This window comes from Aspergillus fischeri, genomic scaffold (assembly GCF_000149645.3).
Source record: "Aspergillus fischeri NRRL 181 1099437636249 genomic scaffold, whole genome shotgun sequence".
NCBI lineage: Eukaryota > Fungi > Ascomycota > Eurotiomycetes > Eurotiales > Aspergillaceae > Aspergillus > Aspergillus fischeri.
In genome coordinates, this window is record NW_001509770.1 from 3,069,204 (window position 1) to 4,082,821 (window position 1,013,618).

Here is a 1,013,618-nt window from a genome sequence, read left to right on the forward strand (position 1 = left end):
CAGACATGTCGTAACTTTGTACCCTTTCCATTGATGTAAGAGGTTGAAGGAGAATATTGAAATACTGATTAGAATACCAGAGGTACAGGAATGAACTACCTTGAAGGGAGGAGACGTAACATCATCCGGTAAATACAATACAGTCAGATTGACACATGACATCATGCACCAATGATTGGCGCCTCTCTCCGGTCAACATAAACATCACCGGAAGAGGATTATCAGGAACAGATACTTTCGTATAGTCTCGTCCATTTCAATCACAGAGTTTTTTGTATTCAGTTCCTCCCAAGGCCGACATGGATATCTGGCAACGGAATATCCGAATGATGCACCAAGTCGGCGAGTTTCTCGATCTCGACTCCACCAAGTCCGACATGGTTGCCGAGTTCATTGCTCTCATCCAAGCTGTACGAGAAGGTCTCATGCAAATAGACGATAATTTCCAAATTCCCGACGCTCATATCAACACGCTGTTTCTGACCAAGCTCAAATCTCGTCCGCAATGGAAGGAATGGGCAACGACCATGCTACGTGACCCGCACATAACCGCTGCCAACTCGACCGAGCACGTAACGTTCCAGGAGCTCGCAAGCTTAGCCACTGAGCAGGAAAAGATCATCCAACAGGGAGACGCAAAAGCGCGAAACGCTTCGGATAACGCAGCTTCCGTTGCCGCGACATCCAACGTGCAAGCAAACCCGAGAGCGCTTACACAGGACGAGATCAATGCGTTTGTCGTCAAGCAGATGAGCCACGATGGAAGATATTTGCCTCAAAACGGCAACATCAAGGGACATCAGAAGAGGCCTAGCCAGGAGGAGATCAACGAATACGTGATACAGCAAATGCGCAAGGAACAAGAGCGAAAGACAAGGAACCGCAGTCAAAGTCAGCCAGAGCCAGAAAGACGGAATCATCGTGTACGGCCAAACGCGGTACGATGTACCTTTTGCGGTGACACCCATCATCAGTCGAATAATTGCTGGCGCCGATGGAGAGTTGCTGTTGAGGCTCCACAGGGCAACTTTTTGCCAAAACGAGTCGAGTTCAAATCTCAGATTCCTGGTCAGCCGCCTATCTATCGTTCCGGATTTACTCTGTTTTGAACTAGTCGGTTTCGATCGCACCTCAAACATCGTTATTGATTTATTTCATTCCCACTGTTGACCGATGAGATTATGCTAGCATGGCGTTAGGGCTTGGGGTGTTTCATCTTAGCAATTTGTTGGACTTCTTTACTGACCTTTGATGTAACTACATGAGTGACGAGATGACAACGGAACGGATCATGATATATAGAGAGATAAATCATGCAGGATTAATGAATACCATTTCTTTCGAAAACACGAGATTCCGAAGGTTAGCACCTATAGTAGACCTGCAGGTCTGTGGTAGGCCAGGGTTGGAAATCCCAACTTCCGATTCTCCAATTCCTGAAAATGAGCATCACCCTTCAGGGCGGCGGCAATCGACGCAGTATTGTCTTTCCCGACATCCATCTTTCGAAGTCGTGCTTCAATGACCACACAAGCATCGGCCCATGCGCAGATAGTCCCAGCCAGACCCTCACTCAGAGAATAGGGCCTATCCGGCATACGGTAGACATATGTCGATGATTCCGGAGAGGCATTGTAAGGGGGTGTTTCCCGCGCATGGAGCAGTAGCGCAAGAGCTCTAGACAGAAAGTAGTCTCCCGTGAGCGCTGGTTGCGGTTGTTCGACCGTAGTTGTCTTTGCCCGTTCCCCGTAATTCCGCTTCGCAGTCTCCACCAACTCCTCGTCATACTCGCAGCTGTCGTGCAAAAGCAGCAATGGCCATGCATTGCCCGTAATGCCATGGCAGAGACTCCCGCCTTTCGAAAGCAGCCCTTCCTCCCAGACCCTCTCGCTCGCTAGAGAGATAGCCTTGTCCCATTCTGGCTGCCAGAAATTTGAAGCAAGGTAGCGGTTCCTCCTGGCACAGCCTAAGAGAAGTAATATAGCGGGACTACCATGGCAGATTTGCACCAATGGTGAAGTTCGCTGAGTGGACTGACGAGGCGGTATAGTAGTTGGAAGATGGCCGTTGTTGGCAATGCATAATCTACAAAGGCCGAGGATGGTATCTGCTATCCAAGGGAAGTAGTCGTGTGAGGTGCCGTCGTTGAGCTCTTCTGTTTTGCACGCTAGTAGTACAGCAAGGATACCAGCTTTGCAAGTTAGCTACTTTAACCGGTCAATCACTACTCGGCAATACATACTCATGCCATGGACCCTGGAACCGTTAGCACAGTGCATGCGCTCAAGACAGGCGAAGATGAATACTCACGCTCCTAACCCATAACGACCTTCCTTCCATGTCCACATCAGTGGCAGCGCATCCGTATTTCCGTAAGCCTGGACGTAGTCCCTATGGCCCTGGCGTCCAGCCTCAACTATGACTTTAATCAGATGCGGAACAGATTCGAAAGCTGGCTTCAAAGCTTCCGTGCTCTTTTCATCCAGACTCAGAACTCGGATGTTCAGAATGGACCATAGCAATCCAGCGCGTCCATAGAGGACTTCATCTCCTCCCATGTTTTGATTAGCCTGGGAGACGATATGACCATGTTTAAGTGCGATTACGACCGCATCACGTAGTGTGTCGACATCAGTACCAGAAACGGCATGGCCTAGTTTGGCTGCTGCTTGAACGCGCATGACAGTCGCAGCTAGCGGGCTCCTTGAACCCAGAGGAGATAATCTCCCTGGCACAAGAGGAATCTTGGGACCATGGCTTGGGATTCTCTCGGTGGCCAACTTTCGATAATCTGGGGAGCAAGTCTCCCCTTCCTCTCTTAAGGACGACGCTTGATGATTAAGTCGGAGAAAAGCGACAGCAATGCCTATACGTAAGAGAAGTCAGTGAGTCTATACACTCGCGCATCCGTCAACTTCGGACATAGACGACAGATATACCTAAGACGCCCATGAAAAGGCCAACATTTCCGTCGGGTTCTGCAGGACTACCCTTTTCCACCAATTCAGCCCCGCGGCGGGTAGCGGAACGTAGTTCCGTCAATGCATTGAGTAAATTCGTTTGGTTTATCTCAATCGGCTCGAGTGTGTTTTTATAGAACTGCGGAGCTTCTACGGGACTCATTTTAGATATTACCGGGTGTGATATTCTGATGCTCTAAGATGGATGTGAAGGTAGACACAAGGAGTTAACCGAGCCCCAGACTCTGTCTTACCATGAGCCAGTCGTCATAGAATCGGGGTTGAGCTAACCATGATGCTGCACATAAAAGGTACCTAAGTATGCATACCTAAGGTTAGAGCAGCGCTTGGGTATGGAAACTCTGAGCATTTAAGCTACACGATTGGCTTGAAAGTTAGCAGGATCCATAGATCTACATCAGCTCTCAGACCACCTGCGGCCTGAGCCATGACCTGTCTGAAGCCATCTCTTTTGCTCAACGTGAAGAGTATGGATTGACAGTTGGTGTCTCGGTGACTTCGTCGTGTACTGTAGATAACGTTGCGAGGAAAATCGTTTGATATATTTAACAACTGCGTGGCAGCTTCTGTACCCACACACGGAGTATAACAAGGAATATATATTGGGAGTTGTGGAGCTACACCGTCTTGATTACACCACACACAGCTCTGATAATCCTCGCTCATCGATGTAGAAAGTTATCTTTGTCCCATGACTTGAATCATGTCTTCTTGAAGGTTGCTTGTCAGCCTGAAAGATATAACTAACCATCACAGTAGCGTTTGTGCCTAAGGCCCCAATTAGACACCTCGATATAGAACGAAATACTGAGATCGGATTAACAATGTCCCGCTGACTCAGCGAATATAGTGCGGGACGACGATTTCTCTGCTGCGTTCACATCATTCCGGACTCCAGAATACACGGCTGGTCCTTGAAGTGCCGCTTCAACGACTCGCTGGACACTCGGGTGAGATTTATTATTATTATTAGAAAGTCAGTGCTTCTATAATCGGTAATGTGATTGCCACAGCTCCTCCTCCAGTCGAGCTTGTCTACATGAAAGGCAGCCTGCTCTATCACAATGCCCATTCTATCTTATTCCCCTGCAGTCTGCCTCTGCAGGCTCGATCATTTATCCGTTCCGTGACCATTTGTGGTCTGTTTAGTTGCTCAGCCGACTAATATGGTAAATAGTCTCGTGACCGGCCGTGACCGGCCGAGGACGCCATCATGCCTGCTATTCATGGAGATTTACTGGCTGCGGTGATAGCAACCGATAGAGACATCCCAGCCAATATCACTCCGCGGCAGGTCACTCTAAGAGACCGGGTCACTGTTGCGACCCTAGTGCCTATTTCATCAGCCGATGATGTGCCTCCCTCCTTGATGCGCTATCTGTCTGATCAGTTGAATAAAGAGATTGCCAAGGGTGACACCTATGCTATGGTTGATCCCATCCCGCTGGAGCAGTTTGCGACGTATTGGTTTTTCAACTTTGGCGCCATCATGCTACTAGGCGACATTAAGAGTGTGTATGAGATGAAGGCCATGGAAAGGGCTGGCGCGGATTGGACCAAGACCTGCTTGGGCAGCTTCAATATCCGGCCGAATTACCCCGGACGTAGTAGTCATGTCTGCAATGGCATGTTTCTTGTGACAGATGCGGCGCGCAATCGTGGTGTTGGTCGATTGATGGGAGAGGGCTATCTTGAATGGGCTCCTAAACTGGTCAGTATGATCTCTACTTGAGCAGATCGACGATGTCGTGTCCGACTGCGAAAGCACCACTTGTCGCAAGGAGAGCCGGGATAGAGTTCGAAAGAGTCTGACTGTAAATAGGGTTACACATATGCCGTCTTCAACCTGGTTTACGAGAGCAACGTGGCGTCTTGTCGCATTTGGGATGCTCTTGGCTTTAAGCGGATCGGTAAGGTGCCAAATGCTGGCAAGGTGCTTTCCAGCCCCGGTGAATATGTCGATGCAATCATCTATGGGCGCGACCTGAGTTCTGAAGGCGATGACTCATTTACGCAAGATCGCTTCGACAAGATCCGGTATTATCTCAAGCATTCTAAATACCCTAGAGGTGCCGATAGAGCCGAGAAGAGTCGGCTGAGAAGTGCAGCCACCCACTACAAGCTTATAGAGGGGAAGGACGGCGACTCAGATAAGCTGATGCTGAAAGACAAAGAGGTCGTTTCAGATCCCCAGCAACAATACGAGATTGCTCGAACTATTCATCTCAAGCAGCATGCAGGAATCAATAAGACGACTGCAGCCATCGCGGTGAAATATCACTGGGTCAGGATTAAAGAGACCGTCAGTCGAGTCATTCGAGACTGTCCTCAATGCAAAGAGACGCTCAAACTGCCACCGAGTAACGGTATGCTAATTCACGACGGCGCTGTATCCATGGAGAAGTTGAGCGTCAACGAGAATGAGACGAGCTTGTCAACACCGAGCACCATGGAGACACCACAGTTGATGGACAATAACTCCCTTGATCCTCACCAAAACCACAACCCGTTTGCTCAAACACATCCATCGGTCATTCAGGGACCTGTAGATTCCATCACCGACTATACAACTATGCCCCTCGATCCGCAAATCATTGATATCAACCAGCAACTTTCACGATTCCATTCCCACGATGGCTTGAGTCACCATCCCCATGACGGCTTAGGCCACCACTCCCATGACGGCTTAGGTCACCACTCCCATGACGGCTTAGGTCACCACTCCCATGATGGCATGCCTGACCCATACACGCATGGCCATCATAGCTTATCCCACTCGAACTTTGAAGATGCCGTACGGCATCATACAGCGCACGACTACCATATGATGGTTGAGGACGCTTCTGATACAGATGCTGCTGTGTTACGCCAGGAAGCACTCGGTCTCGTGCCTCCGCAAGTACACGAAGTTCATCATGATCATGACTTATTGTCGAAGTACGAATATGTTGGACCGCCGGATGATGAGTTGGATTTCAGCTAATGTCATTCTTTTGATTCTGGGTTCTATTGGCGTTGGAGCGTTTGGGTGGTCAAGCTTGCATAGGTTATTACCCGGTGTGGTCATAGATACCTGTAAATATAATCGGAACATTGTGATACCAGCTTTACTTAAAGCAAAGCTTAGATTCAGTGAACGATGATATACTTTCTTATTCGATTTCACATCAATATTGTTTGTGATATGCTATCGGGCGAGGGGTAGAATACCTAACCATCAAATCAATAGGGTTGCGGAGCGAGCCTTTGATTGGTCACCGCCTCAGTTTGGCGACGGGGGGTTTCGATGAGGAGCTTTGGGAAATTTTGGTCGAGAGCACCCCGGAGCTGTCAATCTTGGGATCGCTCAGGACACTGACTACTGATCTTCACTTTTTCTTGAGCCATCACTGACTTCTTCGTCCCCGTCTCTATTTCTCTTCTGACGATCACACGTTTTATTGCCCAGCAAGATGGCCTTCGCAGGCCAAGCACCCACCATCATTGTGCTGAAGGAGGGTCCGTAGCCGCATCGAACCCCCGTCATTTGTCCGTCTGAACTGAACTGACTGACGATTCTGCATTTGTTTCAGGCACGGATACCTCTCAAGGAAAGGGCCAGATTCTTTCGAATATCAATGCGTGTGTCGCAGTGCAGTCTACGATCAAGAGCACTCTCGGACCGTACGGAGGAGACCTGTTGCTCGTTGACAGCAATGGCAAGCAGACTATCACCAACGATGGAGCGACAGTAATGAAAGTACGTTTTGTTGAGCCATACATATCAGGTTCATACTTGCTTGAAGGAAAATGACTGATCGCATCTGGCAACAGCTTCTGGATATTGTCCACCCCGCCGCTCGCATTCTCACCGATATTGCGCGATCCCAAGATGCCGAAGTTGGCGACGGAACAACATCGGTCGTCGTCTTGGCTGGTGAGATTCTGAAGGAAGTGCGGGACCTTGTGGAGCAAGGCGTCAGTTCACAGACCATCATCAAGGGTCTACGGAAAGCGAGCGCTGTGGCCGTCAACAAGGTGAAGGAGATTGCGGTGGATATCCTCGATGCCGCGGGCAGCGAGGAGAAGAAGTACGAGACGCTGCGGAGGCTTGCCGGTACAGCGATGAACAGCAAGCTGATCAAGCGTAATTCGGAGTTTTTCACCAAGAGTAAGTCGCTCTTTTTCTGTCTGATGCTCGGGCGGAAATGGGACGTGGTGGGGCGAAGGCTGACATTGGGGATGTAGTGGTCGTGGATGCCGTGCTGTCGCTTGACCAGGACGATCTGAACGAGAAATTGATTGGTGTCAAGAAGGTCACCGGTGGTGGCCTCCAGGACTCCCTTTTCGTCAACGGTGTCGCTTTCAAGAAGACCTTCTCCTACGCCGGTTTCGAGCAGCAGCCCAAGTCTTTCAAGAACCCCAAGATCGTGTGCTTGAACGTGGAGCTCGAGTTGAAGAGCGAGAAGGACAACGCGGAGGTCCGGGTTGAGCAGGTTTCTGAGTATCAAGCCATCGTCGATGCCGAGTGGCAGATCATCTACAACAAGCTCGAGGCCATCTACAAGACCGGCGCCAAGGTGGTTCTCAGCAAACTGCCTATTGGTGATTTGGCCACGCAGTACGTTTGAAATGCACGCTCTACGTTGTTGACGGTACTTTAACTAATGTCTACGCTGTCTACAGGTACTTCGCTGATCGCGACATCTTCTGTGCGGGTCGTGTTTCTGCGGACGATATGGACCGGGTGTGCCAGGCGACCGGTGCGGCGACGCAGTCGACATGCAGCGATATCCATGACCGTCATCTGGGTACCTGCGGCTCTTTCGAAGAGCGCCAGATTGGTGGTGAGCGTTACAACATCTTTTCCGAGTGTCCCGGGGCCAAGACCTGCACGCTCGTGCTTCGTGGAGGAGCCGAGCAATTCATTGCGGAGGTCGAACGGAGTCTGCACGATGCTATCATGATTGTGAAGCGTGCTCTACGCCACACAACCATCGTTGCTGGTGGTGGTGCCTGCGAGATGGCAGTGTCGCATTACCTGCATGACTTCGCCCAGAACGATCCCTCCAAGCAGCAGGCCGTCATCCGGGCATTTGCCAAGGCGCTCGAAGTGATTCCCCGTCAACTCTGCGACAACGCTGGTTTCGATGCCACCGACATTCTGAACCGACTCCGTGTGGAGCACCGCAAGGAGAATACCTGGGCTGGTGTGGACTTTGACAACGAGGGTGTTCGGGACAACATGGCCGCCTTTGTGTGGGAACCCAGTCTGGTCAAGGTCAACGCTATCCAGGCCGCTGTCGAAGCTGCCTGCTTGATCCTCAGTGTAGACGAGACAATAAGTAAGTTGACTCTGGCTATCTCGTGTGTGAATTCCTACTGATCAACATCCTTTTTCTTGCGAACAGAGAACGAAGAATCCCAGCAGCCACAGGCGCCGGCGCGCGGTCTTCCCCCTGGAGCTGCCCAGCGTGCCCTTGGAGCAGGACGTGGACGCGGCATGCCCAGACGGGGACGGTGAAGCAAAAGACTCGAGGTGACCTCTACGACAATGGTAGACAACCTTAGGAAATGTGATTTATGTGGATAGTGGTTGTGTGGTTATGTATGGAGGATGCTGAAGCTATGCACGTGCTAGAACTTAGCTACAGTATTTTTTCCTACAATTGGACGTCAAATTAAACCGAACGAAAAAGAAACAGGCACTGTGGGCACGCATTCATATCCCACTGTACAAACCCATAGGGTCGAGATTTCATAAGGCTGAAAGTGATGGAGGATAATCCGTCGGCCTGTCCGAGCCAGGGAAGATCATGGTTCATGGATGATCACCAGTCTGAGATGTAGCGAGTAATGTGTGGCAGTGAGAAGGGACAGTCTGTCTAACCCTTGATTTAATATATTCTGACAACAGATTTAATTAAATATTGAATAATGATATGAGGATATGCATGACAAATTGCTGTTGGACGGGGGCTGCCGGCTGAGCGCTAAGCCATTGCTCATTCTTCTTGGGGTATCGGGGATGCCGAGGAATATGGATAACCCCCTCAGGTAAGGTACAGTTCAGTAAACCATTGATTGAAGAATGGGATGAGAATAACTACAAGTAGTTGAGGTCTATTACTGACTATTATGATATTATTTAAGGTCGTACAACCACAGTGGTTGGAGTAGATGTCATTAATAATAGGTAGACTGAGCGGAATCATTTCTTTGGCGCCTCCGGAGTAAGTCTTCATCATGTCGCTAATTCACTAGATCCATAGTTCTTTTACTGCATCATCGTCGGTTGTCTCCACTTGTTGTCCCGGCTCCGATCTGCTCTTTTTATCTTTTATCTTTAGCTTTCGGATTGTTTGCTGCTGCCTCCACCACCAGCGCATCCCGTGTCTGACTTGCCCATCTACTTCCTGCAAGTCTGCAACCACCGAACGCTGAACTGCGCCATCTCTCGTTCCAGAACCGCTTGTGATTCGTCTCATCTCACTTCTCCTTTCATCACATCTTCGGTCTTGCTGCCTAATCTCCCTCGTGCCCCGTGGACTTTTCTACTCGCTCGCCAGGAATGTCCTACTATCCGCCTTATTCTGGCCCACCGGGCTACCCCCCACCACAGCAGCAACAGCAGCAGCAGTACTCGTATCCTCCTAATTACGGATCTCCGCAACCTTACCAGTAAGAGTCTCTCAAAGTCTTTCACTGGAGTTGAAGGGTTCGTTGACTGACCGTTCGAAAGACAAATGCAGAATCATCATCACCAACAATCTTCCTACGGCGGCGGTTACCCCGGCCAAGCGTACCGTGAGCAACATCCTCCTCCGAATCCTTACGGGTATGGCCAGCCCTCCCCTCAGCCTGGTTACGGCGCGCCTCCTCCACACAATGGTTACGGTGTATGTCCTCATCAGTGAAGATCACTGTGAAAAAGATGCAAGTGTGGCTGACTTTGTATGCAGCAACCGCCGTCGGGATACGGCCAGCCGCCGCCACCTACTGGAAACGCGGTGTACAGTGGAAGACAGCCTGGTATGTGATCGCGTTTGGTGCAGGAAGAAATGCATCCGCTTTGGAAAGTGTCAAGTATGCGGCCGCTGACACTTGCAACACAGGCATGAACCAGTATCAGAACCCCTACTCGCACGGCCATCAGGGTGGTCCACCACCACCACCCACTGATCCGGTCGCGTTCGGACATGGAGCTCCACAGGGATACAGTTTCCAGTACTCTCGATGCACTGGTAAGCGCAAGGCCTTGCTGATTGGAATCAACTATTTCGGGCAGAAGGGCCAGCTGCGTGGTTGTATCAACGATGTTAAGAACATGTCGACGTATCTGAACCAGAACTTTGGCTACGCGCGCGAGGACATGGTGCTGTTGACGGACGACCAGCAGAACCCCATGAGCCAGCCTACGAAGGCTAACATCCTGCGGGCAATGCATTGGTTGGTCAAGGATGCGCAGCCGAATGATTCGCTCTTTTTCCACTACTCAGGTGAGACCGTGCTTCGACCGGGGCTTCTCACGGAAAACTAATATCTTGTCTATGACAGGTCATGGTGGTCAGACTCCGGACTTGGATGGCGACGAGGAAGACGGATACGATGAGGTCATCTACCCGGTCGACTTTCGACAAGCCGGTCACATTGTGGACGACGAGATGCACCGGATCATGGTCCGGCCACTACGCCCAGGAGTACGCCTGACCGCAATCTTCGACTCGTGTCACTCGGGCTCCGCCTTGGACCTCCCCTACATTTACTCGACACAGGGTATCCTCAAGGAGCCCAACCTGGCCAAGGAGGCCGGACAAGGGCTCCTGGGTGTGGTCTCGGCCTATGCGCGCGGCGACATGGGCGGCATGGTGTCCACCGCGGTTGGGTTCCTGAAACGCGCCACCAAGGGCGACGAGGCCTACACGCGCAGCAAGCAGACCAAGACCAGCCCGGCGGACGTCATCATGTGGTCCGGCAGCAAGGACAGCCAGACCAGCCAGGACGCCCAGATCGCCGGCCAGGCCACCGGCGCCATGTCCTGGGCGTTCATCACCGCTCTCCGCAAGAACCCCCAGCAGAGCTATGTACAGTTACTGAACAGTATCCGGGATGAGTTGGCGACCAAGTACTCGCAGAAACCGCAGCTGAGCTGCAGTCATCCATTGGGTAAGCACTAGCCCTTGTGTTTGGTCTCAGATGTAAAGGGAAACATCTCTAACGGAAGTAATAATATATAGATACGAACCTTCTCTACGTCATGTAAATAAGTTACGCATAATGGACGCTGTATTCTCGCTCGGTTTGCATGGGAGAAAAATGAAAAAGGCGAATTGCCTGCTGATTGCGGATTCCCGCAATATCCCCTTGTCTATTGTCTTCATTGTTTGTTTACTTTCGCTTGCGATGGAGTATTTCCTCAGTACATGAAAACTTCGACCTGTAACTTGTTTGTTCCATGCATAGTCTGGTTCACTAGCTTGGAGACCCTGCAAGGAGATGGCTTATGCAGATGCATTTGTATATGATTTCATGGTCGTAGTATATCATCATCTATCTATTGTTTCAAGGTCATAATAGAAACTTTTGTCGTGACGTAACATTGCGGACTTCATGCACGATTTCGGCAAGTTAGAGAAGCAGATTCGGAGAGATCCTTTCAAACACCGCCGTGCGTCGGCTACCGCCAGGCCTGAAGCTGCTGCGAACATCATAGTGCCAATCCGCTAATCCCCAGGCCCGATTGGCCCGATTCGGCTGTGATCAGACACTACTGTGACACGGAGGGGCTAGGGATCTCTTTGACGAGGAGAGGAATCCAGCGGAGCAGATAGTATGGGCTACTAGGACGGAAGCCACCATTGTGGGGAACGGGATCGAGATAGTAACGAGCATGAAGTCTACCATCTCTGTGGGGCATTAATGACTGTCCGCGAGAACGATGCGCTGAAGGTCTCTTGGCCCTTGCGCTGCGACGCGGCAATGATGCCCGTTCGATCTGTCACAGGCGTCGCATTGATGATCTTATCAAATTCCTCGTCGTCGCTAGCTGCTGACCCGGACTCGGCATCTGAATCTTCTACTGGCGTTGGATCTGGTCGGGAGATCTTCTCGGGTTGCGGCTTGTCCGGGACGGAAGGATTCTGGAAGGATTTCGAATTGAGAATTTTGGCGCGGATCTCGGCCATTTGGGCTTCGTCTTCGGAGTCCTCTGAGATGGCGTAGGGGTCTCGTTCTTCCTCCGCTTCTTCTTCGTCCTCGCCCTCGTCCTCCTCGTCCTCGTCTTCGTCGTCTTCTGCGTCTGATTCCGCTGGTGCAGCTCGTCTGTTTGTATTTCCTACTGTCCACATATCGTCGGCACCGCCCTCTGCGCGATTTTCCTCGTACTCCCGCTCAATCTTGGCCAACCACTCTTCCTCCGCTTTCTTGATGTCCTCCTCCGTCGCACAGGCAGCGTATCGTTTCAACAGTGCCGAATTGATCTCGAGGAAAGCTTCGCCGTAATTGAAGTGCTTGAGCACCTCTCGCGCCCAGTCTTCATGCCCGCAGATGCAGAAGCAGGCTGCCAACGCTTCGACGCAGTTTAACCGCCAGGGCCGTCCATAATTCACCGTGTTGGCTGCAATAAGATACGGTACTGTAGATCAAGAAATCATCAGCTCTTTGTCCCGCAAGAAGCGTAGTGATGACTAGGGACAAAGCACTTACACAGTCTTTCGCACCGGCCACCGATTCGCGACCAAGGGACTTCCTTGACCCTCACCCAGGAACACTCTACCACTGCAGCTCCGAACTGCTCTAATAGTTCACGATCGGCCGGGGAGAGAATCTTCTTTGCATTTGGCCTGAAAAGCTACCCGTTAGTATCGCCATCATGGAGGCGAGGAAGAAAAGAGACCTACGAGATCACCACCCCGGCAAACTTCTGGCCGATCGCCAGTTCTCGCATCAACCCAAAGTGCATCAACCTCTTTCCAGAGCATCGCTTCGGATCGCAGTGTCCTAAATCCCAGCAGGCGGCCTTGAAGGCAGGCCTGTTTGTAGTCGAACCATCGTCGTCATCGCGGGGTACTGGGCGTGGGCGGGGGTTGGAGGAGAATTTCTTGCCTCCTCGTGAGAAGCTGTCTTTCTTGTGACGGACCATTATTTGCGATAGCTTGTTCAATAGTAATGTAAGAATAAATCGGCAAAATTCCAGTATGCGGAGTAAGAGTGATGGATGTAGGAGATGTGATTGAGAAAATCTACCAACGGAGGCAAGACGCCGATGAGGGCGCCACACGTGGAGCTCGGCGGGCGGAACTAACAATCATAGAGTACCGCACCCTCTCTCTATCGTCAGCCAGCACCAGGCAGTCAAGAATTGGCGGTATTCCAACTCATCAAAACATACTAGCTAGCTTTTACAGTCTGTGCAGTGTGTCCAGCTTGGCTACTACTTGAAATTGTCGCTATCCCCCCTTTAACTTTCTTCCTATTCCTTCTTCAGTCGTCATCCTGGAGGCAGCATCGGCACGTATGGCAGCTAGGGACCGCTATGGTGCCTACGCTGATGTCGGGCTCACACCGCTGCAACGAGCCATTCGTACGTCTCGAACGGTACTCTATGACAGGAGCCCTTTTGGACTGACTCTTGATGATCAATAGGAAATGCCTGTGATTTTTCTCTCTACGAGCCCAACCTCGCCCTGAACCTCGAGGTTGCGGACCTGATCAACTCCAAAAAAGGCAATGCGTGAGTCGCCGGTCGGAATCCTGATTCACACGTACGAGGCGCATTCTTATCAGTCACAGTCCTCGAGAGGCAGCGTTTGAGATTGTCCGCCTGATTAACTCCCGGAATCAAAATGTCGCATTGCTGGCGTTAGCGGTAGGTGGTTTCGTTGGCTGGCGGACAGGGAGCTGGTGCGGGGCTGACCACGGTTGCTTGTGAACAGCTCCTCGACATCTGCGTCAAAAATTGCGGTTATCCGTTCCACCTCCAAATCAGTACAAAGGAGTTTCTCAATGAGTTGGTTCGTCGTTTCCCTGAAAGACCGCCAATGCGGCCCTCCCGCGTGCAGCACCGGATCCTGGAGTCGATTGAAGAATGGCGGCAGACTATTTGCCAGACGTCGCGGTACAAGGAGGATCTGGGCCATATTCGCGACATGCACCGCCTGCTGTTATACAAGGGCTACATGTTTCCTGAGATCCGTCATGAGGATGCCGCTGTCCTGAACCCAAGCGACGTACGTCCTTACCTTCGTGGTTCCCGCCCCTATGGCCTGAGTAGGACTGACATTTGCTGGACAACAGAATTTGCGTTCGGCGGAGGAGATGGAGGAGGAAGAGCGGGAAGCACAATCGGCGAAGCTGCAGGAGCTGATCCGCCGAGGCACGCCAGCAGATCTGCAGGAAGCCAATCGACTGATGAAGGTGATGGCCGGTTTTGACACACGACACAAGACCGACTACCGGGCCAAGGCAGCTGAGGAAGTGGCTAAGGTGCAGCAGAAGGCTAAGATTTTGGAGGAGATGCTACAGAGCCACAAACCGGGCGATCGGATTGCTGAAGGCGACGTGTTTGAGGTGAGGATTGCGCCTGGCGACTGAACGTCTGCGGCCACTAATTCGAACAGGAACTTGCGAGTGCACTTCAAAGTGCTCATCCGAAGATTCAGAAGATGTGCGAAGAAGAGTCGGATGACCCTGAGGCTGTTCATAAACTGCTGGAGATCAATGACAGCATTCACCGCACCATTGAACGCTACAAGTTGGTTAAGAAGGGCGACTACGATGCGGCATCCAAGATCCCCAAGGGTACTCTAGGCACTACGACGGGGGTTTCGAAGAACGCAAATAACGAACTCTCCTTGATCGATTTCGACCCGGAGCCGAGCTCGAACGGCAATGCCCCGCCACCGGCCGGGGGCAGTTCCTTGGAGAATGACCTGCTTGGCTTGTCAATAGAGGAGGCAGTCCCCGCTGGAAGTATCTCGTTGGGACCTGGTTAGTCCGTTGAGAAACAGGATGGCGCAAGAGTTAACGACTGACGATGGACATAGGAAATATGGCTACGTCTGCCAACCCACCGCTACAACAAGCCCCTGCAGGATTCAAGCCCACTTACGATATCATGGCTTCGTTCAATTCGTCCCGACCTGTCTCGCAGTCTTCGACGCCGGCTCCCCGGCCACCTCAGCAACCTCAGCAACCGACTGCGACCCCGACACCGCCGCCCCCTGCGAGCGATCCTTTTGCAGCTCTTGTGTCCGCAAGCCCTCGGACCTCCAGTCCCTTCCCGCCCGGAGCGTCTTCGACTCAGTCACCCGCAGCTGCTTCGTCGGCTCTCCTCGACTTGGTGGGAGCTGGTCCTCCTACCACCGCAGCTGCCAGTGGTAGCAGCGCCAAGGCACAAGACGACGACGAGTGGAACTTTGCTTCCTCGCTGCCGGAGAGCAATGCCCTTCCGACTACTAATAAGGTGCAAGTGCTGAACTCGTCTTTACGGATTGAGTTCGTCGCCCGGCGGCATCCCAGCCAGCCCCGGCAGATCCACGTGGTAGCCCTATTTTCGAACACCACCGGCCAACCGCTGAACGAACTGCACTTTCAGGTGGCCGTAGAGAAGGTTAGTTCCACCACCTACGATCAACAAAACAAATCATGCTAAAAGCGCTACAGGCTTATACATTGCAGCTCCGGCCGCAGTCTGGACGTGATATCGGGCCGCTGCAGCAGAATGGCGTCCAGCAGGAGATGTTACTGGATGGAGTGGATGCAGGCAAGGGTAATTCGGTCAAAATTCGGTTTAGAGTGTCCTACAGGGTAGGCGCCGAGAGGAAAGAAGAACAAGGGATGGTGCCGCCATTGGGTATTGCCTAGGGAATGGAGATGATGGCCAGCAAGTTGTAATGGATATCCCCGATATGCTTTTCTGTGTGCTTCCCGTGGTCTCGTCTATTTGGGAGCTGTGATGCTCGAAAACTCGATTCCACACAAGCATTGATTGTCCATATTTATTTCCCTTTTGTTTTTGGCTGATTGAGCAGTCTTTCTTCTCCATTCTCTTTCTTTCAACCAATAGATTGAGAGCAGACTGTTGGTTGCTTAGATTTAGCGGTATACCGGTATAGTCGGTTGGTTAAAGTGTCGTTTTACTTGTCCTTTGGCATTGCTAGCATTGATAGTACCTATAGACGAGGGCAAGGACCTATGAGTAACGCCGAGATTCCTCATGCCCGGTTACGAGGCAAAGATGCCGCCTATCTAGTCGCAAGGCTGAAATTCAGTCTAGCCCTTGCGCACAAGCCTCCTAGGCAGTTCTGGCAGCTTGCATTATAACGAATGGCAGACTGGCACACGTACCTCAAACCACTGGAAATACTCCGTCGAAGCGAGAGGGCCAGCTGTGGCGGTGGGCACAGACCGATCTTTTGGTTTCGGCCATGCCTCGGGTGGGACACGGAGGAGTTCGGAAAACAGGAGGATGCGAGCTTTGAGCATGAGAGTAAGCGAGGATGTGGACCTATCTAAATGGTCGAGGTATTCGTTGCACAGAGCCAGCTACATGGCGACAAGGGAAGAAGACTTGAGCCCGTGATTAGCCTAGAGGTGATAACCTGATAACGGCTACTCCGACAGAGCGTCTGGAGGTTTTCCTCGGGGTGGCGAATCGGACGGATCGGTCCAACCACGGATGGAAGGTGGGAGGGACCGTGACAAGCGATGAGGTGGGCTGATCTAATAGCACTGCTTGAAGGTGGCTTGCAGATATTTGCAGATCATGGCATCGAATCACTATGAACTGAACAGCCTGGATAGCGTAACGGCTTGAGCCATCATGCATGGGACTGATGCAGGTACATATGTAGTTCAGATAACGGTGAATCGGCGATTTAACGGTCTCTTGGAGGGTACCTTTTACCTTAGACTCAATGCACGGTCGATCTGCAGAGTTCAGTAGCTAGCCTAGAATGCATGTACTGGATACTCATCATCAGAGTTAAGACGAGCTCGAGCGAATGCAGCAAGTAGGTTGATTTCATTCAGAGTACGATGTGGAGTCACGGAGATTTCATAGGATGAAGTATAGAAGAGGAGTGGGATCGGGTACCGTGTATGGAGAGAGACTGATCCATGTCTGAAGCTGTTCAAATCGAACTGCCATATTGGGAAAGATCGGGTCCCGATCCGGAAGCGGGTGGGGGTGACTGTAAATCACGTGATCTTATGCAGCGCAGCATCAAGCAGAAGTTACTCAGGTAGAACCGCGTATAGCTGATGCAGATCCGGAAATGTTTCCATCATCTGGTTGCTCCATACGATTGATTGCTGGTCGGTGGGTCTCCTAATCATACTTTTGCACTATCTCCATTTCCATCACAGTTGTATGATTGTATCATTTGTATGGTTGGAAATGATCGCTTGCAAGACTACCTTACCCTGGACCCCGGGGATACTCCGTCCTTCGCAGTCGCCTCGGAAAAACTATGCGAGCATTTCCCCTTCAACCATTCAGCACATCCTCTCTCGTTTCTTAGAGTTTGCTCGAATCCGTCGTCTACTTGGCAGGCTGAAATGTTCAAGGAGATTGGACTATTGATAACTCTTGACCGTTAGGACTAGACTAGCGGGTACCTTATGGCCAACAGGGCAGTCAGCAAAAGCCTCATGCTGCGAAACTGAGTGTAGTCTTACAGAGTACCTTATTACACTCCAGGTAGGATGCACAGGTACTATCGAAGGTCGTATGAGTTGGCCAGGTTGGTCTAGAGTCTAGACTCAACATCCAGATCAGCTTCTGCAGACGATCCGATGGACTCAATCTGATTGTTGTGATTCGTCTTACTCAAAGGGAAATGAGTTCCGGGGTACCACTCTCGCTCAACCCAGAAACATGCCCCGAGGACGAGGCGACCCCTCTTCCCGTTTCTAGGTGCTTGACAAATCTTTCCAGCTCAAGTCAAGCCAGTGCACTACCTCAGGTTTTGAGACAAGGCGAGCAAACCCCGGTCCTCAGCTCTCATAGCCATAGGGTACATGGGGTATAGTCAGTATGCAATCGGAACACTACTTGCTGTGCCTCCTACTACCACTCATCGTAAAGTACTACATGCATACATCCATCCATCCATCCATCCATCCATCCATAAATATTGAGAAATTCAAGAGAAGAGACGCTCGTTCCACTGCCTAGACTAGGCTTTGGGGTTCTTCGTCGTGGATCCATGGATACAAGGTATTTGCGCCATCCAGACTAGTTTTCCGACCTGCACCAAGACTCAGCAGGGCCCTTGGTGGCCTTCGACGGGGAAGGATCCAAACTCTCCCATACCGCGAGAATCCATGGCTCCTCGCTCTAGACTCGCTCTATGTTGACAGCTGCCTACCACCGTCCCCCCAAATGAGGGATCGGGCGATGCCTTCTGGGTGCAAAAGTTTAACAGTCTTTCCTCTCCTCTCCTCTCCATACTTATTCTTCTACTTCGCCTCCTCTCTCCTTTTCCCTCTTTCTAATATACTGCTCCTTTTCCCTTGGACAGAAGGCAAGTCTTGCATATATAGCTTACCGTTGATGGTATATACTTGTGTCTAAATACCCATCATTTACTATTTTCCCCTTTACCACCCACAAGTCTCCTTCACAATGACCTCTCCAGATCTGGATCTGGATGTCACCCCTATCCCTCGTTCGCGAGAGGAAAACCAAGAAAGGTAGTTATTGTGCAAGCTTCTCATTCCTACCCGAAAGTGAGTAATACTGACTACCAGTAGAGCGTTCATCGCTGCCTCCAGACGTAAAGATCGAAGCTTAGATGCTCGCCTGGAATCAGCCAACCGGGCCTCGATGCTGCACAAAAAGCGCACGGGCAAGGCCCTTCATATTACGAAAGAAATCGTTGAACGCGAGGCCATGTATGAGGAAGTTGACGAGCGCTACCAAGAGAAGCGTATCCGTATGCTTCAAGCGCAGAACCTTCACATCGAGGAGCAGTTGAACCGACAACTACTAGCGGCGCTGGCTGTGCGCAGCAACGGCATTCAACAACGCCGTGCTGCCAACCCACCTCAAGGTCCCGTGAATGGCGTGCGCAAGATGAGCCTGGATCTATCCAGCCTCCGTTCTTCCTTCTCAGAGAGCACGCCGACAGGGGCCATGACCAGTCCGATGGCGATGGATCACAACTACATGCCGCCCCCTTCGTATAACGTGAGTCCACAGTCATCCTGTATGACGCCTGAGGCGTCCTATCCCGAGGTGGTCCCCGCCTCCTCGTCGACTCGGATTCCACCATATCTCGCCAATGCCGCTCAACAGACGCCACCATCGCCCCGTCAGGCTGTGGGCCCTCAGCAATTTCGTCCGTTCTGGGCAGGCTTCCAACAACAACAATATCCAGAGCATCTGCAACAACCTCCTCAATTCTGGAACGGGACCCCGACACGGCAGTTCAGAGACCGACTGGCTTCGGCTCCTGAGATTCCTGTGCACAGTCTTCCGTCCGCTATGCCAGCTTCTATGTCGTCCTCTGACGCCACTTACGGACGGGTGTCGAATCACACACGAGTCCGGTCCGAGCCTGACCAGCCGTTCCTGGCTCAAACACGATTTTCCGCCTCGGGATCGAGCTCACCTAAGATGGAGATGGTCTCCACCAGGACCCTGTCCACGCCTGATCTGTGCCCGACGCCGGGGACGCCCCACTCGCCCACTTCGATGGGCCATGACGCAGGGCACCTGGAGCTCGAGACAGTGACCAAGGAGGGCGAGGTTGTCTTCTCTGCGCCCCAGGAACTCGATCCTGACTATGATGAGTTCAGCCGCTTTGCTTGGGGATTGGGCAACGATGCACCGATCCAGGAGCGGGAGACTTTTGGGTTTGACGACTACGTTGCATTGGACGAATTCACGGCGACCGCTTGAACCGTCTGTACTTTTGATCTACCTTGCTCTGTATTATGATTCTTTTGCTTTTTACTTGGCTACTGCACGAAATTTACGGTGACGGTTGGGGGGATTAAATACCCAGGTCATGGCGTTGAAGTGTACTGTACATTGACTATGAGAAATGACATTCGATCATATTGAAAATATTGTACAGTAGAACATTCTGCACAGAGGAGACTCAGGTCAAGCATACGAAATTTGGAATGAAATTATGAATCAGGAGGAGACATCTAGAAAAACACCGCAAACAGTAAACCCACCGCGTATGCAACCTTAAGATGAGGCCCCGCATTCCGGAAGCATGAATAGAGTTTGACGAGCGATTTATCCAGCTGTAGTACCTAGCACTATGCGACTGGATTATAATAACCCGATGAATAGGAGCAAGAATAAGAATATGAGATACAGTACCTCTCTAGGAAGTAGCAGGCTAGCAGCACTCCCGCACAGACCATCCAGCCTTTGAACCAGGTGACAGTCCAGTACCTATGATCTGATCTGAACCTTCTGTGCTTAAAAGCTTTGAAATCCGCGGAGTAAAGGTCAGGCAGAGTGGACTTTGTCTGTCCCTACTGACTCGTACTTGGAGTGAAAAGTCAGTACTAGGATAGCACTAACTACAATAGGATATAGAGGGTTCAGTGCGGCGGGGCCGAATTCAAAAACGGAAATAGAGTTTGGGCACTGCACCACTGGGCAGGGTGGATCGCCGCTCCTGGGAGTCACCCTCAAAACTACGGAGTGCATACGGAGTAGTGTGTTCAGTTGCACTGCGACTGTACTTAAGGTTAGGTGCATATGATCTACACTTGCATCTGCATATGCAACTATCTAGATTAATGTCCACACGTGGAGATATCAACAGCAGCATCACTCTAGTTGTTACTCAGTATTCACTATCCAAGAGATAGTTCTCACAGTACGGAGTATTTGTAAGTTGCAAATTGAAAGGAACTACAGAGTATGGATATGGTGTGCCGCCCCACTAGAGCTAGAGCTTACGCACGGACCACAATCTGGCACTGTTTTCGGCTACCGCAGACCACAACCACAGAGCACAGAGGAGACTGGGACTTGGAGTAGATGCCTGGCTGGTGCCTTATCTTGTCCTCCCTGAAGTCTCTCACAGTACTAGACGGTCACGGCGCTCAAACTAAGTACCAGGTATAGTCAGAATTAACTCAGTATGAGACTAGGTTACTTTCCAGTAATAAGTCCGCATCGGTTAGTTGTACGGGTTAGCCCTGGGCTGCTCATGCTCTTCTAGTATAGCCTTGCATCGCGGAAAAGTTACGCGTAGTAAGTACTCCATCCGATTCACTGGTAAAGATTTCAAATCAGCGTTGATCTACTCTCGCCCATGTCCACAGCAACTCTAAGGTAGGAGTAACTCAGGCCCAGTCCATAGCTAGTCAGACCGGTCCAGAGTTTCAGCCTAGGTGTTGCAGGCATCAACCCGACCTTTCAAGTTGCCCAGTAACAGTACTGCGTACCCCTACGGCTAACTTTTCATCTCTGACCAATTCCTCAATAGGGAAATATCGTCCCTTGCACTTGTTCGCTAGGACGAAAGGTGAACCAGGGTGATCCGATCCTGTCCCACCAATGGAGTGAATCCACACCACCACTACCCGGCCATCGTCGGCGTTGACTTGCCAGTTACTGTTGCCACCCTAGGTACGGGTACACTAGGTACACTACCAACTGGCAGTGGCTCAGTTGGGCAAGAGCACGGAGTTGCTCCGACTCTAAGCCAGTCCATCAGTCCATCCTTATCATATCATATTACCCTGGGCGTTTGGGGTTGGCTTACATGCGGCTAGAGCCGCCAGACTACCTTACGCCTCAGCTATCGACATGACCAGACTGCGTAGACTGCCAGCGTGAGCGTGCCCCCAGCAAGAACAATGGTTGGATGGGGCCATCGCACAGACGCAGGGCCGGGCTGGTCACTTCCGGGGTGGAGGGGCGGTTGAGCAGATCCCCCAATCCAATGGGGGAGGAGTCCGCGCGCCACCGGATGGCGACATTGTGGTAACTGGTGGCCCAACCTACCTAGTACTTAGAGTTTAACTGCCAGTGTTCCCCGTACCGGCAGAGTTAAAGTTTGAAAAGCAACTGATTAGTGTCCAATAAGTTCAACCCCGTTGGACATTGTGTTTGGCTGCTCAAGTCTGGTGCTAAATCATCTCTGATTCGTGTAACCAATGCTATCATAGCTATCGTAATTCCCTGCTTTCGCCTGTCTAAACAATATCCCTGACTAGCTGATAAGGACAGTGGGAATGACCAAGGAAATGGGGCCACGTCAAATACTAAGGGACAACAGCTAATCCCGCCGACTGAATAGCTCGCGTCCGATATCCCCGCTTTTGCGCACACTAACGCTCGAGCTGCTGCTCCGTCGTCGGCGGCTGCGGCTCTCTGCAGGATCAGCAGGGCTCAATCCGCTGGCCCGCGCATGCAGGTTCAGAATATCCGTCAAGCTCACCACCCCCACGAGGCGACCGGACAGTCGGGCTCCCGGTAATGCAGATGCGGGAATCGACGGTGCCACCCCGTGAGGCATTCCCACCGACGCAGCGGGATGCGTGAGTGATGCCGCATTCATGAATGGCTGAGGCGGACTAGGAAGATGAGGGGTGCTGTAGTTGGGGGCCGGTAAGTTGGTCGTGGTTGCGGGAGGTGACACCGGCGGTGACTGCGTCGAGTTGGTGCTGGCCGCCAAAGGAAGCTGAACGCTCGAGTGAGACGGTGTAGGTGGTCCCGACGACGAGGGCGACAAGGGATCGGTGACCCATAATCTACATTATCCTCGTTAATTGCAGCCCTTACAACTTCAGCTAGCAATATAGCGCTCACCGATGAGATTTGGTGGCCACCATTTTGGCTACCGTGTGCGCCAGAGTCGAGCTAGGGTTCACATAGAACACAGGAAACGAGTCCTTGCCCTCTATGAGGCCTCTTGCGGATAGAATCACGGAGATGAAATGGATGCACGTGTTGTGGAGAAGAGGCAGCGATGACGATCTCGTGAGGAGCTATTCAACCTTTCTTTTAGCAACCTTAGGATCTGACTGGGAAAATCAATGGCATACCTTGACATCCGTCGTAGAGATGTTGCCCACCACGTTGGAATGGTTATCTACCACAGCAATGGACGAGATTCCTTCGCTGTTCATGATTTGCAGCGCTTCACAAAGCTGCTTGTCACCACTGAATCTTTGTCAGTATGCTCTCAGATATAAAGCAGATGAAGCAGGAACACTCACTTGATGGAAATCACCTCACGAGACCCGATGCCCAAATCACGCAGGTACTGAGGGTACAACTGATCGATGACGGGAAAGCTACGACCATTCTCCCATAGAAACTTGACCAGTCGGAATTGACTGACGATTCCCACCACTTCGCCGTTGTTGTGTTCATCCACCACGACCACGCGGTGAACACCGCCGCCGAACGTCTCGACAGCCGTCATCAAGTTGGCCGATGCAGGGAGCGTGGTCAATGGCTCACTCCGGCTCAGCTCCTTTACGTCTTTCAATGGTATTTTGTGCTCGTCCCTGGCCTTTCTTGCCAGTTCTTCATACGATTCGCGAAGTTCTTCATTAGGCTGCGTCAGTCCGGCCGCAAGTAGAAGGTATGCATTCAGATCCGAGTAATCGAAAGTGCCCACGGCCGTTTTGTGTTCCGGGGTCTCTCGAATCAACAACACCGGGGCGTCAGAGTCGATCAGAGTCTGTAGGTATTCAAACATTAGCGAACCATATATCAAGTCTTAAATGCAAAGCAAGCATACATTCGTTGCTTCCTCAATTCCAGTATCCAACTCGACAAATCTCAAATCATCCGGCCTGACAAGCTCCCCAATCGAGATTTCTCTCCAATCTCGGCCTGCAAATGCGGGATTGACATCCTTAGGAGCAGGAGGGTTATCGATCAGACTCTGAATCGCTGCCTGTGTGAAGGACGGCTGTCGGCGTGTGCGCGGAGAACCAGGTGCAGCGCGGAGACTCTCGCTGAAGCTCTGGCGATGCTGATGATTCGAGTGATTGAGTCGAAGGGACTGGCTGCGCGTTGATGGAGAGCGTGAATCGGTACTAGATCGTGGCGATGCAATAGCTGACCCATTGGGATGGTCTGCCACCGCTTCAAGATTCTGAAGGTCCGCCATGGCTGAGCGCGGGGAAGGGGACTAATCCGCGGGGGGAGCTGACCCTCCCGGAAGGATACAAGCGGATATGACAAGTTCGGTCGCGGAGAAAGGATGAAAGATAGCTGTCTCACTTATTATTACCTAAAAAAGACGCTCAGGATGCACCTCTGTTTGTCTTTTAGCCAACTGAAATGGGCTTCCCCAGCGAGATCGCTATGGACAAGCACCTCAACTCCCTTGAGGCGGTGCCAATCACGGGGCGGTGCGGGGAACAGCGGTGTTTGGCTCGGCATCGGCAACGGGCCAATCAGCTGCGGGTATTGGTGTCATGGCGGCGTCATTACCATACCTGAAATTTACCTTATCAACGATACCGATCATGCAACTTATTGTTTCACGCCTGAGGCAATCATGGCCTGACTCCTGATTCATAGTCAAAAACCAGGAAGTAAGATGTGAGAACTGTTGTCGAACATTTCTATCTGTTGCCGTTTCAGGCTCTTGCATTCATGTGAAGTTAAAGAAAGTCACCTAAGACGTCTCGGAGATCTCTCGGATTTCGCTCTCTCATCACTGGCTTTCTGGATCCAGATCTCGGCCGTGACGTCTCTTCTGGCGATTGACCTGTCATCTTCAGCTTCTTTTGTGGTGGTTCTGGAGGTCTAGGCCCAGAGGCTTTTCTGCGTTGGAAGTATATCGTAGATGAACTGCAGCCTCTTTTGCCCAAGCCTTGACTGCCTTCTGGGACGATGCGAAAGTCCAAAACAGGGCTGCCTCGGTCTAGAATGCCGTCTTCTATCGCGTGTCCATCACTGCTGTCATGAAAGCTTGTCTGATAGCATTCATAGAGTGTTAGAGGCTCTGATCCTTCCAGTTGATCGGATTTTTTGACCACAAACTGTGGTATTGTTGTCACCTCCCACCGATCTTTGTCCAGGCTTTCGCCTTGAAGGAAGGATTTGAGATTAGGGCATCCATGGGCGATTATAAGACGCAATCCTGGAAGACCACTGAGGTACCGCATCCCCACCGGTGTAAGGTCTGGTTGGCAGTACAATCTGAGGATGCGAAGGTGGGTAAATGCTCCTGACGTCTCCACCAGCTCACTCCACGTTCGTGCGATTCGATCGTTCAGCCCAGCGATATGTGGTTCCGAGCTGTCTAGCATCGGCATTACCTGCAGTGGCGTAGCGATCTCCAGCGCAACGAGATTCTTAATATCAGCAATCTCCACGAGCTCTGGTACCCGCCCAAACGAGGGTGACAGAGTCAAGACCAAGCGCCAGCTAAGAGTATCGCTCTTGACTACGCTCCAGTATTCTCGCAATGGCATCTGGGGCCACTTGACTTTCATGGATCGGTATTTCGCAACACCCCGAAATTCGGCGGGGTACACTGTTGCAAACAATTTCCATATGTACAAGGTCCTTCTCTGGCTGAAGACCGTTGCGTTGGACTCAGCATTGATTACGGCATGGCATATCAGGGGGGACAGCACTAGATCTTCACTCACCGTTTACCTAAGTGATCCCACAGTCTGCTTGCCATACGCCATGGAATATGGCTAAACAATTCGGGCGTCAGATTCCTCTGATCAGAGAGAAGCTGCTCCATTGCACACTCCTTCAAAGCGGGTGCGCCCTTCTGGTGTCTTGCATCGTGCTCCGCGGTGCAGAATGGGCTTTCATGAACCCAAGATGGGCCCATAGAGTATGATAAACCAGGAGCCATAGCCTGTTCTTCGTAGACCTGGCCGCTTTTCCGCTCCAGTTTTCGGACTGACATGGTAAAGTCACCAGTATGGTGGGAGAGAAGGCTGTTGACCATGTCAAACTGAGCTTCAAAACAGTCGTATAGCTGGACAATATGATTTGTTTCGAGTCACTGCGATGGACTGCCCTGCCGCTGATGTTCAACGGCCCCTACTCGAGGATCCAGCCTGTAAGCCATTGAAGTCAAGCGTCGGGCATCGTTATTGACTACTTATCCTGAGCGGTCTTTCGATATCATTACTAGCAGCAGCTCAGACTCTTCATTGGATTTGTCAGAGGTATTATGGTGAAGAACTCCGCCTATATCTCCAGACGCGAACATCAGCCCTGTGATTCACGTGATCTAGCATCACTGTCCCTCTATTCCAATGATAAAAGATAGTCAGCTGTAAATGTATGCAGATATTTCCAATTTGATTATCTTTATATATGGACATTAAGCGAGAATGATGGACTAGAAAAGAAGTAATGGAAATCCTTGATCTGATCCCAGCCCAAATCAAGTTATGTACAAAGATTGGCTATGATGGCTATCAGCCCTGGAGTATCCGATGAGGTCGCCAATCCACCTCGACTTGGCCCCGACCATAGAGACAGCTGAAAGCACAATATGGCCATGGTTGTTCATGCACCTTTTGCTCAGGATCCGCGCATACACGCGTTGAGACTTGAGAGTCGTCTGTTCCTCACTGCCGCAACCAGTCCCCTCGAGTCAATGAAAAAGGTAGATCGCCTCAGATGTCCGGTAAGGCAACAGGTTCTTCAGACACTCGGCACGGACAGGTAAGTGGTATTGGGTAGTCGCCGATGAGACCTGGTGGACGGCAGAGTCTCTCTCCAGCAGTGACCGTGGACTGAATGACAACGCAGACAAGTAGCTAGTCGATGAGTTTCCCACGAGTGAGTGAAGGAATGATCGGATGTTCGGTATATGAAAGGATTGATTGAGGCATAGCTTGGGAGCTCGCGCGTGTGATCATATTTTGATGTGTATTTCTTTGAAACACAGCGCGGATGAGAAGTCCTGGTATAAGGCATCTCTTTAACGGTGAGCTGCATGGTGTGATGGTTCGAAAGGCAAGTCACAGTATGGATCTCGAAACTGTTCAGCTAGGATATCAGCATCGAGCAAGCGGCTATTTATAAGGCTAGAATCCCCATATTGAAGACAATCGGATAGGACTCGAGCGCTTTGGTCAATATAAGGGATACCAATGTCATCATCAAATGGCACTTAGGCCTCCTGTCTCTGTTTGAAAAGAAACATATGCAAGGGCAACTATCCTCGTGGGGATTTCGTCTTGTTTCGAATCATCAGTGAAGCTGAGTCTTGGATTCCCTAGAACCGGAAGCAAAGTAAAGATCTGACCGTCGGTCAAACTGAGAGAAGCAAGGGCACATTCGAACCCAGTAGAGCCGAGGCCATATGAGAGACGGGAAATGTCAAATGAATAGTGATAATTTGCTCGGAAGGGGCAAATTCAAGGGTTGATGCTGGACAGTAGTTCCGCCCTTGTCTCCTTTGCAGCCGATTATTGTTGTTGATCTTTCTTCTTCTTACCACCACCACATCGCAGGACATAATCAAATAACCTTGACCTGGCCAAGGTTTCAGAATTTCTTACTTATATTGAGAGTAGGTCTGTTGTCTCAAATCAGGCGTCCTCAATGCAATGAAAGAGAGACACACTGACTCATCTCGATAAAAGCTCTCAGGCCAGCGAGGACTCTTTAGTTGCCCCCGTGTGCCATAATCAACTTGGAATCTGCGTCACTTACCCAGTTATTCTCATTCCCAAGACTTTTCCTTTTTTTTCCGTTTCCTTAGCAGCCACAAGCGCCTAATGAAGGAATACTGTGGCCCGTATTTGGTCACATAAATCGTTATTGACGACGAGCATGACCGGGCATTCGCGCCTTCGCGTTACGTCTTTCTATCCCCTCTAGCCTTCTGGTGCATTTTACTAAAAGCTCTGATTCGGTGATGATCCGATGATTGAGTCAATCTTCGAGGTCAGGCGTGGAGAAGAGACGGCTGATACTGGTTGGTCACAAGCATCACCAGGCTGACATCGTGTGCCCTGACGCCAAGAGCTCTTCAAGAACGTCGATCAAAATCGAAGGTTACCACAAATGGATAGTCAACCATCTCGTCTTGCTCCTCTGACTAGTCAAACGATGGGAACTCTTGTGATCATTGCCATGTGTACCTCCAAAAAAGTCATTGCCAGTGGCTTGATGTTCAATACGATGGGGTGTGTTCAAAGATCAGGAGGACTAAGTTTCCAAGTGATAGTTATATAACCCAAAAGCGCCAGCTGAGTTCAGAGAGAGCCTTATGACTGTTTGCGTTCCTTCCTAGGCCGTGTGGTTATCGTGAGCTATTCATCCTCTATATAAATCCATCTCTTGTGGATTGCTTTTCTTTTGTGTCAAAATTTTGCCTCGAGGTCTTGGCTGTCCTTGTCGAAAGTTGAGTCAAGCAAAGCGCCGCAACGATGAGTTCTGATTCAGCAGGGGTGAGATCCCTGATGATCGAAAGTCAAAAACACAAACCTCACTCTAAGACAAAGAGGAAATTCAGGATGCTGAAATTTATCAGCTCTATCCTTTGGAAGCAGGCTTCATTACAGATAGCAAATGCTCGCCAGCATACAGTGTGGCTGTTTGATAATACTGCCTATCAGCGTGTCACTCCCAAAGCCCTTGCGCAAGGACGTCCGGCATGGCGTGCTGAGGTTGTCGCCTGCGTGTTTGAAAAGGACAGTCGGAGAGATATCAGCAAGTTTGTCGCAACGATAGCGGATCTTCTTGGTCTCGATGGAGAGATAGGTACTGAGCCAGAGACCCGTCACCAAATAGCCCGTCGACTACGGCCATTCTTGTACCAGACAGCACCTGCGCATACGGTGGTCATCGAGATCCCGTTGTCAGACGCCTCCATACAGCTCCGTCAAATTGGTCCCACGGACAGCAACGGTATTTGCAGCCAGACTGTGAATATGGGTTCGCGCCATCTTGCAGACGGTACCAGGGTACGGTCGTACCTTCGGGGTTGGGAGGGCGAGGTGTCCATGGCCACGCTCTTCGCCGGTCCAGAAGGTTGGCTTCTGATATCCGACATAGACGACACTATCAAATATACAATGACTTCAGAACCTACTGGCATCTTACGGACTACTTTTGTCGAGCCTGCGCGTCCCATTCAAGGAATACCTCAATTCTACTTCCATATACAAAGACAACTAGTACCAACCTGGTTCTATCTATCAGCGTCACCATACAATCTGTATCCTTTTCTCCACGAGTTCATCTACACCTGGTTCACTCCAGGCACGCTCATGCTTCGGGAGTCTTCCTGGATGGATGTCGGTTCGTTGATTCGATCCTTTACTACATACACCATGGAGTATAAAGTGAACAACATGGAGAAGTTGTATCGATCTTTTCCCCAGAGACGAGTGCTCTGCATTGGTGACTCTACGCAGACGGATCCGGAGGCCTATGCAGAGATCTACAGGCGGCACCCGACCTGGGTGAAGGCGATTCTGATCCGTAAGGTCACAGATGTCCCACACTTGGAAGTGAAGAATTCTCCAGAGCGATTCAAGACTGCTTTCAGAGGTGTCCCGGAAAGTGTATGGACAGTATTCGAAGAGCCTGAAGAAGTATATCATGTCGTGGACCGACTTTCTCAGTCGATACTATAGGTTGGTCGCGGTAGAGAAGGAACAGCTGCGCGATTGGTGCACCAGAACCCATCCACAATATAGTGAGAATCCATGGATGATACTTAGGCTCTTGCACATATGGCAGAAAGTTATCCGATAACTGCTGGTAGGGTTGCTGATATAAGCACAGTTACGTCAACATGAGGGCATCCGCATCATCGAAGTCTATACAGTCCGATGCAGTCCTCGCTCCGCAGCGCTGCCAGCAGATTATTGTTTCTGGTTACCAGAAAGTCAAAGTTTCTGCTGTAAACTGTCGTCTTTGCCAGAGAGTTTGTTTGCCGAAGTGGAATTAGAATTTACCAGAGCTGCCTGTGTTGCCAGCCCCTGCGAAGCCCAACGACACCTACAACTTCCTCGCGCGCTCATTGACAAAGAGGAAGCTTTTTCTATACTGTCAAGAGATACAATAAATGAATAGTTATTTGAACTCAACGGAAGCCTTGCCTACTGAATACTTTTCACCATGAAGCCAGCAAAGCCAGCGCAAACTAATATGGATGAACAAACATTCGTCCCGAGTACGATGAGGGCCCTTTACTACAGCCTTAGCGACAACCACAGCCACGATGTGAAGGCTGTGGATTGCCCGGAGCCAGGCCTGATCTTTGATACCGACTTCCCCACACCCATACCGTCACCGACCCAATATCTCATCAAAGTCCAGACGGCCGCCTTCTCGCATGACGAGCTGCGACTGGCGAAGGTGCTCAACCCGAGGATATCCATGCCAAAAATTCCCCTCCACAACTTCTGCGGCACCGTCATCAGCACCCCCGACGAAGATCACTGGCACCAATCCGGCCCCAAGTTCAAAGTCGAGGACGCCGTCTTCGGTCTGATCAGTCACAGCCGAGACGGCGCCGCAGCCGATTACGTCCTCGCAACGGAAACCGAGCTCGCATTCAAGCCCAGGAACATCAGCGCCGCCGAGGCAGCGACGATCCCCTTACCCGCCCTCACCGCATGGCAAGCCCTCTTCACCTACGGCAAACTGAACCCCGCCGACACGGACCATGTCCGCGGTGGCCTGCGCGTGCTCGTCACGAACGCGCGCAACAGCGAAGTCGGCATCCAGGCGCTTCAGCTGCTGCGGGCCCCGTCCCTGTTCCCGCACTATCGCCCCTGGATCTGCGCAACCTGCGACAACGAAGAACAGGGGACAACCCTCCGCGACCAATTCCAGGTCGACGAGTACATTGTCGCCGCCCTCCCGTTGCCGGCCGACTGGGACCTGGCCACAACGCTCAAGCAGAAGCAGTGGGAGCCCGTGGATATCGTCATCGACTGCGCGGGCGAAGACATGTTCCAGCAAGCCCACTCGCCAGCAGTTGTCAAGGAAGATGGCGCCGTCCTAACCGCCGTCGACCCCACGCCGGCTCAGAACGGGCGGACCGAGGAAGATACCCAGACCGGCAACGGCTCGAAGAAGAAAGGCCCCTTGAGCCGGTTTATCTCTGTCGAGCCGGATGGGAAGACGCTCGCGCACATCGCGGCGTTAGTCGAGGAGAATAGCGTCCGCGGACGGGTGGAGAGCATCACGGATCTGGTCAACGGCGCAGATATACTAGCTGCGGGCGCTGCTGGCGCCGGCGGAGGGAGGCGAGGCGGCATGATGGTGATCCGGGTTAACCCATAGACGGTGTATAGTCATTGCATATTCCGGCCATGGGTTTTTCGTTTCTGTCATAGCAATCAGTATGCTGTCCTTTGATTGGGTCAGTATACGAGGTAAGGACACAATTTGCATTGGAGCGCACGAGCACGTCGTTTAAGTCTTGGGCCTTATATTCAGGTACTAATAATGGAACTTGCGTCAATCTAAGACACCTAGTTGGACAAGAAGGGTACTCCGTACCCGAGGATAATCGGGAGACTTGAATCGAAATGGTAGTTTTAAGATAAAACACACATTCTGAAGTAAAAGTAGGTAAAGTAGGTTCTCATCAACTGCCTGAGAAGGTTCACAAGGCGAAGCACGCAAAAGCCGAGAGATAATGGAGACGCTCATTCCAAGCTGCTCTCATCTGTGGAGTCTAAGTGCTGGAGCGCATTATGCGCATTGATGCTTCAGCGATCGAACTGTCGAGACAGGCCCACTGCTATCCATAGCCTGCGCATGGCCCATAGATTTTAATTATTGTGTATGATGATGCTCTGTCCTGCCGCCTCAAGACAGCCCTGTCCGCCTCGTTCCCCAGGGAGACATGAACAGAAAAAGATGAAAGCAGGTACAAGAAGCTTCGAAGAGATGAAAAGTTTTGTCTCAACCCGCATGTTTAAAAAGAAGAAAAATACATGAGATCGATCCACAAGTCTCTCTGCGTGCTATGTTCTGTGAGACACCGGTGGAAGATGTTGAATGGGAAAGACAGAAGCGAAGACTGAAAAAAAAAAATTAGATTGATAGCGGTTGAAAACCTGCATACCGGTATAACAAAAATAGCGGGACAGTTATTGCTACAGTAAGGAATCAAGTCTGGTAAAAACGCTCAAACATGCCGCGACAATCTGTGGAGGTTCGCACATCAGTTTCTGTAACACCGTAAATAGAGAGCGACGAAACATACCTCCAACTGAAGTTCTCGATCCTTAGCTTTATTGACCTCTTCGTTGATGGCCTGTGCCAGGTTGGCACCAATGGCCTGTCCACCACCCGGCCTCCGAGCGAACGGCCACTGGGAATATTCTGCCAGCAACTCATCAACTTGCGCAAAAGCCCGCTCTCTCGCCTCGTGGCTCATTGTAACAAGTGCATTCTCCAACACGTTGGCCGCATAGGCCGCGCATATCATGATAACAGTTCGAAGATACCGGAACTCAGCATCCTCAGGGAGCCATTGGTTGGCCGGCAGGATCACGGTGCGACTGCTACAAACGTTGCGGACACGGCGATGAAGATCATCTTTGGCGCCTCCGTCGGCGACTGGGTGTGTGGCCATGTCAAAGAGGAGGAAATTACGCTTTTCGGTACGAAGAATGCCTTTGTCGACGAGACCCTTGGCAAGTCGTTCGCGGACCTGCTTGAGTTGATACCCAATCTTCATCAGGTTCCACGTTTCACCTAGACAGAAGCATTAGTCTTCTCTTTCATAAACCTGTCAGAACTCAGTGGCCAGAGTCTTTGCACGCACCGCTCATCAGGTCAATCCACGAGTTCACGCTCATCTTTTCACTCGACTTCATCATCTTCAATGCCTCGTCCAGCAAGACCTCACCAGTCAATGTATCATCGATGACTTCGATTACGCGATCTGCGAGAGGGAACCGTCGCCGGGAGGAGTCCTTTTGCATGCTGATGCGACCGCGGAGAGCCAACTCGATGACAATGCAACCCCGAAGAGCATAGGAAATGTTTTCGTTCCAGAATGAAAGGTATCCCTAACACAGCGGAGAATCGCAAGCTCCATGTCAGCATTGCCTCGTCAATGCGCACAAGCGGCTCATCGAGCTCGCGGCAATGTTTTCACTCCAGCACTGACCTGTTTATCCTTCAACCCCAGCAGCAGCACTTCCTCCATCAGGGTCAATTTGGGCTGTTTGCTTCGCTCTTCGGTCTCACTCAGGTCCCGGGGATCGAAAGCGATCTTGTGGCCATTCTCAGAGCTTGTGAATGAGGCCTCGGGCCCGCGGTGGTCAAGTGCGGAGCCATTTCTAGATACCGGGGATGACACTCTGCTATCATCGTTGTCATCTCCGCCAGCGACTCGACCGCCACCTCTCCGGCGAGTCAAGCCCCCGGCTGAGGCCATGAGGATGTCGGGATGTAGGACGGTGGACTGAAAGCGGGGAACTGGTTGAGCAACTGGTGATGATGGGGACCCGGCCGCGGGGCGTATATGGTGATGCGTCTAGGTTGGATTCGGAGCAGACCAAAAACTAATGAAAAAAATAAGAAGAGGAATCTGGCGTTTATCTCACTGATTTCCTGTGTGGAAATTAATTGTCAGGGGCGGTGGAGCGCAGAGCACAAGGAGAGTGACAGATGAAAGAGACTACGCAAGATAAGAGGAGAAGAAAACCACAGGGAAGAGCCAGAGGATGGCTAGGAGGAATACCAAGTGACCGAAATCAATCTGCTGTGTAGATATCAAAGCAACAGAGAATTGACGTTCCTGTGCCTAATGATAATTCTAAAGATCATGGTCGTCTCAAATAACATTTCTTTCCTCCGTAATCTTTCTCACTAACTTCTGCTGGTTTGTTAGCGCTTCGCCGGTTACGGATGAGAGCCGCACCAAGATACGTCTGATCTTGAACCTCAACAATAACTGGCACGGTTTCAATTGACTTATCATAATTAACTATGCGAACCCAACCACCTTTGGACGGAGAATTTGTCTAGTTGGCCGCGTGAAAACGCAAATCATACATAACTATTCCATACAGATACCATGCCACTTCCTAACAGGTACACGTCATCCGATTAGTGAGATGGACAGATAAAAACGATGAACTCAACAGAGTACTTCAGCCTTACGATGTGTAAAGGCAACAGACATCTTCTCAAACCCGTTTCTGATCTACAGACAGTAGTAGACTGGTCAAAAATAGCATTCAAATGTGATATACACGATATAGTAGGGCGAAAAAGCACCGGCATGTATCAGCATACAAAGCAGCGTCCACGATGGCTAGGGGACCTCCAACTCTAGGATTTTGTGGCAGATGCACGCTCACATCCCTGTTCTTTTTCTATCAGACCCTCCAACCTATTCCCGAACCGTAGTATTGAGCGTTTAGTGGGCTAAATCATCATTAGCGTCAATCTCCAGAATACCTTGTACTCGCACGAGATAAACTTACCATCAGGCTGGGCAAGGATGTACTCAACAGCCTTGTCAACTGTTGAAAGAATAAGTAGATGAACTTTGATGAGCGATTCGCTAGGCACTGTCCGAGTGTACTCACCACTGTGGATAGTGTCGGCCTCCTTGTCAGGGATCTCAATGCTGAACTCCTGTTGACAGACTCGTTAATATAATGCTCTTCTGGGAAATCGCCCGCTAAACCATACCTCCTCAATAGCCATCACAACCTCGACAGTATCCAGGGAATCCAGACCGAGGTCGTTCGAGAAGTGGGAAGAGCCGTTGATCTGCTCACGTTAGACTTTGTCCATATGACCAATCTTTGCTCTCTTGAAAGTTTGAAGATCGAAGGGGTAGCCGGCCCATAGCATCAGCTGGCATAAACGGTGGCCACGAACCTTGCTGGCATCGGAGACCTGTACACCATCAATCGCGTCAGTAATTCGGTACTCAAACACCATTTTTGGTAACATTTTTGCTGTTCCGTCCGATGGACCACTGAGAGCAAGGGAAAAGAAGTCGAACGAACGAACCTTGTCAAAGTTCTTCAAGAGGTTGACTATCCGGCCCTCGACCTCCTCCTTGTTCAGACCGGCGGGAGCAGAGTAGAGGCGGACACCCTGGTAAGCAAAGCGAGGGGCGAATTGAGCAGGACGAGCAACAGGAGAGCTACGGATCTGGAAGGCAGCAGGAGTCCTGACAGCACGGGGAACGGAGGCTCTCAACGAGCGGACGACAGCGGAACGGAACATGGTGACTGTGTTAAGGGTGGGTGAAAGGGGCAGATTGCCTGACGAAGTAAAACCCGACTGAAGGATAGATTATTCAAACAAGAGAATATAGAACAAGAAATGGAGGAGACGAGTTCGTCAGGGAGAATTGATAGACACCCAGGGAACTTGATTGACACAAGAGATGGAGGTTTCCCATCTTTTGCTTTGCGCTTGCGGCTCGGGAAGCAAAATCCTGCCGGCGGCCAATCAGCGGGCGGCAGAAAGGAATGACCTAAGCACTGCCGTTGCTAACTTGCTCCAAGCCAGCAAAAGACAGTCGGAACCTCATATCTTGCTGGAATTGAACCCTCTCCACCCCTCAACCGGGCCCTCGCTCTCCTCACTCTCCTCACTCTCCTCGTCTGCTCGTCGTCTTTTCTCTCCTCTCTATTCTGCTTCCCTACAACAGTCGCAATGGCCTCCTCGACATCTGTTGCGAGGCTGGTCGCCTACCGTCGCCCTACTCCCTACCTGTGGGCCTCTTCTCTCCGTCTTTCGCCTTTGGGTTCAATCGCAAACTTTTCCTCCTCGGTGTCGAGAGCTGCTACACCAGTTGGTCCTCCTCAGCCTGGATTCCGTCTACCTGCGCCGAGGAAATGGGACCAGGATCCCGAGTCTTCGCTAGACAAGGCCAGCAAGTACTTTCTTATGGCTGAATTATTCCGGGGCATGTACGTGGTTCTGGAGCAGTTTTTCAGACCACCGTAAGTTTTCCTGGCACTTTCACATCTTTAATTTTTGTACAGTCTCAGAATCAGTTTTTCACGGTTCTGGCTGTACATTTTAATTCGTTTTAAGCATTTGGGGGAATCACGAGACTAAGACCGGTTTTCAAATATAGTTATACTATCTTCTACCCCTTCGAGAAGGGTCCCATCTCCCCCCGCTTCCGTGGCGAACATGCTCTGCGCCGCTATCCCACTGGTGAGGAGCGTTGCATCGCTTGCAAGCTCTGCGAGGCCATTTGCCCCGCTCAGGCTATTACCATCGAGGCCGAGGAACGTGAAGACGGAAGCCGTCGGACAACCAGATATGACATTGATATGACCAAGTGCATCTACTGCGGTTATTGCCAGGAGAGTTGCCCTGTTGATGCTATTGTCGAGAGTAAGTTGATCCGACAGGTTGATTAGTGTGACCCCACAGCTGACAGGATACGCGCAGCTTCCAACGCGGAATACGCCACTGAGACCCGAGAAGAGTTGCTGTACAACAAGGAGAAGCTTCTGGCCAACGGTGACAAGTGGGAGCCAGAGATTGCCGCAGCCGCTAGAGCCGATGCCCCCTACCGGTAGGGCGCGGTCGATTTCTCTTTTTATTAATGAAGAACCTTTCTACGATTGGCTGTTGTACTCTAGCGATCCTTGCCGAGAGATCAGAAATCACAAAATTAGAGTGACGGAAAAAAGAGAGTTTTCCATCTATTCGAGATGGCAAAGGTATCGACTCCTTCATGGAAGTCTAACTTTTGCCTCTCCGCCTTGTACATAACGAATCCTCCGCCTGCGTTATCCCGCATATACAGTTCAGGCTCAAAGGAGTTTTCGAGCCGCCAAAATCTGGCGTTTCTGTTTCTTGTCTTTGTCGCGATGTCAGGAATTCCTGGTTTGTCTTTGTTTATTTTCTACTGTTCTGCTAACGAGTCAATCAAACAATTCACTTTTCATTTGTATCAACATGGTATCTGTCCAGCCTGTGCTGCATGGGGTCTTCTAGTCTTCCTCAATAGCAGTAGTCATCCGAAGGCATTAAATATATATGTTCCATCAGTGTAGGACAATAAACGAAAAGACAAAAAAAGCCCTGATATTTGCACGAACAAATCGCTGCCTATGCATACATGCACAACATGAAAAGAGAGCATTTCCCAAAAGACCCCAAACACCAGTTCTCCAGATCCCAATCAGTTTCCTTCCCTTACTTTTTGACAGGGTTGTCTGTCATAGATACACACAGCACCGGGGCCATCACCGGGGCCATCACCGTGGATGCTTTTCCTTCATTTCTTTCCTCCCACCTTGGCTTTGAAGCTTCCCTCAAACCCAGGTCTGGCCTTCTTCTTGCCTGCGGCAGGTATCTTGCCCTTGTTGCCCTTCTCCTCGCGTCGCTTGCGGAGGTTCTCCTCGCGCTTCTGCTGACGCGCGTCCTTGCCCTTCTTGACGGCTTCAAGACGCTCCTTCCATTCCCGCTCGGACTTCTTCTTCGCGGACTCCTTGCGCTTCAGCGCCTTCTTGAGAAGGGAGGTGTCATCCCGGACCTTTTCCCCGTGCGCCCGCTTCTTGGCGTTCAGCCACATGTCCTTCTGTTCGATATCCGCACGCTTCTGCTCGTCCATCTCGGCCAGGCGGGCCTTCTTTGCCTCTGCCGCCTTGAGCGCCGTAGCGGGGTCCTGGGGCCCATGGCGCTTCGGCTGTTCCCGTACGTTCATCAGACTGGGATCGGCCAGCTGGCCATCGGCGAACACAACCCGGCCGAATGAGAAGTTGACGTTCGAGCCGATCGAATCAGCGGGGGACCGCGGCGATGCAAGAAGTGAGCCTGAGCCACCGGGGGAGAAGCGCTTGGCCATAGCCTCGTCTTTGGCGCGCTGCTCTTCTTCCCTGGCCTTCTGTCGCAGCAGTTTCTTGTGTGCCTTGCGCTGCTCGGCTTTTTGCCGGCGAGCCTCGATCAGCTCCTGGCGGTTTCGGGCGGGCTTGCCGTTGAATCCGTCGGCTTGCCGGGCGGCACGCAGCTCGTCCAAGCGCTTCTGTAAGCGCTGTTTTAACTCTTCAGGGGTCGGCTTGAGAGGCTTGGGTTCAGATGATGATTTTTGGGAGGCGTCGTTGGCGTCGGTGGAAGCAGTAGGAGGGGCGATGGAAGATATGGAAGAGCTGCCGGAGTGATCATTTGAGGCATCAAACCCGGGAGAGTTGGGTGTTGAGGATGGAGAGGATGACTGTTCTGCGGGCTCGGGGTTGAATTCGAGTGAGAGGCCTTCCTCAGGGACAGCTCCTTCTTGCTCAATCTCATCATCGCTGTCTTCTACCTTGGAGGGCTTCTGCTCTTCTCCCTTATCGCTCGCGGGCTTCGACTCGGACTTTTCACTTTTTTTGTCTTTCTTGGAAGCTTCCTTGGCCTTCTTCTTTTCTTTCTGAGCGGCTTTCTTCTGTGCTTTCTTCTCCTCTCTTAACTTCTTGCGCGCTTCGGCTTCCTCCAATTTGGCCGCCGCATCATCCGATTGCTCTGTAGCGGCCTGCTTCTGCTTTTTCGATTTGACATCGCCTCTCTTCAGGCCTTCCTTGGGAAGTTCAGAGCCCAGCTCTTCTTCCTCGGATGACTCGGACCCATTCTGCTCCTCCTCGCCACGCTTACGCTTCCGAGCATTTTCGTCCATCACGTCCTTGGCCGTTTTGGCAGAATCGGGATCCAATTTCGCACGTTTGGCTTCGCGGGCTTGCTCCTTAGTCTGCTTCTTTCGCTTCCATTGGTCCTATAGGAGGAATTATGGTCAACCACGGCTGGGAAGTATTCAACCCATAATGGAGAGAAAGAAGCAAGAGTTTTCCTCTGGGTGCAGAGCATGGGATCAATCATGATGTTCACGTACGCTGCCATCTTCACCATAATAGTACTTCGCAGGAATCAAAGACAGAAGGCCGTCGAAGGCCTGAGCATGGCTTCGCAACCGTTCCTGATAGAAAAGGTTGTCAGTTTCCCAAGCGTCGTGAGCGCGGGGCTTACGAGGCTTCAGGAACCACATACCTCGATATCATCCATCCTGACTTCCCTAACCAGACCGCAGACTATCCAATTATAGAAACGAGCGATCTCGTTGCAATATTCAGACGTTGATTTGTCCTACTGGTTGTCCAGAAGCGGTCGGTCAAAGTCGTTAGCGAAAGCTGCGATACCTCGAAAAATTTAGGTGGGTGTTGAAATCTTGGCATTCAGTTTCTCCGCTCGGCTGGACTGATTGGAATGATTGGTTCACCGCCCGCACAGTATATTCACTATCCACATTGAGATGTATGGAGATTATCATAATTGGAGGACAGTGTTGCCATAGGTGTTGAAAGTGTTGACACTATGTAGACTATATGAAAGACCAGAAGCTATTGTTCTGAGCGATTGGGAATGCTATCTCGCGTTGGTGTGTTTAGTTATAGCTGCTCTTTGAATGGAATGACTTGTTTCAGTTCAACTGAATGACTGAGAGGGATGTGGAACATATAAGGTGTGAGGCAAAGATACCTTCTTAGAAGGGTACTTAGAAATAGGTCGGTATCATCTGCCCTGCACATAAGCGCTATGCGTAGCTTGCCCGTCTAACCACATGGCACCAGGAGGATGAGATATGAATATAGAAATGCCAAGTACTCCTTCGCTATATCTAGATTTATTGAGCCATGAACAAAAACGCCAATGAAAGTCCTACCGAGACGAAACCTGACATCGTCCTGGTGCTCTAACCAAGTAAATCTCTCTCTCGTCAGCCTTGGACCTTGAGTAATGAACAAGTATCGAGACCAGGACATCCTTCGCTCCTGACATCCGTGATATTGTCATAAGGAAACGGAACAGTCCAGATCAAATCGAAGCTGTTTGCAATGAGCAAGACTTCACGCACATTATAGTCCGGCACGACTCACCGGTCCTCTGGATATTCCGGGACGTGATCAGAGCCTAGTTCCTCCATGATCTCTTTCATTTTCCCATGCCGCCAGGAAATCAGGATATTTCCCGGTCCCTGGAAGTTCCTCACGAGCTTTGCTACGCACCTGACTTGATTCCGTTTGCATGAGAGATCAACTGCAAGACCTAAGTCGATGGCGAGCGGGAGGACGGTCTCGAATGAGCGTCTGTGTTGACCATCTAAGCGAGAGTAAGGAGTTAGATCGGCATGATCTGATTGAGCCGTAAGGAACGCCAGTATAGACAGTGGCATACATCTGTTTGGCCTCGGGGCGACGATATAGCCGATGTCATATGTAGAGTTGACACCGAACACGTCCCGGAGGCATTGTGCCCGTCTGAAGCCGTCGGCATTCAAGCCGGAATCCTCGGGGTCGCCGGATTTCTCGCCATGTCGGATGATGTAGAGTGTTGGTCGGTCTGCCGCTGTTGAGGTGATCAGGAGGGATGCGAGTAGCAAGACGAGGAAACAAACATGATACATTCTGACCACTATTCGGACCGGGTAAATGTTCTCTGTGGAGATGCGCTGATTAGATGGACATAACAGTGTAAACAACTTCTTATAGATGCTCCATCACGATCTCTCCTGAAAGCATGCTTGAGCAAATGCAAGATGCGTGTTACTTCACTAGTGAAAGCAAGAATAAGCGGAGGCCTGCGTAACATCGCAAGTCGATGAAGAAATCGAGCTGGAGACGGATGATCTGTCCAATGCCGTGTCTCATGCTAATGTTTTTAGGCTCATCACTGAGGGAATCTCGTCTCGATTGGACTGAGCCGACTTCTGTGAGAGGTAGATCAGGTGCCTTTTTAAGCCGTTAGTTGGTTAAAGAAGTTTGTGTGACTTGGTCTTTCTGCGACTCGGCCATTATGTGATTGTCCTCGTGGAAAAGTAATGATCATGAAGTAGATCTGCGTCTTTTTCAACAAAGACGGGTTGCTTGCTGGCACATGTTTACTTTTGCGAGAGTGATCATCTGCATCTGATAGGCGTTGAGCATGACTCTTACCGTCTTACGACGATCTTCACCCTGATATCACACGCTGCATGAACTATTGAGCTAGTTGATTGTAGACCCGTCGGAGACGACTCCCTTCGCTAAGTAGACATTGAGACTTTTCGTGTTGAATGATGGTCGGGAAGACACAAGCTACAGGGTTAATCGTGGCTTATCTAGTGGGATAAAGGACGTATAATAGAGGAGGGTCCAAGTAGGATGCCTTTCCTGCAGTCAGCTTGAACTTGGATACGGGGAACAGTAGCATATATGCATGTAGACATCAAGTACCGAGTGGATGGTTCCTCAGGTCTTGCAGGTGCGATTTGGAGTTGCCTCGTAGCCTTGCTCACAGAATGTCCGAACTCCGACAATTAAGAGCTTAGCCCATTGAGCGGATGAGCCGGTCTGTATGTTCAATCTAGAACTTCTCACGCTTTGATTCGCGCTGTTATTCTATATCCGCGGCACTGAATGATTTAGCTCCATGTCAGAGGTAGGTAGTCAATGGAGATGCGAATAATATGGCTGCCTGTTGAGTGGAATTAACGTGAGGTAAGGCGGTTGTATGATTGGAGGTGCCGCTGCAGTACCTAAGGTAAAGTATCCAAGATAGTACGGAGTAGGTATCTTACGGAAGTCGGCAGTCTCGGATAAGTCGCGATGAATACAATGAAATGATTGCAGTCCCTAAATATAGGTTTGGCAAGAACAATATTATGAAATCAGAAATGACAGGCAACACTCCACAGTTTCTCTAACGGAATGGATAACAATAGGAAGATGCATAATGCTGTTGCCATTGCACAGCCACTCGACCCAGCCACAGGTGGCTCTATATCCTGGAGTTTTATGGTAATCTGCTACCAAACAGCGGTTCAGCTTGCCGAAAATTAGGCAACTAGAAATTGAGGGCTTTTTTTTACTTCAAAAATTCAGTCTCTTGGTCGATATCTGGAGCCAGCCAAGAGTGCACTCCCTAATAATATTTGGACCCATCTAGCATCGAAATTCAGGATCTGACCAATATTTACCTAAACGAGTAAAGCCCAGAAGATCTGGCGGGGCATGTCCTGCGTAATTAGGATGTACGACTTTGCGTATTGTCGTCGAATTCAGCCCTGGGCTTCTGGAAGGCCACAGCCACCCCGCTACTTTCGCCGACCATACTGCGGTGTGGCGGAGGTATTGATGTGGAAATATGGATCCTGAAGTCGAAATGTATGGCTATGGAATGGATAAGCCACAATATGAAGTATCCGCATACCAATGAGAGTCGTCAGTAAGCGCCCCATCGATGACGGGACAGTGATAGCATCCGACAGAGTATTGTATTGTCCTATACGTATCTAGCGGTGGTCTCATCGCCCTGAATGTGGGGTTCCATCCCGTCAGCAATCGATTCAGCCCTACATGTACCAAGCAGTTAGTTACTAGGTTGTAGATATAAAAGACAGGAGGGGCGCCCTTGAACTCTACCTCTGCTTCATCATTCTTGAGTCAATCACACATCGTCTCCTCTTGAGAGTTCCATCTTACCCACTTTCTATTACTCCAACACACTACCCAACACAATAATGTCCGGTCCTTACGATCAATACTCCCAGCAGCAAGGCTACGGCCAGGGCCAGGGTCAATACCAGCAGGGAGGATACCCCCAAGGCGGCTACGGACAGCAGCCTTACTCTAACCAGCAATACGGCCAGGAGTATGGCCAACAGCATGGTCAGCAACACAGTCAATACGGAGGCTCTGGTGACTACTACAACCAGCAGCGCGATTACAACCAGGATCAGTACGGCCAGCACCAGCAGAGCCAATACGGCCAACACGGCCAACACGGCCAACACGACCAGTACGGTCAACAACACCAAGGCCAGGGGTCATACGGGCAGCCTGGGTATGTCACCTGCCCCACCACTCTCTTCTGACGTTCATAAACTTCCGGTAACATCAGCTGACATTTTCTCTCTCTAGCTACAATGACCAGAACGCTCCCGGTGGAGCCCAAGAGGGCGAACGAGGACTCGGCGGTGCTCTCGCAGGCGGTCTCGCGGGTGGATTTGCAGGCCACAAAGCTGACCACGGTATTCTCGGTACCATCGGAGGCGCCATCATGGGATCCGTCCTGGAAGACGCCGTCAAGAAGCACAAGCACAAGGATGGTTCCTCCGGACACGGCAGCTACGGTGGCTCTCAGTACGGAAGTCACCAAGGCCGGCCTGGTTCGTCAAGCGGTGGTGGTCTGATGGATAACTTGGGCGGCTTCTTCAACAAGAAATAAATTACTTGGGTGGTCCTCGGCTGAGCCAGTACAGAGTACCGCAAGCTTAGAGTCAATTTTGCGAGTTTCTCTTTTACCTGTTTGATGACTTTGACCTGCGCGATGATGATCTGCTGTTGCTTCGCTTGTTTCTTCTTGATACCGATGTTGCATATGAGGCACTTTGCTTGACGGCCGATGACTAGATTTAATTTGTTTTGATCTGCACATTGAACTTGAAGACTGGCTTGTAGACCGTATATTGTGCCAAAGTAACGTGAGCCATGCTGATTGATTTGGTCAATGCAGCCCAAAGAACATTGCTAACATTGTAGCTATTGGTCTCGTCAATCATCAAGCGGCCTATATGTTAGTCTACCGAATGAGCCTGACTGAGATATTAACCGTCCACTCAAATCAGAGTAGCGTCTGCAGTCTATGTAGGTGACTTGACTTGAATCTCGTACTAGTACTGGCTGTGCTGATGACTCTCGAGCCGCCTGACCATAGCTTCATCGCGAGACAACCAGCCAGCTTGTTAGGCCCTGATAGCCGGCCGAGTATTGCTTGAGGACCTGGCACTTCATCTCTTCTCGTCCTGATTTGAAGTATCCGACCGCTGAGTCCATTTGGGAACCAAAAAAAAAAAAAAAAAGCGTCCCCGAAGACGTTTCTTGTCAATGGTAATGTCTGCTAGGACAGTCCACTGCTAGCCATGCAATACACATGACAGACTGACTGTATGAGCCCTTATATGCGAAGTACTGTCTTTCAAGCTTCCTTCCAACCAAATGTACCCAGTATTGCTGTAATTCAGAGGTTGTGAACTGTGAAGGGTGGAACCACCCTAAAATGGACTAGCATACACTATGTGTGCCTCAGGCCCAAACATCCGCCAAGCCCGACATCAAAAGTTCGATCGGCCGGAAACTGAGCATTTCGCATACGGAGCAGCTCAACCTTCTAATTCAGCATAAATCAAAATGATTGTTCGACAATTATGCGTGCGGCAGAGTATGTGTTCCATTGATAGTTCTTTAATATAACATCATTTAGAACCTGTTGCTAATCAGTCTTCTGCAGGCCGCCAATTTGCTCTCAACCGACACACTCGCATCTTGAGCCGACTCTCCTCGACAGGAGCTCCTGTCGAAACCGCAGAACAAACCCCCGCAAAAGAAGTAACGCAGCAGCCAGCTTCATCTGCCAGCGCCGTGAGTGAGGCAGGATCAGTAGCATTGTCGGCTAAGGAGGCGTGGCGCAAGCGCGAAGTGCAAAGTGAGCGAGAACGAACAACCTTCCTCCATCTCCTGCTGGAGTTCTGACTTTATACCCTTGCAGGACACAAGTTTCACGCCCTCGGTAGTGATGTAGCAGTTGAATACCAGCCAGAAGATCTGGTCCGAAATCCCCCTCGACCCTCCGATATCACCCTAGAATTGCTCCTCGCATCCCAAACACACCTCGGCCATTCTACTTCTCGCTGGAACCCGCAGAACTCGCGCTATATCTTTGGTATTCGAGAAGGTGTTCATATTATTTCGCTTGATGTAACTGCAGCGTACTTGCGGCGTGCAGCCAAGGTTGTGGAAGAGGTTGCTGCCCGAGGTGGATTGATTCTTTTCGTCGGCACACGAAAGGGCCAGAAACGGGCGGTTGTCCGGGCCGCGGAGCTGGCCAAAGGCTACCACATTTTTGAGCGTTGGATTCCTGGCAGCTTGACCAATGGACAACAGATCTTAGGCCATTGCGATACCAAGGTGGTAAATGCGTTTGACGAAGAATTGCCGGAATTCAAGGATCTTCGGACGGATCAGCCGGCCATCAAGCCGGACCTTGTGGTGTGCTTTAATCCCGTTGAAAATGTTGTCTTGCTGCACGAGTGCGGTTTGAACAATGTTCCAACCATCGGCATCATCGATACGGATGCCGACCCAACTCAAGTGACTTACCCCATTCCTGCGAATGACGACAGTTTGCGTTCCGTGGCTGTCATTGCTGGCGTTCTGGGAAGGGCCGGAGAGGCAGGCCAAAAACGGAGACTTGAGGAGGCGAAGAAGGGCAGGATCACACACCGACTCCCTACACTGAAGGAGCTCGGCATCAAGCTTCCAGAGAATATGGTTGAGACCGCCGAAAACAAGCAATGATGTGTGTTGGCTCCTAGTGAGGTTTTGTTATTTCATACCCAAAGTTCAGCATTCGATCAACTGAGGGACTGTATTGTATATTGCTCTGTAAAGTTTTCTCACTTCCTGGTGTGATCATCTGTATTAACAGCTTCAATTCAAGTCAACTTTCCGGGGATCTTTCTTTATATCCTCTCAAGAAAACGGCCATATTAATACGGATCCGTATCTCCTGGTAAGTTCGGGCTGGAGTGGCAGCCAGGTGTTCCACCACGAAATTTGAAGCAATATGTTCAAGAAGGTCAATCTGAATTCTCTTAAAACTATTCTATCTTTCTATTCTGCAACGCCAAGCCCTCTCTTTCTTTTCATTTCATTTGTGCATAGCCTTATTACCAACTATAGGGTATCGGCGATTTAAATACAGTGTGACTCATCACGCTGTAGCAATTAATTCTTGAAAGTATAAACAACGCGGCCTCGAGAGTGTTTACCCTTGTATTCAAGAGGCCTGCCATCATCAGACACAACGCGCCTCTCATCGCCGTTGTGCAAGATGATATCCAGATCCTTCCAAGCGGGAACAAAGCCGCTCTCTTCGTCGCGTTTGAATCCAACAGTCACCTTATCCTCCGTCGAGCTGTAGCTGATGGTGTACGTTGACATCTTAGGCTGCAGGGAAATTCCGTCATCCTCATACCAGCTATAGGAGAAGACGCAACCATGAGAGCTGCCCTTGGGAGGGAATATCTCAACGCCTCTGTAGTCGTCAAGTTCGTCTACCGCCAATGAAGCCTCGGTCTCATCCCCAGGCACTCTGGTTTGAACGGGCTTTCCAACAGGAATGGCACCACCAATACGCGCGACAAGCGGGATGCTATCTCTCCATTGCGAGGGGATCTCGACCCACTGACCGGAGGCATAATAGGTGTAGGGCGAGTTCATGTTGACATACCCAAAGTCGAACTCATCATTCGCCTTACGCGGAAGGTACATCTTCGCAACGGTTACACCGGGCTCGTACACGCCTCCGACGAGGATCGTGTCACCGAACCAGAACTGTTCTTCTCCGGACTTGAGGGCCTTGGTCCAGACTTCAGGATCGGACTCGTATCCCCATCCAATCCAGCGCTGAGGCGGAGAAGCGGTCAGGTGGCTCTCCAGGCCAAGGGAGTATATGTAGGGGAGGATCTCATAACGGCGCTTGATGGTGTCGCGGACCAGCGGAGTGATCTCCGGGTACATCCAGGGCTCAATGACATCTCCGACGGAGGTGTTTCCGGGCGACGTCTTGAAGCAGTTGATGGCGAATCGAGGCGAATGGATACCCAGTTGGACCCATCGGAGGAGGAGTTCGGGAGAGGGTTGGGGTCCTGTGGAGGAAAGACAGTCAGTCTTCGTAGTTCATCAGCGGCTTTCAAGGGTGGAGGCTTACCTTCGAAACCACCAATATCATGACCGCAGCACTATCAGAAATCAGCATGCAATGTTCGCCTAGCTCAGTCTGCTATGGTGGAGTCTCACCTGCAATAGTGAAATACCAGCGTTCAATGACAAGGCGTTGGCGCCTTTCATGCTCTCCCAACTGGTCACATTGTCTCCACTCCAAGAGCTGGCTGCATAACGAAGGGTTCCAGCAGTGGCGCTTCTGGTGAGAACAAATGGCCTGTATTTGGGCTCCATGTCGACTAAAGCATCATGAGAGGCTTTGCCCATGAGTTCAGTATGCATTGCGCGGCCCCAGAGCCCGACGGATTTGTCTCTCTGTGTCTTTGCCTGTTCAGCGACTACTGATCCATCCAGAGCCAGTTGCCATCCATCATCGGGAAGTGTATATTCGTTGTTGTCGTTCCACATACCATCGATTCCGGCTCGCTTCAGGCTCTGGACACCTTCATACCACCATCGGAAAGCGAAGGAGGAGGTAAAATCAATGTGGCATCCATCACCACCGGTCGCACCCCCTGCGCTCCATAGTCTCATTGTGCCCGGTTCCTGAGTATCGGGCTTCTTGAACAGTGCGCCCTCACTGACAAGCTTCTGGTAATCTGGATGCGACGCAAGCACAAAGGGTTTGATGTTGGTAAGGAGTCTGATTCCTCGAGCGTGGTACTTCTTAATCCACTCTTCAGGGTTGGGGAACCGATACTTGTTCCAGGTGAAGACATTGCGGACCTTGGGTTCTGTCTCTGCAATTGAGTAACCGGAGCTCATCTGGTGGGCAGAGCATGGAATGCCGTGCTCCTTGAGCTTGTCTGCGAACTCCATAAGTCCTTGGTGCGCTGGTGGGTCATCAAGCATGGTGTACTTGTAACCACCGGAGATGTAGCCATAAGCCCAGCGAGGTACAAGGAGCGGGAAGCCAAGGAGCTCTGCATATTGCCTCACGGTATCCTTGAGGGTCTTTCCTACGATCAGATACTGCTCGAGGCCTCCATAGTCTTGACGGTACACCTTGAAGTGACCCCAGAGCCCATCGATTTCAGAACCGACTGACCACGTCCCTCTGGCGTGTGTTGTTGAGAAAAGGGCCACGCAACCAGCGGGAGTCACTTTGATCAGCAACGGGATGTGCTTATACAACGGGTCTGTGTTGTAAACATCGTACCCGAAGCTGTCTGTCGCGGAAAGCTGGAAGTGACGCCCGGTGAGGTCCATGGGCGCCCTCTTCTCTCCCAGCCCAACATGGAGCGCATTCCGGTCATGCTCAGAATAGTGCGCGATGCCGGTTGCGTCGGCCACGTACGAGCGCAGTGGCAGATCCCTGTGAAGGGGCTTCTCTTCACCGATCCACGACAACGAGACTACTGGAGTATTGCTCCATTCCACAGTGGCCGTCACGCCGCCGACCTCAATTGTCTTGGAAGAACCGCCACCGGTGGCAGATACATGAATGCCATTGAGGTCTGTGTTTGGCTTTGAAATGCTCGGATAGGGAGGAAGAGGATGGTCTTGCGAGGAAAATGTCACGCGGAAAAGGTTTTGACGAATCGGTTCGAATGTGAATTCAAAGGAACGATCTTTCGAGTTTCCTGAGCGCAGATACACTGAGGGGTCTGCCGCGGTATTTCCTGAAGGCTGTTCTTGGTAGCCTTTGGGGCAGAATTCTTTTTGAGGCATGATTGCTTATAGTTCGGTCAACTGATTCGAAAGAAGCAAGTCAGGAGAACTCTCGCGGAGAATCTACAGGAGAAGAAGTCTACAGTACGACGACATCATATCTATTTCAATGCTTCCCCTCATCATCCCCTCATTCGAGAAAGGGTAAGGTGGATAAACCTACGAGTGGTGTCACTGAGGAGTATATGATCGGATTTCGGCCTCCATATCCGTTGGCATACTTTCATCCCCGCAAAATTTCGTCGGTCCATCGCCGTCTTCTCCGTGATATGTCTCACCTGGTCACTCTTCAGGTTGATCTGCCCATCGGGGTTCACTGCCGAAATGCGAAACTAAAATATCCCCAGACAAACACGAACCTTCGCCCCACTTCGAAGTCTTCAGGTCCCGTTCGATTGATTGGACGAGGCATCGGAGGTTGCCCGTCGCTAAGAGTCATGCTATGCAATCCTGCGGTTTTAGCTTCATATTACCCATGTGCAACCAAGGCTAGATGGGCTTGGTCTCGCAATTGACTTTTGCAGACCTACCTAATAATGGCTTTCCGCTGCCAATTGCCATCGGGTTTTGGGTCGCCTCGTCCGGGGTTGTCCCCCACGGGGTTCCCCATACCTCACTTCTCTAACACACAAGTCCTGGGTGGATAAAAAGGTCTCCTTGATCAACATGACAGGTCGTCAAGGAATCGAGTTTGTATGCTCGCAGATCCCACAGTGACCTTGGCGACGCATACTATCAAAGTCACGCCCTCTCCTTTCTCCTTCTCACCTTGTCTTTTGGCTCTTTAGGCACCTGAAGAATACTTCACCCATCTGGGACTTCAATCAAGGCCAGGGAAGCACAAGGGAACCATGTCCCTAGGAGCAGAGCCGGCACACGGTAAGGGCAGAGATGAGGAACTGATTGAGACAGTTCATCCTGCCCCTTATCAAGGTCATACGCAACATAGCGAGACAAAGAAAGATGACGCCCTTCAGCTCATTGAGCAGGTGGGCCACTCGACAGTGCTTACCGCAGAGAATAACGCACGAGTTCTGCGACGGATCGACTTGAGGCTGTTGCCTATTCTCTTGGGTATCTATTTCCTGCAACAGCTCGACAAGTCGACCCTCTCGTATGCCTCAGTTTTCGGTTTGATCGAGAAAGCCCATCTCCATGGCAATCAATACTCTTGGTTAGGCTCGGTGGTGTATGTCGCGCAGCTCGTTGCTCAGCCCCTTATCGCCTATATCTTGGTGAAGGTCCCCCTGGGGAAATTCTTAGCCGCCACCACTCTTTTGTGGGGTGTCTCGCTGACATGCATGACGGCGGCGAACACCTTCCCAGGCTTGCTGGTCTGTCGGATGTTCCTCGGTCTATTTGAGGCCGGAGTTGGTGAGTGTTTCCATGTCATTGTCAGCATCCATCATTGATTACTGACTGTGAGAGCAAAGCTCCGGCTTTCATCGCCGTTACGCAGATGTGGTATCGTCGGCTCGAGCAGCCTGTTCGACTGGGTTCATGGTACGCCATGAATGGAGTGGTGTTTATGGTAAGATTTAGCTTTTGAAAGAGTTTCAGGCATTCTTCTAGAGCTGTGTTAACAAGCATGTTACCAAATAGTTCGGCAGTCTTATAACTTGGGGCCTTGGACATATCGCCTCGTCCGTTTTCGAACCCTACCAGGTCAGTGATACTGCGTCTGTTCAACGTTCACGGACGTGTGACTGACTATATTACTAGATTATCTTCCTCTTTTTCGGTCTCATTACCGTCGTGTTCTCCGTGGTAGTTCTGTAAGTAGATGCTGATCAACCATCCCTAATGTTGGAAGCTGCTAATGCGGATTGTCCAGGCTTTATATGCCAGACTCGCCAATTCGTGCTAAATTTCTGAATGAGGAAGACAAACTGGTCGCTATTGAAAGGTATTCTACAGAAGATTTCGGGGCAAGCATTATGGCACATTGGTCCTAACGATGATTTAGACTTCGCATGAACCAGCAAGGTATCGAGACTCACCAGTGGAAATGGGATCATGTGAAGGAGACCTGCTTGGACCTGAAGTCATGGGTTTGGTTTGCTCTGATGTTTTCCATCTCGTAAGAGGACCAGGAACTCACTATACCGAGAATGTGGCTCACACACAGCAGGATCCCTAGCGGCGGCATATCCACCTTCGGCCCTCTTATTATCAAGGCCTTTGGATTTGATCAGTTCAAGACGATTCTTTTCAACATTCCGTTCGGTGCAGTACAGCTCGTGGCCACTATGGGTGGAGCGTGGCTGGCAACCTTCATCAAGATGAAGGGGCCTATAGTCATTCTCTTGTGTCTACCGCCAATTGCTGGCTGCGTAATGCTACTGCAAATTGCGCACGATGCGGAACACCGGGGCGCTCTGCTTGCTGGATATTACATTGTAAGTCATGAAGACCCTTTTTGATGAGTGCCGCTAACAACAGCCAGCTTTCTGTCTACCCAGGCATCAGTATGTTTCCTAAGAGGTATGCTTCTTACTGTAGCTGACCGACAATTAGCACCTATGATCTATTCCTGGTCTGCCGCGAACACTGCCGGCGAAACGAAGAAGAAAGTGACGACTGGCCTGTTGATTGTCGGACAATGCGTTGGCAACGTACGTGTGCCTACAGAAGAATAACAATAGGGAGTCCCATGCTAATGTTTCCCAGATCATTGGTCCCACTCTGTACACAACCGCCGAAGCGCCGCTTTACAGACGCGGTCTGCTCTCAAAGTAAGCAATCAGACACCACAGACTCGTTCCGGCATACTAACGAAAAACAGCCTCGCCATGTTCTGCGTACTGGTTCTTCTCTGCATGTAAGTTATCTTCTTCTCCTTTGCGGCACTCAAGCTCTAACCCTCACGTTTAGTATCAACCTGGTGTATCTCTGGTTTCTCAACAAGAAGCACTCCCAGAAACGAGTTTCAATGGGCAAGAATGCGACGATCATTGATCACTCGATGTACGCTGTTGGTGATGGTCCAGTAGACAAGGAGGGTGTGCCTATCCAGCAGACCGCCACGGAAGACAATGCGTTCAAGGACCTTACGGACTGGCAAAATGAGGACTTTGTCTATGTATTCTGATTTATTATCCATGACGTTGCTCGTTGGGTATCTGCTACTGAACTGTTTTTCTGCGGAAACTGTGCTACTTTCCATTTCCGGATTCAGTCCGAAGTGCCATCGCTTTTTGCTCACTTAGCCAGCCGGATTATGACCAGAGAGAGAAAGTATGTGTCCTAATCACATCCTGAGCAGTCCCAGAGCACTCCAGATAGTCCCTATTTACTCACTGATCCTTGCCTGAACTAGTACAGAGTAAATCTAATTATTCACCCTAAGAACCACATGACAGCCAAATAAAAGTCATTACACCCAAGCATGGCCATATCCATTCACATTCCTCCCTTTTTTAGGGCAATAGTTTCACATTGTCCTAATGATGTCTACAATTTTTGGGTTCACCTATAGTACTAAGGAATAGTGCTGACACGAAACAATGACCTGAGAATTCCCGTATACAACATCTGTATTGCTACCTAAAAGTCTATATGTTGATCTTGTTCTTCTGGACATGTACATATGTGTAGCGGCAAGTGCGGCACCCTGCGAGGCTGCGAGAAGCCAATCACCCCATCAAACGGGCCGTCCTCAGCCATGACTTCCAAGACCAGGGAGTAGGCTTCGTCCAACTGTTCGGGGGTTGGGGCAGTGTAATAGCAAAGATACGGACCCCCGGGCCATCGACAAAAATGAACTCGTGCTGTGGCAGTTGATTGATAATTCCAGCGATTTGGATTTGCAGGATTTGGGAGTTGGTTCCCATTCCATGGAGGCAGAGGAATTTCATGGCTTTGTTGTCGTTAGGGATGCAAGGTATGGAACAGTTCAACAGACACTATGGAGGAGTATATGTAGAGATAGTGATAACCCCACAATGAGATCCACATAGACTCCGGAGATCGAGTGGATGTTGACGAGGTGTCATCTTTGCCAAGGTTAATCCATGCAAGACATGTATCTCATCTCGGTGCCTTTTGGGGCCCAACAGAGAGGCTGACCACCAATGTGTCGGGCCTGGCTCGGCCACATTTTCCCAACATTTGCCGTTCTTGGATTGTTCGAGGCTGACATGTTAATAATAGTTGTACTAAGAGAGAAAGACAAAGGAGGTGCTTATTATTATTATTATAGTGCCCCCAGTCTGATCACTAGCGCCCATCCCCCGTCATCATCTACACCTCTTGCATTCTCTGCCCTGGTTCCCCTGACAGATACAGTCATCTGGTGTACGTTCGTCCATTGTCAAATTACTTGATATTCCTTCCATATACTGCTTTTCTATCTGAAGTCTGCGACCTGAGACGCAACCATGGAGCAAACTCCCGATTGTCTTCCCTATAGCCCGAAATTCCCACTCCCTTCGGCTATCGCCCCTCCCTTGTGGCTGGTATTATCTTCATGATCCTCTTCTTGGGGGTGACAATTGTCCATGTGTGGCAGGCCTTTCGGCATAGAAATATCTGGCTTGGGCTAGCCTTCTCCCTAGGTGCATTCGGCGAATTTGTCGGATGGTTAGGCCGTACCGTGGCGTATCGCTGTCCGTATTCTGTCAAGCTGCTCGAGATGCAGCTGGCCGCATTAATCATGGGTAAATCTTCAATTTCCTTTTCACTGTTGGGAAGCTGTATAACGATATGAACAGCCCCCGCCTTCACGACAGCCGGCATCTACGGCGTCCTGAGCCTGATGATCCCCATCATCGGACAGGACAAGTCCCCCTTGCGACCGAACCTCTACCTCATCATCTTCATGACGGTTGATTTCTTCAGTCTCCTCCTCCAGGCCGTCGGCGGTGGTCTTGCTGGCGCCGCCTTCAGCCAAAACACCTCCCCCTGGCCGGGAACCTACACGATGGTGGCTGGGATAATCTGGCAACTGGTCTCGACCTGCGTCTTTGCTACATTGCTTGAGTACGTGATCTACCGTGGCCTAGGCCCGATTGCGCGGAATCAAGCCCTGCGGCGGATCTCGCTGTCGTTGATGATTGCGGTTACGTGTATGGTGGCGCGGGGCGTGTATCGGAGCATGGAGTTGATGAATGGGTGGCGGGGGTATCTGTTTACGCACGAGGTGTATGCGATTATTCTCGATGCGGCATTGATGTTCATTGCGAGTTTGGTGCTGTGTGTTTGGAACCCAGCGGCTTTGATCCTGGATGCGAGGGAGAATACGAGAAGGCTGCAAGCTGGGGTGGAATTGAGACATGAGCAGGGTGCGAAGAAGTGATCGTCTTTCAAGATATCTACAGTACATACTCAACGGAGACTCAACGCAGTGTATTATCATTATCAACCAACATGACAGTTCTAAGGGTAACTAGGTAACTAGGTAACTAGGCAACTAATGATTAACAAACTGACTATCCTCCTCTGAACAGTGGATCCAAGAGTTACGCGCCAGAACAATGGATGTGTTTGTCACACTTTTAATATCACAGCTCTCCAGTCTGAGGTGTCTCTATCTAGGCAAGAATTATGCCTGAGAGAGCCACCTTATGGGCATAATGCTCTGTTCAGCCCTCTGTAAGGATTACTAAAATAGCTATCTCCCTTCCTTTACACATCACTTAAAGATATTGCGCGAAGGGCCTCTCAGTTAAGTGCAGCGTAACATGGGGGGCTGGGGAAACACTGGGTAATCGTCCATTTGATTATTTTGATCCATCCAAGCCTGCCCCTGCGCGTGAGACTATGATGAACAGAGTCCAAGCTAAGACGCTAAGCCCCTGGCCTTTGTGATGCCCTCATGAAAGTGATGGTGGACCTCATGGATCCCCCCAGCTTTAGGATGTATGCAGTTTAGAGAGCACAAAAGTGTCATGTAGTTGGATGGATATGATAGCTCGCTCGGCTTATGATAAGGGCCTAATTTGATCATGAAGAAGCTCATTCAGACTTAAATTTGTCTTATATTCCTTATTTTCAAAGCAAATGTCGACTAGATTCTTCCCAGCGCGTATAAAGACGTCCTGTCGCACAGTTCCATTTAAGCATAGACCTAAGAATGCTACACACTGCCGAGCCGGCTTAATCCCGATGAGGGTGTCACCCCACGGAGTCTATTTTCTCGACACTGTTCCGCTGAAATCTTGATTTCCCCAGATTTTCCCGCGTTCAACGAGTAGCTCCCAGTATTTTCCTGAATATGTGATATGTATTCACCCTGCGATGGATTCAGATGCATCATCCCGTGTCGTGTCGGCTCCACCGGGTAAGAAGCGAATTCCGGTATGTTTCCCTCTCCCTATCCAACGTGAGCACATGCGACATTATAGCTGACAACATGATTTAGCGAGCCTGTAGTGCTTGTAGAACGTCCAAGGTATGTTCTCTTTGTCTATAGTATTCTCTGACTGACCGCTGATGTACCCAGGTCAAGTGTGATGGGAAGAGGCCTTGCACCAGGTACCAATCGCCACCAGTGATACACATTGCTAGAGCGATAGTGCTGATTGTATATCAGGTGCAACAAGCTAAAAAAGCGATGTGTCTTTTTTCACATCCCAAAGGACCCTGCTACGGAGTACGTTCTCGCACCTGTTTTACGCCTACTCCCTGTATAACTGACGCCTCTGCAGGAGACTCGAAAACGTCGAAGCTGAGGTTCGTCATCTCAGAGAGCAAGTGGATGCTCTACGTGATCTTCTGCAGACATATTCAAACTCGGACGCCCGAGGTCTCATCACTGAGAGACAGGCGCCTCATAGAGAGAATCTGCCTCCCAACGGACAAGGCCCAGATTGTCGTACGTCCCCTGCTTCTCAGATGATACTTGGGTCCACCGTTGTGCCTCCACTTTCTGAGGCCAACTATGGAGATGCCCCAGCTGGCGACCAGCCTGGGGTACACAGGCTGGCTGCGAGCCCTGGAGAAGTTTCTACCCATTCTCGCATGCAAACTATCATCACAGAAGCAGGCAGTGTGACGAAGAGGAAAAGGTCTGGCTTCGAGATACGTGATGAGCCAGTTGCAGATTTTATCTCGAAGGGCTTGATGACGCCAGACCATGCCATTTCTTGTTTCAACACGTGAGATCCCTTGACAAAAGTTGGTACTTTGTCCCATCCTTGCTAACCAACGATGGTACAGATTCTTCCAAGGCTGCGTATGTGTTGCAGTACTTCCGTATCCTCGTCCTGGCTTGCTGATACGTACGTTGCCACAAACAGGACAGGTATATCCCGGTATTCGACCCCGAGTACGACACCTTCGATTCGGTGCGCTCGCGAAGCAGCATCCTACTCAACGCTATCTGCACGATAGGAAGCCGCATCGAACCCAGTAGCTACCGATATTGCTCTATGCCTTGTGAAGGCGTTTCGCTAACATATGTTAGGGTTCGGTCCTCAGATATCTGATATACTGCACGCAGAGCTCAAGAAATGGATCAATGTCATCATCCAAAACAAGAGGTTGAATTGCTTGGAGTCTGTTCAAGCATTGCTTGTTGTTGCCTGCTATTCTACGGAGCGCTCGTTGATATTATCCTTCGCGACTCGAATGGCCTTAGATCTGGACCTGGACGAAGCGTTCGAGGAGCTGACGCAGCGTATGTCGATGAAAGAAGTTGAGGGCTTACATGGAGCTTCTGGATCTACAGAGGAAGAATGCAGTTTGATGCGAAAGTCCAGAACCTGGTTCGGGCTACTGGTCTTGGAGCATATGTAAGCTGCTCTTGATCGATGTCGGACGAATGGATTTGACAATTATCGTCTAGTTTTCGTGTCGATGGCGGCAAACCGCCGGGCATCCGAGTGCTTGGGAACTCACGTCGGTGTCGAACCTTGCTCAAACATCCTTCATCGACTATTCTGGATTTGCGCCTGTTCTCTCAAGTTGAGGTAGGTAAACAGAAAGGCTGCTGTACTGTGAACTAGCTGACCATTATTACAGCTAAACGCCATTAGAGGTAATCTAACCGATTTGACTTGTGTTCTGAACGATCAGCTGATATCCAGCAGCTAGTATCAACGATACCTTGAGCGGCAAAGAGACTCTTATTCGCTCAGACATTGCTAGGTTCGTGCAAGAGGTCAGGGTTGAACTTGATCTCTGGTTCGAGTTCGTATCCCCTCCTTTCAACCCAACGGTGTGATATACTGACTGGTATCAGTGATTGGTTGCGCATCATCGGTAAGCTCATTGAAGATTACCAAGCTACCTATAATGATAAACGACTCACCCTCCACAGAAGACTCGATCCCCGCCGAAGCGGAAAAGCCGTTCCTCCTGCTCGCACTGCGCGTACAGAAATGCTGGGCCGAGATGATGCTTTACTGCAAGGCGCTGCGATCAATGGGCGTAGAGAACGTTGCGTGCGTTTTTCCGACCTGGATCCCCCCCGCTCGTCAGCTAACATCCGACAGGGCGATGTCTTCCTCCGAGCGAAATATCCTCGTCATGGCCAAGGCCGGCGCCCGCAAACATCTGCGCCTGATCAGCAGCGAGCCGGACTTCTACCTCGCGAAACTGAAATACGCCATGGACTTTGTCTGGGCCAAATGCGCCTTCTGCTTTCTTCTCCTCCTGAAGCTCTCCCGTCTCCTGCCGGAACGAAAAGAAGAACACCAGGAGCTCCTCGAGCACGGGAACCGACTGCTCAGCGAACTGACCAAGAGCGCGGACTCCCACGGCAACACGAACGGCAGTAGCAAGATCTACCTGCAGATTCTCAAGCTCAGCATCGAGAAGTACGGGAGGGCCGTGCAGGACAGCGGGATGGATGTCGACCAGGCGGCCATGGTCCCATTCTGGGAGCTGTTCGATGCGCAGGCGGATTTGCAGTCGTTTGTGCCCGAGCAGTTTGTGACGGAGTGGGATTTCCCAGGCCTGAATCTGTTCTATTTTCCTACCGCGTGGCAGGATTTCTTTGGGGATTTTTCACTGGCAATCTAGTTGATAACTTTGAAAGAGGGTAAGCACGCGGGGAAATCGTTCCGAGTCTCATTATCGTTCGACCATGTACATATAAACAAATACCCAGATATGTATAACGTATGAACATCCTCTATCTGCCTCAAGAAACTTTTCCTTCAATCTCATGTTGAAATGAACGAGACCTGGATATCTAACAGAAAAGGAAAAATGTCAAAACATGACAAGATAGGCATGTCTAACCCAATGCTCTCATGGTGAGCTCGACACTGTAGCGAGTCAGCAGGAAAATCATATCAACGACGTAAGAGGAACGTACACAGCAAAGGTACCCGCAGATACGGGCATAGCTCTCAGGAGAGTCGGCCCCAGGCCCTTCCAGAAGCCGCCAAAGCCCTCCGCGGCAAAGGTCTTCTTGAAACAGTCGGTCATGCTCTTGTATTGCTGCTGCGCACCGAATCCGTCGCACTGCATCTTACTCTTGACCACGTCAAAGGGGTAGCTGCTCAGCCACAGGACCTCACCGGCAAGACCACCGTAAGTCGCGACCTTGATGCTGGAGATCTCCTCGCGCTTGATGTTGTTGCGCTTAGCATCCTGGTTCATCAGGTACTCGAAGGTCAGAAACCAGGTACCGTAGGCCTGGGCTTCTCTGAGATACGTGACGTTCTGGCCCCTGTAGAGACCGCGCAGCACGCCTCCCTGAGAAACGAGTTTCCGGATGCAGTCGAGCGGACCGGTGTACAAGCGGCCCTCGCCGTGAGGTTGCGTCTGCAGGCGGATGCGGACGTGCTCAATGGGGCCCGAGAGGGCGGAGTTGGTGAGACCCGCGAAACTTCCGGCCAGATAGTACTGACCGTAGGAGAGGGTCGGATCGGCATACTTCTTCTTGTTGAGCTCCTCCAGCCGTCTTCTGGCTTCATGGAACGCACCGAATTGTACGCTGACCTGCAGGATATGAGTTCTTCTTGCAAGCAAATGTCAAGGAGTTGAATCTTAGTCTTACACAGGCACCGATACCAACGAGCGGGGTCAAAGTCCCCTTGTAGAAAGCCAGGGGACCCTCATTCTTGAAGATTCTCGTGGCGCAGTCTAGAGCGCTTTTGTACTCTGACGTTGTCTGTAACCGCACCTTGACAATATCTGACAAGTGTTAACCAAGGTTTGACTCTATCTGTGAGTTCTCTGGTTCACCCACCAAAAGGCTGTCCTATAAGCCGTTAGTATCGCAAGCGCGTACAATTGATTAGAAGTGATATCTACATACCAAGAAGCACCTGAGCAATGCCGCCCGCAGCACCAGCAGCCAAATCCTTGAGGGTGCGCAGAGCTCCTCCGCCCTTTTGCATGTCCTCAAAAGCCTCCGACTCCATCTTGGCGTGACAATGGATCGAGTTGATCTGCGATAAGACTCAGCGGCAACTGGCGCGGGTTTATCTGCCACAAGATGGTTCGGCGCGAAGATAGAGGATTTGTCTCACTTCCCGGAGGACCAGAGGAAACTCTCAAGGGATATAAAGATCCTAGCACCTCTTATCGGGGCGGAATGGTGGAATCTCTCCACTGCAGCCATCCCAATCTTCGTCTCCGATTCGGCAGATACGCCGACGCACGTGACCTCGTGCGCGGGAAACAAAAGTCTGGAAACGCGTATTTCATTTACCGGGTATTAACCGTGTGTATCGTCTGGAAATTTGACCCCCGAGGGAAACGCTCCGACTATCATAGCAGTGCTGGAGAGAGAGGGAATGATCTCTTCCATCGAATTATGCATAGGAGGTTAGTGGTAGAGGTAAGTGATCTCGACTGCAATCCTCGATTATGATTCTAATCCAGATACATCACAGCTCTCTCGCCGTCACGGGCCCGAATGGTCATGCCCAGCCAGGTCCAGGAAATCTGCTTCTGCTCCATTACCAGCCTATGTTCCCCGACGGAGCTTTCGTTCATCCCTCGCGCTCCTTGAATCGTCGTCCGAGTCCGCAAATCCTAACGAAGATGGGTCGGTATCCCGTCCAGCATGGGGAGGTTCGAAAATTGGTGGTCGCTGGGGAGCTAAGCAGGCGTTTAAACCTGCCACATTGAGTCCGGCAGAACAAGCGCTTCGCGATTCGTTGATAGCAAGGAAGGAAGCCGCCGCGAAGGAGAAAGAGGTGGAGAAACAACGACGGCAGGGGCTTGGGCTACGTGAAAAGACGGACGATTTGATACGAGTAGTCGATACTTCTGGAACGAGGCGAAACTCCGCTTCGTTACGGGAGCGCCAGCCAGAGAAGAATGTCGATGCAGCTTCGAGCAGACCAGCGAAAATTTTTCGATGGAATGATTGGGAATGCCCACGATGCCAGTACCATTGTTTCGGGAGAACCAACACCTGCCCACGCTGTAATACCCCAAAGCCGAAATCGGACGCGCCAGCCCCCGAGTCGCCTCGTCAGATCAAAAAAGGACAGAACGCCTTAAAGATTCGGAGGCTCGCCCAGTCGTTGCAGTCGGAATATGAAAACTCGGGACGCCGTCTCGGGGATTTGATCCCAAAGGCCGGAGGTTTGAGAAACATCGCGCTTGATAACTACCTTGTGGAGACAGGACGCAAGACCGAATCTCTACCTGCATCAACAGAATCAGAGACGCAGTCAATGGCAGAACAGCGACAGTCGAATGCTAGGGATAAGGTTACAGAAAGCCGCGGTGCCGACCGCCAAGCTTCTGGAGCAGGGCGCAAATCATCCAAACCGGAGGCAGACCCATGGACATGGGACCAGTCAGCTCTGGAGAAACTTCAACAGACATACGAGACAGAAGCTCAGAGTGGGCAAAAGCCCAAGCGGTGGGAAGGTCGCAAGGAACGAGGAGATGATGTTGACGACGAAGAATTTGACCCAGAAGACGACCGCCGCCGTCGCCGCCAGGAACGTAAGCGCCAGAAGAAAGAGAAGGCCCGGCAGAAGGAGCTCGAGGCGGCGGCTCCCAGTCCTCTCTACCTTCCGGAATTCATCAGCGTCAGCAACCTCGCTGATGTCATAGGTGTGCGGCCGGCACAATTCGTTCGGAGGATGGAGGAAATGGGATTTGAAGATGTCTCGTACAGCCATATTCTTGATGCTGAAACAGCAGGCTTGATCGCGAGCGAGTACAACTTCGAGCCTATCTTCGAGACCGATGATCAGGACCTGGTTGCTGCTCCCGAGCCAGAAGACAAGTCTGCATTGCCGCCTAGGCCACCGGTAGTGACGATTATGGGTCACGTCGATCACGGCAAGACCACCATTTTGGACTGGCTCCGAAAGTCGTCTGTGGCCGCATCGGAGCACGGGGGTATCACACAGCACATTGGTGCATTCTCCGTAGCTATGCCTTCGGGCAAGACTATCACCTTCTTGGACACTCCTGGGCACGCAGCCTTCTTGGATATGCGTCGTCGCGGTGCGAATGTAACTGACATTGTTGTGCTGGTGGTTGCTGCAGACGACAGTGTCAAACCACAGACTATTGAGGCCATCAAGCACGCCACCGAATCCAACGTTCCCATCATTGTCGCTATCAGCAAAATCGACAAGGAAGGTATCAACCCAGAAAAGGTCAAGCAAGACCTTTCTGTACATGGTGTTCATGTGGAAGACTACGGAGGCGATGTCCAGGCTATCGGGGTGAGCGGAAAAACCGGTCAGGGCATGTTGGAACTCGAGGAGGCTATCGTTACCCTCTCGGAAGTTCTTGACCATCGAGCCGACAAAGACGGTGCGGTGGAAGGATGGGTGATTGAAGCTACAACGAAGAGCTATGGACGTGTTGCGACGGCTCTCATCAGACGTGGTACCCTGCGACCGGGAGATATCATCGTTGCTGGTACAACGTGGGCTCGTGTTCGCACGCTTCGCAATGAAGCCGGTGTCGCCGTCTCCGAAGCTGCTCCCGGCATGCCGGTGGAAATTGATGGTTGGAGGGAGCAGCCCACCGCCGGTACCGAGATTCTTCAGGCGGAGGACGAGCAGCATGCCAAGGACGTCGTGGAGTACCGCCAAGAGAAATCGGAGACTCAGAGATTGAGTGAGGACACATCGGCCATCAACGAAGCCCGCCGAGAGCAGCAAGAAAAGCGACGGCAAGAGGAGAACGAGGGAGCGGAAGCTCTTGCTGACCAGGATGCATCCGGACCCAAACCGGTGCATTTCATCATCAAGGCCGATGTTGGCGGTTCCGCCGAGGCGGTGCTCAATTCAGTGACGGCCATTGGCAACAACGAAGTCTACGCCAATGTGCTCCGCTCCGAGGTTGGGCCCATCAGTGAGTTCGACATTGAGCATGCGGCCACGGCAAGCGGCAACATCATCTCTTTCAATATGCCGATCGACCCTGCCATGTCCCGGATGGCGGAACTGCGGGGGGTCAGAATCATGAATCACAACATTATCTACAAGCTCATGGATGAAGTCAAGGCGGCGCTCAGTGAGCAGCTGGCGCCATCGGTCACACAGCGTGTCACGGGTGAAGCAGAAGTCGGTCAGATCTTCGAGATTACCCTCAAGGGAAGAGAGAAGGTTGCTATCGCGGGATGCAAAGTCCGTAATGGTGTGATCCACCGGGCCAGGAAGGTTCGGGTGCTGAGGGGACAGGACACGATCTATGATGGTACGCTTATTCATTTTTGGGGGACACCTCACTTACGGCATAGATGACTGACTGAATGTATAGGCACGATTGCGTCGCTGAAGAACGTCAAGAAAGACGTGACCGAAATGCGCAAAGACACGGAATGTGGTATCGGCTTCGAAGGCTGGACCGACTTTGCTGTGGGTGATCACATCCAGTGCTACGAAGAGATTTATGAGAAAAGATACCTCTGAGCTTTTCTCAATCTCCATCACTGAGACGACCTGCTCTTCTGTAACCGCGTCTGGCAGGTTACTGTATTCTTACCTGGTTGAATACCTTCTCTTCTCTTGTGCAAATTGACACGACAGATAATACGCGGGTTTGGGAAAAGTCGCATATACCTGGAGATCTACATCTCATGTACAATAGGATATCATTATCTATAGGCTATTCATGACAAAACTACGTCTCTAAAATTAATCTACGGAAGAACTGCATGATCCCCAACTCCTACTGGACTTATTCACCTCGCCTTCCACCTCACCCTTCCCACCCACTTCGCCCAATCTTGCACGTCCTCCCTCTCCATTATCCTCTCGACGGTATAGTACTCCCTCGCCAGCTCCTCATTACTCGCCATCCGATGCACGAAACTATGACACGCCCGACACAGCCACGCCACACTATTCAGCATCCACTCCTCATGCCACCCCTTCTTGAGCACCTTTGCATGCACCCCGCGCGGGATCAGATGGTGGTACGAGAGGGGGATCCAGTCGCGCTCGCAGATCTCGCAGGCGTCGGTGCGCGTCGTCGCCCATACCGGCGGTGCGGCCGTCACGCTGGCCACGTACTCGCTGAGCACTGGCAGAAAGAAGTCAGGGACGTCGGAGGGATCGGGAACGAGGCCATAGACGGAGAGGGAGTCGGAGACGGCAACGGGGATGGTGGCTGTTATAGACTCGAGGAGGGAGCGGGGGAGCGGGGAGGCGGCGTATTTGTCTGCGAGGACGGGGTCGTGCTGGATGGATGAGTAGGAGAGGGTTTGGAGATCTGCTGGTAGGGAGGGGAAGGTTTCTGATGCGAGGAACTGTAGCAGTAGCTTTGGTTCAGCATACCTCTACACCCTCGTGACTCTGTAAGGCGGGGTTCCGTACATCGATGAACTCGGCCAACTCTTCTGGATTCACCCGAGATGGTAGAGATGAGGAGTCGGAAGCCGTGGTATCGGTGCCAGCTCCATCAGTAGCGGGTTTCCTCGTGCCACGTTTAGATTTCTGTGCTTTTCGCTTCGCTCCTCGGTTTGCTCTGCCATTATCGGATCTTTGCACGATTGCGCTGGAGAGACATTCCCGAAAGACCTCGTAATTGCTCCCCTCGCTGGTTCCACGCGAGGCCATCGAGCCGCATAGACTGACGCTGAGTGGACTGGCCTAGTGCGGTCGTAGTCTGGCAATGTGCGATGATCGTCCGGGTTTGGAGGTGGAAACACGAACCATCGCCGCCAGCCCTATCGAGAATTGACATCACCGCTGTTGTTGTTGCCTACGATGCCTGGGGCGATTAAGGTGCATCTCCGCCACTGACCTTTGCCAACCAGTCGATTGTATACTGTGAACTGACATATTTGATCCCTGGAACAATAAATGTAAAGTAGAGAAATTGTGATAGCTCTCGATATCCATGGCAGCGTCGTCTCCCCCGACTATCGGCAAGGAGCTGGGGCTACTCCGTATATTTCGACGAAACCATGGCACATAGAATTGCGAAAACCCGGAGAGCAATTCAATTGAATATACCTAAGGGTCTAAGACTGAGCAGCATGCGTAACCTCTCTCGAATATAGTATAGCCGGTATTTACGTTGAGCTACCCATTGTCACTGCCTGACCACGAGTGCATATCCTACGTGAAAGTGACATGAAACGCCATTTGCAATCCCGTGCAGAGACAGACGCATATATGGGCAGTGCCGATCTCACGAACTTGATGAATCTTCATGACAACATGACCCCCTTTCCGGACATGAAGGAAGGGTTCCGACAAATTGCGGCGTTCCCGAATATGAAGGTGGTCGCCTTAACCAACGGCACCAATTCAATGGTCTCCAACGCGATTCTGCGCTCCAAACACCTTGCAATCCGCGTAGGAAGTATCCGGGATATTATTCTATCGATGATATTGGGCAATTCAAGCCCTCACCGGCGGTCTACTATCATTTGGCGGAAAGGACTGAAAACCTAATGCATGGAAAGACGCATGGCCGGTCGGTGGAAATGCTTTTGATGTCACAGGAGCCCTGAGCCTAGGCATGAACGCCGTCTATGTAGACCGGAAAAACTGCGGTAGGAGAGAAAGAGCAGTGCCGGGATTGCAGCCAACGGCCGTAGTGAGCAACCTTGGCCAAGCCGTAGATCTTGTCAGCAGCCATCATACGATCTATAGCGGGAGATCATGAGCCTGCCCTACTTGTGCAGCAATGTGCAGGCGGATTGTCCTTGAGCCCATTTCGTACGGCTCGAAAGGCCAGTCCAGCAATACAGAAAAGTGATGTGCGCTGTCAATATTTCCAAACGCTCCACAAGAGTAAGAAGGATTTGGGGTAAGTCAGCGATCGTTCATCTGACCTCCTATTTCCCCTCCAGGATCCATTGAGAAATATGGATATCAGAGTGAATAAGGAGGAGTGATCAGTTTGATATGAAAGAGAAAAGAAGAAAAAGGATTGAGTCGCGGGAAGAAATTTCTGGTTTTATAGCGTTGATACTACTGCTTATCGATAAGGACGGCTCTCTTGGCATGTTTGAATGTGGCCGCCTGAAGAGCATCACATCACTCTTTCAACTATGAACACAACGAGATTGACTACTAGAGTATCGATGTAGCTTTGCCTTGCCAGAATGGACAGGCCCGGAATGAACAGGCTGTGGGATCCCAGCAAAGCTGCTTGGTTATATCCTTTGCGTGTACGTTTATCCCACTATTCTTGTTGCCTGTATAGTCACTGACCGCTTCATGAACGTCACGTAGGGAATTTACTACTTTGCGTCGCATCGATTTCTTTGGCCGCTGTTTCGGGCACGCTTGATATCTATCGTCCTGCTTTCTACATTTATTCTCTTCATCCTCTTTCTTTTCACATATCTGCCACAAGTTGCCTTTCTCGCCATCTTCCAAGGCGCCGGTGCTTGGGTCAATGGTGCATTTCTCGTTCTTGGAGAAGGAGCGGCCATCGTAGCGCTACTGTTTGAGGCATTTTTCGTCGACGAGACCTTGGTGGACATCTTTGATGCTGTTCTTGTCAACGAGGGCCATGGCGAGCTCGTCACCGCTTGTAGGGTCCTGTATCCCCAAGGCGACGACGTTCTCAAGCGGCTGGGTAAACCGACCCACAGCGCGGTGTATTCGCCGTTCTCTCTGCGGCAGATCATCGAGTTTATACTCTTCCTGCCCCTGAACTTTATCCCTGTCGCAGGCACTCCAATGTTCTTGTTGTTGACCGGTTATCGCGCGGGGCCATTTCATCACTGGCGGTATTTTCAGATGCTGGATCTGTCGAAGAAACAAAGGAAGGAAAGGATCCGTCGACGGCAGCTTCAATACACTACGTATGTACCTCGTCTTGCGCGTTGATCTATTCAGCCGATCATTTTCTGATCTATGGACGCAGATTCGGAACGGTTGCTTTGCTTCTACAGCTGATTCCTGGCTTATCAATGCTCTTCCTCATGTCAACTGCGGCCGGGTCTGCCCTCTGGGTAAGGGACATTGAGAACAAACGTGATGCTTTACGAGGACGACATGACGGCATGAGTAATGAGTATCCTGACGATGACAATATAATCTAACTCTTCACCTGTTTGACCTTATACAAAGTGGTTTGGCCGAGTTTAGGACGCGATGTGCCCTTAGTGATTTGCATTATTAAGGAGTTCCTTCTTCAATTGAACATCCACGGACGGTCCTGTGATTGTGATCGTTCTTCGTTCTGGCGCAGTCTGGTCGCACCATAGATGTCTCGATATGAATCGAGGTTTCAAATCCTCGTCCCCAGCCTTTCTGGTTGACTCTTCGGGAGATTCAGACCATGTCGTCTTGGCTCCTTAGTAGTCTAGCTGAAAGTTTATTTGGACTTGACTCGAGGAAAGGAGACATGAGTCACGTGATGGGTACTGAGGGTGAAACAGTAACATTCAACGAAGTCCAGGCCAGCGGCTCAACATGCTAGATTTTCTGAATGTCTCTGCCCCTTTACAAGTACTCGCAAGGATTGCTCGCCAAGTCTTGATCCAGAATCCAGAACAACCAGTATCTAGTCTGTTCGCACTGCCGAAGTGCTTCATTATTGTACAATACCGGTATCGCCTCCACTTTCGGGTAGCTGTTTCATCACCTTCCCGAGCCTCGGACTGCACTGTTGAGCCAACTTCGAACTTTAGAAGACAAAACCATGTCATCGCTTCTACGCATGGCTGGTTCTTGTCTTCATCTTTGATTATTTCATCCTCACTGTGCCATCTTTCACCTCACGTCCGACAGTGACTCGCGTGGTGGGGTAGCTTTGTATTCGTTCTTCGGGGTCATCGGGGACTGGATACAGGGGGGATCTCGAGGCCATACCTTGAACGTCGTCATTAGTCGTTCGACAATTATCGGTTCCCGGAATCTCTGACCCTTAGAAGCATTCCTCGTCTTGCGGAGAAAGAATTCCAGGGATTTGCTGGCTTCATAGCGAGTTAGCGACGTTCATCCGGATTGAGTGCCTGAATCCCCGATGATTCCGGCCTGAGGCATGGAAATGGTAACGAAGTCACTCGGATGAGCCAATGGACAACAAAACCAGACTCCGAAAAGCATGTGATGCTTGTAGTATACGCAAGGTCAAGGAAAGTACTCATCTTGCCGAGATCAGTATTAATTAGAACCGCCAGGCTAATTTATCGGCTAAAGTGTGATACAAGTGGACCACCCTGTCGGTCATGTGCAAGCCTGGACATCCCCTGTACCTATGAAAGACCAAGCAGACGTCGTGGCCCTCCGAATCGCCATGCAGAGGCGCTGAAGAGACTGAGACTAGGAACTTCACCTAGCGCTCCTACTGCAAACTCTCCCAGTCCGTCAGATTTCTCTCCCCCAACGCTTCCACCAATATCCACGGTTAATCAGAATCTCACATCCACTTCAATTCCATCTTCGGTAGAGTCCATCTGCCCTTTTCCCACAGCGCGGCTGTTGGTGGATGATTTCTTCACGTATATTCACCCACTGGTCCCCATCCCTCATGAGCCCTCGTTCCGCGCCGCCTTTGAGCGACGGGAGGACACCACCAATCCGACATTCCTGGCCCTCCTGGCCGCAATGATCGGAAGCCTGGTGGCATCCTTCCCGAGGAGACCAAAGCTTCATCTCAAGACCGAGGCAGAGAAAGCGGCCTTTCCCCACTCTCTTGCCTTGGTCAAGCGCTGCCATGATGTTGCTGTGCAAGCTCGAGGTGTTGGGTACCTCGATCGGAGCGCCACAGTCCATGATGCTGCCATCAGCTACTTTCTGGGTCTCTGCTCGGCTTATGTCTACAACTTCCGGCGATGTCGGATGTACCTTGCCGAGTGCCGTACGATGTTGCATGTGTACGATCTTTGCCGCCAATCGACCATGCAGTCGTCCTATGGGCCAACAAGCCCGATTTCTTCTTCGTCGGCCACATCACAGGATCGACTCAGTGGACCCGCTGAGCGCCCAGTGGACATGATCGAGCAGGAGCTCGCGCGGCGACTGTTCTATGTGACGCTAGTCGGCTACCGATCAATACAGCAGATAGGCTCCGCTGACACCCCAATCTATCTTGCTCCAGAGACGCCGACGGAGCGCTACCCACCATTACCCCTTGAAGTGGATGACGAGTTTATTTTCAGAACACATATCGAACCTCAGCCAGCCAACCGGGTTTCGCAGCTGGTGGGTTTCAACGCCAACGTCCGGGTCTATAACTCGTACAACGCCCTATCCGCTTGGGAGGTTGCGTTCGGCAGTGGGCGAATTTTTGATTGGGAGCGGCAACGGTCTCTGCTGTTCGAATGTTTGCAGAATTCCAAAGGGGCTTTGGCCAATGTGCCACCGGAGCTATCACTTCACCCTCACCGGGACGATTCCGCGGATGCGGCTGAGGACCCCTGGATGCGCGAGCGTCGCCATATCCAATACGAGATCCAGAAGGCGAATATCTACGTGAGCCAACTGGCCACCAGATCCTACTTGGCGGAGAAGTACTGGAGTCTCTACGCCACCTGGAAGATGTATCACCGAACCTCCGAGGGGGGAGGACCCGGAACTCCAGTGAAAGTGGAGGGCAATGCGCACAACGGGATCGACGATGCTGCTCAGAGCGACTACATTGGAAAGACTATGGCAGAAGAACGGCGTCTCGTCGTTCGAGATTTGTTTGTCTTGCTACAGTCGGTCAACGAGCTTAATATGGAGCCCAACGGTGCCAGCTTTGTATGTATCTGCTCTTTTCCCCTTCGTTGAAAGCTACCTAACCGTCCGTCAGACCGGTAAAGTCCGCCAAGTCGCGTCAACCCTGCTCAACCTTCCCACCTCGCGGACCGAAACGACCACCTTTACACCCGCCACCCCGGGTCCCAACCCCATCACCCTCGCCGAGGCAGAATCCTACCTACACGCCTTCATCGACACCCTCATCCGACTGGAGGGACTCGCGGCGCCCACTCTGGGCACGGCCGGGACAAGCCCCCACGCCAACGGACGTAGAATGAGTTATCTGAGCGACCGCGAGCAGGATGAGGAGGAGCTGCGCCAGTGGGCGAGTCTGAAGGACTACCAGGCGAAATTCAGCGTGTTTACTGAGCTTTGATTCTGAATCCTTACCAGTGTAATGTAGACTATGGCGGGCTGGTGTTCAGGGCGGATATACTGTGTTTTAGTGGCTGGAAACGGTCTATCGAAATGGTCAAATTTGGTGACTACATCTAGGGAATTATAATTATCCTTATGGTACAGTACAGTGTACAGTGCATCCACCTCTAAACTCCAGCTCCTAACACATCTAACATTCCCAAGCCAAAGACTCAATCAACTAACTCCCCCGCAAAATGACAGTTTCCTTCTCCGTCATAGTCTCCGTAACAGTCTGCGTTACGGTCTCTCTCTCCGTTTTAGTCACAGTCTCCGTCTCGGTCTCGGTCTCGGTTTTGGTAGTGGTGGTGGTCACAGTCATCACCCCCGGCGTAACAGGCACAATGGACAGATGGGCATCACCCGGATCTCTATAGGGGTCAGAAGGCACAGCCGTAACCGTAGCAGTCGTAAGTGCGGTCTTTGAGCCCAACCCCGGCTCAGACTCCTCGGTATTAGCAACTGGAGCTGGCGTCTCAGCCGTAGGAGTGCCGGAAGCAAATACAACCACGCTCTTGGTTACGGTTGCTGTCGCGTGGATTGTGGTTATCTCCGCTCCTTCCGTAGGGCCGGACGCAGGGCTCCTTGTTGGATCTCCGTTAGCGTTTGCCTTTGCGTACGGGTCTGGGTGCGTTGTGGTCGTCGTTGTCGTCGCCGTGGGGGTCGGTTCTGCGCCTGGTGTAATCAGGACGATCACCGGTGTGAGGATGGGAGTGATGTCACTGTGGGTGCTGGCTGTATGGCTAGCGCTCTGGGGCTGACTGCTTGTGATTTCTCCGATGAAGGGGGCTGGTGTTGCTGAGTTGAGGGATGGGCGAGTACTTGAACTTTCGGCTGTACTTGCGCTTTGCGTCGTAGTGGGTGTGGACTGTGCGCTGGAAGTGGTACGAAGCTGGCCTGCTGGCTCTGTTGGTGTAGCGTCTGGAAGAGAGGATGCAGATGCTGTTGAAGAGGAAGAAGACGTGGTTGTATCTGTCTCGGGTTGCGGTCCTACGACGCTGGCAGTCGGGCTGGACGTCGCGGTTTCGGTCACCGTTGACGTTGAAGAAGGAGTCTCTGGCAGAGCTGTTGCAAAGAAAGTAGTTGAAGGAGACGAGCTGGCCGTCCCGACATCAGACAGTGGTCCAACGACACCAACGGTCAGACTGGGTGTCGTGGTGGGTGTGCTTGCTAGGGCCGAGCTTGGTGAAACGATAACGATTGAAATGGGTGTAAATGTGGAAAGCTCAGGTGAAGGTCCTGCCGTCGGTCTGTGCTTGATAAGAGGGATTGAGGTTGAGGTTGTAGAATTGTACACACTCGGAGTTGACGCTGAGTGGGACGCCGAATGAGAGTAAGAGGTGGTTGGAATGACAGCCACAGATGTCTCCGCTGAAGGTAAAGTAGCTTCTGCAGACGAGGAAGCGATCGCGGACGAATGCTTTCCCCCTGCAGGTGGGGACGATGCTGGTATCTCAGTAGAGCTAGACGTCCCACTGTCCGCTGTAGATGAGGGCAAAGGAACTTCTGTAGATACCAACGGAGTGACTGTCCCCAAATACCCTTCTGCTGGAAGCATCGACAATGCAGGTATCTCAGTAGAGCTAGACGACCCACTATCCACTGTGGCACGAGAACTGTCCGCTGTAGACGAAGCCAAAGTAGCCTCTGGAGACAACAACGGAGCAACTGTCCCCAAATACCCTTCTGCCGGAAGTATCGACGATCCAGAAACCTCAGTAGAGGTATACGAAGCCTGCGGCACCGCCGTCTGAGTACCATCCGCCGTCACGGAAGGCGTAATGGGAACGACATCCAAACCGCCATTCGCTTCATCTGAAGCCGCTGGTACATGTATATCGAGTGGCAGCGGGCTAGGATATGCTGTAGGTCCAGGACTCTGTCTGTTTTGTTCCAGATCTCGAATCTTGTGGGTAAACTGGGCGATCGGGCCAGCCGAGCACGTTATGGCGAAAAGAGCGAGCGCGTTGTTGAAGTGGATTAACTGCATTTTGAAGATTGAACTATGAGAATTTTGAAAGATCGACGACAGCGCTGTGGACTAGAGAAGGTATGCTTGATAAATAATGAGAAGACGGAAAGAGTGGATGGACATTTCGTTCGAGACGTCGACTCGTACTAATTGAGCATTATGGTGGACAGGAGACAAAAAGGAAAGAGAATAAAGAAAGCGACAGACAATCAGTAGAACCATAGACTAGCCAAGGAACAATCTCTTCTGGCAGACAATGGAGGTTATAAGAGCATTGAGGCTTTCATGACAGGAGCCCTTAAGTTAGGCTGCAGAAAGCTAGCGTCTGGGATGACTAGGAACAGACGATTCGGGCCTGAAGAACACACGGCTAGATGCATTATTGTGGAACTTGCTGATTGTCTCAAGGCTCGATGTCAAAGAGAGATGGTTGGTAGTTGCGACGAGGTTGGATAGCGCGCGACAAAGAAGCGCTTGGAGGTGTTGCACCAACCGCCGACCCTGAGAGGCTGCAGCAGATCATTGGCAATGGTCACTCAGCTGCATCTCTTTAAATAGACCGGATTATTTAAAGGTCTTTGACCTGTCCATTGGAATAAAGAGAAAGCAGTTTCTTTGAGAATCTATGCATTGCCACCTCTACAGGTAGCCATCCTCGTCTAGCCATTGACTATCATAGACTCATATTCATAAGTCATACCTAACGATAAAGCTAATGATTGATGCGTCACATTCATTATAAAACATAATCAGCCCAAAGTCACCGTGAATGGCTTGCCAATGCCCTCAAAAGATTTGATCTGGCCTTGGATATTCTTTGCATCGCCATAATAATGGAAGCGATACGTTCCAGCCTGGAGCGGCTTTGGGTTGCCGACGTTGTAGTAGTCATCCTCGATCTGCCATTCGAGGGTCACCTCACTGTATCCCATGATGGTATTGGTCCGTTTCCAATGGTAGAGCAGGTTCCAATCATTGTCGGTACGCACGACTTCCCACGTGCCTGAGGCCGGATTCTGCCGCTCGACGGCTGCGAATGTAGATCCCTGACGCAGGTTGTTTCGCGGATTGGCTCCGACGAATGTCGTGTTGACCGTCTCGCCAGGCTTGTACGTAGACTTGGCTACCGAGGCGACCACGTCACCAAATGATTTTCCAATGGGAGCACTGTCGTACACGACACCCGGGATGAAGCTCAGTGATTTGTCGGTGTTGATGGGCGGCTGCACTCCCGTGGGCATCTCCGGTAACGTGGCGGGATTGGGCGAATCGCCTAGATAAGGGAGGTAGGTAAGGGTGAGATTGATGTACGCGGCGAGAGTGTGAGGCCCGTACAGGGTGGAAGCACCCTCGTAGCGTTGCCTACTATACTCTTCCTCTGTCGCGACGTAATGAGCGTAGCTGTTCGAAGGAGCCCCCAACACGACCAAGGGACTATCAATAGAGAGAACGTCTTTGGCTGACTTTGCAATGGCCTCTTTCCAACGCCGTCCAGACATGGTTGTCGCCTCACTCGTAGAGATGATGAGGAACAGCTGACCTACTCGGAGGACCTGGATGTCCACAATATTCGGCTCCCACGCATACGGCTGCGTGTTGGCTCCCACGTCCAGGAGAATATCCTTGGGCGCCTGGCACGCCTTTTGTTCTGCCGAAGGCTGATGAACAAACGCTCGAGCGACGTACCACAGCGGATTGGACTCTGCAGGTCCAGAGCTGTTCTGCGTGAAATCAAACAGGCCAGGTCCGTCAGTGGTACCGGCTGCGAAAGAGAAGCCCAGTGCCGCCGAGCATGTCGTCAGCATGCTAGAATTGAACGGCGACTGGAATGTGTAGCCAGCAAGATCACGGTAAGCGTGAAAGGAGCGAACGTTAGAGCTCCCAGTGATCCGAGTATTACTCGCATCCATCTGGCTATATAACTGCTTGGCCGCGGCGTACTGAAGTCGTCCGATCTCGAAACAGCTCTTCGCACCATTGTCCTTTTCACGGAAGAAGGGCCCGCGACCACGGCAGTCCTCGGTCTTGCCACCACAAGTGCTGTCGCTGTAGCGGCACATCTGCCCCGATCCATCCTCACACCATGCGCCCAGCACATTCGGGCTCGTATCACCAACATTGGATTGGGAGAATCCGGCTACGAAGTCGTCGGCGAAATTCGCATCGTCCTGGACGCTCCGCTCAAAGAGCCAAGCGGCGACGCCTTTGTTGTCACCTGTAGTGAGAGTGTTGTTGTTATAGAGAGAAGTGCCGTGCACCGGGAAGAATGTCAGGATGGCAGTGGTCTTGTTGTCCGACTCCCTGTCGAATCGCAAGAGGGTCATCGTTTTGTCTACGTTGGCCGAGTAGCGTGCTTTCTCTTCGTCCGGATTGGCGTCGTATGAATAAGGACTTCGGTTGATGTTTGCATTCTGGATATCGATGGAGCCGAAGCTCAAGCGACCGGGGGCCAAGCTTTCATGAGCGCGTTTGATGGAGAGGACCACGCCGTCAACGATAGCCTGATAGCTCTGCTTATCGAACCCCTTGCTAGGAATCTGTGGAAGTAGATAGTTGTTCCAGGCCCCGGGTCCTGAATGAGAGTGCGTCCCAGTCAACGCAACATTGCCCTCGCCGTAGCGCGCATAATCACCTCCCAAACTCGCGAGCGCCTGGAGGACTCCATGTCGGACGGCAGTGTCGCCCGTCACCGCGTCGATGACGATGTAAATAAAGGTATCGTCTGGTTGATTTGGATTTGCGAAAATGAAGGAGCGGGAATAAATTCTCTGTCGCAGACCTGTGCCGATCTGATCCAGCATAGCATATCCGCTGAGGGCTACCTCCACCACGGGGCTATCACCGTAGAGTCAGCGGGATGTCCATCCATAACGAAGAAGCATAGCATAAAGCAAAACATGACTATCAGTACCCAGTGATGTCTGCTTTTCCAGCTCCCAACAGAAAAACGCTATCATCGGAGACCTTATCTGCCGTCCTGTGTTCCCATCGTGATGCCTTGCCAACAAAGCTGAAGGTGGGCGGTGGATTGTAGGTCTGCACGATAGACAGCAGCTGCAACAATACAAGAGCTGTCACAAGAGTCCCGGCCAAGGCCACTCCGAGTCTGGAGTTTGCCATTTTCGACGGACGAAACTGTGTGGACAGTCCAAGCTCAGGTTATGCGGGTTGTGACCTGTTATGTTGATGACATCAGAAAGTAGGTTTCCGCTTGTTGCTTTTTCCCCGCGGGAGTTGCAGTCTTCTTATCGATCGAATCACATTGTTATTCTCCGAATGGCCAGGCTGACAGTGTTTAAGCAAAAGGCCACATAGAAACAGGAAATGACCTCGTATAGGTACAGCAAGGCAGCGCATGACCAGCAGATCGACAGGAATGCAGCAGGAGGGTAGCATCGCTTGTGGCCGTCGTCACGCTGCCATCCTTCGCCGCTATACTTGATTGGGTACGTGGTCGTTCATTCCCCGCTTCCTCAAAATACCTTGAGATATGCAGAAGACGGCATTTATTGGTGGTGATGCGATGGTATCTTGATGAGGGTTTATCAGTGTCATCTATGGTTGATGGAAAATCATATGGGGCCCTGTGGAGGTTTGTCACGATGTTCGTCAGACGGAGACACTTCCATTTCAGGCTATCAGTACTTTCGTATGCATCCTTAGTTTCTAGGCTTCTAGGCTTGTTCTTTTAGTTCTCTATATTGCAAACTTTTTTAGGACATTTGCCAAGCTCCGAATGAGATCGCATGTGATGCTTTATCCAGGGCCGTTACCAATGAAGAAAGTGAGCAGTATGCGCTCTCAGTCGCTTCTGTATCTCCCTGGCAAACTACTGTCGACCTCGGCTATGCTACAGCAAGAGATCTCCTAGCAAGATGCTCTGCTTCTCAGGTATCCAAGGGTCCAAGCAGCCTTACCTTTTTAGGCAGTCCACCTTGCAACAGATGAGCCCGCATTATCTTCTCCAGTCAACCAACCGGGGTCGGTAGTGCAGCGGCAGAGCGCCTGCAGAAGCTGTCGATTCACACAACTTCTGCAGCGTCAGAAGGCTGCACTCTTGCACCCCGTCGAGTCCGCCTCTGCTCGTTCTCCTGTTAATAATTTCAACGAAACGAGCACGAGACGGGTCAGACAACAGTCCCTCTTCATGTCCACCCATCTAATACGGTGAACATGCAAAAGGGAGACTGGGCAGGTTGATGAGACTGCCTCCCCAAGCCGTTTTGCTCCTCGGAGTTCATTTCCCTGATTTTTCTTCTTGTGCATTGCATCTAGCTCTCTTTTTCTTTAGATACTTCGACATTGGTGCCGTCGCGGCCCTTAAACCAGGTCATAATGGTCACTTGTACTTATTGAGCCATCCGCGGCACGTTGCCTGAATGTTGTTAGCACTCGAAGCACTATAGTATTGGCCAGCAAGCTTTCCATAGACTAGCTAGTACGAAGCTGACCGTGTCAACAACGTAGTGATATAGCGGGGTATGATCGCGGACCGCGGCGAGACAACCAGCTCGATGACTTCAATATCGGTTCGTTGCGCTCAGACAACACCAACGCAGACAAACGAGGCGCATTGGCAGCTTCCATATCACCTCATGTCCAAGCTGACATTCGGCGTATCATCTGAGAATGAGCTGTGTTTTGTCATTGGTGTTTTTCAATGACCAAGAATGACAAGCCTCGTCTCCACATCCTATCTCAGATATTGATGGTAATGCATGAAATGTCCTGCTGACTTGGCTTAATATAACTTCCAGAAATATATAATCGACGCGATGTCATTCAATCTAACCTGCAGATACTACCATGCCCTGCAGAACGAAGATGGTTGTTTCAGCCACCGTGCATAGTTGACCTTGATTTCGACCTTGCATGGTGAGAGTCGATCGAGAATATGCCTCGATCTTGGACGGACTTCCGCCTGTCGTGACAAATACTGATTTGCAAGACAAGTAACATCGTCTCCGATATTCTCACCCCGTCAGAGGGCCAACTGAGGTCTAATCTTCACATACAAAGAGGGAAACGGGCCGTGGAAAAGGAATCCGCTGACTAAGCAAGTCCTGTCTCACCGCCCAAGCCCATAACGAAAATGATGCCTCCCGCGTTTCGTCGCAGCTACTTGAGAGCACTCCTCACAGAATAAAATCACCTGGCATTCTCCAACGCAATACTGAGACCTCAATCACTGTCGAATTTATTTGCCAACAATATGCCTGTCATTAACGAATCTCACGACTCCCTCCCTTGTAAGTCTCCTCAGCCTGCTCCACGACTTTCCGGTCATAGCTCCTGACCTTCTGACCAGACATCGACGCTGAGCCGTCTGCTCAAGCACGCGCCGCTGCACAGCAACTCATCGCAGCGGAATTATCCCCGGACCATGCCTCGACTCTTCACCCCGCCATTCCCGAGCTCCCCGAACCGCGATTCTCCCCCCTTATACAGCAGGAGATCGACCGCAAGGCCGCCGGGTTGCCCTTGACCGGGGGAATCGACCTATCCCGCTACGAAGCACCGGAGCCGCCTGCGCGCTCGACAGACGGAGAAGTTCCTGATCTGGATGCATGGCGCCGCATCCTGCAGAGAGCGTACACGGCCAGCTCCCATCTCTCCATGCGACACGAGAACCTGGCGCTGCTGGAGGAGTACGGCAAGAACGCGTGGCTCATTGGCAACTCCCAGCTGGAGGATATTCTCCGGGGTTTGGAGAAGGAGTTGGCCGAGACCAAAGAGGCGGCGGAGGCGGTGAACAAGCAGAGGAAGCTTTCCCAGGAGGCCAGCCAGGGCGAGATGGTGAGTCTGGAGGAGACTTGGAAGCGGGGCGTCAGTGCCATCCTCGACGTGGAACTGGCCTCGGAGGGTCTGCGGTTGCAAATTCTGGAGCAGAGACGTCGGCTTGCTCAGCAGCAGGCGCGGTAGTGATTGACTCGCGCATATGATTATGCTGCAAATGGATTTCTACTTGGGACACTCCTTATGACTGGATTGGAGGCCATGCAATAAGAAGTCTGGCGAGACATGGCGTCATCTAACGTGTCTCCTTATTATGACCTTCAGCGGCCTCTTCGCATCGGCTCACAAGGCGATCACCAAGCCCGCATAGTGGCCTGCAGAAAGCTCGACAGGCACCATCCAGTGCCGGCATCGAGCGGTGCAAATCGCCAACCACCTCGTTGCAACTAAGAATGACACGTTGATCGGCACCGCTTAAAGCATTTACGACAGGAGTGACGCAACTCCTTGAACGCTACCAATGTTGCAAACTCTGTGACAATCGAGCGAGTGTGGGAACCGTCTACATTAAGGCTTAATGGAAAGACAGCCTGAAGGACCGGTCATCCAGCGGCGGACACAAGACATTCTCATACGCTTTATCTTCCCTGGAATAGAGTCGAGGCTAGACAGGATCTTTGATGGCAATGACAATTCATGGTCTGTCGAGACAAGGTCATGATGTGCTATTCAGAGAATTGCAATCACTTTGGAGTAGCCAGCACGTAAGCAATGCAAAGCAGATTATACCACACCAAGTATCTTCCCGTGCGAATCCATTGACAGACCAGATACTACATGGTCACAACTTCTTCGAAGGAACCACCAGATTCACATCCACCCCCTCCTCAGAAACACTAACCACCCCCTTCCCACGATCCGCAACCGCAGCAACGGTCTCCGCCCCAGCACTCCGATTCCACTCCAGCACCTGCTTGCACATCCCGTCCAGAGTCGTAATGGGCGCAACGTAGCCCAGACCCCCTTCGGCTGGGGTTTTACGCGCACGCGAGTCGTCCGCAAAGGTATGCACGTCCGAGATGGCGAACAGACTGGGCTGAAGCTGCGCCAAATCACCCGTGATCCTTGGCAGGAGACGGGGTAAGTAAAGGTGCTGGAGGAGGGCGTACCATTCTAGCAGATACGAAAGAAGCAGAAAAGGGACGGGAGCGACGCGCGGGAAGCGGATGGGGGTCTTTACGAGGGTGGTCATGAGGAGGTAGAGGTCGCTGAAGGCGATGGCGGGGTTGGGGTCCGTGACGGTGAAGGCCTGGCCGCCGATGTTGGGGAGTTTGGTTGAGGATGCGGTGTGATCGAGGAGGCGCTGTTCGTAGAGGAGGTGCGCGATGGAGACGTTTTCGGCGTTGACGAAGCTTTGGATGACGGGGTAGGTCCAACTGTTTGATGGAGTTAGGCTTGCATGCAAGTCTTCCCTGAGGGGATGGAGGAAAGGTACCTGGGAGCTCCGCCCTTGAGCAGATACATTCCCGTGATGGTGGTGTCGCCGACGCCGTAGATGCCGTTGGCGGGTCGGATACAGCCCGTGCGGAAGTTGGATTCGAGGCTGTCGGCGGCGCGGATGATGCGCTCGGCCTCGGCTTTGGAAACGGCGTAGTTGCCGAAGAATTGGTCGTGCTCTTTGGGCGTCTCTGTCGCGTCACTGATGATCTGCACGACGCGCTTGGGCCACTTGGTCCAGGGCGCGATCCAGAACGATGGACGGCGGAGGAGCACGGATCCGGACGAGGTCGAGATGAAACAGCTTGCGCCGTGTTGCTTTGCCGCGGCCAGGACGTTCCGGGTTCCGTCGACGTTGACCCTGGTGCAGAATTGGAGAAAGGCCTTGTGTCGCTCTCCGGGTCTGATCACGGCGGCATTGTGGAAAACGGTCAATGGAAGGCTAGCGACTTGTTGCGGCCATGGCTGCGCGAATGCAGCCTGAACGGCCTCTGCATCGGTGATATTAATCTTGACGAACCCCACTCCGTGGTCGAGGATCTGCTGACAGGGTGACTGAAGATCCAGGACGCGAATCGCAGTCGGGTCTTCGCCGCGCGCAAGAAGATGGGTTACTGTCCAATTCCCAACCAGTCCTGAGATTATCAGCATTTGCCTTGGATCAAATGGTAGAGGTGACATACCTGATCCGCCCACAACGATGTATCGTCTATGCTGCTTTGGAGGAAGGCTCTTGCTGACATCTACCGGGGACTCAATCGCCTTTCGATAAGCTTCCTTGATTTCCTCAACGGTCCATCGGCGAGGAGATAATAGACGAGCTTCCTCCGGGACTTTGGTCATTGCTCGGTTGACATGGTAGAGGTAGAGAGCGACCAGGCCCGCAATAGAAGCGGCGAGAAGAATGGACGGCATTTGGCAGGTTGACAAGCTCGAGCGAACGGATTCGTCTGGTTCGGAATAGGGTGTACAGCAGTATCACCTCGATCGAAGCAGTTTGTCTGACGATTGATATGAAAGAAAGCCAACAGCAACTGCTCGATTGCCAGTAGTGAGCTTGTCGCTCGTGGAAGACTGTAGGGGAAGCAGACGAGAACTGATTGAAGTCGTAGTTCTCAAAATTCCATCATCCACATGCTGAGACCTTCAGAGCCCTAGTGAGCGAAGCACAGGTTGACAAATGTGTTCCTGGGGTTGGAATAATCTACTTTCGAGGCCACCGAAGCGAGCTGAGTCGAGACTTTTAGTCGCTTCGCTTAGACGAGCGACAAGCATCTGGTCCACATGATCCATATTTAGTAGTTGGAAGGATTCTGACTCCTTCATCTTGATAACTGTTAACAAAGACTGGCTTTAATGGTTTCAGAGGAGACTTAATATGCTTCAACCAATTTGAGCAGAAGGTTCACTGACAATTCTATTGTCAAGTGTCAATTGCATTTTGCAACAGATAGTGAGTGGGGACTGGACATTCCGCTCCACGTGCTTAAGTACCTAGTGTAGTACGACAGTACGCTGCCCCTGAGCAATTTTTCGACAGAAGTGACACAAGTAGAAGAAAGTCCGAGTCTAGTAATTCTTATGATCATTCGCATGCCTTGATGTGTCTATGAGTCTCTAAATTGAGTGCAAACTAGATAGCCCCCTGAGGTACCTACCAGATACCTATCTCCTCAGAGACAAGGAGTACAAAGTCCAGGTACCTTTTAGGTACCTGACCCTGGAAGAGCTCTGTTTCAAACAGGGACAATGTTGATTGGCTGAATCTTGTGCAATCTTGTGGGGAAACGGATCGCTTAGAGAGTTTCTGTTACTTTCAATGTTACACTGTATCATGGAAGTGTTGATTGTTGATGATACTGCTTCTCTCTGTACAAGTGCAACATTACTTGTCAGTGGTGCTGAACGGCTGATTATTTAGAATTAAAGTATCTGCAGCCACCAAAATATTTCAGCACCTTGTGAAGAAAAGAGACAGTTCTGTAGCAGCCTTGGGCTACAAGTACCAACTATAAGTGACTGACAATCATACACATGTACTCTGTACAGATGGATATCTCAAGGATCAGTCTAGTCGGATTTGCTCTGTAGAGCGGTCGATGACGATCTGCGATTAAGAATCATGCCCAACGGTACATATCCTGATGCCTTATTGCCTTCTCTACGCCAAGTCATAGTGGATGTCTCGAGTAATCGGCAAACCGGCATCGCGGCAAACCGGAACCTGGCATTTCTGAGTGGCCAGAGTGAACGGACCCCGTCAACTCTCCTGCCAATCGACGAATGCTCTCAGCGGAGAAAAGGCCGAGCGGAAAAGTCACATTTCTCCCCAGACTCTGTGTCTCCAACTCAATATGGAGTACTACTACGGAGTACTATCCTATGGACTGGGACAGTGGAGCGTATTCTAAAATCCGCATATCTGGGGCATTGATAACCTTCTTTCGACCTCAGTGGACTGTGTAATTGAAGTATTCAGCCTGGACTGTGGGGAGCCGGTAACTGCTATCACGGAATTCATTCCGAGCTCAGTTTTGCACCATCACAGATCCACCACCACTGTCACTTGGACGATGATCAATCACCTCATCTCCAGGGTCCATACATACAGCATGCGTCTTGGCTACCAGTCTCGTGGCCATTTCGACTCTTTTGTTATCACTTGGGTTTGACCATGCGGGGGCTCAAGTTGTTTCCGACATTACCAACCGAAACTATACCGTCCAAGCATTTTTGGCCTTGGTCTGTGTCTGTGTCCATCTAGCAAGTAGCAAGCATTTAGCCTAGTATTTAGATAGACCTTGAGATTGAACACGCCAGATGTTGATGTCTCTATTCTCTAGTCCCAGCTATCTAGTCATGGATCATCTAGTATATCACTAGATCTACACTCGTTCTAGAACAAGCCAGCTCGGTAGTCTACTGTTCGACATATCCATCTCTCGAGTCATTTCAGAGCCTAGTCCTCTCCTTATTCTAGTCTGCATGACGGTTTCTACCTGAGGCCCCACCGACCCATTTTCCCTACCACTTATCGTTTCAGTCGCTTTCACCAGGGAAATTATAAGGTCCATCATTCCTCTTTACTGCTCTCGCTCGAATTCTGCCTCTCTTTGCTGTCTGTTTTGGGTCGATTTGTGCATAATTGCTACATATTGCTCTATTCGCTCTGCATATGCCCTTCCAGCACCTTCTGCTCCATTCCAGCAAACGTTGAATCTTCGCGAATTATTCCCACGAAGATCATACTTCGATGATATCGGCCAAAGAATGAGTGCCTGAACTATATAACCGAAAGATTCCATATTGGCAACTGTGCTGCAAACCAACTCTCGCAGGCGTATGCTGTCTTGATCACTGGGCACGATCCAAGCGCAAGGCAGACTCAACAAACAGAAACAGCTCGTCCCGTCTCAGTGCAGGCAGATGAAATGTCGCAACCTAAGAAATGGCCCGAGCACAGGCAGAAAGAAGCCTTGCCGGCAGACGTAGAGTCTATCGGCGAGTCCACCACCTCCGACGATACAATCGACCAACTGGAAGCGCTGCGGACGCTGAATACACGAGCATCACGACTGTCAGAGCCGTCTCTGGCAAGAAAAGTGACTTCGATCGGTACCACTGGCACCACGGATCCCAACTTCGAGGTCGACTATGAGGGTGACGACGATCAAGCGAATCCGAAGAACTGGTCGTTTCGATACAAGGCCATGGCTGTGGCGTTCTTGTCCTTCAACACGTTGGTTGTGTGAGTGTGTCGGCTCGTCATTTTGGCTGAGAAGCAACTGACTCAACTATTCCAGCGTCCTCTACTCGACTTCCTATACCTCTGGCATAGCAGCTATCGCGTCCGAGTTCCACACGTCAGAGACTATCGTCACTCTGGGCTTGACCTTCTACCTGGTTGGTCTAGCCATCGGGTCGATGTTCATGGCTCCGATGAGCGAAATATACGGCCGCAAGCCGGTCTCCATCGGCTGTCTGTTTGTTTTCACCGTCCTGATTATCCCCTGTGCGCTCAGCAAGTCTGTCGAGGCACTCATCATCGTCCGCTTCATTGGCGCCTTCTTCGGTAGTGTCATGATCTCTAGCGCTCCCGGTATGGTTGCCGACCTGGTGCAAGACGACAAGCGAGCCCTGGCCATGTCCATCTGGAGTATTGGTCCTGTCAACGGCCCAGGTTCGTTATTGCCCGCCTGCTGGATGACAGTACCGTAGCGGCTGACTTGAACACTAGTGCTGGGCCCGATCATTGGCGGTTTCGTGACGCAGTATCTGGGCTGGCGGTGGATGGACTGGATTGCCCTCATACTGTCTGGAGTTGCGCTGGCCCTCTCGTGCATCATGAGAGAGACATATAGCCCTGTCATCTTGCAGAAGAAGGCGGCCACACTCCGTAAAGAAACGGGTGAGCCACGCTGGTGGAGTCGCTACGACCAGAAGATGAGTCTCGGCGAGATCTTGAAGCTGAACCTGAGCCGTCCGTTTGTGATGGCGGTCACTGAACCCATTTGGTGAGCGCGCCTCCTGCACACTAGGACCTGTTCCACGGCTGACATTGGGCAGTATCTTCTGGAACATTTACATCGCCATCGTGTACGGTATTCTTTACCTCTGTTTCACCGCCTATCCCATCGTCTTCCGTCAGATCCGCGGCTGGTCCCTGGGGCTCTCCGGACTTGCCTTTTCCGGAATCGGCATTGGCTGCCTCATCACCATCGCCTGCGAACCGCTGATCCGCCGGCTGATCAACAGCCACAAAATCGACCCGGAAACGGGCAAGGTGGCCCCGGAAGCCATGGTGTCCATCGTCTGCATCTCGGCCGTCCTCATCCCCGCCGGCGAGCTCTGGTTCGCCTGGACCTGCGCCCCCGCGTCCATCCACTGGGTCGTCCCTATCCTTGCAGGCGTTCTCTTCGGCGCCGGCAACACGGGCGTCTTCATCTATGCGTCCAACTACCTCACGCAGAGTTACGGGGTGTATGCCGCGTCGGCCATGGCGGGTAACTCTGTCATTCGGAGTATTCTGGGAGGTGTGTTGCCCTTGGTGGGCTCGTATATGTACGCGGGGATCGGTCCCAACTGGTCGGGGACGCTGCTGGGATTGCTCGAAGTGGCCATCATCCCGATTCCGTTTGTCTTCTACAAATACGGGTATAAGATCCGCCGGAAGAGCGCGCTGATTATGCGCATGCAGATGGATCAGATGCGGTTGGAGGGGAAGCGGAAACGGCTGGTGCAGCGCACAGAAGGCAGCGCGGCAACTGAGCAGGTGAAGATGGAGGTTTAGTCTTCTCAAAAAGTGTCTAGAAAAGTGATTCACCCATGCATAGAGGCGTCATATGTCATTCAGCATAGCAGATAGCCTAAATATGACTTATGTTTAATGACACCAACCACAACGAATCAAGAACCAGAAAGACTCACAGAGGGTTGCCTTCAATCCGGCCTCGGAATCCGCCTTACGACCTCCAACGCTTCCCTCAGAACCCTTTCATACTCGCCCAGCTCAATCACACCTGCTGAGAAAACAATCACAGCCTCCACATACACCGGACTCGACATCCTCAGCTTGCGGAGGGCATCATGATCACCGCCGTCCGAGCCCCAGCTCCTCACATAACCCACGACATTGACCCAAGCCCCGACACGCAGTTCCTCCGCCGTCACAGATTCCAGAACCGCGTTGACATCGACGGCCACAGAGGCGGGTTCTGTTCCTGCGTTGGTGGAAAATCTACGGCGGGGATAGTCGTGTTCTAGGATTAGATGACCTGTAGGAATATTGTAGGTTCTCACGCTAAGGCGTATCAGCTATTTTACGTGTGTAGTTGACATGTTATAGGCCTAGAGGATACTATTAAGATGAAAGAAATGTATAGTGAGACGCACCAGCCAAGAAAGCGAACTTTGAAGCCTGTCGGGAGAGAAGGGAGGTCGGAGAGAAAGGCTCGCGTGGAAGGGGGCGGGCCGTTCATCCCTCGGTGATCTTACAGCCAGGTCATTCTTCTTATGATATGAGAGGAAGAATTTGACACAAGAATCAATTCTAAATGATACTCAACGATGTTAATGAAGGGGAACTGTAACGATACCACGTGACGGCTCACCTACGATAGGCTTAGCGCGCATGTCATAGGATCGATCTTCCGCCGTGACGAGGGGAATCATCTCGCCCTCTGCTCTCTGCCTAGATAGCAATTACGCATGCTTGTTACCGTCTTGGTTGCAACCAGGCAACGGCCATTTTAGTTCATTTCTATTTCCCATTACTTGATATCCCTATCGTGGAGTCGATCTACGTCTCAGACACCCACCCCTTCAGTCAATCCAGTAAACCCCTCCTCTATCTGGCTGTTGTCTGCCTCCACCGCCTTCGACCGCTTTCCAGACATATCAAGGCCAACGATAAGCCTCAACTAAGGTCTATCTCGCTCAAGCTCTACCACACCGAATTATAAAAGAGAACAATACTTCTTACAGCCATAATGTGGTCCTGGTTCGGCGGTGCCGCCGCTCAGAAGCGCAAGGATGCGCCCAAGAACGCGATCCTCCTCCTGCGAGAGCAGCTGGACATGCTGCAGAAGAGAGAAAAGCACTTGGAGCATCTGATGGAGGAACAAGAGGCAGTCGCTCGCAAGAACGTCTCGACAAATAAAAATGGTGCGCCTTGCCTTGGTTTTGTTCTTGTCAAGGAATACAAGATTGACTTCCTGCCACAGCTGCCAAAGCCGCTCTGCGAAGGAAAAAGGTCCACGAGAAGAACCTCGAACAGACAACTGCGCAGATCGCCCAGCTCGAACAGCAGATCTACTCGATTGAAGCGGCGAATATCAACCAGGAGACCCTGAACGCAATGAAGGCGGCCGGCGCTGCCATGACACAGATCCATGGCTCGATGACGATCGACAAGGTCGATGAGACGATGTATGTAATTTTTTTTTTTTTTTTGCGATAGACATCGCGCAGGCAGATACTGACAGGATAGGGACCAACTTCGGGAACAACACCAACTCAGCGAGGAAATCGCACAGGCTATCACGAACAACCCTCTGGGCGAACAGCCCGACGAGACCGAACTGGAGGCGGAGCTCGAGGGTCTCGAACAGGAGGTCATGGACGAGCGCATGCTCAAGACCGGGTCGGTGCCCGTCGCCGATCTCAACCGGTTACCTGCCGCCGGCAACAGAGAGCGTAAGCACCCAGCAGTCAGTTTTTCACAGACCACAACTAACCATGGAATGCTATCAGTCGAGGTCAAAACAAAGCAGGCGGAAGAGGAAGACGAAGAGGCAGAACTGGAGAAGCTGCGCGCCGAGATGGCCATGGGCTGAACCTGAGCACTCCATCCGTCTTGTCTCCCCACCATCTTTCCCTCCTCACGTCCTCTTAGCAGTCATGCATATACCTGAACGGATTGGAGTTTGCCCCGCTTCCGTTGCTTTTTCTTTCGAGTTATCTAGTCGGCGTAATCCGGTTTGCTTTGAGCTACGCGACTTTTCTACCTACCTGTCATATTAACGTCCCCCACCCGATGGCTGAACGAAGTCTCATGTCCTTTTGATTAGCATCTCATTTGTCTACCCGATGGGGATTGAATCTGTTCTAGTACACCGTTAGGTAATGGTCTCGCGCATAGATACAATACACCCTGCAACTGCATTTCAAGGAAATGATCTCGATCTACGAGGCCACTATCCAATATCAGAAGGAATAGAATTTCTGTCTGACGAGTGATGGATCACACCCGGACCCTACCGCTATTCAAGTAATAAAGATAGATTAGACATTTAGCACGCGTAAAATGGAAAATGAGAAATGAAAAAGAAAAAGCACCTTTTGTTCTCCTTTCCGTTTGAAGAAATACAAACCCTGCCCATGATGCTGGCTTAGATACGATTGCGACGTGATAACATAGACAAATGAGGACCGCGATGAAAATGGAAAGTGCCGCGGCGAAAGTACAGCAAGAAGGAAACCGAAGGAAGACTACGGAAACCAAGCATAGCTCTTCAGCGGCGTCGTGCGTTGCCCGTCTATCGCTTCGCTGCGCCATTTCGACTTCCATTCCCACTCGCGGGCGGCGGCCTCGACGAGCGCCTCCTTGCACTCTGGTGGCAGCTCCGCGAGGATCTCTGGGCCCACGAATTCCGGGTGCAGCGAGTTGGCGGTGCTGATGAGGCCGTTGCTGCCGAGATCGTGCACGTCGCCGTCCGGACCGGGAATGCCCATGTTGGAGTACGGGGGCGTCTCGAACACGGTGTCGTGGATTGCGAACCGGCGCGAGAGCGCGGGGGGGATCGTGGAGAAGATAGTTTGGGGCTCGGTGTCTGTGGGCTCTTCGGTCGTGTGGTCGGCGGGTGGTTCGGCCTCGCCCTCGTCCGTTCCGTTTGTCAGGCTCAGCGTGGATAGTCCCTTGGCGAGTCTGGCGGTGACCCGCGGGTCCGGGGGAGGAACACGCTCCCAGCGGGCGTGCGATGGCTGCATGATCTTGGGGTAGTGGATAGCATTGGTGTGGATGTCGTAGACTCCTTCCAGATTCGCGCGGCGCGCGTTCAGGATAAGCGAGTTGAAGGAACTAGTGAAAGCGTTAGTCTTTCGTCTAACAGAGAGAGAAGACGGGTTGTGAGGACATAGCATACCTGGCCTCCCGAGCATGCTCAAGCATCCAGTTATCGCCCGTCACAGTCACCTTGCGCTTTTTCGAGTCGATAGCCTTGCCGGTGGGTAGCGGCAGAGACGGGGCGTTGGTGTGGTAGACGCTGCTGGCTCCGTGCCACGCGACGTACTGGTTCTTGTTGTACGGCTCGCCTGGGGGAGGTAGCTTGTCTTCCGGAACTGCAAGCTCGCCCTCGACATCTCCACGCTCTCTCGCCGCCTGGACGTTGTAGTCGTCGATGATCTTCCGCCCACCGACAATGATCTTGGCACCGAATTCGCGAAACACCGACCGAGCCGTCACGACACCGATGGCACGCCCTTTGTAGGAGTGAGGGATAATCTCTCGCTCGATGAGATCTCGTTTGGCCTCATCGTCGATGATGATCTTGTACAGGAGCTTGTGTTTCTGGAAGAACAGATACGAATCCCTGAAGCCAATGCAGCGTGCCGGTTCCGTCGACAACATGTAAAGCCGATCTCCGCGGTTGAGAATGGTAAACGTGCGAACCCGGTATTCTCGGCCGTCCTTGAGCACACCGTTCTTGTCGACCTTGGTCTCGCCCTCTGGGTCGGGCGGAAGCGCCACCTCGTCGTCGATGACATCCATCATGTTCCCTTCCTTGTCGATCGGCACCTGCGTGACATGCGATGGGCCCCGGTTGCGCGCCCATCTTCCACCACTCGCCGCAGGGCGACCTCGTCGTCGTTTCGCCGGTGTGCCCGAATGCGCTGGCGGCGGCGCACTGCCGTCTGCCAAATCCCAGTCGGGAGGACGATTCTTGGGCGGACGCCCAGGACGACGTTTTCGGGGAATCGCGGGACGGCCGAGGTTTTGCGTGGGTGTGTCTGCTTGCGACACGGGATTTGATTCCTGAGCGGTGGATTCTGGGGCGGGTGTGGCTGGTTCTGGTGCTTTCTCTTCCTCCTGGGGTTGTTCTGGTTGAGGTTCGACGTCGGACTCTTTTTCTGAGGGCTCACCGGGGTCCTCAGCCGGCGAAGATTCGCATGATGGGGGCGCGTCTGCCATTTCTTCGTCCGATGCGTCGGGGAGCGGAGGCGGTACATTTTCTACAAAAGGACTGGTTAGCACCTGGATTCGCGCGGTAATTGTTTTTGATCAGAAGAGCAAGGGGATGAAGACAATAAAGGATAGGCAAGCATACTCATTGATTTAGCAGCAGCCTGCGCAGCTGCTCTTAACTTCCTCGCCATTGTAGATCAAGTGATGACGTCCAATGCAGTGAACCTTGAGATGGTCCGATGCTGGCAACGGATCTATCCCCAGGGACAGCCTCACTAGGATCCGTTGCGACTTGCAAGCTGCACGGAGTTTCTTTCTTCCGAACAGCGCGCCGCGCCCTGTAAGCCTCAGGCAGATATTGCCATTGCCACGTGCTATCCAGTAACGTGAAGCCCTAAGCCCTAGCCTTCTTGGCATTACCCTGTACGGAGTAGTACATCGAGACTATTAATAATACCGCTTGGGATCGTCCTGCTTGATGATGTCATTCACGGACATAACCGTTCGTCCTGTAATGCCTAAGGCTGTCCGCCCTGTCGAATCTATAACCGGATCTCGTCGATCACTCTCTTACCTTATGTTAACAGCTTACCAGGAGCACCCTGAGGCATTGTACTGTAGCAAGGTTGCCGTACTTTTGCTTAAACAGAGATGATATCCTAGAAATATCTTTGCATCCACCATCTTCACCACTGAAAATAACTGAGAGAGGTAATCTCCTCCTCAGTACCGACTAACCAACTATCAGTTACTGGCCAATGATTCGTGGGTATTATCGGAGCTCTGCATGCCGCAGATCCCTTACACGACAGAACTGCAGCTTGCAGATGACCTGCCTCTTGACCGAGTACAAGTAGCTTGCTCCTCATGCACGATCCTCCTTGCCGAGGAGGGAGCTTCCTTTGGCGATTCTACTCAACGAGGCAATTATTGGCAGGTAACATTCCGTGAGGCGTCTGGCCTAAGCGATTTTCAGGATGTCTTTTCCTGCTCGTTGTGGTAGGTGGCTGCCTCCATGCGTAGACGGGAATGAGGGATATATGCCACGGATTATAGGGAGGGGGAGCTCGATCGGAAACTATCGCCATCTACCAGTCCTTGGGTGTCAAGGTGCATACAGCCCGGGAATATTTGGATAATACAAAAGCACTGATCAATAGCAAGCTCAAACTTGAGCACAATATGAGCGGCTGATCTCTCATCAAACCAGATATCTCAATGGCACATGAAGCCGCCAGCTGCTCCGGCATGGTGTAACATCTTGGAAGTGTAGCTTTATACCTGCTGAAGACTGAACACCTGCCCTGAACTGGTGATGGGCTGATGTAAGGGAACCATTGGCTTGGGTGGCCCAAAGTGAAATATCAAGTTTTATTGTTTACCAGCCTAGTTGAACGTATGTTTTCCAACATATGCGAGGGTGCAGATACTTTGCTAGTTGCCATGAGAGTGATACTTTGCTGTTGAGTAACCCCCCTCCGCAGGGCTGCGTATGGTCTCAGAAGGCGGATATCCCGTGCTCAGTCCTGTCGGATGGTGAGAACAGGTTGGTTGTGTAACCGTCAGCCTTGCTAAGCTGAGATCAGCCGAATATTACTGAGCAATTAATACCAATGCGAGAGCTCTCCAATAGTTGAGAAGATAGCAGAGTGACTTGTTATCAAACCCCGCTATGATGGATCTACAGATGTCCACCGAAGATATGAACGGATGAACAATGCGAGTCCGTCGAGTAACAAGTCTGCCCTCTGCAGGCTAGAATTGACCTTTATCGCAGTAACATCGACCGCCACTCCTCGGATATACCCCACATTGACTTGGTAAAGGAGGGGTTCGCCAGTAGCGGAGGTGCAGTGCGTGAGAAAGAGGAGAAAGAGGTAGGATCTGACGAATTGATAAGGCACAATAATCTCGACTGGAATTTGGGAGATTACTTTTCCGAAGGGCAATGTCAGCTATCTGTACGGCTCAAAGGAAGGCTTCAAGGCACCCCTCCATCGGTGACTTGAAATACTGGAAACTATGCATACAGTCAGTTCGGCGATGTCCGCGAAACTTGAATCTACTATTATTGACATGTCCCGAGCCGTCAGGCTGTCACCGACATCTTTATTCATGCCATAATCAAAAGGGTCAGGCTCCTGTGGCTGCTGACCCCTAGGGATGAACCATATTTGATCGTATCATAGTATGGATCAGGTTAAGCCCAAGACTCTCCCGTCCTGTGGTTCGGTCAAATAAAATGGCAGTCATTCGCTCATAGCATCTCCACCAGGTGAGGCCTCATTTTCCAGTACCTAAGAATGATCTTCTCCTGATCTACCGAAGGCGCCAACAAGCTGGCCGAGTGAGTATTCCAAGTATCTGAATACCGACTACATAGTACATACTGACCCCTGACACGGGTAGAAGACCATCGTCAGATATCCATAATGATTTCCCTACTAGACAGATGGATTATGGATGTATTTCCATATGCTTATGATCTTCTGGGTGTAATGTTACCCACTTCACCAATGGCAATACACAATGTTTTTGTAACATATAGGTAATGCTTCTATTATTCTTGCCATCTCAACGATGACTACATAGCCCGCAAGTATCTACAAGTATCTATCCCCCCTTACGGGTACCATCCAGCATCCATGCTTTCAAGTGTTTTTAATCTGCATCTGAAATCAAGATCCCTCGTGCAGCTTGTCCCATAAACGGAGTAATTCCCCTTTCAGCCGCTGCAGGTGACTGATCGAATTGGATGGCGACTTCAGCGTTTTTATGCTCCCACGCCACCCGTCAAACCGTGATACTATATTGAAGAAGAGTAATTACTCATAATCATCCTCAGCCTCCGCCATCCTTTTCTTACTACCAGGCTGTTTCTTAATCTCAAACAAGTCTCAGGTCTTGGGTAGTGGCCCATCTGGTGCTCTGAGTAATAATGTTCCTCGATATGATTCGAACACAGTGAAATAACTCAACCCACCAGGTCCCATACTTCTTGACCCCATTCCCAATCAATCAGAAGCCTTTCCGATCTTTTCCTCCTAAGAAGAAACCTAACTCGCAAGACATGTCTCCTTTGACTCCTTGAATTAATCTTTTTTTCTTACTTGTCTTCATCTTCGTCTTCCTCCTCATCCTTGATCTTATTCTTCACCCACTTTCCATGAACCCATCTCACCAAGTTTAAAGGAAAAAAATTCAATAAACTTCATGCACCGACTGTAACCTGCTTTGGTGCTCTCCGCTACCCGATCGGATCCATCCTCCTTCCCGCAAACTTCCTTAGCTCGTCATTGCCCAGCGACGTCGTCACAGCCTTTTTTGTCGACTCCGCTACACACAACCTCCTCCATCTAACTATCTCAGCCACGAACTTCTTCGCCTCCAACCCCACCATCTCGGTTGAGTCGATTCGAGTCGTATCAATTCTTCCATCCTTTCCCCTCCCTTTTCGACAAAAGACCTCTGGACTCGAATGGAATCTCGATGATGGCCACTGCTCAGAGCGGAACAGATTTGCCTGCAGATGTGGATTTGGTAAAGCGGCCGGTATCGCGGAAGTGAGTAATATCTGCTTTATTTATCTTACTGCTCTTTCGTCTCCCCGTATTTCGATTCAACCTGGGGGGAAAAGAATTAGCTGCTTTTAAATCTGGGATTTGAACAATCAATATAACCCCCAAGGGAAAAATGGGAAAGATGGCCCACAAAGTGATTCAGCACATTGTTTTGTCGCACCCCATTCTGTCGGCCTCAGGCTGCCTTATCCTCGGGACTTGTCGCAAGATTGATGAACCGCAACAGAGCTGCCTGCCCGAATGTTGCTAGTTGCTATCGTCACATGCCCTTTTAGTCCTGAAAATTCGAAGTTCTTTTGACAGCTTCTGGTGCGCGGCTTCTAACTTTCTATAGCAACCATTTGCAGGACGACGATAACCAAGATACAATTGGTTCCAATCGGTCGACACCTTCTGGCATTGCGACTCCCAAGCCAGATCTCTCAGACAAACGCCAACCATCCATCATGCACAGTTATTTCCAGGTTGGTCTTTCTCCTAGTGATGACAACCGCCCTTCCAATTCATGGCTTCCTTCTTCTGAGACTCTTGCTTCCACCAACGGTATCCAGCCGGGTGCACATGCCACAGATACACGGGATGGTCAAGGCTCTGGACATAATTCATCTTCTGCGGGATCGTTTGTCATGATGGAGCGCGACGAGGCTTCGGACATGAATGCCTCTTCGGATTGCCCTGACAAGAAATTTGATACGCAAGACATCTCACCGGGGTCTCTGCCTCCTACGAATTTGCCCACTCCCCCTTATTCCTCCGCCTGTTCCCTTTTGCAGAAAGAGTCGGAGGAACCCGAGTTGGCATCTTCGGCCCCCGAGAAGGGCATGGGTTCTATTTTCACTGCTTTGAAAAGCTATCTCGCTCCGTGCACAGCCACCAATCCACCTGAATCTCAAGCACGCCGTCATACCTCCCATCCAGTCTCTAGCATCTCCGACGACCCCGTCCTTGCCTCTCACTTCTCCAACCCTTCACTACCTGCTTCTGCAGATTCCTTTAGTCCGCCGGAAGCTCCCCTACTTGATCATGAGAAACCACATGTCTCCACGTCATCTGAGAACCTCGCGAAGCTAACTGGAAATGTGTCTGATCTTTCTCATCCAAAGAACACACCTCCTCTCACCCCTCGCGCCATGTCCAACGAAGGGTCCGAAACTGCTAAGAATCCGCCTGTTACATCATCATCATCAGAGGCGCACCCTTCCTCGGAGCAGCCACAGTCCGACGAGATGGCCACGTCCGCCGACGAAATTGCGGGCAAACTCAACGATGCGTTTCCTTCCCCATCAGAGACTCCGAAGGCAGAGCAACAATCTGGCCCTTCTGTCGGGTCCCTTAAGGGGAAACTCTACGTCAAGATTACTGAAGCCCGCGGTCTCAGGCCAGGCTTTGATCCGTATGTGGTATGCGTGTTCGAATGGAACGAGGTCATCTCCAAGAGTGCCCAGGATGAGGAAGAAGCGTCCATCGAGCGCCGAGAGAAGGAAAAGGAGAAGTCCGAGCGCGAGGCGGGGCGGCCGATGGCGATTCCGATGAAGAGCCGCCAGAGCAGCAACAACAGTGCAATGGAGGGTCACGATTTCAGGGGAAAATCGCCCGTCACGGATCCGCATTGGAACCACGAGGCCACTTTGTATGTTTTCCTCGCCCCGTCGCTCGTATTACTGGCTAACCAGAACAGTGACGTTCTTGGAGAAGAGTCGGAGATCGATGTTTCAGTTTATGATCGCAACAACCAGGAAGCGTTCCTTGGGCACGTACGGCTGTCCCTGAACCTCAAAGAGGACCACAGTCGGTTGGAGGGCTGGTTCCCATTGTCGGCGCGCGGAGCTGGCGATTCTCAGATCTCCGGCGAGATTCACCTGGAGATGCTCTTCGAGAAGACAGAGAAGAAGCAGGTGGGACCAAATGACTTTCAGATTCTGAAGCTCATCGGCAAGGGGACGTTTGGACAGGTGTATCAAGTCATGAAGAAAGATACGCACCGGATCTACGCCATGAAGGTTCTGTCGAAGAAGGTGATCATCCAGAAGAAAGAGGTGGCTCATACGCTAGGCGAACGCAATATCCTGGTTCGGACTGCCATGGCGGCTTCTCCCTTCATTGTCGGCCTCAAATTCTCCTTCCAAACACCCACCGATCTGTATCTCGTGACAGACTACATGTCGGGCGGCGAACTGTTCTGGCACCTGCAAAAGGAAGGGCGCTTCCAGGAGGCGCGGGCCAAGTTTTACATCGCCGAGTTGATTCTAGCTCTCCAACACCTGCACGACCACGATATTGTTTATCGTGACCTAAAGCCCGAAAACATCCTGCTCGACGCTAATGGACATATCGCACTGTGCGACTTTGGTCTGTCCAAGGCCAATCTGACGCAGAACGATACCACAAACACATTCTGCGGAACCACTGAATATCTTGCTCCCGAGGTCTTGCTTGATGAGCAAGGGTACACGAAGATGGTCGACTTTTGGTCGCTTGGCGTTCTGGTCTTCGAGATGTGCTGTGGGTGGAGCCCATTCTACGCGGAGGATACCCAGCAAATGTACAAGAACATCGCCTTTGGCAAGGTCCGCTTCCCTCGGGACGCACTCAGCACGGAGGGTAGGAATTTCGTCAAGGGCTTGCTGAACCGAAACCCCAAGCACCGCCTGGGCGCCAAGGGAGACGCGAAGGAGCTGATGGCTCACCCATTCTTCCATGACATCGACTGGGAGGCGCTTGCCCGCAAGGATGTCATCCCGCCTTTCAAGCCCAAGCTCAAGTCTGACACCGACACGTCCAACTTTGATCCCGAGTTCACCAACGCTCTTGACAACAGTGCCTCGCTGAACGATCGCGCCGCTGCGTTGGCTAATGGATTCATGCCTGCCTCCACGCCACTATCGCCAGGAATGCAGGCCAACTTCAAAGGATTTACCTTTGTCAATGAGAACTCGATCGATCACCACATGAAGCACGACCCGAGCGACCACATGGACGAGGATCCGGAGACGTGGCAGCGGGCACACCACCGTGGCACCTCCACCGACCAGCGCATGAGTGGTATCCACAAGAACAACGACGGCGGCGAGCCGGGCATCTTCAACGTTGATGATAATTTTGATATGTGATAACGTCCTCAAGATGCATGACACTGGAGTTTATCTTTTTTCTTTCCCTTTTCCCGACTTTTGCATATACTACCTTGTTTCCGTTTTGTACATGCCATCAATCCGTGGGGTGTTTCGAGACCTGGTGCTCCCTTCAGGTGACTATTACAAGTGATATGATCAAACTTTGGCTCCATCTACGATGACCTTGTGGACGAGACCTTGTGGGCGAGAATAATGATCTTTCGCCGTCGACCGGCTTTCATAAGCTTGATGGCCCAAGTGGCTTTGCTTTCTCCATTTTTCCTTTATCTATCAACTTTACAGACCATCCGGATAGATGGGTTAGATATCCATTTGAGCTAGGCTACCTACATTCTGCAAATGCTTTTTTTTTTCCCCTTGGAGGTCGATTGGCTACTGCTTTGATCTTTTCCGACAGAAACAGCGAGGTAAAATTCCACACATCCGTTTGGCTCGGTTGCTTCCTTTCTGAGGTCGCTCTGGAAGTGTTGCTGTCATGCGTTTGAGATTGCTCGGTTCAGATAGCCAGGTAACTAAATGAATGTGACCCAGCAATCGCTGGTATCGAATGATTAGTTCTTGTTTAGTACGGCTCGCGTGAGATAGAATGCAAGCAATTTGACCTGCTACCAAACAATAAAGCCAAGACAGTACCTGTCCTGATCGACTTCGAAGACTCCACTCAATAAGGCTGTTGGGAAAGTAGCAACACGGGATTGGATTGCTGCGTGTACGCTGGGCAGGAGATCCCCGTAGTTCACTGCGGTCAATTGAGCCGTCATCGTCGGCCAGTATAGACTTGACAGTGTTTTGGTGTGTACTTTACCAATATCCCATGGCGATGACTTTTGGGGGTGGTCAATGATGTTTTCCTTGTCCACCCCTGCCTTTCAGCTGTTTTGTGTCGTCGGACGTTAAGGCTCATCACTAGATTGCATTTCCCTTCGGCAAATTTGAGTAAACACAGAAGTCTGAAATCCAAACGGGCAGGCATTCTGAAGTCACGAGAAGGTATGCGTCTTCGCTGCTTAATCCTCGAGGCATCTGGGAAAGGGTGCCAAGTTTTCACAATCGGCGTGGGTTGCGTAAGTAGCAAGTTTAGGTGATATGATGTCTGCCTATAATAAATAGCAGATGATGTGATGAATGAATACGGCGATATTCTCTCATATGCTGCCTGTTTCTAGCTCGATAGCGGGCGTACGCGTCTTCTGAACTCGCGATACTTGGCACGTTTCCGCCTCATGGCAAGTTTCCTTCGCGTCCGGAGCAATTCTATTCCATGCTCCCTGTCTTCAAGCGTCTTCGTACTAGTTGCCTGGATGATTCCATCGAGAGCAGCATCACTAATAGTCCAGTGGTCACGAATTAAATGGAAATTAGCCAGTATAGCTTGGAATCGCTCAACCTCAGGCTTATTATCTCTGTCTGATATCAAGGTAAGCCTTGCCATCCTGAACAAGACCAGCCTTATGGACTGCAGCAAGGAAGTCATCCCAACCCTCAGGTGGTCTGTCTAGAATGACACTGTTGGCACCTTGCAGAGATATACCAGACAGTCCAATGCGGCATGTAATGAGGACCTGGCATCTGCCCTCATTGAATTCTTGTATTATTGCTAACCGCTCGTTCATGTCTTTCCTGTTGTGAGTCACCTGGGCGGATAGTCCAGTGCCTTGGAGCAAGCTGGCAAGTGACTCGCCTTGCTTGATGCGAGCAACAAAGATAATGACCTTCTCATCCTGGCAGCATTCTGACACAATCCGTGAGACGCGTATGCGAACAGGCACCGTGCCAATCAAAGATAGAGGTTGCGAATCCAAATGGGCAGCCATTCCGGAGTTCATATGCCACTTTTGACATATATCCACCAAGTAAGCTGCAGTAGATTGCTTCCGCTAGGAAACATACTCTCCGGCTATGGTTGGCATCTTTGCTGCTGAGGCCTTGTGGCATCTGGAACAGGGTACCAAACTTCACGATCGGTTTGGGTTGTCGCAGTAGCAAGTTTCGGTGATATGATGTCTCCCTATGGATAATTAGCACATGATGTGATGATTGAATGGGTGTTCACATACCCTGGACGAACAGGGCTCTCGTGCGTTGCACGACATGAACCTAAGTCTCCGAATTGGGACGTTGCTGACCGGGTGCCCCTGGAGCGAACCTCTCCGTAAGAGCCCATAGAGGCTGACGCTCCCGTTTCTTGTTCTTCGCAGGGACAATGTGCTCTGGCTTAAGGTTAAGCAAAGCTTTCTTCGCTCGGTGACCTCTCATTTGGCCCTTCCTAAAGCTCCTTGCTGCATTGACCTCTTTTAGCAGCACAGCTTCTCTCCTGAAAAGCAGCGAGCCGTTCTTCTGACATTGCTGCCTTCCATCTGTTATCCTACCACATGTCAGTGCGATGATTTCACAAGTATCCATGATGGATGACGAAATCTCACCTTCGGCCTCGAAAGTCTCAGAGCGATGCCTCTGCATCAGCCAAGCAACGATCTGTGCCGCCTCTTGGAACTGCGCCTGGCATAGCCTCCTTACGAGTTATAGCCTTCCACTCAAAGAAGGAGACTATTCCGTGTGACCCCAAGTAAGATACAGTAGAATATCCATTAAAGCACATGTATAGGCCGTTTGGCTTAAGGATTGACCTTAACAGATGTAAATTCGGCGATGGGTAGGGTAGAGGTAAAGATTCGGAGAGAGGGGAGACGGAGTAAAGCTATGAATGCTACCTTCGCTGTGCTTGAGTGATATATTCACTAAGCTTGAGGTACTGGCTGTGAATGTAGTCAGTAGATTAAATCCAATAATAGAAGCTGGCAGTGAATGTAAGCTTTAAGAAAGGGACTGTGTGTTTGGATGACGACGGTCGTTAACCTTCATGAAAGACGGTGATTTAATGAAGCAGATGTTAAGACTGTATGACTGCCACTATTTGTTTATCTTATCTTTCTTGCCGATATCAACCAGCGTCCAGCCAAGTATATTCTTGTTGTCGAAACGCTATTGAGTCTAAGCAGCCCTAATCCCTCCAGTGCTCTGTCTTTCGAAGCTCCCAACTGACTCGATGGTCAAGGCAGGCCAGCAGGCCGGTTGGTAAGGCCTTTAGTAGATTGATCAATTCCTACTGTATGGAACCAAACATATCTTGGCGTTATGTTTGTCGATATGGAAAATTACTGACTCTAGTGAGCGAAAAATAGCTTGTTCAGAAGACAACTTTCAAATATCCTTTGATATCTCTGTTGTTACCTGGAGCTTGATTGCGTAAGACCCCTTGTTTTACTGCTAGAATAGCTACGCATCTTGTAGAGTCAGTGAAATCACAAACTGCAGTATGATGATGGCTTGGAGTTTGAGAGGGCTGCATATTCAGTGATCCTGTCTGAGATATGCGGATATTGACTGTCAAAAGCCTCTATGCAGCGGCACTCAAACCTTCGAGAATTCAACGACGCCGGCTACCAGGTCCTGTGACGTCAAAAGCCGCTATGGGCCTCTTTTGGAAATTCGCGGTCTTAAGGTCATGTCATGTATCAACAGTGTAGATAGCTTTGCCATAGTTCAACCCACTCTCTCCCATGCTTTATAGCGCAGACATACTTTGATCTCCTTTGAGATCTGTTTCATGAACTTCCGCGTAATTATCGTAGAGCGGATGGTCGTCTGTATCGACCCTGAGCATAGAGCTGACCTTCGTGATTTATTGCTCTATCTGAGCTGGTAACAGTCATGTGCGAGAAGTCCAGGGTTTCACAGATGAAGGACTACTGGCCTGTTAAACGACTGTATGCAATCTATGCACTCCCAATGATGCAAGGTGACATGACCAAGTAGACATACATTGTTCTCTTCATTGTCTGTCATAGCATGGCATGAAGCGTCCGCCGTAGTTTCTCTGGAGAGTCGTAGTTCGCTGATTGTATATCAACTTTGAAGGACTAGATAGAGTCAACAATTCAACTACAGGGCAAGGATAATACAGAACAAGACAAGCGTTCTCTATGCATTGGTCATTGATGGATTGATGGAATGATGGTTGAGGTAGTTACATCAACATAACTTAGAATGAGATGAAGGTTGTCTTGCAGAATCTGGTGCTGAGATGAAAGAATCCTGCGTACCGGGCAGCATTGGATGCCTGAGGATGATGACAATTTACAGTGTTCCAAATTACAGAGGGTGACAAGGCCAGTACCCCATCGACATAGGTAGTCGACGGCATGTCAGGATAGCTACACTACGGCTCCAAAAGATTTTGAGACATGAAAATGAATTCACTCTAATTCCATTTTAATCGTAAAAAAGGTCATTTCATGACATCTCATAGAAGATTGTTCAAGCAAAAGTTTTCACTCTCCAGCCCTCTATTTCTTGGTGGCCTTCTGGGCGGCCTTGGTGACCTTACCGGCACCACCGGCGGACTTCTCGACGGACTTGACGACACCAACCTATAAACTTGTCAGCTTCAAATCTTTAATTGGGGACTAGAATTTTTGTACGCACCGCAACAGTCTGGCGCATGTCACGGACGGCGAAACGACCAAGAGGGGGGTAGTCGGTGAAGGACTCGACACACATGGGCTTGGAAGGAATCATCTTGACGATGGCGGCATCACCGGACTTGATGAACTTGGGGTTGTTCTCAACAGACTTGCCGGTACGGCGGTCAATCTTCTCAAGCAGCTCAGCGAACTTGCAAGCAATGTGGGCGGTGTGGCAGTCGAGGACGGGGGCGTAACCAGCGCCGACCTGACCGGGGTGGTTGAGGACGATGACCTGGGCGTTGAAGGAGGCAGCACCCTGAGGGGGGTCGTTCTTGGAGTCACCGCAGACGTTACCACGGCGGACTTCCTTGACGGAAACGTTCTTGACGTTGAAACCGACGTTGTCACCGGGGACACCCTCCTGGAGCTGCTGGTGGTGCATCTCGACGGACTTGACTTCAGTGGTGACGTTGGCGGGGGCGAAGGTGACGACCATGCCGGGCTTGATGACACCAGTCTCGACACGGCCGACGGGGACCGTTCCGATACCAGAGATCTTGTAGACATCCTGGAGGGGAAGACGGAGGGGCTTGTTGGAGGGACGGACGGGGGGCTCAATGGCGTCGATGGCCTCGATGAGGGTCTTACCAGTGACCTTGCCGGCCTTGGTCTCCTTCTCCCATCCCTTGTACCAGGGGCAGTTGGTGGAGGGCTCAAGCATGTTGTCACCGTTGAAGCCGGAGATGGGGACGAAGGGAACGGCCTTGGGGTTGTAGCCGACCTTCTTGATGAAGTTGGAGGTTTCCTTGACAATTTCGTTGTAACGATCCTCGGACCACTTGCAGGTGTCCATCTTGTTGAGGGCAACGATGAGCTGCTTGACACCGAGGGTGAAAGCGAGCAGAGCGTGCTCACGGGTCTGGCCATCCTTGGAGATACCAGCCTCGAACTCACCAGTACCGGAGGCAATGATGAGGATAGCGCAGTCAGCCTGGGAGGTACCAGTGATCATGTTCTTGATGAAGTCACGGTGACCGGGGGCATCTTGAGATAGTGTCAGCTACAGCATCACAACACATCGGGACGAGTCAAGCTTACCAATGACAGTGACCTCATACTTGGGAGTCTGGAACTTCCAGAGGGCAATGTCGATGGTGATACCACGCTCACGCTCGGACTTGAGCTTGTCAAGAACCCAGGCGTACTTGAAGGAACCCTTGCCGAGTTCGGCGGCTTCCTTCTCGAACTTCTCAATAGTACGCTGGTCGATACCACCGCACTTGTAGATCATGTGACCGGTGGTGGTCGACTTGCCGGAATCGACGTGGCCGATAACGACGATGTTGATGTGAGTCTTTTCTTCCTTACTGTAGAGAGAAGATGAGAAGTTAGCCAATTCAGTCTGATGATGAACCGACTTGGACAAGGCCTTTCCACTCACCCCATTTTGACGGTTAGGTTTGAACCTTGTAGTTCTTTGTAAGATACTAGAGAAGTTCTGTGAAAATTGCTCAGGTACTACGGCTAGTATGCGTAGAGGTACTGAGCAAAGATGTTAGTTGGGAAGATGAAAGAAAGAAGAGGACGAAATAGGAAGAAGGGGAAGATATACGTACTGAAGCGGACGAGGAGGGAAGAGAAGAAAAATTCTGTGGGAGGGGAGGAGGGGAAATCCTTATATGGAGGGGTCAAGCGAGACCACGACTAAGCGGCGGGCTCAAACCCTTGGCGAGCCGCTGTTATCATTGGGCATGGAGGGGTAAATGCTCCACTCTGAGGGTGCGGGACCAGCGCAAAATCTTCACAGCGCGGCGGAGTGTCAGTCGGTTGGGCTGTTTCGTTCAGATTTTTCGCGCTGTTGTCTGGTGGGAGATCCTGCATTTCCTTGGTTCATGTCCTTTCGGCGCTCCGAGTCTTGATCCACTATCTTTTTTTACAAGCAAAGAAAAGGAGGGAGCGAGAAAATTTTTTCCTCCCTCTACAATCCTACACAGTATCTACCTATTTCCCAATGTCTATAGTGGATTTCGGACTGCAAAACTGGGCATCAACGCAGGGGGGGGGGTCCAGTACAACCTCTGTATCTACTACTACAACGTACCACACACTACGACGCAGTATATAGTCTACTACGAGCGAGGGGGCTTGATTTCCATGTTTGTAACAGAACCCCGCGGCAGCTCATGGTCTCTACTTGGCTCCTAATGGGCAGCACACGGTGGCCCGGCCGAGTGGCGCCCCTCTTTGACCCACAATTAGGATTTTCACTGTAAGGTCGGCATGGCAAAAGAAAGGAAAACTATCGAGTCTACTCCGTGCAGACGATACCTTAACAGATAGCGGAAAGAATTTTTTACCTCGCCACTATCGATCCAGTTGCTAGGGAGGCTGGATTGTTGCCGCCGACTCTTTCGAGTCACGACCTTGCGTATATACCCCTCATCAGCTAGTTGGGTGAACAATTAGATTTGTCGGACTCCCAAAATGGTTCTCTTTGAGTCACTTGAAAGTTGGTAGATCGCACGAAGCTACGTAATTATAGCCAATCCAGATCCAATGATTATTACCCCTCTATATGTGGCCGCTAAGAAAAAGAAAGGCGGTAAGAATTACAGAACAAGAGCAGAAAGTAAAAAAGGTGCGGCTAATCCGAATAGTCGAGAGCCTAAATAATCAACAGCTACACATGTAGATAATCGACAATGAGGGGTATCTCTGAAGCTCCAGTCTATGAACAACAAATCATCCAACTGCTGCAAGCACATTAAGCAACAGGAAAAAAATATAATTTAGCGCCTTTTTCCATGCTCCATATTCGCCTCGTCATCAGTCTATGAGTCAATCGAGCAGTGCGCTTAGCACAATTATTGCCGTCGTCACCATCACTTGATGGCAGTGATCAATTTTCTCTCCACCGTGCACCGCATGTAGTACACTATCATATGCGATTAGCACTGCGCATGATGCAGCTGCCAGCATGACTGCGGCAAGGGAAACACTCACCTTAAGGAATGTAGTCATAGGTTCATCCGCACTCCGAATCTGCAGCTGGAAGAAGTATGCACGATCGCCATTGCAATCTTCGGCGGGGCACTGAGCTGTAATGCAGAACAAACACATCCGTGTTAGCCTCTACTGCAAAGCTGGAAAACTTCATCTTGCAACCATCAAGCACTTACTGGCCATGCTGTCGGCGTTCGCAAACTCCTCCTTGCCACCAAAGACGTCTTCCACCTCCTTTTGTTTCATGGTGGTCTTCTCCTGTCTACCGTGCTTCAGCAGATGCTGATAGGGACATGTCCGGCACTCGAATCGGTTGACCCCCAGGGGATACTCTCGGGTTGGCTCGCCGCGTGAAATTGTCAGAGAATTGCCGCAATTGGGGCAAACTGGCAAGGTGAACAGCTTAAGTGAGCCTCATATATCTTTCTACCGAGCTGCTATCAAGCTGGCTGGGTATTGAACTCACATGTCAACATCTTGGAGCCTTTCGCAAGGATTCAGATAATCAGTGGATATACTAGGTTTCAGAGTGTAATGCAGACTATCCTGCTGCTGCGCGACAATCTCACGGCAAGTGACTAAGGTCTGCACGATAAACGAGCAGCTGCCTCAGGCGTATCCCTCTAAACAACGACGTCGTTGGCGGAGGAATTTAATCTTTGCCGCGCGGCTGTATGCAAAATGACAGCCAGCCGCCGATTGGCCGCGGGGCACATGCAGCGGAACGGATGATATATCATCCGAGCGGTTATCAGGCAACACTTGGAGATAGGTAGTCTCTGGATAAGGTACCTGAGTTGATGTACCTCTACAGTATCACTAAACAGATAAGGAACAAGAGAACTGGAAATCCTAGGACGCTTCAATCTTCCATGAATAGATAATTTCATTACGCTAGATTCTATTAGATCTCTAGGGATCCCGAAAACGAGCTTGTAGACCATAATTCCCTATTCCCCTTTTGTCTTCTTATTTGTGGTTGTTGCTCCGATCTGCCGTAACAACCTCCTGTCAAGTCTTATTTCGTACAGCTTTCTATTCTACCCCGCATAATACCACCAGACCACACCGCATCATTTTTCTGAGACGGATCTCTAAATTTTGAAATCGTGGTCACCGATACGAGACATTCTTTACAAACCAATTTTAATTCTGTACTCAGCAAAATGGCGGAAGAAGTGAGTGATGTTTCCAGCTATCGTGAACTAAAGGAAACTGACCAGATAGGGCGCATCACCCCGCGAACTGGTCGTCGAGGCCTGCCGACGAGACCAGCCTCACCTGATCGAGCAGGTCATGGAGACAATGAGTGATAAATCGAACGAAGAGGTCGCGGAGTTTTTCAACAGCGTGACGGATGCATTGGGGAACCATGCCCTGCACATCTGTGCCATGTACGGAAGCTGTAGGTCCACATTATCCCCTTCAACCCGCTATCCAATAAATATCAATATAGCTATTAATAATCTGCATTAACAGACGATACAATGGACTTCCTCTTTGACATCCAATACTTCGAATGCGACCCTCTCACCCGCCTGGACAAAGACACCCCCCTGCACAGCGCCGTCCGCTTCGCCAACGAAAAGGACCCCGAGCTCGGTCTCGAAATGATCAAAATGATGTGCGAAGCTGGCTGCGACCCGCGCGTACGGAACAAGCACGGCCAGAAGCCCATTGAGCTGGTCTACAACAACCAAGACATCAAATCCACCCTGCAGCAGGCTGAATATATTCTGGCCGAGGGGCTTCGGGACACCGGGGATAATGGGTCGGTACATGATAGTGCCAGTGACAGCGAGTAGGGCAGATAGATCATAGACGGGCAGATGGCTGACTCTTTCCGGGTGTACGACCTTATGACTATATCTCTCTATACATTTTGGGTCAATAGATTATCTTAACTGTATACTGTTGAGCGTTCTCGTTCATGTTGTTACTTGATGCAGCTCTTTTGATGTACGTAAATCATAGATTATGGCCCATGAGATTACATTCAAGGTATCCTTCTCTGACCATGTACGCTGAGTATGATGAGAAAATGCGAAGACAAGTGATAACACCAGTATTAGAAGACATCAGTGCAGGTCATTTAGCAGCGATGTGGATGCGTCCAATGAGCCTTGTACCGGATAGGGTCAACACGTCGAATATATATCTGTCCGCTGAAGATGATTCCACAAAATGCGACACCAGTAGACTATACAGACACTATATTTCTTATTTTGTATACTTAAACAGTCAACTGAGGGTATCATATTCATCATAGATAATAACGGTCTCACAGATAATAGGCAAAACTCGGTGCCACTCAAACCTAACCATCACTATCGTCGTCCGCCCCGTCATCAGAACCACCACCACGACGTCTTCGACTTCGCCCTGCCTCACTATCTTCGTCATCTCCGCTCTCGTCTTGATTATCAGCCACCCGAGCCCCAGGTCGCCTGATACCTAGACTCCGAGCCAGCCGTGACTCGAATTCCTCCATCTGCGCTCGCTCCGCAGGCGTGGAATCGTCCCCTTCAACAGCGCCCTGACAGCCGTAGACTTCCCGCACTAACCCGGCCACTCCCTGAACACCCACCTCGACCTTCCCCCGCGGCCCGACCATGTACTCGATGATTTCTTCTCCACCGTCCATCTCCCGATTACGGATGAGATATCCCTCCTTACATAGACGCTGGAGAAACCGGTCCGTACGATCGACGGGCGTGTACGTATCAGCATTGGTACGCTTGAGGTAGCGCTCGAGTTTCTGCTCCGGCAAGGAGCCGCCATTGAGCAGGATCACGGCAATTATGAAGGAATACAGCCCCGTATAGGTGCCTTCCAGGGGCGCTTTTGTCGGTGGAAGAATCTCGGGCTTTCTGTACGCAAGAGGGAGGGTACTCGTAAGAATCCAGGACTTGTTTGTGGACGAGGGCCTATCGACTTTTTGGGCGGCTACTTCGGGGTCAGAACATCATCATCACCTGGCTGTCCTTGTAACCAATGCCACGTACCTCTTCGTTGTTGGATAGTCACCTTCTCCTTCACCGGCAATTCGGCCAATTGCATCCCAAACGTCTCTCGTAATGTCTTCTGTGCCATCTCGAAGACGAATTTGAATTGGCGAGAGCCCTGTTCCCCCAGGACCTTTGTGCTTATATCTGTCCGGCGGATCGGTTGCCGTGACAGCTCACTCGCCAGCGCTAGCCGGACCAGCTTCTTAACCATTACATCTTTAGAACTTGGGGCGCGAGCGTCGTCCGGGCCGACATCGTCGTCGCTTTCCGAGTCTGACGTGCGTCTGAGGCGGCGACGAGCGTTCTCTGTAGAGACCGGGCCTGCGAGCGGAGTTGAAACTTCATCGTCATTGTCAGATTCGAGCTGTTGTTCCTACGTTTTGGTACTGATTTAGTCTGGCAACGGATTGATCATGAAGTGACAAGCGACTCACAGCTCGTCGTTTGCGAACTAGAGGCATGGCGAGGGTGCGGATGTAAAATATTGATGAACAGCGATGGAGACGCAGGTAATTCTCAGCGGACTACTCCGTAGTCAGTAAGTCATATTGCATCGCTATGCGTAATTAGGCAGTTTCCTGACACTGTGAAGATTACCCAGACGCGTTTGACGCGCCGTCACTTTGATAGTGGGACCAGGCGTGATTTATCCGCTTCGGGTAATAATACCTTCCCGTTTTCTTGGCTTCCACATATCTAGTCTACATGTTGGAATCACATGCAAGCGCCCATACCTTAAAGAAAATATATAAAAAGGATAAATTAAACAAAGAAAAGGCGAAAAAACAATGAGACGATGGACACTGGATCTTTATACTAAACAATTGATATGCTGCCTTGGTTCTAATACAGCTGCGCTGACTGCATGTGTCCATTCTCAGTGTAGATGCATCCCACAATGACGTATGTATCCATTGACCTTCGCCTGTGGGAATTGATGATGAAAACTGTAATGCCTTAACATGAGCACTGCAGTACGAACAGGCGCTTATGCTTTGGATTAGCTTCAGAGTTTGATGGTGTTCATCAGAATATATAAAAATCTAATCGTGACTGATACAAACAATCCCACCAGGTGTATCCAAATGCGAACCAGAGTAACATACGAACAATGAATTAAAGAGACATTTTGTCTGGCACAGATAGAAAAGGAAACAAATGTAAGCGAACGGATACGAAAGTCCAGGAGAAAGGGAAAAAGGAAGCAGAAGGGAGAGTGACCCTGTATCACTACCACGACATGTCGCTTAGTTGGTTTTGTCATTGACGACCTCTTTGGCCTGGGTTTTCTTCTTTTGAAGAAACGAGCTGATATAGGCCAACGATTCTTGAGATAGGATCAGACTGGTGCTGATGGCAGCCTTGCCTCCTGCAACCATTCCATCACCGCCGCACTTCTTGTATTCCGATCCAAAAGTCTCGAAGACATGGCTTTTCACGTCGCCAGCCAGACGCAAGGGGAAGAAGGCAGTATCGTAGATCGTTCCTTTTATCTTATCTGTGTCCTCCTTGATGATGGGGAATGACGTGTCGAGCTTGGTCAACCCTTGATCTCCGAGGTTATCTACCTGAGCAACATAGGGCGCGACGTAACCGTAGGGCTTCGACAGGTAGGGGAGTAACGGTTTGGCTATGCGGACATAGCCTTGGTCCGCATACTCCAAGGACTTGGCACCATATTTGTTGCTTCTGAAGACGGTGATCGAATCTGAAACGACAGGGTACGAGGTAAGGTGCTACGGCACATTGTGATCAGTAACATGTTACACGGACAACTGTCAGGCAATCAAGCAGACATCTCGGGGGAACTTACATCAAGGAAGTGAGAATGGACCTTCTCGCCGTTGACAGAAGGCTCCCCCATTGTTCCGTTCTCTGCGTGAGGCATAAAGTCTATTATTCAAGAAATGTAAATTAGCAAAAAAGAGGATAGGAGATGTGATGGGATACAACATACCTATAGGAAGTGAGCTGTGGAATCGTGGATGTGAGAATATATCCACCGAGGGAGGTCACGAAGTAAGAAGCTACTTAGGACGAGGGGTGGATAAAGGTAGGTGCTTGAGAGTGGTCGGAAAGTATGAGGGAGATAAGAGTGTAGGAGGATGACTATATACCTTAGATTACAGGAGCGGAATTGGAAATGGGAGGAATTCAGCACATGTCAATCAATCAGTTTAAACTACCTCTGCTGTATTTATAGAGTTAGTATTATTTGCCATCACTCGATACTAAAATCAGTCATGGCATGGTAGATAGGTGTTGTACGGAGTAGTAGTTTCCCTGTCGATTTCTTCGCCCATTCTAAAGTAGGTACCTATTTTATCCTATTATTTTCCTGATGCAGCAGAGGAGCTTGAACTTTGCATGTGAGAGCGGGCCCTGTTTGCTGAAAGCAGGCGCCAAGGAGGGGCTCCCGTTGGTGAAAGTGTATAACCTCATTATCAACGCTCCTACCGTCATCGTCGTATCATCGGAAGAGGGCCTGGAACCCCCCGGTAGCTTTCCGTCCAGAAGTCCGAACCCGAGAATTTCATCTTAAATCATTCGTGTCTCTGTGCCCGATAATCTGCATCTAATTTGACAGGGGAGGGCAAACACTGCTAGAAACGTTCCGGACAGGGAGGTCCTCGACGTTCAGTCCTCTCTGCCACCCGCTTTTGCTTTTCCATGAATCGAATCATTGGACCGAAGCGTTAAGCATGTCTTTCGATCCATTTGAGAACTGAAACATGATAAAAAACTCGGATTACCAGTTCCTCTGCCTTGGCCTTCGTTATCAGTACTCCGTAGTGTGGCAAAGGCGCTTGGAACTCTAGAGATTTGAAAAAAGGTCAAAGATGAGAATTAGGTACCTTCCATCCATATGTTGCATATCAATAGACAATAGGTACCTTAGCATCTGCCATAGGATTCATATCATCTGTCTTTTCAGTTACGTGTAATGACTCCATTGAATGATACTAGGTACCTAAGGTTTGATGTTTTGCAGCATGTGATAGTGGGTCAATCGCTCAGAGGCTGCGAGATGAGGCCCAGTAGGCCCAGTAGCGCCATCAAGGTCCCAATAGAGCTATCAAATATAATAGAGCATGGGATAGGTACTTAGTCGAATAATTAAGACAGCATCATATATTCATATCCCTTCTGCATATCGATGGTAATGCATCATTCACTATTGTTCTTCATGGAAGTAGGGTATACGAGGAGCTTATCAGTAACTAACAGAAGACACCGGATTTCTTTGCGTCTCATCAAGTTCTCGTCCGGGAACAAATATAGCGCCCTCTTCTTCGAAAGGATTCTCTGCAAAGACAAGAACTGTCATTCGTCACGTCTGATTCGATTAGCCTGCCAGACGATTTGATTGATTCTTCCCGTCTGCAAGTTCTTTTAGCTCGGTTCATCGGTGGCCTGAGCGTCAATCAGCATTTTCTTTCTGTTGCGTCAACTCAGTTCATCGAAATGCTTGAGAAGACAAGATGCTGTTGTCAACCGTCGTCGTGCTCCGTACTTTTGTTGCGCCTCCTCGGTCATAAACTATTGTGTAGAAATACGTCCTGGCGCTATTCCTAAACCCTTTAACCCCCCCCTCCGTTAACAGTTCGGTAGCCGCAAATGCTTGCGCTGCGACGTTCAGAAGACTATTGCATGGCCTTTCTAAACTGTGGAGTGGTATTGGCGACCAAAGCCAATGTTTCAATGAGTTAATTCGATCAAAGGCAAACATCGCGAACATTTGTTGAGCCGTGGTGTGTTTTTCTGACCAATCGATATATATATTCAGCCATCCATATGCAAGCGATGCAATCGACCAGAAGTTGAGTGGCGAGCCTAAAATGATTAATCTATCATGCAAATAGAATCTACAGGTACTGAACGATGTTCTTGCGTCACCGGTATGTTCATATTGTTATTGAGTATTGCCTCAAATATGGTGGCATGGTATGTGTGTAGGTGAAGCCGAAATCTCCAAACACACCCAACCGACATGCGTAAATCGGATTAAAATCGCCTCAGGTGGACCCCCTTCGCAACACTAGACAACCTCGGATGGTCGTCGCAAAAAGAGCAAATGTACCCGACATGGGTCAGAATGTACTATCGCAGCTTACAGAGTAGTTTGCATGTACGTGGAAAGACTTTGACATGGGCTAGAAACCGCCAAATACAGCCGTATGACTGGACCCCGGACGAGGCAATGCGCGGATCGTCGCATGCTTCGTCGAGTTTGACACAGAGCTCTGTGCCACAGATCATGTCTTTCGAACGGTATGCGCCTACTGTTACTGAGCGGCAAAGGTAGCTGTATCCTCGGATCTTGAGGCTTGTCTCTACTGTGTTTCCGAGGCGTGGCAACTGATACTGAAATCGATTTGCTGAGGTGTTGGAATCACGAGACTGGTCGAGGGCTTGATTGAACTAAGGTTAACGAAGTTTCGGTCAATATCTGGGCTGATAGATCGTCAGGGTCTGGCGCGGGAATTCGGAATGTACAAAGTTGGAAGGACCACTGCTGACACATGAAGCCGAGTCGAGTGTCTAACAGTCTTCGTTCGCAGCGGTAAGCAATTAGGATACCTGTTAGTGAACCTGCGAAATTGAGTCGAGAACTCAAGAATCGAGACATTGAGACATTGAGACAACAGAAGAGAATTGAATTTGTTCATATTTTCATTTCAGGACGGGCGCCAGTTCTGGATGGCCGCCCTCATAAAAGAAACATGGCCAAGTCTTGGACCTGTGCATCGATACATTCCAAGTTCCGCATCCAGCTATGGTATACTTCTTTCGTTTAATGCCATGCTCATGAACCGAATGTACTCGATGCCCTTTTTTCTTCCCTCCGTTTGCCTCATCTAGAACCTTGCGCGCTCAAACGACAAAACGCCCCAAATACCCCGTTTAGAAACCTGTGTAGGGATAACAATCAGCACACAACTATCTCACTGCAAAGTAACAATAAGCAAGGATTGCACGTACGCAGAGGAGTGAAGAACCATCTGTTCTTGCCGCTGGTGTATCTGTCCTCGAGGGCTTTCTTGACGGTTTTCTTGGCGTCCTCGCGTGTGGAGACTTCCTTGAAGGTCTCCTGGCTGACGGCACCCTTGAGACCCTCAAGCTCAAGAGTGTAACGGGTGGGCATCAAGTGGTTGTAGTTGACGACCTTGATGAAAGGCTTGATGCGGCTGCGCTTCTCGACCATCTTCTTGCCCATGCGGCGGGTGACCTTGAGGGGGTAGCGCTCGATACCGGCGACGATGGCGTAGGGGAAGGGGTGCGCCTTGGAGCCAGTGTCGTTAGGCTGGACAATGACGACCTGTGTTTTCGCGAAAAGGTCCCTTGTCAGCACGTCCTTCTCAATGTCCAATTGATCCCATCCCAAATCGATATCCCTTCCCAAATTCGTCCAGAAAGTCTCTCTTTCTTCCTCTCAAAATCGACCATCGAAAAGTTTCGAACCAGACCCTCCATCCTCAACCAAATTTCCGCTAGAACACGTAGGAAAAGAAAAGGCTTGTCGTACCTTCTTACCGGCGTAACGGCCACGGGTGATGATGGCCACACGGCCCACTTTCATGACTATTTCACCATCCTGTCAGTATGAACTGATATTCAAATAATTGAGAACTCGAGATGAGACGGCATTCAACTAACACTTCATGGTGAGCGGAGCGCAAGGTCGATGGGGTTGTTGTCGATGGTGCTTCGGTCGTGTTATCGAAAGTCTCCCGCGTTCGACGTTCTTTTTTTCGCTTGAGAGTAGTGCACGGCAGGGCTCAGGGCAAGATGGAACAATTGTGTGCCCCAATTCCATTGGCCAGCTTACCGACCAGCCGCAGCTAGACTGTTTTGGGCATATTTCTCCAAAAGGACTAGATCCCGCTCTTCCCGGACAAACCTCTCACCGCCGGCAGATGGACCGTCGTCATGCTTTGTTTACTAGACAACGGCAAAGGCGCTGGTTGCTATGAAGTCGGGCAACGGAGCTTTGATGTGTACAGCGCAGATTGGGCCGGGACTGCGATCGATGCCCCATGAGCTACCGTTGTTTCTCAGCACCAGCGCCAACTCCACTTCCATGTTTTCTTTATTCTGCTACTTAAAAAGTGATTGATTGTCTCCTCGTCGCGAGGTATCTAAATTTTAGAGTTGCTCCTCTGTGTGCCTTTAACTCCATCGCACGTTGCATTGTCCCTTTGTCTTCATTGTTTTACCCTGCTGTTTCCGTACTTCTTGCAGCAAGCGCAGTTATTGATTTTGATCTTGCTTCCTTAACTTCCTGCTTATTGTTTTTACGATCTGATATGCCCTTACGACCTTACATTTGACGATCAACCCTTCGCGCATTCCGAGCAATTCTCATTCTAATACACATCTCATTTCTTGCAATCCTCTACGAAGATACCCACTTAACCCACTCATCCCACTTATCACAAGTCACTCCTGAACGCTGCGCTATGCCGTCGTCTCATACTCGCGATGCTTCCCGTGACCGGGAGCTCGTTCTCAGACACCAGTCGGTGCCCATGTGAGTCACTGTTTTTGAAAGTGCAAGACGAATTGCTTGAAATCGACAGCTAATCTTGGTAATGAAGGTGGGATAGCTCAGATCCCGAACGGGCACCTCCGCCGCTGCCATTGAACCCAAGTTCTACCAGCCCAGCGACAAAAGGCAATGTCTCACCAAATATCCAAGCTGTGGCAGCGAATTTTGCGGAGAAGATGAGAGAAAACGTACCCAGCCCATACACAACGAACCCAATGCCACCAAAGTCTTCGCCAGAAAAGTCGCTCATCAAAGGGCAATTTCACAAGCGGATGCAATCTTTGCAGAACGCAGACACCCGGTCTGAGTTTCTGAACTACCTAGAGAGTAGGTCACCGGAAAGACCTCTACGAGCATCAATTATGGACTCCACCACTCGACCAGAAGAAAAGAGTCCAACGAAGTCAACCGGTTCCTCGGACAGAGATTCAGACAAGGATGCCCCGAACCTGCTAATCTCAAATCGGTACCTCTCCAAACCTATTCTCGGAGAGAGCACCCCCCCTTCTGCCACGATGTTGGCTCTTCAGAATATGCAGCTGCCTGATGAGGGCGGACCTCAGCCTAAGCATGGCGAGTCCGACCCTTTTACAACACCGAAACGTCCAAGCGTCCACAGTCTCGAAACCCTGTCTACACAAATCATCAGTCTCACGGACATTGCCAGCAATCTCCAACGTGAAATGGCTCAATTGAGCCGACGAAGCAAAGACAATGCCACAGACTTGATCAGTCTTAAAGCCGCCACCAACGCTCGAGACGAAGATATTAGGAAAAGTCTCCGCGACCTGTCCTCAAGTTTGGCCGCAAAACTCCTAGACCCTGATACTGCCACAAGGTGGGATTTCAGTTCTTTCCTAGGTTCTGACCAGAATATTAACAACAGGGAATCGGATAGTTCGCCTCGATCGTCCAGGAAGAGTTTTTCTGCGCAACGGATGCCCAGTCCGAACCCTTTCGCTGCAGCGATGGAACGTGAACTATGCGTGTCCCCTACTCCCATATCTGACGGATCAGCCAGCATAGCATTGCTGGAGAAAGTCCTGCGAGAAATGGCCACCAAGGAAGGCCAAGAGAAGCTCCTGGACCTCGTTGATGAGATGAAGTCACGGCCCTTGGAAGACTCTTCCGACAGGCAATCGGACAGCACTATCGTAAAGATGCTGGAAGAAATCCTTAATTTGGTGAAAGAGGGCTCGGAAAGCAAAGCATTGGTCCGCTCACGGGCTGTTCCGCCGCAGAGGAGCGCCAGTTTCCATGCTACTGATTCTAAGATTATGGATCCCGAACAAGCATATGGACCGGACATGGAAATCATCCAGAACGAGAGTGGTCCCGTCGCCGAACGCCCAAACCAACAGCTAGACAATTCCATCGTGGAGGAAATGCTGGCAATAATGCAGCGCGTTAAGACCAGTGTCATTGAAGGCGGTGGGATGACCAATGAAGTCAAAGCGTTGGTCCGAGAATTGCGAGGTCAAGTTTTGGGAATGGGACGAGACCTTGCCCGAAAACTTGAGGAAATAGAGAATATTCGCTCTGCAGGGGACGACGAACCCAAGGCGCCCAGCAAAGACGAGATCGCTGCCATCGTCGAGCAAAGCCTTCAAGAGCTGAAGAACCAACTATCACAAATAATGAATGAGCATAGACAACATGCCTCAGCGTTGTCGGAGTTTCGATCAGCAATGGATGGCGCCGAGATCTATTCCATTGTGAAGAGAGTCGTTGAAGAGCACGCCATGTCCCAGCCTCAGGAACCCTGTCTTCAGAGAGACGAGATACTGGAAACGGTTAGGGAAGCTTGGGAGACGTACAAGCCCGAAATTGAACTTCAGAATTTTGGTCTTGAACGCGACGAGATTCTAGAGTGCTTGAGCGAAGGGCTCAAGGCATACCAGCCGCAACATGAACAAGCTGTGACTTATGATCAAGTTTTGGCCGCTGTTCAGGCAGGAGTTCAGAGTTTCGAGCAACCTCCAACAGTTACCAAAGACGAAATCGCCCAGACCATCCGTGAATGTCTGGAAGAACACACTCAGCAGACTGCCGATCGGCACCTTCGTCACGATGACCTGGCTGCTGTACGGGACGAGATACTTCAGGCAGTCACCGAATCATTTGCCTCCCAGAGCGCTCTGACCAGAGAAAGTTTAGATTCGGGTCTTGGTCGCGATGAGATATTGACTGCTCTGTCGGAAGGGCTGGAGACCCATTTCAACGCGGCCAAAGGAACAGAGCCAGTCCACATCACGAAGGACGATGTCGTCAACGCGATAAATGATGCGTTTGCTGCCCAAAACTCAGCCATTAGTACGAAGGTCGAGTTAGATATCTCGCGGGAAGAAATCTTGGCCGCAATTGCAGAGGGCCTGGAGAACCAAAACTCGATGATTAGGGAGATTGAGCTCAATAAGGAGGATTTGATGGAGGCAATATCGGCCGGCCTTCAAGAGGCCCTGAGCTCAGTGAATCTCAACGCCGGGGAGCAGGCTTTGGAACGTTTTCAGGAGCTCGTCCAGGAAATCAAAGACAATGTCCAACAGCAGGCTCCTGCCGGCGAGAAAGACACTGAGCAGGTGCTCGAAGCAATCAAGGACGGCCTAGCTGCTGTGAAACAAGAGGTCGAAGGATACGCTGCAACTGCCGTGGAAGCTTCCGGCAAACATGAAATCATGGACACGGTCAAGGAAGGATTCCGATTGCTCCACGCCGACATGGAAAAGACCATCGCGGATACTGCCCTAGCCAACAGCCGAGGGGGTAATCCGGACACTCCAGAACTTCTTGATGCTATGGAGAAGGAATTTGAGCACCTTCGGCAAACCTTGAGCTCTCTCCTTATTCGCACCAATGTCTCCAGCGACAAAGACGAGATTCTCGACGCCATTCGCGATGTATCGGAAAGCCAGAAGGCCCCAAGCGTAGACGACATCACCAATGTCATCAAGGAAGAGTTCGATAGTATTCGTGAGACTATGACCACGAGCCTTGTTCCCGCACAGCCCAAATCCGACAAGGACGAGATCGTCGCGGCTCTCCGTGAAAGCCTCGAAGCGTTTCGTGAAGAGAACAACCAACCTAAAGATAGCGGAGACAGTGTGTCATTCTCAACTGGTGAAGTCATTGAGGTCCTCAATGATGGCGTGGCTACAATTCGGGGTGACCTATCCAAACTTCTCGACAGGCCTGAGCAGGTTGATCATTCCGAACTTCTCGATACTCTGAAAGAAGGACTTAGCAGCCTGAAGGCGGATGTAGAATCATTGCGTCAGTCACAGGATGAGTCAAGGGAGCCTGAAGCTACCCGAGGCGGGGAATTGATGCTTGCAAATGAGCCGAATATCAGCAGCGACATCGAAGCTCTCAAAACCCTCATCACCGAGCTACAGATCAAGGTCGATGCCATAGAGTCTGCTCCGCGTGCACCGGAACCGTCGGAAGATGCCCTGAGAAAAGAGCATCTGGACGAGGTAATCGCCGGCCTACACGAACTCCAAAGCTCCGTAGCCGGTATTGTAGCTCGGGAAAATCCGGTGGATGACTCGACAGCGAAGAAGGAGGATACAGATGCCATTGAAACGCTACTGCGAAACACGAAATCCCAGCTTGATGAGTTGAAATTTCCAGCCCTAGACGAAATCGCTAAGGCGGAGCAGCTGGGTAGCCTCGAAGTCATCGTCCACGAGACAAAGGAAGCGATCACTGAACTTTCTGCTCGCATAGAAGCCGAAGGACCAACCAAGTCAGAGATTGGTACTCTGGAGACTCTTTTGAAGGATATGTGGATCGCTTTTGATGAGCTAAAGAGCAAAGGTTCGGAAGGCGAACCTGATGCTGAAAAGCTCGTCAAATCGGATTTGCAAACAGTGGAAGCCATGATATTCGAGGTGAAAACTCAGGTGGAAGAACTGAAGCTTCCTGACGTTGAGACACTACCAACAAAGACCGACATCCAGGATCTGTCAATGCTTGTGACTGACTTCAGAGAGAAAGTAGAAGCCGAAAACGAGTTGACGGCGCAAGGATTCGAAGCCAGAAAGGTCGAACACGCAGGGCTTGCGGAGAAGATTGATGAGGCGAGGGCCGTGGTCGAAGGACTCGGCGACGAGCTAAAGAGCAAGCTGGATGGCAGTTCCGAGGGACTTTCCGAGCTCAAGCAACTCTTGGAAGGCTTGGCTGCTTCTGCTGAAAGCTTTACGACCGTAGAAAGCATTCACGAACTCACAGAACTCATCAACCGGGAATTCGAGCGCGTTCGTGGTGAACAAGATGCGGGCAAGCTTGAAATGGAGGAACGTGACGCCGCTGCCCTGGTCAAACATGATGAGGTTCGAGCAGCCATCATTGTGGAGCTGGGTGCAAAAATTGACGAGAAACTCGGCGAAGTCATGGCCAAGTATGATGAAGTTCACACTTCAATCGGCTCGAAGTTCACTGAAACCGAGGAACGAGACAACGCGCACCTGGAAGCTATCACAACCACCAAGGCCCTTGCCGAAGACATAAAGCTCGTCATTGGTGCCATGGGCGATAGCGTCAACGAAACGTGTGAACGCATCAGCTTGGACACAAAGACTTTCTTCGAGAAGGTCGGCGAGTCCTACACCAAGATAGAGGAGATGCACAACGAGGTGAAGACGCACCACGAGCAAGCTCGGTCCGACTTCGAACGAGCAGTCGCTGCCACCGATCGCGTGGAGAGCCGGCTGCATGAGTTCCATCCGCAGGTCTTGGAGTCGATACAGGAAATTCTCTCCATCGTCGGAAAGCACTACGATCATTCTCAAAAGGCGACGGAGGATATCAAGATGGATCTTTCAATTCTTCCTTCGACAATCCCATCAATGCTTCCAGCTCTTCCACCACCTGAGCCGGAGAAGTACGATGACAGTCAGCTCCGCGAGAAACTAGACAACCTCTTGGAACATGCAAAGAACGACAAGGTGCAAGAGGTCCGCGACAAACTAGACAGCCTTTTGGAACATGCAAAGAACGACAAGGTGCAAGAGGCCCTCGACATTCTTGTTGAACGCGTGACCAACAATCAAGTGCATGAGAAGCTTGATCAATTGCTCAGTCAGACTACGAGTACCAATGCTCAAGTTTACGACAAGCTGAATGAGCTGCTCGACCATGCCACGAACACTAACGGGCCAGTTCATGAAAAGCTAGATACTCTTCTTGATCACGCGACAAATACTGACCAGTCAGTTACGCAGATGATGAAATTAGATGAGATGCATAAGGACATCATGGAGACCTCACGCAAGATGAACGAGATGTTTGCAGCTCAATCCGCCCTCGTGGCGGAGAATACAGAGCGCAGACGCCGGGAGGCCGAGGAAGCTGCAATTGCGCTGGAGAGAAGAAATGCGCAAAAAGAGCAGGTCGAAGCCGAAATCATCACTCTCAATGAAGAGAAGGACTCTCTTCTGAGTATAATCAATACACTGAAATCCGAAAAGGAAGAACTCGTCAAACAAAACACCAAGCTTAGCAAGGAGCTATCTAGCTTGGAGATGGCACTTGAGCTCCGTCACGAGGAGATGCAGGTCATGGAGGACCGTGCTGATACTCTCGAGAAACGAATTCTGGAGGGTGTTCTTGATCATGCTCGCACGGTTCTCCTCAGCCGCCCAAGGGGTCTACAAAGCTTGAACATGAAGAAGGCGCGTGGCTCTCGTTCCCGAGGACCTAGTGCCAGCAGTACCACTAGCACTGCCAAAGATTCCCGGAGTATCATTGGGAGCAGTGTTGGCATTGCATTGAAAAAGCGAACCTCGGCTTCACCTCAGTTGGTGTCGAACACTCCATCCAATACAAACAAGGAGCGAAGAATACTCAGCTTGAGCAATGTCACTGGCAATCGCGGCGTACCTGATCGATATGCGAGCTCGGGCAGTGGCTTTACAAATCTGAAGCGGAGTCATTCCGTGAAGTCCAACTACTCCATGCGAAAAGCCTCATGGGGCGGTCGAAGCTCGGTAGCTAACAAGGAGAACGAGAGTTTCCCAGAGGAAGACGAGAATCAGAGCGGAGACGAAAGTGATGCTGGTACTGAACGTAGGACCAGCTACACTGGAACATACACGGACAGTATGATGTACGGAACCGAGAGCGTCGTTTCCGCCGATCGACGAGTAAGCGCGGCCAGTTCCACGAACATGTCCGCTGCAGCCCCACGCTCCATTGCGGAAGACCCTGAAGATGGTGAACAACAAGAGGAGGAGCAAGGAACGGCGGACCAGGATGAGGACGATGCTCAGACGACCAAGGGGAATGAGTCGGCAGATGATCAGCAGAAAGGAGAGCCGGGCGAAGACGGGGATGGTCTCGTGTCAACAAAAATGGTACTCTATGGACAGCACAGTGACAGTGGACTCGGTGCTGAGATTGCAAGCGCAGTGGGCTAACTGGCTCCTCACTTGACCAGTCCCGCGACACTGGCTGCCTTGACTTGGTGAAAGAGTTTATCACCAGCGTGTCTTACGTGGGGGGAAGTGCGCTTATGTTGCTAGATAACCTGACACATTGGACCCTGCAACTTGGAGTTGCTTTTGATGTAGCCGTTCCTTTGTCTTTTCTTTTGTCCTTTCCTTTGTTAGACGTTCCTGATGTCTACTCACTATCTGCCAGACCCTGTACGAGAAGGGGGATGACAGATGCATGTTTACCCTCAGTAAATAGTTATGACGACTGATTCAATGAACTAAAAATACCTTACTTTAAGCCATGTCAATTTCCTTTTACAAGCTGCAAATGTTAGCAATACTGTAGTAACATTTAACAGGAGTCCATCGAGCCGTTGGTGCCTGACCAGAATGGTCACATGATGTACCAGCTGAGGCTCCCTATGATGAGTCAGCATTCCCAACACTTTCTGCCCCAACTATGAACAGCCTGACGGATCAGGCACCACAAGGCACGCGACCAACCGAGGCGCTTGTTGTATGGCTTTGCCTACATAATAATTATGCCATCCCCTCAGCTTTGCCCACTGCTGCTTCTTCTCCTGCATCATGGCTGATCTCGAGTTGGCCTGACCAACATCTACTTCTTATTTACAATCCCCCTTTCCTTCTTCACTCAGGACCTGTCTCGCCAGCTCAGTTTTAGTTCCCCTGATAGGGATTGGATTTAGCGAGTCCTCACCAGCTGGTCTGAGTCGGCAGACATAGCAAAAACCCCCAACTGGGGTCTATACGTCGGCATGATAGACCCTATTCCGCCGCCTCCAAGGTGGCTTCGAGACTTGGTAGAACCGTGGGCCGTACAACTTAACATCCCGGCCGTAACCGACCATGTCCATGAGATCATCGCCGCCTTCGCGTTCTACCAGTTCATCCATTCATACCTATCGCCGTGGTTGTCTCCGCGGCTATTCCCTCGCCATTACCCGAACCTCAATAAGCGGACCAAGCTCAACTGGGATGTCCATGTTGTGTCCTTGATACAAAGCGTTTTGATCAATGCGGTAGCTCTATGGGTGATGTTTACAGACAATGAGCGGAAGTCGATGAGTACCGCGGAGCGGGTTTATGGATACTCGGGGGCTTGCGCGTTCATATCGGCACTGGCGGCGGGCTACTTCATCTATGATCTGTACGTCAGTACTGTCTATGTGAAGATTTTTGGCATCGGAATGCTTTTCCATGCCGTCAGTGCCCTGTGGGTTTTCAGTCTTGGCTTCGTGAGTGGCTCGTTATTTCTGTCCTTGCCCGCATTTTGAATGCTTCGTTGGAGGGGCTGGTTTCGAAGCCGTAATGGGAAACTAATACACTGCAGAGGCCCTTTCTCCACTTCTACTCTCCGGTCTTCATCCTTTACGAGCTCTCTAGCCCCTTCCTCAACATCCACTGGTTCTTGGATAAAGTCAACATGACCGGTAGCAAACTGCAATGGTATAACGGCATGCTCCTGCTCATCGTGTTCTTTTGCTGCCGTCTCATATGGGGCACGTGGCAATCGGCCGCAGTGTACAAGGACATGTGGTACGCTCTCAAGCAGACCTGGTCTGCATCAGACTCCGCCGCGCTTAACCCCGTCGACATCACTGCGGACGTTTTCCAGATCCGCGATGGGTCCATGTGCGTCAATGAAGCCTGTGCGAGGGCTCAGGCAGAGATCTCCAAGTTCTCCAAATACACCGCCGGCGGTGTGCCCACCTGGCTGGTTGTGACGTACGTCGTCTCGAATGTCGTCCTCAATGGGCTCAACTACTACTGGTTCACCAAGATGATTGATGCGGTTGTCAAACGCTTCCGTGCGCCTGCGCCGGCGGGTAAGACGAAGGAAGAGGAGCTCAAGCAGGATGTCGTTATCGAGGCTGCTACCAAGCTGGAACAGGAGGAGGGAGCTTTCACCACTGGCGATTTGGCTAGCGAGAAGATTGCTTCTGCCGTCGATGTAGGGCCGAGCGAAGAGTTGCGGAAGAGGAATCCTAACGTGCCCACCGCAGCCCGCTCTTAGTTTTTCTGACTTGTAGACAGCCCACAGGGGGCATTTCTGCTGAGGATTGTGAGTCGTCATTGCTAGTAGTAGTAATTGGGTTGTACTGTTTACTGTCTGTTGGCTTTCCTTGTCTAAAGGTTGCATTGCTTAACGCAGCGGGAGGTATCTCGATTTGGTATGAGATTAATAGATTGTTATATTCAAATCACTTTAGCCGCATTGATCAGGTCTTTTTGCATCGTCTTAGTCATTCAGCTCTTGATAGTTACTTGATGTGCTTGATCTGATCGTCTTTATTAGCCTTACACAATCCGGAGACAGTCTGAACCATTAGTTCTATGAATCGGCATAATCACAAATAGAGAGAACTCGAGAAAAGAAACCATCCAGACCAAAACACCAAGAACGCGCCTCCTTCGACAGTCAAGGGATAATAGGAACGAATAAAACCCTAACCTATCGTGCTGCTGCTGCCTCCGGTTTGGCAAGCATGTATCGCACAGCCTCCCTGGCCACCTGCGTATCCCAAACACTCTCGGCTCCTCCTCTCCTGAATTCCGGCCCACTGCCATCCTCGCCGCCGCCGCGGGTTGCCTCGCCAAGGATGGTTTCCAAATCTCTGCGCTGAGAGTTGACCCAGCGCCGCAAGAAGGTGGCAGGGTCTTTACTTAGAGCGGTGTAGAAGGAGTGCTTGGCTCTCGAATGGGTTAGAGCTTGGACAATAAGGGCCAGCTGATCATCTAGAGCAGCAATTTGGCGCAATCCCGCTGTATATTGCGGGTTTTGGGTCAAGGCAAGCATTTTGGCACGTAGAGGGTCCTCCACTGCGACCTGAATGTCGTAGACCGTTGGCGTAGGGTCCTTGTGGAAATCCTCGTCGACGCGAATGGTGTAAGGAAGCTTGATCGGGTCTAGTGGGCTGGTGTGTGGCCCGATGCTTTCGGGGATCTGAGGGAAAAACATCTGGTCTCGTCCGAAGATCTAATGCAATCAATTAGTATGATTTCTCGTCGACATTGTTGAAGCATAGGACATACCGCTCGTAAGCGATGATCGCATCGTACTAGTCGCTTTTCCTCATCCTCTTGAAGTCCCATCGCTCGGATGTAGTCCCAAATACCTAGAACGATACCGCTTCGAGTCTCTTCTTCAACATCCAGCACCTCGGCCAGCTCCTTGCTTAACTTGTATCGTTCAGGGGCCTCGTCTCGGACTAAACTGATGGTGACGTTTAGATTCTCCTGAGACGCACGAGAGAACTGCAGGGAATCAAAATCAGCAGTTGGAGGAAGAGTGACAGCATTTGCCGGTAGCTGCGGCTTCGTCCAGCTAATAGTCTTGGTCTCCTCCGGGTTCGAAGATGGAGACTTGTCAAAATCAACAGTGATCGACTTGAAGAACTGCGAAAATCGCTGCTTTGGTCGTTTAGCAGCAGGTTTCTTCGCCTTCTCGGCATCTTGTCCATCGTGCTCCATAGTATCTCCGATCTCTTCAGCGTTCTCGCCTTCGTCTTCGCTGTCATCGGGCGCTGTAGGGTCGGTGTCATCATCCAGAAGCCGGCCCTCGATTCTCACTTTATAGCGACCGGAGCCAGGATTGCTTCCTGGGGCTGCTCCGTTCTGGCCTGCACCGGTCTGCCATGGCTGATTTTCCACAGTATTGGAAATCCAAATGCGCATTGTCCGATATTTCTTGACGGTTTTGCTGATCGAATCCTGAATATCCAGCCTCTTACGCACAATGGAGGCATCCAATCGCTTCTCTAGGTCACGAAGGCTCTTGTATTGCTGTACTCCTTCCCCGATGATCACGTCCTCGATGCCATCTGGGATATTCTTGTCGGTGGGCTTCCGACTGCGACGCTGAACGGCGTCGTTAGGATGCGGCATGTTGCGCTGAGGAGGGATGTACTGAGGCGGAACTGCGTGCTGTGGCATCGGTACAGGCATAGCAGGGCCTACTTGAATCAAACCGTGTTAGGAGACAATCTTGATTTTAAGGTTTGCCGGAATCAAGGGAGATGGGGCAAACCTACCTGGTGCTGGAGGCCCGCGACGAGGCGTGGCAGGAGACCGTTGGGCGGCCTGCGGAAAGCCACGGGCATAGTTGGGCTGCATATTCATTGGTATAGCGAAAGGGAGATACCAAATGCAGATAGCGCACTTCGAACGCAGTTGTTTGAAAATGAACGAAAGGATTTCTGGATGAGCATGGATGCCTTTGGTGGTACTGTCTCCGATGCGAAAGTCGCGATCCTTTTGCCGCGATAGCGCTATACCCTTTTTGGTCAATTTCTGCCAGAGAAGGAGGCAACGTAATTTTCCCTCTAGCGCAGCAAAGTTATATCAATACTTCTTACCCGGATGCAGCTACAATCATTGGAGAAGAAGCTGAAAATGGCCATTGGCAATATTCAATCAGGTCTAAGTACTACAAATGCAATTACAGAAAGCACCTCCAGCAGGAGTCATTTATCCCACAATCATGCTTCAATGCCATCATTTCCCAGAGATCACATTAAGAAGTAAGAGGTCAGGACAATCACTCCAGCAGTGATGCCTGGTTAGTGTACAGTCCCTCCACCACATTGCTAAGCTTCTCAATTGTTTCCAGAGCTGCATCATACGCCTGGTCACGCTCCGTCTCGTCGTAGACGATCAGGCAGCCAGCACCTTGATCCAAGACCCCGACGATTACCTTATCCAGGATCATCTGAGAAAGCTTCCTCTCCACCTGTTGCGTATCCAGGCCAACCATCTTCGCGATGTGGTCTAGCTCAACCCGGCTAAAGGGCTCAATGACCTTGATGAGATTCTGTTCCAGCATGGCGTCGTACAGTCTCCGGAGATGGTTACGGATGAAAACATCGCTTCCAAGTTCGTATCTGTAGTCTGAAAGAGCCTTCTCGTATTCTTCGAGAGAGCGATTGGCATGAGCACGAGCCACGGCCTTCATGGCCTCAAGTCGTGGGCTAGCGTACTTCTGCGCTTGCTTAGAACCCAGCAAATTGGTGACATCATCAACCAGGTTCAGCATGATTTTACACAACAGCATGTACTGAAGAGCAGCCGTTGCCAAGTCACTCTCATCAAGCGAGCTGTATCCCTCGAGCGCCTCAATGAAGTAGGAAAATGCCGTAGTGAAGTCTTTGTCCTCTGCATGTAGCATACCGCTTTGCATGTCCAGCCCAGCCTGAAGATGCGGAGGTGTGTAAACCGAAGCGGCCGATGTACGAGCAGCGGTCAAGGCGGCGCGTGCCTTGGCTTGGTTACCGAGCGCATGATACACCCTTGACTCTAACAGCTGCACCTCAACCAACATGAGTTTGTCATCCATGCGCTTCAGCTCACGCAGGAGAGAATTAATGAGGGTAAGGGCATCATAGTAAGATTGCTTCTGCATGTATATAGCCACCAGTCGGGTTTCGAGGTTCTGTCGGAGGAAGGACCGTCGTTCCGAGATGGCCCAGTCGATGCAGGACTTGATGACGGCGACTTGGATGTCGAGGGTATTCGGGATCTCACTGAACAGGTCAAGCAGTTGGCGGACTAGGACGACAGGTCAGCTACTCTGAGGAGTATTAACCCAGCTATCACCGTAGCCATCGACTTACCGAGCTTCGCAGTCTTTGCTTTGGCAAATGATGAGAAAGTATCACGACTGGTTTTGATGAGCTCTGCAATTTCCTGTGGCTTCTTCTCATCCCGATACAACTCCCCCAGTCCAATCAGAGCATTTTCATAGTCTCTCGACGAGCTCTCAGTCGAGCCTGGACCTTGCGAGAGGATGTCCTTGTAAATACTCTCAGCCTTGGAAGCATCTTTCTTCGCGAGAGCCCGAGCTTCGTCTATCCGCGCCGCTGTTGTCGACGAAGGCGCCATGATCGAACCGGTTGTGAGGGATGTAGTGGATGGATTATAGGTGGTAAACGGCTGAGAGAAATATTTCAGCAATAATGACAGCTTCAAAAGTCTAGAATAGCAACAAATCCGATGAGAACCTGATTGGGACGGGATTGAGGAGGTATTGGTATCTGTTATTGATGGGTGGTTCAGTTGCTATCGTCACACTTGGAGCTGGCCAGCAGCTTGGGCTGCTCTCACCGCCCGCGGCTTAACGAATCACCCGAAAAACAACCAGCAGAAAAAAAAGCATCAGGAAATTTCAATGGCCGCCCGCCAAACGCATCAACTACCACATTCTTCATTTTCATGATCTAATAGTCCACGGTTAAAGAGCATCATGGTAAGCAGCATGGTCGCAATATAATATGCTTTTATATGTCTCTAACAAATTTACACAGAAAATCAAAGCAATTTCTCGCTCCACGGCGTCCCAGCAGGCGCCGGGCTCTGCCGTCGTTCGACAGCCCCGAAATCTGGATCCAGCCCAGCATCCATTCGAACGAGCTCGTGAATACACCCGTGCATTAAATGCTGTCAAGCTAGAGAGACTGTTTGCCGCGCCATTTGTGGGCCAGATGGGCGAGGGTCATGTGGATGGTGTTTATACAATGGCCAAAGATCCGGGATCGTTACAACGGTTTGCGAGTGGCAGTGGTGACGGTGTTGTCAAGGTTTGGGATTTGACAACTCAAGGTGAAGTGTGGAACACTCAGGCACATGAAAATATTGTCAAGGGATTGTGCTGGACTCCCGAACGGAAATTGCTCTCGTGCGCAAGCGACAAGACCATCAAACTGTGGGACCCATACAACTCCTCACCTGAAGCACCACCATTGGGAACGTACCTAGGCCAAAGCGCTTTTACTGGGGTCTCGCATCACCGAAATCTGCCATACTTCGCTGCGTCGTCTTCTCAGATTTCTATCTACGATTTGTCGCGGCCGTCCTCGACACCATCTCAGGTCCTTCATTGGCCCACTAGCGTGGATACTATCACCTCGCTTGCCTTCAATCAGACAGAAACATCCATCATTGGATCAACAGCCATTGATCGATCCGTTATCATGTATGATCTTCGTACTTCATTGCCTGTTCACAAACTTGTCCTACGTTTGGCATCGAACGCCATTTCCTGGAACCCGATGGAGGCATTCAACTTTGCGGTGGCCAACGAAGATCATAATGCTTACATTTTCGACATGAGGAAAATGGATCGTGCTCTGAATGTGCTGAAGGATCACGTGGCTGCGGTCATGGATGTCGAGTTCAGCCCGACTGGCGAGGAACTCGTGACGGCTTCTTATGATAAAACGGTGCGCTTGTGGAGCCGAGCTCATGGGCATTCTCGCGACATTTACCATACCAAGAGAATGCAACGGTATGTATTTCGCAAGCATCTGTTTTATTTCGCTTCCATTGCTCATTTGTTTGTACAGGGTCTTCTCCGCCAAATTTACGCCCGACAACAAGTACATTCTTTCCGGGTCAGACGACGGCAACATTCGACTCTGGCGTGCGAACGCCTCCGACCGTAGCGGCATCAAGAGTGCCCGCCAGAGACAGAAGTTAGAATATGACCAGGCACTAATTACCAGGTACTCGCATATGCCTGAAATCCGAAGGATCAAGCGCCAGCGTCATGTGCCAAGAACCGTGAAGAAGGCGGCAGAGATCAAGAGAGAAGAACTCGCTGCTATTAAGAGACGTGAGGAGAATGTTCGCAAGCATGCTAAGAAGGGTGCTCTGCCACCGAGACGGAGCGAGCGTGAGAAGATGATCTTGACACACGAGCAATAAGCTCTGCAGGTCTGAGGACCACTCTCGATTGCCGAATCCTGAGAGTGGCAACTTCGTAACATTTGTCTTTGGAGGCAATTTGTTCGATGACAATTGACGATAACTTAAGGAATCTGTACGAGTTTCACGGCATATCACGCATCCTTCTTGTGGTCGTCGTCTTGCTCGTGGCATAGGGTCATCAATCGCCCTTCTTGACTTTCAGTTCATCTGGCGATATCTGACTCGACAACACACCGTGTTTTGACCGATCTGCTGCAGATGACCCTTGTAAAGCAGCACGGTCGATACCGCTCAGGTAACGGGCAATTCGCTGTATGCTGGCAGGCAGTACGGCATACCAGTCGATGAAAACGGCGAACGCCGGCAACCTGATTAGGCCACCCCGTCCTTCGTCTATTGCGGTAATGATTTTCTGAGCGACATGGACTGATTCGAGAACCGGCGCAAAGAACTTGTTTGGCGTCTTGATTGATTTGAACAGAGGCGTTGATATCTGCCCTGTCTCCACGAGCAGCATTTTCACAATCCCGTCATTTCTCGACACGCGAAACTCAGCTTCCAACGTCCGATGAAGGGCGCTAAGACCTGCCTTACTCGCAGAGTAGTCTGACAAGCCGGCGGCGGACAGGTGGCCCAGGACGGAGCTGATATTGACGATGGTACCTCCATTCTCAGCGGCTAACATTCCGGGAAGAAATACTTGGCAAGTGTGAAAGACTGCGAGTAGATTGGTTCGAATTGTTTTCTCGAATGCCTCTGCAGATAGAGTCAGGAATGGTTGACCGTTAATTCCTGCCGCCGCGCAGTTGATCAGCACAGTCGGTGTACCCAGCTAAGGAAGATTAGCATCATTCTATAAATGATCATACCATCATATCTTCTACAGGGCTGTAGTCTCGCGTAGCAATTGCATACCTCTTCCTTAATTCTCCTTGCCGTCTTCTCCACCGCTTCTCGATCAGTAATATCGCACTGATAGTAGTCCACTCCCGTCACTTCTTCCCAGCCCTCGATATCGCTCTCAGCCTTGATGTCCAAGACGGCCACACTAACTCCACGTAGTCCATATATCCGGGCAACCAGTAAGCCAAGGCCACTCGCACCACCAGTCACAACAACAACCTCTTCGCTTAAGTCAACAGGTCGGGGAAGCCCATGCGCCAGTCTCTGGTTCATCGCACGGGCAAGAGCCAAGATCGTGAGGAAGGCCGCATAGCCCGTCGCGATCGTGAACGAGATATGGGTGTAAGGGGTGGCCTGGGCTCGGAGGCTGATCACCCCGACCCAGGCGATGAATGGGTGGAAAAGTGTGCGATTGAGAACCGTCAGAAAAAGGTCGAAAGTGAGGTGTTCAAGCCATCCTTTATCAGGTGACTGCGAGATGGGCGAGGGTGATGCGGTGGACATTATGTGTGGTGGACCTAGGTCGGTTACCTTTTTGACATTATCATTGATTATATCTTCGACATCAGTATTACTTTTTGTGGGAATTGTAGCACGACCGGATTCAGCGTCAAACTTAAGCGCCGTGCTCCGTCATAGCAGGCAGCCGTCACGAAATGGCGGAATTGTTCCAGATGCGGTTGCTGATTCGGTCCACTATATGCAAAGGTTCAAGAGTCGTCATACACAGATAGCATTCATTGTTATATCAATGAACCGAACAAGTGCAGTATGAATGGTAAAGAATTGGGGGAAAATGATGACACACGGAGATGTGGGGTGATAGGCTATCACTTGGCTTCCTCCTATCTTAGACAGAATCATAACATATTCGTAACGATACCACAGGTATACTGATACGAATTTGTTCCTCTCTACTTAGTCTGAAATAGGTTTCTTCTAGAATAGGCCTCAATATTATACTCTAGCACTGAGCGTTGTCGTATTGTTCTATACGACCATCGCCGGTCTTCTTGTATATTTTTCTGATACCTACCCTCGAATTCCAGCATTATGCCCCCTTCCCTAACAAAACAAATCACACAGATCGAAGGTGTAAGGCTAGCAGGTGCCATTGATACAGAATGGGGTATTACCATCAAATATCCCGGAAAGTCAGCAAAAGGCACAATCATCGCAATCACCCCCCACCGCAGCTGCAACTCATCACCAGATGACAACTGCTCTCCCCTGGCGCTTCCAGCATTGACCCATCCTCACATTCACCTCGATAAGGCCTATGTCCACAGCACACGCGAATACGCACATCTTCTTCCAGCGGAAGGCTCCTTCCAGGAAGCGCTGTCCTTCACGACCCAGGCCAAGAAACAGTTCAACCAGGCCGATCTCATGAAAAGAGGCGAATGGCTTCTTGCAGAGTCGGTTTCTGCTGGCGTCACAGCAATGAGGGCGTTCGTGGAGGTTGATCACACGGTCAAACTGACGTGCCTTGAAGCTGGTCTCAAACTCAAAGACCAATGGAAAGAATGCTGCGACGTTCAGATTGTCTGCTTCGCTCAGGATCCCATCTTTTCCAGCGAGTATGGCCATGAAAATCGCGATTTGATCAAGAAGGCCCTCGAGCGCTATCCACAGATAGATGTCATCGGCACGACACCCTACGTTGAATCGAGTACGGACGCTGCGAGACGAAACATTGACTGGGCGATCGAAACCGCCCTCAAGCTGGACAAGCATGTCGACTTCCATCTAGACTACAGCCTAGATAGCAGCGAGGAAGCTCTAGTGTGGTATGTCCTGCAAGCACTTCAGCGCAATAACTGGACGAGCCAGTCAAGTATCAGACGGGTCATGTTGGGGCATTGCACCCGCCTGACTTCCTTCACTAATGAAGAATGGTCGGATTTGGCCAAAGAAATTCGTAACAATGACCTTCCCGTGAGTTTCGTCGGTCTACCAACCAGCGACATGTACATGGCCTCGCCGTATCCCGCAGCCAACGCTCCTCACAATCGGCCAAGAGGCACCCTGCATGTCCTTAAGATGATACGCGAGCATGGTCTGGGTGCTATTATCGGAGTCAATAATGTCGGAAACGCGTTCACACCCTGGGGCTCTGCAGACCCCCTGTCCCTTGCTTGTCTAGGTGTAGGAATCTACCAGGCCGGAACGCAAAAAGATGCAGAATTGTTGTACGAATGTGTATCCACGCGTGCGCGTGCTGCAATCGGATTACTGGGCAGCCGAGGCGGATCCGGTTTGATGCTCAAGGAAGGAGATCAACTTGATCTAGTCTTGCTCCACAATGTCGATGACACAGGATGCAACGTATTAAGGCCAAGAAAAAGTGTAGCAGATGTTGTGTGGGATCCGCCGGCAAGGGTGAGCAGGCATATCATCTCCAATGGCCGTCTGAAACTGCCACCGCATCCTATGTATCCGGGAACAGCACGCTATGCGTTTAAGAATAGCGACGCTTGACGTATTGAAGAAAGCGAGTAAGACGCTCGAGCCATTGTTTGCCTGACGACTGTAAATACAGATAGTGGCTGAATAACGCCCCTCATGAATGTTTCCAATCCAGTACATTATGTCTAAAGATAGCCTGCACAACTCCATGTCCGCTAGCGTTTCAAAAGTCACATCATGCGGCAAGATCCTGATGAGACATAAGTCAAAATAAGTAATATAGAAGAGCAAGGTCTCGGAATGAACCGAGTCAGTCAGTACTCTCACGCAGCCCCCCATACAGGTGTAGTTTCATTGGCCTCGGCGCGAGCTTTGGCTGGTCCATGCAATGCATAGCTGAAAGTGGGACAATCTGGGTCTTCACGCATGATGTCAATATCGTCGGCGTTGAGCGAGAGACGAAACCCGTTTCCAGCACGTGGGTACAGTCGATGCTCTTGAAACTCCTCGTATTCTGACTCTTCATCTGACTCGTACCGGTGTCTCTTCCGTGAAGAAGAAGCTGATGGCAATGGTTCCTCAGTATTCTCAGTACTCGGCTTCTCAGAAGTCGTGTCTTTCTCCGAGTGAGAGACCGGTGTTTCGGTTGTTGTAAGTGTCTGGCTGGAAGGTGCTGCCGAGACTGGGCCAGCTGATGTATTTGAGGTGAATAAGAATTTCGACGACTGCAGTTCCTTTAAGTTGCTTGGGAACATCGGCAAGGAGGGATTCCGGTCCGATATAGTGACAAGAAGCTCGACGAGACTTGCGTGGGAGAGGCTCGACAGATAACCCCGCCGCTCCTCCGCTGAAAAGCGCTCGCCTCCTACTTCGGTCTTGGGAGAAGGCACATGGTGTTGTGGTGGATGACGCAATGCTTGATGTAAATCAGGATTGCTCCTGACAACTGTTGGCTGGACGATGGAAATTTGCACAGGCTTGCATTCCCGGCAGTGCCATTCCTTCTCCACCACGTTCACAACATCATAGTCAATCGGAGGGTCATGACAGAGTTGATGCCATGCTCGATTACACCCGTCGCAGAATACAATAGCATTACTCTGCGGGCTATGACCTCTTTGGCAATGCATACAGTTGACATACGCCTCCTTCGTCTTGCGAAAAACGCGTTTGTGTCTTCGCGCACCTGTAGTCTCTGAGCCATAAGAGGAAGTGCCGTTCGCCTTGGTAACGGCTGGAGATGAAGCTGGAGGTACATATAATGACGGTCGGTTCACTTGTCTGCCGGACTTTGTTTGAGTGGCGGTAGGGGCGACGTCGGATTCATCCGAACTGGAGTCACCAGCCCTTATGATGTCTTCGCCGTCACTATCACCACCGCGTCTTCGTTTTCTCGATTTTCTGGACCCATTTGAAGCATTTTTGCGTGAGCGTTGTCCGGGGGTTGCTTTTTGTGGGTTGCCGCCTGGGACTTTTGCAGCCTTCGGGGCTAATGAGACCAGAGGAGCCTTAGGGATAAGACCTGTAGGTTGTGATGGCAATGGTTGTTGTATTTGAGACGGCGCCAATGTCGCCGATGGGCCAGCTGATACTGCTACACTTGGCTTGGGAGCAATAGCAACGGGCTTCTTTGGCCTCGAGGAGCTGTCCTCAGACGTTATAGGGGCTTGGTTGGAAACTGCTGTAGGTGCTAATGTATTGTTCGTATATGCGAACGGCGCCGTGGGCAGCTCTATGATTGTGGAAGAGGCCTTCATCGTGTTGGACCTTTGAAAATTCAAACTGTTCAAGCTTGGATCAAAGGTCGAAGTGCCCCAACGGGTAGTGAAGCTATCATTGTTCTGCTGGTCTCCTCTTATGTTACCAGCGATCCGTGCAAGGAGCTCTGTAGTGGCCGCCGAGAGTTTCGGTATTTGCACTTTCCCCCGAACCGTACCTGATGAACAGCTCGTTTTCGATGATAAATCGATCGAAGAAGGAGGAGTGCTATTTGCTGTGTTTCCTTCAACTGTCGAAACTGATGGATGGGGGCTCGAGGTGGTGCTCGGTGTTCCGTGGGTGGTCTCTAAAGTAGATGCCAGGGAAGAAGTAGCCCCATTTTGCCGTGACATTCCCCAAATCTGGACTGAATAAGCAATGTTGCACGGGGTATAAATGTGCTTGTCAATCTCTTCAACTTTGATTAATTGCTGTCACCGAGTAGCAAAGGATATGGCAGGTTGAACGGATCCAGAGATTTATATAGTCTCACGTGATTGTATGGATTCCTCCCCGCGCAGTTGAGGAATCCCAACACGCAACTTTGTTCTTAGGCCATCAACCTTGACGACAATCTATTGAAGACGTGCTGTTATACATTCATTCCATCTTTCCTATCGAATATGTCTAAAAGCTAAGTACGTTGATGGATTCTTACGGCCGCCGTCGTGCTTCGTCCGCAGTCACAAAGGGATTCGCTCCCTCAGGGATGTGATACCATACGATCTCCGATCCCCACAGCGTCAAACCAATATTGGGTCTGCCAGATTCCAATCACCTCTATGTTTGAGATGAAATATGTTACGACACAATGCCCTCTTTTTTGAGGAGCTCGATATTGGCTTTATCATAATTGAGGAGTTCTTCGAGGATTTCGTCGGTGTGTTGGCCAAGAGTCGGGGGCGGTCTTCGGACTCCAGGGGTTGCATGCGAATACTTGATCGGTGTGTTAACTAATTTGACGGGACCACAAGCTGGATGATCAACTTCTGTAACCATTCCTCGCGCTTGCACTACGCGGACGATTCCATGTCAGTGAATGGCTTCACCTGGTCGTTAGACGTTGGCGGACGACTTACCATGAGAATGATTGAGCGTCCCTTGGATGTCGTTGATCGCGGCATATGGCATCCCACTGCCTTCCAGGATCTCGAGCCATTCCTGCGTGGTTTTCTGCTTAACTCTCTTCTCAATCAGGCCATCAAGCTCTTCCCGATGCTTTACTCGGTCACGGTTGGTGATAAAGCGAGGATCCGTCTTCCATTCGGGGAACCCTAGTCGATCGCATAAGACGCCAAATAGCCTGTCATTTCCGCCCCCAAAAAGAATATCTCCATCAAGTGTCTGATAGCTTCGGTAGGGTACAATTGATGCTTGATCCTGTCAGCGATTGAGAGCTCACCGAGTGCCGGTAACACCATGTCCATGAACTTACGGTGTGCAGTTCCCCATCTACCGGAGTCCTTCTCACCACTGATCAGAGCTGAGCTCGCGATATTTGCCAAAGTCGCAACTTGACAATCACTCAAACAGGCGTCGATATGTTGTCCTTGTCCGGTCCTCATGCGCGCCAGCAAGGCAGCCATGATGGCATTGGAGGTATACAACCCCGTTGTCAAATCCGTAACAGCTACGCCGACCTTGACAGGATCGCCGTCTCTGCTTCCAGTGATGTGCATGAGTCCCATCTCTGCTTCGACCATGACATCGTACCCAGCTCGGTTGCTGTATGGACCTGTTTGGCCGTACCCTGTGATACTTGCATATACCAATCTGGGATTGATAGATCGTAGCGTTTCGTAATCGAGACCGTATTTCTTCAGGGTGCCCGGAAGGTAGTTCTCGACTAGGACGTCGCACTCCTTGGCCAGCTTGTGTAAAATCTCGACTCCGGACTTATGAGCAAAGGAAAGGCCGATGGATCTTTTGTTGCGGTTCACCTGGCGCACATGTAAGTTGGACGCTCATTATTGTTCCGAGATGTCACATACAGCCAGAAAATAGGCGCTCTCCCCAGGGCCATCATGAGACCCATCGATATACTTTGCGTATGGTGGACCCCAAGCACGAGTATCGTCACCGCGCACGGGATGCTCCACTTTGATAATATCTGCTCTGGCTCGAAGAAGACCGACGTTAGCAGTTGGTTGCCAGATACCATTAATGTGTTAGCATTCAACATACCCCAGATCTCCGAGAATTTGTGTACAGTATGGCTTCGGTGCGCGGTAAGAATCAGTATGGACTCTAGTGTCGACCGGAGGGAATATGTAGGGAACCCACTCCAGCCAATACTCTCGTCATGTCAAGCACTCGGATGCCTTTAAGAGGAAGAGTGTCATCGCTTGTAGGGATTGCTGAGAATCGTCGCCCTTGGGGTGTGCACTTGAGAATAATAGTTCTCGACGAGTAAAGCGATGGCCGACGAGCCACAGCCCGTTGCAACATGCATGCGGCATTCATCTTTCAAGGCTTAGCCAATGTGCATGTATAATAGTACTCAATGGCATATCAATTGCAAAGTATCACAATTACTTAGAGCCCTCCGTAAGGCAGGCGATGCAGATGTGACCTTGTCACTTGAAGGCCGAAGCCCGCTCTTTATGTTGATCCGGGGATTTCGCCGATGGCCGACGGCAGACCAAGCCGAGGTCAGCTAGTAAGCTGTTTCGGCATCTCCTGCCCTCACCTACCAGACCCATCTTATCACGGTAATCGGATCTCGAGCATTCCCTCTACTTAATAATATGTTCACGGGCCTTGTCGAGTACATTGGGAGTGAGTCATGTCCATATTCGAAATATTGTATCAGACACAAGACTAATTGGGTCTGTTGCAACTTCTAGCGGTTACGTCTCTGGAGCCCCTCGACACATCGTCAAGTGGGGGCGGGGGAACATCACTGACCATTTCCGATTGCGAGGAGATTCTCAAAGATGCCCACCTTGGCGACAGTATTAGTGTAAATGGTATGCACTTCACTTGCCCTTGATGCTTAACAACAGCAAGCGATAGCAGAGCTGTTGAGATATTCGTTGTCTTTCTGTCATTCGTCTCATAAGCAAGCGCATCAAAGAGCTTAAGCTTCCCTCGACAATGGAGACCTAATAAACTAATCTATCAAAAGGAACCTGCCTGACAGTAACCGCATTCGATAAGACCTGGTTCAAGGTCGGCGTCGCCCCCGAGACGCTTCGGCGGACAAACCTGGGATCATTGGAAAAGGGCTCCCGGGTAAATCTTGAGCGGGCCGTTCTGGCAGAGACGCGCATGGGCGGTCACTTCGTACAGGGTCATGTCGACACTGTCGCAAAAATTCTCTCCGTCACTCCGGATCAGAACTCCTTGGTATTCCGACTACAGCCTCGCGATCAGAGTGTAATGAGGTATATCGTGGAGAAGGGCTATGTCACACTGGATGGAGCCAGCTTGACGGTGACCAAGGTTGTGGATGGGCCAGACGGGTACTTTGAAATCATGCTTATTGCCTACACACAAGAGAAGATTGTGACGGCAGCTAAGAAGCCCGGGGATTACGTCAACGTAGAGATTGACATTGTGGGCAAATACGTTGAAAAGAGTGTCCAGGGTTACTTTGCTGGAACCGCTGGAGGAGACATGAGCATCTTGGAGAAGATGGTGTCTCGCATTGTAGACGAGAAGCTAAAGCGGTGATAAACAACAAACCAATGCCGCCTGACCATCTTGAATAATGGTATTCCACCTCAGTCCTAACCAGTATGACCGAATTCATAATGTCTTCCATGTATCGACCTGCGACTGTGAAGTCGATCACACCATGACAGGACTCTACCAAGGCCAGAGCTAGAAGATGATCAGCATGGGAAGTCAACGGAGTCAACCATGGTGCATGTCATACAAACTTCACGCACTTTTTGCATAAGATAGGTAGGTTTAAGTATGTCAAGCTCGTAGTCTATCTAAAGGGCTGAAGGAACGAAAGGTTCTATTGATTGAGATATCCAACGACATTTCATGCACCACATAAATGCTAGTTTAATCATCTTCTTATGCGCGGCACAGTGAGATTTCTCCGGCGGCATGAGCAGAAGGGTGATCACTGCATTTGAAATCCTATACATTCTTGTTGAGGACACTCGACATAGGGTATAAATTCGTCCTACCAAAGACACAACTCATATCAACCTCATAAAACACCATTTACTCCAGACTTTTTTGAGAGAAAAACGGCCTCTTCCGTAGCTACCATAGTTTGAAAAGTCGGAAATCACTCTCCCCGCCTCATTCTTCCATGGACTCATCTTCGTCGTCGTTATCCTGCGCTTGTCCCTCTTCGTCGTCTTCCAGGTCATCACTGAGCCAATCATCCTCGTCATCCATATCCACATCTTCTTCGTCCTCGTCATCTTCACCACCTTTTCCTTCAGCTCGAGCTTTGGCCTTCTCCTGTTTCTTCTTCTCAATGTTCTCTCTTTGCTGCTTCTTTCTCTCTTCCTTCTCCTTCTTCTTCTTGGCCCAATTCTTATCCAATGATTTGACCTCTGCTTCTGATTTTTTGATGTAGTCGTGCCACATTACTCTGCCCTCACAGATACCTTCTTCGACCTTGATTAGCCGAAGTTTCAGGCGTGGACCCAGTTCGACGAGCTTGACCGCGCGTTTTTCCACCTCTGGGGCATTGGCTTTCTGGGCCTTTGCTTTCTCGCCGGACTTCATGCGCTGCAGTTCTCTCTTTGTCAAGACCTTTTTTGTGGTGCTCTCTGCAATCTCGACCTCAGCATCGGTGTCCATTTCTGTCTCGCTTGCCGAGGTATAGCCGGCGGCTGATGGGTCCAGAAGATAGTCGGCGGCATCTTCCAACTTCCCCAGGTTTGGGACGGCAGACTTTCTCTTCTCCCGACTGCGAATTTCCTTGGGGTCCAAGCGTCGGATACGCTTCGAGATGCCTGTCTTTTTGGTGCTGATGGCATAATGTCTTAGATTCAAAACATAGGAATCTTCCTCTTCCTCTGATCCGGCGGTAAGTTCGCGATTCAGAAGCATCACACGGCGAATGGAGGAGAGCGGTGTAGCCTGAGGATTGATGGGTGGGAAAAGTGACTGAAAGATAGTGGTCGTAAGGCTCTCTAGACGTTTCGGTACTTTCGAATCCTCAGAAGCATTCGGTGAGTTAAAATTGTTCATCACTAGCAAAGGAGGTGTTTTGTGATCCTGGCCACCACCTCTTGGGCGCTTCAATGCCTTCTCAACGTCTCTGCACAGGGAATAGCTTTCGACTTTGAAATGAAGGGTCGGACCGCGAGGAGTAAGCGCCAATCGCATATTAGTATTTCCTGTAGCTGATTTTGAGAAAAGCATAAGATGAGTGACACCCAAAGGGCCCGTCATTGTCGTGTAGTCTCTGAGTCGATTGGATTTCCGTTCCTGAAGTGACCGATCATCAGTTACTGACTTCAGAAACCCGCCAGTCTGCTCGAGGAAACGCTTACCTTCAATCGCACCGCTGTATCTGGCTCCATCATCAAACGGACATCCTTGACCAGTTGGCTGACACTGGAACCGACCTGCGAAGCGCCGACTCTGATAACCATAGACTTCGGAGTTTTGCTCATGCTGCTTTTGGCGGCGGCAGACGCATTTTGAGCCCGCACATGAGTGCGCTTCTTCGTACGTGCCTTGGCCATTGTAATAGAAGACCAGATATGAGATTATTGGGAATAAAAACGAGTCCCAATAGCTTCCTCTGCTGTCTGGACAAGAGCGTGACTTTTCTCTTAGGTCCAGAAAAAAGTAGATTTGTCGGAGCAAAGCCGCGGAGGAGCTCGGATCAACAATTTTGCGGCGCCCAAAAATCATTTTTCTTTACTGATACATAGAAGAGCAGATAAGAAATCCAAAGAAATCTATCGATCAAGCGCTGTGAGAATTTATCCGATCATAATGCCAGACGTCAAGAAGCGCAAGATCGCCCATGAGGCCCCGGAACATGGGAGTGACGCTGAATCAACAAGTTCTCACGAGTCCGTTGCTCAACAAGATGATACTGCTGAGACGCAAGATGAAGCGGCGGCCACAGAGACAAGGCCAGCGCCCAAGAGCTTCAAAGATCTAGGCATCATCGATCAACTATGCGAAGCATGTGAAACGATGGGTTACAAGGCTCCTACGCCAATCCAAGCCGAATCGATCCCTTTAGCACTCCAAGGTCGTGACTTGATCGGTTTAGCGGAAACTGGAAGTGGAAAGACAGCGGCTTTTGCTCTTCCTATATTGCAAGGTATGGTTCCATCAGGCCTCACTATCCTTTGAGCGTCTTAGTCTTCTATCGATGTCTACTTTCCAGTCGTTCGGTATCTGACAAGCCACTCACAGCTCTAATGGAAAAACCACAATCCTTCTTCGGCCTCATCCTCGCTCCTACCCGAGAATTGGCGTTTCAGATCTCAAAATCATTTGAAAGTCTTGGTTCTACGATCAATGTCCGATGTGCTGTGATTGTCGGAGGTATGGACATGGTCTCGCAGTCGATCGCGCTTGGAAAGAAACCTCATATCATCGTCGCTACGCCTGGTCGGTTGCTAGACCACCTGGAAAACACCAAAGGCTTCTCGCTACGAACTCTTAAATACCTCGTCATGGATGAGGCCGATAGACTACTTGACATGGACTTCGGCCCCCTTCTCGACAAAATCCTCAAAGTACTCCCCAGAGAGCGGCGCACATTCCTTTTCTCTGCAACCATGAGTTCCAAGGTCGAGTCGCTGCAGAGAGCGTCGCTCTCAAACCCACTGCGTGTATCTGTCTCGTCAAACAAGTACCAGACCGTCTCGACACTGCTGCAGTCATATCTCTTCCTTCCTCACAAACACAAAGATATCTACCTTGTATACCTCCTCAACGAATTCGTCGGCCAGTCCGCAATTATCTTCACTCGCACTGTCCACGAGACACAAAGAATTAGTTTTCTTCTTCGGTCGCTCGGTTTCGGCGCCATTCCGCTACATGGTCAGCTCTCCCAGTCTGCTCGATTAGGCGCTCTGGGGAAGTTCCGTTCCCGCAGCCGCGATATTCTCGTCGCGACGGACGTCGCTGCCCGTGGTCTTGATATTCCGTCTGTCGACGTCGTGCTGAATTTTGATCTGCCCACCGACTCAAAAACCTATGTTCATCGTGTAGGCCGTACGGCCCGTGCGGGAAAGAGTGGTGTTGCTATTAGCTTTGTGACGCAGTATGACGTTGAAATCTGGCTACGTATAGAGGGCGCACTTGGGAAGAAGCTCAAGGAGTATGAGTTAGAGAAGGACGAAGTAATGGTCTTGGCTGAGCGTGTCGGAGAGGCTCAACGGCAGGCTATTGTGGAGATGAAGAACTTTGACGAAAAGAGAGGCACTAAGGCCAAGAAATTCGGCAAAGGAAAACGCTCTCGAGATGAGATGGACCAAGAAGAAGGATGAACTGGGAGTATGGAATTAAAAAATGTTCCTAAGTGCTATTATGATGCCAATACCCAGACGAGATGACCAGAGTTTTTCAATGATTTCCTTACATTATCAAATGATTTCTCGAGTGGAGATAAGAAGATGCAACGTAAAGTACAGCAGCTGATGTATATTCTGCTTCTGGTATAACTCAGAACATGTCATAAATCATTCAGGACAGTCCCTGATATTCTCTATAAATTTAGACCGAGTGGTCAACTTTTCCTTGACGCAGAAGTTGCTAGACCATTATTGTGTCGTGGTTTAATTCCTTCTCAAAGGTCCCGTTACCGCACTACCGTCGACATCATTGACCTGCATTTGCAGGCTGCCTTTTGAGTGCACCAATGCTTGGAAGGGACTCTAAATTTGATATGAAGGATTGGCAATTTAAGAAGCCTGCAAGATCTCTTTGACGGTGCCGGCATCCCGAACGGCATTGGCAACGCGAGTAGCGAGATCGTCGGCTTCCGATCGGCTTGCAGCCTCGGCATAGACACGCACCGCATCTTCCGTGCCACTTGCACGGGCGAAGCTTCGTCCCTTGTTGTAGCGGGACTGCAGAGAATCAATCTTTGCCTGGAGTCCGGGGGGCGATTCAAGCTTTCGCTCAGCGTCGTAGGCCTTGAAGATTGACCGATCAGCAACCTCCACACGCACAAGCCGTGAGGGGAGATCGGTATATGTGGCAAGCCATTCCTTAGGGGTCCACCCTTTGTGAGCAAGAATAGCTTCGACGAGGAGCATGTCAGAGATGGCGTCGCCAACCGCTTGGTTAATCAAATCCGTAAGAGCTTGCAGGCACTCTAGCGAACGCTGCTGGGCCGGAGACTGCGGCTCTGTACTCTTAATGGTCTTCAAAGCATTCTCTGAGAAAGTGATAGTGCCGTGTCCATTAGCTTCGAAGTAGACGCCAACATCGAACCGGAGGGCGGCATGGTGGAGATGTTTCACACCAGTATTGGTGCAAACAGATGGGAGTTTGAGAACTTTCTCTATGTACTCGGTGCTCGATCCGTTGGCATAAGCAGTCTGAACGACGCCAATCTTGAGCTTTTGAGCGATTCCGGCGCTGCGAGCGAGGTCACCAATGAAGGAAGCGGCAAGAGTGGCAATGCGGTCGCCGTCCAACAGCCTAAACACATTGCCTTCGTCAAGGAAATAGTAAACAATACGATCGGCATCACCATCCAGAGACGCGCATCGATCAAGAACAGAAGCCTTGGATGATGGCGGGGCACGCTGCTTGGTCTTGACATAATCGGCGCCGCACTGATACAATGGTTAGTACGGCGAGAATTGAAGGGCGTCACGGATGTTGCTTACTTCGAAGTTGAGACTGTCAGGATTGATGACATCGTCGTTCACAATCTTGATGTCGAGACCAGTGTCCTGGGGCAGATATTTAATGAGTTCCCTCAGCTTAGGTCCACCGACACCGTTTGCACAATCAACAGTTAAAGAGCCTTTGACCTTGACGCCTCTCATGACCCTCTTGAAAGCTGCGGCAAGCTTTTCGTAATATCCTTGCTCAGTAGGCTCACCATACTCGTATTGCGTTCCCAGAGTGTTCTTGCATCGGACGACGTAATGCAGCTGGGGAGTGGTCATATACTTCATATCGATGAACTCGGCCTCCGTGGCAGTGAGCGCAGCACTGAGGACGCCGACGAGTCGCGAGCCGGATGCGCGAGTATCCCGAGCGAAAACAACACGAGCAGGGTTCTCCATGCTGACATCGATCTCCTTAACCAATTCGTCGTAAACGTCACCGATGTTTTCAAGCGGAGCATTCGCGAGTTTTGTGGCGTATGCTTCCCATTCAGCCTAGTGAAACGAAGAGTTAGCATCGGGAGAGTATCTTTTTGTCGAAGAGGAGGCCTACTTCCAACATTTCACCCTATTTTTTTATCAATACGTCAGCAATTTCACCTTTCATACCCCCATCGAAAGTTCCATAGGAGCTCACCATTGGGTCCACCAGTTTGACACCGTTGTCCTCGGCAGGATTATGGCTCGCAGTGACCATGACGCCAATCCATTGTCCGCTCAACTTCTTGGAGCGAAGTGTTGCAAGCAAGCCTACAGCATAAACAACAGTGTTGAGGAGGTCACTGCGATGGATTGTCCATTAGAGCTGCAACACGGCGATCGTGGGGTATGGTGGAGGCGGGGTTGATTCGTTCCTGAGAAAACCAAATAGACTTACGCTTTCATACGGAACTGTAGCAATAGATTTCAAGTCAGCTTATACAAGCATAGAGAAAGCTGGGAAAGATCTAACATACGCCCGCCGTGCCATATTGAAAGATCTTGCCCTCTGGCTTTGCATACTGCAAGGCCGCGTCTGAGATAGCTTTGCGAACGGCTGGAGACGCCATTGTTTGCGGCGCGGGACCTGGCCAAAGTCGTGTCGGGAAGCCCTAAATTCGATGAAACGAAAGTGATGAGGGGTCGTTGGACCTTGATGAGAAAAAGCAGGACAAGAAGTAGTTAGAAAAGATGGGTTACAGAAGAAGAGCGCCAGCCGATTATTAAAAAGTTGTCACTCGCAACCTGCACGAGGGGAGCGGACTGGCCTGACAGCCTTAGGACACTTTAGCTCCTCCTTCCTTGCTCCCCACAGCGCTCAAGCGGTGAGCCAAAGAAATAGCGTGGTAGGCGCGGTTTCACAGCAACATCCTCCAGCTCTACGGAGTACTCACACCTGATTATTACTGCTAACTTGAAAATAAAGTTTGGTTGAAGCAAAGGAGTGAAAGAAAGCAAGGAGAACAAGACAAAAATATGTTTCGAATTTGTCGCAAAACTCTACATGAAACGTTATGCATTTTACGACGGGCTTATGCAAACATGGCATCTGTGCTGGGATCCACAGTACAACTGCCGAGATCAGGAGAGCCCGTCACCGGATCATGCTTTCAGTCTGCGGCTTGAGACATCATTCTGGATGTCTTTGATCAAATACCTATTAGAATCGATGCATTAGTGTCGAATTTGCTTTTCACCAGCGGACGGTCATCTGCCGGGCACTTACATATACCACCATGCGGTGGGAATGACTGTTCCAAGATGCCACAAGCTGTGAGCATCAATAAGCCCGTGCCAAGGAGGAAAGTCCTGCAACTCAAGACTCATGGCCAACATAATCCACACCACAATCATTCCAGGCCAGGCCATCCAAACTTTGCCTTGCTTCTGATACCGGACGATGCTGAACCCCGTCCAGAGTATATTTTGAATGGCCCCGACCACGACGTTTGCAATCATGTTGTAGGTGTAATCCCATGACCAAAAACTGAGATAGCATACGTGCATGGTGTATAGAAGAACGCAGATTGTGGTCATTAGACGGCGTAGAGTCGGCTTGTACCGGGGTTTTCCTTGGTCAAGGCGCAGTATCCTGATTATAGCAAGGTATAGCCCGTACATCACGTTCGCACCAGCTCCGAAATAGTCTAACTTTTCTGTGAGAGGGAAATCTCTTGTGTGGAATAACATGCTGAATGTCCAGCACGCCAGCCCGCAGTAACCAAAAGTCAGGTAGTATGGCCGCAGGGAATGCCATGCTGGGATTGTTTCTTTGATTCGAGCGATGCCATTCCAGTGAGCGAGAAGATTGAGGAGGGAGAAAAGGACAGAGAAGGGCTCCTGCATGCCGAGGATCCTGCGAAAAGGCCATTTTCCATGAAATTGTACCACTGGATTCAACATCGGAGGGTCGCGGGCAAGTCGGCGGTCTGTTACTACATGTTGACAAGTGTAATCGCACTCTGCTGGACAGGTCCATAAGAGCAGGCGCAGATGGAGTGCTGGGAGAGAACAATCAGCACGGACGAAACAGATGTAGACTGGCGAGACATACGAATGACAGAATCGCCATCTCGACAATTTTCAGCCTGACAGATCTTTTGACAATGAGTTCGCTGTTTGAGTTCTCCAGGCGTTGTTACTAAGGAAATGATACCTTGACACATTCTTTGAAATCAGGTAGGTGATCACCCAAGGAAGCCGTCGACCTCCCTATTAGAGAAGCAATGAGAAACGCGACAAAGTACAAGCAAAGCTTGCTCTTGGCCGAGCACAGAACCATGGTGCTAGGTGTGCATGGAGTACAGTGCAGAGCTGGAGTGCCTGAGCTTAAGGGGAGAGCTGCGAGTTTGACGCGTCAAGGTAGAGGATCGGAGATGAGTCTTGGCAATTCATCTACGGGAGTACAAGAAACTGGGTTCTAGACCAGGAGGGTAGGATCCCCGCGTACTTTGGACAATTCTATAACAACTTTGTTTTGAAGATTTGACAAGAGTGAGGTATCTAAAAGACAAGTAGACGGGTAGAGTTATATACTTCTTTTCTTACCGCACCTCTTTAGACAAGGAGGAACCTGAATAATACAGCAACATTCGGACAAAACGCCGAGGTATTGTACATCAACCCTAATCAGATATGATTTCTGAGGGCTAAAGAAATCACATGGAGATTACCGGAAATAGTTTAGTGCAAACCAAATCCAAGACTAACCTTAACCAGGATTAGCGTTTGCCCTGAAGGAGAATTTCTATTATTGATGGCAAAAGTAAGAGGGAAAAAAAGTCGAGCTTGAGGGGTCGTTTGGAGATAATATTTACTTTATTTCTCTCATCTCATCCCATCACAAAAGCAAACCTTGGTCTCTTGGTTGGCTTCTACCCCTTCGTTCTCCTCAGATTCATTCTTTGTTCCTCCATTTTTCCCCTTACAACCAAACGGCATCTCTATTTTCAAGATGGAAGGTGTTGAGAGACAACAATCTGCAGAGCCTTCAGCCATGATCACCAGCAGTGCTGATCGTATGGTGGGCATGGACCATGCTGAAGTACGTTACTTCACCAGGTATGAGACTAATTCTTTCTCCCTGATCTGTATGATCTTCTGTGTCTGACCTTGTTAACAGTTATGATCATCATGGTAAATTCTCCCTTTTATCCACAAAAAGTTGAAGGGTATGCGAAGCTAACACAAATCCGTGCTAAGGCATTCATGAGGAGATGCTTGTAAGTTCATATACAACATGGAATCAAATTGATACTAGTGCTGATAGTATCCCCCTCGCAGAAAGACGATGTCCGGACTCGGTCATACCGCGATTCCATTTATCAGAACCGCCACATTTTCAAGGACAAGGTTGTTCTCGATGTCGGTTGTGGCACCGGTATTCTCAGCATGTACGTCTCGCACGTCCTGAATTAATCAACACTCCACATACTGATGTTATGACTCAAAAGGTTCGCCGCGAAGGCAGGCGCCAAGCACGTAATCGGCGTGGACATGTCCTCGATCATCGAGAAGGCGCGCGAGATTGTCGCGGTCAACGGCCTCTCAGACAAGATTACTCTTCTTCAGGGAAAGATGGAGGAGGTTCAGCTCCCATTTCCCGCGGTGGATATTATCATCTCCGAGTGGATGGGATACTTCCTCCTCTATGAAAGCATGCTGGATACTGTTCTGTACGCTCGGGACCGCTACCTTGCTCCTGGCGGCAAGATCTTCCCTGACAAGGCCACCATGTACTTGGCTGCGATTGAGGATGGCGAGTACAAGGATGACAAGATCGGATGTGAGAGATCTCTGGCTTACGTTAGGCTTTTATGGGAGTACTAACTCGGTATAGTTTGGGATAACGTTTACGGATTCGATTACAGCCCCATGAAGGAGATTGCCCTTACGGAGCCCCTTGTCGATACCGTCGAGCTTAAGGCCCTGGTCACGGATCCTTGTTCTATTATTACTTTCGATCTTTACACGGTCACCAAAGCAGACTTGTCGTTCAGGGTTCCTTTCTCCCTTCCCGTCAAGCGCAGCGATTTCATTCACGCCATCATCGCGTGGTTCGACATTGATTTCACCGCTTGCCACAAGCCCATCAGCTTCTCCACTGGCCCTCACGCCAAGTATACACACTGGAAGCAAACTGTGTTCTATCTTCGCGACGTTCTCACTGTTGAAGAAGAGGAGTCTGTGTCCGGTATCTTGGAGAACAAGCCCAATGACAAGAACCCTCGTGACCTAGACATTCAGATTTCTTACAAACTGGAGACCACGGACAGGTTGCGCTATGACGAGGGCAACTGCTTTTACAGGATGTAGGTCACTCCTAGCCCGGACTGCAGCACTTCAGCGCTAATTCTTCGCAGGTGCTAAACCATCAATCTCTTCGGATATTCACTTGATAAACTTTTTCCTACCGTTATTTGAGGGCAGATCGCATGCTGTCAAACGACACGAAAGCTTCGCCTTGTAAGGCAGCATTATTGCATATATGAAAGGTTACTTGTATGGACTTTGGGTCGTTGTATGGTCTCTTTCGTCCTTCGTTCTTGTTTTTCGGCGTTGTATTGGATGGCAGGGGAACGGCACATTATTTGGCGCGAACGGAGAGACTGTTTTTGCATGAGACTTTTTGAAGCTCCTCGAATTTTTTCAAGTAGATACCCCGAGTTGACGCTCAGTCCAGCCACCTCCGACGTGTTCCTTAGATTGTTTTGACCTATCATCTAGTTTTTACATCCATATTCTTCTTTTTCTTTCATTTGACTCGGGGTAATCTTTTCGTTAGCCCACTCGAATCGAGGAAGGTTTGAGGAATACGCATCTGACTGGGAGTGTCCATGCCTTGTTCTATGGTCGATACGATTACGAGTTGATGAGGAGCGGAACTCACCATATTGTAAAGTTCCTCGGCTGATTTAGATCAAACAAACAAGCTGAGAGGATATAAGTAGTAATCGCCTGGTTAGGCCAAGTTTCAATCAACTAAAGTACCGTAGAGTAGCACCTCAATGATAGAGATTTCCATACATATCACAACTATTTGCATTGTTCGTCAAAGCTGATAGCTCGTTGTCTCCTAATAACACACGTGATCTCACAGCGGGCTTTGCCCCAGATAAGCATCAAGATGCGGAGAAAAGACATCTTTCCTCCCAACTAGCACCTCACTCTGTAGCCATTGCAGAAGCATCCACAAGGATGAACCCTTATTCCTCGCTCAGGGCACCCCGGGCCTTGAAACATGTCTGGTACTACCTCTTGAACGGCCCCTTTTTCGGTATCATGGACTAACGCGACAGTCAGCGCAAGGCATTTTAGGACCGGACTTCCTACGAAGCACACGCGTTTGGTATGCAATCGACGTAACTCTCAACCTCGAAACAGTCACATCTCGTGAATCAGTTATGTCTCTACCTTACTAACTCGGCATTACAGGCAGTCGGCTCCCGGGGCCTGCCAAACGCAGTCCGTCCTTTGGCGCTGAATCGGCACCCCGTGTCCATCCGCCGTTACTCAAGCATTCCGCCTGAAAACGAGACAACATCTGCGCAAGAGAAGCAGAGTCCTTCAGACACTTTCTCCGAGAGTGAAAAAAAGCCGTCACCGACGCCTTCAGCTGAGACCTCAGCGACGGATGAAATGAAATCTCCATCAGCAGCGCCTGTGAACGAGATATCTTCGATAGAGACAAACGAAAACACATTGGCAGATGGAGACGGTACAGCGTTTATTGATGAAAAGGAGAATTCAACGGCGACCACAAATGTGGCCTCCACAACCGATTCAGCGACAGAGGACCGGAAGACCAATGCGGAGTTCGATTCAATACCGAAGAATGCTGCGAGAAGATTTGTTTCAGTGCGCTTAGGTCCCCTTGGGTCTAATATGAATCGTTACGGGGAGTTGTAAGTCAAACATCATAAACTGACGCCTTTATGTGCAACAGGAGACCACTTGCTGATAGATTATAGCGGACCGTTTTTCCTCAGGTGAGCTGACTAGTATTCGCTGCATACGCTATTGACGCTCATACAGTGCTTCTTTGCATCTTCAAGAGAAAATTGCCAGTGCCCATTGTGCCTCCGTCCAGATACGAAGCAAAGATCCGTGGATACTTTCTCAGTATGACTTGCGGTTCCTTTTGGCCGCCTATGTGCTTGCTAATCGCTTTCGCTTGTTCGCGCTTTAGATACACCCTGCGGTCAATGCTAAAGACATCATATACGGTCCTAACCTCGTTGAAGTGCTCTGTGAGTTTACAAGCGTTAGGCCGGTGGACAAGAGGCTGACTCAGTCTAAGTCTCTGATGGACATAGGGGACTATATCCATATTCATGGTTAAATAGCCATGCCAACCTCACCGTCGAAAGAAAAACGTTCTCTGCGCCGTTCAAGTTCAGGTTCGTATCGCCTTCGTTCTGTATAATATCGGATTCCATTAATCCGCCATCGCCAGAGAATTCTCATCCTACAATCCTGATCAGGACTCTTATCCTGAAGTCGAGTACTCGGAAGTTATGTCCGACGACGCCGCGTTGTTAAGATGGTTTGATGAGATTGTGAGTTCCTCCTTCACTCAAGACATGCTCAGCAGCTCACACCAGTCAAGTACAAATGGGGTTTCTGTTTTGTGAAAGGAGTCCCTGTGGATCCTGAATCAACCAAAGCACTTCTCGAACGGATTGCGTTTATCAGACACACTCATTACGGTAATACATTCTCCCCGCAGGCTATTGTCGCCTTCAACTTTTCTACACTAAAAATATCCTACTAATACATCAAAGGCGGATTCTGGGACTTTACATCGGACTTGACCTTCAAGGATACCGCCTACACCACGGAATTCCTAGGCGCGCATACAGACAACACATATTTCACTGACCCTGCTAGACTTCAGCTCTTCCACCTTTTGTCGCACACTGACGGCCATGGCGGGGCCAGCTTGCTTGTGGACGGTTTCAAGGCTGCCTCCATCATGCGGCAAGAAAATCCAAAGCACTGCGGAGTCCTCGCCGCTACCAAGCAACCGTACCACTCAAGTGGAAATGAGGACGTATGCATACAACCCACGGAGCAGGCCCCTGTCTTCAAGATTCACCCCGATTTGAGCCGACTATACCAAGTTCGATGGAACAACTATGATCGAGCAGCGAAACGAAACTGGGGATTGAAGGAGCAGAACCGGTGGTATAACGCAGCACGTCATTTTAACCATATTATCCAGCGCCCGAACGTTGAAATATGGACACAGCTTCAGCCCGGAACTGCGCTCAGTCAGTTTTTAAACGCCCTTTGGGGGTACTCTGCTAATTAGGCTTCTAGTTTTCGACAATTGGAGAATGCTTCATGGTCGTTCCGAGTTCACTGGCAAGCGGCGGATGTGTGGTGGATATAGTATGTTATACTCCTGCCTTTCTTTTACCTGAGTTGAAGACAGAATATTCTCTTACTAACACTTCATTAGTCAACAACGACGACTTCATCTCGCGTTATCGACTTCTGAAATATGGAAGAGAAAAGGTTATCGAAAATCTGGGTAACCTTGCTTTCTACAAGGGTAATCCCACTTTGCTGCTGTAAGCGGAGAGCCCAAGGACGACCAAAGGTCAACTCTCATCGGACACTTGGGAGACCCCTCTGCGCAAGGATATGTCGGAAATGTAACATAGCAAGTACTATTAGGCGTACATATCAGAAAACTTTTGAGAAGCGAAGCATAATGAATCAGACCGAAGTCCTCAGTTGGCCATGAGCGGAGGCGGTCGAGGATGCTGGTAGAGATCGATATCACGTGATGTAGGCAGAGCAGCTGACGTTGTTTGGTCGGAGCTCAGAGCATCGCCAGGACAGCTTCAACCCTCCCACCTTCTATCTCAATCTCCCATCCTTTTTCTTTTTCCCGATTACGCACCCTCAGTACTTTTTTACTTCGCAAATCCAATCAGCTTCCATACTCGCACATCACCCCTGTTACCATGTCGACCCTTGAAGATCTGGAGGATCTCGAACGCGAGGAGAGAGACAAGAAGAAGGACCAGGGCGATGGTGACGGCCAGCAGCCTGGAGGAGATGGAGATGCTGAAATGAAAGATGCAGATGCGAAGAAGAAGGATGAAGAAGATGATTTACTGGATGAGGAGATTCTCAACTCGAGCACAGCAGACATTGTCAAGCGGCGACGGATGTTGGAGAATGAGCTCCGCATAATGAAGAGCGAATACCAACGATTGACACATGAACAGAATACTATGCGGGAGAAGGTGAGGGATAACCAGGAGAAAATTGAGAACAACAGGTACGATATGCTTGTCACTCTATTCACTTTATCTCTGCCCTACTGTCATAGGTCTCCGGGACGCTGGAGTGGTTGGCGATGTTGCAGATCTATCACTGGGATTTGTCTGGAAACCTTAATTACTCTTACTGACACTTGTATTCACAGGCAACTTCCATACCTCGTCGGAAATGTCGTCGAGCTTTTGGATCTAGATGTTGAGGCAGAGGCCGCTGAAGAAGGAGCGAACATCGATCTTGACGCTACCCGAGTGGGCAAATCCGCTGTCATCAAAACATCGACTAGACAGACTATCTACCTTCCTCTCATCGGTCTGGTAGACCACGAGAAACTGAAGCCCGGTGATCTGATCGGTGTCAACAAGGATTCATACCTGATTTTGGATACACTACCCGCCGAGTATGATAATCGTGTGAAGGCCATGGAGGTCGACGAGAAGCCGACAGAGAAGTACACGGACATTGGTGGTTTGGACAAGCAGATTGAAGAGATCGTGGAAGCCATCGTATGGCCGATGAAGGAGGCAGAACGATTTACGAAGATTGGTATCAAGGCACCAAAGGGTATGTCAACCGTTTTTTCCCGGTCCCTCCGTTGTCGTTCGGCCAGCATTCTAACGCATATCTTCTCTTCTACAGGTGCTCTGATGTACGGTCCTCCTGGTACCGGTAAAACCCTTCTTGCGCGAGCCTGCGCCGCAGAGACAAACGCTACGTTCCTGAAGCTTGCTGGACCTCAGCTGGTGCAGATGTTCATCGGTGACGGTGCCAAGCTGGTCCGGGACTGCTTCGCTCTTGCCAAGGAGAAGGCTCCTTCGATCATTTTCATTGACGAACTCGACGCCGTGGGTACCAAGCGTTTCGACTCCGAGAAGTCCGGTGACCGTGAGGTGCAACGGACCATGTTGGAGCTTCTGAACCAGCTTGATGGATTTGCTTCGGATGATCGTATCAAGGTCCTGGCCGCGACAAACCGTATCGATGTCCTTGATCCCGCTCTCCTCCGTTCCGGTCGACTGGACCGCAAGATCGAATTCCCTCTACCCAACGAGGAGGCACGGGCAAACATCCTGCAGATCCACTCCCGCAAGATGACTGTGGACGACGGCGTCAACTGGGCCGAATTGGCTCGAAGTACCGATGAGTTCGGTGGTGCGCAGCTGAAGGCCGTCTGTGTGGAAGCCGGTATGATTGCTCTCCGGAAAGGCATGAGCAAGATCGGACACGAGAACTACGTGGATGCTATCGCTGAGGTGCAGGCCAAGAAGAAGGACACAAACATGGGTATCTATGTCTAGAGTTATTACATAATCAACACTGTTCCTCTTGTCTACATCCCTCTTCCCCTACTCTGATGACCTAAGTCGGTCAAAGCCTGTCTTCAGTATGCATGCGACCATGCTCGTTTCTTATTATCATGCGATGTCTCCTATCCTCATCTGTCTTGGGATCTGTTTGGCAGATAGGTAAACAGGCATAATGGTATGAATGACTCATGGTCATGGAGTGAATATCTAGCCATATACCTAGTGTGGCAGCATGTAGCGCCGACGCTTATATCTTTCGGATCTCATTATCTGATTGTATTAAGCGAAATACATGTTCTTGTCCGGATTTTGGACTCAGTACTGTACAGAGTATGCTCATCAATCACGAGGAGACAGGAAAGCCTCCGAGTAAATGGAAGCAGGAGGAATGCCAAACGGAGAAACGCAAGGGGAATATATGTAACCAGTCCAAGAGGGTTCCAGCAGCGCCTTAAGAAATTCAGAGAAAATACACTCACACATGCATGAAAACGAGTAAGGGAGAATGGAGAAGGAATACATGTCCAGACATGAAGTCAAGTTCCATTCAACATGCGAGTAGATATGCATGAATGTGTCCATTATAAAGAAAAGAAGAAAGAAATCTCGTCCGAGACCAGATCGCTAGTCGGTGTCAATTTGCATGATGGGGTATAGTGGGGTGAATCAACCGATGAACGCCGTCGTGCTTGCACGTAGACCCATATGACTTTGTTCCATTGTATGCTAGGTTTGATAAAGAAAAGGAAAGATGCGGAGTAAGTGTTGCATTGTGGTATAAAACTGCATTGGGTAAAGCATCGCATCGTAGAGAGAGTGCTCGGTCAGAAGAGACCTTTGGCGTCGACAATTCCAACACTTTCCGGACGATCGCGTTCCATATGGAACCACCAGTCCCTGCCTTTCTTGTGACTGTAATTCCAGGATCCAGTACAAGTATCCTTGTCCCAGGGAAGCCCGGTCGGAGACGACAGGCTCATGGGAGTAGACGGCGTCGTCGGTGTGATAGGACTTGTTCCCAACGCTGAGCGACTACCAATGCTGCCCCATCCAAATCTCGTGGCAGTCGTGGAAGCGGGGGATGGCGGTGATTCCTCGGGAGGCGGAGGCGGAATCAAGCTACCTTTGCTGCCGAAACAGTTGACTCCGACTCCGGCAGCGTAGGTCAACGACTGGTTTGAGGCAAGGATGTGCTTCCATCCAATGAGGCCGCCATCTGCGTCCTGGCCAGGTAGGTCGGGGCGGAGTATGAATCGAGGGATTGAGACATCTTTCTCCGTAGTTCTACTACCCACTCGGCCCATATACGCTGGCATTCGGAAGTTGAACACTGTGACTGGCCCATTGCGCTCTTCCTTTGCCCTTCCAGAGGACGGCAATCCGTACTGACCCATGCCTGGATCAGGCTCATCATCTGAAGCATCCTCCAAGGCATTGTCGGGTACGTATGAATCGGAGTGATCAGTGATGAGAACTTGCATTCCGGTTTCCGTATCCTTGGCAGCCATGTCAATGAAGGTCTGCGCCCGTATTCGTGCCGACGTTAGATTGTTGCCCGCTGGGAGGGCCAATGGGCGAGTATTAACAGAGCCGTGAGAGCTCCGAGGCAGGCTGTATCGGTCAGAATTGATCAGGGCCTGCCCTCTAGGAATAGGCTGGCAGACAGCCTGAAGTATTCCGGGAGGCTCTATATCTGAGGGTGCTCGAAGGGTCTCTAGACGGGGGAAACCCGAGCAAAGAATGCTTTGAGCCAGATGCGAGTTTGGTGTGTCAACATGCTTTGGTGGCTTGGCGAATGGGGCACAGTCTAATCTCGTCAGGGCAGTATTCGGATTGGGACAAGCGACGTCCCAATGCAGATGCTTGAGGCTGGACGACGCAAACAGCGGCTGGAAAACAATCCCATCGGCATTCAACGTCGGACAATGGTTGGTCTGCACGATCTTGAAACGCTCTAGATTCCTAAGCGATGCTAAAATCTTCGAGATTACAAGCAAGGACTGAATGTTCAGTTCAATGAGAGCCAGGGACTTTAGCGAGCCGGACTCCGGGCGCGAGGTGTACTGTGATAGTCCGGTATCAGTGATGCCTGGCAGGCTTTCCAGCCGAAGTGACTCCAGGGGCGGTAGACACAGCAAAGCACTATCGGCGAAGGCATCCGCATCAAATGATGAGATGCAAAGATGACGCAGCGAGGGTAATAGGTGGAACATGCGAAGGAAGATGCTCGGCTCGAGGGCACTTTTCCCGTTCAACGCATAGAGCATCAGAGTCTCAAGATTCGACCAGGAAGCATGGTAATCCAGAAACTCAAACATCTGCAGAGGACCCAAGCTGCCCGGACAAGAAGTGTTGCGCGGAGACTCTTCCTCGGAGACCTCCGGCCCCTCTCCCAAAATCCATATGTGTTCCTTGAGCTTCTTCCGTGTCGATAGTGCATGGGTCAGACGATCGAACTCATGGTTGTACGCGATGGTCAAACCCAACAACCGTTCCAGGTTGGGGCACACCATAACAACGGAGGCGACAAGGTCTCGGTATTCTTCCCATTGGTTACTGTGCTTGCTTGTTGTGAAGAGAAGGTCCATCTGCGGAACACGAAGCTCCAGGACAAGGTTGGCCAGCGATTTCCTTTCGCGTAGGGTCCGTCTTAGAAGTTTTAGGCGGCTGCCCCTTTTCATCCGATACTTTTTCAGCTGAGCAGGAGAATCATTTCCGATAATGTGAATGCGAGTATAGCTTCATCGCAAAGCTCGTCAGCGTTTCAACACCATCAAATAGCTGTGATTGAATTCACTCACAGTTTGGGTCGAACCACTCTTTCCCATACTCGACAAGTCAAGGAAAGAGCGTACAGGTCGCGCTGAAAGCATGTCAAGCAACCCGACTGGTTTGGGCCTGTATGCAGAAACTGTAGTTGATTGAGAATGCCATCATATACCTCCTGGGGTAGACGCTTGAAGACCGGCTCCAGAATCTTGTCCAGCGAAGCAGCAGAGTCGCAAAGGCGATATGAAGAAGTGGGCGAGGAAGGGGAATATGATGTAGGGGAAGTCGAAACGGTGTAATTGCTTTTGAATGAAGAGATGGATGAATTTCGTGAGGGAATCTGCTGTACTGTCACCCCGTAGGCAGCATCCTTATAGTTTTGCACCTGTCCATGATGGGGCATTGTCGTATAGGGCACAGCAGCGGTCTCGTGTCTACTGGCGACGACGCTCATTATGACCGTGTACAACGAGCATTAAAGAAGTAGTGACCAGGAGGATGAGAAAGTAAAGTAATTCGCAAAAGGGGAGCGAAGACGAGCAGGACGCAGGCTGGCAGTGGGCAGAGGTGGGGAATCAAAGTACCGAAGGTCAAGAGTTTAAGAGCACTTCGGTCTGGTATGCAAATAATATATCCACTTTAGCAAGTCAGTCAATGATTCGTCCAAGCCCGAAGGGTAACTGAAACCCGTGTAAGATAAGGAACGCGATAGAGGGAGTCGCACGATGATGGACAAGGGAAAGAAGAAAGAATGAAGCTCGAAGGAGGATGCACGGAGAAAGTCTCTTCAGGACAAAATAGCTGAATTAACAGAAGTAGTAAAGGAGTACTAACTCAGGGTCATCCACTGTACTTTGTGATTTTCGGTTTCCCCTTTCAAGTCTTTGCGGTTCGCGAAGTTGACTTTGCAAGCACCAAATAGAATTGTGTTCTTTGTTTCCACATACCACGAGCAGGAAGGGTTGACCAGTAAAGACGAAGAACGGGACGGCACCCCAAGGCCGATCATCCCCACAAGAGGAATGAGACTCTTAGTCGGGTTTCATGTATGGGAGTTGCAGCCTCGTAGGTATTTTGATCCTTGGAATATTGGCATTATTCATGCGAGTAGGAACCCATGCAAATGCAGCGACCTGCAGGAACTCGTGCTCGGGAACTGTGGAGGAAGCGGAGAACTCATGCCAAACGTGCATGACAGGCAACCAAGGCGTCAAGCACAGAGAGGGGGAAAGGGGGCCGCAGACTTCCAGTTGGCTGCAGGTGCACGCTGCACGTAACAGAAAAGGGACAAAAGGAAAAGATCGAAGCCAGAACTAGCGACCTAGTTGAAGAATCTCTTCTGAATGCGGGTGTGGCACTGCCTGATCTAGTAATGATGGGAACACAAGCCTCGGCGTTCATTACGGAGACCGTACTGAGTACTTTGACCTCTCTGATGGACAGTCGATACCCTTATTATCGGTCTTGGTCTGCGACTTTCCACGGCTGCTGACGGCCTGAGAGCCAGAGACATTCCAATATCTGTTATGCATAACATTTGACACAGAGGCAGGAGGGTGGATGACGACGATGGTGGAGAATGGATATTATTTTGAGTACGACGCACGCCTCACAAGTCACAACATCAACAAAAGGGGTAGAAAACACTAGTGTCAGAAATACATGGATAGATGCCTTGACACCCATGGAATGGGGAATCGACGCTAGACCTAGTCTGGTTAGTAGAGGGGGCAGGAGCACAGCACTAAGCCTAAACAGGTAAGATCTAAACTCGTTAGCTTCTTCAACTTGCGCTCAGTATTTAGTACAAAGTAACTCTGGTATTTACATCAGAGGCCCCTATCTTTTTTGACCTAAATTTCGTAGAGGCCCGAGGTGCTGAAATACTCAAATGGCTACAGAGCACTCAGAGAGCTCGTCAATTGCACCCAGGGATGCATCGACATTCCGTACTTCCCTCCATCTTTATCAAGAAGTGCCGTCGAGGTAACCTGGTGATCCATCTGTCGCATATCCTCTCTGAACTTCTCTATAGATTAGGATCTGCCGTTGCTGTGCTTGGTGAGAAGTAATGATCGACTTATTCTTTTTCGGGTACTTAAATACCAACATCAACTCGAGACAAAAATAGAATTGCCATGGAGCTTGGCAATTGTTTCTTCCCTCCGAACACTTCGGGGGACAGAGGTTGAGAACCATGGCTTCTCATCACACACTCCCTCAAGACTGGAGTGAGTTCGCTGGACAACGATATGTCCAATGTAGACTTTCACCAAAACGATGGCTTCGATGTATTTAGCGGTCAAATGCCTAGCCCAGTGTCTGAACCCACAATTATAGCGCATTATCATCGGGACGCACTATCCACATAATGCACCGTCCGGGATTAATGTGGGGTCAAATCAACAGTAGTGAAGTTCAAGTTGCAAACGGAGACAGGTCGATCTAATACTGCGCGTGGCTCGGCTATTCTAAGATGAGCTCGATATTGTGGCTGAAATAGCCTATTCTTACTAGAGCTCATAGTCATAGAGATAAACCAGAGTTCCCGATCAAACTATGTCCACGCTTCGTTTCACGAGAAGTCGAGCTTAAACCTCTCTCTGACTTCCCCCTTTAGCGAAGACTTGACTATGATGCTGAGCCCGGCGTTGAATCGTTAGAGTGCTTACTATTCTATCAAGCCCATCATGGGCCAGAAGATCGATTGCAACTGCATGAGTGGATGGAGCTCCTTGGCTGAGCAAGCGCATTGCAGCATTGTTAAACACATACAACTGCGACCATCTGATGAGCATATATAGCCAAAGCTGGGCAATGAGCGAACACGTACTCCAGGCAAGGCGATGGATCGACCCCTTATCACGTGGAGATTATCAGTATCAACTGACATCTTCTACTCGGTGTTCAGGAATACACTAGTCTTTGCAAAGCACCTATATAAAGGTGGCCGATATCTGATGGATCAGGCCATCGAACCAGTCATTATATCTTGCGTTCCAACAGTCTATATGGCCAGAATTGCCTAAAGCAAAGCGAGCAAGTAAGACAAGCACCACTTTCGCTCATGGGAAATTGTGAGATAGGCGACTCATCCAGATGCTTTGAAGCAGGACATTTGGCGACGCTCCATCTACAGTGTATAAGCCAATTCAGAAACAAGCACAGATAACTTGTACGCTGGTAAATTCAAGATTGGTTTTCCTTACAGGCGACATTGTCGTTCTCATGACAGTCCGTTGCGAGATGCTCGCAATGTGACTTTGCATTAAAGACTATGCTAATCTCGAGTTCGAATGATTTGGTTCCATTAGAAAACAAGCAAGTCCACATAATGAGGAAGAAATATCAATGAAATGCATCAACGAGAGTCGACTCCGTTGATATCGAACCTGACTACCTCTCTCGGGACAGGGCCCTTGCCTTATGCTTCATCTTGGGTGATTGGCAAATTGGCGCCCTACGGCCCCCTGCGTACGGGGAAATGGCGACCAACGAGGGCCACGGCGGTTTTGAGGATGTGGCCGAGAGTCAACAGGACGGACATGTTTGCCTGGCTCTTGCGACTGTGTAGCTGGTTTAGGGACTTGAGCGCTGGCAGGATGACGTGGCTCTCGAGCAGGCTGGTCACCACAGAAGCCAAGGAGTAAGGTTCGGCCTTCGAATAGTTTGCCGTCGTACTTCTCCATGAACTCTTGCGCTTTTTCGACTGTATTGAATTTGAAGTAAAGCCTCCTGATAACAGATGAATATTAATAACTGATAATAGATAGGAAATACTCACTTAACACCAGTCAGTGGCTCAGATGCTTCACGAACAAGATTTGCTGCGAGCTCAATTCTAAGGGGTCTGTATTCAAGAGGAAACATTTCCATGATCTGGGAACATGTTTTAGACCATGGAAAGCCTCGAACAACGATTTTGGTCGTCGGAGCTTTGGGTCCAAAGGAATGTCGGCCTGATTTGTCAATCTTTTCAACACCAACTGCGCCCCTTTCGATCTGATAGAAGTTGGTCATGATAGCTTGGAATCGCTCAACCTCAGCGTGATCGGTACTGTCCAATATCACATAAGCTTTACCAGCCGCAATGAGACCAGCCTTACGGACTGCGGCGAGAAAATCGGCCCACCGCTCGGGTGGTCTATCTAGAATGACACTATTGACGCCATGCAGACATATACCCGACAGTCCGATGCGACATGTAATCAAAATCCGGCATCTACCCTCATTGAATTGCTGTATGATCGACAACCGCTCATTCATCTCTTTCATAGAGTGAGTCACCTGGGCGGATAGCTCAGCGTCACTTAACAAGCCTGCAAGTGACTCACCGTCCTTAATCCGAGAGACGAAGATCACCACCTTCTGGTTTTGGCATGATTCTAAGACAGTTCGCTGTATTGTTGCGGCTCTTTGACCGGTTATGGGCATGTAGGATAAGCTAAGCATCGCCCGAGTATCTGAAATCTGCATAGAAACATGTGTTGCAGATTTTAGATACTGGGTAAAAGAACCCAGTCGTTCATTGGAGATGATTGAAGTGACCAGGCCTGGGTGATGTTTGTTCTGTATAGGGACATTCTTTGTATGGACTGCTGCTGCACCTTGACCTAAGAGAGACATATGAGCATCGTCGATCACCATATATCTCACCCCACTCAATACTGGAGACTTGTCCTCCATCTTGAGGACAAGTCCCGGTGTTGAGACTACGATGCCATAGTCCCGCAAACACACAAAATTGGGGTCCTCCATGTTGGTGTTTGCCTTTGTCAGGCGACAAACAGCAAGGTTAGTATCTTTCGCTAAGATACTGATGATGTCAAGGGCCTTTGTCGCTTGCTCGTGAGTTGGTGCCATGTAGAGGGCATGAGGGCCCTCTACATCTGACGTATTGACTAGCTCACTCACAACTGCCACAAGACTAACTAGAACAGCGTCGTCCGTCCCTGGGCCGCTCCTCCGGAAATCTCGAGGTCATTCCCGCGGACATGGTTGGAGATAATGACCTCTTGTGACTTCCACAGTTTTGCAATCCCTAGGTCGTTCACGTTTCCTAGTACAGCTCGGAGTTGGGGTGTGTTGTGGCTGCGGTAAGAATCTTCATCCACTTTGGTGTCTCCTTGAATCTCATATGGAAGGTCCTCGGTGATTCTTTGAAGAGTTAGTCAAACTACTCTCATAAAAAGCTGTTACGTACCGATCCATTTCTGCTGAACGTTGACTGTCCAGCACAGCCAGGGAAGGCAAAGGCAAACGCGTTATTCTCCAGTATGAGCAGATACGGTGACGGAGAATCAGATACCAACAGACAGAGATACGATGACGATGGTACGGCTATGGATGACAGGCTTTGATGACAGCACGAGATGATGGCATACGTTGCGAGAGAGGAGAAGGGAGAGTGAGGGTTGGAAGATGAGGAACAACTGAGACTGAGAGGGGAGACAAACACAGTAAGTGCCTGTGTGCCTGCTCTGTCTGTGTGTTTCATTCACTCTCTCTGCCTACCTTAGCTTCCTGGTCTGTTTTCCTGGCCCTCATCTATCTCTTTCTCCCATATTCGTTCTCTGTTTACATGTGTGCGGTGTTGCCTTCCCATTATTATCACCTCACACACACCGCTCCCAACGTTCTACAAGTCATCGTTATTTCCTGAGCTGATTCTATTCTGCATCTCCCTAGGCTGTCTCTATCTATTACTTAGAAGGAAGTATAGCGTGTTTACAAAGCAAGTTCTAAGGAAATGAGGTCCACTATTCTGAACCAGCCTTTTTTATCAATCCAGTTGAACATCACCCGGTGGCCTCAGTTAACCACCCGACATGACTAAAAAATAAGACAAGAAAGTAATCAAGTTTTATGTCCCTGAGGCTTTGTACCTGACATTCAAACGTGCTGAACGACTTATTGGTGGTTCTACATTATGAAAAAGCATCTAGATTACACTAACCGGCATAGCTTGTATTGAGTGCAAAAGAATGCCTATGTGGGCTTGAGGTAAATCCAATGGTCCCCATGAGAAGAAACCGGAGAAAATGAAGAACGCAAATAAGACTTATACCGCGTAATCTTTTTCTTGTTCAAGAATTGGGTCATGGAGGTCAGCTAGCCACATCCCAGGTGATTGAAGCTCGATCTGCACTCAAATCACCATTTACGGCACCAGGAGAAGACTAATTCCAAGACCTGGGCTTTGCTCTCAACTCAGACCAGAGGCAGGGATAACTTCGACGCCGAATAGGTGCGAGAACTAAATCTGTAGTCAACCCAACCTTGCAAAACTCGAGTTACCTCTGACTAGTGAGTTGCCTTCGACTGTTTCGATACCTGACAGCACGGATCTACTAGAACTCAGTGACAAAAAACAGAATTAGCAAAAGGAAGTTGAAGCTGGTAAGCTGAAAGAAAATTCGACACGGACAGCACCAGCATCGAATGTAGACTTGTTGATATCGGCGAGGAGACGGCCAAGGAAAACCCCATATTACAAAACGTCAAGGTTCAAGACTCCCAGTGAATACTCACTAGGTCTTGTTCTCGAACCATAGCGCCAGCAGATGTCTTCCTATTTTGAATAACACTTATGTACAGCGTATTCAGTACTCTGTACCTCTCGGGTCATACCGCCCGTTGTCTGAGGTCCCCACTCGAAGGTGTCATAGATAACGATGGCTGCAGGTTGCGGATCAGGATTTCTCGAGCTTAGCAGTGTCGGCGGGCAGGTAACACTCCTCCACTGAGAAGGGGACCGGCCTAATTCCAACCACTCTCGAGTTGGAGACGATACTCTGCTATCATCTCAGCCGTGATATTGCTTCCTCCGCAAACCACAATGACCACCCTGCTGTTCGGAGTAAGATCCGGTATAATGTCTCTCAATCGTCCTCCCACAGCAACCTCTACTGATATTCCACATGCCAGTTCAACTTGTAGCCGGAGATCATCAGCCAATCGAAGAACACCCCGAGCGGCCTCGGCATCAGAGCCCACAACACTTGCTACGTCAATGCCAGCAGGAGGTGAGCTTGCGTATTGGAAGGTCTTTTCAGCGACACAAACAGCGCCGAGGGAGGTCGCGAGCGAGGTGATACCGGGAAGCGATTGAAGAGTCCCGTTTCGTAGCGAAAGCGCCAGCGAATCCGCACCGTGGGTCTCTGCGGCCAGGATCTTGACATTTTGTCGAGCGTTTCCCTTTCCATTCATCGCTTGTGATTGCAGATGACTGTCGACCCCTTCGACAATTCCATTGAACAGCCCCCCACCGCCAACGCTGCATACAATCGCATCAGCTGGAAAGTTGCATGTTGACGAGGGATCTCGCGGAGGTAGCTGGTCGACCATCTCAGATACCATTGTCGCAGCGCCCTTCCAGATCTCTGGATGATCATACGGACATAGGTAGATGTTTCTCCGCGAGGAGTGCTGGGTATCCTGATTATAGATGTAGTTCTTCCGCAAGTAGGTGTCTGCATCGAACCAGCTAGCTCCTTGCTGAATCACGTCAGCAGCACCCGCCGCCCGCAATTTGCTGATCATCATCGGCTTCGTGCTGAATGGTACGACGACTGTGCAGGGATAGCCTAGGTCCCGGGCTGCGATTACGGCGGCCAGGCCTGCATTACCTCCTGAAGAGCTGTAGAAATGAAGTTGCTTGTCCTTGTTCTCTGGGTCGAGAAGTGCAGAGCGGATTAGGTTGCCGATACCCCTGGATGGGCTGTCAGTTGTCTGGAGTATCTAGAAGATCCTCTTTTTGTTGTGCTGTACCTTGATTTGAAGGATCCAGACGGCTGGAGGAGTTCGAGTTTTAAAAAGATTCTGCTACACTCAATTAGTGTTTGGATAGATAGGGAGTAGGATGCCCGTACCATCCAGCTACCTTGGATAGTGCTGCTGACTCGATCAGAGGCGTTTCTATCCACGGCTTCTGCATTGTAATGAGACCCATTGTCGAGTTGAAATGACACGATAAAGTATGGGAAGAGGGAAGAAAGGCTAAGTTTGAGTAAATCTATTGCTCTTGCTTGTCGGAGTCTTTATTTTGAATCAAGAAGTTGAGTCGTTCTTATACCTGTAGTTTTCCGGCTAGATCTTTCGGTCCTCACCGCACCGTGCGCCCTTCGGATGACACTTGTCAGCAGCTAGCCATCAAACCACGACGCCAAAAAGGTGTCTAGACGGTCATTCTAGCATAATAGGAATGATATACATATCTGGTTGACAACACCAACAACAAACCTCCTCAGCAAGCCCATATCCTATCCGACTACAGATACTGGTATATGCCTGCTGTGTTGACCCTACCGCTATCATCTCTACTAGCTAGAGATGGTTGACTAGGCACCTTTTTGGCTAAATGATTTGATATATGTCAGATACTATTCTCTCAGTCGATTTTGTACACGAAATGGCTCTCCGTGACGTTGGGAACACTCCAAAGAAGATATGTTTTCGGTATTTCTCCTCAATGAACTAGTCACGATTTCGACTATTTCTTGCCAACTTAGCTAACATCCCTCGAGTCCATGGACACCTCCGTTTGCGGTATATTTACAGGATCCTGTCCCAAGATTCGATGCATTCTTGCCAGGATAGAGGAGCACGTCGTCAAATTCGATGTTGTAACAAGGATGAACCTCGGAGCAAGAGACCTTCGATGTGACACTGGTACCACCGCTTGTGTAGCCTGTAAAGTTGGCAAAGACGATGTTGGAGACGGTCATGAGACTCGAGCCAGAGTATGAACCATTGTTACCGCTGTCTTGATTTACCGAGGGTCCGGCGTTGGCTCCTTGGACCTCAAAGTTCGAGAAGAGGATATTTCGCACATTGCCCCAGCCTCCACCGCAAGGGAGACCAGCGCTTTCGTATGAGCTTTGGGGCACCAGAGCGCCGACCCATGTTTTTATATACGCGGAGTTGTGCATGTCTTCGTTGTATCGTATGATCTGCCAATACGATATCATCAGTACTGTCTCACATGCAGGAATCCGTCGACAGAGGCGCTACCTTCACCTTATCCACACGGACATTCTCCACGCTGGAGTCCTCGAGATATTGACCAAGACTACCAACGGCAATGCCATTTCCGCCAACGCATGTCACATTCTGGATGTCGATATTGTACGATCGAGGCTTGATGGTGATGCAGTCATCTCCACCTTGGTACACGAAATTGGTGAGTTGAATGTTCACAGCATCCATGGTATCTGCGAACTCGAGTCAGCTGGGGACATTGAACTGACTGCAGAAAACGACCCAAATCCATCCGTATTCTGCACCCAATTGTAGCCGTACGGCGCATCTACTGACGTCGCGTTGCAGTAGATGTTGTTGAACCGCATGTTCGTGCCGTTCATGATATTGAGACTCCAGAGGGGTGGGTCTTTCACATAGAAGTTCTCGACATTGACCTCAGAGACGTTCCAGAAGACGAACGGCATCGGCCTCCCAGATTGTGTGACGCCCTTTTCTGCGGTATACCATGTATTGCCGTTGCCATCGATGGTGACGTTGTGTCCACTGATAATGAAGCCCACACGATGGTTTTGGAAGGCAACAGGAAAGGAGTTGTTGCGCCGGTAGTCGAGATTGTCCGAGAACTGCATCACGAGAGTTATATTAATCGCCTGATGAGAGGCAAATAGCAAGAGGACCTACTGTCCACTTTCCTCTCCATTGTACTGTGACATCATTCAGAAGAGGATTAAGTCTCGTCCCGATCCAATATGACTGATCTTCAGGGAAGATGATTGTCCCTCCATTTCCGCATTCTTTGAAAGCCTTAAAAAGATTTGGCATATCATCCTTCTGTTTTCCATTTGCTTTGACGGTACAGACATTGTTTCGTTCGTCCTTTTCAACGCCGCCAGCGTACGTCAGCCCGAGGAAAAGTGGGAGAGAGACGAGGGAGATTATCGAAAAACGCATTGCATGAGATTATAGCACCCGTATCGGTGGTGTCTGCTCATGTCTGTAGCAGCACATCCCTTCTTGGCATCTCGTTTTTTTATTTGTCCCATTGGCATCATCATTTTCAACGTTCAATGTGATCGACATTGCTGAATCAGGATTTCGGTCATTATTCCACCGAAGTCTGCCAATACTTACGCTAGGAAACTCATAGACCGAAGCTAAGGACACCATGCGCGCGTATGTAACTGCGGGGAGAGTCGAAGGAAATAGGACCTGAGATGCCATGACCTGGGAAGAAGATTGTTCCTGTCCTCTGTGTGTCAATCACTACTCATGTCGGTATCGCGATGCAAGTGGTCTTGCTTGATATTTCCCGCCAATAGGCAATAGATGTCATCACCTTCATTTTTGCTCCTCAGCCTGTTCTTCTTGCATCACGAATCACTGTTCGACTCGATCCTCGCATCCAAAGAAAGTCAGGTTCGCGTCTCACGTTGCTGGGTTCCAAAATCAGCAAGCATACTTGGCATCCGGGGTAGCACATTTGGCTAACTGTATCCATTCAGTGGAAGCTTCGTGTGGGCCAAGTCCATAACAGCATGATACTCGGTAGTGGCCGATTCTTCCAGCACTGGCCTGCCCCGTCAGGTGCGGAGAGTCTGGGAGGCCCCTTCGGGCTGACAAACAAGCATTGAACGACCCAATATGTTTGGCACAACTCCTCAGAAACAGATCATCCACGCAGGACTTAGAAACAACCCCTCTTTGGCTTCCTGGGGGAATACGACCCGAATGGACATGGCCTCCAACAGTAGGCTATATGTAGCCATGAGCACTATATGATACTACATTTGATTTTATCCATGCCTAGTTCTATTCTCGATTTACTGGTCTGAAGGCCATATTCTATGATATGACGAGGTTTCACTTTTTGAATGTGGTTCTGAGCCTTCTGGCTCTACTTCCCGTCGTTCTAGCACAAACATGCTGGAGGAACACGACTTGTTCAGGGCCAGAAGGCAGTGCGTTCGAAGGGCCATGGGAAAAGGGCATTTATGCTCCTTCTTCAAGGACTGTTCGTCCTAAGAAGGTTCTGTCCATCACCGACTTGAGCCTGAACTCAGCTTATGCACAAGTAATGCCGGCCACTCTCCATGGCAATGGGTCACTTGTCATATTCGACTTTGGCATCGAAGTCGGCGGTATCGTCACTCTGAATTATACCTCCTCGGGCAGTGGAGCGTTAGGAGTAGCGTTTACAGAGGCCAAGAACTGGATAGGCGAGTGGTCAGATTCGTCCAACGGCGCATTCAAGGGTCCTGATGGGGCACTGTACGCAAACTTCGCTCAGGCTGGAAAGGGCTCGTATACAATGCCAGGCGAAGCCTTGCGTGGGGGTTTCCGATACATGACAGTGTTCCTGGTCACGAATAAATCTGCCAAGGTTCAGATCGAGGATGTGAGCTTGGAAATTGGCTTCCAGCCGACGTGGTCGAATTTGCGAGCCTACCAGGGCTACTTCCACTCGAACGACGAGCTGCTCAATCGAATCTGGTACAGCGGCGCCTATACACTGCAAACCAACTCTGTCCCAGTCAACACTGGTCGTCAAGTCCCTATGCTGCATAATGGATGGGCCAATAATGCAACTCTGGGCCCTGGTGATACCATCATTGTCGACGGGGCTAAAAGAGACCGCGCAGTTTGGCCCGGCGACATGGGAATTGCTGTTCCGTCTGCATTTGTCAGTACAGGCGACTTGGAGAGTGTTAAGAATGCTCTCCAGATCATGTACAACACGCAAGTAAGCTCTACCGCTAGATTCCAAGCACGCAAGCATAGAGCTGAGTTGAAATAGAATACAACGACAGGTGCTTTTGACGAATCGGGGCCACCGCTCAGTCAAAAGAACTCAGATACCTACCATATGTGGACGATGATCGGAACCTACAATTACGTGCTATTCTCCAATGATACCGACTTCCTTTCAACCAACTGGCAGAAATATCAAGCTGCTATGGACTTCATCTATGGAAAGGTGGATGAAATGTCGGGATTACTGATTGTCACTGGGACACGTGATTGGGCTCGATGGCAACAGGGATATAACAACTCAGAAGCGCAGATGATGTGAGTGACTCAGTTCGTCTCAGTTGGTACTCTCTAACAACACTAGATTATACCATACTCTGAAGACGGGAGCACAGCTGGCTGCTTGGGCAGAGAGCACGCATTCTCTCGCACACACGTGGGACACTAGAGCAGAGAATCTCAAGACGGCTATTAATCAGTACTGCTGGGACGATGCATATGGAGCGTTCAAGGACAATGCGACGGCCACGAGTCTTCATCCCCAGGATGCAAACAGCATGGCATTGCTTTTCGGCATTGTTAACGAGACACGCGCGGCAAGTATTTCCGAGAGGCTGACAGATAATTGGACCCCAATCGGTGCAGTTGCGCCAGAGCTTCCCGAGAATATCTCTCCATTCATTTCGTCGTTTGAGATCCAAGGTCATTTTGCCGCTGGCCAGCCCACCAGAGCGCTCGAGCTCATTCGGCGAAGCTGGGGGTGGTATCTCAACAATCCCAATGGCACAGAGAGCACTGTCATTGAGGGATACCTCGCCAACGGCACCTTTGGCTACAGATCTAGTCGCGGTTACTCATACGATGCCTCCTATGTCTCGCATGCACATGGGTGGTCTGCAGGGCCGACGTCTGCCCTGACAAACTACATCGTCGGTCTTTCCATTACTTCGCGGGGAGGGTTGACTTGGAAAATTGCGCCGCAATTTGGTGATCTCAAGTCTGCCGAGGCCGGATTTACAACAATGCTGGGGAAGTACAAGGCGTCCTGGAAGAGAAACTCAAGGGGATACACGCTGCAATTCTCAGTTCCTCAAGGGACAAGGGGAACCCTCACGTTGCCATTTGTGACAAGTCCAAAGAAGCCTTCCATCAAGATTGATGGACATGACATCAAAAGGGGGTTGGTATATGAGAATGAAACCGTAACCATCACGATGACTGGAGGAGGATCACACTATGTAGTTGTTAGATAGTGATATGTAGTGGATAGTGTTATTTAGTGCACTACGCTATGGGATACACATAACAATGAAGTTTTCCGACTATACCTTTGTATATCTGTCGTAATACTTGTAGACAAAGGGTGTGCCCCTATCCTGAAGTTTCTGGCCGCCATGATGCTCAATCTCTCGCCTTGGTAAAATAGGAAGGTTCAACCCAGCAGGGAGCCATATCACGTCAACCATGAACCCCTCGTAGGTCTTTGATTAGTCGTCGTGATGCGCTGTGTTTGTCCTTCTTCGTTTTTTTCCCTCTTCTTGTTTATATTTCTTTTTCTTTTTCTCTCTCTTTCATCGCCTCTTTTCCTTCTCGCTTATCCGAAGATTTCGCGGTCCGAATCGAAGCAAAGAGTTTACTCCAAGGGTCAGTCAGGTACTATATCCCCAGCCCACTACGCGCATCAGTGTTATTCTGACAAAGGATGCTATTCGCGTAGCTTTGCTGGCTTACTTTGTCGTTCTCCTCCAGCGTAAATCATTGAGCCATGGAAGCTATCTATCACTTCGATCGGATGTCCATAGACGAGCCCCTCCCGGAGGCGCCGACGGAAGCACAGACAGAAGCACCGGCAGAAGAACCAGCAGAGATACGTCCTTGTGCTTACTGCAGCGAGGATATTGAAGGTGAACAAGTACGACCTTGCAAAGGATGCGGTTGTTATTGCTGTACCGAGTGTATCCGACAAATCTTCCTGATGGCTTGCAAGGATGAAGCCCAGATGCCGCCGCGCTGCTGCCAGCCCATCCCGCTGGCTGTTGCACGCAGACATCTTTCTGATAAGGAGATCGCCTTGTACAAGTTGAAATTCGAGGAGTGGAGAACAGTCAACCGCTGCTACTGCCCCGTTCCCACCTGCTCCGGCTTCATTCCCCCCAGCTACATACAGCAACAATGGAAGAACCTCGTGGCTTCTAGTGGCTTTTATAGGCAGTTGGCAGCCAGTGGGGCTACATCGTCTCTTCCCGTAAGCCCGTTGTACATCTCATTCCCCGTGCTCTGCCCGAAGTGCTTTGCTCAGGTATGTTGGAAATGCAAGAAGTTGTACCACCACGGCTCTACTTGTCAGGTGTCGGATATCGACCCTGAATTGGCGCGGACTTTGCAAAACTTGGGAATTAAACGATGCCCCAAGTGCCGTGCTGCAGTCCGCAGGATGTTTGGCTGTCGTCACATGCAGTGCCGTTGTGGTGCACAGTGGTGCTGGTATTGTTGCCGGGCTATCGAGGTCTGCAAAGCGAATATTTGTGCCAAGGGGCGGGCGGCCGAGATAGACGTTCATGAGGACAACGCTGAGGAGATTGCCACTCAGGTTGACGAGGGAGAGGCTGGAGAAGAGGAAGATAAAGAGGAAGACGAGGACCTTGAGGGTGACTCTGATGATGGGGATTACTGGGATCGTTATGGTGGCTGGAGATCTGACCCAGATGAGACAGACGATGAGCAAGACGACCAGGCAGCGTACGAGGATGATGATGACGAGAATCAAGCGCCTGAAATGTCGCTCGCTAGAGCTGTCGAACACAACCACTTTGCTGCTGAGGCCGGTAGCGATATCGACCTTGACGCTAGGTCCGACTGGGAGGAGAATTCGGACTTCTTCGGGACCGAACCTGATGGCTCAAGATTGGATCCTTTTGACTGCAATCACGATTTTGCCATGATAATCGATGATTCTGAAGTCGAGAACTCTGAGTATGAGTACGAATGCGAAAACTGCTGGCGCAGGATCTTTCCCAGAGAGACATTGATCCCGGGTTCCCTCTGGGAACAGATCCAATCCGAAGACACTTCGCCCACTGCACAGCTGATTGCGTCAATGAATGTTGTTGAGCGCTCTGATTCACAGATGTACTTATGCAGGAATTGCAAGTTCAGACTTTGTGGTCCATGTCGCGCTGGTTATGGAAATTATGAGTTTTGATATGCGATGGTCTGCAATAACTATCCGCTCGGAGGGAATTTCTGGATGAACTGTGTGACCTGGTTACAGAGGCTGCACATGGATCTATGGATCATCTTTGTACGAGTAATTTCTTCGATAGGAACTGAAGATTGATAGTTCAGTATGGGTTGTATGCGCACTTGGGCTGAAGAGCTGTCTTTCAGGGCAGTGAAGATCACGTGTATCCGTCCACTGATCTCCGCCGTCACCTCATGGTCTCATTCGTCATACCTCGGTGTCCACCTCATATATCAACAAAATGGCGGCAACATCTTCGATACAAGGATCTTTGCCCTGGCGTACTTGTGGCCAGTGTCTCCGACGCCAATATCTCCAATCGAATCACCTACACTCCCCCGGCCGTTTTTTCTCGATCGTCCGTCCCCTCCGCACCGCTGCGAAGAACCCGCTTCGATCGTCAGGAAATGCGCGCACACGCGAGGCAGAGATCGCACAATACCGGCGGTCGATGACTCTGTCTGCGGTTGGTATCGCTGCCTGTGCCGTAGCCATGTACGGAGTCATCAAAATGGACGTGTTTGGCCTTTCTCAGCTTGAGGAGACAAAGTCAGCGAACAACAACAATGCGAACAACGGAGCGCTAAAGCTGGACGGCCCAGACGGCTTCCCGAGTAGCCCGTCGGTGATCCGTATCCAAGGACAAGACGGTGTCGAGCAGGTCGCCACCGGCACGAGCAGCGTCCCTCACTTCCCCAGCACGATCCGACTCCCCAGATCCCTCGACGACCCCTCGCTCAAGTCCGGAGAAGACCTCCCCGCGGGTCCTGGCGTGGAAGAAGACGAATACCAGCTCCTGGGCCTGGGGATCCGCACCGTCTCCTTCCTCCAGATCCAGGTGTACGTCGTCGGCCTGTACGTGGCCAAGGCGGACATCTCGGAACTGCAGCAGCGGCTGGTCCGCACGGCGGTGAACCCGCCCGGGCGGGACAGCGTGATTAGCGATACTCCGGGTGCTACGTCGGCGACGTCGCTGGTCTCGACCGAGCGGCAAGGGCTGAAGGAGCTGCTTCTGGATCCGGAGATGGGCGAGGCCGCGTGGACCCAGATCCTCAAGCAGGACGGGCTGCGCACGGCGTTCCGGATCGTGCCGACGCGCAACACGGACTTTTTACATCTGCGGGACGGCTGGGTGCGCGGCATCACGGCGCGGGCGCAAAAGGCCAATGCGAAGGCTAAGGAGGGCGGTGCGGGCGCTCCCAGCGAGTTCGAGGATGAGTCGTTTGGGACTGCGATGAATGAATTCAAGAGTCTGTTTGGGGGTGGGCAGCGGAAGAATGTTCCCAAGGGGCAGACCTTGCTTCTGGTAAGGAATGCCCGCGGGGAGCTGAATGCGCTGTTCCATCCTGATCCCGCGAAGCCGATGCGCTTCCTTGGTCGGGTGGCCGACGAGCGCATCAGTCGGCTGGTGTGGTTGAATTACCTGGCCGGGAAGACGGTCTCCAGCGAGGGAGCGCGCCAGAGTGTGGTGGATGGGGTCATGGGGATTGTGGAAAGACCGGTTGGAACCGTAGTGCTGAAGGTTGTTTAATTCTTTCTTCTACTGTACTTGTACTATACTGTTCAATCTCAATCACCATCGATTCAGTGTAGACCAGATTCTAAGCATATGTATCTATAGCCAATCTACAACGCACCCGCCTCCTTCAACAAAGCCGGCAACTGCGCAGACTTGGCCTGCAACTCCGAGTTCCCACCAATATGCTTCTGCCCGATGAAGATATTCGGCACGGTCCGCTGCTGCGTGATTTCATACAGCGCATTCTGAATCTCAGTTCCGTCGTCTACATCACACGCGTCAGCACCTTTCTTCATTTCCATTCAGCAGGAGATTGGGGGAGGAAACAAACCAATCTCATCCAACTCCAGAGCATAAAACTTGGCGCCTAGGTTCTTGAGCGTCCTCTTGCTGGCGTTGCAGTAGGGGCAGTAGGATTTCGAGAAGACCACTTTACTCACTCGTCAGCTTTTGTCTCAAGTTCGATTATAGGGGAAAGGGGAGGAGGTGAAGGGGGACGCACCAACGGCATTCTCGTTAATCAGGTTCTGAGCTTTGGTCTTTGCGGCTGACATGGCTGCTGGGGAGGGCCCGGCGAAGGAGCCGAACAGACGGGTGAATATGGAAGCTATGGTGGGCAAGTTGTTGTGGAGGAACGAAAACGAAAAGAAAGCAATGGGTGGTGGTGGTGGTGGTGGGAGGCGCGTGGGATAACCTTATATTTCGTTGGTTAGGTGGGTGCGATTTCCGATCCCGATGATGTTATCGGATGGCGAATGCTTATTAAGCGTTATGTGTACGTTGCTCTCTCACTTCTTGTAAAAGTATGTGCTTGGCCGAAATGAGATCATCGTCTGTCTACATTTGATGATTAATGCATAGAGTGAATGCTTTGTACGATTCGTAATTTAGCTGTGAGCACGTTCGACAGGAATAGTCGATGTCAGCATGACTAACTTGGATATAGATCAGATAAGAAATGAAATGATGTCGCTGAAGTATGAAAATGAAACGGCGGAAACGAAACGACAAAACAGCGGGGTATGCAGGTGATCGGTCCAGACCAAGTTTTGAACAAGGAAAATTGAAGGAAAGTATGCATATCGAAATCATCAAGTGATGGGACTCTCGCCTAGAAGTAGCAGGTATGCGTACGGAATTGTCGTCGCTCACACGCGAATTGGAAAGACGAAGGGGGTGAAAAGAAATAGAAACCTCGGACAGCTCGGAGCAACACACAACACCGTCGGCCAACCCTGACGCTGAATGAACTAGCGAGAGAAACAGTAGACAAGATGCAAAAGAGGTCAGACTGAGGCATCTTCCAATTGAACTGTGCCGAGAATGACCGTATTGTTCGAATCACATAACGATGCAGCATCCGCATCCCTTCTCCTTCGGGGGCGGAGGTTGCGCAGTCACCACCGGAGGGTTCCATTTTGGCGTCAATCCCACCTGGGCAGCGGCCGGCATCTCCTGTAGCTTAGGCATGGGGCTGTATCCCGTACTGGAACTCGGTCTTGATGTGGGACTCTTTGGCGACGCGAGGAGATGGTCGGTCTTCTCTGCTTGTACCGGTGAGAGTGATTGCCCTTCAGCCTTCTCTAGCGTATTCTCCACTTTCTCTGTATCTTCCTCCTTGCTGGACAGCTGAGGTCGATCGTCAGGCCCGATAGCCAAGGGTGCAAATTCCCGATCGTACGTTGTAGGTGTGCGGCCCTCCTTCTCCCATTGTTCCTGCTGCATTCTTCGTGCATGCGTAGGAAGGATCTGCTGGTCGGGAGGGAGTCGAGGGTCGGGTTTATACATGGTCGCCAACCATGGAGGATCCCCCTCGGGTCGATTGATCGGCTGCGGCGGACGGGGCTCGCCTGATCGGGTGGTAGGGCGCTGGGAGTTGGTTGAAACGGTCCGATTCCGCGACGATTTCCGGGTATTGCTGGGAGGAGCAGAAGTTTTTCGGGTGGCAGAACCTTTGCTCGTTGGTCCCCTTTTGGCCAGAGAATTTTGGTTGGGCTGTATGCCGCGACTGTTTGGTCGGCTGCCTGCAGATGGAGTGGCAGACGAGTCGGACCCTTCCACCGCGATTGGCTCGCTGGCTCTGCGTGGCTTTCCAAACAACAAGATTTCCTCCTCGCCGTTTGTGAGCGTCCGCGCACGCTGCATGGGAAACTCGCGTCCCAAATGCTCGGGAGAAATAGGTGCCGGGCTGGCCGTCGATATGGGTATCCGAGACGAGCTTTTTCGAAGTCCCGGGTTACGATACATACTCGATGCGCTATCTGTCACCTCGTCGGCAGCAATTTCCTCTGGTCTACGAAGATCCCAACCTCTGCGCTCCTCTTCCGTCACGTCTCCAGTGCCATCACCGTCAAAGGGCATCGGAGAGCTGGTATGCTTGCGCTGCTCGTCGCGGAGGTTGGGCCATGGCTCCATGGACTCTGATGCTGTCGGTGCGCCTACCGACCCACTGAACCCGCTGTTGTCAGAGTCGTGGTTTCTCGCCCGGCTCGCCTTGCCATTCTCCAGGCCAGCCCGACGGTGAAAAAGATAGGCCGCCTGTTGCAGCTCCTCGCTTTCAATACGGGCCAGCTTATCGCGATGGATCCAATGCGCACTGTCTAGTTCATCCAGATGCTGTCCCATCCCATCTTTCTTGTCGCTACCCTTGTGAGGTCCATTGTGTTCGGAATCTCGCGCTTTGCTCCCGCCCCGATTCGCGGCTTCATATCCATGCAGGTCTCGCGGGAATCCAGGCTCACTTTCGTGTCGCTTTGGGCTATGTTCGCGCCTTCCCCTCGATGCTAGGAAGTTTGCCTCTTGTGAGTAGGCATGTCTGGATAGGGACGAGCTTCTGGAGCCCTTGTCTCGGGATCTTCTGTGGCCAGAGTCACGAGACCGTGACTTGGGACGAGCGTTACTCTATCAGAAAAATAAATAATCAGCCATTGTTCCGGCAGATGATGGCATGTCAGATGCGATGCCCCAGCCAACACCATCAAGCCCAAAAACGAGGTACAACACTCGCAGACACTTACATTCTGTCTCGCGGGAACAGCAAAGTCCCATGGTTGGTGACTGGCGTCTACGCTACCGGGCGAGGTCCAAACATCTGCAGAGTACGTTGCGGTGGCTGCCCCCGCCATTCCAGCAGCCATCAAAAATTAACGAAATAAATAAGTAGGCGTCAAGAATAGGTCAGACCAGCTGGAACCCGGTGAATAATTCGAGGGGTGCAGGTATGGAGGGGTCTTTGTCAAACGCAGACCGAATTCCAGCAATCTCCCCCTCAATCAGGCCATCCCAGGGAACGGCACGGGCGCCGACCGGTCGCGGTCAATCGACGAAATATATTGTTTCAATCGACGACGCTTTATGAGACGAGTTGCACAGCGTTCGTGGATGTTCGCAAATGGATTGATTCGGTGTCAGGGGGTGGAAGCTAGGGAGAAGGCCGGATAAGAGGGAAGGCCGCCCGAAAACAGTAAAACGTAAATAGACCAGAAAAGAAAACAGCAGCAGGATATTTTCTTTGGTTCTATTCCTCCGCTCTGAGCCGGGGATTTCGACACTTGCTCCGCAGCTGGTGTTGGTAGTTAAAAGGGAACCGGCGGACTCGGTACCGTGGATGGGCGATGCGTCTTCCCGTTTAGAAAGGCCAGGCGGTTTCGGTATGAACTGTCAAAGATACCAAGCGAAAGTGGGATATAAGGCAAGTATAGAAAGAGAGAAATGAAAATTAGATTAGCGACGACAGTATGAGGGGACGAGACCCGTCGGAGGACGAGGACGAGATGCGAAGATAGAAGAGGGGGAAGAAGGAAAAGGATGAAAAGGAGTGGATGCACAGGATCTGGGCTAGACTGTGGCGCCGACGTAAGAGAGCTCCACGCTGTTGCAAGATTAGTGAAATTTAGAAATAAGCAGTAAAATGCATTATTATTAAAGGTGAAGTGAATAATTGACGTGAAAAAAGTAGAAGAAAATCGGGGCGAGGGTTGGGATCGACAGCACCGGAGCCAAGGAGAAAGGAGAAGAGATCACAGAGTCCGTAGTGGAGTACGGAGTAGAAAGAGAAAGAGGAAAAGCACAATAATAATAAGGAAGAAAGAGAGAGAGAGAAAGAGACAAGAGATTGGAGAAAGAAAGACACGGCACGGGGCTGATGAAAGGTTTAGCTCGAAGCCTCAACAGTCCAGCCAATCTTGCAACTGGCTCAACTGGTGCTTGGATGATAGATCATCTGGAGTCCAGATCTGGGAGCCTTAAACCAGTTTAAATTAGTGCGTCTACCAAGGTACTATTCCAGGCTTCCTGGTTGAAGCATGTATTCTGTGGCTAAGCAATAATGTTCTCGGTTCTTTTGTCTCTTCAGCAATCGACTTTCATCTTCATGTCAAGAGCCATCTCATCGGTCTCTAGAAACAATCCCAAGACATCAATCCCCAGACGCCATCTCAATGCAAATTTCCAAGTACAAGTATGTGCATTGGACACGACCTGATGTCCATAATCCATAAACACAAAGCGATGAAAGTTCCAGAGATACCCGATCCCTCTGTATCTTCCTTGATCAAGAGCAATTCTATTCCCTTTTCTGTCGATAGCCAGACCCGGAAACACACGTGCCAAATACATACGTTCAAGTAATGCAAGTCCCAAATATACAGTGTTTAAAATCAATCAACTTCCCCAGGTGCAACTCACTCCCTTGCAGCTTTGTCTAGTCTGTTGAGAGCCGCCTGCGCCTCCTTGACCAGAGCTTTACGCGCATTTCGAGCAGCCTCATCACCGTCTGGCTCGATCCCGTCCGCTTTGAGAATGACCTGCGCCAGGATCGTCTCGCTCAGCTTCTTGTGCTCGAAATCGCGTGCCTTGGCATCAGTAGGTGGATGAGCGACATACGCCTCGCAGAGGGGCAGTAGCTCAGTCCGCAGGTATGTGATCAACGCATTGGCTTGCTCGAGCGGGGTGCGTAAGACTTTCAGGTTAGGAGACGGCGCCGGTAACGATGACGAGCCCCCAGCAGAGGACGGTCGTGGGGGTTCCGCCGGCGGGGCGAGCCCGTCCGCATCATCAGCAGCCGCATCAGCCATCTTATTCCGGCCCTTGCCCTTCTTCTTCTTGTTTCTGTTCCGATTCCTCTTCCTTCGCTCCCCGCCGCTCTGCACCTCGTCTAGACGGGGAGCCTCATCGGCTTTCTCCGGCTCCGCCTCCGCCTCCGAGCCTTCACTGGGCGTGCTCTCACCGGGCTGCACCTCCGAAACAACACACAGTACCTCCGACTGCTGCTTGAGACCCTCAGCCCGGCACGGCACCGAGTCATCATCCAACAACTTCCCCTTGTAGAGTAATTTGATGCGCGCCGGGTTAGGTGTGCGCGTGACCTCCGCCGCCCGGCGCCTCAACTCGCCCACGCTGAGCGCCCCGTCATTGATGGCGTACGCGGGGAAATGCAAGGCGTAGGTATTCTTGCGATGCTTGAGAAGAAGAGTATCTGGCTCGTCTTCCTCCGCACCCGCGTAGCCCGACGGCCGGTCCACGATATCCTCCGGAGTGAGGTAGGTGTAGTCGCTGTCGCTGATATGCGGCGGCGTGGTCTTGGCAGCCGGATAGGGGGAGCGGCGCCAGAGATCGCTGAATCGCCAGCTCATGGCGACGAGTGCAATCGCACAGGCAAATACGGTGAGAGCGGCAGTGGGAGGATCTGCAGGATCGAGGACCCAATCGGGTGGGAGGCTCAGAGTGCGCAGGGAAGATGACGCTTTGGATGACAGAAGAGGCGAAACGACTCGTTGGGTAAGTGTGTCACTGATCGCTGTGATATATGAAGCACACCTCTCGCCCACGGAGGACTGAGCAATGTGTGATGGGTGAAGGTTCATGGATCGAGAGTCCAGCGAGAAGCGAAGAAAAAAGTCATTGAAGGATGTGAGGTCATGGAAGCTGTGGCCTGTTTGGTCAGGATTTGGTCAGCAGTGGGCAAATCATACGGCGGAGCGCTAGACTAGCGGTCAATTCTGCCTGCCGCCTACAGCCCACACAGCATGTAGACTACAAGTTGGAGGCAACAAATTTTAAGGCCATCTCAGTCAAAATGGTCTAGCTACTTCTCGTAGTACGGTTTTCAGGCGGAGAGCGAGATCGAAGTTCAATATAAGGATGCCTGGTCTAAATGCTGTATATGGGGTGTGTGTATGTCACGTCATGCCCAGGCGTCAACGCCGGACACCACGCGAGGAAATATAATCACGATTCAGTCAGATGAATGGACAAACGCAAACGCACCCCAGTCTTCAAACCCATGATCTACTGATGGCTAAAATAGATATACATATTATATATCAAAAGAAGTATATGATCAGCCAGACGCCCTCGCCATGCAGGATACTGTACAAAATACACAGAGCAGTACACAGAGCAGCGTACGCGGCTACTAAAGTCTCACCCCACCGTCGGCTGGGCGACCACCAAACAATCTTGTGAGACCATTACTCCCTTGGGCCCTATCATTGTTCATCCATCTCGGAAGGCGGAACGGTTCGCCCTGAAGCCATTGAGGTTTGCTTGCAGTCTCAAAGGTGTTTCTGACCCGATGCGCAAAAGACCGGAAGAAATTCTCCTCATCCGCCTCGTTTTCTAGGACGGCGGAGGATGCGGGAGGACCTCTGGGAGGCCGAGTTGGTCGAGCACTGTCGGCCCGAGGTGTTCTGGAGGATATTGATCCTGGAGCATCGGTGTTACGGCTCGACTGCCAGGTCGATTGCCCAATACGGGAGGACGGCGCTAAAGATCCGAGGCCGTTCAGTTCTCGATCAATGAGTTCGCGCCCTTCTCTCCAACCGCCTAGCCCATAGCCGCTAGGGTTATTCTCCAACTCATTGTCATCCTCTTCAATCAGACCCAAACCGCATACATTCTTGATTCTCCCGTAGAGGTTGAAGAGAGTTGCAAAGACGGGTAGTAGGATGAAGACCGGAAAGAAATAATCAAATCCTTTTCCTAGTGGCGTGAGATCAATGAGCCGACCGAGGAAATGATAGAAGATGGTGTTTTGTCGTACACCCAGCGGCAGGAACGTCAGGAAGTTGTAAGCAATTGGGACGGTAAGCCTGGCGACTAGGCTAGCGTACCAACACGCACTTTCGCCATAAGTGTTTCGGCGAACTAGGGCACGATTGCCCCAGACCTTGGCATCATTGACACCCACCAGAGCAGCAGCGCACATGTACAGCAACCAGGCGGAAGCGGCCAGCTGCCTTCCAAAATCCACCGGTTTCGGATCTTTATGATACGAGATGATGGAGAGTGTCACGACGGACAAGCGAGGAGCCAATGATTTGATCAATTCAGACCAGATGACACAGACGGACGCGATGGCACAAAGCGCACCCAGAACGAGCCGCAGACTGGGAATGATGTTGACATACAGGTGGTACCGCATGTAGGGGGTCAAAAACTTGATGCGTGGCAAAGAAGTCGAACGCCGGGGCGATTGGCCAAAGTCCAGCTTTCGAGATGCGGAAGAGTCGATGATTGCTTGCAAGTCGGCCGCGAGTAGAACCAGACGATCCCATTCATCGACAAAGCGGGCCTTCTGGTGCCGAGCGCGCTGTAGGCGTCGGGTCAGATCCGCCATGTAGCGTTCTGTGATGACCGGAGGAACGGTGCCTTGCACACTGGAGGGTTCCAGAATAGCGGATCGCGACTCGATGGGGCTGGATGTCTCTGCCAATTCTTCAATCCAATCCTGGAAATCTCGAGCGGTTCCAGTTTTCCGCTGCTGCAATTGAGTGACTTGTGACTCGAGACTCTCGAGATCATTGATGGCATCCATAAGTCGGTCGTGCAGTCGAGGTGCATGGGCCTGGACTCTGCGTAGCCTGCCACTGACGTTGGCGTTGCGGAATAGCGTACGAGGTATGGAAACCAGGCCATGGCCCATCGCATAAATTGCAAGCACAAGACCCCATACGTAGGCCAAGGCCATGACGAGCGCCTTGATCGACGCGAACTGGAAGCCATTCTGAATGGAAATGTAGATCAAACCGACAAATGCACAGCATAAAACGATCAGCTGGTAGCGAGCGTTCGAGCGCAGCGAATACAGAATGCGACTTTTGGTATCACGATAACCCGAATCGATATATTCTCCTAGCAGCGGGAGGATAGCCCTGCAGGAAAGCAATTACCGATGATCAGCACTTCTGCAACGAGAGGGTCAGCAGAACCACATGTGGTACAAACCAGGTCAGGATGAAAATTAGCCAATAGGCGATCCGCCATGCTACCAGGATTAAACGATCCGGAAGCCATATCGCCTTTGGGCCGCCTCCGTCACGAGAACTTGAAGCAAGATCGATCGGGACTAGAAGAACTACGCTGGCGGGAAGCGCAAGAGCCAGGAAGACGGGGACAGCGAGGTATGCCGGAGTGGCTCGCAGGGTAAGGAAACGTCGAAGCAGCAATAACACCGAAACGGAGATGGCGAGCAGGGCCAGTGCAAAGAAAATACTGGACCCGACCGGGACTGGAGCTGCGGAGAATATGAACATGGCGCTTAGGGGGGGCCACCGGGGAAACAGACGAGACAAATAGTAGGGCTTTAGGTGTCCCAAATTAGATGACCATGACGGGAGGAAATGCAAGGAACGTGACAGTAAAGGAGAGACTATCGAGCGGAGGGCCTGAAGGTCTGGCTGGAAAAGGCCGAAAAGACGATAGAAGAGAAAGCCCGGACTATAAGTGGTAGAAACACAAAATGAGGAGAGAAACAGATGGATGAGTTGAGCGACCCAAATACGTCGAAATTTAGATGTCCAGTGATCCGGTGATCCAGACTATCTAGTGGATCTCCTTGATCATCATCATCGAAGTACGTACACAGGCCCAACGGAAAAGGGAACGGTCGTTGCTGCTGAGAGTCTAAGACGGGCGGTGACGACAGCAGCCATCACGTGACATGGTCTGACCAGGGGCGCCGAATGAAGAAGACAGAAGGCTACCATCTCCTGTTAGGTACAGAGCAGAGTGAGTGGGTCCAAGCACCCCGGCATGCTTACCCTGCACTCTGGAGTCTGCAGTAATTCTGCTGTATATTGTTGTGAAGAAGTCTAAACAAATAAGAGATCTTTCATTATGTGTCAATTCATCCGGCCTTAATTATTGTTGTTGGCTCAATCTGGTACTCTTGTCTTAGATAGAGAGGTACTCCCTGGTCTAAAAGGCGTTGGTGGGGTCTATGATAAGGTACATACAGTACTCCGTAGTAAGGTACCAGTCAATGAACTGACGATCCAGTCTGGATTCCTGTCAAATCAATGGGAACTCCCCCTCATAATAATAATGGTAATAATAATAGTAATAATAACGAGCATTTCCGCGACACTCAGTGAATAATACCTAGGTACCAATTTCCCTGGTGGTAGGCACGGAGCATAACTATCTAGCAGTGCCTATCTACCAGGTACGCTGTCTGGACTCCCGAGTCTAGTCTCAGGACCTTGCGTCAAATTTTTAGCCAGTCAAGAGCACCTATTGTTAGAATTAATCCTTTGACAAATGCGAGAGTTACCTTAGGACCGTAGTCCATAGTTATATAATGACCATCCTGGTTGTTGCCATCGAGATGCTACTCATTTTTTTTGAAGAATTCCAATTTCCAAGGCACCAGGGACTTAAACTAGTACAGGTATAGACTGGTAGTACGGAGGAGGGTAACTAACTACTAACTGACTAACTAGTAGTAGTAAGGTAGTGCTAGGTCCATCATCCGCTCCCGTCAACTAAAACTTTCTGGGTCTTTTGGGTCGAATCCCAAAACGCCTGAAGGGTCTAGTACCTTGTTTAGTAGCCACTTAGTCCTCTCGTAGTACCGCCAACACCCATGGGTAATCAATTATCTATCAGGCAGATAGGACTTGGGCAAGATTACTGACTTCTAATCTATTATTTCGTAGCCGCAGGATGAAGAATTATCAAGGATGATATTCCCGAGGAGACTGTTCAACTAGTGAGCCTCCAAAGTCTGTCAGTAATAATTAGTACCACTACGAGGGTCATCACCTTCAGTTTCTGGACTGTTTCCTCCCTTGTTAGGCTGCTCCACCATCGTTTTTCTTTTCTAAACCCGTTCTTCATTTTATGAGCTTCACATTGGCTGGTCCTATCGAAGGTTCCCTTCTCACAAACCTCTTGTCTTTTCCTTCTTCGACTGGTTCTTCTTCCTCTTTGACTTCTCTTTTGATAGACTGTTTGTCGAGGAATAAGAAGAAAAAGAGGAAGAAGTTGATTCTCTGAACTTCTTAACCTCCATCTGGATAATATTTCCTCCCATCATTTTCCCTCCAGCTGACGACCCATCATATCATCCACGCCACCAGACAGCTCTTCTACGGTAAGCCCACCACCACCAAACAACCACCCTCCTCCTCCTCCAGATCTTCATCCCCGACCGTCCATCATTTCGTTTCAATTGACTGCTGGACTTATTATTCCACACCACTGAACACGCATTGTTCGCATGTTCTTACATTCTTCCTCTTCTTCCTCTTTTTGTTCTTCTCCTCTTATCGTTTCTTTTATTTTTTTCGCATCCTCTTTCTGAAAAATACCCCCTCTTTCTCTTACCTATACTTCGTACTAGAGTCATTTTTGCGCAGAGATTCCTTCTAATCTTCACCGTTACGCACTTCTAGGAGATCCTCTTTCTCTCTTCTTTCCTCTTCAATTATCACTATTATCATTATTTTCATTATTACCATCCTCATTCGACTCCTTTGAACCCCTTTGTTGTCGGCCAGAGATCTCTATCTTCTATTCGGACGATATTCTGCAAGCGACGTTGTCGCAACATCCCTGTCACTGGCCCATCCTTTACCGGCGCGGTGTCATTCCTCTCTCAAGCCACTTTTCCGACCTCTGCCAGCGAATCCCCTCGACTGATAACCTGGTGCCCAAACGCCTCGATTTCTCCGCTACCTTTATCCTCAAATCTACGCTCTCTGATCTTCCTCAAACCTACATACCTTATTTTCACTTGCAACGATTCTCGAAACCGCAGATCTTACGATATCTCTTTGCCTTCGAGCCTGCTTCCAGTCTACCTCTCGGCGGTCATACATCATAGATCCTTCTGTATTCTTACCATTTTCTCCATTCACACCTGAAGCTTTGACGACTACTCAATCCCACCGAAGAGGCTCTCTGAAAACCCCCCGGTTCGACAAATAAGACATTGCAGCGTGTGAGGATTATTTGGATTTACCAGCGAATGCTGGCGAGACAGGAAAGCTTTCGCGGATTGCTCGCCGATCCCCTCTGACGGGGCTGCAGCCATGAATCCCGCGAACTTCCCCAATGTTGGCGGGGGCATGCCTGGCGGAGCCAATCCGCACGGCCAGACGCAGATGCCGCAGAGAAATGAAAATGCATCGGTTATAATGAACCAGGTGGCTCAGGCGCTTCAAGCCCAGGGTCCTTTTAGCGGTTGGAGAGCGGAAGTTCCGATTAAAGACCGAGCTGTCAAGGTCTATCAGATGTGAGTGCTAAGTTTCTGGTATTCCCTTCACTTACTGCTTAAGGGCCGCATGTGATTCATGTTCTACAATTATACTGTCTTCTTTGACTCTCTCCGCGTCGTATTGGGCTAACTCTTCTGTCCAACAAGGATTACATCCCTTCGGTTGATTCAGCCACGAATTGATTTTCAGAGCGCGGCTCAAGCTGCAATGAGCTTTGAGCAGAAAGCATTCAAAGACGCCAGGGAAAAAGTCAGTTTTTTTCTTTTCGCCCATCCTCACAGATAGTCTAATCACGAACCTCTTCACAGGTCGACTACGACAAGGAATGCAACGAGAAGTTAATCCACATACGAGACACTAGAGCAAGACAAGCCGCAGTTATGCAGAATGGGATGATGCCCCAAGGGCCCGCTGCAGGTATGCCTGGGGTAGGGCAGAATGGATTTCCTCAGCAGTTGAACCGTCCTGTGCAGGCATCTCCAATGCCAGGCCAACAGCAGATGCCGATCGGCATCAACGATCCTACACAACAAGCTGCAATTCAACAGCGCCAACAGCAACAGCAGCAGCAGTCACAACAACAGCAACAGCAGCAACAGTCGCAGCAGAATCAGGCTATGCTCCAGCAGCAGCGTGCGCAACAACGACCGGGCGGCAATGCTTCCCTGCCTGACGATCTCAATACCCTCTCTGCTCAAGAATATGAGCATGTCTGTCGGATAGCCAATCAGATCCTTGCCAAAACGCCCCAGGAAGATATGGAGAAAATTCGCATGAACCTACAGAATATGACACCGGAACAAAGACAATACCTTACCCGAAAGAACATGGATCCAATCACGTACTTCTTCCGTTGCCAGGCTTTGAATCAACTCAGAAGGCATAAACGGAACCGCATGGAAATGGCACGAGCGCAGAGCGCCGGTGTCGATCCCAATGGGGCCATGATGACAGATCCCATGATGAATCCGCAGCAGCGACAGATCTTTCAGAATATGATGACCTTTCAGCGCAATTCGGGATTTCCCATGGGCAACCAACAGAGCCTTGATCCGTCGTCGTTCATTGGTAACGTGGAAAATATCCAGGGCCAGCAAGCGGATGGGTTGCGTTCCCAAGAAGCAGGTCAGCTAGTGGTGCCTGCCAGTTCTTCCCAAATGAATCAACAGCCATACACTGCTCCTCAGAACATGTTCCAAGTGGGCCAGCAGATGGGTCAAGGGGGTCAGACCAACCTCAATGGCGCCTCTATCAGCCCTCAGTTTCTCGCGGCCCAGCACCTGCAGAACCCTCAGAACGTCCAGCAGGATCGAAATCAGCAGGCAGCACAGTTCCAGCCTCAGCCCCAGGCGCAAACCCAAGCGCAAGCACGAGCTCAAGCAGCTCAGAAAGCACAAATGGCGATATCGCAAGCAGGCCAGGCTAATCCACAAATGCAGCAACAACTATCTCAAAGTCCCGCTATGCCGATGTTGAACCGTCCCATGCCGCCTGGGCAGATGTCCCCAGGGCAAGTGGCCGCACAAGTCCGGCCGCCGTCGCGGGCTCCCGGGATGGGACAACAGCCCAATGGCGTGCAGGGTCTTGCTGGACAGCCCGGAATGCAAGGTCGACCCCAGATTCCTCCTGGTCTGCCACCCGCGGCGCACGAACAGCTGGCTCAAATGACTCCTGAACACCTTAATGCTTTTCTTTTAAATCAGCAGCGCCGTGCTCTCGCAAACAACCAAGCTCTCGCAAGAGCAAATGCTGGTCAGCAACCGTTGCCCATGCAGCAGAATTTGTCGCAACCCGGCCAGAATCAGCAGATGGTGAACAATCAGATGGGTAATAATCAGAACATGCGCGCGTCTCTCGGACTGCAACAGCAACTGGCCGGAATGAACGGTGGACAAATGCCCAATCAGATGCTCGCGGGACAGCAGATGTCGGCTCAGCAACGGCAACAGCAACAGAGGCAGCACGACTTGTACAAGCTGCAACTCCTTCGGCAGCAGAGTGGGAGCATAGAGATGACGCCTGATCAGGTCAAGGAGATGGATCGCATTCAGTTCCCTCCTGCGATCCTCGCTAACAATCCGAATATGGTTTCCCCAGTCCCGAAGCATATCAAGACCTGGGGTCAGTTGAAACAATGGGTGGCTGCAAACCCGCAAGCTCTTGGCGGAGTTGATTTGCAGAAACTCATGACTTTGCAGAAGCTACATCTTGCCCAGATTGTAGCTCAAGGGAAAGAAGGAGCCGTCCGTAACATAGATCAGAATGGCCAGGGCAACTGGGGACAGATGATGTCTTTTCAGGGACAACCCCAGCAGTTTGTGAATCCACAAGCGTTTCAGGCGGGCCAGCAGCAAGTACCAATGAACATGCCGGCGTTGAGGCCGGTCACCGCCACTGAAATCCAAATGGCTCGCCAGCGCTTGGGTGCTCAAGTGGCCAACTACTCCGACGACCAGCTCCGCGAGATCATCCTTCGGAACAGGCAGAAACAACTGATGCAGATGGCCCAGAGTCGAGCAGCCCAGGCTTTAGCCGCGCAGAATATGAACCAAAACCAGCAGAACCAAACGGTGCAACAACCTCCGTTGACGGGGCCTCCTACCACTTCTCAGGCCAAGCAGGGTCCTCAGCAGCCCACCCCACCTCAAAACCAACAAAACCAAACTGCCAAGGCTCAAAATACGGCGGCTGCGAAGGGCGCAAAGGGCTCGGCTCCCAAACAGGGCACCAAGCGCAAATCAGCCGCTGAAGAGCCTACAGAAGCCCAAGCAGCACCGGTCTCAAAGACAGCCCAGCCTACTACTACTCAAGGGGGAGTATCGGCACCGCCTTCTAGACCCAATATGGCTATCACGCCCGAGCAACTGGCTGCAATGACCCCTCAGCAACGCATGCAGTTAGCGCAACTGCGCAGACAACAAGGTCAACAACGGGTTCCGATCAGTAGAGCAGCGGCGGAGGAAGCATGGAACAACCTACCCGAGAAGATTCGACAGCTCTACAACGATATCGCGAAGAATGCGCCTGCAGCGGAACCTGTTGCCCTTTCACCTGAGCAGAAAGCTGCCATGACCCAGCAACTTCGTGAATGCACCGACATGCTTGGTAGAATGGACACTCTTGCCCAATGGTTCTCAAAAATCCCTGGCCAGGAGAAGAACGTTCGCAGTTTACTTGCAATGGTATGTCCGCAGTCGTCCCTGGACTCCACTCCTCCCGGAATTTACATACTAACTCAGTTTTGACGTAGCGTATACAATTAATGAGGCAATTTAAACCCGGCCCGGACTGGACGATCAATGACCACTTTACCATTGCTCCAGAGTATCTTAGCGGCACCATCAATTACATCCGGAAGCTGTTCCACGCTATGATCACTCGGGTGAACCAACAGCAAAACCAACCTTCTGGCCAGCGGCCGAGTAGCGTGCCACAAGGATCCTCTACCATGCCGCAGCCCAATCAAAACAATATGCCTGCTCTAAACGCAAGTAACTTGCAGCAGCTTCAACAACAGGAAGAGGCTCTCCAGCGAGCCCGAAGAGCCTCAAGCCAGGCTGCTTCGGCAACCTCTGCAGTGCCGCAGCCACCTTTTGGAGCGCCATCTCCCCAGGGGGTTCCGCACGTTTACGGCCCGGGAAGCATTCCGCCCGAGAAGTTGAAGATTCCTCCTTCGAAGAAGAGGAAGCAGTCTCACCCTGGCGGGACTCCAACCCAAAGTCAAGCTCCTGGCACGCCAGCCTCGAAGTTGCAGGCGGCTAAGCAGGCCGTGCCTGATGCTAAAACAACTGCCCTAGTCCTGGGTGGCCCATTCAAATGCAGCGTCATTGAGTGTCAGCATCACCATCTCGGGTTTGCGACTCAGGATGCACTTGACAAACATGTCGAAGAAAGCCACAAGGTGGAGGAGCCGATCAATGATCCTCTCGAGTTCGCCATTGAAAGCTTCCACACTAGCCTTTTGAAGGACGAAGAAGGAGCACAACCTCAGGATCTCACGAAGGACCTTCTTACCACCGGTATCGTTCCGTCTTCCGCAAAGCATGAAGTCAAAGGTGAACCAATCGCTCCTAATACTACCGGTGTGGGTCGCGCGCCCGGACCCCCTGGCACTAAGCCCGCTTCTCCTGGTTCGACTCAGCAGACTCCTCGTACAACTGCGGCCAAAGTTCCCACCTCGTCGGCGCTCAAGCCAAGCCCGAGCAAGGACGGTAAGAAGGAGGCCGTAAAGCCGGTGGATCAGTCCGCGCCATCTGCTGCAGTTACCAAGGATCCTTGGGCAGATAGCACCATTTCTCTCGAGGCAATTCAAGATACGTTCATGGATTTCGGCGGCGATTCAGGCTTTGGCTTTGGGTCTATGGATGAGTTCATCAACCCTGAAATGTTCGCCAATGCCCAGTCTGAGGATACCCCCGACTCTGTCGAAACTGGCGTTGCTACGCAGACGCCAAAGGATAGCGAGGTTCCAAAGATCCAAGATGCTACCGGCAAGTTTGATGTCTCTGATGATAGCTGGATCCCGATGGACTGGATCAATGTTCCTTCACGTTTTGAAGACGCGCTCGTGGTTAATGACTCCTGGGAGAATTTCGATTGGGGGACAGTTGACCTGAACAACGGGGCCATGACTGTTGACGACAATGGCATTGCCATCTATGCCATGTAAGGAAAGATGGCACTTCGCAGCTGAATTGCGCGATATTCATTTATCTGGCGTAAATAGGAATGATTTATGTGTACATTAACGCACGGCCTGAGAACGGGAGGCTCCTGTTTGCTTTCCGCAGTCGGCATTATCGTTCTGGGTATCCCACATGGTCTTGTGGGATTGGTTTCTGTTTCCTTGTGCCATTTTCATCTTGTTGGTCTGCTTAGATTAGCCATGGCGTTATCTGGAGTGACAGAATATGGGAAAAGCGAGGGGACTTCTTGTCAGTTGTCTAGATAGGGGGAAGGCTCGAGAGCGTTCCTTGTGAGAAATATTGGGTACTTGCAATAATCATCCTAATATTATGACTATTATCCAATTTCAATCTGGTGTGCTATCCTCGATCCCCATGAAGATGGTACCTAGTATGCTATCATCATCTGATACGAATCATGTGCCTATGTGCATCTATACTGGAGACTGCCAAGCCAATTTAAGACTCCGGCTGATGAGCTGCTGATATAATCATGCTGATATGTAACGTAATCCACAAGCGAGCGAGACACCCAACCCCTGAGATCTTACAACCACCACCGAATCATCATCAAATCCAGCCTTTTGTCCAATATGGCATCAAAACCAGCAGATTCAAGCATCAGATTAGAAGATCGCATATCTCTTGCAGTCAAAGCATATAAAAATGGTCATTTTAAAAGTGTACGAGCGGCAGCAGCAGCATATGATGTCCCACATTCCACTCTAGCCCATCGCATCAATGGTCGAAAGGCGCGAAGCAATATACCAGTGAACTGTCAGAAGCTTACCAATCTTGAAGAGGCCTCATTAAAGAAGTGGATTCTAGATATGGATGATCGCGGCCTACCCCCAACTCAAGATATTGTACGCAAGATGGCAGATTTACTACTGTCTCAGCGGAAATCAGGTCCATCTACTGGCATTGGAAAGAACTGGGTCAGCAACTTCATTAAACGGCATGATGATCTTACATCAAAATATACCCGCAAGTATGATTATCAGCGTGCAAAATGTGAGGATCCTGAGATTATCAACCGGTGGTTTGATCTTGTTCAGAACACCATATTAAAATATGGTATTCTTGAACAGGATATCTACAACTTTGATGAGACTGGCTTTCAAATGGGTGTAGCTCATACAGCAAAGGTCATTACTGCATCCCGCCATCGAACAAGCCGCGTACGAGCTGTACAGCCAGGGAATCGCGAATGGGTTACTGTCATTGAATGTATCAATGCTTCTGGGTGGCCTCTGCCCCCCATGATCATCTTCTCTGGCAAGGTCCATCAGTCTCAATGGTGTCAAGATATAGACCCTGACTGGCTGATTGGTGTGAGCGATAATGGATGGACTAATAATGGGCTTGGCTTATCATGGTTGGAAAAAGTCTTTGAGAAGCATACTGCGTCGCGTACACTGGGAAAATATCGGCTTCTGATTCTTGATGGCCATGCTAGCCACGAATCCGCAGAGTTTGACCTATTTTGCAAGAATCATCAAATCATCCCTTTATATATGCCTTCCCATTCGTCTGATAAACTACAGCCACTTGATGTTGGCTGCTTTGCACCCCTAAAGGAGGCATATGGTGCAGAGGTGATGCGCAGTATTCAAAATAGCATTCATCATATCAACAAAGAGAACTTTCTGGATCTCTACAAGCGAGCACGAAAAGCATTATCACCTTCCAATATCAGCAGTGGATTCAGGGCTTCTGGACTAGTTCCATTGAATCGTCAACAGGTGTTGGATAGGCTTACCATTAAGCATATCACACCACCCTCTACTGCTCATGGGCCTTTAGACGGAGACAGGGAATGGACAGCAAAGACTCCATATACTACTGCTGAGGTACAAAAGCAGATGCAGCTTATCAAACAACTTATCAGTCGCAACTCTGAAAGCCCGCCAAATGAAGCAGTTCGTCAGCTGGCAAAAGCAGCCGAATCCACCATGCATGAAGTCATTCTATTACGACACCAGATGACTGAGCTTCGCGCAGCAAATGAAAAGCAAAAACGGAAGCATACAGCCCCAAGATCTTTTATTGCTACTGGGGGTGTTCTGACAGGATCCGAAGGTCAGCAACTTGCTCAAGAAGCCATGCAGGCAATGGACTTGGTGGAATCAGTTCCCAGAAAGCGTGCGCCACCCCGATGCAGTAATTGCCATCAAATTGGTCATATTAGAACCAGCTGCCCTAGTAGATCCAGATAATTCGAAAATTTACATTGATTTGATTGTGTGGTAGTAAGATATCTCATGGTATTTCAGCATCGGCCAAAATTCGGTTTTGCTGTCTCGCTCGGTTGTGGATTACGTTAACTAACTAACTATGTATGTACGGAGTAGCTGATAGGAAGCTGATAAGCCTCCCCCCATCTCCACCACTTCCGTCACTCACGCAACTCACTCGCCTCCGCCCTTTGTTCTCTTCATTAATCTCTCCTCTTTTGGCCCAGAATGGTACTCAATAAGTGCTTGTGATTGTGATTGAAGTTTTCCATTTGATTTTTGGTCTCTGAATTTCGCTGGATCGATTATATCGGAGATCAAGCCTCGATTGTCCCTTCTTCAGTCCATTGTCATTATCAAGCTCATAGCTAGCCAGCTAGCTATTATCTTCGGCAGCCTTGCATATTGTATACACAGTACATGCTTTCTTCTGGTTTATAACTACCTTCTAATAGGTGCAAGATGGCTACTCGGGCTGTGGTACCGTTTCTGGTCACGATGATGCTCGTGACCGGGGTCTGCAACACAATCCTCAATAAGTATCAGGTCTGATACCAGAAGTCTTTTTGCTCTTTATATCTAGCTAATGTCATGTGAAAGGATATGCAATGTGTACGGAACTGCGACTCTCCAGACCCTAAATATCGGCAAACTTTCGAGCAGCCGGTCGTCCAGACGTGGGTTTCCCCCACCTGTATCCACTATTCTACACAATCGATGCTAATTTCAATCCCGTACCGATGATAGCGTTCAGATGTTCATTGGAGAAATGGGCTGTTGGCTCGTGATATTCGCCTCATATGTTTACCAATCGTTTATATATCCGCGTCTGTCGCCCAATTCTTCGCCTCTCCTTGCAGGCGGGTATAATCCCGTCCACCCCGATGACATAGGCGATGAGGAGGACCATACGATTGACGGTCCTGATGCATCTAACCATACTCCCAAGCGCACCGATGCTGAAGGTCGGCCGTACCTCAGTGGACGTCGGATCCTCCTTCTCGCTGCGCCGGCATGCTGCGATATCGCGGGTACGACTCTGATGAACGTGGGTCTGCTCTTCGTCGCGGCCAGCATCTACCAAATGACGCGTGGAGCATTGGTTCTTTTTGTCGGTTTGTTCAGCGTCCTGTTTCTCCGTCGGAAGTTGTTCCTATACCAGTGGATTGCACTGTTCGTGGTGGTTCTTGGTGTCGCCTTGGTAGGACTTGCCGGTGCACTCTTCGGCCAGGACCAAGGCCACGACATCTCCCGGGACGATACTCTTGCAATTGCCACTCGGGCCGTGATGGAAGCTCGGGAGATGGCGAAGACTCCTGAAGCGCTCAAGGCTGTCATTGGTGTGCTCTTGATTGCAGCGGCACAGATCTTCACGGCCTCTCAGTTCGTGCTGGAGGAGTGGATTCTCGAGAACTACGCCATGGATCCTCTTCAGGTCGTTGGATGGGAAGGCATATTCGGTTTCTCCGTTACTGTCATTGCTTCCATCATTTTGTACCTGACCGTAGGACGGACGGAAGCCGGTCGCTACGGCTATTTTGACGCCAAAGAAGGATGGCGACAAGTCTTCTCTAACAAGTACATTGCCATGGCCAGTATCCTTATTATGATTAGTATTGGGTTCGTGATTCCGCACGGCATCTCTCTCTGCGTTATGCACATTTTCCGAGTACAAAAGGCTAATCTGTTGTTCTCTCACAGAGGCTTCAACTTCTTTGGCCTTTCAGTGACCCGAACTGTATCTGCCACCTCCCGTAGCACAATCGACGCCTGCCGGACACTCTTCATCTGGCTTGTTTCGCTCGCCCTCGGCTGGGAAACATTCAAGTGGCTGCAAGTCCTGGGCTTTGCGCTTCTCGTCTACGGAACCTTCTTGTTCAACGATATCATCCGTCCCCCTCTCAAAGCATGTCTTCCCCGTGACAGGCAGGAGAGGCAGATTCTGCTGCCTGAGGAGCCCATTGAGCACATTTAGCTTAGGGTGGGCGAACGTCGTTGACTGCATCACTATTTCTTGGGTTCTTCGTTAGGACAATTTGGCTCGGTCCGGGCGTTGAAGGTGGTGTTCAATTTGGTTGCTTCTGTTCTTGGGCTTAAGTGTGCCGCGCATTCAGTTTGGTTAATAGAGGCAGTCGTCGACATCGGCACTTTCAAGGCTGTCATACGAAACCGATTATCTTCATGTCATAGCATGAGTCTTGGAAACCATATCACGCCCCTTCTATCCAGTTAGGCTTTGGTTACAACCGAAATAAGAGACGGGTATGGTTTTTATTGTCAATTGCGAAGTCTGGACTACGAAATACAATATATCAATTGGATACACATAACACTTTCAACACGAGGGTATATAACCAAGTCTACTACACTATAGTACAAGTATAACCAAAACGCGCTATTCTACCGACCGCAGTGTACATTGTTCAATCAAACCAGGACATACAGAGCACACATCTAGACAACGTCAGCTATGCATCATCAATCTGCAGGAAAAATGTGTAAAGCTCACCATAGACAGCCCTGTTATCATAGAAAGCCAGAAGAAGACGTTCTGCACATGTAAAAAATGCAGTTAGCGAGCTGATCCCATGATCAAGAAGGAGAGGAGACGCACATTGAGGGTCCTCTTCCCGCGGAAGAATCGCGACCGTTGGACGGCGACGATGGGCATCTGGAGCATCATGGCTAGGAAGCCGTACCCGCGCAGCTTCTTGGTGATGCAGCTCATGACGAGCTCGTGGAAGACGGAGCTCACGAGGAACGTGATGAACATGGCTACGGGCTGGGAGAAGTATGACAGCGAAGGAAAGTAGACGTGTCGGCGGAGGAAGTGATGCACAGGGATGTTCCATTCGCGGGAGAATTCGAGCCTGTACAGTGTGCCGGTTAGATTGCGTTACCGCTGGCCCGAAGAAAATCAATACGTACCAGTCAGAGGAGTTCCACCAATCCGAGTAAAACTGGCGGTCGGCGAAGCGCGTGATCTCTGCGAATGCGCCGAGCACGTACTCGAAGATGACCAGGAAGACTAGCAGGAATGTTATCATAAATGGGAACAGGAGCATGCTGATGGTCTCGGCCAGGATCAGTGCCCTTTCTAAGGCGCCGTGGACCAGGTGTAGTTGGGCACTAGCCTCGCTGAGGACAGGCACAATGAACTCCTCACTCGTCAGCGTTAGGAGGAAGATGCAGCCGAAGACCGCCAGAGCTTTGGCGGCCAATTCGGTCCATTGTCTATTCTTGTTCCGGGGGTACTCCAGCTCATAGCAGAGCGTCGGGCAGAAGATGTAGTCGATGTAGTTGGTGAGAGAGAGGTTCTGTGGGTAGGTCACACGTCCCAGGGGCGAAGTCAATTCAGACGCCAGATCCTCGCGCACTTCCTCGACCGATTTAGATCGCGTATGATTGCTGTGCGGGTGTGTCGGGTGTCCGCTAGGTTCCGGGTCTGGGTATCGCACCGCTGCATCGACTGAGACCGAGCCAGGTTTGTCTAGTGAAGCCAGTCGACGCTGCGTTTCGCTCAGATGTCCATTGTAGAACGCGTATGAATGCATCTTCATCAGGAAGACAAGCGTATGCAAAGTCAGGAAAACCTGGGCTGTCCAGGTCCAGCGCATCATGAAAGGCCAGCTAGAGACTTTGTTAGATACGAGGAAGTTGGGTTGAGCACAGCGCACTCACTTGATCCACAGTACAAGCCATACTGCTTCGAAGAGACTCTGTACAATCATACCAGCTCGGCCCCACCGCAGCAAGCCATTGCTCCTAAAGAGATGATGCAGCGGCACGACAAGCCCACTGCTGACAACCATCGCGAGGTCGCTGAGACCCAATTCCCACACGTTCGCCGACAGCAGGCCCCACACTCTCACTCTCAACGGGTAACCAGTATCCTTGATATTCCGCAGCACAGTCGTAACCACCATTATAAACAGCGCGATCCAGAACAGTGTGAAGAAGCCGCGAAAATTGTGATGGTCGCTTCTGGGGTCAAAATGCGATACGCGAGGGATATAATTGATGGTATAGAACAGGCGAGTCCGAGCTCGCGCGTGTTTCCTGGCGCTGGATATCGAATGCGCTGACGGGGGCGCATCATCGGCGACGGGGGTTGAGCGACCACTTGATGAAGAAATTAGCACAAGTTTAGTTCAGGTTTTCTTTGATGTAAGTCCTGCCAACCTTGAATCAACAGATGTTATTCTATCTAAAGCAGGTGTCGTAACACCATCCTCGGCCTTTTTCAGACCGCGCGCTCGTGGCAACCCATTGCCATTGCGCGGTAAGACGGCAGTGGACATGCTGATGACGAGGGTCAAGAGTAATGAAGTTCACATCGATATCGGTTTCACATCAACGCGACGGAGGTTATGAAGGGCGTTATATATAATCAGAGTTCGGAACTTGATGGAAGGAGGAATTGACGATATGTGTCATGTGTATTGTTTGTGGATCCTATCAAGAACCACTGTTTGAGAGTCGAAACTTGAGTAAGGCTGATGATCTGCGCAGGGACCAACGAACGACAGGGAAAAGGGAGGGATTATTCGCATCCAAGAACCTCTCTAACGGATCGACCGGACTTCCAAGGCACAATGGACATCTGGATAGGCACTACGGCGTAGAGAGGCGTCAACAAAGCACCCAGGGCGCACGTCATAGCTTCATCGCCATCGTCACTAAAGTACTCCGTAAGGTAAAGGCACTGAGCCGGAGCCGTCCTCCGTATTCGTATGTCAATACCTAGTTAATAATATGCACATCCGGTGTCTTGTCAGACCCACGGAGCTGCCGTCGGCCGATCTCCGGTATTATTTTACAAGTCTGATACCTGTGTATTGTTTCCTGGAGACTGAGGCATCCATCAGTCAAAGTTGATGCCTGACTACCAAGGCCGCCCCACGGAGCTTATCACGGGACGGCACGTGACATACTCAGGGCACGAGGGACGCTAAGCCCGAACAAGAGGCTGCCAAGAGTGCCAGATCAAGCAAAGGACGGGCGAGGCTCGACATGGCTAACTAGAAGCGCAGCTATCAAAGAAGAAAGTCGTCGACTTCCATTCATCGATTTATCCCCGGGTAGTGCGTCGACAGGTTTCTTCGCCGCCCTCTCTTCCTCTCAGTTTTCCTGTCTCTTCTCTTATCGTCGCAACCCCCTACATCCTCCTATCTTCCTCCCCGTTCGGGGGTCCTTGCGACCGCCATGACATCCCGTATGTGTTTGCCCTCCGTGAACCCCCACCCACACCCCCTTTGAGCTGGCAACGGAATCACTAATCAATTCGTACCGCACATGCGGGCTCGAAACAGTCAAACAATTCATTCGGAATGTCCGATCGGCCAAGACGATTGCCGATGAACGAGCAGTGATTCAAAAAGAAAGTGCCGCTATTCGTGCGTCGTTCAGAGAAGAGAGCCATGATTCGGGAGTCCGGTCAGCATTATACACCACACCATACACCAGCACCTTTGATTTCAGTCGGACAACCAGCTCATCTATGATACTTGCAGGAGAAACAATGTCGCCAAACTACTTTATCTTTTCACCCTTGGGGAACGAACACACTTTGGTCAGATCGAATGCCTGAAACTGTTGGCGTCCCACCGATTCGCCGACAAGCGGCTGGGCTACCTGGGTACCATGTTGCTCCTGGATGAGAACCAGGAAGTGTTGACATTGGTGACCAACTCATTGAAGAAGTGGGTCTTCGTCTCAACATCTGCTTGCTGCTCTAGGAAGTGTCCTGGCTGACAGGATTCAGTGATCTCAACCATTCCAACCAGTATATCGTTGGTCTCGCGCTATGTGCCCTGGGTAACATCGCTTCCGTCGAGATGTCTCGAGATCTGTTCACCGAAGTCGAGTCCCTCCTCTCCACAGCCAATCCCTACATCCGGCGGAAGGCAGCATTATGTGCCATGCGTATCTGCCGTAAGGTGCCAGACTTGCAGGAACATTTCCTGGAGAAAGCCAAGGCCTTGTTATCGGATCGAAACCACGGCGTGCTGTTGTGCGGGTTGACCTTGGTAATAGACATGTGCGAGGCCGAGGAGGCCGAGGAAGGGCAAGAGGGCGTGATTGAGATGTTCCGGCCCTTGGTCCCCGGTCTTGTCCGGGCCTTGAAAGGACTGACGACCTCCGGTTACGCTCCCGAGCACGATGTCTCCGGCATCACGGACCCGTTCCTTCAGGTCAAGATACTTCGCTTATTGAAAGTACTCGGAAGAGGAGATGCAGCAACCAGCGAGTTGATCAACGACATTCTGGCCCAGGTGGCTACCAACACCGATTCTACCAAGAACGTGGGCAACGCTATCCTTTACGAGGCCGTCCTCACCATTCTTGACATTGAGGCCGACTCTGGTTTGCGGGTTTTGGGTGTCAATATTCTTGGAAAATTCCTTTCCAACAAAGATAACAACATTCGTTACGTTGCACTCAATACCCTGAATAAGGTGGTAGCGATCGAGCCGAATGCTGTTCAGAGACACCGCAACACCATCCTGGAATGTCTCCGTGACCCGGATATCAGCATCAGGCGACGAGCCCTCGACCTGAGCTTCATGCTGATCAATGAGTCGAACGTGCGTGTCCTTGTCCGGGAATTGCTCGCCTTCTTAGAGGTTGCCGACAACGAGTTCAAACCAGCCATGACAACCCAGATTGGTATCGCTGCTGACCGCTACGCCCCTAACAAGCGCTGGCATGTCGACACCATTCTGCGCGTCCTCAAGCTGGCCGGTGCGTACGTCAAGGAACAAATCCTGTCGTCTTTTGTGCGCTTGATCGCCACTACTCCGGAACTGCAGACGTACTGCGTGCAAAAGCTCTACACATCCCTGAAAGAGGATATCTCTCAAGAGGGGTTGACGCTTGCAGCAACTTGGGTCATTGGTGAATATGGTGACAGCTTGCTCCGTGGTGGTCAATATGAGGAGGAGGAACTCGTCAAGGAGGTCAAGGAAAGCGACATTGTTGACCTCTTCAACAATATTCTCAACAGCACCTACGCGACGCAGACTGTCGTTGAGTATATTACGACGGCATCGATGAAGCTCACGGTACGCATGACAGATCCTGCGCAGATAGAGCGTCTCCGGCGCTTCCTCAACAGCCGGACCGCCGATCTGAGCGTGGAAATTCAACAGCGCGCGGTCGAATATACTAACCTGTTCGGCTACGATCAAATCCGCAGAGGTGTGCTGGAACGGATGCCACCTCCCGAGATCCGCGAGGAACAGAGGGTTCTTGGCGCTCCCAGCAAGAAGCGCCAGAGTAAGCTGCTCAAAGACAAGTCGAAGAAGCCTGCCAAACAGGCCGAGCAGGACCTGCTCGTCGATCTCATGGGCGGCGCCGATGTTCCAGCAACGAGCCCGGCGGCCAATGGATCTCAGAACACGGCAGACCTACTTGCGGACATCCTCGGTGGAGACTCTGGCCTCTCTTCGCCCGCTCCGCAGGCTGCACACGCACCTGCCCAATCAGTCAACACGAGCGCCATCATGGACCTGTTCGGCTCAAACGGAGCGACCCCCTCACCACGCCCAGCGGAGCCGGCATCCGCATCTGTGGATATCCTTGGAGGGCTGGGATCCGCCCCATCCCCAGCACCATCCCCTTCGGCCGCAGCGGTTCATACAGCATACAACAAGAACGACCTTACTCTTACTTTGCAGGTACAGCGGGGTGGTAATGGGAATGCACAGATCCAGGCCCGTTTCCGCAACGTCTCCGACTTTAGTCAATTCTCCAATGTCGGCTTACAAGCCGCGGTGCCCAAAAGTCAACGGCTTCAACTCAGCGCGATCAACAAATCTGAGCTTTCTGCGGGAGACGAAGGCGTGCAGATGCTCAAGATTGCAGCCATTAGTGGTGTAAGTTTGTCGGCATCTTACAAGTCAACTCGTTGCTAACGATGTCATCATAGGCACTCCCACCCAAGCTCCGCCTTCGTCTCCGTGTTACATACTTAAAAGACAGGTCAGAGTCGGTGACGGATCAGGTCGACTGGTCCGAGCCTTGAAGCCTTGATGAGCAGCAGGAAACGTTGGATTCATGTTTATAGAAGACAGGCACATCAAATATTGACGCATTAATACCTCTGAAAGGCATTGCCACAGCATCCTCTAGCATGTTCAACTGTTGGTGGGCAAGATTATATTCTTTTTTTTCCATTGGAACTCTGGCCTACTTCTATTACACACATACCCTTCCATTGTGGTTCTTTTTCTTGCCATGTGATCTACCTACGCTTCGCCCATTGCGATCCACGTTTAGGATTAACTGAATATGATTTATTTACATCATTCATGAATCAATTCTGACCGTGGGATTCCCCGCCTTGTGGAAGCAGGTACCCTAGAGCTAAAATACAGGATTATCAAAATAAAAGCGCTTTCCCTAGTTGCCGCAGACAAAATGTCTTTGCCTTCCATGTTGCTAGTCAGTGGTCAGGAGGATCTCTCAGATAGGCAAAGCAGGATGATTACATATGATGTCATTGTCGTTTGCATGTTCTTATCATTAATCTGGGGTACATGAGATTTGTCAAGTTCGATCCACATGCTTAATGCTGTTTCTCCCTGAGGGGTAATAGAATGCAGAATTGATGTCATGGATCTTGCGCACAGGCACCAGCCAACCTTGGTTCCTGACAGGTTTCGTATTTGACTGCAACATGACGAATTTACAAAGTCTATGTGTCTTAATGAGATAGTAACATGAAGCAGGTCCACTGACCAGTGTTCAATTTGTGGCTGTCGTTGTATGTAATAAGTGCTGTTCTGTTCCTCCCAAGGTGATTCGTTAAATCGTCATCATAGATATCCATCGTTTGCTCCCCAGTAGTGGCCCCCAGTTCAGTATCATATCGGCTCAAATGCATCCAAGATCAATAGCAATCCGTACGCCAACAATGTGATGTGATCGATGTGATGGATAGAGTGAAATTCCAGTCTACCGCATGCGTGATGGTGTCATGTGTAAAAAGACTTCTGAAAAAAAAATATGGGCAAGAAGGATAAAGTGTGACAGAAAAATAAAGTCCAACGGGACTCTCACAAACGCTAAATAATGAGATACACCGGCATAAGAGGAGAGATCCATAGCGTCTAGAGCATCAGCGGAAAAATGGAGCCACCTAGAATGGAGTTGTGCAAGGACTTTCACCGCCCCACCGCAAGATTGCGAAAATGATAAGAATAAAAAAATGCTGCAACATGATATGGCTTCTGTCGTTATCGTGCTGTCGTGCATTCATTAAGCATAGGTGGACTGGCGCCGTGGCGCCGGTGGCTGACGATATTCGTCGTAATGCTGGCGAGGATAGGCATCTCGGGTGTAGACAACGTGCTCGGGCCTGATCTCGCGGACATACTTGATGTCCTTCTCCTTGGGATGCGCGCCATACTCGACTTCGCCGAAGAGTCTTGATGAGGACTGTCTAGAAGCACTCGGACGGGTGCTTTCGTGACGAGACGACGGTTCAGAAGGGTAGGCATAGGTCGTGCTACTCCGTACCGGTTTCGGTGCGGATCGAGTCGAGGTCGAAGGGCGTTCTGCGCGTGGCGGTGAGTACGCTCTCGTGTGTCTCGACGAGCTGGTGGGCGGCGGCGGCATGACCGGTTCGACCACAGCCGTGTCTTGCTCTTTGATCTTGTAGCGCGTGGAGGTCTTGGTAGGGCTATCCCCCGATGCCATTTCTGGAGTACCGGGGCTCGAATAGCCCGAATCATATCTCTCCACGCCCCGTGGCTTGACCGATGATCGAACCATGTTCAGGAGAACTTGTTCTACCCGACTAGGAGGCTCTCGTCTCGAACGAGACTGAGGTTGTGCACTCGATGCAGATCGCGAAGGTTGAAGAGACGGCCGGACGGTGCCAGAGGATACCTTGATACTCGGAGAAGTGGCAGCCGTTGGCATACTGGGTCTCTTGGTCTCGTAGCTGCGGGACTGAGACTCCAGATGTTCGTAGGATCCGTTGCGGGATGTTGAAGGGCGAACATCTTCCCGGCTCGAACGGCTGGAGCGGACGGGACGCCGAGACGTTGATGGCTCGGGGTCCGCAGACTCGTAGCCACGGTGGCGGACGGGTGAACGAGACGACCGACGTCTCCGATCGCTCTCCACGGGAGCAGCTTTGGAGCGAAGAATATAATCCTGTGCGGTTGTGTGTAATTTCTCGTGCTTGGAGTCCCATTCATCTGAATAGTCATCGTCGTCATCGTACCGTGCACGCTCGGCGCGACGGCTTGAATCAGTCGATTTAGTCTTTCTCGAGGCCGAGTCGCGACTCCTTCTCGACTCAGAAGGGCGCTTAACTTTAACTTTCACATAGATAGACGATGCGCTAGAAGTCGAAGCGTCGGAGTCATCTTCGGAGTCGTAGTACGGTCCCGCCCGTTCAAGCTTCTCGTAAGCTTCCCGCCGCCGTTCCTTGGTACGGTATTTGGCCCGACTGGTGTGGGTCGATTTAACGCTCTCGCGAGCCGTATCTTTCGCCGTGCGAAGATGATCGAGGGGAACCGCCTTGGACTTCTTCTTTTCCTCGGTCGGCTTCGTCCGTGGTCGTCGCCGTTCGAACTCGTCGTACTTCCGGGACATTGGGCGCGGCTCCTCGGTGAACCTATAATCATCTTCAAAGAAAGCCGCATCGGCCGGCTTTCTCTCTTCGTAGTATCGCCCATCGCGATACTCCCGGGAGGTACCACTACCGCGCGGGGACGAATATGGGTATGAGCCGCCAGAGGAGCCTTCGCGCGCCATCATTTCGCGCCGGAGTTCGGCCAGACGAACCTTTTGATCATATTTGATTCTCTTCGTCTCGTCGGAAAGAAGCTCGTAGGCCTGCTGTACTTGCTGGAACTCTTCTTGAGCTTTGCTGCGTTGAGACTCATCCTTCACCTTGTCCGGGTGGCACTTGAGAACCAGTTTCCGATGAGCGGACTTGATCTCAGCGAGAGTCGCATCCTTCTGAACTCCGAGGACAGCATATGGATCGATATCTGGTGTCGATAACATTATGTGAAGAAATCAACATTCGGTTGAAAAACATCAACAATGTGTGATGATTAGATGAAAAATATAAGACGGAGAAGAAAAAAGAAAAATAATTGATGTACCAGAGGCGAAATGGTGAGTTGATAAAGCAAAATGGTAGACACCGAAGGGGAGCGGTATGGAAGAGGCGAGAGGCGGTGGGAAAGCACGGGAGTGTACCTGGGCCGACCTAGGTACGGGTGGATAAGGTGGGCGGATGCAATGGGGTGACGACCGTGACGTGGGTTCTCGTGACGATCAATGGTTCATTAATCCAGTGTCCTGGCACAAGACACGACCAATTCATCTAAGAATGTCGGCGAAGACGGCAGAATGCTCCCAAAAGAATCATGTAATCTGGTATGAGAGAAATATATGCAGTGGGAAAGCGAGAGATCAGCAATAAGAATACTGCAAGGCAAAAGAACAACCCCGGGGAATCTGCCCTGAAAAGCACGACAGCCAGAAGACAATGATTGGAAGAGACCGCACTGATATAAAAACGGAGCCACTCTTGAATCAGGGGTGGATAGTTGGGTCTGGATTTCCGAAGTGTGTTTTTTCTCCGTCGTAGAAGAGGGTGTTTGATTTGTTGGTTAGATACTCCGTTGAAGGGGGCAAAATGTGGTACTGTAGCAGTGAAGCAGTGAACCGAGGGGCAAACCGGATGAGCAGTCGGTGCAAATCAGAATAATAATAATAATAATAACAATATCAAATCGGAGGAAAATTCAAAAAAGGCAATAAAGGAACAGGCACGAGAAAAAAGTTTGAATTGGACGGGATGAGGGCCAACACTGAAGGCCACAAGAACAGTATGGACTGCGCCACGCTTGGTTGTCGACGTCGGTGAAGTGGCACCACTCTTAGTCAGAATTGTAGATGAACAGCTCAAAGATGAATAAGATGAGTAATAATGAGAGTACTCTTAGTTATGATGATGATGACGATGGAATTGTTGTTGTTCTTGTTGATAAGTCAAGAAGAAACGAGGCGGAAGATGCTCGATGATGCCACAGGAAGTGGAGGAACAAATGAGATTCAATCGGGACACTTCCTCTGCAGGTTGGGTTGGAATGGGGTACGAATCTGGTGAACGAGAATGAGAATGACAATGCGATAATGGTGTTGGTGTTGGCACTTTGGAAGATGCAGCGCTCTTGGTAGATAGAAATTATGTAGTAGTTGAAAAGACTACGCATAAAAGAGCGAGCGTGTCCCTGGGGTCGTCTCCTTCTAAGTATCCAGCTGATTCTCTTCTTTTGCTGTTTCTGGTTGCCAGGGAAAGGATTATCTCAATTCGAATTAGCGGTCAAAAAGTGGGCGGAGTAGCTGGAAAGTGGATAGATCGATTAATTGGCAGATAATTAGTATCGAAGACGAGGAGAAGTAGAGGACGAAAGTGAAACCACGTTTAGGGACCCGCTTGGTGTCGCTCAGAGTTGGTTTGTTGGAGACTCCGATGAAGTGGAGGATATTTGATAGTAGTAATGATAATGACAATCAGCGAGGGCAATTGGAGAAGGGCTCGACGATTCTTATGGAGCAGCCGTGTATTTAATAAGGATGAAGGGATATATAGCTAGTCTAGAAGAGAATCATCTATGTTTGATATCAAAAAGAATCAATCGACTAGAGTGCGGTTGCTAGAGCTCCTAAGAAGGATGCTCCAGGTACCAGTCCTGTGAATGGGAATCAGGAACAGGTGTGATACAAATAGTCAGCCATGAATCAGGCTGGAAAGAATGATCAATGATTGACGATGCGGTGCGCTAACAGGGACTCAGCAACAGCCCTGTGCTTGCTTGCTACACTACATGGTTGTTGGAGATGCTCATCCTAGGGAGTATCACTATCACCCCGTGAGCAGCAAGCAGTAGTAGTTAGTTAGTATATTTGACGAAGAGCATACCCTTTATGCCAATAAGAGCAGCAGTGAGCCTTCTGCTCGCCTTATTTTACTCACGCCTAGTATTGAATAAACTCAGCTTCTCGCTCCAGCTTTAGGGGGAGGGAGGTCTGCAGGACAACAGAAAATGGGAATACCTCCTCTTTGGTTTGAGAATCCACCTAATCCCGATGATCCTTGAGTGTACTCCGTACAGTACTGACATTTCTTTGGCAGATGAGCAGCCAGCCAACAGCAGTGCAACCGTCATCAGCCAAAGCTTGCGGGGCAATTTCAGAGTACCCCTCCATGCTTCATCATGACTGGATGGTGTGCTATCTGAACATGAACTAATCAGCTTCCAGGAGACAACACCTCCAATATGCAGTCTGACCACCGCTATCCTCTCAGAGGACTCTGTTGTAGCCATGTCCTGCAAAGGGAACGATGAACAGAAAACCCCGCACTAGTATTTTGGCGCCGGCTGTGACTGACTGGCTGCCACACTGGCCACACTTCGTATGTCCTCGACTTTTTGCCCGACGATCTCTCCTCCTTATAGGCTGACAGAGTGCCATCACCTTCGCCTTTGCCGGGGGTCGACATACAGATCCAATCACATCGCCGATAGGCCCTGTTTTTTAATGGTCCGCCTCTCTGCATCTTGCCTCACCCATTGCAGGTGGTTGCTGCAGTCGCGGTCTAGAATTGGCTCACGCACCTGGTTCCCCTCGGCTCTCGTCCCACAATACGGAGGACAGAGACAGGTTCGTCATTCCCCTTAATTTTCCTTTTCAGGAGCTTCTGTACTCTTGCGCCGTATTCGCTAGCCAGGAGTAGTGGAGCATTAGAGATCACGTCTCTCATGTGCGGAGTTAGTTTTACATGCGACCTTTGTATTCAGGAACACCGAATTATCGTTGGCTGATGTCTCCAACGAATCCACGGCTACAACCCTCATCGATCCGATCCTCGCTCGCGTGAAAATGGTCCCGTGGGTGGCTCCCGGCCGGTTCCGTGACACTTCCGCCGAAGGCAGTACCTGAGTCCTGGGATGCCCATGAGAATGGTGTTTTTCTCTCATAGTTTGGACAACTCGATGGTCCTAGAATGAACAGCTAATTTTAGATTCGGCTCAATCACATTCATAGCATTAGGCTTCCAGCGACCCATTGAGGCGAACAGGATGAAAGGAAGAACGGATAAACAGCCTTTGATGTGGCTGACACCTCCAAAAAGCTCGAACCACAGCGTAATCTGACAGGACCGACCGGGGCCTGATGATGGCTGACACCCTACTTGGCGAGCTGGCCTATCGCATCCCTGTTGTGACCGTGTGCCATCCCCAGAGCCCTGAGCGCTGTCGAAACATGAAGTGGACGCTTCTGGAAGCATAATTGGTTCCTGGGATAGTCATCTGCACAGGAGGTCCGTCCCAGAAACGAGCCAACCATCGGCACGCTCTTGCCATGCTGTGATGATTGCCCCGGCATTAGCCTGCATGGCTAGTGCTTCATCTTCCCTGCTCGAGCATACCCAGTCACTGGCTCAGGCGCCCATCACACCGGTGAGTGAGCATAATGGCAATGTCACATTTCCGGGTGTGTGTGAGGTATCTTATCCACCAAGTGACCGACGGCAACGGTGCGAAGCTGTCACAGAGGCCCAGAGTCTATCTAAACGCTGGATTCAGAACAATAGGTACTAGTGGCTGACCATGTGGTCTGTAGTTTCTTCAGTCTCCGCTTGTATCGTTTCGACGATCATCAACCGATAGATACGGGATAGTGAATGGCTTTAATGAATTACCAATATGTACACTGTACATATGATCTCCTTGCTTTTACAATGTGCTACTTTCTTGCAAGGAAAATCAACTGCGCTGCCTGCACGACAATTAGGAGATTCATGGCTTGCCGCATCAGAGTCAAATTGTGGGGTACTACAAGGCGCAGTAAACAGTAACCACCTAGAAATAGAACATATCCAGGCACTGACAGCATTTACCCAAACAAGCGTTCCTCCGAACATCGCAGCTACCACCAGCAGCGATTTACTGCAGGCAGCGTAGTTTTCGTACGGAGTAGACAACTAGACTAAGCAACGGGTACGGGTACGGAGGACAGAGCCCTACAGCCACAACTCCCACTAGAGACATCTCCCGATCTGGCCAGGCGCATCTAACCTATCTTATCAATTGGCGGCTAGTTATCCAGCATCGAGATCTTCCTCCACTTGGAACAATCAGAGTCAAGGACTCAAAAAGTCCGAGTTCTTAGTCTCGACCCACTCGGGAGCGATTGATTAATTCGAGGTTAGCGCGCCAACCCTAGCAGGTGGCGCTGACCGCGATACTGATGGAAATTGGAAACTGGAACAGACGCCGACTACCGATACGGAGTACTCAGCTACGTCCACGCCTTTATGCTCAGCAGTCGGCATTCCCACAGGTTGGTTACGTACTGCTGAGAACAATTCTTTATGGCTGAAGCTGAATGTTTAGATAAGATCTTAGCTGCTGATGGAACCTCAGCTATGGGACTTAGTCATAATGAGTCGAGGTTTGTCATAAAAGAAACTGCCTTTTAAGAACTTCCTATTTTCACGCTGTATTTCTCTGCGAGGCCTGACAGTAGGCCTGACGGCCGCCTGAGAAATCTAGGACCTTGCGACGACTAGACACAACCTTCGTGGTCTTTTCGTGAGATCATATTGACATCGTCAACTACAAAGCATCTGCTTCTGGCAGAAGATCAAGCTATCACCGCGCTAGATTTCCTCCGCCATTCATAAGGCAGTAACAAGCGCTCTTCTCGGTTGTGAGGTTGGGTATGGTGAACCTTAAGCTGGTGACATTGCTCGATCAGGTGATGGAGGGGTCTTGCGGATGACCTTTGGGCCTTTGTCTAGTGTTAATAATGTTCATCGGGTAGGGAGTCGTTTGATCAGGTTTCTGTAAACGACCATGGTGTGATGAGACGGTGCTCTGGTTCGCGATTTTCAAATCCTCGCTTGCCAATGGGGGTGCGGGGGGTGATGACCCGGTGCTCGACGAATATCGTGGTCAAGGGTGTAATCTATCTAACATCTTGAAGAAATGATGTAATGGAGATAACCCCAGACATTGCTGCGCTTGCCATAGTGTCATTGAGCCCATCATGGCAGCTATGCACCACCCAGAGATGTAGTCTATCTATTCGCCGACTGTAGGTCAGAGCTCCATCGTCCGTTGCGAGCCGCAAAGAGCATACCAGTTCAAAGAGCGACGACAGCCTCACACCGGACTACTTGATAGATATGCCAAAGCTTCAAATTTTGTAAGTTTACTGGGCTACTCAGGCTCTGACCAAGTCGGCAGCTCCAGGTCAACTACAATAGGAGGATGGAATTTTTTGCCTCCTCGGTGCGGCCATTTGCTTGTCACGATAGCGGCGTTGGCAATGCACGTCTCCTTTCTTCGGAGATGGATTTCACCACTGCGAGTGTCCTCGACCAAACTAGAACGAAGCGAAAAAGGCGTATTTTGACTCTGCTGCGGACTGTTGGGCATCATGGATGTTGAGGCTGTGATTGAGGGCAGCAGTAGGGCATTCTGCGACGGCGTGAATGATGCCGTCGGCAAATCTGGATTCGCCTGGACAGAGTAGCCATCATTGTCTAGACGCTCGGCCTTTTTGCCCGTTAGATCAACTAGGTTTTGCTTCTTGCTTTCTCGAGGAGGCAAGACACCTCGCATAACCTGATGCTCGGTTTGTTCCGGTCCGGCCTTGGTTGACGATGGTGAGGCCCATTTGACCCTCTCATAGCCCCGCGCCTCATGTACATGACCGCAAACGGCAAGAAGAGGTCTCACCTTGCTCAATGCCTGACGCAGGGCATTGCACCCGACGGGCTCGCCAGTGCTCAGGCTGTCACAGTGAGAATGAGGCGGCGTGTGTGTGATGACAATGTCAGCGTCCAATGGAATCTGCCCCCAGAGCGCACCAGCGTCGGCCGACTCGTATCCGAATGCCCAGTTTCCAGTGAACTGGGAGTAGGGCGAGCCAAAGACTTTAAATATGGTCTTGGGGCCGTCGGCCCGGGTCAAGCGGACTAGTGCTGACTGATGCTGAAGAAATACTACCGAGGGTGAACCTGTCCTCACAACTTCCATGCATTGCTCAGAGTTTTCTAGATGCTGATTATGGAAGGTCGATCCGTATTTAGCATAAAAGCTTGCGTCTAACGTAATATCATGATTGCCTGGACAGGTGTGCTAATCAGTAAACACGCACACATTACCGCGTGCTCCAAGCAGACTAACCGCAGACAACTATCTTGACCTCATAGTCGGCCTTGGAAATCCATTCCATCGTTTTGCGCAGCTCGCATAGACTGCCTCGGTTCGTAAGATCTCCCGCGTGGATCAAGACATCGCCTGCTGGTAGCTTGAACCCTGCTTCTGATGGCGCGTATCCGTGCGTGTCAGACACACAAACAAAGCGCGTTTTTCGAAGCCTCATCAGTCGTCTAAGGCTGTAAACAAGCCTGCTTTGTTGTCATTCGACGCTGCAACAAGGCTGCCAGAGACTGTTCAGAGCTGGAAATAACGTAGCAGGAGGTCGGCTGGGTCGTACATAGCGACCGCGAATCGAATGACTCATACAAGGTTCGAAGTGGGCTTCCAGACAACGAGGACTAGTAGACCATAAAGCGAGTTGAGGATGAATACCTATGACCTTTGTCCGAAATTCAACCTCGGAAGTCGTAATATGAGAACAGCTAAGTATACGTCGACCAATCTTGGCCAACATGAACCGTTGAAACTTCTATCATGCCAAGAAATGTCATGGAATTTGATCGGTAGCCGATCGTTGATTCACTATCTTAGTCAATAGGTAGTACCAGGAGCTATGTCCGTAAGATCATAAGGCTGTCAATGTCATTTCATTGATCACATTTGAAGTCGCGATGTAAGGCTCTAGATTCACGCCGGAGTCGGCCTGCCGAGTGAAGATATTGACATCACCGGCGACAATCCACGGAGTAGATAAACCACAATCAATGAAAGACAACTAAATGCTCCTTTTCGGTGGAACAGTCTGAGACTGGCCTATCAAGAAACAATTTGTCTTTTGGACCCAGAAAGCGTCAAACTGGGCTGGAATTGACCGGAGGGGCAAAGGAGGTGGTTCACGTGATCTTGAGCCACGGGATTGGACCGGGTTAGGGCTGTGGCCCTCAAATGACCTTTCCACACAAAGGGTAGTAGCTTCGCTTAGCGATCTAACCTGCGAACCCATCCGACTCCGTTGTGTGCGTTGAACTCGACCACAACGACAACAACCGCCGACAACATACATCCCAAGGGAGTATCCTAGAGCAGCGCTCTTCCTTTCGCTGGATATTTTCCTTTTGAAACGGTGACAGAAGAGCAGGATGTCCTCCACCGAGCCAGTCGTGCGTACCCCCCTTTCACCTGCAGACCGCCAAAAAGCCTTGTCGTCTTGTGTGCTTTGGAGATTTCAAGGACGGGAGACATTACGGGCTATGTTATCTACAATTACAGTGATCGCTGACTTGTGCTGGGAATTTACAGGTCGTCATTGACGGCAAGGGACACCTTCTTGGTCGCCTGGCCAGCACTGTTGCTAAGCAGCTGCTTAACGGCCAGAAGATCGTCGTTGTGAGATGTGAAGCCCTCAACATCTCCGGCGAGTTCTTCCGTGCGAAGCGTACGTTATCCGATTCGTTTTTTCATCCCTTTTGAAGGCGCAAGAGGAGGGTGGAGCAGAGATATACCGAGACTTGGGGACAATTGGAAATGTTGCGACCGTTTGACGCTGGTTCGGAGCAAAGAGCTGACATTCGCCCACTTCTGATGATATAGTGAAGTACCACGCCTACCTTCGCAAGATGACTCGTTACAACCCCACTCGTGGTGGTCCCTTCCACTTCCGTGCCCCCTCCCGCATCTTCTACAAGGCCGTCCGCGGAATGATCCCCCACAAGACCCCCCGTGGTGCTGCTGCTCTGGAGAGACTCAAGGTCTTCGAGGGTGTTCCTCCCCCCTACGACAAGAAGAAGCGCGTCGTCGTTCCCCAGGCTCTGCGTGTTCTCAGACTCCGCCCCGGCCGCAAGTACTGCACCGTCGGTAGACTCAGCCACGAGGTTGGCTGGAAGTACCAGGACGTTGTTGCCAGGTGTGTATCCATCGCTTTGGATTATTGGTTTTTCTGGTGTTATGGACATGGCTAATGGATGATTCTTTTCAGACTTGAGGAGCGGAGAAAGGTTAAGAGCAGTGCATACTACGAGCGCAAGAAGGCCGCTCGCCGCCAGCTCGTCCAGGCCCAGAAGTCGGCGAGCGTCGACGACAAGACCAAGAGCCAGCTTGCTGAGTACGGATATTAGATACCTCGTTGCGCGGTTGGTTGCTTGTCTCAGTGATGGGTTGGGTTGGGATCGCAAACGGTTTATCTTTCAGCGAAGTTGGACGGCAAACCGATCGACCTTTTTTCCCTTGTCCCTACCTCATCATGCATTACCACAAATGTTCATGTTGTGACGGACATGGAGGCTACAGGAACCGATTTCATATTCAAAAGTAAAAAATACGGAGTCGCTTGGGAGGAAAGGTTGTTCAAAATAGCTGACCGTTATTTCGCGCCGTCGCGGTTTAATCCAAAGTTTTCTCGAGTTAAGAATGACTCTCATGACCATTGACAATGCTCGTTTCCGTCCTTTGTTTGTTTCATTCATCGTTCATTTGACTGTAAGACTTGATCCTATGTATGTCAATGAGCGTAGTCTGTTAGCGGTCGGTTCCTATTATGCCTCAGTCTCAGGATCGAACGTCCGAGCTATCAATAACCAGCCTCGGATATTACGGGCATACGGAGTGCGGACCGAGTGCGGATCATATGGGTAGTCGGTAGATGGATTCTGGGTGTGCTTTAGAAGTCTGTGGCCTAGGGTGGTTTGTTACCCTGAGTGGTTCAAGATACGCAAAGGATAGCCGGGATAGACTTCTCATTACGAAAAATAAGACGTGGCTGTCCCAATAACGATAATTGAGTTCTTATATCATTCTCCTTTTAAGATATTCATATTTTACTTGTACCGAAAGTAATTGGACAACAAACGAGGCATGTGGAAGAGTCGCCCGCGTCCCGCTTGGTAGGGTGCGGGTAAGTCAAACTTCTCCGCGGTCCAAAGCAGTCTAGCAGCCGATCATTCCCCGCATTTTATCTCCAATTCGGCTCTTGTTGTATGGTGCTCCCCTTGTTTCCGCGAACCCCAAACACCTGCAATAATTATATACACCTGGGGAGTACTTGGCTTCTTGTACCTTAGATTCATGAATCTGGACTCTTTTGTTTGGTTACCGCTACCGAGCCCTTAGTCATGTCATCTGTCAAGACTCGCTTGTCGGGTCTACTGGGCCATCTTGCGTCCCCCGAAGTTAAGGATCACCCTGCTCCGCAACATCGCATCAACTACCATACGCTCTCGCCCACATTCTTCTTGCCCCGTGCTGCGGCAATTGAACCTGATGTGAGACTTTCTGTTCTCTGCGCTGCTTTTGTACAAAGCAACTGTTTTGGTTTCAGTGAACTAACTGGCGAAAACCATTGGCTGATAGGCTGAAGCTATCTACCATGTCACTGCAAACAATCAGGTTCTGCGGAGGACGTATATAGAGACTGCAGATCGGGCTAGAGGCCTTGCATACTATCTCAAGAAGCATGGGTTCAAGCGGGTTGGCATTCTGTGTCCGAACACCCCTGCCTTCCTGGAGTCAATCTTTGGGATAGCTGCTGCTGGAGCAGTGAACATTGGTAAGGGCGAGATCCTTTCCTCATTGCCTGCAGCAGAGGTTGACGTTGACACCAACTAGCTGTTAATTACCGACTCAAGGAAGATGATATCGCCTATATCTTCACGCACTCGGATGCCGAGGTCATCATTGTGGACAAAGAATATCTACCATTACTGCAGGCATATCGAGCAGCAAAGCCAGACATTCCCGTCATAGTCGACACGGATACAGATGCTACAGAAGGCCAACTCTCCGGTCCATTTGACGAGGCTGTTTTACTAGGTCTCAAGTATGACGCTGACACAGGCGCAAAGGGCTGGGATGGGCTGGAAAGCCAGGCTGCTTCCGAAGACGATGTCATTGCCCTTGCTTATACCAGTGGCACAACAGCCCGCCCCAAAGGCGTCGAGTTTACTCACCGTGGCTGCTACCTAGCTGCCCTGGCCAACGTGATCGAGTCTGGCCTGAATTTTCAACAAGGTCGCTGCCGTTATCTATGGACTTTACCTATGTTTCATGCAATGGGTTAGTTATATGCTCAGCTCCGGCATCGTTAGCCTGTTGTCATCCGGCTAACTCTTCCAGGCTGGACATTTCCCTGGGCAGTGACCGCCGTCCGTGGCACCCATTACTGCCTGCGAAAGATCGACTATCCGGAGATTTGGAGATTGCTGAAGCAAGAACACATCACCCATTTCAACGCGGCTCCAACGGTGAATACCTTGCTGTGTGCTGCCAACGAGGCCGGGCGACTTCCTCGGCCGGTCCAAGTTACCGTGGCGGCCAGCCCACCCACCCCACATCTCTTTGAGCAGATGACCAACCTGAACTTGCACCCAGTGCATGTGTACGGAATGACGGAGACATATGGACCGATTACCAAAGGGTACTACATGCCTCAATGGGATCAACTGCCGGCGGAAGAGAAATACAAGAAGATGGCAAGACAAGGACATGGCTTCGTGACTAGTTTGCCCGTTCGGGTTATCAAGACGGATGTCCCAGAAGGAACCATTATTGACGTCCAGCGGGATGGCAAAGAGATAGGAGAGATCGCCTTTGTTGGCAACATCTGCTCCCGAGGCTACTACAAAGACCCCGAGGCCACGCGAAAGCTCTTCGCGGGGGGCGTCTTGCACTCCGGGGATCTGGCGGTCTGGCACCCAGATGGAGCCGTCCAAATCTTGGACCGAGCAAAGGACATCATCATCAGCGGTAGGCAATATCTGTCCTCCTTTTTTTGCTCATTCATCGCAATGCTGACCATGACTGAGCAGGAGGCGAGAACATATCATCCGTTGCTCTCGAGTCGATGCTCGTTACCCATCCCGACATCCTCGAAGCTGGTGTCGTGGCGGTCCCGGACGCACATTGGGGGGAGCGACCCAAGGCATTTGTGACTGTGAAGCAGGGGAAGCAGATCGATGGGAAAGAAGTGATCGCGTGGGCCAAGAAACACAGTGCGATCAGCAAGTTCATGGTCCCACGGGAGGTGGAAGTGGTGGCGGAGCTTCCGAAGACGAGTACGGGGAAGGTCAGGAAGAATGTCCTTCGAGAATGGGCAAAAGGGGGAAGTCGGACATGACCAGTGTCGGCTGAAGTAGAATCTCGTTGAGAATACGAGATTGCGAGTGCTGTTGAGGGTATCCATGGGTCTGCCCCTTTCTGGTGGCAGACACTAAATCGAGACATTTTTCCCACTATCGACACTAATCTTCTATGGGACCCACTGCTGCCAAGCCTGTGATGGCATGCGATGATGCGAACTTGCAAGATGCATCCCAAGTATTGGATCATCTCGATAATGAGAGGGAGTAGTGAAGATGGATATCATGGTTGATGGGAAGTGTCTAGAAGGTTGCCTTCAGTAAGGCCAATCGCTTCATGTTGCCATCGCCAATAAATATTGGGGTTTGCGGTGATCAGTATTCTCAGTGATGTATTTTTGGATCCAGGATTTGTACATGTCAATCCCAAGGACCTTGTGTATAAGTGTATATATATTAAGGAGGGACTGTGAAGGCCACCATCTAGGTACTATTTTCTGCCAGCCAATCGGTGCGCAAAACAAGCGGTACGCCTGTATATTCACATTGATCCTGCCTAGGTCTTATGTCCATGACTCTATTGCGTTGCGCATCTTGAAATCCTAAAATTTCAACTATTTCCAGCTCAGAATCTAAGGTACGGAGATCAATCCTCAAGACAAAGAACGTCGATCCTACCGTGAGGTCCAGCAGCGGGACTGGAACCATCATTTCTTATTTGCCTCCCATCGACCTTAAGACTAATCATCCATCACTTTGGCAGCCGCCGCCCTGTGCTGACTCTCGTTTTCTAGCCGCCCGATCAAACAGCTCTTTGGGTTCCTCGATAGATCCCACCCACCATACCTACAGTTATCTGTCTGCCATATCACTACGCATAGACCGTCTGGATAATGCTACTCTAAGCATAAAATCTCGATAACTCCACCACGTCTTTCCCTCCCCGATCGAGCGTTTGTCGTTTCCCTGGTCAATAATCCGCCCGCCCCAAGCCTCCATTCTCCGCTCCTCAGCCCCTCCCTTACCTTCCGGATTATTGTGTGCAACTGCTGCAGGCACGCTCGGACGCGCGTTCCTATTGATACCTGTCTTCTATTCCCTGTTTCTCGTCCTTTTTCCTTAAACGCTGCGACGGGATCCATCGGCCGGTTTGGACGGCGCCGTGCTTTTGCTCTCATTTCCCTTTTCAGCTTTGCTTACAGGGTCTGCTGGTGTCAAGGGATACCGAACGAGAGTCTCACGCCCTCGAGTGCGGATTTGTGCTGACAGCGGTATCCTTCTCATGTCAAAGTACTCATGAATAGCGTATCTCATGCTGCTGGAGTACCTTGATCAGACAACCCTCATCACAAGACCTCCTCAGGCTTCACACCCGCAATCCAGAATGCCCCGCTCGCGGCAACCACTTCGCTTCTCAAGCGAAGTTCCCTCCGAGTCCTCGTCATCCACCTCTCCCGATCGTACCGTCGATGATGATACCGACTTCTTCATGGCCCAGGCCAACGATTCGCAGTCTTCCGTCGGAGTGGGGAACTTCCGCGAGCCTCGCGACCAGGGTCCAAGAAACACAGTAATTCCTCCGATCGGACGTCTACCGCCGGAGCTCCTTATCTCCATATTCGCGAAGCTCAGTTCAACTGCGGATCTGCTGAGTTGCATGCTGGTATGCCGAGGGTGGGCTGCCAACTGCGTCGGGATACTGTGGCATCGACCGTCGTGCAATAACTGGGACAACCTGAAGAGCGTAACAGCGTCCGTGGGAAAGCCGGATAGTTTATTTGCGTACTCGGAGCTTATCAAACGACTCAATCTCTCTGCGTTGACGGAAGATGTCAGCGACGGCACCGTGGTCCCCTTTGCTCAGTGCAAGCGTATTGAGCGGTTGACCTTGACGAATTGTTCGAAGCTCACGGACAAGGGTGTCTCGGACCTGGTGGAAGGCAACCGGCATTTGCAGGCTCTAGATGTCTCAGATCTACGATACCTTACGGACCACACTCTATATACTGTTGCCAGGAACTGCCCTAGGCTTCAAGGACTCAACATCACTGGATGTATCAAAGTGACAGACGACTCACTTGTTGTCATCTCGCAGAATTGCCGACAGATCAAAAGAGTGAGCTTTAAAATGTTTCTGGTCGATTTACGTTGCCTATGCTAACAAGTACTTCCAGCTGAAACTTAACGGAGTCGTACAAGTAACGGACAGGTCAATCCTATCCTTTGCCGAAAACTGTCCTGCTATCCTTGAAATCGACCTGCACGACTGCAAACTTGTCACAAACCCCTCGGTGACCTCGCTCATGACCACACTTCGAAACCTTCGTGAACTGCGGCTGGCCCACTGCGTCGAAATCAGTGATGCGGCATTTCTAAATCTTCCCGAGTCCCTCTCCTTTGATAGTCTCCGCATCCTGGACCTGACCGCATGTGAGAACGTCAGAGATGATGCTGTCGATCGCATCGTCAGCGCTGCGCCTCGCTTGCGAAACCTTGTCTTGGCCAAGTGCAGGTTCATCACGGACCGCGCAGTGCAGGCCATCTGCAAGCTCGGAAAGAATCTCCATTATGTTCATCTGGGTCACTGCTCCAATATTACCGATCCTGCGGTAATACAGCTGGTGAAGTCTTGCAACCGGATCAGATACATCGACTTGGCTTGCTGCAACCGTTTAACGGATAACAGCGTTCAGCAGCTGGCGACTCTGCCTAAACTTCGACGAATCGGCTTGGTCAAGTGTCAGCTGATTACAGATCAGAGTATTCTGGCTCTGGCACGGCCCAAGGTGTCCCCTGATCCTCTTGGTACGAGTAGCTTGGAGCGAGTGCACCTCAGTTACTGCGTCAACTTGACAATGCCGGTAAGTTTTCTGACATCGGTCTAGGTGTTTGCCAGTACTGATTTTGATGTCTAGGGAATACATGCTCTGCTCAACAATTGCCCTCGGCTCACACATCTCAGTCTCACTGGTGTGCAGGCTTTTTTGGTTCCGGCAGTCACCCGGTTCTGCCGCGAAGCACCTCCGGAGTTCACTCAACAACAGCGAGAGGTGTTCTGTGTCTTTAGCGGTGAAGGCGTCAATCGACTTCGGGACTACTTGAATCACAGTCCTGACTCCACCCGCGAAATGACCGAAGCTACAATGTATGACGATGACGAAGAGTTGGATGAGGACGAAGGCCAAGTGACTGGCCTGATGCATGCGACAGTCATAAACGACGAAGACTATATCGATATCGGACATGCTCACGGTTGATACCCCTCTGCTATTCCTTCGAGCGTATTTTTTCCCGTGGCGCCTTTGTGTGTTTCTCTGCGTTTCTTACTTTTCAACTTTCGCATGACGCTTGTGTCGATTTTGGCATTATCATTCAGGGAATCATGGCTAAAGAGCGGGCGTCCCTTATCATTTCCACCTCATACGTACAAACTAGGACTGTCAGATTTCATCATCTGGAATTGCATCAATAGCGGTTGATACAACCTGGGATTCGGGTTATTCATGTTTGTTTACTTGGGATAGGCATATATATGGCTTTCATTTCTTCTTTAAATTCACGAAGCTGTCAATCTTCGGTTGTAGATCACCATCACGGTGTGACTTATGTCATGGAGTGGGGACTATGAAACGCACTTCTCGACAGTCTACATTATTCTCTCATCGCATCAATACAACAAATGCTCTAGTTATTTTGTCGCTTTATTGATATTGTCTCATCATTGTGCTATATCCATTCGGTTTCGATGAGATAAATTTTGTTGGCCCGAATGAAGTAGTTAGGAGTTGATGCTGCACATCTACATAGCACAGTCTCTACGGAGTATTGCATACCGCTCGCTTCCCCGCTCTCCGCTCTTCGAGCGCGTCTATCTCACCTCCGATCATTCCTAGCTGCGCCTGGGTTCTGAATGCCAGTCGCAGGCGTGATAGTTGAGCCAGAAGCGACTGGTTTTGTTCGAATCAGCGTATTCGATGGCACGTCCTTCGCTTTCACGATCCAATCCCCTCGGATTCACGCCATGGCCTGTCACCGTTATCACGGCGGTCGTGTACCTTGCACTAGTGGTGCCGTTACTTGTCGTCCACCATGTCGTACCTTCGGCTCCTAGCTCGAGCCCGAAGGGATTGAATCTCACCGAAGCCTGGACTGACCTGCAGGTGCTCACGAACGGGTTCCACCCGTACAACTCGCACCGCAACGATGAGGTGCACGAGTGGCTTCTGAAACGGATCCTCGAGCTTATCAACAGCGCACCACCCGCGAGCGAGTATGAATCGGTCGACGAGGCGAAGCCAGACATCGTTGTCTTTGACGATACGCAGTCGAACCTTACTTTCTCCGGCCGCGCCTCGGGCCTCGGGGTGTATTTCGAAAGTACCAATATCATGGTGTATATCCGGGGCTGGGAAGAGGATAAGGAGCGCTGGTGGGAAGACCCGCACGGCCGGCCGGCGGGCAAGGGCGGCGTTCTGGTGAACGCACACTACGACAGCGTGTCGACGGGATACGGGGCCACCGACGACGGGGTGGGTGTGGTCTCGTGCCTGCAGCTGATCAAGTACTTCACCACGCCGGGGCATGTCCCGCGGCGCGGGCTGGTGCTGCTCTTCAACAACGGAGAGGAGGATTTCTTGAACGGCGCGCGTGTGTACAGCCAGCACCCCATCTCGCAGCTGCCGCATACGTTTCTGAACCTGGAGGGAGCGGGCGCGGGCGGGCGGGCGACGCTGTTCCGCAGCTCGGACGCGGAGGTCACGAAACCGTACATGCGGGCCCCGCATCCGTTTGGGTCCGTGTTAAGCGCGAACGGGTTCGAGGCGGGCCTGATCAGCAGCCAGACGGATTATGTGGTGTTTGAAGGCGATCTGGGCCTGCGCGGCCTGGACGTCGCGTTCATGGAACCCCGCGCTCGGTACCATACGGACGAGGACGATGCGCGGCATACGAGCTTGGATTCCGTGTGGCATATGCTGTCTGCCGCGGTTGCCACGACAGAGGGACTGGTCTCGGATGCCAGCGGCCGGTTTGAAGGGCTGCCGCGCGAGGATGGTCGGATTGCCAGTGGGTCTGGGCCGAGGGGGGTGTGGTTCGATCTGTTCGGGAGCGCCTTTGTTGTCTTCGAGCTCCACACGCTGTTTGCGCTGTCGGTGACGCTCCTGGTCGTGGCGCCGCTTGTTCTGCTGGTGACGAGCATCGCGCTGAATCGCGCGGACAAGATGTACCTGTTCCGAGCGTCGGCGTCACCGGAGGACAGTGACGGCAGCGAGGCGGTGCTTTTGCACGGTGTTCGGGGCTTCTTTCGGTTTCCCTTTCTGCTGGTGATCCCCACGGCGGTGACGGTGGGTCTGGCGTACCTGGTCACCAAGTTCAACCCGTACATCATCCACAGCAGCGAGTATGCGGTCTGGAGTATGATGATATCCGCCTGGGTCTTTCTGGCGTGGTTCGTCTCGCGCGTGGCGGACTTTGCGCGGCCGTCGGCGTTCCATCGCGTGTACACGTTGACCTGGCTGTTTCTTGTGGAGTGGGTGTTGCTGGTCATTTCCACGGTCTACGAGAACAAGTACGGTCTGGCCGGGGGCTATTTTGTGTTTTTTGCATTTGCGGGCACGTTCCTTGCGACATGGATCTCGTATCTGGAGCTGTTTGCTCTACCGCGCAAGTCCGAGTACGCGACTCAGCTTGCGCTGCCCTCCCGGCGGGCCAGTAGCCACGGCAGCCGGCTGGGCACGGCCTCTGGCGAGGATGTCGAAGACGGCGAGGACGAGGACGAGGACGACGACGGCACCACGGCGGAGGCGACGGAGACAACCTCTTTGCTGCGCGGACAGCGCACCACCTTTGCCAACTACGTCCGGGTGACGGGTGACTACCTTCGCGATGACGGCGACGAGCCGCGCCAGCCCAACCTGTACGGCCACGAGCAGGCCTGGAGCATCCACCTGCCGAAATGGGTTTGGGTGCTGCAGTTTCTTCTGACCGCGCCGCTCGTTCTGACCTTCGTGGGACCTCTCGCGCTGCTGCTTACCTCCGCCCTGCGCCAGACCGGTCAGGACGGCAGCTCCTCGCTCTTTATTTACATTGCCGTCGCCGCGCTCACGACCCTGCTCTTCATACCGCTTCTCCCGTTTATCCACCGGTACACGCACCACATCCCGCTTTTCCTGCTGTGCGTCTTCGCCGGCACCCTGATCTACAACCTCGTTGCCTTCCCCTTCTCCCCGGCGAACCGGCTCAAGCTCTTCTTCATCCAGGAGGTCGACCTCGACACAGGCGTCAACCACGCCTCCCTAAGCGGCGCCTACCCCTTCGTCCATGACGTCGCCAGCTCCCTCCCCAGCACCGCCGGCCAAAACATCACCTGCGATTTGGACCTGCTCCGACCAAAGTGTTCCTGGCATGGGATTCCCCCGCAGGTAGTCCAGCCTGCCGAAGCATCAAAGATGAAAGACTGGCTCTCGTACAACATTACCAGATCTGACGCCGAGCCAAAAGCCCAGCTCAGCATCTCCGGCCGCAACACCCGCGCCTGCAAACTCGTCTTCGACAGACCTGTTCTGAGTTTCACGGTCGCGGACTCGGCGTATGACCCGCGCTTCCCACATGTGTCTCCGGATGGCACGAAGGAGATTCGACTCTGGAGTCGAGAGTGGGGACATACCTGGACTGTAGATGTTGAGTGGGCTGCAGACACTGAGGAAACCGATGAAAAAGGGCTCAGACTGAGTGGACGGGTAGTCTGCCTTTGGAGCGATGGGAATACGGCGGGGGTGATTCCAGCGCTGGACGAGGTGAGACGGTATGTTCCTGTCTGGGTAGGGGTGAGTAAATTGTCCGATGGGCTTGTGGAGGGGAGTCGACGTTTTGAGATATGATTGCGAGCGAAGCGAGCATGAAGACTCTCATGTAATTTGTGATTGCATCTACCTCTCTATATCTAATCGGTATTGCCTATCTACTACGAGTATGATTGTTGTATTGACTATTTACTATTGGGTATTAACTTCAGTCTGTTTGTAATAGTTGTATGATTCACTTTATCAAGTGAATATATAGTCAGTATGTTATGTACAGTATATGCGAGAAGCTGCCTTCAGCTAGCATAGTCTGGCTACGTCAGTGTCACTGTGGACTGTGGACTGGGGACTGTGGGCCTGTATTCAGGGGTGATGGATATGGTTCCAGGGTCGGGATGACGTGGTATCCAGGAACCATGGAACACAGCCAGTACTTGTGGAGAACATCAAGTATCCATGAATTGTTGAATTCCTCCGTATCATCCGCCACAATCAACTAGAATAAGGTAGTTGAGATGAGTAGCCGATATGATATGATATGATGATATGAATGACGTGATTCGTGACTCATTATTAGTTTGTTAAGGGGTCGAGACTCAATAGAGGTCAAGTTATCAACCCGGTTTATCAGGCGCCGGCGCTGACCCACTTATACTATTGTGCTGTTTATGCAGCGAACCCGTAAAATCTAGCGGACTCACGTCGCGCTGGGTCTCGCCGCTCCAGGACTGCGAGATCTCGGAGTGGCCGGTTCCCTGGTCGGGAAGCGAGGGGGGTGCATTCTCCGAGTGCTCGAACATGGCGATGGAGATGTCATCCGAGTCCATCCAGGGGTGGGAGCGGCGGCGAGCGTTTGCGGAGGATGATGCGGGGGGGATAGCGTGCGTGAGGTCGGATGTGACGCGGGTTGCGTCGACGAAGTCGGGGTAGTGGTATTCGGGGTGGGAGTAGCTGGCGGTGTGATGGATATAGTGCTGATGGTGGCAGTCGTCGATGGCGACGCCGATGGGGTCAGATTTCCAGACATGGTTGTGGACGAGGTAGACGAGTTTGCCGAGGACGGCGAACTCGAGCTTGAGCTTGATGCTGTAGATGACGCCCTTGAGCATGGTTTCCATGATGTATTTGTTCATGTATTCGACGACGAGCAGGCCGAGGTCCATGAGGATGATGATGAGGTTAATGGCGACGAGCTGGTACATGATCTTGCGCTTGCCGCGGTCCGGGTCGAGGCGCAGCATGCGGATGGTTTCCCAGATGTAGAGGGCGGAGATGATGAATTCCTGTATACAGAAGCCGGTCATCTGGATCTTTTCCATCACGTTGTAGCCGCGGATGTAGGCCGGGGCGTCGACGGGGCCGGCCATGTTGGAGCCGTAGGTCAGCACGGTGGTGGGGATGTGGAAGATGACGGCATCGACGAGGATCATGGTGAGGACGCGGCGCAGGATGCGTGGGTTGCGCAAGACCAGGTGCAGGCGTGAGTAGAGTACGATGGACTGGCCGGTGACCATGCACCACCAGCCGACGGTGATGAAGGTGACGGACAGCCAGGTCTGGTCGGTCAACTGGAAGAACTTGAGGAGGAAGCCGACCGAGTAGGGGAGGAGCCCAACGGACGAGGAGATGAGCAAGCTCCAGAAGTAGGTGCCATGATACTTGCTAAAGGTGACGAAGACGAGGATGACGAGCTCGATGGCATTGTACCAGGTGATTCCCGCCAGAGTCGCAATGGTGATTTTCAACGCCAGGCTATCGCCTGTATATCCCCCGGTAATGCCATCTCCAGGAGCTCGAGTCCCATGGAGCATGCTGTATCTAGGTGAGGGGGGTACGAGGCATGCTGTTGTTGTACTTGGGTTGAAGCCAGGAGTATGGAAGAGCGAAGAAAGGTGTACGGAGTAAAAGATCTGTCTGGGGGAAAAATGAAAATAGAGCAATCAGGTGAGGAAGGGTCAATCAATATAGTAATAAGTAATCTCTAATACGGAGTAGTACTAACAGCATTATTATTATTAGCGGAAGTATTTTAGACGTGGGGAGAAACCGGGGCTGTACACTACACCGTCGTATTATTATTATTATTATTATTATTATTATTATTATTATTGCGCTGTCACGGTGATTTATTATCTTGACACTACTCCGTATGTTAAAAAGAATGAGACCAATAAAAAAGACAAGTGATTGAATGAATGATATATCTACAGACCGATATACCCCGAAGCACGATAATATGACTGGTCGAGTCTATAGGGTCGTACTATCATACTACTCTTTTTTGACTTCAAGATCCGTGGATTTCTCGTCTCCACAACTGTCAATAGTTCATAGCCAAAATAAATCAGATGAGATCATGAGTCCATTCTGATCGACAGAGGGAAGAAAGAATCTCTGACTATGGAGTATCTACGACTCAGCTTACCGTTTGATCAGCGTTACTCAGCCAAGGGCAGATTTCCAATCCAACGTTGTTAGCTGTTGGCCAAGTTGGTTGTGATTGACTCGAATGTTCGGGCAATAAAACTACGCAGGACATCTTCGAAGTTCGAATGAGAGTGATAGTGTCGTGTCGTGTGCAATTCAACAGCATACTCCCCCTTGGGTATAGACTCCGTCGATCCCCTGATTCATTATTACTTGCCAAGTCACTAACCTGTGCTGGATCTCTCCACGAAGACCCTGGTTTGTCTCTGATCACTATCAGCCAGTCCAGTTTAGGATTGATTCTCGTCCTGAATCCTCCGGAATATCTCCGTATTCGAATTATTTACCTCAGTCATTGCGACTCTGCGAGTCTGTGTATTGATCGTTGCTGTCAAGTGGACCTCAAGCTAGCCCTCGTGGGTCGTCCATCGCAAAGGACACAGAAATGACCGTGCGAGTAATGACTTCATCTACGGAGTACTGGTCAACACCTATGTACCGACAACCTGAATCCTGACCAGTCGAAACTAGCCAACTTCCCGTCTTCATTTCATTGGGAACAGTCACTTCTGGGAATCATGCGGTGTGCTTGTGCCGACCTCTGCTTGTATGCATGCGCGATAGGTCTACCTGCTCTGTCTACTCAGACAAGCATATCACTTCTCTAGCTCTACCTTACCAACTCCAGTGCGAGAGTATAATGATTTACTCTGTGTTTTACTCAGAGTGGAAGGTTGATGATTGACATCATCGGCTGATCGTCCGTGTTGTTTCCTTAACTCCCCGAGGACACAAAGTCTAATCTTATGCCTGTAGTCTGGAGTCTGGACGTTACACGGCGAGGCCTCGAATAATATCATCAGATCTCTACCTTTTTGCTACTGTAGTGGGCTACTACCTAGTACCCAAGGATCATATCATTATCCCTTACTCCACACGGAGCCAAAACAGAAACATTCTCAACCTCAACCTCAATCTTAATATTAATCACCACCACGTGTAGGCGCAAGGAGTCTCATATTGAATATTAATGAATGCTACGTCTCCTTGCTCGATAGTCAATGCTGCCTCGGCTTCAACTTGGCAGTTTTGGCACCGACAGTAACGGTAACCTCCGCGAGGATCGCCGAATCCTTCTCCTGTCTTAGTTCGTACTGCTAGTAAGTAGTAACATGAGAAACACCGGAGATCAAACTGTCGGAGTTTGTTTCATTAAACAGATGGTATCTCTATGCTTTTACTTCATTACCCCTGACTGAGCAGCCCAAACTCCAGCCTAAACAAAACCATAACGCCTTGCCATATGATATATCCCCGTCGCAATCACTTCCAACTCCGGAATTCACCCAAGCCAAACCAAGAAACAAAGGAAAAAACCCCCTTTCCTTACTGCTCAGTATCAACCCTGGCTCCCCCCGTAGCAGCAAGCACCCTCTCCACCTCCCCCCGACACTCCGGCATCGCACTCCTCATCTCCCTAGCAAGCACATCCCGGAAACTCGCAAACGCCTCCTTCTTCCCCTTCAGATCCTGGTTCCCGCGCTGCACCAGCTCCACGAACTCCCGCGTGTAGATGTCCGGGTTGCGCGCTGCGTCCACATAGTCGATTATCTCGGGGGGCAGTTGGATGTCGCGGAGGAGGGGGTCGTTTGCACTTCCTTCGGGGGTGTCGTCCTGCTTTTCCTTCTGCTCTTCGTCTTGCGACGGGGGCTGCGGTTTGGTGTGTGTTGAGAGGGTGGAGAGCGCGAGGGTGAGGTTTTTGCTGTTGCATCCATTTGCATCAGTATCAATCATCCATTTGATGAGGGACGGTGAAGAAAAGAATTACATTTTCCTGACGAGCTCGGTCTGAGTCTCTGGGCCTAGGTAGCCGTGGACGGCGGATTGGATCTCGAAGAGGTGTTGGATTACCTCCTTGAGGTCGTCTGTATTCGGTCAGAAACATTAACCTGATAGTAAGTGTGTAGCGTACCATCCACGGTGCTTAATGTGATTGGGGCCATTGGTGTGTATAGTGGTTAGGATGGACATGGATTTATTTGACTTCACTGTACTTTTGTAATGACCAGGAGGCGGACAGCTACTGGCGGGGCGGCACTAACCCTTTGTGGTAATTTCACCACCACTGCTTCAATGTACTCAAGACTCAAACTACAGGGACAAATGAAGCTAATTGGTTGAGGCTGATATGTTCATTTAATTCAATATGTATATATGATATTAATTAGGCCATAGGCCAACTGCCAATGCCAATGCCAATGCCAAAGGCAAGCCAAGTCTACGCACAATTACACCTCCTTGGTCCTCAGACCTGCAAACTTCGGTATCTCAATCTCCGTTTCGACCATCTCCAGTCCAGACAGACTGGGAAACCGCCGGCTGAAGCTGGCCTCCCAGTCCTCGCCCGGGTCGCTCGGTGTCGCCTGTGCCGTTGGACTGCGCTCCTCGCCCGAGGACCGACCCAGGTCGGGCCCACCCACACGAAGCCCTTTCGGCTTGGGAGGCGCCATTGGCCGCGATCCCGTGCGTGCGGTCTCCTGCCTGGAAGCGCTCGCCGGTCTTGCAGTCTGCTGTTCTTGAGCCAAGTACGTGGCTCCGCTTCGTGTGCCTGGCCGCGACTCCGGTCGGCCTTCCGTCTGCTTCGCCTGCAAAGCAGCAGCACTCGACTCGTCTGTGTACCGCCCGTAGCCCGTCGCCGTCTTCTGAGGTGGAGGCTTGTTGCTCTGCCCAAGCAGTGTCTGCACCCTGCTCTTAATCGCCGACGACCTGGGCCCGTCGGTTCCCACCACTCGGGCCCCTCCCTCTCCTTGTTCCGCAACCCGGCGCCGGTACTCGGCCGCTGCCGCCGCCACTCGCTTCTCCTCCTGCGAAAGCCGCCGGCGCTCGAGCTCGCGCCGCATCTCCGGGGATATATCCTCGCTGCTCTCCTCGCCACTCGAACCGGCCGCGTAGTTGGGCACTTCCGATGTTGTCACAGAAGGCAATGGCTTCGCGGCGTCCTCTGCGGTGGGAGACGGCGATTTGTCCTGATTGCTCTGTTCGAAGCGGCGGAATGCGTCGCCGAATCGACCTGCAAACAACGTCTTGGTGCCGGAAAGCGACAGCGTGGAAAGACTCGTGCGCTTACTGTGCTTGTGGCTGCCACTGTACCGCTTCTCGCGCTTCCGGTTGAGTTCCTCTTCCCTGGCACGCAAGAAGTCCACATCCGACGAGATATTGGCCCGTTCGGACATGTCCATGTCGGTGCGCGCGTGCTGCAGCGGCGCGCCACCTTCGTACATCGGTCTGCTCAAATCCAGAGACGACCGAGCGCTCTCGGACCCCCGCGAGAACTCCAGCCTTGATCCGGTATGGACAGAGACCGGGCGCGCCTTGCCGTTGGCCGACTTGGACCGGCCTACGGGAACATCGACGTCCAGGTTCGGTCGCGCCCCATCCAACGAGGGCCGTGACGACGCTGATGACAGTGAGGACGACTTGTCGAAGGAGGTCTTGGGGTGTGGCTCCGGTCTCGTCGATAGGGTTGGAGGCGACGGCGCCTTGTTCGGTCTCACAGACTTCTGATCTGCCTCAGCCAACCAAGACGGATTGGACGGCTGGCGGTGATGATCCGACGAAGGGAACCTGTAAATATTACGGCTGGATGGTTTGATCTCTCCTGGCGTGGATGGAGGCGATGTCATTGTCCCAGTCGACACCATGGTGGGTCGCTGGGGAACAGGCTGGTACAATGGAGCCTGCTGTGACGGCTGCTCTTGGACATGTCGCGGTGGCTCGACAGGCTTTGTCTCCACTGAGGACGTCTGAGGTCGCTGGCTGATCGGTCGTTCTTCATTCTGCGGCTTTGCAAAGGCGTCGTCCGCAAGAGCATTCGTGAGTCTCCGCGCAAGATCTTCATCTTCCGACTTCTTCTCTACCACAGTCGGCTCAAAGTCAAACTTGTCCTTTTCCTCGTTCAGAATCTGGAACTGATCAAGCGACGGGAAGCGATTCGAAAACTCCTCGATGGAGTTTCGCGACTTGTGGCCACTGCCGTCCAGAGCAGCAAAGGGGTCTGTAGAAGAACCAGCGCGGAAGGGAGACGGGCTCGGTTTCGCCGAGTTGTGTTGAGAATGATCCGGTCTGGTCGGACGTCCTCGACGCATCGGCGCAATTTCCGGAATAATTTGTGTTTCCTGGATAGGTGGAGAGAACACCGCTCCCACTTGAGGTGCTTCCACCGGGGAGGGGGGAAGTTCCTGATAACGACGAGATTCCGAGATAGAGCGATTGGCATATATCTAGGGTGGAAAAGACGTGAGATTCTTGAATCCGCTTGTGGGTAGAGCAGACTGCTTACATCGCGAATAGGAACTTCCTTTCCTTGCATGCTGCATACCTCGCGCAGTACCTCATAGATAGTAGGACGCTTCTGTGGATTCTCCTTCAACATCCATGCTACTTGCTGTCAGTATTCGCATAATCCAACACACGTGGCAACTCACCGATGAGCGCTTTCAGACGATCCGAGAATGGGGGATATGAATGGAACTTGTAGCTCGCATTCAGAATCGCCATTTGGCCGACCTCTTCGAACGGAGTAGTGTAATAGCACAGCTTGTATAACAAAACTCCTAGCGCCCAGATATCACTCTTCTCGTCGATCGGCTGTTTGCGGTAGACGTCAATCATCTCGGGGCTTCGATACTGCAGTGTCGTGTGTCGTTGAACGTCATCCTCAATCAAACGACCCTCCGCAGCCGAAGTCGCAGCCGGACGAGGTGGAGCCGCAGAGCCAAAGTCGCAGAGTTTATAGAGAGGGGTATTTCCCTGGAAGGAGATGAGGACGTTCTCGACCTTGAGATCGCGGTGCAGCAAAGGGGGTTTGAGATAGTGCATGCAGGCCACCCCCTCCGCCACATCCGAAAAGATCTTGATGATCTCCGGCTCTGTCAGCCGGTTCTGCAACCGTGTGTTCATAAAATCAATCAGACCTCCTCCGGAGCAAAACTCCATGAGCAGAAACACCTCGTACCCGCCTCCTCTCAGCTGGGACGCATGGGAATCGATGTACTTGACGATGTGCCGGTGTCCTTTGAGTTTCTTCATTGTCTCGACCTCCGTCCGCATATTCGCCAATGCAGCCTTATCGGGGACCGCAACTCGCTTCAACACTGCCCGATCGGAGCCATCGACGGGCTGGGAGAGTCGCACGACGTAAACATGGGCAAAACCACCCTCGGAGAGGTATTTCTCAACCACAACTCGATGGCTTCCGACTTGAACCTTGGTTCCTGGTAGGAAGGTACCTGCTGGAGCAGTCACAGCCGCAACTGGATTGAAGGTCTGGATAGGCCGGGGAGGAGCGGCGTGAGACTGGTAGGTTTGGGTAGGGGGATGATAGGAGGACATGATGGACTGTGAGCCCTCGGAAGGGCGAGTGTCGATACGGCCAAACTGCGTAATCTACCGTCGCTGCATAGAGGAGGGAGAGAAGGACACAATGAGAGAAATAGTTCTTGGTTCAGCGTGGAAGCAGACCAGTCTACAATGAGGACAGTTGGCGGGGAGGCGGAGAAGCGATGTGAGGCGGTACCTGACTGCCCCCACTGGAAAAAGGGGAGTGATTCGATAGGGTGTACTCTGTGGTAAGAAGTGTAGGAGGGTCAAGAGAATATGGAGATGCTGACAAGTAAATCTTGGTCCAAGTGAACCTCGACTGACCAGCAGCAGCAATGCCAGTAAGTAACTAACAGCACTCCGTAGTAAACTACAGTCCTCCGTAGGTACATAGGCAGCGGTGATGATGGCGGAGGATCAATCTAACCGTTTTGAGAGGTTGGTTGGTAGGCGGCTCCCATTTCCCCGACCGCCACGACCCATCATTATCTACAACGTTCTAGTTGAGCTTCTCGAGTTGGTGTTATATCTCTGAACCATCTCTCCCTACGTGTTTCCAGTTGGACGTTTCTCGTCTATCATATGAATTGAAGAGCCCTTGTAGGAGGTAGATTTACTGACAGTGTCTTGCACTTCTCGTGATCATCAGGCACCGTCGCCTGTTGATCATGGGATTCCCCGGCCATCTTCCGACCGACCCCGATGATGCTAACTTCACCTCGACCATAGTCCACGTTCCTTAACTGATCAATGGTAGAGGATATCTGCCCACTGGGGATCCCAATGGCATGCCATATTCTCGAGATCACTCAATGCTCCACGGCTTATAAGCTTCGAGTGAGAGTCGAATGGTCAAGTGTTTGCATTGAACGCTTTTCAAGGCAGGATAGGGGTTCAAGCAGAACATACACAGATCTCTGCTTGGATATCTGACTAGTGCCATGAAAATCCCCAACAAAACCCACTCCGGAGGAGATTGCTTAGGACTGAGGAAAACGAGCATCGAGAAGAGGCATACGGAGTACCTTCTCCAGCCCGTCCATGCAGGCATAATATTATGTAAGCTATTTTTATACGTAATTATATGCAGTTATGTTCAACCAATCAACAACCAGTAATGAAAGACGAACCATCGCCAAATGGAGGAAATTCAAAACAAACAAAGGCGTGGCACCGTCACTGACGAGTGACGACTGCCAAAGAATGCGCCAACTGTAAGAACGGGCACATTCTTCGGAGAATGCTCTGGTTAAGCTTGATTGTAAAAGTTGTTAAATCAGAGACATGAGAATTCTTTGAAGAGTTTATTCAGAGTTGAATCTCGATAAAGAAATCATGGATGGCATTGTGGTACACTAATGGAGCGGTTACTTGGTCATATTATAATAATTCCGTCCAGAATCTTAGTTTTAGACTGCACACCGATGAAGAGGTCTTTAATGATTGTTCAGATTCAATAACTTGAAGGATCACTATCTCATTCTCAATTTCTCAGTGTGTGTAGAGAAAAGTGCAGTGGCGAATCAGTACTCTGTTTCAAATGAGTTGAAAATTATCAGATCTATATATCGCAAGAGTCATATATACAAGCACTCCCCAGGTCGTCCATGCGTCAACAAGTATCTGTCAATCATAAACATAAGATAACCATTCTTCTCTCCGTTACACGAGTCTCAACGGTCCTTCGAGTTTGATGAATTAATTGGCAATAACCTGCCAACATTACGTATGTAGTATCAATCTACCAATCCTTTGGCTGCCGCTGATCAATCACACCTTTCCACAGCCTCCTCACCATTGCCGCCTGGTCTTTTCCCTCTCCATCCCACTTCCATCCTCACCCACATCGATTCCATAGTCTCCCAGCTGTTCTTTTGGGATAACCTCGGAGCGCAAAAAGCTGGCTTTTAGTTTATCATAGTATATCATGTAAGTGGTACTTCGTTTGCAATCGTGCCCACAATCCATTTCGGACGCTGACAACGGCTTTCCAGAAGCAGGTCAAGCGCTGGAGGCCACAACGCCTCAGTGCCGTCTCAATGATTCTGAGAATATGAACAAATCGTCGATTACGTCTATGCCTTCAGCCTGCCAACAATACAAGAACACATTCAAAACCAAGCCCACTAGACTGCTGCGAACGGGTCTTTCTCATCAATAACAAGTGTCAACAGCGTTCGGTATCCTGACCTCAGTCGCGGCAATCCAAAGACTTGCTCAAGGGCCAGCGCTGTAGTCCAAACACCATAAGGATTGACAATGGACGGCCCTCCGCCGCCTCCACCGCCTCACGGCGAGAATCCGAACACGACTCACGGATTCAAGAAAGGCTCCGGTCTTCCGGATGGAAACTATGATATCTTTATCATCCCACCTCATTCCTCGGGCTCTGGTTTTCTATACCTTCCCTCGCTACAGACTCACCGGAATAGCTTCCTGGCCGGCGCTGTGTCCGCACTAGCGGTGGTTTACATCTGGCAGACACTGTCTCCCATTGTGAAGGCATGGTATCTTGCTACAGCTGCCAATGGTGGCGGAATGGGAGTTGCGGTCCTATTGGCCATCGTTGGCATTGCGGGATGGGGGTTTGGTGCATACCAAGCACATATAGCCGGTGCAAACCGAGACTCCGGAGGAAGCTCTCAATCCCGCCAGTCTGGGCCAGGGGCCCCTGGGGGACCTGGTGGAGCTGGGTTTGGAGGACATGGAGCTGCCGGCGGTGGCGGCTCTTACCATCAGTCTTCAGGTGCAGGCCCTGGCCCGGACTATTCGAGAGGGCCCAATTTCGGTGGCCCTAATCCAGGGCCGCAAGGGGCTTACGGCAGTGGGGGTAACTATGGAGCCGGCCCCGGCCCAGGAGGCCCGTATCCTGGGAATCAGTATGGCGCTGGCACCGCGCACCCACCACCGAATGCCGGGACCCCACCCCATACACCTCCTCCGAATGCCGACCCGGGCCCGGAGAAAGCAGAGCCGACTTCTGGCAGGAGCGAAAGCAAAAGTAAGAGCGGCGAAGATTGGGAACGAGCTCGTGAAGAAACGAGGCGGAAGGAGGAGCTCAAGCGGAAGATGGAAGAATTCAAACGAAAGAGGGAAGCCGAAGCACGAGAAAAGCAGAAGCAGCGGGAACGCGAGGCCATGGAGAGGGAGCTTCGAGAGCGCAGAGAGCAGCTCGAGAGAGAGATGGCCGAGGCAAAGGAGAAAGCCGAAAGGGAAGCGAGGGAGCGAGCTGAAAAGGAGGCGGCAGAAGCTAGAGCAAAGATCGAGCGCGAACTTGCCGAAGCGAAAGCTAAGGCTGAGCGTGAGGCAGCCGAGGCCAGAGAAAGGGCCGAGCGAGAGGCTGCAGAAGCCAAGACAAAGGCAGAGCGCGAAGCAGCTGAGGCTCGAGCTCAAAGACTTGCTGCTTTGGCCAAGGAAAGAGAGGCTAGAGCCAAAGCCAAAGCCGAAAAAGAGGCCGCAGAAGCAAAAGCCAAGGCCGAGAAGGAGGCCGCTGAGAAAGAGGCTGCCGCAAAGGCCGCCGCTAAAAAGGAAGCCGATGCCAAATTCGCCGCGCTCAAGGAAGCTGCTGCGAAGAAGTATGCCGAAAAGAAGGCCAAAGATGCCCAGGAAGCAGCAGCTAAAGAGGAGACAGCGGCGAAAGCAGCAAGCAACAAATCCCCAACGGGGTCAACGGCTCCCAGGACCCCGTCTCCAAAAAAGCCAGCGTATACGGGCAGTGCTCGGACACCAACAACTGCGGACGAAGATGATGCCTATTCCTTCCGGCCATACGACCGACCCCGCCGACCCTATGCGGGTACATCAGGATCCTCGGTCTATTCTGAATCTTCCTATGCTCCTTCGCAGTCGACAGCTCGGACGACTCCGCCACCTTCAACCAGAGGCGCCTACTCGACCAAAGATCCGGACAAGATTGTCATCCGAGGCGTTTATGCCTTCAATAACGCCTTCCTGCGAAGTCCTGTGGCGCAGTTGGTCTCTGGCCAAGGGATGGTGACCGATGGACTGGTGTTGCGCATCACTACCGAGGGACTCTTCATTGACGACGACATCCGAGGTGTACCTCAGCGCGAATGGGATGTCAAGGCCTGGACCATGAAACTGGTGGAGGTGTGGTGTCCCCAGTATGGAGCGACGGCGCAAGGCCGTCCAAACCCTAAGCCCGCCAACGTGTTCTTCCGGCGGAGCACCAATGAACCAACGCCGGAGGAGTCAGACGCGAATCTTGTGAACTTTCTGAAGGTGTGCAAGAACAAGTGCCGACTGGCAGCACCTGACGCGGAGGAGCATGGAGGGCTGCATGTCCTCCGGGCCAGCATCCGCGACCAGGAAGGTCGCCGTTATGTCTTCGTTCTGCAGGAGACTGAAGGGTGGAAGGTTGCCGTGGGCCTGCAGCGTCTGCGCAAGGGCACACAGGCCAGAGCACTGGGTGTGTTGGGCATGGCCGGAAATGAATGCCGGACGCTGCTGGGGAACCTTGGTTATGTTGCATAGTCTTTGCTATTGAGCGATCTATTGAGCGATCTATCCGTTGTGTTTTCATTATCGTTCTCCATCCACTCATCATTGCATATTCGACAGCACATTCGTTATGAATACCCCAAGATTCCCCTCATGATTTTTAGTTATGATCGAATTGTACTGTTTCTATTTCTTAATGACCTTGTTAGTGAGATCCTCGTTTATCTGCATATAGGGTGTACATAATTGAGCATCCATTCATACAAAAAAACCTATTTATCCTTGTAGATAGTTGGTAGCGGGTGACGTTATGTCTTGAGGTGACGCATCCACGTGCTCACCTTCAACCTCGTCAGCCTTCTACTTACCTTCATAACCATCATCATCGCATCGTATGCCGCATCACAGCTCCATCATTGAATAGACCAAACCGCTCGTCTTCTCATTTCATCATGTCGTAATCTACAATCTGTATGCAAGTTACCAACGCTCTTCTGCGAGCTTCTTGCCATTATCCGCTCTACAATCCTCCAAATTAATACTCGAGAAAGAATCAATCTAAAACGGTATCATGTCCGAGATCGGTCCTTCAGACCATCACCATGACTCTGCATCTACCTATCAACCGTCAATGCTAGACGAGGATCAATCTCATAGCGCAGCTCCCCTCTTACCCAAGTCTGATGATTATGAGACCGCATCAGCAGACGGGATGAAAGAGCTCGAAATGGGAGATGTCAAGAATCTCAGCCCGAGCCCGAGCCCCAGGCCAGGTTCGACTTTCATGGTTGACGATGAATGGACCCCAAGGTTCAAGCGGAGCCATACTCGAACCAGAAGCGTCAGACGGACCTGTCTGCTGTTCCTTCTCAAGGCTGTTCTAGCCGTTTGGTTGAGTGTAATGCTTTACAACGTCATTCGGTATTGTGCGAAGGTAAGTCTGCCTGCATCTATGATCGTAAACACTACTGACTGACTGCAGCAGTCGCCCAAAACTGGTGATCTCCCAGACACCAGCAGCAGCACCAGCGACGGGGGTAGCCCCGCGTCTACACCTACATCCAATGACCGGAGAATAACAATCGACTCCAACACCGGGAACATACACGGCGTGTACCCCCTCTACGACTCCCTATCCCTCACCACAACAACAGGTAACATCACCGTAGCCATCGCCCCGCAGCCCGCACACCCAGACCACCCATTCGAGCCAGCGCGGCTGCACATCCGCTCCCTCTCGGGGACAGTCACCATCTCATTCACCGCGCCAGAGGCAGCCGTCCTCCCGGACCTCGAACTAGCCATGGAGCTGGAGCTGGAGCTGCACCAGGATGATAACGACTCACTGCCACATACCGAGATCATGAAAACCTGCGATCTACCGGCCCGGCCGTACGAGCTCGACATACAGACAGAATCGGGCCCCATTGCTGGTCGAATGGTCTTTTCGCGCTCTGCGCGGCTGGTTTCGGGCGGCGGGGACATCACTGCCATGCTTATTCCGGTTATTGGTGGTGTTGGCGAGGATTGTACCACGGAGATGTGGCGGAATGTGTCGATCGTGACGGAGGCGGGGGCCGGTGAGCAGCGGATTCATGTTACGGAGCCATATGTCTTGCGCTCCAAGGCTGGGGATGACGCTGAGGCCAATTACTTTGTGGCGGGGTGTCATGTTGCGGGGAACGGGGGCATGGAGGTTGCCTATCCGGCTGCTTGGGCTGGGAATGTGCATGTGCGTACTGAAGGTGGGAGTGTAAGGCTCGAGGGGGAGGGCGTGGAAGTTGCGGAGTCGGGAGAGGGGATGGTTGATGCGCTGGTTGGGACGGGGAGGATCAGTAATGATGAGGAAGACGAAGACGATGATGACGATGACGACGATGACGATGAGGAAAGTGATGATGCTGAGGATGATGATGACATTGAGGAAGACAACGACGATGACGACGACGAAAGACGACTAGGAGGATGGATGGACGTAACCTTCAGATCCAAGGAGGGGTCAATCCTGTTCTATGTTGGGTAAATGGATTCGACAGCCAGAAAAGTCTTCGTTTGGAAGTGCGAATGAACCAGCAATGGCATATTCATGTCTATTAGACACAACCCAATAAGTGATCGACCATGGAAAATATGTCATTCATATCAAAAGGAAGCATCATCATGCCCCATCAAAATCAGTAACCGTACATGGAGTATATAACGCCTTACAATGACTTCCGCCACGCCTCAAATCAAATGATCTGCTTCTGCTCGAATCCCACTCATACGTGGCAAGCCAATGAAACAAAACGACAAAGAACCTCGACCCGCATCCATCAGGCCGATAAAAGTGGGAAACAAAAGGGACGCCAATCTATCGCATCAGGCATCAGGAGCAGTCCGAAACCATCAATGCAATGCACCCAGGAAACATTTTGAAAGACGACACACGTATGCATGGAGCGGCCAGTTATGCACATGAAAGAGGCAAGACCAAAGCAGAAGACTTCTATCGTCGTTGTGGTATCAATCACATCGCTTCACGACCTTTTCCATCTATCGTGGTTGAAACTGTCGGGTTGAGTCTGAGTTTAGAAAGGGAATCCACCAGGGAAGCCCTGAGACTGGTGGTGGCCGCCGAAGGGATGGCCACCGGCCGAGGCGAATCCTCCGCCGCCGTTCATCATGTTGAAGAGAACGCTGGGATCGATGTTGATGTGAGTGGCACCACCCATGCCGCCCATGCCGCCCATACCACCGAAGCCACGGCCGGCAAACATTTCAGCAGGGTCAATGAGATCATCGCCATTGTCGTAGGCAGCGCGCTTCCTATATGATGTTAGAATCTACCAGTACCATCAAGCCGACGGGAAACTTACTGAGGGTCGATCAAAGTCTCGTAGGCCTCTCCAATCTCCTTGAACTTCTCGTCACCGGCCTCACCATCCCGGTTCTTGTCGGGGTGGTACTGGATGGCGAGTTTGCGATAGGCCTTCTTAATCTCCGACTCAGATGCATCCTTGGAGACACCAAGAATCTTGTAGTAGTCCTTCCGTTGAGCCTTCTTCAGCTCAAACTCTGCGCGGCGAATGTCCTCCTGAATGCCCTTCTCACCGGGGTTGGCCTCTGCCACCGCCTTGTAGTCGCGGATGGCCTCTTCCCAATTGCCGGCGCCACCGTAGGCCTTGGCGCGCATCTTCTGCGCCTTGACGTACGAGGGGTCCAATTTCAGGGCCTCATTGCAGTCGTTGATGGCGTTCTCGTATTCCTTCAGGTTAATGTATGCCTGAGCTCGGTTCTGCAGAATCTTGGAATTCATGTCCTTGTTCTGAGGGTCCACCTCGAGCGCTTCGGACCACAGCTCGATAGCCTTGCGGTAATCCTTGGCCTTGAAAGCATTGTTTCCTTCCTCTTTGGTGCGAGTAAGCTTCTGGACAGTGCGCAGCAACTTGATCGCCGGTTTCATGTCCGGATCCAGACCCAGACACATCTTGAGCGTTTTCAAAGCTTGTTCGGATTCTCCCAAGCCGTAGTACGCACGAGCACGGATCATAAGGGCATCGGGGTCCTGGTTGTTCTCGCGGAGCATAGAAATGGCGATATCCTGCGCTTTCCTCAACGAGTTTTCATTACCCATCTTCAGTTGTGCTTCGGCAGTCAGGAGAGTCCACTTGCGGGGTTCCTTGACTCCACGGCCCAGCAGCTGCCGTGCCTGCTCAATGCAGAATAGCACCATCGACACACCTCGATCTTCCGCCAAGGTTTCCTCGGCTTGTTTGATGAAGCGCTGCATCTTTTCAGGAGCGGCACGGTCGGTCGCAGAGGCGGGGGGCTGAACACGGGATAAAACCTCGAGAGCCTCGGACGGACGTCCCAACGCAGTCAGAATGCGGGCCAGGCGATACATGATCTTGGAGTTGTCGGGATCCAGCTCCAGTGCGCGCTCGGCATCTTCTAAAGCTTCGAGGTAGCGGTTGGCAGAGAGATATGCCGCAGCCCGGTTGGAGAGGTAGATGGAGGAACTGGGGTTGATTTCAATGGCTAACCAATTAGCCTTGTGGGATACTTTAGATACGAAAATGCATACTCACCTTTGGTGAACTCTTCAATTGCGCGATTGTAATTTCCGTCCTTGAAAAATTTATTGCCCGCCAATTTGAATGAGTCGGCTTCGGCGACCGAGCCATTGGACTTGTGCGGCGGCGGGGTAGGAGTCCGCTCAGTCTGAACGCCGTTCACACCATTGGTGTTCTGGGAAGGAGAGGCAGGCGAATCGATATCCATTGAACTTCGATCGGCGGCAGAAGCCATGGCGGATAAACGACGTAGCTCGTCGGGGTGAAGATTCAAAGGATGAAAGTCGGGATCGCTGGAGTAACGATCGAAGGTGGAGGATAGCCGGGAGGTAGGGAAACTGAACCTCGCAGCGGAGGCGTCCTTGGACGAGGAAGATTTGGATTTAGCGGAGGTCTGAGATCTCGACTTGGATTTGGACGATCTCGAGGAGTGAGAGGACGGTGGATGAATGGATGATGAGGAAGAGGAACGGGAGTCGGCGGTGGGTGTGGAGGGAGAGCGAAGATGAGGATGATGACTGGGGGTGTGGCGAGACGAAGAAGTCGAAGTCGAGGAAGACCGAGAAGGAAGAGTCTCCGTCGATAGAGGAGGACTTTTTGGCGATGAAGTCTTCTTCGAATCCTCTTTGGATGAAGTGGATCGCTTGGATTTGTGACGGGCAAAGAGTTGAGGAAGAACCATCTCTTTTTCTTCTTACGGCGTTTTCCTGTTCTGGTCTTTTTTCTGGTTATAAAAAACTGCAGTCGCTGATTGGCTGAGGGTATCGAATGTCAGCGAAGGCGGTGGAAATGTTTATCTTGATATTCTTCCGCTGGTATACTGGTGAGAGCAGGCGATAGTGAATAATATAGAGATGCGGAGGATGAGATCAAGAAGAATATTGGATATCCAAAATCAATTCACGGTGCGTTCACAAGATCGTGAATGGGACGTGGTTAGGAGGAGAAGGATGCCATAATAGAAAATGTTGATGCTGCTGATGCTGAAGTCATGTGCTCTCAAGTACTGTGTTACCTTGTTGTATAGCAGAGAAGTGAGAGCTGTCAATTCATCAACAATCTTAACGAAGAACGAAGTTTAATATATTAATGAATGACTTGTTATCTTCTCTGATCATCCTCTCAGATTATATCTATCTATCTTGTGATCAATCCTCCACCCCGTTCACTTAGCCTCAGAGAGAAAACCAGGAGGCTGGTAAAAGTGATCAAGTGCTGCTGCTTGCTTAGCGTGCATTTGTGGAAGCTCGTCGATTCTTCCGTGGACGGGACAGAAGTACTGGCGTTTAGCTATGGTTCTGACGTAGGTAGAGTCAGTCCATCTACGAAGTCCTCGAGATGAAGAGCCTAGACAGGTCCGACGTTGTCCCTTTACTATGGATAAAACAGAAGGTATTCCATCTTCCATTGCATGAAAATTGATGAACCATCTGCAAGTCAAAGACGATCTAGACTATCTACTATCTAGATAGTGTTTGACAGCAGTTGAAGCATTGACTACTGGCGAATCACCCACTGGCCCAAGCGCCCACAAGCGAGTCCTAGGTCGACACGTACCCGATCCTGCGGCTTCGGTGGGTGAACCCAAGGGTTTGGAATGGAGCACGGCATCATTGTTAACACTCAGATTTGACCGACATTTCGAATCAAAATAAATCATTCCCTGGACCCTCCAGGTCCCCAGTCCGCTCTTTGGCTTATGGCCCCGTCTCCACCGCTGCCGGAGAGTCGTTCGGAGTTGCTGGTCCATTCTCGACACTGAGATTCAGTTCGTCCAATATGAGATGCTGCTCTGCTTTGCGAATGGCTTCAGCCACTTCTAATTTCAGTAGCATCTCTTGCTTCGAGAGCTTGATCATCTGTGGTGTAATAATCGCTGTGTGGTAATCGCGCGCCAGCTCTCTCACGGTTACGCGGACCATACGAGTGATTTTGCCCTCGGTCTCTTTTAATATGCTGGATAGCGCTTCAGATACTTGTTGGGCACTCTTTTCCAGGATTTGTGCTCCATTCACGTCGGCTTCACGTTCCATGAGTGCTTGCATCCGTTTGAGCATCCCAGTCCCTTACTTCGTCAGGTCACGATACGCATAAAAGATCAAAGGACATACCGGCCTCGTTTGCGCACTGCCAGAACGTTCCTTCAAGCTCTGCCGCAATCGCTCCAACGAACAATCGGTTCGCAGTCTTCTGGCGTTTTCTGAGGGACGCCTCGGTCTTTTTGAGCTGGTGTTTCAAGGAGGCGGTGGCCGTGCCTAGCGTTTTCTGCAGCTTTGCATTGTTCCGTCGCGCGATACTCTCATCTGCAGATGAAACTACGCTCTTGTGGAAGATATGCAGGCATGTTTTGGTATTCAGGGAAAAGATCTCGAGATGCAGTGGGATCTCTTCGTTGAACGTCCTAATGCGAAGTCAGCGGTTGATCGTCTTCATGGTATTCGAGATCTGACCTGATCCAGTAGGAGCGGATATAATCCAGCATGGTGTGGGCCCTGTGGACAGTTCAGTCTCCTTGTTCATAACAATGTGCTTCGAGCATTACTTACACCTCGCTGTTCCAATTCTGACTGACAGTTAGCATTTCATGGCTATTTGGCGGGGGTAACCTACATAGCCTTTCCAGACCCCGCTACGACGGCATATCGCTCGGTAGGTGCTCCAATGCACATCTTTATTCCAATCCGCGACTACTTCCCTAAATCCCTTACTGCCATGCTGACAAGCATTTTCTATTCCATTAGTCCAAGGCGGAGCGTGTATGTGGTCGCCACTTACCAAGTTTCTGCAAGATGTTTCTTGCAAAAGTCCTGCGCAGGCTAGCAAAGAGTTGATCTTGCAATTCTTGCATTCCCTGAGATTGTCAGCTTGCTGTCAATGGGTGAGCAAAGAAAACTTGCCTCCTCCATCTTTGTCACCACTTCTTTAAATCCAGCCTCCATCTCCTGCTTCTTTGCATCCGACAGGACATGAGCTGAACCGGTCACCGAGGACCAAAGCGACATTGACTGCAATAATTTCTTCAACTCGATTAGAAAGAGCTTACTTGACGCCTCTCGTGGACCTTCCGTCAAACGGATACAGTGAGCTTGCAATTGGGGTATCTCAGTTTGCTCCAACTCGGTGAACCCGGCCACTTGGGGCTCGTTCCTCTGAAGCCGACCTTGGAGCTTCTGATATGCCTTGGTTGAGACACAAAAAACAGGAAGGTCCCCCTCGAATTCACTCTTGCCATGCAGGATCCTGTTGTCATTTTCGCGATTCAAGTGCTGAAAGTGCCTGGTGATCTCTTTCCTGGAATAGTTGTTGCGTGCCCGGATGGAAGTTTGGATATTGCTCACGTTCTTCTGGGCCAGATCAACTGAGAGCCTCTCCAACTGTTCTCCCTTGACCTTTCTCTGTTGAATGAGGGAGTTGCGACGTTTGCGAAGTTCCGATTTTCGTGCCTTGAGTTCACGAAGGATCTCCTCTTTTGACCCTAGGGTTGGAGTTTGGACAGCTTGAGAACTCTCAGGCGTGCCTGCTGCACACACGGAAGCTTGACTGACTGGGATTTCAGAGAAAATGCTTTCCGCATCGCTGTTCCATCTTCTCTTGAGGGGTGATGGCTGTGGATAGTCTGTCGAATCGTCTTCCAGGCTGTCGATGCGATCTTGAGTCTCATTTAGTAAACCCTCGACTCTCGCCTTTTCCTCGTCGAGCATTTGCACCTCGGTCGACAAATCATACTTCTCTTTCTCCTCTCGATCAAATGACGGGCTTTCGAGCCCCAGACCCGTTTGGACTTCAGTGACAGAAATATCATCGGTCTTCGTGCAGATGAATGTTAAACTATCGCATATGCAATCGAAGATCATCTGCGACTTGAGATGCTTGTTGACCAACGACTGGGCGATCTTATCATCCACAGCTCTGTTGATGGGCGCTACGATCCAGTGGGCCGCACAGCGCTTCAGATAGTCGTCTGCGACAGCGACACGAGCAGCGTTTGAGTCGTACAGGCCAGGAAGATCCACCAGGACCGCGCCTGTTGCTAGCGCCTGGGCTTTGACGTACAGATAGACTCTCTTGATAAGCGGCCAGAGACCTGCGTCCCCTCGCGCTGTTCCGCTCTTGCTGTCAATGTAGGGCTTGAGCTTGTCTGCAAAGATCCGAGTGTCGTCTTCCTCGATCAAGAGCGAGGATCCCAGCAGGTTCGCGATGCGCGGGTGGCCAAGCAGCCTTTCCATCGTGGTATCTGCGAGATTCCCGTAATCCAGTTCAGGATATACAGCCTTGATTTTCTCCCTGGTTGTCTTGATGGCGTTTATATCCGGATTCTCGTCCAGCATCTCATGGCACATGATCTCCAGCTCTCGCTTCCACTCCTCAGGCTGGATAAACTGAACCTCCGCTTTGTATCGCCGAGGGCCATCATTATAAGCAACCTCGGTGGCAACCGCCGTGGCGGCCCGCATACAGTTCGTTGCCAGTATCCCCTTCTCATCAATGATCGCATTGATGAGGGACGATTTGCCGGCGCCCGTGGCCCCGAGCACCCCAATCACGACTTTCGGTTTTCTAGCAGATTCGAGCAGCTCGCTGATAGCGTCCCGCCAGTCCGTATCCGCAGTCGAGACATGGGGCTGGTTGAAAACGCCGAGGAGTTCACCGAGCACAGTCTTGCCTTTCTCTACGGCCGCTTCCAGAGCAGAAACAGGAACGGTCATGTCGTTACGTGCCTGGCATTCTCCGCTCCGCTCCATTTGGCCATCGACTCTCTCGTCGGCATCATTGACATTCAGTGTCTCATAGCACATGGCCAGCTCCGAAGGAAAGGTGGACTCCATTCCTACGATCGGCAGTCAGATCAGTCTGGGGACGAGCTGGTAGCAGAAGACCTACCTTGGTGCTGATCTTGCTCATGATGACCATGCTGGGGGCTTTGTTCAGCTGGAACCTGGAACTCTGCTTGCTGCTGCTGCATACTGCCAGTGATAGTAGTGTTCATATTGTTGTAAATGTATTCCGTAGACGTAGATGTAGATGTAGCTATAGCTGCAGCTGTAGACACAGGTGAGATAGGGTTATAGAGTGCACGTGCTTCAGCAGATAGCTTAGATTAGCTGGATATAGATGTAGTAACACATTGATCATCATGCATTATGATTCATGTCCTCTTTATCTAGTGAATTGTAACGTAGGGGTAGTACACGTAGTGACTATCATAGTTCTAGGGAGTTCCACAAAGAATGGATGGTGAATAATCCACTTATGGAAGTGAAGTTAGTGAATACAGAGATCATCAGGATTTGCAAATTGTTGTAGGTTACCTATGGATGCCCTGGTCTGGAGGTGACCAGAATACCATGCTTCTGTCTAGTAGTATCTATCATGTAGGGTTGTCACTATGGATTGATTGCACGGTGAGTCCATTTCACTCTCAGAAACTATGCTCTTAATCTGCTAACTATCCATCTGCTTCAGTCTCTTCCTGCAGCCATACTCTTTTCTTGGATCTTTGCATGTCTCTTTCCTTGAAAATACCTCGGTCTTCTCCCGATTTGTGTACTTGTCATTTCAGTAGGGACTGCCTAGCTTAGGAAGTTCGACCTTGCTCTTTTCACCTCTGGTTGCTCTCCCAATAACCTTAAGAAGGATAGGAAAGGACTTCCTCGCAGCCATTTCCCAGTCCCTGCGTCTTCGGATATAGACATGCCACCTGATATGGTTCAGTATGGTGGTTGTAGGATGGTTGTGTTGATTCTTCTTTAGACCCATGAATGACATACCGTACCCAATCACCTGACGCCCGATATCACCTGACGCCTGATTTTCATCTATACACCGACTTTTTAGATAGATTTTAAACGACCACAACACCATCAATATGGAATCAATTGAGGCAGCTCTTGCAGAAATAAAATCCCTGGAACTAGGAGAAAGAATAAATTATGCAAAAATTGCGAGAAAGCATGGGGTTAGCCCTTCAACATTGTCAAGGCGCCACCGCGGTGTACAAGGGTCTCGTCAGGATCAGTACGAAAATCAACGAATTCTCAACAACCAACAGTCGAAGACGCTTATTAAATGGATTAATGACCTCACTGAGCGTGGCCTGCCACCATCTCATTCAATGTTGCGAAATTTTGCAAAGGAAATTACTGGAATTATGCCTGGAAAATGTTGGCCAAACCGCTTCCTAGAGAGACATCAAGATAAGCTTGTTTCTCACTATACTACTGGGATTGATTCTTCATGCAAAAGGGCTGATTCTGCCTACAAGTACGCTTTATACTTTGAGCTTATGGCGAGAAAGATTGAGGAATATGGCATTGAACCAAGAGATATGTACAATATGGATAAGAAAGGTTTTCTTATTAGAGTACTATCAAAAGGCAAAAGAATCTTCTCACAACACTGGTATGAGAAGGGAGGAAGCCAACAACGACTTCAAGATGGGAATAGGGAGTGGATTACTACCATAGCCTGTATTTGTGCAGATGGGATATCTCTTTCACCTGGTCTGATTTACCAGGCAGTCTCTGGAGATATTCGAGATACATGGCTGCAGGATTTTGATCATAATGATTACTACTGCTTTTTCTAGTCATCAGCTACTGGATGGACAAATGACAGCCTGGGATATGCGTGGCTTACCTCAATTTTTGATCGTGAAACAAAGGAGAAAGCTCGGAGACATTGGCGGCTCTTAATTCTTGATGGCCATGGCTCCCATGTCAGCATGAAGTTTATTAACTTCTGCGATGCAAATAGAATCCTTTTGGCTATTTATCCACCTCATTCAACACACAGTTTACAACCTCTTGACGTCAGTCTTTTTGGTCCCCTTTCTCGGGCCTACAGTGACGAATTGGAGAGATTTATGCATGAATGTCAAGGAATAAGCCATATCACAAAGCGGGATTTCTTCAGATTATTTTGGCCAAGCTGGAATAAGGCTTTTTCAATTGAAAATATCAACAGTGCATGGAAATCAGTTGGTCTACATCCTTGGAACCCAAAGGTTGTTTTGGCACGCTTCACCAGAAAAGAGAGCGAAAGACCCTCTTCTAGTGAGTCATCACAGTCTATTTTAAAGGCAGAAGACTGGCGTCGCATTGAAAAGCTTCTAAAGCAAGCTGTTTCTGATGTTTATGATCAGAAGGTCCGGAAATTGAATGACACAATGATGCATCTTTCTACAGAGAACATTCTTCTCAAACTACGATGTACAGGCTTGGAAAATGCTCTACGAAATGAGCAGAAGAAGCGACAGCGTGGGAAGCCTTTACAGCTTCAGCTTCAAGCACCAGAAGATGGTAATGCCATCTTTTACAGCCTTAAGAAGGTTCAACAAGCGCAGGATCTTCAAGCAGAGAAGGAGGAAGCTGCACGCATTGCTAAGGCCGCCAAAGAGGAAGATAAGATACATCAGCAGCAGGAGAAAGAAGAGAAAATACGCTTGATTAAAGAACAAAAGAGAATAAGGGCTTATAATAAGAGTCTACGAATGCAGGAAGCGGAGGAAAAGAGACGCCAGAAAGAGGAGGAGAAAGCTGCAAAACAAGCTTCTCTACAGCTTCAAAATAATGTCAAACAGGCTAATAAAGGTAAGAAAAAGTGTACCGAGTCTACTACGGAAAAGAAAAAGAATAATACCTATAGGAAAAGTGAGGAAGAAGTGGAAGAGGCACCTGTTACTGTAAATAGTCGAGGAAGGCAAATACGGCTTCCGCAGCGATTCTGAAACACCAAAAATTAGCTAAACAACCTCTCTGGACTTGTTATTTGGTTCCATTAAAAATACTAATCATTTTATGTTCTAGTTGTGGCTGTATAGCTTCATTTCTGCACTCGTAGTTGACCCGAAAATCAGGCGCCAGGTGATAGCGGGCGTCAGGTGATCGGGGACGGTAAGCTGGCACAACTAACGTAATCCACAACCGAGCGAGCCACCCGAACATGATTCTGCCCGCAGTCAACTATAAGATATCTTAGTACTACGGAATCAAACCAAAGCAAAAAGTCTTTGAACATTTGAATTATCTAGGTCTACTAGGACAGCTTGTTCTAATATGACCAATTTGATGGCAATTGCTACATCGTGGTGGCGCACGCTTCTTAGGAACTGGTTCCATCACCTGTATAGCTTCTTGGGCAAGTTGCTGGCCTTTAGCACCTATCAGAACACCTCCAGTAGCAATAAAAGATCTAGGGGTTGCGCGCTTTCACTTCTGCTTCTCATTTGCTGCGCGCAGCCCTTTTATCTCCTGATATAGGAGAAGGACCTTGTGCATAGTAGATTCAGCTGCCTTTGCAAGCTGACGGATAGCCTCAGTTAGAGGACTTTGGGAGTTGCGCTGAATAAGCTGCTTAATAAGCTCCATCTGCCTTTGCACCTCAGTAGTAGTATAAGGTGTCTTTGCAGTCCATTCAATATCTGCAGGTCCATAAGCAGTACTAGGGGGCGTGATATTCTTGATAGTAAGCTTATCTAGTACCCTTTGGGGGTCCAAAGGAACTAAACCAGAAGCTGCAAATCCACTGCGGATATTCTTTGATGATAAGGCCTTTCTTGATTCTCTATAAAGATCAAGAAAGTTTTCCTTGTCAATGTGATGAATGCCATTTTGAATGCTTCTCCTCACCTCTATCCCATATGCCTCCTTTAGGGGTGCAAAAGGGGTGCAAAGCAGCCAACATCAAGAGGTTGCAGTTTATCAGATGAATGAGAAGGCATATAAAGAGGGATGATTTGATGATTCTTGCAGAAAAGATCAAACTCTGCTGATTCATGGCTAGCATGGCCATCAAGAATCAAAAGCCGATATTTCCCAATCGTACAAGCCATAGTATGCTTTTCAAAGACCTTTTCCAACCATAAAACTCCAAGGTCATTATTCGTCCACCCATTATCACTCAGGCCGATTAGCCAGTCAGGGTTGATATCTTAATACCATTGAGATTGGTGGACCTTGCCAGAGAAGATGATCATAGGGGGGAGAGGCCATCCAGAGGCATTGATGCATTCAATGACAGTGACCCATTCGCGATTCCCTGGCTGTATAGCTCGTACGCGGCTTATTCAATGACGGGATGCAGTAATGACCTTTGCTATATAGGCTACACCTATTTGAAAGCCAGTCTCATCAAAGTTGTAGATATCTTGTTCAAGAATACCATATTTTACTATGGTATTCTTAACAAGATTAAACCATTGGTTGATGACTTCTAGGTCCTCACATTTCGCACGCTGGTAATCATATTTGCAGGTATATTTTGATATAAGATCATCATGCCGTTTGATAAAGTTGCTGACCCAGTTCTTTCCAGTAGATAGGCCTGGATTCCGATGAGATAGTAAGATATCCGCCATTTTGCGTACAGTATCCTGAGTTGGTGGTAGGCCGCGCTCATCCATATCCAGAATCCATTTCTTTAAAGAACCCTCTTCTAGACTGCTAAGCTTCTGGCAGTTGGCTGGTATATCAACCCGTGCTTTGCGGCCGCTAATTCGATGTGTAAGAGTAGATCGAGGAACATCATATGCTGCTGCTGCTGCTCGTATGCTTTTAAACTAGCCATTTTGGTATGCTTTGACTGCAAGAGATATGCGATCTTCTAATTTAACAGTTGAATCAGGTTGTTTTGATGTCATATTGGATGGAAAATTAGGTTTGATGATGATCCAATGGATGCAAGGTTTCAGGGGTTCTGAGGTGGCTCGCTCGGTTGTGGATTACGTTAAGTTAACTAAGCCTTCTTGACAAGCCAAGAACTTCGCCGAACACACATCGACGTCATCCTTGATTGAATCTTTCTTCATCCACCACTGCATATAGAGGATACATGATGTTGGACTAGTTCTGTCTTCGTTGTCGATTGTATAATATTACACTTTCTGTCTTCAAGTTCCAGTTTCGTCTTGCACGGAAAAAAAAATAGAACGAAAGATTTTCGACTGCAGGACGCATAGACCGGCAAGATGGCTTCACGAGAGCGACCACCCCCTTCAACTGCATCTACCACCACAATGCGGCCTCCAACGACAGCTCTTCTTATCTATCCAGTGACCTTACTTGTGGGATCGCTCTTTTCCATCCTTTCTCCCACAGCCCGAGGCTCCCGACAAAGCCGTTACGCGCGTCCCGCTTCTCTGGCCCCCTCCATCGCCGCCAACGTGAACCTTCCCCCTCCAAACCCGGTCAACTACTTCGCCCGCAAGGACAACATCTTCAATGTCTACTTTGTCAAGGTCGGCTGGATCTGGACCACACTCGCCTTTCTGTCCCTGCTCGTCTCCCAACCCGCCTACACTGCCCCTTCCGCTCACCAACCGCGCCGACTCGCCCAGGCCGCCCTCCGATACAGCCTGGCTACGCTAGTGTGGTACCTAATGACACAATGGTTCTTCGGGCCCCCAATTATTGACCGCAGTTTTGTGATTACGGGCGGGAAATGCGAGCGCGTTGTGGCGGAGACGTCGGGGAATCCGGCGGTGGCTGTTGCGCAGGCGGGATCTGTTTCTGCGGGTCTGGAAAAGATGTTTACGGCGGCAGCTTGTAAGGCGGCTGGGGGGTCGTGGACGGGGGGCCATGATGTGAGTGGGCATGTGTTTATGCTTGTGCTTGCGACGTCGATGCTGGTTTTTGAGGCTGTGGGGGCGATGAGGGCTGTTTCTGTGGGGGCGGAGGCTGATAAGAAGGTGGATGGAGAGGTTGATGGTCAGAGTGAGGGTGAGAAGGTTCAAGTTCAGAGTGAGGAGGAGCAGGGGGGTTGGATACGGACTTGGTCTTTACGGTTGGTTGGGGCTGTTGTGGGTTTGGGATGGTGGATGCTGTTCATGACTTCGATCTGGTTCCACACGTGGTTGGAAAAGGTATGTTTTGTTATCCGGGAAGAGAGGTCATGCATTGCTAATGGCGTAGTGGTCTGGGCTGTTGATTGCTCTTGGGACGGTCTACGTTGTATACGTCTTGCCGTTGAGCGTGCCGTCGTGGAGGGATATCGTTGGAATTCCCGGAGTATAGGAATGACGATACGAATGCATGCTAGACTTTGTGTACGAGTAGGGACTTCTTTTCATTTCGTTCTGTGCATCGGCATGTATACTCTGAATGCAACCGTGTATATCACTTTTTTTGCCTTACCTATTTTTCTGGACACTCCGGCTCAGGACCCAGATACCCGCTGCGAAAGGCTGCACCTGCTGTCAGTTTCCCCATGTTCTTTTCCGGCTGTTGTTACTCACCTCCAGGAATCAACGCCGCGGCATACATGATCCGGGTGATGGGCCGCAGATCGTCTGGCGTTACGTCGGTTGCGAGAGACAGCTCCATGTACGGATCCCAGGCCGCGATGATGGCATCGGCATACACCTTGAGGTCGACCGAGCGATCTTTCTCAGTGGTCTGTTCCGCCTGGCACTGGATGCCCATACACGTCCCGAACTCGCGAAACGCCAGCCGGTACTTGATATTGCGTTCGAGGTAGCGGTTGATCTCAAACAGATCATCTGTGTCCATCAGCTTCATCCTCCAAACAGCAAAGACACGAAAATACAAATCTGCTCAAAGCACCGCCCCGCCAACCTCGCCGCCCAGTCCTCCTTCTCCGAGAACCAATGCGCCGTCCACAGCGTCATCCCCAGGTCCAGCGGATCACTCGACACAAAATGCTGCCCCTTCCGCTCCATCACGCGCTTATAGTCCGCAATCTCCTCGGCCAGCACCGCCCCTCCACCCGCCTGCTTCGCCGCCCCCTGCAGCAGCCGAAACACCACATACCCATCGATGGGATCCAGATTCCCCTCGGAAGCCACCAGCGGCGCCGACAAATCCATCGCCATCTTCCAGACCATCCGCGGGCGCGCCGACTCGCGATTCACAAAGAACCGCGGGTGGATCGCCTTGGCCAGCGCCACCGCCTGCTCGTTGTACGCCGGGTCCCCCGTCGCCAGCGACAGCCGGTTCAGCGCAAACATCCACACCGTCAGGTAATGGTGGTACTGGCCGTCCGCGTCCGGGCCGCGCTCGTCCATCTTCCCGATGCGCAGCCCGCCGCCGAGCGGGTTCTCCGCCGTTGCGCCGGGCAGCCGCGCCTTGCCGTCGCGTGTGGAGCCCAGGACTTCATGCACGGTCTCCACGACGCGCCGCGCGAGGACAAGGTACCGATCGTCGGGCGCTTGGGCCGCCTTCGCCAGCGACTTCTCGTATTCGCGGTGCATGGTTATCAGGGTGAGAACGCCGAAGGCGTCGGTCCAGAGGTAGCGGCCGCGGTGACCGCCGGAATTGGGGGGCGGGGTCCAGGCGGAGGGGTCTGGGATGGAGGAGAAGCTGCCGTAGAGGGATTCGACGGCTTGTTGGAAGCGGTCGAGGCGCGGGGAGGGGCTGCTTAAGGGGGTGGCCATTGTGAGGGTGCGATTTTGGGCTTTTGTTGTTATTGTTAGTGCTCTAGCTAATGATAGGGATCTAAATCTGGGCAAGACTCTGCGGAGATTATTCATTGCTTATTGCGAGGGATTTGGATTATTATCTACAGGGGTACACGGTATAATAATGCGTTGTTTGAGGTCCTTGGTACCATATGCTGCGGTGAAGTCATGATGAGAGAGAGCTGACGAGGAGGTGATTTCATTCGCCGCTGGCCACCACTAGTATTAAGTATTTGAGTATTTAGTAGTCGAGGCGCATATCCGACTCCTTAGCCATCGACGATGACCTGATTAATGCAGTTTGTTCAACGATTCTTTAACTCTCGGCCCATGATGGCGCAACTCCAGCAACTTTTCACCGAGGCAGCCCAGCCGCTGCCGCCCATTTCGGACCCCAGCTTCGGCTCGCATTTTGATAACTTTGGAAATTACAAGGTCGTCCTACTGGGCGACGGCAGCCATGGCACGTCGGAATTCTACGCCGCGCGCGCGGAGATAACCAAGCGGCTCATCGAGCAGCATGGCTACACGATGGTGGCCCTCGAGGCGGACTGGCCTGACGCCGAGGCCATCGATCGCTACGTCCGCCAGCGTCCCGGCCCCAAGGCGGGCATTGGCGGCAAGGCCCGCGACCTGGAGCCCTTCAAACGCTTTCCCACCTGGATGTGGCGCAACCGCGAGATGCAGGATCTCGTCGAGTGGATGCGCGACCGCAACTCCAAACTGCCCGACGAGAAGAAGGCCGGGATCTACGGCTTGGACCTCTACAGCATGGGCGCGTCGATCCGTGCCGTCATCGATTACCTGGACCGCGTGGATCCACCCGCCGGCAAGGAGGCTCGCCGCCGGTACGGCTGCCTCCAGCCCTGGGTGGACGAACCGTCCGCCTACGGGCTGGCCTCGCTCCGCGGGATGGAGGACTGCGAGAGCGGGGTGCTGCAGATGCTGCGCGACCTGCTGGACAAGCGGCTGCAATACGCGCAGCACGATGTGCGTGACGGGGAGGAGTTCCACAGCGGCGAGCAGAATGCGTTTGTCGTCCGCGACGCGGAACGGTACTACAAGGCCATGTACTACAGTTCCGCCTCCTCGTGGACCCTGCGCGACACGCACATGTTTGATACTCTGCGGCGGCTGTTCCGGCACAAGCCCGCTGACGCCAAGGCCATCGTCTGGGCGCACAACTCGCACTGCGGCGATGCGCGCTATACCAGCATGGGCACGCGCCGCAACGAGGTCAATATCGGCCAGTTGATCCGAGAGAATTTTGGCCGTGAGAATGTCGCAATCCTCGGATGTGGCACGCATACTGGCACCGTGGCCGCCGCCCACGAATGGGACGACGATATGCAGGTGATGAAGGTGCGGCCGTCTCGAGACGACAGCTGGGAGATCATCGCCCACGATACGGGGATCCCCAGCTTTGTGATTGATCTGCGCAAGGAACACCTCGATCCTGCTTTGCGTACGGCGATGGCCGCTGAAAATACTCGACTGGAGCGGTTCATTGGGGTCATCTATCGTCCGGACACGGAGCGTGTCTCGCACTACTCGCAGGCGTATCTCCACAACCAATTTGACGCGTATATCTGGTTCGACGTTACTGAAGCCGTCAAGCCACTGGAGAAGGTGCAACCAAAGACTCCTTTGGGACAGGACGAGACCTATCCATTTGGCTTATAGTGTGTATCTACCAAAGGCAACTAGACTGTCTGTTAGTACTGTGGTTAGTGATCCAAAGTTCAAAATGATTTGTAGTCAGAAGATAGTCAGCCGAGAACAATATCTACAAGTACAGATTATGATCGACTGATTCTTGCATCATGTCATGTCATGCTATGATAGATGGTGGCAATGGTGATGATATGATAGTGTGGTGTTGTGGGAGACGTAGCAACTGACGTCAAAAAAAGCTCACCGCCTGCGTTTTGTTGTTTTGTTTACACTCTTGCTTCCAGAATAGCTTCGTCTCCCTTGCGCCCTCAGCTATCCATCCCTTTCCTCGGATACGTATCCTACGTATACTCCTTTCTTACCTTTTGGTTCCATCCGTCATTCTTTTTAAGCATTGTATCCATCGCGGATTCCTGTTGTTGGATCTCCCTTCTTTATATCCACAATCATGGCGGTTCGCCGTTCCGCCCGCCTCAGAGGCCAAAAGACGTCAGCAGAGGTGGGAACCCCTCTTGGCAATTGTGACGCGCTGAAGCTGTCGAAACTGTCTACCAACGGTCTCTGAAGCTAGATGCCCTTACGTCCAATAGTACTGACAACCCTCGCTTCTCACTGTAGGAACCGCAGTCTCAATCTGAGACACTCAATGACAACACCAACGAAAGTCTCGGCCAAAACACCACAAACAAAGACGGGAGCAAGAAGAGAAAGAAGCTTCCCGCTGTGATGGAACGCGACGAAGGCGGCGATGTCGAAACTCATACAACCACTAAAACGCCCACCAAATCCATCCAGACTCCAACCAAGCCATCCAGTGTCAAAACAACCCTCCCCTCTAGTGCGAAGAAATCGATCGGAGCAAAGACCCCAACTAGCGCCATAACCCGTCCATCCCATGACGAGATGCATCCGAGCAAGGTTCACCAGAGTACCACGAAGCAAGCGGACTCGGGTCTGATCCTGGGTTTCAACCCTGTCAAGAAAGATGCCAATGGAAACGTGGTGAGGGAAACCGTGGCCATCGATACTCCCAGCAAAGCCAAGGCCTCCCCCTTGAGCCAGTACGGCACTCCCGGTTTCGAGTTCAAATTTGCCTGCCAAGAGTCTCAGCTCAGCGATGAGGCAAAGAAACTCATGGAGAGTGTGCGTGAGGATGTCGCCAAGATCAAGGCCCAAATGGTTCTGGAAAAAGATAAGCAAGATGCTGCGGATCGTGGTGCCGAGGGACTAAATGGTAAAGACCGCCGCATTGCACAGCCCAAGGGCAAGGCCGGCCGCTTTAGCAGCGCTCATATGGCGGAGTTCAAGAAGATGGACTCCATCGCCAACCATCCCTCCGCGTTCCGTGCTGCGCCAGGCCGCTTCCAGCCAGTTGGGACGGCACTCAAGCGGACCAACTCGAAAGCGGGCTTTGACGAAGCTGACTCCAGGCGCCAGTCGCCTCCCAAGTCGACGGCGAAGCCTTCTCCTGCCCCAGCCGCGCCAAGTGCGAAACGTGTCAAGCATGACAAGACCGACGACGTTTCGACTCGGCGTCCGACCACTGAGGCAGACAAGACCCCCAAGACGACTCTTCCGCGTCCTAGGTCTGCTGTTCGCAGTTCCTTGATGACCCCCACGCGAGCCTTTGCTGCACGCACCTCATCCGTCAGCCTCAAACCACCTCGGACCAGCATGATCCCTTCGCTGGCACGTTCTCCGGTCTCGAAGCCTGCTGGCATCCCACGCACTCCCCAGACCGATTTCAACCCACGTATCAAGAGCAACTTGCCCACACTGGGTGGTCTCAAATCCATACTTCGCCGTCATCAGCCCTTATTCTCCCACGACCCTACGAAGATCGCTGCAGGCACTCATGTGGCCGCTCCGGACTTCACCTCCAACTTCCTTCTGGGGGCATCTCGTGAGCCTTCAGTGTCTGAAGAGCCCGCTCCGACGCCTTCGCCCAAGAAGCGGGTCGAGTTTACTCCCACCACCAAGTCTCCAGTCGCCAAAGTCGACAGCGAGCTGGACCAGCCCTCTCCTTCTCCATCTAAGACCACAGTGTCTGTTTCCAAGACCACGTCGGACATTGTGTATCCCACCTTGCCCGTCCTGACACCGGAGAAGACCTCTGCCGCTGGTATCAGATCCAGTCAGGATGGCACTCCAACCATCCGTCATGTCCGCCCATCGAATGTCAACACTCAGTCGATCGCTCTTCCCGACGTTGCTGGTATGCCGCACGGAATGGGCAATAAGAAGCCTACCACCTTACCGGACATTGCTGGTGTGCCCCATGGCATTGGTAACAAGAAGAGACACCGCGCGACTGAGGACGAAGCGGACACCGAGAATGTGCCTCCTGCGGAGTCCACTTCAGATCCTCGCAGTGCTAAGAGACTCAAATTCAGCGCTCCATCTCCTGCAAAGGCCCCTCCCGCCCTCAGCCCTACCAAGGCCCGTACTCACACCCCTGTCCGCACTTCCTCGATCTCCAGCAGTACAGGTACACCCGCCAGCGCCAGAGCGAAAAGCCGAGGCGTTCTCAGCATCAGTCGCCTGAACATGCTCGCTCAGCCCAAGCACCGTCGCTGAGGGATGACTGCATGTATCCTGTTTAACGAATGTTCTAATCATGCATAGATAGCCATGCTCATTTACCATTCACCCCTTTGAAACCTCTACAGTGGTTACGATCGTACAGTCGCATTGCGGTCTAGTGTATCTATGTTTCTCATTCAGTGGTCTGCTTTTTTGTCCCTCTTCGTTTCATATGAGGCGCTTGGATTGCATTTGACTGGGACTATGAACCGGCGTATGACGGTGTCTGTTTTTCCTTTTCTACGAATTTTCTGGATGTGGCTGATTGATTCTGATTGAAAGTATGATAGCCACCAGCTCAGGCTCAGACTGTTTCTTCTTCCTTTTTTGTCTGTACGGGTACGAGAATGGAATTCCTGAGTTCAAGGTCTACGGACCGATACCGTTGACTTCTTTGCTCTGTCAATGTAGGAAAAGATGAACCATAATGCGATCGTAAAACCCATGAAGATGTTGTTTGTATATGTACAGAACAGTTTTGAGTAAGAGTACAGGGAATTAGAAGGCTCTAGATAAAAGGAAGAAAAAGGGACAAATCATCATAGTGAAACAAACAGGAAAGGAAAAAGAGAGAAGAGTTCACTTCAGTCCCATGTGTCGTCGTGTCTATCCTCCGTGTTCTCGTGTCTCGTCTCGTCTTAAGGTATCTAGACCCTTCCAAAGCAAGCCAGCCCAACGCCAGTAGAAAGAAATAAAGTGGAAGGAGCCAAGCCAACAGCCGCAAACCGAAAGACCACAGATAAAATCAGCCTTTCATAGTAGCCAGGAAAGAGTCGAGATTGTACTCCTCTTGGTACTGCCGGTCGTCCCAGAGTTCGCCAAGGTCGTCGAGCCAGCCCTTCTTACCCTTCTCCTTGACATTGCCGTCGATGTCGACCATGTCGACTTCGTTGCCAGCCGCGTCGCTGGGCTTCTCGGCTGTTTCGGCCGTCTCGCCTAGGTTGAAGAGGTCAAGGAGTTGGTCTGTGTCCATTGTGCCGAGGCCGGCATTTTGCTGGTTGACCACTGTGGAGGCGACGTCGATCTTGAATCGTTGCAGGCTAGAAGAGATGGTTAGTTACGAGTTTCTCTGAGGCAGTCGGATGGGGACTTGGACTTACTTCAGGATCTTCTCCTCCAAGGTGCCGCGAGTGATCAACCGGTAGACGTTGACGACCTTCTTTTGGCCGATACGATGGGCGCGGTCCATGGCTTGGATGTCCTTCTGTGGGTTCCAGTCGTGCTCCACGAAGATGACCGTGTCGGCGCCGGTCAGGTTCAGACCGAGACCACCGACGCTGGTCGTCAGAAGCAGCACATCGTAGCTGGGATCCGTGTTAAACCGGTTGACAATGTCCTGACGCTTGGTAGCTTCCACGCTGCCGTCGAGACGGAGGAATTGAACGGACGGAAGCAGCTTCTTTAACACTTCGCTTTGCACGATATCCAGCATCTCCTTCATCTGACAGAAGATTAGGGCTCGGTGGGGACTGACATAGCTGGCGCCGCTCAGATCGCCCTCGCTTGGCGAGTCAACACCAATACCGCAGTCGATGAGCAGGTCGCGCAATGCGCTGAGCTTAGGCGCATGGGCAACGTCTCGAATGTTGGAATGCTTGGCAGCAAGGTATTGCTGAACCTCGTTGTACTGCTTGTGACCTTCCTTGACGACAAGCGCGGGGGAGTTGCAGAGACGACGCATGTACTGCAAGGCTTGGAAGATGTGCTCCTTGTCGGACTTTTCGGTGCTTCCCACCTTGTCCTGGAGAGCCTTTTGCTCTTTCTTGGTGAAATCCTCGAACAGTTTCCTCTGGAGCTCGCTGGGGTCGCAGTAGTAGTTTTGGATGATCTTCGGTGGAAGGTCATTCAAGACTTCCTCCTTGAGGCGACGTAGCAAGAAGGGAAGAACCTGCTTGTGCAGGGCTTCAATTGCCAAAGCTCCCGCTTCCTGTTCCTTGGAAGACGACTTGCTGAAGCGACTGGCCGCGATAGGCTTGGCGAATCTATCCAAAAAGACCTTCTCCGTGCCAAGGAAACCTGGCATAAGGAAGTCAAAGAGAGACCACAGCTCCAACACATTGTTCTGGATAGGAGTTCCCGAAAGGATCAGACGGTGGTTGCTAAGCAAACGCTTGACTGCGATCGTGACCTTGGCTTTGGGGTTCTTGATAAGGTGACCCTCATCCAGAACACAGTAGTTCCAGTTGATCGGATTGAGGACCTCGTTGTCGTTGCGGCAGATATCATAGGATGTCACAACGATGTCAGCGTTGGGAAGAGCGCTCTGCAGTCTTGACCGCTCTGCAGGTGGTCCGACGTAAGCAACGCAGTTGAGAAATGGAGCATATTGTTTCAATTCTTGCTGCCAATGTCCGGAGAGAGACGGCGGACAGACGATCAGCGAAGGAAGTTTCCGCACCTCGGGCTTCTGAGTCCGAGCAAACTCTTCCGCCCGCAAGTGGTGGTCACTGGCGACAATGCAAATGGTCTGCAGAGTTTTACCCAGACCCATGTCGTCGCAGAGAATGCCATGAAGGTTGTAGCGGTTGAGAAAGGCAAGCCAGTTAACGCCTTCTTGCTGATAAGGTCGAAGCTCCGCTTTGATAGCCACGGGAATCTTGAATTCTTCGACTTTTCGGAAATCCAACATCTGCGCCATGAACTGCCTTTCCCGGTCACGTCCCTTGAGCAGTTCTTCTGACAGACCAGGTGGGTCAGGAATTCCAGCTTCCAACGGGACCAGTTTCACCAAGGTTGCGAAAGACGTCGTGGCCAACAGCCTGACCTCGTTGTCCGAATCACTCATCCGACCGAGCACAGGAACGACGAGAAAGATGACATAAGGCAGAATGCCGTCCTCCATCACATGAATCAGGTGATATATACACTCGACGGCCCCTTGACGGTGGTGGACATCCAGAGCATCGTTGATCATAGGTAGGACCTTCTCAACCAGCATGGTCATGCCTTCGACGGTAATGACGCTGCAGATAGTGGCGAAACACTTGGCAGCTGCATATCGAATGACAGAAAGCTTGCATTGAAGCGCCTTAACTACAAGCGGCATGAGATCGACCACCCAGGGGTAAAGTCCCGAGTGAAATTTGGGAAGGATGGCACGCAACGTGGACAATCCATCCACAACTTCCTGGCCAAGTTCGTTTTCGGGATCACGAATGTTCGCCGGAAGTTCGTCGCCGGCAAGAGCTTCTTTCAATGGTCGTTCTATCAAAGAAGCGAGGTTAGGCACCTTGGCCATAAGCTCAGAACCAAACTTGACGGCCAACTGCTCGAGAGCTTCTTTGGCGCCACGGCGCATGATTCGAGCCTCCTTAGCCTCTCTCTCGAACTTGGCAGCATCTGGATGATCGCGCCGGTCTTCTTCCTTACGGAGCGAGAGGATAGACTTCTCGAGAGTCGCGTTGTGGTGAAACTCGGGGGTCTCAGAAGTATCCACGCAGCAGTACTTGACAAGATTACCGATAACTTTGTCGACGGGGCCCCGCTTCGTGGAAGTGGTGTAGTACTCGACGAGGCTGGCAATAGCAGTGGCAGAGCGCTGTTGCAGTTCCGCGTTCTCCTCTTTCTTTATGCTATCCATCATTCCCTTGATAATATGGCTTGGTTTCTTCGGAATGTCGCTTAAAGCAACCAGAGCGCCTGCGGCGGCAGCCCGAACACGCAAGTCTCTTTGCTCTCTGACATTTCTGGCCTCGTTGATAGCGCTCTCAGCCGTTGCGCGAGTATCGTTGAGGACCTGGAGAGCGGTAATGCGCTGAGCCGGAGTAAGACTCTTCTTGAGCCGCTCAAAGTCTGGGCCAATAACCTTTTCGGCGTCAGACAGCGAGAACGCATTGGGTCCAGCCTCGGCATCCCCTTGAACAATGACGGCGAGGACAGGCAATCTTGAGCCGGGAACATGCGCGTGGTCACGGAAGGTGTTCAAAAGGGAGTGACACTGTGCTCGAGCGACATGAAGATAGCAAGCAATGTCGCTATACCACGGAGGACGCTCGCCTTCGATGATTGGACGCAGTTGCTCACACAAAGTAGAGGCATACCTGCCACTAGGTCCAGAGAGCTTGGCATACTCCTCCACTATCATGGCCGAAGCGAGTTGCGACGTCGAGGCCGAATGGTTGAGTCCTTCCAAGATAGATTGCCATAGACTCGGGAGTTGGTTCTGGTCCCAGAAAAATAGCAACTGGCCGAGAGCTCTTGCGGCATATATCTTCGACCTCAGCATGGTATCCGCTCCCACAAGGTCAATGTCGCCTTGGAGCATGTGCCCGTCGACATTGTGGGCAGAAGGTGGTGGCGCCTCTTTCTTCTCGGACTTGCGCCGACGACCTTTAGTTCCTTCAGGCGTGTTACTAGCCGGAGATGACCTGGCAGGAGCCGCAGCGCTTGACGGAAAAGGCAGACCCGAGGGTTTGATAAACAAAGAAGCGTCCATAGGAACCGGGTATCGCGGAACACCGAAAGGACCCATACTTAGGGTGATAAGGGGTCTGATGTGACTCAGGAGATCGCTTTCTGACTTGAAGGAACCGCGAGTCTCCAGAGATTTTAGGAGCTCTGACCAGACCTGAAGAGACTGCTTCAAAACGCCCTCGTTTCGCTCCACTAGCAGATTCTGAAAGATCAAACGCACTGTCTTTCCGTCGACCCACTCGTCGGTGCCTTCGCCCTCGAGTTGCAAGAATGTCATAAGGGCTCGAAGAACCGCCGAGCGGACACTAGTGATGGTATGTCGTAGAAACGGGTAGAGGCGAGGAACAAGTTTACCAAAAGACGATTCCGGATTGATCGCTGCATTGGCCTTCATCGCGTCGAGAACCTCTTGGAATGTACACAGTTTCGCCAAGAGGTCCATGACTGAACCTGTACTGGCACTGAGATCATCCTGCAAATTCGAAAGGCAATCCCAAACGATGGTCATCAGGGTGCCCAAAGTACTTTGACGAGATTTGACAAATTCTTCGGCAATGGGAACAAGCGTTGCCGCGCTCACGGCACGGACATCGTCATCATAATCCCCTAAGCCCTTCATGACCGCCTCGAGCACGCCATCCATGAGCTTGGAATCCTTAATGAGCAGATCCTTTCGAACCGCTACTAGATACCTGAGACCGATCATGCCACCGTGACAAACTTCCCAGATAGGTCGTTCCAGGCCGAGATCGGTCTGCATAATGATTCTATAGAGACACTTGTAGACAGAAATGACCGACCGTGATGGGAGTTGAGAGAGGAGTGCACCTAGCGTTTGACCGACGGTCTCTCGGATGGGAGCTACGACGTTATCTGAGATGTAGTCACCAAAGCGATCGAGCATGAGCACACACAGGAGACGGCACGCAAGGTCGTCCAACCACTTGCGATTTAATATATCATTCTCAGCCCTGCTCTTCCCCTGCACACGGCCGGCACCGGCACCCTGGACGCGAATGACTTCACGCAAAGCCATCGCAGCACCATGGCGGATCTCCCAGTTGGGATCGAAAAGATCCATCATGAGGATGTCACACATGAGCTCGAAAGGCCAGTTCGGATTGGGACCTTCTTCTGTGGGCTCTGGCTGGAGTAATGGATTCTCTGGAACCGCAGCTCCTTTGAATTCCGAGACTATCTTCGAATCATCATCGCCGGCGGATCGGTCTAACGAGAAATAATCTGGCTTGGAATCGCCGTTGCGCTCTTCTCCATTCTCTGATTTGATGGGATAAGGTGTGGCGACCGAAGGCGTTGTCACGTTCTCCGACGCTCTCCGCGAGGACAAATCAACTACACGCACTTTATTCGCCCCCATTCTGGCACTTTGCTTGTTCTTTCGTTTTAATTGATTGAGCTGCCGTTTGCTCAAGCCCGACTCCTCTCCATTGGCGAATTCGATCGGCGATGCCAGAGGCTGGGAAGTGCCCTGAATGCTGTGCTCGCGGGAGGCAACGAAAGATGGCTCTTCCTTCACAACCGGTTTCGAAACCAGGTCGTTGTCATTGATTAGGTCCTCTTCGATGTACTCCCCGGCGAGACCCAAGCGGGAGGTCAAGGTCTTCTTTTGATGCTGCAGTCGGGAAGCAGGATCCATAGCGGCCAGCGAATACTCATATTCCTTGCCTGCGCTGCCGAGTAGTCTCTTTCCATATTTCAGGATAGAAGAGAGGTCGAGACGCTCCAGTTGGAGGAGCGAGTCGTCCGTCAAGGACAACAGCTCCTCTTCCGATTTGATGTCAACATCGAGATCGTCATCCTCGGCCTTCTTGATCTCTTGGCCGTCATCCTGGTTAGGGTCAAAGGTGTCTGCATTGGCGACAATGAGACCGATTGCCTTGGCTGCAGCGGTTCTGGTGTCCCATGATTTGGATCGAAGATACGGTAGAATACGTCCGAGAAGATTAAATAACTCGTCTGGATGCTGCTTCTGCACATCTGCCAGTTGCTGGGCGGCAGTGTTTCTGATGAGAGGCGTACTGCCAGTCTCTAGTAATCTGCAAAGGTAATTGGTCAGTTGGCGAAGAAGAGGCTCCAGGAGAGCAAACTCACGTGACAAGTCGATCAAGTCTAAACGTAAACGGTTAGCGTCCATTTGTATACGATACGGAAACGCCCGGATTATGACGGACACGATTCACTTACCTGGAAGTCATGGCGGGTCGTCAACTCGGATGTAAGCGCAATATGATAAGATATTAAATCAGGAAGAGGGAACTGTAATCATGAAAGATTATGCGCGCAGGGTACTAAAAAAGTTCCATAAGAAAACAATTCAAGAAGAAAAGAAGATGACGAAGAGAATACCTCCCTAGACGCCAAAGTGAGGAAGTAGGCAGGTAACGGAGATCAAGGGAGGTATGGTAAAATACACGAGGTCGTTACACCCGCGCCACAGCCATCGACGGAGAAGTGAATGGAGAAATTGAGGAACAGAGTATAATAATACTCAGATATAGATATGAAAATAAGAGAAGGCGAATAGGAGAAAAGAAACAGAAATGAGAAATAAAACAGAGGTTACAGGACAGTGATGTTGTACCGCTTGCCTGCCTGCAAGTGTGGCTGTTTTGTAGGTATAGATGGGAGGTATGTGTTGGGTGGCTCCTTAGGTAACCTGTCCTGACCTGTTTCTGTTTCTGTCCGTCTTGGATCATCGACCTTTTTTCCTCCTCTCGAGGTCACGCAGGCTGTTTATATCATTGGGGGCATCTTTGGCTGGGCGCGCCTGCCCATGTTTGGACCATGCGCGCTAGTCCCAGACAGGCTTAACTGCCTCCACTCCCGTAAAGGTTTTCTTAGTATCACGTGACTGTCCCTCGCCTGGATCGACGGCCGCGAAATTTCCTGCAAATGAGACACCGCAAAGGGTCATGATGATCTGTTTGGATCATGGACAACCTAGGTTTTTCTGGTGACATGGTCAGGTTATCGAGGTTCCACTTGTAGATACTTTCAGAGTTATATCGTCGATTGAAAATAAGAGATTGACTCCCATATCTACAGTCTCTCAAGCAAAGTTCTCTGCAGAAACACGTTCCGTCAAGATATACTTCAGAAATGTGTACCCGTAATTCTATATCGCCTCATAGCTTGTTTAATCTCCCGACAACACGCCAAGAAATGCCAGATCGCCCCATGTGCATACTTGCATTGCGTTGATCACTTGTAGAATACCTCAGTTTGACAAGTCAGGTGTCATGCTTGACAGTACTCCGTACTAAGGCAGGTATTCCGTACCATGCAACGTTTCAAGATGTTTGACCTCAGATACGAACAGTTCTCAGGGCCCAAGGTAAACAGTACTACGTATCTTGATGGCCTACTAGACTCTCACTACTTCAGGGACACCGCCCGATAGACCAGCTTTCTCATTAACTAATTGATTCAGGTGTGGCTGTTGATTCAATTCTCTCCAAGCAGATCAACTTGACTTCGTTCCGTTCGCATACTGTACTCTACGCAGATGAACGGCATTCACTGTGATAAATTGCTTTATGCGTTTTCGCCTCTACAGTGGCAGAGATATTCATATAAGCCAGCCATTTCGCCGAGTATTAGACCGGGATTTACCTCATGGATCTTCCATCCTTCGCGAAGAACCCTTGATGACGAGCCCGACTTCTGAAACAATAGTGAAGCTCTTAAGCGTAGACATCCCACTGAAGATGCATTAGGCTCAAAGTTCGTAAGTGGCAGAGACGGAAACCGGACGCTTTGTTCCTGTACAGTTGGAAACTCCATTGGGAAAGCGACAGCATGACTGGTAGTAGTATAAAGACAACAAATGTGTAACCGCACCCCTCGATATGCGTACAATTCCCCTCTTATGACTTGGCCAGCAACGCAGACGCTTCTTCTTCCTTCCCTAACAGACCCAAACTGCGAATCTGTTCTGCCTTGGGCGCATTCTCACGGGGGTGTGCGGCCTCGGCCTTGCGGTAGGCGGCCTGCATCTTCATCGTTCGGAGAGCCTATACGCCAAAAGTCAGATCATCACACCAGTATTTCGGGTTCCAAATATCGCAGAACAGCAGTTCATCGCAAATCGAACCGAAGAAGTCCCCGCAGCAAAGGGCGTACCTCTTTCCGGTGGTGCAGGCATTCATAGTAATCCTCCAGAGCGGGCATGCACTTCTTCTTGCCGGCTTCACCCTCTCCGGCATTGACGACGTAGCATCCTAGAACCTCCTGCCAAAAACCGTAGCAGCGCGAGGGGCCTGGACAATCACGGGAGTATTAGCCGGGGAGTCCGCATGGATGAAGTCGAGCGACCGTGACCGCCGAGAATCATCAATTGAGGCGATTCTGCAACTCAAAAGTCACAGAAAGGGTACCACATACCGCCATTGAGACCGAAACCAGAGGCCATTGTGTCGCTGGGGGCGTGAGAGTAGGACTTGGAGTGCAGAGGACTGCGGGTTAGAGCGGCGGAGGTGAGGATGCGACTTTGTCTTAGTCAAGCGGCGATTCGCCTGTTTCCGCCCAGGTGGTCCGAGCACCCCGCCTGTTGTCCCCGTTGACGTCTACGTTTTCGATTGGGAGGCCGGAGAAGCATCGACAAGATTGTGACATGAGACCACATTTCATGGAGTCTGGCTCGCGATGGCGATTTCTGCAACGATATCTGGCGCTCATGCGATTCTTCTAGCAACGCAGCTCTGTGCCACTGGCAATGTCGTTCATCTGCCACTCCTCCACGCCCAATTCCCCAGCTATTTACCCTTGGAGCGTCTTCTGCGCATTATCTTGACCTTTCTTCCAGAGAGCACAGAACCGCAGGCGTATACCTCTGTGCTTCAAGAACTAGTGTCCGGTTCCTCGATCGAGCCGTCTGAAGGTGACGTCGATATTTCTGCCGTCCAAGACCTTCCCGAGACTGTTGCGAGAAAACGCGTCCGGAAGCTTCGTCTACTGCCGCTGAGACACCCTGATGACGAGGATAGCGAGCCTTCCGACCTCTTAACTCAATTTCTTATCCATCGGTCGCATCGCATAGATTCCGAGACCGGTCTTCAGCCACTTATCCTTGATCTTCTTCTGCCATTCTACCAACGCTCGTCCACAGTGCGCACATGGTTGATTTCTAGCATTCTACCGCTCCTCCGATTGAACTACGAGTATTACCCGAGCCAAGATGAGACGTTTTCCTTGAATACATTAGAGTCGATGGACGATGCAACCGCGGTCAACGTTCTGCTCTCTATGACGAGTCCGAGAAAAGACAGTATGGACATCGCGAGGAACCTCCGTGGACTGGTGGGTGCGTGGATCTATGGCAGCAATCGTGCGAAACGACGCAGGCTCGGTGAGTCTGCAAATCAGAGTGCGATATCCCTTTCTCAGGACAGCCACCGCCCGAAGACGACAACAGATGCTGCATGGCAACAGGTAAATGAATGGTTGCTGTCGCATAGCTTGGTGGAACATGATACTGCAGTCAACGCCTTTGTTCACTGGGATGGGCCTGGAGACGTGGACCTTGGAGGCTACGGAGAGGAGAATCAACAACCAACACAGGACGAATTGACCGAAATGCGGACTCGGTATGGCCAGTCAGGCCTTGCCGTTGTGTACGCAAACCCTGATACGAGCAGTTCCTCTCTGGAGGGCTCAATGCAGATTGTATCAAGGGTGGCTCAGTTACTCAATCTTCAGGACTCTCTGTTTGTTGTACACAAGGATTCCGCGCTCCCTTCGGTGACTTTCGATGCGGGCGAGATTTCGTCCACATCAAGAGTCACTTTGTTACAAAATGCCTTGCTGCTGAGTTCGAATTCGTTGACGCTTCCGTCTGCCTCGTCGGTCTCGTTCTTGAGCGCACTGCTTCTCTCTTTGCAGGTGCTGCATGAATTGGGCGTTTCAATACCCTGCAGGCAAGCTGCAAACCTGTGCCTGCACAGCACCGAGGATATGCAACTTGCAGAGCTTCGCAGTACGGTTAGCTCGATTGCCAAGCAGGCCACTCCTGGTCGTGATTGGAAGAAGGTTCGTGAACAGCTGCTATGGCTTCGCGATTGGCAGGCGAAACAGTCTGAACAGACAGTGGATCGTCCTTCCTGTCACGGACTGTTTTGGAAGGTCCCCCGGGATACTGTTGAAACAGAGGTGCTGAGAGCCTTGTTGGAAGCCAAAGGTAAGTCGCAAAAGATGCCAATTTTTCACCTGACAGGTGCTGATTGACTCAAGAATATCAACTGGCCGTGGATATTTACACTAGGTCTGACCCGGCTCCTCTGGATCCGAACCAGGTCGAACAAACGGTTCAAGACGCTATCTTTGCGGCCTATGACAACGCGAGCAACGGCAATAGGACGCGGGGGGGGATGAAGAGGGCTTATGAGATGTGAGTTTCGTGCGGTTTCTTCCCAGATACTCAACTGACAGGCTTTGTTACGGTACCAGTCTACAAGCATTCCAACCACATTTCCCGACTTCCGTAACCTTAAAACAAATCCAGGCGCTCATCGCAGCTACTCACGCTCTGTCGTTCTACTCTCTAACCTTGCAGCATGGCGTCCCCTTTCAGCCGGTCAGCATCCGAGTCCACCCCGATCCTCTCTCCTTGATCGAAAAGGTGCTCGACCAGAATCCAAAGAGCTACACAAAACTCGACGATCTACTTTCCATTGGACGCAACCTGGTCGAGGCCGGGCTGCCGACCGGTGCCTCCGAAGACCACGAATCGCATTTCGGTGCCACTCCTTCTACGTCGCGGGAAGATGCGGTGGTCACAGCCGAGCGGCGCGTCATGTCTCTGGCCATTTCATCCGCCCTTTCATCAAACGACTTTGGCACCGCATACTCTTACATCCTCACTCGTCTCACACCCCCTTCACTTTTACCTACCGCTTCGCCCCTCACGAATCCGAACGTCAAAGACGACGTCTCCTGGCGCGCGGTCTACAACGCGGGCCGCTACCGCGCCCCCATTTCCACCCCTGAGCCGTCCCTGCAAGCCCAAATCACCCAGCTTTCACAGCGCATGGAGCTCCTTTCTTTGGCGCTCACTCTCGTCCCATATCCCGATCCTCTCCCAGAGATTCTCGGCGCCTGGCGTCGCTGCGACGAGGAGATGAACGTCCTCCGCGCCCAGGAAAGCGCAGAAGAAGAGATATGGGACGCCAAGGGCGACAGCCTCTCGAGGCTCCCCGGAGGCTTCGGCCCAACAGACACCGAACAGGACGCCTTTGACACCCGGCAGCAACACGCCCGACGCGTCCGCGCCCAACGGCACCGTTCCCACCTCGAAGACGCACCCATGGGCCTCTTCGAGGTCGCCCGGGGCGCCGCCCTCGCCCTGCAGAAGAATGCATTCCCCCTACGCAGCGCTGCCTCGGCAGCCACCTCACCAGACGAAATGACACCGTCGCGACGAGCGCGCGAAGGCCATGAGGCATCCAGCCCGCAGTCGCAGGAGGGCCGAGTCCGCAAGAGAGACGTGGTCAGTAACATGGTGACGGGCGGGCTGGCAAGCGGGATCGGCTGGGTTCTCGGTGCGCAGCCTGTCAACCGATCGTAAATAACCGTCTTCTTTCGTTTTGCATTCGCTTGCAGCTCTCGGCTGAGCTTGTGACGTTTGTTTGCCCATGATGACATGGCGTTGATCCGCATCTGGCCCGGTTAGCGTTGAGACTTGAGATTGTCTTTTGTCCCTTGTCATTTTTCACTCTATGCATTTTATCACGGTACTAGAATACCTTAGTCATATACATAGTGTTGCCTATCGCAGCGAGAATAATGAATGATTTATGTCACCTCGTACTTAAGAGTGTCCTCTTCCTGAGAAACGGAGCACCTATGTCAAACCACTGAAAGTTGTGAATATACGCTAAACAGTGACACACCTCTAAGTCACGTTTATTTCTATATTACTAGGGTGCATCTGACACCCACTAGTTTCCCGGTGATATTCCACTGAAATTCCCAAAACTCCCGTTACATTTCCTAGCATTGCAGCATTGCGATCGCCATCTGAGTACTGCCTGAGGCATTGTTGATACATCAGCTACAAGGTAAGGGAACTGTCGATGAGCTATTGATCTGATTAATATACTGTCAATCGGTAGAAGACGAATGAGATTTTTCACTATTGACTTGAATTGATGGCGCCAATGTACATTCTCATTGGAAGACAGGCATGTAACAAGAACATAAGGTAGATACTAAAAGCACACACACAGATGCAGCTGCTCAAGAAGAATCAGGCTGAACCGACATTGAATACTCACAAAGAGATCGAGTCCCGGCTATCCCGTTCGGCATCCATGAAAAAGCGTCAGCACTGCTGCTCGCCGGCAGATGTCTTTCGAACTCTCTCCTCAAATCTTGAAGAAACATTGCGGAAGATAGGAATGAGAAAGTGGAAACCAAGAAGATAATTCAACTCCGACTGTTCACCCAAAGGAATGACGTTGCAATGAATAGGTAATGAATGTTGTCATAATGCAAGATTTCGTATGCTTTTGACATCCTGGTCAATCAAGAAGGCCCAGCCACTTGTTAAGCGTTGAAGGAGAGACCGTAATATATGCAAGGGCATTATTGTAGATGAGATTAAGTCAATGCTGCGGTCGGTGGATGGTGATTAGGGAATGAAACGGATCTAATGAAGGCTGAAATCTGCAGAGTGTCCAGGACTGGGGGAATCAATCCTGCCAGCCCCACACCTGCCGGACGAAGTTGGCCATGTTGACCTTTTTATTTTTCATGTCCAGCATCCAGGGATGTTCCAGCATCCGCCATGGTGTAGCTCTTCGTGGAGGTTCCTTTTCGAGACTAGGACAGGTTAACTCTAGCCCATTCGTTCATGGCAGAATAATACATACCAGCATTCAATAAAGTACTTGAAGTTATCGGACCAGCGGATACGGTTTTCGGGCTCATCTTTCAGCTTGGGAATGGGTTGGCGAACGATGTATGTAAGAAGATCTATCAATCCGGCTCTTGGCTGCATCTCGGTGCCATCGGCAGGGAACGGGAAACGATGCTGGGCAACCTCCAGCAGCGTCACACCAAGGGACCAAACGTCAGATGTAATGGTATAGGATTGGCCGGTTATTCGTTCGGGAGCCATATAGTACGATGTGCCGATGAATGTGTTGGCGTCTCCCTTGGTCCCAAATTCGCCGCTGACGCCAAAGTCACAGAGCTTCACTTGGCCGTTTCGACACAGGAGAATGTTTGAGGGTTTGATATCTGAATCAGTCAGCCGGTTGCACGAATCCCTGAAAGAAGCGAGCTTACCTCGATGGATAATCTTCCTGCTATGTAGGTATGTCAAACCATTCAAGACACCTTCAGCGATTTTGCCGAGTACTTTTTCTCCTGTTCGGCCCCCCAGTTTCTTGACCTCCTTGTAAATGCTGTCCAAACTTCCTCCTTCGCAAAACTCCATCGCAATTGAGATTGTTCCTGTCGACTTGTCCATGAAAGCGCCGTAGTAGCGGCAGATGTGCTCCGACGCACAGTCTTTGTTGAAGTTGAGTTCTCGAACGATCTGCTTCTTCACATCTGGGTTTGGGTCGGTCGTGATGATCTGGAGAAGTAATTGTATTGGCATGACGAAATCTCACGTTTCAGGAATATGGTAAATACCTTCAGGGCAAAAACGGTCTTGCCGTCCTTCAGCTTGCACCGTGTAACGGCACCACCAGCGCCCTCACCCAGACTACCCAACTCAATAATCTTCTTTTGCTCACTTGCAGCCAGCCAACCTTCATCATCCAAATCATCAACGTCCAGGGGCCTGCCCTTTTCCAGACTCAACTTATCCAAATCGGGAAGAAGTCCGTTGACGCTGTTATCGCGCTCCATCTGCACACCTCCCTCCCTGTCGGAGTATACCGAGCTGATCGCAGACGAGGGATCTGGAGTGCTGCCGTGCGGTTGCCGGAGACCCATGGCGAATGAGAGTGCAGAGTAATTCGACGATGATGCGGACGCCGGACCGCTAGCTTTTCCATCCAGATACGTAAAACTGCTGGACCTCGAATGTCCGTTCGATTCGTTCAACCCCGTGGTCGCCAGAGGCGGAGGGGCTGGTCTGCCATTCGCCAGTCGAGGCACTTCCTGGGGCACATCCGAGCTGCTGCCCATGGGGGTCGCGAGTCGCAGCTGAGGAGGAGCGGGACGAGTAGAAGGTCGCTGAGGCTGGGGAGCTTCGGGGGCTGCTGCGGCTGCGGGGCCGGCGCCATTCCCGTCGACGGGTCTGCTGTTCGGGGATGGAGGAATGCCCAGCGTGAGTTTTGGAGGTCGAGGTCCGTTGCTGCGATTGCCAGGCACTGGTGGTCTGAGGAGAGGAACGGGCGAGGACGACATGGCGAGGTTGTTTTGCCTCTCCCCCGGCAAAAACAACTCGTTGGGATCAGCCAAGGTAGCCAGATCGGCGACGTTTGAGTTGAACGCCTTGGAACGAGAAGGGTCGAGGACTAAAATAGATAAAAGAGGGTGGACGAAGCAGCACCGGGGGTTGGTTCAACAGGTGGCCGTGGGGCCGAGATACACGCGGCGGATGAACAAAAGGAGGGGTAAGAATAATAGCTATAACAGTAGTAGGCGTAAGATCAAAGAGACAACACAATAGACGACACCGATAGATCGGAATAAACGAACGTCGGTATTTCTCTTCCTTTGAACAGAATCAAAGAAAGAGACTGGATGAACGAAGGAGGTTTGATGAGGATGGGAGTTGGGTGAGGAGAATCGAAGGATGACGGGGATGGGCCAACAACCAACGGTCGGGGAAGCGACAGAATTATTGATGACACGAAATATCTAGCAGCTGACAGAGTGTCAGTCAACTTGGATTGGCTGTTGGATGTCTGAACTGTCGAATATTTACCATCCACAGCTAGATGCAGAGCGATATGACGCTTATATTATATCAATTACCCTATGTTATACGCTGTTACTCGGTTCTATCACAATTCAATGCCAATCACAGAGCACAGCCAACAGACTCAATCGCGCTGGGGATCGCATCGGTGGGACCAGTCTGTTTCGAAAGGCGCCTAGAAAGTACCACTTCTATAAATATGCGATCTCTACCTAATACTACTTACTATCGGCTATATCCAGATAGTTTAGTATCTAAATTTGTTCATCATGATCATTAGATGATGGTGTTTCCATAATTGACATTGTCTTCAATCTGTGATAAATTTTGATGCAATTGTTGTTGTTGTTGATGGTCTCGATGTGTTGTCCTCGGTTCCCAGGCATCTAGGCATCTAGGCATCCATGAAAAATCTTCTCAATGAAACTCCACATCATCCATCCGTATCTACTTCTTCACGTCATCGTCATACCCGGATTCGAATGCTTAAGTTCTAAATGATGAGTTCATATGCTATCGAGCTTAGAATATCGACAGGTATCTTGCTCTGTACCAACTCCTAAGTGTGGAGAGGACGAGCATAGCCGAAGCAGTCAGTGGTCTATGGTCAGTCTAACAACTTCTCAGCCACTTTCCTTGCCCAACCTGGCAAATGTGGCGACTGTTGCGCCTATCCTATTTCGAAGTGAGACATCTGAGTCCTCAAGTTGGGAGTGTTTCAGACTCTTACTTAGTCTCCTGTACTTAAAATACTCGGATTTGTGGCTTGTGAGGATGGGTACTTGGGCCTGGGTGGCTGTGTCATCCACAGTTTGCTTGGGTCCAGATCCACAACAATCAACAATCAACAGGACTGCAAGTGTATGGGCATTCGGCATTCGGTAAGGGTTTCTTCTCGTGAATTGAAGACTTTGGTCTTTTACCTAGGATCATTGGCCTTTTTGCTCCGTAGGAGAGGTACTTGTCCTGGATTTCTCCACAGGGCCTTAGTTTGAACTGAGGCACGTGCTACTACCGTTTCAGCTCAACTTCAGCCTTGCGGTTGTTCATCAAAAGAGCCACACCAGCAGTGGACTTGGATCTTCTTCTTGATCGCGAGAGAGCTCAATATACTTCTGACATCACTTCCATTAAAATTCTTATAACCGACGACAAGCATTTGCGATGTGCATGACTACTATCTGTATGTCATCGTCACTTACTTCGGATATTCAGGCCCCACTGAGTCCTAAAATAGCCACCACCGAGGTCATTTACACCGAGTGTTATCAAGCAGTCAACGACAACTCTCAAGGAAATGATAACGCGGATGTTTCAGAGTTGGGATGTAAACAATGACAATCCTCGGCAATTGTGAGGATATTGGATGCATCTACTGTACTACCTCATATTTATGCCATCACCGAACTACGTCGTGAGACTGTACCAACATACATCATAGACGCGCGGCTCTGATGATCGTCGGTTGAGCATTTGCAATCCCCACTGCTCGTAGATCGTCCAGATACTTGCAAGAAAGGAATGGTCACGCGGGATATAGCGACTACTACCTCGTTAACTCGCTTGGGAGATATCGACCAAGATACGGAGTATGCATGCATAAACTGTTTGATCCTGAACAATCACCTGCCATTACAAAATTTACAAGCTTCTCGAAATTCGGTTGATCGTTCAGGGAGCAGAGAGTAGTAGACTGCCCCTGCTGATCTGTGGACCATTGACCTTGCCCATATCCTACCATACTGTGTATACTTCGTATAGGCACAGGCTGTATTGCTGTGTTCCCTGAAGTAGATACTCCGTGATCAATATGTCTGAGTGTCCATGAGCGACAAGGGTCTTCTGTTTATAGTATCCACTCCGTTAACCACTCTCCATAATTAATAACCTGTTTCTAATCAAAGCAACATTGGCTTGACTAGCGGACTAGATAGTCTGCTCGGTAGTTTGCTTGCAGTTGAGACAGAAGGATGGACCAACCCCTTTTCCATCAGATCCAGGCCTAATGATTAGATAGTCTCGGTTATGGTCATCGTACCCTTTTGGACTCAATGGATTAGCCGTAGGGACTCTGTACTCCGTATCTACTCCGTACGTCGCTTCGGAAAATAGAACATCTCTACGGAGTATTCTCTGGATTTAAGTAGTTGAATTGGCTTTGACGCCTATCACCGGTTATACCTAGCCAATGAAAAGTTATACGCTTGAAGATACTCGCTTTAGTCAGGGGTAACCAAAGGGGCTATTCATTAACATGTCTCTCCTCTGTGGCTTGTCCTTCTAGGCCTAATCATGGTCTCTTTCCGCTCACAGGACCAATAATACCAGTACTACTGCTACAGTAGATACTAGATAGATACCCTAAGCTTTAATTAAGCAATACAACCGGTGTGACTGTGGCGTCTCCAAGGCCCTGGTCTCGAAGCTCTCGCTCAGACTTCAGTTAAGTCAGTGTTTCGGTAGTCCCTGGTAGGGGTGCTTCAGGGCCAATTTGTGTGAAAGGAATTGGATCTGTGCATTGACCAGCGTAATACCTCATAGGCTCACGGCATATCAATGTAACATGCATCAATCCAGGGCATTGATTCAAAGATGACCCCAGTACTATTCTTAATTGATCCTTGGTTCCTGGCCATGATCATCCTTTGAAGTACTGGATCCGGACATGTTCAGATCCAGAGTTCCAAAAATTCAGAGACCACAATAATCATTCAATTCAGTCTGGCGCTCTGTCGCCCGTCCCTGAGCGAGACCGCCAGATTGAATGGATATCAAAATAAAGGACTTAGGGGCAGGTGGAGCACTGTGGCTCCACTAGATCTCTGGTCATTGGACACACAGCGGGGTTGGAGAGCCACAGCGGGAAAATGAAAGAGGCCTCTGAGTGGACCACGGATTCAGGAACGGCTAAGACATGAATTCTGATTGGTACACAGCGGAAAACATGAAACAGGTACTCCCAACGTTGTATCGCTTGGCACTTCAGATGAGATTGCTTGCGGGTTCATTATATACTATCATTTCTGTCCTGTACCCATGTATGGAGTAATGGAGAGTAGATTAGTAGAAAGTCAGTAATGGAAATTAAACTGGCATTAAACACTGCAATAGAAGAAGTGCAGAAAACGGCTGAATGTTCAGAAATACTACGTAACTCAAAAGCCTCTAACTTCGCTAGTTTCTTTCGACTCAGGGGTTCAGAAACGACAATTGGACCGCTTTTTTTGGTCGGCGATACTCGAACAAGCAATGGAACTGCGGGATCAACACCACGCAGCAGGGTCGCACTCATGGCCGACCAGCTAAGCACTAGGACGCTGTCTTAGGCCGGCTGATGCTATCCTCCACCAACCATAGGCTAGCCTCCGTCAATTCATCCCACGAGCGTACCTTTGCGGTACCACGTAATCATAAACCTACAGTACATAGTCGGTATGACGATCAATGAGATGTGATGGATGAGCGAACTGGAAATCCGAATACAATCTCATGCCTGTTTATCTTCACTCGAGTATAGACTATGGAGCAATGGTATCCAATGTAAACTGCGACTTTGGTGCAATCCCCTAATTTAGATTGCTAGTCATTGTAATATTGATTGACTCAGATCTAGTGAAGCCGTTCCAATCTAGTGGATTATTGGAGGAATCTTACAAGCTGAATAGAGAATACTCCGTTATTGACTTACTGGACCTAGTTAGTACTGCAATAATGATAATGATAATAATAATAATAATAATAATAATAATAATAATAATAATAATAATAACAATAATACTACTATGGTGCTGGTGGTGCAGTGGTGCAGCCCCCCTCGCTCTCCACCTGACACGGTCAAGTCTTTCTTTTGCCTTTTTCCCCTGAGACGATCTCCAGGTTTAATCTCCCCGTTCATACAAAGGCCCCCAAGTCCCCTCCATCGTTCCCTCGTTCTTTTCTTCTTGTTTCTTCCTCTCAAGCTCAAGACTTTCTTCCTGCTTCAAGCATCAAATCAATTTGACTTCGGTCGGCCACTCTTTCAAACCAAACCAACTATCCACACTCTCTTTTACAACCACGATATAAAATTTGCCTTGACGGCTAATTCCATCTACATCAACCAAACCAACCAACCAACCAGTATTCAAGATGCGTTTCACTGCTGCTTCCATTGCTTTCTTCGCCGGCCTTGCCGCTGCTCTTCCCGGTGACGTTCAGACCGTCTACGAGACCCAGGATGTTACCATCACCTCCTGCGCTCCCAGCGTCACCGACTGCCCTGCTCGTTCCACCTCCACCCCCTCGGGTGCTGACGCCGTGACCGCTACCTCCGCTGCCCCTACCACCAGCGAGACTCCCGTCGAGACTCCCTCCGCCAGCAGCAGCAGCGTTCCCGTCATCCCTGCTCCCTCCAACACTGCTGTCGCCTCCAGCGTCTCCGTCATTGCTGTCACCACCTGCGTGCCCACCGTCACCTACATCACCGTCCCTGTCGCTACTCCTAGCGGCGCTGCCGGTTCTCACACCTCCGTCCCCGTCATCCCCTCTGCTCCTACCGGCACCCCTTCTCCTAGCGCTACGTAAGTTAACCATCTCACAAGATATGTCTACTGAATATTCACTGACAAGCTACAGTCCTTCCATTCCTCCTGGTGGTCTCTCCACTGGCGCTGGTAACACCCTCAGCGGCTCTTTCGTCTTCGCTGGTGCTGCCGCCGTTGCCGCTCTCTTCCTGGCTTAGAGCAGTTCACTTCTTGTCCATAGTGTGAACCCGGGTCACTCGGAGGCTCCAGGACAGCGCTTCTGGATGAACTTGTCATGACGGAGTGACGGGGTGTGTGTGTCAAATAGTTGGGCTTTCTTTTGGGAGAGCAGTTTATATCCTTGCTTATACATATCTTTTTCCCACATTGTATTCTTGACTTGTCAATATGATGATGTAACTTCAACAATATTTAATTTGTAATGTTCTGCTCGAGAGGTTGTCTATTCTAAGAAAGGCGATCATATCTCATCTTGGTCAATGATCGCATGATTCGTAAAGGTACTGCAACTACCGAGACATAAAGGAGTCACCGTCTATGGGCAGATGCAAGGCAGCTTAATCTGATTTATGAGTGCATAACCGAGTTACTTCTAGAAGGCTGAGTCGAAGGTGGAGGCACACGACACAAGGAGTATTCTGGAGATAGACACCAGGTGATCCTCACAGTTAATTCCCCTTAAATTGATATTTATTCTTCCAACACTCCAAGAAATGCTCTTCTAACCCAGTACTCCGTAGATAGTAACAAAGACAGCAACGCAAAGTTAGAAAGCTGCGGTCAGGCCAGATAAGCAACAACATGGGGCCGAATTGAGGCTTTGAAGACAAAGAATATATTGGCGGGTCAGGGAACCAATTTATATGCTTAGATCGGAAAATGTAATTATTGATTTTGTGGCAGTGTTCCAACTGGTCATTGTTAACCAACATATCATGTTACCGACTACAACAACAGCCGCTTCTTCTCTTGGCCCTGTCATTCGACCTCGTATACTCAAAGAACTGAACTGACACAGTGAATTATCCATACTCGACACATGACTAGAGCTGCGCTAGATAATAGTTGTCTATCTGCCCGGCAGCCAAATGAGCTTGAGATCTGATCATGACGGTGCGCCTTATATCAACCTGCTGCATCCAACAAGCGGCTTAGCGAATCTTTCTCGCCTTGCGCTTGTGGCCGACGCTTTTGATCGATCTGCGGGGCCAAAATACTATCATTTTCTCCTTTCACACCTCTCAAGGCGAGGTGTCTTGTTGGTTCTCCGCTGTCGGTTGTCCAAGAGCTCCAATCCGAGCCCCCCCCAGATCGCCTGACGGGAACTTGGAAATAGCATGAACATGGCATGGCTTCCATAAACCTGGCTCGGGGTCAGCGTGCCCCATTCTCACACCGACTGATCTAATCAAAGGCGCAGGGAGTCTTTATCTTTGTTGTCTGTTGGTTGTCTTTGTTGTTGTGTACTCGCACCGCCTCTCCAGCATGATCATGTGTCTTTCACCTTCAGCATATATAGGTAAATGATGCCGGGATGCTCTCACCCAAATCTGGTTCTGTTCTGCGACACACGACATATTAACTTTGTTCAAAAGTGCCGATCCACTCGCCATCTGGGCCGTATCTGGGTCGCATCGTATTCGCACCTTATTTTTGGCTCCATCGACTCTCGGGCCTCGTACTCTCGCGCCACTTATTGCATGAATCCTCGTGGGGTGCGATCTCAGGGCCCATTTCACGGCATCTAGCGATAATTAAAAGAAGACCCCTGTTCCGTCGATTCCAGGCTGTGTACGGAGCACGGAGAACTCGCTTCCCATGGATCTCTCTTCACTTGAAGGGCCCCCGATCCATAACCCCCGGCTCGCCGAACCGGCCTGCAACATGTCTGTTCCTCGGATACACCTCGAGCATACCTTCTTCACCAGTCCAGAAACAGAGGGATTGCACCTCCTGCAAAGACCTGCGTCCGCCGACGCTCATGCCCTTCGCCGAACCAAGTATCTCAACCCTGCCTACATCCGCCACACTGCACAGCCCCGTCTTCGACTCCAAGCTGGCCCACCCGTCGAGTTCGACTCTACTCTCCGGTCTAGTGACAGCCCTAATCACAGTCGCAATCACAGTCACAGCCACAGCCGCAGCTACCGCCACAGTAACTCCGATCTCTCCAGCTTCTCATCGGCGCCGAACCGTCCTCGCAGACTCACTTGGGTCGAAAGCGAGAGTATCTGGGTCGTCACCAGCCCCTCCACCGGCTCCCCGACTACCTCGTCAACATGGGGCGACGTAAACTGGTCCGCGGCCGCCTACCGCCCCCCTCCGCTGCAACATTCTCGGTCAATGGATATGACTCTTGCCCACAGTCAGGCCCACTCGCAGCCGGACGACGACGACCTCCCGCCCCCGTATGAACGGCATTATTTTGATAGACCTCTTCCGCCTCTCCCGCCGGGGGCAGAGATGGATCCGTCGGTGGGAGGTAGTGCCTATAGCCAGAGTACGAGTCTGGATTCAGGTCACAGTCACAGTCACAGTCACAGTCATACTCGCGCATCGCGATGGACGGAGATTGCGCGGCGGATGAACCGCACTCCCGTTGGATGAGCTTTGGGTTGGCATTGCAGACATGTACAGAGTTGTCGCGGGGAGTACTGTGACACACTTGCTACCGCAGTGAGCCCTGAACCGAGCCGGTCGGTTGGTCGAGGCCTCCTGACGAGGACCTCCATAATCCATCCGACTTATTGACGGACACTTCAAGTTGTGAATACGATCGTGTTCTATGTAAAGGTCAATAATCATAACGTTGGACTCAACCGTGTATGAAACGGCCCAGGGCTCTAGCCATCTAGTCAGATATTCACCTTTTGAGGTAGTGAATTAAGAAATGTCATTTCTATTCTGTCAGTCAAGTATCTATTCACTATTCTATAAGGAAGCGTCCTCCCCAAAAGTCCAAGCCGGTACCGGTACGCTTACATCATAATGGGTGTATCTCTAGTATATAAAATCAACCGTCATACCTTACGCACCTTCCACTTTCCCTTACTTTGACCTCACGCTATAATCAGTTGCCCTGCCTATCTTACCTCTTCATCTTACCTGCTTGCTCACTCTGTCTAACATGGAGCTCTCTGCTGGTTCTTCCTCGAATATGGCGTCAGTTTTATGCATACCTATTCCGCTCGGAGAAACAAGCAAGGGCAAGTTTGGCAGTCAATCGGCTGTGGACTTTTCATCAGTAAGGCATTGTTACTAGTATGGATGGAGACTAGCCCATCATTGTCATTAAAATCATATTGAAGCAGACGACTGCTCTTTACATCACATGAACCAAGAATTCCTGTACAATCCCATCCTCCCATCATCTAGTAGACACGGGGCAGAGGCGCTCTCAGAGGCAGCTTACGCGAGGAGCTGCCGACGTGCACTTTCTTGGGGTGCTTGGTGATGACCCAGTCCTGAGCCTCCACATCCCAGTTGGCGAGATCACGACGGTTAAGAGTCGTGGTCCAGACCTTTTGCTCCCCAGGAGCCAGGAAGATTCGGTCGAACTTGCGCAGAACGACCCGAGGCTCATTCGGTCCGCCCAGCGAAACATACTAGAAGCGAGTTAGCCAAAATGCAAGGCAAGGAACATGCGAGTCACTCACCAATTGAGGGACTTCATAACCGGCGACGTTGCCAGTGTTGGTGATGGTGGCCGATACCCTAACAAGATCCTGATAAAGGGTAGGGTTACCACCAGGAGCGCCGCCAGCCTTCAGGAGGGGTTGAGGAGAACCATCCCTAGCGCCTTCGGGAATGTACTCCGAGTCCTCCCAGCCGTAGTTCGGGTCGTCAGAAGAATCCTCGAGGTCGGTCGAGTTGAGCAAAGGGTAAATAAACTTAGTAATTCTCTTGAGACCCTCGGGATACAGGTAGTCGGCGGCACTACCGATCTCGCCATAGGTTGGCGCAGGCTTGGTCTCTCCGCTGGTCGGGACATATGCCGAACTCGAACTATTGAGGGCCTGAACCCGAAGGTGAGAATAACCAAAGGTGGTGTAGCTCAAGCCATGGCCAAACTCATAAATGGGGGTCTCGTTGCGCTTGTCAAAGTGACGGTAGTCGATGAAGACGCCCTCGTTGAAATCATCCTGGGGAGCGCCATTGCCATTGTTAGGCTCGGAGAGCAAGGGAGCACCGTAAGACTTGCGAGTCTTGCCCCAGGTGAATGGGGTCTTGGCGCTGGGGTTGACACGGCCATAGAGCACGTCGACCAGGGAGTTGCCACTCTCCTGACCGGGCAAGCCGGCCCAGATGATGGCGGTGACGTTGGGGTTATCATACCACCGGTCGATCAAGACGGGCCCGACACTGTGAATGACCACAATCGTGTTGTTGCAGTGGCTGACAACAGTGTCAATGACGGCCTCGCCGTTCTTCCAAAGAGTGAGATTTTTGCGGTCACCCTCGTTGCCGTCGACATTGATGTAACCCTCGCCGGAGTCGGCGTTGACAAACACCAAAGAAACGCTGTTCGCAATGGTCAATACTTTGTTCAGAGAACCATTTTTCCAAGAGCCCCCACTCACCTGGATTGAGATGCAACATCTGCCATCTGGCTGAGAGCTCCGTTGTCAGTCACAGCAAAGACATTGCCGCCGTTGCTGATGACCTCTCGCTGGATAGCCTGCTCGGGGGTAACAAGGTAAGGGAAGTTGGCAGTACCACTACCCCAAGCCATAGCAAGAGTGCCGTTGTCACAGCCCCGGTCGGGGCAGCCGTTAGCACCCCACGGGTTGGAACCAGCGTCTTCACCGAGAACACCCACTTTAACCTCCTTGCCGGTCAAAGGAAGAGCACCCTTGTTCTTCAAGAGCACTGTACTAGCCGCACCAATCTCACGGATGATCTGAGAGTGACTGCGCTGCACATTGACGAAGTCGTTCACCTTGGTCCAGGCTCCCTCGGAGACAGCAAAATGCTCCCAGCCGTACTCATCGCGGGTCCAGGAGCTGAAGTTAGGGGGAATACGAAGACGGTCACGGCCAACCTTGTAGTACGCGGTCATGATACGAACAGCCATGTCATCAACACGCCAAGCCGGAACGGTGCCGTTAAGAACGCTGACAGTTAGATTCGTGCCCCAGAAGGAGAGACCGTCGTCGAAGGAAATGTCTCCGGGCATCGACATATCCAACCCAGCGAGGGCAGAGCCGACACCGCTGTGGTGAGCGCTCCAATCACTCATGACGAAGCCCTGGAAGCCCAGCTCGGCCTTGAGGAGCTTGTTGAGAGTCTGACTGTTTTGGCAACCGTAGCTGTTGTTGATCTGGTTGTAGGAACACATGACAGCGCCAACGCCAGCTACAGACGGTTCGTCAGTGATTTCTTCATCGCGAGTCAAGTCTGCGGAAAATCTTACCGCGCACAGCATCTGCAAAGGGCCTGCATTCCAGGTCAGTCAAGGTCCTCATTTGCAGTGTCAACTACTCACCAAAGGTACAACTCGTGCATGGTCTTGTCATCCACGTTGGAGCTGAGAGTCTCCGTGATGTTGTATCCATATCCCTGGGCCTCGCTAACCTGTCGGAAATGCTCCTGTTCATTCATAATGTAATGCTTGGCAGTAGCAATCACACCCGCGTCTTGGATACCCCTGATAGTTTCGGCGAAAAGTACACCAGTGAGAGCCGGATCAGGAGAGAAGCCTTCCCAGATTCTGCCACCGTCCGGGTATTTGCCGAGAGGACCAGCAGCAGGCCCCAGCAGAATGTCCACGCCCTTGTCGTTGAATTCCTCACCCATGGCCTTGCCACGAAGGTAGGCGAGTGTCTTGTCCCAAGTCGCGGCGACATTAGTACCGGCAGGAAAGGCGGAATTGAGATCAGCTATACAGAGACAATCATCAGCACATAATACAAGGACTGAAATACTCCGCAGGTATAGCTTACAGAAGCGGATACCCAAAGGGGAATCCTGGCCACAAAGACCCCAGTTGATACCAAGTCTGCACCACCGCGTTTTAGCAACTAAAGTTGCACGTTGCTGCAGAATTGCAAGCTTACCTAGGAACGCTGCCGGTTTGACCGACACATCGGTCCATTTCCCATCTGTGTAGATTGTCAGTGAAGAAAGCTCACTGTCGACAAGAAAGTCTCAACCCACCCAGTACCCGTTGTAAGGTTAACCTTCTCCGCCAGTGTCATCTGAGAAACGATCTCGACGGCGCGTCGATGGGCATCTGCCCACTCTCCCTGGCCATCAGCCCAAGGTGAAGGGTAGAATGGTGGAGAGAAAGCCAATTCCTGATTATTTCCATGACTATCGTCAACTATAACCGAAACAATGACGGAAAAGCAGTACAAACCTGGGCATTGGCTACAGAAGCGGCCGTCAGAGCGGCGACCTCGAGCCAACCGAACCTCATTGCTGTGGAGAGTGTATACACTCCGTAACCAGAAAAGAAACGATCGACCACACAGCTCTAATTGAGCAAGAGGAATGAGGAATGAGAAAGAGGGGGAGGGAAAAGGGAGAAGAGGATATTAATAACCAGACCAAAAATCGGAGGCAGGGACTGTGACTAGGTATGATTTAAAATTATTACTAGATACTATGAGCTTGCACGATGATGTACGAATGTCTGGGCAAAGGTACCCAAGGGCGGGCAAGGGACAGCAAAAAAAACCCCCATGCAGTCATCTACTAGGATAGGCAGGTACCACTTGTCACTTTGGTGTCGGGGAATAATAATGGGATGGCATTGGCGATCGACATCCCGCGTCCCAATCGAGAGAATGTGGAACTGTGCTAGAAGGAAGCAATCACGGTTCTCAACTTCCATGTTATGAGAGTATGGTACGGAGTAAGCGAGTTAGTAGTATAGCACGGGAGGGAATGTGAGCCGATTATTTGTATTAGATCCATCGGCCCGGTATCTCCAAGGAAGTGCAGACATTAGAGGTAGGTCAAGTTGGTAAGATTTGGCCTCTTTCATTCCGCAGAATAGAGGCGGCAAACGATCTCAACAATGAAATACAGTTATCCTTGCGTAACTTGGGCTGTGATGAGCTGTTGTCGGACACTCTTTTCTGGAAAATGACTTGAGACTAAAAGAGCCGAGATGATGACGATGTTTGTTGTTTTTCTGGAGCCGAAAACTGGAGGTCGGAGACACGGGGTAAGACTTGTGCGTGTTAGCGTATGGTTGGTACCTGTAGTACCTGGGTAATACCGTGGATAGCTCTACTCTTCCCTACCTTAGATTCAAAACATTTCGCATTCAGATCGAAATATGCTCCTTAGATCTCTAATTCCTTAAGCTTTGGTTTATTGTCATGTCAAGCAATGTTCAATGTAATGCATAACTGTGTGTTTGATACAGCAGAGGATCGAATTACACAGCTACGTTCTCTTCCGGGGAATGTCCGTGGCCTGAGGCTCCACTCCCAGACCGCAATCCCGCCGAGTGTAGATACCCATGGCTCATTCCCGTTAAGCCACCATGACTCGGCTTCTCGGTTTACATTCGAACATTCGAAGTAAATCCTGTTAAAGCATCAATGAAATGACAGAATCAAGACCATGCGCTGATGCAGCAGGGATGAGCGCGCTGTCACCTCAATGTCACTGTCCCATCAAGACCCCGCATTTTCAAGCCATCGGGGTCCGGAGTCTTCAGACACAAGTGCCGAGTACTTGACCAAGGTACGGATACGAAAACGCGTGCAATGAAGTTTTCGCAACATCAGCAGGCCACCAAAAGCATCCCTCAGCGTGTTGTGTCCTCGGAAACACCTTTATAGGCATGGAGTGGCTCAAAGGAGATACCCTTCTTTACCCTGACGCATCAACCTGTCAAGGGAGCATACCTTACTGATGTGAATCCACAAGCCGATTGACTGCCAAGCTTGCCCTTGCTTATTTCTCCGAGTGGAATAGGTATGCATACTCGAAGTTGACGTGTTTTGACTGTATTCAATTCTTAGATGGCGAGACTGAGCAGGTCGATCGCGGATTTGTTATCGGATCACACAAAGTTTACACCGGAAACCCTTTTTCTAACTGATATCATGATGGACCTCCAGAACTAGTAGTTAAAGACATAAAATAAGACATTATGAGGATCGGACGATCATCCCTCGAATATCCCTTTCAGGCAGCTACCAACCACGGGGCTAGTCAATGGTGTATTGAAGTATTTATCCGGTATTCATCGTTCTACGTCGAACAAGAACGCGACTAGATTCGTTGATCCCAATCATTCTATCCGTCTATGAGCGAGCGGGATACATCTAAATCGCCATTGAAGACAAATACATTTGAACAATAGTAAATCCATTTGTGCATACTATACCCCTGAAGATGCCGAAGGGAGACATCTTCTTCGGCCTTGCCCTCATACTATCAGATCTAGCATGACCTGCCGCACATTACTGCTTGACATCCTCTCAGTCGACCGGTCTGCTGTGAACATTACATGGTCAATTACTCCGATTCTCCGAAACTTGAAATTTCTCACCGTTAGTCTGACGCGCATAATCCGCAGTTTTTCCGTCGATTGTGGGGTTCCCGCGGGGAGAGAACCCGACATATGCAGCTGTGGCTATGAGTATGGAGTATGGAGTATGGAGCATGTATGGTAGTATCTAGGATCCGCCCCTTTGATATTACCAGCAGATAACCAAGTCATCAGCTCTCGCGTTCTGCTTGATAACGTCACTTATTTTCAGCTAGTTGCCGCTATACTCCTTAGGTACGGTGCAAACCGCTCGGCATCACCTCACGGGCTAAGGACTACCCAGTTGACAGACTTCAGTAGAGATGATCTCGAACCAGAGAAAAGTTCCGAATCATCACTCGGAACCTTATTCACTCGGGTACCGGCTACTGTTGACCAATATCATCCCGAACGTAGAGTACTCAACTCCCACGCCGATTCAAGTAGCTCAGAAGGATTGAGCTTCTAGGAGCACCCTGAATCATCAATACCGCCAAACATCAGACCGTCTGGGCCCCTTCCGTGTCATTTGGAGTACTTTGCAGTTTGTAAACCTTACCCGTAAAAGTATCCGTACGTAAACAGTTCTGCATCGGTCAAAAGCCGACGCCCAGTGTGGGGTTAATCGGGGACCGTGGAGTCCGCCTGGAGAAGAAAAATGAATTCTCAAGAGTCAATTCACAAGCTTACAGGCTTCACAGCAAGAACAACCATGTAGCACAGACACTAAATCACGGATGTATCACGTAGCCGAGATATAAGTCCATGATGGCTATGCCCGCTGCTGAGCCGACGATTAGCCGCAGAGTAGGAAGTTAGTGGAATGCTTTAAAGCCATGTCTATCGACTATCCTCGAAGGTTCCTCTACATTTGCAGCTGCCTGATGCTGGCATGTATGAGATCATACCAAGCCTGGTATATTATTACCGAAGCTCACCATCCCTGGAAGCCTCAAGGGTATCCAACAGACATTAGGGTCGACGTGCACCCGTCCTCCTTGTATAGATATTTCTCAATTCCATTTCGCTACTTCGACTCAGTACAGCATGGACTTGTGCTATGAAAGACCTTGCCTTCGATACTTCTGGTGAAGACTCACCCCCACAGCACAAGCCTATCTTGGCAGTCAAGTTAGGCTCTTGCCTGTTGATTTCACATGCGCATACCTCTCTAGAGACCTACACAATAGAGAGTGGCACTGAATCACGTGATTACAACATGTCACTCCGGTGCCATGATTGGCTACAGCACTTACAGTTTTCAGTAAGCTTTATCGGCCATGGGGATTTTCATGTCAGAGCAGTAGCTATAGCTGTCAATAGGAATACAATCCGTAGATTTTGTGACTACATTCAGTCAGAGTTTGAATTGCTTTGTTATATGAGTTTGCTACACATAATTGCAGGATTTGGAGGATTCTAGGGCAGTTTCGCCATGACTCGGGAAAAAGACGGCACATCGCCTTCTCAGCATCCAAGCGATATCGAAGCTTGCAGTACGCCAGATGCCTCAAAATCTGACAACGATGCGGCCACGGAGGGTCCAACTTCTGCATTCAAGCAGCTCGCCCTCCTAGATCGATTCCTGGCGGCCTGGATCTTCCTGGCTATGGCTATTGGCATCATCCTTGGTAACTTTGTTCCCAACACGAGCAAAGCTCTGGACAAGGGGAAATTCGTTGGTGTGTCGGTGCCTATAGGTATGCCCCTGGTTTCGAAACACGCAGTCGACCGGATGATGGCTCACACACTCTATAGCAATCGGCCTGCTAGTCATGATGTACCCCATTCTGTGTAAAGTGCGATTCGAGACTCTCCATCGGTCATTCCGCGAAAAAACACTCTGGATTCAAGTTGCATTCAGTATCGTTGTGAACTGGATTATCGCGCCTCTATTCATGGTATGTCGGAAACTTCGCTGATGCTGCAAGATTGGTGCTGACCACTTGAAGCTTGCTTTAGCATGGGCGTTTCTCCCCGACGAGCGAGGACTTCGAGAAGGTTTAATCCTAGTCGGCATCGCACGGTGTATTGCAATGGTTTGTCCCTTGTCCATACAGTGGAATAATCTGGACATGCAGGCTAATAGCTTTCAGGTCCTTGTCTGGACTGGTCTTGCAGGAGGAGACGGTGAATACTGTGCGATTCTGGTCGCAATCAACTCGATCCTGCAAATGGTCCTATTTGCTCCACTCGCGATTTTTTTCATTCGCGTCATCGGAGACGGAGACGACGGTCTGACCATCGAATATTCGTTGGCCGCAAAGAGTGTTGGTGTGTTCCTTGGTATACCGCTGGGAGCAGCCATTGTCACCCGCTTCGCTTTAAGATTCCTCATCAGCGATGAATGGTACGACAGAACCTTCGTGAAGCTGATTAGCCCGCTATCTTTGATCGGTCTTCTGTTCACAATCCTGGTACTCTTTGCTTCCCAAGGCAGGCAAGTCGTCCATCAGATTGTATCAGTCGTTCGAGTCGCCGCTCCGCTCATCGTTTACTTCGCCGTCATTTTCCTCATCACCCTCCTAGTAACGCGTCGATTGGGCTTCGGTTACAAGCTGTCATGCACACAAAGTTTCACGGCGGCGAGCAACAACTTTGAGCTTGCAATCGCAGTAGCAATTGCAACATTTGGCGTCGACAGCGACCAAGCGCTAGCCGCCACAGTCGGTCCTCTCGTCGAAGTTCCCGTGCTCTTGGCGCTGGTATATGTCGTCAGGTGGTTTGCCAGGCGACAGCAGTGGAAATGACGAGAAATTTTGACACATGCACTTGTACATAATGCGATAATGCCTCAATAACGGGTAATAATAGTAAGCAAGCCCATCAGTGGTTGCTAATCTCGTCCAGAACCTGAAACAAAATCTGATTCTGCACCCTACATCCTTCTTCTGTTGTGAGGCCTTTGGAGAAGCCCGCCCATAGCCTCTTGCGAATTTCCGTGATGTCCATGCCGCGAGTGTTGTATTGCTGGATCAGTTCATCTGCTATTGCACAGAGAGTAGTATTGAGGGCGTCCCCGTTGTTAGGGAAACGTTCTGCTTCGTTGTCTCCAGGTGCGCAGTCACAGAGTGGGGGCAGTCTGTGGTGTTCTAATGGGTCCTGAGACTCTCGAGATGTAGTCTTTCCTGACGGCTCGGGCGTGTCTGATGGTTCATCTTTAGCGGAAAGTTGATTTTGCACTGCGGCAGGACTGGCATCCCTTTCTGACCTATCCGACGATGATGAGCAAGGGAGGAAAGGCTTTGTCTCCTGGGAAGGAGCTTCAGACTGGATCTCTGGCCGTTGAAGAGGTGGTAATACAACTTTCTCCGTCATAAGAGGATCGAATGTAGGCCGCGGTTTCTCCTGAACTTCCTGAGGTGGCCTGCTTGAGCATGAGCGCGAGCATTTTTGCTCCTGGCATCGAACTTCGGGTTGGATCTCAGGCAGTCGAGAGGCCGGTATTGCAACTTTCTGGATCTCGAGACCACCATCGCCGTTTTGGAATTCACCGACAGTATTGGATGATTTGCCTCCACATGGACGCGAACACTTCGTCTCCTGACGCAAGTTTTCCGATTGGAACTCAGACCGTCGAAGAGCCGGGATCGCAACTTTCTGGGTCACGGCGGGATCATCACCGGTCCGCAGATATTCCTCGACCGTTTGAGGTGGTATCCCTGAGTAAGATAGCAGGTACCTCAACTTTCTATTCTCCATTTCGAGTCGTTGTGCGGCCAATCTGTGCTCGACATCTTTCTTGTGTGCTTGTTCTTGTAGACAGGCCAGCTTCTGCTCTAAGTCGCGAATATGCTCCTGCTTCCTTGCTCTGCTCCTTCGTTGGTTCTCCCGGATGCGAGCGAGCTTGTCGACCTTCTGTCCTATCATTAGTCTAACAGAATGCGATTGAGTGCAAGTCGCTTTCTCCAGGGCTCCAACCTTTTGGTCGCTCTCGAGATTCATCCTGCCTCAATCAGCAGTGGTAGGCCATCAAAGTACACGCCAATATCCTGTAATTGCTAATGGCAGATGAGTTGTATATAGTTTAAAGCCTCTGGAAAATTGTCGGCAGCGAAAACTGGTGCAAGCCAACCGGAGACATAGCCTCCGCTGCAGATGAATGATTAGGAGGATCAACCAATTTGTCTTGCGTTGGGGATCTGGATAGGTCCATCAATCAGTGGGCGGGACTGGTGCACGTGATTGTCGCTTGTGGATCTTTTCTTTTAGTCTGCTAGATACATAGGAAGCTTGGATCATTATACCTGATGCGTTCGTTGACAGCACTGAGATATCATGGTATCATAATGCGTAATGCCTTATGGCAACCTGCAATTCAGTGGAAACTTCCTACGCACCATAGACACAGTCGTCTTCACGACGTCACCACCCGTCAGTCGGCCCATCGCCATGCGGCCCATGCCACAAACTCAGCATTCCTCGCATCGCGACATCCTTTCTTGACTATAGTATTTCTCGCTTCTCAATAAATCATTAACTACAGCTTTTGAACACTAATCACGCAAATCAAAGCGGCTTCTGCATGTGCCACCATACAGCCTCCTAGACAACTGCGACAGATATGGTTTCCACTAGACATCATCCCCGCGATTTCCCATCGCCATCGCGTGCCAGGTCCAGGTCGAAATCCCCGGGACCGTCAGCCAACGGAATTGTCACTAGACGATGGGTGCACACCCCATCGACGGCTGTGACCTTGTGGCTTCTGGTCTCGATTCCCTTGGTCCTATGGGATTCAGGTTACGTGTTGTTGCGACCGCATTCCATGCCAGGTCACAAGCTGCATTCGCCGGTCTGGACCCCGTACGCACTCTATGGGACAATTGACTATATCTACGGCTGGCCGGCGTTCAACGCTCGGAATGGCTTTACTGTCGCGCAGACCGTATTGAACCTTGTGGAATCGGCGGCTTATCTGTACTACCTCTTCATCATCTATAAATATGGAGCGACAATGACTACAGGCGGACGTGGAAAACAGCGCAAGACTCGCAAGGGTTTGTTGTGGATGTTGAAGGGCGACAAAGTCGTGTCTGGGCGCACTGGAGCGACGGCGCTCCTGGTAGCTTACAGCGCCTCCATCATGACTTCGAGTAAAACGGTCCTTTACTGTGAGTTAGATAGTGTTCGTCAGTCTATAACCAGCTAATGAGATATCAGGGCTCAACGAGGCTTTCTCCGGATTTGCCAACATTGGACACAATGATGCTTTCACATTGATTACTCTGTGGGTCATTCCTAAGTAAGTCTGGTCTCTAATCCTCCGCCTTGTACCGGTTCTAACAGCAGACAGTGGACTCTGGATTGCTTTTCCTAGCTACAATATATATACCTTGGGGAAGGAGATCTTGGCCGCTCTTGAGACTTCCGCACCCGCCTCGCGGACGAAGTAGTGAGATCCCACGTTCTATGGGATTGACGTTCGATGCATGACCCGTAGCAGCCGCCGGCTTCAGTTGAGACTTCGAGGACGGTACATACAATAGGGGTCGAAAGGTGGTGCTGTTGCTTTAGAGACCATACCAGCTCTATTCAGGCTATAATGTAGAACTTAGGACTCCACCTGTTTGTGGAGGTGTCATATGATTCATATCCGGTGTCACATGTGTATAGTATGAGAAGAATGCCCATTAATATTAGGCTCCACCATGGCGCATCTGAATAGACGACATCCATGTTCTAGTAAGCCCTTTTTAGGCCTGTCCGATTAGCGGTTACTTGTTGCAGTTTGGATTGCCCCAGAGCGGTCCAGCTACAACATATAGGTTTCCAGAATCAGTTTCTGGGAGCAGGGACACTCCCTCGCTGCTCCTGTTCATTTCCTTCATCAGTATCATTCATTCTATACCCAGTAGTATCAAAAGTTGTTCCTTCTTTCGAACGTACCAATCTGATTAATAATCCGACGCCGGCCAGATGCCAAGCCCGACCCTTCCCCATACCCACCAGCATCTACCGCCTATCCCGCAATCCCATCCAATTCCAAGGAATCTCTCCAGACAGCTACCACTATCCTTCAGCTGGCCTCATTGCTCTCGCTGCTGCCTACACAAACAATGTCCCGAGTCTTGCTGCTGGGGCTACATCACCCGTCATGATCCCACCCGAGTCTGTGGAGTCTCCCATGGTCTCTTCTGCTGGCCCGACTTTGCCCCACGAGGACAGCGCGATTCCGGAGGATTTCGACACCCAAAGTCGGGCCAGCTCACGAGATGCAGGGAGCGTCCAGACGGCAGGAGACCCAACTGCTTCACAGGACGGAGCTCATGCTACCCAACGCGATGATGCCCATAATTCCAACGAAAACGGCCCCGACGGGAAGCCCCCATGGAGCGAAATGAAAACCAAGGCTGGAAAGGAGCGGAAACGTCTACCTTTGGCGTGTATTGCGTGTCGGAGGAAGAAGATCCGGTGCTCGGGGGAGAAGCCCGCATGCAAGCATTGCTCGCGCTCTCGAATTCCTTGTGTCTACAAGGTTACCACGAGGAAGGCGGCTCCGCGGACGGATTACATGGCGATGCTAGATAAGCGGTTAAAGCGTATGGAGGATAGAGTCATCAAGACTATTCCGAAAGACGAGCCCCGGGATATGGCCGCAATCGGTAGATCAGTCGTCCGACCCCCCCAACCGGGTCAGGCATCCAAGACACAAAAGAAGCGATCGGCGGACGAAGCTTTTGCGGCGGAGATGGAAGAATGGGCGCATGAGGATCGGAGAGCACCACAAGACACATTTCCCATGCGCCGCGAGGGCAAGGGCAACGACGCAATGGGTCTTTCGACCGAAGGCGCCGAGTTTCTACCGTCACTGGAGATTCAGGAACATCTGGCGGAGGTCTTCTTCGATTGTGTATACGGGCAGTCATACCTCTTGCTTCATAAGCCAAGCTTCATGCGGCGATTGAAAGCGAGGACAGTTCCGCCCGTACTGATCCTGGCCGTTTGTGCTGTTTCGGCACGATTTTCGACACACCCGCAGCTTAGCTCGGATCCACCCTTCCTCCGTGGCGAGAATTGGGCAAATCCCGCCGCTGCCATCGCGTTGAGCCGACATGATGAACCGAGTATAACCATTCTGACTGTTTTTCTACTATTGGGCCTTCACGAGTTCGGAACCTGCCATGGTGGGCGGAGCTGGTCTTTTGGTGGTCAGGCACTCCGCATGGCCTATGCTTTACAGCTTCACAGGGAGCTAGACTATGATCCTCTACTGAATCAAGGTTCAGGCAATGGTGCACAGCTCAGCTTTACGGATCGGGAGATCAGGAGACGTACGATGTGGGCATGTTACTTGATGGATCGCTACAACTCGTCTGGTAGTCAGCGTCCACCTATTGGAAACGAGAAGTTTCTGCAGATCCAGCTTCCTATCAAGGAGTCTTCATTTCAATTGGAGATACCGGGGCCAACGGAGGACCTGGAAGGGAACATTCCAAACCCCGTTCCGGATGATGTCGGTCAATTGTCTAATGCCAAAGATAACATGGGCGTGTCAGCCTATATCATTCGAGCTGTGGTAATATGGGGTCGCATAGTCGATTATCTCAATCTTGGTGGGAAGAAAAAGGACCCGCATCCTCTATGGTCGCCCGAGTCGGGTTATATGAAATTGAAACGGCAAATCGAAGACTTCTCCGCCACCCTGCCCAGTCATTTGGCATTCACATTTGAAAATTTACAGGTCCACGCTGCAGACAAGATCGCCAACCAGTTCCTCTATCTCCACATCATTATTCACCAGAACATGTTATTCTTGAATCAGTTCGCCATTCCGCTTTCACCTGGAGGGCGGCCTCCCAAGGATATGCCCAAATCGTTCCTCAGCAACGCTGGGCGCGCCGCTGTCGAGGCAGCACACCACATTTCTGTTTTAATAGACCGCGCGTCGGCCTATCCTCTTACGGCGCCGTTTGCGGGATATTCTGCTTACTCGGCGAGTACGGTGCACATTTGGGGCATCTTCTCGAAGAACGCACAATTGGAAGCTCGGTCGAAAGAAAACTTGCGGCACACCTATCGGTACCTCAATAAAATGAAGAAGTATTGGGGGATGTTTCACTACATGGTTGAGAGTGCCAAAGATCGTTATCGGCAGTTCGCAGATGCGGCTATCAAGGGGGCCGTCGTCACCCAGAACGGCAATCAGCTCACCCCCATGTTCCAGTACGGCGACTGGTTCGATAAATATCCTCACGGTGTTTCAAGACTTCACTGGGAAGATCCTGACGCCAGGCAAAAGGACCATGCCGATGACGGGGTGATGGGTCAAAAGCCCGAGCTCCAAAGCGTGGAAGACTTCTTCGCAAGCCTCTCTCCATCCGTGCCACAGCACAGCACTCCCCGTCGGCCACATCCAAGAAGAGACAGCAAGAGTATTGCTCCTCCAGACCAGGCAATCCCTCCGCAATCGGTGGTCGACGTGAACATGAACAATGCTCCGGGGATGTTAGGCACATCTGGTACGGGATTCCCGCATCCGACAATGTACGATCAACAAGGCGGAACAACATCCTTAGGGCCAACCGGATTCGACTTCAGCATTCCCCAAGATCAACTCCCGCAGTTGGATCGGCAGTTTGTCTATGGGTCCTTTGCAGGGATTGACCCTCCCCCTGCCGCTTTCGCGACTGTTGATACCCCAGGAATTTCCGCTCCTGGTGGGGCAGTCCCCCATACAAGCCAGGACACTTCTGCTGCGCTCTTCACCGGCCACATGGACCCCAACGCCCCGTCGGGCACCGGAGAGTACTATCAACCGAGCGCTTGGTTCTTACCTTTCAATCTCGACCCTGTCGGTGCAGGTGTTGGCCTTGATCCCAACCCTGCGGCTTCCGTTCCCAGTAGCGAAAATGCCACTGCAGACTTGTCCGGGTTTGGCGATACTGGCATACCACTGGGGGGTTATGATCTGGGAATGACGGGAATGAATCAAGGGTCCCATCAGTGATGAGTATTGCTACCGTTTCTTTTTTTTTTTTGTCTTTGCGAGCGGTTCGGGTTGGGCGAATTTGGTGTCTTGGAAAAAGGGTGGGGAGTTCACGACTTCTATATGCTCTGTATGCTGAACTATGCTGAACTGTTTGTGTAACTAAGTTGTATATCCCTGCTATATATATTGATCCATTACTTTCTTTGTCTCTGTCGTCTAATCTCGTTGCCACGCTGACCCGCTTACCGACCAATCAGGCCACTGGAAATTCCTTTATAGTTATTTTAATGTCTTCCCAAGTGCCTTCGGGCATTTGGTCAATTTGAAACGATACAGAGAAGATTAGCATGGCCCCTGCACTAAGGATGACACGCTCAATCAAAGAGAAGCTACCAGTTTTTTTTGAGCACTTACAGGCCACATTTGTAGGTAAGAGTGTCAGCCATGTTGATGGAGCATCGCGAGTAGCGGTCGTTCGAAACAAGATGGAGTCCGGTCAAACATGAAAGCAAAAATAATAGCGAGATAATAGATGTCCCTGTTTGAAATCAGAATATAATGGTCAGATGCTCGAGCATAATGGTATGTAGATATGCAAAAAGAATATGGCTTGCATCATCCGTGAATCGAACACGGGCCTCGTCGATGGCAACGACGAATTCTACCACTAGACCAATGATGCTAGTTTTTGGCACTTTACCCATTCAATTCGTTATAACCTAAGCCACTTACACGCTATCTAGCGCTCTCTTCGCTATAACAGCCCAGCTCCGCTCAAAGAGGCATCTATGCTCTGCGATTCTCTCTTATCCTGACACCTGCTAGGTGCCGTACTGTATTAGGGAGAGTCTCGGATAATTATTCCTGGAGGCTTTAAGGGACTTAGACGCCCTACTTTAGAACAACTGCTCCTCTCATTAGTCATAGATAGCAACCGCAGATTCCATGTAGAACAACTTCTGGCTGGTGAAGTTGAAACCTGGGACATGGCAGCAGGTGCTCCTGGAAATGTGCCAGCTACCACACCTCCTCGATATCAATATCGATCACAGCCGGCTACTTGTTGGCCGGGTCGAGCTCTGATCTGGCTCTCAGGGTACCTCCAAATCCAGAGTGCCCTCAAAATATAGAAACTATGAATGATCAAACGCCACGTTAATGCAAACAGAATTGCTGCCGGGTTTCGGCCGTTTCTAAAATCGGATTATCGACATATCAATAAGCCGTCTCTGGAGTCTATGGCGCAATCATTTTCATGACTACTGAGTGATCCGAGTAGATTGGTTTTTCATACACCAATTACTAGGTTGGCATGCTTAGCTTCAACCCGCTCTTGCAAGGAATTCCTCAATGGAGCTTGGGTCCATGCCGTCAGATGGCAGACTCATTCCTGATCAGGTACCTGAACAAATTCATTTGATCCACAGCTTGATCACAAGTAGATACATCACAGTAAGTGCTTACCATATGGGTAGCCACAAAGGGCGTCCAGAATCACATGTGGTCAGTCTGTTCCTCCTGCTTATCATGTGAAAGAGTCAAATGGTCTCTACGCGGCTATCCCATTGTTCTTTGTTAGACAATGAGGCAACGAGCAGCGTGCGGATTCTTACGCACACGGATGACTGGTTATATACCGAGTTGAATCGAAAGATATATACTGAGACAAACAACAGCAGCATCTACCAGACTCGTCATGGCACGAGCCGAATCTTCCAATACATGAGGTCTTAACGACAAATAGCAAAAGAAACCGCCATAACCAAATTTTTAGGACATGCTCATATTGTACGCCAGGAGGCAAGCAAGACAGACATCGACCAACATCATAAACCTCAAGGAAACAGAGGAAAAACATCTCATTCATCAATCATCCCAGGTCTCGTCCAATTGGTCTATGAGGCGGTTTTCCGCGTCGACGTCGGAGGCATAGTTGTCTCGTCCACGACGGCCGCCGATCGCCCCGATGACACCGCCGCTAGAACCATTTGCGCGGCCGTGTCCGAGGGTTGGCGAACGTCTGACACGGAATAGACGGCCCAGGGAGGAGAAGAGGATGATGAACATGTCCTATTGGAGAGTGAGGAGATGGGTCAGCTTATTTTCAAGCCGGATAGCGGTTTCGAATGAAGTTGATCAGTAATGACATGGAGTGATGCCACATGAATAGAGAGATCTATATAAACTATGGGATCGAACAAAACCAAGACACATGCTCGATTCAGATGGGTAGAAAACTATTGAAAGAAGGTATGGGAAATGGAAAAGAGTGTATCGCCTTTTCACTGCACCCCGAGTCTCAGACCAGCCAAAGCAGAGGTCAGTCCGATCGGGAAATGGGCAACCTCGGACTACCAAACTCCTTATAGGGACTCAGGACGCCACGTCCAGATCGAATGCGAGATGACCGGAAAGGTATCAAAGCCAAGACACTCACTTTTACAAAATCAAAGATGCCCGCCCACAGACTATAGTTTGGACATTGTCTCCACCCTCTCTGGTGCATGACTGTTCGCTGATAGGCACAACCACCAACCAGATACGCGGCGACAGCAATCAGAGCACTAAGGATTGGCAGTATTAGTATTCTGTCCGGCAAAGGGAAAGTGACATGGACTTACATCACGCCGAAAACGCCCGCCGGCCCCAGGCCTTCACCGTTGGCGTGGCCGATGCTGCCACAAGCGGCCGAGCTTCGAATCTCAAAGAAGTATGTGCACTGATCCATGGTGCCGACGAAAGACGCAATGGCCTGGTGGGAAAGGGCATCCCGGTCGCACAGAAAAGACATGATCGTCGACTTGTTCCGCGAACTATGTCCGATCTGCTCGCCAGGACAAGGTGAGCCATTAGTGTAATTCAACACGAGCTTGCGGCCGCGGAAGAATGGTTGCGCGGCTTGTTCCCTGTACAATACGATCAGCCGACACATGGCACATCGCACTGTATGTTTATCAAACCTACCCAATGGAGTATATCTTCCCTTCCTTCTCGTAGTAGGCGCTGATATTCTTCCACCTGTCGCGCTCTACCCCCACCACATCCTTTATGTCTTCGACGACGGGTGCACATATATTCAGTGTAAAGTTGGCATGATAGTCATGGCCCTTGGCGTGCCAGCTTTCTTTCGGCGCGTTCTTATTGCTTTTCTTGCCGTCCGAGGGATCCGGACGGGGTATCGAGATCGCATTCAGATCGTAGTAGAGGCCGGTAGCCGGAGAGCGTACAACACAGGGGGAGAGCCCATCTTTCTTGCCCGTAGGTTCAGAGGCGGCGTAGACTGATGTAATAGGAGCTGATAGAAGGAAAAGGAGTCCCAGGAATGAGCCAGCCAGCGACTTCATCTTGTGGAGTCAATCCCCGTGGGACGAAAAACAAGCGGTATCTTGTTGAATCGACGCGACAACAAGGATAGAGGAATTGCAAGAAGGAGCGTGTTCGAAGCCGACAATAGGAAAGAAAACATACGAGCTAAAAGAGGATGAAAGAGAGACACAAGAGGTTGGATCGCGATGAAGCTGCGTAATACGGGCCAAATGGCATTTCGGTCGCAATTCTCCAATCTCCACGTGCGGAGAAGCTCCCACAAGCCATCCCATCCCGCCTTTGTTAGGCAGAATCATTTTATACGTTATTATTTTAGGGATGCGCTGCAGTTAGTCAATTCTACGAATAGTATCGTCTCAAGCGCCAAGACATCGAACGCAGCTATCGGCTTCTACTTATCCGGCCTCATACGTCGATGGTCGGTTCGGTGGGCTGCGTCCGATCGCTGATCCGCGCTATCTAGGGTTGTCCTGAAATTCTATTTAAACCTCAAGCCCCCTAGATCGTTCTGCGACACAGAGGACCAATTGCCCGTTTTCCAACCTGCTCTTGACGTGAGTCGTCGTGAACAATGGCGTCAAAGAAACCAGAGAAGTCAAAGGTTCCAATTCAACCCGTTCCAGAGAAGCGCGGATATGAGTTTCAAGGCCCGTACGTCGTCGTAACCATTGAAAGATCATAAACCTGTCAAGCTGATAAGTTGATTTCCAAAGTATTGGAGCTTTCGGAATCATCTTCGGCCTACCCTGTCTGCTCTACGCGTTCACCTTCCTCTGCAACGATATCTCGGGTTGTCCTGCGCCGTCGCTTCTGCACCCATCGACACTGTCAATTGATAAACTGAAACAAGAGGTCGGCTGGCCGGAGGATGGAATCAAAGCTCTCTATGATACTCAGGTTACCCTGTGGGTTCTGAGCTATTATTTGCTAAGCCTGCTCATGCAGGTGTTCCTCCCTGGCACAAAAGTTGAAGGTACTGAGCTGGCGTGTGGGGGGAGACTCAAGTACAAATTCAATGGTAACGATCTCTCGCGCTCCCTGGCACTTATGGTCGGTATGTTTCTGACGATCCGCAGCATTCCTGTCGTCTGTCTTGATCCTGTCAGGATGTGCGGTGGGCACGTACTTGTACGGCGCGGAATTCGCGGTATGGACTTTCCTCTGGGATAACTATGTGCAGGTGATCACTGCCAACCTCATCATCTGCACTGCCATCGCGATTTTCGTTTACCTCCGAAGCTTCTCGGTTCCCGCTCCTGGTCAATTGAATCCCGAGCTCCGGCAACTGGCGCCTGGCGGACACACAGGCAACGTCCTGTATGACTTCTTCATTGGCCGGGAGCTTAACCCCCGAATCAAGCTGCCCATTCCGTTCGTGAGTGAGACGGCGCGGACGATTGACATTAAGGTGTGGTGTGAGATGAGACCTGGCTTGCTTGGTTGGATCATTCTGAATTTGTCGAATATCGCCCATCAATACCGCACATATGGCTACATCACCGATTCGATCGTCTTGACCACTGCGTTCCAGGCCTTCTACGTCCTTGATGGTCTTTACATGGAACCAGCTCTTTTGACCACCATGGACGTCATCATGGACGGGTTCGGTTTCATGCTCTCCTTCGGCGACATGGTTTGGGTTCCGTTCCTCTACAACTTCCAAACCAGATACCTCAGTGTCTACCCCTCTGAGCTCGGCCTAAGTGGGATCCTCATCGTCTTTGCCGTCACAGCCGCGGGATATTCGATTTTCCGTGGTGCCAATAACCAGAAAAACCGCTTCCGCACCGATCCAAATGACCCCCGCGTGAAGCACCTCAAGTACATCGAGACGAAGACCGGCTCCAAGCTGCTCATTTCCGGCTGGTGGGGTTGCGCACGTCACATCAACTACCTTGGCGACTGGATCATGTCTTGGTCCTACTGCCTTCCAACCGGCGTTGCAGGGTATGCGATTATTGAGAGTATTAACCCGGCTTCTGGTGAGATGCAGAAGCAGGCTGTCCAGACGCCGGAATCTCGCGGCTGGGGAATGATTTTCACGTACTTTTACATGATCTACTTCGGTGTTCTGCTTCTTCACCGCGAGAGGCGTGATGAGGAAAAGTGCAAGCGGAAGTATGGTGCCGACTGGGACCGCTATACATCTCTGGTACGCAGCAGAATCATCCCGGGCATCTACTAGTCATGCAGCCTTTGAGCTTTGATTGCTTGCCTGCCTGGCAGTAAGATGGCGACGCCCTTTGTCTTGGAACTTGCACTGTCGCATCTTGATGTAATACATAATAATGTTGGATAAAAGTTTGTAATAATGGGTCGATGGTTTCCCAAGGGTTATACTTTCTGCAAGGGCGTTTTGACGGATACTGCAAGTGCATGAATGTCCCTTGCATTTCATCACCCCATATGTTTGTTCTGCGTATGATACTTATAGAATCAGTTCAGCGCTTGCGCTTTTTAGGATCAATGAGAACGTCCAGTCCCCATTGTCCATCGCCTTCATTAGGGATCCATCCTTTCAAGGCCTCCTTGGCCTCTCGAATGGCATCCTTCCGTGCTTTGACGGACGGCATCAATGCCACTGGCGTCTTCTTAAACTGCTCGTACGTGGACGCTGCAATCAATTGACAAAGAGCCGTATCCTGCAGAGACGGCCCCGATTCTGGGAAATTCCCCGCATGCAACCCATTTTCCCCATCAACAACCTCCAGCGTACAATCCCCCGAGCACGATGACCGCACTATATCGCGAAGCAAGCCCCAGAGCTTCGCGCGCGACAACGCAGAAGCACCCCGGGTCGTAACGGACGCCGCGCGATTCCCCTGCTTCACCCCGTTGATGATGGTCTCGTACAAGCCCGTCCTCGAGCCCCGTAGCACCGGCAAGGACTTGGAGCCGTTGTCCGATGCGATGGGACATGGATGAGGCAGTGAGGGTGCGGCCACCCACACGGCCGACACGTTCCCCGGCTTATTCTTCTTCGGCGGCGTCTGCGCTGGGGTCGTAGCCTCTGCTGACGTGGGCTTCGGTTTCCGGAACGGCCAGGTCGTCTCGATCAGGTCATTGGGAACAGAGAGGACCCTGAAGGGCTGGAACCCGTATCCGTACTGTCCTACGCTATCATCTCGCGCCGGCCAGAACCTACCATTCAGCGTCTTCATCCGCCCTGTGGCGCTGAAACACCGCTCGAAGCCAACGCGGCTTATCTCCTCTTCCGGCAGGATCAGCCCCTCGATGTACGCATTTCGAGTCGGCGTAACGAGCAGACTCGCCTCGTACGATAGGAGTGACGACACCTGCCGCAGAGCGAGCTTGTCCGAGCACGACTTGCTGAGGGTTGCTTCGGCGTCGGCGCGCGCCGGCTTGCGCCGCACGATGCCGAGGCGGGAGAAGTAGCCCCGGCCATCTAGGAGTTCTGGGCCGGGGCCGGGAGACTTGGTGCGCTCGGGTCCCGGTGCGACATCCCAGGGTCTTGGGTCGTCTTGTGCGGCCATGCAGAGCTCCATGCTTGCGTCACCGCAGGGGGCGCAGGTGCAATACATGTAGATTTTGATGTCGGGTTGGAGTTCGAAGGGGGGCCAGGCGGGGGCTGGTTCTGATTGCGCTGTGCTGGGCGCTTCGGCGGACTTCCTGCGGCGGATGAAAGGTGAAGATGCCGCACCTGGTGTATCGGTTGAGCTTGATCTTGCATGCTGTTCCTGGGCCAGCAGGCTGTGGCATTCAGACAGAAGCCAGTAGTTGAATGAGCGGAGGGCTAGAACCTCCGCGTGCCAGTCGTGTAGCACCAGGCCTCTGACTTTGGATACCTGTGAGGCAGGAAGGCATTTTGCACCAGTACTATCAAACAGTTAATATCATCCTAAGCATGAATAGGGACCAACGCCTGGATGCATACGTGACTGCTACACAGGTTAATTCCTCCGAAACAGTATTTTCCCCTACGTAAATATCAGCCAGTAACCACAAATATCAAAGAAAGAGACAAGATATAACCTTTTACAACCACGATCCCGGACATGGGGATCCATTCTCTCGACCCATCCGGGTAGATGGTAGGCTTGCTGCGAGCAGGCAGGCCATCAAAATGCGCATGCACCAAAGAGGCGATACGGGACGGCAGTGACGACTCTGCAGTCAAACAATCCATCAAAAACCATCTCACGCCACTGTCCGGAATCAAATTTCATCGACGATTTGTAGGTCTACCAACTGACATCCATGGCGATTCCGCGTAGATCACGTGATATATTCATATCTCTTGCATTAGAACAACTCCCCAACCGAAATTCTTTCCCATCAACATACAACAACCACAACACCCCTCTGTCACAAAATACCCATCCTACGCATAATAAAAAATGGCCGACAAACTCCGCACCCTCCAAAACCTCGAAGCCCTGCAGGCCCGCCACGTCGGCACCGGCCACGCCGACACAACCAAGTATGAATGGGAATCCAACATCATCCGCGACAGCTATGCGTCGTATATTGGGCACCCGCCGCTGCTCTCGTACATGGCGCTGGGAATGGGCGAGCCAAAGGAGAAGGTGCGGGCTGCGATGATTGAGAAGATGGTTCGCGGGGCTGGAAATCCACCTGAGGTTAGTTTTGTTTGCTGTGCTTGTTGAGTGAACGCTGGGTTGCTAATATTGGGGGTAGACGCAGGAATAACGAGTTTCGGGGCATGGATTGGGTAGGGCTGGATAGCACTGGAGTTGCGCGTCCCTGGATTCAGGGTAGCTCGAATTGCACGTGCGAGGTCCGTTTACAGTTACTCTTGTCGAAGAAGGGTTCTCCGGATAGCGCAGGCAATGAGCCAGAGTCAATCGGACTTTGCGGTTGCCTATAGGCCTACGGTGGCCTCTGAGAACTTGGCCTGGTATGCGAGGCCAGAGAGCAGGCTTTTCAAAGGAAATGCCGCGAGATGGAATGGTTGAGGTTTTTCAGAATATGTGTATTGACACAGGATACTCTTTGATACCCGGTGCATGGCGTTATCTGAGAACTGTCATCGTGAACAGTTCTGCTGTACTTACAACGGCTTGATTAGGATATACAATTTGATGATTGAGCTATTATTTACATGTCCCATGACATACGTCGGTGATCAAAATACTGAAACGTCCATAGATCCCCCGATGCACAAGTAGGCTAGGAGTAAGGTCAAACTTTTGACCCCTCGCCATTACCACCCTGCCGTGCCACTAACCTGGTATTCTCAGCCTGCAGCGACGCAATCAGATCTAGCCATTTCTGCCTCTCTGACCGCAGCCGCTCGACCTCCTTCTTGAGCGTATCTACCTCCCGCCGTAGAGCATCCGTCTCAGACCTAGACCGCGTTTTCTCCTCGCGGTCGGCGTTCTTGCGCTGCTGCGCTTCTATCTTGGAGGCTTCCTTGAGCTGGTGCTTTTCGATTTTCCCGAGCTGTTTAAGGAGTTTTGATTCCTGCTGGAATAAGCTGGATGCGACCTTGTGCATGTGCGCTGATTCGATGTTAGTCTTATGCTTATGGTGGCTGTTGCTTGATGAAGAAGCGCCTTCAACCGCGCCCTGCTTTAGATCGGTACTGGCAGCGCTGCTACTGGCTTGGTCGCTTGCGCCAGAATCAGCAGCAGCTCGAGCCTTCTTGGTATCCACCTCGGGTGAGGAACCGAGTTGGAGCGATTGGAGCTCGTTCCGGATGGTCTCCAGTTGAGCTTCGACCTCGCGTTTGCGCTGTGCAAGCTTGGCGAGCTGCTTCTCGTGAGAGGAAAGCTTGCCCTTTTTGTTCATCTTGATCACATCCACCGGAGAGATGCTGTCGTGGGCGAGTTCCGAGAGGGGAGTCGTAGGCACGGAGTTGGTTGTTGGGACTGGTTGTGAGGTTTGCGACGCAGCGTCGGCGTTGGTACTGGCATCTTTTTCGAGGCCTTCTGTGCCACCCTTGGCATTCGCCGCGCCAACGTTCGATGGGGTTTCTTTTTCACTGGGCTCGTCGGTGTCATCAGGGGAACTGTACTGGGCTGAAGATTCACGGGTACGGTGTGGACTGTGTGGTAGATAGTCCAGGACAGCCTTCGGCGCATATCGCTCCAGCCCTGCGTTGAGAAGATACGCGAAACTGGCAATCAGGCCATGATGTTCTTCTTCCTCATATTCCAGGTCGTCCGAGTCGGTACTATCTTCGTCGCCGTCCAGCGACGGACTATTTACCGTTTTCTCTGAAGAAACTCGTCCGTGGCTGTCGCGCTCGTCCTTGTCTCGTGTGGTTGTATCACGACAAGCCCAATCGACAAACTTGACTGCGTCGGTGCAGATACTCTTGGGGGTCCCCTTCTCCACCATCCAACGAGGAATATTGCCACCCGGATCACTCCTGGTCACCATTATCCACTCCACTGGCCACGGATCTTCTTCGTCATCCCCAACAAGGTCATCGATATGCTTGGCTGTCTCATCCCGTTTCTCTAGAACCGCCGACTCCGTCTTTCCTCGCGGTCGACCGGCTTTGCTGCCAGTAGCCTCTTTCTGCGCAGCTGGATCCGCAGAGGCGCCTTGTCGAAGCAGATTGTCGTCGCTCCTGGCTGGAGATACAGCCTTTTCAAGCGGCACGTGCTGCACCGAAGGCTTGTTGACTGGGATTTCCCGTATGAACTCCACAGACTCATACTGACCCCGAATATACCCCTGCCTTGGCGGCGCATCCGGATGCTCACAGGGCTTGGACACCATCATCCAATTGCGGCCGCGGCGCCGAGCCTCCGCGCCCGCGCCGGCACCAGTACCCTCGCTGCCCCCATTCACCTCCGTCTCCCAGTTAATGATAAGAGTCACGAAGTCCCGCGGTGTAGTTGGCTTCGGAAACTGCGCAGAGACATGATACACATTGACAGTACCTAGATCCCGCCCCCCCTGCTCGTCCTTCACCTTCACCCGCTCAATCAGCCGCTCCGCCCCGATCCCGCGCACCGCCTGGTCCGCGACCCGCCCCTTCCGTATCCGCGCCTGGTTCGCCTCAAGCGTCTCGTCCATCTCGCTCGCTAGCTTCCTCTTCCACGTCGAGAAGGGAAGCCCCTCGTGCACGCTCCGGCGCCCAAACCAATGGCCCTTGCCATCGGCGCCTTGCACTTTGTAGATGGGGATCTCGAGCGGATTCTCCTTGGACCCGGCGAGCTTCAGGGGTTTGCCCCATTCGCGCTGGAGAGATGCGAGCTTGGGATCTGTGGAGCCTGTGCGGGCCAGGGACGGGGTGATGCGCGATGCGGCGGGGGAGCTGGAGTCGAAGTTGTAGTGGGTTTGTTTGCGGGAGGGGGCAGACTCCGGTACGGAGTCGACGATCAGGCGCGCTTTCGAGGAGATGTCGTTGACGTAGTCTCGTAGTTTGGCGGAGTCGGTAGGGATGCTGTCCCATGTTGCGGGAGAGAGGCATTGCAATGCTTCTTGCAAGGATGCCATTGGTGACGGACTGGTAGGGTCACACGTCTTTGGAACCTATCTTCGTCGATATTTCTTGCAGTTCTCTGTGTATATGGACTGTCCACTCAAAGAAATGACCGGTTAAATCCGACAGCGTTGTCCGCCTTTGTTCAGTCTGCAATTCAGCACTGCTGGCTACTCCATCTGGGTGTCGACAGGATGTACGTGCGATGAATCATAGTCATGCACAAGAATCAGGACGTCAAATGCATCGGGACATCAAAAGCCCATTCTATCGCCTTACGAATGATGCAGTTCCAATAAATCAAGGATAAATCCGCGCCGGCTGATTTTCCAACATCTCCGTGGAGTTAAGTTGCTCGTCCAGTGTTGGTCCGCCGGATGGGGCTGACGTCATGTGTCTTGCTTGGTACTCCACTACAAAGTAGAGAGGTACAAAGTACACAATGCACCCAAGGAATCAATCCTCTACCTCTAGTGCTATGATGTTCCAACATACGTTCCCCTGATAAAATCAGAGACTACATTTCCAGTCAAACTGGCATTCGCCCCTCGTGAGCAGGTTGCCACAAATCGATATGGATTGTGTAGTTTAGATTAGAGTTTCCCAATTTAGATACATCTCGCGCAAGTACTTCAATGCGTGCGAAGAAAGAATGATGACATTCCTATTGGGAGGAGAGAAGATAAGCAGAGGGTTCCAGCCCTTCAAAGAAGTGAATGACTGTGCCAGCATCCGAATCTCGCCATCATCCACAACTTCCATCCAGTGGAAACGGAATGATGGATCGAGCGCATCCAGGTAATATTATAAACCCAGCCTGGACGGTAGGGGATGAACCTACCATGCGACACACAGGGAATAGGGGACGACCGGACAAAAGAGTCGCACTGGCTTCAAGTGGGCTGACTTTCCACGAGGTCACAGACCAGCGTGTACTTAGCCCTGATCGGAATATCTGCCGCAGGCGAACCTTCCCATCCTTGTAGGCCAATGCGGCGTCCTTCGAATCCTTCGAACCCTACCCCCTGAGGACGCCAAACCCGCTAACATACACATGCCAGATGTGATGTATAAGCAGCGCTGCAGAGCATCCTTTTCCAGCCCACGTTCGTAGACTTCAATCTGGTATCCCGTACCAAAAAGGGGAGGATGTCAGCAGGACAATGGAATGCAGAAAGAAGCCGAATCCAGTCAAGCATCGTCATGCGCTCCCACTGTACCTGTTGATAATGCAGCAAGGAAGGAAATACAAAGGAGGGTGAACATTTCATCCAAATCATATCCCAAGCCGTGAGGCATACCAGGTCTTCATGACATATAATGCGGGATGTAGCATGAGAAAGGAACAAAACAAACAGCCGACCCGCCGCTTCTTGATGCAATGAACTGAAAAATAAGAACGCTGCAAGTGCTGGCTAAAGGAGAAACGAGAGAAACCCGAAGTGTGACTGTAGTTGTGGTTTTTCCAAGGACAGAATACAGGACGCGCAAAGCAAAAACGAGGTGGAGTATCATGGTTCTTCGTCGCAAAGTTGAGAGTGTGAACGCCGTCAATGATGCCAATTAGTCTGATGTGGGTATCCGTAGGAGAGTGGCCCGTGTTGTCGTTGGGACTGTATGCTGCCGGTATAGGTTGTAGAGGAGTCTCGGTGACTTTGCTGGTCGGCACCCGGGGATCTAATCCAAAGACACATGAAAGTCAGGCCGACCGTCAACATCAAAGTGTCAGTGGTGCCATGGATCCATTACATCGTCATCAGCGCAAAATCCTGATATCGACCGCCCCAGCCAAACCCCGACACACTCGCGGCAGTGCCGCAAGGCTGCACCAACATGCTCGGTAGTGGAAGAGCAGTCATAGCGGCAGACGTCACAGCGGCGCTATAGTACGGGTCCGAGTCGTATGGCGAGGTGGTGAAGGGCTGACTGTAAGATGACGTTGAGGAGGAATAGTGCGTCTCATCGAGACCACTGAGACTGGCCCACAAATTCGGATTAGAATCCCCTGTGCTGGCCGTGGTTGGGCTGGATGGTAGTACCTTCCAGGCGTCCATGGACGCGGGTTGCTGCATTGGAGGTTGCCACCATGTGTCCATTCCGACCGAGCTGGGAAGGATAGGAGTGGAACGAAGGACATCCACCACGCGAGGAGGTGGAGGACGCAACGGGACAAAGAGGCTCTCGATCGCCGCTTTGGCCTCATCACTCCTACCCCCGAGCAATTCACCTGCACCGTCCTCCTCAAGCCCTTCAAGGGCTTGAACATTGGTGCGGTAGACGAATCTGTTAGCAGCCTGAACAAACTCTTCTTGTAGCTTCTTCAGCTGCTGTCTCTTCTCGCTCCATTCCCACGTGCTGGTGGCAGCATCCACAGAGTAGACGTCCTGGTGGAACTCCACCAGAGCCTCGATGGTCTCCGGGGTCAGCTTGAAGGCGACCTCGTTCTGAGAAACCATGTCGACATGCACAACATATGCTTCGATGTGGATCATCTGGTAGTTGAAGATCGCTTCCACAAGTGGGTTTTCATCCTTTCGAAGCTCCGAGTCTGGCGCTTTCGGAAACATCATGGAGCACAGAGTCCAGATAGCATGTGGCGAGGACAGAGTCTCCGTCAGACATCTTGTATGCTGTGTGACGTTGTTCAGTGGTCTCTTGACACGGTTAACTCGTTTCAAGGTCGCCGTCAACCAGGGCTCGATCTTGGCACTCAGGACCACATTGGGCGAGGACCGCGGCGCAAATGCTGCGGCCGAGGAGGGTAGTAAGACTGTTGGCATTATAGGACGACTCTCACGTAAGAGATGATGGTTGATGGGTGATACTCCGGAAGTTCGGCAATGGCGTTTATCATATATTCGGGGTGGAAAAGAACGATATCGAGAAAGAAGAAATAATCATAAAGGCGACATTCGCCCACAGCAAGCGACCTTTTTACCCAGCACAGTCCGTCTGTGAATTTTAATCTCACAGGGTCCGCAGAGAGAAAGGGTTACCGTAGCAGTCGGGGGGTAGACAATCGCCTTGCCGCCTGATCGGGTATAGATGGGACAATATAAGGATGGATGGATATTATTGTCTCAAGAAGTCAGGCGTGGATAGTGTGGAGGTCGAAATTAGCTGTGCGGGCGAACGCGCAAAAAAAAGAATAAGAAAGGAAGAAAGTAAGGAACGTCAGGAAAAGAGTGTAAAAAATAAAGCGGAGGAGTGAGGAGGAGAAGAAGAAAAAGACAAGAATCCAGGAAGATGAGGAGGGGCGGGAGTGATGGCTCAAAAGGGAAATAGGAGGATGCAATCGACTCTGAGTTTGTATGGTAAGTAGTATGTAAGTATCGTTTAGTAGTAATGATACTGTGCGTGGGCGAAGATGCGGAGATGAAAGGATATGCAGGCTTGTCAAAAGGAAAAACAAAGAAAGATGGAAGGCAATAATGTTATTATCAATGAGAGAAAGAAAACATTAGCTAGCCGAGTATTATTGTCTTAATTTGAGATCATGTCATACCATGAGGAAGATGACATGATAATATAGTAGGTACCCTCCAATACATATAGGTACGAAATATCTTCCATCGATAACCACCCTCAATAACCGACGATTTCGACCAGTCCTCACTGCTATACACCATCTGACTTGATACAGGTTTCGCCTTCGCCTTCGCAGAATCCCGACCGGATGGGACGAGAGGACTGGGTCCCAGTGCGCGGACACCCCGTCCGATCTCAGCTCCTCAGTCTTCATGCGGATGCATAGAACATCGAGATTGGCATTAGCAGAATGCAAGTGGCCATAAAGGGAGTAGGATAATTTTCCTATTCCTACCTGTCGATTTCTTGACGGCACCTGGGTCGTACCAGTGGACTGTGGATTAGCGCAGTCATTTGCCTCTATCTGTTAGTTGCTAGCGAGGCGTTGAGACATGCTTATGGCATAGTGGGATAGCGTTGGATGGTACAATCCTATTCATCTCAGCACAGATCCTCTGATACCTGTCTTGGGATAATGATCGAGTAGACCACCAATATTAACAGAAATGTTCATGAGTTCCACAGTGTATGCCTTGGTATGGGTATCTGTATTCTTACAACATACTTTACAACGTGCCCTGATCACTCAGACGAATCTAACCGGCTCCGGATTGATTTGAATTAGATCTACTACTCTTGAGCCTAGTCTAAGCTGCAGAATGCTCAAACTGCAAGGCTGGTGGTCAACACGGAGTAGATCATGATGGATCATGGCTAAGCCCCAATGCCCCACCTGCAACGCTGCATCTCGAGACTCAAAAAGGTCGAAACGGTCTCTCCGGCATAAAAACCCCTCCATTCAGCCATGATCGTCGCAGTATCTGGATTATGCATCGTCTGAGATACGAGGGCTAAATTTGAAGTCGAATATTCCCAAGGTCATGCTTTTGGACAAGAGGTTTGTTATTAGCTGTGAGTTCATCTGCCTAGGTATAATCTGTTGCAGCAGTGGTTTTAATTGATCGAGTCATTACTATTGATCACAGTGGGATGTCTCCGTGGGATTGTGGTTAGTCTGTAGGATACTGGATGGAGACCCTAGACGGAGATGCGGCCTAAATCAGTACATCCGCCACCAAGGCTGTTAGTGGGACTTCTAGGTTGGACTTTTCAGCTTGCAAAGGACATCCTTGCTCCACCCTTTTTAGAGAGTGAAACTCAATATCAGGCTCATGCATTTGATCGCTGTGGCTGCTATCAACAACAGTAGGGTGGTAAAGCGAAGAAAATAAGCTGTCTCTCCGATACTCTGTTAGGCAGTCAAGGTATGCATGGAATAAGACACAGCTATTTTGCTAGTGAAATGCATCTGTCGAAGGCTGCAAGTACTGATGGGGTCATAATGACGGCCTTAAACCTAGTTGACACTAGTACTGTTACTGTCGGGTCTATATTTTTGAGGTTGTCTGCTAGCATACCAACATTACTACCACCTAGCGAGCCAACCTCAGCGCTAAGATAGAGATAGTAGTTGCACGGAACATAATAGGCAATAGTTGCAACATCCTTTAGATACTTTAACTGCTAAGCAACCTCCTGGACCCCTTGAAAACTACTGTAATAGGCAAGATAAAAGGGGGCACCATGCATTGCATTCCTTTTCTATTCCTCCGTTGTTCGGACCTATCCATCCTTTCGCAGGTATGGTCCGTCAAAAGAGACAAGATTCAAACACCTTGGTTGAATTGAGTGGTGGTCGTGATTCGTGGGGCGAGCTAAATTGCCGTGACCCTTGGGAAGATACCCTCTTCCGGCCTCAGATTCGCCAGCGGCCAAAGGTCGACTCGTGCACTAGAGAGTAAGACCCCTGCTACGATCAACCATTGGACCGAGCCTGGACGACGGTCATATCCAGACTTTCTGGAACTGAACGCCATTCGGCGACAATCCTGCACTTGTAACATAAACAGACCACGTACAGTGCCGAGCCTGTAATGGGTAACAAGAAGGGAGATGGTGACTCGGGTCAAATCACCTGTCTCACTGCTTACAGAGCAGTTGACCTTGGCTTGCCCAGTGACATGTAAAGCTTGTGAGCAGCAGTTTGCCATTGTCGGATAGCCTCCGCGCAATGGGCCAAAGGGGCAAGCTGTGGCGCGAAGCAAGTTAGCACGCGCTATGGTCTGATATACTAACGGATCTAGTGAAGAGCCTTGTCATCTATTGTAAGTCAACCAGAGAACTTATTTAGAGGCAGTGGAACCCAACGACAGGTGGAGAAGGTTTCGACAACCTGATCTCTCTAGCCGAACCGTCTTCACCACTGGACTCCATAATCAAGACGAGCAGATGCAGGCAGAAGCATTTGACCAAGTGCCACTCACAGTAGCAGTTGATGAGGTCACAAGGTCGGAAAAGCTCAAGTCGAAGAGCAAGACGAAAGGGGATGGGGTCTCAGCACGCGCCCTCAGCGGATTTGATACACGCGGAGAAATACTCACGGGTCATGAGCATGGATAGACGGGATCACGGGAGGAATGATACGGCAAAACGGATCGTACCATCGGTTGAGATCGGCTTCCAACCAGCTTCTGGTGGAATCGTATGCGTCGTCAGCTGCGTACGGGGGAAGTTGCGACACCTCACAATGGCCCCTTGATTGAAACGGCTGTGCTGCTTGCATGACTTGCCTCCACGGCACCCATTTGACAAGGTAACATTCAAGATACCAGAAGCCAACAGAATAGCACCGCAGCTGCGAGTGGAAACAGGACAACCAAAGAGAACCAAATGAAAAGACAGAAATGAAACTGGCGTTATGCATTGGGGACGATCTTTCCATCTCAGCTTTGGTGTTTTCGGTGATGACCGTGACTGCTGCGCCTCACTCGGCTGTTGCCACATCTGAGACAGGCTGATCCATCAGCCACAATGAGTGTGGCAACTCCTGCAGAAGACACGGCATGATATAGATAGGTAAACTGAAAATAGAAGTCAATGGAGTTGTATGGTAGTTGATCGCGTACAAGTTTCACTCGTTTTTTGCTTGAGTTTTGGACTGGACGATATCTGGTTAGTAGCCTACTTACTCCGTGCTGAGAGCGGAATATAGACCCGCATGCTTGTCGTGTGTTACTTCAATCTCCAGATTCAAGTAAACCTATACGACAGCAGAATATATGCATGGTCATCATCATAGAGTATTCCATGGTGAACCCATGTAACGTATTTATCATAGCGATATAGACACTTTGCCATGAACGCACACGCTTTCCCGGGAGTCCAACAAGGACAAAAGTACCAGACTCAAGGCATCTAGACTCCAGCCATGTCGACTATTTGAAGTCAAAACGTAGATCTAGAAGCTCCTCACAGATCAGGACATACAAGAATCCCGTAATATACAAAAGTCTGTACATACAGGTACTTACAAAGTCGGTTTTGCCCAAGCTTACTGCTTACTGTCGCACAATCCCTAAGCGCTCTGTCCTCCTCAAAATCCCTGCCAACAATTAGTCTCGACAATACCTACACATGCAAGTACCGAGCCATCCTCAAAGGGAAACCTGCAGGAGCACTGATCGCAATATCCCCTGCTCGGGTTTCGGATACGACGAGATTCACGCTTTTGACTGGCTGCGACGAAAGCCACAAGACTGGAGGATAGCAAGCCATGTGTGGTGGCCCTGGTGGGCGTCAACAGCTGCGTCGAGACCCACCAAATCCGGCTGACAATGCATACAGGTTTGGTCACCTGTCCGACTAACCGTTTGCAGACAGTTTGAGGCCTCGAGAGAGGACTTTTATGAGTTTGACCTGGGATTCCTCGGGGTGCAATATGTGACAGGCGTTTGATTGGAGAGTCTCGTCGCTAGAAACACTGATTTTGAGACTGGCCCAAGCTATTTCTCTCTCACCTAGCTCGGGTAAAACATGATTGAATGAGCTGTGCGATATCAGTCAATGTTGACAGTCATCCTGAAGCTTACGTCATTTGGCTTCTCTGCACTCATCATGCTGCGAGGATGGCGACAGACTACAGTTTACCCGGGGCTAGTTCGACAGATACAGATTCGAGATTACAAGAACCATCAGTCCATTCTAAGAGCATCCATGGAACTAGCACCGACACTGTATCCGACCTCAATCGTCCATCTCAAGCAAGCCGATACAACTAACAGCGAGTCTGTCGAACGATAAGGCCCTCGTGTGACCTCGCAATCAGCAGAGTGACGCCAAAGGCGACATAATACACCAAAGAGAATGAACGAGCAACGAGAAAACTGTACAGGCTGTCCCTGCTTTCTTACGAAAGCCAAGCGATTCCAGGACACCGTTTACAAAGCTCGAGCTTACGCTTCTGGTGAAGCTGTCTGAAGACTTGGATGGTTGCGTTGAAGCTCATATTTTGACGGATCTGTGATCATTGGAGGCGAAGTGTAGAAAAGAAAACGATACAAGTCAAAGCTCTTCAAGGGAAATGGCGCTATACAGATTTCGTGAACGTTGGCCTCAATTCATACTTTATTGGATTCCGACACCCCATTCTTGGAATCAGGGAATCAGAACCAAATCCCCGTCTGGGTTTTGTCAGATAGGCCGCTCCTCTACATATCTGGGGTTTCAACTCACGGGAAGAGTATACTTTTACTCATGCTTATACACATAGATATGGCGCTATATATCTCCCCTGAGACGTTTGCCTGTACTGCAACTCTCGTGGCTCTGCTATCTTGACGAGGCGATAAGAAACCATTTCCACTGTAAGTAAACATGATCGAAGAGAGTATCCATTGCTATTTACTTAACCCAAATAAGCAACCCTCAAGTGGCCTTAGGGTCGCAGATTTTCAAGGACATACAAGTCATCCTTCTGAGAGGAGGAGTACATGATTCTACGGCAATAAGATTTCATGCTGATATTTTGCAGTGTCATACCTACGGCTATTGTTCCGCGTGCGCATGTGAGGAACAGGAATGCACCTGCGACGGGGTAATGAAATCAGCACCATTGGAGATCGATGATCGTATCAATAACAACCGTCCTGATGTATACACCAGGATCATATCACTTTGCTGACCTGTCCTATACCACTCCCGCCATATCAACATTCCCACTGCCTTGAGGCCGTGGAAGGTTGTAGAGGCCATTCTTTCATTTCACCGGTGGGTAAACTCAAGTTTCGCAGGTTACTTGCACCGTGCATGCGGATGACGCGAGAGTTCTGCATCGAGCAGGCTCAAGTTTAGATTCTTGCAGAGGGAGGTCAACAAGGCATCTTGATAGATACGGGTCATCGAACCGACATAAAGCAAAGCAAGACAACCGATATTATAGACCTTTCAGCTGCTCGAGACTATAATCGGAGACGGTCTGTAGCCTCAATCTTCACATAAAAAATCTTTCTCGGTTGAAGCATACAATGATCTTGACGAGGTACTTGCTATAAAGTCAGGCTAATACACTTCATTGACCAGACAAGCTTTCCAGTTGGCAGTATGATCAGAGCATGCAACATGATGAAACGTATCCTGCCTGCAAAGAGAGTTGCATAGGTTCAGCAGGAAACAAGCTATCCAATTTTGCAAGAAGCCGCAGCTGGAGGCTAATGTGTCGTATTGTACAGTTCTCAGCCTCTTGGAAATCCCACGGATAAATGGATCAATATGGCCGAACAGTTCTTCAAGCGGAGCCTTGTATGTAACTACCGTAGGTGTCCCCGTGTGGCGGGTAAACCAAACAATTTTTCGATGGACCGGTACACCTGTTGAATTGTCTGTCTTCAAGTCACAGTATATTAAGAGATGCTTGCAGTTGCCTATGATCGTGAGCCCACAGCTGCTTTCAGAAGTTGCTTCAACGGGACAGGCTCGTTAAAGGCAGTCTTCCAAGCGACATTAAGGTGAGCGTACTTAAAGGACCAGGAGATAAGATATTTCTCAGATCATTGAGACGGCGGGGTGATATCTCCAAAATAACGCCGTCGCTATGACATAAACATAATTTGACCCAAATTAGAAGAATCCGCAGGGAATAGCAAAGAGACAGTCAAATCCAGTGTCAGCCCTTCATCTTGGAGCTCGGGCTCTCGAAAAGCCCTGGTGTTCCTTGGAAAAACACTCCGTATAGGACCAGATTCGCATGAGGGCTAGTCCAGCTTCCTTGAAACTGCAGTTCCAGCCTTGAGAAGCTCCATATTGCATTGAACCTGCTCTGAATCATTCGAAAGCCTCTAAGCAGAAAACAGCTTGCTTGTGCAGAGATCCGCAGGAGGTGCGCTCGACCGCACGGAGTAACAGTTGATCGGGTGTTAATTGAGCTGTATCAATCGACTCCAGGTCGCTTCATAGATCGTCACCTGGTGCATTACTAGAGTCAAATATAGCGTGATTGCAGCGGCGAGCGCTCAACAGTCGACGAATGCTGGTATTTGGTATTTATTCATCAAGAATTCCCCAACGAACATGATCATTCTGCTGCTCGACCATGGACTGAGATGAACTCATGGTAAGGGAAGGCTCATATGAACTTCTAGGTGGAATCGTAGATCATTGAACTCGCACCCTGATCTGTGAGCGACGGTCTCATGTTCGCAGACCGAGCATAGACCAGAACACTGATGATTAAGTGTGGAGATGGGGATGGACGATTATCGTCCACGCGGGAGAAATCAACAATGCGAGACCAGTTGTCCGCGAGCGTTTATCGAAGATCCTCATCAAGGGCTCTCCGACCACAACGTTGCGATGATATTCAAGGCTTCATGATGGACACCAGATAACAACAAAAATAGTTGAATTATCCATGGAAAATACGGAGTAGAATCTTATTGTTTCTGGTTGGAGATGTGGACATCTCTAAACTCCACTGGTCTCGTGCGGAATCTTTTGCCACTTCGCAGTGGTGGCCGAATGTAGAATAGCACTAAGTTCGAAGTGGAGCATTTGCAAGTCGTTCCTGAATTCGAGTCTTAATGAGTGGAAGTTCACGAATTAACGAGTCCATCCAAATAATTACATTTGTGGTCATTGGTTAGACTCTCCGAGTCCCAAGCCTTTCAGAGTAGGGTTCCCACTGCTAGAGTCTGTTGACATGGGGAAAGCGGTTCAGACTCTGGGGTAATTGATATTGAATCAGAGCAAACCTGAAGAATGACGAAATGCTGGACTACTGTACTAATAGTACTCTGTTCTTCGACCAGAGTAAGCCATTGACGTGTGACGAACTGACGGTGAGAGAGAGAACGCTAATGTAGGGGCTTTAGCGGGGAGAACATTTTGTGTCGCTTCGACATCCGAGGAGTAAGAATCAAGTGACCTTGCATGGACTTGCCTAGAGATTATTTTCTGTTTGTTTCGGTTTAATCACAGATAGTCTAGCCTAATCATGGTGACTCTAGTGATTCTTGGCAGATCCCATATATCTATGACATAACCTTGGCCTCCGAGCACTTTATTCCCCTTGCTTTCATTGGAGAGGCGTTTTTTGAGCTTTTCCAATGGAATGGTTACTGACGAGGGTGTATACTGAGCATGAACTGTGATATGTTAAAGAGCACACTGATACAATGCGTCATATCAAATGAAATCATGAAGAAAAATTCTCACTCCTCGAGGTCTCTGTCTTATTGTGTACGTGGGAGCCCTGACCCCTGGGATATACTACAGTAGAGGATCAGCTTTGGGGCCGGGGGAAGCAACCCTGGGAGAGTCGAGACTCGAGCCTCCAGACTCCATCCATCATTGGCCTCATCTTCCCATATTTTTCTCCAATTTCTAGTGAATGACAATAATAATGAAATAAAAGCAGCCGAGACTCGAGAAAAGAGGCGTAGAAACAAGATTTTTCTTGCCGTCCAACGCGAACGCGAACGAGGACAAGGAAAACAAGAACCCCGCTCGATGGGCACGAAAAAGTGCCGATCACGACACTAGCCCAGGTCAACTGTGGGAATTTCCAACTCATTGTCTAGTCTGGATACTCGTATTGGGGGATGAATTTCGTTATTCATTCATTTTCCCTCAAAAGACGCATACATTCTGACTTCTTCATGGCACCACATCACATGTTACCGAGATACACCTCGAGCTGTCTTCCTTTGACCTCGTAGCACCTAACATTGCAGTTCGACGGCGCTCTTCGTCCTACTTTCCCTTCCTACATCGACCGAATGAACCCCACACTTGAGCTGGGACACAAGAGGGTCTCCAGACTACCGACTTCCAGTTCCAAACTTCGAGCGGAGGCTACGAGTCTTTCCGGCGACGGTTCCCCATGGGCATGTTCCGTTCTCCGCAAAATGAGAACTATGACTATGGAGTACGAGAAAGTGAGAAATCGCATTTGGCTCACTCACCCAGGAGAAAGAATATTGCCCAATGTTCGAATGCGCCTGTCCATGGTGCTATCATGGTCGAACTCCCACTAACACAGACTAGTGCCCACACTCCCGCCGGGTGTTATCTCCTGGCTCCTGCAAATATTGCTCTTCTGTCCAGGCTGCCAGAGACAATGGCAGTTCGTCTGTTCAGACGCGTGGGCTGCTCACTCAAAATTCTCCTCTGCAATTCAATGGGCTCAACCGCTCACGCTCCCTACTATTCCGTGATCACAAAGCAAGGCAATAATGACCGTCAAGTGCTCCCTTTGCTCAAGCTGTCGAATTGTCCGTGCCGATCACCGAGGTAGATGGAGCCCGAAAGCCAGACCCCAACTCCTCAAGTGATCCCATCTTAGACTAAGACGAGACTAAAGTGCCACTCGCAATTTCCCGTGCCTCTAATTTGCTCCCCCCGCAGGGCTAAGAGCCCCTAAAAGACCAATTAGTCTAGCATTGCGGTCTGGGGTGAACGGCTGATTCCGACTAAGCAGAGCTTAGGCTACAGCTCAGCGCCGCTACAGTCACCGTTTACCATCCCATGCTGCTGCGGTGCTGTACTAACATAGTACTACAGGAGCTATCTACGTACCATGCTCCACAGCGTTCTACCGTCTTCGGCTCAAAAGATGGAAGAAAACAGATGACATACACCAATGATAGACAAGCTATGCTTTCCCAGTACGCTCGAAAAGGGTACTATCTCCGTTGCACGACCAAATCCCCCTGCCACTGACATCAGTAGTCTGGTCAATGGAAGGAGGAAACCCCCAACATCAGTTAGTTCACATGTGGAGATCAGACAATAGCCCTCGGTCAGTTTCTAGTTTCCCCAGCAGTAGCTGGACCTTGTGGAGAGAGTGGTTAGTAGTAGCAGATCTTTTCCGCGCAGCTGCAGACATAAAAGGAGCCTGTCCAGTCTTGGGAGATCTCGGCTCTACCTCTCTCCCAGACGTCGATTGCTGGCCATTCCCCTGTAAAAGAGCGTTGACCCAGCATGCGTTTCTCAACAGTCCTCTCAGCTCTTTTGCTATCCAGCACCGCGCTCGCAACTCCCGCGCAGGTGTCCTCACCAGTCGGTGCTTCATCACAGGGGAGTGTAGCAGAGGAGCAGTCGGTAGCGCAGACAACACCAGTAGCCGAGGCCACTCCGGTTGCGCAACAAAGTCCGAGCCCCAACCAGCAGAATGCCAACGCTGCCAACCAGGAGCAGAGCGCCAACGTCAACACCCAAGCAGCAGCAGCTCCCCCAACCAGCTCCAGCCCTCAGCCCACTGAGAATGCTGAACCCTCGCCCAGCCCGGCTGCCAGTCAGAAGGACGGCAACCCGCTGAATATCCTATCCAACCTGGTTCCAACGAACACTGCTGGTGAGCAAACCCAAAGTGTCTCTACAGCCACTCCAACCCCTGCCTCTGCGGAGAGCTCCTCTAACTCTGAGACCGCCACAAATGCAGCTGCGCCAACCGCTGCCGGTAGTACTGGTTCAGGCTCATCGTCTGGAGGTGCGTCGGACGGGTTTTCCGGAAACATCTTCCAAGATCTGCAGAATCTGTTACAAGGCGTTTCGGGCCTCCTGTCTCCCACCTTGCTGAAGGATATCGAATCCTTCTTCCACCACTTCGCATACCTGTTTGACGACAAGACCACCGACCAGACCAAGTCTTTGATCGATACCGGATACAACCTCCTCACTCCTGAGCTGACCAAGGAAGTGCTGGGTCTCTTGAGTAACGCCAACGCCTTGCTCACGCCAAGCTTCGTGAATGAGACTCAAGAACTGATCGGCGCAGTCGGCCCGCTACTTACGCCTCAACTGTTCAAGCAGATCTCGACCCTGCTGAACAATGGCAACAACCTGCTGACCGCTGACTTCGTCAAGGAAGTCAACGGTTTGATTGGCAATGCCAACACTTTGTTGACTCCCGACTTCGTCAAGGAGACTCGCGCCCTTATTGAGGCTGTTGGTCCTCTGTTGACGCCTGAACTATTCAAGCAGATCTCATCTCTGCTGAACAACGGCAACAGCCTGCTGACTGCGGACTTTGTCAAGGAGGTCAATGGACTGATTGGCAATGCCAACACTTTGTTGACAGCCGATTTTGTCAAGGAGACTCGCGGCCTCATTGAAGCTGTTGCTCCCGTTTTGACACCCGAACTGTTCAAGCAGATTGGCACTCTCCTAATCAACGCCAACACTCTGCTGACTTCAGACTTTGTCAAGGAGGTCAAGCAGCTCATCAACGCTGTTGGTCCTCTGCTGTCGCCTGATCTATTCAAGCAGATCAGCGGTCTGCTGAACAACGCCAACGACCTGTTGACTCCGGACTTCGTCAAGGAAACCAGAAGCCTGGTCGGCGGTATTGCTCCTGTGCTGACACCCGGTGTGCTCGCCGAGGTTGGCGCTTTGTTGAGCAACGCCAACGATCTCCTCACGCCGACCTTCGTCAACGAAACCCAGGGCCTGATTGGTGCTGTGGCGCCTAACATCACTCCACAACTCTTCAAGGAGATCGGCAGCTTGCTGAACAACGCCAACTCCTTGTTGTCCACCGACGGCTTGCACGAGATCCAAGGCCTGCTGAGCAACGCCAACGATCTGTTGACACCCGACTTCGTCAAGGAGACAAAGAACCTGATCGGCGATGTCTCGCCCGTCATCACGCCCGAGCTGCTTGGACAAGTTGGAGGCCTCCTGAACAATGCCAACAACCTGCTCACACCCAAGTTCGTCAACGAGACACAAGACTTGATCTACGAGGTCGCTCCCGTCATCACACCCGAGCTTCTAGCTGAAGTCGGCGGTTTGCTGAACAACGCCAACAAGCTCCTCACCACCAAGTTCGTCGAGGAAACTCAGCACCTGATCGACAGCGTGGGACCGGCCCTGACCCCGGCGCTATTCACCAATGTCACCTACGTCCTGGGCAACGCCACCCAGCTGCTGACGCCCAAGTTCGTTAACGAGACGAGAGACCTGATTGATGGAGTCTCCCCTGTCATCACACCCGACCTGCTTGCAGAAGTCGGCGGTCTCCTCAACAACGCCAATGACCTTCTCACCAGGAAATTCGTGAATGAGACACAGATCCTGATCGAGGATGCATCTGAGGTATGTTCCCTAACCCTTAAGACCACAAGCAATATCGCTGACATATACCTAGTTGCTCCCCGTCTTGGTGAAGGTCTTGGGCACGTTGTAAGAGACTTGAGCCGCCATGCATAAGGGCCTATGATTAATGGACACGAATTTATTTTCTTTTCTTTTTGATACATATGGGAGGTAATCACGCGCTTCATGTTTAATGATATTCATGTTGAAGACTGTTATGTGCCGTGCCATACAGGTCGAGTGGGTTGATCTCTTTATAATGCATCCATAGCCCACAGGAAATCCAAGGTTCATGTCAAGACTAGATTATGATTCTGTCATGACACTATCGAAGCAATAGTATGCAAGCTCGCTGAAGATCTGAGTCGAGATTGCAGCCTCATCTAGTAAGAGGCAACGACTTCTCGTAGACTCGGTGCCGTGCATCTGCGACGTGAGAAGCTCTCTATTTGCCCATGAGGCCGCGCTTCAAGTTCCGGGCAGTTGTCCGTAGGCCCTGTCTGGCAGTTTTGGCGCCTTCGAAGCCAATTGCAGCGCATATAGTTGTGACTGCCACCAGTTTCTGTAGAGTCCGGAGTGCCGTACCACTCTGAGCGGCTCGACGACTGTATCCTCTCTCCAACAGCCGCCCAAGGGAACCGCGAAGCGCTAAGCAGAAGCCAGCCGAGCACTCTTGGTCATCAATGCGTCTTTAGACGTCAAAAACCAATCTCACACCAAGCCAATCCAACAATTCAACCCAAGGCTCAAGACGGAATATCCAGGCCCCTAACCTTCTGATACTTGGATAGCACCTTCATCTCCGTATCCCGCTCCTTGACCTTCTTATCCATGGCCTTTTGCACCTCCTCGCGCTTCTTCTCCGCCTCCTCGATCTTCCGCTTTGCTTCCTTGGCTACTTGCTCCTGCGCTTTCAGCGCAGCGCTAGGGGATGTGTATTCCGCTCGGAGGTGGTCAAGTTGAGTCCGGACAGAGTCAGATTCCAGATCGATGGGTGTGCAGGTGACTGGGTCGTACTGGTGTGGTTTTAGGGGCGAGCTTGGGACGCGGATATCGGGGAGGGATGGATGAATGGGGTTTGTGCGGAGGGGGGAGTCGAGCGGGACTGGTGCGTTTGAGGGGAGGTTTGCTGTTGAGATTGGTTCGGGCTCTGCCGGAGGTGAGAGAGGCGGCTGGTCCATTTTGGAGGTTGGAGGGGGAGGAGCTTTGGATAGCTGTGTGTGTGATGAGGAGTACTGATCTATTGCTGAACATTTGTCGATGCGGGTCGGTAGCGGTGGGATTCTGCCGGTTGAATGGTGGCTGACCGCCTGATTGCGGTGCGGAGGTGACAGCGGAATTGTAGGAGACTGAAGTTAAGGGGACCAAGACAGAATCGGACACTCCATCATTTCGGTTAAATGAGAAGGTAAAGAAAGGGCGCTCGCGACTGGCTTTGAAGCCTTGCCCACTATGCAGGCTTTTGGTATGCGATCACTCCACTCGCTGGACGCTGTGCTGCGCTGCGCCAGATGACCTCATGGTCGGTACAACTTGAAGCTGATTCCACATACTGTAGTTCCGAAAAATAGGAGGGTAAGTGCTTTGTCTAGGAGGAGCGGGCAATGCTGAACCCTAATCTAGCCTAGATTTGAATTTATATTGAGAGTAAGTCTGGCCGGTCTCGCATATCATAGATTCTCACTAACCGAGATCGTCACTCAGATCATCGATCTAAACAATGTACCACTCGTGAGTGGAACGGCGTTCGTTAAATGGCGTTTGCCGTCGTCGAGTACGACCGAGCATCATGGACATACGGACAAAGCGATCATCATTGATCATCGAGCGTACTGGAACTACGAGAAGACCCTGCAGGTCAGGCTTACGATTGATCGAAATCAGACACTCCATGAATGCGAACTCGTCTTAGACATCATACAAGAGTTTGGGTCTGGGGGACACGGCGACAAGAATCTTTTAGGAAGGATCAGGCTCAATCTTGCCGAGTATGTCGACAAGAGCGATGACGAGGAAGGCATTGTGAGGAGGTACCTGATGCAGGATAGTAAGGTCAACAGCACGCTCAGGGTTGGGATTGTGATGCGCCAGATTGATGGCGATCGAAATTTCACCACGTATGCTTTATTATCACTAATCATAACCAGTCTGGTACTGATTGCTAGCAGTCCCCCCCTAAGGTCCGCCGCGGTTTTCGCAGGCATTGCGGGTGTGGTCTCCTCAGAACAAGCTGATCATGATGATCTTGGCCGGCTTCCGTCCATCAACACGCAGAGTAGAGAGGTTGCTGATATGCAGGACATGTACCGCCGCACTCTTGCTGCTTCATGGCTGTCTGGCACAGATGACATCCCCGCGGATAAGTTAATCGAGGACCTCTTCGCCACGGGTTCTTGCGGGAACGACGAACATCCTGATGCTCGCTCTCGGAGAACGGCGGATAATAATAACGAGCTTCATCCTGATAGGGATACAGATACAAGGCAAACCAGATCAGGGAACCGATTGTCCCCAAGTTTCGAGAGGCGACCAAAGAGCTCATCTAGCCAATTCCGCAACGAAAGCAAAGGGTCTGACTCGTCCGGACACATCAGGAAAGGTGGCAGTATTCAAGAGCAGCTCCACGACAGTGCAAATGGCAAGACCTGGAAAAGCCGTAGTGAAGTGAATGAATTATCCGAATTTGATGTACGAGAGGACCTGCGGAGCTGGGAGGTGTCTGTAAAGGAATAATCCCATAGGGCTCATACTCTTTTCTTTTGTTCCCTTCATTTTTACCTTTGACGCTTTTATTATACTTTACTTACTCTGATTATTTGTTGAAACGATAAGGACTGAGTATCTTCAGTCAGACATTCATTCTTGTGGCCTAAGGCACATGTCATAGTGATCAACCTTCCGCTTCCAGCCTAGCGTATCTTGACCGATAAGATTGCATGCAAAGCTTCGAGAAACTATCGATTGCGAAGAATTTCATGGAGCGGCTGGCTCGAAACAATTCGCCCATTTTCCCATATGCTTACACGGTTCTCGAGGCCGGCAGCAGGGCGTCTGGCCTGTCAATGCATCTCCCCTTGTAGAGATATTCTACGATCATCAGCGAGTCGCCAGCGTGATGCTTTCGTTCGCTATCAGAACACCGCAACCGATCCCGAGGACGAGCCATCGTCTCGCCGTCGACCTGGAGCCAGGTGGGCAAACCAGAAGGAATATCCTAGGAGTCAGAAGGTGACGCTCGATGTCGACTCGTTGGGAAGACCTGGGGAAATCGTTGTCGTACCGCATCGGACCCGCCGCCGTCGAAACCCCGAGATCAAACGCGACACATCCGATAAATCTGCCCTCCCATTCATGCTAGAAGATATCGAAATCAAAGATACTGTTCTAGAATCTGCTACCATCAATGAAAGCATACAAAGCCTTCGTGAACCTCATCGGCCGCACGACAAGTTGTCCGCCAACGATTGGGAAGACCTGCGCAATAGACTCCAATCATCCTTTACCTTTCAACAGCTGTCAGACTATATACAAGAAGCGAAGCACGAGGCTTTAGTCCAGAAGGATGGGGAACCACAAAGCGAGCACGCACCCACTGCTGTCTGGAGACCCGGAACTTCCATGTTTCTCGAAACCGGTCCAGTTTCGCGGGGAAGCTTTGCCGATAGGGTCGCCGTGACACAAGCGCTGAAAGGAAAGCAACTCCTTGCAGAGAGAATTCTACGAGACTCCTGGCAGCTAGGTGTTGCTGGCGAAGTTGGTCAAATCGACATCCGGCTCCCCGCGTACTCGTTGTCGCTGCTACTCAACTCTGAGCATTTCTCTTTCGAAGAATTGGCCAGCTTACACGACGCGAAGATTGACGTCACCCGTTCGTTGAGCCTCATCAGAGTAACTGGGACTCAGCACACATGTGAATCGATTCGCGAGATTATATACGATGCAACGAACAGAATTCGACAGGAAGATGTCGATCTACCTACGCCAAATAATGCCATGTCCAAGAGTGGCCGTATTCTTACTCCTGATTTTCTTGCATGGATCAGCAGGACCTATGGAGTTGCGTTCGAGCAGGAGCCCTCGCAGGGCGTTATTAAGATGTTCTATCTTGCGGAGAACAGAGAAGATGCGGACAATGCTCGGAGAACACTAAACCTAGCGATCTACAACACAACTTCTCCTGCGATACCCTTCGGCACTTACTTATCCGCGACCCAGTCGGCTAGTGTCTACAATGTAGACCCAGAGCAAAACGTCCCGTGGTTCGATCGGCAAAAGGTGTGGTTTCGGTGGGCAATGCCGTCTACCCAATCCTCCGAGGCGAAGATCCTGGACACCCCGTATTTCGATAAGCATCAATCGCTTTTGTCGGACGAGCTTCTCAAATTACTCAGAAAGTCATCGCCATCGTCAGAACGCGATGGTATCAGTGAGACCGTGATAGCCGCCGTTGGGCAGTGTCTGTTCTTACGCAAGCCTTCCTTCGAGATCCAGACTCTCAGCGCTTCTCAGCTGGGCAAATTGAATCTTCCTCGAACTTTCACTACAGATATTCCTCGAGTAACGTCGTTTATGCGTACGCTCAAGCCACGTCTGCTTGATGATGACCAACAGTTTCACCTCTTCCGGTTGATTCCAACCGCTGCCCATGCAAACATCTTTCCGCGACTGGAACTAGAGGTAACTCTGCCAGGATTACACCCTTCATCTGTCTCTGGTGCCCAAATTGGGATTCGTAGCGTGAAAGCTGAGTTGGCTGAGAGCAGTGTTGACTATCTGCTCCCCGAGAATGGCCTTGACCTTCGGTTTACCAGAAAGTTGTACCGCGATCTACTGCATGGACATTCTGAGAATGAGTCAGCCGCGAACATTACGGTGGAAAGCCTCCGGGAATACCTGCAGGGCGTCTTTTCTAGGTTTATGAACAGCGAAGGTGAAGCGCCTCTGCCTGTTTTTACTCATGTTCCGCTTCCCAATGATCTGTTGAAGGGAACTCTCAACAGAGAACCAGACAATTTGGGTAACCACACTACTGCCGAATACATGTTCATGCCAGTGAATGACCTTAGGGGCACGGGCATTCATCGCTATGATTTCAATGGCCAGCGGCTCAACTATGCTTTCTACGAGAGCGGGCCGTTTTATCCCTACCGAACGACGGAGATCTTCCTCGACATGGATCTCACTGAGGGTGACAGCTCCACAAGTCCTCCTGCAAAGGATGCTATGTCCCCTGATCCACTCCATCGTGGGTTCAACACGTTCTACGGTGCTGCTTGCTCTCTGGCATTTGACCTGGATAGGGCTTGGCGGATTGATTCGGTCTAAGAGATATCACTACTGTATTATATGTTTTCTATTGTATTATAATCATGAGACCTTGTTTGCATAGAATCCTCCTGCGTCAGACTGGACAATGTACATATGCCAACTCTACAAATGCGCTGGCTGGTTCACCATAGGAATATATATCTGCCTTGTCCGAGATCAAGTTGATGCAAGCTTTCTAACGCCAGACCAACCGAGAGCTGTAGCCATCGATACAGTCATGTATGTCCTCGAGGATATTCAAACAAAGAGTATGCTATGTGTCGCTCAGGTGCATGTGGTCAGTTGCCATCTGTAGCCCAAATAGGTAATCAGTCACAGACGCCAGGATTCATTAAGCTCAACAATTTTGGAGTCCATTCAACGATTTAAGATGCGGTCGAATATTAAAAAGAAGCTAATAGGAGGCATTGGAAGTCATTCAGACGCAATAATATGGTAATCACTGACTGTCAGATCATATCAACTCACTTTAATGCCCCGTAGGGCAGACACTTACCTACCTGCCTTGAGCGGTCGGTGGGCATTTGACGTAGCTAGCGAGGGGCTCCGCATCTGACCGAATCGGGCTTCGACTTCTTGTGGTTGGAGAGCTCTCCCACCTCGAGACTTTTGCGAAAATCTGCAATTTTGTCAATGACATCGCTATTCTGCCTTTGACCTTGACTCGCTGTGCTATCACAGACTAGGAGTATTACTCGACTCATCGCAGTCCTCCGACCGTCCTGAAATAGAGCTAGCTTGTCTGTCATACTAACCATGAAGATTATGCGGACACGGAAATAGCATAGGCATGGAGAGAACACGGATCGCTAAGGTTTGATCCATGACTACATACAATCCGAGTTGAGACAAAACGCATGGATCTGACTGTACTCCTCCTTCCCTCGACTCTCAGGTTGAAGATGTGACCTTGGCGCGTCGTGGTGAACAGGTCGTCGGCACGCTACACCTCACCCCTCACCATATTATCTTCTCCCACATACCCCAAGGAGCCGAGACTGCGCAAGCTCAGGGTACGCCGGTTCGACCGAGGGAGCTGTGGATAACATACCCTATCATCTCATTTTGTACATGCCGCCCAACCCCCGCCGCATCCCGCCAGCCGTCGTCGATTCGCTTGCGCTGTCGAGACTTTACTTTCGTTTGTTTTTACTTCGCCAGTGAGAGTAAAGCTCGCGATGTATATGAAAGCATAAAGCTCTGGACATGCAAAGTCGGCCGGATCGACAAACTCTATGCCTTCACTTATCAGCCGCCGCCGCCGGAGCGGGAATTCAACGGTTGGGAGTTGTACGATGCACGCAAAGAGTGGGCTAGGCAGGGCGTGGGCTGCGATGGCAACGACAACGGCTGGCGCATTTCCGAGGTAAATACGGACTACGGGGTAAACCTTTCCCTCCTGAGTAGCTTCATGATCGCTGTATTGACTTTGGATGTCTCAGTTTTCACCGACATACCCCGCTCTTCTACCGGTGCCGTCGTCCATTTCAGACAATACGCTCAACTACGCGGCTCGTTATCGGTCGAGAGCACGAGTACCTGTCCTGACGTATCGCCATCCCATCAACAACTGCTCGATCACGAGAAGCTCTCAGCCTCTAGTAGGTGTACGGCAGAACCGAAGCATCCAGGATGAGAAGCTATTGGCAGCAATATTCTCAACATCCCGTACAGACAGGCCACTGGCCAATTTCACCCCACCACATATGGAACATGACTCACTGAGCTCGACGCAAGGTGACGTTTCATCAAACCAGATGCTGACTGATTTGACAAACGCCGAGGAATTGGAAGACGAAATGCTGGAGTCGTTCCGTGGGGATCCAGAGGAAAGACCTCAGGTTTATGGTGCTCAGCAGCATAATCTAATTGTTGATGCACGGCCGACAGTCAATGCATTTGCTATGCAAGCCGTTGGTCTGGGATCAGAGAATATGGACAATTACAAGTTTGCTACGAAGGCCTACCTCGGCATTGACAACATTCACGTCATGCGGGACTCGCTCAACAAGGTTGTTGATGCGCTTAAAGACTCAGATGTCACGCCGTTAGGACCTAATAGGGATCAACTGGCACGAAGTGGATGGCTGAAACATATTGCTGGCATTCTGGATGGCGCCGGGTTGATAGCTCGTCAAGTCGGCTTACAGCACTCGCATGTGCTCATTCACTGCTCGGATGGATGGGATCGCACGGGCCAGTTGAGCGCTCTAAGTCAAATATGTCTTGATCCTTACTTTAGGACGATGGAAGGGTTTATGGTACTTGTGGAGAAGGACTGGCTTTCTTTTGGCCACATGTTCCGGCACAGAACGGGTCCTTTGAGCAGCGAAAAGTGGTTCCAGATTGAAAACGAAAGAATTGGGGGTGATTCCGGTCGTGGATTTGGAGAGAGTGGTGGTGCAAGCAAAGCCATAGAGAATGCTTTCCTCAGCGCAAAAGGATTCTTTAACAGAGACAACACGAGCCGCGACTCTCTCCCGGATTCGGAAGGGGAGATGCAAAATTGTGACTCCGACAGTCCCCGAAAGCCAGGTTCCGCCCCCAGAAGCGTTGTCTCCGAAAAGGAGGTAACCAAGGTGAAGGAAACAAGTCCGGTCTTTCATCAGTTCCTGGATGCGACCTACCAATTGTTATACCAATATCCGACACGATTCGAATTCAACGAGCGGTTTCTCAGGCGGCTGCTCTACCATCTCTACTCATGCCAATATGGTACATTCCTTTTCAATAGTGAAAAGGAGCGGGTGGAGATGAAGGCGAAGGAACGTACTCGGAGCGTGTGGGATTACTTCCTTGCCCGGAGAGAGCAATTTCTCAATCCCAAGTATGATCCTCAAATAGACGATCATAAGCGCGGCAAGGAACGCCTGATCTTCCCGCGAATCGATGAAGTCAGATGGTGGAGCGAAGCATTTGGTCGGACAGATGCGGAGATGAACGGAGTCCGCTCTACCAGCGTCACTCCCTCTGCCCGTCGTGGTAGTCCCGCCTCTGAGTCAACGCCGGTCTTGACGGGTATTGAGACAGCCCATCATGCTGTCGGAAGCGGAGCTCCTGGCAATGTAACCGGCAACGCTGTCCCGACCGGAATGGCAGCAGTGGCCTCAGGAATCTCAAATCTTAGTTTCTCAAAGGGAAAGGAGAACTCTCAGGAGCCGAAAAATCTGAGTCAGACGGAGCTTGAAATGCAATAGGAATAAAGCAGACAATGAACGATGATAAAGCACATAGCACTTGATTGCAGTTTCACGATTTGATGTATGTTATGTTATGCGACGGTTACAACAAAGGATCGGCCTAAGCTAGGTTTAGAACATGACGGATATTCCTACGGCAAGAGTTGAAGATTATTGCAAAGGCTGCTGGCGGGTAGGTGCCTCGATATAGCCTGAAAGAAGCTGTGGAAGGTGATGTACTCGGTAGATAGTCAGCAAACTGATGCCTGAGAGCCTGAACAGGATTAAGCTCTGAAAGCTAGATGTTTGGCCTATTCCTATTATGGGAAGGGGTCGGCGGAGTGCAAGCGAGGGTTGAGCCCTATCCCAGAAAGGAAGGACAAGCCCTATTCCCAGAAAATCCCCACTAACGCGGAATCTCTCAAATCTGGTCTGACGACTGCCGACCACTTCGCCCTCGAACGACTTCCCAACTTTGGTGCACCGCTACGGCCGTTTCTTCGACAACCTAGAAACCAACCAGCAGAAACGCAATCATGGCCGCTGTCCAGGGAGCTATTTCGAAGCGCCGCAAGTTCGTCGCCGACGGTGTCTTCTATGCCGAGTTGAACGAGTTCTTCCAGCGCGAGCTGGCTGAGGAGGGCTACTCTGGTGTTGAAGTTCGTGTCACTCCCACCGTCACCGACATCAGTACGTTCGCCCGATCATAAGTATTTTTTTCCGTTAGGTTATTGGGGATTTGAAGGAGGCCAGAAAAAATGGGAAAACCACGAAATTGGGGACGCAATGGGAGGAAGACAATTATCGCGAGGAATTACATGGGGAATAGTGTCATGATGCTAACGGATGCTCTTTTTTTTGCGCAGTCATCCGTGCCACCCACACTCAGGAGGTTCTCGGTGAGCAGGGTCGCCGCATCCGCGAGCTCACCTCCCTCATCCAGAAGCGCTTCAAGTTCCCCGAGAACTCCGTCTCCCTCTATGCCGCCAAGGTCCAGAACCGCGGTCTGTCCGCCGTCGCTCAGTGCGAGTCCCTCCGCTACAAGCTCCTCAACGGTCTGGCCGTCCGCAGAGCCTGCTACGGTGTCCTGAGATTCATCATGGAGAGCGGTGCCAAGGGTTGTGAGGTTGTCGTTTCCGGAAAGCTGCGTGCTGCCCGTGCCAAGTCCATGAAGTTCACGGTACGTCAATAGTGCTTTGGGGAATTTGCTCAAGGGAAAGAGGAACTATGGAGGAAGATGAATGGAGTGGTTTCGGGATACAGGGGGTGCAAGCAACGATACAGGAACCGTGTGACTGACTCTATCCTCTCTGTACAGGACGGTTTCATGATCCACTCCGGTCAGCCCGCCAAGGAGTTCATTGACAGCGCTACCCGTCACGTCCTTCTCCGCCAGGGTGTTCTTGGTATCAAGGTCAAGATCATGCGCGGCTCCGACCCCGAGGGCAAGGCCGGTCCTCAGAAGACCCTCCCTGACTCCGTCACCATCATCGAGCCCAAGGAGGAGCAGCCCGTCCTGCAGCCCATGAGCCAGGACTACGGCGCCAAGGCTCTCGCCGCTCAGCAGCTCGCCGAGCAGCAGCGACTTGCTGAGCAGCAGGCCGCTGAAGGCCAGGAGGGTGCCGGTGCGGAGGCTTACGCCCAGGAGTAATCTGGTTTCTTTTCTCTAAAATAGGCCCTGCTCTTCTTTTCTTCGTTCCTGTCCTACCTACCTACCTACTTCCTACCTCACGCAATAAAGAACACTACATGAACTTCAATTGTCTCCCCTTCCGACAATATTGTTCGCAACTGCCGGAGAATCTCTCTCGGCTTACAGCTCTCTCCTAGATCCCTAGTGAAAGACCTAGGTAGGATACCAAAAGTGATGCTTGAAATGAAATGAGATTGCGGAATGGGGAAGTCGTTCTCGTTGCGACTATTTGTAAGAGTACTACGGGATGGGCTTTGTCGACTCATTAAGCAGGCGGTCTTTCACTTAGACTTCTCTAGATTGTATCCTGGGTGGGTGCGTAGCGTCGTATAACACTGGTGTAATAGCAACTGCCCCTTTCAACTTTCTACCATCCAAAAATATCGACGTACGCCGTAAAGCCGGAGTCCGGCATTTCTTCTGGAACTTGCCAAGAATGTGTATGATCTCCACTCTAGAGATCAGATAATCTAAGAAAGAGGGCATTTTCTATGTCATATTCAAGGTACGTCGTGATTCTAATGCTGTAACTGCTTTGTGCCGAGGGTTATTTTCAGGGCATATATCTATAAGTTTTGCTAAAAAAAACCACTTCCACAGCTGCCTTGACAATCGCTTACAGGAAAGCCTCAATGTTGATCTCCAGCGTGCTCACGGGGTATTTCAGCTCGTACTTCTCCAATACTGTAGGGTGTAAGATACCGAAGGCACCGATGACGTGGTCCTTGCCAGCAATACGAAGGTGGATGGACGCCGCATGGCCCGGGAAGTAAGTGGGTTCTAAGACCGAGTTAGTACCCGATACATACACGTAGCGAAAAAGCATATAAGACTTACCGTCGAGCTCTTCAATCCAGTAATGCGAGTCGCCGACGGCTGGGTTTTCGAGACACTCCTCACCTGTGATGAAGGCGCTCTTGAGCATGGCCATGATGCGGTCGAGCAAGCCGTGCACAACTTCGAAGCCGCTCGTCTTGCCGTACCAGGCTGCAGCGAAGTGTCTCTCGTTGCGGCTTTTACGTTCCAAGGCCAGATCTTTGAAGGCGACATCGCTGCACTCGAAGATCTTGATGGGTACTGCGTGATGCTTGTTCTCACGAATGGTCTTGAGGAGACCAGGAAGCAGGGTTGTGCGGACAACTTGGAACTCTACGGTCTTAGGGTTTGCCAGTTTGACGGCGGTGTTGCCGTCATCCTTGCGGTTGAGCCAGGCGAAGTTCTCGTCGTGAGAACACAAGATGAGGGGTAAGACCTCTGTCCAGCCTGCCATTGCAGCTTCCATTCTGACAATATCGGAGAGCTTATTGATGGGTAGAGGCTGAGCAATCGTACCCGACTTGCTGGGGAAGGACCGTGGGAGCGAGTTGAAACCGTACGCAATGGCAACATCCTCCATGATATCTGCCTGGTGAAGCACGTCCGCGCGGGTGGGGGGAACATCCACGTCAATGAGGTCGGGCGAAGATGCAGACGGCCTTGCTTGGTATGCCATCTTGGTCAAGAGCTTGCAAATTTCCTCGGGAGAAAGCTCCAGTCCGCAGCACTGGTTGATGTAAGAGACCTCGGCCTGAGTGGTACGAGGTGCAATGTCAGGCTCGACTCTGGTCTCGTTATTGTGTTCAGAGACAATCTGGACAGGCTCAACACTGCGCAAGAATGAGTCAGTATCATGCGTACAAGGCGAAGCAGACCGTACATACGTGAAGGGCTCGGAGGTATATTGGGAGAACATCGTGACCATGATCTTGGTGACGATGTCGAGCTTTGTCTTGTCAAGAGCCGTAACCTCGATCAAGACATTCTTGGTGTCTAAAGTAATCTTTGAATGGTCACCGTTAATAATTGGCGGCAGGGAACAGACAGTCCTCTTGGAGTCGTAGATGACGGGGTAAACGGGGGAGTCGCGGATGATGTGGAGATATTTGCCCAGATGCTTGTCTTTCTGTTTATAGGGATAAGTATTAATTGCGATGAGCCATGGATGGTTTCAGTTCCATACCTCGTAGAAGGACATTAATTCCTCGCCGTTCAGTTCTTTCGTCTGGTTCAAAGGCACAAACTTGATGTCCTTTGGTGGCAGTGCCTCGTAGGTGAAGGGGCCCTGGATAGTGTCCAGGTCATGGGTACCGATCGACACAAGAGTTCTCTGTCTGGCAAGGTTCTGGTGGAGTTTGTCTTGCAGAGCAATGAAGGATTCATAGCGGGCTTTGTCGAATTTGATGTTGCGAAGAATAGCCCCGGAAACCAACGGCCTTACTTTCATGGTCTAGTTGAAGATTTGTTTAGTCCATATTGACGCGATACTGAATTCCCAACCACGCCCACTTACATCTTCCTTGACAATGATTTTCTCCAGCTGTCCATTGGCGGGCTCAACCAATCGGTAATTGGGAAGAGGCTTCCGGCCCAGGAAGATGTTGAGCATGAGCTGGATACCTTCGAAACATAGCAGATCATAACTGTAGAGAGACTCAGTATATACGCTTGAAGTGTTCAACGTTTGCCGAAAAGTATGCGTACCGGTTGGCGGGGATTTCGATCTTCAGCTGGGGTGGTTCCTGCTTGCCATCGACGATGGGTCTGTCCGAATTTGTGGTCTGTTTTTCTTAGCAATGTTCAATCGTGTTCCTCAAGGTGTTCGAGGGCGCATTACATCTTCATCGAGCTCAATACCTACAGGAAAAGCCGTCAGCGAGAAACCTAGCAAAGAAAGGTGAGGAATCAATGAGTCAAAACGTACCGAATTCGAAGCACAGCTCATCGAACTCCTCTGTCGTATATCTTGATGGTTCAATTAGTCACAAAATGGGTGAGGACAATGAATATAAGAGGAAAACATACTCCCGACCAAGCTCTTTAAAAAGCGCGGCCTTATCGACCGAGATGGTGGGCATGATGAGGGGCTTGTTCTTAGCAACTGTATAGAAGGAACGCCGCGATCAGACAACGATTGAATCCTACCAACGAACTGGTATGGAGTGATAATGAATGTCCGAGTGTTTCAACGCAAATTAACAGCGTTGGTAACTCCGCCGATGCTCTGTCTGTTCTCCAGTGTCGGGCAGATAATCGCAGTCATAGAACTTAAGTCCGTGGCACTTTTGTCTCTGTTGGGGCTTGACCCTCCGCCAATCAAGCCACAGATGAATTGCACCGCCACGATTTCACCCCTCCTGATTCCTTAGGGCCTCAGGCTCTGCCTTGGTTGTTTTTACCCCCACCAGCCACAGGAGCAGCTAGAACTAGTACTAGTGCCTCAGGTTCAGGTGAGCAACCAGCGACCGTCGCAGTTCGCCTTAATAAGAATAGTAGCCGTCTTGATACCAGCCTCTACAGACTCACTCGAGGCTATTCTCCTTTCTCAAGTTAGGAATTTTGATTACTCCATTACTGTTTGGCAACGAATTGCTGTTTCGCTGAGTTCAATCTCAATTGTCCAGGTAATTTTGCTACTCAAGTCAAGTGTCCTGCGGCGGCCCAAACCCCACGAAACCTCGCTCCGGGGTTTCTAACCATTATCCCTTCCTATACCACTAGAACTCTGCTATCAACAGCGACTAATATCAATCTAAGAGCAGGTGCTTGATCATTTCATCCTGTTCTCGACAGCTTCTCTGTGTCGACCACAAAATAACTTCCGGAGCCCCTGTTCAGTTCGCGTCATACCGGATTGATTTACCAACTTAATTCCAGTTCCTGCTGAGGCCTTGAACCTGCCCGCATCCCTGCCTCGTTAGCCTTTTTTTCACTCTTTCAATAGTACATTGAAAAGGATACAGAACTTCCCGCGATGGAGGGTCAGGGAGAAAATGATGAGCTCTACCCCATTGCCGTTCTCATTGATGAACTGAAGGTACAGTTGCTCTTTCACCCACGTCATCTCTTTCCAACACATACTGATAGTCGCGTGCGCCGTCTCCTTTAGCATGATGAGGTTACTCTTCGCATCAACGCTATACGCCGTCTTTCTACGATTGCATTGGCCTTAGGACCGGAGAGAACTCGGGACGAACTTATTCCTTTCCTCGATGGTTAGTTCGACCAAAGGCTGGGCATGACAAGACGTTAGATCTAATTTACGGTTTTCGCAGACTCTGTCGAGGACGAAGACGAAGTCCTAACCGCTCTGAGCGATGAGCTGGGCAGTTTCGTGGAATATGTTGGCGGTCCGGAATTTGGTCATGTACTCCTTTCTCCCCTGGAGAACTTGGCAGCCATTGAAGAGCCATTGGTGCGGGAGAAGGTAAAACTCAGCGTTTTGGGTGTGTCGTTTCTTTTGCTGACAGAAAGCTAGGCCGTCGAGTCGCTCAACAAGATCGGGGAGGAATTATCCGAGAAGCAGATCGAAGAATACTTCATCCCCATGGTTATTCGCCTCTCGAAAGCCGACTGGTTCACATCGAAAGTCTCAGCCACGGGTCTCTATTGCGTTCCCTACAGGAAATCACAACCGCCACTGCAGCAAAGTCTCCGCCAATATTTCGGAGGCCTTGTACATGACGAGACGCCGATGGTGCGACGACAGGCGGCAAATAACCTTGCCAAGTTTGTCAAGGAAATGCAGACACAAGTGATCATTGAAGAAATAATACCCTTGTTCCAATACTTGGCAAGTGACGATCAAGACAGCGTGCGCTTGTTGACTGTGGACATTCTCATCTCTATCGCCGAGGAAATCCCCAAGGAGCAACAACCCAGCCATGGTGTCCTGCTGACCTCCCTGCGCAATCTTTTCGAGGATAAGAGCTGGAGAGTGAGATACATGGTTGCTGATCGATACGAGAAGGTAATTCGCCCCTGGTGCGGCTTTGGTTATCCTATTTAGGCTGTGCTGATATTCCACGACAGATCGCTAAAGCTGTACACGAAGAGGTTGTTACTCGCGACATGGTGCCCTCATTTGTTAAGCTTCTGAAGGACACAGAGGCTGAAGTTCGGACTGCAATTGCGGGCCAGATTCCAGGTATGTAAAGCTTTTATGCAAACTAGGACTTGGTTAACTTGATGGCCAATAGGTTTCTGCAGCTTGATTGACCGGGAGACCTTGCTTAACGAGATTATGACGAGCGTGGAGGATCTTGTCTCGGATCCATCCCAGCATGTGCGAGCGGCGTTGGGTACTCAAATTAGCGGACTGGCCCCGATCCTCGGGAAAGAAGAGTCAGAGTGATACCGTTCTATTTGCTTGGACATGAATGCTGATGATATGCGTTTAGGACAATTGCCCATCTGCTCCCGATGTTCCTTCAGATGCTGAAAGACGAGTTCCCCGATGTTCGCCTGCATATCATTTCCAAGCTGGAATTGGTCAACAAAGGTAAGATCCAAGATACAACTTTGTCATTGGTTATATCTAATCGTTTCAGTCATCGGCATCGACCTCCTTTCGCAGTCGCTTCTCCCTGCCATTGTCCAGTTAGCTGAAGACAAACAATGGAGAGTTCGGCTTGCTATCATCGAGTACATCCCTCTTCTCGCTAGTCAGCTGGGTGTCAAATTTTTCGACGAACAGCTCAGCGACTTGTGCATGGGCTGGCTCGGTGACACTGTCTTCTCTATCAGAGAAGCTGCCACTCAAAATTTGAGAAAGCTCACAGAAGTCTTCGGAGTCGAATGGGCTCAGGGCTCTATCATCCCGAAGGTTATGGCCATGGGACAACATCCTAACTATCTCTACAGAATGACCACATGCTTTGCTATCTCGGTGAGTTTCCCTAGGCCTTTTCGAGTGCTGGGCGATTACTGACTATGATAGACTCTTGCGCCCGTTGTCTCGCTGGACATCATCGAAAACTCAATCCTTCCTATTCTAGACAGACTCGTGACGGATGAAATTCCCAATATCCGCTTCAATGTCGCCAAATCCTACGCTGTATTGATCGACACACTACGTCGCCTTCCCGCTGAAGGGACGCTATCCGAGCTCGAGAAAGCTGGGAAACCAGCGACCCCGTCACCTCGGAGTCAGGAGCTTATCCAGCAGAGAATCCTCCCCAGTCTAGAGAAGTTGCAGCAGGATGAAGATGTCGATGTCCGGTACTTTGCTACGACAGCCGCGGGCGGCCACGAGGAGGCCATGCAGACTTCACCCTAGGCTTAGTTGTTTGATTATGCTACTTCGTTGCATGCACCACTTCATGCCCACGTCCTAACGGAGCCTTTCAATAGGGGTAGCGGGAGTAAATATAGGACTTGCGCTTCTGTGGGGGGGCGGGTTGGAAACTTGACAATCTTGTCCACTTAGAGAAATGGTCAGGCCAACTGACTCACTGAATGAAATAATCCCATGGCGTCCATGAATTAGACTTTGTTCCACCGTGCGAAACTAGCAATAACCTGTAGCTGAGACCTGAGCAGAAACATTCTGGCATTGGATTTGGAAGTTGACGAGATATTTTAATAGATTAAAACAAAAAGGTGGCGAAAAAAAACGTCAGCGATAGGACTCGAACCTATGCGGCCGAAGCCAAGTGATTTCTAATCACTCCCCTTAACCACTCGGGCACACTGACTGAAAGTTATTTTGTTGTAGTTTTAATTTGGTCTGTGATCACGAGCTAAAAGCGTATTCTATTACATGCCGTCCTTGTCATATGGGAGGACTAAGATATGTTTGCAAAAGGCGATACTCTGTCTAGCATGACAGAATTTCGAATCAGGGACATCCAACATTAGAACTCACCAGTATTTTGAAGTATCGGTCGGAGAAAGCGAAACAATCCCCATTGCCGCCCTTGGTTTTATCGCCAATTTCCTCACTCATGGCTAGCATATACCAATTCGGAAACCATAATCACGTTCCACTTTTTTGACGCTATGTAACTGTTCTCTTCGTCAACTGGAGCAACATATCCCTGCCATTTGTCACATCTATGTCGGGTTCAGTATACTGTAGAGATACTGTCTTATCGCCTATAATATCTTACAAATGCTTCATCTAAAGCCCAGCCGCCTGCCTTCTGCATAGCAGGTAGTGCAGTGTAAGCTCCGGGCTTGTCCACTTTGATATAACCAGGCTAATAGAATCGTAAAATTGGCATTTTCTTCAACCCCAGTCAGTGTGCCCGAGTGGTTAAGGGGAGTGATTAGAAATCACTTGGCTTCGGCCGCATAGGTTCGAGTCCTATCGCTGACGGCTATTATTTTTTTTCGCCCCATTCTCTACGCCTTATGCCTGGCTTATCTAGATTACTGGGCAGCTTCTTCAATGTGCCTGTCAAACTTACCAGCGTGTAAATGAGTTTTGCTGATATTCCCGTGCCTTCTCCGCACTCGTGTCTAGTCAGGGTCCTGCCATCGGAACTGTCCAGCAACCGTACAGCCGGTATGTCGCTGCCGTGGTCCTGGCATTTTACAATTGTTTCTCCAGCCGAGCAGCAGTACCGCCGCGAACTACTTGATCTTCGGGGATACTACGCTCAACTTTCTGTCCTCATTTCCTTGGTCGCGTTCAGATGCTATAAGAGCTCTTTTTCGCGCGTGGAGTATGCAAGTGATTCTCGGCGAGCACACAGATCATGGTGGGAATCCGCCCCTTTTCGCGGCTGGTCGGAGACTCGGGCACAATATGTTGCTTGTTTAATTTGGCTTGGTTGGCTTTTGGGACTCTCCATGTGGAGGAGTGGTGAGGGTATGTACTTTCTTTTCTTGGTGTTCATCTGGACGTCCTTTATGCACAACCAACAATATCCCACGACGATTGGCAGAGCCGATAATTGAATACTGTATTGCTTGATTCATGATTGGACAAAAGCTGAGTGACAGCTTTTCTGCCAGATTACCTGCACCTAACCAAAGCGCTGGGCCATGTTGCGATCTCGCAGCTGCCATTCCAGGTGTTGATGTCTCCGGTCTGGTATATATCCGCATCCAGGCCGACATCACCGTCCGTTGTGTCGATCTTGACGACCATCCCACAATCCGCCTTGACGTGTTTCCACCGTCTCTTTGGCCGAGTAGTCCTCTCACCTTTGTTGATCACGCATGCCACTCTGTACTTGTCATTCTTCGTGCAATCGCCCCACCCGGATTTCGGCTCTTTGCTGGCCAAACGTATACGCGATTTGGATGTCCAGTGGGGATTGTGCGGAATCGTCATCACGATCTTCATCCTTCTCTTTGCACGGCCCCTGGGATCGACCAGTGGACTGTGGGCCATGAAAACAGCATCGATACATATGAGACGTCAGGTGTTTTATATTGCGCATGTTCTGCTGATCGCAGCATTGTGTCTTGCAGCATATTACCATGTTGCTCAGGCGCAAACATATGTTCTCCAGACACTGGGGGCTTTTGCACTTAACATAGCTTGCTGTTGGATGTTTTCACGATATGAGAAGCACTAGGTCACTATCTCGAGTCAATTACTACCCTCATTGGTACCATCCTTTGACAGGAAGAACCCAGGGAAGGCTGAAGATGAATTATTATATATATTCGCACTTTCACTGCCATACCCAATGTCACTACGCTAACCGAGGGACATTTGCAGAATCAACACCATTGCTGCAATAAAAAGTTTCCCATCATCAGGGCCACTGCAAACTTCCGTACCATTTAGACTATGTACTGCATTAAAATTAAGGCACCTTAAGGCAGCTAAAGGGTATAGTACGCGGGCAAACCTTTCCGCCATCAACGATAATCGTGGTTTACGAAAAGACCCCTTCTGAAATCACTTGCAGGGTCCTCTAATTCAGATTATTCTTCTCAAGCATGAGAAATGAATGCACGGAAATTAGCAACGGCCACTGGAGGAACGAATATGTCCTGTAGGTTCTTAATAACTAACTTAGTTAACTAGTTCATACCTTTTGAGTCAGCCTTCAAGTTTGAGCACCTGCGCCATCGATCCTTGGCACACCAAACCCTGGTCGGCACTTGAATGGTCTGGAATGCCCCCTAAGAGGCCTTGCAGAACCTTAAAAGTTCCTAGCGGTGGGTGCACTGGTGCAATTAGCGTGTTTTGTGGTCGGACGACATATTACGTATCTAGGTAGCTTTAATTAGATACGGATGACGGAGAACTTTGGGGTGTTTTGAAGAGAGTTTTGGTCCCACTATTTCCATGAATTCGCATCGAACAATCGGATTACTTGGTTGCTTGTCGTCTAACTGAGTTAGATTCCATATTCTTTGCCAATTACAATTTACCTTTCGCGATCTTCATCGTCCTCGCCCTTATTCTTTATTGCTTCTCCTTTTCACACTCGCACAACCCTTACATGACATTAACAACAAACATTCCTGTGACCACCCGGGATTGTCTCAATGCCCCCTCGGCATTAATTTCGCATAAATAACTAGAAGCCCCTCTCGATGGCAGTATGCGACTTCAGAGAATTGTGTTCTTATTGGGTGTCGTCGTCCTCGCAGGCTTATCGGTTGTCTTTCTGAGAAGAAGCCACCATGATTCCGACTTACCTCTAAATCAGTCTCCTCCAGCTATTCCACACTCTCCTTCAGTACATATTTCTAGCAATGCACAGCAACAGAAACATGAGCCAGAAAATTCTGCGACAACTCCCTTCCCCAGAGATCGACACCCAATCGCCACTCTAGTCGGAAATGCAGAGCAGGAATTTGAAAAGCTGCATTCGCGGCAGTCCAAGACTCTGACCGACGCTGTCAATGAATACCGTCGTCGATACCATATGCATCCCCCGCCGCATTTCGATAAATGGTTTCAGTTCGCTCAGTCGAGGGGCGTTCAATTGATCGATGAATACGACACGATTTACCACTCCTTGCTCCCTTTTTGGGCGATCGAACCAAAGGTGATTCGTGAACGTGTGCGCGAGGCGCTGGGATATGACAATGCTGTCATTGGAGTGCTCATCAGAAAGGGAAAGGTCACTCTGGTTGAAGGAGGTGGTGACGCACTCAAATGGCAGCGAGATGCTACTGTTGGGATGATGAGTGATTTTGTGGAGTTTCTGCCAGACATGGACCTCGTTTTCAACACCCACGATGAGCCTCGAGTCGTCATTCCGAGTGATGATCTGCGTAGGATGGTCAGTATTGCGAAGGACAGTGTCCTCCCGAGATCCTTCCAGAATCAATCGCCGAAAAACGCATGGTCGCCTCGGCCCAAAGATTTGAACAAGGGTGACCGGATTGATGAAGTGCGTACGACACGTTTCAACCGATATGCACATCAGCCCACATGGACCGACTCTCGAGCTTCCTGCCCGGTGGACAGCCCCGCCCGATCCCTGAACGAGGATGCGCCAGATAATGTCGGAGTCTACGAACGTGGTGATCCGGGCTTTATCTACAATACCACTGCCTTTTCGGACATCTGCAATACCCCGTCACTGAGGAGAACCTACGGCTTCTTTGATCGCCCAAATGCTTTTGACGTGGTTCACGATCTATTCCCAATTTTCTCGCAGAGCAAAATCTCCAGCTTTCAAGATATCCTCTACCCAAGTCCCTGGTACTGGGCTAACGTGGTTCCCTACGCGGAGGAAAATGATTACCCCTGGGATCAAAAGCAAGAAAAGATGTTCTGGAGGGGTTCCACAACCGGAGGTTTCTCTCGAGCTGGTGGCTGGCGGCGGCAGCACCGTCAAATTTTTGTCGGCAACATCAATAGCCTGGACAATGTCCAAGTTCTTGCTAAGACCACTGACGGTCAATGGCAAACCAAGGAAGTCAGTCGTGCGGATTATCGTGATCTGTTCGACGTCAAATTTACGTTCATCGGGCAATGTGACCCCAACGACTGTGATGCTCAGAGGGAATTCTTCGAGGTCGTGGATGCGGTTGGTCAGCAGGATGCATGGGCTTACAAGTATTTGGTCGATATCGACGGGAACGCATTCAGTGGCCGATATTACGCCTTTCTGCACAGCAACAGTCTAGTTTGCAAGGTGGCTATTTTTCGCGAATGGCACGACGAGTGGATCAAACCCTGGGTACACTACGTTCCTCTGAGTCTGGCGGGCGACGAGTACGTCGAGACGATGCGGTACTTTGTCACCGAAGATGAAGGGAAAAACACGGCGGCAAAGATTGCGGGAAAAGGCCGGGATTGGGCACTGAAAGCACTACGAAATGACGACATGGAAGTGTGGTTCTTCAGACTGTTATTAGAGTAAGCTTCTCCTCTCGGTTGCAATTTGCGACTCGCTAACATTGCCTTGACAGGTACGGACGCTTAGTAGACGATAACCGGGAGAATCTGGGATTCTTCCTTTGATCTGCTGCGGAGTTGGCGATAGTATCCTCCTCCCCTTCTTCTCTAAAATCGGTGTCATGGTTTTTGCTTCCTGAATCTTGCGCTTGCTCTGTACCAATACCCATTTGCGGAGTGATATCTCACATACCTGATTGCATTTCATAAGGTTGCCGGCGTTTATTGTATATTGTGTTTCTTTCGTCTGGTATGATATTCGTCTATGATGAAGGCGACTATTCTTGACGGTCCTTTTGCTGCAACAGGTCCCTGTCTTGTATATGTAACTTTGCAGCAGTCTTTGTAGCAACTGTATCTACCAATGGACCGTTCGTCCCCCAGGAGATTCAAGGCTTCCCCTTCGCCTACATGGAGAGGTTCTCTGCGTTTTGATTGTGAGAACTTGGCTTTTTTGGATGAACATATGTTCAATACCAGTAGCTAATCATATACGCTCTGCTCAAATATGGCATCCTGTAATTACTATCATGGTACTAGCTATAAGCTCGGGTTGAAAGTTGAGTTGAGTTGCATAAGTGTGTTGCCTTATGCATCAGGCAAGGAAGCATAATCACATGCGTTATGACGCATCATTTATATAGTGCTAGACAGCTTCCCCTCAGCTCCATCTACTGCTTAAGCTTATTTTTCGCCCCAAGCCAGTGCATTCCGTCTCTTTTTTTTTTCCCCCTTCGATTTATTCTGTTATTGCACTGAAGCTTACCATTAGAATTTTCCCTATGAGCAAAGTCACTGACCTGTTACGTTCCTTCTGAAATCACAACTCCTTTTTTTACTGTTAACGTCATTCTTTGAGCGGAGAGCAGGTCATCTGCCAGACTGCTAGCAACATGGCTGGCCGGCTTGCTAATAGCTTCAAATCTGCTGCGGTTTTTGCTTATGGGTTTCTGACTCTGATTCTGTATGGACTTCAGGCTGTGAAACTTGGACTTTTCTTCAAACGTCCCTCTGAGAAGGAGAACTTGGAGTTGCAGTTAGGTGAGTAGGCTCACATTGCAGGCATTTTGATCGCGGTAGAACTGACCCAATTTCTGTTGCAATGGAATAGCCCGCGACCGCTTCTGGAATCTCTCGAAGGAATGCTTCGGTCTTTCTCATCACATCCTCTCCCTGCGAGACGGATTCAAATTCCACTACCTTTGCAATGATTCCCCTGAGAACTCGGCGGCCTCCCAGAAACCACTAGCGATCTTCGTCCATGGCTTTCCTGATAGTTGGGCCGTGTGGCGATACATAGTGAGCTCCAGTTCCCTTCAATCTGCGGCTACACTGGTCGTCGTCGACTTACCGGGTTACGGAGGAAGCGATACTCTGGACAAATATTCGGCGACAAACGTCTTGGAGAGCTTGACAGAGTTTATCATTGCCATTAGAGCCAAGTACGGGATAGATACGGAGACTGGAAACAACCAGCGACGGACGATTATCGTAGGGCATGACTGGGGTTGCGTTATCTCCACGCGGCTTGCAGCTGAAGCTCCTCAGTTGGCTGACCGGTTTGTCGTCACCAATGGGCCGGTGGTACGTGTAGCAACTCACAATGGATGTTCGCTAGTGCATGGGTATTTGAGCTTCACTAACCAAATTCTCATTTCCAGCCCGGTCTGGCTGCAGCGAACATTCGTCGCCTTCTATCCTCCTCGTCGAAAATGTTCAAGACTTCGATTCGCTCACCAATCCGGTCGCGCTCGACTCTCATCAAAGCCGTCAGGTCCCTGTGGCCTGTGTTCCGGCAATTGAAGCGCTCGGGCTATATCTTTGTGATGCAATTGCCAATGGGCTTTGTTACATACTTCGGCAGCGGGGGCAACTTTTCCTTCCTAAAGGCGGTTCATCAGACCTCCCATGGTGATATCGACTTCACCGCTCGGGATGCTGCAGAATGTATGGCGAGCACTATGGGTCCGTCGACCGAAGAATGCAAGACACGGACTGCCGCAGGCGACGAGTATCCAGTTTCGGTGAAGGAGGAACGTGCGCTCTCTAACTTTCAGCACATGGTTGGCTACTACCGAGATGGGGCGGCATTGGGCCGCTGGTGCAAATCGGTCCAAACAATCGCCGACCTGCATAGCATTGCGGGAGGGAATGAGCTGCGGCGCATTAGTAGTGGAGTTGGTTTGTTCGATGACGGACCTACGGGAGCGTTGAAAGCAAGCTCCACGATCCTCTGGGGTAAGGCAGATGTTGCTCTCGACCCTCAGATTTGCCTTGATGGCATCTCAGACTACCTGGTTTACAATAGCGAGGTCGTCATGCTTCCACGCTCTCGTCACTTCACGCCATTGGAGCGCGAGAGCCGTGTGGCCATTGAGAAGACCGTGGAATGGGCTGTGAAGGGAGAACGAGAGGACATTGGTGCTGTTGTTCAGGCTTGTTACCCTGAAGCCGTCGTGACTGTTCGCAAGTAAGAACGTGCGTCGAGACGGATGTGGTAACTCGTGGGAGTTGACCTCCTTTTCTCTATTGCCTTCTATCCTTCCATTGATATTATTATTGTCTTTGCATTGTCCTATCGCAGACTTGCTGGTCGAGATTGTATGGACAACCTCAAGAGTTGACGTATCTGCGAAGTGTCACCTAGAAAGCGAGACATCCAAATGTAAGTTTACACATCAATATTTCATCCACCAATCATTACCATCATCCATTGCATTCTGTCTTTATGCCGGTGCGCACTGTGTGCGGAGTAACTGAGGTTGAAGTTTCTCCTCGTCTGTAGCACTGTCGGTGGTGGTCTTGCTCTAATATGGGGCTAAACATAAAACAAGGGAACTTTCCCCTCTCAAACGATGAATGCAAGGGTCATATCAATTGACTTCTGAGTCAGTTTGATTTGTTTCACCGGCCGGTTGAGAATAACAACCCCTTTACCAACCTCAACGATTATTAGTATGAATCTCTTTGGGGATCAAAGCGCTGATGGTGGCACGGGGGGCACGGCCTAAAGGCAGGGGTTGATGATACTAGAAAGTCTGAAGGCACCTTGATAAGAAGCAGTTATCTGTCGTTGACCCACTTAAGCAAGCCAGGAACGGTCCAGGTTAGCCCCAATCCGGCCAGAGCTGTCTTGGAGTAGCGCCTGTGTTGGGAGTACGAAGAAGACAGTTACTGGTCAGCTCATTGTTCTGGAGAAATTGTTAACGGAGTTGGCTTTTGTTTCTGGTTTCTTTATCCGTGACCATGTTTTATCCACTTACCCGCCAGCAGTCTCGGAGCAGCTACATCAGAGATTAGATAGATTCTCCTGGTTACTTGTTCTTACGCTGCCACTGTTTCTCTCAACTGCCCAATCTTTTCGATTTTCCTGCTGAGTGACCGTTCAAATGGTGTGTCTGTAACCTCTTTGGACGCGATGCAGCTCTTGTGGAAGCTGTCGCCCTGATCCACTTACTCGTGTCGCTGCTTATGCTGGCGGGCGGGGCTGGTTGGTTTGCTTTGACGTTACCCTTGACCGAGAGGGGACGAGAGGAGATCCCGTCTTGATCGCTATTACCTGTCGACCGTTTTGCCTTTCACTTTTCCTCCTTCGTTCTGGCATTTCTGTCTGTATCCTCCTTTCATAATCTTTACTTGACGTCTCATCCTGTTTATCCCTTCCCGATCTCTACGGAGTTCGAGCGGGATCAGGTACCGTCGAGATGGTACCTGATGGAAGCTCGGTTTATTGCACGGTATGTATTGAATCGCTTTCCCTGGGCAGCCAACGACGTCGAGAGCACTGTTAATCCAATTTTAGCTCCTATTGAGCGATAATTATTTGCCTGGTAGACAATTGCTCTATTGAACACCGTCAAATTGGTCTTTACTAAGCTAGTCCCTCTAGGTGCTGTGGTTCTCGCCCATTCATTGCGGGACAATGGCACGAAGGCCAAGCTCGTTGCTCTCTACACACCTGACACCTTGCAGTATGTCACTATCAAGGAGCTTCAGGTATGGCCCTACTACTTTACTCCATTACTTCAGACGTGTCCATGTGTTCGAACGGTCAAGGGTATTTCATCATAGCTATGCCGCTGACGAGGTCTTCTTAGACGGTATACGACGAGATCATACCCGTACAAACAGCAACGAATCACACTCCGGCAAACCTATGGCTGATGGATCGTCCGGATCTGATCGCAACATTCACCAAGATTGAACTCTGGCGACAGACGCAATTCAAAAAGATAGTATACATTGACTGTGATGTCGTGGCTGTAAGGGCTCCGGATGAACTCTTAACATTGGAGGAGGATTTCGCGGCCGCGCCTGATGTTGGCTGGCCGGATATTTTCAATAGCGGTGTCATGGTCCTTCGACCCAACTTGCAGGATTACTATGCGCTTAAGGCGCTCGCTGAGAGGGGCATTAGCTTTGACGGCGCGGACCAGGGGCTGCTGAACATGCATTTTCGGAATTGGCATAGGCTGAGCTTCACGTATAACTGCACTCCCAGCGCCAACTACCAGTACATCCCTGCCTATAAGCATTTCCAGAGCACCATTAGCCTGATTCACTTCATTGGAGCTCAGAAGCCCTGGAACTTGCCTAGACAAGTGTTACCCGTGGAATCACCATATAATCAGTTGCTGGGGAGGTGGTGGGCTATTTACGATAGGCATTATCGCCCTGTTGTAACGGTGAGTTTTGACCTTCTCTACTATGATGCATTCCCCTCAGCTACCTTTATTGCTCACTACGTTTCAGGTGCCCGTCCACTCCCTGCCAAGTAGGTTTGCCACAGTAGAGGGTGACATAACTACCTATCCGCAAGAGACTGTACCACAGCCGTCTTGCTCGCAGATTTCACACCCCCCTGGAGACCGACCTATGGCTGGTTCCTATGGGCAACTCTTAAAAGTACAGCATGATCAACACGTGGCTAGCTCTTCTGAGCAAGCGTTAGGAACGCATTATGAAACTTCATTCAAATCTGAGTCGCCATCGCTACAACCACATACAGTACGTAGTCATAGCCACGCCCAGGTCGAACAGGCTCCTCACGAGGAAGTCTTCTATGACCAGGGCAGTACTCCTCATGGGCTGGAGGTGTCGCACGTGGATCACGGGCAAGCAGTGCCAGAGGAACACCATCCGATCCAGAGTGAAGCAGCACCTGTCAGAAGTGCTGTCCCACAGTATGTTCGAGGAGAAGAACACGTATCCGCCTATGTGCTCCCGCATTCTAGCCAACCAGCGTTCACGATACAGAGCGAACACCCTACTCACCAGGCTACCAGCGCTCCACCCCCTCCGTCGGAACCTTCGGCTGCGAATGAGGTCTATCACGCACATCTAGAGCCAGAACCTGTCGTTGAGGACCAAAAGCAACCTCCGGCGCCGTCCGCTCCACCAGTCGAGGTCGAAACTTTTGAAGCACCTAAGGCCGAATGGGATGCAGTTCGGTAAGTTCTATCTTGATTCGCCGAGAGGACCATTCTAACTCAGTCTTCGTAGGGAACCGCCTCCTTTGAACAGCAAGCCGGAAGGGTTTGCATTGGCTGAAAGGACTTATACCATGTCGGATGATCAGCGACTCTTTCAACCGCCGGCATCTTATCCCGAGGCTCCAAAGAACATGTGGTACCAGGTCCCCGAGACAAAACCGGAGCCAGAAAAAATTACGCAAATATTCCCTTGGGAAAGTCGTGCACCCAAGCCCACGCGCGTTTTTCTGGAGGACCAGCCGAGTACAGTCTCTACGGAGTCAGCATCGTCCACCAGAGAAGAATACAGATCCTCCCTAGGGTCAAGGACCTCATGGACAGCTGAAGAGCCTTCTACCGCTACATGGGAGACATATTCTCGTTCAAATGCATGGGACGAAGTGCCAGAGATAAACAAGTACATCCAATCCATTCAACACGGCAGAAAAGCCAAAGTGCAAGTGATCTCCGGGGGTCCCAGCCCGGGAACCGAGCCCTCCAGCTGGCGAACAACCGATCATGGACCCATGGGCATGCGAGTCACGGATTTCCCAACGGAGGTAGAACGCCCCAGCCTTCCCGTGACGCCAGCGCCCATCAGGCGATCCTTCGCGCAAGCCTCGGGGGACGAAACTGCCGATGAACAGTTGCCGATCGCTGAAGGCGTACCAAAACAGGAGGACTGGGTGGGTCTCACGGTTGATGCGTTTTTGCACCTCCTTCGAGCGACATACTTATACTGGAAGTTTACAGAATCCGTTGGCACGCCTCGAAGAGCTTTGCCGGCGCCAGTCCGAAGTTTTGGAGAACGCCGATTTATTACTTAGGCGTGTCTGATATTCGTCCCGCATTCTCCTTCCCTCTGCTTTTTTGTCGTACGATATCAGTGCACTGATCTTTTTGAATTCTGTCGCTGGCGCTTTTTCCGTTCTGGGTCATCCGTGTCCTGCATTTCGCATATCATTCCATGACTGTACAGTACGTCTCAAGCATGTGCATTTACTTTCCCGGTATTTGATTGAGCCAAGCATGAGGAGCCAAGAATGTCTTTTGGCAGCATTCAACCAGTTGTTCATGTAATTGCGCCTGAGGTTGTCTATTGTGAACTCTTGTGGATCCTGCGCTTAATTCTAAGCAGGGATATGAGAAGGGAAAAGCGAGAAAGCCATCTCTGCTTCATGCAAATCACATTCATTAGCGAGTAAAGCTAGACGTAAGGCTAATATGGATATCTTGGGTAGCATACTCGAATCACCTCTCATGCAGGAAAACAAACGCAAAGGTATCTTGTACGTGCTGAGCAACTAGCTCAACATCAGAGAACAGCAGGCAGAAAGCGAAGCAGCCGAAACGCAGACCTGGACTAGCACCGTTCTCCTCTGACAGAGTAGAAATGGGATTGCTTCACGCGACTTGCTTTCCCAGTCTTTTCGTCGAACACGCAGAAACCATACGTTGCTGCATTTGGTGGGGTATAGACTGTCAAGTTGGTATGGTTAGCCGCAGCGCACAGCGAAGCAAACATATGTACCAGTTCAAGGGAAAATACGTACGGTGTAAGGAGACGGCGGGATTATGAGGGTCTGGGTTTGATATCTTATGGAGGCCCAGCTTGACAAGTTGTCAGTTTCGAATTATCATACGCCTGAGTGAAGTAGGCAGGAATTTACAGACCTTGTCAGACATGTAGGTTACCTGATTTTCGGTGTAGGTGGTTTCCTTGATGATTTGCGGCGATGAGGACTGCCCGTTTCGGAGCTTATCTTGATCAGGCCATGTATATAGAGTCTCTTGCAGAGAGCCTTTGAGGACCTAGGGTGTCGTCAGTTCAGCAATTTCGCCCCGACGAGGGTATAGGCGGGTAGCGAATGATACCTTCATGACACAATGTGCATTGGCATGATCATGTATTGCGCTCCCTTTGCCAGGGCTCCAGACCAATATTAACTGCCGGAGTACATTATTAGCATGCGACCCCTGACTCAGTATGGCGCGGTACATATGGGCCTTGGTCTCGGCCATATGCAGGTACGGCCATATCATCACAGCGCCGCTGAAGTTTATAGTACCGAGGGGATCGACGTCCGACCTACCAGATTACTTTTACCGTTCCCCTGATCAATAAGGTTCCTTGTATATCCCCTGCTGTTATCGCCCAGGGCAAAAGGGCGCCATTCCTCCGGGTTGGAGACATATTGCTCCATCAGGCGCTGGATGTCGAGGGGATTGACATCGTCCGAATCCAGGCCTGAGCTCGGACCCAACGCTGCGCTGAGGTCTAGGACGAGATTCTCGAACGCATTATCAGGGTATTTGCTTTGTGAAGGTGGTAATGATGCTGTGGAGTCGAGATATGGCATTGTTGTGAAGGATCCCCTGCAATATGGATGTAAGACGTAGAAGATGGGTTATGATTCGTCGCCAGCTAGAAGTATAAAAGTCGGATCAATAGTAGTCGTAGCGACTTCGGACCAGGGAGATGTTCAGCATGAAGGTGTTAGGATAATGTTAAGGTCAGTAACAATGGGTAATTATAGGTTTTATACGAGTGCAGCAATGAAATGCCAATTCATATCATCTCATAATAATGGAACATAGGACCATTTTCGACCACTCATGGTGATTTTCGTTTGATACACAAGTCTTTCCATCCGCGGAAAGAGCGGGAAGTTGCCACTGTGATGCCTTATTTTGGCCTGAGGCCACAACCCCGCCATGTGAGACCGCCTTGATTGAGCAGCAAATGAAGTGGCGGCCACAATTTCAAAGATTGATCTCTCTGCAGAAACACCTTCACGATTGACGTGCATACGATTTGTCTCGGGCATAGACTGCTTTCAGCGAGCGAGACATAGGACAAGCCTTACTGGATTCTTCATTTTACTTTTTATCTCTCTTTTTTCGTTTTTATAGATTGCGCCTAGTACGAGGATAGTACTCGTACCAATCCGTCAAAATGTCGACGACCGTGGAGAAGGTATAGCTATCACATATGTCTCATCTTGATGAAGTTGATCATGCTAATTTCTTTATGACTGCAGATCAAGCAAATTGAGGACGAGGTTCGTACAGCAATCGCCGCGTTGGATGGTCGCATGTGCTTCGAAACTAACCGAACGTTCAGATGGCTCGGACTCAAAAGAACAAGGCGACAGCGTTTCACTTGGGTATGTGCAGCACAGAGATGACACTATTATGTATCTTGAAGAGTATAACTGACGGTTGTGAAGGTCAACTCAAAGCGAAGCTTGCAAAGCTAAAACGAGAGCTTTTGACTCCATCAGGTGGTGGCGGTGGAGGTGGTGGTAAGTGGAAAGGTGTCGCGATTGTCTTTTATAGGAGGCTAACGAAGAGGTTCAGTTGGTTTCGATGTCGCTCGTACCGGTGTCGCCAGTGTGTATGTATCGACTGAACGATCTTTGAGTACGACAATAGGCTTACTTGAAGTAGTGGTTTCATCGGCTTCCCCTCCGTCGGCAAGAGTACATTAATGAGCAAATTGACTGGCCAACATTCCGAGGGTATGTTTGGAATTGATCGCGTGGGGCTGAACGGAAACTGACCTTCGGATTCGCAGCCGCCGCATACGAGTTCACTACCTTGACAACTGTTCCCGGCCAGGTGCTGTACAACGGTGCGAAAATTCAGATTCTCGATCTCCCCGGTATCATTCAGGGTGCCAAAGATGGTAAAGGTCGTGGTCGTCAGGTCATCGCAGTGGCCAAGACTTGCCATCTCATTTTCATCGTCCTTGACGTCAACAAGCCGCTGCTCGACAAAAAGATCATCGAGAACGAATTGGAAGGGTTTGGTATCAGAATCAACAAACAACCACCCAACATTGTTTTCAAAAAGAAAGATAAGGGTGGTCTTGCCATCACTAGCACCGTTCCCCTAACACATATTGACCATGATGTATGTGCTCCTGATGTGTGGCTCTTTTCAGGTTCGAAGCTGACCATTATCGAACAGGAAATCAAAGCTGTCATGAATGAATATAAGATTTCTTCTGCGGATATTTCCATCAGATGTGATGCCACCATTGACGATCTAATTGACGTCCTCGAGGCAAAGAGCCGAAGTTATATCCCAGTTATCTACGCCCTGAACAAGATCGACTCCATTTCGATCGAGGAGCTGGATCTTCTTTACCGAATTCCCAACGCCGTCCCGATCAGTTCCGAGCATGGCTGGAATATCGATGAGCTTCTGGAACAAATGTGGGAGAAGCTCAACCTCAGACGAGTCTACACGAAGCCCAAGGGAAGGGCTCCTGATTACTCAGCTCCTGTTGTCTTGAGATCAAACGCGTGCACAGTCGAGGACTTTGTATGATTTCACCAGACCTTTACGAGACACTGGGAGCCGTTACTGATATGTGTGTTTAGTGTAACGCCATTCACCGGTCGATCAAGGAACAGTTCAAGGTTGCCATCGTCTATGGCCGCTCCGTCAAACACCAGCCGCAGCGAGTCGGTCTCTCGCATGAATTAGCGGATGAGGATATTGGTATGCTACCCCTGTGCTCTACGTTATACTTCGTGCCGCAAGAGCTGACGAGTCAACGTAGTCACGATTATTAAGCGCTAAGGAATCTTGATGAACATGAAAATCCGAGAGTCCGTCCCATAGTAGGAACGGCTGTGGCGAATCGTGCACGAGAGCTTTCGAAGGTCTGTGTCAGTGATGCTGCGCTAAGATCCTTTGCGAAAGGACAAAAGGGCCTCCCTTCGTGTGACATAGCTCCGCGAGACGCCACGGGCGTGTGACGGGGCCGGACTAGACGATCCGCGCACGGGCAGCATGCTGCCGGCTGCGACTTAATTTCGGACAATTTACTTGTTGGAGATGATCTACTGATTCATGGACTAGAATGGTCACAATGCTACCCTCTAGTGTTCAAGGTGAGGTCGAGAAGAGGTTATGATGGGTGTCTGAAATCAAAAAGTTTCAAAGTCGGGATCTTATTTTTGATTCAGCAGCATGTACTCCATACCTACTATATAGTAGCCTGCCGAATATTTTTTCTCCTTCCCTTCAAAGTTAGCATGCATGCATTTGCTGTAAGATCTGTCCAGTTTCAGCCCGGAAGTAAGATGAATGACTCGACGGCGAGTCAGCTGCGCATCGTTCCTTGCGTCCTCATCTGAACCCGATCTCCGCGCAGAGGCGTCAACGGTTCAGCCGTGAAAGACCACCTCAATACGCGCAGATCGCCCGCAACACCAGATAGGTCTCGCTTGTGGCTCATGCAGAGTATTGCAATGTAAGTTGTCAGTGCGAAGGACTGCGAGGGGTCAAGGCTTCCATAGACTTTTGACATATTACTATCCCACCACAATTGAAGAACTGGGCACCGGTCTGGATTTGACGAAACCCGTACTATCAGAGCGCTGTGGTACGAAATAAGTTGCGTGAGCTGTGCTAATCAAGACGCCAATTTATATTGTATTTGTGATCGCTCTCCCGACAAGGAGGTGTGGTTGCAACGCTGACATCGTCAAGTGTTAGCCGGGTAGGCTCCGTGGTTGGTTCGAGTATCGTGAGGACAAGCGGTGCCTGCGTTAGCAAAGGGGACGTACATGCCCGGGGAAAAGGCAATACCTATCGACTTGACCACTTACCGAGCATGACGAGGGGAAAGCATATCCTCTGACGGAGGCAGAGCCCGTCATATTCTGTTGTCACTGATAAGTTAGAAAGCACCAAGCAGCACTTCATTTTCTGCGAAGAGTGCTGTGATGAATCCGGCCAAAGGCAAGGTTGCATATGTGCAGCAGAAAGACAGGATCTTGCTATGCCCTACATTCGTGCCCTACCTGCGCCTTAGGCCTCAAAACCCCACCCTCAACCTGAACCTGAAGCTTGACCCTCAGGCAGTCAGGCAATCAATTAGGCTTTCAAATGACGCCACGGATGTCAGGCACCGATTTCTGTGTCCTGAATTCTGAAGGCTTACGGGGGGTGATCCTAGTCACGGAACGACAGGAAATTAGACCATAGGAATATTCTCATTGGTGGATCTGATGAGTGGTCTAGATGATAAAAGCGTCCGGATGTGGGGGAATGCCGCCTCATTGCGATGAAGCTACCGACAGGAGCGCTTAATGGGCTTCGATCATATGTCCAGGATCGTACCACCAGAGACGGCTTCCAAGGTTCGTATGTGCAGCATGACTGCGATAACAGTAGGAATAAGAAGCGGTCTGCGCGGAACCGAAGCCTTACCCATGCTTTCTGGCCTTTTAGCTGCAGTTGCGGACGAACTTTGTGACAGGGAATAGCTTCCTGAGGGTTATGCGCGGGATCTTTACTGTGGGACTGGCGGAAAGAGCTAATCGAATCGTCATTTGTGCATCGGGACTTCGATATCGGAGTTGACTGTAAGATGCGTGGTAGATGAGGCATGGAATCAGATCCATGGATTCAGTCAGAGCAAAAACATAAGACATTGATCGAATAATAGCTATTGTTGTTGACACATTCTGAGATGGAAGCAAAGCGTTCGTTTCACAGCTCGATCCGGTTAAGCTACGCCGCTACAGAGCACTTCTCCATACTCTGTCTCGGTAACAATGGAGAAGAACGAGGGCGACGGCGCAAGTCAATGCAAAGCAGCAAACCCTTCCCATCAGGTGACTGCAATCGCACCAACAGATGCAGGTTTTCATCAGTGTGGAGGTCTGCAATTCCTCCTCTCAATTCACGACAGTACCTGGCCACATATTTGGTCGTTTTTAAAATCCTTTTCTCGGAGCTTGTCTTAAACTCTTGTCCAGAATACGGAGTACTGACTCCTTTTTGGGGTCGGCATAGCAGGATCCTTCAATGCAGCCACACGACGGCTGTGTTACATTGAGGTTGAAGTTTCTTTTACCTCAAAAGGAAGTTTGCAAGAGAGGACTTCCAGACGTTCAGCGATTTGCAACTCTGAAATTCTTGACAGGTATGAAAGATAGAGTGTGAATGTTATGAGCTCATTTCGCAAAGTGAGACAACGACCATCGGAATTGGGGTATCTCCACCATCGCCCACCCTTAGTACTAACCAAAACAGGGTAGACTAATACTATGTAGGCTCTGATCTCCTTTTAAGTTCAAGCGGAATTCTTGCTGATGTCATCATTGTCTTAAGCTTGCGAAGATGAGCCGGGGCTCGGACTTTTCCCGTTGGCAGTCTCCTTTGATTATTATCATCGTGCGGTGCGTTTATGCAGATTATAAATACGGCGGGGAGTACCTCACCAAACAGTCAGTATGGTAATGGAAGGATGGTATGTATGTAACTGTACCAATCGTCAGCAAGACCTGAGGTATCTAATCATGAAGCCAACCTGGAAGTATTACGGAGTATAATTTCACCTTCACGTGTACAGGCTAGGTAAGCAGTAGACTGGATGGTACCTACATTAAATAAATGACCACACATAATTTGTGCTCATATTAAATACTGACAGATGCGGATGCAGTCGTACCTGGCAGATGCTGATGACTTGGTCAATGATTAAATACCTTAGGGTAGGTAAGCCTAACACGATGGCACCTTGTCTCAGATTTGTTATCTGAGGGCCGGTCCTCAGTCTAAAGTCTAATCATGAATGGTGTAGCTACCTCACTATGAAGGTAGGTGGTCTAAAGTCTGAAAAGAAGCCCCGAGATTAACCCAGTAAATCTTACAGTTGGATGAGAATCTAGACAAACTATCGTAGTACTTGCTCTCACTTTCCATTCCGCCTGCGCAAAACCGGCCGGAGACCAATTATGATCTCTATCCGGGTCGCCAAATAGAGACAATATTCCTTCTTACTCGGCAAAGAGAGATTGCACGATCCTATGCACCCTACTGCTCCATATTTGTTGAGCACTAGAGCAAGTCAGGTGCGGCGTAGAGGTTATCAATCTATCTAGTCTAGATTATGAAGGAGCACAGTGCGCATAATTAAATGGCGCTCATATGCTCCACCTTGACCTGCAATTCATCGATAGCTTCGATTTCGAGTTTCCTCTTGGCTAGCTACAAGGGACAATTAGCATTTCTTATTTGTTGGATTGCAAATTTTTGGCCAATATAGCAGCGACAAGGCGTCGTGCTTTTCGCCAAATTAGATCATGAATCGATCTGGGTCGGAAATCACTGCCGCTCTTAATTCGTCTCGTTTCAATCTTTACCTTGGCTTGAAATACCAAATGGTCTGAAGAACGACTTTGACCATGGCAGGACAGGAGGTCAAACTTGCAATCCTCCGCTATCCTTTAAGAGGGACACTAAGACGTGTCATTTTACACGCAAAGAGAAAGTGACATGGACACCTCTATGTCAACTGTCGAAATTCCTTCTGAGTCAACTACCCCGATCCCTCGTGGTTATTCCGATAAGTGGGGCGCATTGGCGAGACCAGAGCATAGATTTTGCCCACGAATATGGCTTTCAAGTACTGTACTCCGTAGGCGGTCTTTTTTTTTTTGCAATACAAATATCATTTGACATTTCCACCCATCTGCCTACAGTAGTAAGCCAAAGAGCCACCTGTATTTGTGTACTACATTGATCATTGAAGCCTTGATAGGGCTGTGTAGAGGCGGCAGAGCTTTCCTTGCAATTTACCGCATCTAGGTAGTCTAATCATGCAGGTGATTCTAGTACGAAGTAGCTTAGCACCCGTACAGAATTGTACTCTTTTTCAATTCTCTTCTTAGACAAGACGTGTTTACAAACGAACCCACTTATGTGTACGGAGTAAGCGAAATCATTGCCTCCTTCCTTTTTCCCCTATAAAGTTTCGCGATTACCTGTTCATTAACCTCTTTAGACAGAGTTTGGTCACGATTTGCATTGCTTAGGGTGCCGGGCCGGAGTGGACCGCTGGTCCGCTGCGGGCCTTGTGGACCATGGGCCATGGGGGTCCTAGCTCCTGCTCCCTTATTACAAGTTGGCCACTCTTAAAGTCTCCTCTGTCACACTGGTAGTTTGGCCGAGAACAGTAGTAGAAATCCGCAACTCATCAGCAGGACTGCCAATGACTCTAAACCTAATAGGGAATTAGCCCTTTTGATGTTTCTCATCCATGCTCCTTATGCGCGTTGTGATAGGACGAAGCGTAAGTATAACCTGGTTTTGTCTTGCATAGAAAATAAATTGAAATTGATATACAGCCTTTGATTCGACCGAAGTATTTCTTCGAGTGTCGCCTCGTGACAAAGTACTGTGCATTTTGAGCTGTAGGTTTTCCTCTTTTTCGCTATTCCCTAACTTATCTGTGGCTCTAAATTGCGCACTTCTACTTTCTTTTTCCGTTTCCCTCTCTTCTCTGATGAGGCGTCCCCCGTCCAACACGGATGACATTGTTTTTGCAAAATATGGTTTGACTTATCATCACTCAAGGTGTCAAACCGCAAATCGCGCTTTCTTCATTCGATGAGACTGGCAAAATGAAGATTTGTCATCCCTGGCCGTCAATGCAGGACGATCACGATCTGCCCCTTAAGGATTTAATTTGACACATACTTTACTGTATGTTAATCGGGCGCCATCTTTCTGTCTCCATCATCGACCATCTTCATATGTCGCATCTTATAATCTTAAAAGTTGCTCAACTGACCGTCGCAAGATGAAGGATGGGGTGGATTCACACGTCGACAACCCAAAAGGCCTTATCTGGCTGAATAGTCCGGCGAGCTCATAATCTACGAGATTGCGAAGAAAAACCGTTGAGCCAGAGCTTTATGATAAATTTTCTAGAGTCCTCGCTCTATCAAACTCACCTCTACTTGTTTGTTTTAGGTATGTCATGCGGATATTAGGTTCAGCGGTTTATCGATCCGTTCCCCGTCTGTCAACTTGGTCGTGGCTTGCATCTCGAGGCAATCGCTATCGAGTCATCCGAACCCACTTGGTATCTGGTCCAGAAGGAGTGCCTTGACTCTCGTTCGACGACGATCTTTCTCGAGTCGAACAGATGATCATCCGCTAACACCCTGGAGTAGCGCCATCATATGGCCTCGATGAAGCCGGTGAGCTTGTCGAATGAGATGACGATATATGAACACAATAACAGAGAGCAACGCCTCCTGCCTCTATCTTACTTTCACTATTTCTTCTGTCGTTCTTGTCCGGAGTTCTCCCAGAAACCCAATGGTGACATGGTTCTTTACTGGCTAAAGGTAACTTTCGCTCCACTCTGGATCGGGTACCAAACCCCCTTTCTCGTGATGCCTGGTACACTTAACCAAACGACTTAGTAGTAGTATCTAGTAGTACTCCATAGCCTAAGCCAACCAGGCAAGTACTTGAGCTGGTCAGCTGTTGTCAATCCATGATCTTTGCTTCCTTGTAACAACACCCATGCTAAGTTCCCTGCAGACAAGGAGGACATGGGACTGTAGGTTTCCATCAGACTCATGTCTTATACGAACCTTTTAGGTATCACACATGTTCCCAGGATCTCGACTACGCCTAACTTCGTTTAGAAATTAGGGGAAACCTGAACATGTCCTCACCGGCATCAATACTAGGTAGATACAGTATCTTTATTTCATGAAACAGCGTCATACGAGACCGTACTAGGCTATCTTTACCTACTTAGCTGTATTCAGACCCAAGTAAGATCCCTGTCCAGCAATCTCAGCAGTTACCAATCAAGAACTGATTCCCCCACCATTTGCCATTCAGCAAGATCATTTTGATGATTTATTTCCTTCTTAGCCTCCTGCCGATGGACCAATCACTGAGAAAGTCGTCGCATCTTTCTTTCTGTTCCCTATCTCTGTTTTCTCCGTCCTCGGTGATGCGTCGACAGTCCGTCGAATCATTCATGTCAACTCCTGGACTAGGCCCTGCCGGTCGTGCACCAAATCAAGCAGGACCAGATGATATCCTTTTTGATAGGTAGGTACCTCACTCTTCCTAGGAGCGCTCAGTAGGTAATCGATCCGACTCTGCTTCACCTTACCACGGACAAGGAGGTAGGTACCAGCTCTGTCCATCAAGGCTGTCAAACCTGATAGGTAAAGACAGGTCATAGAATTGGACAGGCACAACAGTGTCAACAGTAGTAATGTGGTCTTTGTAGGTACGGGCAATGCTCAGTCCATCACAGTAGGTAGATAGACATCCCTAACCACTCCTCGGCCATGGGCAACAAGCATTGTTCTGTTCGTAAGCAGAGAGTACCTACCTTACCTAAGTAGGTGGTTACCTACAGTATTATTACCATGTCTATTTTTCTTGATCAACCCTGTGCCTGTGCTTCGAGCCGACCTCTTTTTTTTTTCTTTTCCCATTATTTATTATTTATTATTTTTATTTTTATTTTCCATTACTTTATTCTTTTTATTTCTTTTTATTTGAATTTATTTTTTCCTGATATTTTCCCCTCCAAATTTAATTCCGCGTCCATGCCTTCTCCCGCATGCTGCGGCAGCTGCGCAGCACCCCTCCATTGATCTAGCTTGCCTTCTTCTACTCAGGACAAACGAGTAGTAGAAGAAAAAGCCTGCATGTCCTTTTTCTTGTAGACATATCCCCATCTATACATATTGTCATCGACAATTTTCTTTTCTTTTTTTTTTTTTAATTAAAAATTTTATTCTATATATTTTTTTTCTTTTTTTACCTGAATAGCTTCGGATGGCTTGCGGGGATACAGGTACTCGAAAGAATTGACCCTCACGGGATTTGCTTGTTGCTGCTAGCATTCACTACCTATTATCCAGAAAGGGACCTACTACCTATCTAACTACCTTACGCCGCTGCTACATACCACTGTTCTTCAACTTCCGTAATTCGCATATCGTCCTCTCTGAATGCCTTCGGATTGAGCATGCATGATCTTTTATCCTCTTGGCTGTGGATTGTCCCCTCTTTGCTTTTTCTTTGTGGACGATTGACCCATTTCCCCTCTTATACTTTTCTCTTCAGACTACTTTAGCGGCCAGTCCGGCCTGTTCCTAGTTGGTATCTCTTGTGCCTGTACTGCCGAATCTCCTCCCCATAGCCCTGTACCCTCCTCTTCTCCCTACAGATTCTCGCACCCTCGCTAGCTCTCCCTGACCATGGATACGGAGAGCTCTCATACGCAAGAGAATGAATTTGCACAATCACCCTGGATGGATATGGGGGCTTTCCAACCGTCTCCTCAGAACTCGCCCCCAATGGATTACTCAGGATTTGGGTATGGGGTAATGCCGCTGGACACTCAGTACGGTGTTTCGATACCTCCTCCATATGCATCATTACCTTTGACGATGCCTTCAAATACATGGCCCAGCATGCTCACGACTCAACCACAATTCCAAGAACAAGCCCTGGCGCCGGTTCCCATCCCGGCATCCGCAGTGCCAGTCACGCCGGTTCAACCGCCTCGCAAATCGTCCACCAGTGGCTCCACGCCTCGGAGGACTCTGACGGATGAGGACCGTCGGCGAATGTGTCTCTATCATGAAGAACACAAGACGGCTAAACAGACTGACATTGGAGGTAAGAGCTGCTTCTTTGTTGCGCAACAATGAACGAGTGAGACTGACGGAACCATAAACAGCCTTATTTGGAGTAGAGAGGAGGTACAGTATACCAATCTTTTCATTTCGATCCTGTTGTTGTACGGCATGTGGGTAACATCCATTCTAACGCTTGCTTTTACGTCCCAAAGTACTGTTTCCAAGGTGCTTCGTCAGAAGGAGAAGTATCTTAATCCAGACGAAGGAAGTCGGTCTCCGATTAAGCGAGCCAAGGGACGAGTTCCCGACATTGAAAAGGCTCTATCGAATTGGGTGAGGAACTACCAAAAGCAGGGTTACCCGCTGAGCGATGAAATGATCAGAGAAAAGGCTCTGTTCTTCGCAAGCACTTGTGGCAGTCCAGACGGCAAAGAAAAGGTCCTCACCCAAAGCTGGTTGGAAAAGTTCAAGCTGAAGAACAACCTGATGGGCGCGAAGTCTCGGAAGGGCTCATTTGCGAAAAGCGATTCAGAAAGCCCTACACGTTTGACTATCGATTCTGCTCTAGCTTCTGCTGTGCAGTCCCCTACTGTGCTTTCTCCCACATCACCCACCGGGTTTGCATCGCCGTCACCGTTGTCTCCCATCATGAGCCCAGAACACATGCGCAAGGAGCTTGCAAAAAGCCTAGATGAGCTTGCTGAGGAGTATCAGCACAAACACGCGAAAAGCACCACCTCGCTCGATACGACTTGCTCGCTTTCTGCCAGTGTGACTAGCCCCACGTCCACATTGGTATCGGACAGTCCATTCACACCTGTCAGTCAGTCGCGCGGATCGCTCGCAGACGGCCAGTCGAATAGGCCACGAAGCCAGACGCTTCCAACAGGCACCCTCGAACCATCCTTGATGTCTACAGAAGAATCCTCCGATCATTCGCTCTCTAAAGCGGCTTTGCAGCAGTCATTGTCTATCACGACCCTCGAGTCACCTCTCGAGGACGAGCACACCTCGAAGAAGGGCCCCGGTCTCGATACATCATCCAATACCATCAAGCGCAATCGCAGCAATCCTGAGATCAAGGCAAAGTCCATGTACCCGCCTTCCTTTTCCAAATCAACAACCGTGTCACCAATTAGTTCCCCGGGGTCTCCAACGCAGGATGAGGCACGAAGAGCTCTTGAGCTTGTGGTGTCCTATTTCGAGCACCAGCCAACGGGACTCGGCGCACAGGAATTCGTAACCATTGGGAAATTGATGGAGAGACTCGAGCTCGCCAGGGCCCAGCAAACTGCTCTCCCGGGCGGTCTGGCGCGCATTGATGAACTTGAAGATGTTCCTCAACTGACCAAGAAACGAAGCATTCACAACCTGGGTTAAGCCGGGGTTTCGAAATGGAGACGCTGACGAGAGCTCCCACTTGGCGACATGCTACATGCCAAAATTTCGCAATCAAATTCAGCTGTCGTCACCTCATTTTCCTATTCTTGAATTTTTACCTTCTCCCGCCATGACCGATCTTCCCCCATCTTCGAATTATATCCCTTTTGTTTTCCTGGGCGGCCGTTTTGTTTTCGAGCTTTGCACTACCCATGTCATATTCAAACGATTTGTTTCATTAAGGGCTCGACAGCTGTCGGGCTGTGAGAAAAGCTAACGGATGATACACTTATACGAGAGGGCAACCTCAGCTTCTACAACAATGAATGCGGAGAGCACTGGGAATGCTCTATTTATGGACCAACAGCATGGATACGGTGAACAGGACGGCTACCTACAGAGCTGGAGCTGGTAAAATCTGGATATAATCATTTCTCGGTTATTTCTTTCGCCTTGCATTTTTGCGACTTCTCATTTCCTACATTATTATCCACACTTAAACTTGATCGCTCACGCGGGCTTGCATTTGACTCCCATCGTTCCTACTTCTCACTTCATTTCATCATACTCTATCAGTTTCCTGGGTTTCGGTTGGTACAGGACAGGGCTAATACTTGGGCGACAAGGAACGGAACCTTGTAAGGTCATCCACAGGTCATGGATTGTTTGTCATTTCTCTTGCATGTCTACTGCCTCCACGTCACTTTATCCACCTATCCTTATCGTTATTGATTTTATTTCTTGCAATTTCAGTGGGTTTCGATACCCCTAGGTTGTCCCTGTCAAATGACAGGTACGGTACCTTACTTTATCTATTGCGAGCAGTGGATTTGGTGCCTTACCTTGCCACGCCTCGTCTGCTTCCCCGCTGGCAACGCCACAATGCTGGTTGTTCCATACTTTATCTTCTTCAATATGGACAAGGGCCCATCGGCCTATCGGCTCATTCTACTCCGTAGGTCCTGCTGTTTTGCAACTAGCTTGCATGGACTGGCTGCTGAGAGAAGCTAAGCCTCGAGTCGTACAGAATATGGTATCTTTAATATGATTAGTATAATTACGCTGCAAAGAGTTACAGTACAACAGTGGTATTGATATGTTGGCACAGTCAGGCCGTCGAGTATGGGGAGGGAAAAATGAAAAGGTCTATGCCTCTGGAACTTGATCTGTGGCAAAGGCGATACCCCTGTCTTCCATGAGCTCCGCTATACTGTGGCCCGATAGCTCGGGGAGAAGCTTCGCGAGAACCGTTTCAATGATGGAGTAGGTTAAATGTTTGTTGCAGTACTCGTCAGCGAAAAGGTCCAAAATATCACGCTCAATTGCTTGCAAGATGAGAGTCTCTTCAGTATCGTTGGGTGGAGTGGGTACAGGCGAAGATGATCGGGAGGGCGGCTGCTGCGAGTCATCTCCCGTCGAGCCGTTAAGGGCGGTCGGGCCAGAGGTATTATCTGCAACACCAAAGAAAACCCGGGCGACTGGCCGAGGCACTAGGGACAGAATGCGTCTCGCGCATTCTCGCTTGATGGCAGCAATTTCTGGCGCAGAGGGCCCCTGGTTCTGAGCTAAGGACGGCGTTGGCGCAGAGGCAAGAGGTGTCGGCGTCGTCCTGTCAGCATTGCCAGGGGTTGTTGTATCACCAGTAGGGCCTTGCTGTGTGGGCGTAGGAGGCCGCACGGACAATTGCGGAGGCTGCGGAGCCGGAGCCGATAATCGATTTACATCTGCCCCTTGGCTTGGACGGGCATTTGATGGGAATAGCGCTGCCCTGGATGCGCGAAGCAAGTTGGGCAACAAGGTGGGGGTGAGAATATGGTCCTGAATGCTCTCGTGAAGGAACCTGGATGGAGAATAGCCCGAAAAATTTTTCGGTCAGGGGTTAGCACTCATCAGACATGCAAATGAGAAAAAGAAAGATGAGGAATCAGGGATCGGATTGTGTAGGCGGAAAAAGCGCAGAGGGCCTCGAGAAAGCAGCGGTAAACCCCAGACTGTGGAAAGGCGGTCGTATTCAATCCGGGTCTTTCCTTCAGACAGCCTCAAAAAGGGAAAAGTAAGTGGATGTCAATCAAGTCGAAAGTAACCATTTGTAAGGTTGCATGAGTGGAGAGCTAATAAGATCGCATTGACTAGGGCCCGCAAATGGTAGCAGAGGAGCTTGGGCCAGTTATTGGAGCCAGCCTCAATGCTGAAGATGACGAAAATCTGATGGGAGAATGGAAGGAGACCAGATCGCCATTTGTTGATGTGTATCATTCAGAGAAAAGACGGCAAGGCAGGCGTTTCCAGAGCGGAAGTTACAGGCATGTTTAAACCCAACCAACCCCAAAGCCACAGTGACCTCGGCCGGGATTAATGAGATTTGAAATACTGCTGGAGAGTATTGCACTGATTGGCCCTGAGAGGAAAAAGAAAAGGGGGTTGGCCTCGCCCTATCCATGCAAAAGTCCAAACGTTGCATGGCAGTTTAATCAACACTGTCAAAGATCGTCACAAATCATGTTGCGTATCGTGCCTCTTGGCGTTCAGTTGGAGAACGCAAGGCTTGACGTGCACCCAATTACTGCAGGGATATTGGATTAATTCGAAAATTGGGGTTGTTCCAGCGACACCATGGCAACGCTGCGGTCCAAATCGGCAAGAAGGATTCTTCTTTCTTGTATACTTTTTTCCGCTTCGGTTTTCTTCCTCTTCGACCGTGTAGTGACGACCCCTTTAACCAGGCATCGGATTTGCACGGAACGACTCGAAGTTGAGCGGCACGGAAAGGGCCGGCCCAGGCCATCTCTCAACTACCAAAGCCATGACAGTGCGTAGTGGATAGAATGGACGTGAGATTGACAGGGGAAGTCAAATTCGACACACGTTCGGCCACTCCGAGCCAGTCACCAATCGGGGAGAAGGAGGATCACCAGGTCCCAGGATGATGACCGCCATGTAAGCCCGGAAAAGCAAAAGCCCATGCCTGATGATGGCATTCTTTTCAAGATCGGAAACTTGATTCTCCTCATTTGTATGATTGGAGGACATTGAAAGGCGATTACGACCATAGGCTCATTCATAGGAAATTGGTCGGTCGGTAATGACAATACGGTATCGTAAGAAACCCATACGCGCCGGTCACCGTTTGTAATGACAATACGGCCAGACATGGATGATGGAGGTCGTCAATCGCAGGGCCCATGCGGTAGAGGAGCCGGCGAAACCACCAGTAGCGGATCAAGTGACCGATGCAATATGCGAGCAATGCAACTCCATTACTCCACTGCATCCTTCATCCCGCTGGGGCCCTCGAGACTTGAAACGCTCTGCCGATGGAGGAGACGCCAACGTAGATCATGTTCGAAGATCGGACTGGCACCTCTTGTCCACAGTCCACAGTCCACACCCACTCTTCTAGAGCGCAAAAATCGTAATGGCACGGTTCTCTTGACTGAAAGCTCTCGCCCTCATAGCTGCTGATGATGAACGGCACATGGGGAAGAGTGGGAAGTATGTAAAAGCTAATGAGATTGCTTTACTCACCTGTCAAGGACACTGCCGGTCTCGCCCAATTTGCCCGGTCCCGCCAAAGTCAAATATTGGAAAAGCGAGAGAGATCCTGCCAGCCATGGCATTCTCCGAGGAATGTCCAGCATTTGCGAAACCATACTATAGATTCGATAATTGAGAATAGGGCGCTTCGTCGATGTGCCACCCATGGGAGCCAATTTCCCGCTCTCGGAATTTCCTGGCGTTGTAGCAGCTGACGAAACATTCGCTTTGGCATTTGTCATCACGCGAAAAAGTCCCGTCACGATGAATTGAAGAGCAGTATATGTCAGATACAGATATTGCAGGATATTCCATAGCCATGCTTGTCCAAAAGAGCGAATCTGTGAAGACGATTGGTCCGACTTGGGATCATCGTTGACATTGAGCAGGCCGAATCTGTGTAGGCGATCCTGCTGGTGACTATCTGCCGTGTTCTCCTCACGTTCGTCAAGTCGTTCTGCTGTCGATAGGAGCTTGGTGGTAGTCTCCCACAAGAACCATCCCTGACACATCTTTTCGCTGACTGCGTTCCCAAGTATCAAATCTGCTAGTATGTCACCGATAATGGTCCGTAGAGGGGCATTTTCCAAATCCTCCGTCGGGAGTAGAATAGCCAACATTCCATGGACCAGCAACTGCCGGTATATTGCCTCGTTCTCGCGTTGTTTCGCAATAGTCCGCATATCCGAGGAATCTGGGATTGGTGAAAGACTCGGATGTGGATGTAAGGCATGGTATGTCTCGCGAACAGAGGGAGAGAGTCCGGATAGTGTACTTTCATCGCGGGCCAGCCTGTACGCTACAAAGTAATTTCGCGCGTGAGTATAGAAGACCGGCCAGCTGCCATAGGGGGATATCTCACATATTATATGCGCCTCTATTAGACCAGGAATCTCATCCAAGATCAACTGTGCAATGTCAGTTTCACGCAACCTCTGCTCAAGAGCACGAGTACAGTGCGCGATCACTTGAATGACTTCCTTGACGAGGTTCTGATCCGATGTGATTTTCGAATACCATGAGAAGACGAATTCCTTGATAATGATAGCGATTAATGCATACAGTTGAAGATCAACTTCATTTGAACTCGTCAAAGGAGGCAACAGTTCTTCCAATGGCTGTGGGGTTGAAGCACCTCCGCTTTGATTGCCCGCCTGCGAACAAAGAACGCGTCTTATCAATGCAACAGTTGCCTTGTCACTGGTCGCGCTAACCGGCTCATCACGATTGACATTTTTTGATAATCGAGACCGATGTCGAAGCTGAGGAGATGCCTGCAAAATGGACGAGTCTTTGAATGCGACTGGCTTGGAGCTGGAAGTAGTAGGCACGGCCTTGAGATGTGAAAGCGGAGTAAGACCCGGCTGAACAGATTCGCTGGTCATTTCATCCCAGTAATAACATGAGAACGGCGAAGTTACATTCAAGGTCTCATGGAGAGGTATAGCAGGATAAATTAAAATGGTGCTTTCAGCCTCAGATCGAGACTGCCACCAACAGTTGAAGTGGACATCCGACGATGAACAGCTCATGCAGGTAGAAGCGTAGAAGCTTCTCAGCTCCAATCACAATGACGCGCAGCTCCACATAATGGCACCCCAAATATGGAAAATAGGGCTCAGGGTTATGAGTCGGCGGAGTGATTGCGTTCCTGATAAGACAACAAGGCCCCTTTTATCTGCGGTTCCCCGCACCTTATCAACATTCGCATTTCGCAGTCAAGAAAAACTACGTGGATTTTGAGAGAAGCAAAAGTCCCCTGATCATACTTCATTCTCCTTGCGATTTTCAAGAATGGCACCCTCCCCTGACAGCCCAATTCCTCTATGGTTGGATTGTGATCCTGGTCCGTAAGCTTCATCTATACTTGCCTTGGCTACATCGATGCTGATCAGCTGAATTCAGGACACGATGTAAGTACTGGACGCTGAAACACGACATTCCTATAGGTTGCATGAGAAGTTCTGGCTGAAGACGGAATGTCTCAGGACGCATTCGCTATTCTACTCGCTGCGCATCACCCGTCGTTGCATCTCTTAGGAATTACAACCGTCCACGGCAACTCTTCTCTCGAGAATACGACGACTAACGCTCTAAGAGTCCTCGAAGCTATCGGTCGTCCAGATATTCCTGTCTATGCCGGCAGCAGGAAGCCTTTTTGCCGGCCTGCAGTTCACGCTCCGGACATTCATGGTACGATCCACGACCCCTCCCCTTCTATACTTCCGCCAGCAGAAATACGATGGCTGCAATGAGACAATAAGGGCTAATGTCGTAATATAATACAGGCGACTCTGGACTCGATGGAACTGATTTGTTACCGAAAGCAACGAGCCTTCCTGTGACAGACAAAAACCCAATTGTCGCAATGCGTGATGCTCTCATGGCACAACCAAAGGGAACGGCTTGGGTTATCGCAACCGGCGCCTTGACCAATGTTGGCTTGCTCTTCGCAACGTTTCCCGAAGTAGCGGCCCATATTCAGGGTCTTAGCATCATGGGCGGTGCCGTTGGTGGAGGGTTCACAGATGCTCCCATGAGCCGGCTGCCGGGGGAACATGAGAGAATTGGAAATACGACACCCTGGGCAGAGTTCAATATTTATGTGCGTATATCAACATCGCGTCTGATTTCCTGGTCGTTCTCTAACCTCGTGTTCGGTCAACAGTGTGATCCCGAGGCCTCCAAATCTATTTTCAGCAATCCTACCCTGGCACCGAAGACAACAATGATCGGGTTGGATTTGACTCACCAAGTGCTTGCTTCTTGTAGTGTGCAAAACCGCATACTCCATGGATCCAGCGATTCCACCCAAACACCCTCAGTTCTCAGGAGAATGATGCACGCCCTACTTGTCTTCTTTGCTCAAACCTACGACAGCGTCTTCGGCTTGTCGTCCGGCCCTCCCCTTCACGATCCGCTCGCGGTGGCCGTCGCTATCTCAAATCTCAACCCCACCTTCGCGAAAAAGCACCCCGACCAAGCCTTGAAGTTCAATGACAAGAATGGTGAGCGGTTTGCTGTCGACGTGGTTACCGATGGCATCCATTCAACGAATGTGTTGGAGACTGGACAGCTAGGCCGCACACTAGCTACTCCAATGGGCGGACATGGAGTAGCTATCCCCAGAGGAGTGGACCTGGAGGCCTTTTGGGGTTTGATTTTGGATTGCCTCACGCGCGCCGACGAGTGCAATGCTGCGCGAAAGTCATGATGGTACGTTGCATGATACTAACTGTTATCATTAGACTGTGAATAAGCATATATAGAACCTGGCGATTATTAGACCAGCGTGATAGAAGATTTATTTGAGTACGGGAGGCATATTCTCTCTTGCATCGGCTCACATCATGTATTTCTCATTTCCATTAGTCTATAATTCAATGTACCGCTATTCAAAACAAAGAAGATGAACCGCATGTTCAACCAAAGCGTGCACCCAAGGCCCTCCGATTACCATTCACGAATACCGCCATCAGGACCGAAGAACTCCTTGCACAGCCAGGGTTCCGACTTCAGCGCGACTTGCCGAACAACCTCCTCGTCGACCTCAATGCCCAGCCCCGGAGCCGTCAGGGCATCGACATAACCATCCTTAACCTCGAAGACACTAGGATCCTTCACATAGCTTGTGATGTCATACTCGCCCGCCTCTGTGTTGTAGTGGATTCCCAGGCTCATCTCCTGGATCACAAAGTTGGGCGTAGAGAGATCAACCTGCATGCACGCCGCCAAGGCAATCGGACCCAGCGGACAATGAGGCGCAATGGCAACATCATACGTCTCCGCCATGGAGGCAATGCGCCGCAGCTCCGAAATCCCACCGCAATGGCTGATATCCGGCTGGAGGATGTCGACGCTTGCGTCCTCGAGGAACCGCTTCACGTCCCAACGGTTGTAGAGCCGCTCGCCTAGCGCGATAGGGCACGAGACCTGATCAGCGAGCTGCTTGATGCCCTCCGGGTGCTCGGAGAGGAGGGGTTCCTCGAGGAACAGCGGCCGGTGAGGTTCGAGGGCCTTGGCGAGCTGTTTCGCCATGGGCTTGTGCAGTCGGCCGTGGAAGTCGAGGGCGGCGTCGAGACCCAGCGCCTTGACGGCCTTGAGGCGCTCGACGCATGAGTCGAGCACACTGGGCGAATCCAGCCAGTTGATGTCTTCTGTAGCGTTCATCTTGATCGCTTTGAACCCCTGCGCTAGTCGTGCTTTGCCCGCGGCTTCGACGTCGCCTGGACGGTCTCCGCCGATCCAGGCGTAGACGGAGAGCTTGTTCCTGACTTTTCCTCCAAGGAGCTGATGGACGGGGACGCCGAGCCGGCGGCCCTTGAGATCCCAGAGTGCAATGTCAATGCCGGAGATGGCGGACATGAAGACCGGCCCTCCGCGGTAGAATCCGAGTCGCCAGGCCATTTGCCAGATGTGTTCGATATCACTGCAGTCAAAAACGTCAGCCAGTCAGTAGATGAGGCTGTGACGGACAGTAGTCTGAGCGCATACTCTGCTTCATAGCCCTGGAATCTCTTGCACAATGCATTAAGCGTCCCTTCCACAGCTTCGGTATGACCTTCAAGCGTACTCTCACCCCAGCCATATTGGCCCTCTTCGTCAACAATCTTGACGAACAGCCATCTGGGAAGGACACGGAAATATTCAATGCTCTTGATCTTGACCATGGTGTCGACTTCTGCAGGAAATTGCGGGGAGAGTTTGGGATAAGGAGCTGCTCGCTTCCTCAATGATTAAACGAAGATGCGGCCTTGCTGGAAGACAAAATGAGAGCGGACAGGAGTAGATACAAATGATCGATCAGCTGTAGCGAGAAATTCAATAATGTAAAAGAGCTTCATGGGACCATTACCCCCCATTCTCCGCTGGACGTGGGGGTGGGGGATGAAGTATGTTGGACATCCTCCGCTCTTTGGATACCGATTGCCGACCGTGGGATGATTATATAGGAGCACTTGGCAATCGTTTCAAAAGTCAAACCATTATGAAATCAAGACGGATTGTATTTGGGGGTTAAAACTGTTGTAAAGCAGCCGAAATCCATGGAGTGAAGGGTCATTGGATGCAGGAGTAACTGTCGGAAATATTACCTATCTGGCATGACATCCCTAGAACTTTCCGATGAATATAAGGTAGGTCACTTGACGCCAGTGAATCACCCTTTACAGGCCCAAATTTTCTCATAAGAAAGAAAATATGTTCTGCAGAGACACTGATTATCAATAATAATTTGCTTGGTGGTCCTGATCACTATGATTCCTTTCATGGCAGCAGATGAGATCCCCACATAGCGATCAGGCACTCATCAAGTACTGGGGACAGCATCCAAAGGCCACGATTTAGACATGCGTTGGGGATTCAAGTGTTAGAGCATGATTATTGCATTTTAGAGAAGACTCAGTAGCCATCAGTAGGGTTGAAGATTGATGGATCGTCGTAGAAGTTATCTCTGGAATCGATGATTTCTATCCTCCAGTACTTTGCTACAAACCAGCAACAACGTCAACAACCAGGTTACTGGCAACAATCATCCAATCAGGCATTCCTGCATATTTCGTCATTTTAGTCTTGGACCATCTGAAGGCTTTCACCTCGAATAGTACGCAACTGCTAATCGCTACTTGGAGTCCTGATGGAAACCGTCGGCTGAGGGGAAATCCGAAAAGGGAAAACGAGGCAAAATACGGAGATTTCCTGATCGCCTTCACATCAGTCCCAGTCATTCGTTCCTCTATCTCTCGATCCCCTCGTTATCCAGCGTCCATTTAATTCATCGCAATCTATCACTATCTGAAAGCACCTCTTCCTCACTCTAAACTGCCAATCATTCCAACCGTAAAGAGAGGCTCGCATGCCTCGTCCACCTCATCGTCCTTCCAATCGTCCTCGTCGTCCTCCGTCTCCCCGTTCCAGTCTTTGTGCGCAACCCATAGGTCAACGGCGGGTTTGTCAACCTCCACAGGGCTGATCTAGAGGACCATGCCCCCAGAAAATACTCCCTCGGTACGTGCCTGCGTTTGTCCGTAACTCTATCAGAGGGTCCATATCCTGTGCCTCATCTGCCTATGACATATTGCTCCGATCCTCAACTCCACTATACTGCACGTGGCACGATTCCATGTCCTGGCCTTCGTTCCTGGGCTGCTTTGCTTAGTTTTGACATTTTGCGCCTTCTTTTCGTCGCTGTGCTCATTGATCTGCGTTCTCGGACAGCAAGGAAACTCTGCTCGATCTCCTCCGCCTGCATTCGCATCATCTCTCCAGCAGCTGAGCGCTGTCTCAACCCCTGTCCTCACTCTCCCAGCGGCCGCCTCGCATGATGCTCATGATGACAACGTGATCTTCCTTCGATCTCGAGTCCGCTCTCCTCACGGCTCTTCTTCCTCAAGTCGACAACGTCGTCGACGGCATCAAATACTATCCGAGTTCGAGTCTGATCCGATGGAATTGGACGAGTCGACTGGAGTGCGTATGTCCGTGGAAATCAGTCGCCATCCCATAGTGCGTCGGCCACGAGAGGAACCGACGAATATGCCGAACTATGAAGGTCGTGTCTCCAACATACGGTCGCTGTACGGCTGGGCCCCAGGCTCCGACGAGGATGACGAGGATGATTTGGTTTACGAACCTCTGCAGGATCCCAACAGTGTCTCCTCTTGGTTTGGCAGACTCTCGGATCGCAATGCGACGTCGAGGCGCCACGTACGACGTGATGCGACCGGACGAAGCCCTCTTCCACTCCCCGTTGAGCCTTTAGAGAGTAGTAGACACCGGATGGACGACACAACTCTCGCCACGGCCGAAGCTCTGTTGCAGTCGGTCAGACGCCAGCCGCGCCTTTCGAGGACGCGGACATTACACCACTATTTTTTGGACCGGGAGCGTACCAGTCAGGATTCAGAAGATGGCAGGGAACGAGCGACGCAGTCACCGACTTCACGCGCATATCGGTTCATACCTAGTAGTCGAGGCGAATCCAACCGGATCTCAACTCACGGCGATGTGCGCGCTCGTGTCAACGCTCATCGGCAGCTGCATATGGATCATCCTCCCAGCCCGCGCTTGAAGGAAATTATTACATATCTCGACCGTTTGCGCTATTCGACCTCCTTTGAAGAAAGTCTTTCATCGGCTGCCGCAGGTGGGTTTGTTCAACTCGATTTCTCCTGGGATGAGGATGATTTCATCCTGGATACTACATTAATTGCACCGCCGCCGCCATGTTCCTGGCTACGTCCAGGTATGGTTTTTAAAGGCTCACAGATGGCAGCATGCACTCCCAGCTCGATTTTCGCGCACCGTGGGCCAACCTCTCATCCGGCCACCGAACCGGTGATCGTCAATGGCAGCGATAATGGTCGCATTAGTGTTTATACGACAAGCGGTCGACGATACCTGGCCAACAATAATATCCCCAACTTTGGAACAGGGAAGGATGAGAATTGGCCGGTCAAAGTCACCATTCACAATATCAACTACCAAGAGATGACGCTTTCAGGTACAATGGAAGCCTACAACATTCCTGATAAGACGTCGCCATCTCACGATGCACATATTGTCACCTTTCTGGAGGGAGAAATTATAGACTTCAACACTCACACTCTTGAGACGAAAAATTTCAAGTCCGACGCTGAAACCGACAGTACCTACTGGCGCGAGCTGCAACCATTCAAGAACTTGACGGACGACGAGATGACAAGGAACCTTGTGAGTAGGAAATGGATTACCGAAGAACTATCCAAACGGTGGATTTTGATGCGATGGAAAGGTGTGTATGATCTTTCACCACCTCTCCAATCTGTTTGTGGTTTGTGCTAATGACGGTACAGAACGCTGTTTCATCACTCCCACCGACGCACGCCAGGGCCTCACCATCTCAGGATTCTACTATATCTCTCTTCGTCGAGATACTGGGCACATTGAAGGTCTCTACTACGACCCGGGAAGCTCACCGTATCAGCAGCTGTCACTGAAGCCAGAGACGGAGAAGATGATTCGTCCTTCATACGACTTCAGGTAGTTTGGAGTCGGGTAGTCGGGTGTGCCCCAGAGACACCTTGCTCCCAACAATTCGCTTTTGATATGCTCTACTTGCTCTTTGGCACTGTCCGTTGGCTTGGGTGATTGTATTTGGCTTTCGCATAGCTCTGGAGTTTTCGCTTTGCTCGGATCTTCGATTTTGGGGACATAATTAGGGTATGAGTACATACATTTGCCATTCAGGGACTTTCCCGTGCTGGTCTGGCTCGGAACGAGTCTGCGAGTCTGGTGCCTATGGTTGACAGTTACTTGATGTATCTGAATGGACATAGAAGCATCACATCTACGACTTTTAAGCCTACGTCTGATACTCAAGATTCAAGTAGCACTCATTGATCATGAATATTCTTCATTCCATTAGTCCGTTGACCTTAGATAAATGTGAATCCGAAGTGAATGGATCACGTATCGAGGACGGGGAAGAAGAGCCCGAGCCCCAGGCCCATTGGTCACTTAACCAGGAGCTCCTCCTCCCCTTCAAACCACCCCATTTCCGTGCCCATCACACATCACATCCCATCCGCTAAAGCACATCGCAGCGGCAGTGCATTTACTGCTCAGTCTGGAAGTAGTTGAGGAGGACGGAGCGCTCCTGGGACTCCTCACCCCAGTCCTTGACGACAACGCAAGAGCAGTTGACAACCTTGCGGGCGTTACCTTCACGGTCAAGCTGGCCTAGTCACACAAACAACCATTAGCCCCAGCCCATGTCCAATGGTTCCCACCACAAAAGGGAAAAGGGGAATACATACAGAGACCGACCCACTCGCCCAGCATCTTTCCATCGGGAACCTTGATGAGGGGGATCTTGTGCTCAGAGCACAGAGCAATGACGAGCTTCTTGTAGGCCTCCTCCTCGCAGCCCTCGTTGAGGACACACATGTGGGCCTGGCGGCGGTCGAGGGCCTTGGCGGCCTCGCGGAGACCACGGGCAAGACCGTCGTGGATGAGAGCAATGCGGAGGACACCCTTCAGAGCATCGAGGACGGACATCTGACCGCCGGCGCCGGCATCAGCGGAAACCTCGACCTCATCGGCGGCGGCAACGGGGGGGTTGGACATGGTCTCTTCTCCGTCCGACTGTCACAGTTCATCGTTAGCTCTTGTCTTGGGTGGTTTGATGCGCTACGCGCGGACTCGAATAGCGAAGGACATCATCAGAGCGAAGGTTCGCATTGATGGGTTGTGCTTGATCGCAACGTTCCCGATTGAGCATTATGATATACTCGTCGGTGCTGCCCAAGTTTCCCCTCCCCTCACTTGCTTTGGCTTCGCTTTCGTCTCTGAATTGCAGGAAGTTGTCACATCTGGTTCAACTGATACGTACCATTTTGATTGGTGGTATTTCTGACGTTTGATATCAAATGTCGGATTATCCTCAAAGAGTTCGTGGAGATGATCTGTTGAGCTGTTGTTTGAGTGTGTGCGGGCGGTAAAATTTTCGGTATCACTTCGCCTATTTTCTAGATTGTGCCCTACCGCCTAGCGCTTATGCCATTTACATAATCACGTGACTCATATTCACGGATTTGTGCAGTCCATGAGTAAGCAAACACAACTAGTTAACTAAGTGAAGACAGGTCGTACTACGGCATAGTTTTAGCGGGAAATGCCCAGCATTGAGCGATAAACTCGCATCATTGACTCTATCCAAGGGTCCGTTATCCGAACAAAAGAGACATCACACATCACATCTCACATCACATCAATAGTAAGAGGTATCATAGTCATACAACCGAGGAAACAAGCCATCTGTACATTCAAGGCTATGCTCGATGATCGCCGCGGCGAGAGAAAAAGAAAAGCACAAGGCACTAAACGTATGTACTTGGCCGTGAATGGCCATATCCGTTGGTAAGCCCGGGTATCCCAGTAGGAAAGCCATGAATATTATCAAGATGGGCATATTCGGGCCCTTGCCCGTTGGGCTGCGCTGATTCAAGGAGAGGTGCTGCTGTAGAAGGCTCCTGGTCAATGTGCATTCTGAGAAATTGGATGTCAAGGCCATGAAGATGCGGAACGTGAGGGACAAGGTCCATGAAGTCGGAAAGCTGATTGCCATGTCAGTAAATGAACTGATTCTGAGCTATAATGAAGGACGGTCGCAAAGGGAAATGACTTACTCTAACCCAAAATACATGTTCCATGTCAAAGTATTTCGGCCGCGTTTCGCAATCCTTCTGCATGATCTGCCCAAACGAGGAACTCATGAAGTCCATATCATCTCCCTGAACCAGCATCCGACGGGTTACGCGCCACAGATTCTCTCGCTGAGTGGGAGTCGCATTACGCTTCTCCCAGCTCGTGTACTGGGACAGCTGGAGATCATTGGTCGCTAATAAAGGTGCCACCAGGTAGTTTGGAACCCATCTCTCGTCAGCGACGCTGATATCACATGAAGGATCCAGTTGTTTTGTGAATGCAGTAACAACGGGCATGAACCTCTTCAGCCAGGCATGACTCCGCGCTCGTGGGTCATTGGAGCCGACGAGATGGGCAGCAACACGAAGCCGACTAGGAAGTGCAGCGCGACGCCGCTGCTCCTGCTCTTCCTGCTCCCTCCGTAATTTCGCAAGACGCAGTCTTTCTTGTTCTAGTCTCTTCTGAAGCTCATCCTCGGCTTGCTTGATCCGCCTTTGCTCGGCCTCTTTCCGTTTGCGCTCCTCTTCCTCGACCTTTTCGCGCGCCACACGGGCAGCTCGTTCTTCCTCTTCCTTTGCCAAGCGAGCCTTCTCCGCTTCAGCTGCGAGACGCTCTTCTTCCGCGATACGCTCCTTTTCGGCCCGTTTCGCCTCTTCCCGGCGCCGTTCTTCAGACTCGGACCTCTTGGCCGCAGTCTTCGCATCTTCCATGGGGATATCAGCCAGGTGGCCTACATCCTGCCTTTCTCGCTCTTTCTTCACAGCTCTTGAGTCGGTCGCCATGTGTGGTGTACTCTCAATCTGCTGATCACGCTCGCGCTCCAACAATTGATCTTCGGTTTTCTTCGGCCGAACATGCGTTTTGGACTCCTCTGCTATGCCGCTGCTGTGACTTTTCTTCAATTTACCATTAATTATGCTTGGCGTCCTGTCTTCAGATAGAACACGTCGTTTCTTTTTCTGGCCATCGCGTGAGTGGTGGTCGGAATCTGCACCCCGAGAACGGGGGCGTTCGGGACTTGCGCTACTGCGTCCGCGTTTCAAGGCCACAGGCCCATCCGGGACCGTCGTAGCTTCGGTAGAAGGATCAATCCGGAATTTGGCAGAGTCCTCACGGCCTGACAGGGAATCCGAAGATGGTATGCTGGGTCTTCTGCGATCGCGATCCTGTGGAGGGCGCCCTGCAATCAAACGCCTTCTCCTGGGAGCTTCCTCATCTTTGGTAAGTGTTGCTAATGATTTGGACTGAGCAGACTCCACCCGAAACCCATCGGCGTCCGCCGGATTGTCACTACCCTTGTGGGCTATTCTGGGGCGATTGGTACTGGATCCGGATCTCTCCTTTAAGTGAGCTACACCATCTCGTTTCTTTTCCTTCGATGTAACAGCATCTTTGGAAGAGAGCTCTCGGTGGTGTCCGGCGCCTGGACTTGCTACGGCCTTCCTGGAAGAAACCGCGGGCGATGGGGAGTGTCTGCGACCCGGCCGCTTGTTTTCCTTCTCTCTGTCGCGCGGTCGTTTCGGTGAAGAAGCCTCCTGCTTGCGCAGACGCTTGGCTCTAATGTAATTATCATAGGCTTCTCTCAGCAAGTCATATTCCTCCTCCCAGTTGTCAGCTCTCCGTTCTCGAGATAACTCAAAGTAGGTACGATCACGGTAAAGCCGGCGTGTCGGATTAAATCTCGGCTGATCCAGCAGCAACCGTATGACAGCAAGATTACCTCGGCCGATCGCCGCAAGCATGGGTGTATTGTAGCCGGGTTTCTGGTTTCCTCCTTGAAGTGGCTCAGGATCCGGATCCGCGTCGCCCATCCCTAGCAACAGAGACAGTACCTCGTCATGACCGCCCTTGGCTGCAGCTATCATCGACTCGGTGTCGGCTTTTTGCCCAACGTTGAGAATGTTGGCAACTCCGGCAATATCACCTTTCGCAGCAAATGCTTGCAGATTCTCGGGTGTAGCTTTGGTCCAGAGTAGGTCGTTTCGCGTAGCTTCACTTCGCACAGTCTTTCGCCTCGTAGCGGCCCCGAATAGAGGGGGGCTACGGGGTCCATTCACCGGGGGGGACTCGCGCGGGCTTGCAGCAGCAACTCTTTTAGAGCTTATCTCCTTATTTGCGGAACCAGCACGCTCTTCGGAACGGCGACCCGGCCGGGGATTGGCTTTAGCCTCTGCAAGTACACGGCGTATTTCTGTATAGTCTTCCGAGTCCGAAGGGACCAAATCATATGGCTCATCACCTTCCGCGTTGACCGTGCGAGGATTCGCGCCCGCCTCCAGTAAGAGTTTGACGACTTCCAAGTGGCCATTTTCGACGGCATCGATCAAAGGAGTATCTTTGTCAATGTTTTTTGTGTCGATGTCACAGCCAGCTTCAAGAAGGAATTTCACAATCGGCGCACACCCTTCGAGGGCAGCAATTTGGAGGGGCGTATTTCCCGCATTGTCGGCCACATTCAAATCTTCTGGGCGTTCTGCATGCCTCGCCATTGCTACCTCCAGTTCCTGAGCTGCACAGGCACGTGCTAGACGGGTTCGGCCATTTTGGTCGCGCTGTTTCTTGTGACCCGTCGGCCTAGCGGGAGATGCTGAAGCGCCGTCGACACCGGCTAATTTTCGCAGTTGAGAGCTGGGTAGAGGAGAGCCACTTGTTGAAGACGAAACCGACAGCCTGTCCTCGGAGCTTTGCCGTTGAAATCCAGTGATGAGCGGAGTAGTAGTCTTCCTCTTCTTTTGCAAGTCACTGCCCCCAAGCTGCGGACCGGAAGCTGTTCGCTTGTGAGCCGACCGAATAGGCGAGACTGAGCGATCGATCGACTCTGGTGGAGGTAGACTGATGCCGTTGATATCCATTCGCTCTTTGTCGCGTGAGGCCGTTGTGTGACGACTAGATTGAGCCCTGTCCCTCTCAGTGTCGACACTGTCGCTATGGCTACGCTTTCGTGAGACCTGGACGTTCTGACCACCAGGGACAGCCTCCGTGCTATGTGAAGGCAGAGCGGAATCAAGATTATTTAGGGCGAGCTGTAGTTCCTCTGGCTTCTCAATTTTCACACGTGATGGAGAAACAGCTGTTCGAGAATGAAGTTCCGGGGAGAACCCACGGTCGCGTTCCGCGATGGAGTCATCGATGGATCGCTTTCTCTTCCTAATGTGTGTGTCATCAGGTAGTGAACTGTCCTCCACCGTGTCACCGTTGTCTACTTGAACATCGCGTTGCCTTGGTTCATGTTGAATATACTTCCGTCTCTTTTCTGGCGACAGCGACTCGCGGCCCGACTGGATGATAGTTTCTGCTTCCGAGTCAGCCTTGGGGCTCGGCGGGCCATCCCCTTCTCCTGACGCAGAATCAACCTCCTTGACGCGAGTATCCTCTCCTCTGCGATGGGGCGACGGAGAGACCCTCTTGGAAGACAGCGAACCAGAAGCAGACCGGGGGTTCACCGTGACAGCGGTAGCATTTTGTCCGGCATGCAGGGCAGCTGGCAGGGAGGACACTGCATCAACATCACTCATAGCGGTAGTAATCGATTGCTGGGTGTTTCGATCGTCATTTTCGGAGGCCGTGGCGGACAGAGAGTACTCGCAGTCGAAACCACCAGCAGTCGCGCGTGGAAGCTGGTGCTCGACCACGCCTAGCAAAGCGAAGATCCCTATCTTTTGTAATTTCTCACGCGGCCGTTCGATCACCGCACTGGACTCGAAGTTACGTATGGGTGAAGAATTTCTTCAGATCCTGGAGAAGAGAGTTGCTGTTGAACCAGTAGTGACGCGGTAGTTAAAGGGGAGGAGAAATATGGCGCTTTCAGAGTTATGTCAAACTTTCTGGGATAAGAAGTGGAGAGAAAATAGTTAAAATGTAGATAAAGAAAAGAAGAGGTGAAGAGACAGATGAGAGTGGGAGACGGATCAGTGAGACGAAGACGAAGGTGAGGATTGGATGGGTAGAGAGGAGGAATTAGTGGAGATTAAAGGAAGAGAGGGAAGCAGAGGGAGAGAAAGGGAACAAAAGAAGTCGAGGCAGCGATTCTCTGGGTTAGTGAGTTTTAGCGGGAGTAGGTAGAGTAGTAGAGAAGTCCTCTCAAAATCGCGGGACTCCGGACTAGTCAAATTATTGATAAAGGTGACTAGTTGTCTACTCCGCTCTCCGTACGTATGGTGGCAGTACCTAGTAGATAAACTAACTGGTACCTATGTATCTAGTGGTAGATGATTTAGGTAGAGTAGTAGACTGCTTGGTAAAGGACTGTACAGTACGGAGGTAATAGTAGGTAGCATCTTGGGGGTTAAGATGGGTCCTCGCTCCTCAGGAAGCTATTTGGCCACCAGCTGGTTTGGGTTGGGTTAGTGGTCACGGGATATTTTTGCCTCAGTACATATCGTATGATGTTGGTAAAAATACCCAAATTACAGCATTTTGCAATGGAATCACCCTTATCAAATTCACTCTTCTCTGATAATTACTTCACAGAAGCTGCTACCATTGAATAAAGAGTCAAGTTGATCACAATCCAGGGTGCTATCTATTTTTATTATTAAATGTTGTATGCATGAGACTCGTCGATCTGTAACAGCTTTCTCTGTACCTCCCGAAAATAGGTACTACTAGCCAGATATTCTTGAAACAGCAGTACTCCGCAGCGTACGTTGCCAAGGCAGGAGATCAACTTGCTTGGAAACAATAATATCTTCCACGGAATCGCCGTTATCTGCCTGAACAGCGGGGTACTCGCATTGAAACTTTCCTCATACGTCAGACTCCGAGTATGTCCATATCTTCTTCTCTTCTGGAAGGAGCTGCTATCTAGAAACTCAGCATAGAGTGTCTCATAAACATGGATCCAAACCTATCGTGAGTAAGATACTAGTCAGGGAGTCACCTTTCCAGCTGCGGAGTACGTAAATTAGGCCCTGCATCAAGCCAATGACTGACGAAATGGCAACTGAGCCTTTACTATTTGCGGCCTAGTAGTAGCAGGATTAAGTCGACGAGTCTGATTAGGCCCACTTAAACACCAGTGATCTGCTCCTGTGCAGCCAATGATCAGACATGATAGCTCAGCTTATCGCCCCACTTTGCCCCTTCCGTTAGCCGTTGCTGGTTTACGAAGTTGCAACTTGCTGCAAATGGCGAGAAGCGGAGAGGGGGGCAAAGTCTGACGAAAGGTGTCTTGATTCTCAAACTCTGAAAGATGAAGGTGTCATCTCTCGTTTCGATAGGTACACATGCTGGCATGTTCTGCTCTTACGATAAGATTGAGGTAAGGGATCTGTCAAGTCTCTCAAGTAGGCCACCATAGTAGAAACTCAACCCTTCATCATGTCTCTGCCAATGTATGAACTAGCTCTCATAGCAGGCGGAGCTCCGAGGCAATCCAAACCCTCCATCTCATAACTACCCTAGAGTGTACTCCGTAAGTAGCTGCGTTCCGGGTGGGGTTTCAATTCTCATGGCAATTGGTGACAGTAACATGAAATCATGGCAACCACTATCTCAGGGCTTTTACAACACTCTCCGAACTAATTGAAAGAAGCTGTTCTTGGATTTCCGCCTTACCCCTTCTTGCGCCTTTCCAGGCTCTCTGCAGCTTCAACGTCGGCACCGGCTACACCTGGTCAATCATACCAAGATGGAGCTTATCAGGAAGCTTGTGGACACGACGCTTTCCGTCACGCACATGGACGTTGTTGATGCTCTTCGAGCTTTCTTTATCTTTGCAGCCTGCACGGTACGGATATCTCGGGTGTGAGATGACGATGGTTACTTTGGCAGTGATGCATCAGTCTAGGCGAGACTTTTCGATGATGGACTAAACCAAAGCAATGACTACCAGATACTGTCGATCAGCCTGCCAGATACACTTCGCGGCCGTTTCGTGACTTATGGTGCTCGTGCAACATCAACAACGGTCGGGTCGAGACCCCTTGCGCCTGCCGATGGCTCGGACAACTCTCGCGTACACCTCGCACTCGATTACCTCGCCTCTCTGAGAGTTCCTCACAGCTACTTCACGCACTTTTATGTTGCCTCTGTGCTTTCTTCGCTCTTTTGGGCGTTCCAATTGCTATCCAGAGGTTCGGCGTTTCAAGCCATTGCGACAAGGATAGGCCCACAACACTTGGAGAAGTCGATGTCCATACATCAAGTCTTACTATGCTGGGCATTGATGTTAGTACAAGGAATTCGGCGACTGCATGAGAGTCGCATCTTTTTCAAGCCATCCTCGTCCAGGATGTGGTTTGTCCATTGGCTTCTAGGGCTCGCCTTTTACCTCGCTGCAACGGTCGCCATCTGGATTGAGGGGACAGGTATGCGTCTAAGAACTAGATCCAAGAGATTACGCTCTAACAATCTTCACCCTCCTAGAAACTCTCATGACCCACAAGTTGACTCTCGATGATGTTCAAGTAGCCACCGCTCCTACTCTTCGCACATTCCTCTGCCTTCCATTATTTTTGATCGCCTCGGGTGTTCAGCACGATTGTCACCACTACCTCTTCTCGCTTAAGAAGTATACCCTCCCGACTCATCCTATGTTTCAAAGAATCGTATGTCCCCATTACACGGCCGAGTGCGTGATATACCTGTCGTTGGCTCTGCTGGCTGCACCGAATGGCGAGATGGTGAACAAGACAGTTTTGTCATGTTTCACGTTTGTAACGGTGAATTTGGGTGTAACCGCCGCAATCAGCAAGCGATGGTACAAGCAGAAGTTCGGACCGGACGCTGTCAAGGAAAGATGGAACATGATTCCTGGACTCTTCTAAGCAAATATAGCTTTATTCAATCGAGTTGATACCCGGATCAGAGGGCACTTGAGTCGCCGTCTGCAAGGTCATCGTCCGCCTAGGAATTTCATCGTATTTCCCAACTTTGACACCTTGAGCACGTCCCGATACGTCAGACTGATCCGAGTTTCCCTCTCATACCAACCACACTGATAACGATCCGGTTCACGCAGCAGATCCCAATTGCAGATGATGTCAGCACTTAGGTTATCGTCCTTGCGGGTCTCTGCAATGCCGTGCAAGAAATCTGTATAGATACTTCGCCTCGTAACCAAAAGGCTGCGCCTCTCCTGCAAGATTCGATACTGGGGCTGCTGGGGCTGCCGAGCGCCACCCACCCCGCTGTTGTTTCCATCGTTGCTTGAACCGAGCTTCGGATACAGATCTAGTACAATCGGTGCTCCCAGACTCACGGTCGCAACCAGGGGATAGTACGCGGCTCCATCTTCATGCGGCATGATTCCTTGGCCGGGACGGTATTCGTTCACCAGGACATGGTTTGGAGCGCCGTGAGGGGCGTTTGCGAAAATGTCGAGTGAGTCCAAACGAGGGTTGATGATAGGTGAGACGAGCCATGAGGGCAATGGCGATGCAATTAGAGTATTCGACGTCGTCAGAGCAGAGGGCCAAGTTTGAAGACGTCGGTGAGAGAGCTGAGTCCACCGCGGGAGAGGGGCAGTTGTTATCTTCGAACGTTAGCACTGTCTCTTACAAGATATGGAGTGCAGTTGGTGGTAACATGGAGCGATTGATGGATCATCACTAGCTCTCTGCCAGCGCCACATAGGCCAGTCACACTACGGAGCTACACGCTTGTGATCGCGAAACATACCTTTTGCAGCAGCAACTCCTCCTCTTCCTCGGTGATAAAGTCTGCAATGTAGAATGCGTCATCAGGCAAGGACTTGATCCGCGCTGCTTCCAGATTGGATTCCATTGCAGCCTCTCGGCCTATTAATGCCTGAAGATAACACCAGCATCAGTCTCATTGGAACACACGATCGCCCTTCAGTGACAAGTCATAGCAACAACAGAAGCTCTGATCAATGATACTGTAGAGTCATGCAAGCCAGCTCCGAAGATAGAAAGAGTAGACCTTATCGGCGTACCTCAGTTTTCAAATCAAACACCTCTTAGTGTAAGCGACAATACAGAGACTCCAATGTCGTCATTCAACGGTTCGCATCTGGTACATAAACAGTAGAGCTGTCTGCCTGTCTGCCTCAGGCTGCTAGCCATACCCCACCAAACCCCACTCTCCAACTCTGGTAATGCATCAGTCTTGACTCTTGAGAAGCACCACTCTCGGCGCAAACCCTAAAGATACTTCCAGCTACAGCTTCTAGCTAAGTCCAAACTCCAAAGAGCCTCTATTCCTGCTATATCGGTCCCCAGACTTGGGCTGAGTTCACCGCTGCACCGACGTCCCATCAACGGAGGTCTGAAGCGTTGACATCAAGGATGGCCCCTAAGAACAACGCCAAAGGAGGCGACAAGAAAGGCAAGGGGAAAGATGCGTCGGAGGGGGACAAGGGGAAGGGAGGAGGAAAGGGGTTGAAGCCCGCTACGTCGATTAATGTCAGACATATTCTTGTACGTAAATCTTTTTCTCTGGAGTATTGCTTCGCACAATTGCACTTCGCTACAGCTGTCTTCCATGTATCTACTTCTAGACTAATGCTCGAAACATAGTGCGAGAAATTCTCGAAAAAGGAAGAAGCGGTTGAGAAATTGCGCAACGGGGCCAAATTCGACGACGTCGCAAGGGAGTACTCGGAGGATAAGGCTCGGCAAGGTGCGTTTCTGTTTCTCTCTTTTTCTTCTTTCTGGTTCGGACTATTGGGTCTACTTGGTGCTGATGACTGTAGGCGGCTCTCTTGGGTGGAAAGTCCGAGGCAGTCTCAACGCGGACTTTGAGAAGGCCGCGTATGAGCTTGAGCCCAGTACGACTGCGAACCCCAAATACGTGGAGGTGAAGACCGGGTTTGGGTACCATATCATCATGGTTGAAGGGAGGAAGTAGCCTCGTCTCCTATGACCAATTTACCTTTAGCAGTTGAGCGTTTCTCTATCAGTACCTCGAGATGTGTCATCAGGGATGGAATGGAGAATCTCCTGCATAGCAGTAATAAAAACGTATCTATGATGGAATGAAGATCTACTATGTGTGTATATATGTACAATAAAGGTCGAACAGATCAAACAGTCTAATCCTTCTTTCCAGCTAATGCCTTCGCCCGTTCTTTGGCTTGCTTCTCCCGCTTCTGTACCACGGCTTCAGCCCCGATGCCGCCGAATACAAGGCCAATTCCGAGCCACTGGCCTGCGGACAACGAGTGTCCAAACCAGAACACGCTCAACAGCATGGTGAGCATCTTGCGCGTGACGGTCACAGTCACCAGAAGCAAAGACGAGAAGCGAGAAAGCGTATAGAATATAAAAAGCTGGCCGATGGCTCCGCAGGCGGCAAACCCGAGCACATTCTTCATCACCTCTGGGTGTCGTGAGAGGAAGGAAACGGCGGATGCAAGCTCGGTTTCGGTAGAAGGTGGAATTGGGATGGGAAGAAGAGCATGCAAGGCGCCGGTAGAGGACAGATGGGGCATGACAAGCAAGTAGGTGGTGGTCAGGATTGTCGAAAGGACGTTCTGCGCTACCATCATCTGCGGTCCGGTGAAGCGCGTGTAGATTTGCGGTGAGCTAAAGACATGGTCTTGGGTTGTGTTCGTGAGGCCGTCCAGAAGGAGGTTGATGGAAAGCAGGAAGATTCCATACAGAGATGAGCCGGACTGGTTCTTCGCTGCCGACGCCGCAACCTTCTTACTGGTTCCAGGGTGGTGGAGGGTGAAAGTTGCGACTCCAAGGGTGACCAGCAAGACAACGCCGTACTTATACAATGGATATGTCTTGCGGAAGATGGTCAAGTGGAGGAACATCACAGGCAGAAGCTTGCATGACTTGGCCAGAATAAAGGTCAAATAATCGATGTGCGCAAGACTGGCATATCCAAACGGCGACGCCAGCGACGAGGAGATGCTGACCAGGAGCAAAGGGAAGAGAATCTTGCGAGTCGGAAAAATGGACGGAACCTTCTTGCCGGCCGGAGTAGAGAAATAGAGGTAGAGGAAACCAGTGATCGCAGCAAAAGTGGATTGTATGGTGTTGAGAACGATCGAGAAGGTGAAGCGCTCCGTCGGCGGGTTTGGTTCTTCGGCAGTTGGAGGACGGACTGGGAAGTTGACCGTAGTAATCGCTTCTTGAAGAACACCCCATGACAGACTTCAAACGTATTAGAGACTGTATATGGAGAGGATGATCATGCGCTGGAGATAAATCACTTACAATGACGCATAAATACCCAGGACACAAATCGCAAGTTGCATCAATCCCGGAGTCTCCAGGGGAGCTTCAGGCGCTTGTCCCTTTGTCGAGGCAGATCCATTTAGGGTAACAGGCTTCTGAGCGCTGCCATTCTGTTGTGTAGACATTGACTTGGATTCTTCAGGCACAAGGTGCATCAATTCAGAAGAAGTGGCCCGTTGTAAAGGCACTGCCTGTTTTTGGCGTGCCATGAGCGCAATTTGGGTATGTGTACGGAATGACGATGAATGAAAGACAATGAATCATGTGAAAGATAAGTCAAGATCAATAACACTTTCGCTTGGAATAAGACTCGAAGACACAAAGGGAGCTGATGGACCAAAAATGAAAAAGAATATCGCAGTGAGGATCACACTGTCATTTCGAAACACAGGCCGTTGATGCCATGTGTTCTGTTCTTCTTTTGCCAAAAACGCGCTGCGCGGAATTTCGGCGCGATCGCCCTAAATTTTTCCCTCTCCGCCTGCAAGACTCCATCGCTATTGTCCAGCCCCGCAGGTCAAGCAATACTGATCACTTTCTACATCGAGTATCATTGAGATATGATTATTTGTATCTGAGAGGATAGATTCCGTCCGTTGAGAGTAAGCAATGACCATCAATTGCTCATCTCCATATGGAATGCAGCGGCTATCTAAACCTTCGAAACCACAGACTGATAAGAGTCGTTATCTAGAATTAAATCCACCAGTCTCTGCTACAACATCCACACAAAACAAGCTCTTAGCAACTCACTATGCGAACCGTACTCACATCAACACCCCAGGCTCCAGAGCCCTCGGCCCTCACCACCCTCTTAACCTCCACCTCTGCCTCCCCGAACCCTCTATCTGCAACTGCGATCCAAGTCCTCCACAACCTTCAACATCAGCATCTTTGGACCTCTCTCCAAATCCATGACTTGCAAATATCCAATTCCTCTGTCTCATCGTCGTCGACCCCAACATCTACAGACCAGCTTTCCAGCTCACCCTCCTACCTGATCTCCGGCATCCCGCCCCACAGAATCTATACGCACCCAGACGAGCAGCTGTTCATGCTCGAGAGGGGTCTTCGCGAGGACGACATCGAGCTGGAACGTATGTTCGTCATACCCACGGCTCACGGACAATCATGGAGTCTGCGCAAAATGGCTGCCGTGTTCGATGCGCTTCCCGAGGACGAGGAAGAGTCGAATGCTCAATCATTAGATGATGCCAAAGCATCTGGTAATAATGCTGAGAAGGCAGCGAAGCTGACAGAGTACTATGAGTACAGACGAACGGCTCGGGTCACAAAGGAGTGGGGTGGGAAGAGACTTCTCTTGGCCATGGTTGATCGAAGCATGGGTGGGGATGGTACCGTGGTGTACTATGTCGTCCAGGAGGGTGCTGTGAAGCCAAGACAGAATTAAATGAGGTTGGGACGATCGTACAACTCCATCGAGATGTACAGGGATATGGGATCTGGCTGGTACCGACCATATCCATGGCTACGCTTGAAATCTCTGTCCTACAAGCCAGCAGCACACCGCATCCTGGCATTTCACAAACCATTCGAATTCGCTTGAAGCTCGAAACATCAGAGCTATATACCAGCAGAGAGCTGGACTGCGAACATATACCAGAAATCGCCCACTCCGATCAAGTCAGTAAGACAAAGATAACCGCCAACATCCGGTCAATTGTAATGGGGTATCGTTCAAAACGTATCGATCCGTCCGGAGTAAACAAAACGAACAAGCAACCCCTATGTACCTTCTAAATACCATATACAACACCGCTCCTCTCAAGCTGCTCCTGTTCCACCTGGCAACTGGTACAGTATTTATCGTACCACTGCTGAACGTCACCCGCGAGGTCTGCAAATACAGTTTGACTTGCTTGGTCAACCTGCGTGTTGAACCCGTCATCCTCCTTATCCTTTCCGAGAAGTTTTTCGACTTGGTGACAGCGTCTCAATTCCTGCCGGAGCCATCGCTCCCACTCGCCTTGAATGACCTCTCTTTCAATGCTGTTCACTACCCGGAGCGCCACTAACAAGTTGTGTCTATACATAGCGAGTCGCTCGCGGGTTTGATGGATCCGCCTGGCTGCACTCCGTGTCACTGAGTCTCGAGGACCTGAGGCGCCAAAGGAAAGGACTGTTCCCTGGTCGCTCACTGTCTGCTGGTAGAATGTAGAGAAACATTTACTCATGTTGTTGCTAGATTGGCCGACAGTGGCATTAGCAATCACCTCGTCGATATCCCTCATATAGATGGCTTTGCTCATCACATGGTTGGGACCGACCCCAAGACGAGCCATGAAGTTTCCCACGTTCCTCTCATGCCACCAGTCATAAGTGTACCGTGAAGTGAAGAGTCCGTTCATCAAAGCGCTGGAGATCAGCAGGGCCAGAATGACCATGTTTGCATTCGTAGTTTTCCAGGTCCAGCGAAGCAAGGCAAAAGTCCACATGATTATGGACGAAACAGCGCTCTCCAGGAAGGAGAGAAGCGTCTCGAGTAAGAGTTGAGTTAAGGTCCTCTGACGCCGAGGCTTTCGAGGTTCAAGTTTCAGAACTGATTCGCTGGACGAGAGTTGAGATGTATGTTGTTGGCGTCCGATGTGACCGAATATGGTGATGGCCTTTTTTGTTCGGCTATGGAAGCCCAATTTTCGCACTTGATCGCTGACAAGATCAACGAGGTCCAGAGCGTCTTGCTCTAAGTCACTTGTTGCTTGCTTCTCAATGATTCCTGTAAATAACTTAGTGATCCTGCAGGACAATAGTCTCGCGAGTGCTAATGGACCACTTACTCTGGAGGCCGTGAGGAGACCCAAGCCACTCCACTTTCGTGTATACTGCAAGCTTGCTTTTCCCCTTCGCGACGAATGTAATCACAATCTTGCTCACCAACCTGAACGAGCGCTTAAAGGGAAGGTGCCACGGAGTCCGCTTGTCGGTCACCACGTAGCACAAGTGATCATTGAGAACATCAATGATTTGGTAATCAGAAATCGTCTTGTCCTGAGTCCGTCCTACATGAAGGCGACCGTCAGTCACTTGCTAAGCGGTGATGAGTAGAGATACGTACCAAGCAAGTCGGTTGTCTCGATATGATATTCAAAGTCGCGCCGCAAATGCCGAGATTCGTTTCTGATCCAGGGCCCCTGTTTGATATCTTTCATATCGGTCAGCCAAAGGTTACCCCGATCATTCGGGGGGACGAACCTCGCGATCTTCTTTCGTGCAAAAGGAGTTGCCAAACAGCACTCTTGTCACCGAAAAGGATATGGAATATCGCCTTCGGACTAATATCGAATATCTTCTCTGCAGCGAGGTGGAGGTTGCCTTGGGGAACATATTGAACAGGTTGTGTTGGCAACCGGAACTTTGGCACATTTTTGCCGTGTTTGCCATACTTTGAATGCGGATCCAAGTCATAGTCGATGTAAATCGGTCGGCGGATATCTTTTTGCTGTCCGGCAGCAATGTTGTCCTCTTCGGTACCATTCTTGTCATCCGAAACGGCCGCATCTTCCCAGCTGTTCAGGCTAGGGCTACGGTTCCTCGTGTCGGTCTCCATTCTGATCAGAGCCTTGAAAATTGCTTCCAACCCCATGGGTTCCACCGCGGTTGAATCTTGAATCAAGAAATTCAGGCGTCTTTGAAGAAGTTTTAGAGGCTCCAGGAATGTTTTCACTGTGATTCGTCCAGGAATATCCTCACCAAGAGGCGGGATAGTATGGAGAAATAAGAAGTCGCAGTCTCTGCCAGGTGCAGCAGTCACTTCCTTGATGCTTTCCAACGGGACACCTGTGGTTAAAACTAATCCAAAATAATGACTGTAAAAATATATGCTGCGAGTCGTAGCGTATGCTCTTCCGGGAAATTCTTGCTGATCGTTGGGATTCCATGTGGCTCGGAAGACCATGACCAAAGGCTCCTCTCTTTTGACGTCGGGAAAGAGCAGGCGAAATTGAGCATCCTGAGGTCGAAGTTGCTCGGGGTAGTAACTGGGATACTCATGCGAAATGCCCAAAATTGCCCTCTGCACCTTTGACGCATCGCCGTCAAGACTAACAGTCTGCCTATGGCGAGGGCCGGACATCTGCTGCTTGGATGCTGAAATGCCGTTGGTCAAATCTGCGTCAGATGATTGCGGTTGCTTTGACGAATCAATCACCGGAGTTGATGCTTGTTGTCCCACAGAAGCTCCCTCGCCGGCCCCAGCAAGCTGAGCATCACGTTCGCGTTCGAGTCGGTTCATGAAGCCCCAGTTGGAACTACCCCACAGGTTGGCCATCATACCGCTAGGCATCCCACCTGTCTTGTCGGCTTGCCCCAACCCAATACCTCGTTCATTGCTGACGATTACAGCCGCCTTGCTCATACTGGTAGGGGCGGGTGGATTCGCCAAGGTAGAAGGTGCGAGTGTCGTAGGAGGAAGGCTCCGGCTCGTCAGACTGCGACTTCTGTTCCCTTCATCAGTCCCGCCCACGGAGAGACCGTTGCTGTGCCCTAAAGTGCTATGGCTGGAGGAGATCAGGCCTGCGATACCACCACCTGCACCGGGCAGAGATATAGATGGTGGGACAGCATTATTGTTGGACTTGCGGTGAAGATCTAATTTCTGAATGAGTCTGGAAGTATGCTCTCGCGCAGAACTCTCGGGGTCCAACCCAGTCATGCGCCTGGGGCTGCCGAGATCGCTGCTGTTTCGGAAGGCTGATGGCTCCCGCTCTGGAACTGATAACCCTCCGCTACGATCCGATGGTCCATGCTCATCATTTGCGTGCGGCGTGAGCGAGTCGGCCGGATCAGCGGCAAATTCAGGTGCTGGAGGCTGAGAGATTGCAAAGGCTGGATCTTGTACAGTAACCTTTCCGGAAACCGAGATGTCGGTGCTTGTCGGGTTTTCCAGTGCTTTTCGTTTAGCTGCTTCAAAAGCAGCAATCCATTCCGTGAGCTCTTTCTGAGTCTCGGCCTGCAATACTATGGTGTTGCTCTTGGTCTTCACCTCGAAGCAGAATCTTCGTTCTTCCTGGAAAGCAGGCCGTATACTGCACAATAGCACGCCTATACGCTCGCTTTCTTCAACCCCGCCAGTTCGAGAACCCTGCACGAGGCAACCAAAGATACCGTTCTTCAAAAACGCCCAACGCCTCAGCCAAACAGTACGTGTTGGTTTGCCTGACAATGTTCGCAGATAAACCCAGCCTTGTTTCTCGGACCGTGCTTCCTTGGGCATGTTCAGGTCCGAAAGAGGGCGAGACCCTAGATACGGAACGGTGGATACTGAATAATCTTCCAGCTCTCGAGACGGCCTGGCAGCCAGCTCTGCAGCGTCTTCAATATGCTTTCTGGCAGAAAGAAGCTCACGCTTTGAGAACTTCTCGCTGCCCTCCATTTCATGGATCCAACCCTTTATGCGATCCATCTCTTGGCCCCATTTGGCAAAGGATGCACCATTGTCATTATGAAGGGCCTTAAATTCCCTCCACTGGTCGAAGGAAACTCGGACTAACAGTCGATCGAGAGAGTTCCGTATTTGTGGTGCTTGTACTGAAAAATCCATTGACGCTTTCAGGTAGGCTTTCCGGGCTTCGTGAAGCTGGAAAGCATCTTCTCTCAGGGATGAAGGCTCTTTTGATTTGGACTGTGAAGCATATCGGGATAGAAGGGAATCGTACTGCTTTTGCGCTTGTTCGAGGGTGCGACGGGTCTCCTGTAGCGGGGTAAGATGACGCTCCTCTAATGCTTTCAAAAGGGGCCGGGGACACTCAGTTTACCTTGAAACTCCGTAAATCATCGTGGATGAAGGCTCTTATAGGCTCCGATATAAGCGATTCCATTTTCTTCGCAGTGGCCATTAAACCATTCCACAGAGCTTTTGAGCTCTCACCACACCTGCTCATTGCCTGTAAGGTATAATCATGGTCGAGGGCAGCTTCTGAGACGATGGGAGGGTTCGAAGAATACGCCAGAAATGTATTCATCACATTTTCTATGGTCGCAAGCTCCGTGACGAGCTTCGAAGCAGCCTTCGCATAACCATCCAGCCATCTTTCAAGGTATTCAATTTGCTCGGAGAAATGAAGTGTGGTGGCCCTAAAAGTCGGGGAATCGAGAGCAGCCTCTTTCAATCCAACGGGCCTGTATCGACGCCATCAGGTTAGCATTAGGATAAGGAATCTCATCATCCGCACTTACACCACACTAATAAGCTTCCCAACTTGGGACAATGCGGTCTGCGGCTGAGTCGACATCTAGCGAATATCCCCGGCCATACATTCGATACGGATAGGCGTAATGGTGTGATAGATTGAAAAGTACTACCCCAAATATTGAGAACAACGATTTAGGGGGCCAGTTAGACGGGGTAAATACACACGTGAGCAAAAGAAACACTTCATGTCGAGAAGAGAGCTCCTGGAACTCTCCCAAGCCATCCGGGGTCAACAGCCCCATCCATGATCTAATTGGCTACGTCAGTGCTCCGTTGTTGTGGCCTGCGTTCTGAGGCAGGGCAGGGCGGATGGCAGGCGGTGAGCACCGGATGAATATTTTTTCTTTTTCTGCCGGCGACTCCAACTTTTTTCAATTGAAGAGCGTTGCACAATTCTGCTGAATCGGCGGCTCTCAGAATATTTGTGTCCTTGTCCCTTGTTTTGCCTATTTGAATTGGGCGAAGATGGAGCCTCCAGCGAAGAAATCACGCAAGCTACTTGACGATGACAGCTCCAGCGATTCGGGAGACGAATCTGGCGGAGTTCCCATCACCGATCAGTCGGAGCCTGCATTGAAGATCAACGAAGAATATGCCCGTCGTTTTGAACACAACAAGAAACGAGAAGAGTTGCAGAAATGTAAGTCTGCATTGCTTGAAATCAATGCCTTTTCGGTTACACAAGTCTGATATTTGTTACAGTGGAATCGAAATTAGGAAAGACTTCAGCGCTCGGGAAACGCCGTGATCGTGACGAAGATGACTCCGACGATTCGGAAGAGTCGTCGTCAGACGAAGAAGAAGACGAAGATGGGGAATTGGTAACGCCGGCCGTTGATGCAGAAATTATGGCGACACTGAACGCAATTCGGTCAAAAGATCCTCGTGTCTACGACAAGGACGTTAAATTCTACACAGCCCTCGAAGAAGAAGAAGAAAACGCAAACACGGGAAATACAGAGAAAAAGCAAAAGCCCATGACGCTTCGAGACTACCATCGGCAAAATCTTCTTAGCGGTGCCAATCTGGAAGAGGACGATACCTCCGACGCTCCGAAGACCTACGCTCAGGAACAAGAGGAGTTGAAGAATGCTATTGTTAAAGAGATGCACGCCACCTCTGGTCAAAATGACGAGGATAAGGACGAGGACGGGGGATTCCTGATCCCGAAATCCACTACCAAGTCAGCCTCGGAACCCAAGGAGGAAATTAAGCTGGACGTTGAGAATGCGGACAAGGACCCGGAGACCTTCCTTTCAAACTTTTTGTCTTCCAGGGCATGGATTCCAGCTGGTAGATCCGAGCTGCAGCCTTTCGAGTCTGAGGATGAGGAGGAGGTGGAGCGGGCAGAAGCCTTTGAGGAGGCATACAACTTCCGCTTTGAAGACCCTAGCAAGCTGAACGCGACCCTGTTGACCCACGCTCGTGATAAGACCAACCAACAGTCTGTTCGAAGAGAGGAAAAGAGCGCCAGAAAGAAGCAGCGTGAAGCTGAGCGCATGCGAAAGGAGGAAGAGAAGAAGCAGCGGGAAGCTGAGAAAAACCGTCTTCGCAAATTAAAGATGGAAGAACTTCAGGAGAAGGTCAAAAAGATCAAGGAAGTCGCTGGCTTCCGCGCATCTAAATTCACCGATGAGGACTGGGCACACTTCCTGGACGAGGCTTGGGACGATGACCAGTGGGAAAAGGAAATGCAGAAACGGTTTGGCGAGGACTACTACGCCGAGGAAGACGCCGCTGGTAGTGATGGCGAGGCCAAGGGCAAAAAGAAACGTCCAAAGAAGCCTACGTGGGATGATGATATTGATATCAAAGATCTGGTCCCCGATTTTGATGAGGAGGAACCCAAGCCGGTATTGGAGGATTCTGATGTCGAGATGGAGGATGATGCCGACGACACGAACAAGAAGAGCAAAGCTCAAGAGAGGCGGGATCAGAAGCGGGAAGCCCGCAAGGACCGCCTCCGCATCGAGGAGGCAGTCGATCGCAACCTAGACCTCGACATTTCTCTTCTACCCGGCGCCACCAAGAAGAACACGACTCGCTTCCGCTACCGCGAGACCTCGCCTCAAAGCTTCGGGTTGACCGCGCGGGACATTCTTATGGCTGATGATGCACAGCTGAATCAGTTTGCGGGTCTGAAGAAGCTCGCTTCCTTCCGTGACCCGGAGAAGAAACGCAAGGACCAGAAGAAACTCGGCAAGAAGGCTCGCCTGAGGCAATGGCGCAAGGAGACCTTTGGCAATGAGGAGGGTCCTGTCTTCAGCTTCGGCGGTGAAAAGCCTGTGGGTAATGCGGAGCAAGCAGACGATGGGGACAAAGTGGATATCCGGGAAGGGGAGCCCAGGAGGAAGAAGAGAAAGAGGTCCAAGAAGCATTGATGTGTGGCTTTTGTTGGAGCTGATGTTTGTCTTATAAATACCACTTGCAGTTGCCGGAAATGGCTTGTTTATAATGAAAACATATCGTGAGGTTCAGAGGCTTCCCGTTTTCCTTCGATCTTTCAGGCCTGATCCCGTATCAATGGAAGTTTCACAACGGCCGCATCTGCGTCTAGTCTGGATGACTTGGACATTGCTACATATCGATGTTCTTACCGGCATTTGAGTATTGGAGTCTCGAGTTGAGGCAAACTTGATACTACACTTGAATTGTAGATATTATACCTCGTAGCGTTTCATACAGTCTGATTTGACTGGCACTGTACGAGGCAAATTCAAGAAAATATCATTACTTATCAGAGGACTTGCCACAGGAGAAAATTGAAGTCCCATATGAGTATATGGAGTAGAAATCGATCATAGTAGAATGTTCTCAGTCCGATATATGGTAAAAGATTGCCCCCATGTTGTGTGGGTCTTCCCACTTTTTTTCAAGAGCAACTAGGAACAGCCTTAGGTAGCTTGGAAAAGGTGAGGCGCGAACGCCCGAAACCGAACCTGGGAAGGTATTGCACAAAGTGACATTAATATTTCCAAAAGGGAGCTTCCGCTTGATGTTACCTATCTATCTACTGAGCGATGGCTATACAATCCCTATTGGTATCAATCCTCGTCGGGAAATGCTAGACTAGTCAAGCAGCTTTGACCTCCCGAAACAGAGTGGATGCTACCGAACCGGTCATATACGGTTTATAGGTACACTGACTGTCCTGTCGAAGATTCCCGTCAGGTATGCGAGAAACAGTGCAGTTTCTTCAGAAGAATCGGATCGATCTCATTGCTAAGAATTGTATTTACGGATGGCATTCTGACTATGCTTTTTGAGAGAATTCGCTAAGCTCAATCGCTGGGTACACAATTGACATTGCTTGAAGATAACTATCCACTCTAGGAAAGATGTCGTAGACAGATAGTACTTTGTATGTCCTGGAACATCCGCGGCACTGAGGGCCGAAAAGTAGCGATGCATATGACCGGCTTGATAGTGGATTATGGAGTGTCTACCGCCCAAAAAAAATTTACTGGGGTATCCGGACTTTGAAGTCATCTATATCTTCTATCCGCATTTACGGAATCTACAAAGATTACTGACGGGTGGCTAACAAGGAGAATTTTGTCATCGGAGACTCGGGACAAGACCAAGAATAGAAATCCTTGAGGCTAAGGTAGAGATACGTTCCCCGTGAAGAGACTGACTGTGGGCGACTGGGCGGAGGCTCTCCGGGTTACGGTTGGCTTAGTGACGGGGAAACGGTGAAGAATAAGGTACAGGGAAGACTCCTTTCGATCAACCAAATGGATTTATCCTCATGTTAGTTAGCTATAGATTATTAGTCAAGCCTGTCCCAAGAAGAGCATTGTTATAATTATAAGAATCTTTGCAGAATAATCATCAAGCGCAAGTGACAGTGTGTTACGCAGTCTCTGTTATTATTACAATGCTTCTGGTAGATCGGGAATTATCGGCTCTCGTTGCCTGGGCCATCATTAGCGCCCGGTTCCGAATTTTCTTTTTTTCTCTTTCGCTGGCCGTTTGTCCGCTGGCAAAAGGAAAAAAATTGCTGCGAAATTTTTTTTCCCTTTTACGCTTTGAGGCCAGCAAACCAGAATTTTCCCAGAGCGTCCTAGCGGCTCCACTCGCTTCCGCCCGCTTACAAGAGCCCTTCGCTCGCTATTTTTCTTTCCTCCCTTCCCCTTCCCGTTCCCCTTCCTCTTTTTTCTCCTCCCATCCTCTTTGAAGTGTCCTGTTCTTTCTTGACACTCAACCCCATCTCCTCTCTTCGTCTCTTTCTTAGTTTTCGTCCTTTACAGCCGTCAACATGGCCAAGGGTGACGTTAACCAGGCCGACAAGACCGTCTTCGGCATGCCCGTAAGTTGTTATTCCCGTCCTGTTTTGGGCAACAACCGGTCGCATCGGATCGAGGTCTTGAAATGATGGCAATGATGAGGAATCAAGCTCCATGATGTGGAAGATCATTGCAATCGTCTCTAGGAACTCCATTTGATGTTTTCGACGCGGTTTTGCCCTCGAAGCCTGGGGAAACGACTCGCTGACAGAATTTTCACCGCAGGGATTCGTCGTCGACTTCCTCAGTATGTGCTATCCAAATCATTCCCGATGATTGTTCAATCTTCAGCAGTCATCAATTTGCGACAATGGGATCATTCTATCGAGCTTTTACTGACTCTTTCGCAGTGGGTGGTGTTTCCGCTGCCGTCTCCAAGACTGCTGCTGCCCCCATCGAGCGTATCAAGCTCCTTGTCCAGAACCAGGTTGGTTAACCATCTTCGCTCCCGGACCAACAGTGAGAATGGCTACCGCTCTGCGAGAAAACAAATCGGACAGAGCGAAGTTTTGCGATGACCTACGATGTTTCTGTCGCTAAGATTGGGACAATCGGGTGGTCGCAAAACGTGCCATTCTACAAATCTGGCCGACAATCTGCTCAACTGGAACGCGACTAACGCCATTCGCTACAGGATGAGATGATCCGTGCTGGCCGTCTCGACCGCAAGTACAACGGTATCGTCGACTGCTTCCGTCGTACTGCTCAGGCTGAGGGTGTCATGTCCCTGTGGCGTGGTAACACTGCCAACGTCATCCGTTACTTCCCTACCCAGGCTCTGAACTTCGCTTTCCGTGACACCTACAAGTCGATGTTCGCCTACAAGAAGGACCGTGATGGATACGCCAAGTGGATGATGGGTAACCTTGCCTCCGGTGGTGTACGTATATCCTTAGCATGTCTCCTGCAGAGATGACTTGAAAACTAACAAGCTATTCAGGCTGCTGGTGCCACTTCCCTCCTCTTCGTCTACTCTCTCGACTACGCTCGTACCCGTCTTGCCAACGACGCCAAGTCCGCCAAGGGTGGTGGTGAGCGCCAGTTCAACGGTCTCGTTGATGTCTACCGTAAGACCCTCGCTTCCGACGGTATTGCCGGTCTCTACCGTGGTTTCGGTCCCTCCGTTCTTGGTATTGTTGTCTACCGTGGTCTGTACTTCGGCATGTACGACTCCATCAAGCCTGTTGTCCTGGTTGGTTCTCTTGAGGGTAGCTTCCTTGCTTCCTTCCTGCTCGGCTGGACTGTCACCACTGGTGCTGGTATTGCTTCTTACCCTCTTGACACCATCCGTCGTCGTATGATGATGACCTCCGGTGAGGCCGTCAAGTACAAGTCCTCCATGGATGCTGCTCGCCAGATCGTCGCCAAGGAGGGTGTCAAGTCTCTCTTCAAGGGTGCTGGTGCTAACATCCTCCGTGGTGTTGCTGGTGCTGGTGTCCTGTCCATCTACGACCAGGTTCAGCTCATCCTCTTCGGCAAGAAGTTCAAGGGTGGCTCTGGCTAAACGATTGATTAACTTCGAATCGTTTTCATCGATGCGGCTTCATAGGGGAAGGGTTGGTCAGTTGCAGGCGTAACTTCCTGAAACTGGACGCTACTGTGGATGGTTATAGAAAATATGCTCCAAGAAGGGTATCGGGTTTCTTGAGCATAGAGCAGTGTGATATTTCCTCGTGTACCCGTTGTACTTTACTGCCTGCAAGCTTTTTCTTTTTTTCTCAATGTGTACTTCTTTCCGGTACGAAAACTGGTTTCCGTTTGTTTGGGGTTGCTTCCTTGACGTTGCCTCTGTAGGTGAAAATTTTCCTCTCCGTAAACACCACGTGTAGTCAATCACGTGATATGATCCCAACGTCGGTCGGTGCTGCTATCCCTTAAGACAGGGGAACTCGTCTACCATTGAGGTTGCTGGGCTTTATGATTAAAATATTCATCTCAACATGACTACAACGGCGCTTCCTGACGCGACGGTCCCGTCTACATCATCGAAGCAGGACGAACTAGCTCTATCTGAACCTGCATCTGTGTCGGCCACCGCAACAGCACCTCCATACTCTCCGATCTACGCCACTGCCCAGGCCCAACCAGGAGGCATCACAACCATGCCCGCGCCGACTGCACCAACGGCGTCTGGCAGTGACGGACCTCCTCTACCCACACCGACCGAAACGATAGCCACGCCTGCCACGAGAACGAGCACCTCGCCTCCTCCCCCTCAGCCTGGAGCTCGTCCTGATCCTGGAATTCCTGCACCGACGGCTCCTCCAGTTTTGGCTGCATCTTCAGCTCCTGCTCCAGTCCCTGGTCCTGCTTCTGCTCCCCAGGCTCAACCTCAACCAACACCTACCGCTACAGCCACAGGCGCAACTACAACTACAACACCAGCGAACCCCATGCCTAGCTACGGCTACAGCTACAGCCCCACAGCCGGCGGGTACAGCTCCGGATTCACACACCCAGCCCAGGACCAACAATTCCATCCACGAGCACACCCTCACGCACAACCACACCCAAACTCAACATCCACACCCTACGCCTCGCTCTACCAACCAGCCAACACCTCGTCACAACTACCCCTCTACCAGGCCCAGGGCCATGGCGCCGACGAGTTTGCCTCCGCCCAAGAAGACGCCGGGTTCCTGGCGAGCGCCAAGTCATGGATAGCAAGTGCGGGGACGAAGCTGGCGGAGGTGGAGGCTGAGGTGTGGAGGAGGATTAATGAGGCTCATGATAAGTAGATGTGCTGCTGCTGTATCTCCTCCGTGTTTATCCTATCTATTGATTTTTTGTTGCGTTGGTTGTTTCTGGTTCTGTATGTGGTTTAGGTCTGTATCATCAATCTGGGATGGTGTAAGGGATGAGCTGGTCTGGGCTGGGTGGCGTTTATTTGTTATGCCTTGATATGTACTGGGATCTTATGGTTGTATTGCGATTTTGGGCTGGGTGAGGACTTGGGTTTACATCAGATAAGCGTTTTGTATCAAGCCAGTCTTGAGTTCTCCGGTCATATCGACGATTGAATGGACAAGGAAAGCAGAATATATTCGACGGAAGGGTACGGTGAACTACAGATAGACTATGATCACATAATTTGGGATATATCATGCCAAAGGCAACGCTACTTGTTTTTGTTTCTTGTATGTATATGTAGTGTTATATACTGCTGAAACCTGTCCGAGAGTAGTTCACCAGGAACATACAGACATGTAAGTCATCAAACTGAATGTACAGCTGACCAAGAAGATTAAGCGGAGAGAGTCCATCATCTCATAAATAGATGAAATGGGAGCAGTATGACATAAATAGACTGCGAAACCCAGATGTGTAAAATGCAAAGTGAAAGCTGAGTTGTGTGCACTCAAGCTTGGTATTAACAGCGAGTAACAACCATGAAAACCCCATGTCCAGAAACTCCGTGAAACCGACCCCTGTGAAGTCTAGATCCCAATGCATTTAAAAGACCATTCGATCGAGCCAGCCAGACCGCGAGTGCCGTGTTGAATATCTGGCAACCCGATTTTCCGAGAGCATATCATAATAAATCGTAAAAAGCCGAGAGGATCGGGGATGACCGTCCCGCCTCCGAAATCATAGAAAGTAAAAATCAGGTCGTCAAATGTGTACCCGAGTATAAACCATCCGTACCAACGCCGTTTTCCCTGTTGCTGAAGTTCATATAGATCCAAGTCTTAACAATGCTTCTACCGCGGCGCGTTCTTCCTTGTTGCTAACCATGCCGTCAGGCACGGAAAAACCAAGCTGTTGAATGGGAATATGTCGCGGCGCGGATTTCGCCAACGAGGACGGAGCGGGTCCGCCGCCTCGTAATAGAGGTGATGGTCCGTTGCCATTTATGAACCCTCCGCCTCCGTTCAGTGAACGTGCGCGAAGTGCTGCTGCTCCTATCTGCGCCCAGTCCTCCTCGTCGGTGACATCCTCCTCACCCCAGTCTTCATCTGGGATCTCTTCATCAGGAGCCTCCGAAGACGAGCAATATTCGCGGTCGTCTCCGTCGAGAGACATCTTGTCTGCTTCGTGTTCCAGCATGCTGAGGTCCCCATGTCCATGTTCTCGCTCTGTGTACGAGAACACGGTTGAATCACCAGTCATGCTGCTTCCATAGGTATATGCGGCTTCTCGCCTAGTCGGGATCTCCATACCCCGCTGAGTAAACGAGCTCGAGAAACTGGCGGGTGGCGACGCGGTTGGATGCGAAGGGTTGCGCAATGGTTCGCCACGGCGTCGCGCATCCCAGCGGCCCCAACCCACTTTCTCGAAGATGACATCGCCGCTTAAACCCTCTCCCTCATTCCCCCGGCCTTCCAAGGCTGCCACAACGAGTCTGCGCGCCTTGGCAGGGGGGATTCTGGAGAACCCGGGCACCGAAGTGGTCAGGTATGCCATGACGTGACGGATAGCCAGAGGGCCTTGGTTGAGCATGACCTCGGGCAGGTGATACCTGGCCAACATGCTCGGAGTAATTTCTCCCACGTTATCCGAGCCATGCGCGGACTGACGCTGCTCATTTGCAGCGTCGCCCAGGTCGATATCCGAATCCACATGGGGCGAAGTAGCAAGCGGAGGGGATCCTGGACGGCGAAGATCTTGTTTCCTGAAAGCCTGCGGAGGAAGAGTCGGAGAGATGGAGTTGGGAGGCGTAGGCAACATCGCGGGATGTCCTGGACGGACAGAGTCACGCCTGCCAGAAGAGAAGCCGGAACGGGGCTTGGGGATATCAACAGAGGCCGTCTTGCCAGCAAGGGCCATGGCGATGCTGGATGTAGCTGTTTGAGGAGCCATGATTGTAGAGAGAAGTAATGGACTGAAGAGAAATTGATATGGTACTTCAGTGGTGGCTAAACCTGTCATCACATGAGTCAGAAGACCGTCCACCAACCATAAGACGCCGCAAGGGGGAACAGAACAATGGACGGGGATGACTAAACTGGTAACACGCAAATAGATGAACAAAGAAACCAGGCACGTCAGACGAGGCCAGGAATCGAAAAAAGACACAGATATGGATATGATCACTCACGTAGTATGTTGGGGGGAACAGATGACAGTTCAAGCAGGAGATGCAGGCACAGTGTGTGAGCTGAGCGAGATGCGAATACGACGCGCGGATACTAGATAGATCAAGGCACGCGACCGTTCAGACAAACAAGACTTAACAAGCGCGATGCTAGCAGTATGATGACTTCCTGGATGACTTGCTTTTTGGATGGTAGAAGAAAGAGAGATAAGAGGAGGGGAGGAAGGAGGGGGGGAAAAGTAAGTATGAAGATAGGATATAATAATAGTTGCGATAATAATAATAATATCAGCAGGCGCAGTGAAGCGTGCCCGTAGCCCGTCAGCCGGCGTTGAGTCCGCGGGGGCAAGAATATCGCGTATTTGCTGTATTAGGATTACGGCAAGTCGATAATCATGAGAAATGACGATCGCAGTCTAGGCTGGAATGTATAAGTACCTGGATATTGAGGACTTGAGGTGAGGGATTATTACTGTTGTTTAAATCCTGTGCAGTACTTGGACTCAATCTACATACTTCGGAGGTCCATCAGGGTACCATAGTTACTGCCCCATACAGTCTCCATAATCGACAGTCCAGACGGAGTACTGCTCCATACAGATGATCCATACGGAGGAGAACAGGTCCATGCCAACGAGACAGGCGCGTGGCCCTGGTAATTGGCCAGCAGCCTAGAGCTTCCCGGAGTATGTCTCCTCCCCAAGTCAGAACAGCGCCGGGAGGATCCGGAGCCACTGTGGACACTGTATTACTTACGGAGTACGGAGTACAGTTATACATCTACTTATCTACCTGAGGTACCTTGACAAATCTAAAAAGAAACTGCGTCATAGCACTGTAGAGTAGAAATCAACTAAGACATGAGATCTGATCAGTTTTCCCACATCTACCCAATTGATCCATGATCAGATCATACAACAGTATCGGAGTACCATGTACTACTTTGTACCTCTTGAAATGCAGCTAGATGTACTCCGTATCCCACCGAAAACACACCGGTAAAGACCTCGCCCAGTACTCCGCAGACAACCAGGTCTCAAGAGATATACAACCCCTCAAGGATCGACAATTAAGAATTTCCATCCGGTTGCAGCGTTACCGGCGTGTGTTTTCTTCTTCTGGGGGGTCAATGCAACAGGGTGCAACCCTATCACAACATTCGGTACATAGCAAGACGGGGCGGGCGATAAGCGTCCATGATTAGGGCACGTGGGATCTTCACGACAGCACATGCATGTCTATGACTCCCATGACTGGCTGCGCTTATACACCCCCCTCAGGATCAATTCAGAATGAATGTCTTGATCATTGGTGGTCAATCATTCTCGCCTCAATGTTAAGAATTTGATTCTTCAGTGTCTGGGAGGTACAGTTACAACTTCAGTAGATCTATGAAACCACCACATCACCAGTGGGCCCCGCAAACAGGCGATACTTGAGGTGTAGGCACTCTCCAAGTACCTGACTCCATATGTACTAGACCTGGCTACTACTAAGGTCTCTGTCAGTACGTCACACCCGGTGTATAAGCAGGTAGGTAATACTGGGTTCTGGACAGGTAAGCATTGTCCTTCATCACATATGTAATTCAATAATGTTCGCAAGCGAATTATTTATCAATTCGATTCTGATGACTTCTATCAATGATCTCACTCAATTGCATCTTGAGTAAGGCAATATAGACAGTAATATCGAGAGGTACCAGTTGCCGATAATCCGGAGCCCAGACAGTGGGGGTTTACAGTCAATGCACTGTCCTGTTCAAACCCTTATTTACTCGGCTAATAAATCCCTCGACATGCTATGCTAGTGGAGAGTCGGTGCCCTTCAGTCTCTCCTGCGGATTGCCAGGTGGAACTGGACCTATTATTTACTAAGCATAGCTGCATGGTATCCTGGTAAAGGTGCCATTGACTTACAGAAGCGTCGAGAACTCGCGATATGTGGTGCTGTGGGGGAATATCCCCTTAATAGTTGTCCATCCGACTGCCATTAGTACACTTACAGCAATACTGATTATCTCAGTCTGTATATATCCACATTTTTCACTGTGCCTTGTTTAACTTTCATCTCCAAACAGACTGAGAGTACCTCGGCTCGCTTAGTTGGAAATCTCATATATATTCCTCTTATACTTTGGCAGATCATCACCGGGATGACGCAACATCAGATCTTATGCTCTACTCGGTGGGGACAGCGGAAGAAGATTCCCCTGCGACATATTTGTCAATAATAGTTGTGAACCCAGAAACCATTGACTAATGTGTCCAATATGATACTGCCTCTTCTAAGCTCTCTCTCATCCCTAAGAATGACGGAGCAGGAGACTGTCTCCTCGATATTGTCACGTGATTATAGCACATGACCGTAGATAAGCACTATCCACGTCTCTTCCGATCTTATCGGCCTCGATTGACATCCGATCGAAATCATCCCAACCTGCAATGTCTTCGGATCTCAACCTCTCTTGTGCGGGGTTGACATTTCACAAGAGAATGCTCAATGTTCATTCGCTGTTTCCTTGAAATCTTCATAATTATGATTGTACAGTACTCGCTGCAGTGCCGAATGATTGTCTGCATGCATCCACCCGACGGGCGATAGCTCGGAATCGAATCGGACATGGCCATGTGCTTTCCCGCATCATATTCTCCATTCAATGGTCTGCTTAAATAAATTCTCGGGACGATCTACTTTGAGTCATTATTATCTTTCAAACGTAACTTTGATTGTAAAACATCAACTCCTTGGATGGGCATAGAACCATATCCGACAACCAGAATCTACACTCAACCCGCAGGATTGTCGATTGCTGTCTAGACGTGGAAACTGAGAGTCAACATGACCGACACAGAAACAGACAACTCGTATTCGCCTGTTGAGGAAGCACGTCGGATTTTCTCATATCTCTGCGATCAAGCCGAACGACTGAGTTTGCCGCCCCAGATCGTGGAAAATAAGGATGCCGTGTCATTCTCATCTTCCCACAACGAGATCTACTACCCGATCCCATTCAAAGAAACAGAGACTTTGGCCGCATTGAAGGGTGTCGAAGGTGTTGTCGCTAGTGCAATTGCCGACTTGCGATTTGGTGAACAGAAGCGCAATGTGAAGATCAGCCTGGAGAAGGCGACAGCTTTCGGATGCCAGGCATACATGGCCAAACTTGATGGACTTTCTAAACTGGACCCAGCTGTCAAGTCGAGATTGAAAGGTAGGTCGAGTTGAGCTTGAAGACATGCTTCCTCGGAAACTGATCTGTTCAGACACCGACCTGCTTGCGGCCCAGTCGAATGGATACCGTCGGATGTCCGCCAACCTTTACAGAACCAAGAACGAGGGCGAATTCTTTCATATCCATGGCTCCCTCGAGGCTACGACGACACTCAACATGATTGGATTGGAGGGTTACCGTCCTGATCTCACAGACTATGAAGAGATCATTAAGGTCATTGAGGGCCACGTGCAAAAGTACAGCGCTGCCGAGCTAGAAGAGATGAACAAGGAGAGGAGACAAGCTGGGGTCACGGCATTCAAATACGAGGATTTCATCAATACTCCCCATGTTCGTTCAGTCAACCTCTCCGTCGCAGCTGGACGATAAGCTGATTGTTGCTCAGGGACGACTTAATGTGCAGGAACCTCCATGGAAGGTCAAGCGACTTACTGGTGGCTTGCCCCCGACACCCTTCCCCGCCAGTCGCAGTGGGAGCAGGAAGATCCTAGAAGGTGTCAAGGTGCTGGAACTCTGCCGCATCATTGCGGGACCAACCGTTACGCGAATTCTGTCCGAGTACGGCGCAGACGTCTTGAAGATTACTAGCCCTAATCTTTCAGATGTCCCCTTTTTCCAGGTTGATGGTAACATGGGCAAGCATGCCGCGGATCTCGACTTGAAGACTACCGAAGGACGTCGTCAGTTCGAGGAACTTTTGGCTGATGTGGATGTGCTTGTCGATGGCTATCGCCCAGGTGCGCTCGAGAAATTGGGATACGGTCCAATCGCTCTCGCCTCGCTGGCGCAGAAGCGTGGCAAGGGCATTGTATACGTCAACGAGAACTGCTTTGGCTACGAGGGAGAATGGGCCAGCCGTCCTGGTTGGCAGCAAATTGCCGATTGCGTAAGTCTCACTAAATACGGGCAGTATGGCCAACATGGGCACGACTGACTCTTATCAGGTAACTGGTATCGCATGGGCCCAGGGGCAATTCATGGGCCTCTCCACTCCAGTGGTACCTCCGTTTCCCATATCTGATTACGGCACAGGCTGCATGGGCGCCATTGCCGCGCTCACAGGCCTCTATCACCGTGCGAAGACCGGCGGATCCTACCACGGAATGGCCTCTCTGATGCATTATGACCTCTTGCTCTTCGCCGTGGGCAAATATCCGGATGCTGTGCAGGAGAAGATGCGGGCTGCTCAACCCCCGGAATTTTTCAAGCTTCGGCACTGCGACAGTGTGGATCGCATCTCCTCGACCGTCCTAAAGATCATGCAGGCGCGGTTTCCGCATCTCTATGTAGCCCCCGACGTGGCTGGACAGGAGGCGCTCACAGAGAAATGGTTCTCCAAGGCGTACAATGCCGATATTGAGGTTGTCAAACCTATCGTGGAGGTTGACGGCGTGGACAACAGCTTCTCGCGCGCCAGTCGACCGAACGGCTCCGATCGACCTAGCTGGGAGGACTTCAAGCTGCCCGAGGAGGACTACAAGAAGGCTTAAGGAGCAATTGTACATATGTATCAATCCAGGCACTCTAGATCAGGATGTCACTGTAAGAAAGCTGCCTTCATGGCTCTGGTCCGATTGATCGGCCATATTCTTGAATCCGCAGCCCAACCCGCATCTCCGATACAACCATATCGGAACGTCGGATACGGACAGTGAGCATCGGCCCGAACCCACCAGAGGTATACCGCAATTGACATCACAACATAGATTAGAATCAAACATTGTAGATAAATCATTCAGATAACCTCTCACAAACCAATAGACAAAAACCCAGTTCAAATCGTTGCATCCTATCATACCCCGGTATAATCAAAATGTCCTACAAAATCACCACAGACCCAACCCTCTCCCCACCATACGCAAACGCCATGATCTCCTTCATGGAATCCTTCTACCAAATCAGCGACGATGAATCCCAGCACGAGCAATACGTCGCCAGCTTCACATCCGACGCAACACTAATCATGGGGCCCAAGGTCGCAAACGGAGCGGACGGTAGCCTGCCCCCCAGCCCTCCTCCCCCGAAAACTAAAGTCCATGCTAATGCTAACTGGGGTATACTGTTCTAGAAATCCTAAACCTGCGCCACAGTATCTGGACGCATGTCGCGTCGAGGAGACACACCCCGCAGAAGATCTATTTTGGGGGCGAGAGGGAGCTCATGCTGTATGGGACGGTGAGGTATGTGCTTAAAGCGGAGCCGGGGAAGGAGGTGGAGGTTCCGTGGGCGGGGAGGGTGGTTTTTGACGACGATGAGTTAAAGATGAAGTTTTATCAGGTTTACTTGGTAGGTTTCTTTCGTTCTTTCGTCTTTCGTCTTTCGCGTTGCGGGATGGGGATGGGATTTTGGGATGGGTGAGGCTGATGTTGTTTACCTTAGGATACGGCTGCGCAGTCGGGGAAGAAGTGATTGTATATACTACGTAGCGGGGAGGAAAGATGGACGTGAGAGTATATCATATCCCGTTATTAGACACAAGACAGATGGCTCCCTGTGTCTGGCTATTTACAGAGGAGACGTGCTTTCGTCTCTCCGCTGGCCCATCCCCATCTGGTCATCATCGACAACTGTCGGAATCGAATGGAGTAAAAAAAGGGTAAAAAAAGTTTCATTCCTCTCCCGCTGAATCCATAGTGTATCAATCCAACTCATCCATGTTGCCGACTTGTATGTAACTTGACCGGTTCAACTCAAAGCCACCCAGCTTTTCCTTCTTGTAACAACATGGGGGAATTGTTTCTAGACAAGGAAAACACCAGAGGTTCAAGATGAAGACATCAGGGACTTTTTATTGTTTTAGTAGGAGACTAATTTACTCCTCGTCCTCCTCCTCCTCGTCAACGGTGGTCTTGGCAATCCGGTCAAGATCCCGCTGGCCGGCCTGGGTAATGCGGCGACCGCCCTTCTCCTCATCGTACTCAAGGACACCGATCTTCTCGAGAGACTGGATGACCTTGCGGTCGACGGAGCCGGAGGCATCAACGTGGTGGTTGGGGCGGGAGCCACGGTTCTTGGTCGAGCCGTGGACCTTGCGCAGGCGGCCGACACCGACGGTCTTGCGCATGTAGATGTGACGGGCAACGGCAGCGGCGCGGACGTAGTACCTGTAATCATCAGCCGTTAGATGGTGGTCGATCACGGGACAATTCATATCAATCGTACCAGTCAGCGTCCTGGGGAGGGAGCTCGTTGGAGGAGGAAGTCTTGACAGTGTCAACCCATCCTAATAACCATCAGTTTCCAAGATGTCCTTTGAAATCCTTGTTGCGGAGGCCGAACGAACCAGGGATGGGAAGCTTGCCCTGACGCTTCAGGAAAGCAGAGTAGGCAGCGATGAACTTCTGCGCCTGTACGTAGAAAAATCACTCGTTAGCACGGTTCTCGCCCGTCACATGTTTTCGTCCTTGTTTCCTGCTCTCTCCTGGATTTATTGGCAACGGTGGTCCCAGCGAAATTTTTGTTCATAATCTCGTTTCCCAAGCAGTCGATGTGCGCTGTGTTGTGATCGACTCTTCCGACCGTATCTCTGTCCCGTCAAAGTTTCGACATCCTCACGTTGCAGATTTTGTTGTAGATTCCCATATGCGCGAACAGGCGACAGGCTGAATATCAAGGAATGTCCCTTCCGTAGCATCCATATCCCGTTTATCAAATTCCTCCTCTTCCCATTGCCAATAATCCATTGCGGCCTCTCCGCCAAGAGAGAAACAGGTGTCGCAGACTGCAGGGTACTGAATGGAGCAAACTTACGTCCACATCGCGAACGGTGACACCACCCATTTTGACGACTTGTGACCTCGAAGGTGAACGGTGGGAGTTGAAGAGGAAGCCGGGGGGTGAGACGGATGGGCGTCGTTGTCGTCGTTGGAGGGAGTCGGAGTCAGGTCAAACCTCGAAATTCGCACACACACAGAGACAGCCTTTCGCTGGGCCCGTTCTGTGTGGGCGCTTTCGCTTAGCCTGTTCGGGACTAGCCGTACCCTAACCATCTACAGGCTGCGGATGCCTTAGGCTACCAGGCAGGATCTGCGTCCAATTAGCGATCAGCTTGGCTCCAGGTATCTTACTAGTACCTACTAACTACAACAGTCTACAAGAAGATCTCGAATCGATCGAGCCATGAATTTAAGGCTCCAAGGCTAGTTATCTAAATTCTGCTGCAATCATCGCCGGCTACTCCCTACCCATTCACAAACGAGACTCAAGCTGCCTCTTTTTCCGAGAGTCGGCCAGTCAATCTCGGCTACCATGTAGACCTTCCGTAGCCGGTTTCTGTAGTGTAAGTGCCGCATTGAATTCCAGTGACTTACTTTTGTTGAGAAGAAGGAGTGGGAAAGCTCGCGGCGATCATACTTGTCCTCCTTGGCTCGGACTTGCCAGTCCAGCTGGCACAGGGGCTACCATTCAATAGCTCATGAGGGACGACATCTCAATAGCCAACGAAACAGTAGTCGTCTGTCTTCATGGCTTTCATAGACAGGTTCGCCTCGTTCATCTGAGAAGAGCGAGTAGACGTAGCAAGGGCAGTGCGCAGATCGCGAGACGATGAGAACTTTGTGTGTTTGATCCAAGAAACCAATCATGTCTAGCGATCGAATCTCCAAATGATAAGCTCGCGGTTTGCATTTTCACCTATCACGAATTTCTCGTTTCCGCAGATCTTTCCCCTACCCGCGATTTCAAAAGCATCGTCGGGTTTCAAGACAATCCGAGAGTATGGTGTCTGTATGCTCATATAAATTTTGGAATCAAAAGGCCAGCCCAACGGAGACAGGTGCAAAGCAAATCCTGCCTTTGAATTTCTGTCATAGACCTCGGAAATGACAGTATACCAGAACTGCTTGCAAAGCAAACCGAGGGGCTTCGTCTGTAACCCATTGCTCCCGCGGTAAGGAGATAAGATGTAGCCAACGTCTCGCCTCCATACTGGTCCATCGCCAATCAGGGGAATGCTCGTGATCTGCACCTGAGACGTCCACTCCGTCGGTCCGACGAGTCGGTCAAGCGGTCCTGTGCACAAGTTCTCAATGATTTCTATGGCTTGGCCATCATCGGTTATTTCTAGACCTTGCATGCCCGGTACTCCTCGTTGTCTGACGGAGAAGAACCCTAACTCTCTAAAACCGAAACGAGAGACAATGGAGGGAGCTTGATCCTGCTCTTCCCTCCGTTGCTGCCCTGTAGGATCCAGAGAAGGCCTGTAGGGACATGGCTTTGAAATGTCCCAGACGAACAGGGACTCGATTGGGGCATCCTCGTCGGCAGTGTACAAGCTGCGATTGGGTTGCCATATGTAGATGACATAATGCGTCTTGTTATGAGTGGAGTAGAACCGATCTCTTTCGCTCAGAGGATGGCCAAGGAACATGATCTTCCATTCGTTGCGAAAGGCGACGTTCCAGCTGCCATTGGCTTCTTGGGTCACGTCAAATGAAGATGCAAAATGACGATGGACCCCGTCGCTGTCATTCAGCCAGTGAAAGGCCTTTGGCTCAGCCCATTCCACTACAAGGACTCGTTTCTGCAAGCGGATTCTCCTAATCACCTTACCGATAATCAAGAACGGTACCATAACCTGTTTACCAGTCTCCACATCCATGAGGACCAAAGAGGAGTAATCTGCGCTGGGGTACACAAGCAGACCATCCTCGTAGGTCCAGAACGTTTCGGGATAGAGGTAATCAACGCGCTGCATAAGATGACTGGCATGACTATCCCAAGGCTGTACCTGAAACCACTCTCTTTCTCCTGTGACTCCAAAGTCATCACAGAGCTTGAGCTTTTGGACCGACCTTGGCTTGCCCCGGCTGAGATGATCGTATCTCGAGGCAACCTTGTCGAACAGTTCGCGCCAATGCTCACCACTCTGAACCGTGGAGAGTAGCTCGTCCAACGACTGTTTGCCTTTCAGCGCCCGAACCTCTGGAGCTCTGGGAAACAGTCGAATCAACAGGCGAACCAGATACTCTGGGTTGGTAAATGCTTCGTTCCAATGTTTTGAAACCCGACGACATCGTACAATATCCCTGGCATCAAGATACTGCAAGATCATCCAGAAGACTTCCAATGGCATGAGCAAAAAGTCCACTGTCCCTGATCCCCGTGGAGACTCCGACGTGACTTTTGTCTCCGCCATTATTTCAAGTGTGGGGAATAGCAGAGTATCTGGGGACAATTAGAGGTCATCACGAGAAGAATGGATGATGAGAGATTGTCGATAGTAGTCTCGATGGAAAGCGAGCATGCTAGTCAATTAAGAGACTAAGTAAATGAAGCTGTAGCCGAAAAAGCCATAGCGTTGGGGAAGCTGGAGATGCGTGCATGATTTGTTTGCATCATGGCGGAGTTGTTTTGTTGATCTCCGCCGTCACATGCCAAGAGCTTCAGGACACCTTGCTTCAACCCCCAGGCAGACAGCTCTAAATACGCCTGCTGTCCACGTTTGGACAATCATGATACTTGTCTGGTGTGCCTTGCTACCACCTACTCTCTAGTCACTAATCACCCAAGTTACAGGCACTGAATTTCCTTCATTATGATGCAGCCAAGCTCTGCACTTCTGCTCGTGGCATCGCTTCTGGCGGCTTCGTCCGTCAACGCAGATGGACTGTACACTAAAAAGTCTCCTGTGCTGCAGGTTACTCAGAAGACCTATGACCAGCTGATTGCTAACTCTAATTACACATCGGTAAGATGGCCTCGAAGCGTAATGTGTCGTAGGGTGTCTGTATGCTAACACTTCTCCCAGATCGTAGAGTAAGCTCCCCACCCTCGCGATTAGTCTCATCGACAAGCTTCTAAAACGTATGCGCACTACTCTAGATTCTATGCTCCTTGGTGTGGCCATTGCCAGAACCTCAAGCCTGCATACGAAAAGGCAGCCAAGAACCTGGAGGGGCTGGCCAAGGTAGCGGCTGTGAACTGCGATGACGATGCCAACAAGCCCTTGTGTGGTCGGATGGGCGTACAGGGTTTCCCAACTCTGAAGATCTTCACTCCTTCCAAGAAACCCGGCAAGCCAAAAGTGGAGGATTACCAGGGAGCAAGAAGCGCAAAGGCAATCGTCGATGCTGTTGTGGACCGAATCCCGAATCATGTGAAGAGGGTCACGGACAAGGATTTGGATCAGTGGCTCTCCGAGGACAAGGAGGCTCCCAAGGCTGTTCTGTTTACTGAGAAAGGTACCACGAGTGCCCTCCTCAAAGCCGTCGCCATTGAGTTCCTCGGTTCCATCAAGGTCGGCCAGATTCGCAACAAGGAATCAAACGCCGTGGAGAAATTTGGTGTCAAGGAATTCCCTACCCTCGTCCTAGTCCCTGGCGGCGATAAGGAGCCCATCATCTACGATGGCGAACTCAAGAAACAAGCCATCGTCAAGTTCCTCAGCCAAGTCGCAGCTCCAAACGCCGACTCGGCCCCCGCCTCAACCAACGCCAAATCCTCCAAGACCACCAAGTCCGTCAAGTCGTCCAAATCTTCCACTATCCTCAACGAAGAAGCAGAAAACTTGAAACCCACCGAATCCCCCGACCCAAAGGTCGTCCCCGACGACGCTACAGAGTCAAAGCCCGCCCAGGTCCCGATCCAGGCACCACCCATCCCCGTACTCCCTACGGCAGAGGAACTCGAAGCCGCCTGCCTAAAGCCTACATCTGGTACCTGCGTCCTAGCACTCCTCCCCGAGCCCCGCGAAGCGGATGCAGACGTGCCCGGTCCCGCGAAAGAGGCGCTAACCAGTCTATCGGAGATCGCGCACAAGCACGCCCAGCGCAAGAGCAAGCTTTTCCCGTTCTACAGTATCCCCGCTATCAACAGCGGGGCCAAGACGCTGCGGGCTGGGCTGGGATTGCCCGAGGACCAGATCTCGGTCGAGATCATTGCTCTGAATGGACGGAGGGGCTGGTGGAGGCGCTACGACGCGTCGGAGGCTCAGGATTATGGCGCCGTGTCTGTGGAGGCGTGGATCGACGCCATAAGACTGGGTGAGGGGTCGAAGAGCAAGTTGCCAGATGGTGTTATTGTCGAGCAGAAGGAGGAGGGTGATAAAGTGGCCAAAAATGACGCTGATAAAGAGGCTGATAAAGAGAAGGGTGACCATGATGAATTGTAAAATCCGAGATAGTTTGTATGCTATGTATCCTCAAGCAAAAGGAGTTTTTGACAAGGATGAGAGTATGCGATATGCGAACCTCTATTCAAACTTTTTGGATATACAAGGCATATATACAAACGTAAAACCTCTTCACAAGAGAATACCATAACACCGTTCTTTCATGCAAGACTGGAATGATTCAGGTTCAGGTGAATACTTCATGCCTTCTTTCGCCCTTCGGTTCCCTTCTTGATGATCTTCTGTCTTTTCGACTCGATCTCCTGGTCATAGATCTCTCGCGCGGTCTCGCCCTTCTTCCGTTTGCTGGGTTTCGAGGTCTTGATGCTGACGGTTGAGGCGCCTCCGCTGCGGATCTGCTTCTCGGCTTCCTCCCACGCAGCGCTGCCGTTATCGATCTCGTATCTGGAGGCTAGAAATCAGTTATTGTTCGTCCGACGACGAGCGTCCACAGCATGTTGTAAGAGTGGGACTTGGGGTTGGGTTCGACTCACTTGTCCAGAGGCAGAGAATCAATCAGAGCTCTCTGCTTTTCCCTTAGCTCTTCGTCGACCTGCTGGCCGCCCTCGCGCAGCTCGTCTTCCAGACCTGTGTCCAGGGGCTTGAACCGCTCGTCGACAACCTCGTCGTGCGCATCAGCCGAGGACTGCGCAACGGGCACCTTCTCCGCGGGGAGCGTCTCCGCGACGGCGCCCTCAACCAAGCCCCGGAAGTGAGTTGACATCTTGCGGACGATCTTGAGGAACATGGCCAGGAGCTGCGATGAGGGAAGGTTTAGCTCCTTCTCGACGTCGTCGACGTTCTTGCGCTGGAGGCCGATGGCGAGGAGGATGGACTGCTGGACGCCGGAGAGGTTGACCTTCCCGCTCAGGCGGCCGGAGAAGTAGTACTCCGCAATGGTGGGAACCATATCGAGGATGACGTGGTAGTCCAGCAGGTTGTTTGCGTAGCTGTCAAGGCGCTTGAGGTCGAAGGGGGAGAAGGCCGCGTCGAGATCGCTCTTCTTGAGCAAAGAGGGGGTGTACGAGGTGTCGAGCTTAGCGCCTGCAGTGGCGGATTCGCAGATGCTGAGGGAGAGAACAGAGGGGAATTCTCGGAATTGGTAGGAGAGCAAAGCTAGGAACCGCTTGTGGAAGTCCCGAGCAAACTCTCCGAGCCAGCTAGCGTCGCTGGCTGCGGAGGCGAGTGTGCGCAGCATCACACAAGAATGTTCACCAGTCAATTCGTTTGGAGTCTGGCGAAGGTAGACAGGAACGAATGAAGAGCGCTTCCAGAATTTGTGCAGAGGCGGTGTCAAACCGTAACTGACGCCGACGTAGTCCAGCGCGTCTGGACGACGCTCGGAGAGCTTGCCGAACAGAGGGGGCATAGAGCGGATGTCCCGAACATGGATGTTGTCATCAAGGAGAGATGAGTTGGCGAGCTCTTCATCAGTGACCCTGACCATCTCTTCCTGCGCGTCAGGAATTTTCTCGGAGAGATCCGTAAACTTGCCCTCGTAGAAATCAATCAGAAGCTCCAGAGCGCGGGATCCATAACCCATGTTCATATATTCTGGGTTGGTTGCAATGCGCACAATTCGGGCGCCGGAGAGACTGGCAAAGTCCTCATCCTGGTACTGCTGGCTGACAAGCCAGGGGATCAAGTCGCCACCGGCCCGTTGGCCACGGCTCAAGCTGTTCAGAACACTTTGTCTGCTAATACGACCCTCCAGAGCAACTTGAATGACGCAGAGAGGTTCAGGAAGCTTGGTAGCGTCCTCGTCTATGGGGGGCACCAACACGAAGAGCTGATGCGCAGGCGCATCGCTCATCAGTTGGAGATCGTTGGGAGTGTTCTTATAGTGGCTGGCAACGTACAGAGCCATCATCTGCTGCAAGAACTTTTCCGAGACCGGGTGAAAAGAGAATAATGTGTCTCGGTTGACTTGGAGGAGTTGGCATTGTGACGGGTGTGGGCAGCCCTGTGTGTTGATCTTGGACTTTGGCAGCGTCGCATCCAAGCACAAGACTTTGTTTAGCCACTTCTCCACTGAATCCCCAGGGGCGTAACGAATAGGTTCTGACAAAGTAATCTCTCTAAGCGAGCGTCCACCCAAGTTTTTCTCTGCGCCCTTGGCAGCCTTGCCAGTGGCTCTATCAGCGATATCTGTATCGTCCTGACCGCTGGCCTTCGGACCACCCCTGGACTGCTCGCGAAGCTGCTGGATCAGCTTCAGGGAGAGCGATCGGCCAGTGCCTTCGTAACCATTGATAGTGGATGCCATGAATACCAGGTATGGGCCCATCAGTTTGCGCACTAGGGGCAGAGGGATGGCTGCTGCCTCATCAATGACTAGAAGCTCCGCCTGGCCGAGAACATGTGCATCCTGGGGCTGAATATACTGAATGGTCTGACGATGCTGGCGATGGATGTTGACTCTCACAATAGCCTTATTGAAGTCCGGGTTGGTGGACTGAAGGATGGTGTAATCAACGTGATCGAGATATCCAAGAGCATCGAACCCTTTGAAGATGAATTCAAACAGGGTCTTCAAGTTCTCCGGGCTAGGGGACGTGATGAAAATGTTACTGTATCCATGAGCAACCGCTGCCGCGATGGCAACACCAAGAGCTGCCGACTTTCCCCGACCTCTAGCAGCGGTCAAGGTGACGGTGCTGCGGAGGGTCTTCTCAGCGATCACGTCGACGAAGGTCAACAACGCCTTTGCCTGGTCAACAGTGCGAGCTAGACTGACCAAAGAGCCCACTGGCTGAGTGTCTGCTAAGCTATCCTTGATCTCTTTCAATTCCTTCTTCGTGCCTGTGTTGTCGTCAAGGGTCTCTGGCGGTGGGAGAGGCTTCACGTTCTTCCCACCAGAGATTGGAAGGACATTCAACTCATCATCAACCACCAAGCATGAATCACAGCTGCCAAGAGAGAGGATAAAGCGCTCGTTGAAGCGGGCGACCACATCATCATGCGCTTCGGTCCTATATCTGGAATGAATATCCATCGACAAAGTGTAGAGCTGCTTCAAGCTCTTCATTCCCTTGAGCAGAAGCAACACGATACCACCTCCTTCGACAGTCTCGATGGTGCGGGCAAGCAGGTTCGGCGTAATAGCTTCGAAATCTTGGAGAATGCACATTCCGTAGGTATTACCCAGAATCTTCTCCGTCTCTTTGTAGTACACATATCGGATCTGGTTGAGGGTGATGAACAGTTCGAAGGGATCCTCCTGGTTAGGTTCTCTGATTCCTCGCTTGACTTCCTTCTTGATCTTCGCTTCGCGCTTCTTCCGATGGCTTGTGAATCCGAGGAGGTCTTTCTTGTATGCCCAGAGGACCGACTTATTCTGCTTGACATCGACGCTGGACATAATGTAATGCAGGTTGACAATCACATCCTTGGCGCGGTCGCCGACCACCACAAAGAAGCTTCTTTTCTTCTCTTGTACATTATTCCGAATGAGCGCGGGAATGCGCGAATCAATTGCCTTGCGTGGCATTCTGATGTAGACTCTTCTGCGTAGGGTCAACCACTGGGGGTGATGCTCACAACGGAGCAGGGAGATTCTGTCGACTCTGCCGTCTGCTATTAGAGTTGGTAGCAAGACTCAAATTGTTAAAAGCAGACTGAGCAAAGATGAATCCCATAAAAAGAGGGTGCAGAGAAAAATCGGAATTACCACGCCGTATCCTCTCAGTCCAAACTGATTATTAGAAAAAAATTGTTATCAGCAACTGATGATCTGCCATTGTCTACCGCCTGCCATAAAAGCTACCGCCTAGGGAAGAAGGTAGACACGTGCACCAACTTTTACCCAGAAGACCGCGCTTTGCCTGAAACAGAATAGCCCATACTGTCTAACCAAATTGGGGGTTCATTGTCGACTTTTGACGTTATTCCTGATTAGGTCGGTGTACTGTTCCGTCGACTATGCTCAGGTACAGGAAGGACACCCACGGTTCGTGACAATATGACAATATCATCCATCAAGAAAAGCGTCCATGGAAGATTCTGTGACTTTTTGTCATGGACAAGACGATGTCTATAAAGTTCGAAGTTTCCAAGGTCAGTTACGCTTCCTTGCTAATGATTGGACCCTGCGCTAGCACGGACAACAACAAGCAACAAGACTGACCAGGTTTAGCCGACGAATGACCAGGATTAGTGTCATCAAATGTGCCGAATTCGAGGTTATTATTTCCTCTCTGAACTGATGGACTTTGTCCACCGTCTCCTGTCGATCATCAAACAACAACGCAAGGCCAATCGGAGATTACTACACAGGCAATCCGTGGAGTAGTCCAGCTGCTGCTCTCTACGTGCCAACAGCGGAGACAGGAATAAACAAATGCCTGTCGGTTATCGCAATCAAAATGCTCCGCAGGCTCGCAGCAAAGTTCCTTAAACGGCCCACTATCTGCCGACTCCCCATGGGTCCAGAATGACTCGTTGACGCAACCCTTCCATTAATATCCCCTGGTCTAGCCTTATTCGTTTCCTTTTTTTCTTCACCACCCCTGTTCTTGCCGTCACAGCTCAATCTACATCGTTACTACGTTCTCCTCGTTTTGAGATCATTGCTTCTATTCGTAATTGTGTCCTGTCGCATGTCACCTTACTCAGCACTGGAAATATCCTTATTCTGCCCGCCTCGGAACGTCGACAGGACACGAGATTTGGAAATTCAACCTGCAGTCGCATTCGTCCAAAGCTGTTCAAAGCTGTCCAATTATTTCGACTTTATATCCAGTATCGATTAGGATGAGCGCTTTCACATAAAATAATTGGCAATGGCTCAATAGCGGCTTTTCTGGCTATCAACAAGCAGGATCCTTGAATATGATTCGGCTCTCCGCGGAGACGGGGCTCAAAGCCTCATTGGGGTAGGGAGATCGCTGCAGGATTGCCTCATGTCATGTACTGGTTTTGACTGAGTCCACAGGGTATTTCTTATGAGTTGCATGTTTTTAACGACTTCCTACACGACGACATTCGCTTTCGGTAAGGGCAGTCAAATCCCCTTGACCAAGGCAGCGCGGACTTCAATTTGAGAGCTGGTGCTCACCAACCGTTTTTACAGACCGGCCCCACCATACGCTCATCTTCGCGTCCTTTCTTTCGGGTGTATCGCTCTTGATTTTAAGCAGATTCGATATTCCTATTCCACGCATACCCCAACCTCAGCACAAATACGCTGCGATCCCTCTCGACGAACGCGTTGATCAATCATCCGGAAATGCGCCTTTTACGCCGAGAAGTCCGACCAGTGATTTCTCCTTTACAAAATCAGGTAGTCGGAAATGGTGGACCAAGATTGCCTTGATTTCGATGCTTGGCTGGATAAGGGTAGAGTTGTATCGCCAAGTGACCGTTAAGATTGAGTGCGCGCCGGCTGGATACGCAGTAAGTGGGCTTTGAAAGAGCAAATGCAGCGGCACCTTTTGACCAAGTATTACGTTTCCCTAGTACGCGATACCACTCCTCGTTTCAATCTACGATTATTGGCGCAATCGACGACCTTGTTCGATCCCAGACGGCTCGGATGCCGATTCAGAAATCTCTCTCGATGCGCGGATTCGCAAACTGGTCAGCACTGCTCGACGGCTACACGCCCTTTTTTGCCAGAGTCGAATGCGATACGTTATATCCGCTGCTTTTCTCATGATTGGGGGATTAGTGGCATCGGAGTTTCAAGAAGGCATACAGTCGACTTATATCTGTCCAATCAGTTCGGGTCAATATTCCTTGCTGCGGTTCATCAGCATTTTGAGTGTCTTGCTTGACTCGGCGATCTTGATTGGTGTGAGTGAACTGTTTAAGGAAAGCACTGAGCCTCAAGAAGGCAGAAATAAACATTTTCTGGTCTCGTGCGGTTTCGGCCTAATTGTAAGTGTACTGTCCACTGGATGGAGTTGTGGTCTAACGCAATTGATAGGGAGTTGCTGCTTTTTGGACGTTAATCGCAATCATTCTCGCAATTCGGGCCAGAGATCAGAATGATGGCTTTGTCATCTCTCATTACTTGCCAAGCGCATTCAATCAAAGTCTGCTGATGACACTCCTCGTACTTTCCGCTTCCCAGCTTGTAAGTTATGGCATAAATGCATCCCTTTGAATCCTACTGAACAGTACTAGATACCGTTTTACGACATAATCGGAATTTCCATTTTGGCTGGGTTCGTTGTGGGTTGCTTCTCGCTGGCCGGTACATTGTTCGATGGACAAGAGCCCTTTCCATTGATCTATCCGTCACATGCTTTCTCCTCCCTTCTTGCTACCTCTCTTGGGTGTGTGTTGTACTTGTGTGGGCGGACGGCATCCAACGAAGAACCGCCTTTCTTATACAGAGCAAATATTGTGATGCGAGTGTTGTTCTCGACACTTTTTGGCATTGGCATCATCCTGGTCGCCAGTCAACCGGTGTTAACGAACTTCCATACTATCGAGCTGTTGATCTATGAGAACATAAAACATCACGGCGCGTGGTCTTCTCAGGCGAAAAGCAGCAAGACTCTTGCCGATGCTGTTGCGAACTATCGCAAACGATACAATCAGCATCCTCCACCGTGAGCCGCCCATTAGCGTGAAGTGATATGAGATTGCGCCCATCAACTGACTGTCACATAGGGGCTTTGATAAATGGTACGAATACGCCACCAGTAGGTCTTCCGTCGTGATTGATGACTTTGATCAAATCCATATGGATCTTCTCCCGTTTCGTGCATTGTCTCCCGCTAGGCTCCGAGACCTGACGCGCGACTTGGCCACAAACCCATTCAACGACATTGGGGCGATCAGCATTAGGAATGGCACGCCTAGAGTACAAGAGGGGATCAAACCAACTCATGCCTGGATGGTCCTGGGTGCTGCCAAAATGATTGAAAATTTTGCTCAATATTTACCCGACATGGATCTGGCTTTCAACCTAAACGACGAGCCACGCGTGGCCGTTCCCTGGGAGGAGGCATCCAGATTGGGGACGGAAGCAAAATCCCATGGCCCGGCTCCCGATAACAGCGTATTGACAGTATGGTCGGCGGACCGTGGCATGCAATGGGCTCCTATAGAGCCAGCCGATCAAACGACCGAGACAGTTTTTACAGATAGCTCCATGCAACCTATTTTCGACCGATATATCCGCCAGCTATGTCCTCCGTCGACGAAAGCTCGGACCAAACGGATCTGGGACCGGCGTCATATGTGCCTGGACTGTGTGCGGCCGCATTCAATGGGCCAGTTTCCCCTAGATGCGAACAGCATGAGCGACATATGCCATCAACCAGACCTTGCATGGCTTCACGGGTTTTTCCTTTCTCCCGCATCCTTCAAAGTATCCCAAGTCTTGACGCCTGTTTTCAGCCAGAGCAAGGTGTCTGGATTCAATGATATCCTGTTTCCTAGCCCGTGGAACTATGTGGATAAGATCAAGTACGAGCCGTCTGATGAGTATCCCGACCAGGAGTACGAGGAGAAGGAGAATACGCTTTTCTGGATTGGCAGCACATCGGAGGGAGTGAGCCGGTCAGGGGAGTGGAAGGGAATGCCTCGCCAACGTTTTGCGCACCTAATCAACAACAATACTCTGAGCCACGTATCGGTCTTGCTGCCCGTTGAAGGTACCGACAGCTATCGGTATGAGGTCCTAGACGGCTCAGCTCCGACAAATCTCCTCGGACTAAACACCACTGTTCACATCCTGAATCCTGTTCGATGTGGCTCGGATTGCGAGGCGCAGAAGGAAGAGCTGGGCGCCGCGTCCTCGGTAGATTTCCAGAGTCACTGGAAGTATCGGTATCTGTTTGACCTAGACGGCGCGGGCTTCAGTGGTCGATTCCTTCCGTTTTTACAGAGCCACAGTCTGCCCTTCAAGACTGGCCTGTTTCGACAGTGGTTAGACCGGCGGGTTACTCCCTGGCTCCACTATGTTCCTATTGATGTCCGTCTGCACGGAGTTTGGAGCACCCTGGCGTACTTTTCCAAACTCGACGTACCAGTCACGGAAGACCCCGACGGTCAGCCCAAAGACATAATACAGCGACACGATGCTCGAGGCAAGTATATTGCCGAAGAGGGCCGCAAGTGGGCCGAGAAGGCCCTGCGGAAGGAGGACATGGAGATCTACTTCTTCCGTTTGCTATTGGAGTGGGGCCGCCTGACGGATGATAATAGAGATATGCTTGGATTTAAGATTTGATGACCGGCTGTTAATGTTTTGCTTTGAATGATGATTGGCATAGCTAATGTATAAATAATGTCAGGCTACTGATGACATACCCTAATAGACATGAACTGATAGCTTCTCGCATATGAACCGAAATGTAAATGTAACAATGTAAGTACACAGCAAGATGAAGACATGTACCTCACCTCCAAACTATAACCTAGACTATAGATATAAACAGGGGTATACTCAAATACAATATACACAACATCCCCAATATATATATACCATATATACTCTCACCGCTTACCAGCGCCCTCAAAGGCCACGACCATGCCGACCAGGTCTGCGCCTGCCACCCTCCCAAGGCAACTGCGCATGCAGATGGTCAGTGGCATTCATCCTCGTCTTACTCGCCCAGGTGCATCCTGATACACCTTGAGCGAATTAATGAGCCAGTACGCCTCCTGGAACACAGAGGGGTTATTCGCGACGAAATCCTGGCACGAGGACTCCACGGACGCACAGCTGCCGGAGCCCCAGACAGCGCCTGCCCAGCCGCCGCAGAACGTCGTATCGAAGACCTTTTCCGTCTGTCAGCCCGCTGCAAACCCATGAAAAGGATAAATGGGGAATGGAATTGGGGGAAGGAAAGGACATACAAGCTGCATCTCGCTAAAATGCGCATCAAAGTCGCAGCTTCCCGGGGCAAACTTGGCGAGCGGCGTTCCCCAGTTTGTCGGGTCGGGTGTGCCGGCTCGGATATCCAGGGGGGTAGATCCGCGAGGGAAGAACCAGATGCTGATACCTGCGGAGGTCCACTCTGTTGCGTAGATGCCGCCGCCGGCGTTGTTGAACCCCGTCCCGTAGGTCAGGCTTGAGGTGGCGGCGATGCTGCAGCCTGCGTTGGTTTCTTGGCCGGGGGCATAGTCGTAGCAGTTGCTGGTGAGCAGGGTGCCGGTGAAGCCGCCGTTGGCGATGGAGCAGCCGTCCGTGGAGTGGAGGGTCATCTGGTTGGTGGACTGGGTGTTGACGCCCTCGATAATGTCGATTTCGCCGTGAGAGGGCCAGTCGGGGCCGAGCAGCCAGCTGCGCAACTTTAGCTTGGGTTCATGCTGAGGGATTAAGGGGAGGGGACGTACAAGGCAGGCCAGGTGCCGCAGATACCGCCTGGCATGTGCGCCAGATCCAAGATGACGAGGCCGTGCGTGTAGCTCTTTGTGCTGGTGAGGCGGACGCTCTGCCGGCCGCTGCTGCCGGCGACGTTGGTATGGTCCACGCCCATGTAGACGGCGCCGTTGGCAGAAATCAGGCCGGCTTTCTGCGCGGTGTTGCGGTCGACGTACGAGACGAAGCCGCCGGTTGGATCGGGGTCAGTGAAGAAGGAGAATTTGTCGAAGAAGGAGGTCGAGGTGCCGTAGTCGTCTTCGAGGACGTAGGCGGCCATGCCGGTGGCCGAGAGGCCCAGGATGGGGAGGAGAGTCGACCGGATGTACATTTTGGCTTGATTCAGCTGTCCAGCAGGAATCAAAGGAGTGTTTGGTCTTTCCAATGAGCGTGGTCACAGTAGGAAAAGGAGCGACAGCACAAGGCCAAGTGAGAAGGAGAGTGGTGATTCGAACAACAAGAGAAAAGAAGCATCCTGCTCGTCCAGATCCATCTGAATATATACATGTCATGCATGTCAGTCAGCTCAGCTCGTAAGCAGAGCAAAACGAAGCTCTGCATTTAATGCACTAATGCACTAATACAATGTGGCGCCTCGCTATGAAGAAGATGATGCATCCACCGGCACCGGGCCCGGCCCTGAGACCTGCTCTGGAGTCAGAATGAGATGTAGCAGAGGCCATGTGGCCATGACAACTTGGAGCCAGGTACAAATTAAGTCATCTCTTCACCGAGAGATGATGAAACGGGGAATTTGCGGGCCTCTACTCAGCCCGGAGCCCTCTTGTCAGAAGGCTTGGTCAATATCGATTTCAGCATCTGACTGGACGGGAACAGTAGTCACTGGGATAAAGTGAAACAGCGGCTTGCATCAATCACATTCTAAGCTTTGTTAGTCGGGATGTAATGGTAACCATGCAGGATCAACAAGCGTTGGAAAAGGGGTCTAGTGACTTCACTCGACTCGTCACGTCGAATAAGCAGGCAAGACGTGAATGGATGGATCCATTCTTCTAGTGAAGAAAATGACTCCGATGTCATCTCTGTCCCCTGCAGATTCTCATCTATCTGATGTCAATAATGCATCGGGATATAGCCAACTGCCGACTGCGGTTTCTTCATGGTTGGATCGCGCGCAGCGCACGAGGCCATGTTGCATTGGCGTCAACATACCAATACAACTATCGCCATGTTGTTGCATTATTTCCGTTGCGTTACAATCCCGGCCTGCTGATAGACTCTTATGCTGCGAAATTAGCCCTGAGGCATTCTTCCAGCTTATGACATCCGTCAAATATGCTGAGTCATGGCATGCCTCAAGAATGCGGAAGGGGGACAAAGCAGGGCTGATGCATATTTTACATCATACGGAGTTATGATTATAAGAATGATGACTAGATGGCTTCCAAGTCCTGTTTATGTACAAGTCGGACATGACAACTCCAATCCTGTTCCATCCGGCGCAAAATGGGCCGAGTTCCGCTTACTCCTCCGTCCAGCCTGAGCCATGTCCACCAGACACTGATGGTGGTACAAATGACGGCAGGAAAATACAACGGCGGGGCCGATGCGCTTTTCTTCGGCATTGTGGAAAGCCCCGTCGGTTTCAGGTGGTCCAACAACTTCCCGATGTTGATGGTCATGTTCCACATGCCCGTTGTAGTGCAGTGACGGACCAGCGACTGCGCCCACGGCAGCAGCTTTACCCTTTCCCCTGGCAGTTGCAGGATCAAATCTGCCTTCCAGCCGTTTGATCGCCCGTCGTTGCCGCTCCTCTTCCTGTCTTTTCTCCCATGCTTCCCAGTACTGCGACCCCACCCCGGGACCCCAGATGCGTTGCCGGCAGATCTCGCACACTTGCCCCCTCGGCCGCCATCCCCGTTGACGCAACCCCGTGACCTCCTCCACATGCACAAAGAGGTCTCGATCGAGCATGCCATTGGCCAGAGCCAGTAGAGATTTTTCATACGTGTAGGCGGAGAAGACCGACGCCAGGACGGCACGCAGCTCAAAAAGCGACGGTGACCAGCTGGCAGCTCGAGTGAGAAATGCACGTAGGATGCGGAGAAAGGTTACATCGGTCCGCTCGGCACTAGGTGTTGCTCCGCCTAGCTTGACAGTGCTGGACAGAAGAGCAGTAAATACTTGTTGAACCAGAGTGCGGACGGACGACATGAGTTGGGCGGTATTGTCCCCTGGTGAAGACGTCTCAGGGGCCATCTGGGTGAGTTTGTCGTCGTCAACTTGCTGTCCCCGCACCAGAGCAAATACACTGCTCGCGATGCGAACTACTGCTTCAATGAGATCCAGCCACAAGGTCTCGTTGAACGACAGAGGCTGGTCCAACGCGACCTTGCTGCCAGTGCCGTTCCTCTCCGGTCGCGACGTTTTGGTTGTCTGGCTTTGACTTTGGCACAACCAGATGCCAACATGCGCGTACTTGTCCAAGGATACAAGAAGATCGGTGATCGCTTCCGCCGTACTGGCTGAGTCGGGAGACTCTCGCGCACTCTGCAATATTCCCACCAGACCCGATTGCAGTGCACCCAAGTGAGCGATGAGCCGGTCCATTGCAGCTCGCACCTGGCCTTGTCTCACGAGCAGAATGACAGCCGCATCGACCACGCCGCTCTCTTCCATGGCAGGCAGCAACTCCTCCAGATGTACATCGCCCGTTCGCAAGTCATCCACAAACTCCGCAACGTGCGACGGGTTGTACCTGCAGAGCAGCTGCACATATCGCTCAATCATCCAGTTTGCGACGTTTCGGGGAGCCCCTGCTTCCGCAACATCCCGCGTCGGGCTTTCCACGACAACGAGCAGATACTGATACTGCTTGTAACTGTCGTCCTCCAGAGCCTTGAGGAATGTCTCGTGCGTTTCGGGGGCGAATTCCTGCATTGTCTGCGCGGCTTTTCTCACATCAATGCCGGCCAGTTGTCCAGCACGTCTCTTGATCACGTCGAGGACATCCCGTCTTTGCTTTTTGCCCAATATGGAGCCGGGACGGAGACAGTCCTGCAGACAAGTAAATACCGCTTCCTGCTCGCTGGAGTCCTCAAGATAAGTGAGTATCAACTCGGGGAATTGTTTCTCGGAGCGGTATGTGGATTTCAAGATTCGGTAGAAGCGAGCTTCCCGAAAAAGTGGGATCATGTTCTGAATATCCGGAGGATGGTAAATAGACAGTAGGTATTCGGCACTGAGCTCACAGTCGTCCGCCATCTCCTCACTCGGGTAGCGACACAGTCGCACCAGTACTTGATGAAGCGTAGTGCCAGACAGCAGGATATATTGAGGGTATTTGGGCAGGTTGCGCGCAACGAACATGTCGAGGTAGATGGTATCTGAAGAATCGAAAGAAGTAGGCGTCATAACCTGGAACAGAATGCTGATCAGGTATTGGCGGTTGATGGAGACTCCTTGCGCGGGGATCTCATCGGGCTCCTGGTCGTTCAGGAAACTATCCTCAAACGCCTCGTTCAACATGCTCATAAAACTAGATGCGTCAAACTTCAACATGGCATGCAAACTCGGAAACGTTCCTATCGCTTGAGAAGTGCCAGATTGGTTCCCTGAGAAGAGGTAGTCGTACAATGTTGTCTTGGCTCTCGTGGCCTCAGCATCGTCCATCTCTTCACCAGTCGGATAGATGCGGCCTGTGAGCACAAACGAGAGATATGGAAACATCTTTGCAGCGTTCGCATGTTGATTGGGCTCATCCATCGAATCCCCGTTGACCAAGGGTTCTGTCTGCGACGGGATGAGTGCAATAAGTTCCTCAAGTGGGCCCACGTAGTCACCAAGGCAGCGGTTCCATACATATATAAAGGCGTCGTATAAATTATAGTGTTTGCAAAGATTTGTGACCTGGTCAATGTCCATCGTCGTGGTATCGAGTAGACAGATGATCTCTTCCAATCGACTGGTCGAATGATTTGTGCTGAAGTGGTTGATTAAAGCCTTGACAGCAGTTGGAGGTAAGGAGCGCACTGCTCCGTCCACGATATAAGGCTCAAGAGCATCGAGGAAGACACCTTGCGAATCATGCTCCTCGTACCAATTGAAAACCTCGTCCCAGAGAAACTCGTCCTCCGCCATACTAACACAGGCGGATATCGAAACCTCGGCCAGCTCCTCAAGCTGACGGCTTTCGAGGCGCTCATTGTTGGCTTCTGCGTTGCGGCCAAAAGCAAACTTCAACGAGGCCAATACGATCTCCAACAGTTTTTCGCGAACAATAGGTTGCCTCAGCGCATCCTCTTCCGGCAGCCCTACGGTCAATTTCTCGGAACTACCCCTATAGTATGATGTCGCCAATTGGATGGCACCAATAAAATCACCGGCCTCCATGAGTGCAAAGAGCCGATCCGCCCAGTTGGAAAGACTTCCGACCAGTGCTTCATTGAAGCCCATCAAGAAGAGACGTCCTTTGTACGAGCGGAAACTCATGTAAAAAGCATCAGCGACAACGCCATGCATTGACGTATCTTCCTCATTCAGTTGCTCGACTAAGGAATGCAGCTGCGAGGAGAAAAGGTCGACATGGTATATGTGCCGATTCAGCAAATCCACGGCGTCGGTCACGCGCATAGAATGGTCCTCAAGAATCAGCAGCTGCTGAGTGATTGTGAGCACCGCCAGTACTGAGCGACTCAGCCACTGCACGGCAACGATTGCCTCTTCGGCCTTCCATCGGCTTCGTGGTGTGAATTCCAGAGCAGGGGGTCTATCTCCACTTGGCGGTTCATCCGTCTCCATCTCATCGACATCCAGGACTGTCAGCACGTTGGACCAACAATAAACAAGCTTCGTCTTTGAAGTCTCAGAGTCTCTGCCTTTCAACTTAATTGCTGGAAACCAGGCCAGCGCGCCCGTCATCGCACCGTGGGCGGCAACCTCTTTCGGGCGCGGTGACTTGTATTGCGTCTGCGCTACGGGCGTCGTGGAGACAATCACGAGGAGGTAGGGCGTCAGCATAGCGACCAGACCCAGCGAATCGGTTGGCTGTTCGACGTTACCAAGAGGGAGAGGCGAAAAGGCGAGGACGGAGCTCGGTCTCCGTGTGCGGTGACCCTCGGCGACGACTTCGGGATACCGGCCCAGGATTCGTGTTGTCTTCACCGTTCGACCTACTGCGCCCATGCCGCGAGTGGCCAGATGCGAGAAGGCCATTCCTCGCTTGTCAGCCGACACCAGCGCAGTGCGTCTCGTCCCCAGGAAGCCAAGGTGGATCACCGACATTCCTGCTATGTGACCATCGGAGGTCCGAAACTCGAGTTGATTCGCGGGTATTGGGGGTATGTGAAGGAAAGGTCGAGCAGATCGCGAGATCTCCCAGGTGAATATGTCGCCAGAGGTATGGCCCCCGGCGACTGTGGAGTGATCGGCCGAAAGTGCCAGCGAGGTGATGGCACCACATTCAATAGCTGTCGCAACAGTCAGCCTTAGTGTACTAAAGTGCAAAACCCCAACCAACATACCCTTTGTTCCTGTTCCGATGATGGTCTTCAAGCTTTGCTGGTAATCAAACACCAGAATGATCCCTTTAGACGTTCCAATCACAATACTTGTAGAAACCGCCATGCACGTCGGATGACCAAAGTTCCGCTTGCCTACTTCCGAGAATGCTTGCCCGGTAATCTTTCGAAGTTTGGTCCACCGAATTACATCCCAAGGGCCTTGAGGGGTTTCAGACTCTCCGGTGATCGGGGACATGCGGCTTGTAAGGGAAGACTTTCGCGAGTGAATATGCGACAGAAACGGCGAGGATGGCCGGAACCCGAGAGGGGAGGAGGAGAGCCTCGACTGAAAGCGGAGCTCGAACGGACGATGGGAAGGACTGGGACTAGGACGAGGAGATGCTCGGAGCGCCAGAGCACTGCTGCTTTGTGACGAGAGAATGGAGCCCTAGAACAATCAGCGGGTCGATCGACGGCATGCGGATTGCAAGCACACCGACATGTAAAGAAGGGGTATCATCCGGCGTCGAGGCTGTCTCATTGGGACTGCCAGCAGCAACGAGCTGCCCGATACGGGGCGTTACTGGAAGATTGGCAGCCTCGGTGTCAGACGAGGGCATCGTTTTATCTGGCGTCTGGTCTTGGTCGGTCTCTGGGGAGAGATCCTCCTCAAAGTAAGCCATTGTACCATTTTCCAGTTCATTGCGCCACCCATCGTCTCCTAGGGACCTATTTTCGGCCGGTATGAGAGCTCCCTCATCCTCCTGGCCCAAGTCCAGCTCATCCTCGCGGTCCCGGTCATCACTGCCCTCGATATTGGAGCTCATCGGCAGGACGTTCGCATAACCATCTCCCCTCCCTATTCATTCAAATGACGTTAAGGCGCCGTGATAAGGAACGAGCCCAAAGCCAGTTGCCCGGGATTTTGGTGTGGAAGATGAGGCGGGTGCGTGAAGGTTGACCGACGAAGCCGATCGCAAGGGACGGGTATTGGAGGTTCCAGGCGATAGAGATCGACACGGCGATAACTCGAATCAAGAATGTTGGGATCAATGGTAGACCGCAAACCCCATGGATACCTGTGAGACAGTGGGATCAATAACCGTGGCCGTTTCTCGCGTGGCGGATGAAGCAGCTCGTTGAGCTTCTAGCTGATCCGCCAGAAATGGTAATGGGGAGGCTGGCTTGGCTGCCTGCTAGTATGCTATGCTAGTATGCTATCATGTCACCAAGCCCACAAGCGAGCAGTCACAGCCTGCCACTTTCATCATTTGTCTATCTACATGTGAGGAGAATTGAGACTGAGAGGTTGCCTTTTGATAATGTTTGAATTCAAACATTATAGTATCATTACTGTTGATGTCGAATAAACCAGAAACAGTTAATCGTCAATCGTACCTGGATTGTTGATGGCCTGTACCTGAGATTTATGCCTAAGGCTGCCATCAACAAAGTATCCAAGCCTACCTCTCCTCTGCTACAAGAAGTAGGTAACTAGGAGTACGTATAAAAGAGCTTGGTTAATAATAATGCCATATTTCTTGCATAATCCAATACTAAACGATCATAATAGTCTTATCCATCCTCTCACAAATCCAAGCGAAAGAATGCAACCAAAAGCCCCACCCTACTCAAGGCTAAATATGCGAGAAACAAAACAACATCCAACCATTCATTCCACTGACTCAGGAGACAAGAAATCTTTAACCGCAATTCATCCATGATTTGCGGGATAGTTACAGTAACTGGCAGACGCTTGCTGGAGTGCTGGACCTGCAGGTGATAAACTCATCCAGTCTGATCATCCTATCAATCTGTCCCTCTCTCTGTCCATCACAAGCTAATTGTGCTCCATCCACCAACCACCGAGCTTACCCTCTACACGCCATGCCGGTACCTTGTCCCCCTCAGAGCGCTATAACCCGCAGGGTAGTATCAGCCTTCATCCAAGTCGGAGGCTATTCCACAAGTATCGATGTACATGATGGGAGCTGATACTACCCAGGTGGTCGCGTTGTGGTCACAAGGAGCTGTGATGTGCCGTGATCCAGGACATTCTTCAAAGAGGGACAAGGGCATGCATGATCTGATCATTCCAGTGTTCTTCTTTCTTCAGCTGAAAGGAGATAAGAATAAGAATCAAGCTTATCCCACGTAGCTTCGACCTTGAGCACTGTCTCTTCACATTACAGCCTACTTCTACCTCTCTACTCCAGAGTATATACTACAGCTCAACATGTCCCCTCTCCATTTCCTCCCTCTCCTCATCTCCCTCCTCCCCATCCCAGTCCTCACAAACCCCATAACCCCAAGAGCAACCCCAACAACCTGCAACGGCAACCCAGCCTATTGCACCCGCCTCTACTCCAACATCACCTTCCTAGGCGCCCACGACAGCCCCTTCGTCGGCCCCCTCCCGCAACAAAACCAGAACCTCGAGGTGACAGAACAACTAGACCTCGGCATCCGCTTCCTCCAGGGCCAGACACACAAGAGCCTTGACGAGAGCGACACTGCGCTCCGGCTATGCCATACCTCCTGTCTGCTCGAGGACGCGGGGACCTTGCAGTCGTTCCTGGAGACCGTGAAGGGGTGGCTGGATGCGCACCCGGACGAGGTCATCACCCTGCTCTTGACGAACGGGGATAGTGTGCCCGTGGCGCGCTTCGACGAGGCCTTTGCGGGGGCCGGGTTGAGGGACTATGCGTTTGTGCCGGAGGGGAGCCCCAAGGCGTTGGCAATGGATGCGTGGCCAACCTTGGCGGCGTTGATTGAGAAGGGGAAGAGGCTGGTGGTGTTTCTGGGTGAGTGTCAGCCGTCTATTAAAGGCACGTCCGAGGGGTATGTGCGACTGACCATGGATAGATTACGGCGCCGATGTCAACTCCGTCCCCTATATTCTCAACGAGTTCACTTATTACTTCGAAACCCCCTTCGGCGTAACAGACGCGAAGTTCCCGAGTTGCAGCATCGACCGTCCATCCGGTGCCTCGGCTGATGGGCGCATGTACATCGTCAATCATTTCCTGGACGTCGAGATCCTGGGCATCCTGGTCCCCGATCGCTTGCGCGCACCGCAGACCAATGCCGTATCTGGCAGTGGCAGTATTGGCGCGCAGAGCGCATTGTGCAGCTCTCTTTACGGTCGGAAGCCCAATGTCGTCCTGGTGGATTTCGTCGATCAAGGTCAAGTCATGAAAGCACAGGCCGCTTTGAATGGTGTCTGATTTTGTTGGGTGCTTTTTTTTGTTTGCTGATACCCTCTTGAGTTTATTCCATTCACCATGATTTCGTTAGAGATAGCAACCCTATGTCTACCTACTAGAGTGATATGTCCAAGAAGATTGTCTCACAAATTCTCTATTCCAAGTGCCAGAATTCAACGTAGTTGCTTTCATCTTCGTACCACTCCGGAACCCTGCTCCGGGCCATGATACAGTTCATCACCGCACATCTTTGAAAAAAGGTCGAATGCTCGGGTGATATGCGTCAGTAAACCTTGGGAATAGTCATAGTTGAACTCGGCTTTCATTCCTCCAAGTCAACTTGCATCTCGCGTTCTAAGACATTGACCTGAGCATTCATTCAAGATCATCTAAAGCCTCGTTATACATACCCCAGATCTTATTAGCGGAAGCCACGATAATCTCGGCTTTTGCAAGCAGCTTTTTTCTATATCGCTCAGCCTCCGTGGGATGTAGCTGGCTCTTTTGCGCTTTGCGAGGATTCGCCTGGCGACGGTTAGCCCCAGGCGTACTTAAAACAACCAAATGACATACCATCATCAGTACCGGGACAAGATCCTTCGCCTCTGCCTCCGCCAGGTCTCTTAAGTTCCGAAACCCATTTTCTCGGAGCAGTCGTGCTGTCCAGCCTTTCACATATGTGACCTGAGCCATCTCAAGTAAGTCTGCGCGCGCTCCAGCTTCCAGTCGATCACGCATGTGATCTAGGACCGCAGCAAGCATGCCCCAGTCCATGCGCTGGCAGAATTTCACCATGCCTGCCGCAAAGCCGTGACATTGCTGCGCTAGCGTCTGAACAGCGCCACGGGGGATGTTGTAGCGGCTCGCAATTGTCGATAGCGGCACCTCGTTACTCAAGTCGCGCAGTTGGAAAGCTGTGTAGGCCCGCCGATAGATAGTGGCCTGCTTAATCTGTTCTGGGTTGTCTTCTTTTAGCGACCCTCCACTCTGAACCCTGCAAACCGTCAGTGCCTCCATGCTCTTTACAAACGGAATTAGAACAATTCAGCGCACATCAAATTTACAAAGTACGGCTGAACACCGACAAACTGCAGCGCCCGCAGACCACTTTCGTCGAGATTATCCAGCTGTTCTCGGAAAATGAGCCAATCTATCTGGGTATTCATCGCCACTTGAATCGGTGTGAACATGTAGAAAATATGCATGTCACCATCCATGACAAAGGCCCGTAAGGCTCGTTTCAATTCTTCGTATACAAAAAGGCCATCCTCGGGAGCGAATGCCGAGGCCACTACGGCCTGCCCAAGTTTTGTCGCCTGGTACGATTCGTCCTCTTTGAAGATTAGTAGCCCTTCGTCAATGAGATCCTGCAGTGACGATTGCATAATCGAAGAGGCAATCTTCTTGTCCACCGTCCGATACAAAAGCGTGCATTTCACATATTCTTTGATTGCCTCGCAACCGGAGACCAGCCCCGTCGCAATAGCTTCCAAAAGCGCCCTGATCATACATCAGCCACTGTCCGTATAGCAGTGCTTTGAAGACAAAATACCGTTTTAGACCTCTCTTCTCCGGTGCTAGACAACTTTCAATGGCCGGCATATCGGCTTCGAGAAGGTCACAAACAGCTTGTATATCAACTTTTCCGCATATCAGATACGTCTCACCGGCGTTGTCCTTGCCCTTGCGGCCCGCTCGTCCGCACATTTGCCGCCTTATCTCTCTCGTTAGCTCGGGTCACAGAAATCAAAGTAGGCGGTTCTTACAGCATCGCCGGTCCGACCAACTCTCGGCCCATGCGTGCTCCATTAATGATCACCCTCCTCGCCGGAAGATTGACACCCGCTGCCAGACTGCATGTGGCCACAATAACTTTCAAAACTCCTTGATCATATGCTTGAGCTATCAATTCCCGCTCTTCAGTTGTCATTCCTGCGTCTGTAGCCGAGTTAGGTCGTCGACGTAAGCTAGTAATGTGAGCACCTACGGTGAAATCCGACACCCTTGAGTATGGTGTTTTCTAAAACTGGATCAAGGCCGCTGGGAAGGCTTCTGAGATCGGCAAGGAGGTCCAATCTCTTGCTCAGTTCATCGGCCTCCAATCCAGACACTGCAGGCATAGCTTCGCTGATGATTCCTGCACTGATCTGGCAACCCTGCCGACTTCCGCAGAATACCAAGGCACCATACCCTGCTGCAGCAGTGTCGACGGCCAGAGCCACCATTGCATTTGTCATGGGGTTTGCAAGTTCTCGGTGTTTTGAACATTGTATCATGCGGTGTGGAGGTATAGTATCCGTCAAGGAAATCGTTTTCATCGACTTCAACCTAGTGATAGTCTGGAACAATTGGCGCGAAGTTGCAGCAGGGTAAATAGCGTTCTCGTAGACCAAGTACTCGTCGATTGGAACCGGTCGATAAGTAGAAATAAAGTACATTGCATTCATCCAGTCCGCCAACAGTTCCGTATTCTGTCCTTGAGTTAGCGGTCCCCAATCGAGATACAAAAGTGATCACTTACAGAAAGGGTGGCACTCATGCCAATAATCTGGATGTCTTGTTGCAGCAACAGCAATTTTGTCACCATCAGTTCGAGGATGTAGCCACGATGCTCATCGTCCAGCATGTGTAATTCGTCCAAGACAACGACACCCAAGTCTCCGATAGAGCATTCTTCAACAGCGCTATTAATCAATGAGTTTGCCTGGAAGGCCGTGTCAATAATCAGTTCAACTTCCTTGATGGCCGTTGGGCAAGACAGACCTTCTCTATCGTGCAGACGGCAATATCCGTGTCAGCCCAAGAGGCAGCGGTCCTACTCCCGCCAAAGTATCCTGTGACCCGAATAGATTTCTGTAGCTTTTTCCAGCGCTGGTAATATGGCTTTGACCGAGCTGTTTCGTCATCATCGTCAGGGACATTCTTTTCAACGTTTTCCACAATGCGTCTGAGCCACTTCAGCTTTTCTTGAACGAGTGCCACATACGGAAGGACAAGGATCGCCTTGCGAGACGGATGTTCAATGATGCGCTTCAGCATCAAGACATCGGCCACGAGGGACTTGCCACCTCCAGTAGGTGCTGTATAGACAAGATGCCGCTCCCCTTCGAGGAGTCCTCGAGCGAGCAAACATGACGCCTGCCACGGGTAGATGCTGGTAACCCCAAGAGCAGCAAAATTGGCCACCAGAGCAGGTGGCAGTCCATATCGGGGGTTTTTAAGAAACAGGAGAGGATTTTGACTGGAACCCGGTACGGCGTTATCTGTCCTTCCTGGTTGGCTGCCTTCTGGAGGTACGGCGGCTGCAACCTGATGAATCTCGCTTGCGACCAGTCGGTTTCTCTGAGAAGTTACTGAGGGACGAAAAAAGTCGACCGCGCGAGTATCCAGCAAACCAGCCTTGCTGTGATCAATTTCCTGTTTGAGGTTCGCGACCTTGGAAGAGTCATTTGGGGAATGCTCTGTAAGTCGCTTTTGTCCTGCCAGTGAGGCTACATCATAAGTCTGCTGGCGAGCCACATCGATGGAGGTCTGGAAGCCATGAATTTGGAATGGCTGCCCCGACATCCCTTGAGCATCTGTATTGTATGCTAGAATAAGGTGCGGTGTACGCTTAGCAAGTAATCGGGTTCCAAAGGTCCTTGGCGCTATACAGGATGCTGAAGGTTGGGCGCCAAACAATGGAGTGGGTGCACTGAGTTATCGTATCAGATCCGTCCAGACTCCTCCAGCATATTGACCATTTAACCTGCTTTAAATTCCAATCAATCAAAATTCTTGAGAATCATCGCGTTCATTTCTCTGTTCTTTTTACTTGCACAGGACATAATTGCATTCAAGGCAACAGCGCGGGTGCACCGCGTTAGTTTCGGGAAACTGCAGTCGCGCATATGGAAAAATAACAGCCTGAGGCAATGAGGCAGCAAGGCAGATATGGCGGTTACTTGAGCCTGGTAAGGATCCAAGGCACTTAATCATTATTAATTGCTGCTTACCGTCTGCACTCTGCAGGGCGGAACGTTCCTGGATCAGCTCCGTCCAGCCAACCGGAGCACGCTAGATACTGACTTACTGATCCGCGAGTGGCCACCTAGCCAGCAGCCACCAGATAGCACTAGTAGATAAATATCCAATGATTCTCATTCACTACATGAGCACGCTAGACAAAGTAGGTATGGTGGCTTAAAGGGCTCATTTACCTAGCCCAGCAGGTTGGACACCTATGGTTGAGCACGGACAGGTTATTTGTGTGTCTACACCGTCTAGGGAGGTTGACTCTGGCCATATGCTGCATCTCTTCTCCTGCATCTGTTTCTATCTCATCCAGTATAGAGATTAATGGTTCATTCATCTCTTCACAAACATTATTAATACGGAATATTAAGAGCATATCAATATAGTTATCCAACTTCAAATTGCCTAGGGCTTGTTTTGATGAATCATCATTGATGCTTGGCTACGCGGTCGCCTAGTATGCACGATGTGGTACAGTGGCTTCTGATAGTCACCACTTACCTGATGTAAGTGGTAACCGATAACCCCTAAGTTCAGTTGCTAGAAATTGTTCCCGAGAGTAGGATTATTCAATACTACTGGAACACAATTATTCCACTGAGTATTTCACTGCCATATGCAACGCGGTAACGGATTTTCTGAAGTGTACCCGAGGATGAAATCCAGCGCATGTACGGAGTACCACTAGTCGCATGTAGCTAACTTACTTCTGTCCAGTATCTAGCACACATGACTCGATACCCCTCTTAACTACTGTGTAGTGTGGATGCATTCGATCGATGTGGATGCACACCGTATCTGCCAACGAAGTCTCATGGCCAGGAGTATTCCTAGATCGATGTAACTAAGCTCCCCTATCGAGTCTGGAATACAACTCTCAAGCCCGGCGGATACTCGCGAATTGAAAAGGTAGACAGTACTGGATCGCGTTTGAGATCCTTTGCTCTTTTTCTTCTTCAAAGGACATAAGGAGCATCGCCAAGACCCGCTTCAGTCCCCTTCATTTGGTGCATGTGCGCTCCGTTCTGTTGAAGCTGTGCTTTGCTCCGTGCATCCGGACTTCCTCGGTTAAATGCTTTCTACGACCATATGTCCACGAAACAATAAGTCAAGGCGGCAATGTGAGATAGACAAGCAAGGACAGCAGGCGAGCGAATGGTGCAGAGATAGAGTGCCAAATGGCAAAGAGTAGAATAGTGCCCATGGTCCGGACCACTTTGACCCTTAGTCATACGGTCATCCGTAGCCCTGGGTCGTCGAAGTGACTGACGAGCACAACGACACGGGCGGCTATACAGCAGTGAATTAATTTATCCAATTTGAACATCATAATATGTCTAATTATAGAGATACAGGTTGACCTAATAAGTCGGCTTGAGGTGCGCTTGTGCTGATATTAAAATTGGCGTCATTCGGAGATATATATCCATATAGTGTAGTCACCTCCTTCCTGCCCATGAGTGGACAATGTGAAGTCATGGGCGCCGACAATAGACAATGCGATTGAATTGAACCCGATTATTTTTTCCGTATGTTCCCCAATGTATTAATATCTCCTATTTACAAGGAAAGACTATCATCACACGACTGTTCCATGAGTTGGTTTAGCTCACACTATGGTATATAGGTATGACTACACCTGCCATCGCCACAGTCAGCAGCAATCCTCCACAATGCCGCTCCCAATCTCCATATGAGTTGTCCCTGATTTAGTCGCGAAACACGCGAACAGGAGGCTGAGGAGTACGAGCGTCTCAAGATCTTACACTATCGCTAAATCAAGGTAACAGCATGAGGCAAACATTCGATCAGATCTCACAAGACTCCGTGAACCAAGCATCTCGGGGACGGGTGAAAAAACCTGACCTCCATGGCTAAATCCTATTTGAGGACGGACAATTTGCTTTGGTGGTGTGTGCACATCGAGCTCGAACCAGCAATAATAATGTCTAACAATGGTGGCCACTCCGTCAGAAACGTGAGCGAAAAGCAATCATTGGTTATCATGGCATAAGGACTATGATTAGCCGAGTCTGACGTGGTTTAGGTATGATCTTCAGACAACAAGCGGTATCAAGGAATCCGCGAGGCAAGCAGGTAGTCATGAGCATGCATTTCCCTCAGCCCAAGAGTAAAATAATTCTGACTAAAACTAGGGAATGATTTCTGAATGATATTGAAGAGGAAACCGGGATCGCAGTCCATAATAAGCAAGTGTGGGATTGTTCGCAGTTATTTCCGTCGAATAATAAAAAACCTTAGTTCCAGCCAAGACTATTAATATGGAGCCAGCCAAAAGTCCGCTGCCGCGGGGATCCCCAGCAAATGCATTTCACTCCTGCACTAAGCCACACATATCGCAGTTCGCGCTGGTAATGTGATGATCTTTCTCTACCTAAGAGAATCGAGATAATAATAACCATTCACTACTGCCCGGTTGGTCCAGCATATTGAGTAGAAACCATGTATTTTAATAATCCGACCGAGCGCCATGCAGAGGCCCTACCGGAAGGCCCTCGCTTGACTATTCGAGTCAAATCATCGACCGTCCCTATCACTTCATTTCGGGTTGCGGGCAATATTCGGTCGTACAAGAAGTCTGATACTCCCTCCCCCCTTTACAAGCGAATCATCTGAAACTGAGTAAGGACTAAGGATTTCCTATCGTTGCCCTTTGTTTGTATTGAAAGTGGCGTTTGTCCACACACAGGCGGTATTCATTCTTCGGATCGATAGTAGCTAGTGCGAGGGGTCCCAGCCATACCAGACGAAAACTTCGAAATTTTATTTGTAGGTAGAGAGATACCTAAGCCAGTTTTCAGTCGGAACCTTGGCCTCCTATATTTTGTGATTTCTTCTGAATACTGTATGTATCCAACGTTGTCGCTTTAGTGAAAATTTTGGTAGATCTATATATTCCTCCTGTAATGCCATAATTTTTCGCACATTTGTCATTCATACGCATCCTCCTCTATCCAGTAGAGCGGAATCTAGCCGTATGTATGATACCAAGTTCCTGTGCGACTATATCAACTCTTTGGACGCCAGAGTACCTCTCGGCCGTGTCGACGACGGAGCATAACCGCGCACCACACTCCTGGATTCTTTTCCCAATGAGGCTATCGACATCAATAGGTTCATCATATTGTATCTTCAGGAAGTCCAGGGATTTTTGATTTCCCTGGAAAGGCGGAACAAGGTCGTATGGCTTCTTCCAGGACCAGATGGTGACTACGGGGAGAAGCAACAGCCAACACGCATGCTGCCCTACGTAACAACATTCCAGCCACAACCTAGACTGAGGCTTTTCCCGTCTCTTTCCCTTTCCCATATTTTACCATACATTTTCCGGATCAACTCCGGGTTCTCATCGAACCTCGCAGGTACTTATAGCCTTATGTAGTGTACATTGACCATGGTGGATGGGATCGTTCACTTTATACTATAGATAATGGGGGCCCTCATAATGCATTACTTTTCTATGGCCCCATGTTCAGATATCATCTCAATTGTCATCATGGTTCTTTGCATCGGGTCGCTCGGCCCACAACAGACACACGCACACACACAACCCTTTCGAGGTGACTAAATAATCAAACAAACCTGGCGGGAACCACCCATATAAAACGACTAGAACTAAACCTGCCTACATGAGTAAATTCTCCCGCTAGCACCAATACGTAGATCACCCAACGGGTCAACAGCCGCCTTAACCCTTAAGACTGAGCAAGGGGACCAAGAGATAGTTAGCGTGTAAAATAATAATAACCGGTCCTGTGTACGGAGTATCTATCGAGTCTACGGAAAAGCTGCCTGTCCAAGTGTCCAGTGTCTTGGTATTCGAAGAGAACCAGAATCTACTAAGGAAGAAAAAATAACCAAGCATAACGGTGCGGCTGGATCAGCACAGCACACTGGAACAATCCAGTCCTAGGTACCTTAATCTTGTATGATACAATCTATCCATCAAACCAAGTCAAGAAATATCATTGAGGATAGGGAGGCCGATTGCACATCCTGGTACGGAGTAGTTCAAGTCTTTCAAGGGCTCTTCTACCCTCAGATTTCCCGCCTCACTCGCTCGCTCTCTTTTGGTTCTTCTTACCCTTCTTCCATTTTCCTACCATCCTTGACTAAACGCTGTACTCCGTCGTAGTAAATCTCCTCTGGTTCGTCCTTTGGTGGAGGACCCGTCATATTAACATATCGGGACTAGGGGGGCAAAAGGGACGTGGTCTGGTCGGGATCCTCTCATCCTCTAGTTAGACGGATTTCCTGATTCTCATTGCCTCCATATCTTCTTCCCTCTTCCTCCTCATCATTATTATTGTCTTCATCGTCATCGTCCTCGTCCTCCCCAAACCCCTCGTCCCTTGACTCGACGAACCCATCTTACCATTCTTCCTCTTCCTTTCCTACCAACTTTACTCTTACCGCTCCCGTACCTTGCCATCTTATCTTGCATCTTCCCCCGACCAACTCTCCTTCACGACTTTCGGTCTAGGCAGAGTTCTATTCTGGTTTGATTCGATAATCCTACATACGGAGTAGGCTACTAAGCCACTACCACGACCTACGCAAGTACCAACCTAGGTAAAAACCTTCTTCTACTTCCATTCCCTTTAGACTTGACTTTACCCTTATGGACCTACATGCATACATACTTTAAATCACCTCCTACTGGCCCATCTTACCTTTTTATTGCTCACTCACCCCACGAGTCTTTCCCAACACATACACCTATTTGCGGTACCCAAGTGGCTTTGCTTTTGTTTTGCTTATACCGCCGTCACTTTAACTTTATCCTACAGCAACTTCTATTCTCTCTCTCGCGCTCTCTCTTCTCTTCTACTTCTTCCTCTTCTTTCCTCCCTTCCTTCTCCACCACACACACCCCCCCATCATCAATTTCAGTCTTTCGGACTTCCTCAACCTTCCGTCTCCCTTCCTTTCATTCCTTCCTCCCCTATCTCCATTCATATTCCCCTCGTGGCTTGTCTAACAGTTCTAAGCGAGGTTTATCTTCCCTGGAGTCTGGTAGTCTCCCGCCTAGGCCCGATTTTGGAGGGTGTCGATCGTGATCTTCAAGATATCCTGCGTCTCTTAAGTCTTGTCTCTCCGACTTTTTCTTGACACGCGATTGACGCTTTCCACACCCCTGCGGGAACTGGTACTAGCACCACTTTTTCATCTCGCACCCAAGTCTTCACTTTCCGAACTTGTTTGCGTAGACATTTGCATCACGGGACTCGACTCACTTTCCCCCCTTGACTTCCAGCTTGCCTTCGCTCGGATGTCTTCAGCTTCCACTCATTCTCTGCACAACCAAGTTTGATGAGGGATCGTCCTTCCGTCGCGGCCCGTATTTGAACCTTGCATTTTCTGTGTTCAAGCCACTTTGGGGTGTTCTTCAACTTTCACGTCTACCACCTAACGCAACACTGGCGGTACGCTGCAGCCACCCAGACTCCGTGTAAATCACCTCACCTTTCTACCGCTCTGAGGGCTGGTCATGGCCTCGGACAGGTCGCCGCCCCGGAAGCAACCGCAACAACAACAACAACACGTGAAGTCTACCTCACCGTCACATCGCATGCCCACTTCTGGTCAAACTTCCCGAAGGGGATCCGCGGATTCTTCCACCGCCCAAGGCAACGCAACCGCGAATGAATCATTATCGCAACCCATGACGGCCAGCGCAACACCTTCAGAGGCTGCGGGTGCGGAGCCGCCCAGCACCTCCGCCACTCCTGCGCCTTATGGCACTCGGTCCAGGGGTCGCAATGCGCCTCGCCCCAACTACGCCGAAGATCGCGACATTGACATGGACCTCGAACTGCTTCCACCCTCAGCACCCAAATCATCCAAGAAAAGTAGTGGTACAGCTGCCACTAGCACTACTAATGGTGTCAAACCAGACGGCGAGAAAGCTTCATCATCATCGAATTCTCGAAGGAGCCTAACCGCGGTCAGTGGACCTAGTGCCGCAGCCGCCAAGGACGCGATTCCTGGCACGTCTTCTTTTTCTGCGAAGCCAGACGATTCAGCCGGATCTTCGAGCTCGTCGAGAAAACGTAAACAACCGGCGAGCTCTACGAACTCGAACTCCACAAACGGAAATGCGGCCAAAAAAATCTTTACCGCTGCGCCAAGCGCGGACCCCAACCTGCCTGAGTCCAGCATGGTCTCTTTTGAGAACACTGGTGCCTACCTCAAGGATGGCAAATTAATTGCCGATGACGGCACAACGTTCGCCGTGAATGGTAAGTTCATTCGACATACAATGTCTTGTGCGTGATTTACTGAATTTATACATTCAGATCATGTTTACCTTATTTGCGAACCTCCTGGAGAGCCGTACTACCTTGCTCGAATCATGGAGTTTCTTCCGTCCAAGGATAAACCCAATGGACCCATTGAAGCGCTGCGAGTTAATTGGTACTATCGACCTCGTGACATTCATCGCATCGTCGCAGACACAAGACTTGTCTTCGCTTCCATGCATTCCGACACGTGTCCGCTTACATCGTTGCGTGGAAAATGCCAGATTAAGCATCTGTCGGAAATAGATGATTTCAATGCGTATCGGAAAACCAGGGACTCGTTTTGGTACGACAAGATGTTTGACCGGTATATCCATCGCTACTACGAGGTCGTCCCCACCAAGAAGGTGATCAATGTACCGGCCAATGTCAAGAAGGTCCTCGATGAACGTTGGAAGTTCATCCTAGTGGAGATAGGAAAACGGAAAGAACTGTTTAGTGCGGTCAAAACCTGCAAGCGATGCGGTTTGTACGCTGCTAGGTAGGTGTTTCATGATAAAGTCATAAGATCCTTCGAGCTTACCACTGACTCATCTTATAGCAATGACTCAGTTGATTGCGCTGTCTGCCACAATACTTATCACATGTACTGCGTGCGCCCAGTTCTCACCAAAAAACCCGCCCGAGGGTTTGCATGGGCCTGTGCAGCTTGCAGCCGTGCACAGGAAAAGAAACTTGAGGCTCGAAACACGCCCATCATCGGTGAATCTCCAGCCGAAGCCGAGGAAGAAGTTGCGGAAGAAGAAGAGGAGGAGCCGAATGGTCTTCCTAACGATACCAATGTTAGTACGCCTGCCCCGGCGGAGGAACATCCTCGTCCGGCGACGAAGGAACAGATTGCGCAAGCCCGGATGTGGCCCTACCGTTATTTGGGGATTCATTGTCGGGTGGAAGATGCGCTTGATTACGATGACCGCATCTATCCTCGAGCCAGTTCTCGACTGGGACCACGGCATCAAGCGATTGTCAATCCATGGCCTGGCCGTCCAGTCGAGTACGCCAAGCCGATTGATATCAAAAAGAAATATTTGAGTCGCTCTGGCCGCAAAGATTCGAAGCTCTCGAAAGAGGCTCAGGCAGCGATCGAAGCAGCGAAGCAGGAAATCGCAAACCGCCCCAAATGGGTCATGGATGAACCAGTTGGATACGTGCGACGCGGCGAGGACGAACCAGTTCTGATAAACGGCAAGCCAACCCGTACTGCCGAAGTCCTGTTTAAGATGCCCACTGCAACGCAGATCCCGAGCCGGGGCGAAGATGATGCGCCTGGAGCGGAACTCAGTCCTGCTGATCGAGAGAAATTTATCGACGAATATATGGAACGGGCTAAGGAAATCGCACCTCAATTAGGAGAGGAGAAGTACGCTACAAATTTCCTGGACAAGGCCTTGGAGCTTCTGTATTCGAACAGTTTTGATGCCGAGGCCGCTCTCGCGAAACTGAAACAGCAAAACAAATACAAGGACCTGAAGGAACCGCATTTGCGCCCCGAGGAAGTGAAGTTGTTCGAACAGGGCGTTGCCAAGTACGGATCAGAGCTGCGCAATGTGACCAAACATGTTGGTACAGTTCCACATTATCAGATCGTTCGATTCTACTATATGTGGAAGAAGACCCCGCGTGGTCGGCAGATCTGGGGCGGCTACGAGGGCAGGAAAGGCAAGAAAGAAGCCAAACGGCATAATGCCAATTCGAAGCTTGTGGATGACGTGGCCGACGACCACGATGATTCGGCCTTCGACAATGAGAAAGCGGCCGAGAAGAAGCGTGGCTTCCAATGCAAGTTCTGCTCCACGCGGTCCTCGCGGCAATGGCGACGCGCCCCTGGCGTTCCGCCAGGCACCACGACCCCGAGCGAGCCATCGAAGAAAGACAAGGGCCCACTGCTCACGGTGGCGCTCTGTCTTCGCTGTGCTTTATTGTGGAGAAAGTACGGAATCCAGTGGGAAAGCGTGGATGAAGTTGCGAAGAAAATCGCGCAGAGCGGCAACAAGTCCTGGCGCCGCCGAGTCGACGAGGAATTACTGACGCAGCTCCTGCTCTCGACTGAGACACCGATCAGTATCAACAGTGCCACTGCAGCCACTGCGGCCTCGATCGGCGTGCCTGTCAACGCGAACCCGCAAGTACAGCAACAAGACTCCAACAAGAAGAAGGCAAAGCCCAACGAGAAAGAAAGCACTGCTACACCTGTTGCCACCTCGGTCGAACCGGCACCGAAAAAGAAACCGCCCCCGGAGAAAGCGCCAGAGCCGCAACCAATCGTTCCGGACCCTCCAAAGGCCAAAACGCTGCCCTGCGCCGTTTGCAACAGGCTGGAGCCTTTGGGCGACCAACATCTGTCGTGCCGAGATTGCCGTTTGACTGTTCATCGTAACTGCTACGGAGTCAGTCCATCGCGTAATTGTGCGAAGTGGCTGTGTGATATGTGCTCGAATGACCGTAGTCCCATGATTTCCACATGTTACGAATGCGTTCTGTGCCCTGTGACCTGGACGGAGCATGAATTGATGGAAGCGCCAAAGGTATCGCATAAGAAGAAGACGGACCGTGATCGGGAGAAGGAGAGACTCGAGAAGGAGATGGTGCAGGAGGCTATCAAGCTTTATCGGCAACGGCAAGAGGCCGTGGGCAAACCAATTGGTCCACGAGAACCGTTGAAGCGAACTGCCGGTAACAATTGGGTTCATGTCATGTGTGCTGTCTGGACCCCAGAGATCAAGTTCGGGACCGCCAAAGAGCTCGAGCCTGCGGAGGGATTTGGACTCATCGCGGCAGACAGGTACAGGGACGTGTGCAAACTCTGCAAGACCACCAAAGGTGCATGCGTTACCTGCAGCCACAGCGGCTGCAATGCCCGTTTTCATGTGGGTTGTGCTTTTCAGGCACAGTACACGTTCGGGTTCAACATTACGCCAGTTAAAAGTTCCAGACGGGACACGGTCAGCAGTATACGACTTGGAGAGGAGGTGGGAGCAGCAACGGCGGGCATCTGGTGTCCACATCACGCTCCTTCATCCGGCCTTCACCAGATTGGTGAGGTGACAGGAGAAGACGGGTTGAACGCACTTCAACAATTCGTTCAATCGTACAAGCAGGCAGACTTGACCTTGCCCGGGACGGTTCGAAGAGCAGCATATGTACAACAAACGGTGAATGCTTCTCAGCATGCAACGACCGCCGGAAGTCGGCGTGCCTCCGCCATAAACGGTGTTGTCACTGCTGCTCCTCAATCGGCGACCACGACGAAGGACAATCAAAAGCTCGCCGCGACGGCTCCGGAACAACATACGGATGAGATGGAGATTGATTCCGGAAGCCGTGCTCCCCGGCAAGTTTCCAGTCCCGAGGTTGAGCGGAAATGCTGTCGTTGCACTACCTCGTTCAGTCCTCGGTGGTGGCCGATCGACGGTTCGCGGCGAGCTGCTGTCCTTAACAGCAGAGGCTCAAGCATGAATGGAGTTGGAATGAGTTCTGCCAGCCCGCCATTCCTTTCCCAGAATCTATCCCAACATGCTCTGCCCAAGCTGAACGGCGATTACAGCTCGGTCGCGGAGGGGCCACTCTACGAATGTCACAAATGCTATCTGAAAAATGCTACAGCTCAGCCATCTCCGGAGCCTCGACCGTCTCCCTACTTAGCGCAGCGGCCAGTGCTGCCCGCCCCGCGAATCCCCGAATATCATGGGCATCCTTATGGACCACACGCGCATCCGACTCCCCCTCCGACCAATGCTCTCCCAAGGCCGCTTAGTGGCCCTCTTGCTCATGGCTCTGAATGGTACCCGGCCCATGAACAGCGGTCGACCGAGCTTGCCGATGGTAAGCTGCGCAACGGCTTACCAGTTCCGGCATACCACGGAGGACCACCCCCCGTCCAGCCTCATCCGCTTAATGGCTTTCAACATCCGACGCCGCCTACTCATCACGCTCCTCCTCCACCACCACCTCATTATCCTGGCGGTGCGCCTCCACCTCCGCACCAGCCGTACACGGTTCATCAGAGCCCGTATGCGCCAGTATCCATGCCATCACCTCATCCGTCGCATGCACCGGGCCCTCGACCGTACGCATCCTCAGCGTCACCTCCAACGGCACAAGCGACCATCGTCCGCCACTCTCCTCAACACTCTCTCAGCGCTTTGAACGGAGGCCCGCCTCCGCGAATGTATTCTGTGGATCGCATCCTCAGTGCCCCGACACAATCACCCCCAATGTCGCAGGCGCGTATGGATCCCCGGGGGCTGTCGCCTCCTGGCAAGATGGAAGACACGTCTCTCAGTGCAGCCGGAGGAGCGATGAGCACTGGCAGGAGTTCGGGTGTCAATGGAACGCACGGAGGATCTGGGGCAAGCGCCAGTCCATCGTTGAAAAATCTACTTTCTTAGCGTGGGGTATCACTGTACGGTGATTGGGAATGTATGATAGTAATTATTAATTTTCGTTTTGCTTTCTGGCATTCAAACTGGGGTTGGGATCTCTTGTCATTATGAGCGCCATTTCAATCTGTCCATTATTCTTCTGCTACTTTTTTCTTCCCCTTTTGAATGTTCGTGCTTCTGGGGGCCGTTATCTACAGGGAAGAGGATTAGAGATTCAGATCATCGTCATTTTGAGGTGCACGGGTTGGGGTCTTGTCAGCGTTCGATTGTTGCAGCTTTCAGGCTGTGTATATTGCATTTTAAAGAGACGAACAAGCTTTATTTGATTAACTCAAAATCAGACTGTGTTCTCTTGTTAGTAAACAGAACGATTTCCTGGACTCTTGACTCTGGCCGATCAGCGAGGTCAACACGGGATACTGTCGCATGTCTGAGAGATCAGCCAGGCAAGGTGTCTATCCCTTGGAGTTTTAGCTTTCCCTCCCACTTTCCGATCATAAAAGCCTCCCGTCCAGCAAGAGTCTAATAGATATTGGGTAAGCAGTCGGCCAACATCGGGCTTGATTTCAAGCCTCAGCTCTATTCGCTACTCCTTTCTAGGTGCTTGTCTTTCATAATGCTCCGTAGGCTGTAGATAGTAGGAAGCGTGCTTGATACGATAGTAGTAGATATGTTTACGTGATGACTCGTAGTAGGCAGACGCTAGGGGGAATTCTGGAATCTGGACCGTCTCCAGAGCGGGGCCACAATGTACTCGAGTAATCTGTAGGTACCTTAGTAGGTACGGACTAAAATATCTACGGAGTATCTGTATCTAAGTCTAGTACGGAGTAGTTTATAAAGAGGTGAATAGAATCAAAAGATGGATAGGATCGATATCAATAGATCGATCTGAATCGGCAGTGATATCTGGGGAGTCGCCACATAACATCATCATCGTCCTGTACTTACTTGATCGGGAGGGTCAGTTGAGTTTGCTAACTGCAGTAAGTTCCAGGTAGTTAACTTTGATGGAGGACCTAAGGCACCAAAGATATCTTAGGTTCTGTGGCATCGCATCGCATCACATCACGTCAATGGCTCGCTTGCCACTTGATCATGGAATTATCACATCTGGCCATGGGTGGTGGTTGTGCGCTTGCGCCCCCTGAGGATTAATTAATTTTTGATTAACTTGGTAGCACCCTTAGGTCATAGGTGAATTAAAAGAAAATTTAGTCTGCATGTACGGAGAACGGAGTACTCTGGACTCTGTATTACTACGTCTATAGGCTCTCAGGCAGCAAACATCACTCAGGTTAAGTGATACCTAATCCCTGCCTAATACACTAAGAGATTGAGAGGGAGGTACTTGAAGTGCACTTATGGTTGGGTAGGTAGGCTCTAATGATGGAAGTAGGAGAGAACCTCGGTAAGTGTCAGGTGTTTTTTGGATAAACGAAATTACGAACCATAAACAGGCGTAAATACCCAGAAATGAGACAAGCTGATTTGCTCAGCCAGCATTCTAGAAAACGCGCGGAGTGCAGTGGTCGATGAGATTGGATGGTTTGATCAATGATCAGGCGTTGAGGCCTCCCCACTTTCTCCACTTACTTTATCTTGAATTTTTCTTTTCTTGTCATAAGTGTCAACCGTCCGAAATCTGGATGGTAAGGTATTGGGTAAGTGTTAGTACTGATGGAGAGATGGATGAGAACGAGGTGAAAACGCGACAGACTGCATTTGAGCTGGAGCTTGATTCGGTGCCTAAGGTAACGAACTCCCCTAAATACGCTGTACTACCGACTCGGAATGTTTCTAGATGGATTGCTTGCATCGTTCTCCTTGCCTTTGCTTTTTCTCTGCAGGTGATTTGTCTGATGTTGATCCGAAGTTGAGCTGAGCACGTTCGTGATATCCAAGCATACTAAGCCAGAGACTTTCAAGCACTCTATTTCATCATCTATCTATTTGGTACGAATGTGCAATGTTCGCAGGTAAATAGGTATGCCTGGCTTATTATCTGTAAGGTAGTTACCTTTGTAACTCCTTAGTAAGATGATCTTCGTAATACCTTACGGTAAGTTTGTATTACCGACTCGGTAAGGATCGGCCCCATCGCCGAGTCTCTGACGACGCCCGCACCCGCTGTGCCGCGACCTTCTGGAAGACTGGAAGAAAAACCCAAGAAGAATCCTCATCTGCAGAAATAGAACTACGACCGTCTATCTTCAATACTACCCTAATAATAGTTGGATGTAGTATCTAGATACTAATAATAATACCGTAGATACATAGTATCGTCTAGTCGATCTTAATTCTAATTTGAACCTCTAATTGTCTTTACCTCAGTAGTCAGTACGGTAGACAGACCCTCATAGGCTCCGTGGTCTGGTCTGGTTGCTCTACCTCATTCCTCTCCTCTCGTCTCCTCCTCCACTTGGACCCTCCCTTGAGATCGACTTCCTTCTTTTTGCCCTGTCTGTCCCATTCTCTTCTCCTCCTGCTCCATCAGCCTCAGTGTATATTCTAGGCGCTGTCAATCTCCATCATCGTCATTCCATACCTTTGCTTTTTCTAATATTTTTTTTTTTTTTCCCTCTACCTTTTTTTTTTCCCTAATCTTTTCCACCTCTCATTCCCTACGCTTTACCATCGACTACTACGGAGTAGACATACACCACCGCGTTTCCTTTTCCTCCTTTCCACCACTTAACCTCATTCCACACTAGTGGTTATCCTCCTCCCTTGTCCCGTTACATCAACGTCAATCCTCACCCAGGAAATTCGACTCGTGCGACAATTCCGTCTTTATCCTCCCCGATAAACAAGACCTGGTTGTTCCAGTTGCCTTCTTCGATTGCCTCTGTCTATCTGCGTGCCGTCTCTATTCCGCCTGGCCCTCTCGGAGGCCCATCATGGCATCCTGAGAATCCTCCCCCCTCCGATCCAGGAACCTCGAATTTCGCGTCCGTCTCGGCTAGACGATTCTTGAATACGTTGCGATTCCGACTCTCCGCTTTCTGGTGGATTATCGACCGAACGTGTATCTGTCTAAGACGGCCTTTCGCGAAAATCACTGCGGCAATTGGTGCTCCCTCCCGACCGTTTCACCTCGCCGCCCCGACTGCTCTTCTCTTTGATCGATTGATCTTCGTTTGCGATCCGTCGCAGCATATCGCTTTATATACATCTCTCGCTCTCTTTCCTTTCAGGAGCTTTTATATTATTTACGATTCAAAAGTGAGTGGATTGTGATGTGCATGCGCGGATTTGGTCATTGCGGCCAGGACAGCATTTCTTTTGCATTGAGGATCAAGGGTGCGCTACTGCAGGGCTGGACTTGACTCTGGGTTGTCTCAGAACGAGACATCTACGCAAGGGACTGCTGTCTTTCCTCCCCCGCAGGACAACAATCGAAGCCCCAACCTGCCGTGGGAATCTGCAGCGAACAAACTCATTGTTCGGGATTGCGCCGCTGGCGTGGATCGTCATTCGTTTGTTCCCTCATCGTTCTCTGGTTGCAGGGCCCTTGCCTTTTGACTTCTTTCGATTGCATATACCGTCGCACTTGGATCATGACGGCCATGAGCGCTAATGCAATTTCCACAGAGTTTATAGAATCCTCACTCTCGTTACAAGATTGCGCCCCGCTCCCATACAGCTCTTCTGTCGACCGCTCGTTTTTTCCCTTCTACCGGACTCACGCCCGACGATCTTGGTGGTCCGCATACCATATGAAACCGAGGCCAGACTGGGCATCTCTTCTTTCCTTCTACCTTTCTTTCTTCCGCTTTTCCTTAGATCTGTGTGAGCCTGCTTCTTTCTGAGCCCAGAATCTCCTGGCGATGGGCGTACCCAACCCGGCCGATACTATGGATCGTGTCGAATGTTGCGCAGTATATATCGACGATCGCGTGCAAGAGGAACGATGGGTGGACCGGGATTCGTTTGACCCGACAGCTTCCCGCAGCGATACCATTCGTGACGATGAACCTGAATCGTTGCGGTCGGACGTGGCGCTTTTGTTGGAAGTGTGTAAACAAAGTATGCGCTGCCCTCTGCCTCCATTGCTTCTACGGATGCTGACTGAATCGCAGTATACCTCTGTCATGTCGGGACATCTCTCGCTGCCAAACTCGCTGAGCTCTCCGATAGTGCCAGCAGTAAATGCACGCCCATTTTCGCTTTTTTCGACATTGAACTTGGTCGCAGCGAGGACTCTGTCCGGGATCGTCGCAAAGCCAGTCGCGCTTCGTGGCCGGATGCGGGACCCCCGTCTCCGACATCTATCCGTCGCGGCTTCACCTTCTCCGCTCAATCCGACTCCTCCTACGGCTTGCAGTTGCTCTCAGGGGTATCTGCAGACATTCAAGTCTCCGAGATCCCAAACCTGATCATACCGATTGCAGTCTTGCGCCACTCGTCCACCGAACCAACCAGCGATCCTACATCACAACCGTCGGCCACTCCCCTTTCCGATCCGCAGCAGATTTCCAAATGCTTAGATGCAGGCGCTGTTGACGTTCTCTCAACACCACTTGACAGGTCAAGAGTGCAAGGCTTGATAGTCCATGCCTATCGGGTGCGCAAGTCGGCGCGCAGGGAACAATCTCGCTTCCTCGCCAGGAAGAAGTCGCGCAAACAATCATGGGTGGGCGTTCATGATGAGCAGCCGTATGCCTACCTGAGAGAGGCAATGTAAGTGCATTCAACATAATGTGGCAGCTGCAGTGCTAATTTATTTCTCCTAGGGTATCCAAACTCATGAAGGGTATTTGCAACCCCGAGGAAGTCATTGAAGAGTTCCAGGACAGGTGCGTTCGCTCTGCCTTCGAGTTTCTACCCACCAGCTAACGTGTAAAAGGGACCTGGACGTGAGTCCAGAGCGGCAGAAAGTTGTGAGAAAGCTCATCGGGAACTGGAACTTCACTGCTCATGAGTTCTCCGAAGACGAACTCGTGTTTGGGGCCTGCGAGATGCTTCAGCATGCTTTCACTCTACCCAACTTAGATCAGTGGCGATTAACACCATGTAAGTTATTCGTAGGTTTGATACTTTGAGAACTTGACTTACGCAACACCTTTCTTTCGCAGGTGAACTTCGAACTTTTCTGCTCGCTTGCCGCGCATCGTACAATTCATTTGTCCTCTACCATAATTTCCGACATGCCATTGATGTGCTGCAGTCAGTGTTTTGCTTCCTGGTGCATATTGGTGCATTGCCCCCATATGGCTCTGTCGGCACCAGTCCTGATTCGCCGTCCTCCATCGCATCTCTCTTGACACCGTTTGACACTTTGACCCTACTTATTTCCGCAATCGGTCACGACGTCGGTCATCCCGGAGTCAACAACTTCTTCTTGGTCAAGCTCAATGCTCCGTTGGCGCAGCTATACAATGATAATTCGGTCCTGGAGGCTTTCCACTGCGCTGCATTCTCACAGATCCTGCGACGCCACTGGCCTGCCGCTTTCAAGGATAGACAACTTCGGAAACTGCTCATCAGTTCGATCCTGGCGACCGACATGGGCGTACATCAGAAGTTTATGGAACGGCTGGGCTCTCTGCAGGAGAAGTTCTACGCGAATGGCAAGTCTGTCGATGGCTGGAAGCCGCAGGATATTGAAATCTACAAAACACTTGTGTGTGGCCTTTTGATCAAGTGTGCCGACATCAGCAATGTGGCACGGCCGTGGGATATCGCCGAAAAATGGACCAAGATTTTACAGGAAGAATTTGCCAATCAGGGAGAGATGGAGCGCGAGGTAGGCATGGAAACTGCGTTGTTTGGTGGTCCACCGGAGCTAGGAAACGTCTACAAGCTCGCCACCGGTCAGATCGGGTTCATGTCTATCTTCGCTCTCCCTCTCTTCGAGGGCGTTTCGGACCTTCTGCCTGAGCTGCGATTCACGGTCGAGCACATCCGGACCAACCAGACTCGCTGGCACTTTCTGGCCGATATGGAGAAAAGGAAGCAGTCACTGCTAGACCCGCGTTTCGAGGGCGGCCTTTCCCCTCGCTCGCAGAGCCCTGCCGCGAGTTTCAAAGGTCTGCGTGCACCGTTGAATGAGAGCTCTGCCAGGTCGGCGCTTGACCCTGACGACCCTGCGACGCAGCGACGCGAAGCAACCGGCGACTACTTTGGGACGATTGAATCATCATCTCCGAGTGATTACAATGAGAACACCATCAGTCCTGTCGTGTCGCCAGACACCCCAGGCCCATCGATGGATATCACTGGCAGTCCGATACCGTTCGTGCCTTCTCGAAAATCCTCCAGTGCTGTCCCTGACCTCGCTATGCTCTCGGTATCCGGCGCGTCTCCTGAGGCGAATAGACCCGAGCATGCTGGAGATTTCGAAGGGCAGACCGGCCAAAATTCCAGACGCTCTTCGAGGGACGCTGTTCTCGCTGCCGTCATCTTTGCCGACACGTCCGAGGACCCGAATCGCTCCAACTCCCATCATACAAGTGGTGAATCCACTGAAAGAGAAGCAGAGCGACCGAGCAGTTCTCGGCAGGGACCGCAGGGGCACCGTCGCCATCACGCCAACACCAACTCCACCGGACGCGGCTCAGGTGCACCGAACTCGCAGCGTAACAGTTGTACGCGCACCCACAGCTTGAGCACATATAGCAATACCATGACGCCCATTTCTCCGGCCACCAATGCCACCAGTTTCGTCACTGTCGATAGCAGGGACGAGAAGGAGCATTCCCGGGAACAAATCAGAGACGAGCATGACGAGTCTGACGGTGCACGGCCGGGTTCATCGAAACAGTACTCCGTCGGCGAAGGGCGTTCCGAGGGTGACACCCATTTCAGCGATACCAACACCTCTCATTCACACATGGATGATGGAAGAAAGAGTCCCATCACCACTTCCGTAGTGGGGAACGGGTCCAACAGCCCCGCGCATTCTACAACAACCACACCGAGCGTCAAGAATGAGGCGCATCCCGCTTGGGATGACCCAACTGCCGGTGAGCAGCCTCCACGCAGGTTGCCGAAACGGCGGAGTCGTCTGCGCTTGGCGTTCTGGAAGCGCAAACCGCATCATTCGCATCACCATGAGCTGAGCGGGGAGACTTGAGCTTTCCTTTTCATCTCGCTTCACCTTCTCCTCGCCTAATGTTCCTTTCTTGTAATTTTGTTTCAAGGTGTTTGGCTCCTGGCGACGAAATGGAGGAATGACGAAGGACTTACGAATGGTATATCCGCTGACGAACTTGTGCTTATGATGGATTGCATGATTCTACGACTAGGCTTGGACGCTGGGTTAGCTCTACACTCAGTCATACTTCCTATATTCCGTGGTTAGGCAATGTGCCTTGCCGTCCTCGCTTTAGCACTGCCGAGTGACTTGGAAGTCCCCCTTCCGGCTATCAAGTCTCCTTCCTTCTCTGCCGCTTTTCTTTACCATCTATATTCTTTCTTTCTCATTTTTCCTTATCTTATTGCTGTATTTTCCGTGGGCAATCATGATTGATTCCCAACGATGCAACGCAAACCGGTTGGGATCAGGAAATCAAATTAGAAACGGGGCGTGGGTTGGCGTTTGGAGGATCCAGAGTTCTCCCCATGCGTGGACTGAACTGTATCATTTCTTGTTTCTGTGACATTCTCTTTGATTCTTATTGCCATTGTTGATTCATATCACCATATCACGATTCATATCAACCCGGTTAGCCAACCTGTTTTTCACTTGTCATGCTAGATTCGGCGAGTCTCGTTCAATATGTTATCCGTCTTCTGTCCTGTCTGTCTGACAAGCTCAAGATTGATCTTGATATATAGAGTTGAATATATAGGACTTCGTCTATCATATCGGTAGCGGTAGCATCACTAAGCCTGACAATCCTCACACTTTTCCGTTTCCTTTTCTTGACTCTGTTTTTGACTATCCCCATTCTCCTTCCTCAAGGCCCGATCCGTATGGCCCAAATCCCTCTGCGGATCAACCACATTCCTCACCCGACTCTTGAGTACCTTGACCTCTATCCGGCATCAGCATCTCAATTCCAGTACCAAACCCAACCCGCACACCTATCCTCATTCCCCCAGAAGTAAAGAGAAAGAAAAGAGAGTACATACCAGGAAACCCCCCATCTACCCTCCGATCCCAGAGCACACTCTCCCGCACCTCCGTCTCAGCCAACGTAGTAATACTCACGATAAACGTCCCCCCAGTGCACGGCACAAGAGCAACCTCGCCGAGACTCGTTGGAAACGTAGAGAGGAGTTCCTGGGCGAACTTTCAATCACGTTAGCATAGCATTAGCATTAGCATTAGCATTAGCGATAGCATGGCACGTGTGTTTGGACTTGTTTGTTTTGTATCGTGTGCACACTGATCTATCTGGGTGAGACGAGAGGAAAAGGGCAGACATACATAAGCGGCTCGGAGCATCCATTTACATTGCGTGCAGTATTTGATTGTGATTCGGGGGAGGGTTGTGGCTGTCGTTGCTGTTGTTGTGGTCGTGGTGGGCGGGGGATTTGTGGTTGTGCTTGAGGTTGGTGGGTGTTGTTCGATTGGGGGAGTTGGTTCGGTCATTTCGTTGCACTAGATGCACTATCAGGGATCGTGTGTACCGTGTGTTGATCTATGCCCTGTGTAGCTGGACTACGTGGTTATTTGATTATTGACTGGAGAGCTGGTGAGATGGAAGGTAGTTAGTGATGGTGGTTGATGATGTCAGCAAGTCGGCGGATTTCTGAAGTCGCGCTTGGTTATGTTGGATGGTTGAGATGAGATACAAGTAGTTGGATGCGACTAAGGTAAGACATTGATTGCTGTATTAGAGCTGGAAACCAGCGATTTCTACTTTACAAGATGCTGGGACTTTGCTCTCAGCCTCGACAGCCGAGGAATGTGCTTTTCGAACCCATGAAACACCATCCGTACCAATCACTCACTCACTGCAGACAAAAGGAAATATGGCGGAATCACAATCACACGAATCGGGAAACAACAAAGACCAACGTAGATAGAAGAAAAAGTTTTAGAAGAGAGAAATAGAGAATATAGAATAGAAGAAGATAATGTCAAGTCGGCGCATCCTCAAGTGCACCACGGATAGCTGGACGCTGAGATCAATGATCATCCCTGGGACGATGTGATACGATGCGACGCATGCTTCGTTCAGTAGTAGGCCTCCCGGAATCTCTGCAAGACCAGCGCGCGTTCCTCCAGTCGACCCGTCATAGCCGCACAATGGCTCACAGACACAGCCGTCACGAGTACCCGGTTTCATTGTTCGATGGATGAGGTATTTTCAGTTATCGTCGTGATGATAGAAGCGGGAAGCCATGTCGAATCCCGAGAGTCCAAAGAAGATGTCAAAAGTATTAGGCGAAAAGAAGAAAAAACGGGGCGGGAAATCATGTCGATAGGGAATAGAAAATCGCGAAACAACAGCTTCAAGAACAAGTCGAGCCGTCTTCGATTTCGGAAAAAAGCGTTCAGTGTCATGACACCATTACATGACCGTGCAGCAGCCTCCCTGCTGCTGAGGAGCATACGGATCCTCGCGCTTGTCAACCTAGGTTTGTGTCAGCACTCCGCCTGCTGATCACTTTTCTTCATAAATCGACATCAATCGCATACCTGGCCCCATACAGACGGTACCATAAAATCACGAGTATTGTTGCAGTAGTTGATCAACCTGGTCAGAGAACGGTTTGTGAGTATTCGGGTCAAGTCCGCACGGCGGTCGGCAACTGGATCACAACCATCCCGTCGCTCATCATAGATGAATCGACAGGGACGATGACAGTTTGCACAGGCAATGGGAATCGGACACTTACGACATGGCAGCCTCAGACACCTTCACTCGAGGACGATCCAGATCCTCCTTTAAGCGAGCATTGAGCTCTGTCAAGCGACGGTATTTGAGATCGGCCACACTCTGCTTCTTGTTCTTGACATCTCCCCCCGACCGCAGCTCGTAGGCAGGCATTTTCGATTCCAATTTCTGTGATCACCAAGAGTCGAGGAAGTGACAAGAACAGTTGTAGACAATTCCCTACACGCGACAACGGAGTAGGGAGACTGTGGGGAGTTGCTGAGCCCTGGAGGGTAGGTAGTCTGGGTTGAGGAGAAGCTTTGGCGCGCTGAACCGGAGAGTAAGGGGAATCCGGAAAAAGCGGGCGGAGTGACCACAAAAAAGGGAGGGGATTAACTGAACAGTCAACAGTCGACACAGAAAGAGTGAGAGGGCGAGAGGATCAGCGGTAGGAAACGAATGGATTTAGTGGGAAATTAAGGAAAGGAAAATAAAAAAAAGAGTAGAGGAAGAGTAGAGTAGTATAAGAAGAAGAAGGAAGACGAAGAAGAAATGGAGGGAGAAATTAAGACCCTACTATTGGAGAGGGACGGGGGAAGGACTATTATGATTATTACTAGCAAGATAGCACCAGCGGGAAAGACACCAGGAGGAGAGTAGAATGAGTAGGTAAATAATCACTACTAATAATCATGAGAATGTTAAGCCAAGTCCACTCTCGCAAGAACAGACCAGTTTCCGACTGTGTGGGAACTGGGAAAAAGGCGATGGACTGATGGTACGTACCGATTCCAAAGTAGATAGTGAAACCCCCCTGAGAGCAATGGTGCGGTGCTACGGACAATGGTCTTATTTAAACTTTGAACAGTCTGGACGGATGGGGGCTTAATCTTGGGGGGTTCTTCTGGTGCGAGCGACGGTATCAAAAAGATTGGACATTTGAGGCTCCTTGAAACAGATTGAGAATGTGTATCATCTCGAGTCTACATCCATCCATCTACGACTTGATGCTTCTCGATGTATGGAATTTCCATGTTGAAGGATCTCACGTGGACCCCTCATTAGCGGGTGGAATGTAAGAATGTATCAGAACTGTCCTAAACTTACCTTACAATACGCTACGAGTAGTATCCAATCACGTGACTTTGACGCATCTCAGCCGCTGGTGTCAACCCTGCATCTCAACAAAGCACATGCTTGATAGGCTAAGATTGATCGGAAGCACGGAGTAGAGTACCTAGATTCGAAGTTCGAATACAATGTAATCTGTATCTAGATAGAGCTGATATCTCATACGATCGTCCAGGTTGCTCTCGGTCCACAAGCAGTTCAGGAGCCAGTTGACTCGTCAAGCAGTAGCCATTCGAGGGAAATAGGGACAGACCTAGCAAAGAAACCAAGTGGAAGATTCAAATCATCCAAGATGAGCATCCTCAACGTCTGATGTATGACTCAGTCTATAACTATTGCTCAAGAGGGAGTGTACCTTTGTACTGTCTACTCCGTCACGTGACCCCGGTCGCTTATCCCAAAGTGGGAACGCAGTTGGGCCTGTTTTTTTCGTGATTCTCCCACAACGACGCATCGCCGCCGCCCTCACTTTCTTTCTGGCCGACCGTCGCGTGGCAGCATCATCAAGAAAAGGGCCTTTTTACACTGTCGAACAGTGCTGCCCGCCCGTCGTTGTGCGATTTGCCAATCTTTCGCCTCGAGATTTCTCCAGCCTCGATCCGAGAAGCCTCTTCGTGAAACAATTTTCACCGGTATCATCTTTAAAACCCACAGGGTCCATCGCCCACCATGCCGCCTCCACCCCATATCAAGCCGGAAAATGTCCTGAAAGTGAGTGGTGATCATGGAAGATATCATCAGTAGCATTCTACAACTCAGAGACTGGTAACTGACCTTGTGTTCTCTCACTGCAGCGGGCTCAGGAACTTATCGCCGTGGGCCAGGCTCCCGCCGCCCTCAATGTCCTCCACGAACATGTCACCTCTAAGAGGACGCGCAGCAGTCCGATCGCCTCTCTCGAACCTGTCATGCTCCTTTTCGTTGAATTGTGTGTCGATCTTCGCAAAGGAAAGGCTGCTAAGGATGGTCTCTACCAGTACAAGAACATCGCCCAGAACACCAACGTGGGAACCATCGAGGTAGGCACAGAACCTTTGATTTGTGATATTTGATTTACAGGGGCTGATATATGTGCTGCGAATAGGTCGTCCTCAAGAAGTTCATCGAACTCGCCGAGAAGAAGGTGACCGAGGCCCAGGCCAAGGCCGACGAGATCCAGTCCTCTCTGGAGTCCGCTGCCCCATCGTCCAACGTCGAGGATCTGGAAGCGATCGAGACCCCCGAGACCATCTTGCTTGCTACTGTTTCTGGCGAACAATCTCGCGACCGAACCGACCGCGCTGTCGTCACTCCGTGGCTCAAGTTTCTCTGGGAGACCTACCGTACCGTCCTGGAGATCTTGAAGAACAATGCTCGCCTTGAGGTCATGTACCAGACCACCGCCCTGCAGGCCTTCCAGTTTTGCCTCAAGTACACCCGCAAGACCGAGTTCCGCCGTCTTTGCGAGCTGCTCCGTAACCACGTCCAGAACGCCGCCAAGTACTCCGCTCAGATGCACGCTATCAACCTCAGCGATCCCGACACCCTGCAGCGCCATCTTGACACCCGCTTCCAGCAGCTGAATGTTGCTGTGGAGCTGGAGCTGTGGCAGGAGGCTTTCCGCAGCATTGAAGACATTCACACTCTTCTCAGCCTTAGCAAGCGCCCCGCCAAGAACGTCATGATGGCCAATTACTACGAAAAGCTTGCACGGATCTTCCTCGTCAGCGAGAACTATCTTTTCCATGCCGCCGCTTGGAACCGCTACTACAACCTTCTCCGCCAGTCCGCTGTGGCTCTCGCCGCAGGCCAGGGCACCAAGAAGGAGAACCCCTCGGTGACCGAGGCTGACATGACCAAGGCTGCTTCCTTTGTCCTTCTGTCTGCTCTGTCGATCCCCGTCATCAGCACCTCCCGCTCTCGAGGCGCCTTGGTCGATGTCGATGAGGCCCGCAAGAACAAGAATACCCGTCTGACCAACCTGCTCGGTATGGCTCAGCCACCCAGTCGTGCGGTGCTTTTCCGGGATGCTCTGAACAAGGGCCTGCTCAAGCGTGCTCGTCCTGAAATTCGGGATCTCTACAACATCCTCGAGGTTGACTTCCACCCTCTCTCCATCTGCAAGAAGATCACCCCCATCCTCAAGCAGATCGGTGCCGATCCCGAGATGGAGAAGTACGTCCTGCCCCTGCAGCAGGTCATCCTCACCCGTCTCTTCCAGCAGCTGTCCCAGGTTTACGAGTCCGTCGAACTCAAGTTTGTCTACGAGCTTGCACAGTTCCCCGATCCCTTCCAGATCACCCCGGCCATGATTGAGAAGTTCATCATGAACGGATGCAAGAAGGGCGACCTCGCTATCCGCGTCGACCATACCTCGGGTGTTCTGACCTTCGACACCGATATCTTCTCTTCCGCCAAGGCTCTGCATTCCGGCAGCGCCGCCGGTTCTGCTGAGAGCGACGTCGGCTCGGTGCAGCGTCTTCAGAACACCCCTGCTGAAATCGCCCGCCTACAGCTCACCCGTCTCGCCAAGACCCTTCACGTCACATGCATGTACGTCGATCCTTCTTATAACGAGGCCCGTATCCAGGCCAAGAAGGCCGCTCAGGCCCGCGCCGAGGCTGGTGCCGCCAAGGAGCACGAGGAGACCCTTGCCCGCCGTGTCCTCATCGAAAAGAAGAAGGAAGCTGCCACCGATGCTTTGCAGCGCAAGCAGAGAGAGGAGGAGACCCGCAAGCGTATTCGTACTCAGCAGCTGCAAGAGGCTGAGAAGCAGAGACTGCTTGACGAGCAGCGGGAACGCGAAAAGAAGCGTCTGAAGGATGAACAGGACCGCATCCGCCAGCAGGAGCTCAAGAAGCAGCTTGAGGAGCTCAAGAGCGGTGTCAAGGGCATCGACATCAGCGAGATCGACCTGGAGGACATGGATGCCAACCGGCTGCGCGCCATCAAGCTTGCCCAGCTCGAGAAGGAGAAGAACGAGCTCAATGAGCGCATTCGCACCACTGCCAAGCGTATCGATCACCTGGAGCGTGCCTTCCGTCGCGAGGAGTTGAAGCACATTCCCGAGGACTACGAAGCCCAGAAGAAGCGTGACATGGAGCTTTACGAGGCCATCAAGGCCGAGACTCTCAAGGAAGCTGAGGAGAAGCACAAGGAGGCGGTTGCCCTCAAGCACCGTCTCAGCCGCCTTGTTCCCGTCTTCTCCAGCTTCCGCAAGGAGGTGTCGGAGAAGCGCCACGAAGAGTTTGAGAAGCGCCGCAAGGCCGCCGAGCGGGAGTTTGAGGCTAAGAAGAAGCAGCGTGTCAAGGAAGTTCAGGAGCGCCGCCGTCGCGAGAAGGCCGAGCGTGAGGCGGAAGAGCGTCGCAGAAAGGAGGAGGAAGAGCGGGCCAAACGCGAAGAGGAAGAGCGTATCGCCAAGGAAGAGGAGCGCAGACGCGTCTTGGCTGAAGAGAAAGCCAAGCGTGAGGAAGAGAGAAAGTCAGTTTCTCCCCAGTTCTATCAATTTATCCTAATGGTACTAACTTACGATACAGGAGACTCGATGAGATTGCTCTACGGCAGAAGCAGCGTGAGGAGGAAGCCGAGGCTCGCCGTGCGGCTAGAAAGTCTGGCCTCGCAGAACCTCCCACTCGTGCTGCTGAGCCCGAGCGGCCCGCTGAGCGGACAGCTCCTCGCCTTAACCTCGCGTCTCGTACTGGTGGTGCCCCCAGCTGGAGAGAGCGCCAGGCTGCCAAGGAGGCTACCGGCGCTGCCCCTGCCCCTGCCCCTGTCCCTGCCCCTGCCGCCGCACCTGCTGCTGCACCTGCTCCTGCCGCCGAGGCACCTAAGGAAGAGGTCCAGCTCCCCCGGAGAACCGGCGGATACGTGCCCCCTCACCTCCGCTCTGGAGCCAGCGCCTCTCCCGCTGCTCCTCCCTCGAATGGCCCTGCTCCCGAGAAATACGTTCCCCGTCACATGCGCGAATCCAGCTCCTCCCAACCCCCCTCCCGCACACAGACTCCCCCCGCCCCCGCCGCCGCCGCCAGCTCCGACAAGCCCGAGGGTTCCCCCGCTCCTCAGAAGTGGGTGCCCCGGTGGAAGCAACAGCAGCAGTAGAGCTAGCGCGATCAAGCAAGCCCTTGTCTGTTGAATCTTCAAAATAAAATCTGAACGCAAAAAATGTTTCTAGCTGCTGAAACGTGTAAGGGGGTTACTTCGTGACCCTTTGGAGGGCTCATACCCCTCGTTTGCATTCTCTCTTTTTAATTCTAACGGTGTCTCTGCTACCTTATCTGGTTGTTCTTCTCATGTTTCATGAATCTAGAGAGTGGGGACTTCTCTCCCCTTTCTTCTCTGGGTAGCCATCATGTCTGTTGTTGACTGCATTGTGCCCCATAAATGAAGTCCAGGTTTTCCCGTCTATATCTTACGTCAGACGACTTTTGTTGGATGAATAATGCAGGAAGAATATGATTTTCACTACTTTATTTTCATACTATGTGGTCCTGCTGTAGCTCGTGTTCGTAGTCAGGCTCTTATCAGTATGTTCGTGGTGGTTCAGGTTTCTGCGGAGGAAATCGTTACGGGATAGACTTAGGAATCAATCTACGCACAGGAAGAAGGAAATATTAGAACCAAAAGCATAGGCAACATTTCCGACAGAATAAATCTATATATTCTTGAAGAGAAAGAAAGAAAAGGGGGTATGTTGCAGGCTACGAAGAAACCCATAAATAAGGACATATGGACAGGATTCGAATCGATGTATGGTGTCAAAGATACAAGAATGAGAAAGTAACCGGCTCAAGCAGCGGCCATTTCCGCCCCAGGAGCAGCAACAGCAGCCGCACCAAAGAGCCTCTCCCTCCATTCGCCGCAAACGGCCTCGAACCCACTGACGACGTCCCGACAGACGCGGCCAGCTTCGCGGTCTCGCAGCCGGCGGTCCCAGTCCCCCTTTTCGATCCACCGGGTGGCTTCTTCGCGGCCTTCCTCCTCGCGGCGCAACTCGGCGACGAGTTCCCGTGCGGACCGCAGTCGTCGCGAGGCGGTTGCAGTTAGCTGTCGCGATTCGTAGAGGGTGTCGCTAAGGCCACGGAGGGACAGCGTGAGGTCCGTGGTTTGCGCGATAAGAGTCTGGAGGCAGACGAGTGGGTTCAGCGAGGGCGATTGAGAAGGTGTGGTTGGTCTGGAGGAGTGGCGTGGCTGACCGGGGAACGGGTAGGGCAGGTTAGGCAGAAGGCCTTCGTCGATGAGTGGGATAAGCTCGTCGATTGCGTCCGGAGAGAGGAGCGGATAGGGGGAGAAGAGAAGAGGGTGGGTGAGGGTCTGGAGCGTTCTGGTCTGGTGGGTTAAGTGCGAGGTGATGGAGGTGTGTGCTGTTATTAGTCTGCGGAGGTCAGTAAATGCTTAGGAGTTCATCAACTCAAGAAGGCGACGTACCTCATGGCGTTGTTTTCGATCCCGCTCTGGCTCCCTAGGTCCCGGAGCGTCTCAACAACACGTTTGATGACATGATCGTTCTCACTGCCGTTGTTCTCGATCCCTCGCCGGACTAAGCTTTCGATCTCAGCCATCTGCCCCTCCAGACTAGGCGATATGTCTGCCGCTTCCTCGAAGTCCGACTCGTTGCCGTAGTCGGAGCCGTCGTATTGCGATTCGTGCCTCCGGTGATTTCGTTGACTGCCGTTGCGAGCTTTGACCCGAGGCGGTTGCAGCGAGGCATGGCCCGGCGCGTAATCTGACAAGGGCGATCGCGGTCCCATATTGTAGTCGTCCTCACCGTCACTCCTGGTTGTGCCTTGTAGGTCCCCCGATGCATTGTCCTGACCAGAGACATAGCCATAACCCCCTTCCTCTTCTTCGTCCCACGCGTCCGCGAGTTCGTCTGCAAGGTTTCCCAGCCCCCCTGCGGCGTCTGCAGGGCCTCCGAAGTCACCTGATAGCCTGTACGACCCGTTCATGGCTTGCGCATTCCGCTGGCGGGGTTCCACCGGCGAAGGGGGCGCTGAGGAACGAGGGGTCCGAGGCGATTGTGTAGGACTCTGAGAGAAACCATTGGGAGCGTAGGTTCCGGGGGAGATGGGGTCGAAATCGAGGTTGGAGGACTGGCTGTGACTATGGCGGTGAGATAGCCTCAGGGGGGATGGTGGGATGGCCGGCATGATGCAAGTCAGTTGGAAGAAGGTCGAGAATCCCACGTGGGATTGTGACAAGGAATGCAGACAGCAGCAACTGAGAATCACTCCTTAGGATTCTTGACGTCCCGACAGATCAACTGTGTTGTTTTATTTTCTCAGGATTGAGGGGTCTGTATCGTCAAATGTCGATCGCGGAATGAGCTGGACGCGGGCAGGGGCCACACTGAGGAGAGGAAATAACAAGACAGGAGGTCTCAATAATCGTAGCATCACCAGGATGCTGGAAGAGTAGAAGGAAAGACAAGAGAATGGATGAATCTCATGACACAAAGAATGAATTTCTCGATAAGGATAATAAAGAATGATGATGTAAAACACAACGAACTACTCTCAGCAGAAGAATAAACAGCCGCTCTTCCCGTGACCGCCGAAGCCCCAATCAGATCATTTAATTTACATCAGCTTCATTATTTCATCTGCACCCCACACCACCAAAAGTTTCACTTCTATTGAGCTTGCCAACGGCAATTGATGGTCATTTCCTATTAATAGCAAAAATGAGTTCCATTCGGCGCGTGTCCCCAACGGACCTCCTCTCCCTCAACCTCACCAACCTCGACCCGTTGACCGAAAACTACGACCTGGGCTTCTACCTCAACTACCTCATGCGATGGCCCTCACTCTTCAGCGCTGTCAAAGATCGCACAGAAGGCATAGTCGGATACAGTACGTGCAAACATCATCGCAGCCATACCACCTCTGCAAGACCCTCGCATCGCTAATGAAATCAAAAACAGTCATGGGCAAACTCGAAGAACAACACCCTTCAATGCGCCACTCCGAACACTACACCCCCTGGCATGGACATATCACCGTGCTGACGGTTGCCCCAGCCTGGCGACGTCTAGGCCACGCGCGCCGCCTGACAGAGCGTCTCGAGCACGGCTCCGATATCAACGATGCCTGGTTTGTGGATCTGTACGTGCGCGCGGGGAATAAGGTCGCTGTGGGGATGTACAAGGGGATGGGGTACTCTGTTTTCCGGCGTGTGGTCAATTACTACAGCGATGATCCGACAGGGATGTCGGATTCGGGCGAGGATGCGTTCGATATGCGCAAACCGTGCAGTCGGGATAAGAATTTGCAGCATTTACGCGAGAATGGGGAGGAGTTTCTGGTGAATCCGGAGGATGTTTCATAGGACGTAGCATTTGTCTTTATGTTTGAGCGGGCTGTGGTGCTTGATGCAGTCGATTTAGCTTCCTGGCGTTGGGGAGTTATACTATGGTATTCTGCGGCAATATGGATTCGAAAAGCATGGGATGATGATAGACAAAATCACTTTTATTTTCCTGTCGAGAATAATGCTAGACCCTATCATGCATGGTGTATATATGAAACAATTTGAAGAGCCCATCCAATATGAACAACTGTTCACGATGCAAACCCGAAAGCAAAGCCCGCGTTTTCGCTCTATAATGCAATACTGATCTATGACCCCGAAACCGACGATGCATCCGTGATATGTACCGATTATCATGATATGTGCTTTCAATAAGCCACAAACGCTTCGCATAAGTCGTGCAACGTTCATGACACTGGTGGCTATCATGCTCTGACAAGCAGCCGGGCCCCAGTGCGTGAGAATCGCAGGGCCGCAAAAATGGCGGCTGCGGTGATGATGCAGCAAGCGGTAAAGAGTTGAACGCCGAGATAATTATGGGTATTACTCATGATGGCTCCACCAATTGGTGTTCCGATCAGCAAACCGATCGAGGTCGTGGCGAAAATCATGCCCAGACGAGTACCCAGGTCGCGGATATCTTTCGTCAACGTGACCATGACTACCGGTGGGAGTGAGACAAACCCACCGGAGCAGAGACCGTACAGGACAGAGAGAACAATGATGCCGGGCACATTGTGCACGCCAATCCAGGCAAAGGCCAGAACTGCTGTGGCTGTGACAGCTGGCGTCAGGATGTTCAGTGGGCCGGTATGATCAGCGACGAAGTTGGGAAAGATTCGTCCCACGGTAGAACCCGCATTAAGCATGGAGAGCAGATAAAACCCCAGATTTTCATCGACGATTCCGGTGTCGATGGCATAGGACTGCACGTAGAATAGGAAGTTATAGAAGCCCAGGAAGCCCAAAAACATGGCAACGGCAAACATCACGAACGCTGGTTCTTTAAAGGCAGACAGCTGGACCAACTTGCGTTTCTCGGTAGGCAGAAATCGCATACGCATGAGAGATAGGGAGATGCAGCAGGTTCCGAAAGCTACGAAGCCCAGTGCGCGAGTCGCCCACGCAAATCCAACTTGGTCCTGCAGCTTATTGAACATTATCGGATAGACCACGCCCCCGATACTGCTGCCTGAAGCCGCCAGTCCGTTGGCTAAACCTCGCTTCCGCTTGAAGTATTGGGGCAGAATAGCAACCGAGGGAACGAACAGGCATCCGGCAGCCAGGCCGATACAGACTCCTTGACAGAGGATCAAGTGCCAATACTGTGAAGAAATACTGGTCATCATCAAGCCAAATGGGAGCACGACGGTGCCAAATATGACGAGAGCTCGAAAGTATCCTGCATCGAACAACGGGCCGGTCACTACTCCAAAGAGCATCAGAAGAAACGATTGCAGAGATCCAATCCAGGCAATGGATGATGACGAAACATTCGAGAGAAGATTTTGTTCATAGTATGTCTGGAAAGCGCCCCATGTATTGATCACACCCCTAAGACGACGTAGCGATTAGCGATGCAAAAGAGCAGCCTCAACAATGTCATGCATTCACAAATGTACCTACCATGAGTTGAAGAATAGGAAGAATGATCCAAGGACCTGCAACCATGCCGGGATGCCTGTATCGAAGGTTGGCTCTTCTAGGTGTTTCTCTCCTGGCTGCTGTTCTGGTGTGCGCACGTTGCTCTCGTCATTGTTGCTGTTCACCGAGGGCGCAACGGCCTTCTCCTCCGCGTGTGCCCTCATCCCCATTTCCTGTCCTTCTAGATGGCAATATCGTATAGATCCGACTCAGCGCGCGAACAACCACGGCCGATTCTATGTGTAGCGGAGATGTGATGGCAAACTATGCAAAAAGGGTATATATAGTCAAAAAGTCCCATAGAAATGCAGATTAAAGACCGACGATGAATTGATTCAAGCGGACGAAAATAATTCAAATCAAGAATCGCCCAACACCTGTCAATCTATCAACATGCGACACGGAAAAAACAGCAGATGCGCAAAACCAAATTTATATGCGATAAGGATTTCTCAGCAACCCTTAGAGTCAGCGGGGCACTAAAAAAGTCCAAGCTTGCCAGCCAGAGGCCCGAGAGGATACCACTGGGACTGCGGATATCAAAGGAGAGATCCACTGTGAGCCGGTCCATAAGTCGTATTCCTAGGGAGACCAGAGGCATGAGTCAGTCTTCAAGATTCCAAACTGCCGGCATACGTGACCAGTTTTTTAAATGTCGATTGGGATCAAGCCCATTGACCCTACAGCTCCAGGATTTGATACGTGTGTTAAGTTGCTTGCGGCATTGACTACCGCTAGAAGCCTGAAAGATTCATCCTTGTCCTTGGGGTAACTCCGAAGGTCTTCTCCATTCGAGCAAGAATGGCCAACCGCTAAGGCTGATGGATAACCGAGGGACCAGGGCCCACTCGACTACCAAAGTCGGTAACGAACTCAGGCCTTAAAGACAAGTCAAGCAATATAATCATATGCTTTTGCATAAGATCCGCTGTAACTATGATTCATAATCAGATGAGGTAGCAAATAGGACGAGCCAGGGTGACTATGGCGTCCCAGGGCGCCAAAAACATGGACAACGTGACGTGCCGAGTGCCGTCTTATCCAGCGGGGAAGGACCATGCTTCATGATGATGCTTGCGGCTTGATTCTCATTAATAATAGAAACGAGGCATATCAGATTGTGCCCTAACAGTAGCCTTGGATGCTGCTGGACACAAAAATAAAGTTTCCCTGGTCATGTTGAAATTCTGAACTGACGAGGAACTGAAGTTAGTCTAGACTTGACTGGAACCACCTGAAAAGAAAAGAACACAGGAATAAAAGGATTAGGTAGGGTAAGACTTGACTTGCAAGGGGAATGTGGATCGCCAACTCGGGGGCTTTGCGGCACACTCCGAAAGACCGAATCCACGTTTTCCCGCACTTCGATCTCCGAGACTCCGTGTGCCAGATCCGAGCCAGATCATTCGAAAACATGAACCAGACTTCTAGCTTCGCATTTGCAGTTATGGAGAGATGACAGAGGGCATTCGGGATTATGTACGTTTGCGGCCGGCAATCGTAACAGTATCTGTGCAGATCAAGAACATGGCGATGTACTCCGTACGTAGAAACATTCTGTTGACTGCCTAGTGATCATCACGTGATGCTGCATGTCACGCTAAGCTCCTTTTGGAAGAAGGCATCAAGGTAGTATCAAAAGTACAAGCAACCGATGAGCTACTCCAGATCATATCATTGTAAAGCTCATCAAACTCAAAATCACTGAGGTCAGGTGAAGATACAGACTTGCCGTTTACTCATTTTATCGCAACGCGTGCTCCAGCATGCAAAGGGGCAAGAGAAACGGAGGTTCGTACACTTCAGGGGGAACTGTCCTGTACTCTTCACCTTTCGCATCATTCGTTTAGTGTTTCATTATGTTTTGCCCTGATATCGTGCAATAGGAAGTTATGCTCGAGTATTGTGAGCGCAGGCTTCGAGATAGTACACATAGCACACATTTTGTTGGAAAGGCTAGAGACTTGTTGAGAACTTCAGGTGTTTGTGGATGCGGGTAAACACCCAGGGCCAATGGAATGAACGTAACACTTTTTTCATATTCTATCCATCAAAGGTAAAGTATACTTCTTTTCTGTTCTTTGCTGAATTCCAAATCCCGGCGACCGGATCATTAGCAATGCAATGAACGGTTCGCTTCCTGCTCCCAAACTCCGAACGCTATGCGGGACGTCAAATCAGAAGACCATAATTAGAATGACAAGTAGAAACAAATAGCTCAGTCTCAACAGACATCCACCCAAAATGTGATCAGATTCTAGAGTAGCTCTTCACACGTCCAGTCCTCGTACCTAAATGTTCGAAAGCGGATTAGACATGCGTCCATACACGAGGTACGGGATAACTTACGTTCCATCCGGCAGATATCTCCTCACAATGAGTGGGATCTTCTTCTGGTTCAGCTCCTTGATGGCGATCTGCAAAGGATCTGTCTCTCCCTCAAGATCTACAAGCACGGGAGCATTCATACTGTGACAAATGTCAGTTCGACGGTCTTCACATGCCACATGTCGCAGATGACAAACCTGATCTGCAAAGCTCTGGTACCCAAAACTCGCGCCCTTTCGTATTTGGTCATGTACGGGGTTGTCTTGCGTTCTTCATTGGGGATTTTCTTCGCCCGTGCTTGTTCCACCACCTTGCCCGAGTATCCCGCACTGGGATCGCCAGAGACGACGATACGGTCACCATTGACTGCCGGCGTATAATGATCATCCGCATAGCCATCGGCGCCTCCTTCGGCACCTTCGAGATCCTCGGGGTTTATGAAGTCTTCGGGCTCATTTTCGTCGAACACCTCCTCCGCGGGCTCGTAGTCGTAGCTGTAAAATGTGCGAGTCAGAACGGCTGAACTAGCTCAAGAAACCATTTTCACCAGTGGATTATGCGGCGAGCAAGTGGAGTGCTCCCAATCCAGACTGAACAATGCAGTCAAATGAGGTGTCCTTACGTTTCCTCAGCGTCGTGATCTCCGTAGTCAGACATGGTGTCAAATTAGAGCTGGTAAACCAGGTAAATAATAACCAAACGAGCGTGTTCAGCAGCCACACAAGTGAAGGGACGGCAAATATCACGTCCAGGGATAGAGACGCTGCGAAAAGATCGACCTTGCGACAGGCTTGGTGAAGATGAAGATTTCGATATCGCGACCCTCCAAAATAGCGGCGGAAAAAGTTCCTTGGCCCCGTTAACACTAAGCCCTTTCTGGTCAGCTTTGTCACCGCTTTTAACATCAGTCCCTGGCATAATTTTTATATGATATTCTTATCAGCAGTTGAATGTGCGCTTGATGCGTTGACCATTGTCCAGTCTATGCTCTTAATGGTCGTATTCCTGTGAAGCCTAATATCAGGGCTCTATCTGAGCCATGGGTGAGAAGCGCAAACTTGAGTCGGATGAGCTCACTATCCCGAACAAATCTCGGAAACGCACGGCGCTGGACGATGCTGGTAAGACGCTTGAACCCTGGGATTGAATTGACTGTGGAGCTGAACATCGCTGTCGCAGATCCGATTTACGAGGAGCCTCAGTCAGATGCCGATTATGTATCTTCCGACGAATCCAGTGTGAACAGCGACAGTCTCCACGAGACTCCAGCGACACCAATCTCTACGACCTCAGCCAAATATCCTTCGGAGCTGAAAACTCACCGCTGTCCCTTCGATGGTTGCACAAAGGCATTCAACCGGCCAGCGCGACTTCAAGAACATCTGCGCTCCCATAACAATGAGAGAATCTTCAAGTGCACATTCGAGGAGTGTGACAAGACGTTCCTCCGCGCATCTCATCTGAATCACCATATCAAAAGCGCACACACTGGGGTCCGAGACTACGTATGCGACCGTCCTGGCTGCGGGAAGAGCTTCGTGACCGGCTCCCGGCTCCGTCGACATCTGGCTGCCCACGATGGACGAGATAAGTACCGCTGCACGGAGTACCCGCCTTGCAATGAAACATTTCGGAAGCATTCCACCCTTCAAAAACACATCATGACCGCACATCTAAAGCAAAAGCCTTTCCAATGCCCCCACGCGGATCCGAGCACCGGGCAGAAATGTACAATGGCATTCGACACAGCAGGGCATCTTCGAGCCCACGAAAGCCGCATTCACACCGAGAAACGCTTTAGTTGCACAGAATGCTCCCAGCACGCAGAGGGTGCCGAAGCAACCTTTCCCACCTACGCCCTCCTACAAGCTCATATCCGATCCATCCACCCCCCGCGATGTCCCAACTGTTCTCTGACTTGCGCGACCTCCCGCGAACTCCGCCGCCATCTCGAAGTCGCCCACGGCGACGTCAGTCTCGAGGAACGCAAGACATTCCCTTGCACCGTACCCGGCTGCGACCGCAGCTTCACCAAGAAGGGAAATCTGACCGTACACATCCGCACCGTCCATCAGGGCGAGAAACGCTTCGTCTGCGGCGAGACCGACCTCTCGTCCTCGAAAAAGGTGTCCGGCTGGAACAACGACAACGGCTGCGGCAAGCGGTACGGGAGCAAGCTCGCGCTGGAAGAACACATCCGCACCGCACACCTGGGCTACCAAAACGCCAAAGCCGAACGCCGCCAGCGTCTCGGCATCACCCGCGATCGACAGCATTCTACCGCAAGCTCACCCGGTGTGTCCGCGCTGGCCGCGCTCACGGGTGAGGGCTACGCCGAGGAAACGGGCCGCCACATCGCGTGTCTGGTTGAGTCGTGCCCGCACCGGTTCCACAGAGACTACGATCTCTGGGTCCATATGAGCGGCAAGCATCATTTCTCCGAAGAGGAAACCCGCGATCTATTTCTGCGGCGAGCCCTGCTCGCGCATGAGTTCGGTGCGTCTGCTTCTGCTTCTGCTTCCTCCGAGGAACTGTTCGGGGGAATCTACGGCCTTGAATTCGATAACGATCATTCGTCGTATGATCCGTATGCGTTGGATGGGACCGAGACGATAGCGACTTCTGGCGCGGCCGTGTCGAAGCCGTTGCCTGCGCACGGCGTCGATGTAATGATGCATGACAGCAATTCTACGATACCCACTACTGGCGATGATATGGCGCTGATTGATCCTGCACTGGCTTACGATATGATGGAGTCGTAGCTTTGGAGCGATTTACTTTTCATTATTTTCGGGAGTTCTTACGACCAAAACTTCTCTTTCCATAGATCTATCATTTGAGCTGATCATGATAAATGAGGATTATGCTGGATCAAATCTATTTCTTTCAACCGCACGGTCGTATGTAGATCGCATAGATGGCTGTAAACTTCATACTTGTACTCCTACGCAAATCTAGCAGGCCGTCAGAAGCGAACAACTGAAATTCAGTCCATCACTCACCTTTACTTCTAACAGCACAGTATTGATCATTCGAGCTGCTGAAGGTCAGCAGTCGTCAGAGTTCAACCTACCAAACCAGGCCCGCCAGAGACGGTCTGGTCTGGCCGTCAGTACACTCCTAGGTTCAGGTGTCAGCATTCACAAAGCATAACCCAGTGATGCCCCAAGCGGAGACACTCATCTCGGCGTGAGTCAGTACGTTGCACGAAATTCAGCATCATGACCTGGTTGGTTGAACAGTTAGCTGCTGGCTCCGCTCCGCGTAACGTGAGAGAAAAATGTGAAAATGCATCAGCCATGAGAAACAGAACAAAATTCACAAAGGGGAGTTTGAGTAATTCTGTAAGTACATATGTGCTTTTTCTCCTTATTTTTATGTCCTTTCATCCATGTCCCTGGAAATGAGTGTCTTTGTTTCTTCGATATGGAAACTAGATAGGCCGCAATGCCTCGACAAGTGCCAACAGAAGACCAGCCCCGAGCGCATGCGATCATCGCAGCCAGAAAGCTTCAAGAAGACAAAAATTATCTTCAACCACGAAGAAACGATTTGGAAGCCAAGGGATGTTTGGTGCAAGATGAAATGAAAGAAAGAAGATGGATGACCGTACCAAACCAGATTGGAACTGATTTTTGAGGCTGAACGCAGCTCAAACCGCCAAACATGGCTTCTTTCCGTCTTTTTGGGTTTTTCTCCTTTTTTTGCTGATTTTCGAATAGTTCCCGAGGGGAGAAGGCCAAGTTACTGTCCAAAGCCGGATATTCAACGGATTGCTGGCCCAGACAACATCACAGCTGTGCAGGAGGTCACCCCGGGCGTGCGGTTTGAATCCTAGATCGAACGTGCGTAACCGGCGAAATGATAAACCAATCGCTCTTCCTCGGGTGAAGCAGGATGGTCAAGAGTTGTTTCCTCAGCAGGAAGGCTTGCAGAAGGAATAGCCAAGGGGCCGGTTTTCTTTGCCATGTTCTGCTGAGCAAGTAGAAGTTAGCGGCCTCCATAGAAAAATCAGATAACCTAGCTTATCTCCTGTGTAGACTGACCTTGCGATTGCCATCCCAAGCACCAGCAAGAGATCCATGGATTTCGGGGAATTCAGTGATCATACGAATTCGCATGCCCTTGGAAGATTGGCCACCAGAGGTGCGGTGGTTGGGATAGCCCTGCTTCTTCTTGTCGCTCTTCTTCTTCAAGAAAGATGCCATCTCGACCTGGCAGCACACCAAGCTTTTGGCAGATCTGAAGACATCAATAAAGAAGGCCGGGTTGCGGTCCGCGTAGACCTCGTCGTCGTAGGGAAACGGGGTCGGGATCTGGGATTTAATCGAGCTGGGGCACAGTCTGGCCTCGGCAAGTTTCTGCATGAAGAGGATGTAGCTGGCACTCGGATTCTCGGAGGGGTTGTGGATGGTAAAGTTACGAGCAACGTCACAAAAGAGATGGACGGCCGCAAGTCCTCTCGCTAGACCAAGCCACTGAGCAACCTTGAACAGCAGACTCATGATTTTTTTCTGATGATCGTTCAGAGGCCAATCAGACACATCGACAAGATCAACATTGGTAGAGGACGAGCGAGGAACCCTGATATGTTCTGGTGGCAGCCATCCAAATCCACGAGCCTTATCGGGGTCATGCTCCATGACATGGCGTTTGAAATACTGGTGGAACCTTGTGAGCTCGATCTCAGATGACAGATAATTGTTCCAGCCAATGGATGCGCGAGAGCTGTCGCACCGCTGTGCCCTCATGCTTGTCAGCACAGTGCGCTCATTACAGACAGGGAGATCGTTATAGAAATGTCCTGGGTTCATTGTGGTCAGCTTCATCGACAGGTGGAATGGTGACGTGCAATCTTACTTTCCTCGTCAATCTCCTCTGTTGCAGACCGCATGTCAAGCTCAAAGGCTCTAATCACCTTGATGGATGCTTCAAGTTTCTCGCAGGACTTGCCAATCTCAAAGGGCCTGCAGTTGATCCAATATATGGCCTTGTCGTCGTCTCCACGCAAGGTCGACAGCAGCCGTCTCAGCATCTCAATCTCGGACATGAAGAACGTCTCATCGACCAGTTGAGTCTCGCTTGGCTCACATAAAGCAATGGGATAACGAGCACGCAGCCACCGAACTAGCTTTACTTGGGCGATTTCGATCTTGCCGTCGGTCTGAAGAAGGAGGATCAAGAGATGGGCGAAGGAGCTGGGGAACAGATCTTCCTCGAGCAGTGGTAGCGTAGCCATGATCTCTCGAGCAAGGGAGTCGGGATCGAACCCTTTGGCAAATTCGTCCATCAGTTGAGCAAAATCCTGAAGCTCGGCCGCGGTGATCTCTTTTACTTTCTGATCAACCCAAGACAGACGCTCATCGTCACCCTCTTCAAAATCGTTAAGTCCATCGGTAGTCTCGAATGGATCCTCGAATTCAAAGTCAGGTGAGAGAGGGAACACGTCCATATTGGCGACAAAAGGCTCAGCCACTGCTCATTGGAGGTTTCGAAGCCTGAGACAGACAAAACACAACAAAGCACGCAAAAAGAAACGCCAAAAAGACAAAGAAATAGAAAGACAAACTGGGGAGGAAAACAAACAAATGAAAAGCTGAAGCTGGAAGAATGCCCGTGAAGTCGTTTCAATAGCTAAGGGTCTGGCTGAAGCATACGACAACTCCACGTGCTGTAGGAATAATCAAGATGGTATCGAATAATAAACGACTCGTTTTAGTGGTGTAAGGAAGGAGAGATGTGGGAGAGATGAAAAGGAGTGGAGGTGAGGGAGAGGTCAGAGATGGGCTGAGGGTGAATGAGCAATGAGCAGTGAATATCTGTTGTCATGGCGAGGATGCCACGCACGACATCATTTAATGAGGAAGAACCTCTCGAACTGATATTCACCTTTTTTCTAAGAATCTGTCATTAGAGCTATAGTCGGTCAATCGCAGTGACAGACTGGATTATCCTTGGATTCAAGTTGCGGACAGCTGCCATATGAGGCTATCTTGCCTGTCAGAGTTGAGGCTTCAGTCCAGAGTAAAGATTTCCAACCCTGACTGAGCTGATGTGTACCTTCACACTATCAGCATAGAAAAGGACAGATACGCAGTCAGTCAATCGCTCCTGATTCACTACCTTGGGGCAGCTCTGTTAGCTTAGGCGCCTGGTTCGACGACTAAGGCCATATCTTCAGCAATGATCTCTAGGAGAATTCATCATGAATCAGGTAAATTCCACTTGAGAATAATGCCGAAAAGAGGATGCTGTCAAAAAGCAAACAGTTTGCAACCTGAAGGGGTTCACAAGCTGGATGAGTGTGGACGCCGTCTCCGCTCGAACGGTCTATCAGGACCATACAGCAGTCGACTCCCTGAGTTGAATCGAATCCCTTGCGGGTTTGGAACACATCGATCCTCAATGAGTTAGATGCATTGAGTCAGACTGACGGTCTAGGCTGAGCTCTGAATGGTCCAGTGTCCGCTTTTCATCGCGGTGTGCTGAATGGCACCTTCCTGGACGATCAGGCCAGCATAGGGTCTTTGAATGTCCGTTAGGATGTCTTTCTGATCTTCTTAGACAATCCATGATTTGAGAAATGATTACGGAGACCAGAGTGATATGGCCCATTTGGATGCTCATAAGGTGCCAAGGACGTTCCCATCGAAAAGACCAAAATGAGTATGGAATACCGCTGATAATTGAGACCTGGACCTCCCTACATTTTCCCTCATTTATCGAGACGGTTTAAATGTGGATACTACTAATCGATTCCATGTCAGAATCCAAGATTGGTCTTTTCCTATTCCTCGCTAATAATCAAGATCATACCTAACGCCAAGAGCATATACTCGGTACGGAGAGCCCAGGCTTCCGGTGATGAACTGTACGGAAATCTACAACCTGACGGAAGGCCACGGTGGCTTGTCAAGGTCACTGCGCATGCTCTCAAGTTTCCGAGGCGATCATGGACTGTTACTACTACTGCACGAGGATGAGGGAATATCTAAGAGAGAAATAATGATTACGTGGTTGATCAACAAGAAGCCCTTGTTGATCATCCGAGTCCATGGGTCAAGAGAAAATTAAGCCCACTGCTGAGGTCATAATCTGCCACCCGGGACTCCAGTTACAGCAAAGATCGCTGCTCTCAGTGCGCGTCCGATGGGGTTCTGATGGAAAGCTCCGCTCTAACTACCGAGTCTAAGGCGATAAACTCGGTGTCGGTGAATCGCTACCAATATCAGTCACATGACGATCAGATCTAGCACAATCATACCGCCATAACTCGAGCAGAGTCATTCCTCGCTGGAGTTCGGAAAGAAATTCACCAACATCGGCCTTTTATGGTGGCAAGGCGTGCCTTTCGCCTTTGCGCAATAACCATGCAGACAAATCAAGTGTCTTGATCCATGGCATGCAGCCAGGAACAGACCGGACAGGCACAGAAGCGTTACGACGTGGGAATTAGACTTCAGCCGTCCTCTCGTCAGAAGTTTGCCACTGGTTACCTTGCCTTGATAGACCAAGACCGGCAGCAGGATGATATCAAATCCTCCTCCTTGAACTTCCTTTGTGGGAATTGTACAGAGGTACCAGAGCCTAAGGTAGGTAATAGCCGGCGTTCCCAATATGTGGCTGCATGGTATTGGGGCTTAGAATGGCCTGTAATGACATTTACCTACGACGATTACCCTTGTGGCCATTCGGATGTGTACGGCTTCCGAGTGCTGTCGAATAGTCAAAATGTCCAAAAAATATTATCCAAACGTCCCTACAACTCCGCTGTTAAACTGAATTGCGCTTAGCGCTCACTTATGCGATCGCTTCTCCTCGCCTGGTTAAAAATGTGCGTGTTGAAAAGGGCAAAAGGGCGCCTTACTCTTTCATCAATCAGTAAGGTAAGGGAGCAACCGTACTGTAATTTAGCAGTCTAGTCTAGTCCCAGAATAGACGTCTCGGCTTTTCTCTTGGATTCTCTCCTGCCAGTAAGACATGCATATTTCTCTGTTGCTATATTTGGGTGTGTTCTTGATACACTGGAGTAAGGAGTGCGCTGGACAGGGTCAGATTTGTTAATAGAACACCATCGTCAAATTTGTTGGCAAATATCAATCGAGTCTGTAAGGTACAACAGTATCCTTTGCTGCGTATTTTCTGAGCGAGAAATTATCTTCCTGAGGCTCAACCCCTATTCGATCTTAATGCATATTAGTTCTCTATTGATTATCCGTCCATAAGAGCACTACTACTCCGTACACAAATACTAGTTCATTGCGTCTAGTCCACATAGGATATCCTAGGTAGATGCAGACTACATACAGTACTTATTATTATTAGACACTTCCTGTCTTTACCGCGGGGTGGTTGGTCTGGCCGCGTCACAAGTGATTTAATGGCCAATAATAAAGAAATACTACTGTTTAGTATCATTATTCATTGACACTTACCGGTGGCTAGTGACAGTCTACTAAATGATTACTCCATTGATGTGACCTCTTGCCTATCATTTAACAATGGCAACGGCAGTAAACACGGGAGTGGAGGTGCAAGAGAAGAATGTGTCTGATCACATCATGGACACAATTGACATGACCAACCGGAATGAGAACAATGGTCGCATTCAAGGAAGAGATGGATAAGCCAGAGTCAAACCCTCCAGATATGATGAAAGGTAAAAAGAACGGCAATGACGCCAGCCGCGACTTGGCCTGGTGGTCCAGTCATTTTGCATGTCTCTGATATTGGTATTATTATTATTATTATTATTATTATTATTTCTAGTATCTAGTCTACCTAATAGTTCCATCCAACTCCTTCTACTGATATCGTTTCTCCTATTTCATCCCTATTCTTTGGCTACAATCAAAATACTCCTGATCGTCCCTCGACCTTCAACACCGCCACAGGAAGATTCAAAGAAAAAGAAAAAGGGAAAAAGGAAGCCCTGCGAAACAGTGTGGTATTACAGTTACCATTTCCACCTTGAGACCCACGTTCGGCGACCATCACTACTACGATACTACTCCTCCTACTACGGAGCAGTAGTAAGTAGTACTTACTACCTTATTTACCCTATGATCCATCATCCCTCATCTCTCTCGCATTTCTTTCTATTCTTTCCTATCTCGCTCGTTTCCTAGATTTTCTCTCTGATTGTTTCCTCTTCGAAGAACCTACTCCCTCTCTCTTTTTCTCCTCATTCCGACCACCCACTCGCCGCTGTTCGCCCCGCCTTCCTTCTCTCCACTGATCAAAGAGAGACTGAGACACCAAGCCTGTGACTGCAATTATCCAAGTCAGGCGCTTGCAACCTGAACTTTCCTCGTCACCAGCCGATCTTGGCGGTCATTACGACACTGTCCGGTTGTGACCTGTCCTGCCACTCTTTTCCAAACACTATTTTCGTCTACTCCGACAATTCATCAAATCCAGATCCTACATGGAATCCTCTCCTCAATAGATCCCATTCTTGGCGGGCCCGAGACCCCATTGCTACCTCCGCGCGGAGGAGCCCGGACCTAACACACTGTTGCTCTGTTTTCTTACTCTTCATCTCTCGTTACTTGTCTGTTGTTCATCCGCGACCTGACAGCTTTTTCCTGTCGTTCCGGTCAAGTTGCCTGGCGGTAGAGTGTCATATCTGTCATCTCAAGGGTTGAACCGGCAGCTGGTCTTTTCTTCTGCAGCTTCTACCTCATTCTACAATAGATCAGTCACTGGAGTCTAGACCTCGATCATTATGGTTCGTTCGCGTGGTGAGTAGACGATCGTCCCCTTCCCGAATTCCGAATGACGGTAACTGATAACCCCTTGCGTTATCAGTGCGGTCTTTCATATCAGCCTTCGGTGGCTCGTCCCGCAAGGAGAATGCCGGACAGCATCATCGTACAGCTTCAGCCTCAGTCACGTTGAGCAATCCTCCGTCAAGATTCGAGACCCCTTCTCCCGATACACCCTCACCGATCGAAGGCTCGCCGTCGCAGTTGACAACAAAAGCGGAACGCCGCATTTCACGGCCAGCATCGACGGTCTTCTCTCACAATCCTCCGTTGACGGAGCTTTCAGAAGATACGCCGCCCGAACTTCAGCCGATATTCACTTTCCTCAATAACCACGCCAACAAATTGTACCATGAAGGATATTTTCTCAAGCTGAATGATCTGGATACCCGTATGTGCTTGTCTCAAGTGTCTGTCGAAACCAGCACGAACTGACTCAAGTGTATCTAGAGGGCCGGCCTTGTTCCGATCGACAATGGGTTGAATGCTATGCGCAACTTATTGGGACAGTACTTTCAGTATGGGATGCCGCTGCGCTGGACGCAGCACCAGAAGGCGAAGAAGTCCCTTCCACATTCATCAATCTGGCGGATGCTTCAATTCGAGTCGTGAGTACCAGATGAAGCGGTATAGACTTATTGGACTCTCTAACGAAAAAGCAGATTGAATCATTGCCCACCAGAAACCAAGCAATGGAGCCACTGAAGAATGTCCTGAGCATATGTTCTGCCGGGCAGAACCGGTACCTGCTGCTTTTCAATTCTTTCCATTCATTAGCCCAGTGGGCCTCAGCCATTCGTCTTTCGCTGTTCGAGCACACCTCGCTCTACGAAGCGTACACAGGCTCGATCATTGCCGGCAAAGGCAAAAATCTAAATAACATTCGATCCATTCTCGAGCGCAACCGCTATAAGCAGGAAGATTGGGCCCGTGTACGATTCGGAGCAGGGACACCGTGGAGACGCTGCTGGTTTGTGATCTCGCCTCCGAACGAGAAAGAGTACCAAAAGGCGCAGAAGTCGTTGAAGAAATCTGCCTATGATCGGGCGCCGAGGCTGGCCACAGGAGACATCAAATTCTACGACACGAAGAAGACCAAAAAGGCGAAACCTATTGCGACCATCACAAACGCCTACGCTGCATATGCCATATACCCCCAGTCCAAGGCCTTAATCGATCAGTCGACTCTTGTGAAAATTGAAGGGACTGTTACAATTCATTCGAATCCAGAGTCGACTTCGGAGGGGTTCGTCTTCGTCATGCCCGAGGTCCATCCTGCCATCTCCGGCTTCGAAATGATGGTTCGCTTCCTCATCCCCACTTTCGACACTTTCAATCTCTATGGGCGGCCGACACGCCTCATAGCTGCCACGAATCATGTCAAGAGCATCATGTTCGCATTCCCTAGCCAACGGCGTTATGGGTACCTGGACGTCCTGGATGTAGCGAGTCTGATGCAAATGCCGGGTAGCCACACCTGGACTGAGGCGGAATGGAGAAAACAGCTGAAGGATGCGACAGCTCAGCGTATGGCCGCGGCAGGAAGCAGGACCAGCAGTGTTTCCTCAAGAAAACCACGATACAGAGCCAGTCTCCCCAATCGCTATAGTAATGTACCCGCAGGGGGCCCTCGCAACAATCACTCGTTACCCGAGAGCCGGCCTGAATACAACCAGTCAGCAGATGCCATCCTAAATGAATCGCCAAAAGAGGACATTGCATCCAGTTATCATTCTCGAGGCTATTCCGATACGACAGGAATTAAGTCCATGCAACAACGCGTGCAGGCTCGGGTCGTGGAGGGCTCACCATCATCTTCCGATCAAGATCTAGTGCCTGTGGAACGGCAACAGGCCGGCACTGCTAGTGTCAGTGACCGCAGCAGTGAAGAGGGCGACTGGAAGCAGCAAGTAGATCCTCCGGCCACCGCTGTTGGGGAGAATCTACGACCTCAATCTCCTCCTGACCCGGTAGCCATGCCGCCGGCATTTATGCATGCACCAGGAGAGACTCCATCAAACCGGCCATTACCTTCGCCGGATCTGAGGAAGGCCAATAACAGGATGTCCGACAGCACTCTCACACAGCTCGCCGCCGCTGGAAAGCTGAATCTATCCAACTTGGCCCTACCCTCAGCTGCCGAACATAGAATCCAGGAGTCTAGTGGCACCCACCAGTTCAACCGCCCATCGGCTCCGTCGAATGAGAGTTCCGCAGATCAAGCACAAAACTCGCCAGCACCAGTTAGTTCGAACAACGTCTTCGGCCCACCACTTGTCAAAACGACCGCAGGTGACCTTCACCAAAACGGTGCAAAGGCTGTGAGAAGAAAGCCTGTGCCTTCGCAGCAGCTGGGAGAGTTCGACGCTACCAGTCCCACCGGGGAGCCCAGTTTCGATGACCTGCGCCATACAGTAGACGAAGAAGCCATGAATCGCATCTCTTCCCGTCAGCTGTCATTCCGTTCGCCCGTCAAAGAACGCCAACCGGATGATGAGAGCGTCTACGATGACGCTTCCACAACTTCCCCTGACTATGCCAGTACGCACGAGTCGGTATATAGCAAAAAGTCCGTCAAGTCTGTTTCAAAGCCCAGAATGGGGGTCATGAAGACCGTGGGGACGGAGCCCAAGAAGGATCTTGTCATTGGGGACGCCCGTTATACGCTCGATGAGCCGTCGCGAATCGATCCGGACATTCCAACGGTAGATTTCGGGCCAACACTTACCTACCTGCCCACCACTGGACGTCCGAGCACATCGGACACTCTGAAGAAGTTTACGCATCATAGGACCGGTTCGGATGCCACGGAAAGACAGCGCTACGCGGTGCCGACACATCCCATGGACCACGGTCATGCCAGGTCTCCCAGTCAGGACGAACACCGGCGGAGTATTCTATGGCAGCCAGGCATGGCACGTCCAACGACCCCTGGTGGCGGTCTTTCCCCAGAACAATTTGTGCAGCAACGAGCTGCCCCTAGCCCGCCAATCCATCTACACCATCACCGGGCAACTTCTACGACTCCTCCACCTCGGAGACCGCTCTCGGGAGACTGGATGGCTCATACTCGCTCCAAGTCTCAGATGACTATTCCCAGAGAACCCCAACCTCGGCCCCATTCCCGTGGCGCCAGTAGCATGCTGAACTTCAACGACATCTCATCCCACCTCTCGGCTCGGGAGCAGGAGCACGTGGCTCGTATGACAGGATCTTCTTTCTTTGATATCTCTAACGACAAGAGCAAACAGACACCTCCCGTTGATCCAATGGGCCTTGTTGGTGCGATTGATGCTCGAGAGCGTGAGAAGAAGAGTATCAAAGAAGGAATGTCGAATCAGCTGGTGCAGCACGCAATTGCGCAACGGCAACAACACTGGCAGCAACTTGCCACAACACCACCTCAGAATTACGGGCTACAAAGTGGCGTTCATAGCAGTGTTTACAATCTCCCGGCGGCGAGTCACACTTGGGATGCGCTCAATCAAACTTATCGTGCTGATGAGCCTCGCCGTCAGTCTTGGTATGGGCCATTTGCGGCTCAGGCACCCCAAACACCGCCAATGTATCCACAAAGCCAGCCTCTGAACCAGCAAGCTGGCTACTTTGGGAGTGCAAACCATTTGCATTATTAGTTCTTCCGTTGCTGATACACTTGGACCCTTCTTCCTTCCCTAGACCCTTCTCTCTTATCCTCTTCTCCCAATCGCTCAGTTTCTTTTGTCGTCTTATACCAGCGTGTGCGCTCTTTTCAGACGTTATGCTTTTTCCTGCTTTTGCAAATGTGCCTCAAAAAGGGGTTGCATCTATGCCGACTTCTTGACGCTCCCTAGAACTAAACTGTCTAGATTCCTACGCAGGATTTCCCTTGCTGATTTTCCTCCCATTTACTTTGCTACAGCAATTGCTCCGTCGCATTACGCATTGAATGGAGTTGTGAGAGCAGGTCTGGCGTCTTCGGTACTGCTTCAGTTGCCTGTCATTCTTTCGTGTCGTTTTACGTCATTGCGGCGGTGGACTGGCTTTTGACTCATTGGGAAAGAATCATTCTATCGTGTGTCTTTGGCTTACTGTGGTGGTTTCGTGTACATAGGACGCATTACATACAACTTTGCAGGATACAGGCCTGGCTTTATCACCTTCAATCTTTTCATTACTCAGTTTTGTGAGTTTCACACCTTTATACTTGCTATTGAAAATGGTCCATGGCCAGTCTTCCCGAGTACGATTTGCTCACAGCACAAGGGGAAGCTCATAAAAGAGGTAAAGCGATATTTCTCTGATTCGCTATGTATGCTCTGTCAAACTCGACACTGCTCCCTGCGAGTATACAAAAGAACAATAATGCAATGCTGGAGAGTCCCGGAACGCCTTGGCTACCAGAAATCCCAATCACATCTTCAATAAAACACCCTTCGTATCAACCACAGTTCAAATCAGATTCTCAGGCATGTGGATGTGATACATCTTGTATTTTCGTTTTCAGTTTTTCTTTTCTGGGCGATGAATAACGACACTCAGCTCGAATGCAACTTCTTCACCCTCAGAGCACCCTCGTACAACCCACGGTCAATGGCCGCGGCAACGGTCAAAGTACCACCGATGATGGCACAGACGCCCGTCAGGAAACCCGAGAAGCTCTTGGGGCGGGCCTCGCGGTTGATGACCTTCATCGGCGAGATGTCGTAGTTGAAGAAGACGCCGGGGATGCCGTTCGCGGCGTGCAGACGTTCCTTGTGCCCTTCGTCCGAGGCGTCGCCGCCGCGCAGGGACCGCTTGTGCGAGGTCACCGAGTACTGGTGCGTTTCGATACTGCCGCCGGAACCGTACGCGATGCCGTGGGAGCCTAGGGGAGTCTGGTCGTGGGCGTTGTGGGCAGCGGACGAGAAGAGTGGGTCCCAGCCCAGAGGCAGGTAGGACGTCGAGACGACCTTCACGAAGTAGACGAAGTTGTAGGCCGGGTCGTTCGTCTCCTGGCTCGTACTGTCGAGCGGGTTGGTGTGGTGGTGGTCTGTCCACTGCCAGCGGTCGGAGACTTCGTCGGGGAGCTGGGGGCCGAAACGCAGCTGGTGGATGTGGTGGGTCATGGTGTGTTTTTCGTTGTCCGGGAGCTCGAGGTCGAGATAGTTTTGCAGGTCGTGCGCGTGGACCTGGCCGCTGGTGAAGCTGCGGCCGGGGGCGATGTGGAAGTTGCCGACGACCTTGTTGACGCGCAGGATGCCCTCAAGGCGGCAGCCTTCGCGGCGTTGGGCGTCGATGCGCGCCGCGTAGCCCTCCCGTTCGCACTGCTCGATGTTGGAGCCCTTGCCAAAGGCCCAGTTCTTGGCTGCGTAGGCTTCGCGCACTTCGTCGCAGGTGTTGCAGCAGCCTTCTTTCATGGAGCCGGGGAGAGGGTCCGCGCCGCCGCAGTCGCCGCAGTAGTTTGGGTCGAGGTGTTTGGCGATTTCCTCTTTAGAGTGGCTGGCGGACGCACACAATTGTTAGCAGTGGGCGACAACGGTAAAAGAAGTTGGCTGCTTACAGGTCCAGAGCTTGAACGTCCAGCACACGGCCTCCCTCGGCAGGAGAACTCAGGCGCACCTTGTTAACGCCATGTGCCACGCCAACTTGCTGTTCGCCCGAAACGTCCATCACATCAAGGGTCAAAAGCTCGCATGGTAGTCGGGGAAAGGTAATGTTCATGTGGATTTCCATTCGCTCGCCTGTTCAATGCCATCGTTCACATCAGTCCCTATACCCATGTTCTCTGTTCTTCGTAGGTCCATACCTCTCGACTTGTCAACAACCAGTTCTGGAAGAACAACTACCCGTCTATAATCCAGCCATTCTCCCCAAACCAGGTACAGGATGACAACCAACGAGGCCAAAGTGATGATACCTCCGGAGGTGGTACGGATGCGAGCATCCTCGACTGTTTTGGCGAAAGCATCAAGCCTCGTAAATCGCGACTTGGCAGGCATCTCTTCAAGGAGCGACGATCATAAGGTCGAAACAGTAGACGATGTTGAGCAGCAGCTCGACGAATTGATCAGCAATAATAGCGCGCCCGCACGGAGGGGAATCTATAGCGGAGGTATTCAATGTCAATGAAGCTCAATTGGCAAATAGTTCGGGAATCGCGGCATGTCAATAAAACGACACACGAGGCATCGACACAACTTACAGGTCAGTGAGGTAACTCGGCGAAACAATCATCAGCAATAACAAAATTGAGCGTCGGGATGGTTCTCCTCATCAAGTCCGGTCTTTGGAACAAGCTGTCCTGATGAATCCCAAAACGAACTAAAGCATCGGCTTTACTCTAGGTAGTCGACGCTAAGAGGTGATAGGGACTTAGAGTACAGCGCGTATCAGGTACCGCTGATAAGCTGCGCAATCTGGCTGCTTCGGTATTGGTATTTCCAAAAGGACAGAGAGCAGTTGCTCATTGGTGCATGGGGCCCACTGAATCTCCCACTCACATATTGGAATTTGACGCACAAATACCTCTCGTACATCGTCCCTTTGATGGTAGGTTGCACTATAAGCTGCTAGATAGAATCAATATTCAGTTTTTGATTGTCACATTGCCATGGTAAAAGATTATCAGGGCAAAAGTAATGCAAAAAATTGCCTCCGGGGAGGATCGAACTCCCGACCTTGAGATGTCCCAGAAGTACTCTTCTGAGTCATATGTGAGATATGAGACTCACGTGATAACCAACTACACCACAGAGGCAATTGTTGGATAACAGCGCTGGAAATTAAGTTGATAAGGAAGTCCAACAGCCTTGAACCGAACCCGGTCGGAGCTTATATGGGTCTAGCTCCCCTCAGGCATCAACGACACCCAGAACAAGAAGTCCGCCCACGTGACTAGACTGGAGCCTGCCGAAATGCTTTCTGATTCACGTCACTTTTTGTTCTTTACTTTTGTCCGACAGCCTCAAACCTCTACTAGAGGTTCACATCGCCTCGCCATCTCCTCAAAAACATACGAATTGATCAGCTCGTCTCCTTTGAAACCACATACTTTGAAATTCTCACCTTTTTCTCCTCACTCACCTATTTCCGTTGTTACATGTCGAATCCTTAAGTGGAACTCGGTTTCTTCGAGGCGCACCGCGCATTTTCGCCTCTTACCCACCCTAAAGTCCTTCCAACGTCCACTTCCAGCCTATTCCTCTCTCCGCTAGCTCGGACTTTCCTTGACACTAAAACAACATGAAAGGAAAAGGCTCTCGAGCTCGCTCCGGCGCCTCAGATCGCGGAGGTATTCGCAAGCGGGGTTCGACACGAATCGACCGAGATGGCGACCTTTCTATGGATGGGGGCGCCGCTCGCGGGCGTGGGAAGAGAACGCGCGGCGACACAGGCCGTGCGACTCCGGCTGGTGGACGGCCTCAAGCTCGGGACAGGACTTTGAATGCGATTCAGAAAGCGATCGCCAGTAATGCGGACTCGCAAGCGAATATTCGGCAGGGAACTCGAGGAGCGGGCTTGGAACAGGTCAGCGTTCGTGGCTGGAAACAGAGCAAGGCGGCTTCCAACCGTGATGGAGGCCTGGAGAGTCTCATCGCTTTCCTCGAGAAAAAACTCACTGCACCCGATTCGAAAGCTGGCGCCCGCGCGAGAATAACAAAGGTATGTGCAACACCAGAATTGGCGGTCACCGACAGCAAAAACGCGCAGCGGTCGTACTCTCCGGTCTGTCCTCGTCTTCTCCAGGCATGGTATTTCAGAACGACGATCGGCAACGTCTAGGGTCCTTTTTTTCTTGAGCGTTTGTTTGTCTGGGTGACTGCGGTTTCAAGGTCTCTTAAGCCTTGCTAACTTTCACTAGTCGCGAGTTGAAGGCGACTCTGTAATAGTGTCTATCCGGCCCGAATTGTTGGATAGAATGCTTCAGATGAATGGTTTTAGTTTTGCGGGTGCGCCTCTTACGATCGAAGCGTACGGGCCGTCCGCGAATGGAATGACGGATCAACCGATGCTTTCGGATATCGCGCAGAATGGCGGTGCTCCCTCGACCGCCGATACCAAGAGCAAGATGACTGCGATTTTGAGCAAGCGATATTATCAACAGACAAAGTTGCTTGATCTTTCCAAGTTGGGCAGTGACCCCGATCTTTTGGCCATGGGCATCTTCAATAGCACATCCACCGAGTCCAAGTTCTTCCCTGCGCTGATGAAAGTTTGGGAGATGAACTTCGACAGTTCTACGACGAGGCGTGAGGCCGTTGAGAGTGTCAGTCTTGCAGACAACCAACTCGCAAACATCGCAGTCGTTACAAGTCTAGCCCAAACGATCCCCGACCTGAGAAACTTGGACCTCTCGAATAATAACTTCAAAGACGCGCAGTCCTTGATCGGTTGGCGATGGAAATTCCGCAACCTTGAATTCCTCGACCTCACTGGTACTCCTTTTAGCGCCGATCCTACCTTCAAGGAGACAATGATGAAGTGGTACCCGAAGTTACGAGTACTGAACAATGTTGAAGTTCGGACCGCGGAGGAGATCGCTGCCCAGAAGAAAACACCGATTCCTGTTCAGCCACCTCACTTCTTTGATGAATCGCAAATCGCGGAGAACTTTGTCCGGGCATTCTTTGTTGGTTATGACAATGACCGCAACGACCTTCTCAACGGTGTTTACGACAATCACTCGACTTTCTCCTTGAACGTTAACACATCCGCGCCGAGGGCTCAACAGACCGAGACCGCTGGCTGGGATCCTTACATCAAAAAGAGCAGAAACTTACTCAAGATCAACCACCTTCCAGCTAGAATGTCTCGCGCCTATGTCGGTGTGGAGAAGATTCGTGAAGTCTGGAATAGTCTTCCTAAAACCAAACACCCGGACGTGGCAGCTCATCCGAACGAATGGCTCATCGAATGCTTCCCGGTGCCAGGTCTTCCAGATCCGTCCGGGCAGAGCAGCACTGGAGTGGGTGGTCTTCTGATCATGGTTCATGGGAAATTTGAGGAGCTTATTGATGGAAAAGTTGAGGTGCGCAGTTTTGATAGGACATTTATCCTTGGTCCTGGTGGAGGAGTTGGCGGTATCAGAGTGATCAGTGACGTTCTTTGTCTGAGAGCATATGGAGGACATGAGGCATGGATTCCAGAAACGCCAACGGTTCCTCCGTCGGTTCAGCCAGCAATTCAGCCAGCAGCTCCCCAGGCAGTCCCGGAAGGCTATGGTATGCCGTTGCCCGGAAAGCCCGAGACGCAGGTCCAGCAAGAGCAGCTGGTAATGCAAATGAGCACGAAGACAAACATGACTTTACAGTATTCCGAAATGGCACTATCAGGAAATGGCTGGAACATGGATGCTGCTCTGAAGAACTTTGAAGAACTCAAGGTAGGGTTACCCGGACTCGTCCGTCTCGATGATACATTATAACTAACTGCGTTGGTATCTACAGGCACAAGGAACATTACCTCCAGAAGCTTTTCTTCCTGGAACGGTCTAACACCTAAGATGATCACCATCTCAATGTTCTTGATCGGCCTCTCATTATCACTCAACGCACAACAGAAGGAAACAGGTGTGGTAACTCGGAGTACAAGATTCTATTCATATCATATGGGTGGTTAGCTTCTCTGCATGGCTTTGGCGAATGGTTTGGCTTCATAATAGCCATTTGGGTTTATCTCGCTTTATTGATTTTTTGAAAAGAGCGTTCTCCATCTGGATGCTACGATATCATGTCCGCATAGAAGAGAAAATATACATCAGCCGCCTTCTGCTGCGGTATTGACACTACAGCAACAATTTTCTTGAGAGGTAGATGGATATCATAAGTATGATGATGGCATTTGATACGGGCTTTGAGCTTCCAAAAGCACGGTCATTATCGTGATTGGGTATTTCTGGCTCAAGACCTGGTTGTAAATAGTAAATGTTTAAGATCAAAAATATTTATGCCTGAACGCCAAGGCATACGCTAAGCTGCTCCGCGCCGATATTGATTTATCGACAGCTATCCGCAGTCAATGCACAAAGAGCCCACCAGAGATCTCGCCCTCCTGGTTTGCCTTTGATCTCTTGTCTTCTCACTTGGGCCAATTGGCAGATGGTCACTTGTCGCAACTGCAGCATGTGCCCTGCGTTTACTACCCCTAAGAGCTAATGGAATGTCCGTCTCGACTCCCACCTCCTCTACCGGCCATATGCCACCCAACGGCGCGGCGGACCTCGATCCATTGGATGCAGGTGAGCACACCAACCTGATTTAATCCCGGTCGAACGATCTTGCTAATAACCCGGCATGAAATAGCTGATTACGATCCGATCGACCACTTGAACGCGATTTTCTCCCACCCCTCCACCCTCTCCTCCGTGTCCGAGGTGTCTCAATCCCTCCGTGAATATGAAGACGAGCTCGACCATGACATTGCCACGCTGGTGGAGGAGCAGGTCACCTCCAATGCCGAGAGCGTGGAGCGCATCCAGGCAGCCAAGGCCGATTTAACGGAACTATTCAGGAAGATCGACGATGTGCGCGACCGCGCATCCAAGACGGAACAAGCGATTACGGAAATGACGGCGGACATCAAGCAGCTGGACAATGCAAAAAAGAATCTGACGCAGTCCATGACCGCACTCAAGAGACTGCAGATGCTGACGACGGCGTATGACCAGCTCCGTGCCCTGAGTAAGACGAGGCAGTACCGCGACTGCGCGCAGCTGCTCCAGGCGGTGATTCAGCTGATGGCGCACTTCAAGTCATACCGATCGATTGATCAGATTGCGCTCCTGAGTAGAAATGTGGCGGATATTCAGCGGGAATTGCTGGAACAGGTCTGTGAGGACTTTGAGTTGGCGTTTGCTAAGGGGGAAGTTGCTCAGAATCGGATCACGCTTTCGGAGGGCTGTCAGGTCATGGATGCCTTGGGCGAGAGTGCGAGGTCCAGGCTGGTGACCTGGTATTGCAATTTCCAGTTGCGGGAGTATCGGCAGGTCTTCCGGAACAACGAAGAGGCGGGCTCGTTGGACAATATCTCCCGAAGGTATTCTTGGTTCCGGCGCATTCTGAAAATATACGATGAGGAGTATGCGGCGATCTTCCCGGCGTCTTGGAGGGTCAATGAGATTCTCGCGAATGTCTTCTGCGAGGGAACCCGCGAGGATTTCAAGGGGATATTGTCCCGGTCTGTTCGGAACGGTCAAACGATCGATGTTAATTTGCTACTTTCTTGTCTTCAGGAGACCCTGGACTTTGAGCATTCCCTTGAGCGCCGGTTTGCGAGCCCGGCCCGGCCCTCCACTGACACCTTTGCCTCAACCGAGACTCCTGTCTTCGGCCAGGCTATTTCGGAGGCATTCGAACCATACCTGAGCGTATGGGTTGAAGCTCAAGACAAGCAGCTGGCTGCGCTTATACCTAAGTACCGGCAACAACCCATTCGGCCACCGGACGAGGAATTCGACTCCCACATCGTCATATCCTCATCTACAGAACTCTTTACTTTCTACAGACACTCCCTGCAGCAGTGTGCCAAACTCTCCACCGGCGGAAGCCTTGCTGACCTGGCCAAGGTCTTTGCCAAGTATCTGGATCAGTATGCGCAGCAAGTCCTTCTGAATTATATCAGTGAACGGCCTACAGGACATACACCGTCCAGTGTGCCATCCTTGGAAGACCTCATCTTGGTCCTCAATACTGCCGATTACTGCTACACCACTTGCAACCAATTGGAGGAGAAGATCAAAGGCAGGCTCGACAAGAACCTCAAGCAAAGTGTGGACCTGCAAAGTCAAGCAGACTCGTTCATGGGCATTGCATCTGCCGCAATTAGAGGTCTGGTACGGAAAGTCGAAATCAACCTAGAACCCTCTTGGCGCGAAATGCGCAACACGCCCTGGAGTCGGCTTGAGGCCGTCAGTGACCACAGCTCTTATGTTGGGGAACTTCTGTCCAAGACCCAGGCCACGTTCTCGGAAATTTTGCAGTTCTTGCATAAGCAGCAGTATGCTAGAGCCTTCGCCGACCATGTCGTAGAGCTCGTGTCGACCCAGTTCATCTCGAATATATCCCAATGCAAACCTATTACGGAGACTGGCGCGGAGCAGGTATGTTCTGTGTTTCTAACCTCATGAAATATCGTCGGTTCAAGGCTAATATATGTCAGATGCTTCTTGACACATACACTCTCAAAACCGGCCTTTCCTCCCTCCTCCCGGCACCAGCTCCAGCAAGTTTCGTAAAGCGCGTCAACGCCAGCTTCTCAAAGATCGAAACCCTCCTCAAGACCCTGCAAGTCCAGCCCTCGCCCCCCGAAGCCCTCGTCCAAGCATATCTCATCCATATCGCGGACCGCAACAATGCAAATTTCCGCAAGATCCTCGACCTTAAGGGCATCCGCAGCCGCCAGGAGCAGAATCACCTCGTGGAACTATTCCAGATCCATCGCACCTCCGATCGCTACGCCTCGAATCTCCAGCAGAGCAACCCCGTCCTAGCCGCCATGCAGACCACTCCTGCCCTCTCGTCGAGTACCGTCTCCCAGGGACTCGGACTAGGAGCTGCCGCGTCCATTAGCGCCTCGAATCTACCTACTCGCTTTGACCCGTCCATGCTCGGGTCCGCCCTCATCTCAGCGGCCAAAGACGGCGTTGACCGATTTGGCACGCCGTCCAGCGGGACTAATCCTAGTAGCAACACCGGCGGAGTATCCACCCCACCCCCTTCTGGAACGACAGGACAGGGGCAAGGTCAAGGCGGGGACATGAGCTCGAATTTGAACGAGAATTTGAAGAATATTGGGAAATTCTTCAGGAGAGATCTGGGAGGGTTTGGGGGGAGATTTGGCGGTAGTTGAGGATGGTTGTTTGCTTGTTGATACCAGGAGACTATTATATATTTGGAGGAGAAATGTAATTTTTACTGATCATAAAGCGGTTCAATACCGGAAATGTGGACATAGGATATTCATTCATAAGACTACCTGCTATGCAAACTTCTGCCGGTGGGAGCTACAAGCGCAATCCACGCAGATAGTTCCTGCTGTTGATTCTACGAAAGTTGTGCGTCAAGAATATCCTGTTATCACCATTAGCATCTAGTCATAAAGAGTGCGAGTGCATGTGATGGCAAAGAGGCAATGGATAGAAATTGGCGTCATCAAAAAATTAGAGTGTTTGTTGTTGCATTGTTTTTGATCTTCAAGGCACCCTCCAGGGGCTCCGAGTTAAAAAATATAATCATCCGCCGGGATAGGGATGTGCAGGTGTAGGGAAGAGGAGATATGAAGGGGAAATGCTGGCTTACCTGCTACTCATCGAAAGATAGTGGAGCGTGTCTACGTTCCACATCTAGATGAGAATGAAAAGCCCGTAAAATCCATGATAGTCATTTTTTCATTAGCCCGACCGTCAAGATCGGACATGGAATGGTCTAATACATGGTAACTGTAACTCGCGCAAGAATTTTGCAACGAGTTTAGTCGAAGAGGCCGAAGCCCATGTCGTCGTCGGACTCCTCGGCCTCCTCTTCCTTCTTCTCCTCCGCAGCAGGAGCAGCACCGCCGGCAGCAGGGGCGGCGGCGGCAGGAGCAGCGGCGGCGTAAGCGTCAGGGTTGGCGATACGGTCCTTGAGCTCCTCGATCTCGGGCCAGCTGTACTCGGTCTGGATGGCGACAGCGAGGACCTTCTTGTAGCCGTTGATGAGAGAGTGCATGACGGAGGGCAGAGTGGGGTAGTTGAGGGCCAGGGAGACCGTGGTGATGGTCTTGACGGCGCTGCTGAAGGCTTCGAGGAGCTGAGACTCCTCAATGTCCAGAACATGGGCGGGGAAGCACTGGCCGTTGTCGTACACCTGGGCGATGGTCATACCGTAGGTGAAGGGGGAGATGTTCAGCATGTTCAGCAAGGTGGCCTCAGAGGGACCGACCTTGGCGCCAGCCTCAACGAGCTTCAGATCGGTGGTAATTTCGATGGTACCACGAGCAATCTTGGTGGGGACACCGAGAGCCTGGAAGAAAGAAGTCTTACCGGGTTCCATACCGGTGTTACCAGCGGGAATCCAGACGTCGGCGGGAGCGACGGCACCAGCACGAGCAGGAGCAGCGACACGGTTGGCCAGAATCTTGGTCTTAACATCCTTCAGGTCACCGTTGGTGAAGATGAAACCGACGTTGCCTATCATACAGAAATTAGCCACCAATTTCAAATCTCATTGTTTCCCGTCCCACACGGGTGAAAGGCATTCTACTCACCCTTGACGTGAGGAAGCAGACGCTCGTACTCCGGGTTGTCGGTGACGAAGCCCTTGATGGCACGGCGAACCTGGATTTCATGGTCAATGGCTGTGGAAACAGTAAAATCAAGACGATCAAACGTACCATAGTGTTCTTACCCATCAGGACGACGGCCTGGCCACGGAGAGCGACACGGATCTCGTGCATCTGCTGAGAGCTGACATTGTCGACACCGACAATGAAGACGGTGTTGTACTCATCGAGAAGGCTCTTGAGCTTATCGAAGTAAGCGGCCTTGCTAGCTGACTTGCCCCCCATGTCTTCTTAATTCAGTGAAGATAGGTTATTTAAGGGCAAGGAGGAATTTTGTGAAATTTGGTGTTGTCCGATATGAATCGTGACGTTGAAAGTTCATCAAGAGAAATTCCGCCAGCGGTCATTTTGGGGAAATTCTTCGTGTGGATTCGCGAAGCGAGACAGTCACGTGAGCTCCACCGGCCGCAGTGCAAAAATGCCCAATGCAGCGTTAGGGTCGGAGTCAGTGTATAGGCCTGTAGTTGTGACGAATCGACGACTTATACAAGTCTCATTGGGGTTTGATCGCTCGCACCCATTTGTTTTTCGGATTTTTGGTCGTTGTGCTTGAGCAATCCTCTAGTCAAATCTACAAATATTTGGGTGTATTGCTCCACGACCTGTACCTTTCAATATGGTGGTCAACTACCAACATCCGATTCAATGCATCAGATATGTAGAGAGGCAAACAGCTGGTTTCCGCAATCTGTTTCTCGCTTCTGCTGGCTCGAAAATATACACCTACGCTGCTGAGACCGGAAGACAGCTTGCTATCTGGCCTGAGGCTGCCAATGCTGCAAATTCTACAGTAGTCAGTGTAGCACCAGGCTCAGAAGGGGACCAGCCATCAGCTAAGAAGAGAAAGGTTTCTCCAGCCCCAGAGCAGACAGCGAAAGGAGGTCAATCGGAAACCTCAACCGCTTGGTCAACGATCCCCATCTTGGCCGTGTCATCCGACAACAACTTTGTGGTTGCCGTCACTGGTGAAGACAAGTGTCTACGTGTCTTTGAGATAGAAGAGAGTGGCCATCTCAAGCAATTGAGCGAGAGGTATGTCCGTTATCGATTGCTTTATAATATAAGGGGAATGCTTACGTTCTGGTAGACATATGCCCAAGCGGCCATCTGCGATCGCTTTGGTTGACGATGATAAAACCATCCTGTGTGGGGATAAATTCGGGGATGTCTATTCTCTACCACTAATCGACACTGGAAAATCAAGTATTGCGCCCAAAGTCCATGGCAAAATCAAGCAGAATCAGCCAGCAGCAACGACTTTGACTGTTCACAGTAAGCGAAACCTGGCATCGCTGGAACAGCAGTTGCGACATTACGGCCAGAAAGAGAAGACTGCAGAAGAGAAGCCTACATCTGCCTTTGAACTCCATTTGATTCTTGGGCATGTGTCGATGCTCACAGACTTAGTCTACGTATCCGTCCCAGTGGATGCAACTTCGGGTCGAAAGCGACCATACATTTTCACGGCGGACCGCGATGAACATATTCGGGTTTCTCGCGGCCCTCCTCAGGCGCATATTATTGAGAACTACTGCCTGGGGCACACCTCGTTTGTTAGTAGCTTGTGCGTTCCCCAGTGGGCGCCGGAATATCTCGTTTCAGGCGGAGGTGATAACCACTTGATTGTGTGGAGATGGCATGAGAGCCGTCTCGTACAGAAGGTCCCCTTGCTTGAAGAAGGCACAGACTCTGAAGTTGTTGTTCGTCGTATCTGGGCCCTGTCACTTACCAAGGTGGCAAACTCTCAGGAGAATGCAAATGTCATGCTTGTTGCATTAGACGGGTAAGTTGATCCATACGAACTACATCATGAACGAGACTTACGATTCATTCCAGGTCCTCGAAACTTCTTTGCTTTACGCTTGAGTCTGATGGCTCGTTGAAAGCCCAGAACTCCATCCAGGCTTCTGGCAACGTACTTGACTTAACAGTTCCCGACGAGAAGAGCTCGATAGTAGTGTCTGTCGATGCAGTGCGGGAGGCTGGCTCCACACAAGAATGGAGAACTCCCTCATCGCCATCGACCCTGGTTGAGGCTTTCCGCTTGAAGCCAGCGTCCGAGGGTCTTCTTGATTGGGAGCCTACATCAGCGGCGATCACTGCACAGATAAATTCCGAAGGTACCTCCGAGATATCGGCAGACCTCAATGAGAAGCAGAAGAAAGAGTTGAACGATTCGTTGTATAGTTTGGGCAACCTGCGGAAGAAGAATTTTGGTGAAGACGACTAACGTTGAAGAGAAAATGTACAATATCTTAATTAGCATAGAATCTTGCATGAATACTGGGTTGTCTCAGCAAGCTTTCACGCTTTCTTTTCGTAGGACAAGTGCTGTAAGAGCTTCTGATACTCCGATTTGAGTACCCTCTGGAAGATCGATCGATCGCGGCAGGTTGCCGGCTGGGCCCGCACTCTGCAACCCGAGGTGAATGTCACCCCGCCTCAGATCTTTTTTAATTCTTACAATGTAACTCCCACTCATATTCAAAATGCAAGAAAAGTTTGAGCCTTTGAAGAACGACCTTTTGCTCAGAGCCGCCAGAGGTACAAGGTGACTCGAGATTCCGCGCGCAGGCAATTGAAGGAACTGATGTGATCTTTAGGCGAGCGAGTTCCGCGTCCGCCAATATGGGTTATGCGACAAGGTATGTTCCTGGACGAATATTCTACTTTGCATCCCTGAAGTGGATCATTGAATCACTTCTTGTCTAGTTCCGGTACTAATGAACCAATGCTCTAGCTGGCCGCTACCTCCCCGAATACCATGAAGCGAAAGGAAACCGCGATTTTTTCGAATGCTGCCGGAACCCGGAGATTGCATCCACGCTGACCATCCAGCCCGTGGATCGGTATGCAGGATTGATCGATGCTGCGATCATCTTTTCGGATATCCTTGTCATCCCTCAGGCGATGGGAATGCAGGTCGAAATGGTGGACAAGAAGGGTCCCCACTTTCCTGAACCTCTGAAGTCGCCGGACGACGGACAATACGAGAAGGTTATGCAGAAGGAGGTCAACGTGAAGGAGGAGCTGGACTACGTGTACAAGGCCATCACGCTCACCCGGCACAAGTTGAAAGGCCGCGTGCCTCTGATTGGCTTCTGCGGTGCCCCGTGGACTCTGCTCTGCTACATGGTTGAAGGTGGCGGAACCAAGCTGTTTGTGCAGTCCAAGACGTGGATCTACAAGTATCCGAAGGAGTCGCAGGCACTGCTGCAGAAGATTGCCGAGATCTGCGTGGAATATCTCGCTCTCCAGGTTGCCTCCGGGGCGCAGCTCGTCCAAGTGTTTGACTCCTGGGCCGGAGAAATGTCCCCTGCGGCATTCAAGACCTTCTCTCTCCCGTACCTGCGGTACATTTCTGCCAACCTCCCCAAGAGACTGGACGCGATGGGTCTGGAACGCGTGCCAATGACCGTCTTCGCCAAGGGGGCGTGGTACGCTCTCGAGGATCTTTGCGGATCGGGCTATAATGTTGTCGGTCTTGACTGGTTGCATGATCCTGCTGAGGCAATGCAGATTGCGAAGGGCCGCGTAACGATCCAGGGCAATGCCGACCCCGGCATACTTTACGGTAGTCGCGAAGCTATTACCGAAGCCGTCGAGGTCATGGTCAAGGGCTTCCAGGGTGGCAAGCAGGGATGGATTGCTAACTTGGGCCACGGTAAATTCTCGTCACTTGTACGAACTTCATCGATTCGAGCACTAACGGTAACAGGTATTACTCCATTTGTAAAACCTGACGATCTCAAATTCTTCTTCGAAGAGATTCACCGTTTGACGGCCGCATAGACAGACGATATACCCTGTGTTCAGGCATGGAAGAGCATTATATTGAGGATCTAGCCTATTTACACTATATCATTTGTACACATCTCCATTCAAAGGCGTTTTGTCGAAGACTGCTTGATGGTATGCTTAGACTGCAATGTCCTCATTCCTATAAAGGCAATTAGTATCAATATCTGCAACTGCAAGAGAGTAGCGGCGGAAATAATGCCGCAAGAAAACCAGAGGCGAGACTGAAAGACGTACCAAAGCTCCGGCTTCTCCTTGATAAACTTCTCCATCAATTGCTTGCACTCCTCGTTATCCAGCACCACTACTTCTTTACCCCGATTCAGGAGATACTCCTCGCCGCCCATGAAGTTCTTGTTCTCCCCGATGACAACCCGCTTAACCTTGTAGAGTATGCAGGCACCTGTGCACATATCGCATGGCGACAGCGTGGTGTACATAGTCGCACCCTCGTAGGCGGACGCGGGAAGACGGCCGGAATTCTCGAGAGCAGACATCTCAGCCTACAATGAGTCGAATGTGAGCTTCGCTTGTGCCATGTGCAATGCCAGCGCGTATAGGAACGATCGACAGCGATCCAAAACAGAAGTAAACTGTATCAATTGGGACTAACATGCAAGGTTGCGCTTCCTTTCTGAACGCGCATATTGTGTCCACGGCCGAGAATCTTGCCATCCTTGGACACCAGAGCTGCACCGATAGGGACTCCACCTTCAGCGGCGCCTTTCTTTGCCTCCTCCAAGGCGGCGATGAAGCCAGCATCTGTTTCCATTGTGAAGAGTTTCAATATGTGAGTACAGAGCGTCAAGGAAAGCAAGCTCAGTACACGAGTTTGATAAAAAAGAAAGGGTGGATTGTAGATAAGTTATGTAGTCAATATCAGAGGTGGGTTTTGATGGGTCCACTATCTCGGTACAGCTTGTCGTCGATAACTTGCGAGGCTGGCGAGCATTGCTCTCGTAGAGATTAGCGGCATCAGACTCGCTACTCACAACTCATCCGTATCAATTACTAGTTTACTTATATGCGGAGGGGAAGATATCCGTATTCGTAGGGTAGGTATAATAATGGCAATGAGCGTCAATGCATGTCATGTCGAGGAAATCCCCTCCTTCCTTTCTGGAACTGTCTCTTATCTCTTATCGATAAGAATCGGAGGCAATCATCCACTTCCGCCACATCTGAGCCCCAATACGGATTACTCTGATGAAAGAAAAAGTTAGACAAAGGTACCAGAGTTCAACTATATGGAAAGAAGGTGTAGGCAGTAAGACTCTTTACAAATTCGCCTCCATTATTAAACAGTGCAAGATTTATCTAAGTGACTAATGGTCAGAACTGTAACAAATTGACTTTTATCTTAAATTAAGGCGGAGAGATTAGCAATCTAAGAATGAGCCTTGGACAGGGCTCATATGGATGACCATTGTTCTTCCGCAGGCCGTATTGTTATGTACAGGGTTGGTGGAAGACAGCGGAAAATTACTTCCAAACACAACTATTACGCAGCAAAATGCCAGTAATGCTCATTGAAGGACGTTGTCAGAAACAGCGTATTACAAAACCTCAGTCAGCCATGGAAATGCTGCGAGGCGGACAGAAGCTCATGGAATTGCATCGAAACTGTCAGAATCCCGCTCGGGCCATGGATTCAGCCTGTGACGGGGTCAGTCGAAGCAGCGAGAATGTCGTATCGACCATTTTCGGAGTTTTGTAAGGCTTGCATGAAGAGAATTCCTATTCTTGAAAAGCAAGAAAAGGCGAGCCTGTAATCATCTGTTCCTGCTCATTTTAAGGCGACTCGTACCGACTAGATATACTCTTCATCCCTTCCTCTCGACTTCCTCGGAGTTTCAATATATCATATCTCCGTTTTTAGATACGCGGGCAGATCTTGAAAACGCCTGGCGTATCAGAGAACATCTTTTGCAGAGAAAAGTGGTTCTTTGGTGCCTGCCCTGGTAATCAGATTTCAGAAGTTTACGGTTCCAGCCTGAACAGCCGCCTGTCGCCGCTCCTGTCCTGATAATCTGGCAAGGGTCAGACCTCCAGACTCTTTCTCTTATCCTCAGTTCGACCTTCAATTCCTCTGAATTCGATATTTGACTATCCGGTCGATATCTCCTTCGCTTCGCCTCTCCTCTCCTCTCTCTCTCTCTTCTCCTCCACTTTTTCCACCCGTCCAGATTTCGGACAGTCTTTTCTTAGACGAAAAGTTTTTCTTGTTGCTAGTTCTATCTTTCCGAACAAGCCTCATTTTAGATTCATATCACAATGGTCAAGGACACTAAGCTCTATGATACCCTGGGGGTAAGTATTAGACTTGAAATTCTTTATTATAAAAATTGTATTGACGGTTTGATTGTCAGGTACCTGAGACAGCCTCTGAGGCTCAGCTGAAGAGCGCCTACAAGAAGGGTGCACTCAAATACCATCCCGGTATGTGATTGTTAATGATATTCGAGATGGATGGATTTGGAGTCTAACAGGACGTCATATAGACAAGAATGCAAACAACCCAGAAGCGGCCGAAAAGTTCAAGGAAATGTCTCGTGCCTATGAAATTCTTTCGGATCCTCAGAAGCGTCAGATTTACGATCAATATGGTGAAGAAGGTCTTGAAGGCGGTGCTGGTGGTCCAGGAATGGGTGCCGAGGATCTCTTCGCTCAGTTCTTCGGCGGCGGTGGTGCGTTCGGCGGTATGTTCGGTGGTGGCATGCGGGATCAAGGCCCCAAGAAGGCCCGTACCATTCACCACGTACACAAAGTCAGCCTCGAGGATATCTACCGTGGCAAGGTCTCAAAATTGGCATTGCAGAAGTCGGTCATTTGCCCCGGATGTGACGGCCGTGGTGGTAAGGAAGGCGCTGTCAAGTCCTGCACTGGTTGCAATGGTTCCGGTATGAAGACGATGATGCGCCAGATGGGCCCCATGATTCAGCGATTCCAGACCGTTTGTCCCGACTGCAGCGGAGAGGGAGAGATCATCCGTGAGAAGGACCGTTGCAAACGCTGCAACGGCAAGAAGACCGTCGTGGAGCGCAAGGTGCTCCATGTCCACGTCGACAAGGGTGTCAAGAACGGCCACAAGATCGAGTTCCGCGGCGAAGGTGACCAGATGCCTGGCGTCCTACCGGGTGATGTCGTATTTGAGATTGAGCAGAAGCCTCATCCACGTTTCCAGCGCAAGGATGACGATCTGTTTTACCACGCTGAAATCGACCTCCTGACTGCTCTTGCCGGCGGTTCTATCAACATCGAGCACCTTGATGAGCGGTGGTTGACTGTCAACATCGCTGCTGGCGAGGTTATCACTCCAGGTATGTTTTTGTTTGCTTATTCTTCGTCTGGTTGAGTCGCTGTAGCTAATACCTCCTCTAGGTGCCATCAAGGTGATCAAGGGCCAGGGTATGCCCTCTTACCGCCACCACGACTTTGGTAACCTGTACATCCAATTTGATGTCAAGTTCCCTGAGAAGGATCAGCTCCAAAACCTCGATCTCCTCGAGAAGGTGCTGCCACCTCGTATGGAACAGCCTCAGCCTCCGGCTGATTCGATGGTTGAGGATTTCGAACTGGAGGACATTGACGCCAGCGAGGGCTCTCAAAGACGCGCTCACGGCGCCGCCAGCGCCATGGACGAGGACGACGATGATGTTCCTCCTGGCGCAGAGCGTGTGCAGTGTGCTTCGCAGTAAAAGGCATTGGGGAAGATGATTGTGGCTAATATAGTTGGTGTGTGCTGGTGCACTTACGCGAGTCCCTTATGATACCATGTGGGGGAGCCGTCCCTGGTACAATTCGGTTCCTTTGTGTTTCTGACTTAATGATTTGCTTTGCGGTGGCGTTCGCTCTGAAGACCTGGGAGATGACAATGGAGAAATCTGTTTTTCGTTTGATTTTTTCATCATACTTCAGATTCCCTTGCATAGGATTTTCTTTCTGTTCTGTGGGATGAAGCATTGACCTTGATGAGGTGATGAGGATGAATGATGTTGTTTCATCGAAGACTCGGTTGCTTCGGCTCGCTTTGAGTGCCGCGGGATTCTTTCACATCTATAGACTTGAACGCGGATTGGGTATTGAACTTCAAGAATATCTGTTCCACCGAACGCCGTAGTCTTGGCCTCTTGCCATTCCCCCCTCAGCAACTATACTCGTCCATTTGATAACTCGGCTTTCGCTCCGGAACCCCTAAGAGTACTGCCATATGGAAAATGGCGATGAAAAATTGACCCTCAAAACTGCACTCATTGGCTGATTTCAGGCACCATTACGCCTATCGTCGTTGGATATTACTCTACAACTTGGAAATACGTATACCTGGCAGCGTCGCATGCACATGACGCCTAAGGAGCTACCTACCTTGCTTTCTGAATGCATGGTGAAGAGGTTCGCTGTCGGATTGGAGCTAAGATATGATTGTCGAGGATGGTTCGAAAGGGAAGGTCCAGAGGTATGATTTTAGGGTCGGATTCCAGGTTAGACGGGAACGACAAGGTCAATTCTCGAGCATGTAGGTAGTTCAAAGGTGGAATTGCGCAAAATTGATTGATGGGCTGGAAGTATGTGATTATTGTGATGGTGGTTGACGTTGAATCGTCTTGCTTCGTAGCGAACTTTGACTGGTATTCGAAGGTGATTTGAGGCATCTCACACAAAATTGATGACGACTGCCCGAGGAGAAAACGAGGGTTTTGAGACGTATCGCTTTATTTAATTGAGTGGACAAGCCTGGGTCGAGGGTCTCAGATTAATTGAGGTAGAAAGGAATGATAACTGCTCTCGACTGATAGCTAAATTGTGGCAATGAGTTCATTCAGCCGCCGTTGAGGCGAGTCGTTTGACTGCCTTGGGCCAGGGTGGCTCGCAGACTCGACTATTGGTCAAATTCACGGTAGCGCGGTGACTGTGATCGCTTGACCAAGTAGACCGGCATTGGCTTGGACATGCTTTACGCTGACCTGATACAAGGACACGGACGGCATCTCTCTTGCGTACCTGGTTGCCTTAACATGCTCGGACATTTCGATGTCCAACTCGATTGACAATACGATGCGGCCCTGCGGCTCGCCACATGGACAAAGCCGCTCAGATCGCCAGATGCAACAAATACACTGTGGGGGAAGTAGTGCTGACTGTGCTGTAAGACTTTCATGTAAGGTAAATAGTTCCTGGGACGTTAGCACGAGGCAAACCGTCAGCTTGGGTACTGATCCGCAGTATCAGAGCACATGCTGCCTAGATTCTCACGCATCCTCGCTAGCGGTTACTTGTTTCTCTCCATCCGGGAGAGTTGGATGGTGCTTTCAGTTCAAGCCAGGGAAAAGTAAACAAGTAATGGTCTCGTTTTCGTGGAACAGAGCTCACCCCTTTCATGAGAAGCGAGGGGCTGTACCTCGAAGCGATCACTGCAAGCCTTCTAGCTACAGGAGTAGTCAAGTCATGCGGCGACTCGTCTCTGCTGTGTGACAGGAGCTAAGACGGAGTAAGCCACCAACCGGGCGTCAGACTTTTGGGGTTTGATGGCAACGCAATATTACCCAATCCGCTGCGGGTGGAATGACTTCGTCGGCGGTTGCCAAGTATGTAAACAGCCATCCAGCAATGAAATTGGCGGCCAGGTTGATATGACGAGTCTCGTTCCTAGGTAGGACGGCACGTAGTCAAGAGATTAGTGTTTAGGGCGATTGGGCCTCATTTCTGACTGTCGCAGGATTCCTTGATGGGATAGCTTGATTCAAATAGGAGTTGCCAAATGCCGCACTGTGATAAGATGGAGATGATGCGATTTTGATCTCGATGGTGTCAGAGTGGGGAAGACCAGGATTATAACTCTGGGGGCGTCTGGGTGCTGTCTGACTCTGAGAAACTCAGAATTATTGGATTATCCGCAGTTGCCTGCGTTATTCGAATTACATTTGGATTGGAGGTATCACAATTATCCGTGTTTGACGACTTTGGGAGCTGAACTGGATGGATCCAGACATGTCGGTGTTCATAACAATCCTTCTGGTGTTCGCGGCTGGATCAGTCTCCACTGAAAGTGATCAGTTCGAGTAAGCTTACTTAACTAGCCAACGTGCTTCAATTTGATCATTTAGGCGTTGCTGACTATCTATGTCTTATAGAGTTCATGCGGTCTTGCCCTGTAAGTAGACAACTGACCTGTCAGAGGACGGAGCTTGGACGAGGTGAGCTGCAGCAAGACCGAAAGAGGTTCGTCGCCGAGAGTTCAAGCCACTTGTTGCTAAATAGGATTAGAGCCCTGCAGTCTGCATATGCGAATGATCTGATCTCAGAGCGCAAAGCATCGGTAGGTTAAAGCAACTGCAGAGTGCTCACAGCTGACAGTGAAGATGCTCTTGTGGCAAGTTATCAATCTCCTTGTAACTACCCCACAGTTCTATATGCTTCAGCCTTGAATTCTCTTGCAAGTTCATTTTCTTCAGAATTTCCACTTATTTTGAATTACATGCTACTATTCTTAATTAAACGTGAAACATTTAGACTTCCGAGATTACGCTTGATGAGTAGCGTCGACACCTTAGTCAGACTGTGCTCACTGTTTTATGTCCTCAGAATGCTCGCACGGCACACGTGGACCTTCCAAGCCGGTAGGAGCTTTCACCATCAATGCAGGCGATGGCGTGTTCTGCCGGAATCCCTATTGGTGGTTAAGCTTGGTGGGGTATGGAGGAATCTGCGCGGATGATGTCGCTGGTGTGCCCGTCACCAGCCTTGATTGGCTGTACTCTAAGCGGTGAGGTCCGCAAGTCTGGAGAGTCTGCCATCAGTTCCCCACTTCTCCTTGGCATTAAACGCCCTCTGCTTCGGTATCTTGGAGTTTGGAGGTCTTACTGAGTAGATAATTGAGATTGTAAGGTTGTAGCTGCCGGTACAGTAACGGAGAACAATTACGGAGTATAATTTTCGGACAGAGGGCCATGGATCTCTTCTCTAAGGCCGTTGGATATACCCAGAATATTCCTTCGAGGGCTTTACTCTGTGCAGAAAGCGGAAATACGGCGGAGATAATCATCGTCCTTCTACGGAGTAGATGCAAGTTCTGATGGCAAACTATGGACCCGCCCGTCGTCATCTTGCAAGTATCTATCTACCTTTCATACTAGTGCTTCACTGCTTCCAGACCTTTTCAGGTCCCAAACAGAGATTTCCGTTGGCTCTCCGGGAAACCTTGCTCTTACGTCTGCACCTTGGGTGGCCTGTTCAGCTAAAATTAACCGGGTTCAGACGTGCATCGATAATTTCGGAATTCGAGCCTGATTACTTCCTGAGCACTTTTTTCTCACTCTTTCAGAGGTACAAGTATCGTCGTCTTGCGTTTGCCGGCGATCAGTGTGGGTCTCATGGTTTCCCATGTCGCCATGCACTCTTGGCTTAATTTTCAAGGTACGTAAGGTCTCTCCTCCGTATCTAGGTATGGAGTGCATTAAATATCTAGTTTAAAAAAAGTATCCATAATTTTTTCTTATTTCCTTGCTCAAGAGCCGAGATAGCATGACCTGATTTGAAAATCTGGAAAAGTAGTCCTGTCATTATTAATGATTTTCTCCCCTGTTCTCGAATCTCCATCAACTTCCCCCATGAGTGATCTGCATCTTGACGGCGTCAACGCAACTCTCCACCTGTTTCTTTTTGCTCGACTGCTTTAAACCACCTTCATCCCTTCCTCTATCTACCTCTTCCTCTACCTAACTTCCACTTGCTTTTTCCTCCTTCGTGTTCGAACGCCTCCGCTGGCCAGACGACGTTCCCGGCTGGATCTCCCAAAAGCCACACTACGATTCCTTGTTTCATAAACCGCAGAGTCTAGCTCCCCCACGTCTCTATCGTTTTATTTCCATTGATTGCTTGTTCAGATTGGTTGCCTTTTGATCAGTCTGGTCAGTATCACCTTGAGCTTTACGCTTTAGGGGCTTTTTCATTGCGGATAGCTAGCAATTCGCATTCTCATCTCCGGATCACGACATCGCTCTTGGCTTTTCTAGATCTTCACCCTTTCATCTTATATATCTACCATCAACGCCATGGAGTCTGCTTGAATACACTCATCAACACACCACTCGAGCCAATCTCATCTGTGGCACACGGGCTATCTGTCTCCAGATCTGAAGGTCTCTGCGTCGCCGAACCTCGTCGAGCCCTACTGAGGTCGCGGCATACTATACCCTATCTTCCAGGCATCTCCTGGTCCATTCGAACGCTTGTCTACCTACACAACCATTATGTCTGCCGACCTGAAAACCAAGATTGGTCACGGGCTGGCCAAAGGCCTGGGGATCAAGCTTCCCTACCGCGACCCTCTGGGTGCCAATGCTGACCCGGTGACCCGGGGCGAGTCCATGTTTTCCGTTGGCACCGTAGATACCTATTCCTACGTCGAACCAGAGCCCACCTCGGCTGAATGGCTCAAAGAACTCTGCCCAACTTGGCAGGATGTTGGCCACTACTTTTACAGACTTTTCCCTTTCTTGACTTGGATCACGAGGTACAATATGCAATGGTTTTTGGGAGACCTGGTTGCTGGTAAGTAATCCCTGCTTGCTTCTCAACCCTATGCTTCTGTCTAATCGAGTCTCAGGTGTGACTGTCGGAGCTGTGGTCATTCCCCAGGGCATGGCGTACGCGAAACTTGCTGCCTTGCCCGTTGAGTTTGGTCTCTATTCCTCTTTTATGGGTGTCTTGATCTACTGGTTCTTTGCTACTTCCAAGGATATTACCATTGGTGTTAGTAACACTACCTTTTGTTCCCTCCGCAGATAGGTATGCTAACATTGCTTTAGCCCGTAGCGGTTATGTCTACGCTGGTTGGAACCATCGTCCTCAAAGCTCAGAAAGAGATTCCGGATGTCCCGCCTTATGTCATCGCATCCGCCATGGCCATCATCTGTGGTGGGATCGTCTGCGCCATGGGTCTCCTCCGTCTCGGTTTCATTGTCGACTTTATCCCCCTTCCTGCAATTTCTGCCTTCATGACCGGATCAGCCCTCAATATCTGCTCCGGTCAGGTCAAAGACCTACTAGGTGAGACTGCCAACTTCAGTACCCGAGATGCAACCTACAATATCATCATCAACACTCTCAAGCACCTTCCCAGTGCTGGACTTGATGCGGCGATGGGTCTCTCTGCCTTGGCCATGCTTTATATCATCCGTTCTGCCTGTAGCTATGGCGCAAAGCGATACCCTCAGCGCGCCAAGACCTTCTTCTTCCTGTCTACGCTGCGTACTGTCTTCGTGATCCTATTCTACACGATGATCAGCGCCGCGGTGAACATTCACCGCAGGCAGCACCCTGCATTTAAGCTTCTAGGAACTGTTCCCCGAGGCTTTCAGCATGCCGCCGTCCCGGTCGTCAATGCCAGAATCCTTAAAACGTTTGCCGGTGAACTCCCAGCTGCGGTCATCGTCCTTTTGATTGAGCACATTGCCATCTCCAAGTCCTTCGGCCGTGTTAACAACTATACCATAGACCCGTCTCAGGAGCTGGTTGCGATTGGTGTTACAAACCTGCTGGGCCCGTTCTTGGGTGCCTACCCTGCCACCGGATCCTTTTCCCGAACTGCCATCAAGTCCAAGGCGGGAGTGCGAACTCCCCTGGCTGGCTGCATTACCGCAGTCGTCGTGCTGCTTGCCATCTACGCCTTGCCGGCTATGTTCTTTTACATCCCCAAGGCATCCCTCGCGGGTGTTATCATCCATGCAGTGGGCGATCTCATTACCCCGCCAAACACCGTCTACCAGTTTTGGCGCGTCTCTCCCTTGGATGCGATCATCTTCTTTATCGGTGTGTTTGTCACCGTCTTCACCTCCATCGAGATTGGAATCTACTGCACTGTCGCTGTTTCCGCAGCCGTTCTGCTGTTCCGTGTTGCCAAAGCTCGTGGCCAATTCCTGGGAAGGGTGACCATCCACTCGGTCATCGGTGACCATCTTGTACAAGGTGATGGCAAGTATGGACCGGCCAACGGATATACTCCCGCCGATGGCAAGGGCAATTTGCAACGCTCTATCTTCCTTCCTATCGACCACGCCGATGGAACCAACCCCGAGGTCGAAGTGCAGCAGCCGTATCCCGGCATCTTTATCTACAGATTCTCCGAGGGATTCAATTACCCCAACTGCAACCACTACACCGACTACCTTGTCCAGACAATCTTCCAACAGACCCGTCGTACGAATCCCTTCTCCTACAGCAAGCTTGGCGATCGGCCATGGAACAACCCTGGTCCTCGCCGTGGAAAGGAAGGAGAAGACCGGTCGCATCTGCCGACTCTCCGCGCGGTCATTCTTGATTTCTCGTCCGTCAATAATGTGGATGTGACCTCCGTACAGAATCTGATCGATGTGCGGAACCAATTGGATCACTATGCCGCTCCGCAGTCCGTACAGTGGCATTTCGCCCACATCAACAACCGCTGGACCAAGCGAGCCCTGGCTGCCGCCGGTTTCGGCTACCCGACTCCAGCCTCTGAAGACGGATTTCATAGATGGAAGCCTATCTTCAGTGTTGCCGAAATCGAGGGCAGTGCCTCCGCCGCGGCGCTCGCCGAGCTCGTGAACAACCAGCAGGCCCACAAGGCGGAGCAGAAGCACGGTGACATCGAAGAGGGTCTCAAGGACAACTCGCACGCAACGGAGCGCGAAACGCACGGCATTGAAACCCCATCCGACAGCAGCAGTACTGATGACGATAAACTGCAGCGCGATCTGACGGAAAGCAAGGCGTACCGGAACCGCCGTAAAGTGGCGCTCGTCCAGGGTCTGAATCGGCCGTTCTTCCATATCGACCTGACCAGTGCACTGCAGAGTGCATTGGCCAACTCGGCGCCGGACCTTCATGTTGATCCTGCCGAGGTGAATGCCACGACTGATGCTTGAAATGCCTCCCTGGTTGGAGTTGAATGCCGTGCAGCTATATATGGATTTTGATCTAATGGTGCATTTTCTGTTTCTTGTTTATCAGCGAGTTCAGTTTGTCGGGATGGATATCCCGAGGTATACCCCTACAGTCTGGCTTTGTATATAGTCATAGAGCCATTGGATATTTGGATATAACATCATGGCAATGAAGAACTATTCTCTCGAGAAGTCAAATTTCCCTACTTTTCTAATACTTGCGGCTGAACGTGATTGTGGCAGTGCGCCACCCTTGGTACCAGGATAGGAGACACATTAAGTGCGCTAAGATTCTCAGCGATCCACAAAGCCCGACTCGGTTGTCCGTGTGGCTGACGCTTATCCAGGCTTCAACTTTCCAATACGAGAGTTGCCTCTTTGGGAAACGAAGCACCACGAGGGAATGGAACTGGTGACAGAGACAACAGAGACGCTCGTCTATAAAATGATGTATGCCCTCTGCTTACTTGTTCATCATATCACCTTCTGTTTATCTTGATACAAATCGACATAGACTGACTGCGCTTGCACTCCGATGTTCGCAGCCACCAGGTACATCTACAACAAGACGCGGACAGGGCCCAAGTCTGGCGGAGAGAAAAAGCCGCTCTGCCAACACCGCTTACAATCGAGCCAGTCTGCCCCTGCAGCAGATGATGGCTTGTCTACGGAGCAAACCTCGATAAAGACAGAGGACCAGCACATACTCCCCCAGTCCTCACCAGGTCCAGAAGACGACAGCAAATGCCACCTCTGCCAACAGCAGCGGCGCCACGACCGCATCTACAGATGGAAACTTATCTGCGGCCTGACACTCCCATATATCCTCAGCACGCTAGATCTCACAATCGTCGCCACGGCCGTCCCCTCCATCGCATCCCATTTCAGTGCGTTGCCCCAGTCCTAATACACACGTTCACAAAGTACTCACCTTTTTGTCCCAGACAAATTCGACGAACTCAACTGGATCATCACCGCGTTCACTCTCACATCGACAACATTCATCCCGATCTTCGGACAGCTTGCCGACGTCTTGGGTCGGCATGCGGTGCTCCAGCTCGCCATGTTCCTGATGCTGGTGGGGAGTACGCTGTGCGCGGCGGCGCAGAGCTGGGGGATGCTTTTGCTGGGTAGGGCGCTGCAGGGGACGAGTTCGGCGGGGATTATGAATATCATTATGATTGTGCTAGCGGATCGGGTTTCGCTGAGAGAAAATGCAAGGAATAATTCGATTTTTGTGTTTGTGGGGGGGTTGGGCTACGGGGTTGGACCGGTTGTTGGGGGGTAAGTTTTTTGGGAAATTCTTGATGATGGTGATGTGGTGCTGATGGCCATGGGCAGGTATTTGACTGATGTAAGCCTTGGGACTTGAAGTTCTTTGGGCGTCTGACTGATGAGACTAGAGTAATTGGAGGTACTGCTTTCTGGTGCCTATACCAGTAAGTCTGGTCGTTGATGGCAGGATCTGGACTTGGAACTAACCGTATACTCCATAGATTGCTTTCATATCGCATATCGTGATCTTCGTCCTCCTACGCAATGAGCTCGTGGAAGGAACAGTCTTTAAAAAAGGCTCGCGGTCGTCTGCCGTGCTTCCAGCCCTGGCAACGCTCGACATCGTCGGCGCAGTCCTGTTCATCTTCGGTGTCGGCCTTATCATCCTGGGCACGGCCTGGGGAGGGCCGACGTATCCCTGGTCTTTCCCCGAGGTTCTAGCGCCACTGATTGTGGGCGGCGTATGCTTTGCGCTGTTTTTCGTGTACGAGTACTTCCTCGAGCCGGGCAGATTGTTTGCTCGGATGTTCCCAAAGCAGGTGCCCATGCTGCCGTATAGCATGTTTGCTAGACGCGATACGATCTGGCTTGCGGTTTTGGAGTTTTCCAGTGGAGCGGGTACTGATCTCATCTTTTGCTTCTATGGTCAACAGGTACTGACGCTGGCATTGCAGCTATGTACTCCGTCTTCTATTTCATCGGTATATATTTCACACTAGTCGAAGCCTATCCTGCGTCGAGAGCAGGTATCAACCTGCTCTACTACATTCCAGGATTAGGAGGTATTTCGCATGCCCCCTGCTCTAATTCCAGCATCAAAGCTAACAGACAAAGCCGGCGTCTACATCGCCGTCTACCTCTGCAATGTCTACCCAGCCCAGACCTTCTTCACCATCAACACGGGCACCATCGCTGAAACCACCGGCTTCGCCCTCCTCATCTGGGCCATCAGCACGCAAAACACCGCCCTCATAAACGGTATGATGGTCCTCGCCGGTGCAGGCACGGGGCTCCGTCTCATGCCCGTAAACCTGCACACGGCAGGCGTGTGGCCCGAGAAGATCGCCCCGGCGATGTCGCTGATGCGATTTGCGCTGCCGTTCGGTGGAACGCTGGGGTTGACGATTATGGGGAGTGTTTTCAACAATCGCTTGTCGAGTAAGAGTAGTGCAGGCGGGGATATGGCCCGGTTGGACGTGCACGACGGGGCTTCGTTGGAGTATATTGCTGGTCTGCCCGGTCCGGAGCAGGAGGCTATCCGGACGGCGGGCAAAGAGGCCATCATGTGGGCGTTTATTGCCATCATGCCCGTCATCGGGTTGAGTCTTGCTACGGGATTGGTGATGGGTAATGTATGGATCAAGCCGGAGCGTTCGCGTCAGCGTCAGCAGCAGGCGGAGACCGGGAGCGAAGGAGCAGACGAGGGCGGCCACAGTGAAGTCATATACGTTCCGTACCTGTGGGCACTGCTAACGGTACTTCCCTTTCCTTTTGCCTTTCTCGACGCCCGTCATACAGTAAACTGACAGAGACAGGGCAACATAACCACATACAAACACACCAACAAGCCCATACCAAGGCACGAAGAGGAAACCGAACTCCATCCTCTCCCTCGGAGCCAAGCATAGCATAGCAAGCATAGAATAGCTTAGAGCAGCAAGCATAGCATAGAATACCATTCCGGATAATAATAATACACCCTCCAAACCTCCACCACACCTCTATCCAACTTCTATCCAATCCAATCCAACCCATCCAAAAAGGAAGTCATCACCTCAAAACACCCCCAACACCCGCCCACCCCAGAATAAACCCCGAGAGCGCCTCCCCAAGCACCCCGCCCCCAAGCCACACATCCCTCCACGCGCCTCTCCTCCCCCCATTCCCCTTAACCAACCCCCTCTCATCAATCCCCGCAATCTCCCCCCCAGCACCAGGAAAGAAAACACCAGCGCCCTTCCCGCCACTCCGCCTGAGAACAAGTAAATGAAACAATCCCGACACGAGCACCGTCCCGAGGAGATAAAACGCGAAGCCGGTTGCTGATTGCAGCGCGAGGATGCCCGCCGTGAGGCCTAGGAGGAAGGAGGTGAGGGAGTGGAGTTGGGAGAGGACCTATTTCTGTCAGTACTCATTCTATTTCATGGGGTAGACAAGAGGGAGGGGGAGTCTAACTCTGTTATTGTGTTGGACGGATTCCGGGACGAGCGGGTTGATTAGCAGGGAGAGCTCCTGTTTCGTGGCAGGCATTTTCTGTTCTGGTTCTGGTTCTTTCTTTCTTTCGAGGTGTGTCTTGCGTGTGTCAATCCAGTTCGCGTTGGTATGTCGTTGGCCGTGAGTCTTGATAATGATGTAGATATAATCTAGTAATGAGTGTGTTCGAAAGTGATGTACGTCTCTAAAGTGGTGGGGATATGGTAAGTTGATGATAGACGGAGGTTGACGAGTTCCACCGCTGTCGAAGAGCTCCACCAGCCAATCACAATGCTTGTTACCTCATCTACCTAGGTACTACGGAGTACAGATTAAGGAAATTGACTACGGAGTTACCTCCTACACACACTCCGTTACACTTAAGACTGCTTAATCATGTCATATTAATTGATTATGTGCATAACATAACAGTAGTAAATCAAACACTGCACATTCTGGTCAGACAGACCTGTTGCTTTCATAACCCGTTTCCAGACATCGCCAGCACTTGAGACACAACCGGGCCTCTCAAATGCAGCACGCCCTGTTGATCCGTTGATCGGCTGCGTAAAGCCAAAAAGCACGTCACAAAAAGTACATACATCTCTCCTTCCAAAGCTCATTCCAAAAGAGATCGCTCATAGGTCGGATCCTGCCACTTATGCCAAGGTCAATCTAGTCAAATTAATGCAGTTGAGAGAATGTTAGAATGAAAAAGAAATGGACAGAAGCAAATCCGTGTTCATCACGCAATGTTGTCGAGTTTTCCTTCGGACTTGGCCTCCTTGACTTGCTCAAACACCTGTGATCATCAGCACATACATCCCGTTAATTCAAGGGTTGAGCGAGACAAACCTTGAGCATCTTGTTCCGGGCGCCAAGAGCGTTGACACCTCGATCCTCCAGAGCCTTGTCGTCGAGCTCTATCAGCTCGGTCCATTTGAGATCCTTGAGGTTATCCGTGTACTTGTGCAAGCGAAGAGATCTCAGCCAGCTGGGAATATCCTTCAGAAGATTCGGGTCGGTGGGATCCTCGGGCGGCTTGGAGCTGCCACGGCGACCCCGGGGAGAGCGGCCACGAGTGACTTCGGAATGATCAGAGAGGTAGCCCTCATGACCGCCGAGCCCAAACTGGCTGAGACCTAGAGCACCCAATCCATTACCCAGTAACGGATTGTTCGGGTCATAAGCCGCCAGGAAGCCATTGTTCTGCGGCGAGGTGAAGCCCATTGCTCCAAGCGCGCCTCCCTGCATGGCAATGCCTGGGGAGGTGGGGCGGGACCGTCGACCCGCCATCGCTGCCTGCTGTTGAGCTTGCAATGCAGCTAGCTGTTGGGCGTTCAATAGCTGTCCCGCAACTAGATGATTCGCTCCCGGTAGACCGGGGCTTGCAAGACCGCCTTGCATCGTCTGGTTGACATTAGTGTTGGAAGACCTGCCCTGTCCATCGTTTGAGCGAGCACGGCGGTACTTGCGTGCATCATCCAGGGCAATGCGGTTGTTGACCGTCGACAAAGCGGCCAGCTTCATCGCGGTGGCATTCGCGACCATATCGGCCTGCGAGTTCGGCGGCTGGTGCACCTGCTGACCAAAGGTCGCTGTCATCGGAGTGTTGGTCATGGAGGCCCAGCTGGCATTTCCAACATTGTACGGCGACAGCAGCGGTGCCTCGATCTCAGGAGCCGGGATGGTGGCCGTCTGTGCGGGTAGCGGAGAACGCAGGCCGGACGAGGCCTGACTGAACTGTCCCATCGGCTGCTGACCGGATGAAGACTTGGGTCGGGCAATAGGCGGCTGAGGCTCATTACCTCGTTGAGCCCAGGGCGAAGCGGGAGGCTGACCCAGATTGTCTGTGTTGTCCGGAGCGGAGATGGTCGGTGCAACAAACGAGGAGCGGTCGCCATAGACAGCGCTATTGCGGTTGGAAGGCGGAGCGTTGCCGGTTTGCTGCGTGAACTCGGCCTTCTTCTTGGCGATGGCCGCAGCCGCATCGGGGAACATGGCATTAATGGTGGAAGAGTCCAGACCCGAGTTGCGCTTGGCACCTGGGGACGGCGGAGGGCGACCCAAGGAATTGCGGGAGCTGTCAATGTTCAACTTTGACATCGCATCATTCAACCTGTTGGACATCGCGTCTAAAGAACAAATCAGCCACAACCCTAGGATAGATATTTAGCCGCCTACATACCTTTCTCTCCAAAATTGGCAGGTGACAAGAGCCCCGACATTGGGTGACTTTTGGCCATCTGCTGCAGCACCTGAATGAAGAATCGGATCTGCACCTGCGTAGTCTGCTGCAGCAGAGCATAAAGAGCGGCAGTCCTCTCGGCCTCACTGAGGACGCGGAACCATTGTTCGATAGCACTCAGCTCGTCCTTGAAGTCCTGGTCAAGTGTGGCAGCGGCCATTTCCTCCAGAGTGGTCTCGTATTGATCGATATCGGCGAGCCACTGCTGAGCTGCACGATCCAATGGATCCTCCGCATTGTTCTGAGCCTGAGACTGCTGGTTATAGTACACCTCCGAGGACGGGCGGATGCTGCGAGACGACAGCGGAGACGGGAAGCCCGACATATCGGCCGACGCGCGTAGCTGGTGAGAACCTAGGTTCCGAGAAGACGACGGAGGGCGAAGGGACGACTTGGAGGCGTCCGGAGTGCTGTTACGGTTGCCGATGATATGGCTAGCCATGACGGCGATCGAATGATGGTGATAGTGTAATTCTTTTCTGGCTGAGCCGTTACAGCACTGGTGCGTGAAGAAAAAGTATTACTGCAAAACACCTGCAGTACCTGCTGAGTTTGCGCGAGAAGGAAACTCCAGACCTGAACGACAACGGAAAAGAGGCCGTATCACAATACAACAGAAGGTAAGGGCCGAGAATCACTCTAATGATGGAGACAGGATTTTGCAATGGCGAAGAAACCCAACCGAGATAGCTCTAGGCGACAACGATCGGGGCACAGACCAAGCCAGTGGCTGCACTACTTGATTCGAGACTCTGCCGATTAGGGATCGAACCGAAAGGGTATCGAAGGATTTTGTTCAAGGATACGTGAGAGCTCGCGTCGGGAATGTCGTCGTCGATAGGAGTTGTGCAAGGCGTAGCGGTCAGAGAGTCGGTATATTATCAGAGGCGATTTTGTAGTTGTAGGCTACCTTTTGGTTTCTTTTTTTTTTTTTCGCGTCGTATATTTTTGTCTCTTTTTTTAACGAAAGGATGTCAGGACCAACTGCAATAGTGTGTCAAACACAACAAGCAGAGACCTGAATCATCAAAGGAAAAAAGAAAAAAAAGAAAGTGAGAAAAGGACGAAGAGGGTGAAAGGGAGAGGGAGGAGATTAGAGATGATGGAGGATGGACGAGGGATGGAAGAAGGAGAGAGATGGAGGAAAATAAGAGAAAGGAAGAGGAAGAAGAGTTTCCAGTTTGAGGAGACAGTCGAGGCTTTTTCCGGTTGGGCACTTTTGGTCGCTTTTTTTCCCTGGGTCAGCCATCTGCTAGCCCAACACCCAGGACAACGTGCTTCTGCTGTGATCCTGAACTATCCAGAATTTCTTTCATCTCTTTGAGCTTTACTTTGTATCTTCTTCACGGAAGTTCATCATCGACATTTACTGTGATTCCATCAGTCTGGTGAAGTCCGAGGAACCCACTGCCCAATCAGACCGTTCGCTTGCTGTTAGCAGCTCGCATGCTAACTTATAGATAGTGGGGATCTGTCGCTATGAATTAAGCTCATGAGGATCCTTTATGTTTTTCCTTCTATCCTCTTTTGAATCAACCTCGTGGAAACCAACCAGCAGTATCTGCGTCGAAACGAGTCTGACGCGCCTTGAATGAATGTGGAAGCTGGGGACAGTACTCTACTTGACTCCATTGGATACATGCCATCGGATGCATCCAGCATCGCAGTTGAGTTGCTCTACTCTTGGTGATACTCTCGTACTCTGTATGCTTGTGTGAATCTGCACCTGGTCATCTCTGAGCTTATCAAGCACTACTCTCCTGCGTTCATGGACTGCGATTCATTTGGTTTTCTCTGCAACGTCATAGACCCAGGTGGATAGTTCAAATCGGACTTTTTCAAGATGGAATATCCTGGTGACGGAAATGGGTCCGGCCGCCCCTCTCAGTCTCAGGAGTCCGCCTATCCTGACATTGATGAGACGATGCAGTACCTTTGGCAAGGTTCTCAGCCAGCCGTCGCAGGCGAATCCTCACTCCACTCCGTAATTGATCCTCGCCTTTACAAGGATCTGTTTTCACAGAGCGCCTCGCAGCTGCCTGGCCAGCAAGCTATGGAGTACGAGGACGAGGAGGATGCACAGGAGTATTCGCAAATGGATGACTCGGCGGAGGACTCCACTTACGAATTTTCAGCAGAAGAATCTTCAACGTCAGCTTGTTCATCCGAAATGACCTTGTCCCTGATCACTGATTTTTTCTAGGGAAGAGGAGCCTTCAGATGTAGACGAGAATGCTGCAGACGAAGGTGATGACGATTCGGTCGGTCGGAGACGACGCCGCAGAAGAGGCACGGGGGCCTTTTCTGGACGATGGGGCGCCCGTGGTGGGAAAGGAATTAAGAGAGGGCCTCGTAAGCCGCTGGAGCCCAGTGCGGAATTCAAGATGCTGCACTCGGAAGCTACCTCGGCCTTTATCGATGGCGACTATGAAACCGCCATTGATCTTGTGAAGCGTGCGATCCATATCAACCCTGAGATGTTTGCTGCCCACTCGCTGCTGTCGGAGATCTTTCTAGCTCAGGGCCAGAAAGACAAAGCTCTAACGGCGCTGTTCAGCGGCGCTCATACGCGACCGAGGGATGCATCGGTGTGGTTCAAAGTAGCGCAAATGATACTTGATCGAGCCGGTGATGATCGTCCAGCAGCCCTGAACGATGTCATCTATTGCCTGAGCCGTGTCATTGATATTGAACCCAAGAACTACAATGCGAGGTTTCAGAGAGCTGCAGTCTATCGGGAGTTGGGCCATAACGGCCGGGCTGTCACGGAGTACGAAAGAATCCTCAAGGAGGTTCCGCATCATCCAAGGGCTTTGCGAAATTTGGCAGAAGCCTACATTGATCTCAACGAAGTTCAGAAGGCTGTAGATCAGTGGACGGACAGTGTTGAGTACTACAAGTCCTTTGAGCCGGAAGATGCTCCCGACTTTTCCTGGTCCGACGTCAACATATACGCCGAATTGTTCAGCTATCTAGGCCGATATGAAGAAGGATTAAAAGCTCTTAAGTCTGTCTCGCGATGGCTTCTTGGTCGCCGAGATGATACCATGTGGGAAAATTTCAACGAAGACGACCGCGAATGGGATGCAAACGATTCTCCTAGGCGCATCAAAGTCGATGGTTATATTCCAGGACGTTGGCCGCGAGATTCATATGGGTTGGGCCTTCCGCTTGAACTTCGGATCAAGCTTGGTCTGTTTCGTCTCAGGATGGGCTACGATCACAAGAACGAAGCTCTGGTAAGTGCGGAGGGCAAACGTCGCTTGTGGATCTCAGATCTTTCTGACAGAGTCACAGCATCATTTCTCATGGTTGAACCCAGAAGACACCTCGGAAGGGGCTAGACTCTATGATTATGGCGACCTCTTCCGCGAGGTTGCTGATGCGCTCAAGGAAGTTGGTTTACTGGGGGACGCGCTCCGGTATTATACGCCGATCCAGCAGACTACCGAGTATGCCGACATCAGCTATTTCATGGCCATGGGAGACTGCTTCATGCAGTTGGGCAACATTGAAGAAGCTGAGAATTGCTATCTTACGGTAGCAGACTATGATACAAGAAACATAGAGTCGCGCGCACAGCTCGCAAAGCTGTACGAGAGCATCGGAATGACTGAACAAGCGCTGAAGTACGTCAACGAAGCCGTCCTGCTTGGGCGACAGGAGACCAGGACTCGTCGCCGGAGAAAGGATAATCGGTTGGAACAACTCGCGCTGGAGTTCAGAACCGAGACCGATCCGGAACTACCAGGTCTGAGAATTGCTGTACCGCCTGAACATGCTGAAGGACTGGCTCCGACGCTTACCACTACTTCTGTAAGCGCTACGAGGAGAAATGTCCAAGAAGCGGAGGGAGAAAGGACAGAACTAGTCCAGTTTTTGTATGGGAAGCTGTTAGATATTCACCCAAGGGTCAAAGAGGGCAATGCCGAAGCGATTGAGGACTGGCTCGACATTGCGGATGCTTTGCTACGTGAGTTTCGCTCCAATAAGGTGTTTTATCCTTTCCAACGCAACATCGTCTTTTTGGGTTATTCAAGGGAAGCACAAAGGAAGGCGGGAAAGTACAAAAATCGTACTCTCATGGATGAGATGCAGGAAATGGCAAGTCGTCTTCAGGAGTCTTTAGGTATGTAAAAAAAGGCGCTCCGAAAAGACATGATCCGGCTTTAGCTTACACTTATGACAGGCACAGTTACCGAAGAGCCTCTCCAGGACGCTGTACCAACCGACTACCATGGTATCAGCTTCGACGAGTGGCTGGACTTATTCCTGCAATACGCTCTTGTCGTCTCAGGGCAAGGGGAGCCTGACGAAGCCTACGATAGTCTTGCAGCCGCTGCAGATGCCAGTATTTGGTATCACTCGAAACCTTGCACTCGACTTATCCACGTCTGCTGGTTTAGTAAGTTGCCCCTTGCACCTTGGTCTCGCTCGATGGTATACTGACCTGTACAGCATGTGCCCTGAAGGCGCAAGACGAGGAAACTCTTGCAAATGAAGCACGCTGGTTCATCAAAGAGTATCAATTCGTCACAGACACATATCGCTTATTCTCCATGCTGAGCCGGCTCTGCGGCGACCCTCACCGGTCTCTCTTCCATTCCTCACCAAACATGAAATTCATGCTGCGGCAGATCAAGGCCATGGACTTTTCCATCCCGGATGGCCCCAATGACTCCCGACCCAGCAAAGCAGTCCGCGAGTCAATCTACAAAGAGCGTGCGACGCTTACCACCCGTGACGAGTCAGGCGAAGCCATTCCCGCTGACCAACTGGACGTCGCCCTGCTTGTGCTATATGGCCACATCCTATATTCCGGCAACAGTTTCTACCCAGCTCTCAACTACTTTTTCCGCGCATACGATCTCGACGACCAGAACCCTGCCGTCCTCCTCTCCATTGCCCTCTGCTACATCCACCACTCGCTCAAACGTCAATCCGACAACCGTCACTACCTCATCATGCAGGGCCTCTCATTCATGCACGAATACCGTCGCGTTCGCGAGCGAAAGGGAAGCCTCCTCCAGGAACGGCAGGAGATGGAGTTTAACTTTGCTCGCGTATGGCATCTACTCGGCCTCGCGCATCTCGCCATCGAAGGATACCAGCGCGTCCTGGCGCTTGGGGGGCAGATCCAGACCGAATCTCAGAATAAGATCTCTCAGCCGCTGACCACGAACACGCGCCCAGCAGACGGTACCAACGTCGTAATGGGGGATACGGATCACGCCGGGCAAGTTGAGATTCAGTTCGTGGAGGACTTCTCGCGCGAAGCTGCCGTTGCGCTGCAGAATATCTTCGCATTAAGCGGTGACCTGGAGTCAGCGAGGGAAGTTACGAGCAGATTTCTGGTTATATAAAAATCGCCTCGGAGTCCCGGAGCGAATTGTACTATACTGGTTACTATGAACGAAGCAACGAACATAATCAAGGTCGGCGCCTGGGCCTGTGATATTCACTGATTTGAGCATGTTTTGATACTATTCACAAATATTACCCAAGTACGAGATAAATTTCTGATCACATGCACCAGTGGTGGTCACTGTTATTTACCACGAAGTATTATCAATGCTGCGCCAGGTATCCCTCAAGCTACCGCATGACGTGATAACACAAGAACCAAGCATCAAAACAATATATTAACGAGTATGACAGCAAGGTATCAATCGATGCTAAAATCAATAATATAGTACAAGAGGAAGCCGATCTACTCTAGGGGTATGTCATACGCCAACGTCACGCAGCACGTTCAAAAGAAATGGCACTATGCGACCGGGTTCCCTTCGCCCTTCGCGAAGATCCCCGGAGATCGACTACGCATGGTGACCTGGCGCCCGCTAACACCGTTGCCGACTAGCCACCAGCCATCCATGCAGGCATCCGAAAACAGAAATCGATGATGGAATGGGAAGAACAGAAGACACGGGCGCTCTAGGTGGTTACTGCATCCTCGTCGGCGTACATGTCTGAATCGTCAAAGAAAACGGCTGACTGGCGCCGCATTTCCTCGAACATGCTGCTTCGTCGCGCGTCCGGGGTGTGTGGGCGGGACGAAGTTGCAGACAGGCTGTCTGAGACCTCCGTGTAGTGGGACTCGTCTTTGTAATCCGACTGGCGCTCAGGGAAGCTCTGGTCGAGACGCTCGACCATCCGGTCTGCATGTTCCTCTGCACGGTCCTGGCGTCGGCGCGATAGAATCGGTGACATTACCCTTCCTCCGCCGGAGGAACACTGCTGCAGGCCCTGCATAATCGCGTTTTCAATTTTGAGCCGATTTTTGATAAATTGAATCTTCGGGAAAGCGCTTTGCTTGCCCACGTGAAGCATGCGTGCTAGTCGCTCTGGACTAGGATCCGATAGTATATGGTAAAAGTCGGAAGGGATGCTCTTGGGCCAAATCGTGATGGTGCCGCTGAATTTCTGCAGCCAGATCTCACTCCAGTCCTGGCCCAAGGGTCGAGGCAGTAGCTCGAGATGGCGGAGAACTCGAAGCCACTTATTCATATCGAGTTTGATATATTGTTCGATCGCAGACCCCAGAAACCCTCCGCGCCACCCGCGGCCTTTACGATGGGTGACAGGCCGGCCGACGGATCCTCGCGAATTGAAGAAGAAGAGGTTGATATGCGGGTTGACCTATCAAATGATTTCGTTAGAAGAGGTTACTAGTTACTGACGACCCAAATGCAAGCAGAACTTACCTGTGATACTATTGTAAAATTCACGTTGAAGTGCAGATTCAAAGCCTTGATAGGTATATCCGTCCTCAAACTGCCGTCCTTCCACTTGTGTCCAAAAGAATATGGAGCAAGTGTTCCATCACGCTTCTTGGTCATTAGAACAACCGGGTTGAGAATACCAGGGACTGCCGCGGACGCAAGGACTGCGCTCCAGATGACACAGTCAGGCGAGGTGAGATAGTTCGCAAGAATCGTCGGTGAATGAGGGTCAGACGGAACACAGGAAACATTCAATATACGCCCTGTTCTCTCGTAGGCTTCTCGGAATGTGGTCGAGCCCCTGCAAAACCAGCTACACTGACGAGCCCAATCCAGAGTGTCGAACCTAGCGCCCGTTCGCCACCAACGCCGCACCCACGTTGTGAAGCCCTCATGGCACGCCCTGATCCTATGAGCCAGAGCCGGAACGAGCAGCTGTTTCAGTTCCTCGTCAGTCCTAGTAGCGACTAGAGCGGCAACCAAGGCTCCTCCTGACGTGCCGGTAATGATCTCCGGTAAGACGTCGTTATCGAGCAGCGCCCGGATCACACCAAAATGGTAATAGGCAAATGTGGCACCACCAGACAGGCAGAGAGCCGTGCGACCGAAGTTGGTGTCCAGATGCTTGAAGAACTGATACTTGTCCTCATTCGAGATCTGTTTACTATCCAGGACTAGCCGGATACAAGAGTGGACTTCGTCAATGTACTCCTGCACGAGATCTTTCGTTCCTGAATATGTTTCACTATACAGTCGAGGATTCTCCACGCCTGCGAAATTGTTCTTCACGCATGCTTCGAGCAGGAAGCAAAGCTCTTCGACGGCAGGCGGATCACTCAGGCCTGAGCGTCCATTCTGCATCTCCGTCTCGGCTGCCTTTCTAGTCTGCTTGAGCTGCGCAACCACTTTATTGATGGTAAGATGGTCGTAGTACGCATATTCGTCCGTTTCCTTCCACTTGAGATTGCCGAGGTAAGTATCGAGGGCCTGTGCTGCTTTCAGCCAGTCCTGATAGTTGGTTTGCATGGACAGCTCTTTCCTGAGTCGCTCCCTCTTGCCTCTCCATGTCACGAATTGCTCATATAGGAAGATATACAAGCGCGTCAGTGTATAGGCGAAGCCGAGGACCGTAATCCATGCGAAAACCGTGAAGAGAAATGGCCATTTTAACACCGTGTAGAGCACACCTTCTCGCGTTTCATCTTTGCTTCTCCTCGGTTTGGTTCGACGGCTTTTTCGAACTCGTTGATTGACTGGACGCCAGTCATTGAGCGCAACGAGAGGAGCGGCTTCGGGGGCATTCAGCGCCTTCTCGAACTGCCGGAGGTCATCCGGGTCGATAAACTCCCGGTCATAGTCGGGAAGCGTATTGGGATCGTATATGTCGCGAGTGGCAGACTTTTCATCCGATGTCATTGTTGGAAATCATTCATAATGGATAGATAGAAAGAAGAGACGTTGCTGAGATGTTGTCCCCAAGTCCTGTTGGCAAGCCGCAACTAACTTGACATCGACGTCAGATGGTGTCACCGCCCCACGTATCAGCAAGCAAGCCACAATTCCAGCTCCAGGTTAGTGGGTGGACTGTGGCTGATACGTTCTAAACTTTTCTGGAACTAGTGTGGGAAATATATCAAATGACTAATCAGCTGGGCGGAAGAAGATAACGTTCTGATAACACCCCCGCTCAACCGACGGTCCGAAACACAAGGACCCATGGGTCTGTGACTTTAACGCTTACAGGGATGAGGACAAGGGCTCAGATAAAGACAGATCGACCGAACAGCGGAGTACTCACGGAGTATCGACCTCGAAGTTTGTCCTTTTTTGCCTATGGACCGTTCATAGGCTATCCGCAGCTTGCATTCGCTCCTAGAACCAACTGAACGCTCCAGATGACGAACGCCTCAGTGATTGCAATCCAGGATAACTAGCATTCCGCTCAACATCTCTTCCCCTCAATCAGTCCCAGGATGACCAAGTTTTTGCCTCACACTTGAATACTTTTCCGAAACTTCAGCAGGTCCATGTCAGCCACCATCGAAGCATTTGCTGCTCATGTCGGATCTGTATGGCCAAAGTTGCTGATAGATCGACATTGCAGAACGCAACCTTGAGACATTTTTCCCCGTATTGCTCTTGATCTTCGAAGGCAACGCGTGGTGTGCAAACCCCCCAATATCACGTGTGTACACTTGGCAATGCATTCCACGCAAGTTACCCCGGATCTTGCCTTCTAATCTGGGGGACATTGGAATGCGTCCTGTACACACACACATTGACAGCCCACGCGACATCCAAAGGCAATGCGCATGTCTAGGTAACAGATCAGCTGGCTTTAGAATGCGTGGCTTGAAGGGAGTACCCCTCCGTAAACATCATCAAACAAACCACAGCAACAGACAAGTATCCAATTGATAGCCAGCCATCAGTCGCATACATACCATTGGTTACTCCAGCTCTAGCCTCCGACACCAAACAAAGTCCGCGCTGCAGTCAGCCATTGGTGATACATGGCTAGGTTTTGAATATGACACCGCCCATGAGGGGTCCTCTTCATTCGGAAGAAGAGAGCCATCCGCATCACCAAAGCACCGCAGCATTAGCGGCCCAAATCTCAACTATGTAACCAGCGTTGACGTAGTCTACGCAGAATACTCTGTAATGATGAAGAAACATCTTCCTGAAGAGTTGAGCGGGGTTAAGAACATTGATCGGCGAGACTGAAATAGCAACCAAGCCTCATACATCACCTCCAGCATTGCGGGATATCTGAATGTGGTACTCCGGAAGGAAGGAAAATTTCACTGGCGGGACTCCCTCTAGTGCAAGGCGACAAGCATACAGAACCAATGTTATACATTGAAGATAGCAATGGCTCGATCAGATGAGATCGGCCCAAGGATGTGCTATGCTTACTGGCTCGGCTCAAGCATCATCGAGGCGAATGATTTGCAGCTACTGCTTAATATCCTGCCTAGCGTTGCAGACACGACCCCGCTGGTATAAAGTTGGTACACAGGGTGCGGTGTGCCTGCAATTATTCCCATTGACGTAGGTATGGACATCCTTCAAGAACAGCGGTGGCGATGGATACAACCACTCAGATATGGAAGGATCTGAGTCTATTGTGTGCTTTGGTCGATGCAGCATTAGCGTGCTCGATTAAGCCTGCTCGGCTTGTTGCCGCTTCCATAGGATGCTGGCTGTAAATGGGTCCCTCTAATGGAGACTGGAGACTGGAGGGGTCTTGAGAGGCAGAAAAAGAAAAGTGTCCTGGTCGTTCACTTGATTTGTTCCACCTGGCTTTTACTCAGCTATGATGCTGTCCTCAAAGGATCAAAGAGCGGCACATAGTACCCAGGAGCCCTCTGCCGAAGTTTGAGTCCACAGAAAGTGAATCAATACAGTTTTCTTGTCCGTATATGTATTTCTCATCACTAGATGTACTCTGTTTACATCAGGTAATTTCAACCACGTTTATTCGCTTAACGCGCGATAGCCGCTGGGTGTCAATAAATACTACCTCACACCCCGGTCGCCGTTGGACACTGTCCTTTTTCGAGGAATCTACTTTCCGAACTGTTACTAAACAAAGGACAATCGCCTTGCCAGAAACAGCAACCTGCATGGGTCTTAATCTTAATTGTGCCATCCCCTCCATGGAACGGCTGCACCACCCAATCGCACTCGTGATCCCGCCTGTTACGCCGGACCTCTTCCTCTTTCTGACTCGTGCATGAAGATCGGTCATTTTACACGGCCTTGGTATGATGGTATGTGCACGCTACATATGTAGGCATCGTGTACATACCACTAGTCGGCACCGAATCTCTGCTTGGCGCCGCGTTCATACATCATGGGAGTTGACCTATGAATAGTCGAATACTCTGCGCTTCTCCGTCTGCTGAGTTACGGCTTGGAGGTGCACTGTGCACAAATGCACAGTGCGAATGATCGCCACGGTGGATTTGATTGGCACGAGAATCGCTCCTCGCGTAAGGATCGCTGATCATTCGGGCGGTTGACCGCAGTGGAGAGTCGACCCGCCCACACGACGAAAAGAAAGCCGTCAGATCTTCCCTTCCTAAAATGGTAGGTTATGTAGCTGCAAATGCTATCCAAGTCTCCACGTCCGGCCCGGTTTCTCTTCATCAAAGCGGGTTGTAGTAGGACGGATTTCCTCCACTCAAGGGATGATGTTTCAGCAACTTGGATTACGGGCTTCAGTCATATGTCATAGCTTTTTTTGAGGGGGTCATGGGTAATTCTTCCCGACAAATTTTCCAAGAGCAAAGAATGCTATGCGCTGGTCTTACAAGCCTTGTATATCTTCCTCATCCTTTCCCCTTGCTGCATATTGAGCTTTCATGCAGAATGCTCCTATATCGGAGAACGAATGGGAGATTTAAACTCCAAGCATCATTGTTGCCAAGAAGTTTTCCCCGTCGTGTGAAACACAGTTGCCCAGGGGTCCGCGTAAACAAAGAGCTCAACACCGTACTCCCGTGATGTGAAATGTTGATAGTACCCTACCGGCAAAGGCCGTGTATCCTCCAAAATGATCGGTATTTGTGGAAGCATACCTTAGCTATCCATCAGAAACCTTCGTAGAATATCTTGATGCACGAGGCTCGCTTATTGCAGGTGCATCATGCTGTAGCGACACCTCGCAATTGCTTGCGACTAACTCCGCAGTTGCAACCATGCTGTCAATGACCTGTTCTCATGAATGGACTATCAAACTTTTCCCTCAAGCAAGGAGCTGAAGGGATGCGTCACTTCTGAAACATCATTTGATCGGTTCATCCAGCAACCTGAAGTTTCGGCAACATTTTGTTTTGTAAAAAGGCCCATCAGTGCGTTTGCGTAAAACGACTCAAAAAATTGATAGCGGTCAACTTAGAGAGCTGTGACCAATACAGCTTCTTGCAAGACGTTTCCAGCGATCACAAGAACGTGGGCTTTCGTATGGTATGAAGCTGACAACAACAAGGCGGATGTTATGAAGAGGATGGCAATGAACCATGGATCAAACGATTGATGGTATCCGCCCTCTAAGCCATGGAGGGTGGAATGGTTGTAGGCAAGTGGTGTGATGATGAGCGGTGTGACTGACAGCGGGGACAATTATATCTTCAGCTTACCTATGGTGAGGCTTTCCCCAACACCAAGGGAGTAAAAGCTAATGTGCCTGATACTAAATCGAGGATATGCAATGCAATGTGATCTTGAGATTTTCGAACTAACACTTTACTTGGTAAGCATCTGAGTCAAGAAGGGTTCATCCAAAGCATCTTTATGGCCGATGACAAGATGACCACCAGCCACAATCGGGTCATTTGATATTGAAAAGATAAGGAGAAAATAAATACAACATGATACTAAACGCACCACTTGAGCCTCTACAGAAATGTCAAGGTCAATGCGAGGTCCCAGTCCGAGTGGTAGTTATTCGCGTATGCTGAGCAATCCAAGGAAAGTTTCAGATAAGGAATTCCATGATTGATAGGTGTCTTGATATGGTATCGATATACAGGATGCGGAGCAGCTTCAAAGTTTTTCATTCTCACCCAATTGAGGCAACTAGTGTATGGTCTTTTTGGAGGCTGATTTCTTTGCTTTTTCTGCTTCCGTACCTACGATGATCTCCTTGTCCCTGATGCTACTTCTAGTACTCTTTAAATCCGTCCTAATTGCTTCACTGTCTGCCTGCTGTGCCTATCTAGAGCTTCCTTGGTAAAGCGTGATGTAGGTGACTGGGTCCCGCCTGTGATTCGTCCACTGTGCATATACTTGCATATCCGCCAGGCGCTATCAGCTGCACGCTGAGATCCTTCCAACCAATCACAGCGGTGTGCGCAAGGACCACAGACCGCAGTTGCATCGTAAAATGTGGACCATAAAGCAGCACGGGTCAAGCGAACGCTAGGATTCGATACCACCTCCAAATCGAGGTCAGTAGGGAACGGGAGTGACTGCTGCTAACAGCAATAACGCAACTCGAAAGACTTTTCAGCCGACCGGCATCTTGTTGAGCTTTCCCAGGTTGAATCATGTGGCTGCGATTGGAATAATTACTCATGATCAGCTCCGCAGTCGTCATACTTCTGTGTGTACACACAGAATGTGGCTTTTCAAAGTTTGGCTTGTTTAATTGGACATTGTTATCGAAATTGATAACGTTTCGATTTTCAAGGTCGGCCATCGGGATACCCGCTCCCTCAAGGATTCGGAGAGATAGCCCACTATTTCCCAAAACCCGAAGAATGATGCTTCTGGTTCCTCTGGTCTAGGTGGTACGTTAAAACAACTAAGGTTAATGACCGAGGGGTAATTTGTCTGTACCAACGGCTCGATAATATGGATGATACATTTAATACTTCGAGTGCAATGTCAGGGCAAATAATAGAAAGATAATAGACGGGCAATCCGCTGGAGATCACCAAATATTTGAGTACATACCTAGCTACTTAGGTTTTAGTTGCTTTGCCAAATTTATTTATCGTTTGGTACTCCGTATGTTAGTACCACTACAAAACTTGATAGGGGCGGCAGAGGAAGAGTGGTGTTGACACTGGACAAACCACATCTACGCTTGCCCCAAACTAGGTCGCCACTGATGAGTCTACACATGAATGGCGGTTTGAAAGGAGCAAAGAACATATTAAAACCAACGAATAACATTACGACATTATTATTTCGCATAAATTGTAAGAACAGCGGGAAAGAAAATAACGTATGCCTACAACTCTAAGGTACTTCAAATATTCCACCATCGTACCGTACCATACCACGGGGTGTAGTACATCGACAACTGCCCCAGTACGGCGGCTCCCTGACCCAGAGGAAAATCGAAACTCATACGATAACAGATAATAATTATGATAATGCTAATCATCGCCTGCCGTCTTTTCCTACCCGTTGCCTCCTGGATTATATTGCGCTCTTGATCCCCTCCTGTTTTATACATCTCTCCTCGATTCCTCCTGAGGTCTCTCTGGATATCATCCCCAAACCACTACTGGCATCTAGTGGGATATCAATCCTGCTCCATCGAAATACTTTACCTTGTCATTACTGCTTACTTCCCCCTAAGCCCCTCAGCTGATTGATTCAGCGCACCTCCATCTCCGCCCACCCTCCACTCAGGTCCTCGCAGGCTCACACTAGATTGCGGTACTTGCATATTAGCTTCCAGAAAAAAAAAGCAACCCCCCTGGTCCTATCTTCCGCCCATCCCCAAATTCTATCATATTCTTTGAGACGTCAACTGCTTCAGCAAGCCCCCTTTCTCTCGGGTCTGTCCAGGCGACAAACTTATACCGACCCTGAGATTGGACAACTTTTTCTTTCCCCCTCCAGAACAATCACGAAAGGTTTTCGTTGCGGTGGAAGGTCTTGTGAACTTGTTGGTTTATCACACTTGTCCAAGGGTTTCTATTCCGGCTCTCACTATATTTCTTGAGGTACTCCCCTGCTTCCTTGTCCTCCTTTTGTTCAGGGCCATTCTCTCTTACCATATACACCCCCATAACCTTGGAGGATGTGAATGGTCATGGGAAATCAGGGGTGAATCGTTGCTAACTGGTTTTCTTTTCTATCAACAGCTCATTTCACTTCTCGATCTCCCTCCTGCTTGTTGTCAGCAAGATGTCGACTCCTGTCTTTCGCCTTACGAGTACCTCCTGAGCGTCCTTCACCAGAGTTCGCCTGACTGGATACCGTCTTGTTGGGCGAAGCAACTTCCGTAATGGAGAAGCTGAACACTGAAGATGGCCAGCTTTTCATCAAAGTTAGTTTAGACTCAGCACTTGGTTACACTGCAAATAGGTGTGTACTAACCTATATACTTTCCCCTGGTTAGAACCTCGCAAGCTTCGTACGCACCCATGAGAAAGCTCTCGCAAATGCACTGCAGCTAAGATGCCAAACCAACAAGAATGCACAACCTACTCAGTCGGGCTTGTCCTCGAGCTCGGCTTCGTCGACCTTGGCGGCAGCCTTGTCCTTTGGGCCATTGAGGTTTGCCTCTCATAACATCAAGCCCGCCAAACTCACCCTCACCCCTCATCATCTCTTCTACCTCCTTTCCTGCTTTGAGGACCTTTCCATCTCTGTGGGACCCATGAACGTTAGATTGGAGAATATCCATAACGACGTATCGCAGTCCTATGTCTCGTTTCTGAACAAACCCCAACGGTCCAAAGGCGACAGAGATTCCATTCACTCCGTGTCAAGTGTCCGTAGTGTCATGTCTGGCATGAGTGCCCTCTGGTCCTCGATAGGTCTGGGATCGAAGGATTCGGCTTCCAAGTCCGAGAAAGTCAAAGCTGCTCTGGACGCTGATCTTAAATATCTGTACTCTGCTTTTACCAAAATCCCCTGTTTACGTCTAGCCCCCGACCATCGCGCCCGCTTAATACGTGGGTACGAGGAGTTTCCCTTTGACACTGCAGTTCCTCTCCATGCTTTCAAAAACTTGAGCGTATTAGAGATTATCGATATAGACTACCGCTCATTCTTCGGCTGGGACCGACTGTCTGAGCAGTTGCGAACATTGACTTTAAAAAGGGCGAACGTCGAGGACATGGCAGATCTGCTGACCGGAATCGTGCTTGATGACATTGATAAACGCCGACGACGGTCGTCGAAGGCTCAGCACTCGCCAGTTCTTGGTTGGAACGGAAATGCCCATCCTCAACCAGTGCACAAGCCTGATATCTCAGGCTCGGTTTCCGCTCCCGGCTCACCAGTCGTTGAAACGGCGTTTGGAACAAGCACAAGCCCCAAGGCAGTTTCTATGATGCGAGTCGGCTCTGAAGGCGCTACCTCCGGCCGAGCACGGACTGGAAGCGTTTCACCTTCACGCCCTACCAGTTCAAAGCACTCGAGCCATCGTCACAACCGAGGAACTTCTTCGCGAATCAGGCGTACTGGGTCGGGTAGCTCGAACTCTAGCGAAAACTCAGGGTACCGTAACGGAAGCTCATCAAGTCTGCCGTCCGGTATCCTTCCGCCATCGAAATGGCGGTTCCTGCGGCACTTGGGCCTCCCTGACAACTCCCTGACCTCTGTCACTGCAGCCGCCTTGGCACCCGTCGCCAACAGCCTGCATTCTCTTGATCTGTCGGCTAACCTCTTCACCGAAGTCCCTGACACTTTGGCCTCTCTCGTCGCTCTGAGAGCTCTCAATCTGTCTCATTGTATGATCGACTCTCTTCACTCACTGTCTCGCAACCCCCTTCCTGCGATCACAGCTCTAAACCTTCGTGGCAACCGTCTCCGTTCGCTTGCCGGTATCGAGCGGCTGCCGTCGCTCGAGAGGTTGGATCTGCGAGACAACAACCTGTTCGATCCTACAGAGGTTGCCAGACTGACCAATCTCCCTGAGATACGGGAGATCTGGGTATCTGGAAATTCATTCGTCAAGACGCATCCCAACTACCGCATCGTGATTTTCAACCTCTTTCGCCGCACACCGGGTTATTCAGAAGACATAATCATCGATGGTTCGGGACCAGGATACACCGAAAGGAAACAGCTGGTCGATCGGGTTGCAGAGGTTGAAAGCGCGCCAGTCATTCGGTCAGCTGCAGCGGACCATTCGGCCGTGGCTGTCGTTAGCAAACCACCGAATATCGCACAAGGGGCCGCAGCTTCAAAGGCTTCTCAAGCGCCAGCACTAGAGAATGATCGCGGAATTGGGTCCAGTCGACGAAAGCAGGCTGCTCGGCGGAGAATTGTTGACATCTCGTTGGATAAGCCCACTGATGATAATGGCGATACAGGTGCGGTGGTGCCTTCTGTTTCTCCCATGCAGCATGTTCACTTGCCCGTTGATCCGTTTGTTTCGACGCCTACCGACCGTCAATGGAAATCTGATGGTGGACCCCAGGCCGAACCCTCCAACGTACCTCACCCTGACGGAACAGTCGACACTAGTTTCTCATCCCAGATCAAAAGATCTTCCGCTCTGCAGAACATGCCTCAGAACACCGATTGGAAGGCCGACGAAGAATTTTACATGCAGAAATTGGAGGCTCTCAAGCAGGAGTTTGGTAGCAGTTGGCTCTCGATGATGGGAGACCGTACTCGGGATAAGAGCATCAGCATGCCTCGTACAGGCACGAGCATTGGCGAATCCAACCTCCTGTCTGCAGGAACTTTCCCAAGGGCAGCTAACCAACCTATACTCAGTGGCGGAAACCCCTGAGTCGACAAATGGGGATTACGCCAGTGACAACCACTGCCCTAGTTACATGGCAGCGACAGACCCTTTACGCCAATCGAAAACCAATCGAACGAAAAGCAAAAAGACAGAATTTTCGGACTTCGTTGTTATTTGGTGCGGAATTAAAGACTGCAAAGGCTGCAAGTCTTGGAGCTTAGTTACATCTGGAAGCACGACAGACGAACCTTCCTTTTGGCTCTGAGCATCTCGAAAAATAATGATAAGCAGGTCCTTATTTGCGGCGTTGTCAAATTCTTGGTTATTTTGCGCCTCACCGTCACGACTGGCTGCCTGCGTGTGCTATTCTGGCAATTGATGGCTCGACTGCATTGTTTATGGCGTTACGCGAAACTTCGAAATTGCGGGCTGGATGTTTGAACACTTTTTGCTCCCTCTCCCGCCTCTTCTTGTCAGCCTCCCTGATTCTCTCACCTTACAGCCTTATTCTCTATCCGCAATCGACACTCAATATGGACCGACATTTGGGAGGCATCATGAAAGAAAGTCACTTTCCTGTTTAGACCGCTTGTATTGTATTTTCTGATGACGCGCAGCTGGGAGCTGGTGTCAAGGCGTTACTGGATTTTGCTTCAGAGTTTTTATGGTTATATTTCTCCGGCTTCATGCTTTCCCCCCTCTTACTGAAGTGTGGTTTTTCCGGTTCTCCTAATGATGCGTTGTGTGAGGATTACCACCTACATTCATCGAGATGTCGTTGTCTATCATTGCACGATGTATACTTGCCTGCCATCTTGTTTTTTTCTTTCGGTTATTTTTTCTGTCAAAGATCAAGTGATGAGATTCGGGCCTAATGCATGAGACATGAATTTAACTATGATGAGTCATATTTCTGCAACGGACGATACTAGTTTTATCAGATGCGATTCACCTAGGCCGCTCTCGAGGCTGTTACTGCAGACGTAACGTAGATACATTCTCCCCCGCGTTTTCGGAAGATTGTGAACGGAAATCGGTGCCACGCTCTGGACTCTGGAATCTGGATAGACTCGGAGTCGCTGATATCTGTCTAGACCGGGGGTGGGGCTTCCCAGTAGATGCTTGGGTGTAGACATTGTGGTAGCTCGGCTGCTGGAAAGAGAAGAGAACTGGGAGGGTTAGATAGGGGAATGAGAGGAGAATTAACCAAATGCTTAAAGCTTCACCCGGTCACAGACAGCCATAAGTCATAACAGAAACTCCTTGCAGGGGAGGGAGTTTATAGTGAAGTTTGTTGTCGTACTTGGACCACACTATGCCTGAGCGCTATTTTGGGAGCTGGATGTGCAGCTGAGATAAAAGCTGGTCATTAAGAACAGATAGATTGATTCAGTTGTTGCTGTTGTTGTCAAGCATATTCACCTAAGTCAAAGATGGAAATAAAGCCATGAATAACAGGAAGATATCTCAAGTAGTCTTTTAAGAGTGCAGCAGTATCATGGAGGTGAATAATAGATACCCGACCTTCTTCCTCCTAGGTACCTAGTACGTACACCTTACACAGAGGACAGACGGTACGCCGCCTTATGCGCGCGCCAATCCTAACCCGCAACACCAAATCTAAACTCTCCTCTCTCCCTTTTCTCTTCCCTTGCCCATGCTATCTGTGTTCTGGCCTGCATCACGACTCATTCTGACCTTCTCTTAGTTTCTCTGGTCGACCACCTTGAGATCAGCGAGAGAAAAGAAAAAAAAAGCTAAGACTTTTCGAAATAACACGCTACCCAAAAGGGGGAAAAAAATTTCTTCCGCCTCGACCGCTTTGAACAGGAGATAGTCTAGAGAGCAAGAGAGAGAGAGAGGAAGACCTGAGATCCCTTGATTGCCGACCAACAATCTTTCCTCCCCTCCCATTCCACCCCCTCACGCCACCACAACCCAAGATCATCGATTTCTTCGAAGCTCTCATCCTCTGAGAATAATACTATCATCTTCACCAACAGCAGCAGATTGAACGGAGAAAAAGAACGTCCTTGTCGAATCCCCGTCGTTTATCTGTTCTGCTAGTCCCATCCCACTCTCAAGCCAATCCGCTCCGTCGCTTGTTTTCCCGTTACACGCTTCCCGTTTTTTTCCCACCCGGTCAAAAGCAACCCCATCCAACAACACCGGGCTCTTTTTTCGACGCTTATTCTCTTCCAGAATCTGCGGGAGCCGCATCACGTCGTTTTGCATCGCGCGTCATCAGTCAAGGATAATTCTCAGAGCGGGCTGCTACAATCCTCACCATCTGGCATAACTGCCAGATCCTCCACCTCCTCACCACTCCCAAGGCCATTTGGCCTGCTACAAACTCTTTGAGTCTGTATTTTCATCTAGATTCTATCTCGGTAAGCCTTCTACTCCTTTCACTTCCCGTCGTTCTTCCCGATATCAAGAGTGGGAGGTGGGAAAAAAAAATTTACCGGGCGCATTGAATTACGCGTTTGGTCGGACTATACATGATATTCGAGCAGCTCTAACCTCTTTTCCGCTATCACAGTTAATAGACGCCGCCTAAATTGGTGTACCGAGCGCTCCGGGAACTACCATCTCCCCTTCGTCCTTCTTTTCTCCCTTTCGTTGTTCAACGCCTTTGTATTAATTACTTTTTTTTCTTCGTTTTCGTCTCGAGAATCAGCACGTCATGGCTGATCAAGAAGTGGACCTGGACAACATCATTGATAGACTGCTGGAGGTGAGGGGCAGCCGGCCTGGAAAGCAGGTGCAACTGTTGGAAGCGGAGATTCGGTATCTTTGCACCAAGGCTAGGGAGATTTTCATCTCTCAACCGATACTGTTGGAACTGGAAGCGCCAATCAAGGTAAGATGATGCCTGTTCCTCGGGCTATTGCCGCGGCTTGGCGACTATGCTAGCCTACACATCGGATCGAAACTGATGATTTTGCCTTCATCAGATCTGCGGTGATATTCACGGCCAATATTACGATCTCTTGCGTCTTTTCGAATACGGTGGCTTCCCGCCTGAGGCCAACTACCTCTTCCTCGGAGACTACGTCGACCGTGGCAAGCAGTCGCTCGAGACCATCTGCCTCCTCCTTGCGTACAAGATCAAATATCCCGAAAACTTCTTCGTTCTCCGTGGTAACCACGAATGTGCCTCTATCAACCGTATCTATGGCTTCTATGACGAGTGCAAGCGGCGGTACAACATTAAGCTCTGGAAGACATTCACTGATTGCTTCAACTGCTTGCCCATCGCGGCAATTATCGACGAGAAGATCTTCACCATGCATGGCGGTCTCAGTCCCGATCTGAACTCTATGGAACAGATCCGTCGCGTCATGCGTCCTACCGATGTGAGTTTCTCTCCCACTCATAGCTTCATATCACGGATTGGGTCCTTTTTCTCGTTACGGGCCTCTGTGGATTTCCTTTTGTCTGTACTGTTGAAACAGTCGAAAAGGGTCCCGCCGGGCTCTCGCAGCTCAAGGTTTGCTTTGCTAACTGGGATAGATCCCTGACTGCGGTCTTCTCTGCGATCTTCTCTGGTCCGATCCCGACAAAGATATCACCGGCTGGAGCGAGAATGACCGAGGTGTATCGTTCACATTCGGTCCCGATGTTGTATCTCGTTTCCTCCAGAAGCATGATATGGATCTGATATGCCGTGCACACCAAGTCGTCGAGGACGGTTACGAATTTTTCTCGAAGAGACAGCTTGTAACGCTATTCAGTGCTCCCAACTACTGTGGAGAGTTCGACAACGCCGGTGCAATGATGAGTGTCGATGAAAGCCTTCTTTGTTCATTCCAGGTATGTTGTGAGCCCTAAGCTTTGGGCCCAACTTGTGGTTACTAATGTGACTTTTTTCTAGATTCTGAAACCAGCAGAGAAGAAACAAAAGTACGTTTACGGGGGCATGAGCTCAGGCGCGCCCACTCCTCCGCGCAAACCAAAGAAGAAGTAAGAAATCATACGAGCTTTTCCATGTGCAGCAGGTTCGGGCGGAGATAAAACGTTACAATCCCACATTCGTCAACCCACGACATAGCGAATTACCACAGCGACCCCTGAAGACATAACCTCAGACGATCGAATGCGGATACACCAGGCCATCCAGAGACCTCTCAACATGCAGGACCGTCACAATATCTCCCTCCATCGCTACTCCAGCGACTCCGGTCTTACAGTTTACTTCTACGGTGAACTTTTTCCCTTATCTCTATATGGAAGGTACTTTCTGCTCCTTGTAGGGGTTTTGTTTCTTATTGTCTTTTTTCTTTTCTTTTATTTCATCCATTTTCCTGTTTATCTTCATCTCTTCTTTCCTCTTTCTCTGTGTTACCCTCTTCGTTGTTCCGGACTATCTTGACAGGTGGAGGCGAAGCGACGGGCTGCATTGTGGTGTCTTCCGTTTGCTTTTTTTTCTCATTCTGAGCAATCTTCCTGTGAGTGTAATGCCAAACCGAATAAGCAACGACATGTCCGTGTCTTCCGAACTGTGCCACGGCTCTTTTTTACAAAGTCTAGCTCCTTTGCGTCTGCATGTTGCGACGCCTGATAACGATCAACGCGAATTGAAGGATACGCTACAGTGACTGCTAGATGCCTGTGACATGATAAGGTACTTGACGAAAGTGGTGGACAAAGTTGGCCGTGGCGGGATAAGCATTTTTTCATCTCGTTTACCTGGTGCATGACGCTCGAATGCATTTGGGGTTGTAGGTTAGGTCGGAATCAATGGGGTACTTTTGTCATTCATACAATGATGTTTCCTTTTCCTGAGTTACACCCAGTATATCTCTCTTCGGTTGATTATCAGCCAGTGTAATACGTAGGTTGAACTAAGAAAGAATCTTAGAAGAACAACTTGTGACTTGAACTAATCGCTAGAATCTGCATTTGACAGAGGGGGAACTGAGGACTATAGACTGATAGGGACGGATGGGGCATGGTTCCATCTTCATCATCATCATTATCGATAGGCCGGTAGCAAAGTAGTGATGGGTAGAAATCAGAGGGAACGGATGGAGTTGATTGTGATTGATCGTTTAGACGTATTGGGACAGCCACCTGATACCTTCGCCGTATCCTAGTAGGCATCATCCACATTAGCATCGTACTCCCAAGAGCAACGCAAAAGCCGTAAAAAAACATGACACAAAAAGTCAAAAAGAAAACTCACCCTGTCTCATAACAACACTGCACATAAACACCTCGATGGGCCGGATCCCCTCCAGCGGCACCTTGCCCTTACCCGTGGTCTGGTACAGACCAAGCTGATGTCTCAGCTCGTCCTCGCTAACAGCATCGGGGTGATCGATCTTGTTTCCGAGGATGAGGAAGGGCACCTTGGCCAGCTCCTCCATGGCGAGGAGGGCGTCGAGCTCGGCCTTGGACTCGGGGAAGCGCTCGTGGTCCTTGGCGTCGACGAGGAAGACAATCCCGCTGACTTCGGGGAAGTAGTCTTTCCACAGGCGGCGCGCTGTACATCCATATTGTCAGCTTACTAGCTCCCACCTCCCAGTTCGGGCTGCGCCGTGACCGCCAAGTTCTACTCACCCTGCTGGTGACCGCCCAGATCGAACGTTGTGAACCGGTTATTGCCGATGGCAAGTTCCTCCGATGCTGGAATCATCAGTATCAGCTCCCTGCTCGGGATCTTCCGTCGCCAGTCATGACTTGTTATAAGAAGACGTACTCGGGTGCGCCGTAGGCTGGAGCGTCGCGACACGGTCATTCTATCAATCAAGCGCAAGCAAAGTCAGCATATACGCAACTCCCTATCCAACGCTTCCAGGTTCTTCGAGGATACTCACCTTCAACATGTGCAAAAGGGTGGTTTTGCCGGCATTGTCCAGGCCAAGGAACAGGAGCTTGGCATGCTTGTTGAGGAGACCTAGGGAAGCCAGGACATCGTAGACTACCGAAAGAGAAAACTCATTAGCGACAGAAACCGGCGGGTGTCAGACCAGTAATGCAAGTAAGATGCCAGTTAAGTCCTCTAGATGGCTCTTTATGATAGCAAAAGCGAATGCAAGGACGGAACTTCGAGGTGTCGAGGACCCGGAGTTGCAGGGCAAACCAAGGAACAAGGAACTACTTACACCAGTTAATGATCCACATGGCGTAAAACTGTCCAGATGTCAGATATGAAAGAATTTAAATATAGCTGACGATCATAGGGAGAAGATGAAAGCCAGAAGAACAGTGGCGAGCGGCTGGGCCAGAGATAAGTGCAGAAGAAGACAGGTTGTGGTGGCCCGATGAGTTGACGTTGACTTCTGGCCGATTCGCTAGCTTTGGACGCTTAGCCGAGCGCTAAAGCCAACTGCAACCGCCGGGAAGATCAACTTTAAACCTGCAACCACATGACCTCTTGCACAACTATGACAGAATAGATTACTTTACTATTCAAATAAGGAATCATTTTAATTTGAATTATTTGATTTCATTGATCTTTCGCATCAGCAAGGACTGGTTTGGTCTTCTTGTCATGTTGTGGCCTGCCTACAAATGCAGCAACAAAAGCAGTGGGTATCCTCCATATGAACCGCGAGCATGCAGAACTAATTCAAACAGGGCCCCGGCCACAACAGTGAGGGAATGTAAAAAATATAGTTTAAACCGATAAGGAAAGGGTAAATATGTATAGGTGAAGCAAACACGAATAGAAAAAAGTGATCTCCCTGTAAATGCATGACGGATGTCCTCCCAAGCAACGATGATGCTGTGCAAAGAGTACACGACGACCGAGGGGATTCAATCTGTAGAAAAGAGTGAAGGGAATCACCCCGGGGCAGAGAAGTGACAAAGAATGTTCAAGTATGTACAAGGAAGACAAACGTCCTTTTCTGATGGAGGAAAGGTCTAAACAGATAGGACGAGCTGGGCGTCTTGGCCGACACCGTAAGCTCTGAACCTCTCAGCAACTTCGAGGCCAAGCTCCTTCATCCGTTCAGCTCCCTTTCCAGGGATTGGTCGCCGCTCCATCTGCTCTTTGGCAGCTTTGCGGCAATGTTGACGCCAGAACTTCTCCCTTCGCTTCTGACGCTTCTTCTCTAGACCCTCGACGATGTCGATCGGGCCTCTAGTGTGCACCTCGCGAGTGCAGGATGATTCACGCTCTGGCGATTCTTTCAAGTCGGCGATGGATGACCACCGATGAGCTTTGTCGAGGGACGTGAAGAAAGGGTTGGGAGTTCGAGGCAGGGACTTGGTGCGAGTCATAAGGGGGCGTTGAACCAATTCACTGATGTTGACACCTTGGGGGCGACGAGAGGGAAGCTGATCATCCGAGGCACCATCGCCACTTTGTGTAGGTCCCATCTTGACCGGCGGTGGAGGGGACCGAAGACGTCTCGGAGACATGCGACCAACACGGCGCGGGGGAGGGGACATCATCCGCTTGGGTGACAAGCGAGGCGAGTGTTGACGCACGGAATCCCCACCAGTTCTTCCCCGAGTCGCTTCATCAGCCCTAAACGACAGCTCCATCTCATCCTCTTCCAGGTCATCTTGATCATCAATGTCCGACGTAGGGAAGCTGGGATCAATATCCTGAGGAATGATGACTTGTTTGGAGAGGCGACGTTGCTCGATGCAGGACTTATATGCAACTTCCAATGGACGATCCTCGTCCAATGTGCCACAAACAAAATCTGTGCTGTCGGGTAGGTTGGGAGTTCCAGGGCGCATCTTGACCGGGGGAGGTTTGAAAGGGGATCGACCATTCGCCTTCCACGCGAGTGCTGGGGGCCATTTCTTGCGGGGATCGTCAGTCATAGAATCCAGCGATGTGTTCGAGCCGCGACGTTCCAGTGCCTGGCGAGCCGACTCCAATGTCTGAGGGCTGGTGGCAGTAGTGGTCGCAGTGGGAGCCCAGAATTCATACTCAGAACCGTCATCACTCTCATCGTCTGAATCGGCGAAGCCAGCCTCATTGTCGGATTCATTGCCATCATCCGAGGAGAAGTCATGGATAGTCGAGTCCGCATCGTCCTCGTCCTCCTCTTCGTCTTCCTCCTCAAGCGCCTCTTCCTCCGCTTCTTCTCCGAGCTTTCTGATGGCGATTTCTTTTCTCATGCAATCGCTCATAGTAATCTTCTCAGTGAATTCACCAACCTTGGTGACCCACTCATCATCCTCGCTGACAGAGCTAGCAAATTCGTGGAACCGGGTCGCCTCAGACTCTTCAAACTTGCCGAGACCCTTCACAGGCACACCTCTTTGACTGCTTGATGCCGACGGCTTCTCATCTTGCTGTGCCTTAACCGAGCAAGACACATCTTTATCCGGAGACGCCTTGCGGGCGACAGGGGCAGGGGATCCACGAGGCCGCGATCTGAGAGCAGCTGTGCGAACAGGAGGCCGTTCTCTTGTCGAGCATGAATCCCTTGCCGGGCAAACAAAAGTAAGCACCGTCTTCCGCTTGGGAGGCTCCGCTGGAGTCGAATTGGCAGTCGATTCCGGTGCTGTAGGTTGTTGGGGTTTCGTTCCCTCAGCCTTACGCCCGCACGCAAAGCTGATGCATCTCTTACGTCCAAGATTGGCTTCCACAGTGGATTCCGCCGCATCCAACCCAGATCTACCGTTGAGTTGAGGAGATAGCGGGGGGCTTGGAGTGTTGGACAACGATGGGCTCGTCAGTCCACCGTCGCTGGTCAGCTCCGCGGTCGAAATTCCGCTGACGGTGCCCGAGTGGTACGAGCGGTAGAATGGATGGTCATGGTGGTCGGCAGGAGCCAGTTCGGGACTGTGCTTGAGGGCACGTGTGAGAAGTGATTCCTTGCCGCGACTCATGGTGGTAGGGGACTTGACGTAGACGACACCGTCGTCGACGTTCATTGGAGAGGTATTCAAGAAATGGTGATCAGGAGGCTCATCGACGTCCTCAAGCATATCTGAATCTTGCTGAACAGGCTTGTTGGACTGATGGGGCGAGAGTAGCATCTTCAAAATCTTGTGTATTGAAAAGGGTCGATCACCACCGCGCAAGTATGCCATCGCTTCGAGTAGGTTGCTTAGTTGAGAACGGGATTGAGGTCGAAGAGGTAGTTAATGATATGCTCGTATGTTCGATATCGGTGACTCGAGAGGATATGTGGCGGCGGTAGGTAGTAGAATACGAAGGTCGGAGAGGTAATGACGAGTTCAGTGAAGAATTAATTAAACTTGTCAATCAGATAGATAATAGAGAAGACGCTCTCTCAATATCGATCAATGATAGCACCGATCGACCCAGAGGGCGGGAGATTAGGTTGTCCTCAGCAGGACGATGATTGTCATGATATACAACGCATGATGTGAGGGGGGCGGAAGTAAGAAAAGGTACAATAGGATAAGACCAAGAGAGTCAGGTATGTAGCCAAGAAGTACAGTCGTACAAGCCCTCCCTTCAATAGAGTGGCAGCTCAAGAGAGCGCCAGAAGGAGACGCGTCCGAGGAAATCAGAAACGCAATGTGTTGGCAGTGCTAGGTAGATGGAAATGGAGAGGAAGAAGGAATGTTAAGGAGGATTGAAAGATGCAAGTAATACTTAGTGGAAAAGTCCAACACAGAAAAAGGGCCCAAAAAAAAAGAAAAAGAAAAGAAAAAGGGTAATAAAAATTCAAATAATTAAATAATTAATTAGGGTCGCAGCAATACTCTACCAGCCTACGAGGGAAGAGAACGAGAATTTGCTGGGGCGATCGTTTTTTTCTATGACGGGGCGGGAGAGCGGCACCAGGTTTAGGAAGCTGATTTGGTCATTGGAGTGAGTGGTAGTAGTGGGTTGCCACTATCAAGAAAGGAAAGGGAAAAAAAGAAAATCACAAAAAAAAAAAATTAAATTGTGACACTTTGGTGATCTTCTCCTGGGCTTCTTTCCTTCTGCAGGCGGCCACTTGACGCTCAGTCCAACTCAACCCCGCCAAGAAATGACCCACCGTGTCTCTTGTTCCCACCAACCCCAGTGCATACTTCGGTTCCTGCGGCTAACTCACTGTGAAATGTATTGTCACACAGTAATATTGCCGATGTACGGATCTGTACTCCGTACTTGGAGGGTATAATACGAGCAATTATTACAACCTTCTTTTCAGATAGTAACGGAGGCAACTTGATGACAATAATGGAGTGTCAAGTACGTGCACACGAAAGAATGAAGAACCAAGTAAGATGAAGTCCATGAATGTCTCTGGGTTTCATTCATGTTGAGTTGCTGGGTGTGAAAACTTACGTGGTTTCATCAACCGGTGGGACGTCTTAGCGAGATTGAGGAATAATAATGATGACTGGTACAGTGGAAGTGGTACTCCATAGAGGCAGCCGAGTCCTTGAGTATGAGGGATTTTGTATACGGCACTAAGCCTTGCTCAACTATACTCAAAATGACCACACAGAGATATGGATGGTAAAGAGAATCAGAAAACAACTGAAACCCACAAAGCAATCTTCAAACACACAAAGACTGAAATGTCACAATGATAAGGATCTTGCTTCTTTTCTGCTGTGCAACACAAAGTATCCCAGAAATAAATCCCCTGTACCTCAACTTTAAATTTCGAAACACTATCTATTTCTACCCCCACGAGTCTAGGACTAGCAAAGCAGCACGAGCTGCTGTCACTACTCAGAAACTGGATAATGCAGCCTCCTCCTCTCGGTTTAAGAAGCAGCATCCAACAGACACCAGCTAAAATCAGCCCGTGCCCACCGTTCTCTGCAGTGCGCTTTTCAAGGTAGTCGCCAGCCCTCAGTAAGAAGTACTATGCCCTTTCCGGGCTCCCTTAGGTAATCCGCAAGGCGTAATTCCATTACCGCCTGTGTAAGGACGGGGCGGCAGACTGACCCAGGGGCTCACACAAAAGGGGCGGCGAGGGCTCAAAGGGCAATACAAATCACCCCGAGGCTGTCCTAAAGGTTACGGGGTAAATACCTCTCTACGGTAGGTCTCAGCGAAAACCGTCCCCTTACGAGGTGGTATTACTTAACCACGACCTAAAGCCAACTAACTACTGAGTGGTTCAGCGCTATCATCATCGGGTTGGCAATTAAGATTACCTGCACTCTGTATGGTTCCTGATCCTGAACCTACTTTGGCTCAAGTGGACGTCACTAGTACTACGGAGTACTCTGGAGCAAATGATGATGCTCAAATAATAATTAAGGCGCTCTGCGCGCTTCGTCTCAGATATCCTCTAACGACCTGCGTCTGTGGTTTAGCTTTCTTAAGTGCTGCATTTGTTGCTGTGCTTAACTTCTGCTACACTATAGAACTAGCATCAGAAGTCCATACTGCCATGAATAACTCACAATAGTTGTCTATGCTTGGTATTCTTTGTTGTCCCGGGTCATTATCGTGCCTTGTGCCGAGCCTTTCCCTTGCCTGGCAACAATTCCAACTGTCCAAATTCGGAAGGCATTTATCCTGGCCCTCTGACGTATGTTACACTCAGTATTGCAGAGCTTATGAGGACGAGATATTCAAGGATAAGCATGATTGTACTCAGTACGTTGTGCTGTCAGAAGATCAAATTATGCAGGTAAATAAAAGAACAGCTGCAAAAGAATCTCACATAATGTACCGAAGGTTCTGGGAAGGTTGCCCCCTTGCGGGAAACGTCTTTGGCGAAAGTACGCGGGCTATTACAGTACACTTTGCCCGTCGCATGACGCTATTCAAACTCAAGGACGGGGCTATGAATCTGACTATATGCAGCTAACCCATGACAAGAAACCCCTATGTTGAACCTGGTTTTCAATTTGCAAGTAGGTTCCCATCTGAGATCATGATGGAATTGGGAATTTCGGCCTGCTTGGGATCACAGTCACAAGAATAGAAATCGACGAAAATACTGAATAGTTACTATCTGCTACTACAGACTTGGAATCATAGTTCGATCTTGGCTGTACAACATCAACGAAGATCACAGCAGGGGCCAAAAATGCCAGAAATAACAACCAGATGGGCTAGGAACGACTTGCAGATACCGATCTGAACTGGTCATACTGTATGGTTTGCGTGGAATAATTATCACTAGTAACTCCGTAGTACTACCAGATAATCATCTATCAATAAATGCTTCAAGGTATGTTCTGTTATCGACACTGGATAATTATCATTTGTAATCTGGTACGGCATAATCAACGTTGCTATTACAGCATTCGTTTCAAACAGGCATCCCCAATTCGAAAGCCGACCAGAGCATCCATGTCCATTCCGAAGAAAATGTTGCTTTTTCGGCATTGTTCAAGACCGTATCGTGGCGATGAGATATCCACCTAAGCACGATCTCTTCCCAAAAGTGTCCATCTCTTTGAGAACTCTCCGATCATCGTGCATCTCTTTAGGCTTCGGATCCTTCGATAGTCCCCCAATCTCCACATATACGATGTTGGCTGGAGAGCTGACGATTTCAGCCTGAGATTGGATCATGAAGATTGACGCCAGAGAAGCGGTCAGAAAAAGTAAAAAAAGCAGCCCTCTGATTGATGATGAGCTTGCGAGTTTTGAACGCCAAATGGTCAGTCCGCCAGCCTTCATTGCCTTCAAAAAAGCGGGGACCACCAGCCAGCTACGGATCATGTTTGCGAATCAACGGAGGCCCATCGGCCAAAGTCTTGGTCAAGCTTCCTACACATCAAGGATAACCCCCACCTGTGCCAGATTGCTATTGTGGTTGTTGTTTTTTATCCACCGTCATCAGCCAATCTGATGAGGATTTGACGGTTTTTCCTCGTCTCTACTGTTTCTGATTCCAGGATCCGAGCAACTGAGATGCATTTCAGGATATCAGCTGGTAAGATGTCTCGTGTTGAGAAAGGACGGATAATATGCTTCGAAGAACGGTGAGCAAAGCTAAGCTCAGCCTTACGAGAAAGTATCCTGGGGCAACATCAGCTCCAATACGACAGTGGATGTCAATGCTGAGTGAGATTCATCCACTGATATCATTGTCTCTACAGCTGAGGACGCCATACACGAGATATTGTGCATGACAGATATGCAAACAAGCATCAAGGCGGAGCTTGATGCTGAATCTCAAGCAATTTTGACGCTCTCAGTGTTACACGCTTCTTGTCAGAATACATAGATCGGCAGTCGACTGTGGGATGAAATCAATTCGGTCATCTGAAACTCCGATTGAGATCCAATCATACCGCTCGACAACAGTGGCATGTGGCCAGCTGGGAACTCGTGGTCAGCACATCAAAGCCGACCGATATGGGATCTTGCCGATGGAAGGCGAATGGCTCCCGCGTTGCTTCATGCTCCCTGTCTAACTGGGTGCTCCTGTCCCTTCCACATTCGGTCACCGGTGGACCAGAAAAAGATATCGCAAGCGTGGTTTCCCGCCCCTAAGAACGAGTCTATGTGGCATACGGGATATCCTATCGCGGATTGCGGATTCCCCAGTTGAATTGCTGGGATTCGAGAAGGCAAATGGCAAACTACATCGAGACCCAGGGTAAGTGGAGGCTACTGAATTGTACAAAGGATGATGTAGCAGACCAGCAGCTCAATCCTCAGCCTGCTTGAGGATTATGACCATAGAGGATTATGTAGCATTAGTCCGCACCTCCAAAGTCCGTATGGATGAGTAATAATCGTAACTGGCGTTGTATGTCTCAGTGGCCGACGTCGGCCCAGCATCTGATACGCCGAACGACGGGGCCCTTTATTAACCGCGAGCACATTTTGTATGAGGGATTTTTGTCAGTAGCCAGTTCGCGGGTTGCGCTCTCCACTCCAACACGTTGAGCGTTGCCAACTGCGTCTCGCTCAGGCACTCTTGGTGCATGCAAGTGTTGCCAGATGTAGTAAGATAAACACTAACTGTGCGCCAACAGAAGCAAAGCTGCAACTGAATGAACTGATCGAAGGGCACAGACAGCATTTCTTCTTTGACAGCTGCTTCGATCCAAAGCTTCGGGTCGTATTCTTCCTCTTACGCATAAGCCTTCATCGTCGGGGGTTTTCGGTGTTCGTCAATTGTCAAATCATCGCAGAATGTCAACGGTCGACAAGTAATACCTGACTCAAGCGAGAAGTACCAAGACGGGATCTTACTAGGATCATATGCGGGGGTTATGTACAGTTGCCTGTGAAAAGTTATAACAATGCTTTGATCTCGTCCTTTGGACCTTCTGACCCCTCATTATCATCCCAAGTCGTGCCTCTCAAGTCTCAACATCGACACCCCCACGATTTTGCTGATGTTGAAGTCGACCTGGTCTGACATTGAACAGTCGTTTTGAAACGGTCTGTATGACTTGAATCTCTGGACGGTATCAAGCGTACCATACCGTATGTTCTAGTACATACCACGGGGAAATACATTCCTTCACAATGACCTCTGCAGTGTAACAGGTTACACATGGGACTTGCCTTGCTTTGGCCAGGCTCAGCCCGAAGTGTCATGCACCTGGAAGCATTCCAGATAGCCCTGGACCCAAAGGGTCCCGACCGTTCTGCGGACTCGGTGAGATAACTATAGATCTCTGAAGTTGTACGGCAAACAGTGTACGGAGTCCGGAGACCGTCAGAACTGGCAGACGGAGTACAGCCAAGTCAAATCAACCTCGCACATCATCGCGATCTACTGATCGTCTGCACAACGCATTCCACCGGACGAATTCCAAATTCAAGGGAGCACACTGCATACTTGATGAAGCAGCCAAGAGCTCCGCCAAGAGCCGCCAAGATCAATACACAATGCACAGTTATGCTGGTCCTCTGCATCTTCCCTTTTGGGAAATTGGAGGTCAGCAGGATATGCTTAAAGGGATGTCCTCCTTGAAAGTCCTTACTCCCCTTTTCATTCCACAGCAGCACTTGGCGACGTTGCTTTACCTCTGCCAAGACGATAACTCATACCGGTGCCCCGTCTAGATGACACTGTATTGAATATTGATATCCGTTTGATGATCGACTATCCTCGAAATATCTACAACAATGTTTGGCCTACTTACCCTCTCCGCGATCTCGTGACTCGTGGATGGCTAGGGTATCAGTGTCGTCGGGAGCGCGGAGGGACAGCCGACACCAGACAAACATTGCTTTTTCTTCCTGCTTAAGCCACCCTCTTGTTTCCTCCAGTGTTACCGTCGACCGACCGTTCCATACTCAAGTTACTCTGCTTTTGCCAAGCGCTCTGCCAAGTACTGCACATTCTACATATGTGGTTTTCTGTGCCCTATCTGCCAGCTCAGCGTCGGGAGGGGGCGCAGGCGGCGCAGAGATCCTGCGCCCCTTTTCTCACCCAGTACATAGGCTCGTGTTGAGGGTTTGAGACAGCCGACAACAGCTAGCGTTAGCGGTAGATCATGTCGATCATCGATAGTGATACTACGTATATATCGAGGCTGAATCGAACATTTCCCCAAAGTGCTACGAGCCAAATGCCAACACAATATTTGTCGCTTGGTATCAAGAGGACTGATACATACTTCCAAATTTGGAAGAAAGTATTGATCTCATGATTGGGTCCGAATAATGGCAATTGAGACACAAAGTTCCCGAGCACTACCTAGTCCTGGTTACATTGAGTTGCAGTAATCAGGCAGAACTAACATCAACGGAAAGACAAAATTATGCTATTGCCGTGCAGGTTCAACTGATAAGTAGCAGACGGAATACGTTGTTTGAATGAATACTCGCAGGAAAATAAGGTATTTTCATGCAATATTCTAAACCCATAAAAAATACTCGTAGCACGGAGTAGACTACTCCAATTCACAATACGACATAGATCGTACCAGAAGCCCACAAACGCCAGATATCAATTTTCTTCTGTCAGTAGTCATCTTGAAGCAATGGACCATCCAGCATCTGAACCTCGGGTATTTCCGAACGCCGGAGCTATATCAGGGCACCTGCACCTTTCCACCAGGCACTAGATAGCTACAATACAGCCTATATCCCCTTCATTAACGAATTTCCGTTCGCATCCATCATTCCCATATTGATAGACTCATACGTCATGTCCAATCGCAAATTACCAATTATTATGTCGGATAGACCCCAGGGAAACTACCTTAACTAGGGGGGTAAGACAATAACACCTGGGTAAATATATCTGCATCCGGCCGAACAACCCCAACACACCTCATCCATCCTATGACATACCCCCCAAATCTTCCAGCAATCAAAGACAACGAAACGAAGATAACCAGGCACGGAATCTACTAGGTAGTCCCCACATAACAAACTGTACGGAGTATTCATCGAAGACTTACCTTTGGGTAGTGTTGGTGAGGTATGTTATTGTCAGATGAGAGTCGCTTTGACAGGGATGACATCATAGGTTCCGGATACGCTGCGCATCGGGCATTGCGGCGATGATCCATCCCAGCCATGCATGTAGGTAAGGCTGCACACAAAGGATAATACTATGTATAGGCTGCTAGATATAGGTTGGCCGTCCTCGTCAGTATGTTATCATGATGATAATCGCAGGGCTGGGTTTCTAATTATATTTTCAAATAGGGGCGTAGTCGGATACATTCTGTAGGCATCATAATTTAGGCTTGGGCCGGTTTCCTAGTAGCTGATGATTGGATGTCTACATATTTTCTTGTTTCAAGTCTTAGATCATCGTGGCTGTATCAAGTGTCGCTGCAACAGGTGTTCTCGTTTCATAGACTACCCATAATATAGATGCTGTACAGTAAATCATCTGCCAATGCCAGATCGACAGACGCCCAAAGCATATGCAGGAAAAAAGAAATTGTGACCCTTAAGGATACCAAAACTCCCAATAGCGGAAATGGCTTGGAAGCATCTGCTCCCCTGCCATCCGCTAGACACGCGTCCTTCCATGGCCACGTCGAGGCGCCCGTGTCGCTGCCTGGAGACGCTTCTCTGATCGACTGCCCATCTTGCTACGTTGCTGCCTTTGCTCTTTCAATCTCCTCCACCATCGCAGGATGATCGCTTTGGCCCGAAGCAGCCGATCCCTTGTCTGCACGACCGCTGCGCATTGCAGTGCCAGATTCCTCGCCACACTTCTTCGGTGAGCTTCTCAGTGTGCGAGGACGCGTCGCCATGCACTTTGGAGCACTATAGCAGCTCGAGCTCGCTTGGTCGACGAAAGTAATCGAGAGCAGAGGAAGGCGAGCCCTCCAACCGTGAAACTGCTGTCGAAGATATGTGCCTTGCGGGAATTGCTAGGAGAGACGAGGTTCGCTACAATCATCGGTTAGCCGTTGCCCTGGGCTGCAATCTGGAGATAAACTCACCAAACTGAGAACTGCAGCCAAGTGCTCGTAGACGGGCTGCCAACGAGGTTGGCTTTCGGCCAGGACTTGATGCGACATTGCCCAGGATATATTCTTCGTACTCGTTCACTATAGCCTCGTAGATCCTTCCATCCGCAAAGCTTGTGCTGAGATTTTCCAACTGGAGCCCACTCAGATGAGCCAAGATGGTTGCCCATTCCTTGAGCAATACAATAGCTTCGTCGTCTTCTGCAATTTCGTCATTAGGACTCTTCTCCTTAACCAAATTTGCATCGTTGACCTGTTCGTATCCGAGCTGTGATGTAGCTTTCTGCCTCAGTCTGTCAATCTCTTTCCTCACATCATCCCAGTCGATGAGCTCCGAAAGACCCCATCTACTGACCAACCCCCATAGCAAGGCAATCGTCTTCTCGCGATGGCCATTAACTATGTCTTCGGCGTGCACGTCACGAACAAGCGGCGCAGCATCTGGTGCCAACTTCAAAGCATCCAAAGCAATCTGTACATTGAACTTCTTCACTGTGCGGCTCGAGCAGGGGAATTTTAAACGTCTCGATAGCGGCCATTGATCGTTGTCCAGTGGCGGCACTGACTCCCCTACAGCCCCTACTGATGGATAAAGGAGCAATTCCACAATCCTAATCAATCGCACACCGTCCCTGAGGTCAACCGCAAGATTACTCATTTGATACTCGTACTCTTGAAGTTGGTGCTGTTCATATGACAAGAGACAGTCCAAATGTTTGAGTGATTTCAGAATGTCACCCGATGCTGGCAGCAGAAGACGGGCCAGTGCTTGCATAACCGCTGTGGAAGACTTGAAAGATGACGAGAACCTAAAAAGGCAACTTGGAAGTATTGTTCCTGGACACAATCTCGCCTTGTCCAAAAGGATAACCATCATGATACTCCGAAGGACTGTACGGCGATATGCTTGGGAAATCATATCTGAGCCCGCGTAGCTAAGATCCTGGGAATCACGATCTATATCTTTGTTTTGCACCAAGAAGACATCCAAGAATCGTTCCAGTTTTCGTCTGAGGATTTTTTCCTTATCTGTAGTCGTTTCAACCGAGAAATGATGGGAATCTCCATCAAGGGACTCATTTTCAACTCTTCTTCCGGTAACCGTCTCGGCAGCTGCTCTCAGTGCTCGAAGGTCGTACGTTTCCAACCAAATATCCAAGAACTTCCGCTTCATACCCAAGTCATGTCTCAAACGCCTTGTTTGTGCTAGAGCATCTTTTGGTATACTGAGAGAGCCACACGTCAACGACGCTTGCAATCTCTTATGAAGTTCGACAAAAGGTCCGCTTTGATACAGTTGAAGAAGCTCATGTCTGCGTGCTGCAGGGTCATCATATCTCACCTGACCGTCCGTTCGATCGAATAATCGGTTGATTAACTGCGTGATTACTATTTCCTGATGCGCAAGCCAATGGTCCTCATACATCGCTGGGTTGACAATATCGTCGGATATGAGTGCAAAACCAGTCATTGCCGTCTCTTTCTTGACTAGCGATGCGTTGCTTTTGTATGTTTTGGACTGTTTGAGCGCATTCGAAAGGGGTGTTCTCCTGGAAGCGGACAGAACGGCGCCTTCAAGTCTCGAGCCGCTTCTGACGATACCGTCCATTCTACTGCCGATGCCGTTTACAGATGCCCTAGCATTATATCGTTTCTCACCGGGCACAGATCTTCTTAGCCCTTCGCTGGTGGCCACTTTCGCCAGTGGCCTCGCCAGAGGGGTTGCAAAAGGACGGGCTTTGTCTGATAGGGCTCTAGGCGATTCTGAGTTCAATTTTTCTTCCGTATTTGATTTCCAGAGACTTTTGTCATTGGAATTGAAGATCATTGCCCCTGGAGGAATATTCTCCTTTCCAGTGTTCTTGCCAGCGATATCGATGTTCATGGCACTTCGTTGCACCACTTCAAGACTTGGTTGCAGCGGAGTCTTTCGACCAGAGGCCATCGTTGTCTTCGCTTGCCGTTTCCGCACAATTTGTGACTCCAGGCTGTTGATCTCTGTGTCCTCTGGAACATAGTGATTGAGGTTGTCGGACTTGAGCGGACTGAACATACTCATAAACACGCTGGCGACCGTAGTATCGTCCGGGGGAATGAAAACCGTATTGCGGCGCACATCTCGTTTGAGTTTATCTTTATGTTCATCTTCGCCTCCTCCGCCGCTGATTCGCATTAGTAATGACCTGTTTGTCTCTGCACCGGCATCTATGTTCTGTCTCTGGTGCTTGACTTCTGCTTTCTGGAGCTGTGGTTTGGATGGCGAACTCGAGGCGAAGCTGACTTTCGGACGGAATCGATGGGCTGGTTGGGCAAGCAATGAGGATTTGCGGCCAGAAACTCTGGCTGTGATTGTGCTCTCTCCTTTTCGTTTCGGCACTGCGTGCGTAGGTCTCTCTTTGTTCTCATCGTGGATTGCGAACGATGTTCCTGCCTTCACCCTTCGCTTGGGCTTGACTCTAATCAAGGCATTGTTTTTGATCGCAGTGGTGAAATCGAGGTTGGCAGTATCGTCGCCACATTCCAAGGTTCCTTCCCACGAGCTATCAAATGTATGGATAGTATCACTGTTTCTCGAATTCCTTGACTTTACTGGGCAAGGAGTTCCAATTTCCTGCAATAGACCAGACATGATGGTTGTTGTTCTGAAATTATCCCATCAAATAGCCTTAAAGGATGTAACCAATATCTGATCTCAGGAAGCTTATCAGTCCTAGTGCGCTTGACACTTTGAGAGTTCGTACTTAATCGAGGCGGGTTAAGGCGTCGAACTTGGTGGGAAAGATAACAATCAGAGAATCTAACAAACACGTTAAGAGACACTCAATAATTTAAGATTCCGATAACAAATTGCTGGTCATAAGGAATAGAGATAAAGATAAATGGTGAAGATTTAAGGTAGTCTCATGGACTGAAATAATGTATGGAAACGCGAGGCCTGGACTATTGACGGGAAGCGGTTGCCCAGGTAACATATTGGTACCTGAGTTCTGAGGCAGCCAGACCGACTTCCATTCGGTTTTCTTCGGTTAGACACCGGTTGGAGATATTCAATTAGTCCAGCATATAGAATCTCATCCATTTCCACGCGTGAATGCTTGCCGATGAACTGTCTCTACTTTGAGCCGTTCTCCCATGGCCATGGATGGATCATCGCACATGAGAGAGAACTTGACTGCGCGAGAAAGACCGATCTCAAGCGCTCTGGTTTCTATGCTGAGGCTGGAGACTCTTAGGCTTCCTAAGGGGGTTATGATAAAACTTTGTCAGCGATATTGCTAGTCGCCACGCGTGTCCAGAAAGCTGTAGGCCTGTTGGATAAGATTGCTCGTCGACAAGTACGGTTAAAATGACTAGGTTACTGCTCGCTTGCGACCAGTGTCTTGAGGCAGTTGGCTTTTGCAGGCAACTGCGAGAGGCGCGTAGCAGATTGCTCGCTTCGTTGGCACAGAGCTCTCGCCAGTTGCTTGACTTTTGATATGGTGGCATCTCAAAGGCTGCTAATTTTTATCCCGGGCTCGAGAATAACAGAAGATGGCTCTGCTGAAAATACCCTATACAGCATCACTAAGCATATAGGAAGCAGGGACTTCCCACTTTGAAATCCGTACTGCGTGCTCACTTGAGCATCCAGCTTAGGAAGCCATGCTTACAGAGTAAACACACCGTACCTAAAGCACCATGGCACAACGAGGCCTGCGTAATGCATCCGCATCTAGCCATCAGGTAAAGCTTTTCATCGACCGTCGTGTTATCCAATTGATGGTGAGCTGATGGAGTCCACTGCTACTGACTGGCGTATCGTAGAGACTGTCCCTGAAAACCTACCTTGGCCGCCGAAATAGGACAACATCCACGGTGACAACGCGTTGAGATTGGAAACTAAAGACCACGATGATCGAGAGTGTTCGGCCCTCTCTGAAGTTCCTCACTTTGATCAGAATGGATAGATGTGGGCTAGCACTGACAGAAGCTCAATCTTCCTGATAGTCTGATTTGAACAGTAGCAGTCAGTGTGCATCAGAACGTCGTAGCCAATCATTTCGTTTCAAAAGATCATGGTCTAATATGATTGTGAAACCGTGGGCCCAAAGATTCTGCGGGTAATGCTGCAGGATTTCCGCTGTAGTCCTTCGTCCGAGGTTGACATTTGAAAAAGAGCTGTAGTGTAAGAGTGAAGGGTGGAACCTCGGTCTGATCTGGTATCACATCACTTAGCATTGTCATATGAGTGTAATGATCAGACGGGCTTCTGTTAGGTAGTATCGGATTGGATCATACTCCTTTCTCCAACGACGTTAATAGATCTCACCCAATAGACATCTGTTAGCCTCATCATCTCCTCATCATCTATTCCAGTTTTCGTTCCTGACTATCCCTAGTGGGTCAGCATTTATGCTACGGAGGACTAGCAAGTTAAAGCCAAATGGGCTCGTGGTATGAGAACTCCGATTCGACGAAAGCCAAAGCACTCTCCATCCCCGGAGAGGCCCAGACACATGAACCCAGCTTGATCTTCAACGTGGCCCTCTCTTCTTGCTCTCTAACTCTCCTGTACCTTGCATATCGACCAGGGCAGTCATTTCCAGGATTATTACATATGTACTTTTTCACTTAATTCTATGAACAATCCATGTGATGCGCTAGTTGCTCTCTGACTGTCACCCTAAAAGTCGCGTGCGTCCTTGCTTCCTGCTTACTCCCTCCACTTGCCGCCAAAGGAATCCGCTATCATTGACGTCCTCCCCTCAAGCACACCTCGCCGTGAAATCGCTGTAGCGATGGCCGATGAATAACTTCCGTCAACCTCGTCTCACCAGTCTCTACTTTTATTTAGCCTTGTTCAGTTGATATTCCCTCCAAATCCGCCGCTCCTTCACTACCATCTCACTATCCGCTTCGTCCCGCCACGATTCCTCTCCTCTGCCAACATATAAACCGGAATGATTGCAGGTCATGGAAGCCCTGGTTTATGAGAACTCGCCGTTGGCGGAATATCTGAAAGGTATGTCTCCGTGGAGATTCACGCATAAAGTTCGCATTAGTAAATGACGATATCATTGGCCATTCAGGGGAAGGTGAACACGATCCAGACTGGCCGGTCCAGGAAACAAGGAGTGAGGATGACCCTTTCGACTCAGCAGCATCAGACTTTGCCCCGCGGGGCACTTCAAAATTTCAAGAGCGAATCCGAAACAAGCTACCCAAACCCCTGGAACTGAGATCCTCGCGCCAGAGGGCAATCTTGGGTAAACTCTACGATGCCTGTGCAGTATGGATTCCAACCATGTTACCCTATTAGCTGCGTCCGGAACTGGCTGATAAGTTTTCATTTGAATAGACCGCCCTGAACTCGCGCGTCGGACGAAGCGATAATGAAAGATTCCTAGAGCAGTTTGGATACGTTATCGTCGCATCGCAACTGTTGAACGAACACAGTGCACCCTCGTATACGTCAGCCGCAGACGTACTATCCAACTCGAACCCCGTTGACCTTCCATCGCTTTCCACAACCTTTGGCGTGCAGGGTGCCGTTGTCACAGCATCAACGTCCTTCTCAATCGCTTGGCTGGTACACTGGAGTCGATCTCGGACGGGGTCCGGATTCAACCCTCGGAAAGTCGGTGTACTTCTGGTCCTTGTCCCAGTGCTTGGGGTTCTGTTCTATGCTTTTGCCAGACGCCAGTGGCTCAAGTACCTGCGGCATCAGGCTGTTGATGCGGCTGTGGTATTCATAAGCAATGCGCAGTCATTCGATTCCGCTGCTTCGGCATCGGTCGTTTTCATACAGGAGGTCGAGCTGGTCTCACGGGGTTATCGCATGTAAGTTACATTTGATCTTGCATGATCAAGCGCTATGAAGGCCGAGAATGCTAAACCCCGTACCAGAAGCACGCCCTTGCCTCCTGTAAGTAGGCTTGAGGATCAAGCGCAGACACGAAGATGTCTGAGACTGCGCCGGACCGTGTCCGAGTGCTTCTACTCAATGTTGCAGCGTTACCTACAGGCACAGCACATATTGCAACCACTGACAGACAATGACAATCTCGCCAAGTACCACGACATTTACGATGTCTCACTAGAAGAGCTTACCGAAGCTGAGACTGCCTTGGCTGAACGGGAAACAGAAGACCAATACTCATTGCGCGCTCTTCGCACCCTCTTTGGAAGGCTATATAACGTGAGAAAGAGCATTCTTTGCTGTCTCCTAGCTCTGGGTGCCGATGGTGGCGGATCCGACATCGTACGATGGAGCACGGCTGTTGAGCAGATGCGGGATCTTGCTCAAGTCACGGGCGCGAATACCCGCAAGATGGCCAGCATTCTCAATGAAGATGACCGTGAGTTTTCACCTCAATGTAGAGTATTATCCGATCCGTCTCTGACTCTGTTCTTAAGGTGACGTGATCCCTCCTTCGCCGCTGCCTACAGCCTCTCCTAACAGGGAGAATCTCCGTGCTCAATATCGAAAGCTCAATACGCTTACTCAAGGCATCCGCGCGCTTCACGCAAAAATGCATCTGATCAGAGAGCTGTCCACTACCTCAGAGCCTACCGACACGGAAGAACTCGAAGCAACTCTTCTTGCCCAATACGAATCAATTGGAACGGACATCAGAGGCCTTCTTCAGGAATGGGAGGCTGGCAAAGCTGCTCTGATGAGCAGCTTCGACAAGCGATCCTCGGTAGATCATATGTCGCGCCCGCCCAGCGGGTTGAAGCTGCCATTGTCGCCGACACCCAGCCTTGGCGGTGCCACCGCGGTAGAGGGAAGCCCGGCAGATGCGCTCCGGGCGCTCAATGGCGATATTAAGCCAGATCCGAGCATTATCCAGAGTGTCGACGAAGATGAGGAGATATTCGAATCCATAGTTCTCCCGTCCCGCAATAAAAGGGCGTCTCTGACCAGGGAAGAGCGCATTGCCCGTGTCAAGGAAGACCGGGCGAAACAGGCTGCTGCACGCGAACGAGCGGACGCGAACACCAGCATGCTGAAAGAGCTCGAAATGGTCATCAAGCAAAGACCCCGAACGACGGCTTCAAAGAGGGTCACTAGTATCTAACCCACACCTCCCATCCATCATTCTTTTCCCTTCCCTCTTTCTCGACTTGCCTCCCACCTGGATATTCTCCCTCCGCAAACGAGTATATAATATCCTTCAGCATTCATGTTTTACACTGACTGTGAGCGAGCATTGACCAAACAAAGTCTGCAGGCTGATACCCATTGCAAATAGAGCGGGTTGGCGTCACTGGTGTTTTGTGCTTTCCTTTCTTCTTACGTTCCTTTTCCACATTAATGCTTTTCTGTGTCCATTGTATAGCATACTTAACCACTGGTCTTGGGTTGGTCTCGCGCTCTTTGAACGCTTCTATCTCCTTGGCTTTGACTTTGACAATTGCGTCTTCGAGATTGGCATCCGCTGAGTAATTTCCTATGTATAAATTGAGCTGTAAATATTATAGTTTGAGAGTAATGTCGGAATACAAGCAAGATACTGGATACTCTTCCTCATACTCCAGTGACAAGGCAACGATGCTGCTGCCTTAGGGTAAGATGAGTCTAACCACAGTTGTTCATATCAGCCTAAGGCCAACCACGCATAAATGACGCGCGACTCGTGAACGCGTCTGATTCCCCACTTAGACCTCGAACGCGAATTTACAGCACTTCAGAACCTCACTCTCGCTCTCCAGCTTCTGACCAGAGCCATTCTAGCTTCACACCTACATTCACCTGCAAGTCCTCCTGTCGTTCAAATCTCTCGCACTACAACAGCTAACGACTGACAATTTTGTCTTCAGAATCATTGTCATTCAACACCTCGCTTCACTTCACATCATCACCTTTCATCTATACCTTCTGATTTAGACGTCTAGAGACACATATTCAAGAGTAGGCAGTTCTTTTCCAATTGTCTCAACGAATATCCTCTGACCGTCATCCCAGTGTTGGAAGCACGACTAGAACAAGCAAGCCTTCTCAAGCGCGTACGTGCGCCCTCAATTACCGGTTGCCTGTCGGCTTCATGACTGACCTGATTCATGCTCTATCCAGGTCGTCGACGCTATTAAAGATCTCGTACAGGACTGCAACTTTGACTGCAATGACTCGGGAATTGCCCTTCAGGCGATGGACAACTCTCACGTCGCTCTAGTTTCCATGCTTCTCAAGGCGGAGGGTTTCTCGCCCTACCGCTGCGACCGCAATATTGCCCTTGGTATCAACCTGGTTTCCTTGACCAAGGTTCTGCGTGCCGCTCAGAACGAAGACATCCTCACACTCAAGGCGGACGACTCGCCCGATGCCGTGAACCTCATGTTTGAGAGCGCCGAGACCGACCGAATAAGCGAGTATGATATCAAGCTGATGGACATTGACCAAGAGCACCTGGCCATCCCAGAGACAGAGTATGCCGCTACGGTGGAGATGCCGTCGGCGGAATTCCAGCGGATCTGCAGAGATCTGAATGCGCTCTCTGAGTCTGGTGAGTTACGGAATTCTGTCATTGGCAATTTTCTTACTGACCCGTGGTAGTCGTCATTGAGGCCACAAAGGAAGGTGTTAAGTTCTCGTGCCAGGGCGACATTGGCAGTGGCTCGGTTACCATCCGTCAACACACCAGCGTCGACAAGCCCGAGCAGAACGTTTCCATTGCCCTTAGCGAGCCTGTTGCTCTCACCTTTTCCCTTAAGTACCTCGTCAACTTCTGCAAGGCTACATCGCTGTCGAGCCAGGTTACTCTCTGCCTATCACAGGAAGTGCCTCTACTTGTTGAATACGGGTTGGGAAGCGGCCACCTGAGATTCTATCTCGCTCCTAAGGTATGATCTTCCCTACCTGTCAATTGTGATGTCTTAAATCTAACTTTCACACCAATTAGATCGGAGACGAGGAGTAAGAGATTCAAGCGAATGAGGCGGGAAAGGCGAAGGGGGTGTTACTATGATATGAAGAGGGAGCATAACGGTGGCAACGAACATTTCTTTCTATTTTCCTGGTATTCAAAATATCCCATGAACATTAGCCCGATAGGACAACTACGGAAATCACATTCGATAATTCACCTCGAGGGCTGGCGATCCAGATTGAACTACGTATTCAAGGACTGAGAAATGTCTTGAGATGGCCAGCTACTATGATCACAAGGCTACCCGAGCACGACTACTTTCAGTTCAGTGACTACGAGTCGTGTACGATTTGGAGTGACCGGATTCCATTTTCATTCCGCAGTAAACCACACAGTATGCCAACAGGCCACCAGATTTCCACCCATCACCAGCAAATTCACCAGCACAAGGCAAGGGTACCAACAGCATCCGGATTACCCTTGCCCCTCACATGACAGCAACCCTATCAAGCCCAAAGGCCAACCCCCAATACATTAGCAGGGGCAAAACAAGTCCTTTCCAGTCCCAAACCACCAAACCACACAAACAGAAGGGAATAAACAAGTACAAACTGACCTGAAAGAAAAAAAAGGTGAAGCGCCACCCCAACCAGAATAATCGGAATCGAATGATACGCCCTCCAAACCCACCATTTCTGGCCGGCAAGGACAGGCGCATGCTGCGTATTGCACTAAAGTGTCATAACACACAATCTTCGCAACGACTCTCCCATGGGGAAACCCGAATCCTAGGATCCGGCCCCGATGTTTCTGATGCCGATTGCAGGTGCTTCACACCAGGCCCTCACGGGCAGTACCGGCCCCCCTGGACCGCGAGGCCCAGAGAGGGCGGGTTACTGGGTTAGGTGAAGATTCCTCCGAATTTCTCATTTGCGGGGTCCCTCGGTGATGGTTGGGATCACGCGAGGGGACGGGGCTTGCGCCCTCGTCGTGTGTAGCAAAGAAACGCAGCATTGGCTGGGGTGGCGCTTGAGGAGGAAAGGAAAGAGAGGGAAGAGAAGAGGGAAATTTATTGTTGTGGCTTTATGGTGGTGGGATTTAGTGACTCACCGCCTGCCTGATGGTATTGACAGCGTTGGGTTACTAATCGGCTTCATCATAAAGCGAGAGACTTACCTAGTACGTTCTAGCAAGCGAGGGAAAGGTCGACGTGCAATGTGTATGCTCTATTGTGTGTATATATTTGCTTTTCTCATGGTGATAGATTCATTCTGGTATTGGTCGAAAAGAAGTATGCAGCAAGCGCTCACTGACTCAGGACTGTGGTCATCTTGATAGACATTAATCTACGCAAGATTGTCAACATCTTCCGATATGGTGTAACGGCTAACATCGCCGTCTTTCACACGGCAGCTCGGGGTTCGACTCCCCGTATCGGAGCTCATAATTCTTTTTTAGCTATTTTTGCTAGCTCATCTATTCTATCAAGCTGTATGAATGTTGTGTACTTTTGAGGAATGAGGAGGAGCTTTTGCAGTTTCAGACTTTTTTTTATCTTTGACCAATAGATACTGGGGTAAATAGGCGGCGAAAGCCCGGTGGTTATATGGAAGCTGTTCCAGGTCTGTTGCATGCTACACCAATGTGGCGCTACTTGTTGACTAGTCCACGCCATAACGGAGAAAGTGCTTAGAACCATGACAAGTGACTGAATGCAAGCACCACCAGCTAAAGAGCATGAAATAATGTACAAATGTCTCCATTCATTTTCTCTGAGCTCCATCAAAAAGCTTATGAGGTCATTGTGATTCCAACGGCAATATCATAGTGGCATTAACCTATGCTGCAGATAGGTTTGAACTCAAGCACTCTCAACTGGCTTGTGCGAGGAGGCATGCTGTTTTCAGATCATGCCGCTCTCGAGTCTTTGATATGCACCGGTACAGGGAAAAGTGACACCAAGGGGTATATGATTGAAGGGAAACATCGAAACAACTGAATATACGACCACGCCTATCATCCTCGCCTCCAAGTTCTCAATGTTCTTAGCGTCTGACAGGGCGAGAACGGTGCATATTAACCACCGTCTCATCTGCCGATTCCATTCAAGTACGGATTTGACCAAAGAAAGCCATGATTGCGCGGACTAGACGAAATGACACATTTCAGCAGCTCACGAGGAGAACTTGCGGGTGATCTTGGCGATGACTGCAATAGCAACAAGTATTAGAGCATTGGCTTGAGGTTTCGGAGCGCACACCACACATACCGTGAAGACCGACAACGGAGAAAATGAAACCCAAGCTGAGCACCAGAACGACAACAGGGTCGACCCTCAGACCAGGGCTCTCATCAGTGTAGAGCTTGAGCATAGTGCCGGAGGAACCACCCGCACCAGCAGCACGGGTAGAGCTGGGCCTAGCATTGCGGAGAGATTCCTTGTGGTCCGCGGCCGCGCGGCGACGCAAAGCAGCTCTGGGACCACCGGGAGGAGTAGGAGAAGAAGGACGGTTCACGGAGCCAGTGGCGGAAGCCCCAGCACCGGCGCCGGAAGACTTGGTATCAGGGCCGGACTCAGCACCAGAGGTCAAGGGAGAAGCAGCACGAGCAGAGGCCTGGATCAGTTGCATAACTATGGTCAACCTTCGATTCAAAGTAGAGGTTCGGTCTGAAATGACAATTGGAGCTGCCATCCGCAGAGCACATAGCGCTCCTTCTCAAGGGACGACGATCGAAAGAGGCACTCACCATCTTGAGCAATTGAATGAGAAAAGGGGAGGAGGGGAAAATCAATGAAGGAGACCGAAAAGCTAGACTGCAATAAAACAAGAACCTAATAGAAGAAGTAAAAGATTGTGGTGACAGGTGAAAGAAGAAAATCGGATTGGGGGATGAATTAGCTATGTGAGGTGAGGTCGCGAGTTGCCAGAAAGAGGCCACGATCACGATTTCCAGCCAGTCGGGTATGGTAACGTATGGTTACATGACTTACCTTAGACTTACCCCAGCTTCATGTGACCCAATCATGTTCGCCCTCCGCTTTCTGACCCCTGAACTGCGGCAATCAACAACTCAGCATCAATGAATGAGGCTGGCTAGGTACTCCGTAGATTTCAGTAGCGATGGGTAGTTTGGATTGTTTTAAGGAGAGCTGTCGCATGCCATTCGAATAAAGCCAATCTGCAGCAGCGCTCTGATCATCAGTCATGCTCAGCCACAGCTAAGAATCTACCAAAGCTAGCTAGGATTCATCCTGTTTAACACTCCCAAACATTTGATATATGATAATTATGTTATATTTGAGTTTAAATAGTTACAATACACGCCAGAGTAGATGCACATTCGTGATATACCAGAACCTGAAGGGGAATAGAAACAGTCATCAAATGAACGCCATTGTGCCATCAAGGAATAGGAAGTACAGTAAGGGACGAAACGGGAAGTGACTGAATGCGACTGAATGAAAATCGCTCAACCAAACTTCAGGAGGGTCGAAAATAGTCGTCAGGCAGCCTAATAAACGCAGGTGAGGTATCATATCGAAGATTTCCAAAATCATGCCCCATTGTCAGTACCCAGCAGCCCGCAAGCGAGGTATTGATCGAGTACCACCGCGCACTCGCGGTTTCCCTTTCTAATATGCGGAATGAAGAAGCGAAAAGCTGCGTATTTGCATTTTCGTTTCCTTTCAGTCCTCCGTTTCTTTTTCAATTCAATTGGATTTGTTCATGAGGAGCAAGACAGCAACGCTCGATTAATCAATCATCATTCGACTGGGTATCGCGCCAGCCACATTCGAGGACAGCTCGGTGGTCTTCTCCGCCTCCTTGCTCGACCTTCTTTTGTTGATATGGGGCTTCAGACCCTTGTGGAAATTGTGCATGCACATGCAAGCGTTGATGATAGTCATGATGATGAGAGCAATCGTGATGACAGCAAAGAACGTGAGTGACCGCCGGGCAGGCAGGTAGTCCTTATAAGTCTCTGGTTGGTACATGCGCACAAGCTTGAATAGGAAATAGGCCATAGCTGCAAAGTAAAGAAGCTAGACTTATGGTCAGCAACAGCAATAGGTTGCGGAAGCAGGAAACATACGATGATGATAATCATTCCGATTGAGCTCTCACGTCGAACAAATATCGCCGCGCAAACCAGAATCAAAATAGTCACAGGTATAGCAGCTAGGGTCAGAGAGAATTCAATGTCGGCTTTATCGGTAACGATAACGACGAACTGCACCGTGAACCCGAGGAAGAAGAAAAAATCAAATTTGAGAAGTGCGACATAGATCTGGCCATTGGTAAATCCTCATGTTCCTTGATCTTCATTCTGTGAGTAGGAGTCACAAACCTGATATGTGAGGTAGCGACGCTTCATTCGCAGATCAGCACTGATATGCTTGTAGATCGACCATGCAAATTCATCATAAAGTTTCCATGCAACCATCACCATGAGAACGGTACCCATCGCCACGACGCATGGAATGATGATCAAAAAGGGCTCGGTTTCTCCCCATACGTCCTCATTGATAGCCGTATTGTCGGTCAGAATGGAGACAGCCTCCTTCACCTGCTGAACCTGCACAGCCCCATAGATCAAGAGTCCAATGTTGCAAAGACATAAACCAATGACCTGAATCGTGTTTTTCATCCGCAAGGCATCATATACAAGCACCAGCTCATATAGGAATCCAAAGCTGTAGAGCGCTAAGAAAATAGGGATCGTTTTTGATGCGGTGACAACCTCGGCTTTTGCTTTAAGCTGGCTCTGGTAGTTGGCGAAAATGTAACTGAACAGCCATGCGTTAGCATTAACGGCGTAATGGAGGTTTATAGATATTCAGGCCCGCATACCATTCTAGCGCGAGAGTTATGACGGTCTGGATGAAAGTGACGATAACAAAGGACCACGTCCACATAGAATTTGGAATATACATTTTGCGCTTGGGCGGTTTTGGCGTTACATTCGTGTAGCCCTCTCGTGAACGGAAGCCTCCAGGACCTCTTCTAAACGAGGGATCGAATGACCCCCCGAAAAGAGAGGCTCGCGAATTGTGTGCGTAAATTTTGACGAAGTGCTCCGTGACGGAGCTCGAGTCCGCCGGAGTTTCGGTCGCAATATGCAATATGACGGTTCAACCACCTAGCGGCGGCGTGGATGCTGCCAGAGACCGCTGATGGTACGAAATAAAGAGGGTCGAGGGAGAGAGTAGAAAGACGTTGTGATGGCCTTTGCCGGTTTGTTGACCTGACTGTCCGACAAGATGTTGGCAGAATCAGGAGGTCACGTTCGGAGTTTTGGTCATGGAAAGTACCGAGGATCTGTCCGTACAGACAGGCAAGCCCCAGCAAGCCTTCGCCGAGCGTCGATCTGGAGGAAGGGGAGGGAGAGACAGGTCGACAGAGTGAACGAAAGGACTGGGTGGTGAAGAATATGAAGAAGAGCCTTGTTTTCTCTCCCCCAGAAGAAGAGTGTTGTTGCCAAGCCGCGTGAAACGTCGTCTATCAGGCGGGGACTGGAACAGGCGCTCCGATCATCAATCACTTCGAGACCAGTCTAAGGCTGAGCACATGTAGGGAATCACGAGTGTACGGCTGGGCTCTAGCCACAAAATCGCGCAAAGGAGAAAGGGCGTGGAATGGATGGAGTATCGGATGTACAGCAGAAACAAAAGAAAGGATGAACGAAAGACAATCTCAATTCGCTGCTTGAAGAGCAAGACCTATGAAGCTGGTGGTAAAAAACAATAACGATGGAAGTTGTTCAAAGACAATGAATGGAGTAAGATGAAAAAGAGAAAGGTGTGGCCTGAACAATAACAGTACATAGTCCTGTCCTGTACCCAGTGGTAGGTGTCTTCGGCAACTAGTCACGTACCTCACTTTGCGGGTGGTCCTGTGGATTTGTGGGTTTTGGCAGACTGTGGTACGGAGGAATGCTGAAATAATTATTATTATTTTACAATGATCTTTGAGTTGGTTTGAAATGGAGTGAGCAGTGATAATAATATTAATGCGATCTGGTTGGGGATTGCTCAGCTTGGTCTCCAGGGTTCTTCACGAGTCTAGACATCGGCACCTCCCATATAATTGAGCAGGGAGCCATGGAAAGAATATCTACACTGTATCAGCTAGCTAGATGCTTCAGATATTCTATTGCCATCCATCTATATTCATGGATAGGCAGGATAGTCAAAGTAACAGCAGCGAATTCGAGGCAAAGTCTGCGCTTGCACACTTCAAAGTAGATGCAGCCAGCGTCCCATCTTCCTAAGTTTCTGTCGCTGCTATGAGTCTACTGTGTATGAGCTTGTTTCTTTATTTATCCTCCCACATTGAATACTGAATCGTTCACAATAATAATTTGAGAACGCTCTTAATCTTTCACCACTAGTGACCGCCAAGAGGTCTGTACGTAGCTAGGGACCAAATTTTCCCTCGTAGCCTCGAATGACAAGTCTTGTGTGCCTGGAGATGGAGAACAATCCACTAGCTGTACCAAAACAATTAAACAAAATTGCTTACAATCGAAAACTAGTCAATTCCGGTGGGCCCGACTCATCCAAATTCTGCCTGTCGTAGTCCCGTAGAACGACAGTGACAGCTCCATTATTATTCTAGCCTCTGCTTACGACGGGCTTGGATCTCGGCGAGATTTTGAATTGTGGCTTAAACCGGCTTGTAATTATGCCCGTCCGTGGTTCAGAACACGTTTCTAGGTACAATAATTATAGAGAGTCAAGGTACTCCGTAGTCGTGCTATGTACTTGGCAGATTAGTGTTGCATGAATGATTCCAAAATCTGCCATGGATACTCCTACTATGTATACTACACAACACATAGTTACCCATAGACAAGCTGAATCATCGCCCCGTTTATCCGTATGTTCCGTTGAGAATTAAGGGAGGATGATCACTTCCATTTCCGAGCAGAAAGGGAAAGGCGTAAGCCGATTTTACTATTAATATTCCCACATAGCAGATGCGAATCATGCGAGACTGCGGTCTTTCCCATAGCGATCTTCATCTCCCACAATCTTCGCGATTCGCAAATTGATGCCACTGTCATCGACTCAAGGTCTAGACCTACTTGAACATCGAATACACTAGGATTCATCTACTTTTGTTCTGCATGGCGTCGTTGAAGTACGCATTTCCTGTCCTCGCCCTGCATCTTGTGCCCTACCGATCCTCAGCTGGTGGCAGCCCAGTCAGCTCATTATTATTAATTAAACATCCTGACACAGGGGCCCGGAGAAGGCCTGCAAAAGTCTCCATTGTGGACACCGGAATCCAAAACTTTTCCCTCTTCAGGGAAAAAGTAGATAACCCCGGTCTCTTCGTGCGATTGAGTACTCGCGTAGAACGATCATGTGCAGTGACAATCTGTAATTGAGCTACTTGCTCTCCGAAATCCACACCTGGACTCTCGGAGCCTCGGGACAGAGGCTAGAGGCCCAGTTGACAATAATATTAAGGTTGACTGAGCCACTCAGTCAAAAGCCACGACTGACAACAATCCTACATGGCTACACCCAGCCATCCGCAGTGCGGCTCACGCACATAAGAATGTTAAGGGATGGAGGTGGCTGTGGCTGTGGCTGTCACCCAGCCGTCCACCAGTTTGTATTTCTGTCACACAGTAAAGGGATGGCAGATCCGCTCCATGAGTCAGACCATAAGACAAGGTGGGAATAAAGGGCAGTGTGACAAGTATATTGATGTCCAGAAATTGAACAATGTTCGGAGGCCATCAGTAGTAATCCATGAGGGGAAGAGAGAACAAAAAAATATTGAAGACGAAAAAAGTTAAGAATATGAGCTCCGATACGGGGAATCGAACCCCGAGCTGCCGTGTGAAAGACGGCGATGTTAGCCATTACACCATATCGGATTATTTGATGGTGATTTAGCCAAATTTTTGGCTATATAAGCTAATCTTCACCAGAAGAAAGGTAAGGAAACAGAAATTCAAAAAAAGTTGGTAGTTGAGCTCCGATACGGGGAGTCGAACCCCGAGCTGCCGTGTGAAAGACGGCGATGTTAGCCGTTACACCATATCGGACTGGCTGATATAATTCGGCCTTCCTTAGGTCTATAAGAAAGGATGCTGCCCCGGAAAAGGATACTGTAAGGAATGGCTCTCGTTACATGCTACTCGATCTACTCGAGCATCACTCTATCAGCGCTCTAGTTCTGACCATGATACCTGGTCTGAGTCTCGGGTTTCTAACTGATGTAGAAGATCTCGACGTAACGAACAGTACGATCCTCCAGTCTATTGGCATCGGCCAGCTCCGCTGCGTCAAGACTCATGGAATTTTACTCAAGCCCATCCCTGCTAGGTAGTCGCGGGTCTTGAATAATGCCATTGTCAACTCTGACCAAAACCATGTTGCTAACTGTTTACATAACTAGCCAGTCAACCACTCCGCTATCATGATATCGAAGGAGTCCGGGGCCGGAAGGCCACCTTATCAAAAACACCGCTTCAGCAACCAATCGCCATCCGCTTCGATCTAACTTCCACTGATAAGGATGAGCTACGAAAACAACGTCCGCCAATGATGACGTTCAAACTCAAGTCGTTAGAGATAACCTACTTCCATCCTTTCGGAATTGTACAGAAAGCTAATTCGAAAACAGGAACCGAAGGGAGGAGGAGCACTGGCAACCCCATGTGGCGCCTTGGGCCTGTGGCCCTTGGGCCCTACATCAGGATGAGACTGATAGCAAGTCGTTCTCCAGGGTCCTGGGGCATGCTGATTACGAAAATATGCTCTTATCGCGGAGTCACAAGCGGCTCGTAATTTCCTATCTGAACATGAAGCATAATTTTGATCAGCATGATGTCTGCGAATTCGGAGAATTATCTGAAGCTCCATTGATATGCAGCCTGCAGTAACGGCTATATGTATGGAAGGTGCCTCCTGCTCTGGGGTTCTGGTCCAGGTACATAGCAGACTCCGCAGATCTACTGGTGATTATCAGCCTGGTAATCCACGTGGAATCTCCGTACAAGCTCCGCCGTCATATACACTCTAATACACTACTCTGTTACATTGAATCGAGAGGGAATCAGAGGCTGTCAAACATGTCCTCAGAGGAGGTCAAGTTTGTTGCCCCCCTTTCGCAAGGGTTTGGCTATGGCATCATTATTGGATTGGGTTTCGCTTTTGCGTTGGTGATGATCTTCATTACCTGGGCTTTGAGGAGGTAAGAGCTTCCCATGTCCGTCCTCATCGTGGTACACCTAATACCCGGTGCAATGCCTCTGCCTTGACCCGCAGCCATGCTAATAAGGGACTCACTTACAGATATCAGCATGAAGTCCAGACATCTGAAATGTTCTCGACCGCCGGACGGTCTGTAAAGTCGGGTTTGGTCGCCGCAGCTGTTGTCAGTAGTTGGACTTGGGCAGCTACCCTTCTGCAATCTTCAGCTGTGGCTTACCAGTACGGTGTCTCGGGGCCCTTCTTCTATGCTTCAGGTTAGTCCTAAGGGCGTACCATGACTTTGAGTGATGCGACAGAATTATTGATATTGACCGGGAATAGGTGCCTGCGTTCAGATTATATTGTTTGCGACACTCGCCATCGAGCTCAAAAGACGAGCCCCCAACGCCCATACCTTCCTGGAAGCTCTCCGCGCGCGATATGGAACTGCAGTGCATCTAGTGTTCATTGTATTCTGCCTCATGACCAATATCCTCGTCACCGCCATGTTACTCACTGGCGGTTCCGCCGTTTTGACTTCTTTGACTGGGGTTCACACAGCTGCAGCCTGTTTCCTACTGCCCATAGGTGTTGTGCTCTACACACTTTTCGGCGGTATCAAAGCAACATTTATCACCGACTACATGCACACTGTGGTCATTATCGTTGTTATTTTCATCTTCGCGTTCTCCGCCTATGCAACGAATGCGGAGCTGGGATCCCCTGGCAAAGTGTATGATGCACTGGTTGCAGCCTCTGAGCTTCATCCAGTGGAAGGCAACGCTCAAGGTAGTTACCTTACCATGAGATCCAAGGAAGGGGGGATTTTCTGGGTGATTAACCTTGTCGGTATGTACCCCTAGACTGCCCTGTACGACGACATAAACTCTGACAGATGTTTTGCAGGTAACTTCGGGTTAGTAACATGCATAATTCGGGCTTCATGTCAGATTGCTGACGACTGTAATAGCACTGTGTTCCTTGACAATGGATACTACAACAAAGGTGCGTCTATTCTATCCTCGAAAGAATAACTGTGTGAAGAGGATACTAATTACTTCCAGCCATTGCCGCAAGTCCTGTCCACGCTTTCCCAGGATATGTTATTGGAGGTCTTTGCTGGTTTGCTATACCCTGGCTGTGCGCGACCACCATGGGAATCTCTGCACTTGCCCTCGAAGGGGCCCAAAGAATTAGCTCCGACGATGTCACCGCTGGCCTTGTACTGCCCTTCGCTGCTGTCAGGCTTCTGGGCTATAGCGGAGCTGTATGCACGACCCTTATGGTATTTATGGCAGTTACTTCGGCGTTCTCAGCTCAATTGATTGCCGTCTCCTCTATTGTCACTTACGATGTCTATCAAGCGTACATCAACCCTGCCGCCAAGGGCAAGAGATTGGTGTGGGTCTCTCACATGTCTTGTATTGCCTTCGCTCTCATCATGGCTGCATTCGCGACAGGGCTCTACTACGCCGGAATTGGTATGGGCTATCTGTACTTGCTCATGGGTGTCATCATCTCCTCTGCGGTGTTTCCCGGTGCCATGACTCTTGTCTGGAAGCAACAAAACTGGATTGCGGCTGCCTGCTCACCAGTTCTTGGACTCGCGGTGTCTCTTATTGCCTGGCTCGTGACCGCCAAGAAGGAATATGGTGAACTTACCGTCGCAAGTACCGGGGCGAAGTGAGTCTTGTATTGCCCCCTGGCAGTTTGTCCCCATCCGCTAATTGAAATTAACAGCTACCCTATGCTTGCCGGTAACGTCGCGGCTCTGCTCAGCCCGATCATATTCTCGCCGGTTCTGACATACCTTTTCGGCACTCAAAACTATGACTACGAGTCGATGCGCTCTATTCGCAAAGTCGACGATACAGATGTTGCAGCCGCCGCGCACGTCGACATCGAACTAATTCCTGGCGAGCTTGACGTACGCGATGCACAAGCGGAGGAAGAAGAACAGCGCAAACTCAACAGGGCGGCTCTCTACTCTCGTACGCTGACCGTCGGCATGGTGATCTGCTTTCTACTGTTGTGGCCGCTGCCTATGTTTGGCACTTCCTACATATTCAGCAAGAAATTCTTCACCGGCTGGGTGGTCGTTGGTCTGATCTGGCTTTTCTGCACTACATTTGGCGTCGTCATCTTCCCTCTCTGGGAAGGTCGTCAAAGTATCAAGCGGGTGGTCAGGCTCATGGCCCTCGATCTCACAGGGAAGAGGCCTGCCCTTGTTGGCCAGAAATCACGAGTGCACGAAGATAACTCTTCTGGTGTTGCGACACCAACAGAGAAGATGGAACCAAAGACAAGCATTTGAAGCTCTTTTCCGTGGAACTATTCTGACGACGGAAGGTACGAAGTGATGTCTGATTATTGCCTTTGTGTTGGGATCCGTGAGATCTCATTTTGTCATGCTTGATTTATACCCCATTTGTTGCCTTAAGTAGATAATATTAATTTCATTAATCACCGTACTGTTGGCATATAATCCTAGCAACACTTGCCTGCTCTTCGACTGTGGTATATTACTGAACACAATGAGGCAAATCCACAAAGTATGATAGATATCATAAATAAAAGACGACAACAAATCAGTGGCTCTCAGCTCATCATTTATAGTTGTAATTCTGCGGCGGTGGCGCCTGGGGTTGACCCTGTCCCTGTCCCGGGGGTGGGTAGCCCTGCGGCGGATAACCGCCGCCAGCAGCGCCAGCAGCATAGTATGCCTGCGGCGGTGGTGCAGGACCTGGCGGTATGCCTTGCGGAGGTCTTGTATCCGGCGTGATATCAGGGCGATCGCTGCAGACAGTTAGAGAGAGAAAAAGGAGATTTCAACGCCAATTTCTGACGGAAACGTGGTAATCTTACCGCAGGTCCTGAGTAAATCGACACGTGTGGCATGTTACTTCCTGCCACATCTTAGAATCTCGTGGATGTACAATCTGAGGAGAAGACTCACCTTGTACTTGTGTGTCGAGAGAGGGATACAGGGCTAGAATGATCTTAGCTTTGCTTTTATGTGGCGTCTATAAGCTTGCACGGTCATACAATGAAGCAAATGGTAAACCACGGCCTGAAATATTCTTCATTAGCAATATCTTCGTGATGAGATTCTGGGTTCATGACATACCACCGAGTTATACAGTGTCCGTTCCAGTGTTGGCCTAGAAGTCGGAATCAGTACATCACCATTTCTCATGTGACCTCAATCAGGTACTCACAGTTGTAACAGTATGCTCTGACATTCTCGTACCCTTCCAGCATCGAGGTAAATTCTGTGATTCGGCGTTAGCAGTGTGAGCGAACTTAGTATGCATATATGTGAGCTTGCGGACAAACAATGCTATGTATCCAGTAATATAATGCGGAGACATAGTTGTGTCTTGTTGCTGGGTGAGACCTTACCGTGTGTTCCGAATGTGATGCAAATCGCCATGGTGGTGAAGTTTCCGAGTCTTAGTGTCTATTGAGTATTCCCGATTATAAGTATAAGACGATGCTGGGATACAAGATAAAGAGGCCTTAAACTGGGACTATTAAATAGAAGATGGTCTAGGGGCCAAGGCAGCGGTATCAGGTGACGTGTGGCGCCGTGGCTTAGCACTTGGCATATGTTTTCAGAAGAGATGTGTTGTTCAAAGTCTAAAGAATTCCTTCTACATTTTCGCCATCAGATACAGGCACAATACTAACATGGGCCAAGTCAAGTGTGACACAGGATTCTACCAAGGCCCTATTCTCATATAGGGTTGTACGGCCGATTTTCTCTGGGATTCATGATAAACATGATAGACAAGCCATCAGGCCATGTTTGCACATGTCTTCCAAACAAAATTGTACTTCTATCTCAAAAATTTCACAAGAAAACAAGAGGTTTAAAGTCGCTCAAGGTAAGCAGGAAGTCACATCATGCAGCGTGCCGCCGAGGACTGTATCAACAAGACACATTGGACTTGTCCAGCAGCAACCGAGGTCTGTTATGTCCAGCAGCAGCGCACCACCCTTCCACCTGTGACTGTTCTCGAAGGGCCAACTCCGGGGTTGCCACTTTTCAGCCGAAGGGCTTCGTAAAGTCGACTCTCCATCCCCAAAGTAGGAAGTGAACATAATGTATGATTCTATTGCGTCTTGAAGAGGAGGATGGCGCAGTGGCCGAGGTAGAAGTAGATGAAGTGCTTCGTTTCTAGAATGAGGTTAGTTGCTATTCGGAGCGGATGAGACCCCAATGCGTACCATGTGTAACGAAGCTGCCAAAGTTTCTTCCTACAACGCAATGCCATGTCGCTCCCTTGCGCGAATCAAACTGCCAAATTGCGAGTCAGCCAATCGACCCATGACATCTCGGACGGATAGAGCGCACTTCTCTCTTGATGTACTGGGCAATGTCCTGAGAATGGTAAGTATCCTAAAGGACAACAATTAATTCAAATTGCATGCACACCTTCTCGATGTGATATTTCTCCATCGCCTCAGTGGCTAGAAAGATCAGCTGCCGAACTCTCCTGGAAGCTAAGAGAGATCATACCAACTTCAACAGCCTCTTGCTGCATCTCCTCCGTCTATTGAACGAAATGAGTACCTGCTTCGTGACTGAAATAATTGCTCCCTTACCATATCGACGGACTTGATCTGAGCTATGGAAGACTTTCAGTTGCGCTCATAATGGATTGACAGCAACGCGAACACTTACGCTCCAGCTTCTCCTTCTTTTCGGTGGCCATGCTTCCGTAGAGATAGGGTGACTAAGAGGGTGCAGATAGAAACAGAAAATATAGATTGAGAAGATATTATCTTAAGGTCCGAAAGATGAAATGTGAATTGAGGACAAAACTTCAGAATATAAACATCGTCATAATTAGATGCCCAAACGCCGATGCGACGACCATCGCGTTGATGATGTGCACGGGCCATGCCCACAACTTCCTCACCGCCTTTGCACTATAAGGAAGCATCGACCAAAATTTTTTTTTTGGGCTCCCACTTGATCATCTGCGGAAACTCTACACCCACGAGACACAATCATGGAGAACACAAGAGTGTTCGTGTCTGGCCTTCCGCCGACATTTACAAATGATCAATTGAGGAAACATTTTGCAAGCCGCTTCCAGATCACAGACGCTCATGTACTTCCCAAGCGCAGGATTGGCTTCGTCGGCTTCAAAAGCCCCGAGGCAGCCCAACAAGCGGCTTCTTACTTCAATAAAACATATGTTAAGATGTCCAAGATCTCAGTAGAGATTGCTAAGCCGGTATGTCATTTCTTGCGAACAATCCTGATATTGGCCCCCATGTTCTGCTGTCATTTTCATCTTCGCCCGCTGACTTGCTGCAAAGTTGGTCTTGAGACTGACCAGAATTATTGTAGATTGACTCTGAGCCTGTGAAAAAGGCAGAGAAGCACAAGAAAGAATCAGCCTCAAATGACTCAACCGCAGGAAACGCACTCAAACGTAAACGGGACGGGGATAACACCCAGCAGGATCCCCAATTACAAGAGTATCTTTCCGTAATAGAGCGTCCCTCGAATACTAAGACGTGGGCCAATGGTGAAGACTTTCTCAACACAGTTCAAAACCAGCCAGCGACAAGTGAACGGCGGGAAGAACAGCGCGATGATACGACTGAACAAGTCGAGGAGCATTCTCACAAGCAGCGGAAGAAAGCAAGAGTGGATGATGTACCAAAGGTGGCCCATGGTCGAGAACATGAACCAATGGTCTTGGACAAGACCGAGGAAGAGCATGAGAGAGCGAATGCAGATGATCAGGGTGAAGCTATATACCACACGCAAAAAGAGGCAGAGCCAGTGTCGGATGCCGATTGGCTTCGTTCGAAGACGAGTCGTCTTCTAGGTCTACTTGACGAGGACGAGCAGGCTGAATTCGACTCTACAGCCCAGCGAAAACCCGATCCGTCGCCGCAGCCAGCGACTGTCTCGAAAGCCGGCGTTCAACACTCCGATGATGGCAAGGCTGCTGTCGAGTCATCGACCGAGGAAGAAGAGGTTGACGCGAATATTGAACATATACGTCTTTCCTCGCGGTTATTTGTTCGAAATCTACCATATGACGCCAGTGAATCAGATTTGGAGCCCGTATTTTCCAAGTTTGGCAAAGTTGAAGAGGTTCGTATTATCCCTTTGATTTATCACTGCCCTCCACCGCCTCCTCCCGGTAGAGAGTTGCTCGAATGATGATCTTCCTGATAGGGACATCTGATGCAAAAGCACATGATGCGAACAGGACAAGAGATTTTAGTAGATGCTTCTTGGATATCTGAAGAGCAACCTCGACTGAACATATTCTACTTCTTTGACACACAAAAGAGAAACCTTAACGAACTCTCGCTAATGGTTGCAGATTCACGTTGCCTTTGACACTCGGTCTACCACAAGCAAGGGATTCGCCTACGTTCAGTACATCGAGCCTGATGCGGCCGTCCAGGCCTATAAAGAGTTGGATGGGAAGCACTTCCAAGGCCGCTTAATGCACATCTTGCCAGCTGCTGCGAAGAAGACTTACAAAATCGACGAACATGAACTGTCTAAATTGCCCCTCAAGAAACAAAAGCAGATCAAGCGAAAGCTGGAGGCTTCTTCGTCCGCATTCAGCTGGAATTCATTATACATGAATGTGAGTATAAATTCATGTAGTCGCTATATCTATGAGCCGGCTAACACGATATTTGTAGACTGATGCAGTCATGTCCTCGGTGGCCGAGCGACTTGGTGTCTCCAAAGCTGATCTTTTGGATCCCACCTCGGCAGATGCCGCCGTGAAGCAAGCGCATGCTGAGACGCATGTCATTCAGGAAACCAAAGCCTACTTCACAGCGAACGGTGTCAATCTCGACGCCTTCAAGCAGCGGGAGCGAGGCAATACTGCCATCTTAGTAAAGAACTTCTCGTATGGTGTCAAGGTTGACGACTTGAGAAAGTTGTTCGAGCCATATGGCCAGATTACAAGACTACTAATGCCCCCAAGTGGTACAATAGCGATTGTTGAATTTGCTAGGCCAGACGAAGCGCAGAAAGCTTTCAAAGGCCTTGCATACCGCAAAGTGGGAGACTCTATCCTCTTTTTAGAAAAAGCGCCTGCGAATCTCTTCGACGCGACAAGTGCGCCGCAGACTTCTGTCCTCGAGACCAAGGCTGTGTCTCAAGGCTTCTCGACAGCCGACACTTTCGCAGCTGAAGATGGGGACGAACCTGTGGTCACATCGACCCTCTTCGTAAAGAACCTTAACTTTTCCACGACCAATGAAAAGTTCACGGAGGTGTTTAAGCCACTGGACGGCTTCGTTTCAGCTAGGATTAAAACCAAGCCTGATCCTAAACGACCTGGACAGACACTTAGCATGGGCTTTGGCTTTGTCGACTTCAGGACGAAAGCTCAGGCACAGGCTGCTCTTGCTGCAATGAATGGCTACAAGCTCGATCAACATGAGTTGGTAGTAAGGGCGTCTAACAAGGCCATGGATGCTGCCGAGGAGAGAAGACGTGAGGATACAGCAAAGAAAATAGCGGCGCGTCGCACGAAAATCATCATCAAGAACTTACCATTCCAAGCAACAAAGAAAGATGTCAGGTCGCTCTTTGGAGCCTATGGGCAGCTACGCTCTGTGCGGGTTCCTAAGAAGTTTGACCGGTCCGCTCGTGGTTTCGGTTTTGCTGACTTCGTAAGCGCTCGCGAAGCGGAAAATGCCATGGACGCGCTCAAGAATACGCATCTCCTGGGTAGAAGATTGGTATTGGAATTCGCAAACGAGGAGGCCGTCGATCCAGAACAAGAGATCGAGCAGATCGAGAAGAAAGTAGGGGAGCAGCTGGACAGGGTCAAACTGCAAAAGCTCACAGGAACCGGGCGCAAAAAGTTCACTGTAGGGGCACAGGAGGACGAGGAGACCTAAAAGCCCTTCTCCCTGTGTATAGGGACCATTACTGCAACGACGACTACTTCTTTGATATCATCCCTTGCTTGAGCGGAAGTCGAGGCACGGAAGCAAGCAGGCCCGGCCGACACGTTCCTGTAGCCGTCAGTACGTACATACGCGTCCTGCAGAGCGTATCGAGCACCTCGTGCATCTTAATTGAGCCTCTTCTTTCCATCCCACTTACCTGGATATCGCGAGTCACGTCCATCCTGGATTTTCCCCTCTTGTATATACGCTTAGCTTCCTTTATCCTTGGAATACCTGCACGGCCGAATCGGAGGAGAGCTGTCTGCCCTGCGTTCTGACCTACATTCCTCATGTCCTTTTAGTAAAGAGCTTCGACATTCCTCAGTTATGTTGTCCAACGTCTTGCATTCTTCACTTTGCCACCTCTCAACTGGACCTGGCTCATTTGTACCTGCTTGAATAGCGAGCGCCAGTTTTGAATGTGCGCAGCATCAAAATCCCCGAGCAGGTGCTCACTGGATCGTGCCCTCTGTGATCGCCCCTTGCGTCCCCTTATTTTTCCCTCCTCCAACTCATGCTTCTTCCTCACTCCTGATTTGTTGCAGCAAGGCGGCCGCTGCCTTGCTCTCCTCGTCACCTTGTTTGGACGCGTGAAGTGCAGGGCAAAAGGCCGCCTTGGACGACCGAGGGTGCTCTCGAATGGCTACTGCCAAACAAGCAGCACGGTCGAGAAATGTAGATACTAGGGCTTTGATAACCCTCCCGACGTCAAGGGAAAATGGTTCCCTATAAACATCTTGTTGTTCGCACCCACATTCTCTTTCCCAGGTTCTTACATTCTCTTCCCATCATCTGCGTTCTTGATCGCTGCTTGGTGACTGCTGCGTTCTTAGCCAGGCAGTAAGCATTTCGCGGGCTTCATCACACCCTTCTCTTTGGAATCTGTCATTCTTTCCCAAGAGCCCTTTGTTGGTGTCCACCCCCGATGGCTACTGACTGGCAGCCCGAGTGTATTGCGCCTCAGCATCAGTCAAGTCTGGAGAACATCGGACACCATACGGATCGAGCTCTCCAGAACACCTCGGGCAATGTACAGTCCTACTCAGACGCTATCCTTCACGGTGGGGTGAGTGGTCGTGATGACCATCTACAGCATCTGGCCTATAAATATTCCCATGCCCCTGTGCATCCTCATCCCATGCCGACTGCTACCAGTCTGCATCCTCACCACATCCTAAACGCTCGAGTTCAAGCGAAAAAGCTTCGACGTGTTCAGTCACTCGGTCCGAATCATGTTGGCGCTCGTAGGGGAAGAAGCTACCTCAAATCTCAAAAGTATTTGGAGTATCGGGCGCGGCCTCGGCGGGACACTGGCAAGGACGGGGAACCGGTCTGGTCAGATGAGCTCGAGGACGCTTTTCAGCAAGGTAACTGAAGATCTGCTATTGACATTGATTTGTGCTGTATGTGGTAACACTGTTTAGCGCTGGAGGCAAACCCACCCATGGGTAGAAGAAAGTGGTCTGAACGAGGAAAGTCGTATGGCCGAAACGAACTCATTGCAGAGTATATCTACAAGATGACCGGCAAGAAGAGGACAAGAAAGCAAGTTTCAAGTCACTTGCAGGTTCTTGACTCCTTTCTCAAGGGCGACCCCGATTGTAAGGCCACTTGCCCGAAGTGAATCCTCATTCTGCCATTCGACGAGTTACATTAACATGACAATGTTTAGGGGAGAGACTCGTCCGAGAGCAACCGGCAGACCGCTCAAGCAATCAACATCAGTCAGTTGGTCCTAAATGGAGAACTTCGCTGGACCATCCTCTGCCCAGTCACTATGGTGGGCACATGCACGCGGCATACCATGATCATCTGAGGCCAGTGCAGCCTTATGTTGGGGAGCTTCCTCCGCCCCATTACACCCTGGGCTCGAACATGCATGAACGGAGTACCGATACGATCCATGGCTTCAATTTTGACATGTGGGTGAGCGCGCCTCAGCAGGCGAACCAGGTCGACAAAGCCTTCCATGTGTACACATGCCTTCAAGGAGACCAATACCACCCTGTCGCTCCCCCTATGCCGCTGGAGAATGTCAGGGACTGGCGAACTACTTTCCCTCATTTGAACTCCGTGATGGAGGAGCTGGACGGCCCCTTGGACTGCGAGATCATTCTGCTCGAAGCAAGCCTGAAGCTGATGAATGATTTCCCCCCGCCAGGTTCCAAGCTGGGGATTCAGTTGGATATAGACTTTGCACCTCCTGGCATGACTGATGCCACGGTCCTCAGTCAAATGGACAACTGGACATGTAGCACATACATCTATGAAGATGGCCATCGGTTGTCCAAGGCCGATCATAACCTTGCCAGACCACTGTCCACTAAAGTGAAACCCCCATTTGAGTCGTCGTGGTGGGCGAAACTATTCACAGAACTCACGCAGGACAAGCAGATGGCCGAAAAATCAGGACGGCACCAGAATGCAGATGACCATATCCGGCAGTTCTTCCGCTCTCTGTCCGCAGTCCAAGAGATTCGAGCGATCTCTCAAAACTCGCGGCGAGTCTCTCATCAGGGCTCTGGCCATCCGGGCGACGGCAGTAAGAGGATGGCAATCTTACTGTGGAAGTTCCGCCAGACTCGACCTGACGAGGTTGGGCTGACAACCTGGAGGAAGCTGATTCCTCCACCCGACCGAACGATAATGAATAGTCCCAAGCCGGCCACGGGGATTGACCTGCCCCCATTGTCTCTCGATTCGATTTTGCTGAAACCACAGCCCACGAACGTGTATCACACGCCTCAAGGTCACGACATGTTGCATCACAACGGGACTTCTCAACCGCATTGGCCTTTGTACCCGCCACCGCATGAGAACATGTCCAATATGTATCATCCGACAGGCTCCTTTGATTTTCTGAACTCAGTCAGCAAAGCCGAAGATGGACTACAAGATAGAACTCCTGTCACTTCCATCCTGGATTCCTTCTCGGGCATGCCGCCACAGGAGACCAGTCAGCCATCCAGTCTCAATGTCTCCAGCGGCGGACCTGTGATGCTCAATGTTCATGACATGTCCCTGTCGCACCATAACCTTGCAGGGTACACCTTGAGCCACGACAACCACTATGTGCCCTCTCAGCAACACGGCGTTAGCGTTCACGACAGTAGCAATGTTTTGAACAATATCTTTGGTCCTGGGTCGCAGTCAATGGACGAAATCGGACATAGCCAGAGCGCATGGGGCCCTCCGATTCCGTCCACGACCATTCCAAGCGACGTTGGCTCCAACAACTACACGCACCTTCCGTACCATCACCACGACCATCAGACGCCGGCATCCCGCGAGTCGCACCCACCCAACGGCTTCGAGGGCTTGATGGGACCGGATGACCTGATGGACAAGATCGTGGGCAGCATGCCCGACGATCCTGGCATGAATGGGGCAGGACCCGATCATGCCAGTGCCGCCTATGCAGATACCAATGCAGCTGAGGCGGTCCAATGAAGGACTAAACAATATCCATTGGAAACTCTTTCTATTCTTAATGGTAATCATATTGCCAAAAGTGTGTTCAGATACCATTTTTGTTTCTTCTCTTTCATCTCTTCCTCTACTTCGGTGTCTTTTATATTGAGATCTTAGCGCAGCATTGCTGTTGGGCTTGGGTCATTTTCTCCAGGGGTTGGTGTTCACTTTTCGGAGTACCTAATATGTTTTTTCATTCTCTCTTTTATTATCCTCCAAGTCCTTCGATGTATTATAATCTTTCTAGTAATAATGATAATGGTACCATGTCCCTTTGCTTCTACGTCTGATGTCAATCCTTCGAGTATGGAGATGGATTGCGGGGGAATCCTTCGATATCGGCCATCACTTTTTGCCGGAATACTACAGGTGGATTTTCTGGACTCAACGAACCGCTGATAGATTATGGACACTTCAGACTATCTAGCCAAAATCGTTCCGATGGGATATACGTGGTAACTTGGCCCCTTTCCGTATCTCCTGGAGAAATATTTTTTTGGTGGAATTCAGCCGGCGGCAGAAACAAGGCATTTAGCCGGTATTAACCATCCCACTTGCCCACGCACTTTAGCCTCAACCTCCTGCTTTGTCGATGGCTCATTGGCTTTTCCAGTGCAATTCCCCCTGCCGGGTTTATTCCAGATGGGGTTGGTATGGGGCTGCAGGTGGTCCGGACCAGATAAATTTGGAGATGATTATTGACCATGATGCGCGCGTGCCTTTTATGTGCTGCCCCTCCCCCTCCTATTACTGATTGTTTTTGAGAAGAATAATATCCGCCAGCTGCCGCTCTTCTTTCCTGTAAGTCCTGCGTCTTCCTGCTATCGAGTGCCTGTAAGAGCTTCTTCTGAGAGTTTCCTTATCCGTCACAGGGTCAAAATAGATTCAAATCCACTGAATTCACTGTATTCAAAATGACTACCCCATCCACCAAGCTCAACAGCGGTTATGACATGCCCCTCGTGGGCTTTGGCCTCTGGAAGGTCAACAACGAGACTTGCGCCGACCAGATCTACCATGCCATCAAGGCTGGTTACCGTCTCTTCGACGGCGCCTGCGGTGAGTAACCCCTCATGTTCTCCATCTCCAACGAAAAGGCAGAGCGACAGAGTCCTGACCGTTGCAGATTACGGCAACGAGGTCGAGGCTGGCAAGGGTGTTGCCCGTGCCATTCAGGAAGGCATTGTGAAGCGTGAAGACCTCTTCATTGTGTCCAAGCTCTGGAACAGCTTCCACGACGGTGACCGCGTCGAGCCCATCTGCCGCAAGCAGCTGGCCGACTGGGGCCTTGACTACTTCGACCTGTTCATTGTCCACTTCCCCATTGCGCTCAAGTATGTCGATCCTGCTGTCCGGTACCCTCCCGGGTGGTTGTCCGAGAACAACAAGCTGGAGTTCAGCAACGCCTCCATTCAGGAGACCTGGACCGCCATGGAATCGCTGGTCGACAAGAAGCTGGCCCGCAGCATCGGTGTCAGCAACTTCAGCGCTCAGTTGCTGATGGATCTGCTGCGCTATGCTCGTATCCGCCCTGCCACCCTCCAGATCGAGCACCACCCTTACCTCACCCAGGAGCGCCTGGTCACCTATGCCCAGAAGGAGGGTATTGCCGTGACTGCGTACTCCTCGTTCGGTCCTCTGAGCTTCGTCGAGCTGGACCTGAAGGATGCTCACGAGACTCCCAAGCTGTTCGACCACGACGTTATCAAGGGTATCGCTCAGAAGCACGGCAAGACCCCTGCTCAGGTCCTGCTGCGCTGGGCTACGCAGCGCAACATTGCCGTCATCCCCAAGAGCAACGACCCCACTCGTCTGGCTCAGAACCTTGATGTCACCGGCTGGGATCTTGAGACCAGCGAGATTGAGGTCATCAGCTCCTTGAACCGGAACCTCAGATTCAATGACCCTCTTGCTGTAAGTTCAGCCTAGCCGGCTTGATCCTATTCCAGATGACTAATTCGTTTTCTCTTCTAGTACGGCTTCTATGCTCCCATCTTCTAAACGACGGATAGATTCCGGTGGTCTGAGTGGTACCGCGGCAATGCAGGCGGGAATAACTGCTCGGTCCGTTGGTGGATGATGATTGACGTCCTACGCTTAAAGTAAAATACCATAGTTTTTCCAGTATATAGTTATGACCTCGACGCATGCATTCGTGAATAGATCGCATGAAACTATACTCAATGAACCAGTAGCATCATATTCTAGCCAGGGGAATAGTGGAAGGCTGCAGATTGCGGACTTGATACTCTGTAGGAAGATCGGCTATCGGAGCGACAACACGCCGAGGGCCCCGAGACAGCATCATCGGCCTCACCATCACCAGTTCGACTTCTAGATCAATGCATACTGCAGCATCAACTTCCTAAACACAATGCCCCCTCCTGCCGGGCGCCTCGCCTCGCAGTCAATCCACATCGTCGCAAACCCCGCCCCCGTTTCCCTCGCCGAGAGCAAACTAATCCTCAGCGCTCTACAAAAATTCGGCGAAGTCGTCACATTCCGAAACCTGAAGGTACGTCCTCTTCCACCCCCAACTTCGTTCTCCAATCTGACAACGAGCAAAATAGTACGACACAACCAACACCTCCAAAGCGCCCACGCGCCCTATCCTCGCCATCTTCGACTCTCCCGACGCCGCAAAGCAAGCCCTCTCCTCCTCCCCGCTAACCATCCGCCTCCCCAACACCGACCCTGACCACACCCACACCCATAACCACGACTCTCAGTTTGAGCCGTCAGCATCAAGAACCGGAAGACCAGACTCGAGATCCAAACCAGACTTCCTGAAATGCGAGATCCTGCCCTCCCGGCATAACCACGAGTCCGCGCTGCAGCGGAACCCCTTCCACGGGACCTTCCGCGTCTACGACTCGACGTACCAGTACCGGGATCTTGTGAAGACGGGGATCCCGCTGAAGGAACTGGCGGACGAAACGATGAGTCGGAAAAGGCATGAGCCGTTCCGCGTGAAGAGGCAGATGATGAAGGAGAATAAGCGGTTGGGGGCTACGTCGTTGATGAGGTTGTATCGGGAGGGGCTTGGGGAGAATATTCTAGAGGAGGGGAAGGAGGGGAATGTGAAGGAGGAAGACAGGAGTGGGAATCGGGCGGAGGCTGGAGTGGATAGATTGGGGGAGAGATGAGTGGATGTGCGAGCACAGCTTCGTATCGACTTTTGGTCTCGACATGGTCAAAGAAGCATGCAGAGACTTCACCGCATCACCGTGTTGCCGTTGCGCCGACTCCAGGAGCGAGTCGGTTGGCAGTCACTGAGACGACCAGAACGTGTATACCACGTTCAGGGCCAGATATTGCTGGCGAGGACATACAGTACGTCCGCATGAGCCCATACAGCAAGTTGCAAGACAGCTTTTGCAACGCCTATGAATACGTTGGCAGAGTCAACCATATGGCGTTGACCATGAATGTGTCATACATTATTCCTACATATAGCAGTCCTATAGTTCCGTAGTCTAGATGAAAGGGATTCGGGCAATCCCGCCCACAAATGCATTGTTATCATAATCATTATCAATGTATACCTTCCATACAACATCACCCGACCCGGACAAAGGCTAGAAATCGTCAGCAACCCATCCGAGAGCCCGAACAGCCAAGAACGTGAACTTACTCGCATCAATCTGCATAATTTGCGGCAGCGCCAACCGCACCTTGTTTCGATACACCGCCGGCCCCTTAGTCTGCAATGGGTTCCCTTCAAAATATACTGTCTGCAGCTTCTCTTTATCCTTCAACTCGCGCTCCACCTCCTCGAAGCTCGAGAGTTCGTTGTTGGATGCCCACAGCTCCTCCAGGTTCTTCAGATGGGAGATGTGTTCCAGCTTCGAAACTTGATTGTTGGAGAAATCCAGGACGCGCAACGAGGTATTGGACTCGAGTCCACTGAGGTCGGTGATGGCGTTGTGAGATAGGTAGAGTTCTTCAAGGTTCTTGAGCGAGGAGAGGCCAGTAATGCTGGTGAGTCGATTCGACTGGATGGAGATGATGCGGAGGTTCGAGAGGGCGTCGAGGTTCTGGGTTCAGTTAGCCTGGTCGGAAATACGGCAAAGTAAGAGACAAACCTTCATTTCGGTGATCTTGTTCTTTCCAAGCCAGAGCTCCTCCAACGAGGTTAGAGTGTCAAGATTCTCGATTTCCTGCTCCATTCAGCCCAGTCCTTCTTCAAGTCAGTCCTGAAATTCACGCACCCTAATCCTGTTCGCTCCCAGCTCTAGATTCCGCAACTTCGTCAAGCCCTCCAACCCCTCAATCTTGGATATCCTGTTCTGAACAAAATAAAGATCTGTCAGATTGACCAAATGCGAGATATTCTTGATGTGCTTGATCTTGTTGAAACTCAGATCTAGACTCGTCAGATCCCGGAACTCATCGAGACCCTTGATGTGCGAAATAAGGTTATCGTAGAGGTCGACTTCGAGCAGCGTAGGCGCGATTTCGGATGGGAAGTCGATGCGAGTAATCTGGTTCTGTCGGAGGCATATTCTCTACGTGCATCATACGGTTAGCCTCGTAAGCCGCATGAGCTGCTGCGGGTCAACACACCTGGAGCTTGGGGAATCGTCCTAGTCGCAAAGCTGGGATTGAAGTGATGCGACAATGTACGAGGTCGATTTCCTAGGATATCATGAGCCCTGAGTTCCCAAAAAGGGCCCTGTCGTAGACGAAACATACTTGCGTCTCTGGATCCTCACCCTCGAGCAGATCTGCAACAAATCAATTAGCCACTCGATATTCGCCCGAAATGCGCCGACAGTCAAACATCAGTCCGCAACATAGTTGCAGCCAATACTCCGGTGCGTCATGACAAGGAAATTGACCTACCCTCATCAGCCTCAATCTCCTCAACCGGCGGCGCATCAGAATCCGAGTAATTTGGATCCTCCACGGCCTCTGGATTTGTGATCGTGGCCTTAGGCTCGACTCTCAGTTTCCCATCCCAGCCTTTACTATCTTTCATCGTTGCAAAGTGTTGTGAAGCTTAGACGGAGAAATTTTTTGATTGATGGCTCCGAGGAACGCGTAACGGAGTGCGGGGAGCTCTTCTACGTAAGAGGGGCAGAACCGGGTAGATGATCACGTTTATAGAGAGTCTAGAAGAAATTCGTAGGGCGCAGTTATTTGGGTATCGAGATGGCTGAAGTCACATTAAAATGAAAGAAGCTCTGTATCTTGAACATGAAAATCTTTGGTACTATCGTCGTGGCGTGCAGGTGATGATGATCATTCTCCGCTAGTCGTCACTGGGCGGTATTTCCCCATCCGCCTTGTGTTAGAATGAGCAAGGGACAATTCGCCCGCATCATGTCCATTGCTATTAGAAGAATTAGATGTAATCAACTAATCCTGAAAAATGAGATTCGCAATTACTTTCCCTATCTCTTCTTTAGGGTATCGTCATCGGGACATGATTCAAGCTGTATTCGGGGAAGAGCTTTTATATACAGCACATGCGCCGGAGCCAAGAGGTACATATACATTAAAAGGTCACAATCTGCGCCAAGTGTAGAATCAACGGTATGCTTTGCGAAATACCAGGGACAGTGACCTGCACACTGGGACCTTTATGGAGATGTCGCTCCTTAGGCAGAGTTCCAAGAAACGAATCAGGGCTGAAGAATGACAAGAGGACGCTGGCGTTGAAGGGGGTAATCACAAAACACAAAGAAAGGTATCGACGGACTGGACAGCGACATGCGCTGGAGGGACGTTGATGGTGGGAATGAAGCACAGGAATTTGAGGCAGAGGGAATGTTGATGACAGAGCAGCGTGTATATGAGACCTAGTCTTTGGCTACAAGCCAAGATAGACGCCCGCTTAATGCAAGAGAATCTCACACGGCAACAGATCAATGAAAAAGAGCAGTGGAGAAGGGGAACGAAACTGGGATGGGGGAATATGGTATGTGCTCGCTTGGAGTGCAGAAAGGAGACGTGATCGGAGAGGATGCTGGAACAAAGAAACAGGATGGGTGTTGAATAGGTAAGACTCAGTCTAGAAAATCACAGACAGGCGAAACCAAAAAATGCTGGTCCCACACGTCTATATGGGCCACAGGAAGGGAGAATAGAAGGGGTAGGGGCAAAACGTCAGAAGAAGCGATTATGGTAGATTCAAACATAAGCTGTGACCCTCGCAGATTCTGATAAAAGATGCTTGCACTTTTCACCTCCTGATCTTGGTAGTGCTTTGAACGACGAAGACGCGTCTCCGCATGTCACGAACAGTTGAGATTGGTTCTGGGGAGCCGTTCTTTTGCAACCACATAAAAGATCGAGAGTGTAGCTCGATGGGGGAAATGCCGGGAACAGATAAAGTTACAGAGATTACATCGCAACGTCGAGGACCAGACTGACGTCTTTTACTTGTGCGCCGGCAAGGTCTTCGAGGACAGGAATCAAGTCGAGAAGCTCGTTATCGTGGGCGTCAGAGAACCAGCTGCTGATGGGTATCGCGTGTTGAGGGTGGAAAATGTATGAAGTTGGAGAATTGTCGATGATAATCGTCTCTCGAAGGTCACGGCCAACCTGTGAGAGGTCCTATAGTAGAGATATCAATGGCTTGCTCTCATCGTGATCTTCGCTGCAGAAGGAGGCTACTGACCTTGACATAATTACCTTGATGGTTGTAGCAACTGTCTCTGAAGAGCCTGTGGTGAACAACATTGTGGATGTCAAGTTGATCGAGTAGAGGATCGCCGTACTTTCGTCCAAATCAGAAATCGTCCATTGGAATGGTATTGGGATGGGCAAACTCACCTTAGAAACAGAGGCAGTGAAGACAACCACCTCGTACAATTCTCCAACACGCTTCATGAATTGATCGACCCCAGGTCGTTTGATCACGTAGATGTTGTGGTACTGCCCTTCGATCTCCACAGGGATTGTGAAATCGGCACGCTCGAGAACCTGCGGTGGTATGTCAGAAACATGTAGCTCATTACACGAAAGGGCTTAGAGGCTGGCGAATTACCTTGAAGCTACTGTGGACCAGCGTTTCATCCAAGTCGAGAACCAGGCATTTCCGGTTCCGCAAATGTGGCAAGGGAGGGGGTAGAAGCCATTGCTGGGGTCTCTCGGGAGTCGCGATCTGTATTTGTTTTCCCATAGGAACTTGCGGAGGGGGAGGGGGAGGAATCTCGGCTGGCAGAGTAGTTTCTTCTTCGTGCGATGACTTTACATCGTTGTACTCGACTGCAGACGAAGTTGGTTGCGCTTCGGTAGAGGCTGAGCTGTCCTCAATAACGGGCAGTGGCAGTGACCCCATAGGCTCCTCCGGTTTGATCGCGAGATCGTTGGCCTTCTCTGTCTCAGTTGCGACTATGACTGGGATTTGAGCATTCTGAGGGGCGTCACTGCGAGTAATATCAACTTGGCCATACTGTGAAGCTGGTTCATGGCTGGACTCGACTTTATCAGAAGAGGACAGGTTGGCATCGAGCTGAGCGCCTTCCTCGGAGGTACTGGCAGGTTTATCCTCCTCCCTGGAAGGTTGATGTGAAGTTACAGTCAAGTTCGGCTTCTCTTCTCCAAAGAGCTTTGCTTCTTCAGATTCCGTCCGGTTCGAATGATTGGCATTGAGATCAGCTTTCTCCGGTGTAGGCTGGGTCGCAGGGACCGAAGGTCGCCTGGCAGTCTTCTTCGGCGGAATCGCAGAGTCGTCCGGGTCAACACCAGATGACGAGCAGCAACTTAGAAAGGCAAACAGCCTGAGCGTAACCTTGGGCTTGGTATCTGGTCTGGGGTTGTCCCGCGCCTCAGAATTAGTCGCTGTCTTTTGCTCACCGATACCAGTTGGCCCCTGAGATGGTCGCCAAGATCTCTTGCTACTCCCTCTACTTCTGTCCCTCCGCCCCTTCAAGATGCTTCTTCTCGAACCTCGTAGCGTGTTTTCCGAATCATCATGCGCGGCATCCTGTCTATTGTCTAACGTCGATTGACCATCCGCCTTGGACGATGAACGCGATTGACTTGGGACCAGCAAATGTTGCTGCTTGGACGGGTCGTTCGTATTTGTCGGGGCATTCGGGCCAAGAGCCTGAGTCGACGGAACGGGTGCAGAAGCAGGCTCAGTAGGCTCTACCGGTTTCGGCTGAGGAGAGGCATCTGAGTCTTTGGCATTGTCCTGAAGCGACGATCCAGGACCTGGTCAGAGCAGCGTTAGCAAGTCTTGTGATGGGTCTGCGACGATCCGCAGTGATGGAATATGACAGCAGTAACAAACAGATTGCTCTTACCTGAGTCGGTGTTGCCCGCGTTGGCAGGCATCGGCACTTCTCCTGTGGGCTTGCTGGATGTGTTGGGCGGAGAACCTCGCTCGGAGCTCCCTCCGAGCATCTGGAGGCTAGCAGAGCGAGATTCACGGAATCAACAATAACAGAATTCAAGAGGCGTAGGAGATATAACGGCGATGTGTTATGTCGAAACACACACTTTATGACCACCAGGGTTCCGCCGAGAGGGGACAACGCGGCTCGAGAGATGTAAAGTCACAGCCTCCTGGATCGAGTAGTCGGAGAGGTAAAGTGCTTAGCTTCCAGGTCGGGACTACCGCCTTAAATGAGGCTAGTGTGCAGCACTACTAAGAAAGGTCGTGGCAGGAAGAGTTGCGAGTCGCCAAACCACTCGATCCACCCTGTGGAGTCACAGAAAACCACACAGCCGGCGAGGAAGGAAAAGAGAAATGCGCTCCAGCTTCAATGTGGGATGGTATGATAGGATGGAGGGCGATGGATGATGGATGAAATTCAACCTCATGAATGAGCCGGGGAAGTCACGTGGCAACACCAAACCAGGGTCGTGTTAGGGGGAAGAAGCGATACAGGACCGCAAAATGAAGAGGTACCACTCGACTGCGGCGGCTGTAGGTTGGCTGATTTCGGGAATTTGCTTAGAGTGGCTAAGATAGGCTGTCTATTTGCTCAGGCAGGCCAGGAAGAAAACAAGTTATCGGATCTGCAGCAATGGATTTTCCTCTTGAGTAGGTGGGTTCGTGCGCTTAATAGCTAAATTATGACCTTAATGGACATGTTACTCAATAATATATTACAATGGCACGAAATAAAAGATGTTAACTAGTAGGATTGGCCCAACACGAAGCCCATAATGGGAATGTTCGGGGGGATGGCTGTATTTTAGCTCCTTGACTGGCTAGCCAACCTCTGTCCGGGGGGTGGGAAAGGGGAGAGACTGAGAGGAGAACGTGCGAGGAGAAGCCCAAGAGAGGGGAAAATTGGGAAGAGGGTGCCGTGCGCCTAGTCTGCGATGGGGAGGAACAGAAGGGAAAATACAAGCTGCATTGGTCTGGACTCTGGATCTTTGAGAGAATGCACTGATGCACTGATGCAGGGCTGCAGATTACTATTTATTGCCCACTATATCATCTCAGCCAATCATATTGGTATCAGATCAAGCGGGAAGATGGATCAACTTATCTCTGTAAATCCGTAATGCGTCTTACGCACGATTTTCATCATGCAAACCAGCTAGGTAGAGTTGGGTTGCAGTCCTCGCGCAGCTCAATGGGAAGTATGTCTGAAGCATATAAAAAATTGGGTAGGACACAAATGTTACCATGCTTCATTGCTTTTTTGCCATTGTTATGGCGAGTCCCGCGCAAAGATGTTCCCCGTCTCTTTTGGCCTTTATCCACCTCACGAGGTTCTTTATTCTGCCATGAAAGTGACCCACCGATTCCCCTCTTCAAAGGCCTCAATAATACCGTGGTATACTTAAACGGGCTGATTTTCTAGGTAGTACGTATTGGTGAATTTACTCGGTCAATAGCCGACAATGTCTGGAACGATTATGTAGCTTCGCAGTCGTCAATATCAGTTCTATCTGATACTAAATCATACTATGTATCTTCGCGTCTAAGGTAGTGATTTGTATTTCCACATTGTTGTGCCACCCCTCACCCCAGTGCCGCATTCTTTTTGTCTCTCATGACCAAGTCATGGAGGATTTCCTTCCCCCCTACTGTCGCAAACCGCGTAGTATTACTAACGCACATACCCAGACTCTCAGATAAATCAAGTGTGACTGACAGGGACATCTACTGGAGGCGACTATTGAATTGATTCATCCACTGGCAAAAGGCAGCTTGGATAGTGGAGATCATGAAGAATATCTTCTCGATGTCCTGAGGTCTGATTTGACGGTTCCTCCCAAGATCCTTGCCCGTCATCTCCACCTTACTTCTCCATAGTCCATAAGCAGGCGCCAAATGCTCGCTTTGGAATGGACAGTTTCTCAGTCCGCGACAGAGACCTGAATGATCCTGTCATCTTGTCTTTTACTGGAGTAGGTCTTTTTTGATCAGCGATTTTTCGGTGATTGTTTATCGGCATTTTGCGAATCCTCAAATCCGATTCTTTGTTCTTCTGTTTAGTCCTACCCTTGTCAGTAATGGTGGTTGGGACCATTTGGGCGCACTGCACTTCGCCATGCGTCCATGCTTTCATTTGCTTTTCTACAGATTAATCCGAGATGGGCTTTAGGCTATAGCACGGAAGAATCAGAAGGAGCTTCCTTCTCCATGCAACACCCGACTGACTATTATTAGAGTCTGGAATGGACTCGTTAACTGAGTGGGCCCGTCCAGTCCTAACAGATCACTGTGGATGGAGTCTGCGGAGAGATAGGCCACTGCAGAAGATGGCCTCGCTCGTAGATTTTGAGATGATTCGAAACTTGAGGGATGTGATTAGTCTGCTGAACGTTTGGGGAACTCAGCGAAGCTGTATACAGATGGCCCGATTGGTCTCCTAATAAATAGCCTTGGGTCTCCCAGAAATCGCTGGGTAACTTTGCCTCCGATCGTGATATTCGACTGTCCCTGAAATTAGCTTCTATCAAACTATACAGAAACCTAAATGCTAAATGCCAGTTGCCAAATGATGTCAACAGCTAACAAGAGAAAAAATCCGGGGGATCCGCACGTGAGGCCAGCTGTGGAACTGCCACTCCGCATTCTTTGGCCCGAGGTCTTCACATGCAGATGGAAGCCACCCTACTTAGCACCAAACTGCTGACAACAGCGTCAACCATCGAGACTACTGCTGGCCATACCATATCATCATATTCAACTGGAACGATTTGTTGAAGAGAACCTCTTTCTCTGACGTCTCTGACTCCGACATTAATGAAATCTGTCTCTCTTACTACATCACCAAGCGCGTCTAAACTGTAGGCGCCTTTCCCTCATGGCCTGCGACGCCTTGGCATAGGCGTGTTGGCTCGGGCAAAGGAAATCCGACCGACGAGGAACGATACCGATACAACAGGAGGGGGTGGTACACTATTTCAAACACGATGGCCGCTCAGTCAACGCTCCGATCTCGAGAAGACCCTCTCGTTGCGCTGTACACTCATTACGTCAATCTCATCCGAACTCGAGTGAAGCAGTCATCGAAGACTTCCAGATTAATCGCAACGTTAGCACTTCTGTTCTCGATCATAGGAAGTGGATATGGAGGATATAACTGGTATCAGCGAAAGGTGAAGGAGCGTGCGCAGGGTAGAAGGTTACTGCGTCGGAATTCTGGGATCAGGGGCAAGGATGGATCTCGTACGATTTATGTGCCATACAAGGACTCGATGACCTCCAAGGTCAGGATCCATCCGACGAAGCCTACGACATTCGATGCACACAGGAGGCTGTTCCTGAACCCACCAGCGTCAGCTCGGGGAAATGACGAGGAATCCGGCTCGATGATCCCTCCACCAACAACAAAGCCAGGACTGAATCTGGCATTTCTACACCAGTTTCTTAGTCTGTGGAGTATCATGGTTCCTCGGTGGAGTAGCAAAGAGACGGGGCTCCTGATGGGCCACGGTGTATTCCTGCTATTAAGAACATACTTGTCGCTGCTGATCGCAAGGCTGGACGGAGCAATTGTCCGAGACCTCGTTGCGGGTAAGGGGCGAGCCTTCGTGTGGGGTCTCGTAAAGTGGTGCGGTATCGGTACTCTCGCTTCTTATACCAACGCCATGATCAAGTTCCTGCAGTCCAAAGTCTCTATCGCTTTTAGGACACGCCTCACGAGGTACATCCACGATCTCTACGTCGCGGACAACAACTATTACAAACTGTTGAACTTGGATGGTGGTATCGATCAAGGAGCAGACCAGTTCATCACGCAGGATCTCACACTCTTCTGCTCGGCCGCTGCAGCACTTTACTCTTCTATGGGAAAGCCACTAGTGGATTTGTTCGTCTTCAACTATCAGCTGTACTGCTCCCTAGGGCCTCTGGCTCTTAGTGGCATCCTCACCGGTTACTTCAGTACGGCAGTGATACTTCGCAAGTTGTCTCCGCCTTTTGGAAAACTCAAGGCTGTCGAGGGCAAAAAAGAAGGAGACTTCCGAGGTCTGCATTCCAGGTTGCTTGCCAATGCCGAGGAGATCTCATTCTATGGTGGCGCAGATATCGAGCGAGTATTTCTCCTTCGGAGCTTCAAAGATCTGCAGCGGTGGATGGAAGGCATCTATAGCCTCAAGATCCGCTACAACATGCTTGAGGACGTCATTCTCAAATACGCCTGGTCGGCTTTTGGATATCTAATCACGTCTTTGCCGGTCTTCCTTCCCGCGTGGGGAGGTGCAGGCGGTGCTTTGGAGCTGGCAGATGCCTACGAAGAGACTGGTCGCGAACGGGGCCGCATGAAGGAGTTCATCACAAACAAGCGTCTGATGCTTTCATTGGCTGATGCCGGTGGTCGCATGATGTACAGCATCAAGGACATTTCGGAGTTGGCCGGCTACACCTCACGGGTCTATACTCTGATCTCCACACTTCACCGAGTCCATGCAAATGCCTACTATCCTCCACATGGCTCTCATGCGGAACTGTACTCTCTGGCAGATGCACAGGGTACCATCCACAACGGATTCGACGGTGTGCGGCTGGAACAAGTGCCAATTGTTGCTCCGGCTCTCCATCCTCGAGGCGGAGACGAGTTGATTGAATCGCTGTCCTTTATCGTGCATTCCGGTGAGCATCTTCTTATTTCAGGCCCGAACGGAGTAGGTAAATCGGCGATTGCTCGGATTGTCGGGGGTCTGTGGCCTGTCTACCGTGGCCTGGTCAGTCGGCCCCGAGGATTTGGGCTTGACGGCATCATGTTCCTCCCTCAGCGGCCCTATCTCAGCGTGGGGACTTTGCGAGATCAAGTCATCTACCCTCACACCGAGATTGACATGCGTGAGGCGGGGAGAACAGATGCTGAACTTCAGAAGATCTTGGAAGATGCTCGTCTGGGGTACCTGCCTGCCCGTGAAGGTGGCTGGAATGCTCGCAAAGAGTGGAAGGACGTCCTCAGCGGTGGCGAAAAGCAACGCATGGCCATGGCTAGACTGTTCTATCACGAGCCTCGCTATGCGTTCCTTGATGAAGGAACCTCGGCAGTTTCCTCCGATGTCGAGGGCGTGCTGTATGAACAGGCCAAGGACAGAGGTATCACTCTTATCACGATTTCGACACGTGCGTCCTTGAAGAAGTATCACACCTTCAGTCTCACACTAGGTCTAGGCGCCGAAGGGGAACAGTGGGAGTTTGAGAAAATTGGCACCGAGAAGGAGAAACTGGGTGTTGAGAAGGAGATCCAAGAGCTTCGCAAGCGGTTGGACAAGGTCGACGAGTGGAAGCGACGCCGTGAAGAGATTGACAAGGAGCTACATAAGGTCTGGGCCGAGGAGGGAGAGCTTGCACCTCCACCGTACGAACTGGGGAACGAAGAAGCCGTGGCTGAAGTATCAAATGAAGCAACGGAAGAGGCCAACATCGACAGGACACATGAATAGGTGGTTATTGCAAGAGATATTATGCGGGTAGCGTATTCAGGTTAGAGGTTATAAGGAGCTCAATATTGTATCTACATGCGGATCTAGACTCGTCAAAGTCCGACAATATAGACGTGTGCTACCTAACTCTTTCTCTCCGATGAAGTGCCCCGGACATTACCAAAGAAGAGAACCATGATTGTGAATCGACTCGATACCTCCTGCTAAGCGGGTACGAAAGAGTGAGCATGGCACGCACCATAGATATGAGTCTCAAGAGATATAGGTTCTCAAGTTAAGTTGCATTGAGACGTATAGACGGGTCTTCGAAATTAAGCTTCTTAAACGCAGGTCAGACTGATTAGACCATTGTGCAGGTGGGTGGCTTGGACGCGTCATGTATAAGCGCGACACGCCTCCCTGATTGTCGCTTATTGATATGCTCAAAATATAGCTGAATAACCTTTCCACGGAGTATACTACCTTAAAATAAAAGAGAGTATCGTACTGTTCTGTTAATATCTTCCCAAAGTTCGTCTCTCTAGGGGAATAGTCCACAGTCGAGCGGGCCGCCTCACGCTATTTGACTTACGACCGCGTTGAAATCCTCAAGTAACAACCCAAACCTCTATCAAGCTCTAAAATACACCAGCAATTGAACGAGCTCCCAGACACTACACACCAGGGGGGAAAAAACAAGTAATGTCATACCGTCTTTCACTTTTTCGTCAGATTGCATAGAAAGTGAAGTGCAGAGACACCTCATTTCTATCACTCCCAGCATGTCAAGGTCATCCTCTTAGCTCCTGCTTCCCACAACTCAACCTCTGGACCATCTAAACTACTTCCTTGGGCCTATCTATAATTCCATCGGCACAGTCATGTCAGCTTCTCAACACTCGCAAACCTCAGAAGAGGATGCAGAAACAATCACTATTCCCATTGATCGGTCGTTCAGTGATGGCGACCCGTCTACTTGGCCTACAGAGCCCCGGTTCGGGATGCCGGACGATACATGGTATCGTGAGAAGCTGGCCATCATGTGGCTGAAGGAGACGGGGGCTTATGAAGAGGGTACGTTCTGATTTCGAATTTTTGATTTGCATTATAGTTCTCGTCGAGGGGTTGGATTTGGTGTTTCTTCTGTACTGCGCTCGATGTTTTGTGTTGTCTGCTTCTGGCGTTACAGGAGTACTTGTCCGAGTATTCTGCTTCCTAGAATCATTTCGTGAACTACAGTTTGTATCAACGTTGGTCATTTCTCCGCCTGATACGGACGGGTCGCGAGCGGACGGTTTGGATTCATTGTACGAATTTTGTCAACACTAGTGGCCATTCGCGAGGTGTCTCCTTTCTGTTCTTTGTGCTTCGTATCAAATAGAGTCCAAATAGTTTTACTAACCATGACCCAAGGAACAAACTATGTCATAGACAGTCTGCCAGAAGGCTATGCGGTCTTTGACAGACCGCGTGGGACAAATCCAGACATCGTAAGTCTTGCTACTGAAATGTGGGACTTACATACTGACCGACCACAGCGTGACCGATTCCTCTGGGGACACCCACTTGGGCAGTACTTCCCCTCTACAATCCAGTTCTTTCCACATTTCCTATACCTGATGAAGGGTGGCAAAGAACCGTGCCCCTGCGTTCTTTGCGAGAAATTGGCAAAGAGGAATCAGCGCATCAAAGGTTGTTTCCCCGCCGTGTTACTCGCTTGCAAGTACGGTCAGAACTGACAGTGTCTTCTAGATGGCCTGCCCGCAAGAGGTCCGGGGAGATCGACCGGGTCACTCAGTACTCCTGGTTCCGCTAGACCTGGAAGACCGCCAGGGAGACCATCTGGCCGACCTCCTGGAAGGCCGCTCGGTCGACTCGGGCGACCGCCTGGAAGACCACCGTTGAACCCTATTGTTGACCGGGAAGGCACACCAGACGTCTTCAAGATGGCCATAATGAAACTCAAGGATAGGGGCGAAATAGATGAGCCCATCTCAGAACCTTTAAGTATGGATTGGAAGTCCGAAAGACCTGGCCTGGGGGAGTATCTGCAAAAACTAAGAATGCAACCTTCCTATGTTCCTCGCGCTGGTGAAATTGTCCTCTGGGTTCCTAATTTCGAGGGTGAGTTGGCCTGGAACCCAGAACACGCACGCGTCGAGATGTACGACCCGACCGTTGATCGGTTCATGGGCGTTCCTGAGTGGCGAGCAGGCATCGTCGGCCAGGTCCCAGAGGAAGACACGGTGCTGCAGGATCTAGTCGAGACGGCTAATAAGGGGTGGGAAGTGAATTATTCTGGATTCCGTGTCGAAACGTTCCCCGATCCCAACAGCGCGGACAAGAGCTACTCACTGCAGTACAAGTACGTTCACTTGAAATGCATCAAGCCATTCAATGCGTACGAGCTCTTTTTGCAGAATATGCCCCGGGACGAACTGCATCCTTCAATCGAGTACGCCATGACCATCATGTCATCATTCAGCCTGCTTGAGAAATTCCATTTCCGAGGAAGGTGGCCGAATGCGTCCATCTACTGTATGGGCATATTCATTGGGGCGGAACTCCTCATTGTAGGAGATGCCGTCCGCTTGAAACCGGTGGGCTATTCGCTCAGTAGCGGCCAAAAAGCAGTTACGGACGTCATGGTGATCGACGAGATCCGGCTCGATCTGATCCAATGCGTTGATGACATCAAATCAGATCAGCTCGCAGAGAGATATCAGGTGCGCGTTGGAGGCAAAGTCTACACGAACAACCGCCAGCGAGCGGTGATAGACAACCCGACGCAGCCGCCCAAGCCCCTATCTCCCGAAGAAGTTCTCAGCGTCTTCCAGTACATCGGCATGAGCGGGTACGGGGACTGGTATAGTCTCAACGGCGGTAAGACGGTAGATATCTCCCAGGGGATGGTCATCGGCCGGTGCTACGAACCCGATGCCATGCGGCTGCTGTTCGGTAGTCTCTCGCTGGGCCGGGATCTGCACGGCGTGCTCAGCGGACGACAATACTCTCGGCAAGCAGACGAGCGCATCCCGGAAGGCAAAGACTGGTTCTGGGGCGACTTCCGAACGCAGACCCTGGCGGTCGAGACGCTGAACGGCGAAGACGTCGGCCATTACAGTGAAATCCGCGATGTGAAGATGTGGCGGGCCAATCTCAAGGTCATCGAGGGCAGAGCCACTGCGGCTGATTTCAGAGAGGCCAAGATCCCCGGCGAGCTCGGACGACCGAGCCACAAGTCGCGATCGGCGTTTGCGGAGGTGCGCAAGACGAGCAAGCTGGTGAGCGCTGGTCTGGGGGCGGCCATTACGGATGTGAGCAACAATGCCAGCTCGGCGGACGAGAGCAATGTCCAGACTCGAATGAACACTGAAGACGAAGGGGAGGAAGAATCGCCCGAGGATGAGGAGGATTTTACTTTGAGTTTGGAGGACTTACGAGGAGGGACTGAGGAGACAGAAGGTGGAGACTACGTGCCTGGGAATGATGGGCATACGGCAAAGCGGCCAAAGCATGATTTCAGAGGCTAGAAACCCATGCTTTTGCTCTTTTATTGATAGATCGAGATAGTAAGGAACGGCCTGTCGGCCTTGACTCGTCATGAGCTCGGTATATACTGCAACGACAACCTATTCCCTTATGTACCCTTTGCACCAGTCAATCTTGTAACCTGCGGCAAAACGCTTTTATATACGCTAATAAGTCCTACTGACCACCTCCCTGGCAAACTCCGCAAAGGTCTTCCCAGGCTCCACCTCCTCCTCCAGATTCGGCTGCGTAAACACCGCCAACGTATTGCGAGCGATCCTCGCTCCACCCGACGGCCTCGCCCCCTTCACGAAATGCGGCACAGCACGGAACTTGCCCCGCGTGATGAGCTGCAGCGCCTCCCCAGTCTGGAAAGCCAGACAGTCCTTGGGGATATTCACCTTGACGACCTGGCCCGTGCGCGACTGGATGTACAGGCCCGCCTTGGGGTCCGGCGACTGGGGCAGTTCCGCCAGCGGCGTCGAGGCATCGGTCAACGAAGGGGGATTGGCCGCCTCATCGACGAACATGGCGGACGTCAGACCGGTGAGACAGCCGTGGTCGAGGTGTGTCGCGCACCAGTCATCATCATCTTCTGCCTCGGAGATAGCAGCCGCGGCAGGGTCGGTCGGGAAGTAATGCAGCAGCCTGGCCTTGGTGGTCAGGCTGGTTTTCACCACGTGCTCGAGGTATCCTTCCTTGTAGCCGTCGATGTTGGCGAGGGCGTAGCGGTCGCAGGCGCGGGCGACGAGCGCGGCGGTGTCGATGATGAGCGTGCAGAGCTCCTCGAGGCTGCGGCGGAAGGTCGGGAGACGGTCTGCTGGCGGCCAGATATTGGGGGCGGTGTATTCGGACAGATCGTGGAAGTTGTCTGCGGGGGCGCCTTGGAGGTCGGGGTTCTGGTAGAAGGCGCAGTTGACGTAGTAGGAGCCTTTGAGGGTGTCGAAGTGGCCGGACCGGAGGGTTTCTTTGCCGCAGGACCAGCCGACGAGGTATTTGGCAGCGGGGCTTGTGAGGGATTCTATTGCGTGTCAATTTGAGTCTGTTGATTCGAGGGCGCAGGCCGGACGTACCTAGTTCATTATTTGGAAGTGCCGCGAGGTAGGAAGCATTGGAGAGTACTTGAGCGCGGAGCCGAGTAAACGCTGGGTCCAGATCTTTGACGACGATGATTCCCAGCGAGGAAGGGCCAAAGGCTTCCGTGAGGGTTTCGAAGGAGACCGCGCCTTAGACCATGAAGCATGAGTATCAGCTCCAGGATTGCATTCCGCGGAAACGACAGCTTTTTTTGCAGATGATCAACTCACCATTGACAAGCTCCTGGAGACTCACAGTGACCGCTTGGGCCTGTGGCACGTCGGTTGCACCCATCTTTGGCTTGTTAAGAGTTGAATTGAAGCAGATCACTGCAGCAGTCAGGTCCCAGAAGGGGAATCAGAACAATAGAAATAAATGGCCATGCTGTTTGGCTGCCCCCTCTCTCTCTCCCCACTTTCTAGCGTTACATTGTGTGGTTAACGGCGACTTCCGTCGTCCATTTCTGGGAGATTGTCCCGTTTGGGTATCGCTTATCAGGCTATCATCGACTTTATCTCTTATCGATTGTCCAACCACTAAACGCGGTAGAAGATATTCACGTAACTCTAGGAACAGCTCAGGAGCAGTGACAAAGATATCTATTAGTGAAGTAATGGCATCTAGCTATTCACTAGTTCTTTGATTAGAACTTCATAGGTCAAAAACCTGGCAGGCTGATGGTATATAAAGATGCTTCTCCCCCATGATACCTCATCTTCCTGACAATCAACCACGTCTTCTCTATATAGACCAATTGCAGTACATGGACAACTACAGATGCTTCTATAGCTGATTACCGTGACTTGAGGCAAATAATATGTCTACGCCGACATAACCTATAGCTGTTCTTGACTTGATTGTCCAAACAACTGCCTACGTCGAATGAGCCATCAAGAGCTTGAATGAACCTGGTGACTCTGGCCTGCTTGAGGCTTGAGATATGAGCCTCAAGCGCAGAGGAGACTCCCTTATGACATTTGACTCACTATTACAAACAAATCGGCTGGAGTCGTTTGAATATGGGGCGCAGAGCCTGCCTTCCGGATGCCAGATTTCTGGGCTACTGCAGCCGCCCAAAGGAGCGTCGTAGAGCGTTGTTGATGCCACTAGACGAGTCTGCCGGCTGGGGCAGGAGAAGATCGGGCTCGTCTATGACTACCATGTTGGAAAATTCTTTGATATAAATAGGAACATGTCTACGACGACTGGAAACTCATTGAAACGACAATGCATGACACGCCTATACCTCCCGCTTACACCAAGATCTCTGACCTACAAATATTCAACCGGTGTCTACCTGTGGCCAGTATGGGGCACTTCCCCAACCGATCCCCGTGAGTAAAAGTCGGCGTCCATGTTGACAGACTGGATGAATTCGAGCTTGAGTCATTCTGGGTGAAAAAGGAGGTCAAATACCACCTGGGAGCAACATATCAATGCATTATTGCGCTGGTTATACGTTCTTACGGGTTCACCTGAAAGCGAGAGCCTACTCGCATTGAAATTCAGGTTATGGTTATATCCAATAGGTTACCAGAGCCTTATACAAACTCACGAAAGAACCCTACTTCTATGTCACGCCAGAGAACCAGTATCAGCTTTTGTTCGTCATCGAGGTTGGCTGGTCTGGGTCACATAGATGGCTTGCTGACGACATGAGCCTGTGGATAATGGGTGGTCGTCCACATGTCAAAATTGTCCTGATCATCAAGTTCGCGGAAGGCCAGAACCAATGAAGTCACTGGGAAGGCGGAATTGCAGTCTGTGATGCATCGGGCAATCCATTTTGCCAGCAAGAAGCCGCCTCAAGTCATGAGGCGACTACCAAGTGTCGACGCTTGTGCCAATATCGCCGGACCCATCGTCTTGAGAAGCGAGCCTCGAGCATCGTGGTTGAATCCGCATCGACCGAGGCCCCTCTCCCAGCAACGACGCCAAATGATCAGATTGCGCAACATCTACAGATGCCTTTCATCTGCACGGGCAGTGCAGCCGCGTCGTCTTAATGGAGCCGCCGATGAACATCAACGCACTTTTCCAAGTGGTCGGCCTGATGGCGAAGTCGAGAAACGTTCGAGAAGAACGGCAAATTCCAGGGAAACTGATGATGGCGATGAGGAACGCGCAGAAGCTGAAAGACACTGCGCTTTGATGGGTCTGCTCATGACTCTGAACGAATCTCGTTCTCGAAGAGTAGAAGGAGATCTGGAGCAGAGCCTGTTATCTTACGTTCAGCGTAGTACAGAGTCTACGAACAATTTCGTCCTCATCCTCGACTCAAATCCTTGTGGCACCGGAATCAGCGTTTGATCACATAGAAAACTGCGGCATCTTCAGAAAGAACGGCTTAGTTGGATATATCTTCTGTATCGTTCCAGTCGGGAAGGAGTCACAACTTGCAGGAATACCTCGAAGACGTCGACGAGGAAAAGGCTATTTGTGTCTGAATAGCTTCGAAGGGAGACGTCTGTTCAGTTCGTGGCTATGGCAATAGCAATACGCTGCGCGGCAGAGAGAGATTACAGTGTGCTGTTGATATGTTTATGTACAACTATCTATATCAACGATGGGAGGAAATACTGGCGGACAGTGAGCAACACTGCAGAGACGGCAAAATGGCGAATCGCCAGAGGAACGGAACCGGGAGTATGTCGCTCATACCAACTGGCAGATAATACAATATACAAGACCACTGACTGCAGAAGTCTTTAAAAGCCTTAGGGCTTGTTGCAAACGGATACGCGACTTGATCACCCACAGAGAGCATCAAGCATCAGCATGGACAATTCAGGATCAATCAGAATATTAATTAAGTACTGGCTACTGCGTGGTATCCATCCCTTTCATCCCAACCATCGCAAACATAAACATACATACATGCTTGCCAACTGTCAGAAAGATATCCTATCTAATTGGGTCCATTCTTGTGGCGTTATCCTAAATGTAAAGAAGAAAAAAGAGAGGCATATCCCAGTCATAGCATGCAAAAGATGACGCCGTACCATAGCCATAACCATAACCATTATGCAATGCAGACAAGTCAAGTATGGTATGAGTGTAACGAAGGAGACGGAAACTGGGTATTCTAATGGTAGAGAATTTTGAACAAAAGGAGACAAGTGAGAAGGGAACAACGACAGTAGGGGAGAACGAAGCTCTAGTGGGTATTTCCTATTATGTTTTCCTTGGTAGAGCCGAGACCTGCTCGACTGAATGGTAGAGAAAGAATGAAATTAGACACGCCCGTGACGACCGCCCATGTGGTAGCCCGCAGCAGAAGCCAAGAATCGGGCGACGAAGCCGGTGCTGCCGTTGTTGCTGGCCATTCTCATCTTCTTGTTGGGCTGCTGGTGGTGACGATGTTCGTGGAAGTCGTTAAAGGACTGCTTTGTGTCTGGCTGGATCGCGGGGATGTTGACATAGCTGTAGCCCAGACTGGAAGTAGAAGGGCTGTTGGTAGCGTCCGCTACGACAACTTCGTCCATGCTGGTCGAAGAGCAGGAGGTGCTGATGCTGGCTGGAGTGCCGCGCGAGCTGGGAGCAACGCTGGAGGAACGGGAGCTCAATGAATTGAAAGTCTCTGCGCGAGAGAGGCAGGGGACATCGTTGACGGATGGTGGAGAGATAGACCGGCCGGACCGGTATGGCGACGTGCGCTGGCGCTGGTGGTGGTGAGGATTGTAGGGAGTGTACCGCTCACCCTCGACGGACTGCGGGGAGCCCCCGAGGCTGGACGAGGAGACGTGGTTGGGAAGACGCTTGCGAGGCGAGCCGTTCTCTACCATGCTGCGGCGAGCGTCCGCACGCCCTTCGACCTTCTGGCGACGCAGACGGTTAGCAAGGAGCTCTGCCGATGCATGGAGGCGGCGCCATTCGCGGTAGTGTTGCTGCTGTTGCTGTTGCTGGCGTCTCAGCTCTGCCTCGCGCTCTTGCGCCTCGAATCGCTGGCGAATAGGAGCCAGAAAGGGTTCGAGATGTAGAAAAAGGTCGTCTTCGGTAACCCGAGTGTCCCAGTCGAGAAGAAACAGCAGCTGACGTTCCATCAGGTTCACCTCTGGCAGCGAGAAGGAGAAGCCATCGTAGCCCTTGACGGCCGTGTAGCGGGCCCAGTGCTTGTTCTTTGGGCTCGAGTCATTCAGGTTCTTTGCAGCCAGGATGAGCGATGCAAGAAAGATCCGGTGGACAGTGCAGCGCATGCCCTTGGCGACAGGGGGCAAGCGAGCCCGCAGTCGAGCCAGGTAGACCAAAGAGGTCATCAGTGTAGGAACCTGGACCTGAGACCGAGTGACGAGCGAGATAATAAACGTCTCGAGCGATGGCAGAGGAGGCAGTCCATCCAGTGGAGGTGTGCTTGGAGGCGTAGGCTGGCCATGACGGCTCACGGCAGAGGTCACATGCGACTCGCAGCGGATGACCAGCGAAGCTTGCTGCGCCAGATAGGCCACCATCTCTCGTGATACTGGGCGGGCGACAAACTCATTAAGAGCGGCTCGATTGAGAGCCACGGGAGCATCCATGGTGATGCTGTTGTGGTGGTGTTGTAATTGTTGGTGTTTATGTTGATGGGAGCGACGGAAGTATAGAAAGTATACCTACTCCGGAGTGAACGAGGCTGACGCTTATTATTAGAAAACGTCCACACCCGAAATTGAAGAGATAAAAGTAGTATCTCGTATTTGTCTTGGTTTTGCTCGTTCTCTTTCCGATGGTGAATGGGGCGAGGAGAGCTGAAAAGGAATGTTGACAATGGTCTTTGTTTGGGGGCGATGTATCTCTCTGGTGGCGAGGGAATAAAAAAGCAAAGCGAGAGATAGGGGAAAAGGACAGAGGGAGATTCTGGCGACGAGCTGACACAGGTCGGACAGCGATGTTTTAAAAATGAATCAAATTCCCGTCCAGCAGGAATAATGTGGTTCTGGAATGCTGAGAGAGAGGATAAGGTTGTCGTGTCAACCTGTCGGAGTGTGCTCTGGGACTGGCGATCTTTAAAGCAGGAAGGCAGCGCTGAGCCTGAAATAGATCTTCAGTGACACACTGAGTACAAGATCATCTAAAAAATTTGATCTGAAGTTCGTATTGAGCGTCGATCGGAACTGAGAAGACGTCCGGTTTGGTGGTGGATATAGAGTGAATGTAAAGCCCAGTGAAGTAACACCAAGACAATGCAAATGCAGCGAAAGTGGATAGGGCTGATTATAACAATCAAAAGCAAATCAATTAATGATTACTATTGCAAGAGAAGAGTAAAAAGAAAGGAGGATCAGACTGAAAAGAGAAATGGCAAGACTGAGCATGTGGATGACCGCGTGAAGAATCCAGCAAAGGCGGCCACCTGATGTACTTTATAAGAACTCATGAATGTAGCTTCATCATCGGCCACATAGTCTGGATTCTGATTGATCGCCATCGCTCATCCATCAATGGGTCGGTATGTTTGCAATTAAGGTGGTGGTGCAGGGCGGCTGGACAGCTGCAAGGACATTTCAGCCAGCAGGAGCATCCACAGGGATAACTGGTAAGGCACTAGGTAACCTGGTCTATCATCCCGGCCTGGATGGGGACAAGAGGACAGGAGCGGATCGAATGAAATCGAGGATCATCTCAAACGCTGGATTCCAGTGACTGATTGACTGTCGTTGATTGATTGATTCTTCAAGGGTCAATGTTGGAACTGTCCCTTTGGCGCGCGATTGGATTGCACGCGATGATTGGTACAAGCCCTATCCAGCACAAGAACAAATCAGAATGCATTATGGACAATCTGGAATTAATTATAGATCGTCTACAGAGTACTTAGGCACATCAAGGTAGTATCGAAATACTAATTACTCTTCAGTTGATTGTCTTGCACTGTAGTCAAGAAAGCGAGGAGGCAGTAATAGATCTTGATACCCGACTCCATAATGCATCGTGGAAAATGCAGTGGCAGGAGAAATACAGAGCATCGCCAACGAATCATTGCTCCCTTCCAATTCATCCCTCAAACACTACCATACTTTTATTGTCTTTTAGCAAGGCAAATATTCATCTACTCCTCAGCCTCTACGTAGCACTGAAACCTTTTCCTGGGGCGAAACGCGCTCCTGTTCCGGCCAGGAATCCGCGCAACGCGTCTACTGACTCTATCCCATCCATTGACTTGCTTGACAAGGGCCGTTCAGTCTGGAATCCAACTGTCTCTGCTCCTCTCTTGAACACTCTAGGAGGTTCTCCTAGCTTCAACCGAATTCATGAATCATGATCATGACAGAGCAGGATCCGGAAGTAGTTGCAGGCGCCACTCATTCTTTGGCAAAATAGTAGTGGTGCATGATGCAGTCCGCAGTCTGCACTCCACACATCATCACAGTCAGAGAACGGACTGGACTCGATATATGATATCACGTATGCGTCCAGATTCGCATTCAGCAATCAAATCCTACCATTCATAATGAGCGAGACCTTGATTGACAAGTGACTACGCCCCTCCTGTCGTAGGCTGTACCCCTCCATGCGTCATCCCCGGCGAAAAAACCCCCGACTACACTCGTGTCAGGAGCATATTCCCTCCTCCTACGAACCTGGATCAAACCATCACGGATACTGTCTAGCACGAAAGTACCTGCCTTAGTTCCTACATTCCCCTCCCCCTAATTGCATCTCTGGCCCTGCCCGCCACAATTCACGACCCAAAGGCCGCTCGCAAGGAGCAGGACAGGAATCTATCTGCAACTTCAATTCCGGAGCACGAGTACTATCTAGTAACTAATGGATTGACCTTGCTACTCCCCTGCTACTATTAATATTCCATCCTGCAGATATCTGTCGTTCACGAACGGGTACTGTAGTGAGTAAGTGGTCTAAGCGCCCGACGCAGGGATGGTCATGGGCGCTTAAGCGCATGTTCCTCTGTCTCGTTTCGCGCGCGCGACGCGGGTCGATTGCTATATATACAAATGGATCCTGGCCCATAATGTGTCAAGTTGATACTGTGGATACGGTTATTCTTGGAAGAGGTTGATGTCCAACATGCTTCGAAGGGGCGATTGGGTCGAGTGATAGAGAAGGCGATTCAGCACCGCTGGCTTGCAACTTGGGAGCTGAAAATGAGGCACATAGATACATACGTTTTTGAGGCCTGACTGCATCTGAAACGAGTGTGTCGACGCTAGACTTTACGGAGGAGCATGCAGGCGCCTTATGTTGCAGTCGTTGTTTGAAACGAGGGCGCGTAGTGAAACTTATATGTTTGGATTTTGTGTGATTCCAACAAATTGATTGATAAACAGATTGGATTATCTAACTATATACACAAAAGCTAGACGCTGCCTTTCATAGAACGCTTAGGCAACACTGACAGAGTAGTCGGATACCGTGAAAACGGCATTGCTTCCGCTGAAGGGCTCGGTACCGGCTTGCACGTCGACCAGGTACAGGTCGCTGGACAGTCCCTGGTTGCCCTCCAGGTACGTGAAGAAGTCGCGCATGTCGCCGGAGAAGCTCTTCGTGGTCGACTGGGCCACGAAGCTGTACACCTGCATCGAGCCGTTCGGGCCGAGGTACAGGTTAAACTTGATGCCAGCGACGGTAGGCGTGGCGATGGGCGAGCCCGTCGAGGAAATGGGACCGGCGCCGCCCAAAGCACCTAGCCAGACCATGATCTCGTAGTTGTGGTCGCCGCCGGGGGAGGTGCTGAGGAACATGTCGTAGGCGACATCGGCGACGATGTTGGAGCCAGAGTAGCTGTTATCGTCAGCTTCACATCCACGGAGAATCTGTAAGGACTGCCTTACTTCCACGTCCAAGTCGAGTCAATGCTCTTGACGCTGCTCAGTTTCTTGGGGGTGAACTGCAGAGCGGCATTGGCGAAGCTCTTGACCTGGCCCTGGCCACCGGACCAAGACCACTTGGTGTTCCAGACGATCGTGTTGCCCGAAAGAGATTCAAAGGTGGTGCATTGGGAGCCGGAGGTGGCCTGGGCCTGACCCCAAAGATTGTTGTAAAGAATGTAGTTGCCCTCGGTGACCGAGCCCCATTGGTCACAGAACTGGGTGGCTGCCTGGGCAGTCGCTGCGGCGAGCGAGAGGGCGACAGAGAGGCTGAACTTCATTCTGAATAATCGTTCAAGTTCTTGCGAGGATGATCTGTTGACTGACAGAGAGCACACCGAATAGACATGAGGGCCCTCCGACTCTTATAGTTTCCTAACTGCCTCTCCTGAACCCGCCCTGGGGAAATTCCTTTTTGGGCCTTTATCCTGTACGGAGTACCCATGGCTTGATTCTTTCGACGCTTGACCTCTTTGATGCGTTGATCATCACCCTCAATCTTCAAGACTCACTCAGTGGACCGGGTGGTCCCATTGACTGGTGGATCAATCTATACCCAAGCTTCAACTTGAGACACCCACACTGGCTGCTCCCCACATGTGGCTCTCAAGGTCGCGGAATGGTCCATTTTAGCCGGACAATTCCCGACGAATGAAACAATCCGAGACGACGAAGACACGGAATGATCGACCAAAACGAGAATTGTCTCCGGGGGCAGTGAGGATATTGGTGGAAATCACATTGGGTTTGAGCGAATGTAGAAAGAAAGAAGCATTGTGGGTGAGGATATGGCTGCGTGGAAATAGATTGACATACGTATGTGGACCCCGCATTCTGCACTCCAGATTCCCAGAGTATATGGCCTCTCGTCACCGAGTGATGCTAGTAGCTTGGCGAGACCAAAGAATCAGGTCTGCAGGATTCAGAAAATTGTTGATGTTGTGGTTGACCTGTGCGGTGACAACTAACAGCTTGAATTCCTGACGTGGACGAAAATATGCCCGTTTCATCTAAAGGGAGATCCACAGTCTGTTGGAAGTTTTTCCTGCTACCGACTCTCTATTGTCCCGTATTTCTGATAGTGTTGACTGGAGAGTCGAGTCTCCTCAGGAGAAGTTCCGAGTTAATATAGACCCATATACAACCGGCGGTTTCATCCTATTGATTGACGTACACAGTAGAGTACCTAGCTGGGGACGGCACTATGAATAGAGCATAGTTGACCGGAATCACGGAAGGAATCTAGGCAGTCCTCTCACCGTCATTATAGGAGGGCTCATAATTTCAGATTCCGACATCCAAAATGCGTCTATGCAGCTGCAGAAGCTACATCTGTCGTCATTAATCCTCTTGCAACTGGGTGTTGCCTAGGCCTTTCCAGCTTCTGTTCTGAAGTATTGTCCCAGGGTGCAGATGTACTTCCCTTCATTGCAACCATATGAAGAGAAAAGATATGCTCAGTCAGAAATACCGATCCATATACACTCTGTTCGAATGCATACAGTGACTTGGATCCTCACTGGATTGAGAAGAGTTTCCAACCTGGAGCGGCAACTGGTTTTGCTGACATAACAGAGCAGTCTCAACTCTCAACACATTGCGCTGCCAACTTCAACAACAATGGCAACTTGACTTCATGATTGAATAATAATAACGATGATGCTCAATCGACAGCAGACGTTGAACTGATAATTTGATATCACTTTCGGATATCTCTATCCGTGGTGGCCTGAGATGCTCCAACCTCCAAGCCAATAAAAGAGGAAAAACAAACAGAACCCGACGCCAGGGGAACTCATTCAACTAACCAGGGATTTACGGAGTACACAGTAGATTTCCAAATCTAAGCGGGCGCCGCGGACTCCACCATATTTTTTTCTGCCTGGACTAATCATCCCTATTACTCCTGTTAAGCTTCTTTTCGTCCCCAGATTCTGTCAATTGTCAATTGTCAATTTTAGTCTCTCAATTGACCTGATCTTTTAATCTACACGACGACCTCCACAATGCCCTCTAAATCCTCCTCCCCACAGTCAAATTCCGCCCGCAAGAACTCCTGCGGTTGCTGCTGCTTCTCCGTGCGCAAACTCGGTTTCCTCGCGGTCTTCGTGGCCATCTTCGCTGCGCTGTACAGCTACCTCGATGCTCGTCTTGAGCAATTCTACATCTTCAATCCCGAACAACTGCACGATCTCTCCCAGCGCGCCGTCCAGGCTCATGGCAACGACACCCGTGCGATGGTCGACTTCATCGTCGCCGAGCTGGACCAGAAGATCCCCGGAAACCACTTGAACAAGAACGAGGAATGGATTTTCAACAATGCTGGCGGTGCTATGGGTGCCATGTACATCATTCATGCTAGTAAGTTTGTTCAATGGCTCCCAGCTGGCCAGTCTTTACCGGAAGATTTCTGCTAATCATGATTTAGGTATCACCGAATACTTGATCATCTTCGGTACTTCCCCTCGCACTCTCCCCTTTTCCCCTTCCGAGTTGTTCTAATATAAGACAGGCACCGCGATTGGCACCGAGGGCCACACCGGCCGCCACACCGCCGATGACTACTTCAACATCCTTCAGGGAACCCAGGTCGCTTTCGTTCCCGGCACTTTCGAGCCCGAGGTCTACCCCCCTGGCACCGTCCACCACCTCCGCCGCGGCGAGGTCAAGCAATACAAGATGGAGCAGTCCTGCTTTGCCCTCGAGTACGCCCGTGGTTGGATCCCTCCCATGCTTTTCTTCGGTTACGCCGATACTTTCTCCAGCACCCTTGACTTCCCTACCCTGTGGGCCACGACGAGAGTCACAGGTCGCGAAATGATCACGAATCTGCTGCGCCGGAAGGTTTAATCGCGCGATGAGTGGGACGATACACAACCAGAGAGAGAGATGGGATATTGTACTGTAATATGATACTTGCCTGTGATTATAGATTATGGTAATGCTGTATAGATAGATATAATCTTCTTATGACTACCTAGCTGTTTTGAAGTCGGACTGTTTTGTTTTTCGTTATCGAGCATCTCTCCGCTGACAAAGCATAATGCAAACGGAACAAACAACAAGAATCCGCCTATCAAAAGAGCTATCAATCCATCAATACTGATAATTATTATCGCGGGGTTCAGAAATTCTTCATCTCCATCATTCGGTCTTTTCCCCTCAATATCTTCCAACCAAAATGCCTCCAACGCTGTGTTTCAACTGCAAGGAAGCCAGAGCTGTTATTATCCGTCCCAAGAACCGGCACAAGCTATGCCGCGCCTGCTTCCTCGAAGTTTTCGAGACTGAAGTGCACGAGACAATCACCTCCTCCTCCCTCTTTTACCCCGGCGAACGGGTCGCCATCGGCGCCAGTGGAGGCAAAGACAGTACTGTTCTCGCATCCGTCCTCAAAACTCTCAATGAGCGCTACAACTACGGTCTAGAATTATGTCTGCTCTCCATCGACGAGGGTATCAAGGGCTATCGCGACGATAGTCTGGAGACGGTCAAGCGCAACGCGGTCCAGTACGATATGCCGCTGGAAATAGTCGGGTATAGCGAGTTATACGGTTGGACAATGGATCAGGTCGTCGAGCAAGTTGGGAAGAAAGGCAACTGCACCTATTGCGGGGTGTTCCGGCGACAAGCGCTCGACCGGGGCGCTGCGCGACTGGGCATCAAGCATGTTGTCACGGGACATAACGCAGACGATGTAGCAGAGACGGTGATGATGAATCTACTGCGAGGAGATCTGCCGCGTCTGTCGCGGGGGACTAGTATCGTGACGGACTCGGCGGCGTCGGATATCAAGCGCAGCAAACCGCTCAAGTATGCGTACGAGAAGGAGATCGTACTGTACGCGCACCACAAGAAGCTTGATTATTTCAGTACCGAGTGTATCTACTCTCCTGAAGCGTTCAGAGGCAGCGCCCGGACGCTGATCAAAGATCTCGAGAAAATCCGCCCTAGCTCGATCTTGGATATTGTCAAGAGCGGAGAGGACATGGCTGCTCTGGTGCCGTTGGAGGTTAGTTCGAGCGGGAAGAAGTGCGGCGGCACCGCTGTTGCTACTGCTACTGCAGAGGACGATGAATCGGCGGGTGGCTGTGGTAGTCAAAATGGTCGATCGAGCGGTGGCGAAATGGCGGAGATGGAGAAGAAGCTTGCAGAAGATGACGCCGCTCAGTCGAGAGAGACCGAGATCAAGCTCCCGGTTGCCCCCAAGAGAAAGAGCGGCAAGGCGAATAACCCGAGAGCGATCAAGAGTCAAACAATGGGCAAGTGTGAGCGTTGCGGATACATCTCAAGCCAGAAGATCTGCAAAGCGTGTATGCTCCTGGACGGGTTGAACAAGAACCGACCCAAGACCGCGATTGAAGTGGGCGTCGGAATCGAGGAGGAAGAAAGCAGCTCTACGCTCATGAGACAGATGGAGCGAGTCCAGTTGACGACCGGCTAAGTCAGGGGGGAGGAATCCTCCACCGCCGTATTGACAAGCTGCTACGCGCTCTGCGATGGCGCACCCTCCCATCAGGACTCAGGCCCTACCCGTCCGCCTAGCCGAACATCGATCGTATGGATCGATAGACCAGGCAAGGCTTCGCGCGGCTCGTCAGCGTCAGCACACCAGACGCATGGCTAGACATGCTCGCACGACGCCTCCGCCGCGAACCAACCCCCCCCCAAATTGCACGAGAGATAAGAACCCAGATGGATGCAATTGAATGTCTGCCAACCATAGTCCTGTACAGGTCATGTCATGCCGTAACTCCAGTAATGCTATAATACAATCAAATCAGTCTCTATACCATCTCCGCACTTCCTCCATATACCCGAACCAAATCTATCCCATCGTAGCCCGATTTTCCCTTCATCCCATCCCATCCCATCCACTCGCACAACAACAGAGACAGTGGTTCACTCCTTTCCCCCCTCCTCCGCAATCGGCAAATCAAATCCCACCCGTCTAGCAGTCAACCGAATCTTCTCCTTCTCCGTCATCGTCATCCCGGGGTTATACCGCTCCACAAGAGCTGCATACGTCCTCTGCGCACGCGCATACTGCGCCATCTGCTCGGCTTCTTGTACCCGCTGATCGAAGTGTGTGTCTGCCAATTGCTCGCTTGTGCCTGTGCCTGTGCGGAAGGCTTCGCGGATGCGTTGCTGCAGGGGCGTTGGGTTGGAGAGCGTGCGGCGGGGGAGTTCGCGGAGGATGGCGCGGTAGGTGGAGCGGAGGTGGGGTGTCATCTTCTTTGGTTTTTTTCTTGAGTTTTGGTTTGTGGAGCACGGGGGTTTGTTAGGTGGTGAGGTGCAGGAGAGTCACAGACTGATGATCAGATAGTCGATTTAGATCTACGGAGTCGTCGGGTGGTAGAGATATTTCGAAGGCGATATTGTCACGTGATGTTATCGTCCGCTGTACGGAAATACTACAAGTGTAGAGAATACGCAAATGAAACGAAGCGCAGAAAAAGGTGAAAAGGCATCTTCGTTGATTATTATGTTGATTATTCAACTATGTATGTTGCATATATGTACACCAAGTGGTTACCACCACTTGAACCGTTATTTGACCATCTCGTCAGTCAATCATCAGAAGGCATGTCACGTCAGGGTGTAGGGGATATAGGAAATATCCCCAGAGTGATGCATGAGTCGTGCTCGTAGCTAGAAAGTAGGGGCGGTTGGTAGGTCATAGTGGTAGAAATCATTTCTGAGGATGTGCTCAATCCGGTCAAGACCGCAGCCAGCCGAATTTCTTGCGTCCTGTGTCGATGCCCGTGGATGGTTCAACCTGTACACTACGTGCATACAAATCCTACTCACATTAGCAAATGGAATCGCCGTCTGTTGGTTTGACACGAACCTCTTCATCTCCGGAAAGCTTGATATCCAGTATCAACCGCTGCACATCCTCATACCGATTAATATGAGCATACGGGGTCTTCTGGCTGCGCTGGATGCCCAGAATGACTTCTCCCATCACCTCGAATTTCTTCCAGTTAATCCGAGATCGGTTGTCTCCGACAAAGGTCTTATTCCCTTCCTCGGCCGACACCAAATCACGGCGATGTAGTGGGAGAAACGGAATTCGCTCCGAGAATGAATTGTCCCAAGCTAAGCGATATGCAAAATGGCTCTTCTGCGTCCCCATGAGGATCACTAGCCTCATAAAGTCCTTCTGTACTTGGACTGGGACCAGCTCCCGCGTCTGAGACAGCCGATGTACTGGAGTGCCATTGATGCCGGCAATTAGTGCACCCAGGGAGTTGTAGTTATTCAACCGTCGCAGTTTCTTCAATTAAAAGTTAGATATCTCCTTTCCCTTGTTCACGATTAATTCTTACCTGTGCAATGTTCATAAACTTCTCCAGGGCCCTTGCCCGGTGCTTCGGCTTGTCCCGAAGAAGGATCATACTAGCCACGAAAAAAGCGATATGGTTGAATTGCTTGATCATGCGATTGACATGCTTCAAGCTCTGAATCTTATCTTTGTCCGGGCCGGAGATACTGACATGGCGTACAAGGTCCCGCGGTCGAAATGAGTTGAACATGATCCAGTCAATTCGTGTTAACTCGCGTGCAAATTCTTCGTCGGGTATCTCCATGAGTTGTCGCCATTGTATCTTGGTCAGTGGCACGCTAGGTGTCAGCTCCAGGTGTTCGGACTCTCTTTGCGCAGCTTCAATGCTCAAGCTCGTGAACGATTGGCTCGAGATCGTGCCGGGCTTGTCCACCGTAGAAGTACCCGAGAGCCTTGTGCTCTGCTCTGGCGGGCCCTCGCTCAGATCTAGAGCGCTCATGTTGTATATGGGATCCTCCTCCTCTTCCTCACCCTCATCTTCTCCTGAGGTAGGCCCTCCTAGAAACATAGATGGAGAGCTCCAGCCGGAAGTGACGTAGAAGATTTCCTGGTCATCGAATTCCTCCACGTCGCCGTCTTTGAATGGCCACCCAACATCGTCATCTTCCATGTTCACTTCGAGGTACGATCCGATCTCTTTGGCGGCAAACATGTAGAAATGACTCTTCTCCAACGTTGATACGAAATCCAGGATCCGCTTCCGCGTCTTTGGATATGCCAAGTCGCCGGGGTACTCCGATACCCACTGTGCCATCACGTTGAGCAGTCTCAACTGATCGGCAATGCGCGTCAGCTGGTCAGTGATGTTCTTCTCATTTCGTTCAAAACGATGTATCAGCGCATTGAGTAGACTGGCGGGTGCCGCAAACTTGCGATACAGGCACAAGAAGATCGATGAGAACTTCGAGTCTTGCTTTGACATTGGCTGCGCCACAAGCCGATCAACTAACTCGTCAAAGGTGTAACCGGTTTCATTCGAACTTCCATCGCTTGTTGATTTGTCCTTGCTACTGCCACCAGGACTTGACGGGGCGCTACGCGACACGTCAATCTCATCTTCCGTCTCCAAGAAGCTATTAAAGGCGTCCGATCCGCCACTGTTTCGCCAAGCAGAATGGAGCCGATGCTGGCGATTGCGGTCCTTGGCTGGAGATGACTCCCCTGACGCTGATGGCCTGTGCAAGTTCAACGTGGCTCCGGAGGGAGGGGTGTGAGGTCGCACCGGAAACGAGTTGCTCCGGGCACATCTCGAATTGTGCGAATTGGAAGCCAGGTTGGATGAGTCGGTCCGGTCGACGGGATACAGGTCGTCGCCGTGCCCATCGACTCCTGATTCAAATACACTCGTGGAGTTTGAGCCGCCCGCGGCTCCGTTGAAGAAGGCTGTAGGTGTTTCGGAGTTGGCACGAGTATGGCGGCGATCTTGCGAGCCCGGTCGGTACGGGGCGTCACCAGAGGTTCCCTGGTCGGACTGGCTGGGAGAAAGATCGGTGACTTCTGAGGATCACAGTTAGCATTCAAATTAAGATCTGGCTCGCTGAGCGCAGCAGCTGTGAGATTTAGGTAGGTTTCCACCAGGAGACAGATAAATCAATGTTCGGTTTCTTTTCAAAAGGGCAAAAGGGCGAGCGAACGCTAACTCAGGCCGTGCCGCGAATTAGCGCGACAACAACCGGCCCAAAAGGGGTTGGTTGTTTGCTCGTCCCATGATTTGTTGCGAAACGCCCAGGAAGCTCCAATCAAAATGGTGGAACAATAGGGGTATAGGGGGAAGCTTTTGCTGTTTGAGTGTAGTGAATCTGTTGGGCATGGGGTCGTAGGGCTAGACGGCAACATCGCCATCCACCTGATTGACACTCACCATATTTTTTGCTGACAACAAATCGCAGAAGCTTGGCAATGTACGTCTTTTGCGATTGTGGAGATTCGGGGGACATCCGATGAATCTCGTAATTGCCCAAAGCAGGTTCAAGGAATCTATCGTGCCTTCGAACGTCACATTTACTCGCAATTAGAATAAACGGCAAGGATGATGCGGACAAAGTGTCTAAGCAAACGAGCCATTAGCAACCATATACTTTCTCAAGGAGTGTGTCTGAAACAAGCGGAAGTACTCCGTGAAACATACCAAGTAGGCCTGTCAATTCTGAGAGGCTCTCGGGTTGGGTCACGTCGTGAAGAACGAGCACTCCGTCAATAACCTTTGGCGAAGTGGCATCGTTGCCAATCCGAGGCCACTCGAGCTCTCCATTGCTTCCGACTGTTAACTCTTTGGTTGAAATCTCCACGAATCGAACAAGGTAAACAGTGCCGTCTAATGACATTTTCTTTGTTGTCGATCGTGAGGATAGCGGGTTCTTCATGTCTAGAGCGCTCCGAATGAATGTGGATTTGCCGGCTTTCTCTTGGCCAACAACGGCGATCGTAAGGTGTGGGAAGTTCGGCTTCTGAGATATCTATAGCGGAAATCAGTGGTTAGCCGTTTACTACAACCTCCGTTAGATCACAATGCTCGTGGACAGAACCTACCCCGTTACCGTCACGTATCGGCAATAAGCCGGTGTCACTCCTTGAGAGAACATGTTCCTCCTCCTCTATGAGAGGGCTCTCAACCTTACTCCGAGTGTCCGTTGCCATTCTGGAGGAATCGAGTTTATACAGACCTCCGGCCGGTGCGGAAATTGTTCTGCCGGGGAGACCTGGTCTCTGCGGGAAGGGTGCAGGCTGAGCTCTGTCGCTGGAGGACCGCTCCCGTCGCTGTTGCTCGAAGGTCATCATAGAGTCGTTTTGGTGCAAAAAGTTTGAACGATCGCGGCGAGTGGAAGGGGGCCAGCGGAGACGTCAAACATGCGATAGCGCAAATCCGATATTGCTAGGCGAGTGACTGATGTAGGCACGACAGCTCATCCATTGTCGCTTGAGTAGAATGGCAGTCGACACTGGTTGATTGGTTCCTCTGAATAGTGTTGAGTCAGTCTCTTTATCGGTAGTCTCCTCTTATTCTCTCTTTCCGCTGACGGAGTGATCGATGATCGAATACGAATCGCACTGGTAAAGAGACAAAATTAGTAAACCCCGTCGTATTGTCGGACGAACTTTCAGGATAACCTCACATGAACGTCCTCCAATTTGAAGAGCGCAATACGATTGTACTCAATTTGCCCTTGCAGATCAGATCAAAGGCGGTTTGCACTGCCCGCAAAGGCGGAAGAATGGATGGGGAACAAAGAAGAGGAAGATCACTCTTCGGTACAAAAGTCGGAGGCTGAGGTGGGTTGCCGGACGCTCAACACATAGGCGATAAATAGTTAAGTAAATGAGTAATTTTAATAGAACTGAGAAGGAGACATATTGAATCACTCGTCTTAAAATATAATAAAAGCAGAATACGCAGCTAGAACCAGATCGTATCCAGGCTCCACGATTTTCGCGTGACTGCAGCCGAAAAAGAAAAAGGCGGCGGGATCTTCAATCTGTGGAGGCAGGCACACCGAAGCCTCCACTATGTCGCTTCAGGATTGGATGGTTGAGGGCCAGAGCTTTGATACTCACAAGAATAAGACAGCGATGAGAAGACCATAGAAAAGAGACAACAGGACGGTAATAGAATCTTATGGTTCACAGCTGACGATGGATGGAGGATCCCGGACGAATCGGAGCAATGGTCGTGTACAAAGTGGTACAAGAGAGACACAGCACTTGAGGTGCCTCAATGGCCTTTCCGAATCAGAAAAGGAGTCAGCCTACTATTGTACCGAGACATCCAGATCTGTACATCATTCGTTGTTCAGTCGAGAGATGTGCACCACTTAGATTAGTGACCATCTTCTATTCAGCTATAGAGAATGTCATGCCTACGATTGATGTCCCGTGACGAGACAGTTTTATCTCGCAAGAGTTGGGAGCAGACTGGAGAGTATAATATTCGCTTAAAGAAGGGACACCAATGCCCCAACGGCAATCTCATTTAGGTTTAGAAACAGTAAAAGGCGTACTTAGAGGAGTAAGCTGCCCAGGTAGCTAAATGTAGCTAAATGAGCTAAGTAGTTAGATAACAGCACCGCCGCTCATACGCCTTCAACTTCATTCGTTCCAAGGAATGGTATGACCCTCGCTAGTGTTGTAGACTTGTAGTGGTCCTGGTGAAATAGTGGATGATATATTGACCTAAATCCAAACTAAGGAAGTTGGCTATCAGCTCAAAAATCATTGGATTGGTCCGGATTCGTTTCGCTCATATCCACAGAGGAAACGTCTGCATTGACACTAGAGCTGAGTGAGTCTTCCCACTTGGCAGTGGTCTTGCCTTGAGAACCGCCTCTCAGTCATAGAGCGAGTGGCGCGCAGAGTTTTGAATCACAATAATACCCTCAGACCTGGGAAGTCAAGTATTGTGCAATACTACGAAGTGTTTAAGAGACAATTGAAAGACTCGGTTCATACAGAAACACGAAAGGCCGATCGTAAGGATAAGATCCGGGGCAGCGGGTTCTGAATCCCGTCACGCAGCCTGATTCGGGCTCCACTGTGGCCAGGCGTCTAATAGACGTACCTAACCATTCAATCACCATTGGGAGCTCGGTTTCATGTGTTCCAAGCTCATTTTTGAGTGACAAGGTTGATCATTGTCGCTTCGAGTCCGATAAGTCACACGCATTCTTAGAAGCGTCCCATGGATTCGTTAGACCGAATACCTCGACTCGCCTGTGATTCGAGCTGTTCGGCATGAGATTGATGGTGTTTCGGCCGGTCGGCTCCTCTCTAGCTATCACAGCCCCCGCATTCTGCTACGGTCCAAGACATAGCCCGAATAGGGGTGGGAACACTGTGAGCTGACCTTTAAGTGGTATTAGGCGGGGAAGATGGAGCAGAAGCAAAACGAGGGCGATTGCCACTTCAGGTCTCATGTCCTTGTAAGATGGCTGCATTGCTCTACTGAGAGCGGAATATCTATCTAAGGCTGTTCAAGTAGTCTGTGTTTCAGCCGATAACAGAAACACCAAAAAATATATCTACTCAAGCTATGGGGAGGCATCTTTCATATATTGCCCATTGGCACTCAAGATTGCCATTGTCCTCCCCTGGTCATAATCGCTCATCAAGGGCAGTTCGCTATCGCAATATTTCGATAGTGCAGCAACATAGCCGTGTTTGGAAATGCGATCTTCCAAGCCATGAAGTACGAATCTCTTTCCTCTCCTTGCAGAGAAGGAAATTCATGCGGGTTGCTGGTGCTGGTTTTCACCGTTGATCAAAGCCATAAAATTAATAAACGCCTCTGCGTGCTTTCCGGTCTCCAATCCTTCTTCGCATCTCTCTCTCAATTTCCTAACCTTGCCCAAACCTCGGTTGAAACCCTTCTCCCGGGTCCACGAGCCTCGATTGCGGTAACCTCCTCGTCCTCGATGGTAGGGTCGTGATCGACCAGCAGGTCCCTGTTCTATCCACTCCTCCTCCAAAGTAATCTTGTAGATATCGCGCAGGCAATCACGAAGCCGAGGACTCTGAGCAAGCAGGTCTTTGATTTGTGGGGAGGACGCTAGTGCTTCCACGCTGTATGCATTTCGGTTCGCTTGTGCGTTCGAGCTCTCGTTGACTTCCTGCTCGCCGGTGACGCTAGGCGTGGTTTGAGTGGCATCCGTCGCGCTTGTCGGCTCCGGCGCCTGGGGTTTGGGTGCGCAGTAGATCTTATGGGACTGAGTGCAGGCGAGCGAGCAACTGTAGGCGGTGGTTAAAACAAGCGCAGGTGCTTTGAGGCAACGGAGGAAAGCTTACCTCAAAAGCCCACAGGTAGGGCATTTATACTTCGAGGGCTCCGAAACGCAAACCTCGCAAGTTCCAGGCATCTTTTGCCAGCTTGAGACTGCGAGCCAGCTGAGCTGCGATCAAACTTCGTCAAGCATGGTTTGTAGCTTTTGCAGCTACAATAAGATGGCAGAGGACAGTGAAAAAGCACCCTTAAGCCAGAGCAAACGCATTAACAAGCGATAGTGAAAGATGGTGGAAAGATCTTCAATAACACCTTCGGTTCCCTACTGCAGAATCAAAAATCATAGATGCCTCAGGATTCAGGAACCATTCAACGACGCAGATCACATGATTCTTCGCCACTAATGGCGAAATGGCCCAAATCTACGATCATTTATCCTGTTCGATAATTGAATATTGTAGACAAGTAAACGGTCATCTTCAGGATTACCGGCAGAGACAGAAAGTTTATGATTTTCATGAGCTTAGTGGTGGACTCATCTACCATCTCTAACAATCGTGTTTGTATACGGAGTGACCATAATGGATGGTGCTCCATTCATACAAACTGGATGCAATATTTGCGGACGACGTAGGTACAACTCAGATTACAGGGTAACGATGTAGATTAAGTAGTATAATATTTTACATGCGAAAATCTCACCAGAGAGGTATGAATCACTTCAAGTTGTCTTAACGAACTGGCTGTTTCTTCTATACCTGATTTGTCATCAACGTAAATTTGGCAGAATTCCTGACAGTCATGTGACCTAAGATTGCGTCAGAGCTTGATTGAAAATGGGATGCGGGAAAATAGTATTCTACTCCGGACAACAATTATCAGTTCTCCTTTTCCAGCATAGAGTATCTTTCTTGCAAGTCATTTTCAGGTAATACTGGAAGATTTCTCAAAACATGTCTGTCAGCCGCACATCGACATCATTGCTCAGAAGGGCTCTTCTGGACACCCGATTCTCGCCGCAATCTGCCACCGTCCAGTCGCAAGGCATCCGACCAGCACTCGGATCATACAAGAGCATCCATAACTCCGCCAGGTTACCTGCCATCACCGCCTCTGAGACTCGTCGCCGGCCGACTTTGCGCCCTCATCATCGCCCTGCTGCCCAAGCCCGGGTGAACGGACCGTTGCCCGTTACGAAGCGGACAATTTTTATCCAGACCGAAAACACTCCAAATCCTGATGTGAGTTAAGCGTCCCGATTGTCATGGACGATTATCTGTATGTAGACCACTAATGATATACTCCCTGGCAGGCATTGAAGTTCATTCCCAATCACCGCGTCCTCCCGGAGGACTTCCCAACGTCTTTCCTCGAGTATCTTTCTCCTCGATCGACCCTTGCGCCCCCTCATCCTTCCCCGCTAGCAGCGAACCTGTTCAACGTTGATGGCGTGACTTCAGTGTTCTACGGTCCGGACTTCATCACCGTGAGTAAATCCAGCGATGCGAACTGGGCGCACATCAAGCCCGAGGTCTTCAGCCTTATCACGCAGGCTGTGACATCCGGAGAGGCGATTGTCAATACGGTAGAGAAGACAGGAGAACATGCGCAGGAGGGCGGCGAGGAGGAATCTCTCAGCTTCAACGAGGAGGACGACGAGGTTGTTAGCATGATCAAGGAACTCCTGGAAACGAGAATCCGGCCTGCGATTCAGGAGGACGGTGGTGATATTGAGCTCCGGGGCTTCGAGAACGGCATTGTGAAATTGAAGCTACGTGGTGCGTGCCGTACTTGCGACTCGAGCACTGTGACGTTGAAGAATGGCATTGAGTCGATGCTGATGCACTACGTATGTTTCATCCTTCTACTGTGTTTGGCTTGCACTAACTTCTTTGTCATGAACAGATCGAGGAGGTCCAGGGAGTTGAGCAAGTCTTGGATGAGGAAGAGGAAATCTCCATGCATGAATTCGCCAAGTTCGAGGAGAAGTTACGTCAGCAGAAGGGCCCTCAGGCTACAGCTTCTACGGGAGGCAAAGGGACCTTGGACACGGCACCGTAGGCCACTGGTCCCTGTTTATGCTTCTTCAAGGTTTCCGATATAACGGTCGTTTATTCCAGCTGTCAACGTTTATTGTGTGTGGAAAGCATTCCTTCCAACTGGGTTGGCGATCCACAATCGCCTTTCCCGGGCAGCTTGTACAATACAGAGATATACATCAACCATCTATCAAAGATCTATGCAAGTGGCTTGAGAGCATTTGACATTTGACCACTAGCCCTTGACTATCATGCAGCCAAGATAAGTCTTCAGGGTTCGAAGCTTGGAAATCCATGGATATATTTGCCATGAGCACTTGCCAATCAACCCAAGCTTTGAAACGGTGTGATACCTTTCGCGTCATAACCTGGTACATGTCCTACGATAAAGAACTTTCTGTATCGAAGTCACGAGGCACGTAGATTCAAGAGGGTCTAGACAGTGGACGTCGAGTGGGTACTACATATCAGGTGAGGCATTGTCAGGTGATGCTTCAAAGCACGTACATGGTAGGTCTTCCATATCAGGGTGTTTGGTGATTGGATTTGATGCCTGTTCATTTGCTTATAGGTAGGTACCAGCTACCGTATGAAAGCTACCTAGATGCGGACCAAACAGAAAGAAATATATAGTTTCGGTCTACTGTGCCGCACCAGTGCCTAGCAGTTGGATGGAACGGGTAGGTGTGGACTAGGGACCGACTCCTCATATGCAGCCATAGTCGCCACCTGACTCTGGAGCCTGTACTTGTCTTAGTGTGCTGAAAACTATTGGGGTAAGCTTTGCGTTAACCGAGAACAACATGCATAACCTAAGGTATGTTCCGCGCTATGATAATTCACCCTAAGATAGTTCATGCCTAGGGACAATTCAGCGGGGTTGCTCAAAAGCACAAAGTACTGTGAACTTGATGGAGCTAATCTAGTATAACCTAAACTTTTCATGGAATGTAGCACAGTGTAGTTTTCGGCCGGAGCGGCTGGACCAAGGTTCCAGTCTCAAATCCAGATCATAAGTAGCGCTGTGCCACACATGGACTGACATCGGTGCTTGTTACTGTGAGCAAAGTACGCCTGCCTGACCTGGCGACGGGACTTGGGGCCGGAATTTCGGGGTGAGCCGCAATTCGCTGCTGGAGATGGAGGATGAGAGTTGGTGTAGGTTTCTGTTTGGAGCTATCAGCTGTCAGATGGCTTTTTTGTGCCTACATGATGGATGCTTTGTGTGCCTTGTCGTTAATAACATGGCTCTCTCTTGCATCCTCAGGTTGACCTGGCGTGGTGATGACAAGCGTTCAATTCCTATCATCTACCGTACAAAGCTACTATATCTCTCGGTAGGAGAAGGATAGAAAAGGTAGGTGCGCACGCTATATTCCGTAGACCAAGTGCGACAATCAACGTCACGACGTTGATCCGTGGGTCGTGTTGAGCCCCATTACAGCGTATCCTTCGCCACCGTCAACGAGGGGCGAGGAAGGGGTCTCAGTAGCTTGTAACCACGGATGAAAGCTGAATCTGCTTGCTTTTCCATCGTATCAAGATCTATCCGGAAATCTCGAGTTCTACTACCTTACTACCCTATGATGCTTACATTGAATAGGAATATATGTTACCACCAATGACTGACAAGCTGATCAGGTACTAGTATAATCTGACAGCAGTCAGTTGACACGGGCTAGGTAGGGACGAGAACTGGCCAAGATGCATGCAATTTTAGAGATTCAGAGATGGAGGGGCGCACTCATTTTGGACGATGGCTGAGTACTGTAGTCAAAACGGGCCTGGATGATGGCTGGATGGGTCCAGTGTGCGGGAAGCTCTCTCCGCAATATTTTCAACAGACCATCCTGCAGGCTCAGAGGCTGCTGCATAAGAGGGGGCCGCAGTGAAGCACCGACGACAAATCGGCGTTAAAATACTCAGGAACTTGGGCTCGACAGTAAGATAAGTCGATGGCCATTGCTCCCCCGCACAACAATGGTGTCGACAAATTGCCTGCAGTAGTGGTGGACGTGAGAATGGACGAATGTAGTTGTCTTCGGATATGAAGATGGAGGCTTCGTACCTATTTATGTCGAGGAATGAGGAGATTTTGAGTTGTGTCTCAAGTGTCTCAGGTTGCTGTCCGTCTAAGGGACTCCACTCATGTTTCCTTCGTAGGTCCGAGTGTAACCTAACATCCATGGTAGAATGACGTTGACGAGTATCTACATCGTATTGAGGGAATAATTTCTGCAACCTCAAACAATGACGACTTATTCTCCTCTAGAGAAAATAACACAATTACGGAGTACCTGACTTTACCCAGCCTTCCCTATATGTAAGGTACTACCTCAGCACGGAGTACATATTTTCCAACCCCATACGCGTGGAAGGATGGAATGAAGGTAGAAACTCTCAACCCCAATACATTTCTGGTCCCTTGTCCCTCATAGATAGGTATATTAATTAATACTGATCTCAATGCAATTGGTCGGCATTGATATAACTTGACAGTCTTGGTAGGAAATAATAATGAACGTGACCAACCTAAAGCACAACTTTCATCGGCTAGGCTAGCAGCTGTCTCCGCATTCTTCGAAATGAGCCCAATGCACTATCCATGCTTCCAACCCTTGAGTTCTTGGCATAAACGACAACATTAGCTGCTTGGGTCGAGGAATACGGAGTAAATTATGTTATTGTTGAATCTAGAATCTTCCTTTTGTAAAGGGAAAGGCACAGAGGACCAGCTGTCAACCCCGCTCTCCGCTCGCCTATGGTTGTTGTAAGAACATCATCTACATCAGGCACGAGAATAACAGACAGGCTAGGAAGTTAAAGACCGCACTTGTTTTAAACTCGAGCGTCATTTGAGACCAAGTCAAAGGCGACTGGATCGTCTTCCTCCCAAATCCCAATGCGCCATTGGTAACTTCGTACCCCCGGACGATCGTCAACTTCACCTCCGGAGACCCGCAGGACCCGCTTAAGAGAATGCCATCCAGTGGTTGACCATTTTCCAGCTCCTGCCACTGTCATACTACTAGGTACCTACTCAACGACTGACTAGTTGATCAAGTTCGGCAACATGAGAGAATATCATGATCCTACTAGATATGAGAACTTTATTAATATTAGCGAATATCATTGCAGTCATTGGTGAGTTGGTCTGTTTACTGTAATCTTACCTGATCTCTCCTGTCAGGAGGCTGATTCGATTAGGAAAGGTAATCGATCGGCCATCTTCCTCTTCAGCATATAAATCCGATTATGGAGTATTAGACTGAGTCCAAGATGGATATTATATAGATATCAAAGAATCATCTTCAGTAACAAAGAAAAATACAGTATTCATCGGCTTAGCTCGGACATAGAGACTCCATTGACGGACCCATATAAGATAGCCCCGAGTTATTGTGTACTTAATGAGTCTCAAGACAAGATCAATCTTTGCGCCACTTCTCGGTGCCCCGACCCGTGGCTCGATCTAGTCCTCTTGTCACCCCCAAACCCAAAAAAACCCCAAAAGTGGCCTGAGGTTCATTAGTCCACTTGCATTAAGTTACCTTCCTTTAGGTTCTTCTACTTTGGATGACTTAGTACCTCCCTTAGACTTGCAACTTGACTGGGGTGTACAACCTTACTCCTCTTTTCTTTCGATTCTTCTTCCTTGTCTGTCTCTCCGTCCGTGTTCCTTTCATATCTTCTTCTCCTTTCGCCGGTCCCCCCTCTACTCCGTACATCCTATGTCCTATGTCGTTCTCATTCTTCCTCCCTCCATTAATATCCCCTCCTTGATCTGGGACACCGAACAACGTAACCTTCAATCCCCTGCATCGGCTACCGCATTCTAGATCGACTACACCGGTCGAATTAACCTTTCCGACTCAGCTACATTTCGGACAGTTCACCACAAACCCGTCCTCGCGATACCTGCGCCGCTTTTCCTCTCCGCCTTAACGCATTCCCCTCCGCCTTAACGCATTCCCCTCCGCTACAAAGCAGTAAGATCACCACTCTTCTCTTTTTGTCTTCTTCTTTTCGTAACCACCTATCGTTTGTATCGCATCTAATCGCAACGGAAATAGCTTCATCAATAGGCGATCGCAATCCTCATACTTCATTCCTTCCAAGATGCGCTGCTCCTAAGCAGATCTGCCCACAGATCAGGCGTCAAGAGTGCTTCCACAACGTCATCCGAGGTCACGCTACCACCCTCGCACCGCATCTTTAATATCCAATACTGCGCCAAGTGCGACATCGACCCTGTCGCGATTTCGATCCGACTACTTTAAAGATTCTGTGGACAAATTTCAGTCCGACCAAAAAGTGTCGAAAATAAAATAAAAAAAATAACGAAATTATCAAAAAGAGAAAAGAGCCCACTGTTTCTAGGCAAGCATTGAACGAACGATCTACAATCGAGACCCCATCTTCGCGCAGCGCCTTCGTCGCAAACTTCTGTGCTCGTTCAGACCGGAAGCCTGGTCGCTTCTTTCGTCGCCTTGCTTATTTCAGTTCGATTACGGACCACATTGTTCTTTCATCGTCGAGGGATTGGCTTCGTTTGGGTTTGGATAGAAAATAAAGGGATCGTTTTTACTCTAGACTGGTAAGTCTCCGACGTCTTGATATGTCGGAAGCTTGCTCATACCTTGGGGACGCTCGCACAGACTTGTTCACGAAATTATTCTGCCTTTTGTATTCGTTGAGAAGTGCCAGTGATACCCACGTCCATAAAGGCTTCTGCGTTAACAGGGGGAATTGTACATTGTTACTTTCTACGGTACGTGTTGAGTCTTTGTGTCATACTTTACCCCATTTTACACCCCGCAATCCCCACAAAAATGTCAACCGTTCTCATGCGGCATGATTTTCTCAATCGTGGCTTCTCCTGGGGCGTCTACATCTTCGCCTGGCGGAGCTCCAACCGCGATTTACTGCATCCCAACTTCAGTGTGTCACAATCAAATGGTCGATCACGTCGACCGCAGTGAGGCATACGGGCGTATAAGCAAGCCGAACCGCTTTTTTTTCTACTTCTTATCCTTGAAATTGCAGTCATTGGGTCGAAAGCTACCATCGTACTGTTCCTTGGGCCGACAGGTGCCAAAAATTGCCACAGACCCTTGAACTCAGATCTCATTGGCCGTTTCTCGATTTGGGCTGAATAGTCCATATCATTATTTGAGGCCCCGGCTGAGAGATCCTTTGGCTTTGAACCTCCATAGCTTTCAATATCGCCACCTCAAGCTACTTCCCTTCATATCGCTCAGTATAGACATTATCCCATGCATCTGTCTGCTATTTACCTTGCCATTCTTTGCGTATCTGACTTAAACATTATCTTCATGCTATGCGTGCTTCATCTCATTTTCATTGACACTTCAATTTCACTGGTGCGACCTTGAACTAACTTATCATGCAACAAGCTCATATTCTGCTAAGGTCACCGAAGCTCGTTCTTAGAGCCAACGCTCCTTCAGCACATTTGCAAAGTCAATAGGGCTTATTCTCTTATTTGTTTTATTCTCTTGAAGTTGACCATACAAGAGTTGGTCTGGTTCATATCTTCTTCTAGTGGATACCTTGTGCTGCTTTACTTCTCAGCACTGCGCACAGAGGGGTGTTGGAAAAATCAAAATCACTCCTCTTCGTCTCTCACTGCCTCCAAGCATCACCATTATCAGATATCAGTAAGTCAATATCTCTTACATTGCACCTGAAAGACCTCATCCCATCCTCATACGTTACACAGCCTCGGTGCTGTATTCTACTCAACCTGTCGGTGTGGACTTCCTTATTTCGTATCTGGTGTTGCTGTCCGGCCCGAATTGTTTAGTTAGGCTTCGTTCTGGATTTCTGACCTTGGGCTCCTACTCATCTCGTCTACTTGCTAGCTTTCTCTAGACTCCTACTGACCTGCTTGTTTTAGCCCATAGAGTCTCAGTCACGACTGCACTGCCACCAGTGATTCAACCTTTCTCACAATCTACGCTTTGAGACAGGGTTGAGCTTACAAGACAATATGGCCGCATCGTCTGAAAAGTCCACGCAGGAATCCAAACTTGCCGACCCGCCAGCTGTGTCCAATGCGTCAGTCAGGCTTGAAAAAACCCATCCTGGAGTCCGTCGCTCGACGCCCGATTCGGAAGCTCTGGCATCCTCAGATGACGACGTGGAGCACTCGCATCTGCCGTCAACATCTGCAGCTGTTTCTGCACCAAAGCCTACTCGCCGTACTTCATGGCTGAACGAGATTCCCCTCAATATGCCGAGAAAGGTGTCTTTGACTACTGGTTCCTTGATCTCAGGCACCGGTGCCTCTAACCCGACTAGTCCCGCAACCGACCACACCGGCTGGCCTTCGGGGACAAGTCCTGGATTGAGCAGCCCAATGAACTGGAACCACGTCGGAAACAGCTCGTTCACATGGGGCACAGGCATTTGGAATTCCGAATCCAGAAAAGAGCCGCCGCCCCGACTGTCAGAGATTGTCCCGTCGCCTACGATGTCTAATGCGTCTGCTACTAACAACTATTTTGCGGATGAGTTGTTGAGTCCCACTGCCCGCACTACATCTGGAGAGTCGGCGATCCCGTTCTCTATCCCGCTTCACCCCACGCCCAAGACCTATCGCTCGCAGTCTTACTCCGTGGGGCAGATGGATCCAGAGTACTTGAACACGATGGCCAATAAGTCCGCAGCACCGTATCCAGGTGGGCGGGTTCGGAATGCTGGACAATACTCCGCGCTGCAACACCGATCGTCTCGGCCAAGCCTCCTTGGAGAACTCGGTCATGACCCTGCCACTCTCGGTCGTGTTCGTGAGGATGATGACGATGGCGGTAGCGGTAACAGTTCCGACGGTAGTCTCAACGCTTATTCGGCGAATCAGGCCCGCACAATTGAGCAACTCTCGCGGGAGAATGCAATACTGCGTCAGGCTGCAGGTCAACTGGATAACAGACTTAGAGATCGCGCCATGTCTTCTGCGTCCACTGCCAGTGGGTATGCAGTTGGTAGCAACTCGCGCAACCTCCATCGGATTCGTGGTACCGTCCCCGAGGAAACAGATCTTGCGGTGGAGGATCTCGACGAAGTGGGCGACATACCCGGTTATAGCAACATTCACAGCAGCCTGCGTAGAAGGTTTTCCGAGCATTCGGGTAACCTCGAGAAGCAGCTGCCTTCTACTCTCACCCCTCTCGAGAACCGTGCGCTGGAAACTATTCGTAAGGCGAATTGGCAGACTTCTCTTGGATTTGGCAGCCTCGCCGATATTCCTCAGAGCAGGCGACACTCTTTTGCAGATATTCCCATTCGGCACGCTTCTATTTCCGGCGACTCTCAAGTAGCGGCCACCTCCCGGGCTGGAATGGGAGATCGGGAAGACCATCTTGTGAATATCAGTGATGGTCCCCTTTCAAATGCCCAGAGCCAGAATCGTGAGTATCACCGTCTGCATATGGCTTCTCGTCCTGAGGAACATGAAATGGAAATGGAATATTTACGAGCTCGTCAATTTGCAGAATCCTACTTTGCTCGCGACCAAGCTCTTCGTGTTGCCGAAGGACCCTCTGCAGTTCCTACTTCGCTTCACCAGGCTTATACGATGCCAAACGCTTACGGCCGCCACCAGTCTGGTCTTGCACATGGCCATCAGAATCAGCTTCTGTATATCGTGACTTTCAAGTGCCACCGTGCCGACGTTTTCTACATTCAAGAAGACACTGGCTTGCAGGTGAAACCCGGTGACTTGGTTATTGTCGAAGCGGATCGTGGCACGGATTTAGGCACTATCCAGCATGCGAATGTATCCTTGCAGAGAGCCCGGGAGCTGAAACAGCAGTATGCAGAGGAACACTACAAATGGCTGATGATGTTCTCTCGGCAAGGCCAGAACGGAACCGCGAACGTGACTGGGAGTGTTCCAGCCTTGAGCGGAAGAAGCACTATCGGCGGCATGGGTCCTCATGGTCCGCATGGTGTGCAGGATTTAGCAGGAGATATCAAGCCTAAGCTCATCAAGAGACTTGCGCAGAACCACGAGATCCTGACGCTCCGCGACAAAGAGGGCAACGAGGCGAAAGCAAAGCGGGTCTGTCAGCAGAAAGTTGCTGAGCACAGACTCAACATGGAGATTCTTGATGCCGAATTCCAAATGTAAGGATCACGTCCGGGCCATCGAATTTCATGGTACTAACTGCAACAACAGGGATTGGAAGAAACTCACTTTCTATTACTTTGCGGATTCGTACATCAACTTCAACTCTCTTGTGACTGATCTTTTCAAGATCTACAAGACCAGGATCTGGATGTCGGCAATCAATCCAGCATCCTTTGTGACTCCGCCAACTGCTGGCTTGCCACCTCCGGGAGGTGTTGGAAATGCCGACGGCCGAGTGTACGGCGCAGCTCGAGACGGTATGGATGTTGGCAGAGACACGGTGGGCAATAAGATCGGGCCCCTGCGCAACACCTACACAGATCCTTATCAGTCTTTTCCTCATGGTGCCCGGCAGCCTGATTCCGGCCTTGGTGAACTCGCACCCAGTGCCGATCCCTTCTCTGCATACCCGCCAAACGCTTATGGTGGGACCCTAGACACTGGCTATGTCGACTATGCCGCGCATAGCCCAGGCGTGGGCAGTGGTCCGTCTCGAGTTCATAATGCGCCAAATGACTGGACCACCCGGTTCCAGGGCCTGTCACTTGGATCTTGAACGAGAACCATCGTACCCTTGGCTCAAGGTATCGCTGTCTCCCGTACACCATGTTCGCGGTTGAGTCAGTGAAATGACATGCACACTGTACTTTTCTTCTCCGTCTCCAATGCTGTGTTGGGTTTTCATCTATTTTCGAAAGTGTTCTTTATTCGGTGATTCCCATTTCTCCAGTCGTTCCTTTCAACCTCTCTCGTCTGTTTTTGCCATTTTCTTCCAACGCTCTAGAAAAATTACGTGACGGATCTGCTAAAAGATTTACGATCTGTCGCTATGCTGATACCTAATAGACCTCAACTCATGAATTGATGGCTTTCCCTGATTACTTTTCGACTACACTCAAGCAGCTGTACATCAGCACTTGCGCTTTGTTCTCTTCTTCGTTTCCTTCCACGACCTTACATACAAGTGCTTCTTGCGTGCCGTCTCACGTTCATTGCCATACTACTGTCCTGTTCTGTACACGGTGCCACAATGATAGTTACGAATGACTTTGCTGCAGTCGTGATGGTTTGCAGGGTTGGAACAATTGAGAGACTTTTCTTTTTTCCTTCCCTTGCGAAACAGAGGAACGAAGAATATTGAAATTTTCTTACCACTGGTAATAAGATTGAACTCTACATTTAGACAAGAAATAAAATTGTTTATGCTTGCACGCTGATAAACTTCGCCTCTCCTCCTTGCGCTCCTAGGTAGTGACGGCAGAGATGTGGCATATGCCCAAACCGCACCCAGCTGTCGTTGCCTTGCGGCCTTAGGGCTGGACCTAGTATTGAGTGACCAAACCTAATAAGGAAAAGGAGGATTTCTAATCCGTAATTGACACCTTAGGCATAAACAAGGGTTAGCGTCAAAGCTGGTTGGTGGATGCGGTTAGGCTTGCGCTCGCCTAATTTGCTAGCGTCCCACACACAACACCTCGCAAAAGAGATCATCTTTCCCTTCAATCTTTCCAGAGCGACATCGACGACAACCGACGACCTGCCACGCCGACAAGGTACGTATTCGCGTCCCTAAATTTGCGATAGAATTGGCTCGAAGTGATTCCAATAATCCGATTCAATCTCTTTGCAATTGTCCGATTCAATCTCTTTGCAATTGTCCGATTCATCAAAGCTGATTGATTCCAGATGGGTGCCCTCAAGTACGTGGAAGAGATCCAAAAGAAGAAGCAGTCCGACGTGATTCGCTTCCTGCTGCGTGTCCGTTGCTGGGAGGTGAGAATCCCCCCCTCAATTTCGAACATTTGACATCCCGCCGGGAGGTGAAAAAAACCTCGTTTGCTTTGCCATAGGATACCCTCGAAAAAAGAGAATTTTTTTTGATTCTGGGTGTTGCTGGGCTCGGCTTCGAAGATCGCAAATTTCGCTCACAAAGCTTGCTTTTCTTTCCCGCCGGCGGATGATGTGGATGTGGCACACAAGACAAGTTATATTTGGGCTTGTGTTGTCTTGCTATACACTCGTTGAACTTTGCTGAGAGTGCATCAATATAGCTCCGTCAACTGAACGCTATCCACCGTGCTTCCCGTCCTTCTCGCCCCGACAAGGCTCGTCGTCTCGGCTACAAGGCCAAGCAGGGCTATGTTGTCTACCGTGTCCGTGTGAGACGTGGTGGCCGTAAGAGGCCTGTGCCCAAGGGTGCCACCTACGGTATGTTTTGCGCATTCAGGATTTTTCTCAATGTGAGAGGAGGCTGGACTAATTATGGTTTCGTATTACAGGCAAGCCCACCAACATGGGTGTTAACCAGCTCAAGTACCAGCGTGCTCTGCGTGCCACCGCTGAGGAGCGTGTCGGTCGTCGCTGCGCCAACTTGCGTGTCCTGAACTCCTACTGGATCAACCAGGACTCCACCTACAAGTACTTCGAGGTCATCCTCGTTGACCCCCAGCACAAGGCTATCCGCCGCGATCCCCGCATCAACTGGATCTGCAACGCTGTCCACAAGGTTCGTCTACAACGCTCGTGCAACTCGGCGCGATTCTGGGAGTTTTGCGGCGCTCTTGCTAACATTTTCTGTACAGCACCGCGAGAGCCGTGGTCTCACTGCCACCGGCAAGAAGTCCCGTGGTATCAACAAGGGCCACCGCTACAACAACACCCGTGCTGGCCGTCGTCATACCTGGAAGATCCACAACACCCAGAGCTACTGGAGATACCGTTAGATGTAGAACATTGGGTGTTCATGGGGGTTGGTGGTTATGGAAAATTTCTCTCTTCGAGGATGTGTTTATTCCGACAAAAACTCGCTTCTGTGACTTGGTCATTGAATCATCAGGGTGCGAGCCTAATGCAACAGATCTTTCGGATCGGATGTTAGCAAAAACCTTTCTCTCTCTGTTTCTTTCTATGATTCCCTTAACGAAGTACGACGACTCTTTTCTTTCTTCAGGACGCTCCCTGCAGCTTGTAGTGGACTGGTAGGCTAAATGTAGACCAAACGTCAATCCGCAACCTGTTGTAATTGATATCCACTGCGGGCGGTGTCAATTACCGGTTTGACGCCAATAGCCGCAAGTGGAAGACGTTCGGAAATGCTGATGTTGCAGTAACCTGGAACATGGTCTTTGGTTAACTAAGACACCACTTAGCACAAGTTGTCAGAGATTGTGAGACTAGTTGGAGCTTCATCGCCCAAAATAGCAGCAGTTCGTGACATCCGAGCGTCACATCCAAGACCAGCGCCTAAGGCGCGGGTCGACCCCATAACCGTGGTCCAGTAGGCTGTCGCAAGAGTTGGTAAGACATCATCTAGTTGGTAATTTCTTTCATCCCGATTTCTTTCTCAGACCTCCAGAATGCCTATTACTATCTTTGATGGTAGAGATCTTTGGAAACTGCATATTCGTTAATACTGGCTCACTGTGGTCTGAAGTTCCCACACTTCTGGCTTCAAAGAAGCTCAAGGTGACATTAATACGGGTATTAACCGCTTTCTATCACTGCCCCTGACTAATCGCTCTCTTACTCATCAATCATCCACTAACTAACTAACTAAGTTAGTTATCACATCATTAGTGTTGCATCAATTGCGGCTTCTTCTTTTGGTTCCCTTTTTGGTTCCTGAGGTCACTTGGTTCAGTCGATCTGTTCCAGGTTTTTTTCGGCAGGATCCGACCCAGTTTAAACTCCTTCATACCTCCAACTCCTATCTACCTAGTACTTACGTTGTCTCTCTCCTATCAATAAGAAGCATCTTTGTGGTTCCTGCACATACTCCCATTGATCAGACGACACTTGTGCAATACCTAGTTTTACCAGGCCTAGAATTAACCTGCGTCTGCTTCTAGACTACTCCATACGAAGAAATTATTTCACGCCTGGAGTTGTTCCAGCTCAGACAGTCTCCAGATATACCAAGCTAATGCGCCCTTATGCCGTCGCGGTCCGCGTATAACCAGCCTCATCCTCCGACTCTGAACTCCTCAACCGTCTATCCGAACGCCGCCCTTCTCTCTTCTTCAGCAGAGAGGAGTGCACAACGCCACATCCAGCACGATGTGCCGATCCTGCCGACGATGACCGGCAACCCGGCGACCTCGCCTCCCCTCCATCGAGGTCATTCTCGTTCGATCAGTCACCCGTTTCCGTCCGCCTTTGGCGGCAAGAAACGCAACCCGAACCCGGGTTTCTTGGACTCTGACTCCGACGATGACGACGTTGAGGTGACGCATCTGCCCGATGTTCTTTCTAGTAGCCCCAGAAAAGGCTCCTCACGCCCGTTGCCGGGTGGAGAGGCGATCTCAACAGGGAAATGCATGACATGCAACTCCACTGTTCGCTGGCCGCGGGGGTTAAAGGTTTTCCGGTGCACGGAGTGTTTGACTGTAAATGATCTGGAGCCGTACACTTCGAAGGATTCGGGGGGTCAAGGCATCTCGGGGAAGGATGGGAAGCCTGGTCTGTCCATACCGAGAAAAGGTGCTAACCTGGAAGCTCTTACAATTGATCTGGGCTAACTTGCAGAACCAGCGGTTCCTCTCTCCGTGGAACGGACACGGTCCATAATCGATAATTGCGTTTCATCTTATTTGCGACGGCTTTTAGACGCGCCTGTGCCTCAAGGCCTCACGTCAGGTAATCGATCTGAAAAACCCTCGGTTATAGGACAGGATGAAAATTGTGCGCATACACATGACCATGGTTCGGGTTTACTGTCTGAACCGCGCGTGGACGCTCGAGCGCGCAGTTCGTCTGCGTCCAGTAAACCCGGGAAACCAGATTGGTTCAACGGAGCCCCAAATCCTTTGAAGCCTACGGCCAGCTCCTTGGCGCCACATGCGGACGTTAGGGGTCCTCGGCTACGTAGTCGCAACAACTCGGACGTGCAGATTCCACCCAAAGACGAACGCTTGCCCCGCGAAGTAGGAAGGCCGTCTGAGCGGGACATCAAGGATCGACCTAGTCACCCTTACATCTTCAAGCCCCTAGAAGAGTACATACTAGCTTCGTTCAAAGGCTGCGACAGTTTGAATGCGTCCTTTAGTACAGCACAGCCTCCCTTACTGGCTGAGAACGCCAGTCCTGAGCATAGCCCTCCAAAACCGAAGGCGGAGAGCAATGAGGCGCTCTCTCATGCGCATCCAGCTTTTGAGATCGATGCAAAGACCCTTTTGATTGGAGACCTAGCCGAAAATTCTTCTTGGTGGATGAATGACGGGGACCCAAACTATGGCCTCGGCCATTCACATTCGAAAGGGAAATCTTCAAATCCCTCTAAAGCAGTTACCTCTAGGAGTCCGCGGATCAATTGGTCTCAATTGGCAGAGTGGCATCATCTGATCATGACGGCTGGTTCGTCATGGGTCGAGCGCTGGACAGCCATGAGGCCGGTTGATGAGCGCGGCCAAGAAGGTCACGGGCGGAGCAAGTTATGGGACTCTGTGGACATTTGTGCGATTGAGAGAGATATTACAGAATCACGTCTACATCTTCACCGAACCTTTCTCAAAGCTACGGAAAATCTGGTCAAGCGGCCACGACGACTACTACACAAACCAGAAGAGATACGGTTCCTTCTGATACTCCTCGTTAATCCATTGATATACCCCACAAGCTCTTCCTCGCGACCTGTCATTCTCACCCAATCCCAAGGTGGCAGGCGACCATCCCATCCAAAGGAGAGTGGTGAGAGGATACCGCTCCGTGATGCTAGACCTTCCCGCAAAGAACAATTGGGACCTTCTGCGCCTCGCAGTGGACCTCCAGGCCATCATTTTGGCATCGTCAAGCGCATACTGGGCTTAATGGCACACTTGCCCAACGATTGCCATCACTATCTAGTCTCCTGGTTTTCACGCCTTCCTACTGGACACTTTGAAAAATTAGTGGACCTGGTGGGCAGCTTCGTGACTTACCGTCTTAGTCGGCAGCAAGGACGGAAACGCAGCGAGGCTATCGAAAATGATAACAGTCTGGTACCCAGTTTCAGTAGTGCAGCTGGGAATACTCCTGCGGAACTGCACGCTGCGATTAATGGTAGAGGCCCCAGCAAGCCAGCGAAAGACAAGCGGATTAAGCCCGTGGTGTACGGTGATGATTGGCAGATACAAGCGGCAGCAAGGGTGATGTCTCTGCTATTTACAGCAAACGATACGAGTGTTGCTCGGAAGCCAGATGCAGCATTTGGCCAGGAAGCAGGCTCCTCGGCAAATAGAGCTGCGGCGAATCGCCGAGGACATAAGGTCCCGATCAGCGCCTTCTATAATACACTGCTGGATTATTCTGACCTCGTGGCGGATTTCGAAGCCTGGGAGTCAAAAATGGCCAAGTTCTCGTTTTGTCAATATCCTTACTTCCTCAGTATCTGGGCGAAAATACATATAATGGAACATGACGCTCGTCGCCAGATGGAAGTCAAAGCTCGCGAGGCATTCTTCAATAGTATACTGAGTCGAAAGGCGATAAGTCAGTATCTCGTATTGAAGGTCCGGCGAGATTGTCTGGTTGACGACAGTCTACGAAGTGTCAGTGAAGTGGTGGGTTCTAACCAAGAAGAGATAAAAAAGGGCCTACGCATTGAGTTTGTCGGTGAAGAGGGTGTTGATGCGGGAGGACTTCGCAAAGAGTGGTTTCTTCTGCTTGTTCGGGAAATCTTTGACCCTCATCACGGTATGTCGACGGCGTTGCACACCAAAACAACAGAGAGCTCAAGCTGATTGATACAGGACTCTTTCTATACGACGAGGATTCCCAATTCTGCTATTTTAATCCCTATTGCTTCGAATCATCTGAACAATTTTTCTTGGTCGGCGTGCTTCTTGGACTGGCTATCTACAATTCAACGATCCTAGACATTGCTCTTCCGCCGTTTGCCTTCAAAAAGCTGTTGGCCGCTGCTCCGCAGACCAGCGGCCCGCAACCATCGAGTGGCCGGTCGAACTACAGGTGTACTTTGGATGACCTGGCAGAGTACCGGCCTGCACTTGCCAAAGGCCTTCGGGCTCTTTTGGAGTTTGATGGAGATGTTGCCGATACATTCTGTTATGACTTTGTGGCCCACGTCGATCGCTACGGCGAGGCTGTTGCGGTGCCTCTCTGCCCTGGAGGCGAAACGAGGCCGGTCACCAATGCGAATCGACGGGAATTCGTGGATTTGTATGTTCACTACATGCTAGACACAGCAGTCACTCGACAATTTGAGCCTTTCAAGAGAGGGTTCTTTACCGTGTGTGGCGGCAACGCGCTCTCGCTGTTCCGACCCGAGGAAATCGAGTTGCTTGTTCGCGGCTCGGACGAAGCGCTGGACGTTGCGTCGCTTCGAGCGGTTGCGACATACGACAATTGGTCTCATCCCCGGCCGGAGAACATTCCGGTTGTTCGGTGGTTCTGGGAATTCTTCGAGAATACCGATCCCCAGGCGCAGAGGAAGATTCTTTCGTTCATTACAGGCAGTGACCGGATACCGGCCATGGGGGCGACAAGTCTTACGATCCGGCTGGCATGCCTCGGAGACGATGCGTCGCGGTATCCGATCGCACGAACGTGTTTCAACACGCTAGGCCTGTATCGATATCCCACGCGGGAGAGATTGGAGCGGATGCTCTGGGAAGCGGTGGGGAACAGCGAAGGGTTTGGACTGAAGTGATTGAATATGTTGTGAGAAACTCCGAATAGATACCTTGTACACCTCAGGGGCAGGTAACCCTGTAAGGAGCTGATCAAGAGTCCTTGTCAGTGCCATTTTTAGTCGAAGGATGTCATGTCATGTGTCTTGCCGCTATATCTCTGACTGTTGTACCTTTCCGCCTGTCTAGTCATACCTGTCTCATGGTCGTAGCTGTTCTAGTCTGTCACATGATGCGGGATCCAAGAAAAGCAAAGAGAGGGTCATCAAAATAAAAAGCTGAGACGCGTCTAGCGGTCTCATTATTGAGCGCCCCCAGATTGGCGTGGGGTTAGAAGAGTTCTAGACCCGAAAATCTCACCGTTGACAGTCGATATGTCCGACGAGTGAAGATCCAGGTCATCTATTCATGCTTAATCGGTGTAAGGATTCGATCTGTTTTCAGGTCATGGGACACTGGCAAGCGAGCAGCCGAGCCATTGACCTTCGGGGTCCAGGGACAGAAAAAATAAACAAAGATAATAGGATAGTCGATACCCGACGAAAGATCAGAGCAGTTTACTGTTCGGGTATGCGGTGCATTATTGTCGCAGTCAGTAAGTATCAGCATCCCACCTACACCTACAGTACAGTAGTGCAGACTGTGCAGTAGACAGCTGTTGTGGAGAAGCGGTGTGCGATATCCTTGTGGACGTATGGAGTACAGGTAGGTGGTCAAGCTCCTGGGGGTAAAGGTAGAGACTGGACATGCTGAAGGTACAGTGTGTCGTATTTGTTTAAATCTGTTTGCAGGTGAATCATGCCGCCATATTATTCTTGTTGTTGTTATTGTTTACTTTCTATCTAGTCAGGAACAACAATATGCGCTCTAACAGCGACAACCAAAAGTTTGCCTATGACGAGGTCATAGCGGGGCCAAAACGGGGACATTCTAGGAGAGTCTGTGGGGGAGGAACGTCATTGCGGATACGGGAGCTCTGCCACCGAGGAATTGATTTCCACTGTTTGTGCTTTGTAGTTTGATGTGGTGGATTAGTGTCCAGATAAATCCCAAGGGTCAAGAGCTGATATGCAGCTCTATCTCCCCAGGTGAAGTCATTTTATTCACTTGCTTCTTGTGTACCTTGATGTTTTGTGAAGGTTTGCTCTGATAGTCGAGATGGAGATATCGTATTGGGAATACCGATGGTGTGTAATTTGGGAATGGTCCACCGGTACGGAGTACACGGTGCAGGTGCAGTGTATACGTCGGTCACTGCCCTGGTGTCAATTGATTGAACTTTGGAGTTTGGACCTGACGCATAAAGTCAATTGATATCGTGGGTAGATATTGAATTGATCAACTTGAAAATAAAGATTACCACCAGCGTGAATAATCAGATTACTTTTTTGCCAGTAGCTTCGGGGAACCGGGCTGGAGGCACAAGGACATCACCTGACAGTGGGACTCTGGGCTGTTTGTGCTAGACCCACTGGGATGGAGCGTAGTGTCCCGAGTCTAGCACCAGCTTCCGTCGATGGCTGATTCCGATACAGTTGGTGCTTGACCTGCTCTGGTCTGGTAGATTTGATGAATGGAGGAAAAGATGGACAGTCTGACTTCATTGGCACCGGAAAATGCATGCCTGAGGTTAGCTTTTGCTGTTCCCCCTCAATTCCCCTCCTTCACTGTTTGGGATTTGGGTCCCTTGAAATAATAAGTAGGCTTGTCTTTCCTCCTCTTGTCTTCTCTTTCTTCCTCATCTTCTCTCCATCTTCCTCTTCTTCATCTTCATCCTCTTCGCTTTCTTCCCTGCTTCCCTTATCCTCCTTTCTTGGTGAGTTTAACTTACTTCGTTTGTCCTCTTCATCGAGTCTTGCCTATCTGATATTGACTGCCGGGGGTTATAGAGCGCAAGGCTTCATCCCACCTCACATCAATCACAATGGGTTCCAATCTTCCTCAGACCATGAAGGCTCTCAGATATGAGAAGCCTGAGGTCCACAGCGTTGTCCAGGTCCCTCTGCCCACCCTCCGTGAGAACGATGTCTTGGTATGTTGTCGACTCAATCGTTATTCTGCACACCTCAAGATCGGATGGCTGACCAATAATGCATGTATAGATCAAGGTCAAGGCTTGCGGTGTCTGCGGTACCGATCTGCACATCCACGAGGGTGAATTCATCGCCAAGTTCCCCCTGGTTCCTGGTATGCCTGATGCTCGTCGACAATTGCGATGGTTCGAGACTAACAACTGCAGGCCATGAGACTGTTGGTGTTGTCGCTGCCGTCGGTTCCAAGGTCAAGGGCTTCGAGATTGGTGAGCGGGTTGTTGCCGATAACTCTGAGCTCTGCGGCGAGTGCTTCTACTGCCGTCGCGGTGATGAGCTGTTCTGCGAGCACTTTGAGGCTCATGGTGTCACCATGAACGGTGGTTTTGCCGAGTACTGTGCCTACCCTGGTATGTTGTATAGCCGTGACCCAACCACAGAATCGTGCAACTAACCATACCACACTGTAGCCAAGAGAGTCTTCAAGATCAAGAACCTCTCCGATGTCGACGCCACTCTCCTCGAGCCTGCTTCCTGCGCCGCCCACGGTCTGGACAAGATTGCTCCCAAGATGGGCTCTTCCGTTCTGCTGTTCGGTGCTGGCCCCACTGGTCTGGTATGTGGTTTCAGGGCTGGTAGCTGTGACATAACGGGAAACTAACTCTGTGTAGATCCTTGCTCAGATGCTCCGTCTTAACGGTGGATGCAAGGTTACTGTTGTTGCTCCTGAGGGTCTCAAGATGGACCTGGCCAAGAACCTCGGTGCCGGTGACGAATACGTCGCCCTGTCCCGCAAGGACCCCTCCGCTCAGTTCGAGAAGCTCAAGTCGGAGAACCCGTATGGCTTTGACATTGTTGTCGAAGCCACTGGTAACCTCAACATACTCAACGACTCCATCAACTATGTCCGTCGCGGCGGTAAGCTCGTCGTGTACGGTGTGTACGCCAACAAGGACCGTGTCTCATGGCCCCCTGCCAAGATCTGTAAGTTCTTCTTCCCCTTGCTTCCGCCGAGTGCTTGCTAACAAACACGTTAGTCGGTGACGAGATCAACATTGTCGGCAGTTTCTCCGAGGTGTACAAGTTCCCTGCTGCCATCGACTACCTTGACACGGGCAAGGTCAAGGTCAACGGCATCGTGAACAAGGTCTTCAAGATCGAAGAGTGGGAGCAGTGCCTGGAGTCGATGAGAAACAAGTCTGCCATCAAGGCCGCCATTGTCTTCGACTAAAGGTTTGATTGGATAGACTTGGGCTGGGGTCAGACAAAATTCTGGGTTGGATCAGAACTGAGTTTTGAACATACTTCATGTAATGATTTATGACATATGCGATGTTATTATTCCTTGAATAATAGAAAGAGAGTTATCTCAAGTGCTTGCAAATCCTGGTCCTGGCTTATGGGAGGGCCGGTCTGGTTATACCTATAGGGGAGCGAGGACCTTGAGGGATTGGTGACTTGTTGGTGCCATCAGTCCCCAAGGTAGCAGTGACGTATCCCCATCTGGCATACCAGTACAACAGCGCAATATTCTTACGCAATTTATTAGAATTTGATGCTCATTGATCTGTTCGAGTTAACTGTTGTAATTGGCAATTCATAATTTGTAAAAGTAAAATCGAACGCAGGAAAGTAAAAGCCATTAATATTGTTGTAAAAGACTGCATCCCAATCCACTCCGCTCGACCTCCAATACTCCGTAATCCTTCAACACTCACTAACTCCCGCCCACACCTCCAAAACCGTCCCTCACCCGACCCAAAACAATAAAAATAAACGAAAATAAAAATGGTCAAACCATTGACCTTCAAAGGTGACAAGCCCAAAAAGCGCAAACACCGCGAAATCGCCTCCACAGAATCCAAATTCGGCGCCGACACAGGCGCAACCACAAGGACCCCCGCCGAGGAAACGCAGCACCTCGAAGACAGCGCCGAAGACCAGAGCTGGGTGTCTGCCGACACGGCGTCGGATATCGCAGGACCCGTGGTGCTCGTTCTGCCGTCCGATCCGCCAACGTGTATCGCGAGCGATGCAAACGGGAAGGTGTTTGCCAGCGAGCTAGAGAATCTGATTGAGGGGGATGCGGCGACGGCGGAGCCGCATGATGTGCGGCAGGTGTGGGTTGCGACGAGGGTGGCGGGGACGGAGTCGTTGAGTTTTAAGGGGCATCATGGGAAGTACGCGTCCCTGTCTACGACGATTCCCCGAAAGGGAGGGAACGGATGCTGATAGGTGATGGGACAGATACCTAAGCTGCGATACGTACGGGATCCTGAGTGCGTCCGCGTCCGCCATCTCGCACTACGAATCGTTCCTTGCGCTCCCCTCGACCGATATCCCGGGTACGTTTGCGCTGCAGACGGGCGGAGGCGACAAGGAGGCGTTTGTGTGTGTGCGGGAGGCCTCGTCGAGCAGCAAGGCGAGCGGGCGCGTGATCGAGGTGCGCGGCGACGCGAGTAGTCTTGGGTTTGAGACGACGCTGCGGATTCGCATGCAGGCGCGGTTCAAGCCGCGTATCAAAGCGAGCAAGGAGACCAGGGCGAGGGAGAAGATCAGTCGGAAGGAGTTGGAGGGGATTGTGGGGAGACGGCTGGAGGAGCATGAGGTGAAGAGGTTGAAGAGGGCGAGGAGGGAAGGGACTTTCCATGAGGAGGTGCTCGATGTGAGGGTTAAGGGGAAGCATGACAAGTTTGCTTGGTAGGTTTCTTGCCTCTTTTTTTGGGTCTGGATAATGCTGATGTCGATGTTGGTAGATTGGCGGGAGAACCTATCGAGATCGATTGCCTGCGTTTGAGATTGAGACGCACTGAACAGTTGCATTCAGGATGCCTGCGGAAGGGGCCCTCCAGCAGGTGACGCGAGAATGCGAGCTACAGGGACGGATTCTACGAGCGCGACATTTTTATCTGCTGGGGAGGACAGGCCCGGACTCATTCGTGATTGAGCGCGACGCGCCTCGATGTCCCATACCACACCTCAAACAATGGGGTGAATGACTTTCTCGGGCCAGAGACGCTTTGGATAGTCTGGTTTGTTCATCTGTATGCATTATCATCTATATGATGAGCAAGACCTAAATAAACCTAAAGTATTTTCATAAACCAAGGGTATCATCCCACTGCAACACCGTACAATATATCCCCAATCGAGTAGAATCTGGCAATCAATGCTCAGTCACGACATAATCCCGATGAACTACCATATCGTCCGCAGGCGTTGTATAGTATTCCGCCGGTAGAACGCTTTTCTTACACAGCGGGCAAAGACTGCTTATCTGCGTAAGCGAAACGTCGATGCAGCTCGGATGAAAGATATGGCCGCATGGAAGTTCCCGCACGATCGTTATTCCCGAGACAAAGTCATCAAGACAGATTGCACAGGTGGGCTGTGACCTGCTGGCAGAGTCGCTGCACGCTCGCGCGGAGGGAGGTCGACTGCTCTCACACGTAATTGCAGTTTCCGGTAGTCTGATGGTGGAACTGCTTGCTTGCATTTCTGTCTCCTTGTAGACTAGACGAGGCTCTTTGTGGTCAACAGATCGTATCGAACTTGTATCATCGGCTCTTGCCAGTGTGATCTGGGTTTGACTAGGGCTGCCTCTCAAAGACGCTTTTGAGGGAATGTTGACAGAGGGGTAAACGTATGTGGGGATCTGATCAAGAACCTCCCGCGAAACCCTGATATGATGTAGCCCGAAATTTTCAATATCCGCTTCGCCGGCAGAGATGCGACGTTCGAGGGCTAGTCGGCGTCTCTTCTGCACGAATTGATAACATAGTAGGATGATAATACTGAGAACCAGTACCATTCCCAAAATTGCGAGGATGAACCCCCAGAGACTGGGCATGTTTCGATGATCCTCCGCTGCAGACGAGGCAGAGCAAAGTCAGCTGAACGGATCCCGCATATCTGTATTATTCCTTGTGAACTATGGGTCGTCTTACCGTAATCTATGAGAGCAAACAATCGAACGATACCATGCTGATCCTGAGCCAGGGCAGAAGACTCATTTAGATTGCTATCCGTATCAAATCCGACCAACGTCGCATTATCAGAGTACCACGACAGCTGCTGCATGAGTGTCTCTCCAGCAGGACCGGGGATCGCATAGACTGGATAGTTGTTCTGACTCTTCCATGCTCCATCATCACCCAGGTTCCAGATAGAATCCTCCGGCGCAGGCGGCTTCGAGTCGTTGGTTGAAGGTAGAAAGAAGATCAGCGCTTCCACGCCTTGTTGTTGCGACGCATTAAGAAATGACTGTGTACATTCGATAGATACCCACGGCGCTAAGCCGATGTTGGGGAAGTTCAACGGAGCGACATGGCTATGGCGAGTCGAGTTGGACGGCACAAGCGATGCTGTGGCATTGGTGCATGGATCCTGAGGATTAAGGCTAGGGACAAAGAGTAGTCCTCTTACTGGACCCTTGTCTGGTGCATTTTGAGTAGATAGCGTCTGGATTGTCCCGTCAAGCACTACATGGAGGCTATCGGTTTCCTGTTGGTAGCCGCAATGTAAGCGGGCAACCCATTTGCTGACATTGATTCATGATTGACCTGTACCACTGGTGAAACATACATTGAGTGCTCGAGTTGCATTCGTTACTCTCCCAGATCCTTCGAAAAACATCGGAGCCGTGGCTAGCGATTGGGCGGCTATGATGGTCAAACATGGTCAGCCCAATTTCCAACAACAAGCCACTGTCCAAAGCGCATGGCTATACCAGAGGTATAGACCAATATTGCAAAGGAAAAGAGGCTCAGTGCACAATCCGAGAATGAAGATGAGGGGTCATACACATGCTTGCGGTATACCACACCGCTGCCGCTCTGGATCAATGAATGGCGTCGAAGAATATAAAAGGTCAAGATCGAGTAGAAGACAACATTTCGCACGATTAATAAAATGCCAAGAGGTTGTAATGCATATGCATAGCTTTTTCAATCAGGAAAATGCAAGAGCAGAATACAGAGATGTATCTAAAGGGAGGAGGGAAAAGGCCAAAAGGTTGTTCTCAATAGTTGCAGGTGATAGATAAATATTATAGTACCCGAAATCGACGATCATCCCAATAAGGTCTTCTACTCAGGTACCGTATGAGAACAAGACCCATCGTACCGACTGTCCTTTTGGCCTAATCTTTTTTTTTTCCCTTTTTCTTCTTCCCAGTTGTCAGTGTGCAAATTCTGAATCAGCTCCTTGATCAAAGATAGAAATGCCGTTTGCGGTCAGACTCTGATGACGTTTGCGGGGACTGGGCCACACATCGAAAAACCGATTTTGAACAGGATGGGAGGAGTTTGAACAGAGGGGTTCACAGTATGCCTGTGCCTGCAGATGATACGGTCTGCCACGGTATCATCAGCAGAATCTTCAGTCATATCCGTCATCCGGTCTGTTCCTAGGCAAGCTGTCTGTGCTCATCCCACGCTGATCGACAAGTGGAGCTCCTGCAAGGAAGGGTACAGTACGGAGCACTCTTGATAGATGATAGATCAGTCCACATCTCCACTTCAAGACAAGACTCAAGTCCGTTGATCATGTCCTATCACTCTCAGCTACCAAGGAAGGATAATCAAGTCCGTAACGTGAATATCGGTACCCCTGAGACGTAGTAGAAACCGTGAATTGCTTGGCTGGTGACTCTTATCACCCCAAAACGGAAGGACTGAAGCCCGTATCTTCACGTGAGCAGGATCACGTGCCTACATCTCTATCAACACTGCGATAACGATCAGCTCCAGGAAACATCCCACCCAACACCACACACACTCTCTCCTCGACCATTCCGTCTGCAAATTCTTGCATCTAGTATGCTCTAGAGGGCAGGTATTCATCAAGCACTTATCAAGCTCTGGACCCCTTGGTCTTTGAGCAAGATAATACCACTTCAGTGACGAGTTGTGCCTCTGAATCCCTTCCCTCTCACCATCACTCTTGTCCTCTCGATTCCTCACCTGAATCCTTCCTTGACATCACGTACCTTAACTGTCTCAAAATGCCAGGTGCCAACAAAGGCAAAGGCAAAGGCCGCGAAGTCCGTCCCACGCGAAGCCGCAACACCACCCCCAATTCAAGCTTCAGTGCTGGTGCAACATCCGCGCAGGCCAGTTACCTCGACGTTGACGTTTCGAAGCTGCTCATTCCGGGCACTATCCAGTATGGCGAAATCCTCGACCGTATGAGCGGTGTTGGTCCGATCCCTGATTCTAAGTCTCTCGAGTCGTTGATGGAACACCTCAAGACTCTCAGTCAGCTAGCAGAGGCTCGTGTTGATGCCTGCGATGCCGGTATTAGAGAGCTCTCGCAGAAGCGCAAAGAGGTTGTTGAAGACCAGGAAACATACGACCGCGAGACTGCATCCAAGGTGAAGCGCGATGTCGACGATGAGGAAGAGGAACCTATCAGAGCCTCTAAGGGAGGAAAACTGAAGAAGCGTAGGGAGCGTGGAGGAAGCACAAAGGAGGACCGTCCGTTGGCGCATGGTGCTCATGACATCGCCCGTCAGGACGGCGCCGAGACAAAGGTCGAAGGAGGTACGTTTTGTTATGCCTTTTTGTTGTGACATTCACACGATGACACGTCCCTGCCAACCTTTCTCACTGGACTTTCCCTTTCATAACAACACGAATTCCTCCATCTTCCCCTTCTCCCTTGGCATTCCTTCTCCATCTCTGTACCTTTCATCCTGTCTTGGACTTCAGCTTCAAACATGGATCTAGCTAACGAGCCAAACCTAGCCGCTTCCCCAGCCTCCAAGAAGTCGAAGAATATGGCTTCTGAAGTCACCTCCCCCACTTGTCCCTCGTCCCTGACATCTCCCAAACACACTGCTACTGCTGGCGAAGCTTCTGCTACTGCCGAGTCTCCCTCCGAGGACGACAGCGATGAGCACCAGCCTGAACCCGCTCCGGCCATTCCTCAAGTTCAGGTGTTTGGTCCAAACCCGCTCAAATTCGATGATCCTACCATCTACCACATTCGTGAAGTCACCCCCGATATGACAGATGAGGAGAAGAAGGAGATCTATTGCGTCAACCGTTTCCCAAAGAGTGATCTGAGCCACATGATGGCTGGCGTTCCTCCAGACAAGGATTTCAGCAACGCCAAACCTACCAATCAAGTCAGCGCCAACACCTTTCTCTCTTACATCGAACCTTACGTGCGTCCCCTGACCGAGGAGGACATTGCGTTCTTGAAAGAAAAGGTTAGTTTCATTGTCATTCCGGAAGGCAGTTTCCCGTTAGCTAACAATCAACCAGGGTGATCGCACTACTCCTTTTATCATGCCTCCTCGCGGCAAGAAGCACTACACCGAGATTTGGGCCGAAGAGGATGGACTGATGAACGTGGATCAAGCCAACGGCGATCGCGAACGTCTTCCTCTGAACCAGGGACGCGGCAGCATCGATCAGGTCACTGACGAGACCGTTGAAACTGACAAGGTCTCGGTCGGACCCTTGGTCAGCCGCCTCTATTCCCTTCTTCGCTACGAACACCGTGCAGATCCCGACGAAAACTCCGCGACTGGTGCTGCCAATGGAGAGGCTTCCACCAGTAACTTCTTTAACGGAGATTCCATGGATATCGATCAGCCAGCTGGTGAATCAGACAGCAAGCCACTTCCGTCCGCGACTTCTTTCCCCGATGCTTCTCCTAGCGGCTTCAAGGTCCCGGCAGCCAAGCTCGACCATGCTCAGCTTGACGAGCGTCTCAAAGCAGAGCTACGCCACATTGGCTTTCTCGGCGAGGATGACAATCCGGATTACGATGCCCATTACGACGATGATATTGCACAGCGTTTGCGTCTGCTCCAGAGCGAACTCAAAAAGCAAATGATTACCAACAATGCCCGCAAGGCGCGGCTACTAGATATCGCTCGTGAACGCATGGCACACCAGGAATATACCACCATCCACGACGACCTCGACTCCCAGGTTCAGCAAGCTTATCTCAAGCGCACCCGCACTCTGGGTAAGAGCAAGAAAGGCTCCCAGGCTAAGCACCGGCCTGGTGGTGCCGGCGGTGGCAGCCATGTCGCCAGTGGTGCAGGTGTGAGCCGGCCTGCCATTGGCGACGTGGCTCGGACCCTCATGGACCGGCGCAAGCGCTGGGAGGAGTGCATCGGGCCCATCTTCAAGGACTCGAAGACTTCGGTCCCCGGCAAGGGCGAGACCGTCTTCGACCCGACCGTCATGGCCGAATACGAGAAGGCCGAGCTCGAGGGCTGGGACGAGGAGCAGGAGTAGGTCTGCCGGCCGTTTTTACCCAAATCGTGCCGGCAGACCTGCACTCCTGTGCTCGGTCCTTGCTGTGGTCGGTTGGCTTTTTTGTCTTATCTTTCTTTTTCTTTTTCGTTTTGTGTATTACCACATACCCCTGTATAATGGCGGCGTTGAGAGGGGGCTTGGGAATGAGTACTGGTCTCCTTTACTTTTTTCGCGCTTGATAGCGCTGGTTTACGACCTCCTGCGTCAAGGACGCAGCAACCCTCGCCAATGTCGGCGACTGCCAAGTGTCGCTGTCCCCTGTGGAAACTTGGCAACGCACCGGCGGTCGTGACTTGGTTTGGGCTTTTTGCTGGCGGCCAGACGAATGACTAATGAAATTTATTTCCCTGGTGGAATAATCTACATCTGCGTCTCCTCTCAATAACTGTAGCGGTTAGATCATCGTAAAAGGGTATCAATTATTCTTGTAGCATATAGAACGTCATCGGTGTATAATCAGGACCTCCCCCGGGTATCTCTTCAGCGCCGCTGTTAGGTCCTTCTCACTGATCTCCAGCTCAGTACAAATCTGATCAAAACAATGCATGCCGTCCAGATATTTAGACAGCGTTTTGTTATCCACGAGCTCCTCTTCGTCCTCGTCGTCAAAGACGACCGCGGAGCGACTCCCGCTATGCACAGACGTTGCATGCTCCCTCGCGTGATCCCCACGCTGACCAGAGTGCTGGTGCTGATGATGCTGCTGCTGCTGCTGCTGGGCAATCGGTGCCGCGTCATCGCCCACGCTCGACGCATAGGGACTATTCGTCCCTGTGCCCGGTCCTCTGGACGAGGGTCCCGATGGCGGCTGCGATTGCGAGTTATGGTAATGATGGGAGGACTTCAGCTGCGGGGCGGGCTGGCCCGTCGCGTAGGCGTACTTGTGGACCCGGTATAGAAACCCTTTAATGATACCGAACGTGATGAAGCGCCGGATGTCGATGTGGGCGAGCTTGCGGCTGTTCTGGGCGTACCATTGCCGCACGCTCTGTCCCTGCTTGAGGCTTGCGTAGAGCTCGACGATGCCCACGCCATCGACCAGTTCCGGGGGAGGTGGGGGCTGCGTGGGGTCGTGGTCGTCTGGGAGGATGGTCGTGATGGAGGGTGTTGTGGTGCTGGAGCGGTAGCTCGAGCTTGGACTGGGTGTTCGGCTTGTGCTTCGCCGGTCGCGGTAGTCGGCTACCGGGGGCCACACAGAGTCCGGGTCGTACTTGGCGAGGCCGACGAGGTTGCCTGGGATGCCGGAAACGTGGGCGTTTGTGAGGCCGTGGGCGGCGGGTGAGAGGGCAGAAGTCGAGGCGGACGGTGCAGTGGCGGCACCGGTGCTTCCGTGGACGAGGGACGGAGCGAAGAGCGTGTTGACGTAGCGGGCGCATTCGCGCTGCATTTCTTCGTCGGAGGCGATGGTAGAGCTGAATTGGGCGGTGGGCGCGTATATTGCTGAGAAGGAGAATATGTCTAGCAGGAATAGGCAGCCGTAGTAGAGGAGATGGCGGATCGCGCGGCAGGTGAGGGAGAAGTCAGTGTCTGCGAGGATGGAGATGATGCGGATGCTGTTGACGCCATTGATATGGGGCACGATCTATCCTGCGTTAGCTTTGTTCTAGATGTCGCATCTGTTGCAGGCGTACCCGTTGCATGGTCAGATCCCAATTCTCATCCATAAACGCCTGGTACCGGACCGTGAAGAGAGGGACCTGCCAGGCTCGCACCTGGGGAGGAGCACGGTATACAGGGAACAGCTTGATATTCAGCGTGTTCAATTCATCTGCATGGATCGTCAGCGATCAGGCCTCCCTCAGCCTCGCGAAGAAGGCAATGTACCTATCGGAATCATGCACTCGCAATAGTTGTTCAAATCCTCCATCAATGTCTCGCACAAACTGTATACCTTCCCCTCTCCACTTTTCGAATGATCCCTAGACAAGAATCCATTCTGCTCTTCCAGCCCATGCATCAGATCCGCAAGCTTCTGCACCACGCTTTTGTACGAGCTGAAGTCCTCCTCCTCAGCCAGAACCAGGCAGAAGTTGAAGATGAACTCATTGCGGTCATACCGGAGCGATTTCATGCAGATCGGGTAGCCCAATATCCGGTATCCATTTGTGCACACCTGAATCAGATTGCCGCAGAGCTCTTGCCGGGGAATCACGAAGAAGGAGATGTCGGAAAACGTCAGGAAGAGAGGCTGCGAGGGCGCGGTCGCAGAGGGTACGATGGCTCCGTCGGGGACTTGGTGGACAACCTTGGGGCCTGGAACAGTCAGTCTTTCTTAGGTCGTGGTTATGAGGTTGATGGATTATTTAATTACCCTCTTGGGTGTCGAATTTGCTGTAGAATATGGCCCTGATCATGATGAGTCGAAGCTATGAAGAACAGGGTGCGGGACTGCAATTGTCAAAGTCATTGGATTGAAGATCAGCAGGGTAGCTGGAAGCATGATCACAGCATTTTTCTATGCCAGTATCATAGATCCTTGTCCATGGCAATAGTCCATGAAAGTGTTCAGGGTGCTATGGCTCTGGGGACGATGTCGCAGTTGAAGACTGCGGGGAGCTTAGACGCGGAGATAGCATGAGGTAGCTCCAAGCAGACATGGAATTTTTGATAATCTCCCCATTGCCCGACCAGCGTTTTCTAAACCGTTGAAAAGAAAAAGTGATTGCCTCCAACCATATTATCAAATCTGGTTTAACATTCTACCGCATTTGCTGTCCCTTTGTGCCCGGTTCAAACTTAACTGAAAATATTTCACACCATTGGCAAATTAGAAAAGAGCCCGTGTTTTTGCGACGCTGAAACAAAAATTCCCAGATGGACAAAGACTTGAGGGGTATTGGAAGAGCATTGGCGATGATTACGAAGAAAAACAGAACGATCTATCAACAGCAGAAAAGGGGATTATTAGGAACGCCCGAAGATGATAAAGAGACGAGCGACACAACTGCGAAAGCGCCGTAAATGCACCACAAAGACCGAAACCAGCCCGCTAGCAATATCTGTAACGCAAATGAGGAAAGAACAAAGGAAAGACCAGTGAGCTGCTTTTCCTTATCGTGCAGTTCCTGGAGGAGGGTTGGGAGGGCGCTGAATGCCAATGTTTGAAGAAAGCACCCTGGGTGGTGCTGGAGTCATGAAACGTTCTGGGAGTGATGGCGGGACTTGTGTGATGCCTGTCCGACGCAACTGGGCCAACGGAGTAGCCATGTGGGACAAAAAATTCAACGGCTGGCCCGTTCTGATGGCATTGATCAGGTCTGCGTAACTTCCGCGTTCCCCGGCCTCCTTCAGCCACAGCTCCCAGTCCTCGTCGAGTGGGACATTGGCACCTTGCTCTCGGGCTGCAGTAGCCGCCAGCAGACGATGGTTCAATTCCACGCCACAGCTTTCCATCTCCTCGTCGCTGGAGTCCTCTTCCACCTTGTGTACTTGCGGCAATCGGTCAACTCCGCGGTTGTCAACGGTGTGACCAGTGTTGATGACATCCTCGAACGGTTCGTCTACCTTCACCTCAGGTTCCCTGGCCGTATCTGAGCTGCCGTTGAAATGAATCTCAACAGATGGTCGCGGGGACGGCGTTGCCGGTCGGATGGCTTCGGCAGTTGTGTCTCGCACCTTGATGCCCTCTTCCTTCTCGTAACGTTCGCGCGCGGATTTCGTTCCTTCCCATCTACAGAGCGATGAGATTTCGGCTTCCGTCAGGCCAAGTTCGTCAAAGACCTTGAACAGCTTTCGATGCCATGGGAATCGGCTCAATCTCATGCGGTGGGGGCCATAGGAATAGTCAAGACCCGGATATTGGGCTTCGATGCTGTCCAGTGATCCATAGAAAGTCGATGTCTCTATCCGAACTTCTGGGACAAGATTGCGAGTGATGTGAGCTGAGAAAGTAGCCGGATCACTAGTACGGGGTCGTGGAAAAATTGCGCTGTGCACAATTTGAGCTAGGGAAGGTTTATGCATGGTCGATGAGGCTGCAGTGGTTTGATGTTGAGGTAGTTAAGATTCTGGGATAAAATAGTCCGTCAGGTTGACCATATAAGAACCCCAACTACACAGTGCGGAGAAAGAGGAGCGGTGAGCGACCAGATGAGGAGAAAGGAGGCAATCCCAGATCTGATAACAACAGTTTCAGATATAAACAAGATGGACAGGCAAATGAGTAAGGAGTCGGAGGAGTTGGAAGGTGGATTGTAAAGGACAGTGAATGAGCTAAAAATGTTTTCAGGTCACGCTTCATAAATTATTGCAAGTTGCAAGGAGAAGAGATCAGCAAGGGGAGCAATATGCACGGATGTTAGTATGCATAGGGGAATGCGCCGAGGGGGATACGCAGTGCGGACAGGAGAACTGCAAATGAAGGCGATTTAGGCGTGAGGCCGGTAGAAAAGAGACAAAGAAAAAGGGGAAGTTTGTAAACAATGGTCGATAATAAGGTAGTGCTGATATAGATCGTCCGTCGGGTCGAGTGTGGAGTTTTTGATACTATTTGGCGGTCGTTATCGTAACAAATCTCAACAACGGACAATGACAACGATGACGATGACGCTGATAACGGTGTAAGACCACAAGTGTATTGGTCTTTCCTCTGACTTTTCCGTCGTGTATCCTGTCTCATTGGATATCAACTCGAGTACTCAAAAGGGAGAACTCGTGATGATACTGGAAAAGGATCCTTAGCCCGTAGAGAAGCCTTGGCTTCAAGTACGGTCCAGGCCTCGAGTCTAGATCAGCCGGAACTTTCTAACAGGAGGAATACATCATGAATCGGGAGAATAGATCAGCCTCAGGGATGCCTTTTATTGCCCTAGTGGATCAGGAGAATGGAATTGATCCGATGAAGAGAGTTTGAAACAAGAGAAGAAGAGAACGGGGAAGGGGAGGAAGAGAGCAAACTTTTTTATATTTGTTGTCGGCGATTATTCTTTTTTTTCTCAGCGACGATGACAACAAATAGTAACAATTAACTATGATGATACGACTATTTGTCTGCTGACACGCATACAACTGACCAGCGCATCAGAAGGAAAAGGGAAACCTGCGTGGAGTTCGGAGAAGAGGAGAACAACACTGTGGGCCAACGAGGGCACTTGTTTCCGTCATAAACCGGCGTCACTATTGCTGCAGACCTTGATGGATCCGTCTAGTGATGGCGCAGAAACCATAAAAAGGAACCAGTCTAGTCTTGTTAGATGATTCTATCCCCAATCACCCTGAGAATGGAGCTGTGGTCCATCTTTTCCTGGCCTTGACTGTGTTGGCGAGCGGGTCTATCGTCCACTCGCCTCACCATGTTGTATCTGCATGGCCACTTGGTCGATGGTCGGACTTATTCCTTTGGGCTTCCTGCCGCTACCCATGTAGGGTCCTGGTTGGTAGATGTTCCAGGTATCAGTACAGCATTGTTAGAAAGACGATTCAACGTAGGATGGAGCTGGTGCTGATGCTTGTGTTGTACAAACCGGCGTTCACTAGTCGGTTGGCATCCGATCTGATGTTCTTTACCGTAAGAAGACGAGGCTTCCTGGCTGTGCATATTCCCCGTTGTCTCAATTGAGGTAGAAGAGCCTACTCCGTAGATCGAGCGGATATGACAAAGATTGAAGGCAACATCTCTGACAACAAAAAGTGTACTCAACTGGATGATAAAGTCACGTGATAATACCCTTCAAGAAGAATTCATGTCGTCTATTTCATCCTTCACGACCATCTGTTCTGTATCAGATAGCCCTGGACATCATTGCAGGATCTGTTGTAAGATTTTCTCTTTGGTCATGTTTCTCGTACATACAATAAGAATACCTTCCGGCAACACCAAATGTCGACTTTCGACGGGATAGTACAAGGTATGGCCACCACGCAGAATAGCTCATAGCAGGTTATCTAACGGCTCTACAGAGTTTCCTTACATACAAAGTGAGCCAAGATCATCTCTGTCAGTGTCTTCAGTATACTGAGCTGAACATAATGATAGTCGACTACTTTCGAAAGAACCCCAAACGGCCGCCTCCACTGGCATGTTTTCTCAGCCATGTGCACAGTGATCATCTACAGGGCCTCGAGTCCTTCCGGGCTCCTTTTATCTACTGCTCTGCTGCAACTCGAGAATTGCTCTTACGCGTTGAAAAGTATCCCCACCGGATGAACTTCAGCAAGGGGATACTGGAGTCCCGCAGACTGCACTACAAGCATTTGACCAAGCTTCTGGTGAGTGATCTTCAGTTTTTACTCCAATTTGCCGTCAACTCACATTCACAGCGGCCGATACCCTTGGACACGCCAACTGAAATTGAGTTGACACCATTATTGTCGATCAGAGTCACCCTCCTCGACGCGAACCACTGCGCTGGTGCAGTGATGTTCCTGATCGAAGGTGACGGCAAGGCAGTGCTCTACACCGGTGATATTCGCGGTACGATGCTTTTGCATTTTTTGCTGTTCCATACTGATAGAGACAATAGCCGAGCGTTGGTGGGTCGACAGCCTTGTCCGGCATCCGGTCCTCATCCCGTACACCCTAGGGAGCAAGAAGCTGGACAGGATATATCTCGACACCACGTTTGCTCGCATTAATCATGTTTGTCGGAGCTTTCCGTCGAAAGCCGAGGGGCTGAGAGAGCTTCTACAGAAGGTCGAAGCGTACCCAAAGGAGACCGTCTTCTACTTTCGAGCATGGACGTTTGGCTACGAAGACGTCTGGATAGCGCTTTCCGCTCTTCTGAACACCAAGGTGTGTGACGGCACAAAGATCTATAAATGCTTTGTACTGACCCGGCAGGTCCATGTTGATCGATACCAGATCGGCCTATATAGGTCACTTATTTCGAACTCGCGAAGAGCTATCAGCGAGGCACCTGCTCTTTGCGGTTTCGAGCTTGGAAACCGATTTGTGCCCGGTTGCTTGACCGAAGACGAAAGCTCTCGTGTTCATAGCTGCGAGCCTGGAGTACACTGCTCTGCGGTCCGCTCAAAGCGGACTGTCTACATCATGCCTATTGTCGGACGAATGGAGGACGGCACAAGAGTCCCTGAGATCGGAGCAGGAGGAGGTGGTGGCGATCTTTATCAGATCCACGAGCTTGAACTTCCGGATCAGTCGTCGCTGGAGCAACTGGAGAGCCTGTGTCTGGAGCAGATCGGCGACACTGAAACGCTCTCACAGACGAGAAAGGTCTTGACCGAAGCTTTCAAGTCAAAGAACAAAGCGCTTTCTCTGGACAGTTATGGCATGAAGGATGTTTCCGACATACCACTGCAGGAGCTTGTGCACATCCTTGGTCGTGGTCGATCCGATAAGGAGATGTGGTCGGACGATGTGAAAGTATCAGCGCTACGAGACACGTCAGGGAATCGTCTGCCGAAGACTATAGTATGAATCCTTGTTTCGGAATCTAGACGTCTCAGCTGACAAATCTAGTATTTTCCATACTCGCGCCATTCCTCCTACGAAGAATTATGCGAACTGGTTTCCGCGTTCAAACCCAGGGACGTCTACCCCTGCACCGTCGATGCCCTGGAATGGGACGAAGATGTGTCCATGCGCAGTTTGTTCGGTCATCTGTGTTCTGGACACGAATTTGTCCACGACCAGTACATGCGCGACACGATCGCCAACGACGAGGAATTGCAGTCTAGGAAAAGAGCCCGCTACGAGGATGACTCAACCCAGTCAACACAGCAATCCATCAGCATGGACACTAGCATCGACTGCAGTCCTACTGTCATGCCTAATGCCGGCGAGTCTGAACTCCAGGCACGCCGTCGCCCAACGACTACCCTCTCCTCCCTTGAAACCGCCCCTGACGCCACCATAAACCTCAAATCGAAGAAAGCCTCACCCCAACCCCTCCCAATCCCCAAATCCACCCCGGAAGCAGCAAAAGCGAAACGCAACGAGATCCGTCGCGCCTGGCACTTCCTTCATGCAGAGGGATCCCACCACCCGGAGATAGACCTGGGCGCCCTCCCATCCTCCTGGCCCACACCGGAAGAAGATGGATTCCACCTACCGCATAGGGAAAGCTCTGAAACGGGGGATGAAACACGCACACGGACGCAGGACAATATGCAGTTCGTTCACGACCACGACAACAGTGACGATGATGATAACGAGGATGATATGCCCAACAGCCAAGCAACAAACACCCTCTCGATCTCCTCGTCCGCATTCGCCTCGCAGGATCAAACGCTCGGCCCTCTCCAGCAGGATGGCCCCGGCGACGTCGACGTCGATATACCGCCCTCCTCGGAGGGAGCGCCGGGACGATCGCGGACGTTGAACAGATCCAGCTCGTCTCGTGCGCGGCGCGCGGCATATCTCGCTGCGCGGGCGGATAGCTACGACGCGTGGGCTTGTATGGGGCTTGTTTCGGCGGGGGATAATCACAGCATGGAGGAGACTGAACTGTAGTCATTTGCGATGATGTATATAACATAGCAGTGTTGATAACTGATAAGACACATGTGACTATATACTGCGTGAATCATTATGTATAGGTATCGCTCATACGCTGATGCTAGTAACAAACGGTGGTATAGAAACAACAACCCAACCCAATCCAACTGCAAGTGCAAGTGCAAGTGCATGCACCTAGTAAACGAAATAATCCTGCGTCAAGGGCAACGCCTCCGCCGGCTCCGCCTCGCAGAGCACCCCGTCCGCCTCGACGACGTAGCTCTCCGGATCAACCCGCATCTTGGGCATGACATCATTAAACTTCATGTCCTTCTTGCCGACGTTGCGGCAGTTCCTGACGGCCTCGATGCGTTTCTTGAGGCCGTAGGACTGGACGATGCCGTCGTCGATGGAGGCCTGGGAGACCCACATGATGGATGTGCTTGGGACGAAGGCCTGAACTTGTTAGTAATGGTTTGATGACAGGGTGCGAAGGGGGTAGCTTACGCCGAACTGCCGACGCATGATGACCGGCTCGATGGTCGGGATGGAGCCGTTGGGGTCGCCCTGTGCTCGACTCGTTAGTAAGATGTCTACAGACAAAGGGGGGTCGACGCACCATCTGCGAGGCGACGATCATGCCGCTTTTCAGGATCTGGGCGGGCTTGGTGCCAAAGGTGCTAGGGTGCCAGATGACCAGGTCGGCGAGCTTGCCGACCTCGACGCTTCCGATCAGGTGCGACATGCCCTGCGCGATGGCCGGGTTGATGGTATACTTGCTGATGTAGCGTTTGACGCGGAAGTTGTCCGCGCCGGTGCCCTCGTCCTCCTTGAGGGGCCCGCGCTGCGCCTTGTTCTTGTGCGCGGTGTTCCAGGTGCGCAGGATCACCTCGCCGCAGCGGCCCATGGCCTGCGAGTCCGAGGACATCATGCTGATGGCGCCGAGGTCGTGCAGGACGTCCTCGGCGGCGATGGTCTCGGCGCGGATCCGGGACTCGGCGAAGGCGACGTCCTCGGGGATGTTCTTGGACAGATGATGACAGACCATCAGCATGTCCAGGTGTTCGTCCAGGGTGTTCATGGTAAAGGGGCGCGTTGGGTTGGTGCTACTGGGCAGCACGTTGGGGTGCTCCACGACGGAGATGATATCGGGTGCGTGGCCACCGCCGGCCCCCTCCGTGTGGTAGGTGTGGATGGTGCGGTTCTTGAAAGATTTGACGGTCTGCTCCACGAAGCCGGATTCATTCAGTGTGTCAGTATGGATCATGCATTGAACGTCGAATTTGTCGCACATGTCCAGGCAGGTGTCAATCGCGGCAGGGGTTGACCCCCAGTCCTCGTGCAACTTCAAGCCGGCCGCTCCGGCACGAATCTGCTCCTCAATACTCTTGCCACCGCAGTCATTACCCTTGCCGGTGATACCGACGTTGATCGGAAGAGTGTCGCACGCCTGGATCATCTGGCGCATGTGCGTGGGTCCCGGCGTGCAGGTCGTCGCGTTCGTGCCCGTCGACGGACCGGTCCCTCCGCCCAAAAATGTGGTGATGCCAGAAGCAAGCGCTTCGTCCACCTGCTGAGGGCAGATAAAGTGAATGTGGGTATCGAATCCGCCGGCCGTCACAATCTTGTTTTCTCCAGCAATGACGTCGGTTGATGAGCCCACGATCATGTCCGGATGCACGCCGTCCATCATATCCGGATTGCCAGCCTTGCCGATAGCAGAGATCAGCCCATTCTTGATACCAATGTCAGCCTTGTAGATTCCGCTCCAGTCAATGATCAGCGCATTCGTAATGACAGTGTCCAGACATTCGGCTTCCGACCTCTCCGAGGACTGGCCCATGCCCTCGCGAAGGGTCTTGCCGCCGCCGAACGCGCACTCATCTCCATAAACCGTACAGTCCTTTTCCACCCGCACCCAAAGGTTGGTCAAACCCAATCGGAGCAGGTCCCCGGTGGTGGGTCCAAACATCCGCGCATAAGCTTCGCGGTCCATTGTGAAAGGCGCGATCAGCGCACTGTCCGCGGTCGGTGCGGGTTCAGGAACGTGAGCGAAACCCTCGACCTGCAAGCGCTGCATGATCTCCTCGGCTCGACTGATATCAACCTTTCCCGAGGCAATGAAGTTGCCGCCCTTGATGATGCGATTGCCTGCAATCTCGACCAGCGTGACCGTCTTGGTGTCACCGGGTTCGAATCGTACCGAAGTCCCAGCGGGGATATCGAGCCGGTATCCGTAGGCCCGCAGACGGTCAAAATGAAGCTGGGGGTTGGTCTCGATGAAGTGGTAGTGGGATCCGACCTATTCGCAGTCAAAAACCTTGTTGCGCGTATGTCTGTGAAACAACGAACGAACCTGGATTGGGCGATCGCCCTTGCTCATCACCTTCAGCCTGATGCGCTTGCGGCCATCGTTCAGGGTGATCCGTTCGTTCTTCACTGGCAGGACAGCACCTGGCATCTTCTCCGGGAGGTAGTCGTCCGGGTTCGGATCTGGGAACGTATCCGCCGGTGGAATGGGAAGGAAGCTGCCATACAACGCTTTCTCCAGGTCGCCGTCATCGCTGCTGATGGGATGGTGGACGGTCACGAGGTATGTGCCGGTGGGGAACGTTCCTTCGACTTGGAGCTCGACGAGAGTATGTACGACGGAGGGAAGGACATGGCGACGGCCGAGCATGGTTTTGCCGATGGACATGAGATCGGCCACCGAGTAGTGGCCATCGCGAATCAGCTGCTGCGAGTAAGCACCATGATATCCAGTTTCCGGCTCGGATTGGGAATATACCTCTTGCAGATTCGACGAGATGAGAGCCTGGACGGGATTAGCCTTGATGAGCCTACCAGGTGTATCGCGCAATGCGAAAAGAGGGAAACCCATACCGCTGCCTCTGCATGATTGAGTCGCACACCGCGTGCAAGACGACGCTGGGCGAGAAATCCCAATTGCGAAATGACGAGCTTGTCCAGCTGCGAGTGCAAAATTGTTAGTGCTGACTTTATTGTGGATGTATTTCGTAGGTAGCAAGTCCCTGTCACGTACCTCCTTGGGAATTAGGTGCATGGTAACAGTGCAGTAGCCAGTTGGGCGGGGTTACGGAGTAGTACTAGGTAGGAGATGTCTTGGCCTGCGAATCACAACCGCCGCAGCCAAGTGCAGGCGATGAGGAAGGGGGTATCACTATAGACTAGGGAGATATAAATGAACGATTCTGAGCATTGTCAAATCTTTAGAAACAAAAACAGACAAGAAGAGGGGCACTTGATGGGATTTAAAGCATTCATTCCGTCGGTCCAGTCCAGACAGTCAAAGGGAGACCGCGAACGAGAGACCTGAGTGGGGATAGAGATAAGACTGCGATAAGGGCTGTTCGGCCTATGGCAGTTGGCCGTCATTTTGTTACTAACAGGCAATTCTCCTTGCCTCAGACGACGGAATGATCAACAGATGATAGTGTGACTGCATGACTCTCTTAGCTTTCGCCCCCATTCTGCCAGTCCTGCTAACCTGGCTGGGAAGAATAATGATCTATCTAGCTTAATTCTTTTCGTCCTCATTCTCATCTTCTCTACTTGATCAGACTTGTGCGCGATGACGCTGGACTCAACAGTATCGGGCGCGAGACTTCCTCTACAACTATTCGTCCAGGAGTAAACATCCATGGAATATCTTAGCTGAATACAAACAGTTGTTTAACTTTTGGAATTCAAGAGACATGGCAACAAACTATCAACCAGTAGATGCACAAGCCAAACTGTATATCCATTCAAGCACCGTATACGCGCACGACAACTATGAACAATCAAGATCTGTTCCCAATTTACTCATCACCGCCAACCTCGCTCTTGCGCTTCTTCTTGGAGCGCTTGGCGCTGGCGTCGGCGCCAGCAGCCTTGCGAGTCGAAGCGGGTGGCTCCTCCTCCTTGTCCTTTTCAATGCCCTTGCGCGCAGAGGTGCGCTTCTTCTTCTCGGGGGATTCATTCTTCTTGGACGGGGTCTTCACCTCGCTGCGGCGGCGCTTGTTGTTGCGAGGCGGAGTGGGCTCCTTGACCGGCTCCGGAGAGGACTCTTCCGTCTCCTCGTCCTCAACCGCTTCTTCCTCCTGCTCCTCTTCGGACTCTTCGCCACCCGAGGCAGATGCGCCAGCAATGTCCTGCTGGAGCTGGCTGGCCGCCTTGGTGTTGTCATCCTCAGTCCAAGGCTTACCAGCCTTGTAGGCCTTGACCTTTTCCTTGTAGACGGCCAGATTATCAGCATAAAGCTTCTTCCAGACCTGCCGATGATGTTAGTAGGTACTACCAAGTCATCCGTAAGGGATCATAGGCATACCTCTTTCTGCGCCTCGGGCATCTCAGCCCAGCGACGAGTGCCCTCGTCGGAAACATCCTTGGGCCTCGCGCTGGGGCCCAATTCCTGCGCAATGATGGGGCGGTTATGTTGCATGTACAGGAAGTAAGGGGTCAGGGCACGCTTGGGTGCGTTCGGGTCAGGAGGAGCGCGCTTGCGCTTCTTCTTTTCGCCAACTTCGGACTTGGCGCCAGGGCTGCTGGAGCGTGCGCCCAGCAATCCATTCTCCAAAAGTGCAGCAGTGATGTTGCTGGCGTGGCCCAAGTCCAGCGTAGAGAGACTAGGGTTCAACACAGTGTTGGTATGGTTGATATAGGCGCGAGTCAAATCAGAGACGGCCGCCTGCAGATTAGACAAGCTGACAAGAACCTGAGAAAAAAAGTATTAGTGGGGCTGTAGTTACAAGGATGGGTAAAACTCTTGAGGAGAAGCAACATGGTATGTGACAAGGCTTAGGTACGCGCTAGAGCCCGGGAGAATGAGGATAGGGGCGCCAGGCGGAAGGCCGGGACAGCCGCACCAAGCCATTGCCGAACATGAATGAATAGGCCAAAGTAACGGAAATGGAACAGCATAACAAGAATTAAAAATCAATTAAGCAAGTCAAGGGCAATTGACAAGTTATTTTACCCTGCGCACAGAGCATAGGTATTCCATAGGTAAGTATATAGATATGGAGTGCGTGCAGGTGGTTTGTTTACTGACGCGTCGGTCGTGGTGGGCATGTGCTGGGGTGGGCGGCCGTGGTACGCTGAAACCACCACCAGTTTTCGGGGGGTGCAGCTGCATCTTCGCAAAACCATTTCTGAAGAAACACAAGAGATGAACTTACACTTTCACGGGTTCTGGTGAAGTCGTCAACATTGACAGTGACTTGGCCGTCATGGGCCTTAGCATCATCCTTGCGCGACATGATAAGAAAAAATAAACAACCCCCCAAGGAGTTGGAGATATTGATTGGTAGGGTAGCTGTAGCTGGTGCTGTTTGTGTCTGGGAGGGAAGAGAGAGAGAAGGATGGAGAGGAGAAAATAATTTTTCGAAACTGGCGGGGTTGGGGCGCGGTGGGAGGCGGGAGCACAGCGCCCTAAATAGTGGCCGCGGGCAGCGCTGGGCCCAGTGGTCGCTGCTTTTGGCTTAGGGGGAGAGGGACTCCATCACTCAGCTTCAGCAGTTCAGCTCCTTTGTTTTGGTGGTGGCCAGGTAGATAGGTAGAAAGTGCTTAGAGTAGGTAGGCCATGGGTGGGCGCTGCTTGCTATGTGTGTGGTGCTTCTGTGCGAGCCCCTTTACCCGTAGCCCCTAGTCTGGGGGGGCACCCACGGCTACATACCTACTGTACCGATGATCCCAAGGTCTCACCTTCGGGCTTGCCTTCCCCTAAGCTCAGGCTTGGGCGAGTTCTGTTACTTGCCAACCTGGCTCCGGGCGCCTAAATCCCAACTGCTGCTATTGCAGGCCAGAGCTTTGCCCGAGCTAGGGCCATTCCTAAACATGGTGGCATGATGCTGTAACTAACTAGACTACTACCCCTGCAGGCTTCCCCCCTTGAACCCACTGGGCTTCAGGATCTTCTTCATCATCTTCAGCCCATGCGACCAGTCTGTCTTCGCCCGTTTTTTCTGAACAACAATTCCGGAGTTCTGCCTTAGCCAACCTTCCTACCACTAGGCATTCCACTTCCCACTTCCCTAAGTTCCAAGTCCAAATATAAGCACTCGTTCAATCTCCAAGTGATACATCTCCCCCATAATTTCTTTTCTTCATTCTCCGCCGCACCGGGCGCGCTAAATACCAGTTGCAGCCTACTGCAGTCTGCAGCCTTCAAGCAGAGTATGAGCTCGCAGATAATCCTCCAGGAGGCTTCCTCGTGCTTTGAACAAGTAACAACAGAGTATTGGCGCTTCCTGACTCCATGCCTATCTACTCCGTACTCCAAGCGCTAAAAAGTCGACCCTGCTCCGGCTTTCTGAAGACAAGACCCAACCCACTCTTTCACTACCCGTAGTCACTCACTTGCAGGCTAGGCTGCCTTGCGCGACAACTACTGACCGCTTCGAGGGCCTACACTCCATGGACTCTGAAGAAGCGGGGTTGTTTCTGCAGGTACGGAGTAGTACCTCTCGTACTCCGTAGTAGATTTATATTTGCGTCACACTGTTACTTAGCAGTGATGATCGCATGACAAGATAGGGTTATTTCATAACATGTCCAATAAACAATTGACTATAAATTTGTGATGCGGGTAATGGCTGCGGATGGAAGCCCTGCCGCAGGATATATATCGTGGCTGCGCATCGGGCCGTTCTGGTTCCAATTTTGTTCACCACTCCAGATAGCATAGATCATCCTGTCAATTTCTAAGAATAGCGTACAGGGTTTTGAGCGCGACGCGACGCATTTGAATAATTTGATGCTAGTTATCCTACCGTGGCTAGGTACCTACCTTGTCGTGCTCTTGCGCGAAAGGGTGTGGAGAAAATCGAGCTTCCACAGTGGAATTATGCTATAGCGTTGCTTGGAGTCCATAAATACGATTCTACGGTCCTTGATGGCAGGAAGACTTGTTGACCCGCGGAATTACCCGGCGTTCAGCATAGATAATGTAGATATTGATCTTGATATTCGAGTTCTAACGCCCCATTCGATACAGGGTACTTCTACACAAGAGTATTAAATGCGGTCAAACATGCCTTTGTACAAAAGCTAAGCGCAGGCTTAGAACTTGAACACCTGGTCCTTGCTGTATCCCAGCTCCGCAAGAATACCAGTCAGCTCACCCTGGTCCTTGGGGCTGACCTTGGGTCCGCTGATGGACTTGTACATGCCGGGAGGTCCACAGACAAAGATCTTGATGTTCTCCTCCTTGGGCTCGGGGAGGACGGTCTTCAGTAGCTCCTTGGTGATGTAGCCCTTGCCGCCGGTCCACTCCTTCGGAGGGTGGTCCAGCACGTAGAAGGCCCGGAAGCGGCGGGGGTAGGTGTTCTCCAGCTCCTGCAACTCCTTCTTCAGGAGAATGTCCTCCTCACGGACGTTGCCGAAGACAAGGGTGACCTTGGTCTGGTCCTCGGGATCCTTGAAGATCTTGCGAGCCAGCTGGTACATGGGGGTGATACCAGTGCCACCGGCGATCAGGCAGATGTGCTTGTGCTTGTTGGCCTCCCAGGGGTACTTGGGGATGGGTCCCTTGAACTCCAGGCGTTGGTCGACGTTCATGCTGTGCAGGTGCTCAGACATGGGGCCGTTGGGGTAGACCTTGACGACAAGGTCGAGGTAGCCGGGTTGCTCTGCAGAAATGGGGTCAATTACTGCGGGTATATACCGGAACAGGGCGCGTACCTTCATCGCTCACGGGTGTGTAGGGACGGATGACAGGCTTCTCGGCGCCGTGGGGCTTGAACTTGGTCAATAGGGCAGCTAGACGGCGAAAAGTCAGCTATGAGACAGCCCAGCACCTCCAGGGAAGAGTCTACCCACATGCGACATGAAGACCAGAGACAGCCTCCTTGTCAGGAAACTCAAAACGCAGTCTCTTGGTGTTGGGGCTGAGATTCTCGATCTGAGCCAGCTTGAGATCAACCCAACCCTGGTCACCGCCGGTAAAAACCTTCGGGCGCTCGGCAGGGGGAGCCTCCGCGCTGGCAGAGTTGTACCGGTACAATCCCACACCGAGACCAGTGAGGCCGACGGCGACGTAGATGGGAGCGAGAGAAGACTTGCCCTTGGAGGGTGCTTCCGTGGAGTATTTGCGGAAGCCCTGCGTGCGTGTCAGTCAGCGGGTGTCCTTCCTCCGATCCTAGAACTAAGACCTAAAACTGTTCGGAGCCGTGTTTTTTTACCTGCTTCAAGGGCTGAGCAAAGCGAAGAGATTGACGCGCAAACATTGTGTATGTAATTGACACAAGCTGGTGGTCAATTGAAGGATAACCCGAACCGGAAAACACACAAGAGGAGCGGGCGGATATCCAACCTTAGTACTCTGTGGATAGGGAGTACCTACGGAGTTAGTTCTCGCTGTTCGGATCCCACTGTCCGTCTTACTTACTGGTCCGCATGACGCAATACCCGTTCCTGACGGTAAGGTATTTGTCAAATCATTAGTAATCGACCGGGGTTTTTAATTGAAGTACCTCTCGAGATAAGATGGTAATGAATGCCATTGTATGCTGGGCTGAGAAATTTTCTCCATGAAGATGCTATAGTTGTGGTTTTTACAGAGACATGACCATGGTGGACGCTATACTACATTCTGTAGCGTTGGTTGTAAATTGCGCTGATGGTCTCGCGATATCCGACGGAAGTCCAAGGAAAAGGCAATGAAAGTAGTGAAGCTAGACCTCCACGGAATAGCTCGACCGTCACCACATGTGTCATGGTGTCAAACATGGTGCAGTTGTACCATCAGTCACTCAATTGCCGAGCCTTTCCGGTCTCACCCTGCCTGTAGTATGTTACTGCATGCAGGGTTTCTACGCGGACTACCTCTCAGATAGAACCATGGTATTAAAAAGAAAAGAACCCCGGTAATTTTTTTGATAAATAACTTGCAAGGGTCGCTGCAGAGGACTAAAGAGACATCAAAAACATCCGTCCCATCTTCTGGGCGGTAGATACACGCCTTGTTCTCCGCGTGATCCGTGTCCTTCTTGCATGCTATGGCCATAACATAGTCATTGATCCGCACACTCCATCTCCCATAACCCAAAACGTCATATCTAAGCGAAGGTAGAGGGTCTCGAGTAGGCAAAGACCTTCTTGCCAGCAGGCTTGGCGGAGCGGTGGGGAAGAGGGAACTTGAGGTTCTTCTGGAGGAGCTGCTTGATGTAGGGGCGGCGGATGGTGTCGGCCTTCTCGATCTCGACAACCTTGAGGATCTGCAATTCGTTAGACCTCAGTGGAACTTGTGCTCTTCAACGCGCTTCAACATACATGGATGGAGCCGAAGCGGGCACGGTGACGAGCAGCCATGTCCTGGTAGAGGGCCTCAACAGCCTCGGTCCGGCTCATCTCACGGAACTCCTTGTACATGTTGTGGGTACCGGAGCGAGAGTCGTAGCGGAGCCAGATACCGAAGTTCTTGACCTTGAGAGGGCGCTTCTCGTGGATCTAGCAAACAAGGAAAGAGACAAAGTCAGTCGACCTCATCTTGACCGAAGAATCCTTTCCCATAGTAGACATACCACGTTGAGGCTGACGATCTCACCGTTGGCCTTCTTGACCTTACGGAGCTGGGTCAAGAAGTACCAGAAGCGCGACTTGGCCACAACGGTGTTGGGCGCGAAGATGCGCATGCGGTACAGCTTGGGCGTGGGGTTAGCCTCGGTGGGCAGGTGACGCCCGATGACCTGGTACTCGGTGAGACGCCCTGTGAGACACACCAGTCAGTGACTGTTTGTTCAAAGTATATCCGAATCGAATAGAAAAGCGTCTTCGATCGTTGCATTGATTCCCGTGCGAACGTCAGAATCGATGGCGCGTGTGTTCAGATCTGTATCTTGAAAAATTTCGACAATGTGCGACCGCAATATAGCTCGACCTCCTTCTTCAATGAACAGTCTCATTCCGTATTTCCAAAAGACCTTGCGCACTTCTCTCGCTATCGGTGTATCCTCCATTGCCATTGTCGCCCAGGGCCTATTTCTTCAAACTTGTGTCGTTCGACGTTCGCAGGAAACCATTGCAACCGATCCGACGGGGAAATTGTGCGAGTTATCGAGGGAAAAAATTCACTCACCCATCTGGAAATCTGGTTAGTATCAAATGCAAACGACAAAAAAAGTTGATAACGAGGGTGGTGCTCACTTTTGTCGACTCTGTTGTGGTTGACTGTCGAGATAGGTGTGCCGGCTGGTCTGGTCGAAAATGAGGATTTGTGAAACTTGTTGAGTTAGGGCTGCCGCCCTTCGCCTAAGCGACTGGGCAGATGGGGCTTGACTCCGACGCTATACCAGATATGGATGCTCAGCCACAGCGGCTGATAAGGGCCTCAGGAATCCACGGCAGCACGCTGTTGTTCCCCACCTTCCCCCAATCACGTTCGCGACCGTCAAATGGAGAAGCCAGGAAATGGATGATGACACCAGAGCCCTAGCTCCATAGATTGTCCGGGTTGTTTGTTGAAGATATTTCTATCATTGTAAAGCACTGACGCTTCGACACGATAATCTAGGACTCTGGTTACAGCACACAGTCTGCCATGGCGTCTGTCTTTACAGACTTCAAGGAAGGCCAGCAGAACGGGTCTGGTCCTCGTTTGGCAGCAGCTCTTACGCCCATCGCAACCTCCGAAAGCCCCGATCGCTTGCTGTCATTCTACAACTTCTCTGACTCCGACCATATTTCCGCAGATCTGCGCTATTCACTTTTTCAAGCGAACGGCGTGAAGCTCCCAAAGCAAGAGCAGAATGGCTGGGTTGACATCTTCGCAGCGTATTGGAAGGCTGTAGGAGAGATCGTCAAGTTCGAGGAGTACAACCCGTCAGCCAGCTGGGCCAAGGTCTTTGATGCTTGGAAAAATGTGGCAAATACTCTCATCAGAGGCTACACGAACTTCGGGCTTCAAGCATGGACGGTCCCGTGTCTCTATGTGGTGGGGAAATACTTGAGGGTGTTTGCGATCAAAGCAGATGCTGAGATTTCCTCTAAAGGAGCCATGGCTTTTGGTGACCAGTTCCAAGATGATGTCGCGGCGGATTTCGAGAAGAGCGCGAAGCTCGAGGAGGCTGCGCGGATAATCAATCGGATGTTTACTCTTTGTCTGAGCGACAGGTGTGTAGTCGCACTGGCCCTCTACACTCCTTTTCGCAAATTACTGAGTAAGATTCAAGGGCACCAATTGAAGAATCCCGGAAATGGGGTATCTACAACACCACAAATCTTCTGTTCAAGACATACTTCAAAGTACGATTGAAGCCCATTCCGTTTCTGAACGTCGTCTGACAAACCTAGCTCAACTCAGTCGGACTCTCGAAGAACCTCCTTCGCGCTCTTAGCGCTTCATCCGCCGATCTTCCTGAGCTGGAAGCTTTCCCTAAGTCCCACATAGTCACATTCAAGTACTATGTCGGTGTTATTCACTTTCTAGATGAGAACTACCGGGAGGTAAGAAGATCCTGGGGCAAATCTCCGTTAGTATTAGAGCCTTATTCTGATGATCTTCCGCAGGCGGAAGAACACCTAGCATATGCGTGGAACATGTGCCACAAGGGCGCATTCAAAAATCGAGAGTCAGTGAACCTTGCGCATGTCTCTATATCCTCACTAATGTCAGCAGGCTGATCCTCACATATCTTGTCCCCTGCCACCTCGTCACAACCCACACTCTACCATCCCAAAAACTTCTCGCGCCCTTTCCCAGATTGGAGAAACTATTCCGCCCCTTGTGCGATTGCATACGAAAGGGAGATTTGGTTGGATTTGACACAGCCATGTCCGCCGGAGAAGAGGAATTCGTCAAGAGACGCATCTATCTGCCGCTGGAAAGAGGACGCGATATTGCTCTGCGAAATTTATTCCGGAAGGTTTTTATTGCTGGAGGGTTCGAGGAATCCAAGGATGGCCAGCCTCCCATCCGCCGAACTCGTGTTCCTGTTGCCGAGTTCGCAGCAGCGCTGAGGATCGGCACACATGCGGATGACAGGTCTCGCGTAGACATTGATGAGGTTGAATGTCTACTATCTAACCTGATATACAAGGTATGCCATTCTTATTTATCATATAGAGCGATCGCAGACTGATTGACTGTTGCTAGGGACTTATGAAGGGTTACATTGCCCGGGAGCGAGGCATGGTCGTGTTGAGCAAAGGAGGTACCGCCTTTCCAGGAACCGGCGTCTAAAACCTCCACTACACCATTCAAGAGTACGACTTTAAGCTGAGCTTGAGTCAGAGCCGGGCTAGACCCGAAATTTGAGGCCTCCCAACAGGATCTGAATCTCACGACATCCAAGTGCTAGCCACCGAAGAAGGCCCTGCGCTGTCTATATACAGCCCAGTTCGCCATGATATCCTTTATGAAGCATGAATAGCCATCGATGCGACACAGCAGGCTATCATCCACTAGTAGGTAACTCTATATACCGACAGTAGAATGGCCACCTTAAGGAAGAGGTAATATCAATCAGGCTGTACTTCCTGCCTGTCGCGTGGGACCGACTGGATTGTTCGGTAATTGACATACATCAGCGTGGAAGCCTACATCATCTTGTATGACTTATACATGAGATTATGAACAAGAGCATCTATGCATGACACCCGTACTTCAAAATCTTCGCATGTATGAATTAGAAAACATCGACCAGGGTGACAAGAGTTCCGCTTTTGATAGAGACATAAAACAAAGTTACTATACACTGTGGGTTTTAAGGAGCGAAAATCAAATTGAAAATAGGGTAGGGTAAAGTAGAAAGGCGCCACAACCAGTCTGGATTGAAAGGGAATAATAAGTCGACAGACATCAGGATGCGAACTAAGCAAGAGAAGACTTAGCAATGGCGAGATCATCCTAAACAAAAGACAAAAGTCAGCTCCGTTCATAGAAAAGCCGTCCGAAAGGACAATACACACCATATGATTACACATCGCGACAAATAAGTCAAAGAATAACTTCCCACCCTTCTCCATCTCCATCTGCATAGTCCCGCTCCGCTTAAACGTCGATCGGCTCCGGATAATCAGGGCCAGATAGTGAGCGCGCAGCTTGGACTCGTTGTCTGACGTGTTGGCGTAGGCGTAGCGAGCGCTGCTCAGGATGGTACTGCACTGGATACCAGAGTGGAGGCCCTGTTTCCGCAAGGCAAGGCGCTTCAGGGGTTCGAGGCCGTACTTTTGCGCGGCGCAGCTGTTAAGCAGCTGTCAGTCTTCCGATGGTGTGTTGTCTCGCGGACTTAAAGCAGACTTACTAAACGGCTGTATCCCTCAGGATCACCGAGCCAGTTGCGTGGTGGAAAATGGTCGCGTTGGTGGTTTGGCCGTCTGTGTCTAGGCCGGTGTTCTCCAGCTCCCATGTATCGCGGTGCCGGTTGTAGATGGCTCGGGGGGTGTAGTCACCCTTGTAGAGGTATTCGAGGATGCAGGATAGGATCTCGGGCTGTTCGTCGGGTAAGGAGATGCTGATGCGCTTGTGAGGGGAGTCTGGTGATGGCGATTGCGCTTGCGCTCGGCAGCAGGCGGCTGCGAAGAAGGGGGATATGCAGAGGGTTTCTTCGTGGGCGGCGAAGAGGCGAGCTTCGGGGCCGACAGAGATGGTGACTATCGATGTACTTGACGAGCTGCGTCGTTAGCTTTCAACTTCCTGTGATAAAAGGAGAGTAGTCTTACCTCTTGGTAGGGGAACTGCCTGTTCTTTGGCGGCTTTCCAGCCGTCGCGATGGAGTACTGGGAGAGTCGCGGACGGGCTTCCTCACTCTCTGGGACGTTGTCGCTTTTCCAACACGATATCGCGAGGATAAGCTGTCGGTGGGACTCTGGGATGGTCGTTTGATGGAAAGCATGTTTTGACAGCTACTGCTGTGCTGTTGGGTCAACATCTTCAAGGCGCACTGAGCAAGTCAATCGAGCTGAGAGAAATGATAGGGTCTCAGGGGTTAATGGAGTAAAGCTGCAATTACTCGGTCAATAGTGAGACAGCTGACGGCGTGCTTGTATCTGTACCTGCGTCTGTAAGTACGACGATCAAGGGGGTGATACTGATACTGTCGAAACAACTGATGAACAGAGTATAAACTCCAGAAACTGAACCATCCTTAGAAGCTGGCTCCTCTTATAGGTTCTCTGCAGTACTGAGTGATTTAGACATCTACAACTCTAAAGACACCAGTCAACCTTTTTGGACCTTTCTTTGTGCATCTATCACAAATGTTACAGTTTGAGGGACCAACTGCAGGCGCGTAAAGACCGGTATTGCACGCGTAAAGTGGTTTCGACTGCATCGCCAAATGATCGCGCAGTCACGGGATTTTAGCCGTCCAATTAGTTATCAAGAAGGGTGAAGGGGGGTGGGGCGCTCGGATCGCCTCGGGCATTCATTGGATTCCTTGAGTAAAGAGACAAATGGAAAAGTTGATACATCCTCCTTAAGAAGCAGGCATTATCCAGGCCTAGATGAATTTTTCTAATAGAACAGGGGACTAGTGGGCGAACCAGACAAATAACATTATCTTCCGGTGACTATGCGCTCTCAAAGTCGAGGTTTGATAACACCCACCCATATGTGGGGTATATCTTGAAGGAATGTCTTCAGCTTCCTAGGAATCGATATGCAAGGGTTTGCAGTAAACTTAACCAAGGTGGGATTATCTGGAGAATATACACACAAATGACTTCCGCATGCCCTCATGACCTTGACACCGAAAACGCCACCATCCTTACGTAGTTGACAAGCAGAAGAGAACCAAAGAAATCCGGATTCCTAAGACCCATCCACATTCTCCATCAAGCCGACTCTTTCTTCCAGGCGCATGTTGGATGGTCCCCTATTCTTCATAGGAAGACCTTCCTTGCCTCTCGCGGATGGCTCTCATTGGGACAATAAGGACACTTGAATCTTGTACCTTTGCAAAGTCGTTTCAACGACTCTTCTGCAATAACATGACCGCAGGGCATCATCATCGGGGGATTCTCGTCTGTAGACTGTTCCTTGGAGACCGGACAGACAAAGATCGAATGGAATAGGTAAGAGGGTGGAAGTGGAATTTCGACCTATAAAGTATGTCAACTATAAATTCCTGGACACGATAGGGTGAACCGGACTGCTGCGACTCGACTTACTGGAAGTTCGTTTTGCGTGGTCCACTCTGTCCTCTTTGCTTTCATAATTGTCTGCAATTTCAAGAGAGTGGGTAGCGCTATCGCACCGGCAGTAGCGGCTATGTATAGTGGCGAATCGGCAGACAAACCCAGCAGTGAGCAGAACTCCCGAGTGAAAGATTGCGCCACATCAGACCATGCCGACGGATTGTCGAAAATATTCCGATAAGGCGACTCTTGGAGATTTGGAGAAAACGCCATTGCCCCCATCAGCTGCTGAATTTCCACCAAGTACCTGGGGAGAAAAACATGGAATTCGCGCCTGGCGTACTCCAATGCAGCCTGCGGACCAGCGACAGCAGGGCCTTGTCCGCCATGAAAGAGCCAGACGAACTGTAACCGGCACAGTTCGAATTCAAGGTTACTGCCTCGTGCCTCCAGAGATTCTTTGTTTTCCCTTGACCATTGTATAGCCGGAAGCAAGTTATTGTTCTCCTTCATCTCATGTAGTATGTGATACATCGTTGCAAATTGTTTGCGAACTTCGCCCGAAGGAACATCGTCGATATCGAGAAGACTCCTGGCGGCATCTGGGCCATCCGTATCCATATCGTTCTCTCGCCTCGAAGCTTTCTTTTCGGCTATTTCGGAAAGGAAGGTTGCGGCTACAGAGAACTGTCCCTCTCGTAACAGGTGCATCGCGATTGCGCGGTTGATGAGATGCTCTCGAGAAGATAAAGCATCATGCTCGGTGCTCGGAAGTGGTTTATCTTTGAAAAGCTGCACAGTGTCAGTTTCGAGAGCACCAGATATGCAGAAATAACTCGGAGACAAGACCTTATCTAGGGCTTTGCTGTACTTGTTCAGAGCGCTGTGGTGTTCCTTGAGGTTGTCATTGATCGAGTCGAATGATGATTTGACTGAATTCTGGAGCTTTGCTAGAGTTATGGATGCTTGGCCTGGATCTATACAACGATCAGTCAATGAACACCGCCAAACGACCAAATGGCCGCCAACCGACGGACGAAGAGGAACGAACCAGAGGCGATCGTGTCTCGCGCTGCTTGAATTAGATCTATCGTGTCTTGCACATTTTTAATATTCTGAGAAGCCTTCAGCCTCTTAGTGAGCCGTTCATGCTCCTTCCGAACAAGATCCATGACGGCTCTGGAGTGATTCGGAGATGGCGCTTGAAGCGGAGTAGGGTGATTTCCGCTATTCTAGCACCACGACACCGATAGCCATATGGGTGACTCGGATAGTGCCCAGCCGATGACTTTGGTTGATGTAAGGACAGTCTCTGAAAGGGTAGATTCGAAAATCAGGACCGACAAGTCAGGTGGAGGTGAGTGAGGTTCGATAAGCTATCGGCGACCGACAGTTCCATTACGACATGGGACATGGGACATCACGTGTTCTCAAATAATGCTTTTTACCCCTCTTTCGGAGGTATCATTCATATAACTAAGGTCATGGTATGATGCTGCGGGGTTTCATGAAGTAACCAACTGAATCTGAAAGCTGTTATTTCAAAATAATTTGGAGTAGTATACAATAGACGCTAGAGCATTTCCTATTCCGACTAATAATGGTACTCCGTAGAACGGTTGCAAAAAGCCCCCATGCGGAGTGGTAGTAGTCCGCTTTAAGGCGTACCTAGCAAAGACAACTTCAAACATTACACAAGTATCTTACAAGCAAAAAGGTTCGCTCCTCCAAATTCCGATCATGTCTTGGAGTCTATATTCGGGCCTTATGTCGCAAAGATCTCGCTCTATCATTATTGTAATGCCTTGCCTCGTACCTCTTGACAGAAGGTCGCGAATATTCGATTGCTTACATAAGATGCTTGATACTGTAGTAAAGAAAGTAATACTACTACCAATCATATTCGTGGCCGCCTAAGGGAAAAGCCTCGCTTACGCTAGCGCAAGTAGTGGGCCTTGGCAAATGTATATAACCTGGCTGCTCCCCCGTGTCTTTGAACTTTTTCTTCTTTTCTTCTCCATCCTGGTGCACGGGTTTTACACGTGTCAGTGAGGAGACATCCGAGACCGTGTTTTTGCTAGTTGAAAACTACCTAGTTGACCGCTTCAGTTGGTCTTCGGATCGACTGGGAATTTTTGAAAAAAAAGTTGCCCTGACTCCAAGTCTCGGTGTCAGTTTTTTGAGTTTTCTGCTTGTCAGATGCTCGAAATATCGGTCTTCTTTTCATCACTGTTTGTTTCCCTTGCGGAGGCCCGTGGAGAAGAGATTTACCGATTTGTTTGATGTTCTTCGTAGTCTGTACTGTAAGTCTAGAATGGACAGATAGGGGTCTCTAGAATCGTGTGCGGAATACTTCTGCAAATTTTGTCAGTGAACATGAAACTATTGTGGTCTCGACATTGGACAGGTCGCTCGCCAGGCCTCTCAGACTAGGTGCTATGTTTCCTCACGTTCGAACAAGATAGCAGTGCTCATCCTTCTCCATTAGCCTGGAGTATTAAAAAGGACTGACCCGATTCCCCAGAAGATTTATGATCTTGCCACAGAAGTAACTCCGTACTCCGTAGCAAGGTAGACTTGGGGCTGGTATCAGGGGCACTCATCCTTAGCCGACTCACCGCTTCCAGAATCCTGTGACGTCGCTGTTTAGTTGCGGTCAACTGTCTTTCTGGCAACTCTCTCTCCCAACTCCACATTTGAGCTCCTTTTGTGACGATGTTACGGCAAATTCATAGAAGTTCTACACCTCCTGTTTGAGATTACAGATGCTTAGTATTTCCTCCGGATATGTCAAGCTCCTTCCTTACGAAGCCAACAAAGCTAGGAGACCCCAGGAGGGTCAACATTTCATCCCCTCATTTCTGAGCTTGGTCTCAGTATTTTAAACACGTCAAATCGACAATCGATTTGAAGACACCAGCAAGCAGCTCTGGATATGACACAGTCGTTACCACTAATGCGATAGCTACCACGCTGACAGAATGCCACCGGCTGTTACCAGCGCACAGGCTGCGCCTCCTGTGGCAAACCGACGTGATTCTATCCCCTGCTCGCATACGAACGGACACATGGAGGCATCACCGCCGCACGGTCATCAGAAACTCGTATTCACTGATCCTGTAGCCCTTCGGTATCTGGAGGAGGACCCTGCGACAGTTGTGCTGCATCGACGCCTCATCCTGGAGGGTTACGAGATATACATCGTTGAGCAATGGGCTTGTTCAAGGGTACACCCAACATTTGTGATTACGACTTACACGGGCGATCCTTCGCACAAGGTCTTGGTGGGAGTCCTCAGCGTCCCAACTGACGAAAACACCTGGTCTCCGCGTTTGAAACTGTACTTCAACGCCGTCACGCAATGTCAAGCACGAACGAAAGACACACCTCTGGGCACTGTCATGGTAACTGACCTGAGCTCGTTTCCGTCTGCGCTGACGGTCATCCCAGTCCCCGACGGTGACATACTCCGACACAAGGAGGATTTTATCGTCAATGAGAACCTGAAACGGCTCTCCTGCGCCGGCCGGGCCGGCTTAAAGCTACAGCCTCCTTCACCTGCGACCGTGGCAAAGTTTTATCAACTCTATCGGACGAGCGAGCGAGTACCTGTGTATAGTGCTGTAATAGAGCTCGTCAAACAATGCCAGATCGCGCTGACAATGTTTGGCCTCTTGGCACCTGAATACGTGGATGGGCTGCTCTGCGATGTCACCGAGACCGCGATCAATGATTGGTGGACCGAGTTTGGGATCGATTTGTACAACATAGAACCAAGTGACGGCGTATTAGGACCGACAACTGTAGCTGCGTTGCTGGGTACATTCATGGGAGCTCGAAATCGACTTCATGCCTTCGGTGCCCCGGTAGCGAAAGACGCCTTCGATATACGCAGTCTCAAAAGGGCAATCGAGAGCTTTCAAAAGTCACAGAAGATGGAACGGACACGCAGACTGGACCGCCAAACTCTCGACCGGCTTCACCGTGTAACTGCCAAGGCGGCGAATGCAGAAGGCTGGACGGACGCTGTCAAGTCAACGATGGCCGAATTGAGCGGACATGGGGGTGAGATGGTCATGGGTATGGTACGGGGTCGTGAAAAGGGTGGCATCGCCGATATTGAGACCCTGGAGCTGGACAATTTCGCATCGCTAGTTACCGGTGAGAGAGCAAAGTGGCTGTGGAGGGGGAAGCCACGTAAGGGTGGGCTGGGTGATGGCTTCGCTCATGATCAGCCTGCTGCAGACATGATGTTCAACAGGGATGAACAGGGCAACTATGTGTGGACAAGCAGGAAACGCCATTCGCACGAAGATCTGGCTGGTGACCGATCCTTGCAAGGCTCAGACCGTCCGTGGAGGCAGCCTGAAACGGGGGCCGCACCGGACGAAAAGGATCAGAACCTCAGTCGCATTGTTCGGAGGGGTGTTAGTGGCAAGGTGTCGGACGCACGAATCGGATTTGGAAGGTTCAAAGAAGCAGTTGGACTGCCCAGCCTTCGATCCCAGCACCACAAGCAGACGAAAGACGGGGCGGAGTTGATGGGTGATGCGGCTTACATGCCGGCTATCGAAAGCGATGCGGAGATGCCTGTGCTAAAGACAGAGGCTGATGTTCACCTGACGGATCAGGAAAGTATTTCTGAGCCTCACGACCAGACACAGTTTGACGCAGCAAAGGCAGAGCCAGCAGCGAGTACTGGTGGTCCGACAGTCTCCGAATCGAAACCTCCAAAAATCACTGTTGATTCTCCGCGAGATAATGAGGAGACTGATTCAGCACGAAAACCCTCGACAAGTCAGCTGGAAGAGGACGAGTCAGATCTAGGGCGATCCAGGACGCGATCGACCGATGCATCTGTTAGTCAGGACGAACTCTCTCGATTCGATCTGATGTTATTGCGCCGACCGCAGAGTTGCATAGAGTCCACCACGACAGATGACTCCGAACGTAGAAGCAATGGTTGGCCTCGCCACCTGTCCTTCAGTATCGTTGAAGACGTCGTACTTGGCTGGGAGAGCCTGGGAGGCCGAGAAGCATTGCAGCCTAAGCCAGATGCCACTCTAGAGCAAGCCGTTGCGCTTGAGGATACGCTGGCCTCTGATGTACCAATGTTTAGTTCCAAAATCGAGGAGCTGAGCCATCACACTGTTCCTTGGGTGGAAAGACAAGTGAACTCGGTGGACGAATTGAACCGGAAGCTCTATGAGTCACACGAGAACATCAGCTCGATCTACCTAGACCAGGCTGAGAAATATCAGCAAATGAGGGAACGCTCCAGTGAGTTGTTGACCGAGGAGCACACCTACCTTGTCGATACCATGAAACGCGTCGAGATGATGGGAGCCAAGCTGGATTATGAGCTCAATGTCCTCGAGTCAAAAGTCGAGGATGTGGAGAGCGGCCTCGGGGAATTTGAGCGGCATGTGCTGGAGCTTGAAACAAGAATGAAAGGACTGATAAAGAACGAGGAAGAGAAGCAGAGCAATTCATGGTTGTCGCGGTTGGCAAGATTTGTTGGAATGTCTTCTACGTGATATACTTCGATCCTTTCTTGTCTTCGTGTTAAGCGTGATATCCCTGTATTTTTATATACCAATTCTAGTGTACATAGTGTGAATAGAGGCTCGGTGTCCATATCAGACGCATTGCAAACGGCACGACTCGGAGACAAAGACAGTAATGCTCGAGTATCCCTCCAGAGGCTCCCATAATAGACAAACCTGCCAGAACCAAGTGACATCTCGTAACCTATCGAGTAAGAGTCTTCATGGCAAACTCAGCATGGGATATCGTCCTGAATCCATTCGATCGCAAGCAAAGACAAACGTTGAGAGAATCCACGCCCAGCATGAAAGTATGACCTCACCGACGAAAGCGAACACAGGAAGAGGTTGTAAGACCATCGGTTCCAAACAAATCAGTCGATGCGTGCAAAATGCCCTTCCAGACAAGACTAGCGAGTAAAGTCTTCGTATCTTCCTTACATGCCGAATCCAGGAGCGCCCTGCTTCTGGGCCGCCTCGCCCTGCATCTTCTCGCTGACCTTGATGTTGACCTCAAAGAACTTGGACACGCAGCGGTCGAGGCAGACTGATTCGCCCTTGTTCAGGTCGCCTTCGCGGTAGTCGTTGGGAATACACTTCTTCTGGCAAGACTCGGTGAGACTGAGATTGAGTATAACTTAGCTGGGTTATCAAAGGCGGATGAAAGTAGGCCATGGTACTAGCTCCGGCACTGGCATAGAAAAAGAAAAGACTGGGGCGTCTTACCGGTTGAACATATCGGAAACCATCTCAACTTCTGTCTCTGCAGCAGCGATCTTCTCTGCCGAGGACATCTTGGGGGGACCGCCGAAGAGGAAAGACATGGTGATGGTATTTTATGGAGGGAGTTTGATCGAGTTCTGTGATCAGGTATCTGTGAAGCGGTTAGTATCCGTTAATAGCAATAACTGTCTGATCAGAAAGCGAGCTTCTGTACTGACTATTAGGAAGTTGGGTCTGGTGATGAATGGTAGCTCAAATTGATTCTGATGAGATATGTATGATATTGCGGCCCGAACGGAGTTGCTGCTATGAGCCGGGGAGCTAAGACCGTCTTTTCCCACCGCCTTCCATAAATTCATTGACCTTCTCATGTCCAGTGCAATTTCTTTTCTTTCTCTTTTCCCATCTTTAACGTGATGTGACTGTAGCTTTTCTCTTTACTATGCACTCAATTCGCCCCCGGTGGGCTTCACAACTGTGCTCGAGGCGTTCTCGATTTAGGTAAGAAGCTTCTTTTTTTCTTTCTTGACTATTTCCCTTCAATTGAATGATGAGAGACACATTCCTTTCCAGAACCGCTGCAGATGATGCTTGTTTCAAGCACTTGATCGCACCGGAGTCATTACCTTTACCTGATTCAATGCCCAATTCATATTCTTACTTTCGTCTGAGGAGAAATTATATTGCTTGAGTTGATAAGCTAATATGAGCAATCTATCAGTGCAGGATTGCCGCTTACTTCCAGTAACCATCGTACTTCTCGCTTAGCAGATAGTTTACTTGGAGCAATCAAACCGGTCTCATCATCATCTATACGTACAAGGCATAGCAGCAGCGCAGCCTCCCCGGATAAAGCATTCAGACACCGGCTTGAGGAGGTTCAAAATGCCTGTGCTGATCCATATCCCCGTCTCCCAAGTGACAACCGGTCGCTGAGCTGTGCGGCGTTCCGTGAGCGATATAGCCACCTTACCAGCAATCAAACAGTAGAAGATGACACTGTCATTGTTAATGGTAGGTTGCCGCTGTTTGGCCCTACTCGGTTGTCCTCTGTACTTAGATTTGTAGGAAGAATACGTGCCTATAGACTGGCCGGGAGCAAATTGATATTCTTCGATATCTTCCAGGATGGACACAAAGTCCAGGTTATGTGCAACATTCGCAAGCTGGACGGAGTAGCTCCCGATGCTTTCAAGAGATTTTACCGTCTCCTCCGCCGCGGCGATGCTTTCTGTATGTTGTGCCATATAGCCGTCCCCCGGATCACTACCCGAGACTGAACGATCTTCCATAGCCGTAACTGGTAAACCTCACCGCACAGGAACCGGAGAGCTCACTGTTCTTGCAACCGAGCTTCCTCGACTCCTTTCGCCCTGCCTGCACGATGTCCCCGTCGACGCCGAAGAGCATGAGACATCTCCCTACCCACGCCATGTCCAGTTCCTTGCCGACCAGAAGGCGGCAGATATCATCCGAGCGCGATCAGCTATCATTCAGTTTCTGCGCCAGTTCTTCCTCGACAGATCGTTTATGGAAGTCAGCACTCCCATCATTGGCTCGATAGCTGGCGGAGCGATGGCCCGCCCGTTTCAAACTTCCGCTACCGAATTTTCCGATAGGCAGCTGTCTCTGAGAATCGCGCCAGAGCTATGGCTGAAGCGCTTAGTGGTCGGAGGATTCGACAAAGTGTTCGAGATTGGCCCTTCATTTCGGAATGAAGGTAAGCCAAGACGGATACTTGATCGTGGATCGACATTGAGATGAGTGACTGACATGCTGTGACAGGGCTGGACAAAACGCATAACCCCGAATTTACAACATGTGAATTCTACCATGCATACGCCAACCTCGAAGATCTGATGTCTATCACCGAGAACCTCCTATCAGGCATGGCGGCCCATATTCAGGAGTTCAACAAGAACGCCAGTCTGAAACCCCCAGAAGTCGACTTCTCGGCTCCCTTCCGTCGAGTAGACTTTACCACCGGCATTGAAGGCAAGATTGGCCGCAGACTCCCTGACCTCACCACACCAGATGCCCTAGACCAAGTCAACCAGCTGTTCAGAGACCTTTCCCTTCCTATTCCCAAGGACCCTACTCTCCCTCGTCTCCTGGACGAGCTGTGCGGCACCTACCTTGAACCCGAATGCATCAACCCAACCTTCATCATCAACCCTCCAGAGTGTCTCTCCCCGCTGTCAAAGTCCTTCATTCACCCCGCCAATCAGCAGCGTGTTGCGGCGCGCGCAGAGCTCTTCATCGACGGACGGGAGATCGTTAACACCTACGAAGAGGAGAACTCTCCCTTTGAACAAAGACGGAAGTTCGAGGATCAAGTCCGCTACAACAAGGGCACAGACGAGCCAGCGGAGATTGACGAGAGCTACCTTGAAGCGTTGGAGTGGGGGCTCCCTTCCACCGGTGGCTGGGGATGTGGCATTGATCGCCTCTGCATGCTCTTCACGGGCGCTAAGAGGATCGGAGACGTCCTCCCTTTTGGGAATCTCCGCGCCGTAACCCGTCGGCATGCTGGTCTGTCAAGGAGTACTGGTTGAGGGACTTGATGATGGCTGTATGATATTTCTCTGCTTAGATACCTGTACAATATTACGACTGCAGAACATCGATTCTCCAACTCCATCTCATGCATAACACGTCTGAAATCTGTGTGTTGACGTAAAGATAGCAAAATTCACTCGAATTGCGGGTTCTAGGGCTAAGAGGCCGGTCCGCGACATCCGCTGTCACTGCATCACAAGAAGAGAACCAACAAAAGAATCACCGACGGCAACAGTCACAGTATTCTGCCTCATTAGAAATCGCGTCATCTATAAGGCCGTTGATATGGCTCATCCCCTGGGACTAGACTTTATCACTCCCGGAACAGTACAGCCTTGGTGAGTCCGCCGGGGTCAACCGACAGGAGCGCGGCCCGGACCGAGGGGGGGGGAGGCGGGGGCGGCGCAGCGGAGGCGGGAGCGGAGATGACGACGCCAACCAGGGCGCCCCCCCGGCCGCGAGACGCTCCACGCCCGCGACCAGCGCGAGCAGCAGCACGCCCACGACCGGGAGGGCGACCCCGGCGGCCACGAACCGGAGCAGGAGCAGTGGTGGCGGCAGCGGCAGGAGCAGCGGAACGACGAGCAGCGCGGCCACGACGGGCGGCAGAGCCGCCGGAGCGAGTATTAGCCATGTTTCTATACGCGAAGTCAGTATACGTCCAAATTCCGGCAAACGCAACGAGGGATTCGATGTGTTATAAGCCGACGGGGCCGACAGCTGTCGACGCAGAAAGGAAACAAAGGATACACGCCCAGAAGAGCGTTAAATCAAAGGAAACAATGAGAACAAGGCTGCAAGGAGCATCGAACGCATAAGATAAAGTGAAGAGACGCGACAAAGGAAACACAAAACAAAACAAACAAGCCGACTGTCGCAGATATTGCGGGAATCCCAGCCAAATCGAAGACAAAGACCGCAGAACACCGGAATCCTCCGCAAAACAAAGAGCAGACGCGCCCCTGCTCGAGAAATGATGAAATAATGAGAAAGGAAACCTCCGAGCAACGACTGGAAGCTACCTCCATACTGGGAGCTGCGTGTGCTTCGTCGAAGCAGCCATGCGATCGCACCAACACAAGCGAATCGCGTCAACTCGCAACGGGAGAACCAGCGACCGCGTGCGCTCGCAGAAAGAAGGAGATACAGATCTTGCGATCGCGAAGACGATCATGCAAACGATAAAGAAGCACGCAGCGAAGGAGAACGAGAAAGATCACTTACAAACGATGAATTTGACGTCGCTGGAGAGGGAGAAGAAGGAGAAGAAAACGATAACGCTGGGATTGACATAACCTGCACCATAGAAAAAGGAAAGGTAAAACCAGACCCTCTAAGAGCGCGGTTGCAAATTCTCCGTCAGATGCTCCGAGTGATTTGCCTTGGAAGTCTGGTTGCGTACGCGAAAAGGCCAACACAGAGAGTTTCCGAGCCACTATTCAAGGTCATCCAGGACCTGGACGCCCAGCCGACTGGCTGGCTGGCCCAGCATGCGGCGGAGACAATCCTCCGCATGCCTCTGGATGACCTCGGCCAGCATCATCCGACTCCGCAGACGCACGCGCGTCTCCCGTAGCTGCTATGACCAGCGGTTTGAGCAGGTCGTGGAGGGACGCGGCTAGCAAGGAAAACGAGGAAAACCAGAGGCCTGCTGTCGGATCGTTGCCTCCGATGTAAACCCCACGGTTATCCTGGTTTCCGTGTCCAAAGATAAGAATGATCAAGGTATATCCGTCTCTCTTTGCGTACCGGCTTCGTCCTCCACGGTCTTGAAAAACCGTTCCAAGACGATAGTCCTGTCCACAACGCGAATGTTCCCTGCAAGTTTGATCTGACTGAGAAGGTCTCTTTCAAGCACAACTTGACGTTCCTTTCTGAGGCCGCCGTGTGCACTACCAGGGGAGCCCCAGTGATATGAATTAGCGCATCATCACAGTGCTAGGACATAACCACCTTCTGAACCGCCTCAGGACCAGGTACCCTTTTCGCTCGGTCTCCTCTTGTCGGGCGGCTGATCGACTCCCACTTCTCAATAGTGATCGCGTTATTCGTCTTCTGCACAGAAATGGGGAGGACATTTTGTACTTCTCTGATGACGTCTTGCACGGGGCCTCTGGGCGCGACCAGTAGTTACCAGCCTTTGCGAAGTCTGCCCGGATCTTACCAGTAGGATCCACTTCGAATACCACTTACGGGAAGGGGAAGTCAGGGAGACCAGGCTTTTTTTTTTCTTTTCCATGGTTACGAGCAGAAGTACTCAAGTCGCTGGGTACTGAAAACAAGTCAGACTGGCAAGGAGTCGAGCTCTGGTACGTTTACCAGTAACGGGTAGTAGCATTTGGGAAGCTACTTCTGATAGCCACCAGACGAGCAGACATGTCACCAGGAGCAAGGCAGAGAACCCCGACGGCACCACTTCCTTCCTAGGGGGAAATAGCAGATATAATAATAATAATAGTAAAACCGTCCAGTAAGTTTTGCCTGTGCCTGGGGGCCCTTGGATAACACCAAACCCGCCAGGTAAGCTGCGGGTGGCGCGACTTGTCTGCAGCTCGCCATTGTAGAAGAGCGAACTGACCAGCTGTGCCATGCTCTCATGCATTCGGTGTTGCTCCGTGAGCATGACGGCATGCAGACCATTCCGGTGAAGCCGAGAGAATAGCCACATCTGGAGCTGGTCCACCAGAGGGTTATGCCCGCTGCTGAGCAAGGTTGCGGTTTGGCGAAGCCTCTCAAAGACACGAATATAATGATCATCAGTGACACCATCAGGAACCCAGGCCGATGACTGGTGAAGGTATACTTATTTCTATCAGGTATGGACTGCCTAGCTTAGGTAGTTCGTCCGTGCCCAGGCGGGCTGTTGAAATCATGTTGCGTGTCCCCTCGCAAGTCGGCCACCAAAAGTCTGAGAACCTTCTCTGACCTGGATTTCAGTCACCATCGGCACCTGGCCAAAGGTAGCACGGGCGATCCGCATGACCTGAGCAATAAAACAATGATAATTTATTCCTGGGTGAAATGCCTCCACCCAGAACAGATCACCGTCGAGGTTTGGATCAGAGGTGGTACCATGAAAAGCAACATTGATGAGTTGCGCATCATCAGTAAAAGGAGCACTGCAATTCAGGCAGTGAGGCATGATTACTGTTATAATATTAGCCAGTCTGATGATTACGGATAGAGTACGGGCAGGGGTTTTCATAAGAAATAACAGATAAAAGATAAAGAATGGGAGGCTTACCTGAATAGCCCTTGATGTAGTTTAATAAGCAAGAGAAGTTGCTGAGAAGGAGGCTCCGGTAGTAGGATAAACAGGAGAGAAGCTTAGGATGGATTAAGCGTGAGACTCCCTGAGAGGAGAGCTTCCTAGGAAACGAACTATTTTCAGGCGAGTATGATTCGTAAAGACCAACGGCCATGGATCACTGTGTCTTTGCTATTATCCTATGGATAGCATCGGTTTTGTTTGCCGTGCTGATATCCTTTGCGATTCGCAGCATAAGTAGCTGGGCCTCGTTTGACATAGTCGCTGCACTTTAGGGACAATCTCTGGTGGGAATGATCCCAATCGCAGCTGCAGCCTCCAAAGCGTTGTCGTTAAACTGCGCTATATCCACACCTTTGTCCAAGAGCAACTTGGTCCAGGAAGAGGCCGATGTCCCGCGTTCAATCTCGAATCAGTAACTGTCAAGATAGTCGAAAGAGAAAGAAATTTGGTGTCCGCTGGCATAGCTCTCTTACGAGTTATGGCCATGGCCTTGCACTCAATGACTGCATGGACTCTCTCTGGCTCCTCGGAAATTAGAGGAGCTCCATCTGTCCGAGCCTCAAGTTCATTAAACCCAAACCGCACCCTTCACTGGGAACTGCTGCCTATCCATTCTGTGTGTACCGTCTGGAGTCTCTGCCCAGAACAAGACCAGAAAGGGAAGAGCGCAGATAGGTTCTGAAAGAGGCAGACAGTCGGCGGTTATTAGACGACTCCGGACATCTCATGCGCAGGTTGGGATCAATGCAGATCTGAGCTGTCAGGTCAGACTCGGTAGGCCAAGCATCAATGGATGAAGAGATTGGGAGTCCGCAACACAGACAGACCAAAGGCGAGTTTACTCAAATCTCGACACCGTTCAATCAAGCAGGAGGAAAATTCACACACGCTTTGCCCTTGCACAAAACAAGGTGGTTATCCAGTGCTGAGCGCATGGCAACGGACAATGATAGTCTCACGGCCGGGAACGAACTGTAACCGAGCTTCCTCGATCCCGACTGCGAGATCATTGACCGCATCGTTGATCGTGCTAAGAGCATGACCTAATGCCGTCTGCCGGTATGACGATTATTGTATGCAAGGAACAGGAGAAAAACTTGGACCGCCCTGTAGGTTTTCCCAGTGCCGAGATAACGTGTTGTAGTTTGCCAATGGATCAAAGCTTTTCATGCAGGAGCCGAGGTTTGGCGTTCTGGATAGGACTCAAAGCATCGATCTTAGTCACCGAGGGTTCCAGCATCACCCAGCATCGCCCAGCATCACCACATACGCTTGCTTGCCCTTGGACCCGTGCCATTTCCAATGTTCAAAGAGGCCGTCAATACAAACAAATTCAAGACCAAGACTGCCATACTCTGTTAGCATGAGGGAGCACCGACGGACTGTCGAAACGTACGGGTTCGCAGAGATCATGGCGTTCCACGCATTGCCTGCACTTCTTAGAGGTACCGTTCATGACCTGACAATCAACGAAAGAGGCGATGTTGCTGTTGGGATCCCAGTTCTTCGCCGAGGTTCTAAAGCATGGCATACGCCAAAATTTGCGAGCAGTGAGGCGATCGGCCGGTTGACCGGGGTCAACGCCGCCATTTCCAAGGCAAGGAGCTTGATATAGTCAAAGAATATAATCGCAGAATTGAGCGTGATGAAGACGAAGCGAGTCGAAGCCGATCGACATCTTCGAAGTCGGTGATAGAAATCGGCCAGGACAAGACGGCCCCGTCTAAGGGGTTACGGCGGCGGCGCTTAGACGAAGGGGACCCAGAGGTCGAAAAGAGAAGTCTTTTTGTTGCACCTTTGCCCTTGTCAACATCGAAGGAGGGAGGACGACGAGGTGTCTCTGCATTCGAAACGAAAGGGTCACTGGCGACAGACGAGGCCTTGTTAAAGCGCCGACGTGTGCTTGACGCTGGAGTCGAAGCTTTGTCGACCTCTCGAGCACGGTCAGAACGAGTCTGGCGTCTAGTTCCCGTCGCCGGCGCAGAAGAGGCAACCTCAGTAGCCACGGGAGACGAAATGATCACGGAGGGGGCGGTGTCATCCAGAGGCCAGTCACGAACCGGGTCACCACAATCCACGGCCCGAAGGCCACCCTGTTGTAGAAGGATGCTACAAGAATTAGTACAAACCGAAAAGGAAACAAAGGAAAAGCGAAAGAAGGCAGAAGAAGCCGAAGGAGGCACCCACATAGCATCGTCACTGTTCCAATGCGAAGACTTCCCAGCGTAAAACTCGCACTGGACCCCTCGACTGTGCCAGATACAATTCGCACATGCGCCTGCGAACAGCACTCAACGTTTATCATCATCACCAACGACTTCCGGCGCCGCAACACATGATGGGAATACTCCCCCATTTTTCGCACAGTGTGCGCAAGCTTCGATTGCTACTTCGCCGCGACGTTGCAACAGGAAGGCATCCGATGGCATTGGTTCTTGAGACTTTTCTTAACCTCTTTGCCATTTTTCGTTGTCTGCAGGAATCGGGAACACTTCTTCCTTTTCGATGATACCTGAATCGATGCTCTTAGGAGCTTTTGCTCCACGTATCAGTTATAGGATAATGGCATATCGCGTAAGATAGTATACTTTCCCCGAGTTAGATACAGCGCTTGCAGAAATTGAAAATCACAGTGCCATGTCGATGGTAGCCGTAACAGCCGTCTGCTATGACAGGCCATGCTCGTTAGGAACGTGCAATCGGCCATTTATTCGGCCAGCCTCACGAAAGAACTGCTGAGGAGGAGTTCAAGGTCAAGAAGACCAATTACTATGTCTGTAAAGATGCGGGTGTGGTCTTCACCAACTTGTATTCGAGGTCTCAAGATCGAGTGGATTGTGATACAGGAGACCGATTATGTTCGGAACGGCTATGCCATGGCAAGTCATATTCCGTTTCTTTTTTTTGTCTGTAGGGGGTAAATATGGCGTGGCGTCCGAGGCCTCTTCAGGAGTATCCTGGCACTGGGAATGAGCACATGTTCGAGTACCCGAAATGACAGACTGACTCTGGCTCAGCTGAGGACGACATTTTGAGCTGATAGTTCGTTAGGAACCCAGCGGCAATTGTAAAAGACCGTTCAGTAAGTTCACTGCACGAACATTGGTTACAGCGTACAAAGTGCTGCTTGACCCAATTCTGTCCACCGAAAATTGAGTGTACGCGAGGTATATGGCGCTGTTTCCGGTGTCGCCGAATTTGGGAACCTGCAGACTGATCTTGCTCCACCGCTTCATATCTCTCTGCGGGCGTTTTGAGGGCGACCAAAACGTCTGTGGAAGTAGATTGTCATAGGAAGCGTCCCAGTAACCAACCCAAAAGCCGCATCGATCATTCCCTGTTGGTCAACATACTGCTGTTGCTAAGAAGGGCGTATGATGACGAAGGCTGGCGGACACATATGGCACTGGACGGCAGGCTAAAAGGATTGAACACGCATTGATACGGCGTTGGATCTCCTCCTGAGACCTCCTGGGTCGTCAAATCCCAATTCACAAAGTCATAGTCGTCAGGCCACTAACTTGCTGGTCCAAGGGTTTCTACCGATTAAGAGTATTCATCAGGGCAATGGCCCGCTCCCGGGGCACTGTTGCTTGGAATACATACTTGCGCATCATGCCGCAAATATTTCGGACGAAGAGACAAATTGACTGGATGTTCATCAATATGAAGAACTGCTTATGGCTCTGTAGCCCTGTCTTTGAACTTGCATGACTGGGATGTCTCCTGTGTGGCAGCCCTTCTGTACTCAGAATGCATTCTGAAAGATCGCTCCGCAGAGATGGGAAGCTTCATGCTTCGGTCATGCACGGGCATTGCCGCGCTGAACTGGTAGGCTTCTTGGTGGAGAATTTACACGCCAACGGACTCGTGGGGCCCTGATTCGGGAGAACTTCATCTTCCGACTAACTACCTGTCAGCTACAGCGACACAATGGGAACACATATCACCAGGAAAGGGGCTACTCACGGATGAGTCGTCTGGCAGGTGGATATGCTGAGTTTGTTCTTGGTAATTTGGTTCAAGGGAGACTCTGACCAACCAGCCTCGATGACAACAGTGGGGAGGGACTGGCCGACAGGTTTGATCATACCATCAAACGTCTGCCTTCTGGAAGCCGCTGTACGGACAGCAAAGCGTCGACGAGACACAGGGCGTTGATGCGGATGCAGCCCTGAGCAATTTGATAATAGGCAATATCAATAGAATCAGAACTCTAGGGAAGAGGTGGGCTGCTGTCGCAGTAACAGCAAAATAACGTGCTGGAACGTTTGTCTGGCGAGACGTCAGCAATGCGAACATGGAGGAGCCTTCGAATCTAACGGCATACCAGACGCAGCCCATATCTTCGAGGCCAGAATGCCGCAAGGAAAAGGAAGCACTGCCGAAGGGATGGCCTTGTACTAGATGCTACTTGATTGTGCCAAATGGATCATCCTATTATGAAGATTTGGTGGCAGTGGAAGAAGAAATGATGAAGGATGGTTGGCTAAATATGAAGGTAAGAAGGAAGCCAAGTTTACCTCACATGGTGAATAGTCTGAAAGGGCCGTCTTGCTCTATATAAAGTGAATGAGCCATAGTAAATGATCAGATTGGAAGAGGAGAGTGGGTTTATATGCTGCGGAATCTTCCTAACCATCCACCTCAAGTGAATGTAGATGATCCTAGCATTCACTGCTGTTGCAATCTCTCCATGCATGAAGCAAAGGCCTATGTGTGATGCAATCTAAAGCAAGCAGGCCCACGCCATGCCAAAGATGCTGTAAGATCCCGGGGTATATACAAAGACCAAAATATGAAAGTGACGAACAAAGTCAAAGGACAAGCCCAGGCTGTCTATAGAACTGGGCTCTCCCAAGAGTCGCGTTTGATCTTCATCAAAGCTGACTGCTTGTGGGGGAACGTAACTTCTCCTTCTTTGTAGAAACCCGCATTTTGAAGATATTGAATAATCCTGTTGCGTGTCAGCAAATTCTTGCAGCCCAAGAACCGGGATGAAGCTTACTTCTCATTGTCCACCCGTGGCTCCAGCATGACTGTCTGCGTCCGCAGATCCGCAAGCCAGCAGTAATGGACCAATGCACTGAGCCAGATGGCAACCCGGTGTGACCCACGGTATTCCTGTTCTCCCACCAGTAAGTGAATTCCCCGGTCATAATTGTCTGCCCCTCCGATAAGCGCTCCCAAGCGATCCTCTTTGACCCAGTAGATTTCAAAGTACCCAAACGGCTTGCCGTCCCAGCATCCAATGACGGGAAAGCTGTGACGGCTGGTAAGATTATTGCGAAGGAATTCCTCTTGTTTTTCTTTTGGACCTCCCTCTCCCCAAGCTGCACTCACGCGCGGGTCATTCATCCACTTGTGCAGCAGGTCTAGGTCAGACGGCGTGTTCTGAGGCGGTTGCTCAATGCTGCTCGTTGAGAGACTATGACCATGGCCCCGACTTGGCGTCGCAGACGAGGATAGAATCGGCACGCGGAATGACAGGTACTGCCCGACGCTGGGAATGAACCGGATGTAGAACACTTCTCCCTGATGGGGCGGCTTAGGTCTGACGGGGTGCCGCAGTCCGTTTGTGAACGTGTACTGAGTTGGTGGCGGCGGAAAGTAGGTCGGAAGGTGGCTGCTAGAAGCAAACGGGCCCTCGTTGGGCATGTGTAGTGGAAAGTCCTTCCCCGCGGAGGAAGCTGGAGACTCAGCTGACATCGGGCTCTCACGCGATGGCGACGCAAATCTGGGAGAAAGGAAGGGCGATGACGGAGCAGAATGCAGTGGGTTTGCAGGAACCAGCGTGAAGACAAAAAGACGGGGGTCAATCTGCCAGAAGCTGCGTCGGCTCACGAACATCCGTGACCAGGCCCCAGATTCTCGCGTCTCGCTCGGCTCAAGCCCAACGGAAGATTCCTCCGATGCAATGAGTCCCATGCGTTCCAGCTTCTGCAGCAAATTGCGTCCCTTGAAGATCCCCTCTCTCTTGAGATGGATGCGCCATTCTCCCTTCGGTTTGCCTGTGAGCGGTGTACGAGAAGCAGCGTCCGTCTGCAAGTGGAGGTCTGGCTCGGGCTCGTGGAAGTACCAGTAAAGGCTCACCCAGATCATCATCGCGATCTGACGAGTCGGAGAGACGGGAGGTTTGAAGTCAGTACTGGGCGGATTGACGATAAACGAAATGTAGAAACAGTCATCGCTCAATGTTGGTGTTGTGAAGCGAGTGGTGCGTGTCTTCTCCTCTGCCTCTCCCTGCGCATACCGAGAGCGACCGCGCTCTTCTTCCGGGGGCACGGAGTCCTGCGTCGGCTGATCAGTGTTTTGGTTGGTATAGAGAACAATTGTCCAGCCGGGAGGAATTATGGAGTCTTTCAAGTGCATGTCATTGGACTTGAAGTTGACACCGCCGAAAACTGGGGTCACCGTGTAGCTTTGGCCGTTGGGCAAACGGCAGGTAGTGTTACGCATGGTGAGGGCGGACGGTCTATTGTTTGGAGAAGGGAAAGACAAAAAGACACAGGGCTCAGAGGATCAGGCAAACATGAGCTGAAAGAGTAGATAAAGTATGGAGACAAGGGCGGATACATGAGCCGACGGAAATCCCACAGTGCAAGTGGGATGATTTTCCTTACTTGCCGCTCATCGATGACGAAGGGGACCCCGCCATTATCGATCTTATCGCCCACAGGATGTTGACCGAGAGGATCCCCGCCATTGTATACAAGAATCCATATCATCACAGTCCTTGCATTCATTTGGTCTTATTGTTTAGTTTGAGTATTAAATATTGTGTTGGTCGTGCTACTATCAGTCTCAGAAGTGATTGATGAGCTTTCCCTGATGTCATACTATGTGGCGGAGGTCCGCAGATGCTTGCAGCCATAGTCAAATCGATTGAAGGGTATAAGAAGCGAAACTGGTCCGGTAAAATACAGGGAAGAATCGACACTTGAGAATCATATTCTAAAAGTCCTCCACGTTGGTTCCCAAATTTCTTGTTCGAGCCATCTGGATGAGATCGCCTCCGGTCACCAAGTCCATCAAGCCCATGCCGACGCTCTTGTAGATGACATTGCCTCGTTCGACCCACTCACGCAGGCTCTTGGTGTCTTCCCGGTCCTGGTTGTTGTCCTTTCGCGATGCGTCCCGTACCATCAGCAGCTCTCCCAGCTCAACAACCTGGTTCGGCTTGATCCCCGCCTGGATCAATTCACCAGCCTCCTTCAGAGCAGCCTCGAGACTGTCGACGACCACGACGCCACTACGGTTAACGTGCTTGTGGAAATGCCGACCGGAATGGTGAGCCTTCACTTCGTCGCGCAGAATATCTGGATGCAGCTCGGTCATGTGAGGATTGTACGACCCAATGGCGCTGATGAATCGGCCCTTTCGGCGACCTTCGCGAGAGGTGAGAAGCTCCGCCGGGAAAAGTGGCTCGATCGACGGAGTACAGCAAAAGATAGCGTCCGATTTATGGATAGCATCGTGGATGATACGGTCGTACTCGCCGAAATCCGTGCTGACCGCGGAGAATTTCACATCACCGCGCCAGCTGGAGTTGTCAGGTGAGTAGATATCCTTGAGAAGCGTCGCCGCCCGCTCAAATGATCGATTGACGATAACGACCCGCTTGATATCGGCTGCACGCAGCGTGAGAGCCAACCGAATGTGCCAATAAGCCTGTTTACCCGCCCCGAAAACCACCACAGTGCGCACTCTCTTGCGCTTGTTGAAAATCATCATCGTGGCCAGAGCCGTCCGGAACGGCGTGAGCTCGTGAGCATTGATCAGCCCGAACGGCATGCTGTCGGCGTCCAGCAACGTCACAGTGCCCTGCGGCGAGGTGTCTCGAGTGCCGGCTCCGGGCCATGCACCTAGTGTCTTGGAGATGCCCGAGCTCGAGCTCGAGCCAACCGATTGTCGATTCACAGTGCCAGACCTGAGCGATCGGCTGCTAGATGAACTCGTCGATCCTTCTTCCTGCGATGATATAGACAGATCGCTCATTTCAGACGACAGGGACGTCATGGAGCTCCTTGGGCCTGCCGACCGCGATCTTGAAGCAGTCTTCGTTCCCTCGGGAATCTCAAAAGCCCCTTCCACAGCACACCCTGCAGCACCCCCGTCTTGTAGAGAAATCATCTTCATGCCGATCGTTCGGCCGGTACTGGCGGGCATAAACAGTGTCGTGCAGCCATTCTGCCGGGTGATAGCGGTTCTTAGAGGTTGGTAAGTAGCGGCACAGCCCTGTTCCTGGCTTCCGGTCGAGTAGTCTAGTAGGGCCTGGGCGAGGCTTTGTTGTAAAGAGGACACCTCATCGCGGTTCAGGGACAGCAACAGCGAGCGGAGCTGCGCTTGGGAGAGGATGGTCAGCGGCATAACGAGAGAAGACGTCGATCAAGTAGACTGTCTAGGAGAAAATTCTAGTAATACCTGAAGAAGACCAAGAGCGTGGTAGAGGATGAAGAGAGGATGAGTGATACGAGGTAAGCGTCAGCCTGACTAAGTCAGAGCAACAGTCATCCACGTTTTCGACTTGCTTCGATAAATAAATAGACTATCAAGGTAGTCTGGTTCGACCACAATAATAAATAATCGCGCAAAGCATACGCAAGACAGTTCATGATGGGCGATTTGCGCACCCTGTGACCCGCATTTGGGTGGGATCCAAAGTCTTAAGCCCGCAACCGGTCGGCGATTCTCGCGTTGTCCAGAACAGATGACGGAAGTCAAGCCTTGGCTCAGCTCGGACTTTGGAGATAGGGCGGGGCCGAATACCTGTGTTTATTGTAAGTGTGACATGATAATTCTGATGACTCGAATATCGTTGTTTCATACATAATTATCGCATAAGTTCTATGATGAGCATAAACGTATAAAAACTATTTTCATTTGTGCATATTCGCGTACACTCTTACATCGTCTACATGTGAAGTACCATTCTCAGATGCCGACTGCCAGAAATCATGTCGATTCGAATAGTGCAAATATGCAAATACAAACTTCTTCCATTTAGTCAGACTACCTCCCAATTGATAAAGCGCAGATAACCAAAGCAAAAACACCAGGTGCCATCTCAGTGAGCTATACCTATCTAATCCCCATGACAGTCCGACATGAATATCGAACTGCCACAAAATAATGCCAAAAACACGAACAAAAATAGGCTCGAACCAGGCAATCTGATCAGTATCCCCACATATCCCCGTCGTCCTTGACTATATCATCTTCGTTCAAGACACGCAAGCCATTCTCCTTAGTCTCTCGCTTGCGCTGTCGCTTGGTCACGATACGGCTGGGTGTGAGGGGAGTAACAGGGGTGAAAGGCATATATGGACTGTAGGGTGTCGGCAATCCCGTCCGAGGACCGTTTAGTGGTTTCAAAGGACGTTCTATGACCGTCGTCTTGGTTGGAGGAGCACTCTGCAACGGAAATGCGTCACGGAATGGGAGGGAAGACGAGCCGTGGCTCGCTGTAGATAGACTCAGTGGAGCTGGGGCAGGAGCTCGTCCAGGGGGCTTTCCTAGCGACACTTGACTAGATGCCTGACTGATTGTTATTGGGGGTGCTGGAGGACGAGCCGGGTTGTAGAGGCGAGGGGTCAACGGCATTTGGTCCTCGCCATAAGAGTTCGGCGCGGTTAAATCAGGAGAGCCCACTGGTGAGGAAATGGACAGATTACGTAGAGGCAGCCGAGGAGAACGAAGCTTGCCCGCTTTTGACTGCGGACGTGAGTTTGAATTGAACAGGGACAGGGACGATATCTTCGATAGCCTCGAGCTCTTTGGGCTCACGGGGGGCTTCATCTGTGAGATCGAGGGCCTTTCTGATGTCCGCGAGGAACGATCTGTGAACGGATTGGTGTGCACACTGTCTGGCGATTGAACTTCCCACTCTTGCTTCGAGGTATCTATCCCGGCCGCCCGCTGTGCGTCGTGCTCCATGACTGCCGCATAGAGCATTTCCATTTCCTCTTGAGCCCTGCGCCGATCGATGGCAACCACGGATTCATCAATCGTAGCAGCGCTGCCATTGCCGGAGACATGGGGTCTTGGACCGTTAGCCAAGCTGCCCCAGGACCTGTTGAAGCCGTTTTGTGCAGTTGGACTTGGAAGACGAGCTGAGACTGGGGTGACAGGACTGGGATCCATGCTAACGGCTTGTTTGCTAGGTTTCATCATCTCAACCTGTAGAGTGTAGTTCGATGCTTGTACCGCTCTTCGTAGTCGTCGTCCCACGAAGAGCAATAGAGTCAAGAGTATTGCAACGAAGATCACGTATGCTCCAACAATGCCTCCTATCTGAATTGCCAGTAGGGACTGATCCACGGGAGGTTCCGTGGACAAAGCGATACCCCGACGATCCAGGTCCAGGTTCAAGGTCAAATCTCCAAAGGATACTGAGCCAGCAGTAGCAATATGACAAAGAGTGAAAAGGAGCAACATTAACAAGAGCATCATCTTTCGTATCCGCCAGAAAACAAGCAATTAAGTATGACCAGTATACATATCGAGTGATTGCGAATGAGCCCGCAAATCCCTTACGGAAACAGACAAAATGGCACACATCCTTGAATGAGAGGGGGGATAGTGGATATATTGCCGACTTATTGGATGTGATAGTGTGAAGACTAAAGGAAGAGCCGTGAGACCTGCAGGGTTTACTGGTAGAAGGTTTGAAGAAGACTGTGACACTTTTGAGACGACGCAACCGACGACGGCGGTTGGTGCAAATACGCGCCGGCATGCACACACGGCACGCCATCACATCCTATCGTTGGCCATGAAGACACTTCGTAGTGATGATCGAGCAACGTGACTATGCTAATTACAGGTAGTCAGTCATCGTTTACTGAAGAGAACTGATTAGAAGAGTCGATGTTTCAGAAGATAGCCGGACTATTGTAGAGCCTGATATTGAGGATTTCGAAAGAACGTATCTACCTCTATCTAGATATTTTGCCTTAGGCATCAGATCCAATGTGCCACAATTGTCTCCAGAGGACTCTGGAAGTTGATTGGATAGGCTCGGCCATCCGAGACACAGCCGCTAACCCATATCAGGCTATACTTCTTGGTCAAAGGCTTCTTGTTCTTGCCTGAGGCCACAATTGCTGTGATGCTTAATGCATTACTCAATTAGGAAACAACGATGTACTGCCTAATTATTTTGCTTCCAGGAGATCTATCTATTGGCTGCAGACATATACATGCATCCTCTTTGCAATGGAATCACTCGGATCATTCGTTGGCAACAGGACCTCTTGAGCGTTAGTTGCACTGGCTTCTTTATATCTTCCACTCGTACTCCCGTTCGCCTCCTGCCACTATGGGAAACAAAGTCTCCGCGGTCCACGGTGTCAAATCAGACCACTACTATGAAAAAGGGAACGGAATCAATGAAATCTGGGTTGGCGATGTAGAGCTCATCTCCCGTCTCCCATTCGGAGACTCCGACCTGGCACAGGCTGCATGGCCAATTGGGGGTTGGCCTAAGATTCCATGGCATAACTTCATAATCCCTCTGAAAAGAAGAGCGTTATCAGCGATCGAGTCATTCTCGCCAGGCGATAATGAGCATCACCAAATGTCGAAAAGAGCCGCGCCAGACAGTGGCCCGCCTTTCCATCTTTCTCGGGTCAGTTTGATTGTCGCTGTGTCTGTCCTCTCGTCCATGTTTATGGTGGCTATATATCTGCCAATCTTCGTCCGACGGCATACAGCATCCTCCGGTGGGCAAGCAGACATCGCAAGACGCAGAGAGCAAAAGAGACGATCCGCCACACGCGCTGGCATCGCAACAATGGCGCTCGCAGTTTCTTTGGTCATCGCCATCTTGCAATTCCACGTTTGGACGCTCATTCGTTTTGTCTTTGCACCTAAGAGCGCCAAGTTTCAGATATTGGAGGTTCTCTGGATGGCTGTGGGTTGTGTTGGCCTTTTCTACTCTGTAAAGGCAGTAACCCTACTCTGGCTTGACTTGCGGGATGCCCGTCGTGCAGCGGTGGAAGAATCCCCCAACGTGTCGAACGGGGTCATAGAGAAACAGCTTCCTGCAATTCTGGTGTCGTGGCTCGAAAGACAGCGGCGACCTTGAGCTTTCAATATTTCCTCATGTGACATGACTTGTTATCATTATTGAGATCAAGCATCTGTTCTTCAGCGTTTCCTAGACGTGTGCGCAGCACATTCTCCCTTGGCAGTATTCTTAGAAAAAATCAAACTTATCAATATACTGAGTAAATTGTCTCATCACCCTGGCCAGAATTAATAGAAATAGCACGATGAATCCAGTCCAAGGTGTATTCCACTCATATCGTACATAACATATCTCAGACAATATGTACACCTGGCTTACCTTTCGTTCTATTTTGAGAACAGGTCACGCCAGAGATCCTTGAATCCATAGCCTTTGGAAGCGTCTTCGTCGTAGACACGGGAAGTCTGAGTAGTACTGAAGGTACTAAGTACCTTATTGGTGCTTGACTTTGCTGTCGGCACACGAGGGCTGGCTCTGTCTGTAGCTCGGCGTTTGATCTCCTCAGCCAAACTTGGTGCGACATCTGCATAGCAATTATTTAGTTCCCGTTCCAGATTGAGATACGGCTTCTGGGCGACGGGTGGTGCTTGAAGGTTGTACGAGCGAGTCAAGGCATTAAGGTGCTTGATTTGAAGCTCATGATACGAACGCTCGGTTGAGAGGTACTGTGGATCACGTAGGGGCGAAAAGTGCGGTAGCTGATTCTCATCGGAGTCTGAGGTTGTTTCGGTCTTCGTCGTTTCATCCGGTGGTGTAGACGATGCAGTGCCTTCCGTATCCCGAAACGCTTGCTCAATCTTAGTTCTCTCCGCCAGTCGAGCTTCGGCTGCCGCATAAGCCTGGGCACGTCTCATCTGAGCTTCTAGAGACCCTCCCTCGCTAGCGATCAACCTTGCTGCATGTCGTCTCCACTCAACCCTCAAACGTTGTCGAAATCTATCAACCTCCCTCGCTAACTCCTGTTGCTTCTCGATCCATGGTGGTACAATCTCCTGCTTCTGTATGATCTTGTTCATAAAATATTCGGTGGTGTCGATGAACGCGCTATTTGCATTGTGATCTGACTGAACGTTGACGCCTTTGCCTCGCTTGATATTGTTGAACTGACCACGCGCAATTGCATCCTCTATCCGTTCGTTTGCAAGAGATGATAATCCTTGTAGGGTCATCGGCATCGGCCGCGCACCAGCGGTGAATCTCTCGCTCATCTCCCTTCGCATGGCTTCACGCTCGTCTCCCGATATCCCGGGGCTTTGACTCAGGGTATAGGTGGCGCTGCGCTCTTTCGCATCGGCGATTCGGAGGCCCGGGGACTTTGAGGGTTTGGGACTAATGCGCATATCAACCGGAGCAGGCTGAGGAATCTTGTAAGGGACCCGCATCGGCTTCTTTGAACTATCTAACATGCGCAGGGTGGCGTCGTGGAGGCTTTCCGTCCCTGTCCAAGGAGCAGCGCCGGCGATGTCTCGAGTACCTTGACCTGCACTTTCCTTCAATTGGTCAGCCAAAGTCTGTAGTATGAACTGCGTCCTTGTATCAACTTACCGGCATATCGACGATTGAATGAGCTGCAGCATATTCGTTTTTGAACGCAGTTGCTGCTATTCGTTCCTGCAGCCGCTTCTTGAGATCTTCCGAGAACCCCGCCTGCTCTATGTTCCTTTGTGCTGACCGGCCTCCTTCTAGCATAGCTTGTTCGGTCATCTCGGATAACCTTCTCTGCATGGCGCTTTCTTCTTCAGGGTTACCCTGTGAATGTGAAGCATCACTGCTTGCATTCGTCTGAGAGCCCGCATTTTGCCTCCGGCTCGCTGTAGAGAAAGCTCTGTGAATCTGTCTCGTGGGTCGGTATAACGACGTAGTGCTTCTGAATATAGTTGTATGCCTTGTGCTCATATCTATAAAGAATCAAAAGCCACAACGAACCTTTCAACAAAATTGGAGAAGAGAGCTTGAGAAGTTCTGCAATGCAGAAGCTCGTCGGGCTTATCGCTTCATAACTATAAGTTAACTAAGTTAGTTAGTTAACTAACTTAAGTTAACTCCGGCAGTGTTTATGTCAGCCATTCCGCCGCAGCCACCGAAAGTCTTGGCACCTCCGAAAGTTTCCCGACAATTTCCTGACACTGCAAGGTTGAAGGGTTCTTGGCTGAGGGCTCAAACTACGCTGCTGCTCTTGCTTTTCGGCTCTCCGAGTGCAACAGTCTGAGAAAATATTGTCTCAATTTGACTGTCAAAATGCCTCCCAAGGGCGTCTCGACTCGCCTCAACCCCGTCCGCCTGCAGACCATTCCTCATCTGCGGGTTCGGCGTCCGAATCAACATGAGCAGAATCCCTGCGTGACGATCATGTCGTCTATGCTGAGTATGTCCCTCATCTACTTATGGCAATTGTCGCGGCTTTCATGGAGCTTTATAATCCTTGCCAATCGTCCGCAATTGAACTCTGCGCCTCGAGTCAAGAGCTAACTGTCGCATGATAGGCTGCTGGGCATCCTCTGGAGGCTCTGTGGAGGGCTGCGCAGCTTTGGAGCAACAATTGAGACAGTGCATGGATGGACCGGTACGTCAACCATAGTTTCTATCTCTACTTCGGTCTCCATCATGTTTCAACGTTCAGTGCTAACGACGAGTCTTCTCCTGCAGAAACCCAAGGGCAACAAGAAGAACACCATCAACTACCACCTTATGAGAATGTATCCCAAGGTCGTCGGTCCTCAGAAGAAGGAGGGTCGTCTTGGATAAACCAGCTCGTCCCACGAATTGCGATGTTGCACTCACTGTCGCAAATATTGCAGCAGTTACGCACTTCTGGACCCAGACTCGATTTCGTCAACGGTGGCTTGACAGAATAACAGAGGTCTGGGGAGCACTGGGTTATGGACAGTTGTGCTTGAGGGAGAAGTCAAAACACTATCACCGGAGTTTGGGTCTCGATTTACGGCAATGACAACTTAAGGCTGTGCTTTTATGTCAGGGGGTGTGGGAGTTTGTATATGTATCTGTACATTAATCTGCCAATTCATATACCTTGTTTGTCATCAGGTCTCATGATTCCACACAACATACTGCCATATTCCTTTCAACCTTCGACTTTGACTAACACAGCCTAAGATGGCTGCATAACAGCGGTATGAAAGCAGTTATCCTTCAGGAAGCAGCAGAACTTCACTTGTGAACGACATCAATGTATCCAGGTTGGCTTCGCCATATGCTTCAGAAGTTCAAAGCTGGAAACAGGAATAATACCAAGTTGGACCATAGTCGGTGATCATGCAGGTATGAAGCTGTACGATTTCAATTCAATGCCTGGCATGCATATGTGATTATAGTAGGTTAGTTGTATAATAACATGGCCAAAAACATTATTGTCTCGCACATTCGACTTGACGCTATCGACTACTCAACTAGTTCAAATCTGAGGATCAGCTCCTCTCCTGTTGGCTTCACGGTATATGCATCAATCGCTTCCATGTTATCGTCACTGACGATTGAAGTCTTGAAATTAGTGTAAACAGCAGCCACCACTAATTTTATCTCTGCAGTCACGTCAGCTTGAGACTTTTGTGTGACCTAAATGCTCCCTTACCTTGCAAGGCCAAGTTACTGCCTACACACATTCTTCCCCCACTTCCGAAAGCCCAGAACCAGCGCCTTCTCTCCTCTAACTCAGAAGGAGTATTGACGTCTTTCAGCCACCGCTTAGGTTCCCAAATTTCAGGGTCTGGGAACACCTCGGGATTGCGGTGAAGGGAATAAGCTTGTGCATTGACCCTAGTCTTAGGAGGGATGTTGTTGTATCCCACCAGAGTGCACGACGGATACGGCGTGACTCGAGGCTGGATTCCTGGAATTGGAGCATGGAGGCGCAGTGTCTCCGTGACTATTGCTTCAAGCAGCGGCAAGGAGTCAACCGATTTTGCCGGAGGCAACTCCGCAGATTCGGACGGTCGAGGGAAGATAATCATTGGCTCAAGGGTGGAAAGCTCCTCCCGAAGAGCGTCCTGTAACTCAGGGCGCTTCGAGAGTTCCCAAAGGAGATACGTAAGAGCGACGGCGCTGGTTTCATGACCCGCCGTCAGGTGGTCGTACATCTCGCAGGCAATATCAAGCCGCTGCTGCTCGAGGATCCGCGCGTATTCCACGTCATTTTGATTCTCAGGCAGGTGCTTCGATATCATCTGCTTGAGGTGTTTATACACGGCCGGCTCATCCTCAAGTCTATTTGACTTTAGCGATTCCTCTGCTTTATCGCACAGTCCCAGCCCCCAAGAGTCAAGGATCTCGTTGGCCTGATCGCAATATCTTGGTATCAAGCGGATACCCAAAGACTTTGTCCAAGAAAGAAGGTTAGGAACTTCCTGGTGATAGAACTCAAATGGCTTCCTGCTCTGGTATAAATGGAGCATCCTTTGCCTGTAAGGCGCGTCCTGAAGGAAATTGGTGCCATTTCTGACGCCGTATAGATATGCTGATACGAAGTCCATTGTCAGTCCCTGGTTGAGGTCATGAACATCGACAGGTCTATTTGAAGTGGCTGCTTCGTATAGAATTGGAAGAAGACGGTCATATACTATAGTCCTCGAGATAAGACGCATATGAGGTGACGACTGAAGAAACGACTTGCTGTAGATGTTGGATAACATCCTCTTGCGAACCGAGTGATCTTTGCTTCCAGTCATGGTAAACATGCTGACGGTTCTACACAATGTCGTGCTCCAGTCAGCAGTTTCACCTTGCTACCTCCAGAGGTCTCTTACCCAAACGATCCGAAGACCCGAGGATACCACTCATGCTTCTCAAAGCCTCCGCTATACACCGTCTTGATACCTCCTTCAACGCAATTTATCGAGATTTCTGAAGGACCCAACCGCACAATGGGCCCAAGTCTTTCATGAGCCGCTTGGATTGTACGATTATTCTGGCTTCGAAAACGCTTCCAGAGTATCCAAGCAGGTGAGATGGGGGCTGACCAATGTGCATTCGGTATCTTTGAGAGCGGCGATAGAAAGACTGGATACACAATTGCTTTGTAAGCTACAAAAAGTAGCAAAACCGCAATTGAAAGCGATGTGTATATAGAGACCACCATCTTCGCGGGTTTAGTCGAAATAACAAGCCAACTCAGGTTACCTGGGGTTCTCAAGATGCCGCATCAACCAGAGTGGCGGTACGAAAGCTCATAACCAACTCAACCGCAGATACTTATACGCCTATATACCTGTATCAGTTGACTTCACTCCGTAGAACTAGTTGGACGGTAGGGACTGCCATAACAGGGTGGACCTACCGTATGAGGATTCCATATACGCAACCCCGCATGGGGGAACTCTGCTGCCACAGAATGAGGATTCCTAGACGGCGAAGAGAAACTCGAGCGGTACAGCAGTAATGTGACTCAGTGAACGTTGTCTTGGACTTTTAGTAATAGATACTAATGAGTGGATTTCAAAGCGATACGAACTTACGAACATCGGGTTGAACCGTTGGAGTACTCCGTACTCCAACACCCCCCGCATGAGCACACAGAGATAAGGCACGCTGATAAGGCGATAAGGAAACAATAGCGGACAAAGGCACCGATGATGACATAAGGAGGCACACAATAAGTTAACTGGTTATATTTACTGATTTTCTCAGGCCCTTACGTCAGGCTTGGTTCTGGATGTTGCTCACTTTACCGTTCATAAAGGCAACTGGGGATCATATCCTCCTATGACTTATCTGAGTTTCTACTAAATAATAAGTGTTGCTGGATGAGTCAAGCCATGACTCCTCAACATAAGATATCGCCGCGGTGACTGATGGGCCTTGACAGCCCTACCTCCTCAAATCCACAGAAAATGCCCTTGATCGCTATGGAAACATAATGATGAGACATTTTACAACAGTATATGGACATTTTTCTTTGAAGACACTTCAATACACACTATAGGTATGCTTTTCGGCTATTACTCAAACATCTGGAATCCTCTACAAGCAATATTTGCTAAAGTTCTTAAAGGATCAACATCATTCCTTACGTCCTCTACATACATTGCTTGATTTAATAGAAACACTGCGCTGAGACCGACTTCGAAATGCTGCTGTCCGATTTACCGTCGGACATAATATACGTGATAGCAACATATCTTCCGTCTGCCAGCTCATTGGCCGCCCTCGCTCAGACCTGTCAACGCCTGCACAAGGTCATCGCTGCTGAAGACTGGCGGGTATTCCATGCACATTTCCAGAACCGGTTCCCCTTTGTTGAGACGCCTCCCTTTTGGAAGGATGCAACTCAGGCGCTCACGGCGCGTGCCCGAGCATTAGACAGACTCGGACTGCTTTGTCGCTTCGTCCTCCCCCCACGAGATGCAGTGAAGGTTGGATCCCATCGGGGCACACGGCAGGACAATCCTACACATGGGTATCGACCCTCGATTGATTCATATGAATCTTGGCCGGGTGGTTCCTGGTCGGAAAGAAAGGAGGTGCTCGTCTGGGGCGCTGCAGATGAGTTAGTTTTGCGGATTCGGCAGCCCACGTATAACGGCGGAGAGAAGTGGTTCATGTTTAACGATGTGGAGACGAAGATCAGCAGCTACCATGACATTTGTGGTGTACATCTCCTCAAACAAGAACATCATACCAGAAAGTCAGGCGACGAGCACATCATATTTGGTCGCCTGAACGGTGACCTATGTCATGTTGCGATTTCGCCGGACACGGCGTCTCACAAATACTACCAACATTTCTTGACTAACGGCCATGGACTTGAGCGCACAGAGTTAAGCGGAGGTGACGAGCCTATTCTGGCGGCCCATTTGGACAATGGGTCCATTGTCTTCTATCAGACGACAACGGGAGAACCCGAAGTTGAGTCGTTTGCGCATTGCAAGATCACTCCAGACGGCACGGCACGTAGCAAGTATTCCAAGTTTCTGTCGCCGGAGTGTATTGCGTATGGAACGGGACGCCAGGAGAATTCTCTGACTATCGCCACGATTTCGAAAGAACGACTATCAGTTAACCGCGAGATCAGTGTGACCTCCCTGGATATCGGGGAAAGTATCGGCCTACGTCGAAAGGCCAACGTGAGCGCAATCGCGCCTCTCACTGCTCAATTCACTAGAGAATCCTCCGGACAAGTGTTTCTTGCTGCCTGGGGTGACCGCTGCATCAGGTACTTTTTTCCCTTATGTTTCTCGGTTATTTGCATGTCTTCTGACCTTCCTAACTAGACTTCACGATCTACGCTCGCACCAGCCGTTCGTGTATACCTACCGAGACACAATCGATACGAATCCCATTTATTGCATACATCCATTCGGCCAGGATCGTTTTCTAGCAGGGGCAGGCGGAGACGCCGTGGTCAAGATCTACGACCTCCGCATGCAAAGCGCCTACAGTCACAAGGATACTCAGATTCCTTCTCCTCCAAATGATCTTCGTCGGTCTTCGAACGGCTCCACTCCATACCTCAACGGGTTCCAAGACACCATCACCTATCCGCGCAAAGATTTCTCAATCTTCCTTACAAACTCCTCCTCTGGCCGCTGGAACTCGAAAGCAGCACGCTCGCGTGTAGATCGTCAATATCGCGGACCAATCTACACCATGTCCTCCCCGTCGCCCTCCTCGTCAACCATTTACACCGGCATCGTTGACGGGGTGATGCGACTCGACTTCGCCTCGTCGGATGATCTGACGGGGCCCGCCCAAGCATGGTATCGAGACTATTTCGGCTTGAGCGCAGACTTGACTCGTCCGGCGACTCAAGCGAACCGGATCATAGAGCTTTCAGGCTACGAACGTCGAGATTCAACCAGTGCGTCTAAGCTGAGGACTCAGCAGCCCTTTGCGCGGATTGGGCCCGATGATATTGAACATGAGAAGAATACTGGTTGGGATAGACGATGGCAGCGGTTAGGACCACCGGGTGCCTGGAGACGGTCGGATATGGTTACGTGAGTGTCGTGACTCCGTCTCAATCGGCAATCCACTTTCGGTTATGCAAGAACGAGTGGAGGGTTTTATATGCTGGATGGTAGAGGATTACTCCCAAAAACAGGATTCTCAAAAGAACAATGCACATTGCCACTAAATCTAGAAAGAATAGAAATAAAACGAAGAATTTGTTTTCTCCAGCTCCATTAGCGCCCTGCTTGTCAAAGAACATAAAATGTATGGCAGAATCCCAAGATTACTTCTCGATCTAGTCTCGTCTAGAACAGAACTATTGGAAAAGAAACAAAAAGCCACGAATGATTTGAAAATAACGCGCAAGCCTCGTCTACAATTCTATTGCACGCTTTTCGACATGACAGAAGTTGTCTTAGTCCTCGAACTTGAAGGACTTTCCTCCCGAGATGTCAATGGGGCCGCCGCGGTAGGAACCACGCTTCTTCTTGTTCTTCTCTTTTGTGAAGCCCTTGCCACGAGTGACGGACAGATCCTTCCAAGCCTTCTCGGCGTAGGCATAAGGGATGTACTCGTTCGAGGGGTGGTCGTGTGGCAGCTCACTAAGTTGAGCGAGAGGTGTGGGACGAGCTCCAGTGTGCTTCTTCTTCGTCGCTGGGTCATTTCCGGGAGCAGGGCTGGCGCTGGACGAACTGGTCTCTTGAGCCTGCTTTGTAGTCTTGTTTACGGGCTCCTTCGCATCGGAATCAGAGGGCTGGACAGTTTTGCTGCTGCCGGATGAGTTCTGAGAAGACGAGGAGCTGCGGCTATTGGTATTCTGATCCTCATCGGAGGAAGACTCGTCGGAGGAGGATGAATCAGAGTCGCTGGACGAGCTGGAGCTTGATTCAGGCAAGGGTGTCTTGGCAGCAGTCTTCAGGATCTTCTTAGCAGCCTTCTTGGCGGGTTCCTTCTCGGATTCGGATGAGGAGCCGGAGTCGGAGTCTGAGCTGGAATCAGACGAAGACTCGCTGTCACTGTCGGAGGACTCGGAGTCGGAGCCGGAGTCAGAGTCGGAATCAGAGGATGAAGCGCTGCTCTCACTGTCGGAGGAGCCGGATTCCTCATCCTCCGAATCCGACGATTCGGAAGATGAAGAAGAAGATGAGTCGGACTTAGTCGACAGCTTGGCCTTCTTGGACTTCGGTGCCTCGTCTTCGGAATCGGATTCCGAAGACGATTCAGATGAGCTCGATTCGGCCTTGCGCTTGGTGCCGGTAGTCTTCGGCGCTGGAGCAGGCGCGGGGACGGCATCGTCATCCTCTTCGTCATCGGCATCGCTGTCAGAGCTGGAAGAGGAAGAGGAAGACGAGGAAGGAGAGGATTCTCTAGACTGCTTCTTTTGCACTTTCGGCGCATCATTCATCTCAACATCAGAGTCACTAGACTCATCCTCACTGCTGCTCGAGCTGCTATCGCTGTCGGAGCTGCTCTCGCTCTTCCGGTCCTGCCAGCTCCGGAAGATGTCCAGCAGTGAAGGGACATCCTTCGAGTCGGCCTTGGCAATTGCCTTTTTAGACTGCTCCTTGGCAAGAGCTTCGCTTGTACTTTTGAAGCCTGACTGAGACAAAAACGCAGCAATCGACGCAATTAACTCTGGTGGAGGAGTGGCAGTCTTGGCCTATTGAATCAGAATCTCGTCAGTGCACCGGGTCAGTATACATGCTTGCGAGTGACAACTAAATTACCTTCGACTTCTCCACGGGCGCCTTTGAGGACGGCTTCTTCACTTTCTGTGCCGCCATTTTGACCAAAGCCTCAAATTGCTTCGCCTCAAGCAAGAGATAACAAAGAACTCGTACCGGTGTTTTTCGTCTTCACTCGGAGGAAAAAAAAGGTTCAAAAAAAATTGGGCAGAAAAACGGCAGCCAAGGCGGTGAATAAAGACAGTGTGTTCATTGGCTATCCTTTTCTGGTCTAGCCCCGAGGTCTGCTCACGTGGTTCCCCGTGACATGATGTATACTGAGGTTGGATTACCAAATCACAACAAGGTACCTCTGTAAGTACAACAATGAACCATGACAATGGGATTGGAATAATTATTGTTATTTTTGAGAAGTGTCAACATTCAAAACAGTAATAAATCAAACTCGAGCTCTTCATTCAATGGAAACAGCCGGAAAGTTCTTATCCACCTAGCATACTTGAGGGACAGCTCTCCGCCCACTTTGAGTGACTAGCGTCCGCGAGTGACCCAACCGCAGTGGCTGATGAGCTAATTCGCTGCTGTGCTCCTCTGTGCCTGTATAATCGACAACACTCTCACATCAAGCTAGCTTGCACTTGCAACTCGGCTCCTCGGTTGACTTCAATGGTCTATATCGCATCATAAGCCTCTTGGCTTCTCTAGTTTGAGTTTTTTCCTCCTATAGGGCGCGTCATTTCCGAGTTGCCCGCCCCTGATTCTCCGACCATGTTCGTCTAATCCTCAGATCATACCCACGAGTGATCGAAGTTCTGAAGGCGCAAAGAACCAGCCATGAGCAGTCGTGATCGGTCTCGGGTGCCTGCACCCAACGACGTCCCACCGCATCGAGAGCCACGCCGAATGGGCGACGGTCGCAATGGCGGTTTCACTGGGCCCGGCGAGGCAACAATGTCACGGGCGGAGAAGTTCGAAGACGAAAAGAGACGAATCATTCAAAGTTGTTTCTCGAAGAAGGACAGTGATGGCTCTTGTACGTATACATTTCTTTGCACCTTTCACTTGCGCTCCAATTTGGTTGTTGGAGCGGACTACGGCGATTGAGAAGGGAGTTCGGGGGTTATTTCCAGTCTGCTGCTTTCCTGTACTCCTAAAGCAATAACCTTGCGCCGAGACATGGGAATCTCTCCTAGAATCGACATTCTGGACATTTCAGACTGACCCCCCCTCTACGGGAACAGTGGTCGAATCGTACATAACCCATGTTCGCATTATAGAAGACGCCGCGCATCCGTCGACCCCTGCCCCTCCCAATTCACCACCTGAGAACAAAAAACCTCGAGTTATTATCGTGGCTGTTAGGAGATCAGGAAGAGTGCGCATGCATAAAGCTCGAGAGAACAACGATGGCACATTTTCTATCGGGAAGACATGGATGCTCGATGATTTGTCCTCAATTCAATCATATACCGGGTTTGTTCCGTCAACGCCACTGGAACAACAACATAAGCAGTGGGCTGCCACTGTTGGCTTTGTAGTAACTGTGGGGAAACCGTACTACTGGCATGCTAGGAGCTCCAAGGAAAAGGATTTTTTCATCGGCAGTCTCGTGAAGATCTATCGGAAATACACCGGCGGAAAAGTGCCGAACCTCATTGGGTTCGATGATCGCGAGAGACAATTGCTCGTTGGAAGCCCTTCTCCTGCTCCTCCGGGCTCGCGAGGCATGGGGCAAGGACCTGCCACCCGCTCCCCGTCCTCGCAGGGCAGCCGGCCTCAGTCGCCATACACCGGTCGCGCGCCCAGCCGCGATGGCCCGCGCGATATTTCCCGTGAGTTCAGACGACAGCCCTCTGAAGAGTACGCTCTACGAGCGCAAAGAAGTCGAGATCAGATGCAAAGGCCGTCCACAAGCCAGTCAGGAAGAGTGGCTGCTCCTTCGCCGTTGGGCCAAACTCCCCAACCGCTGGGAGCAGTTTCCCCTGACCCACGAGGTGAACCTCCTCCGCGGTCAAATGAACGTCTGCCCAAGGCACCCGTGCTACCGCCACCGGAACCAAGAACTAAAGAGGTTACTGATAGTCTGGCTGCTGCTAAGCCAGTGTCACATACACCAAGCAGCCAAGCAGATCTTGGTTCAGACCCTCGACCGGCACCCTTACTACAGGATGCGAAAGCTGGCCTAGACCCCAGCCCTGTGCCTCGGACTGAGGACTTAAGCTCGAGTCTGCACGAGATTGGAGGCGATAAGGACGCCCGACCTAGCACAGCTGTGTCTGTGTCTGCCGAGAACCTCGATGTTATGCAGACCCCGGCAAGCAGCATGGAAGCAAATAGGACTTTGCGCGAGAGCAGGGAAAATCTGTCAGTTCCAGAGATGCAGGTAGAGTCTCAGGTCATTGATAAACCAGCCGGTCCCGTCAAGATGCAGTCTCCTGACATACCACCTGCACTGAGACCAGCTTCTTCGAGAAGTAACAATGTACCTACACCGTCTGTGGCCGCTGCGCCTCTGGAAACAGCACCATCCGTGACTCCACCCGCAGCTGAACCGAGCGAACCACCACGGGAGAGATTACCGAGTCCACCGCCGGTCAGCTCTCCCGAATCCTCCAAGTCGGTTGAAGAAGACTCAGATGCACACCGCCCGGGGCTGGGCCCAATGATCAAGAAGAAACCAAGCAAAGACATTGCGGGTGCATTGCGCAAAGCCGCCACTGCCTACGGCGCGTTCAAGCCCCGACCCGGTGGTGCTGGTGAGAGACTACTGGCCGCAGCGAAAAAACAGCAAAGTATTTCAGATGAACCAGACGGGATCACCGGCGTCGTTCCCGCACCCTCGCTTCGAGTTGGAACCGAGGTCAACCCTGCGGCTGCGTCTGGCACACCCGACAAAGAGACGCCCCCTGCCCTTCCGTCTCCAGTTAAAGAAGCGCCCTCTCCTGTGGCTCCTACTGCGTTGGAGCCTCCCACGGTCGAGGTTACACAGCCTCCAGCGTTGGAAAATGCTAACACTGGTGTTGAATCTCGGGACGAAGCTAGAGATACTGCCAGAGACGAAGTCAAGACCGTCGCGGATGAAAGAGCAAGGTCCGTCTCTCCGTCGCCGAATGGCCGTCGTAGGCGTCGTGAAGACAACACTATAAAGTATTGTCAGGCTCTGGGGATTGACTCGAATATCCTGGAAGGGCGTGGTGCGGACTTTGATGATATTTTGACTGATCTGGGCTGGAATGGACGTCTGAGCGACGACAAGAAGATTGAGGATCTTGAGGCAGACATTCGCCGTGAGATCGGGCGCGTCGAGGCCACAAGCTGGCTTGGTAACCTTGAACAACAGGAAGGCAAGGTAGACCAACTGGCAAGGTTAATTGACAAAACCATTGAAGAGTGCGAAGAGCTGGACGGCCTACTAACTCTGTACTCGCACGAACTCAACGTAAGTCTTCGCCGTGATACTTTTTTGTTCCCCTTCTAATCGTATGAATACAGACATTGCACGAAGATGTGTCATATATCGAGACACAATCTCAAGGTTTGCAGGTGCAGACTGCCAACCAGAAGTTGCTTCATAATGAGCTTCAAAATCTTTTGAAGACGCTCTCTATCTCTATCGTTGACTTACAGCCGCTCAAAGAGTCGTCGCTCAGTAATCCAGATGGTTTGAGAGAGACCGAGGCGGCTCTATCGACGCTATATAAAGCCATGCTGATGATTGATCCCGATATATGGCAGAATAAAAAGCGGTTGGGTGATGCTGCTGGGGAGCAAGGGAGCGTCGGGGTGTATGCCGACACGGAAATAGGACAGATGCGCGCCATCAAAGAGAAGAAGGAAGAATACCGAACACAGTCTCGAATGTTCCTGCAACGACTTCGTCAGTTCATGGCTATTGCCTATAAAGTGGCCGAACAGAAGAGGGTCGATGCTGCAGCGAATGGCCCCAAGGATCCTCTCAAGCTGGACAGCGAAGCTCGAGCGTATTTCCGTCAAGAGTTATGGATGTACAACGCTTTGATGCTTTTCGCCAGAGAGGTCAGCGGGTCTGAGTGGCATGGACTGATCAGTCTCTACGAACAACAAGCCAAACTGCCTTACCAGAACGAATTCCGGGACAACAACTTGGCGTGGAAGAGAGCCGGCAGGAAACCTAGTGGGGAAGAACAGGAGCTCCTCTTCACCCACCAGGAGAAAGAAAAGGAAAGCGAGGGCATTACAATGGCAGCACGTAAGTTGACGGTGCGACGAGGCAAAACGATCAGGGCCGCAGCTGGTCTGCGGCTTACGCCGGGTGAGAAGCAGCATGGGAGACTGGAGCCCTGCGAAGTCTTTGCCGGCGCACTTCAGGAAACCCTGAAGATGATCTCTGAAGAGCAGAACTTTATCGTTCATTTCTTTCACCTGAGCTCCTTGAGTAACATCGAGTTTTCCGACTTCGTGGCCTCTGGCAACCCCGATGAGCGACCACTTCCTGATTTCAGCGCCAGGCAGCCGCATGATCCTGACCGGGGTATGGCTAGAAAAGTCGAGCAAATTATGGACGAGCTCTACTCGTTCTGGTCGACGGACATGCAAAACCTTGTGGACTGGGCCATCCAGCCGGATCCTCTGTAGGCCACATGATCCTATAATGATTATCGCGATATAGAAGCTAACACGTTCATAGACAGGGAATTGGAATTTTGTCTGCTCTGGAAAAAGCCATGTCGGACTTTGATGATACCAACCAAGAGTTCATTATTCGCTGCCTGCAGAAGCTGCACTCCCGTCTGAATGGCCTGTTTAACCGCTTCGTTGACGAACAAATCCGGGGAATCGAGGACACCAAGGTCAAGGTCAACAAGCGCAAGGGGGTCATCTCGTTCATTCGCATCTTCCCCAACTTCTCTGCGGCGGTTGAGAATATGCTCTCTCAGCCCAACCAGGAGTTCTTTGACATTCGGGTCAGTGTCAATGACGCTTATGATCGGATCAACCGAGCTATGTGGGAGTCTCTGAAATTTATTGCCAAGGAGGCGCCGACTGGAGTGGCTGCTAGTGCGGGCGACCCCGAAGACAAGGAAGTGCTGAATTACCATATCCTTCTCATTGAGAATATGAACCACTACATTGAAGAGGTGGATGTGCGCGGCCTCCCTGTCCTGGAGCGGTGGCGCGATCGAGCGCACCAAGATTACGAGGAACACCTGAAGCTGTACCTGGACCTGGTGATCCACCGACCACTGGGTAAGCTGCTGGAGTTTATCGATTCGGCTGAAGGCCTGATGGCTGCGGGCGGTAACCCAGCGGACATCGCGAGCCGTCCCAGCCACTCCCGGTCCGTTGCCAAGAAGGTATTGGCGATGTATGACAGCAAAGAGATTCGGCGCGGGATTGAATTGTTGAAGAAACGAGTGGACAAGCACTTTGGGGATGCAGACGACCCGGGGCTAAGTCGCAGCCTGGTCTTGAAAGTGCTTCGAGCGTGCGAACGGCGGTACGAGGAAGCGTATGATCGAACGCGACACGTGTTGGATGCAGTCTACGAGGGGCAACTTGAGCTGGAATGGCGGAAGGAGGATGCCATTGCCATGTTCAACCGGTAGCATTTTTTTTCTTATCTTTCTGTTGTATTGCTTCTCAGCCTGCCTCCATGTTTTGCGTTATTCCGGGCTCAGGGAGGATTTATGAAGCATTGACATTGACGACTATAGAACTATGGCGTATTTGGATACAGCATTCGATGGATTGTCTTCAGTTAGCCTAATATATGATTGACCCTGTACTTGTACTACTGTCACTGACTGTCCAATGAGTCGATATATGCGAGCGCCAGCCATCAATGTGATTATTATCATCGTGCCTAATCACAATATGACCTCAAACCAGACCTCGATTGATTTGCAATTTGCAATTTCACTGCCAAATTGAGAATGACCTTCTTCCTCTGCTGTCCTGTCCGCTTGGGAATTGGCCTGCTCAATCGCACCAGAACTGCAGTCTGCAGTTTGCAGTCAGGTTTGGAGCGCGATATCCCTGTCTTGCTGCTGCCACTGCCGCTGCCCAGACGGAACTGACTGTCTGTCACTGCCAGAGGTATGTACAAGTCCGAGAGACGCGTTCACGGAGCTTCATCCCAATCTAAGTAGGTATATCATTATTTAGGGATCTGTGAATAGTCTTTTAGTAGCGTTAGTAGTTAATACATGTACAGACTCATCGTCATAGTACCTCTACTAGATATAGACGTGCCTGGTTGAACTCCCCTGCCCTGACACCAAGCACGAGCATTAAAGTGTTCACCATTGGGTCCAGTGTCGATCCAGGCTCCGCAGCATAGGTGTTCTGTCCAGCCGCTGAACGAGTGCCCTGCTCTGTGAACCGTTTGGCCTACTTGGGAACCTCTGCTTCCCTCACCTCCAGACTGGAGATGGCGGCGGATGCTGTCCTCCGCACTCTCGGACTCCCAGTCGACCATTGGGCCCGAACTTGCCCACCGCGCTCATGTCTGCGGGTGTAGTTGTTCGGCGGCTCCAAGGATGATGGTCACCCAGAAACTATGGACTGTAGTAAAGGTAGCACTGAAGTTGGGAGGGTAGAACACGGGTTATCGGGATGGCCTGTCGCTGTCAACTTCCAGTAGCAGAGGATGCTACAAGGGAGCTTCATTATGAGATGAAGTAGCATGTTGCCTAGTGCGCGGCTTTCTTTGCTCCGAGTTTTGGCTGACTGAAGCTGTTTTTTGTTTGTGATGAGTTTCCCCCTATCATCAACCATCTCCCGGTGGTTCACGTCAGCCACTGCATCCTTCTCGTCAGCCATCCCCCTCAACACTTTCATCTATTGGGGTCGTTTAGTGAAAGATCCTTATTTTTGCCTACTTTGCTGCATATAATCTGGACAGTTGCACAGTCGGTTCGAGCTGGTTTTTGGCTGGAAGATCGACGTGCAGTAGTAAGTAACTCTCGTCATCCCTGTCCGCAGTCCATCGACTTTCTCGTTGCTGGCCTCGTCTTAGTTCCCAAAGTGCAGCTGGCTATCGGATAGTTCATCTCTCTGAACGCTGTCTCCAGATTTTCTAGTTCATTTTCTCTTTCTGCATCGAGTGTTCTTCGTAAGAAATCCTAGACTCACAGGCGTGTGTCCTACATCCTACTAATCTGCCAGAGGTCAAAGCAACAATGGTAACCCTTCACGCCGTCCAAGCCCACAATGCGGCTCTCACATCCCTAGCCTCAGGTCTCGTCGCGGTGTTTGGTAAGTTCAGCTCCTCCAATATTCCACACTCTACGATGAAACAATTGGTGCAGATATTCCTCTTTCGGAAGCCTCCAACTCGCTAATACCCTCCAGTCGGCGGTACCTCTGGTATCGCCCTCTCAACGGCCCTCGCCCTCACCCGTTACACCACATCGCCCAAGATCTACCTCATCGGCCGCAGCCAGTCCGCCGCCGATGCTGCCATCGCCTCCATCAAAAGCATCAACCCCTCCGCCCAGCCAACCTTTCTCCAAGCCGACATATCCCTTCTCAAAAATGTCGACAGCGTGTGCGCCGAGCTCGCATCAAGAGAAAAATCAATTAACCTGCTTTTCATGACTCCCGGGTATTTGACGCTGAAAGGCCGAGACGAGACGGCCGAAGGTCTGGACCGAAAATTCGTGCTGCATTACTACACGCGGATGCGATTCATCACCAATTTGCTTCCTCAGTTGAGCGCAGCCGCTCAAGACCCCTCTGTCGACGCCGGCGCCAGACTATCCCGCGTAGTCTCTGTTCTAGATCCAATGGTCTCCGTCCGCGCCGGCGGCGCTGGCACCCTCGACTTCTCTGACCTTAGTCTGAAGCACACCTTTACCCTGAAAAAATGCGGTTGGCACGCCAGCCTGATGGGTAACTTTTTCCTGGAAAGTATGGCGGAGCGACACCCGCATACCTCCTTTGTCCACGCATACCCCTCTGGAGTGGCCACGGGCGTGATGCGTGAACTGCCAGCTGGACGAGTACTGTCGGCTGTACTGACGCCGCTGTTGAGGCCGTTTATGGTCCCTCTTCAGGAAAGTGGGGAGAGGCATTTGTTTGCGGCGACAAGTGGGAGGTTTCCTCCGAAAGCTGAGGGAAGGGAAGGGGATATCACTGCTGGCAGCGATGGGACGAAAGGGAGTGGTTGCTACTGGTTGAATTGGGATAGTGAGGTGTTTCCGCCAAACAAGAAAATACAGAGGACGAGGATACAGGGCGCGGTGGAGAAGGTGGTGCAGCACACAGAGGAGGTTTTCAAGCAGGTGTGCGAAGAGGGCAAGACGTACCCGTAACTGCCTAGAGAGATTTCTCCGGGTCAGTCCCTGGGATGATTCGGATTGCAAGTTCAGCTCATTTGGCAAGCGACACGCTTAATATGTAGCACCCCTGGGCTACGGCCGCGGATTTGTGGTGGCCATGCCCGGATGTCTTCTAGTTTGTTAACGGTATATAGTATTTAGCTCCTTTTTCAAGCCCTCCGCGCACATCAGAGGCTTATCGTATCTTGTCAGACTACTTGTGCTTCTTGGCTTACCAGCCAGTGAGGTTATCTGCGAGTGATAAAGTGGACACCAGGATCAAAGCCACTCATTCTGGACGCATCCAGCCGCTCATCTTTTTTCAGATCTTACTGGAAGGAATTATTCCATATATCTGGTGGATATCCTTCGGAAAGGGTCAGCAAGGTCTTGCACTTGATGCCTGGAGGATTTCTTCCACGCCAAAGATTGAGAGCCTGAAGGTACATGATTAGAAAAGACAGACGTGCAATTTTTTCTCGAGAACCCTTGCAAAGATGACACTGAAATTTATATGGATTAAACGTTAGGAAAGACATCCACCAGGTTGAAATCAAGACTTTGCTAAAATAACCTGGTGGAGCATGGGTACGAGAGCCGGAGTGGTGGAATGATGGCCGGAAAAAGCTCAACTGTGTCCAGCTTTGCAGACTGTATGTAGGAACGTGGTCTAGATATATTATTAATAAAGAGACGAGCATCTTCGTCACTCAAATTCTTGTTCATTGACTGAGAGCGTCCACCAATGAGTTGTTTTGCTTTCCTATGGCTCACTCTTCTCTATCTAGCTAGGTGGTCTCCACTGGTATATATCATAGTATATCTGCCCAGGCCCATGTTCCTAATGTACGGTTTTCAGCAAATCTCCAGAGGTCATGTATTAAGCAGACAGACGCAAATACCAATAAGTAATCTTGACATTCGAAGCAATACTCCCAGGTAAGAGAAATTTATGGTGATCAACAGTCCATCATCAGGACCACGAACATGTTCGTTGCCAAAGTCGATCGTGTTTCAGAATAACTCCTGGACCGTACCCAAGACTCGGGCATCGTTTGACGATCTGCACTACTGTTTTATCACTGGTTGGCTGAAGGAAAGCGCGCATCAAGTTCCGAATAAAGAGGCGATCATCTTAATTATTTTGATACTGTAGAAAGGTGGATAGTGATGTATCCATTTTGTCAATACATCTCTAGGTGCGATTGGGTCTGGTTCAGGGGCCGATACTGCGCCGTGGTTGGAGCAGAGTCTTTTTCTTTTTATCAATGGGTGACATGACGAGTAACAAGACCAGAGACCGAGATACATCATACAGGGCTCAGCAGACGTAATTTGTGGATTATCTAGAAGAACGTGCTAGAGATGCATGGCTTGATCGTGTCAATCTCGATCGAGGGGAGAATATAAAGGCTGGGGTAGAGAGTACAGTACGTACTTTGACTCGATCGTGATTCGAGGGACTGGACTCGGGATACTGAAGCATCAGCATAACCGACTGCGATAGTTGCAATGCAATCGGTTATATCAATGAATGAAATTAGACTTCATATTCGAAGAATCCAGCCTCCAAACTAGTAGATACGTAGTATCGAGTAGGTTTGTGTTCAGGCCCGTCTAGTGTGAACGATCAGCAAGTTTCCTGCCTGGGTGCCTGGACCTTTTGCAGTCGGGACCCTTTTTCGGAGCTTCAATATTTCTTTCCATCGTGATCGCTTCTTTACCAACCTTTCTCCCTTTCGCCTTCTCACTTTCTCTTATATCTGTTATTGAACTCTCTCTCTGCCGTTTCCTGCCATTCTCAACTCGGTAAGCACCCCGCCATCTCCTTCAATACTCTCTTCCCCCCCCCTTTGAACGGCGATTTTCTCCACATTTCTCTGGCAAGGGGAACTGGTGCTGGTTCTCCACAGCGCAATATTAATGCATCCACCGCTATCAAGGGGGGCAAGGCGGAGAAAATTAAACTCAAAGGAGAGGGGAAAAGGAAAAGAAGAAAAGAAGAAAAGAAGAAAGCAGACTGACGTTTTGCATTTCCAATGCTGATACTGAATTTGTTTACAATTCTAGGTTTCTTGTTGCGCTCCTGGCTCCAGCCATCGAGACCATGATCCCCTGTCACCGACGCTCTTTTTGGATTTAACGACGCACACTGACATCTCCCGTTACCTACCTGATCTCCCTGCAGTCCTCACATTGGCAAATTAGCACTCTTTAAATTCTCATACGTCTACGAAAGCCCGTGTCGATCACACACATATTCTGGTATCCAAGTGTTCGCTCCGAGGAATCGCACATTCCACACCTCACTAACCGTCCATACATATGCCTAGAGGTGAACACTCGCATGTAGCGACCCCCTCATTCCTTCGATCGGGAAGATTATCACGCTCTCAAATTCCGATCCGTTGCTCGCTTCCATCGATTGGCGCACTGCCCCTCGTTTCTCGACGGCCGTTGAAAACCACTGCGGGGCTTGCCCTGTGTCGCTCCTTTCATAGCAGATATGCCCTGGCGGCCTCTGCCTCGGATTGCCTTCGCCGTTGCCATCTATCCTTTCCAGCCGTCGACAGCGGCCGACCTGCCGCTAGAGCTTGGCGATGAACTGTACATAATCGAGCAGGGGGGCGTCAATGGAGAATGGTGTCGTGGGTACCTGGTCGCGCCGCCATCGATCTTGGCAGGTCTGACGAGCACCAAGGGCCAAACTCTCGAAGCGAGGGTTTTCTCCGGCATTTTCCCTCGCAATTGTGTTGAGATTCGGGAAGTGCTCGGCGATGGCGACGGGCAGAAAGCGCTGACCAGTGGCGATCGATTGAGTGTCGACCGAGGAGCAGATGATCCAGTGACAGACACCAGAAGCAGCGTCGCTTACTCGCAGGATGATGAGCAGCTGGCCGGTGAGGTATCGAATGTCATCATTGCCAAGAAGGGCAAACCCTCGCAGATCTTTATCCAGAGGCTCGAGGACGGTCAGGCAAGTCCGGTCTCCATCAACCACATCATTCAGACACCCTCGCTTCCTCATACGCCGGTGACGCCGGTGACGCTGACCCCTCGTGATCCGAATGCGCCCAAGCCAGCTGCCCCGGTTCCAATGCTCAAGATCGGTGACGAGACTCCTACCTCGTTGTCAGAGCCGCTGGTCGACGAGATCGCCTCATGTCTGCGCGAATGGCATTCGACGAATCTCCATGAACTATTATTGGCGCGTCAATATGACGTGGTGGAAGAGATGTACACCCTGGTCCGAGAATTGGACTTTGCGCGGAGGCAGCTGTTGCACGATGTGTTGACGACATATGAGAAGGAGGCATTACGACAGGAAGTTGTCTGGAAGCTTGTCCGCGGTAACAAGATGCTGGGAGGGGAGGTGATCGTGCGGGATCCTGAGCAGAGAGGCCGATTATTGACGGGCGAGGATTCTGCTGTCCAATTGACCAAGCTTCAATCCGAAATGAGCATGTTGGACGAGAGCCCCACTCAGCACTCTGATACTGCATCGCTGCACCATCTCCTCCTCGAGGTTAATGCTGTATCCGGCAACTCCCCAGGTCCAGTCACTCTCGCCGTGCATCTCTGCTCCCAAACCGATGGTGGCACCCCTAAGCCCTTATCGGAGACATACCTGCTAGATATTCCGTCCCCCGAGTCCTTCGCCAGCATGGGCCAGAGCAGCAAGTTGAAAACACTCTTTACTGATTTGTGCGCCACTGACATTGGGGATGGATCGGCCAATGGCCCGAAACTATACCTCGTCGTTGAGGTTCGTGTGCCGGAGACGCCGGCAGTAGGCGCCCCTCTCCAGTCCAGACCCTCAATTTCTCGAGGTAGTTCCTCGGCTGCGAAATCGCCAACTTCCGCAGGCCAGCCAGGCAAGGGTAGCCTCAGAACTCGCCGCAGTATGATCTGGAGCACTAAGCCGCGGGGCCTTCAGAGCGCCGAGCCAGGGAAGGAAAGCTCCGCGGGGCCGCCCCAATCTTCGGAGAGTTCTTCCAGTACTAAAGACCGAGGTGATACGCAGTCTTCAAAGTCATCTACGACGCTGCGCACTCTCGGAGTCGGTCTGCTGGAAGTATCGCAGATCCTGCGGCAAGAGAAAGACGCCGAGCAGATTGTCAACATCTGGTCTCCGTCGTCGTGGCTTGAAGAGGGCGAGGGCCATGTTGATGGGTTTGACGGCTTGGTACGCACGCTGCTCCCAAGCCCCAGCGGGAAATACGTGAGATCTGAGCGCGCGGCTCGCATACATTTACACATGTATCCATTCGTGGACTCGGATTCCGACGCCCTGGTCCGAAAGAACCCAACCATTATGCACAACGTGATCCAAACGAAGCGGATCGGCTTCTCTCAAGCGCCATCGAAACCTCGGTCCGACATTTATGTGACCATTTCTCATGCCACCTTTCCCCCCGAAGCTCTTTTATCACATCCCCAGGCGGGCCAACTCCCGGTGCCGACAACTACGGGGCTTCGCAACCTGCAATTGACCCTCGAGGTGCGGGCGGCCTCTGGATCCCGAGTTGAGAAATGCATTTTCCCCTCGTCCAACAACGTAGCACACACCGCATGGCGAACTACGATTACGGAACGTGGCACGCCCTGGAACCAGACGATCCGTCTGAACGTGCCTACGGAGGACATACCAGGCGCTCATTTGATTATGAGCATTGCGGACGCTCCCGAGTTTCCTTTCGCCCTGGCATGGATGCCATTGTGGGACAACCAGGCGTTCATCCGCGACGGTCCTCATTCTCTGCTGCTGCATGCGTACGACAAGCACACGTCCAGCATCGAGAACGGCAAGGGTGCCTACCTGTCCCTCCCATGGAGCTCACTCGGCAAGAACGAATCGGCCAAGGATGAAGCGATTACTGGGCCGCTGGCCACCCTGCGCTTGGAGACTTACCTGTGTAGCACTGAATACTCGCAGGACCAGGTAATTCTGAGCTTGCTGCATTGGAAGGACCGGCCGGTAGATGAGGTCTTGGATACCTTGAAGAGGGTTCTGTTTGTGCCTGAGATTGAGATCGTCAAGCAGCTGAGCAGTGTGTTTGATGCGCTATTTGGAATCCTGGTGGAAAATGCCGGAAATGAGGAGTACGAAGACCTGATATTCAACAATCTTGTGACCGTTCTTGGTATCGTCCATGACCGACGGTTCAACCTTGGCCCGCTGGTTGACCACTATGCGGACAAGCAATTCAATTTCCCCTTCGCTACCCCCTGCCTGATGCGAAGCTATCTCCGCCTCCTTCAGGCTAGTGCCGATGTGCAACAGTCGCGGAGTCTGCGTGCCACATTCAAGGTCGGCCGACATGTCCTCAAGTTCATCATCAATGCCAGGCAGCAGCAAAAGGCCAAGGAGGAAGGCATCGGTATCACTCGCGTGCAGTCCACTTTCAACCGGGACTTGCACACCATCTTCAAATCTCTGGAAGTCCTCATGAGGAATCCGTCACCGGCCATGGTTGGCAGCAAGACGCTTGTGGTGCAGCATTTCCACACGTGGCTTCCGGGGCTATCCAAAGTCATTAGCAAAGACGAGATCATCATGATTGCGCTCAGCTTTATGGACTCTTGCAGCGACGTCAAGGGTCTTCTGATACTGTACAAGTTGGTCCTGATACAGCACTACACGCAGCTGGAGATATTCGAATCCGGACCAGAAAGACGGACTTTGATCTCCAGTTGCATTGGCTGGCTGAAACCGTACTGGGGAGCCACCGGATCCATCACCGACCAATATCGCGATCAGGTTCGGTTGAGTTGCGCGATCGTGGCCCAGCTTCTGAAGCAGCCAGATCCGTTGTTGTACGGTTTCATGCCACAGATCGTCTCGTCATACTATTCAATCATACCGGATGGCGTGGAGGAGACTAGCTATCTGTCTCTTCTCTTCAGCAAGTCGTTCCCGTTCCAGGTCAAGGCCTCGAAAACCAGCCAGAAATTCGATGAGGCACTGGTCGAATTGTCAGCGATTATGGCTGCCACAGCAACGATCCCCAAGCCGAAGAAGCCGTCACTTAAGGGTCCCGAGCTTGCTACGTTTATTTCGCAAGCGTTAGAGGTTCACAATTCCGTTTTGAACTGCGAAGCATATCCTGAGAGTTGGTTCAGTGTGCATGTGTACAATCACCGAGCTACCGTAAAGAGTCTGGAATACCTCGCTACATTACTGACCAGCAAGTTTTTGCCCGCGCCGGATGACGCAGAGAGCTTTGATACGAGGTTGTGGGAAAGCTTCTTCATGACTTTGCTCAAGGTTGTGTCCAGTGATGCACTGGCCTTGGAAACATTCCCCGAGCAGAAACGAAGGGCTGTCTGGAAGATCGCAGGCGACGTTCGTGAGCAGGGAGCAGAGCTGCTGCGCTCCAGCTGGGAGGCCATCGGTTGGGAAACGACAGATGAGGACCGGGAACGGTATGGGCTGCGCAAGCTCGGCGGCTACCAGGTTCAATATGTGCCTGGCCTCGTGGCACCGATCATCGGACTCTGCCTCAGTGTACACGAGGGATTACGGCATGTCGCGGTGGAAATCTTACGGACCATGATTCTGAGCGAATGGGGTCTGAACCAAGAGCTTTCCATCGTCGAGACTGAAATCATATCCAGCCTGGATCATCTCTTCAAAACAAAGAAGATGAACGAGAGCATTATCCAGAAGCTGTTCGTCAGCGAACTCCTCGAATACTTTGAGGGCTGCGCTGCCTTGGACGAGGACCTCTCCGATGCCGTCAAAGGTCTCATCGCGACCGTCGACGAGCTTTTGGATCTGTTTGTCGCATCGCAGAGCGGCTCGATGGCCGAAAGTATGCATACATTGAGGTTGATGGAATATATGAAGGATATGGGCCGGGAAGACATCTTCATTCGCTATGTGCATGAATTAGCGGACGTACAGGCGGCGGCGGGCAACTTCACCGAAGCCGGTCTCGCCCTCCAGTTCCACGCCGATCTCTACGATTGGGACCCGAGGCGAGTAGTTCCCGAGGTCCTTGACCCTCCATTCCCCGAGCAGACGGCATTCGAACGCAAGGAATCGCTGTATTTTGCCATCATCCAGCATTTCGAGGACGCCACAGCCTGGGCCCATGCGCTTGTCTGCTACAAAGAGCTCGCGGAGCAGTACGAGCACACGGTGATGGATTTCGCCAAGCTTTCGCGCGCGCAAAGCTCGATGGCCAAGATCCACGAATCCATTGCCAAGGAGGAGAAGCAGTTCCCTCGCTATTTCCGTGTGGTCTACAAGGGGCTTGGGTTCCCACCTACCTTGAGGGACAAGCAATTTATCTTTGAGGGTGCGCCGAATGAAAGAATGGCTAGCTTTGTTGACCGGATGCAGCGAGAGCATCCTGCGGCGCAGATTGTCTCTTCTGGCGAGGTGCAAGACTACGAAGGTCAATTCTTGCAGATCACCTCTGTCAGCGCGCACCGGGATATGACGCATCCGGTCTACCAACGGTCGAAAATTCCACAGGCCGTCAGGGATCATCTGTTGATCTCGGAACCGTCTCAGTTCTCCTCGACGTTGAAGAGACACGTCCGCGGCACGGATGTGCAGGAGCAATGGGTGGAGAAGACGATCTTTACGACCGCCGAGCCGTTCCCGAACATCCTCCGCCGGAGTGAGATTGTCGCCGTGGAGGAGGTTGCGTTGTCACCGCTGCAGACGGCCGTCGAGCGAACGTGGCGTAAAACGCAGGAACTGTTGTTGCTTGAGCGACGAGCTGCCTCAGGCGAGGATCAGGGCCTGTCCAGTCTGACGGAGGCGCTGCAGCAGCTGCTTGACCTCAACTCTTCTTCGGCCAGTTGCGTGGCCCTCTACCGTCAATTCCTGGCGGAAGCTGACGAGGACGACACTGAAAAGGTCGAGGAGTCGGCCGACCCGATGAAGAATGCTCTGGCCGTGGCTCTCATCGACCATGCCTTGGCCATTAAGCATGCTCTTGCGCTGTATGCCCGTCCGGCGCACCAGGCCACGCAAGCCGAACTCATGCGTCAATTCGAGGAAGCTTTTGCCCCGGAACTCGTCTCTCTCAGTCCTGTGGCGGTCGAGAGCCCGGCAACTCAACGGCAGTCTCCGGTTTCCGCAGAAAGCCGGCAAAAGCAATCGCAGTCGCGCTCCATCAGTCCCCGCCACCACGTTCGTAAGCCTTCGGAGAAACCGTCCGTCAGCCAACGGATTAGCATTATGAACCCTTTCAAACGAGCGAACCACGCACCGAACGGGTCAGTGGCCACCGTGATTGACATGAAGACGGAGGGAAAAGACCATGATGATGATACTGCAACAATCCACAGTCGAACCACCGCTCAGTCCGGGACGACTCATACGAAACGCCGGAGCTTCTTTGGGGAGATGGTCCACAAGCATGGCTCATCCATTGCAGCCTCTACGGAGGACGTACAAGAACAGCTATCGAGAAGCGGTTCACGCTCGCAGGACAACCGCAGTCGGAGCGGGTCCCAACACCACGGGCGGTCTGGGGACGATTCTATCACCAGCATCAAGGGGGGCGGGGTGGCCAGAGCCACTTCTGTCAGAGACAACCACTCGGTGCGGTCTTCTGACCGCAGTCAGGTCGGATCGCCCGGCGGCCATTCATATAGCCAGTCTCACAGCGGAGGCGTCCGCGACTCTGTGATGAAGAGGTTGAGCCTCTTCAAGGGAGTGGGTCGCAAGACCAGTCGTCTGGAGATCCGACCCGAGACGAACGGCGTTCTTCATGAAGAATAATCAATCCTTATCATAATGTCTGGACATTACTCCTTTCTTTTTCGTCTGTCAGTTATATGCATCTGCACATGAGCAGGCAATATGCATTTAGCGTTCTTTTACGCAGCTGAGATCATTCGTTCTACCTTTTCTACGTGGATACACTTGTTTTCGTCTTTTTTGTCATGATTGATACCTTCCCTAGATACCTCTGCAATTATAGCAAATAATGGATTGTCTTGGTTGCTTTAGAAACGGCTGTACGTACCCGTAGATATATTTAGGTCAGGAAGCAACCGGTAAATCCAAATCCACCACCCACGGCGCATTCACTGCCCTATACCGCTCATCCAGCACACTGGCATTCACAAACAGCGTTTCCTCCCCAAACCGCAGCGGACGCCCGGAGTCAGCGCTAACATCCACATACGCCCCCCGCTCCTCGCGCACCTTGTCTGGATCGCACACCACCTTCGTCCCTCCCAGCGTCATATCCGCCCCCCACTCACCTCGCAGCGCACCATACCCCTCATGGATATGCCCAAAGACATGCACCCGCGGCCTCGCCCGCTTCACAGCAGCAAACAACCCCTCGCAGCCTACACTCCCGCCGTTAACGACCGTATCAAGCACTCCCGCCGGCGGACCATGCGTGATCATGATATCCACAGAAGGGAAGTCGGGCACCACACCACCCGCCGCATCCGCGCCCGCAGAACCAGAACCAGAACCAGAAGCTGAAGCTGAAGCTGCTGTCTCCTCCGGAAGGGGATTAAATCTATCCCTGCCCCGGGGATACGCAAACGCCCACCCGCAAAACGCAGGCGTATACGGCGACGCAAACACCCTCAACTTCGCCCCTGTACTCAGGCTAAAACAGTGCACTCCCTCGGTTAAGTAGCGTATCCCTGCGTCGTACGCTTCAGGACCGCAATAGAGCTGTTTTATGGCTGCGGGGTCCTCTCGTCCGGCCCGGGTTTTGAAACTGCTTGGAGGGAGGGCGGCGTAGTAGGCCTCGTCGAGGGTGATGTCGTGGTTGCCGGCGATGATGAGTTTGAGTTCTGCGGGGTGGGACTTGAGGGTTGCTAGGGTGGTTGCGTGTTCTTTGTAGCTGCCGATTGTTGTGAGGTCGCCAGAGTGGATGAGGATGTGCGCTTCTGGGAGAGGGTGCCGGTAGGGGTGCGGGGAGGGAGGGGGGTGAGGGGGTGTGTTGTGGGTGTCTGATATCAAGAGGAGGCGGGTTTTTATTGTTTTATTGTCCATGGCTGTAGTCAGTGGATGGTTGAGGAGTGTAGAGTGAAGATGGTTGTTGTAGTTCAAGTGCATGGGCGGAGTCAATTTGAATTCCGGTTGCCTGGTCCTGGTCGGTGTACGTCAGATGGGAAAGTTCTACTGGACTAACCATTAAACTATTTTGAATAACGTAAGGATCATCCCATTGATTGACAGCTCAGAGCTCTACAGACATTGCATATGCCGATGCCCAGATCATGATATTTTCTGGAAAACATTGCTGAAACTCCGAAACCACCCTTTTACACAACACGCAAGCGCAATACCCCAAATAAATTTTTCTTTTTACTTGCGGATAGCACGCTGGTAGAAAGCCAGCTCATCACCCTCCAGGATGTAACCGTCGACACGACCGCTCTGGCCGGGGCGGGAGGCGATGACGGCGTACAGACGACCGGACTCGAACTGCTTCTCGATGGCGGCCTCGACCTTGCCGTGGTCGGCGAAGCGAGCAGCCTGCTTCTTCACGACGCTGTTGCTCTTCTTCTCGGTGGTGGTCTCGGCGGTCTTCTGCTGGCGTCTCCGGCCGATGGGCTGGCCGTAGTGAGCCTCGTACCATTGTCTGAAGGGAGCGGCATCAATCTGAACGACGGCGGACTTGGTCAGGGTGTTGGTGCGGACCAGTTCGTTGTTGGAGGGGTGGTAGGCCACAACGATGACACGGGTCTTGCGGGAGATGCCCTCGGAACCCCACGAGAAGTTGCCCGACTCGAGACGGAGGGCACGGAACTTGCGGTTACCACCACGGGTGCGGACCAGGTGGATTCTCTTAGCACCGATACGGGTGTTGGCGGGCTGGCGACCCTTCTCGAACGCCCTGCAGTATTTATTGTCAGAGATGTCAGAAAAAGGATGACTTGGGGGTCATACCTCTTCTTGCGGTAGGTGGCCCTCTTCGCACCGGTGGCCGAACGCTTGTGGCGGGAGTCGCGTGAGATACCCATGTTTGCGGTTGATGTAGGGAACTATCGTATCCAGTCAGCCAGGTAATTCGTCTCCTGTGTCTGCCTTCAATTTCTTCCGTTGGTTTCGTAGAAGTCCCAGGTCCTGATATCGAGTGCCTCGCAAGTGTCGTCAAACGAAACAGTGTCCAACCAACAGTCGTAACCAGCAGTCGTCAACCAAGCAGCGGAAAAAAACCAAGATCGCTGTCCTTGACTTCCTTGATGAATCCGTTGTCTTCTGTTGTTGCCCTTTTCCGACTCAATTTTGACCGCAATCACCGACGAATTTTCACGATGCACCGACGACCGAAAGCCGGAAGAAATTGAAAGACAGAATGCAAGCAAGCAACAGGTTGAAACTCACCTCTAACTCTGCAGCCCTTCACCAGGAACGCAGCGGGCAAGGGTCGTTGGGTTGTCGTGGAGTTGATGTTGCTGGTCGTCGACGCTCGGGAATTTCGCAGTGTGGCTCACTGGCTCTTGGCTCGCTTGTCGATTCTTGCCCTACCCCAAAGTGCGCGCTAGCCTAAAGGGGTGGGCACGTGACATACCATTACTCCACTCTTCATAAACACTAGAAGTCTAGGACAGAATGAATTATGATCGAGCTACGGAGTACAATAACATCCTACTAACTATGGTGGTGTCGATTAATCACTCCTCCGCTCCCTCTTCATCCGCTCCTCCCTCACCATCTCATCAAACCGCCGCCACACTGGAAACCCTTCCACGAAATTCGACACAATCCACGCAACCCACAACCCAGACGCAACCCGCACCCCATGCGGCCTCAACCTCTTAATCGCCAACAGCGTCGCCTCCACCAAATGCACGCCTAGCAATAACCCAACCACCACCGGCGCAACATCGTAGCAGAACCGCGTAAACACCGGATGCCGGTCCAAGCCCACCGTCTCGTAGAATGCACTCCCCGGCAGGAAATTGCTCCGCCGACCAAACACCACCAGCGTAGCGACCACCAGGGCTAGCGAGACGATCTGGAGCCCCTGCGGGGGCCGGTACTCGGCGATGGTAATGTCGGAGAGGCCGAGGCGCTGCAGAGAGTCCTTGTGCATGGCGACGACGCGGGCGCGGGCTTCGGCAAAGGAGGTCATGGGTGGGTTGATGGGGACGCTGTAGCGGGTTCCTTTTGCGGTGATGAGGAGGTCGGAGTGGGAGATGTCTTGGAGGATGGCGGGATGGGCGAAGTGGGCGGAGACGCCGCAGTAGGCGCGTAGGTAGAGAGAGAGCGTGTCGGCATGGCTGGTGTTCATATGCTTGATGATGAAGGATTTGGTGGGTGCAGCTGCGTCGGTTGCCATTTCGTCTCTCTCAAACTGAGCGCGGTGGATGAGGTGTTGAGTGTTGATGATTAACTCCTTATCTTGTAGAGAGGTACTCTAGAGATGATCAGCAACGTACCTCGGCTGAGATTAACTGCTGTTGATTCACCATGTGTAGCACTTACCCAGGTCAGATTTGAGATTTGCACGGTTGCACCGTTAACAGGCTTCAGAGAGTCCGTTTGCGATAGATGTCTGGTCAATTGATGTTGACAGCTGTCGCATGATGCGATTCCAATATATATCACGTGAGCGATGAGCGTCTGATACATATCTTAGACTCGAACTGTAGTACAGCTTCAAGTGTAAACATTCAATTCTCTCAAATCTCTTTTTGTGGTATTCGAGCTGAAAGCATCATTATGTTCATAGACAGAGGATTATCGATTTCGATTATCGCCCGTCCTACGTCCTGTACTTGACAAGGACTACTCTGGGGATGTTGCAATCCCATACTTTATTGAATTGACGCATACGCTAAGATATCACAAACATCCATAGTGACACCAGTTCAACACAAAGGATCACGCTGAGTATTAAAGGGTAACCAGACTCTATTGGCAACATGACAAAGTAAAGCTATTCAATCGTGACGGATCATCATGGCTCGTGAGGATGACAGGGCAGTATGGCTGCCAGGCAAGAACATTATGCACTGCATCGAGCGTCAACTCCTATTCGAATTGAGCGGGTGAATGGAATATCAGGGGCAACAGGGGAGAAACATACATCAAAGCCAGCGTCAGATCACCGTGGATATGAGCCTTGAGCTCGACCTCGATCTCGAGATTCAGCTCCAACTTGAGCTTCATGCCTTCTTCGTCGTCCAGACTCGACCCCTGCTTCTGCTGCGGTATCACGTTCATCGACCCGTTCTGGGAGAGGGATTGGTTGCCGCCGGCGGGTTGGTATGGCTGCATTGCCTTGCCGGAGGCGACTTGGTTATCGTAGTCTTCATCCTCGTCGTCGTATTCATCAGAGTAATAGTCATCTTCGTCGGAGTAGTCCTCATCATCTGCTTCTTCTACGGCGTCTGGTTGTCTGCTTCGTTGTTGTTTTTGTTGTTGTTGGCGCTGACGACGTTTCGCCTGAGCCTTGGGATCCTCTGCTTCTGCTTCATCGCCGGAGACCTCGTAGTCTTCGGTTTCGTAGTCTTCATCGGAGTAGTCGTCCGAGTAGTCATCTGAGTAATCGTCTTGCTGGAGGGTGGGCTGCTTTTGCTGTTCTTTTGTTTTCTCTGCGGTGGCCATTTTGTATATTTTCGAGGCGGGAGAGGTATATAGTTGCAGTCAAGTATATAGTCACAATGAAGACTGTCAAGGTGTAAACAGAATGAAAAGCAGAATAGAATGACTTAGTCAACAGTTAAAAGGAAGAAGAACTGGTAGTATGTTACTCGAACAAACCAGTCTACGCATAGACAAGCCTACACCACACATCGTCATCATCATAAGGATAAGCGGTGATACTTGATCGGAGCCGAGAAGCCACCTACGCGATGGAGTTGGGCCCTTGGATGTGCCGTGCATGACGTTACGGCGTTATTATCCTGTCGGTTTCATAATATAATTGGATACTACTGACTCAGTAATTATTAATTATGACTGACTGGTATAGGTAATAATTACTTTAGTATGATATGAGAGGATCCGCTCACTCTTCTGTACACCTCAGGGACTCCGCTTGCATCGATGTATCCATGGACCAGGAAAGGTCAAACGTGCTATGAGAGCAGAAGAATCTTCGCGTGCTCGGTACCATTCGATTTGTTCTGTGGTGCAAAGTATTGTCAACCGACCATCCACGGCTAAGTCTTCCATCAATTTCCCTCTACAGTAACAAAGGTTATACCTAGGACACGTACCTCTGCACTACAGTCGATGTAGCCTGACGTCGAGTGGCGTCATTATGCGCTTCATATATCCGTTTTTTCCTCTCTAATATAATAATAGCACCAAGTGGAGCAGCCAACCACACTATCTCGTGCCAAAATTCTCCGAGCGTCTCGCTATTGATTCGCTTGACTTTCTCCATCCCTGACATCTGGCGCTACTCCAGACACTATGACTAGCTTGGACTTGGACTGGAGTAACTAGTACGCTACGTCGTACAGCCCTGCATCTAGACGTCATACTGAACAATCACTTGTTTATGCTCTGTATCCATATGGTGTGTATGTGTGTAATGTATGATGGTATCCAATCTATCTCAGTCCAAGATGACGCCGAACCAGTCTCTCTACCTGTCATGTCCAGCAACTGACGTACGAGGCGGACTGCCCGGTTTCCCACAGCCATCCACTGTCCCAATCATCTCTTCCATATAAACGACTCCCCAGACCAAGACCAGACCAAGAGTATAAACATCGTCATCCCCTCCATCTTCCCATCATTCTAGTCTCTTTCTTTTTCTTCCACCATGTCCGATCAGGAAAGCAACAGTCGTCCTTCTAGTCCGACTCCGAACCCAACCCAGACAGAAGAGGGTGCCCCTCCAACACCTAAGACAGATACCCAGACCCCGACAAAGAAGCCTCCAAAGCTAGGCAAGAAGAAGCAGCAGCAGCAGCAGCAGCAGCAGCAGGAGTCTAAGCCTCAGCCTGAACCTGAACCTGAACCAGCACAAGAGCCAGAACAACAAGAAGAAAACAAAGAGGATCCTCCGGACAACACCAAGGAAGATCCTCAACCTCAAGGAGATACCAACGACGCCAACGCCAACGGCGAAGCCACAGAACAAGACCAAGAGCAAGAACAACCACAACAACAAGAACAACCACAACAACAAGAACAACCCCGCCCCCGCAGAAGAAAACCCCAACCTCAGAGATACCGCCCCGACTCAGACACAGAAAGCATCCCCCGCCCCGAAATGGACAACAACAACACCGCAATGGAGAAGCCCCGCCGCCGCCGCCAGCGTCCCCAGATGCAACAACAACAGCAACAAGACGGCGGCCCACTGGGCGGCCTCGGCGGCGTGAACCAGGTTGGCGATCTCGTGCAGAACACCGCAGGCAACGCGGTGAACGGTGTGACGGGGTCAGCGGGCAAAGCCGTGGGCGGGCTGCTGGGTGGGAACAAAGAGGAGAAAGAGGATGGGCGAGACGAGCAGTTGCGGCTAAGGCTGGATCTAAATCTGGATATTGAGGTGCAGCTCAAGGCGAAGATTCATGGTGATTTGACGCTGGGATTATTGTATGTCTTTTCCTTTTCCTTCCCTGATGATATGATGTGGGTGCTAACATGTTTGTCTAGGAACTGATTTCTTCTCCTCTTCTTCTTCGTTTCCTCTGGTTTTCTGCTGATGCAAAACTAGACTGTTATGATGGTATTGTCTCGTCTTGACTTGACTTGGTTGATTTGCTTCGCTGGAGCTGTTGTGTTTCTATCCTATCTACATATTCAGCTGCATGCAGTAGCTTAGCTTCTATACCACATGGCACTCATGACTAATGACATTACATGACCACTGACTATCCAAGAAGCAACGTGTAAATACTCTAAGCTATCTGTATGCATACCATCTAAACTTCCTACAACCCCGCAATATACATCAATCCATACCCAATCGTCACAATCACCGCCCACGACATCAAACTGGCGGGGATACCGCGAGTGAAGAAATGTCGCACGTGGAGGTACCGTTGACCCGTCTGTGGGACCTCGGTCATAATAGCAGCTGTACATGTTAGTTAACATTATCAACCGAGGGGGAGGTTACAAGGGCATACTCATATTGGGAAACCCGCTGGTCGGCAATGCCATAGCCACCGAACACATCAATGCACTCGCCATCACCAGCAAGTTCGGATGCGGGTCGTCCATGCCCACGCCTATCTGGCGCACCAGCGGCAGCATGATCAGCGCTGCAACCGTATGCGAGATAAATGTCGCCATGACCAGGATCAGCGCCGAAAACACGAGCAGAACCCCGTACAGACTGAAGTGGTCGACGCGCGCCGTGATCGCCTTGGCGATCGTGTGCAGCAGCCCGGACGAGGTCACAGCTTTGCCGAGACACAGACCCCCAGCCGCGAGGATGATGATCGTCCACAAGAAGTTGTTGAAGTCTTCCTTGTTCAGGATCCCCGTGCCAAAGAACAGCACCATCGGGATGATGGCGATCACGCCCATATCCCCAAAGACGTGCTCGAGCTGATGGCTGGCACACCACAGCCCGATGGTGGACAGCGTCACAATTGTGACAAAGTACTGCACTCCCGAGAATCGGTCCTTGACCGGTCTAATCGGCACAATGGTCGTGCCCCGGCCGGGCTTGAACGTCGCCAGTAAGAGCAGCCAAATCAAAAGGATCGAAATGATGCAGACTGGCAGAGAGATAAAGAACCAGGTTCCCCAGCTGATACTCGGGTACATGTTCTGCAGCGCGATGATATTCTGGGGCGACGCTATCGGCGACGCGGCGCCTCCAACATTAGCAGCCAGCGCAATACCCAGCACAAGGGCCTTGGCAAAGTTGGAATCAGGAGGAAGATTACGCAGTAGGGGCTGAGAGGTTAGCATTTTCCAAGACAAATATCCTCCCCTGGAAAAGGAGACCTACCTGGATAATGGAGTAGCAAAGGACAGGCGAGGCCACATTGCTGATCCACATACTAAGGAACATGCTCACAAACATGTTCGTCAGCAGAACTACTTTGGGATTGGATCCGGCTCTGCTCAGTACAAACATGGCCATCCGCCGAGCAATGTCGTACTTGGACAACGCAGCGGCGATGGTGAAGCCGCCCAGTAGGAGCATGATCACCGGCGTCCACATCGCGCTGAAAGCCGCGCCAGTGGCGTCCTTCGGGCCCAGACGGTGGTAAGGCTTCTCTGCGGACTTCATAATGCGCAACATGACAACCAGGAAGGGTATCAAGAGGGACGTCACAAAGAGGGGAATGACCTCCGTGGCCCACAACAGACTGACAAACACAAGCATGGCCAGACAGTTCTGCTGCTCCGGTTTATCCATAATCGGAGCATAGAGCAAGATGATAAACACCGCCAGGACGACAATCAGAGTCCCGAAACTCAAGCTGCAGAGCCACTCGGGCACGCTATAGCGACCAAACGGCGTCTTGATCTCTTTGGCTGCAGCCTCCTGCTCATCGCCCTGTCGTCGTGCGGCGGCCGGGTCCTCATCCATTCCCAGCAGTGTCCGACGAATGCCAACATTCGCAGCCTGGGCCTTGCGCTCAATACCAATCATCTCTCGCCAGACTGTATTACGCTCCCAGACAACGTGCTCTCTGAGGTGCAATCGCAGCTCCCGTTTGGCCAGCGGCAGGTCGCCGCCCGTAATCAAGTCCGCGTAGAGCTGCTCGATCCGGGCGATCACGTCCTCGATCTTCTTCATGGTCGAATCCGTAAACGGATACGCTGGAGATACGGTGGAGCTCATGTACTCGCGCCGCAAATTGCAGTCGAGGATCTTGTCAAACTTCTTCAACGCCTTGGAGAACCCGGTCTTGTTCAGCTGGATGTACGACTTGAGTCCGCACAGCGAGACATAGACATTCACGGCCCGCTGCCTCAGCGACAAGCCCTCGTTGTACAGGTCCAAAAACCGTGGATCCCTGCAATGTTCATCATGCCCACCGCTCCCTCGTCGATCAAACCCCAGAGTCCTCGAGTCAGCCATGAATCTCGCATCGCTCAGGTCCGAGCGCGACCGACCCGTCGACGGCACCACTCTCTGCCCGGTCGGCGGCTGATGCTCGTCATCGCTATCCGCTCCATCATCGTCATCTTCTGTCTCCTCCGACGGGAAATCGCGGTACGAGCCGCCCGTGCGCAGGCGCGAGCGAGAGCTAGAGCTCATCCTCCGCGACTTGATCATAGCGTCACTCATGGGGTCCACGTCCGCCACGTCCGTCTTGGACGAGTACTCCTCCGCATCGCGGACAACATCCTCCACCTCCTTGAGTATCTCCGACTCCTTGACTTCGTAGAAACTGCATATCTTCTCCAGCTCCGCGTTCAGAGCCCGCCGGAACACCGCCTCGGGCGTGGGTGTCTCGCTTAACAGCGGTGCGGACTCGACATCTGATTGTGCCTGTCCGTTTGCTTTCCGAGCTTGCTGTTCGAGCGAATATATCCTGTACGCATTAGCATTAGCTGGAGCAATATACCACAGTGTAATAACTCACAATTTCTTCAAATTACTATACGCAATGTAATAAGCACTCCAATCCGGCACCGCATTGAACTGAATACTATGCGAGAACTTCATCTTTGCTGTCCTTTGTCCCCCCGCACTTTCTTTTGGAGTTTGTCGACGCCGGAGAGCCTCTACCCAAAACCGGACCCTGAGGTTGTTCGCTCTGTGGTCTTGACCGCTCTTTTCACCCGGCTGCGAGTACTTCTCGCTCTCCTTTACCTGTTCGTGCGAGTCCGACTCGAGGGAAACAAAATGTTTGGAGCTAGTGCGTTCGCGTGTTACAAGCGGGTAGCGACTGCGGGTGTGAAACTCTTCAAGCTCGAAGCTTTGATCGTGGCCGTTGTGTTCGAGTTCGTGTTCGTAGGCACCAGTCGCAGATGCGATGCGTGCCACGGTGCGCCCAACAGCATTCGACGACACGGTTTCGACTGGAGAAGAATTTTGGGAGAAAAAAAAAGAAAAGACTCCGAAGTTGGGACTAGACCTATTGATAATGGGTCGTTAGTGGTAGGTGAGCTGGAGCTGAAGCTGGACTGCGGCGTCTGGGCTGGGTCGAGTCCCCGCAGAGCTGCTGTGCGGGTGATATGAGTGGTTGCCTCGTTGGACAAAGGACAAACCGGCGCGGAGGTTGAAGGATTGGGGCTTTGGTGTCCGTTTGTGGGGTGCGAGCATCACTTTGATTGTAAAGATGAGAAGGTCAGATGAAGATATTGTGAGGATAATGCTGGTCGATAGTACATAGAATAATGACTACGTTTACTCCGTAGGCTGCCAGGGTGCCTTGCAGCAGACTCAGAAGTTGCCTGATCGGGGATAGCGAGAATTTAGTCATCCACAGTCACGATACGGGATGAGGAAAAGATAATTTACAATTGCTGATAGCCTAAAATACAATGCATGAATAAATAGATATCACTTATTTACCTGCGCTGGGTGACCAGACCAAGATTCGAACGACCCGCGATACCAAGCTTGTGCACCGCTTCCCTCCGATCCCACACTCCACTACGACCTTCCGCAACAGCGACCAGCTCGTGAGCGACTCGCTGAGCGAAACTGCTGTCCCGCCGCTTATCAGAGGCATCGATGATCCATCTGATAGCCGTCCGCCGCCGCTGTCTCTGCATCAAAGGAACGGGAATCTGCACGGCGGCACCACCACCGGCAATACCCTTCTGCTGACGGATCTTGATCAGAGGTGCGACCGAGTCGACAATCAAGGTGAGGTAGAGGACGGGGTTCAGAGGGAGTTGAGGGCCAGGAGGACCAGGGAGGAGAGGGCGCTTCGGGTGCGGTTGGGGGGGAGGGGCAGTTCGAAGGTGGTCAAGGATGAAAGACATGTTCTGAACATCAACTAGATTAGCACTGGCCACCTGCCGAATTCCGAGCGATGTACAAACCTTCTGGGCCTTGCTCAACTTCCCGTCCCGCATAAGCAATTTCGTAAACTGCTCCAGCAACGGATCATATCTCTCGCGGAAATTCTCCGTCTTGGGAAGACTCTCGGGCGCGGGAAACTTCAGTCCGGGGTGCAGCTCCGCGACGTCCTGGTTCACCTGGTTGATCATATTGGCGACAACGGCCACCGAGGGATCCGTCACATCCTGACCCTGTAGGTCGGGCTGGTAGCGGCGTGTGAAGGTCGAGAAGGACCGGTTGCCAGACGATCGCTTCAGCTGGTCTTGCATCACCTTGGGCATGTGCTTCAGGGCGTCTTTATCGCGCTGCAGGATCTACACCCACAGTAAAATTAGCACCCCGACGAACAGTATCCATAAAAGGGAGAAACCTACCTCAGCGACGGGAGTCCCCTGCTCCAACTCCGGGCTGGCAGCAGCCTCATACTTCCCACCGTGCAGGATCTTGTCCATCTGCGCGGCCTCCTCACTGACGTGGGGCAACGGATCTTCCGTAGGCCCTTTTAACACATCCAATTCGTCCTTCTTCTCTGATTTCGATGAGTTCCATCGTCTCTGTGCTTGAACGGTCGATGCGGCATGAGGCCGGTTGATACTGAAACGCGAGCTGACCGCGGATGAGGTGGATGGGCGAAAGCCAGGCAAGGCCTTACCCACTGTGAAAAGATTGATACGAGGCGGCATGTTGATTCTCCTCGATGCCTGAAATCGACAGACTGTATTTCGAGGGAGAGTGTTCAATTGCCCTCCTTCGTCCCTTGGCTTCGTCGGAGCCGCGAAGAACGATTTTCCTCTCCACTGTTGCTTAGTCATCTATGCCAAGACTCCCTATTCTAGCATGAAGTCATTCATCATTATTTCAGATATGGCCAACAGTTCTACAAGAGTGTTTGCGGCCAGTTGTGGCTAGAGTAAGGTTTACGATGTAGCGGTTTACATAAAAACGGTGGCACCCAGGCCAGCCCAGTCATTTTGCCATCCCAAGTACACCACATGAAGAGAACATCGAATTAAAAAAAATACAAAATACAGGGTAGTCAGAACCCCCGACCAGCAGTATTTACCCAGTTAGTGCAATAGGAAAAGGAGTAGCTTGGCAACAAAGTCAGAGAGCGCGAGGCCCAAACCAAGGACATCAATACTGATTCCCGGTCTGGAAGGTTGGCAGAGCGACTTGGTCGCTTAATTGGCAATAAGAGCATCGCCAGTAGGATCATCTGGGTAGACGTAGAACGCTAGCGCTAGGATCAGATACCTATGGCGCGGAAAGTTAGAAACTGGCTCATAGATCGAGAGGAGAGCGGACAACTTACATTCCCAAGCAAAGCCCACCCTCGAGATAATTGGACTTGCCGTCTTGGATGAGGAAGGTCACAACCAAGCTGGAGATGAAGAAGGCGACAGTTTCAAAGATGTGGAAGTTGAGAGTCATCTCAACGTTTAGGATCCAGCCCATGATGACAAGGAACGGTGTCACGAACAATGCGATCTGCAAGCTACTGCCGACGGCTACGCCGATAGCCAAATCCATCTTTCCTTTCCATGCGACGACGACGGCGGTGACATGCTCCGCAGCATTTCCAACAATGGGAATCAAGATAAGACCGATGAAGGTCCGGCTCATGCCGGTCTTCTCCACGATGCTGTCGATGCTTCCAACCAGGTAGTCGGCACAGATGGCGACAAGAATCGTGACGACAACCAGAGCAATGGTGGCGGCCAATGGGCTCAGAATATGATGCTCCTCCTCTTCTTCATGGTCCGCCTGATTCTCTGTATCGGGTCCCAGTCCGTCTTGAACCTCCTCAAACAGCTTTGTGTGCGTCTTGAGCTGGAAGTACAGGTACATGACGTATAAAACCAGGAGAATGATGGCGGTACCGTGCGAAAGAATCAGGATATTATTATCCGTCGTAGCTTTGGAGTGGGATGGTGACAGAGAGGCGTAGAGGGTGGCCGGAATGATCAACGAAGCAGAGGCAACCGTCATCATGGACGACATGGTGGACGCGACAGTACTGTTGAATGTCTGCTCGGAAAACCGGAGCCCACCAATGAAGAAACAGCATCCGAGCACAAGCAGGATGTTCGACAGGATACTGCCCAGCATGCTTGCCTGGACGACACGGATCTGGTTGTCCTTCAAAGCGATGATGCTGACCTACCATTGTCCTCAAAGTCAGCTATAGTTAAGCACAAAACGACTCGAACGGATAAACCCACAATCAGTTCGACCGCATTCCCGAAAGTAGCATTCATCAGTCCACCCAACGCCTGTCCCATAGTAGCCGCCAGTTCCTCAGTCGCAAAGCTCAGCAGAGACGCCAATGGGATGATCGCCAGGAAGTTCAACGAGAAGACAACCGTGCTGTCCCAGTGAAGCGCACCGGAGATGATACCAAGAGGCACAAACACGAGCAGCACGTTGACGTAGTCCCGCACGAGGGTCTCCCAGGTCAAGTGCATGACCTGCGCTGGGATGTTCAGCCAGCGTGGTCCACGTTTGTGGTGCCGATGCTGGCTCATGCCTGAATTGATGCGGGGAATATCATTGATCAGAGCATCCCGCTCATTGGGCTCTCCAACCCCGTTTGGAGAAGAAGAGAAGCCGGTCATACTGCGTTTTTTGGGGCCCCACGAGTGCCTGCGGAAGGCTGAACGGAAATTCCTCGCTGCTGCTGTATCAGATTCGACAGATCCGATTAGCCAAATTTCTTACAAGATTCGTCTCACTATTCTCTGCGGAAAGATTGTTCAAAAATTAAAAGAAAGACTGCTTGATAGACGAAAGAGGGCAAGGAGAGACTTAGAAAATGAAAAAGGATTTTACGGAATAGACGGAAGATACTCCGTATGATAAAAGAGGAAAAACGAGGGAATGAAGAATGGAAGTCACAAGTGGGGAGTTAAGAGAGAAAGGAAAAAGTGTAATACTTCCTGCGTAGTAGCAGTAGCAGTGGTGATGGAGATGATGATGAAGGTGTGGCACCTACACATTGGGATCCGACAGTGGCGCGGAAAACGACCAGGGAACGGCGGTAGGACTGGGGAAAAAAGTGGGTTAATCCTGAAATATGTAGGATACTAGACTAGCCGGTTAGTCTAGGATTGAATCTGATAGTCAGTCCTTGTCTGGAATCCTGGGACCCGACAAGAGAAAAACTCTGGAACCAGGGTGAAATTGCCAAAGTTCAGTTAAGTTAGGTAGTCTTAGCTCTCGGTTGGCAGGAAGGATTGGCGAAACCAAGACAACCGCACTGGTCTTGTCACGGAGGGGAATGCCCACGTTTCGCTGAAGAATTAGAGGGAATTTTACCTAGATTAATGCTGACGCGAACCAATCGAGATGATCATGGGCTAAAATTCAACTCAGATATTCTGCTCAATTGGAGACAGGGGGTCAAAGGAAGAGTGCGAAGAAACTAAGTAGATACACTAGAGAGGCACGGGGAACTGCAAGCAGCCAGCCACGTACGTACCTTGACTACGGGTTCGCGGAGGGATGTGGATGTGCGGAGATGCAGGTAGAAGCCTGTCAAAGACGAGGGAATTGTTCTGTCAGTTGAGCTTTCAATCTGGGGGATGGAATAAAGCAGAGTAACTGCAATTAGCCGAATCCGCAGTGCACAGCCTCAAAGCTGATGCTTTGATCCTCAAAGGAGCAGGAGTTTAAGGTGAGCTTTGAGCTTACCCTTGAACAGGACGCGAGCCTATTCCTGAAGCTAATAGTCTCGGCAGGGTACTCAAAGGTCTTGAATGCCCAGATGATGCGCAGGATTGGAAATTGGCGCTGGCAGCAATGCCTCTTTAGAAGACGGAGCTATGTACTAGAGTGGATGGTGTTGATCATCGACTGACCCGGAACATGGGCGTCAATTGTAGAATTACCAAGAGTATATCAAGTTGATGATCTTCAATCGACATATCAGACAGATACATATGCAATGATGATGTCGATGATGATGATGATGAAGTTGGCGCCAAAGTGATGCTTTACAGTGGGGCGTTTGCGAAAGCTCCAGCCACTAGCTTAACTCACATTGCAGTTGAGACATCAACAGTTAAGACTAGTATACGGAGTACGGAGTAGACTTAAAGCATTCATTCTTCTGGGAGACTATCTTAGGGCTTAGATATCCAATACCAATCGTAAAACTTTATGCATACAGAGTAAATCCACCAGACTCATCTCAACATGAAACTTCTCCATCCATTCATCGTAGAGCCCACGGTAGGACGAGTCGGTCCATCCACGGATTCTCCAAGGACAAAATCACGCCAAGATGCACTGCCACAATTAGACCCACCGACAATAGTAAGGTAAGCGATCATAGCGCCTGGACTATCTTACTTAGTCGTTTGTACAGTACCACATGTAAATCTCATTGATTAAGGATCATGTTAGACTAAACCATCAGACAGATTCAAACAGACTTGACAGCTCTCAGTGTAGTTTATACAGCGTGATGAACTGATGATAATACTCGGTGGGTTGTATGTGGAAGTCAACACGTGTCCGATGATTGATGCACCTCGTGCCGACAGTCCTATCTGCACTCCGCAGTGCACACGGAAATATATCGGCATCATGTGGCTTGACAACTCATTCATCCTAAGCGCAACCTTTTGTTTGCCCACTTACCCCATTTTTTGTAAAGGAATTGCTTATCATGCGCTGTGCTGTGATCTGGAGACTTGCTCGACTGGCCCAGATTGGTCTGGTTCATTCGTCCGTCACCACCCTTGCAAGCCACTGGATGTTGGCGCTATCAGATGCAGATCCAACGGTGACCTGCTCAGCCACGCCATATGTCTACCAGTTTGTACGGAGTAAGAAGCTCACGGATTCAGAGGCTGACATCCGATTTAGTGGCCCAAGCCACTGTAGAACACACCAAGGCTAATCTGTCATGTTCGATTACCACTTTAGTCTATGAATATCCTCGAACATCCTACTCTCATATAGTCCATAGATACATGTGCGCAGAAAGCGTTCATGCGATCACTAAATAAGTCAGAAGATACAACGAATTCCTCCGCAATAAAATTCACGCGTATACTCCCTGTAGACTAGTGTCAAGCGACATAAACCGCCGAAGTTGCGGACAAGTTAGGATGGCACAGCACCGAGTCCTACTGCGTATCAGCAAACCCCTCGGTATACTCTCAATCGATAAACTCACCTGCTGCATAGGCAAGGTACCACGTCCGGCTTGCTCCTCCGTCAATCCAGCTGTAGTCGAAGTTGGGCTGTGTGAAAAAGTTCCACGAAGCGGCTGGGTCCACCAGTGCGAGATTGGCGTACAGAACGCCCTTCCACCCGCCTACCACGTTCTCGGCTGGGTCTGGGCCGTTGCTTGCAAACATGGCATCCCATTCCTCCTTCACAAACTTCTTGCTGCGAGTAAACGCAGAACAGGGGAGGATGGGTAGCATATGGATCCTGTGTCAAAAATCAGCAATGCAGGTCTTGATAGCGTCAATGGCAATGAAGGGCTCAAAAGTTCATACCCCTGAATATACTCCAGGTTGTTGCCAAAGTAAGTAGTATGGTCCACCTTGTTTTCGAACAACTGCAAGAAATTGTCAGTTGGAGACTAACCCCACAAGACATACGGTAACAATTCTTGACTTACTATGCCCGTAACTTTGTTGGCAATGAAGTTCGCCGGCTGGTTCTTGTTGTCGCTTTCCATCAAAAAGTAATTCCGCATGCTTCGGCGCAAAATGCCCAGCATCAAGTTGCCTCGCGCCTCCATACTAACATCCCCAATAGTCTTTCCCCACATCTTCAGAGCGTACGCAAACATCGCATCTTCCGACGTGGACTCCTCGTCTTTGCCGTCAAAGGACTCGAAAAGACCCTTTGCCCAAGAATGGCCGTGGAACCAGTCGAACCCGCGCGAGAACGGAAAGAGCGGATCGTTTCCGGCTGAGTTTCCAGCGTCACGGACAAGCATATTGACCCAATCTTTGCTGGTTTCCAGCCACTGCGGATCCATGGATCCTATGATTGCAGCAGCATGGATGAAGTACCCGTAGTGGAAATGATGGTCGTTGTACAGCGTATTCCCAAAATCAGCCCCCAAGTCACCAGTGGCATAGCTGGCAGAGGATACCACTCCTTTCCAGACATTGTCGTAGACAAGGGGAAACTGTTGCCTGTTGTCAATGAAACGGGCAAAGGACTGCTTCAACCGCGCAAGGCCCTCGGCCGCAAGAGTGCTGTTACCCCCCAGTTTGTCAACTGTGTACAATAGGGTGGCAAACTTGCTCAGAGCCTTGCCGCTGAAATACATGCTATTGAGATCGGTCTGAGCATCCATATCTTGTTGAAGTTCTGTGGGAGCTGCAGCCAGGATGACCTGCTGGGCAGCGGGCGCTATGCTGTCAATGCTGCCTCCCGAAACCGACCATGGGGCAAAACCCATGGAAATGGGGAGCTCGGGCTCAACCATTGTCCAGTATTCCCCAATGACTGCGGTCGCCTGGCCTTTGGTGGTGGTTCTAAGTGTGATATTCGTCGCTCGGCTTTGTGTACTGGCGTCAAACGATTCCATGTGATGTGGGAGAGCAAACATCAGCAGCGGGGTGCTTTGCGCATCCTTTCCTGCCTTAGCCCACATCAGGTTGTACGTTCCAGTGCTCTCAGATACTGAGCCCATGACCGCGCCCTCGACAGCATAAACACCTGAAGAGTTATCGTAGAACTTCTCACCAGATGCGCCAGCCGGGTTCTTGGCCACCTGGATCGTGCCCGACCAGCCGGCGGGCCCAATGATCTCGCTGTTTGACACCAATTGTAGCTGCGGATCAGTCCCATCGTCAGGGGTTGCGTAGAGAAGCCATGATGTTCCATCTTCAAGGGATAGGCTGTATTTGAATATACCAGCACGTGGGGACCCAGCAGTTACCATTTTGTTGAAGAAGACGCCGCTCTGGATCTTGGGTTGCAAGTTGCTGTAAATGCCAGTCACGAATCCCATACCCTGCACTACAGGAATGGTGATGCTCTGAGATGAGCTGGCGGAAGGTCGTAGAACCGCGTTGGCCGAGAAGGGAAGCGGATTTTCAGTGGTGAGTACGGTAGATGCCCCCAGTTCACTTGCTGAAAGAATAACGGAATGGATGCCGATCGGATTGACATAATATGATATGGGGCTACCAGGAATTGCTGTATTGACCGGGCCCTGCGCGACTACGTTACTCTCGACATGAGAGATCGCCATGCCATAGCTCTGTGACGTTCCACCTCCCCTCACCCAAGCAACGCTGTAGGGGTGCGTAAAAGTACTGTTGGTTTGCGTTCCCAAGAAGAGCCCACAATAGAACTTGTTCGTCTCAACAGGAGTGTCCGTGTTGACCTGTACGGATCAGACAATGCCATCAGAATAACAGGCTTCGGGAGCTTACGATTCCATTCTTAGGTACGGGATGATCGTTCCTCGAGCCAATCGTGTTGGGAATCGGACCAGTCGACACTGGTACAAAGACGTCTTGACCATTTGCCATGTTGGTAGCGGCAGCTACTCATACCTCGTCAGTCAACAAATCAGTGACTGGTGTTGCGGATGGACAACTCACCTAATACTGACTCAGTGGATGACTGACTCTGCTGAGCTGCGTCGCCTGACGTTGCGGAACTTGTCGTCTGGCTTTCAACAGAAGACGAAGTTTCACTCGCTGACATCGAGTCAGAAATCAAGCTTATGTGCATCTGCAATCTCAGACTAACCTGGTTCCAAAGTGCTAGACAAGTTACCGTCTGGAGATGAATAATCTGGCCTAGCCGAGCCAGTATTCTGACCGGTCGATTCTTCGTTGGCTGTAGTCGAGCTTGAGCTGGCAGTTGGCACCACTGGCGGGCTGGTGATTAGTGGCAGTGTGTCCTCTGAGATTGAGGGCTCTGAGGGTGAAGATGAGGTTACAACTGGGGGATTCGTAGTCGGATGCTTGGTGGGAACGGCTTGAGTTGGCGGCTTTAGGCCCGATAATAACAAATCCAGCACACCGGGTTTAGAACCACCTTGAGGATGCAGCAACGGGTCCAATAGATGGCCCAATTTCAAGTCAGTAGGAAAGGGCTGCTCTGCAGAGCGCCCCTCACGTTCCAAACTCGTCGGATAGAACTATTCGAGGTAAGTGACAGCCACGGGCGGGAAATCTATGAACTTACTGCGCGTGCCTCGGGTACTCGCAATCTAGCCTCCTGCGTCGTGGGAGGATATTGGGTCCTGAACTCAACGGTACTGGTCGGCTCGACCGACCAAGGTAGGGAATGTACTGTCTCTGACGCTAAAAGCCAGGTCAGCATGACTGTAGAGCGCCACATGGTTGCCGCGACCATCCTCCTGGCGTGCCTGTGGCGACAGATATCGAAGGACCAGTTGTCTCAAGACCTCAAAGAAGCGCAAGACAACGATACGAAAAGTTACGTATACTGATTTAGTGTTGCAAGGAAAGAATTGAATAGGACCCTTTGTCCCAGGGTCTGAGGTGAACCAGGCCGCAGAGCGCCGCTCTGGAGCCTCAAAGGAGCGAATGCACAGAAGGCAGAATGAGAGTTTAGATGTCAAGTGGAAGTAAAGGAGTGGTGATAGGATTATGGCTTGCAATGAGAGGAAAGAGAGCGATGGGAATGAGTGTATTCAACCCGATTCGTGGCACATAACGTATACTTCTAGTACACTTCCTCTTGGGATAGGCCGGACAACTCGAGGTGAGAGTCGCGAAAGAAACAAAAGGACAGACGAGGCCCAGTAGGGCCAGATAAAGGAAAACATTGCTCACAAATATCAAAATCTCAAATTCCAGTCACGACTAGCGAGAATCTCACCAGGCCGAAGTAGGCTGTTCCCCGTGAGGGTTACCGGATGACCCAAGCTTTGTCTAGTGGACAGACAGCGGAAGGTGACGCGGATGTAGATCTAAACAGACTGTCAGTCAATTGATTGGACTCAATGTGCGATTAGCAGTATGCGTGGTGGACTCGAAAGGGCAAAACAATGCAGGGACGAGGGCACTGGAATGCTTTATCATGGTGATCCGCGTACCAAGCAATCCTGACTAACGGTTGCTAGAGAGGCATCTAGCCGCAAATCTTTCTCCGCAGACTGGTATGAGAGATGGATGACTTACTTACAGGATGCAAATGATTCAATCGGGTGATGCGATCGATGAAAAGGAGGATAGAATGATCGATGATGGAAGATGTAACTGTCGCTGTCGAATCCATTCTGGGCAGGAAGGGTGTGGAGCGGAGCAGGCAGCTGAATAGTCGAATCTTGCAGGCAGATCCATACGCCAACGTAAGCCACACATGAGAGGACTCGTATGGACCGGAAATACGGAGGGTTTGAGGTACATATTGATCGTCAAATTTGTAAAAGATTTCGTCAGGGGTAGGACAGATGCGTAGTTGGATCAAAGGTTATCCGCACATTCCACCATGTTGAGCAGTCGATGCTTGGACAACCTCATGGCTAATGGCGTAATCAGTCAGGTGAAAAACTTTCATAAACTGGTCACCGAGTAGTTTGGCAGGTTTCCGATAATCATTGAGGCCACATGGCTGCTTCGTTTGGGATTCTGTCACCAGAGATCAAAGGAAAGGATACACCAAAGGTTGAGGTTGCAATTGCTGGGGAAGTGAGCTCGTGCGGCTTGTCCTACAGCAACCCCGACATCGCTCACCCGACCTGATCATCTACCTCTATCTACAAGACTACACCTTTGCTTGCGCATGCAAAAACTATCATGCAGACTATGATGATCTACTATTTTGCAGGAAGTACAGATGATTGTGGAAGTTCGAAATATCTGTTCCAATACGCTCCAGGAACGCCGTTCATTACCCCAACTTTTGACACGTTGGTATTGTGACACAACCTAGCGCGTTATAGCACCCAACGCAGCATGAGTATCACAACTATAAAACACAAATCTATAGGGCCCGAAAGGAGATGCTTTAAATCATGGGCTTCTCCATTGGCTTGATGATGCCCTGTTTGATCATCACGCGAGGCTTGGTTGCGTTTTGCAATGTCTCCTTGGTAGACCATTCAGGGCCGATGGGCAGACGCAATGATCTTTCGTACTGTGCCTTGGTCTCGAAAGGATGAGGAAGCTGAGTCGCCATATACTTGGTGTTCTAAAAGAGATCAGTATTCAATCACTCTTGAATCGGTGGAAACGGGAATCGCTTACCTTCCTGATGCGTTTCTCGTTGATGATGACCCGAGAAAGCTTTGCATCCTTTCGGTTCTCAGGCTTGACACCTTCAACCTTGGTCAGGACCTTCTTCTGTCGCCTTTGCTCCCTCTTGCTGACTCCTTCACCGGTCCAGCTGCCCCATCCAGGAAGGGTCTCGTCGATGACCTTGTCACCCTCCTCTTCGATGGTTTCGAGCTTGTCTTGCTCGAACTCTTGGACTACCTCATCTCCAGCGAACGCTCTCTTCACAAGATCATGATTCTTGAGTAGGACTGGCAGACTCTCCTCGTCATCGCTGCCATCGTCGTCCTCGGCTTGGCCTTTCTTATAGCTGATAGTCGACTGATCCTTCTGTTTCTTAGGAGCCTCGACAGTCTCAGCGCCAAGAGTGACATCGATAGTCTGCTGCGAATCATCCGCTGTTGCGCGACGGTTGTTTCGCTTTGTCTGCACCAGCCAAGGATTTTCCTCTTCCGCAGTAGTCTCCTTTTGCTCAGGTGCGCCACCAGATGGCCGCGCAGCCTGGGTTTTCCCCGAGCGCTCAGATGATTTCTTCTTGTTAGACTGATTGACGACAATGCCGACCTCTTGATCAGCCGCGGCGTCCGCCTCATCATCGGAACCTGGTGCCTCTTCAAACTCATTCTTGGGCAACGATTTTTGTTTCTTGTCCTTGCCAGTTTTGTCATCCTGAGACTGGCCGAATTTACGCCGACCAACCTCAGAGTCTGCTTCAGACTGCGACTCTTCTTCGCCGCGAAGTTCTCGGTTGAGTCGTCGAATTTCAGCATCATTTTGGGCTTTGCGTGCGGCCTCTGCGTTCTGCATGAATTTCATGGAGAAAAGTTTTGCATGTGGACCAGTTATCTCTGAGGCATCCACATCATCCCCCTCCAGGCCGTCAAGTTTCTTGCGTAGTTTCTGCTTCTCAGCATCAGAGCCTGCATCTTCTGCCCAAGGATCTTCGTCTTCCGACTCTGAACTGGAGGAACCCAGGTAATCCTCATCCGCTCGGGAAACACTCTTCCCTTCAATTCGCCTCCGCAGCTCTTCTTCCTTCAGGGCCTGTTCTGCTGCACCGCGTCGAGCGTCCTCGTCCCAAGCGGTACGGCCAGTCTGCTTGAGGCTCTTTGCCCACTTGCTATCCTTGTGTTTGGCGCCCATTCTAGCCTCAGCTCGGCGGCGCTCACTCAACTCTCGATCTTCCCCCTCCAAGTCCACGCCAGCTTCCAGAAGAGCTTGTCTTTCCTGCTGCTCTAGACGCTCGCGCTCCTTGCGATGCACACGGCGATACGACTTGCTTTTGATCTTCTTGATTCGCTTGGCCCGTACTTCTTCACGGAATAGCAAATCTCGTTGCTTGCGCAACTCTGCTCGACGGGCTCTAATTTCCTCAATGGGCAACTTTCGTGCCTGCAGCTCCTCAAATTCCTGAACCTGCTCCTCAGTCGATTTGCCGCTCGGATCCGCAAGACCACTTTCAACTAGGATATTTTGAATCGTAGCTTCGAGATCCGTCTGCGGCTTCGTAGGGCCGATTCGGTGTGTTTGCTGGGCATCGGGATCAGGTAGAGGGAACATCAGGTGTTCCGCTCGTCGATTAGCCTTGACAGTCTCGAGCCAGCGGTTCAATGTCTCTTTGCTCTTTTCGTATGCTGCTGCTCGGTCCAGCCGATCTTGATGACGTTTTGCCAGGGGCGCGTCCAGTTTACCAGGTATTCCAGATGACTGCTTGTGAGAAGACGGGGTCGCGTCGACATGCTTTAATGAGCTCTTTAGACGGGAGTCGGTGATGGAGGGCAAGAGGTCGGCAATAGTAAGCTTTCGTGACGAAGTCAGTCCGTACTCCGTAGGCTTAGCGTGCTCTTGTGCGCCTCCTGTTCTCCGAGTTGGCTTGTTTGTAGATTCTGGCTCCAGGGCATTGACGAAGCTCTGTAGTTTTGAAAGACCGTGCTCATCTACTTCGTCGGCCTCGTCACCTGACATTGATAGCCCGCTTTCCTCGTCAGATTCATCGTCGCTCTCTTCGCTGTCCGAGTCATATTCCTCCGACTCATCTGGTTCAGCCTGCTTCTTTTTAGATGCTGCGGCCTTTTCCTTCTCCTCCTCAGCTGTATTTAGATCCCAGGCAGTAGTAAGATCGATGGCATCCTCTCCAAGATCGTCATCATCTTCGTCCATATCTTCGTCTTCCTCCTCTGATTCCTCGACATCCTCGTCCAGGTTGATTTCGCGCACGCGTTTGGATTTCTTCGGCTTCGGCTTCGAACCGGCATTGGTTGTCGAGCTTCCGCGAAATGTAAAGCCCTCAAAGCGTTCTTCGTCGCTTGAGCCCAAGGCCTCGTCACTGTCCAACTCTTCGTCGTCATCGCTGTCGACGTGGCCCAATCTCCACCTGTGCCCCTCTCCGTCACTGCCGGCGTTACTGCTCAGTTCTGATTCATCATCGCCCCCAAATCGACGACGTTTGTTATCGGGGCCATCCGAGTCGTCCATATCACGGTTGGGGTTCCGTTTGCGCTTGGAAGGGTCATGGATCTTGCCTAAGCGGTTGCGCCTTACTCCTAATTTATCGGTGACCTGGCTTTCTGCGATTGACAGCGCATTCAGTGCTTTTTTTCCGGTGTTCTTTTTGGGGACCGGCTTTTTGGAAGACTGATCCTTGTCCTTCGGACCCCGCAACTGAGTTTGTCTGCGAGGCATCGTGTAGTCTCGACGGTAGAAAAATTAAAAACACAATCAAGACCAAAGTCAACAAGTAAATATGAGAGCCTGAAAATGTGGCTACTCAGACTCAAACAACGAGTGCGGAGTGCAGCACTGGTCAACTCCATAAAAATAATTTTTAAACTAAGATCTTGCGGGCAGCGGAAAAAAAGGTTCTCGGCGCGGCGGAGCTAAGTAGCGCCGCCCGACTTGCACGACCTTTTCACAACCCCGACGACGGTCACATCCTCGACGGCTGCATTTATCGCACTACTGCAGCGCCGCATCTCACACAATGGCAATGTTCAAGCCTTCGCAACCGATGATGGCGCGATTGCGCCTGACCACCAAGCAGGTCAATGGCGGTTACTACAAGGGAAACCGGACCGGATCAATGGGTTACTTCGCGAAGAACGGCTCTTATGTGATTGATTGGAAGAAAGTCCGCACATATGTCGTCCCTGAAAATCTGGCTGATTTCAAGGTGCGTTGCTTAAGATTAGTCATGAAAATTCGACTTCTAGCATCTGAACTAACATCTTCCGAACCAGCTCACGCCGTTTGTGACGAAACGCATGGCCCCGACAAAGGGCAAGTACACGAGAGAGATTGAGAAGAACGGCAGAACGGTTATCGTCGAGCGAGCGTTTGGTGCGAAGGACTATCTTGACATGTGGGCTTCGGATAACGGACAAGAAGTGCTGGAGCAGGAACGACTCGAGCAAGAATCAGCAGCGAGCGAGGCGGCCTCCCGCCAATGATTGCTCGGCTTGCGGTGTCGAGTCATATTATATCTTTCAATCGGTTCGAATGAGGCAGGTTGGAGGAAGACGATGGTTGACCGGCTACGAATCCCGGCGTTGTCGACATCCCCAAGTCCGATACATCCACGATCTCCGATCTACGAGTGTATTATATGTACAGTATGAGCGTTGGTGCTTGCTGCGTCGCGGCCGAGTCCGCAGTCTTTCACGATGTCATTGCCAGCTATGTGAATGGTGGCTACTGCAGTGGACGATTCAGCATTTCCCCTGGTGTTTACTTCGTTAAACGGCGCAATTTTGGTTTTTGGCATCTTACAAGACATGTCCATGGTTCATTGTTATACCAGCTATAATTTACAATCAACCCACAATATCAACAAGTACTAAGGAAATTGATACTAAATATATGCACAGTAGGGTAAGGAAGCGTTACTTATTCCAATCTAGAAATTGATTTGAGGATAACAAATCAATCTCCTGAGGTAGTCTTTGGCGATGTTCTGATGCGTGGCATTTAGATCTTGCCCGCCTTGGCAGTGCTGATTGAGCGCCAGATCAGGCACATAGTGCGTGTCCCTAACACTACGGGCCGCTGAGCTGTATATGTCATAGCCCCGAGCCATCTCCATCTCACTCACCATATTTCTCCAAACAATCCCAGCATCGCTCGGGCAAAGGCATGGGGTCACTTCTGTCTTAAATCCATCACCTGCAGTGACCTCGCAACCCGTGGACGACCAGGACTTGTTAGCCAGAACCAGGAGACCTGCAAGACGACAATAGTTATGTTCCTGTCTTTCACCGGAAACTCTCGCCGTCCGCGGCAGGTCAATCTCGGAGGTCGTAATACGAATCCTTTCGCTGCCTACCCTTCCGGGCGACATCCTCCTCAGGGACCGAGCGCACAGAATACCCTTGCCATCGCACAACAGGAGCGGCTACTAAGACAGCAGGAGAGAGAGCGTCTGGGAGCAACACGGAAGATACAGCGGATATGGCGGGGCTACCGGAGCAGGAAGCTCGCTCACAATACGTGGCGGACAGAATGGGATACTGCTGAGAGGCAAAGGACAGGGTCGCCTCTGCCTTTTGAGGATAAGACTAGGACGCCTGACGCTTTCCTGCAGCCATCTCTAAGATATGGAACAGCGGCCGAGTGCCTTTCACAGTTACGGCTTCTCATGCAGTTTGTGGAACCATGGAATACCAGTGACATTGTCCGTCTGGTGTACTATGCCAATGCCTTTCAGATGACCCTGCATGAGGTACCTACGATAGCGACCGAGGGCGAATGGACGACTCCACTCTGCCGTCTTGCGAAAACGACACTGCGGGTATTACGCTCAGTCTTGTCTTCTATCGTGCCCGATTTTGCGGTTCCTCATCTTGTCGGGTTGCTGGTCTTCCTCACAAACTTGATTCCTAAACAGATGGCACGGCTAGCTGAAGACTATTATTCTGTTATGGCAATGATCACAAGGAACATAGGATCGTTATCCCAACGATGTCATGTATCTCAGGAGAGCCTTGCTCAGAGCGTCCTCGCTTTGTTGCGACCCATTACTTCCGAGACTCTCACTGCTTATGAGTGGTTCGCCAGGAGTTACCTCACTATCCCAGACTTGTCGACGTATCTTGGAACGCTTGATCAATTAGCGGGTAACATAAATTACAAATTGTTGCTTTCTGCCTTGGGGCCTTTGCAGTCCCGATTTCGAGAACGTCCTCAAAGTGTCACGGATCTGGACGCACGCCTCTGGCTCCTTGCATACATCATCTACTTTCACCAATATGCGAATGGGATCCAGGCTGGGCAGCAAGCAGTGGAACCGGAATTCGTGAAGATCGTATCAGAACTCCTGAATTCCACCGCTGTGCATCTCTCGCGGCGACTCGAGGCAGATGACGTGATCGACAATGATGACACGGAGGAGACTCCATTGCACCCCTTTGTCAAGGAACAAATTTCTAGCCTTGTCAACCAAAGTAGGATTACAGGACTTCTGTCGCAACTCCAGTCAACGCATCTCTCCCAAGGGGACCTGGCCAACTCCGAGTCGGATGCGTCTAAAGAGGCAAAGATTCTGGCAACCTATGCCCTCACCCTCCTGAGAGTGTTTCCCCGCCGGGGAGACGACATTCGTATGTGGCTATACTTAGGATCGGCTACATCCGGGGATCAAAGGGCAGGTCATCCAGGTTCTCGAATCCCAGCAATCAAATACTTTTGGCATGCGTCTCGATCTAGCAGGATCTTTGACAAGATCAGCCGAGACTCCACCAAAGTACTTCCCTTATTGAAACCGGCCGATGAATCTCGGGAATCCGGGCTGTCAATGACCCAAGCCGAGAGAGACGAGGAATGGACGATTATCCTGCTCTTTCTGGAGCTCTACACCTTTGTTCTGAAAGTGATGGACGACGAAGAATTTTTTTCCAGCCAATCTTCCTTCACAGCTTCGTCAAACTCGAGAGTTTCGTGGACCAAGGAGAGCGCACTGCCCTTGAAGGACATCAAAGACATGACTGTATTTCTCAAGAATCTCGCATTCACACTCTACTGGAACTCGGCGGACCTAAATGAACGCGAGGCGCCTCAGACGGCCGGAGGAATTCAAAGCTACTTCACTGGTGCTGTCTCGTCTTCTGATGCCATCACCAGTGTCAAGGACCTTGAGATGCGGAACAAAGAGAAGGGTCTCCCAGGTGTTACTGGTATTCCGCTTGACTACTTCAAGGGACTTGTCACAGGACTTTTGAGAATGATTCATGAGCGCGATTCGAGACGCAAGTTCCTTCCTGATGGACATTGGTTAATGACCAACCGCTTCGATATGGAAGGCTTCATACCAGCCGTTGTAGCGGAAGAGGAGAATCGCCATCAACTCCAAGATGAGGACGAGGACGAGGATCAGGATGATTGGATGAGAGATGACGAATACGAGCCTCTGAATCTTATCGGGACCGGTCGTGCTCAGCAGACTCGCCGTATTGAGGCACTCAGGCGGCGTCAGCAACAGGCCGCTCGCAGGAAGCAGCTTGAAGCTGTCGCTCCTAGGCTGGAGATCCTAAGGAACATGCCTTTCTTTATTCCCTTTGCCACCCGAGTACAAATTTTTCGAGAATTCATCTACCGGGATCAGATGCGCCGAAGACAGGGATATATAGACCCGGATGCATGGCGGATGTCTGTGGCTCAGGCGTCCATGGGTCGCATGATCGATGGCCGGCCCGCAGCGCAGGATATCTTGAGTCGTCATCATGCAAATATTCGGCGGGAGAGCGTATTTGAAGACGCATTCGACCAATTCTACGAGTTAGGTGAAGGTTTGAAGGAGCCGATTCAGATCAGCTTCATCGACAAGTTCAACACCGTGGAGGCCGGAATCGACGGCGGGGGTGTAACCAAAGAATTCCTTACTAGTGTTACCAATGAGGCTTTCAAGTCCGGAAGCGAGCCAAAGCTATTCGAGGAAAACGATCAACACTTGCTCTACCCTAACCCTGCCGCTGTTGAGCAACGACGAGAAGTTCTGCGGCAGCTCGGGTTCGTTGAGAACAGCCCGGAATGGAATGAGAAAGTTCGGGATCTACTTAGACGGTATGAGTTCCTGGGTCGGATTATCGGAAAGTGCTTGTACGAGGGGATACTGGTCGATGTGAACTTTGCGTCCTTCTTCCTTCTGAAATGGGCCTTGACTGGTGGCGCAGGATCAGCGCAGAGGGAAACAGCCTATCGCGCAAATCTCAACGACCTGAAGGATCTTGACCAGGGGTTGTACCAAGGATTGGTCAGTGGATTAATCCCTTTATTCGAGTGATGTGGCAATGTGCTAATTCTCTACTTCTCTACAGCTGCAACTCAAAAATTACACCGGGGACGTGGAAGATTTTGCGTTGAACTTCACGGTCACAGACACCATACCACTTCCAAACGGAGGCACTCGCACCGTCACCCGAGATCTGAAAAGCAACGGATCTGACATTCCAGTGACCAACCAGAATCGCCTCGTTTATATCTCTTACATTGCTCGATATCGTCTGCAGGTACAGCCTGCATTGCAGACAAATGCATTCCTGCAAGGCCTGGGACACATCATTCAGCCGTCTTGGCTATCGATGTTCAATCAATCCGAGTTGCAAACCTTGGTCAGTGGGGAGTCCGGAGATATAGACGTTGCGGACCTGAGACGCAACACACTCTACGGAGGGGTGTATACCATTGGCGACGACAAGGAAGAGCATCCGACCGTCAAGCTTTTCTGGCAGGTCATGGAGGAGATGTCGAACGAGGAACGGCAAAAAGTGCTGCGATTCGTGACGTCGACCCCTCGAGCACCATTGCTAGGGTTTAGCCATCTAAACCCGCGATTCAGCATCCGCGACTCCAGTGAAGACCAGGACCGATTGCCCAGCACTAGTACCTGCGTGAACCTGCTCAAGCTGCCACGGTATACAAACGCCAAGGTTCTGCGGGAAAAGCTGCTTTATGCCATCAATTCGGGGGCTGGCTTTGACCTCAGCTGAGGTTGGGGATTATTGCGGTGATATGGTTGGCTGATTATTGCCACTACTTGTTTTGCCATAGAGGAGTGCTTGAGAATATCAGACATTAATGTTCTGCGTTGCATAGCTGAGGCGTCATAGGGCTTTATCTTTGTTGTGTTGTTTCATTGATGGGCTTCCGTCCCCCATGGGTGCTCGGGTTCGATCTCTTTGTCGATGCGCTCCTCCCATTTGATGTCAATAACAGCTTTTACTCTTTTTACACTCATGGGACATGCTTCAACAACCGTAACTCCTTCGTCTCTGTGGTTTTGTACATGGTCGTCTCTTACCATAGTTGCCGCTCAAGCCAGGCCCTTGAAGCGGCGAGAGTAGATTACCATAAATAGACTAGCGTGGCTTACCACCCTTGAATTTTCCAGAAGGAAAAAAAAAAAAAAAAAAAATTCAACGCCAAAATTCAAAGAAAAAAAGACAGAAAGGAAAAAAAAAGTTCGTCACCAATAATCCACTTTTTTTTCCCTCTGCCTTTCGCTCTTTCCCTTTTTCTCTCTTTTCTCCCCTCCTCTCTCATTTCACCTTTTCTGCTGTCATCACCAGCAACTCTTCTTCTTTCTTCTTCTTCTCTTAAAAAAAGGTCCTTTACTTTCTTCTTTTTCGAATCCGTCGAAAGAGAGAAAATAAAAAACTCCTAAAAAAAACCCGGAAAATCGTATAAAAAAAAGGTTGACTATCTCAAGTCGAACTCTTTTCCGCCTATCTCGAACTGTGCGGTGTGTCTCTGTGTGTGTGGAAGATTTTCTTCGTCCGCCGCCTTTTCTTCATCCCTCGTGATCGCGTCACTTCACCTCGTCCATCTCCATCAATCACCTCTCGATCTCGTTAGACGATTTCATATACACTGTACGTTTTGACTCTGTGTTGCGTTTATAAATCCTTGGCCTTCTTAGGAGCTTGTGATATCTGTCCGGTTGCTTGACGCAAATCACTGTACTCTGCTACTCCAGCGCACATAAAGCGCACTCCCTTGTGCTTGGTGATAACACTTGGGTTGCCTTCAGCTATTGTCTCTACTTGAATCTCAGACCTTGCAGGACGTTGTTACTGTCATCGTCGATTGATTGGTTCAGGCCGAGGCCGAGAGCTTCCAAGCTTTTCGCCTCCATCATCCTTCGTCTCTTCACACTTCTGGCCTGATCACATCCCAGTGTTACTGCTCGCTAACAGTCTACGCTTTATTTGCTTTAGAAAAAGAAAATCAAAATGTCTGCCGAAGTCTCTACCACCCCCGCCGCTGACAACACTGTCAACGGCACCCCCGAGGCCACCAACCCCGCTGCCACCAGCGCTCCTGAGGTGACCGCTGTTGAGAGCGCCTCTCCCTCTGCTACTCCCAGCGCCAACCAGCCCCACTCTGCTTCCCTCTATGTCGGTGAACTCGACCCCTCCGTCACCGAGGCTATGCTCTACGAGCTCTTCTCCTCCATTGGCCAGGTTGCCTCCATCCGTGTCTGCCGTGACGCCGTTACCAGACGCTCTCTCGGATATGCCTACGTTAACTATAACAACACCGCCGATGGCGAGCGCGCCCTCGAGGATCTGAACTACACCCTGATTAAGGGCAAGCCCTGCCGTATCATGTGGTCCCAGCGTGACCCCGCTCTGCGCAAGACTGGCCAAGGCAACGTCTTCATCAAGAACTTGGACGCTGCGATCGACAACAAGGCTCTCCACGACACCTTTGCCGCCTTCGGAAACATTCTGAGCTGCAAGGTCGCTCAGGATGAGTTTGGTAACTCCAAGGGATATGGTTTCGTCCACTACGAGACCGCCGAGGCCGCCAACAACGCGATCAAGCATGTCAACGGCATGCTGCTGAACGACAAGAAGGTCTTCGTCGGCCACCACATCTCCAAGAAGGACCGTCAGAGCAAGTTCGAGGAGATGAAGGCCAACTTCACCAACGTCTACATCAAGAACATTGACCAGGAAGTCACCGATGAGGAGTTCCGCAAGATGTTCGAGAAGTTCGGTGAGATCACCTCCGCCACTCTGAGCCGCGACCAGGAGGGTAAGAGCCGTGGTTTCGGTTTCGTCAACTTCTCCACCCACGACAGCGCGCAGGCCGCCGTCGACGAGATGAACGACAAGGAGATCAAGGGCCAGAAGCTCTACGTTGGCCGTGCCCAGAAGAAGCACGAGCGCGAGGAGGAGCTCCGCAAGCAGTACGAGGCCGCTCGCTTGGAGAAGGCCTCCAAGTACCAGGGTGTCAACCTCTACGTGAAGAACCTCACTGATGACGTTGATGACGAGAAGCTGCGCGAGCTCTTCAGCCCCTTCGGCACCATCACCTCCGCCAAGGTCATGCGTGACACCGTCACCGCCGGCGAGACCTCCGAGTCCGAGAAGGAGAAGGAGTCGAACAAGGAGAATGAGAAGGAGGGTGAGGAGAAGACCGAGGAGAAGCCTAAGGAGTCCGAGGAGGAGGCCAAGAAGACTGAGAAGAAGATCCTTGGAAAGAGCAAGGGCTTCGGTTTCGTCTGCTTCAGCAGCCCCGATGAGGCCTCCAAGGCCGTCACCGAGATGAACCAGAGAATGGTCAACGGCAAGCCTCTGTATGTGGCTCTTGCCCAGCGCAAGGATGTCCGCAGAAGCCAGCTCGAGGCTAGCATCCAGGCTCGCAACACCATCCGTCAGCAGCAGGCCGCCGCTGCCGCTGGTATGCCCCAGCCGGTATGTATCCCTAATTTCCGCATTACGCTCGTAGAATGGAACACAGTTGCTAACTCTAAATGCAGTACATGCAGCCCGCTGTCTTCTACGGTCCCGGTCAGCAGGGCTTCATCCCCGCTGGTCAGCGCGGTGGCATGCCTTTCGCTCCCCAGCCCGGTATGGTGATGGGCATCCCTGGCGGACGCCCCGGCCAGTACCCCGGTCCTTTCCCTGGTCAGCAGGGTGGACGTGGCATGGGCCCTAACCAGCAGATTCCTCCCAACTTCCAAGGCATTCCCATGGGCGCCATGCAGGGCCCCGGTGGCATTCCTAACGGTATGGGTTACCCTCAGATGGCTCAGGTACAGTTCGGACGCGGTGCTGGTGGCCGTGGTCAGGTGCCCGGAATGCCCATGGGTCAGGGTATGCGTGGTCCCGGTTACGGACAGGGCCGTGGTGGCGCCCCCGTCCAGGGAGGCCCTCGTCCTCAGGGTGGTCGCGGTCAGCCAGCCGCTGCTCCTCCTGCCGCCGGTCGCGAGGAGGTTCCCGCCACTGGTGGTCTCACTGCCCAGACTCTCAATGCTGTCCCCCCTCCTCAGCAGAAGCAGATGCTGGGTGAGGCTCTGTACCCCAAGATTCAAGCTCAGCAGCCCGAGCTGGCTGGCAAGATCACTGGTATGCTTCTGGAGATGGACAACACTGAATTGCTTGGCCTGTAAGTTTCTCTTTTTCACGTCAGTTTCGTCCAAGCGCATTGCTAACGTCTTCGTCTCTAGTCTTGAGGATGAAGAAGCCCTTCGCGCCAAGGTCGACGAGGCCCTTAGCGTTTACGACGAGTACATGAAGAACAAGGGTGAGGGCGAGGCTCCTGCTGAGCCTGCCAAGCCCAAGGAGGATGCCGCTGAAACTGCTACGGAAGAGAACAAGTCGTAGACTACGTGTCTTGGTATCTGATGCTGAGCTGGTCCTCCCAACTCTGAGATTTTGATTCACGTCTATTTTTGATGACCTACCTTTCTCTTTTCTCGAATTAACGAATCTCCCTCTACTCCTACACCTCCTCCTATTTCTTTTTTACCTTCGAACTTTTTTTTTACCTTTTCTTTTTTCCCTCCCGGTCCTGATATCCCTCCTGTTTCAAAAAGTTTTTTTTTGCTGGTGGTGTCACGTGCCTGTGTTGCGATCGACATGCTGTCTTGCCGGATCCCGTGGCTACATGTGCTTTGTCTGTCTTGTTAAGAGCCGGCAATGGCTGCTGCAGGAGACGGTCTTGTTTCATTTCAGCAGATGGCAAAGGCAAATTGAATTTCCAGCCGAGCTCGGGTCGGAGGAAATGTTTGTTCGAACACCATGGGTTTTTCAGTTGCTGTTAAAGGGAGGAAGTTGTGACGTCTTTTCTCTTCCTATCCTGATTAACATGGCTACCCTCGTATCTTTCTTATTTGACACGAGTGTAATATAGACTTATGACTTCCTCACGGGATTTTGGCTCTCACATCGTAGAGTAGTATTAGCATGCTACATGTAATACGTGTATCTACAGTCCAAGTCACATCGTCTGAAACAGAGGATAGGTAGATATCAAAAACTTGGATACTGCTGCCCGAACATATCAAGTAGATAGTCAAAGTTCGCTCCTTGGAGCAAATCCACCGTGTTCATGTCAAAATCAGGTAGACCGAGGTAATCCATCTCGGTAGTCGGAGTGGTCATGTTGAGCTCCACTGGCCCATTCCCCGACTCCTGTGCATTCAGCGGGCCTTGATCTTGGCCGGCCATTGACTCCGCACTGGCACTCGGGAGAGGAACCGAGGGATCATAGGAGGAGAGTTTCCGTCTCTTGGTTGGGTTTGCGATTGCGGGTTCCTCGCATGAGGAGGGATTGATGTTCGGGTTCGAGGTCGAGATTCGAGGTTGCTGTGAAGAGGTAAAAGAGTGCCGGATGTTCTCAGCGAGGAGACTCAGCGCTCGATGGCAATGTTTGGCTGTGTCCCAGTGCGCGGACATGATTCGGAGAAAGGTGAGGCAGTCGTTTATTTCGCTAGTGCAACGGTATTAGTTCGGTTCTCTTTTTTTCGTAGGACCTGCTGGGAACTTACAGAGACCCCTTAGACCAGACGTACTGTCCCAGCTGGCAGGCAAAGGCGAGGACCAGGCCTGCCATCCAGGCTGCGGAGAGAAAGCCCGGCCAGAAGAGGGCCTGCTTTGCATCGATCTGGGCGCGGAGGGCGGAGAGGATGCCTCTTGCGGCGCCGATGCAGGTTTGCAGGCCGGAGTTGAACTCGGGGGTTGAAGGGGCCAGAGAGAGGGAGGGACGGTTGATGAGGAGGATGAGGTGGTGGTAGAGGACTGTGAAGAAGGGGCCGAAGTGGAAGGGTTCGTCATCCTGTGATCGTTGGTATATGGAGTCGCTGGTCCTGGCCGGGGTGCCTTGGAGGGTGGTGGGGAGGCTGTTCCACCATTTGTGCACGTCTGTGACGAGGATGAGGACGGAGCTGCGGCGAACGGAGCGGACGAGGATGGACTTGTGGAAGAGCTCTAGCGCGCGGCCGGTCAGCTTGCCGGATTCGACGTAGCTCATGAACGCTATTTCTCTCTGATGTTGTTCGCGTTCTCCTGGGTCTATGATGCCGCTGGAGTGTCGGTGTTGTTGGGGGTGCTGGGGGCTGGCGAGCTCAATCTGTGCGGGTGTGGACGAAGCCGGTGTGCTCTTTCCAGGACTGCCTGCCACAAAACGCGGCGTAGAGCCCTCACTCGTGTCCCGAACCTTGTGCAAACCTGGCGAATGCACCTCGTGGGCTCCTGGAGCGCAGACGTCAACGTCCGAATCCTGTATACCGAGAGGCAAGCCCAGAGCCTGGCTCAAGTACCGGTCGATAGCATACGCGCACCAGAAAATCCTTTTGCGCAACTGCCGGTCGTGTGTCGAGAGCTCTTTGTAGCGAAACGGGCATCGATGGAGACCAGCGTGCAGCATAGACCGGAGAATACAGCCGCCTACCGTTGACGCCGTCCGAAGAGACATCTTGGCTACCAGGTACAACTGGGCCGCGAGAAGAGCCTGCAGGGACAGGAGATCCTGCCTCCGCGTTAGAATAGCGAGCAAGGAATGCATGCTTCCGGGGGATTTGATTCGGGATTCCGGCGGAAGGGACAGATCGGGTCGCAGATGGCTTGCGAGGTTGAACACACACTGAAAGATTGTCGTCCAGCACGCGTTTCGGTGGTCCGTAGACGTAGACGGGATATTCCCATGATTCTGCCCCTCAGTCCCGTGCGAGTCTGAGTAAAGCAACTCCATCGCCCGCAGGAAGCTGGGGCCATGTAGAAACGGGAACAGGGGATGCCACACTTTGAAGTAGACCATCATAAGTTCCCTCGCCATGTCCAGTGGCGGAGCCTTGCCGAGCTCATGAGCGATTTCCGAATCATACTGCCACTTAGAAAGACAGGCAGACGGCCCAGACACGGACGGAGAGCGGACAGTAGACGGGGACTGATCAGCATGCGACTCATCGCTACCCACAAGCGTGTCTTCCGGCAGAGGCAAACTTATTTTGGACGAATCCAAGTCCTTGGAGAAGGCACGTCGAACGGTATTGATGAAAAAGACGCCGCTGGAACTGCCAATGAACTGACTCTCTTCGTTCGAGTGCGCTGTCAGGGAACCAATCTCCGACGGGCCAGAGGTGAGATCCGAAGAGTCCATCCTGAGGACATGGTGCCTTGACCAGTCCTAGATAGGCTTTGCCTGGACCAACAGTTCAGGACAGACTACGATGTTGCTCGGTTGATGGACAAGCAAAGCTTGACTGCTCTTCCTCGCCAGTTTAGCTTCGTTGAGTTCTTTCTCCCCATCAACGCTTGCTTAGTCATCTCTCATCGTTCGATTCTGATAACTACGCCTCTTCCAGGTCTTGGAGGATGAAAAACGGCGATAAATGTGTCAATCATCTATCACTGGAAAATAAGAAGTAAGCAGCGAGATAAATGAGTTGGCTGGTAAATCAAGAATTACAGGTATGGATAAGGTAAAGCGCGTAAACTAATCACCAGAACATTAAACGTTAAAAGATAAAGGACCACATGCACAGTCAAGGAATGCGTTCGTGTGGCATCATAAGCTAGCTGAGCAGGCCACCATGTTGAGAGGCCAACTGTGAATAATCAAGTCATTGAAGTTACTGGACATTGGGAAATAGTCTTAAGAAGACATGCATTACTTCGAACTAATCACATTGTTCTATCTTGCAAAAAGGTCAAAGTATATATACCGTCAGAAATACATATATACAGGTATCAAGATTGAAGATAGCCTTCGAAGATGAAGGAAGGTCATGCCACTGTTCGTACAATATCATCAATCGCCCTGGCGACATAGCGGACATTTTTGCTGTTCACTATCGAGACTGTCAGTGTCGAAATTCTCACAAGGGAGAGTGCACTTACAGCCAGCCATGGAGATGCGTCCTGACTTCATCATGTAGATGTGATGTCGTCGTCGAATCTCGAGCACCTGGGTCTCCGTCAGGCCGGTGTACGTGAACATGCCAATCTAATATTGTCAGCAAATAAATTCAAGCCTAATCTCACGACGAGATAAGGCCTACCTGGTCCAGAACGTGGTTCCATGTGCCTGGTGTGCCCAGTCGGATCAACTCGTCATATAACGCCTGGCGCATCTGCTTGATTCGCCCGCTCATGTGCTTTAAGTCTTCATACCATTGCTGTCTCAAACCCTCATCGCTGAGGACGGTCCGTACGATCTCGGACCCGCCTCGGGGAGCCATGGAATACTCTCCACGAACGAGATGAGAAAGATTGGCCAACACAACCTGCGGCAAAGTCCCCGAGCTCGAACTCGTGACCACATGCAGTGCGCCAGTGCGCTGCCCATAGAGACCGAAATTCTTCGAAAACGACTGCGCAACACAGAACTCCAGTTCGGGCTTGCAGCTCATGAAGTGCCTGATGGCCCATGCATCTTCGTCGAGACTTCCTGATGCGAACCCCTGGTACGCCAGGTCAAAGAATGGCACCAGGCCTTTTTGCTGGCAGAGCACGGCGAGCTTACGCCATTGCTCCTTGCTGGGATCAGCGCCAGTGGGATTATGTGCGCAGGCGTGAAGAATCACGACGTCGCCCTTCTTTGCTTGCGCAGAGAGCAGCCGCATTGTGCGCTCATAATCGAAGCATTTTCCCTTATGGTCATAGTACGGATACGTCCGGACCTCGACACCGACGAGCTCCCAAATCGTGTAGTGGTTGGCCCAGGTGGGGTCCGGAATCCAAACGCAGGAAGGCTTGATGGTGCGCGCGAGGAAATCCGCGCCTAGTCTGTTTGCGCCTGTCCCCGAGATCGTCTGAATCGAGGCGATCCGGTCTTGCGCTGCGGTCTGCTCGTTACTTGGGGACTTTCCAAACCCAAAGACCAGGTCGCGTGCTAGAGCTAGAAACTTGAGGTCGCCCTGGATGGTCAGGTACTCGTGTCTGGCGACGTTGTTCGCATGGAAGAGCTGTGCCTCGGCCTGTTCCACCACGCTCAGGGGCCATGGATCACCATCCTCTGTGCGATACACGCCGATGCCGAGATTGACTTTGTCAGGGTGACTGTCACTGAGATATTCGGCTTGAAGTGTGAACGGCTCATCGACGGGCGGCACGGACAGGGAGGAGAATCGAGATGGTGTTGACTTGGCGACAGACTTGACATAGGTTGCATCACTTGTAATGGCAGTCTGTCGGAGACCCTCGTCTATCTGGGCTGGAGCCATGGTGAAGGTAGATCTGCTGTATAGAGTTAAAGGGAGTCTATCCTGGTCCGGACCTCAGCATAGCGACGGTATTTATGCAGCGGCGGAGAGCTGCTATTTGACCCATCACGGTAGACATGAACACATTGCGATACCGTGGGCCAGCTTCAAGGGCCAATCCGAATGAGAGACAGCGGTCATACAACGGCTATTGTGAAGAATCCGATGGTCCAAGGGGAAAAGAATGCCGTAAATGCCGTTTATCGTCGGAGGTTGACGTCGTTCGGAAAAGATACCCGCCGCCAACCGCTAGCAGCCGACAACTCGAACGGCAAGACTACGACAATGAAATGGAAGACCATGGAATCATTGCGATGAAAGAAAATAAGGGGGATCTCAGTTGCTCTGGGGAGATCAAGTAAAGTAGGCGCGTGACGCGGGTGACTACAGTAGAGCTATTACCAATGAGCCGTGGTCGAGCCTATGCATCGGTGAACTTTATCGAAAAGAAAGATGATATCTTGATAAAAAATCAATCATGTCGCAAAACCAAGCGCTCAATTTCTGCGCACACCGTTTCGACAACCCCTTGAGTATTTGCGGTCCCTCCAAGATCTGGAGTTAGGACTCCAGCAGCGCACACCCTTTCAACGCATCCCATCAACTGTTTTGCAGCGTCCTTCTCGCCTAGCCAAGAAAGCATCTCTGCAGCCGACCAGAACGTCGCTACAGGATTGGCTACTCCCTTGCCAGTGATGTCGAAAGCACTTCCATGCACGGGCTCAAACAGGGACGGATTCTTCCTCGTTGGGTCTAAATTGCTAGAGGGAGCAACTCCAATTGATCCTGCCAGCGCGGCGGCCAAGTCTGACAGAATATCCATGTGCAGGTTGGTACCGACGATAGTGTCCAGGGAGTCGGGCTTGCCCACCATGCGAATCGTCATAGCATCCACTAGCATCTTGTCCCAGGTGACATCAGGGAAATCCCTAGCGACCTCTGCGGCCACTTGATCCCACAAGACCATGCCATTGCGCATGGAGTTGCTCTTAGTGACGACTGTCAAGTGACGACGAGGTCTTGAGCGTGCTGTTTCAAACGCAAATCTCATGATCCTCTCGATTCCAACCCGTGTGAATATGGCAACCTCCGTCGCAGCTTCCCACGGCTGGCCGACGTGACTGCGCCCGCCCTGGCCAGAATATTCGCCCTCTGAGTTTTCGCGTACGAGAACCCAGTCGATGCCGTTTGTCGCGGTACTAAGCGGACATTTTGTGCCAGGGAAGGTACGTACCGGGCGGACATTGGCGTACAATTGTAAAGGTCCTCGGATTGCTAACAAAAGACCCCAAAGAGAGATGTGGTCAGGAACATCTAACCAGGTCGGTCAGTTGCTGGTTGGCCAGAGTCGATCACTTAGGACAATCATACCTGGAGCGCCTACAGCGCCGAATAGTACTGCATTAAACTGTCGCAGTGTGTCCAGACAGTCTTCCGATGCATACCGACCATGTGCCTTGTAGTATTCCGTGCCCCACGGGATGTGAGTGAATTCGATGTCGAATGTTTGTAATTTTTGGCAGAGCTTCTTAACGACCTGGATCGTCGCTTCAACGACTTCTGGCCCAATACCATCTCCTGGAATGGACGCAACACGGTAGGTAATTGGACCTGTAGATGCCATTTTGCTTTTATTTTCTGCTAAATATGTTCGTAGCGATGAGAGTGCTGAGGAGCCAACAGGCCCCCACCCTCTATATATACCGATGTCATGCCTTTCAGATAGACAAACAGGGTAGCTCTCGGTCGAAAGAGATGAGCGTAATGCGCCTGAAGTTTCATCCTTGCAGTTAACTTCCCAGAGATGGTGACGTTCCCATTGTATTACTGGGTTACCGGCTGCAGTTGTTGGTGGAGAGAACCGTCGGTTAAACCTTTAGCCTGTAGATAATCCCGCACTTGTCCCGATTAGGATGGAAGGGCATCATCGTTCAGTCAAGAGATCGGGTTCATCAATTGATCACCAAATCAGTAGATATAGACTCTAGTGAACATGTCTACCAGTAAAAGCAGCAAAGGCTTCAAACCATCTCGGATCACAGTTGCCTGTAATTCCTGCCGGTCCCGTAAGCAGAAAGTGAGTGCTCTTCGTTCACTAATATCATCTTGCTGACAGAACTGAAGTGCAGCGGCAACAAGTAAGCTGTCCTAATGAATATAAGGCAGACTTGCTGACTGCAAAGACCAATATGTACTCAATGCCTCCAATCCCATCGGCAGTGTGACTGGCCCGAGCAGCTCAAACGGTTCGCTTCCAGTCCTGAAGGCAGATGTACAAGTCTCACCAAGGCAGAGGACCCGCAAAGGGATATATTGAAGCGCTCGAACATCGTCTGCATGAGACGGAACAGATGCTGTTGAGATTGCTGGCTCACATGACCGACGAGCAGTTATCGACTGCTCTTGAACGGGACCAGTCACCCTTTTTGCGTTCCGGGAAGAACGATGCACAATATTGGAGACAATATCCATTGCGCACAGCTCGTGATCTTCGAAAGTGGCAGCAAGATTGTTTGGCAGAAACAAGAGTGGCTGGCCTTCCTATGTTCTCGCCGTCGAGGCGCATCGACGCTTCTGCGCAATCAAAAGTCGAAGCTGACGAAAATAGTCCAGTAGCGCCTGAGAGTCAGCAAATCGAGGAACAGCCTGTACCTCATTCTGAACAGGATACAGGCGCACGCGAAGAGGAACTGAGATCCACTCAAGCGATCCACGGTAAGGACATGAACCAGCGTGTCGCATGGGAGAACGGTTACGATTCATGCAACGAGTTGAGAAAATCTTCAACAGCAATGGGATTCATGTTTATACCGTCGTCGTTGGAGTCTACCCGCTTAGAAGATACGCAGTCCTTGCACGCCGATACTCCCCCCGGACCAAACCTTTGGAGTGGAGCGCCCTCGGTAGCTTTCCAGCGACAATTCCTCTGGTAGATTTCAGTTGAGAACGTGTTACGTGAGCCATCAGAGATGCTACAGGAGTGCCGAGTGACAAGCAATCTACACTAGGGTAAACCTACATCAAGTCCACCTCGACGCACATACGCAATAGGAAACGGAATATGACGAAGTGCAAAGCAAACTCGAGTAAGAGACACCACACAGAACCAGCTCAGCATCCCTGCTCACTTTACACAGCAGGCAACGGCCGCACACGCCCACCCACGGGCTTCACAATCCTAATCCCCATCCCCGGCCTAAGCATCCCCCCCTTCTTAACCGTCCCCATCACCCCAGCCAACCTTTTGAAGACCCTACTCCCATCCCTTACCACACACACATCCCTCAATCCAGCCCGACACTTATCCATCCCCGGCCCCGGCTCCCGGATACCCGTCAACACCACAACAGCCTCCTCCTCACCGGCCCCACCGAAAAAATGCACCTCCGTCCCCAGCGGCAGCGTTGATAGCTCCACCCCCTCCGTCGTGATATTCTCGCCGATTTCGCCAGCCGAGAGTGGCTTTGCGTCTGCCCCAGCAGCAGCAGAAAGTCTCCCCGAGAGCTCGCGGAGTGTCTCCACGGGAACAAGATGTACCTGTCTGAGATTCGGGGTGTGCTGCGCTTGCGCCTGGGCGCGGTGCTGAGTGGTATGGCCTGCGTGGCAGTCGCCGTCGACGCCGTGGTTTGGGATGAGGGTTATAGATGGGACGGGGGTTTTGGTGATGGAGTGGGAGGGGGATTTGGAGACGGAGAGGATGCGGGGGGTGAGGGGGTGGTTTTGGTTGATGTTGAGGTTGATGTTGCTGTGGTGGACATTTTGCAGGGTCAGGCAGTATTCGAGTATTTGCTCTGCGTAGGTACTATGTATGTGATGGTGATGCTGTTGCTTGATGCTTGATGCTTGATGTTGATGTTGATGTTGATGCTCTAGAGTACAAGGGGATTACTGAGGATATCTATTCTGGAGACGCCGCCATGCCATGCCATGCCAACTCATCCTGCATATGAACCTCGATCTAAGCTGATGTGCAGGACTATCCACGAATACAATTCTGTCTAGCGCTCACGAAGTGACTACGCAGCGTATAGGTGGATTCTTGGGGTGATGGCTTGCAGTGTTCGCTCCACTGTAGAAACCCTAGGGTCGGTGCTGGGTGGAGATTGTGGTTGTGAAGGAGGGAAGGGCGGGCGTCCGGCTTGTTCTCGATGGGCATTTGTACAGGTGTTTAGTTTACGGGTACGAAAATGATATGAGTTTGATTGGTGGTGCTTGAGAGGCGGTTTAATGATGATGTAGAGGATGTGGTGTACCTAGATACAGTGCTCAATTCCTGCCAGTTGCAACGTGAACCTCAATCCGTCCGGTCCCCGTATTCTGCGTCTTGACGTACGCCAAATCCAGCACCCCATCCTTATTGAAATCAATCATCTGCCAGAACCCATTGTCCTCGGGATAGAACGTGGTGCCGACCTCCTGGACACGGGTCTGATATGTCGACGCCCCAGACGCAACATGGACCTCCACACGGCCGGTCCCCGTGTTCCTGGTCTTGATATACACCAGGTCCAGCTTCCTATCTCTGTTGAAATCAATCATTTGCCACACTCCGTTGTCCTCGGGGTAGAAGGTCGTGCCGACTTCCTGGACGCGAGTCTGGTAGTTCGATGCGCCAGAGGCGACATGCACCTCCACCCGTCCGGTTCCTGTATTTCGAGTCTTGATGTAGATCAGGTCGAGGATGCCATCGCCGTCAAAGTCGGCCATCTGCCAGGTCCCGTTATCTTCAGGCAAGAAAGTCGTGCCGACTTCCTTGATGCGGGTCTGGAAGTTGGACGCCGCCGAGGCAATGTGCACTTCCACTCGGCCGGTGCCTGTGTTGCGGGTCTTGATGTACACGAGGTCATCACGGCCATCACCGTCGGCATCAATCAGCTGCCAGACGCCATTGTCTTCGGGCCAGAAAGTCGTGCCAAGCTCCAGCGTGCGGGTCTGGTAGTTGGAGGCCCTGGAGGCGAGGTGGACTTCCACCTTGCCGGTGCCGGTGTTGCTGGTTTTGATGTAGCCCAGATCTGGACCGGGTTTGTTGGCAAAGGAGGGAGTCAAGGACCAGGGGCCGTAGGGGTCTGGAGAGGTAAAGGTAGTCCCAGTGGCGAGGATGCGGGTTTGGTATGGGGCTGCTGTGGCCGAGGTAGCCAGCAGCGGAAGAACGAGATGCCAGATGGCGTTTAACGAAAGGGGTTTGGTCTGCATGACGAAGGTAGTCTGTTGCTGTGCTGTAGTGATTTGATCAAAGTCATAATTGCGAGCGATTGAGCCGTATTTATAGATTGTTCATTGCACAGGCGGGGGCATCGGGATTTGGGACGTCTCTTCAGCTGCTGTTCAGCTGTCTCGAGCAAGAATATTTCGGTCCCCCGCCGTGGCTGAGACATAGTATGGTCTGGACATCGGATATTAGCGAGATTGTTCTACTGTTCAGAAGGCCAGCTTGGCTCGAAGTGACGTTGCTGCGGAGCGGCAGCTTCAGGCGCCATGGCAGAGCGAGGAGGCTGGCTGACTTCTCGACATTGACGCTGGTAAATGTCAATCGCTTCAGGTTGCCGGTTTGAAGTGCATGTTCTTCATATGTGACGAGGGGCGACTCCAATGTGGTACTGCAGAAATCATGCCATGCCCTTGAAGAAGCAGGGAGGATGTACAGTACTTTTGTGATGTAACCTTGGACAGGGGTTGGTTCATATTCAGATGAATTGACATCCAAGCGGCCGAGAACGTCCTATCCCGTGATCGGCTGCAGATGATCATGCGATTTGAGGTGCAAGCATCTTGACTGTAATCGGAGAGTTTGTAACCGCAGTCGACTATGAAGCAATGCTCATGGTTGACAGGACCTGAGCTACAGTTGCCCAATACGACCTGCGGAGTGACAGCGCTGCAGTGCACTGCTCCCTCTTCCGAAATTGATTCCATCAGAAATGAGAGGATACAGAAGATCGGGCTGAAAACGAGAACTCTTGATGCTGACATCCATCAGTCCTGTCAAAATCGGCAATACTTGCCATCGTCGTATTGGGCTGAGCCTTTCGGGACAATGAACTATGGAGCCGAATTGATCATGACAAGGTTCAACTCAACTTTCACTCAACCCAACTATGGAAATCCTTCCAGCAATTACGTCTTGAAAGGGGCGGGCAGAGAGGCGCCTTAGTCGTGTATCTGCCTCGAGAGGTGATGTTTATGGCTGATATGCTACGAGTGGATACAGGCTTAGATACATATCCTTCTGACCGGCTGGGCAAGCAGTTCGATTATTCTGCCAATCGGATCAAGTACAGTGAGAACGCGCTAAGAAATACATGCTTGGCACCAGGTCATGAACATGATGGTATTAAAGAGCAGAAAGACCATCACTTTGCACTGTGATGATGGCATCAGACTGGAGTATTTGCTTCTTCCCAATATTTCTATTGAAGAATGATACCAATGAATATGTTTCTCATCATCATCTTGCATATCTGACATGCTGTCTAGTGATTTCTCCAGATATGGGCGACAAGGAAGATGCCTGCTAATAGGCATTGAGCAGCTGCATGACAAACAATTAGAGTACACTAATATCCTTGATACAAGTTGTCTTGCAGAGCACCTGACATTCAACTCTATGGATATAAATTCTAGATTACAAGTAATAAAATCGTGCATGCATCATTTAAAACGTTCCCAGGTTCTCAGCGACCTTGAACGGAGCGGCAGTCTTGCTGCGGATCTCGTCGACGGTCACGCCCTCGGCGGTCTCGGCTAGGGTCAGACCTTCGGTTGGGCTGACGTCGAAGACGGCCAGATCAGTGATGATCTTCCAGACACAGCGAGGACCGGTGAGAGGGAAGGTGCACTCGGGCAAGATCTTAGGGTTGCCCTTTTTATCGGTGTGTTCCATGGTGACAACCACCTTGGTCTTCTCGGGGTTGGCGACGAGGTCCATGGCGCCGCCGACACCCTTGACCTTACCAGGGAGCATAAAGTTCGCCAGATCACCATACTGGCTGACCTGCAGGGCACCGAGCATGGTGAGATCGATGCGGCCAGCGCGGATCATACCGAAACTCTCGTGGGAGCCGAAGACGGAGGCGCCGGAGCTCAGGGTGACGGTTTCCTTGCCCGGGTTGATCAGATCGGGATCCTCCTCGCCGGGCTTGGGGTAGGGACCGAGACCGAGGATACCGTTCTCAGCCTGGAGGACAACTTCGACGCCTTCGGGGAGGTAGGCAGGGGCGATCAGGGGGATACCGATACCGAGGTTGACGTACATGCCGTCCTTGAGTTCCTTGGCGGCACGCTTGACGATGCGTTCACGACGAGCGGTAGCCTCGCCAGATCCTGGAGCAGTTAGCAAGGAGCTATAGTATCAGATGCTAGAAGCATGCATACCAGCCTGGAGCATCTCGCTGGGATCCTTGGCGAAGGTGAGCTTCTCGATCATGGTCTTTTCCGTGCTCTGGATAACCTTGTTGACGTAGATGCCTTGCAGATGGATTTCCTCGGGAGACAGCTCGCCAACCTCGACAATGTGGTCGGCCTCGACGATAGTGTACTTGGCGTTCTTAGCCATGGCCTCGTTGAAGTTGTTCATGGCCTTGCGGAACTGGCAGTTACCGAGTTTGTCGGCCTTGTGGACACGGATCAAAGCGTAGTCGCCGAAAATGGATTCTTCCAGAAGGTAGTTCTTGCCGTTGAACCTCCGGACTTCCTTGGGTTTCGAGTATTCCTTGACGGTGCCATCTTTGTTGTAACGGACGGGCAGTTCACCAGTTTGGACTGCTATCGTCAGCTGCGAATTTGAAGCCGTGATCAGAGCAAACCTACCAATTGTTCCATAAGCCGCAGGAGTGTAGAAAGCAGGGACACCAGCTGCACCAGCCGCACACTTCTCCGCAATAGTGCCTTGAGGGGTAAGTTCCAGAGCGAGGTCGCCGTTCAGGTACATCTTTTCAAAGACCTTGTTTTCACCGATGAACGAAGCAATCATTTTGGTAATCTGGCCAGTCTCGAGGAGTTGGCCTGAAAATGTCAGCGCCATCATTTCCCTAGCCAATTGCTTCACCTGATGGCAGATAACATACCCAAACCAGCACCAGGCATTCCAGCATTGTTGGAGACGACAGTCAAATCCTTGATATCGGGACGATCACGCACAGCATTGATCAGGGTATTGGCGACACCGGAGAAACCAAAACCACCGCACAGCACAGTAGACGAACCCTTCATATCCTTGATGGCTTCCTGAGCCGACGCGCATACTTTATCGATGGCTCTCTTGTTGGCGGAGACTGAGAAATTCCGCCGCCCCAAGATGGGGCGGAACACCGCAGGAAGAGGTCGCGACATGGTCGGACCTGAATCAGTTGCTCAATTGAATGAGTCAAACTGAGGAAAGGATAGAACTTAAAGGAAGAGAGGGGTGAGAAATAAGAGAAAAGACGGGGAAGAACAGAAGCCGACGACGAAAAAGAAACGCCGCCGGCTCTGGGGCAGCTGGGGAAGCTGATCGGTATGTTCCGTAGGCATAGTAACTGATTACTTGAGGATTATGGAGCTTCCATTGGAGATTAGACGTAGAGAGGGAGTAAAGCATCGGCTAGCAGATGAGCCAAACCTACCGACAAAGCGATTATCCGCCTGGCAGTACTAGAATACTAGTCGTATGGCAGTAGTACTGTTTTGCCGCCTTCCGAAGCCGGTCTCACCCCGATCGTACCGACTGCGTACAGCGGGAAACGGTAATTTACAAGTATCAATGGGAGTGTTCTCCGTATGTGGGAAAGGGTTCATCCCATCTGCGGGGCGACGGGGTTTTCAACTGGGACTATGAGAATGATTATTTCTTCTTGAATTCCGTAGATGCGAATGAAGTCAGAGCAGGGATTCCTTCAGAAAGAGAAGAGTCCTTGTTATCAATTAAAACACTCATTTGCCTACTTCACGAAAGATCCAAGTGGGATCCGTAATGATCCCGTAACGTCTGCAAGTTCCCTTCCGACTCGGGATCCGCATCGGCAGAAGACCCTGACATCTCGGCTGGGGGGTTTGCCGGCCTGAGGCTCCCAGGCTGCAGTCGAACTACTGCTTTCCGTAAACAATGGAAAGGAACTCAGCAAAAGGAAGATGCCAATGATCTTTAAGTCTGGAGAGAAATGTATCTTCTTCATGAGATAGAGAAGATGAAAATATAATCGCTTATAAGCAGGATTCTTCCATTTTGCTTCTGGTTGTTGAGAGTCCATCGAATCACCATGAGTATGGAGAACTTGAAATACCCACAGATAGCCAGTCCTTTCGAGACTCCTCCGTAGTTATAAATTCCGACTTATATCAGTTTGACCAACCGACTTGTCTAGATTTCCATCAATAGCAGCCGAGCAATCTGTATCAGATCCTCCACATATCGATCTCATCGTGGGGCAAGCTTTGGCAACTGTGTTGATGTAGCCCCACATTCGTATATAGTATAACTGACACATGGACATAGCTCCAGTTCGTTCGGTCCTTTCCCTTCAGGAGAATTCAAAAGAACATTGTTCCCACGCAAGTAAGAGAGGCGGCAGTCACCTGTGTCAGGCTTGATAAAGTCATATTGCTCTGCATGCAGAACGCCTTTCCCGCCTGCTCTGAATTACCGGAAGCTCTGCTAAACCGACCAGCTTGATGGATTTGCGGCGAAGCTGGAATCTGATAATTCCGTCATCCAATCCAGCTATCATGAAGGCTAGATACTCGTCCTGTACGCCAAAAGAAGATGGCAGATAACCAGCACGAGGACACTGCAAACGAGACATCCACATAGAGCAAGCGCAACTGACAAGGACAGTTCTACTTACCATGATTTCAGAGATTCGAGAGCCCGTATTTCCACCTTCAATCAGAATATGTGCAACTTGTCAGCAGCTGGTATGGAAACAGTACGACTATCGTTGGTGAAAGTCAGTCAGGGTCGATGTACGGGAACTGAAGTCTCCACGACTGCCGTTCAACAAGCGACCCCACTCGCGGCCTCACCACTGATTAGAATTTTCTGGGACGTCAAATCATAACGATGCATGGGAGCATAATTGTTATGCTCCCGAAGCTGTGGCAGACTAATCGTCGCCATGATTGCGAGTTCTGGGTCAATTGTAATGTATAAGGACAAAAATACCCCATGGGGCAGGAATCAGCGCCAACGAGATAATATCGTTTTCGCATTCGGGTGTTCTCCGAGAGGGAAGAACAGCAACAACGCATCACATCAATCATCAGTGTGGGAAAGAATAATATGATAGTAAGATGAGGATCGTTCCCTTGACTGAGAGAAGAATGCACAAAAGTCAGAAATGAGAATACTGCAACTAGACCACATTACATTACCCAGATTCGACAGCGAACAAAAAACAGCAACACCAACTAACCGGATCGGTCATAAGTTGAGCAGAACGGGGCAATGCAGCAAATCACAGAGCAATCCCCCTCACCGTCGGCCATTACCTAAGGATCTTAAGGCACCTGAAGGATCCTTAAACTTCGGAGATGTTGGTTTCACTCGGAGAGTTTCCTGCTTCCATCCCCCTGCAACTTCCCACCTTCATCAGTTTTCGATAATGTAGCTTTACTCTTAGGCCTCCAAGTCCATCCTTATTTATCCCCCTCGCGGCCCCCCGCGAGAACCATCATGGTTTTGAAGAAGTGTAACATCTGTGACCGTCGCTTCAAGAAGACGGAACATTTCAAGCGTCACGAACGGTCTCGTCAGTAGATCTATCAGAACTGAGGCAATCAATCTATTCTAATAGCTCTGTGTACAGACACCAAGGAAAAGCCTTACGAATGTAATGTCTGCCACAAACGATTCTCTCGAAGGTGGGTCATGCACGTGTCCAATCTGCTCTTTATATAAGGTAGTACTTGATCAGGAAATTGAAGATGCTAATATCTCCACTACAGTGATGTCTTGAGCCGCCATGCAAAAGGCCACAATGCCGCGTCGTCAAGCGCAACCAACGGGGTAGTGAAGACTGACCAGCATCATACTTCATCTACTCATGCGTATGACCAACAGCACTCTCGTGTCAACGGCAACGGTCAGTTCATCCCGAGCGTCAACCCGGTAGACGCACAGCAGGCACAGATCGTGCCGTTTATGCCGCGCGAAATCTCCCTTACAACACCGGACGGGCTTCCGTCATCGTCTCTTGATTGCCTGGCCGACATATCCGCTCACCAGGCTCGGACTCAAACCCAGCTCAATCCCATGGTGATGGATCACCAGCAGGCCTACCTCGGGTGGGGTGATGTCAGCGCAGCCGAACCGTCCCCGTACAGAGCGCCCGTATTCGGCCCAGTGCCGAATGACATCCTTCAATTCTGGCTGGAACCCCGGGCCGACACCACCTCAAATCCTAGTCCGATAGACCTCATGCGCGACGCCAGTGTTAGTCTCGTGGATGATCAGGCACCAGCGTCGCCTAGAGCGCGGCAGAATGGTCATCCGATTGAGAACCCGAGCATCCAATCTCCGAGCAACATTCCCAGTGAGAGATTTGCCAGAGTACAGCGGTACTGGCTCACCCCAACAAATAACACCGGGCGCCTGATGAACACCTTGTGGCGGGATGTAGCCACATGTTCCCTGGACAATATCCTTTTTGGAGTGTATTCGGGGCAACCCTTCAATGGTCCGTCTGGGCTATCAGGGGATTTGAGGTATGGGCTAGACGAGGAATGCAGGCAGAATCTTCTGGCCACCTTTGGCCAGGCTCGACGCAGCACGTCAAATGATACTTCGAACGCTCCACGCATGTCTGAGGCACCTTTTGGCTCTCCGCAAGTCTTTCCTCCAGCTGAAATCCTGGACATGGCACTCGACTTGTACCTTCGCAATTTCCAGCCGCTAGTACCGTTCATCCATATCCCTACATTCTCTGCAAAAAGGACTCGCTCACCAGTGCTCTATGTCATGTGTATGATTGGTATGATCATTCTGGGTACAAAAGGAACAACATCGTTTGTCTCCAAGAATTTCAACGTGAGTCCAGATGTCTGATCGTCAAGTGATATTGCTGAGTTCCTGTGTTTGCTAGTTGGTTCTTGACAAAATCACCGAAGAATTGGCCAAATGCGCAGCAGGAAGTGAGAACCCTGTTGGTACGGTGTCTACCTTTGCCGCGGCTTTTCTTTTCCTCAATTTGGCTGCAATGACCGGGGTAAGAGTTTCCACTACTGAGCCGGCTGAATCGTGCTGATTTGTCCACAGGAAAAGGAGCACATTGCTAAAAGCCAAATGTTGTATATCAACCTTATGACTGTAGGCCCAATCCTCATCTGTCTCATTATGTGAAAGTGATAAATGCCAACAGCCATCAGACTGCGCAAAGACATGGGTTATTCGCTGCAACGGAAGGACAAATCCTCGACATGAGTCTCTATGAGGCAATTCCCGATGTCGATGCAAGATGGAAAGCATGGAGCAAAGTGGAGTCTGTGAAGAGGTGCGTATCTCAACTGTGGAAAGATGCCCGGCTCCTGCTGACTCACTGTGCAGACTTATCATCGGACTTCTGCTACTCGACTCCTGGTACTCATCCTTCTTGTCAACGAGCCCCATAATCGTACCAGATGCAATACAGTTTATCTTACCGTGTGACGGAGCAATCTTTGACGCGAAAAGTGCCATGCATTGGATGCAGCTTATTCGCATTGGCAAGCGAATTTTGATGCCAACCGTGGTTGCTCCATCGGAAAATGTCGACCTTCCAGCGCTGGATAACTCAGTCGACGGTCTGTGCATGCACGGGGTGTTGGCAATGGTTCAACTCCGGCTCTGTGAGGCTTACCACCGCCTATTATCCAATCGAGCAAATTACCCGTTCGCGCCATGCCATACCTACGCTATGGACGGCCGTGCAAGATGCCTGCCAACGCTTCAGCTGCAAATAGTTGATAAATATAGGGAGGCCCTGGAACGACTTAATCCGAATGCTGTGGTCATGTGGCACAATATGTGCATGACACTCACTGCGGACATCCAGATATTCGAACTGGCTGCGGGTCGGTCAGGTCCTCTGCCAGCCCGGAAAGCCCTCGATGATATCGCCGTATGGTCTCAGACACCAGCCGCCCGAAGGTCGTGTCTCCACGCGGCCCAAATATACAAAGCCATGATCAACCGCAAAGCATCAGATCATACCATGTTTCACTCGATGCTCGCACTCTTCACTGCGGCGCTTGTGCTGGGGCTGTATACATTCATGGCACCACGTCCGCTAGAGACCACTGCCGGATGCATTTCCGTGGAACTCCTGGACGACGTTGACTGGCAGCAAGTGGGGCGAGAGGGTTTCACCAGCTTTATGGAACCTCGCGGTAACCATGCATTCACCGCTTCGGACAATTCAGCAGTCAATTTCATTCGTAATGGCGGTACACTGTACCTTCGCGGAATACCAGTGCAAGGAGGTTATCAATCTGCGCGGCGCATACTACTGGACTACGCGGGGCTCCTGAAGGACTCTGGGAAATGGAGCGTCCGAAAGTTCTCTCACGTCCTTCACATAATGAGTGATGTCCTCATGGATATTGAATAAGGTCTTGTTGACCGCGCTTCAAAGGGCTATCAATTGGACTCTGCATGTCTTCGGGGGATATCCAGCTGTCGATCACTCCGGCTATGCCTGCATCTTTGATGCTAGGTTCTTACGAACTTATTCGTCAGCTTTATCTGACAATTGTCCTCGGGAATGACTCCACGGTTCTGTCCGCCTCCGGACGCTGGACGACCTGCGTCGCTGCCCCTTATTCAGCAGCTTTGTTAACTTCAAGGTCTATTGAAGTCATGTGTTATGAGTATGCCATGATGACCATTGATACGAAGCGCTTCTTCGTGTTTAATGACCTCTGAGATGATGTATAGAGAAGCCTTTTTTTAAATCATGATCCCAGCGATTGAACGGCATCTGTACGTCTATATTATTCCGTTATTTACAAGGTCCTACGAGGGTGAAGACAAGACCATCACCATTGCCGAACCCGACTCCGCAGTTTATCCAACTCCTCCGGTGAGGCAATGACGCTCAGCGTGTACATTTGCCCATCGCGGAGATACGAATCTCCCTTTGGATCACCGGTCAACACCACCCTCGAACACCCACAATAGGGATCTCCGAACCACAATGCCTCCCCGTCTCTGTCACTCTTCGCCTCAACATGCGCGCCCTCTGACTCAACCGACAAGGGTTGATTGGTCTCGGAATACTTGGAGACGCTCAGCCCGTTGCACCGCGCATCAGGCATGTGCCACACATCGTCCAGGACAAGCTTGTTCGGCCGAGGATCATGAGGTCCACGCTGGACCTGTAGCTCGACCGTGCCGATGCCCAGGACTCGCGACCGGCCGATCTTCCCTGGTGCACGGCGGTAGGAGGTGAAGGTGGACCGGTTTTTGGCGTAGTGGCAGTTGCCGCCGACGACGATCCAGTCCCAGCAGCGATTGTATTTGTGAGAGCCGGTGTGGGCGTTGGCCTTGTGGCGTCGATGGTGTGGGGGAGTGGGAGTTGAGGCTGGTGAATGTGAATGCGATTGTGTCTTCTTGTGGACCTTGGGGTCTCGACGACCATGCACTTCAGCCATTTCCACTTCTCAATGAGAGAAGAGACAGTAGATGCCTCAGGCAAGATAATGAAATGAAACGAAATGAACCAAGTCAGCGTTTACACTGACACTACTAAGCGATCGACAGATGTATAGATGCCTGCACAAATTCCACCGAGACGTACAACCGCCAACATAGAGAATATTAAAACCCGTTGTTCTGTGGCAATCTCCCACCACATGGGGAATATATCCCCCTAGACCGAGCGACACGTTATCCATGATGTAACCCTATCAATGGTAAGATCCCATTGCACCGGATGATCGATAATCCAAGTCGTACAGAGCGACCCATGAATCAACTTTAAACTCAATCTTTACAGTGAGCCGTTCTGTTGACCCTGCGGAATAACTATCTCCACCCTTGGTCTGGTCCATAGCCTTGACGTCAGGAACCAGGGATGGGGACGCGACGGGAGATAAGCTTGATGTTTGGGTTATGGTGAGATTGTTTATCTGCGCACTGATGACAATTTAGAGGTTGAAATGTAATCTCCTGCATTGAGCAAGCGTCTGACAAGCTGAGTCTTGGATGGTCCGTATCTTCATATGGTCTGCAGTAGTGTATGAGTCTAAATTATTTGTATATCTATCCATCGTACTATATGTATATAAAAGTAATATGTGCAACGGGTATAGTACCAATAAACGCTAAATCACCAGTTTCGAAACCACACTCTTCACCTATAGAGAAGCCCATCGACCATCTCGGCGATGGCGAGCGAACTCGTCAACCCTGGACTCTCGATCCCTAGCAGATTGATGAAGCCCGGAAATCCCTCCTCCTCCTGAATGACAAAATCCTGGAACCCCTTGCCCGTGTTGACGGCGCCGCCGCGGCCCAGCTTCGGTCGGATGCCGCAGTAATCCAGACTGATGGCTTCCGGGGCAACACGCGGCAGGTACGCCTTGATCTCCGGCAGGGCCTGCTGCAGCCTCGCCGGACTGGGCTTCAGATCCGTCGGATCATCCACCCACTCGACGTCCGGGCCGAAGCGGATCCGTCCCCCCAGGTCCAGCGTCAAATGCGTCCCCAGCCCCCCATGGCCCGGCAGCGTAGCCGGATAAACCAGCACGGAAGTCCTGGGAAACGAAGCCGAGTACGAGAAGTACGTGCCCTTGGCGTAGAACGGGGTGCGGTGCCGCTCCCGTGGCAGGACCATGTTGTTGATCGCGCAAGCCCCGTTTCCCGCGCTGTTGATGAGCGTCTCCGCCGTGATGGAGGTCTCGGCCCCGTCCGCCGACACAGCCGTGATTCTGTACCCGGCCCGGCCGCCATCCAGCGCCTCGATCCCCGTCACGTTCGTCAGGAACGCGCAGTCCCCGCCGCGGTCCTCGAAGTCGCCCTGCAGGTATGTCATGAGCGCGTGGCTGTCGACGATGCCCGTCGTCTCGCTCTCCACGATCCCCGCTAGAGCTTGGACTTCGGGTTCCCGCCGCTGGGCCTCCTCGCGGCCGACGAGCCGGGTGGGTACACCGAGGGTCTGCGCGAGCTTGTGCGTGCCCAGCGCGGCGGCCCATTGCTCTTCGTTCTGCGCGACGATCCATTTCTTCGTGTTGCGGTGCGGGATGCCTTGTTTTGCGCAGAGGTCGTACATCATTTGTTTGCCGCGGATGCAGAGTTTCGCTTTGAGGGAGTCGGTTCCGTAGTAGATCCCCGCATGGATTACCTGACAATTCAGTGACCTCGTTAGTCCTTATGCGTAGAAGTACGACAAGAATCAATCACCTCGGAATTGCGACTGCTCGTCTCGGTCCCCACTGCATCATGCCGCTCCAAGAGAATAGTCGAGGTACCCTGTCTCGACGCCAATTGTCGCGCGATCGCAAGACCGACAACGCCAGCTCCAATCACCTTGTCATCAATGAGTATTTTGTCATTAAGCTTTAGAAAAGTCCTGGGAGGGGCTTACCGCATGTGTGACGTCTGCGCTGGACGCCCGCGTGCTTGAGAAGTTGCGCCGTGCGAGGAATGGCCTCGATAGAGCGATGCAAGCGCGGGTAGCCATCGCTGTGGCTGTATTGAAACTATGCTCTGGTTTCAAGGTATGTGCAGAAGTAATATTTTCCGACTTTCAGGAAATTGAGAGATAAATCATGGCTGGGACGCAATAACCGAAGTGGAATCGGGATGAGGCCGATGGCCGATAAGGCCGCGATAAGACTCCATTACCCGAATCGTGCGAGTACGGGGATTTCTAAACTACACTCTACGATGACCACTTATTGGCTACGCTCTATGTTGTCGCTTAACAAGCATTTCCTACCATCAATGTCGGTAGTTGCTGGTCAACGGTCAGGACTTATGGAATTATGCATGTACAAATAATGCCATTTCGCTATGAAGATATCGTGCAACCCACTCTATATGATCATGTGTAATACACACTCAGCACAAGCTCTAGCCTCGTTTCCCAACGTTCTTGAGCATCTCGTCCAGGTGCTATAAGAGTCAGCGATATCCAAATCCATACTAGGAAGCTGCATACCTGTTTCTGTTCTGTTGCTAATTTGCCATGGGTATCCTGTGCTCATGTCAGAGATCAGACACTATTCCGGGGGTTAATGATTCGGCTTACACTGATGATGGTCAAAATCAAAGAATAGTTATTAAACAGAAATTTCTCCCTTCTCTTTGCGTCACCCCCGCTGCGACTAAGTTTGGTCAACAGGCCATCAAATTCGGCGACCAATCGCTTCAAACTGTTCGCAACAGGTTCGTCATCCCCAGCATCGCTGCTCAGCACTAATATCCCGTGCAGGAGTTGACCAAACCGCTGTGTGAGAAAGTGAGGTGCTGAAGATTGGGTCAAGTCATCGCCTCCAGCTAATGACAGGGCAGAAACAGCACTCCGACCGGTGTTGGACGCCACTCGCTTCAAGGACTCCCGGTGAAGGTCCATAATAACTTGGAATCGGGGCCAAAGCTGCATGTTGATTCCGTTGATGTAGGAATCGGCAACAGGCACTTTCCGCCGTTGCAGTTCGAATGCCGCTTGCTGGTTCAATCGTACACAGATCAACACCCCCAATGAGTCTGTCGAGTTCTCGATCAATTGCTTTGTAAGACCTTGCCCCAGAGCGAAAACAGGTTCGAATATCTCGGCGGCCTTCCGAGAAATCTGGTGAAACGACAAAGTGGAAAACATCTCTGTCATGAAAGAATATTCAGCCGATATATTGTCTACCAAAGCCAGGTTAAAGTTTCTGAAAGGGACTTCAATTCCATGGAACGCATTGTCCTCTTCAGCGAGATATGCTGACAAGGCCATGTGGTTACTCGTCCGAAGTATGTCAATACGTCTCCCCAGCGAAAACGGGTCATGCGCAGCGGACCCAGAGCGACCCGAGGAGATGATATGCCCTATGGAATATAAGCCTTGACTGCAGAGAAGAGCAACTGGACAAACATGACGAACCTGTCTTCGGCGCGGAAGGGTCTCCCCCAAGTATATCGTTCCTATCACTCGGATAGACTTTGATCTTTTCAAGAGCTTGCAGATAGCGAGTGAAATGAGAGAGATAGTACCAGCGCATAGTGTTAATGTATGCCTGCGTAATCTCTCCCGTAAGCTGAGGGTGAGCTCGCGAGATATAACTGTACAGGTCCTTAAACTTGACCAAGCGTTGCTGCTGGATAATTTGAGCATTGATGTTCGGAGAACGCAATGCTCTGATCTGGGACACTAGGTAGTCCCGGATCCTTTCCACTGCCTGTCACTCTCGTCAGCACGGACTCGAAGTTTGGGTTCATAGAAATGATACTGACTTTATTCTTGATATCATTCAGAAGCGGTCGCACATCTTCAATTGCTTTTGTGCTACTGCTACCAGAAACCTTGGCTTCTATACTCGTCATGCGTGCTTCGATCTCATTCAGGGCCTTGACCCAATTCTCGTCAATGGGTCCCTCGGCAATCAATCGAACAGCTCTCGGCGAGATACTGATTTCCTCAACGGCAGGTCCAAGAAGTTGCTCAACTTTGCGCCGGTTCTCCAGCATCGCATTCAACTGTACAGACCGAGTCTGGAGAGTCTCTATCTCAGCCGAAACAGCACCAAGTTCACTTTGGAAGTCACTCAGATACATCTCAACCGATTTTGAGACATCATCACAGCTTGTGATGGCAGCATGTAGTTCCTGATACTTATCTCTTTCCTTCTCGAATTGCTGGAGCGTTTGTGCACTAACATCGGCGGAGGTAGCTCTCCGTGGCTCGCCTACCTGAGATACGAACTCCTCAAGGCTAAGGTCTCCGAAGTCTATCGGCTCAACCAAGTGCAATGGCTTTGCTTCAGGGGCTGACGTCTTCAGACACTCATTTGTCTCTACGTCACCCTTCTGCTTTCCAATAATGTCCTTCAGCACCTCGAGCGGATCAGCTACGTCAGAAGGACGGGACCTTGCAGCACCTTGTTTGAGAACCGAGCCATTGACTCCGCGTGCGGTTGCCGGCAGAGAGGTGGTCGAGTCACTTGGTGTCAGCAGAACGGATAACGAGGAGCCTTGCCGGTTCTGACTCGGACGGTTGTTCGGTGGAGCAGGCGACAGGAGGGAGGAAGATCGTCGGGGAGCAGGTGAATTGCTGCGACTATCGAGAGGGACACCGGAGGGGGTGGAGTGACTTGATATGCGATCAAGCCACATCTTGGGAAGCAGGCACGGAACAGCGTGCGGATATTGAGAAGCTCACAGCCCTCATTGAAGTCGAGCGAAGGTTGTCTGCGGAGTTTATAGATCTATGCCTGGCAAGCTCTCCGCACTGGAGGCATGCAATGCAATTGATTCCTGATATTCTCAGCAACTCAGTCAATTCAGAGATGACAGCTTATAGACATAAAGGCATATCTCAACCGTCTCTCCAAAATTAGAGGACTGTCATGCACAACATACTGTACCGTCTGTTATCAGGCTTCCTATCACCAACTGTTTATGGGCAGGTCGAGATGCTACAGCTGGGCCCAGAGACCACAAGTGCAGCGTGTCTGAGGCTAAACCGCTTTAGGGACTAGCGACCCAAGAAAACCCCGCCACAACAAAACTGCCATTTTTTTCGCAGGCGATTTGTCGATTTCTTTTCGCCCGTTCCTCCACCGTCTCCTCTAAACCCTCTCGAAGAAACTTTTTCCTCTTCCCTTTCTTCTCTCCTATCCCCCTCTATCTTAAAAGAAAAACAAATCAGGTTTCGTCCTGTTCTACTCTCATTAATCCTCCATTCTCATTCACCCTTATACACTTTCACCATGGCTGACGAGGTATGACTTGGTTGATTCACTGTGTACTTGCTGCGTTTCTACTCTCAGGCTGCCCCGCATCCATGCACATGTCCCCTCTTCTGCTTCATACCTCAACCATCGAGCGACCAAGCAACGACTGTTTTCAACTGTCATCTTTTTCAGACTGGACACCATCAACTGACCTTTATTTCTTTTCAGCATGAGACCTTCGAGTCCGCCGACGCTGGTGCGTCCGCGACCTACCCCATGCAGTGCTCCGCTCTGAGAAAGAACGGTCACGTTGTCATCAAGGGTCGTCCCTGCAAGATCGTTGATATGTCCACCTCCAAGACTGGCAAGCACGGTCACGCCAAGGTGCACATCGTCGCCCTCGATATCTTCACCGGCAAGAAGCTGGAAGATCTTTCTCCCTCCACCCACAACATGGACGTTCCCAACGTCACCCGTCGTGAATACCAGCTCGTAAGTCGACCTGCCAAAGCCAACTCAATTTTCACCTCCAGATGACTTACTGATATGCTTTGCAGCTTGATGTCACTGACGACGGTTTCCTCTCCCTCATGGACGAGGCCGGTAACACCAAGGACGACGTCAAGCTCCCCGAGGGTGAGGTTGGTGACAAGATCCAGAAGATGTTCAACGAGGAGGGCAAGGACTGCAGTAAGTACCCAGCATTGCGCCTTGAGACTTGAATTGTTGGACTAACACGGAATACCCTAGACGTCACCATCCTCACTGCCATGGGCGAGCAGGCCTGCATGGATGTCAAGGAGGCTCCCAAATAAATGATCCCGACACTTAGGGACCTCTTCTTGCTCCGTCGGCCATTGTGTCTCCAAGGGTCTCCTGTTTTATGTGTATGTCCTTTAGTTCATGGATGATGCAACGTTTTGGGCGATTCATGGCATGTCTGTTGCTTGACTTATGTCCGCCAATATAGCCTTGGATGTACGCTGCACCAGCGAAAGGAATTGCTTAAAGTTGACAGCATCACGTGCCCTCTGCCAGGAAGCGGTCCTACTCTTACGATAGTTTGACGATCAAAAAATTTACAAGCCTAATTAGGACAACCATTGTCATACGCGTAGCTCTGTAATTTTTCCTTTGCGGGTTTCAAGCTATTGTCCTTTGTTTGAGCTCTAGGGCGAACATTCTTATTCAGAACATTGCTCAGATAATTCTGGGTTGTCAAATTAAATTGTTCTGACCAGTTGACCAAGATACGAGGTATCAAAAATTCTTTTCTGGTATAAGCACCTATGGACCGAACCACACCCTGAGAATTTCTCCCTCTACTCTTCCACCCCACCAGACCATTCAAGAATGAACACAACCGCCCTGGATGGAGTACACCACCCGAGGGGTCTGTGGGCAGGACGGGTGCCGTGAGACTCGATATTATCTAGACAACGGTCTCTGGTTTTGCAGGCGGGGTCATCAGCAGGAGGTACGGCCAAATCAGCCCAACCCCGCCTTCTTCAATTCATCACGCGGAAGCATTCTAAGTTCTGATGGTTAATTTCTTCTGCAGGGTTTACAAGTGGAGGAAGATCCCGACGATTTCGGCACTCAGGGCAAGACTAGTCGTGTAAAGAAGGCTGTAGCTGAAAAGGGCCATAAGAGTGAGCATCCGATAACCATGTCTGAGAAGATTGCACCTTTATTAATGGTGTGACAGCGTATCGTGGTCGACAGGCATACACTCTTTTTTTGCAGATTTATCAATTGATTCTGTGGAAACAATGCCACGCCTTGGTTCAAGGTCGAGGCTTTCCCGCGGAGCTTGAGGTAAGTGGAACTACCTATGCTTCGCCCAGCCATCATCCTTGATAGCAGTGTCTGACTGTTGGTTTCAGGTCGTGGTCCGAGATCTTTGGGCTCTTCGTTTGGAAAGCCTGTCGGAGCGACTCAACGACCCTGCTGAAGATGATAGGGAACCCGAACTCTTTAGTTCACAGCCTGCCACGACGCTTGATGAGTCCGAGGGAGCATTCAAGCTCAGTGGGAGAGCGGCTCAATGGCCCAGACTGATTGACACAATCGGACTGTGTTATTTGGGCTGCCTGCTCATGAGGCTCCCGGTCACCATTGGAGAATTTCATCGGTAAGTCTTCTTTACAGCTCATAAGAACGAAAATGAACATCTGACTTTGAGACTCTTTCCAGGATGCTTATGCGAGAAGATGTTCCTTTCATCAGGGTCCTCAGATTAATCCCACGGGAGATGAGGGATAAATTACCCCAGGAGTACATCGCTCTCTTGGAGACTACTGTAAGCCTCTACCTTCATGATGCCGACTGTGTCAGTACTGACCCTCGGATAGAGATTGATAAAGGCTGAGCATCTTCATAAAGCGACCCTGGAGCTATCGCTCTTGTATCACAACAAGTTTGGTGTTCAATTCCCGTCCTTGAACACACCGGCCACGTTATATCGCTATATCAAACGTCTCGCGCTCCCAGGTACGAACTGTTCATGCTTGATATTTCTCATTTCGCAATCTTCTAACCTTCATGCAGTCGATATATATCCCGCTGTTAAAAGGCTGCAAAGTCTCGTGAGTTTCACATTTGAGTTTCCAACTACCGTCCCCGGTAGAAGTCGGCCACTTCACCTGCCTGAAGTGCAGCTTATTACGCTTATTGTCATTTCTACAAAATTGTTCTTCCCATTTGACGACATCAAGAGGTATCCCGTATCCACACGGGAACCCAGCGCACAGGTGCTTGACTGGAAGCTTTGGGAACAAGTTCAAAGACACTTCGACAGACGGGAAACGGCTGGGGGCAGGATCGGAAAGGGGAATGAGATACTCGTCACTGAGAAAGACGTCTTCAACATGACTCCGGACCAATTAGATGAATACATGGACTGGTACGAGACCAGTTGGCTCGATCACAGCAGAGGTAAAATGACCTTGCAACTCCGTCCTACGAGGTTTGACGAACGCTAATCCCCCGAAGTGTCGAACCCGTTAGCAGAGTTCTTCCCGATTGGTCCGACGGGCTCGGAAGGCCAGACTGTTAGCGACTCCACAGAAGGAGATGATGAAGCTATGCATGCAATGCTGGAAACAGTTACTAGCCAACTGAAACCAAGAAAAGTTTCTGATCCTAAGGCCGACGTGGCTCGCCCGGGGACATCGTATCCACGTTATCGAACCGAGTCCGAACTGCCAGAGACGGCGAGGTCCTTTTACGAAATTGCTGCTAAAGTAGCAGGTGTCTCTTTGTCCACACTCGTTAGAGCTGTATCGCAGGCGGAGACCAAAATCTCTCGGTGGTTGGACGATAAGAGGAGGATTGAGCACCATGGAGATCCTGCGGAAATGGACGTCACTGGTGAAGCGGGCACAGAAGACTTGGAAGCCATGGAGGATGAGGATATGTCTGGTTTGAGCGACGAGTCCTAACTCGAGATATGGTAGATAGCAATTCCCAGTTAAGTATTAAGCCATATGACCCTCAGGCACCTAGCGGAAAAAGGGAGTGTTTTTACAAAGAGAACGTCAGTGAGTCAAACTACGACAAATTTCTGTCTGACTGAACATTCGATGAGCATCCAGCAACGTAAGACAGGTTCCGGGTATGCAGTTGGACGTTCGATGTATGGAAATGCGGAGATAATCCGAAACGGGGAAGTGGCACCTGCCGACCGGCGGCAACTAAAGGTGATGACGAAAATAGTCATTAGGGCTTAGGGTATCATAGCGTCGGTCCACCCAGGCTAAGCGAGAAATCCTCAAATTGACATTGCCTCCTACGAACGAGTATACAGCGATCGTCAGCCAGCAACAACGAAAAATCGCAACCAGTACGTACAGCATCATGTTCTCCTACGCGATGTATTTGGTCTATGGATTACGAGCTAACATACCCTTTTTTCTGCGATTTTACAGTGCAGATGTAGGTCTTCCTGAGCCGTTCGGACCAACCCAGTGCCCATTTGCCCAACCTCATCCCATTCATCGACACGATATACGCGGAACATCCGGAAAAGCCATGACTGACAAGTTTCGATCAATAGTTTCGTCAAGACCCTGACGGGTAAGACCATTACCCTCGACGTCGAGTCGAGCGACACCATCGACAACGTCAAGGCCAAGATCCAGGACAAGGAGGGTATCCCCCCTGACCAGCAGCGCCTGATCTTCGCCGGTAAGCAGCTTGAGGATGGCCGCACTCTGAGCGACTACAACATTCAGAAGGTACGCGAATTCTCTATCGGACGACGACTTGGTTTCGTTTCTTTATGCGCATGGGGTATTGCCGGAAGATGCGGGTTGTTCGCTGGATTGCTGGATTGCTGGACTTGGTTTCCGGATCCTCCGGCAGGAAACGTCTGCGCTAGGAGATCGTCTGGATTGTTATGGAGGATATACGGTTATTGAGAAGGATGTGTTTGGCTGACCGGATGCTTTTGCACATATCTAGGAGTCCACTCTGCACCTGGTCCTCCGTCTGCGTGGTGGTATCATTGAACCCTCCCTCAAGGCTCTCGCTTCCAAGTACAACTGCGAGAAGTCCATCTGCCGCAAGTGCTACGTACGTCTTTGTCCCGATCGCTCGACCCGACATGTGACCCGTTACTGGGGACGCTCGCCTTGAAGTCTTTACTAACTCTATCCCTGGATAGGCCCGTCTTCCTCCCCGTGCCACCAACTGCCGTAAGAAGAAGTGCGGTCATACCAACCAGCTGCGCCCCAAGAAGAAGCTCAAGTAAACGATTACTATCTTGTTACGGTTTTTCCGCGTTGCTGGGGGAAAGAGATGCTCGGAGCTATGACGTGGTTGCTGCATGGGAGGTTTTAAAAGGCGTTGGAATGATGAAACATTATAGCCGAAGTCACATATTTTAGTTGACCCCTCTCGAAAGAAGTTGCGCAATCGAACATCTGTAAAATTCAATTTTGCTCTCTCGATGCTATGCCGCGGGAAATACGAGTACAGATTTGCGTTCAAAAAGAAACCATACAGAGACATATGAGACTGAGGTACAGATAACACGGGAAGAATGACGTTGTGCTGCCTGAGCCAACATCGTGCCTCAAAAGACACCGGGTAAACGTTGTAAATCGAACACATTCGGCCCTCTCAGATCAGAACATCCGTCGCTTGTCGTCATGGTCGTCATCATCGTGGTCCTTGCTCTTCTTGGAAACGGGACTTGCATGTCTGCACCTCGTTAGTAAATGAGCAGCTAATCCAAAACAGCCCGACTTACGCAAAGAACAAGATCTTGATAGCAATCGCGAAACCCGCATGAAGAACAATAACCAAGATCAAGAGGATCTTGCTCGTCTTCGCATCCGTAGCACTCAGAACAGGGTACAAGTTCCTCAGCAGGAAGAAGACTGTCCAGCCGAAGCCAACACCCACAAGAGCCCAGTTGAGCGCCGTGAGAGGGCTCCAGCTCACCAGCGCAACAGCGATCCAAACCAGATTCGAATAGCCGTATAACGCCCAGCATTCGATCAAGTCCGCGGTGGAGCTACCAAACCAGCGCAACGCACCCCACAGAGCGATGGGGATGACGCCCGTGTACCCATAAACCAACCCCGCAGCACCCGAAAGAAGCGTGAAATCGTATTCGAAATGCTTGTCGTTGTTGTTCGAGAGCCATTGCGAGATCGTGCCGGTCAGGAAGAGGATGACGACCACCGTTGTTGCGATCCAGAACGGACCGTACAGGTCCGCGTTACCTTCTAGGACATCGAGGAAGTTGGTGCGTGGGTACAGCGCCGACACGCATCGCCGTAGCACTTCGTTTGTATCGACGTCGAAGAACTGCGAGTAGTAGTGGATAGACCACCAGGCGTGTTTGGAGGGTGTGCCGCCGGGGGATCTGTCGCGGCCGCGGGAGGTGCCCGCGCCGAGGAAAGGAGCGGAGTCTTGCTGGACTTTTGCGCTTTGGGGGTCGTTTTCATAGTCTTTCGATCGGAGATATAACAGTCAGTGCTTGAAAGGTGGGGAAGTAGAGTTCCTTGCGAATTCGCCTTACTGGATGGGTGGAATTCGAGGTCTTCCTGGAGGTCGGTATGACCGAGGTCGCCCTAGAGCAACATTAGACCAAGTGTTCGCAAAGGTATGAGTATTGAAATCAATTTTACCTCAGCATCGACATCTACAACCACATCGTAACCCCGGTTTGCCATATTGGCTTTGTTCTTGTAATGAGCTGTTGTTGATCACGAATGGAGAGGTGCAGGAAATTAGAGTACACATCAGCTGTCAGGGCGCTGTTGTTAAAGCCACACACCAGCCACTAGCTACTGTGGAGACACCTACGTATGCGTATGCATCCTAGTCTTGGATGTAGAACAGTAGAAATGGCCTTTGACAGATTAATTTTCAAGCAAAATTATTTTGATTAATGGTACTATTGTACATACTCGCACATTTTCACGGTATTGAAACTCTTCATGTCTCCTCACATCTACTGTATCTCGTCGGCACCATAGTAAAAGCGCAGTCACATCGAAATCATAGGAAGCCACTTGCGAAGATTCGTTTTCAATCCAGCGAAATACGACCATAGGGGCGTATCGAACCCTTTCTTTCGGATCCAGATAGACATGACTCCGATGAAGATGGCGACTGCCACCGACCCGACCGTCCTCCTGTGATGCCACAAGAAGGTGAGGGCCTTTTCTCTTAGTTCCTCGTTATGCAGTTGTCGTACTTGTTTCTCGAGCAGTCGTATCGCTTCGTCTCTGGTTTGCTTATTGAATGGGTCCCGCGAAGATTTTAGCACACTGTGCTGAGAGATCCTCTTCCAAGCCCCGAAAGGCAAAGACTCAGGTGGGTAATCATTAAACAGTTGCATAGCGCTCGATATGAGGCTATCCAGATCTAGAGGCTGTGGTAATTTTGAAAGAGTAAAGTGCAACATCTCAGGTTCGTCTGCAGGAATCTCCAGCAGCTCCTTCTTGCGTGAGAGTATGATCGCTGCGAAGAGGTAGATAGACACGACAGGCTCCGTAGCCAAGAGGAAGTCAAACAGTCGTGCAATGTCGCTGTACTCCTGGATATCATGGGCATACAATGTGAGTGTTGCTGCAAGGGCAAAGAATGGTTTTATGCCTCCGAGGTGCTCCCGCAACGCCGGATCAGCTTTCTCGATAATCGCGGGGATAAGCTGCAAATGCTTCAGCGCAGGGGAGAGAGACGGCAGCATATAGTCCCTAATTCGGAATAAGGAGATATTGGTCACAGCTGGGGCTGCCTCCTTTTCACCAAGAACCAGAAGTAGTACTTGCACGATATCATGGTACCCCTGGAAGTAACAAAGCATCGGGTATTTCCGAAGTACTCCCCTGATGAGAATTGACAATTCATCCTTCTTCAGCAACAGTTCATCCTCAGCGCCTATGAATAAGTTCAGCCAACGATAGCGAGAATTTGCAGGTCCTGAGAGTTGTACATTGAGGATAGTACACAAACGACCGGTTTACGTCCAGTTGGACCTGGTCTTCATCTCCATGCGAAGGCAGGTGTTCCCAAGATGCGAAATCTGAATCTTGTACATCTCTGTCGCTTCGAAGAAAAATGGGCCCTAGTTTGATGTTACCAAGATATTTTACATCCGTTCATTATAAACTTACAGGCTAATCGCCTGAGGTCATCGTTCAAGAGACCGCCCTCAGAGGTCGCATACGAGACGAGAGCATCTAAATCACGTAAATCGCATGCTTTTCGAACCGCTTCCTCTTTCTTGGACCGAGCGATATCCTCATTGTCTGAATCCAACACCGTTCCTGTAGGATCGCTTCTAGGTACTCCTTGTTTTTCGTCCAGGGTTCCTTCTGGCTGCGTAGTGGAAGAGTCATCCATTTCGGCAAATGGACGGATGAAAGCTCGCTCCTTAATAGGAGGCACAGAATATCATCTCTTAACAGATCGAGATAGGGTTGTGGCATCAAATGCCTGCCAAGATAAGAAGTGCACTTCTTGCGTTGTGTCCTGTCTGCAGGGTTAAGACAGGCTGGGTATTACGCAATGAAGATGAGCCTCCTGAATTGGAAACGAAACATTGTCATAAGCGAGGATATTTACTTTGGTAATTCCTGGACAACACCAACGATCCGTCTATAGGATGATGAACAGCACCAAGCGCGCATCTGAAGGCAGTAATCAACGTAGGCTCCGAGTTTCGTTAAGTTGATGCGCGCAGCCAGAAATGGCAAACCTGCCGGCCTCAGGCCGCCATCATGGGATGTCCCGTGATTTGATTGAACCATCCACCGCCCAAAGAAGGAAAGGGAACAGTTACATATTGCTGAGCTCTGACGAGAGCGGAACTGTGAATCTCCTTTTAAATCTCCCATCTAAAGATATTGGCATTGGTTTCGGTCTATGCTATCACGGGTTGACTGTGGCTTAGCTGTGGAAGGAGCAGAGACGCCGGGTTCCTCCGTACAAGCCACAATAGTGGTGCAACTACAAGGAGGGGCATAGGATAGGATACTGACTATTCTTCGGCAAATTAGTAGTGGCAATTGAATTGCTGCAAGCATCATCTGAGTCACAGTTGCAGTCCCTTCAAAGGGCGTTCATCAACCTTTCCTGGTCGGTTTCATCGTTCTGACTTAGGATCCGAGAGTAAAAGTGAAGGGTGTTATTGCACTCCACATATAGTTTTGCTATACTGTGACTGCTCCAAGCTCCCCTAGCGGACTCAAAATGGGACCAGGCATTGAGACTACTCTGGCTCGTGAACAAAGGCACCTACTTGACTACTAAACTCTGTGCGAGACTTAGCGTTCCGTGAGAGTCTTCCATTCACCTTCATATCATTGCCAGCATCGTTGTCGCTGGAGATTTTGTCGAGTCGCCATGTCCCTTCCACTGTCTGACCGAGGTTTTGATGCTTCTAGCAAGCGACAGGATATGGATCAAATGGATATAGAGCAAGAAGGACCATCAACTACGAAACCCATGGCTGGGTTGCTCTCACAGACGCTGGTATCCAGCCCCATCATCCAATTAATTCTACCAGCGCGCTTGAGAAGCAAGCACCAAAATGATGTTGTCTTTGTTGGCGAAAGGCACATACAAATCAAAGAAGCGCTATCAGGTGTCCACTTGGAAGACGTCAATTCAAAATCCGACTTCGATTCCTACATCATGGCAGCGAAGGTCATCAATGTGAGCACAGAATTACCTTGGGAGGCCCAGATGAAGCTGGCAGCCAGCAAAGCAGCTGTCACGGATCCTGGATCGCGGCAAGAACTCCCACCACAAATAATGGTTCTCAGTCTTGCATCGAGAGAACTAGTCTTCCTTTATTTTTCGTCAACGAGCGGCCACTTCATTCACCATCACCGACCTTTACCAAATGATGTCAGTACATTCGAGAGATTTGGGCGGAACATCGCGGTGGAGCCGCGGTAAGTCTTATCTCGATACTTGCAACCACCCGTCTAATGGATTGAAAAGGTCCCGTGCAGTAGCAGTCAGTGCTTCGGCCGATTATTTTGGAGTATTCATGTTGAAGAAGCCGCCTGTTCTCCAGTCACAGATGGCTTCGAGTCACTTGGATCCGATCACAGAGGTATGCACCTCAATGCAGCGCTCGATATTCATTCCGGATTCTCACCGCAGCAACACTTCTATAGGAACGCTTCTTCCGGGTAGAAGGCGACATCCTGTTCATGGAGTTCTTGTACCCGAAAGCCGAAGATGGTGATAAAATTATCCTGCTGCTCTTGGTCTCACAGAATCAGGTGACGCAAGCTATCTGCTATGAATGGCACGCAGACGAGACGATACGACAAGCGTCTCCGAGAATTACAAAGAGGTTCCTTCCTCCTGAAGACACGTTACCCACGATGTTGATTCCGTTGACCAAGACATCCTCCTTTATGTTAATCACAACGACTTCAATGGCTGTCTACAAGAATAGGCTTGACCCACGAAGACAGCCCAGTCGCTATCCTCTTCCTGTGCCTGATCGCGAATCTAAAAAAGCACCCCTGTGGACGCGTTGGGCAAGGCCATTGCGCAATTGGTCGTATAACCAGCGACACGACGACATTTACCTTTGCCGTGAGGATGGTAGGGTCTTTTACCTGGGAATCGGCAACGAAGGTGAACTGGAAAATCAAGCACATCTGGGGCAACTCTGCTGCGACGTCGACGCTGCATTTGATATCCTCGATATTGGTCATGAAGGTGGAGACCTCCTTTTGGCCGCTGGGACCACAGGAGACGGTGGCCTTTTTGTTCAGAAGGCTCGTGACGAACCTCGATGTGTCCAAAAATTCATCAACTGGTCCCCAGTGACGGATTCCGTTATTGTAAACTCTGGCCAGGATTCGTCGTCCTCAGACACAGCCAGAGACCGATTATTCGTGTGCTCCGCGTCCTCCTATGGGCGAGGTGCAATATTCGAACTTCGGCATGGCTTGGAGGCACAGATTGGCTTGGTCGTCTCCCTTGAAGAATTGTCAAGCACGAGGGATATTTGGACAATGTCGGATGACATAAATGGAGGTGTTTACTTATTGATCTCCGATCCCGTCTCCTCTATTCTTCTGTATCTGTCTGCGGACTTCGGGGAAGAGATGTGTGCTATAGACGAAGCAGATTCTGGGTTAGACTTTAGTACCCAGACCTTGGCAGCCGGATGCACCAGCTCCGGCGTACTCGTCCAAATCACTGAGAAGGCGATTCTTCTGGGTACAGCCAATGAGTCCACTCTGAGGACTCGCTTTGAGTTTGGCTCTGACCAAAGTGTTGCTGTTGCTGCGGTCCACAGCTCGGCATCATTAATTGCGTCTGCTGTGCGAACACGACATGAGATGCACCTCTCTCTCAGGAATATTAACATTTCACAGGACCAGCTTCACTTATCCGAGATTGGTCAGCCTTTACGATTACCCCATGAACCTGTCTCCATTCTCATTGAGGTTTTGGGCACCTTTACTCTCATATTTGTTGGCACTGGCAATGGGAAAGTCTTGATGTACAGCTTCGAAGACTCAGCCATGCTCCTGTCAGAAGTTTCCGTTGATGTAGAAAACGGGGACGACCTATCGAAAGCAATCGAAAGTCTTGCTGTAGTCGCCATTGACACCGACGGACCTTCCCAGAAGTACACAATACTCTGTGGGTTAAGAAGTGGTATTTTTGCCCCTTTTGAGATGACGTTAGGCCATGGTGACAAGAAATGTGCAATTGGTACGTTGAATCTGACTTTGAATCTCAGAGCTTCGCTAATAGGCGTATTCTTTTTTCCTAGAGGTCAAACCAGCGAGCCGCCGACGAATTGGGAATACTTCTGTCAAGATACAAAGTAGGGGACACTTCGCTTTGTTGACCTGTGGACATGGGTTCTGGCAGGCGTCGTGTTCACGGAAAGACGGCGTATTAGACCCTAACCTTCACTTGCAGAGGATATGGGTCACCGATCAAAATAACGTAAGACTACATTCCCATCTTCAACTCCCACGCTTCTCCTGACATTTTGTAGCCTGCGTATCATCCAGGAAACGTCCACAGTTTCGCCATGGCAAAGATCATTGATCCAAACATCGATGGCGAATCCGACACCTTGTTCTGCATCGCCGACGGTCAGCTCTTGATTTGCACACTGGATCACGCAGCGAAGACAGTTCCTCGAAGGATTGATCTACCTGGAAGCCCAAGCAAGTTAGCTTATTCCAACTATCTGAGAAGCCTGATTGTCGCGTACACTCGGGCCGAACTCGACACCGAATCTGATCCTATCAGAAGACTGACTCGGCCTTTCATTGAGTTCGTGGAGCCGGATACGCAACACGGAGTCTCAAAGGCCGTTGACGTCTCTGAAGACGGTTACTCGGCGTGGAGACCTCACGGAGCGGCTGGGGAGAAGATCAGTTGTATCTTGGAATGGACACCTAAGAAAGGTGATGAAGAATACCACTTCATTGTCATCGGAACAGCTAGGAAACAGCAGCAAGAACGGGGACGAGTCATTTTTCTACAAGCGTCCCGCAGCTCGTCCGACTCCTCGAGGATTGAATGCTCCGTGAAATATATCCATAAATTTGAGAGTCCTGTTTATGCGATTGCTCCATACGGTGATTTCACATTGATGGTCTCGACGGGTCATGAGATCGTACCATTGGAGCCCAAGCTGTCACAGACACGTCGTGTTCGAGCAGCGAGGTACCCAATGCTTTCCCCAGCGATTTCCTTAAGCTGCCATGAACCTTATGTATACATGTCGACATCGAGGGAGTCCCTGATGGTGCTCAAATCCTCCGAAGACAGATTGCTGCTCCATGCTTACGATCGTCAGAAGCATGATGGACTCTCTCATATTCACATTGGTGGTGAGTTTAATTTGACGATCACCACTAGCCGAGGCGGTCGAGTCAGCATACTTTCAGAGAATGGTATCACGGACAACGACAAGATGATGCCGGTTGCGCTGTGTGAAGCACATCTTCCCTCATCCGTGATGAAGCTCAGCTCAGGATCTAAACCATCCCCATTCTCTCGCTCATCCCAGGTGTACTATGGCACTGCTATGAACGGGATAGCATACCGCTTTTTAATCCTAGATGAGAAAGAGTGGCGCTTGCTACGTCTACTTCAGAATCTCTGTATTAGAGATCCAATACTATGCCCTTTCACGCCCAAAAGGAAACGAAGACGCAACCCGGCGACGAATGGCATCGCAGAGCCCCAGCCCTCACACATGCACATCGATGGCGATATACTGAGTCGCCTCGCGATGCGTGGTTCGGATTATTTGACAAAAATGTTGACGACCCAGGACTTTGAAGACGCAGCCTTTCCAGAAAACGGCACTGCTCAAGCCACTCTGGAGCTATTCACTGAGCTGTCCAACAATCTGCTGGGAGAATCCCCTGACCAAGTCGAAAAGGTCATGAGATGGTTGGAGAAGGCCGTTCAAGTGGAGTTCTGAATATGACAGAGACAGCATATTCAATGCATCCAGTTATGACCTTTCTCGAATTGTTGGGAAGAGAGCGCTAATCGTCTTCTTGTGTAATAGTAGCAATGAAAGCATTCTCATAATTCGATACATGGAGAGCATAGATAGATTCAACATAGTAACTTTGGAAGCCCTGAGTAGATGAAATCGTATTAGCCTTGAATAAAAGGGACTCGAACTTTCAGACACAAAGCACAATCTATTGCTCTGCTGGCTGTCATTGATGGTGGCGAGTAATGGCAGTGTCGTGCCACCAACTGGCGGCGATTCGGCTCGCATAACAGGAGTCCCCACCAAACCAACCCAAAATTCTTATTATTTCTCCAAGAGCACCCGACCGCCGCTCGAGTCTTATCAACCACCAGAAGAGGGGGGAAAAAAGTGGTTCTCTGTATTCACCGTCTCTCTTTTTCATTTCTCTCGTTGAGGAGATTTTCCGGCCGGCCATCTTTTTTCGCCGCCGCTCCTCGTGGTCAGATTCAATCGGTTGCCGCGGATCGCTGCTCGGAGACATCGATATTGTTCGTGTGCCCGCCACTGCTCGTTTACGATTATTGCAACAACAAAGGAAATCGCCTTTATACTAACTTTTTAGGTCTTTAGGTGATTTTTATCGATTCATTGCACTCACTACCCCGATCGCTCCTATCATTGCAACTTAGAAAATGGCGCCAAAGAAGAAGGGAAACAGAAAGCAGGATGACGACTGGGAGGCCGAGCTGGGAGAAAGTATCACTCCCGTCAGTGAGCAGCCTAAGGAGGAGTCTACTGCAGACGCCGCCCCCGAAGAGGATGGCATGGGTGGCGGTCTCCTCGCTGCCCTGAGAAAGAACAAAAACAAGAAGGCCAAGAAGGGCAAGCCGGTCAACGATTTCGTCGAGGGCGAGGATGCGACAGAGCAGGCGAATGGTGATGTCGTCGATCTCTCCAGCAAGCAGCCTGAGGAAGGTACATTCGACGAGGAGGACGTTTTCGCCGGAAAGAAGAACCAGAAGCCTGCGAAGGCTACACCTCCGGCCCCGGCTTCAGTCGAAGGCGATGGCGAGATCCGCGTGAAGAGTAAGAAGGAGAAGGAGAGGGAAAAGAAGGAGAGAGAGAAGCAGCGTAAGAGGGAGCAGGTATGTGTTGTGTCTGGTGCACTATTGCCCCCTGCAAATTATGTGAGTACAGTGCTGATCTAGAATATCTGTATAGGCCTTAAAGAAGAAGGCTACTGCTCCCGAGCCCAAGGCCGAGCCTGCCAAGGCTGAGAAGAAAGAAGAGGCAGCACCCGCCGCTGCTGCTCCCACACCTGCTGCCGCCGCTCCTGAGGCGCCTGGCAAGAAGAAGAAGCTCCCCGCCCATCTTGCCGCTATTCAGAAGCAACAGGAGGCTCTCCGGAAACAACGTGAAGAGGAAGAGCGACGTTTAGCTGAAGAAAAGGCCGCGGAGGAGGAGAGACTGCGCCGCGAAGCCGAGGAAGAGAAGAAGAGGGAAGAAGCTCGCCAGCGGAAGAAGGAGAAGGAGAGGGAAAAGAAGGAGCAGCTCCGAAGGGAAGGAAAGCTTCTCACCAAGGCCCAGAGGGAAGCTAAGGAGCGCAATGAACTTCGCTTGAAGCAGATGCTTGCAGCCGGTGTGGGTAAGGTTGCTGGTCTCGAGGAGCCGGGAATCGAGAAGAAGAAACCCGTATACGACAACAGGAAGCGAAAGGGTCTCAAGAAGCAGGAGGAAGACCTCGAAGCTGCTGCTGCCCGTGCTCGCGCTCAACGTGAGGCTGAGGAGGAGCGACGCAAAAAGGAGGAAGAAGAGAAGAAGGCTAAAGCTGAGGCTGAGGCTGCTGCTGCCGCCGCCGCCGCCGCTGCTGCTGCTGGTGACGAGGAGAGCGAAGTGGATGATTGGGAGAAGGCTGCTGAGGCCGAAGAAGACGTGAAGGACAGCTGGGATGCTCCTTCTGAGGACGAGGGAGAGAAGCCAGCCACAAACGGCGCGGCCAAGCCCGCAGCTGCACCCCAACAGAAGGCCGAGGTGCATGAGTCCGAATCCGAGGAAGATTCAGAGGATGAGTCGGAATCCGAGTCAGAAGATGAGGAGAAGTCTGCCGCGAAGAAGGCTATCGCTCAAAGAAAGGCCGAAGCTGCCGAGCGGAGGAAGAAGCAGCATGAGGAAGCATTGGCCGCTCGTTCGAAGGACAATCTGCGTTCTCCTATTTGCTGTATCCTTGGACACGTCGATACCGGTAAAACCAAGTTACTGGATAAGATCCGACAGACCAACGTGCAAGAGGGCGAAGCTGGTGGTATTACCCAGCAGATTGGTGCTACATACTTCCCGGTGGACGCTTTGCGCCAGAAGACCGCTGTGGTGAACAAGGATGGCAAGTTCGATTTCAAGATTCCCGGTTTGCTGGTCATCGATACTCCTGGTCACGAGTCTTTCTCCAACTTGCGTTCGAGAGGTTCATCTCTCTGTAACATCGCCATTCTGGTTGTCGATATCATGCATGGTCTCGAGCCTCAGACTTTGGAGTCCATGAGATTGCTTCGGGATCGCAAGACTCCTTTCATTGTGGCCCTGAACAAGATTGACCGTCTCTATGGCTGGAAGAAGATCGACAACAACGGCTTCCAGGACAGTTTGGCCATGCAGAGCAAGGGTGTTCAGAACGAATTCCGCACCCGTCTTGAGCGCACAAAGCTTCTCTTCGCCGAGCAAGGTTTCAACGCCGAGCTCTACTATGAGAACAAGTCCATGGCCCGCAATGTCTCCCTGGTTCCCACTTCCGCTCACACCGGTGAGGGTATTCCCGACATGTTGAAGCTGTTGACCACCCTGACTCAGGAGCGTATGACCAACTCGCTCATGTACCTGTCCGAAGTTGAGTGTACTGTTCTCGAAGTCAAGGTTATTGAGGGTCTTGGTACCACCATTGACGTTGTCCTTTCGAACGGTATTCTCCGTGAGGGTGATCGAATCGTGCTCTGCGGTCTAAACGGCCCCATAGCAACGAATATTCGAGCATTGCTGACACCAGCTCCCCTTAAGGAACTCCGTCTCAAGTCGCAGTATGTTCACAACAAGGAGGTCAAGGCCGCTCTTGGTGTCAAGATCGCTGCCAACGACCTCGAGCATGCCATCGCCGGTTCGCGGTTGATGGTTGTTGGACCTGATGACGACGAGGAGGATATTGAGGAAGAAGTCATGTCCGATCTGGAGAACCTGCTGAGCAAGGTTTCCCGTGACCAGCGTGGTGTCAGTGTCCAGGCTTCTACCCTTGGTTCTCTCGAGGCTCTGCTCGAGTTCCTGCGTGTCTCCAAGATCCCTGTCGCCAACATTTCCATCGGTCCTGTCTACAAGCGTGATGTGATGATGTGTGGTACCATGTTGGAGAAGGCGAAGGAGTACGCTGTCATGCTTTGCTTCGACGTCAAGGTGGACAAGGAAGCGGCTGCATACGCAGAGGAAGTTGGCGTCAAGATCTTCACGGCCGACATTATCTACCACCTATTTGATGACTTCACCAAGCACATGGCAGAGTTGACCGAGAAGAGAAAGGAAGAGAGCAAGCTGCTCGCTGTCTTCCCTTGTGTGCTCAGGCCCGTTGCTGTTTTCAACAAGAAAGACCCCATCGTCATTGGTCTGGATGTTATTGAAGGCAGCTTGAGAATGCACACGCCAATTTCCGCTGTGAAGACCAACCCCACTACGGGTGCTAAGGAGATCATCGATCTTGGCAGAGTGTAAGTTTACTTTGACCCCGATTTGACGTTCCTATTGCTAATCAGGTCCATGCAGTGTGTCTATTGAGCGTGACCACAAGCCGATCCAGGTTTGCAAGAAGGGCCAACCTTCCGTCGCCGTCAAGATCGAAGGAGCCAACCAGCCTATGTACGGCCGTCAACTGGAAGAGAAGGACACCCTCTACTCGCACATCTCCCGTGCCAGTATCGACACCCTCAAGGAGTTCTACCGTTCCGACGTATCGATGGAGGAATGGGCTCTTATCAAGAAGCTCAAGCCCGTGTTCGACATTCCTTGATTGAGTTCGTCCAAGGTGTGACAGTCCTGCTGGAAGCCCACAATCCCACATGCTCCTGGTTGCTTGAGGTTATCAGACATGGTTTGATGGCAACTACGGCACAGACGGCACCATTGTATGTAGCGAGTTCCGTGGTGGTTCTTCAAAGGAGGCTACTTGGGCTTGTGGACAATTAGCATTTGCTTCCTCAACCTGGGGAGGCTTTTATTTTACCTCATCAACGAAGCGCAATGATCTCCGCAGGAAGAAAAAAGTCAAAAAGTGCTAGACTTGCATGGAGAATGACGATGACTTTGATTTCCCAAAAGCGATATATGCCTGTATATGACATGAGTTGATATGGTCTGTATCTTGTCATGTTTCTGTTATAATGATATTTTCTTTTGAATGAATTCCCTTTGGTCTATATCTTAACCCATAGTATCAGTAAGTGCATAGGACATATCTTTAGAATGTAGACCGACAATCCCTCCTAGGCCTACATCGCAACAGCATCAGTCAGTAGTCAATCGCAGTTTGGTAAACAGCTCATCAGCACCCCTATATACAGTATCTTGACAGGGTAACCCAAGTACATCGACATCGCTACAGTCAACTACTACATAGCACGCCCTACTCATGTTCGGGCCCCTCCCACTTCTCCGCTCTCCCCCCCTTATCAGCCCAATCCAACCAACTCCCCTCATACACCCCAATTCTGTCCGGGTTATACCCCGCCTGCACCGCCAACTGCGCCGCCGTCTTGGCCCTCACGCCCGCCTTGCAGTAGAAAATGATATCGCCCTCTTCCTCGATCCCAGGCTTCGGGAACCCAAAGCGTGTCTCGAACTCGTCCGGCGTCAGAAAGAGCGCATCGGGCTGCGAGGCTAGCGGGACGGCTACGGCGGTGGGGATGATACCGGTGGAGGTGAGTTCAGCTGGCTCGCGGACGTCAACGAGGATGAGTTTCCTTTGCGGGCTTGCTGGGGGTGATGGGGGTCCGGTAGGGTCGGATGGGAGGGCGGCGTTGATCTGTAGAAGTCATTTGTTAGCGTTGAGTCTGTTGGTGCAGCGGCTGTTGGGAGGACAGGGCATACGTCTTCGAACTTCCAGCTTCGGAGTGGCTTGGTTGTGTTGTGGTTGATGCGGCGGATGGTCTGCTGCTGGTGTGAGAGATGCTGTTTGATATTGCTCGATGCGAGCGCGAGCCTTGCGGTTTGGGGCCTCGGCGCTGTAGAGTAGCTTCGCGGGCTGGCCGGTGAGGACAGAAGGGCCGTTACGGCGGCGTGGGGGATCGCTTTCTGGGAGGTTTGCTTTGCAGTACGTGCTGCGAGAGCGGCGATGGGACGCCGGATTGAGAGTACCGAGGCCATGATTGTAGTGATCTATTGTCTTGAGATGGTTGTTAGCGATGGTTCTCCGCGCCGATAAGAGAGGTTCACCGCGGGGGTTTCTCGCTTAGTCATTCTTGCATATCTAAAAACAAATCACAAAGAAATAAATATAAGCTTACCGAACGGATAATCAATTTCTCAAGCTGACTCACGCAGATAGATATCCGGATGTGCGAGATGAAGCTATCCGATTGATGTACTCCGTAGCTCGGCTTTCTGGCACCGGGTTCGGTGGGTGATGTGATGTCAATCTTCCGCAATATCACCGCCTACCGCTTCAGACCCAGAATCTTGCTCGGCTCAATGAATGGTTGTAGTAGGATGTTGAAGCGCATTGGACTTGATTTCTAGTTTTTATGACCATTACTTCCCCGGATGAGTATTTGAATTGGTTTCTTGCTGCTGTCTTGCGGCAGGAGTCCTAGATGTTGTGCGCCGTCGACATCATTGAATACGGCTTGACCTTGCAACGGAAATGTATATACTCCCTACCGTTAACGTAACTGCCGTCCAAGCTACTAACACCAATGTAAAGTGTACGTACGACGAAATGTGGGATGATGAACCTGGCAGCAGTACTAAAATAGTAGGTTAAACTTAACATTGAAGACTACTTGTGCACTTGCGTCAAATTGAAACGATCAATGGCTGTCGCAGGTAGCTCACCGCACAGCTCATGGTCCATGACGCCTATCATGCTGAACATGCTACTGAAATTGCACATTGGTCTGAAAAAGCCAATCAGCATTGACAACAGAACTCATACATATGTAGGCAAATCTATTTACAACCAAATGCGCCTCGAGCACAAGAGTGCTCGAAACCAAACATGACAAGAATGGAGAATCTGGATAATTAATATTACTAAGTAGCATAATCTAAAGATGCCATTGCTTCAGCTTTCTGACTGAAGCAGACGATTCCGCATGAATCGCGTCATATCATATACCTTCGGGACTCCTTGAGCCCTGGGATAAGCATGGTTCGTCAAGAAGAATGCCGAACATCTCCATTCCTGGCATTCTTCCGCAATTTGATAGACCCAGTGACTTTTGTATGGAATAATAGAACAATTGAATGGAAGAAAGATGTCCTCATCACTCTATCTCCAGGATAGAAACAGACGCCGGATGATCATCAATTGGCCGTTCATGCTTCGCAGAATGCCAGCGAATGCAGTGTTGCTGACGGTGTCGACCAAGACATCAAGGCTAGACCACGTGAGTGATGAGAGAGATCATGCACGGGGACGGAATGTGAGGTGGCAATCGTCCTAAAACCGAGTTAGAGTGCATAGCAGACAGAAAAGTGGGTGAATATCATACCTCTGGGAAGATTGTGGCAAACACCTTGATGTCCTCAGACTGGGGAGTGGGAGCGTGCTCCCAATCCATTTCCAGACTGGCCTTTCCAATCATTGCAATCAAGTTCAGCTGAGCATATGTTTGACCCAGGCAGTAGTGGGGACCGGTGCCGAAAACCAAAAAGTTTTTGGCTTGCTTTTCGGCATCGCCAGTGATCCAGCGGTCCGGGTCGAAAGAGTCGGGATTAGGGTACGCCTCTGGGTCGTGGGTGGCAGGCCACACCGATGGAATGATCATGGAACCCTTCGAGACGGTGATGGAGTCGGTAATTGGGAAATCCTTCTTGACCAAGTAGGGAACCATGATAACGGGCGGGCGGTAACGCAGAGTCTCCCTGACGACAGCACGAGTGTACTTCATCTCGTCGACCAGATCCATAGTGAGAGGAGCATTGATATTGCCGTTGCGCACGCGCAAGTTTTCTTCTCGGATCTTCTCAAGAACGTCGGGACGATCGGCCACGAGTTGGAACAACCAGGTGCAAGCCGCACTGGTGGCGTCTTGCGAGGCGAACAACAAAGTGAAAACAGTCTGGGCGATCTCGTAGTCGGTGAACTCACGGAGCAAGTGAGAAGGCTTCTCAGAGTCTTCCACAGGGAGTCCCTTGGCAATCTTCTCGTTGTATTTGGCAGAATCCTGCTGAGCCTTGACCCATGCGTCCATGATACAGGTGACCTCTCCACCAGCGGCCATATGAGCCTTGCTCTTGGCAGCACAGTTGGAAAACTCTTCGAGAACCATATCCGACGCCTTCTTTCCGTACCAGGCCTTGGTGAAGGGGAGGATGAACGGGAAGTTGACCAGCTCCAAAGCGGCCGTAATCATGTAGTAGTCATCCGCAATCTTCTTGATGGCCGCGTCAGTCATATAGTGACCGACGAAGGTGCGGCAAGAGACCGCACACATGAGCTCACGGAACTCGGGCATCCAAGGCTCGGGCTTGTAATCGTTGGCCTTGGACTTCTCCAGGAAATGCTTGTAGTACTTGTTGTAACATTCTTCCATAACGGGGAGGTAGGAAGACAGAGCCGAGCGGGTGAAGAGACCGTTCAATCCCTTTCGGAATTCAACGTGCTCCTTGCCATCCAGAAACACCCAGTTGTCCGGGCCCAGGAGCTTGTGCGCAATGTCTACCACGCAAGGCTTGACGTAAGCTGGCGAATTAAAGATCTTACGCGACATGTCGCGAGTGGACGCAATGACGACGAACCTACAAGGCGATGCTGTCAGAAACAAGCTCAGAAAACGGAGGGAAATGTAGTTTCCCGTTCAGGGTGATGTCTATATCTTACTTGTGGAAGACGGAAACGCAGCTCAACTCGCCGCTGTCCCATTTTGCCTTGTATTCGTGAAACTTGGGGTTCACAGACTGGAGGAAAGGTCCCATGAAAGGCAATTTGAAGGTTGGCCCAACAAGGGAGCCCTTGAGATAAAAGTATCGCACTGTACCCGGAGAAAATCAGTCATTTTGTCCAGAATATCATGTGCCGGTCTCGTCGCAATAGAGACGGGTCGGGTCCTGCTTACGCTGGTCATAGATAACAGCTGCAAAGAACAAAGTCGCCAGAGCCTTCCAGAAAGTGAAACCATTGAGAACTGCAGAGAGAGAGTCGACGTTGTAGAAGAGCTGAGGAGAGATTGTGGCATCAGCCGAAGGGGAGACAAAGCTCCCGTTGACGTTGGCCATGTCGAATAGCACGCGGTATAGGAAGGATGGAGGAGGGAGATTGGCTTCACACCCAAAAATTCAGGGAGATGTAGTTATCATAAATAATTATTAATAAATCCGCGGGAGGGGGAAAAGAATCCCAATTTCTTTTATGCTAGGGAAATTAGACGCCGCGGATAGGACGGTTCCCGGTACGGCGAGGCCTAAGCGACCAGATATGCAGTTTCCTTTGAACGAGTACGATATCTTGGTACGGAGTAGGCTACCTAGAAGGGATTGAAAATATCCAAATTACGGAAAGGACCTAACGGAGTACGTCGTATGGATCATCATCCTCGTTGATAAAAGGTCGCGTCCAAAGAGAGGGCAGGGCGTCAGGATCCAAACCACCGTGCTTTGTCATTTTACTTTTTTTTGCTTTACCCCTGAGACTGTAAATGATCCGCAAACCAATCATAAAATACGATGTCTGTGTGACCGGAAGACCAAAGTCCCCATTCCGTTGGCGTATCACGCCAAGACGATGGGTTTTTAAGGGAACCAATAGTACCATACCCATCAGACCAATACTGGCGCGGCGCATAGGTATTAAATTTGAATATCTGTACATGGTACGGAGGTACTGCGACGACTACTGAAATAAGCTAAATGTAGACATATGAAATGCGGAGGTCCGGTAACACTAAGTATGCCCTGCTTGTTCGCTCTTTGCAACTTCACATGTATGTTCACATCGCAAGTTTGGTAGGGAGGATCTCGCTGTCTTGAAATGGGATGGGCCTTCAGCGCCCTTTGAGTTGACATAACGGGCTAGAGCGCGTGCCCCAGATACCCATAGTAAGTTGATAATAACAGTACAATTAAGTTGCATTGAAATCCACCTCAAACTAGCAAAGCTTATCTACGTAGATAGTAACTGGAGATCAATAGACTTGACGAAGGCAAGGCTGTTCAAGAAGCCTAACCATTGTTCAAAACTTCCATGAACGTAGATTGGCTTGACGAACATCCAACAGTAAGTATTTTATGACACAGATCAACAAATAAGTTAACTTATCTACCGGAACGTGCTGACCTAAGTCCAATAAAAATCACCCTTAAATCAGGCGCAAGGCTTCCCGTAGAAGCTTACCATATTTATTTAGTCGGGGTAGTACAGCCAGGAGTTTCGTCCAATCGACAATCATGCGATAGCAATGAGATTGGTCCAGTGTAAGCCACTTCTAGGCCCTTGCAGAAGGAGTATTCGGGGACTGTATTCGAGTCATCTTGTCACCAGGTGCCTAGTTTATTGGTATTTGACAGCTGATTCGGCTGTTACGCTTCCGGGGCACGTGTCCATCGGATCGCTTCTCTTTTATATGGGACTACTCTAAAAGACACCTAAGGCACCAGCCTAGAACCTCAGGGTTCTCCTGTAATTCTCCTGGGCAATAATGCAAAAGCGAAGTGTTAAAAGTAACATCGTTACTTCATACGCCAGATCTTTTCGACTTCCATGATAGCATCTCATCTCAGCATTGGTCGCTGCATGGGTTCCCTTCATTTCAAATACTCTCATAGCAGTGATGACTGCGCAAATAATATGCAGGTATTCTCTTGAGCACCGGTGATCAAGTGCCAAAGAAAACAATGATATGCAGCAGGTTCGCCCTTATATCAGCGCCCAAACCCAAACCAGCCACGTCGTCCTCCCTTCTTCTCCTCTGTTCCTGTTTCCATGGGGAGTTGGGCCTCTTCTTGAGCGTGTGCACCTTCTCGAGGATAGTCGATGTAATTCCATGCCACATCGAGGAACAGTGGCTTGACCGGAATGGGCTGCATTTTAGGCGGATAGGGGACGAGGTTACTCAAATCCACATTATCACCGGAAAACTCGTGCAGGCGTTCTATCACCGGGCGCTGGTTTCCTGTCTGAGGACCTTCGGCTGCCATCTTCTCCAAGGTGACGAGACCCCGGTACTGTGCGACAAGACCTTGCAAAATCGACCCGAGAGCTTGAACCTGGCTGTGCGAGACATCCAGCCTTAATGGCTCGTTTGACAGTTGCGATGACTGGTCAGACACTGTCGATTGAGTGGTGAGCTGCATCGCTTGCGAGTAGAGTGCAAGAGCGTTCTTCGAGTTTCCAAGGTAGCAATGAGACTGCGCAATAGACAAACATCTGTGGCATAGTCAATTAGCATGAATTGTAACGGCCAGCGAAACTCGATATTCATACCTCAAAGCACGGAAGTAGCAGCGTTTGGCTTCCAGCTCTTGCACAAAGGTGGAGTCCGCAGCAACACCAGGTAACTCCAGGATGAACTCGATGCTCTGCAAAATAGAGTCATATAGCACAACCTTTTCGCGTAGCCTTGTCAACTTCTTCCCAGTCGACTCCTCCCGAATTGCGCCCTTTCCCCTCTTGAGGCCCTCGGCTTTGTCAGTTTCAAAGGTCATGCCGTCGTTAGCACCGCACAGAACCCGGTTACGTCCGATTCTCCATCCCACCAAGGCATAGTTGACCGCGGTACGAGTGATTTGCAAGCTTTGCATTCTCTTATCGCTAGGCTCCACCCCTTCATTAGCTAAATCATCGATGGCAGTCTTAGTAGCGTCGACTGCGTCCTGGCTGGCAATGATAACACTGTCATAGGCGGCAGCTTTGTCTTTTGACGAAGCCGACTTCCCTTCCACATCCGCAAGCCAAGACTTGAGACGCGATTCTGCCGCAGCTGCAGAAGCAAGAGCCTGCGAGATTGCGGCATCTTCCAGAGTAACAGTCCGCGACCTCCAAGTGATACTCTCAGGTAGCTGCTGGATCTCTCCGTCGGCAGTCTTTCTCGTCCCTGCAATATCCTCCTTGAGACAATCGGGATCCACTCTTTCCACTTCCGACCGGATGTTTGCATCGGATGGGAAGTACTGGATCGCTAAAGAGGACAGAGGCCTTGATCGGGGAAGCTTCATCTGATAGGCTGCGTATCTGATACTGGGATCAATAGTGCCAGTGAGAAGATCCCGGAATGCATCTTTTCTGTCCTCTCGGCTAAGTGTCGTATAGATAATCCTTGAGACAGCATAGCTCTGAATGCATTGTTCCCATTTCCGCTTCTCCAAGTATAGGGCGCCCAGAAGTGAAGCAAGGTAAGCACGGGCTTCAAGGATGTCGGTATCAGTAGCACCGGAAGTTGCTTGATCCTCTAACAGAAGGACCAATTGCTGAGAGTAGCCGGATGCCTTATTCAAACGAGACACAATATGACGCCTGGCCGAACCTGCAATTCCTTTCGCTGAGGGGTCGGCTGAATGCGTGGATTTCATGTGCATTGCTTGTGCCCAAGCTCGCTCAGAGCTGAGAAGAAGGACATGTACATATCTTGGGGACAGATCCGTCAGTATGTTTCAGCATTATTTCTTTAGCCACACCCGAGCATATTGGAGGACACATACGCCACATTGCTGCTAATATCCTCTGCAGTGACGGGAGGTTTGGCAGTATATTTACGACCTTTAGGAGTAGTCTGGCCGAGCTTCTTGCGGAGTTTGTGCAACCTGCGTGTTGTGTGCGCCCGGTAAGCGTTGTAGTCTCCGGCGAGGAGGACGTCCTCTCTCTGTTTGAAAACGAAATCCGTAATTTCCATATTCACTGAAAGCAGGCCACCACACAGACAGAGGTGGTCGGGAATCGTGGTCGCTTGGAATCGATGTGGATAGTCCAAAGTGCGGGTGGGTAAGCGGGCGTGGTCAGATCTCGGCCAAACGAATGCCCGGCTCATTTTGCGGGAACTTCTTTTGCTGCATCGTCCAAGCTCATATGCCCGACCCGTCAAAATTTCGTCTGCTGCAAGCATCACATCATATCACTCACAGAATACTCTAAACCTGCATCTTGATACAACAGAATTGATTGAATTACCGATAAAGAATTGCCCTTTCTCTTTTTTCTGGTTCCGTGGCCTCGTCGGTGGTAATTTCGTGACCTTCCTGCATCGTTCAATCATTCTCGATACGATCGTTCAGCTGGGAGCTTTGCGAAGACTCGACACATCGGCTGGCTTGTCGTTCTCTCGGCTTCTTGAAGGGCTTGATTCAGATATGTTACGCTCTTCAGTTGAAAATCGGTGATTTCAGGGTTTGGCACCGCGACTTTTCAGGGTAATGCTGGAACGGGCTGCCGGATGCCTTGAGAACGCAGGTCGGCGTTTCTTCCGGGATTCCAAAGGGGCACTTCGGAGTCGAAGATCTTGGTATCCTCATTTCGCGCAGAGCAATGGCACAACTGCGGAGGCTGCACATCTGCCACACTCGGCCTCCAAAACATCAGACCACCAGGATTCGATAATCTCCGTCTCTTGGAAGGCGAGGCAAGCAACTGCCGATCCATGGACCCCTGTTCTCGATTTCCTGTATCCTCCACGTACCCAGGAATTTGCTGCATCGCTCTTGTTACGCCCGCCCCGGAGACTTGCCCTACGACGCAAGAAGAAGCTGATACCTGCTCTCACCAGGGCTTACACATCGGTGGCTGCGAGCCTCTACAAGCCCGTCGTTCCAGATAAACCTGTGGTGGATCTTGATACAAGGAGGGCGAATCAACTCGAACGAATTCGAGCCAAGGAAGAGCTTCGGTCAATTCTCAATGAAAGTAAACCGGGTATCTATGGAGACTATGACAGGGCGTGGGACCTTTATGAGACAGCTCGCCGACCGAAAGATGTGAGTCCGGCTTTCTTGGCTCACTTGAGTAGGTCGACACTGTTGCGCAACAATCTACGGGCTCAGTGGGTGTTTCGGAGAATCTATCCTCGTGACCGTTCCGCCGAAGATTATCTGCACTTGGCAAAGTCTTACTTGGCTGTCGGGAAGCCTGATGAGATACACAGAGTTTCCAAAGACGCGAAAGGCGGGGGCGGCGATGTTCTTTGTTGGGCCCTCGCTTTTTCGCATTTTGTCAATAAAGCAAATTGGGACTCTGCTGAGAAGTTTTGGAATGCGCGGCCGCCATCCTCGGAGAAGGCGTTGCTGCGTGCAGTCGCTTCTGAGCTGGATGACTCTAACCTTCCGACGAAGCTTTTCGATCTCGCTAAGGTATTGAGGAGTCAGGAGACCTCGATGTCCTGGAGTGGTCTTGTCCACTTTCTCCTGGACTATGCTTTTTCAAATTCCCGAGTCGCGGCGGACGTATCGACAGAAAATTTCCTTCTTCTATTGAAGGAGTACAATCTACTGGGGTTTCTCACCGCGCAGCATTATTTCCGCCTGATTCGGACTCTCCAGTCCTCCGACGTTCGCTCTACATTCACGAAGTCAATTGTGGTGTACCGTAATCTTCGCTGGCAGATGGAACAGGAAGTGCCTCCAGCAGATCTTCTGGGCGCTTTTTTGCGGTGTCTGGCTCATTTCGAAATCACAACTGGGATACATTATTTCCTGGGTGAATATGCCCGTTTCCACGGCCAGCCATCCATTGACGCATACAAAAACGCGCTCATTGTGTTTTCAAGAGCCGGAGATGTGGAAAATACCGACAGCGTTTTTGAACAGCTTGTGATGCATCACGGGAAGCCCTCGAGCCGAAGGCTTTTGACTCCGCTCCTTTACGTCCATGCCAGGGTTGGCGATGTGACGGCGACGCGTCGCCAATTCGAGAGAGTATCAAAGGAATTCGGTCTGACGCAGAACACTGTGTGTTGGAACATCCTCCTCACTGCGTATGCCAATGCAGATGACTTCGCAGGAGCCTTCGCTACCTTTGACAAAATGCTTGAGGAGGGTGTCCAGCCTAACTCTCATACTTTCGGAGCGTTGATGGGACTCTGTGCAAACAGAGGGGATATAGACACTGTCCGTCAGTTGCTCGAATTAGCGAAGAGAAGCCCTGTGCGGATCACTACGCCATTACTTGATACAATCGTTGAAGCCTATTGTAACAATCGGGAGCTTGAAAAAGCTGAGAGTGTTGCTGAGACCTGCCTTGGTCTGGATGTCAAAGGGTCTCGAGTGAGGATGTGGAATGTGCTGCTTTGGAACTATGCATTTCGCATGGACTTGGAGTCTATTTCAAGAATACGTTCCCGCATGGATTCTGCTGGAGTGCAACCTGACGCCATGACATATGCGGCTCTCATGCTCAGTTTGGTGCTGCGAGGGCAGACCGATCCCGCGCGCCGAATTCTCAGAACGCTTCATCGAAGCAATCACATGTACGCCACAGAATTTCACTATGCCATCATCTTGTATGGCTATGTGAAAGAGCGGAACCGAGACATGGTTCACATCATTTTTCGCGAGATCAAAGAACGTTTCAAGCGTCCTGGATTCACTTCGCGGCTTCTAGTTCTCAGAAATCAGCTGCAACGTGATTTGGAACTTATCAAAACTGGTGGACGGGCAGTCAGTGGTGCCAACGTTCGGTTAGAGAACGCGGAAAGATTCCTTGCCGAAACAATCGCCGATTTCGACAAAACCAATATGGCGTCAAAAGAACCATTGCCCGGCGCGGGCAGACTACCAATCACCCAAGCCTTCCCTGCTATGTACTATGAATACCTCATCACGGCATATGGCACTCGGGGAGTTTTCCACAGGGTCAAAGAACTCTTCGATCAATTCCTCCGCGACAGAAAATCCTCCACTTCTGAACGGCCCGCCTATGATGTGGCGCCCCTTCGTCTCGTTTCTGCACTGATGCTTACTTATTTGAAGTCAGAGCAGTATAAAAAGGTTGAAGAGTGTTGGCAAATTACGTTCCCCCGTGTCGTCAAGATGGCTACTCAGCCTGACCTGGATGAATGGCTGGCCGATCGCTTGCTACGCGCTGAAGAGACTGAGCAACCCGATTATCCAATACCAAGCCCTGTCAACTCCCACAAGAATGTTCTTCTGAGCTCGGACAAGCCGGACATATTTGCTTTAAAGCCGCCGTCAATCTTGCCGGCATGTCGATTCCTGCTGTCGCGACCCCTCTCCCTGTACATGCGATCATTGGCGTACCGGAACGAGACCTGGAAGATACCTCAAGTCGTAGCAGAAGTACAGAAAGCAGGATTTCCTCTGACAACTTTCAATTGGTCTACATACGTGCAGATGATGGCTTCTTCCGACAAGCCTTCTGACCAGGTTGAGGCGTTCACTGTCTTTGAGCGCAAGTTCATGCCTAACTTTCCTGGATGGAATAATCTTCGCCGGGGTTATGGAGTGAAACCACCTGGCGTACCTTCGACCATTGATGTTATGGAGAACCCGAGACGTGCGAAACCTCCTAACATGCTCGGCAAAGAATCTCGACGCTACTGGAGCAAAATTCAGCCTGACTTCATGCAACCTACATATGTCTCGATGGTCTATCTGGCGTCCGCATTACAAGCGTTCCGGGAGAGGAGTATCTTTGACGGAGGATTGGAGGTCGGAACTCTCTTCAAAGTTGCGCCTAAAACTATTGCAGCCATTGCGGACATGCCGTACCTTCGTGAGAAGTTCCAAGGTGTGTTACTTCGGCGTCGTCAGGAGCAAGGTGACAAGAAGGGAGACTCTGGAGATCGTGATCATTTTGTGTGGACCGGTGGCATCCTTGGTGTTGGTGGCAAACCGAGGTCTCCAACAGCTGTTGAGCAGTCAGCGATGGAAGCAGACCAAGAGGAAAATGCTTCGGCCAGCGCGCGGCCCCAGCCAGGTGTGATCCACGACGAAGCACCTGATGCCACAAACGCTCCCGCTGTCGAGACGGAATTATTCCCTGAAGACGTGTCCGCGCGTAACGCTAAGAGCATAGATCCGCAGGATCAGTTCGATATCGAGGCAGAAGCGCTCCTTGGATCCAGACGCGCTCTGCTAGAGGCGAGCGAAGCATTGCTGGACAATGAACACCGCGCTTCAGCGGATGAAGGCGATGAAACAGACATGTCTGCCTTGATGGACGATTTGGCAAACCCAGACGAAGATGCGCCCGAATCAGCAGACGGGCGACAGCAACAAGAACCGCCTACCAAGCATCGAGGCCAGCCAGAGCAGGAGCAGCACAACAGCCGTATGGCGCAGGATGGATAGTTTCTTTTCACTTATCCTGTTTTGGTCAATCTTGTATATCAGAACCTATGATTGTATATTACTACCTATAGACATATATATCGACTTTTTTAGGACATTTGTATAAAATGGGTGGCTTCTGATAATGAATGACTGTAATCATATCTGCTACCCAGGAAACCATCACGTGACCTTATACTTTTGTTGAGTCATTAAGCGACCATTCCGCGAACGCGTCAATGTTGAAAGGACGCGTTCCAATTATGCCCGATTTGGGTGTCGTGTTTCTTGAAGAAAGATCCCTCCGCTAACAACCATTCAAGGAACAAATTGAACATCCCCATTATCGTCCTTGTATGAGACTGAGCTGAAGGCCGGCGAAATAAAACTCGTTACTTTAAGACTTCGATCACCTAATTGATTACCTCTGTCACATAAATACACAAGTCGTGGACATCCTTCGTCATGGATGGGGTACAACTCCGCGATGAGGCCGGTCAAGATCGAGTGAGAGCTGCAGTCGAATTTCTCGATCCAAGTAAGTCTTCAACATACATGCTTCGTGAAGTAAATTTCTGACTTAGAGGTCCTAACAGGCGATGCCCGCGCGCGGAGGTCTGTGATTCACAAGTACCCTCCCTTGCTAAGACATGATGGTTCTGACGAGCGAACAGCTACCGAGCCGATATTGTGCTGATGCTGAACCGAGGCCTGCGTCGCTTGACAGTATGCTATATATACGTTACAAGGTTGGCGCGAAAAACTAATAGGCACACAGGTCAGCATCGATGAGATCAGAGCTCACAACCGCGAATTGGCAGATGGGTGAGTCCAGCACGGTTGCAGTATTGCTAGGATCATGGTGGGCTGATACTTTCTCTAGCCTTCTTACCTCCCCGTTCGATTACTCTCTGGCTTTCGACAGGGCTTTGAAGGAGGTTATCAAGACATTGCCGAACCGACCTTCAAGGGAAACAGCCGACGATGTGGTATGCACAATCTAATGAAGATTTCTGGTCATGCGGAATCTTTGCTGATAAAATTCAGAATTACTACTGTGCCTACGTTGGTGCTTTCGGAGAATTCTCTTGCAACCCCAGAACTCTGGGATCTTCTCACTTGAACCGAATGATCTCTCTCGAGGGTATTGTCACAAAATGCTCTCTGGTTCGCCCAAAAGTCATCCAAAGTGTGCACTACAACGAGCGGAAAGACCGGTTCGTTGCGAGGCGGTATAGAGATCAAACAATGACAACTACCGGAATTACCAACATGAATGTCTATCCCCAAGAAGATGATGAGAAGAATCCGGTATGCGATCGAAGGAAGAGCCTGTACTGGACTGGTATCGCTGATAACTCCGTTTTCGTCTTTCTAGTTAATCACAGAATACGGATACTCGACATACCTGGATCACCAAACCATTTCCATCCAAGAAATGCCTGAGAGAGCGCCTGCAGGCCAGCTTCCTCGGAGTGTCGACGTGATCTTGGACGATGATCTGGTAGACAGTGCCAAACCTGGAGACCGGATTCAGCTGGTGGGAATTTACCGCTCTCTGGGAAATCGAAATGCCAGCTCTGGGTCTTCGACTTTTCGCACGGTCGTTATGGCCAACAATATCATTCAACTGTCTTCAAAGTCTGGTGGAGGCATTGCGCAAGCTACTATCACGGACACCGACATTCGAAACATCAACAAAGTCGCCAAGAAGAAGAACGTATTTGAGTTGCTGTCAAACTCCCTTGCACCTAGCATATACGGACACGATTATATCAAGAAAGCGATCTTGCTGATGCTCTTGGGTGGAATGGAGAAGAATCTCGACAACGGCACGCATTTGCGTGGTGACATCAACATCCTCATGGTCGGTGATCCCTCGACCGCCAAATCGCAACTCCTTCGTTTCGTCTTAAATACAGCACCTCTCGCAATTGCAACCACAGGTCGGGGCTCTTCGGGAGTCGGTCTGACAGCCGCTGTCACCTCTGATAAGGAGACTGGGGAGCGTCGTTTGGAGGCCGGTGCGATGGTCCTGGGTGACCGCGGTGTTGTCTGTATTGATGAGTTCGACAAAATGAGTGATGTGGATCGAGTGGCTATTCACGAGGTAATGGAACAGCAGACGGTCACCATTGCCAAAGCTGGCATTCACACAAGCTTGAACGCTCGTTGCAGTGTTTTGGCAGCCGCTAATCCTATCTACGGACAATATGACCCTCACAAAGACCCTCACAAGAACATCGCCCTTCCTGATTCACTTCTCTCACGTTTCGATTTGCTTTTTGTTGTGACGGACGATATTGAAGATGCCAGGGACAGAATGGTTTCGGAACACGTCTTGCGCATGCACCGTTACCGTCAACCTGGAACCGAGGAAGGTGCCCCGGTTCGGGAAGACCTCAATCAAACCTTGGGTGTTGGGCTCGAAGATAACCAGGATTCCAACCAGCCGACGGAGGTGTACGAAAAGTTCAATGTTATGCTCCATGCCGGAATGGCCAATTCGAGTCGCAAGGGCAAGGGCATTGAAATTCTGAGTATTTCCTTCATCAAGAAGTACATTCAATACTCTAAATCGAGAATTAAGCCGGTCCTGACAAAGGGCGCTGCCGATCATATTGTTGCGACATACTCGGCTTTGAGAAATGACGAGCTGTCGGGCAACCAGCGTCGAACGTCCCCTATAACCGCGCGTACGCTGGAGACATTGATTCGTTTGTCCACCGCGCACGCGAAGGCTCGCCTATCGAACCGAGTCGAGGAGCGAGATGCGAAAGTTGCCGAATCTATTCTGCGCTTCGCTATGTTTAAGGAAGTTCTTGAGGATGAACGCCGCAAGAGGAGAAAGGTCACGACGTTCGACGAAGACTCTGAATCGAGCGAATCTGACTCCGACGATGACAATACTCCCGCGAATACAACCGCCACGCCACGGTCGAGCCGGCGAGTTGGAACAATGCGAACACGTTCAGCAGCTACGCGGTCCACGAACGAGGACGAGATGGATGCTGACGGAGACGTCGTGTCGGAAGACGGGGACGGTTTGTATTCTGCTAGCCCTCGAGGCCAGCGACTACGTTCAAGCCAGACAAACCGTACGCAGACGCAGACAGATAGCCAATCTCGGATGTCCGTTGCTTCTTCGCAACCGGCGTCGCAGCTCATCCAGTCTCAGACCGATGATTCACAGTCACAGAATGCCATGAGGTCTACTACTTCGTCCCAGCCAATCCAACCTGCGCGCTTGACCGTGTTCCGTCAGGCTCTAGGCCCACTCATGGGCACACGGCTCTTCACTCACGGCGACACCGCCGATGTTGAGGAGCTCATTGGAGCAGTTAACACCGCTGTGCGGGAATCTCCCTCGCTCGGAGCAGGCCATGTCTTCCAGCGAGCAGAGGCAATTGAGGCACTGAAAGCCATGAACGAAAGAAACGAGTTGATGTAAGTCATCCGACAGGTATTTAGCATGATCGTCAAGCCTGACTAACATTCTTTTGCACACAGGTTCCTCGAAGACGATGAGACAGTTTACAGGATTTAGATCCAATGATTATTGCATACTAGTGGTAGAATAGTGTTTCGGGTAGGGTTGACGGGTTTTCAGTCCAATATATTGAATCGCGCCGGAGACTCAGTATGGCGTATCGGAGTTTTTTCTTCGACTTTTTTGCATGCAAGTGACACAATAGTCTGTCCTTTTTTGAAAATAAAGTCTTTCTATGCATAGCCCCTGGCATACCGTTCCATGCTCATTGGAATTGAGTTTGAGCAGATGTACATTGGAAGATCGTTCAGTCACTTTACAGCCCTATAGGCACGGTGGAGAACAAATCCATATATTGACGAGGATCTGAGAATCCGTTTGTAGATACATCGACACAAAAATCCATACAATGCATGCGATGGTTCTAATTAGGGTATATGATGAAAAGGAATGCTTCCAAACTACACCGAGGGACTAGCTTCGCGCGACTGTGTGCCCTCGCGACTCTCGCCCAGGAACGAATCGTCGGACGAGAGCGACGGCGTACTATAGATGCCCTCCCTGATCTGCGCTTGGGTCAAAGGCGACAGCCCGCGAGAAAGTGATTTCGTGCCCTTCTTTTTCCGTAGCTGCATGCTCTGTTCCGAAGCAGTGGAAGACGGGGTTGTGCTTCCCCGGCGAGGACGGCTGCTGGCGGAAGAGCGAGACGGCGGACGATCATCGATGTCCACTGGCGTCGTACTACGGGATGGGGTGCGGGAATGGGACTCTGAACGCGCGCCACGTCGCGTGGGGGATTTGAGGTCGTGGGCGTGTTTGGAGATGCTGGAGTGTTGATGGTGGTGATGACGATGTTTGTCTCCGTCGCTGGACTTGATGGTTGCGGCGACGAGTCGTCGGCGTTGTGAGGCCTTCCAGCCTAACCCGAGCCCGAGCCACCAGAACCAGCCACCTTCTTGTTGAGCGAGTTGGCGCTCCTTCTGGCGCAACTTCTCGCGCAGCTGAGCGCGTCGCTCGTTCTCCTTTTCCCAGAACTCGGTTCGGTAATCATCCCAGTTCTCGCGGAATTCGGGCGAGAAGGATTTGGGGAGAAGAAGAAGACGGATGTAATCACCTCCGGGGCTGAGATCTTCCTCCACGAGGCCCGATTCGCTGGCGACGTTGTTGTAATACTGCTGGTAGTGCTGCCGACCACCACGCTTGTCCGACGACGGGCGCTCGATGTAGTGGAAATTCCCGGTTGGAGCAGGGAAGAAAGGAGAGGTGAATGGGAAGAGAAAAGAAAGGTAGGACAGCAGTTCCTGCCACCAGGGGCCCCGGATGATGACGATCTTGGTGTTCATGGTGCGTAGGCCGCGGTTGGCGACGGCGAGCCAGCGCCGTGGCCATCGCACTCCCCGTTCCCACTGTCCTGTTCCCCAGACTAACAACGCAGTGACAATTCCTCCTAGAAGCGCGACCTTTTCCCCCATTTCGACCATCCAGTAAATGGAGCCGCCCACCCCGCTGCCATCTTCCCGCGGACGAAGGAAGAGCGCGTAAGCAAAGTAGGCAATCCAGGCAGCCAGCAGGAGCAGGAAAAAGGTATTCTGTCGTCGGCGTTCCCGCAGCGCCAGATACTGAGCTCGCAGCGAACTTTCGAGAATGAGAAGGTTCAGGTAGATTTGAGGAGGGGACGAGGGCAACGTCGAGAGCAGATCCGGGGTCGATGAACGGGGCGGGGAGGAGGGATCCGGGGCATCTTGAGAAAACGGCGGCTGAAGGGTGTTCAATTGACCAGAAGGTTTGGATAAGGACTCTGGAAGACTTCCAGGAGCTGGAGAACCCTTGACAAGCTGATCCAGGCTCCGGGTTTGTGCAGCCATGACGCTGTGGAGGGAGGGGAGAAGGATCAACAGGAGAAGATCCCTTTGCAAGTAGAAGAGGATATCGTAGACTTCTAGAGGGACTGCACGGCCTTTGCGGCCAGACGCGGTTTCATCGCATGAGATTTGGAAAACGAAGCCAGAGAAGTAAGTCGATAAGGTTGATAATAATAATGTTTCCGGCTCATCCAGCTCCAGTATCACTAGCTCCACGAAAAAGAGAAGAAGAAAATCAGCCGGATCATCGTCATCATCGTCTCCACTCAACGTCCCTCAGCGATCTACTGCAACAAATTCAACGTTTTTCCCCATTCAATCAATCTCATCTCATCGCATTTCCACGACTTATGATACCCTAAAAATAATTATAGCCTCGTTGAAACTCTAAACAGTCCTGGTTCCTCCAACTTCGTTATCATTCCGGCTGCCTGTTGAGCTTCGGGGATAAGCGGTCTTTGGCTTCGTTTCTGACCGCTGCAAAACGCCCACCTGGCCTTCTTATTTCCATTTGCTGACGGATTTATGACCTCTGCGCCCCTTTCCTATAAATATTCTTCTTGTCTCCTTTGTGCGAGTGACAGGGATACCGTCTCTGTCACTCTGGACTACATCGCGACAAGCTGTCCGCCGTGCGACTTCCTTCACTTTCTTCCCAGGTCTCCCGACCCTGGACGTCATTTGAACCGCCCCGTCTCCTTTCTTCGCCACATCCCGCAATTCACCTACGCTACACGTCCTCAATGACATCGGAATCACTCAATTCGTCTAAGGACGACCTTCATGATCGAGCCCACCATGGTCCGTATGTCTCTCAGCAAGAGAGCACGCCATATGCGGCCCGAGGGGCTAACGCAGCTGCAGTGCGCTCCTCGTGGTTTCCACTAGGCTACAGAGAAGGCTTCAATCAATGGGTAGGTTCCTGAAGTCGGGAGATGATAACCAAAGTTGTTGCACGAGTCACTGAGATCTGGTTCCAGTGGGCTAGTTTGCCAGCTGCGGCAGCAGAGCATAAAGTCCTCTCTTTCTTGCCCTATCTCCAGCATGAACCTCCTACGCATCTGCAGACCGGAAAGACCACCACTCAACGCGATGGTGTGGCTCAAAGTCTGCAGTCGGCCGATCTCAGCCAGCAAGGCGAAGTATCGGCCCATTCCACCGACGATCCGTACGGACCAAGACGATGGCGCTCCAGCATGGTTGAATTGAGCGGTAAGGACAGGGCTCTAAATGAGTTTTCCGTGGAGAGAGTTGGTGAGGAAGTGGACCAACATTTGGTCATGCTTCACGGATATGGTGCGGGGCTGGGCTTCTTCTACAAGAATTTCGAACCTCTAAGCCGGCTGAAGGGGTGGCAACTGCACGCGTTGGATATGTTGGGCATGGGCCGCAGCACCCGACCACCGTTCCGCATCAAGGCTAAGAACAGAGAGGATGCTATCAAGGAGGCGGAGGATTGGTTCGTTGATGCACTGGAGGAATGGCGCGTGAAGCGCAAGATCGAACGCTTCACGCTGCTTGGCCACAGCATGGGAGGATATATGGGAGTCGCTTATGCCCTGAAGTACCCAGGTCGTTTGAACAAGCTGATCCTTGCCTCTCCGGTGGGGATTCCCGAAGATCCTTATGCTGTCTCTGCGGATATGCCCGAACCATCCGAGTCCACCTTAGCCCAGGAGTTCACCCAGGACCAGCAAACTATCGCACAGACATCGTTGTCTGTCCCCCCGGAAGTAGCCCAGAAAGGCGACAACAACGTCCTGCTGAAAGGCTACGGTAACGCGGCGACAGCAGCACCGCCGGAAAGCCGACCGGCCCGCCGCAACATTCCCAAATGGTTTGCCTACCTGTGGGAAGCCAACATCTCTCCCTTCAGTCTGGTACGGTGGGCTGGCCCTCTCGGGCCTCGCATCGTATCTGGCTGGACCTCTCGGCGCTTCTCCCATTTACCCGCCAACGAAGCGAAAGCTCTACATGACTACTCCTATTCGATCTTTAGTCAACGCGGTAGTGGAGAGTATGCTCTTGCATATATCCTGGCTCCGGGAGCTTTCGCCCGTAGCCCTCTGATTCGGCGCATCCAGAACGTCGGACGGCAGATCATTCAGCCTTCCGCCCCCAGCGGGGAGCCTGCGAACGGCACGGATCCCTCTCCTTTGCAACCGCCTTCTGACCTGGCAACTCAGGCTTCTTCAACCCCAGCTAAGCGCGAGACCGGTATTCCCGTCGTTTTCATGTATGGGGACCACGACTGGATGGATGCGGCGGGAGGCTTTGCAGCCAAGGCCAAGATCGAAGAGGAGAAACGGCGGGTGCTCCAGAATGCTTCACCAGAAGAGCGTGAGGCGGATAATGGTTCAGCTAAGGTGATAATTATCAAGGGGTCGGGTCATCATATATACCTCGATGGATGGGAGGAATTCAACAAGGTGGTATTGGAGGAAATGGAAGAGGTGAGCCAAAGGGAAAGGGCTCGGAGTCGGACGTGACGCAAGAGATGCACTGTTTATGAGCGATATACCTTTTCCCTTACAGTAATTATTTCCTTGTTTGTAGATAAACTTTGCAATTCTGCGTCAAGATGGGGACTTACGGAGTGTATTATTAGAGTAAAGTTCATAGATATGGTGAAGTGGCCTCAGTCGCTAGAACCCATGAGTTGCAGATGCATAATCGTCACAATTCATTTTGGAAATCAAATCGCTAGATGCAAAACTACCAAGACGCTTTTGTTGAAATTTTAGAATCAATAACCAATCAGTCAAAAGGGCCGGTCTCAACTCAAAGAAGGACTGGGTAATTGCGATCCAAGATTGGCCCCCGATACACTTCGTCTACGATATCTCACGCCTGTAGGATAATGAGCCATGAATCTTCCCATATTACGGAGCGTTGTGCTGGATCGATCCTCGACTGGCGTGGTGGTGCCCGTTGAGACTGCACTCCCGCTGCTATTCGCTCCATTGCCCGGGCGAAAAGCAAAGTAACCCCCCGGGGCCTCAGATGAACTTGATAGGTGCATTTGAGAATGTGTCTGTGGCGCAGTGGCCATGGCACGGAAGAAATCAGAATATGTCGAAAGAGACGATGCGTCCTGAGACTGTGGCTGCGGAGAGAGACCTCGGGAGCGGGCCCCAGAGCCGGCAGGTAAATGGAACTCTGACCTGTTTGACCGAGATACTGACGGAGAAGTAGGAGCTCGGCGAGTTTGACTGGGGATCAGGGACGTGGTTGCTGATCGGTGGTGATGGCGCTGCCTGCGGCCATCGGGACTACGAGAGGCGGCCTGGCTGTGTCTCCAGGGCAGAATGTCTGCTGTTTCGGGGTGGTTCCGCAGAGGAAAGGGCTGTGAGGGGAGCTCTAGACGATCATTGATGGAGAGCCAGGCCCGCTCATCTGCCTCGTCGCTTAAGCTGTCCTTTGAGGAGGACGATGCGGATCTGGAAACATGGCCCTGCGACCTTGCGGATGGTGGGCAGCGCCAGCCGCCCACGCCTTCGAAGTCCCGGCCTTCGTCTCCGCTGAGGAGAGTCAGGAGAGCAGATGGAGGAGTAGTAACTCCGTTCCTGCGCAGCTCTTCCTTGCGGACGGGCCGGGCGTGGTCGCCGTCGGGGCGCCCGGTTGAAGAAATCGAACTATTTCGCCGTCGAGCCGGCGCCGGACGAGTGTGCCCCCGAGAAAAGGGCGCTATTTGGCGATGGTTGTTGGTGTGAGGCAATATCACTGTGACGCCATGATCAATGGATCGCCTCTTGGGCGTGGCAGAGGCGGCCGGGGTGGTCGGTTCAGAGGCAAAACTCAGCAAGGAAGACTTGCTTGATGTCGGAATCACAAAGTAGTTTGAGACTATAGCAAAGCATAGCTCAACGTAAAGGACCAAAAGTCGTAAAAACAGAGTCAGTATGGAGAGACAGATGGTGATATATGCCGAGAAGACCAGAGGTAACGAAACCAGTGCCAAAAAAGGTACTGTCAACAAGGTGGAGCACGAGGTTGACATGAAGACTTAACGCAGAGAAGGTTCAGTATGAGATTGGAAGATAGTGAATGACTTGGACGGGATAGAAGGGTATATCCATCATATCACCAGAATTCTGATCGGAGAAAGAAAGCCACAACATCATGAGAGTCTACGCAATGGAGCTTAAAAGTACTGTCAGGGTTGTTATCGGAGCTTCCCTTTGACAGCAACAAAGTGCGGAGTAAAAGCATGTGATGCTGATACATACATAGGTGGGTAATGTTGATGCCATTGATGCCCCAGGCACTAATTACTGTTTACGGTATCGGTACGGGTATTTCCAGCATCTTTCGGGTACCATTACATCACAGCATTCATCTGTCGCCCTAAAGGGCCTAAAACTGTCTCTATCATACTACCACGAGATCAACGCATATGGACGGGAGGAACATGCCTGAAAATGAGCGTGACAAGGTCCCCGATTTTCCTTGGGAGCTTGGTGTCTACGATGCCCATTGCCACCCCACGGACGCCATTTCGTCAATACCTGATATTCCAAGGATGAAAGCAACGACGCTCACAGTCATGGCCACTAGAGCGGAGGATCAGGGCCTCGTATTTCAGATAGCTAAAGACCTTAACAATGAAAAATTGACTGTTCAGGACGCCGAGATGGATCGTGTACTGCCATGCTTCGGATGGCATCCATGGTTTTCACACCAAATCATCGACGATCAGGAGTCATCATCAGAGGTAGCGCAGGGCGCCTCAGATCTTGAGAGCAAGAAGACACATTATCATAAAGTCTTAACACCAGCTCCAGAAGATGAAGACTTCATTTCTTCTCTACCTGATCCAAAACCCCTCTCGCAATTCATCTCCGAAACACGCGAACGGCTACTGTCTTTTCCAAATGCTCTGGTTGGCGAGGTCGGCCTTGATCGTGCTTTCAGACTTCCAAAGGCCTGGGCCCAGCAGGAGGCTGAGAATCGTAATGCACAAATAACACCCGGATCTCGTGAAGGCCGGAAACTCTCACCTTACAGGGTGCACATGGAACACCAAAAGGCTATTCTTAAGGCCCAGCTTCGCCTCGCCGGGGAACTTCGACGACCAGTCTCAGTACACAGTGTCCAAGCACATGGAGCGGTGTTCGATGTTTTCAAGGAGCTATGGTCCGGCCATGAGCGCAGAGTACCATCGCGACGGGAGAGACGAAGACGTCTTAGCGTTGAAGGAGCTCACGCAGAGAGCGACGCGGAAGACGAGCAAGTGCAAAAGTCACTAAAGCGCGAAGGTTCCCCACCTCTCCCATATCCACCCCGGATCTGTATGCATTCGTATTCAGGTCCTGTGGAGCAATTGAAGCAATTTCTGAACCTTTCAAATCCCTCAGACGTCTACTTTTCCTTTTCCAATGTGATCAATTTCAGCGGGCCGTCGTCTCAGAAAGTCATCGCAGTTATCAAAGCTTTGCCGGAGGACAGAGTGCTCATTGAGAGTGACCTTCATACTGCTGGACAGCAGATGGACGATTTGCTCGAGGAAGTTGCCCGGCAGATTTGTGAGCTCCGTGGCTGGCCTTTGCAGGAGGGGGTCCAACGACTGGCAGATAACTGGAAACGGTTTGTGTTTGGGTAGTTACGTTGTACATACTGCTTCGTGTTCGAGCCGATTCATATGCTCAACCTTTGTACATACATTTACAGCAATCATAGAGAGTACAAGGTCTGTTTAAGCCACAGTCTCTGTTCAAGAGATCGTATCTTTGGAAGAGAGATGATATCCTGCTTCAAGCTCAAGACAACGGGTGTGAACGTAAACCGTGAATCACTGGATTCGACCTTTCGAGTCTCCTGGCTTGAAGATTGTGAAGATCTGGACAGCTCCTAAGAGCAGACACAGACCGCAACTAATAGCAGCTTCGCCGACGGAAAACTGCTGGTTCCGACGATGGCCCTCTCTCGCTGTCTTCAGCCAACAAGACCTCTTTGCGCCCTCCAAAACGCACATTGAGCTCAACTGTCCAATGTCATTCTGATCTCGCACATTCCATTATCAAAATCCTCCGACTGCGCCTTCTCCGCACCTCCACGTGACACTCCCCAGACTCGGCTTTCCCCACTTTCATCCATTATCGGTCTTTATCGCTATTCCTGGGCAGTTGACTATCTCCCACTTCTACTCTTCTTTCTGATTGCCTGGATTATGTCGGGTTCCTGAATCGGTCTCCCAATTTCGGACCTCTCGCGGCTTCACATGATGAGGAAGAAAGTCTACGGTCCTTGAATCTGCCTCGATGCTTTTGCTATGTCATCCACAGCGCAGAATAGCCTTTCACCCACCGGCAATGGTGTGACCAAGCGCAAGTCAGGTAGACAATACCTCTGTTGACTACAATTGTTTCCATAATGTACTTGTCGATATCGATACTGATTTTCCTTTGGCTTAGGCTCCGCAGCCTGCGTCCACTGCCATCGGCGCAAAGTCCGGTGTGACGCACGTATCGTTGGCCTGCCCTGCTCCAACTGCCGCTCCTCAGGGAAAACAGACTGCCGCATCCATGAGAAGAAGAAGCGCCTTGCGGTACGCTCCATTCTGAATCCCGTTCCCATTCGTTGTCGGCCGCCGTCCACCTCCGAGCATGTCCCTGAAGCGTCTCCTCCATCTACCATCAGCGAACCAACCGCTTTCACAACTGCTTTTCGCGGAGTTCAGCCAGAAGCAGCAGCTCCTCCAGCGAGCGTCGTTCCGAATGTCCAGTCCAAGGCACAACATCTCCACAGCAATAGTTATAGTCACACGTCTCCACAAGCGCAGGAATGCCATCTTCCGCCCGCTTCGGACCGTTTCGCCGAACAGGATGCGCATGCCGATTTTGAGAAGCGACTGGTGAAGCTCATTGACGATGAAGAAGGTTCAGGTGCTCGGGAAATTCAGCGAGGCGTGCGAGCAATCTATGTTGGACACGAGCTGTCGAACATGTCCTTCTTGATACGTCAACAGCGCGATAAAGATGACGACGTATATCACTTTGCGGGCAGCGAGATACCACGGCGACAGTTGAAAACCGGACATGACCAGCTTCTCGTAGACGCCCTAACTCTACCGGAGCCGGCCCTCGTCGACGAGCTTGTCCAGGCATACTTCACCCACGTTAACCCGGGATATCCCATTGTTGAAGAGGATCAGTTCATGAGTCAGTATCGCAATAGAGACCCCTCTGATCCTCCGCCTATCCTGCTTTTGCAAGCCATTCTATTAGTCGGATGTCATGTCACGCATCCAAAAGAAGAGCGGGATACTTTGAAGGACATTTTCTTCCGTCGCGCGAAGTGGCTCTTTGACAACCGCATTGAGCGAAACCGTGATACCTTGGTCCAAGCTGCGCTGCTCTTGACGTGGCATTCAGACAGCCCCGATGATGACGTTTCTGCCAATGCTCACTACTGGGTCGGTGTTGCTGCTCGAATCGCGACCGGCCTCGGCATGCATCGAAATCCAGTCTCGAGCAGGTTCGTTCCCCGGGACCGCCGGATGTGGAGAAGGCTATGGTACATACTGGTTCAGCTCGATGTTATGGTCTCCCTTTCGTATGGTCGACCTCAAGCTATGTAAGTGTGCTAGCACGGATCTGAGTCCCAATGCCTGCTCTAATCTCTCTGTGCGCCAGAAACCTCGAAGACTCCGATGTCTCGCCGTTGACAGCCTCTGATTTTGAAGGCTGCGGGGCCCGTGTCCAGACGGACTATGTCATTCATTTTTCAGAGCTTTGCACAATGATATCTTATATTGTGCGCGAGCGATTCGGACTACGAGTCAGTTCGGAGCGTCGCAAAGCCGCATTGCAGGAAGCAGATGAAGCTCTTGCGAACTGGTCTTTGAGGCTTCCAGACAATCTGCGGCTGCGTGCCTCGGATATGGATCCTTGGTCCGCCATGCTTCACTTGACCTACAACAATTTCCTCATCCTGCTCCACCGGCCTCATCCCAGGGCGTCGGCGTATTCGGACGACTACGGCCCGCATGATGCAGAGATTTGCAGCGCAGCGGCCGGTGTCATCGCATCTATCTTCGAAGAACTCCGCTTAAACGATCGCCTCAAGTACCTATGGTATTCCGGCGTCCATACCCTCTTCACGGCGATGATCCAAGTTCGTGTCGAGCTGCGATTCTCAAACCCTGTTTTAGCCATTAACGCCCTGCGCCGCTTCGATTCCGCCTCCTGCTCACTCCGCGAACTAGCCAAGTACTGGTCGCACGCCACCACTATTCTACGCCTCTTCGAAGATTCGAAACGACTGCAAAAGGATCTGCGCTTAGCAACAAGCGAAAGATCCAGACCCTTCAGCAGCACACACGACCAATCCCAGACCCAGACCCTGAACCAAAACAAGAACCAGCATCAAAACTCTTCAGCCGACGCGCCTGTACAACCCCCACAACCGGATCGGGCCCTCCCCTCCTACGACTCCCCCACCCCGGACTCCACGTCTCTACCACAACCCGCTGTCTCCCCGCACCAGAACCAAACCTTCGACAGCTGGATCCCATCCACGAACCTGGCAACTGTCGATCCGATGGATCAGCCAAGGGAATTTCTGGACTGGCGCCAGCTGTTCTCCTTCACGGATCCGGATCAGTCTGTACTACCGATGAGCATGGATGGGCTCCCGGAGCTGGAAGATGAATGGCGGCAGATCTACTGGCAGGAGACACCGATGTCAGATCTTTTCCAGGACGGAGGATGGATGCACGGCTAGCGCTGCTTGGATGGTCTCTTTCAGATGAGCATCTACCCGATGAACGATATTTCACGAATGATACCTGGGATTCTTATTTGATGTCCTCAATTTGCGTACAACGTATCTTTATATGGAAATAGTCTCTCCACAGTGGACTTCAACTCTGTCTTAAATCTACCAATGCGCAAAGGAAAAGCATGTTCGATAATTTCCTGAGCATGTCCAAAAAGTTAGCATCTCATCTGACGCAATCGAATCAAGACATTCACATAGGCGCCAATATCAAAATCCGGTCATTCTTCAAGGACAGCGAAGTCCCACCTCTTTCTTTCTATTAACTACTTGGCCGACCATATCACCCAAGAGATACTCATAAGTCACAAATCACCAACAAGTGGCATATATGGATACATATGATGATTCCGTATTTTCGCGACCAACTGCCCTCCCATAATCGAACGACGAAATCCGAGAGATGACTGTGCTGTAAGCATGAAAAGAAATGGTTTCCACACGACACATCTACTATGAAAGTATACAAACACCGTCGTTGGAGGGAACATAGAGCAAAAAATAAAACGGAGAGGCCGCGGATGAAAACAGCATAAGCACACCAATGATCAAAGGGGTAAAAATAAAGAATTAAAAAGCGCATCTGAACTGGTCCTGTTTACCTCTCTGTCGGTTACCTCATGAATAGCCCAATGTTTCGTACCATGTCATAAAATGTTGCGCAGAGAGCAACACCCAAAGAACGTTAGGAGCATCCCCACAAATAATTCGAGACTCTGTTCCAAGGCAGACTCGACCCCGAAACAAGGGTAGCACCGTCTCAGTTTTCGAGAGTATACTCTCATTCTGACAGCGCAGGATTTGGAGTGTGTGAGAGTCTTGCGCGGGGGACTCCGTCACACACGACGTATTTAGTACGATTCGCCTCCTGCTCCATTGTGAGGCTGGCCGACCATCGAAGGGTAGCCATAGGCTGAACTGTCCTGTTCGGAGGGGTCCAGACCAGGGTTCATGATATTGTTTGTGTTATCTGCCGTTTCAGGAAAGCCGCCGGAAGCCGATCCACCAGGTCGTCCACCTTGCGTGCTGGATCCGCCCACGGGCCCTCCAGCATTGTAGCCGCTGCTCGTTGGCCTATTCTGGTGTTCGCCACGGGCGGACTGAGTCTGGAGGAGTACTTAGCACATGATACTACAACCCACCAGACCACCAACCGTTGGTGGGGAGACAGGCCGCCTGAGCGTGTTGTACAAGTCTTACCTCGCGATACTTTGACAAGTAGATCTTGAGCGCTTCCGCGTAATTCTCGAAGCCAAGTGAAGTCATAGCGAACAGAATATCCTCCCCATTTACCGTCTTGCGTTTCTCTTGCTGGCACTTTTCAGAGGCTGTAGAGAACAAGGCGAAATCATACGTTAGTCGAATGGACAGGTACCAGCAGCCAGATGCAGTAACACTCACCTTCGCTGGTGATAAACGAGATAAACTCGCTGACACACTCTTGCATGCACTCCTTGGCTTCTTTGGCGATCTTCGCGTTCTCTGGCAAGGCCAACTTCATGATACGGGCCACTTGACGGTAGATGTTAGCACATGTAGCTGTTTACCCATCATGCCTCCAATTTGCGGAGGATAATTGCGTAAAAACTTTGAGCGGCGCAAAAAGAACGACATCGCACAATAGATATCTGACGAAAATTGTATCGCCGCAGATAAGAAAAGCGCTTCGCATGCAGAGCTACACTCGAACCGCAGGCGAATGAGGGTCTCCACAGTGCGATGATTGTTGGTTGAGGCAGGTTGGGGTATTGTAAATGGATGGACGCAGGGTACGGTAAAAGTGAAGTAGGGCAGACGGCTGTTGGCCAGCAGTTGGATGTAAGGTACGCGCAAATCAGGAGGACAAGGGAAGCTGCAAGGGAACGCAACTAACCATTCGCAATTGGGAGCCATCGATCTTGCTCCTTCACCTCGAATTCTCCCTGGTTCTGTGTTTGTTCCTGGTCCTTATCCATGTGTTCTTGGTCTTCGCCTGATTGCGCTTCCTGTTCCACCTCAGGCTCTTTCGAAGGAGAGGCCGACATGATTTTTAGCTATAGGTATACGCGCAGCGGATACTGGATAAGGTATGTGATAAGAAGTCGTCTATTTGCTCTGCTGGCAGACCACGTCAGAGATGCGTGCCTCGGGGGTATCGAACTAAGGCGCTATGATACACTCGCGTCAAAAGGCAAAATAGAGTTGTGTCTGGCTGGGCAGCGATTCGCTTCACGGCAGCCCGAACGTAGAGGCACAAGTGTCAGCAGTGCGGGGACAAGCAATTGTTTCTGCTATAGCTTCTGCCCTGACGGTATAATCAAGGCGCGAAATCTGTTATTCGAGGAAAGACGCGACAGGTAAGATAGTGACTCGATCAGCCAAATCTGATTTGTTGCCAGTCGCAAGGATAAGTTAGTCCAAAAATTCGGAACGATAAAAATGCTAATTTTATTCCCTGCCACCTTTCGCGTGTCGTGGACGGACGGTCCGCCTTACAGAACTGCAAAGAGGAGTGGTGCAGTGGTAACGTCAATCAGGTATGCGGGATGCTCCAACGCGGGAGATCTGGAAACCCGGAGAACACTCACAGTGACGCGGGTCTTCCGTGCGTAGCAACCAATGCAACAGTGGTGGGTCAAATTGATAGTGGCACGTTGCGCAGAGGCAGACGAACGATCCACGGGAATCGGGGGAAGAGACTAGATACCTTCGAACGAACGGGAGCTTCGATTTCGCTTGAATAGTCGTCGGCCAGTTGTATTTCGTCTGTTTCGTCCACTTAGAAGCTGAGCTTGTCCAGTAGATATTTCAGGATTTTGACTGGAGACGGATGCGATGCGCGCAGATGTCAATTGGCGAACCAGGAATGTGTGGGCAGACCAGGGGAACTCTCACTGGTCGCTGAACAACGCCAATGAGATTTGTGGGAATCAGAATATTGAAGACACTCTTTCAAACAGAGTTGAGCGAACTTTGATGAACTACTGAGTCACTTCGAACTGGTGGATTGATTCGCCTGATGACTCGAATGAGAGATGGACGGTTGACGAAGTGCAGGGACTCCAAGGAGGGAACCCATAGCTGGCCTCAGGCGTCCGTTTACAATGCGATAACCATAAATTACGGCAATGACCTCGTGATGCCGCGAGCTTTGTCGACCATACTCCACACTGTATGTATTATACGGAAATGCACGTGATTATTGGTATCTGTGGCATCGCAGCGTGACGGCGATGGCAATGATGGTCTAGAAAAGCTCTTGTTTGCTTGATCCAAAGAATGACTGGCATACTCTCATGATCCTCAGATGTGTAATGAATACTCTGATATCTGCTTTGGAGTGACAGCAGTGCGAGTACAACTCATTGGTGAGGCTGTGTTCTAAGCGCTCTGCATTTCAGGCACACACATGTTGCCTGTCAGCTGCCAAGGTCCAGCCTGAAGATTTTGACTTGAGCCAGGACTCATCACAAAGTCGTTCGGACGTCAGACCAGGAGGAGGTATCAGGCATCAATGACAGCATGATATCAGGAGCAATCGATGCATAGGACGATGAAGGTCGCAAGGTGTGGACTTTGCTCATGGACATGACAAAAGTACCGGGCACCATATCTTGAGAAATGTGTTGGACAATCAGGTTTTCATCTGGGACGAGGCTGCACATGAGCAGTCTGCATTACGTTCGAGGACTCGAGTTGGACGCATGTGTTTGTCAGCTTGGGTACCAGCAGCAGATAAACCATTTGCACTCGTGCTCCTCTGGGTACCACTGTCTCAAAGGCATGCAAGTTTTCTATCCGAGATTCTACTCATTCTTTCTAAATAATTGAATCAAAAGGTTTCTTGACGGGGCAAAGAGGCACAATTAGCTGAAGTTTGCACCTAGGGTTTGACTTGGAGTCCATTATGTCCACAACTAGTAGGTACGATGTGATTCCCTCCTCGTAACAGAACACCGAAGTAGTGTGATATTACGTCTTATCCCCGCTGAACCTGGTTTCCAGGCACAGGAGGATGCAGAGCTGTAGGAGCTCCGTCGTAATTGACAGATAGCGAACCGACGGCAAGCAATACATTCAACTCTTCCTTTGAGAGAATGATCAAGTATAAGCCCAGTCGATTCACAAGGTAGATGGCTCGGATACCCTCAATGCAGTCACCTCGAGACTCCCGTCAACGCCTTTTCGATTCCGATTCCCGCTCATGGTAGCGAAAGGAGATCATGGACACCAACACCGCTAGAAGGATTGAAGAGGAGTGGAGGGGTATTTCTGACTGCCATCGCAAGAAAAGAGGAAAGCGTGCTTTAATTCATGGTTGTACGACCTGGATGTTGTTGTTTTTCTATTGCGGCAAAAGAAGTCAATCATTAATACCATTAACATGATATCCTGGCATTGACAGACTAACCTTCCAATCGTCCAATTCAGACTGTTTGCTCTGATATTGCTTCACAAGTTCGTCGAGCACCTGTTTCAAACCATCTGAGTTTGTCTTAAGTGCAGGAAGCACATCCTTGACTGTTCGCTCGACCAAAACTCCGTTTACCATTCGGAAGCACTTGCGGTCTTCGGGGAGGGGTTCGAGTGTCTCAATGACAAGTCTAGTAAAGGTCAGTGCTGCTAGTAGTTTAAAATGGGAAGTAGAAAGTACTTATGCTCCTCTGCTTCCTGCTCGATGTCGCCAATCTTTTGCGCCATCTGTGTGAGTGTATTCTTGAAGTTCGTATATTGGAGCTGAAGCTCTGCTTCAGATTAGCCTTCGTGACTGCATGGAAATGAGATGAGAACTCATCGGCACACCCTGCTGCTTCTTGGGGTTTATTTGAGCTTGACTGGCCATTTTCTGATATCCGATGCTGTCACGCTGTTGTTGCAAAGCTCAAAATGCGATGCGGGGCGTGGTGCTCGAATTCCGCCGCGCGGAGAGAAGCGGACTAACAATCTTCTGAAGCTGCGTCTACGAAGGACGGTCAGGCTACAGTCTGAACAAAATTACAGTTTAGACTCACTATATTTTCCAATATCTAGTCTTGATCTCTAATTGAGCTTGCAGAAAGGTTGTTCTCATTGTATATCAATCCCATGACCTTCTGTAGCCCTCCATAGATCGAAACACGTGACATGGATGGGCAATTTGTTTGCACCGTTTGCCCCATCGGCGATAATACACTCCGCATTTTATCAGAACTTCTACACTTTGCCTAGCACCTGGCTCGAAGCAAGCGCCCGGTGGCCATTCCTGTGCCGCTCATTTTTGTGGTTAATTAAGATATTAATTCGACTCCGGTGGAAAGACTTGTTCGAGTTTCACGAGCTGTTATTTCACCATGGCGTCTGACGGAATGCCTCCAGCCAAAAGGCTGAAGAGCTCCAACCTTCCGCCACACCTGCGGGATGCGAAGCGCAAAGACATCGACAACTGGGAAACCAACCGGATGCTCACGTCTGGAGTCGCGCAACGGCGCGATTTTGAAGGCGACTTTCTGCCAGAAGATGAAGAAGGTACTCGAGTCCATTTACTCGTCCACGATCTGCGACCGCCGTTCCTGGACGGGCGTACGATTTTTACCAAGCAACTGGAGCCTATCTCAGCCGTCCGCGATCCGCAGAGCGATATGGCTGTGTTCAGCCGTAAAGGGAGCAAGGTAGTCCGAGAGCGGCGTCAGCAACGAGAGCGTCAAAAGCAAGCGCAGGAGGCAACAACAATGGCAGGCACGGCGCTGGGCAATATCATGGGTGTCAAGGAAGATGAAGGCGACAGCGCTGTTGCCATGCCTGTGGAGGATACTTATAGAAGTGGGAACAAGTTCGCCCAGCACTTGAAAAAGGATGAAGGCGGACAAAGCTCTTTCAGCAAGAGCAAGACGCTCCGCGAACAGAGGGAATATCTGCCTGCATTCGCCGTGCGAGAGGAATTATTACGAGTCATACGAGATAATCAAGTGATCGTGGTAGTTGGTGAGACGGGATCTGGGAAAACGACACAACTGACACAATTTCTTCACGAGGACGGATACTCAAAATACGGCATAATTGGCTGTACGCAACCTAGACGAGTGGCTGCTATGAGCGTTGCGAAACGTGTGAGTGAAGAGATGGAAGTGGATCTTGGCGCCGAAGTTGGTTATGCCATTCGATTTGAGGATTGCACCAGCAAGGATACAGTCATCAAATATATGACTGACGGTGTCCTTCTGCGAGAATCGCTGGTTCAGCCGGATCTGGACAAGTATTCTTGCATCATCATGGATGAAGCACACGAAAGAGCTTTGAATACCGATGTTCTGATGGGCCTTTTGAAGAAGGTATTGGCGCGTCGAAGGGATCTGAAGCTAATCGTCACCTCAGCTACCATGAATTCAGAACGCTTTTCTCGATTCTTTGGTGGTGCCCCGGAGTTTATCATCCCTGGACGAACGTTCCCGGTGGACCTCCACTTCTCCCGTACCCCGTGCGAGGACTACGTCGACAGTGCGGTCAAGCAGGTCTTGGCAATTCATGTCTCGCAGGGACCCGGGGACATACTTGTCTTCATGACAGGTCAGGAAGATATTGAAGTAACGTGCGAGTTGATCGACGAGCGGCTGAAGATGCTTAATGATCCGCCGAAGCTTAGCATATTACCGATATACAGTCAGATGCCAGCCGAGCAGCAGGCGAAGATTTTTGAACGGGCCCCTCCTGGCGTCCGGAAAGTCATCGTTGCCACGAACATCGCCGAAACAAGTTTGACTGTTGATGGGATCATGTTTGTGGTGGATTCAGGATATTCAAAGCTGAAAGTGTACAATCCACGCATGGGTATGGACACGCTTCAGATCACACCTATCTCTCAAGCCAATGCGAATCAACGTTCTGGCCGAGCAGGTCGAACAGGGCCTGGAAAGGCGTACCGTTTGTATACCGAGTCGGCCTACAAGAACGAACTATATATTCAAACGATACCGGAAATTCAGCGAACGAGTCTTTCAAACACTGTTTTGCTTCTCAAATCACTTGGAGTGAAGGACCTCTTGGATTTTGATTTCATGGACCCACCGCCACAGGAGACCATTTCGACATCACTTTTCGAGCTCTGGTCGTTGGGTGCGTTGGATAATCTGGGCGACCTAACTCCGCTAGGTCGTGCTATGACTCCGTTTCCCATGGACCCTCCGCTCGCTAAGCTGCTCATCACGGCGTCTGAGGAATACGGGTGCAGCGAGGAGATGCTGACGATTGTTTCCATGCTCTCGGTTCCTAGTGTCTTCTATCGTCCAAAAGAGCGACAGGAAGAGTCAGATGCGGCGCGCGAGAAATTTTTCGTTCCGGAGTCTGATCACTTGACTCTTCTTCACGTTTACACGCAATGGAAATCCAACGGTTACTCCGATGGATGGTGTATCAAACACTTCCTTCACCCCAAGGCTCTGCGACGGGCCAAGGAGGTCCGCGAACAACTCCATGATATTATGACAGTTCAGAAGATGCGACTAGTAAGCTGTGGGACAGACTGGGACGTGATCCGCAAGTGCATCTGCTCCGGCTTCTATCACCAAGCGGCCAAGGTTAAGGGTATCGGCGAGTTCATCAACCTCCGGACAAGCGTGAGCATGCAGCTCCACCCCACAAGCGCTCTGTATGGCCTAGGTTATGTGCCCGAATACGTGGTCTACCACGAATTGATCTTGACAAGCAAGGAGTATATGTCGACTGTGACTGCAGTGGACCCACACGTAAGTTGAACCAGCTTCATCTAAAACAGTGAAGCAGCAGAGGCTAATCTCGAGAATGTAGTGGCTCGCCGAACTTGGCGGTGTCTTCTACTCCGTCAAGGAGAAGGGCTATTCCCAGCGAGAACGTCGCGTCACCGAACAGGAATTTAATCGACGCATGGAGATCGAGACCCAAATGGCCGCCGACCGGGAGCGCGCCGCGGCCGAGAAGTTACGAGAGCAGGAGCGCAACGATCCCTCCAGACGCATGAAGGAAGTAGAGGCGGGATCTGTTGTGCGACGTCCTGCTGTTACCGGTACACGAAGAATTGGTGGTGTCACCGCATCTTCGACCACGAGAAACGGGACCAATGGAGCAGGAACCGTGGTCAAGAAGCCACAGATCAAAAGGAGACCCGGACGAGCATTTTAGCATCATGTTCAAGCATAGACATATACCCGATGTACAAATTTAGAAGAGTTCATTCAAGAGCGGGCTCTGGACTCTATCCAGAGATAGAATGCGATGCCATTCTGGTGCAGCTATTCGGTATCCAGCCATCAGTAGCACTTTTATCTCGACACTGCAGTATAAATGGCCAAGGCCAACAAAGTACAGTCTCATGATTTATCCCGGTGAAGCTCACAAAGTACCGCGGAGGCCCTGAAGAAGCGAAGACCACGGCCTCCTGTCTCGCAAGCCGGCAACATGAACTACCGGTATCGTTTCAACTCCACCGAATATCTCCCCACCTGTTAACAGCCCGCACTCAATTGATGAAATTGATACAGAAAAAGTGCAGAATCAAGCTCCCGAAGATGTAATCCGCAAACGCCCTACCAGCAGCAAACCAGTCAGTCAGCAATCCTCACCTCACATATTCCTAGCATCCAACCAACGAAAAAAAATCCAAAACAAAACTCACCTCTCATGAGACACCGCACCCTGCTCCTCCAAGCCTTCCACCGCCGCAAATCGCGCATTCTTCCCCTTCGAACTGGGCTTACTGTTCCCCCCCTTCTGCTCGCTACTCGTCTGCATGCGCAAACTAGCCGTAAGCACGAACTGGCCAACCGTGGCACAGAACCCGCTCAGGAAAGCATTGAAGGGCTATGGAACCATCACTCGTCAGCATCCCATCTCAATCTGTAATCCTGCTAAAGGAACGGGGAACAGGTCTCACGTAGTTTCCAGCCAAAACGCAATAGAGGAATTGCACAGCGCCGACAAACAACAAAAACACCATGAAGGCGTCAAGCATCATGGTGCGCTGCGGCGTTGTGGTGAGGTACTGCTGCCATACATGGTGGGCGATTTGGTATACGGAGGAATTAGAGGAGAGGACTGCTGGGCCGGAGGAGAGGGAGGAGGAGCTAGGGGTTTGTGTTCGTTTGGGAGGCATGCTGGTCAATTGTATCAGGGATGAATTGAGGGCGTTCAGGACGAGTTGGGAGAATGATGCAGCGTGACTTGGAGTGGAAGTTTCGCTGTCGAATCTCCGGTTGACAAAGTGCGGATGAAGCTACTGTGTACACAACCCGATAGAGGACATACTAAGGCCATACCTGTGCTCCACCCGCCGTTGATTACGTAGCCTGTTTAGCTTGTGTTCAATGTCACGTGACCATGGGGTATAATCAGGATACAGAGAGTATCATTGCAGAGTTACTCGGAGTGTGGATTGTATTAGAAAGGCAGATGTCTACATTGACATTTGTAAGAATATTATCACAATTCTGCCATATATGTATACACCTATACTATACACTATGCATTATAATATACACATTCAGACCGCTCAACGGTCAGGTACGTCGCGGGAAATTGAGTTCGCGTAAAGCTCCATATCCCTGGGACAGAGGGCGTGCTGTCAATTGCTTCGAGAACCGCACCTCTGAATGTAACAGAGTCCAAGATGTGGACCAGCCAAGTCATACGTCGTTCATCATGAAGAGTTGAGAGTTCATAGTAAGTCGTTAAGAGGAGAGAAAGTCCATGGCCGTAAGAGAGCTGAGATCTTCATATAAAAGGGCGCAGAGGAAAATGTTTTATCCATCAAGGAAAAGTCGAATGCGTCCCCAAGTAAGACTGTGTTGGCCTCCAGGGCCGAAGAGTAGAAAGCTGGGGCGAGATGATTATCGAGATTCGACGTTACACGATGATCAAGCAAGCCAGTCCGAAACATTGCCTAGTGGATGGCTTGTTTGCGCTTCTTGAACATCCATCTGAAAGTCGCGCATCACTTGATCCCACGCTTCCCAGTTTTGTTGAAGAAGAGCAGGATCTTGGCTTGTCGTGGTAGGACCCATGAAATTTTCTGATATCTCGATCGGTGCGGCTGTACTCAATGGGTCTTGTGCGCTCATGCTTTGAGAATCCGGCAGGGCCGGCCAGCTGACATTGGGAAAGAGCTCGGGCACGATTTCGGTATCGAAAGTCGGCCCAGCGATAGGCTGGTTCGCGGGCTGAGCACTCCCTGGGACCGAAAGGTCTCGAATTTGAGGGACACCACCAGCCAGGTAAGGCTGGACAGCATTCTGCCAGACACCAATGTGATAAGGTGTGGATAGGCTCGGAGCAGAGCTGGGATCGGATGTGTTCTGTACGCCCTGTTGCTGCTGCTGCTGCTCTCGGAAGGCAGCCACCCGCTTCATCAACCGGGAAAGCGGCCGCCAAAGCATTCCCTTCCTATGTTTTGTAGTACGGCCCCATGTCTCATACAATGAACTCACCACCTGCCAGGCACGATCAGTGAGTGGGCTGAGCGGGCGAACGCAAAGCTCCGACAACACAAAGGCAATCAAGTGCCATTGCATATTTGTCACAAAAAGCCAGCTCCATTTGGCAGTGGTCTGATCTTGACCCAGCAGCCGAGTAAACTCTGCAATCTCGACCGAGGTGACAAACAAATTCTCACGAGACGCTATGGTCAAATTGCTAGCCGCCGGATCTTGTCGAGTCATGGGATGATGAACTATGAGCCAGAGCTTGGCCAAAATCAGACGAGCAACAGTGGCGCAGACCCATTGTACTGGCACGTTCATGTCACAGTGTTGGGTATATCGCTCCTCAATCCGTTTGTTGACCTCCTGAATCAACTTCGCACAAGAGTCCGGGGGTCGTTGTGTGTTCTCGGTGTGAGGAAGGCTGGTTGGACACATGGAGCTGATCCTTCTGAGCGCGGCAGTAATCTCGCAACGAACCAAGCAAAAGGTCATTTCGGTGAAACCTACGCGCTCCTCGGGTGGCTCCTGCATATCGAGCGTGATATCATCGTCGTTGATATTCAGTGGAAGGCGAGTATCATACATCCTATCCTGAATTTGTGCATCAGTACCATGCTCTTCGGCTGATCTGATATCCAGCAAGCAGATATGCCACCACAGTCGCCGACGCATCTCGGTTTCAAAGGGCTTCAAGCCAAAGTTGGTTCCGTCACGATGCAGGCCGATACCTTGAGCCAGGCGCAGAACCACCGCTGTCATGGTCCAGACAAATTTAGTGTCATCCTCACGCCGTACACCAATCAGAAAGAGTACAGCAGCTTGCAACAGCATCAGGCTCTGCGTATTGAGGAGACCGGCTTTGGACAATGCCTGCTCGACTGCGAACCGGTAACGCGTTACCGCTGTATCACGATCGTCGCCCAGAACGGAGAAGCATTGTTCAGACGACATACTGACTATAGTAACATAGTATACCGAAAGGACCAAGGCTTCAGAATTCTTGTCCAGGAAGTTCGGATTCTGGGCGGCATCCGTAAGAAGTTTTCGTACGGAGGGCTTATGGAACATAGGTATAAGCGGCGCAACGTTATCCAGGTAGATGTCCCACAACACTGGAATTTTGGGCGGCGGGGGATGGTAACTGCGAAGTGAATGAGAAAGAGAGTAGTATCCGAAGAGGAATCCGTCGTGATTAGTGGACAGAGTCGACGAGGATCCAGGCGAAGGATGATCTTCCTCTTCTGACGATGAAGGGTCCAAGATATCTTGCAGCTCCTCTATCTGTTGCCACAAGCGTTAGCACAAAAGATTGTGGATTGAGGCAAAAATACTCACCTGATCGCCCAGACTCGCCCACAACCGGTTGCTAACATATCGACTGCGTCCCTCGTCGATGACTAGCCGTCCAAACTCATGTTCCAGGTTTCGTGGCTTAGCAGCCTGCGGATCGGAGTCTAGAACGAACGGGCATTTCCCGGCCTGGGCACTCTGCATCTGAGGTGTCGTCTGCCTACCTTCTTGGGGAGACGCGGGTCCAGGTTCTTGTTGCGAGGGCGAAGATACGGTGGACAATGGTTCCACAGCCCCAGGCTTCTTCCCGCTGAGATGCTCAATGACTCCCTCAAGCCGTCTCAAACGGGACAAGAGCTCCGCATCATGAGGTCGTTTCGACTTGCGAGGGGCCCTTCCAGGTGGAGGAAAGACACATTCGATACCTGCTTTGACACAATTGGAACACGGGGTCCTCTTATTACAGCGGACTTTTCTTCTTCGACAAGTCACACAGCTGCGGATGCTGGGAGGGTCATGCGCGGTGTGAGTACCAGGGTTGGCTGCATGGTCGACTGAAGGGCTTTTAGTATATCCAAAGGGGTTACTCGGCGAAGACCGAGATGAGAGAGGCTGATTTGCAGATGAAATGGATTCGATGGGCGGGAATGACATGACGGATGATGGAGAATGGCTGAGATCCGTGCTACATTCCCAGCAGTGCGGAGAATGGATGCTTATCCGGATATTGAGAATATAGAGACTGAGTAAAGCAAATCATAGGCGAAAACTTGATCGCGATTCTGAGCCCTCATTGTCATAATAAATCTCCTTAGGTATTGGGCTTTTTCTTTTAAGTTGGATCTTCGGTCATCGACTCATAGTGGGGACAGACGATGGTTGGTTATTGGCGGCCTGAGGCGTAGTCCAGGCCCCTCATCGATGGTTCCTGGGCCTGTCAGTGGCTGCCAACCTTGTAGCATTATTAATACCGATGCATGTAAGACATCTTTCGACAGCCCGTGGACCCCTTAAAGGATAATTGGGTGTATCTGAAAGAAAGATACGAGCCTGTCCACCTGGGCCCCAAAAAAGTTTACTATTGCTTTATTGCGTAGCAATGTTGATGCCTGAGATAGCTCTAAAGCATTCTGATACACTGACGTCACAGTCAAGCCCACTCACAATCAAAGCGAGGTGCATTCGATACCTATACGAAACTCAAAACTGCACTGCCATCGGATCAGATAAAAGGAAACAAGGATTAGCACAGTCATCGCTGCAAAGTTATCAGATGACTTCCCATGGACATTCGGACACGTTACGCAAATCAGCTGCTGCCACCATGGCAACTTCCGGGCACGTGTTAGAAAATTTCAGGGTATCTGAGCTTCGACGCCATGAACTTATGAGTCACCGTGACTAGACTGGACGATCTTTCGGAAAATACCGAATGTCTATTTTCTTCCGGCAATGATATTCTCGTCCTTCAAGAATTAGGTTCAGCGGAACGAATTTCAGTCGTGTCAATCCTTCCGGTAACCTCTCGTCGTATCTGATCTTGCTTCTCATGTGAGGTCTGCGATGTCGGATACTACCACAGCGATATTCAAATGTCGCGTGCTCTATATTGTCTCATATATACAGCCAATATATACATAACATGCCGTTAAATGTTATACACATTAAGAAGATTCAATGATATCGACTGCGTCCCATGAAGATGGTAATGGCTCGAGAAAGAAATGCTCATGGACAACTTTCAAGGGGCGTCAGTGCGAGTGTCAAGCCAAAAAAAATTCAACCAGGGTATGGTGCATATAATGCAAAAGCACAGAATTGTGTACCGAATGTCTTTCGAAGAGAAATGGAACGCCAGATTATGCAACCGGGAGATGTGAAAACGGAGGGATAGAGTGGTCGTTATCGTAAACCAAGTGGAAATGAAATACATGATTGCGAGTTAGTATGTTCGTTTTCGAGCTTTCGGTGAGCTCATTTTAAACGATAGGGAAGCGGCGTGGTTCGCTTGGGGAGAGTGATGGATCTTCGCTGGCGTGAAAGTCCTCGTTTCTCTCTGGCAATTGAGATATTAGCGAGCTATATCGGACGGCCTAGTCAGGATTAGTACTAACTTAGTTTGTTCCCAGATCTTGGTCTCCTCGTTGAAATGGTGACTAAACGGCAAGTCAGTTAAGGAACCAACAGCGAAGCTTCATGTACGCACCCCTGAAAGTCAACAGTAGTCAATGCCTTGGAGCCATATTCTTCCACAAGGAGATCAGTGTACTTGTAGGGGACTTTGACAGGAAAGTCTTCAAAGTAACTATTCCGAAGTGGGAAGATATCGGTCTCCTAGAAAGCGGTAAGCAATCCATCTCGTGTTACCCTTGTACCGCAGCCACTCACATCGAATCTGTGGCCATCCTTGCACATAAGAGCGCCTTGCTGGCCCTTCTTTCTCAATTCGTCATCCGTGCGCACTGCAGTTATATCAATGAAAAGCCCTGAAGAGGTGTCGATCCATCTCGCGTCAATAACGTTCGCTGCGTCCTCAGTGGTTCGAACCACATATTGCGGGTTAATTTCGAGAAGGTAGTTCCGGCCGCCGTCCACTCCCGGAAGTTCGAAATGATGCTCGGTCATGTTGTAATATTCAGCAAGGAAGTGTATTGTCGGCTCGGTCACCTGGACGTCGAGGTCGTTGTCCCATGGGAAAATCTGGGCGCGAGTTAGCGTTATGTTCCCACGTTGCCTGTTTATAAACCATGGCACCGGGGTCCCAACCTTCTGGTTCCACCACCATGCCAGAAGAGTTCCATGCATTATCCAAGTCTCTGCACCAAGATCTGCCATAGTCGACAGATATGTCTGGATGAGTGCTGCTAAATGTGGTATTGTGTCTTCCTCAGGGAGGGCTTCATCGGCGAATCTGTGGGACTGTCAGACAAGCGTTCAAGTCGGAGGACTGGAGACTAGCTCACCGTCCGTCATAGTGATAATGGAAGCTGCGAGGTCAGTCAGCAATTTTGGAGAACAGAATAGTGTGCAATTTCAAGACATACTTAGATTCCTCTAATAATGCGTTAGCGCTATGCCAAAGAAAGAGATATATACGTATCCAGCTGGGAAAAAAGCAAGCACCTCGAAAGACGTTATGAAGGGTCACTTACTGAAATATTTCTTTCCTGGTTCACCTCCTGTCCCACTGTAATCCTTGAGAAACTTGGCTCTAACACTCATGAAATCGACATCGGAGCCGGCGCTACCCAAAGCCACCAGCGCGAGAAGTAATCCATGGAGATAGAGAAGGAAAGTTGTTGAGAATAGATGCATTGCGCATGTAGGGATGATGGGGCGTCTGATTCGGATTTAATCCCTGAAGGACAGCATACTCCTAGGCGATGTACAGGGATAGTGTGGAACAAATAATTTCAGTCGATGATGGTGTTGCACTGTTGATACGGAAAAGGGCGGAAATGTAGATAGTCGACAATGACGACTGCGTCGGGGATTGATATCAGGAGGGAGGTGAGGTAGGAAACGGATATGGATCGCCTGAGTCTCGAACAGCGTGGTTAAAATAGTACAGACTATTACAGAAAGGAGCGCATCAGAAAATAAGAAGTGATGATAAGAAGGATGGGACGTGCAAAAGAATCCGGGATCGACAGTGCCAATAGCGATGGAGATAGGTAGTCTATTATCTCAATCTAGTTGGAAAGTTGAGAGATTTCGAGGAATCTGCACATACTTGACTTCTATGCCGAGTAATTTAAAACTTCAAATCTTAAAGTATATCTACCTGGGTCTTACGTCGTCCATCTTGCACCAGTCGCGTGCCCACTTACCACAGAATTCAAGGCCCAGTTTCTATTAATTGATGTGGTGACGGTCTCCATAAGAATTCCAAGGGCTGTTAATCGATACAATTCTAGGCTAGTCTTTCTGCTCTTCCTAGTTCCAACTTGCCAAGTGCCAGCCCTGCCGCGCCTTGGCAGGAGGCAAGGCCAATCGATCATTCGATGGCGGTTGACCTTGAAATCTGAGACCTTTTTAGGTGAGGTCAATGTGATTGTCATAACTTATGAACGGGTATCTCAAAGGACTGTTGATAATTTTGTTCTACTCCGTACTCTGTACCCGTTCTACCTCCCTATGCTTGGACCATACCTAGTGTTCTAACCACAGCACAACTCAGTAGCACGTTACGCTATTACAGCCACATCCTGCCTGCTTTTTACTCCTATTCTTCCAACGCACAATCCGGCGTAACCTCTGGCACAGGCTTACGTATGTTCCTCAGGGGAATCCAGCAATTGGACATCATGGCTAGAATCGCGCAATATGTAGCCTACTGTTCGTATCATCCGTACTAGTAATACACGGCAATTCATTCCAAAATGCAATGCATAGTGGACTAATTTCTATGCGATTCGCGATCCGATTCGATGTTTTGGTTGGAACGCGGCAAATCGAACGGGGGCCGCGTCATACATGTCGCTCGGTCCATATCTGGTCCGCCTTGGACCAAGCGCAGAATCTTGCTAGTATTGTCGACATAGTGGGTTGCATTTCGTGTTATTTTCGAATTCGACATTAGTCTTCTATTTTGTCTTTGATTCTGTGTTCTCAGAGTGACTATGTTATGATTTTGGGTTCCTAAGGGGGTGCACAAATATTTCATCATGATTGGACTCGAATATCTTGTGCTGAAGAAAAAGAATGGTTCTGCCTGTGCCTGTGGAGCACAAGGCATCACCAGGTCCACAACTAATTTGAAAGGAGAAAAGATCCAGACAACCGAGATTAAGCCACAAAAAGAGCTTTCTGACCATCACAAGAGAACAATTCCACCGCTGGGGGGCTTTTTGTGTTTCTCTGTGGCTGGTGCGCCAGTCACACATTACTTGTAGGATTGAATCATCATGCAAAGGACGCGAATCAAGCCTTTAGCCTGACTCTAGCCTAATTCTAGCCTCCAATAACGTTGTCTGTGACAGCTCCGGGCGGCATCCTAGCCTTGACTGATTCAAAACCTGCTTTGTTCAGCAACGCTCTGAATCGCGTCTTTGGCCGTTCTGCGGCTGCGAACGAGACCAACATGCTGAGGTCGAGCACCGCAGGCAGCAAGGGCACGTTGCTGTCAAACTCTAGATTCTGGTCAATAAGCAGGAGCGAGTCCTGTGTCATAGCTTCGCGGAGTTTGGCCAATATCTGCACGACTTGCTTGTCTGGCCGGTCATCCAGTCCGTATGCCATTGCGCCCTTGGCAGGTTGATCTCGGGGAGATCATGCTCTTCGATGTGGATTCCCGGATGTAGATCTTTGGTTACTTACTTTGACGACATTGGGCAAATCTTGCAGGACAAGCTTTCCCGGAAGCGTGGGAAATCATTCTCTGAATAAGGTCTCTTCCCTGGGCACCGCCTCCGTCGACCAGGAGGACATCAGGCACCCGCAATTTCTGTTCAACTGGGAAGAACTCAAACTAACTGTGGCCCCACCGGCGAACAAAAAGCGTCATGGTTCTTGGTAGTATGGTGCGCTTAGCGAGTGCTCAAAATATCATAACTCTGGTGTCCGTGAAGAATCGAAAAAGGCCATCATCACTCTCAGCAGAGGGTCTCCAGCCTTTCTCCTTCAATTTGTCATGCAATCTGAAAAGAATCATCTGACAATGCGTGTTATGACCATTATCAGAGGTTATTCCAGATTTAATCCATGCGACTGCGCTTACATGTGTATAACTTCAGCTGACAGAAGAAGAATCCGACTCCTAGACTGTTGCCAGCGGAACAGTCCAGCGTTAACCTGCTTGAATACATCCATGGCAGCTAGAAGTCTGATGACACGTGCTGCCAAATATCAAATATGCCCACCAAAGGCTAACAAATACTGCTGAATATCACATACGGACTAGAACAGCTGCAAGCTGATCCACGTTGGAATGGCTGTCATCGTCTTCAGATGACAGTTTAGCGACAGCTCCGAACAGCTTCATGTCAACATCCAAGCGAAAGGTCATTGCTTGGTCGCTCTGACCTACATCAGCTTCCTTTCCGAGATACAGGATACTTGAGAATTCACAGACACTAGGATCCTGAAGAGGTCTCTAATGGTGTTCCATAAGTAATCCTCAATTCATCACAAGCCTGTAGCAATACTTTGCGTTTCGTGCTCGTCCACGGAGCCTACTCCGATAGTAGCGGTGGTAGACCTAACGGTCTGGACTACTTCACTGACACCCGCTTGCATAGTATTGGTACTAAAACCTTTGGAAGAGAAATCAAATATATGTTTGCCAGCACAGTTTCAAAGCAAAATGACAGGCATCTTTTATAGACCTCTATAAAAAGGTCGGCAATTCTATGACAGGCCCGAATTTCATGAAGTAACATAGCCATGTCGGGTTCATTTTCCAATTAAACTCAGACGGAACCTGAGTTCTGTCATACGGCAACCTGAGTTCGTACGCTTGTCTCCGTATCCCAGTCATCTCTCATGACACGTCCGACATTCGTAGTATGCAAACTATTTACATTGGTAACCGCTGATAAGGCTACAGAGAACCTTTTGGACTACTTAGTCTGAAGTTCTGGTGGTGCACAGATAAGCAGACGCGTCAACCCATCTCCGGGAAGCTCCCGCTCCTAAGCACTGTCATGGCCACATGGAGAAGCTGAACTTCGATACTTGCAGTCGAGTCTCTAACTCCTGCAATAGATGAATAACGCTTTGTGCTCACACTCCAATCACATCCAAAGTTAAGAAGATTCTGTTTCTGCCTAAAGGTCGTTCGAAATTGCCGCCGTTGCACATTTTATACGGCCTGAAGTGTTTCATTGGGACACTGATGCATTCAAGGACATCGTTAAGCCCCCTTACTTGCGAATGAGTACGTAAATCACTAGCATGCATTGGTTTATCATGAATCCTGGGGAGAAGTCGTCCAAGCAGGGATAATCTCATCCGTCCATTCGAATTTTGGGGAGTACTTACTAGATACGGTGATCGCATTGATGTGGGCCCGTCTAAATTAGTAAGTTATTGATTGGCCACATAGAAGGTTTAGATTGACCGTTGCGGGGAGACAAGAAGTATTGATTCGTCAGGTTTTTGGCATGGCAAGGGTCTTCCTTGCCCGTTTTTTCCATGCGTTCTTAGAGAGAACCTTGGGATGTGTCCATCTCAATAACAAAGGTAGAAGAGCAAGTCTACAACTACATAGGCATAACTGAGAAGGTTCCTGCAAGCAAGTGGACTGCAGATCTCAACTGTCCCTTATTTAATCACGCTTTTAATACTTTTCAAGAAGCTTATTCTTAATCTCAGATCGTTGGATACAGATCAAGTTCCAACGTTCGAAAAGTTTCAAGGTCTTGATTGCCTAGGCAATCCCCACTTCTGAGCCATCCAGGCGCGGCAGCACCAAACCCCAAAGTGAGATGCCGGTCAGAGCGGGCACGTTACTAGTAACCAACCCATCATACCTACCTTAGTCAAATTTAGATTGATAAATCAGAGAAAAGGAGAATTCGCCAAACTACCTAACTTCCAGGCCTGTGGCTGAAGTCTCACTCACATGATTGAGGCTTGCTGTCTCTTTGGTCCGTCCTTAATGGGCAGGATTTCTCCTCCAAGATGACCTGCGAACGGAGAAAGCAACCAATTGGATTTTTTCCGTCATTGTGCGTCGAATTGAACTCAAAAGTTCTTTCTGGGCGCTTGAAACAGAAGCATTCAGGGACGTCCGGAGTCTGACTAATTTCTTTACTCGATCCATTCTTCGAATACAGATCCAAAATCATATTTCGTCATGCCATATTTGGCGTAAGGATCAAGGCGTTCTCATTGAGTTGAATTGCGTGTGGTTCGTTTTGTGTGCCACGCTTGCTTGTCCACTATCAGTACGAATACATTGGTCTAGATATGGGGTTCGACCTGACTGACCCGAGCTCATTGTCAGCGGCCTCTATCAATTCTTGTATCTGGTGGTCTCGTTTTCTCATTCACTACAGTTTCTGGTAGTCTGACTTGAATTCTACCTTCTGGTACATCCACGGCGGTGAATTCAGGGGACAATGTCAGCTAGCTCCGAGGTGATGCCCACGGATGGTGGTCATTCGCAGCAAACCGCCCCGTCGCAGCAATTGAATCGTTCCTGCGAATCATGCAGAGGCCTCAAAGTCCGTTGTATTCCTGATCCAACCACAGCGAACCAATGCCAGCGGTGCACAAAGACCGGAAGGGTCTGTATCTTTGTCGCACCCCAAAGGCGGCGGCCACGAAAGCGAACTGATTCCAGAGTTGCTCAATTGGAGAGGGAAATGCGGCAGATGCGTTCGCTATTGAAGGACCGTTTGCATGCGGACGACAGCAGTGGAGAAAGCGTGGATAGCGAGCACGGCGAATCACCGGAACATGATTCGGGCATCGAATCCAAAGATCACCTATCTTCAATCCCCGAGGCACCCAGCAGTGTCTCAACATCAACCAGGTATACGGACCAGTCGTATGGTGGTGTTCCACTGTCTTCATATTCCAACGTTGTCGAGAGCAGCTCGGTCTCCATCCCCTCCTTCACCCCTGGGTTCAGCGGATACTCCCCTGAAATGCCAATAGGAGATGACGTTATCGACCGGGGTGTGATTCCCTTGGAATACGCCAATGAGCTGGTGGCATTCTTCATCAGAGATTTAATGGCCTTCGCTCCCGTTGTCGTGCTGCCTCCTGAGACTACCGCATCGCACCTGCGTCATTCTAAGCCCGTACTCTTTCTTTCCATCATTGCCGCTGCCGCTATTGCCGTAGATGCAACCGTCGCGGCCGTTCTTAATCGAGAACTCGTTCGGCTCTATGCTGAACGATTCTTCATTCAGGGCGAGAAATCCTTAGAGCTAGTCCAGGCATTGGTGCTCATGACGGTCTTCTACTATCCGCCCGACTCGCCAATGAAATTGCAGCACTTTCAGTACACGCACATTGCAGCTACCATGGCTTTGGAAATTGGTTTGGCCTCTAAGCGTAGAGTATCTCCAAAAGCAAGCGGGAAGAAAGACAAGCGGAATGCGTATGACGAACAGATGGCGGAACAAGCCAGAGCGATCTTGGAGTGTTATCATTTGGCTTCTACGTAAGGATCGAAAAGCGCCCGGCGGAGAGGCAAGCTGCTGATCATTTGAAACAGTGTCGCAATGAAGACTCGTCGACCGAATCTGCTCTTGTTCAACGATTGGATGAGTGAATGTGTGAAACACCTAGAAAAATCGCCAAATGCCATAGATCGACATATGGCCACCTGGTTCGAACTCCAGAGAATCGTTGATGAGGCTATGGCTTCCTTCGGCCTCGATGACACAAGTTCCACCGCGCCGTTGACAGAATCTCGCGTTCAGGCTGTATTGAGGTGGTTTGACAATCGAATGCTGAATTGGAAGAAGAATACACCAGCGGACATGCTCACAGGTACACTTTCTCCCGGCAATGTATTGGAAGAAGCTAGCTCACTCTTGCCCCCCTTCAGTGCCAATGACCTTCGAGTACCATTACACCAACCTTGCCGTATATGAACTGGCAATCGGAGAAGGCTACCGAGATCCTGATGCGATCAAGCAGGAATATTATACGCTTCCGAAGCCGGAAGGTGACCGCCGAAATCAACGCGCTAGTAACCCTCTCAGCGCCATCCGCGTAGATATAACGATCAAGTGGATGCATACAGCTCACGAGATGCTCAATTTCTTCCTCAGTTGCGACAATGAACTCACGCGAAAGCTTCCGAACTTGACATACACACGTGTGGGAGTGGCGTTGATGTCTCTTTTGAAGATATACTTCACTGTAATATCAGGCGGTTTGGGAGAATTTGTGACGCCGGAGTCCGTCAAGGTTGAGATGTACCTGGACGCAATCGCAAGGAGACTCACCGAGGCGAGCGGTGGCCAGACGTACAAGATCCCCAGCCGATGGTATTATGTTCTGGCCGTCAAAGCTCGAAACTGGTATGATCGGTTGCAGCAGCGGCAAGCCCAGCGGGAAAGTGGCTTTGCGTCTCAAATGGAGGCGGGCCAATCGATTCAGATGCAAGTGCCAGCCCATACTCTTCAGCACCCCTGTCCCATGAACCCAAACTGTTCTACAGAGTCACTCGTCGTGGATGCAGGCGTCCCGCAACGTCCTCCATATTCCAACATGGGTGGTGCCTATGGAGCTCCAGTGGCCATGAACCAAATGTGGCATGTCGACCAAAATTATGCGCCCACATCTGTCAGCTACCAGTATCCGCAATATCAGCCGCCCATTCCGCAATCTCAGTATGGGTACGTGGCACAGCAGCCAAGCTTACCTTCGGAGAGTAACCAAAATCAACCGCCATTACATCGTAGCACGGGGATGGAATTGGACGGCTGGCTTCCAGATGGGAGTATATTTGGGGCACCCACTTTACCTGGCTTTTGATGATTCGGTTGCATTCTTTTGGTCTGAACTCTGCCATGCAGTGCGTGTCTCGTCAAGTCAAAAGGCATTCTGACGTCGCCGTCCTGATCGACGCCATCCATACCTCTTGTTAGCCATCTCATTAGAAGGCCAGGCTGTCCATATAGTTATTTATGACGGAGCCATCACTCCACCGACCCTCGTAGAGGGGAATCCAGACAATCACTTTAAAGAAGAAACGAAGACAAGTGAAACGTAGGCAGACTAAGGTAGATATTGAATAAGAACCCTACGCAGGCGTAACTTCGGTACGGAAATTTATTCCATCTCAGTCGACCCTCACGGAGCATCGGTGAACTCGGAACCTCCGGTATGGAGTTGTATCCGATTTTAGCATGTCATGGAACACCCACCCCGGAATATCTGAGGTAAGAGATCAGCAAATCACTATTGAGACCCATTCCAAACATCGTGGAGCTGCCAGCCGTCATTGGTCTTTGTTGGGGATGAAGCGAAATTAGACCCTTCGGACTTTGGAATAGTGCCGTCTTTGGAGTATAGCGCCCCTCGCTTAGATCCTTAGGGGCCCTGTGGGTGCCATTGAAGATGTCAGAGCATCCAGATTGGTGGGCTAATTTCTTCCATATATCTCCAGAGGCCGACTCCGGCATTATATTCGATTCCGAAGTAGACAAGGCCTTTGCAGAATATATTAGAGGCATAGTGGTTGTTAGGTGAGAGTTTGTTGTATACCCTGCTCTCTTACTCCGTAGTCCGTTCCAATTACGGCCAGCAGTGCGAATTAGCATAGCAGGATGAAAATAGCAGTCGAAGGCAAATGCACTGATCTGATTAGATATACTTTGATCAATTGATTCATGATTACTGCATAAGTTGTATTCTTGCTATCTGATTTTCTCTTATGACGTGTAATGGCGTAAACCCTCACTGCCTTTCGCCGCTCTCTGATCACGATGCCAAAGATGTCGATAATGTAGTCTACATATATTTCTCGAGAGGTACTAATGTAAGCATCGCACAAATACGCTGAGTATTACACGAAGAGACCAAATATGTCTGATCTATCCCGCAAAGAACCCTCTACGCGTGAGTTCCCCCTCCTATATCCAAGGACAACCACTAAGCGGGCTCGTCCCCAGAGGCTCTCCTAGACAAAGCCAGGCGCCAGAACGATAGCATCAACGAGGCCCTCAATGACCCTGACCAGAACACGACTGGCGCACAGTTTGACAAGAGCAAATATCCCTCTGAGGCGGTGTTTGATAAGGGTAGCACGACCAAAGTGGCGGTTGATGTTCCTCCTACGGGAAGGATGTGAGTTCACTTCCTGATCTTTCGGCTTTGCTGGTGCGAGATTGATTGGGGCATGTGGTTGAGCAGTTGCTGATTGATGCTGTATCAGGGTGGATAAGACAAGGGATCCTGCTGGGGTTAGGTGACTAGCTATTCGGGGTAGTTGGCTTGGTTGCGTGGCGTTCTTGTGCTCAATTATTCAACCTTGTTTCGATGTATGACCGGATACTTGGAATTTGATGTTCTGGTAGTTGAACTTCGACGAATAACTGTGTCATATATCAAAGCCCTCAGCCATAAAGGTGCGTAGACAACGATATCCAGCTAGTAGGGATACTGACAGTAGGGTCAACACAGCAGGGAGGCAACAACTTGCATAGTCTGCAGCGATGGGTAGGGGTTCAAAAGGACCTCAGCAGTAGTTTCTACCTACTAGCGGCCTTCTTAGAATAATAATCATCTCTTGCACTTGCATGTCAGGCTGTGAAACATATCTGCGTATCTGCGGCAGCAGTATGCTCCCAGGATGGAGAAAGCATGAGCCTCCAGTATCAGTTGATGGGCAGACAGATGTCTCATATTGTGAAGAGAATTGAGCTGTTGACTTTTTTCCAGAGGGAAAATGATGGAGAGTAATATTTTCTGCCTGTAAGATGCTTTTTAAAGATGGCGTATCCGATGAAGGATTCCTCAATCTCCTCTGTTGAAGTTTTCAATACTGACAAGAGAACTATATTAATACATATAACCATAATCTATAGTAGTAGGTCTTAATCTAAAAGAAAGGTAAGGCGAGTTTATGGTTAAGAATAATATGAAGATATTATTATTCTCTTACTATTATCTCAGTTCACTCGTATCGTTTGCTGTAAATAGCAGAGACATCACCTTCACTGACCTTGACTCTGTTCACTCTGCTCATTAAAAGTATTAAGCATGATTATATATACAGCCTCATCCTCCCTTCACATTCACGGTCCACCCATCTACATCTTCCCTTCGCATCTACCCACCATGGTTTAACCATGTCAGATCGCAGGCATTCAATCCATTCATGGTCGTCTTGCAGGTTCAGTGCCTCCTGTAATTCTCTCTTAGTACTTTGCACTTTCCTTTCTTTCAGGCCCGTGTCTTTCTGTTCGGTGTCTGTTATGTCCGAGAAGTCAAAAGAGAATTTCTCAAATGATGCAGCTAATTCGACGAATTCTGCTGAAGGAATCCGCCGAGGTCTGCGTCCATTTTTCTGACAGAACTTGTATCGTACTACTTCCGCAATCGCAAAGGTTAAGTTTGGCCTCAGGCGTTTTTTCCTTTTGATATGCCCTCTTTGCGTTACTAACCCTGGTGTGAACCACACTTCTAGCCGTTGTATATGTCATGGACTCATGGCGGCTCACTGTTTCCTCAGTCTCTCTATATCTTTGATTCGGTTTGCCGCGTTGTTCGCCGGTTTGTTCGCCTTGATTTCCTCGCGGTATTCTCGCCCGTATTCTCGCGCATATTCCCTTTTCTTCCCCTTCCTTTTCTCCTCCAGCTTGTGCCATTCCTCATGGGCCATTTCTGCTTCCGGGGCCCTTTGAGGCTCAAGGAGGGACGAATGCGAGCATGCCCCCTTCCATTCAAATACAGCCAAGGGTGTCCCGTATGGGCATGCATCCTCCAGGATACATGGTACTCCACTCTTATATGCCCCAAGCATACTCGTGATTGCCTCTGCTAGGAGACATACTTTGCTAGTAAACTCCATATTTGCACTTCAGAGATTGGATGACCATGGCATTGGAAAAAGTGTACTAAATCTTATAAACTTTTTAACTCTGTTCTCATGGAGCATAAGTCTTCTATAATAAGACTTTTCATCTGGACAGACTGGCTTTTCATAGTTATATTAACTCTTATTTAAGCCACCACAGATCAAAGTGGCAGAGCTAATATATATATACATCTCCTTAGCCTTGATAATCTTAATATACAACCTAGGCTCTGAGGTGTGCTTCCATCTAAGGCCCTTTATTTTAGATAATATTGGGGGCATCTGCATTAAGAAGTTCTTACAGTTTCTTTAGGGATAAAGGAGATAACTAATTTGATAATCTAGTTATTATCCCATTAAGACAGCGTCTCTGTTCACTTTATAGTCATGTATGATATTTAGATGAGATCTAGTGTGGTTAATACTCTGGCATAGAAGTTATCTATAATAACCGTCTTATGCCTTGTGCTATACTTGAGTATAATCAGATAGCTTCTAGTTAGATAGGGAGAGGTCGGTCATTAGTATCCATTTCTAAAATAGGAATTAACAGAATGTAATGCCTGGGTGCCTGAGCATGATCTGTATATGGCTATTATTAGATACCTTTACACTTAACTTCTTAAGCAGCTATATATTAATGTCTTTATTAACTGCATTCATGAGGTATGTAAAGGGAGATTTTATGGTATGAGTAAAGTATAATAGCTATAGTAAACTTCATCTTCAAGAATCATTAATTCAGAAGAGGTCTCAACATTAAGTAAGACATACTAAGTTACTAACTTTGCCATCCATAGATATACTCTTCTTTCTTAGTCTTGCTCACAGATTGATCTCAGGTGATATAGTCCCTCTATTTGATAAGCATGGCTTACATTGATTTTAGCAGTATGGGTTCTGCTGCTGCCATGGATAATTTGGAGTTTATTGAGGCTTGAATTTTGAAGGCATTGAGGGCTTTGGAATGGACACGTGATGTGACTTTCCAATGAGCACTCCAATTGCCACATTCGGATCACCCCATAACGGAACCACTACCCCCTGGTCGCAGTCGGTCTCTTAACACAATTCCGCAATCGTTCGTCTCCACAACAGAACAGCAGGGAGAGGAGTAAGAGTGTGAGATTTTGATTTCCTCCCTCCCTTGTTGCTGCTGCCTAATTTCGCTTTTAGGTCAGAGCTTTTGTTATTGAGACCTTCCCGCCCCCTCAATAGCTTAGGTCTCGTGGCCTTGAACGTCCCTCCCTGTTCACACGACCTTTTCGACCTCCAATGATTGTCAGCATTGAATGCTCCTCTTGCACGGATGGGTGATACTGCGTGGTTCGAGTTGGAATACACAGGAGGCTTCACCTTCGGCGAGTCTAGGAAACCGGCGAGACCGCTTTAGCACGAAACATCCATGAAGAATGACCTCACCCTCAAGAACCGCCATTGACCATTCTGTCGACTCTTCCGCTGACCCTCCGCAATCTGGTTCTCAAGCTTCGGGGGTTACGCAGTCATCCGCTGCAGCTACTCTTCCGAATATTGATCAGACGGACGACAGAAGGAATGGAGAAGCGGAAGTGAAGACGCCGGAAGGGAAGAATCCTGGAGTGAGCCCAACCCTGGGAGATAACAAAGCGGATGCGGATGTAGCAGAAGAGTTAGATGACTTCGGGCTTCCGATCCCAGTCCGGTCCAAGGCTGCATGCCAGTTAGAAGACGAACCGCCCGAGGAGGACGAAAGGTTTCACGATGTTAAAGAGACACGGTTACCGTCGCCTAAGAGTGAGACCACCACCTCAGAGAACGATAAGCGCGCCGCCTCCCATGATCTTTCATCTGAGAACGACAGGCAAAGCACTCCCCCGCCGGCCTACTCTAGCTTAGATATCCACGATTCTGTCCATCAGTCATCTCCAACACATAAGAGGCATTCGAGCCTCAAGCCGTCGGAATGGTCGCACCAGCGACTGAGCGAAAACAAAGCAGTCAATTCGGAAAGCGATGATGAAAGCGACGGCGAATGGAAAGAAATGCCCGCCCTGGGCGAATTCGATGTCTACGACGATTATGGGCGATTGATTGCTCGTGGCGCCAAAGAAGAGGGCGACGACGCAGTATATCAGGGCCTGGGTGGCGCTGGAAAGGGATACACTCGAGTACAACTCGACGAAGACGCGCAGTCTGCGACAAGTTTGGATCAGGACACAAGCTATCTCTTCAAGGAAGCCGCCGGCAACTCTGTAGGAGTAGAAGGAGAAGAGCTGCGCGACCCGCTCAGCCAACTACAGGCTACAAAAGATCTTCTGACTGAGAGTCAAAGAATCGCTTATGTGGGAGTGACGCGGCTGGTGATTTACCAGATGACCCAGGACTTGGAAAAGCTACCAACGACTAAGGCTTCTCGCAAGGCGAAACAGAAAGCGGCCGACGCCATGAGGAAATGGGGTCAGACGGTCATGGGAAGGATTTATACTCACATGGAGATCGATCCTGCGGAGCAAATCATGATTGAACAATTGGCTGAGCACGGCGTTCAGCCTGCGGATCTTGTTCGACCATTGATGCAAAATGCTCGGGTCAAAAATCCAATGGCGGAGGAGCTCGACTCTCCAAAGGCATCCCTGTCTTCGAGTGCGTCTCGCGGCTTGAAGGGGAACAGCCGGGCAAGCTTATCCACCGAATCTGAGCTTACTTCCGAATCGACTTCCCCTCCACCTTACGAAACTCACGAAGATGACGACTTACCGGAAGTGCGGACCCCGTCACAGATGCCTACTTCAGCGAAGATTGATATTGACCTTCGTTGGACGGTCCTTTGCGACCTATTTCTCGTTCTTATCTCGGATTCGGCGTACGATGCCCGATCCCGATCCTTACTGGAAAGGGTCGGCCAGTCTATGGAAGTGTCCTGGCTGCAAATTGCCCGCTTTGAAAAGCGTGTCATTGATGCTCTCGAGATGCAAGAAGCCGCGGAGAAAGAGACTTGGGATGAGTCTGGACACATGGAGAAGCGTCGCAAGATGGCGCTGAAACGGAAATATATGGTCATGGGTCTGGCCACTGTTGGAGGAGGGTTGATCATCGGCCTCTCCGCTGGTTTGCTGGCCCCGGTCATCGGCGCTGGCCTTGCAGCGGGCTTCACAACTGTCGGAATTTCTGGGACTAGCGCTTTCTTAGGGGGAGCTGGTGGGACAGCCTTGATCGCTTCTGGCGCTACCTTGACGGGAAGTACTATCGGCTTAAGGGCTTCACACAGACGCACTGGGGCAGTTCGGACTTTTGAGTATCGTCCTCTCCACAACAACAAGAGGGTCAACTTGATTGTTGCGATTTCAGGCTGGATGACTGGCAAAGTCGATGATGTTCGATTGCCATTCAGTACAGTTGATCCTATTATGGGCGACATTTATTCAGTCCTATGGGAGCCGGAGATGCTTCAAAGTATGGGTGCCACCATCAACATTCTAGCCACAGAGGTAAGCGTCTCCTGACTTGGTGTGGCTTTTGCTGTCATGGAGCTGACTCTATAACCTATAGGCTTTGACTCAGGGTCTGCAACAGGTCTTAGGAAGCACTGTCCTCATGGCTTTAATGGCATCCCTGCAGCTACCTCTTGTTCTCACTAAGTTGTCATACTTGATTGATAATCCCTGGAATGTCTCCCTAGCTCGTGCCAACGCGGCAGGGCTGATTTTGGCAGACTCGTTGATGGATCATAATCTGGGCAAGAGACCTGTCACTCTACTAGGTTTCTCGCTTGGGGCAAGAGTCATATTCTCGTGTCTGAAAGAGCTCGCAGACAAGGGCGCTAGCGGCTTGGTTCAAAATGTCTACCTTTTCGGGGCTCCACTCGTGGCAAACAAGGACGAATTCATCAAGGCACGCAGCGTTGTCTCTGGCCGGTTTGTGAACGGGTACTCTTCCAATGACTGGATTCTGGGATACCTCTTCCGGGCCACAAGCGGCGGTATTATGCGTGTGGCTGGTATTGCTCCGGTAGAAGGGATTCCTGGCCTGGAGAACTTTGATGTCACTAACCTAGTCAATGGCCACATGGACTATCGTGCCGCTATTCCACGGCTACTCAAGGAAGTCGGGTGGGAAGTTCTCAGCGAGGAGTTTGCTGAAATCGAAGACGCCGACCCGGAGAATCATGGCGAGCGGCAACGAGAGCTAATCCGCGAAATTGATGAGGCTCGTAAAGCCGCAGAAGCTCAACCTGAGAAGAAGCGGTTTGGACTGTTCAAGCGCGGCAAGTTAGCTGAGAAAAAGGGATGGGAAACATATGATGTGAAACGCAGTGACTCGTTTCCGCGAGAATCCACTGACAGCAACGGAACCGGAACCGTCCTCTTCGATATCGATGCGATCAGGGCAGAACTCGCCTCAGAGATGATTGAGGTCAAGCAGCTGGAGTCTACGCTCCCACCCATGAAGCTAGATCTCAATTCACCGTCAACTCAATCACCGGCTGCTGCTACACCGTCGGAGCATAGAGCTTCCAAAGACGGGCACGCTACCCCATCCGTTCCTCAGACACCCATTGAAAATTCCCCGGGCCACTCGGCCCCTCAAAAGACGCAATCTCCACCACCCCATCAGGAGCAGATCCATATGGCTTTTGATACTTCTTACGATAACCCTCCGCAACGTTCTCATTCTTCTTTTGAACCAGCTGCTTACGATTCATGTCCGACGAGACCAGCTTTACGATCCTCTGTGACGATGCCGACTAGTGTCGGTGCCAGCGCGCTTGGCGCTATGGCTCTTGAGCCCAATGCCTGGGCTGACCACGACTTCGGCCATGGCGAAGAGGGTGAGATCTCGATGACCTTCGAGTGATTCATCACTTGGTTTCGTACGGGCTTATATAGTACTCCTGCGAGTGTGTATAGAGCTTCCCTCGCTTGTTCCATTTTCATCAGCTCCTCTACGTAACGACTGATGAAATAACGAGTGAATGCCGTGTGATCATTATATTCTGGTTTTGCATTTGCTGCTTCCTCATGTCTGTTAATTATGTCAGCCTCCTTCTTTTCAAAGACTCGATAAAGACTTCGTTCAATGACATCGACTGTATCGAAAACTGTCAGACCACTCATATTACTTGCTGGAAGTTAGCGTATAGCACCGTGGCTTAGTCTACGATCTGTTACTTTGTATATTTAGACTAAACATGTGATCGTCACTGTTTTCACATCACCATTAGGCTTGGATTCTGATCGTTTCGGTAGCTTGCTCTTAGGCTGAAGTATACTGTGAATTGTGCTCATATTGTACGTTGCTTCTCCTCAATCGCCAACGGATCGGGCAAAGTGGAGAAAGCTCCGCGATAACAGATCTTAAGCGTGTCACGACATGGACGCGTTCCGCTCCCGTTCCCAATTTCAATACGACGGTCGGATTATCTGCCTTCCTCTCTCTATTGCTGCAGATTCTTCGTCCCAAATACAAAGAGGCTGGAAACTGAGCAATAATTTGACCATTTCAAATAAGTCCTTTTTTTAACTGGAGAACCTCTGCGGGGTTCATGCGGCGGGTGGCACCAGCGCGCTGGACGCAATAACCGTCGCTGTATACCTGAGTCTCTACATTGACGTGGACAACCTTGCTGCTGTTGAAGCGCAGGTGGCTTTACGAGTGGCTGTATTTTGTCTTCTAGCTCCTATTGCGCAATTCCGACCTGACTATCAACATGGTCACTCCTACATCTAAACCGAATTCGAGCTTCTCGAAGGTATATTTGACCAAGAATAATTACTCAGGGCGGTCTCTTCACCCAAATGCCAAGCGACCTGGAAAGAGAGCTGAGGATTCAGCGAAGGAAGAAAGCACCCAGGATGACGAGAGTTTCGAGGCAAATTGGGATGAGCGGATAGTGGACAATGAGGACATAACTGCTGAACCCGCCAGTTCTCCGGTCAGTTCTCTTGAGGTCCAAGAGAATGAGATTCCGCCCGGTTTTGAGGATTTTGACAGCGCAGTAGGGGAAAGGAGGAGGCCACAACGTGGGAAGAAAGACTTACGCGGTTCCGAGTCTCCTACGTTCAGCCGCAAGAGGAATGCCGATGAAATGGCCAACAGAGCTCAGACCGATGCCGAGAAGGAAGATTATGTATTTGGCTGGTCACAAAGTCAGAAGAAGCGCAAACAAGGTTACGCTGGAAAGAAAAGCGATGGCTCTTTTTGGAAGGCGCAAGGCTCTACGACCGTTCCCTCTCAGTCAAAATCATCACCTTCCTCCAGCGCTTCAGAGTCAAAAACGGGTCGCAGCTCACAGAAAACCAAAACGAAATCCAAAAAGAAAGCTGTTGACAGGGCTCCAAGCTTTATGGTCCCGCCAGATATCGACGACCTTCTACCTTCATCGTCTGGAAATCGCACGAAGCCCGAGTTTATTGTCCCCGCTTCCCTCCCTAACGATACGATATCTAGCTCCTCTGGATTCGCATCATCCGCACAAATATCCCACTTCTTTGATTCTGACGACGACTGTTCAAGTGGCACGTCGCTCAGTTCAGTGCCAGAAAACTTGCTGGAAGAATTCTCGCAGATGGAGGATGTCTTGCTCTCTGACACGGACGACTCAGAAAATGCGGAGTTGAAACCGTCGTTGTGTCCCTGGTGCAAGAAGGCTGTCGATTCAGACGCTCTGAGGAAGTTTCGGACGCAACCAAAACAGCGGATTCGCGAGCAACAGCAATTCTGCGAGTCGCATCAAAAGGAGACGGCGGAGAAAGAATGGAAAGAGAGAGGCTATCCAGACATTGATTGGGATACTTTCGATGAGCGCATCAAGTGTCATTTCGACGATCTGGACAGTATCATAGTACCTGAAGGCAACTCATACTACAGAAATGTTCTTGATACTATGTTGAAATCGGGAAAGGCAAAAAACTTCCGCCTGACACTCGCTGGAGACGCCCTAGAGACGATCTGTTGCGGTTATTACGGGACTCGAGGGGCCAACAAAATGTACAGTCTCCTAGTTTCCCTCCTCTCCTTCAAGCGCTGTCCTGTTATTAACCGACTCTCTTGACAGGCTACAAGCTCTTACGGCGCGTTTCTCCCGCAAACTCCGCCGTTTGGCAGCTGAGGACCACATCGTCAAGATAGCTGGACCTGTTATCTATGCTCAGGCAGTCCTCGTACCTGAACTGGCCGTCAGGCTTGTCAAAGAAGATATGGGAGTGGATGTTGACTCGGCACGACAAATCCTACGAGAGAGCATTGAAATTGGCGAGAAGCTGAACTTCGCCCCCAACGATGTGGTCCCGATCCCGGTTGAATCCGAGAATGCTGATGCTATCATTGTCTAAAGGCATAATACCCACGCCATATCGATCTTCTCATTTCGCATACTTATTAACGACTGTATATAAAAAGATTTTTCGGCTTGATACCATTGTTGCTCTTGCTTGTTGTTTGTGACGAATAGCATATCGAAGGGTATCAGTGTGCGAGAGGGCGGCTCATGTTGAGATGTATTCTTAGTGTGATTCTCGGCTGGAACGAGCATACGGATGGCCCCTTTTGAGGGTTTGACGATGTTACATGAGCCAAAGAAATGGTGTCACTTTGACGCCTCTTGTTATTATCTGTCCTTGTTTAGGAAGGTCGGTTTGTTTAGGAAGGTCGATAAGCTCTCCAAATCCACTGATAAGAGTAGAGCAGTTCGGACCCACAATTACATGTGGATAGCTCAAGCGGAGAGGTACCCACTCCTGATTTGTAACTCCTCTCTTCCCCCCTCATCTTGCGAGGATCGACTCATGCCTCTACCAAACTGCCATGGCACCTTCTTAAACTAATGGTACTGTACGTCGAACACTTTCTGATTTCTACAACTGCTGTACATGAACTTTTGAGCTCTCAGTCACAAGATGAGGGAGAAAGCCATGGCTCCCTCAGAGACTACTCCGCTCCTTGTCGTTAACGTCGCTCCGCAGCGATATCGATACCCCCATCATACCTTGCGACGGGCATGCAGCTTCTCCTTGATCCTGATTCTTTTTATTGGACTGATTCTGTTCTTAATTCCGTTTTCCATCCTGCCCCGCGAGCACGGCTCTCTCTGGTCGTATCTCCCCGGCGCCAACCCGTTCCCATACCCGTCATGGCCCAACAGTCCCGGCCTCACGTATGAGCAGCTGCAGGCTGTTCTTCAGAGCACACCGTCAGCCGCTAAGGCCCGTGAATGGAGCAGTTATTACACGGCAGGTCCGCACCTAGCAGGCAAAAACCTCAGCCAAGCCCTCTGGACCCGTGAGAAGTGGCAAGAGTTCGGTGTGGTGGACACGGAAATCGTCGCTTATGATGTCTACCTCAACTATCCTGTAGATCATCGTCTGGCTCTGCTGAAGAAGAACGGCGATAAAACCGATGTCACCTTTGAAGCTTCTCTTGAAGAGGACGTCCTTGAAGAGGATCACACGAGCGGTCTTCTCGATCGCGTGCCTACTTTCCACGGTTACTCTGCCAGCGGGAACGTTACCGCTCCTTTCGTCTATGTCAATTTCGGGACGTACAATGATTACCAGGACCTTGTCGATGCCAATGTCAGTTTGGCGGGCAAAATTGCTATTGCAAAGTATGGTCGCATCTTTCGTGGGCTGAAAGTGAAGCGGGCACAGGAGTTGGGTATGGTCGGCGTGATATTGTATGATGATCCCCAAGAAGATGGAGATATCACGGAGGACAATGGCCACAAACCGTACCCTGAGGGACCTGCTCGGAACCCCAGCGCCGTGCAGAGAGGAAGTGCGCAATTTTTAAGTATGTCTTCTTTCACCTTCGGTCCTCAAGCCTTAACTGATACTGATCATTCTGCGGTAAGGCATTGCTCCCGGTGATCCCACGACTCCCGGTTATCCGTCCAAGCCCGGCTGCGAAAGACAAGATCCCCATAACTCAATCCCGTCTATTCCTTCCCTACCCGTCTCCTATCAGGAAGTGCTCCCTTTCCTAAAAGCGCTCAATGGACATGGTCCGAAGGCATCTGATTTCAACAAATGGTGGCAAGGTGGGAAGCTCGGATCGAAGGGTGTAGAATATAACATTGGGCCGTCTCCAGATGATGTTGTCATCAACCTGTACAATGAGCAGGAGTATATCACGACTCCGCTATGGAATGTCATTGGTACCATCAAGGGGGCTATTCCGGATGAAGTCGTGATCCTGGGCAATCATCGTGACGCCTGGATTGCCGGTGGAGCCGGGGATCCGAACAGTGGATCCGCTGTGCTCAACGAAGTCATTCGCAGTTTCGGTGAGGCTCTGAAGGCAGGATGGAAGCCACTGCGCACTATTGTTTTTGCTAGCTGGGATGGCGAAGAGTACGGATTGCTTGGGTCTACTGAGTGGGTTGAGGAGATGCTTCCGTGGTTGTCGAAGACTACGGTTGCTTACCTTAATGTTGATGTCGCCGCGGCCGGGACCAACTTGCGCCCCACGGCTAGTCCGCTTCTCAACAATGTCATCTACGAGGTGACCGGATTGGTCCAGTCTCCCAACCAGACAGTGGAAGGCCAGACAGTGCGGGATACCTGGGATGGCCGAATTGGTACCATGGGAAGTGGTAGCGACTTCACTGCGTTCCAGGATTTTGCAGGCATCCCCAGTTACGATCTGGGTTTCAACCGTGGTCCCAAGGACCCTGTATATCACTATCACTCGAACTACGATAGTTTCGACTGGATGGATCGATTCGGTGACCCTGATTGGCTGTACCACGAAGCATGCACTAAGATTTGGGCTCTGGCTGCGGCTAAACTGGTGGAGACTCCTGTGCTTGCCTTTAACGCTACGGACTATGCTATGGGCCTCAGCACATACTTGGATAAGATTCGGCCGGCGGCGGAGCGGCTACCTGGTCATTCATCGTTCAACTTTGGGCCACTGGACAAAGCAATCGCACGGCTTCAGAAAGTCGCTGCGAAATTCGACGCCGAAGCCGCAGAGCTGACCTCGCAGTTGGACGAGAATCTTCCATGGTGGCTCTGGTGGAAGAAGGTGAGACTGTACTTCTTGATCCGGGGGGTCAATGACAAGTACAAGGCCATTGAGCGCAAGTTCCTGTACCAGCCTGGCTTGGACGGGAGAAATTGGTACAAGCACGTAGTGTTTGCGCCTGGTATCTGGACTGGATACGCTGGCGCGACATATCCTGGACTGGTGGAAAGTCTGGAGGCAGGAGATTTGGAAAATGCAGAGGTTAGTCATCTCACTTTTCGCACTTTTTGCACCATCTTGCTCGTTCGTTTTTGCTAACGCTATGACGTACAGAAATGGCGGGATATTATCCGTGAGCGAATCGAAGATGCCACGGACCTGCTGCAATGAGTTTTGAAATTCCGGTTGCTATACTCCGTATAGAGATTGTGACACTTTTTTTCACGTTTACAGGCGGGTCGAGTGATCTAAAATGTTGTGCACAACTTCCGCTGGGGTTTTCAGCCTTGGACAAACCTATCAGCCAAGGATTCATATAAGAATTGTTAATTTTCTATAAAATGCTTGGCCATATCTTATCCGAGAATTGTGTTGAATAACCCCTAAATTCATGTCTATGCTATTTTTTAATCCAAAGCCCACGTATATGCGACATAAGCACAGACCGGAAAAGATTCCGCATGTCACTGTGACTCTGGCAAATCCACAGCAGGACCTATCATGGAGTTCTCGCCGATCGACAGTAGAATAATTGAGTCATAATCGAGGAGCAACTGACCTGGTGCATGCATTTGAAGGCGCAGTCACAAGCGGTCAAACTCCGAATCGCCGATGGATTTATCATTATTGTTCTTCGTTATCAACCGCTACTCCTCCGTAGTCTACTCCACACTCCGTATGCGCTGTGGGGATCCAATGCATCCATCCATCAGCGGTGCAGCGGGCTAGGCCGACTAGAAGTCTGTCCTTCAGAAGCAAAATTGCATCTCATTCGACTCTGATTTTTGTAGGATCCGCATTTCCCCACTCGTGATGCTGACAAAGGGTAAAAAAGTGAGGCCTTCGACAATAATCGACCCGAACTAGAGACTCAAAGCAGTGCAGTGCACAGACTCGACCGTTGCTTTTTTCCTGCTCCAGTTCTGTTTCTTTGATTCTCTTCTCTCTTGTGCTTGACTGGTTCAGTATCTTCAACTATTGATAGACCCCGGGTTACTTCTTTTCCATGACTTTGACGCAAGGCTCGCTTTCCCTCGGTTACTTGCCTCTTGTCGATCTGTATAATAGCCGATAGTCCTGCTTCCTAGGCTGTTGACCAGGATTCTATCACAACTTCCAGATGCACGAGAAATCTCCCAGACTGCCAGTGCGGCAGCTGCTGATTCTATGTAAGTATTGTCAAACTAGAAATAAGTATGCTATTCGCAAACTGACTTCTTGAACCAGCAATATGTAGATTTGCTGAGCCAGGTACGTCCAAGCTCACTCACGAGTGCAACATTAGGATACAAGTCTCTCAATTCATAGACCGATCTCGGACTTCGGCCTATACTGAACTCTTTCCCCTTGCTAAACAGTTGTTTTCACTTCCGCCTTACCATATCTCGTATGCACACTGCCCGCCTGATGAGTCGCCGCAACCCAGCTAACCACCGTTCACCCGCAGCCCGAAATGATCGAGGACATTGGCGTCCCCAAAAACGAAGTTGCGAAATGGGTCGGAATCACCTCGGCGGCGTCAGCCAGCTGCCAGGCCGCCATGGCTGTGACCTGGGGAACAGTCTCGGACAGCGTCGGTCGCAAACCCATCATCCTGTGCGGCTTGACCTTCACCATGATTTTCTCGCTTATGTTCGGCCTGTCAAAGTCTTTGGCAATGCTAGTCGCTTCCCGTGCGCTGCTGGGCCTCATGAACGGGAACGTCGGGATCATCCGCACCATGGTAGCGGAGATGGTTCCAGAGAAGGAGTTGCAGCCGCGTGCATTCAGCATTATGCCGCTGGTTTGGACCATTGGGAGTATCTTTGGGCCGGCCTTTGGCGGTGCCCTGGCGCGCCCGGCGGAGAAGCATCCGGGGACTTTCGGGAATTGGAGGTTTTTCAAGGCCTATCCGTTTCTGTTGCCTAACCTGGCGTCGGCTTTTCTGTTCGTTATTGGGATTACGACGGGGTGGCTCTTTTTGCATGTAAGTGCGACTCAAGTTACAGGAAGTTAGTGAGTATACGTGCTAATGGCGGACAGGAAACTCTGGCTGCCAAGAAGCATCACCGCGATGTAGGCTTGCGGCTGGGTCAGATGTTGACAGGCTCCTGCAGCTCTCGCAGAAAGGAGATGTCCTACTCCGAGACGCAGGAGGATGACGAAAGGACTGCGCTGCTGGGAAAGCACCGGTTCACAAAGAGCACGGCTGCTAAACGACCGAGCTGGAAGGAGGTCTTTTCTCCGCAATCCACATTGGTTCTTCTCGCCTATGCCATGATGGCGATGCATAACATGGCGTTTGACTCCCTGCTTCCAGTTTTCCTGCATACGCCGATCCAGAGATTGGACGGGAATCCCGAGGTGCGGTTGCCGTTCAAATTTATCGGCGGGTTCGGCGTCGGTAAGTATCTCTCTCTCTCTCTTTCTCAAGCCTCTGTCTTGACAATTTCTGCATAGACTCCCAAACAATTGGCATATACTACACCTTGATCGGTATTATCGGCATGTTCGTTCAGTTCTTCATCTTCCCAGTAGCGGCCAAGCGATTTGGTGTTCTCAACTGCATCAAAGTCATTTCCGTCGCCTCCCCTGTCGTCTACCTCCTGACACCCTTCACTGCACTCGTACCAGCATCGATTCGGAGTTTTGTTGTGTTCATGCTCATGCTCAGCAAGCTGATATGCAGCATCTTCAGCTTTCCCTGCTGCACGATCCTCCTGACTAACTCCGCGGCCAGTCTCAGCGTGTTGGGGACTCTGAATGGCGTCGGCACGAGTGTCAGTGCACTCGGAAGAGCAGCGGGACCTGCACTTATCGGTGCGGCGTTTTCCTATGGCGTTAACCAGGGCTACGTCATCCTCCCTTGGTGGCTTCTGGCTTTCTTTGCTGCCTTGAGTGCGGTGCCTGTCTTTTGGGTAGAGGAAACAGATGGCTTTCAAGGCGGCCAAGAGTCGGAATCGGAGGCTGCGGAGGATTGAACTGTTGACTTCTCACTGCACCTTTGTCATCTTCACTCCGACATATCAAGCGCACGAACGACTCGACTTGAATGAGTAATGACCTACCACCGAATACGTTGCGAGCACAGCATTAGACCACTTTCAAATCCGCGTTCCACCATTCATCAGGCGTTCACTTGCAATTACGATATCAAGATTCATGGTTTGTTATGATTTACGTTCTAAAAGCTCGTGGGCGATGATTGTACGCATATATATGATTTATGCCATCTATCAAATAGGACTAGGAATATCACTCTCTTTACGCCATCTGTCCCCTGTCCACAAGGGTGGCCTGACCATAGCTAGAAGCTCGACTCTATTTTTATTAGTAATACGGCCACCCGCTCGGCATGATCCACATCCGTACTCCGTACTGTTCCCCACCAATGACACCACCAATTCCGATGTCACTGTCCAGCTAAGCTCTTCTCCATCTATCACCAACTTGATGTACGGTACCTCCGTCGACTGACATCCTAACGGATTCATCTATCCAAATCCTGCACTAATCAGTCCACCCCAGGCCCAACCATCAACATGGTACGCACCCTACTGCCAACATACTAAGCAGCAGCAGCTAACAGCAAACAGTCGCAATCCTCCCTCCCCAGTCCCACGAACTCCGCCGCCGCACTGTCCCTCCTCACCTCGGTGGGCGGAATCATCGGCTACACGCGTACGGGCTCCATCCCCTCCATCGCGGCGGGTCTCTCAGTCGGCGCGCTATATCTGTACAGTTTCCTGCGTTTGCGCGACGGACAGCCCTACGGCGAGGAGATCGGGTTGTTGGCGTCGGCGGTGTTGGGGGGTAGTTCCGTGCCCCGCGTTATCAAGACGAGGGGGAAGCCCGTGCCTCTTGCGCTGAGTGTTCTGGCGACGTATGGGCTTGTGGTTTTTGGGTTGGCGTTTCGGGAGAAGAGGGCTTCGAGGGTTTGAGGTGGGGATGCACAGTGTAGTGTACCTTATGCTACGGGACTCTTACTTTACGAATGGCGGAGCAAGACAATCATTTGAGAGAGAGTATTGATTGATAAGGAATGTCATTTTTGAGTCCAAAGCATCGTTGATTCGTTGCCTACCTTTTATGCTAGAGAACTTACAGCAGCATTCACTTGACAACCCAGGGGTCTCCCGTCTCCATATTAACTCACGTGGCAAGAACACGAAACTCATCAAGTTCGGACGAACAACTTCCCACGGTAGCCAGTTATATCAGCCTTGCTCGGTGAAGGTTGACAACCAAACTCACCCGCACTCTATCGATGCTCTTCAGTCGTTCATTTGTATGTCGTTGCTGTTTGCTAAGAAGAGTCCACCCGCACCATGACGGCGAAGAGGATGGATGAGTATTGTAGCAGCCCCTGTTCAGTTTCAAGCATAGTTTCTTCTTTTTTGCACTTGATGTTGCCATGGTACTGAGATATTAGGGGAGTAGAAAGACATAACAAGAGGATGGAGATAGATAAGATGAAGCTAGAACTTGATATGCATCGAACTTAGCTGAAATCTGTGATTCGTACCTCTGTCCAGACGTCTGACCGGAAAGCTGCGGAGGGATTCTGAACGAAAACGGTGTGTGTGTGTGAATCTCCGAAGGGTATGTTCGTTTCGCAAATGGTCAGTCGGCTCACAGTCGCCGCACCAATCATCATGCGATTCACTGCGCAGAATCGAAAATCTTGTCTGACTCCCGGATAGTCCCCACTACTACAGCAGCAGGGAGCTCTTCAAGCGTCGTTTCTCCTCGGCGGTCAGGAACAAATGCGTACCTTGACAATCTAGCCATCTTTTCCTCCGGACTGGTTTCATTATCAGAGTATACCAAGCGTGTCGGTTTGGACTTGTCCTTCTTCGACGGCTTCTCTTCAGTGGTTGCACCTGCACCAGCTGCAGCTTTGGCCGCGGCCTGGTCAGCTTCCTTCGCTGCCCCAGAGACAAGATCATGGACTGAAGATGATATCGATGCAGCTTCCGCTCCTGGTGCCCTTCCGCCATCCGGAACAGCAGTATACACTCCAGCATTCGGAAGGGGGTGGCCCATGTGTATTTGTTGCATTTGATATGCATTAACTGGCGGGGGTTGGAAAGCGGGGCGCTGTGGGAGGCTAGGTGCGGCCGGCAAGCTACCAGAACGTTGTGGGAATGCCGGAGCAGTTTGAGGGACCGTGTGTGACGGGGAAGCTTGTTGATGCGGTGGTATCGGAAAAGGAGGTGGCGTTGTCCCATAGGGTGGGGTAGCTTGCGGAGCAGTACCAACCGGATATGGCTGCGGAGTGTATCCAGTAGGTGTATGCTGCATAGGGTACTGTGCTTGTGCGCCTGGTGAGAAATTTGGATACACGGGGCTCGCCGCCTGGGGGAATGGAGAGCCGGTCCCTGCATAGGGTGCAGGATATGTAAATTGTGGGGTCGCGGCGGCTGCAGTCTGAGGAGAGTGAGCCTCCAAGAACGCAACGAGTTAGTGTCAGAATGCTGCAGGATGTATGAAATCGAAACAAGAAAACTTACATATCCAGCCGGAGCCTGTGTCTGCCCGGCACCCACAGGAGTCGCCTCTCCGCTGCTTCCTCCGGCGGCAATCTCCGCCTTTTTAGCCTTGTGCTCAGCTAAACGCTTCTTCAAGTCGGACACGTCTTCAAGTTTGGGTCTCTTCGCCGGTTGGCCGCCAGACCCCGCTCCTGGAGGTGGGTTCCCCGTCACGGCCTGCCGCTCCGCCTCTGCTTGCTGAAATTGAGCGATCACACGCTGGTTGTGAGATTGGATGACATCGTTGGGAACACCTTCCATGCCGAAGATTTCAACATCAAGACTCGAGCGATTGGGAAGCGCATTGTCGACGGCGGTAAGCTGTTCCTTGTGCACTTGGCTCATATGCACAGACAAGCCTGTTTGCAATCAGTGAGCGAAAATTATCATCAGAGCGCTATATGTGCTGTATTGACTCACCTCCTGCGGTGTTGAGCCTCCGGCTACATCTGTCGCATTTAAAATGCTTCGCCTTCTGATGCGATATAAGGATTTTGAGATCGTCAAAATCACGCTCACAGTAATAACACCACGGCCGAGCCAGAAGCTCTTCGAGTGTTGGGCCACGTCTCTTTTTACCCATTGTGAAAGATATATGCCAACAGTCTCAAGTTTCAACGAAACTGAAATTCGATATTTTCTGGTATTCGTTGTGTAGTGGAGATGTGGAGGAAGAGCACGATAGCGTCCACGCGTTGACTTAAGCTGAGATCTCACTGATCCGAAGTTGGAATCATTGAGTCACGTGAAGGCGCTGGTCTAGAATGTTGTTTTATCACGTGACTTTAGTTTGAACGGCCAGATGGGAAACGATGCATGTTCTAGGACTGGATAATGAATATGATACAAGTTCCATTCAGTAGCTGTCTAAATATGGACTGCTTACTATCACTTCATACTAATCCATTTACAGTTTTTGTATGTAGTGACTTTAACGACGAGCACATGGAACAATAACATTCATTAACTTGGCATTAAACAGAAAGATACCCTATGCAGAACAATGCCCTTTGCCCCCATCAGAGTCAAAATCAAGGTGCAGGTTGTTCCCAATACATTATTCGTACAGAGCCTAGCCTCCCGACCAGCGTGGCCAGTAGTACAAGAACTAGCAGATCAACAGCATGTACATGGTTCAACCAGATTCCTGGCACCTTCGCTCAAATATAACATGACGGACATTCAATGTGTTTTCGAAAGGAAATGCTGAACAATGACAGGTGCAGTTCACTGATCTGAGGTTCGCCATAAGAGTTGTAGATAATACAGAGAAAAAAAGTGCCGAACTGCAGATGTAGATGTTTTGCACAAACTCGTCTGTGTTGAAAGCTGTTTAAGAGGGGGATTAGACGGCACCAAACCCCTTCGACCCAATCACCCATCGTTTCTTTCCAATTGCAGGATTTATCCAGAAGGATCGAAGGTAAATCCATCATACAGCGAAGAGGAAGGGGTGGATTGGCTATCCGGGGCGCGGGACGAAGCACGAAGTAAAAGCGGCAGGGACCGACAAGAATATGCCTGCTCATGCGGGTCGCGCGGGACCTGGTGGCGGCAATCCAGCCGTCGACGCCCCGTATGGGCTGTAGTAACCTGGGTACGGGGTGCGGTAAGGCACCGGCGCAGGAGGCTGCTGAAACGGTCCCGGAGGACCTGGGGGAAACGATGCGACGCCTCGAGGGTCTATGGGCGCATATGGAGAAGCCATCGACCGGACTGTAGGCATAGGCGCCAGTCCGGGGGGACCAGTGGGCAGAGAAAGCGACACAGGCTGCACAGCTGGTGCGGGGGCAATGGGCCCGTCGACGTGCGAGCTCATAGGGCCGGGGGTGCGGGACTTAGGTTTCTTGATCACGGGTTTTTGGGCCTCTGCGGCCTTCCTAGAGGCTTCTGCCGCGCGATCCGCCGCAACCTGGGACTTGGATCGCTTGGGTTTACGGATTCGGCCCTCCCGGTTGAACCGGGCCCAGTGGTTGAGCATGGCCTCCGTGCGCCGGGGGTTCTTGGCATTAGCGATCTTTTCTCGTCGAGCCAGCTCAGCTGGGTCCAGGGATTCATTGCCTTCCGCGCTTCTCGCTGGAGTGACTGCGGGAGAGACAGTCGCTTGGGCTCCATTACGCGCCGGCTCGATTGGCGCCAGTTGAGACAACGTCCCGGAGGAGTTGGATGGAGGCCGGGCCTGCAACGGTACAGGATGCGGCACTGAGGCCACGACTTTGGTCTCCCGGCCGCGTCCTCGAGCTGGAGCTGCGTTCGCCGCGGGCTGTGGAGTTTCCGAAACGGCCCGAGAAGGAGCGCGCGCGGCACCTCGTCCACGGCCTCGACCTCGTCCGCGACCGGCGCCCCGGGTAGCAGCAGTTGTAGGAGCAGGAGAAGTGGGGGCAGAGGGAACGGGTGTATTATCTTGTGTTTGCTCCACCTCGAGTGCCGTACGGCGTTGGCGAGTTCGCCGCTTCGCTGGTGGCACAGAGTCTTCTTGATCCTCAGCGGGCACAGGCGTCCCGAAGAAAGCGTCATCCGTTTCAATTTCTTGGCTAGCTGCTTCCAATTCCGCCGCTTTACGCCGGCGCGTGTTCTTTGCGACGGTTGATTGGGCTGGTGGTTTCGGTAACATTGGCACGTACGGAATGCCAAATTTGTGGATTATCGGCCATCCATCAGGGTTGGGGTCACCCTTGGCTCTGATTTTGGCGGTCTGAGCGGCAGTCGGCATGAAGCCACCCTGATCGAAGGGGTCCTGGACGCCGCCCGGAGCTTTGGGGTCATACTTATAACCGTACAGCATTGCTTCCCTTTGACTCTCGAAAACAGTGGGGTCCTCTAACTTCCTCGGGTCCGCACTAGGCTTGCTTTGCTGTCGAGTTGCAAGCCTATAGAGCTTGTCAATGGCGAGATATTCATCTTGCCATGTCTTCAAAGTGAGATGTACATTCTCAGTGATCGCGTAGAGCTCGTCAACAGAGCGATACTCTGGATCACGGAGCTGGGATAAGATGTTCTCAAGAGGTGTAATTTCGAGAAATTCTCCCTTCGCGACTTTTGACTTTTTGTAGGGATTGAAGCGCTCTGGTAAGTCAGATGCATCGCGCTTCGTGCCACGCTTGGGATTACGAAATACTGTATCCCAGGTGTTTTCGATGTCGTCGACTCTGTCCTCAAAGTCCTCCGAGAACTCGGAGACGTCGTTGATATTCCAAAGTTTATAAACACGCTGCTCAATGATAGAAGTCTGTCCACGTGAGAAACCATCAGGTCGAATGGGAGTGGAAAGACCAGATATCGCTTCGTCGAGCTCGCCGTCAGGGCCGGCGTCATATGTTCGGACTACTTCGCTCTCTTCAGCGTCACCTGTGTCTTCAGCTTCGACATCGTCAACTCCAGATGCTCCAGCATCTTCAGTGAGCTCGCGATCGGTGTGAAGTTGCCCATTCGGGGTATGTTCCTTTGCGGCACTAAGAGAGTATCTCTTGGCACTGTGCGGGTGTGCGGCAGCAATGTGCTCTTTGAGAGTAAAAGAATCATCGTTTGGTGACTTAGAGGTATTGAAATATTCCCCACACAAGTAGCATTTGGACTTATGGGTCAATGAAGAAGGCGATTGAGATGTTTGGGTTGATGTCGAGTGAGCAGAGAGTGGCTCGGAGAATTGTCGGCGAAGAGACGAGGCCTGGCTGGCCATGTCCGAGGTATGGTCGACAGGAGCCATACCTGCTCGGTGAAGAATACTCCAGAGGAATGAACAAATCTGAAGTAGATAGGTATGGCAGTTTGATGAAAACTGAGAAACAGAAAATTGAATTCTTTTCCCAAATTCGGTATCTAAACATTCAATGTCAGTCAAATGCACTCCGAAAAGGAAAAAGTTCGCTTGGGAAATGCCAAGACGCCAACAGTACTTCGGGACTGCTGTGCGATCCAGGGAGCCGCCACAGTATGAAGGTAAGAAGAGAAGACGGGTGCAAATGTGTTATGAGAAGCAGAATAAACAACTTGGGAGTCGATCTGGAAATTAATGGTTTGAGATCTTGGAGAACTGCTGAAATGAGAGGATGGGGCATTGCAGGCTCTGACGGATAAATCATGAAGAGTGGTGTGGAACACACGACAGCCACATACATACCTTAAGAACGCAGAAACAGTCCGTCAGAACAATTCAGATTAATAGAGATTATTCTGAATAAATTATTCGAGCGCAGATTCAGCAGACCAAGGAGTCTCAACAGCGATGGACTGCTTTGACGAAAGGGCTGTCTTGTTGCGAGTGTCTGACAGGGATAATAGGTAGGAAGTACGTAGATAGTTCAGCAACAGTGGAGGCCAAAGTAAGCGCAGAAGGCAGTTTGCAAGGCACGCTTAATCTGGAGAAATAATTGAATGTGAATGATAATGTGCAGGTTCGAAGATATTAAATATTGCGGAAGATTGTGGTGTTTTTCAAGAAACTGCTCATGGAAGCTGGCATCCAGTGTGGTAGTAGGAGATTTTACTATGGTGTTCGATGTAAAGAAAAGAAAGGAGAAGGGATGGAAAAAAGGGTAGAGGAAAAGAAAAGCTAGCAGCACTGGACACCATACATCAGTTAATGAATAGTCCGAAAGTACTCGGAAACTTGGGGAAGGGGATATGTAGCAGATGACGGGCATGTAGTAGTGAATCCAAGAAGAGTCTGTCTGTAGAGCCCGGAAAGAAGGTGTTGTTATCCCAAAGTAAAGTAGGTAGGTATTTTGGCTCTGTACCTGCTTTACCATACATAAGGCCCACTTTATCCGCAAAAGTGTGCCACTGGGCCAATCCGGAAGTGAACGGCCAGACGCTTGGGTCGATCTGATAGCCAATGGTTAGCATTTAAGCTGGTGTACTTTCAGTAGTCGATTCTTGTATTACATTACCATACAATAGTACCTTACCATGCTAGATCCCCAAGTAGAGGGCACCTACCTGGGTACCGTAGTAGACCCTATGTACCACTCTGCCTGTGTTGAATGCAAATTATGCTCCGATAAAATTAAGATCTAGATAACTTGAGCAGGTAACACAGACTCTAAATTCATGTTTGGTTTAGGTTTGATATTCAGATTATTGATGTTGTCCCAATATTCCTTCCTGTACCTTTCATGTTTGGGTCGAATCTACCTAAGGCATAGAGTCGGTATTTTTGTCCGTACTGAGCTGTACTGTCTGTTGCTTGACATCATTTGCCTCTGGCCTTGATAATACCGTTCCTAGACGAGGAACCTCCTAAGGTACCGTAGAGAAGATAGCATAGAGACTAAGGGACTATTTTCAGGTTGGGGGAATAAGCGTGGATCTATGTCGTATATCACAATTGTCGTCCATGTTCCCAGGTTAGTTTATTACTATATAAATAAATCATTCTACGCCATGACTACAGTCCGCTCATCATTAGCTTATATTGCTTTATTCGACGTCTAGAAACAATGAAGAGAACGGGTTGTGGTAGAAATGCTCCGATTGTTTGGCGAGATGGCCCATCTATGGTTAGTTTCAGACAAACACATCGCGATCAGCCTATGACACATACTTTCAACCTATCCTCTGAGACATTACACTAAGTAGCAACTCATATATTGCATCAGCATTCTTGATAGAAAGCTCGGTATACATCTCAGCGGCCTGGGCTATATAGGATTTGTAACAGGCGCGGGAAGATGATGCAGACTCTATTCAACTGACAAATTACGTGTCACTTCAGATGAATATCTCCTCGCCCGCCTTTTCAGGCAGTAAGGGATTGTTGGAGCCCAAAAAGCATAACCAAGAGCTCAGGGGTGTAGTATACTGCAAGTGGATGGGCGATATTTTGGAGCACTCTGAGTGGATGCAAAAAGCATATTTGACACTTAAGGGTTCTTCTCCCCAACATTCAAGGCGACAAGAAATCGGCTGACACAATTGTACGCTGCCACTGTTGTCGTTATCTCGACAATCTCCCTCTCATTGAAAAATCCCTTCAGCTCCTGGAACACCTCATCGGGAACAGTGACTGTCTTTGTCATGGCGTCCGTGTACTTCAGAACAGCTCCTTCAGCCGGACTCAGGGCCTTTCCTTCAATTTCCAGTGAAATATCTGCATGATTATCACGAACTACACGCATCCCCTCGTCACTAAGTCCACCTTCTTCCAATAAAGGTGCGTGCTGTTCCCATTCAAACCAGGCTCCGTTCAGAACAGCCACACGGCAAATGATAAGTTCCTTGATTATCGTGGACAAGGTAGTTTTTGTTCGTATTGCCCCAATGAATGAATTCCATCCATCTGCCACAGGATACGAGTGCAGAAGTGCGCGATCAAGTGGTAAGAGGCCCCCAGGGGCACGTCTGGCTTCGACACGAGCAAGGATCTCGGCCTCTTCGGGAGTGCTAGTAGGGGGAGGGTCAGAGACGTATGGAAGACGCATGGTGAGATTGTCGATTTCAAGAACGTGGCTAGGCTTCAATAGAACACAACTCGGGCAGCAAGTGACTTCAATCCCCTTTCGAAAGTCTATGTTGTACTCAGTGAGTCAGCATATAACAAATCCGATGCGGTAGACCTACCTCAGGGATGAAATGAAAAGATATGAATGCAATTGGTTTTGCACAACCTTCAACTTCCAAGACCTGGACCCTTTCCTTGACATACACTCAATATTCAGCGAGTTCGCGCGGTCTGAATATGGGGAACCACGCTATTTAAGTATCGGATGACCCCACAGATCAATTCTTTGGAAGGGGCCCCGCCGCGGGGAATGATGCGATTGTATTATTGCACATAGTAAGTACCCTGGGCCAAGCCGCAAATTGTCGCAGAGCAATCGACTGTCTTGAGTGGAGCTCCGTGTACAAGGTAAGAGCGGGAGCGTCTGACTCAGAGCTGTTGTTCTATAGTCTCTAGCTGCCACATTGGATACACCATTTTGATCGCTTCAGGCAGGTTGACTCGTCGGGAATCCTCCGGCGCGGCCTACGGATGCTGAAGTTTTCTCACGCCGAGAGCTGTGACACGAAACATGGATAACGAGCTCAGAATTTCCAGAAGCTTTCTTTTTTAAGACTTTCGAGTCAGATTATCTGCTGGCCGGATTTTCTAACCCACATGCCCCATTCCCATCGGTGGTGGCTGACTTTCGCAAGACATTGCGAAGTGGATTCGCGCCTTTTCGTACGGCATAGAGGCTTAACAGCCAAGATCCATTGACCTAGTATAACGAAGGTAAAGAGGCGGCCTTCAGGTGGAATGAGACAGGCTGTTAAAAAGTGTGACCAATCCGAGAGTTTATTTGAGACGCGAGATGAAGTATATATTTAAAGAGTCTACGGATCTTAAAGATGTGTTCAGTAAACAGTATCGTTCAGAATGTAGATTTTTGGTCGCCTAATGAACCTCAGACAGTGGTTCATCATCGCCCGACCATTATTACTGTAGTCTCAAATCAGAAGGTTGCAGTTGACAACAGAAAGAGGCATAAAAATTTCATAGTTCGTATTACTTAGGTCGAGTTGCTCTAGACAACACGCTAACGCTCCTTGGCGCAGGTCATCAAGTTCCCCACCGCCCTAACATTAATGCCCCCCCATAAGCTCCGACCACTCTTCTCCTGATAGCTATCTCGGCATTCTCACGTTCCAGATAAACACAAATCACAAGGACAATGCCTCCAAAAGGCGCGAAGCCTACGAGCGATGAGCTCCTCGCCCAGTTCGACGATCTCGGCATCGACTCGACGACAGAGAAGCAACCATCGAAGCCGACAGCTGCATCCACTACCGCACAGTCCGAAGAAGATATCCTGGCTGAGCTGGATAATCTAGCTTCGCAGCGCCCAAGCAGTGGGCCCGGTACTCCACGACTGTCAACGAACGAGCCTAGACCAGCCACCAAATCACCCAAGCCAGCAGCAGTAGCTACACCTCGATCTAGCGAAGACAAATCGGCCCCTCGTAAGTCTGGGGAGAATGTTCGGTCAGCCCCTACTGGAAACAAGCCAACAACTACACAACCGTCAGAGCAAGAGAAGCCAAAGGCGCAGGAGGCACACGCCAGCGGAGGTGGAGGATGGTGGGGAGGTATTTTTGCAACGGCCACTGCTGCTATGAAGCAAGCCGAAGCTGCAGTCAAGGAGATTCAGCAGAATGAGGAGGCCCAGAAGTGGGCGCAGCAAGTGCGAGGGAATGTTGGAGTTCTCAGAGACCTAGGTGAGTGGACAGCGTTAGTTTTCTTCATTTGATTCGTGCTAATAATACTCTCTAGGTGGCGAGCTCAAGAACAAGGCCCTGCCTACATTTACATCTCTGCTTCACACCATTGCGCCTCCAATTTCCTCTCATGAACGGCTCCAAATACATGTCACTCACGATATCTCCGGATACCCCGCTATCGACCCTATCGTTTACTCCGTTTTTTCGCGCGTAATGGCACAGGTCGAAGGCGGAGACCTCCTCGTCATCCAACGCGGTCAAGAATCCGCCCCGAAACGCGGACTTGACCTTGGAACCTCATTCTCCACCGCAGGCTGGCAAGATGGCCCATGGTGGCGCACTGTCACACCTGGAACTCCCCGCAGTATCGCGGCCGTCCGAGGCACCGTGGAGGCCACCAAGCTTGCTCGGGCAAGTGCAGAATCATATGCTACCGAGTATTTTGCCTCGAGGGGCGGGGTTGAAGCAGCTGCGAAACAAGCAACTCAAGACTTGAGCGAATCCAACCCGGTCCGAAGCAGCGACATTTTCCTAGCTATCCAAGCCATCAGTCAAACTTCGTCAACGGAACTTTTCCAGGCTGGCCCGGCGACGGAGATGGCGTCCCCTCCTGGGGTGGTTGACGTTCCCGAGGCGACGGAAGAGGAGGTCGCATTCGCCCTTTACCTCCATGACCCCATCCATGGCATTGCTTTCCATACTATCTCCCAGACCATTCCCCAAAAATGGATCGATTGGCTGGATGCCGAGGCTCCGGCTATCGCAGATCCCAGCGCCGAGGACGCGAAGGTACCACGCACGACCATCCCTGAGGATATTGCTGAGATTGTTGCCAGCGGAGGTGTCGATCCCCGCGAATGGGTGGCAGAATGGCTTGAAGAATCCTTGGCATTGGCTGTAGGAGTTGTTGCACAGCGTTACGTGGCTCGGAGAATGGGTGTTGGTGAAGGGGGTTCCGGTAAGGGCAAGATGCGAGCTGAACAGGCGTCGGTCGTAGAGAGTGGTGCAGGAGAAGCTGCAAGAGCGCTCTAGTTGAGCGTCCGCTGTTTCGATTCATATTATTAATATGCCGCTTCGCAGTTCATGTGTGATTCAATATGTCTATATCATTATCCGCTATACCAAGTCCTCGCAATTAAACCCCGCTTGATATTCATGAGCAGAGCCGCTTTGCAGCACGCTTCCCGGGGTTGGAGACATTCTCATCCAGTGTAGCTATTTGTCAAGATTTATTCTAGCTTGGTTCAGTTGACTATGAACCTAGCTCTCCATATACTGTCTACCAGTCTCAACTCCATACTTACCCAAGTGAGCCGGCGATAAATATCATCATACATCTGGATATCCGTGCTTTGAGTACACGAGAACTGAGAGCTCAAACACCCATTCTTGGAAAAAGTATCCCTCAGAAGACGATGGGTTACACCGGTACGCATGCTCGGCTCATACAAGCACCTGTATCCTGAACCCTCTCAATGGCGGAAGCAGGCACTCCGAGCAGTCTGATACACCACAGGAGCCGTGCGAGGTGCAACCGCACAAGGTATTTCGAAGTGCGGCAGAAGGAAAAATCGAGGATTGTAGCAGTATAAGAGCAAGGAGTTAGCATCCAACTCCCTCAAAAGGTATTCGTTGAGGGTTACCCATAAATCTCGGTGCTTAAAACAGAATACGAACATACTTATTTCTTCTAACAACATCGATTCACTGTATGGCAGTCGTTCAGACAATTTCTTCGTGGTATCAGCGGTTTGCCTTAGCCGCTGAGTTGTATGTTCCTGAATCGAATTAGTATACGGACTTTAGAGATGGCTAGGTACTCTCTCAACTTGACATTTATGATCATTCCCCAGAGCGCAGTCAATTTAACGCTTGGGCGTTAATGTGAACGGTGCCTGTTGCTTTCAGTACACTTATGTGGCCCTTTAAGACACTCTTGTAGCAGAAGACAATGTAAGCTACCCTATGCGTTAGAACCAGTACAGTGTACAATCTACTAGCTATTATGTAGCTCGAGGTCTGTATCCCATATAGGGAGATATTCAGAAGGAAGGAACGGCATCATATTTTAGTGCCTGAGGCAGGATATCTGGGATCAAAGAGCACTCTATTCCTTGAGTCGTTTTTACTTCTGATATTCTATTTTCCAAGGGACCAGCCTCTTTTGATCCAGTAAATGCTACCCAGCCCTTGAAGAGAATTTTATAAGAGAATGGAAAAGAAGAGGCAGGAACCTGTTGTGTTCTATTCACAGTCATACATCTGATGTGGGCACGACGACTGAATATCGCGCTTGACTCTTCCACTTCGACCAGCCACCAATTCGAAGACAGAAACACATCGCTGCGGTAGAGTTTGTAGAGTATCACTGGCTATCCTACCATGGATGAGAATAGAATCAGGGAGTATCGTTGCTGGACAGGGCATGACTCTTCGACCGGGACAGCTATCATTGTATATCCGGACCTTCCTGAAACGTCAAGACTGCGAGACTTGTAGAATCAGTTAGAAGTATTCATTTTCTGTAAATATTCACTATGAACCACATATTAACGCTGCTCTGAGTCACCGAGCCAGAGAATCAGGGGTTTCTGCCTGGAGGGAACCTGATTTTCCAGTACATCCGCATCATAGTGAATGAATTCAGTGAATACCTTCCAGACTGTAAGCGAGCCAGCCACTGCACCTCGACTATTTATACCTTTCTTCTCCCCTTTTTCCTCCTTCTCTTCTTCTTCTTCTTTTCTTCTTCCTCACAGGCGCAAGCCTATTACAAGTCCACCTCTGCTGAGTTTGTCCTTGTTGCCATCATCGGCCTTTCCTTCTTGAATGTGTTGCTATGAAGACTTGTTGTTTCCCAGCAGTCCCTGCAGCGTCAGTTGTAAACTGCAGCCGCTGGAGACGTCCACTGGTGGGACAAAGTCATACGGCACTGCTCGAAGAAAAGGGCAAGTTCGTCTCTCGAGAATGTGTTGCTATGGAGGCTTGTGCTATCCCGGCAATCAGTCTGGCCCAGCTGTACTTGCAACCATTTAAACGGAGACGTCCAATGGTGGGATACAGCCATACGGCACTGCTCGAGGAGAAATCTGGGTACAGGTAAGCATCTTCCCACTCATGTCTTCGTTCTCAGTTTTCTTCTCTCGTCTTGCTAACATCGACAGTCACTCGGGCAATCCGACTAAGACTTTACCATTCCCGATGCTTCGTCTTCTTTGACCTGCCAGTGAGCTTTCCTTTTGTGTTTTCAAGTCGCTCTTGCGATGACTCTCCTTGCTGACTTGTTCTCTCTCATCTTCAGGACAGAGTGTGGCCCTCCTAACGGGGGTATAGCCTATAGGGGTAACACCCAGAGTCTAACCTACTCATCAATACAGCAAGCAAACCGCCTTTGGATTCCGACACAGCACAGCAAACCACCTTTGGATTCCGCCGAGTTCTGGATACTAATTGGAGCAGCTGAGGGGTTCTGGGGGTCAAACTTACAAACCTGTGGGAACTGAGGGCTCTTCAAAATCCTACCTGGCCAGTAGGTGCCTGTTCATCTGGGTCCTCGAGGAACCGATGGCAGGCCTCCAGCGACGAGCTCGCACCTCACCGTGGTGCTGGAGTCTAGTAGCCATCCTGGCGAAGCTAAGACGAGCTCACCTTGTATTTACTTCTTCGCTTAGGTAGCTGTTGTATTGTAGGTAGTTGCAATGAGAACATCTTCTTACTTCTTGTGGATGTTTATACAAGGTAACGTTTGACTACATGCAGCGTAGTTGCGTAGATCGAGTATTTGTTAATGTACAGCTTTCGCAGACTAACAGACGAGTATTCGACACAGTCACTCCTGCCTTGTGCTGAGTACCGCTGGTCGAAGCAAGTAAGCGAGAAACAAGGTAGGTTAACCATCGGATTTCTTTAATGTCGAGGTCTAGGAGGGACCAACGTCTACTAATTCTTCAGCAGGATTCAGCAAAACCTCAAGTCGTGATAATGCAAAAAAAAAAGAACCTTTGTGGGTATCTATCTATCTATCATCTAACTTTTCATGTTCATGAGTCAATCAGTCATCAAGCTCCAAGGGTCCATCCAGGCCGGAAACATGCGAGAAGTTTGCGGTAAGGGGAGTAACACTGTATTCGACAGTCAGCTTCCTGCAAACGAGATGTACCATCCAATGGACGGAAGATGATAGAGGATGCAAACCTAGTACTTCCATTCAGAACCGTATGCGCATCAGTTCCCTCCTCGCTTGCCTGCAGAGCTTTCTTCATCTCAGATAATTCCGCCGACCAAGCGAAATTGCGTTTCTTGAGGTGCGAGCCGCCGAACCCATTCACGGCTTTTGTGGCCGTGCCATTACACAGTTTCGCGCCATTCTCGTCTGAGTGGTTCGATTTTCCGTTCGTCAAGCCCGGCGCGGAATGACCGTTGGCGTGCGTCACTTCGGCGTACAGACAGCCTTTCGACCAGTAGTAGGGTAGAGTGCGAGTATAGCGGACTGGTCTAGTTTCCACGTCCGCGCGCATCGGCACGTTCAGATTGTACAGCTCGACACGCTCGTCCCAGTTCTGGTACAGATGGTTGACGACGCGCACGGCAAGCCGGGCCGCGGCGCGGATGACCTCGATTGGCTGCTCGTCCTTGCTGCCGAAGGAGATGGCAATACCGCGCTTCCCGCAGATAGCGGCTTCCAGGGCGCCACCGACGGTCCCCGAGGAGAGGTTGTAGATCGTTGAGGCGTTGCGGCCGTGGTTAGGGCCCGAGATCACAAGGTCGATGGGGCCTCGGTCGGCGAAGAGGTTGAACAGGCCTAGTTGGGTGCAGCTGGCGGGTGTACCATTGGTGATGACGACCCATTCGCGATTCGACTCGTTCTCGTCGGGGGTCTCGTACGCCTCGTCCCATGTTCCGTCTTCCCGGAAGGCGTCTGGTGGCACATATGTCGCTTCTAGCGCGGCTTCGATGATGTGTGCTTTGCCGATCCAAGACCGAGATCTCGCTGGGATTGCGACGGAGACTTGGTGGCCGGCGGCCTGGAGGGCATCGACGAATGGGCGGATGTATGGAGACAGGCGCCGCGAGGGCGGACCGTCGTCATTGACAACCTGGGATAAGGATCACATGAGTATTTTGTTTCTTTTCTTTTGGAGACTCGACAATCTCCATGCGCCAATGGGTATTGAGCGCAAGGTGATACAGAAAAAGAGCAAGGTAACTTACCAATATATGCATGCTGATTGCCAATAGTACCTTGAGCGCTGAAAGATCCTACGGAGCAGTTGCCCTTGATCCAGTTTGCTGAGACGGCGTCCTTTTGGCTGGGATGTGATGCGGAGAAGTGTTGAACGACCCCCCACGGGCAGAGATGATGGTTATCTTTTCTACGGCACCTCCCACTTGACACTGGAGGAGATAGTATTTATAAGAGACATTGCGCTCGATAAGAATCGCCCTGGAGAGCCTTCTCAACCTATCCGACTACCGAAAACATACCGGGGAACCTCCAATGTGGTTACGGTGAAGCTGTTTTGCTCTGCGGGGGTCCGGGAAGTTGTGCCTAGGAGAACCTCATAACCAATCTCGGTCATTTTTGTAACGAAAGAATGTCGTATGTACTATACTTTAGTTGTCGTTAGTATTTGGGTGATATCAACGGCTCGCAGTAAGGTAACATACTGTACGGAACATGACATGACGCAACCTCATGGCAACCAAAAAGAGGCTGCGGTGAAGACGGACAAATTGCAGTGCAGAGGAATTTTGTTTCCTTCGGATACTCCGCTACATATTATTGGTAAAAGAAAAGAAATGGTCAGCTGCTCGTGTTCAAGACTCGAAAGTGAAGTTTTGTCTGACTCAAGTCGATCATGAAGTTGTCACCCTTGAAGGATCGATAGAGGCAAGGACGGTCATATTATTGAATGCAGATATATAGTTCTTGTGCACTAACTAATAGAAGACTGATGGGTCTTTATGCACATCCAGGATCTCCGGTCTACACAAATAGTTACTGTGAAAGTAGAGTTCAAGAGACAGCGTCGCATCTGGATCCATGTATGGAGTAGAGTCAAAAGGCAATTCTGCAGAGGGTCATCATTATCACAGCCTTGTTCTTGGATGCTTCCCATTAAATAGGTAGTATGGAAGAGCTTGTGGACAGGTGCTACATGATGGAAAATACTATCATTAATAATACACTTCCAGAAGATGCATAAGCATGGTTCAAATCAACTCAACCACGAACCAGACATACCAGAGCCAGGAGCTAAATCTGCACCAGAGACAAAAAAGCAAGAGGGAATGGCTATCGGGCAACCCTTTTCCGTATCAGGTTTTGATGAGATGATTATGTCGCGTAATCCCGCTCCATCCGTGAGAGTATCAGACTTGGAACGAAGGAAGATTGGATCTTAGGTTTGTGCCTCAGTGCGCCCTGGATTTTGACACACTGGTACGTAATAATGCCCCTCAGCAAGTTCACCCATAGTTTAATTGATTATTTGGGTTTCGCCGACCGTGCAGAGGAGAGCCATTGAGGAAGGAAAACCAAAATAAGACGAAGAAATACCTGCAACGCCGAGAGATTGGCGAATGACCATCACCGCTTGAGGCGAGTCTGCCGGGCAAATTGACCATCTGCACAGAGTTCATCCACCTCGTGCCCGCCCAGGTCCTCAACCCTCCTGTCCTTCAGTGGTCCAATCCCTCCGCCCCCTTGACTTTTTCAAGACAAGGCAGATAGAATAATAATAGTCAGCCTTCTTACGCAGCATTGATCCGTCTTTCCGTACTCGACGTAGGAGTCATCCTGGACGTCGGAGGTTTCCAGAATCGCTGCCGGCTGACTTGGGCCGTAAAACGAGGATTAAAACGAGTCGTTGTAACCCCTCTTCCTTCTCATGCAAAGTAGCGACGCTCCATCCTGTATCCCCTTTATACCAGTGACACGCTGCCACAGAACCAGATACAACAGGCCATCCAAATAATTCATTTTCCCCTGTTCTGGGCCAATGCTAGCTTATCAAAGCACGCCATCGTATTATTAGTGAGCCTGTCCCGCTGCAAGCTTCACATCGGAGGCCGATCGCCGCAAAATCTTTGGTGGGGAACACTATCAATTCAACCAACCCAGTCCAACACACTGACTGTATCACATTTCTGTCCTCACCACCAGACCATTCTTATTCTTATTAGTATTGTCATCAATCCCTGCTCTCGCTCTTCAGTCGCTCTTATATCATCGTCTCGACTGTCTCCGTTTGGTCTCCAGGCGATCTGGAGATACTCCGCTCCATCCTCATCTCCCTTCGCGCTTACTTGCACCAGTGGGAAGAGTCAAGTCTTCCCGCTTCGTCAATTGCGACCTGACAATCTTTGACGGATAGAAAGTCACATCCCTCTTGAGTTACTGTTAACTCGAGAGGTCATCGACTGTTTCCCTTCCTCCACTTCGGTTTCGTATATCCCCTGTATGGACTGCGGGACTGCGGGCGCAGCTGCGGGCATTGACCCCAAAATACTCGACAATTGGCAATCCGATACCGCTTTTTCGATCGCTTCGTGGGAACACGCCGGCTACGACCAGCAATTCGAGTGGGATACCAGTCCAGACTCGAATCAGGATGAAGCAGACGTCGTGGATCTAGGTGTTCTACATGGTTCACTGGCCAACGATCAGCCCAGCGCGTCCGTCTTTGGGCATAATTCCGACCCCAGGTTAGCGCAAAGTCTCCTATCCAGTCTGCGATGGTCGCAATAGAAGTAGCTGACGGATCTTTGAAATTCTTGCAGCAACCCAGGTCTCACCTCGCCCGAGAAGTTCAGCGTCGCGGATGCCGCGATCGAAGGCACCATCAGCGGGACCGTGAGCCCCAGAACTTTGCCCTCCTCGACTGATGATAACTTTCACGTCGATGAGACATGGCCGCAATTCCAGCTCATCAACTCCATGGCGGCTGGACTGCCCGTGGACGCCCCTATGCCCTATTCTTACGCGAAAGACCCGACCTCTAACAACACAGTGATCGTCGACGATGGAGGAGAGCTATCCAACGGACAAGGGTTTTCGGAGGTTCACCCGGAGCAGTACCTGACATTCCAGAATCTTTCTCAAGCGTTTCAATTCGCCGCTGATCCCTGGGCCGAGCCGCCTGTCAATCTCAATTCGAATACGTCGGCGCAAGCACCCATCTCCGTTCCTCAGATGGGCCCACAGGTACAAACCCAGATTATCAATCAGCCTCGCAGCTTCCAGGGCTCTTTGCGCCCGCTCGAATCGCGCTGGCTTGAAGGCCTCGAATCCCAACTACCTACGAACCTAACTTCGCCTGCCTCATTAACGACAAGTTGTCAAGACCACCCCTTACCTAAAGATGAAAGAAGAGTTCAGGATGCATTTCAGTACAAGTCAGAGAGCTCTTCCGTTTCTGGTGATCTTTCAGGAGTTTACGACTGCTCCTACTCGGGCTTGAGTGATGATGTGCCGGCGTTTGCAGAACGACAGCTGGAAGACGATGGTGCTTGGAAGGATGAGCAGAAGGAGGAGTCTTCGTCTGCGACCTCGCAGCCGCTGCAGGGTGCCACTGCATTCGTAGTCAGCGAAAACCCCCAAGAGTCTTTCTTCATGACTGCTCCTAGCAGATCGAGGGCTTCGTCGACCGCCGCGCAACGAGCCTCTGGCCGGCCTCAGGCACTCGCTTTGCAATCAGTGGCTACCGTCAGAAAGCGCAAGCAGCGTACCTCGAACGTTAGCATTGACCAGAATTTGCCGAAACCACTGCAGATTGTCCAAGAGGACGGCCAAGGCGGTTCCATTGCCTCCGCTGATTTTGTGTCTCCGCCTCGTGGAGCACGCCGCAAGGGGCCTTTGAGCATGGTTGGCAGGGCCAATGCTGGATTGCGGAGGAAGAATAAGGATACTTGTGTTCAGTGCCGCTTGAACAAGCGGAAGGTTGGTTTACCTGCGTTGGGCTTGTTTTGGTCTCGTAATCACAGAAAGCTGATGATTGTAGTGTGATGGAAGCTCTCCATGCGACGCTTGTCGGCCTACCCTGCACGAGCAGCCATGTGCGCGTGCTTGTTTTGCGAACATTGTCGAATATGGAACATGCAATTATATCTGTACGTAGTCGACCCTTTGATTGTAACGGACACTTGACTAACAACAATTAGCTCAACGAGCTGTCAATCACCCAACCGTGGACCGCTCTAGTCGGGTCCGGATTGAAATCCCATCCAAATTCGACTTGAATGACCTTTTGGCGTTCCTGAGCGAGCGGCAAGGACGGTTCAACATCCGTGCCAGCCAAGCATGGGGATCACTGTACGTTTTGGACTTGGCAGAGACGTACAAGTTCTTGAAATCATTGAGCGAGTACAATGGTAACTCACGATCCACCTTTCTCGAATTCATCGACCGTCGGATTGTGGAGTCGAAAGACAAGTCCAAGAATTGGCTGAGTTGTGTCAGAGATTGCGATCCGATGAACAATATCTACGTAAGTGCTAAGCCATTCTTATCCTTGTATCCTTGACTGACTTCAATTCTAGTCTCTACTCTCACAATGGAACAACATGCCTAGTCGTGCCAGCTATAGCTTCGTTCCACTGCAAGGTGGAGGCCAAGAAAGGCCCATGGACATCCACAACCCCGAAGATCAACGCGAGATTCTGCTAGCGGCGCAGCTGTCGCGGATTGTCTGCCGCATGCTGGAGGTTGAAGGGTTCCGCAAGCTTGAACGGGACTTTTACAACATCAAGTGGAAACAGATCTCTCAAGAGACACACCTGCGTTTCCTGAGTCAACTCGGACATATCCTTCTGTCTCTCCGGTGGCGAGTGTCCTGGTGGAAGCGCCTCGGAGACGGCGGCCGCGAACCCGACCCCTCGAAGCAGCATTATGAGGATCGAGTCGAGCTGCTTTGCCGAATTCTCTATGTCTACTACACCTGTGTGCAGGCTAAGCTTCCTTCGTGGTCGACCGCCGATGTACCCAAGGGCGTCTGGTCCACTTACGCTGATTCGGAAAATGCGGTGTGGGACGACTTCCCCCTGGATCCTAGCGAAGACGGATTCAAGAACTGGATGGAACGAGGCCGCGAACTCATTGAGCAAGCAGGTGTTCCGAACCGCGTCTCGAAGATCTAGGGTCGATTCACCAGAGACTAAGAAAACAAACCCTCGCTTGAAAAAGATTGTTGATGGATTGGAACCGGAGTTTTGATAACGATACCCATGAAGCGTTTTTAATTTCTGTCTTTGCCTCTCTGCGAGTGATGATTCTGTCATTTTTGTACATATTGTTTTTCACACAAGTTCATGATATATATCTATCTATATATATATATAGAATACTGATGATAATCCTCCACCTGTTTACCTACATAGTCATCACCAGTAGACAGGGTATCTATACTTCATTAATCGTATCACTAAGTATCACTATCTGAATCGATCGATCGAATCGACCACAATTCAATTCTTCTTCCCCCCCTTTTCCTTCCCCTTCTCCTTCTCCGCCTTCTTATCTTTCTTTCCCCCAGCAAGCAACTCAAGATGTCCCGCCCTCTGCGCCAAACTCCTCTCCGTCTTCGCCGTCAACCCAGCCGTAAGCTTCTACTAGCTGTCAGCCGGCACCACCCCTCAAACATCTGTCCATAGTGATAGCCACAACGAACCTTCGTAATCTTCTGCTGCTTAATCAGCGTTGCCTTCTTGGGCGCAATCTGTCGCGGTCCTCGCTTGGGAGCTAGTGCTGTGGGCCTTATCTCTCAATATCATCAGTAAGCTGCGTTGTGGTTGTGGTTGTGGGTGGTTGACGATCACGTACCGCTTTGCCGTGCTCGGCTTGGTTTTCTTTAGGGGGCCTTGCGCCATTTTTCTTTCCGGTTCCTGGAGATGGAACTGGGATTGTGGTGATGTTGGAGGTGGATGTGTACTGCCAGCAGCACGGATCTTGAGATTGGAAAGAGAGGTTTTTTTGAGATCGTGGAACGAGACGATGTGATGGTGCTCCGGTGCATGGGCTGGAGAAAATTGCTTATCGGGTTATCTATCACGTGATTGGTGATAGTGGTGTTTTGGGTGGGTGCGGAGGACTCTGTACTATGGGTTTAGGTCGCGAATGCGGATATTGAGATCTTAGGTATTTCCTGAGACTACTAGTACTAAGACAGATTTTCAGATTCTGTGTGACTTGTCACGCATGTGGGATTGGAATGGTGTACGATGGCAGAAGTCGTATCAGCGTGGAGATGACCACTGAGTTTTAGATCTAGTGGAGGCGAGAGGTGACCCAGTCTATGCGCTCAATTTTACCATATCTCATTAGGATCCTGTCTAACAATATCCGCGCCGACTCGCATTACAATGGCAGGCTCAAATACAAAGAAAAGACGAAGAGTATATTCCAGGCTATGCTGAAACAAACGAAGTAAAAGCGAAAGCTCAGCACCTCTGAGTCAAGAATTATTATGTCCACCGAAGAATTTACAGGTCATGAACGGAGTTTGACCCCAAGAGGGCAGAAACTTAAAAAGCGAGCACGGCGAGAACACCAGCGGCAACAGCACCGACGCTGACAGCGGTGCGGTCGGCAGCACCAGTGAAGAGGCTAGGAGTCGGGCTCGTGCCAGAGGGGCCGCTAGGGCTGTGGGACTTGCTGATCATAGTGCTGCTGGGGTGGGCAGAAGGAGTAGGCGAGCCAGAGGGGATGGAAGGAGCGCCGGTGGGAACGATGACGGGGATCGAGGTGGGCTTGGCAGTAGACTCCGGGCACCAAGTGGTCGTCTCGGTGGTGATGAGGGTGACATCGGAGCCAGCGGGAGCAGAAGCAGCGGGGGTTTCGACCACGGGAGCGGCAGGGGTGGTCGGGGTCGCGCTGGCAGCAGGAGTGTCGGCAGCCGCCTCGGGGTTGGAGATGCCGAACTGGGTCGACCACTGGTACTGACCAGTACCCTCGACGACAAGCAGGAGACCGTAGTGGGTGACATCGTTCTCGAGGTCGGTGCTGGGAGTCCAGGAGTACGAGCCCGTGTTGGGGATCGACTCAACAATGGTAGAGAGGGGGACGACGTTGGTGCTGGGGCCGCGCAGGAGGACCAGAGAGACGGGGCCCTGAGTGGTGGGATCCCACGTAATGGTGTAGGGCTTGCCGACAGGAACCTGCTCGTTCAGACCGGGCTTCAGGATGGCATTGCCCTGAGGAGACTTGGAGTAGTCGGGCTGGGTGTAGGCGGAAGCCATGGCCACAAGGGCAGAGAGAGCAACGGTGGCGAAACGCATTTTTGTATTGGATTTCTTCTTCCTTGAGGATAAGGCGAATAGGCTAGGCAAAAAGAGCGACTGGTTCAAGAATCTCGTAAGATTTGAAATGAATGACTGGGGTCAAAAGAGCGGCTGCTGTCGTAGGTAATAAACGACGCGAAGAGGTTTGGACGGAGAGAGAGTGAAGGAGAAGAAGAGAAGAAGGGCAAGGGAGACAAGGATTCAAATTAGAATTGAAGAGCAGTAGGCTAGCATCATTTCGAGCTAAGCCTGAGATTGTTTTTTTCCCTTGAAGGATCGAAGGATGATGAGAGGGGCCCTTGGCCCTCGCATTCAGTCATTCACCCTAGCTAGTAGCCAGTAAATAGCCTCAGCCCAGTTCAACGGAACATTATTAGGCATCATGAGCGGATCTGCGGGTCATACCACGGATGTGGGTCGAATGAGCATGCCAATGTCGAATATGTGTCACAACATACTCCATAAAAATAATGGCTTTTAAGGGGAATCAAAACTCTCCAGCTCCTCCTGTCCTGGTCCTGGGCAACCAGTGGAATGATGGACACTCGGCAGGAATGGGAAAATGAGACCCTGACAAATAGGGCGGGAAGAAATCCTCGTAACCCCCTCTGAGCCGTTTGACTGGCGGAACTAAAGATGAGATGTTTTAGTTCAATTGTTAGCTTGTGTAGGCCTCGAGGGTCACTGATCCTTAAGGATTGTGAGTCCCGGTCTCCAAGCAAATTGCATTTTTGTCATCAATCATAGCCATTGACCATCATGTTGATTGATATCCTTTCTTCAAGGTCTCTCACAATTTTGTCCATGTTTTCTGGATGGTGAACACTGTTATTTTGGATAATATCGACAGAAAGAAAGATCAGCATGGTCATTGTGATCGGTGGGATAAGTGTAGAGACTCAGAGTCAACGGTGCCACACTGAACTGTAATTTGGATTTAGTATCAACATGACCCACCCTCTCGTGGGGGATAGGGAACGCCGGCAGAGAATCGGTTCTACAAATAGGCACTCCATACTGTGTACGGAGTAGATTGATAATGCTCACTGTAGGATATTGCCATGGTTCAGCCCTTCAAGAGTACGGACGATGGAGCAGTACGGGAAGCTGTATACGCATCAAAAGGCCGAGTGTCAGGAGCCTATGTTGAAAACATCCGATGAATCGATGATGAAGAACGTGTCAATTTCCAATTTTTACTCCGTACCCCGTAAGAGAGGTACAATCTTCCGACGGACAGTCAGTACTTCGTACTCCGTATGTACACTCCTTTTCCACAACTTGTCAACCCCTCAACATCATCTTGACTCCTGTACTCCGTAGATACTCGCTTAGATACTCCTTAGATACCTTGTCTCAATATCTCCTACTTCACCAAAACTTCGGATATCATCCGATTTGCCCCCGTACAAAAGGATCTAGCTTAATCCTTCGCTGACTGGGTGACGATGCTGACGAGTGCCTGGCTTCTAGGTGTGTCTAAAACACTAAATTGCAGAAAGTAAATGAGACATACGCCACAAGGCTGCAGGACTAAACAAAAAATACACTTTAAGAGACCTTGAGCGAGACAGGCAGAGGTCAAAAAATAATCAAAATAGAGAGGTAGGGACTATTAAAACCCCCTGGATTCTGGCCAATAGTTTATGGGAAATGAGCCTCCACCATGCTCTGTTGTACGGAGGATAAACAAACGGAAGATTCCACGAGCTGGAGTTCGCATCTACGACAGTGGATTTAGAGCCTGATTGTCCAACGCTGGTAGAAATGGACAACTCATTTGATAAACAATAACAGTTCAATTCCGGCCGATCCAACGATGATCATTCCGATGAAGTCATCCCATGTTCGTCCCTGAACGAGGATGGTCGCGGGTTCCCGGTCGCTCCTTTCTTGTTTTTGACATGCCGGTGGAGCATCCGGAGTCGAGCGCCACTACCTCTACGGAGTAGAAATCTAGAAATCGCGCATGACGAGTCGATCTGAGGCGGAACAGCGTATATCCACCGTGCCGGCCATTATTGGTCCATCACAGTCAAGCTGAAAAGGGCGTGTTCAAGGTACAAAACAAGGCTCAGATAAACCCCTGCAACTCGTCTTACCTGCAAGTGAAGAACCTTCTTCTTATGTCTGTACAACCTAGATAGCCACATCCCCTCCAATCATGCTGGCTGCTGCCCAGGTGTCCTGCAAGAAGGAAATAATCCCAGTTGGCGCCGGTCCAAGCGCAGGATGTCAGCGTGTCCCTTTCATCCCGGGCTGGCCCCTTAAACAGAGTGCTGCACTGGCCCAATCACGGAGTGGAGATAGGCGATGGGGCCTGAACTACATACATGGAGCATTGCAGACTACAGTCTGCATCTCACCTGCGAGAAAATGATGCATTTAGAAGTGATACATAAACCGTTGAATACATAGGAATATGCCGACCGTGTCTTGTGCCTTATGCCTTTGAATGGCTTACGCTGTACACTGTTCAGCCCCACGATTCCGTCGAGGGAGCGCTGCTATGGATGTTCGAGGCACTGGATCTGAATCCTTCACGACTAAGAGAAAGTTGTCCTGATTCAAAGTGTGTCAGGAAATGAGATGATTCTGGCTCCAGTCTCCTCTGCTGTATCCCCGTATTCATACCCTCGAACGTTTCGAACAGATCGACTTGAGGCTCAACTTGACGCGAAACAAGAAATTTACTGCAATCCAGCTCTGTTTCAACAGTCTAAAACAGAGGGGAATCAAAGTATGCTTTATTATCACGGACTGCGCAAGATGCTAGAACATGAGAATTACTACCGGATATATAGAGTCGGCTAGCAGAAAATTGTGTCATGGTCATCAATGAAGTTGGGAATATCTCAGGGTTCACGATACCCGTCCATGTATGATAGAAATGACAAGAAGCAATCATTGCGTCCAGGTGACTGTCTTGGTTTGCAACCACTCATCATAGGCCGCAGTGCCGCCACCGAAGCGACCAAAGCCACTGCTCTTCCATCCACCATGGGGTAAGGTGGGCTCGTCATGGACAGTCAGGGAATTGATATGGACGGCACTAAATGGTGCAGCGATGTCAGCAACTTTACTATGTTTTTTACAGGGCCTCCAAAGCTAACTGCAAAAGCTGATACTTCAAGGGGAAAAATGACTTACCCAGCCTCGATCTGCTTGGCCACACGAAGACCTCGGAACAAGTTGTCAGTGAAGACTGCCGATGTAAGGCCATATTCTGTGTCGTTGGCCAGCGCAATAGCATCTTCCTCAGTATCCACTACAAGGAGGGATACTGTCGGACCGAATGATTCTATGGAGTAGAGGTCCATATCCTTGGTGACGTTGTCCACAATCACGGGCCGTAGGCTGTGACCAGATGACTCCGTGGCGTTTGCGTCGCCGAAGAGGACGCTGGCGCCCTTGGAGAGCGCATCAGCAACGAGCGCCTTATTCTTCTTGACAGCTGCCGAGGCTACCAGCACCGGTGCTGGCGCAGCTTTTCCGAAGAGCTTTTCTGCATTCTCAGCCAGCAGCTGACGGAATTTGTCTGCGATCGCGCGCTGTACGACAATGCGCTCCGTGGACATGCAGATCTGACCGGACTGGTTCTAGGTCAGCCTTCTGAACGCATCCCAGGGCGTCAGCGAACCAATACTCACATGCATAAATGATCCAAGAGCGCAGCAGAATGCAGCCTTCTCCAGGTTCGCGTCGTCTAAAACAATAGCCGACGCCTTGCCTCCCAACTCAAGGAGCACGGGCTTGGTATACTTCCCAGCGGTCGCAGCGATGATAGAGCCAACTTGAGTGCTTCCGGTGAAGTTCACCTTGCGCACGGCAGGATGGGCAATTAGAGCAGTGGTCACCTCGGCCGCATCAGCAGTTGTGTGGTACAGGACATTCAAGCATCCGGCGGGAAGACCAGCTTCCCGGAAAATGTCGCCAATTGCCCAGAAACATTTGGGAGACAGCTCCGAGCCTTTGAGGATGGTGGTGTTACCGGCAGCTAGCGGAAGCGCAACAGCACGAACTCCAAGAATGAATGGAGCGTTCCTGCCAAAATCAAATGGTCAATATCTATGCGAAGGCGATGTCACAAAAGCAGACTCGAAATAGGGTATCTTACCAAGGTGCAATTCCCAAGACCACCCCATACGGCTCCTTGAATACCATTGCGCACTCACCGTCCTGAGTGACAGAGGGTACCGAGCCCTCAATCGACGGGATTCTAGCAGCAAAGTCCTTGAGGAATCCAGCTCCCAAAAGACACGTCTTCTCCGCGAACATCCTCCCGGCTCCCGTCTCCTCCATCTGATATTTAATCAACTCTTCACTTCTAGCGATCATGATATCGGCGGCTTTCATAAGGACGTCTCTGCGGTCGTAGGGCTTCATCCTGCTCCACGCAGGGAAAGCAGCCTTCGCGGCTGCTACGGCACGGTTGGCATGGTCGACCGAGGCGGCGGCGCATTGATGCAGCACTTCCCCGGTAGCGGGCGCATGGACATCGAAAACATTCTCCGTCACGACGGACTCGTTATTGATGATGAGGGGGATGACGCCAGAATCGGCTTTAGCAACGTTTGCGGCCATATTGATGATCTCCTTCGGAAGGGGTATCCAACGCTGAAATGGTAACAAGAGAGAACTACAAAATATTTATCGAGGAGTATGTACAAGGCAAAAAGGAAGGACTCGACGAGGAAGAAAAGGGAGCGTGTTGTGGAAGCTGGCCCTCTTGAACACGGGAGTGTCTCTCGGGAATTGTACCCTACGGAGACGATTTTCTCCAACAGGTAGCAGGTTGCTCCAATGGGAGAGACGAGAGCTCAAGGTTGGTTCGGTAGTGAGGTGGGGGAACAGAAACCGACACCGCTCGTCCATTAGGACTTCAGACTAAAACCAAAATAATGATGATCATGTTGGAATTGGGAAACCTCTAGCAGTAGCTGAGGGGTAGATATCTATCTGTCTTCCACCCCGCGGAGTCTAGCCGAGGGCGAGTAGCCCAGCTTGGCAGCACTACGCTATAAATGAAGCATTGAACCATTATCACCATTGCCATAGATACGTGAGAGCCCACCATGAAGCCCATTAAACAGAATACAAATATATACCTTTCTATATGAAGCCATTCACTGTTGGTCAGTTGCAGATGTGTGCGGAGTCCAAGGTGCTGGAGGGGTCGTAGGTAGTGGCGACGCAGATGCTCCTATCTGATTGGCGAGGGCGATGCGCGAGCAGCTGGCAGAATTGCCTTGAAAATTTGCCGGACCTGCATCAGCGATCATTAAGGTGTGTTGCACATGCAGTAGTGAGGATCATAAGAAATCTCATTGGACAAAAAAAGCAGTCTTTAGTTCTTTACCTGTGGTTTCTGCAAGTTCTAAGCGCTTCGAGAAGACAGATACCAATATCAGACTAATATCTCACTTACTCATATCCTCACACCAAATCTATTATGGCGCTTATTAGCTACTTCGTTAGCCAAATCAACCCAAACCTAACCTAATCTATGTACAGTAAGTTAGTAACTTTGGATAGACCTATACAGATTGCAGCGTCGTCCTCGTTGAGACAGCTTGGCTCTCAGTGAATTAGCCAGAGTAGTCGGGAAGCACAGGAAGCTTGTTCGGAGTAGTTGAGGAATTATGATGATTGACTAGAGAAGTGTAGGACCACTGTCTTTCATTAACAGAAGTGGAGTGCTGCCTTTTCAGGCGGATATCAAAACTGTATATCACAAAATGAATAAAACCCCAACACCACGCATGCAACAATATCGGACCTTAACGGGAAAGCAATCGTGTATATAAACCTCCACCACGCCATCTATGCGTTTTTATATTCTATCCAGAAGCACAAATGCAAAAACAAGCATAAATCAGCATCGTCATCACCGTCCAGCCCAGATCTTTGTCTCGGACGACGGCCTCGCCATATCCGAAAATGGACACGCAGAGGCGGCAGACGGCGCCACACTGCTCGCGATACTGGAGCGGTCGTCGTCGCTGGAGCTCGCCGATGCGCTGCTGTCGCCGAGGATCTTCTTCTCGCCGATATAGCCTTCCTTGTCGTCAAGGATGATCTCGGACATCTCGTCGGCGTACTCTTCTCCGTCGCGGACACGCCATTTGGCGAAGAGATCATTTTGGATCCAGATGATCTTGCCGATGGCGCGGACGAGAGCGACTTTGCGTTGAAGGGAGAGGGTGGGGTGGGACATGAGGGCTTCGGTGAAGACGTCCTGGATGAACCCGAGCATGACGCCGATGTGGATGTATTCGATGTTGAGGGGAATTCGTCGTTCTTGGCCGGAGTGCATCACTCTAATCGTGGGTTAGTGGTTGTTCTTTTCGGCCTGGTACAGAGTGATGCATGGAAAGTGGAGGGACTCACCCGACTTTGTTCAAATACCGCCAGAACTCCATCTCAGTCGGATCGGAACAGAGCTTGGTCAGGTACCACCGCAGGAACAACTTTCGTCGCTGGATCTGTGGGCTGTTCTCGGTGTACCAGTCATCTACGTTTGTGGTCTCATCGGCGGTATCTCTTGTGATGAAGGCACGAGCGGTGATGTCTTGTTCCAGGAGCTTTTTGTAGACAATGTTGACGATGGCAGGGATCAGAGCCTTGATGTACTTGGAGCCTGTGGTTAAAGCTTCGATATCACCTGTGCACGTGTTAGCTTGGATCATGCGGACTTTACTTTGGCAAGAGGAGATGGCTTACTGGAATTGAAGTCGAGAAAGTCTTTGAGGTAGTTGACGCGAGCTTCGAGTCTGGTATACAAGGCCTTTCGGCTCACGTGCTTTACAGGACGGCCACCCTCAAGGAGAGCCTCCATCTTTCTCCTTCCTTCAGACGCCTGCATGATTGCTGTATGTGATGCTGTTGCTGTCCGACTTCCCCGGAGATAGGTGAGAATGCGAATAGACGAAGCGGTATGGTCAGAGCTCTGATTAAGATAATAGGAAGTTAGTGTTATGGAGCTTGCTCCGTAGTAGAAGACGGATAGATCTGGATCGAGGATTAAAGAATGAATCGACCCGTAGATATGAGATACTGTCTTCTCTTTATACATGAGTCCCAGGACAAATCACCGCGAGACAGAAGAGAAAACTTATATTTCTCATGCACAAATGACATGGCTGGAGCTCTGGTCCCGATTCTCTGACCGTCATAATCCTTCCTTGGTCCGAGAGCACTCCACACGGGCTTCGGAAACCGTTCTGAACTTGATCACATCATTTCACCAGAAGATAATTTTGAAAAACAGGCTAGGACAGGAAACAGCTCAGAGAAATAGAATAGACCTATCATCAGGCTAGAGATGATAGAATCCGCTTGCTCAGTCCTGCATTGGAGCGGACACTTGGGCGGTTGCTGGAAGTGGGCTTGTAGTGGTATGATCATTCTTATCATAAAGGGAGCTAGAGAATACCTAGGCATCATAGTGCTAGTATCTATCTGAGCTTAAGACATCGAACACGTGTTACCGTGGGCCCTTTATTTCAGTGATTATGATTTCGGATCAGCTGAATGGCTGCTGTAAATACATACACTGCAGTTAAATGACATTCTAACGGCTCAGGATACCTACCATATGAATACAAAGAATATGCTGCATCTGATTCTATTGACACTGTCACTTTCTAGAGACGCCATCAAGAGTTCACCTGAGGTCATATCCTAGGCCTAATCCCGAAAATGCAGGCCTCCATCTTCGGAAACTCTAACCATCATCATTGAGAGCGCAGGTCAGATGACCCGTTGAATTCCGAGCCGGCAATGCATGCATGTCTCGAGTCGGAGCCGAAAGGCCGAGTTTACAGCTGCATACGCCTGCAGTATCAGTGCCATTTCCAACCCGGGATCTATTTCCTCAGAAAGCTATGTTGGGCAGCTTCCCTTCATTCAGATACATCGAGATATCGATACTAATTGCATGCTATGTTTCAAATCCGTCGATCACACGGATGATTGTCCTCTATTTCGTCCATAGTTCTGTGGAAACATCGATAACACAATCGTCACATAGATATCCACTATGAAATCATGATACGCGACGCATCTAGGATCTATCTACGGAGTAGCTAAGCAGAAGAGGGGCAATCTCAACACAAACTCAGACTTATGACTCAAAGCCAGCCGTATCTAATACAATAGTCCATACGCAAATGGCAAAAACAAACGATATTTCAAACAATGGCACACTGCTTAGAACCTGAAAAATCCGATGCCGTGTGATCCCTTACTGTTAATACGAAGAGAGAAAAAAAAAAAAAATTTCGTCGCATTTTGGAGAAAGCCCCATATCGATGTGCTCCGTTCCCGTAAACGGCGCTCCCTAGTGGGTGGTTAGCCTATACTTAGCAATAACCTCGGAGCGAGTATGGCATGATGTCGATGGGGCGAGTTTTACCTGTCAGATTAAAGTACTATCGGGCAATGGTTTACCTCGCCTATGATGGGCATATGGCTGGCTAATTGTGAGAGAGAAAGTCATTTGACGTGGATGAGTTCTGTCACTTGCAAAGTGAGAATCGGCATGTCAATTGATGTTGTTTATGCTCCGGGATGTCGGAGAGGAATAAAGTTCTGTCAAAAGTCGACAGCTATGGTTCCGAAATTCCGCCAACTGGACGTAACGTCCTTACAACTTTGTTATTCTTCCGCTGTATCCATACTGCGTCAATAATGAGAGACCTTGGGCAGTGGAACGATCATTGCATGCGTGAGGCTCTCATTCCATGTGCCTCGGGAGCTTACAGCTCATCAGCCACGAATATGATGTAACCAACTTGTTAGGTACAGAGAACAGTAATATTTAGAATAATATAGAGTGAACAGCAGCTGAGATCCAATCGGATATACAAAAAACCTCCTTAAGGCACATAACGGATCCATCCTATCAAAATAAAAACATACTCTGATCGTTAGTCTAAGCATCCAGTCTACTGCCTGCAGAACATGATGACTCAGATATCGCCACTTCGCCAGCAAAAGATTTTTGGTTTTGGAGATCTTGATAAACTACATTATTAAGATAGACTAACGATAGGGGTGACTATCCAAAGCATAAGAATGTGCCTGGGCTTAGGCACATTGGTTCGGAAACTGCCTGTCCGTCAGAGGGCTGGGGAAGACACCGTTGGCAAGCAAGTCCTGCATATCCCATCCGGGCGCCCCTTCGGTCTTCCAAGTCCAGAATAGCCAGCCATTCTTTCCTTCATAGGCATCGAGCTGGGCCTCGATGAATCGTCGAGTATCAGCCCTCTCCTGGTCGGAAAGGTCTGCCACCGAGCCTTGAGTCTTGTCTCCGCAATCGCCGTACTTCGGGTTGTTGGCATACTCTCCTTGATAGCGCGTGGGAACACCCTTGCCATTCAGGTACTTCGTGCAGTCAGTGACAGCACCTGACCATTCTCCGACGACAACTGGCTTATCCGACCCTTTAATCTGCTTGCCGAAGTCGCATGCAGACTTGACGTGGCCGTGGATATCCAGGCTGATCAGGTAGTTATCAAACATCTCGTAGTGGTGTGTATCCATGACCACATCCTCACCCGTCTTGAATCCGTTCCAGGATGCCGTCGACAGAAAGCCATCGCTCAGGAAAACAGAAGTGTCTGGATTGATTTGGCGCACAACATCTGCAATCTGGTCGTAGTAATCTCTCAACCCAGCCTCACTGACTCCGCCTGGGATGTTGGGTTCGTTAAGAGCTTCAATAGCCGCGACCACGTCGCTTTGTGGCAAATAACGCTCAGCCAGAGCTCGGAAGGCGTCCACGGTTTGTGAGACGGTATTGCCCTGCTGCCAGGCAATAGGTCCCTTGCGTCCGCTGTTGTCAAAGCCATTCTGGGATCCCGGGGCTGTTTCAGATGACAGATGAGCTTCGCATGAGACTTGCAGCAACAACTCTTCGCCACTTACCACCATGAAGATCAATCACAACCTTCAGGCCAGCATCCCTGGCCCATGAGATTGCATTGTCGAGATATTCCAGCTGACCGTCCACGTACGGCTCGTCGGGAAGAGAACTCACAGCCCAGTATCCGATGGGGATGCGGACATGATTCATACCCGCTTGAGCAATCCGATGGAAGTCACCCTGAGTGATGAAAGTCGACCAATGTTGAGATAGAACAGCCTTGGCTTGATCCTGTCCTAGAGTAGCGGTCAACGTCCACTCGTCAACAGCAGCATCTCCAGCGTTGTCAAAGATCGAAGGCGTGATCCATGGCTCAAGTACAAGCCAGCCACCAATGTTGACACCGCGGACGATGCCGTTGTAGTCGAATGTGGAAGCTCTTGACACAACGCGCCTAGATTTACAGTCAGCAAATCTTATCGAGCATTTGTGATGAAGACTCACGATTTAGAAGGCACAGCCTCGGCCAGGCCAACCACGAGGCATAGCGCCACGAGCGCCTTCTGCGAGAATTTGAATATCATTTTCTTGAAACGAACAGTTCTTCACTGTAATAAAATGAGAGGCTGGGAAAGAGAATGGCTGTTGACGAAAAGACGCGCTCGAGGAATGGAAACGCCCTGCTTTAAGTAAACCTTTGCTGAAAGCGCTGGCTGTCTGTCGACCGCATGCAGATTGGAGGCACAGCTTCCAGTGAAACTGATCTTTCTCACCAGAAAGGTGCAGTTTGTGTAACAGCCAGGTCCAGCACGCTGGCCGCAAATTGCATGAATCTGGGGTTGCTTGGGTGCCAGATGATACTAGGTGTTGAAAGCGGAATAGCCGGAAACGGAATGCATCCGAATACAAGGTGACAGTATAACAATAACGATGGGTAATGGCTTCACAACTGGGGAGCGACAAAGACTTTGTGCCTGTCTTGAACTGTCAAGCTTCTGGACATGCTACGTACGAGCCTGTAGCATTGGTGGGCAGAACTCCATGAGAGAAACCTTCCGGAATAGGCCTCAGGTGATGCTCAAAAAGTGGGACAAAGTATTCTCAAACAAAACGAGCGTGTGTTATGTGACGGGAGGATGATCTTAACGAAGTACTGGAATTCATCGAGTGGTTTGTACTCTACGTTTGTTCTGGATCAGTGGCCAGTCTGGGGTTCATGAACGAGGGAAGGAGCATCCTTGAAGTGAGCTCAATGCAGAAGCTGTCTTGCACATTAGACACATCCGCAGTTGTCCTCTTCAAGAAAAACTCATCAACATACGGGAAGTTCAGTATTAGCCGGAGCAATTGAAAAATCAACTAGCTGCATATCCGAGCCCCGAGGAAAGAGGGCTCATATCGGCAATGATGTTGCCAACCAGTCTTCGAGGCCTTCAGGACGTCTGGCTTACATCAGCGTAGGCTTTAACCCGCAGCTTTCTGCATCCGGAGATGTTGCAGAAACCTTAGAGTTGCTTGACATTCTGATCGAAGGACGAGATTGACCGTTGTCAAGAATGTTGTTGGACGGATGCAGATAAGCACGTGGTGGAGTATGTATGTATTTAGATTACCATCAGACAAGCTTTCTGGCACTCAAATTAACGAACTTTACAGTAATGTCACGTATTAAGCTATCCACCAGGCTAGTACTCCGTAAATCTCCGCCAAGCTTTTCAGATACATGGACGGTCCAGACCTTTCATGCTTCAGCGACGGATAAATGAGCAAACGTACGGAGTAGACAAATGAAAGAGCCGTCTTTTTTCTGCGCTCGTTCCTAATTTGGGCTCTGCCGTCGGCATCAGGAACTAACAACGTGCACATGAGGAATCAAATTTCTGACGGCGAAGGAATGGTATGTCTTAGCAAAAGAGCGTCTAAGCATTCAATCGAGGAATCGTTTCCTGTAGATTGTCTTTGTCACTTATGGCTCCTTGCCCCTCAGGTCGATCATGTGCAATAAAATCATGGTATCATCTCATCGATCATATTCATCTATAGGGGTATTCTGAACTATGTGACAAGAATGTCCGAAGAAACCACTAAAACAGTCCCAAAGCGGCAAATGCGGCCACCACTTCACGATCTACATTGAGGAGCCACTCTTCCTGGAACCGCTGCTCACCACCGCACCCCACGATGAGGGAATGCAAGCGCTGGCGCACAAAGTCCCGGATGTTGATTTTATGGATCACATCTGAGGTTTCCCAATGTCGTCGGCGTTCGTTCTCTGGCGGCTCAGGCCCATCGTACTTGGCGTTCGGCGCGTTGTTCCAGTAAATGAGATAATCGCCGCTGCGGGGATCGTTGGGATCACCCTCGGTACCTTCCGCGAGTTCTGTAACGATATCCGTCCAAATGTTCATGTATGATTGCAAGTGGTTGAGGATGTATGTGGGTGGCTGGGTATCGGGGCCGTTCAAGGCGAGAAGCTGCGTCAGAGCGAGCGCATGCAGTTTCTTCTGAGTTACGCTGCCAATGTTGTCGTAATGCAGGAACCATTCCGTGAGAAGCCAGGAGAGAACCTGTTCTTCCGGGGTCTGCGTGGCGGCGGAGACGGCAGAGACAAGGATTTTAGGATATGCCAGTGCTAAACGAGCGAGGACAGAATAGTAATCCGTCTCCACGACGCCGTAGACCGACGTTGGCTTCCGGCGTGGCCCGGTCGTCTGACTAGCTTCGTAGGCGGAATGGAGACCTTCCAGGAGAGATTGCAGGAATGAGCTGTCAATGAGGGACCGCGTGATGACGTTGTACGTATTTTCGCTGCCTCCGTCAACCGCTTCAGCGCCGCGGATCATGAGCTCGACGAGGCGAGGGACAACGCCAATGCGTTGCCGGGTAGTGGATTGTAGGAGGGTTTCGAATGAGACGAGAAGGGGAAGTCGGATTCGGTCACTAAGAACCTCCTGGGGGGCGAGATAGATATATGACTCTGCGATTTGGAGGGCCTGTGGGACACTGTCCGTGGCGGCTTCGAATATAGGATATAACGCAGGGATGAGCGCAAGAAGCTCGGGAGACGCCGGTGCAGGTGTTTGAGTGAGGATAGCAGACCAGAGCTCTAGGGCCTCATCAAGGAGATATACCAGGGTCTCCTATCCTTGGGTTAGTTGCTTGAGGTCAAGGGCCAGAAACGAGGACGTCTTACAGAGCCTGGTTCTACCGAACTGCTGATCAAGGGCAAGACTAGAGAATGATACTTGATCGAGTCCTGCTTCAAAGAATGTATAAGGGACGAGATTAAAGTTAGAATGGCCTGTTTCATGAGATGCTCTTCGCCGGATTGCTCCCACAATGGAGGCAGTAAAGCTAATATCTGGTCCGAGAATGGGGCAATCTGAACGAGCGTTAGCAGACTTGTTGAGCCCAGTTGGTGAAGGGGTGCATACATGATGCTCCATTTTTACGACCAAGACACGGACGCTTTCCAAAAGTCCCATCTTAGTTTCAGGAAGTTCGACCTCCTGGATGAGAGACATCAAATCCTGAAGAATGGACTGAGCATAGGGCATGAACCCGGCAGGAGAGAATTCGAATGGATCCAAGACGTTCTTGAGCTGTCTACCAGCCGTGATGCGGACAACCAGGTCATTCAAGGGATCCTGTTTGCCTAAAAGGTGCTGGAAGATCTGGTAGATAGCATTCCTGTTGAGTTCATCCGGCTTCACTGGTACCCATTGCCCAAGGACGATGGCAATTCGTCTCCTAAGTACATTGTAGCCGTGCTCCTGGATTTGAACTTCTTGGACAAGTGTTGTCTCCAGAAAACTGTTGAAGTCCAATTGCTGCTCTAAGCTTGCGGAAGCCAGTCCAATGGCGGAGTATAACGAGTCTTTGAGCAGTACGTCACGCTTCTCGGGACCTGGAGGGGAAACGGTCAATAGTGTTCGTAAATGTCCTCCTCGGTAACTTGAACTTACTTGCAAATGAGAAGAAGACGTTCAACAGTCGGGGAATCAGTAAGTCTTTGAAGTGGATGACCAGGTCAAGGAATAGCTTCTCAGAGCACGATCGGATGGAGAATTCCCAGGCTTCAGCAATATCCTCCTCCTTTCTTTCCCACTCCTCCGGCTCAGCCTCCCATTCTTGAAAGTCAGCTTTCCGGAAGCGGAAAAACTGAGTAACCAAAAGCTCCATGACACTGACAACGAAGTCATGGGTGAAAAGATCCGACTTTATTTGTTCAATTGACCGTTGCTTCTCCTCTTTGTCTTGTGGAGTCTGATATTTGAACGTCTGAGCGGGATTGAATGCCATTTTGGAACAGGCCCTGATCAAGAGAAGGGCTCTAAGGCCCACCTTTTCCATAAGTGTCTTGCCGTCCGAGTCACCATCCTCTCCCAGCTGGCTGTAGTTTTCTCCGAGTTTGACAACAAGGGTCCAGTAAGATTGAACAAGGGGAATGCTGTCCGGCAGCAAGGCGAATGCAGCGGGCCGTTCCTTTGCCATCTCGACATGAAGTTTCGACAACTTGAGCAGATGTTTCTCTATTGACCTCCGAACTTGCTCTGATAAAGGCACGGAGCCATTGACAAAAGCAAAAAACCGACTGAAGTGGGTATGGCTCAGGAGCCAGAAGTCCTGAGCCTCTTTATCACGGTTTGGGTGCTCGAATCCCGCTATGATCAGACGCCGAAGAACCTTGAGACAAACAAGGCTTTGCTCTGCCTCATCAAGTAATGCCGCCTCATCGACGCCGCCCTGCTCTAGGATCACCGTCCATTTGGTCACCTTCTCCACGTAAATATTGACCAGAAGGTGGAAGATCTCTGGCGCCACTGACTGAAGGTTCGCACGCGTTCTCTGTAGTCTAGCCGTTGACAATTCCTTGATTATTTGCAGTAGTATTGTGAGCGTCCGCGGTAATTGCAACGGGTTTGCGCCGGGCTGTGTTGAAGAGCGAAGGTAGGCAATGATTGCTGAGATTCCATCTGGCCTGATAGACATCAGAAATACGGACCTCCTTCAAGGACAACAGAGAGCACTCACCAGTCTTGCGGGAATTCGTAGCGCATGATCTTGGCGATCATGAAAGCATTGTGAAGGGCAAGTAGAGGTGCAGGTTCGACTACCCCAGCTTGTACGGCCCTCACCTTTATCCTCTCTTTCTCTTCTTTTTTGATGGCACTTCGAGAATGTCAGTTGTCGGCTCGAGGTATGCGTATCAGTGACCCTAGACCTACTTTGTCGCAGTCTTCCGCCAGTACTTGTCGATGCCATTCTTCAACTGGATGATGGACAGGTAACGGACTTCGACGGGCAACGATTGATCTAGGAAGACATCCTGAGAGGAAGTACTTAGTCAATATGCAAGACGGAAAGGATAGAAAAGGAAGTGCAGAAAGCGGACCAGGAAAATACCGACATACCTGAAGTAGAGTGAAATAACTCTCATGCTTTTCCCAGTGTTGCAGTTGCTTGGTACCGGTTTGCACCTGCTGCTGTGTCGAGCTGGCTGCGAGTGCAAGCGCATGGAGGAGATTCTGAGGGTTCAGCGGATTGGATTCGCCAGGTAATTCAACTACCTGGGCCATAATTGCCGATACTGGAGTAAAGCAGTTGTTGACTTCGACGATCAGGACAGGAACTCCAAGCACCTAGTTTGCCATATGTTCAGGACTGGTGAAGTAGTTCAATCTACCGCTTCCGAAATGATGCAGAAGCGCGCGATGATGAAAAGAAAAACAACTGAAAGAAAGCTAAAAACCTCGGAACGGTCCAACCACGAAGCTGTCTTTGTACAATGTTTCTACTTTCTACTTTACCAGTCCCCGCAACTCCAAAGCGGGAAACTTGGGAGTATCATTCTTCCGTCCCGCTCCAGCCCTAGGTTTTGACCCTCTACGCTAAACCGTATATGAAAGTTGAGTTAGGGCTGATAGCCCGAGTATCCAGATAAACTATGAAGTCATCTCCAAATGAACAGACGAACCTTCAGTTGTCGCATGGCCAGTTTCCAACTCAGAACAGCAAAAGTGCCTTGCTCGAAAGAAGTGGGCCAGATTACTGGGTCAGGTTACCACTCACTCAAGCAATTGGCGTACTATGAGGACAATAACCACCAAAAGAAGCTGAGCGCTCGTCTCGGCTGCGGATGCTGTGACATCGACATGATGTATTATGATGCAATGCTGTCCAAGGTCCCTGATGCTGGACGACATCAGATCCCAGGTATTTTATGCTGGGACTGACCATTCTTATCGTTGGCAACATCAGCAGAACACGCCTACTCTATCTATAATTCAACTCTATACCTCTCACATACCCTACTACAGAAATTAGCCAGAATGTCCGATCACGACAACAATCTCAAAATCGCCCACGAGGCAGAGAAAGATCTGAACACGTACCAGGCCAAGCAGGGCCTTGGTCGTAAGAGCGATTCCAGTATGTCCTCTAGCTTTGCAAGGCATGCCTACTTAGTCGTGAGGCTAACCTCTCTATAGCCGTCGAGTCTGGTGTGAACGCAATGGCCGACAAGAAGTTCGGGGATACCGGCATCAAGACCGGCAGAGAAGCTGGCGCTTCCAGCAGCGATCGTAAACCCATTCCCGAAGACGAGGGTGGCAGCCGAGATGACCGTGGCAGGTGAGACAAGGACTTTGCTAGTGTGAACTTCCGTTACTTGTTCAATGAACTGACTTGCATTCCGCGACAGAATTTCAAAGGCCGGGCAGTTCCAGGGGCCTGGAGGTCCTGAGGATAAGGTGAGGATAGAGTCTCAACGTCGTCCTGGTGACGATGATGCTCTGAACCTCCAAGAGATGAAGCGCGAAGGACTTGTTCGGAAGATTCACTGAAGATGGACTCGGAACGTCGCCCTGGTGATGATACTCTGAATCTCCACAAGATGCGAAGCTCGAAGCACATGTCCGGTAGATTCATCTAATCCTAATGATGTATATGTATAATTAAAGGACTGTATCAAAACTGTTTCTATCCGGAATCTCGAACAATATTCTAGGAACCAAAGAAACGTCGGTACAGAACTGACGGTTACGATCTGAAAGCCTAGAGCAGGAGATAGCATCCTTCTATTCTTAATCATCATCAAGCTATAATGTACAGATCTTCGTTTCTATGGTCAGATTCACGTATGCTAGGCCGTTGACCTGCTTGCGTTCTCATTCCAATATTTATCCAGATCATGACTCCATTAGAATCACGTCATTGGAGATTTAAAAGCAGGCTCAGAGCAAGTCCCAAGAGGAGACCAGAGACACCGGCTGTAGGAGCGACAGCAGAAACAGCGGCGTTGGAGCTAGCTGACGGAGAGGAGGAAGAAGAACTATTCTGTGTACCGGTGACATTCTTTTTGGTGGCAGTCACCTTGGTGTTGTAGTTGCTCGCAGTGTCATAGGGGAAGGGGCTCGTATAGTTGTATGTTGGCTCCGTGTTGGCGTAGGTCTCCTTGACAATGTCCAAAATGCCATGACCAGCAGAGCAATTGCCACTGGCCAAGGCATTCGGCCAGACAGGGGAGTATTTCGAGTATTCGCCCGCTGACATGGGACCCGGGTAGGTCTCGTTGAGGCGGAGATTGGTTGTGTCAACGTCGTAGTTGACATATCCCGTCTTGTTTGCCACGATCTCAAGGATGTTCGCACCGCAATCCCATCTTCCCAACGAAGGAAGGCCCCAGTTCGCCGACACGGAAGCAATAACTGAGTAGTGGGTATAGAACGTATCGTCCTGAGTACCCTTCAGCTCATCGGGAATGGCACCACCAAGAAGAACACTAAAGATCTTGTTGCTCTTGGGATAAGTGTCATCCTCATCAAAGGTAAGCAGGATCAGGGTGTCATCCATGAAGTATGAGTTGTTGAGCAAGGGCGCAATCCAGCTTCGCTCCCATTTGGCTCCGAAGGTAATGTTGGTGTCATGGGCGTCGTTGGTCATGTTTGGAGTGATAAATGCCCATTGAGGAAGTTTCTTGTTGGCCAGGTCGTCCTCAAAGCTGGTAAAGTTCTTGATCTGGCGCAAACGAGTGCTGTTCTTGGTGACAGAGTCATACAAGACCAATGGGTTATGCTTGCGCACATAGTCATTGGCATAAGTCTCCTGGTTGGAATAGTTGAAACCTTGGAATCCGGGATAAGGTAAGTGCTCCTGATACTCTCCCCAAGCAATGTTTTTAGTATCCAGGAGATCAGCGACAGTAGAAACATTGGCAGGAATCTGGTTGAAGTTGTCATTGTCCATGCCAAATGTGTCGCCTCCAGCAGCAGCGCAGTAGTTTGGCTCTGAAGGGTGCGTAACTGCATAGAAATTGGTGCTGTGGGGTAAATTAGTTTGAAGTTCAAATCGTGAGCAAATGGCCGATATGAGGACTTACAGCAGGATCCCTTGCGAGGCCAGCCATTTCATGTTCTCATCCGCCGCAGCATCCTCGTAGTCCTTCTGAGGTCAGCTCTGAACAAGATTTTCTGATTGGTGAGGTGATCACATACAATATTTTCAAGCCACACTTGGAAGAAGCGATTGAATGCAACACCCTCAACGTTCGAAACTGGAGAGTAAGGCTGGATGGAGGCTGCTGCAGATTCTATCGCAGAAAGAGAAGGCTCCTTCTCAGTAGCCGTCTGAGCATAGGCCAGAGAGGCAGCGACAAGCAAAGTTGCGATGGGAGACTTCATCTTGAAGACCTGTTTGCTGTGTACGGTGAGAAGACAACGAGGCAATGATCAACAGGGAGAAGTTCTCGATATTGAGATGGTCTGACAGCTTTATATGTGGGCAAAGCAATCAACGAACTAGCACGCGCGGTCAGCACGTGTTAAGTCAAAAGCCACAAGGTATCTTGGCCAGAGATGACAAGCTACTGAGAAACCAGAAAATAGAAGGTGCCAACGACCAAGTAGATGTAACCACGCGGCCAGCAGAGCTCGTCTGATTCGACAGGCAAAAGTGAGAATACAATGATGATGGCTATTCACTGATCATAATAAGGTAATTATTGATAACGATTCACTGTTGTCACTTCCGAAGTGGTCGACATGCGACATGCTTGATTGAAATGGCCAAAGCCACAGATCAACTAATTCACAGTCAAGACATCGCAAGTGGATCTGCTGAGGCAGGGCCGAGATGAATTAATACTTATCATTGGGCAATCAATGGCCGGGGTTAAGGCTTAGCGTGACTTAGCCTGGGCTGACCATGTTCGAGTGGAGACTCCTATCGGGGCAGAAGCCAGCACGTGCTTGAATTGTTGTCCCTCAGAGGATACAGCAACGAACTACAAGGTACCTACGAAGTACATAACCTTGGATATCTTGGAGCCTTGGAGAGCAAGAACAGCAGGATTTGAAGTCCATTACGGTGGATACTCTGTGAGTCAAGCTCCCATTTTTTGGTGATAAGGTAGTATGGTCTTGTGCCTTATGGAGCCAGTGTTACATCTCGGCTAGGGTAATCGAGAGATGTTATTGCTTCTCCGTCTGACTGCTCCGTATCAGCAACTAATTATAAAGACGGCAGCGGAAGGAATTGTCTCGGGAGTATTTCATTCTCCGAGCAAGCTATTTCGAAAGTTTCATTCGACTGCTTCTTTACGATATAATTCAATCCCTAGTCTGTACGTAGGCTTGTAGTAGATCTATGGTGCTGGTTCTTACGATCCTGTGTCAGGTCATAAGCACTGTTTACGTAGAATTTCCGGGGCTACGAGACTCTCAACGTCAACGAGGCATGTAATTCATAAACGGTGAATGGGTTTACGTACCTTTCGGTCGTTCTTGAGCAGCAGTGAAATAGAAGTGCCGGGCTGAAATTGATCACATTGGGATCTGTCTCCTGAGAAATTGAGAAGAGCATAAACAATCACTGTGTAAGCTCCATCAGTTTCCAGGAATCTTTGGACCATTTATCACAGTTAATCTGGCAGGCATCGGAATCTACCTATTCCACGCGCGTTGAACGTCCGCATCTGAGGCGGAGAGCTCTACAACCTAATAAGAATTGATGGCATATCGACCAACGGGATGCAGAAGTAGGTGAGAAGGGAAGTTAAATGCTTTCTTCGGAGTGAGATAATCTCGCAATATATTCATTCGAAAGAAACATACTGTATCGATCCAGGCTGGAAGCCAAGATCCTCAAGCATCCAAAAAAAAGAATCATTACACTGCTTCACGTGATAAAGGACATACTCCCCAACAATAATGTTGGCTCCACGGCGGAGTGTCTGTCTTTTGTTTAGGTCGCTGTCGTAACACGAACGAATGATCTGACCGATTAAGTCACGTGCCTTGTTTCAACCTCGGCACTTCCCAATGTCCGTCTGGGGGAACCGACCGACGCATTGACTACGTACCACATTAATCTGCAGTCTTTGACTTGTCACTGTTTTCTCCCTACTTCTTCCTAGAGTAATACGTACACGATGATAGTACGATGAGCTCAACAAACTTTGCCGCTGCTCAGGAACGAGTCTTAGAACGCCGCCGCTTGCGCGAGGCCGAAACTCGCAAACGGCTGGCGGAACAGCAGCGTGCATCACCGCTGAACCATCCAGCGCTCAGCCGACTACCGTACCCGTTGAACAGAATCCCGCAGTCCGGTGTCACGTTATGGAACTCCATCAAGGGACGAGAAGGAAGCAGACCTGCTTTCCGTGTTGGTCAAGTGGATGCCGAACTCCTCGATGAAGAGTTGCTGGGGCTGCTTAAGGGGCAGGTTGGAAATGCTTTGAAGTACTTCGGGGTATGGCCTCATGTCGCTGCAATTCCAGTCGCCTATCTCAGTATCACTAATTATCTTGATGCTATGCTAGCCCCAATTACGGGAAGACTGGTCTCACGAAATCCAATTCGCCCTCCGTGCAATTCTGTTCAAACTTTCTATATGGGATCATAATGCCTCCTACGGTGCTGCCCTCCAGGGACTGCGATACGTCGATAGTCGCAGCAAAGGGCCCGTCCATTCTACCCCCACAAAATGGCAAAAGAGCCTATATGGCTTACTCACAGTTGGTGGTCGCTACGCCTGGGAGAAGTGGGAGTCATGGTTGATTGGCCAAGAAGGCGGTTATGAAGAGGTATGATCTCGAACATTTTTGTTAGAAATTATGTGGACTTGTGCTGACTGAAGCAGCCATCGCGGGATGTTCGAATGCTAGCTCGGCTCACAGATTTAGTCTCTACCACACACTCGATCGCAGCTTTCGTTTCATTCCTCGTCTTTCTGGTGAACGGCCGATACCGGACATTAATCGACCGAATCCTTCGCATACGCCTTACCCCTCCGTCAGCTCAGTCTGCTCGCGAGGTGTCTTTTGAATACCTCAATCGGCAACTTGTATGGCACGCCTTCACCGAATTCCTTCTCTTCCTGTTGCCTCTTGTTGGAATCAGTAGGTGGCGGCGTTGGTTATCTAGAGCATGGCGGAAAACGATATCTGCCATCAGATCGAGGGACGACGATGAAGATGAAGTAGAGAAGCGGGGAGAATTGGCGTTCCTTCCAGAGCGAACATGTGCTATATGCTACAAAGATCAAAATCCTGCCTCCACTTCGGAAAACGATATCATTGCAGCGTCGGCCGGGGGTATCGTCGGGTCTGCACAGACAGACATCACAAATCCTTACGAGACGGTCCCTTGCGGCTGCATATACTGCTTCGTTTGCCTTGTGCAAAAGGTGGAAGGAGAGGAAGGAGAAGGCTGGATTTGTTTACGTTGCGGCGAGATCGTCAAAAAGTGCAAGCCATGGAATGGCGACGTCCTTGAAGAAGTTCGACCGTCGACAACCCCCGGAAAAATTGTGGGGTTCGCTATGGATGAAGATGCAGTTACTCAGGATTCCGTATCTGGCCAAGGACCAAAAACTCTTGCCGAGGAATTAGGTGCCTCGCAAAAAGTCGGTCAGGACGAGGCATTGGACCATTCTGACCAGTGGTCTAAAGCAGACGTGGATGAAGAGGAGGCCGAATTGGACAAGGAAGTCAACGAATCTGCGTGACACATACCATAGACTCTTTTCTGTTCACTTGTGAGCTTTGTGGTAGCTCGCAGGCTATATATAATCTGCGACTACTGGGTACATAACAGGCAGCGTGCATGATCATCCCGTCCTTGTGTGTTAGTTTAGAGACTCCATTCCTCAGTCATAGATACCCAGAAATATACCAAGCCTAGTGCAAAGATTTGTCTGTACTGTCCCACAGCGTTTATACGCAATTCAGTGTTGAATGACAAGACGGGCAGCTGAAGTTTGGAGCATGCTATTACTATGAAATTTGCAGTCTGATCGATCTACCGGGCCAGCTTATGCGCCCCTAAACCAACAAATCACAGCTCTTGAAATCCATGCAATCAACCGAAGCTAGGTAAAGGCAGCTGAGAAATGATTCTAAATCTGCTGCAGATGATTGACTGATTCCACCCCGCACCGGAGTGTTGGCCGACCCCACCAGCGGAGAGAGTATCCAACTCCGATCTCTTCAGCTTGAGGGGTACAAGTAGACGTCGGCAACTCGGATTTGGGCCGCACTTCATATTTGGGTTTCTGTATGGTTGCCATGAGTTTACTTTTCTAGACAAGTTATATACTCCATGCCCTATTCTTTTCCCACAACCTCGCGATCGACTGAGTACTTGACTCATACAAAACCCTCCTATCGCACCATGGACTCCTCTACCTCCACGTCGTCCAACACCCAGGGCGAAGCCAAGTATATCAACTTCCCCAGTCTTCCTGACGACGCAAAGCATGAAGATGGCACCCCTGCGCTGAACAGATATTCTTCTTATATCACTCGGAGCCATGACTTTCCTGGTGCTCGGGTTTGTTACCATCACTGAGCTGTTTATGAACTGTGGGTGCTAACAATCTGCTCTTGTATGACTGAATAGGCTATGCTTTTTGCAGCGGGAATTCCGGATCGCGAAGCGATGGCTAAGAGTCCACAGGTGGGAATTGCCAGTGTCTGGTGGGAGGGAAATCCTTGCAATATGCACCTGCTGGACTTGGGCAAGACGGTGAAGAAGGCCGTTACGGATCAGGGCATGACCGGTTGGCAGTATAATACCATTGGAGTTTCAGATGCCATTTCAATGGGTAGTGAGGGTGAGTGTATTCAGGACTTGAGGAGCATTGCTACAATGTCTGCGTGAGACGTTCCTGACGTGTATTTACAGGCATGAGATTTTCTCTCCAGTCGCGTGAGATCATTGCAGACAGCGTCGAGACCGTGACTTGTGCGCAGTATCATGATGCATGCATTGCTATTCCTGGGTGCGACAAGAATATGCCTGGAGTGGTGATGGGTATGGCGAGACACAATCGGCCTTCGCTTATGATTTACGGTGGAACAATTCAAATTGGATACTCGAACCTGCTGCGAAAGCGGGTCAACGTGTCAACTTGCTTTGAAGCGGCTGGTGCCTATGCCTACGATACTTTGCGTCAACCGGACGATGGGGGTGACACCAGTAAAAGCAAGGACGAGATTATGGATGACATTGAGAGACATGCTTGTCCCAGTGCGGGCGCATGTGGAGGCATGTTTACTGCAAACACAATGGCCACGGCGATTGAGTCCATGGGCCTGTCCCTACCAGGGTCATCATCAACGCCTGCCTCGTCTCCATCGAAGATGCGAGAATGTGTTAAAGCGGCAGAAGCCATCAAGATCTGTATGGAGAAGAACATTAAGCCTCGGGATCTTTTGACCAAGCGCTCCTTCGAGAACGCCCTCGTCATGACGATGGCTCTGGGAGGAAGTACCAATGGTGTCTTGCACTTCCTTGCCATGGCTCGGACGGCGGATGTGAACCTGACCCTAGATGATATACAACGGGTCAGCAACAAGATCCCATTCATTGCTGACTTGGCCCCCAGTGGGAAGTACTACATGGCAGACCTGTACGATATTGGAGGGATCCCGTCTGTGCAGAAGTTGCTGATCGCAGCGGGCCTTCTTGACGGCGACATCCCCACGGTCACCGGCAAGACCTTGGCTGAGAATGTTGCATCTTTCCCATCTCTACCTCAGGACCAAGTCATCATCCGCCCCCTGGACAACCCAATCAAGACGACTGGCCACCTGCAGATTCTACGTGGAAACCTGGCGCCTGGTGGAGCGGTGGCCAAGATCACTGGCAAGGAGGGCACCAAGTTCACAGGCAAAGCACGTGTTTTCAATAAAGAATTTCAGCTCAACGATGCTCTGACCCAAGGCAAGATTCCTCGAGGCGAAAACCTGGTGCTCATCGTCCGCTACGAAGGACCCAAGGGTGGACCAGGCATGCCGGAGCAGCTCAAAGCGAGTGCGGCGCTGATGGGAGCTAAGCTCAACAATGTGGCCCTAATCACAGATGGAAGATATTCAGGGGCTAGTCATGGATTCATCGTGGGTCATATCGTCCCAGAAGCTGCGGCCGGAGGACCCATTGCCATTGTTCGCGATGATGATGTGATTACCATCGATGCGGAAACCAACACAATAAACATGCATGTCTCAGATGAGGAAATCCAGCAGCGACTGAAAGAGTGGAAGCCCCCAGTGCCTCATGTCACACGTGGTGTACTCGCCAAGTATGCAAGGCTGGTTGGGGACGCCTCTCATGGTGCAATGACGGATCTGTTCTAGGTGCTCCCTAGGTTACGCACTTTATTCTGGAAGGTTCAACTTTCAGAAATAATCTCAACCGAGAAATTATTTTGATGATTGACGAAAGTCCAGTGTAATGGTCCAGCCATTGGTGATGCTTCCAACAAGCACAAGTCGTCCAGATACGTATTCTGAAATGGTCCGTGTTAGGTAACAGGCCATGTCATTTTCTCCTCACTTCCCGAGTTGTTTTCATCCTCTGAGCTCGTGCTCTCGTGACACCTCATATATCGACCAAATCATGATCGCGATTCATAAGCATGCTTTCTACCTCCAATGTAGATAGATGATCCAGTCTAGAGGATCAAGGGGAAGCTGAAAGCACTACTATCGCTGCTAGTCCACTAGTGCCGCCACGCGCTGCAGGCTGACGCCATGAGTGGGCGAGAGTGGATGATTCATCCGCCGCCTTTCTGACCGCCACAGGTGCTCATCCTGACCCATCTGACAGGCTAAACATTCTGCAGTAATCCGCCTTGTTGTACTTTTGGGTGACACATTGGGCAATCATTAACTAACTATTCCATTCATCGAATTTCCGGCATTCCGGACAAGCAAAGGAGTCTGGATTGTCACTCTCGCAATCAAGAAGCATATGCTTATGCCTGCGTCGGGTTCTTTCCGTATTTGTTGAGGTATGTTGCAATTTTTGTCGCAGAACTTTGTCATCCGTCACATTAATGCTGTATCAATATTATGCGTCAATCTGCGCCGACGGTACTGTCCTGACACTCTACCCAGGATTTCTAGTGTTCTCAAAAGGGCGATAAGATTCAATGCATGGCACGCTGATAACTATCTACCTAATACCTTAAATCAGTCCGGCGCTCTTTGTTCGCAAATTCGCACCGAAATACCAAGTTGACGGCAAGCAAAGTCAAACGGACCTTGGGGGCAATCCAGGCGATCCTTCACTGTTGTCTTGGCTCAAACGGTGGGGAGTTATCATATCCTTCCGGTGCCGCGGTACGTCTAAGAACACTTTAAAGGTGAACGTGTTGGAATTTGGGTGATCATTGGTCAATTCCTCAAACGCCCTCACTTTGGGGTAACGTCGGGGCTCTCCACTTCCCTTGCCTCATGGTTCTTGTTTGCGACACTCGAGGCACATCGATCGGTTCCATCCTTCCTGCTCCATCGTAAATTTTTCTGGGTCGATCTCGACCGCCTCGTCGCCTCATTATTTACCCATCAAGTGGCTATTCGCCAAGGAGGATCCATACTCGTCTTCTTGACGCCCAAATCGCATTCCAGAACACATCCACGTCTTTCCGGTTAGCTGGGAGCCCCGTTTTGATCGGCTTTGTAGCTGGTGCTGAGTAACTGTGGGCCTTCGAAGGTCGGTGACTGACCGCATGAGCCCCCAAGGGCAGGGGGATCTCTGGACTCTCGCATCTGGGCCCGATCGCCAGCGCTTCTGATCCAAGGTATATTTATATCTGTCGTGCACCTCTCACTCGCTATGGGCTCTATTGGTACTTCTTTGTCCTCACCTCCCTCCCGCCCGGGTCTTTCGAATACTGGCGCTGCTTTACAGCTCTGGGAGTCGGCCTCCGCTGTTTTCTCGAATCCCACAGCCCTCCTTTCTTTTACTCGCAACTTTCAGATCCTTGATCAGGATGGAATATTGAATTGGGGGAAGGTTGCTTTCTTGACCACTTGTATCATCACGATGGCCGGCTGCGGTTTCCTTTCTTCATTGCTGCGGCGCAAGGGCTCCAAGCGGTCCTCTGGCCGCAAGCGCTTCCGCCGTGGAATTCAGAATGACGACTCGAAAACGTCGCCAGGGACCACCACTTCTTCTGAAGAGGAAGATTATGACAGCAGTGGCTCACTTCATCACGGCACGGACGCTGCTTTGCCTCAGGAAAAGGTGACGCACAAACATCACGAGCAGTCGGCGGACGGTTTGTTCCTCACTCACTATTATGGTATTGTTCCCTGCTGACAATACATCAAGCTCTCGCCACAGATCCAGGTATTTTGAAGAAGCGTTCTTCCTACCTCTCTTATTCGACATCCATCGCCACCTATCCATCGATCAGAACATTCTTCAGTCCACATCCACATATGGACAAACTCCCAACCAAGCCTACACCCATACCATTACTGGTTTTTGTACACGGCTTGGGCGGCTCGTTGGCTCAGTTCAGTCTCTTACTAACGAGTTTAGCTAACGTTGGTCCGTGTTTTGGAATTGACCTGCCTGGGTGCGGACTATCGACATTTGCTCCCACGGACTGGGACGCTTATACAGCCGAAGCGTTGGCGGAACTACTGTTCACAGCTATTGAACAACATCGCGACCGGGAGGCGGGCCAGAAGGTCGTTCTGATTGGTCATAGCATGGGGTGCTCTCTTTCCGCTTTGTTGGCATCATCCGCGTCGTCGATTGGGTCAGAGCTGAAAGAACATATTTTGGGACTGGTCGCTATCTGTCCTCGCGCATCCCCCCCGACCCCCAATGAAGTCGCGTCATACCGTCGCCTTCTCAGAATTCCAGAAAGTATCTTTGATATGTGGCGCTATTGGGACCGACGTGGCGGGCTTCACAGTGCAAGTGTGAACCGATTAGTCGGCACCGATGCGGACCCCGATACAAGGGAGCTTCAGGTGCGCTACAACAAACAAAGCAAAACTCCTGTTTGGAGGCGTATGGCCTGGGGAACTCTCCCCACCTATAATAAGGACGGCAAGGCGATTGGAGGTATTCCAGGAGAAGAAGTCTGGGCAGGAGTCAAGACATCTGTCCTCCTTGTTGCGGGTGAGTCTGATGCAGTAACCAAGCCTGCGGAACTCCAAAAGCTTCTCAAATTCTTCGGTGAAGTTGGACCCCATGCAGAGGCTGATGGAAGCGCCATTATACCCGATGCGTCCGAAACTCATGATACAGTTTCAGCGGCGTATGATCGTTTTGCACATGAAGAGGAATATGGTCTCGAAGCACAAACGAGTGAGAAGACACTATTCGATGATCGTCGAGCCTCGAGTGAAAAGAAACGTGCTGTCAAGACAGTCATTCTTCCTGGGCCAGCTTCTCATGCTCTTCTTTACGATCGTGCGACATATCGCACTCTGGCGGGCATCATCCAAGACTTTCTCTCGCAACACATTGACGAACGCCTGAGTCTTGGATGGCAGTTGCAGTACATGAACACCTCTGGCAAGTGGGATGTTAAAAACCTCGCCAAATGGAAGAAAGTCACACCTGTGTCTCAACGAATTGCGAATACCTTTGTCGCGCTTAAGATGCTGAGAGAGGTCGATGAAGAGCACAATCCTGTGCTGTTCTCGCAGAAGTACCGCGACCAAATTTACGCGGTCATTGATATCAGCTACGAGAACCCGGTATATAATCCTGCTTCTCTCGAAAAGGGAGGCATCCATTACCAGAAGCACCCCACAGTATCGAAGATCCCGCCGACGGCTGACGAGGTTCGGGATTTCATTGCTTTGGTAGATCGGCTTCAGAACGAGATCACCGAAAAGATGAAGAAGTCCGGTAACCCTGACGGTCCCAGGCCTGTGGTTGGAGTGCACTGCCACTATGGGTTTAATCGAACCGGCTTCTTAATTGTCAGCTACTTGATTGAACGATTGGGCTTCAGAGTCCAGGATGCCATTGATGAGTTTGAAAGGCAACGACCACCTGGAATTCGGCACGGACATTTTATTGATACTTTGTTTGTGCGATACTGTGTTGGGCTCAAGAGGGCGCCTACACTGTAATGTCTTTTATTGTACTTTTTTCTGTGGCAAGGGCGTTTTGTGGTCTCTTATAGATGGATATGGGTTTGGTTGCATTGGATTGACGAATAATGATTCCGTGACAGAGTGTATATTAGCCATTTCAGTGATCTAATGTTTGTCTCTTAGCATTCATGCTTTCATGTTACGCAGGGATTTACTTGAAGTCAATTCGGACACAATTGACTGCTTACTCTCGATGTTCTCGAATACCTTGAAGGGTAGTCTGCAAACGTTGCATAGTCATTAACAACACTCGGTTCTTACTTTCGTCGTACGCCACGGCATCTATGAAATCAAGAACAAGCCTTTTGACAATAGCCGGAATTCCGTTGTATTTCTCAACTCTCGAGTCACTGGAAAAGCCTTAGTCGTGAGAAGGGAGACTAGGCTTTTTCACTCCCTACCACCCAAGCTTTGGCCGTAAACTCTTATGCTGTCAGCCTGCTTCGGCCTTACCCCAGGTTACATTGTCATGCTACACTTCGGTCACGGTCGATCCCGCTCAGGCTTTATTCTTGCGTTTTAACCGGACATTCAGCCGGAACTCACCCCGTCTTTTGTCCGCAGCAGACTATTGGCGGCAGCATCCTGTCAAGAGCTCATTTGTTGTCTCGTGATTCTCAGTGATCACCACTCCAGTGTCTCGAATACGTTAAGCCCCGGACTCCGCAAAGTCTCGCCCCCTGCTCTTTTATCCCGACTTTGGCTAGGCAACGCCACATCTACTCATTATTGGAAAGGAGCACATGGGGGGACATGCAAGATTAGTTGCTGTCCACGATGCGGGTGAATAATATAGCCAAAATGATGGCAGTATTGGGGTATGAATACTCCCATCTTACCCTGTCAACTTCTCGCTGTTGGTTACTGCCTTTTTCCATTTCTATCATCTGATACGGATCGCCTTGCGAAGAGACAGACGATTGCAACGATCATGGGTGGTGCCGCCGATTCGTCAGCAGCGATGGACGCTGCAGCGCAGATGCGCAAAGCTGCTCTCAAGGGCTCCTCTGGTATGGCAGGATTGGTTCAAAATCGGAAGGTCTTCGGAATCGCCATGTTTGCTTGCTTGGGAGGGTACGTCGATTCCTTATTCTACTTCTAAATCCGCAGGTTAGGCTGATTGTGCAAAAGCCTTTTGTACGGTTATAACCAGGTGAGTCGGGAATATTAGATACGAGAGGTTTGTAGGCAACGCTGACGTTCTATCTTTCGTGAACAGGGTGTTTTCTCTGGCGTCTGTGAGTCGCTGAATTGCCATATTCAGGATAATATGCCATACTGATGTTCATCACAGTGACGATGTATTCATTCGAAAAGCATGTACGGGTATCCTTCCTATTGTCAACCTGACTATCGCTGACATGGTCTCGACAAGATGGGCGACGCTGTTACCAATCAGACGAAGAAAGGCTGGCTGACCGGTACGACGGAGGTTTTCTATGCTTGCTACAACGATTGACTAAGACCTGCTATAGCTATTCTCGAGCTTGGTGCTTGGTTCGGTGCATTATACTCTGGTCTCCTATGCGAAAGAATCTCCCGCAAGTATACCATCTTGGCGAATGTCGGCATCTTCTGCATTGGCGTCGTGATCCAGACAACGGCTGCAACCAAGGGTGGGAATTCATCGCACATCCTCGGTGGCCGTTTTATCACTGGTATGGGAGTAGGAAGGTATGCATTTTTCTCAAGGAAGAAGTTCGTTCAACCGCAGGTGCTAACAACGTGGCCTCCTAGTCTCTCCATGAGTGTCCCCATGTACAATGCAGAGGTATGAGCGGAACCTGTCGATAACAGTGATCTGGCCTAATGCGCAGCAGATCGCGCCACCGGAAGTCAGAGGTTCTCTGGTTGCACTGCAGCAACTTGCCATCACCTTCGGAATCATGGTAAGTCTGATGATTGATCCTTCCTTGTCCTTGTCGAGACACAGACATTAATCGATATTCCCGCAGGTTTCTTTCTGGTTGGTTCATATCTTCTACCAACGACTTTCTTCCCTGACGAGTATAGGATCAATTACGGCACAAATCATATTGGCGGCACGGGCCCAACTCAGAAAGACGCCGCATGGCTCCTACCACTTGCCTTACAGCTGGTGCCGGCCGTTATTCTTGGAGCAGGCATGGTCTTCATGCCATTCTCACCACGTTGGCTTATTCACCATGACCGAGAAGACGAAGCCAAAAAGGTCCTCATGAGTCTTCGTGGCCTGCCTGCCGACGATCCACTTCTGCAACTCGAGTTCCTCGAGATCAAAGCCCAGAGTCTTTTCGAGAAGCGGACCGAGAAGGAGAAATTTCCTCACCTGGAACGAACCAACACTTGGAGCTATATCAAGCTGGAGGCTGCGGGATTTGCTAGCCTCTTCACTAGTTGGCCGATGTTCAGACGTGTCATGGTAGCTACAGGTAAGTCGCACGGCCAACTGTTACGGAACTTCGCCTGCTAACTTTCATAGTCACCATGACTTTCCAGGTAAGCATATGAACCTTGCTCGAGTGAGCCTAGCGCCTAACCAACGGATATAGCAATGGACGGGAATAAACGCAGTGCTCTATTACGCGCCCTCGATCTTCCAACAGCTCGGTATGAGCAGCAACACCACCTCGCTCCTTGCCACCGGCGTGGTCGGTATCGTCATGTTCATCGCAACAGTAAGCCGTAATCTCCAAACATCCACTTTACTCCTGTTTTGAAAGGGGGAAAACACTCACCCGTCACAGATCCCGGCTGTTATCTGGATCGATAATCTCGGACGCAAACCCGTCCTGGTCGTCGGCGCCATCGGAATGGCAGCTTGCCACTTCATCATCGCGGCTATATTCGGCCAGAACGAAAACCAATGGGACACGCACAAAGCTGCTGGATGGGCCGCCGTCTCTATGGTGTGGTTGTTCGTCATCCACTTCGGTTACTCATGGGGTAAGCGGCTTCCCATCTCCGAGAGAAGATTCAATTACTAACCATAAACCTAAGGACCATGCGCCTGGATCATCATCGCTGAGATTTGGCCGCTCAGTGTTCGGGCAAAGGGCACCGCGCTGGGCGCTTCGGCAAGTAAGTACTTTCTTTCTCCTTGGTATCATATCTCGGCTCTGACGCAGACTTCTTTTCGCGCCAGACTGGATGAACAACTTCATCGTCGGTCAGGTCACGCCCGATATGCTCCAGGATATCAGATACGGGACGTACATCTTCTTCGGCATAATCACCTTCCTTGGGGCTGGGTTCATTGCCTTCATGGTCCCCGAGACAAAGCAGTTGTCTCTTGGTGAGTTTCTTAATCCTGTAATCGCCGAATGTGGGGTATTCTAACGAGCTTACAGAGGAAATGGATGTTATCTTCGGCTCTGAAGGCACTGCCATCTCCGACTATGAGCGTCAGGCTGAGATCTCCCGGGAGATTGGTCTCGATGAGGCTCTGGCGCGGTTGACCAATACTGCCCCGATGGAAGTTCATGATGTTGAAGCGAAACAGACTTGAGGGGTCTTCGTTTAGTGGAGTCTTTGCGACCGTCCTTGATGGATTTGATAATGTTAACAAAACGGATTCACCCCCTGTCTCGTTGAAATCTAGATGGGATAGGTACCGCTTAGAAGTTAATATTATGGGAGCCTAGTCTTTGATGAATGAAGAATACAGTAAAACCTCGTTATAACGAGATATTCCAGACAGTCCAATTTTCTCGTTATAGCGAGGTTCTCGTTATATCAAGGATATATATTATTTAGCCTGTAAAATAGCTTCGAATATCCCGCTGAGTCTGTAGGCTTAGCTTTCGACCCCAAAGGATACGCTCATGCTTATCTAGCTCATATATAAGGCTAGGAATGCCCTCTGCCTGCTGCTCCTCATATAGACGAAGTGTTCTTAGTGCCTCCAATGCCTGATCAAGCGATATATGCGGTAGAATTTCAAGCTCCTCCTCAGAATCATCATCAAGCTCCGGCCCATACTGAGCCAGAATCTGGCTCTCAATATCTTCAGGAGTATCTTGGATAGCTTCCTCTGCGGGGTTCAGAAAGGTATCAATATCCATTAGATCCTGGATAGGCGTAGAGAGCTTTAGGAGAGAGAATGCATTCTGTATATCATCCAGAACTGCTGGATCAACAGGCTCTCGATATGATGGTTGAGAATCTAGAGCCTTTCGAAAGCAATTCTGGATTACCTGTCCAGAAAGATCAAATTCCCAGCTCTGGATTCCCCATCGAACCGCTCTTAGGATGTTCATTGACATGATTGGATCACGATTAAGCTCAAACTCTTGAAGGATAAAGCGAATCCAGTATCTTTTCCAGTATGACTTCCAACAGTGGATAATCCCTTGATCAAGAGGCTGATATCGGCTGGTAGAGTTTGCAGGAAGCCATATAATAAGAGTATTCTGTAGTGGATAGCCACTAGATTGAATCTCTGTCACGGCAGCTTGATGAGCAGAGAAGTTATCCATAAGAAGGACAACATTCCGTCCACTCATCTGCTTATCAAACCAACGAAGAAACTCTGTAAATATTGATGTTGTAATCCAGGCTTTCTGGTTACTCCGCCAGATAAGATTTAGATTCCGTATATTAACACCAGCGGCTTGGAAAGCTCGTGGATTCTTTGCTGTACCGATAAACCATGGTAATAGCTTCTCAGAGCCATCCGCATTGCAACAAAAGAGGGCCGTTATCCGTGCTTTATCTTTCTTTCGACCTGGAAGTTGACGTGTTGAAAGACTCCGTGCAGGAGAGCGCTTCCAGAAGAGGCCAGTCTCATCACAATTAAACTGGTCCTTAAGGCTATACGCACTTAAGACTTGTTTAATCTCAAGCATCTCTTGATCTGCCTGAGCTGGAATACTTCCCTCCTCTCCATGTTGTCGATACCATCTTACTGACCTCCTTGTCTGGAAGTTATGAAGCAATCCATTGCTGAACGTTGGCATCTCTTTCCCTGGATAGATCTTCTCCCAAAAAGACTGAGCCTTTTGTCGAATAATCTCTGCAGAGATAGGTATTTGTTCCTCCACACGTATCATCCACTCAAATAAGGCGTTCTCTAGCTCTGGCCAGTTCTCACGGCGTTGGCGCTTTGCATCGCGGGAAGGGAGGGAATCAGCATCAAGATATTCGTATTTGCGGGATAAGATATCAGAGATGAGACCGGATGAAAGAGTATGATTATAGGTGTCCTGAAACCATTTGCGAAGCTCTTTCTGTGTTGCGTTTGGATAGAGGCGTTTTCGGGCTCGTAAAGCAGCCTTCTGGGACGTTGAGATAGGCTTTCTCTGAGGCATATTAGCTAATAAGAACCCTTGATATAACGAGATTTTGTATGGGAGAGAAGGCAAAGTTAACGAGACTCGCTGTAGCGAGGGATCTCGTTATTTATATGGAGAATTAATTGAAGCAAGAGATTTATCTCGTTATAACGAGGTTTTACTGTACGTTATCGGCCCAAGTGGTCTTGAAGAGTTCGAGCGGCCAACTAAGTACATTTAAAAAACTGTAAGAGCCGATCTTTCCACTCGATACTGCGGTCCTGCAAGCACTCGACTCTCTTGCTCCTCAATAAGAGGCCCCTAATGATGATACCAAACCATCGATAGCCGTGCTCCAAGTGACAGAGGAGCGAGCATCCACTGTCTAGGATGGTCAGCGCAGACGATCAACAAGAGAATTCAACCGTGACCCAAGTGGGGCGCAACATACTCAGAGAAATTAACAAAATGTCGGAAGGGAGGAGAAACCTCACTCCTTCTCATACTGAAACTTACAACCCACACAGGCCTGAATGCCACAACCTGGGCACATGAGAGTGTAAATTGGCATCCAGCGATGACAAATTTCACATGCCGGACGCTCAAATTGCTTGACCCAGGACCCAAGGTGGAGGCACTGCTGTGGATCGTTGCCTGTTCTCGGAATCTCTGCATCAGGAACCGTAAGACGGATATTTTCGAGCCAGCCGCAGAAGGTCTCCATGACAATACCTTGAAGTTCAACACGAAGGTCCTCCTCAGTGTAGCGACCATTGGGATCATCAAGCTTCTTTTGAAAGTATGGGACGAAGGGAGATAGGAGATCATGGAGGCTTGACAGATTGACACTGTCGTCGTTGTCGACTCCCTCAGACTCTTGTTCGTCCTCGTCGTTGTGGACAGCTTCGTTCACACTTACAGTCTCGGAAAGGTAGGGATTGGTACTGTAGAATTTGTGGGACGAGCCTGTCTCGCTGAAGTCGTAGAATGTCGCCGTGTCGTCGTCTGCTTTCTGGGCCTCTTCCAGACTAGTCGACTTATTGTCATACAGCTCAGCACAAGCCGCACGGATGCTCTCCATATGAAAGCGAGAATTGAATTCAGAGCCGCTGCTTTGTGCAGTAGCGTAGTCCAAGTCGGACCCACAGACAGACGGAATATACTCGGAGAGCTGATCGTCAGGGCACAGGGAAGAATCATCGAAGTCATGGTCGTCCTCCTCGTAAAGCTCTTGCAGATCTCCAGTATCCTCTTTGGACACCTCTTCCTCGCAATCGACTCCTTCATAGAGCTCCGGTTGGTCCTCAACTTCCTCCCCATGGATTGCTTGTTGCTCTTCGTCGTCCTCCTCGTAGATCTCTTGGTTCTCGCCCTCCTCATAAAGCTCTGGTTCGTTCTCACCCTCCTGGAACATTTCCTGGTAATATTCTTCCTCCCTGTAGTCCCTAGACCGGGGAGCCCTTTGTGCGCATTTATCCCAGATGTCTTGCTCCTTCCGGTTAATACTCTCAGTGTAGAATTCGAAATAGTCAGGTTCTTCTTCGAGAACATCCTCGGTATGAGCATCCTGTTCGAACAGTTCAGGCGGATGGTCTTCCCATGTACTTTGAAGCTTGCAATTCTCCTCTTGTCCTACCCTCTCGGCTTCCATCTGAGCACGCATCTGTTCCATCTCCTGCTGCCTGGCAAGGTTCCGTCTGAATTCCTCTTCCGCCTTGAGCATCTGCTCAACCCATTCCATATCCTCTTTAGATTCCTGCTTCTGAGGGCTCACATGTACACTTTGCTCGTAGCTGTACATGTAGCGACTGTTCTCATCGTATCTCTTGAACGCGGAAGCCGACCAGTGGGAGCCACCTTCATGCGGGAAATTAGTTCCATGCACGGATATCCTTCCCAGCTTGACGAGTTCCAGATCATGTTTCTTGCGGCGGACCGGGTCGCGAAGAATTTCCACAGCCTGCTGAATCTGATAGTCGGATTTGGTTAGCATGATTGGTTTCGAGTCCTCGGTATCCTTGCTTGCGGGGCTTGTACCTTCTGGAATTCGATATGAGAGCTCTCCTCCCCACCTGTCTTGTCTGGGTGATGCTTGAGAGCAAGTTTCTTGTAAGCTGTATTGATGTCCTTGATGGTTGCATCAGAATTGATTCCCAAAATCTCATAGCAGTTCGCAATGGTAAGGTGAGACATTGTGGGCTCGAGGCATCGATCCTCATCCGTCTTTCATAACAGAACAATCAAGTCACGCCTTCTTATTCACTTTAGGAATGATGTGACAGATTGTCGGACCAGCAAGAGCTGAAGCTGACGGGGGATGAATCAATAACAAACGACAAACAACAACACAACTTCCGGATTTTCTAGGGAAAGAGGCCCTTGATACGCACACTGTCCTTCGAGGTTGAAATGGTTTCAAAGTCAAGAAAGACGCCAGTGTAGCTATTGCTGGAGTCTACTAGTCAGGGATAGATTTTGGAAAGGGGAAGATGAAATCGTGGAGATTTGAACACAGCAAACGGAGAGAAATGTGAATTGAACGTCGGAGGTTCCTCTAGTCCAAACAAGGAAGTACAACAACACCATCAATCAGCAATTTCGTTTGGCCTGAATATGTAAGAAATGTTCATGGTGTCAGAACTTAGAAGACCTGAGACAGTCCAGTTAATATAATCCATCTCATGTAGAGCACGTAAAAGAATGTTCATATCGAAGTGAAAAAGTGTGAATCAGCGGCAATATCAAACATAGGATACCTTAATCATGATAGTAATAGTTGCATTAGGAACGATGTGTTAGAAGGATGCCAGAATGCACAAAAGAAAGCTGGATTGAGACTGATTTTACAGGCGGATGAAGAGTCTAGGTATTGATGAGTAAGTCTACACATATGGCGACTCCTTCCCACAAAAGCTCTATGAAAGCTTTTACATGTCCTCACTGGCAGTGGCACCAGTGATAATCTCGACCAGTTCACCGGTAATGGCGGCTTGACGCTGACGGTTGTACAGAATCTGGAACCTAAGAAGCTGTCAGTCTCTGAATTCCAGGTCTTAGCAAGGGGTGTAATTACTTGTTGATCATTTCACCAGCGTTCTTCGAGGCGTTCTATACAGTGATTCAAGTTAGTTGTCAACCCGATATTTATCACTCGAACTGAGGAGATACTTGCCTCCATGGCGTTACGACGAGCCTGACAATGCGTTAGCGATAGTTTGTATTTCTTACTAGAATCTCAAGAGCTTACCGAAATCTCACAAGCGTGGCCTTCAGCCATAGCCCAGTACAGGCTGTTGGCAAGAGCATATTCACGGAGGTTGGCCAGGGCAGAGTCCTCAACCTCGAAGGTGGCAAGGTTGGCTAGTCGAGCAATATCAGCACTATGATTTCAGTGAAAGACTCGACGAAGTTACTGACCGGACTTGGTGATAGCCTCCTCGGAGTAGGCCTCAACGCTGCTGGCCTCGTAACTCTGAGCGTTGATGAACTTGTTGTAGATAATCTTAACGCTAGCATAGTCGGTGGGCAGCTGAGCGATCTGGTCGGCAATGACCTGAGCATCAGCAAAAGTAGGAATGTCCTTGCAGACGTTGGCGAAGCTCATGACGATGGCGTCGGGGTTGGACCTGGACAGCTGAGCCTTGGCCTTCTCTCCGAGGATGACCACGTCAGCGTTGGGGTTCTCCTGGAGTATACGACGAGTAGCCTTGCTGAGACCGGAGTGGATACCACCGCAAAGACCCTTGTCGGAGCTAGCAACGACGAGCAGGGTCTTCTTGTCCTCGAGGGGCTTGGTTTCGGCGTTCTCGAAGACCTTGTTGGACGTCTGACCGTAGACACGGGAGTCGTCCATAGCCTTCTGGGCGCGGGTAAGACGAGTAGACGCAACGATCTTCATCGTGTTGGTGATCTTCTCGATGTTCTTGATGGACTTCAGACGGCCCTCGATTTCACGCAGAGTCGCGAAGTTGGCGGCGTTGGGGGGCGCAGTGCTTCCAAGAATATCAGCATCTCGTATCCACCAATTTCATTAACGAATATTTGTTCCCAATTCCATCGCTCTATTGATACGCCTGACTAGATGATCGATTGACGTCGGGGGCAGGGAGGGGGAGCGTTTGTATGGTCGGACAATGGACGTCCGGAAGAGGAACTCACCGGGTCAGAGTGGCACTGCCAGCCCGAACGGCCGGACGAACAGCACGAGAAAACATGGCGGATGTTAAGTAATATTGACCTGGACGAAATAAAGAGCGGAGGGAGTGCCGCGAGGTCAATCGAGGACGGGTGATGAGAGACCTATGCTATAGCGGGAAGAGAAGTCGTTCACTTTTGAGGTTCGACTCCTGTTTCTGTTCGTTCTTCCGACAGCCGGGAGGACGGGAATCCAGCCGCACTAAACCTACAATGGTAACTTTGCGGGTTGTCAGACAGACCTAAAGCGCAACACACACAGAGAGAAGATCTGTCACGTGACGTAATCAAGCCCCCAAGTTCCGGGCCATAAGGCATTGGCATACAGGCATCAACACATGACCGAGAGTCCCGTGACATTTATAACCTCAGGCATCAAAGGGAAACTCCCAACACGAGTGGTCACTGGTCCGGAGAAACGTGAGAAGCATACCTATTGGCAGCGGCCTCAGGCCCCCAAATGACCATCGTTTTCCAGGTTCCATTCCTTTCCTTCTCGGCCCTCGCTCTCTCTTCTCCCTCAACCTTTTCTCGTGTGTTTCCCTCCTTGTTGCGCTTCTCGGACTTCTCTTTCCTCTCAATTCATTGACATTGTATAATAATCTCCCCCTCAGCATCCTTTCATTCTTCGCATATTCATCATTCAAGGTCTCATTGACCTCACCATTTGGTCAAGCGACGTCTCTGTTCTTCAGACTTGGCAGACGACCAGCGTCGAGTCTCTGCGTGTCTCCGCTCCGTGTTTACCTGCATCTTCGATCCTCAAACCAACAATTTTCTACTCAGCGACTCGCAATCATGAGCTCCTCGGAAGATGATACACCACTCGTCAGAGCAAATGGTCGTTCCGCGGGTGAGTTCTTTTCACTGTGGCGTCACAGGGTGTTGAATCTTCGCAACCCTTCGCACCACCCTATGTCCTCTCATTTCTCACTTTGTTTTGATTTCTCAACCTTCCCACTCTTATACCGTCATTCAACTCAAGCTGACCTTTCATGGGACCTCAGCTACCTCTGCGGACGTGAAAATGGAGGATACGCCTGAGACCAACGGTCATGTCGAGCCTGGCGTTTCTCTTCGCTTTGGGCCTGTCAAGAGTGCGGGAGATGTTGATATGCAGGATGCTTCGGATGCCAATACCGGTATTGCAGGCAAGAGGAAGGCGCGGACAAGTGTCGGCCAAAGGAAATCCTATGCGGAGCCAGAGAGCAGCGAGGACGAAGATCAGCCCTTGGTACGCCGAACCTCTTTACGCCGTCTCCCTCGTTTTCTCTAGGTTGCGACGCTTTTGTCGCTTTTTGGTTTCAGCGTCTGACCGTTCGACAGAGCAAGCGCCGTCGCACGTCCGTGAAGCACGAAGATCCTGAGACCGACGAAGATGTGCCCCTAGCGCTCAATGGAAGGAAGCTTCCCAAGGCTTCCGAAACCGCTGTCGGTGCCGAGGAATCTGACTCCGATGTTCCAATCGAGCGGAAGCTCCTGGCCCAAAAGAAGAAAATCCAGCAGAGGGCAGAAAAGGACGCTAAGGCCAGCCGCAAGAGCGACGCATCACAGGCTGCAAAGGCGACAGCTGCCAGCAAGAAGAAACAGGCTAATGGTGTGAAGAAGGAACCTGTCGATGAGAAGAAACCGGCAGTCAAGAAGACAACCAAACAAGCCAATGCAGAGCCGGCAGCTTCTGCTAGAAACGGGAAAACGAAGGCGACACCTGTCAAGAAGGAAGAAAGCACTGAAGTTGAGGAAGGTGAAGAAGAAGAGGAAGAGTACAGATGGTGGGAGGATCCGACCAAGGGTGACGGGACAATCAAGTGGACGACCCTCGAACACAACGGCGTTGTTTTCCCTCCTCCGTACGAGCCTCTACCAAGCGATGTCAAGATGAAGTACGACGGCGTTCCGGTCACTCTTCACCCCGAAGCCGAAGAAGTGGCGGGGTTTTTCGGTAGCATGCTGAATGCGACTCAACATGTGGAAAACCCAACCTTCCAGAAGAACTTCTTTATGGATTTCAAGGAGGTCTTGAAAAAGACAGGTGGAGCGAAGGATCCAAAGGGCAACAAAATCGAGATCAAGGAGTTCTCTAAATGTGATTTCCGGCCGATCTTTGATTACTACGAGGCCAAACGGATTGAGAAGAAGAATCTTCCTCCGGCTGAGAAGAAACGTCTTAAGGCGGAGAAAGATGCTGCCGAAGCGCCGTATATGTACTGTCTCTGGGACGGTCGCAAGCAGAAGGTCGGCAATTTCCGAGTTGAACCGCCGGCGCTGTTCCGTGGCCGTGGTGAACACCCTAAGACTGGTCGTGTGAAGGCACGAGTCCAGCCGGAGCAGATCACCATCAACATCGGAAAAGATGCCCCTGTTCCTCCGCCACCTGAAGGTCATCGCTGGAAGGAAGTCAAGCACGATCAAGAAGGAACATGGCTCGCTATGTGGCAGGAGAACATCAACGGCAATTACAAGTATGTGATGCTTGCTGCCAACTCTGACGTCAAGGGCCTGAGCGACTACAAAAAATTTGAGAAGGCACGCGAACTCAAGAAGCACATCGATCGCATTCGCAAGGATTATCAAAAGGCCTTGAAACATGAGCTGATGGTTGAGCGGCAGAAGGCGACAGCTGTCTATCTCATTGACCAGTTTGCTCTTCGTGCGGGCAATGAGAAGGGTGAGGACGAAGCTGAAACTGTCGGTTGCTGCTCTCTGAAATATGAGAACGTCACTCTCAAGCCCCCAAACAAAGTTATCTTCGATTTCCTGGGTAAGGACAGTATTCGATTCTATGACGAAGTCGAGGTCGATCCTCAGGTCTTCAAGAATCTGAAAATCTTCAAGAAACCCCCCAAGAAGGAGGGAGATGAGATTTTCGATAGATTAACGGTGTGTGCTCAGCCCGGTCTTTTCGTGATGATGATGATGATGATGATTAAGAATGCTAACTTTTTTCAAGACATCTGCCCTGAACAAACACCTTTCGAATTACATGCCGGGCTTAACCGCCAAGGTGTTCCGTACGTACAACGCTTCGTACACTATGGCCACGCTCCTTAAGGACATGAAGGCAACGGGCAGTGTTGCAGAGAAGGTCAAGGCATACAACGACGCGAACCGCAGAGTGGCCATCCTCTGCAATCACAAGCGGACTGTTACCGCATCGCATGCCAACCAGATGGAAAAGATGAGCGAGCGTGTAAGTCTGTCCTCTGAGATGTTAATAATGAGTGATTGCTAACCTCAAGGTCGTGATCAGATCAAGGGACTCCGTTACCAAAGATGGCGATTGAAGCAACAGATGCTTGACTTGGACCCTAGTCTTAAGAAGAAGAAGGGCGCCAAGTTCTTCGAGATGGACGAAGACATTAGTATGGAATGGGTGAAGGAACATCAAGCCTACCTACTCGAAGAACAGCGACAGAAGATTAAGAAGAAGTTTGAGAAGGAGAATGAGAAGCTTGCTGCCGAAGGGGAGAAGGAAATGAAGGCCAGCGAGCTCGAAAGCCGCCTCGAGGCGGTCAAGGAAATGGAGAATAAATTCAAGAAAGAAAATAAGACAGGCAAAGTCGATGTTGAGGGCAAGAGCTCCAGTGTCGAAAAGCTCGAAGCAGCCATCACGAAGCTGGAACAGCGCATTGAGACAATGGAGCTCCAGGCTCAGGACAAGGAAGAAAACAAGGAAGTCGCTTTGGGAACTTCCAAAATCGTGAGTCACCCACCCTCTACCCAATGATCATAAGATGCGCCGGAGTATCGACTGACGTTTGCTAGAATTACATTGATCCTCGTCTCACGGTCGTCTTCAGCAAGAAGTTCAATGTGCCTATCGAGAAGTTCTTCTCCAAGTCCTTGCGGGAGAAGTTCGAATGGGCCATCAAATCAGTCGACGAAAATTGGGAGTTCTAGATGACCGTCGTTTAGGGCCGTCCTTGTATTACCTCATGAATTTTTTTTAACGCCTCAGCATTCTTTATAGCGACTAGACGGAGTACTCCGTAACATACGTTCCATTTTGAAGCCTTTCCTTACCACAATGCTTGCTTGGGAAGCCTTGTCTATCGACCTGCTCACTCAACCAGTGTGGAGTCGGGCATTAGATGAATTATCTTGGGTTCATTCAACGCTTTCTTCTCGATTAGAATCTCTGCTTTTGCTCTTTGATTGCGTCTGCTCTCAGTCGCTGGTAACCTGTTTCTCCGCAGGGTAAGTTTGTTCCAGCAAACTGGTATCATTCAAGAAAAATAGAGTATACAGTCGTCGGCGATATCACAACAACCTACAATATAGATGCTCGACTCATCTAAACTCGCAAAGAGACGGTAGTCCATTTCCGAAGATTACAACCCGATGTCACAAAAGTCCTGGAAGATCGTACGATGCAGAAAACACAATGGGACAAAGTAACATTATTATACATTCTCATCTAGTTATGCGGTCCGAGTTCAATGTAGGCATCAATGGCAAGAGACATGCTGGCCATGTTCGACAACGAAATGTAGCAGAAATGTACAGTAAAGAAGCAGGCGGGAGATTTCATCGCAGTAAGTCAAAGTGCATATGTTATGTTATGTACACCCAAGTCTACATGTTCATCAGGGTCATGAGCAGAAGAAGAAGCAGCACTCTCTGAAGCAAGGAAAGTGATGAAGTATGCAGATGGACACGAAGAGGATATCAAGAACATGCCGGTGGTGGAGCCCGAGGTTGAGGAGAAGAAGAGTAGAAGACGAAAGTTAAATTACAGAGAAGAAGATAGTCAGTCCTTCGTTTGTGGATGAATCTAACCAGGATATCTGGCGAGATGGCGTGTGACGCGGGACGCTCTTTTCCAGGGTAGAATTCAAGGGTCACCGTGTGGTGGTGTGGAAGAGAAAACGGGTCGATGACAGGCGGTGCTCGTTCGCGATGGCAGACCGGCGATGCTTTTTCAGGTTGGGCAAATTGCTTAAAAACGAGCTAAGGGCTCTATGGCCACCAGCCCATACGTTTGTAGCTATCGACCATGGCGCGGACTCCCTCTGCATCAAAGCGTTCGCGTGTAGGCCTCCATCCGGTGGTTGTTTCAAACAATGTGCCATCGATCGACATATCCTGGTCTTTGATGACATCTTTCTCGAGGAACGGGCTGATTGGCCCGGGGCGTGTGATGCCCTTTTTCTCCAGCAGCTCTGCCCAGCCCTGTAGACTCACCTCGTTCATGTCATCCACAACATCGTCAAGGTTCAACTTGGCGAGTTGAGATGCCAACGATCCGAGGAATGAGGTCTTGAGCCCAAAGACCGTGGACAAAGCCTCCGCAACATGTTCCTGGCGAGTGTCGCCGTGGTCGACGACGTTGAAAGCAATCGGGGCGGATCCGTCAGTGGTTGCCGCCCTCCATTCGGCCGCCTTCCACAGAGCGCTGGCTGCGTCTCTTACGTAGAGCGTGTTAATCTTCAGGTTCTTGGTGTAAAGCAGTTCCAAATCCGTTTCCATGTCCAGGTGTACCCGCGCCAGGCAGATACCCATCGCGAAATAACCCGAGTCGTATTCACCGTAAACGTGTGGAAGTCGCAACAGACAGTAGTTGAGGCCAGGAATCTTCTTCAGCTCATCCGAAGCCTTCAGCTTCCATTTGGCAAGTCGATGCCAGGGCTCGAGTTTGTCGTTTTCTTTTCGAGGGGAAGAGCCAGGCTTGTATACATGAGCGGTCGAGCACTCGACGAAGGAACGGATGCCTCGACGAGCCACTTCGCGGCCCAATGCCACCGTAAGATTGTAACTCCGTAGTTCGTAGACATCATCTGGCTGAGAGTGTCGTGTCTCACCACCGCAGTTGATCACATAGTCGAATTGTTCCCCGTTTGCACGGTCAAATATCCGCGGGAAGTGCTCTTTACATCCGTACCAGACGACCGTCAGCAACAGTCCAGAGCGAAATTTGCGATGAAGTAGTTACTCACGTTCCCGACTAGCGTCTGCTTGAACGAATTTATCTTTCGAGCATGCCTCCTCGAACTCCGGTGCCAACCAGGCCAGCTGAGGGAGGACCTTGTCCACAAGTCGGACCTCCGAAGCGAGGTTGTTTTCATGGATATATAGAGCAAGATGACGACCGATGAATCCTAGAGCGTTTTACGAGTCATGTGTCAGTGATCCTTTCCATTTTCTCCTTTTCCTCGCACAAGAATGGAGATCGCATCGCGCATACCTAATCCTCCGACGATGAGCACAGCAGGCTTTTTCCCTTGGTCGCTCGCCATGATCGTATGCGACGGTAGTTCAGACACGCGCCTATAGTACTTCTGCTCTTCTTTCCTCCGATTGTAAACCAGAGTCGACTCAAGTGAAACGTGTTCAATCAAGTTGGTCGACGCCCCGCACTCGAGTTCGACAAACCAAGATTATGCGGGGGTAATATTCAGAAAAGGGGGAGGGGGAAATAGAAGGAAAATGATTAGAGACGAGATCAGTATCAGCCCGCTAACGATGAATGTGTTGACAAGTCTAAATGGGTTTTTTCTGGTCCGTTTCTCAACAGTCCCAGGAAAGAAAGCAGAGAAGGAAAGGAAAAGGAGATGCCAACGTGCAGACACGAGGGCGACTCAACATGGTCACTTGGGGGCAATCATTTTGGGACTAAGAGACGCTTTGATGAGCCGGAGCGTATCAGCTTCAATAGAGTCAAACCTAACGCCCCTCGGGCTCTGAAACAGCCTCCTCCGATCTACTGTCCATGAGTAGTTGCATTACGCTTACAAATTTCTTTCTTTCGCTAAGATCATGTTGTTAATGAATTGACGATTCATCTTCCTTCCTTCCGTGCGCTCTTGTTAAGGCATGACAGTCTAGCCGATCGCCTGGACAGAAGAATTGACATAAGGTCAGTAAGATGACGGCATCCCATCCTTCTGCCTCTCTTTGGAACTGGCTTGACTTAATCTGTCTACGGTATGACCCGAACCAAATCCAAGGACCCAGTGATCGCCTTGTTTGAACGTAGTAGACCTCCAGTATCCCACCACTAGCATCCTATACGCTCTCGCTTACTGACTCTCCTTCGTTTTGTCCAGTTGCAGACCGAGTATGAGGGCCACCTTCGTTTGCGAGAGAGATTTCTCTCACGAACAAAAACAAGATGATGATAGTCACGACGATGTTGAATCGACGGAAAAAGGTGGAGGGCCTTTCGCATTTTCCCACCCGAGCAAACTCCGTTAGCGCTACGTCTAGAAATTTCGCCAGGATAGTGGGGATATCCGCTGTTCAGCATAGCCAATATCTGCTTGGTCGCTGCAGGGAACCCAGAAATTGATTGATCATCTCTTCCCCTGCCAAGCACGCTGTGTGGGACGCCCTCCGCTCTTCAGGGACACCGTCCGATCATAGTTCCGCGCCCAAGTGGGTTTGCGACCAGGAGGTACGAAGCCACAAGCCCGAAAGAGCAGTGATAGCGCAAGAGGCGCAAGAGGCGCAGGAAAATACCGGCGGGTTTGGGATTGTTGGTCATGATCACGGTGAGAGACCGAGGGACAATTCCAGGAACGATCGGATTGCGCAACATAAATCCCTGTTGGACAGTGCAAAGGTTGAAGCCCGAGCCTGGGGTCAAGCTTTCAAGACGAAGCTGATCGCTTCGGGATATGAAATGGATGATCGACGTTTGTTCGTTTCTACTACTTGTCCATATTGAGCAGCTCAAGATGGGGCATGCGAAGTACTAATACCAGTTATTCTGGGGCAATCTGAATTGGTTCGTCGTAAAATTACGGTAGACTTCGATGAGCCTTGAGCCTTGAGCACTTGAGCACTCGCTGGAATGGGACAATTGAATCAAAAGCCACTATTGAAATTATTTCCAGGTCATGCTCAAGCCACGCCTAGGGCGATCCAAATCCCGCAATGAAGGAATATCGCTTAATGCAACAAGGCGGGCATGTCTCACTCTAGATTTCTTTCATTTCCCTCCATTTCCGAGTCAAGCATTGCAAAAGGAACGAACCTATGTCCAAGCGTTCTGCATACTTAGCCCCGATCATGACGCATTGCCTCCTTTGAAGCTGGTCATACCATGAACCGCCATGTCTCAACTGTGGTCGAATGAATGGCTGGAACTCTAGTGAGACCCGGCGTACTCGTTCTTCTGGACCATTGTCCTTGTCAGTATACTTTCAATTCTGGTAAATGTTTCGTATGAATCATGTACCTCACTACTTGGCATAACTGAATCAAGGCGCGAATTTTACCTATGCTCTCTTTCTCTCACAATAGGTTCTTCGGCATAGATCCTGCAGCCTTAGACCAAACGATTAGCTCAGGAGACAACATGAAGCATGACACGGATGTGGAATCGCTGGTTTCCAGCCTCGCTTCCATCCTCGCCTTTGACTCTCCATGAATTGCGAAGTTCCTGCATGACAAATTCCCAGTCGTCATCCCTGCCCTGGCGTACCCTTATGAAAAACTCCGACCACTCGAACTTGACGGACGCCGCCACAACTGCTTGCGGTGCTGGAGGACTGCTGTCCCACTTTGAGATCTCCTTGGTCAGTTGAGCGCTAGGGTCCCATTCGTGGATGTTGCATTCCTCCGCCATGTGCGCTATGAAGGATGCTGCAGATTGAAAGAACTGGAAGGGGACCCAAACAGGCGCCATGTTCGGCTGGGTTGACGCGGATACCAGGAACTTTGTCTGCTGTTTTAGTGCATCTTCGGGCATACGCGCTGTGTCTGCAGGGGTGATTCCTGAGTGGTTGTCTATTACTGAGTCCGTTTTCGGGGTTCCGGAGTATTCAGCACGGTTTATGTCTCTTGATGCCCCGTTCAGGCCGACCAGATCCTGTGTTCTCGTGGTGTTTTTCGCAGTGTCAATGATAGAGCTAAATGGCCTAATGGCCCTGGCATCTGCACCTCTGAGCCGTGATGGCGAGGCTTCGAGGTCATCGGGGGCCCTTCTTTTTCCTAGCTGGTTATTGTTGTCGCCAACCCTGGACGATAAGCTTCCTGCCAGTCCGTTGGTGAGAACAAGGCTCGAAGAAGACAGCGTTTTGGCAGGCGCATCGCTCGGGGTTTGAAGTATCTGCGTTGTCCTTCCTGTCAGCCATCGTATCAAATCACACAACCAAAAGAGCTTATTCATCGCACTGACCATATTAGCTTTGAGGAAGCTCCGAGCCTTCTTCTGCAGCAGCATCTCAATCACACGCACTATCCTATTACAGCGTCAACGCAGCTCAAACCAACAATAATAAACTGAACACTCACTCCTTCTTCCTCTCCGGATAGATACAAAGAGAAGCCGGATCCGCTCGAGAATCTTTCATAAGGAATCTCTCCCTGTTCACCTCCTTACCCCAATACAGCATCCCATACCGGCCCAGAAAGCTCTCAGCACACGACATCCGCTCCTGTTTAGATTGCTCCAGCAATCCCCAGTCGAATCCAAATTGTTCGGTGTGTTCGGTAAGCCGCGTTAGGAACTCCTTGTGATATTGATCTTTCAAGTCAAGAAACAGTGTAAAATCGCGGTATCGCATGCTGAGCCGCAGAACTCCATCGTCTAGAGCTTCTTCCATGGCATTCTTCTCGGTATGTCCGAGGGAAAGAGTTCGCTGGCTTCTCGTTTTAGAGGCCATGTTGCGTGTTCTATGTGTTATCAGTGATCAGTTTAGTTTTCGGGCAGGCGAGGGGTGAGTTTTGAACAAGAGCGTGGGATACATTCCTGCTCAGAAACATTGTGGTAAGCTGGCCCTGTTAATAAAGGCCTGAGGTGTTTCAGCAAACGTGTGAATGTGGAGTGAGCAGTGTGTTCGTGGTCTATGTGTTGGGCTGTCTTAGTCGTCGGTCTAAAATCCCAACTCTCTTTACGATGTCGAAGTATTCACAAGAACTGATATTTGTAGGCTTGTGTATTTATACAGAAGGTGATTTCTAATGCAAGCAAGATATTTAGCTATGCTTTATACTATACTTCGTATGTGGAATGCCTTTCGCAATGGATGAGTTTCTTCTACTGTTTAGATACCACGCATTGTTAAGCAAGACTAGACTGGGAAAATGAACTGGTAGATTTTTACCACTCATTAAGTATTTGATCAGAATGACTTAGCAGAGCTACGTAGCATCATGGTCATCACAATATAGCGGAAAAGCTTACAGAAAGAAAGACATAACTTGACCAAGCTGAACAGCTTAATCAGTGTACAGGAAGTTTCCTTCAAAAGGTTGCTCAGCGCAAAGTACAACAGCAGACATTGGTCTTTGACTCCATTACTCTGCCCCCAGATATTTCAACGAGTTTCTGAGTTCTTTGATCGCCGTGTCAACGTCATCAAATGTCAGGGCGGACACGGCCCAACGGGCATGCTTTTGGGCTAGGGCAATGGCTTGGTCATCTATCCCCTGTGAATTGCTTTGACTTGAAGCTGAGACTGTGGGTACGGCCGCTGGTGCTGGTTGCTGGACCGGACGCGAGACTACTGGTACCGGTGCTGTATGGGGTTGTGCAGGTGGTGAAGGAGCCCAGCCGCTTGGCTTGGGTTGATTATAGAAATAGCTGGGTTGGTTGAATGTAGCTGGAGGACTTGAAGGAAGGTTCGCAGGAGGAGGAAAGGAATGGAACGAATTAGAATTGGAATCAGCGGGATGATGAGCGCCCAGGCTTGCAGGTGTGTCTGGGAGATTCGGGATTGACGAAGAGGAGGCAATAGTCGCTGGAGCTGAAGGAAGTTCTAAGGTCGATCCTTGCTCGGCAGCATGACCTGTTTCTGGAGCAGGTGTCCGTGGAGCGCTTGTTGGAACATCCGGTATGCTAAACGCATCATCTGTACGCTGCGGCCGAGTAGCCGATGAAGACCTCGACGGGTGCAACGAGTCGTCCATCAATGACTGCTGTGCCATAGCTCTTTCGGCACGCTCCGATTCATCAGGGACCTCTTCCACAGTTGGTTGCTGCGTTTGCGAGGCAAGATCTGCAGCAGGCTGTGCCTCGAGATCCTCCACGGTTACTGTCGGCCCTTCAGCCTGGTCGTCTTCCTTGATGACCGGGTTTGTTGCGTTAGGATCCTCTCCGGCCTTGATCGCCTTCACAATTCTCAGTGCATGATACTTGGCAAACTTGATCTTCGCAGCAATTTCGGGTTCGAGGGGGTTCCAAATTTGACACAATTCAAGAAACGTAGCGGCCGCCTGAAAAGTGTCTGCCGTTTGCCTGCAGCGGGTCAATCACAATTTAATCCTGAGGTTTGTCCATCACTACTCACTTAGTCACTTTGTTGGCCCTCATGGTCGTATCCGCCCGGTTAAAGACCTCCAAGCCGAACTGCTCCACGTAGGCATTCGCCGCGACTGCATCGATCACTGTATCATTATCCGAGTTTTCATTTCTGAACTTTGTACCATAACATGTCAACATTCAGGTAAACTATGAAATCGCTCCAGCGGGTTCCAGCGCTCGACGTACTTGTTCCAGCTTCTCCATCAGATCCATCGCGTATTGTTCGACTTCATGGTCCGACTTGTGTAATCCCCTCTCGATTATTTGGTTGGCTATCCAGTAGTTACCTGCATTCGGAGAAGAGCATGCGTCAGCGTTGGTGTCTCGAGGGTACAATCGCACGTCACTCACACCAGTAGGCAACGACGGGCTTCACCCGCTCAATTTGGGCCGCTCTCGCCGCGAAACGCCCAATGTCCGCAGACTTGAGTCTAGCAGGAATATTGCTCGTCATGGATATGAGTAGATTATAACAACGGCTGTATAGGTATGGCGAAATCGGGGATTGTTGGGCCCTTGGGGTGGAGGAGCGGGACGCATGAACAAAGCGGGGATGACGTTGAAGCTCCAATTTTAATGTTGTCGGGCACCGTACCGAGCCTTGGGAATTGAGGTACCACTACGGAGTACGGAGCAACTGTTAAACGGATGTATGCTTATTTACGTTTTTTCAATCTACAGCCAAAGAGAATGATATAATTTACAGGTCAACTAAATGATCTTCGAGTCATTATCCTTGTGTCTCGTTACTTGTACTATCGCCCGGCATCGCGCAGAGAGGTCTCACGCTCATCAACTCAGCAGATCCAAGGTAGAATCTGTTGCCAAATCTAATTCTTAAGCATCTTCGACAAACCATTCTCCGATTTCAACTCGCTCCTCGGCCAAGGCTTCTACCTCAAAGTGATCTTCTACCTGGCCTCCAGGGCCTCCAATCCTTTCAAGGACAATCCACACACCACGGGTGTCTTCAGAGCAAGGATGCAGGTCGAAGTCTTCAATACGTATTCCAGATATCGCATCGCTATGATCGCCATCTTCTGAAGTCGCCAGAATCTCCTTGTAGGGGCCTTGGCCCAATTCGACTGTCATCAGCACTGGTGAAGGGCCAACGGGATGACTCCCGATTGTAGAACGGCGACTGCGCGCAATAAGCTTGATTCGGGTAAGTCGCGGGACCTGCAAAGGCGCCAGCATCCTGTCTCTTCCTGGTGGCAAGACACCTATATCTGATAACACTGCTCGCCGTCCTGCTGCTTCGGACGAAAGGGGCTTTAGCTCGCATGGAACCATAGATGAGACCCAGAGCGTGAATCGGCCAAGTTGGTCGGGAGCGAACGTGGAACAAACGATCGTGTACACGCCCTTATCCAGGTGTCTCTTTTCAGCAAGAGCCGCTCCACGACGATAGTCGCCGCTATCAGTGATAATGTCGCGGTTGCGAACTCTAGTTACGCGCTTTCCGTTCGAAAAGAACAACTTGGCATGTATTGCAAGTTCGGTGTCGGACGATTCCAACAAAATGGAAATATCGGTGGCATTCGATAGCGTCAATGCGAACTGCGGATTCGTTGGGTACCGAGCTGATTCTGCATTGCCGCCTGCCGTCGAAGGCATCCAGGAACCCTGGACCTTACTCACGCACGTATATTGATTCTGTGACGGTGCGATATGCACAGGGGAGATCGAGAGAGCGGATAGTGTGAAATTCTGACTCAAAGCAGGCAGCGACTCCTCAGAGACAACTGCCGTATAAGTTGTTCTCGGCAGCATTTCCAGCCTCATCAGGGTGTTGGGTGAATCCACGTAGGGACCCCGATGAAGCGCACCGTCACTTAGACAAACACGCTTACCATCTGCATTGAATACGTAAATGCTAATAAACCCAGCTTGTGAGTCCTCAGAGGAAGAATAGTCGAGTCGATCAAGCGTTCTGAAATGCTTGCCGAGGAGCAGCCAGACAGTACCCCCCGTTTCAGAGGTTACTGCAAACTGGGGATTCTTCACAAAGCAGCCCGGAACCCCCTTTCCCGCCGCGAGGTCCCATGTAAAATGTATATCTTGGCGGTATTTGAAGAGGCTGGGATTCCAATTCAGATAGAGGTTTTCAAAGTTCTGGAAGACCATTTCGCAGTCCATCCAAAACGTCCCAGGAGCAAGTGACGATCGGTCATGTGGCGTGTGTGACTCGAGGGCATTCTCCGTCCTTCCACTAGCCGTGTCGACTCCAGCCCATGGGTTCTTCACTAACATTTGCCGACGGCCCTTGAACTCTTTCATATCAAGAATTGCATAGTCATGCTCACTAACCAAGCCCAGTTCTTCCTCTTCTTTCTCAGTTAGTTTCCCAGTGCCGATAGTCAACAAGACATCGCCATATTGAAAGGATCTAAAGAGGCGCCGCCAAATTTGATCGCTAGTCACATCCTCATGATGTAGGAAGACTTGTTCAGGTATCCAACCCGTCAGTACCCACAGGTCTGTTCCCGAATTGCTCCCAGGAAAGTCATAGCCCCCTCTTAGCTTTAGGTACGCCTTTTCCACAAGCGCAGGCCACAGAAAATTGGGGTTATTTCTATCAACAACGTAAAGTGACCTTGAGGTCTTCGACGATGGCAAGCGGTCATCGATGACTACCTTCCTGAAGCATCCGTTGAAATAGAAACGAAGAATGTATCGCCCCGAAGGCGCAGGCTTGGGATGGCCTGTGTCATATTCGCAGGGATAAATCACAGGGAGATAGCGCTACTTTCATGTCAGAGCCTGATACGATCCATCAACAGCCGGTGTAGATTACCTTGTCAAGGCCACGTTCCGATCGCGAGGTTGTAGCGCAGAGACTGGCGACAACGGAGCAGTCCGTCAAGACATCTTGCACAAGATCAGTTTCCTCTGGCACGGACATCACCAACGTGTCCCCGCCGGCATGCGCCAACAGCTCTGAAGGCCGCTTCCACCCATCAAATATGTCCTTCTGTTTGTCAGAAAGATGGAGGTCAGGCTTGTCACTAGCCTGTGTCAGCAGTCACTTCCAATACTTTTAGTAAGCACTGCATGAACGTACATGAATAATTGTCCTCCCTCACTAGGTTCGAATTCTTCTAGACTCGGAGGCCCTGCCCATGGCGGAAAGATAAAGCCATTCAGCTTGGCCCCTTCAAGCAAGATTATCTCTTCACGAGTTGTGAGTGTGCGCGTAGACACTGGTGCCTCTAGTTCCGCTGCATGTCTCTCATGGACCCGGATTGCGGATCGCCAATCCTTGGCTCCTTTGATTTTCTCTGCTCTGGAGAGCCATTCCTTGCATTTCGCATCCAACGACTGCTTGTCGTTAGTGGTTGCTGCCAGAGACAGAGCTTTCATATAATGCTCAGCGGCGTCAATAGCAGCCTCCAGGGCTTGTCTTTGAGAAGTAGCTGCAGATACATCTCTTTCAGCTTTCTAATCACTGGTCAGTGGAGGGCTGCTTGTTGGTTAAGTCAAAAGTGGAAATTATCTACCAGAGCATGAGCAATTAAAGTCTTTTGCGAAGAGGCGTGGGGTCTAGACATCCTGCCCCACGAGGGGTGACAATCGTTCGGTGAGCGTTTGTATTGGTGTAGCCAGATCTACTACGCGTCACGGCCTGTCAAGCTTGCAACGAGCATCCGCAAAGACATTAGGTAGAGATCCGCTAACAGAAGCCACCTATCAGAATACGGAGAGATAAAAACGGTTGACACTGCTTGTGACCGGTCCGAGGGGTCGCAGGGAAATCTCCGAGCGTGACATCCGAGGTCAACACCGTCCTGCGATGTGTTGTGCGACGGGTTCCGAGTAGTTATTTGATAACAGGTGGAATCAGGATAGGAGAATGCGATGACCTTGCCGATCCCCGAGACGAGGAAAGATGGGTCTTGCCAGCTAATATTTGGATGTTAATTTGCTCTTTCAGTCGAATGTATGACGTTGATAGTAATGATGCTGCCGAAGCATGTCACCTTGAAACTATGTACCAGCCCACCTAGTCAATAATACGGAGTACCTCTCCAGAGATAGATCGATAGCGTATGGGTCGGCGGGGAGGAACGGGAATGCTGCGGGCGGTGAAGGCGGCAGACACAGACCGCAGCGGATACCGGACACTCACGCTGGACACTGCAAGCAGCAGATATACCTCGGCTCTTTTCGTCATGCGCGGTCCACCGAGGTGCTGGGCACTTCCGTGCTACTACTGTACTGTTAGGACGGAGTAGTTGATACCTACTCCGTTTACTTGTTTCTTCTCTACAGTACAGTCTTGTTGCATTTTCTTTCTACACTTAGACTGATATGCATGCAGTGTGTTCGCTTCCATCTGCATACTGAAGGCTAACAGCGTTGCGAGTAATTGTCGCCTTCCCACTCCACTCAGAATACTCCCTCTCTCTTTGCCAATTATTACTTCACCGAGCCTTTAACTGAATACCGGATCGAATAGACCTGGTCTTTTGATATTAGTTCTCTCCTTCTTCCCTCAACCTGTCTTGAAGAATCACATACCGGGGTACAATCTAGCTCATCGCGGACAATGACAGGCCAATCCAAAGCCATGCGTCTCTCCCCCTGGGGAAGTGCTGTTGCAGGTGCAACTGGCGCAGTTCTTGCGAATGCGATCGTATATCCCCTAGATATGTACGTCGTTCCTCTTACAGTTGCAGAACCTGAAGGTTACGAAGCTAACACATCAACGATTTGATGGGCAGAGTCAAGACGAGACTGCAGGTGCAGGTGAAGAGCGACAAAACTGACGGATCGGATGGAACGATGCATTATGAATCGACTTTGGATGCCATCAACAAAATTGTGGAGAGCGAGGGAATTGAGGGTCTATATTCTGGAATGGTTGGGTCCTTGATCGGTGTTGCATCTACCAACTTCGCCTACTTCTACTGGTACAGCGTCGTTCGCTCCCTCTATATGGCATCTGACCGGGTGCCGAAGCCTCCTGGCACCGCTGTCGAGCTGAGTCTGGGTGCCGTCGCGGGTGCTGTTGCTCAGATCTTTACTATTCCGGTCGCAGTCATCACTACAAGACAACAAACACAACCAAAGGGGGAGAAGAAAGGCCTGATCGAGACCGGTAGAGAGGTTGTCAACAGCGAGGATGGCTGGACTGGTCTATGGAGAGGTCTCAAGGCCAGTCTGATTCTCGTCGTCAACCCGGCAATCACATACGGGGCCTATCAGCGCCTGAAGGACATAATTTTCCCAGGGAAGAACAGTCTCAAACCTTGGGAAGCTTTCCGTAAGTTGCGCACGTTATTCGACTGTGGTCGCCGCTTGAAGACTAACTGGTATCGCAGTCCTTGGTGCACTTTCAAAGGCTCTTGCCACCATCGCAACTCAGCCACTAATCGTTGCGAAGGTTGGTCTTCAGTCTAGGCCCCCTCCAGGTCGCGAAGGGAAGCCCTTCAAGACCTTTGGCGAAGTCATGCGTTATATCATTGAAAAGGAAGGAGCTCTCTCATTGTTCAAGGGCATTGGACCTCAAATTACCAAGGGCCTTTTGGTACAAGGTCTCCTGATGATGACCAAGGAGAGAATGGAACTTATGTTCGTTCTTCTCTTTGCATACCTGCGCAAGATCAGGCAAGAGAAGCTTCGAAAGGCCGTTGACGCCGCTGCGTCGAAAGCCAAGACGAGCCTTCCTGCGACTCTCAAATAGAATTTCTGACTCAGTCGCCTTAATTTTCTTGTTCAGCGACGACGATTTCCCGTCCACTTCATTTCTGTTTCTTCTTCCAGGCGCTTGGGTTGTATATTCGCGGGCTTTCCTCAAAGTTTTCTGAGCCTCTTGTATATTCTGAGAGGCAGCCATGATACATAGAGTATGAACTATACCAGGTGTATATCCAGGATAGACCTGCGTAATGCAAAATCTGATGGTTACATAGAGACCAACATGTGTCAAGGAATCTGTCGCGATAGAGTCGGATATCGATAGGGTATACAGGCGAATCCTATATATAAATCAGCTGTATTGCATGTTAGCAGCAGCAGACATTATTAAAGAATTTTGAAAGGCAGAATATAATTTTGATCTTGTTCGAGACAAAGCACCGTGGTCAATGTAGCTTTGTCCAGTCTGTCCGCAAAATATATTCTCTCGGACAGCGGGATATATATTTTGGGTCTGACCGCCCAAGTCTTCCCATAAACAAAACTATTTACCAACTGCGCTTCTCCCCATTGTCTCGAGCTTCGGATTGCCAGTTCCTCTGGCCAATTCTCCGCAGTCTCAAACCCTCCAAACAAGCAGGAGCGAGGTTATGAGCCGTCATGCGATGGCCGCCATGGGCTTCCGACTCGCAAGCCCAGCAACAAACCGCGAAACATGATGAACACGATGAAAGACAAGCCGCTGCGAAATCCACCACAACTTCAAAAAAGAAGGACTGGGAGTCTTCGGTAACAGCAATAGACTGGGCTGCCTTTACAGAAGCAAGAACGATCATCCCGACCCTGATCCTGACGAGCGGTTTCCTCGGCGCATTCTACATCCATCGCCGCTATCTGCGCCGGTTCCCCGACGCAGTGAGCATCACGCCGTCATATTTCCGCCGCAGGAGTCTGCTGGGCCAGGTCACGAGTGTTGGCGATGGGGATAACTTTCGGATATATCACACACCTGGCGGAAGACTTGCGGGGTGGGGATGGCTGCCGTGGAAGAAGATTCCGACGTCGAAGAAGGAATTGAGAGATAAGACGGTGCGTTTGGCCCCAGTTCTATAGCTGCTGTCGTCTCTTGCCAAGGAGCGTCGCGAACTATATCTCATTCTAAAATTCAGGTCCACATTCGTCTAGCTGGGATCGATGCCCCCGAGCTCGCACATTTCGGCCGTCCCGAACAGCCGTTCGCCCGTGAAGCACACCAATGGCTGACCTCGTATCTTCTCGGCCGTCGAGTCCGTGCCTACATCCATCGTCCGGACCAGTACCAGCGTGCGGTCGCCAGTGTGTACGTGCGCCGGCTTCTAGACTTTCCGCCCCTTCGTCGTCGGGACGTGTCGTACGAGATGCTGAAGCGGGGGCTCGCGACTGTATATGAAGCGAAAATAGGTGCGGAGTTCGGTGGTGAGGCCATGGAGCGTAAATATAAGAAGGCAGAGTGGTGGGCGAAGTTGAGGGGTGTTGGGCTGTGGAAAGACTATCGTCGCAATAAGACAAAGTGGGAGAGTCCCAGAGAGTACAAGACGCGTATGGGACTGGAGGAGGCTGCGCAGCCCCCGGTTGAAACCAAGAAATAAGGCAATGACAGGGATATGAATTCAGGGTGGTTTTGGTGTACAGCCTGCTGTCACTAAGTTAGGCTTGATATCCTTTGCCTTTCATGTATGATGTTGGTATCTTGGAAAGCTTCGTGTCCATAGATTTCATCATGGGATTTGATAAATTAGGAGACTATATATCTGTCGCGTAGATGCAGCCTGTGTTTGCATCGAATCAGACATTTAGTCCCGATCATCGAGTTCATAACATATGGACTCATGCAGAAGATACCCAATTCATAACAACGGAAACCGTGATCGTAGGTCTTGCCCGTCTCGCCAACCAATAGCATATGATACCGCTTAAAGTCCAACAGCAATATGTCCAACTGGCAAGTCTCAACAGAATCTCCGCTCAACCTCTGCAAAGAGCTTTGGGCTGATTTCATCGCTAGAGTCGCCCTCCACTCGCCACAGGCAGCCCTTCCGCTCATAGTACTGCAGCAAAGCCTTGCTGGTTTCTTCAAACTTGTGCAACCGCTGCTTCCATGTATCGATCGAGTCGTCCTGCCTTTGTGTCAGAGGCTCCCCTGTCACGTCGTCCTTGCCGGGGACTTTGGGGACGTTGAAATCGGTGTTGTATACTCTCCCGGACGGTTCGTGGACCCAGCGCGATGCGATTCGCGAGAGAATGACGGATGGTGGTGTGACAAGGTGAACGACAAAATTAACGGGGACAATGGTGTCCAAACTCGAGGCTTGGGCGGCGGTCCGTGGGAATCCGTCGAGTATGAATGAGGCGGAAGGGGATAGCGAAGTGACCGGACGAGATGTGTGATTTGATGTGGCTGTTGCGAGAGGCGCTGTCACAGGGAGCCAGCCCTTGGACTTAAATTCGGAGGAGATGAGCTCGAGGATCATGGAGTCGGGAACGAGGTTGCCAGCCTGCATTGCGGCCTCCGCTTTGAGACCTTTGAGCGGACAAGACGGTTAGAGACATGCGCTTCTGCGACTCAATAGGATCGACCTGATTTACCTAACGGGGTCTTCTTCCGCACATTTTCGCGCAACAGGTCCCCTGAGCTGATTGAGGATAGCTCTGGATATCGTGCGAGGAGCCTTTCTGTCTGAGTTCCCTTCCCTACGCCAGGCGCACCAATGAGGATGATACGCGCAGCCTTTTTAAGCTGCTGAGTGATTGAGTTCATCCCCTTCCTCACCCGTGTGCTGATCTGAAACGCTCTTCGAGGGGATTATGAGCCGCGCAAACGTTCCGACTTAGATTTTTTGGTCCTCAGTCGCAATGTTGCTGGATGTGATCAATTGATAACGAAGAGAAGTTGAGACTTCAGCTATCATGCGATGTACAGAGTCGAATCGATTATTTAAAGGTAAGGTACTTGAGCCGGAGATTGACAGAGGAGGTCGTAACTGTCGCGAATCATATATGACCTGTCAATTAAAACACTAGATCGGCAGAAGTGTTCGAAATTAGCTCTGGCACTCGACGCAGAGCTTGGGACGAATTCCGTGGGGTTTAGCACCGTTCTTCTTGATTAGGAAATCGGTGAGCGGAGATCGGAGGGGAGTCTGTTGAGTCTATACGACCCTTTGGTGGCAGCAGAAGGTTACTTGTACGCCAGACATTGAAGGATACAGCTATATCAGGTGTATAGTCGCGATGGACCGATGACATGCGATGTTGTCTTCGCAGTATACTCTCTTTCACATGCATGCATTGATACTTCCAAGTCCAATCGCCTGCATGAGCAACCATTAAGTGGTAACGACTCCACAGCCCGAGTCCACACGGGCAAACCCCGTAATTCGAAGCTACCGGGACATTTTGGACGGATCCAAGCGTTCCTCGGCTGTTGAAAATTGAGGCCTGAGGCTGCAAACTTCGGAAAGGGCGAATGGAAAGTCACGTGCGTTTAGTGATCAACGCGTGTCGAGCGCGTCTCGCGTGATGTTCGTGAAAGTGGTCGATATTGGAGTCTCGACGGTATCTCTACAGACTACCATTTGAACACAATAATCGCGCACAGATAGATTCGGATGTCATTCCGGACTGCAAGTCAAAATGATTCGGCAAGATTTTCAGAAAATTGATCCAAAGAGAAGAGCGACCTTGGACCACAAGAAAAAGCAGTTCGCATCGCCAGTATACAAGCAGCAAGATTACCCGCACCGTCTGAATTTCTACGATATTCCCCCAACCGCAGAAATCACACTCGAGCAGTTTGAGCAATGGGCCATCGATAGACTCAAGGGTATAAATGGTGATATCTGTTAATGTGATGCGTACATCTGCTCATAGTTCTGTCCAGTATTGGCCGAAATCGAAGCCTGTTCCTACCGAAACAAGTCGGCTGCGGAGACAGCGGCGCATATCACTCCTCTCCTGCAGAAATATCTCCCACTTTCCTCCAATACATCCTCTTCCTCCGGCGCGTCGGATCAGCGTCTAAAAAATGAACGCCAGAAAGATCATTATTCCCACTTCATCCTTCGCCTTGCGTTTTCGGCAACCGAGGACCTCCGCCGACGCTTCGTGCGGGCGGAGACAATGCTGTTCAGATTTCGGTTTCAACAAGATGACTCGCGAGAGAAACGTGCATTTATTGAGTCCTTAAATCTGGATTGGGAGCCTGTGAGTGACGAGGAGAGACGCGAGGTTGCTGAGAAATTGGTGAGCGCGACACCCGGTCTGCGGCGTGTTGATGAGGAGACTTGGTATAAAGTGGACTGGGAGCGAGTTCCAGAGCTTGTGGAAAGGAGAGCTGTGCTTCTGTCCAAGGGGAAAGCATATGTGCCTGGCAGAGAACAATTGAGTATGATCATAGCCGAATTCACGGCACGATTGGAGCGCGCCCTCGAGGTATGAGTCTTCTTTACACTGCACTGTGGGTTTTATGAGTTGGCTGACCACTACCAGCTCACGAGCCGGGCTCTTCCACGATTGGATGAGGATGATCGTCTTACACCAATCCTGAATCACCTGTCGAAGAACTTCGGTAGCGCAGAATCAGTATACTCGGAAGGCGAAGGGTTTGTTGAAGGAGCACCAATTACTGCCAGTAACATCGATCGCCTTTCGCAGCACTTCCCTCTCTGCATGCGGAGTCTACACATGACGTTGCGCAAGAACAACCACTTGAAGCACTTCGGTCGACTTCAATATACGCTCTTCCTGAAAGGAATCGGCCTGTCTCTTGAAGAGTGTATCATTTTCTGGCGACAGTCCTTCAAAGGCTTTACAGACGACGAGTTTAATTCTCGGTACAAATACAATATCCGCCACGCTTATGGTGACGTCGGGGGTGACGTGAATCGAAGAGGTCGGGGATATCCTCCTTACTCTTGCCAAAAGATCCTCAACGACTCCAACCCCGGAGTTGGCCAGACTCATGGGTGTCCCTACCGTCACTTCTCCGTCGATAATCTCATCGGACTACTTCAGTCCACAGGTGTCCATGACAAGGACGTTCTACGAGGCGTGCGCGAGGATGTTGAAAAGACACGCTATCATATTGCTTGCAACAGGGTCTTTGAATGGGCGCACAAAGCGGATATCAAGCGAGTCAAGGAAGACGGTACTTGGAGTCAGACAGATTTGGACACCATAGTCCATCCGAACACCTACTTCAAGCGCAGCTATCTCCTGAAACAAATGGGGAAGCCTCCCAAGGACGCATAAGTTGCAGAGACGGTTTGACGAAGCTATGCTTTTCTATCTTTGTGGCCAGGTTCTTTTTCTCATGAGGCGTTCTGGTTATGGGAATTGCAGGACGCAACATCCGGATTATATGTTGAGAATGCCAAGTATCAAAACAGTCAAAGTATTCTGTGCAGGGATTTCCGCATTACTACTGTATATAGCTTAGGTCTCTACAGAGCAAATTGTACGAGGTCATTTGTAACCACAGCTGATTCCCAGATTATCGCAAAGGATCGGAACGACCTTTCAAAGCTAGGTGCCCAGCGTCGGGTAAGGTCAGTCTTCGCGCGACGCGAAAACAGCTTCATCATGACAAGAGACAGAAGCTGTTGATGTATGTTATCGGCGGTTGTTGATGAGAAGAAGAAGAAAAAAAATGTTGCGGGAAGCGGGCAGTCCGGAAGTATTTAAAGCAGTGAAGGCGGAGCGCTAGTGGACGCTACGGCTGTCGGCAGCAACCAAGGATGCTGCAACCTGGCCTCATGCCAACAGGACCAGCTACACACAACATACATCCCCAGATCCACATCTAGATCCCGGACAAAAGCTGTTGGCGTCGGTCACTTGAAGATAAGATTATGCTACAGAAATTTGTTCTCACTATATAGTCGAAGTGATCATAGAGTTCCTTGTTTGGTCCGCAGTTTTGGGCTCAATCGATAAACACCCCCTCCTATCCACCCCCCCATCACCGCACGATGGACTACGAAGCGTTGAAGGATCAATGGAGCGATGTCGAAGACCGTGATGGCATCAGGCTCAGCTGGAACACGTTTCCTAGCACTCGCATGGTTGGTTTACTGGGATTGCCTCGCGTCCATGCGCCTTTGTACTCATTCACGTTCGCATACAGGAAGCGTCCCGACTTGTTGTCCCTATTGCCGCTGTTTACACTCCCCTGAAGGAGAAGCCCGATTCGCCGTTACTACAATATGAGCCGGTAACTTGCAAAGCACCCTGTCGGGCTGTCCTGAACCCCTACGCGTATGACCTACGCCCCTGTCGGCTCTGAGCTTGCAGCGCGTGACTGACGAAGGACAGCAACGTCGATGTTCGGGCCCGGATCTGGATTTGCCCTTTCTGCCTCATGCGCAATCCCCTTCCCCCTCACTATAAGGACATCACTGAGAATGCGATACCCCCGGAACTGCACCCTCAGAGCACGACAATCGAATACCAATTGGCGCGCCCCGCTCCCGCTCCCCCTATCTTTGTCTACGTCGTCGATACTTGTCAAGAGGAAGACAGTCTGAAGGCTTTGAAGGATACTCTGATTCTGAGCTTGTCTTTGCTGCCGCCGAATGCTCTGGTTGGATTGATCACTTATGGCACAATGGTACGAGCCGAATACCTTTCTTTGGTTTCGGATGACCTATTAACCTCAAGAGTACAGGCCCAAGTTCACGAGCTTGGATATACTGAATGTGCGAAGTCGTACGTTTTCAGAGGCAGCAAGGAGTATGCGGCGAAGCAGGTCCAGGAGATGCTCGGACTCCTCGCCGCTGGACCTCGTCCAAACATGCCGCAGCAACCAGCTCGCCCGCCTGTTGGTCCCGCTGCGCGCTTCCTGCTACCCGTTCAGCAAGCCGAGTTCCAGATCACCAATGTCCTCGAACAGCTGCAGCGTGATCCTTGGCCCGTTGCCAACGACAAGCGACCCCTCAGATGCACTGGTGTGGCTCTGAGTGTTGCTGTTGGCCTGCTCGAGACATCCTTCCAGAACGCTGGTGGGCGCATTATGGTTTTCACCAGCGGTCCCGCTACGGAAGGCCCCGGTCACGTCGTTGGACCTGAGCTGAAGGAGCCAATGCGTTCCCACCACGATATCGACCGGGATAATATCAAGTACTACAAGAAGGCTGTCAAGGTAGGCGTCATTTCGTCTTCTCATACGGGCTGCTCCCATGCTGATCAATTTAGTTCTACGACGCCCTGGCCAAGCGCGCGGCTAACAACGGACATGTTGTCGACATTTTTGCCGGCTGCCTTGACCAAGTCGGTCTTCTGGAAATGAAGAACCTGGCCAACTTCACTGGAGGTCATATGCTCCTTACAGACAGCTTCACGTCGTCACAGTTCAAGCAGTCGTTTGTTCGGGTTTTCGATAAGGACGCCAACGATAACCTCCTCATGGGCTTCAACGCCTCTCTTGAAGTCCTGACCACAAAGGAGCTCAAGGTCACTGGACTTATCGGTCATGCAGTTTCTCTGAACAAAAAGTCAAGTTCGGTCGGAGAAACAGAGTGCGGTATTGGCAACACCTGTGCCTGGAAAATGTGCGGCATTGATCCGTCCTCAAGTTACGGCGTGTACTTCGAGATTGCCAACCAGGGCGGTCCTGCAGCCGTGCAACCAGGCCCTCAGCGGGGTATGATGCAATTCTTGACCTACTACCAGCACGCTTCTGGTCATTATCATCTCCGAGTCACAACTGTTGCACGCCCCTTGAGTGGCCCAACCGGTGACCCGACTCTCGCACAGTCCTTTGATCAGGAGGCTGCTGCCGTGCTGATGGCACGTATTGCTGTCTACAAGGCAGATGTCGACGATGGACCAGACGTTATCAGATGGGTTGATCGCATGCTCATCAGACTCTGCTCTCGCTTCGCGGACTACCGGAAGGATGACCCAACCTCGTTCCGCCTGGAAAAGAACTTCACGCTTTATCCCCAATTCATGTTCCACCTCCGTCGCAGCCAGTTCTTGCAGGTGTTCAACAACTCGCCTGACGAGACAGCTTTCTACAGACACGTCCTCAACCATGAAGATGTTGGCGACGCCCTTGTAATGATTCAGCCCACGCTGGATTCGTATTCTCTGGAACATGAGGGAAGCCAGCCTGTTCTTCTCGACTCGGCTTCAATCCAGCCCACTCACATCCTTCTCCTCGACACTTTCTTCCATATCCTAATTTTCCACGGAGAGACCATTGCCGAATGGAGGAAAGCAGGCTATCAGGATCAGGAAGGTTATGAAAACCTGAAGGCTCTCTTGGAGCAGCCTAAGGAGGATGCTAGGGTTGGTCCATCCACTGCAGTTATAATACGAGGCACAAGCTAACTTCATGAATAGGAATTGATCGCTGACCGTTTCCCACTGCCTCGTTTCATCGTCTGTGACGCCGGCGGATCTCAAGCGCGTTTCCTCTTGTCCAAGTTGAACCCCTCTACTACACATACGACAGGAGGTTACGGTGGAGGCGTGACGTCGCAGACTATCTTCACTGATGATGTCTCGTTGCAGACGTTCATGGATCATTTGATGAAGTATGCTATCCCAACATGTTTTACAATTGTCATGAATGATGCTAACCCACCAATCTAGACTTGCGGTTTCCGGAACTACCTAGACATGACGAGGTGATGGCCATAGCGAGAGAAAAAGGGCGGTTAGACGTCGGTCCTCGGGTCACTTGTATCTTTAGCGATGATTTGTCCTGGTTTTTATTTTCCTGCTCTTTACCCACAATATAGCAAGTGCGTAAGTCAATGGTGCTCATTCCAATAACAATAGACGGTATCGACAAGGATATCTACATACAGCGTCTGGGAAAGATCGCGAATGCATGGACACCATTAAGTACGGTAGAGGTCATGTGATCATGGTGGGGTTAGCCCTAGGAGCTTTCCCCGTTCGAGATTTCGCTTAGCCGGAGGTGCGGGCCAAGCTAAAATGTCCTCAACTTCTTAAGGAAATTTTGTGAACTTCTATTTTGCTTCTTCGTACCATCCACCCCGACCAACACTCCAAGGACGATTGACGACCTTTCGCACTCGCCATGCGTAAGTATCATCTCCTTGGCTATAACAAAAATGGCGACTAACATAACACCCATTGGGCAGCTCCCAAGTTCGATCCCAATGAGGTGAAGATCATGTAAGTTCATCTTGTCTTCGCGTCGCAAAATTCTGCAGCGACAGAGCTAACCGTTATATAGTCACCTGAGAGTGACTGGTGGTGAGGTCGGAGCCCAGTCCGCTCTGGCTCCCAAGATTGGTCCTCTCGGTCTGTCCCCCAAGAAGATCGGTGAAGATATTGCCAAGAACACTGGTGACTGGGTAAGAATTCAAAAGGAATCGAAAGATGAAGAGTAACCGGATCGCTAATATGAATGTTTTGCGACTTTATAGAAGGGTCTCCGTGTGACTGTCAAGCTCACCATCCAGAACCGTCAGGCTACGGTCTCTGTCGTGCCTTCCGCTTCCTCTCTGGTCATTAAGGCCCTCAAGGAGCCTCCTCGTGACCGCAAGAAGGAGAAGAACATCAAGCACAACAAGTCCATCCCCTTCGACGAGATCGTTGAGATTGCTCGCAAGATGCGTCACCGCTCTCTCGCCAAGGAGCTCCGTGGTACCGTCCTTGAGATCCTCGGTACCGCTTTCTCCGTCGGTTGCCAGGTCGATGGCCGCAGCCCCAAGGATGTCTCTGACGACGTCAAGGCTGGCGAGATCGATGGTAAGTCCTGTTGAGTACACTGTTAGCCGAAGTTGAACTAATGTTGGAATTAGTTCCTGAGGAATAAATGATCTAAAAGTGCGGCGGTCGTCAATTCGGTTTGTAACGACATGCTAGTTACAGAAAATATCATCATTTCCCCTGGACAAAAACGTTTTACGAGTTATGACCTAAGATCCCCAATTATGTTCGTCTCAGAAATCCTATGCTTTTTCGCTAGGCAGTCCGTCCCTTCTCTCCATTCCTGCTCTATGCTTCTCGTGGTTTGCTTGCTTTCCCAAATGCGAGCCGGATCATGATGTCGCGTCCCTTCAGATGACCTTTGCAACACTCTGGCTCTTACCGTTCTTTCCCGCCTTCGGGCCTGGATTGAACTCACGCAACGTGGTATAGGCTTATTTTACGCAAAGAAGATCAACACTTGACCCTCTACTCACCGCGGTATCCTTGGAGGGGAGCTTGCTTCTCTCCGTGGGTACAGTGGTCCATCTTTTGGGTCGACATCACTGCCGTAGACCCGGGTTCGTACCTGGTACGTAGTCTTTGGTTAGGTCATCAACTGCAATACACTATACGCTTTGTTTCAATCTGTTCTTTCTTTTCTTTGTAAGTCCTCGAAATAGTAAATACCAGAATCCCAAGGTTTGTTTTTGACAAGACCGAATTAGATGATGAACGACGGTAGTTTTCTGGCGTCACAAACCATTTACACCGACTAGGATGCGGATTTTGATCTCCCTCTATCCCCAGAGAGCTACATAGTACGTCTCGACGATCGCTGCAGAGACAATGACTGCGCATGGAGATGCATGGATCCCTGTCTTCCCTTCTCACTTCAGCGATGGAGGAGTGTCGATTACAACCAACGTGCTTCCCAACGGAGACTCTTACAGTCATAAGCTGTGTTAGTCGAGATGCGATTGTCGTCTTAAAGGAGCACAACATCGATAGTGTGGCGCCTGTGCGGTCCATCTAGAGCTGAGAATATATAATGCCAAGCAGTTACACAAAAGTTTAGAAGAACCCTTCAGCTTGCGAGTGACATTCCAGGGGTGGGTGGGAATGTAGCAGTGGGGTCGATGCAGATTTATCTTGATTCTGGAAGAGCAACGGTGAAGGATCAAAGAAACTAACTGACAAGATGACGGTGAGAATGACTGTAGAACCTTGAGGCTTGTGCAGTGGTAACTTTAGTAGTTTTTTTCCTTTTTAATTATATCGATGCAGCTGAGGTTGCCGATTGGTCTGATTGTCGATACTTCGATACTTGTGACATTGTTGATCACTGCATTAGACGGTCTGCCACTGTTCCTGCCAGCGGGGCGCTGTTCCATCCTTTGAGATAGATCCTGCTCTGGGCAGTTTTGGACTTTTCCGTCAGTGTTTTTCGTTTGTCTTTTTGATTATTTTTATCAAAAGATTCGAGTCAGGTGAGAATGAATTTATCCTCATACGCAGCCTTCGACTATTGGATAGTGGGGATGGGGCTGCAGCCGCTCCACCTGGTATGCGGTTTTGAGTTGGACCGGTGGACAGGGTCGGAAATTGGGTTTTTTTGTCTCCAAGCAAAATCATAGCATGTGGTGCGTACACACTCTTCCCATTGACCATAATCTATTATCATTGTTCTTCTTTTATTATTAATCTTGCACCTGTCTGATCGCCAGTAATGAGCAGGGAAAATGCGGCAATTACAGTAGTGTATTATATCGCAGGGATTGTGCTCAAAAAATATAAGTTGGAAAAGAATAAAATGTAAAAAGAGAATAAAAAGACTTATGCCAACGAGATAGTTAGACCATTATGGTGAAGTGTCAGCCGTCATTGGTGAAATGGTAATAGTGCTGATCCCCCATACTCCTTGGGAGGCCTTCGTATGTCTCATTATTTGACTTGCTACCGCGATGGCATGTGCGTCTCTCAGCCTCTGGATGCGGTTTGTGCGGTTTGTGCGGTTTGTGGCTGCAGGGAAGAGACCAGCCAGATGAGGCGCCATCAGCCGCTGGAATCTTAGCCTCGTCTCATGTTTTTGCTTTCTCCTTTCTTCCAGACACTTGGTATATAATTTTGAATGAGATCTACACTCTCCAGAGTCGAGATGATGACTCAACCCACCATCATGTACCAATCTACATACCACATGCCAACACAGTAGTGACGATGAATATACAAGCGTCAAGCAGAGGCCAGGTTGCAACCATCAGCTTTTTCTGTCTCCACTGCAAACCCACAGAAAGTGCCAGATCGCCCTTCCGCTGACCAACGGGCCAACAGAATCCTCCCAAGGCTTGATCCCAGCGGGCGCCACTTGGCCGGGGGTCGGCTGGGCGGTGCGGGACTGTCTCTGCCTAGCGCTCAAGGGCCGTTGGATCGCAGAAAGGTGGATCCACTCGAGATGCTTTCATTTTTGTCGCTCGTTTCCCATCCCTTTTCCGGTGGATTATTACATCGGTACCTCTGACCCTGGAGATAATGTCATGAGAAAGAAGGAGACATGAGGGTATGTCTATTCGAAACAAAGGTATTCATATATGAAATGGTATTTGGAAGACTACTATTACTGCGCATGTACGTACTATAATGTAGCGCCTAAGGCTCATCTCCCAACTCAGGAATTCCCTCTACCATTGGCTCCACTTCCGCTGCCCCCATTCGCCATATCACAGCATCACCATCCACCTTTCCAGACTATCTATCTAATAAACACATAAACACCTAGACTCCTCTGCTCCAAGCAGTGACTTGATCATGGTGATAAGTCATTTTAGACATAAGTACCTATGTAGTTCCCATAGGGAGATTTACTAAGCTGATAATAGAGTGGTCGCAGGCCACAGATACACGGACACATCAATTACGTACTATTACAGTCTCCAGACCGGTAGCCACTGCATTTGTTTGAAGCTCCGCCCTTGTTCTGGGTCCATAATAAAGTGATCCTGATTCTGATACTCCATAGTAGCAGTAGCTCCATCGTACTAGTGGACTCCAGACTCCAGTAGACTATCATCGCCATCTCCATCGATGATTATCCTCCTGCATCTTTAAGGTTCTTTCGCTCTTTTCTTTGTCCTTCGCTTCTTTTGGATCTGCGCGCATTTGACGGACGTGTTTCCCGTCCTTGTCCCTTTTCTTTCTTTCCTTTGCTTACCCCAGACTTTTTGTTCTTCTTCCTGGTTTCAAAGTTCCTCTTCTTCCCGCCCCTCCAACCTTCTCCGTACTCCGTACTCTCTCGACATCATCTGTCCGCCAGCCGTTGAATCCTCGCCTCCGCGCCCGCTCTCCCCTGCTTCCGCTTCTCGATTGGCAAAAGTTGCGCCCGTGAATAAATCTTATCGAAAGAATAGAGAGGAAGGAGGACGCACGTCGCCGGATATTAATGCTCGTCTCTGACAATAAAGCTTCTGGTTTTTTCATCCTCGTTTAGTTGTCATTTAACCTTCGTCCAGCTACTACCGCGGACTCGTCTCTTATTTCTTTTCATTCCTTTTCATTTTCCTCCACATCACAATTCTTTCGCGCCGACTCAGCATTTTTGCCAAGATCAATCACGGCTTGTCCTTCTCCAGTCGGTGTCGATCGCGTCTCACGGACACCTGCGTCAGTGTGGGTGCTCTCGGGAAGCTGACTAGGACTGTGACTCTTTTTGAGTTCCTTTCCTCCCTTGCGTTTGTTCTTCACGGCCACATAGCACCTAGCCACATCCGATTTATTCGCCTTCCTATCTGTCCGTTGGACCCGAGCGACTCTTCTTCGTGAATGCTAGCCTCGATCAGACATCCTTCCTCTCTGATCATTCCTCCACGCTCCTTGGCCGCCCTGCCCGATATCAGATCATCGTCATTATCGCCTATCAACAGCTTTCATGTCGATCTCGGAGACAAACAGTGGGCGTCTTTGCTGAGTGTTCAAGTGAGCCGGCTTACGCCCAGGATGAGGTGTAGGAAACGTTTCAAGGAGGTTGCTAGTTGATCAATCCAGCAGGAGTGAACGTGCGTGTGTCAACTTTTTGTGACCGCTCTCAACCTCTGCGACTGTTACCTCTCCTTCTCTACTGCTCAGATTCCTACCAACTTCATTTTTTCTATCGTTGTTTTCTGCTACCTTTTTCGGTCGAAATCCACTTTTCCCCCTCTTCGATAAGTCGAGGTAACCATGTTGCCCTCGGTGGCATCTTTCCCGTCGGTACAACCGCATCACCACCTCCCACCCTACTACACCGCCGACACCGCTACTCCACCTTACCACTCTAATCCCACGTCCATTGTTCCGTCACTTCCTGGCGGTGATATCAATAAGGATCACTCCCAGTCGCTCTCGCGGACCCGATTACAGTACCCGCATCCCGTTCAACGTTTCGGACTTCATAATACCGCCAGTCGGCAACCCAGTCCCAAACATGCCGCTGAACATGCGCTTAGGAGGAAGACACCGAATGGAACCTTAGCAGCGGGCTACGATGGGACCCCCGGAGATACTACGATTCAGCCGCCGGCTACGAAACACATATTAGTCTCACCTCTGGATTCCGGTCACCTTGTCCCTCCTCAGGCGGGGTTTCTTTCGGACAACTGGCAACAAGCGTCGCTCGACCAGTCCTCAGCAGCTAAACATATGGTCTTTCCTCCTGTTTTCAAGAACGATGCGAGTCGGGGCAATATAGCCCTGGGAGACATGGTAACGGATGTGAATGGGACGGGCTGGGTTCGCTCTCTGAATTATGTGCCTGGGGCTGACTCGATGCTCAATCAATCACTACCCATGCAGCCAGCACAGCAGAGATTCTACGTGCAGAATGGGGCCTATGTGCCTACTGTCTTACCAGCAACGCTCCAGCCTTGTCTCGGCCCGACAGCGTCGGCGGGTAGCGGCCCGTATGGCCCCTACTGGCCTGACGGTGTCTACATTCCATACCGTCCAGCAGCATTTCGAGATACGCGCTTCAACCATTTGAACCAGACCGGTCTCCCCTTTTTCGATGCAGCACAGCAGTCATTCAATAACGCAAATACGGCCCTCCCAGGCAGCCATGGTGAGGCGGGCGGTTGGAGCACCGCACCTCCAGGGATCCTCAGCCACGGTACTGCAGTGAAAGGCAACTTCCCTCCCCGTCATTCCGAACAGAAATCTCTGGATTCTTCACTGAACCACCGCGTTCTCCCGTTGCACATTCGTACTAATCCTAGCACTGGGTTTTCAACAAATCAGCAAGGCGGAGAATCCTTCTCCGTGCTGCCTGGGTCCAACGGGCCGGGGTTGCCCAGCTCTTTCACATCTGCTCACTCACGCGCTGCAAATGTCGAATTCAAGGAGAAGATACTATCATGGGCGCATGGTGTATATGTTGATCTCCTCGCGTCCATCCATCAAGCCCGTCGAAACAGCATCTCCCAGGCCGGGAGTGATGGGCAGCCCCTGCGCTTGAAACCGAGCATATATCCCAAACCTCCACGACAGCCAGGCTTGGATTTCTCTCAGTCGAATAGTCCCGAATTTCATCGCCATAATAGCTACCCCTCAAGCCAATATGATGGGCGCCATCAGAAGACTAATATTCTCGGGTATTCAAGGCCAGTGGATACCACGGCTACTTTCCAGCATAGTCGCCGTCCTTCTATGAGTCAATTCCAACAGTACGCAACATCGGATTCACAAATGCTGGACAGATTGCGCCATACTGGCAGAGTTGTAGTTCCAGGACCGGCTCCCCGTTTCTCCTTTTCTGCAACAGGTGAGAATTCGACCACAGCAAATGCCATGTCCGCTCTCGAAATGCTCTCACATCTCTGCATGGAGAGTGGTTGGGAGTGGATTGATGGGATGCTGCTTGGCGGCTGCCTTGCCTATGGACTTGGCGACTATCACAAGGCTATGAGGTGGTATTCCAGGATTATCGCGAGGGACGCAACGTAAGTACAGGCTGCCCAGGTTGTTGTGTATATGTGCTGACTGCATTTAGGCATGTGGAGGCGATATCAAATCTCGCAGCAACGCTGCTTGCGCTTGATCGTCGCGAGGAGGCGCTACAACATTGGCTTCGTGCTGTGAAGCTCCGTCCCAGTTTCTTCGAGGCTGTGGAGCATCTCATCGGTCTCCTTTGTAGCAGCCATCGTGGTAAAGAGGCCGTGAACATCATCGATTATGTACAGAATTCCCTACGCTTCCCCAAGAATGGCGATTGTTTTACCACGGATGAACATGCGAGCGAAACAGAGAGTGATGCGGATAGCGGCGCTTCAAGTGTTGGATCTTACGAGAAGGCATCTTTCGACTACGACGATGACTTCGGCCGCTCGCTGATCGGTAACCGGAAGCCATCTGAAGCTAGCGCAGTTGGCTTTGGCTCCAGCGGCTACGCTATACCAGGTTGTGACAATGGCAGAATGCTTGCGCTCGTTCATGCGAAGGGCAACATGCTCTACGCATTGGGCGATAATGCTGGTGCTGCGGCGGCCTTCGAGGATGCTGTCTTGATTGCGGCAGGGAGACGACGCCATGGCATTCAAAGTCTGATTAAACAGATATATACCGCCTTCTCCCAGGGTTCTCATCAGGCTTACTCGCCCTTGAACTCTCACGAGAGCCAGGAGACCATTCTTCTTTATCCTGATAAGGCCCTACAGACTTCGAAGCTAGTCTTTGCACCTTGCGGAACGCCCCCCGGGATCAAGTTTGTGGCCGAAGGTCTCGCAAGAAAAGCCGCCTTGTCGACCACGAGCAATTCACTGCTTTCCTTGGCAAAGATCTATCAAGACGGCATGTCCAATATTTCCGGTTCGGGCATTCCTAAGAAATCTCCTGGCGTTCGAGACATCTTGGCACTCTATTACCTCTCCCTGTCCCTCCAACCGAGTCCCTCGACTGCCAATAACGTTGGAATCTTGCTTGCTGGAATCCAGAACAATGCCGCCAGCAAGGGCCTCCCTCGTTCGAGCGGGGAAGCACAACACCCTGAGGTTCCTGGAGTGGTCCCCGGAAGTGGGATTTCACTGGCACTAGCGTATTACAACTACGGATTGCATCTCGATTCGCGACACGCGCATCTTTATACCAATCTGGGTAGCCTGCTTAAAGACATCGGGCAGCTCCAGGCCGCCATCCGGATGTACGAGCAAGCGGTTCATTGTGATGGTAACTTTGATATTGCCTTGGCCAATCTGGCAAATGCCGTCAAAGATGCGGGTCGAGTCAACGATGCGATTGCCTACTACAAGCGTGCCGTCAAAGTGAACCCTGAATTCGCTGAAGCAGTTTGCGGACTGGCAAATGCCTTGAACTCCGTCTGCAACTGGGTCGGACGTGGAGGCATTGCCAATGGGTATGGTTTCCGCGACCGATGGCATGTCACTGAGCAAGGGATGCTCCGTGATGCATCTACTAGCGAGACCGGTACTGGCTGGATACAGCGCGTCGTTGATATCGTCAATCGACAGCTCAAGGAGGGGGAGTCGTGGGGTCGTGGTCTACTGTTACCTAACACGATAGAGCAACTCTGCGTTCAGGTCGCTCCGGCCTTGGAGAGTCGCCGCTCGGCCTGCGGGTCTTTGGCCACCATACTGCAGTCTTGGGCTGGACAAAGGTGGGAGGGCTCGCGGATCGTCAAATTGATCGAGCGTGCAAATCGTTCGATCACCTGGCAGTGGTACCAGGACCGCTATATCTACGGCAAGGAATACCCGCTAACCAAATATCAACGGCCGCAACTCCCACCGGGGCTCGCAGCGCCCAATGCGCCAACGGTTCTTCCCTTTCACACATTCACCTGTCCGCTTTCTGCGAAGCAGATCCGTCAGATTTCTCAAAGGAATGGGCTTCGGATCTCGTGCTCGACCCTACGTTCTCCGTGGCTTCCAGCTACGGTGTATCCACCGCCGCCGCCTCCAAATCCCTATCTGAAGGTTGGGTATGTTTCGTCGGACTTCAATAATCACCCTCTCGCGCATTTGATGCAGTCTGTCTTTGGGTTGCACAACCCGTCCAGGGTTAAGGCATACTGCTACGCAACCACTGCAAGCGACAAATCCGTGCATCGTCAGCAGATCGAGAAGGAAGCACCCGTGTTCCACGACGCCAGCTGTTGGCCCGTCGAGAGACTTGTGAAGCAGATCGTCGACGATGGGATCCACATCCTTGTCAATCTCAACGGCTACACACGGGGAGCGCGCAACGAGGTGTTTGCTGCACGGCCTGCCCCAATACATATGTCTTTCATGGGTTTTGCAGGGACACTGGGCGCCGAGTGGTGTGATTATATTCTTGCAGATGAGATCTCCGTTCCTGTCGATACGCTTGGTCCCGGAAGGCGTAACGCCCGTATTGAGGATCGACTCTTGGAGCAGGATCACGGCGAGGAGCTCGAGGACTGGGTGTATGGCGAGAAGATTGTCTATACTCGCGATACATTCTTCTGCTGCGACCATCGGCAAAGCGCTCCCGACGCGAAAGATGCGCGCATCACCTGGGAGCAGGAGCAGGAGCGGCGATGGCGAATGCGGAAAGAGCTGTTCCCAAATCTCAGCGATGACACGATCATCCTCGGCAATTTCAACCAACTGTACAAGGTGAGGATTGTCTTTATGATTATATTTGATGTGAGTATGCTAAGCCCTTTCATTCAGATTGAGCCAACAACGTTCCGTACATGGCTTCGTATACTGGCGCGCATTCCCAACGCGGTTCTGTGGCTGCTTCGCTTCCCGGACTTGGGTGAACAGAACCTCCGGGAGACAGCCATCGCGTGGGCTGGCCGGGAGACAGCATCCCGGATTATTTTTACGGATGTGGCTCCGAAGAACGCTCACATCGCTCGGGCGAAGATCCTGGACCTGTTCCTAGATACGCCGGAGTGTAATGCACACACGACTGCGACAGACGTGTTGTGGAGTGGCACACCACTGCTCACATATCCCCGCTACAAGTACAAAATGTGTTCTCGGATGGCGAGCAGTATCCTTAGCAGCGCGCTACCGGACTCTGACGCTGGCCGCAAGGCCCGTGATGAGTTGACGGCAGTATCTGACGAAGACTACGAGGGCAAGGCCATCCGCCTTTGTCTCAGTCTCCAGTACAGCCCCGGGTGTGGCGGTCGAGCGCGAGGCCGGCTATTCGACCTCCGCCGGATGCTGTTTGAGGAGCGAATGGGGAGCCGTCTGTTTGATACCAAACGCTGGGTTCATGATTTAGAGAATGCTTATGATCAAGTCTGGAAACGATGGGTGAATGGCGAAGAAGGTGATATCTGGTTATGATGTACGCATCGGAATATACCCCTTGAGCGTTCTGTTTCTGTCTTTTTATTGTTAATTCCCTGTCATATGTAGCCCCTATGCGCGTTTATATTGGTGATTTCTGTGATCTAGAGGTGTGGAACCTGGGTATTCTGGTCTCCTCGGATCTACTGTGTTTCTTTCTTGTCTTGATTTTGCATGGGAATCTCCGGTGATCCGTGGTGTGCATACTGGCGTTGGATCTTTTCTAGCAATGAATCTCCATGACATTGCTGCGCAAGCAGCCTGGGTTGGCCATATCACTTCTCCGCAGTAGCAGTGCAAGATACGTATTCGACTATGAAATGCGGATTTCACCCCTACAATATGTAGAAATCAAACATTTCGAGCCTCATGCAGGGTATACTGTCCATCACATCCTGAGTTTGACTCCAGCTGAATGCAGCTTAAGTCAGCCACTGCTAACTCAACTATAATCGACAGTGTAACAGTTGCATATCTACTACTATTCACTAGGCATTACCAGTGCTTCCTGATGGAAACCTACCAGAGGGTTATTAACTACTCTATTTATGAATGTTGCTTGTTTTAGCATACATCATGCTTAAGATTGTAATGATGAAGAGTGCAGTACACGCCCTACTAATTTTATGCAGGAATAGGAATAGAAGAGTGATTCTGAGTAATCCTTGGAGCCTTATGCTAGGAGTATGAGTACTACTTATGTTCCTCATCTAGATGAGACCTGGAGGACAGGAGCATGATGTTGACACCGAGCTTATCTAGTAGAGTATAGGTAATAAAGAGACTAAAAGTCTTTATGAGACTAAGTTGTTGATATAGATGATACTTGGAAGTAGTGTATTCCTTCTTGTATGCTTCTCTCGCTCAGGCAGACCGGGTTAGAATCGGGAATGGGGAGCCTTGCTTAAGTCCGACTATGACAGCTATTGTGTCCATGAGCTGAGGTTATTGGATCTCCCAGCCTCTCTCCCGCAGCAGGTGACTATACGTTGCGCAGGTCAGTGACCTTTCTCACTAATTCCAAATGGAAAGGACCACATGTGTGCATGTGTGCACAGGCTCCCGATCCTTCTATTCAGGATGTCTCATTATTAGCTAATGTAGTCAAGGTAGCTTCATTCCTTCACAAGGCATATAGTGTTCTCCTCAATCTTCCTTCACTAGGCATATACTGTTCTTCTCAATCTGCTCCGTGTCCTTCTCACAAGCCACCGCCTCCTCCTTGGCTCGTTCACGCCGGTGGTGCTGAGCCTCTGGTAAGTTCATAAGCCACGGACCAGTCTCAGCAATGATCTGATCCGCCAATTCTTGGGGAAGTGGATGGGCTGACGATAGATGGGATCGTGCTTCCTGTTCCCACCAATCGAGACGCTGGGGGGGCACATTTCGCGTCGAACAGATGCGGTAGGAAGGATCAACGAGCCACAGGGTCAAAAAGCGACAGCGTCCAGGTCGAGCTTTGTCCACCAATTCAAACGATTCAAGGCGGTGGCGTAGGCAGTTTGGAAAAGCGATCAGACCTCCTTGACGTATGGACACAGACCCGAGTTCTTGAAACGCTGGTTTCTCATTCTGAACACCGAACAATTTCTCTAGGTACGGAATGTCCCAACCATCCCAACTAAACGAGAACTCCTCGCCATCCATGGAAATCTCTTGAGCGAAGGAGATGCGGGTATTCGTCACGTTTTCAAGATCAAAGCAATACAAGGCTACCCCCGCGATATGCTCATTCACCAGACCGTCCACGTGCCAATCCTCGCCCAAGAAGGACGGATTATCAGGAGTGAGCTCAATGCCCCCCAGCTTGACAATAATCTGTAGCCCCTTTTCGCGGAACTCGTCCTGGAGTTTCACAGTCTGGAACTGATGATCGATCTCGTCTTTTGCTCTCAACATCTCATAATGGACCATTGGATCCATGATTTGGTCGCGGTTCCGCCAGAGTTCCGTGAAGCGATCAACGTTGTCGTAATCCTGACGACCGACGATTGCCCGGGCCGTTCGTCCTGCCCTCCAGTCTTCGTAGGAATAGGTGGTGCCAGGCTCGGAATGCTGGAAACGAAACATGCGACTGTATTTGATATTCACAACTTCACGCAAGGATAATGTTGCCTCCCAGTCTGCGGGGATTTCGCGTGTTGTATTGTACCACCATTGCACCTTTACTCCATACTCTGGTAAAGAGAGGTACTCCTTGACGCGAGCAAGCGCCCGCTGGTAATCCTCAGTTGACCTATCGACGTCCAGCGTGGTCGGGAGCTCCTCAGCCCATGGAGGATAACGATTATCCCACTCGACCCCGAATGTGCGGATTCGCATGGGCTCCCGACCCACATAGTCCCGTGACCTCTCCTCCCCAATCCTAATCAGAATCTCGTTCCATGGCTTAACAACTTTGGATATCACACCTTCCAGCGTCCTGTAGAATGGCCGCTGCTCACGGGGGTGAAGATTGTTGATGTAGGAAGTAATCCGCACGTCTGTCGACCCAGCCGGCCCACAGAATTCAACCTCGCAAGGCAGCCATTGATAGCGCAGTGAGTAGATGTACTTTTCAATTTCCCAGTCGTGTCTGTCTTCATGGAGCGGCGGCGGTGCCTCTCCTTGCCCATAAGTGTCCAGAGTCTGCTCAAGCGGAACACTGCCGCCACTGATCAGCACTCTGGTGCGTTCGCGAGTCAGCGGGTACAGCGAGGGGTCAATCAGGTTCCAAACCTGCTGGTTTGAACTTGGTTCCCAGTCCATCTGCCCGGCACGCTCCTTCAATGCGGAAGCGACGAAGTCCTGGATCTCCGCGGTCACTGCAGGAGGAATGACATTGTTTGATTTACACACGCCGCTGGCAGCGTTCAGAACCACAATTAGGCCAGTCTCCTGCCATCGCTGCGCTTTGTCACGCAGCTCAGCCGCGCACCATTCCCATGCCTTGGGGCTGATCAATGGAAATTGCGCCATGGCCTCGCTTCGCCAAGTCTGCATAGTAGAAACGTCAGAGACCAACTCCTCCCAGCCTGGTCGATCAGTCAAGGAGTTCATCAGCCTCAGCATTTCCAGTTCGCGGGCGGTGAAAGGCGACGGAAACCAGGGATATAGATCAGAGCCTATAAATCTTTCGTTTGATAATGTTGTGACATCAAAGGGAACTCCATTGAATCCTGGCACCATCAAGGGTCCATCGCCTGTATTGTTGAACTCGACCTCGTCACTCATCATGCAGATCGCTTTACTGAAGGCAGCTGAGAGAGGAGATTTGTGAGGGGCGACTCAACAAAAATCTATCAAGATGTAAGGCGCGAGGGTTGATAAGGGGGCCATGAGGACACCTGGAAATTAATATTCTCTTCGGGTGGAGCCCGACGAGGCGAGGCAAGCAACAGGTGGATGGCCGTAACCGTCTGTAATTAAATTACATTTCGCTCGTCCACAAATTGAATCCGTAATCACAGGATAATTGCAGATTGATCTCTGGATCCGAGATGCTAGTCCTTCCATCAGAGATTTGTTCAAATCGTTGATTTTGTGATGGTAGCAGCATTTGATGAGCTGTTGGTTGGATGCAAAGAGAGAAGGAGTGAGAGGAGAAGAGAAGAAGAAAAGAAGGAGGAAAACCACGCCTTGGCACGTGAGTAGCCAATCCATAAAGTCTTTCTTATATTTTGTCTGATCTGTACACTTTTTACTCTGAGAAGAAACAATGAAAGGCTCCTATATACATGTATTCCACTGGGACTGTCACACCGATCTACTGCCATCCAGAGTCGAGTCTCAGCATTTTCCACCCTTTTCTATTTTTTGCAATAGTTTCAAGGTGTTCTTCGCTCGGAAAATCACAGCCTGGTGCCTCTTGAAGGTATTAAGCTCCTCATTATTCTTAATCTTCTCTTTATAATTTGGTGAACGTATCTTTATAACGAGCTCCTGCATCTTGGCTGCGAGACCATCAGCTTGCGCGTTGATCTTTGCCTTCTTCTCTGGATCGGCCTCGTTTTTCGCCGACTTTTCCAGTTGCTCGACTGTCTTTGCTGTATCGTAGGCTTGATACGAGAAACCATCAGGGGTTTTCGGATTCGGATCCTGAAGTGCAAGCTTCTCGATCCCTAACTCTTGCTTGAGCTCCGCGATAAAGTATTTCATGTTGTTGGCGATGCGATGTTTCTGGATGAGATCTAGCGCGTCTGCCATAGGCTTTCTGTGCTCCGCGACCTTGTCAGAACCTAGCTGATCCCTGATCAGCCCATCTATCTTTTCGAAGATAGGACCAAATTGTGATGATTTGCTTGTGCCCTCGAGAAGTTGCGAGAAATCATATTTAGGGTCAAAGTTCTTCTCCCTTAGTCTCCGAGATGTAGTTATGACATCGGTCGTATCAGCTGTCTCGATGATTGTTCTGATTGCTGTGAATTTTGAGTCCTGGGAGATTTTCCTCCATGAGTCTTGCGACAAAATATGCCTCAGAAATGCTGGGTATGTGCAGGGAGTATCAGTCTTTGAGCATGTTTTTGCAATTGTTCGCCGTTTGGAATCCCTTGTCTTGAATTCGACCAGATAGGCTTGGTAAAAGTAGAGCGTCTCCGAGGGTTTGGATTCTTTGAGGGCCACAACGGCCTTGCTCAGAAACAGAAGAGACGAGAGGAGAAAGAAAAGAAGGTATTTCATGACTGTAGCTGGATGATTCCACTCATAAAGTTATAATGACTGCAATGAATAAATGGAACTTGGAAGGACAACGACGGGGAAGTGCCCATATGTAGCAGCATAGACCTTGTTATATACCACGCTTGATATCAGATATGCAATACTTCAATAGTCTTACTGGTCACTGATGGACCAGATCTGTTCTGTTACCAAGCAAGCAAGACCATCGCATTAAGTAACGAGAACAGTTTGGCGAGAGATACTGAGGTTTAGCCGAACTAAGATCCCTGTAATATGCTCCATGTATCATTCAATACAGACATATCCCTTTTTCGGATAATTTCCTATCCTCCAACTAGAGACCATCCTAGCGTTCGACCGTTTGAAAAAGTGCTGTGGGGTTCTCAAACAACACTATCACTACTACCAAGAGATGTAGCAATAAAAGGGATATGCTCGGTCCGTTCCGACGGAGATATCGGAGAGCAGTAAGATAGAATCCACGACTGTCCGTCCTCAAGCACTGCGAGCTGCATCATGTACGGCTTCTTTCCTCTGTAGCTTGACGAGATCCGATTGACCAATCTCATGTTCACTTTCATTCGTTCAGAAGCCTCCAAATCGCCAAAGCTGCTATGACTGACCCGGTGCTAATACCACTCCATGGCTCACGCACTGCAAAATTTAGTGCTTGTCGTCTGAGACATTGCCAAGAACTAACTTAGGCCATAAACTCCCAAGCTAACAGTAGATGACTCTCCTAGGGCCGGAGCAAACGGATAACTTTCCAAACCACTACTCACTAGTGGGAAGAATACTAGCCAAAATTTGCCTCGCCTCACTAGATGCGCGAGATTGAGACCAGTAGACTAGTCCAGGCCCATTTTGGAGACAAAACCACTTATTATTGATCGGAGACCTGAGCAATAATCGGACGCTGGAGATGCGCTGGATTAAGCTTCACTAACGCACCGTTGGGATTAGCTTCTCTTGGCTTGCCAGTAGTCTTGTTTTCCGGGCCAATCTTCATCCTTCATCTTTCTTTTTCATTGTCTCGACAATCCTAAGGGCCTTGGCTATCCAGGCTTGTGTGTACAGCAACGGCCAGAGCTTGTCTGGTGCCCTAGTTTCTACTACTTATGGTCTCTTAGGACCGTACTAACAGACATAGTCTTCGAGACTGCTGGCACCGGCGCCGAATGTAACCCCGTTGAGTGCTGCCTTTTCCTAATTCGATGCTAATTTCCGCTCAATGTTGCTTGTAAAAGTTCACCGGATACTCGGCCTCTCAGTTGCACGGTAACCTACATTGCTCTTCTGTCAAATGGTGACTCGATCAATTCCGTTCCTGAAACGCCGAGGCCATAATTTACAACTGCCACCAGTAAAAAGCTCGTTCTCATATCAGGTGCTGTTGAACATCTGCTGCCTGATCAACTCGACTAGCTAGAAACCCTTTTTAGCTCAGGAGCTCTGTATGTCAACAGATGCCAGCTTTGCCGATTACCCGGAGAGACTGAAAAGACCAGAGCTTGGATAACACCAGCTCGGATATTTGTGCTGGGAGTAGATACTCAATAGTTTTGCAGAGATTCCTACATCCACTCTACTAGCTTGTCCTTGTCGAGCGACTCCAGACCCTTGTAAACCTCGGACCTCAACTGGCAACAGGCGATGACAGGGATTGGGGCTATAGGTGAAGTCCGAATGTGTAGATGGGGTCATCTATGATAAGTAATGGCATGCTGGTACAAGATTCTGTTACGTCTTTAGTATTCTTTAGTCTTAGAATGTCGCAACACATTGTGACACTATAAGAAGGTGGCTCTTGCCATGGATGTCCGAGCGAGCGAATATTGTTTTAGCAAAAGGGCACTTCCTGGCCTGTGTCATTCTCTTACCCCTGCAGGCCATTGGCCATCACCTTCATTTCAGACCTTCGTTATCAATCTTCCTTTGTTGTCATTTGTGTTTCGCCTAAGCAGCAATGTTTGGGTTTCTCGTAAAAGCTGCGCTTGTAGGGCTTGTCTTGGGGTCTCGCTCCCATTTGCACCATGCCCACCTCCATCAGCGTCAAACAAACTCTTCCATACATCATGCATATACGGGCCTTTCTGTAACGCCCGAGGTGGCCGATCCCAGCGGACAGCTGAATTAGACGTTTCTTCGAACTACGCCGAAGATGATGCTTTTGGACTTAAAAGGTCTCGACACCAAAGAAGAGTAAGGGGGTCTTCGCGCATTTCATGGTAGGCATCGAATCTATCGTATTCATGGTCGTATGCAGCTCTAACAAAGCTCAGGTTGAAAATGCCCGTGGTTGGAACGAATTAGAATGGGCGTTCCATATGGCAGTGGCCCAAGAGGCACACCTGGATGCATTTGCACTGAACTTTGCCGCGTCTCTCAAAGATCTAAAGCCACTAAAGTCAGCTTTTGCAGTGGCAGAATTAAGAGGATTTCAACTCTTTCTCTCTTTTGACTATGCGGGTGCTGGCTGGCCCCTTTGACAAAGCCACTGTGATTGCAATCATTAACGAGTTCAAGTCGTCGTCTGCGTATTATACCTACCAAGAAAAACCGTTTGTGTCGACTTTCGAGGGTCCTGGGAACGCAGCGGACTGGAAAGACATCAAATCAGAGACTGGATGCTTCTTCATTCCCTCGTGGTCCTCCCTTGGGGCTAAGGATGCTCTGAAGCTGGGCACCCCAGATGGGCTCTTCAGTTGGGCAGCCTGGCCGTGGGGCAATCAAGACATGGATACGTACGTTGATGCATCCTACCTCGACTATCTGGAACAGGCTGGAGGAAAGGAGTATATGATGCCAGTCTCCCCATGGTTCTACACGAACCTTCCAGGATATGAAAAGAATTGGTTATGGCGAGGTAATGTCTACCGGAGAACAAAAGAAACAGAGGGATGAGCGGTGATGCTAATCAATAAATATCTAGGAGATGACCTCTGGCGAGACCGCTGGGAAGAGGTTATGGTGGTGCAACCCGATTTCGTCCAGATCATTAGCTGGAACGATTATGGGGAATCCCATTACATCGGGCCCCTGTACAACATTGATAAATATGAGGCGTTTAGTGTGGGCCAGGCGCCCTTCAACTATGCACACGGCATGCCACACGATGGCTGGCGTCTCTTCTTGCCCTACTACATCGATACCTATAAGAATGGGAAGGCATCTATCACGAAAGAAGGAGTGGTGGGCTGGTACCGCCCAAATCCTACTGCAGCATGCAACGATGGCGGTACCACAGCCAACACAGCCAGTCAATTGCAATTTGAGTTTCGGCCTGCAGAGGTTGTCCAGGATAAGATCTTCTATTCAGCACTGCTGACCTCCTTCGCCACTGTCACCGTCACTGTCGGGGGCGTGTCTATTCCTGCTACCTGGCAGGATATCCCTGACGGAGGCGTGGGTGTGTACCACGGCAGCGTTGGGTATGGTACTTTCTATGGCGATGTGAAGATCTCCATCTCTCGCGCAGGAAGTACCATTGCCGAATTCAGCAGTGCTGCTATTACCACGAGCTGCACTGACGGCTACGCCAACTGGAATGCCGTTGTTGGCAGCGCAGAGGGCCCCAGCATCTCCGCCGTCTCCCCCAAGCTTGCTATCGACGAGCAGGCCTGCATTGAGGGCACAGCACCAGGCAACTTCCAGGGGCTGTGCAAGTTTACCTGTCAGTATGGCTACTGCCCCATTGGAGCCTGCGTGTGTACCAAAATGGGTGCGCCCAGAGTCAAACCCAAGGCCACAGGCATCAAGGGATATCCTATTGCTGGTGAAGGATCCAGTTACATTGGTCTCTGCAGCTTCGCTTGTAACTACGGATACTGTCCACCTGAAGCCTGTGGCCCGGTGGAGGTACCCCTCACGAAGCCGACGGTCTCGCCTTTCCTGCCGTCCGCATGCACGGCAGGCACCGGCCAGGGCGACCTGGCGGGGCTTTGCTCGTACGCGTGCAACTACGGCTTCTGCCCCATCCACGCGTGCACCTGCACAGGCACTGGCGCTCTCCACCAGCCCCCTGCGGCCAACAGCACCTTCACCGCATTCTACCAAGGCGACGGCGACGACGCCGGCCTGTGCAAATTTGCCTGTCAGCGCGGCTACTGCCCCGATGCCTGCGCCAGTACAGAAGGCGAAGTTCTGTCCTGCGACGACGACGACGACGACGACGACAACCCCGACTGCGCGTTAGAAGACACCCCGGACCCCTGCGATCTCAGTCTTTACTTCTCATCGTGGGAAGCTCTCCAGGCAGCCACAGACATCCCCGAGCTCTGCATGCCCATGTACGCCATGCAGGTTCTGATGGACACGCTCAACACCGCCCTGCAGAACTACACGGACGTCAACAACGGCTACGACGAAAAGTTCGGCTACTACGTCAAATATCTCCGCGACATGGTGCCAGAGGCCATCAATAAGGTCATCGCAGATAACGGTAAATACGTCCAATGCTCTCAGGCGATCAAGGGGGGGTGGTCTAAACCCAGATCATGCTTTATCCCGCTTGTTAGCGACGCATGGACCGTCAAGTACACCTTCGTCGACGAGCAAGGATTCTACGACGAATTGCAATCCAAATACGGCATCCAGCGGGACTGGGTGGAGGTTTCTGACGTCGTCAATGAAGACAAACTCTGCACCCCAAACCCCCGCAGCGGCGGTATCGTCTGCCACAGTATCAAACAGGTAAACCAAAATATCCCCCACGCCAAGGCCGACTTCACTATTTCCAACCCCAAAGACTCAATTGCAAATGCGTTGCCCCGGTTCCAAGCTCTCCAGCGCGACGTTGTGTTGACATGGGCCGATCTCTCCTTCTTCCTCTGGGACGGAGACGAAGCAGACGCAGTGGAGGCCCTTTCCACTCCGGTCTTCATGCTCCTCCAGGCCGTCGAAAGCATGGCGACGGTGAAGGAAATCGGCGAGCAGGAGAAAGAAAAGGAGGAAGAAGAGAAAAGAAACCTCATCATCATGATCATCTCCGCGGTCCTGCTCATTCTCCCCTTTGCTGGCGAGATTGTTGGCCCCGTCACAGGGATCGCTTGGATCACCGATGCGGCCCTGTTGGCAGATGTAACTGCCAGTTTGGCCATGGTGGGCTACGACCTCGTCGCCGACCCAAAGTCAGCGCCGATGGATCTATTGAACATCTTGTTTGCAGGGACAGGGCGCACGGCGGGGAATCTCTCCAAAGCGGCCAGTGTTCGGCGCGGGATCAAGGCGGAAGATCTGGCCAAGTTTGGGAAGGTGTTTAAAGAGAATGATGATCTGCTCCAGGGGTTGATTAGTCTCTGTAAGACATAGTTGGCTGTCATTAATAGAAAGGGGTATAGATAGACCTTGCAGCAGGACACCTCAGCAGGAGGATGCTTAGGCCAACGAATATGTCGACACCCTTCAATTTGAAGCTGATGTAGACTGGTGTCATGTATCTTGCCGTAGCTTGTTCAGCCATAGGGCATATACCAATGAATCCAGGCAGCCCAGCACGACTGCAGTCTGCATACCACGGAGGACACAAGATCCCGCCCGAGATGGCCAATGCGGCCTTGTCCACATCTAAAACGCTGAACTAAAGGGTCATGCTGTTCTATCACCAGCAGCTAGCTTCCTGGACTTGCAGACGACCACGCAGCAGCCGATCCTGGTAGACACTGGCTACCACAGTCATACTGTCGCTTAGCAGTAGGCAGGTCCGTAATCCGCACAGTGTACTTGCCCGTGTCTAGCCAGAGCAGTCAGCTTAGGAGTATAATGAACTGTTAGCCATATGAGACACGACTCAGGGAATAGTAGGCACCAGCTTATTTTCTCTACGACCAGTCTCTTGTGGCAGTTCCATGGAACTCGCACTAGGAAAGTGCCCTCGAATTGTCGACGCAAGAGATCGATGTATACAAGATTAGATAACATGCATTGACTGGAGGAATCGAGCACATACGACCACAGGGTGTGGAAAACAGGGCTTCCCGTCCGCTCAGCCGTACTTAAGCCACACGCCGGCCGGTTAGTAGTTGGGTGGGTGACCACCAGCGAATCCCGGCTGTTGTATGTTTTTTTTTTTCCTTTTCTTTTTCTGTTGTTTTGCATTCTTTTTGCTTCTCGAATTTCATTCTAAATCAAACCTTGCTGTGGTGTAAGTGTATGCAGTGTTGAGCGAGAAGGGTCTGTTGTGGACGTTGTGTTGACAGCGCGTGCCGTTTAACAGCAATATATAAATAGGCGGGGTGATGGCGTTCAAACTCTGTAATCCTGGTAAGGATCTCAGCTACACAGGCCTGGACCTCAGCATCACTGGCGCAGATATTGAGGCGCTGTAGAAAGATATTGCAATCGGTTTGAGATCCTCTAATTCAGAGGGATCCCGCAAATTGCGACCACAGTGTCTCCCATCTTAGCAGCAGCAATAGCAATCTGCCAGCCAAAGCCAGAGGAGCACCCTGTGATGACCACACGCGTGCCATAGTGGCCAAAATGTATAATGTATAAGCCTTTGCAGCGGCGAAGTGGAGGCGAGGTTCAACAGAGAAGCAAGAAACGATAAGAGGGCGAGGATGCTGCGTGGTGAATATATATATCAGCCATCTTCCGGCGTCCAGACAACCATCATGCAAGGTGACCAATGGATCTCATGAGGATTCGAAGGATGTCCTAACCATCACCAGACTTTGTGTACGTTCTTGCTCAGTATCATTTGGTTTACCGTGGCCGGCCCGACCTTTTCAGTGGGTTCTATTCATCTTGAGCGCACTCACAGCTATTTTTGTTTCTGCTCTTGACAACTCCATCGTCAGCAAACATCATTCCTGTACGTTGCACACACTCGGTCAGACAAGACGGGACACAGACTGAGGATGAGATTTCCACGCTATCATCAACCCATTCGACGCTGTGTCCAACTTACATGGCTCTTAGTCGGGTCTCTCCTAAGCCCAACCACCACAGTCTCTCCTAACGCTCATTGTTCAATCTAGATTCATGATCTCGGGAGATACGAATCGAGCAGAGACAGCGCATGATACAACCTGTCACCTGCCCATCCATCGCGGATTTCCATGAGAATCTGGTATTCAAAATACAGTGGCTAGGAAAGGACAGGACAGAGCTTCCTCATCTTGATTCGCACCTTCTCGGCGAGGCGCTGTCTCCGTTCTCCGCCAGCAGACTCGGAATCTGGAGCACGGCTGCAATGTGCAACATCTCGCTTCGTTTGCTGCGGGATGGATTCCGTAGGCTTGTTCTCTTGCAAGGTCTACCAGTGGCTCTTTTGGTATGTGATCCTAGGGTGATGAGGACACGTCAGCGGCGGGGAAGTGAGTGGGTTTTAGACGGCCTTCAGGTATAATTCAGGCAGAGTGCAGTTGAGGGCGAACAGGCAGAGGATCAGAGCAGCATTGGCGTAAGCTGAAGCAAAATAACAGGTGAGCAAAAAACATACAACAGCCGGGATTCGCTGGTGGTCACCCACCCAACTACTAACCGGCCGGCGTGTGGCTTAAGTACGGCTGAGCGGACGGGAAGCCCTGTTTTCCACACCCTGTGGTCGTATGTGCTCGATTTCAAGAGGAAATGATATATGTATGCTTCTAGTATAGAGAAGGAACTTCTGTAACTCTTCAGTCTTTGCATGTTTGGTAGAGAATTACCTATCGTCACGTTCCTGGTGATCAGGCATGGCTCCTCCTTCAGCGAGCGTAAGCATGCCCCAGGACTAATGCATTCGGGGCTCGACCTACGCCGCCTGACTGTCTAGCGCAGAGCTCATCAGAATGTGTGGTTGAACCTGGTTCATGAGGACTCGACGAACTGACTCGCTTGATCCTGCATCTGTTGGTGTTATGCCCCGAATAGGTGGATTCTACGGAGTATGGAGTACGGTATGCACCACTCCTACTCAGTAATGAGTATCCATCGATGATCAGACCTGGAGACAGTCTGGACCCAGACTAGACATTCATTCCTATTGCAAAGCCAAAAGGGATGGCATAGTATGGCATGGCGTCATCGACCTGGCCTCGGACGAGAGTGCGTTTTGGGACGATAGTGCAGGCGCGCGGATCTACCTCGTCCTTTCATGGTTCGTGGCGACTTTTGACATTCATCTATTAAACTGTGCGACTGCTAGTCGACAATATCTATCCTCTAGGGCTTCACTCCGTAGTCGCCGGTGATGTTAGTGCTAGACGAGAGATGACAATGGTGATACCACATACCAATTACACCGTACCAGGATCAACACTAGGTGACTATGTCTGAAGGAGTCAGAGTCAGTGCCAGAGTCGACGATATCAGTAATCCCCTTCATGGTCCCCGATTGCCCGGCCCGGGGTAGCCCGTCGAGCCCCTGCGATTTCAGTGCCTGACCTCTATTCGTACGTAGTAGGACCTGTAGCACCAAGCTAGCAGAATGCCACAGGGTTAGGTTTATTGCTATTTGCTCGCATTGACTTGCCTGCTGCGGGGATTATCCGGATTTTTACCGACATTTGCTGTCTGAGTTAGACTACGCTGGGACTCAGATTGAGTTTGGACGGTGTCGATTCGGTCTCTTGGCCGGATGAACCATTGGCTCAGGCCGGTTGGGCCAGATCAAGGTTGATCCACCGACTTGACTTCACTAAGCATAATCAGGAGAAGTTAGAAACCTATTCGGTAGTTCTTGTCGATTCTGGATTAGCATACGGGGTATGGGTCTCTGAAATCCAACAGCTCGTCCAATGTACATGCTGTATGCTACGGTACTACACGGAGTAATGAAGGTATTATTAGGGTCGTTCTGATCCCCTGCGGCAAATGTCCGTCAGGATTGTGGTACACCGTTGAGGCGCCGAGTTAAACTGCACTGACAGCGGGAAATCCGTTCATTCGTCTGAGATAGCTGGTTCAGCCGTTCAGGGTGCGGAGGGAGACACGGTAGAACCAGTCTCGACCATTCCGGGTCAGGACCAGTCGAGGCCCTTAGTGCATACTCGTAGTCCGTATGGTGCCATGAATCATGGGACCATGCCTAAGAGAACAATTTGTCAGATACGACGAGTCAGTTGAAGCTGAAGTGACGCAGCATCGAGATACTCAATAGTGCCATCACATCACATTGCATTTCCGCCAATCCTAGCCAGAGCACGCATCCCACGGGTGGCAATCATTGAGTCTCTCCTCCGTACCATTGGCGATATCGAGCCCAAGCCTGAAGCCAGCACGGATGTACGACCGGGGTCCCGGACGAGAAGCGAGCAACTGGTCATCGTGACGGCGATGATTACGAGAACGGTCATGCCCTCCGCCCCGCGCCCCACGGCACTTCTCCGAGCATAGGCGAGAGGAACAGGTGGAACAGCAGCCGCAACCTCACCACACCAAGTAGGAGTATTTGGAATCTCAGGACGCAAAGGCCTGCCCCTTCCCGATGACTTTTTGGTCTCCAGAGCCCTGTACGTGGTTCAAGATGACCCAGGATAGCTACAGACGCCGACACACACGAGTTCTACAATCCCCATACACAAGGAGGATGGTCTCTCTGGTTAGAGTGGAATATCGGCACAGGATTGGTAGCACTGCGAGCGAGAGGATGTAGTGTACTCCGTAGTTCATGATGGATGCGACGTCAACTCCCAATGGGGAAAATCGAGCTCGTCCCGTGTCGGCGCTTGAGCGTATCGGGAACCACATGGCCGCGATGGTCCCCGAGCGGGCACAATCTCTGACATGGAGCCCGAGCAATGTTTGTCTTGTTTGTTACTGTGCATTGGGCCCATATCTTAAACATTTTTAGACTAGACTGATTACTCTTTACGCAGTACGTACTAGTACTCTAACTAACTATTCTGTAATGACATTGTTGACTATGGCATGTATCTGGAAAAGGTCCCTTAAGAAACATTCCTACGTCATCATCAAGAGATCGATCATTTCGCTCGTTCTGATTGAGTGTCTAAGTGAGATCGTAGATACGGTAATCTCGATCATCCCCGTTGAACCAACCTTTACCCGACACGGCCTGATACCTTCACACCAAACATACAGACATGCATGGATTGAGCCCGCCATGGACATCCCTGCGGAGTACTCCGTACAGCCACTACTCAAACACTGTATAGGCGCTCCAATAGTCTGCCGACTGCTCCTCTGCCATTGCACAGCATAATTTGTAAGATCTGTGCAATGATCGTCAATGGTTACGTGGTGTAAGATCGCAATCAGGGCGATCGCTTCATGACATCTCCGGCGTTATCCTCAGGTACCTGCAGAATGTAGGTGGTTTGTTGATTTGTGTTGATAACTGATAATCGCACAGCTTCTTTTACCCTTTTTGTTAATTGTCTCAGAGTTAACAACATGACATGTCGAGATAGTTTCTCTAATGTCAAGTCTATTGGAAACTCAAAAAACTCAAATCCTTGTCGACGAAAAAATCTCCTCCCTCGTACGGAGACTCCATCTTATATTGCTCCATACCGGACTTGGTAGGTCCGTAGCGAGTCTTCGCGGCGATCACGCAAGCCCTGTCGGTCCCAAGAGTGCTACCCTAAGACTTCCGAAAGTCCGTATTTCCGGACAGGTTTCACTTGTTCTGGTTGTTGATGTGGAGTACAGGACAGGACAGGGCAGGACTGGACTGGACTGGACTGACAGCGGACTGCCGCCGACAGTTGGGGTGCTCGGACCCCCTGAGGTTCGCATTTTGCAAGCTGGAGGCCCGACAGTCAGGAAACAGCGGCGGATGCGAGAGGGCCGTTCGCTCCACTCTTTGGAACAAGGGTGTTCGACTAGAGCTTTGCCTACTCCGTATACCCATTTACTCTTTTGGTCATGGCAGTACGGGTATTGTATTGTATTCCGTATTGTACTGTCCGCACGAAGTACTCGTGAGGCGTTCCATATATACACTTCACAGGGATACTTATTTGTCAGTTACTATATAGTCATTGCCTTGTCCATATCCCGCTGAATATTTGGAATCTACTGTTGACAACTTGCACAAGGGGTTAATATATTGGTAGCCTCGAGTTCAAAATGCCACATTGTATGAGATCCCTAGTTGTCTATGACAAAGCCTCAGATCTTGAATCGCTGCCTGGGGCATCCTCGCTAATCGTAACGCAACTGACAGGGGGTTATCCCTGCGTTGGGCTAAGGACGCAGACTAGTATAGTACTATAGTACCAGGATCAATCTCAAATACTTGCCGCGTCTCTGGTTGGTACCCAGGCTAAGGGTACGCCGCACCACTACTACCGCAGTGACTGGATTTCATCAAGAATCAATAGTCGCGCATTGTCACTCTTCAGTCGTCATTGGTAGTCGATGCTGCTAGCCTGCTAGTCGACATAGTACGGAGTAGATTAACTACAGGGTATAGATGTATAATATATATTAATGTAAAACATCGATTAATGTCGATATGACAGGTCATCTCGTATCGCGTCTCCTCTCCCTGCTTTATCAATTTATCCATCACTGATCTAATATCGTCAGTGGATTCCCGCCGACTCAGCATTATTCCTATTGTTACACCTCCAGAACTATCAAATGCATTCTATTGTAGGCATATGTGTCTGTTGCGGTCGCACTGTACCACGAGGGTGGATCGCGGCCACCCGTCCACATGGCTTTTCTCGTAGCCTATCTCCCATGATGCACCAGCCTGACTGGCAGTTAGACACCGGTGCTTATAGTCCGATAATCGTCGCAGAAAACGCCTCGGGGTGAGACCGATCCAGACTGCGCATCGCTCATTGCTTACTGGTGGTCTGTCGCTGCGGACATGCACCGACAGTACCTGAGCTGGAGATGTTCGGCTATTCTTCACTACTAGTACTGTCGACTATAGAATTACACATACCTCAATCGTTGTATTAAAAGATCTTATAAAGATCTGTTGGACATATCATCAGCATTAAACCATCACCTTTCTGCCTCTGCTAAGGCTTGCAGATAATAGTCCGTTACTACTGAGTACTCCGTCCATGGTCATGGCAGTCACCCGACAGTAAAAACCCCATTAATGAGGCTTGCAGACCAGCTAGACAGTGGGTTGGCCCGTCTATCATTTCCTGAAACAAGCTTAGAGGGGTAGCCCCATAATGACAAATACCTTAAAATCAGTCCACCAATCAGAGACATGCTTTGGCGAGAGTTCGTCATGTCATGATTATGAGCTTCAGGGGTTCGTGCTTCTATTCCTCTGATTGGACTAGCGTATTACCATTGTACCTGTATTTGTTTGTTCCACTGTATTATTAAAGACTGATGGTAATGACATGCCGCCCACATACCTACGACTACTATGAGTTATGGTTATTCTGATTGCAGGGCATGTTCTGGTTCCTAACGGCTTTACGGAGTATAGAGCGGGCTGTCCTTCAAGAAGTGCATTATGGTAGAGTCTAATACTCGCAGGCTGTCCGTAGGTAGACGCTCTAGTCTCGACATCATACACTTAGACAGCTTTAAATAGTATGCTCTCAGATCGTATCTTGCTCCGTGCAGGCTGAGAATATCTACAGCCGAACATGACCGATTCATCTATTTCCAGACCAACAACATCATACTGATCCTGATTCTAGAAGCGTACCAATGATGGCGCTCTATTCGAGATAGGAAAATGCTTATGATAGGCACACCTGAAAACTGGAATTAGGATGATCCCAGTTATGATCAGCATAGTTGATCGTTCATAAAGCTTATTAGTGCCGTGCCTTTGCATTGGTTCCATGGTTCAACAGGTAAATAGTCAACAACCACCTCAGAACCTCGAACTGATCAATCAATCAATCCCTGCGTCGTGGGCACGAATCGATATCACCAGCCAAATTCTCCGATGGAAATGGGGCGCCCAATGCCCTCGCGTGGCGGCTAAGCGCTGAACAAGGGAAAAAGCAAACATGTCAATCAATAATGATCGCTAGGTTGACACTTCCACATTCTCAAATCCTGTCAATTTTAGCTTTTTCTCCTTTGAGACTATTGTTCAATTTGGTCCCCAGTCGCCCGCTATGACAGCGGATGAGGTTATGGACGGACGACAAGTAACGGCGCGCACCATTGTCAGAAGGAGCTGAATTTGCTTGATTGGGTGGCCGCTTTTCTTGCATCGATGAAGAGATTGAGGCTATGAGTGGTTCCGAGTTCCCCGATGTGTTCGCTAGGAGGCATGAACTTGAGTAGATGGTCAGTATTGTGGCTGCATGAAAACGACGCGTGGCTCAGCAGATTGGAGGCTGCGAGTCAGGGCCAACACCTATCTCTATCCTAATAAGGACTTCGTACCTCGATCTGCCATGCTTGCTTCTTTCGCCATGACTTCACTCGATCTATCAGGTGTACCGTACAATATTCTCCCACGATGCTACACTGGAAGGGGAAAATAGATCCAAGGAAAATTTTTCACAGCAAAAGGGGTGGAATGAGACCTGTCAATCTTCCATTCGCCTTCTCGAATGAAGCGAGTTGACACCCGCAATCCGGGTTCGGTCCCTGCAGCGAAACGTGAGTGAGGATCTCGAACATGAGGTTTTGGTGGATCGTTTGCGCGGTGTCTCTTTTTCTTTCTAGCTGGTCAGTGAGAACCTGGGCTTTTACGTGGAGACACCATTGCAGCTGATCTTACCGGGGTTCTCGTGAGCTGCGTATTTATCTATCCTGGTTTAGCTAGGATTCTGTGAAAAAGGACATCCCATAGCGCCCCACTCCCAAAATATCATTATGATGGACGTTAGCTGGATGTGGTGGTGTCATTACTTGCAATGGAATGATCGGATGCAATAATAATAAACATGGACATCATGCCTGTCAGTGGTGGCGCCGACAAGCAGGTAGCTACGCCCGATTCAAGGCTGCGGATTGGCGAGATCCATGGCGATCGCAACCAGGCTTGGTTAATCTCAAAGTAAAAAAATTCCAAATCCCAAGAAGACGCTAGATGCAGAGTCGCCAATCATGATTCTCCACTAAACGGTTCATCTTCATATCTGGGTAACGGCCCACGGAAGAGTGGAGAGATCAGGATTGGCTTCGGGGCCAATGATGACACGAAATGGCCGAGGGGTGGACATGGCTGGCTGAGGCTGCCTCAGTACACATACATGCATGGGGATAGAGAACAAGCAGCTCTTATGTTTTGTTTTTGTATTTGTATTCTGTTATTTCAGCAACACTGATCAACAGTAGCTCTTTCATTGGGTATAATTCTTTAGATACATTGAGTCTGTGTACCTATTTACTATTTGGAGTGAACAAACCATGGAAGAATCCTGGTTGATCATTTGTCTGCAAAGCCAGACCACCTTTCTTTTTCTTTTCTGTGAACCTCCAATCTACAATATTGTCCATATTCATTGAGTTCACTTGATAGGGTTAGATTCATGCTCTGGTATGGAAAGAATTCTAGTTTACGGAGTACTACCTTTTTAGCACAGCATTTCTAAATCAGAGCAAGCCCTAATTCCGAGCCCACGATGACTCCTTGGCGCGGATTCATTCGGCCAGACTCCATAGGAGACCGTTTCTGCCGCTCCCGTTTTTCTGTCAGGGCCTGAACTTTGAAGAGCATGGGCCACCCATCGTCTTCAATGGCTGGCTCGATGGTGAAGACTACCTAGATGAGAGTATTTGTGTTAACACAGGGGATAAATTGAATTGATAATGGAATCGAGGACAACAATTAGACTGAATATCTATTTGTTAACCTTCTTTCCTCTCCATATTGCTGTGGAGCACCGTCGCAATTTGATATTCAGCTTCACTTGATCTATCAAGTATCAATATGCTTCCAAATTGTTCCTACAATTATCGAACGCCCAGGGATCGACTTGCGCCCCCCTGAATCAGAAGCACCCTGAACCAGTAATATTCGCTGTAGATTGTAGATAGATTCCTGGACACACGAGGTCTGTAGTTTTGGAATAATCCTGCGCCCCATAATCCTGTGTAGGTAGGAGTTATTTGCATGACCTGGCATCCCTATGCTCTTCTTACCCTTCTGTATGATACTCTGGCAAAGCAACTGAATGAGTGCTCTATACCAGAGAAATGGAAGAGATCACTCTGTATCACACAGCATTGCTGACAGCAACAAGATCCCTGCTGCAATACCGAGCCTGTGGGAGACTACAATGGACTTCCCCCACGATCTGGAAACGCCCAGGCTGCTGCAACTGCAAGCTTGCAGCTGATCGCTTTCAGCGTTGCATTTTCCTTTCTTTTTCATTTTCATTTTTATTTTATTTTTATTTTTTTGCCGCCACTCTTTGTCGCTGGCTGGTTTTGGCTTTGGAACCCCCTGTCAGACTGATGGGTCTGGTCCCCTGGACTTCCCAGAAGGGATACTGCGCAAAAAGCCATCCACATACTTCTCTCTGGCTGCCCCACCTTCATGTGGGATCATTGTCAGGACAGAAATCCTTTTATGTCAATGTATACTTTATCTAAACTTTCAGGTAAAGAGTAAGTACGTCAAAGGCTCTTGATGAGTTCAGTATAGCAATAATCCGCTGAAAATAAATATCAAGATTAGTGTTCATTGATATATGAAGTCATAACCAGTTGCCGCCCTCCTGAGGCTCACTAGTCGGTGGTTACAACTGTCATACATGGTAACTTACAGACAGACCAAATACAGATCTGTAATAATACCAGAACATATAAGATTAATAATATTTAATTCAAAATCAAATAAAACCCTCAAAAAGAAAATCACATTATTATTCCGACAACTGTCAGCTCCGAGATCTTGGATCAGATCTTCTCCTATAGCGTGCTTGATGTGTGGAGCAGTACGACCTAGTGCTACTGTAGTCTGTAGCCATTTCCATTTTTCTTTTTGACCCGTCTCCCTGGACTGGACTGGACTGCTACTCTGGTTCGTCGTGGGAGAATAAATAAGTCCATCACCATCTCCGTCTCCTGTCATGGTCATCGCCGTTCTCATCCATTGTCCTGGTGTCCCAGCCGCATATAACTACAACCTCTGCCACGCTGTTCCAATCGACTTCCAATTCTCACTCGACTTACAATCGACACCAATCAACGGCTTACTTCGTTTCGTCAGTCTCCTTCAGCTGTCTGCACGCTAAACGCTCTGCTCCCCACTATTCGGGTTTTAAGTCCAAGCCAGCCAGCCTTGAGCCAACCCTTTTCGCCCGCATCCCAACTATATTACCAAACTAGCCCCAAGCTTTATTCTTCTTTTTTAAATTATACTCCTCTGTCTTGCGTTTATCTTTACTCGACCAAAGCCTGACTCTATTTGAACCCCCCTCGAAAACGACATGGCTCCAACTCATCGTCGAGGACCTTGGGTCCCTGAGGAGGATCAGTTGCTCCTTCAGTTGGTCCGCGAGCAAGGCCCCAACAACTGGGTGCGCATTTCACAACACATGCACTACCGGTCTCCCAAGCAATGCCGGGAGCGATTCCACCAGAACCTGAAGCCCTCGTTGAATCGGGAGCCCATCTCCACCGAAGAGGGCTTGATGATCGAGCGCATGGTCAACGAGATGGGCAAGCGATGGGCGGAGATCGCCCGACGACTAGGCAACCGCAGCGACAATGCAGTCAAGAACTGGTGGAACGGCAGCATGAACCGCAAGAGAAGAGGTCTCTCTGCCGCTACCACGAGCCCATCCCGCACTTTCCATGGCCGAGTCGAAGCTCCATACCCGCGCGCCTCGACGGCCCTCAGCAGCCCCATCAACCGCCCCCGCTTCTCCCTATCCCACGACAGACCTCTCACTTCATGGACGAACTCGAGCATTCAGACACGACGGGAATCCTCGGCCGCCTCGGTCGACTGCCCCCGGCAGTTGAGTCCCATCTACACTCTTCCAGCTCTGAACCGCCCCGTCGAGACGCCCTTGACCTCGCCCGCCTTCTCAGATGTCTCTCCTCCCTCGATGGTCTCCGACCACAACTCGGTTTCTTCAGCTTCCCCTAGGACCGTTGCATCGCCGCAGATGCTCCCGCTTCCGGTCGACCTTCGCAGACAAAGTCACGGATCCGAGGATGGATACGTGAGCCATCATACATACTCCAGTCTCAAGATCATGGAGCCGTTCTCCGACGTGGCCTCGAAGCCACGCTGGGTCCCCGATCATCGGCCTTGGAGCCATCCGACCGCATCATTAACACCGGCATGGGCCACGCCAGAGCCTTGCAGATCGGAGCAGCAGCCCCGACGAGATTCGCGAATGGGTCTCGACAATCTGCTTAATTAAATGACGCCTTGCAACGACCGGATGAGCCTCTTTCTTTTTTGTGTCAGGCAGTGCCTCTGTATATATGACCCGACCTCTGTCTCTCTTTAAATTTCCTTACTGTCTGCTATCTCCTTTGTCTTACGATGTACAAATTCTGGGATGAGAGCGCCGCGCGGGATACGCGAGCCTCCAACCTAAAGAAAAAGCACGAGTGTGTTTATCCTCTGCAAACAGGAAAAGGGGCCTTGAAGTTACTACTACTACTGGAGCATATTTGGACTTGATAATACCCCATTGTTGTTGATGATTACAAAAGGAACAAATGAATCATAATGTCTATTCTACTGTTGTTACCGTAAAGTACCTTCCGTCAGCTTCGGATTCGAATTCCCTCGCAGAAAAGAGATCTACTCTGTAATCCGCTCCAACAACGCAAGGACGAGACCGTGGCTGGCTGTCAGGGTGGAATCGCCACACAGCACATACACACTCACGAGGATCATGCAAGGGGTGGAGGGAGCACGGCAATCACGGAATCAGCCAAGAACTCGCGCTCGCAGTCGCAGTCGCAGTCGCAGTCGCACTCGCTAAGAGCCTACGTACTGGTACTTGCTACTGGCCTTGGGTACAAATTCCACCCAGCTGGATCACAGACAGACAGCAAATCAAATGAAGAAAAAAGAAGAAAAAGAAAAGAAACATATGCATGCAATCAAGACCCTGGCCAGAATCGACAGGTAGAAAGTATCAACCATCGACTATCGACAGACAAACCTCTGCAATAACTTCCAGCAACCCCCAGATCCTATCATTCGAGTGGAGGAGCCCACGAGCCAGGGATCAAAAAGATGGTTTCATGCAGATTAGCGCGCCTCTATCACTCTCTTGTCTCTTCTCGGTCTGATAGGCTGGGGTAGGAGACTCCGTACCTAAGGTAATTCCAGTCCAGTCCCTCGGATGGGTTGGAGGACCGGGCTGGGTTGGGTCAGAAGATGAGTAGTAGCTGGTGGGGACTGCTGGACTTGGCCAGTAAGGGTGGTGGATTGGCTTTCTTCCGTTTTGTCTCGCGCGCAGGGTCGGTAAAGTCGAGCTTGCTTAGGTTTGTATACACTTGGAGGCTGTTGGCCGCAAGCGCAAGCTGTAAGCTTGGGTGTACCGTAAAGAACGGTTACTTCTAGGTACTCCCAACGGTTATCCGAAGGTATAGCAGGCTATCTGTTATGGATGTCGTGTAGATGTTAGTCATGAGCCTGGATCGCGTATCATTGTCTATTCTCTACAGTCTAGGAGTACACACTACCTACTGTGTACAGGCATCTGGTAGGTCTGGTTTGGGAAATGTACGTAGGCCGGTCAGTTGACACCTCAGTCAGCCACAATGGATAGCCTCCTCCACTGATCGCTGCTAGCCCCATTGTCGCCAGTCCCAGTCGCCACCGCGGACTGCAGATGCAAGTGCAACAGCAAGTAGGTCTGTCTCCCCTGCAAGGCAGGTTGGTTCAAGCTGAGACGAGACGAGACGAGACGAGACGAGACGAGACTAGACAGGTGGGATGGCTGGCCTATAGTCCTCCCGACAGGCACAATTCATCCGTAGCCCTTAGCTATAGCAATCCCATAGTAGCGGGGAGAAATAATAAAAAATACAGTGTACTGAGCAGTTATTACAACAGTGCAGGTGTATGTCCTCGTCAACATTCCTACTGACTCTGCGATCCACTCGAGTGGGGATTACTGACTCGGTAGTTGTCTTGTCCTGCGTTGGCATCAGGCTCAGTCTTAGACGAGGGAGATCCGACGCAGCTGGTCAACGATAAGGGTCAGAATGTCACGATGACGAGGACTCAGATCAAGGACGAGGGTACTGCAAGTATTGCAACTGTAGATAGTAGGTACATACACAGGCGGCTTGAGTGGACTGGAGGGGATCAGCGAGGCTGGCGAACCTGGACAAGGAGTATTTGGAATTTTTCTTGGTTAGTCGATTGGCTGGCGCGGTGTGACGTAGGAGGATACCTAGGAAGATACCTAGGAAGATACTTGGCTATCACGCACTTGGTACTAACACTTGATCGCTCGCTGAAACAAAAGGTAACTACTCCAAGTTTTGAAACTTGAAGCAATGGACAATGCCATTATTGTGTCTATCGCGTTGGTGAACGATGAGTGAACGATGACAACTAAAAATAACTGCTCTCAGAAAGCTGAAACACCCGTCCTGGTGATCATTAATTGATTTACTTTGGAGTTAGAGTGTTTTCCGCGATGCCTGTTTCTAAATTGTGGCGTCGTGGAGGGGGACTCGTCTCGATAAGCGAGATCGCGGTCTTGTCTTGTGCGTTTATTTCTATCCGAGTGGAGCTTGACGGCAGAAGTACTAACTTGGCCTCAAACGAGACAATATCCATATCAGTATTTCTGCACAAAATATGTCATCACAGAGAACACCTCATTGGCAGCATCAGTACTGCTATTGGCAGGCTACTTCCCGATCAGGAAAAAGCACACCATCTCCTCGGAGCCCCTCGAACCCATTTTCTGCCATGGAACCGTTCCTGAACCGAGAGCCGGGGTCCTCCAGTGGTCCCCGCTTGCCTTTGGAGGACCCAGACAGAGTCAAGAAAACCGTTGGTTGGCCGTTGAGCTGAAACGGCCGGGTGAAGAGGCCCATGGTTGCCTCTGTCGTGACCTTGTAGTGTGCTTGGTCGGTCATGCGGGCTGTGGGGCAGTTTGGTATCCTTGAGTGGGATCATGAAACTGTACTCTGTAGTATCGTGTCTTTACTTTACAGAAAATTCATGTGTTTTGAAGTATACTTTAAGAGGTACCTAGGATTGTGCTTGAATGCTAATCGGTGAGACATACTGTGGCAGCCTCGCAGGATCGGCTATCGATGCTTATAAAAGACCCATGCATATGCCTCATTCCAATCAGCAACCCATTAGAAGCTATTGGTATTGAATCCAGCCGGTGCAATATCGCTATGATCCTGCAGGAGTTAACGAAGCCGGAACGTTGACTAGGATCTGGACCAAGTGTTATGCATGTTCCTGCTTTGCATATCTGCCTAGGTACTGTCTACGGTATGAACAGGTGTATTATTCTTAATTGTAATTGTAGGTCTTAAAGGTCGATCACGCAATGCAAATATTTGACTGGAAGAAATCATCACATAGTAGTCCACTTGCTAGATGGGGTTAGAGTACCCGCATATGGATCGTCTATGATCAGTATTATACAGTATTCTTACCTTACCTCCAAGTACAGTACCCAGTAATAATGGATATACCACAAGCCTGAATTGGATCCCTTGAATGATAATAAGCATACCACCTATGCATCGCTTATAATACTTGCCAGTTAGCTCTCATCATCTGCTAATCAGTATTCAGCTCCACACTGCACTGCAGTATCACCGAGTCAGTCACCACCCCTGCCCTGCGCAGCCAGTCAATCACCCTGCAGTCCCCGCTTGGCAATCAAAGCGAGTTTCTGGATTGGGATATATTCAGCGAGACCAGGGCAGTTCCTTATCCTCAGCTCCCACCATTCCAAGTATTTGTCAGAGATGCAGCCTGTCCGCCGGGATTTACATTCGCAGATCGATAGTGGCCTCCGCGGGGGCTAATCACCGTCCAGATCAGCCATACATCCCGGCCCTGGCCGAGGTCAAAGCACAAACTGCTCATGCCTGAGGCGTTCCATTCCGTTCAGGTCCAGGGGCGCTTTTTTTTTTGACGCTTATGCTTAGGTACGCTGGTGCTGGCGCTTGCCACGTGGGGCCGTCACATACCAGCCGTTGAAATTCTCGGTGGTATTGTTATTATGAAAGGTTACTCCGTACTGCCTGTCTACGCCATGGAAATATAGGTACTTAAGGTACCAAGGGAGGTACTTTGGGTACCTACCTTCTATTTGAGCGTAAGGTAGGAGTACTCCGTACTCAGGAATCAAAATCGTGAGGCTTGACTGTATGGCATTACAGGTAAATACAGAATGTACGGATGCGTCTTAGTCGAAGCTGGCAACAACAACGCATCAGCCAGCATTGTGTACAACGGTTCTGCTACATGCGATGATATCAAGCGGAAGCATTGCGGCTGAGTCGGGGTTGCCGAAAATCGAAATTGCTGTGGCTTGACGATGTAGTGCATATCGCTTGGCGAACTGGACAGACGAATTCTATTTGCTCGGGAAGATGAGCAGGTGTCGAATATGACTTGCAGGATGGTAGCAGGATGGTATTACGACGTCGACATGCGGGTCTACGAGGTCTCTGGCAAGTCTGGATGAAGTATCTTTGATGATTGCAATTTCGCGGGTATGCTGAGCATAGGGGTAGATATGATGTTTACCCCTGAATTAGCGTCCAGCTGAAAGCAGCTTATGCTTATCCTCTGCTGACTTGGCTATAGACAGGGTAAGACTTGCATAATTCACCGTCATTCGCAGGAATTTATCAGGACTTCCTGATGGAAAGTTGTCGCAGGGTTACCAACTGCTCTTGTCACGGATATTCCCTGTTTTGGCATACATCATGTTCAAGGTACGATAATGAGCCCTAGAGAACAGCTGTTTCTATGCCTTTCATTCAGAGGACTAGCTAGCCATAACCTCATACCAGAGGCTTATTATTTTGGAATACTAGTCCTTGTTCCTACACTACAATCACAAGCAGATGGTCAATTTGACTGAAGAAGGGACGAATTTTCGATGCCCTTATTGAGCTGATGGTGCGATTACCCACTTGAAATTGATATCCTACCAGAATAGCATTGAAAACTCTTAAGCAGTATAAGACAAGGCAAAGAATCTCTACTTCGCAAAAGATACTCCGGCAAATGAGAGATCGACTTGGTGACGAGGCTACCATGCCTGCTCTCCAGGCTACGCTTCGTTGTATCCCGATGAAGTGAGCTTGACTAGACTGACGTGTCTCATAGAGATATTGCATCCAGCTGGAGCAGGATCTGTGTCAAGTTTGCCAACCCAGATTCTGCTTCTAGGACCGTTGACAGTGGAGGATGCGCCGCTGAAGCTACCTGGGACCAAAGAGCTGCTGATTCAGGTTGAAGCTTGTGGGCTGTGCTCCTCGGACATCTACTCCGTATACACCTTTCCCGTCGTACCAGGCCATGAGATTATTGGCAAGATCGCTGTGGTCAGGACGCTCGGGAAGATGAAGCAGGTAATATCGTGCATGATGAAGTCAATCTCGGGCATCTTGCCAGGTCTTTGCGCCGCACCAGCGCTGTACGCCGCACAGTTGATCATCTCGGCCGGACCCGCTGCCCGAATGTCCCCAGGCAAGCCAGCCCAGCACTTACGTCCAAAATGACAGATGCGCTCGAGTGAAATGTGCAAGGAGAGGGGCTCGACATTCAATTGCTCTTGGGAGGTCGGTAGGGATACATATCAGGGGGACTTCGTAATTACACCTATTGCTTAGGTCCACTTGGGTGCAACCAGTTTGCTACTCTGGTGAATCAGATCGCCCTTATTCTTTATTTAAGATGATGTCGGTGAAGTGATGACTTTATAGACCGTCTCCATCAAAGCACAAACAGTCCTGTGAATGCATGAAAAAAGAAAAGGAATATTCTACTGTTCGACCGTAACGCCCCTTCTGAACGGGGCCTAAGGCCTAGTAGTCTAATCATTCATTCTAATCTGTCCAAGTCTGGTGATGATATCCGCAGACAAGGAACTGAGTCTGTTCCGCATGTCGCTCTCCATCTGAGCCAACGTATTCGAACAAAAGGGTGTTGATTGCGTTTTGTCATTTCCATTTGCTACCTGGAGACGGCCCCAAATAGCGTGCTCCATGCCTCGAGCATCGCCTTCCATACTACCTCTTAGCTTTGGCGACAACCGATCCACTAATCTTTGCACCCGGTGCAGTTCGCCGAGGACAAGCCGAGCGGGAGCGTAACCACCGGCGCTATCGCCCCGGGGCATGGTGTATGGACGGTTTAGCGCCCTCATCTGGTCCTTGCTGCTAGAGATTACGCTGTTTGCTGACCTCGGCCCTGTGTCAGTCTCCACGCTGCCTACCCCTGAGCTGAAACCGAACCCCTGGATCCGTGCCGCGGAGGCGTAGCGCTCCAGGATCTTGAGCACGATCATGGAGATGATTACAAGCCGGAAGGCGTCCTCGGTGCAGGAAGAGCATGAGAGTAGGTTGCTTACTGTCTCGATGTGGCGCTTGTTCTCTACCAATACCGCCTGCGCGGAGCCCATAGTGGTCATGCTTGACGAGAGCGCCGGACGACTCGCGCCGGAAATCGAGGAGGCGGGGGACGACTGAGCAGACGACAGCGTCTTTAACAGATCGAGAGCCTGGGTCACACAGCCACAGGATCTGTCGGTGGTGGGGGGCGCGCGCATCATCATCATCATCGTCATATTAGGGTCTGTAGTAGACGACGTTGGAACGCTCGAAGCAAGCGAGGGTTCCCAAGACGACACGGCGAATGGCGCACTCAGAGGGTCATTAGTGTCCATCGCGTTCAGGCCAAAACTGATGGTCTCCCGTATGGGAAGCGGTCCCATATTACTCAAACTACGGGAGACACCGTCGCCGTCGATGGCGGGATGTTCAGAGTAATCCGTCATGCTAAAGGTCATGTCTATGGGGTCGGGGTCAAAATCCGGAAGCGAATGAAACATATTCGAGTCCGCCAGCACGGAAGAGAGGTCTGATGGATATTGGCCCAGAACGTTATCAGCCATCAGCGCAGCTTCCATCATCAAGCTCTGAGGTGTATCGAGGAAGCCGTTGCTCGCAGGTAAACTGATGGAGGGAGCTGCGCTGTTTGTCGCGTATCCCTGCTGGGGAGAAAGTCCCACGACCTCGATTTTGTCACCAGATCTGGAGACGGCGCTGTGAGTGTCCTTGTCTGGAATGGATTTTGGTTTCGACGATGAGGAAGAGGATAAAGGGGACGGGGAGGAGAAATTGCTGGTACAGCTGGTCGGGTGCCCCGAGCCGTCGTCGCGCCGACGTCCCGGGCGCCTCGCAAAGAAGTATTGGCACTCGATACCTCGGGCTTTGCACTTGGAGCACGAGGGCTTTTCTCTCGGGCATTTGATCTTGGAGGTGGCACAGGCGTGGCAGCTGTCTCGCAGTTTGGTGCAGCCCAGGGCACTGCGGCGGACGACAGGCGGCGCTCTGTGGTCCGCCTCAGGCTCACTGGGATCCAGGGTGGGCATTGTTGGTGTGGGTTGAGCGTGCTTCTTGACAGATCTCGCTCTTGTAACATCAAAGAGAAGAGTGAATAGTGTCGATCGTACATACATTCAACAGAACGAGGATCAGACGATGGCGGCCAGGACTGCTGATAAATGCGGGTGGCGTTCGCCCGCTCGTGGATTCTTGTTTAATTGATTCATAAGTCGCGCTAGTCAGATCTCTTATCGTGGTGTATGGGGAAGCAGTTGACTATGGCAGCTGTTACTGCCTGCTTGGAGCTTGTCCGGGCAAGAAGATTCAGTCGTCTCCCGTCCTGCAGTTCGTGACTACTAAAGTCTCACGACACAGATAGTGTCCTGATTGAAGCACGACAGCTCAGGGGATGGATTCCGTCTTGCATCGCTAGCGCTGACTGTACTGGGGGCCCTCGCCGTTTGGGCTGTTGCTAATTGTCAGCCATCAAATCCACTACGCCAAAAAGGTGTCTAGACGACCATTTCTAGCATAGGAGAAATGATAAGGCTTATACTGGTTGACACTAATCCACCTTGCTTGGCTTTGGCTCGGCCAAACCTTCCTAACAACAGACGTAATTACTAATTGCCCCGGAGCGCCATAAGTTAAGAGGATCAGATCTCTCGGGGCGGTTGGTCAGCAAACCCTGGGATCGTCAGCTAAATCCGCTCGCGCCGATTTGTCATAATCCCAGAATGGCTAGAGGGCATCTCTGTCAGGGCCATGGTGGAACAGATGGCTCTGATGGCCCTGATGGCCCAATGGGCGAGCTCCCTCTGACTAAACAGCCCGGAGCAGCTGGAGTATAAACCCTAAGTTGGTCACCAGAATACAGCATCAACCACCTCGTACACCGTCCAGCGTATCCAGCGCATCCAGCAAACCCAGCGAGTCCGGAATTTCATACCCTATCAGCAGTCGGTCCGACCAAAGGGAAAAAAATCCGAGCACACGCTTTCAAAATGACGACAAAGGAGGAAGAGAGTGGGGCGACTGACGGCGGCTATTCCACGCCAGATACGGCTGTTCAGGAGAAGCATGAGCTGCATGATGATGGTGCGGCCCCTGAGCCCGAGTACGCCGAAGGCTTTCGGCTGGCCGCCATCATGGGCACGATCTTTCTCAGCACCCTGCTGGCGGCGTTGGATATTGTGAGTACTATTGAAACCCCCCAAACTCCTTGTGCTGGGGCCATGAGAAGTGGACAGAATAACGGATGTGTGTGTGACTGTGTGCGTCTTTAGGGCATCGTCGCCACGGCAATCCCGGGCATCACGGACGACTTCCACCGCCTGGACGACGTCGGTTGGTATGGAAGCGCCTGTTTCCTTCTAGTTGGCAGCTCCTCGCCTATGTGGGGAAAGCTCTACAAATACTTTTCCGCCCAGCTCGTCTATCTCACCTCGGTGGTCATCTTCCTCGTCGGCAGTATCTTGGCCGCGGCCGCGCCAAACAGCACGGCCTTGATTGTCGGTCGAGCGCTGCAGGGTTGGGGTTGCTCGGGGACGCTGGGTGGCTCCGTGCTCATGATTAGCTACGTCGCAGAGCCTAGGAAGCGGCCCATGTTGATCGGGATGTGGATGTCGGTCTTCATGTTCTCCACCATCATCGGGCCCCTGATCGGTGGCGCGTTCACCAGCGAGGTCACCTGGCGATGGTGCTTTTGGATCAACCTGCCGGTGGGCGGTCCCGTCCTTGCGCTAGTCGTGCTCTTCTTCAAGGTGCCAAAGCACATCAAGCCCGCCTCCGCCACATGGGTTGAAATCCTGCGTCAGCTCGATCTCCCGGGCTTCACCTTGCTCCTCTGCTCGCTCATTTGCTTCATCTTGGCCCTGCAATGGGGCGGCCAGACCAAGCCGTGGAGTGACGGCTCTGTCATTGCCACATTGGTCTTGTGGGTTGCACTGACTATTGCCTTTTTCGTGGTCGAGTGGATTCAGGAAGAGTACGCCATGGTGCCCCTGGCCCTGCTGAGGCCGCGTCTAGTGTGGACCAATGCCATGTATGGCTGGATGTGAGTAGAAATCCCCAAGGAGCAAAATTCGCCGTTGTTTGAGGGCTAACCCTCAATTTCCGTCAAGTGCCAATCTCGCCAACTTCCAGGTGCTTTTCTACCTGCCCATCTACTTCCAATCCATCCACGGCCAGTCGGCCATCGCGAGTGGCGTCAACAGTCTTCCTTTCATGGCTTTCTTCGCTGCAGGGTCCATGATCAGCGGTTTCCTCATTGGAAAGACCCGCTTCCTCCAGCCGTATGAATTCGCCAGCGGAGTACTAGCCACAGTAGGCGCTGCCCTGCTCTACACTCTCGACGTCGACTCTTCAAAGGCCCGTTATATCGGCCCTCAGGTCATTTTTGGCATCGGCATTGGCCTCGGGAACCAGGTCCCCATGACTGCGCTGCAAAGCTTTTCCAAGCCTGAACATATCGCGCCCACCACTGGTGTCATGCTCAGTAAGGTTCCCCCCGGGGTCCTCTCCTCTCCTCTTTGATCTATGTGAAGTAGCAGGTTCCTGACGTGTGGACCAGTGTGCAACTCCATTAGTGGTGCTTACTTTGTCACCGCGGCGCAGTCCATCTTCGCCAACTATATGCTCAAGGCACTCGCCAGCAATGCTCCCAACATCGACCCAGTCCGAGTCTTGACCACTGGTGCATCTGAGATCTCCCATGTCTTCCAGGGCGCTGACCTAGCTGCTGTACACAAGGCTTACATGGTGGGTATCAAGGACGTCTTTGCTTTCTCGCTTGCCGGCGCAGCATTCACGGTTCTCCTGTCGCTTGCGATTCCCTTCAAGAAGCTCCCTGATCCTGCTGCGGCCCCGGCGAAGACCGAGCAGAAGACTGAGTTTGCTGCCTAGAAGGGAGATCTCACCAGCCCAGCTGAAGAAAACGCGATTGGGAAAATGCCATTGGAGTACGCGATACTAAATTGGGAGATTTGATCTGGGGTGATACTCAGAGGCAATCGTTTCGTTTCCTTTTTTTCTTTTTTTATTTCTTGCTATTGCTCAGATAGGTCATAGAAGAATAATACAGTCCTACAGCCCATGCTTTACCATGACAGTCAGAGTTCTTCGTGTAGTGCTGTACCAGTTCCATCTTCAATGGCCTGCGTCCTATACAGCTCTTACTACAAAAAAATATTACTTGTTAATTCTCAGGCTACGCTCTCAGATCTTGTGTCTTTGCGGCGAACAAGCAGTTTGGAGAAGATCAACGATGCGAGTAGGCATATCTTCCAAGATGTGATTGATCATCACCCCGATGGATGGCGTGTCATCAACGAACAACTGCTCGTACTGCGTGACTCGGGGCAATGTGTCAGACGATGGCAAAACAAGCCGACCTGAGCGGAATTAACAGGAATCCGATGGCTGAGCATGTTTTGTGCCAAAGTAGAACAGTTTTATAGTATATATGGCCTGAGACGGCACAATCCCCGAGGCAGGCTCGGTGAGAAGCCCATCAGGGGATGGCCGGCCGCCGCTGCTTACGCGGCTGGGCTGGACGGGTTGACTCGCGCGCTGGCGCTGGACCTGGCTCCGCTCCGGGTCAACGTTGTGCATCCCGGTGCGACGGAGACTGAGCTCTGAGGGCCCACGCCGGAGCAGCGGAGGGGGACGAGCGAGTTCTTTGCTTCGACGGCCCTGCTAGGCAAGGTCGGGACACCGGAGGAGGTGGCTGAGGCGTTTGTCTATTTGCTCAAGGATTCGAATATTACGGGGACTAGCCTGCATTCAAGTGGAGGTGTGCTGGTGCAGTGACAGAGGGGAAGACCAAGTGTCATTAGCCGGTTATCAGACAGATACTATGCCTGGACCTAGACCCTGATTTATCAGCTCATCATTTGTCAATAGCCCGAGGCAAGTTGGCGGCGAAACTTGATCCAGGTTGAGGTACAAGTAGATCTAGAGGGCAGCTCGTAGATAGAAAATACCCCCTCTCTGCGCTGCAACCACCCCGAAATTTACCTTTCCTTGTAATATAAGAATTGCGAGCAAGATTTTGATATCTGCAGTGATTGTGTGATGCTATTTCCGCCCTGTTTCTTCAGCACTTTTCGTCTGCGCATATTTATTGGTGTTGATTGACAACAGGGCGATTGACTCCTCTAGAATAACTAACAGCGGGAATATATTGTTGGCGCTTTTCATATCAGTCACAGGTATCAAATCAGGGTCGCTCATCGGTTGTGATTGGCCAACAAGGCTGGCGAACAATATGATGCATGTAGGTCGATGCATGTTCCTTTGGCCCCGAGCCAACAACGAGAAACAATCACCAATCAATAGCCATGTCCGCATCATTGAGCTGAAAACAGACCTTGAAAAATGGATTGGAGTGTCCACCTGGCCCTCGATTTTCTTTTTCCCCAACCGGGGCAGCCATTCAGCTCCTCCGATAGGGCTAATTTGTTTTTCCACCTCCAGCAAAGCAAATCCACACCCATGCTTGAGTCCTTAAAAGGGGAGCCACGCCGGCTCCAAGGCGCTTTCCCCTGAGGGACAATTCCATGTTCCAGCCATCGATGTGGTGAAGTCCTGCCTATCAAGATGGGGTTCCGCAGATGGCGTTCGCGACTCAAGGGAAAGAAAGGAGAGTCTAGCTCAATAGACCAACCTACTGTAGGTGGCTCCTCTGCTTCTCCAGACACAGGTCCCGGGACAGAAGAGGTGAAACCTAATCCCAGCGCCTCCGTTCCCGAAGCGAAACCCGAGATAGAACCATTATCAGAAGCCCGGAAGATATGGGAAGAAGCTTATAATTTAGTGAAGAACGATGAATCACTGAAGAGCATCGTGGACGAATATGAGGCAGAAATAATATCCGAGCTCCAGTCGCTGACTGCTGACCATGACGGCCACCGAACTGGAGCAACTAACACGAACACCTCTCTGATTGGCAAAATCGCAAACCTCGACCCCGAAAGTCGACAAAATCTCATGATGAGGCTAGTGAACAAAGACGGTGACCGGCCCGATCGATTCAAGACAGTCTCGCAAATTTCAACCGTTCTTGAGTCGACCAAGACAACTATCAGCTCAGCGCTTGATGTTTACCCACCGGCTTCCATGGCCTGGGCAGGAGTTTGTCTGGTCCTAACGCCCGTGAGTGGTTTTGCCTCTCGAGATGCTGGGATAATCCTGAATTAACAACTTGCAGGTCTTCAATCATGTGAAGGGGCTCAAGGAGAATTGGAACGGACTCACCTACATCATCTCGCGGCTACCCTGGTATATATGCTTGATCGATCTTCTCATCTCGGAACCCTGCAGGACTCCGGAGGGGAACCAGAAGTTCAAGGTTCCCATCCGAAAGGAGATCGTCAACCTCTACCGGCTAATCATCGAGTACCAAATGCTCACATTCCGGGCTTGTCGTCACCCATCCCGTGACTTTGCGAAGAACATCGTTGGCTTGGCCGAGTGGACAGACAGGCTCCAGGACATCAAGTCTGCCGAACAACAGGTCAACGAGTTGGTGCGTCACAACCACATGACGCAGGTCCTCGTCAATCTGGACGAAGCCAATAAACAGTCCAAGTCTTTGCAGGTTCTGTTCGAAAATAGAGACCGGTTAAGCGAACAGAACAAACTGATTCAGGAATTCAAACCGAACCCCAACCAGCACGATTACCAGGCTTATGGAGCCTATTTCAACCACATCGTGACCCCCCTCGAAGGGACCAACTATGGGGTTCGCAATCACCCGCGGTTCAAACGATGGGAATCCGGAGAAGATCGCCTGCTTCTCCTTGTGGGAAATCCGGGAACTGGCAAGTCTGTCTTCACCAAATCATTGCTGAAAGACCCGTCCAGACCCGATTCAACGACAGTCTGTTCATTTTTCTTCAAGGATAAAAGTGGCCAGCAAAACAATGCGAATGTCGCGCTTTGCAAAATCCTTTATGAACTGTTTCTGGCCCAAGGGGATCTTGTCGCTGGCGTCCAAGAAATGGTCAAGCGTTGGGACAAAGATGACATACGATGGAATCTCGACAAACTCTGGGACGTTTTTGAAAGGGCAACACAAGGGGCTGCTCGTGACAGTATAATTGTTCTTCTGGATGCGCTGGACGAAGCCGACCCAGAGCAGAGAACCAAGTTGCTCGAGCGGCTGCGACAGTCCTCAAGTCCGTCAGTCAAGTTCCTCCTGACAACACGTCCAATTCAGCCTGTTCTCAGCATCTTTGAACAGCGGAAAGAAGCTATCCTGGATTTGAATGATGACCCGAAATGCAATCAATCCCTTGATGACGACATCGCAAAAGTAGCAGACAGCCGATTAGAAAGAATTTGTCAGGACAAACTGATTGAGCAAGAAAATCTCAAAGCAGAACTACGTGATCAACTCGAGCAGCACATACGGGATAATCATACTTATCTGTTTGTTGGACTGCTCTTTGACTATCTCGATAAGCAACCGATGCAACGGCTTCCGACCAAATGGATTGAGACGTTCAAGTCGCTGCCAACCACAGTATCTGATGCTTACAGAGCTCTGCTGGATAACATTCGAAAGGAAGACCAATCCGATGTGAAGACTATGCTTCAAATTGTCCTTGCAGCACAGAGACCGCTCACGGTCAGGGAGATGAACGTTGCCCTCAATATCAGTACAATCGATGGTATCCACAGTGCCGAAGACATGCAATTAATATCCGTCGAGAAGTTCAAAAGATGGATTTTCCAAACCTGTCACTTCTTCCTGGTCATCTACGATAACAGAATTCATTTCATCCACCAGACTGTCCGGGACTACCTTCTACCCAACCAACAGGAGGATAAAAGACCCGAGTGGCTGGCTGACGATTTTTCCGAAGAGAGCTGCCACCAGGCTATTATGAAGAGTTGCATCCAATATATATCCGCTCCATTCGTCCAGGCACCCCGTACTACAGTGAACAGTCTGGAACAGTTCTTCAACGCCCCTCTCTACACGCAACTCGAATGCCAGCAGTGGTTCTATGACCTAACTCAACCGCGTGCTGCGTCCACTATTATCGAGCATGGGGAAAGTCCCAGCGTCACAAAGATAGAGGACAGTCTCAGACCGTCTGAAGAGACCTTGAGGGAAACGCACGAATTTTATGAATATGCCTTCACACAATGGTTCGTCCATCTGGACTTTATCCGGAAACATGAGAAGAAGAAATGGCCGGAGATACTCGAGGATATCCAGAAACAATATGTCTCCATGTCGTTTGATCTTGCCGAGTTTATCTTCTGCTGCTCTAGCCTCCCCTCCAAGAAGGAGGTGGAAGTATTCACAACCATGCCATCAATGGGTGCCGGTGATCGTGATCTCGCTCTGAGCTGCTTGACGCAGGGCCTAGTTACACGGTATCACAGAACTAGCCTAATGTCCGAGTTATGTTATGCCATTGATCTGGCGAAAGAGGTCATCGGCCGGACTGATACCAATGATCAGAGGCTAGGGAGGAGACTTGTGGACATAAGCAGGGCTTACATGCAACGAGATATGGAGAGTAGCGGCGATTATGCTCAGTTGGCTCTCGAAACTGCTGTGCGAGCGATCGAAGTGACTTCGCCTGACCATGTCGATCGGTCTCGAGCTTTGAAAGCTCGTTCTAACGCTCTTAGCGTGCGGTTTCTCAATAAAAAGGATGATGAAGACATTAACGAGGCGATTTCTGATATGGAGAGCGCTCTTAACCCTACATTATACTCTCTGGACAAGCAAGACGAGGCGCTTTTCTTGCACGATCATGCAATCTACCATGGTTATCGGTACCTACATAGCAGAGCAGCTAGGAGGGACACGGATCTTGACAGGGCTATTACGGCTGCCCAGCAAGCAGTAAAAGGTGTCTCGTCCCGCAATCCTCGCCGATGTAACGCATTACATACGCTGGGTGTGTGGCTCGGAGTACGCGCCAGAGAAACGAAGAAGAAAGAACATGTCGATCAGGCCATCGAAGTGCATCGAGAGGCCCTCAAGAGCACGCCGCCTACGGGCGCTGATCGTGCTTCGGTACTACGTAGATTAGCATCCCAGCTGCTGCTCCGATATGAACTCGAGGGCTCAAAGGACGATCTCCAAGAAGCTCTGGGCTTTGCCTGCCAAGCAATTCATACCATTCAAGAGTACCATAATCTCTACCCCCAATGTTTGGATCTACATGCACAAATACGGGAACTTGCCGAGAGTGAGAACCTGCAGCACGGGGATTGCGACGTTGGATATCGAAGTTTAACTCGCTGTATTCATATTCAGAACATTTCATCAAAATCCCGGCAGTGAACCAAGAACGAGAAGCCATATCCACCTATTTATTGTTAATTACCAAGTCTACACGAGATGCAAAGCATCAGTGCACTTGTCTTTCAGGATTCATACATACTCCAGTCGAGGAGGCTTCCGACGAAACTATGGTTGCGGTATGTAGAGGAAAGCACTTGACTTTGGACTTGAGAAACTGCGTTACTCAACCCTTCGATACCAGGCTGTTTACAAAGGGACGGAAGTTCAGGAAATCTGCCGTTATGTCAAAGAGTTTGCTTTTCAACAGTGTATATGTTAGGTTGCTGAGACTTGCGCAACTCGTGATCGTCTGTTTAATCACTAACCTGGTATAACGTATTCGGTAAGCGAGTCGGCCACGTAAGCGAGTCGGCCACCCCCATCAAGAATCACCACCCCTTTGAAACCAAGGCTATTCAGCCATCCATATCACCACGAAAAATGCCCAAATCATCAAAATCCTTGGTGGAACGAGAGGGGAGGATCTCCTTAGCAGTTAAGGCTATTCAGAATGGCCAAATCAAATCAGTTCGTGAAGCTGCTCGTGTCTTTGAAGTTCCCCGGTCAACACTTCAAGATCGTTTGAATGGAATCAAATTTCGCAAGGAAACCCGCGCCAATTCCCATAAGTTGACTCCTATAGAGGAAGAATCACTTATTAAATGGATTCTCTCATTAGATCAACATGGTGCACCGCCAAGGCACTTCCAGGTCCGTGAAATGGCTACAATATTAATCCAACAACGTAGTCAAGATACAACTTCCTCAGTGGGAGAGAAATGGGTATATAACTTCATTTCCCGCCATGATTCCTTGAAAAGTCGGTTTAGTCGTCAAATCAATTATAAACGGGCGAAATGCAAGGATCCTGAAGTTCTTCAAGCCTGGTTCAAACGCGTGCAAGCCGCTATATCAACTTATGGTATCGCCAATGAAGATATCTACAATTTTGATGAAACCGGCTTTGCTATGGGCCTGGTGGCTACCACGAAGGTAATCACACGATCATCCTGTGAAGGAAGGCCCTTTCTTATACAACCGGGAAATCGAGAATGGATAACTTCAATTAAGTGTATCAACGCCTCCGGATGGGCATTACCAGCATACTTAGTGTTGAAAGCAAAGACTCATATTCAGGCCTGGTATGAAGGTAATACTCCAGCTTCATGGAGAATTGCTATATCATCAAATGGATGGACAACACGAGAAATTGGTGAACACTGGCTCAAAGAACACTTTATTCCTTATATTAAGGACCGAAGAACTGGCCAATATAGCCTCTTAGTTCTTGATGGGCATGACTCTCATTTAACACCTCAATTTGATGATATATGTCATCAAAATGATATTATTCCTATTTGCATGCCTGCAAATTCCTCACATCTCTGTCAACCTTTGGATGTGGCCTGTTTCTCACCATTGAAACGAGCTTACAGTAACCTCATTGAACGGCTTGTACGAACAGGATATCACCATATTGATAAGGTTGACTTTCTTGACGTCTACCCAGAAGCCCACGCCCAAGCCTTCAAGAAGATGAATATACAGAGTGCTTTTAGAGCCTCAGGATTAGTCCCTTTTAATCCTAACCAGGTTCTGGATAGCCTCATCTTTTACAAGGAAGACAGCCGTCCCAGCAGTCAAGGCACTACATCTACGATTACCAAAACACCGATAAATTTGAATCAATTCAAAAAGCATGAGTCGGTGATCTCTCAATTACTTCAAACAAACCCTCCTACCTCACCAATACAGACAGCAATATCTTACATCTGTAAAGGTGCAGAGATAGCCTTGAACCGTGCTATTCTTCTTGAACATGAAAACCTTCAACTTCACCAGGCCATTAAGAGACGAAAGAATAAGCAGAAGCGTAACCAACACCAAATGAATGGTTTGAATGGCTTCACAATCCAGGAAGCACTTGAGGCATTCAACCATGTTCAGGCCTTAGAGGAAGCAGCTGGTGATACAGGGCCTGGAGATGATCAACCACGCCGTCGGGCACCACCTCGGTGCAGTATGTGTGGTGTTTTAGGACATATACGTACAAGATGTCCTAATCGAGTAGCTGCCTGAATTCAGCGCGTTTTAATGGTTAGATTAACGTGGAATAACTTCCTTTTTTGTATGTAAATCAGAATTCTAGGATATGCCTTGACCGGGTGGCCGACTCGCTTACATGGCCGACTCGCTTACCGATTACGTTATATATGAAGAGTGCTACTGCTGCTAGAGACTGGTAATAGAGAGAATAAGCTAGTGCTTACTCTTAGGCATGAGGATTAATTTCTAGGTATCAGCTCATAATCTAATGCTAAATTTTTAAACAGAAAAGCCTGGTTATAATATATAAAAGATACTACCCTTACTATTTCCATACAGTAATGAATCAAAGTCCTACTGTAACATCACGCCGCCATAATGCTACTGAGATCAGAGAGCTGTCAAATCAAAATCCTCACGCGCTTTAAATTATAGAGTCCTCATGGAGTAGAATATTTCAGATCTCGAGAGACTGGTGGTATGGTCTAGAGGAGGAGTGCTTTACTATGATCTTCCTAGGGTTCCAAAAACCCCTGATCAAAGTCTTCGTTGAAGATCCAGCTCATCGGCTCGGTGTCACCCAGATTGAAAGGCGCATCGAGAATCTGCCATGCCGGTCAGCAACCGGACGGGTACTGCGAACATGGAGATACAATACACTCACTAGAAAGTTCCAGTCCTTGGCCATCTCAACTGCCATATCATTCACTGGCTCTCCAATCTGCTCTTGCATCGAGGCTGCCATCTCTTCTAAGATTGGCAAGCATTTCTCTCCGACATTTTTGATGGCTTTGACCAGTAGACTGGTAGCTTCGTTCTCTCCAAGGCCGCGCATTAGCCCTTTGACCCAGGCTGAAACGATGCTCATGAGCAAGTAGCCTTTGACATTGGTCTCGCCGGCCTTGATGACCCTCAAGCACCATGCCTTTGCGTCCTCCAACACCGAAAGAAGGTCTGGCCGTAACGGAGCAGGACAGAGGCCGTCGTCCTCCTGTAACTGGGTGCACAGCTCCATCCCAATGAGAAACGCAGCATGGACGGCCATTCTTGGGTAAAAGCCTGAGCTGCAGGCGACGAGTCGCGGCAGATTGTTGCTGAGGGGACCCCTGTCGCTACTGAGAAAACCGGCCGTCAGCGATGGGGATGGGCACGCCACTCACCATAGTTTAAGCGACGACTCAGCCACCGTCTTTTGTGAGAAGACGTAGGCGGTCCTGTGTCATGCCAGGCCAAAGAACAGAATGTGCAGAGCAGAAAAGTAGCAGTGCATGAGGAGATTCACGACCTGAATCTCTAACTGAGAGGGTCCCTCGCCAGAATTTGTGTATCCTTGCAGGGTCTGTGCCAAGATGGGATACGCCTCTCACAGGTCTGCGTCGAGCCGGAGAGTCTCCTCATATGTTTCGGGAGTGGTCAAATCATTCAAAAACGTAACCACAGCAAGGCGATAGGGGAAGGTTCTGTGGAGTGCCACTGCTATAGAGGCCTTGGTAAAGTCTCCTTCCAGTCTCAGAACTGCATCGTGAGCCTCGAGCTACTCATCGTCAAAGTTTTTAGGAGGGGCCATATCAAAGTCATTAAGAGAGAATAAAGGAGGAGTACTAGAGGTCAAACTTAACTGTAGATTAACCTCCAGAATGATGTTTCAGAGTTATCAATGCATTTCTATTGTAAAGGTCGTCATCTGGGGTAGGCAGCTAGGATCCCTGTGAAGGCCCATGTAGATTGCTTTTTGTAGCAGAGCGCCGGCCGATACCTAAGGTAAATCTCTATTAAACCCCACTTGTTCCTGCGCAAATAAAAGTAGCAGGTTAGTCTAGAGAGATTAAATATTCAGCCTTAACTTATACTTTGGACCCAACATCTAAAGCTAGGCTTTATAGACCCACTAAATGGCTGAGGCCTGTAATAAAAACCAGTCATTATAGGTGATAGCACCAAGGGCAAGCACAAGTTTAACCTGAATCAGGAAGGCCATGTTAGGCCTTTTATCTAATATCCAGAGCACCTCATACTCCCTGCAGAAGGCCGGGACGTGTAGGATTTGATAGATAGATTCAGTTGTTCAGAGGAAATTATTAATAAGCGCGTTAGCTACCTCTTTAGGGGGCAGTGTAGACATTGGTAGTGATGGTCATGTGGGTGCTCGTGCTGCTTTGATGCACTGAGCCAGGTCTTTGCACTTCTTGATGCCTATCCAGGCCTGAGATGATTCGTCATGAAGGTAGGGTTCAAGTATATTAAAGATGTCGCGAACCTGATTACAGTTTAGTTTCTGCATAATCCAGGGACGGGGGCAAGTAAATAGAAGAGTGTGTGCACTCACCAGACAGACACCACTAACAGCCTAATGACTTTAGCCAAACAAGCGTGTCTTAAGGCTCACATTATGGGGGATGGGCTCCAGCTGGCTTGATGCGCCTCTCTTATAATAGATATAAAGCATTCTGCTGAGACAGGAGCTCATTATTTCAATATCTGAGTCAGGATCTAAATCATGGGACGGCTGATTCATGGGCCTGGCATTTTCTTGGGCCAGCTGATCCTCAAGTTGTCGAATCCTTAGTTTCAACTGTGTGATCTCGGCGTCTTGACTAGGCTACTCGCTCGTAGGCCTCAATACATTCAATATATCGGCCGCCACCGAGCTCAGTAAGAGGCTTGGTGGAGTTGACAAACTGGCACTAGATGCACTGCCTACTTGCATCGACTCCTCCCGCTCAACCATAAGAGCTTGTCCAGGCGAGTGAGGCGGGGGACTTTGATTTTCATAGACGCAAGCGCTGCTTCTGGATCGCAGGCAATTGCTGCAGGGTCTCTCTCAGTTACATCAGATTTTGCGTCTCCGACACAGCGTACATGACGCTGTCGGCCTTTTGCGCCGCCCCTCAGACAGGATCATGAACTTTGCCATGAAGACAGAGAGATAGAGGCAGTGACCATTAACTTTAGCGTTTCACAACAGGTTCCTGTTGAGCATCACATGATAATTGAGATGAAAGGTGAAGAGTGGATGGATGGATGGATGGATGACGATGGGTTGAACAGGATAGAGGTTCGGCCCAACTTTGCCAAATCCGGAAAGTCAAAGCCGAGTTTATCTCCGTTTGCCCTAAGAGCAGGGAGTATGAAGAGTAAGTATTTCAAGGTAATGCTGTCTGCACACTGATACCAGATCCTGACCTTTTGCACTGAAAAGGCCTGATTACAAGCAAGAATTTGATCCGTCAAATCCATATATTCGACCTTACTGCGTCATGTCTGGGACAACTGACCAGTCACCCTCCTATGACGAGGAACCACAACTACATCACCATATCAGTAGTGACAAAGACCACGAGCCTGAAAATACACCCGAAAACATGTCTACAAATAACCCAGCACCCGATGGCGGGATCCGCGCTTGGTTCGTCGCCGGCGGCGCTGCATCGATATTCCTGTGCACTCTCGGCCTCGCAAACTCGTTTGGCACATTCGAACAGTACTACCTGAGTCATCAACTGAAGGGGGATTCGGCGTCCAAGATATCCTGGATTGGGTCACTGCAGTCCTTTCTCCAGTTCTTTGCCGGTATGCTTGGTGGTCCGCTGTTCGACCGATATGGCTCCATGGTATGCTGTCCCCAGTTACTGTTCGTAAGGAGATTGGATTGACATGACGCAACAGGTCATCTACCCTTCATCGGTGGCATACGTGTTCGCTCTCATAATGCTGAGTTTGTGCAAAACATACTGGGACACGATGTTGGTGCAGGGCGTCCTGATGGGCATCGTCATGGGGTTTCTGCAGATCCCAGCATTCGCTGCCGTGTCGCAGTACTTTGACAGAAAACGTGCAGCAGCCTTGGGCCTTGCCGTGTCCGGTTCGTCGATCGGCGGGATCATCTTACCGATCATTTTGTCCAAGATGCTCAACGACTCGTCGCTCGGTTTTGCATGGACAGTCCGCATCGTGGGTTTCATCATCCTGCCGTTCATGGCGTTTGCGAGTTTAGCCGTCAAGCCGCGCCTGCCGCCTCGCAAGACTCGACTCTTCCTCCTATCTCCCTACAAGGACATACGCTTCATCATGCTCCTCATTTCCCTGTTCTTCATGTTCTTCGGCATGTTCACTCCCTTCTTCTACCTCACGACATACGCCACCACACGAGGCATGGACGCCGCGCTGGCCGGGTACCTCCTCGCCATCGTCAACGCAACATCGACCCTCGGCCGGATCATCCCAGGGATCCTCGCAGACAAGTACGGCCGCCTCAACACATTCGCTCTCGGCGGCGTCGCCACGGGAATCATTGTTTTCTGCATGACCTCCGCGACCACGCTGCCTTCTTTGGCTTTACGTCAGGCACAATCATCTCCGGCGCGTCGGCGGCCTTTGCGACCTGCCCGAAGAATCCGCAGGATGTCGGCACCTATATGGGCATGGGCATGGCTGTGGCCGGCCTGGGGGCGCTGATCGGCCCGCCTATTAACGGGGCCATCTTTGATGCATCGGGAGGGTTCTTTCAGGTCTGTATGTTCAGCGGTGCCATGGCGGTTGTGGGGGGATTAGTCGCGTTTGCGGGCAAGTCTTTGACTAGCGAGGGTCTCCTGGGGTGGGTTTGATGAATTGAACTGGATGCACTTTCTACCTAGTTGCTGGACGGCCATGATTTGACCTTGTGATTGGGAGTAAAAGCGCTCTCTAATATTTACATATAAAGAATAGATGCATTTAGTTCACAGTAACACTTGCGAATAATACTGAAAGAAGTAGTTCCAACAGCTCCCTCAGCTAGGTCAAGTCGTGCTCGAGATAGATCTATCAGTCTTCTTCAAAAGACGACTAACCACCTCAGCAGCCTCTTCAACTACAGCCCTAGTCTCCCCGTCCAGAAATCCCCCCTGGGCACTCAACTCCTGCAGCCTTCTCCCCCACAGCTCCCACCGCTCCCGCGTCAGCCCATCCTCACTCGGCCACAACTCCGTCTTCTCATGCAATGCTGCATCCCAATGCCGCCGAAGCTCCTCCCCGTCCGCCTCCCACAGCGCCACCGCCCCATCCCGCACCCAAGTCGCCGCAACCCGGACATCAAGCGCCCAGACTTCCTCCCACGGAATTCTATGCCGTTGTTGCTGCTGCCTCCGATCTAGTCCTTCACCTTCACACTCCAACACATCACGACACGCATAAAACACCCAGATAGGATGCACCCCGTCTTTCCCATTCGTCGCTTTCAGCAGCGCAGCGGAGAAGGCGCACAAGCGGAGGAAGTACTCTGCGCCGCCGCTGCCTACCGTAGTAGCAGCGGCTGGGGAGATAGAATCACGCACCCCGTCCCAGTCGCGCCAGGCCTCGAGGATATCGTGCACATCGCGCCACTGTGCGCTGAAGCGGGGTAGGGCCGCCCAGTGGAGCTTGCCATCAGACTCGATATAGCTGCGGAGGTTGCGCTGTGCGTTGGATCCGGCGCGGACGTTTGTAGGTTGCGTTGGTGGGTGGGTGCGGAGGGCGTCGAGGAGGGCGAGGTGCGGGGTGTGTGTTGTTGAGGTGGCGACGGCGGTGAAGAAGGCGTCCCAGAGTTGCCAGAGGGAGTGGGCGGGGTCTGAAGAGGTGGTGACTACTGTGATGAGGTGGGCGGCTGTCGCGTCTGGTGTTGAGGATGGGTTGATAGAGAGTAGAAGGGTGAAGGGATTTGGGGGGTTGGTGCCTGGGATGTTAAGAATAGTGGTCATTTGGTGGAAGGTGAAGAAGTTGAGGTGTTTTCTTTCAGTTTCTGGTGGTCTTAGGTTCTTAAGTCCTCAGGTCTTTATCTTGTCATTTAACTAGGTAAATAACATGACTCAAATCTTGAGGTAGTCATCAAGCAGGTTGGCGTTAGGGTAATTCCATGTGGAGTTGCGGTGCGGCGGCCCCGGAGGTGGCGTTGGTGGGGGCCGGTACTGATATGATCAGGCTGCTTATGGACAACAAAGATGGGAAATCATAGGATGTGATTATGCGCAAGTAAGCGACATAAATCAAGGAAATGAGCCGAATAGCTTATCCAGCCCCCCTGCAGTATTGATGTAGTGTCATATTTCCAGTGACTTTGGCCGCAGACTCAGCCTTATGTAGATTCGATCAATCAATGATAAAATGGGGGCGGAGCGCCAAGAATGGCTGTCTAGGCAATATGTCGATATGTTATTGCAGGATCAGATTGGTACTTCCTATATCTTGTGTGGCTTATAGACTAATTATTACCCTTGACAAGTTAGTCTAATAGAGAATATCTTGAGTAGAAAGGTGACCCAACTACAGTGTGTCGCTAATATTTAATAATATATCGTCAATGGGCCACGCTGTCGGTGTCTATTTCTGCTCGGAATATCCGGTACGGGTGGCATCATCAAACGCTTCAGCAGATTGGGACGAGATCCAGGTAGAGGTCGTAGAGAGGGGCCGGATTGGCCGCCAAAACGTGCCATATACTGTTATTGTTGTGGTTGTAGGTGGAGCAATAATATGATATTGCTTGTGTGGGAGAAGTCTGTTGTTCCTTTAGTGCAAAGGATACCTCCAATTATCGTCTACACAACAAGCTTCTCTATCATGTATCTTTGTCCAGTGACGGTAGCCTTATACTTCTCTGGCATGGATTTGTCTACCCTGAGGCACCTGGGCTGCACGGTACCGCTTTTCGCACTTTCCGCCCAGCGAGGTAAAAAGTGACATCCTTGTTCCAGTGAGACCACTATCAGTGATTGGAGACATTGGCCTCATTGATGGACGAGTGAAAATTTTGCCCCAGATGCATTGAGCGCCTCACTTGCCCACCGGTCAAGGCCCCTGGCTACTAACAGACTGAACCCTAGTGGTTTGGCGCTTGCCATGGGCCCAGCTGTATCAGTGGCTGAATACCATGTAATGTGGGCAAAGCAACGGTGGAGCATGCACTAACTCATAGATAGTTGACTGATCCAACAGGATCTTGTTTGCGACAATCAGTGTTCTTTGAAACCAGCATATGCCGTACTCTGAGGACTTACAGAATCATTTTGTATAGATCGAATCATTAGAATAAAGCTGTAATGCTGGTCCAATATGTTCCCTCGCATTTCGATGCTCCAGCACTCCGCTAGGGAACATGGGCAAGTTGACTAGTGTTAGCGATCCCTGATCAGAGTAAAAATAAGGGTAATGCCTCATAATCATAGGTACTTTAAGAAAGGACTCAAGGTGTGTTTATGCCCCTGTTAAGTGTGGGGTGGGCTATTTTAGTCGCTTCTTTTCCACTTACAATAACCATTACCAACGCCGGTTCTCGCCAATCCGACAAGCCTCGGACAGGGGTAAGAACAAGAAACGTAGCATTGACTAACCAGGGGCTTATGTCTCAGCCTCTCAGGCCGCCATCTCCAGCGTACATTTGTTCCTAACAGGCAATGCGTGCATGGTGCTAGTAGACATGGCTTGTCCAAATGCAATTGATTGGCGATACATGGCCGAGTATGCATATATGCCTTCCCATATGGATGTACGCCACGGAAATGAGGATCAGCCGTCGTCGAGAGTCTCTACCAGGATGTCGGGAACCGTCGGTTCACGCTGCTCGATGTTGTGCAAGGATTAGAGATCAGAAAGCAACCTGGCGTGACCCGGAAAGGTTGACTCCGCAAGCAACATCTGGATGATCCTCCAGATATGATCTACCTGATCGACTGGTAGTGTAGGCATATTGGCCGTTAACCGGGAGTAGACACAGGACTATTCGTGGTTCGTCTCTAGTCCCCGTCAGATGCCAAGACAATATTCTCCGACTGTTTAGGGAAGCTTTTAAGAAAGAATTGCTTTTCTGCGGGCCTCTCCTGCTCTTAAGTCTGCTTGTCGGTTTCCTTGTCGGTTCAATAGGTGGCTAGGATGACGTCCAACAAAAAATCAAGGCTTCCCCCATATCAACTGGGCGAGCATGTCAGCCCTTCAGTGCATTTGAACTGCGTTCTGCTGACAACTACAGTGGTCAACTTCCTGGATCTCCTCCAACTTTCCTTTGTACTCTTTGCCCTTCCTAATATCCAGCAGGCTCTCGGATTCACGAGTGAAGATATCAATTGGGTTTTGATTGTGTACAACATCACCTTTGCAGCGTTCCTTCTGATTGCTGGACAACTGGGACAGAGGTTCGGGCTGGAAAAGATATTTATTGCTGGCACAGCTACTCTCACCATATCCAACGTTATCAACACGACAGCACCAAACAAAGCTGCCTTGCTCGCCGGTCGTGCTATTTCCGGAGTCGGGGCTGGGTTGACTGTAAGTTAATCCACCAGGGACGGACGGACATGATTCTGATACCTCAACGTTCTTGAGGCCCCCAATGGACTCGCAATCCTAAGCAATACATTCCCAGATGGGGACTCCCGCAACAAAGCATTGGCCATTTACACTGCATGTGGCCCTCTTGGGTCGACCATCGGTACTGTCGTCGGTTCTCTTCTGGCATGTATGTGTCTGCGTCTGTCCAATGTGTATAGAGGCTTGAGCGTCGCGACTGACTCTTTATAGCTTCCGCAGCAGGCTGGAGATCTATATTCTGGCTGTGTCTGATCCTCACAGGTCTTTCAACAATACTGGCCTGTTTATTTCTGCCACGGTTTGCAAAGAGAAAGGACATACCTATTGATATACCCGGTACCCTTGTCTTTACCGCTGGTGTAGCATTACTAGTCTACGGCCTCAACGACAGCTCGCGCAGCGGTTGGACATCCGCTGCAGTACTGACCGGGATTATCCTGGGAGTTTGTCTCCTAATTGTCTTCCTCTGGGTGGAGGCCAAGGTTCTCAACCAGCTATTCCCAGTTACCTGTGGAAGTCTGCCCCGTTTCTTGTGATGCTGGTTGCCATTTTCGCCTTTAGAGGGAGCTTCAGTACGTGGTTCTTCATCTCCACACAACTCTGTGTCAATCTCCTGGGTTACTCTACAATCCTAACTGCCGTGTATTTTCTGGTATGTCTGCCCCATTCCATTCTCTATCTCAGATTTGGTGCTCGTGCCTGACCCACAGATAGCCCGCTGCGTTTGCCGCCATCGCAAGCGGAGTTTTCGCTAACCCCACTGATACGACTAGCAGGGGAGAAGAATATCCTCGTGGCCGGGCTAGCCATCACCGCCGCTGGTGCCGTCGCATGGGCATTTGCTACCCCGGGTCGGGCCGGCGGTACCAGCCACGGGGAAGGATACTGGTATTCCATCGTTGCAGCCATCATCTTTGTAATCGGCAGCCCCGTCGCTCTTGTGCCGACTCAAAGCATTCTCCTCCGCCAGGTCGAAGCGGGTAATCATGCGGTTGCGGGTGCGCTGTTCAATACCGCCTACCAGGTGGGTGCGAGCGTCATTTTGGCTGGGGCGAATGCTTTGATGAATAGGAGCCGCGAGAATGTACAAGGGGTGAGGCAGGTTACCATAGACGGGTACTTGAACGCCTTTTGGTTGATAGCTGGTATGCTTGGGGCTGCGGCGTTGACTGTTATGGTTTGCTATTGGCCTGGGAAAGATGGTCTGGTAGAGAAGCAGATGGAAGAGGCCTACGCAGCGGAGCCTCTTGCAGTGGACAAAGTGGAAAAGATCAAAGATGCAACTGCGAGTGCCGGGAGTATCGCAGAAACAAGGTGATGGTGTGGAGATACTTGTGGTCCGTGTTACGAGACGTGCCTTGAGGCCTTTAACCTTGTATGCCATTAGACCAGGTGTCGACTGAGACCGAAATGACTAGCTAGCCCCTTCAAGGAAAGGCGAGTCATCTAGAAAGAATTGAAGAGCTCAGGGGGCTGAAAACCACGACTTCATCATCATCAATTTCCCAGCCTATATCTGTCATAAACCCACGGAGTCATATTCCCAGCACTTTCGTACGATATCACCTAGATAATATCATTCAAGGACGGACTATTGACACTCCAATGGTATCTCCTAGGGAACTTTAAACCTTTCTGACAATTCTCTTGGTCCGCTCATCCTCTCATCTATTAAGTTATTAAGGTGGCTTCCTCAGTCAATCTCAAATCACATACAATTTCCTATGCAGTTTGATATGCGTTCAACCAACATTTTCCAATTACAGCCCGGATATCAGCACCGGCGCCCCCAGATCTGAAAATTCCTGCTGATGCAGTAACTTCCGGATTTCTCTGCTCGACCGATCAGCATACAATTGATGTCCCACGCAGATTTCATAGGTAACCGTCACAAGAGCAAATAGGTCATCAATCTCGGTCGAATCCAAGTCATCAGAGCCACAACACGGTCGTTCATATCGCAGTAGTAATGCAGAATGAACGGATGATGGCCATGTCTTTCATAGATGCGTTTTTCTGTTGGTTCGAGGTTTCCCACGACGGGATGATGATCGAAGCTTTTCTTGACAAACCCGTGTCAGCTGATTCGGCAATATTTCAGCTTCAAAATATCAGTATGATAGTTAAGTTAATCACGACAACCAGTCTCCATACATTTCATCCATCGCATTCCTCAGGTGTTGTACATCAAATAGCTTGGGCTTCTTTCTATCTGGTATATCAGAAACTGCCTTATCAACGTGAGTCCTCAACCTTTCGACAACATCAGTTCCAATTTCGGAACGATTTTCATTGCACCAACGGTTGAATATCAGCAGCGACAGCAGGCCAGCGGGCAGACAATCAGACCTGCGACTTAACAGGGCCAAGATAGGGTTATAGTGCTCTGAGAAAATATCCACCACCTTGACAGACGCCATAATGTCCGAGTATCGACGACCATTCTCCCCATATGTGATCCCAAGAGTTTGCAGCATCTGCGGAGGGGAGAAGTTGACTGCGCCGAACGGAGACAGCCCAGCAGCAGGATCAGTACATGGAGGAAAGAAATATTCCATCCTTGTCAGAAACGGCAGGTGCAGAAAGTCCGGTAGGACGAGGTATTCCAGGAGGGGAAATGCACTGAGAATCTGTCGAACAATATGGGCATTATAGTACCAAAGGGCAAGAACCTCCTTGAAGAAGAAGTGTTTCATCGCCCCGATGGCAGCCTCCTCCAACTGCTCGCTATCAGCTAGACTCCCGCCGTTCGGACGGTGACCAGCGCAGTCCGCAATCTTCAGGCCTGCGGCAATGCATTCATCTACAAAGGTGTCCACCATCTTCTGCCCGATCGTCGCATATCCCATGCCTCCAACGGCACCTCTCATCACATCCATGGGGTCGTCATATTTCCAGGTAATGGCACAGACATATTTGCGTGAATCCACTGACGACTTTGCCAGATCCTCCTGGAGAAAATAGAGCTCGGGAAGAGAGTATGGATGACAGAGCTCCACCATGCAATCCCTGAGCAGTGGAAATGTCCGAAGGCCTTCCTCAGATAAGAGACAGGGAAGTTTTAGAACTAATCCATCCCTTGTTGATTTTCCTTGAAAGACAAGGGAACGGGTAGCGATGGCCCACGAACTGCAGACGCCACGGATACTCTTTGTTTTGCGGACAATCAGGGAGAAAGGCAGAATCCGACACGATAGGCGCTTCTGGATGGACTTGTCTGTGTAAAGTTCCTTTATGAGAACGTTGTTCAAAATTGTCTGGAGGATTTCCTGGGGAAATGATAAAAGGAGGCCTGGCGACTGGTTTGTTGCCTGTGGTAAACACGCCATGGCTTGATCTGTTGCCGTAAGAGACTCAGATTGAGTGCGTAGCTCTCAGTCATAAAACCACTTCACTAAAAAACGTCTATAGTATAGTCGTGTAGTAGGAATAGAGTTGTGATAATGTGTTCAACAGTCCCAAGAACTAATAGAAGCCGGCAAAGCTAAATTGTGACTGCCACGCCCTTTGATTGGTCAGCTAGCCCAGTGCTCTTCGATTCATTAATGGTATCCAGGGGACCAGGGCATGATCAGTTGAACCTGTACCTGCAGACTACCTTATAATTCATCCTGCTCTTCCATCTGTCCCGCTGTCAGTTTATTACTTACATCCAGAGGCAATAGCTGGGAGTCGGTCAACAATGCAAAGTACTCACAGACTCACTATGGCTACCATAAGTCATCCTATATGCAATGAGAGTCGAAAGTTTCCCTCTGGAGACACTCGCACGGCTTGTGACCTCGTAACCAAAACAACGCTACTCCAAAATTAGGTAAATGACCCCTGCTACGTCGCGGCTTAGTAAGGCTAAGCCTTAGTATCCGGGGTCAGCTTATTATGATTAGCTAGAGCTATCATAATAAAGGCAGCTGCCTAGTAAATGTGGAGGACAGAGTTGAGTGATCAACAGGCCTTGACCTATATTACTAACATGCATGATACCTATGTATATCGGCTTTCCGCGCATTCCAATCACAAGCTAGAGAGGCACGTGATAATAATTCTCAGGCATATCTCCCTTAGCGAAATAGCTGGAAGAACTAACGAGCCTATGATTCCTCAGCCGTTGAGTAGTCACGTAAAGACATACTGTACTGTCCATAGTTTCGCTCCACATTCAAACCTCAAACTATCACCATAACAAAGTATGGTGTGGAGAGTAGAAGCAAAAAGAGGGCTAGTCAATGACGTACATACCAGGAGACCCAACCAAACATACGGAGTAGAATACATGTATAGATGTCCGCATGCAGCAGTCCTTTACGTTCAGGTTGCTCCAACATTAACCCACAGCTCTGTATAGATGACGTATTGCAATGAGGCTGGACTATTTAGATGCGCACTGCGTCTCTCCTCTCTTAAGTTCTAAACTTAATCATTCTTCTGATCAGTACAAGCGACAAATACGCGAGAAGAAAACAATGCCTAAGAATCTGGTGCGATATCCTGTTTTTTACTTCATTTGTGATTTACTAATGAATACAAGACATTCGATATCCGCTACGACAATGAGCTTGCTCATGAGTTTTATGGGGATGGGGAAAAGTTAGCTAAACAGTAGGCCTTCCCCACCTCCATCATCAGATCATCATATGTAACAATGAATGCAGGGTCCGCCGCATATATCATAATAAGGGTCTCACCATCCCCGATGAATTCGACAGCACATTAACTATGCCACCTATACATTTTATGCAGTGCGTATGCTGCTGAAAGATAGTAGCTGAATGCTGATGAAAGCAGGGTGTCTGCCCCAGATGGGACTGATGTTGAGGAGTTAAAGAATGTGTCAATCCCTCAGGGCCTGAGTATCGAAATAATTGACTTTGACGATGAGTAGCTGGTGTAGTGTCTTCTGAGAGGTTGACTTGCGTGTTCTTCCAATAGGGAGGTGCATGCATGGCTTGCAGTGTTATATTAATTTACCATGTTTAACCGTCAGTCAGAATTACCCTCCGAGTCTTTTTCTCCCATATAGATCGCCTTGAAAAGATTTCAGTAGGTGGTCACATAGTGCCTCGAGCATTGCAGGAGTGATGCTTGGCGGCCGGCCAGCGCAGACAAGATGAGGTCTGTTTCCAGAGCATTCTGAAATTTGGCAATATATAGCGCAGCCCTTCTAGCAAAGGAAAATCATAATCTACCTGCAGCTATCAAGAAAGAAAAGGAGAAAAGGAAGCAATCTAGACATCAAATGTCTCCCAATAAAGGACTCTATATCTAGGAAGCTAGGGATCTTATCTCGGCAAGAAACAAGCGAGGGAATGATATTGATCCCACACCTTTACCTTTAGAGCCCCTAAACCACACACCACTAAGGTGTTCTAATTACTTCATTATAAGGAATACTAGAGATAGATGCCCTGCACGCTGTACTAGCTAGATCTAATCAAAATATATTGTTTTGGTTGATTTGATAGCTTCAAACATTCAAATTCGTCAAAATTATGGGTGTCTGGCTCGTCTGGGAATTACGTTTACTAAGGCTTAGTCTTCTAAGCCGCATGAATCATTGTTTTAAGAATAGATTTTGTACCCGGAAAAATGCAATATTATTATGTATGATGGTAAATACACAAGTGTACACTTCCACCTCGCTGCCGCTCTATCCTTCTGCTGCAGTACTATTTCGAGGATTGTGACACCGAGGCTGCCCTATCCTGAACGCAACAAAAGAATGATCAAAAATATCCGCGAGAACTTATGAAAAGTTGAAAATAATAATTATTCCGTGCATAGAAATTGTTGACTAGAATGCTTATTCTCAACAATCACATGTTGGGGCCAACGATGCCGACGATTACAGCCTACTATTGGGTCGCTCGCGTAAGAGTCATAAGTATTGCTTACGCTCCAGGTAGATAAAGGTTCGCTCAGGCTGAGTAGAAAAGTGTGAAACTTTCCTCACGAAGCCCTTCTGAAGCATCATAAGTTCATAACATCAGATACTTGCTGTTTAAATGGCTACTCCTACTACCGCTACTGGCGGTTGTTTCTGCGGAAATGTCCGCATTGAATATAGCGGTCAACCCATGACATCGGTTGGTTTATCTCCAACAAATTGCTCATTGTCATTCTGACCTAATCTTCCCTCGCTCTGCCTTTCCAGGGACTATGCCACTGCCGCGACTGCCGGAAACTCACCGGCTCTCTCTACTCATACAATTTCGTCGTCAAACGGACCGACCTGAAAATAACCGGGAGCCCGAAAGAAGTGCCCAAAATAGCGGACAGTGGAAGACATATTAAGAATTATTTCTGTGGAGATTGCGGTGTGTACAATACAGTCCTATACAGCCCTGTTGGAAAGACATTATCTGATGAGATTGCCTAGGCACACCGCTCTACGGGCTGAGAATGAATTCTGATGGTGTTCTTGACGAGACGACCATTCTCCGGGCTGGGATATTCGATGATATTGGTGTTCTGAGTCAAAGGAGACCTGAAGCGGAAATATACACCAGCGGGCGTGTAAGCTGGATGAGTCCTATGGAAGGGACTGATCAGTTTGTTGGCATGGTGCCTCTACCTTGATTTGATGGTTGAGCTTCAAAGGGTAAACCTACTGAGCATGCAGACAACTATAGTGAGAGCAGACTTATCTTATGCATCAGCGAAAGCCAGGGTGGATGAAGAGGTCACACTTTTAAGTATAGCGTACAGGGGCAATGTCATATGCAAGTAATCACGGCGAGACAGATGTATTCATTGATGTTGGACTACACCAGGTTGTCAGTACCCCGTGTCCGTATGAATTCAACACTCTCGCAGTTCCCATAAGATGTAACCAAAGTAATAAGAGCTGTTGCTTATCTACACACGGTGGAAGCCTTGCAATGCATGTTCGACAAGTTGTAATCCTCCAAGGTTCATATCGGAGTGTTCGGGGAAGCAGCGGCACGAGAGCGGGTTTGATGGGTCGGGGAATCGCAGGTCCCAGTGAAGATTCAGGATTCAAGGCAGATGGCCCTGTCTAACAGAATCTTCCTACAGATTCTGTTAGTCCTATAGGATACTTGCAGCCATACATTAATCAATTATCATTGATCAACATGGAGGCCAGTATATTGGCAGAAACCAAGAGCAGGCATTACTCGGCCACCATGCGGCAATTGCGAACTATTGAGCTTAGCTTGTCAGGTAATAGCAAGCCTAAATAATATAACGGAGGGGCAAAAAACATTGAGTTATTGCGTGGTTGTACTAGACACTTGCTACTGGGTATCCTTATCTAGGGCAGTAGGGTATCTATTTAAGGCCCTCAAACAGGGGCAAAAATACTCAAGGGCACGATTCAATGATTGACACTCCAGAAGTTACCATTTAAATGGAGTAGGTAAAAAAGAGCTGGGGAATTTGGAAAATGACAAACCGTGCGAGAGCGCGACTCTCAACAGAAATGAGGGCAACAGATGATTTCCTGTTTAGAAAACATTCCAGGTGCGAAGGTGTCCTCCCAAAACTGGCTTCCACTTTTCGGCAAATCCCGTTTTATTTACATCACCCAACCAGAATCAAACGCCTTAACTACTCAGCCACCTTGCTGGTTGTATGATTCAAGTTCCAGATTGAAATTGGATAAAAAAGAAAGAAAAAAAAAGAAACGACAAGGGCCGGATTCGAACCGACGATCCCTAGGGAATCAGCTATTGAGTTTGCTCAAATTCAAAACTGACGCCTTAACCACTCGGCCACCTTGCCTGTTGCTGATAGTCAGTTTCAGGACTGAATTAAGATGGAGGATTACTAAAAGATATGAAATAGACGACAAGGCCAGGTTCAATGACGATTCGTAGGGTATTCAGCGGCCAGCTTGCCTGTTAAAGCCCAATCTCCGGATTGGATATAGGAAAGAAAATGTCGAAAAGTAACCAAAGAAAAAGACAAGCAGGATTCCACCTGGTTCTCGAAAAATTTATTCACGATGATAAATTAGGTCGGAGATTCTCCTGCCTCTACAATACCCAACCCAGATCGTTTAAACGCCTTAACCACTCAGCTAGCCATCTGACCACAACTAGTTTGTCTCGTTATAGCACACCTGAGGAATAATATTGAGGTAAATGCCTTCCATAAAAGGGGGAAAAAAATGAGAACCGGATTCGACGGCGCTCCCTAGGGAATCAGCTATACAAGATCGGGACGGATAGTCTCCACCCAATCTCACCCAATTCGAGGCTGACGCCTTAACCACTCGGCCACCTTGCCTTTCTTGAACATAACAAATCGTAGTTCTGATCTCCAGCCGCAAGGACGCTTCTCTAGAGTCGGCGGTTGGCACCGTTCCCCACGGCGCTCCCTAAGGAATCATCGATTGAGATATAAGGACATACTCCGCCGTTATGTCAACCCTTCGAGACCACTTCGCCACCTTGCTTGTTGATGCAAAAAAAAAAAAGAAAAAAAAGAAAAGGAAAAGAAAAATCTAAGACCGACTACGCCTTAGGGACGGCGAAAAAAATAAAAAGTTTTAGACGACAAGGACCGGACGACGGCGCTCCCTAAGGAATCAGCTATGGAGGTTATAAGATAGAGCATTCGCCTTATCTCATACCATTCGAGGCTGACGCGTTAACCACTCCGCCACCTTGCCTGCTGTTGAAATATTAGAAATTGATGTCACTTATCATGACAAAAAGACGAATTTGTCTCCGGTGAAGTTAACTCGAGTCATGGCGATACGACTGTTTGTCAGCGACTCTGGTTCAGGACGTCATCACCAGTATCTCTGCGCAGACAGTTGATCCTTGGATAATGAGACATTGCATTGCCATAGCCATACCAAGGTCTGGAGCAAGTTTGGGCTAAATTCAACCCTTCTAGTGGAGAGAGCTCATCATGCTGTCGGGTGCGGGAATATATATAACAATACCCTAAATAAAAACAAGCAAAGGATTCTCATATACCCGGACACATAATCATTAAGATAGTCAAGATCAAGCACACGTATAATTGATAGTGTCTATGTCCATATATTTAATGGATTTGATGTATTTAAGAAAATATCTCTCACTACCTCCTTCACGCTCATGTTGGGAGATGTTGTTGAAGCGAGTGTTAAGAAGAGCTACCTTACGGCACGAGAAGCAAAATGCTTTCTGTTTTTCGGTTGGATAGTACTAATTCTTGACATAATACCCCAAGGTAGAGGTAGAAACGCATCGAAACAGCACTTGACATTTTTTCCCTCTCCTTTTCTGACCATAATCGCCTTTATCATGATTACTCCGTGCGGGTTAGCAGAGGCTTCACTTCGTGCTGCGCGCGGCCTCGAGAGCACCACGCCTGTCGCGGGAAGACTGAACGAAAATAATGAGCGAACGACGACCTTCGTCAGAGCCTGCTCAAGAATGATTAATCGTTCTCCTGCACGCGCCTCTCACGAGTCTAGCATCACTGAGTCGCGCCTCGCCGGTCATCATGACTCTTCTGTGTGAGGCGCGGTCTGTTGTTCCTGATCTGTTTCATGACAGAGCGCATATCTCGATCGTCACAGGAGGACAAGACGCCCACATCCCCGCAATCATAGCCGATGCGGCGCCGTGCGCGACCCGCCCCAGTCGCCGTCCGTCGTACTGGGATTGACTAGCTGAATGTGGAACTCATAAACATGTCTGATAGAGTGACCAGATAGCACATATTATGTTGTTCCGCCAATGGGGTGGCTTCATCTCGGAAACAGGTATCGAGGTTCTGGACCGTCTTGCGTAGACCTTTGGATTGGGGCCACTCGGAGGCGGTTGGCAAAGGCATACGCAGAGCGGTAGTTCGCTTTATCTTCTTTATCAACATTCTTGACAAATGATTATCAGCACCCTCATAAAACTACACGGTATAGCTGCAGACCTACAGTGACAACTTCCATTTTGAGTTCCTTTCAGGAGATTCTGTTGTCTTCCTTCAAGCCTGGCTTGTATGCGGAACATATCTGTCATCTGAAGTGTCTTTGCCTCATCAGGGAGACAAACAGGAACGATGCTCATCTTTTGAGGTCATGGAAACTTCTTGCTGTGTTATATAATTTCTGTTAGAAAATCCGATACCTCCCCAACTACGGATAGAGACTTGGCAAGTACCTCTCCGACGCATTTTTCGCCTAGTGGTATATAATTTCTCCACTCTTGCATTTGGTCTGCCCCCTGGATCCCTGCGTGGCGTTTCTTGGCGATGAGATCTACATCATGGGTCATGTGATATAATCCTGTTAAGGGGGAGGCGCATTGCTCGATCAAAGTGGTAAGAACCAGAATCTTTCCAATATTATCTTCCTCCCCGCCTAAGGATCACTGACATCGAATGTAGGATTTGTGAGCGAGGCGCAGCGCAACGTGATCATGGCGCACGCGAGCAGCAGAATGTTCATCAAGCATTACCAGCCGCGACAGCATGCTGGTTTGTAGGAGGTCATGTACAGAATTAACCCAGATAAGGAATTTTTAAGAGCTATAACTTAGATGAGCTGTTGGATTGACAGGAGATGACCTTAATACCTAACTAACACTAAAAAAGCATTAGTAGAGAAGGATCCTAAATTACAATCCACTATATAATAGCAAGTTAAGCTAGAGGATTATTGTGCTTAATCTGATGATCTAATGTTATGAGCCTTGTTAAAATAATAGGAGCACAATATTAACAATACTTATCACCACCTCTAGGAGAGATGGTGAAAAGAGATCCACTAGGAGTTTAGCTAGAAATAAGCAGTCATTAATATTAAGAGATAGTTGATAGGTGGTGCTGTTAATGACAAGCCTGCCTGAGAGGTGTTGTAAAAGGAGTTTGCCATGCTACTAGAGTAGATCTTTATTGTGGAGACCTTCTTCACTTAGCCTACTTCAGACTCATTAGAAGATGAGTAGATGAGGCATAATAAAGCTGTGATGGCTGGTATACAGTATTATGGTTTCTATGAGGGGGGCCCTCTCCACAGATGACTGAAACGCCCTGTATTAGATAATAAAGAACTAATAGCTGGTCCACTAGCTAAGAAGCAGAAGAGTCTGGAGCAGCTAACTGTATTATCATAGGAGGAAAAGCTTGGTGCTGTTAAAAGAAAGGTAGCAGCAGACAAGCCATCTGCGTGTTTTTAATGCTTAAAAGAATACTTAGATATTTATGGTGTGAAGAGACACTTTAAGACATCACACCTGCAGGATCGCAAGTGCAATTTCTGTGATCTGTCACTATAGCATGAAATGCACCTACGCTTGCATGTAGAGGAGGTACATCAGCTCCATACCTAAATATTAGTGCTTGTAAATTATTTTCTTTACCACTACTTCCCCTGCTGCAGATAGAAGAAATAGTTAGATCTTCTTCATTTGATCATAACCTCCTTTGCAAAGCCTCGCGAGAAGAGCTTTCATACTGTATGCATTCTGTATCACTCAACGGGGTATGTAAGCTACCCTGTTCCGTAGAGAATACCTCGAGGGCCGAAAGTGGTAAGAGTAAATTTGAGCTGTGGGCGTACCATTTTAGACATTGACCAGGGATGGAAGTCCCACGCTATCAGTTTTATGTATCCTGACCACAGTAAATCTTTGCCAAAATCGCACTGCCAGAACTTCATGAACATTGACCTTCTCATCACTCAACATAGGTCATGGCGCAAGAAATCTGTACACACACCACCCCAGAGGGAGCTACAGGAGTCATATAGAAAATGACCAATCTGGTGAATGCGCAGGGACGATCTCCTCGTAAATGTCCTCCCTTTTTACTAAGCTCCACCATGTGAAAAGTGCGCAAGCTGGGGACTGGTTTTCGAGTCCCTCCGGCAGATCATCAAAAACAGAACTGTCCGCACAAAATCGATCCCTTGGCCGGGTGACCAACCCAATTAGGCACAGTCGCCAATTATCCCATATTGGGATTCCAAGGAGTCGAAAGGCTTGGAAATCCACATATTTCAGAGGATGCATGACATACTGATGAAAACGGAGATGGTTGCGATACGTGCCTACAGCGCCATTTTGTCGTCCGGCGCGGCCATAAAACATTGTCCAGTCTTCATCCGCGGCTGGACTCTTTGGGGGTTTGGCCAGCTTGGGTATCATTAAACGTGCCGGAGCAGTCGAGGGCGATTTTTCTAATGAAGGAATGGTCACCAGAAAAGGGAAACGGTTGTCGAGGGATATTGTCTCGCTAGGATAAATGACAGCCAAGCACTCCGCGATCGTTTTGAGTTCTTGGAGACGCCATTTCAGCCAGCATTCTTTGACATAGCGCTCAGTGAAAGAGTTTTTGTCCTCTAGAGACCAGTCCCATCGTGTGTTTGCCGCGTGCAAAACGCTACTGAATGTTGCAAGCGTCCATAGAATGCGATGTGTTCGATATGTTTCAGCCCAGGAAGGAGGATGATATGTAATCCGGATGGGTTCGCTTGGGGGCTCAGATAATCTTCCCTCTATCCATTCAACGGAATTGCTGGGTGAGCCAACCACACGGCGAGGCTCTGCAATCATAAGACGATCCAAAAGAATATGAATGCAAGCAGAAGCAGCGTGACAGATACTCGCCGCTATACTGATGGCTTTTCGCACGGCTCCAAAAGAACGGTCGGTGGGGAGAGAAAGCGGCACAATAGATGTTGTGTAAGCGCCATCTAGTAGCTCCGGCAGGCTCGAGGGAGTAAATGTTCCCTCTGATTCAAGGAGGATGATATTGCGAAATTCATACTGTAGCCCATGGGAGAGAATTGGACAATTCTTCATGACCCGCTCAGTGATTGTCTTGTAATATTGGCCAAACACTTGATCCGCTTGGGCGGACGCTCTGAGCAAGCCATCTAAGCTAGCAAAGTCGGCACAAAATTCAAGGATGGACACTATTACCTCAGGTGGGAATGTTGAGAAGGGATCCATGGTGAGTGAGCGATCATGGAGAAAAGTGGGAGAGATAGGGAGATAGGGCCCAATTTAAACCAAAATTCTTGGCCCTCTGCGGTGTTGCAGTTATCGAGAGGTAGTAACTAGTACTACGGCAATTAGCGTCTGTCATGGGTACCAAGTAACAAGACTAGTTTATGAATCTAGAGCCTGAAGCTCAATATCGAAATATAATACCACTAGGCTAAAAATGTGTCCGGACATGATTCCTATCAGTCTAGGGTCTTATACTTTTCAACACTCAAAAAGAGCCCTGGCATGATCCACTTGCTTGACCCTGGTTGGAGGGAAGCAGATCAAAGGTGCTTCGTATCCCTTAGCGCTAGCCTTAATCTTGCTAAGTTTCGTCTTACTACATGACACTTAACTATGCACTATAACTGCAGCTGATAACATATCACTGTGAACACCAATCGATTCAGAATCAGGGTCATGTACTCCGAAATTCAGCGTACGCTGGTCATGACATCCCCCGGCAAGAAGCCAATGGCAAACAGATGAGCTCTGAGTCACCGGCAAACTTGCAGCCCGTCTCTACGATGCTCCTTTGGTAAGAACATCAATCTAGAAGCCATTGTTCACTGGCATGTAACTGGCCTGAATGGCGTTATTCGACCTTATGTTCAGATTAACTGCGAGTACCTAATACAGAACTTCCCAAGTGTTCTTCAATCTCTGTATGGTGGCCTAGTCCTTCAGCAAAGGAGCTCCAACAAGAATTGACGAATGCCATGACCTATACGGGGACAGCCATACTCGTGCGTCGCAAGAAGCCAGAAGAAAGTCACATATAGCGAGGAGGAGGCGGCCAAATCCCATCTACCACCCCGTTTGCATCCTTTGACCAAGCCGCCGCTCTGTGAAGCATCTCCAGCTCAGATGTATGTCGATACGGCCGATGTCTTGCTTCTGCTGGAGAAAGATCTTGCTGCGTAAGGCGAGCAAATAACGTCGGCGCAATGTGTTTAATATGCACCTTGAGCGGTCTTGCCGTCTCACCTGGCTCCAAAAGCCAAACAAATGGTCTTGCTGCATCTCGAGATTGTATGGCCTCCTCATCCACATACAGAAAGGCATCCAATCGCAGGCCCTGGGGAGCTCACCTCCATCACGCATGGAGAGAAACCGAGATTGAAGAGCAGCAACATTATTATCACCATCATCAGATACATTACTACTCTCCACATAATGAAGAGTAAATTTCGCCATAATCTCCTCATTGATAACCTGCGGCCTAGAATGTAATCCATGATAAACAGCCGTGTCAATCTGCTCCTTGACAACGGCCACTCGGGCATATTTCTCGGGAAGAAAATCAGAAGCCCACAGATTGCCATCTGGGTTTGAGATAGAACATGCTCCTGCCATGAGACACATAAAGTAAACCAAATATTCCGGACATCATCGTCGCTCAGGGTTTTTGAGGCCTCACTCTGGATGTTTCCCTATCTTTTCATGACGTTACGGGCGCTCTCCTGCGCGCGTTTCATCTCCTCTATGGTAGCTGCGGCCCTGGCTCTCTGCAAGAGTTCGTGATCAGTGGCACTGAGCCGCGCTGCTTCATGTATGAGTCTCTCATTCTGGGTAGAGTCAACCCCAGCGGCTATTATTACAGATTCTTTGTAGGTTAAAGAGTCTCCGTTTTTGATGGCCTTTTTGACAAGTTCAGACAGGCTTTGTCCACAGCGCCCGCGACAGAGAGCATCCTCCTCCTCTGGCGGTGGGCGGCGGGTGATTATTCTTCGCTCTTCGTCTGTAATGGAGGAGGGGTTGGTAATAGCTCGATTGTAAAGAGTACGAGTGGCTTCATCAAAGGTGATAGGGGTCCTGTCAATGTTGAGTATGACGTCTCCGTCGAACAGTTGAATAGGGATGGACATGTTGATTTTTTTTTTCTTTTTGTTTTCATGCAGTGACTGTGTAGTGGGATGTTAAGTTTTTTTTCTTTGCAACACTTGCAGAACAGCAGAATAACCAAGTTGACTCTATTATTATTATTGTATTTGTGCCCCTCACTTGGTCATTACTCATTTAGCTGCCTGCTACGGTGGCTCAGCTCCACCTCCTCAGCAGTCTTCCCTCCTTAGCATCTCTTCTACATAGCTGACTTCTGTCTACGGAGGCGTGTAATTGGGCTTTTACATCTTGCATTCCTCCATCAATCCTCCTTGTCTATCCTAGTCTACCACGCCCTTATGATAATGTTCAGCCGTCTGACGAAGCGCTTGATCAAGGCAGCTTGCTGTCGCTCTGCAACGGTCTTCTCGTCGATAATCGGTTGCAGATTTGGCGCTTTCCTCATTTATCGGTCCAGGAATGCTTGCAATCGGGGAACCATGTGTCTATCTCGCAGGCGCATCTGCACGTTGCCAAGATCTCGCTGTCGTTTCATGTTTATTGGTTTAGCTGATTTATTCTGGCTAGCCGACTAGAGTTTTTTAATTGTATCGCTCCTTAGATACTTTTGTATATTATTGCGAACTACTACTAGAACGAACCATAATATGCCTAGAGCCCTGTGATTATAAGTCGACTTGGTGAAATGGACAAATCAATCATCACCCTGCTGTGGAGTTGGTGTAATGAAGCAGAATACTTCTCCCCAAAGAAACAATCCTAGGCTTACCCCCAGTAACGCAACTGCAAAAATAAATACAGAAGGTCCTGGAGCAAAAGACTGCCAGCTTCCAAGTAAGAATGGCGACACTAAACCTCCAAGATTCTCCATAAAAGTCAATGCTGTGATCGCTCGCGATGCATCTGGCATGAATGAAACAAAATAGCCCTTGAAGAAAGCTGGCAGAGCTAGCCCTGCTGCCGCAACTGATACAGCTAGGTATAGTTGACCAGCATTCTGTACTTGTGTGATGCCTATGAGAGCATGCATCTGTATGACTAGTGCTGCGAGTACAGTAGTGCTGTCTGCAGACCTGTCTGAGTTAGGCCTTAGCCATTGCAGGCTGGGCATGATGAACACTTTAAGTAAAAGAGGCACACTAGCACACGCAGCAGCAATGGACACAAGCAGGCCATTTTGAAAAGCACTGAAATGCAGCCGGATTGAGGCAAATACCATGATTGCAGGGAAGAGATGGGCCTGGACAGCGGTATAAAGCAGCAGGGACAGCCCGTAGGGGATGGCACGGGGATGGTCAAGGAATGGTCGAAGTGGGGAGAGGAGGACATCAAGGCCTGATCGGAGTGGAGAGAGCAGGACATCAAGGCCTGAAAGAATCTTTGAATGTGTTTCCACCTGAGGCATAGCCTGCGGAGCTGGTATATAGATAAAGATAACCAGGTATGCCAGTGTTATGCTAAAGATGGCCAAGGCTGCAGTGAAACTTGCTGTATAGCTCTGAAAGATGCTCACTGCAACAGGACTAATAGCTGTCCCTAGCATGTACAGTCCAAGTGAAGTAGCTATGAGCTGCGAGGCTTTTTGACCAGAGGCAGAGGATGGCAAGGTTAGAGAAACATAGATAGTGTTAAGGTTGAAATGAAGCAGGTTATCTGATGCAAGGCCCTCAAAAATGCGTCCTGACACCGCGATGGTTAGACTATGAATGGATACTGCTATGGTCAGCCATGGTCAGCCAACAATCTTAAGATGGGCGAAATTAACTACCTCCAACAACAAGGCATATTACACTGGTGGCCCGGCACACAATCCAGATTAGCAGGCCGGCTTGTAAATGTTTCTTAATAAGTCGCTCTATTGGTCCAAGGATCATAATAGCCACTGCATGGGCAATTCCACTAGCAATAGCAACCGCGGCTGCATAAGAGCTTTGTTCACCATCATTGCAGGAGGTTGGATCCTCACAGAGGAGAGTAGCATAGGCGTAAATGGTGGTGGCAGTGGTGGCTGCCATGCCGAGAGAAGCAAGTAAAGCGACAGGAAGGGTTCGATAAGCAGCGTTCTAAGGATCCTGGATATCATGATTTGCTTCGCTCTGTGAAAGCAGTGGCTCTGTCTCGCGTTCAATCATACTGAATTAAATTTGCTATCAAAATTGAAATGGGTTGAGAGTCGTGGGTTATCACAAATAGGTTTGGGGTAGCTTCGGTGGCCGAAATTGTCAGCACGGAAACCGGCCCTAACGAGCCCGCCTTTAATGGAAATCATTGCCAACCTCACCAGTTTACAGCTTCACTATGCCTTGTGTATCATTGCAGCATGAAGCCCCTTTTACAACTAGAGAATGCTCTCCGGACGGTGCTGGAAGTGTCCCAACAGCATGACATAGCAGAAACTCTTGCATCGCTTCGCAGAGCAGAGCCGTCATGCGACTCAGGCCTCGCCTCGACCGCGAGTCGAATCGTTGATTTGGCATCCGAGGTGGTTCAGCTGCTAGAACCGGCTCATCTTATCCTGGCTAATCATCTATTCGGTACGACCAACCATCTTCCGGTTCAAGGGCGGAACTGACACAAAATAGCATACCAGTATACGCAGTCACTGGCCAGCGCGGTTGAGCTGCGGATTCCCGATCATCTCAAATCGGGTCCTCAGACACTGGAGCAACTGGCGGCACTCAGCGAGGCGCGGCCGGATAGGCTGCGACAGGTCCTCCGACTGCTGTACAACCATGGCATATTTGCTTACGATGCAGCAACAGATACAATACGAAATAACGAAGCTTCTGAACTGTTGCAGCGGACGCATAGGGGCCAGTGGCATCAATGGGCATCTGTTTGCTGCCGCGAATTCTACGAGATGGCCCAGGGCCTTCCGTAGGCGCTGGGCGAGACAACTCTCCATGAGCCTGGCACGGCCATCAATCATCTCTACAAGCTAATATACTATAGGCTCTCCAGCACAGATTCACCATGACACTGACGAAAGCATGTTTAGCTACCTTGAGCGCAGCGGAACCATGATCCGTCTCCGAGGATGTATGGGGGCTGCAGCCATCGCACAGACTCCCGGCATGGTCTCCAGCTATCCATGGCACGAACTGGCCAACAGCACCCTTGTGGACCTGGGCGGTGGTGATGAGTTTCTGATGGCTGCCCTGCTACGAGAGGTTCCCACGCTGCAGGGCGGCATTCTGGATACACCACGAGTCCTACCATTCCTGCATGAAGCCTTCCATTCTGCGTCGGGCCAGCATGTGGATGTGGGCGCGTAGATTCCACCTGAGCCATTCTAACATGACAAGGCGCCAGCCTATGTTCAGTTAGTCCTGAGATATATACGGCAGCATTTTTCTAGCTTGCATGTTCATGGGGATCTTCAGCATGGGTGCATACACCCTGCACAAGACCTGAAAATGCTTCTGTTTTGGATTGTTGTGGAAATTTTTCTATGGTGAGAGCGACATTCGCAAATAGTCCGCTGTAAGATGCCGCCTACTGCATAGCATGCACGAATCAGTTTAGCGCAGCCCATTCCTTTCACGATTCCCTTGTCAGGGGGTGCCTCTTATGTACTTGGAACCGCTGGAAGCCCATAGGCGATCAATCATTGGCTTATGCTTTGTCCTCGCCTGTGCTCCCCATTTTCCTTGTGAATCGCCCGACTCTCGCGGTCTCACATCGGACCCCGCATCGTCGGCGACCGGCCTCGAAAATGTGATTTTTTTTGATCCCAAGAGATATAAAAGTCAGGGGCATCCCAAGTCTCCCTTTCCTATGGTAATCATAGGATACGACACGGCCTATTGCTTCTGATACCTACCTACCTTTCATCTTAATCAGCAATGACAACCCCACTCTATGATTGCCTGATAGTCGGCGGTGGTCCCGCGGGATTAGCCGCCGCGCTGGGTCTCTGCCGTGCGGTCCGTACTGCTATAGTTTTCGACTCCAGGAGCTATCGCAATTCTCTGACTGAACACATGCATAATGTGTCCACCTGGGACCATGCCAAACAGCAAGACTACCGAACGGCAGCCCGGCGTGAGCTGACCGAAGGCCGCTATAATACGGTGACACTGGCCGATGTCGCGCTACAAAAGGTGCACAAGTTGGACTCAGGCGAATTCGAGGCGACCGACGTGGGGGGGAAGACTTGGAGGGGCAAAAAGCTCGTCCTGGCCACTGGGGTTAAGGATGAAATTCCCGCTGTGCTGGGTTATGCGGACTGCTGGCCCAAATCCATGTGAGCTTCCCGCCTAGAGGCTTTCCCTTCGTATGTCTTCCAGAAAGAGGAAAAGCCAATGGCAATGCAACTAACGTAATTCCATGCAGCTACCACTGCCTGTTCTGTCATGGATTCGAGGAAAAAGGGAGTCCTTCGGTGGGCGTCCTCGCGCTCGGACCAACCGCCAACCCCAAACCCGCCGAGCATCTCGCTCGGCTCGCTCACAATCTGGCTAAAAGTATAATAATCTACACTAACAGCAATGAAGTGCTAGCTGAGCAGCTGCAGCCAGCCATTAAGAAAGACCAGTGGCTGCACCTTGACACACAGCGCATTAAGCAACTGCATAAGACAGACAGGGTTCCAGTCAAGGTGGAATTACAAGACAGAACAGAAAAAACAGAGGGATTTCTCGTTCACGTAATGAAGACCACCCCTATCCTGGACTTTGAGAATAACCTGGAACTTAAGCTCTTACCTTAGGGAAGCAAGTTCAAGACCAGCACACCCTTTGGCAAAATAACCACTTACAGCTGCTTTACAATGGGCGACTACAGAATGGCAATCAAGGCAGCCAGTATGTCCATAAGCTATGGATCATTAGTGGTGGTAGGAGTGGTGTCCTAGTTAGCTTTTGATGAGAAAGTGTAGATCCATTACTTTAAGACTGACACATATTTGCAATATGAACAGTCAATCTACAAGAAGACAGATTAAACTAGAGATAAAATGCACTTTAATGATATTTAGCCCTGTCTCTGCTACTAGAACAACCACAGGGTAGGTCATGATCCCAGGAACTCGCTGTCGCCAGCTGGGGATACTGGAAAGGGGCTGGCTCATATAGAGTCAGGACCCCCAGAGAAGGAGACCCATACTTCAAGGCAATTAAGGGTATGTGCCCTTGTTAATTCATGATCTAAATCCAACTGATATGACTGCTAGATGGAAGCAGCTAGGTGTGGTCAATCCCCCTGCACAATGGAACAACATCCATCGGGGTTGTAATGAACCAGGATAAGGCCACCATGAAAAAGCATGAGAGCAGATTAACTACTTAAGATTTCTATCTAAATATTATGTAAGACACCCCTGATATCCAACAGCTGCTAAACAACGCGGAACTGGTGTCCAATATCAAGTCCACATCGGACTGGTCCTACAGCACATCAAGCTACGCCAGTCTCTATCTGCATATTGCCAGAGATGCAGGCTGCTTTATTAATCCCTTCTTCCATCTGGTGTGCACCTTGCTCTCGCAAGCGGGCTGTCAGCTGCATTGACAATCTGTGCCGCCCAGAGAGGGGAATGTGCGGAGCCAGTAGCCGCAGAATGTCACTCAGAAAAGGTTGCAGAGGGGATACACCCGATTCTTACTGGTGGTGATGAGCGCTCTCAAGCAGATCTCAGACCAGGAGAAGCCTGTTCTGACCGACTGGGATGAAGAAAGTTTCTCCCGTGCATTTGGTATCTTCCGGCCTAGTAAGTGGATATCTATTTCCGTCCTTATTTTTACGAATCGTAGTACCAGGGGAGGCTGATTTCCACAGTCATCCAGGGAACGGTAGACGTGGACAAGTCTCTCACACAGGCAGAGATTGCGCAAACTGTTGAATGCTGCGTCCAGGCATTCGGAACTGCCAGTCCCGAGGAGCAGGATACAGTGATGCACAAGCTGGCGGCCATCAACAATCTGACGCGCAGTCCTGAAGGCGCACGCCAGCAGCTGGGTGCCAACTTGTCTGCAGATGAACGACGAATTTTGACTACGATCCAGGCACGGCAGATTATTCGGACTGAGGATACGATGAATATCGATAACCTCACCCTCGATGTAATTGACGGAATGGTCCCGAATCTGCAGCGTGGGTCGCTGGGGTTGACACGATATGTCCCCACGGCCCACGCGAGCCATAGGGATGACGTGCGGACGACACTGGGATTGCCCGATAAGCAAATTTCTATCTTTTCTTTATTAGGATCTGTACTTGAAAACTGCTGAGCTTTCGCTGGCCAACTGTTGTGGGCTTGACAAGGTCAGAGAGCCGTAGCTTAAAACGTCGTTATTCTGACTGTACTGCAACTGATACCTTTCCCACCAATTTTCTCGGTTTGGTTTCCTACTCAAGGGTAAGAGAGCGCACGCCGTCAGGATATGATTGATTCTCAAGCCGTGTATTTCGGGTTAGGAGAGACAGAGTTCGTTACAACGGTGTGATGCTATCCTCACGTTGGCCAGTGAATGAACTTAGCACTTAAACTTGGATTCTCTTGAGCTGGATAGTCGTAACGTCGCTATGAATGCGGAAGTATCATGAAACCTCCCCTTGCCTTTCACTGAGCTGTCTCTCTAGCCACCCGATCCAGGCAAGAGCCCAGCTGATGCTGCATGTTGTCACATAAATTCCGAAAACACTCCATAGAAATAGTGTCATCTTACGTACGTATAAGGTTGGATTTTCGAAAGGACAATCGTAGAATGCTTTCATGGAAGGGAGGGGAAGAACCGTTGTTAGCCAGCGCGCATTTGGAAGGCTCTGGTACTGTCAAACAGCTCTAAGTTCGAGTGGATAGTATAAGTTGATCTTCGGCTGCATTCAACGGTGCTGGCAATTGAGATACAGTTTACTCATTGCTTCTTAACAATATTACGAGTCTGGACCAAGGTCATGTGCGGACAGAAGACGACTTGGGAATCTTTAATTGCCAAGATGGACTAGACAGACTAAGCAAGATGCTGGATAAGTGCAAAAGCGCGTCAGATCAATAGGATACTGTATCCTTTCAAACGCGATACTCTGATGGCAATTTTGGAGATGGCGAGCTAGCTGCAAGCTCATCTCAATACCTCACTGCAAATACTGAATTTGTGAGTCTAAACTAGAGGAGAAAGTGTGCATAATATCGCTAATTGGAAACATCAAGGGCTATGTTGGCTATCTCTCAGAAGCAAACAGACATGGTCCTCATCCACCCATAGAAATACTTTGGTGCTGGAACGCCTGAGCCTTTTAGTTTAATGTATCTTACTCACCAGAACTATAGGTAGTCACTAGCTAGCAAATTTACAATTCTCACTGGGATACACGTTCACCGCTTACCTGGCGTTTGTTTATCAAAAACCTCTTACAAGCTGAATGGTGTTATTCGACCTTATCATCAGATTAACTGTAAGTACTTAATACAGAACTTCTTAAGTGTTCTTCAATCTCTGTATAGTGGCCTAAACCTTCAGCAACAGAGCTCTAACAAGAATTGATGAATGCCATGACCTATGCAGGGACAGCTATACTATGTAAGCTAGCCCTTGTTTTACGCACTATATCTTTCAAACATTATCTCCATCCTAGCACATACGACCACAGGGTGTGGAAAACAGGGCTTCCCGTCCGCTCAGCCGTACTTAAGCCACACGCCGGCCGGTTAGTAGTTGGGTGGGTGACCACCAGCGAATCCCGGCTGTTGTATGTTTTTTGCTCACCTAGTTTGCTTTCAGCTGAATATTCTGGTCC

At 50.5% G+C, this 1,013,618-nt stretch overlaps 343 protein-coding genes and 8 non-coding genes across 351 annotated transcripts, besides 84 other annotated features; 173 read left to right on the plus strand and 178 right to left on the minus strand.

The window, feature by feature from the left end:
• Window positions 1-299: 299 nt before the first annotated feature.
• NFIA_017940 (uncharacterized protein) lies at window positions 300-1,109 on the plus strand (the record flags this gene model as incomplete). Its single annotated transcript, XM_001264989.1, has 1 exon — window positions 300-1,109. One exon carries the CDS (start codon window positions 300-302, stop codon window positions 1,107-1,109), a length of 810 nt encoding a protein of 269 aa, XP_001264990.1.
• Window positions 1,110-1,370: 261 nt separating this feature from the next.
• Window positions 1,371-3,123, minus strand: NFIA_017950 (lanthionine synthetase C family protein; the record flags this gene model as incomplete). Its single annotated transcript, XM_001264990.1, has 4 exons — window positions 1,371-2,191; window positions 2,243-2,256; window positions 2,311-2,866; window positions 2,940-3,123. 4 exons carry the CDS (start codon window positions 3,121-3,123, stop codon window positions 1,371-1,373), a joined length of 1,575 nt encoding a protein of 524 aa, XP_001264991.1.
• Window positions 3,124-4,194: 1,071 nt separating this feature from the next.
• Window positions 4,195-5,964, plus strand: NFIA_017960 (putative histone acetyltransferase Spt10; the record flags this gene model as incomplete). Its single annotated transcript, XM_001264991.1, has 2 exons — window positions 4,195-4,692; window positions 4,804-5,964. The coding sequence occupies 2 exons, from the start codon at window positions 4,195-4,197 to the stop codon at window positions 5,962-5,964; spliced, it is 1,659 nt and encodes a 552-aa protein (XP_001264992.1).
• Window positions 5,624-5,710: a microsatellite.
• Window positions 5,965-6,433: 469 nt separating the features above from the next.
• On the plus strand, window positions 6,434-8,484 carry NFIA_017970 (chaperonin-containing T-complex subunit CCT7; the record flags this gene model as incomplete). Its single annotated transcript, XM_001264992.1, has 6 exons — window positions 6,434-6,479; window positions 6,554-6,720; window positions 6,795-7,131; window positions 7,209-7,581; window positions 7,647-8,305; window positions 8,372-8,484. The coding sequence occupies 6 exons, from the start codon at window positions 6,434-6,436 to the stop codon at window positions 8,482-8,484; spliced, it is 1,695 nt and encodes a 564-aa protein (XP_001264993.1).
• Window positions 8,485-9,531: 1,047 nt separating this feature from the next.
• On the plus strand, window positions 9,532-11,137 carry NFIA_017980 (caspase family protein; the record flags this gene model as incomplete). The annotated part of the gene is made up of 4 exons (XM_001264993.1): window positions 9,532-9,641; window positions 9,703-9,857; window positions 9,923-10,459; window positions 10,518-11,137. The coding sequence occupies 4 exons, from the start codon at window positions 9,532-9,534 to the stop codon at window positions 11,135-11,137; spliced, it is 1,422 nt and encodes a 473-aa protein (XP_001264994.1).
• Window positions 11,138-11,857: 720 nt separating this feature from the next.
• NFIA_017990 (ribosome biogenesis TSR3 family protein) lies at window positions 11,858-13,101 on the minus strand (the record flags this gene model as incomplete). Its single annotated transcript, XM_001264994.1, has 3 exons — window positions 11,858-12,594; window positions 12,666-12,802; window positions 12,860-13,101. The coding sequence occupies 3 exons, from the start codon at window positions 13,099-13,101 to the stop codon at window positions 11,858-11,860; spliced, it is 1,116 nt and encodes a 371-aa protein (XP_001264995.1).
• A 374-nt stretch (window positions 13,102-13,475) lies between these two features.
• Window positions 13,476-15,824, plus strand: NFIA_018000 (VHS domain protein; the record flags this gene model as incomplete). Its single annotated transcript, XM_001264995.1, has 8 exons — window positions 13,476-13,542; window positions 13,605-13,692; window positions 13,752-13,827; window positions 13,895-14,188; window positions 14,256-14,528; window positions 14,579-14,948; window positions 15,005-15,570; window positions 15,624-15,824. The coding sequence occupies 8 exons, from the start codon at window positions 13,476-13,478 to the stop codon at window positions 15,822-15,824; spliced, it is 1,935 nt and encodes a 644-aa protein (XP_001264996.1).
• A 2,229-nt stretch (window positions 15,825-18,053) lies between these two features.
• Window positions 18,054-18,092: a microsatellite.
• Window positions 18,062-18,091: a microsatellite.
• Window positions 18,093-18,588: 496 nt separating the features above from the next.
• NFIA_018010 (uncharacterized protein) lies at window positions 18,589-19,866 on the plus strand (the record flags this gene model as incomplete). Its single annotated transcript, XM_001264996.1, has 2 exons — window positions 18,589-18,656; window positions 18,717-19,866. The coding sequence occupies 2 exons, from the start codon at window positions 18,589-18,591 to the stop codon at window positions 19,864-19,866; spliced, it is 1,218 nt and encodes a 405-aa protein (XP_001264997.1).
• A 2,353-nt stretch (window positions 19,867-22,219) lies between these two features.
• Window positions 22,220-24,067, minus strand: NFIA_018020 (CBS domain-containing protein; the record flags this gene model as incomplete). The annotated part of the gene is made up of 5 exons (XM_001264997.1): window positions 22,220-22,694; window positions 22,753-22,931; window positions 22,989-23,106; window positions 23,163-23,632; window positions 23,693-24,067. The coding sequence occupies 5 exons, from the start codon at window positions 24,065-24,067 to the stop codon at window positions 22,220-22,222; spliced, it is 1,617 nt and encodes a 538-aa protein (XP_001264998.1).
• Window positions 24,068-24,566: 499 nt separating this feature from the next.
• NFIA_018030 (uncharacterized protein) lies at window positions 24,567-25,834 on the minus strand (the record flags this gene model as incomplete). Its single annotated transcript, XM_001264998.1, has 2 exons — window positions 24,567-25,444; window positions 25,669-25,834. 2 exons carry the CDS (start codon window positions 25,832-25,834, stop codon window positions 24,567-24,569), a joined length of 1,044 nt encoding a protein of 347 aa, XP_001264999.1.
• Window positions 25,835-28,406: 2,572 nt separating this feature from the next.
• On the plus strand, window positions 28,407-29,531 carry NFIA_018040 (phosphatidate phosphatase App1 family protein; the record flags this gene model as incomplete). Its single annotated transcript, XM_001264999.1, has 1 exon — window positions 28,407-29,531. One exon carries the CDS (start codon window positions 28,407-28,409, stop codon window positions 29,529-29,531), a length of 1,125 nt encoding a protein of 374 aa, XP_001265000.1.
• Window positions 29,532-30,018: 487 nt separating this feature from the next.
• NFIA_018050 (NADP-dependent oxidoreductase) lies at window positions 30,019-31,191 on the plus strand (the record flags this gene model as incomplete). Its single annotated transcript, XM_001265000.1, has 1 exon — window positions 30,019-31,191. The coding sequence occupies one exon, from the start codon at window positions 30,019-30,021 to the stop codon at window positions 31,189-31,191; it is 1,173 nt and encodes a 390-aa protein (XP_001265001.1).
• An 821-nt stretch (window positions 31,192-32,012) lies between these two features.
• Window positions 32,013-33,304, minus strand: NFIA_018060 (GOLPH3/VPS74 family protein; the record flags this gene model as incomplete). Its single annotated transcript, XM_001265001.1, has 4 exons — window positions 32,013-32,063; window positions 32,123-32,616; window positions 32,687-32,933; window positions 33,035-33,304. The coding sequence occupies 4 exons, from the start codon at window positions 33,302-33,304 to the stop codon at window positions 32,013-32,015; spliced, it is 1,062 nt and encodes a 353-aa protein (XP_001265002.1).
• A 987-nt stretch (window positions 33,305-34,291) lies between these two features.
• acpA (acyl carrier protein) lies at window positions 34,292-35,115 on the minus strand (the record flags this gene model as incomplete). Its single annotated transcript, XM_001265002.1, has 5 exons — window positions 34,292-34,299; window positions 34,359-34,397; window positions 34,464-34,512; window positions 34,570-34,650; window positions 34,762-35,115. 5 exons carry the CDS (start codon window positions 35,113-35,115, stop codon window positions 34,292-34,294), a joined length of 531 nt encoding a protein of 176 aa, XP_001265003.1.
• A 350-nt stretch (window positions 35,116-35,465) lies between these two features.
• Window positions 35,466-35,495: a microsatellite.
• A 55-nt stretch (window positions 35,496-35,550) lies between these two features.
• Window positions 35,551-36,431, plus strand: NFIA_018080 (NuoI/complex I 23 kDa subunit family protein; the record flags this gene model as incomplete). The annotated part of the gene is made up of 3 exons (XM_001265003.1): window positions 35,551-35,840; window positions 35,978-36,243; window positions 36,301-36,431. The coding sequence occupies 3 exons, from the start codon at window positions 35,551-35,553 to the stop codon at window positions 36,429-36,431; spliced, it is 687 nt and encodes a 228-aa protein (XP_001265004.1).
• A 661-nt stretch (window positions 36,432-37,092) lies between these two features.
• Window positions 37,093-37,120: a microsatellite.
• A 15-nt stretch (window positions 37,121-37,135) lies between these two features.
• NFIA_018090 (putative 60S ribosome biogenesis protein Rrp14) lies at window positions 37,136-38,875 on the minus strand (the record flags this gene model as incomplete). Its single annotated transcript, XM_001265004.1, has 2 exons — window positions 37,136-38,605; window positions 38,723-38,875. The coding sequence occupies 2 exons, from the start codon at window positions 38,873-38,875 to the stop codon at window positions 37,136-37,138; spliced, it is 1,623 nt and encodes a 540-aa protein (XP_001265005.1).
• Window positions 38,876-39,604: 729 nt separating this feature from the next.
• NFIA_018100 (putative phosphoglycerate mutase family protein) lies at window positions 39,605-40,291 on the minus strand (the record flags this gene model as incomplete). The annotated part of the gene is made up of 3 exons (XM_001265005.1): window positions 39,605-39,713; window positions 39,765-39,987; window positions 40,063-40,291. The coding sequence occupies 3 exons, from the start codon at window positions 40,289-40,291 to the stop codon at window positions 39,605-39,607; spliced, it is 561 nt and encodes a 186-aa protein (XP_001265006.1).
• Window positions 40,292-42,385: 2,094 nt separating this feature from the next.
• Window positions 42,386-43,092, plus strand: hel10 (putative high expression lethality protein Hel10; the record flags this gene model as incomplete). Its single annotated transcript, XM_001265006.1, has 2 exons — window positions 42,386-42,708; window positions 42,786-43,092. The coding sequence occupies 2 exons, from the start codon at window positions 42,386-42,388 to the stop codon at window positions 43,090-43,092; spliced, it is 630 nt and encodes a 209-aa protein (XP_001265007.1).
• Window positions 42,624-42,658: a microsatellite.
• A 962-nt stretch (window positions 43,093-44,054) lies between the features above and the next one.
• NFIA_018120 (mitochondrial 37S ribosomal protein uS2m) lies at window positions 44,055-45,221 on the plus strand (the record flags this gene model as incomplete). Its single annotated transcript, XM_001265007.1, has 3 exons — window positions 44,055-44,085; window positions 44,155-44,349; window positions 44,413-45,221. 3 exons carry the CDS (start codon window positions 44,055-44,057, stop codon window positions 45,219-45,221), a joined length of 1,035 nt encoding a protein of 344 aa, XP_001265008.1.
• A 429-nt stretch (window positions 45,222-45,650) lies between these two features.
• Window positions 45,651-48,320, minus strand: NFIA_018130 (putative alpha-glucosidase; the record flags this gene model as incomplete). Its single annotated transcript, XM_001265008.1, has 3 exons — window positions 45,651-46,573; window positions 46,636-46,666; window positions 46,725-48,320. 3 exons carry the CDS (start codon window positions 48,318-48,320, stop codon window positions 45,651-45,653), a joined length of 2,550 nt encoding a protein of 849 aa, XP_001265009.1.
• An 851-nt stretch (window positions 48,321-49,171) lies between these two features.
• Window positions 49,172-51,411, plus strand: NFIA_018140 (putative MFS transporter; the record flags this gene model as incomplete). The annotated part of the gene is made up of 11 exons (XM_001265009.1): window positions 49,172-49,694; window positions 49,754-49,851; window positions 49,923-49,985; window positions 50,043-50,095; window positions 50,155-50,226; window positions 50,287-50,400; window positions 50,461-50,719; window positions 50,763-50,788; window positions 50,838-50,935; window positions 50,991-51,055; window positions 51,106-51,411. 11 exons carry the CDS (start codon window positions 49,172-49,174, stop codon window positions 51,409-51,411), a joined length of 1,677 nt encoding a protein of 558 aa, XP_001265010.1.
• Window positions 51,412-52,788: 1,377 nt separating this feature from the next.
• Window positions 52,789-53,616, plus strand: NFIA_018150 (putative RTA1 domain protein; the record flags this gene model as incomplete). Its single annotated transcript, XM_001265010.1, has 2 exons — window positions 52,789-52,978; window positions 53,033-53,616. The coding sequence occupies 2 exons, from the start codon at window positions 52,789-52,791 to the stop codon at window positions 53,614-53,616; spliced, it is 774 nt and encodes a 257-aa protein (XP_001265011.1).
• Window positions 53,617-53,701: 85 nt separating this feature from the next.
• Window positions 53,702-53,732: a microsatellite.
• Window positions 53,733-54,567: 835 nt separating this feature from the next.
• Window positions 54,568-57,284, plus strand: NFIA_018160 (putative C6 transcription factor; the record flags this gene model as incomplete). The annotated part of the gene is made up of 12 exons (XM_001265011.1): window positions 54,568-54,617; window positions 54,693-54,711; window positions 54,763-54,794; window positions 54,853-54,912; window positions 54,968-55,417; window positions 55,564-55,670; window positions 55,726-56,053; window positions 56,107-56,230; window positions 56,283-56,298; window positions 56,351-56,450; window positions 56,503-56,522; window positions 56,581-57,284. 12 exons carry the CDS (start codon window positions 54,568-54,570, stop codon window positions 57,282-57,284), a joined length of 2,010 nt encoding a protein of 669 aa, XP_001265012.1.
• A 217-nt stretch (window positions 57,285-57,501) lies between these two features.
• On the minus strand, window positions 57,502-58,636 carry NFIA_018170 (putative mitochondrial carrier protein (Ymc1); the record flags this gene model as incomplete). Its single annotated transcript, XM_001265012.1, has 4 exons — window positions 57,502-57,532; window positions 57,583-58,211; window positions 58,270-58,406; window positions 58,531-58,636. The coding sequence occupies 4 exons, from the start codon at window positions 58,634-58,636 to the stop codon at window positions 57,502-57,504; spliced, it is 903 nt and encodes a 300-aa protein (XP_001265013.1).
• A 74-nt stretch (window positions 58,637-58,710) lies between these two features.
• Window positions 58,711-62,110, plus strand: NFIA_018180 (translation initiation factor 2; the record flags this gene model as incomplete). Its single annotated transcript, XM_001265013.1, has 3 exons — window positions 58,711-59,055; window positions 59,111-61,895; window positions 61,959-62,110. 3 exons carry the CDS (start codon window positions 58,711-58,713, stop codon window positions 62,108-62,110), a joined length of 3,282 nt encoding a protein of 1,093 aa, XP_001265014.1.
• A 272-nt stretch (window positions 62,111-62,382) lies between these two features.
• NFIA_018190 (HNH endonuclease) lies at window positions 62,383-63,259 on the minus strand (the record flags this gene model as incomplete). The annotated part of the gene is made up of 2 exons (XM_001265014.1): window positions 62,383-62,949; window positions 63,017-63,259. The coding sequence occupies 2 exons, from the start codon at window positions 63,257-63,259 to the stop codon at window positions 62,383-62,385; spliced, it is 810 nt and encodes a 269-aa protein (XP_001265015.1).
• A 1,499-nt stretch (window positions 63,260-64,758) lies between these two features.
• NFIA_018200 (EI24 domain-containing protein) lies at window positions 64,759-65,706 on the plus strand (the record flags this gene model as incomplete). The annotated part of the gene is made up of 3 exons (XM_001265015.1): window positions 64,759-64,824; window positions 64,889-65,466; window positions 65,529-65,706. 3 exons carry the CDS (start codon window positions 64,759-64,761, stop codon window positions 65,704-65,706), a joined length of 822 nt encoding a protein of 273 aa, XP_001265016.1.
• A 970-nt stretch (window positions 65,707-66,676) lies between these two features.
• On the plus strand, window positions 66,677-68,729 carry NFIA_018210 (uncharacterized protein; the record flags this gene model as incomplete). The annotated part of the gene is made up of 3 exons (XM_001265016.1): window positions 66,677-66,748; window positions 66,809-68,353; window positions 68,406-68,729. The coding sequence occupies 3 exons, from the start codon at window positions 66,677-66,679 to the stop codon at window positions 68,727-68,729; spliced, it is 1,941 nt and encodes a 646-aa protein (XP_001265017.1).
• Window positions 68,730-68,951: 222 nt separating this feature from the next.
• On the minus strand, window positions 68,952-70,760 carry NFIA_018220 (uncharacterized protein; the record flags this gene model as incomplete). Its single annotated transcript, XM_001265017.1, has 1 exon — window positions 68,952-70,760. The coding sequence occupies one exon, from the start codon at window positions 70,758-70,760 to the stop codon at window positions 68,952-68,954; it is 1,809 nt and encodes a 602-aa protein (XP_001265018.1).
• A 731-nt stretch (window positions 70,761-71,491) lies between these two features.
• On the minus strand, window positions 71,492-73,862 carry NFIA_018230 (neutral/alkaline ceramidase; the record flags this gene model as incomplete). Its single annotated transcript, XM_001265018.1, has 2 exons — window positions 71,492-73,577; window positions 73,654-73,862. 2 exons carry the CDS (start codon window positions 73,860-73,862, stop codon window positions 71,492-71,494), a joined length of 2,295 nt encoding a protein of 764 aa, XP_001265019.1.
• A 2,092-nt stretch (window positions 73,863-75,954) lies between these two features.
• NFIA_018240 (pre-mRNA-splicing factor SPF27 family protein) lies at window positions 75,955-76,664 on the plus strand (the record flags this gene model as incomplete). Its single annotated transcript, XM_001265019.1, has 2 exons — window positions 75,955-75,991; window positions 76,051-76,664. The coding sequence occupies 2 exons, from the start codon at window positions 75,955-75,957 to the stop codon at window positions 76,662-76,664; spliced, it is 651 nt and encodes a 216-aa protein (XP_001265020.1).
• A 655-nt stretch (window positions 76,665-77,319) lies between these two features.
• On the minus strand, window positions 77,320-78,890 carry NFIA_018250 (putative 3-beta hydroxysteroid dehydrogenase/isomerase family protein; the record flags this gene model as incomplete). Its single annotated transcript, XM_001265020.1, has 3 exons — window positions 77,320-77,914; window positions 77,974-78,610; window positions 78,659-78,890. 3 exons carry the CDS (start codon window positions 78,888-78,890, stop codon window positions 77,320-77,322), a joined length of 1,464 nt encoding a protein of 487 aa, XP_001265021.1.
• Window positions 78,891-81,406: 2,516 nt separating this feature from the next.
• Window positions 81,407-83,265, plus strand: NFIA_018260 (MFS transporter; the record flags this gene model as incomplete). Its single annotated transcript, XM_001265021.1, has 4 exons — window positions 81,407-81,723; window positions 81,779-82,155; window positions 82,213-82,489; window positions 82,542-83,265. 4 exons carry the CDS (start codon window positions 81,407-81,409, stop codon window positions 83,263-83,265), a joined length of 1,695 nt encoding a protein of 564 aa, XP_001265022.1.
• Window positions 83,266-83,414: 149 nt separating this feature from the next.
• Window positions 83,415-83,953, minus strand: NFIA_018270 (nuclear telomere cap complex subunit Ten1; the record flags this gene model as incomplete). The annotated part of the gene is made up of 2 exons (XM_001265022.1): window positions 83,415-83,789; window positions 83,885-83,953. 2 exons carry the CDS (start codon window positions 83,951-83,953, stop codon window positions 83,415-83,417), a joined length of 444 nt encoding a protein of 147 aa, XP_001265023.1.
• Window positions 83,954-84,463: 510 nt separating this feature from the next.
• NFIA_018280 (ESCRT-III subunit protein SNF7) lies at window positions 84,464-85,309 on the plus strand (the record flags this gene model as incomplete). Its single annotated transcript, XM_001265023.1, has 3 exons — window positions 84,464-84,638; window positions 84,698-84,902; window positions 84,964-85,309. The coding sequence occupies 3 exons, from the start codon at window positions 84,464-84,466 to the stop codon at window positions 85,307-85,309; spliced, it is 726 nt and encodes a 241-aa protein (XP_001265024.1).
• Window positions 85,310-85,964: 655 nt separating this feature from the next.
• Window positions 85,965-87,848, minus strand: NFIA_018290 (chromatin structure-remodeling complex subunit RSC7; the record flags this gene model as incomplete). Its single annotated transcript, XM_001265024.1, has 3 exons — window positions 85,965-86,553; window positions 86,618-87,704; window positions 87,800-87,848. 3 exons carry the CDS (start codon window positions 87,846-87,848, stop codon window positions 85,965-85,967), a joined length of 1,725 nt encoding a protein of 574 aa, XP_001265025.1.
• A 3,301-nt stretch (window positions 87,849-91,149) lies between these two features.
• schA (serine/threonine protein kinase SCH9) lies at window positions 91,150-94,348 on the plus strand (the record flags this gene model as incomplete). Its single annotated transcript, XM_001265025.1, has 3 exons — window positions 91,150-91,220; window positions 91,573-92,868; window positions 92,917-94,348. The coding sequence occupies 3 exons, from the start codon at window positions 91,150-91,152 to the stop codon at window positions 94,346-94,348; spliced, it is 2,799 nt and encodes a 932-aa protein (XP_001265026.1).
• Window positions 94,349-94,526: 178 nt separating this feature from the next.
• Window positions 94,527-94,560: a microsatellite.
• A 1,209-nt stretch (window positions 94,561-95,769) lies between these two features.
• On the minus strand, window positions 95,770-96,536 carry NFIA_018310 (C-terminal helicase domain-containing protein; the record flags this gene model as incomplete). Its single annotated transcript, XM_001265026.1, has 3 exons — window positions 95,770-96,204; window positions 96,263-96,380; window positions 96,430-96,536. The coding sequence occupies 3 exons, from the start codon at window positions 96,534-96,536 to the stop codon at window positions 95,770-95,772; spliced, it is 660 nt and encodes a 219-aa protein (XP_001265027.1).
• A 2,182-nt stretch (window positions 96,537-98,718) lies between these two features.
• On the minus strand, window positions 98,719-100,284 carry NFIA_018320 (elongation factor 1-alpha; the record flags this gene model as incomplete). Its single annotated transcript, XM_001265027.1, has 4 exons — window positions 98,719-98,802; window positions 98,858-99,882; window positions 99,937-100,205; window positions 100,280-100,284. The coding sequence occupies 4 exons, from the start codon at window positions 100,282-100,284 to the stop codon at window positions 98,719-98,721; spliced, it is 1,383 nt and encodes a 460-aa protein (XP_001265028.1).
• Window positions 100,285-101,737: 1,453 nt separating this feature from the next.
• On the minus strand, window positions 101,738-102,237 carry NFIA_018330 (DNA-directed RNA polymerase III core subunit RPC11; the record flags this gene model as incomplete). The annotated part of the gene is made up of 3 exons (XM_001265028.1): window positions 101,738-101,773; window positions 101,842-101,936; window positions 102,018-102,237. Coding segments are annotated over 3 exons (351 nt in total), but the record flags the coding sequence as incomplete, so codon positions are not given.
• A 770-nt stretch (window positions 102,238-103,007) lies between these two features.
• On the plus strand, window positions 103,008-103,646 carry NFIA_018340 (ankyrin repeat-containing protein ANK1; the record flags this gene model as incomplete). Its single annotated transcript, XM_001265029.1, has 3 exons — window positions 103,008-103,019; window positions 103,069-103,246; window positions 103,321-103,646. The coding sequence occupies 3 exons, from the start codon at window positions 103,008-103,010 to the stop codon at window positions 103,644-103,646; spliced, it is 516 nt and encodes a 171-aa protein (XP_001265030.1).
• A 512-nt stretch (window positions 103,647-104,158) lies between these two features.
• Window positions 104,159-105,310, minus strand: NFIA_018350 (MAGE domain-containing protein; the record flags this gene model as incomplete). The annotated part of the gene is made up of 3 exons (XM_001265030.1): window positions 104,159-104,787; window positions 104,847-105,222; window positions 105,284-105,310. 3 exons carry the CDS (start codon window positions 105,308-105,310, stop codon window positions 104,159-104,161), a joined length of 1,032 nt encoding a protein of 343 aa, XP_001265031.1.
• A 786-nt stretch (window positions 105,311-106,096) lies between these two features.
• Window positions 106,097-106,737, minus strand: NFIA_018360 (putative pathogenesis associated protein Cap20; the record flags this gene model as incomplete). The annotated part of the gene is made up of 2 exons (XM_001265031.1): window positions 106,097-106,585; window positions 106,663-106,737. The coding sequence occupies 2 exons, from the start codon at window positions 106,735-106,737 to the stop codon at window positions 106,097-106,099; spliced, it is 564 nt and encodes a 187-aa protein (XP_001265032.1).
• A 3,042-nt stretch (window positions 106,738-109,779) lies between these two features.
• Window positions 109,780-110,430, minus strand: NFIA_018370 (60S ribosomal eL27 domain-containing protein; the record flags this gene model as incomplete). Its single annotated transcript, XM_001265032.1, has 2 exons — window positions 109,780-110,169; window positions 110,377-110,430. The coding sequence occupies 2 exons, from the start codon at window positions 110,428-110,430 to the stop codon at window positions 109,780-109,782; spliced, it is 444 nt and encodes a 147-aa protein (XP_001265033.1).
• Window positions 110,431-111,310: 880 nt separating this feature from the next.
• NFIA_018380 (uncharacterized protein) lies at window positions 111,311-117,815 on the plus strand (the record flags this gene model as incomplete). Its single annotated transcript, XM_001265033.1, has 2 exons — window positions 111,311-111,381; window positions 111,449-117,815. The coding sequence occupies 2 exons, from the start codon at window positions 111,311-111,313 to the stop codon at window positions 117,813-117,815; spliced, it is 6,438 nt and encodes a 2,145-aa protein (XP_001265034.1).
• Window positions 116,299-116,411: a microsatellite.
• Window positions 117,816-118,612: 797 nt separating the features above from the next.
• On the plus strand, window positions 118,613-119,871 carry NFIA_018390 (TLC domain-containing protein; the record flags this gene model as incomplete). Its single annotated transcript, XM_001265034.1, has 2 exons — window positions 118,613-119,092; window positions 119,188-119,871. The coding sequence occupies 2 exons, from the start codon at window positions 118,613-118,615 to the stop codon at window positions 119,869-119,871; spliced, it is 1,164 nt and encodes a 387-aa protein (XP_001265035.1).
• Window positions 119,872-120,309: 438 nt separating this feature from the next.
• NFIA_018400 (SWIB/MDM2 domain-containing protein) lies at window positions 120,310-121,976 on the minus strand (the record flags this gene model as incomplete). Its single annotated transcript, XM_001265035.1, has 3 exons — window positions 120,310-120,834; window positions 120,891-121,810; window positions 121,889-121,976. The coding sequence occupies 3 exons, from the start codon at window positions 121,974-121,976 to the stop codon at window positions 120,310-120,312; spliced, it is 1,533 nt and encodes a 510-aa protein (XP_001265036.1).
• A 418-nt stretch (window positions 121,977-122,394) lies between these two features.
• NFIA_018410 (proteasome regulatory particle lid subunit RPN6) lies at window positions 122,395-123,734 on the minus strand (the record flags this gene model as incomplete). Its single annotated transcript, XM_001265036.1, has 2 exons — window positions 122,395-123,401; window positions 123,467-123,734. The coding sequence occupies 2 exons, from the start codon at window positions 123,732-123,734 to the stop codon at window positions 122,395-122,397; spliced, it is 1,275 nt and encodes a 424-aa protein (XP_001265037.1).
• A 389-nt stretch (window positions 123,735-124,123) lies between these two features.
• On the plus strand, window positions 124,124-125,555 carry NFIA_018420 (rRNA-processing protein SOF1; the record flags this gene model as incomplete). The annotated part of the gene is made up of 2 exons (XM_001265037.1): window positions 124,124-125,136; window positions 125,195-125,555. 2 exons carry the CDS (start codon window positions 124,124-124,126, stop codon window positions 125,553-125,555), a joined length of 1,374 nt encoding a protein of 457 aa, XP_001265038.1.
• A 181-nt stretch (window positions 125,556-125,736) lies between these two features.
• Window positions 125,737-126,965, minus strand: NFIA_018430 (SDR family oxidoreductase; the record flags this gene model as incomplete). Its single annotated transcript, XM_001265038.1, has 2 exons — window positions 125,737-126,390; window positions 126,474-126,965. 2 exons carry the CDS (start codon window positions 126,963-126,965, stop codon window positions 125,737-125,739), a joined length of 1,146 nt encoding a protein of 381 aa, XP_001265039.1.
• Window positions 126,966-127,514: 549 nt separating this feature from the next.
• NFIA_018440 (putative zinc metallopeptidase) lies at window positions 127,515-128,942 on the plus strand (the record flags this gene model as incomplete). Its single annotated transcript, XM_001265039.1, has 1 exon — window positions 127,515-128,942. The coding sequence occupies one exon, from the start codon at window positions 127,515-127,517 to the stop codon at window positions 128,940-128,942; it is 1,428 nt and encodes a 475-aa protein (XP_001265040.1).
• Window positions 128,943-129,193: 251 nt separating this feature from the next.
• On the minus strand, window positions 129,194-130,981 carry NFIA_018450 (putative PHD finger domain protein; the record flags this gene model as incomplete). The annotated part of the gene is made up of 1 exon (XM_001265040.1): window positions 129,194-130,981. The coding sequence occupies one exon, from the start codon at window positions 130,979-130,981 to the stop codon at window positions 129,194-129,196; it is 1,788 nt and encodes a 595-aa protein (XP_001265041.1).
• A 448-nt stretch (window positions 130,982-131,429) lies between these two features.
• NFIA_018460 (CaiB/BaiF CoA transferase family protein) lies at window positions 131,430-133,091 on the minus strand (the record flags this gene model as incomplete). The annotated part of the gene is made up of 6 exons (XM_001265041.1): window positions 131,430-131,641; window positions 131,708-132,001; window positions 132,064-132,568; window positions 132,620-132,743; window positions 132,813-132,844; window positions 132,912-133,091. The coding sequence occupies 6 exons, from the start codon at window positions 133,089-133,091 to the stop codon at window positions 131,430-131,432; spliced, it is 1,347 nt and encodes a 448-aa protein (XP_001265042.1).
• Window positions 133,092-133,375: 284 nt separating this feature from the next.
• NFIA_018470 (riboflavin synthase) lies at window positions 133,376-134,303 on the plus strand (the record flags this gene model as incomplete). Its single annotated transcript, XM_001265042.1, has 3 exons — window positions 133,376-133,406; window positions 133,475-133,597; window positions 133,756-134,303. 3 exons carry the CDS (start codon window positions 133,376-133,378, stop codon window positions 134,301-134,303), a joined length of 702 nt encoding a protein of 233 aa, XP_001265043.1.
• A 588-nt stretch (window positions 134,304-134,891) lies between these two features.
• NFIA_018480 (Brix domain-containing protein) lies at window positions 134,892-136,294 on the minus strand (the record flags this gene model as incomplete). The annotated part of the gene is made up of 2 exons (XM_001265043.1): window positions 134,892-136,034; window positions 136,100-136,294. The coding sequence occupies 2 exons, from the start codon at window positions 136,292-136,294 to the stop codon at window positions 134,892-134,894; spliced, it is 1,338 nt and encodes a 445-aa protein (XP_001265044.1).
• Window positions 136,295-136,550: 256 nt separating this feature from the next.
• rrp3 (RNA-dependent ATPase RRP3) lies at window positions 136,551-138,064 on the plus strand (the record flags this gene model as incomplete). The annotated part of the gene is made up of 2 exons (XM_001265044.1): window positions 136,551-136,887; window positions 136,983-138,064. 2 exons carry the CDS (start codon window positions 136,551-136,553, stop codon window positions 138,062-138,064), a joined length of 1,419 nt encoding a protein of 472 aa, XP_001265045.1.
• Window positions 138,065-138,478: 414 nt separating this feature from the next.
• Window positions 138,479-140,469, minus strand: agm1 (phosphoacetylglucosamine mutase PCM1; the record flags this gene model as incomplete). The annotated part of the gene is made up of 5 exons (XM_001265045.1): window positions 138,479-139,360; window positions 139,415-139,915; window positions 140,058-140,202; window positions 140,298-140,311; window positions 140,377-140,469. 5 exons carry the CDS (start codon window positions 140,467-140,469, stop codon window positions 138,479-138,481), a joined length of 1,635 nt encoding a protein of 544 aa, XP_001265046.1.
• A 532-nt stretch (window positions 140,470-141,001) lies between these two features.
• On the minus strand, window positions 141,002-142,181 carry NFIA_018510 (PGAP3/PER1 family protein; the record flags this gene model as incomplete). Its single annotated transcript, XM_001265046.1, has 4 exons — window positions 141,002-141,056; window positions 141,126-141,900; window positions 141,954-141,996; window positions 142,056-142,181. 4 exons carry the CDS (start codon window positions 142,179-142,181, stop codon window positions 141,002-141,004), a joined length of 999 nt encoding a protein of 332 aa, XP_001265047.1.
• Window positions 142,182-142,853: 672 nt separating this feature from the next.
• Window positions 142,854-144,214, plus strand: rmtA (protein-arginine omega-N methyltransferase HMT1; the record flags this gene model as incomplete). The annotated part of the gene is made up of 6 exons (XM_001265047.1): window positions 142,854-142,960; window positions 143,022-143,035; window positions 143,102-143,121; window positions 143,183-143,292; window positions 143,353-143,684; window positions 143,739-144,214. The coding sequence occupies 6 exons, from the start codon at window positions 142,854-142,856 to the stop codon at window positions 144,212-144,214; spliced, it is 1,059 nt and encodes a 352-aa protein (XP_001265048.1).
• Window positions 144,215-145,783: 1,569 nt separating this feature from the next.
• Window positions 145,784-147,478, plus strand: NFIA_018530 (putative trimethyllysine dioxygenase TmlH; the record flags this gene model as incomplete). Its single annotated transcript, XM_001265048.1, has 9 exons — window positions 145,784-145,803; window positions 145,954-146,020; window positions 146,088-146,148; window positions 146,199-146,298; window positions 146,355-146,457; window positions 146,508-146,607; window positions 146,683-147,171; window positions 147,221-147,292; window positions 147,363-147,478. The coding sequence occupies 9 exons, from the start codon at window positions 145,784-145,786 to the stop codon at window positions 147,476-147,478; spliced, it is 1,128 nt and encodes a 375-aa protein (XP_001265049.1).
• A 395-nt stretch (window positions 147,479-147,873) lies between these two features.
• On the plus strand, window positions 147,874-149,490 carry NFIA_018540 (proteasome regulatory particle base subunit RPT5; the record flags this gene model as incomplete). Its single annotated transcript, XM_001265049.1, has 3 exons — window positions 147,874-148,193; window positions 148,341-148,756; window positions 148,832-149,490. 3 exons carry the CDS (start codon window positions 147,874-147,876, stop codon window positions 149,488-149,490), a joined length of 1,395 nt encoding a protein of 464 aa, XP_001265050.1.
• Window positions 149,491-150,323: 833 nt separating this feature from the next.
• On the minus strand, window positions 150,324-152,722 carry NFIA_018550 (uncharacterized protein; the record flags this gene model as incomplete). The annotated part of the gene is made up of 2 exons (XM_001265050.1): window positions 150,324-152,238; window positions 152,301-152,722. 2 exons carry the CDS (start codon window positions 152,720-152,722, stop codon window positions 150,324-150,326), a joined length of 2,337 nt encoding a protein of 778 aa, XP_001265051.1.
• A 3,006-nt stretch (window positions 152,723-155,728) lies between these two features.
• NFIA_018560 (uncharacterized protein) lies at window positions 155,729-156,543 on the minus strand (the record flags this gene model as incomplete). Its single annotated transcript, XM_001265051.1, has 2 exons — window positions 155,729-155,977; window positions 156,184-156,543. 2 exons carry the CDS (start codon window positions 156,541-156,543, stop codon window positions 155,729-155,731), a joined length of 609 nt encoding a protein of 202 aa, XP_001265052.1.
• Window positions 156,544-157,199: 656 nt separating this feature from the next.
• NFIA_018570 (uncharacterized protein) lies at window positions 157,200-157,479 on the minus strand (the record flags this gene model as incomplete). Its single annotated transcript, XM_001265052.1, has 2 exons — window positions 157,200-157,425; window positions 157,472-157,479. The coding sequence occupies 2 exons, from the start codon at window positions 157,477-157,479 to the stop codon at window positions 157,200-157,202; spliced, it is 234 nt and encodes a 77-aa protein (XP_001265053.1).
• Window positions 157,480-159,027: 1,548 nt separating this feature from the next.
• NFIA_018580 (putative L-serine dehydratase) lies at window positions 159,028-160,219 on the minus strand (the record flags this gene model as incomplete). Its single annotated transcript, XM_001265053.1, has 3 exons — window positions 159,028-159,979; window positions 160,039-160,092; window positions 160,140-160,219. 3 exons carry the CDS (start codon window positions 160,217-160,219, stop codon window positions 159,028-159,030), a joined length of 1,086 nt encoding a protein of 361 aa, XP_001265054.1.
• A 559-nt stretch (window positions 160,220-160,778) lies between these two features.
• Window positions 160,779-162,201, minus strand: NFIA_018590 (putative extracellular exo-polygalacturonase; the record flags this gene model as incomplete). Its single annotated transcript, XM_001265054.1, has 4 exons — window positions 160,779-161,219; window positions 161,281-161,480; window positions 161,513-161,873; window positions 161,932-162,201. 4 exons carry the CDS (start codon window positions 162,199-162,201, stop codon window positions 160,779-160,781), a joined length of 1,272 nt encoding a protein of 423 aa, XP_001265055.1.
• Window positions 162,202-163,099: 898 nt separating this feature from the next.
• Window positions 163,100-165,251, plus strand: NFIA_018600 (putative alpha-L-rhamnosidase B; the record flags this gene model as incomplete). The annotated part of the gene is made up of 3 exons (XM_001265055.1): window positions 163,100-163,990; window positions 164,045-164,316; window positions 164,363-165,251. 3 exons carry the CDS (start codon window positions 163,100-163,102, stop codon window positions 165,249-165,251), a joined length of 2,052 nt encoding a protein of 683 aa, XP_001265056.1.
• Window positions 165,247-165,279: a microsatellite.
• A 511-nt stretch (window positions 165,280-165,790) lies between these two features.
• NFIA_018610 (BRcat and Rcat domain-containing protein) lies at window positions 165,791-167,200 on the plus strand (the record flags this gene model as incomplete). The annotated part of the gene is made up of 1 exon (XM_001265056.1): window positions 165,791-167,200. The coding sequence occupies one exon, from the start codon at window positions 165,791-165,793 to the stop codon at window positions 167,198-167,200; it is 1,410 nt and encodes a 469-aa protein (XP_001265057.1).
• A 280-nt stretch (window positions 167,201-167,480) lies between these two features.
• NFIA_018620 (chalcone isomerase domain-containing protein) lies at window positions 167,481-168,770 on the plus strand (the record flags this gene model as incomplete). Its single annotated transcript, XM_001265057.1, has 1 exon — window positions 167,481-168,770. One exon carries the CDS (start codon window positions 167,481-167,483, stop codon window positions 168,768-168,770), a length of 1,290 nt encoding a protein of 429 aa, XP_001265058.1.
• A 95-nt stretch (window positions 168,771-168,865) lies between these two features.
• On the minus strand, window positions 168,866-169,312 carry NFIA_018630 (glutaredoxin; the record flags this gene model as incomplete). Its single annotated transcript, XM_001265058.1, has 3 exons — window positions 168,866-169,023; window positions 169,090-169,188; window positions 169,261-169,312. 3 exons carry the CDS (start codon window positions 169,310-169,312, stop codon window positions 168,866-168,868), a joined length of 309 nt encoding a protein of 102 aa, XP_001265059.1.
• Window positions 169,313-169,415: 103 nt separating this feature from the next.
• Window positions 169,416-169,435: a microsatellite.
• A 664-nt stretch (window positions 169,436-170,099) lies between these two features.
• On the minus strand, window positions 170,100-171,895 carry NFIA_018640 (uncharacterized protein; the record flags this gene model as incomplete). Its single annotated transcript, XM_001265059.1, has 2 exons — window positions 170,100-171,659; window positions 171,776-171,895. The coding sequence occupies 2 exons, from the start codon at window positions 171,893-171,895 to the stop codon at window positions 170,100-170,102; spliced, it is 1,680 nt and encodes a 559-aa protein (XP_001265060.1).
• Window positions 171,896-173,440: 1,545 nt separating this feature from the next.
• On the minus strand, window positions 173,441-174,622 carry NFIA_018650 (BAG family molecular chaperone regulator; the record flags this gene model as incomplete). The annotated part of the gene is made up of 1 exon (XM_001265060.1): window positions 173,441-174,622. One exon carries the CDS (start codon window positions 174,620-174,622, stop codon window positions 173,441-173,443), a length of 1,182 nt encoding a protein of 393 aa, XP_001265061.1.
• A 551-nt stretch (window positions 174,623-175,173) lies between these two features.
• On the minus strand, window positions 175,174-177,292 carry NFIA_018660 (LMBR1 domain-containing protein; the record flags this gene model as incomplete). The annotated part of the gene is made up of 2 exons (XM_001265061.1): window positions 175,174-176,911; window positions 176,985-177,292. The coding sequence occupies 2 exons, from the start codon at window positions 177,290-177,292 to the stop codon at window positions 175,174-175,176; spliced, it is 2,046 nt and encodes a 681-aa protein (XP_001265062.1).
• Window positions 177,293-178,073: 781 nt separating this feature from the next.
• Window positions 178,074-178,107: a microsatellite.
• Window positions 178,075-178,106: a microsatellite.
• A 1,966-nt stretch (window positions 178,108-180,073) lies between the features above and the next one.
• Window positions 180,074-184,928, plus strand: NFIA_018670 (uncharacterized protein; the record flags this gene model as incomplete). Its single annotated transcript, XM_001265062.1, has 4 exons — window positions 180,074-180,276; window positions 180,406-180,508; window positions 180,568-183,441; window positions 183,510-184,928. 4 exons carry the CDS (start codon window positions 180,074-180,076, stop codon window positions 184,926-184,928), a joined length of 4,599 nt encoding a protein of 1,532 aa, XP_001265063.1.
• Window positions 180,792-180,904: a microsatellite.
• Window positions 180,814-180,857: a microsatellite.
• Window positions 184,929-185,573: 645 nt separating the features above from the next.
• Window positions 185,574-187,079: a mobile genetic element.
• A 564-nt stretch (window positions 187,080-187,643) lies between these two features.
• NFIA_018680 (putative nucleotide-sugar transporter) lies at window positions 187,644-189,156 on the plus strand (the record flags this gene model as incomplete). Its single annotated transcript, XM_001265063.1, has 3 exons — window positions 187,644-187,727; window positions 187,782-187,858; window positions 187,929-189,156. 3 exons carry the CDS (start codon window positions 187,644-187,646, stop codon window positions 189,154-189,156), a joined length of 1,389 nt encoding a protein of 462 aa, XP_001265064.1.
• Window positions 189,157-189,608: 452 nt separating this feature from the next.
• Window positions 189,609-191,482, minus strand: NFIA_018690 (putative sterol o-acyltransferase (APE2); the record flags this gene model as incomplete). Its single annotated transcript, XM_001265064.1, has 6 exons — window positions 189,609-189,635; window positions 189,691-189,732; window positions 189,796-190,051; window positions 190,110-190,811; window positions 190,863-191,303; window positions 191,364-191,482. 6 exons carry the CDS (start codon window positions 191,480-191,482, stop codon window positions 189,609-189,611), a joined length of 1,587 nt encoding a protein of 528 aa, XP_001265065.1.
• Window positions 191,483-192,824: 1,342 nt separating this feature from the next.
• NFIA_018700 (AP-1 complex subunit gamma) lies at window positions 192,825-195,207 on the plus strand (the record flags this gene model as incomplete). The annotated part of the gene is made up of 3 exons (XM_001265065.1): window positions 192,825-192,883; window positions 192,946-195,058; window positions 195,112-195,207. 3 exons carry the CDS (start codon window positions 192,825-192,827, stop codon window positions 195,205-195,207), a joined length of 2,268 nt encoding a protein of 755 aa, XP_001265066.1.
• A 1,235-nt stretch (window positions 195,208-196,442) lies between these two features.
• NFIA_018710 (DnaJ domain protein) lies at window positions 196,443-198,206 on the minus strand (the record flags this gene model as incomplete). Its single annotated transcript, XM_001265066.1, has 1 exon — window positions 196,443-198,206. The coding sequence occupies one exon, from the start codon at window positions 198,204-198,206 to the stop codon at window positions 196,443-196,445; it is 1,764 nt and encodes a 587-aa protein (XP_001265067.1).
• Window positions 198,207-198,913: 707 nt separating this feature from the next.
• Window positions 198,914-198,938: a microsatellite.
• A 4,505-nt stretch (window positions 198,939-203,443) lies between these two features.
• On the minus strand, window positions 203,444-204,464 carry NFIA_018720 (Ser/Thr protein phosphatase family protein; the record flags this gene model as incomplete). The annotated part of the gene is made up of 2 exons (XM_001265067.1): window positions 203,444-204,204; window positions 204,416-204,464. 2 exons carry the CDS (start codon window positions 204,462-204,464, stop codon window positions 203,444-203,446), a joined length of 810 nt encoding a protein of 269 aa, XP_001265068.1.
• Window positions 204,465-205,530: 1,066 nt separating this feature from the next.
• On the plus strand, window positions 205,531-206,505 carry NFIA_018730 (60S ribosomal protein uL13; the record flags this gene model as incomplete). The annotated part of the gene is made up of 4 exons (XM_001265068.1): window positions 205,531-205,551; window positions 205,691-205,826; window positions 205,982-206,294; window positions 206,367-206,505. 4 exons carry the CDS (start codon window positions 205,531-205,533, stop codon window positions 206,503-206,505), a joined length of 609 nt encoding a protein of 202 aa, XP_001265069.1.
• Window positions 206,506-207,498: 993 nt separating this feature from the next.
• On the plus strand, window positions 207,499-209,498 carry NFIA_018740 (putative AMP-binding domain protein; the record flags this gene model as incomplete). Its single annotated transcript, XM_001265069.1, has 5 exons — window positions 207,499-207,648; window positions 207,737-207,932; window positions 207,992-208,438; window positions 208,499-209,128; window positions 209,191-209,498. 5 exons carry the CDS (start codon window positions 207,499-207,501, stop codon window positions 209,496-209,498), a joined length of 1,731 nt encoding a protein of 576 aa, XP_001265070.1.
• Window positions 209,499-210,844: 1,346 nt separating this feature from the next.
• NFIA_018750 (putative ubiquitin ligase complex F-box protein GRR1) lies at window positions 210,845-212,717 on the plus strand (the record flags this gene model as incomplete). The annotated part of the gene is made up of 3 exons (XM_001265070.1): window positions 210,845-211,576; window positions 211,635-212,321; window positions 212,376-212,717. The coding sequence occupies 3 exons, from the start codon at window positions 210,845-210,847 to the stop codon at window positions 212,715-212,717; spliced, it is 1,761 nt and encodes a 586-aa protein (XP_001265071.1).
• Window positions 212,718-213,434: 717 nt separating this feature from the next.
• On the plus strand, window positions 213,435-216,338 carry NFIA_018760 (M28 family metallopeptidase; the record flags this gene model as incomplete). The annotated part of the gene is made up of 1 exon (XM_001265071.1): window positions 213,435-216,338. One exon carries the CDS (start codon window positions 213,435-213,437, stop codon window positions 216,336-216,338), a length of 2,904 nt encoding a protein of 967 aa, XP_001265072.1.
• Window positions 215,202-215,275: a microsatellite.
• Window positions 216,339-216,785: 447 nt separating the features above from the next.
• Window positions 216,786-216,820: a microsatellite.
• A 54-nt stretch (window positions 216,821-216,874) lies between these two features.
• Window positions 216,875-218,071, minus strand: NFIA_018770 (uncharacterized protein; the record flags this gene model as incomplete). Its single annotated transcript, XM_001265072.1, has 1 exon — window positions 216,875-218,071. The coding sequence occupies one exon, from the start codon at window positions 218,069-218,071 to the stop codon at window positions 216,875-216,877; it is 1,197 nt and encodes a 398-aa protein (XP_001265073.1).
• A 259-nt stretch (window positions 218,072-218,330) lies between these two features.
• Window positions 218,331-218,369: a microsatellite.
• Window positions 218,331-218,370: a microsatellite.
• Window positions 218,371-220,073: 1,703 nt separating this feature from the next.
• Window positions 220,074-220,690, minus strand: nut2 (mediator complex subunit NUT2; the record flags this gene model as incomplete). Its single annotated transcript, XM_001265073.1, has 3 exons — window positions 220,074-220,449; window positions 220,516-220,612; window positions 220,660-220,690. 3 exons carry the CDS (start codon window positions 220,688-220,690, stop codon window positions 220,074-220,076), a joined length of 504 nt encoding a protein of 167 aa, XP_001265074.1.
• A 232-nt stretch (window positions 220,691-220,922) lies between these two features.
• Window positions 220,923-220,951: a microsatellite.
• A 24-nt stretch (window positions 220,952-220,975) lies between these two features.
• On the minus strand, window positions 220,976-224,078 carry NFIA_018790 (putative serine/threonine protein kinase; the record flags this gene model as incomplete). Its single annotated transcript, XM_001265074.1, has 3 exons — window positions 220,976-222,967; window positions 223,027-223,124; window positions 223,172-224,078. The coding sequence occupies 3 exons, from the start codon at window positions 224,076-224,078 to the stop codon at window positions 220,976-220,978; spliced, it is 2,997 nt and encodes a 998-aa protein (XP_001265075.1).
• A 335-nt stretch (window positions 224,079-224,413) lies between these two features.
• Window positions 224,414-224,451: a microsatellite.
• A 1,874-nt stretch (window positions 224,452-226,325) lies between these two features.
• Window positions 226,326-228,560, plus strand: NFIA_018800 (uncharacterized protein; the record flags this gene model as incomplete). Its single annotated transcript, XM_001265075.1, has 1 exon — window positions 226,326-228,560. One exon carries the CDS (start codon window positions 226,326-226,328, stop codon window positions 228,558-228,560), a length of 2,235 nt encoding a protein of 744 aa, XP_001265076.1.
• A 6-nt stretch (window positions 228,561-228,566) lies between these two features.
• Window positions 228,567-228,593: a microsatellite.
• A 505-nt stretch (window positions 228,594-229,098) lies between these two features.
• NFIA_018810 (uncharacterized protein) lies at window positions 229,099-230,550 on the plus strand (the record flags this gene model as incomplete). Its single annotated transcript, XM_001265076.1, has 2 exons — window positions 229,099-229,461; window positions 229,510-230,550. 2 exons carry the CDS (start codon window positions 229,099-229,101, stop codon window positions 230,548-230,550), a joined length of 1,404 nt encoding a protein of 467 aa, XP_001265077.1.
• Window positions 230,366-230,477: a microsatellite.
• Window positions 230,551-231,097: 547 nt separating the features above from the next.
• NFIA_018820 (DnaJ and TPR domain protein) lies at window positions 231,098-233,264 on the minus strand (the record flags this gene model as incomplete). Its single annotated transcript, XM_001265077.1, has 3 exons — window positions 231,098-231,335; window positions 231,386-232,547; window positions 232,598-233,264. The coding sequence occupies 3 exons, from the start codon at window positions 233,262-233,264 to the stop codon at window positions 231,098-231,100; spliced, it is 2,067 nt and encodes a 688-aa protein (XP_001265078.1).
• Window positions 233,265-234,279: 1,015 nt separating this feature from the next.
• NFIA_018830 (uncharacterized protein) lies at window positions 234,280-237,569 on the minus strand (the record flags this gene model as incomplete). Its single annotated transcript, XM_001265078.1, has 8 exons — window positions 234,280-234,647; window positions 234,694-234,983; window positions 235,033-235,074; window positions 235,129-235,145; window positions 235,193-235,297; window positions 235,358-235,389; window positions 235,626-237,410; window positions 237,464-237,569. The coding sequence occupies 8 exons, from the start codon at window positions 237,567-237,569 to the stop codon at window positions 234,280-234,282; spliced, it is 2,745 nt and encodes a 914-aa protein (XP_001265079.1).
• An 882-nt stretch (window positions 237,570-238,451) lies between these two features.
• Window positions 238,452-240,011: a mobile genetic element.
• Window positions 239,748-240,267, plus strand: NFIA_018840 (uncharacterized protein; the record flags this gene model as incomplete). Its single annotated transcript, XM_001265079.1, has 2 exons — window positions 239,748-240,171; window positions 240,227-240,267. The coding sequence occupies 2 exons, from the start codon at window positions 239,748-239,750 to the stop codon at window positions 240,265-240,267; spliced, it is 465 nt and encodes a 154-aa protein (XP_001265080.1).
• A 420-nt stretch (window positions 240,268-240,687) lies between these two features.
• Window positions 240,688-241,242: a mobile genetic element.
• Window positions 241,215-242,183: a mobile genetic element.
• A 363-nt stretch (window positions 242,184-242,546) lies between these two features.
• NFIA_018850 (putative inositol phospholipid biosynthesis protein Scs3) lies at window positions 242,547-243,591 on the plus strand (the record flags this gene model as incomplete). The annotated part of the gene is made up of 2 exons (XM_001265080.1): window positions 242,547-243,440; window positions 243,490-243,591. The coding sequence occupies 2 exons, from the start codon at window positions 242,547-242,549 to the stop codon at window positions 243,589-243,591; spliced, it is 996 nt and encodes a 331-aa protein (XP_001265081.1).
• A 213-nt stretch (window positions 243,592-243,804) lies between these two features.
• Window positions 243,805-244,970, minus strand: NFIA_018860 (uncharacterized protein; the record flags this gene model as incomplete). Its single annotated transcript, XM_001265081.1, has 2 exons — window positions 243,805-244,076; window positions 244,124-244,970. 2 exons carry the CDS (start codon window positions 244,968-244,970, stop codon window positions 243,805-243,807), a joined length of 1,119 nt encoding a protein of 372 aa, XP_001265082.1.
• A 357-nt stretch (window positions 244,971-245,327) lies between these two features.
• NFIA_018870 (putative erythromycin esterase) lies at window positions 245,328-246,677 on the plus strand (the record flags this gene model as incomplete). The annotated part of the gene is made up of 1 exon (XM_001265082.1): window positions 245,328-246,677. The coding sequence occupies one exon, from the start codon at window positions 245,328-245,330 to the stop codon at window positions 246,675-246,677; it is 1,350 nt and encodes a 449-aa protein (XP_001265083.1).
• Window positions 246,678-247,116: 439 nt separating this feature from the next.
• On the plus strand, window positions 247,117-249,245 carry NFIA_018880 (uncharacterized protein; the record flags this gene model as incomplete). Its single annotated transcript, XM_001265083.1, has 2 exons — window positions 247,117-247,167; window positions 247,287-249,245. 2 exons carry the CDS (start codon window positions 247,117-247,119, stop codon window positions 249,243-249,245), a joined length of 2,010 nt encoding a protein of 669 aa, XP_001265084.1.
• Window positions 249,246-249,996: 751 nt separating this feature from the next.
• NFIA_018890 (DNA-binding ATPase) lies at window positions 249,997-255,819 on the minus strand (the record flags this gene model as incomplete). The annotated part of the gene is made up of 2 exons (XM_001265084.1): window positions 249,997-250,291; window positions 250,352-255,819. 2 exons carry the CDS (start codon window positions 255,817-255,819, stop codon window positions 249,997-249,999), a joined length of 5,763 nt encoding a protein of 1,920 aa, XP_001265085.1.
• Window positions 255,820-257,551: 1,732 nt separating this feature from the next.
• Window positions 257,552-258,096, minus strand: NFIA_018900 (uncharacterized protein; the record flags this gene model as incomplete). Its single annotated transcript, XM_001265085.1, has 3 exons — window positions 257,552-257,698; window positions 257,808-257,944; window positions 258,069-258,096. 3 exons carry the CDS (start codon window positions 258,094-258,096, stop codon window positions 257,552-257,554), a joined length of 312 nt encoding a protein of 103 aa, XP_001265086.1.
• Window positions 258,097-258,329: 233 nt separating this feature from the next.
• NFIA_018910 (secretory pathway Sec39 family protein) lies at window positions 258,330-261,246 on the plus strand (the record flags this gene model as incomplete). The annotated part of the gene is made up of 3 exons (XM_001265086.1): window positions 258,330-259,860; window positions 259,914-260,070; window positions 260,130-261,246. The coding sequence occupies 3 exons, from the start codon at window positions 258,330-258,332 to the stop codon at window positions 261,244-261,246; spliced, it is 2,805 nt and encodes a 934-aa protein (XP_001265087.1).
• A 1,126-nt stretch (window positions 261,247-262,372) lies between these two features.
• Window positions 262,373-264,044, minus strand: NFIA_018920 (dual-specificity mitogen-activated protein kinase kinase; the record flags this gene model as incomplete). Its single annotated transcript, XM_001265087.1, has 4 exons — window positions 262,373-262,502; window positions 262,553-262,922; window positions 262,971-263,262; window positions 263,322-264,044. The coding sequence occupies 4 exons, from the start codon at window positions 264,042-264,044 to the stop codon at window positions 262,373-262,375; spliced, it is 1,515 nt and encodes a 504-aa protein (XP_001265088.1).
• Window positions 264,045-268,268: 4,224 nt separating this feature from the next.
• Window positions 268,269-268,337: a microsatellite.
• Window positions 268,269-268,338: a microsatellite.
• Window positions 268,339-268,689: 351 nt separating this feature from the next.
• Window positions 268,690-269,281, plus strand: NFIA_018930 (GPI anchored serine-rich protein; the record flags this gene model as incomplete). Its single annotated transcript, XM_001265088.1, has 2 exons — window positions 268,690-269,120; window positions 269,176-269,281. 2 exons carry the CDS (start codon window positions 268,690-268,692, stop codon window positions 269,279-269,281), a joined length of 537 nt encoding a protein of 178 aa, XP_001265089.1.
• Window positions 269,282-270,902: 1,621 nt separating this feature from the next.
• Window positions 270,903-271,691, plus strand: NFIA_018940 (uncharacterized protein; the record flags this gene model as incomplete). Its single annotated transcript, XM_001265089.1, has 1 exon — window positions 270,903-271,691. One exon carries the CDS (start codon window positions 270,903-270,905, stop codon window positions 271,689-271,691), a length of 789 nt encoding a protein of 262 aa, XP_001265090.1.
• Window positions 271,603-271,629: a microsatellite.
• Window positions 271,692-272,455: 764 nt separating the features above from the next.
• NFIA_018950 (beta-glucosidase) lies at window positions 272,456-275,502 on the minus strand (the record flags this gene model as incomplete). Its single annotated transcript, XM_001265090.1, has 9 exons — window positions 272,456-272,689; window positions 272,741-273,605; window positions 273,665-274,439; window positions 274,498-274,520; window positions 274,570-274,963; window positions 275,027-275,082; window positions 275,141-275,185; window positions 275,241-275,406; window positions 275,439-275,502. The coding sequence occupies 9 exons, from the start codon at window positions 275,500-275,502 to the stop codon at window positions 272,456-272,458; spliced, it is 2,622 nt and encodes an 873-aa protein (XP_001265091.1).
• A 3,508-nt stretch (window positions 275,503-279,010) lies between these two features.
• Window positions 279,011-280,325, plus strand: NFIA_018960 (arsenic resistance protein; the record flags this gene model as incomplete). The annotated part of the gene is made up of 4 exons (XM_001265091.1): window positions 279,011-279,275; window positions 279,334-279,476; window positions 279,528-279,614; window positions 279,672-280,325. The coding sequence occupies 4 exons, from the start codon at window positions 279,011-279,013 to the stop codon at window positions 280,323-280,325; spliced, it is 1,149 nt and encodes a 382-aa protein (XP_001265092.1).
• A 76-nt stretch (window positions 280,326-280,401) lies between these two features.
• On the minus strand, window positions 280,402-281,520 carry NFIA_018970 (bZIP transcription factor; the record flags this gene model as incomplete). Its single annotated transcript, XM_001265092.1, has 1 exon — window positions 280,402-281,520. The coding sequence occupies one exon, from the start codon at window positions 281,518-281,520 to the stop codon at window positions 280,402-280,404; it is 1,119 nt and encodes a 372-aa protein (XP_001265093.1).
• Window positions 281,521-282,139: 619 nt separating this feature from the next.
• Window positions 282,140-282,971, plus strand: NFIA_018980 (uncharacterized protein; the record flags this gene model as incomplete). Its single annotated transcript, XM_001265093.1, has 3 exons — window positions 282,140-282,689; window positions 282,739-282,820; window positions 282,872-282,971. 3 exons carry the CDS (start codon window positions 282,140-282,142, stop codon window positions 282,969-282,971), a joined length of 732 nt encoding a protein of 243 aa, XP_001265094.1.
• Window positions 282,972-283,672: 701 nt separating this feature from the next.
• NFIA_018990 (putative C6 transcription factor) lies at window positions 283,673-286,525 on the plus strand (the record flags this gene model as incomplete). The annotated part of the gene is made up of 1 exon (XM_001265094.1): window positions 283,673-286,525. The coding sequence occupies one exon, from the start codon at window positions 283,673-283,675 to the stop codon at window positions 286,523-286,525; it is 2,853 nt and encodes a 950-aa protein (XP_001265095.1).
• A 593-nt stretch (window positions 286,526-287,118) lies between these two features.
• On the minus strand, window positions 287,119-287,189 carry NFIA_019000. Its single transcript has one exon. It is a non-coding gene; the product is annotated as a tRNA-Gly (tRNA).
• Window positions 287,190-288,373: 1,184 nt separating this feature from the next.
• Window positions 288,374-289,851, minus strand: NFIA_019010 (putative vacuolar sorting receptor (Mrl1); the record flags this gene model as incomplete). Its single annotated transcript, XM_001265095.1, has 4 exons — window positions 288,374-288,577; window positions 288,945-289,071; window positions 289,129-289,413; window positions 289,472-289,851. 4 exons carry the CDS (start codon window positions 289,849-289,851, stop codon window positions 288,374-288,376), a joined length of 996 nt encoding a protein of 331 aa, XP_001265096.1.
• A 554-nt stretch (window positions 289,852-290,405) lies between these two features.
• erg24B (c-14 sterol reductase) lies at window positions 290,406-292,019 on the plus strand (the record flags this gene model as incomplete). The annotated part of the gene is made up of 3 exons (XM_001265096.1): window positions 290,406-290,485; window positions 290,548-290,852; window positions 290,911-292,019. 3 exons carry the CDS (start codon window positions 290,406-290,408, stop codon window positions 292,017-292,019), a joined length of 1,494 nt encoding a protein of 497 aa, XP_001265097.1.
• A 256-nt stretch (window positions 292,020-292,275) lies between these two features.
• NFIA_019030 (tRNA-specific adenosine deaminase) lies at window positions 292,276-293,981 on the minus strand (the record flags this gene model as incomplete). The annotated part of the gene is made up of 3 exons (XM_001265097.1): window positions 292,276-293,671; window positions 293,730-293,772; window positions 293,828-293,981. 3 exons carry the CDS (start codon window positions 293,979-293,981, stop codon window positions 292,276-292,278), a joined length of 1,593 nt encoding a protein of 530 aa, XP_001265098.1.
• Window positions 293,982-294,192: 211 nt separating this feature from the next.
• Window positions 294,193-294,505, plus strand: NFIA_019040 (splicing factor 3B subunit 5 family protein; the record flags this gene model as incomplete). Its single annotated transcript, XM_001265098.1, has 2 exons — window positions 294,193-294,435; window positions 294,494-294,505. 2 exons carry the CDS (start codon window positions 294,193-294,195, stop codon window positions 294,503-294,505), a joined length of 255 nt encoding a protein of 84 aa, XP_001265099.1.
• A 492-nt stretch (window positions 294,506-294,997) lies between these two features.
• On the minus strand, window positions 294,998-297,268 carry NFIA_019050 (uncharacterized protein; the record flags this gene model as incomplete). Its single annotated transcript, XM_001265099.1, has 1 exon — window positions 294,998-297,268. One exon carries the CDS (start codon window positions 297,266-297,268, stop codon window positions 294,998-295,000), a length of 2,271 nt encoding a protein of 756 aa, XP_001265100.1.
• A 1,731-nt stretch (window positions 297,269-298,999) lies between these two features.
• NFIA_019060 (uncharacterized protein) lies at window positions 299,000-300,034 on the minus strand (the record flags this gene model as incomplete). The annotated part of the gene is made up of 1 exon (XM_001265100.1): window positions 299,000-300,034. One exon carries the CDS (start codon window positions 300,032-300,034, stop codon window positions 299,000-299,002), a length of 1,035 nt encoding a protein of 344 aa, XP_001265101.1.
• A 10,063-nt stretch (window positions 300,035-310,097) lies between these two features.
• NFIA_019070 (uncharacterized protein) lies at window positions 310,098-312,303 on the plus strand (the record flags this gene model as incomplete). The annotated part of the gene is made up of 2 exons (XM_001265101.1): window positions 310,098-312,212; window positions 312,265-312,303. 2 exons carry the CDS (start codon window positions 310,098-310,100, stop codon window positions 312,301-312,303), a joined length of 2,154 nt encoding a protein of 717 aa, XP_001265102.1.
• Window positions 310,908-311,271: a microsatellite.
• Window positions 310,915-311,331: a microsatellite.
• A 354-nt stretch (window positions 312,304-312,657) lies between the features above and the next one.
• NFIA_019080 (uncharacterized protein) lies at window positions 312,658-313,393 on the minus strand (the record flags this gene model as incomplete). Its single annotated transcript, XM_001265102.1, has 2 exons — window positions 312,658-312,774; window positions 312,986-313,393. The coding sequence occupies 2 exons, from the start codon at window positions 313,391-313,393 to the stop codon at window positions 312,658-312,660; spliced, it is 525 nt and encodes a 174-aa protein (XP_001265103.1).
• Window positions 313,394-313,664: 271 nt separating this feature from the next.
• Window positions 313,665-314,945, plus strand: NFIA_019090 (N-terminal C2 domain-containing protein; the record flags this gene model as incomplete). The annotated part of the gene is made up of 2 exons (XM_001265103.1): window positions 313,665-313,706; window positions 313,836-314,945. 2 exons carry the CDS (start codon window positions 313,665-313,667, stop codon window positions 314,943-314,945), a joined length of 1,152 nt encoding a protein of 383 aa, XP_001265104.1.
• A 282-nt stretch (window positions 314,946-315,227) lies between these two features.
• Window positions 315,228-317,537, plus strand: NFIA_019100 (putative respiratory complex assembly protein Rmp1; the record flags this gene model as incomplete). Its single annotated transcript, XM_001265104.1, has 1 exon — window positions 315,228-317,537. One exon carries the CDS (start codon window positions 315,228-315,230, stop codon window positions 317,535-317,537), a length of 2,310 nt encoding a protein of 769 aa, XP_001265105.1.
• Window positions 317,538-318,611: 1,074 nt separating this feature from the next.
• Window positions 318,612-320,737, plus strand: NFIA_019110 (phosphatidylinositol-3-phosphatase YMR1; the record flags this gene model as incomplete). The annotated part of the gene is made up of 3 exons (XM_001265105.1): window positions 318,612-318,681; window positions 318,755-318,924; window positions 318,983-320,737. The coding sequence occupies 3 exons, from the start codon at window positions 318,612-318,614 to the stop codon at window positions 320,735-320,737; spliced, it is 1,995 nt and encodes a 664-aa protein (XP_001265106.1).
• Window positions 320,738-321,255: 518 nt separating this feature from the next.
• Window positions 321,256-322,370, plus strand: NFIA_019120 (40S ribosomal protein uS3; the record flags this gene model as incomplete). Its single annotated transcript, XM_001265106.1, has 3 exons — window positions 321,256-321,409; window positions 321,586-321,899; window positions 322,038-322,370. The coding sequence occupies 3 exons, from the start codon at window positions 321,256-321,258 to the stop codon at window positions 322,368-322,370; spliced, it is 801 nt and encodes a 266-aa protein (XP_001265107.1).
• Window positions 322,371-323,028: 658 nt separating this feature from the next.
• On the minus strand, window positions 323,029-325,306 carry NFIA_019130 (phenylalanine--tRNA ligase subunit beta; the record flags this gene model as incomplete). The annotated part of the gene is made up of 9 exons (XM_001265107.1): window positions 323,029-323,192; window positions 323,250-324,058; window positions 324,113-324,354; window positions 324,412-324,678; window positions 324,742-324,871; window positions 324,933-325,009; window positions 325,066-325,085; window positions 325,153-325,193; window positions 325,254-325,306. The coding sequence occupies 9 exons, from the start codon at window positions 325,304-325,306 to the stop codon at window positions 323,029-323,031; spliced, it is 1,803 nt and encodes a 600-aa protein (XP_001265108.1).
• Window positions 325,307-326,202: 896 nt separating this feature from the next.
• NFIA_019140 (protein phosphatase 2A structural subunit TPD3) lies at window positions 326,203-328,506 on the plus strand (the record flags this gene model as incomplete). The annotated part of the gene is made up of 9 exons (XM_001265108.1): window positions 326,203-326,265; window positions 326,338-326,443; window positions 326,504-326,655; window positions 326,707-327,198; window positions 327,261-327,375; window positions 327,428-327,572; window positions 327,629-327,729; window positions 327,779-328,116; window positions 328,168-328,506. 9 exons carry the CDS (start codon window positions 326,203-326,205, stop codon window positions 328,504-328,506), a joined length of 1,851 nt encoding a protein of 616 aa, XP_001265109.1.
• A 337-nt stretch (window positions 328,507-328,843) lies between these two features.
• NFIA_019150 lies at window positions 328,844-328,924 on the minus strand. The gene has a single exon. It is a non-coding gene; the product is annotated as a tRNA-Ser (tRNA).
• A 542-nt stretch (window positions 328,925-329,466) lies between these two features.
• NFIA_019160 lies at window positions 329,467-329,547 on the plus strand. Its single transcript has one exon. It is a non-coding gene; the product is annotated as a tRNA-Ser (tRNA).
• Window positions 329,548-331,738: 2,191 nt separating this feature from the next.
• Window positions 331,739-333,514, plus strand: NFIA_019170 (putative capsule-associated protein CAP1; the record flags this gene model as incomplete). Its single annotated transcript, XM_001265109.1, has 1 exon — window positions 331,739-333,514. The coding sequence occupies one exon, from the start codon at window positions 331,739-331,741 to the stop codon at window positions 333,512-333,514; it is 1,776 nt and encodes a 591-aa protein (XP_001265110.1).
• Window positions 333,515-334,442: 928 nt separating this feature from the next.
• On the plus strand, window positions 334,443-336,023 carry NFIA_019180 (alpha/beta fold hydrolase; the record flags this gene model as incomplete). Its single annotated transcript, XM_001265110.1, has 3 exons — window positions 334,443-334,590; window positions 334,661-335,133; window positions 335,211-336,023. The coding sequence occupies 3 exons, from the start codon at window positions 334,443-334,445 to the stop codon at window positions 336,021-336,023; spliced, it is 1,434 nt and encodes a 477-aa protein (XP_001265111.1).
• Window positions 336,024-337,253: 1,230 nt separating this feature from the next.
• NFIA_019190 (glycogenin) lies at window positions 337,254-339,857 on the plus strand (the record flags this gene model as incomplete). Its single annotated transcript, XM_001265111.1, has 6 exons — window positions 337,254-337,286; window positions 337,384-337,545; window positions 337,647-338,234; window positions 338,302-338,999; window positions 339,052-339,706; window positions 339,774-339,857. The coding sequence occupies 6 exons, from the start codon at window positions 337,254-337,256 to the stop codon at window positions 339,855-339,857; spliced, it is 2,220 nt and encodes a 739-aa protein (XP_001265112.1).
• A 526-nt stretch (window positions 339,858-340,383) lies between these two features.
• NFIA_019200 (putative cysteine dioxygenase Cdo1) lies at window positions 340,384-341,380 on the minus strand (the record flags this gene model as incomplete). Its single annotated transcript, XM_001265112.1, has 5 exons — window positions 340,384-340,499; window positions 340,574-340,631; window positions 340,695-340,832; window positions 340,896-340,967; window positions 341,090-341,380. The coding sequence occupies 5 exons, from the start codon at window positions 341,378-341,380 to the stop codon at window positions 340,384-340,386; spliced, it is 675 nt and encodes a 224-aa protein (XP_001265113.1).
• Window positions 341,381-341,976: 596 nt separating this feature from the next.
• On the plus strand, window positions 341,977-343,610 carry NFIA_019210 (GTP-binding protein RBG1; the record flags this gene model as incomplete). The annotated part of the gene is made up of 10 exons (XM_001265113.1): window positions 341,977-341,997; window positions 342,062-342,082; window positions 342,145-342,187; window positions 342,251-342,325; window positions 342,381-342,417; window positions 342,471-342,541; window positions 342,598-342,935; window positions 342,993-343,349; window positions 343,409-343,529; window positions 343,591-343,610. The coding sequence occupies 10 exons, from the start codon at window positions 341,977-341,979 to the stop codon at window positions 343,608-343,610; spliced, it is 1,104 nt and encodes a 367-aa protein (XP_001265114.1).
• A 6,687-nt stretch (window positions 343,611-350,297) lies between these two features.
• Window positions 350,298-350,329: a microsatellite.
• Window positions 350,299-350,364: a microsatellite.
• Window positions 350,365-351,070: 706 nt separating this feature from the next.
• Window positions 351,071-352,834, plus strand: NFIA_019220 (uncharacterized protein; the record flags this gene model as incomplete). Its single annotated transcript, XM_001265114.1, has 3 exons — window positions 351,071-351,494; window positions 351,556-351,577; window positions 351,667-352,834. 3 exons carry the CDS (start codon window positions 351,071-351,073, stop codon window positions 352,832-352,834), a joined length of 1,614 nt encoding a protein of 537 aa, XP_001265115.1.
• Window positions 352,835-356,355: 3,521 nt separating this feature from the next.
• On the minus strand, window positions 356,356-357,753 carry NFIA_019230 (PXA domain-containing protein; the record flags this gene model as incomplete). The annotated part of the gene is made up of 1 exon (XM_001265115.1): window positions 356,356-357,753. The coding sequence occupies one exon, from the start codon at window positions 357,751-357,753 to the stop codon at window positions 356,356-356,358; it is 1,398 nt and encodes a 465-aa protein (XP_001265116.1).
• A 594-nt stretch (window positions 357,754-358,347) lies between these two features.
• On the plus strand, window positions 358,348-359,582 carry NFIA_019240 (uridine-cytidine N-ribohydrolase; the record flags this gene model as incomplete). Its single annotated transcript, XM_001265116.1, has 3 exons — window positions 358,348-358,561; window positions 358,657-358,973; window positions 359,037-359,582. The coding sequence occupies 3 exons, from the start codon at window positions 358,348-358,350 to the stop codon at window positions 359,580-359,582; spliced, it is 1,077 nt and encodes a 358-aa protein (XP_001265117.1).
• A 239-nt stretch (window positions 359,583-359,821) lies between these two features.
• On the minus strand, window positions 359,822-361,038 carry NFIA_019250 (mandelate racemase/muconate lactonizing enzyme family protein; the record flags this gene model as incomplete). Its single annotated transcript, XM_001265117.1, has 2 exons — window positions 359,822-360,797; window positions 360,863-361,038. The coding sequence occupies 2 exons, from the start codon at window positions 361,036-361,038 to the stop codon at window positions 359,822-359,824; spliced, it is 1,152 nt and encodes a 383-aa protein (XP_001265118.1).
• Window positions 361,039-362,350: 1,312 nt separating this feature from the next.
• Window positions 362,351-364,391, plus strand: NFIA_019260 (GID4/VID24 family protein; the record flags this gene model as incomplete). The annotated part of the gene is made up of 3 exons (XM_001265118.1): window positions 362,351-362,374; window positions 362,585-364,139; window positions 364,201-364,391. 3 exons carry the CDS (start codon window positions 362,351-362,353, stop codon window positions 364,389-364,391), a joined length of 1,770 nt encoding a protein of 589 aa, XP_001265119.1.
• Window positions 364,392-364,961: 570 nt separating this feature from the next.
• Window positions 364,962-365,473, minus strand: NFIA_019270 (40S ribosomal protein eS12; the record flags this gene model as incomplete). Its single annotated transcript, XM_001265119.1, has 2 exons — window positions 364,962-365,086; window positions 365,164-365,473. 2 exons carry the CDS (start codon window positions 365,471-365,473, stop codon window positions 364,962-364,964), a joined length of 435 nt encoding a protein of 144 aa, XP_001265120.1.
• A 616-nt stretch (window positions 365,474-366,089) lies between these two features.
• Window positions 366,090-366,118: a microsatellite.
• Window positions 366,119-366,225: 107 nt separating this feature from the next.
• On the minus strand, window positions 366,226-370,068 carry NFIA_019280 (putative histone deacetylase complex subunit (Hos4); the record flags this gene model as incomplete). The annotated part of the gene is made up of 2 exons (XM_001265120.1): window positions 366,226-366,462; window positions 366,535-370,068. The coding sequence occupies 2 exons, from the start codon at window positions 370,066-370,068 to the stop codon at window positions 366,226-366,228; spliced, it is 3,771 nt and encodes a 1,256-aa protein (XP_001265121.1).
• A 2,114-nt stretch (window positions 370,069-372,182) lies between these two features.
• NFIA_019290 (putative 3-oxo-5-alpha-steroid 4-dehydrogenase) lies at window positions 372,183-373,320 on the plus strand (the record flags this gene model as incomplete). Its single annotated transcript, XM_001265121.1, has 3 exons — window positions 372,183-372,281; window positions 372,387-372,861; window positions 372,920-373,320. The coding sequence occupies 3 exons, from the start codon at window positions 372,183-372,185 to the stop codon at window positions 373,318-373,320; spliced, it is 975 nt and encodes a 324-aa protein (XP_001265122.1).
• Window positions 373,321-373,388: 68 nt separating this feature from the next.
• Window positions 373,389-374,278, minus strand: NFIA_019300 (uncharacterized protein; the record flags this gene model as incomplete). The annotated part of the gene is made up of 2 exons (XM_001265122.1): window positions 373,389-374,027; window positions 374,174-374,278. The coding sequence occupies 2 exons, from the start codon at window positions 374,276-374,278 to the stop codon at window positions 373,389-373,391; spliced, it is 744 nt and encodes a 247-aa protein (XP_001265123.1).
• Window positions 374,279-374,802: 524 nt separating this feature from the next.
• Window positions 374,803-375,364, plus strand: NFIA_019310 (peptidylprolyl isomerase; the record flags this gene model as incomplete). The annotated part of the gene is made up of 3 exons (XM_001265123.1): window positions 374,803-374,934; window positions 375,034-375,136; window positions 375,210-375,364. The coding sequence occupies 3 exons, from the start codon at window positions 374,803-374,805 to the stop codon at window positions 375,362-375,364; spliced, it is 390 nt and encodes a 129-aa protein (XP_001265124.1).
• Window positions 375,365-375,548: 184 nt separating this feature from the next.
• NFIA_019320 (UDP-galactose transporter HUT1) lies at window positions 375,549-376,913 on the minus strand (the record flags this gene model as incomplete). The annotated part of the gene is made up of 2 exons (XM_001265124.1): window positions 375,549-376,620; window positions 376,684-376,913. The coding sequence occupies 2 exons, from the start codon at window positions 376,911-376,913 to the stop codon at window positions 375,549-375,551; spliced, it is 1,302 nt and encodes a 433-aa protein (XP_001265125.1).
• A 545-nt stretch (window positions 376,914-377,458) lies between these two features.
• Window positions 377,459-378,115, plus strand: NFIA_019330 (uncharacterized protein; the record flags this gene model as incomplete). Its single annotated transcript, XM_001265125.1, has 1 exon — window positions 377,459-378,115. The coding sequence occupies one exon, from the start codon at window positions 377,459-377,461 to the stop codon at window positions 378,113-378,115; it is 657 nt and encodes a 218-aa protein (XP_001265126.1).
• A 346-nt stretch (window positions 378,116-378,461) lies between these two features.
• Window positions 378,462-382,955, minus strand: NFIA_019340 (putative transcription factor SipA3; the record flags this gene model as incomplete). The annotated part of the gene is made up of 6 exons (XM_001265126.1): window positions 378,462-379,441; window positions 379,503-379,724; window positions 379,781-379,867; window positions 379,918-382,414; window positions 382,479-382,842; window positions 382,900-382,955. 6 exons carry the CDS (start codon window positions 382,953-382,955, stop codon window positions 378,462-378,464), a joined length of 4,206 nt encoding a protein of 1,401 aa, XP_001265127.1.
• Window positions 382,956-383,380: 425 nt separating this feature from the next.
• NFIA_019350 (KRI1 family protein) lies at window positions 383,381-385,296 on the plus strand (the record flags this gene model as incomplete). The annotated part of the gene is made up of 2 exons (XM_001265127.1): window positions 383,381-383,555; window positions 383,618-385,296. The coding sequence occupies 2 exons, from the start codon at window positions 383,381-383,383 to the stop codon at window positions 385,294-385,296; spliced, it is 1,854 nt and encodes a 617-aa protein (XP_001265128.1).
• Window positions 385,297-387,176: 1,880 nt separating this feature from the next.
• Window positions 387,177-388,708, plus strand: NFIA_019360 (ADP/ATP carrier protein; the record flags this gene model as incomplete). The annotated part of the gene is made up of 5 exons (XM_001265128.1): window positions 387,177-387,227; window positions 387,430-387,451; window positions 387,555-387,631; window positions 387,839-388,084; window positions 388,145-388,708. The coding sequence occupies 5 exons, from the start codon at window positions 387,177-387,179 to the stop codon at window positions 388,706-388,708; spliced, it is 960 nt and encodes a 319-aa protein (XP_001265129.1).
• Window positions 388,709-389,144: 436 nt separating this feature from the next.
• Window positions 389,145-389,942, plus strand: NFIA_019370 (uncharacterized protein; the record flags this gene model as incomplete). Its single annotated transcript, XM_001265129.1, has 1 exon — window positions 389,145-389,942. One exon carries the CDS (start codon window positions 389,145-389,147, stop codon window positions 389,940-389,942), a length of 798 nt encoding a protein of 265 aa, XP_001265130.1.
• Window positions 389,467-389,628: a microsatellite.
• A 934-nt stretch (window positions 389,943-390,876) lies between the features above and the next one.
• NFIA_019380 (uncharacterized protein) lies at window positions 390,877-392,004 on the minus strand (the record flags this gene model as incomplete). The annotated part of the gene is made up of 1 exon (XM_001265130.1): window positions 390,877-392,004. The coding sequence occupies one exon, from the start codon at window positions 392,002-392,004 to the stop codon at window positions 390,877-390,879; it is 1,128 nt and encodes a 375-aa protein (XP_001265131.1).
• A 3,076-nt stretch (window positions 392,005-395,080) lies between these two features.
• NFIA_019390 (CAIB/BAIF family enzyme) lies at window positions 395,081-396,964 on the plus strand (the record flags this gene model as incomplete). The annotated part of the gene is made up of 4 exons (XM_001265131.1): window positions 395,081-395,453; window positions 395,506-395,804; window positions 395,860-396,360; window positions 396,419-396,964. The coding sequence occupies 4 exons, from the start codon at window positions 395,081-395,083 to the stop codon at window positions 396,962-396,964; spliced, it is 1,719 nt and encodes a 572-aa protein (XP_001265132.1).
• A 323-nt stretch (window positions 396,965-397,287) lies between these two features.
• Window positions 397,288-397,883, plus strand: NFIA_019400 (uncharacterized protein; the record flags this gene model as incomplete). Its single annotated transcript, XM_001265132.1, has 3 exons — window positions 397,288-397,468; window positions 397,543-397,760; window positions 397,854-397,883. The coding sequence occupies 3 exons, from the start codon at window positions 397,288-397,290 to the stop codon at window positions 397,881-397,883; spliced, it is 429 nt and encodes a 142-aa protein (XP_001265133.1).
• Window positions 397,884-398,286: 403 nt separating this feature from the next.
• On the minus strand, window positions 398,287-399,254 carry NFIA_019410 (40S ribosomal protein eS19; the record flags this gene model as incomplete). The annotated part of the gene is made up of 4 exons (XM_001265133.1): window positions 398,287-398,578; window positions 398,637-398,697; window positions 398,758-398,821; window positions 399,225-399,254. 4 exons carry the CDS (start codon window positions 399,252-399,254, stop codon window positions 398,287-398,289), a joined length of 447 nt encoding a protein of 148 aa, XP_001265134.1.
• Window positions 399,255-400,059: 805 nt separating this feature from the next.
• Window positions 400,060-401,610, minus strand: NFIA_019420 (F-box protein; the record flags this gene model as incomplete). The annotated part of the gene is made up of 1 exon (XM_001265134.1): window positions 400,060-401,610. The coding sequence occupies one exon, from the start codon at window positions 401,608-401,610 to the stop codon at window positions 400,060-400,062; it is 1,551 nt and encodes a 516-aa protein (XP_001265135.1).
• A 399-nt stretch (window positions 401,611-402,009) lies between these two features.
• Window positions 402,010-403,584, plus strand: NFIA_019430 (putative disulfide isomerase; the record flags this gene model as incomplete). The annotated part of the gene is made up of 2 exons (XM_001265135.1): window positions 402,010-402,162; window positions 402,256-403,584. 2 exons carry the CDS (start codon window positions 402,010-402,012, stop codon window positions 403,582-403,584), a joined length of 1,482 nt encoding a protein of 493 aa, XP_001265136.1.
• Window positions 403,585-403,784: 200 nt separating this feature from the next.
• Window positions 403,785-407,074, minus strand: NFIA_019440 (ribosome biosynthesis protein KRE33; the record flags this gene model as incomplete). The annotated part of the gene is made up of 2 exons (XM_001265136.1): window positions 403,785-403,989; window positions 404,079-407,074. The coding sequence occupies 2 exons, from the start codon at window positions 407,072-407,074 to the stop codon at window positions 403,785-403,787; spliced, it is 3,201 nt and encodes a 1,066-aa protein (XP_001265137.1).
• Window positions 407,075-409,935: 2,861 nt separating this feature from the next.
• NFIA_019450 (putative capsular associated protein) lies at window positions 409,936-411,769 on the plus strand (the record flags this gene model as incomplete). The annotated part of the gene is made up of 2 exons (XM_001265137.1): window positions 409,936-410,141; window positions 410,203-411,769. 2 exons carry the CDS (start codon window positions 409,936-409,938, stop codon window positions 411,767-411,769), a joined length of 1,773 nt encoding a protein of 590 aa, XP_001265138.1.
• A 365-nt stretch (window positions 411,770-412,134) lies between these two features.
• On the minus strand, window positions 412,135-413,234 carry NFIA_019460 (glycoside hydrolase family 16 protein; the record flags this gene model as incomplete). Its single annotated transcript, XM_001265138.1, has 3 exons — window positions 412,135-412,320; window positions 412,399-412,825; window positions 412,879-413,234. The coding sequence occupies 3 exons, from the start codon at window positions 413,232-413,234 to the stop codon at window positions 412,135-412,137; spliced, it is 969 nt and encodes a 322-aa protein (XP_001265139.1).
• Window positions 413,235-414,319: 1,085 nt separating this feature from the next.
• NFIA_019470 (CORVET complex membrane-binding subunit VPS8) lies at window positions 414,320-419,192 on the minus strand (the record flags this gene model as incomplete). Its single annotated transcript, XM_001265139.1, has 3 exons — window positions 414,320-418,332; window positions 418,387-418,813; window positions 418,866-419,192. The coding sequence occupies 3 exons, from the start codon at window positions 419,190-419,192 to the stop codon at window positions 414,320-414,322; spliced, it is 4,767 nt and encodes a 1,588-aa protein (XP_001265140.1).
• Window positions 419,193-419,559: 367 nt separating this feature from the next.
• Window positions 419,560-419,585: a microsatellite.
• A 1,016-nt stretch (window positions 419,586-420,601) lies between these two features.
• Window positions 420,602-421,592, plus strand: NFIA_019480 (uncharacterized protein; the record flags this gene model as incomplete). The annotated part of the gene is made up of 2 exons (XM_001265140.1): window positions 420,602-421,169; window positions 421,231-421,592. The coding sequence occupies 2 exons, from the start codon at window positions 420,602-420,604 to the stop codon at window positions 421,590-421,592; spliced, it is 930 nt and encodes a 309-aa protein (XP_001265141.1).
• Window positions 421,593-421,946: 354 nt separating this feature from the next.
• NFIA_019490 (DEAD/DEAH box helicase) lies at window positions 421,947-425,138 on the minus strand (the record flags this gene model as incomplete). The annotated part of the gene is made up of 8 exons (XM_001265141.1): window positions 421,947-422,096; window positions 422,145-422,565; window positions 422,625-423,071; window positions 423,124-423,285; window positions 423,338-423,509; window positions 423,559-424,042; window positions 424,093-424,275; window positions 424,335-425,138. 8 exons carry the CDS (start codon window positions 425,136-425,138, stop codon window positions 421,947-421,949), a joined length of 2,823 nt encoding a protein of 940 aa, XP_001265142.1.
• Window positions 425,139-431,097: 5,959 nt separating this feature from the next.
• NFIA_019500 (DNA-binding E3 ubiquitin-protein ligase SNT2) lies at window positions 431,098-436,296 on the plus strand (the record flags this gene model as incomplete). Its single annotated transcript, XM_001265142.1, has 3 exons — window positions 431,098-431,848; window positions 431,906-432,389; window positions 432,450-436,296. The coding sequence occupies 3 exons, from the start codon at window positions 431,098-431,100 to the stop codon at window positions 436,294-436,296; spliced, it is 5,082 nt and encodes a 1,693-aa protein (XP_001265143.1).
• Window positions 436,297-440,120: 3,824 nt separating this feature from the next.
• pdeB (3',5'-cyclic-nucleotide phosphodiesterase PDE2) lies at window positions 440,121-443,368 on the plus strand (the record flags this gene model as incomplete). Its single annotated transcript, XM_001265143.1, has 5 exons — window positions 440,121-440,319; window positions 440,373-440,973; window positions 441,027-441,089; window positions 441,140-441,306; window positions 441,369-443,368. The coding sequence occupies 5 exons, from the start codon at window positions 440,121-440,123 to the stop codon at window positions 443,366-443,368; spliced, it is 3,030 nt and encodes a 1,009-aa protein (XP_001265144.1).
• A 752-nt stretch (window positions 443,369-444,120) lies between these two features.
• NFIA_019520 (SelT/SelW/SelH family protein) lies at window positions 444,121-444,832 on the minus strand (the record flags this gene model as incomplete). Its single annotated transcript, XM_001265144.1, has 3 exons — window positions 444,121-444,272; window positions 444,370-444,529; window positions 444,668-444,832. 3 exons carry the CDS (start codon window positions 444,830-444,832, stop codon window positions 444,121-444,123), a joined length of 477 nt encoding a protein of 158 aa, XP_001265145.1.
• Window positions 444,542-444,574: a microsatellite.
• Window positions 444,833-445,757: 925 nt separating the features above from the next.
• Window positions 445,758-446,237, minus strand: NFIA_019530 (guanine nucleotide-binding protein subunit gamma; the record flags this gene model as incomplete). Its single annotated transcript, XM_001265145.1, has 3 exons — window positions 445,758-445,820; window positions 445,886-445,943; window positions 446,086-446,237. 3 exons carry the CDS (start codon window positions 446,235-446,237, stop codon window positions 445,758-445,760), a joined length of 273 nt encoding a protein of 90 aa, XP_001265146.1.
• Window positions 446,238-447,863: 1,626 nt separating this feature from the next.
• On the plus strand, window positions 447,864-451,271 carry tif32 (putative eukaryotic translation initiation factor 3 subunit EifCa; the record flags this gene model as incomplete). The annotated part of the gene is made up of 4 exons (XM_001265146.1): window positions 447,864-447,905; window positions 447,989-448,213; window positions 448,279-450,653; window positions 450,710-451,271. The coding sequence occupies 4 exons, from the start codon at window positions 447,864-447,866 to the stop codon at window positions 451,269-451,271; spliced, it is 3,204 nt and encodes a 1,067-aa protein (XP_001265147.1).
• Window positions 450,915-450,993: a microsatellite.
• Window positions 450,925-450,958: a microsatellite.
• Window positions 451,272-451,958: 687 nt separating the features above from the next.
• NFIA_019550 (uncharacterized protein) lies at window positions 451,959-453,319 on the minus strand (the record flags this gene model as incomplete). Its single annotated transcript, XM_001265147.1, has 2 exons — window positions 451,959-452,544; window positions 452,598-453,319. 2 exons carry the CDS (start codon window positions 453,317-453,319, stop codon window positions 451,959-451,961), a joined length of 1,308 nt encoding a protein of 435 aa, XP_001265148.1.
• Window positions 453,320-453,852: 533 nt separating this feature from the next.
• On the plus strand, window positions 453,853-454,496 carry NFIA_019560 (peptide alpha-N-acetyltransferase complex B subunit NAT3; the record flags this gene model as incomplete). The annotated part of the gene is made up of 2 exons (XM_001265148.1): window positions 453,853-454,021; window positions 454,093-454,496. The coding sequence occupies 2 exons, from the start codon at window positions 453,853-453,855 to the stop codon at window positions 454,494-454,496; spliced, it is 573 nt and encodes a 190-aa protein (XP_001265149.1).
• Window positions 454,497-454,903: 407 nt separating this feature from the next.
• Window positions 454,904-456,292, minus strand: NFIA_019570 (MCT family MFS transporter; the record flags this gene model as incomplete). The annotated part of the gene is made up of 2 exons (XM_001265149.1): window positions 454,904-456,032; window positions 456,105-456,292. The coding sequence occupies 2 exons, from the start codon at window positions 456,290-456,292 to the stop codon at window positions 454,904-454,906; spliced, it is 1,317 nt and encodes a 438-aa protein (XP_001265150.1).
• Window positions 456,293-458,379: 2,087 nt separating this feature from the next.
• Window positions 458,380-459,107, minus strand: NFIA_019580 (DNA-directed RNA polymerase core subunit RPO26; the record flags this gene model as incomplete). Its single annotated transcript, XM_001265150.1, has 4 exons — window positions 458,380-458,413; window positions 458,472-458,591; window positions 458,648-458,944; window positions 459,073-459,107. 4 exons carry the CDS (start codon window positions 459,105-459,107, stop codon window positions 458,380-458,382), a joined length of 486 nt encoding a protein of 161 aa, XP_001265151.1.
• A 382-nt stretch (window positions 459,108-459,489) lies between these two features.
• On the plus strand, window positions 459,490-461,212 carry NFIA_019590 (C2H2-type zinc finger protein; the record flags this gene model as incomplete). Its single annotated transcript, XM_001265151.1, has 2 exons — window positions 459,490-459,571; window positions 459,630-461,212. 2 exons carry the CDS (start codon window positions 459,490-459,492, stop codon window positions 461,210-461,212), a joined length of 1,665 nt encoding a protein of 554 aa, XP_001265152.1.
• Window positions 461,213-462,475: 1,263 nt separating this feature from the next.
• NFIA_019600 (uncharacterized protein) lies at window positions 462,476-463,902 on the minus strand (the record flags this gene model as incomplete). Its single annotated transcript, XM_001265152.1, has 2 exons — window positions 462,476-463,254; window positions 463,311-463,902. 2 exons carry the CDS (start codon window positions 463,900-463,902, stop codon window positions 462,476-462,478), a joined length of 1,371 nt encoding a protein of 456 aa, XP_001265153.1.
• Window positions 463,903-467,183: 3,281 nt separating this feature from the next.
• Window positions 467,184-467,213: a microsatellite.
• Window positions 467,184-467,214: a microsatellite.
• Window positions 467,215-468,177: 963 nt separating this feature from the next.
• Window positions 468,178-471,852, plus strand: NFIA_019610 (PH domain protein; the record flags this gene model as incomplete). Its single annotated transcript, XM_001265153.1, has 4 exons — window positions 468,178-468,193; window positions 468,261-468,608; window positions 468,668-468,825; window positions 468,880-471,852. 4 exons carry the CDS (start codon window positions 468,178-468,180, stop codon window positions 471,850-471,852), a joined length of 3,495 nt encoding a protein of 1,164 aa, XP_001265154.1.
• An 882-nt stretch (window positions 471,853-472,734) lies between these two features.
• Window positions 472,735-474,177, minus strand: NFIA_019620 (retrograde cargo receptor ERV46; the record flags this gene model as incomplete). Its single annotated transcript, XM_001265154.1, has 3 exons — window positions 472,735-473,677; window positions 473,739-473,919; window positions 473,985-474,177. The coding sequence occupies 3 exons, from the start codon at window positions 474,175-474,177 to the stop codon at window positions 472,735-472,737; spliced, it is 1,317 nt and encodes a 438-aa protein (XP_001265155.1).
• Window positions 474,178-474,827: 650 nt separating this feature from the next.
• NFIA_019630 lies at window positions 474,828-474,935 on the minus strand. The gene has a single exon. It is a non-coding gene; the product is annotated as a tRNA-Met (tRNA).
• A 485-nt stretch (window positions 474,936-475,420) lies between these two features.
• On the plus strand, window positions 475,421-477,672 carry NFIA_019640 (mRNA export factor mexA; the record flags this gene model as incomplete). Its single annotated transcript, XM_001265155.1, has 3 exons — window positions 475,421-475,840; window positions 476,040-477,560; window positions 477,625-477,672. 3 exons carry the CDS (start codon window positions 475,421-475,423, stop codon window positions 477,670-477,672), a joined length of 1,989 nt encoding a protein of 662 aa, XP_001265156.1.
• A 664-nt stretch (window positions 477,673-478,336) lies between these two features.
• NFIA_019650 (putative GARP complex subunit Vps53) lies at window positions 478,337-481,024 on the plus strand (the record flags this gene model as incomplete). The annotated part of the gene is made up of 3 exons (XM_001265156.1): window positions 478,337-478,415; window positions 478,480-480,275; window positions 480,335-481,024. The coding sequence occupies 3 exons, from the start codon at window positions 478,337-478,339 to the stop codon at window positions 481,022-481,024; spliced, it is 2,565 nt and encodes an 854-aa protein (XP_001265157.1).
• Window positions 481,025-481,644: 620 nt separating this feature from the next.
• Window positions 481,645-482,719, minus strand: NFIA_019660 (60S ribosomal protein uL10; the record flags this gene model as incomplete). The annotated part of the gene is made up of 3 exons (XM_001265157.1): window positions 481,645-482,342; window positions 482,420-482,489; window positions 482,546-482,719. The coding sequence occupies 3 exons, from the start codon at window positions 482,717-482,719 to the stop codon at window positions 481,645-481,647; spliced, it is 942 nt and encodes a 313-aa protein (XP_001265158.1).
• Window positions 481,712-481,768: a microsatellite.
• A 391-nt stretch (window positions 482,720-483,110) lies between the features above and the next one.
• Window positions 483,111-484,724, plus strand: trm82 (putative tRNA methyltransferase; the record flags this gene model as incomplete). The annotated part of the gene is made up of 3 exons (XM_001265158.1): window positions 483,111-483,526; window positions 483,582-484,277; window positions 484,331-484,724. The coding sequence occupies 3 exons, from the start codon at window positions 483,111-483,113 to the stop codon at window positions 484,722-484,724; spliced, it is 1,506 nt and encodes a 501-aa protein (XP_001265159.1).
• Window positions 484,725-484,983: 259 nt separating this feature from the next.
• On the plus strand, window positions 484,984-486,286 carry NFIA_019680 (uroporphyrinogen decarboxylase HEM12; the record flags this gene model as incomplete). Its single annotated transcript, XM_001265159.1, has 4 exons — window positions 484,984-485,038; window positions 485,098-485,139; window positions 485,235-486,158; window positions 486,213-486,286. 4 exons carry the CDS (start codon window positions 484,984-484,986, stop codon window positions 486,284-486,286), a joined length of 1,095 nt encoding a protein of 364 aa, XP_001265160.1.
• Window positions 486,287-486,412: 126 nt separating this feature from the next.
• Window positions 486,413-487,064, minus strand: NFIA_019690 (cytosine deaminase; the record flags this gene model as incomplete). The annotated part of the gene is made up of 3 exons (XM_001265160.1): window positions 486,413-486,434; window positions 486,530-486,795; window positions 486,906-487,064. The coding sequence occupies 3 exons, from the start codon at window positions 487,062-487,064 to the stop codon at window positions 486,413-486,415; spliced, it is 447 nt and encodes a 148-aa protein (XP_001265161.1).
• Window positions 487,065-488,566: 1,502 nt separating this feature from the next.
• Window positions 488,567-489,990, plus strand: NFIA_019700 (type I HSP40 co-chaperone YDJ1; the record flags this gene model as incomplete). Its single annotated transcript, XM_001265161.1, has 4 exons — window positions 488,567-488,602; window positions 488,662-488,731; window positions 488,794-489,612; window positions 489,674-489,990. The coding sequence occupies 4 exons, from the start codon at window positions 488,567-488,569 to the stop codon at window positions 489,988-489,990; spliced, it is 1,242 nt and encodes a 413-aa protein (XP_001265162.1).
• Window positions 489,991-494,541: 4,551 nt separating this feature from the next.
• NFIA_019710 (SLC26/SulP family anion transporter) lies at window positions 494,542-497,196 on the plus strand (the record flags this gene model as incomplete). The annotated part of the gene is made up of 3 exons (XM_001265162.1): window positions 494,542-494,842; window positions 494,898-495,043; window positions 495,100-497,196. 3 exons carry the CDS (start codon window positions 494,542-494,544, stop codon window positions 497,194-497,196), a joined length of 2,544 nt encoding a protein of 847 aa, XP_001265163.1.
• A 553-nt stretch (window positions 497,197-497,749) lies between these two features.
• Window positions 497,750-500,015, plus strand: mfs56 (putative MFS multidrug transporter; the record flags this gene model as incomplete). Its single annotated transcript, XM_001265163.1, has 6 exons — window positions 497,750-498,101; window positions 498,159-498,498; window positions 498,629-498,653; window positions 498,711-499,107; window positions 499,164-499,271; window positions 499,318-500,015. 6 exons carry the CDS (start codon window positions 497,750-497,752, stop codon window positions 500,013-500,015), a joined length of 1,920 nt encoding a protein of 639 aa, XP_001265164.1.
• A 95-nt stretch (window positions 500,016-500,110) lies between these two features.
• Window positions 500,111-500,168: a microsatellite.
• Window positions 500,169-500,259: 91 nt separating this feature from the next.
• NFIA_019730 (EMC6 family protein) lies at window positions 500,260-500,739 on the minus strand (the record flags this gene model as incomplete). The annotated part of the gene is made up of 2 exons (XM_001265164.1): window positions 500,260-500,604; window positions 500,665-500,739. The coding sequence occupies 2 exons, from the start codon at window positions 500,737-500,739 to the stop codon at window positions 500,260-500,262; spliced, it is 420 nt and encodes a 139-aa protein (XP_001265165.1).
• Window positions 500,740-501,427: 688 nt separating this feature from the next.
• NFIA_019740 (RNA-binding protein VTS1) lies at window positions 501,428-503,372 on the minus strand (the record flags this gene model as incomplete). The annotated part of the gene is made up of 3 exons (XM_001265165.1): window positions 501,428-501,484; window positions 501,538-502,817; window positions 502,871-503,372. 3 exons carry the CDS (start codon window positions 503,370-503,372, stop codon window positions 501,428-501,430), a joined length of 1,839 nt encoding a protein of 612 aa, XP_001265166.1.
• Window positions 503,373-504,773: 1,401 nt separating this feature from the next.
• NFIA_019750 (tetratricopeptide repeat protein) lies at window positions 504,774-508,293 on the plus strand (the record flags this gene model as incomplete). Its single annotated transcript, XM_001265166.1, has 5 exons — window positions 504,774-505,081; window positions 505,134-506,169; window positions 506,228-507,059; window positions 507,120-507,335; window positions 507,389-508,293. The coding sequence occupies 5 exons, from the start codon at window positions 504,774-504,776 to the stop codon at window positions 508,291-508,293; spliced, it is 3,297 nt and encodes a 1,098-aa protein (XP_001265167.1).
• Window positions 508,294-508,864: 571 nt separating this feature from the next.
• Window positions 508,865-511,068, minus strand: NFIA_019760 (patatin-like phospholipase domain-containing protein; the record flags this gene model as incomplete). The annotated part of the gene is made up of 2 exons (XM_001265167.1): window positions 508,865-509,569; window positions 509,635-511,068. 2 exons carry the CDS (start codon window positions 511,066-511,068, stop codon window positions 508,865-508,867), a joined length of 2,139 nt encoding a protein of 712 aa, XP_001265168.1.
• Window positions 511,069-517,405: 6,337 nt separating this feature from the next.
• NFIA_019770 (leucine-rich repeat domain-containing protein) lies at window positions 517,406-519,868 on the plus strand (the record flags this gene model as incomplete). Its single annotated transcript, XM_001265168.1, has 2 exons — window positions 517,406-517,447; window positions 517,520-519,868. The coding sequence occupies 2 exons, from the start codon at window positions 517,406-517,408 to the stop codon at window positions 519,866-519,868; spliced, it is 2,391 nt and encodes a 796-aa protein (XP_001265169.1).
• Window positions 519,869-522,509: 2,641 nt separating this feature from the next.
• glcA (type 1 serine/threonine-protein phosphatase catalytic subunit GLC7) lies at window positions 522,510-523,793 on the plus strand (the record flags this gene model as incomplete). The annotated part of the gene is made up of 4 exons (XM_001265169.1): window positions 522,510-522,686; window positions 522,781-523,182; window positions 523,340-523,639; window positions 523,701-523,793. 4 exons carry the CDS (start codon window positions 522,510-522,512, stop codon window positions 523,791-523,793), a joined length of 972 nt encoding a protein of 323 aa, XP_001265170.1.
• Window positions 523,794-524,877: 1,084 nt separating this feature from the next.
• Window positions 524,878-525,952, minus strand: sar1 (Arf family GTPase SAR1; the record flags this gene model as incomplete). The annotated part of the gene is made up of 6 exons (XM_001265170.1): window positions 524,878-524,918; window positions 525,012-525,311; window positions 525,389-525,454; window positions 525,528-525,567; window positions 525,646-525,749; window positions 525,934-525,952. The coding sequence occupies 6 exons, from the start codon at window positions 525,950-525,952 to the stop codon at window positions 524,878-524,880; spliced, it is 570 nt and encodes a 189-aa protein (XP_001265171.1).
• Window positions 525,953-526,696: 744 nt separating this feature from the next.
• Window positions 526,697-528,832, minus strand: NFIA_019800 (DUF2457 domain-containing protein; the record flags this gene model as incomplete). The annotated part of the gene is made up of 1 exon (XM_001265171.1): window positions 526,697-528,832. One exon carries the CDS (start codon window positions 528,830-528,832, stop codon window positions 526,697-526,699), a length of 2,136 nt encoding a protein of 711 aa, XP_001265172.1.
• An 8,173-nt stretch (window positions 528,833-537,005) lies between these two features.
• Window positions 537,006-539,708, minus strand: sha1 (putative calmodulin-binding protein Sha1; the record flags this gene model as incomplete). Its single annotated transcript, XM_001265172.1, has 1 exon — window positions 537,006-539,708. One exon carries the CDS (start codon window positions 539,706-539,708, stop codon window positions 537,006-537,008), a length of 2,703 nt encoding a protein of 900 aa, XP_001265173.1.
• A 2,324-nt stretch (window positions 539,709-542,032) lies between these two features.
• On the plus strand, window positions 542,033-544,140 carry NFIA_019820 (vezatin family protein; the record flags this gene model as incomplete). Its single annotated transcript, XM_001265173.1, has 5 exons — window positions 542,033-542,081; window positions 542,149-542,348; window positions 542,418-542,899; window positions 542,966-543,417; window positions 543,476-544,140. 5 exons carry the CDS (start codon window positions 542,033-542,035, stop codon window positions 544,138-544,140), a joined length of 1,848 nt encoding a protein of 615 aa, XP_001265174.1.
• Window positions 544,141-545,026: 886 nt separating this feature from the next.
• NFIA_019830 (proliferating cell nuclear antigen) lies at window positions 545,027-545,908 on the plus strand (the record flags this gene model as incomplete). Its single annotated transcript, XM_001265174.1, has 3 exons — window positions 545,027-545,068; window positions 545,136-545,565; window positions 545,616-545,908. Coding segments are annotated over 3 exons (765 nt in total), but the record flags the coding sequence as incomplete, so codon positions are not given.
• Window positions 545,909-547,296: 1,388 nt separating this feature from the next.
• NFIA_019840 lies at window positions 547,297-547,368 on the plus strand. The gene has a single exon. It is a non-coding gene; the product is annotated as a tRNA-Glu (tRNA).
• Window positions 547,369-548,101: 733 nt separating this feature from the next.
• On the minus strand, window positions 548,102-548,558 carry NFIA_019850 (SEC61-beta family protein; the record flags this gene model as incomplete). The annotated part of the gene is made up of 2 exons (XM_001265175.1): window positions 548,102-548,136; window positions 548,198-548,558. The coding sequence occupies 2 exons, from the start codon at window positions 548,556-548,558 to the stop codon at window positions 548,102-548,104; spliced, it is 396 nt and encodes a 131-aa protein (XP_001265176.1).
• A 1,124-nt stretch (window positions 548,559-549,682) lies between these two features.
• NFIA_019860 (uncharacterized protein) lies at window positions 549,683-550,864 on the minus strand (the record flags this gene model as incomplete). Its single annotated transcript, XM_001265176.1, has 4 exons — window positions 549,683-549,973; window positions 550,024-550,218; window positions 550,279-550,717; window positions 550,782-550,864. 4 exons carry the CDS (start codon window positions 550,862-550,864, stop codon window positions 549,683-549,685), a joined length of 1,008 nt encoding a protein of 335 aa, XP_001265177.1.
• A 2,885-nt stretch (window positions 550,865-553,749) lies between these two features.
• On the minus strand, window positions 553,750-553,821 carry NFIA_019870. The gene has a single exon. It is a non-coding gene; the product is annotated as a tRNA-Glu (tRNA).
• A 99-nt stretch (window positions 553,822-553,920) lies between these two features.
• Window positions 553,921-553,992, minus strand: NFIA_019880. The gene has a single exon. It is a non-coding gene; the product is annotated as a tRNA-Glu (tRNA).
• Window positions 553,993-555,021: 1,029 nt separating this feature from the next.
• Window positions 555,022-557,456, plus strand: NFIA_019890 (sodium:solute symporter family protein; the record flags this gene model as incomplete). Its single annotated transcript, XM_001265177.1, has 7 exons — window positions 555,022-555,143; window positions 555,245-555,417; window positions 555,485-555,991; window positions 556,049-556,058; window positions 556,113-556,147; window positions 556,207-556,825; window positions 556,883-557,456. The coding sequence occupies 7 exons, from the start codon at window positions 555,022-555,024 to the stop codon at window positions 557,454-557,456; spliced, it is 2,040 nt and encodes a 679-aa protein (XP_001265178.1).
• Window positions 557,457-557,748: 292 nt separating this feature from the next.
• Window positions 557,749-558,575, minus strand: NFIA_019900 (rhodopsin family protein; the record flags this gene model as incomplete). Its single annotated transcript, XM_001265178.1, has 7 exons — window positions 557,749-557,938; window positions 558,008-558,048; window positions 558,099-558,131; window positions 558,188-558,212; window positions 558,270-558,303; window positions 558,361-558,414; window positions 558,545-558,575. The coding sequence occupies 7 exons, from the start codon at window positions 558,573-558,575 to the stop codon at window positions 557,749-557,751; spliced, it is 408 nt and encodes a 135-aa protein (XP_001265179.1).
• A 682-nt stretch (window positions 558,576-559,257) lies between these two features.
• NFIA_019910 (dynein light chain DYN2) lies at window positions 559,258-559,860 on the minus strand (the record flags this gene model as incomplete). Its single annotated transcript, XM_001265179.1, has 7 exons — window positions 559,258-559,322; window positions 559,373-559,442; window positions 559,500-559,526; window positions 559,581-559,615; window positions 559,665-559,698; window positions 559,751-559,773; window positions 559,830-559,860. The coding sequence occupies 7 exons, from the start codon at window positions 559,858-559,860 to the stop codon at window positions 559,258-559,260; spliced, it is 285 nt and encodes a 94-aa protein (XP_001265180.1).
• A 300-nt stretch (window positions 559,861-560,160) lies between these two features.
• On the plus strand, window positions 560,161-563,047 carry mrd1 (RNA-binding ribosome biosynthesis protein MRD1; the record flags this gene model as incomplete). The annotated part of the gene is made up of 4 exons (XM_001265180.1): window positions 560,161-560,388; window positions 560,505-561,263; window positions 561,499-561,771; window positions 561,830-563,047. 4 exons carry the CDS (start codon window positions 560,161-560,163, stop codon window positions 563,045-563,047), a joined length of 2,478 nt encoding a protein of 825 aa, XP_001265181.1.
• A 976-nt stretch (window positions 563,048-564,023) lies between these two features.
• On the plus strand, window positions 564,024-566,548 carry abaA (transcription factor AbaA; the record flags this gene model as incomplete). Its single annotated transcript, XM_001265181.1, has 3 exons — window positions 564,024-564,465; window positions 564,523-564,699; window positions 564,771-566,548. The coding sequence occupies 3 exons, from the start codon at window positions 564,024-564,026 to the stop codon at window positions 566,546-566,548; spliced, it is 2,397 nt and encodes a 798-aa protein (XP_001265182.1).
• A 935-nt stretch (window positions 566,549-567,483) lies between these two features.
• Window positions 567,484-568,526, plus strand: NFIA_019940 (aldo/keto reductase; the record flags this gene model as incomplete). The annotated part of the gene is given in 3 exon segments (XM_001265182.1): window positions 567,484-567,628; window positions 567,696-568,483; window positions 568,494-568,526. The coding sequence occupies 3 exon segments, from the start codon at window positions 567,484-567,486 to the stop codon at window positions 568,524-568,526; spliced, it is 966 nt and encodes a 321-aa protein (XP_001265183.1).
• Window positions 568,527-568,943: 417 nt separating this feature from the next.
• Window positions 568,944-569,715, plus strand: NFIA_019950 (uncharacterized protein; the record flags this gene model as incomplete). Its single annotated transcript, XM_001265183.1, has 2 exons — window positions 568,944-569,084; window positions 569,140-569,715. 2 exons carry the CDS (start codon window positions 568,944-568,946, stop codon window positions 569,713-569,715), a joined length of 717 nt encoding a protein of 238 aa, XP_001265184.1.
• A 432-nt stretch (window positions 569,716-570,147) lies between these two features.
• Window positions 570,148-571,550, minus strand: NFIA_019960 (putative protein phosphatase PP1 regulatory subunit Sds22; the record flags this gene model as incomplete). The annotated part of the gene is made up of 6 exons (XM_001265184.1): window positions 570,148-570,606; window positions 570,655-570,729; window positions 570,781-571,077; window positions 571,136-571,207; window positions 571,265-571,296; window positions 571,415-571,550. 6 exons carry the CDS (start codon window positions 571,548-571,550, stop codon window positions 570,148-570,150), a joined length of 1,071 nt encoding a protein of 356 aa, XP_001265185.1.
• A 1,367-nt stretch (window positions 571,551-572,917) lies between these two features.
• On the minus strand, window positions 572,918-574,927 carry psrA (putative general stress response phosphoprotein phosphatase Psr1/2; the record flags this gene model as incomplete). Its single annotated transcript, XM_001265185.1, has 5 exons — window positions 572,918-573,130; window positions 573,195-573,293; window positions 573,350-573,499; window positions 573,564-574,735; window positions 574,828-574,927. 5 exons carry the CDS (start codon window positions 574,925-574,927, stop codon window positions 572,918-572,920), a joined length of 1,734 nt encoding a protein of 577 aa, XP_001265186.1.
• Window positions 574,928-577,903: 2,976 nt separating this feature from the next.
• Window positions 577,904-580,393, plus strand: pxa1 (putative peroxisomal ABC transporter (PXA1); the record flags this gene model as incomplete). Its single annotated transcript, XM_001265186.1, has 1 exon — window positions 577,904-580,393. The coding sequence occupies one exon, from the start codon at window positions 577,904-577,906 to the stop codon at window positions 580,391-580,393; it is 2,490 nt and encodes an 829-aa protein (XP_001265187.1).
• Window positions 580,394-581,253: 860 nt separating this feature from the next.
• NFIA_019990 (uncharacterized protein) lies at window positions 581,254-583,905 on the plus strand (the record flags this gene model as incomplete). The annotated part of the gene is made up of 3 exons (XM_001265187.1): window positions 581,254-581,446; window positions 581,804-582,064; window positions 582,125-583,905. 3 exons carry the CDS (start codon window positions 581,254-581,256, stop codon window positions 583,903-583,905), a joined length of 2,235 nt encoding a protein of 744 aa, XP_001265188.1.
• Window positions 583,906-584,070: 165 nt separating this feature from the next.
• Window positions 584,071-585,274, minus strand: NFIA_020000 (uncharacterized protein; the record flags this gene model as incomplete). The annotated part of the gene is made up of 3 exons (XM_001265188.1): window positions 584,071-584,924; window positions 584,977-585,129; window positions 585,211-585,274. The coding sequence occupies 3 exons, from the start codon at window positions 585,272-585,274 to the stop codon at window positions 584,071-584,073; spliced, it is 1,071 nt and encodes a 356-aa protein (XP_001265189.1).
• Window positions 585,275-588,213: 2,939 nt separating this feature from the next.
• NFIA_020010 (cyclin family protein) lies at window positions 588,214-589,497 on the minus strand (the record flags this gene model as incomplete). The annotated part of the gene is made up of 1 exon (XM_001265189.1): window positions 588,214-589,497. One exon carries the CDS (start codon window positions 589,495-589,497, stop codon window positions 588,214-588,216), a length of 1,284 nt encoding a protein of 427 aa, XP_001265190.1.
• A 2,805-nt stretch (window positions 589,498-592,302) lies between these two features.
• On the minus strand, window positions 592,303-593,069 carry xgeA (putative endoglucanase; the record flags this gene model as incomplete). Its single annotated transcript, XM_001265190.1, has 2 exons — window positions 592,303-592,702; window positions 592,753-593,069. The coding sequence occupies 2 exons, from the start codon at window positions 593,067-593,069 to the stop codon at window positions 592,303-592,305; spliced, it is 717 nt and encodes a 238-aa protein (XP_001265191.1).
• Window positions 593,070-594,794: 1,725 nt separating this feature from the next.
• Window positions 594,795-595,638, plus strand: erg2 (C-8 sterol isomerase ERG2; the record flags this gene model as incomplete). Its single annotated transcript, XM_001265191.1, has 3 exons — window positions 594,795-595,149; window positions 595,217-595,243; window positions 595,301-595,638. 3 exons carry the CDS (start codon window positions 594,795-594,797, stop codon window positions 595,636-595,638), a joined length of 720 nt encoding a protein of 239 aa, XP_001265192.1.
• Window positions 595,639-595,969: 331 nt separating this feature from the next.
• NFIA_020040 (putative PP-loop ATPase superfamily protein) lies at window positions 595,970-597,232 on the plus strand (the record flags this gene model as incomplete). The annotated part of the gene is made up of 1 exon (XM_001265192.1): window positions 595,970-597,232. The coding sequence occupies one exon, from the start codon at window positions 595,970-595,972 to the stop codon at window positions 597,230-597,232; it is 1,263 nt and encodes a 420-aa protein (XP_001265193.1).
• A 412-nt stretch (window positions 597,233-597,644) lies between these two features.
• Window positions 597,645-597,664: a microsatellite.
• A 26-nt stretch (window positions 597,665-597,690) lies between these two features.
• Window positions 597,691-598,020, minus strand: NFIA_020050 (LYR motif-containing protein; the record flags this gene model as incomplete). The annotated part of the gene is made up of 1 exon (XM_001265193.1): window positions 597,691-598,020. The coding sequence occupies one exon, from the start codon at window positions 598,018-598,020 to the stop codon at window positions 597,691-597,693; it is 330 nt and encodes a 109-aa protein (XP_001265194.1).
• A 487-nt stretch (window positions 598,021-598,507) lies between these two features.
• NFIA_020060 (putative Ras guanyl-nucleotide exchange factor RasGEF) lies at window positions 598,508-601,912 on the minus strand (the record flags this gene model as incomplete). Its single annotated transcript, XM_001265194.1, has 6 exons — window positions 598,508-598,567; window positions 598,640-599,068; window positions 599,121-600,634; window positions 600,999-601,184; window positions 601,266-601,593; window positions 601,667-601,912. The coding sequence occupies 6 exons, from the start codon at window positions 601,910-601,912 to the stop codon at window positions 598,508-598,510; spliced, it is 2,763 nt and encodes a 920-aa protein (XP_001265195.1).
• Window positions 601,913-604,353: 2,441 nt separating this feature from the next.
• On the minus strand, window positions 604,354-604,983 carry NFIA_020070 (zinc finger HIT domain-containing protein; the record flags this gene model as incomplete). Its single annotated transcript, XM_001265195.1, has 2 exons — window positions 604,354-604,855; window positions 604,913-604,983. The coding sequence occupies 2 exons, from the start codon at window positions 604,981-604,983 to the stop codon at window positions 604,354-604,356; spliced, it is 573 nt and encodes a 190-aa protein (XP_001265196.1).
• Window positions 604,984-605,800: 817 nt separating this feature from the next.
• NFIA_020080 (NifU family protein) lies at window positions 605,801-606,908 on the plus strand (the record flags this gene model as incomplete). Its single annotated transcript, XM_001265196.1, has 3 exons — window positions 605,801-606,088; window positions 606,160-606,696; window positions 606,753-606,908. The coding sequence occupies 3 exons, from the start codon at window positions 605,801-605,803 to the stop codon at window positions 606,906-606,908; spliced, it is 981 nt and encodes a 326-aa protein (XP_001265197.1).
• Window positions 606,909-610,815: 3,907 nt separating this feature from the next.
• Window positions 610,816-610,865: a microsatellite.
• A 2,034-nt stretch (window positions 610,866-612,899) lies between these two features.
• Window positions 612,900-615,597, plus strand: NFIA_020090 (PSP1 family protein; the record flags this gene model as incomplete). Its single annotated transcript, XM_001265197.1, has 2 exons — window positions 612,900-615,037; window positions 615,090-615,597. 2 exons carry the CDS (start codon window positions 612,900-612,902, stop codon window positions 615,595-615,597), a joined length of 2,646 nt encoding a protein of 881 aa, XP_001265198.1.
• A 1,053-nt stretch (window positions 615,598-616,650) lies between these two features.
• Window positions 616,651-616,706: a microsatellite.
• A 21-nt stretch (window positions 616,707-616,727) lies between these two features.
• NFIA_020100 (60S ribosomal protein eL15) lies at window positions 616,728-617,764 on the plus strand (the record flags this gene model as incomplete). The annotated part of the gene is made up of 4 exons (XM_001265198.1): window positions 616,728-616,814; window positions 617,093-617,249; window positions 617,321-617,547; window positions 617,624-617,764. The coding sequence occupies 4 exons, from the start codon at window positions 616,728-616,730 to the stop codon at window positions 617,762-617,764; spliced, it is 612 nt and encodes a 203-aa protein (XP_001265199.1).
• A 1,209-nt stretch (window positions 617,765-618,973) lies between these two features.
• Window positions 618,974-622,686, plus strand: NFIA_020110 (HECT-type E3 ubiquitin-protein ligase; the record flags this gene model as incomplete). The annotated part of the gene is made up of 3 exons (XM_001265199.1): window positions 618,974-619,499; window positions 619,707-621,710; window positions 621,767-622,686. 3 exons carry the CDS (start codon window positions 618,974-618,976, stop codon window positions 622,684-622,686), a joined length of 3,450 nt encoding a protein of 1,149 aa, XP_001265200.1.
• A 1,904-nt stretch (window positions 622,687-624,590) lies between these two features.
• NFIA_020120 (zinc-dependent alcohol dehydrogenase family protein) lies at window positions 624,591-625,927 on the plus strand (the record flags this gene model as incomplete). Its single annotated transcript, XM_001265200.1, has 6 exons — window positions 624,591-624,698; window positions 624,769-624,853; window positions 624,906-625,106; window positions 625,167-625,312; window positions 625,368-625,680; window positions 625,734-625,927. 6 exons carry the CDS (start codon window positions 624,591-624,593, stop codon window positions 625,925-625,927), a joined length of 1,047 nt encoding a protein of 348 aa, XP_001265201.1.
• A 557-nt stretch (window positions 625,928-626,484) lies between these two features.
• NFIA_020130 (uncharacterized protein) lies at window positions 626,485-627,400 on the plus strand (the record flags this gene model as incomplete). Its single annotated transcript, XM_001265201.1, has 2 exons — window positions 626,485-626,876; window positions 626,944-627,400. 2 exons carry the CDS (start codon window positions 626,485-626,487, stop codon window positions 627,398-627,400), a joined length of 849 nt encoding a protein of 282 aa, XP_001265202.1.
• Window positions 627,401-627,862: 462 nt separating this feature from the next.
• NFIA_020140 (E3 ubiquitin-protein ligase RNF103) lies at window positions 627,863-629,331 on the minus strand (the record flags this gene model as incomplete). The annotated part of the gene is made up of 3 exons (XM_001265202.1): window positions 627,863-628,563; window positions 628,644-629,157; window positions 629,281-629,331. The coding sequence occupies 3 exons, from the start codon at window positions 629,329-629,331 to the stop codon at window positions 627,863-627,865; spliced, it is 1,266 nt and encodes a 421-aa protein (XP_001265203.1).
• Window positions 629,332-630,700: 1,369 nt separating this feature from the next.
• NFIA_020150 (histone acetyltransferase NGG1) lies at window positions 630,701-632,951 on the plus strand (the record flags this gene model as incomplete). The annotated part of the gene is made up of 3 exons (XM_001265203.1): window positions 630,701-631,238; window positions 631,425-631,909; window positions 631,965-632,951. 3 exons carry the CDS (start codon window positions 630,701-630,703, stop codon window positions 632,949-632,951), a joined length of 2,010 nt encoding a protein of 669 aa, XP_001265204.1.
• A 463-nt stretch (window positions 632,952-633,414) lies between these two features.
• On the minus strand, window positions 633,415-635,326 carry NFIA_020160 (nitrogen permease regulating protein NPR2; the record flags this gene model as incomplete). The annotated part of the gene is made up of 4 exons (XM_001265204.1): window positions 633,415-634,554; window positions 634,604-634,740; window positions 634,797-635,225; window positions 635,284-635,326. 4 exons carry the CDS (start codon window positions 635,324-635,326, stop codon window positions 633,415-633,417), a joined length of 1,749 nt encoding a protein of 582 aa, XP_001265205.1.
• Window positions 633,656-633,690: a microsatellite.
• A 697-nt stretch (window positions 635,327-636,023) lies between the features above and the next one.
• On the minus strand, window positions 636,024-636,935 carry NFIA_020170 (uncharacterized protein; the record flags this gene model as incomplete). The annotated part of the gene is made up of 1 exon (XM_001265205.1): window positions 636,024-636,935. One exon carries the CDS (start codon window positions 636,933-636,935, stop codon window positions 636,024-636,026), a length of 912 nt encoding a protein of 303 aa, XP_001265206.1.
• A 2,178-nt stretch (window positions 636,936-639,113) lies between these two features.
• NFIA_020180 (putative DNA repair protein) lies at window positions 639,114-641,382 on the plus strand (the record flags this gene model as incomplete). The annotated part of the gene is made up of 5 exons (XM_001265206.1): window positions 639,114-639,179; window positions 639,231-639,384; window positions 639,434-639,702; window positions 639,751-640,341; window positions 640,390-641,382. The coding sequence occupies 5 exons, from the start codon at window positions 639,114-639,116 to the stop codon at window positions 641,380-641,382; spliced, it is 2,073 nt and encodes a 690-aa protein (XP_001265207.1).
• Window positions 641,383-641,562: 180 nt separating this feature from the next.
• Window positions 641,563-644,431, minus strand: NFIA_020190 (urease Ure; the record flags this gene model as incomplete). Its single annotated transcript, XM_001265207.1, has 7 exons — window positions 641,563-641,823; window positions 641,875-641,934; window positions 641,987-643,669; window positions 643,724-644,101; window positions 644,156-644,182; window positions 644,251-644,337; window positions 644,411-644,431. 7 exons carry the CDS (start codon window positions 644,429-644,431, stop codon window positions 641,563-641,565), a joined length of 2,517 nt encoding a protein of 838 aa, XP_001265208.1.
• A 757-nt stretch (window positions 644,432-645,188) lies between these two features.
• On the minus strand, window positions 645,189-646,628 carry NFIA_020200 (HMG-box domain-containing protein; the record flags this gene model as incomplete). Its single annotated transcript, XM_001265208.1, has 3 exons — window positions 645,189-645,641; window positions 645,698-646,084; window positions 646,548-646,628. The coding sequence occupies 3 exons, from the start codon at window positions 646,626-646,628 to the stop codon at window positions 645,189-645,191; spliced, it is 921 nt and encodes a 306-aa protein (XP_001265209.1).
• A 1,801-nt stretch (window positions 646,629-648,429) lies between these two features.
• NFIA_020210 (cytochrome b5 reductase family protein) lies at window positions 648,430-649,595 on the minus strand (the record flags this gene model as incomplete). Its single annotated transcript, XM_001265209.1, has 4 exons — window positions 648,430-648,998; window positions 649,051-649,128; window positions 649,189-649,468; window positions 649,551-649,595. 4 exons carry the CDS (start codon window positions 649,593-649,595, stop codon window positions 648,430-648,432), a joined length of 972 nt encoding a protein of 323 aa, XP_001265210.1.
• An 831-nt stretch (window positions 649,596-650,426) lies between these two features.
• NFIA_020220 (60S ribosomal eL20 domain-containing protein) lies at window positions 650,427-651,332 on the minus strand (the record flags this gene model as incomplete). The annotated part of the gene is made up of 4 exons (XM_001265210.1): window positions 650,427-650,585; window positions 650,641-650,817; window positions 650,892-651,076; window positions 651,248-651,332. The coding sequence occupies 4 exons, from the start codon at window positions 651,330-651,332 to the stop codon at window positions 650,427-650,429; spliced, it is 606 nt and encodes a 201-aa protein (XP_001265211.1).
• Window positions 651,333-651,907: 575 nt separating this feature from the next.
• Window positions 651,908-653,548, plus strand: csn12 (the record flags this gene model as incomplete). Its single annotated transcript, XM_001265211.1, has 6 exons — window positions 651,908-652,479; window positions 652,539-652,611; window positions 652,660-652,812; window positions 652,876-652,937; window positions 652,985-653,405; window positions 653,462-653,548. 6 exons carry the CDS (start codon window positions 651,908-651,910, stop codon window positions 653,546-653,548), a joined length of 1,368 nt encoding a protein of 455 aa, XP_001265212.1.
• Window positions 653,549-654,178: 630 nt separating this feature from the next.
• Window positions 654,179-655,202, minus strand: NFIA_020240 (uncharacterized protein; the record flags this gene model as incomplete). Its single annotated transcript, XM_001265212.1, has 4 exons — window positions 654,179-654,214; window positions 654,277-654,550; window positions 654,612-654,980; window positions 655,030-655,202. 4 exons carry the CDS (start codon window positions 655,200-655,202, stop codon window positions 654,179-654,181), a joined length of 852 nt encoding a protein of 283 aa, XP_001265213.1.
• A 988-nt stretch (window positions 655,203-656,190) lies between these two features.
• NFIA_020250 (ubiquitin-protein ligase RMD5) lies at window positions 656,191-657,617 on the minus strand (the record flags this gene model as incomplete). Its single annotated transcript, XM_001265213.1, has 3 exons — window positions 656,191-656,409; window positions 656,479-657,422; window positions 657,497-657,617. The coding sequence occupies 3 exons, from the start codon at window positions 657,615-657,617 to the stop codon at window positions 656,191-656,193; spliced, it is 1,284 nt and encodes a 427-aa protein (XP_001265214.1).
• Window positions 657,618-659,426: 1,809 nt separating this feature from the next.
• On the plus strand, window positions 659,427-661,982 carry NFIA_020260 (putative Sin3 complex subunit (Stb2); the record flags this gene model as incomplete). The annotated part of the gene is made up of 1 exon (XM_001265214.1): window positions 659,427-661,982. The coding sequence occupies one exon, from the start codon at window positions 659,427-659,429 to the stop codon at window positions 661,980-661,982; it is 2,556 nt and encodes an 851-aa protein (XP_001265215.1).
• A 446-nt stretch (window positions 661,983-662,428) lies between these two features.
• Window positions 662,429-662,815, minus strand: NFIA_020270 (Tim10/DDP family zinc finger protein; the record flags this gene model as incomplete). The annotated part of the gene is made up of 2 exons (XM_001265215.1): window positions 662,429-662,612; window positions 662,718-662,815. The coding sequence occupies 2 exons, from the start codon at window positions 662,813-662,815 to the stop codon at window positions 662,429-662,431; spliced, it is 282 nt and encodes a 93-aa protein (XP_001265216.1).
• A 784-nt stretch (window positions 662,816-663,599) lies between these two features.
• On the plus strand, window positions 663,600-665,269 carry NFIA_020280 (putative lysyl-tRNA synthetase; the record flags this gene model as incomplete). Its single annotated transcript, XM_001265216.1, has 4 exons — window positions 663,600-663,642; window positions 663,783-663,947; window positions 664,009-664,434; window positions 664,500-665,269. 4 exons carry the CDS (start codon window positions 663,600-663,602, stop codon window positions 665,267-665,269), a joined length of 1,404 nt encoding a protein of 467 aa, XP_001265217.1.
• Window positions 665,270-665,586: 317 nt separating this feature from the next.
• On the minus strand, window positions 665,587-665,907 carry NFIA_020290 (uncharacterized protein; the record flags this gene model as incomplete). Its single annotated transcript, XM_001265217.1, has 1 exon — window positions 665,587-665,907. One exon carries the CDS (start codon window positions 665,905-665,907, stop codon window positions 665,587-665,589), a length of 321 nt encoding a protein of 106 aa, XP_001265218.1.
• Window positions 665,657-665,698: a microsatellite.
• A 350-nt stretch (window positions 665,908-666,257) lies between the features above and the next one.
• On the plus strand, window positions 666,258-666,849 carry NFIA_020300 (uncharacterized protein; the record flags this gene model as incomplete). Its single annotated transcript, XM_001265218.1, has 2 exons — window positions 666,258-666,394; window positions 666,423-666,849. 2 exons carry the CDS (start codon window positions 666,258-666,260, stop codon window positions 666,847-666,849), a joined length of 564 nt encoding a protein of 187 aa, XP_001265219.1.
• A 2,928-nt stretch (window positions 666,850-669,777) lies between these two features.
• Window positions 669,778-669,807: a microsatellite.
• Window positions 669,808-670,564: 757 nt separating this feature from the next.
• Window positions 670,565-670,900, minus strand: NFIA_020310 (uncharacterized protein; the record flags this gene model as incomplete). The annotated part of the gene is made up of 2 exons (XM_001265219.1): window positions 670,565-670,653; window positions 670,732-670,900. The coding sequence occupies 2 exons, from the start codon at window positions 670,898-670,900 to the stop codon at window positions 670,565-670,567; spliced, it is 258 nt and encodes an 85-aa protein (XP_001265220.1).
• A 2,483-nt stretch (window positions 670,901-673,383) lies between these two features.
• Window positions 673,384-675,003, minus strand: NFIA_020320 (GNAT family N-acetyltransferase; the record flags this gene model as incomplete). The annotated part of the gene is made up of 2 exons (XM_001265220.1): window positions 673,384-673,501; window positions 673,553-675,003. 2 exons carry the CDS (start codon window positions 675,001-675,003, stop codon window positions 673,384-673,386), a joined length of 1,569 nt encoding a protein of 522 aa, XP_001265221.1.
• A 495-nt stretch (window positions 675,004-675,498) lies between these two features.
• Window positions 675,499-676,914, minus strand: NFIA_020330 (putative proline utilization protein PrnX-like; the record flags this gene model as incomplete). The annotated part of the gene is made up of 1 exon (XM_001265221.1): window positions 675,499-676,914. The coding sequence occupies one exon, from the start codon at window positions 676,912-676,914 to the stop codon at window positions 675,499-675,501; it is 1,416 nt and encodes a 471-aa protein (XP_001265222.1).
• Window positions 676,915-677,721: 807 nt separating this feature from the next.
• Window positions 677,722-678,996, minus strand: NFIA_020340 (uncharacterized protein; the record flags this gene model as incomplete). Its single annotated transcript, XM_001265222.1, has 1 exon — window positions 677,722-678,996. One exon carries the CDS (start codon window positions 678,994-678,996, stop codon window positions 677,722-677,724), a length of 1,275 nt encoding a protein of 424 aa, XP_001265223.1.
• An 868-nt stretch (window positions 678,997-679,864) lies between these two features.
• NFIA_020350 (uncharacterized protein) lies at window positions 679,865-680,632 on the plus strand (the record flags this gene model as incomplete). The annotated part of the gene is made up of 1 exon (XM_001265223.1): window positions 679,865-680,632. The coding sequence occupies one exon, from the start codon at window positions 679,865-679,867 to the stop codon at window positions 680,630-680,632; it is 768 nt and encodes a 255-aa protein (XP_001265224.1).
• Window positions 680,633-680,901: 269 nt separating this feature from the next.
• On the minus strand, window positions 680,902-682,300 carry NFIA_020360 (DnaJ family domain-containing protein; the record flags this gene model as incomplete). The annotated part of the gene is made up of 2 exons (XM_001265224.1): window positions 680,902-682,065; window positions 682,121-682,300. The coding sequence occupies 2 exons, from the start codon at window positions 682,298-682,300 to the stop codon at window positions 680,902-680,904; spliced, it is 1,344 nt and encodes a 447-aa protein (XP_001265225.1).
• A 513-nt stretch (window positions 682,301-682,813) lies between these two features.
• NFIA_020370 (mitochondrial 37S ribosomal protein mS37) lies at window positions 682,814-683,320 on the plus strand (the record flags this gene model as incomplete). The annotated part of the gene is made up of 3 exons (XM_001265225.1): window positions 682,814-682,940; window positions 683,059-683,138; window positions 683,222-683,320. The coding sequence occupies 3 exons, from the start codon at window positions 682,814-682,816 to the stop codon at window positions 683,318-683,320; spliced, it is 306 nt and encodes a 101-aa protein (XP_001265226.1).
• Window positions 683,321-683,974: 654 nt separating this feature from the next.
• Window positions 683,975-685,266, minus strand: NFIA_020380 (cytochrome P450; the record flags this gene model as incomplete). The annotated part of the gene is made up of 2 exons (XM_001265226.1): window positions 683,975-684,114; window positions 684,165-685,266. 2 exons carry the CDS (start codon window positions 685,264-685,266, stop codon window positions 683,975-683,977), a joined length of 1,242 nt encoding a protein of 413 aa, XP_001265227.1.
• Window positions 685,267-686,655: 1,389 nt separating this feature from the next.
• On the plus strand, window positions 686,656-688,528 carry NFIA_020390 (F-box/WD repeat-containing protein; the record flags this gene model as incomplete). The annotated part of the gene is made up of 2 exons (XM_001265227.1): window positions 686,656-687,740; window positions 687,799-688,528. The coding sequence occupies 2 exons, from the start codon at window positions 686,656-686,658 to the stop codon at window positions 688,526-688,528; spliced, it is 1,815 nt and encodes a 604-aa protein (XP_001265228.1).
• A 658-nt stretch (window positions 688,529-689,186) lies between these two features.
• Window positions 689,187-689,966: a mobile genetic element.
• Window positions 689,967-690,996: 1,030 nt separating this feature from the next.
• On the plus strand, window positions 690,997-695,747 carry NFIA_020400 (GTP-Rho binding exocyst subunit SEC3; the record flags this gene model as incomplete). Its single annotated transcript, XM_001265228.1, has 4 exons — window positions 690,997-691,195; window positions 691,404-693,601; window positions 693,655-694,772; window positions 694,829-695,747. The coding sequence occupies 4 exons, from the start codon at window positions 690,997-690,999 to the stop codon at window positions 695,745-695,747; spliced, it is 4,434 nt and encodes a 1,477-aa protein (XP_001265229.1).
• Window positions 695,748-697,322: 1,575 nt separating this feature from the next.
• Window positions 697,323-698,456, plus strand: NFIA_020410 (uncharacterized protein; the record flags this gene model as incomplete). The annotated part of the gene is made up of 2 exons (XM_001265229.1): window positions 697,323-697,398; window positions 697,495-698,456. 2 exons carry the CDS (start codon window positions 697,323-697,325, stop codon window positions 698,454-698,456), a joined length of 1,038 nt encoding a protein of 345 aa, XP_001265230.1.
• Window positions 698,457-700,449: 1,993 nt separating this feature from the next.
• Window positions 700,450-700,476: a microsatellite.
• Window positions 700,477-700,968: 492 nt separating this feature from the next.
• NFIA_020420 (guanine nucleotide exchange factor DCK1) lies at window positions 700,969-707,205 on the plus strand (the record flags this gene model as incomplete). The annotated part of the gene is made up of 1 exon (XM_001265230.1): window positions 700,969-707,205. The coding sequence occupies one exon, from the start codon at window positions 700,969-700,971 to the stop codon at window positions 707,203-707,205; it is 6,237 nt and encodes a 2,078-aa protein (XP_001265231.1).
• A 264-nt stretch (window positions 707,206-707,469) lies between these two features.
• On the minus strand, window positions 707,470-708,510 carry NFIA_020430 (metallophosphatase domain-containing protein; the record flags this gene model as incomplete). The annotated part of the gene is made up of 1 exon (XM_001265231.1): window positions 707,470-708,510. The coding sequence occupies one exon, from the start codon at window positions 708,508-708,510 to the stop codon at window positions 707,470-707,472; it is 1,041 nt and encodes a 346-aa protein (XP_001265232.1).
• A 252-nt stretch (window positions 708,511-708,762) lies between these two features.
• NFIA_020440 (40S ribosomal protein eS8) lies at window positions 708,763-709,421 on the minus strand (the record flags this gene model as incomplete). The annotated part of the gene is made up of 2 exons (XM_001265232.1): window positions 708,763-709,294; window positions 709,348-709,421. The coding sequence occupies 2 exons, from the start codon at window positions 709,419-709,421 to the stop codon at window positions 708,763-708,765; spliced, it is 606 nt and encodes a 201-aa protein (XP_001265233.1).
• Window positions 709,422-709,568: 147 nt separating this feature from the next.
• Window positions 709,569-709,605: a microsatellite.
• Window positions 709,606-710,071: 466 nt separating this feature from the next.
• Window positions 710,072-710,743, minus strand: NFIA_020450 (DUF2470 domain-containing protein; the record flags this gene model as incomplete). Its single annotated transcript, XM_001265233.1, has 1 exon — window positions 710,072-710,743. The coding sequence occupies one exon, from the start codon at window positions 710,741-710,743 to the stop codon at window positions 710,072-710,074; it is 672 nt and encodes a 223-aa protein (XP_001265234.1).
• A 695-nt stretch (window positions 710,744-711,438) lies between these two features.
• NFIA_020460 (uncharacterized protein) lies at window positions 711,439-712,293 on the minus strand (the record flags this gene model as incomplete). Its single annotated transcript, XM_001265234.1, has 2 exons — window positions 711,439-711,999; window positions 712,195-712,293. The coding sequence occupies 2 exons, from the start codon at window positions 712,291-712,293 to the stop codon at window positions 711,439-711,441; spliced, it is 660 nt and encodes a 219-aa protein (XP_001265235.1).
• Window positions 711,706-711,847: a microsatellite.
• An 889-nt stretch (window positions 712,294-713,182) lies between the features above and the next one.
• NFIA_020470 (uncharacterized protein) lies at window positions 713,183-714,028 on the plus strand (the record flags this gene model as incomplete). The annotated part of the gene is made up of 1 exon (XM_001265235.1): window positions 713,183-714,028. One exon carries the CDS (start codon window positions 713,183-713,185, stop codon window positions 714,026-714,028), a length of 846 nt encoding a protein of 281 aa, XP_001265236.1.
• Window positions 713,319-713,346: a microsatellite.
• Window positions 713,319-713,347: a microsatellite.
• Window positions 713,497-713,556: a microsatellite.
• Window positions 713,499-713,558: a microsatellite.
• Window positions 713,517-713,558: a microsatellite.
• Window positions 714,029-714,299: 271 nt separating the features above from the next.
• On the minus strand, window positions 714,300-717,604 carry NFIA_020480 (putative plasma membrane phosphate transporter Pho87; the record flags this gene model as incomplete). The annotated part of the gene is made up of 5 exons (XM_001265236.1): window positions 714,300-714,445; window positions 714,498-715,275; window positions 715,331-716,870; window positions 716,922-717,360; window positions 717,550-717,604. 5 exons carry the CDS (start codon window positions 717,602-717,604, stop codon window positions 714,300-714,302), a joined length of 2,958 nt encoding a protein of 985 aa, XP_001265237.1.
• A 248-nt stretch (window positions 717,605-717,852) lies between these two features.
• Window positions 717,853-719,034, minus strand: NFIA_020490 (mitochondrial 37S ribosomal protein uS7m; the record flags this gene model as incomplete). Its single annotated transcript, XM_001265237.1, has 2 exons — window positions 717,853-718,665; window positions 718,726-719,034. 2 exons carry the CDS (start codon window positions 719,032-719,034, stop codon window positions 717,853-717,855), a joined length of 1,122 nt encoding a protein of 373 aa, XP_001265238.1.
• Window positions 719,035-719,532: 498 nt separating this feature from the next.
• NFIA_020500 (calcium/proton exchanger) lies at window positions 719,533-720,966 on the minus strand (the record flags this gene model as incomplete). Its single annotated transcript, XM_001265238.1, has 3 exons — window positions 719,533-719,605; window positions 719,664-720,511; window positions 720,574-720,966. The coding sequence occupies 3 exons, from the start codon at window positions 720,964-720,966 to the stop codon at window positions 719,533-719,535; spliced, it is 1,314 nt and encodes a 437-aa protein (XP_001265239.1).
• A 1,328-nt stretch (window positions 720,967-722,294) lies between these two features.
• Window positions 722,295-722,322: a microsatellite.
• A 1,194-nt stretch (window positions 722,323-723,516) lies between these two features.
• On the minus strand, window positions 723,517-725,862 carry NFIA_020510 (glucan endo-1,3-beta-D-glucosidase; the record flags this gene model as incomplete). Its single annotated transcript, XM_001265239.1, has 4 exons — window positions 723,517-723,793; window positions 723,862-723,923; window positions 723,987-725,714; window positions 725,764-725,862. 4 exons carry the CDS (start codon window positions 725,860-725,862, stop codon window positions 723,517-723,519), a joined length of 2,166 nt encoding a protein of 721 aa, XP_001265240.1.
• A 2,455-nt stretch (window positions 725,863-728,317) lies between these two features.
• NFIA_020520 (UTP14 family protein) lies at window positions 728,318-731,265 on the minus strand (the record flags this gene model as incomplete). Its single annotated transcript, XM_001265240.1, has 2 exons — window positions 728,318-728,500; window positions 728,557-731,265. The coding sequence occupies 2 exons, from the start codon at window positions 731,263-731,265 to the stop codon at window positions 728,318-728,320; spliced, it is 2,892 nt and encodes a 963-aa protein (XP_001265241.1).
• Window positions 731,266-731,563: 298 nt separating this feature from the next.
• On the plus strand, window positions 731,564-732,029 carry NFIA_020530 (mitochondrial 54S ribosomal protein mL41; the record flags this gene model as incomplete). The annotated part of the gene is made up of 2 exons (XM_001265241.1): window positions 731,564-731,752; window positions 731,820-732,029. The coding sequence occupies 2 exons, from the start codon at window positions 731,564-731,566 to the stop codon at window positions 732,027-732,029; spliced, it is 399 nt and encodes a 132-aa protein (XP_001265242.1).
• Window positions 732,030-732,817: 788 nt separating this feature from the next.
• NFIA_020540 (putative ubiquitin ligase) lies at window positions 732,818-736,559 on the plus strand (the record flags this gene model as incomplete). The annotated part of the gene is made up of 2 exons (XM_001265242.1): window positions 732,818-735,823; window positions 735,888-736,559. The coding sequence occupies 2 exons, from the start codon at window positions 732,818-732,820 to the stop codon at window positions 736,557-736,559; spliced, it is 3,678 nt and encodes a 1,225-aa protein (XP_001265243.1).
• A 405-nt stretch (window positions 736,560-736,964) lies between these two features.
• Window positions 736,965-736,984: a microsatellite.
• Window positions 736,985-737,801: 817 nt separating this feature from the next.
• On the plus strand, window positions 737,802-740,183 carry pab1 (polyadenylate-binding protein; the record flags this gene model as incomplete). The annotated part of the gene is made up of 3 exons (XM_001265243.1): window positions 737,802-739,271; window positions 739,337-739,965; window positions 740,027-740,183. The coding sequence occupies 3 exons, from the start codon at window positions 737,802-737,804 to the stop codon at window positions 740,181-740,183; spliced, it is 2,256 nt and encodes a 751-aa protein (XP_001265244.1).
• Window positions 740,184-740,831: 648 nt separating this feature from the next.
• NFIA_020560 (transcription factor domain-containing protein) lies at window positions 740,832-742,959 on the minus strand (the record flags this gene model as incomplete). Its single annotated transcript, XM_001265244.1, has 2 exons — window positions 740,832-741,291; window positions 741,350-742,959. The coding sequence occupies 2 exons, from the start codon at window positions 742,957-742,959 to the stop codon at window positions 740,832-740,834; spliced, it is 2,070 nt and encodes a 689-aa protein (XP_001265245.1).
• A 626-nt stretch (window positions 742,960-743,585) lies between these two features.
• NFIA_020570 (putative aspartate aminotransferase) lies at window positions 743,586-745,024 on the minus strand (the record flags this gene model as incomplete). The annotated part of the gene is made up of 3 exons (XM_001265245.1): window positions 743,586-743,650; window positions 743,700-743,805; window positions 743,861-745,024. The coding sequence occupies 3 exons, from the start codon at window positions 745,022-745,024 to the stop codon at window positions 743,586-743,588; spliced, it is 1,335 nt and encodes a 444-aa protein (XP_001265246.1).
• A 511-nt stretch (window positions 745,025-745,535) lies between these two features.
• Window positions 745,536-746,687, minus strand: NFIA_020580 (putative isocitrate/isopropylmalate family dehydrogenase; the record flags this gene model as incomplete). The annotated part of the gene is made up of 2 exons (XM_001265246.1): window positions 745,536-746,377; window positions 746,435-746,687. 2 exons carry the CDS (start codon window positions 746,685-746,687, stop codon window positions 745,536-745,538), a joined length of 1,095 nt encoding a protein of 364 aa, XP_001265247.1.
• Window positions 746,688-747,333: 646 nt separating this feature from the next.
• Window positions 747,334-747,996, plus strand: NFIA_020590 (uncharacterized protein; the record flags this gene model as incomplete). Its single annotated transcript, XM_001265247.1, has 1 exon — window positions 747,334-747,996. One exon carries the CDS (start codon window positions 747,334-747,336, stop codon window positions 747,994-747,996), a length of 663 nt encoding a protein of 220 aa, XP_001265248.1.
• An 884-nt stretch (window positions 747,997-748,880) lies between these two features.
• Window positions 748,881-748,931: a microsatellite.
• Window positions 748,932-749,329: 398 nt separating this feature from the next.
• NFIA_020600 (FG-GAP repeat domain-containing protein) lies at window positions 749,330-750,256 on the minus strand (the record flags this gene model as incomplete). The annotated part of the gene is made up of 1 exon (XM_001265248.1): window positions 749,330-750,256. One exon carries the CDS (start codon window positions 750,254-750,256, stop codon window positions 749,330-749,332), a length of 927 nt encoding a protein of 308 aa, XP_001265249.1.
• A 1,459-nt stretch (window positions 750,257-751,715) lies between these two features.
• On the minus strand, window positions 751,716-753,391 carry NFIA_020610 (3-oxoacid CoA-transferase; the record flags this gene model as incomplete). Its single annotated transcript, XM_001265249.1, has 4 exons — window positions 751,716-752,383; window positions 752,435-752,821; window positions 752,870-753,064; window positions 753,127-753,391. 4 exons carry the CDS (start codon window positions 753,389-753,391, stop codon window positions 751,716-751,718), a joined length of 1,515 nt encoding a protein of 504 aa, XP_001265250.1.
• Window positions 753,392-755,708: 2,317 nt separating this feature from the next.
• NFIA_020620 (FTFMHR domain-containing protein) lies at window positions 755,709-758,619 on the plus strand (the record flags this gene model as incomplete). Its single annotated transcript, XM_001265250.1, has 7 exons — window positions 755,709-755,784; window positions 755,842-755,896; window positions 755,981-757,061; window positions 757,117-757,239; window positions 757,290-757,340; window positions 757,400-757,524; window positions 757,578-758,619. 7 exons carry the CDS (start codon window positions 755,709-755,711, stop codon window positions 758,617-758,619), a joined length of 2,553 nt encoding a protein of 850 aa, XP_001265251.1.
• Window positions 758,620-759,046: 427 nt separating this feature from the next.
• On the minus strand, window positions 759,047-759,661 carry NFIA_020630 (uncharacterized protein; the record flags this gene model as incomplete). Its single annotated transcript, XM_001265251.1, has 1 exon — window positions 759,047-759,661. One exon carries the CDS (start codon window positions 759,659-759,661, stop codon window positions 759,047-759,049), a length of 615 nt encoding a protein of 204 aa, XP_001265252.1.
• A 701-nt stretch (window positions 759,662-760,362) lies between these two features.
• Window positions 760,363-761,691, minus strand: NFIA_020640 (NAD(P)/FAD-dependent oxidoreductase; the record flags this gene model as incomplete). The annotated part of the gene is made up of 3 exons (XM_001265252.1): window positions 760,363-761,352; window positions 761,412-761,537; window positions 761,596-761,691. 3 exons carry the CDS (start codon window positions 761,689-761,691, stop codon window positions 760,363-760,365), a joined length of 1,212 nt encoding a protein of 403 aa, XP_001265253.1.
• Window positions 761,692-762,083: 392 nt separating this feature from the next.
• NFIA_020650 (putative GARP complex subunit (Sac2)) lies at window positions 762,084-764,330 on the minus strand (the record flags this gene model as incomplete). Its single annotated transcript, XM_001265253.1, has 5 exons — window positions 762,084-762,125; window positions 762,172-762,207; window positions 762,262-763,046; window positions 763,102-763,396; window positions 763,452-764,330. The coding sequence occupies 5 exons, from the start codon at window positions 764,328-764,330 to the stop codon at window positions 762,084-762,086; spliced, it is 2,037 nt and encodes a 678-aa protein (XP_001265254.1).
• A 596-nt stretch (window positions 764,331-764,926) lies between these two features.
• NFIA_020660 (Eukaryotic translation initiation factor eIF-5A) lies at window positions 764,927-765,705 on the plus strand (the record flags this gene model as incomplete). The annotated part of the gene is made up of 4 exons (XM_001265254.1): window positions 764,927-764,938; window positions 765,119-765,382; window positions 765,448-765,580; window positions 765,641-765,705. 4 exons carry the CDS (start codon window positions 764,927-764,929, stop codon window positions 765,703-765,705), a joined length of 474 nt encoding a protein of 157 aa, XP_001265255.1.
• Window positions 765,706-766,262: 557 nt separating this feature from the next.
• Window positions 766,263-768,333, plus strand: NFIA_020670 (TFIIB-type zinc finger domain-containing protein; the record flags this gene model as incomplete). The annotated part of the gene is made up of 8 exons (XM_001265255.1): window positions 766,263-766,367; window positions 766,467-766,520; window positions 766,637-766,708; window positions 766,777-767,024; window positions 767,087-767,192; window positions 767,245-767,383; window positions 767,441-767,827; window positions 767,885-768,333. The coding sequence occupies 8 exons, from the start codon at window positions 766,263-766,265 to the stop codon at window positions 768,331-768,333; spliced, it is 1,560 nt and encodes a 519-aa protein (XP_001265256.1).
• A 415-nt stretch (window positions 768,334-768,748) lies between these two features.
• On the plus strand, window positions 768,749-769,643 carry NFIA_020680 (ubiquitin-60S ribosomal protein L40 fusion protein; the record flags this gene model as incomplete). The annotated part of the gene is made up of 4 exons (XM_001265256.1): window positions 768,749-768,765; window positions 768,948-769,128; window positions 769,355-769,465; window positions 769,557-769,643. 4 exons carry the CDS (start codon window positions 768,749-768,751, stop codon window positions 769,641-769,643), a joined length of 396 nt encoding a protein of 131 aa, XP_001265257.1.
• Window positions 769,644-770,019: 376 nt separating this feature from the next.
• On the minus strand, window positions 770,020-771,075 carry NFIA_020690 (Yip1 family protein; the record flags this gene model as incomplete). The annotated part of the gene is made up of 4 exons (XM_001265257.1): window positions 770,020-770,095; window positions 770,145-770,850; window positions 770,922-770,973; window positions 771,031-771,075. 4 exons carry the CDS (start codon window positions 771,073-771,075, stop codon window positions 770,020-770,022), a joined length of 879 nt encoding a protein of 292 aa, XP_001265258.1.
• Window positions 771,076-771,392: 317 nt separating this feature from the next.
• NFIA_020700 (TBC domain-containing protein) lies at window positions 771,393-772,753 on the minus strand (the record flags this gene model as incomplete). Its single annotated transcript, XM_001265258.1, has 3 exons — window positions 771,393-772,288; window positions 772,344-772,475; window positions 772,525-772,753. 3 exons carry the CDS (start codon window positions 772,751-772,753, stop codon window positions 771,393-771,395), a joined length of 1,257 nt encoding a protein of 418 aa, XP_001265259.1.
• Window positions 772,754-773,857: 1,104 nt separating this feature from the next.
• On the plus strand, window positions 773,858-777,839 carry thtA (the record flags this gene model as incomplete). Its single annotated transcript, XM_001265259.1, has 4 exons — window positions 773,858-774,309; window positions 774,359-774,473; window positions 774,538-776,101; window positions 776,410-777,839. The coding sequence occupies 4 exons, from the start codon at window positions 773,858-773,860 to the stop codon at window positions 777,837-777,839; spliced, it is 3,561 nt and encodes a 1,186-aa protein (XP_001265260.1).
• Window positions 777,840-778,534: 695 nt separating this feature from the next.
• NFIA_020720 (putative mitochondrial translation initiation factor IF-2) lies at window positions 778,535-781,884 on the plus strand (the record flags this gene model as incomplete). The annotated part of the gene is made up of 3 exons (XM_001265260.1): window positions 778,535-778,987; window positions 779,064-781,585; window positions 781,641-781,884. The coding sequence occupies 3 exons, from the start codon at window positions 778,535-778,537 to the stop codon at window positions 781,882-781,884; spliced, it is 3,219 nt and encodes a 1,072-aa protein (XP_001265261.1).
• Window positions 779,325-779,393: a repeat region.
• Window positions 779,682-779,718: a microsatellite.
• A 612-nt stretch (window positions 781,885-782,496) lies between the features above and the next one.
• Window positions 782,497-783,236, minus strand: NFIA_020730 (rhodanese-like domain-containing protein; the record flags this gene model as incomplete). Its single annotated transcript, XM_001265261.1, has 2 exons — window positions 782,497-782,895; window positions 782,961-783,236. The coding sequence occupies 2 exons, from the start codon at window positions 783,234-783,236 to the stop codon at window positions 782,497-782,499; spliced, it is 675 nt and encodes a 224-aa protein (XP_001265262.1).
• A 1,258-nt stretch (window positions 783,237-784,494) lies between these two features.
• Window positions 784,495-786,308, minus strand: erg5 (C-22 sterol desaturase erg5; the record flags this gene model as incomplete). The annotated part of the gene is made up of 4 exons (XM_001265262.1): window positions 784,495-784,530; window positions 784,583-785,831; window positions 785,914-786,064; window positions 786,149-786,308. The coding sequence occupies 4 exons, from the start codon at window positions 786,306-786,308 to the stop codon at window positions 784,495-784,497; spliced, it is 1,596 nt and encodes a 531-aa protein (XP_001265263.1).
• Window positions 786,309-787,949: 1,641 nt separating this feature from the next.
• On the minus strand, window positions 787,950-789,916 carry NFIA_020750 (signal recognition particle subunit SRP68; the record flags this gene model as incomplete). Its single annotated transcript, XM_001265263.1, has 3 exons — window positions 787,950-788,454; window positions 788,512-789,651; window positions 789,726-789,916. 3 exons carry the CDS (start codon window positions 789,914-789,916, stop codon window positions 787,950-787,952), a joined length of 1,836 nt encoding a protein of 611 aa, XP_001265264.1.
• A 517-nt stretch (window positions 789,917-790,433) lies between these two features.
• Window positions 790,434-794,321, plus strand: NFIA_020760 (putative translation regulator (Cya5); the record flags this gene model as incomplete). The annotated part of the gene is made up of 1 exon (XM_001265264.1): window positions 790,434-794,321. One exon carries the CDS (start codon window positions 790,434-790,436, stop codon window positions 794,319-794,321), a length of 3,888 nt encoding a protein of 1,295 aa, XP_001265265.1.
• Window positions 794,322-794,765: 444 nt separating this feature from the next.
• Window positions 794,766-797,847, plus strand: NFIA_020770 (MCM DNA helicase complex subunit MCM3; the record flags this gene model as incomplete). Its single annotated transcript, XM_001265265.1, has 8 exons — window positions 794,766-794,838; window positions 794,885-794,915; window positions 794,975-795,026; window positions 795,079-795,125; window positions 795,184-795,289; window positions 795,348-795,611; window positions 795,679-797,747; window positions 797,811-797,847. 8 exons carry the CDS (start codon window positions 794,766-794,768, stop codon window positions 797,845-797,847), a joined length of 2,679 nt encoding a protein of 892 aa, XP_001265266.1.
• A 404-nt stretch (window positions 797,848-798,251) lies between these two features.
• Window positions 798,252-799,655, minus strand: NFIA_020780 (Spo7-like protein; the record flags this gene model as incomplete). The annotated part of the gene is made up of 1 exon (XM_001265266.1): window positions 798,252-799,655. One exon carries the CDS (start codon window positions 799,653-799,655, stop codon window positions 798,252-798,254), a length of 1,404 nt encoding a protein of 467 aa, XP_001265267.1.
• A 740-nt stretch (window positions 799,656-800,395) lies between these two features.
• NFIA_020790 (putative alpha/beta hydrolase) lies at window positions 800,396-802,141 on the plus strand (the record flags this gene model as incomplete). Its single annotated transcript, XM_001265267.1, has 2 exons — window positions 800,396-800,566; window positions 800,720-802,141. The coding sequence occupies 2 exons, from the start codon at window positions 800,396-800,398 to the stop codon at window positions 802,139-802,141; spliced, it is 1,593 nt and encodes a 530-aa protein (XP_001265268.1).
• Window positions 802,142-802,428: 287 nt separating this feature from the next.
• On the minus strand, window positions 802,429-803,773 carry NFIA_020800 (uncharacterized protein; the record flags this gene model as incomplete). Its single annotated transcript, XM_001265268.1, has 2 exons — window positions 802,429-803,498; window positions 803,740-803,773. The coding sequence occupies 2 exons, from the start codon at window positions 803,771-803,773 to the stop codon at window positions 802,429-802,431; spliced, it is 1,104 nt and encodes a 367-aa protein (XP_001265269.1).
• Window positions 803,774-804,048: 275 nt separating this feature from the next.
• On the plus strand, window positions 804,049-805,254 carry NFIA_020810 (TatD family hydrolase; the record flags this gene model as incomplete). The annotated part of the gene is made up of 1 exon (XM_001265269.1): window positions 804,049-805,254. The coding sequence occupies one exon, from the start codon at window positions 804,049-804,051 to the stop codon at window positions 805,252-805,254; it is 1,206 nt and encodes a 401-aa protein (XP_001265270.1).
• Window positions 805,255-805,923: 669 nt separating this feature from the next.
• On the plus strand, window positions 805,924-808,376 carry NFIA_020820 (Zn(II)2Cys6 transcription factor; the record flags this gene model as incomplete). Its single annotated transcript, XM_001265270.1, has 3 exons — window positions 805,924-805,987; window positions 806,066-807,227; window positions 807,287-808,376. 3 exons carry the CDS (start codon window positions 805,924-805,926, stop codon window positions 808,374-808,376), a joined length of 2,316 nt encoding a protein of 771 aa, XP_001265271.1.
• A 905-nt stretch (window positions 808,377-809,281) lies between these two features.
• On the minus strand, window positions 809,282-810,454 carry NFIA_020830 (nuclear transcription factor Y subunit beta; the record flags this gene model as incomplete). The annotated part of the gene is made up of 4 exons (XM_001265271.1): window positions 809,282-809,536; window positions 809,631-809,758; window positions 809,832-809,942; window positions 810,304-810,454. The coding sequence occupies 4 exons, from the start codon at window positions 810,452-810,454 to the stop codon at window positions 809,282-809,284; spliced, it is 645 nt and encodes a 214-aa protein (XP_001265272.1).
• Window positions 810,455-812,721: 2,267 nt separating this feature from the next.
• Window positions 812,722-813,252, minus strand: NFIA_020840 (putative prefoldin subunit 2; the record flags this gene model as incomplete). The annotated part of the gene is made up of 4 exons (XM_001265272.1): window positions 812,722-812,754; window positions 812,821-813,013; window positions 813,064-813,154; window positions 813,213-813,252. 4 exons carry the CDS (start codon window positions 813,250-813,252, stop codon window positions 812,722-812,724), a joined length of 357 nt encoding a protein of 118 aa, XP_001265273.1.
• Window positions 813,253-813,739: 487 nt separating this feature from the next.
• Window positions 813,740-816,539, plus strand: NFIA_020850 (putative mRNA splicing factor RNA helicase (Prp16); the record flags this gene model as incomplete). The annotated part of the gene is made up of 2 exons (XM_001265273.1): window positions 813,740-816,127; window positions 816,189-816,539. The coding sequence occupies 2 exons, from the start codon at window positions 813,740-813,742 to the stop codon at window positions 816,537-816,539; spliced, it is 2,739 nt and encodes a 912-aa protein (XP_001265274.1).
• A 489-nt stretch (window positions 816,540-817,028) lies between these two features.
• NFIA_020860 (putative oligosaccharyl transferase subunit Dad1) lies at window positions 817,029-817,509 on the minus strand (the record flags this gene model as incomplete). The annotated part of the gene is made up of 2 exons (XM_001265274.1): window positions 817,029-817,217; window positions 817,291-817,509. 2 exons carry the CDS (start codon window positions 817,507-817,509, stop codon window positions 817,029-817,031), a joined length of 408 nt encoding a protein of 135 aa, XP_001265275.1.
• Window positions 817,510-818,269: 760 nt separating this feature from the next.
• On the minus strand, window positions 818,270-820,777 carry NFIA_020870 (putative C6 transcription factor; the record flags this gene model as incomplete). Its single annotated transcript, XM_001265275.1, has 2 exons — window positions 818,270-820,114; window positions 820,169-820,777. 2 exons carry the CDS (start codon window positions 820,775-820,777, stop codon window positions 818,270-818,272), a joined length of 2,454 nt encoding a protein of 817 aa, XP_001265276.1.
• Window positions 820,778-822,097: 1,320 nt separating this feature from the next.
• NFIA_020880 (putative mannosylphosphorylation protein (Mnn4)) lies at window positions 822,098-823,438 on the minus strand (the record flags this gene model as incomplete). The annotated part of the gene is made up of 8 exons (XM_001265276.1): window positions 822,098-822,179; window positions 822,238-822,279; window positions 822,330-822,457; window positions 822,512-822,823; window positions 822,890-823,034; window positions 823,087-823,110; window positions 823,168-823,177; window positions 823,276-823,438. 8 exons carry the CDS (start codon window positions 823,436-823,438, stop codon window positions 822,098-822,100), a joined length of 906 nt encoding a protein of 301 aa, XP_001265277.1.
• A 1,638-nt stretch (window positions 823,439-825,076) lies between these two features.
• On the minus strand, window positions 825,077-825,629 carry NFIA_020890 (uncharacterized protein; the record flags this gene model as incomplete). The annotated part of the gene is made up of 2 exons (XM_001265277.1): window positions 825,077-825,384; window positions 825,599-825,629. 2 exons carry the CDS (start codon window positions 825,627-825,629, stop codon window positions 825,077-825,079), a joined length of 339 nt encoding a protein of 112 aa, XP_001265278.1.
• Window positions 825,630-828,186: 2,557 nt separating this feature from the next.
• Window positions 828,187-830,563, plus strand: NFIA_020900 (C6 zinc finger domain protein; the record flags this gene model as incomplete). The annotated part of the gene is made up of 3 exons (XM_001265278.1): window positions 828,187-829,217; window positions 829,293-829,570; window positions 829,629-830,563. The coding sequence occupies 3 exons, from the start codon at window positions 828,187-828,189 to the stop codon at window positions 830,561-830,563; spliced, it is 2,244 nt and encodes a 747-aa protein (XP_001265279.1).
• Window positions 830,564-835,021: 4,458 nt separating this feature from the next.
• NFIA_020910 (TMCO4 family protein) lies at window positions 835,022-838,445 on the plus strand (the record flags this gene model as incomplete). The annotated part of the gene is made up of 2 exons (XM_001265279.1): window positions 835,022-837,079; window positions 837,141-838,445. The coding sequence occupies 2 exons, from the start codon at window positions 835,022-835,024 to the stop codon at window positions 838,443-838,445; spliced, it is 3,363 nt and encodes a 1,120-aa protein (XP_001265280.1).
• An 853-nt stretch (window positions 838,446-839,298) lies between these two features.
• NFIA_020920 (RTC4 family protein) lies at window positions 839,299-840,922 on the plus strand (the record flags this gene model as incomplete). Its single annotated transcript, XM_001265280.1, has 2 exons — window positions 839,299-840,578; window positions 840,646-840,922. 2 exons carry the CDS (start codon window positions 839,299-839,301, stop codon window positions 840,920-840,922), a joined length of 1,557 nt encoding a protein of 518 aa, XP_001265281.1.
• A 564-nt stretch (window positions 840,923-841,486) lies between these two features.
• NFIA_020930 (M28 family metallopeptidase) lies at window positions 841,487-843,944 on the plus strand (the record flags this gene model as incomplete). The annotated part of the gene is made up of 3 exons (XM_001265281.1): window positions 841,487-842,378; window positions 842,440-843,815; window positions 843,888-843,944. The coding sequence occupies 3 exons, from the start codon at window positions 841,487-841,489 to the stop codon at window positions 843,942-843,944; spliced, it is 2,325 nt and encodes a 774-aa protein (XP_001265282.1).
• A 1,282-nt stretch (window positions 843,945-845,226) lies between these two features.
• NFIA_020940 (putative MFS transporter) lies at window positions 845,227-846,733 on the plus strand (the record flags this gene model as incomplete). Its single annotated transcript, XM_001265282.1, has 3 exons — window positions 845,227-845,739; window positions 845,796-846,156; window positions 846,213-846,733. The coding sequence occupies 3 exons, from the start codon at window positions 845,227-845,229 to the stop codon at window positions 846,731-846,733; spliced, it is 1,395 nt and encodes a 464-aa protein (XP_001265283.1).
• Window positions 846,734-847,294: 561 nt separating this feature from the next.
• Window positions 847,295-847,693, plus strand: NFIA_020950 (TMEM14 family protein; the record flags this gene model as incomplete). Its single annotated transcript, XM_001265283.1, has 2 exons — window positions 847,295-847,297; window positions 847,349-847,693. The coding sequence occupies 2 exons, from the start codon at window positions 847,295-847,297 to the stop codon at window positions 847,691-847,693; spliced, it is 348 nt and encodes a 115-aa protein (XP_001265284.1).
• Window positions 847,694-848,414: 721 nt separating this feature from the next.
• NFIA_020960 (putative C2H2 finger domain protein) lies at window positions 848,415-849,866 on the minus strand (the record flags this gene model as incomplete). Its single annotated transcript, XM_001265284.1, has 3 exons — window positions 848,415-849,197; window positions 849,266-849,642; window positions 849,704-849,866. 3 exons carry the CDS (start codon window positions 849,864-849,866, stop codon window positions 848,415-848,417), a joined length of 1,323 nt encoding a protein of 440 aa, XP_001265285.1.
• A 942-nt stretch (window positions 849,867-850,808) lies between these two features.
• NFIA_020970 (uncharacterized protein) lies at window positions 850,809-852,989 on the minus strand (the record flags this gene model as incomplete). Its single annotated transcript, XM_001265285.1, has 1 exon — window positions 850,809-852,989. The coding sequence occupies one exon, from the start codon at window positions 852,987-852,989 to the stop codon at window positions 850,809-850,811; it is 2,181 nt and encodes a 726-aa protein (XP_001265286.1).
• Window positions 852,990-855,144: 2,155 nt separating this feature from the next.
• NFIA_020980 (carboxymuconolactone decarboxylase family protein) lies at window positions 855,145-855,702 on the minus strand (the record flags this gene model as incomplete). The annotated part of the gene is made up of 1 exon (XM_001265286.1): window positions 855,145-855,702. One exon carries the CDS (start codon window positions 855,700-855,702, stop codon window positions 855,145-855,147), a length of 558 nt encoding a protein of 185 aa, XP_001265287.1.
• A 1,233-nt stretch (window positions 855,703-856,935) lies between these two features.
• On the plus strand, window positions 856,936-858,514 carry NFIA_020990 (DUF5427 domain-containing protein MTC1; the record flags this gene model as incomplete). Its single annotated transcript, XM_001265287.1, has 2 exons — window positions 856,936-857,479; window positions 857,535-858,514. The coding sequence occupies 2 exons, from the start codon at window positions 856,936-856,938 to the stop codon at window positions 858,512-858,514; spliced, it is 1,524 nt and encodes a 507-aa protein (XP_001265288.1).
• Window positions 858,515-860,855: 2,341 nt separating this feature from the next.
• Window positions 860,856-860,913: a microsatellite.
• A 620-nt stretch (window positions 860,914-861,533) lies between these two features.
• On the minus strand, window positions 861,534-862,705 carry NFIA_021000 (5'/3'-nucleotidase SurE; the record flags this gene model as incomplete). The annotated part of the gene is made up of 3 exons (XM_001265288.1): window positions 861,534-861,603; window positions 861,677-862,578; window positions 862,694-862,705. 3 exons carry the CDS (start codon window positions 862,703-862,705, stop codon window positions 861,534-861,536), a joined length of 984 nt encoding a protein of 327 aa, XP_001265289.1.
• Window positions 862,706-864,944: 2,239 nt separating this feature from the next.
• On the plus strand, window positions 864,945-867,619 carry NFIA_021010 (uncharacterized protein; the record flags this gene model as incomplete). The annotated part of the gene is made up of 5 exons (XM_001265289.1): window positions 864,945-865,189; window positions 865,265-866,423; window positions 866,485-866,593; window positions 866,645-866,970; window positions 867,023-867,619. 5 exons carry the CDS (start codon window positions 864,945-864,947, stop codon window positions 867,617-867,619), a joined length of 2,436 nt encoding a protein of 811 aa, XP_001265290.1.
• Window positions 867,620-867,946: 327 nt separating this feature from the next.
• On the minus strand, window positions 867,947-868,348 carry NFIA_021020 (DUF2462 domain-containing protein; the record flags this gene model as incomplete). Its single annotated transcript, XM_001265290.1, has 3 exons — window positions 867,947-868,087; window positions 868,150-868,234; window positions 868,302-868,348. The coding sequence occupies 3 exons, from the start codon at window positions 868,346-868,348 to the stop codon at window positions 867,947-867,949; spliced, it is 273 nt and encodes a 90-aa protein (XP_001265291.1).
• Window positions 868,349-869,002: 654 nt separating this feature from the next.
• Window positions 869,003-869,755, minus strand: NFIA_021030 (GPI anchored serine-threonine rich protein; the record flags this gene model as incomplete). The annotated part of the gene is made up of 1 exon (XM_001265291.1): window positions 869,003-869,755. One exon carries the CDS (start codon window positions 869,753-869,755, stop codon window positions 869,003-869,005), a length of 753 nt encoding a protein of 250 aa, XP_001265292.1.
• Window positions 869,756-871,071: 1,316 nt separating this feature from the next.
• Window positions 871,072-871,107: a microsatellite.
• A 1,555-nt stretch (window positions 871,108-872,662) lies between these two features.
• NFIA_021040 (aldehyde dehydrogenase) lies at window positions 872,663-874,342 on the minus strand (the record flags this gene model as incomplete). Its single annotated transcript, XM_001265292.1, has 4 exons — window positions 872,663-872,810; window positions 872,909-873,351; window positions 873,409-873,802; window positions 873,876-874,342. 4 exons carry the CDS (start codon window positions 874,340-874,342, stop codon window positions 872,663-872,665), a joined length of 1,452 nt encoding a protein of 483 aa, XP_001265293.1.
• A 1,303-nt stretch (window positions 874,343-875,645) lies between these two features.
• On the minus strand, window positions 875,646-876,623 carry NFIA_021050 (protoglobin family protein; the record flags this gene model as incomplete). The annotated part of the gene is made up of 3 exons (XM_001265293.1): window positions 875,646-876,078; window positions 876,149-876,422; window positions 876,482-876,623. The coding sequence occupies 3 exons, from the start codon at window positions 876,621-876,623 to the stop codon at window positions 875,646-875,648; spliced, it is 849 nt and encodes a 282-aa protein (XP_001265294.1).
• A 2,225-nt stretch (window positions 876,624-878,848) lies between these two features.
• On the minus strand, window positions 878,849-880,210 carry exg1 (glucan 1,3-beta-glucosidase; the record flags this gene model as incomplete). The annotated part of the gene is made up of 3 exons (XM_001265294.1): window positions 878,849-879,627; window positions 879,689-880,080; window positions 880,131-880,210. 3 exons carry the CDS (start codon window positions 880,208-880,210, stop codon window positions 878,849-878,851), a joined length of 1,251 nt encoding a protein of 416 aa, XP_001265295.1.
• A 1,500-nt stretch (window positions 880,211-881,710) lies between these two features.
• On the minus strand, window positions 881,711-885,205 carry NFIA_021070 (putative importin 11; the record flags this gene model as incomplete). Its single annotated transcript, XM_001265295.1, has 7 exons — window positions 881,711-882,766; window positions 882,820-883,008; window positions 883,061-883,533; window positions 883,592-884,607; window positions 884,661-884,798; window positions 884,855-884,955; window positions 885,041-885,205. 7 exons carry the CDS (start codon window positions 885,203-885,205, stop codon window positions 881,711-881,713), a joined length of 3,138 nt encoding a protein of 1,045 aa, XP_001265296.1.
• A 753-nt stretch (window positions 885,206-885,958) lies between these two features.
• On the plus strand, window positions 885,959-886,471 carry NFIA_021080 (uncharacterized protein; the record flags this gene model as incomplete). The annotated part of the gene is made up of 3 exons (XM_001265296.1): window positions 885,959-886,058; window positions 886,118-886,259; window positions 886,330-886,471. The coding sequence occupies 3 exons, from the start codon at window positions 885,959-885,961 to the stop codon at window positions 886,469-886,471; spliced, it is 384 nt and encodes a 127-aa protein (XP_001265297.1).
• A 367-nt stretch (window positions 886,472-886,838) lies between these two features.
• Window positions 886,839-888,307, minus strand: NFIA_021090 (acid phosphatase PHOa; the record flags this gene model as incomplete). The annotated part of the gene is made up of 3 exons (XM_001265297.1): window positions 886,839-887,946; window positions 888,007-888,068; window positions 888,122-888,307. 3 exons carry the CDS (start codon window positions 888,305-888,307, stop codon window positions 886,839-886,841), a joined length of 1,356 nt encoding a protein of 451 aa, XP_001265298.1.
• Window positions 888,308-890,066: 1,759 nt separating this feature from the next.
• NFIA_021100 (pex2/pex10/pex12 family protein) lies at window positions 890,067-891,632 on the plus strand (the record flags this gene model as incomplete). The annotated part of the gene is made up of 3 exons (XM_001265298.1): window positions 890,067-890,375; window positions 890,446-890,709; window positions 890,766-891,632. 3 exons carry the CDS (start codon window positions 890,067-890,069, stop codon window positions 891,630-891,632), a joined length of 1,440 nt encoding a protein of 479 aa, XP_001265299.1.
• A 665-nt stretch (window positions 891,633-892,297) lies between these two features.
• Window positions 892,298-894,264, plus strand: ilv3B (putative mitochondrial dihydroxy acid dehydratase; the record flags this gene model as incomplete). The annotated part of the gene is made up of 3 exons (XM_001265299.1): window positions 892,298-892,456; window positions 892,526-892,739; window positions 892,811-894,264. 3 exons carry the CDS (start codon window positions 892,298-892,300, stop codon window positions 894,262-894,264), a joined length of 1,827 nt encoding a protein of 608 aa, XP_001265300.1.
• Window positions 894,265-895,747: 1,483 nt separating this feature from the next.
• Window positions 895,748-898,014, plus strand: NFIA_021120 (RNA 5'-triphosphatase domain-containing protein; the record flags this gene model as incomplete). Its single annotated transcript, XM_001265300.1, has 2 exons — window positions 895,748-896,192; window positions 896,459-898,014. 2 exons carry the CDS (start codon window positions 895,748-895,750, stop codon window positions 898,012-898,014), a joined length of 2,001 nt encoding a protein of 666 aa, XP_001265301.1.
• A 955-nt stretch (window positions 898,015-898,969) lies between these two features.
• Window positions 898,970-901,525, plus strand: NFIA_021130 (sugar porter family MFS transporter; the record flags this gene model as incomplete). The annotated part of the gene is made up of 15 exons (XM_001265301.1): window positions 898,970-899,112; window positions 899,170-899,191; window positions 899,258-899,276; window positions 899,333-899,358; window positions 899,414-899,459; window positions 899,514-899,712; window positions 899,776-899,809; window positions 899,859-899,927; window positions 899,972-900,449; window positions 900,500-900,516; window positions 900,570-900,695; window positions 900,765-900,963; window positions 901,018-901,098; window positions 901,163-901,312; window positions 901,368-901,525. 15 exons carry the CDS (start codon window positions 898,970-898,972, stop codon window positions 901,523-901,525), a joined length of 1,767 nt encoding a protein of 588 aa, XP_001265302.1.
• Window positions 901,526-902,186: 661 nt separating this feature from the next.
• Window positions 902,187-903,143: a mobile genetic element.
• A 637-nt stretch (window positions 903,144-903,780) lies between these two features.
• Window positions 903,781-905,483, minus strand: NFIA_021140 (DnaJ domain protein; the record flags this gene model as incomplete). Its single annotated transcript, XM_001265302.1, has 2 exons — window positions 903,781-905,259; window positions 905,328-905,483. 2 exons carry the CDS (start codon window positions 905,481-905,483, stop codon window positions 903,781-903,783), a joined length of 1,635 nt encoding a protein of 544 aa, XP_001265303.1.
• Window positions 905,484-906,217: 734 nt separating this feature from the next.
• On the minus strand, window positions 906,218-907,504 carry NFIA_021150 (F1F0 ATP synthase subunit gamma; the record flags this gene model as incomplete). The annotated part of the gene is made up of 6 exons (XM_001265303.1): window positions 906,218-906,311; window positions 906,364-906,398; window positions 906,463-906,483; window positions 906,538-906,650; window positions 906,708-907,282; window positions 907,449-907,504. 6 exons carry the CDS (start codon window positions 907,502-907,504, stop codon window positions 906,218-906,220), a joined length of 894 nt encoding a protein of 297 aa, XP_001265304.1.
• A 778-nt stretch (window positions 907,505-908,282) lies between these two features.
• On the plus strand, window positions 908,283-911,384 carry NFIA_021160 (DNA topoisomerase 1; the record flags this gene model as incomplete). Its single annotated transcript, XM_001265304.1, has 6 exons — window positions 908,283-908,337; window positions 908,492-908,718; window positions 908,811-910,364; window positions 910,435-910,674; window positions 910,735-911,184; window positions 911,250-911,384. 6 exons carry the CDS (start codon window positions 908,283-908,285, stop codon window positions 911,382-911,384), a joined length of 2,661 nt encoding a protein of 886 aa, XP_001265305.1.
• Window positions 910,390-910,411: a microsatellite.
• Window positions 911,385-912,443: 1,059 nt separating the features above from the next.
• On the minus strand, window positions 912,444-913,720 carry NFIA_021170 (NAD-dependent epimerase/dehydratase family protein; the record flags this gene model as incomplete). The annotated part of the gene is made up of 3 exons (XM_001265305.1): window positions 912,444-913,351; window positions 913,421-913,582; window positions 913,669-913,720. 3 exons carry the CDS (start codon window positions 913,718-913,720, stop codon window positions 912,444-912,446), a joined length of 1,122 nt encoding a protein of 373 aa, XP_001265306.1.
• Window positions 913,721-915,771: 2,051 nt separating this feature from the next.
• NFIA_021180 (uncharacterized protein) lies at window positions 915,772-917,092 on the minus strand (the record flags this gene model as incomplete). The annotated part of the gene is made up of 2 exons (XM_001265306.1): window positions 915,772-916,669; window positions 916,722-917,092. The coding sequence occupies 2 exons, from the start codon at window positions 917,090-917,092 to the stop codon at window positions 915,772-915,774; spliced, it is 1,269 nt and encodes a 422-aa protein (XP_001265307.1).
• Window positions 917,093-917,726: 634 nt separating this feature from the next.
• On the minus strand, window positions 917,727-919,186 carry NFIA_021190 (uncharacterized protein; the record flags this gene model as incomplete). The annotated part of the gene is made up of 4 exons (XM_001265307.1): window positions 917,727-918,666; window positions 918,719-918,846; window positions 918,919-919,019; window positions 919,084-919,186. The coding sequence occupies 4 exons, from the start codon at window positions 919,184-919,186 to the stop codon at window positions 917,727-917,729; spliced, it is 1,272 nt and encodes a 423-aa protein (XP_001265308.1).
• Window positions 919,187-919,569: 383 nt separating this feature from the next.
• NFIA_021200 (calpain-like protease PalBory) lies at window positions 919,570-922,095 on the minus strand (the record flags this gene model as incomplete). Its single annotated transcript, XM_001265308.1, has 3 exons — window positions 919,570-921,477; window positions 921,530-921,740; window positions 921,797-922,095. The coding sequence occupies 3 exons, from the start codon at window positions 922,093-922,095 to the stop codon at window positions 919,570-919,572; spliced, it is 2,418 nt and encodes an 805-aa protein (XP_001265309.1).
• Window positions 922,096-923,281: 1,186 nt separating this feature from the next.
• Window positions 923,282-924,418, plus strand: NFIA_021210 (putative peroxisomal carrier protein; the record flags this gene model as incomplete). The annotated part of the gene is made up of 3 exons (XM_001265309.1): window positions 923,282-923,385; window positions 923,457-923,998; window positions 924,057-924,418. The coding sequence occupies 3 exons, from the start codon at window positions 923,282-923,284 to the stop codon at window positions 924,416-924,418; spliced, it is 1,008 nt and encodes a 335-aa protein (XP_001265310.1).
• A 614-nt stretch (window positions 924,419-925,032) lies between these two features.
• On the plus strand, window positions 925,033-926,000 carry NFIA_021220 (thermonuclease family protein; the record flags this gene model as incomplete). The annotated part of the gene is made up of 2 exons (XM_001265310.1): window positions 925,033-925,461; window positions 925,542-926,000. The coding sequence occupies 2 exons, from the start codon at window positions 925,033-925,035 to the stop codon at window positions 925,998-926,000; spliced, it is 888 nt and encodes a 295-aa protein (XP_001265311.1).
• Window positions 926,001-926,360: 360 nt separating this feature from the next.
• NFIA_021230 (adenylate kinase ADK2) lies at window positions 926,361-927,169 on the minus strand (the record flags this gene model as incomplete). Its single annotated transcript, XM_001265311.1, has 2 exons — window positions 926,361-926,932; window positions 926,998-927,169. The coding sequence occupies 2 exons, from the start codon at window positions 927,167-927,169 to the stop codon at window positions 926,361-926,363; spliced, it is 744 nt and encodes a 247-aa protein (XP_001265312.1).
• An 875-nt stretch (window positions 927,170-928,044) lies between these two features.
• NFIA_021240 (DNA primase subunit PRI2) lies at window positions 928,045-929,661 on the plus strand (the record flags this gene model as incomplete). The annotated part of the gene is made up of 3 exons (XM_001265312.1): window positions 928,045-928,234; window positions 928,292-928,842; window positions 928,900-929,661. The coding sequence occupies 3 exons, from the start codon at window positions 928,045-928,047 to the stop codon at window positions 929,659-929,661; spliced, it is 1,503 nt and encodes a 500-aa protein (XP_001265313.1).
• Window positions 929,662-930,380: 719 nt separating this feature from the next.
• sec23 (GTPase-activating protein SEC23) lies at window positions 930,381-933,006 on the plus strand (the record flags this gene model as incomplete). The annotated part of the gene is made up of 6 exons (XM_001265313.1): window positions 930,381-930,473; window positions 930,536-930,666; window positions 930,724-931,018; window positions 931,076-931,549; window positions 931,603-932,700; window positions 932,755-933,006. The coding sequence occupies 6 exons, from the start codon at window positions 930,381-930,383 to the stop codon at window positions 933,004-933,006; spliced, it is 2,343 nt and encodes a 780-aa protein (XP_001265314.1).
• A 454-nt stretch (window positions 933,007-933,460) lies between these two features.
• On the plus strand, window positions 933,461-934,204 carry NFIA_021260 (60S ribosomal protein uL11; the record flags this gene model as incomplete). The annotated part of the gene is made up of 5 exons (XM_001265314.1): window positions 933,461-933,464; window positions 933,525-933,558; window positions 933,620-933,740; window positions 933,813-934,137; window positions 934,191-934,204. 5 exons carry the CDS (start codon window positions 933,461-933,463, stop codon window positions 934,202-934,204), a joined length of 498 nt encoding a protein of 165 aa, XP_001265315.1.
• Window positions 934,205-936,069: 1,865 nt separating this feature from the next.
• Window positions 936,070-936,097: a microsatellite.
• Window positions 936,098-938,292: 2,195 nt separating this feature from the next.
• Window positions 938,293-943,385, plus strand: NFIA_021270 (UDP-N-acetylglucosaminyltransferase; the record flags this gene model as incomplete). Its single annotated transcript, XM_001265315.1, has 3 exons — window positions 938,293-940,046; window positions 940,097-942,698; window positions 942,756-943,385. The coding sequence occupies 3 exons, from the start codon at window positions 938,293-938,295 to the stop codon at window positions 943,383-943,385; spliced, it is 4,986 nt and encodes a 1,661-aa protein (XP_001265316.1).
• Window positions 943,386-944,506: 1,121 nt separating this feature from the next.
• Window positions 944,507-944,574: a microsatellite.
• On the minus strand, window positions 944,535-946,601 carry NFIA_021280 (DUF4246 domain-containing protein; the record flags this gene model as incomplete). The annotated part of the gene is made up of 1 exon (XM_001265316.1): window positions 944,535-946,601. The coding sequence occupies one exon, from the start codon at window positions 946,599-946,601 to the stop codon at window positions 944,535-944,537; it is 2,067 nt and encodes a 688-aa protein (XP_001265317.1).
• A 555-nt stretch (window positions 946,602-947,156) lies between these two features.
• NFIA_021290 (uncharacterized protein) lies at window positions 947,157-948,047 on the minus strand (the record flags this gene model as incomplete). The annotated part of the gene is made up of 1 exon (XM_001265317.1): window positions 947,157-948,047. One exon carries the CDS (start codon window positions 948,045-948,047, stop codon window positions 947,157-947,159), a length of 891 nt encoding a protein of 296 aa, XP_001265318.1.
• A 1,812-nt stretch (window positions 948,048-949,859) lies between these two features.
• On the plus strand, window positions 949,860-953,357 carry NFIA_021300 (glycoside hydrolase family 71 protein; the record flags this gene model as incomplete). Its single annotated transcript, XM_001265318.1, has 4 exons — window positions 949,860-950,275; window positions 950,314-950,516; window positions 950,542-950,913; window positions 950,980-953,357. 4 exons carry the CDS (start codon window positions 949,860-949,862, stop codon window positions 953,355-953,357), a joined length of 3,369 nt encoding a protein of 1,122 aa, XP_001265319.1.
• Window positions 952,199-952,222: a microsatellite.
• Window positions 952,199-952,226: a microsatellite.
• Window positions 953,358-958,642: 5,285 nt separating the features above from the next.
• Window positions 958,643-958,679: a microsatellite.
• Window positions 958,680-963,254: 4,575 nt separating this feature from the next.
• Window positions 963,255-963,288: a microsatellite.
• Window positions 963,289-964,321: 1,033 nt separating this feature from the next.
• flbD (putative MYB family conidiophore development protein FlbD) lies at window positions 964,322-965,266 on the plus strand (the record flags this gene model as incomplete). The annotated part of the gene is made up of 1 exon (XM_001265319.1): window positions 964,322-965,266. One exon carries the CDS (start codon window positions 964,322-964,324, stop codon window positions 965,264-965,266), a length of 945 nt encoding a protein of 314 aa, XP_001265320.1.
• Window positions 965,267-965,802: 536 nt separating this feature from the next.
• Window positions 965,803-965,835: a microsatellite.
• Window positions 965,836-966,754: 919 nt separating this feature from the next.
• Window positions 966,755-966,793: a microsatellite.
• Window positions 966,755-966,794: a microsatellite.
• Window positions 966,795-967,253: 459 nt separating this feature from the next.
• Window positions 967,254-967,287: a microsatellite.
• Window positions 967,288-970,900: 3,613 nt separating this feature from the next.
• NFIA_021320 (C6 zinc finger domain protein) lies at window positions 970,901-972,460 on the minus strand (the record flags this gene model as incomplete). The annotated part of the gene is made up of 1 exon (XM_001265320.1): window positions 970,901-972,460. The coding sequence occupies one exon, from the start codon at window positions 972,458-972,460 to the stop codon at window positions 970,901-970,903; it is 1,560 nt and encodes a 519-aa protein (XP_001265321.1).
• A 957-nt stretch (window positions 972,461-973,417) lies between these two features.
• On the plus strand, window positions 973,418-975,317 carry NFIA_021330 (MDR family MFS transporter; the record flags this gene model as incomplete). The annotated part of the gene is made up of 4 exons (XM_001265321.1): window positions 973,418-973,606; window positions 973,700-974,469; window positions 974,537-974,910; window positions 974,986-975,317. 4 exons carry the CDS (start codon window positions 973,418-973,420, stop codon window positions 975,315-975,317), a joined length of 1,665 nt encoding a protein of 554 aa, XP_001265322.1.
• Window positions 975,318-977,012: 1,695 nt separating this feature from the next.
• NFIA_021340 (uncharacterized protein) lies at window positions 977,013-980,724 on the plus strand (the record flags this gene model as incomplete). The annotated part of the gene is made up of 3 exons (XM_001265322.1): window positions 977,013-977,567; window positions 977,623-977,693; window positions 977,736-980,724. The coding sequence occupies 3 exons, from the start codon at window positions 977,013-977,015 to the stop codon at window positions 980,722-980,724; spliced, it is 3,615 nt and encodes a 1,204-aa protein (XP_001265323.1).
• A 343-nt stretch (window positions 980,725-981,067) lies between these two features.
• Window positions 981,068-981,100: a microsatellite.
• A 98-nt stretch (window positions 981,101-981,198) lies between these two features.
• Window positions 981,199-982,683: a mobile genetic element.
• A 207-nt stretch (window positions 982,684-982,890) lies between these two features.
• Window positions 982,891-982,922: a microsatellite.
• Window positions 982,923-983,285: 363 nt separating this feature from the next.
• Window positions 983,286-983,815, minus strand: NFIA_021350 (uncharacterized protein; the record flags this gene model as incomplete). Its single annotated transcript, XM_001265323.1, has 2 exons — window positions 983,286-983,375; window positions 983,435-983,815. 2 exons carry the CDS (start codon window positions 983,813-983,815, stop codon window positions 983,286-983,288), a joined length of 471 nt encoding a protein of 156 aa, XP_001265324.1.
• A 1,965-nt stretch (window positions 983,816-985,780) lies between these two features.
• Window positions 985,781-985,802: a microsatellite.
• A 225-nt stretch (window positions 985,803-986,027) lies between these two features.
• On the plus strand, window positions 986,028-987,374 carry NFIA_021360 (monocarboxylate permease; the record flags this gene model as incomplete). Its single annotated transcript, XM_001265324.1, has 3 exons — window positions 986,028-986,381; window positions 986,437-987,063; window positions 987,171-987,374. The coding sequence occupies 3 exons, from the start codon at window positions 986,028-986,030 to the stop codon at window positions 987,372-987,374; spliced, it is 1,185 nt and encodes a 394-aa protein (XP_001265325.1).
• A 174-nt stretch (window positions 987,375-987,548) lies between these two features.
• Window positions 987,549-988,484, minus strand: NFIA_021370 (DUF3632 domain-containing protein; the record flags this gene model as incomplete). Its single annotated transcript, XM_001265325.1, has 1 exon — window positions 987,549-988,484. One exon carries the CDS (start codon window positions 988,482-988,484, stop codon window positions 987,549-987,551), a length of 936 nt encoding a protein of 311 aa, XP_001265326.1.
• Window positions 988,485-990,651: 2,167 nt separating this feature from the next.
• Window positions 990,652-992,404, plus strand: NFIA_021380 (MFS transporter; the record flags this gene model as incomplete). Its single annotated transcript, XM_001265326.1, has 5 exons — window positions 990,652-991,044; window positions 991,102-991,234; window positions 991,459-991,529; window positions 991,648-991,738; window positions 991,863-992,404. 5 exons carry the CDS (start codon window positions 990,652-990,654, stop codon window positions 992,402-992,404), a joined length of 1,230 nt encoding a protein of 409 aa, XP_001265327.1.
• Window positions 992,405-993,218: 814 nt separating this feature from the next.
• On the minus strand, window positions 993,219-994,415 carry NFIA_021390 (uncharacterized protein; the record flags this gene model as incomplete). Its single annotated transcript, XM_001265327.1, has 1 exon — window positions 993,219-994,415. One exon carries the CDS (start codon window positions 994,413-994,415, stop codon window positions 993,219-993,221), a length of 1,197 nt encoding a protein of 398 aa, XP_001265328.1.
• Window positions 994,416-998,732: 4,317 nt separating this feature from the next.
• Window positions 998,733-998,829, minus strand: NFIA_021400. The gene has a single exon. It is a non-coding gene; the product is annotated as a tRNA-Ser (tRNA).
• A 685-nt stretch (window positions 998,830-999,514) lies between these two features.
• Window positions 999,515-999,552: a microsatellite.
• Window positions 999,553-1,008,198: 8,646 nt separating this feature from the next.
• Window positions 1,008,199-1,009,153, plus strand: NFIA_021410 (uncharacterized protein; the record flags this gene model as incomplete). The annotated part of the gene is made up of 3 exons (XM_001265328.1): window positions 1,008,199-1,008,412; window positions 1,008,461-1,008,755; window positions 1,008,877-1,009,153. 3 exons carry the CDS (start codon window positions 1,008,199-1,008,201, stop codon window positions 1,009,151-1,009,153), a joined length of 786 nt encoding a protein of 261 aa, XP_001265329.1.
• Window positions 1,009,154-1,009,723: 570 nt separating this feature from the next.
• NFIA_021420 (putative thioredoxin reductase) lies at window positions 1,009,724-1,010,589 on the plus strand (the record flags this gene model as incomplete). The annotated part of the gene is made up of 2 exons (XM_001265329.1): window positions 1,009,724-1,010,124; window positions 1,010,214-1,010,589. The coding sequence occupies 2 exons, from the start codon at window positions 1,009,724-1,009,726 to the stop codon at window positions 1,010,587-1,010,589; spliced, it is 777 nt and encodes a 258-aa protein (XP_001265330.1).
• A 451-nt stretch (window positions 1,010,590-1,011,040) lies between these two features.
• NFIA_021430 (uncharacterized protein) lies at window positions 1,011,041-1,011,389 on the plus strand (the record flags this gene model as incomplete). The annotated part of the gene is made up of 2 exons (XM_001265330.1): window positions 1,011,041-1,011,065; window positions 1,011,193-1,011,389. 2 exons carry the CDS (start codon window positions 1,011,041-1,011,043, stop codon window positions 1,011,387-1,011,389), a joined length of 222 nt encoding a protein of 73 aa, XP_001265331.1.
• Window positions 1,011,390-1,011,491: 102 nt separating this feature from the next.
• NFIA_021440 (uncharacterized protein) lies at window positions 1,011,492-1,012,108 on the plus strand (the record flags this gene model as incomplete). Its single annotated transcript, XM_001265331.1, has 2 exons — window positions 1,011,492-1,011,588; window positions 1,011,657-1,012,108. The coding sequence occupies 2 exons, from the start codon at window positions 1,011,492-1,011,494 to the stop codon at window positions 1,012,106-1,012,108; spliced, it is 549 nt and encodes a 182-aa protein (XP_001265332.1).
• Window positions 1,012,109-1,013,618: the final 1,510 nt, after the last annotated feature.